Source organism: Pleurodeles waltl, chromosome 6 (assembly GCF_031143425.1).
Source record: "Pleurodeles waltl isolate 20211129_DDA chromosome 6, aPleWal1.hap1.20221129, whole genome shotgun sequence".
In the NCBI taxonomy this organism is placed as follows: domain Eukaryota; kingdom Metazoa; phylum Chordata; class Amphibia; order Caudata; family Salamandridae; genus Pleurodeles; species Pleurodeles waltl.
The window spans coordinates 961,682,240-962,835,672 of NC_090445.1; the positions used below are offsets into that span (position 1 = coordinate 961,682,240).

Sequence of the window (1,153,433 nt, forward strand, 5' to 3'; positions counted from 1 at the left end):
GGCAAGACCTACAGTGTGCATCTGAGTGCCTGCACATTTGGGCCAGAGAAAAGTGGGTGATAAGCCTTTCAAAGGTTTTGTCCTGCCCCAAATGTCCAGCTAAAGACACATCATGAGCCAAACCCAGTATGAAGGCTCTGAAGCACTGGGGCACCACCAGCACACAGGCTGCCCAAGCCTTAGCAACCTTAGGCTTTCTATATAGACTCCTTGCCAGACGCCTGGTCAGCAGCCTACTGCCGCATACCCTGCAAAGGAGGGCATATTTTCTATGCCTCACAGAATGCTTCCCTGGTGGGTCCCCCTTCCTGCTGTCACTGGGTCAGCTCAGGGACCTCCCTCAGTTTGGCCACCTGTTCCCATGTAGGCTTTGGGGCATCTCTCTCAGATCAGCCTCCTTCCTTGACCATGGGAACTTCTGTAGTGGGTTTCCTGTGCCCCTTGCCCTTCCTCCTTCTGGCAGACTCCTGGGCCCCTCTTTCAGGATCCAGGGCCTCTTGATCACCCTGATGGGCCGCCATCGACCAGATGGACACTCTGGCGGACCCAACATCATCAAGTGAGACCTGTGTTCCACCTCCTTCCAAGGGGAATTCCCCAGGTCATTGCCAAGCAGACAATCTAAAGGCATGGTTGGACTCATAACTACTCTCAAGGCACTTGAGATGCCCCCATACAGTATAAAGGGAACTTACGCCACTCTACACAGTGTCTCTGAGATGTCTACCGCAACTACCTGGTGAAGCACATTGGTGTTAGAAATGGGGTCTTTGTTTGGCAGTCAGGTTACCTCCTGCCCAAGCAAGGACCCTCACTCTAGTCAGGGTAAGTCAAATACAAACCAAATTATCCTGTGCCCACCCTCTGGTAGCTAGGTAATGAGCGCTCAGGCTTAACTTAGAAGGCAATGTGTAAAGTATTTGTGCAATAAATCATGCAATAACACAGTATAACACCACAAAATACACCACACAGTGTTTAGAAAAATATATAATATTTATCTGGTTAAATGCAGGTCAAAACGATCAAGATTTGATAAGTACACATTGAAATATCACTTTAGAGAATGATAAAAAGAGTCTTAAGTTCTTAAAAGCAATAAGTGTCTCTTGCAAGCACGAAGTACCTGGTTTGCATCTAAATTATCTGCAAGGGGCCGCAGAAGAGGAGATGCATGGAAAAATGGGAGGTGTGGGTCAGTTTCCCCGGGCGCACACAGACGATGCATTGATTTCCAGGTCAAAGACTTGGATTCCTTTGGGTTGCGGGGTATTTGGACACCCCAGGGGTGATGCGGGGAAATCCTGGGCATGCAGGACAAAGTCACAGGAGCTGCGTCGATCGGGTGGGCGATGTGGGGAAATTTCTGTCGCATGGCAGGCGATGCGTTGATTCTTCTCACAGGAAGTTGGGCTGTGTCGTTCCGGCTCAGCTATGCGTCGATCCAGTCGACCATGCATCGACATTCTGCTCGCAACTCTGGCACTGCGTTGATCTCCCCTCGGGGAGCCGGCTGCGGCGTTCCGGTTCAGCGTGCCGTGATTTTCTCACTGCGATACAGGCTCTGCATGGTTTCTGACAGGCTGTGGGTCGAATTTTCACCTCACAAGGAGTTCTTTGCAGGATGAAGTATTTTTGGCCCTGAGACTTCAAGGAACAGGAGACAAGCTCTATCTAAGCCCTTGGAGAGCACTTTTCAGCAGAGACAGAGGGCAGCAAGGCAGCAAGGCAACAGCATGGCAGCAGTCCTTTGCAGAAAAGCAGTCAGGTGAGTCCTTTGGGATGCCAGGCAGTTCCTCTTGGCAGGTTGCAGGCTCTTGTTCAGAGTTTCTTCACCAGTGGTATCTTGTCCAGAAGTGTCTGAGTTGGTAGGGTCAGAGGCCCTGTTTGAATACCCAAATGTGCCTAGAGTGGGGGAGACTTCAAAGAGTTGCTTAGAAGTGCACCAGGTCCCCTTTCAATTCTATCCTGTCTGCCAAGATCCCACTAGGGGACCGGGCAGGCAACTGTCCTTTAACATGTACGTGTCAGGCTCTCCACCCTCCCAGCCCTGGAAGACCCATTCAGTATGCAGATGTGTGCAGGTGTGATTGAGCATCCTGTGTTTTGGGTTGTCTGAGTGAAATGGACAAGAGAGCTGTCAAGTAACCTAGCCAGACGTGGATTGCAAGGCACAGAAGGATTTAAGTGCAGAGAAATGCTCACTTCCTAAGTGGCATTTCAAAAATAGTAATATTAAATCCAACTTCACCAGTCAGCAGGATTTTGTATTACCATTCTGGCCATAATAAATATGACCTTGTTACTCCTTTCAGATCAGAATCTACCACCCAAACAGTATAAGAGGGTAGCCCTAATGTTAGTCTCTGAAAGGAGCAGGCCTCACAGCAGTGTAAAACGGATTTAGGAGTTTTACACTACAGGACATATAGGCCCTCATTCCGAGCCTGGCGGGCGGCGGAGGCCGCCCGCCAGGCTTCCCCCCTCCGAAATACCGCTCCGCGGTCGTAAGACCGCGGAGGGTATTCCGAGTTTTCCCCTGGGCTGGCGGGCGGTCTTCACAAGACCGCCCGCCAGCCCAGGGGAAAACTCCCTTCCCACGATGACGCCGGCTCGTAATAGAGCCGGCGGAGTGGGAAGGTGCGACGGGTGCAGTTGCACCCGTCGCGTATTTCAGTGTCTGCTTTGCAGACACTGAAATACTTTTAGGGGCCCTCTTACGGGGGCCCCTGCCGTGCCCATGCCATAGGCATGGGCACGGCAGGGGCCCCCAGGGGCCCCGCGACTCCCCCTCCCGCCATCCGGTTCCCGGCGGGAGAACCGCCAGGAACTGGATGGCGGGAGGGGGAGTCGGAATCCCCATGCCGGCGCAGCATGCTGCGCCGGCTTGGAGGATTCCTTTGGGGCAGCGGGAAACCGGCGGGAGACCGCCGGTTTCCCTTCTCTGACCGCGGCTGAGCCGCCGCGGTCAGAATGCCCCGCGGGGCACCGCCGGCCTGTCGGCGGTGCCACCGCGTCCCACGGCCCTGGCGGACTTGTTCCGCCAGGGTCGTAATGACCCCCATAAACTACACAGTTACATGTCCTGTCTTTTGTCTACACAGCACCGTGCCCTATGGGTTACCTAGGGCCTAGCTCAGGAGTGACTTATGTGTAGAAAAAGGTGAGTTTTCAGCTTTTAAAGTACTTTTAAATGCCAAGTCAAATTGGCAGTAAAACTGCACACAAAGGCCTTGCAATGGCAGGCCTGAGACATGGTTAAGGGGCTACTTATCTGGGTGGCACAATCAGTGCTGCAGGCCCACTAGCAGCATTTAATCTACAGGCCCTGGGCACATATAGAGCACTTTACTAGGGACTTATAAGTAAATTTAATAAGTCAATTGGGTATGATCCAATGTCACCATGTTTTAAGGGAGAGAGCATATGTACTTTAGCACTGGTTAGCAGTGGTAAAGTGTGCAGAGTCCTAAAACTAGCAAAAACAGTGTCAAAAAGTGGAGGGAGGCAGGCAAAAAGTTGAGGGTGACCACCATAAGGCTGTCATGTCTAACAATCGGGAATTACATTCTCCTTAGACACCAGGAGACTTCTCACAGTAGTCACACTGGCTTCTGTGTCTCTCAGAGCTTCTGCCCTCTGTCCACTGATGGTCACCCACTGCCTGTATTTGTTAGTGTTCTCAGGCACAAGGGTCCTCTGGATTATCTCACTGTCCCCTAGTGAGACATGGATCATCTCAGCTGGTTCCCACCCACCTAGAAACAACTCCTCCTCAAGATCTACACTGGCAAAACCCTGTGACTGAGTACCAGTGAATTAATACCTTACAGCCCTTCACCCAGCCATCTAGTGACCTGCAAAAAGAGTCTACACACTCCAACCAAGTTTGTGGTTGTGAGTCGGGCATCCTTTATGACAGAGTAGGTGAGTTCCTGAGGATCCCCTAAGGATGTCAAAGTCTCCCCCTTTCTACCTCCTGTCTACCTCAAAGTGCTTCTACAGACCTGCCCCCCCAATGTGCTTCAGGGACCATGTTCATGTGGAGAGCAGACTCACACCCCTTGAACCACAGATAAATGTCCTCTCTCTTGTAATCCTTCACCAGATCTTTAGTAATGTGTACCCTCCTCCCTCCCAGGCTGCACTGGGGTACTGCTGCCACCATCTCTGCTAGACTGGCTCCTCAAAAACAGCCTTGTAGCCACAGCTGGTGCCTCCCCAGATTGTGACATTTTGGCAAGTACTTAAAAGTGCAAAGTTCCAAAGCAGTTCAGAGCAGTTCCCAGGAGAAGTAAAAACATCACAAAACATTGAGCAGAAAAAGTCCAAAAAGAGAAAAAGCAAAAACAATTTCTATGTGGTCACGTAATGATATTCACTGAAAACAGTAGTGTACACTCAATCACTGTAGATCAAGTACAAATACAAGTTCAATCCCAACCGTTGGTCACCAATTATTAGAAATGGGGTCTCTGGTTGGCAGTCAGTTTGCACTCTGTCCAAACAGGGACCATCACTCTAGTCAGAGCAATGGAGATACACACCTAGAATAACCCCTGCTTGGTCCCTTGGTAGTTTGGCACAAGCAGTCAGGCTTATCTCAGAGGCAATGTGTAAAGTATTTCTACCAACACACACAGTAATAGAGTGAAAACACTACAAAATGGACACCACACCACTTCAAACAATAGGCAATATTTTTCTTAGTCAAACAAGACCAAAATGAAAAATATCCAACATACACAAGTCAAGATATGATTTTTTAAAATAAAAGGAGTCTTACTCCATAGAAAACTATGAAAATCTTGTTTTTACACAACATACCTGCTTTGCATAAAAAATAAAGCCACCCAGGCAAGTGTGCGTTGAAAAAGTCTGCGATGCATCGTTTTCTTACTCACAAGTGAGGCTGTGCGTCATTTTTCGGATGGGGCACCTCAGGTCTGTGTTGATATTCACGCCCAGCAATGATGCATGAGAAATCCGGCTACAGGGTGATTCAAAACTGCACTTCGTGGGGTTTGCGCCATTTTCAGCAGCTGCAAGCGGGTGTTGCGTCATTTCTTTAGCTGCAATGCAGATGATGTGTTGATTTCCTGGCGGCAATGCAGGTGGTGCATCGATTTCAGCTGCGGAGCAGATGGCATGACGTTTTTACAGACGCGTTGTAGGTGGTGCATCAAAATGTTCCCTGTACATGCTTCCTGTGTGTGGATTTCAGTCCTTGTTCTTCCAGCTTCACCTTTGAAGAGCCCAGGGACTGGATAGTGCACCTCTTGGTAGGGCAGGAGTCTCAGCAGAGAGTCCAGGTGTTGGCAGAGAAAGTCCTTGATGGCCCTGATACTTCAAAACAAGAGGCAAGCTCAGTCCAAGACCTTGGAGATTCTTCACAAGCAGGAACATATCTCAAAATCCAGTCTTTGTCCTCTCTCAGGCAGAAGAAGCAACTGCACGCCAACCCAGCAGAGAACAGTCACAGCCAAAGAGACAGAATTCCTCCCCCAGCTCTTCAACTCTTCTCCTTGGCAAAGGTTTCTCTTGGTTCCAGAAGTACTCTGAAAATCTGGGGTTTTGGGTCCACTACTTATACCCCTTTCTGCCTTTGAAGTAGGCAGATTTAGAAGGAAAGTCTCTGTTGTTCACAAGATCCTGCCTTGCCCAGGCCTGGCCCCAGACACTCACCTGGGGGTTAGAGACTGAATTGTGAGAGCCCATTCAGGTGTAAGTGACCACTCCTTCCTCCACTCTAGCCCAGACAGCCCATCAGAATATGCAGGCTACACCCCAGCTCCCTTTCTGTCACTGTCTAGTGGAGATTCACAAACAGTCCAACTGTCAGTCTGACCCAGACAGGAAATACACAAGCAGGCAGGGTTACAGAATGATTTAAGCAAGAAAATGCCCACTTTCTAAAAGTGGCATTTTCAAACTAACAATTTAAAAAACAACTTTACCAAAAGATGTATTTTTAATTTGTTAGTTCAGAGACCCCAGACTCTATATCTCAATGTGCTCCCAAAGTGAAACTAGACTTAAAGGATATTTAAAGGCAGGCCCCATGTTAATCTATGAGAGAGCTATGCCTTGCAACAGTTAAAAACTGATTTGGCAGTATTTCCCTGCTACGACATGTAAGACACACCAGTACATGTCCCAACCTTACATACACTGCACCCTGCCTCTGGGGCTACCTATGGCCTACCCTAGGGGTGCCTTACATGTATAAAAAGGGAAGGTTTGAGTCTGGCAAGTGGGTACACTTGCCAGGTTGAACTGGCAGGTTAAAACTGCACACACCGACAGTGCAGTGACAGGTCTGAGCAATGTTTACAAGGGCTACTCATGGGTGGCACAACCAGTGCTGCAGGTCCACTATTAGCATTTGATTTATAGGCTCTGGGCACATCTACTGCACTTTACTAGGGACTTACTAGTAAATCGAATTTGCCAATCATGGAAAAGCCAATTACACATATAGTTTACACAGGGAGCACTTGCACTTTAGCACTGGTCAGCATTGTTCAAGTGCCAGATGAACAAAACCAGCACGTATTCAAAACATGGGAAGTAGAGGCAAAAAAGGTAGGGGAGGCCACACCAAGGATGCCAGGTCTAACAGTAAAAGTGGGGAATCCCACTTTTCAAAGTGTGCAAACAGGGAATCATACCAATGTGGATCCAAACTGTTCAGAGGAATTGGTAGCAACATGAATAAAGTTTAAGCCTATGTCAAGTAAATACTAAGGGCCTTATTGGGAGTGTGGCAGTCCACGGACCGTCACCCTTGCGGTGACGATTGGTCTGCAGAAACATTAGCAGTCCAACCGCCATATTACAACCCTGGAGGTGGGACCGCCATGGGACCGTCATCCCCGACTGGAACATGGTTTCCGATGGCAGGATGGTGGTCTGAGTTGTACTCAGCCAAGGCGGCGCTGAGCTCAGCGCTCCCCTACTGATTACAACTCTACTTACCACCCACCTTTCTTGCGTGCAACTCAAGCCTGCCTTATGCCCTCTGGACTGTGGCCTGAGGCACGGGCTGCCTCAGGTCGCCACCAGGACAGCCAATGCTGGGATTGCCACCGCCCCTAGACTGGGGAGATGATTCCTTGACCCGAGCCCTCTGTTGCCCAGACTCCACCGCTCACACTGTATCGCTCCCTTGCGTCGGGGGTTGTGAAGACCTAAACCTGGAGCATTCTGAAGGCCCTCCTCGAGGTGAGATATGGCATTGCGAATGGGTGGCCGCAGCCCATGTGACCTGAATTGCCATAATGCTGAGACGGGAGATCGGGACCCATGCCTGACACCCCTGCTGTTCTCAACAATCCTCTGCTGTTCTGCTGAAGACTGCAGAGTTACTGACCTGACACTCCTGATTCTAATACCCATGTTGGGTGAGTTGTGCTGTGATACAAACTAAGGCTCAAGATCTGCATGGTGTGCGGGGGTCTAGAGTGGATGTGAAAGGCAGCTTAAGAGACCACTGAAGTTTTCTGCCACTTCCTACTGTGCATCTTGCTCCCTCCACAGCTCTATACTCTTGAACTGCTTTCTGGACACTGGGGTGCACCCTGGCGCTCGTACAAACAAAACAGTGCAATCAGAGCCTCCTGCAAATAACACCGGTGTCCACACTTTCCTGGGGCTCAGAGCTCTGACAACAAGACTTTGACACATAGGGGAAACATCACCTGCAAATTCTTCTCTGTGCCAGATGGTCGAAGCATACAGTAGCAGCGCAGACTCCATTTTAGTGGCACCTAACCAGCCCACATGCCTTGACTTACACATGTTTTGCTCCGATGTCTGGCATCCACTGCCTGGAACAAAGTGGCCCCCTGGATGATTGCCAGCATCAACTTCAGGAAGTGACTTCCCTGGCCTCCCTCACCAATGCTGGCACTACTGTGCCCCCTGCTGACACAGGGGTATGGTGAGGACAGTGTCCACTGCTGGGTCCACTTTACAACACTGTCCTTTATCCTTATGGCCTGGCAGCATGGGCCTTCCTGGTGCCCTCTGGATGCTGCTGCTGACCCCTAGTGGAGGCCCCAGGAGATGTCTGGGTGAGTGCTCCTGCCATCCCCTGAAGAGGGGATAATGATGGAGGTGGACACTACTTGACAGCGGTCTACTCTGCCTGACTGTGAGCCATGGGGAAGTCAGAGGCACGCCAGTCGAAGCTGGCATTTGAAGGCAATAGACAGATGTGCCAGATGGAACCAGAGGGGGCAATGGAGGACCCCCATAGGCGACAACAGAGCACTTTTCTGCAGGACCCAGACTTAAAGGAGATGTTGTTGGACGTAAAAAACAGTTTGCAGGCCATCAACGCCAAGATTGACCTCCTCACCAGTTGCCTTGACCTCATGAAAGAGTGGGTGGACAAACATAATGTCTGGCTGGATGAGCTGAAAGCTTGTGTATCTGATCCGGAGGACACACAGACAACCGCTGGTGAACATTTGCTTCATATGAACAAGGAAATCAAAGTCATCAAACTCAAAAACAAAGGCTTGGCTGCATGTTGCCGGCACTATAATCTCCGCATAATTGTATCCCGGAATCTACAGCTGTAGACAAGATTGAAGACTTTGTAGAGACTATGCTACGTTCACTGTTTGCTAACGCCCTATTGACCCTCTTCATCACAGAGTGTGCACATGATGTGATCTCTGTCTGGCCTGTGAATGCCGCTCAGTCCATTATCAAGGCAGTGCCTTGTCGTTTTATCCTGATTTCTCACTGGCTGTGAAGGCCTCCATTCATGAGTTCCTCCTGTCAAAGTGGCTCCTACAAAAGGCGGACATTGCCTACTCTCTGCTCTACCCTACCAAACAGCAGAACCTCTACGATGGGAAGCCCCACTATTTTACAGACACCAAGGCCGCACTCAAGTTTTCACAACAGGTCTCGATGTGAGGGGCATCGCCCAAAGTCATCCAAAGAGATGATGGCCACCTTAGAGTCAATGATTAATGCCCGGCGGGGCTGATCCTGATGCTATGCCCCAAGTACAGTATGCTGATCCTGTTGAGGAGAGTAGACACCTTTAACCAACCATATTGTTCTCCAGGCTACTGCTTCTATGATTTCAATGCTAAAGCCGACTTCTAATTGAGGGCACTCTCGGATCATTGTCCACCTGGTTTTCCTGTGATTGGGTTGTTCGCCTGGCTCTTGGCTTTCTCTTGGGAAGATTCCCACCATACATGTTTGTTTCAAGGATGGGGCTCTAAGAGGACGGTGGGCTTGGGAATCTCAACCTAGTTCTGGGCTGGAGTGAGTGGGCAGTGGACTTGTTTTCCAGTTTTGCTACCTGTTCTGCTTCCCCTAACCATCACCCCTGGCAGGGCACCTCATTGAATCCTCACCCCCACAAATTCAGAAAACACCTGGCCAGCTATCATCGCTGTATGTTATTTCCCTTCAGTGCTGGTATGACCATGACAGGTGCCTGAACTGCAATGTCTATGGGTTGAGCAACGGGTGCAAAGCTAGACTAATCCAGGCCTATCTCAACAGACATTGCATAGACATTTGTTTTCTTCAAGAACCCCATCTCACTATCGTGGGCCTCTCACTTACATGCAAGTTAGTGTGTGGAGACACATGTGTATCCCTACTCTAACTACTCTTGAGGGACTGCCATACTCTTGTGCAAGGGCTTACCCTGGCATTTTACATGAGCTGTCTGCAAAAAGGCTGGGTTGTATGTCCCTCTTGCTGGCATGCTTCACAGACACCCGGTCATTTTAGCTTCATTCTATGGCCCTAACACTGACAGCCCAGAGTTTTTTGCAGGGGTATGGTGGTTCAAAGTTGGCTTGGGACTGGGTGCAGTGATCTGGGGGGGGTGATTCAACATAGTACTCCCTGCCTTCTTTTTGCCGATGACACCCTGCTGGTATCTCAAACAGCCACAGGCCTTTCAACCCTGCTTTCAAGATTCATTGACTATTGCAATGATTATGGGCTTGAAATTAACCGATTAAAAACCAAGTGCATGGTGTTTGGCGATAGGAAAGGCAGAATGAGACGACCTATTTATTTAGAGGGTGCCGCGCTGGAAAGAGTCAGCGACTTTGATTATTTAGGCCTGAAATTAGAAGACTCGCACAAGTGACAGCGCCACATCCAGAAGGCAACTTTACGATTGCAACAACGAGCGAGTGGCATTGCAAGATTTGCAGCTAGATCTCCTAGCTTTGCCATGACGCCCGCAGCAGAAATTTATAAACTACAAGCAAGAGGGGGAGCAATTTATGGAGCTGAACTGTGGGGCCACTGTTGCCTAGATGATTTGATAAAAGTGGAGAACTCTTTTTTAAGGTCACTGCTAAGAGTTCCTTCCAGTACCCCACTGCTCCCAATACGCATGGACCTAAATCTCCCTTCTATCAGCCAGATTGTTGCACTCAAGCCCCTGTTGTACTGGATTCGCTTATGGTCAACAGATTCTCTCGTCCATTATAGATGTGCGCTAGTTAACTTGATGGCCAACAACACTAGCTCCAAAATCAAGTGGTGTGCATATGTAGAAAGGACCCTCTCGCTTCTTGGTTTGGGGTCCTATTGGAAGGAACCATTATCTATCCCTAAGAATGCAACCCAGACACTAAAGGATGCTTTCTGGCTCCACGCTCAACTTTCCCAACTGTCCGTTGTCTCGCCATCATCCATGACGGGAAACTTTCTATATTTTAAATGCCATTATGAATTTGCTCAATATATGGATATAGTATCTTCTCCGTTTGCTCGTTCATTATACATCAGATTCAGGGTGGGCTCCCTTCCTTTGCGTTCCCTCACATATAAATGGTCTAATTTTAGTTGTTCTTCTAAGATGTGTCCGATGGGCTGTGCCAGAGAAGAATCAGTAACTCATATTCTCTTCCAATGCCCCGCATACTCCAAACAAAGAGCCCGTTGGATTATTCCTCTGTGCAGAAGTAAGGGTTTTAAAAACTGCTCGCTAGCTTTGAGAATTTTTAAATCTGATTCATCGGTTTTAGTGGTTTGTTGTTTGTCAAAATATTTAGATTCAATCTGGCGTATCAGACTGAACACGCTTAAAAAAGCAGAGGGAAATTTAACAATGAATGTGGCAAGAAACAATTGATGGACTTATCATTGTATGCACATATTACTTTTATTGGTTCAGACGTATTCCCTACCTGTTGTTTTTATCTCGTTTTGTTCTTAGATACTTTTTAAATAGAAACGTCCTTTTTATCTGATATGGGCCAGGCTTGTATTTTATTCTTTTACCCACAATGTGTTTTTACGTATAACTATAAGGTGCGATTTTCCAGTAGGGAACTGCTTATGTGTAAATATTTCTCTCTTCTTTTTTCTCTCCTTTTTAATCTTTTATGACTTAAATTGTTTATCATGTAGCTTGCCGTTCCTTTTTTATGTGATGTGCTTTTATGGTATTTATATTTACCGAAATAAAGCTAATGATGAATGATGATGAACATAGTACTCGATCCTGATGTGGACCATTCTGTTGCCTCAGGCCGACCCAGTCCCAATAAGACTGTGCAACTTTGCATTCTAATGAGGGACAATTGCCTGACAGATGTTTGGAGGTCCACACATGCGTAGTTAGGAGGGCATCTGCATCATGGCAGTGCACGGTGCTTGGTCGCGGATTGACTATTGGTTGCTCACCAGGACTCTCTCACCTGTACCACCTCAGTGTCACGCCTACCTCATGCACTTTCTGACCATGTCTATGCTTCTGGACCTCTACGCACCACTGGCCACCTTGCGGGCCTTCACCTGCCAATTGGACCCTGGGGCCCTTCCTGATTCAGTTTTTAGAGATGAAGTCCATAGTGCAATCACTGACTATTTTGCTATCAATGAGGGGTTGATCTCCTCCCAGATGATGCTGTGGGAGACTTTCAAAGTGGTTACTCATGGTGTGTGTATCATAAAACAGGCCATCATCCTCACACCCATAAGGCACAAATAGCTAAGATGTAGTGTGAACTTTGGGCTCTTGAACTGGAATACTACACCACTAAGAGTGCATCTACCATGGCGGTTATTTGTGTGAAAATCTTCTAGGATGAGGTTATGCAGGAGACAAGCTGCATGCACCACCAGGTGGATGCATGTTGCTATGGAGAGGGAGACTGCCCTGAGAGGATACTGGCCAACATGCCCCATAAGCCACTGTCCTCAGACTATGCAGTGGAGCTATTAGATGACCACCAGGAATGGTACTCCTCCTCCACTGATCTGCTTTGCACATGACTTCTTTCTACTCCCAACTATACAGTGCCATGACAGTCCAGAGCGAGAAGAAGATATTGGCCTACTTTGACACTATATAGTTGATCTGGTTTGACCTAGTCTATCGTCTCTATCTGGACTCTCCCTTTACAGAGAAGAAAGTACTCCAGGTCATACAGAGCCTCTCCAGTGACAAAGTGCGGAGCCTGGATGGGCTCATAACCTCCGTCTACAAGGAGTATAACCCCCTCTTGATCCCACACCTACTAGCTATGTACAAGCCTGTTTTGACATCAGGTAAGCTGTTGCCATCAGTCCATGAAGCAGTAATCATCACAATACTCAAGCCTGACAAGCCTGCTAAACATTGTGAATCATAAGGCTGCTCTCAATGATAAATGTTGATAAGAAAATATTTCCTAAACTTCGTGCCAACCACCTTCTCACTCTGCTGCCAGACATAGTTCACCTATAACAGTTAGGATTCATGCTGGGCCACCCCACAAAGCATTATCTCCATACAATGTTCGCCCTCATGCACACAATGGAGCCCCAGCTTGCTGCTGTTTCTGCCTTACTAGATACCACAAAGACATTTGATTTGCTTAGCCCATCCTTCGGGTGCCTGAATTGGCTACTGTACACTTGCTCATCAGCAAGGCTATACTTGTATGGGATGATCACAGACCCGCTCACAGTCATGCTTGGCACCAGCCAGGGATAACCACTGTGCTCAATTCTTTTTGCAGTGGCAATGGAGTCACTGGCAGCACAATACTCACCAGGGGCTCAACTTTACGGCCTGCAGAATCTTAGTGTCCATATACACAGATGATATCACGCTGTATATCCGGGAACTACAAACAAATCTAGACCCTATCATTTGTGAAGTCATCAGATTTGGCTGCTATTCAGGCATCCACATCAACTGGGCCAAGTCCATCCTCACCGAAGACACACAGTGGTTCAAATAGGAATACCCACTGTAGAGGGCCTCAGAGCCAGTGCACTATTTAGGCATTTGGATCAGTTGTGATATAAATGAACTATGGCATGCTGATTATGGTAAAGCTATGGTGTGGTTGGAAGAACGGATCCCGAGCTGGACCTGGTTACCTCTGTCTTTAATGAGGAGGATCATGATTTCAAAAATGATCATTTTACCCAAATTCCTATATCTTTTCACAAACATCCCGATCCCACTCACCTCGCAATTCATCCGGCACCTGCACTCCAACATGGTGTCACTGGTCGGGGCTGGAAAACAGCCAAGGATCACATGGGACATGCTCACATTGCCATTCCAACAGTGAGGCCTCAACACACCACATTATATGCCCTGTGTGCTAAGGCCCAATACCGCCACTTCTGACTCTACCCCACACACTATCAACTTCACATGGCGGAGGAGTCAGACTTGTCAGCCCCCTGTCCACTGCACACTGCACTCTGTCAGCCTTCCAAACCCCTGCACATCGGAATTAACACAGTTGAGTGCATCTGGTGGACCTGGGATGGCATGTAGCACTGCACCCAAATACCCTGCCTTTATGTTCCTTCCACCCTCCTGGTGCGCAACCCCCAGCTGCCGGAGTAGAAAGATGCTGGTGCCCGAGCACAAGTCCATAGAAGAAATCCCCTCTCCCCGTAAACTGGTCACCGTCTATATACAGTGATGCAAGACAAGGCACTGGTGCACACCCAGAGGGCTTGGGGTGGCCTGGGACCTAATCCTCCATGCCCCCATCCCAGATGAACAATGGACGTACCTCTGTGGGCAGACTGCCACCTTTTCCTCTAACTACAGACTGTGTCTCATCCATTTTAAATTCTCTCCCGTAGACACCGTTGGTTGGCATCCTGGGTTATGCTAAGGGTGTTCCACCTGGGGTTTGTTGCCTCAAGGCTATGCCTCTGTTCTTAGCCAAAAGACGAGTTGCTGTACACTGGGGCAGGTGGCCCACACCCCAACTTGAATCCTGGATGCAAGATGCAGTTTATTGCCAGGAACAGCTTTCTACACACTGAGAAATGAAGCCACAGAAATCCTGCCCAAAAGACATTTGGGAGCCTCTCTTGGCCTGTTTTAGACAGAGAAACACTCCTCCACGCGGCAGGCAGAGCTGACTTGTCCATGGAAGACTTCCCCCTTGTCCGAAGGGTGCGACCGACAATTTAGCTGGCCCTATCCCTGACTCCCCGGTCCATCTGACATTGTGATATGTGATGGTGTTGGCGAAACTGTGCTTCTTCCTCAAGCTGCTGCCTAGGTGTAGAGATGTTGTACTGCTTCCTTGCACACTGCACTTGTTCCTCTAATATTTTGGTAACCAACTGTCTAACTGAGTGATGATACCTAAATGCTTGCTACTCTGTATTGAATGTGCTGCTGTGCCCCGACCACGCACCCCCCAGCTCTCCTTTCCTCACCTTTCCCTTTTGCATCTTGAAGGCTGCTGCCTCACTGTTGTCACCTTTCTGAAATGCTAATAAAAACAGGTTAAAAAAGAGGGCAGCAGGAATTGGGGCAGGCAGAGCAGGAGTCCAGCAGAGTGATTTCTTTCAGAAGCACGGCAATCCTTCTCCCTGGCAGAGTAGCCACAGGTCCAGAAGTGTACTGAGTTGGTAGTATCTGAGGTCCAGTTCGTATACCTAGCTGTGCCTTTGAAGTGGGGGAGGCTTCAAAGAGAGGCTCTTTATGTGCACATAATTCCTTCCCTGGCTGCAGACTCACGTCAGGGGGGTATGCAGCCCTTTGTGTGTGATCAGGACACAGCCCGCTCAGGTGTAATTGTCAGCTCCTCCCTCCCATACTGCCCAGGGTGGCCCATTGGGCTGAGGATGGCCTATCAGTCAAACCTTCGCTCCCTTTGTGTGTGGGTTTCTGGAGGTAATACATTAAAGCCCGTTGTTATCCACCCAGACAGGCAGAAGACACCAGATGGATAAAATAAGAAAATTCCAACTTTCTAAAGGTGGCATTTTCAGAATTACAATTTAACATCCAACTTCACCATAAGCTGTGATTTTAAATTGTGATTCCAGAGACACCAAACTTGGGGGCCTTCCCAACTGGAAATTACACAAATAAAATGTAATAAGTTAATCCCAATGTCATCCTATCAGAGAGATAGGCCTTGCAGTGTTGAAAAACGAATTTAAGAACTTTTCATTACTAGGACATGTAAAACTTAAAAGTCCTGGTCCTGCTTTTTATATATACTGCACCTTGCTCTTAGGCTGCCTAGGGCCTACCTTAGCTTAGGGGTGACGTATATGTATTAAAAAGTAAGGTTTGGGCCTTGCAAGGAGACTAACTTGACATAGGCTAAAACTGCACACTCAAACTCTGCAATTGCAGGCCTGCATCATGTTTGAAGGACTACTGACATGGGTTGCACAATCAGTGCTGCAGTCTCACTAGTAACTTTTAATTTACAGGCCTGGGCAAGGGTAGTGTGCTTTACTAGTAAATTGAATATGCCATTGTGGATGTACCAATGAAACATTTGTGGCTCCTCTCAGATTCCAGAACTTTCTGTCACCGAAATGTGAGGAAAAAGTGTTTTTTTGCCAGATTTTGAGGTTTGCAAGGAATTCTGGGTAACAGAACCTGAACCTGGTGAGAGCCTCACAAGACACCCCATTTTGAATTTCCCTATGTGTCTAGTTTGCAAAATGTATAGGTTTCCTAGGTGTCCCTAGGTACTGGCTGAACTAGAAGCCAAAATCCACAGCTAGGCACTTTGCAAAAACAGGTCGGTTTTCTTTGGGAAAGATTTCATTGTAAAAATGTGATGTGTCTATGTTGCCTTTCCTGTCGTGGGCATTAGGCATTAGGCCTACCCGCACAAGTGAAGTTCTATTTTTATCAGGAGACTTGGGGAAACACAAAATAGAAGAGCAACTGTTATTGCCCCTTCTCTTTCTCTACGCTTTTTCCTTCCAAATGTAATACAGTGTGTAAAAAAGACATCTATTTGATGTGCAAACAACCACTGCTTCTCAACACCTTATCTTTTGCCCATTTTGGAAAGACAAAGGTTTCCTTGATACCTATTTTTCACTCCTTATATTTCACCAAATGAATTGCTGTATATCCAGTATACAATGAAAACCCATTGCAAGGTGCAGCTCATTTATTGGCTCTGGGTACCTAGGGTTCTTGATGAACCTATAAGCCCTATATCCCCGCAACCAGAAGAGTCCAACAGACATAACAGTATATCGCTTTATAAAATCTGCCATAGCTGGAAAAAGTTATAGAAGAAAACGTGGACAGAAATGGCTCTTTTTTTTGCCTCAATTTTAATATGTTTTTATTTTAGCTGTAGAAAAACCTTAAAGGATCTACACAAATGATCCCTTGCTGAATTCAGAATTGTGTCTACTTTTCAGAAATGTTTAGCTGCCTGGGATCGAGCATTGATTTCACACACATTTCTGCCACTAACTGGAAGGATGCTGAAAGGACAAAAAATAGTAAAAATGTGGTATGTCCCAGTACAATGCCAAAATTGGTTTTCTCATTCAAGTCTGCCTGTTACTGAAATCTGGGAAGATGGTGATTGTAGCACCTTAAACCATTTGTTGATGCCATTTTCAAGGAAAAAAACCACAAGCTTTCTTCTGCAGCCTTTTTTCCCATTTAAAAAAAACAAAAAAAAATGAACTTTTCACTATATTTTGGCAAATTTCTTGGTCTCCTCCACAGGACACCACAAACTCTGAGTACCTCTAGAATCCCTAGGATGGTGGAAAAAGGACGCAAATTGTGGGTAGCTTATGTGGGCAAAAAGTTACAGGGGCCTAAGTACGAACTGCCCCAAATAGCCAAAAAAGGCCTTGCACTTGAGGGGGAAAAGGCCTGACAGCGAAGGGATTAAGGTGGGGTGGCAATGCAGTTTGTGTTTTTGCACACCGACTGCTTTGCAACCCCACCTTAGTACACTGGATCTTAAGTACTTATGTTGATTTAAAAATAGGATTTGCTTTAAAAAGTTGGCATTTGGTTAATTACTCCTGGGGGAAGCATGCTGTGGTGCCCTGATACCTAAAAGGATAGAGGCTGCTTTAAATAATAAGCGTTGGCATGTACTGAATAACAGCGGGGAAGCTTGCAGTAGTTTTCTGAACCACTGTCTGCTACCTCAATGTAAAATGCACACATTTGCAAGTTGGAAGCTGTTCCACGGCGATCGCTTGCACTTAATGAATGAGGTACTCTGCATATAGGTGTAATACCGATTATTTGCAATCGCAATTGTGGTTGCAATAATTGATACACAATTGCAATTCAGTAGGAGGAAGAGGACGTTCCAATCATGGCCCTTCCTTCTTCCGAATAATCATCAATTGCAAAGAGCATTCTACAAGTCGGGAAGTCATTAATGATTCACAATGTGTTCTTTATACTTTTGACATGCCTTTGGTACTCACAAAGCATGTGATTTCAATGAACCACAAGGTTTGAACTGCAACAAGGCTTCGTACGTAACGCCCAGCTCGGCCAATTTATTTTTCTATGTAGTTGTATTCACAAGCATATTTATGCTCATTGACGCATTATTTTGCTTGGGTGAAACAAAAGGCATTACATAAATCCCCATTCCCAACTTTTCCTGACAGAAAACAATAGAGACTCAGGAATATCTGGCCTACATCTGTCAAATAGATAACTCAGGAGTAGCAGATCATCTGAATGTCTGTCTGACAGCCAACACCCTATTGCCAGTTAAATCCAGACAGCAAGCGAATGCTTGTCAAAGGCTGCACTCACAACACCATGTTGTCACCTAAATTCATACATTAAAGAGAATGCTCATCAGAGGCTGCATCCACAACACCTTGTGTCACCAAAATCCATACACTAAGAGAATGCTAATTAGAGGCTGCGTCCACAATACCTTGTGTCACCTAAATCCAGACAGCAAGGTAAAGCTAGTCAGACACTCCATCCACAACATCGTGTTGTCAACCAAATCCGTACACTGAGGGAATGCTAACCACAGGCTGCGTCCACAACACCTTGTGCCACCTAAATCCGTACACTAAGAGAATGCTAATTAGAGGCTGCGTCCACAATACCTTGTGTCACCTAAATCCAGACAGCAAGGTAATGCTAGTCAGACACTCCATCCACAATACCCTGTTGTCAACCAAATCCGTACACTGAGGGAATGCTAACCACAGGCTGCGTCCACAACACCTTGTGCCACCTAAATCCCTACACTAAGAGAATGCTAATTAGAGGCTGCGTCCACAATACCTTATGTCACCTAAATCCAGACAACAAGGTAATGCTAGGCAGACACTCCATCCACAATACCCTGTTGTCAACCAAATCCATACCCTAAGGGAATGCTAACCACAGGCTGCATCCACAACACCTTGTGTCACCTAAATCCAGACCGCAAGGAAATACTAGTCAGAGGCTCCATCCGCAATTCCTTGTTGTGAACCAGATTCAGACGGCAAAGGAATGCTAGACAGAAGATCCATCCACAACACCCTATTGTCACCTATATCCAGACTGCAAAGAAATGCTAGTCTGAGGCTCCATCCACAACCAGAAAATCCTGTTGTCACCTACATTCAGGAAGCAAAGAAATGGTGGTCAGAGGATCTATCCATAATTCCCTGTTTTTAACAATATCCAGACAGAAAGGGAATGCTAGTCAGAGGATCCATCCAGTATACTCTGTTGTCAATCAAATCCAAAGAGCAAGGGAATTCTAGTCAGAGGCTGCATCCACTGGAGGAACAGATGGACACGCTTTACACTGTTCCTTGCCCTCTTCTAATCATCACTGATAGAGGGAAGTCTGGGGATTCTCAGGATGAAGAATTGAGAGCAGAACTGTTTATTGTAGGGGGAATGAACAGCCAGGGTAAACTTACTATCATAGAGGGACATCAAAAACGCATCAGAGGACAACCTGATAGAGAATTATCAATAAAAAGATTTGCCCCAACTTAAAAAGTCTTTCTATTACAAAGCAGGGCCCTCACATTATTTGGATACTTCACCACTATAGGGGAGCTCAACAAACCCATGTTACAACCATACCATAACTGTGAGGGGTCTTTAACAGTGTGGCTGAGAAAATACACTAATTTCATTACCTCCAAATGCAGTATTGTTGGGGATGACAGTCATTTTTAAAAGGTCAATTTTAGAAGTGAAATAATGCACATAACACAGACCAATTCCAGCATTTCCCTACAAGCTCTAGAAAGGTCTAGTTGCAACATATCAATGCACTCCTTTCTATGGAGCTGATGAATGTTTTCTTCACGTGTGTCTGCAACCTAATAGTCGTATGTTGTGAAAAATTGAGTTGCTGTTCTGTGGGCTGTTCTCAAGCAGCAGCCACAATCCTTGTTAGGGTGAACCACAAAAGTCAGTAAATTAACTTGTGCTTAACCCTCTACTAGACTGGCTCAAAGGCATTCAGGCTTAATTTGCAGGCACTGTGCAAAGTATTTCCACAGCACCTAAACTGCAATGCAGTAAAAACACAACACAAGAAAAATCCCACACCAATATACAAAAATAGACAAAAATTATTTGACACCAAAACAACAAAATCCCAAAAGTAGAATTGGGGTTATGATTTTTTTAAAGTTTAAAGTAAAAAATAGCACCTTACAGATAAAAGCCCGAACTGGGGAAATGGGAATGGGACAAAGTTGAAAGTTATAACTGACGGTGATGGAGCGTGGTTCAGATACACAAAGTGGATTAGTGCCTCAACATCAAACCCAGCATTAGTTTAACAGAGTAGCAAATAAGTAACTGAAACCACTTAATAAATTAGTTCTAGGGCAAGAAAAAAGGATAAGGGTTTTATTACAACATCTCAAGTTCAGGCGGTTCAGAATAAATGCCATGAAGGCTTAATTCCAAAGTACAAAATACACAGAAATCAGAAATATTTTTAATTTCCAAATTAACAGTGTAAGGAAATGCCTCCTTGGCATGGTTACCCCCTGACTTTTTGCCTTTGCTGATGCTATGTTTTGAATTGAAAGTGTGCTGAGGCCTGCTAACCAGGCCCCAGCACCAGTGTTCTTTCCCTAACCTGTACTTTTGATTCCACAATTGGCACACCCTGGCATCCAGATAAGTCCCTTGTAACTGGTACCTCTGGTACCAAGGGCCCTGATGCCAGGGAAGGTCTCTAAGGGCTGCAGCATGTATTATGCCACCCTAGAGACCCCTCACCCAGCACAGACACACTGCTTACCAGCTTGTGTGTGCTAGTGAGAACAAAATGAGTAAGTCGACATGGCACTCCCCTCAGGGTGCCATGCCAGCCTCTCACTGCCTATGGAGTATAGGTAAGACACCCCTCTAGCAGGCCTTACAGCCCTAAGGCAGGGTGCACTATACCATAGGTGAGGGTACCAGTGCATGAGCACTGTGCCCCTACAGTGTCTAAGCAAAACCTTAGACATTGTAAGTGCAGGGTAGCCATAAGAGTATATGGTCTGGGAGTCTGTTTACATGAACTCCACAGCACCATAATGGCTACACTGAAAACTGGGAAGTTTGGTATCAAACTCCTCAGCACAATAAATACACACTGATGCCAGTGTACATTTTATTGTAAAATGCACCACAGAGGGCACCTTAGAGGTGCCCCCTGAAACTTAACCGACTATCTGTGTAGGCTGACTGGTTCCAGCAGCCTGCCACACTAGAGACATGTTGCTGGCCCCATGGGGAGAGTGCCTTTGTCACTCTGAGGCCAGTAACAAAGCCTGCACTGGGTGGAGATGCTAACACCTCCCCCAGGCAGGAGCTGTAACACCTGGCGGTGAGCCTCAAAGGCTCACCCCTTTGTCACAGCACCGCAGGACACTCCAGCTAGTGGAGTTGCCCGCCCCCTCCGGCCCCGGCCCCCACATTTGGCGGCAAGGCCGGAGAAAATAATGAGAACAACAAGGAGGAGTCACTGGCCAGTCAGGACAGCCCCTAAGGTGTCCTGAGCTGAGGTGACTCTAACTTTTAGAAATCCTCCATCTTGCAGATGGAGGATTCCCCCAATAGGATTAGGGATGTGACCCCCTCCCCTTGGGAGGAGGCACAAAGAGGGTGTACTCACCCTCAGGGCTAGTAGCCATTGGCTACTAACCCCCCAGACCTAAACACACCCTTAAATTTAGTATTTAAGGGCTCTCCCTGAACCTAGAAACTAGATTCCTGCAACAACAAGAAGAAGGACTGCCTAGCTGAAAACCCCTGCAGAGGAAGACCAGAAGACAACTACTGCCTTGGCTCCAGAAACTCACCGGCCTGTCTCCCGCCTTCCAAAGGACTCTGCTCCAGCGACGCCTTCCAAAGGGACCAGCGACCTCTGAATCCTCTGAGGACTGCCCTGCTTCGACGACGACAAGAAACTCCCGAGGACAGCGGACCTGCTCCAAAAAGACTGCAACTTTATCCAAAGGAGCAGCTTTAAAGACCCCTGCCATCTCTCCGCAAGAAGCATGAGACTTGCAACACTGCACCCGGCGACCCCGACTCGGCTGGTGGAGAACCAACACCTCAGGGAGGACCCCCGGACTACTCTACGACTGTGAGTACCAAAACCTGTCCCCCCTGAGCCCCCACAGCGCCGCCTGCAGAGGGAATCCCGAGGCTTCCCCTGACCGCGACTCTCTGAAACCTAAGTCCCGACGCCTGGAAAAGACCCTGCACCCGCAGCCCCCAGGACCTGAAGGACCGGACTTTCACTGCAGAAGTGACCCCCAGGAGTCCCTCTCCCTTGCCCAAGTGGAGGTTTCCCCGAGGAAGCCCCCCCTTGCCTGCCTGCAGCGCTGAAGAGATCCCTTGATCTCTCATTGACTTCCATTGCGAACCCAACGCTTGTTCTAACACTGCACCCGGCCGCCCCCGCGCCGCTGAGGGTGAAATTTCTGTGTGGGCTTGTGTCCCCCCCGGTGCCCTACAAAACCCCCCTGGTCTGCCCTCCGAAGACGCGGGTACTTACCTGCTGGCAGACTGGAACCGGGGCACCCCCTTCTCTCCATTGAAGCCTATGCGTTTTGGGCACCACTTTGAACTCTGCACCTGACCGGCCCTGAGCTGCTGGTGTGGTAACTTTGGGGTTGCTCTGAACCCCCAACGGTGGGCTACCTTGGACCAAGAACTGAACCCTGTAAGTGTCTTACTTACCTGGTAAAACTAACAAAAACTTACCTCCCCCAGGAACTGTGAAAATTGCAGTGTGTCCACTTTTGAAATAGCTATTTGTGAATAACTTGAAAAGTATACATGCAATTGAAATGATTCAAAGTTCCTAATGTACTTACCTGCAATACCTTTCAAACAAGATATTACATGTTAAATTTGAACCTGTGGTTCTTAAAATAAATTAAGAAAATATATTTTTCTATACAAAACCTATTGGCTGGATTTGTCTCTGAGTGTGTGTACCTCATTTATTGTCTATGTGTATGTACAACAAATGCTTAACACTACTCCTTGGATAAGCCTACTGCTCAACCACACTACCACAAAATAGAGCATTAGTATTATCTCTTTTTACCACTATTTTACCTCTAAGGGGAACCCTTGGACTCTGTGCATGCTATTCCTTACTTTGAAATAGCACATACAGAGCCAACTTCCTACAAACAGCAAAATCAATAAAGGCTCAGATAGAATCCCTAGCTGTAAGATTATCAGAAAACTCTCTGGCTCACCCCAAAACCAAGAAGTTCTTCTACATAATTCTTGCATAACTAATGAGAAGGAATAGCAGACTCATTGTGGCATGTTTGAAGGAAACACATTCTAGATAAATCAGAGTTTGACTTGCATTACAAAGCTGAATACACTAACCAACTTTTAAGAAAGCAGCTTTGCACTGTTCCTGTCTAGAATATAAAACATTTTAGAACAATAAACCACAGACAAGGGAACAGCACTAGGCCCAGCAATGGAACTATACAGGAAGAGCATTGGATAGAAGTTACATTTGAAACACAAGGAAGTGTTAGGGACACTTTCTATCACTTCATCTTGTCTTCACTTTTACTCAGCCTGTGGGAAGAGAAGGTGCACACAGGAACGAGGTGGGAGGGGGAAAGAGCAGGAGTGAAATGAGCAGCATCAGAACCGCATCCAACAGGACTCATGTGGAGATTTTCTGAAAATGTGGCACAACTAAATTACATTAATAAACACAGTTCAGTAAGCCATTTTAAGCTTGTTCAACTGCATTATTAATTCAGCATTTGCTTATTAGATTCAACATAAAAATCATTAACACTCAATATCACTTGTTGGCCAAGATTATGAATTATTTTGAAAAACTCTAGCACCAGCATGGTGTCCCTTCTGCCTGCTCTCTTTCACCAGATAATATCACCGTATGATAGTGCACATGAAGAGAGCATGCATAGACACTGGGGACTTCTTACTCAAAGCACATTATGATGTTATAAAATTACTAGAAGTCACACAGGAAAGCCCAGTATACTGAAGGCAATTTTTACAGGACCTGGATCAGATCATATTGTTGTAAAAGTGACTGAGCAGTATTGTAGATACACCTTTTAATCTGTGCACATTATGTTTAGAAATTACATGGAATACCTGCTTTTACTATTATAGAACCATGCTATCGACTATTGGATTGTTTGGGGCACTGGATCCAGAAGACCCTTCCCAAATATTGTTCTCTTGGCAAAGGTTTTATTACTGAAATAGCACACCCGAGTTGGATTAACTAGCTCCCTAAGGCCACTTATATAGCATACATGATTACTTACTCTGATTTCCTGCTACTGTAGATGGCAGTGCTATCAAATCAACGTGATGCAGGTGCAGTGGGACCCACTCAGAATTGGCTAGTTAAGGATCTCAATGGGCACTATGGTCATCCACATGTGTGGTCATCTTGTTTTTCCTATTCTGTGTATGGTGCTTAGTTTACTTTTCAATCTAATCTATATCTTTACAATCCTTACTCTACCCTACTTATCTTCCCCTGTTGTACATTTATTTCATTAGTGTGTGTAATTGTGTTGTGTATTTTATTGTTCCTGTACTCATTTTCCCGTGACTTCTCCTAACTTAATTTCTCCCTCTCTTTTCATTCTTTTCCCAATGTTTTTTTTTGTATTACACTCAGCACCATGACGGAACCTGGAGGAGAAGGCGGCAAACGGCACATCCAGTGGGCGCTGGTGCCATCAAGGGTGCAGCCTCATGGAGGAGGCTTTTTTATTGTACAGCGCCATCTCCCCTCCACGCTGGCAGCAGGCAGCAGGCCCGGCAGTGAATGCTGCCTGCGGGAGCGTTGGCTACTGTGGAGGAAGGTGCACCGTTGCCTCTGCTAATGCACTGGGGTTCGACTCGTCTGTCCTCCTGTCACTAAGATAGTGGTACTGTGGTAGGAGTAAGTAATATGTATCAGTGAGTAGGCGTTCACTTTGTCTTTCTTTTTATGTAGCTCGTACAGTCCCAAGCAATCGTCCAGTGATGTATGCATGCATCAATGCATTGAAAAAGAAAAACTGAACTGACTGAGCTGGCCCATCAAAGGGGGTTGTGAATGCAATTTGCAAAGCAAAGATCATTAATTGCAATTCAATTGGGTAAGGAAATGCCTCCTTGGCATGGTTACCCCCTGCCTTTTTGCCTTTGCTGATGCTAAGTTATGATTTGAAAGTGTGCTGGGACCCTGCTAACCAGGCCCCAGCACCAGTGTTCTTTTCCTAAACTGTACTTTTGTCTCCACAATTGGCACAACCCTGGCACCCAGGTAAGTCTCTTGTAACTGTTACCCCTGGTACCAAGGGCCCTGATGCCAGGGAAGGTCTCTAAGGGCTGCAGCATGTCTTATGCCACCCCAGGGACCCCTCACTCAGCACATGCACAGTGCCTCTCAGCTTGTGTGTGCTGGTGGGGATAAAATGACTAAGTCGACATGGCACTCCCCTCAGAGTGCCATGCCAACCTCACACTGCCTGTGGCATAGGTAAGTCACCCCTCTAGCGGGCCTTACAGCCCTACGACAGGGTGCACTATACCACAGGTGAGGGCATATGTGCACGAACACTATGCCCTTACAGTGTCTAAGCAAAACCTTAGACATTGTAAGTGCAGGGTAGCCATGAGAGTATATGGTCTGGGAGTTTGTCAAACACAAACTCCACAGTACCATAATGGCTACACTGAAAACTGGGAAGTTTGGTATCAAACTTCTCTGCACAATAAATGCACACTGATGCCAGTGTACAATTTATTGTAAAATACACCCAGAGGGCATCTTAGAGATGCCCCCTGAGAACATACCCGACTTCCAGTGGATGACCAGTTTCTGCCAGCCTGCCACACACCAGACATGTTGCTGGCCACATGGGGAGAGTGCCTTTGTCACTCTGTGGCCAGGAACAAAGTCTGTACTGGGTGGAGGTGCTTCTCACCTCCCCCTGCAGGAACTGTAACACCTGGCGGTGAGCCTCAAAGGCTCACCCCTTTTGTTACAGCGCCCCAGGGCATCCCAGCTAGTGGAGTTGTCTGACCCTCCGGCCACTGCCCCCACTTTTGGCAGCAAGGCTGGAGGAGATAATGAGAAAAACAAGAAGGAGTCACCCACCAGTCAGTACAGCCCCTAAGGTGTCCTGAGCTGAGGTGACCCCTGCCTTGAGAAATCCTCCATCTTGAGTTTGGAGCCTTCGCCCAATAGGATTAGGGATGTGTCCCCCTTCCCACAGGGAGGAGGCACAAAGAGGGTGTAGGCACCCTCAAGGACAGTAGCCATTGGCTACTGCCCTCCCAGACCTAAACACCCCCCCTAAATTTAGTATTTATGGGCACCCCAGAACCTATGAAACTGGATTCCTGCAACCTTAACAAGAAGAAGGACTGATGACCTGAAGCCCTGCAGAGAAGACGGGGACGACAACTGCTTTGGCCCCAGCCCTACCGGCCTGTCTCCCAACTTCGAAGAAAACTGCAACAGCGACGCATCCAACAGGGACCAGCGACCTCTGAAGTCTCAGAGGACTGCCCTGCACCTAAGGACCAAGAAACTCCCATGAACAGCAGCTCTGTTAAAAAACCTGCAACTTCTTTGCAACAAAGAAGCAACTTTAAAAACTTCACGTTTCCCGCCGGAAGCGTGAGACTTTCCATTCTGCACCCGACGCCCCCGGCTCGACCTGCAGAAAACAAAAACCTCAGGGAGGACTCCCCGGCGACTGCGAGACGGTCAGTAACCAGAGATAGCCCCCCTGGATCCCCACAGCGACTCCTGCAGAGAGAATCCAGAGGCTTCCCCTGACCGCGACTGCCTGTAACAAGGGACCCAACGCCTGGAACCAACACTGCACCCGTAGCCCCCAGGACCTGAAGGAACCGAACTCCAGTGCAGGAGCGACCCCCAGGCAACCCTCTGCCTAGCCCAGGTGGTGGCTGCCCCAAGGAGCCCCCCTGTGCCTGCCTGCATCGTTGAAGTGACCCCGGGGTACCTCCATTACTTCCTATCTAAAACCCGACGCCTGTTTGCACACTGCACCCGACCGCCCCTGTGCCGCTGAGGGTGTACTTTCTGTGCCTTCTTGTGTCCCCACCAGGCCCTACAAAACACCCCTGGTCTGCCCCCCGAGGACGCAGGTACTTACCTGCTGGCAGACTGGAACCAGGGCACCCCTATTCTCCATTTAAGCCTATGTGTTTTGGGCACCTCCTTGACCTCTGCACCTGAACGGCCCTGAGATGCTGGTGTGGTAACTTTGGAGTTGCCTTGAACCCCCAACGGTGGGCTACCTATGCCCCAACTTTGAGACTTGTAAGTGTTTTACTTACCTTCAAACCTAACCTTCACTTACCTCCCCCAGGAACTGTTGATTTTTGCAGTGTCCACTTTGAAAATAGCTTATTGCCATTTTTACAAAGACTGTATGTGATATTGCTTTTATTCAAAGTTCCTAAAGTATCTAAGTGACGTACCTTACATTTAAAGTATTACTTGTAAATCTTGAACCTGTGGTTCTTAAAATAAACTAAGAAAACATATTTTTCAATATTAAAACCAATTGGCCTGGAATAAGTCTTTGAGTGTGTATTCCTCATGTATTGCCTGTGTGTGTACAACAAATGCTTAACACTACCCTCTGATAAGCCTACTGCTCGACCACACTACCACAAAATAGAGCATTCGAATTATCTCTTTTTGCCACTATCTCACTTCTAAGGGGAACCCTTGGACTCTGTGCACACTATTTCTTACTTTGAAAAAGTTTATACAGAGCCAACTTCCTACAAATAGCATTTCCAAATGTAGTTTAGAACATTTGAAAAAGGATTTAGGTAAGGTGTCAGAAATTAGGAATAGGTCATCTCAATCATATTCCGAAAAGTACAATGTCAATATGTTACTGCATTTGCCTTTGCCTGTCAAAATATTTTCTTGGACATTAACTGTGCACTGATCAATTTCTGTTATCTTCTTTATTTTTTACATCAGCTCCCAAGGGCAGGAAGAGGGCATTAGAGGGTCAGGCCGAGGAGGGTGCCATCACCAGTGCCACAGAAGGTGGAAGTTTCACCACCAGTAATGCAGCGGAAGCCTCTGTTGGCCCCAATAAATTCTTGTTAATATTTATTTCTGTAACTTTTATCTCTCCCCTAGATTCATTTTTCCTCCTTTCTATTATGCAAGGCTATGTTTTCAAACACTTTTCATACTATTCAATGTTTGTTTTTGTTATTGTTATCCCACCCTGCATTATCCTTTTTTCTCTAATTCTTGTTTCTGTAATCTGTAGCTTAAGCTTTCTTCTGCTTGGTAATGTTGTACCTCTCCCCTAATGTTATACCTTACGGACTGGTACTGTAAGACTAAGACATTAGTTTAGCTAGTCTACTGTGAAGACTGCAGAGTTTCTAGCCCCAAGCAAGCTCTTCTATGCTTGTTTTTTGTGAAGGCTTTCTATTTCTTGCTCATACTCAAATGGCAAGAGAGTGGCCAAGGTTATGGTGCATCCCTCCCCATTCTCTGTTGTATTTTGTCCAGCAGTTTCAATGACAGTGCAGTATGGCAGTAAACTAGTAGGAGGACGGTCCCATTGTATTTGCCAAAATTGCCAACCAAAACCAAACCATGGCCATCATAACAACATTGGAGGTATTGACTGCTGACCGCCACGGCGATGGCAGCCAACATACCGTTGCGGTAGTTACCAGCCGCCCACCCGCATTATGACCGCAGATGGAATTTCGCCAGAAGGTTGGATGAATACCATTGACGGTCTTGGCGGCGGACAGCGGTAAGGTGGTGCTGCTGTCAGCAGCAGCGCCAAGCCAGCAAAACACCGCCAACCGTATCATGAGCAATGATAGGGCCTGGAGGTGTTTTGCTGGCGGACGCTGCTGCTGACAGCAGCGCTGTCTCCTGTTTTCTGCTTTCTGCAAGCAGGTAAGTTGGGCTCTCTGACAGGAGAGGCGGGTGGGGCGTTACTGTGTGGGTGTGTTGTGTGTGTCTGTATTTGCATGCATGCATGTGGGTGTGAGTCGCGTTGAATGAGTGCGTGAATGGCTGAATGTGAGTGTACGTGTATGTTGTGTGTTGTGAATGCGTGTGTGCAACAATGTATGTTGGTGTGTGTTGCAGTGTGTGTATGAGTGTGGGTGGGTGTGTAAATGTGCGGGGGGTTGGGAGGGGGGAGAAGGAGGGTGCGGGAGGACTCTGGGGAGAGGGAAGGGGGCAGGGGCGACACTTATCAGTGCCAGGGAAGGAATTCCCTGGCACTGATTGTGCCTACCACCATGGTTTTCGTGGTGGTACACTTTCCACGAAAACCATGGCGGTAGGCGGGGTCATAATCCCGAGAGTGGGATTGTGACGGCCGCTGGACTGGAGACCAAAGTCTCCAGCCCGGCGGCTCCTACCATCCTGGCAGACGGAGTGGTACATTGGCGGTTTGGCTTGAGCCAAACCACCAATGTCATAATTTGAGAAAAGGTTGGCTTGATTGCTGGCTTTTCTAACACTGTCAACTAGCAAAATGTTCAAAGTGATATTTTAGATGGGAGATAGGAGATACAGAAAACTCAACTGTAGCCATGTGTTGCAGTTGTATTGTTTTAAAAAAGGGGGGAGGTGAATGTGGCATCTAACAAGTGTAAGGTTGTTTTTTCTAGACGCACAGCCCACCAGTGCCAGGGCCAGCACCAGTGCACCAGATGCAGCTCCTGAAGGGAGAGTATCTGCGGAGGCAGGGATGAGGAGTGATAAGTCATATTGCTTGGTTATTGACAATTACTAGTATAACAACTGTATCTGTTATGTCAGGCAGATACTACCCATCCATCATCATCCAAGACCTCGTTGCTCATGCCACTTCACGAGTTGCAACCCTTAAGCCATGATGATGATGCCACCCACCTGCAGCATGGCTGAATCCACCACTGCAGTGTTGGCTGTGCAATATATCTGCTTCTGTTAATGTAGCATTAACAAAACTTTAAATGGATTGCAAACTAAAAAAAACAAGGTGTTTTTTGTCTTCCCTCACAGTGCCCATTCAGTCACATCCCCTAGTACTGCACTATTTGTTCTTAACTTCTGTTCACATTGAGAAAAAAATATTTTGCCATGTGCCATCTGTTACGGCCCTGACAAGTGGTTCATACTTCATATGGCTTCCTTAATGGATTTACGCCAATTCAAATTTGACATTCATCAACTTTTAGTTTAACTTAAGTGACGCACCCCACCCCAACCCTCCAGTATTCTATAGCAAAACCTCTACCATACCTACCCGGACTTTTCCCTGTACCTTACCCTGCTGCAGCAAACTAAGGGCCTGATTCAGAGTTTGGTAGAGGGGGGTTCTCCGTCATGGATATCCCATCAACTGTATTACAAATTGTAATGTGGCAAACTCAATTTCTGTCACGTTTGTGAACCACTCCGCCACGCTCTAGGCCTGTAAATCAGTCCTTAAGTCATGTTTCCTTTCCTTTGCTTACTGCCAAGTGAATGCATTTAATTTCATTATTTTGTTCTTGAGGATGAGGCCAGAAAATGAAGTGGGAATAAGTGTCTGGGATTTCATCTTTTGTGGATGAGATACTCTGTGACGAACATGCCCAATGAAATTGTTATCTTCTCTGTTCCTTTTCCTGTACTGAAGTGCATCATTTTTCCCACCATTTACTTAAGCCAGACAGGATTTCTGTTATCCGCATGTTATACATGACGCGCGTGATGTAGAAATATATCTGCCTCTTGTAGTCAGGGTAGAATTGATAGGCATTTGGAGAAGAGTAGGGCCATTTGACCTTTTTGTCCATTGCAGCTGCTCCAGCTGCAGACTGCAGAGTGTAGCTAATTTGTAGTGAACCCAATGCTGTAGCTAGCATGCTTCCAGTTATTTAGACAACAAGAATAGAATACCTGTACTTCATAGTGGATGATGCCTTACTCATTAAGCAGAGTTCATTTTATTTTTTTCCACACAAAGTGTCTGTGTGGTTTAATTTTTTAGGACATCCTTTACCAGAAAAAATAAAACATCTCTTTTTTTATTATTATGGTGCTTTCAGTCAGTCGGTGCTTTTCTGAGGCTTGCGTTATAATCATGTCCCTCCATGTGCCTGACTTTTTAGTAATCATCATATCAAAAATTGCAAATTTTACTTAGTGCCACTATGTAATTTAAAAAGAAGTGTTAGCAGCGAACGCTCCTTACAATTTGTATTTTTTCTTTCTTGATATAGCTATTCCTGCTGGCCCCCCTCCCCCAGCAACATGGCAAAAGATAGCAGCCCGGTTCCGGCAGCAGAGGCTGGAGGCCATCAGGGAACTTTACCAGCAGCTGGTGGAGATGAGGGCTTGGCACATGCCCTTGCTCATAGACAAAGGCCTAGTTCCACCCGCCACGCCTCCAGCCTCTAGGTCACACCGGCACTGTCGCCACTTTGGAGCTGCCCCTCACTGTGATGCCCCCATCTCCTTCAGACTGGCTGTACCATCTCCAAGTGCTGTGCAAGCTGGCACAAGTATGCAGTCGGCTGGCACTCCCCGAGAGCCGCATTGACCATTAGGAGACTCACATACAAAATGCCCTCTTTTAGCCCTTTTTAACATTTTGTTTTAGGGGGAGAGAGTTTTGGGGATTTGGGAAGGGCATTTTGTCGATATTGGATAGTTAATGGACCGGGACATTTATTTTGGACTTTGGTTGGGGATGGGGAAAGATGTGGGAGAGGGGTTATATGTTAGTGAAGGAAAATGTTTATAATTCACATTGGTGATCATTACAACCCTGGCGGACGGTGTTAAAGCGGTGGTAAGACCGGCAAGAGGCCGGCGGTAAAAAATGTGCAATAACGACGGTGGCGGAAACCGCCAACAAAGACAGCCACTTTAACACTCCGACAGCCATGGCGGTACAAACAAACAGCGTGGCGGTCACCGCCAACAGACAGGCGGGAGACAATGTACTGCCCACACTATTACAACCCACCAATCCACCACCTTTTCCGGGGCGGATTCACCACGGATAAAAACACGGCAGAAACATGAATTCCGAAGGGAAAACGCTCACCTCTACACACCCCACGAGGAACGAGGACACCATGGACCCGGAACTCCAAATTCTACCTGCGATCGTCTTCCTGCTCCTCTACCAGGAGCACGAACGACGGCGGCGAAGACCACGTGAGTACTGCACCTACGACACAGGGGAGGGGGGAGGGAAAAAACAGAGACACACACATGCAACACCCCCACTCTCACCCACTACAACACACACACTAATGCATATTAATACATCACAGTTACACACCCCGCACCCCTGGGAAGAATGCAAAGACAATAGAAATTGAGTGTAACCATTGTAATATATTACAATCAAGTAGGCAAAAATATATATACACCATTTACAAAATATATACCAAGCATAGTAGTCCAGGCAGTGCTCCAATTAAGTCCGTGGAACACTGGGCCCACACGGTATGGGCGAGGCCCACACAAGATCCCCGACCATGATGGAGAGAACACTGCAGGAGCATCAGAGAGCAAGAACACAGGCACCTCAGGGGGAGGGAAAGGGGCATGACGCCAAATCCACGAGGGGGCCACATGCCCACTGTTCCATCCTGGGGAGTGCAAAGCCACAGTCTCTCAAGTCTCTACAGTGGGTGGGTTACCCACTGTTCCATCCTGGGGAGTGCAAAGCCACAGTCTCTCAAGTCTCTACAGTGGGTGGCTTGCCCACTGTTCCATCCTGGGGAGTGCAAAGCCACAGTCTCTCAAGTGGATAACAGTCTCCACTGGTTCTGGAGGGGGCATGGTGCCCAGAGTGCTTCATCCTGCTAAGGACAGTGGTAGTGGATGGATCTCTCCACTGGTTCTGGAGGGGGCATGGTGCCCAGAGTCCTTCATTCTGCCCGTGACGGACTCAGTAGTGTCAGTGCCCTTGGCGCTCATGGGCCAGCGGTACTTGAGGCGGCGGTGCTCTGTTCAGCAGTGCTTGAGACGGCGGTGCCCTGTTCAGCGGTGCTTGAGGCAGCGGTGCCCTGTTCAGCGGTGCTTGAGACGGCGGTGCCCTGTTCAGCGGTGCTTGAGACGGCGGTGCCCTGTTCAGCGGTGCTTGAGGCGGCGGTGCCCTGTTCAGCGGTGCTTGAGACGGCGATGCTCTGTTCAGCGGTGCTTAAGATGGCGGTCTCCATTGCAGGGACTCAGCTGCTGGCGGACCTTCATGGCCCAGCGGGGCTTTTGCTGGCGGTCCTTCATGGCCCAGCGGGGCTTTTGCTGGCGGTCCTTCATGGCCCAGCTGGGCTTGTGCTGGCGGTGGCCTCCTGGGCAGCTGGGCTGGTGCTGGCGGTGGCCTCCTGGGCAGCTGGGCTGGTGCCTGCGGTGGCCTCCTGGGCAGCTGGGCTGGTGCTGGCGGTGGCCACCTGGGCAGCTGGGCTGGTGCTGGCGGTGGCCTCCTGGGCAGCTGGGCTGGGTCTGGCAGTGGCCTCCTGGGCAGCTGGGCTGGTGCTGGCAGTGGCCTCCTGGGCAGTTGAGCTTGTGCTGGCGGTGGCCTCCTGGGCAGCTGGGCTGGTGTTGGGCTTGTGCTGGCGGTGGCCTCCTGGGCAGCTGGGCTGGTGCTGGCGGTGGCCTCTTGGGCAGCAGGGATGATGGCGGTCTTCTTCGCCGTGCTGCTTTTCCCAGACTTGCCGGGTTTCTTGTGGCCCTTCCCCACCTTGGAAGGTGTCACAGCTGACTCCGCACTCCCACCGGGACCCCTGGGAGCGGCTTTGGTGGATGGAGTCTTCCCCCTCTCCCGCCGGGCACTGGCCAACTTCTGATGTTTCACAGGTGGGGGACTGTCTGTCCTGTGGCTCCGTGCCACACTGGCTGCCCTGGTGGCCGGTGCACTCCAGATTCCGGTGACTACAGGTACCACTGGTCCCGGAGATGTTGTGGCTGCGGTGCTAGTTCGGGACCTATGAGACGGACGGGGTGGGGGAGGTGTGGGAAAGAGGTCAAGGTTGGACAGGAAAAGTTTTTTGGACTCACTGGGACAGGTAGCTGGAGGGGGTTTGGGAGAGGAGGAAGAAGTTGTGGTTGTAGGAGGTATTCGTTTGCTGACTTTGGGTGAAGGTGCATGCGCTGGAGGCTGTCTTGAGATGGATGGCTGTTGGGTGGGTGTGTGCCTGCATTTGTGTATCTTCAGAGGGGGCGTCACAGACACACTGGTAGAGGACACAGGGGATGTGTGAATGGTAGTGGAGGTGGTGACTGCATGTGAGCGGGGTGTGGTGGTGGGTGTGCTGGAGAGGGACGTAGTGGCTGTAGAGGTAGTGCATGCAGGTGTGAGTGTAGGGGAGACGAGGAGGAGGGGGACACAGTGGAGGCAGTGGATGTTGGTGTGTCTGCATGTGTGTGATGCTTGCGTGAGTGCCTGTGGGATGTGTGGTGCTTATGTTTGCCTGAGCTTCCCTTGTGTGTTGACGTGTGTGCATGCTGGTCTGCTGGTGTGCTTGGAATAGGCTGAGGTACTGGGTATTGGGTGGGGGTGGAGGAAGTTGGAGGGGGGAGGATAGACACAGGGACAATGGCTGCCATCAGTGCTGAGGCCAGAGTCTGAAAAGCTCACTGAAGGGCCGCCTGACCAGAATGAATGCCCTCCAGGAATGCATTGGTTTGTTGCAACTGCCTTTCTACACCCTGGATGGCATTCAAAATGGTAGACTGCCCAACAGTGAGGGACCTGAGGAGGTCAATGGCCTCCTCACTGAGGGCAGCAGGGGTGACTGGGGCAGGGCCTGAGGTGCCTGGGGCGAAGGTGATGCCCACCCTCCCGGGTGAGCGGGCACGGGGCGAAGGCTGAGGGGCTGCTGTGAGGGCGGTGCTGGAAGGGGGGTGGTGGCTGTACCTGTAGATGGGGGTGGCACAGAAGTTGCCGCCACCACAAGGGAGCTCCCATCAGAGGACGAGTCCATGTCACTGGTCTCAGCTCCAGTCCCCGCCGTGGAGCTCCCCTCGCCCTCCGTTCCACTGGTGAAGTCTTATTCCGTAGTGTGGCCCTCCATGGCCATGTCGGATGCAGCCCCCTCGTGCTCCGGTGCCACTGCTCCTCCGCCTGATGATGCTAATGCACACAAGAACAGGGAGACAACAAAAAGTGGGGGGGGGCAACAGAAGAAAGACATGTTGAGTGCATGCATTACCGCTACCGTTGGCGGACACGACAGACACAGAAGCCCCCTGCACTACCAGGCGCTCTTGGGCTCCACTGTTCAATTTCTGGGAAATGGCCTGCAAGGCTATGGAAGACATCTGCACACATAGATGACACAGGGGCATGACTAGGTGTACGCCACCGCCAGGATCCAGAACATCAGGGAGGTCATGGTGCGACGGGCACCCCTCCCACGTTGGGAGGCCATCCCCAGCTGAGCCTCCGCCGTCTTCTTGCTCCAGCGGCGAATGTCCTCCCATCTTTTCCAGCAGTCTGTGGTAGACCCCCAGGGTCCGGAGGCCCTTGGGGATGGCACGCCAAATATGTTTTTTCTGGTGGGCACTGACCTACATAATTTGTACAGGGGGAAGAGAAAGTTATTACCAACTGCATCGTCAACGTGATTGCCCCCATTCCTACCCTTGCCATGTGACACATGCACTCACCGTTGTTTTCATGCACGCCGCACTCTCCCCCCTTCCTTCTCACATCCATCCCTCTCCACACAGGCATAGCCCATACATCATGCTCCCAGTGTACTTACCTGTTTGTCTGGAGGACCGTAGAGTAGCGTGTACTGGGGGAGGACCCCGTCCACAAGTTTCTCCAATTCCTCCGATGTGAAAACAGGGTCCCTTTCCCCAGACACTCAAGCCATTGTCTCTTCCAGACCGAGGTCACAGCAGCACTTTCAGTATAGGTCCTCTCCTGTCGAAGATCAGGTATCGAGTGATTGAACGAATAGAAAATGGCGGTCATGTCCATGGCGGTGCGTACCGTCACCGCCGGCGTACATCGTCATTGGCTCCTGGGACCCATAGGGTCCAATGTTAACCAATGCAGCATTGCGCTGCGGTCTTTGGCCGCCTACCGCGACGGTGTACAACGCCAGCGCAGTTACCTCACATCCCATTGTCCCACTTTACAGGTCAGGCAGCCGCCATTTTAGGGGCCCACATGGCTTCATTTTCAACTGCGTCACAAATACCTAGGCCTAGACTCAACACCCATAGAGGCCACTTTTGGAGTATGAATGGTGTTCTGTGTAAGCTGTGGGTACGTACCTCTGAGTTGTTTGACTCTGTGCTCGCTGTTGTCCTTCATAGGCACCATCCGCTGGGACCTGTGAGGAGATGGCGGCATCCTCCGTTGTACCGACCGTTGGTGGACCTGTCGACAGTAGAGGAAAGACATGTGATAATCACATACAGGCTTGACCGTGCCCCAATCCAGGAACTGTGTACCCAGTTGGAGCCAGACCTGTCAGCTATCCGCCATCCCACAGGAATCCCCCCTCAAGTGCAGGTGCTGTCAGTGCTCCATTTCCTTTCAAGTGGGTCATTTCAAACAACTGTGGCCATAGCATAAGGGATGTCCCAGCCTATGTTTTCCAACGTGTTGTCCAGAGTGTTGTCTGCCCTGCTGAAACACATGCGTTTTCCCTCAGGTGGAGGATTTGCCTACAGTGAAAAGTGATTTCTATGCCCTGGGACATATCCCCAACATCATAGGTGCCATTGATGGTACCCATGTGGCTTTGGTGCCCCCCCACAGGAGTGAACAGGTGTACAGAAACTGGAAGAGTTATCATTCGATGAATGTACAGATGGTATGTTTGGCAGACCAGTACATCTCCCGTGTGAATGCCATGTTCCCTGGCTCAGTGCATGACGCTTACATCCTGCGGAATAGCAACATCCCTTATGTGATGGGTCAACTCCAGAGGCACTGTGTGTGGCTATTAGGTGAGCACCTGGAAGCTAGTCAGTGGGAATGGTTGTCTGGGTCTGGGGATATCCCTCCAGGTTAGTGTGTGTCTAACAGTTGTCCCTCGCCATTTGCAGGTGACTCTGGTTACCCCAGCCTGTCATGGCTACTGACCCCAGTGAGGAATCCCAAGACAAGTGCAGAGGAACGCTACAATGAGGCCCATGGGCGAACTAGGAGGGTGATCGAGTGGACCTTCGGCCTCCTGAAGGCCAGGATCCGGTGCCTCCATATGACAGGTGGACCCCTATTCTACTCACCAAAGAAGGTGTGCCAGATCATCGTGGCCTGCTATATGCTTCACAACTTGGCTTTGCAACGACAGGTGCCCTTTCTGCAGGAGGATGGTCCAGATGGCGGTGTTGTTGCAGCTGTGGAGCCTGTGGACAGTGAAGACGAGGAAGCAGAGGAAGAAGACATGGACAACAGGGACTCAGTGATTCAGCAATATTTCCAGTGAGACACAGGTAAGAATACAAACCTGCCTACTACATGTACTTAAACACTACTACCTCTCTACTGTCTGTCGTTTTAACCCAGTGTATGGTCACTGAGTTGTCACTTTCCCTTACGATTTCACAGATGTGGGTCCCACTGTGTGACATCTGCTTTGATTCCTCATGGACTAGAGCTGTGTGACATAGGTATGTTGCCATTACCAATGAAAAAGCTTTTTGCCACAGGTATTGCTAATACAGTATTCCAAAATCACAGACAGACTCCAGATTTTTTGTGCTTTAAGGGTGTTTATTTAAGTGCTCAATATTGGAGGGGGTTGTAAAATGGTGAGGGGTGATGGTGGAGGAATGTCCATGGCAGAGTCCAGTCTATTAGCCTCATAGGTGCATTGCCCAAATGGGCATAGGAAGTGGAGCTAGGGCTGTTTGAGGATGGACAGGGTGACAAAGTGGGACTGTAGGATGACTATCAGGGTGGTCTCATTTCTTGGCGGGGGTCTTGGCATCGTTCTCTGTCTTTGTCCTGGATCTCAGGGACCGTTTGCGAGGTGGTTCTCCATCTGCAGGGGGTGGTGTGCTGGTGTGGTGGTCCTGTGGCGGTGCCTCCTGTCCACTAGCGCCGGCAGAGGTGGAAGGCCTTTCATCGTCCAGGCTAGTGTCAGGGGCCCCTTGTAGTGCCACAGTGTCCCTCCTGGTGTTGAGTACTTCCTTCAGCACCCCTACGATGGTGCCCAGGGTGGAATTGATGGTTCTGAGTTCCTCCCTGAAGCCAATATACTGTTCCTCCTGCAGGCGCTGGGTCTCCAGAAACTTGGCCAGTACCGTTGCCATCGTCTCCTGGGAGTGGTGGTAGGCTCCCATGATGGAGGAGAGGGCCTCATGGAGAGTGGGTTCCCTTGTCCTGTCCTCCCTCTGTCTCACAGCAGCCCTCCCAGTTCCCTGTGTTCCTGGGCCTCCGTCCCCTGGACCGTGTGCCCACTACCACTGCTCCAAGGTCCCTGTTGTTGTTGGGGTGGTGGGTTAGCCTGGGTTCCCTGTAGTGGTGGACACACTGCTGATTGACGTGTCCTGGGGACGGAGGTATGGGCCCGCTGGGTGTGTGCTGTGCTGGTGCTTCCAGAGGGGGGAAGCTCTGTAGTGGCCTGTGACTGGGTGTAGGGAACCAACTGTCCCGAGGTCCCTGATGAGCCGGGCTGGTCATCTAGATCCAGTTGAACAGAGGTGCTGTCATCACAGTGGGCCTCTTCTGTTGGTGGTGTGGACATGTGTGGACCCTCCTGTCCGGTGACGTTGGGTAGGGGTCCTGCAGGGGTATAAAAGCATGATTATTGCATCTGTGTGTGTCAAGGTGTGCAATGGGTGGGTGACCGTGTACCCCAGTGCTAGCATTCCTGTGTGGGACCTTGTGTGATGATGGTTTAGGGGGGTGTATGGGTATGTGCAGTGGGCATGCTTTAGTGATGGGTGTCCATGCTTTGGTGTTGCATGCAGGGCTTGGTGTTGGGATGGGTGGTTTGTGATAGTGGGACATTTGTGAGGAGTAGGAGTGGTGGAGTGAGGGCGAGGGTGGGGGTATGTGCTAGCATGTAGGTAGGGTGGGGGATATAATAGTAAAGCTTTGACTTACCAGAGTCCATTCCTCCAGCTACTCCTGCGAGGCCCTCAGGATGCAGAATCACCAAGACCTGCTCCTCCCATGTTGTTAGTTGTGGGGGAGGAGGTGGGGGCCTGCCACCAGTCCCCTGAACCGCAAGGTGTCTGGAGACCACGGAACGCACCTTCCCCCGTAGGTCGTTTCACCTCTTCCTGATGTCCTCCCAATTTCTTGCGTGTTGTCCCACTGCGTTGACCCTGTCCACTATTCTTCGCCATAGCTCCATCTACCTTGCAATGGAGGTGTGCTGCACCTGTGCTCCGAATAGCTGTGGCTCTACCCAGACGATTTCCTCCACCATGACCCTGAGCTCCTCCTCCGAGAACCTGGGGTGTCTTTGCCATGCCATGGGGTGGTGTAGGTGATGTGTGGGGTGGTGTGTGGGGTGATAAGTGTGCTGATATGTAGTGGGGTGTTGTGTGAGGTGCGTGGAAGTTATGTGGGTGATGGTGTTGTGTGCCTGTGGATGCTAGTGTTGTTGATGGTGGTGTCTCTCTCTGGCTTTCATTCGTGATTTGTGGTCGTAAGGGTTTGTGGGTGATGTGGGTGTGGGTTTTACGTTGTATTGGGTGTGTGGGAGTGGTGTATATATGTGTATCCGGTGTGTGTATTTTGAATTGTCCAATGTGGCTGTGTTTTGGAGATGTGTGTGTATTTTGAGCGCAGCGGTGTGTACCTCAATGGAATACTGCGGTTGAAAGACCGCTGCGTGGATTCGTGGGTCGTGATAGTGTGGGTGTATTTCTGTTGGCTTGACGGTGGAGGTTTTGTTTTCACCAGTTTATCACTGACCTTTGGTGTGGTGGACTTGTGTGGGTGTCTGAATTTTGGCAGATTCCGAACTGTGGGTCATAATAGCTGTGGCGGAATTCCACAGCCGCAGTGGTGTGGTGGTGGTCTTCTGCACGGCGGAAAGCGGCTTTTACCGCCAATGTCATAATGAGGGCCATTATGTCTGAAGTTTTTTTTGTGCTTTACTTTAACTTTGCACAGATATCTTTTCATGCATTCTGTCTTTTTAATCCATTTCTCTAAGCTTAGGCCAGTCAGGAGGGTATGCTGCCATCCCGTATATTGCCTAGAGAAACATAGATAAACAAGCACTTATCTCAAGTGCAGTAGAAGCTAGTTATAGTTACATACTAAGAAACATAGGCCCATATTTATACTTTTTGACGCAAAACTGCGCTAACGCAGTCTTGCGTCAAAAAAATTAGCGCCGGCTAACGCCATTCTGAAGCACCATGCGGGCGCCGTATTTATTGAATGACGTTAGCCGGCGTTAGCCGCCGACGCCGTCTGGTGTGCGTTAAAAAAAACGACGTACACCAGGCAGCGCCGGCGTAGGGGAAAATGGAGCTTGGGCGTCAAGAAATGGGGCAAGTCAGGTTGAGGCAATTTTTGCGCCTCAACCCGATTTGCGCCATTTTTTTTTCACTCCCAACCCCCATAGAAATTACTCCTGTCTTAGCAAAGACAGGAGTCATGCCCCCTTGCCCAATGGCCATGCCCAGGGGACTTCTGTCCCCTGGGCATGGTCATTGGGCATAGTGGCATGTAGGGGGGCACAAATCAGGCCCCCCTATGCCTCAATTTTTTTTTTAAAAAATACCTACCTGAACTTACCTTAATGTCCCTGGGATGGGTTCCTCCAGCCTTGGGTGTCCTCCTGGGGTGGGCAAGGGTGACAGGGGGGGTCCCTGGGGGCATGGGAGGGCACCTCTGGGCTCCTTCAGAGCCCACAGGTCCCTTAACGCCTGCCTTTTGCAGGCGCTAAAAAACTGCGCAAAAGCGGCCGTACGTCATTTTTTTTGACCCGCCCACTCCCGGGCGTGATTTTTGCCCGGGAGTATAAATCCGACACACATGCCTCGGAGTCGATTTTTTAGACGGGAACGCCTACCTTGCATCTCATTAACGCAAAGTAGGTGTCCACGCTAATAAATGACGCTAACTCCATGGACTTTGGCGCTAGACGCGTCTAACGCCAAAGTATAAATATGAAGTTAGTTTTGCGTCGAAATTGCGTAAAAAAAAACGACGCAATTCCGGCGCCAACGGAGTATAAATATGCCCCATAGTTCACTTCACCCGATAGTTTTCTTACCTGAAAAGATGAAGAGATTGTTGGCCGCAGCTCCCTCTGAAAATCTTCCAAGTTCCGACGCCTTAAAAAAGGGTTTCCCAAGGTGTCATCTTTATGGTAGTGCGCTAACAGGGAAGGCATAACAGCAATGTCCCACTCCCACCTAGGTGATCACCAAGGATTAATCAAAAGGATCACAGGCAACTAGATAGAAATAAAAACTGAGAAAACTGAAAGTTAGTGGGTTATACACATACATTTATAATATAGCTTTAGAAATACTGAGGACAGACTTTTTCCACAATGACACATCAAGGAATATCTCATATCAATAGCAATAGTAAATTATTCTGAGCGATGGTGAGCAAGGAATTCGAAAATCAAAGTTATAAAATCCTCAAGTCATGAAAAATGTACTCAAAGTCTGTACTCTGCAGTCAACAAGGTTAAGGGTTTATTGACACATAAAAACAAAGGCCTAACTGACGTTGTTGACTTTGAGGAATGACGTACTTTCTTACTTATGTGTTGTTGGGTAAGTGGGGCTGATGTGAGCTGCTACTGAGGTAATATAAGATCCTGTTGTGAGTTGGTATTGTATTTAACTACATCCGCCCCACCAAGTCTGAAATCTATTTGGCGCAAATTAACTTAAGTCACACTTCAATAAATCAAACATCCCATGGGAAAAGGTTCGGGGGTTGATGAATGGATGGGAAAGTGGATTTGGGGAAAGGTGTGACAAAGACAAACACAACACAACAACAGTATTCATCAGGGAGATGAGCAGCACAACATCATCATCAATCTGTTACAGAAGGAAATGAAAGAATGAGTATGACACAGTTCAATTAAATGCATCACAAACAGTGCTTAATTCAGATACCCAAGGTATAGATTTGTAAATGTTTTGTTGTCTACTTTTGAAATGGAGGAGTGAATTGAACCTACCCAGTTTTAAAGAATGAGATTGTTAAAGAAAAATGATACTATATTGCCAAATTGGGCGGTGCAGCTGCATTCTCTTTGCAATGTACATCACTCTTGGGTGCCTATCTCAAGACTGGTCCGGTAGGTAACCAGGAGCATTGTACTTTCTTATAGTTACCTCCTCCAATCCAAGCACTGGTAGATTAGGTACACAATTGAATCTTTATCACAGGCAACACATTGAATTTAGTATTGGCACTCTTGTAAATAAATGATCTTCGGGGCAGCCCTGCTTAGTGATGCAGAAAAAGGATAGGCATGCAAGAGAGACAGGTATTGTCTCCAATGTTGTGAAAGTATTGTGGAGGCTTCTTCACTGCACACTGGTCCAACTCCAATCTACCCATATATGTGTCTAAAAAATGGTGGGGCGGCATACATTTAAATCCAACACAAACAATGTTCTCTACCTCCTTTTTTCAAAAGAAAGAGGTTCAAGGAGAAACAATTAAAAAGATCTATGGTAGCACTGCCAAACTCAGTCCAGGAAGTAGAGTTTATCCTCAAACTCAGGTGGTTCATCCAGAAGTTGGCCACCTAACACACTTGATTCTGACCAATCATCCTCTTCCTCCTCCTGTGGTGTTTCCGGAACAGTGTATCCTTTGCTATGAAATATTAGTTCATTTTTATCATGGTCAATCTCTCCACATTTTGAGGTGAGAGCCTTGTCCTTCCCATTGTAACAACTGTGCCAGATGCACTGAACACACGCTCAGGAGCACACTGGCTACAGGACAAGTCAGATACTTTACTGCCAGACTGCTGAGCTCTGGCCTTTTGTGCAATTTCCCATACCAATACATCATTGGGGTTTGATCCACATATACCTCTTTTGGGTCATCCAGATGCTTCTTGAACATCCTCTGAATGCTCATTGGTGCTGCCACTTGCTCAAGTTCCTTTGTCTTCACATCTATATTGGACTTAAGACTTGCCATTTGAAATCAAGCCAATGTAGAAGATGGGTCTCATTCTTCTGTTGCTGTTGTTGCATGTCATCTTTTTGATGGGATTGGCTGCTGTGAGACAAAACTGCCCTCTCTGGAACTCAAGGCAGCATCCTAGAACTGCAGAGTTCTTCTTCCAGGTCTCTGGCTTATTCAACAACCCAACTCTGGGAAAGTGGGACGTGTGGGAGGTGTGGATCAAGTAGGGTTGCACTGATGTACCCTTTGGATGAGATAATGTCATTTTGCAGCCTTGGATTACAAATGATAGCCAAAGCTCTCAACTGAGGCATGCGCTTCTGTTTTTTTGTTCACTTCTCCAAGTGCAAACCTTTCAGCCATCTTCTTTAGCTGGTCCTGTAGCTGATGCATCAATGGGTTAGTTTGGCCCATCAAACTGTCCTCCTTGATAACTTCTTGTGTAAAAACTGCAAAAGGGTGCAGCATCTGTGTCAGGCCCCATTTGTCTGCATCCATGGTCATTGCTTTCCCTATTGTCCCCCTTCTTTGAATGGCATAGTCATTGATCTGTCTGTACTGCTCAAACAGATGTTTAAACATATAATAGGTCGAGATCCAAAGTGTTGGCACCTCCTGTATCAGGATGTAACTGATCAGCAGCTACTTCCAGGTTTTAAAAGAATGGCTGAAATGAGTGCCGATTTGTTGCAGGTGTCAGTATATTGCTGATTATGTCTTCTTTTTTTCAGAAAGTCTTGCACAATCAGGTTAATGCAGTGCACCAAACACAGGACTCTGTAATAGCCACAGTCTGCCATGGCCTTGACTATGTTACTGCTATTGTCCATGGTATTAAATCTAATTTGGAGACTTCTGGGTCACAGCCTTTCAGACACTTTGCTGTTAAAGTTGTCCAAGATGTCGGCAGCTGTATTTGATTCTTTCACGACAAACATGGCTACTGTTGCATGCTGCTGAACGCTCTTAAAATTTTCTCATGGGCCTGTAGATAGCTTTATCTGTACCCCCACAAAAGAGATCCAGTATGCAGTGATGCAAATGTAATCACTCACCTGACAGCTGGTCTACATGTCTGTCATCAGGTGGATAGTGTGGATAACGCTTTGCTGTAAAGCACGTCCAACCAATTGCAGCACATCATGATGCAGTGCTGGAACAGCAACTCTGTTAAAATAGGTCTGACTTGGAACTTTACATTAAAGGCAGATGGCTGCCACAAATTTGAGGAATCCTACTCATTCCACAAAAGAAAAAGGGAGGTGGTCCAGTGCTAAAGTATTGTTGCCAGCTTCCCATTATACAAATGTGTAGATGGTTGGTTGCAGTCGTAGACCCCCTCCTGCCCAAATACGCCTGCAAAAGTAGCCTGGATTTTCTTCTTTTCTGTGGCCACTGACGCAGGTGTCTTTCGAAAAATAGGTGGTGATAAACTCAATGGGCGTCATGGGGCAGTCACGGTATGTCATGGTGTCTCCATCTAACTCTGAGTCTTCTTGTGCCATTGTGCGGTCCCTGAGACGGGTAATTCTCATGCACTGCTGGGAATAGGGCTGCTTTCTGTGAGAATATCACCCTCTTCTTCCTCACATTCCGCCATGACATGACTAGTTGTGGCTGATGTTTCCCAGCTCTCCTCACCTTCACCACCACAACCACGTTCAGCATTTTTTTAAGGTGCTCCTCCCACCAGATTGCATGATGTTTTTTAATATGGGTCATCTGGCCTCCTGTAATCTGAACCAAATTTACCTCGATGAACACTCACGTGGCAAATAGAGCATATTGCAATGTTCTCCTCTTATTTGCTAATCATAAAAAGTCCCAAACTGGAGAAAAGTACTGTCTTAATGGGCCACTGTAATGTTTGAAGAAGATCTGGAGGTAGATGGGTTTGCCATTGATTGCCTCTCTGCAGTGCATACTTCTACTGATGTAAGAGTTGATGTAGGTCTGCTGCTCTCAAGTTCTTCCCCAGAGGCTGATGTGGCAGGCACACATCTCCTGAAAAAGGTTGCGGTCGGCACACCACTGGGGGAAAGCTTCTTCTTCTCACTGACCACTTTCTTGGGAGCAACTTTCCATTGGCCATCTAAAAGCTCTCAGTTGGCAGGAGCAGTAAGCTGCACAAGCAAAAGGGAGTGGATGACTGAAATCATTGTACAGGCCTTCTCCTTGGCAGTACTGCAGCTAATGTCTCTTCTTTTGTGCACCTAAAAGCAACAAAGCAATAAAAACATGTTGTTAGTGAAATGTGGCATTGTTGTAGGTTAAAATAATCCAGACAAATACAACATTAGTGTGGTTGGTCACTTATGTAGTAAATACCAACTTATCCAAACAATGTAAGGTCAAACCACACCGTCAGCACTCCATTTAATTTCATCACAAATCAGACAACACAACATACAGATATAGCACTTTGCTTTTTCTCCATGTATTTTAAAGGCGACCTCTGTGGTAGTCAGAGAGGTGCATGGGTAAATGGAATAATCCTTAAAAAATCTATGGCGGCAAGGTGGTCCAAGGGAAATGGAATAATCATTTAAAAAATGAATGATGCTCCTGATGTGTTTGCAGTGCACCGCAGCCAGGGTGTCCAGGAGGAAATGGAATTAAAGAAACTGAATGCTGTAGTGCAGATGTGCGCCTATGGTTGATGGATGGATGGATTAATGGATGGATCAAGGCAAAATGCAAAAAAAACAAAAAAATACATTTTAAAAAAAAGTAACAAAACATATAAAATAAGATATTAAAATAGTAAAAGATTTAAAATAAAAAATTACATTAAAAAATGAAATTATACAAAATAAATTTAAAAATCAAAACAATAAAATTACAATCAAAAGTAAATTTTAAAAATGATCAATAATTGCTGATGTTTTTATACCCAGTCTACAAAGATCCCAAACCATATTATTAACTGGTATCACATCCATCCATGCAAGCCTATGGCGAAGGCACACTGGCTGGATGCACAAAATGGCTGTCAGCCACATAGCCAAACAACAACAGTGAACAAGAACCCATAAAGAGCAAAGAATACATGCAAGCCTATAGCAAAGGCACACTGGCTGGATGCACAACATCACCGCCAGCCGCATGCTCAAACAACAACAGAGAGCAAAGACACATGCCGAACAAAGAACACATGCAAGCCTATGGCAAAAGCGCACTGGCTGGATGAACAAAATTACTGCTAGCCACATGGTCAAGCAATACAGCAAGCGAGGAGACATGGAGACAAGGAACAAATGCAATCCTTTGGACATAGACTACACAAAATGGCTCCTGGACACATGGCACGGAGAACAAAGCCAAATGGTGGCCGATGACAAACACACACACATACAGGTACACTGGCCAGAAAAAGGAGGGGTGGTGGTAGCACTGAATAAAGCACTAACATTAATTCAGCAATGTAAAGCAAGAAAATTAACTGAGCTACAAAAAGTTTACAACAACACAGATCCTCCTATGACATAAAATATTACCTCAGATATATTTTTTTGTAGAAAGAAAGGAAATGCAAACAATAGCCAACATTTTTTATTTAATCCAATGCCATCCCTGCCCTAAATGAAGTTTTAAAATATTATACTACAGAAACATTTATTTCATGCACTGGTGACTAGTATTGGGCCTTCTGGCTAGATGGGACATTGGAAGTCTAGGCCATAATAAAATAAATGAATATTGCAAATGTAACAAACATGGAAGAAGGATAATAAGTTAACCAAGAATTTTCTTTTACAAAAGATGAAAAATCAATGAAACGCAAAACAAAATCGGGCCCCAACTTAAACTCCAGGCTACCCACCACAATGAAATTTAAAATCCAAATAAAAGTAGAAAGAAATACTGGTGTGTGCCGTACCAAACAAACAACACCCTCATTCAATAGTTTTTTAACTGACTTGTGTGATATCACAAAAACAAAGTCCTTTAATCTAAAGTTATATATCCAGGAGACAAAGAGAGTGATTCTTCCATCTCTAAATCCAGGTGAAAAGTGACCAGGAGTTGGACAAAGCACTAGGAGGAGCCTGCTCTGGGAGGATGGTGCCGTCTCTGAGGCACTTCTTTCCTGTTGGCTTTTTATTTTCACAAAAGTCTTCTCACACTTAAAACAACTTCAGCAGTTCACTGGAGAAACAAATTCACTTAAAACCCTATTTTTGAGTGGATTTAGGCGTTTCTCGAGTTGAAAAATCTACTCAAGGTGCATTGAGTGACGTGAGCGGCACTATATTGGTGCCATCACAGACAGAAGCAGCTCGCACACGCACACAAGCTCGCTAGCACCCTGAGAATATAGCGATCGCCAAAAACAATCCTTGTGTGCAGAAACCCTGCTTCACGCCAGATAGCAGAATTTTCGAATTCTGCACTGGTCTGAATAGCGTGAAGTTCTCAAATTCCAAAAACTCCACGAGCAGAGCAGAGTTTTTCACCAGTGCCTTGTGATGAGACCCATCCCACAGTAGACAGTTTTACTGTAGAACAATAGAGCCCAAATGTAACTTTATTCATCAGTGTTACCTTGCCACACATTTACAAAGGCATACTCCCAGAGTCTGATTCCTTTTCATGAAGCAAGGCAGAAATGAACCACAAATGACTATTTCGGTTTTTGCCATTTTTCCTTTTTCCCGAGAAACTTACAGGTAATTCCTCTGGTAATGACGGTTACAGTTAATCCATTTAAAGGTCCCACTTAGTGAATGATGTCCCAGTAGATGTTATAACCCCAGCTAGCCTCTCCAAACCAACTAACATTCTTGAATGTCTGTTGCTGGTGTTTGTTATTGATGCAGGATTGGGCAAAGAGAAGGATTGTTTTTTTTCGATACATACTGTATAGAACCTTTAATTTTGATTACAATTGTTAAACCTATTTTTCTCAGTTTTTCTATGGCAATTTTGGGGAATTATTTGCTTTCTGTGACTTGTGTCTAATACATTGTTACAAACCAATGATGTACAAGTTACAAACCTACTGGTTTTCAATTTGAGATGCAGCCTGTATTCTAATAGGTGGCATTGCAAATTGTCCATTCCCAGAGAGTCGTCACATGACCTGTTTAGTAGTAGTTAGCTACCTGCATGTGCTTGGCTTCCAGTGCAGAGATGAAGGCCTGCAAGGGACAGCAGACCTCCCTTCCTGCATTTACTTACCAAAACAGAAAACATGTGTTTTAAAAGCAGTCAGGTTCCTTGAAGGTATCTATGATTCTTTTTAGAAAAACAATTACTCTGAACCACTGTCTGCTCCTTCAGAGGCTATCAACACCCTTCACAAAGGCGAAGGGCTCCAAAGAGATCATCTTCTCCTTTGCAGATCATTTACCACTCCCTTTGAGGTGTCGGTAACAGATTGCAATTGCAGTCGCAAATCATTGATACATAACATAGTGATTTGTAATTAACATGGGGCAGCCTTTCACATCACCCTCAATGGCAAGTTGTAATCGTTTGCAAAACACATTTTGAAGTCAGAAAGGCTTTTCCAACTAGCACAATTAGTTTAAAGATAGAAGAAAATCCACTTTGCATTTTCCTGGGTTTGCGAATCACAGAATTTGTGATTATAAAAGGCTTTGCACTTGGCACTTAGTTTGAACTAATGGTATGTGGAGATTTTGGGGGTCATTCCGACCCTGGCGGTCTTGGCAGAAGCACCGCCAACAGGCTGGCGGTGCTTCCAAGCCCATTCTGACCGCAGCGGTAAAGCCGCGGTCAGAAAACTGGGGCCGGCGGTTTCCCACCGTTTTAGCCCCGGCTGGGCGAATCCGCCATGGCAGCGCTGCAAGCAGCGCTGCCATGGGGATTCTGACCCCTTTACCGCCAGCCTGTTTCTGGCGGTTTTCACCGCCAGGAAGAGGCTGGCGGTAACAGGTGTCCTGGGGCCCCTGGGGGCCCCTGCACTGCCCATGCCACTGGCATGGGCAGTGCAGGGGCCCCCTAACAGGGCCCCATGAAGCTTTTCACTGTCTGCCTGGCAGACAGTGAAAAGCGCGACAGGTGCAACTGTACCCGTCGCACGCCCGCAACACCGCCGGCTCGATTCGGAGCCGACTTCTGTGTTGCAGGCCTCCTTCCCGCTGGGCCGGCGGGCGCTAACATGGTTAGCGCCCGCCGGCCCAGCGGGAAGGTTGGAATGCCGGCAGCGGTCTTTTGGCAGATACCGCCGCCCGCCAGACTTGGAATGACCGCCTTTATGTAGTCTGCTGAGCTTTTTAAATTTCCTGATTTCCAGTTTTCCTCTCTTCCTGAAATTTGAGATTTTATGGTTTCCTTCCCTACAAGCAAGTAAATGTTTATTCTCACACCCTGTTTAGGTGGGTTAAAATTCAGGCAAATTAAATCTCAATTACAATTTCTCATGGACATTATATTGTTGTGAAATTATCGTCACAATGTTTAAAAACCAATTTAATTTGCCAAATGCAGAGGTTATCAAAATGTTTCGTTCCAAAAACTGCAATTTGCGAAGCATTATCTGCCCAAACAATGATCATGAACTATATTTTTCTCAAGCCATGCAGCCTTGCTTTACCCACAGTTCAACAGAATCAGAAAAAGCAGACACTGCACGTTACCATTACAATGTACCCATCACCACTTCCTTTCATGGCTCATCTGCCTGCAGTCAAAGTTATTTCAGACTCCCTCGAGACTGAAACACATTTCCTTACATGACTTTTGTTCAGCAGTATTCCCGACGGTGTTTTTGCAATATGGGGAAATAATATATTTTTTTTCTTCAAAAAAACATATTGACAAATTAGATGATGGGGAAGGCAACTGTTGTTGACGCATAATGTATAACACACATTTTTTTCATTGTTTGCTATTTTTTGCTAATTTACGTTCATTTTGGTCACATGAAGCATCTGGATGCTGGCCTACTCGAAGTAATGAACTTGGTGGTGTGACCGGTACAGACGCACCTGACGCTGCCCCAGGGGTGCGCTGAGTTTAGAATTACACAGGTTAAAAAGCAACTGCTGCAGAGTTCCTTGTGTGTCGAGCCGTTTTCGGGGGCATCAATACAAATATCAAGACAACTCTAGTGATTAATGATTCTGCTGGTTAGAGACTGGAGTGTTGTCTAGTGGCAGTTTCTGCTCATGATAAAGCAGTGCAGAGGGTTAATATGCCTGCTGCAAAGAATGTGTACCGCACAAAATACTGAACTGGCTTTTATGTGGTTCACTGACTAAGCTACTGATTATGTCACAGAGATCCTTTTGTTACTTGCATTTCATAAGTTATAATCCTTCTATAGCACTGTGAGCTATGAACTGTCATCAAACAGCTTCATGCAAACTGCATGGCATAGGTTAGAAAGTTATGTTTTTCCTTAGTCTTTCATTATAGCTATGTTGCTAAAAAAGGGTTAATTTGGGTAGCAGTACATTCTTTTTAGTAAAGCCAACCACAGAAGTACTCTTTAAATCCTGAGCTTGAGCGTTTCCAGACCAAACACTCTTAATATATACTGCCTACTAGAATCAGTGACACGTGACTCCTACATCTTGTAATCACCATTTTCATATGTAACATTTCCTATAGACTGATTTACACATGTGCCTTTCATTGGGTATGGATAATGTGTCTGTGATGTAAAGTGCTTTAACACAGTACACTGGTATGAAAGCGCGCCACAACAAGTTAAATGCATGTGAGAAAGGGGCTATGGAGAGATGAGGGGCACTGACGAAGTGTTATAGTGATGGTATTCTTTTAGAAGAAGGTTTTTATGGGAAGGCAACAAAGATGGTCACTCTGGGCACCACCAGTGCTAAAGCCAGCCCTTCTGCTGAGCCTAACCTTATGTGCTTCAGTTTTCCTTGCAATTTTGGTGAGGGGTGAATACTTGGAGTAAAGCGAGGTGTTGGACTGAGGTAGACAAGCGGTAGGCTTGAAGCAGGGTAAATTGATATGTGTAAATTTGCTCACATTGAAATCTATTCCTGCACTTGGAAGTAACTTTACTCTTTCTCTTCACCATTTTGAATGCAAGGTTACCTCTTGGTACAAACTTACATACCTCAACCCCCTGGTGGAGCATCCTAGAGCATGATTCACAAGTATACATTTGCCACTCACACCTTTTCACATGTTGGAGGGCGTCTTTACCACCAAAGAAGAGAACTCCCAATGCCCTACTTTTGTTAAACTCTAAAAATGTATTGAAAACATATTATTAAAAATATATTACTGTAAAATAATGTTATATTTATTTTAAATATGTGATCAATAAAATAAATTGTTGCAGCACATTATTTTACATTTGTATTGAATTATTAAGTATTTAATATATTTATTCAATTTATAAATAATATCCCTGAAGAATAACTTAAATGCCACCCACAGAAATTGTTTCATTTTATTTAATATGTATTATAATTGAGTCAGTAATTAATCATTTTCAATTTTAATATGTCTTTCATAAATGTTCTAAAGTTTTTGTAACTTTCATAATAAAATAACAAAATACCTTTATTATCAGTTAGTATATCTATAACTATCTATATATACTTTCAATCTTATATATGTCTACTTTCAATTCTATATATATATATATATATATATATATATATTTATACATATATATAATATATATATATATATATATATATATATATATATATATATATATATATATATATATATGATATTGAAAGTCAAACCAATTTGATTTCTTTGTAATCTTTTTATTTATTATTTCCTCTGGGGAGTTATTTTGAGTATCAATAACCAAAAGAAGGGCTTAAGGAGTAGGAGTTTTTTTTCTACGGATGGCCCTGTGCATGAAACTACCATATATGTCATAGAACAAAGGATACACAGTTCCAAAATAAATATATCTGTATGGATTTCACCCAACTATGGAGGAGATCCAAAGCAGTCCCTGTGGATAACCTATATCAGGAACAAAAGCCCTCATTCACCAATTGGTGACATGCTTCATCTTCGGGCTTTGCTTCTCGTCAGACCGGCACTGCAATATCTGACGGGCCCCTCGTTGGGACGCTTTACCGGAGATCTTTTAAAGAACGTTGCCTTGGATGATAACGAGGATGGTGAAAACACAAATAAATGAACACAGGAGTACAATAAGATGCCAACAAGCCTTAACTAAACTAACTATGCACTTTATTGAACTTAAATACACTGTTGATGATATGACTGCCACTGCTGATCGTTCTAGTCTTGGTCACATAAACCAGATGTCAGTGAGACGGCTTGCCCTCCTTTCATTGAGGGCAATGCAGCTGCTGTCATCAGGAAGTCATGATATCCCTTTTGTATTGGGGGTGTAGGGAACAGTCATCTGTTACTTTCTTCAATGGGAGTAACATGAAACATAGATTGTGACTTTGGTGCGTAGGAGTGGCAGTGGTTTATCTTCCTTACTTTGGGATAATTTTTGCTAATTCCGGTGATGGTAATGGGCCAGAGTGGGGGCTGCAGCACGGTTTGGGCTTCCATTATTATTTCTTCAGTATATGTTTTATTTTATGAGTTTAAGGACACAAGGCAGAGATGTCGGAGCTGTGCCAAGGAATTGCCTTCATTTTGTTTTCTGCACAACAGCTTTTTGGGGGCTGAATATTACATTGGGAAGTAGAAGTGAAAGCTATAGACTACTTGCTTTTTACTTGTCCTTTGAATTCACACTACATGTTTGGATGAGCACATTGCTTTTGGTATCCGGATTCTAAAAGGTTTAGACTAGGTAAATTTCCATAAAGACATATATTTTTAAACAACTATTTAATACGTTAAATCCAAGTTTTATTGCAAAGCCTTAGCATGGCTGCATACCTATTAATTTCTTTGTAGATAAAGCAACTATAGCTATTTTAGAAGAAGTGGAGGGGCTATTTTCTGTGACAGGTACTGGCAACTAAGATTTATTTTTTTCTAACTATGAGTTATTTTCTCTAAAGTTGATGTCACTTATTTTGTATTCGATTTTGTGAGGTGGCCAACTGCCACTGTGCATTGCCTTACAATGCAGCCTTTACTAAGCAGTACGCATAACACATTTGCTTCACCATGCAGGTATCTACTATGCAGGTCATTTATCAGGTAATTTACAATGCAGGACTTTATATTACAGGTAAATTTCACTGAAACAATCTGATTGGCTGGCCGCAACTTCAGGGAAAACATTGCAACTGCCATGGCAGGAATCAAGGACTGAGGTAAAGGCCATGCGCAATGGATGTTGATGGTGGGCTGGGCTCAGGTCCTACCAACAGGACAAGGCTCAGAGGCCAATATCTCCTGTGCATAGATTTTGGCCATACCCAGTGCAGGTATGTCACTCCATGGCAGGATGGGTGCAGGGAATCGCTGCAGGCCATAGGTCAGGCCCTGAGGCTAACCCCTGCTGCACAGGGCTGAAGACAGTGCGCAGCAAGGATTGGCCAGTCCCGGAGGGTTGGGCCAGGCATAGGCCATGTACACAACCTACTGCTGAGCAGCCATCCCCTACACTGCATGGCCTTTGGCTTTATACAGCAGGCAGAAGGCTATGCACAGTGGGGGACGGCCACTCCCAGAAGGTAGAAGGCCATGCACAGGGGCATTGTCCACTCCCAGATGGCTGTGGGAAAAGCCTGACCTGTGGCCAGGCTGTGTGGCCAACCCACCACAGAGTGACCAAATGCTGCTGCACATGGCCTTCAGCTGTTCCAGCAGAATTCGGCTTTAGGGGTGTTGGCTGCTCCCAAGGGGTTGGGTACAGGACCTGGCTGCAGACCGGGCCCTGTGGAAAAATCTGCTGCACACAGCAAAAGGCTGTGCACAGCAGGGGTGGCCACTCTGGAATCTGGGCACAAAACATAGTAGTTGTTTTGTGTGGTAAAGTATAACAATGTAATCTAATGTTGTATTACATGCGTTGAAAAGTACCAAGTAGGAAAGGCATGTGTGTTTACCAACTGATATTCCTTTGCATCAGGTAAATATATGGAATAAGCCAACAATTTATAGTTGATGTCAAAAAGACTGAAGAATTGATAACTGCTTTGGAAGGGGTTGTAGGACTAGATATACAATGCTTTTTCATGGTCACAAACGACCTGATTCTAAGAATCAGGCCTTTTGTGACTAGAAAAAAGCATTTCTGGATGTACAGACCCCATTTTGCAATTCGGTAATCCATTACCAAATCGCAAAATGTTTTTGCAAGTCGCTATTAAGAAGAGGTGTGCCAAGGGCGTCCCTTCCTTCCTTCTAGCGAGTCACAGGGCCATGTAAGATTGTTTTGCAACCATAAATGCAGTCGGCAAACAATCGCAGTTACCATCAACTTCAAGATGGTGGTAACCCATTTGCAAACTGATTTTTTTTTTTAGAGCAGCAAACATTTCTTCTTTTTGTTTGAAATGCATCATGTTTTTCTTTAAGGAAAAAGGGGTGCACTTAAAAACTGCTTCTTTTGAAAAGTGTTGGAAAATGGGTTATTGGTAAGGGCAGGTAGGTACCTACACTTAGCAATAGGCCACTAACCTCCACTAAGGTCCAGTTAGGTCTCAGTAAATTAAACCCAGCTCAACCCTTGGTAGCTTGGCAACGAGCGTCAAGGTTTAACTTAGGAGACAGAGTGTAAAGCATTCAAATATCACAAAACAGTAATTAAATAAAATACAGGAAACAGTTTAAAAATCCAAAACCAATTTATAAAAATAGAATATATTTTTATCTTTAAAATGACACCACAACTAATACAATCGGATAAGGGGAACCGGAGATATGAATTTTTAAAGAATTATTATTTTTTTAGCGCCTAGAACCAAAAAGCGCCAATCGGGTCATCTGGTTGCACCTCGACCGGGGCAAAGTCAAAGTTTCAGGCCGACCGCAATGGAGCCCTGCTCAGCTACAGGTCGCGGGAGGCCTCGGTTAAAAGTTTACCTTCACACTTAGGGGGTCATTCTGACCCCGGCCGGCGGCGGAAGCCGCCGGCCTGCCTGGAACTGCCAGAATACTGCTGCGCGGTCAAAAGACCGCCGCGGGTATTCTGGGTTTCCCGCTGGGCTGGGGGACGACCGCCAGAAGGCCGCCCGCCAGCCCAGCGGGAAACACCCTTCCATGAGGATGCCGGCTCCGAATGGAGCCGGCGGAGTGGAAGGGGTGCGACGGGTGCAGTTGCACCCGTCGCGATTTTCAGTGTCTGCATGGCAGACACTGAAAATCTTGGTGGGGCCCTGTTACGGGGGCCCCTGCAGTGCCCATGCCACTGACATGGGCACTGCAGGGGCCCCCAGGGGCCCCACGACACCCCATACCGCCATCCTGTGCCTGGCGGCCAAAACCGCCAGGAACAGGATGGCGGTATGGGGGTCGGAATCCCCATGGCGGCGCAGCAAGCTGCGCCGCCATGGAGGATTCCCCAGGGCAGCGGAAAACCGGCGGTACACCGCCGGTTTTCCGTTTCTGACCGCGGCTGTATCGCCGCGGTCAGAATGCCCAAGGGAGCACCGCCAGCCTGTTGGCGGTGCTCCCGCGGTCGTTGGCCCTGGCGGATTTTACCGCCAGGGTCAGAATGACCCCCTTAGTCATTTTTTTGAAGATTTTCTTCAGCGGGATGAACCTGCCTGCCTGGGACTGCCAGAATACTGCTGCGCGGTCAAAAGACCGCCGCGGGTATTCTGGGTTTCCCGCTGGGCTGGGGGACCACCGCCAGAAGGCCGCCCGCCAGCCCAGCGGGAAACACCCTTCCATGAGGATGCCGGCTCCGAATGGAGCCGGCGGAGTGGAAGGGGTGCGACGGGTGCAGTTGCACCCGTCGCGATTTTCAGTGTCTGCATGGCAGACACTGAAAATCTTGGTGGGGCCCTGTTACGGGGGCCCCTGCAGTGCCCATGCCACTGACATGGGCACTGCAGGGGCCCCCAGGGGCCCCACGACACCCCATACCGCCATCCTGTGCCTGGCGGCCAAAACCGCCAGGAACAGGATGGCGGTATGGGGGTCGGAATCCCCATGGCGGCGCAGCAAGCTGCGCCGCCATGGAGGATTCCCCAGGGCAGCGGAAAACCGGCGGTACACCGCCGGTTTTCCGTTTCTGACCGCGGCTGTATCGCCGCGGTCAGAATGCCCAAGGGAGCACCGCCAGCCTGTTGGCGGTGCTCCCGCGGTCGTTGGCCCTGGCGGATTTTACCGCCAGGGTCAGAATGACCCCCTTAGTCATTTTTTTGAAGATTTTCTTCAGCGGGATGAACCTGCCAGTCCAATCCGACCTCCTGGAGCCCTTCTCCGGATACGCGATGCTGGAATCCTCGGTGGAGATTTTTACCTTCAGACTTAGTCGTTTTTTCGAGGTGAAAATCCTTCGACCGGGGTAAACCTGGATCTTGATCCAACGTCCATGGAGCCCTTCTCGGATACGCTGGCTGGGAGGTCCCGGTCAACTTTTTACCTTCGGACTTAGTCTCTTTTTCGGAGATTTTTCTTTACCGGGACGAACCAGCAAATCAGGCCGGGTCGCGGTTGAGGCAAGCCGGCTAGAGTTGCCGCGGCGGGTCGGTCCCTCTATCGAGCTTTTTTACAAAAATTCTCCAAACTTCTCCAAACTTCTGGGGCTTCTCCCAGATGTCCTTTTAAGGTTCTTTTGGGGGTCCACAGCTCACCCCAAGGGTCCAGAAGTTCTGAGATGGTCCTTGGGGGGTGCGGACTACAACTCCCAGAATGCACCTGGCGCAAACTCCTTTTTGGCCACTGGACAGTGGTCAGCTGGTCGCTTTCTTCAGGAGTTGGTGCAGGGGACTCTGGATAGCAATTTTTCACCTGTAGCAAACAGGGAGTCCCTCCTTGAACCAGTTGAAGCCAGGCAAAGTCCTTCATGTGGTGAAGCCCAAGTGTGCAGCTTGTGCTGTCCTTCTGAGTGCAGGTTCCAGGTGCAGGCCAGGGGTCCAGCAGGGCAGTCCTTCTTCTTCTGTTGTTCTTCCTTGTTGGATGTGGTAGGGAACTGAGGTGTGGGTGCAGGTCTGCCAGTTTTATCCTTGCTCCTGGGTGAAAAGCAGGGGGGTCCTGGTTCTCCAATCAGGTGCAGGGTCCTTCCCCCTGTGATGACCACTTCCTGGGAAGTGTGGCAAAAATCAATCCAAGGAGGCAACATTCTCTAAAAATCCATCATGGCTGAATCTGATTTTTGGAGGTTACATCTGGCTGAGCCCACCCACTGGTGTGGCTAAAAATCATAAACACACCCCTCTCCTGCCCTCTCCTAATCTAATCAAGGGGGCACCTAGTTGTCTGTGGTTGCAGGATGGGGGGGTGTTGCTGGTTGCTTCAAATGTCCTTCTCTGCCTTTGAAGACCAGTTTGGCAGCCCTCCCCCTTCCTGCCTCACCATCTGCTGAGGGGAGATTCCCTCCCACAGGCACATTCCTTTGTGTGAAGCCAGGCCACTTCACACCTCATCAAGGCAGCTTGGTCAAGCTGCTCAAGGCTGGCCAATCAGAGCACAGCAGCAAAAACAATGCAGGGCTGAAATTGGCAACTTTTCAGGTAAAGTTTAAAACTCTTTACCCGAACAAGTTATATTAAATCCCACAACTGGAAGTTGTGGGATTTATTACAACAATTAATTTGATACCAAACTCTTGGTATGCATCATTTAAGGAGACTTTAAAAATTAAAATAAAGTCTCCCCATTCTAGCCTATGAAGGCCATTTACTACAATGAGGGAAAAACGAATTTGGCTGTTTTTACCTCACCAGGGCTTATAAAACTATTTTTATAAAGTCCCTGCTTATAGTTACATGGCACCCAGCCCTAGGGGCACATAGGGCACACCTTAGGGGTGACTTATATGTAAAAATAAGGTAGTTTAAGACTTTGGAACCACTTTTAATTCCAAAGTCGAATTTGCATATAACTTTAATTTAAAAGCAGCCAGCAAGGCAGGCCTGCCTTTAAAATGACACTGGGCACCTCAGCAGTGCACCTATGGGTGCACCACCTATTCTGTGGTCCCTAAACCTACATGCCCTACCATATACTAGGGACTTATAGGTAGGTTAACTTAGCCAATTTTAATTAGCCTAATTTGCATATCCATTGTACACAGAGCACAGGCCCTGGGACTGGTTAGCAGTACCCAGGGAACCATCAGAGTCAGGAAAACACCAGCATAAAGTGGAAAATGGGGGCAAAAAGTTAGGGGGCCTCTGCAATCAGCCCTGTTTTCTCACAAAAAGCAGTCACAAACCTGATGACCTGCTGTCCTCAGCATGCCACCATCCCCGTGAGTGTGGCCATTCCCAATGGGGTCGCAAATTGCGACCTACCTCATGAATATTGATGAGGTAGGTCTTTTTGACCCCCCTGGACTCACTAAATGTGTCTGAGACACATTTGTACATTTCATTTTGTGAGTCTCTAATTGTGATTTGCAAAAAGCTGAAATTAGAGACTCGCAAAGTGAAATGGTTATACATCTGGTTCCTAGTGTTTAAAACAGCACTCCGGTAAAGCTTTCATGTGAAGGTGCAGCATGTGGAGAGGCAAACCTAGAGACAACTGATTCACTGTATTGATGATTAAAATGGGGAATTGTAATGCATACATTCAGCAGTCAATTCAATCTTCTATTGATATCTACACACCCTCCCTTACAAATGTGTAGCCCCTGATCAGTTATTCCTTCTGGGGTTGAAGCTTCCACATCTAACATGGTTGATTGATTGTCCTCAAGTAAAACAATGATCTCCTTCTTGAAGTGTTTACAATGATGAAAAACGCTGGTCTAGAGGGACCCCAACAGAGCTTTATGGTGCACATTTTCATGTACTTATGGAACGTGTTAGCACCCTGACTCTATGAGGGCCTGATAGTGGTGGTACCCAAACGGGGGGAAAAATCAAGCAGATTTTAAATCACATCAACCACATGAATGATGCCAATGGACACAAAAATCTTAAGTGGGGCTACACAGGGTGGATTTTCACAGTATTCACAGTCCTAAAACACTCTGATCGGTCTTGGTTTATCCCGTAGTTTGATTATATTCTGGGTTACAGATGTGAACGGCCCTGCATTAGGCTACTACCACTATCTCAGTATCTCACTAAACAGATATGTTGCGTGGAAACATATATTCACATCAGAGTGCACCCAATATTAACTAACTACATATTAATTAACCCATACACCTTCACTCTTTTTGATTTGTATTTTATTGAAAAAAAAAATATTTTAAAATTCTCTTTCAAAAAATGTTTTTACTTGTACCACCAATACATTTCATCCAAAGCTTTTTTACAGTGATAACTTTTTAATCACATTTTAAACTAAGGTACACGTCTCATGAATAGTTCTTAATATTCTGATATAGGGCCTGATTTAGAATTTGGTGGATGGAATACTCCATCAGAAACAAGTGGGATCATAATACAGCAGATGGGATAACCATCACAAATGTGACAGAGTATTCCCTTCCGTCACGTTCTAGATCAGGCAGTAGTCACAGCCAACACGTTTCACGGCTCACCAATGGTTTCTTGAGGGGTCATGTGTGGAAAGTAAAGGGAAAAGTAATTAGCATGTTCAAAACATAAGACAGTTCCAAGTAAGTCTCAAATCAAAGCATGATAGATTGCGTTGATGTGTCCTTTATACTCAATGAATTGCTGTCATAGTAGTTCTGTACTAAGATGATCTTTCAGTGCAAAATAACTGGCAATTCTGTTTAATTATATTATCTCTACGTCCTGTTATGGTCCTTCACACTATATCATGTTTTTAAAACCATTTTTTTCATTTTTTATTGAGCAGGATAGAAGATGAAAAATGACATCATGAAAACAAAGAAATTGAAGAGAAATATCTTTTACATTGTTGAGCATAGCAAAAAAAGCAATAAAGTGCAATAAAGTACATGCAATCATTACTAGTAAACTCATTTTCCAGCGGCATCATTAGTGCTAAAGTGCAAATTAACCTCTTGTACTAACCACCTTTCAGCAAATATAGTAAAGTGCGTACATGCGTGCAGGCGTTACCAATATCGCTGATTTTTCATCAACCTCCCTATTCACAGCATATATTTAATTCTTAAAGTGCATTTTTTGCTATGAAAGTGCATTTACACATCTCAGATTGGCAACCTAATACTGCAACTAAGACAGATCATCAAGGTAGATGTAAAAAATACATAAATATGATCACAACCCTTCTCTTCATTAGCAAGAGCACTCAAACATATAAAGTGCAGCTGTACAAATGAGCTGTCATTGTTCAGTAACCCCTTTTCTCATTTAAAAGATGAACGGAGTTCTAGGAAAATTTAAAGTGCGGCTGTGCTATTAAAATGCCATTGAGCCCGAACACTTTATTAACAGTAGGCCAACGACAACTCTATATTTTCCCTACATAATCTTTCTTTCATTACTGAGGTGGAGAGATCCAAAAACATCTAATACAATGTTGCCAAGGACCTCAGAAGAGCCCCCTAAATGCGGCCTTAAACGCCTCCTAAATCATAAAATCAGATGCCTTATTACAGTTAATTTCAATTAATTGTTTTTTAAAACCCTTCACCTCTTCCAACCAAATCTGGTCCAAAAAGAGCGACCTATCAAAATACCAGCTTGGCCTTGGTTTTAGGGGTGGACTCAGCTTTATTTGAAGATAAACAACTGAATAGTCAGAGAATGAGTTTGCAACAATTTCCACCATCCCCATTGAACTGTGTTTGTTATAAGAAAAAATCTAATTGCGAGGCAGATCTAAATCTATTAGAGTATCATGTATATTGTGAACATTCTGGGTGACCCCCCCAACTAGGATCTATTAATCTAAAATCCTGCTTCATTATTTTCAACAGCTTAGCTGTGTTTGGTCTCAACAGTTTTTTCGCTTTATTTGAGAATTGTTTATTATATCTTGCATAAAGATAAAATACCCTCCCATAACTATTATCCCCTCTGCTTTCATAGCTAAATTGTAGATTTGTTTCAATGGTTGCGGATCATTCATCACAGGATCATAACAGTTTACAAAATTAACCATTCTATCCTTCACCAGGGCCCAAACCCAGATCCACCAGGGCCTTAACCCAGATCCACCTGTTATAACTCTTTACATCTTTCATTTGCCATTTTACCAAGTCTGAAAACACAATTGCTACACCTCTCAGTGCCTACCAGCTGAGGCGAAATAAGTCTGTGTAAATCTCCCTTGTTACGCACTTTTGGGATGTTGCTCTCAAAGTGCATTTCAGGCAAATAAATAACATTGGGGTTGAATAAAAAGGATATACACCTATTCTCCTATCAATTTGCATTACATGTAATAATTCTAACATATTGTATTGCTCAGTTTTTTTCCTTCAACCTCCACATCACTTGTTCTCACAGAATCCAGGCTTACACACTTGCCCAACAACTTAGTCTTCACAATTGCAACTGACTTCCATTTCAACAATTCCAGACTCACTCTTAACCTGCTTTTTTCAACTACTGCCCTCCTCACCCCCACTCCACCCTTGCCCCACCCCATCCTTCGGTCCGGGGATTCCCCCTACAAGATTCCCTGCCATCAAATTGTACCCTGACAGTGGGCCTCACATTTAATGTGTACCCCCTCACACCCTCACAACCTACTAAAGCTCAACTCAGTCATAAATCTAGGCCTCATAGAGCCTCATAGAGACTGTTCCCTCACTTCTCAACAGAACAATTCACATTTATGACATTCAAGACTTTTGACATATTGGACAAGAAAACCTGAGCATCCTCACTGCTCAAAAAAATACATGAAATTCGCCGTTAACCAAGAGTTTCAACTTAGATTGTTGAAATAACAAGGCTTGTTCTCTCACAACCTTAAACTCTTTAACCAATACTTAAAAAGCTTTTCGACATCAAGCCACTGTTATTGATAGATCTGAGAACATCCTCATAGGATTGTTGTCTGATAACAGGAATGATTTTTTGCTAATTGCTATCTTCAGAATCTCCTCTGTGATTATTTTTGTGTCAGGCTACCAGCGGGTTAAGCACAAGTTAATTTAGTGTCACCCTGACAGGGATTGTGGTTTATTTGTTGAGAAGGCTATTCACTCCCTCTCAACCAAAAACTAAATTTCCAACATTGGTGGCAGCATTGGGATCCAGTACTTATGTTTGTGCAGTACCATAGTGATTTAACACTACAAATCCTAAAATTGATTTGATACCAGAAATGTCCTCTCTCTAAACTCTCCTTAGTTGATTTGGCTATGTTTGCTACAATGGAGGTGGATTTGATCAGCTCCTGAAACCGATCAAGGTGGATGATCTCAGCAAGGCTGAGATGTAGATGCTCTGCAAAGAGTGGAGGCTGAACATAAGAAGGAAGGCCACAAAGATGGAACTCCAGGTAGCACTATGTGCCTATGAGTGGTTCTAAAGGATGCTGTTCACCTCAGAGGATCAAGAGGATGACAACCTTGAGAAAGAGGAAGTGGCTGTAGAAATGGAGGAGGAAGACCTGGCCACAGACCTTGAGCTGCAGCAGCCTGAGGAGAACAACTTGGTTGTACAAATGGATACCCCTGCCAACGCAGGGAGCAGTATTCCCCCCCCATAACCAGTCCCCGAGGACTTAGTGGACTGGAAGGCTGAGAGTTCAGGCTGCAGCAGGTAAAACTTAAAATGTAAGAGATGCTGGCTTTGGAGGAAAAGGGAGTCGCTTCAGAGAGGAGCCTGGAGGAGCTTGACCCAAAAGCCAAGCAAGCAGCAGGGTCCAGCAGCAATGGTCATAACAACCCAGTGCCGCAAGGAGATGTGAGGGTCTTAATGTCCCAAGAACTGGTGTCCTGCTCTTTGGTGGGGGGTGATATAGATAAATGGTTTTCTGCACATGAGATATCTCTGAGGATGCACAGGGTCTCAGAGGAAGATTGGGGAGCCAGCCTCCAGTGGGGAGGAATACCCTTCTTAAATTAGAGATGTGGAACCACATGAATTACTCTCCCATTAACGTAATTTTACTCATAAAGTTTTGGCTGAACCCTGAGAAGTAGCGCATTAGGTTTAGTGACAGTCAAAAACTGACAAACCAATCTTGGGAAAATGTCCTGAACTACTTTACAGATCTGTGTCAACACCTGGTTGACAGTAAGCTCACTCATCCCAGGGAGCTTGCAAAGGAAGGGGAACTCAGGTTCAGCACCAGAGTGCTCAAAAAGGCACCGCAAGGGGATTTCTAAAGGGTGGTCAGGGCCCCAGCAGCAGAAAGAAGGGGGAGGTAAAAATAAAAGTATGGAGTTCTCTCAAGGACCTCAAAATAGTTCACAGGGGAAGGGGACACAACCCCATTTGACCAGAAGAAAAATAGGTTTGGTAATAGGAAAACAGGAAAATTTGTCCCCAAGAGCTGTGAGTGTTAAAGCATGGGCACGTGCAGGGGGGTACCAAGTATCCTAAAAGGGCACAGTCTCCCCACTTACTGGGAAGACCCAAGGGTTTGTCTGTGAGGGCTTGGCGAGAAGATTGCCCTAGATAGTATGTGGGGTAGCACAGAGGCTATCCAAGTGTCCCTGGATGACAAGGACATGGTACCCAAAACCGACATTCCTTCCAGTACTTTCAAGTACAGGAGGGGTCACTAGCAGTCAGCAGAGGGTGGATGCTCTGTGAAACACAGGAGCCAGCATGACTATTATAAGGTGTTATATGGTGTCCTCAGAGCAGGTAATTACCAATACATTCCATTTGGTTGTAGTATTAGACAACCACGAGAGTCACTACCCTGTGGCTCTGGTTCCCCTTCACTGAGTAGAGATCTCAGGATCTCGAAATATGGCGGTGAGATCTGCCATGCCTGTGGATTGTCTGTTAGGCAGTCATCTGAAGCACACTATCTGGAAGGAAGTGGAGTTCCAATTGTCAAGGAGGACATGAGCCTGGACAAATGACCAGGCAGCTGCCAGAAAGAGAAAGGACAGGAGACTTGGGAAACCAGCCCCAGAAACTCCCACAGTCCAGGAGGAAGGGTTTCCCCGAGGAGGCCTCACTGAGCTTACCAAGGAGGAAATTGAAGCCCTGGGAGATTTCTGTATGAGCTTGCTGGTTCACAAGTTGAGAGTAGGCCCACCAGGGAGAAGTTCCTTAGAGCTCAGAAAGAGTGCCCAACGCTAGAGGGCTTCAGACAGCAATCTGAGGCCCAGGCAGCTGTTAATACCTACGGATTAATCAAAATAATATACACACGGTTCCAAAACAGCAAAAAAGGTTCTCTAGAACAAAGGTTTCCAAGAAAAAAAGCAATATGCTTGAAGCAAGAGCGCTCACTCACCTTCCGGTGACATGCTTCATCATAGGGCCATGCTCCTAGTCAGGCCGGCACTGCAATGCCTGACGGGCCCCACAGGGGGGCTCTTTGCCGGAGATCTTTTAAAAAAATGATGTGAAACCGGTCAAGACGTGAAAAAGGATTGGTATAGAAAAATTAAAAAATGCCTAGAGGTAAAAGTTAACTATTTATTCTGATATTAATACCTCTGACATGATTAAAAACAATGTATAGGGATATGGTAAAGTAATGTCTACACTCCCTAGACAAAAATATATACAGTTTACTAAATCTCGTAGTGAAATTGGTACAAAGGGAGAGAACACAGAATCCCTGTGTCACTCAATCAAGAGGGTCAACATGTTTCTCGCTATTTTTAGTCAATAATGATCTCATGCGATTCTTCAGGACCTTAGTACGTACCTAATCCTTATGAAAAAATGTTTATGAAAAGATTATTTCGAGTTCCCTACTAGGGAAATCAGAAACCCTCCAAATTTTAATGGTAGGGCCCCATCGGGAAAACATCAGGCTTGGAAATCCACTATGGCTTGGTGTTAAACCACGAGTGTTGGTTCACCTAAGAGCGCTGTCAGTCCCCGGAACTCCTATGATAATCCACCTATTCACTGAATTATAAAATTCTTCAACGTCTGCCTCATTAAATTCAGAATGTGCAGTTGCTTCCTCAAGTGCAACTACCAAGTTGGCTAGTGTGATTTTATGCACACATCTAAATGAATGTAGCTGTTCTGAAGCTACTACATAAAGCCTCTATGTCCCATAAAAAGAAAACTATACTGTCCTGGGTCTAAGGTAAAGCACTTTCAGTAGAAAATATTAAAATGCGAGCGTGACCTTTCATATGAGTGGGTTCTGTAACTAACTGATTAAACACTAATGAGACAGGCTTTAAAATGTTTGCACACACACACCCTTGAATAGGGCAGTTAAACAAAAAATGTAAACCAGCTTATACTAATAGCTTTGCAGAGGTTAAAGAAATTGATGATAAACACTCAGTGAACTGATTCACAAAACGAGGGTCATTCCCCATGCTCTATACACTACAACTCTAGTATATGAGCAATGTTTGATGTTGTCCTGTGTAAGAAAGTGGGGGTGGAATCCACATAAGCCATACTGCCCTGGATGCCCCTGGGTGTCTAGTTTTCACAAGTGTCTTGGGTGGTAAGTTTCTGTGAGTACTTGCCAATGCCAGACCCAAATACTGCACTTGGCCACATCTCTAGAAAATTTGGAAGCCATATAAAAATCTTAATGCCTCCACTTTGCTTTTTGGGGCCTTTCTGATCGCAGGTGATAAGCCCACCCTCACAAATGGGGTACAGTGGTCACTGAGAGAAGGATAGGTATATAGAATAGTATAATATTTGTTTTTTTCTGTTGAATTTCTCTCCATTTCTAGTTTCCAAATGTAAGTCAGTGTGCAAAAAAGAGGTCGTCTGAATCATGTGATATTAAGTAGTGGTGGGAGAAGCTTACAGATATCTACTCTGTGGAATTCCGCAAAGTTGGGTAAAAACTCTGTGGAATTCCATGGAGTTCTGTGTGCAGCAGAGTGCTGGCTGCCCTACCACCTTGACACTGATCTCGAAAGCAGGGTTGGGCCTGGTTAGTAGTATTAACCAGGCCAAACCCTACTTAGCGCTTCCGAGATCAGGCGCATTCAGGCCAGGGTATGCCGAAATGGCAGCAAAAGCTTCTGTTTCAGGCCTCTTGTGCTGAGTCTGACACAGCCCACCAGCCTGGAGCCTGCTGCTCTCAACCACACCTGCACACTTCCCTTCACCAACTGCCCTTCTTCACAAACTTTCTTCAGAGGGCCAAGCACACGCCCTGTCTTACACCAGCCTTGCAATCACTGCGACTGCACTTCCACACAGCCTTAGACCACCCTTTCTTTAGGACCAGTACTAGCAGCAGCAGCAGACCAGCTCACCACCAGCAGCCAGGTATTTTCACAAAGTGCCCAGCCTTGCATGCCATTGGGCTCTAAGGCACTCTCTCAGGACACACACATCTCTATCTGGTGGGGGCTGCCGGACTACCACTCAGCAGCTGATAGTCCCCCAATCTCCAGCTCTCCCTGCTGGCCACAGCACCATACCCAATAACACCACTTCCATTTCCAGCAGCTCTGGGGCAACTGGTTCATTTCAAGTGGAGCTCTGACTGCAAGTTTCCTTTTTTCCAAGCACAGAGACCCCTCATATGCAAATCCTGTCCATTCCCAGTACACGCCCTGTGTGCACATAAAAGAGAAAGTTAAACAAGGGTCTTACCTGGGTCCAGGAATCCAGGGTCCCTTTGCCAGTGGCCTGGCTCTCTGACTCTCAGGACAGTGAAAGGAGGGAGGCATGGATCTGGTGCAGTCCCTCAGCAGCAGATTGCAGCAGCTTCATGGTCACGCCCGGCTGCCACCATCTTTGGGCCAAGGGCACACTGCAACCCAGTTATGGGCCACATAGCACAAACGCAGACTGTCTGCACTTGCTCTGTGTGGTCCATAACTGGGCTGCAGTGTGCACACAATGAGCTCCTCTCCGCTGCTGGGGCTAGCGGAGTTTTCGGCCAAACTTCACAAGTGGAAAAAAAGTCTATTAACTCCGCCAGTGGAGCAGAGTTCACCACCCACCCCTAACATTAAGGGTAATCCAAACTCAGAGTAGTGGTGAATAGCCACTATTCCTGAACACAGATTCTTAACCACATTTCCCAATGCATAACTTCCTTTATAACAATTAGAAATTTGTAAGATTTTACATAACTAATTTGTGCATGGTCAATACACAATGACAAATCATTTTAGCTTTAGCTCAGTTGATGGCTTTTGTTATTGCATGTTTTTGTAAAACCAACAAATAATATGCATCCCTTGGACCGGAACAGTCAGACGGAGTAAAGGGCATACTACTTTTGCAAAATATTTAGTAGGGTGAGAAAAATACAGATTAGAACATTGTCACCAATTTCTGTTTTTTCCTACTTACTTTCATAAGTTTTTGATTGTAATGGTTAGTTGCTCTGAGAACATCATGCATGATCTACATCAGTGACTTTTTGCTGAATTACACATTCTGTCTGCCTTTCAGAAATGTACAGCTTTCCAGGTCACCCCAATAGTTTCTCACTTGCACATAAACTGCACGTAGGCAGACGTAGCAAATATAGGAAATATTGGCTTCCGTTTATCAAACTGCAAAAACTGAGCTAAAAAGTATAGATCATTAACAAGCAACTCACAACCAACCTCAAGCTTCACCGTTTTCAAGACAACACACAATCAGGATTTAGAAAGAACCACAGCACCGAAACAGTATTCATTGTGGCCTCAGGTGTAATTTGAGACATCCTGGACTGAGGAGAAACAGTGGCCTTCATCCTGCTCGCCCTCACCACAGCCTTCAACACTGTCTGCAACACCCTCATCAGAAAACTCCTGGAAATTGGCATACAAGGATCTGCTCTCAAATGAATCTGTACCTTCTGCATGGAAAGAACCCAAAGTGTCAGGCTGCCACCCTTCACACCAGAGACCAAAAAACTGATAATGCGGTGTCCCACAGGGATCACTCCTCAGACCCACCCTTTTCAACATATACATTACACTGCTATCCAACATCATTTAATCACAAGACATCACCATCATCTCCTATGCCGATGACAACCAACTCACCCCCTACCTGATGGACAAGACAAGCACCACCAGAATCACCTTCACAAAATGCAGGACCATGGTAGCAGACTGGATGCGAACCAGCTGCCTGGAGCTCAACTCTGACAAGATGGAAGTACTGGTCTTCAGCAAGAAGACCTCCTCCTGAGATTCCACCTGGTGGCTGTCAGAGCTAGGACCAACACCCACACCACAGACCACACAAGAAATCTAGAAATCTTCATAGATGACAAGCCCAACATGATGGCTGAAGTCAACACATTGTGCACATCCTGCATCCACATCCTATGCATGCTGTGAAAGATTCAAATGGTTGCCTCAGAACACCAGAAGGACCATCATACAAGCACTCATCTCCAGCAGGCTGGACTACAGCAACATTCTTGATGCCGGTGTCGAGTAGGCTCTCATTATTCTAATGAGACTACTCGATTCGAGCGGCAGAATCACCTGAGATGTAGGGGGACTGAGTCTAGCCCACTACAGGAGACACCTGTCAGCCTAATCTGGGTTTTGCTCCATCTCTACCTAAGAGCAGGGATGATTGGGCAGCCGAACGCATGACACCATTGACTCCTCAGAGAAATCGTGGTCACTCAGATTGTATCCGTTTCTCTCGTTTACATTAGTCTCACGTATACAAGGACAATCAGAGGCAGTATATGTTTCAATAAGGTTTTAATGAAGCAACTGCATCTTACATAATAAAGCATGTACGGCAATAACCAGGACAATGAAGCATGACAGGATTAAAATGGTGACGAGGAGAGTAAAGCATAAAACTAACGCTACCATATTGTCACTAGAATCATGAAACTAATTCCTAGCACAGCATATTAAGCTCTAATTCTTCCCTTCAGGTTCCCCTGGGAAGACATCATCCCTCATACTAGAGCAAGAGGCCTGAAGTCTGCATAAGCAGCTGTAGTGAAGCGTTCAGCAATCAGCATACAGTCGTGGTCATCTGTCTGGAATCTCCCTCTAACGTGTATGGGACAGGGAAGAGTTTTTATAATAAAACAGCTGATGTTTTGAGAAAATGTCCCTACGTAAGGATTTGTATGTTTCTATGAATACCAGAGACAAAGCATTGCCACGTTTACCGGCAACAGATCTTACTGCAGCCTTGAGAGAAGCACAGAGTGAAAGAAATGTATTGTTTAAGACGCATACTGGGCTCGGCAAAGAACAGCTAGATAAAGAAAAATAAAACAAGACCCCAAATGTGGCTATTGTTAAAATAATAAACAAAGCTCAAAATATACCTAGGTTAAAGTGCACAGCTGCAGGCCTGGTTTTGCTAAAATAATGTGTATGAGATATAACTAAATTGGCTACACAACAACGGAATCTCCAAACAACTCCTACACAGACTCCAGATCATCCAGAACAAAGCCACTAGACTCATACTCGACCTCTAATGCTGCACCCACATCACACCGCACATCAAGAATCTTCACTAACTCCCCATTCACAAGTTCAGTGTTAGACATGGGGTTTCTAGTTGGCAGTCAGTTTGCACCCTGTTCAAGTAGGGACCCTTACTCTTGACAGGGTAAAAAAGATACATAGCTCAGATAACCCCTGCTCACCCCCTTAGTAGCTTGGCACAAGAAGTCAGGCTTATCTCGGAGGGAATGTGTAAAGTATTTTTACAAACACACAGTAACACAATGCAAAAACCACTAAAGGATTCCACACCAGTTTAGAAAAATAGCCAATATTTATCTAAATCAAACAAGACCAAAATAACATTGGCATGCTCTGTAGCAGGGCGATGTTCAACGGTAAAATCCATTGCCTGTAGGGAGTTGGACCACCTCAACAGTTTTGAGTTCTCGCCCTTATCTGCATTAACCATCTGAGGGGCCTGTGGTCTTTCTGAATCTAGAAGTGAGTCCCAAACAAGTAGGGTCTTAGCTTCTTCAGTGCCCAGACCACAACACAAGCTTCTCTCTCAATTGTGCTCCACTTCTGTTCCCTGGGGAGTAATCTCCTACTAATGAAGGCTACAGGCTGGTCTAGGCCCTCTTCATTTAGCTGTGCTAGAACTTCCTCCACACCATGCTCTGAAGCATCAGTCTGCACAACCAATTCCTTGGAGTAGTTGGATGCCGTGTACATGGCTGCCTTCAGGGCTTCAAAAGCGGTCTGACAAGCCTCAGTCCAGATAACTTTCTTGGGTTGCTTCCTGGGAGTCAGCTCTGTCAAGGGGCAACAATGGTGTCATACCCCTTGACAAACCTCCTGTAGTAACCACTGAGACCTAAGAAGGTTCTTACCTCTGTCTGGGTCTTGGGGGTCCTCAAGCCAGTATGGCATCAATCTTGGGTTCCGGGGGGGCAATTGGCCACTCCCCAAATGGCATCCAGGTAGACCACAGGTCCCTGCCCTATTTGGCACTTACTAGCCTTAATAGTGAGGCCTGCCTTCTGCAGGGTCTACAACAATTTGCAGAGGTGATGCAGGTGATCCTCCCACCTGGAGCTGAACACTGCAATGTCATCCAGGCAGGTGGTGCTGAAATCCTCCAACCCAACCAAAACCTGGTTGACCAACCTTTGAAAGGTGGCAGGAACATTTTGAACCCAATGGGCATAACCCAGAACTGGTAGTGCCCTCCTGGTGTTGAAAATGCTGACCTCTCTATGGCCACATCGGTCAAGGCAATCTGCAAGTACCACGACATTAAGTTAAACATGCTGAGGAACTTGGCTGCTCTTAGCTGATCTATGAGCTTATCAGCTCAGGGGATGGGGTGCACATCAGTCTTAGTAATGGTGTTGAGTCCACAATAGTCTATTAAGAACCTAAGTTCAAGGGTAGCACATGGGGCAGTAACCTTTGAAACCAAGACTAGTGGGCTGGACAAAGGACTGCTGGATAACTCTATCATCCCTAATGCTAGCATCTTGGAAACCACATCCTTGAAGCTGGCTCTAACCTTGTCAATCACACTGTAGCTCTTATGCTTCACAGGTGGACTGTCCCTAGTGTTCACATCATGTGTACACAAATGAGTGACCCCTGGGGTCAAGGAAAACAGATAGGCAAACTGTACCAAAACTGGTGACCATCACTCTGCTGTTCCAGGGTCAGTGTGGGAAAAAGGGTCACACCCTCCCCAGTACCATCTTTGTCTTGGGCAGACAGGAGGTCAGGGAGAGGCTCACTCTCCCCCTGCATCCCATTATCTGTTGCTGAAAGCATGGTCAGTTCAGACCTCTAAAAACGTGGTTTGAGGTGGTTCACATGAGAACCCCTGGGAGTCTAAAACTTCACCAGATAGGTGACTTTACTCTTGTGCTCTACCACCTCAAAAGGCCCAGTCCACTTGTCCTGGAGAGCAGGAGGATCCACTGGGTACATGACCCACACTTTCTGGCCAGCCTGAAACTCAACCAGAGTGGCATTCTGGTCTTACCATCAATTCAGGTCTTCCTGGCTGGCTTCTAGGTTCGTCTGAGTGAATTTCCTGAAACACACAGTCTGGTTCCTAAAGGCCAGCACATAGCTAAATATGCCCTGGGGAGCCTACTTTCTCCCAGCCCTCCTTCACCAGACTCAGAGGTCCTCTCACAGGGTACCCATTTGGCAGTTCAAATGGGCTCAAATCAAGGCCCATATTTATACTTTTTTTGCACCACAGTTGTGTAATTTTTTGATGCAAAAGTGGCGCAAACTTACAAAATACAAGTACATTTTGTAATTTTGCATCACAAAATGACGCAAATACGGTGCAAAAAAGTATAAATATGGGCCCAAGTTCTTTCTGCGTTATCTCCAAGAAGGCATGGCAAGAAGAGATCCCACTTATGCCTCATGGGTTCTGACAGACCCATAATCATGCATTTCAGGGTGCAGTTGAACCTTTCAACCAACCCATTTCCTTGGGGGTGGTAAGGAGTGGTGAACTTGTAGTTTACCCCACACTCCTTCCACAGAGACTTCATATAGGTAGACGTTGGTACCCTGGTCAGGTACTACCTCGTTGGAGACCCCTATGCGGGTAAAAATCCCCATCAATGCCCGTACCACCACAGGAGCTTTCACTGACCTCAGAAGGATGGCATCCGGGTACCGGGTGGCATGGTCCACCAAGACGAGTTTAGCCTGTTGCCTATTGCTGTCTTGTGGTGCAGAGGCCCCACAATGTCAATTACCACCCACTCAAATGGGGTGCTGACAACAGGGAATGGTTGGAGGGGAGCCATTCATCTCCCCCCATTCTTGCCACTTGCCTGGCAAGTCTGGCAAGACCAACAATAGGTGTCAGAGTGCCTACCCATTTGGTGCAGTAAAAATGGGTGACAATCCTCTGTTTTGACCTGGCCCAAATGTCCTGCCAAAGGCACATCATGAGCCAGCCCCAGAAGGAGAGTTCTAGAGTGCTCGGTTATCACCAGCACACAGACTGACCCAGGCTCATTAACCTTAGGCTCACTATACAGGAGGCCATCCTCCCAGTAAATTCAGTATGATACACACTCCTTGCCAGATGCTTGCTCTGTAGCCTGATGCCGCAGACCCTCTAGAGAATGACTTCTGCTCCTCACAGAACTCCTCCCTGAAGGGACACCCCTTCTGCTTCCAATGGGTCAGCTCAGGCACCTCCCCTTGTTTAGCCACTTGTTCCCCTGCAGGCTCTGGGGCGTGCCTCTATTGTTCAATTTCCTCCCAGACCGTGGGAACTACTGGGGTGGGTTTCCCGCACCCCTTGCCCTTCCTCTTCCTGGCAGGCACCTGGGCCACTCTTTTAGGCTCAGGGGCCTCCTGATCACCCTGACTGGCTGCCATAGACTGGGTGCTTATGCAAGCCCACCCAGGCAGACTCAACATTTCCAAGTGTGACCAGCATTCAACCTCACTCCAAGGGGAATCCTCGAGGTCGTTACCTAGCAGACAATCAACAGGCATGGTTGGACTCACAGCTACCATCACGGAACCTGAGACTCCCCCCATTCAATGGGAACCTGCACCACCAGACACAGGCGTCCTGAGTTGTCTACATCAACTACTTGGTGAAGCACATTGGGAACCACTTGCTCTTCAGACACCAGTAGTCACACTGGCTCCAGTGTCTCTCAGAGCCTCCACCCTCTGTCTATTTATGTTCACCCACTGCCTGTATTTCTTAGTATTCTCAGGCATGAGGGTCCACTAGTGAGACAAGGGTCATCTCAGCTGGCTTCCACCCTTCTCCTTGAATCAACTCCTACCCAAGCGCTACACTGGCTAAACCCTATGACTGTGCACTAGTGGCTGCCGGTGCCCACTTGGGACACTTGGGATCCACCCTCATGTGACCCTCCTGATCACATGCATAGCACTTACAGGGAAAACTGTCTGCGGACTTCCCTGTAGAGATCCAAAGCTTCTTCTCACTGGGGGATAGGAATCCTTACCCTTGGAACTAGGTTGGGGTCCTTTAGAGAAGTCCCCCTGTTTATACCTACCCCCCCCACTTCTTACTGGGACCCTGCCCACCCTTGGTGGAGTCTTCTCATACCTTTTTTGGACCCTGGTGCTCTCCCACCAGTCCACCTCCTGGGCAAGCTTCCTGGGGTCAGTCAGCTTGAGTCAATCAGGTGCTGGTGCAGCTCTGGAAAACAAAGACTATACAAGTGCTCCCATGGAATCAGATTGTACAGCCCCTCATAAGTTGTTACCTTGCTGCCCTGCAAAAAAAATCAACACATTTCAACCAAGTTTGAGAATTCCCCTTCTTGTAAGACCTGAATCTCTCCCTGTACTGATGTGGAGTAACCATATATCTAGTGAGTATGAGGTCCTTCATGGTGGAGTAGGTGAGCCCCTGAGGATCCCCTAGGACTGTCAAGTTATCTTTCCATCCTGCATCAAAGTGCTTCCACAGACCCACCCCCCAGTGTACCTCAGGGCCCAGATTCATGTGAAGAGCTGTTCCATACCCCTTAATCCACAAGTGTATGTCATCCTCCCTCTTATAATCAGTTACCAGATCTTTGGGAATATGCACTCTCTTACCAGTTTGCACTGGGGTACTACTGTCACCATCTGTGCTGGACCTTCTCTTCAGATCCAGCTCCTTTAAGCTCAGCTCATGAGCTAACAGCATTTTTCTCTTCTCCATGGCCAGTGCCATTTTCTTTGCCTCTGTCTCTCTATCCAGTTTGGCCAATTCCAGCTTGAACTTCTCAAGCTCCAAATGATGCTTTCTCTCTGCTTGTCTGTCCCTCATTTTTTCTGTTGTCAGACCTTTAGAAGAAATACTGCTGCTTGCTCTGGAGGCCCTCCCTCTAGGGCAGTCAGGTTATCTACCAAATCACTGTGATTGCTCTGCACCTCCTATCCACAGCCATATTCTCCTTTTCTGTGTGCCCCTCAGCCTCCTATGCTGCCAACCAGGACCTCCCTGTCCTTTGCAGCTCATCCTTCTTGGTGGACCTTTTGATTGGACATTTGGACTTGTTACAAAATTGATTGAGCTGGGCTTCTGTGTAATCCTCCAATTTCCCCAGCTCAAACATCACTTTTGCAACAACTGTCGATGGCTCCACAGACTGAGACATGTTTTTTGGCAAGGTTCAATAAAGGTGCAAAGTCTCAAAAGGCAGAGAGATTCCAAAATGGACGAAAGGAAAAGCAGAAGAAATCCAAGAGAATAAAAGTATGTGATTGTGTAATTGTCTGCAGTAAAACAGTAGTGCACACCAATCACTATATGTCAAGTACAAATACAAGTTCTATCCTCATCGCTGATGACCACTGTTAGAAATGTGGTCTCTAGTTGGCATTCAGTTTGCACCCTGTCTAAGTAGAGACCCTCACTCTAGTTAGGGTAAGGGAGATACACAGTTCAAATAACCCCCGCTTGCCCCCTTGGTAGCTTGCCACAAACAGTCAAGCTTATCTCAGAGGCAATGTGTAAAGTATTTGTACAAAGCTCACAGTGACACTATGACAACACCACAAAAGTACTCCACACCAGTTTAGCAAAATAGCCAATATTTATCTAAATCAAAAAATTCCAAAATGACAAAAATCCAACATACACCAGCAAAGATATGAATTTTTAAAGTAAGAAGAGTCTTAATCCATATAAATCAATGAATGCGTTATTTTAGGGCAAAGTACCTGGTAAGCTGCACAGGCAAGTGTGCATCGGAAAAGCAAGCAATGCGTCGATTCCTTACTCACAAGTGACACCGTGTGTTGATTTTTTCTCCACCGAGTAAGCGATGCATCGATTCTTTCCTCACAGGGAACGGATACGTTGATTTATGGATGCGTTGATTTAGGACAAAGTACCTGGTAAGCTGCACAGGCGAGAGTTTATTGGAAAAGCAAGCAATGCGTAGATTCCTTTCTCACAAGTGAGACCGTGCATTGATTCTTTCTCCAACAGGTAAGTGATGCATCAATTCTCTCCTCACAGGAAAGGGATTCGTCGATTTACGGATAAACAGCCTCAGGTACGTGCAGTGATGTTGAAGATTTTGACACCCATGGTGGATGTGTGGAAAATTCTGAGGAGCTGTGTGAAGGGTACGCATTGAGAACAGGCGCTGCCTCGATTTGTTTGAGGTGTACACAGCGGTGCATGGTTTTTCCTCGCAGGTTACCAGCTTCTGATTCTAGGGGCGGAGGGACTGGATTTGGCAACAATTAGCAAGTCAGGACTCTCAGCAGAAGAGCCCAGATACTGGCAGATGAAGTCTTTGATGTCCTTGAGACTTCAGAACAGGGGGGAAACTTATTCCAAGCCCTTGGAGAATCTTCACAAGCAGGATACACAGCAAAGTTCAGTATTTGCCCTCTTTAAGGTAGAAGCAGCAACTGCCGGCCAACCCAGAAAAGCACACACTGCAAAGGGGCAGTACTCCTTCTCCAGCTCTTCAGCCCTTCTCCTTGGCAGATGTTGCTCTTGATCCAGAAGTATTCTAAAAATCTGGGGTTTTGGGTCTACTACTTATACTCATGTCTTCCTTTGAATTAGGCAAACTTCAAAGGAAAGTCTCTGTGGTTCCCAAGATCCTGGATTGCAGAGGCCTGGCTCCAAACACACTTGAGGGGGTTGGAGACTGCATTGTGTGAGGACAGGCACAGCCCTCTCAGATATCAGCCCCTCCCTCCCCACTCTAGCCTAGGAAGACTCAGCAGAATATGCAGGACACAACTCTGCTCCCTTTGTGTCACTGCCTAGAGGGAATTCACAAACAGCCCAACTGTCAGTCTGACCGAGATGTGGATTCCACAGGCAGGCAGAGGCACAGAATGGGTAGGCAAGAAAATGCCACTTTCTAAAAGTGGCATTTTAAAACAGACAATCTAAAAAACAACGCTACAACAATATGTATTTTTAAATTGTGATTTCAGAGACCCCAAACGGCAGATCTCAATCTGCTCCCAATAGGAAACTGCACTAAAAAGATATTTAAAGGCAGTCCCTCTGTTAACCAATTGGAGAAATAGGTATTGCAATAGTGGAAACCAAATTTGGCAGCATTTCAGGACATGTAAAACACACCAGTACATGTCCTACCTTTAAAATACACTGCACCCTGCCCCTGGGGCTATCTAGGGCCCATTTTAGGGGTGATGTACATGTAGCAAAAGGGAGGGTTTGGGCCTGGCAAGTGGGTACACTTGTTTGGCTGAATTGGCAGCGCAAGACTGCACACACACACACTGCAGTGGCAGGTCTGAGACATGTTTACAGGGCTACTCATGTGGGTGGCACAATCAGTGTCACAGGCCCACTAGTAGCATTTGATTTACAAGCCCTAGGCACATCTAGTGCACTTTACTAGGGACTTATTAGAAAATCAAATATGCCAATCAGGGATAAACAATCATGGTCACAATTTAAACAGGGAGAACTTGCACTTTAGCTCTGGACAGCACTCGTAAAGTGCCCAGAACACCGAAAAAAAGTAAAAACAAAGTCCAGCACCAAGTCACAAATAAAGGAAGCAGAGGCAAAAGGATAGGGGAAACCACACCAACGATGCCAGGTCTAACATTCAGCAAATTCAAACTTCTCACAAACACATGCAAAGCCCTACACAACCACAGGAACAGAATACCTAAACAGCCACACTCACTCCCCACACCCTCAACACATTAGAGCCTTTTTCTTACTTCTTAAGTTCAACATGAAGCTGAAGACCTGGCTCTTCATATAAGAATCTTGGGACCACACATCTACACATTTTTCCCAAGTGCCTGGATATCCCCCTGGGTGATGAGTGCGCTAGACAAATCAACATAACATAACATAGCATGTGTTTCAATGTTAGTTCTTTCTGAAAGCTGGGAAATGGGTGATAGTAGCACAGCAAAATGTTTTTATGCAATCTTTAGAAAGAAACACACACTTTCTTGCACAGCACATTTCCTTTTTTTCAATACAAATTTAAATGTTGCTACATTTTGGCTATTTTAATAGTTCTGTTTAAATTTAGAATCACCTAAATGAGGGGAAACACAACAAAACGTTGCCCTAGATGTCTATTGTGGAGAAAAGGTATGTGGAGGGTCTATCTCAGCACTTAAGAAGTTGAAGAACTTCCACAGGAGTCCATTGGACCCATCAACTTGTCACCCAATCGCCATGTCCACTCTCATTTTATATGCTTGACTTGACTTGAATTTCTCAATGTATTATTTCTCTTAATAAAACTTGGGGTTTTTCTCCACTAATTCTATTTAAATTCAAATGTAATAACAAAATGTGTGAATTTGTAATTGGTAGCTGAATTATGATTTGTAAATGCTGAAACTCTTTATGCATGTATGTATCTGGCAATTCTATAATGCATACCTAGCCAAGTTGCAGCACAGTACAAGTTCAAAGACAATGAGTGACAAAAGAGGTAGCTGAGCTGTGGATAGTTAATTCATTATGACATATCAATCATCAAAAAGATGAGTCTTCAACTCTTTCCTATATTGGACTTTCATTGGGGCAGTCATGATGGATATGGGATTATAGGTGCATAGATGGAAAAGGCCTACTGCGTGTTTTTATTTTTTCACACTTCTTAGTGTGCAGTTTAATGGTGTCCCCGCTGAGAGTGTACGAGAAACCACCAGAGATGGTGAACTTGTCTACAGGTTCATTAAGGATAGGGGTGATGTGATAATATTTCATCAGGCCCTAGATGAGATGTGCTGTGGCATGGCACTGTGAAGTCTGAGAGTTCATGGAGTATAGCATTAACACCATACAGGTATCATACTACAAGGGCTCGAGCTATAGTTAGAAAATTGTTTTCTTGTAGAAACTGTGCCATTCTCTATAGAATAGAGATCTGATACTAAGCCATCTTATTTGTTAGCAATGCATTCCCATAGGGTGAGGTTGGTGTCAAGGGAGAATCCAAGTGACATAGCTTTCAGTAAAAGTTGAGGTTTGAAGCCATCATGGTTCATGTCATTGAACAGGTTTGCAATGTTTCTTGTTTGCTATTCTGGCAAATTACAGAAATTATGTCTTTGTTGGGTTGAACTTCAGGTAGATGCTGGATATCTAGTTCTGGATGGAGTGCATGTATTGTTTGAGGCATTGGATATATGAAGCAGAGGAGACTTTCAAATAAAGTGGTGTTGCTTCTGCATGTTGGTGAATCTTGATGCTGTTATCTGTGAGTGCTCCCCATGCCACTGGAGTCAAGCTAGCCTGCCTGATGAGGGGTAATACCTCGAAACTGATCTCAGGATGCTTGTTTCCAGTCCAGGGAGCACTAGGTCTGGCTTTTCGGGCTAGACTTTTCCAATGGGGAGCGGGGTCAAGACTCTTTGCATTTGGCTGGATCCAAACAGGAAAGGCATTGGCAGGAAAAAAATGATAGATTTAGACCTAGATCTCTGTACTGGGGTGAATATTTGACATTGTTCAGCATTCTGTTCATCACTTGTTCTTTTTGCAATTTTCACCCTAAGTTTGATGGGTATGCCCAGACGTAGGTCCCATGCTTCCTATGCCACTGGAGTCATGCTATTCTGGCTGATAAGGGGTAATACCTTGAAAACAGTCCCAGGATTCTTGTTTCCGGTCCAAGGAGGACCTGGCCTGGCAGTTCTGGCTAGACTGTTCCCATGGATAGCAGGGTAAAGATTGATTTGCATGTGGCTGGGTCCAAATAAAAAGGTATGGGCAGCAAAAAATTATAGATTTAGGCCCAGATCTCAGTACTGTGGGTGAATGTTTGACATTGGTCAACATTCTGTCCATCCCTTGTTCTTTTTGCACTTGTCGCCCGAAGTTAAACGGGTATACCCATATGTGGGTGACCTTGCCCCCATGCCACTGGAGTTGAGCTAAACTGGCTGATGCAGGGTGACACCCTAAAAAGGGTCCCAGGATGGGTTTTTCCAGTCCAAGAAAGACCTGACCTAGCAGTTTGTCCTGGACTGTTCCCAGGGGGACCAGTGTCAAGACTGATTTGCATATGGCTGGATCCAAACTGGAAAAACATGGGTAGCAAAAAAAAAAAGAATTTAGTCCCAGGTTTCGGTACTGGGGGTGAATACTTGACATTGCTCAGCATTCCTTCCATCACTTGTTCATTTTGCAATTATCTGTGAGTGAAGCACACCTCCATGTAGCGGTGGAAGATTACAGAAGGCAGGATGGCTAAACTGCTTTTCTGTTGTTCTGATTTTCTTCATTCCAAATATTTATTTATATTATGCTCTGTTTTCTTTTCCCGTGATGCATGTTAGTAATTCTGACTCTTGATCAAGGATCATTCATAACCTTCCTATAAGAAGACATAAGATTATTGTCAGTTTATCATCGCTTCATGATTACAAATAGCAAGTCCCGCTATCTCATGTCCCTTCCTCCTGACTGATACACAGCAGGGAGATAATGCAGGATGATCCTTCTTCACCAGAGTTACTAAATGTTCATTTGACTAAACTACTCTGACTTCCCAATGAGAAGGACTTACGTTTGAGGAACATGTGTATCTAGAGTAATAAATGGCACAAGGCCTCATCTATCAACATAAACAGTTCATACCAGATGATGCTCCATGCACCTTGAAATACATTTCTGCCCATTTGGTTTGCTTCCTAAAGACTCATAATCTTGCCTTTGAGGTTGTCCATTTTCTTACCTCACAGGCATAAAAAAGATTGTACTACCCGGGTTTCTACACTCACAACTCAACCAATTGTTTTTCAAAAATTGTTGAAAACCAGGATTTTTTCCATTTCTATGAAGTACTTGTGTTTATGTCAGAAATGGCCGGTCTTTTCAGCGTCAGCACGCCTTTGGGCTATACAAATAACTATCTGATCTAAATCAACAAACAATGTGAGATACATTTCCTTGCTTTCGTATCCTTTTAATTTTTAAGCTCCTTTTTGTCATTAGTGATGCTTCAGATTTTTTCTGTCTCTTCAGAGTTCTCTTCCTAAACAAAATTACTTTTTTTGTTTAATAATGCTTTATTGAATAAGTTAGCATACACTAGTACAATAGGATAAATACATTGTAACTAAAAAAATAATCATAAAGATAATTATACCTATAAAAACAATTTATATACACAACCAGAATAGAATATTGTACCATAAAATAATAGCATTTTTTGTTATGTTTTAGTAAGGAAAGAAAGAGAAGAGAGAAAGGGAAGAAAATACAAATTTAAACAATTCAAATTAAAAATCACACATTTACAATATAGCAACCATTAAGTATTAACAGTAGTATGAAAGGTCTTGTGTTGCGAAAGAAAAGAGGTGAGAGGAAGCCAAAGCTTGTCCCTTTTAATTAACAGTTGAGTAGTATTAGCATTTGCTCGATCCATTCTGTGATTATAACAAATCAGATTCCACCAAGCAACAACAGATATTTTCGTGGTACCTTTCCAATTAGAAGTTATAATTTGCAGTGCACTAGAAATGAGCAAATCAGCAAATTTACCAACCAGAGGTTGGGAATGCCAAATGGATGAAGTACTATCCAAAAAATATGTAATACATTGAAAGTTACATTGATGGACAAAATCTGATTTACTTTATCCCAAACCTGTTCCCAAAAAGTATGAACTGAAGGGCACTCCAAAAACATGTGCATATAATGGTTGTTTTCTTTAGAGCACGACCAACACTTGCTATCTGTGGTAAGTTTAAATTTGTAAAGATCTACAGGAGTATAGTACAACCTATTATAAAAGTAAAATAACGTTTGGGTTGTAGATGCTGAACGGGATGTTGTACGGAGTTTTGACCATATTTTATTCCATGTAGATATAGGAATGTTTTGATTGAAATCCTGCTCCCATGCTAATTCTATTTTAGACTTTGGTCTCACAAGACTGGTATGTGTAAGGGTTCTGTTTATAAAGGACGCTGGGACTTGTGAGGAAAAATCTGGAGGTTGGGAAATAGGCTGTGTAGAAGAGGGAGCCTCCAAAGATTGAGACAACAAGTTATAGAGGATAGCAAAGAGAGTTTAGTATTGCACAGGGTAATAAGAGGAGATATGAAATGTCCGTTGAATATCTTGAAATTCAAGTACAGCATTATCTAAAATTAAATGAACTAAAGTTATAATGCCTTTGTGCATCCACTCTTTCCATACTAAACTTCTATTATGAAATTTAATATAATTATTGTACCATATAGGAGTTTGCCTAAGGTTCTCATAAGAGGAGTGAGAGGCAAGAAGTAATTGCTTGGCAATAGAAATAGAATGAGTTATTATCAGAGAAAAAAGAGATTTAGGAGGTTTTGAAAGCCAAACTGCATCTCTAAATGTAAATGGTGTAATTTGTGAGTGTTCCAATTGACTCTATAGAGAGGTCCCTTTATGAAAAGTGGGAGAGAGGGACAACCATATTTGTTTTAAAACAAATGCAGAGTGATATCTTCTAAGGCACGGAAAATTTACACCTCCATCATCTCCAGGTTCCTGCAGTTTGACTAGAGATATACAAAATGTATGTTTGTTCCACAAAAAATTCATAAATAATGCATTTATAGTTTTAAAAAAACTAGAAGGAAGTTTAACTGGGAGCATAGATAAATACAAATTTAAAATGGGCAACAAAATAATTTTAATTATGGCCAATCTTCCCCACCAAGTTAAATAAAGAGGATACCATCTGTCAAGTAATTTCAAAATCTTTGACTCTACCTCTTTGAGATTAGTTCGAATAGTGTCTTTAAGAGAGTTGGAATAGGATATGCCCAGGCATTTGATATGCTTAGAGTTCCACGTAAAACCAGTATCTTTAAACATGTCTGGTAGACAATAAGCATTTAATGGCAAAACCTCTGATTTGTCTACATTAAGCTTATAACTTGAGACACTAAGTATTCTTGTAGTAAGTAAAAAAAATCTGGAATAGTCTTTTGAGGATTAGAGATAAAAAGTAAAATGTCGTCAGCATAAGCTGTGAATTTAATCTCAGTATCTTTATGCTTAAAACCATAAAAATCAGATGACCTATGTATTTTCTCTAGAAGGGGCGCAAGTGCTGATATAAATAACAGAGGTGATAGAGGACAACCTTGTCTAGTACCTCTGTGCAGGGGGAAGTAATGGGATTGTTTACCATTGACTAAAATGTATGTAGATGGTGAAGAGTATAACATTCTAATAGGTATAATAATATGAGGACTAAAACCATGCCATTTTAATGCTCCAAACATAAAATCCCAACAAACTCGATCAAAGGCTTTTTCAGCATCCAGAGTTATGGCAGCTATAGGGTCCCTGGACATAGAGGCAAGATGGATAATATTGAGAAAAGTTCTAGAATTATCTGATATGTATCGCCCCTTAACAAAACCTGACTGATGAATGTCTATTAAGTCTGGGATAAAATGATTAATCTGTAAGGCTAGGACTTTTGCAAATATTTTACAGTCAACATTAATAAGGGATATGGGTCTATAATTACCACATTTGGATAAATACTTATCCTTTTTAGGAATCAAACACAACATAGCTTCAGAAAAATTGCCCTTTGCTTGATCTTTTGATATGAAATATAGTATAAGTGTTAATAGCTTTGGAACTAAAATAGATGCAAAAGTTGAATACAATTCTATTGAAAAGCCATCTGGGCCAGGGGCCTTATCTTTAGGAAGCTTGGTAATGTTTTTTTTTAATTTCTGTTTCAGATAGGTCAGAGTCTAATAGCGATAAATCTACTTTTTTTTTCGAAGGAATAGAGTGGAAGAAGGTATCTACTTCAGTCATATTAGGAGTATTTTCAGTAGTATATAATTTGGTATAGTAGTCGGTAAAGCATTCCAGGATTTTTGAATCTTTAGTGTGTCTGTTTCCAAATGTGTCTGTGATAACAGTAAATTTAGACTTTTGTTTTTCGATCTTTAAATAATTTGCCAATAGTTTACCCGCTTTATTTTTCCCCCCATAAAATTTGGAATTTATTTTGAGTAGAGTTCCACATGCACTTTCCAAGGAATGCTTATTGTATTGTAATTTAGCATCAATCAACCTGGATAAGGTATCTGGTTTGTTAGATGAGAAATATTCATGCTCAAGACACTTTATTTGTGTGAGCAATTGAGAGGAAACTTTAGATTTTTCTTTCTTTTTAATGGCAACATAATCTATAATAAAGCCTCGAGCAGTAGCTTTAAATGCATCCCATATAAAATTCATCTGAGTATCAGAAGGTAAATTTTGCATAAAACATTCTCTAGAAAACATTGTAAATTGTTCAATAAATAGATGATCTTGAAATAAAGTGTTATTAAACCTCCCGCGATTAGAAAAGGAGGAATTTCCTGGAAGCTTCATATCAATAATTACTGGGGAGTGATCTGATAAAAGAATAGACCCAATGTCAGCATGTGAAATTGTTTGTATTACACTTTCTGTATCAAATATATAATCTATTCTAGAATGTGAGTGATGTACTGTGGAATAAAACGTGAATTCTAATACATCTGGATCGGCAATTCTCTATATATCACGTAAACCTCTGGAGGAGACTGCTTGATAAAACATTTTTTGCATTTTATTAGGGATATAACAAGTTTGAGAGCGACGATCTACAAAAGGATCCATAAGTTGATTGCAATCACCTCCTACCACAAGATTTTCAGAGTTGCAAGATAGTAATAAAGAAGAAAAGTTAACCCAAAATTGAGGCTCTACTCCAGTTAGACCATAAACATTGCAAATGGAAAACAGCATACCATTAATCTTAACTGTCAGTAAAATCCATCTACCTATAACATCCTTAATCTCCTCCACAACTTGTATTTGTAAAGATCTATGAAAGAAGATTATTACCCCATTGTTATTATGAGCTGCAGAGGAACCGAAAACATGACCATACCCAATTTCTATTTAGACTTTTAAAGTCCTGCTCTTTAAGATGGGTTTCTTGTACAAGAGCAACTTGACAATTCAATTTAGAGAGATGTTGGTGCACTCTTTGTTTCTTAACTGGATTACGTAAGCCCTTAACATTACATGAGATAATACGAAGACTGGTCATTTAACTAGTAGAAGACATTTAGACAACAGAAACTTACCAAAACCTAAGAGACAAACAACACGTGAATCATAGAAGAAGGTGGAAGGGAAAATTATGAACATATATCTAAGTGAGGTTACGTGTTGATGCCAATCTTGCATTGTAAGGCATAAAAAAGAATAAAGGAAGAAAGAAAGGTAAAAAGAGAAAGAGAAAATACCAGAGAGAAAGAAAAAGAAAGAGGTAGCAAAAGCACCCCATTGATAAAAGAAAAAAAAGATGTCAAAAAGCCAGGAAGCTTCAGTCATAATTGTCTCAAAAAAGAAGAAAAATATTTTGCATGGGAGAAAGGGAGGAGCAAGAGAAAAGAAAAAAGAGGCCAATCAGCGACAGTACCCCTGAGGAACTACAATAATTGGATAACAAGAGGAAGGAGAGACGATGGTACAGAATAAATACAATACAATATGAACAATTGACGACATGACTTACCAACAAGGGAAAGAACACTATGATGTCGAGATATACAGGAATATAGACACAATCGGAAAAGGGTTTTTTCTCAACTTGGGATTTCAGCGGTTTCAGTGTTTGTAAAGAAGAAATAAATAATTTAATAATTTCTCATTAACCAATCAAGTCTTGCTAAGTTCCATTGCCTCCTCTTTGTGATTATATATAAACTGTTTCAGATAAGAGGGATTTTCAAAAGTCATTGTTCTGTCCTTGAAGGTAACCTTAACGATACAAGGGCTGAATAAGGCCAAATCTAGCGTTCATAGATCTTAAAGCTGGTCGGCGATCCAGAAATTCCTTCCTTTGTTTGGCTGTCGCCGTGGCCACATCCTGGCTAAAGAAAATCTTTTGGCCCAACCACAACATTTGTTTACGTTGTTTGGCAGCAGTTAAAACAGTCATTAAATCTGAGTATTGTAGAAAGAAGGTGATAATTCCTCTTGGTTTTGATGTAGAAGGGGGACCAACACAATGGGCTCTCTGAATGTTGAGAGCTGTAGTATTCTGTAGACCAACAATCTTTGGAATATGAGTTTGCAAGAATGTTATCAAATCTTGGCCTTCTGAGCCTTCCGGAATGCCATAACTGCGAAGATTGTTTAGTCGATTATGATTTTCCATATCCTTTGTCTGTTTTTCGAATAGTATGACTTACTTAGTCAGATTATCAACCTTGGTAGTAGTATCCTGTATGTCACTGATCCTCTGTTCCACCTCAGAAAGTCTAGAATCCAGACGTGACCATTTCTCTTCAATTCGCTGTAACGCAATATTTGTCTCCATAACAAAGGGCATTATTAACTTAAGCTCATCCATAATGTCATCCAATGTGAGAGGCAATGGAGACTTAGTTGGAGAGGCAGGGTCTTTTTTAACTCTTTTGTGGCCCCCGGAGTCTTTACGACCATTAGAATTAGAAACAGAGGATACAGATATTTTTGAAATGTGAGGAACTTCCATTTCAGCTACACAGTGTGTATTTAATACAGTAGTTTAGTTGATGTTACTGCAACATCGATCAGGTCACCTCAAAGGACAAAAATTGAAAATTATATTAAAAAATTCTGAATAAAATGTCAGTAATACCTTCAAAATGACTTCCAAGAGTGTCAAAAAAAGTATTAAGTTCTCCACATTAATTAAAATCACCAAAATGTAAAAAAAGAAAACATTTTGAAGCAAATGAAAAAATATATATTCCTCTCAAAATGGCGGCCGCACTCCTGTCAGAAAGGGAGCAGCAGGTTAAAAAGATTAAAATCTGTATAATACCAGAGTTTTAAAACAGTAAAAAACTCACCATACTGCTCCCTGCACTTTCCACCATCGAAAACTGGGGGAAGAAAAAAACGTCTGCCGTCAAAAATGCCTCCTTCCGAGATGAAACGTCTTCGGCAACTCAGGAGCATTGTTACCGAGCGGCCATCTTTGCTGCTCCAATGCGCGATCTCCCAACAAAATTACCTTTAAATGTAAATGTTTAACCATTTGCACACTGCAGCTTTATAAATGTGCAGTAGGGTTAGCAGTAAACACAATGCAGTCCTTAACATTTTATATCAATGTTCAGGACCTCCTTTTAAGACGAGTCCTTCATGCGCTTTCTTTCTTCCTGTCTATTTATCCTGATCGCAGGTTAAGCATCTGCCTTGCTAGCAACACAATTTCCCAGCCTGTTATTTTGACATAATGAAAATGTCTGAGTCAGCTGGCTTGTTTCTGGATACATATACATCTGATTTATTTCTCCCACATGTTGCAGTGTTGTTCCCTGATCTCTGTTTCCTATGTCCATTCCTTTTTGGGACATCTTGTCTGAATCACGTTTGTCTTTCTTCCTGTTCCTTCTCTCAAATACACCTCGTTACAATTCTCCTATAAACAATAGTTTTCTCCAAATCTTTCTTCTCTTGATTCCGAAATCTTTCAAAATCTTCAATCTCTCTGTAGCTTTAAATCCTATTATCCCGTGTCTAGATTGGAGATCTGGCACAACCACATTGCTTGATCTATGCCAAAAGGATGTTTGAAGCAAAGTTGGTTCTTATATAGTGTTTGATATAAAGAAATACCTACAAATGATATTTCACACACAGTTCTTTTTTCTCTTGCGCCTGTACAGCCAGATGTTCACTTCTTCCTTTATAATTCTCTGGCTTATTTTCCCCCACAGAGGCATGGATAGTTTTTCCCTCTGGTACCTGGATTTCTTTACTGTTTTTCTTTACAGATTCTGGTATGAATTGTCTCGAAGATGTGCTCATTTTGTACTTCGAGAGGCTATGATGTACTTTGGGAACCTTTTCCATTCAGCATTTGTAAAATGCCTATGTTATCTCTAGAATACGTGACAACAAATGGCATTGTTCCTCATGGGTTATATTCCACTGTTCACTGTATGATCGAAGTAATTTGTATGATATTTGTGTTCCTTTATGTGTTTTGTGGGACTAGGGAAGAAGGTCGGTCTGTTTTGTCAGGCCTCTAAGGCACATAAATGAAGGAGATGTGACCAACTGAGGAGTCCTGTGTTCATTCCAGGTAGGGAGCTGCCAGGATTTCAATGTGTTACCCGCCACACATGCAAAATAAAATATTTCTGTTCTGGGACACTGACATTACCCATCTGTAACACGAAAGAAAACTGAGTGATCCTGCAGTACTTTACTTTCACTGTCATAGTTTGTTAGGATAATTTCTCGTTTTTTTACATTTGGTTGAAGTACTAGGTACCTTTCTTATATGTACAGGTTTGTGAACACTTTTAGTAAATATTTTGTCATTTGCTTCCAGGTGCTTTTCGACACTTTTAGTAAACTGTAGTCCTTATGTGAACATTAAATAATATGTGTCTCTCAGAAGCAATCTTTGTATTTGGTGTTTTACGCGGCCCGACCTTTACTTTGAAGACTATCTCAGTAAAATAGATATGTAATCCACATACATATCACAATGTACCTCTGGATTAGTACCTTTTCTGGTTCTTTTAATTTTGATCTAAGCAGCATTCAATAACTGTGCAGAATTTATCTTGCACGAAGCAGACTGCAAGCTGCATTGTTAATGTATTCTTAAACACTCCAGGCATCTGCTTTGATTGTCACCCGGGATATGTGAATGCAACTTCAAACATCTGCTCTTAATGCAGATCTATCTAGGTACATTGTTAATTAGATGTAGCCGGTGTCATTGTTAAGCGAGAAGCCTGAGGCTGCACAGTAATGTCACCACCGCATTGTCCCCGAAGGGATAAGCATCTGTGCAGTGACTGGAGAGAATTTGGTGTTTGGAAATAACAGCAACATAGCAGTGGTATAATGATGTGAAATTGACAACGAAGTCCTAGTGGTAGCGAAGGCTTCATTGATATTTCATGCAAGTTTCCCTTACTCACACCTTCAATCAATGTTGTTGTACATTTTGCGAAGAATTAATCTAGAAAATTCTGAATTTAGCATATTTTTTAAACAAATTATTTTACTAGTGCAATGTAAATGAACGTATTTATAAAACATATTTTTCCCTACCACATGAACAACCACAGCCAATAGGTCCTGGCACAATATTGCTTTTTCATTTTGATATGTCAGCATCTTTTCTCTTTCCCTCTTTACTTTATACATGACTGGACATTGCAGTACTGACAGACCCAATGTCCAGCCTATGATAGGACTTCCACGTGTACTACATATCAGCACCAGAGAGGTGTACAACTGTCGGTTCAGCACTACACAGAAGGCGCGTAATCTTTGCAGTCACTGGTATAATCTGGGGAATGCCGCGAGTTAGTGCCCCTAGGATTTTCACCATTAAACCAATAGGTGCCAAACAAAACAAAAAAACATATTTTCACAGAGGCATTGTAGCTAGAATAGGAGAGTTGTATACGTGACACGACTTTTCCTATACAGCATTTCCCAATGCTTTACAGTAATAAAACATTTCCAGTATCTTTAAAGTCTAATATCACTGATACACGAGTCTGTATACAAGTTCCACATCCTTTCAAGTTCCGCATTCATTAGGAACGTTATGTAGCTCCACGCGATATAACTGTGAATTTGTGAGCCTTAACACCTGTGTACTCCGGTTTTCCAAGATTCTATGTGCAACTGTTTGCCATCATTCCAGGATGCCCGAGGGAAGCAATCGGTATAGGTGGGATATTAATGTCCAAAGTCTAAACCATATAAAACAAAACTTTAAACGGTGACCACAGCACACGATGTTTTGCACGATATGTTTTGACTCAATACTTTTCTTCTCTGTTTCGTCTCCTGGGCAGGTGATGTGCCATTAACTGGGATAAGCAAAGAGCATGCCATACTCGAATATGTCCTTGCACACCCAAAAGGGACCCTCATAATACATATCATCACGGTATTGGGCTGTTGGAAAATGGGTTATTGGTAGGGCAGGTAGGTACCTACACCTAGCAACAAGCCACTAACCTCCACATAGGTACAGTTAGGTCTCAGTAAATTAATCCCAGCTCTACCCTTGGTAGCTTGGCATCGAGCGTCAAGGCTTAACTTAGGAGACAAAGTGTAAAGCATTCAAATATCACAAAACAGTAATTAAATAAAACACAGGAAACAGTTTAAAAATCCAAAACCAATTTATAAAAATAGCTTATATTTTTATCTTTAAAATGACACAAAAACGATTAAAATCGGTTCAGGGGAACCGGAGATATGAATTTTTAAAGTATTATTATTTTCTAGCGCTTAGAAACAAAAAGCGCCAATCGGGTCATCTGGTTGCACCAGGACCGGGGCAAAGTCAAACTTTCAGGCCGACCGCGATGGAGCCCTGCTCGGCTACGAGTCGCGGGAGGCCTCGGTTAAAAAGTTACCTCCTGACTTAGTCTCTTTTTTGATGTTTTTCTTCCCCGGGACGAACCTGCCAGTTGGATCCGACCTCCTGGAGCCCTTGTCCGGATACGCGAAGTCGGTTTCCTCGGTGGTGATTTTTACCTTCGGACTTAGTCGTTTTTTCGAGATGAAAATCCTTCGACCGGGGTAAACCTGGATCTTGATCCGACGTCCGTGGAGCCCTTCTCGGATACGATGGCTAGAAGGTCCCGGTCAACTTTTTACGTTCGGACTTTGTCTCTTTTTTGGATGTTTTTCTTTACCGGGACGAACCACGAAGTCAGGCCGGGTCGCGGTTGAGGCAAGCCGGCTAGAATTTCCGCGGCGCGTCGGTCCCTCTCTGGAGCTTTTTTCCAAAAATTCTCAAATCTTTTCCAAACTTCTGGGGCTTCACCCAGATGTTCTTTTAAGGTTCTTTTGGGGTCCACAGCTCACCCCAAGGGTCCAGAAGTTCTGTGATGGTCCTTGGGAAGTGCGGACTTCAACCCCCAGAATACACCTGGCGCAAACTCCTTTTTGGCCACTGGACAGTGGTCAGCTGGTCGCTTTCTTCAGGAGTTGGTGCAGGGGACTCTGGTTTAGCAATTTTTCACCTGTAGCAAACAGGGAGTCCCTCCTTGAACCAGTTGAAGCCAGGCAAAGTCCTTCTTGTGGTGAAGCCCAAGTGTGCAGCTGGTGCAGTCCTTCTGAGTGCAGGGTCCAGGTGCAGGCCAGGGGTCCAGCAGGGCAGTCCTTCTTCTTTAGTTCCTTTCTTGTTGAATTCTGGAGGGGATCTGAGGTGTGGGTGCAGGTCTGCAAGTTTTATCCTTGCTCCTGGGTGAAAAGCAGGGGGGTCCTGGTTCTCCAATCAGGGACAGGGTCGTCCCCCTGTGATGACCACTTCCTGGGAAGTGTGGAAAAAATGCATCCCAGAAGGCAACAGTCTCTAAAAATCCAACATGGATGAATCTGATTTTTGGAGGTTACATCTGGCTGAGCCCACCCACTGGTGTGGCTAAAAATCATAAACACACCTCTCTCCTAATCTAATCAAGGGGGCACCTAATTGTCTGGGGTTGCAGGATGTGGGGGTGTTGCTGGGTGCTCCAAATGTCCTTCTCTGCCTTTGAAGACCAGTTTGGCCGCCCTCCCCCTTCCTGCCTCACCATCTGCTGAGGGGAGATTCTCTCCCCCAAGCACATTCCTTTGTGTGAAGTCAGGCCACTTCACACCTCATCAAGGTAGCCTGGCAGAAGCTGCTGCAGGCTGGCCAATCAGAGCCCAGCAGCAAAAACAATGCAGAGCTGAAATTGGCAACTTTTTAGGTAAAGTCTAAACTTTTTACCTGAACTAGTTATATTAAATCCAACAACTGGAAGTTGTAGGATTTATTACAACAATTAATTTGATACCAAATTCTTGGTATGCAACATTTAAGGAGACTTTAAAATTTAAAATAAAGTCTGCCCATTCTAGCCTATGAAGGCCATTTACTTCCATGAGGGAAAAACGAATTTGGCTGTTTTTACCTCACCAGGGCTTATAAATCTATTTTTATAAAGTCCCTGCTTATAGTTACATGGCACCCAGCCCTAGGGGCACATAGGGCACACCTTAGGGGTGACTTATATGTAAAAATAAGGTAGTTTAAGACTTTGGAAGTACCTTTAATTCCAAAGTCGAATTTGCATATAACTTTAATTTAAAAGCAGCCAGAAAGGCAGGCTTGCTTTTAAAATGACACTGGGCACCTCAGCAATACACCTAGGTGTGCACCACCTATGCTGTGGTCCCTAAACCTACATGCCCTACCATATACTAGGGACTTATAGGTAGGTTAACTTAGCCAATTATAATTAGCCTAATTTGCATATCCATTTTACACAGAGCACAGGCCCTGGGACTGGTTAGCAGTACCCAGGACACCATCAGAGTCAGGAAAACACCAGCATAAAGTGGAAAATGGGGGCAAAAAGTTATGGGGCCTCTGCAATCAGCCCTGTTTTTTCACATGGGCGATATGCAATATGAGCACAATGGAACGCTCGTGCTGAATTTAGCCAAGTTTAGCCGAGTCCCCTCCCATATGTATTTCTCCATTTAAGTCTTTCACAGACACTTGTGCTGTTCTTTCCAAACAGAAGCCCCACTGCTTGCTCCACATAAACAGTACTTGCTTGCTACTGTCAACCAGGTGAGAGGTTAAACAGAAACACCCTAGTTACATAAATGGGTGGTATGTGTAGTCCTGTTTTAGATCTGCCTACGGCTAGGTGAGAAGGACAAACTATTGTACAAGCCCAGATAGTAATGAGCAAATGATAGCACATTTATACGTGAGCTTCCTCATGCACATGTGGTCCGGCACTAAGCCACCAATGGCTACTAAGTCACAATCAGAAGTGACAGAGCAAAACTGTTTAGGAAATGATGAGTCTTTTCGCTGGTCCATAGTATACGCCTGGTTGGCGTTTGTATGGAGAACGGGCTGGTTTTCCCAAGACCCAGTGATGTGTGGAGCTCTTAGGGAATGGATATCCCACGCAATGATATACACAAAATGAAGGGGGTTAAAAATGGGGTTTTTGGTTGGAAGTCAGGTTACCCTCTGTCCAAGCAAGAACCCTCACTCTAGTCAGGGTAAGTCACACAAAATCAAAATTATCCTGTGCCCACCCTCTGGTAGCTTGGCACGAGCAGTCAGGCTTAACTTACATACAATAACACCATATAGCACCACAACAATACACCACACAGTGTTTAGAAAAATATAGAATATTTATCTGGATATTTGTAGATCAACACAATAAAAGATGCAAAAAGAATTTGTGGAGATATCACTGAAGGGTGATATAAAGTGTCTTAAGTCTTTAAAAAGCAAACAAAGTCTCTTTCAAGCACAAAGTACCTGGGTTGTAGTGGAAAATCTCCGCAGAGGGTCGCAGAGGAGGAGATGCGTGGAAAAATGATGTGTGTGTCGGTTTCACCCCTTCACACACGGACTTGCGTCGTCATTTTTCACGCAGGGAGACGTGTGTCGTTCTACGGGAAGAAAAATAGTGTGTGCGTCAGTTTCGCCCCTTCACACACGAACTTGCGTCATTATTTTTCACTCTGGGAAGATGTGAGTCATTTTCCAGCACGCGGACCGTCTCCTTCTATGGATCGCAGGATTACCAGATGTCCCAGGGTCTGTGCGTGGATTCCTCGGCTTGTTATCCGGCTGCGCGTCGTTCCGGGAGGCTGTGCGTGGAATTTTCTTTCTCACTGCAGATGTCGCGGCGATTTCCTCTCTGCAAGTTGGGCGGCGTTGTCCATGCGAGCCCGTGCGTCGAAGTTCCGGTCGCACCGCAGGCGTCACGTCGAGCGGCGTCTTTCCGGATCGGCGTGCAGTGAATTTTTCACTGCGGAGCAAGCTGTGCGTCAAAGTTTTCGGCGCACACAGCATCCAGTTGAAAAAGAGAAGTCTTTTTGGTCCTGAGACTTCAGGGACCAGGAGGCAAGCTCTATCCAAGCCCTTGGAGAGCACTTTTACAGCCAGACAAGAGTTCAGCAAGGCAGCAGGCCAACAGCAAGGCAGCAGTCTTTTGTAGAAAGCAGATAGGTGAGTCCTTTGAGCAGGCAGGCAGTTCTTCTTGGCAGGATCTAGGTTCTGGTTCAGGTTTCTTCTCCAGCAAGTGTCTGAGGTGGTAGGGCAGAGGCACTGTTTTATACCCAAATGTGCCTTTGAAGTGGGGGAGACTTTAAAGAGTTGCTTAGAAGTGCACCAGGTCCCCTTTCAGTTCAATCCTGTCTGCCAGGGTCCCAGTAGGGGGTGTGGCAGTCCTTTGTGTGAGAGCAGGCCCTCCACCCTCCCAGCCCAGGAAGACCCATTCAAAATGCAGATGTATGCAAGTGAGGATGAGTACCCTGTGTTTGGGGTGTGTCTGAGTGAATGCACAAGGAGCTGTCAACTAAACCTAGCCAGACGTGGATTGTGGGGCACAGAAAGATTTAAGTGCAAAGAAATGCTCACTTTCTAAAAGTGGCATTTCTAGAATAGTAATATTAAATCCGACTTCACCAGTCAGCAGGATTTTGTATTACCATTCTGGCCATACTAAATATAACCTTCCTGCTCCTTTCAGATCAGCAGCTGCCACTTCAACAATGTATGAGGGCAGCCCCAATGTTAGCCTGTGAAGGGAGCAGGCCTCACAGTAGTGTAAAAACGAATTTAGGAGTTTTACACTACCAGGACATATAAACTACACAGGTACATGCCCTGTCTGTTACCCAAACAGCACCCTGCTCTAGGGGTTACCTAGGGCACACATTAGGGGTGGCGTATATGTAGAAAAAGGGGAGTTTTAGGCTTGGCAAGTACTTTTAAATACCAAGTCGAGTGGCAGTGAAACTGCACACACAGGCCTTGCAATGGCAGGCCTGAGACAAGGTTAAGGGGCTACTTAAGGGGGTGGCACAACCAGTGCTGCAGGCCCACTAGTAGCATTTAACCCACAGGCCATAGACACATACAGTGCACATTACTAGGGACTTACAGGTAAATTAAATAGTCCAATTAGGTATGATCCAATGTTACCATGTTTAAAGGGAGAGAGCATATGCACTTTAGCACTGGTTAGCAGTGGTAAAGTGCGCAGAGTCTAAAAACCAGCATAAATGAGGTCAGAAAAAGAGAAGGAGGAAGGCAAAAAGTCTGGTGATAACCCTGCAGAAGGGCCATTTCCAACAAAGGGGAACTCCTCCACAATTTGATAAGGAGCCCAGGAGTCTCCTATATCTAATTTATATTCATTGGTCCTCGGCTCAAGAGGGACCCACTGAAGGGTTGGGTCTCCTAAAGGGGTTGGTACCTGCACTACAGGGACTGCAGGGGCTGCATTACGTTGTGTTCCCACAAGGTGGCCCTCAAAGATTTCCATTTCCATGGTAGGTTGAGTATACCATATGGTCTCTTTTGATGTAGCTACTTCGGTACCTAAATGTATGGTCTGTAAAAATGCTACAGTGCACCTCGCCAACCACCTCTCATGGCTGCTAATCAGTTAGCTTTTGTCTTCAAAGATACTTGAAAAGTAATACTTTTAGAATGACCAGCCACTGACCACTATGAATTGTTGATAACTCAGTTTACCATTTCTCCATCTTATTCTTTTTCATTTTCTTCTGATGCACCATTCTGTTCCTTTCCCTTTGTTAAGATACTTTATTGGGCACTGTTGCTGAGCTACCGCCCTCATGACTCATCTATGTGATCTTACCCTGTACCAAGAGACATGGCGCCAGATGTAGCAAACTTTTGCGAATCGCAAATGGCCCGATTCGCAATTTGTGACCCCACAAAATCGGAAATGGGATGCAAAAATCCCATTTCCGACTCGCAAAATGCGACGCGAGCCGTTACCGACTTGCAAAATTTGCAACCCCATTTTGTGACCCGCAAATAGCAACTCGCAAATTGCGACTAGTCGCAAAAAGCCCATTTTGCACTTCCAATTTACCACTAACTCAGAGCAGGTGGTAACCATTACCAAAGTATAAAAGGGGACCCAGAAGGCAACTGGGTTACTCAAGATGGCGGAGATATACCTGATAGCAGTGAGGAGGAGAGCCCACGCCGCCCAGCAGAGGAGGAGGAGGAGCCAGAGACAGGAGAAGATATACAGAACCAGATAGACACTCTTCCAGCAAACTGAGGAGGAAATATATGATAAATATAGACTTAGCAGCGCAGCTATACTAGATTTAATAGAATTACTCAAACCACAGCTACAACGCCAGACTGTGCGCGGCTGCGCCATCCCAACGCATGTGCTATGCTCACTGCATCTCTTGGCCTCGGGTAGCTATCAGGGGGTCATTGCTGTGGCAGGTGGGGTATCCCAAAGTGCACTATCACGGTTCTTTAGGGCATTCCTAGACGCCTTACTCACACACATGTCCTGATACATATACCTACCCAGGAATGAGGCAGAAATCAACAGCACCAAGTTGGAATTTTACAGGATTGCCAACTTCCCCATGTCATAGGGTGTGTAGACGGGACACATATACAAATATGCCCTCCTGCAAACCTGGAATATCTGTTCAGCAATAGGAAGTGTACCTACTCACTCAACATACAGGTGGTATGTGAAGCCCATTCTGTCATCACTGACATGGTTGCCAAATTTCCAGGCAGTACTCATGACTCCTACATTTTTAGGCACAGTGGGATACACCAACGCCTGGAACGTGGCGAGTTTGGAGACGGATACCTCCTAGGTAGAGCAGAATACACCTTGAAGACATGCACACAGGTCAATGTGCAAACCACCCATGCCTTGCTAACATTGTACTTTTTGTGCCAAACAGGTGACAGTGCATATGCACTACGTCCATGGATACTAACTCCGTACTTAACACCCAGCAATGATTGCGAGAGGCGATACAACAGTGCACATAAGAGGACAAGGAACATCATCGAACGTACCTTCGGACTGCTGAAAGCAAGGTTCAGATGCCTCCACCGAAGTGGAGGTGCCCTCCAGTATACCCCAATAACAGCTTTCAAAATAGTCGTTGCATGCGCTATACTGCACAACATTGCCACAAGACGTGGGCTACCTCTCACCCCTGTAGACCCTGATTCTGAGGATGAAGAGCAAGAGCAACCACATCACCATCAAGGGGATCGGAGCATCGTAAATCAAGGCAGACTGAGACGGGAACACATTGCAAACCAATACTTTGGAAGGTACGTGCCAACTTTTACCATACTCACCAATGTAACACATAAAGCGTCCATGTGTTCAGTGGAAAGAACAAGTGATTTAATAAGTTCAAATAACAAAACTATGTACAATATGAACAGTTCAGGGGCTTCAATAGTCCACCTGGCATGGGACACATTGACTTCATGTGCCCCAACCCCAAGGACAGTGTGTAGCTCACACCCTACGGCGGGCTCGGCCAGCTTGGTTGGTACTAGGGGGGTCAGCAGTGCTCTGCTTGTGCTTCCACTGCGAAGCACCCTGGTGTCACCGGAAGAGACACTGCTGACAGTGGAGCCCTCCTCACTGTCCTGTGGCGTTTCGCGTGTGCCCCTGGCCACCTGCTGTGCCTCCATGAGGTCTATTGCATGGCTGAGACGGCCCAGTCCCCGTGCCACATCAACAGCAAAGTGGCCCATGTCAACCTGGAGGCTGACTGTGCGCCTAGACAGCCCTGTTGTGTTGACAGCCAGCCTAACTATAGAGGAGGACATCCTGTCCAGGCGTTGCAGCAGCTGGCCGTCCCTGCGCCGTGCACTGTCACTCTGCGTTAAAAGTCCTGCCACTAGTTGGCGCATAGAGAGTGCAAGGTCACCCGTGTTGGCACCAATCACCTGCAACTCCGAATGTACCTGCTGCATACTGATGGCATGATTGCGTTCAAAGCGCCGCAATACCCCACTAATCCTCCTTAATTCTTGGTTTTGCAGGCACTGACCCCGTAGAAGTTGGGCCTCAGTTGGTGATGTGGAGGCATGCCCTGACTCTGCCTGCCACTCTGCTGTTGATATTCCACGTCGCCTGCTAAGCGGTGGAGGCCCTGTGTTGTCTGCCGTGGCACTCTGGCTCGTACCTGGTGCAGGCTCACACACCACTACTGCAACAGGTGTTTCCTGAGAGGACATGGTGTCGGTGGTGCAGGTAGCAGTGGTGGCTGGTCCTGTTCTCTCCTGTGTGTGCTGGCTGACCTGTGGCCCCTGGCTGCTTGGGCTGGTGGGGGTGTCTTGTGGGAGACCTGTGGGACATAGGGAACACAACTGTCAGTGTCTACTATCTGTTATCAACTTCATAATAAACTATTGCCTATGAACTGCCTACTTGACTACATTGCCCATAATGCATCATTCTGGTGTTTGATACTCTGAAAGGGAGCTATCTTGGTTGTCCATGCCCCTGTGTACAAGGTGGGTGGGGGTATGGCATTGATGAGGGTACATGCATGTCACATGGTACTCACCGGTTGATGGTCCTGGCTCAGAGGTGTCCAGATCTCCCTTCCCGCTTACAGCCTCAGGCTCTAGGGTCTCTTCTACCCTTTCCTCCAGGAGTGTGGGTGGTGGTACCGTCGATGGTCCCCCTCCTGTGCCTCTCATCTCCCGGAGCCGTTCTGCCACCCTCTCCTTGGTCCGGGAGCGCAGGTCATACCACCTTTTCTTCAATTCTTCCACACTCCGGTGGCTGACCCCCAGGGAGTTGACCTTGTCCTGGATCTCCTGCCAGATTCTTCTCTTCTCTGTGTCTGGCACGGTGGGGGCTGCCCTGCCAAACAGCTCATCATGGTGCTGACAGCACTCATCAGTCAGCACCTCCAACTCCTTTTCAGCAAACTTTAGCTTCCTTTTCCTTGGATTTCCAGCCATGGTTGCAGGAGCTCTGTTTGTTTGCTGTGCTGAAGTTGAAATGGGTGTGGTCCTCCCTCCTCCCAGGTGTATTTGTAAACTTCCTGGCTGTGATGTCATCATCATGTGCCAGGAAGTGTATTCCAGAGTGTTCTGAAGTGTTTTCCAGAGTGTTCTGTAGCACCTGCATTCAATTTTCAGCACAGTCGCTATTTGTGACACCCACTCGCAAATTGCGAGTCTGTTTTTTGCGCGGTCGCAAAAAGCGACCTCGCAAACAGTGGACTCGCTATCTGCGGTGCGACTCCGTGTGCGAGTCGCAAATTGTCCTCGCACTTTCTACCTGCATTGCAGTTAGCGAGTCGGAAATTGCGAGTCGCAAATACTCGCAATTTGCGAGTCGCAATTTTTTACCTACCTACATCTGGCCCATGGTATCTTAGTCATACAACATTTGCTATCAAAACTTAAGAGTATGACATTTTGTCAACATGTCAAGGACAAACTTATCTGCGAGATAATATGCTTCATGTTATTTACTCACAGTTCAGCATTCAGAAAAGCTCACGAGCAGTGAACTAGGATTAAGAGGCAGATTACCTATTGATGTGGGCTCCATAACTCCTCTAAAGTAGAACAAAGAATTTCCAAGACATAGGAGAATCGAGTAATTAATTCACTGAATAATCAATTATTAGCCAAAGACACACTAGGACACTTATATTTGCTCGTTTTTGTGTTCTGGTATGTGCACTTGAGGCAATGGGGCTTATTCACTAAAGTATTTTTCATTACCTGATGTAGTACTCCAGTGGTACTACTTCCTATACTGACAAGCGCTATTCACAAACCTCAGTGGAGTAATTTCACTAACACAACTTGAATGTAATGAACAATTGTCCTTTATTTCAGATGCAGAGAGGAGCCACGCATGTGTGCTTCCACAAGCAAAATGTTGTCAGCAACAGTCACATTTAACAGTATTATTCATAAGCCAGCATTCAGAAGAATTCTGAGTACTCCAACCTTCTGACATACATATAGGTAAGGTGAACACACTAACAAATGATAGATATCACACATGGGCAGAAGATCTCCGTCTCAGCTTTTTGTATTGATCTGTGTGAATATTTCTGCCACAAGCGTGGAGACATCTGCAAACTAAGGTCTCTGTTTTAGTAGTAAACATGGGAGGGGCATGTGAGAGAGGTTGGAAAATGTGAAATATTGACTACTAAATAGGAAGGTGTGTAGGGACCTTTAAGGAGACATTGAAATACAAAAACACACTCAGAAATAAGTATCACAATTGCTATTGACACATTCAACACCAACATCATCTACAGTAGCACTACTGAAAAAACAGGCTTAAATCTACTCCAGCCAAATCTTGGAGTAAGTCAAGCACCATACATCAACAATCAGTGGAGGGAAAGAATAACACAAACTCTAACACGACATATGAAATAATGTAAAAAAAAAATTAAAAGTTCAATTCTAACTAATAATATTTTAATGGTAAATTATTTGTGTAATGTTTGTCTTAGTTTAAATGTTATGTTTCGAAACATTTTATTATTTTTTAATTATTTCAAAAGTAAAAAATTATAATTTATAACATTTACAGTTGAAGCACTTAATTATTTACAATTTGCATTCATTTTATTAGTGCATAAGTGTTAGAAATGGGGTCTTTGGTTGACAGTCAGGTTACCCCCTGTTCAAGCAAGGACCGTCACTCTAGTCAGGGTAAAAGAGAATCACCCTTAGATAACCCCTGCTTACTCCCTCGGTAGCTTGGCAGAGCAGTAGGCTTAACTTCAGAGTGCTAGGTGTAAAGTATTTGTACCAACACACACAGTAACTTAATGAAAACACTACAAAATGACACAACTCAGGTTTAGTAAAATAGGAAATATTTATCTAAACAAAACAAGACCAAAACGACAAAAATCCACAATACAAAAGTCAAGATATCAATTAAAAATCAAAAAGAGTCTTTAAGTAGTTTAGCGTGAAAATGTACCTGGTGTGCATCAAAAATAACCCAGCACGGGCGGGTGTGCGTCGAAAGGGCTTGTGATGCGTCAATATCACTCACGAGTGAGACCGTGCGTCATTTCCCCCTTCTGTTGAGTCGGTGTGCGTCAGTTCTTCTCTCCGCAGGAGAGCAATGCGTCGATTTGGTGTGCACATGGGTCCAGGTAGGCCTTGCGTTGTTTTTGCACGCACAATGATGGTTCGCGTCAGAAATCCAGCCGCACGATGATCTGAAAATCACGCAGAGTGGGTCACGATTTCCCAGCCTCCGTCAGTGATGCTGCACGTCGTTTCTCCTCCTCCGTGCGTCGATTCTTCAGTTGCCTTACCAGCGAGCATCGATTTTCCGCCACAGAGCCAGCATCACGTTCTTTCTTCAGCCGCAGATGATAGTCGCGCTGATATTTTCCCTGCACAGCGCTCTCTGCGTGGATTTCTTCCTCTTAGGCTGCCAGCTTCTCCTTTCAAGGTCCCAGGAACTGGCTGGGCACCACAGGGCAGACTCCAGGTGCTGGCAGAGAGAAGTCTTTGCTGTCCCTGAGACTTCAAACAACAGGAGGGAAGCTCTAAATCAAGCCCTTGGAGATTGCTTCTCAAGATGGAAGGCACACAAAGTCCAGTCTTTGCCCTCCTACTCTGGCAGAAGCAGCACCTGCAGGATAGCTCCACAAAGTACAGTCACAGGCAGGACAGCTCTTCTTCCTCAGCTCTTCAGCTCTTCTCCAGGGAGAGGTTCCTTTTGTTTCCAGAAGTGTTTCTAAAGTCTGTGGTTTTAGGTGCCCTTCTTATACCCAATTTCTCCTTTGAAGTACGCCTACTTCAAAGTAAAGTATCTTTTGAATGTGAAATCCTGCCTTGCCCGGGCCAGGCCCCAGGCACTCACCAGGGGGTTGGAGACTGCATTGTGTGAGGGCAGGCACAGCCCTTTCAGGTGTGAGTGACCACTCCTCACCTCCCTTCTAGCACAGATGGCTCATCAGGAAATGCAGACTACACCCCAGCTCCCTTTGTGTCACTGTCTAGTGTGAGGTGCAATCAGCCCAACTGTCAAACTGACCCAGACAGGGAATCCACAAACAGGCAGAGTCACAGAAATGGTATAATCAAGAAAATGCCCACTTTCTAAAAGTGGCATTTTCAAACATACAATCTTAAAATAAACTTTACTAAAATATGTATTTTTAAATTGTGAGCTCAGAGATCCCAAATTCCACATGTCAATCAGCTCCCAAAGGGAACCTACACTTTAATCAGATTTAAAGGTAGCCCCCATGTTAACTTATGAGAGGGACAGGCCTTGCAAAAGTGAAAAACAAATTTAGCAATATTTCACTGTCAGGACATATAAACCACATTACTATATGTCCTACTTTAACCATATACTGCACCCTGCCCTTGGGGCTATCTAGGGCCTACCTTAGGGGTGTCTTATATGTAAGAAAAGGGAAGGTTTGGGTCTAGCAAGTAGGTACACTTACCAAGTCGAATTTACAGTTAAAACTGCACACACAGACACTGCAGCGGCTGAGACATGATTACAGAGCTACTTATGTGGGTGACACAACCAGTGCTGCAGTCCCACTAGTAACATTTGATTTACAGGCCCTGGCACCTCTAGTGCACTTTACTAGGGACTTACTAGTACATCAAATACACCAATCATGGATAAACCAATTGCATACAATTTACACAGAGAGCATATGCACTTTAGCACTGGTTAGCAGTGGTAAAGTGCTCAGAGTTCAAAAGCCAACAGAAACTGGTCAGAAAAAATAGAAGGCAGGAGGCAAAAAGATTGGGGATGACCCTGCATAAGCAAAAAAGTCCAACAATAAGTAATAGAATACACATCTTATACCCGACCTTTAATCATATTCAGCACACCTCCTATTTCAAAAGAGGGGGAATGTTAAAAATTACAAATTTAATAAGAATATAGGGGGTGATTCTAACCCAGGCGGTCGGTGTTAAAGCGGCGGCCAACCCGCCAACAGGCTGGCGGTAAAAAATATGGGATTCTGACCCTGGCGGGAACCGCCAACACAGACAGCCACTTTAACACTCCGACCGCCACGGCGGTACAAACAAACAGCGCGGCGGTCACCGCCAACAGCCAGGCGGCAGCCAATGTACCGCCCACACTATTCCAACTCACCAATCCGCCACCTTTTCCGGGGCGGGAGCACCGCCGATAAAAACACGGCGGAAACAGACTACGGACGGGAAAACGCTCACCACTACGCACTCCAGGAGGAAGGAGGACAGCATGGAACCCGAATTAAACATCCTACCTGCTCTCGTCTACCTTCTCATCTACCACGAGTACGACGTCCGGCGCAGACGACAACGGTGAGTACTGCACCGACGACACACGGGAGGGGGAGGACGAAAGGTTACGGGCACACACATATGCGACCCCCCCCAACTATGTACACACCAATGCAGAGCAACAAGTCACAGTGACACCACCCAAACACCCCTGAAAAATGCTAGGACATAATCAAATTTGGAATAAATATTTATGTACCAAAAAGCTCCTGAAAATTATCGTACAACCATGAAAGATATTCACAACAAAACTAATGACATACACATCAGTGTATAACTGAAGTAACAAGTCCTGCACATCCTACAAATTCATCATGTCCGTGGGCCAAAGTTTTGAGAAATAAGGGCAAAGCCCACACAGGAGACCTGAGTCCTTTGGAGAGAACACTGCAGGGGCATCAGATGTAAAAACTACAGGCACCTCAGGGGGAAGGGAAGGGGGGGCACCACAGCCACATGAGTCCACGACGCCAGATCCACGAGGAGCCACCATGCCCACTGTATCATCCTGGGGAGTGCAAAGCCACAGTCTCTCAATGTCTCTACAGTGGGTGGGCTGCCCACTGTACCATCCTGGGGAGTGCAAAGCCACAGTCTCTCAATGTCTCTACAGTGGGTGGGCTGCCCACTGTACCATCCTGGGGAGTGCAAAGCCACAGTCTCTCAATGTCTCTACAGTGGGTGGGCTGCCCACTGTACCATCCTGGGGAGTGCAAAGCCACAGTCTCTCAATGTCTCTACAGTGGGTGGGCTGCCCACTGTACCATCCTGGGGAGTGCAAAGCCACAGTCTCTCAATGTCTCTACAGTGGGTGGGCTGCCCACTGGACCATCCTGGGGAGTGCAAAGCCACAGTCCATCAGGTGGATGACAGTCTCCACTGGTCAAGGAGGAGGCATGGTGGGCACAGTGAACCATAAACAGTGATTGAGACAGCGGTGCCCAGCGGAGCGGTGCTTGAGAAGAAGGGCCCAGCGCAGCGGTGCTTGAGAAGAAGGGCCCAGCGGAGCGGTGCTTGAGACGGCGGTGCCCAGCGGAGCGGTGCTTGAGACGGCGGTGCCCAGCGGAGCGGTGCTTGAGATGAAGGGCCCAGCGGAGCGGTGCTTGAGACGGCGGTGCCCAGCGGAGCGGTGCTTGAGAAGAAGGGCCCAGCGGAGAGGTGGAGAGACAGCGGTGCCCAGCGGAGCGGTGCTTGAGATGAAGGGCCCAGCGAAGCGGTGCTTGAGACGGCGGTGCCCAGCGGAGCGGTGCTTGAGAAGAAGGGCCCAGCGGAGAGGTGGAGAGACAGCGGTGCCCAGCGGAGCGGTGCTTGAGACGGCGGTGCCCAGCGGAGCGGTGCATGACAGGAAGGGCCCAGCGGAGCGGTGCTTGAGATGAAGGGCCCAGCGGAGTGATGCTTGACAGGAAGGGCCCAGCGGAGCGGTGCTTCAGACGGCGGTGCCCAGCGGAGCGGTGCTTGAGAAGAAGGGCCCAGCGGAGAGGTGGAGAGACAGCAGTGCCCAGCGGAGCGGTGCTTGAGACGGCGGTGCCCAGCGGAGCGGTGCATGACAGGAAGGGCCCAGCGGAGCGGTGCTTGAGATGAAGGGCCCAGCGGAGCGGTGCTTGACAGGAAGGGCCCAGCAGAGCGGTGCTTGAGACGGCGGTGCCCAGCGGAGCGGTGCTTGAGAAGAAGGGCCCAGCGGAGAGGTGGAGAGACAGCGGTGCCCAGCGGAGCGGTGCTTGAGACGGCGGTGCCCAGCGGAGCGGTGCATGACAGGAAGGGCCCAGCGGAGCGGTGCTTGAGATGAAGGGCCCAGCGGAGCGGTGCTTGACAGGAAGGGCCCAGTGGAGCGGTGCTTGAGACGGCGGTGCCCAGCAGAGCGGTGCTTGAGAAGAAGGGCCCAGCGGAGAGGTGGAGAGACAGCGGTGCCCAGCGGAGCGGTGCTTGAGACGGCGGTGCCCAGCGGAGCGGTGCTTGAGAAGAAGGGCCCAGCGGAGCGGTGCTTGAGACGGCGGTGCCCAGCGGAGCGGTGCATGACAGGAAGGGCCCAGCAGAGCGGTGCTTGAGATGAAGGGCCCAGCGGAGCGGTGCTTGAGAAGAAGGGCCCAGCGGAGCGGTGCTTGAGACGGCGGTGCCCAGCGGAGCGGTGCTTGAGAAGAAGGGCCCAGCGGAGAGGTGGAGAGACAGCGGTGCCCAGCGGAGCGGTGCTTGAGAAGAAGGGCCCAGCGGAGCGGTGCTTGAGACGGCGGTGCCCAGCGGTGCGGTGCTTGAGAAGAAGGGCCCAGCGGAGAGGTGGAGAGACAGCGGTGCCCAGCGGAGCGGTGCTTGAGATGAAGGGCCCAGTGGAGTGGTGCTTGAGACGGCGGGGCCCTGTTCAGCGGTGCTCTTCTGCACCGCTGGCCCTGTTCAGCGGTGCCTATCTCCACGGCGGGGCCTTGTTCAGCGGTGCTCTTCTGCACCGCGGGCCCTGTTCAGCGGTGCCTATCTCCACGGCGGGGCCCTGTTCAGCGGTGCTCTTTTGCACCGCGGGCCCTGTTCAGCGGTGCCTATCTCCACGGCGGGGCCCTGTTCAGCGGTGCTCTTCTGCACCGCGGGCCCAGTTCAGCGGTGCCTATCTCCACGGCGGGCCCTGTTCAGCGGTGCTCTTCTGCACCGCGGGCCCTGTTCAGCGGTGCCTATCTCCACGGCGGGGCCCTGTTCAGCGGTGCTATTCTGCCCCGCGGGCCCTGTTCAGCGGTGCTCTTCTGCACCGCGGGCCCTGTTCAGCGGTGCCTATCTCCACGGCGGGGCCCTGTTCAGCGGTGCTCTTCTGCCCCGCGGGCCCGGTTCAGCGGTGCTCATCCAGCAGGTCAAGGGAGCCAGACCTGGCCTGGACTCCCGGCTCAGTCGCCCTCGGACCGTGACGTTTCTGGACCCTTTGGGGACGGATTCCTGGCCTCCTTAGTGTCCTCCTTCCCAGCTGGGATGTGGCATGTGGGGTCCACCTTCTCCGCGCTCCTGCTGCCCTTCCGCTCCTTTGATGGGGCTCTCGGGCCCTTGCCTCCCCTAGATGGTGTGGGTGGTGAAGTGGCTGCACATTGCTCCTTGGGGGCAGCCCTGTCGGTCCTCGCACGGCGGCCCTTGTTTTTGCGGGTCCTCTTGCCGGGGGAGGGGCTGGACGTGTCCTTGCTGCTGATGGATGTGTCACTGCTGGCAAAGGGTGGGCTCCAGAACCCATGCACAACAGTGACACCCGAAGCTGGGCTGGTGGTGGCTGCGGTGCTCTTGGGACTCTTTGAAGATGGATGGGGGAGCTCATCGGGGGGAAAGAGGTCAAGGTTAGCCAGGAAAAGTTTTTTAGGGCCAAGGTAAAAGGTAGGAGAAGTGGAGATGGAAGTGGAGGTAGAGGAGGTGGTTGTAGGAGAGTCAAGTGTGCTGTCATTGGGTGAAGGTGCTGGTGCTGTAGGCTGTCGTGAGGTGGATGGCTGTTGGGTGGGTGGCTGCCTGCGTTTGTGTGTCTTGGAAGAGGGGGTGACAGACACAGTGGGAGAGGACACAGGGGACGTGTAAATGGCAGTGGGGGTGGTGACTGCACGAGTGTGGACTGTACTGGAGGGTGAGGTGGTGATGGAAGCACTGGCTGATGTTGGGGTGCATGCAGGTGTGAGTGTAGACGTCACAGGGAGGGAGGAGGGAGACGAGGAGGAGGGGGACACAGGGGTGGCAGTGGCTGTTGGCATGTCTGCATCTCGGTGTTGCTTGGGTGAGTGTTTGTGGGATCTGTGGTGCTTGTGTTTGGATGAGCTGCTCTTGGGTGTTGAGGTGTGTGCAGGCTGGTCTGATGGTGTGGATGGGATAGGCTGAGGAACAGGAGACAGAGAAAGGCTGGAGGCAGTAAGAAGAGGGAGGCTGGAAACAGGGACAATGGCTGCCGTCAGTGCTGAGGCCAGAGCAGTGAACGCTCGTTGATGGGCAGCCTGACCCGAATGAATGCCCTCCAGGTACGCATTGCTCTGTTGCACCTCCCTTTGCACACCCTGGATGGCATTCAAAAGGGTCGTCTGCCCAACAATGAGCGTCCTTACCAGGTCAATGAGCTCCGCACTGAGGGCAGCAGGGGCAACAGGGGCAGGGGCTGAGGTGCCTGGGGCGAAGGAGACGCGCGCCTTCCTGGGCGAACCGGCACGGAGCGAAGACTGAGGGGCTGCTGGGAGGGCGGGGCTGGTGCGCTGGGTGGCGGCTGTACCTGTAGAGGCGGGGGGGACGGATGTTGCCGCCACCGCTAGGGAGCTCCCGTCCGAGGACATGTCGCTTTCGCTGCTCTCACCAGCGGTCCCCGTCGTGGTGCTCCCCTCGCCCTCCGGATCACTGGTGCCCTCGGTGTCTGTTCCTGGGCCCACCGGGGCCTTGTGTCCTGCAGCTCCCTCGTGCTCCGATGCCAAATCTCCTCCGCCTGATGATGCTAATGCACACATGCACAAGAAGATGAAGAGAAAGGGTGGGGGGAGAAAAAAGAAGACCAGGTTGAGTGCATGCAATGTCAACACCGTTGGCGGAGAGGACAGACACAGGAGCCTAATGCACTAAGACGCGCATTCGGGGTACACTACTCAGTACTACTGACTAGGACAACAGGCCAAGAGACGTCAAACGCGCACATGGGAGATGCTGGACCTTCAATGGCTGTACCTGTCACCCTACCGAGGTGGGGGCCGGGGGCACAGGGCCATGCCTAAGGGAGAGGACTACACTACAGAAAGCGCCCTGGCCTAATGTCACCCACAGCCCTCCTCCCCCACCCAGACGCCTCCACTGCGCAGAAAGATAGGAGAATGTGCTGATACTCACCCCCTTGTGTCTGCTGTGATGTCTTAAAGCGCCCATCCAATTCTGGGTAAGCCACTGCCAGGATCCGGGACATCAGGGGGGTCATGGTGCAACTGGCACCCCTCCTAGGTTGGGAGGCCATCCCCAGCAGTGTTTCTGCGGTCTTCCTTGTTCCGCGGCGGATGTCCTCCCACCTCTTGCGGCAGTGGGTGCCCCGTCTGTTGTGGACCCCCAAGTTCCGGACTTCCTTGGCGATGGCACGCCAAATCTCGATCTTCTGATGGGCGCTGACCTATTTGACATGTACAGAGTGGAAAGGAGGAATTCATCAATGACCTGCATGTTAGATGTGATTGGCCCCCCCCACCAACTTTGCCATATGGCACATGCTCTCATGTGTCGGGCGTTGCACTCCTCATTCGCCCCCCACCCCACCAACTTACATCCACCCCAATCACACAGGCATAGCCCATTCCATGTGCACCCGGTGTACTCACTTGTTGGTCTGGAGGACCGTAGAGTAGCGCATACTGGGGGAGGACCCCATCCACGAGCTTCTCCAACTCTTCAGACGTGAAGGCAGGGGCCCTTTCCCCAGTCGCAGCAGCCATTGTATCTTCCAGACCGAGGTCACAGCAGCACTTGCAGTATAGGTCCTCTCATGTGTATGATCAGGTCTCGAGTGATTAAGCAGATAGAAAATGGCGGTCACGCCCGCGGCGGTGCGTACCGCAGCGGTGCGTACCGCGAGCGCCGCCGCACTTCGTCATTGGCTCCTGAAACCCATAGGCTTCAATGTTAACCAATGCGGCTTTGCGCCGCGGTCTTCGACCGCCTACCGCCACAGTGTGCCCCGCCAGCGCATTGACCTCACATCCCATTGTCCCACTTCACAGGTCAGGCAGCCGCCATTTCAAGGGCCTACATGGCTTAATTTTGAATGCGACACACAGGCCTTGGCCTTGCATTGCCTCACATACACGCCTTTCAACCCATTGCCATTCTTTAACTGTGCAAGCTGTCTGTACGTACCTGTGGTTTGGCTGACTCTGTGCTCCATGTTGTCCTTCCTAGGCACCGTCCGCTGGGACTTGCGATGAGAAGGAGGAATCCTCGCGTGTACCGACCGCTGGTGGACCTGTCGACAATGGAAGAACGCCACATCATACTACGATACCGACTTGACCGAGCCACTATCCATGAACTGTGTGCCCAGCTGGAGCCAGCCCTGATGTCCCCCATCCGCCAACCCACAGGGATTCCCCCTCTGGTGCAGGTTTTGTCAGTCCTCCATTTTTTGGCAAGTGGGTCATTCCAGACCACAGTGGCCATGTCATCTGGAATGTCTCAGCCTATGTTTTCAAAGATTTTGAGTAGAGTGTTGTCTGCCCTGATGAAACTCATGCGGAGCTAAATCATTTTCCCAGAGGAGGGCGACTTGCCTACAGTGAAGGGTGATTTCTATGCCCTTGGACATATCCCCAACATCATTGGTGCCATTGATGGGACCCATGTGGCTTTGGTACCCCCAAAAGACGATGAGCAGGTGTACCGAAACAGAAAAAGTTATCATTCGATGAATGTACAGGTGGTCTGTTTGGCTGACCAGTACATCTCCCATGTAAATGCCAAGTTCCCAGGGTCAGTGCATGACGCGTATGTGATGCGAAATAGCAGCATCCCCTATGTGATGGAGCAGCTACAGAGACAACGTGTGTGGCTAATAGGTGTTTCTGGTTACCCCAACCTGCCTTGGCTACTGACCCCAGTAAGGAATCCCCGGACCAGGGCAGAGGAACGGTACAATGAGGCCCATGGGCGAACTAGGAGGATCATCGAAAGGACCTTTGGCCTCCTGAAGGCCAGGTTTAGGTGCCTGCATATGACTGGGGGATCCCTGATGTACTCACCAAAGAAGGTGTGCCACATCATCGTGGCCTGCTGTATGCTTCACAATCTGGCATTGCGACGTCAGGTCCCTTTCCTGCAGGAGGATGGTGCAGATGGTGGTGTTGAAGTAGCTGTGGAGCCTGCGGAGAGTGAAGAGGAGGAAGACTCAGAGGACGACACAGACAACAGGGACAGAGTAATAGCACAGTATTTCCAGTAGCACACAGGTAATGATCACCCATGCCATTTTACATTTCCTGAAAGCCTCCTGCATCTCAACTTTGTCGTTTTCCCCCCAGACCTATGGACATGATGTTTGAATTTCCCTTCCCTTTTCTGTGCTGTATGAGCCACTGCGTGACCTCGGCTTGGTTGGCCCATGGACTAATGCTAAGTTACCTCTGTATGTGTAATTCACAATGTTCACAATACGTAATTGATATGTAATGTGTCATACATTTGTAAATAAGACAGCCTGAGTCCTGATTGATTTCAGTGCAATGTGTGATTTATTATTAGTGCATAGATATTGGTACATGATGGTGAAACAGTGATGGGTGGGGGTGGAGTAATGTCCATGGCGGAGTCCAGTTCTCAGTCTCACAGGTGCATTGTCCATATGCCTGTGGCAGGATGGAGCAGGGGCAGTTCAAGGTTTGACAGGGTGGCCATGTGGGACAGTGGGAGGACTTCAGGGGGTATGTGATGCTGGCGGGGGACTTGACATCCTACTCTGTCGTTTTTTTTTATCTCAGGCTCCTTTTGCGGGGCGGTTGTTGTTCAGCAGGAGGTGGGGTTCTGGGGGGCTGTCGTTGTGGTGGGGCCTCCTGTCCACTAGCGCCGGCGGAGGTGGTAGGCTGTTCCTGTTCCTGGGTAGTGACAGGGGCCCTGTGTGATGCCACATGGTCCCGAAACGTGTCCTCTATGCGGTTCAGGGCCTGGACTATGCTCCCCATAGCGGTTGAGATGTTGGTTAGTTGGTCGCTGAACCCCATGTAGCGTTGCTCCTGCTGTGCCTGGATCTCCTGGAACCTGGCCAGTACCGTTGCCATCGTCTCTTGTGAGTGGTGGTAGGCAGCCATGATGGTGGTGAGGGCCTCTTGGAGAGTGGGTTCCCTGGGCCTCTCCTCCCCCCCCTGTCGCACAGCAGCCCTCCGAGTTGCCCTGTTTCCCTGGGCCTCTGTCCCCTGGACGGTGTGCCGACTCCCACTGCCCCCAGGTCCCTGTTGTTGTTGGGTTGGTGGGTTACCCTGGGGGCCCTGTAGTGGTAGACACACCGCTGCTTGACCTGTCCTAGAGACAGAGGCATGGGCCCGCTGGGTGGGAGCTGTGCGGTTGTTCCCAGAGGGGGTTGGGTCTGCAGTGGCCTGTGTCTGGGTGAGGGGAACCGACTGCCCAGAGGTCCCCGATGGTCCGGGCTGGTCGTCAGGTTCCAGGTCGACAGAGCTGCTGTCATCACTAGTGGCCTGTTCCGGGGGTGGGATGGACATTTCTGGTCCCTCCTGACCGGTGTGTTGTCGTTCGGGTCCTGCATGGGGTAAGAGGGAATGGTTATTGTTTCTGTGTGTGCATTAGCTTGCGTTTTATAGGTGCCCTTGTCCCCCAGTGCTGGCATTCCCTTGGGGGAGGTGTTGTGAGGGTGTTTTGTGGGGGGGGGGGTGATGGGTATGTGCAGTAGTCATGCTTAGGTGATGGGTGTCCATAGTTTGGGGGTGGCATGCAGGGGTTGGTGTTGGGTGGGTTGTGCTGGGGAGACATTCTCAGGGAGGATGTGTGCTGGGGGGTTGGGGGTGAGAGTGGGGGTTATCATGCTGGGGGTGGGGTGAAGTGGTTGGCCTTGTACTTACCAGAGTCCATTCCTCCGTGTACTCCAGCGAGGCCATCAGGATGCAGGATGTTGAGTACCTCCTGCTCCCATGTTGTGAATTCGGGTGGAGTGGGTGGGGGTCCCCCGCCAGTCTTCTGCACTGCGATGTTGTGTCGCGAGACCATCGAGCGCACCTTCCCCCGTAGGTCGTTCCATCGTTTGCGGATGTCCTCTCGATTTCTGGGATGCTGTCCCACCGCGTTGACCCTGTCCACGATCCGCTGCCAGAGCTCCGCCTTCCTCGCTATGGTGGTGTGCTGGACCTGTGAGCCGAAGAGCTGGGGTTCCACTCTTATGATCTCCTCCACCATGACCCGGAGTTCTTGGTCCGAAAAGCGTGGGTGCCTTTGTGGTGCCATGGGGTGGAGTGTATGAGGTGTGGGGTGGTGTATGTGATGATGTGTGTGTTGGTGTGTGGTGCTTTGTGCTTCTATGTGGTGTGTGTGATGTTGCGGTGTGCCTCTGTGTGTCTGGCTATCTATTCTCTGATGTGTGTATCTCTGTCCTTCGTCTCTGGTTTTTGTTGGTAGGGGTTTGTGGGTGATGTGGGTGTGTGTTTTATATGGTATTGGATGTGTGGGAGTGGTGTGTGTATGGGTTTCAGGTGTGTGCCTTTCAAATTGTCCAATGTGGTAGGGGTTTGTAAAGGTGTGTGTATTTTGACCGCGGCGGGGTCTACCGCCAATGGAATAACGCGGTTGAATGACCGCCGCATCGATTTACGGGTCATAATGGGATGGGCGCATTTCTGTTGGCGTGGCGGTGGAGGTTTGGTCTTCTCCAGTTTACCGCTGGCCGCTGATGTGGCGGACTGCAGTGGAGGGCGGATTTTCGGAGGTTTTGCAGTTGTGGGTCAGAATGTCCGTGGCGGCTGGCCGCAGCGGTATTGTGGCGGCCTTCTGACCGGCGGTAAGCGGCTTTTACCGCCGAGGTCAGAATGACCCCCATAGTTTTTTAAAATGTACTTTTTTCAAAAATGAAAATAAGACAATATGTGCAAGTTATGTATTATACATATTGCCATGGCGATGCACATACATTCAACACACACACTTAACATTGCAAGGGGGAGGCATTTAACAAACAAGATGTTCTTATTCCTATCATCACCTGAATGTTATTAGAAATATGTACTCCACCAAGTGTGCATGGAGGAGGACCATGTGGAGCCCCATGCAGATCACAAAAATGTTCACAAGGTCTGTCTCCTCTGTAAAGCTCCTTTTATTCTTATGTTTGGTAGGCTACATCTTATGTTCTAGAACAGGTATGTTATGTCCTGTGAGTGAGGTTGACCTGGTAGAAGAAGAGTGATGTAAGATTGTTAGTTCTAAATTTGTATGCTTAGTGTTTGTTGGGTGATGTTTGGCTTTTCCTATTGCCTTCCATTCAGACGTATGATCCCCGGAGGCAGAGATCATCACCTCTAGAGGTAAGGAACACCCAAAAAAATTTAAGGTATATATGTAGTAAGATTACAAAAGTAAATTTGGTCATAGGTAGGGTCTACCTTCTTTTACCAGGGGGTAGAGTCTTGTACGTCCCACCTTAGGTGGAGATCCCAGTACAGAATTGGTAATTAATATCTGTGCAAAGGTCTCCACCTGTATGCAGGTGTAAACCTCTGTGTCTGGAGGGCTCAATCCAGACTTTCCTTTTGTCAATAGGTCCACTATGTTGATATTAAGGTGTCGGTGAAGCCTTATCTGGAGTACCGGAATTCCTAAAAAGTACATCCCTAAAGTGTAAACTTTACCCTCTGCTGCAAGTAAGGCAAATCTATCCGGCAATATGCCAATGCTTTTCACGTAAATTGCATGATGACCACCTTAATGAGAAAGCAGAGGTCAAGACAATGTACATCTAGAGGCACTGTTGTTTAATATCAGCACCAGTTAAGATGTTGGCCTCTCAAATATTCACCTAAAATTCATCCTAGTAGGAAATGCTTTTTATTTCAATAATCACTCTGACATCCCTTCAAAGGTCTACTGGTTGTGTCTTTTCCAGATCGTTACTGAAATAACCTCAATGCACTCAGGCCAACTATCAGACACAGTAGAGATCAGTTAGCTTCCTATCGCAGAATGAAATGCAAAGCATTGATGCAAAATAAATGATGCAGGAATCATGTGCACCGAAAACAACAATAAATAAAGATAGCTTTATTAAGATAGTCTAAAGGGGGAATTACACGCCGCTCATCTTTTGGTTGCAAAACTGTGTAGTGAGTTTGCAGGCACAGCAAAGTGAGCTGTGACAAGCTGTTATCCTGCTTCTTTCAATGGGGAAGGAAACGTAGTCATACTCTTGTAAAAATGGAGGAAGTGGCTGGAATGCTTACCATCAAGCTCAACGCCAGTGTACGTTCCACTTCCAGCTAATGACTCCATTCACATAAAACCAGAAGCAATGGCACGGGTCATAAATGTGAAACCAACTTCATACTTCAAAAATCAACCTAACTTCAGAGTTCTCTTGGTATTAAAGAGATAGAAGTGAGGGTATGGTATCTGTTCGGACAGAATGGCTCAGGGAGAAAAACGAGTACGCCCACCAAGTTCTGCAGGGTAAAAGTTCAAACCCTGACAAAGATGACACAGTCTTACATCTTTCCTAAGTCACTAGGTGGGTAATAGTAAAGTTCGTTGTTTGTATTATAGTAGACTAGTGGCATAAAGGGCAATATAAAATCATGTTTTTATCATTGGTCGAATGGAAGAAAGGATTGCAGTCATCAGTTGAAAGCTTTCATTAATTATGAAAACAATTCATATCAATGCAGTAGAAAACGCATTAATACATAAATTACTAATAATTATGCCCCTTTTACATTTTGTATATTGACACCCAGAAATTGTAATTTTTTACACAAGATTCGTTCCTGATATTGTATTGTATTTTCATGCAAATCAGCACATTTATTCACATATTTAGCTGCCGGGGCCCTTGAGATGTATCATCTCTAATCAAACTCTTTTCAAAGTTGAGGGTGCAAGGAAACTAGAATAATTCAATTAAAGTGACTGCTGAAGAATGACAACCTGACTTGGGAAAAGAGCAGAGATGATGCAAACCACATTTATCAACATCTAGAACGATTTGCTGGGGATGCAGACCAACCAAAAATATTAATCCTTAGTTACCTATCTTTGGACTGTAATACAGTAGATCACAAAAAATTACTGGGGCATTTGGATACATGGATTGGAGAAACTGGAGTGCCATGCCAGTGGTTTCACTCCTGTAGCCAACAAATCAGAAATAACTTTTCAATATCAACTATGAAACCTGGGTTTCTTATTTTATTGAAGAGGCTGGCAAACATGCTGTGGCTCGTTTTCCTTTTGTCCGTTGCCCTGTTTAAGTCCTCGGTGCTTTGTCCTAAGTCCCTCATATGTTAACTTATTTTTATAGGCCTTAGGACTCTGTGCACTTTACCACTGCTAAAGTGCTTGTGCCCACTCCCTTAAATCATTGTTAAATTGGCTTATACCCAATTGGTGTATTTCATTTTCTAGTAAGTCCTTTGCAGAAAGGTATACCATATACCCAAGGCCTGTTATTTACATGCTGCCAGTGGGCCTGCAGCATTTATTGTGCCACCCACTTAAGTAGCACATTAAAACATGTTCCAGGCTTGCCACTGCAGAGCAGACTGAATGCAGTTCTAAACTGCCATGTCGACTTGGCAATTAAACCCCCTTGCCAGACCTTAAACTCCCCTTTAAGTCAACCCTATGGAAGGCCCTAGTTAGCCCCTGTGGCAAGGTGCCTTGTAATTGAAAGGTTCACATGTACATTTTAGTTTTACATGTCCTGCTAGTGAAAAACTTCTAAATTCATTTTTCTCTACTGTGAGGCCTATCCCTCTCACATATGGTAGAATTGGAGAATCCTTATTGCATCTGATAAGCTGTAATTTCTAAATAGGAGCAGATCATTACTTCACGTTTGGGGGCTCATTCCGACCCCGGCGGTCCCGGGGATGCGGGAGCATCGCCAACAGGCTGGCGGTGCCCCGCAGGGCATTCTGACCGCAGCGGTTTGGCCGCGGTCAGACCAGGAAAACCGGCGGTCTCCCGCCGGTTTTCCAGTTCCCCTGGGAATCCCCCATGGCGGCGCAGCTTGATGCGCCGCCATGGGGGATTCCGACCCCCTCACCGCCATCCTGTTCCCCTGGGGGCCCCTGCAGTGCCCATGCCAATGGCATGGGCACTGCAGGGGCCCCCGTAAGAGGGCCCCACTTTGAATTCCAGTGTCTGCTCAGCATGTGCTGAGGATGGGGGTTGAGTTGAGCATAGCGCCACTTGCAACTGAATAGGAAGTGCTGTACTTTCATCAAAGAACCCATCACCTCCACATTGTCACTCTAGCCACTTTGAGCTAGGGTTGGGGAGTCAGAAAATTCCTTGCACTTCAAAGCCACTGTGTAGGAGCTTCTCCCACTGTCCAGAAGGAGGGTACCAGGGTATACAAATACCAAGCTTTCAGTGCACATTTGGACTTGTGGATACTCTGCCCGGAGGAAGGAGTGCTGTGCTGCTAAAAGGACGCACACTCTGCTGGACTGCTGCCCTGCAGTGCTGACCTGCTGTTCTCTTACCTGGTGGAGAGGGACTGGATCTGCATCTGCTGAATCTATGACCACCAACATGACCCCAAAGGCTCGTTGACTGGCCTCTTGGCTTGGGTCTCAGGGACAGAAGGCGCTAATCACCTTGAACCCAGCAGATGGACTCTGCCATCTATGAGTCTCCCCAGCCAAGTGGTGTCACCCCAGTCTTGGACCCTTGGAAGTAGGCTTAATGTGCTCTGCCAGCTTCTGTCGATCCACCAGGACTGATGCATCTCCTCAGCTGCATGGCGTAACCTTGAGCACAACTGGTGCAATGCCGCTGATGCATGGATCGGAACCGCTTCACCCCTGCAGCTTCTTTAGAACTGCTTCTGCATGATGCATCCTCACGCAGGCCCTCGCATCCCTCGTCGACTGCAGTCTTGATGATGATGCCGGACACTGCATCACAGCATTGGAGCACCTCAGACACAACACATTGTCTCTGCTGCACCGTGCATCCTTGATGCCGGACTTTGCATGAAAAAGCCCTGGTTAATGGGATCTGCAAAGAATATCACAGGACCTTGCATCACAGCCTCGCTGCACCTCGGAACCAATGCATTGTTTCGGCTGTACAACACACCTTCAACGTGTATCCTAGCAATGCTCCACAAATCAAGATTTAAAGTACTTTGTTCAGCAGGCCTAACTGCATCCCTGTAACCAGCCCACACTCCATCACAGTCAGCAAGAATGTATTACTTCGTTCTGGTCCAGAGCGATCAGATATCCACATTTAGCGCTTTGTGCTTTTGGGTGCTATTTTCACTAAAATCTTTGCAATTGTATATCCCCAGTTCTGCTCATTGGATGTTTGTCTTTTTGGGCCTGATTTATTTATTAACAGTAACTCTATATGTTCAACTTGGTGTAGGATCTTTTTTGTGTGGTGTTTTTCACTGTGTCACTGTTTGAAATGTCGCACATATATGTCACACATTGCCACTAAGTTAAGCCTGACTGCTCTGTGTCAATCTACCAGAGGGATGAACACAAGTTAATTTAGGTTTGGCTTGTGCCTCACTCTGACACAAAATTGTGGTTGCTGCTTGACCATGACTCACACCCCAGTCAACCAACAACTCCATTTCGTACCCAATATTTGACACTACTTTCACATCTTATCAAAGATCAAGGTGCAGGACTTTTATTTCTACACTGATGACACACACCTTGTTGTCAGTCTACATCCATCTTCAAGTTCCTCATCCCCACAGAGCAAGTTCAGCTGTGATTTGCCAATATTTGCCTAGATAGGGCAAAACCAGCTGAAACAAAAATTAAAGAACACAGAATTGCTTGTCTTTATTCCTGCTACATCCCAAATTCAGCAGCAGGTGGGTCATCTGTATGGACCCCACCCTCAGCCCTGCTTGTCAGGCATGAAGCCCAGGATTGCTTGTCAATCAACATTTCACATTACAAACTCATGTTTCTAAACTCTGCTCCACTTTTATTTTCGCCACTAAAACCTTAAAGAAAATACTGACTTTTCGTCCCTTGAGCCTCCATGAACCAGCATTTTTTCTGTCATATCTTCAAGAATAAACTATTGCAAGGAATTTTACCACAATCTCCCAAACTGCCTAATCAATCAACTTCAGATCATCCACGATATGGCAGCACACTTGATCCTTAATCTCTCAATTGTTTTACAGAATCTCTAAATACCTGATGTCAAACCATCTGGTATAATGTCATTGACTTACTGTACACAAAAGCAAATCATTTTGAGATATTCTTGTTTTTGCCATAAGGTCCCCTATGGCTGTGGTCCTCTTATAATAAATACATCACCATTCCAGACACTGTATGCCCCTTGCAATCTCTGCTAACATGATTTGTATTAAGTCATGGTCTTCTGCATTAGATGTTCGAGACTCAAAGGACACAGTCCTAAAGCTCTAGATTTCCCCTCCCCTCTCTCTACAACATCCCTTCACACTTTTCATTTTGTAAAGCCATTTGACCCTGTTTTTATACTTACTTCTCACATACTTGGTTAGGATATTTTTCTATAAAGATTTAGCTGGCCATAAGCATTGGTATCCCTTGTTGAGGTCTGTGAGAAATGGGTCCCTATTCCAAATAATCCTCTAGCTTTGTTGTTTTTTGAACCACGTGATTCGTGAACTTCTTCCATGAGTGAGTCTCTCTCCTAGGGTGTCACTAAATGTAAGCCGTGTTGAAATGGATTGAGAGCGCTAACCAATACTGTCTGCCTTTTGAAAATATGTTCCATTGCTGTGAAGCTAGGGAAAAAGACTCTAGACTGTTTGCAGGTGAACATGTGAGCAAACATGTGTGCACATCTGTCTAACTGACACTACCATCTAACTCATCCCAATATCTGTGATCAGTATCCTGTCACAGAGGTATCCTTCATGAACTGGTGCTGACCTGTACAGACCTTGTAATATGAGTGGGTATTAATAGTTTGAGTATGTACATCTGTAGTGTTTCACTGAAGTATGTTGGGTGTGTCACTGTATTGTACACTATGTACATAATCTGCACCAAAGTACAGTTTTCCCATAGTTATGCCTAGAGACAAGCATGTTGCAGCAATCCCATGGTAAATAAAGATCTTAAATGCAGATGTAAAATCAATTTTCACAAATCTGTGTTTCATCTGCCACTTCAAGGTTCACAATTTTTCTCTAACTCAGCTCCTAATTAAATTCTGGCCTTTGAATCACTATGTTGGGCCATTTTATTTACTCTGCTGCTGGTGAGCTGGAAATCCAAAGCCCTCCCCACACAGGTGGGCTATTTTCCATTTATTAGGCCTGCCCCTGGGAGAGGAAAGGGTGGATATGGAATATGCATGCACTAATTATTTTTCACGCTGTAACGGGCACCCTCCACCCAGACACAAAGTAAAGAAGAAGCCCTTTGGAGCCAGTCACAAGAGGGGCTACCCTTTGAACTTTTAGGGGAAAGGAAGCAAGCAGTTGTGGCAATAAGGGACAGGGCTTAGACTCTCAGTGAAGGTCCTTCAAAAGACCATTTGAAAGCTCCACTTTGGGAATTCGCAAAATGCTGTGCATGAGTGTTAGGGAATAGCCATAGTGATGATGTGACAAACTAGAAAGGGCAGAGGTGCCTAGATTATTAAACTTACCATCTCCAATGAAAAGCCCTTGCAAAAGGGAGAGCCTTTTAAAAACAGTCTAGACCTGGGGAAAGCAAAGCTGGAGGAATGCCCAGCTGGAAGAGTGGAGGCTCCTGCAGAGATGGACTCCAGGACTTTTTATCTTCAGCTTCCACCCACTGACTAAGGGTCTGATTTATAGCTCAGCAGACGGGTTTCTCCTTCACAAAGGTGATGAATATCTCATGGGACGAAATCTCAAACCCATTATATCCAAGGGGATTTTGATGTTGTCGGACAGCATATTCGCCATGGTTGTGATGGAGTAGCCCGCCCTGAGTTCTAAATCAGGCCTTAAGATTTGTTTCCCTGGGGTCAGGAATGCTGGCTCTTGTACACTCTCTAGGTGACAATAGAGAGATGGACTTGCTGGTTGGGGGGACTCAGAAGGACTTTCCTAGATCTTCTGTGGACTGGTCCTACAGGAGTGTGACCTCCAGAAGGAGGGGCCCCCTGACAGCCGCTGACTTAGGTGTTCTGCAAGTGACCAATCGGGTAGATGCAGAAGGGAAGATCAATCTGCCTCAGAATTCCGTGGATGCTGCTGAGCAAGATCGCGGGTCCAGGAGAAGTGCCAGGTGCCCAGACATATCCTGTGCAGTGAGAGAAATCAGTAAAAAGCAGCTTCCACAAAAATTAAGAAGCCAAGAGGACTGAAATTCAAGCTCCCAGTAGCTACAGCTGACCACTAGGAGCAAAATGAGACCATAACAATTACAAACAGGTCAAATGGGCCAGAGACTGCTGGATTGCAGGCTGCTCTGAGTGCCTCACCTGTTGTTGGGCCAAAGCTTTTTACAGTTGTGGGTTTAGCCAGTTCACACCCTCCCACATATTCCCATCTGTCCCCTGGGATCCATACCTTCCGAGAATCTCTGCACATAGAGACATAATCAAACAACAAGAGTACCACTACATTTTAAGGAGGGAGGCTCTAGGGGGTGGCCAATCAACTGGGAACATCACTGAGTGCCTTCTTTTGCTCCTCTTGTTTGTGCCTGAGGGGAGCGAAGGTACGTACAGCATGTCAACCCCACCTGTACTGACAATGGGCAGGAGAGGAGAGACAGCAGTTATCCCTATCCACGTTTGTGCGAGCACGGGGGAGCGAGGATGCTAGCTCCACACCAGCACAAAACAGCTGTGGGCTCAACCACAACCTGCTTTGTGATCAACCCGGCTGCTCAAAATCATTGTAGGTGAAAAGGAGTGCCCTAGAATGCTGTGGATACACATACCAATATTTTCATTTTTCTTCCCCTGAAGACGCAGAAGGACAGTGGCACCACCAATGCATTACTAAATGTTTTGGGGGCTGCCAGAGTCCCGGCAGTCCCCAGAGGATTGGGGCCGTAGAAGTTTGGTGACCACAAGAGAGGTTTTCCTTGTTTTCAAGTACTGCATGAGGTTAGGTTTTTAGCCCAGAGTTTCTGGAATGTAGAGACTAATGTTGGCGGATCCTGAGGACTGCTTTGCAGCATCTATCAAAGTTAAAATAATATTGCTGTATAATGTTTACTGAAACTTTAACTGTTTTGTTGACAGTGGCAACATTAACAGTAAATTATTACATTTATTAATGAAGGTTATTAAAATACTTTATAGAGAATTGCTAAGTTAACAGTGATTCATTATATATATCAATGAAGGTCATTGAAATGCCATATTAGCAATTTTAAAGTTGATAGTGAATCAGTGAGTAATGAATGTCATTGTAAGATGATGTCACCATTAGTGATTTTAATGGTGATGCATTGTTTTAATATAGCATGGTACTACCTTTATTAATGTAATAACTCTGGCAAACCCAGTAGGCCTGGTTATGATAACTACACCTCACTGTATTGTTTCAAGTATATGTGGGGTTTGTTGTGGCTATATGGTTCAGGACTCCCTAGTGGTGTGAACAGGGAGGAGGGTGTCCATCAATGGTATTTTCAACAGTCATCATGCATATATTTATAAAATATTGTTTAATACTGAATAGAGCGCGTGTAACAAAGTGTTTTCCTTTTGATAAGAAAAAGCATTGACTGCCCCATAGCTTATTAAGATTTGTTCTTTAAGAGTCTGTGGACCAACCACTAGCCCACACCCCCTCCCCTGATTAGGCCTGCGACTGCTCTGCCTCACTACTTTGAGAGAATAATGAGCTACAGTGGCATACTTTGTTCCCAGTAGACAGAGATTTACAGACCTATAAATTGTGAAAGAGCCACTATCTTTCCTAATTAATAACCCATTTTCTTAAAAGGTTACTTTCTGCAATTACCTCTGCCCCCCTCTAAGAAGACAGCTCGCTATACCAATATTACAATATTACCCACTAGTCCAAATGTACACAGAAGATATTCAGCTAAATATTCATGCACGTGGTTGCCTTGACATGTGCAAAAACACTTTTAACTGCCTGAAACAAGCTTGTCTTGAATGAAGCAAAGTTACCATGCCTGAATGGTTAGAAAATTACATTTGGAAATATTTCAAGGGACAGCCTCCACTTAGTTGTGCAGAAGAATCAGGGACCTTGCAAACTCAATCCTAGCCAATAAAAAGCTTTGGATTCTGTATAAATGTAGACGGCTCCTGTGGTCACCACATCACATCAATAACCAAAAGCATCTCCTCCTGCTGCAATACTTTCAGATGAACTGGCGCTATGAGAACAGGATTACCATGATGTTGCTTATGCCAGGGCTCAGAAGAAAGAGATAATGAAATTCTAGAGACAGCAAAATCAAACAGCCAGTCTCTGTTTCAAACTTAAGAAATCTTCCAATTTATACTGGCCCTCCAAACACTACATCACTTCTGGTAGCACAGACACTAAAGCTCTACATTTTCAGCAACATGTTCTAATCTTAGGTGGGTTTGGTTCAAAATATTTTCAGGTGCTGTTTGTTGGCTATAGTCCTAAACACAATCTGAGATCAAGCAATGCAAGCACACTTATCCAGGTCATATTGTCATATTTACCCAAAATCTAACAATATGATATCAATCCACATTATAGGTGGCCAGCTCAGGAACTGTGTGTAAACCCTATAACTCAACCAAATCTTTCAACTTTCAACTATCTAAAAACAAGCTCCTCCAACAAAACCTTCCCAACCACCCACTTTTGTATCTGAATTACTTTCTACCCTGCAAAGAAGATGAATGAAAAGCAGCTATATTTGTTGTGTCTCCTTTCTTTGCCATCACTGGTGCTCAAATGAAAGTCTCTTGCAGCCACTTAAATACCAAGTCTTCTTCCTTACAGCGTACAAATAGTGCGTTCATTCACATAGCTCTTGTAACTGGTGCCCCCAGCATGAAATAGCCAGAGGTAAACCTCAGATCGAGATTGGCTCTAGTTACCCATAATGTCTTAGGTTATCCTCAAGCTTGAAAATACCAGGTTTGTATGTTGTTTCCAGTATTTGTCAGGGGCACCAGTATTCTTCTGATTTGGTCAAGTGCTGAATTATTTCTACATATACTGCTTTTTTGACCTATTCATAAATGATTTGACTGCATATTAACAGTGTGCCACACTGTAGTGCCAGGCTGAAATCAGGCTGTGCATGTCACAAAATGTAGCCAATAATGCGTTATTCTTTTGTAGAAATATGTTGCATTTCTAAGATGATGATGCTTCCTCAACGGTTAAATGACCAAAGCACAAGGGATTAGCCAGAAAATGAATATACTCCTCACTTTTAACCAAAGCTCACATTTCTCCAAACAAGTTGTTGTGGGTTCCTTTTAGCGCCTAGATTGGGCACCCATATTTCAACTTTTAGGCCTATCATCTGTGACTTTAAGAAGCAAACACATTTTATTTCCTTTCATTATATAGTAGCACAGCTCGCTTTTAGCTTGTTTTATATTTTATCAGCTGCCTTTCTTAGAAAACATACCTGTTCATGTTCCACATTCATCTGTCCCATGCATGCATTTCAGTGTTTGCCCTGGCTGTTGTATTTATACACAATAGTCTACTTAGTATTGCCAATCCAACAGTTACTTTCTAACTATAGACATACTATCAAGGCAGGCTTGTTCTCAGAACACAACACATTTTGTTATATAAACAGCACACAGGCTGAAGAAGGGTTAAAGCGGCATTCCAGCCATCCATCTTATGCTGTGCGCCACTTCGTCGACAGCTATGCTGCTCTTGGCCGTCTTGACAGCCAACCTGGAGGGCTGCCAGCAGAACAACAATCAGACCCTTGCCTTCTTTTAGGTATGGGGTCAGGGCTCCTTCCTTAGACCAGAATGGAGAGAAGAGCTAGCACTGCTATGCTCTCATATTAGGTATCAGGGTGTAGGTAGGGGTTCTTAAACTCATGATTATGTCAGGATGTTAGGACTGTTTATCTGTTTCACTCTAATGGTCATAATCATCAATGTACTATGTTTCATCTTCCTAATAATCACAAATCACTCCTTTTATTATTGAATGCAGTAGCTTCAATAAATGCATTGAAACCTATCCTGATTGTCTTTGTCTGCCTTTGTATGTGTGACACTTTGTGCCACTGAGAGAATAGGGCACGATCTGTACCACCACGACTTTCCTGAAGAGTCCGAAAGTCATGTTTTTAGGCTGCCATTAATCACCTTTACTTTTCTAGGTTTGGGAGAGATGCTCCTTGCTAGCTAACAAAGTCAGGCTAACAGTTTCCAGTCGGTGTGGGACTGACTCAGTCACCCTCATGCAGTGATGCTGTTGTATAGCCATTTCAGCCATATTTTAGACACATTGGGGGTCATTCTGACCCTGGCGGTAATTACCGCCATGGCGGAGGTCGGCGGTAGCACCGCCAACAGGCTGGCGGTGCACCGCTGGGCATTCTGACCGCGGAGGTTCAGCCGCGGCCAGAAACGGAAAGTCGGCGGTGTCCCGCCGACTTTCCGCTGCCCTTGAGAATCCTCCATGGCGGCGGAGCGCGCTCCGCCGCCGAGGGGATTCCGACCCCCCCTACCGCCATCCAGTTCTCGGCGGTCCGCCCGCCGGGAACCGGATGTCGGTAGGGGGGGTCGCGGGGCCCCTGGGGGCCCCTGCAGTGCCCATGCCACTGGCATGGGCACTGCAGGGGCCCCCGTAAGAGGGCCCCAAAAAGAATTTCAGTGTCTGCCTAGCAGACACTGAAATTCGCGACGGGTGCAACTGCACCCGTCGCACCTTCCCACTCCGCCGGCTCAATTCTGAGCCGGCGTCCTCGTGGGAAGGGTGTTTCCCGCTGGGCTGGCGGGTGGACTTTCGGCGGTCGCCCGCCAGCCCAGTGGGAAAGCCAGAATGACCGCCGCGGTCTTTCGGCGGGAACCGCGTGGCGGGCAGCGACCGCCGTCCGCCGCAGTCAGAATCACCCCCATTATGTTAGCAAACTAGGCCTGCTGTTGTGCCCTGTTACACTTAATTCATCACCGCTTTCTTTTTCTAGCAATAGCTACATTTGCAGCATTGTTTTATTTTTCTGTTTGTTTGTTCTTTCGCCTAGGAAATCATTATGTTCTCAGTTGGACATTTATTTCACTTTGTGCTTTCTTCAAGGGTGCAGTCAGATAGGACTTCTGGCAAAAGTGGTACGGTGTGTCTCCAACATTCATAGAAACGCACATATTCCTACGTGGGGACCCTTCCTTAGAATGTCAACTGTTTTATCATAAAAACACTCCTTTGTCCCATACACATTAAAGGGAGATTCCAGCCAGATGACCACGACTGCATGCTGATTGCTGATTGCCTTGCTATAGCTGCTTGCTTAGACTGCCGTACCCCTCGCCTACTTGGGGATAGTGTCTTTCTAAACTACAGGCTTCCTTACTCAGGTATGAAGGATGATGTCTTTCTAGAGGGGAAACCTGAAGGGTGGATTAAGGCTTATTACGCTGTGCTCTAACATAAGTTTAGGTAGGAGAACTATATATCACTCCTAGTGACAGCATGGTGAGAATGTTTTTGTGTTTCACTCTCCATGTCACAATTTTGCTTTTTTGTGTTTTATCGATGTAGTTATTGCAATACACACCATTTTATCTAAGATGCAGTTACTTCAATAAATCCCTATTGAACTATAATCTGCCTCTGTCTATCTTTGCATGTATGAGTTTAATGAGACTGAGAGAAAGGGATGAGATCTGACCGACCACGATTCCCCTGAGGAGCCTTTCTTGTCATACGCCTGGTTGCCACATTCATCCCCGTTCTTGGACAGAGGTGAGGCACTGCTAGTTAGCCAGAAAACCTGGATTAGGCCGACAGGTGTCACATGCTGTGGAATTGTACTTAGAACCCCACAATCTATGCAATTCTGCTGCCAGAATCCAGTAGCCTCATTAGGACAATGAGAACCTATGCAACATGGCACCACCAACGTTTAGTCAGGCAGTTATTTTCAGATCCTTCTAAATACCTCACATCTCACTTAAGGCTAGAGACACCTCAATACTATATACAGAGACGTCTGTGGTATTGAGGATTTCCTCCTGAGCTAAGTAGGTAGTACCTATCTAACGCCATAGGTTGTTCAAACTTGAACCTTAGAAGGATCAATCCCCACTTGGTGTCCTTATGTCTGAAGAATCACCTTTACCATTAACATAACGAACGGGTAGCAATTGCAGTAAATATGCGACCGCCCCTTACTGCACACTTATTGGCAAATGGCCTAACAGCCCAGGAGGGTCAAGTCACATTTGTTGTTGAGGCTCATCCAGCCTACAGAACAGAAACATTTTATTCTTGGGTAACTTTTCCAGCAGTTGATGGTAACACAAACACATTTCATCACTAGACATCTGCAAGCATACCTGCACAATCCAAAGCTTATGCATATTAAAAATACCTTTATCCTATCAAGACCATAATTATTGGCTTGATCACACCTACCACATACAATATTACCTATTAGGTTAGGTCCTCTGAGCAATGACGGCCCGACCTGACCTTTACTGACCACATATACACCACACCCTGATGCAGCAACCTTAGCTGTAGCTGAGGGTCGTTGTCTTTATACAGAGCTCACTGAAATATACAGACTATTGATACAGTTTGCAATGCAAACATTAAATACTAACCCAGCACGTGCTGCGCTAGCACAACCACATGCAGGTACTCCAAGCATTAATCCTGTAACTGTCCATTTGATCATGGGTAAGATACCCAACAAACAGGAGGAAATTCCGTTTTGGTTAGCTCAAAAAATAAATTAGGTGGAAGCAGTTTTTTCCCTTAGGGTCCTCAAGATAAACATAGAATCCTCACTATGTGCTTGCCCTTTGGGATGGTTCCCACAGTAGATAACTGCAACACATGGAGCACGGTATTTGCCATGCTCTATACTACTGCACATGGTACACCAACACTTGCCAATCTTCCGGATGTGTTAAAACAAATTCAAGATGAATACAGGGCTGCAATTAATGGGCAATTTTGCCACTATGTCCTCAAATATATTAAGTAAACTTAAAGGGGAAGCAGTTGCACTAGCAGTGCACATGTAGCTCAGGGACGTTCATGTAGAGGATCAAGAACGTGAGCTGCCAAAGATTATCGCTGAGACCTACTTCAACACTGGTCGAGATAGTCTGGGGCCAGACCAATTAAACAACAATTACAAGGTAGATCTAGTAAAGATTCTACTAAACAAGCATCGGACAGTTCTAAAAAGTGCTGGGATATAAAACAACAAACACCTAAAAAGGAAAGTGGAGAATCTTGTCATTCAGAGACCCCTCAAAATAGATATAGTCATAGAAATAGAGGTAATATAAAAACTCCTAACAGATATCAATATACTGATAAATGCCAATCTTGTTCCTTTCAGGACTCACCGGAAAAACTCAGTGAGAGAGGTGGCGGTCAGAATAATGAACAGAGAACGCGAAACCGAGAAAGGACTCAAAACGCTCATCTGAAGTTTCTGTTAAGAAAGAAGAGAAACTTCCCCAACAAAAACCCCAGTTTAAAAAGAAAAAAGTGGCAGCAGTTGGAATACGACATGCCACGCAGGAAGAGGGTTTTACTGAAGAACAGGAAGTGGGAACTGGCACTGCTAAACAGTGCAGCAGAGGTCACAATGTCTTGCTGGGATCTTTAAGAGCATCAGCAAGTGAAAGCAACTGATGACTTCTTACAAGTTGAGACTGTGAGCATGTGTGTCTCCACATCCGACAGGGTGTATAAAGTAACTATACAGTTGGAGGGAGACATTGAACATACAACAGACACTGGCCCTCATTACAACCCTGGCGGTTGGCGGCGAAGTGGCGGTCTTACTGCCAACAGGCTGGCGGTAAAAAAAATTGAATTCTGCCATGGTCATCCGCCACTTCTCCGATCCAACCGCCAGGGCGGAGACGACCGCTGGGCTGGAGATATGGGTCTCCAGCCCGGCGGCCACCACAAGACCGCCCGCAGTATCACAACCCAGCTGACCGCCATGGATTTCATGGGGTTGGGAACTGCCATGAAATCCATGGCTGTAAGCACTATCAGTGCCAGGGAATTCCTTCCCTGGCACTGATAGGGGTCTCACCGACCCCCCACCCCTGCTTCCTCCCCCCACACCTCCCACACCCTGCCACTGTCAAAAGGTGGCAGGACCGCCCTCCCCACCCCTACCCCAACATCACAACCCAGACACACACCATACACGCATACATACACCACCAACACACATACCCGCACACATATCACCAAACATGCCAACAGCCACACACACAGTCATACATGCACACCCACATACAGATATACATGCACACATCCATTCAGACATACAGACAGACACACACACATTTCCAAACACAACACACACCCGCATGCATACACGCACTCACACACCCCCTCTACATACTCACACGCACACCCCCATGCAAGCACACAACACCCCCCCACCACCCTACCCTAACAGACGATCAACTTACCTGGTCCGTTGATCCTCTGGGAGGGGACGGGATCCATGGGGCTGCTCCGCCGCCAGCACCCCGTCAACAGAACACCCCCACGCCGAATCACGGAATGTGATTCGGTGTGGCGGTGTTCTGTTGACGGGGCGGTGGAGGTGGAGCAACCTCCACTTCCCCACCGACCACCAGTATTGCTGCTGGTGGCTCTCTGTCCGAAAAAGGACAGAGGGCTGCCAGCAGTCATAATTCGCCGAGCGGAAAACCACCTGCACTGGCGGTCGTCAGCTCGGTGGTCCTTCGTCAGTCTTGCAAAAAGGCCGCCGAGGTTGTAATGACCAACACTATCTTTTGGGACAGCGTCATCACCATTTATGATATTTTACTGGCTGAAAAAGACTGGCCACCAGAATTTGTCAGTGATCTCCCATATGGAGAAGAGATTATTTAAAAATCCTTCTTGCCCCTTGTTCCCAGAAAGCTTGTGGAAATACATGCCATTGACTGGGCAGTGGCACAGGCACCTGCATTATATTGCAACCAAGTAGGGTGGGATAAAGATTCCCCCTATCATGTAATTCCACTTAAATCTCAACCTCAACCCCAATACCCAATAAATCCTGAAGCTAAAGCACCCGTGAGGGAAACCTCAAACACTTAGAGTACCGGGGGTAATGTCACCCTGTGTCTCACCAATGAACAATCCATTGTTCACTGTCACTAATTCCGACGATTCATATAGAATAGTTTTAGACTACAGACATTTAAACAGTCATACACTCATATATGCTATATAACACATAGCACCTGAAAGTAGGGACTTAACAAGTTTCAGCACTTTAGGCTTGCAGAAAAAGTTCAGCCAAATTCCACAAGTGTACAAGAACAGTCCAGGACTGTTCTCAGCTCGTGTTACATCTATTTTACATGACATTGACCCAGAGGCCTTGTCATATGTAGATTTTATCTGACGATGACGATGACCTGCTGCAGCATATAAGACGGGTAGCCCACATTGTTGTAGGGTTTGTCGAATTTGGCTACAAATTTTATTTTTTAAAAAAATAGACTTCCTTAGTATCCTATTTTTGGGATACGAACTGTCGGATGAAGGAAAGAGCCTCGCGCCTCAATTTTGAGAAAAATGTGCACAACTACAACCACCAAATTCCATCAAAAAGCTCCAGTCTTTATTGGGCTTTTTAAATTTTGGCAGAACATATATTCCAGACTATGCGCAACGCATTAAGCCATTATATGACTTAATACGTCCTGACTTTAAAAGTAAATACTGGACAGTCGAAAACACCCATATTCTCAGAGCATTACAAAAAGACATGCTTGAAGCAAAACACCTACACACAAGGGACAACAAAAAACACCTGGTCATCAGAGTAATTGCTGGTGCCATTGGTTTCACCTACTTAACATTCAATGAGTGATAGACCGTCCCGATTGCATATAAATCACATCTTTACTCTACAGTTGAACATCGCTTTGCTCCCACTGAGAAAATTCTCACTGCTGTTCCAATGGCTGTCATTAAAGAGAGACCTCTGGCCCTCGGGAAACATATCATTGTTGTATCTCTCATCCCAGACCTTGAGGCTGTTACCAAAGCTAGCGTTCCTAACGCTAAAGCATTTCATCCATGTTGAATCCAATGGGAAAGTCTCTGAAGGCCACTGATGTAGACTATGGTGGTCATTAGGACATTTGCGGTCAGCTGACTTCCATGACAGCGATGGCGGTAGGTCTTTCGCCAGGCTGGCGATGAAGACCGCCAAATTATGACCATGACTGTGATCCCTCCCATAGACAGCCAATGTACCACCCGAACCACCAGTACAGTCCGTCCACTGACCACGGCGGTTGCCATCTTCAGGCTGGACCATATTATGACATAGCAGACCACCAGGATTTCAGGGGCGGGACCGCTGCCACCAAAAGCCTGGCGGAAACAAATCATATATGGAGACATTCACCTCCAGGAACATAGAGGAGTCCGCGGGCGCCATGGAAGCCGAACTGGAAGTCCTGCCAATGCTGTACCACACAATGGCAGTCCAGGAGCAGCAACGACGATGGTGAGTACAGCCGCCTCTCACTCAAGGGAAGAAGGGGAGAGTGACACACCCACACGCACAACACACACCATACACACATATCACACACCATGAACAATCTGTAGAGCAATTCAACAATAACATAATCCAGGAGCAAAGAAAGCCAGGACACATACCTCTGGTCCAGCCACTGTAATTCTGTGGGAACAGCTATCTCAATAAAAGATATGACAAAAATATATATAGAAAGGGCCATTGGCCAGTCCAGTGTCAGTGATATGCCACAGGGCAACGTCCAAGCCCCAACTTGACTCCTGTCAGCCCATGTCACTCCACTGGACAGGGGAATCAAGTTGATGGTATGTAGGCACCTCAGGGGGCATGGTGGGTGGTGGGGGGTTTCTTGAGAGGGGGTCCTTGACTTGGGTTAGGGAGGGGGAGTGTCCTTGCTCTATTGCTTAGGGGCGGGGTGGTGCCTTGGAGCTGGGAGCCGGACTGCCAATCTCCTGCCCCTTAGTGGCAGGTGTAGCTGCAGGGGGAGGGACATGAGTGGACTGGGAGCTGGAGGTACTGGGCTGGGGGAGAGGGAGCTTCCTCTAACAGGCAAGACGGGGGAGGAGGAGGGAAGAGGTTAATTCAGGAAAGGAAAAGTTTCTTAGATCCAATGGGGTGGGTGTGGGAGGAGGTTTGGGAGTGGAGGTGGAGGGAGTGGTTGTAGTTGGAGTAGGTGTACTGGACTGGGTTGGAGGTGCATGGACAGTGTGCTTGTGTGAGGTGGATGGCTGTTGAGTGTCTGAGTGGGAGTGTTCATGTGCCTTTGGAGGGGGGCAGACAGGGTGGGAGAGGACAAACGTATGAATGTATGTTGTGGTGGTGTCTGCAAGAAGGTGGGTGTGCTGCATGAAGTTGTGTTGGTGATGACTGCACATGTGGTGTATGGGGTGCTAGTCTGCATATCTGCTGTTGTGGTGATTGTGGGCCAGACTGCACAGGTGGCAGGATCTGGGACTGATGATGCAGTGCTTGCAGGTGTGAGTGTTGATGTGACAGTGGGGGAGGAGGAGGAGGGGAAGACAGTGGAGGTAGTGGCTGTTGTTGTATGTGCTACTGTGTGTTAGCTGTGTGTGTGCTTGTGGAGTGAAGTGTAGTGCCTGTGTTTGTCTATGCTAGTCCTGTCTGTGGTCTTGGGTGCATGCTTGCCTGAATGTGTACGTGGGATGGGTGGGAGGAGAGGGCTTTGGGACTGGGAAGAGGTAGTTGGATGGGGGACGGAAGAACCAGGGACACTGGCTGCTGTCAGAGAGGAGGCCAGAGCCTGAAACGATCTCTGTAGGCAGCAAAGCAACTGTGAATGCCCTCCATATAGGCATTGCATTGCTGCATCTGGGATGCCAGCCCCAGGATGACATTCAACATGGTTGACCGTCCTACAGAGATGGATCTCAGGAGGTCAAGAGCCTCCTTAGTGAGGGCAGAAGGGCTAACTGGGGCAGGGCCTGAGGTGCCTAGAGCGAAGGAGACACCCACTCTCCTGGGTGAAGGGGCACAGGCAACTGGGTGGGGGCCTACTGGGAGAGCGGTGCTGGTACGGGGGTGGTGGAAGATGTTGTAGCTGGGGTGGTCCAAGAGGGGTCTCTCACCACATGGGAGCTTCCATCGGAGGAGGAATCAGAGTGAGATGTCGTAGCTCCTGTCTTCCCCATGGTGCTCCCCTCACCCTCCAACCCACTGGTCCCCTCAGCGTCGGTGGACTCTGCCTCCTGGGTCCCGTGGGCTGCAACTCCCCCACTCACCGGTGTCCCTGCTCCTTCGTCAGATAATGCTAAGGCATACAAGGACAGGTTGAGAAAAGGAGAGAGTGTGGCAGAGAAAGAAAGGGAGCACAGGGTCCATTACAGCAACAGCAGCACATATGGCATGCACATAACAATCACTCACTGGGACTAACACTGTGCAGTATGTACCACAATACCAAACCATTACCTGGGAACAACAGCAGAAATGAACACCAACACTACCATCTGCACACCTACTGGGACTTACTAAGACATGTCTGCCATGGTATGCCAGCTACTTGCCATTACCAAATATAACTACCACCCTACATTGCTAAGCAGAACTTCACTAGATTAGCTAAACCAGCATATTGGGTCATCCACTGAGTAGTACCTTGCTTCCAAACATCATGAAAGGGCAACAAAAAAGTTTACCACACAGTGTGTACTCACCCCCTTGTGGCTGCTGTGCTGCCTTCAACTACCCATCCAACTCAGGATTGGCCATCGCCAGTATGCCGGCCATTAGGGGTGTCAGGATCCAACAGGTACCCCTCCCTCGTTGGGAGGCCATCCCCAGCTGGGCCTCTGCAGTCTTCCGGACCCAGCATCTCAGCTCCTCTCACAGTTTCCTGAAGTGGGTTCTCTGCCAGCTATGGACCCCCAGGGTCCGCACTTCCTTGGCGATAGCTCGCCACAACCCTTTCTTCTGATGGATGCTGACCTGCATAGGGAACACAGATGAATGGACAACACCCCATTCTGTAACAGAAATGGCTTACATACTGCATTGATCTCACATCACGCCCACACATGACCCGTACCTCTGCATACACATTGCATGCAGTAAAAATATACTCCCCAAATGACACACTGCCAGCACACACATACATCTTCATACAGCCATGTCGCATCCAATGTACCCATAAGGTACTCACCTCTTGGTCTGGAGACCCATACAACTGCCCATACAAGGATACGACCCCATGCACCAGCTTCTCCAACTCCTCTGTGAAGGCTGAGACCCTTTCCCCTGTAGCACTGGCCGTCGCGGGTTCCAGACGCAGGACACAGCAGCACACGCAGGGGAGGTGTTGACCTATATAGAGTCAGGAATCAAGTGAAAAGGGACAGAGGAAAGGATGTTCATGTCCACAGCGGTGAACACCGTCACAGCCAGTGTTGATCATCATTGGTTCCTGGGCTTTATGGAGCTCAATGTTAATCAGTAAGGAGTTGCACGGCGGTGCAGAACGCCTTCCGCCATGATGCCAAATGCCGGCAGAGTAAGGTCACATCCACCTGTCCCTGCATATGGGACAGGCAGTTGACAATTCCTTATGCTGGTACTCATGGCGGATAATTAAATGTGTGTCATGGGTACAGATGGAACAAACCAGGACAATTCCATTCTGCTACATACATACATGCTCCGTGTACTGTGATATTGTGTGTCCATACTATCTGTAGTCACACACATCTCATGTTTGGTTTAACTAAATACCTACCACTGTGGAGGACGATGCAAGCACCTTGTACAGACCCATAGTGGACTTGGCTACACTGGAGGAAAGCCACATCATTATGACCTATCGTCTGGACAGGGCCACAATTAGTGAACTCTGTCAACAATTGAAGCCAGATCCGATTCCTGCTATACGTAGCATCACAGCAATACTCCCTGCAGTGCAGGTACTGTCAGTGCTCCACTTCCTGGCCAGTGGTTTTCTTCCAGGTGGCTGTGGGCGTGGCTGCAGTAATGTCACAGCCAATGTTTTCAAATGTGCTAGTAAGAGTTTTGACTGCCATGCTAAAACACATGGGCAGTTAAATCTCCTTCCCCCAGAGTGAAGATGTGCCCACTGTGAAGACTGGATTCTACACCACGGGACACAAACCACATGTGATTGGGGCCATTGATGGCACCCATTTTGCCTTGGTCCCCCCCAGGACAAATGCGCAGGTCTAAAGGAATAGGAAGAGTTACCACTCTATTAATGTCCAGATGGTGTGCCTTGATGATCAATACATCCCCACGTCACTGCCACGTTTCCTGGATTTGTGCATGATGCCTATGTGTTGAGGAATAGCAGTGTCCCACATGGGATGGCACGACTACAGAGGCAGAGATGTGTCTCATAGGTGAGCTTGAGTCTTCACCCAATGTATGTCACTGTATGCCACCCGAAGTTGTACTATGTGCCATTGTACATGAGTAATGTGTGTCCCTCACTACTTCCAGGTGACTCTGGATACCCAAACCTGTTCTAGCTGTTGACCCCAGTGAGGAATCCGAGGACAGGGGAAGACATTCTTTACAATGAAGCACATGGGTGTACCAGGAGGGTTACTGATCGTACATTTGCGCTACTGAAAGCCAGGTTCCTGTGCCTCCATGTAACTGGTGAATCCCTATTCTACTCCCCTAAGAAGGTCTGCCAGATAGTGGTGGTTTCCTGCATACTGCGCAATTTGGCACTCAGACACCATGTGCCCTACCTATAGGAGGAGGGGGGAAACAATGCAACTGTGGCAGTAGAGGACACTGAAGACAGTGAGGAGGAGGAGGAGTATGTGGACAACAGGACACGTGATACAGCAGTACTTCCACTGACACCCAGGTAAGACTGTACTTCTGTTCATACCTCCATTACAGTTAAGTGCTGTGTGGATGCTGTGTTGTGCCAAGCACTACCTTCACTTCTCAATTGACTGTCACTTATGCTTTCCCTTTTTTCAGCTGTTGGTGTGGTCACAACTGTGTACTGATGTGATGTCTACAGACTGCTTACACACTTTTTTTGGATGGATTCACACATTACAGGATATTTGCACAGGATAATGCAGTTTCAGACATTCCATATTGTTGTATCATAAATCACAGAAACTTCAGTTGTGTCCAAGGGTGTTTGTTGAAGTAACAAAAAGGATGAGCTAGTGCAATAGAGTGGGGTGATGGTGGACGTAAACTTCAGTGCAGTGGCCCAGTTGGTATGTTGCACAGGTCCAGTATCCATGGGCCATAGGAAAAGGAGCAATGGCAGTCCAAAGTGAACAAGGTGCCTCAGTGGCACACAAGAGAGACATTCAGGAGCGGCTCGTTTCCTGGTTGTGGTTTGGGTCTTGGCAGCAGTCTCTGGTGTCTGTCTAGGTTGTGGGGAATGTTTGTGGGGTTGTTCATTTTCTGCAGGGGGAGGGGTGCTGGTGGCCTGCGAGTGACGTTGCAGGTCCTCCTGTTGACTAGCTGCAGCAGATATTGTTGGCTGGTAAGTAGACTGGCTAGTGGAAGGGGCCTGCTGGTGTGCTGTGTACTCATGCAGCGTGTTGGCCATGTCACCCAGCACCCCTGCAATGATGGCCATGTTGGCATTTAAGGCCTGCAACTGCTGCATGACCTCCTGGTGGTGTCCCCTCTACAGCCGCTGGCTCTCCTGCAAGATTGTAATCACTTGGCCCATCCTGTCCTGGGATTGTTGGTAGGTCCCCAGGACATGTGTGAGTGCCTCCTAGGCAGTCGGTTGCCTGGGTTGGGCCTCCCCCTGGCACACAGCAAACCTCACACTGGGCCTGGCCCCCTGTGCCTGTGTCCCCTGAATGGTGTGCCTACTCCTACTTAAACCAGGACCTTCATCGTCTTGCCTGTGTGGAGTCGACTCGTGTACAGGTGGGCACACAAATGATTTACATGTCCTGGGGACAGAGGTTTGGGGATGTTGGGTGGCTGCTGTGGTGTTGGAGGTTGATGGGGGGCCCTGTGTTAGGACTGGGTGTGGGATGTGGAGGCTGACTGACCAGTTGTGCCAGATGGTCCTAGGAGATCATCCAGATCGGGACATCCAGAGTTACTGTCATCACTGAGGGCATCTTCTGGTGGGAAAATGGGTTGCCATGGCACATGCTCACCGCTGACATTGCCTGGGGTACCTGTAGACATGAGAAAGATTTGTTGCAGTCATTGTCTGTCACATATTCAGCATTTCTGGCTTTCCCTATGGGTTGGGTGTTGTCCTCCCACCTTTGGTTAGTGTATGCTGGTGGATTGTGGAATTGGTAGTACTACATGCTGCCCATGCATTACTGTTGTGTGTGCATGCAGAACTGGGAGGGGTGTGCCTGCAGTGGGTAGTGCATGCAGGAGTACACAATTGAAGGTGGTTATGGGAATGGTTCACTGTATGGATGGAGTTGGGTAAAGGGTGTCAGGGTGAGCGGGTGACATGCCATGCAGGTATTGGTGGATGTACGGTAGCAATGGTGACTTGCCAGTGTCCAGTCCTCCAGTGACTCCAGTAAGGCCCTCAGGATACAAGATTTCCAAGACTTTCTCCTCCAATGCTGTCAACCATGGGGGAGGAGATGGGGGTCGACCTCCAGTCTTCATGATGGCAAGTTGGTGCCTGGAGGCCACTGCACACACCTTTCCCTGTAGGTCGTTCCACCTCTTACGAATGTCCTACCTTGTGCGTGGATATGTTCCAACATAGTTCACCCTGTCCACGATCCTCTGCCATAGCTTCATCTTCCTGGCAATGGACCTGCACCGAACAGCTGTGGCTCTACCCTGACGATTTCCTCCACTATCACCTGCAACTCCTCATCTGTCAAACGGGGATTCTTCTCTGGGGATATGCCTATTGTGTGGTGGATGTAGTGTGTGTGTTGTGCAGAGTGTGATAGGTCGTGGGGTTTGGAATGTGGTGTGTGATGCATGAAAGGTGAATAGGTGGTAGTGGTTTGTGTGTGCAGTTTTTGTATTACCTTTTGCTGGCAAGGTGTAGCAGTATTTTCGTGTTTGCAAAGATAGTGGGTTGTGTTTTCTGTAGTGCTGTTGGTGGGTGTGTGCAGTGTGTGTATATGTGGCAGGTGTGGGTTTTTCAATCTGGCCAATGTTGGCTTCCGTTGGTGTTGGGTGCCAAATTCTACTGTGGTAGTGTGCACCGCCAATGGCTGACCACCGTTGACTGTCCGCTGTGGTGATTCGTGGTCCATAATTTGGAGGGCAGTGTATTGCTGGCGTGGTGGGGAAGGTGGTGGGTCTGACAGTGTTTCACCTCCATTGGGTCTGGCGGAATTGTTGTTGTGGCTCGTTTCTGTCAGTTTTGTGTTTGTGTGTCATAATGTGGCGCATGGATTGCTGCCTCCTCGGTGGTCTATTGATGGCCGTCATCACGGCGGTCTTCGGAAAAGACCGCCAATGCCATAATGACCACCTATATCTTTTACTCAAAATTACAAAATGAATATTTTTTGCAGTATGAACTTGAATATCCAGTTCCAGGAAACACATTGCCTATTGACCAATATCAGACAATTTTGTACACTGATTGTTCAGCCCCACCAGCTATAGGCACTAAACATCAATATTCTGCCACTTGCGCAGTCGTAAGCGGATACATGAAAGATTGCAAGTTCAGTCCACAACATACTTACACGCAGACACTAGGGGACTGCACTGCACAACTTGCAGAGCTCAAGGCCCTGGTGATCACACCAGAATATATAAATCCTGAGCAGAGGATGCTAATTGTCTGTGGTTCGTACTATTGTGTTGAGTCCTTCAATGAATAAGTGCATTACCAGCACCAGAACGGGTACAGAGATTCAGAAGGAAACACCATTAAAAACAGACTTCTGTGGGGAAAAGTAGCAGATCTGAAAGATAGGCTACCCAACATCCATGTTGTACATACACTAGGACATCAAGGTGTTGTATACACATTGCAGGCAATACCTTGGCTAATGAAGTAGCTAAATCAGCAGTAGCTATGGCTTCTGTTGCTGCAGTAACTCGTTCTAGAACAAAATTGAATGATGAAACACTGACAGCTGTGAAAGCTTCGGCTGACTGCAAGCCCTTACCAAAAGCATATCCTGCTAAATATTCCTACAGCATATCATGCCTCAATACAGCCCTAGCAGTTATATCAGGGGTGGAAAACGTGTGATTCCCAATAAAGACCAAAGACCAGAATTGATCAAAGTAGCACATGAGGGAGTTGCTTCTGCCCATACTTGTGTGGCGGCTACAAATTCACTGTTACAGGCACATTATTGGTGGCCAGGTCTCAAGCAGTATGTCCTTTGTTGTGACATCTGTCAACAAATAAAAGGATCCACCATAAACGCCCACTGCAGACACGCCTCCTAATTTCCAATAAACCATTACAATGTGTGAACTTGGACCACTGTGGTCCCCTGATACCTGATAGTGCATACAAATACATTTTAGTTCTGGTGACTGGTGCTCCAGATTTCTATGGGTTTGGCCACAACACTCGGCTGATGCTCGAACTGTTATTAAAGATTTGCAAGTCTATATCGGCACTTATGCTGTTGCGGCTTTCCTCTCAGACCCGGGCTCTAATTTTGCCTCAAGAACTTTTGAGGATGCCATGGCTTCGTTAGGAGTCCAACTGCATTACTCATCTCCATTACATGCTGAGGGAAATAGTACAGTGGAGCAATGAAACCAAGATTCAAAGCAATCCTTAACAGCCAGAGTATTAGGCATGGGTCGTAGTTGGCTTACACACCTGTATGAAATCCAGAGAGCACTTACCGATCTTCCCAGAAGGTCCCTGGGGGGCCTTACTTCATATGAATGCCTGTTCGCAACACAAATGTATGTTCCATACCTTACACGAGGTGGCAGAAACACCTTTTGACATAAATTAATGTGTCACTGTCTTGCAGGACTTACAACAGTTCCGTGATGACAACGCATCTGCTAGTGTCGCCTCCTTGGGAATAAGGGATGTACCAGTAACATCTACTGTCTGGATTCGCAAAGTTGGGGATCTAGTGCATGACAAATTTGCTGTGAAAAAGGAGTTCAATCCTTCTTATCGTGCACCGGTTCCAGTCCTGATAATACATGGTACCAGAACTGTCATTTTACTAGAGCTGCCTAGTTCTAAAGAAAATTGCTTTGTCTCCATCGACAATGTCAAGCTACAGCATATGGCCGATCCTGCACAGCAGACCTAGGGGACTCCTGGGAAGTGCCCAAATCCCTCTCACTACAGACCAGGATGTTCCTCTACAGGTTTTAGGCAGCAATGTTGACACCTGTCTGAGCTTGAGGAGGGTGAAAAATTAGCTTTCATGGGTTCCACTAACATCTACAACAAATAGCACCAATAATATTGATCGATTTTATTCAAATTCTACACAAACGGATGGCATAGTCTACTATGAACCACCGAGGGAGTCTTCTGCAAGTTCTTCTCTTCCAAACACGGCTCCAGTTTTAGCACAAACTGCTTCTGGATATTTTGCCGACATCAATGATAATTTCACTGACTCATCTGCATCTACTGTTACAGAACTGTCAAGAGCAGGTAAGCTGATAATTTGGCCCAAAATCAACTATTTCATTCTTCCATGGAACTATCTTTGGCTCTTATTGAGTGTCCTTGCCTTTGTCCTTTGGATTGGGTTTGTCATGGTTTTCTTCTTACCTATACGTGGCCATTATCTTCCTGAATGCTCTACAGTTAAACTGGTGGATGAGGTCTCAAAACCACATTTTTCTTCACACAAATTCCGCAAAGACTTGTCCCTAGTGAACATTTCTGCTATACTGATTCCTGATGGGATTGTTTGGGATAAAGTTTTATTTGATATATATGGGAAGATGGAGGTCATTAAAATTCCATATGTATTTAAACTTTCCATGAACGATCTAATTACCCCTGGAGTGGTTTCTGATGATTTGGAAGTGAAAACAGTTGATTATATGATGTCTGATTTGCAGTATTATACTGTGTTTGAAAATGAGGATGAGTATCAATCCAAAGAAAATTACAGAGAAATGTTCTGTTATAATTATTCTGGACATTATTTAATTCACAGAGCAAGTACCCCAAAGACTATTTTTAATTACACAGTATGAACACTGTCCGACTCCACCAGTGGGGAGTTCTAAAATGTATACTGAAAAATTTGCATATTTCTCTGGGCACATTGTTAACAATGCTGAGTCATTTTATTTTAAATAGCCAGTGAAGAAAGTCAACATATTTTATTGATAGACACAAATTAGATTTATTATGATTCCTTTGTTTCCTGGTTAGCTATAGAAGGCTATGATTCCTGAATGAAGTCAATAGTCTTGGAAAGTGTGTGGGGAACTAAAAATTGACAAATAAAAGGGAAGGAAGCTTTATTTAGAGCATGCCTGATACCTGTTCAAATGAGATTTTTAAACAAAACAGTACAACAAACAAGTTGTTTAGGCTTAGAAAGGATTAAGCAATTGAATGTGCCCAGTATTCCTGCCCCTACAAAATTCTACAAATGGCAAAAGTATATAAATGCAAACGAAGATCAGCTCAATGAATGGGTCCAGAATGGAACCTTAAATACATCACTTTCACGTCCTGGTGGGTGGTAATTGTGGCCTGCAGACACCAATGGGTGCCATACACATTTTGTAAACTCAACGTGGGGTTTTAGAACAAATAGGCTTGACCTTCGATATCTGTCTCAGAACACTCGGATATCGTGACAACATATAGTGTAGGGAAATTATGCCAGCAATGATTGAAAAGTTCTTCACTAGATGCTGTTAAAAAACACCTCATTCTCCTGTCCAATGATAAAGATTTACCAAATTTCCTGTTTTGTCCCATACGACAAAGCAGAAAATGCTCCTCATATGCAGTATATGATGAAATGTGGAAATTTTCTCAGCAAGAAGCCGCTGCCCGGTTAAGGCAAATTGATCAGGAAAACTTGCAGAAAGCATTGGGCATTGTAGATAAAGGTATTAACACCTTGTCTGACAGGATATACACCTTAAATAACATTGTATCCTCTGCAATAGACATAGTACAGAGTGACATGTCAACTTGACATCATGGACAGAGTCAGCTAAGGTCCATTATGCAGTTGGTTTGGACACTACAAACACTGAAAGCAAGTCGCTTTCCCTGACAACACTTTAGCACAAGGGAAATAAATTATGCATTCATTTTAAAGTGACAACAACATTTAATGGCTAAGAAGGAAGCAACTTATGTCATGTTAAACATTGAGAAATTAGAAAAGTTGCCTTTTACTGTGGCTGGAATACCTTCTGCTGAGTGTCTAATACATGGGATTATAAATCTGCTTATTTCAACAATTCAAATTACATCTTGTCTAAAACACATTCCCGTAGGCAGGTATGAAAGGCTGGGAGATAGTTACATACATGAGGTGTGGGAGCTTCCCTTATTGTACAAATGTTTCAATAGCATGAAAGAGATCTTTCTTAGTGGTAGCGAATGCTAGACTTCTTTGAGCCATTCGATGGTTTGGCAGACATTTGGCCTCATTTTGCTACTTCTGATGTCAATTTGGCAACGGTGACCATAATCAAGGCTTTATTGTTTCAAAAGTATGTGGTGCTTACATCTGCACACGAGTCTAATGCGCTTCCAATTGCAAGATCATCGGAAGAGATTTAGGGCCTCATTACGACCCTAGCAGCCGGCAGTACACTGGCGGTAACACCGCCAACAGGCTGGTGGTGTACCGCCAGTGTATTATGACCGTGGCGCATTAGCCACGGCCATACCGCCGGCCCCTCCAACTGACCGCCAGGCATCCGCCAGACGGTCATAATCCCTAACCGCCAGCCTGTCCATGGAGGTGAACACTGCCATGGAAAGGCTGGAGATAAGGGGGACTGGGGGTGCCCCTGGGGGCCCATGCACTTGGTATGGGCAATGCAGGGCCCCCCAGACACAGCCCCATTGCGTATATCACTACCCGAATTTCGGGCAGTGAAATGCACGAGGGATGCGGAGGCACCCGCTGCACATCAACATTGCAGCCGGCTCTATTGTGAGCCGGCTGCAATATTGATGTGACTTTTCGGCTGGGCCAGCAGACGGAAACCCTGTTTCCGACCGCTGTCCCTGCAGAAAAGTCATAATAGGGAGCCACAAATACCGGCAGCATTGGTGGTATAGTGGCGCCTGCGGCTTGTGAACTTGTGGAATGAATATTCAATGCATCCACTACTTCTGGAATCACACATTTCTTTAAGGCTGTTGGTTCCAGGTTCGTTCACACCATCTCATCTATTTAATACCTTCAGCCATACACTCAATATTTTCAAGTATTTTCAGGGGATTTCCGAGTACTTTGGCTATAATATGTGGCATCTTGCTGTTGCTACTTTTTCTGTGCAATGGCTGTCCCTTCACAGCAAGGAGGACTGAAAGCGCTTCCACCAGTGCAACTGTGTCAGGAAAGCATGATGCGGTATTTCGAAGCACCATTCCTGGAGCAATTGGAGTGTGACTGGTCTCTGTCATTCAGACCGGTTTTGGATTGTGTGCAGCCCGTGTTTCTATGCCATTGGCATCCTTTCGAATGTTCACTGAAAGTCTGTCTTTCTATGAGGCGCTTACATTCATTGGATGCTGAAATGTTGATGTTGATGTTGATGTTCTCGATGAGGGATCATTACCAGACATGCCCATTGAGGGTGCATTTGCTACGGAAGCTGTTTATGAGTTGCCCTTTGTGGATACAGCGACTTTTAACTCATCATTAGGCACAACACAGAATGCTGCTGCCTCAGCTGGAGCTCAGGCTTTGGAACACGAGTGCTCTGCGCTTTTTCTTGGCAACAATTTGCATACTTTACCACCTGCTGAAGTAGAATATTTCCTGGCATCAATTAAATGACACTGGACTTTGAATTTGGCTTTCTTTGGCGCCACTATTGAAGTTTAAATTGTCCTCTTTTCCTTCATGCTCAAGTGTCTTTTAACTTGTCATGATTGACATTTATGTTTCTATGCCCCTATAAGTAGATTTTATTCAATTTAATTTTTTTAATTATTTTAGGCTTTTCAACCACCTTTGAACCGCCAAGGGGAGGATGTTGTTATGCTATTTTAGCCATATTTTAGACACATTATTTTAGCAAACTAGACTAACCATTGTGCACTTTAGTCCAGTTACGTTTTATTCAGCATCACAATTTTTTCTAGCAATAGCCACATTTACGGTGTTGTTTTATTTGTCTCTATCTAGTTGTTCTTTCACCTAAGAAAGCATTACGTTCTCAGTAGGACATTCATTTCACTTTGTGCTTTGTTCAAGGCTGCAGTCAGATAGGGTTGCCGGCAAAAGTGGTACGCTGTGTCTCCAACATTCATAAAAATGCACATATTCCTATGTCGGGACACTTTCTTAGAATGTCAACTATTTTGTTATAAAAATACTCCTTTGTTTCATACACGTTAGAGGGAGGTTCCAGCCGGATGACCACCACTGCATGCTGATTGCTGATTGTCTCGCTGCAGCTACTCGCTTAGATTGCTGAACCCCTTGCCTACATGGGGAAATGGTGACTTTCTAGACTACTGACTTCCTAACTCAGGTATGAGGGATGTTGTCTTCCCAGAGTAGATTAAGGCATATTTCATTGTGCTCCAACACAGCTTAGGTAGGAGAACTATATATCACTACTAATGACAGTATGGTAGCACTGTGTTTGTGTTTCACTCTCCTTGTCACAATTTTCCTTTTATTGTGTTTTATCATTGTAGTTATTGCAATACATGCCATTTTATCTAAGATGCAGTGTTAGACTTTTCATCCTTGGCATGGTCTCCCTTAACTTTTTGCCTCTGTTTCCCAGGTTGTTGATGTGTGCTGGACTCAGATTTTGCTGTTTTTGTTACTCTGGGCACTTTACCACTGCTAATAAGTGCTAAAATGCAAGTGCTCCTTTACAAAACGTGTATGTAATTGGTTTATCCATGATCAGCATATTTGATTTATCAGTAAGTCCATAGTACAGTGCACTAGAGATGCCCAGGGCCTGTAAATCAAATGCTACTAGTGGGCCTGCAGCACAGGTTGTGCCACCCACATAAGTAGCTTTGTAATCATGTCTCAGACCTGCCTTTGCAGTGTCTGTGTGTACAGTTTTAACTGTAAATTCCACTTGACAAGTGCACCCACTTGCCAGGCCTAAACCTTCCCTTTTCTTACATGTAAGGCACCCCTAAGGTAGGCCCTAGGTAGCCCCAAGGGCAGGGTGCAGTGTATGGTTAAGGTAGGACATATAGTAATGTGTTTTATACATCCTGACAGTGAAATATTGCTAAATTTGTTTTTCACTGTTGCAAGGCCTGTCCCTCTCATAGGTTAACACGGGGGCTACCTTTAAATCTGATTAAAGTGTAGATTCCCTTTGGAAGCGGATGGACATGTGGAGTTTGGGGTCTCTGAGCTCACAATTTAAAAATACATCTTTTAGTGAAGTTGATTTTAAGATTCTGTGTTTGAAAATGCCACTTTTAGAAAGTGGGCATTTTCTTGCTTATACCATTTCTGTGACTCTGCCTGTCTGTGGATTCCCTGTCTGGGTCAGTTTGAAAGTTGGGCTGGTTGCACCTCACACTAGACAGTGACACCTAGGGAGCTGGGGTGTAGCCTGCATATCCTGATGAGCCATCTGTGCTAGGAGGGAGGAGAGGAGTGGTCACTCACACCTGAAAGGGGTATGCCTGCCCTCACACAATGCAGTCTCCAACCTCCTGGTGAGTGTCTGGGGCCTGGCCTGGGCAAGGCAGGATTTCACATTAAAGAGAGACTTTGCTTTGAAGTAGGCCTACTTCAAATGAGAAATCTAACGTTGGTCAGGCACTATAAGAAGGGCACCCAAAAACACAGACTTTAGAACAGTTCTGGAAACCAAGAGGAACATCTGCCTGGAGAAGAGCTGAAGAGCTGAGGAAGAAGAGCTGCCCTGCCTGTTACTGTGCTTTGTTGAGCTGTCCTGCAGCTGCTGCTTCTGCCGGAGTAAGAGCAGAGACTGGAATTTGTGTGCCTTCCATCTTGTGAAGATCTCCATGGGCTTGATTTAGAGCTTGCCTCCTGTTGCTTGAAGTCTCAGGGACAGAAAAGACTTCTCTCTGCCTGCACCTGGAGTCTCTGGAGAGACTCCTACTCTGCCCAGTGGTGCCCATCCAGTTCCTGGGACCCTGAAAGGAGAAGCTGACAGCCTAAGAGGAAGAAATCCACGCACAGAACGCCGTGCTGGGAAAAGATCGACATGACTCCGATCTGCGTGTGAAAAATTGACACGCTGCCGGCTCTGCGGCTAAAAATCGACGCTCGCCTGCAACATGACCGAAGAAACGATGCACGGAGCTGGAGAAATGACGCGCAGCATCGCTGATGGAGACTGGGAGATAGCAACCCACGCTGTGTGGTTTTCAGATCATCGGTCGGTTAGATTTCCGCCGCAAACACCGATGAGTTTGTAAGAACGACGCAAGGCCTGCCCGGACCCGAGAATGCTGACCGGATCGACGCATCGCCCTCCTGCGGAGAGAATAAATGATGCACACCGACCCGACGAAAGGAGAAATTACGCAAGGTCTCACTCGTGAGTGAAATCAACCCATCGCAAGCCGTTTTTGATGCACACTCGCCCGTGTGGGGTTATTTTTAATGCACCCAAGGTACATTTTCACGCTAACAGTGTTAGTGTGTGTTTAAAACTACATGGAGACTCTTTTTGCTTTTTAATTGATAACTTGACTTGTGTATTGTGGATTTTTGTCATTTAGCTCTTGTTTTGTTTAGATAAATATTCTCTATTTTCTAAACCTGTGTTGTGTCATTTTGTAGTGTTTTCATTAAGTTACTGTATGTGTTGGTACAAATACTTTACACCTAGCACTCTGAAGTTAAGCCTACTGCTCGTGCCAAGCTACCAAGGGGGTAAATAGGTGTCAGCTGAGGGTGATTCTCTTTTACCCAGACTAGAGTGAGGGTCCTTGCTTGGACATGGGTATCCTGACTGCCAACCAAAGACCCTATTTCTAACATGCAATTACTTCAATAAATCCCTATTGAACTACATTCTGCCGCTATCTGTCTTTGCCTGTGTGAGACTAATGCAACTGAGAGAAAGGGATGAGATCTGATCAACCATGATTCTCACAAGGTGTCTTTGTTGTCATGTACCCAGTTGCAGCAATCATCCCTGTTTTTGGACAAAGGTAAGGCACTGCTAGTTAGTCGGAAAACCCGGATTAGGCCGACAGGTGTCACATGGTGTGGAATTGTGCTTAGAACCCCACAATCTATGCGATTCTGTCGCCTCAATCCAGCAGCCTGATTAGGACAATGAGAACCTACACAACAGTGCTGCCACCCTAAACCAAGCAGTCTTACCCCTATGGTAAGAGGCATACGACATGGCACCACCAACGTTGGTCAGGCACTAATTGAAAAGATCTCCTGAGTATCTCTATCTCTAGCATGCTAAAGGCACCCTAATTACCATATATGGAGACGTCCATGGTATTAGGGAAATATCCTCTTCAGCTAAATAGGTAGAACCTATTATCGGCTGTAGGTTGGTCAAGGTTGAACCTAATTGGTATTTCTATCTCTGAACTTACCATTCTAAAAAATTACGGACCCTCAATGGGTAGTGTTAGACTTGGCATCCTTGATGTTGTCTCCCCATACTTTTTGCCTCTGCTGCCCAGGTTGTTGATGTGTGCTGGAATTTGTTTTTGCAGTTTTTTGATACTCTGGGCACTTTACCACTGCCAACAAGTGCTAAAGTGCAAGTGTTCCTATATGAAATGTTTGTGTAATTGGCTTTCCATGATTGCCATATTTGATTTATGATTAAGTCCCTAGTACAGTGCCAAGGGACTGTAAATTAATTGGTACTTTGGGCCTGCAGCACTGGTTGTGCCACCCATATTAGTAGCCCTGTAAACATGGCTCAGACCTGCCACTGCAGTATCTGTTTGTGCAGTTTTAAACTGCCAATTCAACTTGGCAATGTACCCACTTGCCAGGCCTAAACCTTTCCTTTTCATATATGTAAGGCACCCCTAAGGTAGGCCCTAGGTAGCCCAATGGGCAGGGTGCAGTGTATGTTAAAGGTGGGACATGTACTGATGTGTGTTACATGTCCTAACAGTGAAATACTGCTAAACTCAGCCTTCACTGTTGCAAGGTGCATCTCTCTCATAGGGTAACATGGGGGATGCCTTTTCAATATTATTAAGGTGCAGATTCTCTTTGTGAGCAGATAGAAATTTGAGTAAGGTACTAACCAAACGTGAAGAAATTCAGTTTTGGTTTGCATAAAAAATGAACGTGCTAGAAGCAGTGTTTCCCAATAGAGGACCCCAAGATAGACACAGAATTCTCAAAATGTGCTTGCTCTTTAGAATAGTTCTCTCAGTAGATAACATTTGTCACTTCGGGTGCAGTATTTGCTGCAATTTACACTACTGCACAGAGTACATCGACACTTGCAAATCTTCCGGAAGTGTTAAAACAAATTCAAGATGAAAACGGGGCTGCTCCTGTCCTGGATTTGTAGATGCAATTAATGAGCAATTTTACCACAATGTCTTCAATTATATAAAGTCATCTTAAAGGGGAAGCAGAAGCATTGGCAGTACCCCAGCAGATTTGGGATGTTCCTTAACATGAACAGAAATGTGAGCTGCCTAAGAGTATTTAAGACACTTATACTAGTATAGCTCAGGATAGTCTGGGAGCAAGACCAGGTAAACATCAATTATAAGGTAAATCCAGTACAGATAATACCAAGCATGCACAAGAAGATGCTGGCGTAAACAGAAAAATAATAAAGATAAACTAAAGCAAAGAGGAGAATCTCTGTGTTAAGAGACCTCAGAAAAACATTGCAACCTTAGAAATAGAGAAACTTTAAAAACTCCTAACAGATGTTAATATTATGATACTCACCCGTCTCGTTCTTTTCAGGACTCACCTGAAAAATGCAGTGATAGAGGAGGATGGTCAGATCACCGAAATGAGTATGTGAAACTGAGAAAGGAGTCACAACACTCATTGGATTCTTTGGTTAAAAGTAAAGAGAAACTTCCACAACCAATCCACAATTCAAAATGCAAAGGTTTGCAGCAATTTAGGCTAAACATGTCACACATATTGAGAACATTACTAAAGAACAGGACATGGGCAGTGACTCTGTTAGAGAGAGAGTCACAATAGATCGTCATAATATTCTTGAACTTCTGGATGTGACACCAACTAACAACTTACTTGAAGTCAAAACTGTGGATAGGTGCTTGTCCTCACCCAATAGGATATACAAATTAAGAATTCAAATTGAGGGGGACATTGAGCGCACCATCAAAGTGATCTTCTGGGGAAGATTAACACTATCATACCATATAATATTGGCAGAAAAATACTGGCCACCTCAATTTGTCCATACACTACCACAAGGGGAAGATGTAATTTAGCCTTCTTTCTCAATCCTTCTTCCAGACACAGTAAAAGAAGATTACGCTGCAGATTGGGCATTGTCGTAAGCTCCATCATTGTAGCGCAATCATGTAGGATGGCATAAGGATTCCCCTTCCCATTTTATAACAATAAGATCCACTCCACAGGTCCAACTTCAATATGCCATTAAACATGAGGCTAAAGCACCAGTGAAGGGAGAGTACCAGGGAGATATTGAACCCTGTGTCTCTGCTATCAATACCCCTTTGTTTCCTGTAGCTAAGCCACACCATTCATATAGAATAGTCTTAGATTACAGACACTTAAACAGTCACACACGCACATTTTCCATACAAAATTCACATAGTACAGCACTTATCAACAACATAGTACACAACAAATACAAAACAACCTTGGATATTTCAATTGTTTTTTTTCTGCCAAAATCTAGCACTGAAAGCAGGGAATTAAGCGCCCTCTCTAAGCTAAGCTCTCAAAAAAGATTTTGGATGCTTCTTCAAGGGTAAGATCAGTCCTGCATGGTTCTCAACCCATGTGACATCAATATTGCATGGTATTGATCCTGAGGGATTGTCTTATATCAATGATATCTACCTGACAGATGGAGATCTCAACACACATTTAGCCATGGTAGATCGCATTGTTTTGGAATTCGCTGTACAGGGCTATAAATTCAATTTCAAGGGAACAAAAACTGCTTTTCTAAGTGTCCAATTCTTAGGATACAAACTATCAAGTGAGGGAAAAGAGCTTAACACTACAATTCTTAGAGAAATGTTCACAACGACAACCACCAAATACCATCAAGAAATTTCAGTCATTGCCAAGGCTCTTCAATTTTGGCAGAAACTACATTCCAGAATATGTACAATGCATAAAACCACTCTATGATTTAATTCATCCAGACTTCTCAAGTAACCATTGGACACTTGAACATATACGAATCCTTAGAGCCTTATAGATGGACATGCTTGAAAGCAAAACACTCACGTACATTTGACAATAAAACTAATTTGGTGATCCAGATCACTCCTGGTGCCATAGGGTTCACTCATGTCACAATCAATTTAGGGGACACTGTACTCATAGCATATGGATCACACTTGTACTGTAACGCTAAACAGCATTTTGCACCAACAGAAAAAATACTGACTGCTTTACAAATGGCTGACATAAAGGAGAGACCACTAATGACCCTTGGGGATGTTACCAAAGCAGGAATCCCGAACTCAAAAGCTTTGCATCAATGCTGGTTTCAATGAGCTATCTCCTTGACTGCCACTGATGTTGATTATGTTTTTGACCCAAAACTTAAGGCCCAAGAATATCTTCAGTATGAACTTGAATACCCGATGTCCACCAACATGTTGCCTCTTGAACAATATTGAATCTTCATTTATACTGATGGTTCAGGCCAGCCAGCTGTAGGTACCAAACACCAATACTCCACTGCTTGCGCAGCTGGTTGCGGTGTAATGAGTGTGAAAAACTCCTCCCTCAGCAAACCTCTGTGGAGAACCTATGGGACTACACAGCCCAGCTTGCAGAGCTAGTGATTTGTATTACTGTGCCCAGTGCTTTAATGTATACTGAAACTAATGGGTTCAGAGACTCTAAGGGAAACACCATAAAACACAAATTCTTGTGGGGGAAGGTGGCAGACTTCAAAGAGAAGCTGCTGCAGGCTCATGTATTACATACAATGGGTCATAAGGTGTGTTGGAATTCACGTTGTAGGAACTACTTTGGCTGATGAAGCGGACAAATCTGTTGTAGCTATGGCTCCTGTTGCTGCGATAACTCGTTCTCATATGTGGCTAGATGACAAAACATTGGCTGCCATGAAAGCTATGGATGATAGCAAGCCCTTATCAAAACCATATCCTGCAAAATATTCCTACCACTTTAGTGCCCAAAATATTGCCTTTGCCACAATACCGAGGTTAGTGATCATTTCATCCCCAAACAAGACCAAAGATTAGATCTTACTAAAGCAGCACATGAAGGGGTTGCTTCTGCCCATGCTGGAGTGGCATCTCCCATCTCCCTATTGCAAAAGCATTACTGGTGTCCGGATTTATAACTAAGTAAGATGTCCTTAGCTGTGACTCATTTAATTGTCATATTGCCAGAATGGATGAAGCCCTAATCTTGCCCATGTGGGCTAATATTCGGTTAGATTATAAATGACCAAATTTAGCTTGCTAACATATTTTTTAAAAACCTGTCACAACCAAATGTCCATAAATGTAGGCAAGGCTCATGTGGTCTGTATCAAAGCCAAATGTTAATACATGTACTGCAAATGTATATTATGCCCAAATAATTTAGGGGCATACTCAACTGATACTGAACTATCTCAGAAGAAACAACTACTTGCTGGAGTCACTGGTAATGGAGATACCTATATAAACAAACCAACACAAAATGTAGTTTATAAAATCCTATTAGACTTCAACCTCTAAAAGCAATTTCAAACGATAGAAGTAAAGACACAAATAAAAAAAGAATGATCTATGAAAATGAACTCAATTGAGGGTCAGCCCAAGTGGATTGACAGTTCTTCAGTGGAGTTCAGGCCTTTGGGAGTGAGGACATCAAAATCCACAATGTATCTAGACTCTAGGACCCAGCGTTTCCATTCCCAGTCCCTACCTCTAATATCACATTCAATTAAATCAATGACAACATATTTAACCATGTTTTCTTTACAATTGTGATATTCCTCAAAGTGTCTTGTCACTGAATATTGGTGGTTCTTTGTCTAATGGCTCTCTTGTGCTCCAATGTTTTTTAGCCTTGTGTATAGTACTGCCTACATACAATTTTGTGCATGGGCAGATTAGACAGTAAACACAAAACCCTGTGTTACAATTGTACAAACCCTTGATATAATGGTGTTTGTTCTTGGTGGGTACCAATAGTTTACTGCAGTGACTACTTTGAGTACATGCCTTACATTTCATACAGCAGAAGAAACCAACCCCTTTAGGGTTGTTTCTTTTTTTGTCCATTGATGTTATCATGTTCTTGCATAAATTGTCCCTTAATGAGTGGCTTTTACAAAATGTAATCTGTGGAGTTTTGTGTATGAATGTGTTAATGTGATCACCCATTTTTAGTACATCCCAATACTTTATAAATATGTGTCTGATTGTGGGTGCTTGCTTTGAGAAGGTGGTGATAAACCTCACAGTGATTTCCTTGTCTGATATCACTTGCCAGGGGTATAGTAGTTGTGTTCTTTCTACAGCTTCCACATGGGTAATTGCTTGTTTAATAGTTTTTTCACAGTAGACCCGTTCCCTGAACCTGGTGTGCATGGTTTCTTTTTCTTGTTCAAAGTCATCTGGTGTGCTGCAAATTCTTTTGGCTCTTAAAAACTCACCATAAGGAATGCTATAGATTATACTTTTAGGATGGGTACTGGTAGCGAAAAGTAGACTATTACAGGCAGTTTGTTTACAGTGGAGTCTAGTACTGACTTTGTGACTGTCTAAAAAAAGTCAACATCTAGAAATTCTGTTTTGTGTCTGTCCATGTGTCCAGTGAACTTCAAATTAAGATTATTGGAATTTAAATCCTACACAAAGGCGTAACCAAAAAACGATCTCCCTTCCAGATGTTTAAATATGTAGAATGGTAGTGGGCAACTGTTCCTCCCACCAGCCAACAAACAAGTTTGCATAGCTCGTGGCAAAATAAGTGCCCATAGCCATGTCTTGGGTCTGTTTGAAAAAGAGTGTTAGCAAAGAGGTAGAAGTTGTTGGTTAGACAGAAATATATCAGGTCAATAAGCATCTCAGAATGCAGGGGGAGACAGGGATCTTGCCCTAAAAAAATGTCTGATAGCATCATTGCCCAGTTCATGCTGAATGCTAGTGTAGAGACTAGCTACAGCTCATGTAATAATTTAAAAGTCACTCTCCCAGTGTATCCCATCTATTATAGTAAAAAAATGAGTGGTTTCTTGGGGTAAGTGGGGAGAGCTGTGACAAATGGTCTTAGGTAATGGTCAATGAATTTAGAGGTGTTTTCTGTTAAGGAGCCTATGGTTGAGACTATGAGTCTGCCAGGGAGATTTATTGGATCATCATGTATCTTGGGCAATAGGTACATTACAGGAATTCTTGGCCTATCACATTTTAAGAAAAAAAATTCTTCCCACTCCATTAAACCCTGGTATTTCCTTTCTCTCAACATCTCACCATGTCACTTATTGGCTTAATTTATTATCTGTAGACCGGAGGGCTCTTATCAATCAGGATCATTTAATTGTCTCAGCCTCGCAGTCAAATACTTCTCCCTAGCCCATGTAATAATGTTACCTCCTTTGTTGGATTCCCTGAATACAATTGTATTATCAGCTTTTAGGCCATATAAAGATTTTGGCAAATAGTGAAATTTTGCCAACCTTTTCATTGTGTTTTCTATCTTAGCTGTTTGCGCTCCTTAAGAAAAACTTTCTCAAAAACCTCTATTGCCTCACATTGTATTTGTGGTGAAAAAAAACAGATTTTAGTATGAAATAGTTTGTATAATTAATCCCAACATCAATGCCACAATTAAGCAAATTAAGTATTGGATCTTCATGACCCACACCCTTTTTATCTAATGTATACAATTTGTGTAATGTCTCAATATCACTGATGCATAGGTTACTAAGAGTTGGTATCTTGGCACTCATAGTTTCAGCCTTGCTTTGTGCCGAAAACATTTTTAACTTGGGTTTTCTCATAAATAAGAATAGATCCTAATTTGTGTATAGTTTAAATGGTTAGTCGGATAGAAAGGGAGCCCTAATGATAACAATTCAATTTGTTCTCTAATAAGGGGAGGCTCAGAAAGATTTACCACATTCATTGTGCCCGCTGGTTGCCCCTAGTTCTTGTTCCCATGGGTGATTTAGCATTTTTTCCTCTTTTCTCAGCTTGTTTGTTCCTTTGGCTCCTCTTTGTATTCCTGCGCCCCTGCCTTTATGTTGGTTCATTTCTCCATGCTTTCTTGTCCTGTCCTGGTTTATTAATTTGTGCTGTTTTAAAAAATTAATCTGTTGATTGACTTGTAACTTGGTATTTCGATTTCCACTATCAGAGGCATTTGAGAGACTGCTATCAGATACTTCATCTTCATTGCATCAAGTGGGGGCTGAGAAAAAGGGGTTTGGGGGTCCTAATATGCATTTTCCCCATTCATTTTTTCCATAGGGAATTTGAACAGCGATATTGCAGAAACCACTGGACGGAATTATGCCAGATTTGGCAAAAAGCTAGGGCCTGGTCCAGAAAGCAAACTTTTTGTGGTGTGAATCTGTTCAGTAGTTTTAGAGAAATTGAAGAAAATCCAAATTTGTATAAATAGGAAGCGAAGGCTTTGCAAACCCTCCCGATCTCTTGCTGAGATCTGATTGGCTGCAACACAAGGAAGTGTTGGAAGCCATGTTGGCTTCAGCCGAGTCCCAGAAAAAAAGATGTAAATAAACAAAAGGGGCCAGGGTAGGGACACTCGGAATCCTTAGCTCTGGTGCTAGGGTCCTAGATGGACCCACCAGAGCTAAAAAGCATTTTTCTTTAATTGGTGCTGCGATTTGCGGCAGATCTGGCAAAATAAAAAATAAAAAATCGCTAATTCTGGAGCCCCTGGCTGGGCCAGGTCCCAGGGGCATACTCATTTTAATGCAGGGGGCCTGCCAGCCCCCTTACTGCCCCAGGCACCGCCACGTCCCCGGGGGTTAAATCAAATTTGATGCAGAAGGGCCACCCGGCCTTCCACAGCCCCGGGGGCCACCACCTACCCAGGGCTTTAAAGAATTGTAATTCGAGGCCAGGACCCCCTGCTGTCCAGAGGACCACCACCTCTCCGGGGCTACAATAAAAGAGTGAAGGGGTTCCATTTCTGACCCCCGCTGCCCTAGAGACCACTACCTCCCCAGGGCTATACTTGTTGGTGGGGGCTGCTCAACCCCCTCATGGAGCCACTGATGGCTCTGGGAACCGCCACCCCCCAGGGCCAGCTTCTGCTATGTCCCAGGGTACCCACCCCAGGACATAGCTGTTTGTTTTTGCTTGGTGGGAGCTTACAGCTCCCAAACAAGCAAAAGCAAACAAAGTCCACTTTCTGTAAGAGAGAGCTGTCAAGCAGCGCTTCCTTGCAAAAAGCAGATTTTTCATCTGTTTCCCTGTATGCACATATGGTGTGGGGAAACAGATGAAAACATTGTTCCCACAAGCAGGAAGCTAATATTTAAAGCAGCTCCCTGATTGTTGGAGCAACGCCGGCTCCCACAGGACATGGGGAGCCGGCCAGGATCATGGGGACCTTGAGGTTCCTCCCACAGTCCTGTCACTCTCTCTTTCTTCCATCCAGAGAGCGACAGATAGTCATTGCAATGGCTTCTCCATGCACTGATAACAGTAAGCACTCCCCTCTAGAATAGTGGTTAATGTCACGGACCCTCAAACTGACATTTGAGGGTTCTTCCCCAGGTTTGTCTTTGGTCATTTCTCTACTTTAATTTCTTTTAAACTTTAAAAGTTTAAGGTGCATACTGAAAGGTGATCTCACTCTTTTTAATTGACAAATAAATTTTACTTTTTAAATTTGTTCAGAAATATCTCGTTCTAGGTATATCTCGTCACCAAAGTCTAAAAAACTCTCTATCTCTCTCCCTCTCACTTTCTTTCTTTCTCTCTCTCTCTGAATTTCGTTTTCACTCTCATTCTCTTACTCATACGCCCACTGAGACCCTTGCACACCCACTCACATATAAAACATATAAAACACTTAAGCCCTCATTACAACCTTGGTGGTCAGTGATAAAGTGGCTGTAACACCGCCAACAGGCCGGCAGTAATAACTGCGAAATTATAACCATGGTGGAAACCACTCAGACAGACAGCCACTTTAACACACTGACCGCCAAGGCAGAATCAACAGGCACCACGGCAATAACCGCCTACAGCCAGGCGGAAGACAATGTCCCGCCCACTGTATTATGAGACACCAATCAGCCACCTTTTCCAGTGTGGTACCAACGACATCAAAAGCCTGGAGGAAACACTGCACAGAAGGGAAACAACTCTCCTGTGGAGACTCAGGAAACAACCATGACATCATAGAGCCCGAGTTGCATGTTTTCCCTATGCTCTTCTACGTGCTGCTCCACTACGAACACCAACGTCGGCAAAGACGACCACGGTGAGTACTGCCACCTAGCACACAGGGGAGGGGGTAGCAAAAAAGAGTGACACATACACCATGCATTCCCCACCACCCCCAACACCAGACACTCAATCAGATGCAGTAACATAACATATTCACCACGTACCCCTCAGGAATAATGCAAGGACAACTACAATAGAGTAAAAAGAGTGTAATAATATAAATATAATAGGAATATGTGCATCCAAATCAAAAAGTATATACATATTCACAAATCAAGGGACACTGCCCAATCCTCAATGCCCGTGGGCCACAGGGCCACATCACAAAGTCCAAGGCCTCACCTCACTCCTGCAACAACACGTAAAGAACACTGCAGGGGATCAGGTCAAAAATAGCCAGGCACCTCAGGAGGACAGGGAATGGGGGGGCACCTCAGCCAGAAGATGGTACAATGCCTCTGGCTTGGTCCTGGGGAGTGCAAGGCCATAGTCTCTCAAGTAAGTGACTTGCCCACATGTTCTGGAGGGGGCAACATGCCCTGTGCTTGGTCCTGGGGAGTGCAAGGCCACAGTCTCTCAAGTGGATGACTTGCCCACATGCTCTGGAGGGGGCATCGTGCCCAGTGAGCTTCATCCTGGGGAGATCGGGGTGAGTGGATGTCTTCTCCACTGGCTCGGGAGGGGTCATTGTGCCCAGTGAGCTTAATCCTGGGGAGGATGGGGTGAGTGGATGGCTTATCCACTGGTTCTGGATGGGGAACCGTGCCCTGTGAAGCAGATCTTGGGGAGTGCAAGGTCACAGTCTCTCAACTGGGTGTCAGACCTACAGGATTTTTGGGGGGGCCAGGACGCACAACAGCCCATGGATGCAGGACTACACACTGTCCACTGGCGGTGATGGCTGCTCAGTAGTGGCAGTGTTGGTGCTCCTGGTGGAGCTGGCAGTGGTGGGAGGAGGCTCCAGCCTATTTCCTGCAGCCTCGGATGGCTGCCCACTGGGGCAGGTGGTGGTGCTGGTGCTGCTTGTGGAGCTGGCAGTGGTAGGGGGAGGCTCCATCCCATCTCCTGCAGCCTCGGACGGCTGCCCACTGGGGCAGGTGGTGGTGCTGGTGGCGGTGCTGCTTGTGGAGCTGGCAATGGTGGGGGAAGGCTCCAGCCCATCCCCTGCATCCTCAGACAGCTGCCCACTGGGACAGGTGGTGGAGCTTGTGGCTGTGCTGCTTGTGGGGCTGGCAGTGGTGGGGAGAGGCTCCAGCCCATCCCCTGCAGCCTTGGATGGCTGAAACACCATGGTTGGTGGTGGGGGCTTCGACTGAGTCCCAGCACCAGGCCCCTTGTCTCTACTGCCTGGTGTTGCAGGTCCCTTGCCCTTCCTTCTAGCAGCTGGGGCTGGCTCCTTGCCCTTCCTTCCAGCAGCTGCGGCTGGTTCCTTGCCCTTCCTTCCTGCAGCTGGAGCTGGCTCTTTGCCCTTCCTTGAAGCACTTGGGGCAGGCACTCTTTCCGGCTGGCTGGTTGGTGGTCGGGATCCTTTCCCACCTGGAGTTGCAGTGGACACTACTGTGCCCGTGAACTGGGTGGCTGAGGTTCTTGCCTGGGTTTTGATCACCCTGGCCCGACGTGAGGGATGGTGGGGGAGGGGTAGGGAAGAGGTCAGTGGTGGAGAGGAAAAGCTTCTTAGGGACATTGGGGCGGGAAGAGGGAGATGGTTTGGGAGTGGAGGAAGAGGTAGTGGTGGTAGGAGGTGTCAGTCTGCTGTGTTTGGGTGCAGGTGCATGGACTGGATGTTGTTGTCAGGTGGATGGCTGTTGGGTGTCTGTGTGCTTGCGTTTGTTTACCTAGGCAGGTGGGCACAGACACAGTGGGAGAGGACACAGGGAACGTGTGCATGGATGTGGGGGTAGTGACTGCCAGTGAGGGGTGTGTACTGATGGGTGTGCTGGTGATGGTGGTAGTGGATGAGGATGTAGTGCATTCAGGTGTCAGTGGAGACACAACTGGGAGGGAGATGGACGACAAGGAGGAGGGGGCCACAGTGGAGGCAGTGGATGTTGGTATGTCTGCTTCTGGATGGTGTTTGTGCCTGTGGGATGAAGTGTGGTGCTTGTGTTTGCCATGTCCGCTCTTGTGTGTTGTCCTGGGTGCCTGCTCGTTTGACTGTGTGCTTGGGATAGGTTGGGGTTGAGGGGAATGGGATTGGGAAGAGAAAGTTGGAGGGTGGAAACAGGACAATGGCTGTCATCAGGGAGGAGGCCGGAGCCTGGATTGTTGGGCCACCAAGCCAGTGTGAATGCCCTCCAGAAATGCATTGGACTGTTGCATTTGGGCTGCCAGCCACTGGATGGCTTTCACAATGGTTGACTGCCCAACAGACATGGATCGCAGGAGGTCAATAGCCTCATCACTCAGGGCAGCAGGGCTAACTGGGGCAGAGCCTGAGGTGAGTGGGGCGAAGGTGATGGCCACCCTTCTGGGTGAGCGGGCATGGGAAACCTTCTGAGGGGCTGCTGGGGGGGCGGTGCTAGTACCGGGGTGGCAGCTGTACCTGTAGCTGGGGTGGGCGCAGTGGTGTCCGCCACCACCATGGTGCTTCCATCGGAGGAGGTATCCGTATCCGAACTGTCCCCTCCAGTCTCCGCAAAAGCATCAGCAAAAATGTTTTGGGATCCAGGAATATAGGTGACATAAAAGTCATACTGACTGAAGAAAAAGGCCCAACGAGCCTGACGACTGTTCTGGCATAAAAAATTACATAAACATTGTAGATTATGATGGTCTGTTCTCACCTCGAAGGGCTCCTTGGAACCCATAAGAAACTGTCTCCACTCTAGGCAGGCTGTTTTCAGAGCTAATAACTCCCTTTCTAGTACTGAGTAATGTTGTTCCGACGCGGAGAGTACATGAGACAAATAGAAAACACGATGTTCAAGACAGTCATCTTCTTGTTGTTGGAGTAAGGCAGCTCCGATGGCTCTTTCGGAAGCATCTGTAACAACAATAAATTGTTTGTTGGTATCTTGGTGTCTCAATATTGGAGCTTGAGTGTAGGCCTTTTTTAGACCTCGAAAAGCTATTTCAGCCGCCCTAGTCCAAACAAAGCCTTTCTTTAAATTCTCCTTTTTTAATGTTTGAGTTATGTGGCTGGCTTGTTCTGCAAAGTCTAAGATAAACCGCCGATAAAAATTAGCCAATCCTAGAAAACATTGTGTTTCCTTAATAGAGGAAGGAGAAGGCCAATATAGGATGGCTTGTACCTTTTCTTGGTCCATAGCTATGCCAGTGGGACTAAGGAGATATCCCAAATATTTGACTTCGGTCTTGTCAAACTCACACTTTTCTGGTTTACAGGACAGTTAATGTTCCCGGAGTCTATGGAGGACTTGTTTCACATGAGAGGAATGCAGTTCAGGACATCTAGAATAAATAAGGATATCGTCTAAGTAGATGACGACTGTATGGTTCAAGAGATCTGAGAATACAGAGTCCATAAATCTTTGGAAAATGGAGGGGGCATTAGTGAGACTAAAAGGCATAACTCTGTACTCATAATGACCAAATGGGGTCCTGAAAGCAGTCTTCCACTCGTCTCCTTCTTTAATACGCAAAAGGTGGTAGGCTCCCCATAGATCCAGTTTGGTAAATCGTTGAGCCCCTCTGACTGCATCTAATATATCCTTGATGAGGGGCAAAGGATAACTGTCTTTTATAGTTATCTTATTTAGGCCTCGAAAATCCAGGCAGGGACGAAGATCCTTTGTCTTCTTGGGTACAAAAAAGAGGGGAGCCCCTGCCGGAGAGAACGATGGTACAATAAGACCGCTATGTAAGTTTTCTTCCAGATACTCCTTTAGACTTTCCTTTCAGGTTCCGTGAGTGAATACATCCTCCCAAAGGGAACGATAGTTCCACGTTCGAAGGGAATAGCACAATCGTAATCTCGATGTGGGGGTAACACAGGTCTGGATGGTTTTTGGAACACATCTTGAAATTCTAGATAGTGATCAGTGACTCCTTGGACTGTATTGATGGAACATCCGGTAGTAATTTCAGTAGGCATCAATCTTTTGGGTGACCAATATGTGTCTGAAGCAAAGCAGTTCTCATGACAAAACTGTGAGGACAAGGAAATAGTCTGGGTTTCCCAATTTACATAAGGGTTGTGTCTTATGAACCACGGAATTCCTAAAATGATAGTATGGTTGGGGGATGATATGAGATCCAATGAGATGTGTTCTTGATGGTTACCAAATTGTAAACTTAAGCCCATATTTATACTTTTTGACGCAAAACTGCGCTGGCGCAGTTTTGCGTCAAAACAATTACTGCCGGCTAACGCCATTTCGTTACGCCGTGAGGGCGTCATATTTATACTTTGACGCACGGCGGCGCAAACAATAGGTGGGAGTCATTATTTTTGACGCACACTGCGGCGTCAAGTCGTAAAGGAAAACGACGTTAACGCGGTGGAAATGACTGTGGGTCGATTTACGACACCGCAACCTGGATATGCGCCATTTTTTGACGCAATAGCATAAAAAAAAAACGCGAACACTGCCAGTTCACCAGAGGAGAGCCAAAATGGATCCCTGATACCACTACAGACCCCAGGAAGATGACAGCAGACCAGGAACCAGCCAGGAGGATCCATATAAGAACCAGGACCTTTATAGAAAGAAAAGAAAGTGTTGCTTCAGTGCAGAGGAGCAGGAAATCCTGGTTAAGAGGTGACAGAACACCAGTACCAACTGTTTGTCACCTCAAAGTTGCCAATCAGTAGGAGAGAGGCTATATGGCAACAAATTGTTGACAAGATTAACAGTGTGGCTGAAGTACGCAGAACAGTCACCGAGTGCAAGAAACGCTGGCATGGCTGCAAACGCAGGACCAAGGAAAAGATGGCCAGGAACAGGAAGGCAGCACTGCAGACTGGAGGGGGGAGTCCAGCACACCAGGAGGCCCTGGACCACATTGAGGAGATGGTCGCAGCCGTCATCCCTGAGGAGATCGTCACAGGGATTCAAGGACAGGACAGCGCAGACTACCACGAGATAACGCACATGCAGGGTAAGTCGCATGGGGAATTATAATGCAAGAATGTCAACTGTGAGCAGGGGAGGGAATACCTACTACACATTGCATGTAAGTCATCATATACATGGAGTGGCATGGGTAAAGGAGCACGGCAGGGGGGCATGGCCTGCACAAACATAAGCTGGGGCACACCATTACACTACACCAACAACAGTCCCATGGGGGCATGCTGTCATGCCAACGATGGAGCAAAGGGAAAGCCACGACAGGAGGGAAGGGCACAACGTCAAACTTACATCCTGGCACTCGTCAGCCAACATATCTCCTACATTAACTAGGGCCCTATTAGCAATCCTCAGCCAAACCGACAACTGCAATGTAACTGCAACAACAGTTGCCACTACCACCTCTGATCTGTGTGCAGCTCAAGTAGCCAATGGCAGTAACCTCCACATGGAACATACATACCTAAATTAGGGGGTGAGGATGACATCTGCAACAACCTCCAGAACCAAGACAAAACCCCAGTACACTCAAATGTCAATGCCCATAGTTGTCACAAACATCAGCCAATGTAAACAACAATAGGAGCGACACAGCACTAAGGACACACTCATGCTGCATATGTCAGGGTCCATCCTGTGCCTGGCTAACAAGGCAACATCACAAATGTCATACTGCTCAGACAACAGCATTGAGAAGGGGACACATGTAACTGGTCACTGAAATACACGTGCACAGTCAGAGAACGAAATAAGACACTGATACGACTATCAGGGCAATCCAATGTAACACACATTACCCAACATCAGCAGGACACATCAACAATGTCAACATCCATATCACATCATAACATTGCCATGCATAGGATATGCTACATGTCAATTACAATTAAGTCGATGTGAAAGATCAGGGATTGGGGCAGGTCCAGATAGTTAAGTGTGCTGCCAGGGCCATCAGAACACCCACAGCCAGTGAAAGGTCTCACCATGAGAATGGATATACACGGAAGGTCGAGAAGGACAAAAAGGGGGCTATTCTCTATTTGGCATAAAGCAACACCTAGAGGCAATGAGGCTGACAAGTCTGATAACTCAATAACATACATGTAACACACAGGTGGGCCATAGGCCTGAAACAATGCCCATCTGAAGGACTGCAGATAATAATACAAAACAAGATCACAAAGTGAATTCATCAAAAGGCAGGCACGTCACGTCTAAATTGTCACAACACAGACACACTAATTGTACCCTGTTTCATTGCAGAGGAAGATGGATCTCCTGCCGATATGCCTGTCCCAGATTTCCCTGATGACATGGATGACGAGCCCATAAACATTCCCCAGGAGACCATCCAAAAGGTCCTTGAAACCCTCCAGACCCCACCTTTAGTCACAAGGAGGAGCACAGAACAAGCAGCCATCGCAGAGGATCCACCCACCACCCCAATTGTAAGACCTGCCAGCTCCAATACAGCTGAGGACTCAGACGACACTGGAACCAGCTTTGAGAGAACTGTAGTTGGAGTACAGCGGGAGCTGGCCAAGGAGGTGCGGGTGGGGATGCAAACTATGGCAGCCAGCCTTGAGGGGTGCGCTCGTGCATGATGTCATCTGCAGATCAGGCAGCAGCTATGCAAGCCCTAACATCCATACTGCAAGGACTACAAGAAACTGTCAAGGAATTCACCACTGCAGTAAAGGAGTTGCCACAACACCTCGCACCCCAAACCTTCCACTGCATGCACGAATGCAATCATGACTCCCTCAGGGCCGACCTGGCTGCCTACCATCGTGATGTGACTGCTATTCTCAAGAACCAGCAGATCCTCCTTGCTGCAGTACTGCCCTTAAGACCTTCACAGGGAGCAGCGACCGGGATGTCTGACTCCATGTCTTCTAACACTGAGGTGTGTGTTGCCCCTTCACAACCAACAACAACAAGGGCAAAGCAGGCAGAACACACATCAGAAGAAGAAGACATGGAACAGATCACATTCACACGGAAGAGTACCCGAAGCACTAGTTCCTGCACCATGGCCTATTTTTACCAAGGTCCTACGTTTTGTCAAATGCCAGTCTTACAACAACTCTACTCAATGACTGTTCTGCTAACCAGTGTATATCTTGTCAGCATGCCCAGTTAATGTCTCTCTCCTACTAATCGGCAAATCCTGTCCCTCTGCACTGTCTGTAACATCACCCCAGCATGTCAGTAGCATTACCTACACCCCTTCTGTAGGATCACAATGTAAGATTTCACTAGAACGGACTCATCAAACATGGACAATGTACATATTGCACTACAGCACTTTTCAATAAATAGCACTTGCACAACAAATATGTCTCTGTGTAATTTGACATATCAACTGTGCAGTAGATAACACAAATGTGCCTGTGTTCCAATCATGTAGCATGTGAATACAACTGTCCTGACATCATGTAGTCAGATACATCTGCAAAGTGCCCAGGATTGCATCATAGCCTGCCCATCCTGAGGAGAATAACTGATGAAGTGAGAAACCTCACACCATCATGCTGTGTTGGACAGAATAATGCTTCCTCAAGGGATATCAAATTCAACTAATAGTGGCTGATAAATGTTGTCACCATGCAATACTAACACATAGAACTGTGCAGTCTAATCTAAGCAAACAGTACAAAACACAGCATGAATCAATCTTTCTGAGTTAACATCCAAATAGGTAATCATGCTGAATATTGACACAAATGATCTATGTCATTTATGAAGACAAGAAGACAAGAGTGTTAACAAGAACTCATCTTAGAAGGTGTCCCTGAACATCACACTGCAGTCAGACCTAAAACTGTCCCCCCAATACCAAGTCTGGAAGCACACTTTGTGATGTAGAAAACATACTCATCAACAAAAATCCTTTGTGATCCATGTCAACTCCGATTGGGGGTTCAAACAAATGGTGGATTCTTACCAAGGTAGCTCTGAGGTAGCTGCCATTTTACACCTCAGTTTGTATTTGTTTGTAGCATGGGACACAAATGTCATAGAACAACAATCATCTACACTGATGCCAAGGCCATGATCAAGTAGCAGTTAATACATAATGTAAAGGGTTATCTATATATTTATTCAAAACTAATCACACAAGAGGAAACTAAGGGAAAAGTCATACCTACTCTAATCTAACCTGACTACTCATTACCCACAACTGTCCCTAACTAACCTAAGCTAAACTTACTCATCACATATAACGAATCGTTCTAAACATCAACCCCCATCCCCCATTATGAGACAGGACACATGAAGAACAACACATACTAACCTACACACATACTATACCATCCTAAACAATCATATATTTTTTTGGATTTTTTTTTCATATTTTGTAAAAATAAATTGTTTTTTATGTTTTTTTTTTTTAAAAGCACAGGAACCCCAACTTTGACCCCCACCCACACACTTAATAAGCAAAAGTAGAAAGAATCAGGACCCCCCTCCCTAACACTAACTAAACTAACATCCTATACTAACCTAACACTAATCCCCCAAGCCCACTAATCATGAGAACAAGGAAAGAGGAGGGAGGGGAGGGAATCATGTTCATTGGAAAAAGATATTCCTAGAGGTTGGCCCTCTGGTGGGTCCGCCTGATCGATTTGACCCACTTCTTTATGTAGCTGACATCCTGGCTAAGATTGTTCACCCTCTTTAAAACTCGGTCCATCTTATGTTCCAAAGCCAGGAATGCCGCTGGGTCGACTGTTGGTGCTAGTGCTGTTTGTGTCCCGGCCGAGGTGCTCTGTGGCCGTGTGGAGCCTAGCCCACTGGACTGTCCTGCAGCTGTCACACTGCTGGGGCCTGGGTGTGCTGCAGATGTAGGGACAACTGTCCCCGCTATGGGTGGGGCCACCTGGGGAGAACCGGTGGTTGTGGTGGTGGTGGCTGTAGTGGGCAACGTTGGGCCACCCTGTGGTGAAGCCCACTATGCTCCGGAGGCCCGATCTGACTGGTATGTACGGGCCATCCTTCGGAACCCCGACTGCACCTGCAGGATGTGTCTGTATCTCATGGCCCGCCTCTCAAATTCATGCTTCTGGGCGGGTGTCATGTTTGCAGATGTGAAGACAAAGGGCAACTATTTACCATAGGAACTGCATTGTGTGAAATAGCACAAGTGGTCAATCTGACAATACATCTACTGTACTTGTAACAGCTCATATCACCATACAGATCATTGAAAGTCTCGGAGGAAGTACATGGAAAGCCTGCCTACAAAGGTCCTCTCACACATAGCACATCCAAAACCTACATGTTGGGTAACAACTGGCAATAACTTGTCATCAAAGTACTGACAGTTGTCAGCTAACAATCATGCTGCACATCCTCCGCCTATTGCCTGGACTACATATGTCAGTGTATGTGATGATAATCACAAACCACAAGGTCTGCTATTTGTAATAGGATTTGCTAGTACAGTACTCATGTGCCATACCTGAGTGTGTACACTAGGTTCAAAACAAATTTTCAAATAGTCACAAGTATGTGTAACATACTGGTTTCTTCAGTCTTAGGTACCCTATTCACAAACCCATGCCTGTGTTTGAGGGGGGGAGAACAACAAACAATTCCAAACTACATGCACACCCAGGAGTGTATAGAAAGCTCAACATGTGTTTGGCTCTACACACACACCACCAGTAAGGGCTATCAACAAATCGGAGTCAGCTAAACCTTGTCCTATCCAAGGCCCACATATGTCAGAATGTACTGACCTAGGTCAACATCACATACTTCCAGTGAGGCATAATTTTCAACAGACACAGAGTAGCAATAACACCCATGATCCTGAATAGCATGCACACCTAGGCCTTTGCACTCTAGTTCCACACACATGTAGTACAACATGTGGAAGTACATGCTCCCAGAAGGTTCAACCTATAGTGTTCTCAGTACATCGGTGAATAGGGAAGCAGCAGTCTTCAGAAAAGCCATTTGCTGAAGCTATCTGGGAGAACGTGAGTCTGACATGCAGACTCAGTCTGAGACGAGTCCCAGTGCAACTCTTATTGTAACTAGTGTATTCCACATGACTCACCCCAGTTCTCATAGCGGGCCCTACAGGAATGGCCTACAAACCCTAGATCAGACAAATGGATAAGCATTGATCAACTAAACATTTTCTAAGAACTGAAATCCCACTAATGGAACAAGACTAATGATTGGGCAGCGCCAGCAAACACAAAACATAACACACATGTCAACACTCACTGTAGGTGTTGGGGTCCTCAAACGAGCCACGTCTCCCACTGTGTACGGTGCAGGTCCACCTGTAAAGCATGGAAGGAAGAATGTGCTCAGAATCAGTGCACTGACAAACAATTTCAATTACAAAAACAATGTGTAAGCTGACATAAGTAATGAAACCCTTTCAGACATGCTCATACTGCATGGAATATTTCACGGCCAACATTTACATAGGATGGGTCTCCTGCTACAGTTACACACACTTCTACACACATGCAGTGGCCCTGACTGTCATGTGGTGGCAAACATGCACCTCCATTAATGAGCAGCAACAATATTGGTGTGTATTTGTCTCTTCATGTGCATCCAAGAGAGACATCCAAAGGCTGGTTACTTGAGGACTGCATGACCTGTCAAACAGCCTATGTGGTCATGACACATTTGTGACAGATAGGTACATTGTACAGAGGGGCAGGGACTTTGGCAATACCTCATGTTGTTACAGTTTCATAAATTGATGTGTCCCAACAATGGTGATTGGCACCAAACATAGATGTTTGTACCCTAGTCCATACATTTGGACTGCCATCCCTAATCGGATTTTGGCACAAGAAACAAAAAATACCTGTCTAAGATGTTAGCTGAGGGCACCTGACTCCTTTCCAAAAATGGTTCATGTTCAGATCTGGCATGTATCAATAAAATATAAAGGAACACATTAATCCCTAACAGGCATAGCACTTCTGTGAACACTTTCCTTACACACTCACCAGACACACATGAGACATATGTCTGGGCCACATTGCTATCATCAATTGACGTGAAGGCAGCACTCATTTTCAGCATCATGTAGGGTTTCCAATGTCAGTCTAGCTATAGCGTCAAGATATGTAGGTATGATGTTAGTACATCCATACTTCACTGGCAATTGTGACCTGTAGAGTCATGATTGCCTCATTAATGTTTTGCTTGTCTGACACAAAGGCGGCACTAAATTACATTAAGCAACAAGCAACCTGTAAGTTTGCAGAACATGAGCTGCCTGACTGCTAGCATTTGTCATCCTTCACATAGTGCATCAATTACCCTGTATGTTTCCTCAGCATTACACACAGTCAGCAACTTATCTGGAAGATTGTGTACCAATCATCTCATGTCACTACACAGCTTTTAATTGTGCACATTTACATGATCTGTACTCACCAACAGGGCCACCAATCATGATTCCCAGGTGGTCCAGCAGATCTCGCTCCCTGGAGATCAGGTCAGCCCAGCGGTGCTTCAGCTGGTGGTCATTGCGTTGGCTCCCATAGAGACGCACCAAGTGATGGCGCACCTTCCCCCACCGGATTTTCGGGCCTCAGTGTGATACCCCGGTATCACCCTACCGCCAGCGTCGAGCATCAGTGGGAGGAAATGGCACAAAAGCCATATGAACCCCCCCAATTCCTCCTCACCCATCCTGGAAAGACGTGGCCTACCCGACATTTCTGCACAGAAAAGGGGAAAATGTAGTGGGAAAAAAAGAAGAAAGGCGAAAATGGGGAAAGTAGGAGTAAGGAAAAACAAAGTAAACTTAACAAATAGAAGAGCCCACCTATCCCCTATATAACAGTACCCACAACAGACTCCCACAGACAATAAATACAACACTGGACTGGACAAATGTAAACAACAAACACTCAGACAGTATTCTACAACAATATTTAAATGACAAAACAACAAGTAAGATGGCACTCTGGACACAAAAGCACAAAATCACAGGACAACACTCTGCACACAGCCTCACAGTCTAGAATAATCATAGACTGCAAAGTGAAAGTGAAAGTACACCCACTGTACAGAATCTGTAAACAGGATATCCTATTACATCACATCCTGCATAACATGGCCGCCTTTTTTTTCCATTATGCGTCATATTTTCACGCATACAGCTTGTGCGTCATATTTTTTGACGCACAGGAGTGAAATTAATGCTGCCTCCAAAGATTATTAATAAATGGTAAATATATTTTGGATGCAGCATAATTTTCACTTCTAGAGTTAAAAAATATGCTGCATCCAAATATTATTTACCACTTATAAAAAATATTTGGATGCAGCGTTATTTGCATTCCTTTGTGTCAAAAAATATGACACACAAGCTGTATGCGTGTAAATATGACGCATAATGCCAAATATGTTTTTTTTATGTCCAAATTGGTCATGCAAATTTGCTTTACCTAACGGTGCTAAATGCTAAATACTGGGCTTAGCTAAAGCAAATGTGCCTTACAGGATGTATGGAAGACATTCACAGTGCAATAGTAATGATTGGCCAAAATGGAGATTACTCATAATTGCGCACAAATGTAGATAATTGCTAATTGCGACTCTCCAAATATGAAAGAGCTAACAGGATGTCTTCCTTAGCTAATTTGTGAGCACATGTATCAAGCTTTTACAAATTGCAAAATGGCCATTTAGGTAATGCAATTGACACCTAAACAAATTTTGGTGGTAACCATGTGCTAATTACCAGTTAATTTAACAAAAAAATGTTTTACTATAGACATGTAGCACACACATGCCCCTTAAGCATGTGTGTGCTTCACGTGTCCGTAAAAAGTTTTAAATTGGGCTGCAGCAGAGGGGGACTTAGGCCCCCAGCACCCTGGGATTTGCTGTTCCTGACTTGCAAATTAATCAACGGTTTTCCAAATTTCTGTAATGCTAAACCATTGGCAGCAGGCCCATAGATGCAAATTGAGTATGATTCTCTTTTTGCAAATCAGTAATGCCATTTGCCCATTAGAAGTTTGCCCTATTACTTCTTTTGAAAAATCAGACATACCATTTAGCATAGATTTAATAGCAAATTATTAAAGTTCCATATCTTATGAAAGCAAATAGGTTTTTGATGCATGTGGCCCTTAATGCATTACCTGGTTTAGTGGCATGTTTCAATCTTCATGCTAGGTTACAATTGTGACACTACTGTGATAGGCTGCTTGCAACCACTTTGGTGATTGGATGGTACATGTACATGTGTGTGGTCCAATGTTGATCCTGTATCAACTGTTAAGGTGTATGTTGTCACTGTTACGTCCAGGTCTCATCATGAGTTAGTGGCAGCTAATCGTGTATCTAATGAGCATCCTTTGGAGATAAATGTGAGTAAATTCATTGAGGACATGGTAACCTACATGTGGATGGTCCCACCCTGTCACTGAAGACGTGTAATGAGACTTTCAACTGGGCAACCTTGGTGTGCTGAGTGAGAGAATGTCTCAGGTGTCAGGATCCGGCATGTGTCATTGCAACATTTGTACTCAAGTTGGCCTCTGTGGATGCAAATGCATCTGGGAACATCATAGCCTCTGTGCAGAATAATATGGCTGGTATTCACCACACACGAGCCATCTCTATTATTTGGACAATGTTACTCAGTGTGTGAACTGTCAGGGTCCTAAAATGTGTAGACTTTTCATGGACATCTGAGGTTGCTGGTTCTGCTGGAGGCCACGTACACCATCCCAGGCTGTGGCCCAGGTACAGTGTCACACTTTAGTTTAGGCATTAATGAGGCCCAGACAACTGATGGGGCATGATTTAGCTATTCAAGGGCACTGTAACAAATATGATACAAATAAAAGTCAGATGATGCAATACAATGTATTTGAGTATACATTGATGAGGCAAATGACAAATTAGCCTCTGAGGAAAGAGAGGTTTTGAACAGCAAGTGTGGTCCATATGTGGCCACTGGGAATCTTTAGGGTGACCCACGGACAGGTGCCAGTCAGGCTGACAGGATGCAGGGTCAATCAGGATCCAGCTCTTTCACAATTGACATGATCAGTGGTCTGACTAAGACTGGTCGGAGGGAGCAGTAGACAGTTGACGTGTCAAACTCTGTATGTCCTGTGTTGTTTTGAAGGTGACACATGAACCCAGATACAGTGTTACACGGCTACATTAGTAGCAATGCTTAATGGTGTAATTGCCAAAATGACAACATCTATGCTGTAGGAGGCATCAGCAGGGACGGTGCATGTAAATTTGGGTGGTGTGCATGGAGGTGATCACTGGTGTGGCCTCCATCAGTGTCTCACAAGTCCTGTCGGATGAGATTTGCTTTCAAATGGCCTACAGTACCTTTCACACGGGAAGCAATCTACAGGTGATACCAGGCCTTATAAACTCCAAACCAGTGTATTATTTGAGCTGACGTCCATGCAGTCAGATAGTACTATGACAATGGTATACCATAGGAAAGGGTGTGGCACACTGGATGACTCTTGTTAGTGTGTGTGTGTAGATGAGGGAATATCAGGGTACACATATTTGTATTCCAGGGACCTCTTCAGACAGGTGGGGTGTGACCAGGCGCATGGGTGTGTCAGGTTTTTAGAAAAGGGCTGACATGTAGATGGGATGTGATGTGCTGGATGCTTGTCATATGTGTGGCACCTGTGCTGTGTATGTTCTGCTTATGTGTAACTCTAGTGACAGATAGTCTTTGCAAAGATTTTATGTAGTTGGACTTACTGCTGTCAAGGGTCTGGTCATACAATACTGTTCCTGAAGCAAAAGCATGTCAACTGCCTGGTGTATGAGGCCTGTTTTCCCATAGTTGAGTGATGGTGTTTTAGTCGTGTGCCATATGCTACGATGAACCATGTTTCCAACATGTATGTGTGTAATAGGTGTGGTCCTCAGCTATTGCCCTTCAAAGGTGAACTGTACAGGATGTCAGTCATTTACATTGTGTATGTATGTGACCGTTGTATGATAGGCATCACATTTGTAGTGGGATTTTCTGTGTCCTGATTGTTATATCATCAATGCTCCATGAGGCGACACTCTTCTTCTGATAGATAGAGCTAAAGGTGTGCAGAAATGATTAGCCAGACCATGATGTGGTGTTTCTTATCAGTGTTTATTTACAATAGTTCATTAAGTGGTGATGGTGATAATATTTAAAAGAAATTGTTCACAATGTGTTGGCGCCTCCGCACTCCAGCAGCCGTGTTTGGTTGTTCCCCCTCATGTTGCAGGGCAGCATCCTCCTCTTCCTCGTCTTCAGGCATGTATGGGTCTGGTTCCAGGAGGGGAATGTTCCTTCTTATGCAAATGTTGTGCAGGATGGAACATGTTAGTATGATCTTACAGACCATCTCGGGGGAATATAGTAGGCTACCACCAGTGATGTCGAGGCAGCGGAACCTTGACTTGAGGATGCCGAAGGGCCGCTCGACAATGCTACGTGTCCTCCTAAGGGCCTCGTTGTATGCACGCTCTGCAGCTGTACTCGGGTTGCCAAATGGTGTCATAATCCATGGCTGGATGCCATACCCCTGATCAGCTGCAAGAGAAAAACAATGGGATCATGTTGATGTAGCTGGCACTATTGAAAAGACCTTTCATGGCAGTAGTTGTCTTGTGTTGTCTGTGACTATTTTGTGTACTAATGTGACATCCTATACTTGTAGGCTATACCATCTGCATTGTGTTGTTTCCTTGGCTGAGCAAGTGTTTGTGTGCTAACCGTTTGTCATCAGTATGTTTTGGGATTTTCAGTACAGTGTGCCCTCCCTAGCATTGAGACTTGTGATACAGGTGTCCGTGTGTCTTCACTGGGGGTGAGATGATAGTTCCATGCAGAGTTAAAATTGAAAGTGTTGTTAACACGTTCATATCAAAGTACCCTGGACATCCCATACCTTTAGACTTCAGCAATGTATTAATGTAAAAGTCATTGGGACACTTACAATTTGCAAGGTGACATTTCGGCAACCACACTCATTAATGTCTTAACATTAGGCTGTACAGTAAATTCCGATGTGTGACAGGTTCAATGGTGACTTAAGAAACATGGCTAGTGATGTCAGGACCTCAGTGTGTTCCTGTTGACATGTTGCTGTTGTGGTGTATGTGTTGTGTGTCCTAGAGGGTTGCTGTGCAGTGTATATATATGTAGGTTTTTGTACTTACCAACAAGTAGTCCATTGCCATACCGTCCATCCTGGAAGTGTTGATTGGTGATGCAGTGACGGAAGATGAATGAATCATGTACACTCCCAGGATATTTAGCCACGATGTTGGTGAACGTTCCTTGGTGATCGACAATGGCCTGCACGTTGATGGAATGTGTGTGCTTCCTGTTGTGGTAGAGGTGTTCAGTTGCAGCAGGTGGCACAAGGCGTACATGTGTGCAGTCGATTGCACCAAGGACGTGTGGGAAGCCACTGATTGCGTAGAACCCCTGTTTAGTTTCCTGCTGCTTCTGCAGTGTGTTAGGGAAGCAGATGTGGCGGGGTGTCAGTCGAATGATGGCACCCAGTACTTTGGGCAAAAATGCAGAGAATGATGGTTGTGATATTCTGCCTAGCAGGGCACCAGTTGTTTGAAAAGAGCCACTTGCCAGCATATGAAGTACGGCAAGCAGCTTTGTTTCTGTTGGGATGGTGCGGGGTGTCACCAAAGTGGGGGTCAACTGCTGTTCAATGTTTCGCAGCAGCTGCTGAATGGCCTGCCAGTTCAACCGGTACCTCTGGATGATGTTGTGTTCCCTGAGGCCCTGAAGGGTGGTTCTGGGGTGGAATATCCACTCCTGCCTTCTGCGCTGCCTTTGGGGTCCCTGCTGGTGTTGTTGTAGCTGCTGTTGTTGTTGCTGGGCTCTGCGTCTGCGTGCACGCTGGATTAGAATCACCTCCATGGCTCCCTGTTGCTGCTCTGCTGCTCTGCTGTTTGTTCTGTGTGTTCTGATTAAATACAGGTGTGTTTGCCTCATTTTAACGCCTGCCCTGACCCAGGCGTTAATTTTTTACACAAATCGGGCTGTGCATCATTTTCCGGCTCCACCTCCCGGCCGTGCGTCATTTTTGCCCGAAAGCATAAATACGACGCACGGCCGTTTAAGCCATTTTTTTGATGGGAACGCCTACCTTGCATATCATTAACGCAGGGCGGGTTGCCGCATCCCAAAAATGACGCACACGGCGGAATTTTGTCATCCGCGGGCTCGGGCGTCAAAGTTTAAATACGGGGCAACGTTTGCGCTGATTGTGCGTCAAAAATTTTCACGCACAATCGGCGCAGACGGAGTATAAATATGCCCCTTAGTGTCAGGGTGGTAGTATCAACTGGACCAGAGGATATTAAGGACCCATCCACTGTGTGCACTTGTTCTGGAATTTCTTTGGGTTGTGTTGGTATTTGTTGAGTAGTGGCCCAACTCTTATCCATGTATATGCCACTAGCACCACAATCAAGAAAAAGCCAACATTCTTTCTTGATGGCTGTAAGGTAACTGTAATGTCACAGGTAACATAAACAAAGTTGTGGCATTGCCCTTGAATGAACTGATGGAAGGTATAGCTGATGATCCCGTCCCCTCCCTTCTTACAGAGGACGGGAAGTGGTGTTTCCCGATGGCCTTTAAGGACGAATGGGCAGGTACGAAGCATGTGGCCGGCAGCACCACAATACAGACACAATCCTTTCTTACGTCTGTCTTCCCGCTCGCTAACGGAAAGTGGGCCTCGAGTGGTATCCACCTGCATAGCTTCACCTTCTGTGTCTCTGGCGGGAGGACGAGGTTCCTTGGGACGATGCATAAAGACCCGTGAAGTGCTTGGCTGGGAAGATCCTCTACTCTTTCTCTTCTCCAAACGTCGTTCTTGGAGACGGTATTCAATGGAAAGAGCTTGATCCATCAGACCACGAAGATCTTCAACCCGAGTGGAGTGTACTAACTCATCTTTAATTTCTTCTTTAAGTCCTCTACGGAATAAAGTCACCAGAGTTCGTTCCACCCAGGTGGTCTCCGCCGCTAGCTGTCGAAAGCGAGTAATATATTGGAGGACATCTTGTGAGCCTTGTTGGATGTCACATAAAGCTTCTTCCGCAGAGGCCTCCAATCCTGGACGACTAAACATCTGTTTAAACCAAGTCACGAAGGTGGAATAGTCCGACAATACTGGGTCATTGGATGATACCATGGGGGTTGCCCAGGCCAAGGCAGGACGGATAACGCACTGATAAGATATCCCACCTTTGTCTTGTCATGGGAGAATTGGGTAGGTCGGAAGGCGAAATACACAGTTAATGCATTGAGGAATTCTCGAAGTTTAGTTGGTTCACTGGAGAAACAAGGAGTAGTAGTGGAGACGGCTGGAACATCTTCACTGCGGAAAGCCAAAGCCTGTCGTAAAGCAGCATTCTCATTGCGTAACTGTTGCAGTTCCTGAGCCTGTTGCTGAATGGTTGCCAGAAGAGCTTGATCAGGATCTGTAGCAGCCGCCACTGTATCATCCATGGTGTTAGGCGACGCCGGGAGTATTGGGCGCTGCAATCTGTCATGACTTACGTGCTGCTTTAACCTGGAGTCCGCAAAATGAGTGGCGAGGATCTTGTTCCTGAATGTTCGGCCTTGGCCCAGGTAGGGTGACTCTTTCTGGTAGCCACGGTGCTGCAGGCAATGGGTACGCCAAGAGCAGGCCGTGTCCCTCTGAAGTAGTGCCAGAGGGAAAATAACCCTGAAAAGGGGAAAAAAACTCCAAAAAGATAGGTTCCTAAAACAGGAACAAAAAAGAACAGGTATCAACAGAGGCAAAATACAGGAAAATATACTGGAACCGACGAGAACCAGCACAGGAAGACAAGGAAATAGGAGCGAAGACACCATCCAAACAGAAAGTGTTGCAGCACAAGGAGAGAAAGAATCACAGCCCTTAAATACCAACAAACAGGAAGCGACCAACAGGAAGTACAAGGACACCATCTTAGATAGGGAAAAAACACATAGAACAGAATGGACTGGGAGCCATAGAGAGTAGGGAACAAGGAATGCTGGGAAGAGAAGGGTAATTTGGGAAGGGAGAAAAAACATAAAGGAAGGCACAACCAGGTAGCCAGAAAAAGCAGAAAGAAAAGAACAGGTGAGTGGGGGGGTCAGACCTGCCTGTGAGCACGATGCGTGAAAGTAGAACAAAGCCCCATGCCCAATATGGGGCCTCGGAGAATGCAGAGCAGCCTAGAGGCGCGGCGCATCTTGTGACCGCGTGCTGCGCGCAGCGGCGTGACACAGGATGTATGGTTGCCAAGACTTGCTCCTCCCATGTTGTTAGTTGTGGGGGAGGAGGTGGGGGTCCTCTGCCAGTCCTCTGTACAGTTAGTTGGTATCTTGCTGCAATGGAACACACCTTCCCCAGTAGGTCGTTCCAGCTCTTCCTGATGTCATCCCTTGTTCTGTAGTGCTGTCCCATGGAGTTGACCCTGTCCACGATTCTCCGTCATAGCTCCATCTTCCTAGCAATGGATATCTGCTGCACCTGTGATCCAAATAGCTGTGGCTCTATCTGGATGATTTCCTCCACCATGACCCTTAGCTACTCCTCAGAGAACCTGGGGTGTCGTTGTGGTGCCATGAGTGTGGTGTGAGTGGTGTGTGTGAGGGTGTGTAGGGTGATGTGTTGGGGGGGTGAGTGTGGTGTGAGTGGTGTGTGTGAGGGTGTGTAGGGTGATGTGTTGGGGGGGTGTTGTGAGGTGCATGGGTGGTGTATAGGTGATGGTGGTATGTGGCTCTGGTTGTGTGAGTGCTCTTGCTGTCTCTCTCTTTGGTAGTTGTTTGTAGTCATAAATGGTTGTGGGTAATGTGTGTGTGTGTTTTATAGTGGTGTGGGTGTGTGAGTGTGGTGTGTATGTGTGTCAGGTGTTTGTAGTTTGAATTGACCAATGTAGTGATGTTTTGTTTGTGTGTGTGTGTGTTTTGAGCGCAGCTGTATGTAGCGCCAACGGTTTACCGCCATTGAATGTCCGCTGTGGTGATTAGTGGGTCATAATGTTGTGGCCGTTGTTCTGTTGGCGTAACTGTGTGCGTTTGGATGCCGCCAGTTTATCACTGACCTTTGGGCTGGCAGACTTGTGTGTGTGGCTGTATAGTGACGGATTGATATGTGTGTGTCATAATATGGTTGGCGGATATCCGCCGTGGCCGCGGTATGTTGGCGGCAGTCGGCATGGCGGCAAGTGGGATTTACCACCAATGTCATAATGAGGGCCTTAATCCTTATCTGTACTTACCTGCAAAAAATAATAATAATACTCACCTTTAAAGCCTTTACCACGCATATGACTTTACCATTCATGCCTTTAGAATGACATACGTTGTAAAGGCATGCATGGTAAAGGTATATTCGTGGTAAAGACATGCATGATAAAGGCATGCATTGTAAAGGGATGTGTGTGGTAGTGGCATTGTTGTAGTGGTCCTATCCCTTGCACACATATCATTCTCTGCCCTGCTTAAGGCTGTCATATTTAAACACAATAGTCTACTTAGTATTGCTGATCCAAGAGTTACAGAGCCAACCTTCTAACTATAGACATACCATCATGTCAGGCATGTTCTCAGAACACAGCATGTTTTGTTATATAGACACCCCACAGGCTAACGAAGGGTAGAAGGGACATTCCTGGCAGCCATCTTATGCTGTGCACCACTTCATCAACAGCTTCACTGATCTTGACATTGTGTTTCCAGCCAACCTGGAGGACTGCCAGCAGAACATCAGGGAGACCTTGGCCATCTTTCAGGCATGGGGTCGGAGCTCATTCCTTGGACCAGGACGGACAGAAGGGCTAACACTGCTATGCTCTCATGTTAGATGTCAGGGTGTATGTTGGAGTCTTAGACTTTTGATTATGTCAGGATGTTGGGATTGTTTATCTGTTTCACTATAATGGTCAGAATCATCACTGTACTGTGTTTCATCTTCCTAATCATCGCAGCTCATGCCTTTTTCATAGAATGGAACTATTTCAATAAGTGCATTGAAACTTATCCTGCATCTCTTTGTCTGCCTTTGCAAGAGTGAGACTTTGTGCCACTGAGAGAAAGGGGTCTGCTCTGTTCCACCGCAACTTCCCTGAGGAGTCCAAGTGTCATGTTTTGAGGTTACCACAAATCACCTTTGCTTTTCTAGGTTCGGGTGAGGTGTCGCTAGCTAGCCAACAAGGTCAGGCTGACAGCTTTCAGTCACTGTGGGACTGACTCAATCACACATTTTTGCATTCTTCACAGAACTTGCAACAGTCATACAGCACTCAATTTCCTCACCCAAGGATCCACATGGACCAAATGGTGTCAAAGAAGCACATGATTCCCACTCACTGCTTTTTGCGTACACCTCACAGCCACCAAGGAGCTACTGATTCTTTCTCCCTTGAGGTCGACAAGGAGCTAATGGCAACTTTGAAACATGTCATTCCTTCTTCCTCTTTGTGTCCACACACCTGATTGCATCTTTTCTGCAACACCCTGCAAGTCCACACACACCCCTTGGAGATCATTTCAGCCCTTCATCACATCATTCCTTGATCGCTAGATCTGCATTGATCTCATGGTGACCCTGAAGCTCTTCATTTACTCCCATCTTTGAATTTGATATATGATAGCCAATCAGTACCTCATTTCCATTTCAAGCAGGAGAAACATGCACAGAGGCTGTGGACACTCAAAATCAAGTTCACTATGTTGTAATATTTAGAGACTAAGATAAATAAAACAAGTAGGCTACATGGCCTAGCTTGTCAACCTGTGGTAAACCTCTAGGTCTTTGGTGTAAACAGTAAAAAGAAAGAGGGCCAGGGCACACCATGAAGTACTCCCTTACCAATCCAAATTAATTAGTGTATTCGCCATGTCATCTTTAGCATATGCAAGCAGTATTATTAATATGTAACTGAGCCAAAAAACATAAATAACTGCCCGGTCCGTGCCCTTGACGAAGATCTTGTGACACAGTTTAGATCGATGAAACCCATAAACCCAAGGTTCAAGGCCCCCCCCCACCTTTGGCAATTGTATATTTAAACTTAAGCAGATAGAGGTTGAGAAACCTAAACCATGACGGAGCCCATATTTCTCCTGAGACAGAATAGAATTATCTTGTGCTCAACCATCCAGCTTAGACCACAAGACCCTCCCCGCCACTTTTATTACAAACACTAGATGTGAGATTTGCTCCTTTTTAAAATATGGGGACAACTATCAAACAAGTCCAAGAACTAGGATGAAGTAAATCTGCCACAGCCATGAGCACATGATTAAGAACTGGGGCCCAGAGATCAATGTTAACTTTAAAAAGGTCAGTTGGTACCTTCCCTTGCAAAGTTTTCAATTCGTGGCCCTCATTTCCGGAACATCGAAACAAACTGCAATAGGGGGCCTCCCAATAGGTCCTTCCAAAGAAATACACCGTAAATGATCACAAGCTAAAATGTGCCAAAAATGCTCTTCCCATTTGGGAGTTGGTATAACTGTTGTTGTACTAGTTACAGTGATTTCATTAAAACAAGGGACATTCATTACTTTGTAGAAAATGTGTTTTGCAAAATATTAAACTGTTAAAGAACAAATAATAGTTTAGGCTGATGCACCATTCACAGCTATGGAATTTACGATGTTTGTTGTTATGTTGGTTTTGCTGTTTTTAGAAGTATTTTCCTACCCTGTCTGCTGAATGTTTTCATAATCTGATAGTTTTCTAATAAATATGTATGCGTTTGTTATGATTATTCTGGTTTTTTTACAAAAAAAATTGTTGACAGCATCGTGCAGTTATTTATAAATTCAATTTAAGACTATTCATGAATGTGAGCCTAATGTAAGTATTAGGCAACCTGGGGATTCTTTTATTGAATCAAGTAATACTACACCAAAATAAAGAAGTTATTGTACACAATCAGAATCCTTCACGAAGTATTCCCGGTTTGCGTAGTATAGATCCATTTTCCATGGGGGTAATTGGGTAGTTCTCTTTAGTTGACAATTGTTTGCACGTTGTCATTTTTTGGACGTCCAGTTGCACTTCTCACAGTGAACAGCAGCACTCCTCTTACATTTACAGAGATGATAAAATGAGTTCTAGGATCCTGCTGTGAAAGCTCTGATTGTACAGCCAACCCCCAGTAAATGATAAAGGTACAATGTACCATGAGATCAGTATAGTGGTATTACCTACATGTTGGTGGCTTGTCCATTATTCTTAACAACCAGTGACAGATATCAGGTGTGTTGTGCTCAATACAAGAAAGGCCCATCATGAGGGGCAAAAAATGAAACCGAGAAGAGGACACAAAGATTTGCTTTTAGAAGTTAGGGAAAGAGCGAGGAGAAAGCAATTCATACAGGAGGGCTCAAGCACAAATCAGTTAGCGACTTTTTCTGAAGAACATTGGTTAAATGTAGTATGCAACATTTGGTTATAATATGACAGAGTAAAATTATTACCGAATATCTACAGTGTATTCACATATTTACATAGCAAGGGACACATACCGATCTTTCTGTAAATCAGCAGAATGATCATAAATTATAAAGCAATAATATAATTAAAAATGCAAAAACACTGGATGAAAATCTCGGAAATTGTCAAAAAATAATGGATTTCCATATAGCCATCTAGCTCAACATCTCTTTTACTTAATGTAATTTTTATCTGGAAGGATCTTATGAGAAAAAGGAAGACAAATGCACACAAGACATTCTTTTTTATGATAACAGCATAAATACAGCAATTCAATTTCATTGTAATATGAAACCTAAAGGAGAAACTTCGGAAAATAACCACCCAATGATATGAAATACCCCAAAATAATTATACAAATACCTAGATGTAGGTAAGTAATACTTTTTGACCTATTAAATCCCACTTTTGACTGATGCTAGTGATAACTGATTTTGAAATTGCACTGGGCTCTGCTTCCCAAGCCCAGAGCCAGCTCTCTGTTCACTAAAGGTATGTGGTAATTGATATAATTCTAATTGGTCAAGACAACCTATCTGTAAGTCCCTAGTATATGGGCATGTAGGGTTAGAGACCCTAGTGGACCTATTGCACTTAAGTGTGCACTGCTGTGGTGTCTGGTGTCATTTTAAAGCTAGTCCTGTCTTGCAGGCTGGGTCAAAAATAAAACAGTGTCCAAATTTGACTTTGGAATTAAAACTACTTCCAAAGTCCACAACTAACTTTTTATAACTTACAAAGTCACCCCTGTGGTCCTCCTTAGGTGCCCCAAGGGTAGGGTACCTTGTTATAAAAAGCAGAGACAGTGTAAAATGTTTTTTATATGCCTTGCTAGGAAACAACAGCTAATGTTGTTTTCCCTATTGTAGTGCTGCAAGCCCAATAGTCTACTATGAGAAGGCTTTATTAAACTTCAATAAAGTCTAATGTTTGATTGGAGCCAGTTACCAACTTCATTCAAAGCATCATAATAATGGTTACAATAAATCCAACAACTTGCCAAGGTCAAATGTATTATAACTATAACAGGAAAGTACTTTTAGAACTTACTATCCTGAAGTTACCTAAAGCAGCCCTGTAGTAGGCTCCACTGATTGGTCAGCCTTTTATAGCCTGAGCCAAGTACCTGAGTAGGTGTTAGGAGGCCTGGAGGTGAAACAATACAGCCATTTGGTGGGAGGAGATCTGCTTCCTGGAGAACCCAGGGATAGGAAGGGGTCTGGGGAGATAAGCTGGACTTCAAAGGCAGAAGAGCAGATGTCAAAGGACCCAGGCCAGCCCCCACTTCCCTGAGCCCGAACCAGATGGGGCTCTCCTAATTAAATTAGGAGGGGGGCTAGAAGAGGAGAGAGGTCAGTTGTTTAGCCACACCTCTTAGTTGGGTGACACACAAAACACACTCCAAAGAGATAATTTCTCCATTTTGATTTTTGTGAGAACAGTGAATTCTGGTTCAAAATATGCCACACTTTGCAGTGTGTGGTTATAGCAGAGGGAAATAACTTTACTCTTTACCCCATTGGATGGAGTGTCCCCCTCCGGCTGGACCTGAATGAAGGATAAATATGGCAGATTTGCAGTAGCACTACAACGAACTGCCTGGAATAACAGAAGAAAAAGGATTACCCTGCTGGACCCCTGGACTGCACCACAGAAGGCTTGCAATCAAAAGGACTGCACCTGCTGCACTCTCAAGGCTCCACAAAGGAAGGACGGATCTTGCTTCAGAAGGAAAAAGTGTAGGCTCCCTGAACAGCAGTAGATATATAAGTGCTGGAAGAAGCCACCTGCAACAACCAAGGAGAGGACTACTCCAGCTGACCAGCTACAACTGGTGTTTCCTAGAATGACTAGGTGAATTGTGGGAGATTGAGTCCCAGACCACAGGAGGCATACCAGAGCTTCTGAACCCTTGGATGGTGCTGCTGGGCACTCTTCATCTCAAAGGAAACTTGTCAGAAGAAGTTCTAAAAGTTTTGGAAGTTTTTCAAATGTGTTGGTAAAAAGCTCCAGAAGAAGACCGGCTCGCTGTCAATAGTCCAGCCACCGTCGTCAAACTGCAAACCAGCCTGACTGCATTGGTTTGTCCTACTGAAAGCTCCAGAGCCGCTCGATGTTGAGAACAAGACTTCCAGAGGCTCATCAAGCCACTGTGCTGCAGCAGGCCACCTTCATCGAAGCCAACTCCGGATCCCAGAAATCCAAGGGCTCCTTGTTGTGATAAAAGCCACAAAAAAGTGACTAAGGGCCTAATTTAGAACTTAGCGGATGGGTTACTCCATCACAACGTTTACAGATGCTCCATTCTGCGGAAATCCAAATCCACCTGGATACAATGGGATCATTGCCATGCTACCCAGAAATGAGCAAGTATTCATTTATTGAGAGTTGTCTGGGCCTTATTAGTGTTTGTGAAGTTATTACTAGCTGAAGGTGCATACCTCCACCTACTAATACTACCACTTCCTCATCAAAGAATCAACTGCAGGGCAAAACCTTGCTTTAAAATTGGGGTTAGATGGATTTGATACTCCTCAGCTTATATTAAGTGTGATGTACTTTCAGCACCTCCATTTTGTAGTTTCTTTGTCTCCACATGTGTTCCATAAAATGTGCCAGAAAAATGATACTGCTTCAGGCAAATGAAGACATAGCAAAAAAGCAATGGCCCCAGGTTTGTGACTATTGCAGTGAAGATGCCACTCACCTGTAGATCTTATCAGTCAGTCATAGACATAAATCAAGGAATGGAGAACACCAACGTAGTTACATAGGAATAAAACTTATTGTGTTGAATTTTATTGGTGGTGATCTTGGTGGACCCCCATCAGATTATAACATCAGAAAGTCTCCTCCACTCCAAACATGCATGTCATCCAGACATGTATGTCCAGCACTTATCTAAAGATCCATTCTACCAAGACAAAATTCCTATTGTTTGCCAAGAACAATAAGCAAGAACTAGTCAACACCTGGCACAATAACTAGAAACTTGACAGCTTCAAACCCCAACTTTCATCCTATGCCAACTCACTTAAATTCATCCTAGACACCAAACTAGCCATCAAGGAGCACATTCCCAAGATATCAAAGCAGTACCTAGATTTTTTTTTTATTTTAAGTAAAATGGCTCCTCGTAGACAGCAACTTCAGTACCACTATTCAAACCCATCTACTTCTTCATCTATATTGTGGAAACGCCATGCTTAATGTCCTCCAAGACTCTACACTGCCTCCTCCCCTTAATGGGCATCCTATATGCTGCAGCACCTCTCATCCAGGGCGTAAAGAATCATGATCACATCATCCCCATCCTGATGCAATTCTGCTTTCTCCTCGCGCCAGGATACTCCATCTTCAAAAGCAGCTGCTTCATTTTCAAAGCCATCATGACCATCACCCTCACCTATCTGCCACACTAACTCCATCTCGTTGGCATCGTGCCACACCCTCAGCCATGACTCCACCATACTGGAGACAAGTATAAAAAAGAAAATCAAGACAACATTTATCTACTGTCTTTGTACCCAGGATCTGGAACAACATCCCTGTATCCATTCGGAGCCACTTAACCCTGCTTCAATATAAGAAATATTTTAAAATGCTGTCCTTTAAAGAACTTTACTCCACGATGCCTGAAAAGTTTACTTTTGCTCCCAGAACCAGATAAGCTCTCCAAACTCTAGTTTACTGTATTGTTGCTTCTTAATACATTGTAAGGTGTTCCACTGCTTTTAGCATAAGTTTGTGCTATGGAAACATACACATATATGCTTACGTAATTTTCACTATTGTCACTTTCGGTGCATTCGTTGTAATATAAGCCTTAAGTATTAAAGCAAAAACATATAATAACTTATTTCAGAAAAAGTGGATATTCAGTGGCTGTGACCACTCGCTGCTTAATACTGAATACGCACACTTTGCTTTATAAAAAATTATACAAAAGTATTACAATATTGATAGTTAACCCAATTCAGATGCTCCTCAGGAACAAATTTTTTGCTGAGGAAGGGCCCTATACCATCTTAAAAACTAGATACAAAATGAGTTAACCTAATAAAATGTATTGTTGCTGCTAGATTTTTTTTGCTTTTCTTAAAAATGCTGTACTTTTTAGAACTATTGTAAAGTTTTATAAACTTAATGTGGTTGTGAGAAATACTGTAAATAATAAAAGTCCCCACTTCGAGGTCGTTCTTGGTTTGCTTAGTTTTTAGGAGTAATTATAATATAATTATATAAAAAATAACGATTGGCGATACTACGGAGTTGATCGTAGCCACAAACGTGTACACTGATTTTTTTAAAGCATTAACAGTTAATGTAGGATTAGTGTTTTTTAAATTTGACTACATCTTGGTATTGCCAGAAATGTGAATGTTTATGCACGTGCTGAGATTCATCAATATTCCGAGTGGGCAGGCTGCTTTCAAACAGGTATTGCTGCAGCTATTTCTGTACACTCGTGTACCGCTAAGTAACACTCTACCGTGCCAACTAACGCACTTCCTCAAATGTTACTTTAGCCTATCGGGTATTCAGAATAAGAATGATTAATCCAATACCACCGTAGACCAGAAGAGGGCGGTGGGAACACATCATTCTATGCTATTTTTAACCTCATTAGTGAGCTGATTTTCATCGGCCTGAGATATTTAAGTCGTCTTTTTATTGGCTACGTTCTGCTTCCTTCATAATCGCATTTTAAGCACATGAAGCTATTCTTTTTATTAGTTGCAAGACTCCTTATTTGCTAAATAGTGAAACGAAAATATAGTGCTACAATTACGGTCATTTTTTAAAATACTTTCTATTTTATTTTTTGTAGCGTGCTCTAATATCAGAAGGCATTGCATCCGTAAGAAATTGATGATGGCCCATAGTTACAAAAACAACCATGTCTTCAAGGGGTATCCAAACTGAGCTTACAGATGGCGAGGAGGTTGTTCCAAAAGAAGCCCATTTACAAAGCGATGGGTCACAGAGGAACATGGTTGTTAGCAGGAAAAATCCTACTATAGCCAGTCGAACCTACCTGCTCAGTGATGAAACTTTTTTATCTTTGTTACCTGTCTCATAAGACACAATAAGAGCATTCAAGTCTTACTTTCTATAGTTCTCTGTAGATAAATTAACACCCCTTTCATGCCCCAAGAACCATTAACTGTAGATGATGGATAGTCACACAGAGAGCTTAGGTGTGTCTGATAGCCCACAGCTTGATGGGCCATCCTGGATAGGATAGGAGGGAGGCCCTGAAACACCTGAATGGGCTCTGTCCTGCCCCACATCTTAGTGAGTCTGGAGCCAGGGCAGGAAAGGCAGGTACTGTGTGCACTTCAAAGGTCTCTTCTTGAAGTCTCCCCCACTTCAAAGGCACTCCTGGGTGTGAGAACTAGACCTCAGACATCACCAACTCAGAATACTTCTGGACCTATAGATACTCTGCAAGGAAGAAGAACTGCTGTGCTGCTGAAATGACTGTTATTCTGCTGGACTCCTGTTCTGCTGTGCTGACCTGCTGTCTATTGCCCTCCTTGCCTGGTAGTGAGAGGGACTGGACCTGAATCTCTTCAACACAGAACCAAAGTGACTCCAAGGGCTTGTTACCTTGCCTCCTGTTCTTCTGAAGTCTCAGGGACACAAAAGACTTCCAACTCATCATCTACAGCACCCGGACTTTGCCAACTGTGAGTCTTGCCCTGCCATGTGGTGCCAATCCAGTCTCGTCTCTTGGAAGTGGGTATAAAGTGCTGCTCCAGCCACAACTGATGCATCGGTGCTTTTGCGAGGAATAGAAATGGGTCATCACCCCTGTTGCGTGGATTGAAACCGGCACATCCCCTTTACTGTGGGGATCAATTCTGACACATTGCTGGTGCTGCAAGGCCAGAACTAGCTAATCACCTTCAGAACTGCAGCACCTCAGAGCCACTGCATCGCTGCTGCTGCGTGGAGAAAATTAATGCAACACCTCTCCTGCGGGGATCGACTCTGGCGCATTATCTTTGGAACCACCGAACCTTGGTATCACTGCATCACTGCTGCTTTGTGGGGAAAATCGAAGCATCTCCTCAACTGCATGGGGAAAATTGATGCATCTCCTCTGCTGTGGGATCAACAACTGTGCATTGCCCCCTCTGAGCCCCGCATCTCCAATGACAAAACCAGGACTAAGGTACTATTGTTCAGTGGGCCTCATTGGGTCATTATAGCCGGCCCACACTCTTTTGTGGTTGGCCTGAACTCTTGGCTTTGTCCCAGTCCAGCGCGACCAGCTATTCTAAGTAAGCACTTGTTGCTTCTAAGCAGTATTCTAATGTGAATTCTCTCAAAATTCGCAACTTAATTTCTACTCATTGGATTCTTGTCATTTTAGTCTTGTTCAATTTATTAAACTGACATCTATTTTTCTAACCAAGTGAGGGATCTTTTCGGGTGGTGTTTTCACTGTTTACTGTTTAAAGTGTTGCACAAGTACTTTACAATTTGCCTTTTAAGTTAAGCCTGCCTGCTCTGAGAAAAGCTACCAGAGGTTGAGCACAGGTTAATTTATGGTATGTACCTGACTCACCCTGACTAGGATTGTGGTTCCTGCTTGGACAAGGTACATATCTTTGCCAAAAAGAAAAATAGGGGCTTACTTACAAGAGTCCTATGGCACCAGATTGTTACTTTTTTAGATGCGCTGGAGCCACAGGCCTCTCAATCATATCTATGAGGCGACGCAAAGCCACCATGTGTGGCTTTGCATGGCCTCATCAATAAGGTGTAAGGTAAGGCATCACAAAGTGCTTTGTTGCCTTACTCTACGTCAAGGAGGCATTCCGTGGGTGTTGCAGTGGGTGTTCCCACACAACCCTCATGGATTTTGACGCTGCTCCAGATTTACAAAATCACATAAACCTGGGGCAGCGCCAAGACCTTACTCCTCCCAGGAGGAGGCATAACAAGGAAAAAATATATTTTCTCCTCATTTTGTTCTCTTTCCAAACAGAAAGAGGAAAATGCCTCCATGGATAGTTTTTGTGTAGGAAGGTGTCCCTTTCTCCACAAAAAAAATCCTGCCAACAACGCAGACACCCTTGCACCGTGGTACAAGGGTGACTGTGTTGGAGTTAGGGACCAAATTGTGCACCTGCACTGGCTTACACGACTGGAATACACCATATCTCATAAATATGGTGCATTCCTGCTCCTTCGATTTGGAGTAGGGCAGTGCAGCAACAGAACCTCTTGCGCTGCCGTATGCACAATCTTTGTAAATGAGGCCTCCAATTTTTAACAGGAATGCTAAAGCATCCTCCACCCAAGCCTAATAACACCATATCTCTGATCAAAACTGAGGAAGAAGACTACTGTCTGCAGATGCAAGCCTGTCCAACTACTAACTGCTGATCCATTTCATTACAACAAACATTTCCTAACTCAAATGGGATGTCAGAAAGAAGAGAATGTTCCAACCAATCCTATCTGCCTGAATGTTCTTCCTCACTGGGATGTACATTGCTCTTAATGACAGGATAAGTGACTCCACACATGAACAAATGGACATTGTTATCTCTTCTAGAGCTTGATTGCTTGTACCTCTTGGCTGTTGATAAAGCTCTTCACCATCTGAGTGTCGGTCCTGACCAAAGTCAATTTCCCTTCAAGGTGCAATGAAGAGTTCTGTGGTGCATACCAAATGACCATCAATCCCTTCCAGTTCGAAGAGTTAGGTTCCTCCAAATTAGACTACTCTGCTTTAGCTCAATCCTGTGTAATGTTGCCAAATCCCAAGTGGTTGGCAATTGAGGCTACTACTGCAGGATTTGAATAGTTAAACACCCCCCATTTGCAGGTACTTTAAGTTCAACCAGAGTTGAAGCTGTTGTCTTACAATGTATAAGACTGGAATTAGAACAAAACACTCGAAGTTTTGAATGATAACAGCTCAACGGACTACAGCTGTAATTTGCAACATTAGACCTTGCATTTTCATCCACAACATATCTGATGATTGGGGAAGAGCTACTAAATGTTGCAGATTCTTGATTTTGGAAGGAGCACATTCAGCTCCTACGTGGTGAACATTGCCCTCTGAATGTCTCCTGCACTGTAGGCTGTGGATTGGACAACTGTTGATTATGGTGAACCTTAGAAATTCTAGATGTCTGCAAAAATTCAGCCTTTAGAAAAAGAACAAAAAATCGGCCAATCATCAAGGTATGGGAAGATCTGAATGCCTTGAAACTGCAATGTAGCTATCCCTGGAGCCAATACTTTCTTAAATATCTTTGGGGATGTTGACAAATCATATGGGAGGGCTCTGAACTGATAACATTGATTTCCAATAGCAAATCTGACGTACTTCTGTTTTGGACCTTGCCCTCTCTGCAAGTTCACCCACAAACGTTTTGCCTTTAAGCTCCACTCTTTTGCTGAATTCACTTTTGATGGCCTTAGATCTCTTTGCACTTTACTACCGCTAAATAGTACTAAAGTGCTTGTGTTCTCTCCTCAAAACATGGTAACATTGGCTTATACTCAGTTGGCCTATTTAACTTACTTGTAGGTCAGTTTTAAAGTACACCTGTGCCCAGGACCTGTAAATCAAATTCTACTAGTGGGCCTGCAGCACTGACTCTGCCACCCACTTAAGTAGTCATTTAAATATGTATCAGGCCTGCCAGTGCAGCCTGTTTGTGCAGTTTTAAACTTCCAGGTTGACATGACTGGATGTAACTGACAGTTTCACTTTGTGAATTCCTCCTAGACAGTCACACAATAGAGGGGCTAGTTTTGCCTGAAGGGACCATCTGCTGGCAGGATGAGTGGCAGAGCTAATCACCCAATTGCAACTAAATCTGGAGTGATCTGCCTTCACATAAAGGACCTAACACCCCCACATTGTCATTGCAGCCAGCTTGTAGTCAGGGCAGGGGTGTCAGGAAATTCATACTACTTCAAAGTCACTGCCTACTCCCACCTTCCAAAGGAAGGGTACCAGGTATAAATATTAGATCTTGTACACTATTTCTTCAGTACACCTCTGGACCTGTGGATACTTTGCCAGGAAGAAGGATTGATGTGCTGCTGGAAGGACTGCCACTCTGCTGGACTGCAGACCTGTTGGACTACTGCCTTGCTGTACTGCTACCTTGCTTGATTGCTGTCTTGATGCCCTGCTGCCTGATTCAGAAGGATTGGACCTGCACCTGAACCCCAGATTCCCAGAGTGATTCCAAGGGCTAGCCTGCTGGCCTCCTTTTCAGAGCCACCGGGGCATAACAGGCTCACTACCACCTGAACCAGCACCCAGATCCAGCTGGAGCAAGCCCCAACATGTGCCCCTCAGGTCCTGGATCCTTGGTGTGGACTCATAGAGGCTTAAGTGAAGTTTTGGGGCTCTTTGCAACCACAAGTGGGCCCATTGGCACTGAACACTTGTCACTCACACAGCCCACCAGAACAAGGATCCATCAGTCCAACACTTCATACTACAGCTTCAGCTGCTTGCGGCGAGATCCATCGCAAAGCACCAGCCAACTGCTCACAATGACAACAGGATCTTGGCACTGCATCAATGCCCATCCGCCTTGCCCGGTGTTTTCTTAGCACTACATTGACGACCATCTGCAACACTTTCCTGCTCACAACTAATGGAACTCTTGGCGCTGGATTGAGAAGGTGACTTTTCAGCATGGCTACCACGCCTCTGTATCCAACTCGTGCTGCTTTGCAGTCAGCCTGAACCTGTGACTTTCCCCAGGTCTAGCATGACAAGAAAGCCACAAGTCACACATTGTGCTTTTTGGCGCTATTTTCACTAAAACCTTTCAAATTTTACATCTCTGGTTCTACAGATAGGATTTTTGTTGTTTCGGTTTTGTTTTATTTATTAACAAATACTTTTTATTCCTAAACTCACTCCTTTTGTCGTGTGTTTTCACTGTGTTCCTGTTTGAAGTGATGCACAAATACTTTACACATTGCCCCTGAATTAAGCCTGACTGCTCTGTGCCAAGCTACTGAAGGGTTGAGCACAGGTTAATTTAGGTTTGCTTGTGACTTCACCTTTTTGTTTTAAAACAAAAATTTGTTGAGAACATATACAAAGGGGGTCGCATCATAATCAGCATAACAGTATGTTCCTTTTTTTATTTTTTGTTCTTTCTCCCATTTGTTTTATTCACAATTTTTTGACTCAGTATCACCACCTTTGCCACTCATAAAACAATCGGAGTCGTACAGGGGTTTGTTGTGTTCAGACGTGAATCTCATAGTCTATATGCTTTTATATTTAGCAGGTATCGATCAAGGGGTCATAGGTTTGCAAGTTGATAAGCGCCAACATGATGTTTTTGTAGCTGACTATGAGGATTTCTAACAGGGGGAAGAGAGAACTGGGGTAACGAGTGGGTCATGGAGCACTGAGGTACAGCATTGAGGGAGCATGAAAGCAGCTTCGTGGTGGCACTGTACACATCTCTGCGTGTGGTTTGGGTAGGTATGGTCTACCGGCAGAACCAGCATCTAGGAGTATGGGGGAGAGGAGTGGTTATAATACCTTCCCGGCCGAAGTGTCTACTCCAGGGTGAATCTAAATGGGTCATCGGAGCAGTCAGGAGGCCTACTCCACAAGCAGTGCTTGTGACTTCACCTTACGCAGAATTGTGGTTGCTGCTTGAGAAGGGTTTCACCCCCTACAAACAGACACACAATTTCTTACATGCTGATTCTTTGGATGAATGGATTTTTGAAAATAGGCATCCTGTAAATCCAATGTCTCCCTCTGCAATCAAAAGAATTATGGTTTGCATAGTCACCATCCTGAATGAAGCAGTGTCTCAAAGACAAAAAAAACAGCAGGCCACCATGGTGGGTGGAGGATTTTTTTAATAAGATGCAAGCAACATAGAAGAGGGCCTATCTATTTTTTCAAGTTGGAACAAGAAAGAGTTTTGTGAAAGTATTTGTCTAGAGGGCAGAGCCACCTTGTAATTTAAAGACTAGATTGGAGGAATACGGACAAAGAGCTAATTTTCCTATGAATTCAACAAACTGAAAAAGCTGGCCTGGCCTGATGTAATGGTTTGGTGGATAAGTAGTGTATATTACAGGTTGTTCTCTCAGAGGTTGGAAACCAATGGAAGGAAGTCAGGACAGACTTGTGTTTTTCCAACTCAAGTAAACTGCTGGCAGCAGCATTTGAATAGGCAGAGGTTTGTTATACTGGACCTCAATAAGACTTGAATAAACTTAATTCATGGACATTAAATATGGACGTTCATGATGGGTCACTTCATAGACAAATGGAATGCAAATACACTGCAATGGAAGTGTTACTCAGAAAACGAAATACATCAGGGTTAAAAGGGCTGTGCTGAGTGGGGTAGCCTTACAGTGCTTAAACACTTTACATGATGTGGTGGATGGTTATCTGCAAGGAGTTTCTGACAAAGGACAGACTGTGGCTCACACTAGTTCCCTTAGCTCTACATGAAGTGAAGCAGCAGTGAGGTGGATAGAACGGGAAACCCACTACATTACAAAGGACTTTTCATTTCCACCCAGCTCTAAAGGAGGTCTTTTGCTGTAGCACAAACATTATTTATGGGATATTGGAGAATTTGAAAAAAGAACATTTTTCTACATCACGTTTTCAAGGGAATAAGTAATTTTCACAATTGCTGTCATTGAATAATGCAGGTATCACAATATGTTTATAGTTTAATTTCTGCAATTTAGAGATCACATATGTGTTGATGACACAGGAGCAAATAGTCCACTGCGTTCTCATCATTGTGTCAATAATAAAGATTCATAAAAGCTGAGGCTGAATATTCTTTTTAGGGGAAAGAAAAGTAACAAAGTATTCCTTACCATGATGAGCAACCATGAGCTTAGGGTGAGAGAAAAACTGAATTGCTAATCAAATTGTAAGCCTAATGCAGAATAATCAGAGAAATAAATGGGATAAATCAGCAGTGAGGAGATCGCGAAAGTGAAGGATGGGCTTTGGGTGCTTTAAGCTCGGTCAGTAACAGGTGACCTTTTTAGGTATGTTTTGAAAGATGTAAAATAAAGGTCATGCTTTTATCTCAACATTATTCCAGGTCTTAGTTACGAGGTATGAGAAACTGTGGATAAAGTAGAGGTCTTGAAGAAGTGTTGGTTTTGAGGGGGAGAATATTGGTGCTCCTGTGATGCTGTTAGCTCCCTGATAAGGCATTCTTGTTTTTCCTCAGGTAGTGTTTCGTGTTTACTTTCTGTGCCTTAAGGATGATACAAGCTGGAGTAACTGGACATTGTTCTTGGAGAGGAAGCCTTTTGAGTTTCAGTAGCACCTGGATGTTTTGATCACATTGTTTGTGCCTGTGATCAATCTAGCTGCTGCACTGTGGATCACTACTGTTTTAAAGTCTTATTTTATGTAATTAGTATTTATTTTGGAATTGATTCATTGAATTAATATGTTTAGTTTAAAGATTGCCCTTTTCTTCATAGTATTCATATGTGTATCTAAATATACCTATTTCTAGGAGGTTTACCAACCAACTCTTAGTGATATTACTGTTAGGCGATGGGTGACTATGAGGAACTCCTTTTCACTTTGATTCAGCTTTAATTGCCAGGAGGTCATCCGGTTTTGTATTTTTAATATTTCATGCTTTATGTAGTCGGTGTATAAATCCTTATTGATTTTTTGCATCAATGCGTGTGTCATTCGAATATTAGTTGTGTGACAGACCAAGAGAGTCTAGGAGTTATCCTAATGGTTCCTAATTATTCAAAATATGTAATTGTTATCTTACTCTAATGAACTTGTAATATGGCGACAGTGATATCAGTTGTATTTTTGGTGAGTGACACTTCCGTAAAACTCTAAATCAAGCCCAAAGTTTATTGTAGTTTGTGTTATATACATTTTTGATTACTTCCAATACTGAATATACAAAAATAGTGTGAGAACCAGTACTGAGTCTTGGGGAACACCAAAAGATGTTTTTGAGAAAGTGTTACTAATTTGACAGTCAGTCAGCTCTCATGCAAGCAGGATGTGTTTTGAACAACCATAGCATTGCCCCACTAATATCAAAGCAAGTAGAATGGTGCTAAGCAGCACGGCACGAGGACCCACGTAAAATGCCACACAGAAGACAAACGGCATAGGGAGGCCTTTTTCACCCATATCCATCATCTGTTATACACCATCCATGATGTTGACGATTGCAGTTTTCGTGTGATCCCCCATTCTTCAACTCAAAAGGAAGGTATTCAGTGATATGTATTTATTATCAATTATTTAGACATGTTTCCATTATTTATTTTGCTAGCAAATGGAAAAGACTAGCTGTTAGTGATTTTTTTTTAGGCTTTATAGTGCCTGTCTTTAAGGAGGTGTGAACAAGACCTTAACACTCTCCCAAAGTGGGAGAGCAATTTACTGTTTTGGAGGTTTGGGTGGGAGAGGGTCGAAATGATAGCATGATTGTTGGGTAGAGTGGATTATTTCTTTCAATTTTATAAGTCACGTGGTTAGAGGTAACCAGCCATCCAATTATATTTTCTTGCTGGGATGTATAGACAGTATTATTGTTGGGGCTAACACTGTAGATTCAGTTCTTTCTTGAATCATTTTATTCAAAAATACTATGCTAGTGCGGTAAATTCTGTGCTCATCTGGGATTTGGACACATTTCATGGTATTAGTAGGTGAGCTTTAACAATGACTTTGCTGAAATATTTTTTAGATGTTATTTTGTAGCCTTTGCGAAAAGTGCCTTTGATGTTTTAGTAGATTTAATTAGTATTTAGTGCAGCAATACTTTAGGTTTTAGCTGGGGTGAGTGAAGACCTTTTTCTGTTTGTATTCTAGAAACCATAAGGATCATCACTCTGCAGTTGCTTTTGTAGGATATCTTTAGATTTTTGGTAGCATCTTTTTAGTTAAAAAAAAATAAAAAAAACTGGTGCCAGTGTATCCATCATGGTCAGGATGGCGGTGTTGTTATAGTCACGAAGGAGCAGACATTTTCATGTTTTTTACTGAGAGATATTTGTTTTATATTCCAGATCCATTCTTACTTGAAATTTGGTTGAGTTGGAGAGATAATTTAGTTAAGGCAATATATAATACAATTAGAAAGTGGTGAGAACAGTTCATTCAACTCGGGTTATCAATAATTATGCACTTAGGATCAGCAATATCTAGGTCAAGAAGAGCTCTAAAACACTTGTTACGTTTTTCTAACTGCTGTGTTAGATCCATGTTCATAAGGAAAGAATAAATGTTGTTATGATTGAGTTTATGTAGTAATTTTTTAATTATTTAAAGCCACCCCTTTCCCAGGGATAAGTGATCTTTAGAGTATAATAGTGAAATCAAGAAGGTCTTCAGTCAATGATTTATCATTTCCTGTCAGTGGTGCAAAAGAGAGGTGTCAATTTAATGGGATCTAGATGTCCAAAAGTAGGTTTAAAGCATTTGAAGCATTAAATCCTCGAGGAATTGTGTGTAGGTCATTGGATGTGATCTGTGTAATAGCGACCTATCAATTGTTTTCTCTTTGTTCATTTCATATTTTGTGGCCCTGTACGTTGAATAGATTCATAAAGAGATGTGCTGAGTCAGAGAGCCAAGATTAACTTTGGAAGAGGATGCCAAGACTGTATTTTAAGATCACATTAGCTACCTATGTTTGTTGATATAACAAAAGATTAATTGTGAGCAACAGGTCTTAATAACATTTTACAGAAATTATCATTGCATATGCCAATACTAATATCCAATTTTTTCTGTGTACCCATAATAGTAACTATCATAATCCGTGTAGCCTTTGAAGGCTAACCATTTCCCAAAAGCAAAGCATAGAAGGACATAAAGAAGTGAGAGTGCCTTCTTCAGGAGCCTTTAGTCATTAGATCCATCAGTGGTTAGGAGGCAGGACGGAAGTTATTCACTAGTGGTAAAGATGTATTTTAGGATGTATGTTAGTGGTGGTGCTATTAAGCATGATGTTAACCAGCTGTAGTACCTGTAATACCTGTAGAAAATCTGCCCTTTCTGTATCGTCACTTCCGATTTTTCGAATTGTGCTTGACTCTATATTGTTCCAGACTCTGTTCACTTCACTCCTGCTAATCAGTAGTGAAGTGCCTCTGCTCCCCCTTTAAACATTGGCATATTCTTAAGGGGTATATTTAACTTCCCTATAAAGCCATAGCATATGGTAAAAGGTGTACTCAGGACCTGGAAGGTAAAAGGCATTTGGGAACTGCAGCACATATTGTGCAATCCACTACAGCAGCAGGTCAAACATGGCTACAGGTCTTCTCTGTGTACCCAGAATGCAGCAGTGTAAAAACTGCAATTTGAGCTGTCAAAATAAACCCCCTTTGATAGATAAAAACCTTTCAAACAATAAGTCATTCATATGTAGGCTTTGTAGTCCACTAGGCAGGGTGCATGCATTTCAATACAGGATATATATTGCTATCTTGTAGAAAAACTTAGAACAGATTAAAATCCCAAAGCTGTATCTTGGGAATGAGACTATTAGCAAAAAATGTAATTAAACATCTATTTTCAGTATTTATTGAAAATTCAGTTCAATGGTGAAGTCTGATTTTTGATAAATATTAAACAAACAAATAACTTGTCGTCTGTTACCTTTTCTCTACCTGAAGTTCCTGAATGACCATTCAATCAATCAATCAATCGGGATTTGTAAAGTGCAGCTAATCACCTGTGAGGGTATCCAGGTGAGTATTGCTGCAGGGGGCTCAGTTGAACAACCAGGTCTTGAGTCCCTTCCTGAATTCCCAAAGAGAGAATGCGGTCCGCAGTTAAAGTGGGAGGTCGTTCCAAGTCTTAGCAGCCAGGTAGAAGCCTCCTCCACTGTTGCTTCGATGGTTACAGGGGTGTGTGAGCGAGGCAGAGGGCGTCAGAGCACAGGTGTCTGGAGGAAAGATGGAAGTTTAGTTGATGGTTGATATATGCTGGTTCTAGGTTGTGGAGGGCTTTGAAGGCATGGATCAGCAACTTGAACTGGCATGGGAACCCAGGGGAGATTCTTGAGGTAGTGGGTGATGTGAGTCCATTTGGGGAGGTCCAGGATGAGTCTGGCAGCTGCGTTCTGTATGCTCTGTAGCCTATTGAAGAGGTGTATGGTGATTCCAGTGTAGAGTTTGTTGTCATAGTTTATTTGGCTGGTGACCTGGGCTTGTGTGACAGCGAATTTGCATTTGTTCTCATACTTGTCCCTGCCAAGGATTAGCATTTGAATAACTGTGAAAAGGGTGTGAAATGCCGAGGAAGGAGCAAACAACACGCTGGCCTGAATTGCCAGAGATGACTCCTCTGACCCGCCCACAATATGCAGAGTTGGAGCTGTGACATTAGTGTCAACGCCTGCTTGACAGGTCTGCTTTGTTTCCATATTACACTTTGGGGGTGTACTGGAAAAGCAGATAACAGGACGGCAAGATAATTCTTGTTATCAGCTGTCTGCTTCCTAAAGGACCCTGCTTAGACCCACTAAACTTCTCTCTCTGGGTTTTACATATGGCACTCAAGTCACACTTGAAAGAAAGGGAAGAGGATGGCAAGACAATTCTTGTGTGTCTACTGCCTGGCTGCTGATGAAACCTGTTTTGTAGTACCAGACCTCTATTTCTGGGTTTATTATGGGTGTAGTGGCTGACCCAAATTGGATTTTAGTGTTAGATGTGGGAGGATACCAGGATTACCATAGTAAACTCTCTACACACAACCAGCCCACAGAGCCCAAATTAAGCATGGCTGAAGACGTTTACCATCTTGCAAATGCCCATAGAGCATAGGGCTGGCCCCAGGAAATGTTTCCTTATTGGTTAGGGCATGCCTAGGAGTCATTTCCAACCACTAACTGTTGCCAGGCATACATTTGGCAACTCAAGGCAACTATTTCAGAACACTGCTGGACCTCAGGAAGAACAGAAGAGGACTGGACCTGCTTTCTGAGACCTGAGAAAAGTCCTGAAGGACTTGAACTACTCCCACTTGTATGCAGGAAAAAGAACTGGACTCCATGGATCATAAGGCTGACCTCCTGTTTTAGCTAAAAGGACACAAGAAGCTGCAAGAGGCATTTACCTGGAAGCAGGTAGGTGACGAGTGGACTGGACCCTGCTGTTAGCTTTTCCCTCACACACTGCAAGTCACTTAGGTCATCATTATAACATTGATGGTAAAAAATGCATACCGTGGCAGTGACGGCCCCCAACACACCGTCACCGCGGCTACCATCTGTCCGCCATATTATGAGCACTGCCTGACGTCTGCCACAATAAGGGTGGAAATCTGGCAGTGATCATAGTGGCGGGCGGTGATAAGCTGGTGCTGCTACCACCACCACCGCTGCGCCAGTAGAATGCCACCAGCCATATTATGACCAGTAATACGACCTGGCGGTGTTCTGCTGGCGGGGCGCTGCTGGAGGTAGCAGTGCTCCTTCCCGTTCCCTGCTGGAAGACCTCCTTGACCAAGGTAAGTTGGGCTTCTTACAGGGAAGGGGGTTTGGGAGGGTGGGAGGTGTTGTGTGTGTGTCTGAGTGTGTGCCTGAATGTGTGAGTGTGTGTGTGAATGCATCTGTGTGTGTTGTGTTGTTTGCGTGGTTGTATGCGTATGAGTGAATGAGCATAAGAATGGTGAAGTGAGTGTGTGTCTGCATTTCAGTGTGATCATTGTAAGAATGTGTTTGAGCATGTCTGGAAGTATGGGTGTATGAATGCGTGTATGCCAGTGTATGTATGAATGTGTGTATGCCAGTGTGAGTGATTGGGTTATATACGTGGTGGGTGTCTGTGGGTGTATGCGTGTATGTGGGGTGAGGGTGGTGTATGAGGATTGGTGGGGGTGGGGGGAGTGTGGATGGATGGGGGTGTTAGGTGAGTGTTGGGGGATGGTGGAGCCGCCTACCAGTGAGAGGGAAGGAATTCCCTATCACCGGTAGGGCCTACCACCATGGTTTTCGTGGCGTTGCTAACACCACGAAAACCATGGTGGTAGGCAGGCTCATAATGCCGCTGGCGGTACTATGCCAGGCGATATCAGTGGAGAAGTGGCGGGTTGGCTGCAGCCAACCCGCCAATCTCATAATGTGGTGGTATGTACCGCCAGCCTATTGGCGGTATTGCCACCACATTACCACTCACCGCTGGGGTCATAATGACCACCTAAGTGCCTCCCTGGAGGACTTGGGGGGCTTTAGAAGTCACATCACAAAACAAAATAAAATGACGGATGGAGTGTTGAAACTTTTCAAACACTCACCCCCAGTCACAGATCTGGGTTTAATCCATTGTTATTTTGCTTGCCACATCATCCCAGTTTGGACCCAGCCATATGCAAATCAGTCATAAGCATTCATCCCCAGGGGAACAGTCCAGCCCGAACTGCTAGGCCAGGTCCTTCGTGGACAGGAAACAAGCATCCTGGGACTGGTTTCTGGGTATCACCCTTCATCAGCCAGGCTAGTTTGAATCAAGTGGCGCAGCGAGCAAGGGACCCACGTCTGGGCATACCCCTGCCACTTAGGGCGCACAAAGCAACCTCACAAAATAAAATGATGGACGGAGTGTTGAAACTTTTCAAACACTCAACCCAGTCACAGATCTGGGTTTAATCCATCGTTATTTTGCTCGCCACGTCACCCCAGTTTGGACCCAGCCATATGCAAATCAGTCTTCACCCTGTTCCCCAGGGGAACAGTCCAGCCCGAACTGCTAGGCCAGGTCCTCCCTGGACAGGAAACAAGCATCCTGGGACCCGTTTCTGGGTATCACCCTTCATCAGCCAAGCTAGCTTGAATCCAGTGGCGCAGCGAGCAAGGGACCCATGTCTGGGCATAGCCCTGCCACTTAGGGCACACAAAGCAACATCACAAAACAAAACATGGTCAAGACAGATTTGCATATGGCTGGGTCCAAACAGGGTGGCATAGTGAGCAAAAGAATGATGGATTAAACCCAGATCTGTGGCTGGGGTTGAGTGTTTGCATTGTTCAGCACTCCGTCCATCATCCTTTTGTGGGGCTTTAGAAGTCTAATCCTGTAGTAGAATGAGACCTAAAGGACTTAAGCCAGAATGTAAAATAGTTGACCAATACGAACCTGGTTGGGGTATCGACCCATGCTCTACTGCAGTCAGCATCAAATTGTGCCTATATCCCAGTCTACTGTGACCATTCACTATCATTGGCACTTTATGCTGCTTAGCGCTATTAAAACTTTAAAACTTTATTTTTCCAGATCTCATATTTGTATTTCTGTCATTTTGTGTCACTTTGTTTAATGCACTTTACTCTATTTTTCTAATTAGGTTTGGGATTTGTATTGTTTTCATTTTGACTTTATTACAATTTTGGTACGGCACAAATACTTTAGACATTGCCCTAAGTCAAACCTGTCCTATCTGTACCATAGATACCAGAGGCTGAGCTCAGACTTTAGTGGTTCACACTGATAATTATTGTGATTATTACTTGTGATGGGTACTTACCCCTCTCAACTAATACCCCCATCTGTTACGGGCCCTATTGTTTGTAAAGATATTATTGGTTTGGATGTGACAATCACAGTCTGTGATGGCTGTAGCTGAGGATTTTTCTTATATGATAGCTTTTTGTAATGTTGACAGGGTGTCTTGAGCAAAGGTACACCTCAACGATTCTTGAAAAGAAATTCAACCTTCCTCTGACAAACAGGTTGCAAGGCTGAAAGACAAAAATAGGCATATATGGGACCATTCAGAGTTTGGCAGAGCAGAGACACCACTTATAATCAAAGGTGCTCACACATCTAAAACTTGCTGTTATTTGATCCCTTTAGAGGTGTGGAAGGTGCTAGGTTTACACCTGCAGAGCCTCAGCTGGTTCCATTCGTGTAAACCAATGGACCAAAGCAGGATAGGAGTTGTAAGAAATTGGATTATTATTTAGGATTGATGACTGCCCTCAACAAAGGAATAATCCCAAAAAGCACAAAGTGCCAATGATAGTTATTGGTCACTGCACACTTTGAGGCTGACCATGATGGATCCCTGGTCATATACAACAAATGGATTGGTTTCACTAAAAAGCATGGAGGTCCAAATTTGAAATTCTAAGTCCTAAGTCAAAAAGAGACTTTGTCACTTTTTGAGTTAAAATTCTGCTTCATGTTGGCCAAAGTTGAAACTATAGACACAACCATGGAACTAACTGCAGGTTGGATACTGGTAGCAGGTCAGTCCGCTAACACTATGGAGATTTTCAGAATGTTTTGCAGAGGTGCAGGTGTCTCTGCATGTGACAAAACTGAAATTCAATCCGATGCTGTGGAACTGTTGGTTGGCTACTTTCCACGGCACGTACAACTGAGGTTCTGCAAAAAAAAAATTAAAAAGTTTTCAAACTTTTTATATACTGCTCAGACAACTGTAGGAGTCACTTCTAAGGCCTGAGGGGAGGGCATATAGAGACTCTGGAGAAGGGTAAGCGAAGTCCAGTCCAAGTCCAGCTGGCACTGGTCAACTGGGCACTTTAGGAAATAGGCCACTTGTAATTTGTTGGGTCCCTGCAGCCACGCACGAGGTCAGGCATCAGATCCTTGGAGTCCACTTCTTTGTCCTGGGTACAAGAGGGAGCAGGTCCAGTCCTTAAGGGCTCCTCTCAAGTCATAGACAGTAGGTCCAGACCTCCTCTGTTCTTGGGGTGCCACATTTATGCCTGATACTAGCAGGTGGTGGCAGTAATCCTGGGCACAGCCTAATCAATGGAGTAAATGATCCCAGGAAGAACCCTACCCACTTTTACAGTAGTGCATTTTTGCCTCAATGCGAACAGGCCCAAAGTGCCAGGTGTCATGGCATTATTCAAGATGGCAAAAGTCTTTGGCCCCACTAAATGTGGACTCTGGGGGTTGTGGGTGTCTAAAGCAGTGCACTGTCATAATCACCAGTGTCCTCCCCCCCAAAAAAGTAGGACCTGTATCCACAATAAACTAGGAGACAGATAGCTGGTAGGACAATGGCAGGGTACTCCAGCACCCAGGCAGGTGGATACACAAGGCTTGTCTTGGCCACCTGTATTCTCTCTTTCAATTGCAGCAAAAGTGTTGCCATTGGTTCAAACAGACCTCTCAGACAGGATTTGACACTGTGATGTCAACAGGATGCCCACAGTCCCCATTCCGAAGATTCTACAGAGAAGTCATCTGTGCTTCCAGGTCAATCTTTTGTGTAAACCTCACATTATCATTGACTTATTTGTGATAACTCTTAAAAGTAGTGGTTTAATTATTTTTCTAGCTGGTCCCTTTCCTGAGTTGGCAGTATTAGTATTGTAACCTGTACCTGGATTTTTACATAGGATATCTAGTCCTGCCACAATTAAAATAGCTTTTCAGGCCTTGTCACTTTAGTGATATGTTAATATCAATCTTCTACCTGTCTCACTTTTAAATATCATGCACCCTGCCTTGCCGGCTACAGGAACTAAATGCGAGTGACTTACCTATATTTAAAAGGGAGCACGTTTTACACTGCAGAAGCCAGACTACATAGGGTAGGAATGTAACAATGTCTGCACTGGCACTGTAGCGGGTGGCACAAGAGGTGTATCACAGTGTCCTTTCCTCAGGATCTGCACGTTGCTGAAACAAAGGCCCACCTCCCGGCGCCACCAACTCAGAAAGCTATTACAGCACAGAGTTCTGATGAAGCCAGTCAGGGGGAAGGGAATTAGGGTAGGGAACAGCAGGGAGAGAGATCTGAAAAGAAAAGGTTAGAACAAATATGCACTTACTCATTCATAGCAGTATAACTCATCAATAGACTCTTTAAAATAAAGGTGTCTCTGTGAATATCAGATTGAGACCCTTTTGTGAAATGAGGGCGAAGCCCCTTCTTTGAATCATGGAACAAGAACAAACTGCAACCTCTGCAAGAGGTTTGGACTATGGTCATACTCTGAATATCAATCCTGTAACTACTATGCATTCATAACATAAACGTTGAATCATGACCTAGAAATTTGCTAAGACGTAAATATGTATCTCACATATTATGCTTTCCAAAAAAGAACAATGAAAACTATAATTTGCTTATCTCCAGAATGTTTTCACATTAACAACTATAGACCTGAAAGCTGTTACTCATCAAACTTGAAGCGCTTTTACTTATAATACCTGGAAGCGCTTTTACTTGTCTTGCCTGTAGCGCTACGCTCGTTATGCTAAGGGGGCGCTTTACTCATGTGGCCTGAATCACTTTGATTGTTGTGCCAAGAGCCTTTTACTCCTGTGGATTGAAGCGCTTTGATTGTCATGCCAAGAGCGCTTTACATCTGTGGACTGAAGCACTTGAATTGCCGTGCCAAGAGCGCTTTACACCTGTGGACTATAGCGCTTGAATTGCCGTGCCAAGAGCGCTTTACACCTGTGGACTGAAGCGTTTGAATTGCCGCACCAAGAGCGCTTTACATCTGTGGACTGAAGCGCTTGAATTGCCGTGCCAAGAGCGCTTTACACCTGTGGACTGAAGCGCTTGAATTGTCGTGCCAAGAGCGCTTTACACCTGTGGACTGAAGCACTTGGATTGCCATGCCAAGAGCGCTTTACATCTGTGGACTGAAGCGCTTGAATTGCCGTGCCAAGAGCGCTTTACACTTGTGCTCCAAAACGCCTTTGATCGTCGCGCCAAGGCCACTGTACTCTGGAAACTGAAAATGCTTTGCTCATTGTGCTAAGGGGTGCTTTACTTCTGGAAGTAACGACTTCCTCTAAAATTGGATTCATCAAGGGCTTACCGCTACGAGTACGACCTACTGGTTTTTTAATTCACCATGGAAACACGGATACGATTGGATGTCACTCTGCCATGCAGGAACTCTGCTCTTCTTCAGAGAAGCCCCCACGAGGTCTGACTGCATCGAAGTCTTCAAAACAGTGAGCAACGTGCTTTTGTGTGTGGCTGGGCTTTAAAGGCCTGCCACACCCCAAGATGGCTGCTGCCTTTAAAAACATGGGAATTGTAGTCCCCTCTTGGAATAGCACTGATAAGTGCATCTTGTCCACTTATGTCCTGAACCTGCAGCTCTATGAGCTTTGCCACAGGGCAGACGACGCTGATGGCCACCTTTGGAACAAGAGGGGATGACAAGTGGTGCACATAGAGTGCCGTAGAGCCGCGCAGCGGAGTTTCGGGCGGGACCTGGACTGCGCATGGCCTTATTCCTGACAAGGTGCTGCAGACCACAAGTGCCATTTAACGTATAGGCCCTGGGTGCACTTTCTACACCATAACTCAGGGGCCTACAGACAAGTTAAAGGTGCCGATACGGACTATGCAAATGCAACCATGTTTAAAGGGCAAGCACATGCCCTTTACTCTGGTTAGCAGGGGTAAAGTGCACACAGCTCTAAAGCACCAAGAAGATAGGGCAAAAATATGGGTGGCCATCATGCAAAAAATTGTCATTTCAAACAGGTGTGGTCTTATCACCCTTATTTTAATGGAACTCCATTGGCTCCCCTTGACGGCCGGAACCAACTTAAAAAACAGCTGGCTCATTTACAAAGCCATCATTACCAGCATCACTGCTTATCTTGCAGGCAAGCACACCATCTATGGTGGTTCTAGGCACACCCAGAGCAAGGACACCATCAGACTGCAGACTACGAAGTGTAAAAAAATTTTTTTTAAAACACAAGCAAGCAACACTTTTCCATCCATGCACACATGATCTGGAACACAGAATCCCTGTATCCATCAGGACCATCCCAACACTGGTCCAGTCAAGGAAAGAGTTGATGATGCAACTCTTTAAAGAATACTACATCACAATGCTTTAACAGTTCACAAACCTCTCCTATTACACATTTACTGTATGTTTGTCTTTGACCCTGTAGAGTGCCCCCCCTTGCCTATTGGCTAGGGTTGTGCTATCAAAATCGAACATACATACATACAAAAATACATAAACCTTTGACCTAATGGCCCATCTGGAACCAAGCCTTAAGATCACACTCCTGGTTGCCTTGACCTATTTAGGAAGGAGCAATCATGACTGATTTCCAGTTTCACCTCAAAGACTTATAAAACTTGTTTGTCTATAAAATCAATAAATACCATGCTTGCAATACAAGACAAAAACTTCACAAATAAAAAAATACAACGATGAAAACCGTATAGCAATTACACAAATATGATTAGTTTTTCCCATCAGATACCACCATGCAAGTTAGCGCGTGGTGGTTCCAGACAGAGGACACATATAGGGCCAGATGTATGAAGAAATGGCCTTGCGAATCACAAATAGCGATTTTTGAGAAATCTCTATTTCCGAGTCGCAATAGGCCATGTATCATAATTGCAATTCGGAATTAGCGATTTCTTAAAAATCTCTATTTGTGGTTTGCGAGGCCGAATTACCGAATCGCAATTAGCATTTTCGCAAATTGCGATTCTGTAATTGAAAATCGCAAATTGCGAGAAATTGCGAGAAAGCACACCTGGAGGAGCCTGATGACATCACAAGCAGGAAGTGAGTCATCCCAGGCAGTTTCAGTTGCCACACCCAAACCAGCATCCAGAGAGAGTCAGCCCAGCCACAATGAGCAAGTCTCTGGAGAAGGCAGCACAGCTGAACAAACATGGACACCTCTGCCCAGGGAAAGGAGAAGGGAGAAAGAAAGCGCAAGCTGAAATTTAGCGAGCAAAAGCTGGAGGTGCTGACAGAGGAGGTGGTCAGGAGCAATGACTGGTTGTTTGGCAAAAGCTCACTCCAGGTGCCTGAGAGTGAAAAAAAGGAGACTCTAAGCAGATATACAGACAAAGATCTGTGCTGTTGGAGTGGCACAGCGCTCGGTAGAAGAAATCAAGAAGAGGTGGTACGACCTGCGGTTCCGTGCCAAGGAGAGGGTGGCAAAACGACTGCAGGATGCCAGGAGCACAGGAGGTGGACCACCAACAGAGACACCCTCCACCCCGATAGAGGACCTAGTGTTGTCCACACTCCACCCGGAAGCAGTCAGTGGGGTCACTGAGATTGACACCTCCAGCACACCAAGTACCAGCAAAGGTAAGTGCAATATTGAATTGTAACCCCATCTGTGTATGCACAAAAGCCCCTTAGGAATTAGCAAGTAATGTAAAACATTGTGAGAAGTAGTCCATTACACATCTTAGAAGCAGCACAACAATGCCTTATGGGAGTGGTAGTCCACAACACCCACAACACAGTGAAGAGAAGTACCTGTACCTTTATTACCATTGTGTGACCTTAATTGTAACAAACATAACTGACATGCTGCATATTGTCGTTGCAGGTGGGCCAGGCCCAGCAGCCACAGCATGTGCCAGTGTAGGGGAGACAGACACCCATCCTGCTTCAGACTCCAACAGGAGTGGGTCTCAGAACATTGCGCCATTCAGACGCAGGCCTAGGGGAATGCCACTGCCAGAACTGAGTCAGGACTCTGATGAGCAGCAGGAAGGCCCACAAACACCATCCCCAACTGGCAGATGCACCCAGATGCAGGAGCCCTGTTCGCAGCAGACCACAGCACCCTGCAGGATGCCTACATATGAAGGTGCACAGGCTTATGAGGCAGGTAAGGGAACCTCCTTATGTGGTGGCCTGGAATCGGCTATGTTGCAGCAGCAGCGCCTGCAAAATAAAAAGATCACGGCATTACAAAGACAGATGCATCAACATAATGCTAACATGGGGTGCCTGCATCGCCAGCTGTAGTGCCTGAATGCCAACATTGAACAGCTGCATGAGGGACAGGTCCAGGCATCGCAGGACACAAGGGAGCTCACTACTGCTGTGAGGGAACTATGTCAGGAGCTGCGCCATGACAGAGTGAGCCACCGCAGGCAGGAGCGACGCTTCATGAGCATGTTTGGGGGATTTTGTCGCTCTGTGACTAGGCTGGCTACTTCCACCTCCCTAATTTCACGTCAGGCAGTGGCTGCACAGGTTGAGGCAGCACACAGCAGCAGGGATGTGGCTCAAGGACTAGTACAAATTACCAATGTGATTGACAATATCATGGGAAACAGGTGAGCCACACCTAGCAAGCTTGGACTGGGGGACACTGAGGACACATCCAGCCTCAGCAGCCTAGCTGTGCCCACAATGGACACCAGACGGCGCAGTGCCAGGCACAGCACTGCCACAGAGGCAGACAATCGAGGTGCCAGTGAGGTAACTGGGCACTCGAGTGGCATGCGTGGCCGAAAGAAGTGACTCTAGTGGCCACAGGGGACTGTATGTGTGTCTGGAAGGAGTACACTATGAAGGAATAGTGCTTTACTGTGAACTGCTATTGTTTTCTTTAACAATCACTTTTGTTGGTATTCATTGGACTAACATTACCTGACATTAAGGTAATAAATGTACTCAGTACAGGTACCTTTGCCAGTGGATTTATGTTTTCATACTTACATCTGAAATGGTTGTGTGTGATGTCAGCATGCCTTTGCCTTCCCTCTGCTGCACTGGTCCTGTCTGCTGGCTGTAGGGGTGGTATGGGATCATCATACTCATCTGAGTCTGGCTCCGATATTTCCACAGGTATGCCCCTGGTGGTAGCTACATTGTGCAAGATTGCACAAGTAGCCACTATTCTACATGTTGTCTCTGGGCTGTACTGTAGTTCCCCTCCACTTTTGTGGAGGCACCGGAAGCGACCGGAAGCGACTCTTCAGCAGGCCAAAGGTGCGCTCCACCACGTTGGGGTTGCCCTGTGTGCTGCATTGTATCTCCGTTCTGCTGGTGTTGCAGGATTGAGGTAGGTGCGCACTGCATAGGCACTGTCTCCTGGAAGGCACAGAGGGTATATTGAGTAACTGAGCCATCTGGCATCAGCACGCCATCAATGCGCCAGTGTACAGAGGCACAATACCTAGTAAATATCCTTCACCAAACTCCCCAGCTAGCAGTCCTGTGTGAATGCCGCTGTGGCGAAAGATGTATGAATCATGTATGCTCCCTGGGTACCTGGCCACGAGATCAGTTATGATATAAGAGGCATTGCATATCACCTGTATATTCATTGAATGTTGGTATTTACGGTTGCGGTACACATACTCTGTGGCTGATGGTGGACATATTGCAACATGTGTCCCATCTATGGCACCTAGGACATGGGGGAACTGTGCTATCTGGTAAAAATCTATTTTTGTCTGCTGTATTTCCTGTGTGGTGTGGGGGAATCTGATGTACTGGTGTATCCTGCTCAGCATGGCGTTGATAAATGCATTGTAAAATCTAGAGAGGGTACTCTGTGAGACCCCTCCAGCTGCTGCTATGACCCCTTGATAGCTCCCTGAGGCAAGTAGGTGGAGGGAGCATAATACCTGCACATGGGTGGGGATGCTATGAGTCCTATGTGTTATGCGCTGCAGTATGGGTTGTAGCTCAGCTATCAGATCATGGCTGAGTTCAACCTATACCTCTCAAATATTTCCTCCTCTGTCTGGTCAAAAAGTGTAATGCGCACTCTGAAAATGCGCTCCTGTCTCCTCCTCCCTCTCCTCAAACCTGCCAAGATCCTCATCCTCCTCGTCATTACGTAGAGTGCAGCCATTGTGGAAAAGAGTCTGAGGCATTCCGGGCCTCTTTATATAGGTTGCACCTGGTTACCACCTGATTTCACTTAGTGGTATTTTGCATGTGCATAATGCCATTCTGCGAAAAATCGCAATTTGCGGCTTTTTGATGCATCAAATTGCGACTTGGATTTTGCGAATCGCAATTTGCGCCTTGCAATTTCCTACTTGAAATACCAAATCGCAAAATGCGACTCGCAAAACCAGGTCGCAACGCAAAAAATTCGCAATATTTGCGATTTCTTATTTTTGGTCTGCGAATGCCTTTCATGCATCGCAGACCACGTTTTTGCATTCGCAAACGGCCGAATTTTGCGATTTGCACTGTTTGCGACTGCAAAAAAAGTTTCATACATCTGGCCGATAATGCCTTGAACACACATTAAGAAAAATCCCTGCACGTCAGTTACAGCATTGTTTTGTTTTCAAAACACAAACTCCCACTTTGAGATCTTGCTTCTTGACAACAGAAAAAACTTTTCGGAGTGAGTGCAACAAACTTGCTCAGAAAAGTTTGGTGCCTTCCGTTGACCCACCGTAGCAGCTGTTCCACAGCTGAAGGTACAAAGATCTCCGCCTGCCTGGTTGGAATCTCCAAATATGGGGTGCCGTCTGCTGCCAATGGAGTAGAGGCAGCAGCCTTTGCTGACCCTGTGGGCAGCCCACCAGGCCCACCAAGCTCTAAATTGACTGACAATGACATGTAACTTTGAGCCTTAGGTAGACAATTGAGAACAGACAGAATTTGATCGCGGTAGCTTGTGCCATGAGAGTTTCATTATCATGTTCTGTAGTTCACATTATGGGTACGTTTAACCTGAGATATAAAGTGCCATTGATCACAGAGAATACATTTGACAGGTCAGAGTTCCAGGTTAAAGTTTCTTCAGTGAAAAAGAGAATGTCAGTTTTCTTTATCTGGCTAATATATTTGTCAGCAATGAGAGTTTCACGATTTGCCTTAATGATGTTGTGTTTATTACTTTTTAGATGTTTTTGTGAAGCAAATAGTGAAAAAAACTTCGAATGTATTAAATCGCATGCACTTAGGTTGGATGTACCATCTGGATTTTTTAATAGGAGCCATGATGTACAGTGTAGTTGAGGTAAAGGGTGGGAACCTGCCATTTTGTGCCAAGGTACCGTGTAGTTAAGAATGTGCGAAAGGTAATCGTGGTGACACAGAAAAGGAAAAATATTTGTGCAAACATTGGCCTGTGGCAAATTGATATTGTGTCAAAGCTCGCATGTCGATAGGAATAATTAGGCTGGCGACTCATGGGCGCAGGACTGCTGGACAAGTCGCAACACAAAATGAAGTTCATGAAGGATACGATAAGAGCAGGTTCCCCTACGGGGTGGGAGCAATTTTTTCATTGAGACACGATTGTCACGAGACATGCGTTTCTGTGAGGAAGAAGGCTTTGTGCAAATAAATTTTAAGTACAGGTGAATGACTCCTCTTTAACAGTGTTTAAAACAAAAGGGTTGCTGAAAAATATTTTTCTCATTATTAAAATTATTCTTCCGCATTTAGATGCGGTTTCAAAAAATTGAAAGAGATCAGCGAAACCATCACTTGCAGGTTATTGGTTCAGGGTACTTTCACAGCTCACCCTGGCCTTACAATGAGGCCCCTTGTGTCATTGCATCTGAACTGAGATGCAGAGGAAGCTATTACTTTTGTGAATCACACGTTAATACAGACCTTATTGTTTGTCCTGGAGAGGCTAAGAGGAAGGCTTCCAAATCCAATGATGAATGTGCACAACTCACGTATTGTGATCATTTGTGATTTCATTTACTGTTTTCTAAAGGCTTTTCAATTGCACCAGGCAGGATCGTTTCTGCTCTATGTGTCCACGGAAGCGTAGAGAGAATCCTGTCCAGGACAGTTCCAATGAGTGTTGTTTATGTGCGGTATAGCATCCCTTGCTTGCACAGTTTTATTCAGATAACAGCTCAGGGGAAATATAGGAACAGCTTGGCAGGGAATTTCATATGTCTGGGGGGGTGAACATAAAAAATATGTGGGAAATATGTTGCAACTATACAGAAATATTCATCAATGTGTTTGAGAATCAATTTACATTGCAAGCTCTTGCCCTGTGAATTATTCTTAGTCATTCTTTTAGATGTTTAGAAAGGCACGCTATATATACATATAGAAGCACTCTGCCGCACTGGTACACTGGTATGTTTCCACAGCCTCAAGGTGTTTGATGGCTGAGATCTGTCCCTCTCATTCAGATCTCTCCTCAACTACTGGATTCTTGCCATGGAGCCTGCACTTATATTCCCTTCACACACATCAGTTCAGTGCTTGCCTTCAATTCACAGCTCTGTCCCGTCCTTCGCATCTCATTCCACTTAGCGAAGAGCCCATTTTGCAAACATTTCACAACAACTCTTTGTTTGTGTACTGCAGCCTAAGTCAAATTAAAGACTTCCCCTTCACAGCCACCATGGATTCCCTGTTGAAAGAGCCTCTGACTCTTTTGCAAAAATCGTAGACCTTTTGTGTCTTATTTTAAAGATCTCTGCCAAGGGAATAGCTCATTCCACTGCCAATGCACGACCTGTGCCCCTGTCAAATGTTCTTATACCAGACTTTCGGCAGTTAATTATTCACCTCTGCCCATCCTATTTGCTACCTCATCAGGGGCGTAGCACGGGCCCCTGCAGCCCCTGATGTGAAGGGAGGCCCCAAGCCTTCCGGAGGCCCCCAATCCTTCAAGGTGAGTCCCACTCAGCCTTAAGCCATTGTTGAAGCAGATATGCTAATATGAGAACATTTTAATGATTTGCGTATACATACTAAAGAGAAATAATTACAAATGAAACTAATAATTGAAAATAATGAGCAATGAGTAAAATGTGCCTACGGGGAGTGGTCACCATGTATGTTAACAGTACTAAAATAATGTGAAAATATAAGAGTCATGCATTAATATGTCATAATTGCTGGTATATTATATGTTTTATGATGCTTCTTATCCTTAACTTAGCCGAACTAGATGCCTGGTCGGCGCTGGGCCTTGCTTGCTTAAACGTGGAGAAGCGATGAGCTGCCGAGGACTGGAACTAAAGAAAAGGACCTTGAACTGTACAGAGTTCTGATGAGCTCTGCTAGAATTTTCTGCAATGTACCAGCGGACAGGAGACGATCAGAACAAATTGATACAATTATGTGTAGAGTAGGCTAAGGGGGTCATTCCGACCCCGTCGGGCGGCGGGCACCGCCCGCCGGGCGGAGACCGCCAAAAGATCGTACCGTGGTCAAATGACTGCGGCGGTCATTCAGACTTTCCCGCTGGGCGGGCGGGTGACCGCCAAAAGGCCGCCCGCCCGCCCAGCGGGAAAGCCCCAGCAACGATGAAGCCGGCTCCGAATGTAGCCGGCGGAGTTGCTGGTGTGCGACGGGTGCAGTGGCACCCATCGCGATTTTCAGTGTCTGCTTTGCAGACACTGAAAATCTTAATGGGGCCCTGTTAGGGGGCCCCTGCAGTGCCCATGCCAATGGCATGGGCAATGCAGGGGCCCCCAGGGGCCCCACGACACCCGTTCCCGCCAGCCTCTTCCTGGCGGTTAACAGGCTGGCGGGAAGGGGGTCAGAATCCCCATGGCGGCCCTGCTTGCAGCGCCGGCGTGGAAGATTCCCTGGGGCAGGGGAAAACCGGCGGAAAACCGCTGGTTTCCCTTTTCGGACCGCGGCTTTACCGCTGCGGTCAGAATTGCCCCAGAAGCACCGCCAGCCTGTTGGCGGTGCTTCCTCCGTCCCCGGCCCTGGCGGTCCATGACCGCCAGGGTCGGAATGAGGCCCTAAATGTACTTTCCCAGGACTCAAACACAGGAACCACTGACAAAGAGACTGTGGGCAACAATTTCGTTACCTGTTCTCATCGACAGAAGGACCAATCATATTAATGGAACTTGATGCTTGAACAGGCGCAAACTAGTGGTAAACAAAACTATAGGTTAGAATCATGACCCCAGATAAGGTTGACCAATTAACAAAATGTGGGGCGGACTGAGAGACCCTAATAAAAAGTCATGACACAAGAAGGGAATTGAGAGCGGAGAGTCGAAAGTTGATGACGTCGGAAGACGCTGTCCGAAGTGCTGATATTTGGGCTTCCTCTTTGTGGGCCTGATACTTACTGATGACCTGGAGATGCAAACCGACTTGTTGCTGATCTATCTTGGATAGGTAGCTATAAAATGTTGACTGACTAATGTGTACTTTTTCTTCTAGGTACCAACTGCGCTGTTTTAAAGCGTTTTTCTCTCTTAGATTTTTTCCAAATTAATGATTTGTTACTAAATTGTTTTTGCATGAAGACCCACATGCTGATGCTAATTTGAGATAGGCAGGCTGACAAGGGCGACTTATGGTTATTAAAGACTGACTGATTTGCATTGCTGAATTATTCAATGTTTGATTTGCTGAACTAGATTCGCTGTTTGAGTATTGTTTATTAATGAATCTTGGTGAAATTGTTGACCATGATGCTAATAATTCTTGATTAACAATAACATTGAAATGAACGGTTTTTGATTAGAATTGTAACAAATAGGGAATAAAACACAATTAACCTTTTTTTTAGAGTGATGGTATTTTCGTTAGAAAAGGTTTTTATGGCTTTATTTGTTGATTAAGATGTTTATTGATGTTTCGCTGGTAACCGCTTAACTAGGATACTCTATGCGATCCAAAAGATTAATCGACCTATAAGCGTCCCCTTGTAAGTTTACTTACTAAGGACAAGGCGCACTAGCACCATTGAATATCTGCAAGACATAGGAGATGCAGTGGCCCGTCACGACATTCCGCATGTGGGCCCCACCATTATGTGTTATGCCACTGGACCTCAGGCCAGGTCTCTGTCCATTTACAAACAACATTTCCGCACTTTGTCCCACACCAATCACAGCTGGCCGGTGTACTGATCCCAGATTCTCTTCCCTCTCACACTCCTCTTAATGAATGTCAGGCAGTACAAGGCACTCTCTTGCATTAGGCAGTAAGACTGAGCCTTAGAAGAGTGACTTGTAAAAAGAGTTTTGTGACGGCACAAGCTCAACATTTGTGTTTCTACAACTATGCCTGGATATCACTGAGCTCTATAATATCAATAAAGTAAATCATCACACAACTCCGAGTCCACACAGAATCCCACAAAATCCTAGTTTGACTCTGACCATAACATGGACCTGAAAAAGCAATTTTCTATGGCTGGAATGATTATCAAGACGACTTGAGGCCATGGTTCCCCTCAGATTGTTGTGTCCCCTTTGATATGCTAGACCATAACATCCTCTTCCACCCTCTACAATAAATAGAAAATAGTACTGATGTATACCACAAATATTTCAATTGCTTTCTCTGAGCCAGCAGGTAAAAAACTCTACTTTTTGACTTGCTCTATTGTCATTAGAATACATAGAGGCTCTACCCACCCTGCACCACTGAAACGATTATGTTAAATCTCTGAGGAAGCACCTCGAATACCTCCACCATCTTTTCAACTCATTGGCTCTGGTGGCCAGCAGTTATACCTATGTGTCTCAAGACAGTACGGTACCAGAACCAGAATACCATTGCCAAAATAGCCTCAGATATAACTATTGTGTCCTAAATGTTGCTTACAATAATATTGTCCATTTTAGTTAATAATGGTAATTAAACACCAATAGCATAATACTTTTGTAAATGGTATTTAGGATATGATATTTATGGCAGATAATATGCTAACAATGAGATTCTGACATTTGAATCTTAAGGGAGAAGGCCAATTTTCAGTCATATATAAGTGTTCCAGGGAAGTAGAGACCGATATTGGCCAAAACGTCACAAACTTAACTAGTTTAAAACTAGTCTTGGTTCAGTCCTGCTACTGAACCAAATTACTTTGCTATGAACACACAGTCCCCATCAAATCAAGATGAGGAACAGTGGCATAATACATAACTCACGACTGAGCCACAACACCAAAATGGAAAAAATAATGAAATTAATTTTGAGAAAATTATGCTACTAAAAAAGTACCTGGCTTTTCATTCTTCCAGAAACTGGCCCTATGGGAGATGGCTCACTTTTCATCTGGTGCTAAGACCAATGTGATAGTTTCATTGCTAGCATGCTAATATAACAACTGAAACGATTCAAAGAGGCTTACAATATATTCAAACAGCAGGAAAGTTTCTCATATCCAGGCTAACGAAACAACAGTCTTCCATCTTCAAATTGGAAGCACTCCCAGCTCAATATACAGTACAGATTTTTGTAATAAGATTTGTGCCTCACATACAAGTACCATAAATGAAGCAAATCCACTCCCAGGGACTATATCCAGCATTACAGATGCTTCTTCATAGCCTGTTTTGATCAAGTAGACCTCTTAGTGGTCCTCCGAAACAACTACAAAAATAACACCAGAATCCCAAGGTAGAAAAAAATTGAAACGTAGTAAGGGCCTGACTCAGAGTTTGGCGGAGAGGTTACTCTGTCACAAATGTGATGGATATCCTGTCCGCTGTATTACAAGTTCCACAGGCTATAATGGAATTGTAATATGGCAGACGGGATATCCGTAACATTTGTGATGGAGGAACCCCCTCTGCCACACTGTAAATGTTGAACTTGACCGTCTCGGCATGGTCGGTTTTAGGACTCCGTGAACTTTACCACCGCTAGCTAGTAATAGAGTGCTTATGCTCACTTCTTGAAACATGGTAAAACTGGCCTACACCCAATTGGTACATTTAATTTCCACTTAAGTAACCTTTTAAAATATGTCTCAGGGCTGCCATTGCAGCCTGTGTGCAGTTTTAAACTGACAATTTGACCTGGCACAGTAAGCCTTTTTCCAGGGCTAAACCTTCCTTTTTAATATACATAAGCAGGGCCACTAGAATTATGCAATTGTGCGGCTGGAGTATTTTTCACATACTTATAGGTTTGCCTCATTTGCCACATAATCTATCACTTGTTGCATAATCTGCAGATTTTACCCCAAAAAAGAGTTTCTCACTCAAATGGTTCAAAAGTTACTAAAAATGCAGCAGCGCTTGTTGTTACACAATGGAAGTAATTTTTCAAATGTTTACTGGTCACCTTTTTGTTGTTATATTTGACACTTAAACTGGTACGATTGACGTTCAACCAATGCCCAGACAGTGTTATCAAGTGCAACAAGCATTGGCATAGCCAGTAGATCTCGCCTTTTTTGCCATGCAGCACATTAAATCTTTATCAGAAATAAACTGTGTTTGTGCATTTAAAGCACTTTAAAAGGAATCTCTAGAAACATCTCTGGCTTCACAAAAAGCACCAGGTATACAAATAGGACCCTCAGACCAACTCTTCAGTTCACTTTCTGGAACTGCGGAAGGACTCTTAGAAGAATGAATGCTGATATCTCCTGTAGAGTACTTACAAAACACTGCTTTGCTGTACCTAGAAGGACTGCTCTGCTGCCTGAAGCCTGCCTTGAGCCCTCTGAGGCCTGCCCTGCTGTTTGAGCTCTATTCCACTCCTTGAACCCAGGACTACCAGAGTGACTCTAAGGACTATTTGACTGGCCTTCTAATCAGAGCATCATGGACAGAAAAGGCTCCAGCCATCTTGAATCCTCACTCGGATCCATCCTAAGTGAGTTCTGCCCCTTCAAGTGGTGTTTCTCCACCCTCTGACCCACCCTTGAAAGTGGTGCTAAAGGTGCCCCGATAGCCAAAATCCACAACTTCAGATTTAGAACATTTTTGACTAAAAAGTGCTCTGAGAACTAAGAGGAGACAGGGACCTTCCTGCTCCTCGATCCAACCAAGGCGCATCATGGGTCGGCCTGACCTTGCAGTAGTTCCTACTACGTTCTTGTCCTCAACTGCAAATTCCATTAAGCCATTCTTTGCACGAGGGTTCTCCTGCCTCCCAGAACCCTTGTCAGCTACAGCTTGCAGCTTTGTTCCCCTGGAGATTTTTGCTTCCAAAATAGAGAACATACGGCTTCATTACAAATTTTGCGGTCAGACTGCCATACCAACATGGTGGCGGTCTTTTGAATAGTGCCAAGCCCACAGTCACAAGACCGCTGGATTTTGAGTTCCCCACTGGGTTGGCATGACTGGCGGGGGAGGCAGAGGGCAGTATAATGGAGTTACTACTGGCTAGCTTCCCTACCTATCGGCACAACGGGCAGACTGCACCCATGCACCACATCATGCACAGGACATAGTGGGTCCCCGAACACTAAGGGGGTCATTCTGACTCCCGCCGGCCGCGGTAACCGCGGTGCCGGCGGGAGCTGCCAGAATACCGCTGCGCGGTCAGAAGACCGCCGCGGTTATTCTGTGTTTCCCGCTGGGCTGGCGGGCGACCGCCAGAAGGCCACCCGCCAGCCCAGCGGGAAACCCCTTCCCACGAGGAAGCCGGCTCCGAATGGAGCCGGCGGAGTGGGAAGGGTGCGACGGGTGCAGTGGCACCCGTCGCGATTTTCAGTGTCTGCATGGCAGACACTGAAAATCTTTTAGGGGCCCTCTTACGGGGGCCCCTGCAGTGCCCATGCCAATGGCATGGGCACTGCAGGGGCCCCCAGGGGCCCCACGACACCCCTCACCGCCATCCTGTTCCTGGCGGTCACACCCGCCAGGAACAGGATGGCGGTGAGGGGGTCGGCATCCCCATGGCGGCGCAGCAAGCTGCGCCGCCATGGAGGATTCCTCAGGGCAGCGGAAAACCGGTGGGAGACCGCCGGTTTTCCGTTACTGACCGCGGCTGTACCGCCGCGGTCAGAATGCCCTTGGGAGCACCGCCAGCCTGTTGGCGGTGCTCCAGCGGTCCCCGGCCCTGGCGGTCAATGACCGCCAGGGTCGGAATGACCGCCTAAATGTTTTAGGGGGCCCAAATGGGCCCCCACCTCACCCTCCATGGGGCAGTATGCCCTGGGGCCCCCCATTTTGTCCCCTTACCTGCCTGACCTCCAAGCTTTTCATGGAGGTGGGATAGCTATTGAAAGCCTGGTGGTCCAGCAGCTCCTAATGGCCATGGCGGGCCCAATGCCGGGATCTCCAACATTGGCTGCTGAGGTCCCTGCTGCGCTGACTATGGTGGTGCTAGCGGTCTGCTGTTGGTCTTCTGGCAGTCTGACCACCAAACTCGTAATCCGACTGTCTGAGTGCCAAAGTTGAGGTGGTCAGACCACCACCACTACCATGGCAGTTCACAGACTTCCAAACTCGTATTGAGAATCTGAATGTAGAAATCTTCACTGAGACTTCGACCAGTGGCTCTCTGATGATGACCCCTCCTCCTCGGATACTGCCTACATGCTTTCCTCACTGAGCCTTACCTTCTAAGATATTTTTCTTTTGAAATCTCTTCTAAGTCCGAAGGTAAGCGCCAACCAGGACCAGCCCAGTTCTTGTATCCAACCCACACTTCATCTCGGTCAGCCATATTTTTCGACTTTGACCCGGTGTCCCACCTTTAGCTGTCCGCAGTTATCACTTTTATCTTTAGGTGCCATGTTTACCTTAAACTTAAAAAATTCATAACTCTGGTTCTACTGAACTGTTGTGGGATTGTTCTTGTGTTTTCAGTTTATTTCTGTTACTATCCTGCATAAATACATTACATATTCTAAGGGAAGCCTGACTGCTTTTGTGGCAAGCTAATGGAGGGTTAAGTTAGTGACTTTAGTGGTTCACCCTGACAGAGATCGTGGCTGTTGCTTGTGCTAGGTTTTCACCACGTCCCAATGATGAAACCTTCTTATGGTAAAATAAAAAAAGAGTTCTAGCCTCTAATTATGTTGTCTTAGCACCAAAGTGCCCATGTGAATCACCAAGATGACCTCTATCTAACATGCCAGCCTTTGTCAGGTTATATAATTATTTCCAATCAGCTACTTTTCTTTTTTGAAAATGTTGCAGCTTGGCTGTGGAAAGCACAAGGCTTTGCTCGCCCATACTGTAGCCTTCAGATAGGATGTTTGCAGTATTCACCTCACTCTATGCTCCAGAGGAAAGCTGAAGATGCATCTTCCTGAAAATGCTTTTGCATCAGACTTAAAAACGTTTTCTTGTTATCATGAAAAGGATGCACCTTGTAATTACTGATGTAAAATGCAACAATTATTATACAAATTCTGTTTCACATTTATTAAAAATAGCTTCAAATTCTATCCTCACTGATACATAATATATGAGCAATTGGTGTACTACCAATCTATCGTAATGCAAACATTATATAATAAACATGTGTCATTAATACTGAATGAAACAGGTGTTTATAATTGGGAAACACTAACACACATCATGCTAAAAAAGGGTGACTCACATCACTCAAAAGGGTGGAGGAGAGGTGTTGGTTTCCATGGCAGGCCTCGTTTCGTTGGGTATTGTGGACTTCCGTATGGAGACCTGCTCCATTGGGGACCATAAAAAGGACCTGCGTTAAAAAATTCTTGTGCAGAGGCATTTTGTCTAAACACCTTAATTGGGGCCAATATAGTCATTTCCATTGGGGGGTGATGCAGTCTCCAGAGCAGTGCTTAATTTGTGCTTGTTGTTTCCGGTGCGCAGCACCGGCACTTATTTCTGAGGGCCGGCGCTTAGTCTCAAGCATTTACTGCGAGCAAAAGCCATGTGGGAAAGACGGAGGAAGAGAAAAACAAAAAAGTATCAGAAAGGGGAAAGTAGAAAGCTGCAAGAGTGAGCTGAAGGGGCAGGGAGTGGATGTAAATGGATTAAAAAGGCCTGAGATGGCTTCAGGATTACGCTGCCTCAGTATTCCGTATTCACACATTTAATTGCAGCAGCCGCGTGTTTAAGAGGAGAGCTTGGAACACCAGCACCTTTTTATTTACAAATTAAGCACTGCTCCAAAGTAGCCACCTGCTATTTGAGATCCTCTGGTGAGCTATCGCATTAGTGAGCTACCGCATTACGATTTATGCACCCGGCAATGGTACACGCAGTGAAGTGAATCACAAAAGTGACACCCATCTTTACCGGGACACTAAAAAAGCTACACAGGTGCATACAACTAGGTCATAATTCGAGGCGGGCCTTTGTATTTCATAAGCCTCATGCTTACTACAGCATCTTCAGTTCGAGATGCTGTAGAAGGAGGCAGAGTGGGAATACAGATGGTGACACTTCTTGATGAAGTAAGTGATTAAACCTCTATGGCTTGACACATTAACGAGTTATTGAGACAGATGACGATATCCTCTTTCAGCTGATGAACCGGAGTGCTTTGCTTTATTTCCTCTTCAGAAACCAGATGGGTTTAAGTAGTACATAAGCAGTGCACTGGGACTAAGAGAACTTGCTCCCTCCGTTTTAGATGAAGGAAATGTTGTTCTGATAAAAGTTTATTTTGTTATGTGTGACTATAGGAGGTGCCGAGCCCCCTACCGACGATGAGGTACGAGGTCTCAATAGACTAGGTAATTTAGTCTGGACTGTGTCACATGTTTTATGCAGCATGTGTTTTACTCCCACGAGTGCTGTGATTCACACTTTTTAAGCATGATGTGTGTTAGTGTTTACATATTACATGTGCCACACTTTTGTCTTCACATACAATGATTGCGTATCAGAGTGTAGTTGATTAAATAAAAGTCGGCAACCTCATAGGTGTATTGTATGTCTACTATGTTTTAGTATACTCTTTCTCTCATATGTTCTCCCTCCTATTAGGTAAATTATCTGAGTTTGAAGAGAAGTAAGTCATTTCCTGTATTATTTCTAAATCATTTCTAGGGTTTAGAAATATGGATCCTAATAAGACCTGAAGAATTCATGAGACCAGATTTGACTTTAAAAGGGGCAGAAACATGTCAGAGTAGGAAAGGGACATTAGGGTCATAATACCCTGGTTTGTCCCTTCAGCAATACTTTTATGGTATTTTTTATCTATACCTTGGGCACCACCTAATAAAGAGCATATCTTGTGGTTTAGCACAAGGTATTTTTTAACTGGCACAACTAGATCCCAAAAAAATATCCTAATTAGCTCATTTCTAAGAACTCCCACAGAAAATTCCCCCTTGAGGCCGAGTCCACCCTGGTAGTACTATCTTATCAAGGTGGGTTGAGGTTGGCAATGATAACACGTGTCACATTACGTGAGGGAGCCCACTTCATCCAATTCTTTTGAATGGCCGGAATGGGAGATAGTTGAAGAGACATAGGTAGACCATGTGCTAACCAATGAGGTACACAAAGAAGATGGTAGTACCTTATTGAGTGGTACTGCATCCTTTTTGTGTGTGATGAATTAGAGGTAAATGTTATATCCAGAAAAACCTTGTTTTTTTCTCTCCCTATGTGATCTAGGGTGATTATTCTGAACATAAAGATTGATGCGCATTGGCAGACAAATGTGATGAGGGTCCTGCAGTAGCAAAAGCAATGGGCTCATCGTGGTGCTAGCTGAGACCACATATTGCAGTCCTGTACTTTCTATGTAACATAATTAATTCCAGGAGCTGTGGCTTTCATTTTAATTAGGTTAACCCTCCAGACAACATTCATCTGTAGGGCCTATGACTAGATCAGGCTATCCCTAATACAAATGGCAATCTTGTAATGCTACCAAGGCTTTAGGACAAGCTTAATGCAAATTAACAGAGCTGCTTGTAAGGGCCAGAGCTTATCATGTATTTGCAGACAAGGACCACACAATCACATCTCTGGCCTAGGGATAGAAATGACCTAGTGCAGATCATGAAGGAAATCTTACACAACTAATAACCACACAATATTATTCAGCATACCACTAAGGAATTTGAAAATGTCGGGCCGGATTTAGGTCTTGGCGGAAGGAATTCTCTGTCACGTACATGACGGATATCCCGTCCGCCTTTTTACGATCTCCATAGGATATTATGGGATTGTAATATGCAGGACAGGATATCCGTCAAGTTTGTGAGGGAGTATTCCCCTCCACCAAGACCCAAATCAGTCCCAAAAAAAACACATAGATGCTGAAAACACCAGGAAGGCAATGATACAACACACAATTACATGGTAGCAGCAAGAAGAGCAGAAAGTACATGAAAAATGAGAATGTGAAAGAGTTCTATTGAATACATAAAATAGGCAAGCAAGGGAGCTCTTGGAATAGTAGGCATGTCACACCAGACAGTTAGACAACATTTTTTGGTTAGTGGCTTCAGTCACCAACACAAATGTCAGTTTCCCTGTCTTCCACTTCCTGCAATACAGGCAGCTTAGGGAGGGAGCATCAAGCAATTAAGGGGAACTTGCAAAATCAGGCTAACATGGGGAGGTTTGCTGAGCATCATCATAAGCTCATTTGAGATTACTGTGCAATGACCTTCAGCCCAGACAATCGTCCGCTGTCTGAACATCTGCCCACTTTTTAACCATCCACTGCTGAGACCTGTTTAGATGTTTGGAGAAGTTTGTACGTGAGCCTTTATATCTTTTTTCCACAAAAGATATCTAGGCAAATCGACATCCTTTATTCCACATCTAGGGGACTCGAAAGGTACCCAGGGTTTGTGGATTCCAATGGACAAAATAAGAAAACAGAAAAAATATAGGAAACTTTTTTTGTGGAGAAATGGGAAAATGTGCAATCAAGAAACCATACAAATGGCATCGACAAAAGGTTTGCTGAGAACACCATCTTTCTAGTTTTCAGGTCAAGCAGAGTTGCAAAAATCATTTTTTACTTCAGTGTTTAGATTTTTCCAACTGGTAGTCCATTTGTCCTGTGTTTTGCAGTTTGAACCTACTTGAAGTTTTAGGTGGAAAAAGGTGTCAAACTGATTTGTGAACCTAGAAAGCTATACATTTCTGAATACTAGACAAAATTCCTAATTCAGCAAGGGACCACTTGTTTAGATCGCATATGTTGTTCCAAATAATTAAAATAAGCAGGAAAAATAGTAATTGGTGATGTTTTCAACTTAAATTTTTTGTCTTGAGGGCCAATTTACAACAGTAACATACCTTTAAATCCTTTAAACTCCTATGTTCAGTGTAATTTATAGTCTTTATTGGTTGTCCAAAACAAGCTATACTCAGAGCCAAATGAGTTGCAGCTTGTAATGATTTTTCATCATGTACCGACCACGCAGCAATTCATATGGTAAAATCTAATGAATTAAAAATGAGTATTTTGAAATGGCATATGATACTGAATTTATGAATAGTGAGCATTAGTACGATATCATGTGACTTAGAGGGCGATTTGCAAAATGTGATCTTTTTTTTGTACTCTGGCTTATATTTTGAAGCCAATAATGGAGAGATATCTATTCATAATAACAAATGTTATACTATCCTGTACTCTGATCCCATGCTTCCCCCAATAAAAACTCTACCTCACTTTTGTAGCAGGGCTTAAAAATGCAACGTGGAGGTATCAGGACTTCCTTTAAAAAATCACTGGCTTTGGTAAGCAACAAGGGTGACAGCAATGGTCTTTAGGCCTGGCTTCGGTAGCCACCCAAGGAAACCTACCAAACCCGGACATTTTTTTAAACTAGACACCTAGAGAAGTCTAAGGTGGTGTGCCTTTCATGGATCCCATTATAGTGTTTTACCACAATGCTGTGCACTCTTCAAACTTTGTCAATAATGACTCATTCTCTTCATATTTCATGGAAATTGCTGGAATCTGCAGGGAGTCACAAATTTCTTCCACTCAGCATTCCCACACCACAGCAAGCACATAGGTGAATTGTATGTCTACTATGTTTTTAGTACACTCTTTCTCTCATATGTTCTCCCTCCTATTAGGTAAATTATCTAAGTTTGAAGAGAAGTAAGTCATTTCCTGTATTATTTCTAAATCATCTCTAGGGTTTAGAAATATGGATCCTAATAAGACCTGAAGAATTCATGAGACCAGATTTGACTTCAAAAGGGGCAGAAACATGTCAGAGTAGGAAAGGGACATTAGGGTCATAATACCCTGGTTTGTCCCTTCAGCAATACTTTATGGTATTTTTTATCTATACCTTGGGCACCACCTAATAAAGAGCATATCTTGTGGTTTATCACAAGGTATTTTCCAACTGGCACAACTAGATCCCCAAAAAATATCCTAATTAGCTAATTTCTAACAACTCCCACAGAAAATTCCCCCTTGAGGCCGAGTCCACCCTGGTAGTACTATCTTATCAAGGTGGGCTGAGGTTGGCAATGATAACATGTGTCACATTACGTGAGGGAGCCCCCTTCATCCAATTCTTTTGAATGGCCGGAATGGCCATTCACAATAAAAAAAAACTACTACACGTGTGTGCCGCAGCCTAGTGCCAGAAAAGACACCAAGATGCAATACAAAGACATCGGCATTTACTGTGAAAACAATGACCTGTTTTGGCAATGGGAGTAGCTTTGGCTGTCACCACCCAAAGAAACCTATCAAACCCAGATATTTTTTTTAACTAGACACTCCATGGAGTTCAGGGCGGCATGCCTTGTGTGAATGACATGATGGTTTCTAATGCAAAATGCCCTGCAACCTTCAAACATTGCCTAATATTACATATTTTCCTCTTTTTTCTGCCCAAGACATTCCTGAATCTGTGAAGTTTCACCAAATGTATTCCACTCAGTGTTCCCACGATTCTCCAGGTAAAAACGCTACTCCACCTTGTACTGCTTGACTTAGCACCCATGAAAGAAACAAAATATTGGTACATCATAATTTCCTGTGAAAACAAATGACCTATTTTAGCAATCGGGTAGATGCTGTTTTTGGGGCTGGGCTCATCTCCCACCCAGGGTAACGTACAAAGCTCAGACATTTTTTTAAACTTGGTACCCGAGGGAGTCCAGAGCGGAGTGCACTGATCCCATGTTTTCTTACCCACAATGCTCCTCAAACCTTGCCAAAAATTACACAGTTTCCTCATATTTAGCTCATTGAAACTTGCTGGATCCACAAAATACCTATCACCAGCATTCATACACTTGCCCCGATACTAATGTGGATGAGACTAGAGGCCATAACAGATAAAACCCCAAAACACATAATGGAAATATCACACTTTCCCAATCAAAAGCAAAAGGTTTTTTTTTCAATGTGGGTCTCTGAGGATTTTGGGCCTGGGCTGGGCTGCCTCACAAGAAAGCCTACCAGGTTTCAGACATTTCTGAAAACTAGACACCCAGGGGAGTCTGAGGATGTCTGGTTTGTGTGGATCCTTCTACCTTTTCCAACCCACATTGCCCTGCAAACCTTAAACTTTGGCTAGACACACGCATTTTCATCTAAATTATTTGAGAGAACGTCCCGGCATCTGCAGGGATCCACAATCCACACCTATTGTTGTTCAACATGCTGCAAGTAAAATGCTACCCCACTTAGGTAGGTGAGTCTAGCACCCACATTAGGAACAGATCAAACTAGGTACACCACTTTTGTATGTGGGTCTACCTCCAGTGTCAGGGACAGATCAAACCAGAGACCTTGAAAAATGGGGAAAAGTGCAGTTAAGAATAGACCTTGGCTTATTCTGTACCTGTTGAGGGCCCTAGGTCCACCCGCACAAGGAAGGTATTGTTTTTATATTGTCATATTTAAAAATGCTGGGTGGTTAGAATTGTGTGGATCCCCACAGATTCTGGAACCTTCTGTCACAGAAGTGAGAAAAATGTGCATCTAGTCATAGTCTGAGGCTTCCAGAGCATTTTGGATGAGATAAGGCAGAGGGATCAATGCAAACCAGACTATCCCGAACTCCTCTGGTTAACTAGTTTTCAGGAATGTCTTGATTTGATAGGTTTCCCTAAATTGTGGCTGAGTCTGGACCCAGAATTCACGGCAAACCTTATTACAAAAAAAGGTTGCTTTAGATTGGGGAAAATGTAATCTCTCTTGTATTTAGGGACCTTTCCTGTCACAAGCACTGGCCCACCAAATGCATTTTTTTATCTTGAAAAGTGTGGGAAAGTTGAGTTGAAGGAATTTTCTGGATGTTTGCAGATTCTAAAATGCTCCCTATCTGAAATGTAAATGTTTGATGTGTCATTGGCAGGGCATTCTAGGTACAAAAATGTAGTAGGATCCATGCACATCACACCACCATCGTGGTGGGTCTGTGTTTAGTTTTCCAACATGTCAATAGGGGTTATTGTATCCTCAGAAACTGCTGACCCAGGGCCAAAATACCATGGCGGGTCCTGGAGCAGAAGTTGAAATGGAATTGTACAGGCATGCTAGGAAATGCTGAACTTTCATTAATGTGGAGCCACTCAAGGCCAGCTGTTGATAAAACACCAGCAGCACAGTGTTCGTAGGTAAGCCTGGAATCAATTTGGGAACAGATTTTAGGAGCAGCACAACTGCAAACACATCCACTACTTAAGTATATACTCATACAGGTTAGGTTTGGTATAATAGTAGGTGGACGGTTCTGTTAAAAAAAAATCTCCCATAAATTAAAGTGAAGTAGTCACCATTAATAAGCTAAAAAATTAATACCTGACATACAGCTTGTTGGCCTTGAAGTCATGCATGGCATCAACCACCTTACAGTCCGTTTATGCACCTCTCATGCGCCTCACTCCAAGCCTTTCATACTTCTAGCCATGTGCCCAGCAAAGCACAATGCACGTATAAACAAACTTCTGACAATCAATATGACTGAAACACCACATTGCACCACAACTCACCTAGACATCAGCCAATTTACATACAAACACACCTCCAGAAAACCACTCCAACACCCATATGTACCATCAGCCAAAAAACACACACATACCATCATCTAACAGTAATACATACCACCAGCCAGAAATACCGCAAGCTATCACCCACAAATACTGCCAGCCAACAGCCCCAAGTACCGCGGACCAACAGCGATGCGTATCACCAACACACACATTCTTCTATTCTATAACAACATTGGTTGGTGCTGTCAACTCTGTGTCAGTCCTACCTGCCCCTCTATCTTCAACCTACCAGAGAGCCTCATAAAAATAGGTCTACGATAATTTTTGACTACCTATTCAAGTCTGACTAATACAGCAGAGGTGCCAGATTAACTTTTTAAATGCCTTCCTATGGCAGCTTACTGAGGCTGAGGAAAATGTTTCTATCATGTGCCTTAAGTGCAGTCACTGTGCTAAATCCAACTTCTTCCAGTGTGAGGAAGTAAGTTGTGGGGTCTGAGAAGGCACACTGTGGGTAAACAAGCTGGGGCAGACTCTCCTAATTTCTGTAAGGAGCTCTTCTATAAAGACAAAGGGCCTGATTTAGTAGGGTAAATTGGATACTACAGCACAAATCAGAGGGATATTAAAAGTACATTATAGCCTATGGCACTTGCAATATGATTGTGTATGCCATCCACCAAATCTAAATCCCAAAGGACCTTTGGGTTTGGCAAACAGGGCTTTCCATAAGAACGTGCCAAATGTCCTGCTCCCTGTATTGTGAAGCACACAGGTAATATGGTGAACAGAATATCTGGCACATTTTGACCCAAGATGAAGATGGCAAGCAAGTCCTGAGCAAGACCAATGTGGTCCTATTTACTAAATTGAGTAAAGGCAGAGTGCCTGAATACTAACGCTACAAAACTTCCTTTCTCATGGAGTCTCCTGAAAGTTTGCCATTGTATAATACACATACAGTGCAAGATATGAGAGACAGTGGGAACAAGAGTAAGTAGTTTCTTGCCTGATTCTTTTCTGTAGTAAATTTAACTTGTCTGGTAAAGTTAGTGCTTCTTCTCTGTTTCAGGAAGAAGTTCTAAAAGGTATCATCCAATCAACCTTGAACAGTGTAAAAATTTAGGGCCTGATCACAACTTTGGCGGAGGGTGTTAATCCGTCCCAAATGTGACGGATATTCTGCCCACCGTATTACGAGTTCCATAGGATATAATGGACACATAATACAGCGGGCGGTATATCCTTCACATTTGGGATGGATTAACACCCTCCGCCAAAGTTGTAATCAGGCCCATAATGAATGGTACCAGCACCCTATTATATTTGTTTTGTTGTCCTTTTCTGTCTCCTTTTACTACTTTTTTCAGTGTGCTACCTTGGGTGTCAACCTCTGACAATAGGGCAAAGAATGTCAACTGAAATGATTTTCACAGCCACCCTGGGAGGCTCTGTGTTGTACCTGGGTGCAATACTTTCTTGGTGTCATTGTTCTTCCTTCTTTTTTTAAGTTCAGTTTTTGGGCTGGAAAGGCCCTTCATCAGTGGGTTGTGAATCTATTAGGTGTTAATTGGTGACTTTCAGAAGTTAGCAGCGACTGTGGCACTCGCTGCAATATGAGGATTTAAATAGAATCATAACCATGTTCTATTAACTCTCTGATGAAGGGCATTTCCAAACAGTGATGCATTGGGGATTATGGAGTTAAGCATTCATAAGGAATGAAGTGTTGACTAACCAACATAATGATATTGGATTAAACAAAATAAAGATTTTTATTCTTCATGAAAAGCATAGATTACGCTGTGTTGATTCAGCCTGCATATAAAACTGAAGAATTGGAAAAACAAGGAAGTTCAATGACACCAAGACTGTAGTGAACCCAATGTGTATTTTCTGTGGTTGTGCTCTCTTAACTGTAAGTATATCACATGTGATTCAAAAACAATTTGCCTTTTTTAAATGTATCTGAGTCGCTCTTTCTGACATTCTGTACTATATTTTAAGAAGCACTATAATTGAAATGTGCCTCCCATGTGTTTATATTTTATAGTTACAGATTTGATGTTGTTTATTTTGTAAAGATATCTGTTGAGGTCTTCCTTTTTGTTGAAACGTTCCAGCACAGGTGCTTGATTTTTGCCTGCTTTAAAAAACAACAGGCCCGACCAAACGCCTAAGTTTACCTTTGTGAATCGGGCCCAACATTTGTTACCAGTAGAGGTTTCAAAAAACATTTTTGCATTTGTTAGCATTTATTTTATTTTACTTTTATTTGTAGAATATATGGTGTTTGGGTTATTTCCCATTAAGCTATATTTACTTACTTGTCGAAGTTTGTTTGTTAAGTTTGTAATTTAGAAAGATAATATTCTTATTTTCATATTCTATTTTTTGGTTTTGCACTGTTGCTGTTTGCTGTATAAGGGAAATGTAAATAGAAAGCATTACATTAATTTTTGTGTTGAATATAAAAGTTTGCCTGTTGGTGTTATTTAGATAGTTTATATCATTTAATTTTTTAAGTTGGCTTTATTTTTTCCGGGGTTGGTTTCTTCATTCTTTTTGTATATAATCTGGCAAAGTGTCACTTTTTCGCAGTGCAGGTATTTATGCTGTAAATTGATGTGCATATTTGTGTCCTTTTTATCGTGGGTATTTATTTAGTAAAGTGGTTTGCATTGGTCATTTTGTTGTTAGTTTAAGTTTATTGGTTGTTTTCTTTGGAATTTAAATTTGTTTCTTCACTAATCCTTATTTGGTAGACACTAATTAGTGTTTATGTGCTAACATTGTATATGCATTTATTTTTAAGCTATATTCATTACATGTTCTTTAAGGACAAATATTGTTTTAATGAATACATATTTTTATATGTTTTATATTGATTAGTTTATTTTTAGAATTTTTTTAAATGTTGTTTTAATATTTGTTTGTGTTCATTTGGATTAGTTACTTTTACATATTTAGTTACATTTTTAGAAATATTTTATTTTGTGTTTACACATTGAATACATATTTTAAAATATGTTAATGTATCATTTAGTATTTTTAAATTAGTAGTTCAGTGAATTTTTTTATTTTTATTTTTTAACAAGGCTTGCAATATTGTGTATTTCTTTATTTTTCTTTTCAATCGTTTTATAGTTGGCATTTCTTGTTTTTTGTTTAAGAACAGGGTGGCAATATTTCTGTATTTCCACATTGTTGTTCTCGATGTTGTGACATACAACCAATTAAATAAATGCCAGTTACTCTTCAGTCTCAGGCAGATGTGTACATTTGTTTTTCAAGGCAAGCCTAACAAAGTCGTCATGTCACCAAGGATCGTGAAATGGTTACAGCAATTGTTTTTTGTGTCACTGAGCAAACTAAACAATCAAACAAATGTTCAACTTAATTTTTATTTTGGGCTTAATGGCATGTTATTAATTATTCAAAATGCTGCATTAGAAGACTGGAAGAGACTGGGGCTTGGCCTTACAATAAACTTCGCTTTTCTGCCTACTTGCCAAAAGGGCTTCGAATGTATATAATGGAACAGTGCACATTGACATAACAATAGTGGACTTATCTTGTTTTATGCAAATGTACTATATTGCTGAAGGATACTAATGTACTTTGTGGTACAATTATTATCTAGTGCAAGATATTTCTTCTGTTTCATAGGTGATTCTCAACACTTCTAGCTTGCTAATATGCTTATTCCATGTCCTGTGCACTAATGTGCTCCAGTACTAACCATCACCACTAGTTTTCTATAACATGTAATGAGTCATTGGCATATTTGGCTTTGCTACTTTTTTACTCTTTTTTGGGCTTCAGAGCAGAAGCCAGTAAGCCACCATGATGGGTGCCCAACATGTTGTTGTGCACATGCAATATATTGCTTCCACGTGTGATGTGCTCTCATCACCTAAAGAGATGTATTTTAACACGGACATGCTAAAGTTTGTGGAGCAGTATGGGCAAGGCTCTGGAGCAGACAGTGCTGACAGAACCTGAGGAGCAGACACTATCTGCCCAGGTAACCACGTCTTTATATAATTTCTTTCCTTCCTCTTTCCTGAGTGTGCGTTCAATAACAGCAGTGCATCTTTCCTGTGAGCTTTGTGGGTGTGTCTGTATACATGTTGCCTGTAAATTAGGGTTTAAACGAAATGGTGCTTGGAAGAGAACTTTTGCACTTTGTACTTATCCCTTCCTCTGTGATCCAGGCAGCATCAATCCTCAACTCCTGCTTGCTTTGCTCAATCAATCACGATGATCTACATATAATATAAAAGAAAAGTATGTACTGAATATTCAGTTAAGAAATTCCACTTGTCCATAGGGAGCACTCTAATCTATTTATGTAGATACTATCTTGTTTAACATTGCAAGGGTCTGGGTGCTACTGAATAGGTCTCAGCCCTGTATGCTAATTTTAAATGACATTTGTTTGTTCCTAGGTGGATATGTCTTAACATTGGTCTGGAATGACACATTGCTAGGCCAGCACATTATCATTGACAGGTGTGAGAATTTGATAACCAGTGTGACTACAGGGACACTCTTTCCTGGTTATGTGAGCAGGTGTGTTATGTGTCAGTTTGCCTGAAAATCCTGTACTTGGTGCTTAGACTCAGGATTGGTCTTTGCCGAAGAGCCAGCTGTGGACCCACTAAAGCCCACAACTCACGCTCTTACCAACTGTAAAGTAATTTGTAATACCATTTGATCAGTGGCAGCAAATCAGTTTATGCTTGAATCATTTTAAATTAACCCCAATTCCCAATTTAGAAAACGCAATTGGTTAATCTAATTTAAAAGCAATCTTAAAACAGGGAGGAGTTATGCTTTTATCCAACCAGCAAGTAATTTAGTCTAAATTATGCAAGGGGCTATAGGTGAAAGCTTTCACCTGAATACAGATCCCAGGCTGGACTGGGAACCCAAAGTAACCTTAGAAAATGTTGTCAGACCAGCCCCTGACCACTACAGCGGGGGTTGGGGTGGGGAGGAGGGTTCTCCCCTTAGGAACATTAGGAAAAAACACACAACTGGTGTACGCTACAACACATTTTTCCTTATATTTTCAATTGAATTTTCTTTGAAAGCATAGTAAATGATATCCTTATAGTGCACCAGGAGATGACAGCCTTTGTTGGAGCTTTTGAATGATTCCCTCACTATAACCCTCCAACAGTGCCACTCATCTTTTGATAGCTCCTCTATCACATGTATTTATTTAGTTTTCTACCTCCTTTCATACCAATGTAGAGTGTTGGAACACTTTACATCACTCACTCAAAGAGATAATTAATAATATGTGTGTAAATCAGTGTATAGATAATTTTACATAAAACAAAGAGACCTGCGAAGTGCAGGATTCATGTGTCATCCATACTGGTAGAATGCTTAGTCTGGAGAAGCACAAACTCTTGATTGAAATTGTTACACAGTGGTTTGAGTTGGTTTAACTAAGAAGAATGTATTTGTACCCAAACACTTTTTTAGCAACATTAGGATAATGAAAGACTGGGAAAAACATAACTTTCTAATTTGTACCATACAGCCCTTTGATGATAGGTCGTAGTTTACTGTGCTAGATTTTAATTATAACTTATGAAACGCACAGTAAAAAAAGCATCTTTGTGACAAAAGCAGTAACCCACTGGACTAGGCACATAAAATACAGTTCTGTGATTTGTGTGGTACACACACTTTGCAGAAAACATAGTAATCCCTCTGTACTAAGTTAGAAGAGTCAAACCTACCATTAGACAAAACTCCATCTCTCTGCAGCAAGAAGATTAATCACAAGAGCTATCTTGACACTTTTAATGTTGCTAGCTATACAAGAAATTATGCAGCAAGTACTTTTACAACCATAATATATTTGAAAATACAAGGAGACTGGAAACAAAAGTTAGTGCTGAGTAGATAATGGTGGCCTACTAATTTTCCAGCACTGCTGCAAAACCAGCACCCTAATAGCACAACTGGCCCCCTACACTTCCAGCTTCCCAGGGAAACACCAATGCCCAGTACTGCCAGTCTGGCCTTGACTTATACAGATTAAGGGGCATATTTATACTCCGTTTGCGCCAAATTTGCGTCGTTTTTTTCGACGCAAATTCGGCGCAAAACTAGCGCCATATTTATACTTTGGCGTTAGACGCGTCTAGCGCCAAAGTATGAGTAAAGAGCGTCATTTTTTTGCGTGAACGCCTTCCTTGCGTTAATGAGATGCAAGGTAGGCGTTCCCGTCCAAAAAAATGACTGCGCCGCAAATGCGTCGTATTTATACTCCCGGGCAAAAATCACGCCCGGGAGTGGGCGGGGCAAAAAAACCCGCATTTGCGCCTCTTTTTAACGCCTGGGTCAGGGCAGGCGTTAAGGGACCTGTGGGCTCAAAATGAGCCCACAGCTGCCCTCCCATGCCCCCAGGGACCCCCCCTGCCACCCTTGCCCACCCCAGGAGGACACCCAAGGATGGAGGGACCCACCCCAGGGACATTCAGGTAAGTCTAGGTAAGTATATATATATATATATATATATATTTTTTTTTTGGCATAGGGGGGCCTGATTTGTGCCTCCCTACATGCCTCAATGCCCAATGACCATGCCCAGGGGACATAAGTCCCCTGGGCATGGCCATTGGGCAAGGGGGCATGACTCCTGTCTTTACTAAGACAGGAGTCATGTAAATGGCGTCTGGGCGTCGTTAAAAATGGCGCAAATCGGGTGGAGGCGATTTTTTGCGTCAACCTGACTTGCACCATTTTTAAGACGCCCTAGCGCCATTTTTCCCAACGCCGGCGCTGCCTGGTGTACGTGGTTTTTTTCCACGCACACCAGGCAGCGCCGGTCTGCTGGCGCCGGCTAACGCCATTCAATAAATACGGTGCCCGCATGGCGCTTCAGAATGGCGTTAGCCGGCGCAAAAAATTTTGACGCTAAACTGCGTTAGCGCAGTTTAGCATCAAAAAGTATAAATACGGGCCTAAATTTCTCTGTCTTCCTACCTTACAAAGTTTATTAGGTAGAAGAGATCTCTTTTTATCTCTCAGATAAATGTCAAATAGTGGTGACAAACACTTAAACTACTCTACTGTCTACTGAGTGACTTGCTCAACTATGAATCTCACCTATTTGTTTGGGATTCATACTGGCTGATATTCTTAGAGATATGGAACTTGCATATTTGTGGAAAAACACTGTCCATGCAGCATTACTGCTCTGCAACTCAGACGTCTCCTATTTTTGTCAGTGCAGCATAAGATTTGTGGACTTTTTTTTATCACACCTCAAACCTTAAAGACTTTGGGCTGTATCACATTCTAGTACAAAATTACAAGGGCACATAAACATTCAAGTCTCATCTCTTTGTAGTGCCATTCTGAATGGGCTATCACTTTTACAGGCTGAAGAACAGAAGACTCCTACTGTCCAGACAGAAGAACAACTAAAAAAGCAATGCAGACAGATGCAGGAGTCCTTTTGGGGTAGGGACTTGTCTTCAAGGCAGGGACTAGTATAATCTCAGATCAAACTGAGTCTATTGTGTGCATCTATGGTCTACTCATTTATTTGCTAACTAGTTTGGAGCTTAATTCCCATTTTCTAAAGTGCCTACAAGGTGAAGGTACAACAGTGGAAAAACTGCTGGAAATGATCATTTTGCTTGATGTGATGGAAGACAGAAAAGGCTCTGAGAAGAGATATACAGCCCACAGTGATCCCACTGTAGCTGTGTGTGTGTGTGTGTGTGTGTGTGTGGCCTTGATATACCCAATACCTGATCTGTAGTATTGTCTGTACCCTTGTATATAACCATTGTGGAGTAAGTTAATGTCAGTGGGGAATCATTAACTTGTATGACCATCTTAAAACTGAGGTAACCAAGTTGCATTGACTCAGAGAAGTTACAAGTGAGCTAGATTGAAGATGGCCTTTAACCTGGTTAAAACACCGGGAGGGGACCAATGTTCATAAAATGTGTTCATCCCTAGCTTAGAACATTGCAGACAATGTTCACTGAACTGTTGACATTGGAAGTGTCTGTTGGATCTGCAAGAGCACCAGGACAATTTAAAATGGAAAAATTGACAGGAGCACCAGGAGTTTCTGATAACCTTGTCTCACCTTGGCTGTGAAAAAGCACTCATATAACTGGAGACTTTTCTCTATTCACCAATTGCTCCTCTTGAGAATGCCAGACCTTGCTCAAGCCTCATCAGCAACTCCCTTCAGTAAGATACTTGTAAGAAGCTGGAATATTAGTTGAGAGGGCTGAGAGTCCCATTAAAGTAAAACATGTAATCCTTGTCATTGTGAATAACAGAAGTCACTAAATAAATGTGTGCTAATTAACCCTCAGGAATCTTGACACAAAAGCATACAGGCTTAACTTAGAGGCAATGTGTAAAATACTTGTGACAGTTAACAGTAATAAAGGTAGAGCACAATAAAAGAAAATTCCCAAGTTAATAAAAAAAAATAGAGAAACTTTTAATAAATAAAAAGGACACCAAAAAGATAAAAATTCAATAAATAGAACAAAGAGCTATGAATTTTTAAAGAGTTAGTTAAAAATAGCACCAAGAAGTACAAAGCGCCAACTGTGGTTATCTGGTCATGCTGGACCAAAAAGAACAGACTGATCATGATGAAGCATGGGTCACATTCAGGGACTAGGTTCAACCCAGTGAAAATTTTGCCATCTAATTCAGACCAGTTCCATGCGAGAAACCTCAGTCAGAGCTTTACAATGGCAGTGGAGTGATTGGTGGCATGAAGAACTGGGTACCGGTCAGAGCTTTACCTTGGTGAGAAATGCAGAGCAGTTGTTGAACTGCAGTCGAATGCAGGTCCTGTGTTGGTCTTGGTGTAGTTCACTTGCATTTGCAAGGAGACTGGGGACAATTATTTTTAGAACCTTTGGATTTTCAACCTTAGTCCAGTTCTTACAGTTTGAACGTTTGAGGAGTACACTCTGACACTAGCCAAGGATATTTCTTAACATGAAGTAGAAGAAAGAAGAATAAAGGAAATGAATTGTTCCTTCTGCACTTCCTTTCCATTCACTTCTGCAAAGCTTTAAGTGGGGAGAGAAAGAGACTGATTTTGACAATTCTTCATGAAGCAAAACGTAATCATTTAAAAAGATTAGATAACAATGATTATGAGTTGCGATAATATTCGATTTTATTATGCATTGCCTAAGGAATTATCTAGAATAGGATAAGGTGATTGGTAACAAAAGCAGTTATTGTCAATGGTTTATACGAGCCAGGCACACTGCCCCTTCACCTTATCTGAATACATTTTGCAGATAGATTGTTATTTTATAGATGAGGGTTAAGAAGTATGGATATTTTAAACTATATGCAGCAGCTAGTTGGGCATGTTGCACTTTTCGCATTTTCATGTCATTTTCATGTCATTTTGATTTCATTTTTTATTTTTACTTAATGGTTTTTAATGAATTTATGTAGATAGAATAGGCGTATGAGATACACAAGTGTTAAGATATATATATTTATTTGTAAGATTTGTTTTCCAGCTACATTGATAGCAGAGTTTACCAATGATGAATTAAAGTTTTAAATACATGAAACCTACAATGAATATTTTAGTACAGGAATAGAGATTGCCCATAAATGTAACCATTGATGATGGTTAAAATAAGCTAGGCACTTTCCACTTTTCCCTGGATCATTATCGAACTTACTTGAACATAGAAGACAGAAAATGTAGACATTTTGTTCGAAGATCCACTTATACAGCTAATGGATATGCAACACTTATATAGAAGCAGGTGTCCCCAGTACCAGAACAATAGTCCTTATTATGCAATTTTAGCACAGATTGATAACTAATATAGAGGAGGGATAAGAAGCATAGATACTGTGAACTATATGTAGTAGCTGTTAGGGTATGCTGCACTTTACTTCTCTTCTGTCTGATTTTTATCCCCCATTTGATTCAGCAGTTTTTAATGAACCTGTATAAGTGAAGTAGGAGCTCAATATATGTGATGTTCTTGTTTACTTGCAAGAAGTGTATGTACATCTACGTTGACAGCAAAATGGATTAATGATGGATCAACATTTTTAGGTAATATTTTTTAATATGTTATGCAGATATTTATGTTGTTGTATGCTTGTGTTGCTTCAGTGGAACAATATCAAACAATAAAATTAAACTGACACCGAAAACCAGGCAAGGCTCCTGGACCTGGGGTGGTACCTTTTTGGTGTCAGGACTCATTCCAGCAGAGGTCAGTAGCACGGCCCTGACAGGTCCAGTTTGTGCTGGGCAGCTGGACAGGTGCAGGGTATCTCTGGAAGCTTGCTGTGTTCCTGTAGCTCAGACAGGAGGTCAGCCAACTGACCCTTGGAGTCACATCTGGGGTGCTGGGTTCAAGGAACGCAGGCTTTCTTTCTTCAGAAAGTAGGGCAGTCCTTCTTCTGAATCTTCTCAGGGGCAGGAGTGTTCTGACTGTAGGTTCTGAGGGTGTCACTACTATACCCAGTGCCAGCCTGTGAGTGGCAGGCAGTCCCTTGCCTTCTACCAAACTAGTTCTGGCCAGTTCTTCCCTGTTTCCTGGGGTTGGCTACAAGCTGGCTAAGAGGACACAGGCAAGGGTAGGCCTGGTGTCAGATTCCTGTGTGCGAGTTTTAGACAGCTTCTTTCTAAGTGTAACCAGGGCAGGGCACAACTCCTACCCAAACATCCTGTCAGTAAGCCCTCTGCCTCTATACCAAGGCACATTTTGTGCCCTGTATGAAAGGAATACACACCACACCACGGGAGAGCCATTAACAATCACGTGACCCTGGACACTTGCAAAACAGCACATTTGGTGCATTTTAGACAGGAAGATGCCAATTTTCTAAAACTTGCATTTTCAGAATAGTAACTTAAAATCCGACTTTGCCAACACTTTGGGCCTGATTACGACCTTGGTGGATGGGATACACCATCACAAACCTGACAGATATTCCCGCCCGCCATAATACAAGTTCCATTATGTCCTATGGAACTTGTAAAACAACGAGAGGTATAGCCATCATGTTTGTGACTAACTATCCCATCCGCCAAGGTCGTAATCAGGCCTTATGTTTTGTCCGTTATTTCCATTTTTCCATCATGATGTGATGTCATGACATATGTATGCGTTCTTTTAGTGTTTAAAGACAATTAATAGATTTGATGAAGTCAAATATGTAGTTTACTAGGACTGCTGCATGAGTGGGTATGATGCTACTGTCACTATATGCGTTATATCTTGTAACTTGGGTATTTGGTTACTTTTCACTGGATTTTATATTGTCTATCTTGTTTTTAATTACATGCTCTGTCAATATTTATTGTGATTTATATTGTATATATGTTTTATAGCCCTGAAGAAGTGTGAAAAAAACGAAATTCATCAGCTGGCTACAACAAATGAGATGCCTCTTCGTTCAACGTCTAATCTGATGTGAAGATGGATTATGAATAAAGACTTGATTTTATTCCCCTATTGGATCTTCATGCAGTATTTTCGTCTTGAAGGGACTGATATTTAAATGTACATTAGGGGTTTGGACTGATTGGTGTATCACAATTTTGACTGCTGAGTTTGTTTTTCAAACACCTTTTCACAGACACTGCAGAAAAGGAGGCTCAACAGCACCTTTTCTGAGGGACCTCTTCCCTCCCTTTTATGTTAAAAGATTGTGTACTTGCTATAAATGTAACATTTATTTTAGAAAGAGGCTAACATGCTTACTAAGTCACCATTCCATTATAGTAGTTTGGTATTAGAGGGGTATGATGATGTTTCTTGGGTTGCTGGTTCTGGCCCAGTTAGTAGTTACTATGTAGTAACCTATATGGGTTCTGTCATTTACCCCTAATGTCCTCAATACTAATGTGCTCCAACAGGATCACACAATTACCCCTTTTGGACCTTTGACTCTCTAGGCAGCTAGGATTAGCAGTCAAAGCTCGTGGGAGGAGGTGGTAAGGGGTAGAAACCTAGATACAATATGCCATAGTCGGTGCAATGTCTTTGAAAAAGAAATTCATGTTTATTAACAGGTTGGCAAATAAAACATTTATAGACAGGTAACTAACATAAAATGAGAAGGAAATAGCACCACTCACTGCAGAGATACAAGCCCATGTTGCTATACTTGATGTCAACACACAGGGAATGGGATTGTGCCACTCAAGGAAGGAGAAAGCTACTCCAAGCAAATGATTGAGCCGATGAAGACCCCCCATTTACAAGGTACAGCAGGTACTTTGAAGGTGTTTTAAAACATGCACATGCAGGCTGGCCGGTCCTAGATTAACAAAGCCAGCTTTTGCAATGGAAATCACCATGCTATGCACCACACACACACACACACAGGCCCTTCATCAATGTCTTATCATAATGACTACAAGTGACCTTAATTAAAAGAATGGGTGGACCTTTAATTGGAAAGAGCTTGTTGGCATCCTCCCACAGGACAAAGGCATGTGCCTCAGGACTGTCTATTCACTGCAACACATCTAGTCACTGCATGGTTTGAGTTGAAGGGATAGTAGCCACATGTATTGGTGTAGTGATACCCTTCAGAGTGCTGCTATGGTGATGAACAGTTACTACTCTCAATGATATAGTGGATATACTTTAAGCTTCGCCATTCAACAGAATACAACTACGGTAATAAAAATCAAAAATTTTGAAAACCTATGTGGTAAACCCTGTATTTTCCCTGAATGGGATTGAAACTCATTTAGGCCTATAGAAGGGATAATGCACAGCCAACTGTTAACGCTGAGTTTTTAATGAACTTATTAATGAATATTCATTAAATTTGAGTGTTGAATTTGCGTAGAAAATGAAATAATGTAGGGAAAAATAATGCACACATTTGAAGGTGCGACTACCTGAGTGCCCGCCGGTGTTCACAAGGTGCACTTATTAATGGCTTATTAATATGAAATTTGAGCTTATGTTTGATTAATGTAGTAATAAGTCATAAAAAGGGTTATGTATTACGTATTAGCTTTATTAATTCTAGACCTTAACTTAGTGGACTAGTTGCCCAGCCTCATGTCAGGCTGCACTTCTTAGGCGTTTAACAAAATGTCTGCTTAGAGAGTTAAATTGTGATTTTCCATTGTGCTGACCAAGTGTTCGTAGCTAAAAATCTTTCTCATGAGAGCTGCTTGCTATAAGATGCTGTACTTGCTAATGCAACTTTGTTTAATGTAATGTGTGTGAGACTAACTTTCCCACAAGAAGACAAAGACCATACTGACAGGAGTACAAACTGCAACAATATTGTTACCTGACGAGCTGAATGATGGGAGCAGGACAAGATGAGCCAATCGTCAACATGTGAACCATGTACTAGTAAAATTTGTAGATTTGAAGTTTTAGTTTTATTGGACAAAGTGTGAACATTTGATCCCCAGACCAATTAGGATGTGGGAAGTAGTTTTAGGAAATCTAACTTAGCCATACTGCACTGAGAAGAACACACCATTTTGCCACTTGCCACTCTCCCCATTCTTCTTGAGAGTTTAGCGCATTTGCCCATTTTCTATCTTGCCGGAAGGCCATTACTTTATTAGCCGTCTTGAGAAGAGACATGCTTAACTTTACTGCTTAAAGAGACTTTGGTGGTCATTACAACCCTGGCGGTCGGTGATAAAGCGGCGGTAAGACCGCCAACAGGCCGGCGGTAAACATTTTGCAATTAGGACCATGGCGGAAACCGCCAACATAGACAGTCACTTTAACACTCTGACCGCCACGGTGGTACAAACAAACAGCGCTGCTAAGGACAGAGGTAGTGGATGGATCTCTCCACTGGTTCTGGAGAGGGCATGGTGCCCAGAGTGCTCCATTCTGCCTGTGACGGACTCAGTAGCGTCAGTGCCCTTGGCCCTCATGGGCCAGCATTGCTTGAGACGGCGATGCCCTGTTCAGCGGTGCTTGAGACGGCGGTTCCCTGTTCAGCCGTGCTTGAGACAGTGGGCTCCTTTGCAGTGACTCAGCTGCTGGCGGTCCTTCATGGCCCAGCGGGGCTTGTGCTGGCGGTCCTCTGTAGCCCAGCGGGGCTTGTGCTGGTGGTCCTCTCTAGCCCAGCGGGGCTTGTGCTGGCGGTCTTTCATGGCCCAGCGGGGCTTGTGCTGGCGGTCCTCTCTGTCCCAGTGGGGATGACGGCTCTGGCCTCCTGGGCAGCTAGGATTTTACTGGCTGTGGCCTCCTGGGCAGCTGGGCTGGTGCTGGCGGTGGCCTCCTGGGCAGCTGGGCTGGTGCTGGCGGTGGCCTCCTGGGCAGCAGGGCTGGTGCTGGCGGTGGCCTCCTGGGCAGCTGGGCTGGTGCTGGTGGTGGCCTCCTGGGCAGCTGGGCCGGTGCTGGCGGTGGCCTCCTGGGCAGCTGGGCTGGTGCTGGAGGTGGCCTCCTGGGCAGCTGGGCCGGTGCTGGCGGTGGCCTCCTGGGCAGCTGGGCCTGTGCTGGCGGTGGCCTAATGGGCAGCTGGGCCGGTGCTGGCGGTGGCCTCCTGGGCAGCTGGGCCAGTGCTGGCGTTGGCCTCCTGGGCTGCGGGGATGATGGCAGTCTTTTCCTCTGTGCTGCTCTTCCCAGACATGCTGAGTTTCTTGTGCCCCTTCCCCACCTTGGAAGGTATTGCAGCTGACTCCACACTCCCACCTGTACCCCTGGGAGCGGCTTTGGTGGCTGGAGTCTTCCCCCTCTCCCGCCGGGCACTGGCCAACTTCTGATGCTTGACAAGTGGGGGACTGTCTGTGCTGTGGCTCCGTGCCACACTGACTGCCCTGGTGGCCGGTGCACTCCAGATTCCGGTGACTACAGGCACCACTGGTCCCGGAGATGTTGTGGCTGAGGTTCTATTTTGGGACCTAGGAGACGGACGGGGTGGGGGAGGTGTGGGAAAGAGGTCAAGAATGGACAGGAAAAGTTTCTTGGAGACACTGGGATTGGTAGCTGGAGGGGGTTTGGGAGTGGAGGAAGAGGTTGTGGTTGTAGGAGGTGTTCGTTTGCTGACTTTGGGTGAAGGTGCATGCGCTGGAGGCTGTCATGAGGTGGATGGCTGTTGGGTGGGTGTGTGCCTGTGTTTGTGTAACTTGGGAGGGGGCATGACAGACACGCGGGAGAGGACACAGGGGATGTGTGAATGGTAGTGGGGGTGGTGACTGCACGTGAGCGGGGTGTGGTCGTGGGTGTGCTGGTGATGGTAATAGTGGCTGTAGAGGTAGTGCATGCAGGTGTGAGTGTAGACGACACTGGGAGGGAGGAGGGAGCGAGGAGGAGGGGGACACAGTGGAGGCAGTGGATGTTGGTGTGTCTGCATGTGTGTGATGCCTGTGGGATGTGTGGCGCTTATGTTTTTCCTGAGCTTCCCTTGTGTGTTGAGGTGTGTGCATGCTGGTCTGAAGGTGTGCTTGGGATAGGCTGGGGTACAGGGGATTGGGTCTGGGTGGAGGAAGTTGGAGGGGGGAGGCTAGACACAGGGACAATGGATGCCATCAGTGCTGAGGCCAGTGTCTGAAAAGCTCGTGGAAAGGCTGCCTGACCAGAATGAATGCCTTCCAGGAACGCATTGGTTTGTTGTAACTGTCTCTCTACACCCTGGATGGCATTTAAAATGGTAGACTGCCCAACAGTAAGGGACCTGAGGAGGTCAATTGCCTCCTCACTGAGGGCAGCAGGGGTACCTGTAGATGGGGTGGGCACAGATGTTGCCGCCACCACAAGGGAGCTCCCATCAGAGGACGAGTCCATGTCACTGGTCTCGGCTCCTGTCCCCTCCGTGGAGCTCCCATCGCCCTCCGTCCCACTGGTAAAGTCCGATTCCATAGTGTGGCCCTCCATGGCCATGTGGGATGCAGTCCCCTTGTGCTCCGGTGCCACTGCTCCTCCGCCTGTTGATGCTAATGCACACAAGAGCAGGGAGACCACAAAAAGGGGGGGGGCAACATAAGAAAGACATGAATTATGGCTACCGTTGGCGGACACGACAGACACAGAAGCCCCCTGCACTACGCCGCTCTCTTGGGCTCCACTGTTCAATTCCTGGGAAATGGCCTACTAGGCTATGGACGACATCTGCACACATGGCTGACACAGGGGCATGACTAGGTGTAGTTGGCACTCTTCAGAGGTGCGGTGGGGTGCCACATGGCCTGCCTTACAGAGGGACCTTGCCTACGGAACCCGCCCTGGCCTAGGGAAACCCACAGCCCACCTCCCCCACCCAGACCCCTCCACTGTGTGCAAAATCAGCAGAATGAGAGTGTACTCACCCCCTTGTGGCTGCTGTGATGCCCTCAAGCGCCCATCCAACTCCGGGTACACCACCGCCAGGATCCTGAACATCAGGGGGGTTATGGTGCGACGGGCACCCCTCCCACGTTGGGAGGCCATCCCCAGCTGAGCCTCCGCCGTCTTCTTTCTCCAGCGGCAAATGTCCTCCCATCTTTTCCGGCAGTGGGTGCTCCGTCTGTGGTAGACCCCCAGGGTCCAGACGTCCTTGGGGATGGCACGCCAAATATATATTTTTCTGGTGGGTGCTGACCTACATGATTTGTGCAGGGGGAAGAGAAACTTATTACCAACTGCACCGTCACAGTCATTGGCCCACATCCCTACCCTTGGCATGTGGCACATGCACTCACCGTCGTTTCATGCACGCCACACTCTCCCCCCTTCTTTCTTACATCCACCCCTCTCCACACAGGCATAGCCCATACTCCAACTCCTCCGATGTGAAGGCAGAGGCCCTTTCCCCAGACACTTGAGCTACTGTCTCTTCCAGACCGAGGTCACAGCAGCACTTGCAGTGTAGGTCCTCTCCTGTCGAAGATCAGGTATCGAGTGATTGAAGTGATAGAAAATGGCAGCCACGTCTGCGGCGGTGCGTACCATCACCGCCGGCGTACATCGTCATTGGCTCCTGGGACCCAGAGGGTCCAATGTTAACCAATGCAGCATTGCACTGTGGTCTTCGACCGCCTACCGCAACGGTGTACAACGCCAGTGCAGTTACCTCACATCCCATTGTCCCACTTTACAGGTCAGGCAGCTGCCATTTCAGGGGCCCACATGGCTTCATTTTCAACTGCGTCACACATACCTAGGCCTAGACTCAACACACATACAGGCCACTTTTTAGATTATGATTGGTGTTCTGTGTAAGCTGGGGGTACGTACCTCTGGGTAGTTTGACTCTGTGCTCACTGTTGTCCTTCATAGGCACCGTCCGTTGGGACATGTGAGGAGATGGCGGCATCCTCCGGTGTACCGACTGTTGGTGGACCTGTCGACAATGGAGGAAAGACATGTGATCATCTCATACAGGCTTGACCGTGCCACAATCCAGGAACTGTGTACCCAGTTGGAGCCAGACCTGATGTCACCTATCCGCCATCCCACAGGAATCCCCCCTCAAGTGCAGGTGCTGTCAGTGCTCCATTTCCTTTCAAGTGGGTCATTTCAAACAACAGTGGCCATAGCATCTGGGATGTCCCAGCCTATGTTTTCCAACCTATTGTCCAAAGTGTTGTCTGCCCTGCTGAAACACATGCGGAGCTACATCGTTTTCCCTCAGGTGGAGGATTTGCCTACAGTGAAAGGTGATTTCTATGCCCTGGGACATATCCCCAACATCATAGGTGCCATTGATGGGACACATGTGGCTTTGGTTCCCCCCCCACAGTAGTGAACAGATGTACAGAAACCGGAAGAGTTATCATTCGATGAATGTACAGATGGTATGTTTGGCTGACCAGTACATCCCCCATGTGAATACCAAGTTCCCCGGCTCAGTGCATGACACCTGCATCCTGCGGAATAGCAGCATCCCTTATGTGATGGGTCAACTCTAGAGGCACCGTGTGTGGCTATTAGGTGAGCAACTGGAAGCTAGTCAGTGGGAATGGTTGTCTGGGTCTGGGGATATCCCTCCAGGTTAGTGTGTGTCTAACAGTTGTCCATCGCCATTTGCAGGTGACTCTGGTTACCCCAAATTGTCATGGCTACTGACCCCAGTGAGGAATCCCAGGACAAGGGCAGAGGAACGCTACAATGAGGCCCATGGGCGAACTAGGCGGGTGATCGAGCGACCTTCGGCCTCCTGAAGGCCAGGTTCAGGTGCCTCCACATGACAGGTGGATCCCTATTCTACTCTCCAAAGGAGGTGTGCCAGATCATCGTGGCCTGCTGTATGCTTCACAACTTGGCTTTGCGACGACAGGTGCCTTTTCTGCAGGAGGATGGTCCAGATGGCGGTGTTGTTGCAGCTGTGGAACCTGTGGACAGTGAAGACGAGGAAGCAGAAGAAGAAGACATGGACAACAGAGACTCAGTGATCCAGCAATATTTCCAGTGAAACACAGGTAAGAATACAAACCTGCCAACTACATGTACTTAAACACTATTACCTCTCTACTGTCTGTGGTTTTCACCCAGTGTATGGTCACTGAGTTGTCACTTTCCCTTACGATTTCACAGATGTGGGTCCCACTGTGCGACATCTGCTTTGATTCCTCATGGAATAGAGCTGTGTGACATAGGTATGTTGACATTACAAATGAAAGAGCTTTTTGTCTCAGTAATTGCTAATACAGTATTCCGAAATGACAGACTGACTCCAGATTGTTTTGTGCTTTAAGGGGGTTTATTTTAGTGCTCAAAATTGGAGGGGGTAGTAAAATGGTGACGGGTGATGGCGGAGGAATGTCCATGGCAGAGTCCAGTCTATTAGTCTCACAGGTGCATTGCCAAAATGGGCATTGGAAGTGGAGCTGGGGCAGTTTAAGGATGGACAGGGTGACAAAGTGGGACAGTAGGATGACAATCAGGGTGGTCTCATTTCTGGGCGGGGGTCTTGGCATCGTTCTCTGTCTTTGTCCTGGATCTCTGGGACCGCTTGCGGGTTGGTTCTCCCTCTGCAGGGGGTGGTTTGCTGGTGTGGTGGTCCTGTGGTGGTGCCTCCTGTCCACTAGTCCCCGGCAGAGGTGGTGGGCAGTTCATCGTCCAGGCTAGTGTCAGGGGCCCCTTGTAGTGCCACAGTGTCCCTCCTGGTTTTGAGTACTTCCTTCAGCACCCCTACGATGGTGCCCAGGGTGAAATTGATGGATCTGAGTTCCTCCCTGAAGCCCAAATACTGTTCCACCTGCAGGTGCTGGGTCTCCTGAAACTTGGCCAGTACCGTTGCCATTGTCTCCTGGGAGTGGTGGTATGCTCCCATGATGTTGGAGAGGGCCTTGTGGTGAGTGGGTTCCCTGGGCCTGTCCGCCCCCTGTCGCACAGCAGCCCTCCCAGTTCCCCTGTGTTCCTGGGCCTCCATCCCCTTGACTGTGTGCCCACTACCACTGCCCCCAGGTCCCTGTTGTTGTTGGGGTGGTGGGTTAGCCTGGGTTCCCTGTAGTGGTGGACACACAGCTGATTGACATGTCCTGGGGACGGAGGTATGGGCCCACTGGGTGGGTGCTGTGCTGGTGTTTCCAGAGGGGGGAAGCTCTGTGGTGGCCTGTGACTGTGTGAGGGGAACCGACTGTCCTGAGGTCCCCGATGGGCCGGGCTGTTCATCTAGATCCAGTTGGACAGAGGTGCTGTCATCACTGTGGGCCTCTTCTGTTGGTGGTGTGGACATGTGTGGACCCTCCTGTCTGGTGAGGTTGAGTAGGGGTCCAGCAGGGGTATAAAAGGATGTTTATTACATCTGTGTGTGGCATGGTGTGCAATGGGTGGGTGACCATGTACCCCAGTGCTTGCATTCCTGTGTGGGACCTTGTGTGATGATGGTTTAGGGGGGTGTATGGGTATGTGCAGTGGGCATGCTTTAGTGATGGGTGTCCATGCTTTGTTGCTGCATGCAGGGCCTGGGGCTAGGATGTGTGGTTTGTGATGTTGGGAGATTTGTGAGGAGTTAGAGTGAATGGGGTGAGGGTGAGGGTGGGGGTATGTGCTGGCATGCAGGTAGGGTCGGATGTAATAGTTAAGATTTGACTGACCAGAGTCCATTCCTCCACCTACTCCTGCGAGGCCCTCAGATTGCAGAATCGCCAAGACCTACTCCTCCCATGTTGATAGTTGTGGGGGAGGAGGTGGGGGTCCGCCGCCAGTCCGCTGAACCGCAAGGTGGTGTCTTGAGACCACAGAACGCACCTTCCCCCGTAGGTCGTTCCACCTCTTCCTGATGTTCTCCCGATTTCTTGGGTGCTGTCCCACTGCGTTGACCCTGTCCACTATTCTTCCCAATAGCTCCATCTTCCTTGCAATTGAGGTGTGCTGCACCTGTGATCCGGACGATTTCCTCCACCATGATCCTGAGCTCCTCCTCCGAGAACCTGGGGTGTCTTTGCCGTGCCATTGGGTGATGTAGGTGATGTGTGGGGTGGTGTGTGTGGTGATAAGTGTGCTGATATGTAGTGGTGTGTAGTGTGAGGTGCGTGGAAGTTATGTGGGTGATGGTGTTGTGTGCCTGTGGATGCTGGTATTGTTGATGGTGGTGTCTCTCTCTGGCCTTCATTCGTGATTTTTGGTCATAGGGGTTTGTGGGTGATGTGGGTGTGTGTTTTATATTGTATTGGGTGTGTGGGAGTGGTGTGTGTATGTGTATCAGGTGTGTGTATTTCGAATTGTCCAATGTGGCTGTGTTTTGTAAGAGTGTGTGTATTTTGAGCGCGGCGTTGTGTACCCCCAATGGAATACCGTGGTTGAAAGACCGCTGCATCGATTCGTGTGTCTTGATAGTGTGGGCGTATTTCTGTTTGCGTGACGGTGGAGGTTTTGTTTTCGCCAGTTTATCACTGACATTTGGTGTGGCGGACTTGTGTGGGTGTCTGAATTTTGGCGGATTCTGTGCTCTGGGTCATAATAGCTGTGGCGGTTTTCCGCAGCCGCAGCGGTATGTTGGCGGTCTTCTGCACAGCGGTAAGCGGCTTTTACCGCCAATGTTGTAATGACCGCCTTTGCCTTTTCTGAACTTTGATGCTGAATCCTGATGTCTAGCTGACTGAACTGATGCCCTGAAGACAAAGACTGTTATAGCTTGCTGATCCTTACTGAGGAGAGGTATACTGAGAATGATATTGTTTGCTATGTCTATTTGCTTTTGTTTCTAGGTACCAACCGCTATTTTGATAGAGCTTTAGTTAGATGTTTTCCAAATTTGTGCTGACTAAATTGTTTTGCATGAAGCCCAAACATGCTATGCTAATTTGGTGCTAATCAGGGAGCTCACTGATGAAGTTCGCTATATGAAATAACAACTGATGTCTTTTCTTTGCTGAAACTAAATGTATGTAATATTGTTTGCGCAGTTATTCTTGTTATTCATTTGTACTGTAACTATGCAGTGTGTAGTCTCTTAAGCTTTGATTAGATTGTGATTGTTTTGCCATTTCGGTCAGCCAGTGCTGTTTCTGTATGTTTATCATTTGATCCTGAGAATAAGTTACTTGACCTTAGCATTGGTAATATAGGTAATTAAGGGCCAGACGTATCAAGCTCACGGTTTGCATTTCTCAAATAGCGAATTTTAAGAAATCGCTATTTTAGAAATGCAAAATGGGATGTATGAAAATTCAGCCTATGCTGTTTCTAGAAGCCCCACCCACAGGAGCAGGCAAAGAGACACAGCCCAGCACCAGGGAGGCAGCCTTGTGAGCCAGCCAGGACCAAACAGGAACATGGCTACTTATGGGAATGTAAAGGAGAATGGTGACAGGAAGTGCAAGCTAAAATTCAGTGAGCAGGAATTGGAGGTGCTCACTGAGGAGGTGGTCAGGAACCAAGACAACCTTTTTGGGAAGAACTCACTCCAGGTACCTGAAAGTGAGAAGAGGAAACTGTGGTCACACATCCAGACCAAATATGCACAGTGGGTGTTACGCAGCGCTCCTTTGAGGAGATGCGCAAGCAATAGTATGACTTGCGTTCCCATGCCAAAGAGTGGGTAGCCAGCTGGCTAAAGGAGTCAAGGAGCACTGGAGGAGGAACACCCACCCAGACACCATCCATACCAATGGAAGACATGATGGAGTTGACACTGCTTCCTGAAGCTGTCAGTGGTGTAACTGACATTGACACCTCAAGCACACCAAGCATCTGCAAAGGTAAGGGCAGTAATATTGTGTTTCCACATATGTGCATATACAAATGCCCCTTAGAAAATAGCTATTGGCACTATGCAGTGTAATATGTAGGCCATGCCACATGTTACATACAACACACCAATGCCTTATGGGAGTGGTAGTCCACACCCCTAAAGTGCAAATACCACATAAATAGCAAGATAGTGTTAAGCCAAATGGAGAAAAAACACAAAAGACTCTTAGTGATACTATGGCAGTGTACATTTAATAATATTATGCAACTATTTGAGCACTAATCAAAAATGACATGCTGCACATTGTTGTTGCAGATGTTCTGGGCCCTGATGCAGCAGGAGGTGGAAATGTGGGGGATAGCAAAACTCAGCCACAGTCTGACTCAAACACCAGTGAGTCCTTCATACATGCACCAACTAGACACAGGGCAAGAGTGCTACCTCTCCCATAGTTTAACCTGGACTCCGATGAAATGCCAGATGAAGAACCCACACCACCCCCAGAGGCTAGCAGCACAGTAAGGCAGCAGCCCATGCCCCAGCGTCAGTCCACTCCACTCAGGAGGCGTCGCAAAGCAGATAATGCACACAGGAAGGTGAGGGCCCATCACTCTTTGGCGGCCTTGAGGCTTCCATGCTGAAATTGCAGAGCCTGCAATGTAAACAAATGAGGTCAATGCACAGGCAGTTGGTGTCAATCGATCATACCACAATGCACAGGCAGTTTGAGTCTCACAATGACAACATGGGATCAATGCACAAGCAGGTGGACGCACTGAATGAAAACATGGGAGCAATGCGCAAGCAGGTGGATTCAGTCAATGAAAACATGGGAGCACTGCACAAGAAGTTCGAGTCTCCCAATGAAAACATAGGAGTAATGTACAAGCAGTTTGAGTCTCTTAATGAAAACATGTGCAGGCTGCATGAGTGACCGCAAACAGCAGCAGAAAATGCAAAGGAGATGACAAATGCCATTAGGGAACTCTGCACTGTGATGCAGCAGGAGCATGTAAGCCACCGTAGGCGCCATCACCAATTGATGAGCAGGTTGGATGGCTTCTGCAGATCTGTCAATCGCTCACTACACAACTGCCTTGATATCACGACGTGATGTGGGCACACAAGTGGAGATGACACATTGCAGTCCGGGCGTTGCACAAGGATTGGTGCAAATCACTGGTGTTTTGGAGACAATGCAGTCAGCACGGAATGCTACAAAAAGCAAACTGGGTGGTGGGGATAGTGAGGAGCTCTCTAGCCTCAGCAGTCTCACAGCCCCTGTGATGGGACCTAGGCATCGCAGTACCAGACACAGTACTGTCTTTAAACCCGCTACAAGAGGTGCCACCAAGGCCACTGAGCACTCAAGTGGTTTGCTTGGACATAGGAAGTAATGTTGAGGGGTACAGGGGACTAGCTTAACATGTAGCAAAACAGTTATACTATGATACTAATAGTGTGACACTGTTACTCGCACTTGTTGTCTATAGTGCATAGCTATGTCCTACTCACACATATATTACCTGAAGTCTAAGCAATAAAGATGCTACCTACAGCAATACATAAAATATTCGTGGTATTGTCATCACTTACATCAGAAATAGTTGCGCATGATGTCAGCACATCTTTGTCTGCCCTCTGCTGCACTACTTCTGTCTGTTGGTTGAAGGGGTGGCAAAGGATCATCATCCTCATCTGAGTCCGGCTCGGTGGGTTCTACCGGTATGCCCCTTGTTGTAGCAATGTTGTGCAACTTAGCACATGTAGCCATGATTTTGCATGTTGTTTCAGGGCTGTATTGTAGTGACCCACCACTCTTGTGTATGCATCTGAAGAGTCTCTTCAGCAGGCCAAAGGTCCTCTCCACAACACTGCGGGTTGACCTGTGAGCAGCATTATACCTCCTTTCAGCTGGCGTTGCAGGACTCAGGTAGGGCTTCAGTATGAATGACCCCTGGTTGTAGGCACTGTCTCCTGGAATGACAGGAGAGTAAAATGAGTAATTGTTATCCGCGACATCACATATACATCAATGCGACATTGTCAACTATTGCATTACCCAGTAGGTATCCTTCGCCAAACTCCTCAGCAAGTAGTCTTGTGTAAATTCCACTGTGCCGAAAGATGTAGGGGTCATGTGTGCTACCTGGGTATCTGGCCACAAGATCGGGTATAATGTTGGAAGCATTGCTAATTACTTGTATGTTCATGGAATGTGAACTTTTACGGTTCCGATAAACATACTCTGTGGCCGATGGTGGACAGATAGCTACATGTGTCCCATCGATGGCGCCTATTACATGTGAGAATTGTGCAATCTGGTAGAAATAGAATTTTGCCTGTAGTAATTCCTGTGGGGTGTTTGGGAATCTTAAGTGCTGTTGTATTTTGCTCAGCATGGCATTGAGAAATGCATTGAAAAATCTTGAGAGAGCACTCTGTGAGACCCCTCCAGCTGCTGCTATGACCCCTTGATATCTCCCTGAGGCTAATAGATGCAGGGAGCATAATACCTGCACATGGGTGGGTATACTGTTGGTCCTGTGTGTGTTGTGCTGCACTACTGGTTGTAGATCAGCTATCAGGTCAAGTATCATGGCTGAGTTTAACCTGTACTTATCATATATCTCCTCCTCTGTCTGGTGAAAAAGGGTAATGCACACTCTAAAAATGCACTCCTGTCTTCTCCTCCCTCTCCTCAAACCTGCCAGGATCCTCATCTTCCAAGCCATCACATAGAGTGCAGCCATTGTGGAAAAGAGGCTGAGTCATTCTGGGCCTCTTTATATAGGTTGCCCCTGTTTACCATCTGATTTCACTTTGTGGTGAATTGCACATGCAAAAGGCCATTCTGCGAATATTCACTATTAGTGAATTGTTGATGCATTGCATTGCCAGAATGATTTTGCGAATCGCTTTCTGATATTCGCAAATCTAGGTCGTGATTTGCAATTTGCAAAATGCTATTTGCAAAATCATGTTGCTATTTGCGATACGCAGAATGCGACCCGCAAATTCATGTCACAGTTGCAAGGAATCGCTATTTTTGTGATTCCTTATATTTGCACTGCAATTGCCTTTCATACATCATGAGAGGCGATTTTGCATTTGTAAACGGCAAAATTTACTGATTCGCACCATTTGCAAATGCAAAATCCTTTGATCCATCTGGCCTAAAATGTACTAACTTTTACATAAAGGTGTGGTTATTCATGACTGCAAGGTCATGGTGTGTGAGAATTATTGACATCTATTGGTTACTAATGTTATTGATTGTTATTGATTATTGAACTGCATGTACGGGATATATGGTGGGAAAACCTCAAAGCAAGTCAAAAGGTTCACCGACCTGAGCCACACAGGGAGCCTTCCGTCCCAACAAGGTGATTGCCTGTTTGCTTAGACAACATATACATTCATATGTGTATTACTATCAGTTTGCTGTTTCATGGTCAGCTACAAAAAACACTATTTTCTAGTTTGTTCCAGAGAAAGCCTCTGTCAGTTATGTCAAAGGTTGCATTGTAATCGATTTAATAATCTCTTAGGCCCTCATTACAACCCTGGCGGTCAAAGATCGCCAGAGCTGTTTTGGAGGTTGCACCGCCAACAGGCAAACTTGCATATTACGGGACCAGTGGTTTTCTGCTACGTGGGTCCCGGCCAGGGGATTACGAGTCCCCCTCCCGCCAGCCTTTTCGTGACGGTAGGAACCACCATGGAAAGGCTGGCGGAAAGGGGAATCGTGGGTCCTTTGGCATGGGCACTGCAGGGGCCCCCTGGCACAGCCCCATAAAGCTTTTCATTTCACTGTCTGCACCCGTCGCACGGCCGCAACACCGCCGGCTCCATTTGGAGCCGGCTCCCATGTTGCGGCCGACATCTCCGCTGGGCCGGCGGGCGGAAACTCGGTTTCCGCCCGCCAGCCCAGCAGGGATGTCTTAATGGCCACCACGGGAGTGCGGCCGCATTGGCGGCCGCATGGCGGTTACAACTTGGCAGGCAGCAGTTGCCGCCCACCAAACTTGTAATGAGGGCCTTAGTTTTGGTACACTTGATTGTAGTGCTTTGGAACCAGAGGTATTAGTATCATTAAAACATTGATGTGAAAGACGCTCTGAATCAGGGTTTCTGAAATGTTTAGAAACACAACCCAATATTCAGAATGACAACCGTGATACACCTAGCTTAAATGGACATGAAGCAGGCAAATTGATTGATGTAACTAAAGCATCAAGTGGTAGCACAATATCATTTACTGACAGCACATTACATGCATTGTACAGGGGTGGCTCCTCCATTAGGGTGGAGGAACGTCGCCCCCCGACAACAGCGGCAGCTGGAAAAACAGCACTCCCCCTCAGAGCGCATGTGTGTTTAGCCAGCGGTCTCAGGCTGGCCAAACAAACATGCGCAATATGCTCTCTCCAGCCCAACGACATAGTTGCCGGGTTGGAGAGAGCCTGCACAGGGAGCCTGTGTCTGCAGCTGGCTGCAGCAGAGGAGACAGAGGAGCTGTGCAGCATGGCCTGCATGCAGGTAAGTTTATTTTTTATATTTTAAATTTTATTAATATTCCTCCCCCGCCACCCAACCTGTAGCCCCTGTGTACCACCCCACCCCCTGTAACACCCGCGAGACGCCACTGCTATTTTATATACTAACTTTTCACAATCACACATTTTTACTGATAAAAATATATTGCACACAACTATTAATGGTTGGAAATCGGGTTTCAGTGAATATGTATCATTTGTGCATCGCCAAGTAACATGGCCTATTGAAATCTTTGTTTCCATCATACTTCAGAATTACAAAAAAAGTGATCATTTTGACTTTCCAAACTGCTGAATGTGTACAGTTCATTTACAGGTATTTAAATTTTGTTGTTGTGTTACACAAAATAGCATCCTGCACGCTCTCCTGTCACACTTGCTGTACCCCAACTAAGTGTCACATAATTAACTTTACTTTTCTATCTGTGACTGCAAAGTGAGAGGAGTTTGTAAACACCAATCCCCATGTTAAAAATAACCAGAAATTTGTCAGAAGACATAGCCTGACATTTGACCTCTGTACTAGAAGCACAGCAAATGTGACAAGATAAATACTGAATTTAAAGGCATCTTTACATATTACTTGGACTTTGCGACCCACCAAAAATCAGCTAGTGACCCACCAGCGGGCCACAAACCACAGTTTAGGAAGCTCTGTTCTAAATCCATTTTGACTTAACAGAAATATTTTATTTTCATTCACTCATGCAGGAAGTTCTTCAAAACACATTTTGTTGAAGTCCTTTCCATTACATTTTAGAAAGGTCACTAGCCAATAATTCATTAAACTGTTGAATACCACTGTTTGGTGACTGGATACAGAAGAACCCCCAGGATTGGACCCAAAGAGGAGCCACCTAACCCACTTAGGGGACCACTACTCATCACAATACCAGACTGGGCAGCAAGGGGTCTGCCATCTCATCAAAACACTAGATTGTGCAGCAAGGGGTCTGTCATACGTGTAACAAAACAGCAATGATAAGAATAGAGTTGAAACAAGATAAAGGCAATAATCAGTTGTGGGAAGTAGCCATGTTGTGCATGGTGCATGTAAGGAAATGCCTCCTTGGCATGGTTACCCCCTGACTTTTTGCCTTTGCTGATGCTATGTTTTGAATTGAAAGTGTGCTGAGGCCTGCTAACCAGGCCCCAGCACCAGTGTTCTTTCCCTAACCTGTACTTTTGTTTTCACAATTGGCACACCCTGGCATCCAGGTAAGTCCCTTGTAACTGGTACCCCTGTACCAAGGGCCCTGATGCCAGGAAAGGTCTCTAAGGGCTGCAGCATATCTTATGCCACCCTGGGGAACCCTCACTCAGCACAGACACACTGCTTGCCAGCTTGTGTGTGCTGGTGAGGACAAAACGAGTAAGTCGACATGGCACTCCTCTCAGGGTGCCATGCCAACCTCACACTGCCTATGCAGTATAGATAAGTCACCCCTCTAGCAGGCCTTACAGCACTAAGGCAGGGTGCACTATACCATAGGTGAGGGCACCAGTGCATGAGCACTGTGCCCCTACAGTGTCTAAGCCAAACCTTAGACATTGTAAGTGCAGGGTAGCCATAAGAGTATATGGTCTGGGAGTCTGTCAAACACGAACTCCACAGCACCATAAGGGCTGCACTGAAAACTGGGAAGTTTGGTATCAAACTTCTCAGCACAATAAATGCACACTGATGCCAGTGTACATTTTATTGTGAAATACACCCCAGAGGGCACCTTAGAGGTGCCCCCTGAAACCTTAACCAACTACCTGTGTAGGCTGACTGGTTTTAGCAGCCTGCCACACTCGAGACATGTTGCTGGCCACATGGGGAGAGTGCCTTTGTCACTCTGTGGCTAGTAACAAAGCCTGCACTGGGTATCACCTCCCCCAGGCATGAGCTGTAACACCTGGCGGTGAGCCTCAAAGGCTCACCCCCTTTGTTCCAGCACCACAGGGCATTCCAGCTAGTGGAGTTGCCCGCCCCCTCTGGCCACGGCCCCACTTTTGGCGGCAAGGCCGGAGGAGATAATGAGAAAAACAAGGAGGAGTCACTGGCCAGTCAGGACAGCCCCTAAGGCAACCTGAGCTGAAGTGACTCTGACTTTTAGTAATCCTCCAACTTGCAGATGGAGGATCCCCCCAATAGGGATAGGAATGTGACCCTCTCCCCTTGGGAGGAGGCACAAAGAGGGTGTAGCCACCCTCAGGGCTAGTAGCCATTGGCTACTGCCCTCCCTGACCTAAACACACCCCTAAATCCTGTATTTAGGGGCTCCCCTGAACCTAGGAAATCAGATTCCTGCAACTTACGAAGAAGAGGACTGCTGAGCTGAAAAACCCCTGCAGAGAAGACGGAGACACCAACTGCTTTGGCCCCAGCCCTACCGGCCTGTCTCCCTCCTTCAGAAGAAAACTGCTCCAGCGACGCTTTCCCCAGGACCAGCGACCTCTGAATCCTCAGAGGACTGCCCTGCTTCCAAAAGACCAAGAAACTCCAGAGAACAGCAGCCCTGTTCAACAAAGACTGCAACTTTGTTTCCAGAGGAGCAGATTTAAAGACCCCTGCAATCCCCGCAAGAAGCGTGAGACTTGCAACACTGCACCCGGCGACCCCGACTCGAATGGTGGAGAAACAACGCTACAGGGAGGACCCCCCGGCGACTCCAAGACTGTGAGTAACCAGAGTTGTCCCCCCTGATCCCCCACAGCTACGCCTGCAGAGGGAATCCCGAGGCTCCCCCTGACCGCGACTGCCTGACTCTAAAATCCCAACGCCTGGAAAAGACCCTGCACCCCCCAGGACCTGAAGGATCGGAACTCCAGTGCAGGAGTGACCCCCAGGAGGCCCTCTCCCTTGCTTAGGTGGTGGCTACCCCGAGGAGCCCCCCCCTTGCCTGCCTGCATCGCTGAAGAGACTCCTTGGTCTCTCATTGAAACCTATTGAAAACCCGACGTGTGTTTGCACACTGCACCCGGCCGCCCCGTGCTGCTGAGGGTGTACTTTTGTGCTGACTTGTGTCCCCCCCGGTGCCCTACAAAACCCCCCTGGTCTGCCCTCCGAAGACGCGGGTACTTACCTGCTGGCAAACTGGAACCGGGGCACCCCCTTCTCCATTGAAGCCTATGTGTTTTGGGCACCACTTTGAACTCTGCACCTGACCGGCCCTGAGCTGCTGGTGTGGTAACTTTGGGGTTGCTCTGAACCCCCAACGGTGGGCTACCTTGGACCCCAATTTGAACCCCGTAGGTGGTTTACTTACCTGCAAGAACTAACAATAACTTACCTCCCCTAGGAACTGTGAAAATTGCACTGTGTCCACTTTTAAAATAGCTATATGTGTTTTATGTAAAAAGTATATATGCTATTGTGATTATTCAAAGTTCCAAAGTACTTACCTGCAATACCTTTCAAATTAGATATTACATGTAGAATTTGAACCTGTGGTTCTTAAAATAAACTAAGAAAAGATATTTTTCTATACAAAAACCTATTGGCCTGGAATTGTCTCTGAGTGTGTGTTCCTCATTTATTGCCTGTGTGTATGTACAACAAATGCTTAACACTACTCCTTTGATAAGCCTACTGCTCGACCACACTACCACAAAATAGAGCATTAGTATTATCTCTTTTTGCCACTATCTTACCTCTAAGGGGAACCCTTGGACTCTGTGCATACTATTCCTTACTTTGAAATAGTGCATACAGAGCCAACTTCCTACATTGGTGGATCAGCGGTGGGGTACAAGACTTTGCATTTGCTGGACTACTCAGCCAATACCTGAACACACGACAAATTCCAAAAATTGTCATTAGAAATTGATTTTTACAATTTGAGCTATTTTTCTAAATTCTTAAAAATCCTGCTAGGGCCTTGTGTTTGTCCCTGTTTAGCATTTCTTTTAGAGTTTAAAAGTTTTGTGAAAGTTTGAATTAGAACCTAGAACTAGTTTTAGATTCTTAAAAAGTATTCCAACTTTTAGAAGCAGAATGTCTAGTGCAGAGATGAATGTGGAGGAACTCGACCTCACACCTTACCTCCATCTTAAGATGAGGGAGCTAAGGTCACTCTGCAAAATAAAGAAAATTACAATGGGCCCCAGACCTTCCAAACTACAGCTCCAGGAGCTTTTGGCAGAGTTTGAAAAGGCCAACCCCTCTGAGGATGGCAACACAGAGGATGAAGATTGTGACTTGGAGGAAAATTCCCACCTACCAGTCCTAACTAGGGAGAACAGGGCCACTCTAGCCCTGTCTCTAAATATAGTAGTCAGAGATGCTGCTTCCCTCACAGGAGGGACCAACATCTCTGAAATCACTGAGGATAATTCCAGTGAAGAGGACATCCAGTTAGCCAGGATGGCCAAAAGATTGGCTTTGGAAAGACAGATCCTAGCCATAGAAAGCGAAAGACAAGAGATGGGCCTAGGACCCATCAATGGTAGCAGCAACATAAATAGGGTCAGAGATTCTCCTGACATGTTGAAAATTCCTAAAGGGATTGTAACTAAATATGAAGATGGTGATGACATCACCAAATGGTTCACAGCTTTTGAGAGGGCTTGTGTAACCAGAAAAGTTAACAGATCTCACTGGGGTGCTCTCCTTTGGGAAATGTTCACTGGAAAGTGTAGGGATAGACTCCTCACACTCTCTGGAAAAGATGCAGAATCTTATGACCTCATGAAGGGAACCCTGATTGAGGGCTTTGGATTCTCCACTGAGGAGTACAGGATTAGATTCAGGGGGGCTCAAAAAACCTCGAGCCAGACCTGGGTTGATTTTGTGGACTACTCAGTGAAAACACTGGATGGTTGGATTCAAGGCAGTGGTGTTAATAATTATGATGGGCTGTACAATTTATTTGTGAAAGAACACCTGTTAAGTAATTGTTCAAATGATAAACTGCATCAACATCTGGTAGACCTAGGACCAATTTCTCCCCAAGAATTGGGAAAGAAAGAGGACCATTGGGTCAAGACTAGGGTGACCAAGACTTCCACAGGGGGAGACCAAAAGAAAGGGGTCACAAAGCCTCCCAAGGGGAAAGGTGTTGAGACATCCAAAAACAAAAATAGTAAAGAGTCTTCTTCAGGCCCCCAAAAACCTGCACAGGAGGGTAGGCCCAGAGCCTCTTCACAAAACAATTTTGGGTACAAGGGTAAAAACTTTGATCCCAAAAAGGCCTGGTGTCGTAGCTGTAATCAGCCTGGACACCAAACTGGAGACAAGGCCTGTCCCAAGAAAAGTACCACTTCTAACTCCACTCCAGCTAACACTGGAATGGCTAGTCTCCAAGTGGGATCAACAGTGTGCCCAGAGCAAATCAGGTGTCACACTGAAGCTACATTAGTCTCTGAGGGTGGGGTGGATTTAGCCACACTGGCTGCCTGGCCTCCTAACATGCAAAAATACAGGCAGCAGCTCTTAATTAATGGGACAAGTGTAGAAGGCCTGAGGGATACAGGTGCCAGTGTCACCATGGCGACAGAGAAACTGGATTCCCCTGGTCAATACCTGGCTGGACAAACTTATCCACTCACCAATGCTGACAATCAAACTAAAGTACATCCCATGGCTATGGTAACTTTAGAGTGGGGAGGGGTCAATGGCCTGAAACAGGTGGTGGTCTCCTCAAATATCCCAGTAGACTGTTTGTTTGGAAATGACCTGGAGTCCTCAGCATGGGCTGAGGTAGAACTGAAAACCCATGCAGCCATGCTGGGTAGCCCTGAACTGGTGTGTGTCAAGACAAGGGCACAGTGCAAGGCTCAGGGTGAAAAAGTAGAGCTGGAGTCTGGAAAAAGGGCCCAGCCTACCAAGAGAAAAGGAAAGCCAGCTGGGAAACCAGCTGAAACACAACAACAAAAAGAGAACCTCTCTTCTCAGGAAGAAGTTCTGCCCTCTGAGGGAACTGAGCCTATGGAGTTAGAACCTTATCAGGTTGAGCTCTTAGGCCCAGGGGGACCCTCAAGGGAGCAGTTGTGTAAGGGGCAAGAAACCTGTCCCTCTCTTGAAGGCCTTAGGCAGCAAGCTGCTGAAGAGTCCAATGGCAAGAAAACTGGAACACATAGGGTCTATTAGGAAGATGGGCTCCTGTACACTGAGGCAAGAGATCCCAAACCTGGTGCCACTAGGAGAGTGGTAGTGCCTCAGGCGTTCAGAGAGTTCATACTAACCTTAGCCCATGATATTCCCCTTGCTGGGCATTTGGGACAAACCAAGACGTGGGAGAGACTAGTCAACCACTTCTACTGGCCCAACATGTCCCAGAAAGTTAAGGAGTTTTGTGTCTCCTGTACCACCTGTCAAGCCAGTGGTAAGACAGGTGGACATCCAAAGGCCCCCCTCATTCCACTTCCAGTGGTGGGGGTCCCCTTTGAAAGAGTGGGTGTGGACATAGTGGGTCCACTTGAACCTCCCACAGCCTCAGGAAATATGTACATACTAGTAGTAGTGGATCATGCTACTAGGTATCCTGAAGCTATTCCCCTTAGGTCGACTACTGCCCCTGCAGTAGCCAAGGCCCTCATTGGTATTTTTACCAGAGTAGGCTTCCCTAAGGCGGTGGTGTCTGACAGAGGTACCAACTTCATGTCAGCATACCTGAAACACATGTGGAATGAGTGTGGAGTGACTTATAAATTCACTACACCCTATCATCCACAAACTAATGGCCTTGTTGAGAGATTCAACAAGACATTAAAAGGCATGATCATGGGGCTCCCAGAAAAACTCAAAAGGAGATGGGATGTCCTCTTGCCATGTCTGCTTTTCGGTTACAGAGAGGTGCCTCAGAAGGGAATAGGGTTCTCACCCTTTGAACTTCTGTTTGGCCACCCTGTAAGGGGACCACTAGCTCTTGTGAAAGAAGGCTGGGAGAGACCTCTTCATGAGCCTAAACAAGACATAGTGGACTATGTACTTGGCCTGCGCTCAAGGATGGCAGAGTACATGGAAAAGGCAAGTAAAAACCTTGAGGCCAGCCAACAGCTCCAGAAGTTTTGGTCTGACCAAAAGGCTGCACTGGTTGAATTTCAACCAGGGCAGAAAGTCTGGGTTCTGGAGCCTGTGGCTCCCTGGGCACTCCAGGACAGATGGAGTGGCCCTTACCCAGTGCTAGAGAAGAAGAGTCAGGTCACCTACCTGGTGGACCTGGGCACTAGCAGGAGCCCCAAGAGGGTGATCCATGTGAACCGCCTTAAGCTCTTCCATGACAGGGCTGATGTGAATCTGTTGATGGTAACAGATGAGGATCAGGAAGCTGAGAGTGAACCTCTCCCTGATCTCCTCTCATCAAACCCTAAAGATGGTCCAGTAGATGGAGTGATCTATTCAGACACCCTCTCTGACCAACAGCAAGCTGACTGCAGGAAGGTCCTGCAACAGTTTGCTGAGCTCTTTTCCTTAACCCCTGGTCAGACACACCTGTGTACCCATGATGTGGACACAGGAGACAGCATGCCTGTCAAAAACAAAATTTTCAGATAGTCTGACCAAGTTAAGGAAAGCATCAAGGTGGAAGTCCACAAGATGCTGGAATTGGGAGTAATTGTCACTCTGACAGCCCCTGGGCTAGCCCAGTGGTCTTAGTCCCCAAACCTCACACCAAAGATGGAAAGAGAGAGATGAGGTTTTGTGTGGACTACAGAGGACTTAATTCTGTCACCAAGACAGATGCCCATCCCATTTCTAGGGCTGATGAACTGATTGATAAATTAGGTGCTGCCAAATTCTTAAGTACCTTTGACTTAACAGCAGGGTACTGGCAAATCAAAATGGCACCTGGAGCAAAAGAAAAGACAGCATTCTCCACACCTGATGGGCATTATCAGTTTACTCTTATGCCCTTTGGTTTAAAGAATGCCCCTGCCACCTTCCAAAGGTTGGTGAATCAAGTCCTTGCTGGTTTGGAGTCCTTTAGTGCAGCTTATCTTGATGATATTGCTGTCTTTAGCTCCAGTTGGCAGGATCACCTGGTCCACCTGAAGAAGGTTTTGAAGGCTCTGCAATCAGCAGGCCTCTCTATCAAGGCATCCAAATGCCAGATAGGGCAGGGAACTGTGGTTTACTTGGGACACCTTGTAGGTGGAGGCCAAGTTCAGCCACTCCAGCCTAAGATCCAGACTATTCTGGACTGGTCAGCTCCAAAAACAAGACTCAAGTCAGGGCATTCCTTGGCTTGACTGGGTACTATAGGAGGTTTGTGAAGGGATATGGATCCATAGTGACAGCACTCACAGAACTTACCTCCAAGAAAATGCCCAAGAAGGTAAACTGGACTGTAGAATACCAACAGGCCTTTGACACCCTGAAACAAGCAATGTGCACAGCACCAGTTCTAAAAGCTCCAGATTACTCCAAGCAGTTCATTGTGCAGACAGATGCCTCTGAACATGGGATAGGGGAAGTTTTGTCCCAAACAAATGATGATGGCCTTGACTAGCCTGTTGCTTTCATTAGCAGGAGGTTACTCCCCAGGGAGCAGAGTTGGAGTGCCATTGAGAGGGAGGCCTTTGCTGTGGTTTGGTCCCTGAAGAAGCTGAGACCATACCTCTTTGGTACTCACTTTGTAGTTCAAACTGACCACAGACCTCTCAGATGGCTGATGCAAATGAAAGGTGAAAATCCAAAACTGTTGAGGTGGTCCATCTCCCTACAGGGAATGGACTTTATAGTGGAACACAGACCTGGGACTGCCCATGCCAATGCAGATGGCCTTTCCAGGTTCTTCCACTTAGAAAATGAAGACTCTCTTGGGAAAGGTTAGTCTCATCCTCTTTCGTTTGGGGGGGGTTGTGTAAGGAAATGCCTCCTTGGCATGGTTACCCCCTGACTTTTTGCCTTTGCTGATGCTATGTTTTGAATTGAAAGTGTGCTGAGGCCTGCTAACCAGGCCCCAGCACTAGTGTTCTTTCCCTAACCTGTACTTTTGTTTTCACAATTGGCACACCCTGGCATCCAGGTAAGTCCCTTGTAACTGGTACCCCTGGTACCAAGGGCCCTTATGCCAGGAAAGGTCTCTAAGGGCTGCAGCATATCTTATGCCACCCTGGGGACCCCTCACTCAGCACAGACACACTGCTTGCCAGCTTGTGTGTGCTGGTGAGGACAAAACAAGTAAGTCGACATGGCACTCCCCTCAGGGTGCCATGCCAACCTCACACTGCCTATGCAGTATAGATAAGTCACCCCTCGAGCAGGCCTTACAGCCCTAAGGCAGGGTGCACTATACCATAGGTGAGGGCACCAGTGCATGAGCACTGTGCCCCTACAGTGTCTAAGCCAAACCTTAGACATTGTAAGTGCAGGGTAGCCATAAGAGTATATGGTCTGGGAGTCTGTCAAACACGAACTCCACAGCACCATAAGGGCTGCACTGAAAACTGGGAAGTTTGGTATCAAACTTCTCAGCACAATAAATGCACACTGATGCCAGTGTACATTTTATTGTGAAATACACCCCAGAGGGCACCTTAGAGGTGCCCCCTGAAACCTTAACCAACTACCTGTGTAGGCTGACTGGTTTTAGCAGCCTGCCACACTCGAGACATGTTGCTGGCCACATGGGGAGAGTGCCTTTGTCACTCTGTGGCTAGTAACAAAGCCTGCACTGGGTGGAGATGCTATCACCTCCCCCAGGCAGGAGCTGTAACACCTGGCGGTGAGCCTCAAAGGCTCACCCCCTTTGTTCCAGAACCCCAGGGCATTCCAGCTAGTGGAGTTGCCCGCCCCCTCCGGCCACGGCCCCACTTTTGGCGGCAAGGCCGGAGGAGATAATGAGAAAAACAAGGAGGAGTCACTGGCCAGTCAGGACAGCCCCTAAGGCAACCTGAGCTGAAGTGACTCTGACTTTTAGGAATTCTCCATCTTGCAGATGGAGGACCCCCCAATAGGGATAGGAATGTGACCCCCTCCCCTTGGGAGGAGGCACAAAGAGGGTGTAGCCACCCTCAGGGCTAGTAGCCATTGGCTACTGCCCTCCCTGACCTAAACACACCCCTAAATCCTGTATTTAGAGGCTCCCCTGAACCTAGGAAATCAGATTCCTGCAACTTACGAAGAAGAGGACTGCTGAGCTGAAAAACCCCTGCAGAGAAGACGGAGACACCACCTGCTTTGCCCCCAGCCCTACCGGCCTGTCTACCTCCTTCAGAAGAAAACTGCTCCAGCGACGCTTTCCCCAGGACCAGCGACCTCTGAATCCTCAGAGGACTGCCCTGCTTCCAAAAGACCAAGAAACTCCTGAGAACAGCGGCCCTGTTCAACAAAGACTGCAACTTTGTTTCCAGAGGAGCAGATTTAAAGACCCCTGCAATCCCCGCAAGAAGCGTGAGACTTGCAACACTGCACCCGGCGACCCCGACTCGACTGGTGGAGAAACAACGCTACAGGGAGGACCCCCCGGCGACTCCAAGACTGTGAGTAACCAGAGTTGTCCCCCCTGAGCCCCCACAGCGACGCCTGCAGAGGGAATCCCGAGGCTCCCCCTGACCGCGACTGCCTGACTCTAAAATCCCGACGCCTGGAAAAGACCCTGCACCCGCAGCCCCCAGGACCTGAAGGATCGGAACTCCAGTGCAGGAGTGACCCCCAGGAGGCCCTCTCCCTTGCCCAGGTGGTGGCTACCCCGAGGAGCCCCCCCCCTTGCCTGCCTGCATCGCTGAAGAGACCCGTTGGTCTCTCATTGAAACCTATTGAAAACCCGACGTGTGTTTGCACACTGCACCCGGCCGACCCTGTGCTGCTGAGGGTGTACTTTTTGTGCTGACTTGTGTCCCCCCCGGTGCCCTACAAAACCCCCCTCCTGGTCTGCCCTCCAAAGACGCGGGTACTTACCTGCTGGCAGACTGGAACCGGGGCACCCCCTTCTCCATTGAAGCCTATGTGTTTTGGGCACCACTTTGAACTCTGCACCTGACCGGCCCTGAGCTGCTGGTGTGGTAACTTTGGGGTTGCTCTGAACCCCCAACGGTGGGCTACCTTGGACCCCAATTTGAACCCCGTAGATGGTTTACTTACCTCCAAGAACTAACAATAACTTACCTCCCCTAGGAACTGTGAAAATTGCACTGTGTCCACTTTTAAAATAGCTATATGTGTTTTATGTAAAAAGTATATATGCTATTGTGATTATTCAAAGTTCCTAAAGTACTTACCTGCAATACCTTTCAAATTAGATATTACATGTAGAATTTGAACCTGTGGTTCTTAAAATAAACTAAGAAAATATATTTTTCTATACAAAAACCTATTGGCCTGGAATTGTCTCTGAGTGTGTGTTCCTCATTTATTGCCTGTGTGTATGTACAACAAATGCTTAACACTACTCCTTTGATAAGCCTACTGCTCGACCACACTACCACAAAATAGAGCATTAGTATTATCTCTTTTTGCCACTATCTTACCTCTAAGGGGAACCCTTGGACTCTGTGCATACTATTCCTTACTTTGAAATAGTGCATACAGAGCCAACTTCCTACAGTGCACCACCAAATTTTTGCCCTATCTTATTTTGCTGGCTGTAGAACGTAGTGCACTTTACCCCTACTAATCAGTAGTTAAGGGACTGTGCTGCCCTTTTTAACATGGTTGAATTGGTATACTCCTAAATTACATATTTAACTTACCTATATGTCCTTAGTCTGGTACAATGCTTACTCAGGGCCAGTACATTAAATGCCACTAGTGAACTTCAGCACTAATTGTGCCTCTACTATAGTAACAGTGTAAACTTGGCTGCAGGTCTACCATTGTACCCCGACTGTAGCGGTGTAAAAACTGCAATTCGACCTGTCAAAATAAACCTTTAGCACAGGTCAAAATAAACCTTTTACATATCAATGTCAGCCCTATGTAGACCATACAGCTCATAAAGCACAGCACATGATATCTAAAAGTAGGACATGTAGAATGTAATGTTAACATGCCTTACACTGACTAGCCCCCAAAGCTATTTTATTGTAGAAAGGATGGGTGACCCATAGAAAAACTATAGGAAGCAACATTACATTTTTTTTGGCTCTCTCATGGTAGGGGACAGCTAGAAGTGTGATTAAACCTATCTTTTTAATAGTTGGTAAACAACCAATTCAGTGGCAAAGATGACTTTTTAATACATTTTAAGGAAATGTACTTTTAGAAAGTTAAGTTACATTTGTCCTACCTAAAGCCTCATTAGTCTCCAACTGCAGTCATCTGAGTACTCAAGCTCTGAATGAGGTGTGAAAACTGCTCCCTGAACACAGATCAAGGCCTGGATCTGGGGAGGTCTTTTTTTTTTTTCTCTAGCAGGATGTCCGTTTGTGCTGTGTCCAGGAACTTAATTTACTCCAACGGGGCCCTACCTGTAACAGGCAGATGTTAGACAACACTTGGCCAGGCCTCTTCTTTTTTCCCTCCGTCAACCAGACCCAGTGGGAGGGGAGCTGCATCTAGAACTGGTTTAAAGTGACCACAGAGGAGTGGCTGCCCATTTTCTTAGCCACACCTCTGAGGTGGGCTCACAGGGTCTGCACAAGGGAAGAAGGGTTCCAGCATCTTGAATTTAGGCAGAGATGGACACTGGGGATGGGTTGCAGCAATGCACATATGAAATGCAGCAAACATAGGTAGCATGACCCTGGGAACATGTACCTCTTTGTTTAAGGAGGAGCCAGAAGTCAACCCCCACCAACAAACTGATGCCAGGCATAAATGTGGCATCCTCTGTACTCTACTCAGAACAATACTGGACCTGAGAAAGATCAGAAGAGGACTAAACCTGCTGTCTAATACTTGAGAGCAGCCCTGAAAGACTGGACTTGCTCCTTCTTGTGCCCAGGACAGAAAAGGAGACTCCGAGAGTCAGAAGGCTGACTTTCTGTTCAAACTGCAAACACAGACAAACTACAAGAGACCTTTCCTGCAACTGTTCAGCTGACCAGTTTTAATTAAACCTAGCCTGGGGGTGTGAGTTCCGCAGGTGCTGTTCCTGAGGTCCTGAAACCCTTAGATGTATCAGCTGGATTTCTTCTGCCACCCCTGAAAACAGGACCAGAACCAACCTGCCAAGCCAATCTAACCAAGGTAAAATCCCACTATACTGAGATCCAGGAATCCTCTTCAGTGGGTCTGCAAGGAGACAATATCCAACCTCATGGACCCCTGGAGGAATTTGAGCTCCAAAAAAGTGACTAATTGCAAATGATGAATTCTTAACCAAGGCAAGTCGCCAAAAGAATCTGGCCAGTGATGGGCTTTCCTGGGTCCCAAGGTAAAACCTCCAACCGTGTCAAACCAGATCCCTGTATCTGACCCACTCTCCATTGTGGGTTGGCCTAGATTCCAGTCTACTGTGACCAGTTGACAGCGGTTGGTGTTTAATGCTTTTTGGCACTATTTATAATTTAATTTAAAATCTGGATCCACATACTGAATTTTGTCATTTTGGTGTAATTCTTGTTATCAAAATATACTCTATTTGTATAGTTTGGTTTGTTTTTTTCTTTGTTTGTTGCTTGGCAGTGCATACTTGGTTTACAAATGGGGCCAGATTTACAAGGCCCTTGTGCCCCTTGGCGCCACATTCGTGGCTAAATGTTTGCTGCAAATGTGACTCTGACAGGCCACTACCATAGCGCCATATTTACAAGGTGGTGCAAACCAGGTTTGCGCCACCTTGTAAACCTTTGCGCCACATCATGTATAATACATGCATGATGTGTGCAAAAGGGGCATTCCCTCATTAAAAGGGTTGCTAAAAATGGCACAATGGAATCTACAAGAGTCCATTGTGCCATTTCTAGCATCATTTTTAACTCCTGCTTAAAGCTGGATCAGCATAATTTTTTTACGCTAATTCACTATAGACTTACAATAACATGCGCCATGGAGCGCTATATTGTAAATACGGCGCTACCATGGTGGAGTTAAGGGATGCAGGGGGGCCACAAAAAAGTGGCGCATCACTAGTGATGCCCCACTTTCTTGTAAATATGGCTCATGGTTTCTAAATTAAGCCTGTCTGCTCTGTGACATAGTTAGCTGCAAGGAGGTTAGGCTCATGTTAATTTAGTGACTTTAGTGGTTGACCCTAACAAGGATTGTGTTTATCACTTAAAGTGGGTAGTCTTTCCCCTTAACTAATAACTCAATTTCTTACATCAGTGGAATGTCCTCATGGTAAAATGTGAGTCTAAATTCTTGTTAATGCACCCCGGCCCCACTGCTAGACAAGTAGAGACAGCCAAAGGGAAGCTTCAAACATAGCTTTGCTGGTTGAGGGGTGTAATGAGTCAAGATAAAGGAGTCTGGGGAGAGATACACGGTAGGAAGAAACAAAAACATAGGTAGTAAGTCAGGAAATTAAACAAGGTGTGTGCATAATATAACTACCTATGCAGTCAAGTGAGGAAAGAAGGAGCAGGTCTCGTCAATGGAAGCCATCTTAACAAGATGAATCTCATACTGAGGAAGTTGCTGAAACACTGCACTTCAGTGGCTGTGACTCGCTGTAGGCCTTGGCTTATTGCTAATTGGTGCCAGGTGCACTGGTTCGGTGTTTGTGAGAGAGAGGACAGGGCTCCACCAGAGTTACCTGCACTGTAAAGGAAGAGCTTACTTATTTGCCAGTGGCTTTCATCTCCCTACATGGAGCTGATGTTTCCTGGAGAGTCTTGCTGTGAGGTCTTCCACTCCCACAATGCCTTGTCTCTATGGTTCTCTTCTCCACTGTTGTGCTTTCCCAAGGCTATCTCTTTCCTTTTGATAAAGTTGTGCTGGTGGCGAGGCACACATAGCTGGCAAAGTGTTGAGGAATCAGATGACAGGACAAGTTCAAACGTGTGCAGTCCAACTGCCCACTTTTCCTTGCATATAACTATTCACTGAGTCTATAGTATGCTGCTGTTAGAAACTGGGTTACAGGTTGACTGGGGAGGGAGCCCTGGTCAAACAGCAACCACAATCCTAGTCAGGGTAATACACAAGCAAACACAACTTAACCTGTGCTCCACCCCCTGGTAGTTTGGCACAGAGCAGCCAGGCTTAACGTAGAGGCAATGTGTAAAGTATTTGTGCAGCACTTCAAACAGTGAAACAGTGAAACTGCCACACAAAAAGATCTCACATCAGGCTAGCAACATACAGCACCTTTTAATAAATAAAACAAGACCAAAATGACAAACATCCAATCAGTAGAACTAGAGTTATGAATGTTTAAAGAATAAACTGCAATATAGTGCCTAAAAGTATAAAGCACCAAAAGTGGCTATTTGGTCATGCTGGACCGGGACAAAGTCAAAAAGTCAAGCTGAATGTGAATGAGTGCCGTTCAGCTACAGTCCCAGATTAGTCCAGCTGAAATTTTACCTTCACGAGTTTTGTGCTAAGAGTGTCGTTTGCATGTAAGAAGATCACCTGGAGCAAGGAGAGCATCACAGGTGGTGGCTAGCATGGCACAATGAGCAGGTCGGGAATCGTGCATGGGCCGGCTGGAGCCTCACATTGTAGGTCGGTCCACACAAGTGTCAGGCTCCCACTTTTTTACATGAGTGAAATGGGCACACAAAAATTCTCAACTTCCCAGAAAGCCAGATAGACCTCGAAAGAAGGCCTAATCTGGCCTGTCAGGATGAAGGGACAAGCAGTTGGCAGATGTGGAAACCAGATTTCAGCCAGATAACCTCCAGAGTGTTGAGCTGCTACAGTATCTACAAAACAATAACAAGGTTCAATATTCATATATTTTTATGTAACATATCATGTGCACAAGGTGGTTACTAATGACTAGTTACCTAGTGTCCTTTCCTTCTTTGTGATGTTAAGAGTGTTCTGATAGGGATTCACCTGTACCTGCAAGGCAAGCTAAATATGCAAGTTGGGTCCATATCAATAATGCGCAATTCATCTAAGAATACACCAGTATGTTACTTTCTATCTTTGTCACCTACTTAAGCTTGTCAGTAGGGTACCTACAAGATTGGTGACTTCTATATATATGTGCAGGAAACAAATAGTTTGACTCCTTATGAGAATACAAATGAGGATACAGAATAATTTGTGTGTCTAATTCCAGTAAATCACTTGTTTTTTCAAGTTTACAAAAGGAATAATGTGTCTTTTCACTTATGTCTTTCCATACTAACAGAATAATCAAAACCAAGTTCAGAAACCAGCAGAGAATGAAGTCAGCGGGTCATCAGATTTCTTCATAATACATAATAATACATCAGATTAGAAGATCCCAAATAAAGAATGGCCATAAGCTTGTTACTACATGTGAAGGAAATACTGTTGAGAGTTCTTTTGTTGTCCTTAGTGCAGTTTTACAAGTCTGCGAAGATGCCATGAGCAAGAGCCAGACGCAACCAATGCTGAAACGAAGCTGCAGGCAGCCAAAGATGTTGCATGTCGGGAAGGAAGAACACTGAGGATCCTAAAGCAAATCCAGAGAAGAGAGGCATGACAATCTGAGCACACGGGAGGAGCTGAGAGCAGATGCCGACAGGTAAGTAAGCCCAAGAATCTGAAGGCAGAGCGCACAACTGGAAAACACTGGAGCAGGAACAGGAAACAAGTGGGGACATGGAAAGCTCTAGCATGATGAGTAGTCATTCAGTGTGCAGTATGCAGCCTTATAGGCTATGCTCTCCACCCATTGAAGGGGCCACAGTAGTCAGGCTGGCAATAATGTGTGCTCCTGACAGCGGTCTGACAATGCTTACTGTGTGTAGAGACGGACTTGCGGCTGCTCATGCTGATTTTTCATTGCATTGTGAATGGACCCGTTCACGTTTGTAATGAGCCCAAATGCTTGAATTTAAGAGCATAAGAGCCATACCAAGGGTCCAGAACCTGAGAGGCACCTCTATGGGGTCATGAACTCATTGAGGATGGGTTCAGGAGCTGTGGGGAGCCTGCTATGTTCCTTAGGCTCAGATCAAGAGGCCAGCAGACTAGCCCTTTGAGTTATTCTGGGGTCCTGGATTCAAGACGAAGTTGCTGGTCCAGTTCTTCCATCCCAGACAAGGGGGCAGCAGGCAGTAGGTCAGCACAGCAATGCTGCAGCTCCTTCAGAATAGCAGTCCAGAAGAGTGAAAGTACTTTCAAAAGTAAAGCAGTCCTTCTTCCTTGCAAATTATCTACAGATCCAGAAGTGTACTGAAGTGTTGGTGTCTGAGGCCCTTCTTTTACTGCCCCTTATTTGCCTTTGATGTGGGGAAAAACTTCCAGAGGCATGCTTTGAATTGCACAGATGTCCTGCCATCCCTCCCCTGGCCCAGACTAACTGCATGGCGCATGCAGCACTTTGATCATGCTTTGAATTGCACAGATGCCCAACCATCCCTGCCATGGCCCAGACTAACTGCAGGGGGCATGCAGCACCTTGTGTGGAGACAGGACAAAGCCCATTCAAGTGTAAGTGAGGATGAGCCCATCTCCTCCCTCCCATCCTGCCAGAGCCCATTAAATCACACCTAACCTCCCACAGTGTGTTGCTGTCTAGGAAGAATAAAGAAAGCCCAGCTGACAACTACACCCAGCCATGTGACCCAGGCAGGCTGCAGGCACCAAATGGTTAAGGCAAGAAAATGTCAGCTTTCTATAAGTGTCAGCTTTCTATAAGTGTCACTTTCAAAAATATCACTTAAAATCTGGCTTCACCATAGATTAGGATTTTAAATTATGTTTCAGAGATACCAAACTTGAAGGAGTCTTCTCTTTCAAATTTGGATAGTACACTTATAAAATGTAACAATGTTATCCTATGGGAGAGATATGCCATGCAGTAATGAAAAATGAGCTTGAGAGTTTTTCATCACCAGGACCTGTAAAACAGAAAAGTATATGTCCTATTTTTTAAATGCATTGCACCCTGCCCTCTGGGCTGTCCAGGGCCGCCTCCCCTAGAGGTGACTGATATTGATCAAAGTTGAAGGCTTGGAACATGTTTACAGGGCTACTTATGTGGGTGATCAAATCAGTGATGAAGACCCCCTACTAGTCTATAATTTACAGGCCCTGGGCACAGGTAGTGCCACTTTACTGGGGAAATACAAGTAAGTTGAATATGTAAATTAGGTATAAGTCAATATAATCATGTTTTAAAGGAGGGGTGACTGATATTGATCAAAGTTGAAGGCTTGGAACATGTTTAAAGGGCTACTTAAGCGGGTGATAAAATCAGTGATGAAGACCCCCTAGCAGTGTATACTTTGCAGGCCATGGGCACAGTAGTGCCACTTTACTGGGGAATTCCAAGTAAGTTGGGTATAAGTCAATATAATCATGTTTAAAGGAGAGAGTACAAACACTGTAGCATTGGTTAGCAGTCGGAAGGTGCACAGAATCTTGAAGCCAACAAAAATGAATTTAGCAATCTAAAGGGGAGGATGAAGGCAAAAGGTTTGGTATTAACCCTGCAGAAAGGACTATTTCCAACAGCCTGTTACAGAAATGGGTAAAAGGGACTGTCCAAAAGATTTCAAGAAAGCATGTAAAGCCTTATTCATGAAACAAAATGTAAAGGTATGGGGTGGGTAGATTTACATTTCCTCCTTACCGTAATTTTAGACTTTTTATATTCAAAGAGGGCCTTATTTTCAGAGGTGGTTTTGGCTGTCAACATGATTACAGACCAAAATACCTGATTTTACACCACAAGTAATTCCTATGCATAAGCCTGGAAAGTTATGCCAGGTGCAGGTTTCTAGGACTACTACTCAGAATGGCATGTAACTTTTTTGCATGGGGTAAAAGAGATAACAGTGCAAAAGTATATATTTTTTACTCACTGGGTAAAGCATTTTACCTCCTGGAGAAAGCCCTTCCCCTACACCTCCAACAAATCTGAGAGTGATGCATCCCTCATCCCATCCTGAAAGAGTTAATTAAGCCCCTTGCTGAGCTACTATGATCAACCATTTCCGGGATAGAAAAGTGTTGGAATGAAGTTTAGGAATGCTAAAAAATATATGTAAATGTGGGTGTTCCTAAACTTTCATGGAAAACCATGCCTTCACAACCACTGAACGGGATTTATAACTGCAGATTTCTCTACACCAGTGGAATCTGTAGAAGTAAAACCATTCAAACTTGCAATAATCCTTTTATGAGTGCCTGACAGGTGTAAATGTATGTTTGCCCATAAAATATCTAGGTTAATATAGCCCCCAGGTGTTGCTACTCACATCTGTGATTTAATGAACCATAACTATAACCACACCTGGTCATGAGGAAAGGACAAAAAACTGAGAAGTCAGCAACTAGTGTTTAGGAAGGAACAGAAATAAACTCATGGAAATTTAGGGGGGCTTCACCATCAATGAGTGAGGACATTCCCTGGCTCATCTCCCTAATAGGCCAAAAGTCATTACTGAGACTTGGCTTTCAGAGAGATCTGAGGACCTGCCAGGATATACAAGCAGAAGATGAATCTGATGTGTCACCAGGGATGCTCAGAACACCTTGGTAGGGCAGTAGACAAAGGAAAGCTGGGTGGCCAACCTGCGAATTGGCAGAACCACATTCAGTCTTGACTTATCACATTGAGTCTTTAATTGGGGTTCTTGGTCCGTGGGCAGAGCTGATGGCTTGCACACTCAGCGTTGAGCCAATCTAAGTGCCACCTATGAATGTGATGAAAGATTCCTGTTCCTCATTTGAGCAGGAGGAGCACGGCATATCTGTGCTAAATATCACTACAAAAAACAGCAGCGAGGAAACATGACTGCCCACAGGGGACGCGTTGAAACGATCTTAAGTGGTGTCTCCACAGACCCGACTGGACTTAGAGTTTTGAGTCAAATTTCTGTTTCATGTCTTTTTGTTTTTTAATACCTTTAATTCAACTGGATGGTCACAGAGGAGTTTGTTGCCTCTTTTGTCTTTGCTTTTACACCTTAACCATTCAAGAAACAATTTAGTATGGACTTTCGTACCACTATGTAACAAAAATGTAGAAAACCCAGTAGTGGTATGTGGCATTACATTATAGCTCCAACCTTTTTCTTTTATAGATTCCTGAACATCTTTTCCTGCTGCCATGGCTGTTTGTATCCCTTGTTTTATTATTCTGTTTGCCCTCTCAACTAAGCCACTAGAATTGGGAGACAATAATGCCACTTTAAAAAGGTGTTGAATATCATTCTGGCTTAAAAAACACATTTTATTTTACTAGACACAAAATGTGTACCATTATCGGTAACATTGAATTTAGGAAAAACTTTTATTGCGAACTCATCTTTAAGCAATGATATTACATTATCAGTGTTGGGAGAATCACAATACACCAATTTGGAATGATAGTCTATCATTAATATGAGATACTTACAACTGCTGAGAAGGATTTGATATGGTCCAGAGAAATCTAAACCATTTTTTCCCATGGTGACTCAGGGAATGGAACACAATGAAATGGAGTATCCATAGCTTTCCACTTCTTATTAGACATTAAACACTCCACACACTTATCTATCATTGACTTGACTTGCGTTTTCAGACAGGGCCACTAACAATATTGCTTTATGCACTTACGTGTTTTGTTGATTCCCAGATTACCTTGATGGGCATTTTTTATGATTTCCTTCTCTACTGCCTTGGCTGGGGCAAATAAATCATGAAGTAAAATTGAAAAATTCTCTATCAATAATTAACTGGCTACTAGAGCAAAACATTTTAAATCACCTGAGAGTTTTCCATTTTCAGGCCCTCAGTTTCTTATAAAATTCTTCACCTGATTAAGTTCACAATCTTTGGAGCTCTCATCTAGCCAGATTTGTTCAGATATATACTTATCACACTCTGCTATAATGTCCAGCGTAGAGAGGAAACATTCTGTATCTTTAACTATATCTGATTACTGATCATAATCCAACGACATGCAAGATAAACAATCAGCCCTAAAGTTGTTCTCCTCCAGGCAGATATTTGATTAGCAAATTGTAATCTAGTAATTTGGAAGGCAGCCGTATTAATTTTGCTGACGCCTTATTGGATCCGGAACTGTTAAGTATGTGCATGAGGGGTTTATGATCTGCAAAAAGCTACATTTTGCACCCCCAAATGTGTCCACACAAATAGAAATTTTGCAATCATCCTGAAAAGGAAAAGGGGCTGGAAACTCTATAATTGGGTTCTTAACTGTATTAAATACCTCAGTTAGTTCCTTTGTCCATGTAGACTTGGAACCTTTCTTTAATAGTGCTCGCAATGGTTCCACCTTCTGAGCATAACCATGGACAAAGTGGTCATAATCCTCTGCCAAGCCTAGAAAAGCCTTGTCTACTTGTGCCAGGGCATCTTGTAAAGCTTTGATTAAAGAACATTTCAGCGTAATCCCTTCCGATGAAATTGTAATCCCTAAATACTCTAATTCCTGAGTGCCAAATTTACATTTATCTATTTTTACTAATAGTGCAACCTACATCAGATAACTTGGTTAATACTTTGTGAAGTGTAATGTTATGTTCTTCGCAATTTCTGCCAAAATCTAGGATATCATCCTGAAAGGTCTGAACTCCATTAAATGCCTTCCAGAAGGTTGTCCACTAGCCTCTGGAGACACTAGAAGCCAAAGTAAGGCCAAAAGGTAATTTGAGATATTTAAATGTGTCAAAACGGGTGATAAATGATGTACGTTCTTGAGAATCAATGGTGAGTGGTATTTGATGATAAGCAGACCGTAAATCATTGACTAAGAAAAAACTTAGCCACACCCAATTGTGACAACAACTCCTTTAATGATATCTGTATTTAACCGCTCCTCCATCTCGCCCACTGACTCCATTTTGTGCTTAACTTAGCTTCAAACATCGTCACATTGGTGGTGCAGGTATTTTTCCAGCACAACTAATGCAGCATGTTTTTCACTCATGTTTTCACTCTTCGTGCTCTGTTCTCACCAAGGGCACGAACACATCAGGGAGGAGTCTGGGAGATAAGGATGATGTTTATGGTACAGCAAGGAACAGTTTGGCCTTGAGAGCGAGCCTTGGGATGTGGCCAATCTCTAACGTACCCTTTCAACAAAGAGCATCTGAACAACAACTTACAGTATGGGCGGGGGAGTTTATAGAATTCTCTCCAGCATGTTTAAGGTATTTAAGAGGGAAACTTGATGAAGCCTTTGCCCAGTTAATTCCCTTTGAGGGTGGTTCTCTCTTTCGGCAGTCATCTGGGTTCCTGATTTGAAGTTGGCAAAGAGATGATGTCCCTATCAAGCCCCATGGTGATGCATTTTGAATTCTCATTTTTAGCTTTGGATTGTGCTTGAATATATATTTAACTTATATCTAGATATATTAAGTGGTGTATTGTCATTGTTTCTTTCTATGATCATTATTATTCTACTGTTGTGATTATTTTTGGAGGTGCACTTGTGTGCTGCATTTGACATTCAACATATACGCCTTCCCTTTATGAACCTTAAGAAGTGCCTTAATAAATTCATTACTAAGAGCTCTACATTGTTGGAATTCCTTTTATTCAGTTTTCCTCTCAGTCTAAAATACAAGCAAAACACTCTTGTATTTTAGGCAGAGGATGATAATCAATCATAATATTTTTGTTGAGTGACTGTAAATCGGGGATTAACCTCACCAAACATTTTCTTTCATAAATTCCTGTATGTCTTTTCCTGCTGCAATGGATGTTTGTATCCCATCTTTTATTGTTCTGTTCACCCTCTCAACTAAGCCATTAGAATTGGGAGGGTGTAACAGTAACTCACGCACCAATAAATGCATGATGGGAATGGGGGGGAAGCAAACTTAGAAGGCGTGTCGATGTATGTTGATTTACGTGTGTGCATCACAGTAGTGCGCACTTCAAACACAGGCAGCTAATAGGGAAAAGATTCAAGGGTTAGATGCAATGCAACCCCACATGGAGTCTGTGATCACTGGGTTGAAGACAGTGATTGCCTCAAAAGCAGGATTCCTCAATCACAAGTAAGGATGACCAATTCAGGAGCGACACCTACAAATCATCGGGTACGTCAAGGGCCACAACTGTGCAATGTGAGACGTGGGGTCCTGGGGCAAACCCAAAAAATAGTAATAATCCAAATCGGTTGGTGGGTGTTAGGATGCGGCTAGAGCTCGCCACCAAGTTGAAGTAAATAGCAAGCCATTCTGGTAAGTTTTACATTCACATTTTACAATTACAATTACACCCACACCCGAGAGCATCCGGCGTCAGCAAGAATTTCAATCAACTAACCATTATTGCCTGGTTCTGCTTAACCCCACTCTCCTGAGCATGGAATCGTGCATAAACACATATTGCTTCACGTTCTTAAGAACTGTTGTATGAGATGAAAAGAAACACTCTCATGCACATCCATGAGTCACACGCACAAGTCGAGTGACTTCATTGTATTACATATAACAGTGAACTACCCCATCATACCTCATGCCAGGAGGCATGTTTGCCATCACATGCCCAGGAAGGGACAGGGCCTATCTCCGAGGTGCTCATAAAAGCACACTGCAATCCAGCAGTGTGGGATTCATTGGAATGAGCTGTCTGTACCCCTCACAATCCAATGGACTCAGGGGTCTACCCCCCCAATCATACCTTGCACCAGGAGGTGAGTTTGCCAACACAGGGCCAGGAGGGGGCAGGTGCTAGCTCTGAGGCACTCATAAGAGCATTCTGCAATTCTCACAGCGTTGGACGCATTGGAACAAGCTGAAGGTTTGTCTGACTGCCACAGAACCCACTGGACTCAAGGTACTTCTCCCTCATCATACCTCATGACAGGAGGTGCATTTGCCAACACAGGCCCAGAACGGAATGAGCCTATCTCCAAGGCACTCATCATAGCACTCAGCTATCCCAGAGAGTGGGGCGAGCCTGGGCTAAGCCTGGGCCAAAAGTAGGCCAGTCTTGCCCCCGTCATTACCTGGAAGAGGTTGGAATGAACCACTCCCCGTGAGTCCATTGGAAAAGGTACTGTCTTTTGTGCAAAATCAACCTCTGGTGACAGTTTTTGAGACATCTTGGAACTACTGTAATAACTTTGGTGTTCAACTTTGATATCAATACTTAACATCGTTTCTATTTTTTTTGTGTGCTAACATTTACTGTTTTTTAGTGTATGCTTAGAAATTCTAGAACATCATTTTAATTCCAGCCATAGGGCACCTTCCTGCACAAAAACAATCCTGGGAGGCATTTTGCTCTTTCCATGTGTGTTGAACAATGCAGCACACATGGAAAGAGGAAATAATGAGAAGAAATTCAGTAATTTCCTGGGGATGAGCAAGCCTTACACCACCCAAGGTGAGGTGTACGAGGAGAAATACAGTTATTTCTCCTCGTACACCTCACCTTGGGAGGTGTAAGGTTTGGTGCATCCCCAGGATTACATGGTTTTGTAAATCTGAGGAAGAGTCAAAATCCATGGGTGTTGCATGGGAACACCCACCGCAACACCCATGGAATGACTCCCAAGCTCAGAGTAAGGCAACACAGCAATTTGCGCTGCTTTCCTTTACTCCATATCTATGAAGCCATTCGTAGCGGTGCAAAGTGGCTTTGTGTGGCCTCATAGATATGATTCTGTAGTTTGTGCCTTCAGAGCATCACAAAAGAGATGTTCCGGCGGGCAAAGGGCCCATAAATATGGCCCCGATATACTTGGAATAAATGGTAGAGGATGCTGAAGGACAGGCACAATCCAAATTGTAGGACTTCAGGAAACAACAGAGGGACGGTTAATGGAATTATTTTTACAAGAATGGTTCATGAAAGTATTGCATCGCAAAGGATTATCACACGTCTTCACGGTTGAAAGGGCACACAAGGCCCCGATCTCCCTCCTCAACCTGGTACCCAACCGCACCTGATTATAACAAGGCTGTTAAGTTACAGGAACTGAGAGGCTATCTTGCAAAGTGCAAAACAGATGGTGCCTACCATGCATAACACTAATATATAAACACTCGGATTACACCCTTGTAGTACAAAATACCCGGAAGATTTTACTGGAGGTGAAAAGAAGGTTATGAGACCTGGGACTGAAGTGAATGTAGCTGTTTACAGTAAAGCTGAAAATAATGGCACACGGGAGGTCCCACCTCTTCACAGATGCAGTTACCGTAAATGAGTGGATATTCAGTTATGCTAATCCCCGAGTTGAGCAAAATGACGACTGAGACGGGGATAAATGGACAATGCATAGAGAAGAGAACGGGCACAAAAAACATATGAAACCCGCAGCTGCTCAGGTATCAGCTGGCAAGGTAGCAGTGCATAAGAGTGTGCAGCAATCAAACTTGACACAACTTAGTGATGCTAAAAATGAGACGGGGATAACACGGATAAAAACACGCCAGGGACATAGTTACAAGAGGGCAGCATATTGATGGCCTGATAGTGAGCCCGATGACAGCAGATGACCTGGGCTGATGTAGGAACAGGTGACTAGAAGGGGGCCGTGCATGCGCCGCTCCTTTTCAGTACTGGATCGCCCATCGATGACAGGGTCACTGAGATGGCTGGGAGACACCAGAAGCCGATGTTGCAGCAAAGCGCTGAACATAGTGAGCTGAGACCGTTTGCTGGCACCCTAGAAGCTTTCCCTCTTCCCTTTACTTCTACACCATTCCTGAGTGTGATGAACCTATCAGGTGGCATGCTGTTTCGAGTTCAGGTTGGAAAACTGGTGTAGACAAGATGTGGGTGCAAATATGTTTTTTGAATGTTTCTTTTCCAGCCCTGGGTGAGAGTCGTATGTTATCTCAAATATGCTGCTCCCCGTGGTGACTAAGTATGTGCACACATATAGCCACCTTGCACATGACCCACTATAATGGGTGTGGGACAAGGATGTAAAGTAGCTAGATGGTGGCAGGTATATCGTGCTGGTGTGGATCAGACCCGGAGCCTCACTCCTGTGCACAGATCACAGTGCAGGCTAAGAAATTTCATAATGGGTTCAAAGGTTGCAGTTAATATTTCTGATTGGCCTCTCATGCAGCAAACGTCTCCCACGCAGTTCATGCACAAGTTTTGGTCAGCACTCAGCTTTGGCTCAGACTCCACTAATATATGGCGGGGACTTTGTGTTTCTAATGTTGTTCTGGATTGTTTGTTCCCTCCTCCCCCTGAAGCAAACCAGTGCTAGGACGGAGGGCGACCTCAAGCGTGGGTGAGGAACTGGAGCCTACGGAACATAACGGGAGGGACACTCATCTATTTGAAAAGGAATACTCAGTCTTCTCACCGATACACAACCTGTACACTGGGCTAGGCGTGTATGGCGCCTTTACACACACACGGCAGGGCTAACTGGAACAACAGAATAGAGATGTAACATGCTATTAGATCCTTCTCCTATGATGTACACAGTAGCCTGGGGCAAAACTCCAGCTCAGATACTGACATGGAGACTACAGCCGTTCACACTCTCGCAGTCCCTTATGAAGAGCACAATTTGCGACGTTCAATCAAATTACTTCGCGGAGTGATGAGAGGGGTATGTAAACAGATGATCTACGCATACAGACCGCAGCCAAACAAAAGACTGCTGGTAGAAAACAAAGGGGGTTATTCTAACTTTGGAGGAGGTGTTAATCCGTCCCAAAAGTGACAGAAAAGTGACGGATAAACCACCAGCCGTATTACGAGTCCATTATATCCTATGGAACTCGTAATACGGCTGGTGGTATATCCGTCACTTTACCGTCACTTTTGGGACGGATTAACACTCCTCCAAAGTTAGAATAACCCCCAAAGTGCCAATACAATGGAAAGGTTGCTTTACCTTAAATATGGGGGCTATGCAAACAGGATGCATGTAGCGGGGACAAGATAAACTAACTATTAGAGGAACTGATCAGATCAGAGACAGATAAATGTCCAGTGAAGGCTCTGAAAGAGTGTGATGGGAAAGTTAACTATGCTCAAACAAGCATAAACGATATTTTCAGACTAATGCAAGCAATTATATGCAGCTAAGCCTATCCAAGCAAGACACGACATTGAGGACAGCTCCCACAGATCATTCTTAAATAAAATAGTATGCTAGGTGCTCCCCTGGCAGCTGCTGACATTAAAAGCGCTATTTTCTCACGAATTCCTGCCAAAACACAAAGGGGGTCATTCTGACCCTGACGGGCGGCGGAGGCCGCCCGCCAGAGTTCCCCCCTCCGAAATACCGCTCCGCGGTCGAAAGACCGCAGAGGGTATTCTAAGTTTTTCCCTGGGCTGGCGGGCGGTCGCCAAAAGACCGCCCGCCAGCCCAGGGAAAAACTCCCTTCCCACGAGGATGCCGGCTCGTAATCGAGCCGGCGGAGTGGGAAGGTGCGACGGGTGCTGTTGCACCCGTCGCGTATTTCACTGTCTGCCAAGCAGACAGTGAAATACTTGTAGGGGCCCTCTTACGGGGGCCCCTGCAGTGCCCATGCCAGTGGCATGGGCACTGCAGGGGCCCCCAGGGGCCCCGCGACCCCCCCTACCGACATCCGGTTCCCGGCGGGCGGACCGCCGAGAACTGGATGGCGGTAGGGGGGGTCGGAATCCCCTCGGCGGCGCAGCTAGCTGCGCCGCCTTGGAGGATTCAAAAGGGCGACGGTACACTGGCGGGAGACCGCCAGTGTTGCCGGTCCGACCGCGGCTTTACCGCCGCGGTCGGAATGCCCTGCGGGGCACCGCCAGCCTGTCGGCGGTGCTCCCGCCGACCCTGGCCCCGGCGGTCTAAGACCGCCGGGGTCAGAATGACCCCCAAAGTGATGCTCAAACACCGGGTCTGAATGGCCTGCATGCATTGCGCCACTTTGTAACCCCTTGTGCCACATTGTGCGTGCACCAAGCACAATGTATGCAAGTGGGGGACCATAAAAATGGCTCAGTGGATTCAATGAGATTCCACTGCACCATTGTTTGAGGCATTTTTTAACGCCTGCACTGAGCAAGAGTTAACAGGAGGCACACCATTATTTATAAGGGGTCTCCATTTACTTTGCAGGATTAGCATAAAAAATCTGCAAAGCACAACAATAGCGTAAAAAATGTTGATGCTATTGTCCCTAACCTGTGCCATGGTGTGCCAAATGTTTAATACGGTGCACACATGGTGGCTTTAGGGGGGCCCTAAGGCGCGCAAGAAAAGTAGTGCTGCATATAATGCAGCACCACTTTTCTTAAATTTGTGCCAAGATGTCACCTCATACCCCCACTTTCTGCCCTCATTACTGACAACAAACTCTTGAGCAAGATTCTGGTCTCCTGGCACCCCTGGTGCTGCCCTTAGTGCACCCTTTTCAATGGGGATTTGTGCCCACACAGAGCATGTCCTATAACCGAAAGTGGATCGTAAACATGAGGAGACCATCCATCTGCTCTCGCTAAAATAGACATGGAAAAAGCATTCAATACCACTGGCTGAGACTTCATTCATGACGCCCTGACTCAAATGTACTTCAGGGAGCAGTTTTTGAAATGGCTCCAATTAGAATAGAGTGCCCCAACAAAGAGGGTGCCGACAGGCACAGTTATCTCAAGTGCTAGGTCCATTTGTTGTAGTTTAGCAGCGATTAGATTAAGCATTAGCAGATGACATCTTGTATTTAGTAACTATTGTGAACATTTCGCGGAATCCATTTTGTATTCATGGCAGCCATTTTCTCTGCCACATGCTGCCATGTGCTCACCATGTGCTCTGTCCTATCTTTCTGTTAACTACTCTTGAAAATCTGCCTAGTGACAAGTTATATTTAGCATCTCCCACTTCGCACATGCTCAGTAAGGTCTGCAGCTGTTAGTCCTTGAAAACTGTCAGCTCCTCCTACCTGTCGACTGTGCATTTCCACATGACCTTACATGTATGCAAGTCTTGCTTCTATAATTGTACCACCTCCTTTTAGCCCCTGCATGGGTATAAAAGGACCATGCTCTCTCAGTTCAGTGTGCTACTTCAAACATTACCGAACGGTGCTGTTTGAACTGTAGTACCACCTCATGAGGCTAATAAACTTTGGCCCGTATTTATACTTTTTTTAGCGCCGCATTTGCGCCGCTTTTTGACGCAAAACGGCGCAAACCTACAAAATACAATGGTATTTTGCAAGTTTGCGCCGTTTTTGCGTCAAAAAACGATGCAAATGCGGCGCAAAAAAAGTATAAATACGGGCCCTTGTCTTTTATTTCAGTTTCTGTGCCAACTTCTTCCTACATGGTCTGAGGACTTTGTGCATAGACAGGTGAACCCCTTGCACTAGTAGGCCTTGCTGAGGCTTACTTCAACAAATTGGCGCCCGAAAAGGGACTCATCGGCGACTCGGATGCCCTACAGATTGGTTGCGATGAAGGATTGGGATCTCGCTGCGGACGATCAATGCCTGAGGAGACCCGAGTCTTGGCAACCACGGCGTTTTTCCCTTCTTTCTGATTTGACCATCCAGGTGGCGCCGGTCCTCGACTGAGATCCTTTTTGTTAATTCATCATGCAGTGACCATTTGGTCGATTTTAGAACTTGGCAGTTGGAACCTGGACACCCTGTGATTGGTAAGAGCCGTTTTACGGCACTTGCTGTGGGTTTTGATGCCTTTGTTAGGTAATGTAGTTTAGCACTACTTACTGTGGCTCTCGTGTTTTGGGGGACTAGTCAATTTGTGTCCTTTGAATTGATATATAAATTGCAATTTATAAAGGCAGGTAATGAGGAGAATTTTCTCCAATTTAATTTTGATTTGAACGGCACCTTAAGTGCTACTTTGATTATAATATTGCATATTCTGCACTATTTTTTGGCATGCCTGTTTTTAGCGCACTTCGTAGGATGTGTTGCTTTTGTAATGGTACCAATTTGAGACTGGAAGAATCGCAACCGGCACCCCCAGAGGGGACGCCAAATAGAGATATGTATGTTAAACATGGTCTTTCTTCTATAATGTATAGCACATTATGGAATAAATACACTCGTGCGGATCCTGAGTTACGTTGGCCTATGCATGGGTCATTTGATTTGCAAAAGATTGAGTATGTGGAACAATGTATGTGTAAGCGAAAGTCTAGGCAAGATATGTTTGACTGTGTACGGATGTGGGAGAAAGAAGTGCATGGACGAGTGAAGCGTGAGCAAGCCTTGCTTGAGAAAGAGCAGCGGAAGAATGTATATGTGAAAGCATTGGAAATGAGAAAGAAAGAAATAAATGACTTAAAGGAGCTAGAAGAGAAAGAACGTAAATTACAGGTAACTGGCCAATACACCATTAGGCAACCTCTCTATCCTATCCTTAATAAACCACATGATGATTTATTGTTATTAGATCGCCCCCCACCTCCGTATGTCGTTCCTTCTGCCCCTCATGAGTTAGTTAAGGCCTCCAGTTCGGAGCAACAGAAGATGCGAGACAGTCGCTCTATGTTGCCTGCTGACCATGCGTCTGAGCTTAGATCTATTGCTCGTAAAACAATTCATAGCAGTGTCTCTGCTTCTGAACTTTTAGACAACATGAAAGGGTGGACGGAAAAGGAGCAGCTATATGTTACTGAGGCATTTGGCTCAGAAGTCATTGAACTATATCGGAAATATTCTGATGAGTTAGAGCCCAATGATGTAGCAGCTGATCATAAGCAAATGTGTGATGGTCTTTTTGTTTTCTCCCAAGTGGCTGATGCAATCAGGCGTTTGGTGAAATTATGTGTTACGGCAGTCCGCTTGCAAGAGGAGAAAAGGGCTGTGGACGTAGTTGCACGAACATCTCAGACCGGTAGGGTGCAAGCTTCCATCTTCGGAACAGATAAGACTATGATAGTTCACGCGAAACCAATGCGGGAGGCCGTGCCTTTGTATGTTCCTCCTAAAGGATTGGGTACAAGTGATGATAAAACTTCTGTTGATGCTAAGGGTTATTTTATTTATAATTGGGTGCATACTCCTTGGAATAGGGCAGATGTAATGGCACTTAAAACAGCATTACCTGACCCGTGGAAAAATCCAGCCGCCTTTTATGAGGACGTTGAGGGAGCAATTAGTTCTTGTACTATGACTTTGGCTGACATTGATTTATTTTTCGGATTGATATTACCGCCAGATATGTGGAGAACTGTTCGTGAAATTGATGATCGTGCAGTTTTTGGGGCGTCATGGAAAGAATTAGAACAGATGGACGGGGATAGAGAACCTGCGAAAAAGCCATATCAGTTGATTCTAGATCTTCCTGCAGCCATATTAGTTAAGTTAAAAACGATTATTCCCCCTAAAAAGATAGATTGGACTGTTTTATCGTCTTGTAAGCAAAAGGCAGATGAATCGGTCTCTGATTTCTTTACACGCTTTGAAGAAGCATTTCATGATTTTAGCGGTCAGTTATTGTCAGATGATACGGGCAGACATTTGTTTGTCGATAAATATGTCGCAAATCTGTTACCAGGAATAGCTAGTCGTCTAAAAGCTAGTGAAAGTTCATGGACTACCTCTACTCCGGTTTCTCTTTTGACTATGGCTCAGTATTATGAACGTCAGGAATTAGAAGCAAAAGGTAGCGAGGATAAAAAGATTAAAGAATTAAAAACGAAGGTTATGTTGGCTCAAGCTTATGGTCCGTCTTTTAGAGGTAGTGATAGAGGTGGACGTGTATCTTATGGTTCTTCTTACACTCGTTCGAATTTGTCTGTTGATCAGTGTGCGTATTGTAAGAAATTTGGGCATTGGGCTGCCGATTGTCCAGCACTATGTGTTCAGCAGTATTCACGTGGTCGGGGACAAATGAGAAATCGCTCAGGATATTCAGGACCTAGAAGAAGCACGAATGATCATGCTAGGGTTGATGCTAATGTACGAGGGCAGGATGGGTTTAACACTTTTGATAGCCGGAACCAATACCAGATGTCTAACCATGTGCAGCCTGATTTCCAAGATTCTGCCTATGCATAGGATTGCCTAGGATGGGGTAAGGAATCAGTTGAAGTTCCAGTAGATCAGAGGGGTCCCTATGTTACAGCACATGTTTTGGGTTCTACTGATCAGTTTCTGGTTGATACAGGAGCTACTCGTAGCGCCTTGTCTAAACAATTGATTCCAAGGGCCCCCCTATCTGGCTTAACCATTACATCGATAGGTTTCGATGGAACACCTTCCCCTAGCCCATTGTCACAACCACTTGCATTCCATGTTGATAAATTTACTGCTCCATGTCCATTTTTACTTTCTCCAAATACACCAGACAATATTGTGGGTCTTGATATGCTCAAGTATTTCAGGGCTACAATACGATGCTCTCCTGAAGGGGTGCGTGTTATTTTAAATGATAATCATCCTGTGATGGAAAGAGTTTGTCTTGTTGAAGAGGATATTGCATTAGCTTCACTCCCTAGTACTTTGTGGGCTACTTCAGATACTTATGTGGGACAAATGATTATTCCATCGGTACATATTAGTGTCAAGGAGGGAGCTGCATTGCCACGTTTGCCTCAATTCAAAATTTCACAGGAGGGCAAAGAAGCACTCACGAATTGTGCATGATCTTATTGCAGTTGGAGTTGTTGAGGAAGTTCTGTATAATGTTTGTAACAGCCCGATTCTTCCTATTCTGAAAAAGGATACTGATACCAGGATTTACCGATTCATTATTGATTTACGAGAAGTCAATAAGATTGTGATATCACAATATCCTGTGGTATCTGACATCACAACACTTCTTACTTTGGTTCCCCCTACAGCAACTACGTTCTCAGTGATAGACTTGAAGAATGCTTTCTTTTCGATCCCTATTCATCCTGACAGCCGATATTTGTTTGGTTTTACTTTGAATAAACAATCATATCGATTTTGCAGAGTTCCTCAAAGCTATACGGAGAGTCCGAGTATTTATTGTCAAGTGTTAAAATGACAACTTGATTCTTTTGTTTTGCCTGAAGGTGTGGCTCTCATACAATATGTCGATGATATTTTGTTAGCGGCTGATACCCCTGAGCAATGTGAAAAGTGCACTTTGTCCTTACTTTCTTTTTTGCTTCACACCATCATAAAGTGTCACGAAAGAAATTGTAATATTGTAGATCAAGGGTAACCTATTTAGGTCACCTTTTGTCTAAGGAGGGCCGTGCACTTACATCAGATCGTATTCAAGCAATTTTAGACACACCAGTACCCTCTACTCAGAAAGATGATCGTGCATTCCTTGGTCTTACTTCTTTTTGTAGGCAATGGATATTAGGGTTTTCACACATTGCCAAACCTTTGCTAGCACTTTTGACTAAAGATACTCTAATGCCCCTCCCATGGACAGATGAATGTGAGACTGCTTTCAGGCACCTGCGACAAGCCCTTTGTTCAGCACCAGTGTTAGGTACTCCAGATTACATGAAGCCTTTTGCACTTTACTTACATGAGAAAGATGGATGTGCATTGTCAGTTTTAGTACAGACACATGGCGATAAGCAGCATCCCTGTGCATATTTGTCAGCAGTACTTGATCCTGTCGCTCGAGCGGTGCCTGGGTGTTTTCGTTCAGTTGCCGCAACAGCTGTGTCAATACGTCAGAGTGAAGGGATAGTTTTGTCACATAAACTGTTGGTGTTAGTACCCCATGCGGTTGATGCTCTTTTAAATCAAACAAAGACACAACATTTAACTAGCGCTCGTATAACAGGATATGAGTTGACATTGCTGGCTCCTCACATTACACTGAAGAGATGTGCAACACTAAATCCAGCCACTTTGTTGCCATATCCGGTGACTCAGCCTCAGTCACAAGAAACACATGATTGTATGTTCCTTACCAAAGAACAGACAAAAGGTCGTATTGATTTACAAGATACGCCCCTTCCAGATGTAGACGGGGAATTGTGGGTTGATGGGTCTTGTTTGAAGTTGCCAGATGGTACGACCTCAGCTGCATATGCAATCACCACACCACACACGGTAGTGGAGACAGCTCGTATACCACAGAAGTCAGCTCAAGCAGCTGAACTAATAGCTTTGACACGAGCATGTGAGCTTAGTACTGACTTATGTGTGAACATTTATACAGACAGCCGCTATGCTTTTGGAGTGGCTCATGATTTTGGTTTGCTTTGGAAGGAGAGAGGTTTTCTCACATCCCACGGGATGCAGATAACGCACGGAGAATTAGTGCATAACCTCTTGACTGTATTGACATATCCAAAGAAACTAGCTATTTTGAAATGTAGTGCACACAAGAAAGTGACCGATAAGATAGGGCAAGGTAATGCTCTTGCAGACCGCGTAGCACGTGAGACTGCGATGGAGCGAAGTACTACTTCTATGTATGTAGTGAAGTCACAAGCTGAACGTTGTCATAATGCTAGACAAGACGTATTAGATATACAGAAATCTGCTTCTGTGAAAGAACGTGAGCAATGGTCTGAAGATGGAGAATTGGATGATGAGGGCTGTTGGCGGAATAAGCAGATGGATAAATGGAAATTGCCTATAGCTTTTGTAAAACCTATGGTTCAGATGGCACATGGACTGGCACATGCTGGAGCTTCAACAATAGCGAAGTTGCTTATGCAAGTTTGGGAGCATCCAGAAATTTCCAGTACAGCTAAGAGAGTAGTACAGTCTTGTTTGATCTGTTTACAATACAATCCTGGAAAAGGGACACGTACTCCTGCGGGAGGGTTTGATACACCAACTGCACCTTTTGAAGTTCTACAAATGGATTATATTCAGCTTGAACGCTGCAACAATTTAAAGTATGTCTTGGTGGTGGTATGTGCCTTCAGTAAATGGATAGAGGCGTACCCCACAAAGGATAATACTGCCATTACCACAGCGAAGGTGCTTTTGAAAGAATTATTCCCTAGGTTTGGTGTTTGCAGACTTTTATGGAATGATAACGGACCTCATTTTGTTGGGGAAGTTATTAAGTATGTCCTGAAGGGATTAGGGATCAAACAGAAGTTCCATGCGGTTTTCCACCCACAATCAGCAGGGTTGGTGGAAAGGTATAATGCTACTTTGAAGCTGAAGTTAGCGAAGATACAGGCTTCCACATCCTTAACTTGGCCGGATGCATTACCGTTGGCATTATTGTCTATTAGGTCAGTGTCACACTCTCGACTTGGCCTTAGCCCATACGAAGTGGTTTTCGGGAGGCCAATGAACATTTGGGTAGTTCCTAAACCAAAATCTGTATATGATGTACCTTGTGTCCTGATGAATGATTATTTGGCATAGTTAACCAACAATTTGGTTTCTATTCAGCAACAGGTTCGAGAAGCACTTCCTGACAGATCTACAGGTGAAGGCCATGAACTACGACCTGGTGACCAGGTGATGATTAAGTCCTTTGAAAGATCAAGCAGCTTGTAACCAAGGTGGCGAGGCCCAGAACAGGTGCTCCTTGCGACAAGGACAGCAGTTCGAGTGACGAAACGAAATAATTGGGTCCATAGTACTCACTGCAAGAGAGTGCTACCTATCTTGGTGGAATCTGCTGTGCTGACCGATCATCGAGAGATTTTGACTACGGAGAAAGGCCGTGCTATATCACCTGACGAATCTGCAGAAGTCTTCCCAGACCATACGACTTCTGGAGTGTCGCGATATAATTTGAGACCGAGGAAAGAATCTGATTTTTTTTTTTTTAAACTGGTTGAGCTACCGCCCTGGGTTAGTGAAACGGAGAGCCAATGTGGCAAGGGGGGGGGGGGATCAGCCATGCATTAGAGTAGTGACACCCGTCGAGGCCCATGGTGAAGAAATCAGCGGCTGCCCAGGGATAAGAGCTCCAACAATTGTTTTTAATTCATTTCTGAAAGGGTCGATTATCACTGTTGCTAAAATGAATAACAAACTGATCATTAGTACTATGGGGTTTGTTGTTGTTTTGGTGGTTACAGCAACAATCACTTGGTTTGTTGAAAAGAAGGCTCCTGCTCGTGAGTTTTTTGTTGCCACTACTCCAGTACCAGAGGATCAATATTACTTTACACTTCCCTATCAGGAGCAGAAGCACCGTCAATCGTACTTCAATAATACTTTCATTCAGATGTTGCATCATACTCATAATGCTACAAATACTACTAACTGTTGGGTATGTGGAATGATACCTGCGCATCAAAAGAAAGGAGGAACACCTTTCATTCCTCTTCCTTTTTCACACAATAGTTCTTGTCAAGCTTGGTACACGCTTTTGTTTGCATTTGGAAAACGTACAGAGGGCGGACTTCTTTTTCGCCTTAATAAAGTATGCTACCAAGACAAAGATGGGTATCCCCAAGCCAAAGGAACTAAATGGGAATGGGAAGAGTATCAACCGGACAATGTTTCAATACCATACGTCTTCACAAATATACGAGACTCTGACAAGAAAGAACAATTTGTGATTTCTGTTACAAAAACTAAAGCAGATTTATGTATACGAAGCATTGGACGAATTCCAGTAGGGATAAGCGATTGTACCTTGATTTTAACTATTGAGGGTGTAAATAATAGTAGTTTTACAGCTTCACATAATACATATTTTGTGGTAACTATGGATATTACCAACTACCTGTTGGGTGGTCAGGTGTGTGTTATGTATCTTTTCTATTACCCCCTGTGTTTTTGGCCCCTGCATCATATCACCGAGATTTTAAACTGTTCAATGACATAGTTAAAAATAGATATAAAAGGGCAATAAGTACAAATGAGGTAGACCAAACGGATACTAGCCTGCAACAATATGTTGATTTTAATTTAGGGTTATTCCCCTTTGTGGGTGCTGCGTTAAACAGTAGGAAAGTGAGATGATTGACTAGGGTTGTGGAAGCTGTTACCAATCAGGCAGCTCTGGCACTTGGGAATATTAGTGAGGAGCTTCAAATTGCGAGGATTGTAGCGCTCCAAAATCGTATGGTAATAGATGTGATATTAGCTGACCGAGGTGGTGCATGTCGCATCATCGGTAGTAGTTGCTCTGTTTCTATTCCCAATCACTCACCTTCAGTATATGATGCAATATCTAAATTGCATAAAATTGCTGCAGAAATCCACACAGAGACTGGTACTTGGACTTTTTCTGGATTGTTTTGGGCTCTTGTTTCCGCCTGGGGCTGGAAACTACTGACTATCCTGTGTGTAATGATTGCAATATTTTTCACATGCTGTATCTGTATTCAGTGTGGTCCAATGTTCTGCTCCATGTGTATTACTGCTTGTATGCCTACCAAAAGAAATATTACAGAAATGAAAACACAACATATGTTAGATAAGGAAATAGCTAAAATGATGAGCATAAATATACAAGATGAATATTTAGATTATCCTAGAAAGACGAATGTCTTCAGCTAATGCTGAAAGGGTAGTCTGTTGTAGTTTAGCAGCGATTAGATTAAGCATTAGCAGAAGACATCTTGTATTTAGTAACTATTGTGAACATTTCGCGGAATCCATTTTGTATTCATGGCAGCCATTTTCTCTGCCACATGCTGCCATGTGCTCACCATGTGCTCTGTCCTACCTTTCTGTTAACTACTCTTGAAAATCTGCCTAGTGACAAGTTATATTTAGCATCTCCCACTTCGCACATGCTCAGTAAGGTCCGCAGCTGTTAGTCCTTGAAAACTGTCAGCTCCTCCTACCTGTCGACTGTGCATTTCCACATGCCCTTACATGTATGCAAGTCTTGCTTCTATAATTGTACCACCTCCTTTTAGCCCCTGCATGGGTATAAAAGGACCATGCTCTCTCAGTTCAGTGTGCTACTTCAAACATTACCGAACGGTGCTGTTTGAACTGTAGTACCAACTCATGAGGTTAATAAACTTTGTCTTTTATTTCAGTTTCTGTGCCAACTTCTTCATACATGGTATGAGGACTTTGTGCAGACAAAGGTGAACCCCTTGCACTAGTAGGCCTTGCTGAGGCTTACTTCAACACATTGGTAGGTTCATAAGCCAGAGATGTCCACTCTGTCGTAATCTTCACACTCACGATCAAGCTCTTGGCGTAGCATATGAAAAGATGGCAGTAATGCAAAGGGAATGGAATACACAGAGAGATGTATAAAACAGCATTGAAAAACACCTATGTACTGCATACCTCTTAAATCTAGGTTGTACATTTGAAACAACACACTAACTACTCAACTACTTTGATAGAGTTTCGGGGCCTTGCATAAGCAGAGCCAAGTCCTGTCTATTTCCATTGGTGGATGGAAGAAATGGGGACACCAGCTGATAGAAGGAGTGGGGTTTTAGCTGGGTCTCTGATACCTTTACATTCTAGGCATTAACATATACATAAACCCAAAAAGACATCCTGGATCATATTTACAGACCCATCATCTGAGTGCCTCACAGGATGTTCACTTTCTGGTCCTGGTTAGCAATTTCAGTAATAGGTCAGTCTGACTAACCAAAATGATAGTAATCCTAAACATTTTAGATTATCTTGTCAACATACCAATGATCCTATCATGGAATTGTTTTCAGAGACTTAAACTCACCACAATTTATATTTCTATCCGTATTTCCATAGCGCAACTGTCACTCCCAAGGGCGCATCCTGAAGCTTCAGTGAATCAAAAGTAAACTGTTAAAAGAGAAAAATGATATCACATGCCAGATGTAAACAAGATCAGGGATAAAAATCGAGTAACAGGGATATAAAAAATCCAAGCTTTAAGCTGCTTTCGGAAAGTCAATTACTCGTTTATGAACCTTAGGTATCGGGGAAGGTATTCCAAGCTCCGATGCCAAGAACAGAGAGAGATTTTCCTCCTATGGTTTTTTATTTGAAGGAAGCAGATTTGCCAGTCAATATCTTAAGAATCTGCCCGACATGTAATGGATAAACCTGCCTGTAAGAAATTTGGGTCCAGATGCAGTGAAAGCTCTGAAAGTCATAAGAAGAAACTTAAACAGAATTCTCTTATGGACCGGCAACCAGAGCAAAGTTTTTAATGCAGCAGAGGCAGATGATTTTCAAGGGAGTTTGCATGTTAGACCATTTGTAGTTTGTGTATGATTTGCTTGGACCAGCCTGCGGACAAACTATTACATAGTCCAATCTGGAGGTGAAAAGTGCGCAGGCAACAGTTTTTCTAGCAGATAAGGGCAAAAGGTCAAATAATTTCTTAAGGGATTTAATTAGATTGAAACAGGTCCCTGCAACTGACAAGGCCTGCAGATGAAAGGACAATGAGATGTCAAATTTTACCCCCAAGTTTCTGGTAACCTGCACTGTAGCTGGCGGGGGGTGGCATCCGGCCACCATTTAGAGGGCACAAAATCATTAGCTTTGCCAAAAAGCATGATATCAGTTTTATCTGTGTTACATTTCAGGTGTTTGGCATGCATCCAATGGATAGTGGCCGTTAAACAGTTTTTAAAATTCTGCTCTGATCCCAAAGATTTATCCAGTGAAAATACCATCTGAGTATCATCAGCATAAGATATCATATCTATTCCAAAAGAAAAGTTTAGAGAAATTAAAGGGTCCATATAGATATTGGATAGAAGAGGGCTCAAAGAAGAGCCCCCCGGAACATCAGATATAACTGTGGCTTCTTCTGGAAGACATGGGCCCAATTTCACCATCTGTCTTCTATGGGTAAGAAATTACTTTAACCAGGAAAAGGCTGATCCAACATTCCACAATCTCTCATGCCCTGAAGGGGGATTTCATAGGAGATGGTGTCAAATGCTGCAGATAAATCTAATAAAATAAATATGGCATTCTTTCCTGCGTCCAATGTTAATTTTAGAGTGTCTGCAACTTCCACCAAGGTGGATTCCGTAGAATGCTTTGAGGGAAACCCAGATTGCTGAGGGTTCAGTACATTAGCTCTCTCTATGAAGGTGATCAGTTGAGTGTTGACCAGCTTTTCTATTATTTTGCCCAAGGCTGGCAATAATGACTATCAACACTGTATGGGGACCTGGGAGAAGAAGGGTCGACCTGCAGCAGCTAGTGCTTCCGCTATCAGAAAGAGGACTGGGCATACCTGACTTACAACTCAATTATCTGGTTGACACAATTCCACAGGTGGCAGAGGTGGATGGCAGACCCTAAATCACCAGAAGCTAACATCTTTATAAACTCATTAACTACTGCCCGACTTGCCACAACAATTGCGAAATGGAAGCTATCTGTGTTGGTTGGAGTTGCAAGGTTTGTATAAGTCTGAAAAGAAAAAGGAAAGTCAGCATATACTTATGCTCACATTGTGGAGTGTCAGGCAGCTGGGAACACTGGGGAGACGATAATGAAAATGGCCTGGAACGAGGCAGGATTAGTCAAGATGGAAAGGATAACCCCTAGCCAGGAATAGAGAAGTCAGGCAGGGCTGCGTAATCACCCCACGCTATTCACACTATAAATGAATAGCCTTGTTAACTTCTTAGACCAGTGTGACAATGACGCACCCAGACTGGCAAACCTGAGGGTACTTGCCCTCATGTTTACCAATGATAACCTACTCCTCTCTAAATCCCTATGGGTCTCCAGAAACTCCTGGACCGCTTTGAGTGCAGAGGTGTCTAGAGATCAAGGTGAGCAAAACTAAGTATATGGTCCTTAACCCAGGGCACTTGACCAGGGTCAACTCTATGCTAGCAGGGGCCCTCCTTGAGCGTACACACACTTTTGGCTATTTAGGCAAAACACTTGGGGTGGCACACACACTTTAGGCAGTGCAGGCTAAAGCTTGAACATGTGGTGGGAGGAATCACCAAGATGTCGTTCAGCTCAAAGTTCTGTCTCATTCTGCCCGCTCTACAGATCTACAATCACCAAGCATTAGAGACAGCTTGCTATGGAGCAGAGCTGTGGAGTCACCTGGCTATGAACACTCTAGCAGGGGTGGAAACTGCTTTATGCGGCTGGTGGTTGGTGTACCCATAAGTACTCCCCTTCTCCTAGTCAGGCTGGATTTTGGGCTGAGATCATTAGCTGAAAAAATAGGACTGTGCCCTCTACTTTACTGAAGGAGAATATGGGCTTACCCAGAGCTCCTTTCCTACCATAATGGACTGTAAATTTTGTGCTCTCTCTCCTCAACTAATATCCTGTTGTAGTGGATCTTGCTTAGTTTTAATGGGACTTAAGAGTTTAGCTTAGCCTTAACCTTCTGGCTTGCAGCTGTGTGCCCCTGTCACCTAGTGACTTTTACCCTAATTATCCTGCTCTGTCTAAGCCCATTTATTTTATTATTTCTTTAAAGATGGCTCCCTTTGTTTGGAGTTAGAGCAATGTTTTGATTTACGTTTTCAATGCCACTCTGTAATGGCTTCACTATCAGCATCAAAGCAAAGTGATGGACGTAGGTATTCACATCATGTCTCTTTCCTACTTGCGTGTGCCAGGAACATAATGTACTTTTGGTGTGAATTGTTTACAGACTTGCCACCACAAGCCTGCCCCCTTATTTATTGTTAGGATTTATACCTGTGTCAGAGCTCCTACAAGATCTGTATAAATACATCTCACGCAGAGGGATTCCTACCAGATGCTATCAATGCCATACATGCCGCACGTTGCTTTGAGGCAGACCCAGCCTCTGTGAGCCTGATCTAGAGACCTCATTCCAAGGTAATGAGAGTTGGCGGGCACCTCTCATAAACCTGGTACTGGCATATTAGGTTTAACACACCTAGCTCTCGTTAGGTTAGAGATTAGGTTCTCTGTGCTAGAGTTTTAGGGATTTTACATTTCATGGTTATTGTAAGATGCTGGGGTCTTTGTATTCATGACTCTCATCTTTACAATTCTGCTTATTGCATTGTTCATTATCCTAATCATTGCATCTCATGCATTTTACAGTAGATTGCAGTCTTTTTAATAAAGCTATTGAAAACTTTCCTGCATCTCCTTCATTGCCTTTCTGTGACTGAGACTTATTACTAACGTGAGAAAAGGTTAACTTCCGTTCCACCACGACTCTCCTGAGATGTCGCATTCTAGAGTCCATGCTTGAAGGCTGCCAGAAATAACTTTTTTCTGTTTGGGTTTTTCTTGAGGTACTGCTTGTGAGCTGGGTGGGTTGGACAGACAGTTGTGACTTGTTGTAGGATTGGCCTAGTCACCTACAAACAAAAGTGCTGTCATCCCTAAACCAGCAGTCTCGCCTAGGAGCGAGACTGCAAATACAACATGGCGCCACCAACGATGGTGTTTTGGAACTAATTTATGGATATCCTGAGTACCTCTGTCTCTCACACACTAGGTATCCTAAGCACCATTGTTGGAAAGTGGATTATTGGTAAGGGCAGGTAAGTGCCCACACCTAGCAATAGGTCGCTAACACTCACTGAGGTCCAGTTAGGTCTCCAAAAATTAAACCCAGCTCAACCTTTGGTAGCTTAGCAGCAAGGCTTAATGTAGGAGACAAGTGTGTAAAGCATTTAAAAATCACAAAACGGTAAATAAGCAAAACACAAAACACAATAAAAATAGAACACCTATTTATACAAAATAGGAAATATTTGTAGCTTTAAAATGACACCAAAATGAATAAAATGGGTTAAAGGGAACCGGAGATATGAATTTTTAAAGAATTAGGCCCTCATTACAACCCTGGCAGTCGTTGTTAAAGCGGCGGTAATACCGCCAACAGGCCAGTGGTAAAAAAAAAGGAATTTGGACCCTTGTGGTTACCGCCATCCAACACTGCCACTTTAACACACCGACCGCCAGGGTGGTAATGGCCGCTGGGCTGGAGACTTCGGCCTCCAGCCCGGTGGCCGTCACATTCCCACCCTCAGAATTACAACCCGGCCTTCTGCCATGGTTTCCGTGGTTTTTGTACTGCCACAGAAAACATGGCAGTAGGCACTATCAGTGCCAGGGAATCCCTTCCCTGGCACTGATAGGGGTCTCCCCTGCCCCCCATCCCCTCCCCAGAGTCCTCCCCCACCCTCCCCACCCGCTCCTTCCCCCGCACATATCCACACCCATACGCACACCCATATACACACCGGCACACGCATACCCACCTCCACCCACGCATGCACACATACATACCCACACACCACAACACACACCAACATACCTTGTCACACACATGCATCCACAACACACAGCACTCACAATCACTTATTCACGCATGTATCCAACCCAACTCACACCCGCATGCACACATCCCAAAACACACACACACCCCCCCCTACATACACACAACACCCGCCACCCCCCTCTCCGGTCGGAGAACCCGACTTAAGTGCTTGCAGGGGGTCCTCCAGCTGGAGACGGTCCACATCGCTGCTGTCAGCAGCAGCGTTCGCCAGCAAAACACCTCCAGGCCGTATCATTGCTCATGATACAGTCGGCGGTGTTTTGCTGGCGTGGCGGTGCTGCTGTCAGCAGTGCCGTCTTACCGCCGTCCGACGCCATGACCGTCGGTGGTGTTCCGCCAGATTTCTGGTGGAATACCATCAGCGGTCATAATACCCGTTGCCGGCTGGTAGCCACGGCGGCGGTATGTTGGCGGCCGTTGCCGTGGCGGTAGGCGGCCAATGCTGCCAATGTTGTAATGGGGGCCTTAGTGTTTTTTAGCGCTTAGAAATTAATAGCGCCAATCTGGTCATCTGGTCACACCTCGATCAGGGCAAAGTAAAGTTTAAGGCCAGCCGTGATGGAGCCCTCCTCGGCTACAGCAAGTAGGAGGCCTCGGTCCAAAGTTTACCTTTGGACTCAGTAGTTTTTTTGAAGATTTTCTTGAGTGGGATGAAGTCGCCAGTCCGATCCGACCTCCCTGGAGCACTTCCTCGGATACGCGTCTTCTGATGTTCTTCCTTGCAGGGATCTGGTAGGGATCTGAGATACGGGTGCAGCTCTGCCATATTTATCTTTGCTCCTGGGTGAAAAACAGGGGGGTCATGGTTCTCCAATCAGATGCAGGGTCCTTCCCCCTGTGATGACCACTTCCTGGGAAGTGTGGCAAAAATCAATTCCAGGGAGTAACATTCTTCAAAAATCCATCATGGCTGAAACTGATTTTGGATGTTACATCTGGCTGAGCCCACCCACTGATGTGGCTAAAAATCCTAAACACACCCTTCCTGCCCTATCCCAATCTAATTAAGAGGGCACCTAATTGTCTGGGGTTGCAGGAAGTGATGGAGGTGCTGGAATGTTCCAAATGTCCTTCCCTGCCTTTGAAGACCAGTTTGGCAGCCCTCCCCCCTTCCTGCTTCCCCATCTGCTGAGGTAGTTCTCCTCCCCCGGGCACATCATTTTTTGCTCAGCCCAGGCCACTTCACACCTCATAGACTATCAGAGAAGGGCACTACAGAGCTGAAGTTGGCAACTTTTTAGGTAGAGTTTAAAACTCCTCACCTGAACTAGTTATATTAAATCCAACAATTGTAAGCTGTGGGATTTATTATAAAAATAATTTGATACCAAACCCAAGGTATCTGACACTTGAGGGGGCTTTGTTCATTAAAATAAAGTCTTCCCATTTTAGCCTATGGAGGCCTTTCACTACAGTAAGAGAAAAACTAATGTGTCTGTTTTACCTCACTAGGGCTTATAAAATTATTTTTTTAGGTCCCTCCTTATAGTTACATGGCACCCAACACTAGGGGCACATAGGGCACACATTAGGCATGACTTATAAGTAAAAATAAGGTAGTTTAAGACTTTGGAAGTGCTTTTAATTCCAAAGTCGAATTTGCGTGGAACTTTAATTTAAAAGCAGCCAGCAATGCAGGCATGCCTTTGAAATGACCCCAGGCACCTCAGCCAATTATGATTAGCCTAATTTGCGTACTTATGTGATACAGAGGACAAGCCCTGGGACTGGTTAGCAGTACCCAGGGCACCATCAGAGTCAGGAAAACACCAGCAAAAAGTGAATAATGGGGCAAAAAGTCAGGGGACTTCAATAATCAGCCCTGTCTTCTCACACAAGCACCCCCCAGCCCACACGCCCAGGAGACACAGCCTAACCCCGGGGAAGTCTTCCTGGCTTGTCAGGAGAGGAAGACAGTGAAGAAAACTGGCTGTCCCTTTGCAGGGCCTACTCTGCCTTACATCCTCCTGTCAAGCTCACTCCCTCTGGGTAGTGAGCCCATCCCAACAGTGAAAGGGTGAAAGGACCCATCTTAAACTGAAACTTCCCTCCAAGGGGGTCTTCTTCCTCTATCTCTGCCAACTTGGGTAGTGAGGTGCCCACCTCCCCTACCCCTAACTTTTCTAGGGTGACACCTAGCTTACCCAAAGAGGTCACCCAACACTTGAGCAACCCCACCATGACAGACAGGGTCAAGGGGCCTGCTTTTCTTTTGGCTCTGGGGTCTGCCTCTCAGGCCAAGTGTGGCGCTGCCATGAAGGCCAGCCCCCAGCAGGGGCTACTGACAGCTGTCAGCACCCAGAACCACACCCTAAGCTCTCCAGTGATAGGTGAGAGAGCATCTTTAGGGGCAACTGTGGGGTCCTGGCACCCATGTTGCTGTCTAGAGTGGGGGGCTACCACCTCCTGTGGCAGACACCCTCCTTCCACTCTCCCTTCTGTCAGTGCACTGGCAACACCCTGCTGCTGGACGGCTGTCTGACTACTCAGGCCTCACAAGTGCCAATTCTGGGCTCCTCCCCTACTGGGGCAGAATGCCTTTGGTTCCCTGGAACTCTTTTTAAGAGTGGCCTACCCTTCCTTTTCTTCTTTCCTTTTCTTGGGGACCCCTGTCCCCTAACTATATGGAATAGCTCCCCAGTACTTTGGGATGGAGGGGCGCCAGGGTGACTGTCCCATCTGACACCAGACTCACCTCTGAGAGGTCATTGCCCAGGATACAATCTAGGGGAGGTCAGCACTGACCACCACCTTAAACCAGTCAAGGATACCCTCCCTCTCTAGAGGCACTATGGCTACAGGTTTGGAGGTGACCTCACCTGTGGCTATCCTGACTCTCCTTGTCTCCCCTGGGACATACATGCCTGGGGTCACCAACCGGTCAATCACTATGGTGTGACTGGCACAGGTGTCTTTCAGGCCAGTGGCAGGGATCCCATTCACCTGAATGGGGTAAAAGTGCCTACTTCCACCCGCAGGGATCACCAGCTTACCATCTGGTCCTATCTCTCAGCCCATTGCTTTGAGGACCTCATCATCTGATGAGTCCTCCTCTTTGGCTACACTGGACAGCCCAGTGCTAACCACCTTCTTTGGACAGGCTGCATCTCCTCTGAAGTGACCTGTCTGCTGACAGTCAAAGCAAGCCTCACTGTCCAAGAGCTTTTTAAACCCTGGGCCTCCCTGACTCTGTTTGTCAGAGTGGGAGTGGGATTTACTCCCCTTCTTCTTAGGGTTCTGGATTACAGAGGGAGTCTGTGTGGTGGGCTTACCACCTCCCTTCTTAGGTGTTTGGGGAACTGACCACCTTTCTTGGAGTCTCCCCCGCAGGACATGACGGCCACCCTGGTTCTCAACCACTCATCACCTGCCTCCCCCAGCTCTCTGGTGTTGGTCAGCTTAGAGTCCACTATATGCTGGTGTTACCTTTCTTGGATACAATTGGTCAAGATGTGCTCTCTCATCATCAAATTGTGTAACCTCTCATAAGTATTTACTTTGTTACCATGTATCCAGCCATCTAGTGCCTTAAGTGAGGTGTCTACATAGTCAACCCAAGACTGGGTATTGACCTTCTGGGTGTCCTTGAACTTCACCCTGTACTGCTCTGGGGTCAGACCAAACTTCTTGGTTAAGCATCTCTTCATGCTGGGATAGGAATCTGTTTCCTCCACCCTAGGGTCAGGAGCCTATCCCTCCCAGATACTGGGACCAACTCCTATAGAAGTGAACCCAAATACTGTGGTTTAACCCTTCTCATTCGGAGTGCCCTCTCAAAGGCCTCCAACCACTTGTCTATGTCATCCCCCTCTACATAAGCAGGAACAACCAACTTGGGTAACCTGGGGCAGAATTCCCACCCATGGACACCTCCACTTCTTTGTCGCTGCCACCATCTCTCTGTTCAATCCTCGCCGACTTATCCTTCTCTAGGGCCAGCTTCTCTGCCATCACAGCTATGAGGACTACCTGGGCCTCAAGTTCCCTTTCCTTGAGGTCCAGGTATGCTTCTTCTTAGTCTGATGCCACAGACCCTCCCCTCTCACTAGCTCTGGATGGGGCCCTAGCTGCTGAGATTACAGTTTGGCAATCATCCTCCTCCTCCTGGAGGTTGGAGAGGACATCTTCCCTCTCCCTTCCTACCTCTGAAGATGTCTTTGCCTCCATCTGCACTACACAGACTTCAAGGGACTTGACCATCACAGCCTTCCTAAGGTTGTTAGCAGCAGGTAATCCCCTTTTTCTGCACAACATTCTAAGCTCAGCTTCAGTGAGTGTGGGTAGGCTACCCAGATCACGCTCCATGGTCTCCCTTAGGTTTTGTGTCACTTAAAAAACATTGTCACCAATTGTTCAGAACAATTAAAAAAATCAAAAATGAAGTAATAAAAAGAAATGAATCCAAATTTGAAAAATCAAAAATACTTTTGCTCTATCTGAGTTTAGAGGATTTTTAACTTACTTCACTTAAAACTGTAGTGTGATATTAAACACAAGTACTGGATCCCACCACTGCGTACCAAAAATGTTGGAAAGTGGATTATTGGTAAGGGCAGGTAAGTATCTACACCTAGCAATAGGCCTCTAACGCCCACTTAGGTCCAGTTAGGTCTCAATAAATTAATTACAGCTCAACCTTTGGTAGTTTGGCTCCGATCAACAAGGCATAACTTATGAGACCGATGTGAAAAGCATTTAAATATCACAAAACAGTAAGGCCCTTATTATGACATTGGCGGTAAATCCCGCTTACCGCCGCGGTGATGACCGCCAACATACCATCACGGAGGCGAACATCCGTTCACCATATTATGACAAACACACACACCTAACCGACAGAATACTGCCACAAACACATATCCGCCAGACCAAAAGTTAGTGTTAAACTGTCGGTACGAACACCCATACCATTACGCCAACAAAACATCGCCCTCCACATTATGACCCACAAATCACCACAGTGGGCATTCAACGGTGGTAAACCATTGGCTGTACACACCGGCACGGTCAGGATAGCCACCCAAATAAAAAACTACACAACATTGGCCAATACCAAATAGAAACACCTGACGCTGATACACACACCATAACCACCCACCAACAGCACTATAAAACACACACCCACATAACCCACAACCCTTTCCTAACACAAAAAAACAAGAGATAGCTGCGCAAATCGTAGACACAACTACACACACCACAAACAGCCATTCTTCCGTCACACACCCCACCACATTACTCAACACCCTCTGCACACCACACACCACACAACACCTATGTCCCCACAAAGGCACCCCCGTTTCACTGATGAGAAGTTGCGGGTCATGGTGGAGGAAATAGTTAAGGTAGAGCCACAGCTGTTTGGAGCACAGGTACGGCAAATCTCCATTGCTAGGAAGATGGAGCTATGGTGGAGAATCGTGGACAGGGTGAAAGCAGTGGAACAGCATCCACGAACAAGGGACAACATCAGGAAGAGGTGGAACGACCTACAGGGAAGGTACGTTGCATAGCAGCAAAGCACCAGCTCGCTATCCAGAGGACTGGCGGTGGACTCCCACCTCTTCCTCCAGGCTCACAGCATGGGAGGAGCAAGTCTTGGCAATACTGCATCCTGAGAGACTCACAGGAGTTGCCGGAGGACTGGACACTGGTGAGTCAACAGTTACTACCTATCCCCCATACCTGCATGCTACCACCACCCTTCAACCTGACATCCATCACTCCAGTCCATCCCATACAGTGCACCACCACAATTAACTAACCTGAATGCCAAGCCCTGCATGCCATACCCACTGCATGCACATCACTCCTAGCCCTCCATGTAAACCCACCACCAATGCATGCACCGCATGGAGAACTAACATTCCCACAATACATCACCATACATTAACAAAGGTGGCAGGGCAACAGCAACAATATAGGGTAAGCTAGGAATGCAGAATATGTCACAGACGTGTACCACAATTCATCACTTACATCCCCACAGGTGCCTCAGCCAACCTGAGCGGCGAGGAGGTGCCATGGCTACCCAGTCCCCCACCAGAAGATGTCCCCAGTGATGACAGCAACTCTGGACTTCTGGATCTGAATGAACTCCCTGGCCCATCAGGGACCACTAGTCAGTCAGACACCTCAGCCCACACCCAGTCCACCACAGAGCCTCCCCCCTCAGTGTCCAACACCACAGGAGCCACCCAACATCCCCACACTTCTGTCCCCAGGACACGTCAATCAGCAGTGTGCCCACCTGTACAGGGACCCCAGTCCACACCTCACAGACAAGACAATCAGGTTCCTGGGGTCAGAGGCAGTGGGCACACTGTTCAGGGGTCACAGGCACAGGGGCCAGGGACAATCAGAAGACAGCTGTGCACCAGGAGGAGGAGGACAGGCCCAGGGAACTGTATGTCCAGGAGGCACTCACCAATGTCCTGGGGGCTTACCAACAATCTCAGGACAAGATGGGTCAGGTGATAGACATCATTGAGGAGAACCAGCGGCTGCAGGAGGAACACCACCAGGAGATCAGGAAAGGATTACAGGCCCTCAACACCACCATGGTCTCCATAGCAGGGATGCTGGGTGATATGGCCAATATCATGAGAGACTACACAGCACACCAGCGGGCCCCTTCCACTAGCCAGTCAACTGACCAGCCCTCCACATCTGCTGCAGCTAGTGGACGAGAGGCCCTGCCACACGACCCACAGGCCACTAGCACCCTTCCCACTGCAGAAGGTGAACCACCCCGCAAAAATTCCCTGCGACCCAAACAGACACCAGAGACACTTGCCAAGACCAATACCACCACCAGGAAATGCGACCCTACTAAATGTCCCCCTTGTGTTCCACTGTCTCACATAGTCCTCTTTGAACTGCCATTGCTCCCCTTCTTTTGGCCCCTTGAACACTGGACATGTGCTGCAAATAGACTGGACCAATACCCTGGACTTTCCTCTACCATCACCCCACTCTATTGCACTATTCCTTCATAATTTTCACTTCAATAAACACCCTTGAACACAACTTGAGTAATAGTGCTTTCTCAGAAAGAAATGTGCAATGTATTGAACTGTAACATCCTGTTCAATTGTCCAGAACTTTGTGATTCCATCCAAAAAATGGCCTGTAGCAGTTTGTAGTCATCACATCAGTACAACACAGTTGTAACCACACCAACATCTGCAAAATGGGAAGGCATAGGTGACAGTCAGTTGGGATGCTAAGGAAGTGACTGCCATCATGCTACAGTCACACAGAAAAATTATTTATTGGAGGAATAGTCAGTTCTACTGTCTTACCTGTGTGTCATTGGAACTACTGCCGTATAACTAATGCCCTGTTGTCCACATCCTCACTGCCCTCAGGGTCCACTGCTGCCGCAGGAGCATTTTCACCCTCCTCCTCCTGCAGATAGAGCACATGTCTCCTGAGGCAAGGTTGTGCATCATGCAGCATAAAACAACTGTCTGGCAGACCTTCTCAGGGGAGTAGCAGAGGGATCTACCTGTCAGGTGGAGGCACCTGAATCTGGCCTTCAGGAGACCAAAGGTCATTTCGATAATCCTCCTGGTATGCCCGTGAGCATTATTATACCTTTTCTCAGCCTCTGTCCTCCGATTCCTTACAGGGGTCAAGAGCCAGGACAAGTTTCCGTAGCCAGAGTCACCTGCAAGAAGGAAGGGACAAACATTAGCCTTGCACAATGGCATGGGGGATGACTCCTGAAGGCATACACTGACATACATTTGGTGGGGACTCAGGCTCACCTATAAGCCACACTCTGTGACTCTGTAGCTGTGCCATCACTTGTGAGATGCTGCTTTTCCTCAGGACGAAGGTGTCATGCACCGACCCCGGATACTTGGCAGTAATGTGGGAGATGTACTGGTCAGCCAGGAACACCATTTACACATTGAGTGACTGGAAAATCCTCTGATTCCTGAACACCTGTTCATTGGCCCAGGGGGCGGGGGACAAATACTATGGCCCTCATTCCGACCCTGGCGGTTTCAAACCGCCAGGGTGGAGGGCAGAGGAAGCACCGCCAATAGGCTGGCGGTGCTTCCCGGGCTATTCTGACCGCGGCGGTAAAGCCGCGGCCAGAAAAGGGGAACCGGCGGTTTCCCGCCGATTTTCCCCTGGCCCAGGGAATCCTCTATGGCGGCGCTGCTTGCAGCGCCGCCATGGGGATTCCGACACTGCCCATGCCACTGGCATGGGCAGTGCAGGGGCCCCCTAACAGGGCCCCACAAAGATTTTCACTGTCTGCTTAGCAGACAGTGAAACTCGCGACTGGTGCTACTGCACCCGTCGCACCCCTGCAAATCCGCCGGCTCCATTCGGAGCCGGCTTCCTCTTTGCAGGGGTTTTCCCGCTGGGCCGGCGGGCGATCTTCTGGAGATCGCCCGCCAGCCCAGCGGGAAAGTTAAAATGACCCCCGCGGTCATTTGACCGCGGTGCGGTCTTTGGGCGGTTTCCGCCCGGCGGGCGGTGCCCGCCGCCCGGTGCCCGCCGCCCGCCGGGGTCGGAATGACCCCCTATATGTGTTCCGTCAATGGCCCCAATAATATTTGGAATATGTCCCATTACATAGAATCCAGCCTTCACAGTGGCCAAATCTTTCACTTGGGGGAAAGCTAAGTAGCTGCGCATGTGTTTGAGCAGGCAGACAAAACCCTTGCCAACACTACTGAGAACATTGGCTGTGACATTCCTGCAGCCAAGCCCACTGTCACTTGTAAAGAGCCAGTTGCCAGGAAATGGAGCACTGATGGGATCTGCACAGGAGGGGGCATCTCAGTGGGATGACGGATATCAGATATCACATCAGGCTCCAATTGAGCACACAGCTCTGTGATTGTGGCCCTGTCCAGTCTATAGGTGAGTATTATGTGCCTGTCCTCCAATGTAGTCAAGTCCACAAGTGGTCTGCACATGGGGGCTTGCTTCCTCCTCCTGTTCCTCCACAGTGGTAGGGACCTGGGGGAAACAAGAGTGAGAAGGGAGTGACAAAATGAAAATATGGAACAACCACCTCAGTGTACATAGAGCATGTATGTAACTGGACTATGTAAATGGCTATGCATGTACAATCAATATCAATGATGCAGTTTTCATTTTACAATTGTGCACCAGCACAATAACATGGTGACCGCCTGTCCTGTTTTAGGGACAGGTGGAAGTGATGTAACTCTGCCGGCATCGGGCGGTGTGGCGGAAGGCGGTCTTGCACCGCCGTGCAATTCCTCATTAGATGAAATGGGGCTCTATTGAGAACAGAATCCAATGAGGATCACTAGTGGCGGTGACGGTACACACCGCCGCAGGCATGACCACCATTTTTTAACTATTGCCTCACTTCATTCCTGACTTTCCACAGGACAACACCTCCACTGCGTGTGCTGCTGTGACCTGTGTCTGGAACCTGCCATGGCCCATGTGATGGGGGAAAGGGCCCCTGCCTTCATTTCTTAGGAGTTAGAGCGCCTGGTGGATGGGGTGCTACTCCTGTATGGACAGCTGTCTGGGCCTCCAGACCAACAGGTGAGTACACCATGGGGAGGTTGCATGCAACAGGGCTGCATGGAGATGTATGTGTGCTGGCAGTGTGGCATATGGGTATGGTGTATGGCTGGTGGTGGTGTACATGCAGGGCTCTGCGTGATTTGTGTGCCATTTGAGGGGCAAATGATGTCTGAACGAGATATGTGTGACAGGCTGGATAGTGGGATTCATGGTCTCCCTCTGTTTGTGTTTTCCTTGTAGGTCAGGGCCCATCAGAAGAAGGGCTTGTGGCATGCCATCGCCAAGGAGGTGAAGATCCTGGGGGTTTATAGCCGGTGGAGCAGCCACTGCAGGAAACGGTGGGAGGACCTGAGACGCTGGGCACAGAAGACTACAGAGGCTCAGCTGGGGATGGCCTCCCAACGAGGAGAGGGTGCCAGTTGGACCCTGACCCCTCCCCTGATGGCCCACATACTGGTGGTGGCCTATCCAGAGCTGGATGGGAGCTTGAGGGCATCACAGCAGCCACAAGGGGGTAAGTCTAGTGTGAGACAACTATCTTTGTTGCCTGGCATGGGATTCTGCTGGTGGGTTTTAGTCAGTGGATGCCCCTTTATGCCAGCTGCTGGTCCACCTCAGGGTAAATGGGTGAGTAGCAAAATCTGATTAGCTAGCTAGCTAGGTGGCATTCCATGTCAGACAGGGCTTAATAGGTCCCAGGTGGGGTGCAGATGGTAGTGTTTGGCTCTTATCCTGCTATGGACCTAGCCAACGGTATGCCAGTGTGGTACATACTGTTCAATCTTGGTCCCTGTGTGTGATGGTCATGTGTATGCCACCTGTGTTGTTGGTGCTGTAATTGACCCAGTGCTCCCTTTCTTTCTCCCCCACCCCTATTTTCTTCTGTCATCCTGTCCATGTGTGCAGTAGCATCATCTGGCGAAGGAGCAGGGCCACGGGCGAGTGAGGGAGCTGCAGCCCACAGCACCCAGGAGGCAGAGTCCACCAATGCCGAGGGGACCAGTGGGATGGAGGCTCAGGGGAGCACCACGGCGGGGACAAGAGGTGACAACACTGACTCTGAAACCTCCTCCAATGGGAGCTCCCTGGTGGTGGTGGACACCTCCGGAACCACCCAGCTCCAGGTACAGCTGCCACCCCGTACCAGCACCGCCCTCCCAGTAGCCCCCCACCAGGTTGACCGTGCCCGCTCACCCAGGAGGGTGGGTATCTCCTATACCCCAGGCACCTCAGGCCCTTTCTCAATGAGCCCTACTGCCTTCAGTGAGGAGGCTATTGACCTCCTGAGATCTATCTCTGTAGGGCAGTCATCCATAGTGAATGCCATCCAGGGGATGGTATACCAGATGCAGCAATGCAATGCCTTCCTGGAGGGCATTCACGTTGGCGTGGCAGCCCTACAGAGATTGTTTCAGGCTCTGACCTCCTCTCTGATGGCAGCCAGTGTCCCTGGTCCTAACATCCCCCCTCCAACTACCACTTCCCAGTCCCAGTCTCTTCAACCCCAGTCATCCCATGCACACATACAGACAAGCATGCACACAAAACATCACACAAGAGTGGCACAGTCAAACACAGGCACCACACTTCAAAGCACAAGAATTCACACAAACAACAGACAGTTGCAGACACAACAACATCCACTGCCTCCACTGTCTCCCTCTCTTCCTCCTCCTCCCTCACAATCACATCCGCACTCACACCTGCATGCACTGCATCAACAGTCCCAGACCCTGCCACTTTTACACCCTTGCCCACAGACACCACAAGAGCAGACCGGCAGACATTCACTCCACATACCATATGTGCAGTCACCACCACCACCACATCACTATGTTATGCAGCATACCCACCTCACTTGCAGACACCACAAGAACATCCACCCACACGTCCTGTTTGACCTCTCCCACCCTGTCTGGCCCCCCTCCAAAGAAACACAAACGCTCACACTCAGACTTCCAACAGCCATCCACCACACACACACACACTGTCCAGGCACCTGCGCCCAAGTCCAGCACACGTATTCCTCCTACAACCGCTCCCTCTGCCTCCACTCCCATCCCTCCTCCCACATCTTGCCCCAAAGTCCCTAAGAAGCTTTTCCTTGCCCATCTTGACCTTTTTTCTCCCCCTCCCCCTCGTCCTGCCCATAAGTGCAGGGTCTCAACCACCCAACCGAGCACCTCAGCCAACTAGTCTGCCACTGCTCCCACCAAGAAATCTTCTGCTGGCACTAAAGGACCCCTGAGTGGGACAGCAGCCACTCCCAGTAAGAACGCACCTCCACCTCAAAAACAGAGGCCTAGAGTGGCGAAACCTAAGGTACAGAGGACAAGGTCAGTGCAGGCACCTCCTAGACCTGGAGGTTAGGACACAAGTCACATGACAAAGGCCAAGGGGGCCCATCACAGGAAAGAAGCCAAGGATCCCCATCCACCACCTGAGGGCAAGGATCCCCAGCCACCACAAGATGGCAAGGATCCCCCTCCACCACCAGAGGGCAAGGATCCCCATCCACCACCAGAGGGCAAGGATCCCTGTCCACCACCAGAGGCCAAGGATCCCCATCCACCGCCTGAGGGCAAGGATCCCCCTCCACCACCAGAGGTCATGTAGCCAACGCTCCAGAGACTGAGGCATAAAACTCCCCTCCAGAGACTATTGGGCAAGGAGACCCCTCCAGAACCAGTGGGCATGATGCCCACTCCAGAGACTGTGGCCTAAAACTCCACTCCCGAGACTATTGGGCAAGGAGCCCCCTCCAGAACCAGTGGGCATGATACCCACTCCAGCTGAGGCACCCTCCCAACCCCCTTCCCCCTGAGGTGCCTGCCCATTTCCAACATGATGCCCCTGACCAGTGGAGCCCAGATGATGTCAGGAGTCAAGTTGGGGCTTGGGCGATGCCCTGTGGCCATGTGACCATTTGGTGCTTTGGACTGGCCATTTTCCCAATCTGTACATTATAGTGTACATTTTAATTTCATTATTCATTATGGTGGCTGTTGGCAGCAAATTACAGTGTTTCTACTACGTGTATGTGTCCTTGCATTCTTTGCTCGTAGGTCCTGTTACAGTCGATTTACTCTGCAGCTGGTTATGTGTGTGTGTATGGTGTGTGTATGGTGTGTGTTGTGCATGTGTGTGTGTCACTCTCCTTTTCCTCCCTACCTACCTTGTGCACTAGGCGGCTGTACTCACCATCACCGTCTTTGTCGACGTTGGTGTTCTAGGACGGCCATGGCATGGTAGAGCATCGGGAAGACTTGGAGTTCCAGTTCCATTGTGGTCACGGAGTCCTCTGTGTCCCTGAAGGTGAGTCTTTCTTTTTCTATGATGTGTTTCTGCCAGGCTTTTGATGGCGTTGGTACCGCCCCGGAAATTCTGGTGGTTTGCTATGTCATAATATGGTGGGTGGTACCTTGACTTCCGCCTGGCTGTTAGCGGCTACCGCCATGGTCAGTGGTGTTAACACCCTGGTGGTTGGTGTGATACATTCGCTATCTATGGGAGGTATCACTGCCCTGGTCATAATTTGGCAGTAATTACCTCCAGCCTGTTGGCGGTATTACCGCCACTTTAACCCTGGCGGTCAGTACACCGCCAATGTCATAATGACCACCTAAATAAGTAAAATACAAAACACATAAAATCAAACACTTATTTATAAACGTAGGAAATATTTTTATCTTTAAAATGACACCAAAACTAACAAAATCGGATAAAGGGAACCGGAGATATGAATTTTTAAAGATTTTGTGGTTTTTAGCACTTAGGGCCAGATGTATCAAAGGTTTTACCCATTCTGTGTCAATGGGAAAATGCTTTGGTACATATGGCCCTTAGAAACTAATAGTGCCAATCTAGCCATCTGGTCGCACCTCGCCGGGGGCAAAGTAAAGTTTAAGGCCAACCACGAAGGAGCCCTGCTCGGCTATAGCAAGCGGAAGGCCTCGGTCAAAAGTTTACCTTCGGACTTAGTCGTTTTCTTGAAGATTTTCTTCAGCGGGACGAAGTCGCCAGTCCGATCCGACCTCCCTGGAGCCATTCCTCGGATACGCATCACGGGAGCCCTCGGTGAAGATTTCTACATTCAGACTTAGTCGATTTTTTTAGATGAAAATCCTTTGCCGTGGCAAACCGGAATCTTGATCCGACGTCCCTGGAGTCCTCTTCGGATACACTGTGCGGGAGGTTCTGGTCAACTTTCCACGTTTGGACTTAGGGGCTCATTATGAACCCGTGGTTCAGACCGCCATGCCGGAGGTGGCGGTAAATACCACCACCGACATGGCGGTCTGAACCTCCATATTATATACACAGAGAGGGCCGCCTGTGGTGGTCCTCCACCACGGCCAGGCTACCGCCGACAGGCAGCCTGATGATGGCGGATATCATTATCCAACAGGGCAGCGATTAATGATCCCTGTTTCCCCCAGCCTTTCCCTGGCGGTTTCACACACAGTGGGCAGTGCAGTGGCCCCGGTGCAATGCCCCGTCGCGATTTACGATCTGCACGACGGGTGCTGCTACACCCGCTGCACTGAGGCAATGTCCCATCCCAGCAGAATGCTTGTAATTCGTCCGGCAGGGTCTCAAGGGGGCTGGCGGTCTCTGAAAAGGCCGCCAGCATGAACACGGCGGGGTTTCCCCCCGTGTTCATAATGAGCCCCTTAGTCACTTTTTCTGAGATTTTCTTCAGCGGGACGAACTTGCAAGTCAGGCCTGGTCATGGTTGAGGCACCTGGCTAGTATTGCCGTGGCGGGTCGGTACCTTCATGGAGCTTTTCCCAAAACGTTCTCCAAACTTCTCCAAACTTCTGGGTCTTCTTTCAAAAGGTCTTTTAAGGTCTTTTAGGAGTCCACAGCCATCCCCAAGGTTCCAGAAGCTCTGAGTTGCTCCTTGAGGGTGCGGACTACCACTCTCAGAATGCAACTGGCTCAGACTCCAAATTGGCCACTGGACAGTGATCAGCTCGTCAGTTTCTTCAGGATCCAAGACAGGGGACTCTGGTTAGCAATTTTTCACCTGTAGCAAACAGGGAGTCCCTCCTTGAACCAGTTGAGCCAGGCAAAGTCCTTCTAGTGGTGAAGCCCAAGTGTGGAGCTGGTGCAGAACTTCAGAGTGCAGTGCCCAGGTGCTGGTCAGGGGTCCAGCAGGGCAGTCCTTCTTCTGATGTTCTTCCTTGTAGGGATCTGGTAGGGATCTGAGATGTGGGTGCAGCTCTACCATATTTATCCTTGCTCCTAGGTGAAAAACAGGGGGGTCCTGGTTCTCCAATCAGATGCAGGGTCCTTCCCCATGTGATGACCACTTCCTGGGAAGTGTGGCAAAAATCTGTCCCAGGGAGCAATATTCTTCAAAAATACATCATGGCTGAAATTAATTTTTGGAAGTTATATCTGGCTGAGCCCACCCACTGGTGTGGCTAAAAATACTAAACACACTCCTCTCCTGCCCAACTTAATCTAATCAAGAGGGCACCTAATTGTCTGGGGTTGCAGGATGTGAGGAAGGTGCTGGGTTGTTCCAAATGTCCGTCCCTGCCTTTGAAGACCAGTTTGGTAGCCCTTGCCCCTTCCTGTTTGCCCAGCTACTGAGGTAGTTCTCCTTCCCCAGGCACATCCTTTGTGTTCAGCCCAGGCCACTTCACACCTCATCAAGCAGCCTGGCCAGGCTGCCAGAGGCTGGCCAATTAGAGAAGGGCACTACAGAGCTGAAGTTGGCAATATTTTAGGTAGAGTTTTAAACTCTTCACCTGAACTAGTTACATTAAATCCAATCATTGTAAGCTGTGGGATTTATTATAACAATTAATTTGATACCAAACTCGAGGTATCTGACACTTGAGGGGACTTTTTTCATTAAAATAAAGTCTCCCCATTTTAGCCATTTACTACAGTGAGGGAAAAACAAATTTGGATGTTTTGCCTCACTAGGGCTTATAAATCTATTTTCACAAGGTCCCTGCTTATAGTTACATGGCACCCAACCTTAGGGGCACATAGAGCACACCTTAAGGGTGACATATGTAAAAATAAGGTAGTTTAAGACTTTTAATTCCAAAGTCGAATTTGCATTTAACTTTAATTTAAAAGCAGCCAGCAAGGCAGGCCTGCCTTTAAAATGACCCTGGGCACTTCAGCATTGCACCTATGGGTCCACTCCCTATGCTGGGGTCCCTAAACCTACATGCCCTACCATGTACTAGGGACTTATAGGTAGGTTGACATAGCCAATTATAATAAGCCTCATTTGCATACTTATTTTATACAGAGCACAGGTCATGGGACTGGTTGGCACTGCCCAGGGCACCATGAGAGTTAGGAAAACACTAGCAAAAAGTGAAAAATGGGGCCAAAAAGTTAGCGGGCATCTGCAATCAGCCATTTTCTCACAACCATTAGACAGAGACGTCCATTATCTTGAGGATAATCCCCCTCAGCTGAACACGGAGCACTTAACTAGGCTATAGGTTGTTTAAGCTTGAATTCTTACAAGGACTTTCTCCCCATTTGGTGTTCCTTCTCGTTACCCATTATTCAACATGGCTAACACCATAGATATTCCAGAAAATGCCTGACATGCATTAACTTTCCATCTAATAGTGCATGGCTTGAAAGATGAAGTGGGTATGTTACCTTCATAATGGAAGCACATGAAGGTTACCAAAAATAAACATTCTATTCCTGGGTCACCTTTCTTGAGGAACACTCTACAACATACACACTTAACAAATATGAAATAGCAAATGTACCACAAAGTACCGAGCATACCAGCATCTTGAAATACCTATTACCTATCAAGAACACCAGAAATGTTTTAATGACACTCTACCACATGTGAAACAATCTGTAAGATTAGGGGCCAGATGTACAAAAAAAGCAATTCGCGACTTGCAAATTGCGAGTCCCTGCGACTCGCAATTTGCAAGTCGCAAATTGCTATGCAGTACGGTGTCTGAGACACCGACTGCAACTCGCAATGGGGTCGCAATGACCCACCTCATGAATATTCACGAGGTGGGTCGCAAATTGCGGCCCCATTGCGAGTATAGGCACTCGCTAACATGGAGGCCTGCTGACGTCAGCAGGCCTCCATGTTAGCGACCTGCCTTTTAAATAAAGCATTTTTTTTTTTTTGAAGTGCAGCCCGTTTTCCTCACAGGAAAACGAGCTGCATTTCAAAAAAATCCGAAACCTTTAGTTTCAGATTTTTCAGGGCAGGGAGTGGTCCCTTGGACCACTCCCTGCCCTGAAAAATTATATGGGGTCCAGTCACAAAGGGGAAGGGGTCCCATGGGGACCCCTTCCCGTTTGCGAGTGGGTTACCATCCACTTCAAGTGGATGGTAACTGCGACTCCATTTGCGACCGCGTACGCGGTCGCAAATGGAGTTGCATACCACTCCGACTCGTAAATAGGAAGGGAACACCCCTTCCTATTTGCGAGTCGCAAATGCATATTGCGAGTCGGTAACGACTCGCAATATGCATTTGTGCATTGCAAACCCACGTTTGCGAGTCGCAAATGGCGATTTTCGCCGTTTGCGACTCGCAAAAGGGTTGCTACATCTGGCCCTAGGTCCCTTAAGTAATGACGGGCCAACGTGGCCAATGTTTGCCACGTATACACCACATCCAGGTGTACAAAACATGCAGGCAGCTGATCTGTACAAAACAATCTCCTCAATAATACTCAGTAACATTAAATGGGAAGCGGTAGCGATAGCTATATGCCAGCGGCTCCGTGAGATTCCACAGTTGGAACAGGAGCATCAACTACTGAAAATTATTTCTGACACCTATACTAGTATAGGACGGGATAGTTTGGGAGTCATACCGAAAAAAACTGACATTCAGAGTTTAACCCCTAAGGACGGTACTAAACATTCACAAGAGGGTTATAAAAAGCACTGGGATAAACAAACAAAAAATAAAGACAGACGAAGTCAGAGAGCAGATTCTCTGCATCTGGAGAACTCGGAAAGGAGATATAATTTCAGAAATAGAAAAAAAATTAAAGGCTCCTGACAGTTATACTAATTCACGTCCCTCTCGTTCATTTCAGGACGCACCGGATAGACGTATCGAGATAGTGTGCCCATCACAGCAACGTTCTGACTATGTGAAACAGAAGAAAGACTTACAGCGGTCTTCAGACAAATCCCCACAACAAAAGCCACAATTTAAAAAGAAAAAGATGGCAGCAATTTCAATTAAACATGCCAGCAAATTTGAGGATACTTCTGAAGAACAAGACATGGGCAGTGACCCTCCGGAACAGCGCAGCAGAAGTCACAATATGTCGTCAGATTCTAAAAGATCATCTGGATGCGACAGTAACTTACTACTATCTTGCAGCTGAGACTGAGGACTGGTGCGTTCTCTCACACGACAGAGTTTATGATATAAATATCCAAACTGAGGGAGACATGGAGCGCAACATTAGTGTACTCTTTTGTGATTAACTTAATTGTGATATCCTATTGGCAGAAAGAGACTGGCCAGCCAAGCAAGTATGTACGCTCCCACATGGGGAAGATGTAATTTTGCCTCCTTTCTCAGATGTTTTTCCGGAAGCAGTAAAACAAGCCTATGCTGTTAAATGGGCTTTGGCGCAAGCACCCGCCCTATACTGCAACCATATAGGATGGGATAGAGATTCCCCCTACCATGTAATACCTATCAGGTCTACACCCCAGCGTCAACCCCAATATCTTGTTAAACACAAGGCTAAAGCTCCAGTGAGGGAGATCCTCACTCAAATCGAGTACCAGGGTGCAAATAAGCCCTGTGTCTCTGCAATGAATAACCCGTTATTCCCTGTTGCAAAACCAGACCATTCATATAGATACATACACTTAAACAGTCAAGCATGCACATATGCAATTCAAAATTCACACAGCACTGCACTAATTAACAACACAGTGCATAAAAAATACAAAACAACCTTGGATATTTCCAATGTTTTTTCTGCCAGAATTTAGCACATGAAAGTCGGGACCTGAGTGCATTCTCAGTCAGCTCACAAAAACAATTTTGTCATTTGCCCCAAGGCTACAAGAAGAGCCCAGAGTTGTTCTTAGCCCATGTAACATCAATACTGCATGATATTGATCCTGAGGTGTTGTCCTATGAGGATGATATCTATCTCACTGATGATGACCTCAACACTCATCTTGCCAGGGTCGATTGGATCATTTTGGGATTTGCAGCCCCTGGCTACAAATTCAATTTCAAGAAAACTAAAATAGCCTTTCTCACTGTATTGTTCCTGGGATATGAGTTATCAAACAAGGGCAAGAGCCTGGCCCGCTCTTTTTAGAAAAATGTGCTCAACTCCAACCATCAAAAACTGTAGTCTTTACTAGGTTTCTTTAACTTTGGCAAAACTTACATTCCTGATTATGCACATTGCATCAAGCCACTCTATGATTTAATTCGTCCAGATTTCTCAAGCAGACACTGGACAATTGAACACACGCGCATCCTCAGAAGATTGCAGCAAGACATGAGAGAAGTAAAACACTTAACCAAATGTGGCAACAAAAAGAATGTGGTCATCAGAATAATTGATGGTACCATCGGGTTCACCTATGTCACCTTTAATGAGGGTGATATGGTGCCTATAGCATACAAATCAAATTTATACTCTAATGCAGAACAACGCTTTGCACCCCCAGAAAAAATTCTAACTGCAGTACAGATGGCTGTCATCAAGGAAAAGCCACTTGCTCAAGGGAAGTGCATTATTGTCATTACCCGGGTGCCAGCCTTGGAGGTCGACACCAAAGCAAGCGTTCCTAACGCTAAAGCATTACATCCATGCTGGATTCAGTGGGCAACCTCCCTGACTGCCACCTATGTTGATTATATCTTTGACCCAAAACTTCAAACACAAGGATTTCTTCAATACGAACAGTGGTACCCTGCACCTCTTAACATCCTGCCACATGACAGATACTACACTGTAATTTACACTGATGGTTCAGCACTACCAGTTATAGGTACAAAACATCAATACACCCTCGCTTGTGCAGCTGTGAGCGGAGTGATGAAGGATGGTGTATTCCACTCTCACAATACCTACGTGCAGACCCCAGGGGACTGCACAGCACAGTTAGCTGAGCTTAGAGCTCTGATTGTGGCACTGGAACATATGGATCCAGAATACCTGACATTGATTGTTTGTGATTCGTACTTTTGTGTCCTGTCCTACAATGATTATCAACATCATTGGCGGTTGAACAGGTTCAGAGATTCAAAGAGGAACACCATAAAATAAAGAACTCTGTGGGGGAGGGTGGCTGATCTTAAGGATAAGGTACCTGAGGGTCATGGAGTAATACACATAGTACATGTAGAGGTTCACGTTATTGGAAATACCTTGGCTGATGAAGCAGCCAAATCCTTAACAGCTACGGCTTTCGTTGCTGCAGTGACTCGTTCTCACACGAGATTGGATAATGAAATTCTCACTGCCGTGAAAGCTTCGGCTGAAGGAAAGCCTCTTCCAAAAGCACACCCTAATAAATATTCATACCAGAGCAGTGCACAGAATGTTGCCTTTGCAACAATTCCTGGGCTTGGAGTTCGAGTGATCTCCATCCAAGACCAGAGATTAGATCTCATCAAAGCAGCGCAGGAGGGTGTTGCATCCGCTCATGCTGGTGTCGCGGTCACAATAAAGCTCTCACAGAAACGCTGCTGCTGGCTGGGTCTGTACAAACAGACCAAGCAATATGTTCTTTGCTGTGATATCTTCCAGCAGATATAGGCCTCAAACATCATATGGACAATATAGACATCCCTCCTAGTGTCCAACAGGCCAATACAATGTGTGTACCTTGATCATTGTGGTCCCTTACAACCTGATGGTGCATACAAATACATCTTAGTCGCTGTGGATTCTTGTTCTAGATTCCTGTGGGTATGGCCACAGCAGTCGGCTGGCACTCGATCTGTTATAAAAGCCTTGCTGATCAGTACATATGCGGTTGCAGTGTTCCATTAGGACAAGGGCCCTGCTTTTGCCTCTAAGGCATTCAGGGACACCATGAGGATAGTGGGTGTTGAACTCCATTACTCCTCACCCCACCATCCTCAGGGTAAATAGATCATGGAGAGGCAGAATCGAGATCTAAAGCAGTCCTTAACACCTAGAGTATTAGGTTCAGGCCTTCATCACCTATATGGGGTCCAGAAAACACTGAATAATCTGCCAAGACGGTCCTTGGGAGGACACATTCCTTACGAGGTCCTCTTTGGTCTACCTATGTATGTCCCAGATCTAGATGCCCCTGGTATGGTGGTAGCAGACACACCTTTTGACATAGATGTCGTCTCACTGTCTTACAAGAGCTTCAGCAATTTTGTGATTATAATTAATCCACCAGTGCTGCCACTTTAGGAATAAGGGGTTTGCCAACAACTTCTACAGGCTGGATTCCTAACGTTGGGGATCTGGTTTGTGAAAAGATTGTTGTGAAGAAGAAATTCGACCCAAGCTACAGAGCACCAGTATCAGTTCTGGGAATACAAGGCACCATACCTGTCATTCTACCAACACTGCAAGGTTCCAAAGGGAACAAATATGTCTCCCTTGACAACATCAAATTGCTTCATGTGGCTGATCCTGCACATTAGACCCAGAGGTCCCTTGGTAGTTCCCGGTCCCCTCTCACTACCCAACAGGATATACCTCTTCAAAGAAGAAACAACTTTTCTGACTACAACAGCATGTACAACGATGCTACAAGTGCCTCCTTGAGCATGGGGAGGGCTGAAAATGAGCTTCTGCTGATTCCTGTTACTACTTCACTGACAAGAACTGTCCAGGATGTGGCTGTTTTCTACTCCAATTCAACGCAAACTGACGACACCATCTACTATGAATAACCACGCAAAGTGGATCCATTCAACAGTAGTACACCAGCTCCTGTGTTTGCAGAGAGTGCTTCTGGTTACTTCATCGATATTGATGACTTTTCTACAATTTCATCTACACCTGCAACTGAAAGTGTTTCAAAGACATTTACGCTCTACATATGGCCTAGAAATAACTATTTGGTTTATCCATGGTATTATCTGTGGATATTTCTGACATTGCTTGCCTTTCTGTTATGGATTGGTTTAGTGATTGTTTTCTTTCTCTTGATAAATGGTCATTATCTTTCTGAACGCTCTTCTGTCGAGCCAGTGGATGAAGTTCTAACTCTATATCTTTCCTCACATAGGCCCTCATTCTGACCTTGGCGGGCGGCGGAGGCCGCCCGCCAAAGTCCCGCCGTCAGGTTACCGTTCCGCGGTCGAAAGACCGCGGCGGTAATTCTGACTTTCCCGCTGGGCTGGCGGGCGGTCGCCTTCAGACCGCCAGCCAGCCCAGCGGGAAAGAGGCTTCCACGATGAAGCCGGCTCGGAATCGAGCCGGCGGAGTGGAAGCTGTGGAGTGGAAGCTGTGCGACGGGTGCAGTTGCACCCGTCGCGTATTTCACTGTCTGCGCAGCAGACAGTGAAATACATGTAGGGGCCCTCTTACGGGGGCCCCTGCAATGCCCATACCAGGGGCCCCGCGACCCCCCCTACCGCCATCCGGATCTCGGCGGTCCGACCGCCGGGATCTGGATGGCGGTAGGGGGGGTCGGAATCCCCGCGGCAGTGCAGCAAGCTGCGCCGCCGCGGAGGATTCAATGGGGCGGCGGTACACTGGCGGGACCCCGCCAGTGGTGCCGGTCCGACCGCGGCTTTACCGCCGCGGTCGGAATCCCCATTGGAGCACCGCCGGCCTGTCGGCGGTGCTCCCGCGGTCCTCCGCCCTGGCGGTCAAAGACCGCCAGGGTCAGAATGACCACCATAATGTCCGAAGAGAGGTGTCCCTTGTGAACATTTCAGCAGTACCAATTCCAGATGGGATTGTTTGGGATAAAGTTCCCTTTGATAGAAACCGGAAATTTCAAAATATCAATGACTGATGTAATCACACCTGGTGTTGTTTCTGATGACTAGGATGTTAAAACAGTTGATTCTATGCTTGCTGAGCTGCAGGATTACACTGTATTTGAAAGTGATGATCTACCTGAACACAGCGAATTATGGGGAAATGTTCTGTTATTATCACTGGGGACATTAATATCTACACCGAGCAACTAGACACAGATCACACAGTGAGAACATTGTTCAACTCCGCCTGTGGGGAACCCTAAAGCATGTGTAGACAAATTTGCATGATTTTCTGGGCATGACACTCCAAATGCAGAATCATAAAATGTGGAAAATTTTGCTGACCGACACTAAACTAATCTATTCGGATTCCTTTGCTTCCTGACTTGCAATTGAAGGATACAAATACTGGAAGAACACTATTGATGTGAAAAGTGTATGGGGAACACAGGATTGGAAAATTCAGACAGGCAAGCTTTGTTTAGAGCATGCCTTATTCCTGTTCAAATGATATTTTTCAAATGACACAGTTCAACAGACATCCTGCCCAGGGTAAACAAAAATAAAGGAAATGAATGTGCCCACACCAGCCAAATTCACCAATTGCCAATCATTCCTCAATGGTACGGGTCAACACTCTGGTATAGTTACCACATACAGTGTGGGTAAACTGTGCCAACAATGTTTACAGACTAACACCTTAGCAGCAGTCAAGGAACATCTTCATCTCCTATCAGAGGACACAGACTTGCAAGATTTATTGCTGGGTCCAAGAAAGCCATGCTCTAAGCGATTCCTGTATGCCAGACACAATGAAATATGGAAGCTTTCTCAAATGGAAGCAGCTGCACATTTAAGTCAGATAGATACAGAAAATATGGAAAAGGCTTTAGCTATTGTTGATAATGGCAGGAATACTCTGTCCAACAGAATATACATCCTGCATAACGTAGGCCCTCATTATGACGTTGGTGGCAAATGCCACCTACCGCCACAGCGACGGTCACCAACATATCGTCGCCGTGGCTACCGACCGTCCACCTAAATATGACCGTAGCCGGAATTCCGCCAGAAGGCTGCCGGAATTCCATCTACGGTCATGGCAGCAGACGGCGGTAAGGTGGTGCTGCTGCCAGCAGCAGCGCCACACCAGCAGAACGCCGCTGACTGTACCATGAGCCATGATATGGCCTGGCGGTGTTCTGCTGGCAGACGCTGCTGCTGGTAGCAGCGCCGCATCCCGTCTCATGCCAGAGGACCCCCTCCAAGCAGGTAAGTCGGGTTCTCCGACAGGAGAGTGGGTTGGGGGGTGTTGTGTGCGTGTGTGGGGGTGTGTGTGACTGTGTTTGTATGCGTGCATGCGTGTGTAATGTGTGTGTGCATGAATGGCTGTGTGTGTATGAATGTATGCATGCGTGGGTGAATGTGGGAATGCGTGTGTGTGTGGGTGTGTGTCTATGTGTGTATTTGTCGGGGGGCTAAGGGGGTGGGTGGAGGATGGGAGAGGACTGTGGGGAGAGGGAGGGCAAGGGGGTGGAGGAGACCCCTATCAGTGCCAGGGAATGAATTCCCTGGCACTGATAGTGCCTACCGCCATGGTTTTCATGGCGGTACAGAAATCACGGAAACCATGGCGGTGGGCGGGGTCAAAAAGCCATGGGCGACCTAGTGACGGCCGCCGGGCTGGCGACTGTGGTCTCCAGCCCAGAGGTCGTTACCACCGTGGCGGTTGGTGTGTTAACTTGGCGATTTGACTTTGGGTAAACCGCCAATGTCATAATAGTGGTGGTATGTACCGCCAGCCTGTTGGCGGTACTAACGCCACTATTACACCGACCGCCGGGGTCATAATGACCCCCATAGTGTCTTCTGTGATTGACATCATTCAAAATGACATGTCCTTTTTACTGCATGGACAAAGTGAACTGCGTTCCATCATGCAGTTAGGTTGAACGTTACAAAGTCTGAAACATGGCCACGTCCCATGGAAATACATTAACAGTAGTGACTTGTTCTCTTATTTTAATTTGTCCAGAGAGCAACAGATAATGGCTAAAAAGGAAGCAAATTACACCATGCTTAATATAGAAAAGCTAGATAAGCTGCCTTTCACAGCAGCTGAAAGTCCTTCAATTGTATGGCTTATTCATGGCATTATTAATCGGCCAATTTCAACCTTTCATTTCACAAAATGTTTGAAACATTTAGCTGTAGGCAGATATGAGCGGCTAGGAGATAGCTACATTAAAGAAGAGTGGTAGTTTTTTTTTGAGTACACATGTCTGAACGGCGAAACAGAGGTCTTTTTTAGCAGATGCGAATGCGTGACTACTGTTAGTCATTCAATGATTTGCAAACAGGTGTCACTTCACAGCTTTTGCAATGAGGGGGTCGCAAACTTGGCATGCTTACTGTCCCTTTGATTAGTCCAGCATTTCTTGTACTTTCGAATGGAAGTTATGTTGTCCTGGATGAACAGAGCTGCCTACGCAATTTCAGTCTCTCAAATTCTAACTTGTTGTGTACATATTCTATCCCCCCCCCATACAAGAGATAAGAGTAGCAGAAAAGTGGCCTCACATTGATAATACTAATGTAAATTATGACAAGCTCAGCTGACTAAAGGTGCTACTGTTCCAAAAACAAGTGGCGTTGACATCAGCCAGAGAGATGTATGCTCTGCAGATAGCAAGATCATCAGCCGAGATACAATCCCTATTAAATACCAACTTCCCCAAGCACTTTGGAGAGCTGGTTTCCAGAATATTTAATGCCTCGAGCACTACGGGGGTTGTGCACTTCTTTAAGGCTGTTGGGTCTGGATTAGTTTCCATCCTTCTGACTGTCTTCAGAGCCATTCCATCGGCTATCCACTCACTCTTCTCAAGTGTGTTTGGAGGCTTTCCAGTGACTTTGGCGCTGTTTGGCAGGATGTTGCCGCTGCTGTTCCTAATACGCAGTGGTTTTGGCTTCTCAGCTAAGTGGAGTGATGGAACTACTACCACCAGCCCAGTTGTGCCGTGATCCCATGGCTCAGTTCTTTGGTGCTCCATTGCTGGAAGAATTGGAGCATGATTGGTCATTGTCATTCCGACCAGTCCTATAGTGCGTGAAACCTGTCCTTCATTGCACCTGGTGCCTCTTTGAGTGTCTGACATCGTGTGTCTTGCTGTTTCGCCAGTGCCTCCTGTGGACAGAGAACTAGTGGTCTTCCCAATGAAGGTTCATTCACTGTTGTGCCCATAAGACTGAGGCTGATTTGCGAGGTCACCTATGAGCAACCCCTTGTCAACTATTTGGCTCCCTCAGAACCTTTGGATGGTTCTGCCTTCATGGGTGATCCTGCGCTTGAGGCTTCTGCGCACTTCTGCTCTGTGGATCCATCTGTCAATCCTGCCATCGATCTGACTTCTCACAATGTGGAGTCCTTCCTGGATGCGCTTCCATTTGATGACTTCAGAGACATTCTTCAAGATCATGATTATTTTTAACTGATTTGACCATTGGCTTTATTCCAAAGTTTTAAAAGTTTATGCTAAATTGCCTTCTTAAATTAGATTAACTTTGGCCTGCTGTGCTTGTCATGGTTGACATTTTTTGTCTCTCTGTATGTTTTTAGTTACTTTTTAATAAGATTTTACCATGTTTTTATTTCAGAGCATTTTAATGTGGACTCATGCACCTTCTGTGGTGTCAATATTATGGCGTCATCCTTGATCCGGAAATGGGGAGGGTCTAGTGGATCCTTCTTAGTTTTAACAGGAATCAGGAGTTTAGCTTAGCCTTCTGGCTTGCACTCTTGTGCCCCCATCATCTAGTGACTTTTAACTTAATTATCCTGCTCTGTCTTAGCCTATTTATTATATTATTTATTTTACAATGGCTGCCTTTGTTGAGACATAGAGCAATGTTTTGATTTAGGTTTATGAGTGCCACTCTTTGAAGGCGTCGCTATCAGCGTCAAAACCAAGTGATGGAAGTAGGTATTCACATCATGTCCCTTCCCACTTACGTGTGACAGGAACATAGTATACTTTTGGTGAGAATTGTTTACATAATTGCCCCCACAAGCCTGACCCATTATCAATTGTTTGGGAACATACCTGCGTCAGGGGGTCCTACAAGATCTGTATAAATACATCTCAAGCAGACAAGGTTATCAGAGGGGTTACTACTAGATGCTTTTAACGTCAAATATGCTGCCCATCGCTTTGATGCAGACCCATCCTTCGTGACCCATGGAGTCTGACCTAGAGATCTCATTCCAAGGTAATGAAGGTTGGGGGACGTTCCTAATTGACCTGTTACTGGCAGATTAGGTTTAACACGCCTAGCTCTCGTTAGGTTAGAGATGAGGCTCTCCATGCTAGGGTTTTAGGAATTTTACATTTCATGTTTATTACAAGATGGTAGGGGTCTATGCATTCACGGCTCTCTTCTTTACAATTCTGCTTCTTGCATTGTTTATTATCCTAATCATTGCAGCTCATGCATTTTACAGTAGATTGCAGTTTTTTTTCTTAACCTATTGAAAAATGTCATGCATCGCCTTAATTGCCTGTGTGGGACTGATTCTTATTACTAACATGAGAAAAGGATAAATTCTATTCCACCATGACTCCCCTGAGATGTTGCATTCTAGGGTCCATGAGTGAAGGCTGCCAGAAATCATTTTCTACTGTTTGGGTTTTTGGTGAGGTACTGCTTGTGAGCCGCAAGGTTGGGCCGAAAGTTGCGACTTGTTATAGGATTGGCCTAGTCACCTACAAACAAAAGTGCTGTCATCCCTAAACCAGCAGTGTCAACTAGGAGCGAGAGTCCAACTATGACACCGTGGATAAAATATGTTCAAGGAGCCTTGCTGGATGTAAGGCTTGTAAGTCTGTGAAGCACTCCTGGCATGGCCAGGGCAATCAACAAGTTCCAAGTCAAACTAACCTATTGGCAAAAGAAAGTGTCTCTTTTACAGATCCAGACAAGCCCCGGGCCTTTAACAGATGCTTTCTTATTAGCCAATGACTCGTTTGAAAAGGCGGCCTTTCTGGGTGAGATAGAGCCACCCCTAGCCAGGCACCTGTACTTGTAATTCCAGTATGGAATCTTGCCCCTCTGCTGCTTTACAGTTCACTGGGCACTCTATGTGTCCAGCCTGTGGTGACCCCAAAGTAACTGTTGAACACATTATATTTTTTTGTCCAGCGTATACGAGCAGCAGGAGGAGTAGGATTATCCTGCTGTGCTCGAATTTTGGGGCCAGGGAGCACAAAGTGGATTTTAGGACTATTGAGATTCAACACCAACAAAATTATGATCTTTGCACTCACCAGATATCTGATGGGAATGTTGAGAATCTTATCCATGGGGTCCCCAAATAAAGAATTAAATTGAATACCCATGAGATAGTTTTAGATGGTTGTATGTTTTTTTGTTTAACTGATCTCTTTGGGGGTGATTCCTATCTTGGCGGGCGGCGGGAGCCGCCCGCCAAGCGGGAACCGCCAGAAGACCGTACCGCGGTCGAAAGACCGTGGCGGTCATTCTGAGTTTCCCGCTGGGCGGGCGGGCGACCGCCAGAAGGCCGCCCGCCCGCGCAGCGGGAAACCCCCTTCCACGAGGATGCCGGCTCCGAATGGAGCCGGCGGAGTGGAAAGGGTGCGACGGGTGCAGTTGCACCCATCGCGATTTTCAGTGTCTGCATAGCAGACACTGAAAATCTTTGTGGGGCCCTGTTAGGGGGCCCCTGCAGTGCCCATGCCATGGGCACTGCAGGGGCCCCCAGGGGCCCCAAGACACCCGTTACCGCCAGCCAGGTTCTGGCGGTCGGTCAGAACCGCCAGAACCAGGCTGGCGGTAAGGGGGTCGGAATCCCCATGGCGGCGCTGCCTGCAGCGCCGCCATGGAGAATTCCATAGGGCAGCGGAAAACCGGCGGGACACCGCAGGTTTTCCGTTTCTGACCGCGGCTGTACCGCCGCGGTCAGAATGCCCATGGATGCACCGCCAGCCTGTTGGTGGTGCATCCGCGGTCCCCTACCCTGGCGGTCTCGGACCGCCAGGGTAGGAATGACCCCCTATATGTCTTTGTGTTGTCTTGTGTCCCCCTTTCCCTATTGCTCCATCCTTGACGTGGGCCTTCGCAGGGATGTTGAAGCAAAGCCTGATGATGAAGCAAGCCACTATTAGTGGGTGAGGGCAAATTTTAACACCCTAGTGGTGCCTGATATATAGGTAGAGATCTGATCTTGGAGGCATTCACAATTTTTTCTTGTCTTTGATGTGATAGTAATGTGGAGAATGAGGCAAACATTCTGAGCTGCCCCTGGGTAATTGGCCAGAGTTGTTAGCTCAGATGTATGCTATGTTGATCACTCAATCAGCCTTCATAGTGAGAGTGTTGCTTGAATTACAATGACAATTGCTGGCCCTTTCCCAATGCCAATGCTCATCATTGCTGCAGTTATGGGAAAGTCCTGTTTGGAAATCGATAAAGAACTTTTTTACCTTGACATGCATCATGCTCACAATAGCCTCTTCCATCTGGGTTGAGTCTTATTTGGAGTATATGTGTCTACTGCATGTCACATTATTCTCCTTTCAATGTTGTCCTAAGTTGCCCCAACTCATACATGGTCTATAGATCCAAGGGGTTCAAATTCCTTGAATGGCTGCACCTAATGATTTTATGTGACTGTGACCCATTTGGCTACTCTCTTTATACTGTTTCACATGTATTTAATGCATTGTTTTTATGTGCTTCTATAAAACTTCTATGAATTGAATTGAATTGAAATTAACTGAAAATGGATAAGGTCTATCACTTACTTCTAACACTGGGAATGGGACATAGTCAGTGGCTCAAATACCCAAAATGCTCAAGAAAGGAGTCTCCATATGCAGTAGCAGCTCGCTGGAGGGGAAAGGGGCGGGGTCGCCAGGGCGTGGCAGGGGAGGGAGCGGGGAAAAGAACATTAAAAAAAAATACATAATGAAAAAAACTTACCTTTTTGCTCCACTACACGCCACTCCCAACTGCTCGCTAGACTAGACTGCAGGCACAGGCTCGAAGCCTGCCCTCCGTCCAGTCCTAAGGCTGCTTTCATGGTGCTTGCAGCATGAAAGCAGCATTAGGATTGGATGGAGCGCCCAGGCAGGGCACTCTGTGGCAAAGTGGGAGCCTCTGCCTGCTGTCTCTAACCTAGCAATGCAGTGCTTGCGTTGCTGGGTTGGAGGGAGGCCAATGCATGTGTGTCGTTGGCTGGCCCAAGACGGCTGGCCAAACATACATCCGCATTGAGAGGAAGTTCTGTGCACTACCCCTCATCCCCGTCACAGCCCCATGCCCCGCCCCTTTCATTATAAAATTAAAATAAACGTAATGTATTATCGTTCTGTAGTGAAAGGTTTGCAGCTGCTGCTGCTGGCTAGGGGGCGGTGGTTCTCTGCCATAGCCGTGGAGCTGCTCCTGACCATACGTAATGACAGCTCCAAACCTAGAAGGCAAGCACAGTTGAACAAAATGTTCACAGAAGAAGAATGGAACAGAATGAAAGCCTTCCCAAAGACAGCATCTAGGAATAATGGAAGTAAATGAGCTTAGCAACATTGGCATTTCAGGTAGTAATACCAGTAAATAGGCACTCCTGGAGAGTAGCAACAGAGATAACCCTTTCAAAAGTCAATCCCTACATGGCCTTAATAAACCAAAGATGCAGCTACATTCTTTGCTATTAAATGCCCTGCACACTTCAATTACAGCACTTAGGATGCAATCGGAGAAATTTGACCTGCAAATTGATCTAATGAGCATCATGGCAACCCACATCACTGATATTAATTATACATTGGATAAATTAACCAATTAGTTGTCCACAGTAAAGGCCAAACTAGATCAGCTTCAACAAGATTCTTGCAAATGTGGTCCAATTATCGACAAATTGAGCACCTTGCCTGCCATCTAACAAATGTAGTAGATGAGCTGAAAACAAATGAGAGCAAGTTCCATCTACCCAGTTATTCGACCCAGCAATTAACTCATCCAGACATCAAACAAATTAAATCAGGAGGAGAACCTTTCAATGTTCAACACTTACTGATTCTTGACCAAGCAGTAACAAATGGGGAGAAGTATTTGGCTGCAATCATAGCTTGCTCTAATTCCAACTCAAAAGATCAGAGAAGTTTACCAACATCTCCAAATACCTGCAACATTTCTGTGATTGATAAATTGGGGGATCAGTTACCTAAATCCGTGTCTCCTTGAACAAAGCCGCCTGATGAACCCTACCTGCAGGTGCCTAAGCAACTAACCAAAAGACAAAAAAAACGAGCTAGAGAGGCCAGGAAAAACCCCATAATAGCAACTTCTATCCTATATTTACAGTGCAAGTAAAGCTGCCGACACAGAGCCCCACCCCCCCTTTCTAAGACATTTGCAAGCATCTATGCCCTCGGAAGATTCACGGACAAGGACAGTAAATGGTTCTCTACAGTTGATTGCTGCCGATATACAATCACCAGTCTTTCCCCATCATGCAAAATATGTAGTGCATAGGATGACGGAACTACAGCCACTCAATCCATCTCACTCAGACATGAGGAATGTAATGCAGAAGGTCCCACTCACAGCAAAAAAGCCAGAAATGCAGGGACGCTCTGTGTCAGCGGCAGTAACCAAGCCAGCATATACAGACATCAGGTTGTCAGAGGAACAGTCCAGACCTGTATCATTTCTGCAGGACCCCCCAAAGTTGCCTTCAACAATAACAAAGGATCCAATGGATGACACACAGGTATAGGCACTGGGAAATAAGACATGGTCAGGGAACCTGTGCACATAACGCCTGATGCTCAAGAAGACATGCGGCAAATTACAGCTGAATGTGTAGGTGTCAATATGGGTGATTTGCAGAGAAACAAGCCATGACTACAGAAATATCTTGGCCTAGTACAAACAAAACCTGGACGTCAAACCAGTGCATCGCCTACCTCTTCAAAGTGTTCACATCACAGTGATCAGACCACCCAGTTCAGGTAAAAAATTATCGATCCAACCCCAAAGTCAAACTACCATCTGAGAGTGGTAACAATCAGTAATGAGCAGGGTCCTTCAACAACAAAAATAATGATTCAGAATTCACAACCTTTTCTAGTGGATTTCCAACATAAGTCCCCTCAATTCAGTCAAGTCTGTTGTCCCATTATGGTCCCTCATGGGGAACACCAAGATATTAAACTGTCGGTGAATTCAACGGTCCACGCAACCACAGGTTGTGCCTCCTAGCCCCAGCTAAATAACAATTCATCAAACAGCTGGGAATCTCGGCAAATCATATTAACTCACTATTATACATTGCAAGGCCAAAAAGATATTTTAAAAAGAGGTAAGAACTTGAGGCTGTTAGCCGAGTTGCCATGCTTCAGAACATAGAATCCACAGACATAATATCGGTGAAATTTCTTCCTAGCAGTGACCACTTGGGTTCAGAGCAAACGCTCACTACTTTGAGATCTCGGGAAATTTCCACATCGATTTTGGATGCCAAAAACCAATATGAAGCATGGGGGATAGACCTTTCAAAACCACCTAAACCATGCTATCCTTTTCCCTTCTGGCTATCAGCCAGAAGATAGCAAATCATTCCGGTGTCTTCCAGGAACGCTTATCCCCTCAGGGAATGCAAGCGAGGAAGGAAATGTGTTAAAGCCTGTGTATGTACCCCAACATGTCCATAATTGTGCACCTGCAATGCCGCAATCACTGAAGGATACCCATTCAAAATGGAGGTGGGCTGTTGCCACCTTAAATGCACCAAGGAACACCTGACTCTAAAACCATAATGCAGTAAACATAGAACAGTGGAAGGCCGTAAGTATTTTGTCCTGGAACATCACTGGAGCCAAAAGTATCATCACAGATGGCTTCACATTAGTAACCAACTCCAACTACGATCTAACTATATTGCATGGAGTCAATTGCTAATTGACCCCATTCACCTAAGGGGTTACATACTATATTACATCAGTGCTACGAAACCAAGTAGATCTGGCAGACTGAGTGGAGGCCTAGCAATTTACGTTTCAACGGCGCTACGTGTAACCACAGAACAATTGGCATTTTTGAATGACTATCTACAGGCCAATAAACTCAACTTTAGAGACAATCATCACACAGCACCTTTTGTTATGTTCAATGATTACGCCCATCCCCGGAGGGTGCGGAAAGCGCAACTTTTTAAAAAACTATTGCACGAGATCGCGGAAATAAGCTATGCCCACCCAACTTGTGATATTCTAGCGCCAGGAGACTGCAATACGCATATAATTTATATGCCAGATCACGATAAGCAACTGGCTGCAGAAAATGCTTTATGGTCAGTCCTGTCTCAATCCCTTCACCACAGAAGCAATCAGACAGCATGGGCAGGAAACTGGTCGGTGCATTAGAGCATCTGGGCATGAGGGTTCCAAATGGGACAACCTCAGATAATACACCACCAAGTTACACCCATTACAACTCAAAGGTGGGCTCAACAATAGAGTACACTGTTGTGAACCTTTCTTTGTGGCCTCGATTTATGAAATTCAAAATCGAAACCACCCTTCAAAGTGATCACTCATTTCAACACATTGGATCTAAACCTGAATGCTCCAAGATACATGCCAGTCTTGGTAGACCTCTGTAGTCTTGGATCCATCAACTTAAAGCATCTGACCTGGTCGCCGAACTCGCTACCCAAGATAAGTACCAAGATGAAAGCCCTGTACCAATCCACAATATCTTTGCACACCTCAGCAGCAGAGGTGTGGACCACCTTTCTAATTACATTATCCTCCCTCAGTCCTACTATGAGACCCGTGGTGACGCAAACGCCACTAGGGTTCCTAAGCCTGTCGCCAAAAATGTTTTAATTGAGAAGGAAGCTACGGAATGAACTCAGAAGTATTAAAAAATCGAATGTTACGGCATCCATGTCCGAAAGAATAAAGCACCTAAGGAAAAATTATAAATCTCAGATACGGCTTGAATGTAAAAAGGAGCAGGACAACTTTTGGTCAAAACTGCTCTTTAATTCAAAACCAGCTGACTCCAGGGCCTTTTGGGCAATGGTTAATGGCATTGATCGCATGTCATGTGATATCAACTGCTCATCTATCCCCAAGGAAAAATGGGCAAATCATTTGGTCAACATGTTTATCAATCAAGAATCATCTAACACAATCCCACACTTAAAGGTATAAACAAGTTTCCACCACGTCTGCCAGAATTACATAGGTTACGGCGCTGAGGCAATCACTCTATCGATCAAGAAGAGATGCAGTGATGGTGCGCCCGGCCCCTAATGGCCTCCCTCAGGTGGTATTCAAGGCAGACCCAGAATACTGGTCCACGCCACTTGCAATCCTCTTCACGGAAGTAGAACGGAGCAGAATTATACCAAACACTGGAGAGGTTCTATTATCAAACCGATATTTAAGGGACGGGATCAAGCAAATCAGGCTCACGACAGACTGATCGCCCTGATTGACCCTGAGGCTAAGTACTTTGCCTCTCTGATCATAGATGACTTGCTTGACTGGTCCAATTCTAACAACCTAGTTCCCTTGAACCAAACCGGCTTCCAGAAGGGATATGACACCATGATAAACGTATTAGCATTAGGCGACATAGCTGATAAATCAAAATGCCTAAGAAAAAAACTAAATCTATGTTTTAGAGACTTTAAAAGTACTTTTGACCATGTGTATAGAGCCATCCTTTGGGGAAAGTTGCAAAGCTGGGGTATGCATGAAAGAATTCTACGAAGCATAGAAATGCTATATGACAAATATTGGGTGCCAATTAAGTTAGCTGACAGCACAAAACGTTCGAGGAGGATTCCAACAATTATTGGTCTGAAACAACTGTCTGTTCTGGCCCCGCACCTGTTTAATCTTTTTATGGCTGACCTTTCCCATAAGCTGGATGCAACAAACTCAAACTCCCCGAAAGTTGGGAACTCTGCCTATATCACACCTCTCATGCGCAGACAATATAGTCTTAGTGAGCCACACAAAAGCAGCGGTTAGTCAACACCTTTGACAACTTTGTAGCAACAAATAAACTGGAAATCAATATCAGCAAGTCGAAAACCATGTCCATGAGGTGCACCTTTAGCCCTGCACTCAATCTTAAATTAGGCAACACAGTGTTGGAAGAGATCAGTCATTACAAATATCTGGGCTCAATATAGATAACAAACTGAACTTTACAGTGCAAAAACAACTTATCACACAGAAATGCAAAGCGTTGACGTTTGCCTTTTGCACCCTACCAGAAAGCTGAATGGGCCTTCTTACAAACCCCTACTGTCTGTTATGTCCGCAAAACTCCTACCAGACATAACGTATGGAAGTGCAGCACTATACGGGAAAGACGCTTTAATTCTGAACCATTAACAAATAAAAATAAATAAACAAGTCTTTTGACTCCCCAGTACTGTTGGCGTGTTTGACCTTAATAAGTAAACTTACAAGGGGATGTGGGCAGGTTGATGAACCTTTGGACTTGCAATTAAGATGATCCCACCATAACTCCAGTACATGCAGATCAATAATCAATAATCAATAAACAATATCAATGATCAACAATCATCAATGACATTTATACTCAATAGAGTCAGTAACTGTCACACACCATGACCTTTCAGTCATGAATAACCACACCTTTAGTAAAGTTAGAATATTTATTTCACTATATTAACAATACTCAAGACACATAAATTAATCTCAAAATCAAATGATACACGTACAGAAACAACACTGGCTGTCCAAATCTACGGAAGAACAGCAATCTAATCAAAGCTTGAACTATTACACATTCTAAGATTACGGTGCAAATTAGTAACAATAACAATTGCGAAACGATATCACATACATTTAGATTCAGCAGAGAAATTCATCAAACACTTTCCCTATTAGCAGAGTAAGGAAACCTTAACTAACACCAGATTAGCATTGGTATGTTGGGGTTCATGCAAAACAATTTTGTAACACAAATTTTGAAAACATCTAACTATGGCTCTATCAAAACAGTGTGGTTGGTACCTAGAAAGAAAAAGCAGATATGCATAACATACACGTGGGTACAATAATACCTCTCCTCAATTGGGTCAGCAGGCTAAAATAGTCTTCGGCATCAGGACATCAGTCAATCAGCAAGGCATCAGGATTCAGCATCGAGGTTCAGAAAATGCAAAGTCTTTAAGCATTAAAGGTTAAGCATGTCTTTTGTCAAGACGCACAAGAAAATATTGACCTTTTGGCCAGCAAGAAAATGGGCAATGACAAAAGCACAAACTCAAAGGGAAAAAAAAATGTTATTTTCTTCTCAGTCCCGTCTTGTTAAGTTAAATTCCCTAAAACTACTTCCAAAGTCCCTATAGTTCAAGAGATCGCATGTTCACACTTTGTCCAATAAAACTAAAACTTCAAATCTATGAATTCTACCACTACTCCATTCACATGTCGCTGATTGGTTTCTCCTGCAATGTCCTCATCATCTGGCTCGTCATGTAACAATATTGTTGCAGCTTCTTCTCCAGTCAGCGTCTCCATTGTTCTCCTCCATTGTTCTCCTCCTGAGAAAGTCAGTCTTACACACATTACATACATATTGTTACATTTAGCAAGAACAGCATCTTCTAGCAGTCGGTTTTCATGAGAAAACTTACCAGCTACGAGTGCATTTAAACTACAATGGAAAATCAGAATTTAACTCTCTAGGACAGCCATTTATCAAACGTTAAGAAATACAGCTTGACATGAGGCCGGGCAACTAGGCCAAGACCTTTGATAAGTTAAGGCCTACAATTAATAAAGCTAATACATAATGCATAACTCTTAATGTGACATATTACTACATTAGTCAAACATATGCTCAACATTTCATATTAATAAACTACTAATAAGTACACTTCCTAAACATTGGAGGCCATTCATCATGATCACATTTTCCAATGTATGCTTTTTTTTTCTACGTTGTTATGTTTTCTACACAAATCCATTACTCAAATTACATGATCACCTAGTAATAATTTTTATTAAAACACGTGCGCTAGCAATACCTCCTCTGATGACTAAATGTGTCATCACACTAACTATTACCCACACATTTTTGCATCAGCTAAAATTCTATCAGTTCAATCCCTTCTTACATTTGTTCCCTTTTTGAGTTTTTCCTAAACATTTTTTCCCTTTTCTTTTCTTCCCTCGTTTGATCATTCTCTGACCTCTTCAATTTAATTATTTTGCATAAATTACATATTACCCATATTCCGATTAGGCAAATCATGAAACTTAATATCCCCTGTAATATTTTCAATAGAATCCCATTCCAAATGTTGCTGAGCCAATTTCCCACTGAAGCAAAACGTTTGCCAACCTTTTCCCAAACACCTACTTCTTTCAATTATTTCAAGCCAGCACTTTCATTAGTCAGATCAGTAATTAAGTCTCTAATTTCTTTACTATTATCAGGAATATACGAGCAACAATGCCTAGAATTAATCATACTACAAACTCCACCAACCGTCGTAAGAAGAATGTCTAAAGCAAGACAATTCTGAAGAGTCACAGCTCTTTCAGCAGTTAATTCAGTATGTATCAGGAGAATGGCCCCTGAAAAATTTGTCAGCATGTTATCCACAATAGTAGACAACTTTCAAATTTTTATCCAATTCAGAACAGCTCCCACTGAAGGAATCATTGCTCCAAATATATCTCCCACTATCCCAGAAGGAGACTCCCGCCTCTGTCTCATATGATGTAATTCAGTCACTTTCGGAAACTTCTTCAAATCATTAATTTGATAAATCTTTAGGAAAACTATCCCCAAGTAACATGTCCCATACTATCCTCTTGGAAGACGGTATTAAGCACTAGGACCACAGATGTAATAAATCCCAGGAATAGCTGGGTCCTGTCCATTCAGCATAAAAGTCCATTTACTCTGAAACAAAAACACATGTTTACATTCACTCATTCCCACAAACCAAGTGGCAGTGCGTGATCTAGGCCTATATATGCAAAGTTTCCCTATGTGTTGTGCGTCTAAAACCAATTTCCCTTGCGTTTTAATTGCACTATAAGCATAATCATTCCTGAAATGCTTTTTCTCTAAGCCTTTTTCTAACTTCTCCTTCAACGCCTTTCTCCTGTGTGATCTAAGAAGCTCTTCTCTAAAGGTGTAAACAAGCAAGTTAAATTATTGTGGTGTACGTAAGCTGTGCCAAATGTCAATGTAGGTTCAAAGAAACCTCTAACTATTGCTATGTCATTGTCCCTAGCTACTCTACTCAAATATCTAATTAGAGGTACAAATGAAAACACCACATAGTAATTCGAGTAAAAGTACTGAATGTACTCCTGGTTATAAAATCTTGTTACTAGCAGACTACAACTTATTCCATATGTTAGTGGCAGACTATGGTATGGAACTCCTTGCTCAACTGATGAAGGAATCCTCATACACACATAACAATTCCTCACATCCATCGTCTCAACATACTCACTCAGCAAGCGATGGAGGACATTAGAAGAAAGTTCTCCTTGCGCATTAGTACCCTCATGGAAATCCTTCTCATCTAATCTAAACTTCTCTATGGCTGTCAGTACAGTAGTTGTCTCCAAAGCAGAAGTATGGTTGGCTTCACTCTTATCAAGAACAGACATACCCACAAGCAATACCACAAACAATATTCCACACATAATTGCCAAACCAATACTCATGTATTTACACCCCTTAGTATTACTACCCTGCTGGCTAATGTTACTCATGATCTGTAAAGAATCAGAAAGCAGAAGAAAATTTTGAAAAACTGCAGCAAAATCAAAACAAACTCTCCTTTCAGCAGTTATTTACAGCTCTCAGTTTCACTTCCAGGGTCTCATGTCAAAATTGGTAAGCAGCTTGTCAAAATCAGATTTCAAAAGTCAAATCAGGTTATCAATGTCTTTTCCAGTTATTTTCAACAGTCTCTATCCCAAAAATGTTCTCAGATGGTTTCAACAGTTCAGTTCATCTGCTTCCTTCAAGTGCCAAAATACTGACCCGGAATGTCTCAATCAAAACAAAAAGAAAAACATTCTTGCTGCCATTCACCTGTAGTTGCATACACCCATTCAGGACCTGCGCATCTTCAACTTGCTATTCTCTTTCTTTTCAACTTTCGATCACCATTCAATTCCCCTTCACTTAGATCTTTTCTCCTTGTTGTATTTACTTCTTCCTCAATTGTTGTTTCAAAAACCACTTTCTTTCCCGTTCTTTGTGACTCCGGTCACTTGTCTCCTTTCAGTGGACCTTTTGGCAATGTTCTCTTCAGAATCAAATTTGAAACTTCTCCTTGCTCTGCGGTGTTTAATCTTGATGGACCTGCAACAGGTTCAGGAGGAGTCAGATCACAGTAACTTGATCCGCCTCATTCCTTTCCCCTCGGGGTCTGGCAATTGCTCCTTTTGTCTCTCAAAATCATCTGCTTCTGGGAAAGCCCTCCTCTGACTAGGCTCTCCTGCTGCCTCAATTGAGATAGGCTCTCCGTCACCCTTCTGGAGGTCTTCTCCTTCGTCTTTCACAGGAGTGACTGAACCGTCCTCAACAGGCTCAGATCCAGTCTCAGTTCCTTTTTGGTCTCTTTCCGGCCCTGACACTTGTTTTGCTGTTGTTGGTACTTTCAACAACTCTTCTTCGTGATCCAGTGGACATGCCACTTTCTTCGTGTGACTGGCATGGATTCAGTTCGGAACTCCAATGCACTTCATAATTGTGGTAGTTGTCAGAACTACCTGAAACTGTCCTTTCCAACGAGGCTCCAAACATGTTTTCCTCACATGTTTCCGGACCACAACCCAGTCTCCGGCTTCCTGATTGTGCCCTGTGTCATGGATCGGTGGCAGTGTGGTGACTTCCACCTGCTGAGAGAAAGAGCGAACCACATCAGCCAGACCTTTGCAGTAGTCCAACACCATATCATCTGCAATGTTGACAAGTGCATTTGCAGGTACCGCTGGCAACCTCATAGCTCAGCCCATAAGGCGACAATCCTGTCTTCCTATCGGGTGTGTTTCTCATTGACATCAAAACTAAAGGTAATGCATCGGGCCATTTCAAATTCATGGACGCACACATCTTTGCAACTCTTGACTTCAAGGTACCATTCATTTGTTCCACTAGTCATGATGCTTCAGGGCGGTAACTACAATGCAACTTCTGCTCAATGTTCAATGCTGCACACAGTAATTTAATTACTTCATTGTTGAAGTGACTTCCCCTGTCTGATTCTAAAGGGATCGTAAACCCAAAACGTGGTTACAGTTCCCTAAGCAGTAGTTTTGCTACTGTGAGACTGTCTTTTCTTCATGTAGGGTAAGCTTCGCTCCAGTGACTAAAAATGCAAACAATCACCAACACATATCTCAAACCTCCACACACAGGCATCTCAATAAAATCCTTCTGCATTCTGTTGAATGGTCCTCCCGCTCTTCCAATGTGGCTCAAATTAACCAGTGTCCCTTTCCCCGCATTCAATTGTTGGCAAATGACACAACAATGGCAAACTGCTTCAGCAACCTGTCTAAATTTTGGGTTGAACCAATTATGTTTGAACAACCGAATCATGGCATCCCTCCCAACATGTGCTTGACCATGATAATATCTAGCCATTTGAGACAACAGACTGTTTAGCAAAACCAATTGACCCTCTTCTGAAACCCACAATTCATCTTGTCTTTGCACACATTTCATCTTACTCCGTGAATGTTTCTCCTCACTGTCAACATTATTCTGCAACATTTTCAATTCCTCCAAGGTGTCAATTACTTTCAATGCAATTCTTGGACATATTACGTCCTCTTCAGGTAACATTTCCCACTTATCTTTGAACAATATACAGTTCAATGAGCAAAACCTAGCAACTTGATCCGCATATCCATTTCCCAATGATACAAAGTTCTGCGACTCCGGATGTGCACTGCATTTCACCACGGCAATCTTTTCAGGCATTTGAATAGCATGTAACAGTTCTTTAATCCTTTCACCATTTCTCACTGGTCAATCAGAAGAGGTCATGAAACCTCTCTGTGACCACAACTGGCCAAAATCATGGACTATTCCAAATCCATACTGGCTATCCGTATAGATTGTAACTTTCAGCTGAGCAGAAACATGGCACGCTCTAGTAAGGGCCACCAGTTTTGCTACTTGGGCAGAATACACTCCTCAAAGCCAAGAAGCTTCCAGAATATCAGTAATTGTGCACAGAGCATATCCTGCTCTCAGTGTCCCTGCATTGTCTCTCAGACAAGAACCATCAACAAAGATCATTTGGTCATTCTCTTCTAATCAGGAATCTCTAATATCAGGTCTCGGTTTTGTGCACAAATCAGTTACTTCAAGACAGTCATGCTCAACATCTTCCATTTTTTCAATTTCAACATTTTCATTTGGGAGTAAGGTTGCCGGGTTCAGCACTGTACATCTTTTCAATGACACATTTGGTGACCCTAGAATACTCGTTTCATATCTGGTCAACTTCACCCCAGTCAAATACTGGGTTTTCGTCCTTGTAAGTAGAATCTCAATAGAATAAGGGACCATTATAGTCAGGGGATGTCCCATCACAATGCCTTCACACTGAGTAAGGCTTTGACCAACCGCTGCAACTGTGAGCAAACAACCCAGTGAGGCTGTTGCAACTGGGTCCAAAGTAGCTGAAAAATATGCCACTGGGTAGTTTGGTTTACACCTCCCTGGACCTGTGTCAAGACGGACAAAGAACATGCATCACGCTCATGACAAAACAATGTGAAAGGTTTTGTGTAGTCAGGCATACCCAAAGCTGGAGCCTTGCACAGACTCTCTCTCAATTCAGTGAACGCTTTCATTCCAGCCTGGTCTAACACTATGGGATCAGTGACTTCCTTAAGAGTCAGCTTCTGCAATGTCTCGAAATGACAGAAAAATTTGGAATCCATTGGGGACAGTAACCTACCATCCCTAAAAACATTCTGACATCTCTCAATGTGGTCGGGGAGTTATCTGCAATATGGCTGTAATCCTTTCTCTGGATATCTTTCTTGATCCTTTCTCAATCTGGTGACCCAAGTCTTTCACTACTTTCTGACAGTATTGCAATTTAAGCTGAGACACTTTATGACTATTCTTTCCCAAATGATTCAGTAAGGCAATCGTGTTATTCTTGCACTCATCCCTTGTTTTGGACGCAATCAGCAAATCATCAATGTACTGTACCAAGGTTGATTGGAAAGGCAATTCCAATGTCTCCAAATTCTTTTTCAAGATCTGATTGAATATGGAAGGTGACTCTGAAAACCCTTGAGGAATTCTGCACCAACAATAAACTTGATCCAGAAATTTGAAACAAAAGAGAAACTGGCTGTCCTCATGAAGAGGCACAGAAAAGAAGGCTTGTGACATATCAATGACAGTGAACCATTTAGCATCACATGGAATCTGGAACATTATCACACCTGGATTTGGCACCACAGGACAACATTTGATCACAATCTCATTTATTTTTCTCAAATCCTGTATAATTCGAACTTTCCCACAGAGCTTTTGCAAACCCATTATCGGTGAATTACATGAGCTGCTCAATACTTCCTTCAAAACCCCTTGCTTAACAAAGTCTTCAGTTATCTGGGCGACCTTCATAAGGACATCTTGCGGCATGTGGTACTGAGGAAGTTGAGGGAAAACTCCATTCGGCTTTTCAGTAACTTTAACTGGCTCAACTCCCTTTATCAGAACTACTTAATTTCCTGTCAAATCCCATACTTTCTCCTTAACCGTTCCCTGCAAATCAGGATGAAGCTCCTTCATTATGAACATCAGGAAAAATTAAATCAGAGGGTACTTCTCATTTGTAGTTTCACCTTCTATCTCTGGGGCTTGGTCATCTTCATCATCACTATTAGTCTGAATTTCAATTCCTTCATTTGAACAAGTAATTGAACATTTGGTCTTACACAGCAAGTATCTTACCAGTAGGGATACGGGACTTGAGTTCCAGATTACAAATTTGTGCAATCCCTGAAAGTTGCCAATTTTAACGTCAGCCGGTTCTGTAATCAGGTTAGTCAAATATTGATTCTCTACTCCTATAACCTGAACTGTTTTTCCTGAAAGGGGCAAGTTTGGAACTTCTGCACTTCTCACTGTAGAGCGTGTAGCTCCCGAGTCAACTAAGAATGAAACTCTGTGACCCATAACCTTTCCCTTCACATAGGGACCTTTATGATCTACTTCTAAGGAGATTTCAAGCACACATGGCTCCTCATCTGAACTGTCGCTCATCCAATCATTGTTTATTTCATTCTCACTGTGTAACGGAAATTGGTGTACTGTGTTATTACTTTGGTTAAGCCTCTGACCTGTTGAGAAAGCATCAACTGTTGCAGTTCCATTGGGGCTTGAGGTGTTTGAATTTGCTGTCTAGGTACCAGGGGCTGTATTGGCTCCAACTGTGTCATTTGTACAGGTGGCATGTGCACCTGCTGCATGGGTTGAAAATTCTGCAATTGATTCACATTATTTTGAAAATTTGGTTTAAGACTTCTCGCTCTCGGTCCTCTCATGTTCTGGAACTAATTGATATCATTACTCTACTGAACAAGCACACATGGCTCCTCATCTGAACTGTCGCTCATCCAATCATTGTTTATTTCATTCTCACTGTGTAACGGAAATTGGTGTACTGAGTTTTTACTTTGGTTAAGCCTCTGACCTGTGACCTGTTGAGAAAGCATCAAGTGTTGCAGTTCCATTGGGCTTGAGGTGTTTGAATTTGTTTTCTAGGTACCAGGGGCTGCATTGGCTCCAACTGTGTCATTTGTACAGGTGGCATGTGCACCTGCTGCATGGGTTGAAAATTCTGCACTTGATTCACATTATTTTGAAAATTTGGTTTAGGACTTCTCTCTCTCGGTCCTCTCATGTTCTGGAACTAATTGATATCATTACTCTACTGAACAAAACCTTCCTGCACCACCTGTTTCCAATGTCCAATGGCTCCGCAAACGTGACATGGCAGTAACTTCTTCATTCCCTGAACATCATTCAGAACCAATACAGTACCTAACTCTGGACCATGATTCATATTACCACCGCGACCTCTACCTTTCATCTGTGGCTAAAACATCATGTTTTTCTGCTGCTACTGTGGTTGAAAGTTTCCTTGCATGCCTGTCTGAGCAGCTTTAATCTGCATCACCATCGCCTTTTCTTTCAGCTTTCTCTGCTTCAACTCAATCTCATCACTACAGTACTTTGCATACTGCAAAACCTCATCAATCGGCTTTGCTTGCCAGCAAATCAAATGACTCATAATCATCTGGCTAATTTCAGGTCTCAATCCTTCCACAAATCTGAACACAAAATGAATCATGCCTTTCACCTCTATAGTCTCTGTACCACTGTAATGCTTGAACGCTTGTAACAATCTCTCATACTATGCATGTATTGACTCCTCTGCTTCGTGAGCTGTCCTGTCAATCCTTTGCCAATCAATGTTTTTGGGCAAAATTCTCATTTTCAAAAATTCAATCATCTTATAGTAATATTTCATTACCTCGGGAGACAGTGCACCTGTATTCTTGTCTCTCTCTGGTTCGCTTGTTGGCCCATCTACACTCCTCTTACACTCTATCCACAGATCAGCTGGAACCACTATCTCTAGTAATGTGTTCAAGTCCTCCCATAGGCACTTTGCAAGTTTCACAAACCTGTCTGTCTGCTGGTACCACTCTATTGGCTTCTCTCTCAATTTTGGATAATCATTTGTAAATGATAGAATGTCACTTCTGCTCCAAGGGAGATGAACAAAATACCTTCCTGGAATCTCTCTCATTGGTGGTAAAATCTTTACTGGATCTTTATCCTACTTCACATTTGCAGTCAGCTCTGCAGAATCCCTTTTCTTTTGTCACTTTTCGTCACCCATCTGCTTTCCCATTTGTCTAATGCTCCCCAAGTCCGGGCACTTTGAAGCAATTCCTTAAGGTGTGCCTTCATTCCGGCTGATCTCATGTGTTCAAAATCTTTAGCCTCAAAATATAATCTATAACTCCTTTTCAAATGCTTTGTCTTCTCTGTTTCTATGCCGTATTTCTCTGCCAGGTCTGCTATTGTCTGATGCACATTGTTCACTTCCCTCGTAATCTTCGGGCACAAATATCTCAGCTCGGCTTCTGTGCAGGATTCTAACCTATTCACACCTACTTAATGAGCTCAACCGCTTCCATGCTTAGCCTAGCATAATTCAAACACCCCTCTCCCTTAGGAGCACTCTGTGGTGTATTCAGCTTTACAACCATTCAGTCAACTGCTGTGTGGTCAATCCTTGCAACAAAATGTTACTGGCTTGGACTGGTGGCACCTGCTGTGCAACTGCATTCGGGGTCTGCGGTGTCAAGACTGTCAATTTCTGGCTAACGTTTGACCCTACCATAGTGTCGGGAAGTGTTCCAAATTAACTAAGGTCTAACAGTGATCTTGATCCATCAAAAGTCTGTCCCACAGGAGAGACTACTCGAGCATTTTCATTATGTACGTTCTGTGTCATGACACCCTGTTCACCTACGCTAGGTTTCTTTTGTGCAAATAGGGTAATGGCTGGACCAACAGTAATAGGTAATGATATAGCATTTGGAGTTGGTCTGGCAATTACGCTCTGTGGGAGAGTAACTCCCATGTTCGGATTCATCATTGAAGTAATCTCTGACTGTGTCCCTGTTACTGGAGTGAATCTCGGCATGACTTGTGGCTGAACTCGGGGCAGTAAAAGTGAAGTTGGTTCCATCTGAACCAACATCAGTCTCGGGTAAACCTGTTCCATAGGCACCATTATGTTCAAAGTCGTTTCCATAACGGGAACATCAGGGTAAATTCTCTGAACTTGTGGCGGGTGCACCTGTCTTTGTACTATAGGAGTAGTAGGCACGTTAAGACCTCTCTGCATCGTATCATGTGTCAGGCTAGCATTAACCTGCATTGGACTCACTATCTCATTAACCTGTGTCAGAGCTGTGGGATCAGCACTGGTGCTCGGACCACTCTCATGTGCTGCATATGGTGGTGGGCTATTTCTCAATAACTGTAAAATAAACTTATCATCATCTGATTCTTCCTCCACTTTTGAAGACTCCCTAGCCTCCCTATTTGCAGATGGGCTTCTGTTCGTTTTTCTAGTAGCTTTCCTTCCTTCTCTCAGAGTCACCAGATCCTCGGGTCTGTGCACGTTCCCTACACTTCCACCACAAGACAGCTCCAATACTCTGATTAGATTTATCACAGAGTCTAAGAGAGTCCAAGTGGGGAAAAGGGGATTAGGACGGGAACAGCTGGGAAGGAGACCTGTAGGGAGCAAAGGGTTAAAACACAACATCAAAATTACATCTCATGAATTCAGTACCATGCTACAACTCTAAGCTTTGTCTTTTCCGAAAAACATGAACAACCCTAGAATAGTCCTAAAACTGACTAGGCTTTAGATGACCGAATACCTGAGGAGGAAACAGGAAAAGTTAAATAGGACTTTCAGATTCGAGTACTTTCTTTAGCATGAGAATCAGGAAACACTCTGAGCAATTTCTAAACAACTATATGAATCTCCTTTTAAGAATACATATCAGGAACACACAGCATTACATCTAGAACTCTAGTATTGTTGTGTTCATCTCAGAAAAAACATTGGGAAGTGAATTGCGCACATTGCAGATTTGTATATGAGTATTAAACACCATAAAGGATTGTGCACCATGAAATCACACAACGTAGATTCAAGGAATAAATCACGCAACGTGTCAACTTGAAATGCTACCAAGAAAATGTCTTAGAATAGTAGCGCACAGTAATTTACATTATTTATACACGAGGAAAGAATTGCGCGTCTTGCCGATTCAAATGCCACCCTACAAATGCCAAGAAATGGTAGCGCACAATGAACAACATGAAAAGCACTCAGGGAAAGAATCGCGTGTCTTGTCGATTCAAATGCCACCATGCAAATGCCAAGAAATGGTAGCGCACAATGAATAACATGATAAAACACTCAAGGAAAGAATTGCGCGTGTTGCCGATTCGAATGCCACCATGTAAATCCCAGAAAGTGGTAGCGCACAATGAACAGCATGAATTACACACGAGAAGTGAATAGCGCGTTTCCCCGATTTGAATGCCACCATGTAAATGTCAAGAAAAGGTAGCACGCAATGAACAACAAAGTTAAATGCTCATGAAACGAGTTGCACGTCTTGCCAACTCGTAAAACATCATGTAAATGTCTAGAAATATCAGCGCGCAAAGAACAACAATGTAATAACGAAGTCAGATCTTTATGGAATAAATTGCGCGTCCTCTCTATTTGCAAACAGCCATACAAATGTCAAAAAATGGCAGTGCACAAGTAATCTGTTATTCATTTAAGAATTAAAATCAAGAATATGAAAATTCTCAATTACGGTGTTGGGAAATGTCCAAACACCGTCTTACCGCCTGGAAACAGTGATCACCAATGAGAGATGAGTGCAGAAGACTGGAAAATCCAAATAGGCCGCCGGGACAGGAGCTCAGGAAGAAGCTGCTGCTCTGCACCGGGACCTCTGAATAGTGATCACTGGAAGTTGGGCTGACTCTCTTTTATAGAGTCTTGGCCCAGCCTAGAACCACGCCCAGGCATGTTGCAGGGAAAGTCTCTAGAAGGCCCTGGAAAGGGACCACACCCTAACACACTCTGAATGTCTGCAGCAATACATTGCAAATGTACAGCATTTATAAGCACCTTAACAATGAATCTTTTGGATGGAATTCTGCAATGCAAAAGGTTAAACAATAACATATCATCACAGTGCATAAATTAAATTATCTTGCGAGTGTTGGGTTTTTGCATCCCAGATGCCCGTAGAGCGCGCACTGTCCTGGTGTTGACACCTTCCTTCTCATTGTCCTGTGTAATCAGTGGAAACAACTTAATTCCGTGTAAAGTCTCCATCCTCCAAACTCTCTGAGCACTGTCCCACCTAGCCTCTGTTAGAGTCTTTTCTGCTTTTCTCATTCTTCTCTCAAATTTCTGTTGCTGTTGTTGTCTGGCTACTAGCTCCCAAATTGTTAATGCCTCAAACTGCGCTTGTCTCGGAAGGGGCTTCGGTTCATATAGCACCATCCTTAAATGCTCCAAAACCCTCAAATTGAACGTCCAATTTGTAGGAAATGCTAAGTTCCCATCTTTCTCTGTCACTTTGCATCATTGCTTTAGACAAAGACATGGCACAACACCATTCTCTTCTATTACAATGTAAGCTGGTGTACCTTCTGGCGGTGTAGCTTCACCTATACTCGCTGTAATGTATGTATCCCCGTTAAAGCACTCTTTAAAGCTTTGAAAAATGTAATCTTTTCAACCTTTTGTCATTCAAAATAAAATCAGGAAGTGACTTTTAATCCCAGAATTCCCTTCACCTACTTTCTCAATCAATTGCCTCTCATGGACGTCTGCTAATATGTGTGCGACCCTTCTCACTAACTGACCTATCCCAGCGCAGCTGTGGCTGACAAAGACTTGCGGCTTGTCTTCCCAAACTCCGACTCACACAAAACAAATGCAAAATTGTGAGCACTAATCAAAACCCAAAAAACAAATCTGCTGGTTTACTACAAGACTCACCTAAGAAACTTTACAGAATTTTCACTGACGACTTTTCCCGCACTTACAGCTACTCCTTCTTTCTCAGTCTCCCAGATTCGCAAGCAAAATTCGACCCACAATTTTTACTCTCATCTCATCAGTGTGTGTGTCCTGGTGCACATAGAACTCGCTAGATCTCAGTCGAAAATTTCTTTCACTCACTTTGACTCACACTCTGACTGTCGACCACGCCCGTGCAACCTACTAATCCAGACAGATTACAACATAAAACCAAGTGCCTCAAACACTTTTTAATATTCTCCGGAGTCTTAGACCACGCAGGGTCTGTACATCAACAACCACGTTGGTAATTTTTTAGCACAAAGCTCCACACACATGTGAAGTTCAACAACTTCCCTACTCTCACACTGCAGAGTACGCAACCTCCTTCTACAACTTAATTTGGGGTACACAAACACCCTAAACCCTCACAAACCTCACAATTCACCTGCGATTTGCATAAGATGTGCAAGCACAACCTACTTCATTCACACTGTCACTAGAACGCCGAGAACATCCTCAAACAACCATTAGCAAGATCCAAGATTCTGGAAAAGTCATTTCTGGACTTAGGGAAACATTTTCTCTCCCATTAGCATCATTGAAAAATAAAATCCAAATCTCAGTAATAATGAACTCTCAAAGGACCAAATCATCAAACTTCCACCATCTCTGTGAACACCTAGAACGGGCTCTTAGGGAGACGAAACGTCGCTGCTATCTTCTCTGTACCGGACATCTATGGTGAGCTCTTAAGGAGACAAATCATTACCACTGCTACCATCACTGTTGGCACGTCTGACCTTAATAAGTAAACTTACAAGGGGACGCGGATAGGTTAATGAACCTTTGGATTTGCAATTAAGATGATCCCACCATAACTCTAGTACATGCAGATCAATAATCAATAAACAATATCAATTAGCAACAATAATCAATTACATTTATAATCAATAGAGTCAGTAATTGTCACACACCATGACCTTTCAGTCCTGAATGACCACACCTTCAGTAAAGTTGGAATATTTATTTCCCTATATTAACAATGCTAAAGTCACGTAAATTAATCTCTAAATCAAATGAGACACGTACAGAAACAATACTGGCTGTCCAAATCTATGGAAGAACCGCAATCTAATCAAAGTTGAACTATTACACATTCTAAGGTTAGGTGCAAATTAGTAACAAGAACAATTGTGCAAATGATATCACATACATTTAGATTCAGCAGATAAATTCATCAAACGTTTTCCCTATTAGCAGAGTAAGAAAACCTTAACTAACATTAGATTAGCATCGGCATGTTTGGCTTCTTGCAAAACAATTTTGTAACACAAATTTGGAAAACATCTAACTATGGCTCTATCAATACAGTGTGGTTGGTACATAGAAAGAAAAAGCAAATATGCATTACGTACACATGGATACAATAATACCTCTCCTTAATTGGGTCGGCAAGCTAAAATAGTCTTCATCATCAGGACATCAGTCAATCAGCAAGGCATCAGGATTCAGTATCAAAGTTCAGAAAACGCAGAGTCTTTAAGCATTAAAGGTTAAGCACGTCTCTTGTCAAGATGCATAAGAAAATATTGACCTTTTGGCCAGCAAGAAAATGGGCAATGACAAAAGCACAATGACTCGTAGGAAAAAAAAATGTTCTTTTCTTCTCATGCAGTTTTGTTTAGTTAAATTCCCTAAAACTACTTCCAAAGTCCCTATAGGTCAAGAGATTGCATGTTCACACTTTGTCCAATAAAACTACAACTTCAAATCTATGAATTCTACCACTACTCTATACACATGTCGCTGATTGTTTTCTCTTGCAATGTCCTCATCTTGCGGCTCGTCAGGTAACAATATTGTTGCAGCTTCTACTCCAGTCAGTGTCTCCATTGTTCTCCTCTTGAGAAAGTCAGTCTTACACACATTACATACATATTGTTACATTTAGCAAGAACAGCATCTTCTAGCAGTTGGTTCTCATGAGAAAACTTTCCAGCTACGAGCACATTTAAACTGCAATGGAAAATCACAATTTAACTCTCTAGGACAGCCATTCATTAAACGTTAAGAAATACAGCTTGACATGAGTCCGGGCAACTAGGCCAAGACCTTCGATAAGATAAGGCCTGGAATTAATAAAGCTAATACATAATGCATAACCCTTAATGTGACATATTACTACATTAGTCAAACATATGCTCAACATTTCATATTAATAAACTACTAATAAGTACACTTCGTGAACATTGACGGCCACTCATCGTGATCACATTTTCCAATGCATGCATTATTTTTCTACGTTATTATGTTTTCTACAGAAAGCCATTACTCATAATTCATGAACACCTATCAATAATTTTTATTAAAACACCTGCGCTAGCAGTACCACTTCTCCTTTACAAGATAAAATAGAATTCGGTTTCAAGCAGCAGCAGCTAGAAAGAAAATTCCATACTGTTAAGACCTGGTATAAAATCAGGGGAAATAAAACAAGCACATTAGTTGCAGCCTTATGGAACTCGGTAGCTAAAGACCCAAAGTCAATTTACAATGGGTATCTGCAATGCCACCTGCAAGAGACTCAAACGACACACCTATGGGACTCTAATATGTCATGCTGTGCATTAAATAGAGAAGTTAGGCTGCAATCCTTGCTGGACGACAAGCACAAATTCATGGGCTGATCGCATGCCTGGATCGTTATGCACAATTATAGCACAGTGCCAGCACAGTATTTGTTCTAAACATTTCCAGTGCACTTGAAACACCAGCTGCTTGCCATGCGATTAGGGTCCTTGCCATCTCTAGCGGATCAACCAACATGGAAGAATGGGGGTGAGACGTTATGCAGGCTATGTGAGGGCGGAATAGAGGATATGGTCCATCTGATTTGCATCTGTGCGGCCCAAAGAGAAGCACATCGTCAACTGTAAAACGCTGTTTTTGTTACGAGTGGAGTCCACTCCTGTCGGCCAGCAGTAATGAAAGTGTTTGACCTGTCTGAACCACAGATAAATTGTAGACTGATGAAATTTCTAACCCTGCATGCTAAATATCTAACTGTTGAATATCTAACTGCTCATGATTTTCCTATAACCCTTCTCTTAGATACCCTTGGGCTTTACAATGATGTTAAGGTCTATCATAGAAGCTCAGTATGTCTGTGCAGGCACAATCTGACTACTAAGGTGCATATAAGTTCGCTCTTGCTAAATGTTGATGCTACAGTGTGTTGAAGATGATTAGTAAGGATTGTATTTCCTATAATTCCCTAAATGTCCTTAATTTTAAAGTATTTTCGTATATTATGAGGACTTAACAATCTGTTCTGCATAAATTATGCTATTTTAGTCAAGTCATTTGTATTTTACATCTTAACGATCTCAAACTGTATAGTTTTATAGTTTTAACGGATGTGAGTAAAACATCAAGTACTGGTACTGTATTTTGGAGGGTTCTATTATAATTATGTATTGTTAAACGTTTACGTATTTCTGCTCTCCCTTTATTAGCACTTTACATCTTAATGGGCTTAAAACTCATAGCACTTTAAAGTGATTTTATACTTGTAATAGCTTTAATGGATTTACGTAAAGTGCTATGTAGAGAGTTTACAGGCTTCTGCTCCCCCTCTATTTGCACTTTGTATCTTAATGAATTTCAATCTACAGCACTTTAAAGGTTCTTGTGTTGACAACAGTTTTAATGGTTTTATCTAAAGCGTCAAGTATATGTGTTGAAATTCAGGGATTGACCTTAAGCATGTATTTTGAAGCGACTATGTATTTTGGTTTCTTTCCTTTTCTTCCCTCCCACTTTGCTAAGATTTTAATTAATAATGCAAATAAAGATTACTTACTAATATTGCATATAGGAATGCCAGATTTAAATCCATACAATATCATTATGTCCATCACACATACCTGACCCTCAGGAGATTACACCACATTAATCGTATGGTAGTTGGAACATATTCCAGATGTGGGATGGGAGAAGTCTTGGCGCGGTCATGCTATAAACTGATGGAGTAATGTTAGGAAGTCACAACAACTCTGATTGGATTGGCAGGTAGAAAAACATATACAACCGGAAAAGACGTGCTTTTTGGGTTCATGCCAAGGCCTAAGAAAGCTAAAGTTGCATGTAAATTCATTGACTGAGCGATCTTATTGGACAAACATCAGATATCTAGTACTGGAGGTCATCCATGACCCCAAGAATGTAGAGCTGAATACTGGAGAAAATGAGGGATGTGGAAGCGGAATTAATACATTAAGAGCTGTGTAATAAGCATGAGTTCCCACCTACCAAAATGTTAAATTGACTGACCCTTAACCCGGGTGGCCAGTGTGCGTAGGTAATTGTGTGAATGGCTAAAACACAGTGAATGTGACTAACTATAATTGTTTGATAAATTAACACACTATTAAGGGTGGCATGTAATGGAATGACATTCTTATGCGATGGAACGCATGTGTTATCACTGACAGGTGGGGGACCGCATCGATACCTACAAACAAATAGCCAAAATAGTTCACACTGGTTTCCCTCTATGATCCGCTGCTTGGAGGAGCATACTTAATGTTCACAGTAAACAAAGCAGACTGAAACCTTCCTGCGATAGAGAATATAACAATTCTCAGGCCGTATTTATTCACAACCACATAAACACGACATAAAAAACATCATCATATTTACAGTATTTCTTTTCATCCTTAAATGTCCATATTTATTTACAATATGCATCTCAAATAGTTTATGTTCTTTAAAAGGAGTCATGGTTGTCCACCCACCAGGCACCTGTGGCATCGTCTGTAAACTGGGGGCCGTGTTCCCCCCCAAAACCAATTACGCTTCACAAGGCGAGACTCACCTGCCCCCTCAAGATTGAGGGGGTGCAGGCCAGCATGAAAACTGTCCCCCTATCCAACCATGCCAGAGCCAACCCTAAGCAAGGGATCCCCCTGGCACCCAATGGGGATGATACTGGGCAACCAGGCCATACCTTGGTCCACTGGCGCAGTCTCATCCCGCCAAATTCAAAAATTCCAGGGCCATGTAATGGAGTACCGTGGGAGGAGCTATGGACATTCGCGGTAGCGGTCGTCCCGAGCCCCTTTCCTACACCCACAGCATCGCCACCCTGGTTTGAGCCAAAAAGCTTCTGATACTGTCTTGAGTTCGCCTGCACTAGTAGTCCTCTGGAGGTGTGTGTCGATTCTCAGGGAAGCCCAGGGTCAAGAAAAACAACCTGACCCTCGAGGGACTCGAGTCCCACTTTTAAACAAACTCAGGCTGCCCCTGCCGATCACCTGGGAGCCCCCACTACACCCCCTTCAGTCAATCGGCTCACCCCTCTGGGTGAGCGCGATTTTTGTAATTTTTTACGCGGCGGTCACAGTTGGCCCGCCGGCCGAAACCGGTCCGATCCAGCCCGCACCTGTATTGGGGGCACGCCCTGCCCATTTATTTTGGTTTTTGAAAAATTTAGAGAACGATTTTTTCTATAAAAAAAATAAGTGACAGAAATATTTCAAAATATTGTTTGACTGGTCTGGGGAATCTGGATAAAGACTGTGGGTGCAGCTAAAATGTCAGGTGTGTTTTTTTTCCGAGAGACCTGTGAAAAGACAAAGGGGGTCATTACGACCTCGGTGGTCTTGCAAAAAGACCGCCGAGGCCGCGGGAGACAGAATACCGCCATGGCCGGCGGTATTCCTGGCTCTCGATTATGACATTTCCGCTGGGCCTGCGGACGGTAACAGTGTTACCGTCCGCTGGCCCAGCGGAAATGTCACATCAACATTGCTGCCGGCTCGTAATAGAGCCGGCGGCAATGCTGATGTGCAGCGGGTGCAGTAGCACCCGTCGCACATTTCACTGCCCGAAATTCAGGCAGTGAAATGCGCGACGGGGCTATGCCTGGGGGCCCTTGCACTGCCCATGCCAAGTGCATGGGCAGTGCAGGGGCCCCCAGGGGCACCCCAAGTCCCCTTACCGCCAGCCTTTCAATGGCGGTGTTTACTGCCACGGACAGGCTGGCGGTCGGGGACTCATAATCCCCAGGGCAGCGGTGCTTGCACCGCTGCCCTGGGGATTATGACCGCCAGGCGGAATCCTGGCAGGATATTGGAGGGGCCGGCGGTATGGCCGTGGCAATTCTGCCACGGTCATAATTGCTGGTGGAACACCGCCAGCCTGTTGGCGGTGTTACCGCCACCTTACTGCCGGCTGCCAGGGTCGTAATGACCCCCAAAATGTTTATGCAATTTTTTTGCAGTTTGGAAGAAAGTGGATTTCTAACTTGCCATCATTTCATAGCCTTCCTTTGAAGATTGAGCGGCTTACCACTATAGGTTTGAAGTCAAGCTGCTGTTGAGGTGAAAGATTAGTGAGCAGTCGAGTCCTACTGTTAAAAATAATTTGTAGATGGACTGAAATCTTTCCATCTTGACAAACTTTGATCCGAGTACGCTCCCTCTTTTACCCCCTACTTTAAGTAGGTAGAGGATTACGTATGGTCGGAATAAGGGGGGCGTTTACAATTTCCATTGAAAAACACTGAAGAAAGAGCGTTTAAAAAATGAAGTGCTGAGATGTGTTGTCACCCACTAAAACCACAGAGAGGGGATACGGAAGAGAGAGAAATGAAGAAAAGTACGAGGCAAGGAAGGAATGATAGAGATAGAACGAGGAAACAGAAAAAAATTAACAGTTGGGCATAACTTGAAAGAGTATACATTAATTAGCTTGTAATGTCTCTTCCATTTAAAACCCTTAGATTATAAATTGAACATATTTAATCCCTAGACAGCAGAGCTATCCCCTAAATGACACACACCTTAGATTTCACACTCTTAGCACCTCTTACAGGTTCAGATCTTGGAAAGTGGAGATATTCCTTATGTTGTACATAAATGAAAGGCTTCTACAGTATTCAGTGAAGCTAAGTGTCAACTTGATTCTCTAATTAACTCAGATCGGAGGCTGATAACCCAATGGGAATCCCAACAGAGAGGTTGGTGAAAGATCAGCAGGCTAAAGCAAAGCTGGTCAAAAGTTATGCTTCACAGGCTAGTAAGGAAGCATTGAAAGGTTATTAGGGCTGGGGCAGAGCCATTCAAAATTCAGCATTTCGAGTTCAATAGACAGGATCGGTGTCAACATCAACTAGACTGAGTCAATTTATTCATAATGCACCTTTCTAGTGCAGCACACGACCAATGTCACAAAAGAAATGTACTTTTATTGGATACTCCCTGACCTCTTTATAATTCAATCTAAGTGTGTTCCTACACCTAAAAAGTCACCATTAAATGATTAATGATCCTGTGAGGTGGGAGTGAAAGACCTCCCTGGAAATATAGGGTATTGTAGCGGCATTCCATTCTTTAGTAACTTGTACCTTTAATATGCAATTGTATTTTTCTGATATTGAGGAAGGCTCTCCCTTCCTCAATAGGCATATAACATGTATGCCCATGTAAGTTTAATCATGGCCTCAAACATTTCCATGCCTATTAGGCCAAGAGTGTGTCATCTGGAGCAGAACCTAGAAAGAAATGCACATTTTGTGGTATTAGACTGGATTGCTATTTCAGATAGTTAGGACAGGGCATTGCTTGGCAGATGTAGATACCATGATGAGGACAACCTATTTTGGTCAACAACGGCGGTGCCGAGTTCGGCATCGCCACGCTGATCACAACTTTCCTTTCCGTCAGCCTTTTCATGGTGGGATCCACGCCATGAAAAGGTTGGCTGAAAGGCAAAGTTGGGGCCACAGGGGGACCCAGCACTGCCCACAACCAAGTCATGGGCAGTGCGTGGGTCCCCCTGTCAGCACAGTTGGAATGCACACTGTCTGCCATGGCAGACTGTCCACATTCTGGGTGTGCTGTGTGCAGCGGCGTTGGCCTTGGCCCTCTTTGAGAGCCAAGGACAATGCCATCACACTGTTTCCGTCAGTCATCCCAGAGGAAACATTGTAATACAGCGATGGGGAGACCGCTGGCTTGGTGGCTGCCTCCCCACCATGGTATTGGAGCTTTGGCAGTCCGACCGCCAAACTCCTAATTAGTCCCTTAATGTTAACAGACACCACTGTAAGGTCTGCTGGAGAATGCATTACTGAACTTCATGATGAAGCAACCCATTGGGTATCTAGGCCTCCTTGTAGTATGCAAAGAATTTAAAAAATGGTTAACATGCGAAGATTTTTAAACTGTTATATGTCAATTAACTTATGCAGACCTTTAACTCAGTTTCACCTTTTTCACTTGGAATCATGGAGGATCCTCTTGGTTGAGGTCACCGCAGTCTGAGATAAAAATCCATGTCCTCTTCTAAGCAAATGTCTATGTAGAGACTATTTCAAATTCAATAAGCAAAATGCCTAGATGGATGAAACAAGATATGCATAAATAACAAATGCGCGAAGCTAAACTTTTTTTTTACATCTGGTGAATCTTGTTTACAAAGACATAACTAGGCCTTTAAACAGGCCACAGCATAGGAGGGCCTGGTTTAAACATCTTGCCCTAAAGACTAAGGGCCTGATTTAGGTTTTGGTAGGCAGATTTAACTTCTTCAGGGTGTAGTAGGACAATAACTCCGCCATCTCAAGAGATTTCTGCCTGCCAAATTTAAGAGTTATCCGCCAACCCTGTGGTCAACTCTCTGCATTGACAGGATCCACCATGATGGCGATTCCTGTCAATGCAGAAAAAGTTTGATGGACAGTGCCATCAACCAAAATTGTTGGCCATCAAACCTTTCCAAAGTGTTTTTATTTTTCAAAAGAAAAAATAACTAATGACTTCCCACTCTGAGAGTTTTTGTCCATAGTATAGGGGTCATTTTGTGTTTTTTTTCCTGTCGAGTCCCAACATGTTTTTCTTGGTAATGATTGAGAGAATATAAAAGCCTGTAGCCATCCACCCTAAATATGGAGGACAGTGTAAACTCCTTCCTCTAATGGCCCCTAATCCATCTGGTTGTCAGAGGAAGTATTTCTTTGAAGGAATCAATGAGGACTTCATCAAGGAAATACTTACAGTCCACCCTACTTTAAATTTGGCAGGTTGACCGTTGGTTTGGCGAGCAGGTTGCTGTGTCATGTTTGCAAAAGAGTACCCTCTCCACCAAATTCTAAATCAGGCCCTAATACCAAAGAATGGCAGATTACATCAGACCAGCACAGAAGTATTATGTTGTTTATGGAGGATTGTGCTACACTTGACTGTAAACGGTACCTTTCATAATTACTTTTCATGCTCGTGTGATGACTTGTCTTTTAGTCATTAGATTAATGCAGTGTTCCACGAAGTGTACAAGTCACTGATGCAATCCAGATATTGAGTCTACAATGGTGACAAAGTTCGTTAAGTCTAATTCTCTAGTGTGGAAACTTGATTGTGGTGCATTTCTATAAAGGAATACATGAGAAAGAATTTCACTTCTATTCCATTTCCTGAAAATGAGTAAGTTATGCGTCCATTACAAATCTCAAACAAGTACTTAGCGGCATATTTACAAGTCCCTAGTGCCTCCTTGTGCCACCTTAGCGTATTTTTTTTTTTACGCTAAGGCGGTGTCAAGGAGGCCTTTTCCCCACACCAGATTTACAAAGTGAAGCAATGCAAGCATTAAGCCACTTTGTAACCCTTTGTGACACATTATGCCTGAGCCAGGCATAATGTTTGCAATGGGGCATTCCCTCATTAGGAGGTCCAGAAAAATGGTGCAGTGAAATTTATGAGATTTCACTGCACCATTTTTCCTGTCATTTTTAATGCCTGCCCAAAGCAGGCATTAAAGTGATGCTCCCATTGTTTCCAATGGGCCTCCCCACTCATTGCTGGACTAGCTCCATATTTTCTGGCACTAGTCGACCAATGCGTCACAATAGCGTCAACAATTTTAACGCTATTGTGCTAAAGGACACCCTGGTGCCCCACATTGTAAATACGACGCTACCATGGTGACGCTATGGGGGCGCAGAGGGGGCACAAGAAAAGTGGCGCATCACAGCTGATGCACGACTTTCTTGTAAATATGACCTTTAATGTGTGGTATGCTTCTTGTGAGCTATTGAGAGAAAGAATTGCAAAAGTAATAAAAAAGTGCACCAAAGAAATGAAGGGAAAATAGTGGAAATGATTTGTAAAAAGTAGGTGCGATAGCTCCATATTGGTTTAACATCTTATGCAATAATCATACCTTGTATAAGCAAAAAGACTAAGGGGCAGATTTAAGAGCCCCTAGCGTCTCCTTGTGCTACATTTGCATCAATTTTTTTACTCTAATGTGGCCCAACAAGGCCAAAATCGATATGCCAAATTTACAAAGTGGCTGAATGCATGCATTGCGCCACTTTGTAACCCTTTGTGCTACGTTATGCCTGCGTCAGGCATAATGTATGCAAACGGGCCTTTTTTCAGCACTTTTAATACCTGCTCAGAGCAGGCCTTAAAAGGAAGCACACCATTGTTTACAATGGGCCTCAATGGGCTTTGCAGGATTTAGAATTTTTTTTTACACTAATCCTGCAAAGCTCCGAACTAGCAATAAAGGTTTTGACACTAGTTCCCTATCTACTGCCATGGTGCAATGTGTCTTAGATACGGCGCACACATGGTGGCGTTAGGGAGGCGCTCAGGGGCGCACGAAACGTTTCCCTGCACTGGGTGCAGCACCACTTTTCTTTAATCAGGCCCTAAGAATCTGTCAAATTACATGGGGAAAAATCCTGATGACATATTTAAAAAACGTACTTTGCAAGACGAGGAAATCATGGAAATACTCATGTGCAGTATACAATACGTAGACAGTTATTATCTGGTGGTAGGATTCTGTAAGTAGTTATGCCTAATGTACGATGTGTACTAGAATAATGGCAGGAACATACAGTGAGGAATGACGGTCCATGTACACACAGAGGTGTGATTAACTCTTGTTATATGTATGCCATTGACAAATAGATTCAGGTTCCACTGCAATTATAATTGTGGTGATTGGCCAATATTCAACATGCTCCTATTTTCATATATAGGATCCCACCAGTAGTTACTTGTAGTGTTGTCTGAAAAAGTTGAGGAAAATTATGACTATAAATAATATGCATTATGGTCCTATTTATTCAAATGGTCTACATTTGAGTCATTGATTGTGGTTCAGGATGAATCCTAATCCTTTTTGGCAGTTGTATGTTTTAAAGGTTAACATGTGGGATATTAAGGGGGTTATTCTAACTTTGGAGGAGTGTTAATCCGTCCCAAAAGTGACGGTAAAGTGACGGATATACCACCAGCCGTATTACGAGTTCCATAGGATATAATGGACTCGTAATACGGCTGGTGGTAAATCCGTCACTTTTCCGTCACTTTTGGGACGGATTAACACCTCCTCCAAAGTTAGAATAACCCCCTAAATGTGTTCGGTGCTATATATTAACACATTGTTGCTCTATTTATAGAATATTCACCAGATTGAGTGGACCATCCGTGCAATTGAAGCAATATAAGAAATTTGTGTGTTAATTTTGGGAGAAAGAGCTAAACGGCTTTGCAGAAAGGATAGCACCAACCCATTTTGGCATTGAAATTAATCTAAACCATATCCCATTTTTAACCTAGGATGGAGACGTTCCACAGTAGCGTACTGTCAGTTAAAGAAAGAAGATTCATTTGTAAACATGATTTTAAATAACTCATATCAACATTTATGGGGCCTTCACCTTTAGAACAGTATAACCGTTAGCGTGATTCACACTGTTAAAATCATTGTTGCCGAGATATCAAAACAGGCAGTATTGTTTCCCCACGGTAGGAGCAGCACTATTTAATGAGCTGTAAATGGTAATTTATTATAGGAATTACTGAGAGTGGAAATGCCTATTATAAATAAGCTGGCTAAACTTTCTTGAGACAAGCAAATTTATCATTATGCGAATATTGCAGGCGCCTTCCACTATTTCAAACACAAAAGGACAGAGGTACCGAGTGTATGCGTTGTAATCACCATAACTAGGATTTTCTATTGTAAACTTTTAATACAGAGAGAGCATTCAACTTAGTTCTGCCCTTTATAGAAAAGCAATAGTTTCCCTGTAAATACGATCTTCAGAGACCTCAGAGACCAAGAGGACAGATGTTTGATGCGATTTTGTGGTTGCAAAAGGTCAAAATCGAAGTCTGCGACCGCAAAACAGCTATGTACAATGCACCATCTCTATTTTGCGAGTCCGTAGCCAGTTACCAAACTCGCAAAATAGGGATTGTGACTCGCAATTAGGAAGAGGGGCCAAGGAGGTCCCTTCTTAATTGTGACTCGCAGGCGGATGTGTGATTGTTTTGTGACTGTGAATGCAGTCGCAAAACAATCACAGTTACACCAGTTTCAAATTGGTGTTAACCCATTCATAAACAGGAAGGGAATGGTGGCAAAAATGTTTTTTAAGAGCAGGCAGTGGTCCTACAGACCACTGCCTGCTCTGAAAAAATTGAAAAGAAAACATTCCTTTTTTTAAAAATGCTCCCTGTTTTCCTTTAAGGAAAATGGGCTGCATTTCAGAAACAAAAACTACTTTATTTAAAAAGCATTCATAGACATGGTGATCTGCTGACCCCAGCGAGCCACCACCCCTGTGAGTAAGGCCATTCCCAAATAGGATGCAAAAATAGTGACCTGCTTCATGAATATTAATGAGGCAGGTCGTTTGAGACCCGTTTGTAGTAGTGATAGTAGTAGTACTAGATTTTAGTAGCAAAGTTGATTAAAACCAACTCTAATCACATAATTGTGTCAAATAATCACTTGTACGTGCTCTTAAGTTAAACTTTGAGTACACACATTACGAACACAGTCCACAATTGTTAATACTGATTGTTTTTAGCTTTTGATTATGCACTAAATAATTATGTTACCCCATTGGCATGTCATAATACAAAATCTTTTTCATAAAGTATTAGGATAGGAGCACTCGCTTGCAGCCATAGATAAAGTGACAGTGCATCCTAGTTACTAACATTAAATACATCAATTTCAAAGTGGCAAAAAACGCATATTAAAATTAGTTTGTCAATCTAAATGACTTAAAATTCCCCCACGGTGCACACTAACTCTTCAACTCTAAAAGTTGGCTTTTGTTTTCTCCATCCACCTATTATACTAAGTTTTACATTTGAGTACTCATTAACATGGACTCATAAATCTTTACAGCAACTATACGCCATTCAGCTGTTGTTCCCCGACAAGAAAAGGGAATTGAGGTGCCACTTAACCATCTAATAATGGCTGGCCTACATGAGTGCATGTTCAGTGCTCTAAGAATGTATTTCATATACTTTCTCCTATATTCTGCCAGTGCCGGACACTGACAAAAAACATGAACATGTGACTCTTGTTTGTACCCACAAAGGCAACAACATTGTGACTGTGACTGCTGTCTCCATGAAGGGACCATGTCTTTGGTTTCCATCATGTCAAAACGCAATAGCAATTGATGTTTCAACGACTGAGTGAAGGGTAATGCTAGATATTCTTGAGCCCATAGAGTTTTATATGATGGTAATAAGGTCGTCTTTTTGAGAGCGCGTTTTTGTCTGTAATTATGGACTGTGACTGAGTGGCAGCGTTTGCCATCCAGTAAAACTACACTTTACCCAGGCTCATGTCCCATACGTCTTGCTAGCCTAGTTCCATTATAGAATTGTTTAGATGATGTCCCCATCAGCTTTTATCGTTACAACGCTGTTGCTCCTCAGTTTGATTCCAGCATAGATTGTTGATGGTACCAGTCTCTGCTGCTCGCAATCTCCAACAGAATTTAATATGAGCGCATTCGCTTTGCTGCTCGTAGTTTTGCAGCCCAAGTTCTAAGTGAACCTGAGCTGGCGAGACTAAGCGTGGAATGTAGAATACTGTTTGAATTTGGTTGGTGAAAATTGTTTACTTACTCAGTATTATTTCGGCCCCAACAGTGACTGTTGCCATTAGCTGTGCTGACATAACACAGAGTAAATGGTTATAAGATGGGCAACTCACTTTCTATTTTAGTATCTTAAATCTGTAGGTCAAGGATTGGGCCTTTGCTTGAGCAGCAGCGAGGTGAGCTTTAAAGGTCAAGGTACAAGTATTTGTAGGAAGGAATGACCTCCACCTGAGTTCCATTAATGAACCACACAATGGATTTGAACTGAGTCAACCAACCAGACTACCTTAGTTTTGTTCAAATTTAAGTACAGACCTTGTTTAACAATATAAATAGTGAGTGCGGCAATGTTGTGCTGTAGTCCAACTTGTGTTTGACTGAGTAGTACTATGTCATCTGTATACTGTAGCCATCCTATTGCTTCCCAGGCCAAAACAGGCAGATGACTATTTACCGGTGTGAGGGCATTGGCCAAGTCTGCAAGGTATAGATTAAACAGCATTGAGCTAGGACACATCCTTGCTTTAGACCATTCGCGGTTTGAATTCTGTTGGTGACTTGGCCACCCTCTCCAATTTTGACTTGCACCCAAGTACCTGAGTATAATTCCATCACTGTGTTCAATAGGCTACTGGGGAGGCCCCAACCTTTCAATTTTTCCCTTAGGCGAATTCTTGGCACAAGGTCAAAGGCGGACCTAAGGTAAAAAAAACACAAAAATAATCAACTTTTCTTAAGTCAGGCTTTAGTACCTACCAGAGCCAGAGCTGCCAGATTGGTTGAAGCCCACATGCCACCTCTGAAGCCTGTCTGACTTCGTGGTAATACGTGTCTCTTGTGATTCCATACTGATAGTTGTTGCAACAAACAAGCTGAATAAAGCTGAGCTTCAACGTCGATCAAGGCTATTAGCCTGTAGTTTAAAGGTGAAGCAGGATTACCTGTCTTGTAAGCCGGATGGAAGATGCTGCCTTTCCATGCGTCTGGTGGCTATTTTGTACCCTGGAGATCATTAAAGAGCAGCATCAAATAATAAGGCCAGTATGTTGTATCGCCTCTAAAAAGGGTGTTTGGGATTCACACACTGACCGGCGGCCCCTCCCAATTTCAAATTCTTTATAAGGTCCGTCAGCTGATCAATGTCTATTTCCATTAGTGTACGTACTTGTTCAAAATCAAGCAAGGAGGAATCTGTTTTCAGCTTCACTCTAAAGCCAAAATTGGTCCTATTTGAATTGTGGTGATTTGCAGCCAGAGGGACCTCCCCCTTCCCCCTGTTGGTCTGGGGATGAATACATTGCTAGTACATGGGCTTCCCAAGTGGTAGCACCTATACCTGCAATAGAATGCAATTTTTACCCTAGTCTAGCCCATTCACCCATTGGCAAAACTTTTTATTATTCTCTTGTTTATTGGATATAAGGAGCTTAGTCCACAGGGCTTCATAATTTCTCCGTAATTCCATCCAGCAGTCTTTCTTATTTTGAGCTCTCATTTCAAGAAGCCTGGTTTCATTGGTGTTCTTGCCCCACCGTATATCCTTTGGCACTTTTTTGTTTCTCTTGAGACATGATTTTTTAATTTGCACAGCGTTCTGTTGTACCATGGATGCTCTACAGTGCCACCCTTAACTTTTTTGTTTGCCCCGATTTCCGTTATTGGAAGATATTTTTTAATAGGGAATTTATTCAATAATGAATCACAGAAATGCTTCCATGCCATCACCCATTCTCCTGGTTTCAGTTCTGCTTGTTCCTGCTCTCTTAATTTTACCTTGAGATCTTCAATAGACCCTGCACAGCGATACACTTCTTCCATCACTTTCTCGATACCTAGCCCCCACCATTTCAACTTTTTGCTATTATATGTCACAGAGGCGGAGATTAAGATGTTTGCAGACGGTAGTCACTTCCATTCATGCTGCATCTCTGTAGTTTGTGGGAAGTGGTTGCTCTCTGAGTGTACTTGTATATTGTAGGCAGAGACTGATGGCAGTGTAGTTTCACTTATTAAGGTAAAGTCAATTGTTGATTTTATTGTGCCACTTGAAAAAGTTACTGGTGCAGAGGGAGCGTCCCCTGGAAAGATCTTCAAGGGACACAGGCCAAGATTTTCAAACCTTTTATTCAGATGCATTCCACGGTAATGTAAACCCCATTTTTTGCGGCCTTTACTCAGATCAGCGTTGAAGTCACCAGACACAATAAATATGGCATCCTTATACTGCCTCTGCAGCATTTTTATGATACTTAACAATATTTCCATGTTTTCCCTATTTTGATCTTTTTTCAGGTGAATATAGACGTTAATTAGCAGCAGTGTTGTGTCAGAACCAGATGGCTCCTGGGATTCTAACTTAATTAAGTTTGCAGCAGCCAGTCGATTCCAAGGTCAATCTGTTTGATGATCCAGTTGAGTAGAGCAGAACGTTGTGAGGCCACCTTTAGGGTGTCCGAATCTTTGAGTATTTATAGCAGAGACATTCGTCTCAATGTATCCGGAAATTTGAATTGGCTCCATACACCAGGTTTCCTGGAACATGATAATATCGAACTGCTGTAAAAACATCAACGCCTCCACGTTGGTTACCAAATGTTTCAAACCATGAGAGTTCCAGGAGCATGTGTAAATGTTGTCATCTGTTGCTGTTTGCCATCTTGATTTTCCATCAGGTCCAATTGCTACTATAGTCATTTAAAGTTTGTCTTTCTGTCTGTTTGCGGATCGAAGGCCTGTCAACAAATACTTGTTGGTTCATGCCATGACAGAGCATACTTTGGTGCTTTACTATAGTTACATTTTCTCATCTACTTGGGAAGATATCAACTCCAATCACTCCTTGTAACACTGAGCTCCCCTTCTCTTTTTCCGGGAGCAAGGGGTTGGGGTATCGAAGAGGTTCTAGTCTTTGTAACACAATGCCCCATGCACTAAAGGTGTCTTGATGTGCCAGAATTTGGTCAACAATGGCGGACGAGGCCCAAGATGGTAATGTTGCTTCTTCATCCCTGTGTTTTGGATGGGGGATAAACTTCACTGTTTTCAGCTCTGTCGTGGAGATATGGGCCAGAGTCTGAATTGCGTTTATGAGTTTGATTATTGTTCCTCTGTTTAAAATATCAAAGGGTCCCTTCGAATTATAACAAGGGATTAAGATCCATTTGGGACTCACTAACAGTGTGATCAACACTGTTTCACATTTTGTTTTAATACTCACAATTTGCAATTTGCAAAAAGATCGCAAATTGCAAGTCACAAAACAAAAGGTTGTACATCTGGCCCCCAAGCTTTAAACAATTTTGGCATTTAATTAAATAAACCCTAGGTTTACACATTTTCCATAGTCTATCGTGGAGAATTTGATTGTATATCTCATGAAGTTTAAGAAGAATTTGTAAATATTTTATGTGGAAAAAAAACACTGCTACCACTTTGGTAGATGTCTGTAGGGACAGTTGACAGTGAAGAGAAAATTAAGATTTTTGACTACCTAGATTTCAGTTGGGGGTAGACCCATGTCTGTAGAGCAGATATAGATGGCTTCAATGACCAACAGACATAAAATAAGTGAGCACTGGCGTTACACTGGCCATCAGTTGTACAGATAGGGGCATTGTAAGTTATGTTCACACATAGAAAAGGAAGAAGGCAGCTGCACCCGGAAGGCTCTTCCTCCAAACTCCTCACTTCACTGCCTGTGTCTCCACCCTCCAGCCTCAAGAAAGCAAGCAATACACTTCCACTGTCTGTGGAAGCTGTCCTCACTTCACACTTTGTGGCATGTTGAACCAGGGACATCCAAATTAATCCCATTTTGCTCTTCTAGTCTACAATGTGAGTCAAGCTTTAATCGGTGAGCATCAGAAGAGATTCTTTCCAGCATTTTGAGTGCTTGCATTTTTAACACTGTATTCTCTCTCATGTTCCTTTGATCATGAGGTTACTGCTTCCTTTGAGTGCACTCGATATTTCCCTAGATATGCTTTCAGCTATTATTTTACACTTCCAATCACTGAGGTGTTCCTGCCGAAGAAGTGGTCAAGATATAGACTAACAAGATAAACTGTTAGCCCATTCTAATGCCTCTAAAAGTTCCTAATATTCCTCACAAGCAAATAATGTTGTTTCCTTCTAGAATTTTTCATCCCCAGATTGCATGCAATTTCAAAAAACCTCCACTGTATTTCCAAAAGCATGCATTAAAAACTTTCCTCTATTTAAGTTTTGAATTACCTTCTCCTTACTTTCTGTTCTCTGCATGCCTCCCATCTCTGAGCTCAGCCTTCTTTTTCACTTGCTTGTTTACCCTAATCTTTAATATTGCACTTCTGCAAACTGTCCTCATTTCATAACAAACTTTTAAAAATGCAGCTATCCTTCTTTGATAGCCATATCTGCAACCTAACAATATCTATTCTCCTAGGTCTCATCTGCTCTTACCACCAATCATCACCTTGTACTCACATATCCCCCCACTAGTGATCACACCTAACTCCTATTAATTTAATTGACCACAAAGAAACTAGAGTAAGTGCATAAAATGAGTTTCTTTTCTTGAGAGCATTATACTAATCCTAATAACTGTTGTATTAATGACTAACTTTGGATTTGGGGTAGTGAGCGGCCTGGCATAAGCCCTTTCCTCACCTCCTCAGGAGTATTAACACCATATCCGTGTGATTACAATACAATACCTCTTTATATCTTGTTTAAGAGAAAGAGATGTCAAAACTCTGGCAACTATGTGCTCCAGTCGCCAATTTCATATTCTCATTGCCCACAATTTAAAAAACTAAATTATGCCAAAATCACTGTTTAAGATGTGCCTTTGGGTAAAAAGTAAAACATGGCTTTTCCCCTGGAATGCACACAGTGAAATGGGCCACTTTGATATGCTCTCTTGTCAAACTGTTCAGATTTTCCAGAATCATTACTAAAGGAGGAATTTATTCTTGAAAATCTTGAAAAACAAAAAAATCTATGACTCTGAGTTCCAGTGAGCAATTCCCATACCTAGGACTGCCATGCCTCAAATGGGCATTACAAGCAGGGAAATCTGATGATGGTTGCCAGTGGGCTTAATAGGGTAGGATATCTGTCAAGCTGATGTAATGACCCACCAGCGACGGTACGTCAGGTCAGAAATTTCTGACAATGGATCCTGCAGTGGCTCCATGTCAGGAACCCAGCACTTACCAGTCTCTAAATGTAAATCGAGTGGGGAAATTATGAATTTCACAGAGAGGACTGGCCGCTAATTTACCACAATCTTCTCACTACCCCAAATTCGAAATGACTCCAATGTCTTTTGTAATTGCTTTATATTAATGTTGGGCTTGGCTCTTTCTGCAGGGTCCTCTCCAAACATTTTGCCCTCACCCTCCTGTTTTTGTAGGCTTTCACGACTCTGCACACTTTGCCACTACTAACCATTGCTAAAGTACTTCCATTCTCACCATGGTAATATTGGCTTTCATCCACTTGACACATTTAATTTCCTCATATGTCCATAAAAAAGTAATACTACATGTACCCAGGGCCTGTGAATTGAATGCTATTGGTGGGCCTGAAGCACTAATTGTGCCACCCACATATGTAGCCCTTTCAACATGTATCAGGCCTGCCATCGGAGCCTGTCCGTCCACTTACTCAATAATTCATGTGGATAGACATCTCGCAAGGGGGGGCTGTGTCGCTATCATTCATAAGACAGCAATTAAATGTGTTGCTTCGTCATTTGATATTGCAGGGTGTGAGAGCATGACCTTTACACTATACTTATCACCTACCTTCACTTTCTCTGGCATTCTTCTTTACTGACCTCCAGGCTCTTGTGTTAACTTCTTAGAATCTTTAGCCGATGCAGTAGCCAGTCTCATTTGGAACACTTCAAACTTAACCATTCTCAGAGATTTTAACATTCATTCCAAGAATGTAAATTGTCCTGCTGCCAAATCATTATTAGCCTCTTTGACTGCTCTGGACTTGGTTCAATATTCAACTGATCCCACTCACCTTAAAGGACCATCTATTGTTCTTATTTTTAGCAATGTCCCTGATTTTATGACTTTTACTCCTCTGCCCCTGCCTTGGACAGATCATTATCTCCTGTCTTTTTCTCTTTCATACAACCATCCCTCAGGTGCTCATACTAAGACTAAAACAGCGGGGCGTATCTGGTCCAAGTTAGTTCTCACAGAATGGCATAAGGCGCTCTGCACTCCTCCTATGATCTATAATCATTCATCGTTGATCACTGCAGAGTCATTTAATAATTGGATTTCTACCTCCTTAGACTCTGTCCTACCCATTAAAATTAGATTAAAAAAATCCATTCATAAGACTAACCCTTGGTTTTCACTGATTTTGTTAAAACTCAAAAATAACTGTAAAAAAACTTGAAAGAATTTGGAGAAAGAACTAAGTCTTCCCTTTAAAGAAGCCTATAGGCAAGTCATCAGATGTTACCATCAGAAGATTAAAGCAGCCCAGATGACTTACTATAGTACGAAAATAGAAGAATCCTCTAACTCCCACAAAGCAATTTTTCAGATATTTAAGGAACTGACTTTGGTTCCGCAAACTGACTCCCCTATAGAGGCATCCATTAAACAGAGTAATCTATTAGCCACTCATTTCCAGGACAAAGTCATCAAAATATATTCCTCCTTTCCTTCTGCCTCTCTTCAAGAATCCCTGGACCATCAGTCAACTGACCTTTCTGTCCTGAGTACTGTATTAAATGTCTTTCAACCCCTTACAGATACTATGGTAGCTAATTTACTTCTTAATACTAAATCTGGTTCCCCTCTCGATCCGGCCCCTCCTTCCGTTCTGCTTTTAGCTTCAGACATTATCGTTCCCCCATTGACAAAAGTTTTAAACCACTCCTTGTCTCTAGGCATTTGCCTCCGTCTTTTAAACACGCTGTCATCAAACCCCTTCTCAAAAAACCCAAATTGGATCCTGCCTCTCTAGACAACTATAGGCCTATAGCTCTTCTTCCCATCTTAGCAAAAGTCTTGGAAAAACATGTTAATCATCAACTGACGAGCTATCTAGAGAACCAGAACCTCTTGGATCCCTCTCAGATGGGTTTCAGAGCCCAACATAGCACTGAGTCTGCTCTCTTAGCAGCTACTGAATCTGCCAGACAACTTTTAGATCAAGGAGGCCATGCCGCTATTATATTACTTGATCTTAGTGCAGCATTTGATACAGTTGACCATAACCTCCTCTGTCACAGACTTTCTAAGATGGGGATAGGAGGCATTGCTCTCTCGTGGCTTTCCTCTTCCCTCACAGGAAGATCTTTTCAAGTCTTAGACCGCTCTTTTTTTCTGATATCTATCCTCTGACCTGTGGAGTCCCTCAGGGCTCCTCTCTGAGCCCTACTCTTTTTAATATTTATTTATCCTCTTTAGCTAAGGTGGTTTCCCCCCATAACCTTTCCATAGTCACCTATGCTGACGATACTCAGTTAGTAGTATCTCTTTGCAGCACTGGGCATTCCTCCTCCGCCAGCCTCTCTTGCTGTCTGGCAGACATTGCCAATTGGATGACCTTATCTAAACTGAAATTTAATGACGGAAATTTCGAGGTAATTATTGTGGGTAATGGCCCTCCTGCCTTTCCTCTAACTTCTTATTCAGAGATCTTCAGTAGCCCCCCCCCTCCTAAGACACATATCAGGAGTCTTGGTTTTTGGCTTGAGCCCCGTCTAACTATGGAGATCCAGTCTAAAAAGGTCTCGTCTATGTGTTTTGGCCTTTTGAGATCTCTTAGGAAGATTCTGAATCTTCTAACACCCATGGCTAAAAGAATCCTCGTTCAGGCGCTGATCCTTTCCCCCCTTGACTACGGCAACTCTTTGTTCCTTAGTTCTCCAGACTACGTGATAAAGAAACTCCAAGTTGTGCAGAATGCCGCAGCCAGACTGCTTAGTAATCTACCTAGGCATTTGTCTGCGAAGACAGCACTTGCAGCACTCCATTGGTTGCCTATAAAACAATGTATTCAATTTAAATCTTTATCTCTGGTCCATAAAGCCCTACATGATAGGGGTCCCTTTTTTCTTAGACATTGTCTCTCCATTTATGCCCCCGCTAGACTTCTGCGTTCGTCTACCTCCCGGCAAGTCCACATAGCACGATTTAAGAGATCTTGGGGAGGTAACTACTTTACGGTGAAAGCTGCTCGGCTATGGAACTCCCTTCCTTCAGAGCTACGACACGAATCTTCTGAACACCTATTCAGGAAGAAGCTAAAAACAATTCTTTTTGCTGCTAATTCTTTGCCTTAATTCTCCTCTTCTTCTCTTCTCTTTTTTTTTTTTTTTTTTTTTCCTTCTTGGGAGCTTTCACGTATCTCAGCGCTGGGACGCCCTAGGGTAGCTACGCGCTTTACAAATCCATAAACTCAAACTCAAACTGTGTGCGCAGTTTTAAACTGCCATTTCGACAGGGCAAAATAAATATTTTGCTAGGCCAAAACCTTCCTTTTTAATACATATAAGTTACCGCTAGTGTAAGCCCTAAATAGCCCAGAGGGCAGGATGATGCAATTAAATTCATTCATCATTATTGTAAGACCTGTCTCTCCCGCAGGATAATATTGAGTTAACTTATTACAGGGAGCAGGTAGGACCCTTAAGTTTGGTGTCTAATGTATTATAATTTAAAGCCCTCTTAAATGGTGAAGTAGGATTTTAAGAAAAGGCCCAAACCATCCCAGAACCTCAACTTTACTTGCTGTAAGACCTGCCTTCCAAGTGGTGCCACCCCAGTCCTGGCCTCCTGGAAGTTGACCTGAAGGTGCTCTGCCAGCCCTGCTGTGGTCCTGCAGGCAGAACCGATGCATTTCTTCATAGCACAGCTTTGGAAGTGCCGCTACACAACGAATCCCCAACACAAGACTTTGCATCGGATTTGCATTCTACTACAAGCCACTGCAGCACAATGTGTTCTTGACGCAAGCCTTCACATCACAAGCCACTCATCAACCCCCCAGTTGACAGGGATGCCAGATTCTGCATCGTTCCTTCTGAACCACTGGTGTGCGACACATCTATGACAAAGAACTTCACATTGCAAGCCCCTTGTCAACAGCATCCTCAATGTGGGTGCAGGCCCTATTATTGCAGCCTCACAGCTCCTCAAAGCCACTGCTGCGTGATGCATCCTCAACACCCGATCTCGCAGTGCTCCACAACCAAGATTTAAGATACTTTGCTCAGCTGGCCTGACTTGGTCCTGTATCCGGCCCACGCTCCATTGCTCTCAGCCTGAACTTGTGACTTTGTCTCAGTCCAGTCTGACCAGATAACCAGAGCTGCGCTTTGTGCTGTTAGGCATTACTTTTACTTAAAACTTTGAAATTGCATTTCTCTGATTCCATTGTTGGTATTTTTGCCATTTTGGTGTCAAATATTTTTTTACATTTTGCTCTATTTTTCTAAACTGGTGTACAATTTTTCTTGTGTTCTGTTTTACCCTTATTACTGCTTGAATTGCAGCATAAGTACTTTACACATTGCTTCTAAGTTATGCCTGATTGTTTTTTGCCAAGCAACCAAAGGGATAAAGACAGCTTAATTTGAGATTTGCTTGTGGCTTTTCCCTGACATACATAGTGGCTGCTGCTTAAGTAGGGTTTCCCCCACCCTCAGCCAGTAACACAATTTCCAACACTAACTGTCTGATAAGGAATAATTGTGTATATTGTTTTAATATGCCTTAAAATTGGACTTGATAACAGGGGAGTAACATAGGCCCCTCTAGCCTCTGTGGTGCAGGATGGGCCTCCAACCCTTCAATCACCCTCAAACCTTTCAGAGGAACCCTATTCTGCCCAAGGCCAATGAGTATCTGTGCGACATGGGAAGGAGACTCAGGTGCCATTCTTCACATTCTGCAGGGGAGGCCCATCATTTAACGTTACATCACTTCTTGCTACCTATTCTTCAATGCCATACAATTAATCAAATAAGGGCCATATGTACAAGGGAGGTGAAGCATGCACAAATCAACTCCAACATGTGATTTATCATACCAAGATAGGCCACCTTATGTGGCCGTAAGTGGCTTGATAAATCCAGGGTAAAGCAACACAGATCAAATAGCTATGTTGATTAGTCTGCCCCAAGAAGGCATTCCATGGGTGTTGCTTGGGACTTCCCATGTAACACCCATGGATTTTGACCCATTCCCAGATTTCCTAAAAGTGGTAGACCTGTGAATGCACCAAAACCACTAAGCCTCCTGAGGTGAGACGTTACTAGGAGAAATATGTTTATTTCTCCTTGTTTTTTTACTTTTTCAATGTGCACTGCAGTCTGCAGCACACATAGAAAGAGGAAAATACCTCATGGGTTTGGTTTTGTGCAGGAAAATGCACCTTCCTGTGCGGAAAACAACCATCCTTACAACACAGGCACCTTTGCACCATGGTGCTAAGCAGTCAAAATGGTGCCAATGCAGGGAAAAGGCAGGAATGCGCCATATTATTTTAAATACAGCACATTCCTGCCCTTTTCCTGTCATGCAGCACAGTAAGGTGACTTGCTTCACTGCATGACTTTCTTATAAATAAGTCCTTAAAAACAGATCCGTTGTTTTAATTATACACGATCAGTCCTTAGGAACTTAACTTCATGTGAGGAACATAGTCACCACAGCAGTGGCTCAAACCCATTAGGCAGAGAGGGCTTCAGCCCCCCCGTCGGTTTTTTCTGTCTGGGCTGGGGCTGCTTCTCTTATGTTCAGCAAAAACCTTCTCAGCCTTGGACATTTACAGGCTTGACAGGTGTGTTCGCTTTTTTTATGGCTTCGTAATGCTTGTGATAGGTGCACTGCCTAATCCTTTCTGTTTAAAAAGAAGGAGCAGTGACTTCGGTTACTTGGAGTGTTCAGTGAGAAAATGTGAAATCACAGAAGGTATGCAAAACGTCAATTGTGCTTTGCCTCTCCATCTGCAAAGTAACATAGCGGGCCCCTGCAACACTTGCAGTCAAAGAGAAAAAAAAAAGCTCCCATCAAAAGACAATTTAAAGACAGAGCCCATAGCTGTCCAGTTTTCAGTATGCATATGTGTGACATTTCCATATTTTCAGGATGCTTATGTGTGATATTTCAATGCCGTATGAGTGACACATTGAGTGATGCTTCATCCAAAGTAGAAAAAATACATATGTGTAATGAGAAGGCTAACGGAAACAACCCTTTCCTGCAATAAAATGATCTATAAACTGCCATTACCCCCATTTAGGCAATGATGGTTTACAAATTGTCTTGAAAAGGCTCACAATGCGAAGGAATGCATGACTGAAAAGCCAAGATTGTCCAAAAGAGACAAGATACAAGGCTGCTTCAGAGCTGTTTAAGGAGCTTGTTGCTTCTCCCCCCCTCCCCCTATCCTTATCTCCCCTAAGATGCACACCTGTATCCAGTGCTTAATTTGTAAATAGAAACGTGCCGGTACCCAAAGCTCTCCTCTGAAACACACGGCTGCTGCAATTGAATGTGCGAGCACGTAATATTGAGGTGGCATAATCCTGAAGCCCTCTCAGACCTCTTTAATCTATTTACAGCCACTCCCTGCCCCTTCAGCTCACTCTTGCACCTTTCTACTTTCTCCCCTTGTGACGCTTTTTCGTTTTTCTCTTCGTCCATCTTTCCCATGTGTCTTTTGCTCACAGTAAATCCTTGAGGCAGAATAATAAGTGTCAGCCCTCAAAAATAAGTGCCAATGACCAGCACCGGAAACCACCAACACAAATTAAGCTCTGCCTGTGTCTCTCGTTCATAGAAGAAAGTAGAATTATAGTAATAATGCTCACTTTATTGACCTCTGAGGTATAAAAGGCAGAGCAGACCCTACCAGATTTTGATTCTTGCATCTCCAGAGAAAAGGATCAACCTACTGTGCTACCTCATTGGATATTATGATAGCACACAAGTCTAAAAGCATTCAATCACCCCAAGTCTAAAAGCATTCAATCACCCCAAACATCACTAAGGTGTTTGGCATTACAAATATTTCTCAGCTGAGTACTGAGTCACACACTGAAGCTCTCAGCTCCTTTGAAGCCCACTTGGACATGTAAGTTCCTGCGGGGATGCTTGCTGCTGCTGGCATCGACTACATGCAGCTTCTCTGCTGTGGTCTTGCTTTGCGCAGTCACGTTAGGGCTGCTCCTAGTGAGCCATCCACTGAGTAGAGTCCATTGGTAGCTGACTCAGGCCAGGTCAGCTAGCCAGCACCTTTAAAGGGTGTGCTTTGCTGCCACAGCCGGATCAGACAGGGATCCCCTCCCTCCCAACATGCACGACCAACGGCTGCAGGAGAGGGCAAATTGGTTGCCATCCAGTCAACAACAAAAAATCCAGCCAGGAAGCCGAACTTATGTATGCAGGGGCTGGGAGCCAGCTGCAAAGGGAAGAGAGCATCTTCTGCCCAGTGCATGTCAGCACAGCCTCGCCACCACAGAACACTGTAACCTGCAATTTCCAATACTGCTTGGTCTACTTGTCAAGCCTGGATTATATTTCAGCATTTCCCATTCATTTTGCTAAAATACTGGAGGGAACCCCCATGTAAAGTATAGTAAGTATGGTTGCAACCTGAACCATTTTGTACAGGCTTGACAGGCATTTTAATGTCCGCATCGGTACGAAAATGAGAAAAATCACCTAAAGCCAGAATGTTCCTCCTCTTATCAGTACATACTTTAAACAGTAAATGTAATATGAAAGCACTTCATAATGTGTTCTACTGTTGCCTTAATGACTCTGGACTGATAATTAAACTGAACAAAGACAATAAGGCTGTGTTGGACTTTTTTGCTTATGCAGGGTCATCTCCAATCTTTTTGCCTCCTGCCTCCCTTTTTTTTCTGACCTATTGCTGTTGGCTTTTGATCTCTGAGCACTTTACCACTGCTAACCAGTGCTAAAGTGCATATGCTCTCTGTGTAAAATTGTATGTGATTGGCTTATCCATGAGTGGCATATTTGATTTACTAGTAAGTCCCTAGTAAAGTGCACTAGAGGTGCCAGGACCTGTGAATCAAATGCTACTAGTGGGCCTGCAGCACTGCTTGTGCCACCCACTTAAGTAGCTCTGTAATCATGTCTCAGACCTGCCACTGCAGTGTCTGTGTGTGCAGTTTTAACTGTAAATTCGACTTGGCAGGTGTACCCACTTGCCAGGCCTAAACCTTTCCTTTTCTTATATGTAGGGCACCCCTAAGGTAGGCCCTAGGTAGCCCCAAGGACAGGGTGCAGTGTATGGTTGAGGTAGGACATATAGCAATGTGGTTTATATGTCCTGACAGTTAAATATTGTTAAATTTATTTTTCACTGTTGCAAGGCCTGTCCTTCTCCTAGGTTAACATGGGCGCTACCTTTAAACCTGATTAAAGTGTAGGTTCCCTTTGGGAGCGGATGGACATGTGGAGTTTGGGGTCTCTGAGCTCACAATTTAAAAATACATCTTTTAGTAAAGTTGATTTTAAGATTGTGTGTTTGAAAATGCCACTTTTAGAAAGTGGGCATTTTCTTGCTTATACCATTTCTGTGACTCTGCCTGGTTGTGGATTCCCTGTCTGGGCCAGTTTGACAGTTGGGCTGGTTGCACCTCACACTAGACAGTGACACAAAGGGAGCTGGAGTGTAGTCTGCAGATCCTGATGAGCCATCTGTGCTAGGATGGAGGGGAGGAGTGGTCACTTACACCTGAAAGGGCTGTGCCTGTCCTCACACAATGCAGTCTCCAACCCCCTGGTGAGTGTCTGGGGCCTGGCCTGGCAAGGCAGGATTTCACATTCAAAAGTGACTCTACTTTGAAGTAGGCCTACTTCAAAGGAGAAATTGGGTATAAGAAGGGCACCCAAAACCACAGACTTTAGAAACACTTCTGGAACCAAGAGGAACCTCTGCCTGGAGAAGAGCTGAATAGCTGAGGAAGAAGAGCTGCCCTGCCTGTGCTTTGTGGAGCTATCCTGCAGTTGCTGCTTCTGCCAGAGTAAGAGGGCAAAGACTGGACTCTCTGTGCCTTCCATCTTGAGAAGAAATCTCCAAGGGCTTGATCTAGAGCTTGCCTCCTGTTGTTTGAAGTCTCAGGGACAGCAAAGACTTCTCTCTGCCAACACCTGGAGTCTCTGGAGAGACTCCTACTCTGCCCTGTGGTGCCCATTCAGTTCCTGGGACCCTGAAAGGAGAAGCTGTCAGCCTAAAGACAAGGAAATGCACGCACAGAGAGCTGTGCAGGGAAAAGATTGACGCAACTCCGATCTGCGGCTGAAAAAACGACACGCCGCCGGCTCCGCAGCTGAGAAAACGACACTCGCAGGAAACGCGACAGAAGAATCGACGAACGAAGCAGGAGAAACGACGCGCAGCTTCGCTGACGGAGGCTGGGAGATCACAACCTGCGCTGCGGGGATTTCGGATCATCGTGCGGTTGGATTTCCGACTCACGTACCGCCGTACGGAGTTATTTTTGACGCACACCCACCCATGCAGAGTTATTTTTGATGCACACTAGGTACATTTTCACGCTAGCAGCGCTAATGTGTGTTTAAAACTACTTAAAGACTCTTTTTGTTTTTTAATTGATAACTTGACTTGTATATTGTGGATTTTTGTCGTTTTGGTCTTGTTTTGTTTAGATAAATATTTCCTATTTTCTAAACCTCTGTTGTTTCATTTTGTAGTGTTTTCATTAAGTTACTGTGTGTGTTGGTACAAATGCTTTACACCTAGCACTCTGAAGTTAAGCCTACTGCTCTGACAAGCTACCAAGGGGGTAAGCAGGGGTTAACTGAGGGTGATTCTCTTTTACACTGACTAGAGTGAGGGTCCTTGCTTGAACAGGGGGTAACCTGACTGTCAACCAAAGACCCCACAGGCTGTATTAAAAATGAGCACAGATACGTTTATAGTAAGTTCTACTTATGAATCAGAGCCTGGCATTTTCAAAATGTTAACACTTGAGCTTGTTGCTAGTATTTTTCTCTGGGAAAGGCGGCAACCCTAATAGTAAGCCAAGATCAATGTTACAGGCCAAGTGTGCCTAAAATTAAAATACTGTGTATTTATTGTCAAGAGCAGTATCTTTCTATGTTATGCACGTACCATAAAAGTAAAGGGGTGCCGTGAGTTATTTTGATATGGTTTCTGATTCTGGCTCCGTCCTCACTATTAGAAGTGCAACTTCCCCACCAAAGTATGGGTCTAGTTGCACCCCTGCTGTCTCCCACCTGAGCTTCAATAGAAGTCAACGGGGGACATACACTCTCCCGAATATTTATTTGAAATCTCCCACTTTCTTCTTCTAAAATGTTGCCATGTATGCAATAGCTACACTGGGTTATCTCACAAGCAGAATGTAGGGCTGTTCAGCAGTGTGCTCATTGTGGGTATTTTCAATGACTTTCATAATCTTGTCAGAAGCGGAACAGCAGGCTGTCAAGTGTGCACTTCCTTCCCAGTGTGATGCAAGGCTAACTTCAGATCAGCACACAGGGCTCATTGATAGGCGGAGTCAGACAGTCACACAGCGAGCGCGAGCAGCACCCATTGCACAGCAGCATGGCCGCGAAGCTCCCCCTCCGAGAGGAGTTCGAGCAGTGGACAGTGGAACAGGTGGCGGAGTTCTTGAAGCAGGTACGATACCGAGTGCAGAAAGCACAATACAATAGACGCCTCTCTGCTTAGCTAGGTGAAAAGAAAGCCTCTAAATCGCCCTTTTTTCTTTGCTATGCAGTGTTTATCCTGTGTACTATCTGTATAATGGATACCCTTGTGTTCTGATATTTCTAATAATGAAATCATAATTTAGGTTAACCTGGGAATGATTACATGATGTTGTTACGCCCTGCATGCCCCCTGCACATCACATTCACACGATGCCTTGCTGGCAGAAAAAAACGTGCACCAGGGACAAACTAGGAACAGCGGTACAACAACGTCACTATAAATCCACACTGTAGCGTTAGACGGCTTTGCTCAAGAGTCTAAATGACACTGTTAGGTTACTTCTGTACAAGATCTATCCCCACCAAAAATGAGATGGAAACTGGGCACGAATTGCACAATTACTATCAGCATGAAAACTGTAGTAACCATATACATGACAACTTGTTCCTAATTAGTGAGAATTTGTAGTGCTTAATTTGAGCTGGTGGTTTCTAATTGCCAACACCGGGGGCTTGCCTAATTTAGAAATGAGCGCAATAACAGTTGTTAGTTAATACAATATACATTAAAACTGCCCAAGAAAGTTTCATAGCTTAGGGGGCTGCAATAGTCACACTTGCAGGAGTGTGACTGTTAGTAGTTGTGTTAATATGATCATTGGCAGCACATCGGGATAATTTTTGGTGAAAGAAACAAGGGCCTCTTATGAGGGCCCTGGCACTTTTTTTGTTACAAATTAAGCGCTGGTGAGAAGCATCTCATTTAGTCAAATCCACTAAAACTAGCAACATTTGAATGTGAATAACAGCAAACACTGCATGACACTGAATGGAAAAGGCATGACTAACTGTCCCCTTTTGTCAGACTAAAATATTTACACAGGGATGCCTAGCAGAAGTGTGCTGCCCGTCTGCAAAGCGCCCCAGTGTCTCTTCAGAGACAGCTCACACTGCATAAATCCCAGTGCAGTATTTTGTGAAAGCCCAGATCAATGTTTTTAATCACAAATTCGTGATATTTGTAAGTTCAGACTCGCTCTTGTAAAATTACAACATTCATTTTAGGTCTGGAAATAATCACTAGTGGGGAACCCCTGATAAAAACATGCTACACAGTAGAAGAAATACGCATTTCCTGATAACTACTTTGCAAGCAGATATGTACACTATTTTTAATTTGACCTGAATACTCAAATCTAATTTTGACTAATGCCCAGTAGCACTATCAGAGTGTATTGCTTCCATAAACTTTGTATATTTGTTGCAAGATTGTCTGTTCACGCATATGTTTCATGAGGTTTAATCAAACACTTAAGAAGTTTTTATTTTGTTAGTTTGCTATTGAAAAACAATTAAATAATGGGCCTTGACGCAGATGGAGTTTCCTCACTGAGCACTGGAACCATTAATTTGTTTTCCTGCACAGAATCGCCAATCTTCTGAATGAGGTCCATGGGAGGGGAAATCTAGTGAGGGTCACTTGCAGCCCAGCGGCGGACACCCTGGCAGGTCAAAGGCTTCAACTAAGGGAGCCAGCTCACTCTCCGCCCAAGGAAATCATGTGGTTTCCCCAGTGCTTAACTTGTGCTTGTTGTTTCCGGTGCTGAGCACTGACACTTATTTTTGAGGGCCGGGGCTTACTCTTCTGCCTCATGCATTTGGTGCGAGCAAAAGACACATATGGGGAAGACGGAGGAATGGAAAAACGAAAAAGCGTCACAAAGGAAGAAAGTAGAAAGCTGCTAGAGTGAGCTGAAGGGGAAGGGAGTGTCTTTAAATGGATTGAAGAGGCCGACATGGCTTCAGGATTACACTGCCTCAGTATTCCGTGTTCACACATTTAATTGCAGCAGCTGCGTGTTTAAGAGTAGGGCTTTGGGCACCGGCACCTTTTTATTTCCAAATTAAGCACTGGGTTTCCCCGTATCTAAATGGAGTGGTAGAAATGAGAGTTTACTGGATGGTTAATCCATCACTTTATGGGCGCTCGTCCCTTCCATCAAACTCTAAATTACCTCTGTTGTAGTTTGGACTCTTAACCTGAGCAAGACTGCTGGTTTAAGAATGACAGTACTTTTGTTTGTAGGCGACTGCGTCTTTCCTACAACAAGTCGCAACTGTTATCCCAACCTTACCGGCTCACTAGCAGCACCTCACCAGAAACACTATAGTAAAAGGTGATTTATGGCAGCCGTTTATGCATGGACTCAAAAAATAAGATATCTCAGGGAGTTTCGTGGTTAAATGGAGATTACCCTTTTCTCACAGATATATTATGTCTCATACAAACACAGGCAATGACACAGATGCAGTAAAGTTATAATAGCTTTTTATGTAACATAACTCCAATTTGCGAAAAGTTGCATGGACTGCAATGATTAGGATAATCAATAAAGCAAGTAGCAGTATTGTGAAGACGAGAGTCATTGTTACGAAGACCCCTACCATTTTGCAATACATAGAAAAGATACATGAGATGTCAGATGCCCTAATACCCTAATAAAGAAGGCCGAACCTCCTAACTAAAGGAGAGCTGGGTTTGTTAAACCTAATCTGCCAATGCCGTGTCCATGAGAGGAGCCCCCCAACCCTCGTTACCTTGGAATGAGGTCTCTATCTCAGACTCCGCAGGGACACGAAGACTGGGTCAGTGTCAAGACGACTGCAGCATCGGTATCAGCGATGGTGGCGATGCCCTCTGTTCGGAATCCCTCTAATTATCTGTCTAAAGTGTGATGTATTTACACAGATCTACCAGGACCCCTGACGTAGATGTGTTCCTAAACAATAGATAACAGACATGCTTGGGACGGCAATTAAAATCAACAATCCCTCCAAAGTCTAGAGAGGGAAAATCCCTAAGTGTGAACACCTACTGTTTGTTTATCTTTGGTGTTTGAGCTTGACGCCTTGGCACGGTGACACTGATAATGTAACTCATAACAAGTGGCCTAACTATAAATAAGGCAGTCATCTTAGAAGAAATTAATAATTAAATGGGCTAAGACAGAGCAAGCTAAGTAGGTTAAAAGTCACTAGGTGACGGGGGCACGAGTCTACAAGCCAGAGGCTAAGCTAACTCCTGCTATCCCATTAAAACGAACTAGGATTCACTACACCTCCCTAGATTTTCATGTTTTTGCACGATTATTTGTGACTCTTATGATATCCCCTTTGGCTTATGATCTGCAACAGAAATAGTCCTTCGGCTGTGTAGAGCTGATAGAATCCCTTTTCCAACAGTTGCGATATTGCCAGTTTAGCCTGGTCAGATATGCCTCTGTTACTGTTATGCTTGAATTGTGGCCGTGCTCACTGAACGTAAAAGTTTCACTAGATTCGAAACTAATTAGATTTCCCCATATGTAGAAATGCTGCGTCCTTTCACTTTGCACCTTATGCGCTCACTACAGCAAATCGATTTTTGTATTGCTTGATGACAGTGCATTTCCAAATGCTTTTACTAATCTTTACACTGTCCATTGGTTTGTGTAGTCGTATTCCCAATGTCTTTCTTTCTTTAGCTTTGGTTTCACGTTGTACTTTGTTTTATCTAAAATGTGCTAATCAGATGTGTACTTTTTAGCATTTATATGTCACTGGCATGAATTTTCATGAAGCGTTTTGCTATTTTATGCAGCACATAATATGAATTATTGTATGAGACATTTCAGACATCCTAAAGGGCCACAATTCTGCCCACTAACGGGACGACTAGGAGAATCAAATTGAAACGAACATCCCATGACCTACCTAGAAAACATATGGTAGATAGACTGTCCTGGTAATCTGTATAGCGATGGAATATCCAGAAGTGCCAGAACACTCCTTAAAACCAAAGCTCTGCAGAGGAATTAGACAAAAGTAATCAGTCTTCTACCAGATGGGGAGAAGGCAATCATCATCCAACATCAAACCGTTAAATCAAGGAAGGCTTAAACATTTGACTTTTAAAAGCTGGTCTCGTGCAGATAAAATCTAGGGCTGGGCAGAGTTCACAGAGTTCCGCTCCGTGGAATTCCGCCGAGTTCATTAAAAACTCCATGGAACTCCACAGAGGCAGAGTTCCGAGACCTGCAGAGTCCTGAATGCACTTGATCTCAGAAGGGTAAGCAGGGTCGGGCCTGGCTGCTTAGCGCTTCCAAGATCGGGCGCATTCAGGAGAGGGCTGTAGGCAGCGAAAGCTGCACTGCACACGGGGCAGGCCAATGCACAAAAGGCCTGAAACAGCAGCTTTCTTACGCTGCCTTCAACCCTGGCCTGAATTCAGGCCAGTGCCGAAGGCAGCAAATGCTGCCAGGGCTCTTGTGCACTGGCCTACCCAGTGCACCTGGGACAGGCCGGTACACAAGAGGCCTGAAAAGGCACCTTTTACTGCCTAACACCCTGGCCTGAATTCAGGCAGGGCTGTAAGCAGCAAAAACTGCAATTTCAGTCCTTGTTTGTGCACCAGTTTGCACAAACAAGGAAAATGATGAGGACTTACCTGGGTCCTCCAGGGGGTCTTTGTCGTCCTCCGCAGTGGCCTGGCTCTCTACCTCCATCTGCCCCCTGCTCCTGGGCTGCTGACAGAGGGAGGCCTGGCCCTGAATCCCTCACCAGTGCACACTGCAGCCCAGTTATGGACTACACAGCACAGACTGTCTCACTTGCACTGTGTATCCCATAACTAGGCTGCAGCGTGCACCAGGTGAGCTCTGCTTCGCTCGCAGGGCTAGCTGAGTTTTTGGGCAAACTCCACACTCCAAGCGGAGTGCCAAAAATTCTGTTAGCTCTGCCAGCGAGCGGAGCTCCCCACCCACCCCTAATAAAAACTCAGCACTTTGAAATTCCACAGAAAGGCACTGATTACAAGTTTGGCAGAGCAAAATTAAAGTCTGGAATTCCACTCCACACGATCATGTCTGGCTCAGTTTCTGTGTTTGGTTTTCCCTGGTGCAGGGACATCGATCTGATGTCACCGGCCAGAAATTCCAGCTGGGTAAAATATCCTGAGGCTTCAGCTGCAAGAGCAGCAGCTCCTTGACATCCGACCCTGCCAGACCTTTTTCTCTGGCAAGAGAGGGCTAGGTATTGCTTCCCCTTACAAGAACTGTTCTTCCACTTCACTCCCCTACGTTGCCTATCACTGTCCCTCTACTCTCATGCCGTACAGAAATAACTAAGCACATTTACTACCTGCTTAGACTAGGTGGTGAATGTGTACGTTTCTTCCATGTTTGGGACCTGAATTATATTTAGGAAATTTTAAGTTCAGTTGTAAGTGATCCCCCTGTTGGCCATTTACCTGTACTCTGATAGATACCCAAGCTCACAAGGGGCTTTTGGCATGCCCTTTTCCTTTTCGTCATCCCCTCATGGCACTGTTGGGGTTTGATTAAAAACTACCAGTCTCAGAAGAATCTTAGTGACAGGCTTGCTACTAGCCAAGAGGAGTATGGCAACACAAAGGAGTAGAGGCCCGACGCGCACAGCACAGGAATGGAAGAATGATTTAAAAATATTGTATTATCGCAATTAATGTGATGCGTCTACCAAGCATGTCAGATACAGTTATTTGGAATACTCTAAGAAGTTTATTGGCTTATGTATTTATTTATTTGCAGTGTTATATCGCATGTACTAGACCCTGGGGTATCAGAGTGCTTTACAGTGAAGAAGAGGAAAACTTTGCACAAAAAATGAGTACACATTATTGGTTAACATAGGCTACAGGCCAATAAAAGACATGGATCTGTTTACAATGTATACACTGTAATGTGGGGAGGGAGGCTGCATCCGATACAGCACTGAATGACCAGGAGATGTGAATGGGATACGTATGACTATGCTGTGATTTGTGGTGTAAAGGTGGTCATGAGATAGGAGAAGAGACCATTACTTTATGGTAAAACTGCAAAATGTTGAACCCACGTTCTGTACTCCACGTCCTGATTGCTAAATCTCTAAGTTTATACATGTCTCACTGTATGTACCAAGCAGGACCGGCGTTAGCGCTGGTTGTGCTCACTGTCACAGTGTTTGTTGGTGCTTCCCCACCCAAAAACTCCTCCCCCTCTAACACCCTCACTACCAAGGGCCACCAGTGCCCCTCATCTCTCCATAGCCCCTCTCCCACATACATTTCATTTCTTTTATAGCACTACTCATACCAGTGTAGGGTGTCAGGGCACTTGACATCACACACACATTATATAAAGCCAATGAATCATGCATGAATATATCAGTCTATTGGAAATACTACTTAAGACAATGAGGATTACAAGGTGTAGGAGTCACATGTCAACGATACTAGTAGGAAGTATATTTTAGTGTTGGTCTGGAGAAACACAAACCCAAAAGTACCACTGTGGTTGGTTCTGCAAATAAGAATGTATTTCTGCTAAAATGAACATGTTTTAGCAACATTAAGATAATGAAAGACTGGGGGAAAGCATAGACCCTCATTATGACATTGGCAGTCAGCTGACCGCCATGCTGGCGATGGCGGTAGTACTGTCGCCAGGCTGGCTGTGAAGACCGCCAAATTACGACCATGACAGTGATGCCTTCCATAGACAGCCAATGTACCACCCGAACCGCCAGTGCGGTCCGTCCACTGACCACAGCCGTAGCCATCTTCGTGCAGGCGGAAGACAAAGACCTGCTCACCATATAATGACATAGCAGATTACCAAGATTTCCGGGACGGGACCACCGCCACCAAAAGCCTGGCAGAAACACATCATATAAAAGGAGACACTCACCTCCAGGGACACAGAGGAGTCCGCGGCCGCCATAGAACCTGAACTGGAAGTCCTGCTGATGCTTTACCATGCGATGGGAGTCCAGGAGCAGCAATGCCGACGAAGACGATGACGGTGAGTATAGCTGCCTAGCACACAAGGGAGGGAGAGGAGAGTGACACACCCACACGTACAGCATACACCAAAGACACATAACATACACCGAGAACAATCTGCAGAGTAAATCTACAACAACATAACCCAGGAGCAAAGAAAGATAGGATACATACCTCTGGTCAGACCAGTGTAATGTAGGAACAATGACCTCAAATATAAATATATAAATATTTACATATGTACAAATATATAGTAGGGCCATTGGCCAGTCCACAGTCAACAAATGGCCACAGGGCAATGTCCAAGGCCCACCTTAACTCCTGACTGCCCAGTCATCCACTGGGCAGGGGCATGATGATGATGTTAGGCAGGCACCTCAGGGGGTGGGGGTGAATTTCTTCTTGGGAGGGGGGTCCTTGGGCTTGGGTTTTGCAGTGGGTGGGTCTTTACCCTCCTGTTGAGGGGGTGGAGGAGTGGGCTTGGGGCAGGGGGCCGGAGTGCCACTCCTGTGCCACTTAGGGGCAGGTGTAGTTTTAGGGGGATGAAGAGGATTCGACTGGGAGCTGGAGGTACTGGGCTGGGAGGAGGGATCTCTCTCTTATGAACAGGACGGGGGGGAGGGAAGAGGTCAAGGCGGGAAAGGAAAAGCTTCTTAGGACCAAGGGGGTCGGTTGTGGGAGGAGGATTTGGAATGGAGGTAGAGGGAGTGGTTGTAGGTGGAGTAGGTGTGCTGGACCTGGGTCCAGGTGCATTGACAGTGTGCATGTGTGAGGTGGATGGCTTCTGGGTGTCTGAGTGGAAGCGCTTATGTGTAATTGGAGGGGGGGCAGACAGGGTGGGAGAGGACAAACGGGACTTATGTATGTTTGTTGTGGTGGTGTCTGCAAGTGGAGAGGGTGTGCTGCGTGAGGTTGTGATGGTGGTGGTGGTGTCTGAGCATGTGTTATGTGGGGTGCATGTCTGCGTGTCTGCTGTTGTGGTGACTGTTGGCAAGGCTGTACAGGAGGCAGGATCTGAGAATGATGATGCAGTGCATACAGGTGTGTGTGTTGATGTGTCTGTGAGGGAGGAGGAGGAGGGGGAGTCAGTGGAGGCAGTGGAGGCAGTGGCTGTTGTAGTATGTGCATCTGTGTGTCAGGTGTGTCCTTGTGGAGTGAAGTGTGGTGCCTGTGTTTGTCTGTGTGAGTCCTGTCTGTTGTTTTGGGTGCATGCTTGTCAGATTGTGTGCATGGGATGGGTTGGGGGAGAGGGCTTTGGGACTGGGAACAGGTACATGGAGGGGGGATGGTAGAACCAGGGACACCTGCTACCGTCAGAGAGGAGGCCAGGGCCTGAAACAATCTTTGTAGGGCAACCAAGCCACTGTGAATGCCCTCCATGTTGGAATTGCATGGCTGCATCTGGGATGCCAGCCCCTGGATGGCATTCACTATGGTTGATTGTCCTTCAAAGATGGATCTCAGGAGGTCAATAGCCTCCTCACTGAGGGCAGCAGGGCCAATTGTGGAAGGGCCTGTGGTGCCTGGAGCAAAGGAGATGCTCAGCCTCCTGGGTGAGCGGGCATAGGCAACTGGGTGGGGGAAGCATTGGGAGGGTGGTGCTGGTATGGGGGGGGCAGAAGATCTTGTAGATGGGGTGATCCCAGAGGGGTCTGCCACCACCAGGGAGCTTCCATCTGTAGTCATCACTCCTGTCTCCCCCGTGGCACTCCCTTCTCCCTCCAACCCACTGGTCCCCTCAGCGCCTGTGCTCTCTGCCTCCTGGGTCCCGTGGGCTGCAACTCCCCCCCTCGCCGCTGCCCCTGCTCCTTCCCCAGATCATGCTAATGCACACACGGACAGGATAAGAGAAGGAGAGAGGGTGGGGGAAGAAAGGGAGCACAGGGTCAATCACAGCACCAACAGCATATATGGCATACACATCATATTCACTCGGTTGTATGTCGGAACGCCGCCTGCCGGAACAACGAGTGCCTGAACAACGAGGTCGGAACAACGACCTCGTTGTTACCACTAATGCCTTTACCACAAATGCCTTAACAACGATATTTCTTTGTAAAGTCATTCCTGGTAAAGGCATTAGTAATAGGCATCCATTGATCCTGCATGCATCACCACGACCCCCCACCCCGCCCCAATACCTAAAACCCCCCGACCCCACCCCAAAACCTAAAACCCCCCGCCCCCACACCCCGCCCCCACACCCTGCCCCAAAACCTAAAACCCTCCGATCCCCCACCCCCACCCCAAAACCTAAAACCCTCCGTCCCCCCCACCCCCGCCCTAAAACCTAAAACCCTCCGACCCCCCCACCACCGCCCCAAAACCTAAAACCCTCCGACCCCCCCACCCCGCACCAAAACCTAAAAGCCCCGGCTTCCCACCCCGCCTCAAAATCTAAAACCCCCGACCCCCCACCCCTGCCCCAAAACCTAAAACCCCCTACCCCCACCCCAAAACCTAAAACCCCCCGACATCCACCCCTGCCTCAAAACCTAAAACCCTCCGACCCCCCCACCCCGCCTCAAAACCTAAAACCCCCCGACCCCCCACCCCGCCTCAAAACCTAAAACCCCTGACCCCCTACCCCGCCCCAAAACCTAAAACCCCCTGACCCCTCACCCCGCCCCAAAACCTAAAACCCCCGACCCCCCACCCCACCCCAAAACCTAAAACCCTCCGACCTCCCACCCCACCCCAAAACCTAAAACCCCCGACCCCCCACCCCGCTTCAAAACCTAAAACCCCCCCGACCCCACACCCCCGCCCCAAAACCTAAAACCCTCCGACCCCCCACCCCTGCTCCAAAACCTGTAACCCCCTGGCCCCCCCACTTACCTGAGTCATCGCCTCATCGTCCGCGCTGTCCTCCTTAGCTGACTCCCTTGTTTGTGCCTTAACCACGCATGTTCATTGTTCAGGACATGCGTGGTTAAGGCACAAAAAAACGAAGTCGTGGTTAAGGAAAGCTTTGTTCCACTTTCGTTAACCAGGACTTTGTTGTAACAGAGTCGGTGTAGAGGACGTTTCCGCGTTCACTCACTGGGACTAACCCTGTGCAGCATGGACCACAATGACAAACCATTACCTGGGTACATCAGCAGAAAGAACGCAAACGCTACCATCTGCACACCTACTGGGACTCACTAAGCCCTGTCTACCATGGTATGGTAGCTACTTACCAATACCAAATATACATACCACCCTACATAGATAAGCAGAACCACACAGAAATAGCTAAACCGGTATATTGGGGTGCCCCCTGACTAGAACCTTGCACCCAAACCCCATCCCAGGCAACAAGTAAAAAAATACCACACAATCTGTACTCACCCCCTTGTGGCTTCTGTGCTGCCCTCAAGCGCCCAACCAACTCAGGATTGGCCACCGCCAGTATGTAAGCCATTAGGGGGGGGGGGTCAGTCTCCGATGGGCACCCCTCCCTTGTTGGGAAGCCATCCCCAGCTGGGCCTCCGCGGTCTTCCGGGCCCAGCATCTCAGGTCTTCACACTGTTTCCTGCAGTGGGTGCTCCGTCAGCAATGGATCCCCAGGGTCCACACATCCTTGGCAATGGAACGCCACAACCCTTTCTTTTGATGGGTGCTGACCTGCAGAGGAGACACAGACAGAAGGACACCATGAACTCAACAATCCATTCTGTTACACAGATGACCCACATTAAGCACACACGTCCCCTATCTCTGTATACACAATACATGCAGCCAAACCACCAACCCAAAATGACACACAGCCAGCACACACATACATCTTCATGCAGCCATGTTGCATCCAAAGTACCTATGATGTACTCACCTGTTGGTCTGCGGGCCCATACAACTGCCCATAGAGGAGTAGGACCCCATCCACAAGCTTTTCAAACTCCTCGGATGAGAAGGCTGGGATCCCTTACCATGTAGCACAGGCCATCGCAAGTTCCAGACACAGGTCAAAGCAGCACACGCAGTGGAGATGTTCAACTGTAGAGAATCTGGAATCAAGTGAAGTGGTACAGAGAAAATGGCGGTCATGTCCGCGGCAGTGAACACCTTCACCACCGGCGTTGATCATCATTGGTTCCGGTACTCCATTGAGCTCCATGTTAGCCAATGAGGAGTTGCACAGCAGTGCAGACTGCCTTCCACCATGACGGCAAATGCCAGAGAAGTGAGGTCACTTCCAACTGTCCCTGAATATAGGACAGGCAGTTGTCATTTTCTAATGCTAGTACTTATGTTGGGCAAATGTATGTGCCTCATTGGTATTGATTGTACACCTAGACTATTCCAGTCTTCTAAATACATACATGCTCTGTGAACTGTGATATTTTGTGCCCATACTTGCTGTAGTCACACACATTTAAATTTTGGCTCACTTAGATACCTTCCGCTGCAGAGGATGAGGAGGAGGAGGTGGCAAGCACCTGTGTACAGACCCCTAGTGGACTTGGCTACACTGGAGAAGCAGCACATCATACTCACCTATCGTCTGGACAGGGCCACAATTACTGAGCTGTGTGCCCAATTGGAGCCTGATCTAATTCCTGCTATCCGTAGCACTACAGCAGTTTCCCCTGTAGTACAGGTACTTTCAGTGCACCACTTCTTGGCAAGTGCTTCATTCCAGGTGGCATAGGGCTTGGCTGCAGGAATGTCACAGCCAATGTTTTCAATAGTGCTTGGAAGTGTTTTGGCTGCTTGCTCAAACACATGAGCAGCTACATCTCATTCCCCAAGAGTGGAGATTTGCCCACTGTGAAGGCTGGATTGTACACCATGGGGCACATACCACATGTGACGGGACCCATATTGCCTTGGTCCCTCCCAGGGCAAATGAGCAGGTCTATAGTAATAGGAAGAGTTTCCACTCAATAAATATCCAGATGGTGTGCCTTGCTGACCAATACATCTCCCATGTCACTGCCAAGTTTCTTGGATCTGTGCATGATGCCTATGTATTGAGGAATAGCAGGATCCCACAGGTGATGGCATGACCACAGAGGCACAGAGTGTGGCTCATAGGTGAGCTTGATTCTTCACACAATGTATGTCAGTATATGCCAACTGGAGTTGCACTTCATGCCATTTTACATGTGTAATATGTGTCCCTCACTACTTCCAGGTAACTCTGGCTACCCAAACCTGTCGTGGATGTTGACCCCTGTTAGGAATCTGAGAACTGGGGTTGAAAATCGATACAATGAGGGACATGGCCGTACCAAGGAGGGTTGTAGAATGCACTTTTGGTCTACTGAAAGCCAGGTTCAGGTGCCGCCATTTAACAGGTGGATCCCTATGTTACACCCCTAAGAAGGTCTGCCAGATTGTGGTGGTCTGCTGCATGCTGCACAATTTGGCCCTCAGATGCCATGTGCCCTACCTGCAGGAGGAGGGGGGAGACAATGCACCTTTGGCAGCAGTGGATACTGAAAACAGGGAGGAAGAGGAGGAGGATGTGGACAAGAGGACACAAATCATACAGTAGTTCTTCCAATGACACTCAGGTAAGACTGCAGATCTGATCATATCTCTATTTAAGTTAAGTGCTGTGTGCCAGCTGTGTTGTGCCAATCACTGCCTTTGCATTTCAATTGACTGTAATTTATGCCTTACCTTTTTGCAGATGTTAGTATGGTCACAACTGTGTTATGATGTGATGACTACAAACTGCTTAAACAAATTTTTTGGATGGACTCACACATTACAGGACATTTGCACAGGATAATACAGTTCATTACATTCCACTTTTCTGTCTGATAAAGCCCCAGTACTCCAGTTGTGTTCATGAATGTTTATTGAAGTGACAATAATGAAGCGATAGTGCATACTTCAGGGCAGTGGACCAGTTGGTTTGTAGCACCGGCCCCGTGTCCATGGGGCCATAGGAAGAGGAGCATTGGCAATCCAAAGTGAACAATGTGACTCAGTGAACACAAGGGGGGCATTGTTGAGGGGCTCATTTCCTAGTGGTGGTCTTGGTCTTGGCAACAGTCTCTGGTGTTTGTCTGGGTCACAGGGAACATTTGTGGGGTGGTTGTTCTTCTGCAGAGGGAGAGTACTGGTGGCCTGTGGGTCCTGTGGCAGGTCCTCCTGTCCACTAGGTGCAGCATATGTTGATGGCTGGTGAGTGGACTGGCTCGTGGAAGTGGGCCACTGGTGTGCTCTGGTATCCCTCATGGTGTTGACCATTTCACCCAGAACCTCTACAATGGAGGCCATGTTGGCATTTAGGGCCTGCAACTGCTGAATTACCTCCTAGTGGTGTACCCCCTGCAGCCGCTGATTCTCCTGCATGATACTAATCACCTGGTCCATCCTGCCCTGTGATTTTTGGTATGCCCCAGGACATATGTGAGTGCCTCCTGGGCAGTCGGTTCCCTGGGCCTGGCATCCCCCTGGCGCACAGCTGACCTTCCACTGTTCCTGCCCCCCTGTGCCTGTGTCCCCTAAACGGTGTGCTCACTCCCACTTACACCAGGACCTTCACCCTCTTGCCTGTGTGGTGTCAACTTGGGTCTCTGTACAGGTGGGCACACTATTGATCGACCTGTCCTGGGGACAGGGGTCTGGGGACGTTGAGTGGCTGCTGTGGTGTTGGAGTCAGAGGTGGGGCCCTGTGGTGGACTGACTGCAGGATGTGGAATCTGACTGACCTGTGGTCCCAGATGGGCCACGTAGTTCAGCCAGTTTGGGACATCCAGAGTTGCTGTCATCACTGAAGGCATCGTCTGGTGGAGGATTGGGTTGGCGTGGCACTTGCTCGCCGCTGACATTGTGTGGATGTAACTGATTTGTTAGGGTCATTGTCTGTCACATTTTCCTCATTTCTACCTTTCCCTATTGGTTTGGTGTTGTCCTCCCACCTTTGGCAGTGTATGGTGATGGATTGTGGGATTGGTAGTTCTATAAGCTGTCCAGGCATTGCTGGTGGGTGTGCTTGCAGAGCTGGGAGGGGTGTGCTTGCAGTAGGTAGGGCATGCAGGGGTACACAATTGAGGGTGGTGATTGGGGTGGTGCACTATGTGGGATGGAGTGGGGTGCAGGGAGTCAGGGTGAGGGGGTTACAGGCCATGCAGGTATCGGTGGAGGAGGGTTAGTAATGGCGACTTACCAGTTTCCAGCTCTCCAGTGACTTCAGTGAGGCCCTCAGGATGCAGGATTGCCAAGACTTGATCCTCCCATTATTTGAACTATGGGGGAGGAGGTGGGGGTTCACCGCCAGTCCTCATGATGGCGACCTAGTGCTAGTGCCTTGATGCAATAAAATGCACCTTCCCCTATAGGTTGTTCCACCTCTTTCGGATTTCATCCCTTGTGCATGGATATTGTACCACGAAGTTCACCCTGTCCACGATCCTCCGCCATAGCTCTATCTTCCTGGCAATGGAGATCTCCTGGACTTCTGCACCAAACCGGTGTGGCTCTACCCTGACAATTTCCTCCACCATGATACGCAACTCCTCATCTGTGAAACGGATGCTTTTGTGGGGACATGCCTATTGTTGAGTTGTGTGTGTTGTGCAGAGGGTGTCCAGTGTTGTGGTAGGGTGTGTGGTGTGTGATGCATGACAGATGTATAGGTAGATGTGGTGTGTGTGAGCAGTTCTTTAAGGGATTGGCCTGGCAAGGTGTAGCAGTCTTTTTGTGTTTGCAAAGGATTGTGAGTTATGTGGGAGGGGTGTTTTATAGTGCTGTTGGTGGGTGTGTATAGTGTGTGCGTATGTGTCAGGTGTGGGTTTTTTGATCTGTCCAATGTTGGCTTGAAGTGGTGTTGGGTGCCCAATTCCACTGTGGGGGTGTGCACTGCCAATGGCTGACTGCCGTTGAATGTCCGCTGTGGTGATTCGTGGGTCATAATGTGGAGGGTGGGGTATTGGTGGCGTAGCGGTGAGGGTGGTGGGTCCGACAGTTTTCCCCTTCGTTGGGTCTGGCAGACTTGTGGTTGTGGCTGGTTTCTGTCAGTTTTCTGTTTGTGTGTCATAATATGGCTGGCGGATTACCACCTCCGTGGCGGTCTGTTGGCGGCCGTCACCACGGTGGTCTTTGGAATAGACCACCAATGTCATAATGACCACCATAGTGTATTGACCTATACCATCCTGTTTGCATGAAGCTCTTTGATGACAGTTCATAGTTCGCTTAGCTATATTAGAGATAACTTATGAACTGCAAGTAACAAAAGGATCTCTGCAACAAAAGCAGTATCCCACTGAGCTATGCACATAAAGTTGGTGACTTGCTTGGTACACGTGTATTATCCCTCTACATTACTTTATTATGAGTCAAAACTGCCACTAGACAAAACTCTGATCTCTCTCTAGCAGGAACATTAAACACCAGAGTTCATTGACATTTTTATTGTTGCCTGAAAACTGACTGAAATCAGTTATTTCTAAAAATGATGCTCCTCCCCACCCCCTCACACAGTCCCCCCATGGTGTGCTCCAGGTGAGGTTGCACTGATCGCACTGCACTAGAGCTGACATTGGTACCAAGTTGTTTGCCACTCTGTAGAGGTTGTGTTATAAAATGCAAAATAATGCTTAAAAAAACACAACCTTGCAATTGAACACATCAGAGCAACAGAAATAGAAAAGGGTAGCCACCTGCTTCAACAATATTCCAAGACTTGGCATTAAGTTTAAAAGTTACCCCCAACAATTTCAACTATTGATGGTGTGGGTGCTAGGTCGTCAAGGTTTCTCTAGCGAGCATCATGGTTGGAACGAACAGGACAGTGCAATACAAAATAAAAATAGTTCCCACTTCACACAAGAGATAAAGTTAAATGAAGATTGAATAATACAGCAAAGGCAATAGAGGTCATAGCTTAAGCAGATGACAAAACAGTTAAAAGTTAATCAAAACATAAGGAATCCCAAACGGAATTCCGTTAGACCAGTTTTTAGTTACTTTATTGAGAAGGGCACTATTTGTGGAAGTACTTTTTCTGCTTATGGCTTCAGCTCACATGCCAAAGTCTGAATGTGAAGATTCCCTACTGAATCCAATCGAATACCAGTGGACTGTTATGGAATTGCCCTCCTATAATAAGGTCAAGCATCAACGTCATTGATCTGTCAGTCTTATATGCAAAGAATCCCCTCATAGCTTTTCTTTTTGTACCTATCCATTGCTTCCTGCCAGCGTCTGTGATATCTGCTCACATTCCATTCCAGTGATGACAGTGCAGCTCTCATCCAGTGGCGTTTATCATATTTCTATGCCCCTTTCTCACCCACCTCTACCCCAACTAGTTTCGTGGTAGTCTACACATCTTCTGCAATAGCCCACTATGTATAACTATCCTCTCATTCCTTTAAAATGGTTGCTTTGAGTGCATTATTATTCTTTTTTTTTTTAATCTCTTTATTATTTCAACAGTAACACACAAGATGAAACACTCCTGCATGGTCTGTTTAGGTACCCAAGAGCTGGTACATTCCATACATCGTATAAACAGAGATACAATTTAAAACAGCAACAGTAAACTATGCCACTTGTCGATAATTACACTGCCACTCTACAGAATGGAGGAGGTGCTAGGCAGATAGCTTCAGGGAGATGAGGGGCGCAGGGTGCCCAAACGTGCTAAAAGAGTGCAGTGTTTTTGTGGAGCGGCGTCGAGCACAGTAATATGACCTAAAGAGCTGGATGGGCCGAGACTTCATGGAACAAGATGATGAGTGTGTTGAGGACTCCCACGCGCTACCCCTCCACTAGTGCCACATCAAGCATGAAGGCCACCACAAACCCATCAACCATCCACAAAAAGCATACCATCCTGAAGGAGCACAATTTTATCGTATGCATCAATGTCTATGATAATTCTAAGGCGGACATGTGTCGTCCTTGGCCTCCATGCCAACAATGAAGGCGTCCCAAATGTCCAACCCACCCTGAACCAAGCCTCTTTGCTGTGAATTGTGCAGTGTGTGAGTCTCCGCATGGGACTGCTGTAACAAAACTCGCAACCAACTGTTGTGATTGGGAGTGTGTGGTGCCTTCCAGTGGGTGGCTATTTGACGTTTGAATACAATGAATGCTAAATCAATGAACCTATGCAGTTGCTTGTCCTTACTGGTTCGATGTCGCAGACCTAGCAGACAGGACTCAGGTGTCGCCTGTACGGCGTGAGCAGTGATATCAGATACCACATTAGTAATGCGCTGCCAAGCCATGGATAACGGAGGGCAACTCCACACCATATGATAGAAGTCTGCCAGAGGGTCGGCACAGCGGGGGCACACCGGGTCCGATGCCGGAAACATACGTTTATACGGGCGGGAGACAAGTAAGAGTGGTGTATATAATTAAATTGGGTGTATCGGAGTCTAGCATTCTGAGAGACATTCCTAACAGAGGAGAGCGCAGACGACCACGCCGCCAAGGACAGAGGCGTGCGTAACGTCCCATCCCAGCAGGATTTAACACAGTCCAAGTCCCGGAGCACACCCGGCAACAATACGGAATACAACCCTAATATCGCTCTTCTTGTGCCACTCATCGAAAGGACCAGTGTAAGGACCTGTGACGTCGAAGGCTCAACATCACCCATGCCCCGTGTGGAATGAAGTAGGTGTTGTATTGCGCAATATGCTAAAAAGTTTCCAGCCGGTATCCCAGCACTCGCCAACAGTTCATCAAAAGTCAATGTATTATCTGAAGAAAAGTCCCCAACAGTAACAAGGCCCACTTCCCTCCATGGAGACATATTATGATGTGTTAGCAACGTCCGCGCTGCAGGTAGAAGTGTCAGAGGATATAAAGGAGAATATGGTGTGCGGGGACACCTACCATGACCATACTGTAGCCAGCATGACTTCGCGGCAGCTAGTATAACATTGCCGCGTGGAGAAGGGAGAGATTTATCTGACAACCAAGTCAACAATGGCAACGGTGCCAACGCGTCAGCCAAGATAGCTTTTTCTGCCGTGCGGCGTTCGCCCAACCAATCGGCTGCCCATTGTAATTGGGCAGCCGCGTAATACATTTCAAAATGAGGAACACCCAAGCCACCCTCAGTCAACGGATAATGCATCATGGACGAGGCTGCACAGCATCTATCTTCACTCCACACAAAATCTGTCACCATGCTCTGTAGTGTGTTAAAGAATGTGCGCGGGAAGACAATCGGAAGCGCTGCAAAGTAATAAAGTAGGCGAAGCAGGATGAGCATCTTAGCAAAGGAAACTCTACCCATGGGAGACAGGGGGAGTGCCCCCCAGAAGGGCAGAGAGCCCCGTATGGAGCGAAGAACTCTGCCCAAATTGCCCTCTCTAAGGTCCTCCAAAGAGTGATATATCTGTATGGCCAAGTATTTAAAGATGGTATGGCACCATGGCAGGTGATACTCCGGTAGTGCTGACTGGAGCTCCGGGGGACAGGAGACGGGGGAAAATGCAAGATTTAGACCTATTTACACACAGGCCGTAGATGTCAGCATAAGAGTCCAAGGACTCCAAGACTCGACTCACGGATGTTGTGTGGTCGCGCAAATAGATCAGAGCATCATCTGCGTACAAGGATATTATGTTATGAGTGTGCAATTCTGGTATACCCCATTGCTCTGCGTGTGTTCTGAGGTGGCCAGCCAAGGGCTCCATAGCTATGGACACAACAGGGAAGATAGTGGGCATCCATGTCTAGTGCCTCTGGAGATGGGGAATGGTTGGAGACAATCAGCCCTGTCTTGATGCGGGCCGAAGGTCTAGAGTATAATCTTCTAATCTATGTTATGAATCCGTCCCCGAGGTCCATTGCAGAAAGTGTTTGAAAAAGGAAGTCCCAGCTCAACGTGTCAAACGCCTTTTCTATGTCTAACAACAAGGCGACTCCATTATGGTTTGGTATGCGTGCGGTGTTATGCAGTATGCGGATCAACCTCCTAATGTTCAGAAAAGTGTTCCAGCCAGGTATGAAGCCTGATTGATCCTCGTGTATCAAATGTGGAATATACGGGAGGAGCCTAATGGCTAATATTTTCCCAAGCACTTTACAATCTGTGTTTAACAGTGAGAGAGGGCGGTATGAGCGTACATCTAGGGGCTCGGGCCAGGCTTCGAGAGTACCACTATAAGGGCCTCGCCCATTGAGGTCGGCAACTGCCCACGGGCCTGCGCTTCATTAAACACGTGGAGCATGGGTTGTAGGAGATGGGGTGTCAGAGATGCAAAGTACTTGACCGGAAGACCATCTGAGCCAGGGGCCTTGTTCAGGGACATTTGGGATAGCGCAAGGCGTATCTCTTCCAGGTCGATAGTGCGTTCCAGAGTGTCCGCCTGTTCCGGGAACAGGGGTCTTAGCTGTAGAGAGCTCAAGGAGCCATCCACCCGTCCCGGAAAGGGGGTCGGGGGGTGCTTATAATTCCCGGTAATAGGCAAAAAAAGCTTCGTTAATCGACTCTTGGGTGTTTACTATCTCTTCATTGTCCAATCAGATCACCCCGCTGGGGGAGGTTTGAGGATTATCGCGTATTAACCAAGAACGGGCCCTGCTGGGAGTCTCTGGCATCAGAGGAGTCTGCATGATCGGCCTCGACATTGGCTAGTTTACTCAAGGTCGAATAAGAGTTAGATTCAAACTGCGTGGCATCACGCAGAAGTCAGGAGCGCTCCGCCACTGACTGCGCCCTGGTAGGTTTAATCCCAGAGCGAGCCCAACGTCTGCGTCTTCCTTTAGGGAGAGACCATGACTCCTCTGCTTCCCTCTGTTGCACGGGCTGTACCCTGGTAGGTTTAATCCCAGAGCAAGCCCAACGTCCACATCTTCCTTTAGGGAGAGACCATGACTCCTCTGCTTCCCTCTGTTGCACGGGCTGGGCAATCCCCTTAGCGTGCAGCCAGGTCCAAACATCATCCGAGGAGGAGAAAACATGCACTGCTGAACCATCCTGTATTCGCAGTTTTGCAGGAAAGAGAAGGGCATATTTGATATTATGTTCGTGGATACGTTGTTTCGCTTTGTAGAAGGAACCACGCCTCTTTTGGACCTCGGCAGTGAAGTCAGGATAGGCAGATACTGATGCATTCTCAAACTTTTGCGTGCCCTCCTTACGAAACAGCTGCAGCACCAAGTCTCTATCACGGTAGTTGAGGAAGCGGGCAATCAATGGTCGAGGGTGAGCACGTTCTACTGAAAAGAATTTTGGGACCTTGTTCCGTAGAATGGTATCTGTCAGCCAACCCTCTAAGAACAATTCCGCACTGGGGCCCTCGGCTCTCTCTGGAAACCCTACCAGGCATATATTATTTCGCCTCGATCTCCCCTCCGCATCTTCAGCCCTGCGTCTGAGTACGTCCACCTCCGTAGTTATTTGAGTCATCTTCTCCTGAAGGGCCTTCACTCTGGGGGACAGTGACGCTATATCGCTCTCCGTTGCTGCCACTCTCTCCGCTAGCGCCCGGTGGTTGGACCGCAAGAGGTTGACATCCAGTGTTATGTATCAATCTTCGTCTCAAGAGTGGTTTTGGTATCCATATGGCCTGTAACACCCGCTCAAATTGTGATGTGTGTTTTTGAAGTGTGGCTTCCATCTGGCTTGGGAGGTCGAGTCTGGGGTCACAGCTGTCGTCCCTATCGTCTCCATGGTCGACGCAGAGCACCCGGAGGGTCTCGGTTTATCCATCCGGCCTGGCCACGAGTGGACCCCCGAAAGTAGCACCTAGTCGGGCACTCACCCTACTGGTCAGCACCTAATGGGGAGGAGGTAGGCACTACATCAAGCAGCCAAGAGGCCTCCAGTGGTTGAACCCCTATGCATGGCACCAGAACGCTGATTTGTACAATATATTGTCCCCATGCAGTAGCTCGATGTGAATTTGGGGGCAGCTTAGGGGCCTGAATGCAGTATGAAGGCAACTCAAGTAGTGCTGGAAGGAGAAATCAAGTCACAGAGGCAGTGCCACATTAATATTGCCAAGTAGCTCGGATATGGACTGCCACGATCTGGGGTGCACAGTCCCAGTGACCCCTCGAGTCTGGCAGCTGTTAGTGGGTCCAAGAAGGCAGTCTGTGACGAATATCGCAATGTGGCTGCCAAATCAAAGCCCCAAGCCACGGGTGAAGGACAAAGGTTGTCAATCCGGTCCCATATCTGCTGTAATGGGCTACGGGAGCAGCAGGAGAGCGGATGGCATCCACACGGACACAGGCTGGAGCCCGTGTGAAGCTATAGGCTGGGCAGGAGCCCCACGGGCCCAGTGCGGACTGATCTGCGGCTCGAGAAGTGCCGCTGAGTCACTGCCTCACTGTATCAGAGCCCACGAGCTCCCAGCCGTAAGTTCTCGTCTCTCCCCTGTCTTCTCCCGTCTCGGGGGTCACGGCACTCGTGTCCCGATACCGTTAGGTGGAGGGGGGCTTCCAATGCGCTCTCCTCCAACATTCAGGAGGGTGTAGGCCCTCGCGCAGGCCGCGCTGGTCAGGGCGCCACTCTCCTCGCAGTGAGGGTGCCGCTCAAGCAGCACAACCTTGCCACTAAGTTCTAGCGCAGAGTCATCCCCTGGGGCTCTGCGCAGGTGGAAGGGCACACAGCAATCCCCCAGTTGGTCAGGGGATGCCTGGATGACAGATGATTAGGGGCCGGGAGCGGAGCCGCAGATTATGCTGCCGCTCCGGTCGCCATCTTGGACATGCCCCTGCATTATTATTCTAAAGTGAAATCTGCTGAGACCTCATCTTTCATTTATTCAGCATATGTTTGGAACATTTCGGAAGAACACAACTGTATCCACGGACAACAGGAGACACCATGTCTCCCTCAATGTTTCAGCTGATGGATTCTGTCCAAATGTCAATGTCATGGCAAAGCAGATATCCTGGATGAGAAGGTTCCCTCAGAAACACACAGAATTCCCTCGGATTATGAGGAGAATACCCTCTTGTAAGATGAAGACATGTCAACGTCACAACATAGCAGCCATCTTAGATGGGAGTACTCTGGTCCGCTGAGTACTGCTGGCTAAAGAAAGACACCCAACAGCAAAGTAAAGCACCACATTTTGCTAGCAGCGTGTGGGAGCTACTAGGAGGTGGGTTCGCATGCTGACAGTGTTTGTAAGCAGTGTTTATTTTTGTGATCCAGAGGCAGACTATTCTATTGCAAAAGTACATGTAAATCAGCACAATACTCCAATGGGCCCACTAAAAATGTGAAAGTTCATATACAAATTAGGTGAGCAAGGTGACCCAAATCTCCTCTCTGTTCATGACAAAATGCTCTGGTGTGAAGAAACGATAAAAAAGGCTGAGCTCCATAGATGCAGTTTAGAGCCCTGTAGCTGCAATATGCTTCAGTCAGGGCCTACATTGATTTCCTGCTGATAGAAGAGCTTGAGTCATTGTTGCATAACATTGAATCTTAGCTACCTTTGGTGCTGGTTTGCACAACTGTGTAGTTAGTAGAGATGCCACAGTGTGAACCACCCACCACAGCTAGATGTTTCTACATATGTACCTGAACGTGTGGAGGCAGGAGCCTGGCATACAGAGCCTGCATCAGAAAACTCCTATTCTACACAGTGCCTACACCCAACTTCACATGCCTGGAATGCACTGTCATCAGGAAGACTCAACACAGTGTATACCCACCGGAATGAATTCAGTATGGGACACTTCTAGCCATGAGCCAGGTATGGTGGTGTTCAGGAGGGATGCCACATAAGCACTGGATAACTAAACAGATGGAGGCTCCAAGCTCCCTTCACCAGGGTCTAAATCAGGTAACAAACAAGGAAAATGAATAGGGGTCTTTCTTGGATGTCAGAGGGGTAAGACCCAACACACATGTTAGCCAAGAACTTTGAAAAACGGTGCACTGCTATTAAGCTCTGGAGTCAGCATCAAACCTCCAAAACATATTGGTGTTTTTGCCCAGTGAAGAATCAGAAGCACAGTATGAGTCATGTAGATAGGTTTCCTGGGTACTTTGCTTGTCATAAAAGAGAAGACATCAATGTACATAGTAGACCTACTTCTTTTCATAGCATCTTTAAAAAACAAAGGGCGGGTTAGAAAGGAACAGGTGGGTATCCCTTCTGCATTATATTAGTTAGCGAAGGTAATGGAGACTAAGCTAAGCAGTAGAATTTAAATGTTGAAGAGAAATGTCCAAAAAATCAAGAGTTTCAGATTGAAATTGTCAGCTTAGTTATCAGTACAAATGCTAACTTTCAAAGGTGAGGACAATGGACCTGATTTTAATTTCTGGTAGCATGACCTAATCACCAGGACTCGTACTGCCTCCTGCCTGAAGGATGAGAGCATCACCACTTACAGGCTATTTTAGATATTTTTGTGCGAGATCATTATCAGCTATTTTTGAATTTGCTTAAATGTGTTAGCCCATTGCTTAAGTCTAGTAAGAAAATGGCCTTTCTAGTCTTGACCTTATTGCTAAATTCAAAGATTCCGTGTTTTGTCAGTTTTGGTTTTTCATTTAGGGTTTAATTGACTCACTTCTCTGACTATCAATCAGCTAGTCTCCAATTCCTAATTATATTGAATTATATTGAATCCTAAACATGTATATATAAATAGTTGTGATCATACTTAGGGGTGTAAGTTGCTTAGCAGTTGCACGTACACGTAGGCCTAATGGTGCAAGGTAATTTAACAATAATTATCTGCCCTCAAAGAAGGATAGTGCAGTACATTAAGCTTTCACCTATTGATTCAGAAAAACATTGGCAATTAAAGAAGGTTTCTGAGTTTACCATCACATATCTGGTATCTTCACTAGTAATGTGGCTATTAATAACTCTTTCTCGTGGTAGAAGATGGTAAATATCTCACTGATTTACATTTTTGTGTTTTTTTCAGTAGTACCGGTGATAATAACATTATAAGAGGTTAGATACTGCAGCAAGCCATGTTGGTGACCACGTGCTAAATGTGTGCCTATAAATACTGCCTTCCTCTTGCCCTTGAAACTTAACTATTTTGTGACATGTAACTGATTACCTTAAGCAGTGAGGATTTCGAGTGGTGACAGGAAATGGGTGAACTGCTAATCATTTTTGGGACCATTTTGTGGAGTTAATGTTGCAGCCTTCGTTTGAAAGAAAAACTGCAGAAGGTGTATAGTTGCGTGTCTTATGACACACCTTATAGTAAATTTAGATTTTAATAATGGGCTGATTGCACAGAGTGTGGCATCCGAATAATGACATGTAATGATGCATGGAGGCTGGTCAGCAGAATGCTGGAACACACAGAAGCTCGTAGGTTAGTTGGAGGCTTTATTTATCAAGCTGGTACAAGTAGTGGTACAAGTAAAGAAGAGAGACCTCACCAGGATCAAGTGTCACATCGCTCGGCCCTGGTCAGCCCTGGTCTAGCCCCACAGCATAGAGCCTCCTGCACAGCCCATTCTTTGATGTGATGGGGAACAGAGAAGGCAAGATAATGCACCTGGGAAATATATGAGGAAGGATACCACATGACATACATTATGTGTCAAGTCTTGCTTTTGAGAATGGTTTAACTACTGTGAAGTGAATGTCACTTCCTGTTGCGACCGGCCAACGCCGAGAGTTACCCACCAAATTACTGTCACATTACAAAAACACTTCTCAGAAGTCTATCAAAGAACGGTCTGTTTAGTGGGACACGCATAATATCAGTCTATTTCTCTTTGCAATCTATTTCATTTTTATACCTACTAGATAAACATTTCCTCCATGTCTTGCTATGCAATTCCCGAAAACAATGACCAAATTCAAGCATGTGCCTAATCAAAATATTTCCTGTTACAAGCTACTGAGTCATTTCAGTTCTGTACAAAAAATCAAAAAAGGAGGAAGTGAATTTATGACTCGCTGGAACCGTATATCATGTACAACACAGCACAGCCACAAGTGTAAAGTTAGATGGAAAAACAAGGTAGATTTGGGACGAACTGCTAAAACAAGTCAAAACCAGATTGATTGGCACCAAATCTTGCGTTTAAATAAAGAAGTAAAAGCGTTTTAAGGTCACAATTCCCCAAACAATTTGCAGATCCACAATCTCGCAAAGTACAGAGATTGTGCACTGCATCAAGCTCAGTGTTCCTTTTATTTCCCTCAGTGAACCTCCAGAGTGGCAACCGCTGGGAATATACTTCAGGGTTGTGGAATTCAATAAAATATCTACTTGTCGATGGCACAAGTTGCTTTATAAATCTACTTGTCCTGTTAAAATTTCTACTTGCCACCTTTGGTGCCAAGTAGTGCAACAACTAATTGTGGCAGCAATCTCTCTATAGAGCTCTGAAAATAGCCTCTCTGATTATGCCTGGGGTAATACTATAGTAGTGCTTGAATACTAGCAATTCCCCCATTTTGCCATCTTTCCTCTGATCTACATACCGGGGCTAAAGGTCGTGGCAAGCAATACATCCAGAGTTGGAATGCCCTTTTGAGTCTGTGCAAACCCACAAACTTGCATGTTTTAGGGGTTTTCACTAGGTCTTGTCTAATCATTTCCAATACTGAGAAAGGTTGGAAATTTACTTCTGACAAGGGTCAGAAGTACAACTTCTTCCAGGGTTGGGAAAACAGTGGATAACGGGAAGGTCACCCTATTAACGTTCCACAGATTTTTGCATGAGCAAATCTACACATGCATATTTGCTCGTGCTAAAATACAGTTCATAAATATTTTCTCAAAGTATGATTTCCTGGTCTACTTATGTAACTTCTTATGAAACAGCTACGTCTGCACTATGCAAACACATATACCATGGGTGAACTTTTGTGACTTTTTTAAGATTGGGCCCCTAATGTAGCGTTAATCTAGACCTTTTTTTTTTATTAAAATTATATTTCATTCTCTCTATCCATCAACTGGCTTCACTGTGAATGATCACAATCTGCTCTTTTACAAGGAGCATGTCTGCACACAAAGTAGTTTTGTTCAGTGCCAGAAACTACTATGGCAATGGGTGCTTTTTGAGACCAAAAAAAGAAGTTTGCCTTTTCCTAATTTTTTTTACAATGGTGCAAGCCCAGTAGCTCCCATAACAGTGAACTGTTCCAAAAGCAATGCTAAAACAAGACACGCATTGACAAAACCAAAAGACTGACCACCAATTTTGGACCCATCAGCTTTGCCAATTCCTTTATACTCATGTTTCCCATAAACCTGTTCAGACTGGTTACACTGACTTTCCATTATGAATATTTTTGGGAAATACTAGCATGCATCAACACATTTTACTAAATGATGCTTCAAAGAAGTGGTAGTTTAACAAAACATGTTTTTCCTAAGTTGCATTCTTTGTAAACATTTTATTTTGAAATCAAAGAAGCATCAATCTTGCTTTCAAGCTTCCACAAATATCTGCAGCTAATCAAAGAGTATTCTGGGAGAATTTTACATAGCCTCATATTGTAAAACTTTGCAAACGTGTCCACATTTTTTTACTCGAAACACTGTCAATAGTGTAGTGCGAGCATACATTTATTTAGAGCACTCACCCTAATATTAAGGGCTTTGCGTTAATGGACTATTAATACAAGTTTGAACAGCATGAACATCTGGGCACAAATATTATATCAACTGCAGACAATTCCCTTCCTTGCTCCATAATGTGCTACTGTAAATAGGCAGCCAAAGGGATTGTTCTACAGAGTGTTAGGCCTACTTGACCCGAGGACAAAATAAACCTGAAAACTTGTTCTCCTTGACACCAAACAATATGTTCTGGGCATCGGGCTATAGAAATTCCACACCCCTTATACTTGTACTCTAATGCATTTCAAAAGGAATGTTACCTTTTCCCCAATATTAGATAGGACTGGAGGCAAATAACAGTGATTTTACGTGCTGAACAATGCACAGCAAAATTGTGTGCACCCCTATTAATGTCAATTAAGCAAAAGGCTAGGGATAGTGGAAGTGACATTACACACCATTTCATCTGCTGAAAGGACTGCCCCTCTGCTGGACTACTGCTCTGAAGGACTAAGGATTGCTGACCTGCTGTGCTGACCTGCTGCCTGATGCCCTCTTGCCTGGTTGCGAAGGAGTGGACCTGCATCTATTGAATTCAGGACCCCAGAGGGACGCCAAGGGCTACTTGGCTGGTCTCCTCACTGTAGCCTCAGGGAAAGAAGTCTCCAACAACCTTGAACCCAGCATCTGGACTCTGCCATCTGTAATTCCTACTCTACCAAGTGTTGTTACCCTAGTCCTGGACCCTTGGAAGTGAACCTGAAAGTGCTCTACCACCGTATCTGTGGATTCAGCAAAACCGATGAATTTCCTCTGCTGTGCAGCACAATCCCGAGCAGAACTGATGCATCACTTTTGCTGTGAGGATTCTCTCAGCGCAAGGTCTCCGCATCGACCTCGGCCGGCACCGGGACCACAATGAGCGAAGTTTCTGCAATGCAGGCCCTTACATCGTCAATCTCTCATTGACGGCAGCCTTGACACGGTGCAGGTTCTCGCATCAGAGCCTCACAGTTCCTCTGAACCAACGCATTGCCTCAACTGCACAATGCATCCTCAATGTTGCCCTTTATACTGCAAGCCCTCATTGATGGGATCCTCGACGATGAAGATGCAGGGCCGCGCATTGCAGCTTTGCAGCTCCTCAGAACCGATGAATGGCTGCATGACTCATCCACAATGTGGCACCTCACCACCCTCCATAACCAAGATTTAAGCTACTTGTGTATAGCAGGCCTAAATGTATCCCTGTAGTTGGCCCGTGCTCCATTGCAGTTGGCCTGAACTTGTGACCCTGTCCCAGTCTTGCACATCCATAGTTTGTGCTTTGTGTTTTTTGGTGCTATTTTCACTGAAATCTTAAACCCAACATATTTCTGGCTCTATAGATTGGATTTTTGTCATTTTGGTCTGGAGCTACATATTAAAGATTAATCTATTTTTCAATATCTAGTGTGTGGGATACTTTTGTGGTGTGCTTTCATTGTATTACTGTGTTACAAAAATGCTTTACACATTGCCTCCAAGTTACGCCTGGCTGTTCTGTGCCAAGCTACTAAGGGGTTGAACACAGGTTAATTTGGGGTTTGTTTAGAACTTCATCCCGACAAGGATTGTGGTTTATGCTTGAGTAGGGTTTTGCACCCCTAAAGCAGCAACCCAATTTCTTGCACTGGTGATCAACGGTGAGGATTTAGTCTTGTTTTTGTCCAGTACTATACAGTAATTTTGTGTTACACTACCATCCCATATAAATATTTTGAGATCAATTTGAGCCCCTTTAAATTATTCTATGTCTTCTTATTGGCTTTTTTTCCATTTTTCTAAATTTAAGTTCCCCTACCTCTTTGTCTTATGCCATAAAGTGGAGAGACTCATTCTGGATAACCTCGGAAGGGCTGAGCTTCACAAACTCTGCAAGAAGAGAGGGCTACGTGCATGATAGAAGGCTGAAAAGCTGGGCCTTCAGATAACCCTCTGCAAATTTGAGGAAGTCACTAGGATGCAGTCCCAGTATGAGGACTCTAGGGATGGGGACCCTAATGTTGAAGATCCTGATGAAGGGGATCTTGATTTTGGAATGGAGGATAACCTTGCTGTGTGCCCCGAGGAGGAGCTCCCAGAGGAGGGAGTTCCTCTACCCACTGAGTGAGGGTAAGCAGCAGTGTGTCCTATAGGAATCAGTCCCCAGAGCTTGTGGACAGGAAAGCAGAAAGGGAGTTCAGGCACCAACTGGCCAAACTTAAAACAGAGGAAAAGAAGGCTAAGAGGGCTTTGGCAGAAAAGAAATTGCTTCTGGAGCATGAGAGGAGCCTGAGGGAACTGGAGATTAAAACGAGACAAATCATAAAATCCAGCAGCAGTGGTGGCAGCTTACCCGCAGTGTCTGAAAGTTACAAAAGGGTCTGCATACCTAAAGACCTGGTGCCCAACTATGTGGTGGGTGATCATATTGACAAGTGGCTTGCAGCATATGAGGTTGTCCTGATGGTGTGCAAGATTCCAGAAGAGTACTGGGTGGGTGGCTTGTTGAAGCACATGACTACAGTGGGGGGATACCCTACTCACACTAGCAGTAGATGACCAGACCAAGTACGCGTCCATGAAAGGCATCCTTGTCGTTAAATATGGGCTGACCCTTGAGAAATACCACCAGAGGTTCAGGGACAGCTACAAACATCGAAACCAGTCTTGGGAAAACTTCTTAGATTACTTTAGTTAGGTGCTAATAGATGGGTGAGAGGCAGCAAAGCTAATTATTATGATGGACTGTATAACCTTATTCTGAGGAATCATATGAACAATATGTGTTTTACAGAGCTGTGGCAGCACCTGGTGGATACCAAGCTTACTTTTCCCAGGTAGCTTGCTGAGGAAGCAAATATCTGGGTCAGTACCCAGGTGTCCAAGAAGGCATCTTGGGGATCTCTCAAAAGGGTGGTCAGGATTTCCACCAGACATAGGAGAGGGAAAATGAAAACAAAAAGGAGTTCTCATGAAGTCCCCAAAATAGTTCAAAGGGAATAGGGTCCCAAAACTCAACCTATACACCAAACGAATGGTTTTGTAGACAAAAATACTGGTAAGTGTTTCCCTAAGTGCTACAACTATGGGCATTTCAACTGAGATGCTAAGTGCTCCAAGTGCTCTAGTTGCGGGCAGTCCCAAGAGTTGGCCAGTGTAGCACTTGGGAAGGAGATGGTCCCAATTAGTGTGAGGGGTAGCTGAGGTTACGTTAGTGCCCCTGGGTGATGGAGAGATGGTCCTTGGGTCGACATGCCTGTGCCTGCCAATACCTCCAAGTATAGGCAGTGGGTCACACTTAATAGGCAAAAGGTGGAGACTCTGAGGGACACAGGAGTCAGCATGGCTACTATCAGGTGTCATCTGGTGGCCTTGGAGCAAGTGATGCCCAATACAGGTTGTAGTAGCAGACAATCATAAGAGTCACCACACAGAAACTGTGATTCCCTTCAAGTGGGGTTGGAGGACCTCAGTTTTTCTGGATTGTTTGCTAGGGAATGACTTGGAGCACACTATCTGGAAGGAAGTGGAGCTCGAGTCACATATGCAATGGTTGAGGTTGCCCAAGTGGGTCTGTGAGACCACTCGGTCAATAACTGCCCCAGAGGAGAGTCAAGAGAGCCTGGAATCTGGAAGAATGGCTCAGGCAGCTGAAAATTAGGAGAAGTCTAGGAGGCTTGAAAACCAACTTCTGAAGCTCCTTCGGTGCCAGTGGATGGGGCCCTGGAGGAGATGTCCCTAGATAACTGGGGAGGACACTGGCAATACAGGTGGCCTGCCTGAACTCACTGGGTGGCAAGTTGAGGGTGGGCCCACCAGAGAAGAATTTTGCAAGGCTCAACAGGAATGCCAAACTCTTGAGCAGCTGAGGTGGCAGGCCCGATCACAGACAGTGGGTGACACCTCTACGATCACCTGATTTACTGGGAAAACAACCTCCTTTACAGTGAGCCTAGGGCATGTGTGCATGTGGCAGCATGTGTGCTGATGACCCCCCAGGTGTCACAGGGCCTTTCTGCTGGGTCTGACTCACAATTTTTGGCAGGACATCTAGTGCAGGACAACACTTTTGACAAGATTGTCATCCACTTTTATTGGCCCCAGATGAGGAGAGCCTCACCAGCTTTCTATAAGACCTACCTCACCTGCAAACCAGTGGGAAGACATGGAAGAAGCTCAAAGGTTCCCTGACTCCCATGCCTGTCATTGGTACCTCCTTTGAGAGGGTAGACATCAACATTGTTGGGCCCTAGAATGCCAAAACCCCCTTGGGCAACAGGTTTATCCTGGTTTTGGCAGACCATGTCACACAGTACCCAGAGACCATCCCACTGACGACCATCACTGCACCTGCAGTGGCTATGGCCTTAATGGTGATTTGTACCCAGTGGATTTCCCCAAGGAAGTGGTGTCAGACAGGGGTGCCAACTTCATGTCTGTGTACATGAAGTCCTCGTGGAAGGAATGTTGGGTAAAACTACAAGATCTCCACATCTTACCACTGCCAATTAATGGGCTTATTGAGAGATTCATCAAGACTCTCAAGAGCATGATTATGGACCTACTATAGCTCATGACATGGAAGTGCACCGTTCACTCTTTGCCTGAAGGGAGGTACCAAAGAAAGAAGTAGGATTTAGCCGTTTTAAACTCCTTCATGGTCACCCTATAAGCAGACCTCTTAGTTTGGTGAAGGAGGAAACAAACTCCCCCTCACCATATTGTTACCCACATGTTAGCTCTCAGTAAACAAATGCAGAAGTTTTGGAAGAAGGCTTCCAAGAAATTAAATGCTAGCCAGGAGGTGATGAAGCAATGGCATGACCAGAAGGCTTCTCTGGTTGAGTTTCAACCAGGCCAGAAAAAGTGGGTGATGGAGACAGTTGAGCTCAGAGCCCTCCAAGATCATTGAGATGACTGAGAGAAAGGGGGATGCTACTTACCTAGTAGACCTCAAGACCACCCAGAAACCCCCTATTGGATCTCCACCTTAATCACCTGAAACCCCACTAATAGATGTCAGAAATCACCATGTTGTTGGTGAAGGATGATGGAGTAGAGGAGGAGAGTGAACCTCTCCCTGATCTCCTATCATCCAGGGAGAAATACGGGTAAGTGGAGGGAGTCAATCTCTCTCCTAATCTTAACCCAGAGCAGCAGAGGAACTGTCACCAGCTATTGGTACAGTTCATCTCTCTGTTCTCTCTCACCTCTAGGGTTACACATATTTACACTGGTAAGAGTTCTCCTGTGAAAAACAAAACCTGCAGACTTTCAGCCAAGGTGAGGGCCAGCATCAAGGCAGAAGTCTCCACGATGCTGGTGTTGAGAGTGTATGAGCATTCAAGTAGTCCCTGGTCAAGCCCATTGGTTCTATTCCAAAGGCTGCCTACTGAGCACCAAACCACAAATCCTGTTCTGTGTGGACTACAGGGGGCATAATTCAATGACAAAAACTGATGCTCACCCATCCTCTGAGCTGATGAGCTAATTCATTGTTTGGGGACTGCCAAGTTCCTGAGTACTTTTGACTGTACTTCAGGCTACTGGCCAATAGGTTTAACTGTGTGGCCTAAAGAGAGTAATTTTCCACACATTAGGGCCACTTTCAATGCCATTTGGCTTGCAAAATGTCCTTGCCACCTTCCAGATGCTGGTGAACCAGGTGTTGGCTGGAATGGAGGGTTTCAGCGCTTCTTACTTGGGTGTCATATATAGTAAAGTGGAGTTTTATGCAGTGATTCTAGTTAGGCTTTGCTCGAAATGGGGTCTTTGGTTAGGAGTCAGGTTACCCCCTTTCCAAGCAAGGACCCTCACTCTAGTCAGGGTAAAAGAGAAGCACCCTCAGCTAACCCTGCTTAACCCCTTGGTAACTTGGCATGAGCAGTAGGCTTAACTTCAGAGTGCTAGGTGTGAAGTATTTGTGCCAACACACACAGTAATTCAATGAAAACACTATAAAATGACACAACACAGGTTTAGAAAAATAGAAAATATTTATATAAGCAAAACAAGACCAAAATGACAAAAATCCATCATACACAAGTCAAGTTATCAATTAAAAATCAAAAAGAGTCTTCATGTGGTTTTAAACACAAGGCTAATGCTGTTAGCGTGGAAATGTACCTGGGTGCATCGAAAATAACCCAGCACGGGTGAGTGTGCATCAAAAGGGGCTTGCGATGCATCAATTTCACTCACGAGCGAGACCTTCTCCTTCGGTCGGGTAGGCGTGCGTAATTTCTTCTCATCGCAGGAGAGTGATGCGTCGATCTGAACAGCACTCTCGAGTGCGGGCAGGCTTAGCGTCGATTTTACATGCCCAGAGATGTTTGCATCGGAAATCCTGCCGAACGATGATTCGAAAACCATGCAGCGTCACCAGCCTCCGTCAGCGATGCTGCGCGTCGTTTCTCCAGACCCGTGCGTCAATCTTCCAGCCGCGCTGCAGGCAAATATTGATATTTCATCCGTGTCTCAGAGTTGCGTCAATCACTTCCCCGCACGCCAGTCTGCGCGTGGATTTCTTACTGGAACTGGATGGCACCACTTGGCAGGGTAGGAGTCTCAGCAGAGGCACCAGGTGCTGGCAGAGAGAAGTGTTTACTGTCCCTGAGACTTCAACAACAGGAGGCAAGTTCAGTTTCAAGCCCTTGGAGAGTTCTTCACAAGAAGGAAGGCACACAAAATCCAGTCTTTGTCCTCTTGCACAGGCAGAAGCAGCAACTGCAGGATAGCTCCACAAAGCACAGTCACAGGCAGGGCAGCTCTTCTTTCTCAACTCTTAAGCTCTTCTCCAGGCAGAGGTTCCTCTTGGTTTCCAGAAGTGATCTAAAGTCTGTGGTTTTGGGTGCCCTTTTTATACCTATTTTTCCCTTTGAAGTAGGCTTACTTCAAAGAAAGGTCTCTCTTGTTTGTGAAGTCTGGGTCTTGCCCAGGCCAGGCCCCAGACACACACCAGGGGGTTGGAGAGTGCATTGTGTGAGGGCAGGCACAGTCCTTTCAGGTGTGAGTGACCACTCCTCCACTCCCTCCTAGCACAGATGGCTCATCAGGATTTGCAGGCTATATAAACCCCAGCTCCCTTTGTGTCTCTGTCTAGAGAGAGGTGCAAACAGCCCAACTGTCAACCTAACCCAGACAGGGATTCCACAAACAGGCAGAGTCACAGAATGGTTTAAGCAAGAAAATGCTCACTTTCTAAAAGTGGCATTTTCAAACACACAATCTTAAAATCAACTTTACTAAAAGAAGTATTTTTAAATTGTGAGCTCAGGGACCCCAAACTCCACATGTCTATCCGCTCCCAAAGGGAACCTACACTTTAATCATATTTAAAGGCAGCCCCCATGTTAACCTATGAGAGGGATAGGCCATGCAACAGTGAAAAGCAAATTTAGCAGTATTTCACTGTTAGGACACATAAAACACATTAGTATATGTCCTACCTTAAACATACACTGCATCCTGCCCATGGGGCTTCCTAGGGCCTACCTGAGGGTGCCTTACATGTAAGAAAAGGGAAGGTTTAGGCCTGGAAAGTGGGTGCACTTGCCGAGTCGAATTTGCAGTTTAAAGCTGCACACACAGACACTGCTGTGGGAGGTCTGAGCCATGTTTACAGAGCTACTATTGTGGGTGGCACAACCAGTGCTACAGGCCCACTAGTAGCATTTGATTTACAAGCCCTGGGCACCTCTAGTGTACTGTACTAGGGACTTACCCGTAAATCAAATATGCCCTTCATGGATGAACCAATTACATACACATTTTGTATAGGATCACTTGCACTTTAGCACTGGTTAGCATTGGTAAAGTGCCCAGAGTAACAAAAACAGCAAAAACACAGTCCAGCACACATCAACAACCTGGGAAACAGAGGCAATAAGTTAAGGGAGGCCACGGATGAAAAGTCTAACAGGCTTCACTAAGTAATACTCTCACAATACCCAAGACATGGTCCTTGGATTCACACTAATAAATCCTTAGCTCAGTCCTTGTAGTGTGGTAAAGAGTGGTCAGGATTTATTAGAGGAACATGTGTTAATCATTTCAGAGGACCAACATGGACGATAAGGAACGACTCAAAAGAAATCCGACACCAATTTATAAAAATTGAGCAAATTTTTATATTAATTTAGATAGCAAAACAAAGCAAGTCAGATTTTTGTAACTGGAGTTATGAGTTATCAGTGAAAAATAATTAAATTCAGTTCAAGCTGTCAAACCTTTACCATTGCGGTCAATGGGGAAAATCACTAGTGACTTTCAGGTGAGTTCAGAGGAATGCACTGGTAGATAAAGTTGTGCACGTCCCAAGGACCAAGCTATGAGAGTCAGACCAATTTTAGCTGCCTCATGGGGCACGGGTGCAGAGGTGTCCTGGCTGTCCTTGGTGCTAAAAGCATAAATCCAGAGTTTTGAAAAAATGGTACTTGTGACACTGCATCACTTGCAGGTCAAGTTCATGGGAGCCCACAGGGTTAAGCTTGTGTGGGTCACTGGAGCAGCATTCACCAGGCAGAACAATGCCAACAAGCTCGGGCGTCTCAAAGGCAGAGGTGTGTTCGCTATTTGTGGTGCTGAATGGGAGCTCCGGCTGCTGGCTTTACCACTGGGATGCTGCTGGCGAGGAAGAAGATTTAAAAAACTCTACATTTGACCCGCTGGTAACATTAGATGCAGATGTTGTAGTGTGCCCTCAGTTGCTGCATCGAGTAAAGGTGGTTATGACCACACTGGCCACCAACAAGCCTTGACAGTGGTAAGGGGGAGGAGAAGCTATCTCCCTTTCCGGAGGTCCTTGGAAAAATAGTAACCAGCTGTAACTTGGTGGAGAGGTGGGCTACACTTCCCATAATGCACTGGAATACCTGTTTTTGGGCATTCCCTCAGAGGGCCCGATGGCCAGCACTTCTTCGTTTCCGGTAGGTGCTTTTTACCTGAGGTGTGCAGGACACTAATGGCACTAGTACAAGGGGTCTGGTCTTGCCATTGGCTCACAAAAGGTTCCCTCTTGCTGGAGAATGGAACTTTGGTCCAGGATGAGTCACAGTTGAGCAGTCCAGAAAGGTTGCCACAGGGTCAAGGTATCACACTTTTGGTTTGTGCAGTCTTCTGTTGTCATCAATGAAGGTCTCTTTCTGTCCTTTCTTTGCAAGTTTTTGCAGATCTAAGGTTCTGGTGCCAGGGGTCCCCCTTAAATCCTAGATTTAGGGATGTTAGGGGTGTGAGTGCAAGTAGCCAATGGGCAACGAGCTCTAGTGGATAATCCACCCTTGAGATGACCACATCCGGTGAATTGTGGCATCTCTTCTAATCAGAACTGCCTAGTTTACCACTGTTTAAGGTGGCAGAAGTCTTCTTCAGCTGTACAGAGCAGGCTGCCCACTCCAGAGGTGTAGCTAGTCTTGTGGGGGTGTAGGCCTCCTGACTAAATATTTTTCCCTCATGCCTGGGTGAAAATGTGCCTGGGGCAGGGTTAAATAGCTTTGTCCTCCACTGGGGGACAGCCTTCTTACATATCAGAGGCAGTGTGCTCTTTGAAGCTCACCTCCTTGGTGTGGCACTTCACTAATCTTCCTGGGAGGGAGGAAGGTATGACCTCCTTCCCATCAAGGCCATTGTTCTGACTCCTGGGGGTGTTTGCGCTTCTTCCCATGAGGGTTAGAGTCCTACCTTAGTGCCAGCAGCTGCGGGCTGGGAGCCAGAGCACAAGAAAACTGAGGCAACAGAGTGAGCAACCTCGAAGGTTGTCACCTGAGTACAGGCCAGCTCACCCTCAACGTGAGATTCATTTCAGGGGTGAGAAGGCACGTTGTTTATTACCAAACATGACTCCCTTCAGCAGTACCGTAATGGAGCTGACGACCTCGGTTTGCCCAGGTTCCAGCCCTTTTTATCTTATGGACCGCCTTTCACTTGTATCAGCCTTTAATGGAAAAGACCACTATCGGGACCTATAAGTTTGCAGTTATATGTCCACACCTTTAATATAATACAAACTGCCTTCTGGGCTCAGGAGGCCTTCCTTAGAGATGACTGAGATATATGACATACAAGGCCTTAGCGCCTCCTTGCGCAACAATAGCATAATTTTTTTTACCCCAATCTGGCTCAAGGAGGCAATTCTCGCCATGCCATATTTACAAAGTGGCGCAATGCCTTCATTGCGCCACTTTGCAATCACTTGCACCACATTTTGTCTTCATCAGGCATAATGTATGCAAGGGGAGCGTTCCGATGTTAGGAAGCCCTTAAATGGCACAGTGAAATCTACAAGCTCAAAGCAGGCGTTAAAATGACGTACCCATTTTAATCAATGGGCCTCCTTGCACTTTGCTGCACTAGCGTTAAACGTTTTACACTAGTACAGCAAAGCGCAACAATGGCCTAACGTGTGCCATGCCCCGTAGTGCTTTGGCTGTTCCACATATGGTGTGGGCACAGTTGAGTTTGAGAAGCTCACACTGCTCCTGCAGCCTGCAATGGCAGGTCTGCTATCAGTAGTTTGTTTGTGTAATGCAGGGTGGCACAAACAGTGTTTCAGGACCTGGTGACCCCTTTGACACCTATGCCCTGGATACCACAAGTACCATATACTAGGGACTTGCAAGGGTCGTTAAAGTGCTTGCCAATTGGGGATACCAATTCACATATACTAATTTAGGGAGAGAGCACTCGCACTGGTTATCAAGCTCCAGTGCATTTTCTGGGTCATAACCAACAGCTAGTAGTGCAAATGGGGCAAAAGCAGGGGGAAACCTGCAAAAAGCCTGCTTTCCTACAACATAACGTTTTTCAACAGCAGCTGGGAGGACAACCTGTTTCACTTCCAGGAAGTACTTCAAGAACTACAACAGGCAGGCCTGACTATCAAAGCCAGTAATTACCAGAGAGGGTAGGAGTCTGTGGTGTACTTCGGACACTGGGTGAGAGAAACCAAGGTGCAACCTCTGCAGGCCAAGATAGAAACCATCATGGACTGGAAGCCCCCCAAAATGCAGGTAAAAGTGAGGTCTTCGGGGGCCTCACAGGTTACTACAGGCTGTTTGTCAAGTGCTGTGGCACCATTGTTGTCCTCTTGACTGAGCTGACTTCGAAGAACAAGCCCAGAAAGGTGATCTGGACAGAGGCCTGTCAGAAAGTATTTGACACCCTCAAACAGGCCATGTGTACAGTCCATGTGTACAGCCCCTGTACTCAAGGCCTCTGACTTTTCCAAGGACTTTATTGTGCAAACTGATGCCTCAGAGCATGGCATAAGTGCAATATTGTCACAGTTAAGTGAGGAGGGCCTAGACCAGCCTGTAGCCTTCATCAGTAAGAGGTTACTTTCCTGGGAACAGAAGTGTAGTGCTGTCGTGCGAGACACCTTTGCTGTGATGTGGGCACTGAAGAAGCTGAGACTATACCTGTTTAAGATTCACTTCCGAGTTCAGATGGATCACAGACCCCTGATATGGTTAATGAGATGAGGGGTGAGAATCTCAAATTGTTGAGGTGGTCCATCTCCCCACAGAGAATGGACTTTACAGTGGAACACCTTCCTGGGTCAGACCAAGCCAGTGCTGATTGTCTCTCCAGGTGTTTCTGCCTTAGTGATGAGTACGCCCAGGAGGCTGGATAGTTCTCCCCACTTTCAGCTGGAAGTCACATAAGTTAGACCTGTCAGCCTTAGGATGGTTTGCCCCAAACATTTTGTCTTCACACCTCTTATTTTTGCTGATCTCATTTTTGCCTGCCTTAGGACTCTGCACACTTTACCACTGCTAACCAGTGCTCAAGGGCATGTGCTCACTTGTGACATTGGCTTATTCCCAATTTGCCTTTTATATACTTTTAAGTCCCTCGTAAAGTGGTACTACATCTACACAGGGCCTGTAAATTAAGTGCAACTAGTGAGCCTGCGTCACTTATCTTGGCACCCACTTAAGTGGCCCTCTAAACATGTCTCATGTCTGCCATTGCAGCCTGTGCGTGAGTGTAGTTTTAAACTGCCATTCTGGCTAGACAAAATAAACCTTTTCCAGGCCCAAACTATCATTTTTAAGACATATGTCACTTCTAGGGAGGGCCAGAGACAGCCTAGAGAACAGTGTATTAAAAAAATAGACATGTACTTTTAATTTTTTTTGTCCCGGTAGTGAAAAGCTCTCAAATGTCTTTTTCACTGCTGCAAGGCCTACCTGTTCCCGAGGATAACATTAGAGTTACCTTATTACATTTAATATACTATAATTTACAAATGAGAACAGGTAACCAATTTGGTGTATTTGTAATTGTAATGAGAAAAACTAACTTATAGTGAAGTTGGATTTTAAATTACAATTTTAAAAATACCTCTTATAAGAAGTTGGCATTTGTCGGCCTTAGCCATTTGGTGCCTGCAGCCTGCATCTCGGCCACATGACTAAGTGTTTTTGAGAGTTGAACTTTGTGTATTTCTTCAAGACAACCACCCACAAACGGAAGCTTAAGTGTGCTGTGATGGGCCATCTCTGGCAGGATAAGAGGGAGGAGCTGGGCACAACCCCTCTGCTACTTGACTAGCCTGCATCCTGCCTCCACACAAAGGGCCTCCTACCCCCTATAGTTAAACTAGACTCAGGGTCAGGATGGCAAGTCACCTGTGCTGTGCACTTCAAAGGGATGCCTCAAGAAGCTTCTCCCCACTTCAAAAGCACAGCTGGGTATAATTACTGGCCTCAGACATCAACTTTTCAGTACACTTCTGGATCTGTGGATATGCTGCCAGGAAGAAGTACTCATGTGCTGCTGAAAGTACTGTTACTCTGGTGGGCTGCTGCTCTGAAGGATCGCTACCCTCCTGTGCTGACCTGCAGTCTCTGCCCTCTTGCCTGGTTGAGAGGGACTGGACCTGAATCTGTTGAACCTAGGACCCCAAGTGACTCCAAGAGGTAGTTGGCTGACTTCCTGTCTTGAATCTCAGGGACAGAAGGCTCCAACACCCTCGACCCCAGCACCTGGGGTCTGCCATCTGTGAGTCTGCCCTGCTACCCCAGTACTGGACCCTTGGAAGTGGGCCTAAGGTGATCTAACAGCCTCTGTGGCCCCAGCGGAACAGATGCATCACCCCTGCTGCTTGGTGCAACCCCAAGTAGAAACTTAACATCGCCACTTGATGCACTGATTGGACCCATTGCAAACATCTGTATTGCCTTCACAGTCCGCAGCTGCCTCAAAACTGATGCATTGCCACCGACTGCATGAAGCATCTACATCGCTGGACTTTGCATCAGAAGCCCTCATCTATGAGATCCTCAACGATGACGCAGGCCCTCGCATTGGAGCCTCGCTGCGTCTAGGAACCGATGCATTGCCTCGGCTGCATGACACATCTTCAATACAGATCCTCACAACACTCTGCAAATCAGACTTAAGGTACTTTGTTTAGCAGGCCTAACTGGGTCCCTGAAGCCAACCCACACTCCATTGTGGTCGACCTAAACTTGTGACTATGTCCCGGTCCAGTGCGACCAGATATCAATAGTTGGCGCTTTGTGCTTTTTTTATGCTATTTTCACTGAAATCTTTAAAATTTCATATATCCAGTACTACTGGTTGAATTTTGTTGGCATTTTGATCTTGATTTATTTTTTAAATATTACTCTTTTTTTCTAACTTTTGTGGGGTTCTTTTTGTGTGGTCTTTACACCTATTAGTGTGTGAAATTTTGCACAAATACTGTATACATTGCCTCTAAGTTAAGCATGACTGCTATGTGACAAGCTATCAGAGAGCTGAGCACAGGTTAATTTAGGGTTGACTTGTGTCTCACCCTGACAAAGATTGTGGTTGCTGCTTGACCAGGGCTCACACCCCAGTCAACCAACACCCCATTTCCTTGCACTTACATGTTAGAATTTCCATCTGGTGCAATCCCTTTGTATCTTAGATCAAGGAGATACTGTTGGATTGCCAGAAAATCAATGAATGCCTCAGAACACTCTGGCTGATGTATATAAGACAGGTTAGCTGGCTAGACAACCAGATCTTTTTATTGAGACTGACAGACTGATCGGATCTTTTAAGCAGAGAAAAAATATCTGGGGAATATTGTCTTAACCAAGAGATGTATGTGAAAGGCACAAGACTGAGCTGAAGAACAGTGAAATTAGAGCCCATTTGTTGTGAAAACTCTTATGGGGATGTAGACTTATTTAAAAGGTTCATTTTGGGAATGAGGTCAAAATTAGATTTAAAAGCCCGAACTGACATCAAATAAATAAGCATTCTAGAATGGCTACTGTTGGTGATTTTTACAAATTGAGAACTGGACAAAAAGAACCGTCTTTTTTCTCTACAATTGATTGCCACTTTAAAGTATGTTGACAGTATTAGAACCAGATTTCTGCTGACCAGGATGAGATTTAAAGCCATGGTCCGTTTATTGTCTTTTTCAATGACAGATTATTTTTGCAATTATTCTAATGTAAGTGTGACACTCATCTAGACAAACAAGTATATATTACATTTTCTTTTGTAACTGTAACTCTTCTTTTGTAAATTTCAATCTGCAGCTCGTAATAAATGTATTAATCCTGCGATTAAGGAGAGTCATTTTATACCGTGCTCTATAACCTTCCTATATCTTCTCTCTTTACAAGCTCCATTGATTTGTGTTTTTTTGGGTTTTTTTTTAACACAAACTTAATTGTCATTTTAACAAGCACATTGGGTAATTACAAGATTTCATCATCGCTACACGGTCCACAGTGTTTAAGTATTGAAATAAAAAGCTTTCTGCAGGACAAATCATACCATATGATATATAAATAAATATACATCAGTTGTCTCTTTACCAATCCCGCTCTCTCTCCCCAAACAAACTTCTTCTGTCACCTACTATGAAAGGACAGTGTCGGGGGGTCTCTTCTCTTATATGCACAAGGGGGTGTGGAAGGGGCATGCGCGTGAGGGTATGGAGGGTGCCGGCACACCAGATGCTTGTGGCTGAGAGCCATCACATTTTAATGTTCCCCGTCCAGTGTCATATCCTGCACCCTGAATTCTTCCATCCCCACCCGGTATCCTATTCCAGTGAAATGGGTTTCTTGCGAGGCCTCTGTATTATTCCCTACACAGGGCTTAACTTTCTGCCAATCCCCAACAATCTAACTCCTCCCGCCATTGGGCCACACTAGGTGATTTCGGAGATTTCTAGTGGCACGTTATGACCCTCTTCGCCTGTAATAGGGCTAGGTTGGCAAACCTAGTAGTCACTTTAGAGCTCCTGGGTCTGGGGTGTAGGTCCAGAAGACACTAGACTGGAGTGCGCCATTGATTTAATCCAGTGAGAGCTGATAGTTCTCTGGAAATTGTCTCCCAGCAATGGGACACATTTGGGGGTGACCACAACATGCAGAGGAGATCTGCTCCTGGTACTTTATAACCGAGACGTACTGAAGAGGTGACCGGGTAAATGGTATTTATCTTTTTCGGATGGAGGTATGTTCAATGCAACATTAAGAATTGCATAAATTTAAATCTCCCATTTCAGGAGACTCCTTTGGGATACTCTGTTATGTGGGCCCACTCTAGGTCAGAGATTTCATAAATAAGGTCCGTCTCCCGTTTGAGTTTTAAGGGAGTGAGTGAAGTGTGTAAGTTTGCCCTGGTCCTGCAGTAAAGCCTACGTACCAAGTGTCTGCCGTTACCCACACGGTGCATTGCCTGAAATAATTTGTGTGACGTTGGCTCTACTTTATTGGGTGCCCAGTGTCTTTGTACATAGCAGTGTGGGCTGACATGTGTTACAAATAGAGTGTCTGGGATCCTGTGGGCTTGTGTAAAAGCATCTTGTGTCATAAATATGACACCCTGAAACAGTGAGCCAACTGTTAACTCATTGTTAAGCTCCCATACACTTAAGTGGTGTACCGTTAATGTGCCTAAGGGGAGAGGGAGACTGCGGAGAAGGACATTTGGAGTGTATAGCAATACTGGAGCTCTTTATTTTAGCTCCTGTTTCTAATACACGAGGGCCACTTGTAGTAGAATTGTGGAGTGTCATTGTGTGGCCCCTCCTGGGCAAGTCAGCCTGTGAAGTTGTCACTTGTGTAACTGGTCCACTGTGTATACTATCTTAGTCAAATTAGGCCCAGCTAGCCTGTAGGACGGCCACTAGAGCTGCCCCGCTAGACAGTAGGCCTTAAAATCTGGGGCCTCCATTCCTCTGTTACATGTCGGGAGTTGTACTTTGGTGGGGCCAAGCTGATGGCGCCCTGTTTCCCAGGTGAGTCCCACCAACATTGCATTGAGCAGTCTGAATATGCATGCCAGGACCACTATTGGGGAGATTCACAAAGTAGTAAAGAAGCGTGGAAGCATCACCATCTTCGCTAAGGAGAGACGGCCCACTACAGACAGTTGTAGTGTGATCCAAAATGCGAATTGTGACTTAAGAGAATTGATGGCTTTCAGTAAATTATCCTGAAGTATATCTCGTGTTTCACTGTCTATTTGGATTCCTAGGTAACGAAAGGTGGGGGATATTACCTGGAGTACTGAGTTACCAAACTGCACTTCGGGCCTACGGAGGCAGCTGCAAAGGGAACAGCACATGATCTGTCCACATTGATGTAGAGCCCTGAAAGCCTTCCAAAGGTGCCAAGTGCACGCCCTATCTCTCCCAGATCTCCTCGGAGATCCTTCAAATACAGAATCATGTCATCCGCATATATAGCGATATACTATTGTTACTCGAATGCGGATTTACCTTAAGGAAATGAAAGACAAGAGGCGTTTGGCAAAACAAGAACAGTTGGTTTAATTAAATGCAGAAACAAGGAGAGCGCAGTACAGAGTCGGGGTCTGATGACTGTCTCTCAAAGTTACACAGTTCTGAGCGCCCTTAAATGCAATTCTTGAAGGTTTATAAAACAAATCTATACGTTCTTTGCAGAAAGGAATCCGGGCCTAGTCACGGGGTCTTAAACCTCACCTTCTGATAAAGTGCGAAGGTGGGTCTCGAACTTGTGTGGACAAAATGCAGGCCAGTAGGTAACATGTCCAGATGTCCAGTATGAGGAGCGTATGATCACTGCATGTTGTGTGTGTGTTGTGTGGTGATTAGCTGAGTGTTCCTAACATCATAGGGCATCTAACTTTTATGCATATCTGATGGATCGATCTGGGTTTTTCCTGTTAGTGACTTTTCTGAATGGATGCCAGGCCTCGTACATTTCATGTGATTAAGTTATAAACATTTGATAACACCATCATCAGTCTGTTAGTGCATCTCTTTCATCCCCCTCGCATCTCCCCAGAACCTCCACCTCAGAGCCTCTGATGCAGAACACAGGTGACAATCATGAACAATAAACTCCCATCTTGAAATTTAATATCCAATGAGAACAGGTTATCGGACCAAACTGAACAGTCAACCAGAACAAATTAACCATGATATAAACAGTTGCCTTCGCAATTGGGGGTATGCAGTAATGCAATGTGTGTGTGTTATGAAGAATTGTCTTATGACATTGCTCCTTTCAATGCTGGCCACCCGGATCCAGCAGAATATATCTGTAAATGTCATATGGGGTGGTGGCTGCTTCCTACAAGGTCATCTCTCAAGCGGTAGGTAGTTTGTAATGGAAATAAAATGTGTCCTCTTAATGCTTTAGCAAGTCATTCTTATGATCATCATGTCGTATGTGATGGCACTGCACTTCAGGCCATTGAGTTGGACCCTTCCACCCCCAGGGTATTGTTTACTTAACTCCAAATGTGAATCGCCAGTGATATGCCCTGGGCGATGTGCGGAGACCCCCTCTACTGTGGATCACTGGCTGTAGAACCCTTAAGTCATATGCAGGGCGGCTCCTGACTGGGGGGCCCACCCTCTCTGGTAAGGTTGCAGCCACAGGAAGGGATGGCTTCCCCTGATCGGTTCCCCACCTTCTTTCACCTCATTCCTGTTGTGGGCGATAGCAATGATTAGTCTAGTGGAGGGGGGGGCACTCTGTGCTCCGCTGGCAGCAGTTCAGTTTAGGTGCAGGCTCTGTTTTTCATCCGTGCGTGAAGTCGGCCTTGGTGCCATTTGTAGTGCTTCGTGCAAGACTCTCTTGATCATCTTTTCCTGTGCTTTTTCAGACAATCTGCTGTCAATCAACGGATCATGCCAATGTCAGGTTTACAGTCTGATGCCTCGGAGGGAGGGCAGGGTGATGCGGATTGTGGGGTCCTGGATCAGGAGCCTCGCCAGTAATCTGCAGCCATCTTGGCCGGTTGGCCATGCCTCCTAAGCTCCATTGATTTGTTATACAGTCAAATATTTTTGATGATGGCTAAAACCAAGGAATAAGTAGCTTGTTTTATTACAAAAGATCCGTTACTTATACTTTGATGCTGTTTAGAACAGTTTTGATGGTTTTACCTTTGGATCCTTCATTTTATAGTTTTATTTTACTATAACAATGATGCATTTGATATGTTTGAGTGTTCGTTTGAATATATTCTTTGTTGATAATATAGATTTAGAATTGTAGATATGGAATTCTTTTGCTAATATCATGAATGTATTTTATTATTTTCTTTTATTAATACTATGATTCTTTGGATATGTTCGATGATGCTTTGGATATGTTAAAGTATTGTTTTGCAAATTTTTGTGTATATAATACATTCCTTAGACGTGGCACCTTTTTTATCTGTGCTGGTGTTGTGGATGAACCCAAATACTTTAAAAGAAACTGAGAGACACTTGAAACTGACAAAGAATCCCAGAATACTCCTGGAAATCTGCAAGTATCAAAGCTGTTCATTACTACTCTTGAACTCCTTTGTGAAGCCAAAAATTAGTTGGAAATGTACTTCAAATTTAAAAGCACACCTAAATTAGTACACTTTTAACGTTGTTTAACTAGAACCTTAAGATTGTATTGCCATAGATAAAAGAGTTCTATTCATTGGGGAACGATTCGCAATTCGTTTGGCATACGTAAGTGAGAGGTATACGCCCAAGTTCTTTATATAGTTGCACGACTAATTAAAATGATCTCAAACAATCGTGGTGAAATCCATAGACAAAGCAAACAGAAGGCATAAAAAAGAGAATGCGATAAAATCTGTGTAATATATATCAAAACTTTAGAACCCCGCACTAAGCATAATCCGTTAAGTAGATAAACAGTTATTAAAAAAGCAGAGTTCACACATTACGATGAGATACAGCATCCCACACCACACAATTATAATACGAGCGAGCTGAAGAAAAATACATTACTGAGAAGTAAAAGATGTTAATCCAATTGCGAATGATTAATAAAAGTACAAGTGTTACATAAAATGTAGCTGTCCTAGCCTAAACTGAGAACATTCAAATCTGGGAAGGCACTTTAAGAACTAATTTAAAAAATGTATATTGAAACCATCTCAACTTTGGCGGCTTACTATCCTATCGTTAAGCCTCATCATAGTTTATCATTTATGTAAAAGTCCTCCAAGAACTCTTTAAATACTAATTTAGCGAAATGAAACTTTGTTATGCACAATATATGATTTTGCAGTTAAAAATTTGTTTTACTAACATGTATAATTACACCAATCAAGTGTAATTACCTGTAATTCTCCTCATAGGAGAGGTATGGGGGTGTGAAAGCTTAATTACTTATTAATAATTTTCATTTGTTATGGGTTAAGAATTTGCAAAGACTTTGACTAATTATGTGCAACTTAGAAAATGTGCCCACTTGAGTGGCTCTCATATAATATGTAATGCTTTTATTAACCCCTCTCATGCAGGGGACGAGCTAGTCTCGTCCAGGCACACTGTTGCTGTGTGCCTGGGACGAGTCCAGCTAGTCCTGCACCCGGCCCATGGGGGGAGCGCTAGCGCTCCCCCTTGGGCCTCCCTCTCACACACCCTAGTCGGGATGGAAGGAGATTCGCTTCCCCTTCCATCCCCTCCCCCCCCCAAGTGACGTCTGATGATGTCAGCATGCAAATTGCGCGCTGACCTCATCAGAGGTCACCTTGGACGATCCCGGAAGAGAAATGCTTTTGTATTTCTCTTCCAACCTGGAAAGAAAGTAAAGGAAAGACCTTTCCTTTCTTGCCCCTCACAGCATTTCTGCTGCCCGATCGCGATGCGATCAGGCAGCAGAAATGCGCACTAGAAACCAGGGAATTTTATTTTTTAGGGATTTTCAATAAAGGGCGCGGCCCCTCGGGCAAGGGTAGCTCCCTAGGGGGTTATATTGTTTTTAGGCCATTTCTGCCCCCCCCCGGGCCAGATGCCGATCTGCCCCCAGGGGGGGCAGAAAACCCCTAGACCCAAGGGATAATTTTTTTTTTGTTTTCTTTTTCTTTCATGTGCAGGGATCGACCCCTTAGGCAAGGGTCGTTCCCTAGAGGGCCAAATTGTGTTTAGGCCATTTCTGCCACCCTTGGGGGCAGATTGGCCTAATATAATTAGGCCAATCTGCCCCCAGGGGGGGCAGAAACCATTAGACACCAGGGAGTTTTATTTTATTATACTGACACATAAGGGGTGGCCCCTTGGGCAAGGGCCGATCCCTGGGAACCAAATAATTTTTAGGCCATTTCTGCCCCCCCTGAGGGCAGATCAGTCTAATAAAATTGTGCCAATCTGCCCCACTAGACACCAGGGATTTTTTTTTTATACTTACATAATATAATTAGGCCGATCTGCCCCCGGGGGGAGGTAGAAAGCCCCTGGACACCAAGGATATATATATTTATTTATTATTTATTTTTTTATATCTGGGGAGCGACCCCTTAGGCAAGGGTCGCTCCCCGAGGGAAGCAAATTATCGTTAGGCCATTTCTGCCCCTCCTGGGGGTAGATCGGCTTAATACAATTAGGCCGATCTGCCCCCAGGGGGGGCAGAAACCACTAGACACCAGGGAATTTTTTTTTTTATTCTTACGCATAAGGGGAGCGGCCCCTTGGGCAAGGGCCGCTCCCGGCGGGGGGCAAAATATTTAATTAGGCCGATCTGACTCCGGGGGGGGCAGAAACCTCTAGACACCAGGGATATATATATATATTTTATTTACTTTATATTTGTTAATGTATGGGGTCACTCCCCTGGGGGGGAAATTGTATTTAGGCCATTTCTGTCCCCCTTGGGGGCAGATCAGCCTATTTTTGTTAGGCCAATCTGCCCCCAAGGGGGGCAGAAACCACTAGACACCAGGGATTGGTGTGTGTTTTGTTTGGGGGGCAGCCCCTTGGGCAAGGGTCGCTCCCCATTGGGCACATTACTGTTGGCCACATCTGCCCCCCTTGGGGGCAGATTGGCTATTTTTGGAAGGCCCATAAGCTCACCAGAGACCAGGGAAGAATTTTTTTTCTCAAAACAAGAGGGTGGGGATATGGCCATACGCCCACCCCAAATAAATGGGGCCAAAGTTGTTCTGCTGACCAGTGGGCAGATGGAGAAATTACCCCCGATCCACACCCCGGGGGGCAGAAAGTGTACTAGATGCCATGGAATAAAAAAAAAAAAATAGTGAGGTTGTGGCAACCAACCAGTATGGTCCTGGTTATGCCCCCACCCCAACTGAATGGGGTAACAGTCTTTCAGCTCTCCCCCGCACACTAAAACATCTCATTCCACGGCAAGCAAGAGGACATTTGATTATTTTGGGTTTGGTTTTACATTTGGGCCATGAGAGCTTGGTAGCTCTCAAAATCGTCCCACGAGGAATGGAGTGGGCTGCACGTTTTTGGCTTTGGGACGCTGCTATGTAGAAAAATCCACAAGACCTAGAAACATCTGAAAACTAAACATATGGTTGATTCCAGGGTGGTGTGCTTCAAATGCATCCACACCATTTTCTTACCCACAATGCCCTGCAAATATCCAACTTTGCTGGAAATCACACATTTTTCCCACATTTTTTGTGATGGAACCTTCCAGAATCTGCAGGAATCCACAAAATTACTACCACCCAACATTGTTTTATCTATACCAATAAAAATGATGCTGCACTTGTCAGCCTAAAAATGTTTTTTTTCAAAATGCCCTTTTGGATCACCCTTTGGTTCCCCCTCAATTTTGACATGTCTTTGGCTCTTCTCTGTCACAGGCACTTGTCCCACCTACACAAGTGAGGTATCATTTTTACCAGGAGACTGGGTGGAACATTGGGTGGTAGGAAATTTGTCCCAGTGCGGTGATCCAACACAGAAATGTGGGAAAAAAGTGATTTTTTACCTAAATTTGAGGTTTTCTGAGGATTCGGGGTAGGAAAACATTGGGGGATCCATGCAAGTCACACCTCCCTGGACTCCCTCAGGAGTCTAGTTTTAAAAAATGTCTGGGTTTGGTAGGTTTCCCTAGATAGAAGCTGAGCGCAGGACCAAAAACGCAGGTGCCCCCCGCAAAAACAGGCAGTTTTGTATTTGATAATTTTGATCTGTCCAGATGGTGTTTTGGGGCATTTCCTATTGGGAGACTTGGAGGAATGCTGGGTGGAAGGAAAGTTGTGGCTCCTCTCAGATTCCAGAACTTTCTGTCACCAAAATGAGAGGAAAAAGTGTTTTTGGGGCCAAATTTGAGGTTTGCAAAGGATTCTGGGTAACAGACCCTGGTCAGAGCCCCACAAGTCACCCCATCTTGGATTCCCCTAGGTCTCTAGTTTTCAGAAATGCACAGGTTTGGTAGGTTTCCCTAGGTGCCGGCTGAGCTAGAGGCCAAAATCTACAGGTAGGCACTTCGCAAAAATCACCTCTGTTTTCTTTCAAAAAATTGGATGTGTCCACGTTGTGTTTCCTCATGCGAGCATTGGGCCTACCCACGCAAGTGAGGTACCATTTTTATTAGGAGTCTTTGGGGAATACAGAATAGCAAAACAGGTGTTATTGCCCCTTGTCTTTCTCTACCTTTTTTCCTTCCAAATGTAAGACAGAGTGTAAAGAAGACATCTATTTGAGAAATGCCCTGTAATTCACATGCTAGTATGGGCACCCCGGAATTCAGAGATGTGCAAATAACCACTGCTTCTCAACACCCTATCTTGTGCCCATTTTGTAAATACAAAGGTTTTCTTGATACCTATTTTTCACTCTTTACATTTCAGCAAATTAATTGCTGTATACCCGGTATAGAATGAAAACCCACTACAAGGTGCAGATCATTTATTGGCTCTGAGTACCTAGAGTTCTTGATGAACCTACAAGCCTGTATATCCCCGCAACCAGATGAGTCCAGCAGACTTAACAGTATATTGCTTTCAAAAATCTGACATCGCAGGAAAATGTTAGAGTAAACTTTGGCGAAAAATGGCTGTTTTATTAACCTCAATTTCAATATAATTTTATTTCAGCTGTTATTTTCTGTAGGAAACCCTTGTAGGATGTACACAAATTACCCATTGCTGAATTCAGAATTTTATCTACTTTTCAGAAATGTTTAGCTTTCTGGGATCCAGCATTGGTTTCATACCCATTTCTGTCACTCACTGGAAGGACGCTGAAAGCGAAAAAAATCGTAAAAGTGGGGTATGTCCCAGTAAAATGCCAAAATTGTGTTGAAAAATTGGGTTTTCTGATTCAAGTCTGCCTGTTCCTGAAAGCTGGGAAGATGGTGATTTTAGCACTGCAACCCCTTTGTTCATTCCATGTTCAGGGAAATAAACCACAAGCCTTCTTCTGCAGCCCTTTTTTCCCATTAAAAAAAAAAATGATATATTTGCTGTATTTTGGCTAATTTCTCGGTCTCCTTCAGGGGAACCCACAAACTCTGGGTACCTCTAGAATCCCTAGGATATTGTAAAAAAAATTGGTGTGGGTAGCTTATGTGGACAAAAAGTTATGAGTGCCTAAGCGCGAACTGCCCGAAATAGCAAAAAAAAGGCCTGGCACCTGAGGGGGAAAAGGCCTGGCAGCGAAGGGGTTAAATGCATAATCATAATACACAACCAGACCACAGCACACAGTAACAACAGTATGATACAAGTATTTAAGTTCCGTAGTGCATAGTTTCTGTTGGATAGAAGAGAATAGGCACGTCGGTGTTCACATCTTTCCTCAAAAGATAGTCTCTTTATTGATAAGCGAAATACATTCAGTGAGAGAGAACTTCGTTCCAGAAACAGCCGACACGTGTTTCGTCACACTGGTGACTTTTTCAAGGATGTAGAAACACATATAAATGTATCCATACTTTACAATTTGTTCTTACAATGAACATAATAAAAAGTAAAACGACCAATTAAGACCACCACCAACAAATGTTTGTGGTCCCTGGCGAGGAACCATAGAGTGACTGCAAAGTAAATATGGCCAATTTGGACCCCCACCAGTACAAGTTTATGGTCTTTTTCAAGAAAACATATAGTAGGTGAAAAAATCCTCATGGTGAATAATCGAAATGCGAAACTGTGGACATGGCAAACTGACACATATCAAAAAGGAAAAGCGAGGAGATACCATATGTAAGTGCTATGAAAAGAAGAGAGAGAAGAGGGAGAAAATCCCCCAAACATTCTAAAAGATATATAAGATGAAAAACTTTTAGAACCTTGTGACCTAAATAAGATGAAGGTGAAAAAGAGATAGCGACGAAACCGAATAGTCATGCGAAAGCAACAGTCTATTGTAAGTGAGAAAAACCGTAGCATCTATGGCCATACCTTATTAACGAAGTGAAGTAGTAAGATCAGTACGTGGACCACAAAGTAGAGTAACTCATTGCCTCTGAAACTGTAAAAGGAGTAACCAAGAAAAAACGCAGGAAATTATCTAATGCACAAAGCGACTCAAAAGGGTGGGTGCGAAGTGCAGGTATAAGTAAAATTAGAAGAAAAGGTAGTTCTTCTAATTTTACTGATACCTGCACAATGTGTATATACGTACACATTGTTTATGCCTATGGGTAGTAAAGCATTTTGACCACTTGCACCACACTCTATGGTATAAATTTCATAACTGTGTATACTTCCCTAGGAGTGCGGCTATTTTCACCCTTACTACCCCAAGCAGAATAGTATTGGTTGAAGTGCAGGAGTAAAGAAAATTGTAGTAGTATGTCACACTAATGAATTTATTTACATTATGTATTTAGCTTCATTAATTATAGGCATAAGTTAGCAAGGTTTGGGCCTAGTTTGAACAGCCTCATGTTCTATTTTGATAGAGCCATAGTTAGATGGCTTTCCAAATTAACCTTAACTAAATTTGTTTTGCATGAAGCCTAAACATGCTATTTTAATCAGAAAGTTAGTCAGGGAGACCCAGAAAATGTTAACCATTTGTTAATAACAAAGAAATGATGTTCTTCACGTGTTGCATCTAGCTGGATGTCATTTCTATTGTGCCGTTATTCTTGCTATTAATTTGTATTGTGACTCTTGAATGCTTAATTGTTCATGCATTAGTTAAATTGAGATTCTTTAGAAGATTTGGTCAACCAGTGTTATTCATGTACATTTACCATTTGTTGTTGAGACTAATTTACGTGATGTTAGCATTGTTAATATAGGTAAAAACTTTCTAACTTTTACATAAAAGGTATGGTTGTTTGTGGCCAAATGGGTCATGGTGTGTAAGGATCACTGAGTCCAAATTGCATTGAATTAAGGATTTATGGTTGAATCACTCTACGCGTAGTCAAAAGGTCTATCGAACCTGTAACGCGTCCTCTTATAAACTTTAAAATAAAAGACAAAATAAGGACTGACACGCTAACAGGGGCATTTCAGTGAATAGATCTCTAGTGAACACACACAGTCATGAGCGTCACAACCCATTTCACAGTGCTGTTTGTTTGCTTTACATTGTCCTCTTTCAATACATTTTAAATAAAATGTTGTTGGAAAGTTTCCCACCCTAGGGATTGTTGTGGATTACGTGAAGGGCAGAAATAAATACATATTTAGAAAGAGTAATAGGGGAGAACATGAGGGGATGTAGAAGAAAAGTTGACCTATATTTTCTCCTTGGAAAAAAAATTAACAAGTGCAAAAGTACTGATAATTTGCCTGTTCTCATTCAGCGATGTGTACTCATTTTCTCTCCAAAAGCATGCATTTTTACAACATCTGAGTAGCTGCACCATTCGCAGTTTTCCTAGTCTAATCCTGCGATTCTTTGTGAATTCAGAAAGAAAGTCAAATATTTGATAAAAAAATAGGAATTAACTTACAGGAACAACTTTCCAACTTATTGTGTAATGGGACAATATTTGCATAGGCCAAATAATAATCATCAAACTTTCATTCAGCTTGAGTGGACTTAGTAAGAAGAGGGAAGGACAGCGTCTGTTGCCCTTCTCTGTGCAGCTCCATCTGTTTGCTGCTGATGCTGCCTCTGCTTCGACCGACCTGAGATCATGCCTGCCTCTCAGTTCGAGGTCCACCTCCACCTCCAGACTTCCGCCTGTGCCTCTTCCCTGGTGGCCTCGTGGTCATCTGCATATTAGTACCTTGCTGTTTCTCTTTACTCCTGCTTCTACTTCTGCTTTTACTTCTCTTTTTTACTTCTGTTTATTTTTCTGTCTTTTTTATTTAATTTTGCTTTTCTTTCCTTCATGTCTCTTTCTCTCTCTCCCTTCACTCTCCCTGCATTTCCCCACATCACCGCTGCCCCTGTGGCCCCACCCCCTCCCTCCCGGCAAAGCACTTTCCTGCCCTCCTGCCTGCCAGCTGACCAGACCCCCCACCTCACTCCCCTTCTTAATAGTGGTCGCTGCTCACTGAGAGGGCAACTCCTCTATCGTCCTGGTCAGCGTCTGTTGCCCTCCTCTGTGCAGGTCCACCTGTTTGCTGCTGCTGCCTCTGCTAAGAGCTAACTGAGAGCCTGCCTGACTCTCAGTTGGAGGCCCACCTCCACCCGCAGACTCCTACCTCAGCCTTATCCCTGGTGGTCTAGTGACCATCTCATGGAAGTATCTTGCTGTTTTTTTTAACTCCTGCTTCTACATCTGCTTTTACTTCTGATTTTCCCTTCTGGTATTTTTCTGTCTTTTTTATTTCATTTTTTGTTTCTTTCCTTCTTGTCTCTTTCTCTCTCCATTCAATCTCTTTGCGTTTTTGCTGCCCCTGGTCCCCGCACCCCTCCATCTCTGCAAACCACTTTATCGCTCCCCTGCTTCCCAGCTGACTGGACCCCCTGCCTTCCTCCCCTTCTTAATGGCAGCCACTGCACACTGAGAGGGCGAATCATCTGATCTCCTGGTCATCTTCTGTTGCCCTCCTCTATGCAGCTCAACCTGTTTGCTGCTGACACCTCTGCTTTGGGTGAACTGAGCCTGCCTGACTCTCAGTCTGAGGCCCACCTCTACCCACAGGCTCCCGTCTGTGCCTCATCCCTGGTGGCATAGTGGCCATCTGTATGTATTTTGCTGTCTCTCTTTACTTCTGCTTTTAATTCTGCTTTTATTTCTGTGTTTTACTTCTTTTTATTTTTCTGTCTTTTTTTATTTCAATTTGCTTGTCTTTCCTTCTCGTCTCTTTCTCTCTCCCTTCACTCTCCCCGTGTTCTCCTGCACCACTGCTGCCCCTGAAGCCCTGCCCTTCCTCCCTCCCTGCTTAGTGCTTTCCCGCCCTCCTTCCTCCCAGCTGACCAGACCTCCCGCCTCCTTCCCTTTCCTAATTGTGGCTGTGTCACTGGCATAGACATACACATCTCTGCCCGTCTGCACCTGGACCACACCTAAAACCATGGACCCTGATCCTCACTCTATCCGCTGGTTCAACTTCAACACACTACGTGCCCTCAACCTGGGAAGATCCTCTGCCTGCCACCTAGCCGACCCAAAGAATACTCATGGACCTTTTTTGTGCCATGCATGCTCCTGTACCCTCCAATGACCTCAGGATCCTAAACCAAGCACGGACGACCACCTCAAGCGCATAAGCCTCAACACATGCTCCCTCGTCAATCATGCAGTAAAAGTCTGGGACCTCCTCGACTCTACTGCCCCGGATGTCGCCTTCCTCTTGGAGACATGGATCACCCCCACCTCGGCCACAGACATCACCATGGCCATTCCGGATAACTACAAAATCATCCACAAGGACAGAGCCAACTGGCCTGGAGGAGGCATTGCCATAGTCTACAAGAACGCCCTCTGCCTGAAAACCACCAATGAGTCACAGCCTCAGCCAACCCATGAACACCTACACTTCCAGATTCAGACCAACCCCAACTCCTCCCTCCATGGTACAGTCATCTACAGGCCGCCTGGACTCCAACCTCAATTCTGCGAAGACGTTGCCAACCTGGTCACCCCCCAAGCACTTTCCTCCTTCAACTACTTCCTACTTGGCAAACCTCAACTTCCACCTTGATATCCATGATGACCCTAACACCACAAACCTCTTTGACAACGTCGCAACATTCGACCTCAAACAACTTGTCAATGTCCCCACCCACAGAGCCAGAAACATCCTCGGCCCCGTCTTCTCAGCAGGGAACAATATCATCATCTCTCACACCTCCGAACACTATTGGACTGACCACAAATACATCCACTTTACCTTCACGAACAACACTGCACGCCACTATGCCCCTGCCCCCTTGCAGATGCTGGGCAAAGTTACAGAAGCACAACTCACCAACGATCTCAGCCACTCCCCCCACCAGACACAGCAGACACTAATGATACTGCACGCAATATACACCACTGGTTATCGGAATGCGCCAACAGCGTAGCCTCCCTCAGGAAACCAGCAGGAAACCAACATACAATAACACCTAAATTGTTTACGACAGACCTACAAGAGTCCAAACGCTTCTGCAGATAACTGGAATGGAAATGGAGGAACAGCAAATCCACCAAAGACCGCATAGCCCACAAGAACGCAGTCACCAAACACCACTGGAACATCAGAGCCGCCAAAAAAGCCGCCATTCAAGAACGCCTCAGCACCAGCGCTCACAACAGCAAAGAGCTCTTCATCATTGTCAAAGAGTTCATGAACCCCAGGACAGACACCTCATCCATCCCTCCCAAGACCCCTGCGCCGAACTCGCTACCTTCTTTCACCGAAAAATCCAGATAATTTCCAAAGGCTTCAAGAAACAAAACCCACCTGACCACCCACAAATACCTGCACGGACCCAGCACCACACCAAATCCTGAACTTCTGGACCCCCATCACCATAGAGGACACCCAAAGACTCACAAACCCCATCCACTTGGGAGCACCCCGGATCTGAGCCCTCATCACATCTTCAACCTGGCCTATGCCACCATAGCACCTGAGCTCTGCTAAACTATTCACTGATCCTTCGAGACCACCACCTTCACCACACCGAGATCAACCGGCTACTCAAAAAGCTCACCACCAACCCAAGGGAGCTGAAAATCTACAGACCCATCTCTCTGCTCCCTTTCCCAGCCAAAGTAATGTAAAAGCCCTTCAACTGGAAACTCACAGAATCCCTTGAGACACACCAAATCCTAGACCCATCCCAATCCAGAGTCAGGAGCAACCACAGCACCGAAGCAGCACTTCTAGAAGCCACAGACGACATACGTGCCATTCTAGACCATAGAGGCACAGCCGCACTCATCCTTCTCGCCCTCTCCGCCAAATTCAACACCGTCTCCCACTCCTTCCTCTGCGCCAGACTCCATGACACTGGCATCCAAGAGGAAGCACAGGAATGGATCAGGTCCTTCCTCACCGGAAGAACACAGATTGTCATACTACCGCCGTCACATCAGAACTCAAAGATACATGCTGCGAAGTAACCCAAGGATCATCACTCGGCCCGACGCTTTTTAACATCTACATTGCCCGCTAGCCAAGATCATTAATCAACACGGGCTAAACATCATCTCCTACACCGACAATACCCAACTGATCCTCTCCCTGTCTGATAACCCTGTAAAGACAGAGAAATTTTCACAATGGAATGAGAGCAGTCACCTCCTGGATGGAAGCTACCTGCCTCAAACTCAACTCAGACAAGACAAAGATCCTCGTAATCGGCTCCAACCCTTCTGCTTGAAACGATTCCTGGTGACCCACCAGACTGTGAAATGCCCCCTCTCCCACAGACCATGCACTCAATATGGGCATCGTTCTGGACTCCTCTCTATCCATGACCCACCAAGTTAATGCTGTCTTGTCATCATGCTTCCACACCATCTGACTCCTTCAAAAGATCTTCAAGTGGATCCCCTGCGACACAAGGACAACAGTCGTCACTAGCAAACCGGACTATGGCAACGGACTCTATGCCGGCATCATCAAGAAATTTCAAGCAAGACTATAAAGAATCCAAAATGCAGCAGCTAGACTCATCCTGGACATCCCCCGGCACACCCACATCTCTTCCCACCTCAGAGACCTACACTAGCTACCAGTCAACAAGCGCATCACATCCAAACTCCTGATCCTCACCTACATGGCACTACACATCATAGGACCGGCAAACCTCATCCACTGCCTCACCTTCTACGTACCCAACCGACAATGCCATTCTTCCCAGCTCACTCTCGCAGCCGTTCTCAAGATCCTTCTCCTAGCTTGCAGCCCGGACATGGAACACGCAACCTCTCAAACTCAGTCAGACCGCATCACTGAAGCAGTTCAGGAAGGATCTCAAGCCCTGGCTCTTCGATTGAGCAGCATGCCTGCAAACAGCGCCTTCAGACCCTACGGGTGATTAGCCGTACTTTAGAAATTAATGATTGATTGATTGGTTTATAAACTTAGCCAACCTCATTTCAAGAGGTGCTTTATGTTGTCATTGAACCTGATGGTACTTGTCCTTTTCACGTTTATATTTTTTTATTTTTACCTAAATGTGATTTCTAGTTGGTCTTGGGGACGTTATACAAATGAAAACTAAAACATTTATTTTGTTACAGAACCAGAGTTCATTCCTTCAATCATATCTCAGGTTACTGTGTCTAAAAATGAATATGCGGCTTAAATGAGTGATGTTTATGTGATAGCAAGGCTATTTATGGAAATACCATGGCCCTTCAATTTATGAGCTTATGTTGTAATTTAGGTTTAATTAGCTTCTACTTTAAGTCTTTGGAGACGTGTTCCTCGAAGGCTTTGCTGTGTCATGTTAGAATAACACAGCTTGTTATGTCCATTACGTTAAATCAGATCTTTAGCTTAAACGTCACCGAAACATTTATTTAAGAAAGGGAACGTACATCCTTCAAGGCCTTTAACATTTTTCAAGATAGACTTAGAAAATATGCAAGAGTTAGGCTCTTTCTTTAAAGTGGCTTTGCAGTTTCATCAACTGTTTTGAATAAAAAAGAATGTTTCACTCGGTTCTTAAATTTTGAGCGTAGAAAATGAGCGCACTCCTTCCTGCCAAGCGCAGTCTCATGCCTGCTACTCCAGCGACGTGGGACTCCTCTTCAGGCGTGCTGAGTGGGCCTCACTCGGAATCCTGTGCCTGCTGCTAATGGGTTGCCTATGGGGGCTGCCTCCTCTTCTTGTGACTCTCCCAGCTGCTGAGGGTCACCCCGGACTCCCCTCCTTGGGTCAAGTCCCCTGGACCCTGCTGGGCCTCTTTAGCCTTGCAAACTTTCTTCTCCATCTCTTGCATTTGCAAAGGCTTGTTGGTGGTTTTCCAGCACCACTGACTGACTACATCTCGACCGCTGACATGGGACATCACTTGCATCACTTCTGGAACTCCTCTTCAGCTCCTGTGCTGCACTGCTGACCGTCTTCGTCCACCGTCGATCTTCGTCCACCGTCGACCTGGTCCTGCATCCACAGACGGGTGGGTAGTGGCTCCCGCCACAAGCGGATACTCCATCTCGAATTGGACTTAGTCCCCTTCCTTTGCAGGTCCTCTTCTGTCAGGGTCCACCTTTGGGTTCTTCAAGTCTTGGTTGGGTCTTGCATATACTTTTCCAAAGTCCTCCTATTGGTTTTGGGGATAACCAGGAACTTACCTCTGCTCTCCTGGTCATTAGGAGTCACTCTGGTACTCACCTCTTGGGGTTCCTAGTTCCCCCAGCTTCCTCTACTGATTCCACTTCCTTGGGTGGAGGACTGACTTTCACATTCCATTTTCTTAGTATATGGTTTGGCCCACCCCGAGGGCCCTCACTATTTGCTATTGCTTTTTCCAATAGTTATTGCCTTCTATGCTATTTACCGATTGCCAATGTGTATATAATAGTGTGTTTACTTAGCACCAGTTTGGGGACTGTCTATTCAGTATTCTAGTATTTGTGTTACCCTAATAAAGTACCTTTATATTTGGAACACTGTGTGGTTCTTTCGTGTGTGTGTGTAAGTGCTGTGTGACTATAGTGGTATTGCATAAGCTTTGCATGTCTCCTAGATAAGTCTTGGCTGCTCATCCACAGCAACCTCTAGAGAGCCTTTGCTTCCTAGACACTTTACTAATAGGGGATACCTTGACCACACATAAGGCCAGCTTCCTACATTGGCGGTGCAGTGGTGGGATAAGACACTTACAATTGCCTTACCACTTAGTCACTAGTCACTTTCCACAGAAAAGACCATTACTAGTTGTTAGGTACACACTACACTTAGTGTCAGGATTTCTAGTCTCCTACGTTTTGGTAAGTTAGAGGCCTAGCATATCCCTTGCTCCAAACCTTTGTAGGGAGCCTAGTTTTTAGAGTAGTTAGGTGCACCCACACCACTCTAGCAAAGATGTTTTCAGTGGAGCACACCACTCAGGCCCCAGACTCTCACCATGAGAGTCTTAATTTCCAAGATTTGAGGGAGATGCGTGCCTCCAGAAAACTAAAGACAGGGAGAAATACAAATTAAAGTTTGCTTCTAGGGTTACTCCTCCAGGCTGACTAGGACAATGCAGGCAGCCAGGATGAGGAGGAAGTAGAAACTGACCCTCCTATCCTAGACAGAGTAGGTTTAGGCTACACTGAGGGAGGACAGGGAGAATCTAGGGAACACCACAGCCCTTTTAAGAGCACTGCAGGTAGTGAGAAGAGGGGGTCATTTCAGTAGCCCCACCTTCACTCCTAGAGGGATGGTTCAAAGAGTTCCCAGAAGGAGGGATAGTTTTTCCTTTTTCAATAACCATGTCTCCTCAGTATCTGTGGGGCCCCACTGCTCCACTTCTGGGGGAGATTCCTTAGATAGGGAGCTTAGGAAATAGAGGTTGGAGGAGGCCAAGCTGAGGCTGCAGCAGCCACAGCTAACCCTAGATAGGGAGGCCTTAGCAATGGAAAGGGAGAGACAAGATTTGGGGTTACCTCCCCATGGTGGCAGCAATCTTAGCTTTAGGGACACCAGGGTCAGGGAGGACTCCTATGATTCTAGGAACCTAAGCAAGATAGTCCCACCTTACAAGGTGGGAGATAACATACATAAATGGTTCACTGCTTGGGAGAGGGCCTGTAAAGTACAGAATGTCACCCAAAGACAGTGGGCAGAAATCCTTTGGCTCTCCTTCTCTGACAAAGGCAGAGACAAACTCCTCACTGTCAGAGAGGAAGATGCAGACAATTATATAGCATTCAGAAATGCACTGATAGATGAGTTTGGCTTGGCCACTGAATAATACAGAATTAAGTTCAGGGAAACCAAAAAGAAGTCCTCCAAGATTGGGTAGATTTTGCGGACTGTTCAGTTAAAGCTCTGGAAGGCTGGTCGCATGGGAGCAAAGTGAGTGACTACCAATGTCCTAAAATTAGCACCAAGCCTGCTACCACTACTACTAGTAGTACCCCTGGCACCCCTAGTAGTAGCAACAACAGTGGTAGCAGTAGTCAGCCCAAAAGTGTAGTTGGCACCACCCATAGGGTGGTGATGGACAGGGGAGTGGCCACTCCCCTTTTCCTTTGTCCAGTTTTGCGCCAGAGCAGGGATCAGGGTTCCCTGGACTGGTGCAAACCAGTTTATGCAAGGAGGGCAACAAATGTGCCCTTAAAACCATACAGGTGGCTTGAGGAGGCTACTTCTCCCAAGCCATATTCCACCTGTTTCCAAGGGAAAGGGTATTACCTCCCTCTCCCACAGGAAATCCTTTGTTCTGCCTTCTTCTACCTGAGCTGGTCAAGCAGCAGGAGGGCAGAAACCTGTCTGAGGGGTGGCAGCATCACGGTCTGGCCAGAAAACCCCAGAAGACTAGTAGGAGCAATGCTGGGGGTCATCTAAGGAGCCCCCAGAGTGCACGGAATCATACAACCAATTCTGGCAACAGTATTGGGGTATGATTACGACATGGTTGATACCAAACATGCCCAGGTTCAGAGTTCCACTATGTAGCTGGATACAGATAGTGGCCTGTGTCCAGTACACAGGTAAAAAGGCTTCCCCGCACTTACGAAGTCCAGTGTAATGGAGCTGGAGTCCATAAGGGCACCTCTGCTCATGCAGGGATGCCCTCACGCACAGGTACCTGCACTGTGCCCTCTGGGATAGGAGGGCCTACCATAGGGGTGACTTACAATGACCTGGTGAAGTGACCTGTAGCGAAAGGTTGCATGCACCTTTTCACGCAAGCTGCAATGGCAGGCCTGCAGACATATTTTGCATGGGCTCCCATGGAGAGCACAATACATGCTGCAGCCCTTGTGAAACCCCTGGTGCCCCAATGCCCTGGATTCGTAATTACCATATTCTATGGACTTATGGGGGCACCAGTATGCCAGTTGTGGGGTTTGCAGAGTCCTAAGAAACCACATTTAGAGGGAGAAAGCACAATAACTGGGGTCCTGGTTAGCAGGATCCCAGTGAAAACAGTCAAAACACACTCAATTTCGTACTTAACCCCCACCCCCAAATGAAGAACATTAAGACTAACCTTGTCCAGTTGAGCACTTATTTTTTAAGTGGATATATCTGTAAAGTACCTCTGGATTGGAGTGGTTATTCCCAGTATTATTTTCTATTGCATGGATCCTTCTCTGTAGGGAGATGGACCACTCTATCAATTTGTATTTTTTGTCTTGTAATGCGCCTAAACTGTGGGCCCTCTAGTTCCCCAGTTGGAGGTTGTGAATGTAAGGGTATTAGAGCAGGGTAGGCTTGCTGTCCCCGTGGCTCTGTAGCAGGGCAGTGTTGCTGTCCTAAGGTGTGTAGAGCAGAAGAGGGCTGCTGTCATAAAGGCTCTAGAGGTGGACAGGATTGCTGTCCTAAGTGTCGTAGAGCAGGACAGGGTTGCTGTCCTAAAAGCTCTAGAGGAGGACAGGATTGTGGCCTAAGTTTTCTGGGGTGGAGCAGAGTTGCTGACCCAAGGTTTCCATGGAAGGACAGGATGGCTGTTCCACGTTTTCTAAAGTGGGACAGGGTTGCTGTTCTACTCTAGGTTCTTTCCAGATGGGTTATTTTACCTCTATGGACTCAGCTGTTATAGCCTTAGGCTCCTGCAGTGTAGTTTCCACTCAGGGAGAGGGTGCCTCCCTTAGAGGAGTGGGATCCTCAATGGGAGTTTGGACAGGAGGTAACACTGTAGCCTGCCTGTCTCTGTTGGTAGGAGTGTTCTGGGCCATTATTCTAGGCTCCAGGGCTCCCTGCTCTTCTTGCTCTTTAGCCTGTGTTGCAGTTAAGGCAAGGATGTGTTTAGGGATTCCCAGCATGGCTGCATGGGCTTGAAACTCTACTTCAGCCCAAGCTGAGGTCTACAGGTCATTACCCAGGAGGCACTCTACAGGTAAGCTAGATGACACTACAATCTATTTAGAGCCAGTAACCCCACCCCAGCAAAAGCATAACATAGCTATGAGTAGGCACTGAGTGTAGTTATCCACATCAGTGAAGTAGGGTAACTTTACTCCTACATTTCAGGGTCTTGGGGTGGGGTATCTTGGACACCCTTAGTGTTTTCTTACACTCCCGGTGACCCTCTACAGACTACACTAGGCCTGGAGTCCCTAAGTGGTCTGCATTCCACTTTCTTAGTATATGGTTTGTGTTGCCTCTAGGCCTATTGCATCCTATTGTTCTCTAGTGTTTGCACTACTTTTCTAACTGTTTACTTACCTGATTTTGGTTTGTGTGTATATTTTGTGTATTTTACTTACCTCATAAGGGAGTATATCCTCTGAGATATTTTGGCACATTGTCACTAAAATAAAGTATCTTTATTTTTAGTAACTCTGAGTATTGTGATTCTTATGATATAGTGCTACATGATATAAGTGGTATAGTAGGAGCTCTGCATGTCTCCTAGTTCAGCCTAAGCCGCTCTGCTATAGCTACCCCTATCAGCCTAAGCTGCTAGAACACTACTAATCTACTAATAAGGGATAACTGGACCTGGCACAAGGTGTAAGTACCATCAGGGACCCACTATAAGCCAGGCCAGCCTCCTACAATCCACCGTCAACCTGATCCTGCATCCACAAAAGAGTGGGTAGTGGCTCCTGCCACAACCGGACACTCCATCTCGAACTGGGCTTGGTCTCTTTCGTTTGCAGGTTGTCTTCTGTCAGGATCCACCTTTGGGTTCTTCCAGTCTTTATGGGTCTTGCATAATCCTTTTCCAAAGTCCTCCTGTTGGTTTCGGGAAAAACCAGGTACTTACCTCTGCTCTCCTGGTCGCTGGGCATCACTCTGGCACTCATCTCTTGAACCAGTCCTAATTCCTCCAGCTCCCTTCTACTGATTCGACTTCCTTGGGTGGGAGACTGCCTTTCACATTCCATTTTTTTTGTATATGGTTTGGCCCAGGGCTGGCTTTAGCCCTAGTGGCGCCATGTGTGACAGGCTTTTTTGGCGCCCCACCCCATGACCACCTCCTCGGATTCCCATGCTACCACCCAGCAAATGTGCCCCTCCTCTCTACATAGCCTCCCTTTCACATACATTCATTTGATTTAAAGGGCTTTTAAAGGCTGCCTTTAGTAATCCACTCAGCTATCCACATAAAATATACTTCTGTTCTTTGCAGCAGGCATAATAGCCCTCTACACTACTTTATGACGAGTCTACACAAAACTCTGATCTCTCTCTCTAGCAGGAGCATTAACCACAAGAGTTATCTTGGCATTTTAATTGCTTCCTGAATTCTGGACGCACAATGAACTTTTCATCAGGTGCTTTTAAATCGCAAGTTTAGTAAGTTATTGCTAAACACACCGCCTCCCTGAGGTCAGCACCCCCAAATACAAGTAATTACCCGGTGCGGCTGCACCACTTGCACTGCCCTAAAGCCAGCCCTGGTTTGGCCCTCCCCTAGGGATCTCACTATTTGCTATTGCTTTTTTCAGTGCTTATTGCCTTCTATGCTATTTACTGATTGCTAACCTGCACATAATAGTGTGTTTACTTACCTCCAACTTTGGGGACTGTCTATTCAGTATTCTAGTATTTGTGCTACCCTAATAAAGTACCTTTATTTTTGTAACACTGTGTGGTCCTTTCATATGTTCCTAGATAAGTCTTGGCTGCTCATCCGCAGGTACCTCTAGAGAGCCCTGGCTTCCACTGCTTACACTTCACAACTAGGGGATACCTGGACCTGGTATAAGGTGATTGCACCATAGGTGCTCACGACACACCAGGCCAGTTACTACATGCTTTCTACTCCTTTCTACAATTTAGAATATGCCCATTCTTGTACTAAACAAAATCCATACTGTCGTCCTGTACGTTGTAGTGGGGAGATGAACTTGGTTGGATTTTGTAAAGGCAAAAGCAACACGTGAACGTATGGAGTGGCGGGGAAATGATGGTAAGGTTACCTGGCTATTTGGCAAATCATACTCTGTTTTACCAGCCACAAACAGCAACACACAGTGTTTTGGATCGAAAACATATCGCTTATAAGTGCAGCTAAATCGTACTTAGCCGAAGCACACGTTAAGGTGTAAATAAACTGCTGTGAAATTAATTACCAGCGCAGCTGGTAACTACCGTATCTTTTACTTGTTTAAAAACTAATCTTTTAACCCATGTGTGAAATTTCTCTCCTTAGATGTGGAAAGATACAGCACATAATGGACCCCACTGGTCCATCTATTTTAATGTTAATTACTTATTTGTTTTATTCCTTGCCTTTTAAATGTTTATACTGTTTGTAATTTTGGTAATTGTCTTTTGTGTGGATGTCACTGTTTCGTTTATAAGTGCGGTGCAGAATGTATCTTATGTACTAACAAATTTAGATATGGAATTGAATTGGTGATGTTTGATCAGAAAGTAATATAACCAAATTCACAATATTCAGAAAGTGGGTTACACTGCTCAACTCCTGGTAGGTGTAGCACGAGCACCCAGCAGTTTCACAGAGAAACCCAACATAAGGCCAAGAAGTACTAAAAAAAAAATCAGCAAGAACTATACAATTCCCAAACCAATTTAGAAAATAAAGAAACTGTATTAAGCAAAAATACAATAAAATAGTTAAAATCAGGTATGTGGAACCAGAGATATGAGTTTTCAACGTTTTACGGCAAAATGGTCAAAAAGGTCCACAACAACAATGGAAATCAAAGGGGCGCATTCAGTCTGTGCGCATTATCCAAAAACAGCCACCAGGCACCTCTCTTGCACCAGCAATGAAAACAAAGATACATTACCTGCAATCGGTCTGTGTCCTAGAAGCCTAGAGATCAGGAGCAGAGTTAGCAATCTTCCACACAGCTACATCCCAGTGTTTGCAGTCTTCCAGGGACTCTTATAGGTGACTCATGTCCCTGCTCCACGAGAGTTACTAAACTCTCTGCCCCTGCTTCTTGCTACAACCAGTCACAAATGTTTCATCATTCGGGAAAACCTCTGCTGGGGTTTCTTTTAAAGCCTGTAGGTCCTCAGGACAGTCTTTTGAACACCTGGTGACTTCCCAAACTGGGCTCTCCTATAGTCCAGTCCCAAGTGCTCATCTGGGCCTTTGTCCGAGTAGGGTGCCCGTCTGTTGTTTTAGAGCAATTCCAATCACAGGGTGTCAGCAGGAGTCTTCCAGTCTTTCTTCCACAGCAATCAGGCCGAATCCTCGTTTCTTCCTATGTTCCTTCCTAGGTCCAGGAATATTCTGAGGTGCCAGAAGCGAAATGTCAGTCTTATCCCATGCATAGGCCAATAAATAAAGAAATTCCTTTACCCAACCCGGACTATTCTATCTTCACGGTTCACTGCAAGCATCCACAGAACCCCTAAAACCGAAATGACTGTCACCATACCCCACCAGGATGAGCGATGTTCCTCTCCTTGCCGCTACACTATTTAGATGAGGTGCCCTCCTCTCTGTCATCACCCAAACTAGTGCTGGGCCTGGGATTGAATGGATCAGTTGCTGTCAGTCCCAACAGACATCACTAAGTCAAAACAAGAAGAGATCAGGCTGTCCATTGGTCTGCCAGTTGTTTTGTTACCCCTTCAATATAGCTAATCCTTGTTAAGTGACCGTTTATGACAACACCCTGTATACTTTGACACTGAAGCCAAGCTATTGTCCTCTGGGAGGAAAGCAGTTAACACACAGCCCAGCATGTATACTGAGCCTCTGGAGTAGGGCTGAGAGGCAAACTGTTTCTAAACCAGTTTCCTCCGAGGCAGCACGAAGTATACAGATGTACTCGCTCTTTATTTGAATTAGCATGATGAAGCTATTGCAGCCTTACTGTCTTATTTTAAGTTTGAATGTATGCACACAGTTTTAACACATAACACTATTGCTTGTGTAGTGTTAGGTGCCTTAACCAACCGTGTTAACCTGCCTTGCTGAATGTTAGAACAAAAGACCATTTCGAAGAACTAGAGGTGGCAGGCTTAGTCTGCTATCCAAAGAAAATGAGCAGGGAAGAGTCTGGCATGTGAACCAATATTTTGCTTTCAGGAGCGTATGTAGACAATGAAGAGCATTGTGTAATTTTGGGTGGGTTTCAATTGGTTATGTTACTCAGGTGAGAGGCTGCGTGGCCTACTGAAATAAGTCAAGGTAATAATAGATCTCTTTCTCTCACCTTGTCTAGTTTGAATCAGCTGATGAACGGACCTCACATTCACAATGTTTTCCATTGTTCAGAGAGGGGAAATGTTAAATCTGCATGCATGTGTGACTGTTGTTTAATTCAGATTTGATGGTTTCTAAAAGAGATAAGAACTAGCCCAGTTACAAGTATGTAAGTGTTCTTATCAGACCGGGGGATGAAGCCTGTTGCTTTTGAAGCCAGGTAAATAGATCTCGAGGATAGCCCGTGTGCTGCTTCGGATGCTGCTTAGAAAGATGCCAAAGGAAGATGGAGAAAACTATCTTTCACTGGCATATTTCCTCCTATTTAAGTGAAGCATCTTGAGACAGGAACCTGAAAGAACAGATGTTTTAATGAAAGTGATTGAACCATTCTTCTAAAGGACCTGGAATGACAAAACCTAGTGGGATATGTGTAAGAAACTGACTTATCGGTTGAGAGGGGTGGAAGAGCCATTCAGGCAACAACCACAATCCTTGTCAAGGTGAACCACAAGAAGTCACTTAAACCAGTGCTTTGCTTGGCACAAAGCGGTCAGGCTTAACTTAAAGGCAATGTATAAAGTATTTATGCAGCACATAAACGGTACAAAAAGTGACAACATAACACATAAAAAATCACAATCTAATTAAAAAAAATAAGTTTATTCAGTAAATAATTTGACACCAAAATTAACAAAATCCAATCAGTAGAACTGGAGACATTGATTTTTAAAGCTTTTAGTGAAAATAGCGTTAAGAAGCACAAAGCGCCACTCTCGGGGTAAAGGCAAAAGTTCAGGCTGACCACGATGGATACTGGGTCGGATACAGGAACCAGGTTAGCCCCCCTTAAAAGGTTACCTTCTCAAGTCCTGTTGCAAAGTGTTACATTTACATCAGAGAAGGCCGCAAGGAGTTGGCGTTCAGCCATAGAGCAGGTCAAGCGTTGTGAACAGTCGTTGCTATAGCACACAGATATGGATGGAGCTCGAGCTTCCGGTTGATGGATCGTTGCTGTTAGTGCAAAGTGCAGATCTTGTGTTTCCAATCGTCACAGACAGTCACTGTTGGCATGAAGAGCAGGTCCTGCTGGAACTTTGTGTTGGTGCTCATCGCAGCTGGCAGAGTCTTGGCACGACTGTACCAATTTGTGGTTGCCAGGAGTCACAACTTCACAATTTTCACCTTTATCTTTAGGAGGAGCTCTCACTGATGCCAGCCAATGGTCCAGGACCTGAGAGGGCACCTCTTGGAGATGATGGCCCAGTCTAGCAAAGGCCAGCAGAAGGGCTCAAGCAGATCCAGGCAGGTCCAGTTGATGCTGGTCAGCTGGGCAGTTGCAAGGAGACCTCTGGAAGCTTGTTATGTTCCTGTAGCTCACATAGGAGGGCAGCCAACTGACCTTTGGAGTCATTCTGGGTAGCCTGGGTTCAAGGTAAGCAGGTCCAATCTTCCTTCTTCAGACAGTGAGGCATTCCTTCCAGCAGCAGGGCAGTCCTTCTTCTGAATCTTCGATGGGTCCAGGACTATTCTCAAAGGGGGATCTGAGAGTGCTGCCTTTTACCCCCAATGCCAGCCTTGTGTGTGGGCGGGCAACGCCTAACCCACTTACAAACTAGTTCTGACCAGTTCCCCTGTCCTTCTTGTGTCAGGCTCCCAGCTGTCTAGGGTGACAAAAGCAACTGCAGACCTGGTGTCAGATTCCTTTGAATTGTAAGTTGGGATGGGTACAGCACCTCCACCCCCAACCATCCTGCCAGGATGGCCGGCCCTGTCCACATGGAAGCCCCCTTTTTCCCCATGTCCGGAAGGAATCAACAACCCACTGCAGGAGATACAACCACAGCCATGAACTCTGTTCACTGGCAGAAAGGCACAGTGATTTTGGGCACAAAAATACCAACTTTCTAAAAGTGGCATTTTCAGAATTGGGACTTAAAATCCAAAAGAGGCTTTTAAATTACAATTAATTTAAATGTAAACATATTTTCTCTTTCTGCTCCTATTCTGAATTTAGCACTTATTAAAATGCAATAAATTAACCTAGTGTTAGCCTGTGTGAGAGATAGCCTTATAACAGTGAAAAACAACTTTTGGAGTTTTTCAATGCCAAGATATGTAAAACGTAAACCCATCTGGCTTAAATTTTAAATATCATGCACAGTGCCCTAGGAGCTGCTAGGCACTACCCTACAGGGGTGACAAATACATTTTAAATAAGGAAGAGTTAGATAAAGAATGTAGGTTATTAATAGTGAAGGATGTGATCCCTTCACAAGTAATGTCTCTAATCCTTCTCTTCCTATGAACCTAGCCCCCCATTGTAACACTTCACTCTCTCAGGGTAGTGAAGGAAATCAGTCCAAGGCTTACTTAGGGGAGATGATGTAGTTAGAAATATATACAATCAGGTAGATGGAAATACAACCTCAGAACAGTTCATACCCCCAGCAATCACTGAACCTATCATCACATCCCCACCACCTGCACTAGCTGCAACATCACAATATGAATGGGTGTCAGTACCAATAAGACAGTCCTAGGAGCTTTGTCAGGATGTCATCATAATAATAAAAGTAGAAATATTTCATAATAAACCAAGACAAAAAAATGAGATTAATAGAGATGGTACCATCTTGTACCAACATTCACTAAGGCTTGTCATAACTAACTGTTAATCTTGGGGATGTCCATAAAGAAATTTAACAAAGCAATTTAAATTATGTCAATAACCTTCATTTAAACATGTAATAATTGACTGTTACTCTACTGCTTGTCAATAAAACTGCCTTGATGGCCATGACTAAAGTATTTACCAATGCATTGTCAATAATACCATGGTCAATAAATCATATTTAAAAGAATTCAATGGGTGCAAGAATCATTCCTAGTGTTTAATGATGATGCACTGCAGATTTAAGACCAACCAAGAAAGGGGCTCACAGCCTAGAGCCCTTGTGTAAAAATACAGGCTCCAAGGGTGCTTGAAAACATTGAAAGTGTGTACTGGGGGCATGGCTATCACCCCCTGGAGACTTCGAGATGACATTTTGGGAGCCTCTTGTTTGGGGTTGTGACACACCCTGGTGATCTATGTGACAGGGTGAGATGTGTTTCTGGATGCCTCCAGATGCAACCAATCAGTGCCTCCAGATGCATCCAGGACACTAAGCGCTTACTTGGCATAAACAGATACAGGCCTACATATGCCATGGAACTGGCAAGGGTTCAGTTCCTCAGCTTCAATGTCAAGTCTGACATGTCTGAAACTTGTCCCTCAGGACACTCTCTGTTCTCCTTCTGGAGAATACATCACCCTAATAATCTTAGTCATTGGGTTTAGTGTTATCACAGATGGGTAAGGTGCCCAGTATCAAATTTATAACCAGGATTTGGGGAAGTAGTGTACTTAGACCTGGGAAAAAGGCATTAGTGAAGAAATGTTTATTTTAACTAGTTTTGCACCTGAGACTGGTCAAATTAGTTTATCATCAGAAACAAAGTGATTTGACACTATGAAGCTGAAGATCTTCATGAATTGTCAGCAGGAACATTCGTATAAGTCTTAACCAATTCTGCATATAACCTATTATTGACTGGGCAAATTAAGAAAGGACATTATGAAATTTTCCTAGGAGTTTGATAAAGTAGCAGATGCTGAAAGACTGGACACCAACACTCATTTTCAAAACTTGTCTTCAAGGAGAGGGGACCTTTTTGTAAATGCTCTGGTGTTGTAGATTCATCAGAGAAGTGACAGGTAATAATGAGCATAACTCAATAAGGATTCAGACACCTCTATTGTGTCTGCTGTCAGAAAATGAAATGCTATTTGTTCAACATTAGGACCAAACAATTTTGTCACTACTGAAAAAAAGGTTGTGCACAGAAATGTGATGGTCTCACAGCTTGCCACAAAATTAGACCTGTTAGGTGTAAATTGTTTAATTCTCCACCACAAGCACATTGAATTATAAAGCAGCTAATTCTTCCAAAAGGTTGTGGGCGGGAGGACCATTGAGTGATTTACCTGGCCAGTCTGTGAATGCCCACAAACCTTCGAATTTCTGAACATTCACAAACTCATGTAAGCCCCTTTCCCACCCTGATTGTTGCTGGAGCTTTAATCCAGCAAAGGGCTGTGTAATAGTTCCCCCCCAAACTTGGCGGGCGTAGAACAAAGTGTTTTCTCAGTGTAGGTAAAAACGAATACATGTGCATTTACGTATTAAGTTGGTTTTCCATAGTTAGGTACATTTACATACTAAGGAAATGGCAGCCTTTAAAATTCATGACTCTTGAAGGTTGTACCTGGCACAGTTTTCCTAGAATACTGCTGTGGATGTTTGTGAAAAGTGGAAGATCGTAACTCTGTATGCATGAGAACTAGTACTTATACCAATGCAGATTCATGATTTCATTTGTGGATCTGGCTCAGATCCAGGTACACAACAGGGTAACTTACTCCCTTATCACACAGCTTAATGGATGGTTGCATTTTATTGTTTGCATTGTTTTAATGCAAAACATAGTTTTGATGTAAACCAAATTTGCTTATCGAGCACTTTTTAACTTTTATTTATATAATTTCTTCTATCCCCTATTTAGTTTGGAATGCACCAGTGTACTGGGGTTGTTGAAAAATTTGAACTAAATGGAAGTCAATTTCTTGTAAGTATTAAAATCTATTATAATTGAAAGGTTAACATGGTTGCATAACTGCTTACAATCTATCAACTGCTCCTGATGTGCCGAGTGCCTACTTCCTGAGACTCAATGTTTCATGTCTTTTTTGCAATATGTCATGGCTCTGGGAACCATATGTCACTCGGTGTTCTGACTCAAGTCCTCACTTTTTATTTAAGTGGGTAGCCTATGTCTTCTTTTAACAAGAGCAAGTGAGAGAACAATGATACCCGGCACATTATCCGCCGCGAGATAAAAACTTAACTGGTATTTTGCCCTTTCGGCTGTTGAGTCCTTCTAAGCAGATCTCAATGGCATGTCATTTTTTCCATTTTTGTGTTTGAATAGGCATATTTGAACCTTTTGTAAGTAAATTGGAATATACACATAGTCCATAACAATAACGTGTTATCTCACCTCAGTAAATGTACCCAGGCTTGGCATAGAAATGCACAGAAACATGCCTCCTTCAGATCTGCAGCTCAAACTTTGGACCTCTTTATTTTATTCTCTCTTCTGAAAAAGTCTAGGAGTTATACATAGCCTGTGAAAGTGTTCACTACTTCGTCCTGTAATAAAGTCAGTGATTAATTTGAGCCAGTGGATTCTGGAGCTCGGCAACATGGGCACTTATGTTTGCCTAATTTTGTGATGAGCACAACAGTTCTTTAATAATTCAAAATACATTAAAACAGACTAATACCTGTCACCCAAAGCTAAACTGATTAGCTTGGGTGGCAGGTATTAATCATGTTTATTGTATATTAAAAATCTGAATTTTCTCATTTGAAGGAGAGTGTGATAGTAGTTGTGTTGGTACTGCCATTGGCAGCACTGGCAGGGCAATGACGGGAGCAAGCTGCTATGACCAGGAACTTTTGCTGTGTTCAGGATCTCAATGAATGCAAATGAAAAATAAATTTGTCATCACATAAGCATATGCTTAGGCTCTAATCTAGAGATGAGTGCCCCATCCAGAGTTCATACACTTTTGTGTTAATACACAATTGGGATGTGCTACATTGCCCCTAGATTAAAGTTGAGAAGTAAAGAACAGTGGCTCCTAACTTATTCAAATTTGGGCATTACCAGGATTACAGACTTTAAAGTCTACATGTGTGGAATTGTACAAATATTTAGCAATGTGTTCAACAAAAATGTCTACCATTTCTGTCGGACTTTAAATGAGCCTATTAGAAAACACATGCAATTTGAAGAAACTTTATATGGTCATTATTGTAGAAGGACTTGCATTGTTCCTCGTTTTTTTGGCCTGCAAGGAAATAGGATCAAATGTACTACAACCTGCAAGTGCATAACAAGACAACAATACCTATCATGTGAGTGCACCACTAATTCATAAAGGGATGCATTTTGTGTGTAATCTGTGGCCTGCCTTCCTCATAATGGCTCCTTCCATGCATAATGAAGTGGCACGTACACAAGGGCCAATTGTAACTCCTGTCTGTAGCGGTGATGTTTGTCAGGATCACAGGCGTAATATCGATTCACACAATATTGAAACTCAAAAATATTGAAAATTATATATAAATTTATTGACTTCCTATACTTAGCTAGTAAAACCACAAACATCAAGAACAAAAATATTGCTGTTAAAAATATTGGAGTTTAACTATATAAAAAACAAAAATATAAAATAATGTTACTTTGCTATAAAAATATAACATGTCAAAAATAGAGGTGCACACAATATTGATAACAATAATTACGCAAACAAAATTAAGTATTTACTAATAAATATTTTTTTAAACTTAAAAATAAAATAATTCCTTAAAAGCAATCTGCCACATTTTATACACATTCTTAAATTAAACAAAAATATATTATATTTACTTTCCACCCCCCAAAAATGTAGACCCCAAATTATAACAATACTACCCTCAGAAAATATAAGCATAAACTAAAAGCATTTAAACAACAACCTAAATATACACATATATATACACACACACACACACATATATATACACACATATCTAAACATATCTTTGTAAGTAGCAAAGTATCTATAATACATAAAAAATAATACCTAAATTATATTTTACCATAGAAGGACAAAGTAAGTAAAAAAATGACACTAAAACTAAACCAACCAATGAAAGAAAACCATAAACAAATGTAACCAATAAAATCAAACAAACAATTAAATCAAGAATATAAAAGGCACACTGATTTAAAGAACTAAATAATTCAAAAACAACAAATGCTGCAAGATGAGGAAACTCTGCTGGATTTTCTCAACAAACCATTACAGAAAAATTATATACATTTCAGCAAATATCTAACCAAGTCAGTAAAACTTATATTTACTCTCAAATGTAATTGTTGTTAAAGTTAAAAACCTGAAATAACAAATAATTGATAAAATACTATAACAATTTTTTTGCATAGACTTTCTAAAAGAAAAAAACCCACGCCTGGAAACAGTGATAAACTGCCTGGAAATAACAACTGTCAAAAACCATCAAAAAGATTTAAGAAAGTAAGTTTGCATATCTAAAAGTATAAACTTGTGCAAATAGCAAGCAAAAATAAACCTAATGACCTCAACCTCTACCAACTAACAGCAAATTAACATTTAAAGTAAAACTTATGATTTTTTTTTCATCCAACAGAAAATAAAGCACCTGCTCCACATACGAACACTTCAACGGAAAATCTGCAAAATAGCAAAAAAACTTTTATACACAACGTACATGTAAAGAAACAATATAGAATCAATTGCATAATTTTAAATGTAAACCGTAAATTTAAAAAAGTTAAAAAATGTTATATATTTATAGTATTACACTACTTTCACATACTATGATAGAAACTGCAAAGTATAACACCTCACAGAAAGGAAAGCAGTTATTTCCTTCACATGGGCTACACCAACAGCCAGGAAACTGCATCAACAAGAACTATGCATGTGAAATGTACTAAATAATATTCTAATGCATGCTATGGGAGGGCAACTACAAAAGATGATGTTGTAATTCATGTAAGAGAGCAGAACCAACCCCCAAATGTAACAGAAATGGAAGGAAGAGATATTGTAGGGCATAGGAGAAGCAAGCACTAGCTCCCAAGATCCCACCAGCAAAATCCTTAAAAATATACTACCTAAACCCCCCAAGCAAACAAGAGGCAAACTACCACCTATGCCCACTTTGAAACATTTAATTGCACAAACTAAATGAGCCACCAGCGATACCCCATCTCCCCTAAAAGATACCATGAGATACAAATACCTTAACAATGACAATGAGGAAGTTCTACATGACAGACTATTTAACAAAAAAGAATCCTAATATTCTCTACATCAGATAACTTTCTAAAACTGAAACAATGTGAAACATGGATGATGGATGGGACCTTCAAAATATGTCCCAAACCATTTACTCAGATATGCTCCATACATGGTGAATATCAAAACACAAATATCCCTTTTATATATGCTCTAAGACCATTTAAACGAAACAGCACTTACTATGAGCTCCTACACCATATCAAACACAAAACAAATAATTACTACTCCCTCACAGCCATACTAGGCTGTTACTATCATTTCAGTCACAGTATGTGGAGACACTCCAACTAAGTTTAGAATATTTTACAAACAGCTAATTTGCCCTTATAATAAAAAAATTATACCACTATCCTATGTCCCTGTCACGGAGGTAGCCAACCACTACATATTACTAATCGGAAGCCCTTTCTACCAATACAATGAAGAAAAACTTACGCCACTAATTGACTATTTTGAAGACAATTGGGTTGGGAGACTGCATTGTTTAGGGCAGGGAACACAACCAAAATTCCAAATACCATGGTGGAATGTCTATGGCAGCACCTGGGTACACAATGCCAAAACAATTATTGCACTGGTACAATGGCACAATGCCTTCAAATCTACATTAGGCAGAACCCAACCTACGCTTTGCAAATTTACAGAAGAATTACAAAGCAAGCAAAGCTACCAACAACTAACAATGGAGCAACCTGCTAGCCAAATTGGCCCTATATTTAGCAAACAAACCAAAGGAATGTACGAAATGGAACAATGTAAAGAAGAGCTCTTCATAATTAACAAAGGAGTAAATCATTTAGAAATAGTAGCTAGAAGCATATTATAAAATATAGCAACCTACCAAAGCCCTCAAAAAGTCTGACAATTTTAAACCAACATAACAAACCTGTATTTTTGAATTATAAATGCAATATTGTATTACATCAGTCAAACGTATTAATTAACTGAAAAAAGGACATCAAATTAATAAGAAATGATATAAAATAAACCAAAAATGATTTTCGAAAAAAAACTTAGGTGGTCATTACAACCCTGGCGGTCGGTGTTAAAGCAGCGGTAAGACCGCCAACAGGCCGGCAGTAAAAAATTAGCAATTACGACTGTGGCGGAAGCCGCCAACAAAGACAGTCACTTTAACACTCCGACCGCCACGGCGGTACAAACAAACAGCGCAACGGTCACCGCCAACAGACAGGCGGGAGACAATGTACCGCCCACACTATTATGACAGGCCAATCCGACACCTTTTCCGGGGCGGATTCACTGCGGATGAAAACACGGCAGAAACAGGAATCCCGAAGGAAAAACACTCACCTCTACACACCCCACGAGGAATGAGGACGCCATGGACCCGGAACTCCAAATTCTACCTGCAATAGTCTTCCTGCTCCTCTACCAGGAGCACGAACGGCGGCGGCCAAGACCACGGTGAGTACTGCACCTACGACACGGGGGAGGGGGGAGGCAAAAAACAGGGACACACACACGCAACACCCCCACCCTCACCCACTACAACACACACACTTATGCATATCAATACATCACAGTTACACCCCCCAAACCCCCGTAAGAATGCAAAGAAAATAGAAAATTAGTGTAACCATTGTAATAAATTAAGAGCAAGTAGGCAGAAATATATATATTTACACCATGTACATAATATATCACAAGCATAGTAGTCCAGGTAGTGCTCTAAGAAAGTCAGTGGAACACTGGGACCACACGGTATGGGCGAGGCCCACACAAGATCCCCAACCATGACGGAGAGAACACTGCAGGGGCATCAGAGAGCAACTAAACAGGCACCTCAGGGGGAGGGAAAGGGGGGGCACCTCAGCCGCTTGAGTGCACGATGCCAAATCCACGAGGGGGCCACATGCCCACCGTTCAATCCTGGGGAGTGCAAAGCCACAGTCTCTCAAGTCTCTATAGTGGGTGGTTTGCCCACTGTGCAATCCTGGGGAGTGCAAAGCCACAGTCTCTCAAGTCTCTACAGTGGGTGGTTTGCCCACTGTTCAATCCTGGGGAGTGCAAAGCCACAGTCTCACAAGTGGATAAGTCTCCACTGGTTCTGGAGGGGGCATGGTGCCCAGAGTGCTTCATCCTGCTAAGGACAGAGGTAGTGGATGGCAGTCTCCACTGGTTCTGGAGGGGTATGGTGCCCAGAGTGCTTCATCCTGCCAAGGACAGAGGTAGTGGATGTACCTCTCCACTGGTTCTGAAGGGGGCATGGTGCCCAGAGTGCTTCATCCTGCTAAGGACAGAGGTAGTGGATGACAGTCTCCACTGGTTCTGGAGGCGGCATGGTGACCAGAGTGCTTCATCCTGCTAAGGACAGAGGTAGTGGATGACAGTCTCCACTGGTTCTGGAGGGGGCATGGTGCCCAGAGTGCTTCATCCTGCTAAGGACAGAGGTTGTGGATGACAGTCTCCACTGGTTCTGGAGGGGGCATGGTCCCCAGAGTGCATCATTCACCCCGTGACAGACTCAGTTGCATCAGTGCCCTTGCCGCTCATGGGCCAGCGGTGCTTGAGATGGCGGTGCCCTGTTCAGCGGTGCTTGAGATGGCGGTGCCCTGTGCAGCGGTGCTTGAGTTGGCGGTGCCCTGTGCAGCGGTGCTTGAGACGGCGGTGCCCTGTTCAGCGGTGCTTGAGTTGGCAGTGCCCTGTTCAGCGGTGCTTGAGACGGCGGTGCCCTGTTCAGCGGGTGCTTGAGATGGCGGTGCCCTGTTCAGCGGTGCCTGAGATGGCGGTGCCCTGTTCAGCGGTGCTTGAGATGGCGGTCTCCATTGCAGGGTCTCAGCTGCTGGTGGTCCTTCATGGCCCAGCGGGGCTTTTGCTGGCGGTCCTTCATGGCCCAGCAGGGCTTTTGCTGGCGGTCCTTCATGGCCCAGTGGGGCTTTTTCTGGCGGTCCTTCATGGCCCAGCAGGGCTTTTGCTGGCGGTCCTTCATGGCCCAGCGGGGCTTTTGCTGTTGGTCCTTAATGGCCCAGCGGGGCTTGTGCTGGCGGTCCTTCATGGCCCAGTGGGGCTAGTGCTGGCGGTGGCCTCCTGGGCTGATGAGCTGGTGCTGGCGGTGGCCTCCTGGGCAGGTGGGCTGGTGCTGGCGGTGGCCTCCTGGGCAGGTGGGCTGGTGCTGGCCTCCTGGGCAGGTGGGCTAGTGCTTACGGTCCTGTCCTGGGCAGCTGGGCTTGTGCTGAAGGTGGGCTCCGGGGCATCGGGGATGATGGCGGTCTTCTCCGCCGTACTGCTCTTCCCAGACTTGCCGGGTTTCTTGTGGCCGGTGCATTCCAGATTCCGGTGACTACAGGCACCACTGGTCCCGGAGATGTTGTGGCTGAGGTGCTAGTTCAGGACCTAGGAGACGGACAGGGTGGGGGAGGTGTGGGAAAGAGGTCTAGGGTGGACAGGAAACGTTTTTGGGACACACTGGGATGGGTAGATGGAGGGGGTTTGGGAGAGGAGGAAGAGGTGGTGGTTGTAGGAGGTGTACGTTTGGTGACTTTGGGTGAAGGTGCATGCACTGGAGGCTGTCGTGAGGTGGATGGCTGTTGGGTGGGTGTGTGCCTGCGTTTGTGTATCTTGGGAGGGGGCGTCACAGACACACTGGGAGAGGACACAGGGGACGTGTGAATGGTAGTGGGGGTGGTGACTGCACGTGAGCGGGGTGTGGTGGTGGGTGTGCTGGAGAGGGACGTAGTGGCTGTAGAGGTAGTGCATGCAGGTGTGAGGGTAGACAAGACTGGGAGGGAGGAGGGAGATGAGGAGGAGGGGGACACAGTGGAGGCAGTGGATGTTGGTGTGTCTGCATGTGTGTGATGCTTGTGTGAGTGCCTGTGGGATGTGTGGTGCTTATGTTTGCCTGAGCTTCCCTTGTGTGTTGACGTGTGTGCATGCTGGTCTGCAGGTGTGCTTGGGATAGGCTGAGGTACAGGTGATTGGGTCAGGGTGGAGGAAGTTGGAGGGGGGAGACTAGACACAGGGACAATGGCTGCCATTAGTGCTGAGTCCAGAGTCTGAAAAGCTCGCTGAAGGGCCGCCTGACCAGAATGAATGCCCTCCAGGAATGCATTTGTTTGTTGCAACTGCCTTTCTACACCCTGGATGGCATTCAAAATGTTAGACTGCCCAACAGTAAGGGACCTGAGGAGGTCAATGGCCTCCTCACTGAGGGCAGCAGGGGTGACTGGGGAAGGGCATGAGGTGCCTGGGGCGAAGGTGATGCCCACCCTCCTGGGTGAGCGGGCACGGGGCAAAGGCTTAGGTGCTGCTGGGAGGGCGGTGCTGGTAGGGGGGGTGGCGGCTGTACCTGTAGATGCAGGGGGCACAGATGTTGCCGCCACCACAAGGGAGCTCCCATCAGAGGACGAGTCTGTGTCGCTGGTGTCAGCTCCTGTCCCCGCTGTGGAGCTCCCCTCGTCCTCCGTCCCACTGGTGAACTCAGAGTCCGTAGTCTCGCACTCCAGGGCCATGTGGGATGCAGCTCCCTCGTGCTCCGGTGCCACTGCTCCTCCGCCTGATGATGCTAATGCACACAAGAACAGGGAGACCACAAAAAGGGGGGGACGACAGAAGAAAGACATGTTGAGTGCATGCATTACCGCTACTGTTGGCGGACACGGCAGACACAGAAGCCCCCTGCACTACGCAGCGCTCTTAGGGTCCACTGTTCAATTCCTGGGAAATGGCCTACAAGGCTTTGGACAACATCTGCACACATACACGACACAGGGGCATGACTAGATGTACTTGGCTCTCTACAGAGGTGGGGTGCCACATGGCCTGCCTTACGGAGGGGCCTTGCCTATGGAACTTTCCCTGGCCTAGGGAAAACCACAGCCCATCTCCCCCACCCAGACACCTCCACTGCGCGCAAAGTCAGCAGAATGAGAGTGTACTCACCCCTTTGTGGCTGCTGTGATACCCTCAAGCGCCCATCCAACTCCGGGTATGCCACCGCCAGGATCCTGAACATCAGGGGGGTCATGGTGCAACGGGCACCCCTCCCACGTTGGGAGGCCATCCCCAGCTGAGCCTCCACCGTCTTCTTGCTCCAGCGGCGAATATCCTCCCATGTTTTCCGGCAGTGGGTGCTCCGTCTGTGGTAGACCCCCAGGGTCCGGACGTCCTTGGCGATTGCACGCCAAATATCTTTTTTTCTGGTGGGCGCTGACCTACATGAAATGTACAGGGGAAAAAGAGAAGTTATTACCAACTGCACCGTCAAACTGATTGGCCCCCATCCCTACCCTTGCCATGTGGCACATGCATTCACCGTCTTTCATGCACGCAGCACTCTCCCCCCTTCCTTCTTACATCCAGCCCTCTCCACACAGGAATAGCCCATACAACATGCTCCCTGTGTACTTACCTGTTTGTCTGGAGGACCGTAGATTAGCGTGTACTGGGGAAGGACCCCATCCACGAGCTTCTCCAACTCCTCCGATGTGAAGGCAGGGGCCCTTTCCCCAGACACTCGAGCCATTGTCTCTTCCAGACCGAGGTCACAGCAGCACTTGCAGTGTAGGTCCTCTCCTGTCGAAGATCAGGTATCGAGTGATTGAACAGATAGAAAATGGCGGTCACGTCCGCGGTGGTGCGTACCGTCACCGCCGGCGTACATCGTCATTGGCTCCTGGGACCCATAGGGTCCAATGTTAACCAATGTAGCATTGCGCCGCGGTCTTCGACCGCCTACCGCGACGGTGTGCAACGCCAGCGCAGTTACCTCACATCCCATTGTCCCACTTTACAGGTCAGGCAGCCGCCATTTCAGGGGCCCACATGGCTTCATTTTCAACTGCATCACACATACCTAGGCCTAGACTCTACACACATACAGGCCATCTTTTGTGTATGAATGGTGTTCTGTGTAAACTGTGGGTATACACCTCTGAGTTGTTTGACTCTGTGCTCGCTGTTGTCCTTCATAGGCACCGTCTGCTGGGACATGTGAGGAGATGGCGGCATCCTCCGGTGTACCGACCGTTGGTGGACCTGTCGACAATGGAGGAGCGACATGTGATTATCACATACAGGCTTGACCGTGCCACAATCCAGGAACTGTGTACCCAGTTGGAGCCAGACCTGATGTCAGAAATCCGCTTTCCCACAGGAATCCCCCCTCAAGTGCAGGTGCTGTCAGTGCTCCATTTCCTTGCAAGTGGGTCATTTCAAACAACAGTGGCCATAGCATCAGGGATGTCCCAGCCTATGTTTTCCAACGTATTGTCCAGAGTGTTGTCTGCCCTTCTGAAACACATGCGGAGCTACATCGTTTTTCCTCAGGTGGAGGATTTGCCTACAGTGAAAGGTGATTTCTATGCCCTGGGACACATCCCCAACATCAGAGGTGCCATTGATGGGACCCATGTGGCTTTGGTCCACCCCCACAGGAGTGAACAGGTGTACAGAAACCGGAAGAGTTATCATTCGATGAATGTACAGAAGGTATGTTTGGCAGACCAGTACATCTCCCATGTGAATGCCATGTTCCCTGGCTCAGTGCATGATGCCTACATCCTGCGGAATAGCAGCATCCCTTATGTGATGGGTCAACTCCAGAGGCACTGTGTGTGGCTATTAGGTGAGCACCTGGAAGCAAGTCAGTGGGAATGGTTGTCTGGGTCTGGGGATATCCCTCCAGGTTAGTGCGTGTCTAACAGTTGTCCCTCACCATTTGCAGGTGACTCTGGTTACCCCAACCTGTCATGGCTACTGACCCCAGTGAGGAATCCCAGGACAAGGGCAGAGGAACGCTACAATGAGGCCCATGGGTGAACTAGGAGGGTGATTGAGCGGCCCTTTGGCCTCCTGAAGGCCAGGTTCAGGTGCCTCCATATGACAGGTGGATCCCTATTCTACTCACCAAAGAAGGTGTGCCAGATCATCGTGGCCTGCTGTATGCTTCACAACTTGGCTTTGCGACGACAGGTGCCTTTTCTGCAGGAGGATGGTCCAGATGGCGGTGTTGTGGCAGCTGTGGAGCCTGTGGACAGTAAAGACGAGGAAGCAGAGGAAGAAGACATGAACAACAGGGACTACGTGATCCAGCAATGTTTCCAGTGAGACACAAGTAAGAGTACAGACCTGCCTACTACATGTACTTTAACACTACTACCTCTCTACTGTCTGTCGTTTTCACCCAGTGTATGGTCACTGAGTTGTCACTTTCCCTTATGATTTCACAGATGTGGGACCCACTGTGTGACATCTGCTTAGATTCCTCATGGACTAGAGCTGTGTGACATAGGTATGTTGACATTACAATTGTAAGAGCATTTTATCACTGTAATTGCTAATACACTATTTCGAAATCACAGACAGACTCCAGATTGTTTTGTGCTTCAAGGGTGTTTATTTAAGTGCCCAATATTGGAGGGGGTAGTGAAATGGTGAGGGGTGATGGCAGAGAAATGTCCATGGCAGAGTCCAGTCTATTAGTCTCACAGGTACATTGCCCACATGGGCATTGGAAGTGGAGCTGGGGCAGTTTAAGTATAGACAGGGTGACAAAGTGGGACTGTAGGATGAAAGTCAGGGTGGTCTCATTTCTTGGCGGGGGTCTTGGCATCATGCTCTGTCTTTGTCCTGGATCTCAGGGACCGTTTGCGGGGTGGTTCTCCCTCTGCAGGGGATGGGGTGCTGGTTTGGTGGTCCTGTGGCGGGGCGTCCTGTCAACTAGCGCCGGCGGAGGTGGTGGGCAGTTCATCGTCCATGCTAGTGTCAGGGGCCCCTTGTAGTGCCACAGTGTCCCTCCTGGTGTTGAGTACTTCCTTCAGCACCCCTACAATGGTGCCCAGGGTGGAGCTGATGGTTCTGAGTTCCTCCCAGAAGCCCATATACTGTTCCTCCTGCAGGCGCTGGGTCTCCTGAAACTTGTCCAGTACCGTTGCCATCGTCTCCTGGGAGTGGTGGTAGGCTCCCATGATGGAGGAGAGGGCCTCGTGGAGAGTGGGTTCCCTTGGCCTGTTCACCCCCTGTCGCACAGCAGCCCTCCCAGTTCCCCTGTGTTCCTGGGCCTCCGTCCCCTGGACCGTGTGCCCACTGCCACTGCCCTCAGGTCCCTGTTGTTGTTGGGGTGGTGGGTTATCCTGGGTTCCCTGTAGTGGTGGACACACAGCTGATTGACGTGTCCTGGGGACAGAGGTATGGGCCCGCTGGGTGGGTGCTGTGCTGGTGTTTCCAGAGGGGGGAAGGTCTGTGGTGGCCTGTGACTGGGTGAGGGGAATCGACTGTCCCGAGGTCCCCGATGAGCCGGGCTGGTCATCTAGATCCAGTTGGACAGAGGTGCTTTCATCACTGTGGGCCTCTTCTGTTGGTGGTGTGGACATGTGTGGACCCTCCTGTCCGGTGACCTTGGGTAGGGGGCCTGCAGGGGTATAAAAGGATGGTTATTACATCTGTGTGTGTCATGGTGTGCAATGGGTGGGTGACCGTGTACGCCAGTGCTTGCATTCCTGTGTGGGACCCTGTGTGATGATGGTTTAGGGGGTTGTATGGGTATGTGCAGTGGGCATGCTTTAGTGATGGGTGTCCATGCTTTGTTGTTGCATGCAGGGCTTGGTGTTGGGATGGGTGGTTTGTGATGTTGGGACATGTGTGAGGAGTTGGAATGCTGGGGGTGAGGGTGAGGGTGGGGGTATGTGCTGGCATGCAGGTAGGGTGGGGGATGGAATAATTAAGATTTGTCTTACCAGAGTCCATTCCTCCAGCTACTCCTGTGAGGCCCTCAGGATGCAGAATCGCCAAGACCTGCTCCTCCCATGTGTTAGTTGTGGTGGAGGAGGTGGGGGTCCGCCGCCAGTCCGCTGAACCGCCAGGTGGTGTCTTGAGACCACGGAATGCACCTTCCCCCGTAGGTCGTTCCACCACTTCCTGATGTCCTCCCGATTTCTTGGGTGCTGTCCCACTGCGTTGACCCTGTCCACTATTCTTCGCCATAGCTCCATCTTCCTAGCAATTGAGGTGTGCTGCACCTGTGATCCGAATAGCTGTGGCTCTACCCGGATGATTTCCTCAACCATGACCCTGAGCTCCTCCTCCGAGAACCTGGGGTGTCTTTGCCGTGCCATGGGGTGGTGTAGGTGATGTGTGGGGTGGAGTGTGTGGTGATAAGTGTGCTGATATGTATTGGTGTGTTGTGTGAGGTTCGTGGAAGTTCTGTGGGTGATGGTGTTGTGTGCCTGTGGATGGTGCTGTCTTTCTCTGGCCTTCTTTTGGAATTTTTTGTCGTAGGGGTTTGTGGGTGATGTGGGTGTGTGTTTTATATTGTAATGGGTGTGTGGGAGTGGTGTGTATATGTGTATTAGGTGTGTGCATTTCGAAATGTCCAATGTGGCTGTTTTTTGTAAAAGTGTGTGTATTTTGAGCGCGGCGGTGTGTACCGCCAATGGAATACCGCGGTTGAAAGACCGCCACATGGATTCGTGTGTCGTGATAGTGTGGGCGTATTTCTGTTGGCGTGACGGTGGAGGTTTTGTTTTCGCCAGTTTATCACTGACCTTTGGTGTGGCGGACTTGTGTGGGTGTCTGAATTTTGGCGGATTCCGAAATGTTTGTCATAATAGCTGTGGCGGAATTCCGCGACCGCGGCGGTGTGTTGGCGGTCTTCTACACGGCGGTAAGCGGCTTTTAGTGCCAATGTTATAATGAGGGCCATAGTGTTATTGGTGGTATTGTGCCATCTACCTCCAAATGTTTACAGTGACATTTTGGAAAGCCAATGTACATAGTTGATTTGCAGGTGATCCTATTGTGACAGATACCCATGGTATTGGTTGAATTGAGCTGACATTTGTGAAGCATGCCAATTCCATTTAAGTTCAGCAGCTGATTAATTTAGCACTTCATTTGGACTTGGGAGGATGGGCAGAGATTTACAACTTGCCAGCAGTACAGGCAAAGCCATGGCTGGGCAGAATGTGGCTTTGGGCATTTTGAGGCCTAGTTGAATGTTATGCAGGCCGACCCAGGTGTTTGTTGCATCTGTGATTGGAGTTATTATGTGGTCAGTGCAATGTGAATGTGTCTGCAGCCAAATGCCATTGTGGTGAGGCATCTTGAGGCCTTCTTGATCATTTATGTTGCACACTATGTGAACCGTTCGTCCTGTCCTTAATAGTTTCATCTTGGCTTAGCAGTTCAAGATAGAGCTAGGTGGCCAGCCACATCTCTGAGTTGAGCATGATTTGTATCTTTGTCCCTCCCAGGTGAGTAGACATGATTTCAGAGTGATCAGGATAGGATTTGTGACTGTTCTGCTATTTAGAGTCACTTGAACAGTACCTCTTGGGAGTTGCATTCAGGTCACTCGCCTAGCTCCTGACACTAGACAAATGTGATCCTCCAAGGTGAGCAAACGTCCTTTGGGAGTTCACTAACAGATGCATTGGGGCAAGTGTACACTGGGCTGGTGATTGGAGTTAGCAAAACAGGGCCCATTGGACTTGACATTCAGGTCGCTCCAACTAGTTCCCAACACTAGACAAATGTGATTCTCCCAGGAGAGTACACTTCCAATGTGAGTTAACGAATAGGGGTATCTGGACAGGTGTACACTAGGCGTGTGTTTTGAGTTGGAGAGACAGAGCCTCCTGGCCTTAGCAGTCATGTCACTCCCTCTACTTCATACACTTGAGAAATGTCAACCCCTCAGGTGAGTGCACTTCTTTTGTTTGTCCCTAGCAAGATTCTTTGGAGAAGAGGACACTGGACTGGTGGTTGGAGTGACAGTAAGAGAGCCAACTGTGAGTTGCAGTCATGTAAATCCCTATATTACACACAATGTACAAATGGTAACCACCCAGGTGAGTACACTTCAATTGAGAGTTAAGACACAGGGGTCCTTGGACAAGAGAACACTGTGTTGGTGTTTGGTTTTCTAAAAACAGGGCCTCCTGGCATTGGCAGTCATGTAACTCCCTCTACTACACACACTGTACAAATGGTTTCCTCCCAGGTGAGTACACTCCACTAGAAATTTGAAACACAGGGGTCTTTTAATGGGAGAACACTGGTCTTGTGTTTGGAGTTGGAGGGACAGTACCTGCTGTGAGTTGCAGTCCTGTCACTCTCACTACTCCCCAATACTTGGCAAATGTTATCCCCCCAGGTGAGTAAGCTTCATTTGGGAATCCATAAACAGTGGTCTTCAGAGAAGAGAACACTGTGTTTGTGTATGAAGTTACAGATACAGGGCCTGCTGTGAGTTGCAGTCATTTCACTCACTCTAGTGCACACTCTTGAACAATGTTGTCCCCCTAATGTGCACACTCCACTTGACGGTTCAGTAGCAGATGTATTTTAGCAAGTGAGCACTATTCTGGTGTTTGGATTTACAAAAACAGTGTTTGTTGGGAGTTGGAGTCATGTCAGTCCCTATACTACACAGACTATACAACTGCTATCCTCCCATGTGAGTACACTTCAATTGGGAGTTGACTAACAATGGACTTAGGAGAAGGGAACACTGGGCTGGATGAGTTGAGTAACAATAGCAGAGCATCCTGGCCTTAGCAGTCATGTCAGTCCCTGTACTAACCACAGTATACAAATGTTATCCTCCCAGCTGAGTATACTTCAATTGGGAGTTGAATAAGATGGGTCTTTAGTGCAGTGGAGACTGTGCTGGCTGAGTGGAGTAACTGTAACAGTGCTTGCTGGAAGTTGTAGTTATGTCAGTCCCTATACTGCATACAGTATACAAATGGTATCCTCCCAGGTGAGTACACTTCAATTGGAAGTTGACAAACAATAGTATTTGGAGCAGAGGACACTGAGCAGGTCAGAGTAGTGATAGTGAAGGTGGCACAAGGTGAGCAGTGAGCATGCATGACATAACATTTTGATGACATTTTCAGTGTTGTGAATTATTAGACTCCACTCCCTCAGGTATTCTTGTTAAGGTCTCAGGATGCAGGGTGGCCAAGACCTTCTCCTCCCATGATTATAGCTGTAATGGGGGAGTGGAAGGACCACAGCCAGTCTTCTTGGCCTGTAGCTGGTGCCTGGAGGCCAGGGAATAGACCTTGCCCCTAAGGTCATTGTGCCTCTTCCTAATGTCTTTCTTTGTGCACTGGGTGGTGCCTACAGCATTAATTCTGTTGACAATCCTGTCCCACATTTTCATTTTCCTACTGAGAGTAGTGTGCTGGACTTGGGCTCTGAACAATTGTGGCTCTACTCTTACGATTTAATTCACCATGACTCTTAACTCTTCATCAGTGAAACCGAGATGGGAATATATATATCTACATATATATATATATATATATATATATATATACACACACATTATGGTGACAGTGCCTTACTAAAGAGGGGTTGTGCCACATGGTGTGCTGGACAAAAGTGTGTGCAGGGCGTTTGTATGGGATGGTGAAAGAAGAAAATGGTGCCTAGTCTCTCTGCAGTGGGGAAAAAAGTTGCTCTGTCCTGATGTGTCTTTCTGTTAAAATGCAGAGGACTGTGGTGTGAGACAGGGTGTGTTTTATAGTGTGATTTGCATGTGTGTTGAGTGTGGCAATGTGTGTCAGCTGTGTTGTTTTCAAATTCATCCAATCAACTGTTGTGTATTACTTTGGTGACCCCGGACCGCCGTGGTTCCGACAGCCATTGGCTGACCGCCATGGGTGCCCACCACTGTGACTTTGCACTTCTAATATGGTCAGTGGTTGGTCGCAGGGCTGTGGGTGCTGGAGTTCGAGACCCCTATTTCCGGGCCTCCTCACCACTAGCAGTCTGCATATTTTATTTGGTGGTCGTCGGTCATGCCTGTATACCTCGTAATAGGGTGCTCTGGAACACCGTCAACATGGTGGTATATTCAGGACCACCAACACGGCTGTCTGGCGGTCCGACTGCTAAACTCGTAATGAGGCCTCTAATGTTTTATTTGAATTTGAATTTACTAAATTAAAAATAAATAATTATTCTGAAGTTTAAACTAAAAAAAATGCACGTAAGGTAAAAAATGTGTGTGTTTTGTATAATGCATTACACACGAATACAAGTGATTTATGGAATTAATTTAAAGTAGTTTAATTATATTTTAATAAACTATAAGATTGCATTAGTTTTTAAATTCTAAAAAGAGTATTAAAATATATTCAAATATTATAATAAAGGTTTTATCTTTAGATCATTTTCAATGTTGAATTAAATGTGTTCATACTTTCAAATACTTTGTCTGGCGGTCCGACCGCTAAACTCGTAATGAGGCCTTTAATGTTTTATTTGAAATTGAATTTACTAAATTAAAATAAATATGTTTTCTGAAGTTTAAACTAAAAAAATTCCACCTAAGGTAAAAAAAATGTATATGTTTTGTATAATGCATTACACATGAATACAAGTGATTTATGGAATTAATTTAAAGTAGTTTAATTATATTTCAATAAACAATAACATTGCATTAGTTTTTAAATTCTAAAAAAGATTATAAAAATATATTAAAATACTATAATAAAGGTTCTATGTTTAGCTCATCAATATTGAATTAAATGTGTTCATACTTTCAAATACTTTGAATATTTTAATTTAATTAAAATAAAAAAATCTATAGGGTTATATTTTAAGTCCCTACCTCTGTTATTTTCTTGAGAGGGTGTTGCAGTATCAGTGATTTGAAATGTGTGGTGCTGTGCCTACTCCATTTCTGAGCTGGAGTGTATATGCAACTGATTTGTTTACTTTTTGATTGCCTTAACTTTAAAAGTGCAAATTGAGAATAGCAACGGGCTTACTCTATTGCGGACTGGTGTCCATCACTTCGTAAACCCCTCCTAAACCCTCCCCAAACCCATAATTACTTCTTCCTAAAGCAATTCTAAATGCCCATTTTTCCAACCACTATCCCGGTTCCTCTGACATTTACTAGTAAATAGTAAACTTACATGTAAGAGCATTTCCCCACCTACCCATATAAAAGAAAAGAGAGGTGGAGAGCTACATGTTTACGTTGTGACTTGCATTTTGTAGCAAGTAATATAATACTACTTTCCATACAACAAAATTCAACTTGTAAATCAGGCCCAATTATTATGAATTAAAATAATGTTTTATTTATTTCTTTATTTACTAAACATTTAATGAGATGAGTGATTGTGTTGTAACACTGTATTTTGTAGTTCTAAATGATTAATAATCATTTTAATTTAATGTATTTCTTTTTATTTTACATTGGCATATTTTGGTATTTTATGTACTTTACTGTATGGAGATTTCCACCCCTGTACTTCCTGTAGCGCAGACCTCCACCTACATGTGAAAAGTTACTAGTAGTAACTTTACACTCCTAAAAGCCTGTTTTAGCAGGCTCAATCACATGTTAGAAGGAGGTGGAGACATGTAAGTCTGCACCTAGTAGTAAATGGTGAATAGCAAAAAGGTTTACGGTTACCACTAGGTCCAATAGTAAGTATTCAATGAGCAAATTTACACTTGTAAATGTACATTTGTGAATACACATCAAATGTATCTTCTGAATAGGCCTGGGTGGAACTTGTGGAGTTTCACTAAGTGGAATTCCGTGTAGTTGCAGAAAAACTCTGCAAGATTCCATGGAGTTTTGCAATGGGACGGAATCAGGCACGTCGCACTGCTTGCACTTACTTTTAGCACAAGGAGCTTCTTCTGTGCTGTAAAATCAGCATGAACTGCAACAGGAGGTGCACCAGAGGGAGCTGCTTCTTTCTGCTGCTCAAGTACATTTTCTACTTGAGCAGCAGCTTTCTCAGCGCAAACATTTGTGACCTGCTGTGACTGCCTGTTTTGAGAAATCTCTCTGGGAGGCACTCTGGCATCTGAAAATTGCACTAGGGAACGCAACTTCTAGCTTGCCAACTTAACATTGGTGAGCAGTGCATGAGAAAAGACTCTGCCATGTGGCAGTTGGTGGAGTTTTGCCAGAACTTCATGTTCCAAGCGGCGCACTGAGTGCACAAAACTCAGTGAACTTCGCCAGCGGAGAGGGAATTTTTCAGCCACCCCTACTTCTGAAGGAGTATTTCACCAGTAGGAGCAAAATGTTACAATTTTTTCAATTTTTTCAGCAAGAAATATTTGTTATTTTGATTTTGCTCAGTCTGATGATTTGGCTCAGTTGCTTAGTTCTTTGCATTCTCTCTAAGATGTTTCAAAATCACTCAGTTTACCATGAGACATTTATTGAGACAAATTTATTATGTGGTTACTTCCTTCTCGTTTGTAATAGAAGGGGAAATATTTGCCTACGTTTATGGCTATGATTCAAAGAACAGCAGTTTAGTTCCTTTTTCGATTCTTGTACAAGAAACTGTTTTGCATATTGCTTTCTTCCAGTATGAATTTTATGCAGAGTTGAGAAAGAAAGCTTGCTTTGTGGTTTAGAAAATATTGTATGCTCTGCCTATAGTCATCATTATGAAGTCAGATTATACTCTATAAAAAAATCACATTTTCAACGGAGCGTCTTCATTGTTTTTTTAAGGTCAGTTTTAGACCACATGAACTTTATATTTCGGTTCGCATAGGTCAAGAGTTATTGAGCTACCTCGTTGCTAAAGTTCCTTATCCAGCCCCTATACTAGCAGAGACAGGCAGTACAGAGACAAGAGAGGCTAGGAGGCAAACGCTTGCTGTACGAGTCCTTGGTGGCAGCTCATTTAGGGCCCTGTTCCAAATCACACATTTGGTTCTACTTAGTGAGTTCCCGCACCTGGCAAAATTTGGGATTGGGAATGGAGGTAACCTCCCCCTCGCCAGGAAATGAGGCCCAGTCTGACAAGCCCCTCCTTGAAGAAAGTAGAAATTCACAAAACCGCTGTGGAAACAATAGTACAATAGTATACACAACAGATTGCTTAGGTATATGTAGTTTGATTATTTTGCTAATTGCTGAAAGCACTTTTCATTGCTATATTTCAGTTTTACAACCTACTTTAGAAGAGTGTGCGAACCTCTATAGTACTCATTGACGGCTGAATCACCGCCAGATAAGCAAATAACAGTAATTCAATGCAAACGTCTTTCACCTTGAGGCATTGATCCTTTGACCGTATGCTTGCGTAGTCATTTTTTCTTTAAATGTAATGTTATTTATTTACTTATTTTATTGTCGATTGCTTATTTCTTTATTTATTTGTATATGCTAAGCACAGTTGGGTCTGACCCAGAGTGCTAGGATGATACAGAAGTGAAAGGAGATATTGGGGATAATCTTTGTGATGACAATGTAACTAGCAGAGACAGGGTGCCCCTTCAGGGCAATGCCAACACTTTGAGGAACCACTAGATATGTGACCAAGATAACTTAGATTAGTACCCATCCTTAAGGAGGACACACCAGCACATCAAACAGAAGAATTCTGCAATTTACATTAATATGATGTGCCAGAGCTATTAGGGTGATGGTCGGTGTGTACTGGAGTATGGCGAATATTATTTGTAATTTCTTTGATGTCTATCTTGTAACTCACAGAGTTTCCCCTCTTTACATCCAGAACCAGGTGCAGCTCCTCCGCTATGGCGAAGGAGCATCTCCCCACTTGCTGAGCCAGAAGTAGAAAAATAAAATGATAATTAACTATCGCTTTATTTTTCTGTTTCCGGCATAGCCAGAAGTGCAGGGAGGGGCGGGGCTGGACCACAGTAGGTGGGAGGGGGTAGGAGGAGAGAGTGCACCTAAGTGCCCATGTGTGTTTGGCTGGCCGTCTGAAACTGGCCAAGCAACATGCGCACTTAAGTTTCTCCAGCTCTGCTGTGTACACAGCCGGACTGGAGAAACTGCACACACCCCAGGGCTGTGTCTGAGCGGTTGTCACTGCCACTCAGACCAATCCTGGAACTACTTTGATGCTAGGTTTTGCATGAAAGCAGCACCAGGATTGCTGAGGAGCCTGTGCTGGTGTCCCAGCAATGAATGATGGGACACTAGAAGAAGAGGAGCTTGAGGCAGGAGGGATGGAGGCAAGGTAAGTGCTTTTTTTATTTCATTTTTTACCTCGTCTCTATCTCCCGTCCCCCCCAACCACTCCCATTGAGTTATGTAGTGGCCGCCACTGCCCAGAACCATTAAAAACTAGGACAAAGATTGAAATATCATAGAAATCTCGATAGAGTAGTAACATTTGTCTGGTACCTTTTTACTAATGACCAGAGGCTCTTAAAAAAACATAGTGACAGGATAGAAACACAACCCATTGCCCACAGGACCAAATCATCTAACACCCAAAAACCTGTGATAAGCCACTGTACAGCAAATATAGCTGCATGCACCACAAGTACTGACTGGCCTAGGACACAGAGAAATGACATTACACTTTGCACCTATATTCAACCTCCGAATTTGCATTGATGTAGCCTGATAGCACACCGTAATGGGCGCTATACCGGCCACTAAATGCCCACTCCAGCATTAAAGGTCCGAGTGGAAGGCGAGGGATTTTAACAAGAGAGCGGACCTTTAATGAACGTTATAGCCTGCTACAGTGGGCTATAAGGATATGCGAAAATTCCCCCCCCCCCCAATTATGGCAGAATGTTCTAATTAGTAGAACAAAGGCCTGTCGGAGCCAGAGGCAGTTAAAATCCCCTCTGGGCTCTGAAGCCTTTGTTTCACAGCTTTTTCTGTGAATGTTCTACAGCCAACAGCATGCACAGGGCCACAGCTGTTAGTTGTTGAACATTCACATCAAGAGCTGTGATAGGGGGCTGAAGTTAGCCCCTGGTTCTCCCATGGTTCGGCTAAACAGTTTTTTTCTCATTCAGCTGGGCCAGGAAGATCCATGAGCGGAGCACATTCCCCCTCCCTCTCTCCAAAGCTCAAGTGATTCTGTGAGCTGTGGGAGAGGGGAGGCTCTTGTGTGTCCTGCTGCACAGCCTCTGCCTTTAGCTTTCACTTGGCACTCCCTGTATTTGGAGAGGCAGGGGCTCTGGATAAGAACATTGAATTATTGAGAGCAGCAGGCCTATATCAGTTTATATAGGCCCATGATGCTTCATTGTCTTCATTGGAGCTCTCAACATTCCAATGTTCTAATAAGAATTAGAACCTCAATCTGTTTTAAAACAATTAAAAAAACTTTATACTACAAATAATGCTAACCCTCTACAACAAATCAGAATGTACATTACATTCCCTAATTATCCTTCCTCAGACTTCCCCTAAATAAATTAAGGCTTTAATCACCATGCCTGGATCATTCGTTGATTTAAAGAGATGCAGATGACTCTCAATACCTCTAATCTGATTACTACAAAGCACTGGTTAAGCCAGTGGAACCTCTGGGTCTCATAAAAAGCAGTAAGTTCTATGCAGGTTATTCAAGTGGGTCAACTATCTGCTCTAGGTCTTCCTGGAAAGGCCAGGTATACTTGACTGCTTCAGCAGGCAGAATCCCATGGCTAACTTTGATTTAAGGTGACCTGTACCATATATGTCTAATTCATCTTCTATGCCTTGTTTTGAATGTATAGCTAGGGACTGGGTCATTGATCTTTAACCTACAGAAATCTTCCTTAAGTTTGATTTTTACATTTCTTGAGGCAGACCTTTATTTTGCCAGTATGAAGAAAGAAGAATCATGTAAATAATATTTTAACATCGTCAAAGAACAGGAAGTTGGGGCAGCCAAGGGCCCTCATAGTGTTTCTGATAACTTTGGTGTAAAGCTCTTTCTTTTGTCTATCCAGGGGCATACTGAAAATGTCGTGTTTCAAACAATGATGCAAGATAAAATCATTTTGACTCAGCGTTTTAAAAATGGGGATCAGTAGATAGTTTCTGCATTCTTCTAACACAATTGTTTTATACCACTGAAAGGTGCCCAGGCTCATAAGTTCAGAAATTCCCATTCTTCACCCCCATACAAGCCAGATGAAAGTGTCTATCATTTATCGATCTCATTTGCCCCAACAACATCTCTCACAAATTATTTATGAAGGCTGAGGACTATTACCCATTACCATTTTGCACTTGGAGGGCTACAGAGGCCAGCTAGTCTAATCTAAGAAGCGAATTCCAAATTAGAGTAACAAGTGTGCTGTATATGGTTGATTTACGTCAGTTTTAAATGTGTGAGGATTGCCTTTCCTCTGATTTTTAGCCAGATGATTAAGTAGACCTCTTGTAGTGCCACAATACTCAAATTCATTCAATTAAACATTGCCAATATGTTGTTCTAGATAACATAGTAGTTTCATCTGGAACCAAGAGGATCTGTACAACCTTCTGTTTTTAATAGCATATACTTGGTTAGTGTTTTTTTCAGTTTTTTGTAAGGAGGGTTGCTGCTTTCCAATGTTGTTTTACTGGTAAAGTACACTGACAACCTGTTTGCACTGAGCTGTACTACATGAAATACATAGATAGATAAATAAATAAATAAACCTTCCTAATCAGCCAGGTAGAGTCATCATTTACTGTACAAAATATATCAGTCACCCTATTGACAAATTAATGTAACAAGTGACTCTACCTTGCCTACTTGGTATACACCCTTTTCCATGGGGAAATCATTGGTGCATTTCCCTTGCTTTCCACTGCTTATGGTTATAAAATTACCTTGATGTACATGAAACCCTCACAAGGTTTATGGCCCACATGTCTGTGTACTAAACCTGATTGGCAGAAGTAAAGCTATTGCAACTGGCAGCGTAATATCTGATTTTACTTGGTCTTCGCATGAATCAAGGCATCATTAGATTGTTTACATACTGTGAGTGCAAATAGTGGGGTTTATATTTTATTCTATGTGAAGGCATGTGTATATGTATGCTTCTCTTGAGCAGAATTCCCCAGTGCCTGCCAGCATGGTGGCACCCTTTGGTGCCATGACTGGCATTTTGTCAGCATCTTCTGAGGCGAAAGGAGTGGATGCCCTGGGAGAGATAAGTAATTGTGTGAAGTTTGAGTCTCCCAGAAAAGACGTGTGTAGGCCAGCAGCTCTAGCCTTTTCAATGTTGCTGAAGATGCATTCTTACCTTAGCACCTGGGATAACTCCTGACTTGAGAGCACTATCTTGGGCCTCTTCAGGTCTAGTCTTAGAAAGATACCAGACTTAGGTAGAGAGAGTAGGCATTGGTATGCCAACTCCCTACGTCACAATAAATCTGCAGACTGAGAGGTGGTCCCTATGTTCAGTACCTGAATCAGTAGGGTTTACATTTTAGTGGCATTCAGGCGTGGACTCCTTTTCCTTCACATTAACACTACATGTGCAGATAGGACTGAGAGAGAGTGAAGGATTACTGGATTGCGTAGGATGTTACTGCAGGGTCATGTGCATACAAATGGCCAGACATCAAAATGTCTGGCGATGCAGCGCAGTAAGACATCTTGCTGTGCTGCATTGCACAACAGGGAGAGGGCAGGAGTGCTCCATATTTAACATTATTTGGTGCATTCCTGTCCTCTCCTTGCACTGAAGCAATGTGTGATCTAGCACCAAAGCAGGAAAGGTGCCTGCGTTGCAGGCAGGAGTGTTTTTGTGCAGGAAGGGATACCGTAGGCTTTTCCGCTGTTATAATTCAGCAGGTTTGGTCTGCAAAATTTAACGAAGATCAAGTTATTTAATGCATCCAATAATTATCAGATGCATTACAAGCCGTCAAACTCGTAATTCCAAACTGTTCGTGAACAGAGGTTTACGCACAAGTCGGAAAACACGACCAACTTGTAATCAGGCCCTGAGTGTTGTGGTCAGGTAGGTATTGACAGCTTCTACTTTGTAAATAATTATTTCCTGTTTGGATTCCATTCTTTCCAACAACAAGCATGAATTCAAAGTATTTGTGCAATTCCATGGGCTTTGCAAGGAGGGAGAAGCACCTCCCTTCTAATTGTGACTCGTGAAGACTTGCAAGGTGACCACTCGCAGTGCCAATTACATTTGTGAATTGTTCTCATTGTGTACAGAAGAAGGAAGAAATAGCAAATTCAGTAACTTAAAGTGTGTGTTTTTATGCTGGATGTATTAGGCATGAAAATATAAAATGCTCTCAGAAAATGTTTGTTGCCCAAAATATTCTATAGCTCTTTAAATGCAATAATTACTTGTTAGGTAGACTAGGAAGCTTTCAACCGTGGAATTAGTCTCCTTGGACTCGCACTTAAAGTTATGCTGCTAAGCAAAATGTCGCACGTTTGCCAGTGACTTCACTTGTGGGTTAAAAAGTCCAGCATGTTTTCAAACAGTTTGAAAGAGGTCATGTTCTGTGTCTAAATCTTTTAACAGTTTATAGTGCTATATAACATATGTTTGGGCCCTTTGAAGTTGTTCCAGTGTTAATTTATACTTTAAGGTGTAGGTAATTGCTTGCATCAGCAGACCACATCCTGCAGACCCAGTTTCCTAGGTCAGTGAAAGGTTTATGGTACACTTTAAATGATCTTATTTAGAATAGGCCCACATAAGGAAAAAACATAAAAGTGTGGTTTAGCAGTTACACTTCTGAAAAAAATATGATTTTATCAACTAATAATCTAAGAAACAATTCTTTTTAATATTCCTAATCTGAGCAATTCCAGATCCTTGCCAAGTGCAGAGATATTCATAAAAATGTTGTTCAAAGGGCAAACGTTGTCTGTATAGCATACAATGAGTTGCTATTTATTTTCATTAAAGTATGCAAGTTTAAATAGCAGTACTAAAGTCTTGTATCACACAGATTTTTCAACACACAGTCAACCAATATGAGGGCTTTTAGTCGGAGCCAAACATATAAAACACTATGCAAATTCACTGGGCTTGCGGCCACAAAAGAGGGTGTGGAAATGTACTAAACCTCTTGTGTGCATTGAGAAAGACTTACAGACTCATGAATTTCCTCTGCAACTCTTTTTGCATAGCACTTAGGAGGGGACATGATAGGAGCCTCTGCTCTTAACTGTGAATCGAAATGACATACATCAGTGGTTTGTGACCGCTTTGCATAGGTATAAAACTATAAGCCTCACTTAAGTTTGGCTGGAACTGCAAATCTCATATTTCTTTAGGAAGATATAAATATGGAGCTGAATCCACCAGCTTAATTTCATTCTTAATACCATCTTTCTGGTGGAGAAAATTCAGCCAGTGGGTTGTCCTCCTCCTGAAACTTAAGGATTTTCAGTTCCCTCCAAAGTCTAAACGAAACCTTAAGGCCCCGAGTTATACTTTTTGGTCCAAAACTGCACCAACACAGTTTTGCACCAAAAGGTTTAGCATCGAATTGCACCATTTCTGAGCACCAGTCAGGAACCATATTTATGGAATGGTGCAAGCCAGTGCAACGGGTAGGCTAGCGTAAAAAAAAAAATGATGTTAGCCTAGTGGGGCTGGGGGTATGGAAGAAGGGGGTTTTGCACCACAAAATTATGTTAGGCAGGTTAGAGTTTAAAAAATGACTCTAACCAGCCTAGCGTCATTTTCTGATGCAAAACCATCCATACCACATGACTCCTGTCTTAGAAAAGACAGGAGTCATGCCCGCCACCCCAGTGGCCAGCACAGGGGACCAGGGTCCCCTGAGCATGGCCATTGCACCCATTGCCATGTGGAGGGGCACTCTTAAGGGCCCCTATGTGCACTTAAAAAAAATAAAAATACTTACCTGTACCTACCTATACTTACCTGGGATGGGCTCCCCCATCCTCCGCTGTCCCTCTGGTGTGGGTGGGGGTGTCCCTGGGGCCGGGGAGGGCACCTGTGGGCTTATTCCATGGTGTTCCACCATGGAAATAGGCCCACAGGTCCCCTAATGCCTGCCCTGACCCAGGCGTTAAAGAATGGTACAAAGCAAGCTCTGCACGATTATTTGACCCCTCCTCCCCCTGTGCGTGATTTTAGCACAGAGGGATAAATATGGCGCTAAGGCCATAGTGTCATTTTTTGCACAGGAACACCTACTTTGCATCTCATTGACACAAAGTAGGTTTCCACGTCCAAAAAATGACTTTCACTCCATAAATTTGGCGCTAGCCGGGTCTAGCACTGAAGTATAAATATGGAGTTAGTTTTGCACCAACTTTGCGTTAAAAAAAACAATGCAAATTTGGCGCAAAACAAGTATAAATATGCCCCTAAGTATTTTAAAAAAAATGTGTGATAATTTGTTGTGATTCTTTTAGAACATATTTGATGTTTATTTCAACTTTATTCTCCAGTCATTTACATTGTTTCCTATTCTGCCTGTATTCACTCAATTTCTAAGCCTTGTGATTTTTGTTGCATTTCTGGTTTGAATGTGAACAATAAGGAAGTCACTGGTAGAAAAGAGGTGGAAGAGAGACTAAAGGCTTAACAATCTTCAGCTGAGCTTCTACAACATACTTTTATTAAATTAGTTTTCTGAATTTAAGCAGCACAGCATAACACATTTCTAAAATTAGCAAGCATCTGTATAGTCATGAACAGCACAATATATAACGTAATTTTAAAAAAGTGTTGTAAGTCATTCATGAATAGTATCGCTAGGGAGGGGGGAAATGTTTCATTCATTGGTTTAGACCAGGTGATGGCGAGAAATAAAATTATTCAATGAAAGGGGTCCGGACCCTAGAGTAAATCTCACTGGCTCTTTTTACTAACGCTGTGATCTTTTCCATTGTCGTAATGTCCCACACTTTAGCGTGCCAGAGACCAAAGAAGCGACATCCGCTCACGTGCTAAAGGTATCCTACAGGATCCATCCTAAAGAGGATATGGGTTACATCTTTGGTTAGAGCTAGGATTCCCAGATTTACCCTGCCCGCCTTAAGTACACAATGCCGTCTTGCTCGCAACTCCTCCTGTAGCCAAATGTGTTCCAGGGCGTACAACACTCTCTTTGGTGTGTGTCAAGTATCCCCTCTATAGGAGTTTTTACATGTTCCCCTGACATTGTAGGCTACGCTGCATATGGAGAGTGATAGCGCGTTTACTCATCTGCCGCTTAATGGCATTTTCCTACCTCCTCATGTAAGCCAGTGGTTCTTCCAGGTCCGAGTTAGCTTTACTTTACAGAGCTTTGAACTGTCTTTAAGGTGCAAGGTTACATAACTGGAGTTCTACTAGAGCAAGGATACTCAAAATAAGGGCCGCGGCCCCTCTGACCTTTACATGCGGCCCCTGGTGCAACAGGAGCACAGGGCAGCTGTTTGCTCGACTCCGCACTAACAAAAATATTAAGTACACACACAATCATTTATTTCAAACTCAATTGGTGTTAAAGAAAGGAAGTTACTAGGGACTCCTGCACTTAACTTTAAAAACGCCTTCATTTTTAAAGACATCTTACAGTATAAGTGTAAAACTACAGTCTCTTCAAAATTAATTAAGTGTATTTAGTTAGCATGCAGAACCTTTTCGCGTTAGTACAATTTATTTTATCAGTGCATTGAGATGTATTCATTTTAAAGTGATAGTTTTCAAACATAAATTTGGAAACATTAATTATTTCCCTTACCCTGAGAACACCACCAATAGTAAATTAAAGAGGCAAGTCACTTGGTATGTGCACTTTATGGGTGGCCTGGTTTCCTATCATACATAAACAACATTATAGTTTATTAAATCAAACACAGAAGCAGGTTTTGTGCAGCGCACACCATGAATCATGTATTTCAAGGTCATCTTGAATGTGATAATGCAAAAAAAGGAGGGAAAGTGACACTAAACAATTGCCTAGGATCACAAAATTTGCACAAGTGGGTAAGCCGGGATTAATTCCAGGTTTTCTGGTTTCCCATTGTTTATTTCACCCACTAGATGTATATCCTTTGCTTCCCCTACGCCTACCTTGCCACCAATCCCCCTAGTCACCAACCCGACCGCCACCGACCTGGCATTAATGCAGCTCCCAGGCACGTCACAGACTAAACCTTTTGGCCCCTGGGAAAATGTTTGCGAGTACCCATGTACTAGAGTGAAGCTTCTTGAATCTTAAAATGGGAGACGAGATCCACTGGGTCAGCCATGTGCAGTGAATGCATTCTCTTTCAGTTAGTATACTTTACACAAATGCCATACACGTAATTTGTTCACAGAACTGTTTAAACGCCACTGGCCCCAAGAGTCCCAAATTTGGATTTCACTGCCGCCAATAGTGATGTACAGTAAGGATTAGTAAATGTGGGTAAAGAAATAGATGGGCACAATTATGTTTTGTGTTACATAATGGCAACGTTCTAGGAACACAGATTTGCTGCTGCTGAATAGTGTAATTTTTTTCTGAAACTCTGTGCTTGATTAGGGCCAGGTGAGCAGTTTTGGAGGTATCAAGACAAAAGAGAAGATGTGGCCTTACAGCCAGAGCTGTCAAAAAAATGTTTTTAGCCGGCATTTAGCATGGCCACTAATTGTTGTTTTGAGCAGTGTGGCTACTATATGTTTATATGTCTTTACACCTGCGGTAGGATCCTAGCAAGGACCTCACCTGTGTCTTTAGGATCTTTGTTGGCCCATATACATTTTGTTTCTGGTGTGATTTTGATGTCTGGCGTGCGTCGGGAATACTATCAGCAATCACGACCCCATTCACAAAATTTTAAGGAAATGTTATTCTTGGCAGATTTAATTCTGTTCAGTCATGGCATTTCCTAGTGCCACTACCTCCTACATTGCCCAAGGACTTCTACCCCTACTTATACACTAAGGGGCTTTTTGTATAAGCCCGGTGGGCTGCAGCAACCTCACTTTTTGTGTCATGCCGGTGGCGCATACTGCAGGCCCATATCTACAAGGCCATTCAAGGCCACTTTGCGTGGCTTTTCATGGCCTTGTAGATATAGTGTAAGGCATCAGAAGGCATTCTATGGGGGTTGCGGTGGGTTTTCCCATACAACACCCATGGGTTTTGGCGCATTCCCAGATTTACATGGCATTGTAAGCCTGGGAATGCATCTAAATCTTAGGGCTCCCCAGGGGAGGAGCAACAAGGAGAATTATCTTTATTTCTCCTTGTTTTTTACATTCTGCTGCACACATAGAAAGGAGAAAAAGCCTCTATGGATTCTTTTTATGCAGGAAGGTGTCCCTTCCTACACAGAAACAATCCTGTCTGTGACACAGGCATCCTTGTACCATGGTGCAAAGTTGCCTGCATCGGCCGAAAGGCAGCTCATTATGTGCCAGTGCAGGGGGAGAGGACATAAATGCACCATATCTTCTAGATACGGCACATTTTGTCCCTTTCCCTGTAGGTCAGGACAGTGCAGCAAGATCACTTGCTGAGCTGCCCTGCACCATGGGGCTGATAATTATGCCCCTAATACCTCTACCACTGCCCATGCTATAATGCCTCTGTCTAAATGCCCTAGTATTTCTCTGACGGGGCTGGAGCATTTTCAGCAAAAATGAAATGCCAATATGGCTGCCTTTTCATGGTGGCTTTCTCAACGTTATTGATTTTCACACAAAAAACCTCAAATAGTGAGCTTTTTTCTTTACAAACAACAAACAAATGCACTTTACATACTGGGAGTTTCTCTCTGTGCTTTATGGACATTTCAAAACTTCGCTACTTAGGGTGACCACTTCCACCAGGTCATCACAGACATGCGGATAGCCTAATGCATTCTGGGAGATATAGTTTCATTTTCTTCTTTTGAACTATTTAGACTAACATTCCTGAAATCAGTGATTTATAAGTAAAAAGGTTAGGACTGAAGGCAGTATCTGTAATAACCTGGAGTGAGGTGGTCATTTAATGCCTGGCAAAAACCAACAAAAATCACATCTATGCCTAGGCAAGAAAAGGATCAGAAGGGTTGTCTAAAAAAAGGTGGGCTTCCTTATGTTCACTTGCCCGCTGCCTCACCCCTAAGTGAGGCAGAAAAACAATGAGCTTGGCAGAGCTAGAGAACTACCAATTTACACAGATTCCACTGCTTTGCCAACTCTAAATCACATGGTATGGCTTCCGAGGGTTTGCTCAGAGCTATCCACAAATTTAGAGTAAGAAGAGCAGTCTTTAGCGAATGAATTTCCCATACATTATCACACCTAACATCATCCTGGGCTGGACGAACAGCACTCAGTAATGTGTAAGGGACAGTCAAACAGGACATGATGATGTAATAACACATAACAAAATCCATAATAATAGTTGTATACAGCCACCCATGCACCCTTATTGAGAAACAATTAGAAAATATGGCTACTCATTGTACCTGACTACTTTTTAGGTCTCGCATTAGCCAAGACCTTTTGATTAAACAATATATATGCACAATATAGTTATTTAAAGGGGCTTTAAGCAAGCTTTCTTCATACATTGGTCTGTTGGTGTCATTCACATTTTGCTTCCACACACTACAGTGTACAGCATGGGGCAAGGGGTTAGCCCATGTCCGCCACTGGATAACTTCACTTTGAATGACTGCATTTTGCTCTTTCAGAAGGAGCACACCCACACACCTAACTGGTTCCCTTCTGAGCCAATGTTTTTGTTTTTAATCTATTACTTCGAATTTGCTTTTGTGTTTAGTCACATCCAACAGCAGGAGGTTTTTTACTCTATAGGAGAACAGGCCACGTTCCACTCTTTATCAGTTCCTGTCTCCTGACAGTGCTGTTGCAAATTCCTTTTGGGAAAGTCCTTTGTTTATCTGACTTTCTCTGATAAACAAAGGGCACTGCAAAATGAATTTCACAGCGTAATAGATTGTGTCCATTAGAAACTGTTATATATTGGTATTGAAAGCTTCAGTACTATACATGTGAGTTAATAAGCGGACCATTCTTCATAACTCATTTATTCGGGACTCAATATCACCAATGGCTCTTTATTGATAACTTTTTCCCAGGAAGAAAACCAGCGTTTTGGTGTTTAATTTGCAGCATTTGTAACACTTTCTTTTATGCCTTCTTCTCTTTTTTCTTTCTTTACGGCTTCCTTCTTTCTTTGTTTAATTCCGTCTTTCTTGCTTTCTTTCTGGTCTTCAGTTTAGCTATGATTCCCAGTGCCAACGGTAGCCTGTCATCCCTCAGCTCTCCTCTAGATAAAGATCTAAAATACCACGGGTGTAGTAGTTCTATTGTAACTTAAAATGTCACTAAAAGTTGAACTTTCCACAGACAAACAGACGGTGAAGTTTATCAGTTTTAAAGTTGCATGTATGCACTGAGGCACTATATTTTGCTATTTTGAAATGTCCACTTGTGATGTTTCCGACTGTGGAAAAATTTATGTATGTGACATTACCTGGGAAGTTGCGACAGTTGCAGCTTCTCGTGAGTAGTCCTTACATTATTTATAAATTCCAAGAAATTTCGAACGTTATTCCAAATGTAAGAGAAGTCCTATGAGAGATTTCGAAGACACTTCAATTTGGAAATACACTAGTGTTACTGTAAGCCGTGTATTAAAAAAATGACAATTTTGACTTGTCCTTGTTGCAGCAGTTCCTTTTGTTGTCACTAGATGTCCGTGCTGTACAAATTATAAACCACAAACCGTTGCACTATCATGAAGATGTAACATGGGAGGTTAAAACTTAATAGTATTTGGCTGTGGGGTCCTGAATTTCCTACCCCTTCTAAATAGAAAAGAACAACAATAACTGGCCAAGCCACTAGTCGATTCTGAATGAAGCGTGAACAAGGAAGCACAGAACATGTAAGTAGAAATCGACATAGATCCTGCATACATGCAGGCACAGCAAAACACGTAGAGATACTCGTGCACATACAAAACAACACATGTGCAAACACCCTCCCGCCCACCCATCCAAACACACTCCAACCCACCCTTCCAAACACACTCCTAGACATGCGTGCGCCCATACACATAAAGCAACAGACATACAGATCGATATACAGATACCAATGCACACAGAACTACAGCCACTCATGGACACAGTCAAACAAACCCACATTCAACTATACACTGACACCGTCAGGCACACTGCCACGACAGCACACAAAACAATAGATATGCATGTCTCCAGGTATAAAACAAATACACAGGTGTGCTCTCTCTCTTACATACACACGGAACAGTGGCCAGAAACACACGAACTGCCAAAGAGCAAACACAGTGTAATAGAGCATACCAGTCTCAGCGCACAGATAAGCAGACCTATGAGTGCTTAGTTGGTGACGGAGAGGCTCATGGTCAATATTTTTTTATTATTTGGCTCATTCTGGTAAAATAGTAATATTTGGGATAGACAAATCAGTGGTGTGAAGACTCTTTCAGTCCTGAGCTCTTCTTGGATATATTTCTTCTACTGGGTGAGAGCAAACGTAAATGTCCATGCCTATCAAGTGTTTTAGTATTTGTCTTCTTTACAATGAAGTATAGGTATGTAACAATACCTGACACTCTGCTGCACCATTCCACGCTTGGACCTAGTTTCTATAGAAAAATATTTTTTTTGTTTTGCTAATAACTTTGGCGCCATTTGATGAATCTTCAGGAAATTTTCCCTCAAAAATATGATGTTCACTTCAATGTCTGAAAAGTTTTGGGGTGATCTTTCAAGCAGGGGCTGTGAAAAAGGGGGTCCCAAAGTGCTTTTTCACCATGCATTTTTCCGTAGGGATTTTTAAAAGGAATAGCGCCGGAAACAATGGACAAAATCACACCAAATTTATCAGAAGGGTAGCTCTTGGTCCAGAAAGCAACCTTTTTGTTATTTGGTGTAAATCCGTTCAGTAGTTTTTGAAAAATTAAAGAAAAAGCAAATTTGTATATATAGGGTTGCAAAAGCTCCGCAAACTCTCCCAATCTCATGCTGAGATTTCATTGGCTGACAACACTTCAACAACAGAGCCATGTTGGAACCTTGACCCACTAGCTCTGGTGAGCAAAAAAGCATTTTCTTAAAATCCTCGGATCCGCCGAAATTTTTTTTAAAAGCACAGACTCCCATACTTGTTTCAGTGAGGACTCTGGGTCCCAGGGACCGCCACCTCCCCGGGGGACAGAGTTTGTAATGCAATGCGGAGGTGCACATGAAGCAGACAACTCCCTGACTAAACTGCTTTGTTACATGAAACCCCAGGACTAGAAATTTTGTATTTATTATATACAATAAATCTGGTCACCCTAGTTAGTATTTATAATTTAAACGAAACACAATTAATTTAAATTGCAACCTCACCTAGGTGTTACCCAGCTTTTTCCTTGTCATGGATGATTTCTATGACAATCGAGGAGCATAAACGGGAGATGAGTGCCACTGATTGCCAGCAGTGGCTGGTAATAAATGAAAGTGGTGGGGCAAGCGAAGTGCCTCCCCATATCCTAAAACACAAACAGAACCCAAGCATGCAAAATAAAAACAGTTGCATGCATTATATTAGCATTAAAAATAAAATAATTTTACTTACCCTGGCTGCGTCCTCTGTGTCCTTCGCAGACTGTGTATCTGACCGGCATGAGTGAAAGAGGAAAATTCCCTAAGCCATACAGGCACTGCTCTCAGCATGAGAACAGTGCCAGTATTGGATGGAGTGGGCTGACTAGATGCTCTTTCAGGCTCTTTAAGCCTGGGCTTGGTCTTCACCCAGCTGTCCAAGGCAGTCGGGTGGAGCGCTTCAAAGTGTGCATGTCAGTTTGGCCAGCACAAATCTGCCAGCCAAACTGACATCCGCACTTTGCAGTGTCTGGCCAGCACTTCTCTAGTTCTCCGTTCAACAGAGGACACGCCCCTCATATCTCCTGGCCACAGGGCAGGCTGATGGCTGCAGTGCACCTTGTGAAAAATAAAATGGCAATTAAATAATTTAATTGCCATTTTACTGTTCACATTTATTTAACACGAAACTGCTGCTCCTCATTACCCACATGATCCCTTTATTAAAGAGCTAAAGTATACTAGCCCCAGTCTTTAGAGAAACCACAAAACATCTTTTTAAAGAAAGAACAGGTCCGGGCTCCTCAGAAACATGCCTGGATTACCCTATTTATCAACAGTTCTGCTGTGGGGTGGGCCCTGACAAACCAGCTACAGACCCTTTGCTGGGACCTGTTTTCATCTTAAGGTCCTAGAAAGGGTGATCACTAAACAGCTAACCATACATTAAGGGGCACATGAATTGCTGAGGGGTTTGGAATTGGACTTTAGACTTGCATGAAGCAGGTAGAATGCCTTGTTGGATACAGACAAGACGCTGTTTAAGATTACAAGCCAGTGGTTGGTTGCACTCTTGATGCTTGACCTATCAGCTGCGTTCGATATGACTGATCACAGCTTTTTGCTGAAGCACCTAGAGCATATGACTGAGTCTCAACATATTGTCTCCAATGGTTAAGATCTTTCATGCAGAATAGGAAACCACAATCAGATGGGTCTAACGCGTCAATGGTGGAATCTGTTAATGGTGTGCCTGAGGGCTCTTCCTGGCTGGCTATGCCACTGGACTCAAGCTAGCCTGGCTGATGAAGGGTGATACCCTGAAAGCGGTCCCAAGACGCTTGTTTCTGGTCCAAGGAGGACCTGGCTTGGCAGTTCGGGCTGGACTGTTCCCATGGGGAACTGGGTCAAGACTGATTTTCATCTGGCTGGGTCCAAACTGGGGTGGCATGGTGAGCAAAATAATTGATGGATTAAACCCAGATCTATGACTGGGGGTGAATGTTTGATTGGTTCCGCATTCCGTCCATCATTTGCGATTGTTAACTTTCTAAAAGTGGCATTTTCAAACTTGTAATGATAAATGCAACGTTACCATTAAAGAGGGTTTATCATTGCAAGTTCATAGATACCAAACATGAGATATCTACCACCTCTAGTTTAGTAATTACAACTTAATTAATTTTGACAAGGAGTCCCCAATGTTATGCTTTGGGTGAGGTAGGCCTCTCTGTAATTTTGGAGTTTTTCACTACTAGGAAATGGAAAATTAAATAGTACATGCCATACCTTTTAATTACACAGCAACCTGCCCTATGGGCTACCTAGGGTGACATATGTAATAAAAGGAGAGATTAAGGTTTGGCAAGGGGTTTTAAATGCCAAGTCGGCATGGCAGTAGGGCACTGCCTTTAGGCTGCAATGTCAGGCCTGGGACAAGTTTTAAGGTGCTACTTAAGTAGGTGGCACAATAAATGCTGCAAGCCCATTAGTAGCATTTATTTATAGGCCCTGGATATACAGTATACCACTCTAAAGGGGATTTACATGTAAATTAAATATTCCAATCAGGTATGTGGCAACAAATCATGCTTTAGGGAGAGAGCACCAGCACTTTAGCACTGGTTAGCAGTGGTAAAATTCACAGAGTCCTAAGGCCAACCAGCAGAAATGCAGCAAAACGTAGGAGGAGGAAGGCAAAAAATTTGGGGGTGACCCTGTAGAGAGGTCTATTTCCGACAGCCATTATTGCCATGTCACAAGCCGTGCTTTACAGTGGCTCATACTCTGAGACAGATCCAGCCCCACATACAGGGACACTGTCTTCTCCTGGGAAAGAGACAGCTCAGTTAGAGGAAAGTTGGAAGACAATGTGGAGAGTTGTGAGGACCAAATGAATTTGAAAGCATCATGGTCCCAGGTATCCACCAGGATGAAACATATACGTTGACAAGAACAGGTTAGCAAGGATCTATCTCCAGTACCTAAATTATGAGTAACAAAGCTAGTCATCCAGCAGGTATACAGGAGTACAGGAAAAACATAACCTTTTTGCTGTGGAGCAGAAAAGAAGAGGAATGGCAGCATGTGACATAGCACAATACTGACAGGGACAGCTCATTGGTCAAAAAGGTCAGGATGTTTTTTTTAGAAACTTCCTCTTTGTGTCTTTGAAATTGTTTTAGGTGCTTGTAAACGTTCTTCCTGTCTTACAGTTTTTAAAATAAGGAAGTTATAAGTAATAAGAGCCGCTAGTCCTGCCATAGAATTGACCTGAAAAAATGTCACAGATTATGATAAAAATAATGATTGCTACAAATTATCATATTGAGGCTCTCATTATTCAGGAAGTGTATACAAACACATAATAATTGCTTTTCTCGAAAAAAACAACGTGTAAAAAATGTAATGCACACATTTTTAGACCAGAAAATTAAAGAATTCAGAAATCTCACAATTACTGGCTACGTATGTATTGTAGGGAAATAAGTATTATCACAATTTAGAAAATAAGATGAATACTCCATTTCTTGATGCGGTTTCTTATGCGGAAGCATAAATCACATTAAGCTGTGTTTTAATAAATTGAACAAAACAGTTTCAGTTCCTTTTACACGAGCATGTTAAGATGCCGGAAACACGTTTCATCTAGAGCAAATTTTATTGAACCTATACACCATTGCTGTTGTGAAAAAGAGATACACTGGGCTACTATTTTTATCAATGTATTCATTTTATATCAAACAAGAGAACATATTATTAATATTTATCCTGTACATTACTGCATCAGAATATTACACTCAAGCCAGGGGACTCCAATTTTCAAACTCAAACATTATAAGAAAAGACTAGAGGCGTTGTTCCGGTTACAATTCTTTAGGACAAAGAACAGTGCAGATACTTTTGTCAGAAAACTACTGTATTTAGAGATTTATCATCCAAAAACAATAGGGCACAGATAATAGAACAGTATGGCAGCTGGACAAAAGGGGGGCGAGAAGCGACAATATTGCTTTCTGCTAATTCAACAGTGCTCTCTGGTGGACACAAACTATGAGAATGCAATCTGAGGATGGCTGCAGTGGTGCTGCAACATTTCTCATGGTGGGGAAGCTGACCATTGGCGTAATTAGAAACAGCGCGAGCACATGGGGGATTGTCTCACTCAAGACTAGCTCTTACAATGGAACTCATGAATTGCTGAGTGTGGATGAGGACCTTGAATGGAGGCAGGAATATAACAAAAGCCATGCCACTACTGTTGGACTAATGAGAGAACTGTCTAGCCTACCGGCTTCCAGGCGACCTCTGGAGACTATTTCCTCCTCCCAGTGATTAGAGGTCTGCCATTAGAGACAACATAGAAATATTAGCTTAAATTATGAGGAAACACTTTAAGGTCAAAGTGGGACCTGCCCAAGAATGGCATTTATTAATGCTTTTTGAAATGAACATCTTTTGAGTGATGCACCCCCAATTTTTGACTTGACTATAAAACTCAGTGCACTTTACCTCTACTGACCAGTGCTAAATTGACCGTGCTCCCCCTTTTAACAAGATGAAATTGGCATAGTCCTGATTGGCATATTTAACTTACTTATAAGTAGGCATTATGTTTTACAAAGTGTACCCAGCGCCTATAAGTTAAGTGTCACAAATGGACTACAGCCCCCATTGTGCGATCCACTACAGTGACAGTGTAAACATGACTGAAGGCCTACCCTCTGTATCCTGGCTGTGTACATTTAAAACTGCAAATTGGGCCTGTCAAAAAAAACTTTTTGACAAGCTTAAACCTTCTTTTGAATAATAGTAATATGTCAACCGTATGTAGGCCTTACTGACCATAAGGCAGGGTGCATGTTATTTTCAAGTGGGAAATGTAAACTTTTAATGTAAAAATGACCTTAAAGTGACAAGGCCCCAAAAGCTATTTGCTGTTCCCTTTGAAAGCATTTCAATACAATATTACATTTAATATTGGTATCTCCGGTTTGGAAACACCAACAAATTAATTTTTAGACTTTTTAAAACATTTATTACAAGTCCAATTCATTGGTGAAGTCGGATTTGTTATAAATATTTTGGAAATGGTACTCTTTGGCTACAGCCTGCAGCCTTGCCACACTTGAAGAATCTGAGCTCCCAAAAAGTAACTAACTCCTTAGGTAGACATCTTCACTGGGAAAGGCACCAAAAATTATCTGGCCCATGAGCAACCTTCTTGGTCCCTGAAACTTCAGAAGAACAGAAGGCAATCCAGCAAGCCCTTGGAGTTACTCTGGGTTCAAGTGTTTGGGGTCCAGTCCTTCAGCAGGCAGCACATCGGCACAGAAGAAAATAAGTTTTTCCAGATCAGCAGTCCAGAGTGAAATTCAAATTTTTCCCTCTCTGAGCTTCCCTTCCAAAAGTCTGTGGCTTCACCAAGACCTTCTCCAGGGGCTATCTGAATACTTTGAGCCCTCTTCAGCCACAGCCTGCTTCCTTGCCCTGCTTAGGATGTTTGACTTCCATTTCAGGGGTAAAACTTCTGACTGGGTCGAACCTGGTTTCTGTATTCGACCCGCACATCGCAGCCGGCCATGCCTTGCATCTAGGTACTGGTCAAGTGCAACCAGATGACTGCGGTTAGCAGTTAAAGTGTTTTGGCATTAATTTGAACCTTAAACTTTAAAAAAAAATCATAACTCTGGTTTCCCTTCTTGAATTTTTGTCCATTTGGCATCTTTTTATTTATTATTTATTAAAATGTACTGTATTTTTCTAAATATTATTGTTTTGGTAATGCATAAATACTTTACACATTACCTCTAAGTTACGCCTGTCTGCTCTGTTCAGTGGCTACTAGGGAAAAGAGCTCAGGTTAATTTATTGACGTTAGTAATTCCCCCTAGCAAAGATTGTGGTTATTAATTGAGGTGGGTACCCATGCCCCTCAAATGATACCCTGATTTCTTACAAATGCCATCACGATTAGGATTATGCAGCCACCATAACCTGATGGATCAGGAAACACAAAGGAACCTGTCAAATTGGACAGTATTCTAGTAGCAATAATGGACTAACAGAGATGCCTTAGAGGCTCAAATGGGTAAAGCGGTACTAGACATTGGCCTCCTTTTAGATGGCTATTTCAAAATTCCAGAATAGCTGTGGACGAGCACAAGGGACAGATGAGTAACATAACTGTGTGAGTACAGTGTCTAAAGTACAGAGCCGAAGACTAAGAGGGGCTTGTTTGCTGAAATAATAAACAAATCATAGGCCGGCCATAAGGAATTAAAGGGAGATGTATGGTTACATATCTTTAGCACTGGATTGGACAAATAATGTCTCATTATGGTATATTGTCATTTATTGGACCAGACTGATAGAATTACTGGGAGACCATCTCCTGCATTAGCTCTCCCTCGACCAGTGCTCACAGGGCATCTGTACTACAGAGATTGAGACTATATTCTACAGCAGGCACGTGTGAAGGTCATGTAGAAGTTAAAAATCCCAAGATCATGATTTTGCCTGACTTCTCTGCAGTTGTGCAACAACAAAGATCCTCCTTCATTGGAGCAACAGAGGCCCTGAGATGTGGTAGTTAAATATGCCCTGCTATTCCCCCAAAACTAAAGGTAATGACTGAGACTTTTTCCAGGTTTTTCACCATGCCACAAGAAATTTAACAGTAGGCAGAGACACCAACTGATAGGGAAGGACTTAAGGCTGAAATGAGGGTCCTAGAGTGCAACAACACAGGAGAATATGAAAAAGGCACCAGAGCACTCAGAGCCTATCCAGACAATCCCAACTTGAAAAAACGCTGAGCTGTGGCTGCAGTGACCGGGCTCATGGAAGCTCTACTAGAGGTGCATGCAAAAGCCAGGAGAGAAAATAGAGTCAGACTTTAAACAGGACACCCACAACTCACAGTCCTCTGCTGCAAAGGAAGAGGTGCCCTGTGTTACTCCACAAATGGCAGGTCATCTTATGAGTAGCATGTTGGCAATGCTAATGCAGAATTAAATGCATATCGGTAAAAAGTTGAAATGCCCCACCTTATCAGAATAATGATTGCACTGATATTATGGATGGTTGTGAACTGGCTGTCCCCCCTTACCACAAACATATTCGGAGTAGATCTGACAGTTCAAAATAACAGCTTTATTTTTTTAGATAGGGGTAATTTCCGCTTGTCCAGGGATGGGTGAGATGAGGAATGTTATGTTTTGCAAATTACTATGGGAGGAGCCAACATGATTCAGATATGGTAGCAAGGCACTGGAGAAGAAAGGGCAGTATAGTTGGTATGTGGGCTAATTCTCAACCTATTTGAAAGGTAAAGGGATTGCTGTAGTCACTTGTCCATCATTGACGATTCCTGACGAGTTAAACTACTTATGTGAAATATTTGGAGGCTTAATAACAAGGTGACTAAATGGTATAACATGTCGGCTTATATGTAAAGCAGAGGGGCACAGATTATATTTATCAACACTGTTGGAAATTGGGTTTCTCATAGGCAGAGGTATGCACCCTTTCCAAGTAGGACCCACAATCCTAGTCAGGGCAAGTCAGATACACATCTAAAATTAACCTGTGCTCACCCTCTGGTAGCTTGGCACAGAGCAGTAAGGCGTAACTTAAGAAATAATGTGCCATACACCATGAAGTGCAGGCTGGCTACAGCACCCACACAGGGCCCACTAAGCAAAAGTACCTTAATCTTTGTTGTAGCACTAGATGATTTGATGGTCCCCACGTAGTTGGGGTGTTTCTCTGGATTTTTCAACGCAACTGCGGCAATGTGCCAGTTCTGTTGAGCAAAACACTGGTACTAAGGGCAGCGGTTCCGAATGCGATATGCTGAATTAATCCACGCTAGAGGTGGTGATGCATTGATCTTGTCCACGCAGTGGCCGTGATAAGTTTGTTCCGAAATGGGTGTTCCGGTGGCGATGTGGCAGTTCTGAGTGCGATGCGCCAGCCCGAACCCTGCATCAGTGGTGATGCATCAATCCTCATGACGCAGCAGGCGATGCGTCAGTTCCATTCGGTGCAATGACATTGATGTGCAGGTTCTGGCAGATGCAGCACTTTATACCCACTTCCAAGGGCCCAGGACTGGGTTGGCAACACTTGGGAGAGTAAGACTTGCAGCAAGCTAAGTCCAGGTGCTGGAGGTGATAATGAGTTGAAGTCTTTTGTGTCCTTGAGACTTCAGAAGAACAGAGGCAATCCAGCAAGCCCTTGGAGTTACTCGGGTTCAAGTGATACGGGTCCAGTCCTTCAGAGGGCAGTAGGCAGCACATCAGCAGAGAAGAAAAGCAGTTTTTCCAGACCAGCAGTCCAGAGTGGCATTCCTTGTACCAGCACAGAAGTCCTTCTTCCTGGCAGAGTTCTTCACAGGTCCAGCAGTCTACTGAGTTGGTAGGGTCAGAGGTCCAGTACCTGTTCCTAGTTGTGCCTTTGAAGTGGGGGTGAGTTCAATGAAGGGTCTTTGAAATGCACTCAGGCTCTTTGATCCTGCCCTGGCTCCGGACTCACTACAGTGCGGTATGCAGCCCTTTGTGTGGTCAGAGTACAGCCTATTCAGATGAAATTGTGAGCCTGTGCCCTGCTCCTTGCTCCTTTCCTCCCAGGAAGATGCATGAAATTACTCCCAACCTTCCATTGTGTGGGACTGTCCAAAGGGAATACACAAAGGGGACTGTCACCCAGCCCAGCACGTGATTAAAAACAGGCAGCAGACACCAAATAGCTAAGATCAGAAAAATGCCCAACTTTCTAAGGCGGCAATTTCTGTATGGTAACTACGAATCCAACTTTACCATTAAAGAAGATTTGTCATTATCATTCCCGAGGTACTAAACATTACTTCTCTACCTTCTCTCCAGTAAGGAGTACAGCTTATTAAGGGCGATAGGGAATCCCCACAGTTAACCTTTGAGAGGGGTAGGTTCCTCAGTAGTGAAAACGAATTTGCGAGTTTTTCACTACTAGGCATGTGAAACTTAAACGTGCATGTCCTACCTTTTCATTACACAGCACCCAGCCCTAGGGGCTACCTAGGGCCTACCTTAGGTGTGACTTATATGTAGTAATGGGAAGTTTAAGGCTTTGCAATGGGTTTTAAATGCCCAGCCACTATGGCAGTGTGAACTGCACCCAGAGGCTCTACAGTGGCAGGACTGAAACATGTTTCAAGGCTACTTGTATGGGTGTCACAATCAGTCCTACAGGCCCACTAATAGCATTTAATTGACAGGCCCTGGGCATGTGTAGTGTGCTGTACTAGGGACTTACACATACATTGAATGTGCTAATTGTGGATACAGCATCCAAACCATATTTTAGGGTAGAAGCACATGCACTTTAGCACTGGTTGGGAGTGGTAATGTGCTCAGAGTCTTAAGGCCAACAACAAGAATCACCAAAAATAGGAGGTAAGCAGACAAAATGTTTGGGAGAAGACCACCCTAAGAAAGTCGGTCTAACAGGCAGTTAAAGAAGGAATCTCACTTCAGGAACTTTGGAGAGGCCAGATTTACTTTACAGATTTTTCACCATGAGCTTGTTCGGTTCTCGTCAGTGTTAGGCGTGGGGTCCCTCTACTGGTGACTAATGAGATGAAGAGTAAGACATACTGATGTATTATAATGGGGAAGTAATTGGTTGTGAAGGATATAGCTTTGATCAATATTTATGCACTTAAAGTTGACCAATCAGGCTTCTCGGTATCTCTATCCAGACAGCTAGGCAAAGTAATGCATTATCCTTTGGTTACAGTAGGTGACTTTACCTGTGTGGCTGATGCAGAGCTGAGCACATCACATCACATCCTCCATTACTCGATTCTTCTACAGCAAAGGCAGCAAAAGTCCTCAGAGAGCGGATGAAGCAGTGGGGTGTAAAAGATGCTTGAATAGCATACCATCCTCACACTAGGCACTCCTCGATCTATTTAGGAATGCACAACCTCTTTGCTGTGCTTATTTTATAAAAGAATGTCCCCGGGGCCCAAAGTTTTGCTCAGAAATCGATGTTTCATAATTCCATTTGATGACCATTTAATCACCCACCAAACACCTCCTTCCACTTTATCTAACTCTAGCAGGTTACCCCTTTATCCCTTTGTTACAGTTATTTTGTCTTTCTCTTGCACCATCTCTACTCTTTTATGTTTTTCACTTTTTCTGTCTATGTCTAAGTCTAATGTGCAAAAATTAGTGCCAGTGGGCCCTGCCTGCAACTACCAGTTCAAAATAAACACTGCCCCCATGTCATATTAGATGTGTTTGTGTGCTCATCCCAAGTTCAACTGGCATGGGTACTTATGAATACTTGACCAGAACACTATCCAATCACGCTTTTGAATCTAAAATGGTGCAGTATGAGAACAAAAATCCCAAGATGGAAGCTAAAGCTGGAAACATAGGATGACCTGGTTTTTAAGCAAGCAATAGGGTAGGTCATACATGTCTATTTCCTGGAGATTAGGGGGACTGCATCATCAACACTAGTGGAATGGGAGGCCTTTAAGGCAGTAATCAGGAGCATTTTATAAAAATGTGCATGTGTATAACACCAGTGCTGTTGGGAGACATTCATTAGCAAGAACAGTACTAAGATACTTAGAACTATGATGGCCCCAACACCGACAGTTGCATACAACTATCACAGATGAAAGGCTAAAGCTGGCTGCACCCATACAGGGATAATAAGACATATATGACTAAGGCACAAGATGAGAGTGACATAACAGGATGTTGACTGGCCTTGACTGTGAATCCAATCCTGTGGATCACACAACACAAAGCAGTATGCTGCACTCACACTAGATTGTTCATAGAATATTTGTGGAATATTATAGAAAGTATTTTCCAGAAATAGGCCTGAGTCTTGAAACAAATGTCTCTCAATGTCTGCAGGAAAACATTCTTAGCAGAAACTGTTATTGGAAAAAAAAACTGAGGCTGGGATGAGAGCAGAAGTGAAAAGATGGCAAGATGAAAAATACCAGTTTTGCATAGCCTGCCAGTTGATTCTTTACATAGCCTACACTAATCAGTTGGTCCCATCACTAGTAGGCCTGTTTAACAGTGCACATGAGGCTCCAACTCGTCCTCCTCCAATACAAAGGCGGTATCACTATATAAGCAGGGTAGAGATATTGAAGAGATGTATGTGTTTATAGATTATTATCACTGCTCAACATGGATTATAAAATATTGAGACCAATCTTGGCTTCACAATTGTTACTGTTGATTCATAAACTGATACACCCTGACCAAAATGGGCCTATACCTGGTTGGAACAGGTCAGTGAATACCAGAAGGGTAGTTATGTTTTAAATGTACAAACCTCTGCTCAGCCATATGCCCTGATATTTTTATTCAATAGCAAAACTGGGTTTGATACAGTAAGATGGAAATATCTCTACAAAACAATGGATAAAGTGGCCTAAAAGAAGGGTTTAAAGGTTGGATAAGCTGCTTTACACAGAACCTACAACGAGGCTCCATACAGGGCCCACAACTTTAGAGACATATGAGGTGGAAAGGATTGTGAGGCAGGGCATCTCCTGTCTCTCCTTCTATTTGCCATCATTATTGAGACCCTTACATATAGAGTCAGGCAGAGAGATCTGTATGAAGGCATAGAGAAATCAAACGCAATGCAGTACAGTTCACTTTATGTGGTTGACATGTTACTGGTGTAGCATGCAGGGAGGCACTTGAGACAGCTGTATGGGTCTTGGACAGGTAGGAAACATACTTGGCCTAAGGATGAATTGGTGCAAGTCCAATGCCTACCCAGGGAGGTGACGGAGACACCAACATTTTTAGCCAGTCTTCAATAGGGCGCTATTATGATATGACAAATGGGGGTGCATATATCTTGTACTAAAGAGATTTGTTTGACTGAAATATCTGCCCAACTGTGGTTTTAACAGGACTTATGCACCTTAGGAAACCTCTCCCATACCAGTGGGAGGCAGGATAGCCCTAACTAAGATGGAAGTATCCCCCAACTCCCCCCCACTTACTATATTACTTCGTAACATTGCCAATACTGATTCCTTGAGGTTGGTTCCATAAAATATATGTGATCTTAACAAATATGATATTGAGCTCAGAGAGGCACAAGGTGGTGCTGGCCAAACTCAAACTCACCACACAAGTAAAAGGATTAGCTGCTAGACATGGACATTTCTTATCTTCCTACCCAGCTAGTTGGTTGACAAGGTGGGTAGCAGAAAGGATGTCCAGAAGGGGGTGAACAATATAACCCCACCCTGATGGACCTGGTAGTTACTGTGCTGTGGCCTGGTGGAGGGGCCTGGAGGATGCAGGAGCCTATGATTTCTTAAGCACAGCTTGACCAGGAGGCTTCAAAAAAGTCACACAACCATACTATACACATCAGAGTTGCCTACAGAAAGACTGAAGTCCCTAGATAGTAAAGGAAATTAGGTTGGGCTAAAAATATGGAGAAAAATGCTATAGAGAGAATGAGAGACCTATACCAGAGGAAGGGACTTTAGGACACTGAGTGAGATGTATGAATTACTGCAGGGTCATTTACTTTTATTCGCCAATGTAGTTGTAGTACTGGATTTGAAAGGGAACAGTAACCCACCTGCACACCTTGTGATTAAGAATAATTCCAACTAGCAGTGATTAAAAAGGTATTGACACTCCTTTATCATCCTCTTCTCAGTCCAGTCAAACTAAACACTTATTTGACACTTTCAGGTAGAAATGGGCAGAAGACATAACATGGCCTATTGAAGGAGATGAATGAGACAGTATGCTTAGAAACGGCCGAAGATATATGTCTAGAAACACATTCATTACTATCACATGCACAGAGCATGTGCCACCTTGTAAAGTTAACAAATATCACCCAGAGACAAATGCCATTTGTTTCAGGTGTAGGGAAGAGAGGGCAGATTACTTGCACATAATTTGGTGATGCCTGGATTAGTAAACTACTGGAGTGAAAATGTAAATGCTGCAATTGGGAGAGACATTGCAGCTACATCTGAGACAAGGGAAAAAAGACAACGATCACTTTTTAGAACCACGCCCCAATTTTTTGAAGAACAAACCTTCACCATCCACCTAGCTTTAATGGACATGAGGTCATGGGGATTTTTTAAAGTAATAACAGCAATTGTTTGTAGGCCACAACCTTGTCCACGACCTTCAATATCAGGATTGGCCAACATGCAAGATAGTGGACTGCACTCAAAGCTAGAGCACTTGTCAGAGTGGGATGCTGGCCTAGATATATATGTTTATACCCTATGGCGATCACCACAGGGTAGTTTTAATTAGGTTTGCGTTTCCATAGGAAAAGTATTTTTTGGTTTGCTTATAATTTGAGGTCCTTTGAGAAATCATCACAAAACTTTCCAAAAAAAAACCTCTCATCCACCTCAGCTCCTCCTGGGAAGTTTCGGGATGATTTGTCAAGTGGGGCCAAGAAAAAGTGGGGTTCCAAAACGGGTTTTCCCAAATAATTGTTCGGTAGGAAAATTGAACAGCAATACCACAAAAAAGTGCTGAATGGGATTACTCCAAATTTGACAGCAAGCAAGATCTTGGTACAGAAAGTGAGCTTTTTCAGATCAGGTGTAAATCCGTTCGGAGTTTTGTGAGAAACTATAGCTCAGATATATTTCAAAATGTGGAGGATCTGCGGAGCAGACAGTTCCTAAAATATGATTTGATTATCAGGCACCACATCACATGTGGCAGCAGCCGTTTTAGGACTTGAAGAATGAGTCCTCAAAAAATATATAAAATACATAGAGGGGGCAGAATAGGGCTACCCTGCCCCCTAGGCATGGTGGACAAAAACAATTTTGCGAACATTGTAAATTCTTTTTACGGCTCCCATGCTTTAAATAAACACACACACCCTCCCTCCCTCACCACCTCCAGGGCAGGCCAGTGCACATGGGAGTGGTGCAATCAGTTTAAAAGGTGAGGGGGCATGCAGCCCCTTCCCTGAGTCTCTGAAAGCCCCACTGACCCCATCACTGGGGCTGAAATTTAAATTAAAAGAAGAGGGTGTGTAGCTCTTCTCCCCAAGCCTCAAAAGGCCCTGAGGACCCCAACCCGTAAGGATACTATATTAAAAAGATAGGGAGGCATGTGTCCACCCCCCCCCGAACCTTGAAAGACCTTGAGGACCCCATCCCCCAGGGTTAGCTAAATTGGTGTATCTGAGAGGCCCACCTTGGGACACGGATTCCCACCTGCAAGAGCATGGGCAGAGAAGTCTTGTATGCTCCCACCTCACGGGAGCTGCAGAAATGTTCCCACTGGGTGGGAGCATAGATTTGTTTTCCTACCAGTTCTCTTGTGGGAAGGAAAACAGAGATTGTTCCTGTCTGACGGAAGCAGAGAAAAAGAACTGCTCCTGTTGTTTGGGAGCAAAGCCAGCTCCTTCTGCACCCAGGATGGGGGCTTGCAGGGGAGCTGACGAAGCTGCAGGGTATGTGTTGTATGTGTTGTACATTGTATGTTGTATGTGTTGTGGGTGCCCCAGGTGGGATGGGGGCACCCACTTTAGGCTCTGGATGATGGGATCCTCGGGCCAGTGTTGGCCACTGCTCACCATATAATCATTGAGATTTCATGGTACCCAAATCAATACTCAAAGGTATACACAGTTATGCTTATGTTCTTGTTATTTTCCTCTTTGGGATCTTCATGTCTGTAAACATCATAACTGTATTAAAAATGTTATGTGGATTATGCTACTGTGACTAGTATAAAATCCAATAAATGTGTTTATGAAAAAATAGGACAAGTGTGAGAACTACAAATTTAAGTTCCAGCTACAGGCATGTGGGTCTAGGGAAGAACTGCAACAGGCATGCTTCTGACTTAGAAAAAATATTTCTACCTACCAATACGGTCATTATAGTCTCAAGCTCTCTGTAAGCCAATCACAGTCTTTTCGTTAGCCTGATGCTGCCTCAATACCAATTGTGGCACTATATCTGGTTTTGGTTCACCCAACCTTCATTTCCAAGTTTCAGCCACTACTTTAACTGTGGAGTCATAGGCCAGTATCTATCTGGCAAACAGGGGCCTCATAACATTATATTCAGATCTCCCATCAGAAAAGACTTGCAGGGCTGAGGATTCAAGGAATTGGTCGATTTATAGTTTGCATGCCCTAAACCAGAGCTTGTTGTCAATCAGCCCGGTTGTTCTGCAGATTCTCAGGTAACACTAAATAGGCCAGGAATACTTTAGATTTTTTTAAACAGTGACTCCAACAGTGTTAAGCTACCTTTAGACGAAGAGGAGGGTTTGTCCCAATTTAGTCACCTGAAATGACCTCAGACATTGATTAATGCGAAATGTAATTCTCTGGGTAATGTGTTTCTGCCAAATTCTCCTTTGTTAGCCATTTGGCCACCCATTGTAGCTGTGCTGCAATATAATACAGCACAAACTCAGGCACACCAAGGCCTCATTAATGCATTTGAACCTGCGCCTTACTCAGCGCCCCTTTGCGCACCAAATCTGTCAGCAATGAGCTGAATAATTTAAAGGGTCCTGCAGAACTACCAATGTCACATTGACAAAGCATACACAGCAGCAGGGTCATCGTGGAGAATGTCACCATGCCCATTGCTGAAAGTGGGAGTCCCTGCAATGCTGTTAGTATTGTGCAGTAACTTCCATCTATAATATCAGGTTGTAGTGACAGATAAAGACCCAAGGGATTTAAATGAAGTAGGTACTCACGCACGAGTGGAGCACAACTGAATCGTATAACACCACATTATCATAGGCCCTCAGTGTTAACAAGCAGAACTTCTTACAGATTCAAAGTCAAAGTGACTCACTATGCCCACTAGCATCCTTAGATCCCAATTAGGATTTCTCATACATAGGAGAAGTTTGACTGAATAAAGGGACATATTAAGAGACACAGTCGTTCTATTCACACCCCTGCCAAGATCGTTTAGCCAAATGAAACAGACACAAATCCATGCCAAAATGTGTCAAATGCTTTCTCTATTCCTAGAGGAGAGGCTGATGATAGCACATATTATTCCGGGCTCTAGGCTGCTCTCAATTTCCTCCAGAACACGTTTTTGACAGTTGGAGCCTTGGAGTATCAAGCAAATTCCTGTAATATATGACGTGCTTTGGAATATTGCATACATATCTCGTCCAGTGAAAGAATAACAACGTTGTACTCCAGGAGGCATTGTAACATTGCCATTCTGTTAGTCAGTTTGTAATGATGTATCACCTGAGCAGGAAAGAATTCATAATACAGCAGATCGCCCTGTGACCAATCACATGCCTATCTTTTCACATACCAAACTATGATGCTATACAGTATTGGAAACTAAGGAATCAACGCAGAAAATCATAAGAGCCCATGAATGCAGGTGAATTTGTAACCATATCTGAATGCTGTAACTGTTAAAAACATAAATTAGCTCAGAAAAGGTAATCGCGTGCAGAATAACTGGACCCTTTGGAATATGTTGTTGCCAAATTCCGGGCACTTTTCCACTCACATTTTCAGCTGGGGGAAGTGTGGGCCGAAAAACATGAAACGTACCTACTGCAAATACGCACTTAATAACCCTGGTAATTGCGTGGGTGGTAATTTAATAGATAACCTGCGCTGATTGATTTATCAATCATGTGGAACACGCTTTTAGCAGCATTTTATTGAAGGATTTCTTCAAGCATTCTTTTAACATACGAGTGAATGGTCGAATGGTTGAATTAAGGAATAATTCATTAGTTGATCCCGCAAACCCAACGCTGGTGCAGGATTTCTCCGAATGATTTTGAAACATTTTTTTAACAATCGATGGGTTGATTGTTCCTTTTTCAGAGGGGCACCTTTATCAACCTAAACCTAAAGTGTATCAACCATAAGGAAACATGAAAAACACCAGGTGAAAAAGAGACCACTTTTTACTGATACAAAAACACAGCGGTTAAATCTGTGGAAGTGCCTGCGCTAACCGTGACACTAGCATACAGTGGCAAAGCCCACTGTTTTCACTGCGCTGGATGGTGAGTTATGGCTTCACCGCTTCTTCCACTGACTGCATCCATTCTCTGCCATCCACATCTGAAGCACTACGCACAGCTACCCAGGCCTTCTCAAAACTTCAGTGTGCTTTACTTACTCCTTTGATGTGCTGACTGTACATTTCATGAATATATTCACCATTCGAGAAACACTGTCAGCTCGACTTTGCCAGTCTCTGATTGATAACACATGCAGGTAAAGGCTCGTTCCACAGCAGTGTAAGGAAGCCTGCGAGGTATTATGTTTTATATTTTATTACCATTGATTATTGTCATGCCTCAGCAAATAGCTCGAAATGTTAGCTGAAATATTTTATGTTGTAAAAACAATACAGTTAAAGGGCAGGGTGCCGATTTTACAGTAGTGCTCATTTTGAAGAAAAAGTGATGCAGATTGTTACCAAGAAAAAACCTGTTGCTCAATAAACTGCGGGCAGCAATGGCGTGTTGCACATGACAATGCAGGCTTTCCCTCTGCATGGTGAAAGATCCCTCTCCAAGACCTACAATTATAGAAGTGGAGACTGGAAAACACACGAACAGCCCATAGTGGTGAACATGCAGTCTGCAACCTCCTGAATTATTGGGTTATGAAAGTATAGGGTTTTTCCGGTTACTCACGCCTACTTTCAGTTAATGTAATGACATGGCATTAATTTGTGATTAAAGGTGCTAATTATATACTGGGAATGTGATGGCAACTAGGTGAATCAAGTTATGTTACAGCAACTTGATCTGCAGGATTAACATTGTCTACATATTCGGAACTAAAGCGCAGTAAAGCAATATTTAAAGATTGCTCAAAAGTCGCCCACAGCTCTGTGCGCATGTCTGAACCGGAGACCTGGATTCAGACGCAGAGAATGTGAGACGTGTGCACTATATCCCCAAATATAAGTGCTCCCGAACGACCCCTTGGTGTGAGGTGTTTTGCAGTACTGTAAGTACCTCCTATTCTAAGGTGAAACTAGGTGTATGGCGGATAGGTGGCGTGGTGCTTGCCACGCCTAATTCCAAGTATCTGATGTTACCTCAAATATCAGAATTAACTATCCCACTTATATCGGCACCTGCGTTGTTGAGTATCCAGACTCTCTCTATATTCATTTCTATCCTTTGTAACAGATAGCTGGTATTAATTATTTCACGTCAAGTTTGATGGGCGGGGCATGGCTGTCTGGATATTCATTGCTTAATATTGCTTTGTCATTGGTTGTTTATTGCTTGAAGATGATTAGTTTCTGTGAATGTCACAGCACCCACTGGTAGCTTGGCACAGAGTAGTCATGCTTACCTTAGAGGTAATGTGTGAAGTGTTAGTGCCACACTTCAAACAATAACACAGTGAAAACACACCACAAAAGGTGTCTACAGCAGAGTAAGAAAAATACATCTTAACTTAAAAAATAAAGCTAGTTCCTTCCCCTCATCCTACCCAGAATGACCCGTTAAGTCACCCCTAAGCTCTAATTGTGTGTTGCTGTCTAGGAGGAATACACAAAGCCCAACTGCTAACTACACCCAGTCATGTGACCAGAGGCAGACTGCAGGCAGCAAAAGGTTTATGCAAGAAATAATACCAACTTTTCAAAGAAAAAGGTTTGTTTTGACAGGCTGACATGGTGTGTAAACTGCACACACATGCTATGCAGTGGCAGGCCTGAGACATGTTTTAAAGGACTACTTAAGTAGGTGGCACAATCAGTGTTGCCGGCCCACAAGTAGCATTTAATGTACAGGCCAAGGAATGCACTTTATTAGGGACTTAAAAGTAAATTAAATATGCCAATTGGGGGATAAGCCAATATTACATTTTTTAAGGAATGAGCATATGCACTGTAGCACTGATTAGCAGTGGTAAAGTGCTCAGAGTCATAAGGTCAACAAAAATAGGCCCAGCAAAATAGAGAAGGAGGGACATCAAGTTTGGGGGAAGACAACTCTATGGCTGAGAAGTTTAACAGGGACAAAAATATCCACTGCAGATCTCCATGTGTAAGCTGAAAGTCAGACTCATTTACCATATAGAATGGGCTCAGACTGTCATATCTTTAAGGACAATAACATGAGAAAATACATTAAACAAATGACCATGCAGAAACAAAACACAGGAAAAGCTTGAGTTCACACTGTCTGTCTCTTAAAAACAATTACAATCTGACAAGACCTGGGAGGTACAAAAAATGTGAGAAAATCTGGCACAGTTGAGGGATCCTTTGAAATATTGCCATGGACACGGTGGAACCACAAGTGGCACCACAGTTGATGTCCCAGATGGAGGAAGACAAGACAAGACAGGATGAGGAGGGAGGGAGGGAGGGGGACAGGATTTTGCAGGATGACTAAATATGGCAAGGACACTATGGGGGTTATTACAACTTTGGAGGAGGTGTTAATCCGTCCCAAATGTGACGTATATACCACCAGACGTATTACGAGTTCCATAGGATATAATGGACTCGTAATAGGGCTGGTGGTATATCCGTCACTTTACCGTCACTTTTGGGACGGATTAATACCTCCTCCAAAGTTGTAATAACCCCTATATGTGATAAGAAAGCCAATAGGTAGTTATGTCCATTGCCATTTGTTTCCTCTAATAAAAAGATGTATAAAAGGAGACCTGGTGGGTAATGCAAGGGTTGCAATTCTTACAGCTGTCAACATCCTTGAGGACATTGAAGTTTGTTTAGACATTCATGTACATTAATTGTGATCTGTAAAGATACACTGACTGCTCAGCATGTCAGAAGACGCATCTCTGGCACACAAAAAAGTACAAAAGAGAAATCATTACAGCAGCTACTGTAACATCTTCCCACCAGCGAGCCATCCTGGAGAAAGGAACCTGGGTTTTGGGTGGGAGAAAAAGCTGTCATGGAATAAGGAACCTCCATCCTGCATCCACATATGAAGGTATAATTTGTTTTTTGCAGAATCAGATACCTAGTAACATTGCACTTCCTTACTCCTGAAAACTGTATTATCATTTTGTGTTTTTTGGGAGAGGAAGCTATAGCTGGCAGCAACCTAGGAACTGCAGAGGTGATGTGCTCAGTGGGGATTCAGTGCAGCAAAGCTATTAGGTCTGGATTTACTTAGTTAATGCATGAAACAGGCATGCAGAACCGTGTGCAAGTGTTAGCATTTGAATGCCAGTCCTACTGACCAAGTCTATGCTTGCTTTTATCAAACACATTGGCACACTCATTTTATATGCTCTCATATGCAGGATAAAATGTCTACTATCAGTGTCTTCAATCCATCCTCGGTATTTAACAGAATCAGGGGCTAAAACGAGGCACTCGATCGCATTGCAATTATAAAAGTTAAACTTGCAAGACTGTAAAAGCAGAACAAATTGAGTGAATCCACCCTCACTCAATTTTTTGAGAGGCAGGCCTACACTATATTTTTATCACCATGCCTTTGTTTCAATTTTGGGCGGACTTCAAGATATGGGGCATAGCTGAAAGTGTCCATAGACTGCAGAGAATAAAATGGCGTGCCAAAATACCAGTGACACAGGAATTAAATCACCGGGGAACCTAAAGAGTCTCAGTAGTCTAAAGTCAATAAGATAGAAATGGGCAGCGAAGGAACTACCATCCACATGGAAAACACAAAAGATACAAAGAGCAAGTACAGCTGCTAACCAAATAAAAAAATACAAGCAGGGAAAGCATGTTCTTTTGTTTGAAATGTTAACCTATCTGTTGACTAAAACAGCTAAGAGCACCAAGTGGGCAACGAAAAAGCAGGGCCAGGTGAAGGGCTGGTTTCAAAATGAAATAAGGATCGCAAAGAGATCAACAAACATGGAGCAGAGAAGAGTATCTAGAGAGCTAATGATGGCTGCAAATATGGAGTAATAAAAAAGATAGAAATGAGTACAAATGAAAACTATGGGAGGCCAAATGGTAGCATATCAATAACACATGGATAAGTAGGTAACACCATACACAGTTATTGCATAAATGTTGGCAACTTGTAAATGGAGTGAAAGGCTTGAAATAAAACTGTGGTTAACAGTTTTCTCACATAAGCTCTCTCTGGGTAAGACCTTTACTGCCCACTCTAAGCCTAGCGTAGGTGATATGAGGCTTCTAACATTGACAAAGACAATATTGAAAATGTAATACGTACAAAAAAAGACCAAGGTCTTCATACCCCAATGAACTACCCATGGGTGTTCTAAAATTTGATCCCACATCCAAGGAAGATCTTTATTGCAGCCGCTGATTGAATCCATCATTTACTCCTCTAATATCCCTGACCCCTGAAAAGACTTGTTTATTCAACCACTGTGCTAGGTTCTCAAACCAACCCAATTACCTACTGTATGTTAGCATAGCTAAACGTAGAGAGGGAAATTCAGGTCAGGTTACTACTAGAGGAGGCACAGAGATAGGTGAATGAAAATGACATTCTACCCATACAACAAACAAGCTTAAGGACTAGTTGAGTTACAATAGACATTGCATGGGCTCTATTAATGATGGCAGAACAATCAGAAAAGTGAGGCTATGGGGCTTTGTTCATGTGCTTTCGAGGCTACTCTCAGGTGTCAGACAGCGTAAACAGGCACATTTCCTTCTCACAGTAAGGAAAACAAGGTATACCATCAGCCCTAATAAAGGTAATCCAAGCACTCCATGCAGCCACTGTCAACATAAGACTTTACCCATACAACAAGGAAATCTATACTAACACAGGGTTAAAGCAAGGATGTGTGTTACCCTCCTTCTACTTAGTCTCCACATGGCAGACTATAGCTTCTCAAAAACCAATAAGCGATTCATCCTGCTCAAACCAGCAGACAATGCATGTTTACATTTACAGTATGCAGACAATAGGATAATTATGGCTCTAACACCCATGGGGATGCAACACTCACTGAAATCTCTTTAAACGTCAACCGTCAGAATAACCTAATCATCAAAATAGCAAAAGCAAAGATAAAGGTCTTTGGTAAATGAAAGTCAAATTTTACTTGGTACCTGAATTCTAAGAAACTCAAGGTATTACAATCAATTGAATATCTAGGTTTCGCCATGAATGGGTGGATATAAAGTTCATCTCAACAAACCTGAAACCAACTAATTTCTAATAAATTGTGCACTTTGTCACTTGTATAGGCAATTACCAGCTCCTACAAAAGATCCAGTCATAAGGATAATCTAAGCAAAATGTATCCCCTTATTGTTATATGGCGCAACATCATTCAGCTAACCAACACATGTGTGGTTGGTCGCTTCATTGGGCAACTGGATCAATACCATCTTTAACTTACCCAAACCAACCCCTCATGCTCAACTAAGACCTGAACTCAGCCTAACAAAACCTTAATTACTTTTGTACGTAGAATACATGGTTTGCATTCAAGATTCACCAGTCATCACATACCCTATTAATAGACCTGGGCCCATATTTATACTTTTCGACGCACAACTGCGCCAACGCAGTTGTGCGTCAAAAAATTTAACGCCGGCTAACGCCATTCTGAAGCGCCATGCGGGCGCCGTATTTATTCAATGACGTTAGCCGGCGTTAGCCGGCGCTGCGGAGTGGTGTGCGTAAAAAAAAGGACTTACACCAGGCAGCGCCGGCGTAGGAGAAAATGGAGTTTGGGCGTGAAAAAATGGGGCAAGTCAGGCTGAGGCAAATTTTTCGCCTCAACCCGATTTGCGTCATTTTTTTTCACTCCCAACCCATTGAAATGACTCCTGTCTTAGCAAAGACAGGAGTCATGCCCCCTTGCCCAATGGCCATGCCCAGGGGACTTATGTCCCCTGGGCATGGTCATTGGGCATAGTGGCATGTAGGGGGGCACAAATCAGGCCCCCTATGCCACCCAAAAAAAAAAAAAAAATACCTACCTGAACTTACCTTAAGTTTCCTGGGAGGGGTCCCTCCATCCTTGGGTGTCCTCCTGGGGTGGGCAAGGGTGGCAGGGGGTGTCCCTGGGGGCATGGGAGGGCACCTCTGGGCTCCTTCCGAGCCCACAGGTCCCTTAACGCCTGCCCTGAGCAGGCGTTAAAAAATGACGCTAACAAGGGTAGACGTCATTTTTTTTGACCCGCCCACTCCCGGGCGTCATTTTTGCCCGGGAGTATAAATGCGACGCACATGCCTCGGAGTCATTTTTTAGTAGGGAACGCCTCCCTTGCATATCATTAACGCAAGGAAGGTGTCCACGCTAAAAAATGACACAAACTCCATGAACTTTGAGGCTCGACGCGTCTAACGCCAAAGTATAAATATGGAGTTAGTTTTGCGTCGGATTTGCGTAAAAAAAAACGACGCAAATCCGGCGCAAACAGAGTATAAATATGCCCCCTGATTTGCAATGAACATGAAATGATGTCAGTATCCAATATAGGTAAGCCAATACCTTAAAATGACCACATGAATCCGGCTTGATAACAACCTGATCACTAGATATTAAATATGAAGTTTTTAAATCCCAACTATATACTGAGGCAAACATTCTTAGACTGCTGCCCTCGTGCCTGGGATTGAGAAGGACTGAACCTGCATCATTCCATCCCAGAACTCTGAGTGACTCCAAGGGCTAGTTGCCTGGCCTCCTGATCTGAAGTCTCAGAGACATAAAAGACTTCCAACTACCCTTCTGCACCTGGACTCTGTCTTCTCTGAGTGTGTCCTGCCAATTGGTGCCACCCCAGTCCTGGATCCCTGGAAGTGGACCTGAGGTGTTTGTTCCAACCGAACAGACGCATCCTGTGCTGTGGGAGCAGAACTGATGCTTAGATGCAGTTGCATGAATCAAAACCGGCGCTTCCTCTACAGTGGAGGTGGGATTCAAAGCAACAGACTTGCATTGCGACACCTTGGTACCAGCACATTGCCTTTAGAACCACCACTGCGCAACACTTTCGCCTGCGCAAGGTTCTTGCAACTCTCGTTAGGGGCAGCCTTGATGATAACACTGAACCTTTGCATGGCCATCACTATGTGGATCGGACCCACTACACCACTCATCCTCGACATCAGTCTTCACACCACAAGCCCCATCAACAGGATCCTTGATTCACCAGAATCTCCCACTGCAGCCTTGCCACATCTCAGAACCGACACATCGGCTTGGCTGCATGATGCATCTGTGTTTCAGACCCCCACAATGCTTCACAACCAGGTTCGAAGGTATTTTGGTTCAGTGGGCCTCACTGGGTCCCTTTTGCTGATCCGTGCTCCAACCTGGTTGGCCTGACTTTGTCTCGGTCCATTGCGACCAGATATTCCTGGTTGGCGCTTCTTGCTTCTAAACGCTTTTTTACAGCTTATTCTTTAAAAGTTCATAACTCACGTTCTACTTATTGTATTTTTGCCACTTTGGTCTTGTTTTATTTATTAAATCAACTTCTATTTTTCTAACTTGGTATGGGATCATTTTTGCATGTTTTGTCTGTTTTACTGTTGCACAAATACTTTCTAGTTTAAGCCTGTCTGCTCTATGCCAAGCTACCAGGGGGTTGAGCACAGGTTAATTTAGGGTTTAGTTGTGTCTTACCCTGAGTAGCACTGTGGTTGCTTGAGCAGGGCTCACACCCCAGTCAACGAACAACCCAGTTTCTAACAGGCCCACTGAGCTGTTTTGCAAACCCTGTTGGCTAATACAGAAAGATTTTTTATATTTTTTTCTGAGTCATTGTCCCTTATTCTTGTCTTGGGTGTGACTTACCATTATTTTTTTAGGAAGAAGATGTCGTCAGCTTTGGGCAATAAATTTAAGAGTTGCAGGTGAAATTACATTTTACCATCTGGGCACATCTTTACCACTAGAAACAATGCATTTTAAAGCCACTTATTGACGTCTAGGGTCTTTTTGTGGCCATTTGCTGCTGCTCATCACACCGTTTTGAATCCCTGCCCCTAGCTATGCCCTTTTCTCACCCTGTCAATCACTTGCCTCTCCACACTGTTTTCTGTTACAGTTTTTGTGACACAGCCTGAGAGTGGACTACTGAGGTTTCAGGGTTTTAATTTAAAATAGGGGATATGCCATACAAGGGCTGTATCATCTGCTTGTTTTTTACACTTTGTATAATTTTTATTCTGCAAATGGGCTGCAGTCCTGTTCGGTGCCCAATCCAGTCTCAGGCTAACTCTAAAGATTTCTTAGTGAAATGCAAAAAATTGTAAACTTACTCAATAGTGACATTGACACATACAATATATATGATAATGTTGAATGTTACAATAGCTGTAAGCATATTTATTTTATATGGAAAAGCTTAGATCTTACTGATTGCTATTTACCCTTTGTAACTATATTACATATAATTATAGTCTTGTGAAATTGTTCCTTTGTGAAATGCTCTCCCATCAATTCAGTCCAGGCACTGCTACATAAAACTACTAACAAACAAATATTTAAAATGTTATACTTGACAATACAAGAAAACATTTTAAATTTGATCCTGTTCTCCATGATCTGGTTTCCTCTCTGGTGAGTCTTATTGGTGTGCGGAATGAATAGAGCCTCGATTGGGACAAGTAAAAAGTGGGAAATTCTAGACAGAATTTTGCTTACAAGATCCAGGTGGGATCTGATTAGAGCTTGATACTCTGTTTTCATTTGATTTGCAGCCAGGATGCTTGATCTCTTGATGAGTGAAGGAAAAGGTTTGCACATAGGGCTACTGTGTTAATGTGAGGTGATAGAGATACAGTGTTGCGTGTGGTAAATCCCAGCTGTTCCTATTGGAGCAGGTCAAGGATGATTTGCATATAGCTGGGTCTAATCTGAGGTGGAAAGCTGGGCAAAAGAACAATGGTTTGGAATGTTACTCTGAGTGATTGCCATTGGTTAGACTTATTGCAAGCATCCTATCATCACCTTTTGTGTGTTTGATGTACCACTCTAAGTGGCCAAGTGGCTAAGTGGTATGCCCAGATGTGGGACTCTTGCCTACTCTGCCACTGTAACCAAGCTACACCTGACTGAAAAGCCCCGATCAGGATGAAAATGGTCTTGGGTTGTTGTATTTAGGTTGGGTAAGGCCATGTTTTGGCAGTTCTAAATGGACAGTTCCAACTGGACCAGGGTCAAGATTGATTTGCCTATAGCACACTGAGTAAAAGAAAAATAGGTTGGGATGCTTCCCTGAGTGAATGCCACTGGTTTGATGTATTACAAGCATTCTCTCATCAGATTTTGTGTGTCTAAAGGATTTTCATCCTTGCACGTCTGCATAACTCAAAATACTAGACTCTGCGAATATAAAACCTGAATCACACTGTATTTTGATATGAAATGCCTTTACAACATACAATGTGAAAACTGAAATCCTAACAAAAAGGGGCAGCAAAGAAGCCTTTCACTGTTCCTTATGATTAACAAGGGAATGTATCAATACTTCATGACCATTCTTGTGGTTGCAAAACAGTGAAAGCTTACAGACTGCCCTTTCCATGGGGAACACTTTGTTCAGAGAAAACTGTCAATAAGCAACAGATTCTGCTCTGTGAATGAAAGTTGTGAACATTAGACAGTGCCAACATAGTTTCCATAGACTGCTGCAGTCCCTGCAAGTCCTTTTCACAGAGTGCCACTTTTTTTGCTGTTGCAGCTTGTTAGACATGGCCCTTTTTGCAGAGTTAGCCCCAAAACTTTTGCCTTCTTCCTCCTATTTTTTCTGATCTGTTTTTGCTGGTTTATTTTCTCTACGCAATTTACCACTGCAGATCAGTGTTAAAGTGTAAGTGCTCCCTGTGAAAATTGTATTGGTGATTGGTTTATCCATGATTGACATATTTGATTTACTAGTAAGTCCCTAGTAAAGTGCACTCTGTGTGCCCAGGGCCTGTAAATCAAATTCTACTATTGGGCCTGCAGCATTGACTGTGCCACCTACATGAGTAGCCCTGTAAACATGTCTCAGACCTGCCACTGCAGTGTCTGTGTGTGCAGTTGTAAACTTCCATTTCAACCTGACAAGAGCACCCACTTGCCAGGCCAAAACCTTCCATTTTACTACATATAGGTCACCCCTAAGGTAGGCCCTAAGTAGCCCCAGTGCATTTAGAAAGTAGGACATGTACTGGTGTGTTTTACATGTCCTGATAGTGAAATACTGCCAAATTCTGTTTTCACTTTTGCAAGGCCTATCTCTCTCATAGGTTAACATGGGGACAGCCTCTAAATATCTTTTAAGTGCAGTTTCACATTGGCGCAGATAGAGACTGGAGCTTGGGGCCTCTGAACTCACGATTTAAAACTACGTATTTTGGTAGAGTTGGTTTTTATTTTGTCTGTTTGAAAATGCCACTTTTAGAAAGTGGGATTTTCTTGCTTAACCATTCTATGCCTCTGGGCCAGACTGACAATTGGGCTGTTTGTGAATTCCCTCTAGACAGTGACACAAAGGTAGCCGGGGTGTGTCCTGCATATCCTGATGAGTCTTCCTGGGCAAGAGTGAGGAGGGAGGAGCTGACACCTGCACCTGAATAGGCTGTGCCTGTCCTTACACAATGCAGTCTCCGACTCCCTGGAGTGTGTCTGGGTCCAGGCCTGGGCAAGGCAGGATCTTGCAAACAACAGCTACTTTCCTTTGAGGTTTGCCTACTTCAAAGGCAGACATGAGTATAAGTAGTGGACCAAAAACCCCAGACTTTGGGAACACTTCTGGATCAAGAGGAACCTGTGCAAACTAGAAGAGCTAAAGAGCTGGAGGAGGAGTACTGCCTCTTTGCTGTGTGTGCTTTGCTGGGTTGGCCTGCAGTTGCTGCTTCTGCCTTAAAGAGGACAATGATTAGACTTTGCTGTGTCTCCTGCTTGTGAAGTGTCTCCAAGGGCTTGAAGTAGAGCTTGCCTCCTGTTGGAAATCTCCGGGATATCAAGGTCTCTAGATTCATCTGCCTACAGCACTGGGAACTGTGTGCTTTGTGCTGCAACAGAAGAAAAACCCACCATGACGCCATCAACGACGCCGCTGTCTGCACCGTTACCTGACAATGATCCATGGAGCCGTGCCCCACTTCGCACTGCAACCCTGGTCTCAACGACTCTGCCACCAGACGTAATCATTGAGCTACTGCTTGCACTGTGACCTGTGGGCCCTGGTCTCCGCATCACCTTGCTCACATTGCAGCCTTGGTATCCCCGACGATGACACTCTACACTGACACCAAAGCCACTGCCTTCACCGTGGCCTGAGGACACAGTTCATGAGATATACGGAACACCATCCCATCCCGCACCATAGCCCCGGCCCACCAACTCCAGCACCATCAACTCTGTAATCGTCAACAGATGGCTATGTCTGAACAGCAAACTTTGGGCGCTGCACGGAGCCCACCCCATGTCGTATCACTGCCTTGGGCCTGATGATGACAGTGCTTCAGCAACAACAATGCCGCTGCTTGCACCCCTACCTGAAGACACCGCACGTTGCACCGCCCCACTTCACATCACAGCCCTGTCTCACTGGCGTCGCCAGACACTGTCACTGAGCCACTGCCTGCACCATGACCTGTGGGCACCACATGTAACATTGTCAGCTTCGCACCACAGCCCTGACACCATCAACACCTGTGCTCCTGACTTAGTCATCAGCCTGGAGTTCGATCTGCAATGCATGTTACTTCAATGGCCCGAAGACCCTGCACCTACCTCCAGAACTGATGTCCACTGACACCTGCCGATGCAAGTAATGCCGCACTCCAGATCTCATTGTGAGGACCACAACACCTTACATTTCTAATGTACTGTTTGCGGGTCTTCCGGACACCGTAGCTGGCCCGCAACCCAGTGGTTGGCCTGAACTATTGGTTTTGTTGTTCACGATGCTGTAATAGCCCCAGACGGAGCTATCGACTTCAAGGAACAGTATTTTTAAGTAATTCTTGCAAACTTCATATCCTTATTCCTGTATGTTGGATTTTTCTCGTTTTGGTCTTGAATTACACAGATAAATAGTGGCTATTTTTTCTAAAACTGGTGTGGTGTATTGTGTTTTCACTGTATTACTGTGTGTTATATGCAAATGCTTTACACATTGCTTCTGAGATAAGCCTGACTGCTTGTGCCAAGCTACCAAGGGGGTGAGCAGGGGTTATCTGAGCTGGGTATCTCCCTTACCCTGACTAGAGTGAGGGTCCCTATTTGGACAGGGTGTAAACTGACTGCCAACTAGAGACCACATTTCTAATCCAGCCTCTGCCCCTATAAGGGACAATGGTTTGAATAATGGCAATTTTCAAATAAAGAGATTATGGTCTCCTGCCCCTTGCAGGCTTCCACCACCACATAAATATCTGTTCACATGGCTTTGCAGAAGGAATCCTGCATTATGAATATTGATGAGGCAGAATTTCCGTGCATCATTGTGGCCAGACTCTGTGGCATGCTAGACTGATACATGTGGCACATCGAAAAGAGTTAGGGACTGATTTAGAATTTGGCAGACGGCTTACTCCTGTCTGCCATTTTACGATTTCCATAGGATATAGTGGAATCATAATTTAGCAATCGGATATCGGTCACATTTTGACAGAGTACCCCCATCCACCAAACTCTAAATCAGGCCCTTAGTCTGGTTGATATGCAGGTGCTGTGTGGATATAGCATCTAAAATGTAACCTGACCAATAATACATTTGATCCCTAAAATACAACCCTCACACCAACAAGGGTGTACTGTAGGATAAGTAGGCACATGGAAACCTTAAGTATATTGAAGGTACAGGAGTCCCAATCAATTCAAATATATAGAACAATTTAATCTACAATCAATGTGCAATTAAAAAAGAACCCGCAGAGAAAAAAATAGTTGTTGTATATGATGGAGTTACAAAAAAATACATTTAATCCATAATCATGAATCTTAGGCCTCATTTACAAGAGTCTGATGCACTGCCATTGATGGGTCAAATTTCCTGTGACTCCTGCACATCCCCTAATGACACCATGGATGCACTGTATTTGGAATACAGAGCTCCATGGTTCACGTTTGGACAGATGCATCAGAAATTCTGATGCATCTGTTGGCTTTAAACTCACATATTGCTGGAGTAGCGTTGTTAAACTGACACAACTCTTGCAATGAGAGGAGTCTCCCATAGGAAAAAGCCCTCTGTCAATTTTACGCCTGCTCTGAGTAGGTGGTAAAATTTACTTGCAATGAAGTCACTGAATGACGCAGTGAAATGATGTAAGTTTCACTCTGTCAGTTCTGTGTGGCTTTTCCTGTGGGTGCGTCTACCCTGCATACATTATACCTGGTGTAGGTGTAATGTGAAGCAGGGGTTTACAAACTGACGCATTGGGCCCAATGCGTCAGTTTGTAAATATGGTGCAGTGTAGTACATTGCTAGCACCACTGCTGAGTAAAAAAAATGATGCAGCCGTGACGCAAAGGGGTTGAATATGAGGCCCTCAGTTTTGTCATCAAATCGCTTACAAACTGGTGAAAGTGCACTGTGATAAAGTCACTCCAGTGCACCACAGAAAATGGTTTCCACTATAACTATACTTAAAGCAATTGAATGTGCGTTCGCTCTAAACTCGAAAAGATTAAAAACATATTCTTCCCTAAAATCCCAGAATATCCTGCACTAAGTGAGAGAAAACATGGGACCTTCACACACGAAGCGTCTCATTCGGGTTTCGAATGGCATCACTCATAACGCAGGTAGTTACTTCCTTTGTCCACAAAGTCACTTGCAAACCTTTAGTGAAAGGTTCCGTTGTTAACAGCAACCCATCTAAATCTGGGGGTGCTAGCATGCTGCCTTGTTATGCCCGCTCTGACAAAAACACTCTCGTTACATAACTCCTTGTGTTTAAAAACAGTGACTTAGCTCCTCGAATTAGTGATACCACAGGTATTAGTAGTTCTGGGACTGAGAAATACCACATTATTCTGAATTTTGCCCTATGTTAACCCCGAGAATGTGGAATTGCCGTTTGGTGTTTCCATTGCAGAGCACTGCACTCATTCTCTATTTTCTGTCGGGAACAATACTTGCTGGCAGAATTGGGAATTACTCACCACTTAAAATTATGCTTATTGTGGAACCATCACTGGTCAGTATAACAAAAAGTCTGACCACCCGCGTGTGTCGAGTACTCTGTGAGGTGCCCTGGTGTTCTGCTGATTTTCGGGAAACTGAAGCACTCTTGCTTCACCATGTAATTAGGTTTACAAGTCATAGCAACTGCCTCACTCTACCTCATAATTACACGATGTGTGTCTAACATGCAGTTCCTCCAGGTTGGTAACATGGCAAAACTATAGAGAAACCATTGTAAAAAAAAGAATCCCTATTTAGATGCATTTAATGCTGCCTAACGTGCAGCTGCCTCAAGGACCCCTGCTGTGTGTGAAGAGGTGAACTTTGTTAATAAACGTATTCCAGCATTATTAAGCTTCGGTTTCAGCTTGACGTCAGCAGTTACCTCTTAGCTGGGCTCTTTAAATGCCCACCAATCATGTTATCCTCTTTAGTTGTGATGAAACGCAGCATTATGTTGGACTCCGGTGACTGCATCTAGGCACTTTTGCTGTACACTGCAACACTATGATAGTATAATGCAATCTAAATATATCTGGGAATTTTGTAATGTAGTAAGAGCCAATTTACCACGAGAATTTCAATGTATATGCTTTATGAGATTACTGGAAGTGACTCCTCATGGTTGGGTTACTCAATTTTGCATGGATTTTCATCCAAAGGCTTTGACTGGGTTCAACAGTCGTAATTCTCCCGCAAAACAAAAGAGATTTAAAGTATACCCATGGATCTCATAATTCTGTTTTGGCCATTGGAATTAGCAGGGCACCTGTAATAAGGACCTAAGAGAGGTTTTTTTTTCCCTCAAAAGAACACAAAACTTCCTTGGATAAAACTTGTAATTTGTTCCGCCTAGTTACTGCTATTTTGGGGAAACATTCTAACTTTTTGGCAACTTCTTAGGAATTCCACAGTGCTGAATGGAATATGTATTTCCAAGTAAAGGGCCTCCAACTAAACACTTATTATGTAAACATTTTAGTGTCGGAGTTGTAAGTCATGTTTCCTGGACCTCTTGCAATTTTTTATCACAGTCTATAAGTTTGAACCCCTTCCTGACCTCAGCAGCAAACCTGTAATGCTGATACTGTGTAAACAAAACAACTACAACATACAAAAAAGTAATGTTCATTGCGAAATATTATGATTGCAGCGTGTCTGTGCATCGCACATAAAAACACCCTCACCAAATAAAACGTTGTTTATGATCACCCACACCTCGAACTCAAGTGGAAAAGCTATTGTAACAATACATTCAATGTCTTTACAATAATCAAGTTCCCTCTATGTTCCAGAGGTTTTTATTCAAGCATAGTAGAGCAACAGTATGGATTTTATTTTGTGCATAGTCGTTGCCCTGAACTTAGTTCTTGTGCATCTCCCAGAGGATAACGGGGGCGGCACGTTTCGCAAATTCTTTATCAAGGCGTGTCAGACATTTTTACGAGGCCCAGGTCAAATCTTTTATGTGGACCCCACACAGCTTGAGAATCTGTTTGTAACTTTCCTCAAGGGAAAAAGAAAACATGGCTACTCGGCACCTTGAACCAACTAGTGGCAAGGACTGCTTAGCTGTTTCATTACTAATAAACAGAGTAAGATTGCTTCAAAATGTATACATGTTGCAGCACTAGTTTGGGGCATAGAAAAAAGCGTGGGGAATCATTTTCCTCTTACCTTCTTATTTGACAACCGTGTATTTCATTATTTGTGGAATATTCATCTTGTACCTACATATACTTCCCTTGTTGATACAGAGGTAGTAGACAGTATAAATATTTTGACATACACCCAAAATATTGTTCTTGTGAAGCAGCCCCTTCTCCTTCCCCCTGAAAGCACATTTATTTTCACTGGTGAGTACCTCTTACAGTTTGTGGTTATTTACCTGCTTATACAGGTGTATCCAACCAGTGGGCTCACCAGCTGATTCTTGCAGCAAGGTCTGCTGTGTTCGTAATCTGTAAGTGAACAAATTCCATGTGTAAGTGCAAATTCCAGCATTGCTTAAGCCAGTGGTTCCCACCCTTTTGACTTCTGTGGACCCCCACTTTACCATTACTAGAACTGAGGGACCTCTGCTGAATCATACTTGGAATCCGGACTAAGTCATTACTGAAAGCTCGAGAACTAATCTGTAAATATTATTTAATTTTCCAAGCAGTCGTGGATGCCCTGAGGGGGTTTCACGGACCCCCAGGGGTCTCTGGACCACAGGTTGGGAACCACTGTCTTAAGCTGTTACCCAGGAGTGACTTCATTTGCACACATAAGGTAAACATCGGTGTACGAATAGCTTTGTGAATTGGGTGAAAATGTGGTTCAAAGGTGGTCAATGATCTCTAACGTTAACAGTGTTATTATAAGTCATAATAGCAGTAGTAACTTTTTATTATTATTAGTTGCAGAGGGTTTATTATTCTTAGTAGTAGTAGAATTAGTATCAGTAGTAGTGGCAGTAGTAGTTGCAAAAGCAGTATTAGTAGCATAATAGGAGTTGTAAGAGCAGTGGAAAATTTGCAGTAGCAAAATGAGCAGAACTAGTATTAATAGCAGTAATACCAGCAGCAGAAGCAGCACTAGAAGAAGCAGCCATAGTGGTAGTAATAAGAGTGGTGGTGGTATTTGTAGTAGTAGTAGTAACAGCAGCTTTGGTAGTAGTAAATGTTCAAAACACCACGGCACACCCCATTCATCTTTGTAGTTCATTCAGAAATCCTGAGTCATAAACAGTTCCACTTCAGTGTGCTGGAACTTTATTATTCCTCCAAGATCCAGGAGATTGTGCAGAGAACAGCTAATCCCATGAGAAACAACAGCCAATTCATGTTTCATCAAAAATTACTTTCCCAAGGCAAAGTATGTATGTCTACTGAGATATCCAATGTGCTGTAGAGTCCAGTCACGAATTATAGCCCAGCTAACGTGTACTGGGATTGTCCAATATACAATGTGTATTGCAAAAATCAAGAAATATACAAGACCATGATAAGTCAGGCTCAGAAGTTTGCTTCCTGCATCGTGTACAGCCGTGAACTGCATAGCCACTTGTTGTGCAACAGCTTTGGTAGTAGTAGTAGTTCTAATAGTGCTACCAACAGCAGAAGTAGTAGGAAATAATAGTAGCAGTAGTAGAAGTAGTTGTTAAAGCAGCAGGAGTAGCAGTAGTATTAATAGCAGTAAACGTCGCGGTAGAAATACTAGAAGTAGTTGTAGTAGCATCATGCACATCAGTAGTAGTATAGGTAGTAGTAGTAGTGGTGGCAGGGGCATAGCTTCAGGGTTGATGTTTGGGGTGTTACCCTCCCTCAATAAATGTATTTAATAATAACTAGTTGGGTACTGGTGTTTTGGTTGGTTTTGGTGAGACATCTGTCGAATTTCATCAGGAATTTTTACACACAGGCAAAAATGCGCACACACATAGACTCCTTCCCTTTCTCTGGAAAGACTTCAGAGATCTTGGCTATATCACAAAATATTGTGATTTCTCTCCAGTGCTTAATTTGTAAATAAAAACGTGCCAGTGCCCAAAGCTCTCCACTGAAACACACGTATGCTCCAATTAAATGTTTGAGCACAGAATACTGAGGCAGCGTCCCAATGTCTTCTCTGGCCTCTTTAATTCATTTACAGCCAGTCCCTGCCCCTTCAGTTCACTCTTGCAGCTTTCTACTTTCTCCCTTTGTGACGCTTTGCCGTTTTTCTCTTCTTTCGTCTTTTCCATATGTCTTTTGGTCGCAGTAAATGCCTGATGCAGGAAAATAAGTGCCAGACCCCACAATTAAGTGCTGCTGCCTCCCACCGGAAACCACCGACTCAATTTAAGCACTGTTTCCCTCACTTAGGGCCAGATGTAGCAAAGGTTTTTACCCATTCTGTGACTATGGGAAAAAGTGTTCGTACATATGGCCCTTAGTAAACCATCAATCCACATTCCTGTCCATTTTCACTGCCCCTTAAGTCCCTCTTTTGCACCTTGATTGTCATATTATGTATTCTCCCCCCAATCTTACTGACCAAGTTACGCCCATGAGTGGTGGTAGTAGTAACAGCAGCAACAGCAGTGCTGGCAGTTTTAGCAGTGGCATGCGAAGCAGTAGTAGCAATGCAGTAGCAAGAGCAGCCACAATAGCATAAGTAGAAGTAAAGGAAATCTAATTACAATAGTAGCAATTGCTAAATATCCACAGCAAACAAGTGTTGAGATTTCATTTGTACCACAATTAATAATTACAGAGAGGAAGCAAAGCATACAGACGATTACTGCTTCAATCTGAACTCATACAACCAATGTAATGAAGCCCATTTCTTGCTGAATGACGTCAATCCCATTGTTTACATTTTCTTAGAATTAGCTTATATTCGCATTTTACTAGCAGTTCCCAACCCTGTAGGTTTTAGGACTCTTAGACGACGACAAAATGTTTACGGTAAAAATACTGCAGTGACTTCCTCCTAAGTCAGTCAGTACACTAGAACCCTCGCTACAAGTGGTCCGGTGCTAGGTATGATATTTATCACATGTGATAAATAATGATACTGTGGGGTGTGTTATAAACTTGGTGCAAATAATTGCACCAAATGTACATTTATTTCCTAAACTGGATTACAGGCATTTTCCCCCAACAAACATCAGCAGATTTGACCTGCCAAAATGAATCCGGGAATGTGATTTTTTTTTATCACTAATCATTACGTTCCTATATATACAGTAACAGGTGCTACCTACATATCGGACTTTATTGGGCGTATAATGAGGTCTGCGATATGTTATCATGTGTAGCGAAAATCCATTCACACTGCACAAATAATGGCTTTTCGCAGAGCAGTGATCTTAATTTCAGGCGAAAAAGACCTTTAGTCTAGTGGTGGCTGGTAATTTTAAGTGGAAGGGGGCAGCACACAGGCATACATACATCTCACTCACACCCTTTCGTTCACACACGCACTCACACACCCATTCACAATACTCACAAACAAATACGCAAACATTCATACACGCACGCATGCAACAAACATTAAAATCAAAAACAAAAAAACATTATCTCATCAGCTCCGACAGAGAAGCCTTGGAGATCCCAAGAGGGCCGGTTCCGATGCCTTCCCTCATTGGCTGGCCTAAGGTCAGCTAATGAGGGAAGGCAGCAGTCCCTACTTGTCACAGAGTGGGATGGGGTCAGTGAGACTGCTGACGCCACTCCTTTCCGTGGCGAGGTGTCCATGACTGACACTCGGTCCTGGGCACTTCAGGGCTTAAAACTGAAGCATCCAGGACCGAAGCAATCAGTGATGTTCCCCCTCGTCACGAGGCAGAGGTCTTCGAGGTACCTTTGCTAGGCTGAAGAGGTCACACTCAAAGGGCTGTGACTTCTTCAGCCCAGCAAAGTTCAGCTCAGGCAGCCAGGAGTCTGCACATTTAGCGCACGTCCAGCTCCTTGCTGCTGACTTGAACCAGAAAGAGTATCAGTCATGCTGACTTTTGTTCAGCTTGACAGATACTCTTCAGGTCAGAAAAAAGATAGGGGGCGTGGCCCTTCATCCTGTACGTACGGGCCACTGCTGATTGAAGCAATAGACTCAAGGTCTGAGTCCATACCTGTAACATGTTTTTTATCCTTTTAAAGCACCCTTCCACCCATGGAGTAGTGTTTGCACCAAGATCCCTCGTCAAATATCTAAGCGTCAAATATAGTATCTTCAATATAGGCACTGTGGTGTTGTGTCATGTTTAACTTCTCATTGTGTTGTACTATGATATGTTAAGCCTTCGAATAAAAGGGCGATGTCAACATAGGCACCATGAATCAAGAGGACAGTCACCCACCTTAGCTTTTTGAGCATGAGATTGAAGGGAAGTAAAAATAAACACTGAATATAAAGCTCAGTCTGAATGATATTATCGAAATTACTAGAAATATATTTTGTGGGTGTTGTTTCCCTTTCCTCAAATTGCTCTGTGGGTAAAACACACTGCAGAAAACACAAACCATTCAGCCAAGAAGCTTCTCTAGTTTAAACAGCTCAGGCTAAATATGGCTTCTCATTGTTACCCTCAATACTAGTCTATCTGTGCAGTTGTGCCCTGTGTTTTCCTGAAGTTTTTGCCTCTTTGCTCTCTTTTTGCCACTCTAGCCAGGAGCACAGCTTTAGGGTGAGGGCGGTGTTTGGGGTGTAATACCCCCTAATAAATGTAGTTTGTGCTAAATAGTTGGATACAGGTGTTTTCAGTTGGGTATGATGATGTGTCTGTCAGATTTCACCAGGAATTTTAACATGCACACAGACAAAACGCAAACACAGTCTTGGAAGTCTTAAAAAATGTTGGTTATTTTATCAAATGTTTTTTTTCCCTTCACTTAGTGCCCTACCAATCTGCATTCCTTTTCCTTTCCACTGCCCCTTGCAACCCTCTCATGTGCCCTGCTTGTCATATAATATATGTTCACATTATATGTCTGGGTGTTAGAAAAGCTGCAGCTCGCACCCCCATCTTAATGACCAAGCTACACCCTTGACTCTTGCCTCACTCTCTCACATCTTTTCCACCCACCCACTTCCTGCCATTTCCTTTCTTTTGCCTCCCATCACCCAGCACCCCTCCTTTCCCCAAGACCTACTTAATGGAGGCCAAAGTGAGGCCATGCACAGCCGGCACGCCAAAGGCAAGCCTGTCTGCGCCCATCTGCACCTGGAATGCCCCAGGGCACCTGGTTCTCCCCTCACCCACCACGAGGAGCTCCTGGCCTTGAACCTCTGACAACAAAACAGCTACTGCGCCTCCTCCCCTTGAGCAACCAAAGGACCCTTCACCTGCCGTCACTGCCAGTCCACACAGAAGCCCGCACCACACCTGCCTGGAAGACTACTAACAACCCGAAAGCACTCTAATGCATCCTGCTCAGTGCCGGATCGCTGTCCATACAAGCCACAGAAATCTGGGACACCATCTCTCAAGCTTTCCTGAAAATGTATACGCATAAAAGTTGTTCGATTTCCGAAATAATTGAAAATCTTTATAATGCCACTTTATGGGTCCTCCGATCAGGCCGTGTCAGCCATGTCCATAATTAGACAGCATTGTTATCCTTATTGCACAACAAAACAGGAACTTCCAAACATGATGTATTAACTATGCAAGTCCGTTTTTTGTCAGGCTTTAAGGCCCATTGAAATTCATGCATTTATCAGCTTTTTTTGAACTTTCAACGTTTAATAAGGTCCTTTGTTTAAACTTCTGAATCAACCATATTCCTCAGTATTTCACAGTAAGGGCATTTTGTTTTCAGAGAAAAGGGAAGTGTCCTGTGGAGAGGAAACAGGACGCTGAATGAAGCAAGTGATTGACCTCAATGCTAATGCAAAACTTGTGCTTCCTTTGCCGGGGTTGAAAGTAGATCGCGTTTCTCCATGTATTCTGTATTGTAAAGAAAGTAACAGCGGTCCTTTTGTTCACAAATGGAATGAGATCTTGGTCGAGGTGGGATGCAATCGTCCCTTCCAACTGCATTTCCTCAAATCATTTAGCTCATGCATTTGTTTTTCACCTTGTTACTGTTGGGCTGTAAATGTTGTCTTCTTCCACAAGACCTGAAGTTAGAATGTTGCATTGCGTCTCCTACTACATAATCTCATTCTCCTTTTGATTAGGGTAGTTTTGACATTCTTCAGTGACAAACAATTCGATGCTATGGTGAAATATATATATTGCTGAATTACTTGTGTTAAAAGGAGACGTGGAAGGCGGAAACCCAGAAAGCTAAAAACAGAATTCCCTGAATAAAATGTAGGTGTAGAGGAGTGACTGACGTGATAGCTTTTCAAGTCTTTTGAAGGCTTATTTGAGACCGGCGTTTGTAGCAGAGAGCTTCATAGTGACACAGCGGAGATGCTGAAACAATAGAGCAGTGGACTGTTTGGTAATTCTTTTGTATGTGTAGGACAACTAATGCTGACAAATGGGTCGTTGGAGTGGAGGATGTAGCGTTCCTATAATGGCAGTGACTAGGGAACCATGCAAGGGGCTATTGGGCTTTTAGGTTAGGTTTATAATCAAGTAACCAGGTTTACTGGTAAATAATCACAACATTACTTCCTCAAACCCTCCTGGTCATTACCTATCTTAATTTTGAGCTATATTAAAGAAACAGCATTTATCACCAAAGCATGACTCAACCTCATTTAGTAATACAACACCGGTGTTCACTGACAAACAACTCTGTCTATACTATGCTCTAATGACTTTGAAACATTTAGCTAGTAATATGAAATGGACAGAGAGGACAAATCCCAAGCAGGCTACTTTACAAACATCAATTATTGGAACACTGATGGTTTTTTCTAGTAGTCTGCAATCCCCCTCGAGGATTTTGCGTATCACGAAAGAAAAATACACCCTGCAGATCTAAAACCTTTGGTACATGCCCGTAGATTAAAAATGAGAGCTTCTGAGGACTCTTAAAATATGGAGGCATGAACATCAAAATCCCAGTGACCTAAAACACAAACTCATCACTTTGACCAGAACAAGGGCTTTAGAGAATGGGAACTCCAAAGGCACTTCTTTCACAGATTTGGCCATAGGACACTCCTATGCTTGAACATTTGTTATTGAGAAATAACCACCTGCCTTGGAGCATTAATCAAGACCAACATTTTCAACAACACAACCATGTAGCCAAAGCTATACAAGGGTCCAGCCATCTCTAAGGTAGTTGTAATGACAACTTTGGCGTGGTTTTCCCCCTAACGTTTTTGCCTTCAACACTCCTGTTGTGCTGGCTTTATTTGTGCCTTCCTTAGGACTCTGCACACTGTGCCATTGCTAAACACAGTAGGATTGGCTTAAAGCCAATTGGCATATTTGATTTACTTCTAAGTCTATAGTAAAGTGGTGCTACCTGTGCTCAGGGCCTGTAAAATGCTATTAGTGGGTCTGCCTGCAGCACTGATTGTGCCACACACGTAAGTAGCCCTTTAACATGTCTCAGGCCTGTCATTGCATCTGTAGGTACAGTTTGAAACTGCCATTATGACCTGGCAAAATACATCTTTTGCCAGGCTCAATACTTCCTTTTTAATACATCCAAGTCACCCCTACAGTAGACCCTGGACAGCTCTAAGGGCAGGGTGCCTTGTGTTTAGAAAATTGAACATGCACTATTAAGTTTTACATGTCCTGGTAGAGAAAAACTCTTACCTTTGTTTTTCACTACTGCGAGGCCTACCTCTCCCATGAAATAACATTGGAATTACCTCATTATATTTAACAAGCTGTAACTTCTAAATGGAACACGTACCCAGTCATGTTTGGTGTCTTTGGAATAGAATTGTAATGAAAAATCCTCTCTTATGGTTAAGTCAAAAATGCTACTTTTAAAACATTACTGCACTGAAATGCTGCCCCTCTTAAAACGGATCTGTTAGGAGAATAAACAACTACAAGCTACATAATTATTTTGTGAATGTACTTAACAAACGTTGGTTGCTATCATTTTAAGGCAATTATTTTTATCCCCTACCTTCATACTTATTGCCTTTTCATGACATAAATTTGCAATTGGATTTATAGCTGAGTATTAATTCCACAACCAACTTCATAAATCAAAAACACTCTTCTTCATTCTACTTGTGGGTCTATGATCTACCAATAACAAATCTTTCCATTAACATACATAACAACATGACATAAGTATTACATTGACCAACATAGCTAAAAGAACAAAACAAATAACATGACTTTCCAATATGTACAGTAACTTCTTCATACAATATACATATTATTTTATCAACATGAATAAGTGCCCAACATAAATATACATATATATCATAAATAAATAAGAGTCCACACGTCACTGGGAATACATCAATGTTAGCCTAGTGTATGGTCTCAAGGATACCATAAGGCCCATGTGTGGTGGGGGGCACAACATTACACCTTTGTGCAATTTCCTTAAAGATATGGATCCTGTTAGTCTCTATTAAGTGGCTGTTATTGACCTCGTGAGGGTGTATCTGCCATTCAAACCCACTGTACAACACTGATATGTTTTGACCATCTATGTGGGTGTGGTAATTGAACAGTGAAGGTCTCCCTCAGAACCGTACGTGTTTTAAAGAAGGGCACATAGGAGTCTAGAGACAGTTGATTTAGCTTTCTGGAGTTCCTAGTATGATTTTTCATAAGAGAAGATGGGTAAGGTTTTTCTGACACAAAAAGTTGTCCTTTGTTTAGTGCAGTTTCCTGACCGTTACTTCTCTAGGGCCCAATCCTAAACAGAAGCCTTCACGGTGAGCATCTTAAATTCTCAATTCAGCAGGTGTTCATGGTACATCAAGGGGGCCACTTCAAAGCTTAAAAGCTGGTGTGCTCCCTTCCATTACTCATCATCTTTCCCTTTGGCTTGAGTATCATGGCCTGTTGGTTCACATTTATTTATGGATCCTGCCCCTTGTTTCCTTAATGGGATCACTCCCCATTAAGAGCAACACTTTTAGAAAGCTGGCATTTTCACTGCCTTAGTCATTTAATGGGTCATTACAACCCTGGTGGTCTGTCACAGTGAACAGCGCAACAGGTGCTGCTGCATCCTACACACTGCAACATTGCCACCGGCTCAATCATGGGCCAGCGCCAATGTTGTAGGCTGTTTCTCGCTGGGCCAGCGTGCAGAAACACCATTTCCACCCGCTGACCCAGCAGGGAACTTGTAATGGGACCCGTGGGAATGTGGCCGATGGTCTTTTCACTCTGCCAAACTCATAATGACCCCCTTAGTGTCTGCAGCTGGTCACATGACTGGGTGTAGCTGTCAGTTGGGCTTTGTGTATTTCTCCTGGACAGCCACACAGAATAGACAGCTTAAGTGTGCCTGGATGGGCCATAACTGACAGGATGGCAGCTGGGCACAACCCTACTTACATTTGGATAGACCTAAATATGCTGTGTCCTGCCTCCACACAAGGTGCTGCATACCCCCTGTAGTTAGTCAGGAGCAAGGGCAGGGGAGGCTGTAAACCTGTGAACTTCAATGTGAAATCTCTAGAACCTTCTTTCACTTCAAAGGAGGCACTCTTAGCAGGACCAACCTGGTCTCTGTAGCTGGCTTGTGCTACATTGGAGTTGGCCTGAACTTGTGACTTTCTCCTTGTTTCACCCGACCAGATAACCGCGAGTGGCGCTTTGGGCATTATGGCATTATTTCACTTACATTTTTAAAATTGAATATCTCTGGTTCTACTGACTGGATTGTTGTTGTTTTGGTCTTGATTTATTCTTTACATTTTGCTCTATTCTTCTTGAGTTGTGTCTTTACTTTATTGCTGTTTGAAGTGCTGCTGAGCACTTTTACATATTGCCGCTAAGTTAAGCCTGACTGCTTTGTGACAAGCTACTAGATGGCTGAGCACAGGTTAAATTGGGGTTTGCTTATGCCTCACCCTGACAAGGATTGTGGTTGCTGCTTGAGTAGGGGTTCACCCCTCAATCAATAACCCTATTTCTCAGATGGTCTTAACTGATGCTCACTGCTCCTTCAATGAGGGTCTCCTGCTGGGGTTGATTGGATATTAAATGTTGATCGACAGTTGCTAGCTTTCTAGGCATCTTGGTCGTTTGTGCATACAGTGTTTTCGCACATCTTCTAAAAATTGTATTGCCAGAAACACTGAGGTCTGCAATTTAAATAAATTACAGGACAATCCCCTTCTGTATTGGAGAGAAAATGTGCATCATTTGAACAGATCGAAAGATTTTAGAGTGTGACAGACAGTTTGTGGGCTATAATCACAGTCAGTCAGAAATGTTTATGCCTTTTGGAGTACATTTCAACAGCCTTCATGCAGTATATAGTTCATATACCAAATATACTGTAATTATTAAGGGTGGGTGGTGAGCTCTGCTCCGCTCATGGAGTTAACATATTTTTTGACACTTCATGCTCTGCTTAGAGTGCGCAGTTCGGACAAAAACTCTGCCAGCTCCGGCAGCAGAGTGGAGCTCACCAGCGTGCGCAGCAGCCCAGTTATGGTCTGCACAGCGCAAGCGCAGACTTGCAAGCTCAGTCTGTGCTTGCACTCTGTGGCCCATAACTGGGCTGCACTTTACACTTGGCTCAAAATGAAAACAACATTCACCTTACAACAGGCTTTGCTTTCTGCCGGTCGGCGGCATGGAGTTGCTGCAAGCTGCTGCTGAGGGCCTGCACTAGCGCCAGCTCCCGATCCAGGCCTCCCTCCTTTCATTATCCTCAGGAGCAGGGGACAGAGGGAGGCAGAGAGCCTGGCCTCTGGCAAAGGGGACTCTGGACCAAGGTCAGACCCTCGTTTTGCTTTCTTTTCTGTGTGTACACGGGGGCCAGCACTGGGCATGGACAGTATTTCCACATGAGAAGGGTCTGTGTTTCAAAAAAAGAAAACTTACAGTCAGAGCTCTACTTGAAAAAAACCTTTCTCACTAGAGTCCTTGGGAAAGGAAGAAATGTTAACAGGTAGGATGTGGGTCCAGCAGGAATAGCTGGAGACTGGGGGAGCATCAGCTGCTGAGTTGCAGTGCGGCAGCCCCACCAGATAGAGATGTGTGTGGCCTGAGAGAGTGCCTTAGAGTCCAATGGAAGCAAGGCTAGGCACTTTCTGAAAATACCAGGCTGCTGGCGGTGAGCTGGTTTGCTGCTGCTAGTGCTTGTCCCTAAAGAAAGGGTGGTCTGAGGCTGTGTGTAAGTACAGAGGAAGCAATTGCAAGGCTGGTGCAAGACAGGGGGTGTGCTTGGCCCTCCGCAGCAAGATTGTGAAGGAGGGCAGTTGGTGAAGGGACATTTGCAGGTGTGGTTGAGAGCAGCAGGCTCCAGGCCTCCAGGCCCACGCTGTCTACAGCACAGGCATACCACCGTGGCCTGAATGAGCCTGATCTCGGAAGCACTAAGCAGGATCGGGCCTAGATTTGTTCAGCGTTCCATCTATCATCTGTTCTTTCTTCTTTTTAAAAATCCAGCAGTGTCAGTTGCACAACCTCTGAGCAACTAATCTTGTGCTACCTGAGAAAGTTAAAATGTTGCAAGGGAAATATATTTTTGTTCTTTAGTGAGTCCATCTGTTCTAAGTTACTTCTTTCTTGAACATAAGATTTATTAGAACATTGGAATGCTGGGGGCTCCATTGAAAACAATGGAGTGCTGGGGCTTTTACTGGCCGGTAAAAGCCCACAGCGCCAGCATTCCAATATTCGCTTTGTTCACAGCAACAGCTGTGAAGAAAGCCTCACGGAGCCCGAGGGGATTTAAATCCCCTCTGGCTCCGTGAACATTTTTTTTTTAAATAGAACATTCTGCCCTGTGTGGCAGAATGTTCTAATAGCCTTAGAACCCGCAGTAGCGGGCTCTACCGGCTATTAAAGTCCCTCTCCCTTGTTAAATGCCCAAGCCGGAACGGGCCTTTAATAGCCGGTAGAGCCCGCTACGGCGGGTTCTAAGGCTATATTAGAACATTGAAATGCTGGGGGCTCCATTGAAAACAATGGAGTGCTGGGGCTTTTACTGGCCGGTAAAAGCCCGCAGCGCCAGCATTCCAATGTTCGCTTTGTTCACAGCTCCGTGAACATTTTTTTTTTAAATAGAACATTCTGCCCTCTGTGGCAGAATATTCTAATAGCCTTAGAACCCGCAGTAGTGGGCTCTACCGGCTATTAAAGTCCCTCTCCCTTGTTAAATGACCTCGCCTTCGGCTCGGGCATTTAACGCGGGTAGCGGGCCTTTAATAGCCGGTAGAGCCCGCTACGGCAGGTTCTAAGGCTATATTAGTGATTCAGTTGATCCTTTTGGGTCTGGATTGTTGCCCTGGCTGCCAGTTGTTTTCTTTTCTTCCTTCCTCCTCAACTTTAGAAAATGATTTATAATTAATTAAGCCATACATTTTAATACTTAATAAAAACACATTATACAAATAAAGTTAAGATAAAAGATTTACTATTTTAGGTCCAATCTAACAACCAACAGGGAAAATACATACACTGGGGAAGGGGTCAGATTTACTATTCCAACTTCAGGCTAGCAAACATTGGAGAGCGCGAATACATTGGGTTGGGGCATATTTTATTTTTTAACTTCTGTCTATCAAACACAAAGTGCATGTAGTGGGGCATTCAAATACAACATACAGAGGTAAAATAAATAAACCTTCTGTGCAACTAAAAATGCAAGCATTCTGCATTTATTAAAATATAAAACAATTCATATAAATCTTAAAAATAAAAACAAATTCAAGAGACCAAAAAAGTATTTTATTTTAATGAAAAATAATAAAGTACGCAATATCCCTCAACCATCCATCTGCAAAACACGCAAACATATAAGAAATATAATAAAACCTGTTATGATAACAAGTTCAAACTGTATTTAATTATAATTTAACTAATTTTAAATAAATGTTTAACATACTAATTCCCCAGCATAAACCACTCATTAAAATGAATTATAAAATAATAACAAATATTTAAAATATTAAAAGTATTTTTAAATATGAAACATGTAACAATTACCATACACTTTAAAAATAACAGAACCCACCAAATCCCAAAGCCCAACTTGATTCATAAAAATTGCATAACAAGATATTTTATTAAAAATATAAGCAATCAATGTTATCAATTACAAATATTTAAACATAGAAAATAATTATAAAAAAAGAAAAAGTATCATGAATAATACATCAATCAGTTAGTGAGGCAGTCAAAATACTTGTGTGTTTAGCCATAGAAAGACCTAATACTCTATATTGCAATTAACGTTAAAAATAAATACAAGCCACAGTGCATAAGAATATTTAAAATGCTTGAGATGTTTACACCACTACGTAGACGGAGCAACCTATGTATAAAACATTTAAGAAAAATAAATACAAGACATATAAAAATATTATAAAACAGAACAGTTCACTACATTTTAGTGAGTAAATCTACAGAGCTGACAGTCAGGAACCTTATATCTTTTCTGCTCCTTAGAGCTTGACGAACATGGCTAATTACTGCATAACACATTCATTCTGAGTCCAGACACTATAAATATTGGAGGCTCAGCGTGACAGACCTAAGATTATTCGTGTGCAGAATGGGGTGTAAAAATTGAACTCTGGGAGTAATATAAAATTCTGCAGAAAACCATAAAATCAATGAGTGATTGCTGGCTAATATTATCACAGGTAGAGCATGGCAAAGTAGAGAACCAAGTGTCCTGTTGTGGGAAAGCTAACAAGAAATGGATTGTTCACAAAGTAAAAGGGGTTAAATAGAATCTATGTTCAGGGTTTGGGGTCTAAGCTAGACAAAGTTCAGTCCTTTCAATAGATGTAATCCCTATATAACTGCAATCAGTGTCTATTGTTTGGATCATGCTATTTCTTATCTGTGCTCTGTGGCTTTGAAAAGGGGATTTATCCAAGACCATCAAATTATTATCTATTTGATTAGGTAAATAAATATATTGGGGACACCAAGTTCTATTAATGTTCTTCTGCTGTAGGCTAGCCGGAGGACATGATTCCTATGATCCAATTTGGCACAGTCTACACAAACTTGACATGACAATTTAGATTAGGAAGAGTGACAGACTTGCACCCATAATAAAAGTGGCAAAATTGTAATCAAATCATCTATATTAGGATGACCAGCTTCATCATGGGTAATCATGTTTGCAATACTCTTTGGAATGGTTAGCAGTCTTCCAAATAATTTGTTTTCAATGGTTTGTAGGCATCCTGAATCCAGATATTCCCAGACACCAGCTCCATATGTGCCCAAGGAAAGGCATTTTGCACTGCATAATGAAATTAATTATTTATTGGACTTTTGGCTAGGTTTACTAGCAAATGTAAAAACAGCTTCCACTACCCATGCCATTTGGAGAGCCCTTTGAGGCAGAAACTTATCCCATTTCGAATTAACATCCATCAGGATCCCAAGGGCGTTAAAATTTGGAAGCTTGGTACTAGGAGTCTTGTCGATAGTGAACTTATGAGAGCATGTATTTCTAGGCCCATAGGTCACAATGTATGATTTGAGATTATTATAGCCTTAGAACCCGCCATAGCGGGCTCTACCGGCTATTAAAGGCCCGCTCCCCTCGTTAAATGCCCGAGCCGAAGGCGGGTTCTAAGGCTATTAGAACATTCTGCCACTCAGGGCAGAATGTTCTATTAAAAAAAAAATGTTCACGGAGCCCGAGGGGATTAAAATCCCCTCGGGCTCCGTGAGGCTTTGTTCACAGCTGTTGCTGTGAACAAAGCGAACATTGGAATGTTGGCGCTGCGGGCTTTTACCAGCCAGTAAAAGCCCTCAGCACTCCATTGTATTACAGTGCTTACATCAACAGAATAAGCAAGGTAATTTACACTAGCTGAGATAATATAACATGCACCTGGGGAGGATGGATTAGGGGACTTCAAAACTTCTTTAAAGTGGGACACCCACTCTTCTGGGCAAATATATTTATTAGTTAATAACATGCCAGAAAGCCATAAAATCCCTATGTTCTGTTGCTGCTTGTAGATTCCCCCATGACCTCTCTCTAATTTGACTTTTCCTCTATTCTAGGATTTCCTTATGAATTTGTCTAGCTTTCCTGATATCTTCTGAGTTTTGAGATGAAGTCTTAATTGCAGATTTAAATTCTTAGAGGTGGCAGAACAAGCATGGTTAATCCATCTGCACGTAATGGGTTCAGTATGTGTTTTCTTAATAACCATCAAGTTGGTCATAATTTTACTAAGTTCATTGAAACTTCCCAAAACTGCTTGTGGCTCGGCTTCATCTAATAAACAGCACATCATCTCTTCTGATTTTTCCAATAATTAGTTCTTTGAAAAACTTGTTATAGTCCAAATCACCCAAACAGAATTCAAGGCTTTGGAGGCAGGACAAATTAGACAAATGAAAACTGGGATGTGGGCGCTAATAGTAGATGGTAGAATTTTTGATTCCAGTACTAGAGGAGAAAAGTGAGGTGAACAAATAATAAAATTGGTGGTAGACCTAAACAATTGGATTAACAACCATGTTAAAATAGAAATTAATCAACAAAAGGGCACGGAAGTCTGAACAGATCGGAAGCAAGATTTGATAGCATCACTTAAATTTTTACATTGTTAAGGTTGGGAGAAATGAGCATTCCTAAGCCTACCGTTGGTTGACCAGAAATCGAGGGTGTTGCTGCAACATAAAAAGATTGAAAACCATTTACAAGAAAAATTTTGAGAGCCCATGGGGCATATTTATACACCGTCTGCGGCGATTGTGCGTCAAAAGTTTTGACGGACAATCAGTGCAAACGTTTCCCCGTATTTAAACTTTGACGCCCGAGCCCACGGACGTCAGAATTCCCCCATGTGCTTCATTTTTTGATGCGGCAACCCGCCTTGCGTTAATTACATGCAAGGTAGGCGTTCCCGTCCCAAAAATGGCTTTTAAAAAAATGGCTTAAACGGCGTGCGTCGTATTTATGCTTTCGGGCAAAAATGACGCATGGCCGGGAGGCGGAGCCAGAAAATGATGCACAGCCCAATTTGCGTCAAAAATTATCGCCTGCCCAGGGCAGGCGTTAAAATGGGGCAAACACACCTGTATTTAATCAGAACACACAGAACAAACAGCAGAGCAGCAGAGCAGCAACAGGGAGCCATGAAGGTGATAGTAATCCAGCGTGCACGCAGACGCAGAGCCCAGTAGCAACAACAGCAGCTACAACAACACCAGCAGGGACCCCAAAGGCAGCGCAGAAGTCAGAAGAGGATATTCCGCCCAAGAACCACCCTTCAGGGCCTCAGGGAACACAACATCATACAGAGGTACCGGTTGAACTGGCAGGCCATTCAGCAGCTGCTGCGCTACATTGAACAGCAGTTGGCCCCCACTTTGGTGACACCCCGCACCATACCAACAGAAACAAAGCTGCTTGCCGTACTTCATATGCTGGCAAGTGGCTCTTTCCAAACAACTGGTGCCCTGGTTGGTGGAATATCACAACCATCATTCTCTGCCTTTTTGCCCAAAGTACTGGATGCCATCATTCGACTGACACCCCGCCACATCTGCTTCCCTAACACACTGCAGAAGCAGCAGGAAACAAAACAGGGGTTCTACCTCATCAGTGGCTTCCCACACGTCCTTGGTGCAATCGACTGCACACAAGTACGCCTTGTGCCACCTGCTGCAACTGAACACCTCTACCGCAACAGGAAGCACACACATTCCATCAACGTGCAGGCCATAGTCGATCAACAGGGATTGATCACCAACATCGTGGCTAAATATCCTGGGAGTGTACATGACTCATACATCTTCCGTCACCATCAATGAACACTTCCAGGATGGACGGTATGGCAATGGACTACTTGTTGGTAAGTACAAAAACCTACTTATATACACACTGCACAGCAACCCTCTAGGACACACAACACATACACCACAACAGCAACATGTGAACAGGAACACACTGAGGTCGTGACATCGCTAGCCATGTTTCTTAAGTCACCATTGAACCTGTCACACATCGGAAATTACTGTACAGCCTATTGTTAAGACGTCAATGAGTGTGGTTGCCTAAATGTCACCTTGCAAATTGTAAGTGTCCCCATGACCTTTACATTAATCCATTGCAGAAGTTTCAAGGTATGGGATGTCTAGGGTACTTTGATATGAACGTGTTAACAACACTTTAAATTTTAACTGTCCATGGAACTATCATCTCACCCTCAGTGAAGACACACGGACACCTGTATCACAAGTCACAATGCTACGGAGGGCACACTGTACTGCAAATCCCAAAACATACTGCTGACAAGCGGTTAGCAGACAAACACTCGTTCAGCCAAGGAAACAACACAACGCAGATGGTACAGCCTACAAGCATAGGATGCCACATTAGTACACAAAAGAATCACAGACAACACAAGACAACTACTGTCATGAAAGGTCTTTTAAATAGTGCCAGCTACATCAACATGATCCCATTCATTTTCTCTTGCAGCTGATCAGGGGTATGGCATCCAGCCATGGATTATGACACCATTTGGCAACCCAAGTACTGCTGCAGAGCGTGCATACAACGACGCCCATAGAAGGACACGCAGCATTGTCGAGAGGACCTTCTGCATCCTCAAGTCAAGGTTCCACTGCCTCGACATCACTGGTGGTAGCCTCCTATATTCCCCCGAGATGGTCTGTAGGATCATCCTCACATGTACAATATTGCACAACATTTGTATCAAAAGAAACATTCCACTCCTGGAACCAGAGCCACACATGCCTGAAGAGGAGGAACAGGAGGATGCTGGCCTGCAACAGGAGGGGGAACTACAGAACACAGCCGCTGGTATGCGCAGGCGGCAACAGATTGTAAATAATTTCTTCTGAATATGATCACCTTCACCACTTTAGTTAACGAATTTAAATAAACACCTATTTTAATCACCAAATCATGGTCTGGCTATTCCTTTTTACCTTCATCTCTACTTATCAGAATAAGAGTGTTGCCTCAAGGAGCATTGCTGAGATACTGAGTAGGACATAGAACATCCCAGAGCTAATGTGATGCCTAACATACAATGGTCACATACACTCTTAATGACATATATCATGTACATATCTCCTTTGAAGGCCAATAGCAGAGGACCACAACTATTTCACACATACATGTTGAAAGCAAGGTCCAACACAGCATATGGCACACAACTAAGACACCATCTCTCAATAAGGGGAAAACAAGCCTCATACATGAGGCAGTCAATGTGCTATGGCATCAGTAACAGGAATGCCTGACCAGACCCGTGACAGCAGTAAGTCCAACTGCATCCAATATTTGCAAGGACTATCAGTGACTAGAGTTCCCTAGAAGCAGAACATAGAGAGCACAAGTGCCACACATATGACATGCATTGCGCACATGACACTCCATGTACATGTCAGCCCATTTCCTAACTCATGACACACCCATGCCCCTGGTCACAACCCACCTGTCGGAAGAGGTCCCTGGAATACTAAGATGTGTACCCTGATATTACCTCCTCTACACACACAGACCAACATTAGCAAACCAGTGTGCTACACCCTTTCCTATGGTATGCCATTGTCATAGAACATCTGACTGCAAGGACGTCAGGTCAATTTATACACTGTCTTTCTAGTTTCAAAGCCCTGTTAGCACATGTAGATTGGTTCCCCTTGTGAAAATGTCTGTTGGCCCTTAGAATGCAAGTCTCACCTACAGGACTGGTGAGAAACAGATGCAGCCCACATCTGTGATCACCTCCATGCACACCACCCATTTCAAAAAGCACTGCCCTTGATGATGCCTGGAACAGCATAGGAGTTGCCATTATGTCAAATACACCGTCAAGCATTGATACTAATTAAGCCGTGTAACACAGCCCTTGGGTTCATTTGTCACCTTCAAAAAACACAGGACGTACACAGTTTGACTTGTCAACTGTCTAGTTTGTCCTCCAAACAGTCTCAGTCAGACCACTGATTACGTAACTTGTCAAGTAACTGGATCCTGAATCACCTTGCATTCTGTCAGCCTGACTGGCAACTGTCTGTGCGTCACACTGAAGTATCCCTGTACCACACTTGCGTTAGCAAACCTGCCATTCATCAGGGGGCATTGGGCATGGTCTTCTTCCATGCATACCCAAATACATTGTATAGCATCATCTGCCTTTTAACTGTACCATTTGAGTTACATCCTCTTGGAAAAGCAAAATTCATGGCCCATCCCTTGTCTGGGTTGCATTTATGCATGAATGACAAAGTGTGACAGTGTCCCAGGGCCGTAGGCAGGGATTGGGTACGGGGCTTTCAGCACAACCAGCAACCTCTGATAATGTCCATGAATAATACATAAATGTCAGGACCCTGACAGTTCACACACAGCATCACAGTGCGCACAACATAGTGATGGGCCGTGTGTGGTGAATAGCTGTGAGAATAATCAGCACAGAGGCTATGATGTTCCCAGATGCAGTGGGAAGTGCAGAGGCCAACCTGTGTACAAAGTTGTAATGACACATGCCGGAACATGACACCTGAGACATTATCTCACTCAGCACACCAAGGTTTCCCTGTTGACTGTCTCATTACACGTCTTTAGTGACAGGGTGGGACCATCCACATGTTGTTTCACATGTCCACATCTACTTTACTCACATTGATCAACCAAGGATACTCAGTAGATACAGGAATAGCTGCCACTGACTCATGAGGAGTCCTGGACCGAACAGTGACAAATTACACCCCTAACAATCTACAGGATCATCATTGGACCACACACATGAACAAGATACCTATGTGCAATAGATCGCTGGAAATAAGTGGACACGTGCCTTCTTGTATGCTGGTCCACCACAGCCACTTGATAGTTCGGGCTCACTTCTATGGCCTCAACTGTGGTGTCATCATACATATGAGATTCACCCTTGTCTGTCTGTGCAAACAACATGGTACCCACTTCCTCAATGCATGTGTATGACTCACTGTGGGATTCTCCAAGTAGTGCCTAGGAAGCTCTTACCAATACTCTAGGACACAGGATGTAGAAAATGTGGACCATTGACATGAACAAGGGTCTGCCATCCATCTGGTGCATGCTATGTCACATGTGGTGTCTACGTGACCCTAAAACTTGGAAGTACACTTTACGGGTGTTGTTACATGTATGACTAACACATGCCCTCGCTCATTTTCAATTTGACTTGCATATAAGGATTGGACACATGGACGTCACATTCATACAACCATATGTACAATTATGCTTCATGTGATACACACACACTTGGTCAACCAACACATTAGTTGTCAAAGCACACATTTTGAGCCAAAGGCATTTAGGTATTGTACATATGTGCGTCACATTGCTATCCTCTCCTTATGCCAAACATGCACAATTTGTGCAACACATATATGTAGGCCACACTTATGACCATCTATTGCGTCAGCCAACTGTAAAAATACTGTGAAGGGTGTAGTGGATCATGTTCCGCTGCAGTCTGATGTCACACATGTGAACATACACCATCAACACCATACTGTCTTCAATTAGCCAATCTCTGATGTGTTCCAAATGTAAAATAACCAAAAAAACAAGTAAAAATGCCCCAAACCAGTTATTGCACTGTAATTTTGACGTCCCTAGCATTGTGCATCATTTTTTGACAACCAAAACTGTATTTGCGTCATTTTGTTTGACGCACAGGAGTGAAATTTAGCCCGCATCCAGATATTTGTGCAGTCCATGTATCATTATGTGGATGTGGGTTAATATTCACGTCTGTGCATCAAAAAAAATGACACGAATACAGTTTTGGTAAACAAAAAATAACGCGAAAAAGGCGGGACTTTTCATACCGGAAGTGATGTTATAGGATATCCTGTTTACAGATCATGTACAGTGGGTGTACTTTCACTTTCACTTTGCAGTCTATGATCCTTCTAGACTGTGTGGCTGTGTAGAGAGTGTTGTCCTGAGATTTTGTGCTGTTTTTGTCCTGTGTGCTATCTATTTTGTCAATTTGTGAAATAAATATTGTTTGTGTATACTGTACTACTATGTTTTGTCTACATTTGTCCATTTATCTTGTGTTGTTCTTGTTTGTGGGAGTCTGTTGTGGGTAGTGTTAGTTTGGGGATAGTTGGGCTCTTTTAGTGTTTAGGTTTACTTTTTTTCTGTCTTGTACCCCTACTTTCCCCCTTTTCCCCTTTCTATTTCTTTTACCCCTATGCCATATCATCACTTATAAGTATGTCTGGTAGGCCACGTCTTGGCAGGATGGGGGAAGGGGAGTTGGGGGGCTTTATCTGGCTGGTGACGCATTTCTTGCCGCTCATGATCCAGGCCGGGGGCAGGGTGATACAGGGGTATCTGACAGAGGCGCGCAGAATCCGGTGGGGAAAGGTGCTGCATCACCTGCAGCGTGTGTATGCCAGCCAGTGGAGTGACCATCAGCTGATGCACCGGTGGGCTGACCTCATCACCAGGGAGCAGGATCTCTTGGACCACCTCGGAATCATGATTGGTGGCACTTTTGGTGAGTACGAATTATGTTAATGTGCACGATTAAATGCTCTGTAGTGACATCAGGGGATTAGTGCAATGTCTGCCAGCTAACTTGCTGACTGTGTGTAATGCTGGGGAAATATAAGGAGATAATTGATGCACTATGGCAAGGATCACAATTGCTAGCTGTCAGGTAGCACGTGCTCAGCAAACTTACAGGTTACTTTTCCATGAAGGAAATTGGTGCGGCCTTTTTGTCAGAACAGCTAACAAAATATGAGCCAATCATGTCTATATAGGGTACTTTTGACAGAGAAGTACAGATGTACCAACATTTAGGCCAACTATGTTGACGCAATTGCTAGACTGACTTTAGAATCACTACATGATGCTGAAAATTAGTGCTGCCTTCATGTCAATTGATAATAGCAAAGTGGCTCAGACATATGTCTCATGTGAGTCTGGTGAGTGGAAAAGGAAAGCATTCACAGAAGTACTATGAATGTGTGGGATTATTGTGTTCCTTGATCTTTTTGGATACATGTCAGATCTGGATTTGAAAACATCGTGAAAAGGTGTAAGGTGCCCTCAGCTAACATCTTAAGATGTTTGTTGGAATTAGTTGAGCCACAATCCAAATATGAATGGCAGTCCAAGTGTATGCACATGGCCTCACATCTCCATGGTTGGTGCAAATCACAATAGCTGGGCCACATCAATTGACTATACTGTAACAACAGGATGGCTTACAAAAGTCCCTGCCCCTCCCTCTGTACATTGGGCCTATGTGCAATAAATGTGTCATGGCCACAAGACATGTTGGACGGGTAATGCAGTCCTCAAGTAACCAGGCTTTGGATGTCTCTCTTGGATGCACATGATGAGACGATTACACTCCATATTTTTTAGTGCTCACCAATTATGGGGCATGTTTGCAACCACATGATAGTTAGGACCAATGTATGTGTGCAGATATGTGTGTAACTGTCACAGGAGACCCATGCTATGTACAAGTTGGCCGTGATATATCAGATCCAGTACCATCATGTCTGAATGGCTGCCATTTCATTATTAAGCCTACACATTGTAAATGTTCATGAAATTGTTGCACTGTTCACAGATTTTGAGCACATTCCTTTCTTCCATACCTTACAGGGGACTGGCACCCTACACTGTGGGAGAGGAGGCTACATTTGAGGACCCCGACCACTCCAGTAAGTGTTGATATGTCTGTTATGTGTTGTGTTTGCTGGTTATGGACTCGTGTGAGTTGGACGCATAGCAAGGTGTGATGCGTTGGGCAAGCTTTTCTCTTGTTCCATGAGTGGGAATGCAGTTCTCACATGTTTTGAGTTTGCCAATGCGTATCCAATGGTATCATGTAGGGATTGTAGGACATCCCTGTAGGCCCCACTGTGAGTACATGGGATAGTCATGTGTATGACACTTGTAACACCAAGAGTCGCAATGGAAGTCAGCCCCAATTTAGTCAGCCTGTCAGACCCACGTTCTCTAAGATTGGTAGAGCTAATAGCTTTCCAATAGACATCTGCTTCCCTACTTACCTACATTATTTTGAAAGAGTAGGTAGAACCTCCTAACAGCATGTACTTCCACATGTAGTGCAACAAGTCTATGGAACCTGAGTGCAATGGCCTAGGTGTGCATGCAATTCATGATCATGGGTGTTCTAGCAACTCTGTGTCTGATGTAAGTCAGGCCTCACTGGAAGTATATGTTGTGTACCAAGTTCTACATTTCCTGACATGTGTGGCCCTATGAGTGCTCTAGGGTTTGCTGACTCCTAATTGTAGATAGACCTTACCTGTGGTGTGTCTGTAGAGACAAACATGTGTGGAGTTTCCTATACACTCCTTGGTGTACATGTTGTTGGCAAATTATAGTTGTGTATCCACCGCCCCCCCTCAAACACGGCCATGGGTTTGTGAATGGGGTACCCAGTACTGATGCTACGAGTATGTTACACATACATGTGAATAAGTGACGGTTTGGTTGCATACTAGTTTGGCACAATTTTATACACACTCAGGTTTGGCACTTGGTACTATACTGGCAAGTCCAGTTACAACTTACAGACCATGTGGCTTTAGTTTTGCATTCCGTACACTGACATTTGTAGCCCAGCTCTTTGCAGAGGATATGCAGCATGATTCTTAGATGATAACTGTCAGAACTCAGATTGCAAGTCAAAGCCAGTTATTACGCAACTTGTAGGTTATGGATGTGTTTTGTGTGATGTGACCTTTGTAGTCTGGCCTGCCATATACTTCCTCAGGGACATTCAATGCTCTGTATTGTGATATGAGCTGTTACAAGTACAGTAGATGTAATGTCTGATTAACTTGCTGTAGAATTTCACACAATGCCGTTACTAATGTAGAATATCTGCATTTGTCTTCGCAGCTGCTAACATGACTCCAGACCAGGTCTGTGAATTTCAGCGCCGGGCCATGTGGTATCAGCACATCCCACTGGTGGAGTCGGGGTTCTGGAGGATGGCCCGGTGACATTGCCATGAACGGGACTCCGGGGCATGGCGAGCCTTCCCACAGGGTGGGCCTACTTTGCCCACCACAGCCACCACCAGCACAACCACCAATCAGAGCCAGGTGGCCCCACCCACAGCTGCCACTGTTGGTCCAACATCTGCTGGACTTCCTGGCCCCAGCATTGCCACCGGTGCAGGACAGCCCACTAGGCCTGACACCACACCCACACAGACCTCCTCCATCGGTACCCAGACTGCCACTGCTCCATCTGTTGACCCTGCAGCCTTCAACAGAATGGAACATAAGATGGACAAAGTGCTGCGCAAGTTGAGCCACCTGAGCCGGGACGTGCGGCACATTAACCGGCGGGTCAAGGACATTAAGAGGACCCTCCGGAGGGCCAACCTCTAGACACTTTTTTTTATGGACATGATTCCCTCCCCTCCCTCCTCTTTCCTTGTTCTTATAGTTAGTGGACTTAGTGTTAGGTCAGTATAGGCTGTAGGTTTAGTTAGTGTTGGTGTGTGGGGGGGTCCTCATTCTTTATATTTTTACTTATTAAGTGCATGGGTGGGTGTGTGGGTGGCTATGTTGGGGTTCTTGTGTGTTAAAAAAAAAATATATAAAAAGAAAAATACCAAAAAAATATATTTTTGTTTAGGATAGTATAGTATGTGTTTAGGTTAGTATGTGTTATCCTCCATGTGTCCCGTCTCATAAGGGGGGTGGAGGGTAGATGTTTAGAACATTTCGTTACATGTGATAAGTAAGTGTAGCTTAGGTTAGTTACAGACAGTTGTGGGTAATGAGTAGTCAGGGTAGATTAGGGTAGGTAAGATTTTTCCCTCAGTTTCCTCATCTGTGGTTAGCATCTAATAAATATTTGGTTACCCCTTAATAGTATGTGTTGAATGGTACTTGATCGTTGGTTTGGATTCAGTGTACATCAATTTGGTACTATACCATCTGTGTCCTATGCTACAAACAAATCCCAACTGAGCTGTACGATTGGCAGCTAGCCCAGAGCTACCTTGCAAAGTGTTGACCCTTTGTTGCAACCACCAATCACAGTTAATATGGATCCCAATGTGTTTCTGTTGATAAGTGTGTTTTCAAAGTCACTAACAGTGCTTCCAGACTTGATATTGGGGAAACAGTTTTAGGTCTGACTGCAGTGTGATTATCATGCACACCCTTATAAGATGAGTTCTCATTGGCAATCTTGTATTCTTGTCTTCATGACCCTCATACATCATTTGTGACACAGTTTGGCAGGATTACCTATTTGTATGTTAACTCAGACACCTTCATTTGTGCAGTTTTTGTAGTGTTTACTTAGATTAGTGTGGCATGTTTATTGTGTTATTTTTGCATGTTTACAACATTTTGCAACCACTATTTGATGACTTAGTTATCCCCTGAGGAAGCATTCTTTTGTCCAACACAGCATGGTGGTATTAGGTTTCTCACTTCATCCGATTTGTCCCTCAGGAAGGGCAGAGTATGATGCAATCATGGGCACTGTGCAGAATTCTCTGACTACATATTTTCAGGACAGTTGTGTTGACAAGCTACGTAATTTGACAATAGGCACATTTCAGTTATCTACTTCACAGTTGATATGTCACATTACCCAGAGACAGATTTGTTGTGTAAGTGCTATTTATTGAAAAGTGCTGTAGTGCTATCTGTACATTGTCCATGATTGTGAGTCCATTATAGTGACATTTTAAATTGGGATCCAACACAAGGGGTTACGGAAATGCTTTTGACATGCTGGGGTTGATGTTTCAGACAGTGCAGAGGGACAGGATTTGGCAATGAGTAGGAGAGAGACAATCACTGGGCTGGGTGACAAGATATACAGTGGTTTGCAGAACAGTGCTCAAGTAAAGTCGTTGCAAGACTGGCAAGTTACAATGCGCAGGACCTTGGTAAATGTGGGCCATGTGGCAGGGACTAGTGCTTCCGGGTCATTTTCCGTGTGAATGTGATCTGTTCCATGTCTTCTTCTTCTGATGTGTGTGTTGCCTCCTCTGTTCTTGGTGGTGGTGGTTGTGAAGGGGCAACACACACCTCAGTGTTAGAAGACGTGGAGTCAGACATCCCGGTCGCTGCTCCCTGTGAAGGTCTTAAGGGCAGTACTGCAGCAAGGAGGGTCTGCTGGTTCTTGAGAATAGCAGCCACATCACGATGGTAGGCAGCCAGGTCGGCCCTGAGGGAGTCATGATTGCATTTGTGCATGCAGTGGAAGGTTTGGGGTGCGAGGTGTTGTGGCAACTCCCTTACTGCTCTGGTGAATTCCTTGACAGTTTCTTGTAGTCCTTGCAGTATGGATGTTAGGGCTTGCATAGCTGCTGCCTGATCTGCAGATGACATCATGTACGAACGCAACCCCTCAAGGCTGGCTGCCATAGTTTGCATCCCCACCCGCACCTCCTTGGCCAGCTCCCGCTGTACTCCAACTATAGTTCGCTCAAAGCTGGTGCCAGTGTCGTCAGAGTCCTCAGCTGTATTGGATCTGGCAGATCTTACAATTGGGGTGGTGGGTGGATCCTCTGCGATGGCTGCTTGTTCTGTGCTCCTCCTTGTGACTGAAGGTGGGGTCTGGAGGGTTTCAAGGACCTTTTGGATAGTCTCCTGGGGAATGTTTATCAGCTCTTCATCCATGTCATCAGGGAAATCTGGGACAGGCATATCGGCAGGAGATCCATCTTCCTCTGCAATGAAACAGGGTACAATTAGTGTGTTTGTGTTGTGGCAATTTTGATGTGATGTGCCTGCCTTTTGATGAATTCACTGTGTGATCTTGTTTTGTGTTAATTTCTCCAGTCCTTCAGATGGGCATTCTTCCAGGCCTATTGTCCACCTGTGTGTCACATGTATGTTATTGAGTTATCAGACTTGTCAGCCTCATCGCCTCTAGGTGTTGATTTATGCCAAATAGAGAATTGCCACCTTCTTTTCCTACTCGACCCTCCGTGTACATCCATTCTCATGGTGAGACCTTTCACTTGCTGTGGGTGTACTGATGGCCCTGGCAGCACACTTAACAATCTGGACCTGCCCCAATCTCTGATCGTTCACATCCACTTAAATGTCATTGACATGTGGCATATCCTATGCATGGCAATGTTATGATCCGATATGGATTTTGACATTGTTAATGTGTCCTGCTGATGTTGGGGAATGTGTGTTACATTGGATTGCCCTGATAGTCGTATCAGTGTCCTATTTCCTCCTCTGACTGTGCAGGTGTATTTCAGTGACCAGTTACATGTGTCCCCTCCTCAATGCTGTTGTCTGAGCAGTATTACATTTGGGATGTTGCCTTGTTACCCAGGCACAGGATGGACCCTGACATATGCAGCATGGGTGTGTCCTTAGTGCTGTGTAGCTCCTATTGTTGTTTACATTGGCTGATGTTTGCGACAACTATGGGCATTGACATTTGAGAGTACTGGGGCCTTTGTCTTGTTTCTGGGGATTGTTGCAGTTATCATCCTCACGCCCTAATTTAGGTGTGTATGATCCATGGGGAGGTTACTGCCATTGGCTACTTGAGCTGCACACAGAGCAGAGGTGGTAGTGGCAACTGCTGTTGCAGTTACATTCCAGTTGTCTGTATGGCTAGAGGATTGCTAATAGGGCCCTAGTTAATGTAGGGGGTATGTTGGCTGACATGTGCCAGGATGTCAGTTTGACGTAGTGGCCTTCCCTCCTGTTGTGGCTTTCCCTTTGCTCCATCATTGGCATGACAGCATGCCCCCATGGGACTGTTGTTGGTGTTGTGTAATGGTGTGCCCCAGGTCTTCTCAGAACTGCCCATGCCCCCCTGCCGTGCCCCTTTACCCATGCCACTCCATGTATTAGATGACTTCCATGCATTTAGTGGTCGGTTTCCCCCCCCCGGTTGTAGATGACATTATTGCATTTTAATTCCCCATGCAACTTACTCTGCATGTGCGTTGTTTCCTGGTAGTCTGCGCTGTCCTATCCTTGAATCCCTGTGACGATCTCCTCAGGGATGACGGCTGCGACCATCTCCTCCATGTGGTCCAGGGCCTCCTGGTGTGCTGGACTCCCCCCTCCAGTCTGCAGTGCTGCCTTCCTGTTCCTGGCCATCTTTTCCTTGGTCCTGCGCTTGCAGTCATGCCAGCGTTTCTTGCACTCGATGACTGTTCTGCGTACTTCAACCACACTGTTAATCTTGTCGACAATTTGTTGCCATATGGCCTCTCTCCTACTGATTGGCAACTTTGATGTGACAAACAGTTGGTGCTGGTGTTCCGTCACCTCTTTCACCAGAATTTCCTGCTCCTCTGCACTAAAGCGGCAATTTATTTTCTTCTTAAAAGTGTCCTGGTTCTTGTGTGGGTCCTCCTGGCTGGTTCCTGGTCTGCTGTCATCTTCCTGGGGTCTGTAGAGGCATCTGGGATACATTTTGGCTCTCCTCTGGTGAAATGGCTGTGTTCGCTGTTTTTTTTGACGCTATTGCATAAAAGAAAAGGCGCATATCCGGTTTGCGGTGTCGTAAATCGACCCACAGTCATTTCCGCCACGTTAACGTCGTTTTCCTTTACGACTTGACGCCGCGGTGTGCGTCAAAAATAATGTCTCCCACCTGTTGTTTGCGCCGCCGTGCGTCAAAGTATAAATATTACGCCCGCACAGCACACCAAAATGGCCTTAGCCGGCGGTAATATTTTTGACGCAAAACTGCGCCGGCGCAGTTTTGCGTCAAAAAGTATAAATATGGGCCCATGTCTCTTGACAGCAGACATCATTACACATGGAGAGAGCAAGAGGGAGGAGGGGGGATAACTATGGAGGAACACTCCGTACTTAGCTCCCTATAATTCAAAGTACACACGAAAGTACGGGGTTCTCTAGAAGCGGACGTCGCGGATATTAGCGTAGTCCTAGGTTATATGTATTCCTATTTGGAAGGGTAACGTCAGTGGAATGTCAGTTGGAAATTACCGAGTGGAACAGCGAGGGGTGGGAAGAAGGGAATTTCCTTTTACGGACTAGGTGGTCTCACACACTATATAGTGTCATGCTTCATCATTTGACCACCTAGACCCACCCAGGTAGGACATTGCCACCTGGGCGGACTCAACCTCACTGTTAAAGGAACAGGAGGGAGTGCGTAAATAAACTTGTTTCTGGAAAGATCGGGATCCAGCTAATCTACTGAAAAACTAAAAACACCTAAGCCGACACCTGTGAAGAGCAACAAATTTAATGGTGGTGTCTGTCTGGTGTAGTTAAAAAGGGGGGTTGGGACACCTCTGTGAGGACAAGGACTCACAGGGTCACCTAACTAATTACTAGCCAACATGTTTCTGCCCTCAAAAGTGAGCCAATGAAGGTCTCGGGGCATTCGTCAGGGCCTAGGATCCCTACGTCTCACGTTGGAGGAAAATACTCTATGGGGAAATCAAAGAGTGAGAGAATGAAAAAAGAATGATCTACATTACCCAAGGAATTACCTTGAGGCGGCCTATGGGGAAAAAAACAATTAATTAGCACTCTGGTGGCACACAGCACTGCAAAACCAACCAACTACACACGTGTCAAGGGGATGCATTCATGCACGAAACACATATGTTCAAAAAAGGTAAAATACATGCGTGGAGTGACTGAGTGGGTATATCTACACAAGTGGACAGTCCTATCACTGCAGGGAATTCTAGTTCTTACCCTTTTCTTAGAGGCAGCTAGCCTCTGGTATCCAGGAGGGGGAGTGTCCCCTTATAGTCACACACTAAGGGATAGAGAGGAACATAAAGACGAAGTGAGGAGAGGAACAGAAGTAGGCAGAATAGATACAGAGGGAGCGATAGGGGGGGGGAAAAAAAGCAAGTTCCCAGTAGGAACCCACTATTGCTGGTAGAAAAATACTGGTTAAGAAAAACCGAAGTGACTATAGACAAAAAAAGTAAGATTAAAAGCAATAAGGGCTTATCTGTGTTGCCTGTGATCCGGTATGCCACTCACTACATCAAAGGGGACGCTCGCCGTGCGCCTACTTCGTCCTCTCCTTGGACCGCTTGTGACAAGTGGCTGAGGGAGAACGGTCTATTTATGGCTGTAAGAAATTCCAGGTGCGCCCTGTTAGCGCGTAAATTGGAGTTCAATTAATGTTAATCACCGCCGCGGGCCTCTTTGCGTTACTAGCCTCGATATGATTGCCGTAATGGCGGGCGCACCGGCCAAGCCGGGGCGCCGGCATGAATGTGATCGAGTTCAAAGGCGGGCCTCTTTAGGTTGATGGCGCGGTGTGCTTTACCGCACCCGCGGGCGCCCCAGCAGTGCTGGGGCGCCGGCAAGAGTGCGGGCGAGTGCAAGGGTGGGGCCCGAGCCGGAAGATTCCGGCCCGAGCGCCACCAGCGGAAGGCTCGCGTTTACAGTGGCCGCTGGGAAATGTAGTTCCCAGCGGTCCCGTAGCCCAAAGGGCTAAGAAAGAAAGAAAAAACAAAGAAAAAACGAGGAAAAACGAGGGGAAGAATAAAGAAAAGGAAGGAGAGGGGGGGGGAAGGAAAAAAGAGGGGGGGGAAACGAAAGAAAGGGAGGAGGGAGAAGGGATATTGTAGACGAAATGCAACCGGGGGGGGGGGGGAAAGGGGAAGACAAAGATAGAGCAGAAGCGGACGGAAGGGAGGACTCATAAATTAGTCAGAGAAATCATTTATTGAGTGTGAACCAAGGGATCTCATCATTAAGACCATTGGTGTCCGTGTGTAATCTCCAGACCCAACGTTGTTCGGTCTGGAGCAATCTCTGTGTCATATTGGAGGACGATGGAGATAGTTGCTCAATGACCGTCCAGTGTAAGTCATCTGCCGAATGTTTTTCCAGAAGGAAGTGGTTAGTCAATTTAGTAGCCTCTCGTTTACAACGGATAGTACTCCTATGTTCACAGATTCTCGTGGCGACCTTTCTAGATGTCATTCCCACGTATTTAAGGTTACAGGGGCATCTAATCAAATATATCACGTTTTTGCTGTTACAGTTGGTTAGGGATCTTTGAGCCCATGGAGTCTTAAGGTCTAGGTCTATTGTGGTTGACTTTTTGGTGAAACAGCAGACACTACAGTTGCCACATGGGTAGTGTCCTCTTGGTGGTGGGAGGCCCCATAGTGTGGTTAGTGTCGTCAGGGAATTGTTTTTTTCTTCTTTGGGTCTTGTGTGGACAACCATGTCCCGTATGTTTGTGGCTCTTTTAAACGCATGTAGTGGCTGCTGAAAAGGTAAACCACCAGATATAAGGATTTTCCACTCATCATTGATGATTTTCTGAATCTTATTGGATAGTGGATTAAAGGTAGTCACACACACAATTTGTTCAGTGTCAGACATCCTAGTGCGTGGTTGTAGTAGTTGGTCCCTATTATTATTCCCCGCTCTTTTGTATGCTCTCTTCACCAGATGTGTGGGATAATCCTTGGTTTGCAGCTTACTAATTCCCTTCTTCCCACCCCTCGCTGTTCCACTCGGTAATTTCCAACTGACATTCCACTGACGTTACCCTTCCAAATAGGAATACATATAACCTAGGACTACGCTAATATCCGCGACGTCCGCTTCTAGAGAACCCCGTACTTTCGTGTGTACTCTTGACAGCAGACAACATTTTAGGAATGTACAATTTCTAAGCAGTCTGTGTAGTCCAATTTCTTGCAGATGTCCGCTATGTTCCAGGAAAGGAAGCATAATCAACCTGGTCAAAGCATTTCAGATTGAGTACTATTACTAACAAGCATTTACAATGCATCGGGTCTCGCGTTTGCTCGTGTTAGAGCCGATCGCGTCGTAAACTCCTAACCCGACTTTTCACCTATCGGGCAAAAGTGCATTCATGGTAAAGCGCTCGACTTCTGCCAATCGAGATCGGGCTCGTAAATTAGTTAAAAAAAAGTCCACGAGCCCGATGGAAAACAGCAAGCCTCGCATGTTTTCTGTACTTGGTCGCTGCGCTTGAGGAGGGCTAGCCACCGGAAAAGGCATGACGTATGCGTGCCTTCGACTAATTAAAGCAAGCCGATTTAATTAGGGAAGCCCACGAACCAATAAAAAGCACTGACGTGAAGTTGACAGGGCTCGGAGCCCTTTTCTAAACAAGAGTCTCCCAGCTATACGCATGCGCAAGCGCATGCAAAGCAGGCTCGACCCTAATAATGAGCTGTTCTCCTGCTAGAAAAGCTGGCTCAGCAATAGATACGGGTGATGGCAATGTTGAAATCGGCTCTGCAGACAAAGCCAGTCATTCAATGTCTGAAAGGCCAGAAATAGGGGCGAAGTGGTTCCCATGGGAGTGTGGATCTGAAGAATGGTTAGTCAGAGAGGAATCTTGCCTGCACTTCCTGCCACTTGGAGCTGCTAAGAATGATGGGTGGTAAAAGAAGCCTAAAGGGAGTTCACATATCTTGGCGTATTAGTTGGCTAAGTAGTGTAAATGATGAAGTAATGAGCTTACCAACCAAGGACTTCTAAAATTCACAACCACACAGTCTCCCTGTATGAACTTAGGAGCATAACCGATCTATCCTACCCTTTGCACCATAAAGACATCGTCCACCATATCTTTATCCCAACCTGATTTGCTCTTGCACCAATGGGCAACTCCACTCCTTGCTGAATGAAAGAATGCCTGTGAGGACTATAATGTAAGGCGTGCATTCAGGAGGTTATTGTAGACGGGACAATCGCCAACTATCGGAGATTTCATGCCTTATGTTTTCTAAGGGCTGCTGATGCTCTGGAAAACTTAGCAGCTGCACGGAGCTACCAGTGTTTATCTGAGTGTATAGATGCTTTGGAAGACTGGATGTGGGCTGGTCAGGGTCACTGGGAACCGAAGCTGAGTATGTTGCACTGGCTACAGGCTGGGGATAAGATCTTGATTGCGATGCCCGCCCTGAATATGTCTGAAGAAAGTTGCGCAGATTTGAACTTTTTCACTGAGGAGTGTATGGATACATCTTAACGGAAATCCTTCAGCAGAAGCTGCAGGTCTTAAAAAAGGCTGACAGATGTTCAACAAAACAGTGATAGAATTATTGGATAGAGCAGCAGCTTTGGGTTTTTGACTTATTGGTCTTAGCCTTGCCTCTTTGTGTTTAACCCTCATTCTGCTTGAGTTTAGGGGTTGGAGATTTGAGTGCAGTTGAGGAAATACTGTTTGATCGAACAATAGAGATATCTTCAGGGGGTTCTGCACTATACAAGGATGTGTAGGTTGCACTGAGGCAGTTGGTTGTAGACCATTTAAAGAGACTCTTGAACGAATAACATTTCCCCCTCTCCTGTGATATAGCGAGGAGTTTCGCCTGGAGGCTTCCTGAATGAGTTGTAGGATCATTAATCATCTTGTGGATGGCATCTATGCAATTTTCAACCAGTTCTAACTCCATGGAAATTGCCCCCATGATAGAACATAGAAATGAAGGTATTAAAGATGATACGGAAATTCCTTCAGCGCCTAGTTTAGATTGCTTAGTGGACTTTATTTTTTAACCATGTTGTTTGTGCAGGTAAGTGGGCAAAAACCAGGGTGGGACTACAAAAACATAGGTCTTAATATAATTCCAAAATTTCTGTCCTATGGCTAAGAGGGGGGCCCAGCTTAGCCTCGTTTGGCAGCAGACGGGCACAGAAAGACCTGCTCTTGGCCCAGTCTTGTCCCTGGCAAGCACTTGTGCATGTCTAATGCGCGTCACGCATCATGGGAGTCACCAAGGTGCGTCATGCACAATGGCAGTGTGGGAATGCAGGTATGAGCCCCTCCTTTTCTGGTCTGACCAGTGCACCTTGGGACAGCGAGTTCCCTCCTTGGCTGTTACTTGCCCACAGTTTATTATCCAATGTGTCAGTTATCGTATATTTAAAAATATTTTTACTCAAACACTACCCAGCCATATCCCCAACAAACACAACAACCCAAATTAAAAAGTAATGCATCACTTAAAAGTGTATCGGACATTTCAACAAATAACTACACTAAAAATTACTAAACCACCATGAGTTTAAATAGCACATATCACCCAACTGCCAATAAACCACACAACCCAAAAATGTATATTTACTAAACAATTCAAAATGTATTAAACATGTAAACAAATAAAGAAAAAAGGACGTGAATGGCATAGTTTCACCCTGGTCTCTTGTCGTGGTTAATATTAGGACATGGTAAGCAAGACCGGGCAACGGTGCAAGAGCGCATGACAAACCAAATGTGAGCTTTTTGATGAAGTTACATGGAGGGAGAATACTTCAGGCAGAGTATCGGGATATAATATAGCTCGAATGAATACATGTTAAGTAAGATAATGAAACTTCTAGTCTGGTAAAGGTTGATGACTGGCGAAAGGTCATGGATAGTGAAGACAAGCAGTAGTACAGTCTTGAAGCAAGTGCATCATCTGCCACATCAGACAAAAGAAAGAAATACGGAATAGAATAATGAAACAAGCAAACACTTGTAGAAGAACAGAATTAAAGGAAGACACAGAAGTAACTGAATATTTAAAAATGCGCTAGCAGGTAATCCTGTGAAGGTTCGAAGAATGCTGGAAGCACAGTTGCAAGCGTCCAAGCGTCGTATACTCATTGTTCCGGTTTGTGGATCACAGGAGAATAGTAATTCTCTTGCGTATGTGCATTTCTCAGCAAGACATTAGTTCAAGTCTCCAAAAGCCATTATCGAGCAGAAATCTGTATTTCTGAAGTTTTCTTCGAGCAATGATGATACTTAGAGAGCCCAATTGGTGTGAGTGCGTGATGATTTTTTGCAGAAAAACACTAGAGGATATTGGGAGCTTTATGTTTTTTTTTAGATTTGACCACAACATCAACAAGCTCCCCCCCCCCCCCCACCCCCCTCCCCCCAACACCCAGCGCAGTTGTTATGCATACACACTACTGAATGCATGACATTTGAACAGGAGACCTAACTTCAGGGCAAGAAGTCCCAGTATAAACAAAAATTGGGAATTTCTATCTCGATAAACTGACTGGGGGTCATCCACATTTCCAGCATCTAAGTCAAGCCAGTCCACCCAGACAAGGCCAGGGCATTTTTGGAAAGATTACACCTTTGTGTTACTCTAATTTGGTCATATACAAAACCCACATGCAAAGCACCAAATCGTAAAATAGAACAGAGGGTAGCATGTTGGCAGCCACACACACAGCCCCAAAATTAAACTGTTGGAGAATAAGACCAGCATAGAGACATATGGCCATTGAGGGGATTCTGTGATATCCCAGTGAGGTGCAAGCTAGGATTGAGGCCTGTAGAGCTGGGTTGGCTGCTATGGATGATGGCCACATCCTAGCCATCATAATCCCCTGCCAGTGCTCAGACCCAACCTACTGGCCCTGCTACTCCCTTGAGTCAAAGCACCATTACATGTAGCTTGATTTTCTGGGCAGAAGCAACAGGCACTTGCAAACAGTGCCCAACACTGTGCATTCATATGTGCATAAAAGTGTCATAATGGATGCTGTGAGCACAAGCCTGGAATAGGAGTCCTGTACGTTCTCCTTGTAGGACACAAAGCAAGTACATGGTACTTTGTAATGATGTAAGTGGCAGAACCTCCAAGTGAAAATCCTTGCAGCAACTGTCCCTGAAACACGCTGTGAATGGGATGGTGAGCAGAAGAGGTGTAGATTGAGGCTGGTAGCATGCTGGTAATGGCGTTTTTCATCTAATCTGGTCTCTATATATCTGGACCATTAGAATCCAACATATTTTGGCCTTCACTCCAAGTACACTAGAAATGCTGATGCATTTCACTATTGAAATTACAGAGGTGTGAAATTTCCTTTGAATTCTGAGTTTTCTCCTTTGGACAGGGGAATTAACAGGGGAACATGGCGCAGCACTAACTTTCACAGGTAATGACTGTATTCCTGTCTGTGTTCTGGGCAGAAATCCTGACAGGTCTGGCCTTGCAAAATGTTTATTCAGAAATTCAGGTGTGGTACTGCCACATGCAAAATTATCTCATTATGTCTGGTAGGAATTCACTCTTGTTTCTGCTCCAATAATCACTGTTACAGTGCAACTCAGATCGAAGGCCTTTATTTTTAAACATTCTCTATTTAATTTGATGCAGATTGTTAGAGCTGGCATCCTTGGCGTGGTCTCCCCTAACGTTTTGCCTCTGCTTCCCAGGTTGTTGATGTGTGCTGGACTCTGTTTTTGCTGTTTTTGTTACTCTAGGCACTTTACCACTGCTGATCAGTGCTAAAGCGTGTTGGACCTGGCCCTTTTTGCAGGTTCACCCCCAATCTTTTTGCCTCCTACCTCCTATTTTTTCTGACCAGTTTTTTTTGGCTTTAGGACTCTGGGCACTCTACCTCTGCTAACCAGTGCTAAAGTGCATATGCTCTCTGTGTAAATTGTATTGTTGATTGGTTTATCGATAATTGGCATATTTTATTTACTAGTAAGTCCCTAGTAAAGTGCACTAGAGGTGCCCTGACCCTGTAAATCAAATGCTACTAGTGGGCCTGCAGCACTGGTTGTGACACCCTCATGAGTTGCCCTGTAAACCTGTCTCAGAACTGCCATTTCAGTGTCTGTCTGTGCAGTCTTGCACTGCCAATTTGACTTGGCAAGTGTATCACTTGCCAGGCCTAAATCTCCCCTTTTTCTACATGTAAGGCACCCCTAAGGTAGGCCCTATCTAGCCCCATGGGCAGGGTGCATTGTATATTAAAGGTGAGACATGTACTGATGTGTGTTACATGTCCTAACAGTGAAATACTGCTAAATTCAGTCTTCACTGTTGCAAGGCCTATCTCTCTCATAGGTTAACGTGGGGGCTGCCTTTAAATATTATGAAAGTGCAGATTCCCTTTGAGAGCAGATAGAAATGTGGAGATTAGGGTCTCTGAATTCACAATTTAAAAACATATCTAGTAGTGGAGTTGTTTTTTTGTATGCTAGTTTGAAAATGGCACTTTTAGAAAGTAGGCATTTTCTTGCTTAAACCATTCTGTGACTCTGTCTGTTTGTGGATTCCCTGTCTGGGTCAGCTTGACAGATGGGCTGTTTGTGAATCCCCCCTAGACAGTGAGACAAAGGGAGCTGGGGTGTAGCCTGCATATCCTGATGAGCCAGGAGTGGTCCCTTACATCTGAATGGGCTGTGCCTGCCCTTGCACAATGCAGTCTCCAACTTTCTTGTGTGTTTCTGGGGCTTGGCCTGGGCAAGGCAGGATCCTGTAAACAAAAGAGACTTTCCTTTGAAGTTTGCCTACTTCAAAGGTAGAAAAGACCCAAAACCCCAGACTTTTAGATTACTTCTGGAATCAAGAGGAACCTCTGCAAAGGAGAAGAGCTGGAGGAGGAGTACTGCCCCTTCACCTGTGACTGTGCTTTTGTGGGTTGGCCTGCAGTTGCTACTTCTGCCGGAAAGAGGACAAAGACTGGACTTTATATTCCTGCTTGTGAAGAATCTTTAAGGGCTTAGATTCAGCTTGCCTCCGGTTTTGAAGTTTCAGGGCTATCGAAGACGTTCTCTGCCAGTGCCTCGACTCTCTGCTGAGACTCTGTCAGGAGATCACCCATTAAATCAAACTTCCACAGGAGCAGATGCCTTTTACCCAACTCCACCCAGCAGATGTATGCTCACACTTTACAGATTATCTGAACCCTGCATCTGCTAAGGGGCAAGGGGTTTGGGAATAGAACAAGAGAGACCGTCTCCAGATCCAGTTCCAGCCTGTGTTTCTCACTTGAAGATAGGATATTCAGCGTGTGCTTCTGTAACCGGCACCTTTCTTCTGATTGGGATTTCTTTAAAGGAAGGACCTGCAGTCGGTTAATAAGAGTATAGATAAGTACATTCCTAATGCGCATTCAACTGTTAAGCCAATCACATTCACCCAATTCTATCATTCTCCTAACCTGGATCTTTTGAGAGACTAGCTTCTCTCTAAGAGAACAATGTTAACTTAATATCTTCTTTTCTCCAGGAGTCAGAGGTATCCAAGGTTCTCTGGAGAACAGTTCAAAGGTTCACACATATACAATCTACTAATGTCTTTTACAGGAAACGAAAACTCCTTCTCAAGGTTCAGTTTTCCAGGCATTAGTCTGAGCACTGAGGTTTGTCTGTAAGACTGGCAAGTCTGCAAGGCGAAGAGATTTTGAATATTTATATACATATATATATTGGCAAGTCTGGAAATCATACAAAAGGATTCCTTACTGCAGTTGCTTGAAATTCTGTTCAGCCTAAATGAGTTCTCCTCAGAAAGCCGATAGAAAGGTTGTGGGAAGAAGGAAGAAATTAAGCTTCTCCAGAAGGGAAAAAGTAGCTGGAGTGCACACTGTAACAAGAAAAAGAATTAATTACTCAAAACTGGAAGAATTCTCTATGAAACGAAGCGCCTCAGGAACACTGCTCATTCTCCTCAGGATGACAGTTGAAGTGCACTGCTCCCAGAGAAAAACAGCTGGAGTGAAGCTTCAGCACAAGACTAAGGTAGAAACACTGGAGCGCTGACCTCAAAGATTTGCGGACACCATCTTGAGTGGCAGTTAAACTTGAAGAAGCTACTTCTAAGAATAGCCTCTGCAAGAGCCACAGGTAGTGGCAACCAATGTGGGTAGAAAAAAAGGGGAATCATTTTTGCTGATGGAAGAACTTAACAACACTGGCAATAATTTTCCTGACAGACTCTTGTCCTGCCAAGTGGTGCCCTATCCAGTACCTGGATCCCTTGAGATGTGAAGTTGGCAGAACAAGGACTGAAATCCACGGACAGAACACAGTGCAGTGAAATTTTCAATGCACCACCTTCAATGCGGCTGATAAACCACGCGCCCCCCACTTCGCAGCAAAGGTCGACACTCCACCTTCATTGCGACTGGGAGATCGATGCATTGCGGCTGCAGAAACAACGCAACACCCACCTGCAGCTGCTGATAATGACACAACTATGTTCTCAGCGCCTGGATACCCTTGCAGGTGATTAGCAATAAATCCTGTTTGATTGGTTGATTGTTGATAGTGCAACTTGAACATATTAAAAGAGATTCTGTGGCTTTTTATTGTTTTGAATCCCACCCTCTTCCTTTCAAGTTAGGATGCAACGAAAGTTATCAATAAACACATACTTTCGTAAAGGACGTTGGGAGTTCATAAATGCGCCATTAATTAATATTCCTGTGTTTAGTTGCATTTTTAGGACTGTGAAAGGTGTTTTCTGTGACTGATTCTGTTTTTTCAATTTGCTTGGTAATGATCTTTCTCCTGACGTTTCTCTCATTGTAGAAGGCCCAGAGGCTGCTCTAAACAGTGAGATCAATTTCAAAGTTATGATGCAGCCAGGTATGGACTCTGAGTCATGAAGGCCCAGGACAGGCAAGACCAGACCGAAGCCGTGAAGAGGAAACTGCTTACCTATGTTATGTTAAAACATGTTTCTCTTTTTCTTGCAGCCTGTATCTGAAAATAGTCTGTGTATTCCTGCTTTGCCACAGTGCACATTAAATGAATGTTTACTAGTCCAAAGCAAGGGGACTGTGCAATACATATTATAAAAAACATTCTATCAGCAAAAAGGAATGATTTGATGTCCTTATAAGCATACCTTTCCAAGGATGTGTCATGTAATATCATATCAAGTAGTGAAGCGAGAACATGTACTTAATGGTGCAAAAGTGACAGAAGTTGCACTAGCCTACACAATTGGGACAGGTAGTGAGCATACTATTTTCAGGCTTCTTTTGTGAGTTGAGGAAAATTACATTCTGTAATCAAAATTAGGTCTTTATTAGGCCTGTGCAGAATTTCAATTACGCTGGAGTAAATGGAGTTATTTTGGTATGTCCATGTTACTCATTGACACAGAGTTACCAGCAATCACACAATTAATCCTCCTCACATAATAAAATGCAATCTGGGGGAAAGAGTCTAACACAGGAACACATTTAGCTGCATTTAATGCTGTTTCTTAGCACACAATGCATACTTGCATCCATCTTTGATGTGAGGGAGCATTTTGCGCTAAGAAGATAGTGCTAACTATCATTTGGAGGAAAATCGTACCCCAAGAGCACATTTAGCACTCTCTCTCACTTTTCATGTTCTGTTGCATTTAGCACTATTTCTTAGCCCAAAATACATCTTTGCATCCATTTTGGACATGGTAAAGCATTTCTCAGTTATTCTTGTAACTAAGTCAACGAGTCTTTCCACCCAGAATAAGATATAGAAAAACTAGGCATAAAACTCAAACGATACAATTTAAAGTGACAGTATGACCCATTTGGCCATACAAGGAAAACTCCAATTGGGAATATAGTTAAGGATTTATTACAGACTCATGTTCAAGTTTGCATAAATGATTCTCAAAACAAGACTACAAAGATACAGAATCAACGTAGGTTGACCAAGTGAACTAAGCATTCGACAATAACAATACAAAACCTCAACAAAATTATTTGATGGGTTAAAAACAACCACTGTTAAGTTAATTGAAGCATGAAGGCAATTTAAGAGTCATCTATGTTTACCTAGCCTTGGTAAGGGAAATCATTACAGATTAACAAGTCACAAGTTAACATGTAATGGGCTAAAAGAAGGCAAAAAATAAAATGAAAAATAGAGGACTAAAAGAATTTGGAAAACTGACATCCGGTGGAACATGTGGATAACCAAAGTTGGCAGAAAGTTGGTAAAAGGGAAGGCATCCGCATTTCAGAAGTTTGATCAAGAGTCTTCTCCTTTTGGTCAGGAGAAACACATTTCAAGTCTCAGCAAAGCATTGAAAAGAAGGGTGGAGGTAGAGAGGTCTGTACCTCTGAGCATCCAAGGGGATCTGCTACTAAATGGAAGGGCAAGAAAAATGCTGCTAATCCAACTGTGGAATAGTATGTTAAAGTCCAAAGTGACTGGTGATTCGTCCATCAGCTGAATGACATCAATCAGATGATTTGAATGTCCAAAGGCCATTGCATGACATGGAACTGCAACACAGGACAAAAACTGAATCCACAGAGGTTCACCTGCTAGGGTGATAGAGGCCTTTCACGTCATATCAAACCACTTTTTAATATATTTATCTAAACTAGCCAAAGCCATCAACCTTATCAATTAATTTGGCCTGAAGATTCACGATCCTCTCTGAGGAGTTACACCTTTATGGTGCTGCCATATGGCAACATATACTAGAGGTGTAAATGCTCCTGTCTACCAATTTTTTTGTCCACTTACCCTAATCCCTGAAAATGTACCACCTTCTCTCAGGACTGGTAAATTGTGACGGTGGTGGTAGAGGCGACAGTTTAAATTTTTGGTGGTGTTAGTAGTAAAGCTGATGGTGGTGGTTATGGCTTGCAATGCGAGTCCTGACAAACACATTTAAAACGCCTATTGCAACAAAACAGTACTAAAAGTTTTTCTGTATCAAAAGCATACAAGAGCTATAGAATTTGTGATGGGTGTGTTATTTCTAACACAAAATATTCTGTCATGCATTGCAACACAAGCAATCCATAGGAGGTCTAATAAGATACCAAACAGTCACTAGCGTGATGTGTCTGAGCAACATTTCCTTCTGAGTAACATTTCTACAAGTAAAGCCAAAGCCCTCTCTTTTATATTTTAAATACTTTATATGTCTTGCAGACAGTTGCGCTATTAAGCAAGAAAGTGTCATTCTTCGCCATGTTTGTTAGAATAGTGAAAAAAACTAGATTCAGTGGCGGTGCTAGGGTAGATGATGATCAGCCTCCTCCTTAAGTTCAGAGTCACGTGACGGTGGTGGTGGAAATGGCAATGTTGATCTGTCGTTTCCCTTGCCTGCCCACTTCTTAAGGGAGGAGGAATGCTGGTGATGCTCAGGCATTGCCAAAAACGTAAATGATTACGTTTTATAGTAGCCTTATTCAATGAATGAATCCATTCATTCACCCATGCATTTCGCAAATCTTTGTGAAGCTATGCTCAGGGAGTTGCCTCCTACTTAGAAGATTTCAGGGCGAGTGGATAACCCAATGTACACTAAACAAGCCTTGTCCAAATGTACGTGTTTGTATGTTATTGTGCTGCTGCATGGTCCCAGTTAGACGAGTTCCATGAACTGAGCCAGATGCAAAAACAAGGCCTCATAATCCATTCGGTGCGTTTCTTTGCACCAATTTTGCATCAAAGAAAAGACCTTTTGCAATACCCGATTTGCATTCACAAAGCCAAGATCATTTGCATACTATGCTTCCTCCTGCTAATAAGCCCTTGTTCACTTATGTCATGGAGTTCTGTTTTCTGCAGTAATGCATCACAGACAACGCCAAACAGGAATGAGCAACTCTTTTAAAACCACTTCATGACTGATAAATATATTGTGTCATTGTTCAAGGGCTTTGCCGGAGGATGAATGTAGTCTGATGGAATCCATGGATCCCTACATTAGCCACTGGTGGGCTCTTCGGAGTTATATCCAGCCAACTTTGCAATATGGCAGCCACAACGTCTTGACAAGGATAAGCGTTGCTATTTTTCATGCGGCATTTGCCCCGCTAGTGGAATAACAAAACTTGAAGTGCCCTCCCTGCAAAGAATGTGGAGCCTCCCCTGTCTACCAACCTACACCGCCCACCAGACCCAGTCGGTGTACTGTGATGAGGGGGCCCCCTGGAGTTCTAATATTACTCCATTGGGCCCTTCTACAAACATATAGATTTTCAGTGCCCTCCAACAAAAACTAGTCGATGGGCCCTTTTTACCACGCAATTTACCTATGTAAGACAGACTTTCATGAGCAAATGGCTCAATTTATGAATGGAAAGTACTCACAAAAGGTGACTATGCCCTCATTGATGTTTTAAGTCTTGTACAATATTGCCTCACAGTGGAATATTATTGAGTATGAGTGAATATCACTCAAGTGGTTGGGAGTGGGCACTCTAAGATAAAGGTCCTCATTACAACCCTGGCGGTCTAGGACCGCCAGGGTTGTTGTGGCGGATTTCACCACCAGCAGGCTGGCGGGGAAATCCCTAGTATTACGACCGCGGTCACACCGCCGGGAACGGCGGTTTACTGCCACTTCAGTCCTGGCGGTTTTAATCCCCCAGGGAATTACGAGTCCCCCTACCGCCAGCCTTTTCCTGGCGGTTTGAACCGCCAGGAAAAGGCTGTCGGTATGGGGAGTCGTGGGGCCCCTGGGGGCCCCTGCACTGCCCATGCCCCCTGACACGGCCCCGTGCAGCTTTTCACTGTCTGCTATGCAGACAGTGAAAAGCGCGACAGGTGCAACTGCACCCGTCGCACTGCCGCAACACCGCCGGCTGCATTAGGAGCTGGCTCCTATGTTGCGGCCGTGATCTCAAAATGACCGCAGCGGGAGTGTGGCTGCATTGGCGGCCGCCCGACGGTCAGATCTTGGCAGGCGGCTGAGTCGTAATGAGGGCTAAAGTTTCCCTGGAAAGAGTGTGAACCTCAACAAATTTGAGAGTTTTTGTGTTTTCTCAAAGTCCTCTGTAGATGCTGAAAATCAGGGAAGATCTACCCCTGCCCAAGGTAGGCTGTAAAGGGAAAGAGACATTATGGGGACATGGTTTCTCCATAGGGAAAAATACTTTATGTGTGAGAAATACATAGCAAACAAACGGTGCCTTTTCACAAAGGTGACTGCATTTCACCATGCATGATTGTGCAACATGTGCAATTACACCTGTGATAATGTCTCCACATTATAGCAAACAACAGTTGACAAAGATCTTCCAGAAGTACACCTGGAACTGGGGTATTATTGCAACGTTTTAGGCTAAGTTATGCAAAGTTTTGGGAATTCTTGGATGGCGTACATTTTTAACTATCAGACAACGTAGATTTGTGGATGCAGACTTACAACTTTCTGAATAGGGATCACTACGTTTTCCCACCAACTGAGCAAATTGATTCCTTGTTACAAATGGTGAAGCATATCAGTGGCTCTTAAAAGCAAATGTGACCTCATCAATTTGTAGATACTGATGCGCTCTCAACATACTAGGGGACCTAATTCTGAAATAAAAAAGAGAATCTGTGACAAGAGATTTAGAACCTGGAATGGTTATAAATCTGCTAACTTCAGGAATTCACATACTTTTCCAGTTTATCTGCACCAGTCATAGATATGCAGGTTTATACCTGGAAACATTTAATAATTCCATTTGTCAAGCAAGGAAATTCCCTTGTATTTTTCTTCAGGAGCAAGTTCAACTTCCCTTGCTGATTTTATTTTTTCTTCTTGGGGAAAATATTTTTCTCCTTCAAAAAACCCTTCAGCCAGCCCCCCAACACCAACTTTGAAGTAGGTTATTTTGCTTTCCCACACTATTAAGGAACTTGATCCTGTCCTTGGTTTGAGTAAATCTCTGAACACTTCCAAGGTGGGAAGTAGTTTCAAAATAGTTTGTGAATCAAATAATACAATATGCACATTTGAGGGAGTGCATAAACGTTCATGCATTTCCCATCACGGAACACCCATTCGCCAAGTTGCTTCCTCCTGCCAATACATAATTAGCACATACCCTCTATCTGAGGTACATTTAATCATGAATGAAGCTTTTTACAAGAGTAAGTATGTCTCATACACGCAAATAAAATGATTCCCATGGCTTGTGCTCATCTAGATAAAACTAGAGGTCAGAAATAGTCTCAGGGAAATTACAGTGTTTGGTTTCTAAACTGTGTGGTAAATTATTTAAATCTTTAGAAGTCGCTTCTGAGACAAAACGTTGTTATCTTTAGGTAAATGTGCCCAGTGAACTGATATGGATTTCGTATCAAATTATTTAAAAGGATGGAAACAAAACTATGAAATAGGACTTTTCTGACTATGGATTGTCTGTGACGTTTACTTTATATGGTGTGTTATAACTATACTGAAACCATATCCGTAATTTTAAAAGTAACTGTATATTACTTTTGATTTGCAGAATATGACGGAGGTTGAACTGAGCAAATTTAATATACTGCACCAGCCGTAAGTCTCCACCTGCTTTTCACATCATATTAGAAATGTGTTATTGTATTGGTGCATTGTTTATATTTAGCTTCTTGAAAGGGAGACGAACAAAAAGGCAATTTTTGTCAGCTCAAATACAGTTTTGGGGGGTAATATAGACTTCTCCGAAGCAATTGTAAAACCATCTCGTGATTATTAAAAGGAGATAAGGTCCAGAGCAATAAAGCTGTTTGAAAATTGAAGTTTAATGTAGACACTAAAAATGTAAAATTTATTGTGAAAGAAATAGAATGGTTTAACAGAGCATCTCTTCCACTTCACCATCTGGAAGCAACACACATCTCACCACAAAGAGCCATCAGGGGTCAGGTGAAAGCTGAACACTGGCAGGAAATACTTTTGGTTTTAGGGCGGAAATATAAAATAGTAAAGTAAAATACACCTTTACCACTAATTTGGATTTTAAGTTACTATTATAATGAGTCCGTGAACCATTTTTCCAGCTTCTCCAAAACTGAAGTCAAGCACTTCTAGTTGTTATAGTGTAACCCTGTGTTTTATGGTGAGAGACTCAACCACAGCATAGTGAAAAATGACTTTGGAGGTTTTCCACTGCCAGGACATGAAAAACATTATCTACAAATGTCCCACTTTTTAAATACTGTGCACTCCTCTATGAGTTTTCAAAGGTTGATGCCCAACACGGGAACTTGGATTCATGTTGGACCTCTTGTCTGTTAATTTTCATTCAAGTGTTCCTGTGCCTCCATTCAAGGAATTACGGTTTGATGGAGAACTGTATCTGGTGAAACAAAATCAAGGTTCTTCACTCAGTTAGTGCCTTTTGCAGAGCTGGACATTCTCTCCAACCAAGAAAGTATATGTATCTAATTAATTTCAATCCTATTTTCAAATCTCAGTATTTAGGGTCAAAATACACAAATGCTGCAAATTTGGTGTTTGTCATAGTACACAGTTTAGGAGAGACACAAATGCAGCATTGCTGTCACTTACCAATGAACAGCCCTCACAAGACTTCAAAAATGGAGAAAAGAATACCCTATTTCCAAAATGCATAACTGAATACATTTTTAAATGGACAGGGTGTTGGTTCCTGATGCAGTTAGTTAGCAATGCTTGACATATAAAACAGTAGGCCAGGCTCTTGAATAGGTTGTATATAATGGTAGAATGAACAGCCTATTAGCAGGGTGCTTTTGGCTGAGACCCTACATGTGGAGCACAAAAATCCAGAGTCTCAAAACGCTAAATATCTGGGAAAACATCCAAAATGGCACAGGGAATTTCTTTTACTTACTCTCTGTTCATATAATATATATATATATGATACACAATTCTATCAAAGTGATGGTACGGCTTTTCTAAACAAACCGATCTCTTCTCTCTCTATGATACATACTTTCAAGCACCCTGCACTGCTTACTTTCATCAGTAGACTGATTCTGCACTATGTTATCTATCCAGGCCTCAGAAATCAAATGCCACCACCTCTCTTCAAAATGATGTCACCAATACATCAGATTTTTCCAACTACTGCCTGACCACTATTTTTGGCTCGGATTTTACTGGAATTTCTAAAACTAAAATTTCGATCTTGAAAGAAAAGTGATAATCCTCCCCCTGCATTACTAATTATCATGGTTATGTTACGTTATATCTATTTGTACAACTCACTAATCACCCCTGAAAATATCCAGGTGCTCTGCTTGTGGGAAGGCTGTTCCTTCCCAGGGGGAGATTACTTGACGAGCTAGGTCTTCAGCATCTGACGACCACTTGAGCAGCAATGAGGAGGCTCTAATGTCCTGTGGAAGGTCATTCTAGCTTTTGGCGGGTATTTTGTTATTGTGTATTCGAGGTACCTGTGTTGGTGTCTCGAGGGGTGGTGGAAGTGTTTGCCGCTGTTAATTAGTTGGGCTTTGTACATGTGTGTGAGTAATTTGAATTGAGTGCACTTGTCCATGTGAACCCAGTGAAGTTCTTTGAGGTTTGGAGAGATGTGAGTGTGGCAAGGGAGGTTGGGGACGAGTCTTGTTGCAGTGTTTTGAACCATTTGGAGCCTTTTGAGGAGCTACTTGTTGATTTCCACATAGAGTGTGTTGCTGTAATCGAGTCTGTTAGTAATCAGGGCCTATGTTACTGTTTCCTTAGTGTTCTCTGGTAGCCACTTGAAGATTGTCTGTGGCATCATTATGATGTTGAAGCAGGTGAAGGTCACCAGGTTTACTTGTGCAGACATGTCAAGTTTGTCTTGTCATCGACGATGATTCCTTAGTTCCTGGCATGGGTGGTGGGGACTGGTGTGGGGTCAAGGTCTTCTGCCCATCAGATGGAGTTCCATGCAGAAGTCTTCATTCCATAGATTGCCACTTTGATTTTGTCTCTGTTATGCTTTAGGCAGTTACATCTCATCCAGATGGCCACCGCAAACAAGTAGGTGGTTAAATTGCTTTTTGTTGCAGGGAAGTTATCCTACAGGGAGAGTATCAATTAGGTGTCATCTGCATGAGAGAGGATGTTGATGACACGCAATCTGATTAGGTTGCCAGTGGGGTCATGTAAATGTTGAACAGGATTGGGCTGAAAGATGATTCTTGTGGGCCTCTGCAGATTACCGTTTTGGCTTCCCATTTGTTGGGTGGCAAATGGATTATTTGTATTTTTTCTGTAAGGAAGACGCATATCCATTGGAGTTTAGGTACTTGGATTCCCACTTCATGAAGTCTTCTAATGAGGATTGAGTGGTAGATTTTGCTGAAGGCTGGCAAAAGGTTGAGCAGGACGAGGACCGGTGTTTCTCCTCGGTCGAGGATCATCTTGATGTCGTTGGCTGCTGTGTTGAGGGCAGTTTCATGCTGAAGCCTTATTGGGTGCCATCCAGGAGTTGGTGCTTTTCGAGGTGGTGGGTAAGTGCTTGGTAATAATTTTCTCATAACTTTTGATGGCTGGGGAAGAAGGGAGACCAGGGGTAATTTGCTAGCTAAGTGGGGTCGGCTGAAGGTTTCTTCATGAGTGTGTTTACCACTGCATGTTTCCAGGACTCTGGGAACATTTCTGTGGTGATAGAGGAGCTCAGGATTCAAGTGAGAACTTTGCTGATTGGGGAGGCATCCATGTTAAAGATGAGGCAGGGGCGGGGGTCTGTTGTGTCCCCAGAATGGATGATTCTCATGATGTTGGTGATTGATGGTGACTGATTTCCGAGTGGGCAGGATGTTTCCAAGTTCTTTTATGGGTAAGCTGGTGGCGAGGCTGATGAAATCCGGCTGTGGCTTAAAATTGTTGTGAATGGTTATGAATTTGTTGTGCATGAATTCTGATATGTTGGTGCATATTAGAAATTGGGACTCTAGTTGACAGAGGTATGCACCCTGTCCAAGTAGGAACCACAGTCCTAGTCAGGGTAAGTCAATGACACGTCATAATTTAGCCTGTGCTTACCCTCTGGTAGCTTGGCAAAGAACAGTCAGGCTTAACTTAAGAGGCAATGTGGAAAGTATTTGTGCCACCCTTTATTACAGTAACACAGTAAAAGACACTACATAATGACTCCAGGTCAGTTTAGAAAAATAGAGAATAAACAAGACCAAAATGACAAAAATCCAATAAGTAGAAGTCGACATATGAATTTTTAAAGATTGAATGTGAAAACAGTGCTTAGAAGTCACTAGCGGTCAAAAGGTTACTTGAGGTCCTAAGGGACTGGTGCAAACTCAAAATCCAGGCCGACCACAATAGAGGGTAGGCCGGCTACAGAACCCATGCAGGGTTCTCTGAAACAGTACATTTGAAAAGCTTTGACATTGAGGGCTCGACGCGTCTGTATTTTCCACTCAGTCGGGTCACTGCATCGTCATTGGGCTCCATTGAAGTGAATGCAATGCACTGACATCGAGCCACGCAGAGCATCGTTGTTAAGCCGTGCAGTCTGTGAATACGGCTTTCATGGGCAATCACTGTGTTGGCATTGAGGGAGCAATGTATCTGAATTGCTCCCACACTCGAGACAATGCATCAGTTTTTGCAGAAATCAGCTGCAGAACCCACTTCTGAGGCCGCGGACTGGAGAGGGGCACCTCAGGCAAGGGTTAGACTCACAGATGACATAGTTCAGCAGCACCAGGAGAGTTTCAGGCAGTCTTTGATATCCGTGAAACTGTCAGAGAATAGAGGGCAAGCCAACAAGCTCTTGGAGAATCTTGAGTTCAAGGATGTAGAGATCAAGTCAAGTCTTTCTCTCTGCAGGCAAGAAGCAGCAGGCCAACACACTAAATCAAGTAGAAAAGTGGCAGTCTCTCCTACAGCACAGCACCCAGCAAGCAATAGGCCAACACAGCAATACAGTTGCAGAGTGCGAGCCCCTCCTGGGAGCACAGAAGTCCTTCTTCCTGACAGAGTGTCCTTGGTTCCAGTAGAGTTCTGAATTGGTGGAGTTTGGGGTCCAGTACTAATACCTAAGTGTGCCTTTGAAGTGGGGGAGCTTCAAAGAGGCCTTTGAAGATCACAAGGTCCCTGCCCCTCCTTCTCTGGCTCCAGACACTCTACAGGGGGTTATGCAGGACTTTGTGTGGGCAGAGTCGAAGCCAAGCTCCACCTCAACAAGCCAGTAAATGGCCCATTAAGGCCCATTAAGTCACACCTAAGCTCTCATTGTGTGACTGTCTAGAGGGAATGCACAAAGCCCAGCTGTCACCAACCCCAGACATGTATTCAGAGACAGGCAGAGGCACAGAATGATAAGAAAATGCCAACTTTCTAAAAGCTGCATTTTCAGACTTACAGTTTAAAATCCAATTTACCATAAAATGTGAGTCCAACAACACCAAACTCCGTAATTCTATATTTTCCCAATAGAAAGTTACAATTCAAGGATGCTTCATGTCAACCCCAATGTTAACCTATGGGAGAGACAGACCTTGCAGTAGTGAAAAAAGAATTTAACAGTAGTTCACTTCCTAAACATGTTGCATGTCCAGCTTTTTAAATACATTGCACTAGTCCTACCTTAGGGGGGACTTATATGTAATAAAAATGAAGGTTTGATCCTGGCAAGTGATGGCAGTTTAAATAGCCCCCACAGGCTCTTCAGTGGCAGGCCTGAGAGATGTTTTAAAGGCTACTGTAGTGGGTGGCACAATCAGTGCTGTAGGCCCAACAGTAGCATTTCATTTACAGATCCATGGCACATATAGTGCACTTTATTAGGGACTTACAAGTAAATGAAATATGCCAATGGTGGTTAAACCACTGTTACCACATTTTAAAGAACGATCACAAGCACTTTAGCACTGGTTAGCAGTGGTAGAGTGCACAGAGTCCTAGAACCAACAACAGCAATGTCAGAAAATAAGGTGGAGGAAGGCAAAAGCTTTGTGGGTCACTTTGTAGAAAGGGACATTTCCAACAGTTAATAACTCTTGCAAGGGTGTAATGTTGTTTGGGGTAGCTGCTGGTGAGACAAAGTCCTTTACAATTTCACAGATCTCTTTGCAGCTGTTGGTGCTGTTTTCTATGTGCTCTGCTATGGCCTTCTATTTGTTTTTTTCTGCTCTCTGCAGGCGATACCGTCTCAGTGCTGAATTGGAGTTGTCTTTGTTTGCTACTTTGTGAGTAGTTCTCCTCCTTTCCAGTTATTTGCAATGTTGTATATTTTCTTAGAGATCATTAATGTACCAACTCGCTTGCTTCCTAGTTCTCTTTTGGTTGTTGTTTTCACAAGCTGCCAGGGAGTCCGCGCAGACTGTGATCCATTTGTCAAGTTGTGTGATATCACAGTTTACATTGCTGGTAGGATTGTGCTATTTTAAGCGCAAGGCATGAGAAGATTTTTATTCCATGAGTCTGCTCTAACTATGACAGGCTGGCTGATGCTGGCAGGTTTCCTTAGATGAGGAGTGCTGATTTGGAAGTAGACAATGGAGTGGTTGGTCCAGGAGAGAGTAGAGTGGTTGCAGTGATCTTGATATCAACGGGGCACGGACAGGATCAAGGGTGTGGGTGTCCGGTAGAGAGTGTTGATCCAGTGACATGTTGAGTGACTCTGAGATTCGCCATGCTCTCAAGGAGGGTGGCAGAGCTTTGGTCATTCAAGTTCTCAAGGGGAAAGTTGAGGTCTCCAAGCAAGATGTAGGATTTTTCAGCAATGGTGTGAGGAGCAATGAAGTCTGTGATGTTGTTGGTGAAGCTAGCTCTGGGTCCAGGCGGGCGGTAGACAAGGGTTATATTCAGGATGAAGTTAGAAAGATTCACAGTTTTAAGTGAAAGTACTCCATGTGTGGAGTTGCATCCTTGGTGGGGGTGCAGCTTGTGGTTTCTTTGAAAATTATTGTGCTTCCTCCTCCAGGTTTGTGTTTGTGATCCTGTCATTGATCTTGAATTCTTCTGGGATGGCTGTAGCGATGTTGGGTGCCAATTCAGTGGTAAGTCATGTTTCCATGAGGAAGAGGATGTCCAAGGCATTGTTGACCAGGATATACTAGATTTCCATGGTGTTTGATGACTGAGAGGGTGTTGAAGAGCATGTTTTAGAAACTGAGTTTCTGGTTGACAGACGTATGCACCCTGATCAAGTAGAATCCTAGTCAGGGTAAGGCTCAAGCAAACCCCATATTAACCTGTGTTTACCCTCTGGTAGCTTGGCACACGGCAGTCAGGCTTAACTTAGAGACCAGTGAAATAGATAATAAGTCCAAGAAAACAGTTAAAGCTCTATTTCTGGAACATGGTAATGCCACCAGATACTCTAATGTGTTAATAATTGAATCAATCCTTCGTTGCTTGGCCATAACCACCACAGATAGGATTGAGCCCTACCTACTGTGAATAGCCAACCATGAAGAGAGCTTTTACTTAGTCCGATTCAGATTGGGCACTGTGCACTTTTTGATGTCTTTCCCACAGTGTTGTACTTGGTTTTCTTTTCTGTCATGTTGTTCCCGTAATAATTTCTCCCCTCAATCCCTTATTCTTTTTTCTTTTTTTTTTTGTTCTTTTTACTCAGTACCGAGGAAACAATTTTTATGCCCTCTATTATGTGACCACTGTCCAACAATGAGTTTAGCAGGCCTTTGTGTTCTACATCTTTTAGATATGCAGCCTACTTGTTTTGCTCTAACAAATTATATTAGTGAGGCGCTAGTAATCAGGAAAACATTAGTTATTCAAGCCTAGTCTGTTCAGTGGTATCCTGCTTAGGCTAATCCTTGTGCTGCTAAAGCTTCTGCTAAATGTGTGAAGCCCTGTACTAAATCAATACCCTATCCAATTTAAATATTGAAATGTTTTTAACTTGTATCCTGGTTTTATTAATGTGCTTCTAACTCCAAGCTGTTGTTTTATGTGCCAATCTTTTTATATCCCGATTTTCCAAATAAAGTTTTTGATGATGATGAGGCAATGTGTAAAGTATCTATGCAAAACTTCAAACAGTAAAACAGTGGCAACACCACACAAAAAGATATCACACCAAGTAATAAAAATAGATCAACATTTAATAAACAAAACAAGTAAAAAACAAAAATCTAATAAGTAGAACTTTAGTTATGCTTTTTTGAAGAATAAACTATCAAATAAAGTAGTGCTTGAAAGCAAGAAGTGCCAATCGGGGACATCCAAAGTCAAAAGTTCAGGCCAATTGCAATGGAGCGCGGGCCGGGTAGAGGGGCCAGGCAGGTTCAGTGGACAAAAGGACCTTAATCCTAGTTGTGGAGCATTGCGTTGGTCTGATTCACAGATGTGTCACACAGCTGAGAGGATACGTCATTTCTGATATGCACTGAGGCTGCATTGCGGCGTCTGTGCATCGTCATCCAGGAGCCCTTCAAATGGGCTTACAATGGGAAGGCCGGTGTTGGAGATCCGTTGCACAGCTGAGGCCATGAGTCAGGTCTGACAAGCCCTGAGGGTGCGATGTGAAGCTGTAGCTTTGTCGCCGAGGATGCTTTTACTGAGGGATGTGAGATACTGGCATTGAGGAAGTGTTACGCAGTGGCGGTTCTGAAGGCGATGCGCCAGTCCCAAGATGCGGAGATGCAAGTGTGTTACGTCGGTTTTGACTGTCACAAGAGTGGCGCAACAGAGGTGATGTGTTGGTTCCACTCTTGCAGCAGAGGATTCATTGGTTCAGCTGAAGCAACCATTAGGCTCACTTCCAAGGCCTGGGGTGGCACCACTTAGCAGGGCAGACTCAAAGCAAGCAAAGTCCAGGAGCAGCAAGGCAGGAGTCCAGCAAAGCAGCAGTCCAGCAGAGTAGTAGTCCCTGTAGCAGCACAGTGGTCCTTCTTCCTTTCCGAGTATTCACAGGTCCAGAAGTGTACTGGGGGGGTGGGCAGACCTTAGCATGGGAATGACAGGTAGGGAGTGGAGGAATGAGGAAGCGGTCGCAGAGGTGAATGGTAGGAAAAAGAAGCACAGGAAAGGGCAACAAAGAGATGGAATGGCAGAAAATTAGGCAAAAGGGGGAAAGGGAAAGTATGGTCAAAAAGAGCAAAGAGTGAGCGGAAACAAGTGGAACAGAGTAAAAGAGTGAGTAGGAAATGAGGAGAACAGAGGCAGACCAAGGCAAAAGAGTGACTGGAAAACAAGAAGAACAGAGATAAGCAGAGGAAAAAGGGTGAGTGTAGGACGAGCAGAGGCAGAAGAGTGGGTGGAAAACGAGCAGAACAGAAGCAAAAGAGCAAAGTGTGAGATGCACAAGCAAGAAACAGACAGAATAGCAAAACGTGAGATGGAAGAATATCAGAGAAAGAAAAAGTGGAAGAGAGAGAAAGGAGCACATTGCTACAGGAGTGGCAGAGGACGGTGCCTTGAGGAGCAGGCAAGGCAGGCTTTTTCGGCAGTGTGACCGGTGCGGGTGCACTGGGCACTGACCTGGGAAGGAAGGCACTGACCTCCGAGGGGAGTACTGTGCTTAGTAATAACCTATGATTTAAAAACACCTGCTTCAGAGTTACTTGTGCGTCCAGCTTTCAGGAGCAATAAAAATGCAAAGATAACTCTTGTGATTAATGTTTCTGCTAGAGAGAGAGATTGAAATGTTGTCTAGTGGCAGTTTTGGTTCACCATAAAGTAGGGGAGAATGTTAATATGCCTGCTGCAAAGAAGGCATACCGTATTTAATGTGGATAGGTGAGTAGATTGCTGCTTTTGTCACAGAGATCTTTTTCTTACTGCTATCAATAAGATACAACCCTAATGTTGAACAGGGACTGTTACAAACTGTCATCAAAGAGTTGCATGCGAACTGCATAGCGTAGGTTAAGTTATGTTTTTCCCCGCATCAACCCCATCATTCATTATTTATTCCTAATGTTGCTAAAAATGGGTTCGTTTGGGTAGATATACTTTCTTATTAGTAATGCCAATTCCAGTGCTTTAAAGCATATGAAATATATGTGAGAGGGGGCTATGGAGGGATAAACTGCACTTTAGTCCAGTGCTAGTGAGTCAATCCAAGGTCATGGTGGGGGGGGGCGCCAAAAATGATTGTCGCACTGGATGCCACTAGTGCTAAAGCTGATCCTGGCCACAAGAACCATGTCGATGAGGGCCTTGAACGGTCAGAGGACTGGTCCAGGTAAGTCTAGTTACAGTCAATTACACCCCATGCGGAAAAAATCAAGCTGTGACCTTTAGCTCTACTTGGTAATGTTTGACATCTTCCATGGCTATTCTATCAGCTGACTCTGTGGTAGGGTCTGCATAATACAAGCATATAATTCAAAAAGTGCTGATGCCAGAATTTATTTAACGTGGCACTCATAGCCTAGAAAAGTTTTCTGGAAATTAAAAAATGCTGTATTTTAAAATGTTGATATATGCTTTTTCTGCTACCTTTTCCCACATTTTCAATGTGTTCAATAAGATATGTATATTATTTAATAATGCTGAAAGGCAGAGTTACATACCTATGCTAGGTAGCATTGCAAACAACAAGAAGGTACTGGTCACTTAAGAAGTGACAGAGAAAAACAAGTTAGTCCTTAAAAGTATCGGTTGATGTGGTTTCTATTAGCAAACATGTTTCAGGTAAATAGTATAAGATTAACACAAGTGTTGAAACAGGGAACCAGTTTTATGTACCTTATTTTAAAGGGACCAGTGGCAACATTTTAAGATTATGCTCTACACTTTTAATGGTCTCCGGAAAGCCAAGAGAAAGGACAGTATTATACCCCAGGTGAATTTGATCTATACTGGCTTCCCCAAAATGTCATTTGCAAGGCTACAATACCACAATCCACGAACGTGCCTTAATCTGTGCAAAAGAGACCACTTCACAGCTGTTCTGAATTCTCTCCAGTGGCTACCCTTTGAAACTAGGATTAAGTTTGTTATTTTGCATCACCGACAAAGACTTCTGGGAAAAAGACATCTGCAGAAGTTAACCCTATGCTACATTCAAGCAAAAACCACTGGTCCTTGGATGCTAATGCTCCAACAATGTTAATTCAAGCTGATGAAACATGGAGGCAGATCCTTGGCAGTACAAGGTCCAAGATTCCTAAAAGTCCTTAAACCTTCCTGGAAATCCGAGTTCAATCACATGTGTTTCAGGAAACTCTTAAAAACGGAACTATTTAGAGTTGCTTACTAATACATGTCCCAAGCCATCACGGGGTGATATTCATAGAGCATCAACTATGGGAATCCATCCAACATGATTGGTCACTTTACCCTATCGAATCACTTTTTTACATCCTTCTGTACAGTCTTCTTTTTCCCTTCTTATTATGCTTGAGCGAAATTTTCATTATGGCCCTGTAATAACTGTCATATCACTTTATTCTTTTTGCATGAAAATCCTGAAATTACGTCAATAAACCATATTGCTTAATTTCCTATCCTTTAACGGAAAAAAAAAATTCTAATGGGTGAGCACCTGAACAATGTAAATTAACAGAATGGGACCAACTGCTGTTTGCATCGAGCGCAATTTAGTGCTATTTTTGAGTGGAAAATGGATGCGCGGATATATTTCATGCTGAAATATAGACGGAAATGCCAAGTTTGCCGTTCATCTAATTTTGAATAATTTTTCTGAAATTTGGTGTGTGCAGAAAAGGAATTTACTCACATTTTGCCACCACTGCCTCTAATGCTCTGATGTAAACAAATGCAGCGCAACAATTCCCAAATAAATAAAGTGTACGTTTAATTTTAATACAATATATAGATAAAAAAAACACCATGACACACAGCTGCTCCAAAAATGCACAATACATCAATTCCAGAATAAAATGTATAAACAAATAATACGAGACTGCATCTGCCGTTAATTACATGCATAAATGCAAGAAAAAATGGTCTGGGGTCCTAAAAATACAGAAACTGAAAAGCTAGTACTTACTGCTAGCGCCTACGTGATTGATGCATTTTTTTAATGTCATGATACAAAGGAGAATCTTGCCAACTTTCAATCTAATGTTGGGTTATAGTTTCCCCACAGGCCTACCATCAGGGCTACATTTATGAGTAGGGCACCCTACTTCAGAAGTAAGCATTTTATGTACTTTTTATTTAGCTCTAAGAGTGAAGAGCAGATGCACACAAAATGTGTGAAGCCAGTCCTGTCTAGACCACAGAATTCAAAAGTTACAGCTTTTTTGATGAAAGACCAACCACTTCCCTTTCTAAGGCTAATGCACACAGTGAAGCATGAAAATTTGCATTACAAAGAAGTAGGCAAAACCTCAGTAAAATTAGGTGTTGAAATGCTAGAATCTTCCCAAGTTGACTGACGATCCGTAACCTGGCTAAATATTAAGTTGCTTCACCTTTAAGAACTGTAATTAATTAATTTCAGAGAAAGTAACTAATTGAGTAGGTGATTGTAGGCATAATGATTCAACAGATTTCAGGACCAAAGAGAGCCTATCAAGTTCCAGTCTAATTATGGATTCCAGTGTTCATCTTATGGGGAGTGCCTCAAGGCTCATCACTCAGCCCAACTCTCTTCAACATCTACAAGTTCCCCCTTGCCAACACCGTCAGATCCCACAGACTCAACATTATATCCTACACTGATGACACACAACTAATCCTCTCCATCTCTGAAAACTCCACTGCCTCTTGAACCAACTTCTGCCAATGCATGACCAGCGTCACCAGTTAAATTACGGATAACTGTCTCAAGTTCTACACAGACAAGACAGAAATCTTGATCTCCGGCAGTGAAAATTTCCCCTGGGACACCTCTTCATGGTTCCCAGAACTAGGGCCCACTCCAACCTCAGCTGAGCATGCCCGGAACCTCTGCATCATCCCGGACAGCAAACACACTATGAGGTCTCAAGTCACCACAGTGTCATTCTCCTGCTTCTTCATTCTGTGCATGTTATTTAAGATTTCAAGGGGCTTCCCCAAAGCACAAGACGCACCATCACACAAGCCCTTGTCACCAGTCAATTGGACTACGGAAACACCCATCGAGGGCCACCTGGTTCAAACACTACAGACTATCCAGAACACTGTAGAACTACTCATCCTGGCTATCCCTCGTTACACCCACAACACCCTCCACCTCAAAAACTCCACTGGCTCCCATTTCAGGAGAGATGCCAGTTCAAGCTCCTCACCCATGCATTCAAGGACTTGCATGACTCCAGACCCGTCTACATTAACTACCACCTGTGATTCCACACACCCTTCAGACACCTCTGCTCTGCCTCCCTTGCACTCGCCCATACTCCTCACATACAGCACAGCAGAGCAGGAGAGCGCATCTTCCCCTACCTCGCAGCCAAAGCCTGGAGCAACTTACATGCACATAGCTCACTGTTGTCAATCAAAGCTAAAATAAACTTGCATTTACCTCTGTGTACCACAGCACAATTTCTGAGAACGGACTTTAGTAGAAATGACCTTTTGGACTGGAATACTTGATAGTATACCACTAGCCTCCAAAAACCTTATAACTCCCTGCCCAGTGCATGCACATGTCTGTGCTACAGACTCAATTCAGGCATTCCAAGACAAAGTGCCTTACAACATCAAAGGCAAGTATAAGCCATCAAGTTACTATCTCACCAGAATAGTGCCTGTTAATCACAACCGAATGAATAAGCATTAGTAAATCCAATAGTTTTCAGCTGTAAAAAGCAGAGTTATTGGCTTTTTGCATTATTAGCTAGTGGCAAATTGGCCACCTGTGCATCAGAATGCATGTGCATGCATGCTACACACATTAGCTATCTTGGAATGGGTTTTCTATTGGAATAAAGCCATTCTATGATGGTTGATAATGAGTATGCGTCATCAAGCATCAATTTGCATGTGCCATGGTGCTTGTGTGTGCCTTAAGCCATTTCAAGATGGTTGTACGTCAGAATATCAAGAACAACAATATTGAATGACATAAATATCATGCTAAAAATATGGTTTACAAAAATATTGTGTTTATATATATTGTATTTAAACTACAAACATGCTGTGTCAAAAAAAGACATAGAGCAGAATATCACCAAAAACTACACACATTGGCTATCTTGGAATGGGTTTTCTATTGGAATAAAGCCATTCTATGATGGCTGATAATGAGTATGCGTCATCAAGCATCAATTTGCATGTGCCATGATGCTTGTGTGTGCCTTAAGCCATTTCAAGATGGTTGTACGTCAGAATATCAAGAACAACAATGTTGAACGACATAAATCTCATGCTAAAAATATGGTTTACAAAAATATTGTGTTTATATATATTGTATTTAAACTACAAAAATACTGTGTCAAAAAAGACATAGAGCCGAATATCACCAAAAAAAGTAAGAACATATACATTTTTGTATAACTGTCAACCTATAAATATTGTATTTAAAATATTAAATTAGGAAAACAAAAGAAATACATTGTTTAAATATGTAGATGAATATATTATTTAAAAACAATAATTAAACAATGTTTTAATACATTAAGTTTAAAATATTAACATCGTGATGCACTTCCTGTCATTTTTATTTACCGTTCCAACATGATATAAGCCTTTAAAGTTAAAAACAAGGCGGCAGGAACGTAAGAATTGTAGCAAGTGACTCAGCAGCACTCTGAAGCTGTCAGGCCCTCATAAAAGAAATGTACAAATGTAAAAAATAATGTAAAATAAGGAGCGGACAGAGAGTGAGACCGTGACGCAGGACCGGGGAGCAAGGGATGAGCAAGGGTCTGGAGGGTGGAAAATAGAGAGTATGCAGGAGCACAGGGGTGGCCAATAACGAAAAGAGGAAAAGGGAGCAAGGTGGGGTCGAGGGTGAGAGCGGAAGCAGCGCGGTGGGGAAGGGATGTCAAGAGAATCAAGTCAATACTTTACTATTATCCAATCAGAATAATGTGAGACCAAGGGCCGCTGAAAGGAACGACCACAAAAATAGGGAGGAAAACCATCAGAAGCAGAAACCTGAGATCGACCTCAAAGCCATCCAGCTGTAAGCCATGGGCTGACCCACAGTCCACTCACACACATGTAATGAATTGGAAACAACGGGTCTGTGGCAGATATTTGAAGCTGTCTATTGTGGAGATATAAAATGAGAAAAGCATATTTGCTCAAGCGGAAGGACTTGATGTAAATACTATTGTCAGAATCCGATTGGGTCCAGGAGCATAGCAGGATTTTAACCAATGATAAGCTTTTAAATCACTTCTGCCATCCTGTTTATGGCTCTAATTTACCGCTGGGGTGTTAAAGGTCCCTCCCTTCATGCTTTAACTCAACACAACTCAAGGATGTAGCCTTTCAAACTAATTCGAGTATAGCCAGATCAGTCGTGAGTTAAGCTTTCCCTTCCACCCCCTTAACCATGTTCTGCCCTTTCTGACCAGTCACTTCCAGAAACGGGTGAGATTATGTGTTGAGCTGTCCCTTAGGTGTATGCAGAGACATTCATTTAAGACACGTAAGTGAATCATTTCTTAGGAATAATGGACAGCTTTATAATTTTCTGTTGGAGCCTATAGCTGCCCACAGTATCACACAGCAAAACTATCTATTTACAACACCTTACACAGCTTTTGCCCAGTAGCAGCAAATACACTGAATACTTGAGTTGAACTTAATAATTAACTTGCAGAATTGAGGAAGTTTTACATTTCATATGTTGACCCCAGTTTATCGAGGGCGAAGTCTATTTCACGGCCTCTTGGACTCTGAAGACGGGAATGAGTGCCGCAGAAGGATCCTGCCGCTGTGGTACTCTGTGTTCTGCTCTCGGGGTCTCGCTCTGCGCCCGGGATCCCTGCGCCTATGGACAGACACCCGAAGGGATTGAGGCAAATATCCGGAGGAGAGAAACACAGCTGCCCGCTTCCTCTTTCATTTCTTCATTTTACATTCTCCGACCTGGAAAACTCAAAGCGGAGAAAAGAGACCGAGTAGTGCTGTCTGGTCTGCCGTTCTCCTTGAGGTGAAACAAGGGCAGGCAAGATGAAGGGCACAAGGTAGGTGACATTCTGGGAACGCAAGAGAAACTGAGCTTTCCCTGCGCACCCACCCTCCACCCTACAGCCAAAGGTAGCCCTCCCGTCTGTAAATCCGCACCACCCACCGAGAGAGACTAAAGGACAAAAGGGGAAGCCTCAGATTCAGTAATGGGTGGCGCTGCAACAAGGTCAAGCCAAATGAAAAGCATAGGAAAGATGATATTTTACATGTTTACAGCCTATTTGTTTAAATATATATTTATGTAAACAGCAACAAATGATAGCAGTGCATTTAGTACATCTATAGGCAATCACAGGAGTATACACACATTACAACATGTGCCATTCTAGGGCCATGCTTAGTTTGGGATTTTGTTTACGAAGTAATATTTGATGCCTGATTATAATTCATTACCACATTACCTATAAACTGTTTTATTTATATGATTGTTGTTGTCTGTAGAATGCTCCATGTTTATTACACATGCTTCACTTCTCATTCACTTCTTCAAATTTCTAACTTTAAAATAATTCCCAAATATTCAGTTTTAGTTTTTCTTTTCTTTCCTTTTTGCTTTCCCTTTCTAAATTCCGTCTCGATTACACTATTAGATTTGTGTATACATTTCTTTCCTTACTGTTTTGAATCATTCATAGGTCTACATGTATTATTCTAGATATGATGTTCTATGTTAAACCACATTTCTCACTACAGAATGTTTATTATCAAATATTTAAGTATGATCAATAAAGTCTTTCTAAAGTTAAAAAAAGCTATTCCTGTAAATCGATCATTGTCTCGCAAAAGCAGCTTTCTTAGCTATCATTTGAAAGAGAAATGCAAAACATTGTAGTAAAACTATAACATGTTATACTGCAGTATTGTCTCCTTTGATGGCATTTAAGTGCTAAAGTGTATAAAATAAAAGAATCTTCAAGAATCACCGTTCCATTCTCCAGGGGTGCTCCTTCGCAATGAAGAAGTGTCACCGCCCCCTCCTCCTACCCCCCACCCCACCCCCAGTTAAGCCAGGAGATGAAAGATAAAACAATATTTAATTATCGTTTTATCTTTCATTTGCTGGCTCAGCCAGCAGTCTGGTCAGGGTAAAGCAGGGCTGGGCTGTGGGAGGGGGGTGGGGGAGGAGGGGAGAGTGCACGAAGTGTGCATGTGTGTTTGGCCAGCTGTCTCAGGCCGGCCAAACACACATGAGCACTTAGGTTTCTCCAGCCTGGCTGTGTGCACAGCCGGTTGGGGGAAACAGCACAGACCACAGGCTTGTGTCTGAACGGCATTCGGAGCCACTCAGACCAAGCCTGATGCTGCTTACATGCTAGACGGCACCAGGATTGCTGGGGAGCCTGTAACACGGCAGGAAGTGGCAACGACGATGGGAAAAAGGTAATTTTTTTATTTTATTATTATTAAATATTTTTTTATTTATCCGCCTCTCCAGCACTCCTCTCTTTGAGATATGCTGCGGTTCATCTTACCCGATATTTCTACAACTTAGGGCAAGACATACAAAAATCGAGAATTGTGATTTCCTAATTGCAATTCTTACTAAGTCGGAATTAAGGGAATCGCAATTCCTGATGTAAGAAAACGAATTTCTTTTAAATAACGATTCCTAGTGATTTGCAAATTGGCCTACCTCATGATATTAATGAGGTTGGTCATGATTTGGCGATCCATTAGGAATCACAGCAATCACAGAGATAGTGGACTGCTGAGATCAGCAGACCACTATGTCTGTGATTGCTTTTTATAAAGCAAAGATTTTTTATTAAAAAATGCAGCTTGTTTTAGGAAAATGGGATGCATTTAAAAAGAAAAAAGAAAACTTTAAACTTTTATTTTTATGAGTAGACAGTAGTCCATCGGACTACTGTAAGCACTTAAAAATATTTTATTTACATTCTCAAAGGGGAAGGAGTCCCTTGGGAACCCCATGCCATTTGCGGATGGGTAACCACCTACTTCAAGGTGTTGGTAAAATATTAATGTTTTGGGACCGGAATTGGGTCACAAAACATTAATAGATATTACTGCAAGTCGGTATTTGGAAGGGACTCATTAAGCACACCACTTCCAAATATGAAGCACTAACACAAATTGCGATTCGCGATTCAGTATTATGTTACCTAATCACAATTTGTGCTTTTGTACATTAAAAAAAGGGGTCGCAAGTGGCACAATTTCTGACAACAAAAATGTTTTGTACAGATGGCCCTTGGTGCCTTATTTTAGACAGCACGGCTCAAAAATAGGCTATTTTCTGTACAAAGAAGTCTACATTCACATTTGGCTACAGTTTTCTCAGTGTCAGGCCATAGGGCCTAATGAACTCTCAGGTGAAAGGGCAGTGATTTGATTCAGTGATGTCATCAATGATGCAGTTTGTGATATTACAAGTGTGACCATTTGTGACATGATAGATGCAGTCGTAGAAGTCATGTTTACTTAGCTTACCATAGAAAGTGAATATCTGTGATTATTTTCATAACACCTTGTTGTGGTGTGAGGATAAAACCATACATTTTAACAAAGTTTTTTTCCTGTGATGTATTTGTATTTGTTATCATTTTTATATACTCTTTTCTCTGTCTTAAGTATCTTTGCTCTTAAAGCACACATCGTTTGGTGTTCACAACATATTATTGGTGCGGGTGTGACCTTCAGCCATGTTCTTTGAGCAGTGTTCCTGCACCTAGAGCACTCAGACATTACCTATATCCATGCCCAGCTGCCTTGAGGCACAGTGTTTGGCCTTCTGTAATGTGATACACCCACTTCTCTACCTACCTAACCGGCTCCGGAAGAAGGCAGCAGAGCCTGACATTTGGAGTGTACTTTGCCAAGGCCATCAGCTCAGGAGACCACAGTTCCACAAAAGAACACTTCCCTTTCCAAAGACAACACAATGAGGTAAATCTCTTTAGACAGGGATATAATGAAAGCAAAGCTAGTCTAGATATTGAAACAAGAGGAAAGTGGCAGTAGACTAGGAACAGACAACACATTCTAACTCAACATACAACCATCTCACCCCTGATAAGACAAACGGCTCTGTACCAAGTCAGATGTGGTGGGGAATTAACTGCCCCAGATACATTTATTACACATGCACTACTCAATACTATGCAACAATTTACAAATATACAAAAGTTAAGTTGCGTCTCACAGGGATTCCCCGGGGTGGGGCGGGGCAGGGCGGCACGCGGGGGGGGGTCACGGGAGGAATTAAAAATAAAATACAATTTAAAAAAAACTTACCTCTGCTCCTGTGCCGCGCCAAGCCACTCCTCTCTTCGCCTTCGTCCAGATACTGCAGGCACATGCACCCATCCTGCCCTGTGGTCAATCCTGATGCTGCTCAAAGCAGCATCAGGATTGGCTGGAAGTGCCCAGCCAGGGTGCTCCCAGGCAGACTGGGAGCCTGTACAGGCTCTCTCCAGCCCAGCAACTATGTTGCTGGGCTGGAGACAGCCCTGTGCGCTTGTGTGTTTGGCCAGCCTGAGGTAGCCAGCCAAACATGCACGTGCAGTGAAGGGAAGTGCACCAGCACTCCCACTCAGTGTATGTCACCCCTGTGGCCCCGCCCATTTCAAAGAAAAGGATAATAAACAAGGTCTATTATCCTTTTCTTTAAAAGGTTTTGAAGCTGCCTCTCCTCTGCCCTTATGGAGTAGCCACCGCTGCACAAGTTGATGGAATTACTTTTGGATGACATGGCATAATCATTCTAGTCTCCCCGAGAGGAAATATAATCCAACAACCCACATGGCAAAACATTTACTTGTATCCCAGTGCAATATTTGACTGTAATTTAGAGTGAGAGCATCTAATTCTGGCAAAAAGTACATCTACTTTGATCAGTGGTGGCTGTCAGTCTCATTACTCAAATACCCATGAACAAGAACATGTATAGGCATGTTGGAGTGATTTGTGTGCTTATGATTACTTTAGGATTACTCTTGATTAACATTGTGTAATACCATCTTGCACCCCTAGAGGGTGCCTGGCCATATGAACTTTCACAGGTCATACCATTGGCCTTAATTCTGTGTTCACTTTTTTTTTTTAATACATTCCGCATAACAGGCTAGCATTTCAACCACTGCTGTAAACACTTGCAAATACAGTCTTTCACCCCTACAGGTCTCAGTTCTACCAAAAAAGAACAAAAGTTCTTGCTAGACGAATTGAACCCTTGGGGGGGGGAGAGTTCTAATTCTTTTGTCCCAGCCAACCTATGGTGGGGAAACAAACCTTTGCGTTGGGGGAAGGCTGCACTGCTCCTGCAGCTCTCCCTGTCCCTGGGCACTATGTCGGTGGTGGCCACCACAACCTGGTGAGGAGCCAAAACAAATCGGGGGGCTTCACAAGGAATTGTGGGCCGGATTGCATATTTGATGAGTGACTCTCCCTCAGTGCCAGGGGGAGACGCTTCACTTTGGTTTCTCCTTTGCCTCCTCACACAGTCTTGTGTCGCATTTCTCTGTGTTTGGGGGTGCCCGGACCCACCCGGACACCCCCTGTATGGCTGCCTTGTTGGAAGGCTCCACAGGGAGCCACCCCCGGCTGCCCTTGTGTTCGGGGGTTGTCTGGTCCCACTGGACACTTCTTTAATGTTGTCTTTTGGAGGGCAGCACAGGGAGCCCACCATCGACTGCAGTTGGGTTTGGCGGACACCCCTGACTTGCGTCCTCGTTGGAGGGCAGCTCAGGGAGCCCACCCCCAACTGCCCTCCTTGGCTCCTCCGCCTGCTGGGGGAGCCTCTCTTCAGCCTTTCTTTGCACTGTGGCCCAGTCCTCCCTGCTCCCACCAGTGACGCGGGGACGGTGGCCACCTGGGGGAGTAAGGCACCACTCCTCCAGTCTTCCTGCTGTGGGGTCCAGGGATGGGTCGTAGGCCCCCACCTCTGTCACCATCTTCACATGGAGTGCAACTGTGCTCCCTGGCTTTTCTTCGGTCTGGGGCACTGGGATGGGGCCTGGGGCCCCCCAGGCAATCTTCATGGAGGCGCGATGGCACTATCAACTTTGCTTCTCTTTGGGATCCCAGTATGGCGTTCAGGGCCCCTGGATGATTTTCACAGGGAGCGCAGCACCCCCCCAGTCTTCCTTCTTGCTTTGGGGTGATGGCCTTGCCCATATCTTGTTGGACTAAGCCCTTTCTGCAGGGCCATCGCCAAACTTTTTGCCTTCACTCTCACGTTTTCTGAGCCTGTATTTATTAGCTACTAGGACTCCGTGCACTCTACCACTGCTAACCATTGGCAAAGTGTTTGTGCTCTCGCCTAAATCATGATAGTATTGGCTTATACCCATTTGGCCTATTTAATTTACATGTAAGTCAATAGAAAAGGGGCACTACATGTGCCCAGGGTTTGTAAATTAAATGCTACTAGTGGACCTGCAGCACTGATTTAGCCACCTGCTTATGTAGCCCTTTAAACATCACAGGCCTGCCACTGCAGCCTGTGTGTGGCAATTTTGACCTGGCAAAATAAACCTTTTGCCAGGCCCAAGCCTCCCTTTTCATGACATATAGGTCATCCCCTAGGGTGGGCATGGGACAGCCCGGAGGGCAGGGTGCTGTGCATTTAAAAAGTTGAAGAGGTACTTTTACATTTTGGTAGTAGTAAAGTTTTACATTTGTCTTTCACTACTGCAAGGCCTACCTCTCCCACAGGATAGCATTGAAGTTACATTATTACATTTAATAACCTATAATTTCCAAATGGGAGGAGGTACCCAGATCATGTTCATTGTCTTTTGAATTGTAATGAAAAATTCTAACTTATGGGAAATTGAGTTTTAAATTTCAATTTTGAAAATGCCACTTTTAGAAAGTTGGCATTTTCCTGCCTTAGCCATTTGGGCCCATATTTATACTCTGTTTGCACCGGATTTGCATCATTTTTTTTGTTACGCAAATTCGGCACAAACTTAACTCCATATTTATATTTTGGCGCTAGACCCGTCTAGCGCCAAAGTTATGGAGTCTGAGTCATTTTTTGTACGTGAAAAGCTACCTTGTGCTAATGACATGAAAGGTAGGCGTTCCCGTGCAAAAAATGTCTCTAAGGCATGTGCATCTTATTTATCCTCTGGTGTCAAAATGACGCACAGGAGGAGGCAGGTCTTAAAACATGGCGCCCAGCCGGATTTGCGCTGTTTTTTAACGCCTAGGTCAGGGCAGGCATTAAGGGACCTGTGGGCTCATTTCCATGGTGGGAGACCATGGACGCAGTCCACAGGTGCACCCAGGGACACCCCCTTCCACCCTTGCCCACCCCTGGAGGATACCCATGGATGGTGAGTGCAGGTGAGTGCAGGTAAGTATAAAGTGGCATGGGGGGGCCTAACTTGGTCCCCCTTACATGCCACTGTAAGTGCCAATGGCCACTGGGCATGGCCATTGGGCAGGGGGGCATGACTTCTGTCTTTGCTAATACAGGAGTCATTTCCATAGGGGTTGTGCGTCAACAAATGACGCTAGTCAGGTTAGAGCCAATATTTTTTACTCTAACCTGACTTGCACCATTCTTTGGTGCACAACCCCCAGTCGTCCCTTCGCCTCCGCTGCCCAGTTACCATAATTTATTTTGACGCTAACAAGGCCGCAGCGCCGGCTAACGTCATTCCATAAATAAGGTGCCCGGCTGGTGCATGGAATGGCGGTAAACCTTTTGACGCAAATCTTCCCAAGCGCTGATTTGCATCAAAAAGTGTAAATATGGGCCTTGGTGTCTGCAGACAATCTCTGGATCACATGATTAGGTGTAGTTCACGGTCAGACTTTGTGCATTCCCTCTAGACCTCCACGCAAAATAAGGAGCTTAGGTGTGGCTGGGTGGCCCATTTCTGGCAGGATGGGAGGAAGGAGCTGGGCACAGCCTCACTTACACTTGAATAGGCTGTGTCCTGCCTTCACAAAAAGGGCTACATGCCCCCTGTAGTTTGGTGCCAGGGCAGGGAAGGCAGGGTTCCTGTGCACTTTGCATCCTTCTAGAAGCTTCTCCCCACTTCTGAGGCACACCTGGGTATAAATATTGGACCTCAGACACCAACTTTCAATACACCTCTGGACCTGTGAATGAGGACTGCTGTACTGCTGAAAGGATGGCCACTTGGTAGACTGCTGCTCTGAGGGACTGTTGCCCTGCTGTGCTGACCTGCTGCCCTACTGCCCTGGCACCCTCTTGCCTGGATGAGGAGGACTGGACCTGCATCTCTTAACCCAGGGTCCCAGACTGACTCCAAGGGGTAGTTGGCTGGCCTTCTGAGCAGAAGGCTCAGGGACATAACAACCTTCCAACAATCTTTAAATCGGTACCCAGACTTTATCAACTGTGAGGCCTGCCCTCCCAAGTGGTGCCATTGAAGTTCCATTCCCTTTGAAGTGGGCCTGAATGTGCTCTGCAGATCAACCTGTTTTGGTCCCCATCGGAACCGATATGAATCAACACAAGAGCCTCACTGCACAGCTGCCAACCTCATCAGAAATGATGCTGAGTGATGCTGAGCCCTGCAAAGCCTCACCGCACAGCTGCCAGCACTATCAGAAATGACGCCCAGCCAAGCTTTGCTACGCAGCTCACTGGCCCTGACATGAAGTGACACCCTGCAAAGCTTCGCCATACAGCTTCCTCAGAATGAATGCCGGATGACACAAAGCCTTGTAAAGCAGTGCCTCATAGTCCATGCACTAAGATTTAAGGTACTTTGTTCAGCTGGTCTAACTTGGTCGCTGTAGCTGGCCTTTGCTCCATCACGGTCAGCCCGAACAGGTGACTTTGTCCCCGTCTGGCACAACCAGATAACCACAGTTGGTGCTTTGTGCTTTTTGGCTTTATTCTCACTTGAAACTATATAATTGCATATCTCTGGGTCTAATGATTGAATTTTGTTTGTTTTAATCGTGTTATATTTATTAAAATCTACTGTATTTTCCTAATTTGGTGTGGGATTGTTTTTTGTGTAGTGTTTTCATTTTATTACTGTTTGATGGGTTGCATGAATACTATACATATTGCCTCTAAAATAAGCCTGGCTGCTCTGTGCCAAGCTACCGGAGGGTTAAGCACAGGTTAACTTGGAGTTTGCTTGTGCCTCAGCCTGACAAGGATTGTGGGTCCCACTTCCTGCTTGAGTAGGGTTTCACCCCACTCAACCAGTAACCCAATTCCTTACACCAATAAAGAGTAAAGCCACTACTCCTAGAACACTAGCCAGGAGTGCACTATCCCACTCCCACCTTACCCCACAAAAGGAGCAGAAATGTAGGAAACTGAACCTTTTCTCTCCATCACATTTATACCACCTACAAATAAAAATTCAAAAGCTCTTGACATACAGGTAAAGTAGCCCATGGAACAACTGATTTCAAAGCAAGATGCCTTGCCACGTTCTCTTGTAATCGCAGCACCAGCAACAACCAGAAGTTCTCTTCCACTTCACACCCGCGCAGATTTTGCATGGGCATTTCATTGTAGGTGTTGGATGACAACTGTTTACTCATGCAGGCTATGCCTCTGGGCACCATGGCTGTTCAATAATAGCAGTGTGCTTTCAGTTTATAGGTTGAACGTAAACTATTTGCTTACACACCCATGTGTCCTGGTAAAAACTTCACACAAGACAGAAGACAGATTAACAACTCTGTTGACTCCAGGATTATATTGTAATTGCATTTAAGTAGCACTTTCTACCCTTAATGAGGCATTAAAGAGCTTTGCAGCACCACTCCAGAACCCAAACTTAGTAGTTAGTCAGTTGGTTGTTGGGATCAGTCTTGTGTTCTCAAGCAAACCATTCCATGCACTCCAGTGTCTTTGTAGTGCATTAATGAGTTAGGTGTGAGCATTACTGGGGCACACATAGTTAATGGAGTTAATAATTATATTGTTAGGTTGCAGGAGAATGATTTTAAGAAAGAGATATTAAGGCAGGCACACTGGAGGTGGCCTTTTAAAAGGAGAGGGCCTTTTAGAAGAAATAAAAGAGGGACAAATCGAAAGCTTAATTCAAGGCCAATGTTTCTGTCAGGGTTTAAAAAATATAATGGTGGAGGTTTTTGAGACATCATGCAATTTCTGGATGTAAACCTGTAGAATGAAACAACAAAGCTATCTTTTGTGAGACCCAGCTACAGTTTGATATTCTGCTCTGGAGGAGTGTGGCTTTTAGCAGTCTTTCAATTGACACTTGAAGTTTCAAGGAGGTGGCAGATACTTGCATCAGCACAAAAAGAAACCCTAGGGCTTATTGTGAGACCCCTTTATGAGTAACCATCAAGCATTGCAACATTTAAGCACACCCCAATACCTGCAATTAGCATTGGACAACACCACTGAGAAAGTTAGTTTAAAATTGTTTCAAGCATGTGATGTTAATTCAATCTAGTGTCACACCGCCCCTCTGCATACAACAATACAGCCCCTCTCTATACAATACAATTAATATTTGTAAACCTATAAAGGATCAATGTGTGCACCTACTACAGCAATATAGTCAAAACTATGAAGTATTGTTAAACTTTATCCTAATCATTTTACACCATACATAAATTAGACATATAACTTGTTAAAAAAATTAAACACCCATACGCAGTTGATAAACAGGTTGCAGCAAATATCGTTGATAATTTCAGTGTTTGTTTATCTGACAAATACATTAGCTGGTTCAGAAAGGCGCCAGTCCTTACAGGTAGGTTCTGTCCCCTGTCCTCACCTGAAGAGCACCGGTCCCCACAGAACAGACACCACAGTCTGCAGAATGGATGTGTCTGATATCAACATGAACCTGCAGTAGCCACCTTGCCTCCTAAAGGAGCACACCTGGTCGTAAACACTGCAATTAATGGTGTTTCATCCTATGTTCCAAATTAGGGGTCAGTTTTGCAGTTAAACTGCTGCAAAATTTACATTTATCTTATGTGAACTGATCTATATGTGTATGCGAAGCGGGCTATATGCTCATGTACATTCACTTGTAGTATTGAGTATCACATCATATTTTGAAACTAGCATTCACCAGTGCAAGTACTGTTCAATGTATATTTGTTTTTAAACTAGGGACATTTAACCTGTGGGGTCATGAGAACTTTGCTGCCAATCATGTAACCCGGGCGGCCTTTCATGTGTGCTGACGCTGTAAAGGATCATCCGTTTTTCGGTAGTGTCACTTTTGACAGGTCTTTGTTTACTTTAAGCGCCATGACTCTTGCGTCGCAAATGCTTTGTGACAAACAGCTATTTAGGACTGGCATTAATTATCCTTGGAGTCACCTTGCCATTATAAACGTTATTGCCGTGGACCCATTTTAAGGTTTGCAGCATACCATCTCTTAAGTAATTAAAACCCTGATTTATACTTTTTGGTGCAAAACTGCACTAACGCAGTTTTGCACCAAAAAGTTTAGCGCCTGGCTTGCACCATTTCTGTGCACCAGCCGGGCACCATATTTATAGAATGGTGCAAGCCGGTGCAAAGGGAAGGCTAGCGTGAAAAAAAATGACGTTAGTCTGGTGGGGCTGGCGGTATGGAAGAAGGGGGGTTTGCACCAAAAAATGACATTAGACAGGTTAGAGTAAATAAAATTATTCTATCCTGCCTAGAGTCATTTTCTGACACAAAACCATCCATACTACTTGACTCCTGTCTTAGGAAAGACAGGAGTCATGCACACCACCCCAATGGTCAGCTCAGGGGACAAGGGTCCCCTGGGCATGGCCACTGTACCCTGTGCCATGTATGGGGGCCCATTTCAGGGCCCCCATGGCATTTTAATAAATAAAATTAAATATCTACCTGTACTTACCTGTACTTACCTGGGATGGGGTCCCCCATCCTCCGTAGTCCCTGTGGTGTGGGTGTCCTTGGGGCCTGGGGAGGGCACCTGTGGGCTTATTCCATGGTTTTCCACCATGGAAACAGGCCCACAGGTCCTCTAACGCCTGCCCTGACCCAGGCGTTAATAAATGGGGCAAAGCAAGCTTTGCACCATTTTTTGATCCCTCCTCCCTCCCATCCACCATTTTTGCACGGGAGTATATATATGGCGTTAAGGCCATAGAGTAATTTTTTGCGCAGGAACACCTACCTTGCATCTCATTCAGGCAAGGTAGGTTTCCACGTCCAAGAAATGACTTTAACTCCATAAATTTGGCGCTAGACGGGTCTAGTGCCAAAGTATAAATATGGAGTTAGTTTTGCACCGAATTAGAGTAAAAAAAATGACGTTAATTCGTTGCAAACAGAGTATAAATATGCCCCTAAGTGTTTTTAACACATTGGCATCAACTTGAAAACACTACTGCTATACCACTGTTAGTATTCACACTGTGTTCTTTGTTTTTATAATAGACTCTATTTGGAGACTTGTATTTGTGTCAGTAAATGTGACAGGTTCTCTGTACTACTTACCTTTTAAATTCAACAAACTCTAATTAAAACGAAAAATGTATAATATTGGCCAACTGCTGTGTTTAATTTTTGCTGTATTTATTTATTACTTTGTTCATTGTCTGATTTAAATATGTATTTGCATTTATTATGATAGAGTGCTGTATTTATATTTCTGTCTTCCCATGGAAGACTGAAGCAGGACAGGAACTAGTTATGTTAAAAAGTACTTGTAAAGCGCCTTTTAACTCGTGAGGGTATCCTAGCGCTGAGCAAGGTATGTGTGCCTAGCCCAGCCCACAGGAGACTCTGCTGTAGAGTGGGAGGTTGTACCATGCTGGAATGATGTAAGAGGATGCCTGTCTTCCTGATCTGGTTCTGTGTACGAATAGGATGTGTGCAGGTAAGAGTCCTCCAGAGCAGAGGTGTCTGGGTAGTTGGCGGAAGGAGATGCAACTGTTCAGGTAGGTGGGGCCTAGGCTGTGTAGTGCCGTGCATCTGTGTGTGTGTCAGAACCCCTTTCAGTTGGTGACGAGGGCACGTACGGGTTACTGGGTCCAACCATGGTGGTTGAGGCCTTTTACTCCTGATTCTCTGGGGCCTGGCCTACTATGGATCTTGAGCAACCGGGCCAAGTTTCCCTTCTGCACTTGAATCTCAGTGGTAGCTGTGGACGAACAGTCAAAGGCTCTCTTGGGGGAAGTGTAGATACAGATTAGTGAACATGACTCATAACTCAAGGAGTGCACAGCAGTATCAATAATTCAATGTACAGTCAAATACTTATTACTATGATGAAAAGAAGTATTTTATTTCTAACTCTACACATTCAAAGAAAGATTACGACATTCATAAGAAATGCCACAATTACCCTTGAGGTAGGGCTCTAGTGTTTCCTGGCAAATCCCTCGTAATGTAGTGAGGGTTAGTCTGCATTCACTTCTGGCAGCATCCAGGAATTGTTCACTAGTAGGCCTTAACTCGAGTCCACTCCGACTCTTAGAAAATAGTCAAAAGTGTCTTTCACCCAGAAGCCTTATTAGCAGAGTCCCCCTGGTGCCAGTTAGGCCTGTAAGTAGTCTTACCTGCTCCAGCAGTGAAGAAGCATGCAGCGTCTCAGAAGATGACCCCTTTGCAGGCACTCCCAAGGTTCCAGTCCTGCTCGGTGAGTTGGTCTACATGCAGGAGGTAGGGCAGCACCTGACAAGTGCAGGCTCTTCTTGACCTTACACAGCTGGCTCCAGCAACAATCAGAGGTGCTCTGTTGCTCCTCCGGCATGGTAAGTTCTACAGTCCCTACACAAGGGAGGAGACCACTACTACTTTCAAATCACCTATTTCAATGTGTGTCACAAAATGGAGATGGTGAGAGCCTGCCAGATAGGTGTGTGAACTGGAGGAAGTCCCTAGAACATTCTTAATAGCCCTGTGAAATGAAGGAATTAGGGAGGGCGCTAAGACGTTTGGCTTCGGGCTTAGGTCATATGGAAACACTCTACTTAGGTTTTGTCATTACCTAACACCCATTTATAACTGTCCTATTTTTTCTAGCATTAAACCCTACAGACTTGCTGTTTTTACATTGATATAATTGCATTGCAAGCCAATTGGTGAAAAATAAAACAACATTAAATCATCAGCACACAATAAACACTTGCAGTAGAAGGATCCAAATAGCGGAACGAAATTATTCATGTTAGAAAATATTCCTTATAAATCATATAAATATAAAGAAAACAATAAGTGGACTATAAGACACCTGTGTTTTAGTCGATTCTGCGTAATTATTCGACATTTGATCTCTCTGTCGTCACCCAATAATACCGTGCACCAGGTAGATGAGTCTAGAGCTTTATCACTAGCAGCAAAATCATTGGAATCCCCAAATCTGGATATTCCTTCCAAAGGCGAGGTTATGCCACATGATCAAACGCTGGTGAAAAGTTGGTACAAACAGTAAAAACACAGGAGACTTTTTGTTTGGACATATTTATCAAGTAGAGTTTGCACATTAACTATAATGCCATTTTGGTTTAGAGACGGATTGTTCATAGGGAATACTATTTTTCTCAGTGACCCATTTCCGGAGATTTTCTAAAATACGGTTTGTGAAAATCTTGTCTAGAGGGTCAAACAATGTAATTAGTTTACAATTTTACAGTGAGTTGTGGGAGCCCTTGTTAAAGAGAGGAACATTTTACGTCCCCAAGACTTTGGGATAATTCGCGTTTTGTAGCAATATTCAAACAGTGGTGCTATTAAAAGACCCGAAAGGCCAGCTTCCCTTCCGAGTACTATTAGTTTCTAGTGCTTCGAATATAATTCAAAATTTTCTTGACCAACAATAATAATACTGGGATGTAATCATGGGGAGGAACTTGATCCAGATAAAAAACATCATCACCCTCTGTTTTATTTGCACAATGAAGATTAGAGGTATATTCAGGCCGTTCTTGCTGCAGGAAGGCAGCGGCTGAGCTGTTTACTCTAGATGAGCATGATTGTGCTATAATTTGCAAGAGCTGTAGGGAGAGATTTTCTGGGATGCGATCTGAAGAGCATCTGCTTGTCTTTGATTCACGGATCTATTGTGTTTGTATCTATTTTGTTTCCTATTTAGTTGTTTAACCTTGGATGCAAGACTTTCTAAAGGGTATATGATTAGTTTGCAAATCAACGTATCCAACTCCGTGGATAGAAGGCGTTCTGTTTCATCTCTATGAATGTTTGTGTGCATTTTTTAGATGCATGTCTTCTCCCTAACTTTGGATACATGATTCACAAAGCAGTTCACATTTCTTAATAATATCACGATCTGCAAGATACAGCTATTATATGTAAGTAGAGAGCAGTTCACAGGCTGATAATGAGGCACAAGCGTTTCAAATAATACAGCCACCTATATTTTTGAACTAGTAGATCCCTTTAAAATTGATTATTATTTGTGGTGGATGGTAGTACACCACAAGTTTTAAAGTAACTAGCCTGTTTGGTCCAGTCAAAGGTTTCAGTAATTCAAACCTGGGCTCAAGCCCTGGTAGCTATGACACAGACCAGACAGGCTTTACTTAATGAAAATGTGTAAAGCATTTAGAAGTACCAAAACAGTAAAAACAAAAGTCGAAGACACAATACAATTTAAATCCCACTACAGTTCCTAAAAATAGATAAAAATGTAATAAGCAAAATAACACCAACATAACAAACATTGAATATGTGGAGCCAGAGCTATACATTTTCAAAGATGTAAGGCAAACAGCATGAAGAAAAGTAAAGTGCCCAATGTATGTTAATGGTTGAGGTTGACCAGGAACAAGGGGAAATTTCAGGCCATCCACAATAGAGCCTGGGTCGGACAAACTAAGTGGATTGGTCTTGGTGAAAGACTGAAAGTCAAAACATCAAAACATCGAAAACGTTTCTAAGTCTAACTTCAGAAAGGGACCTTGCCACTTTTTAAAGAAAAATGTAGACATTTTTCCTAAGTCCTTACACCTAAAAGGACATTGACACTTCCTGAGAAGAAAATCCTCCCAAAGTAGGTCGCTGCTGAAACTATAGATGCTACTTTGGAACCAAAGTTCAGATACCTGAAGCAGGTTGGTTCCCCTGGCACTCTTGAGCTTTGGTGATTTCTCGCTGAAAATGCTCGAAGTCCCAATGCAGAATGGAACATAGTCGCTTTTTCTCAGATGTGGGTGCCTTTAAGTGGGATGAAGCTGAAATGGAATCTGGTGCTGCGAAACTGCCGGTTGGATACTTTCTTTGGCAGACCGCTGATGCTCTGGTGCTCTTGAGGAAAGGTTTTCGAAAGTTTGTGAACTTTCTTCCGGTGCCCAAACAACCACAGGAGCATGTTTCTAAGAACCTAGGACATAGGGAGGCACTTAATGACTCTTAGGGTTTCAGACAGAGGCGAATTGCAGAGTCCGGTCCAGTTGTTACTGGTCAAGTGGGCAGTTCAGAAAAAAAGGACTCTTGTAGCTTGGTGTATTGTATTGTTTGGCAACTTTTATATATATCTGGCTAACTCTATGTGGGGTGTTGAAGTGCTTGCCTGTGTAGGTAGCACGATACACTGTGCAGGGTGTTTTGTTGGTAGTGTGTTCTCTGTGTTTTGAACCTGTGTGGAAAGTCTTTCCTTGTTGTTTGTGTGTGTGAGGACCACCAAGGTGCAGTCATGGGACGTATCGCTTAGCAATTTGATGGATGAAGAAGTATGAGAGACAGGTGTACAGTTAATGGTTTCAGTAGGCCGGCAGCTTTGAGCTCCTCTGCATGTCTCTTTTTGGTATTTTGTATGTTCATATTCCACTTAGCTGGCTACTGTACTGGGTTATCCATTCTGGGATATTTTGTTTAAGGGTTATGGTCCCGAGCAGGCATAGATTAAGGGGAAAAGTGGTGGAAAGATTTGCTGGGATGGGCATTGTTAATACCCTCCCAAATCTGACTGTCTGTCCTTGTAGGATGCAAAGAAGGGTCTATAGTATGTTGATAGTCTGGACTGTATGTGTCAAATCTCATCAGTTTAGTGGGACCTGTAGTGTTGGACTAGGCTAGAGTCCTCTGTTGGCCAGCGGTATGTGGCAGATCTCATCAGTTTTTCTGTGCCTATTAAAGCAGGTGATGGGTGGTTTATTCCTGTATACTGCTATAGTGCACTGTGATGGATATGACTTTTGCAGTTTTGTTATATGTGAGCATAAGACTGTCAAGCAGTAAAAGGGAATTATTAAGCAGCCTGTATGAAATACGATTGACTTACTGCTGTTATGGTATTAGTTTTAGTGTGGGTTACATATTGTATTGTAATTGTATTATTTAGCACTTACAGCTATTGTTGGGATTAGTTGTGTACTCTCCAGGAAACATTCCATGCCTTTACTCCAGTGACTATATGGTAGATTACATTAGTACGGTGTGATCTTTAGTGGGAGAAACAGTCGCGGCTCACGGGGATTCCGGGAGGCGGGATGGCACACGTGTGGGGTGGGGCATTAAAACATTTAAGTTTATCAAAAGAATATTTTTTTAAATGTACCCGTACCTTCTCCGCCACGCACCGCTCCCCTCTCCCGCGTCGTTGCTCCAGGCACAGGCGCCCAGCCTGCCTGCGCTAATCCAGATGCTGCTCAGAGAAGCATCTGGATTGGCTGGGAGAGCCCGAGATGGCCGGCCAAACATACATGTGCAGTGAGGATGAGTGCTGTGCACTCCCCCTCAGTGCTTGTCTACCCCGTGGCCCCACCCCTTTCAAAGAAAAGGATAATAAACTCTGGTTATTGTCCTTTTCTATAAAAGGTTTTGCAGCTGCTGCTGGCGGGGAGCGATGCTCCTCCACCCTTATGGAGGAGCCACCCCTGGGGAGAAAGGAATGTAGCAATAGCATGCATTGGCTGGTGCTGTTAATAAATTAACTCCAGGAGATTAGGTATTGTTAGGGTGCAGGGTGTGACTTTTAAAGGAGAGGTTGTGATATCTGAAATAAGGTGTGGGGAATTTGCAAAGATAAAATAGTAGGGATGAAAGCATATATGCATAGGATTTAGAATGGGATGTATTTGGAAAGCAGAGGAATGCAAAGGGTGGAAACAAAGTAGACATAATTTAAAAGAAAATGGAAACTCAAGAGTTGAAAGATTTAGGTCAAAGTCAGTTTTCATGCAGGCTTGTTAGAAACATTATGGAAGCATTTAGAGAGCATGCAAATCCATGTGTCCCTGTAGTCGCACAGAAGATCGGCCAATTGTCTCCTGGAGTCCACTTTGTTGTCTGTGGTACAAGTGGGAACAGGTCCAGCCCTTCAGGGCTCCTCAAAGGTCTCAAACAACATGTGCAGTTCTTCATCTGCTGTTCCGCAGGTCAAGAGAGCATCTAAAGATGGTTGCTTGGCGTGCCACATTTATGCCTGGCACTAGCTACTGGGTGGGGGTGACATCTGGCTCTTATCAATAGGATAAAGGTTTCCAGCAGTTCCTGTTTGCCCTACTACAAACAATCTCATAGTACACTTTTTCCAAAATCCCATATAGGAAATCCTTTTCTCCTTGTGCAAAATCTGGGTGCCCATCCAGATGTGTGTCCAGGATAAGGAGCAAGTTGCTCATCTGTGGTCACTCAAAACCAGTTCTAAGGGCAACTTTCTTCCCACTTGGTTTGGTGCCAATCTGACTACGGGGAAAAGGCCGGGCCTTCCAGGAGTCACCTGACATTTGCTTGTGAGAAGGCAGGCCCCTCTGAGGTCAATTAGGTTTCCTGGCCCACCGCAACTGCTCCTCCTGACACAGAAAGTAAATACATCCCTTCTCCCAGGCTCTACTCCCTGAGCAGTTTTCACACCTAATTAAGGTCTAGCACCTGATTGACAGCTGCTGGAGAACTCATGTAAATTGGCCACCCAGGGCTTCAGGCAGGAAACAGGTAATATTCTAATGGTAACTGTTTCTAAATATGTATTAAAATACAACTTTACAATTGAATTGGGCTTTAAATATATATTATAAGGAGTGTTAGAATTAATTTTAGCTGGTCCTAATCCAAGATACAGAATTAATAATATAATCTGTACCTCAGAGGACAGCTAGAACCTTCCTCAATAAAAATAGATATTGGGGCATTGTCACTGTAGAGACATTGTAACATTAAAGGTTTACATGTCCCACTTTTAAATACCATGCACCTTATCATGTAGGCTACACGGCCTATATAGGGATGACATTAATATTGAAATAAGCTTTTTCCCTTCTGGAAAGGGTTGTTTTGACAGGCCAGCATGCAGGTTTATGGTACAGCAGTCAGAGTATAATAGCAGGCCTGAAGCCATGTTTCTCTTGACACAGTAGTGCATAGCACAATAAGTGCTGAAGTCAACAGATGACATTTAAATGTCCATGCCATTAGCATAGTTTTTACACAATATTCTATGGCCTTATACAATGGTTAAATATGCCAATAAGGGATTAGTCAATTTCTACATGTTTTAGGAGTCAAAACACAATGGACAGTAGTGACCTACTGCATAGAGTCGTAAAACCAGCAGTACAATTCAGGAACAAATGGGGGTGATGATGCATAGGAAATTTTTTCCCAACCCCCCCTTCAAATTCTAGTTACTGATCCCTTGTTGAGTGATTATCATTTTAATTGATAATATGGAGAGATTGCTCAGATATATGTTTTACTACTTGGCCCTCAATAACATACCAAACAATATGGGGGTTGGGTGAGGGTGATGTATTGGTATGAATAGCTACAGCACATTATTGTGTTCATGAGACTTGTCTGTCCACATAGAAACTCACAATAGTTTCAACTAGCCTTCCACCAACGGACAGGTTTCTGACCTTCAAGGGCGAGAGCCTCTGCTCTCAGGGGGTCAGGAACAAAGCCTGCTCCCTCGCTGCAGATGACCTGCAAATCTGCATTCCAAGGCAGGGGGTTTCAAAGAAGCCCACCGCCCTTACATGCAAATCTGGCTTCCCTCAGAAGGGAGATGCCGACCGCCATGCCCCAGGCCCTATTTGCCCTCCAAGAGAAAAGGCATGAAGTCTAGTAACACAAAACACATGAATCCCAATGATATATGGGGTTTGGGGGAAGGAGAGAGATTTAATGGGCAACTATTCATGGTCTCCCTACCACAGATCGACCACAACAGAACAAATGTGCCCTCATCAGAAAAGCCCTAACTCAGGGATGTACCACCATGCCTTATGAGGACTTCCTATATTGCAGGTGGAATCTCTATACCAGAATTCCACCTTTGAAATTCAATAGGCGTTTCCTAAAAAGAACGGGATGGCCTCCCACACCCCCTGGGTGTTATGCTTCATAATCGGCCATCCAGCGCTTGCCAAAGCATACTCTAATGGTGGGCAAAGCCTCATCGTATGACTGAGGGGGAGTAAAGGCAACTCTAGGGCAAAAAAAGGAGAGAACCAGAGTCCAATTAAAAGTCCCTATCACCTACAGAGTAACAATCTAACTTTCTTATAAGGTGGTGAAGGGATGATCAAAATACATAAAGATTAAATAATTTGGATTTGTGAGAGTGAATGACTGGATAGAGACATCATGTATCCCTTGGTTCACACAACCTTATTACCTTTCTCTGCTTATGTCTAGTGTGTGACTACAAGGCTCCCCCTCTCCGCTCCTCAAGTAATAGTACACTGTACTCAGGGTGAGGATTAGTTGTATGCATATGAAAGTTGCGTTTTCATTCACTTTGACACCAGTGTGATCCATGCATGATTCGGATGTCGGGTTATCACCAGCATGAAGCTTGTAAAGTGTGGGGTGGATTCACTTGGTGGCACAATATTTCCACATGGGGCTAGTTTAATATGGCTTATCCCGTGTTTTTGAAAAAGTGTGTATACCTACCCAGGCGACCATACATTTGTGTTATCTTTTTCTTTTTTTTTTTTAACTTTTCTTTTATTGTTAATAACACAATATGATACAGAGTCAGTGGGATCAGGGTCCCGTCAATCGGGAGTAATTACACATCAGGGATATTAGGAAACCGAAGAAGAAGAAAGAAAGAGGAAAAAAAAAAAAACTCGTAAGGCACAAACAAGGTATCAGTCATAATATAAAAACTTGAGGTAGAGTTCACTTCCAACATATTTTAGGCTATGTGGGGGGGTTTAAAGAGGGTAAAGATATGAGGGTAAAGGGTAGGTTGTACCTGTTCAGACGAAAGGACCGGGGAGTGCCACCCTGGGAAGCGAGGGATGTTGCTGCACGGATAATGGGTGTTGCAGCTCATGTCAACTCTGTGGTCAGTATCAGTTGGGACCAGGTGACTAGCTGACGACATGGGGAAAAGAATCTACCATGGAGGTCTGTTTGGAGCGTTGCTGGAAGGCGACGTTCGGACTCTAGTGGGTGTTTTAGAAAGGGACGTGGGGATAAGGGGCGAGAGGGAGAGAGAAAGAGAATGAGAGAGGATAGAGAGTAAGAAAGAGGAAAAAGGAGAAAAGAAAAAGAAACAGTAGGAAAAGGGAGAGGGAGAAGGGGAAGAAGAGGAAAGAAAAGAAAGAGTGGGAGAGAAGAAAAGGATAGAAAAGAGAGGAAGAGAAGGGGAGATAAGGAGGGGGGAGAGGGGGGAAAATACAGAGGGAGGGGGAGGTACGGGAGCGAGAGGGAGAGTGGGGAAGAGACGCATGTGGGGGAGGGGAGGGAGAGGGAAGGGAGAAGGGAACAGTGGTGGTTCCGGGTAGGGCACTCTTGCCCCCTTGTGAGGAAGGGAGCCCATACCTGTAGGAATAATTGAGCTTGGTCTTGTAAGTTATAGATGATCCGTTCATGCATAGCAGTGCGGATCATGGCTGTAATCCATTCCTCCGGGCTTGGGGGGGTTTCTGACCGCCAGTGTCTGAGTATGCAAATTTTTGCAGTAGCTAACGCTGTGTGCAACAGTCGCTTGTGTGGTCTAGGGAGGTCTGGTAGGGAGGTCGTATCTTGCAGAAGTATAAGGGCAGGAGGAAGTGGTGACGGAAGTGACATTACTTCAGCCAGAGTGGAGCTCACAGCATCCCAGAGTGGTCTTACTGTTGTACAGTTTACTAAGATATGTATCAGGTCACAGGATGTTTCTGGACATCGCCAGCAGTTCGCATGCGGGAGGAGTCCGGTCCTATGCAGTTTCGCTGGGGACCAGTGCCATTCATGTAAGATTTTAAAGAGGCAGAATTTCAAGCGTGCTTCCCGGGTGCCTCTGTCTAGTGTCTCTAGGGTAGCTTCCCAATCGTCTGGGTCTAGATCCTGCTGCAGCCTGGTTTGCCACCGTAGACGTAGTTTGTCCATTAGCGGTTGGGAGTAAAGCCGTTGAATAATTAGATCATATAGACCCGACATTACTCCCTTGCATTGTCCCCATTGCTGCAGGTAAGCCACTATCGGTGAGGGCAGGGATCCCCGCTGTGGAGGTATATTCCCTTGGGAGAGACAATGCTTGAGTTGCATGTATCTCCATTCCTGGTTCGGGTGTAGGCCGAACTCCTCCCGTAGCTTGGGGAATGGTTTGAGCACATCGTTCTCCAGAACCTGTGAGAGGGTAAGGATGCCTGCCTGTTTCCATTGCGGCCAATGGAGTACCTCGCCACCTATGCGTAGGCCACTGTTGTGCCACAGGGGCGCTTGGGCATGTATAAGGGGGTGGACCCCAAACAGTCGGTGGGCCCTTTGCCAGGATGCCCTGGTCGTCGCCAGGATAGGATTCACTGAGTTAGTGGCTGGGAGGTCTGCACGGTAGGGTCCACCGAGTCCTTCGTTCGCAGTCAGGAGTCGTTTTTCCACTGCTATCCACAAGGGGGGATCTGGTATATTCGACAGTGTATTGGATAACTGAGACATTTGGAGGGCTAAAGAATAGTGTTCCACTGATGGGAGTCCCATTCCCCCGTTTATGCGGCGGGCCAAAAGCTTGGCTGGTGATAGCCGCGGTCGCATAGTGCCCCACACGAATGATCTAATTAGTGCATCAATGCCTCTTAGTGTGGAGAGGGGCACTTGTAAGGGCAGGAGACCTAGGATATAGGTGAAACGGGGTACCGTCACCATTCTAACCGCTTGTACTCTGCCCCACATGGAAAGGCCTAACTGGGTCCATTTCGCAAAGTCCAGTTTCGTCCGCGTGATGAGAGGATCAATATTGTCCGCAACCATGTGTGCCAGTCCAGGGTTAACGAGCACTCCTAGGTATTTAAGGCGTTTTGGCGTCCACCGGAATGGGTAGCCTAGGAGTGCCGCTTTTGTGGTTACTCGCGATAGCGGTAGTGCCTCACTTTTGTCCCAGTTAATACGGTATCCCGATAGGGCTGCGAAGTCCTCGATTACCTCTAATAAGGCCGGAATGGATCTTTCCAGGTCCGTGAGTGTTAAGAGGATATCGTTAGCATAGAGGTATATCTTGGAGGTGCCTTCGGGTAGTGGTAGGCCGGTTATGGAGGGGGAGGACCGGATGGCTGCCGCCAAGGGCTCCATCGCCAAAGGGAACAGGAGAGGTGAAAGGGGGCACGCCTGCCGTGTACCCCTTCGGATAGGGAAAGGGTCTGAGAGGAAGCCTCCGCAGTTGACTCTGGCCGCGGGTTGGTCATAGAGCAGTCGTACCATGGAGATAAATTTGTTGCCTAGGCCAAATCTCTCTAAGGCTGCAAATAGGTAGGGCCATTCTATGCGGTCGAACGCTTTTTCGGCGTCTAAGGACAGGGCCAGCGAGTCTCTGGCCGCCCATAAGGTATGGCATAGGGTTCGTAGGTGGTTCCTAGACGTGCGGCCCGGTACAAACCCCACCTGTGTATAGTGTATTAAGGACGGGATTACTTTACGTAGTCTGTTTGCCAGGACGCTTGCTAGAATTTTGATGTCCCCGTTTAGTAGAGAGATGGGTCGGTAGCTGCAGCATAATAAAGGATCTCTCCCAGGCTTCGGTATGACAGCTATTGTGGCATTGTTGGATATGGCCCCTAATGTCTGTGTTTCGCAGGCTTCATTGAGGGCTTCGCATAGGATATCAATCGCCTCTGCCCCTACCCATTTGTAAAATTCTGCAGGGTATCCATCCTCTCCGGGTGATTTGTGGTACGGGAGGTCAGAGATGACTTTATCTATCTCCTGTCTGCTTATTTCCCCTTCTAATAGGCTACGGCCCTCGTTTGTTAGGGAGGGGAGGTCTAGCTTCTTTAAAAAGGTGGTAGCTTGCACTAGGTTAGTCGTGGTTTCCGGCGTGTAAAGGTGTCTATAAAATTGGGCAAATTCGTTTGCAATGGCCTGCGGGTGGGTCAGTATGTCCCCGGAGGGAGAGCGAATGGCTGGGATGGCTAGGGCGGCAGCTCTTTGACGGAGTTGGGCTGCGAGCAGTCGTCCCGCCTTCTCACCCTGTTCATAGTGTCTCCCTTGGAGTCTCTGTAATGCGAATTCGGCCTGGGTGGTGTATAACTCATTAAGGGCCATTTGTGCTTGCTCTAAACTTCGGCGGCCTGGAAGGGAGGGGTGTGCCGTGTATTGTCTGGTTAGTCGGCGTATGTCGAGTTCCAGAGCCGCTTGTTGCTCTTTTCTGTCTTTGTTCGCTATCGCCGCATCCCGCATGAGCTGTCCCCGTATCGAGGCTTTGGCTGCAGCCCACATAGTTCGACTCGAATCAACCGTACCAAGGTTGTCTTGGGCGAAAGTGGTCGCATGGTCCTGTAGCTGCAACTTACCTTGGGGGGATCGATATCGATGGATCGCTAATCTCCAGGGTTTTCGGCCCGGGGATACCAGGCCTAAGCGGATGGCTATAAGGACTGGGGAGTGGTCTGATAGGCCTCTCTCCAGTATATCGTCCTCCACGGTGTGGGCCATAAGATTGTGGGATAGGAGAAAGTAATCGATCCGTGATTGGGTACCGTGCACCGGCGAGAGAAAGGTAAATTCTCTGTCCGTTGGGTGAGTCAGCCTCCAGTGGTCAACCAAACCGTTATCTGCGAGTATATCAGACTGGATGGCCCTGTCTGCATTGTTACTCGTGTCTAGAGGCCCTGTCCTGTCCAATGCTGCGTCCCTTGCTAGGTCCCAGTCTCCTCCTATAACGTAACGGGATGCCCCCATCTCAGTTAGAAGTCGATTGAGCTGGAGAAAGAAGAGGCGTTTGGGACCTGTTGGTGCATAAACTGATCCCACACACAATGTTGAGTCCCCTATTTTCAGTTTGGTAAATATGTATCGGCCCTCGGGGTCTGTCCACGATTTGACGACTGTGAAAGGGAGGGTTTTGCGTAAGAGGATCGCCACCCCGCTTTTTCTTGGGACATTCTCCATATCGGGTGAGGGTGGAGTGCAACTAAACAAGACGGTTCCCACCCAGTCACGTCGTAATCTATCAGATTCAAGACTGTCTAGGTGTGTCTCTTGCAATAAGGCAATATCTGCCTGCTTAGAATTAAGGTAGGATAGGACTTTCTTCCGTTTGATAAAGTGGGTAAGGCCGTTTACGTTCCATGATATCACCCTGAGGGGAGCCACCGGTGCTCCCATCTGGTTGGGTATCCTTGTTTCCTGTGTCCCCCCACCCGGGGGTATGAGCTCGGGGGAGTGGGGTGGACTCTGTGAACTGAAGAGGATGTCGGGGAGAGGGAAGGGGGGGAATGGTAGGTGGCGGGCGCGTTGGATACGAAGAGGAGTTGAAAAGAGAATAAAGAGAAGACAGTGGGGGGGAGAAGAAATAAAAAAATAAAAAAATTTAAAAAGAAGGTAAAGAGGGGGAGACCGGGATACAAATCCCGAAGTGCACGAACTTTGACCGGCGGGTCTAAAACCTAGGCCGAATGAGCTTCGACGCCCGGCCAGCGGGCCCCGCGCTGGGGGGGGGAGAGGGGGGTGGCGCCCACGGGGCGCCCCAGACCTCCGCGTGGGTGCATCCAATTATGTCGGGGGGGGTGTGGAATGTGTTTGTGACCAGAGGATGGGGGGAGGAGGGGAGGGCGCATGTTGGCCGCATCCCTTTGCGGGGGGGGATGGAGGAAGCGCGAGGAAAGGACAGGGGCAAGTATTGTTGTTACTAAGGTCGCTTCCCCTTGGTTATTCTGAGGGGTTGTGGCATGTATATGCTCTGGGACTTGGCATCTGTGGTCTGTTCTGCTTTGCACCAACGCCCATCATTATGTCACTATTGCGTTTGTTAGTAGATCGGGGTCTAGAGCTCAAAACCCAGTTCAGAATCATTTTGCCCCAGCCCTGCCAGGGCAAGCCAGTAGTGTGCAAGGGTATTGCGTCAGTTCCCATATTTTCCAGAGGACGTTATGGGTCCTGATTCTAGATGGGAGAAGTGATACGGGACATGGAAAGTGTTACCCGGCATGAAAGGGAGGGACGTTGAGAAACAAAAGTAAAGGTAATCGGGGGCCAACAAAAACTATCACACAATCCGAACAGTCTGAGCAGTCCGAGGCGGTTAAAGCCTTCTGGGGGGAGGGGGGGCGGTTCTCTGTGGTTCCATGTTTGAGGAGTGTACATTAAAGTAGAGTGCTCATCATGTCTCTATGTCTGGGCTTTTTCATCAAAGTTCCAATGTTTCCTGCAACGTTTCTATGGCAGTCTGTGGTTGCAGATATCGAGAGCTTGTAGGAAAACTGTGTCCATGTTGGTTTCAGGTAGTAGGCATCTAGGGTTTCAAAGGGGATCGGGACTTGTCTCTGTCCGGCAGTTGTGTGTGCATCGCCACCGCCTGTAGGACTTGGCCCCTGTCATCAAAACTTTTTGTTAACCTCTCCAGGTCTCTGCCCCTGGTTTGGGGGTCTGTAGTAGGTCTTCCGTCGGTGTCCAGAGCAATTTCCGATTGGCCCATTCCCCTGGTTTGGTTCTGTGTGTCTTGGGGGGGTTGCGTTGTTAATTGTGTCGGATCATGCAGCCCCTCTAGGAATGACTTCAAATCCTCTGGGTCATAGAAGGTTCGTGACTCTCCGTTCTTAGTTATCCACATCCTGGCTGGCTCGAAGAGGCCGAATATTGTCCGTTTTGTCTCTTGAGACCAAGTCTATGCGCTCTTTGACATTCCAGATGCGGGTCAAATGTTACGTCGGCTAGTTTGTGAAGCGTGTCTCGCAGGTAAGAGAGGATATCTGTACCCTCAATGCCTTCCGGAAATCCGAGGAAGCGGATGTTGTTTCTGCGGCTTCGGTCCTCAAGGTCGGTTAACTTGCTGCGAAGGTACAAGAGTTCCTGATCTCTGTCAGTCTGTGAGACCACTTGACTTTCCACTGCCGCTACTCGATGGTCCAGTCCGGAGATTTGTGACTGGAATCCCGCTATTTCCAAGCGCATGGATCTCGTTTCCGCTGTTAATGCTGACATGGCAGTGTCCATACCTTCCAGTTTGCGGCCTACTGCCGATATCTCCTGCAGTATACGATCCATTGATGCTCCTTGAGTATTGTCTGACATGGTGTCGTGTGAGGGGGGCGGAGAGGCTGCGGGAGCAGGATATTTCTGTTGACGCAGGGCTTCAGAGAAGAGTAGTTGGCGAGCGGGTTTACACGGTGCTTTACCCGCCGTCTTGCCTCTGGGCATTGCGGGTTTCTCCCTGCAGGTGGGGATCCAAGGGGGTGCCTGTTCGTGTCTCAATGAGGGCGATCAGCGTGGGCGGAAGAGGAGAGAGGGTGGCAGGTGGGGTTCAGAGTTCAGGGGGGTACCTCTCTAAATGGCCTCCTGGGGGGGCTGTCGTTGGTGTATATGTACGAGGGGAAGGATCACGGTGTTGGCTCTATAGCGTTCAGCGTCACGCAGGGCTGTTCCGTGGAGAGAGGGGTTGTTTTGGAGCCGAGCCGAGGTCCGATGTTACTCCTGGCCCTCTTTGCTCTTCATGCCTCGTCAGTTCCTGTTAGTGTGGTATTGCTTCTTTTGTTGTTATGTTTGTGTTGATCGTTTTCCTTTCTCTTTTTTCCTTTTCTCCTCTTTTTTTTTTTTTTGTTTTCTTACTCTTTGCCCCCTCTTGTACTTGCCCCTCTTTTTATTAGGTAGTTTGCTCCTTTACTCTTTGCCTTCTCCTCTTCCTTTCGTCTTCCTCCTCTCTCTGCTCGTTGTTATATGCCTCTCTCTCTCTCCCCACTCCCGGCCCCTCTCACATTTATCCACCACCCTCCTCTCCGTACGTCTCTCACCCTCTCTGACTCACCAGCTCGGCTCTCACCTCTCCAACCTCTTCGGGGCCTCTGTCATTTCTCAGGGGGTCTTCTCTGGAGCAGGTAAGGCTGGGAGGGTGGGGGTAGCCGTCCGTTGCGCTCCGCTGGTGGTGAGGCCTCTTGTCGCCGATCCCGTCACCCCCCGGCAGAAAGGGGGAGGGTGGAGAGGCACTGGGAAACGCGTCGTTGTTGTTCCGGGCCCTGATGGTGGTCGGCTCCGTTCTCCCCCTTCGGCAGCTATTGATCAGGAGGGAGGGAGGGGTCAGGCGGCGTCCCGGCCTGTTGCCGGCTCCGGGAGATGCAGTTGAGCCGCTGTCAAGGCGCGGGCAGGGACGAAGGACGCGCTCTCTCCCACTTCAGGCTTCAGCGAGGGACGCGTCTCTCCGTGTCGGGGTGATTCCACACTCGAGGCCGCGGCTCAGGGGCCTGCCGTAGGCCTCAGGCCTCCTCCCCTCGCTCCGTTCGGCGCCTCCGGGGAGGGCACTCCCCCCACGTCACGGACGTCGGTCGTTCACTGTCTCCAACTCCTACGTCGGCCCCCGCTGCGTTCGGGGGTCCCATGGAGCGCCCCCAGCGCCGCTGCCACCGCCACGTGGCCCGCCGCCGTGCGGAGCTCGGCTCTCAGGCGGCCATCATGGATCGCGGCCAGGACTACGCCCCCCTGTGTTATCTTTTTCATTATTATTTATGTATTTTTTTACTTATGCCTGTTTTTTGTTAATGTCATAAATGTTTTTCTATGTTTCTCATCATCTGATCCCAAAAAAAAGAAAAAAAGCTAACTAGGGGTACTAATAGGGCAACATAGGATATTTGCTCCTGAAGAATGCCACAGACCATAAGAAGGGCTGAAACATGTTGACCTGAGAGGGACATGAGCAGCATAATCTATACTCATATGTCCTATTGTGTATTTTAATAATCTCTTCACCACCTTCTAATAGAGTTAGGTTGTTACTTAGTAGGTGACAGGCTTTTTTTTAATTGGATCCTGTTTCCCTCCTTTTTTCCCCTAGAGGTCCCTATACTCCCCCTCAGTCATACGACGAAGGCCCGCCCGCTATTAGAGTATTTTTTTGGTGAGTGCTGCATGGCCAATGATGAAGCATGACACCCAGGGGTGTGTGAGGTCATCCCGTTGCTTTTAGGAAATGTCTATTGAATCTCATGGTTGGAACACTGGGATAGAGAATCTACCTGCAATAGACAAAGTGCTCATGCAGCATGGTGGGTCAACCCTGAGTTAGAGCTGTTCTGATGAGGGCACATTCATTCTGTTGTGTTTGAGGAACTCTGGTAATCTAACTTCTGAGAAGGAACAAATTCAGGTCTCCTCTCCTCAGGGACACGACCTGTCAGCCCTTGATGGAACTGAGCCCCAGGAACTAGGACCTTACACGGCCCCTCTAGTGAAGAGCTTTGCCAGGGACTGAGGACCTGCCCACCCTTGAAAGCCTGAGACATCAAGCTGCTGACCAGGAAAGGGGAGATGTCAGTGGCTCCCACAGAACCCAAGGCAATATGGAGTGAATGTGAAGTGACTTATAAGTTAACTACCCCATATCACCCAAAAGCAAATAGTTTAATTTAGTAATTCAACAAAACCATAAAGGGTGTGATTGCAGGACTCCTTGAGAAATCCAGAAGGAGATGGGGTATGCTGTTACCTTGTCTGCTTTTTGCCTACAGAGAAGTGCCACAGAAGGGAGTAGGTTTTTCTCCCTTTGAACTTCTGTTTGGACATCCTGTAAGGGGACCATTGTTTCTGGTGAGGGAAGGATGGGAAAGACCTCTCAAAGAGCCCAAACAAGACATTGTAGACGATGTGTTTGGCCTACATTCATGGATGGCTGAGTACATGGAGAAAGCATCCAAAAAAATTGAGGGCCGCCACGAGCTCCAGAAGCTCTGGTATGACCAACGGCTGCCATGGTGGAGTACCAACCAGGGTAGAAGGTCTGGGTACCTGACCCTGTGATTCCCAAGGCACTCTAGGACAAATGAACCGGCCTCTACCCTATCCTTGAGAAGAAGACCTATCTGGTTGGCTGAGGCACTCCCAGGAGCCCTCATAAGGTCATCCATGTGAACAGCCTAAAACTCTTCTATGACAGGGCCCATGTGGCCATGCTGATGGTCACTGAGGAGGATCAGGATGAAGAGAGTGTGCCTCTCCCTGACCTCCTCTCTCACAGCCCAAAAAGATGGGTCAGCAGAAAGCTGACTGCAGGCACATCCTACATCAGTATGCTGAGCACTTTTCCCTCACCCCTGGACAGACACAGGACAGACACCCGTGACCATATTCCTGTCAAAAGCAAAACATACAGGCAGTCTGACCAAGTGAAGGAGAGCATCAGAGCTGAAGTCAGAAAGTTGCTGGAGTTGGGGGTTGTTGAGCCCTCCTTGGGACAGCCAAGTGGTCTTAGTCCAGAAAAATCATTCCAAGGGAGGTAAACCAGAGCTGAGGTTTTGTGTGGACTATAGTTGGCTCAATGCTGTCACAAAGGCAGGTGCATATCTGTTCCAAGAGCAGATGAACTTATTGTCAGATTAGGGTCAGACACATTTCTCAGTATTTTTGGTTTGACTTCAGGGTAATGGCAGATTGTTCTGACCCCTGAAGCACAAGAGAGATCAGCATTCTAAACCCCAGATGGATATTACCAGTTCACTGTTATGCCATTTGATTTAACGAATGCCACTGCCACCTTCCAAAGTCTGGCAAATAAAGTCGTTGCTGAGTTGCAAGCCTTTAATGCAGCATATTTTGATGATATTGCTGTTTTTCACCTGGCAGGATCACCTTATTCACATTGGTAAGGTCCTTAAAGATCTAAGAAGTGCAGGCCTCACTATCAATGCAACAAGTGCAAGATAGGGCAAGGCAAGGTTGTATATTTGGGCTACATTGTAGGTTCAGGCCAAGTTAAACCACTACAACCCAAGATCCAGAAAATTCTGGACTGGGTAGCTCCAACCATCCTGACCCAAGTCAGGGCATTACGTGGCTTAACTGGGTACTACAGGAGGTTTGTGAAGGGGTATGGTACCATTGTGGTACCCATCACAGAACTGACCTCCAAGAAAATGTCAAAAAAGTAAACTGGACAGTGAGCTGTCAAAAGTCTTTTGTCACTCTGAAGAAAGCAATGTGCTCGGCACCTATTCTAAAAGCTCCAGATTATTCTGTGCAGTTCATAGTCCAGACTGAGGCCGCTGAATATGGAATAGGAGTGGCCCTGTCCCTAACCAATGATAATGATCATGACCATCCTCTTGGTTTCATTAGCAGCAAGTTACTTCAGAGAGAGCAGCATTGGAGTGTCAATAAGAGGGAAGCCTTTGCTGTGGTCTGGTCCCTGAAGAAGTTGAGACCATGCCTGTTTGGCTCTCACGTCTTGTTCAAACTGACCACGGGCCTCTCAGATGGCTGATGTAAATAAAAGGTGAAAACCCCAAACTGTTGAGGTGGTCCATCTCCCTAGAGGGGATGGACTTTACAGTGGAACACAGACCTGGTATTGACCATGCCAATGCAGATTGCCTTTCCATGTTTTTCCACCTAGACAATGAAGACTCTCTTGTGAAAGGTTTGTCTCATTCTCTTTCATTTGGGGAGGGGCTTATGTAGGAAAGTGCCCTGTTTCGACATTGTCATACCCACTTTTTTGCCTGGTAATTGATGTAATTTTGACTGGAAGTGCATTGGGTTCCTGCTGTTCAGGTCCCATGTGCCATATCTCTTTCCCTAAAACAGTGCAATTGTTCCCAAATAGGCAATCCCTTTGGCCCCCCCTTTAAGTACCTGGGACCTAGGGCATAGATACCAAAGAGGGTCTCCAAGGGCTGCAGCATGTGTTGTGCCATCCTCAGGGACCCATAACTTAGCAAATACAGACTATCATTGCAGGCTGCATGTCTTGGTGCAGTTAAAAGTGACAACACAACATGGTACACAGCCTGTGTGCCATGTCCCCCCTACCACTGTGCGCAGTATATGCAAGTCACCCCAACAGCATAACTTATAGCCCTAAGGCAGGGTTCATTATATTTCATGTGTGCACATTGCTGTTGATTCTTAGACATAGTGAGGAGTGGACAGGGAAGCTACTTGAAGTGCATGTGCTGGACACTGGCCAATTCAAGTTCTCCAGCTACATGGTGGCTTCACTGAAAATAGGGATGTTTGGTATCAAAAATCTCTTATTAATAAACCCACGCAGATTCCAGGGATGGATTTATTCATACAAGCACCCAGAGGGCACCTTACAGGTGCCTCCTGAAACACCTTCCATCTACCTGTTTGCTGGCTGACTTGTTTCAGCTAGCCTGCCACCAACAGACAGGTTTCTGAGCCCCAAAGGTGAGAGCCTTTTCACTCAGGAAGTCAGGAACAAAGCCTGCTTTGGCAGGCATGTTGACACACACCTCCCGACAGGATGACCTGCGAATAGAGTATTCCAATGCAGGGGGTTTTAAAGAAGCCCACATCCTTTTGGTAGGCACATCTGGCTTCCCTCCGAAAGGAGATACTGACCCCCCCCCCCGTCCCAGGGCCCATTTGCCACCTGGACAGGTGGGGAAATTAGTAGTCAGGAAGATGTGTCCATTCTCAGGTCAGTTCCATGCCTAAGGTAAGCTCCCTGATGTGGACATGGAATTTCAAAGTCTGCCGTCTTGGTGATGGCAGAACTAGGGACTCTGGGATGGGGTTATGCCCACTACCCACATGAAGTGGTCATATTGGAGTCATAGTGACCCTGAGGGTTAGTAGCCCATTGGCTATTACCCTACACTCCCCTAAATTCCCCTGAATTCAGTATTTAGGGGAGCTCCTGGCACCATAAAATCAGATCCTGCTGACCTGAAGAAGAAGAAGGACACTCCAGAGATGCAAAAGGCAAGAACTTAAGGCCAATGATGGACTCCACGCCAACCCTACTGCCCTGCCTACTGACTTCAACAAGAAAGACGCCTCATCCTCCAGCTGCTGAAACTTCCAAAAGCCCGGGAAGACTGTCAGCCTTCACGCTAGCACAAGGAACTCCTGTAGGGTAGTGGAGCTGCTTCCCTGCATCTTTACAGGTACCCAGGAAACACTGAAGTGGATTCTGGATCACCAAAACCCAGCACTGGACAGCACCCCTGCGCCCAGGCCCCCAGCAGGGTTGAAGTGGGCCAACGGTGCCAGCATGGACCCCATTCTCTCCAGAGACAAAATCCATCAAGGGTTAACCCACTGCAACCTTTGCACTGACACCTGCAGCCTCTTTGTGCTTCCCCCCCACCACAACTGCGACCGCCTCTGGTGACGGGAACCCGATGGTGCTGTGGAGTACTTGTTTGTTGTATATTTTTTCTCTCCCATAGGGTGACATTGCAGCTTCAGAAAATTGCACTATGTTCACTTTTCAAACCTTTGATCATTTCTACTGCGAATCGTTTTCACCTGATCGTATTGATTCTGGTGCCTAAACATATATAACGATACTTGCTATTTTAGTAAGTTGCTGTGGATCTCTTTCTTGAGTCGTGTGTCTCTTTTATTGACTGTATGTCTATTGTAAATATCTAACACTCCTCTCTTATAAGCCTAAAGCTGCTCGACCACACTACCTCCTAAGGGAGAACCTTGGGATTGCTAGAGCATTCTCCTGTCCACTAGTAAGGAAACCTCTGGACTCTTTACACAGTATATCTCATTTCGGTATACTGTATAAAAAGCCAGCTTCCTACAGGCAGGTAGGTGTTTAGGTGGGGTGGGACCCCCGTGGTAGCCTTCCCTACATCTACCTTTTCATTCACTTTCAATCCTTTTTGACCCTATTTCTTTTTGGTTTGCATTTCCCTCTAAACAATGTAATGTCAGCATGCAACAGCTACGTTGGCAGAGCCATAGTAGAAGTATAAATGAGTGGCATCAGAGCATTAGTTAAACATAGTTTTGATGCAAATCTGATCATGTATTGAATGTGAAGTCATGCAAAAGTGGAAGAAAGCAGCAACACAGGAGGGAGCACAGCAGGGTGGATGGCCTGAAGGATAGAGAAAAGAGGAAGTGACAAACAAAACTCAGAGCACAAATGCAGAGCATAGCCCAAGGCCAAACTACCTTAAACTTAATTTAACATTCACATGAACAGTGAAATCTAAACCAGCTTCAGCCAAACCAAACTGCCCTAATCAACTCCAGTCAATAACTGTTCAACATTAAGGAGAGAATTCTTCCAGAGAAATTCAGAACTTAGCACAACTTTCCCACAAAACTGAAAGTTGTTCTTTAGAATCTTCATAATGAGGCATAACAACCCAACATCAAGGAAAAAAGGAAAACAAACCATCAAGCAACAAGTGCCAGCCAATGTTGGGTGAAAACTCTTACAAGAGTATGACAATGAGAAAACTGATATACTGACCATTAAGCATTACTTCAGAAAACTTAGAGCCTAATTTAGAGTTTGGCAGATGGGGTTACTCCATCAAAGATGTGACGGATATCCCCTCCAGTGTACTACAATTTCATTATATCCTATTGAAATCAAAATACGGGGGATGCAATATCAGTCATGTTTGTGATGGAGTAACCCCTCTGCCAAACTCTAAACCAGTCCCTTAGAAACTAGCCCTCGATGATCCTCCCTCACCCAGTTCCACTGCTCACTATAAATTGCTCCTATAAATGGAGCCCCCTGTATAAATAAGTTTGCCAAGGGTGGCAAGTATAGGTTTCGGGGGATTTAATTCACCAAATAATACTGGTTGCAGTAAAATCCAAGTGATGGTGTTAATTTTTGGCAAGTTAATCCTGCCAGAATGTTTCATGGAAAAACGTTCAGTAATTACCTGAATAAGAGAAAATTGGTGAGGTAAACACCAAACTTCTGTATTATTGAGAAACTTGTAAAAGGTGCTATGTATCGAAGGGTATTGTTATTTATTAGGTGTGATAAATATTGCACCAAACACAAGGCCACTTGTGTGGTGAGCTTAAGTAGCTCAATGAAAGCATTGGTACTCCTTCGTGCTACGGTTGCACTGGCACAGAATGTGACTGCGGCTGCTTCCTTCTTCGGGGCCGGGCATGCAGGATACTATTTTGCCAGGCAGCCAACATAGTTACATTTGAATAGCATTGACTGTGGGATATTGCAAGCCTTCCTTTACATACTGTAAACAGATGACCAGTAGTGGTTTGTGAGGTGCAAAATCAAATGGGAGCAGTCGCAACCCAACCTCAGGGACACGGCTCTCGGGCACTACTTCCTCGCAGTTACCAGGTGCTTCCTCTAACACTGTGCATGTTGAATGCTTAAAAAATACAAAAAGATTGGGTGCATTCTCTATTTATTTTATTTACTGTATTATAATTAGGACATCATCTAAAATGTGTTTTAAACATGAACTTATTTGTATTTCTAAATGCAATGGTGAGTAAAACGTTCAACTCGTGCTGATGTTATAAGTACCACATCGAGGTTAGAAAAGTGATGGTTGTAGTTTCACGTGAATGGTTTTTCTTCCTCAAACATGCCAAGTAACAGTGAAAAGGCTGCACCTGTGCTACTAAATTAGAACAAAATAACCCTTAGGTCACTGGTGCGTTAAACTGTGAAAAATAGTCACTTTACACTATCAGCATTACGCAAGAAGGCACATGCATGCATTTTGCATGTATTATCTACGCTTCTTGAACACTTTTTTAAATTGTTTTCAGAGTTTTTAAGACAATTCAAAGCTAAAAAGTAAAACAGTAAGCAAAAAGCCCTTTTTGAGGGACCAAACTAAAGCCGTATTTAGAACGTTGTAGCAAAGTAATCCAAATCAATTGAGAAAATTGTCCATTTAGTCTCGGTATGAAACACCAATCATACAAAAATCATTAATTTTGATTCTCTTGAGAAAATGAACATCTATATATTTCCCTTCACGAAGTAATATCTGGTCTTTTCTGTAGTCCTGTAAAAAATAGCTTGGAAATTATATAGTCACAGGTCTTATACGAAAATATACTGTTTTGTGGGCCAGGGGAAAGCTGGCATCATGCCCTGGCAGTATCTCTTGAACCATTTCAGTTAAAATGATTTGCAATTCCAGTTGTCACATGAGCATCACTAAGCTCCACATTACTCCTCATCTGTTATTTAATGAGAGGGGATAAAGGAGAAATCACAATAGTCAATTGTTGGAAAATGTTTTACTGGTTGAGGGGATGGAACCTTACTCAAGCAACAGCCACAATTGCTGTCAAGGCAAAGTCACAAACAACCCCAAATTTCCTGTGCTTAACCCTCTGGTACCTTGGCACAAGTAGCCAGCCTTAACTTAGAAGCAGTGTGTAAATTATTCATACAGTACTTCAAACAGCAATAAAGTAAAAACACAACTCAAGAAAAATCCAATTCAGAAGACTAGAGCACAATTTAATGAATAGTTTGAGACCAAAACAACAAAAATGCGATCAGAAGAACCGGAAATATCCAGTTTCAAAGATTTAAGGGAAAATAGTGCCTAAAAGCACAAAAGCACAAAATACCAACTATGATTATGTGGTCCTGCCAGAAGTCACAAATTCAGGCTGACCACGATGGAGCACTGACTGGATACAAGGGGCAAGATGGGCCCACAGAACAAAGTACCTTAAATCCTGGTTACAGAGCATTACAAGATCCTACGGCAAGGATGTGTTGTGCAGTGGCAGGACAGAGGAGATGTGAGGCTGTGCTGTGAGTTTCTGTATCATGGCTGGGGTTGCCCCCAATGAGGGGCTTGTGATGCAAAGTCCTGCATTGAAGATGCGTTGCACACCAGCAGTTCCGAAGAAGCTTCGGAGTTCTGTGTTAGGGATTGGGCAGCAGCAGTTCTGAAGCAGAGCTGCAAGGAGATGCATAACACTACACTGGTTCTGCCCACAGGACCACTTTCAGTGGTCCAGGACTAGGGTTGCACCAGTTGGGAGGTTGGACTCACAGTCCAGGGGCTAGGTACAATGAGGTTCAAGCTCTTTCTGTCCCTGAGGCTCTGATCAGAACTAGGCCTTGGAGTCCCTCTGGGGGTCATAAGTTCAGGATGATGGTCCAGTCCTTTCACTCAAGCAGCAAGGCAGCAGAATAATAGGTCTTCTTGAAGAGCAGCACAGCAGTCCTTCTGAGCCTTCTACAGGTCCAGCGGTGTACTGAAGAGTTGGGTCAGAGGGTCTAGTATTTTTACCTGGTGCTTACTTTGAAGTAGGATAAGGCTCTGGAGGTTTCCACCCCAAGAAGTGTTTGAAATTTCCTACCTCCCTACCTTGGCCCCAGCTTGTCTGGGTTTACAATAGAGTAGTGTCAACCCCTTTGTGAGTGTGCTAGACAGAGCCTTTCTGATGTACAAGTGTGGTGAGTGACAGCTCCAACCTCTAATCAAGTCAGAGATGGCTCACACTGCCAACACCTATGCTCCTTTGTCTCACTGTCTGGAAGCAATACACAAAGACCATCTGACAGCTAAGTCATATGAGCCAGGAAACAGGGAACAAATGGTTGGGAACAAGAAAATGCAAACATTCCAAAAGTGACATTTTCAGGATTTGTGACTTAAAATCCAACTTTGCCATTAAAGATGGTTTTAAACTACAATTCTTTAGACACCAAATTCAATGCTCCGATCTGCTCCCAATTGAAAATTATCACTTATTAAATGTAATAAGTTAACCCAATGTTATTTTATGGGAGAGGCAGGCTTTCCAGTAGTGAAAACTGAGTGTCTGTAAAACTCTTTACATACACTGCACCCTGCCTTCTGGCTGTTTAGGGCCTACCCTGGGGTGACCTATATATATTAAAAAGGAAGGTTTGAGCCTGGCAAAAGGTTTATTTTGTCAGGCCAAAATGGCAGTTTGTGAACTGCAAACACAGGCTGCAATGGCAGACCTAAGACATGTTTGTACGTAAGTGGGGTGCACAATCAGTGCTGGTAGCATTTCATTTACAGGCCCTGGATATATGTAGAACCTTAGGGACTTAAATGTAAATGCCAATGCGGGATAAGCCAATGTTATCATCTTTTAAGGAGGAAGCACATACGTTTTAACACTGGTCAGCAGTGGTAAAGTGTGCAGTCCTAAAGCCAGCAAAACAAGATCAGCAAAAAATGGAGGAGTGAGACAAAACGGTTGGGAAAAGACTACTCTAAGGCTGACAGGTCTAACAGAAATAAAGCAAAATAGGGCAGCTGAGGCACTTATTTGCTACAGTCGTAAACTTAAATGCTGATATTCTGTCCAAGGAGACTCATACTTATGTACCCTACTAATGGCAAATAAAGTTCAGAATAATGGGATCTTGAATTAACTTGTATTATGAATACGTTATGCTGTATGCATTGTTCAGAAAGCTAGAAAACATCATTAAACACAAAATCCCTTCAACTGATGTAAGGAAATGCCTCCTTGGCATGGTTACCCCCTGACTTTTTGCCTTTGCTGATGCTAAGTTATGATTTGAAAGTGTGCTGGGACCCTGCTAACCAGGCCCCAGCACCAGTGTTCTTTCCCTAAACTGTACCTTTGTCTCCACAATTGGCGCAACCCTGGCACTCAGGTAAGTCCCTTGTAACTGGTACCCCTGGTACCAAGGGCCCTGATGCCAGGGAAGGTCCCTAAGGGCTGCAGCATGTCTTATGCCACAGTTTGTGTGTGCTGGTTGGGAGAAAATGACTAAGTCAGAGTGCCATGCCAACCTCACATTGCCTGTGGCATAGGTAAGTCACCCCTCTAGCAGGCCTCACAGCCCTAAGGCAGAGTGAACTATACCACAGGTGAGGGCATATGTGCATGAGCACTATGCCCCCTACAGTGTCTAAGCAAAACCTTAGACATTGTAAGAGCAGGGTATCCATAAGAGTACATGGTTTGGGAGTCTGTCATACGCGAACTCCACAGCACCCTAATGGCTACACTGAAAACTGGGAAGTTTGGTATCAAACTTCTCAGCACAATAAATGCACACTGATGCCAGTGTACAATGTATTGTAGAATACACCCAGAGGGCATCTTAGAGATGCCCCCTGAAAACATACCCGACTTCCAGTGTGGCCTGACTAGTTTTTGCCAGCATGCCACACACCAGACATGTTGCTGGCCACATGGGGAGAGTGCCTTTGTCACTCTGTGGCCAGGAATAAAGCCTGTACTGGTGGAGGTGCTTCTCACCTCCCCCTGCAGGAACTGTAACACCTGGCGGTGAGCCTCAAAGGCTCACCCCTTTTGTTACAGCGCCCCAGGGTATCCCAGCTAGTGGAGATGCCCGCCCCTCCGGCCACTGCCCCCACTTTTGGCGGCAAGGCTGGAGGAGATAATGAGAAAAACAAGGAGGAGTCACCCCCCAGTCAGGACAGCCCCTAAGGTGTCCTGAGCTGAGGTGACTCTTACTTTTAGAAATCCTCCATTTTGTGGATGGAGGATTCCCCCAATAGGATTAGGGATGTGCCCCCCTCCCTACAGGGAGGAGGCACAAAGAGGGTGTAGCCACCCTCAAAGACAGTAGCCATTGGCTACTGCCCCCCCAGACCTAAACACACCCCTAAATTCAGTATTTAGGGGCTCCCCAGAACCTAGGAAACTAGATCCCTGCAAACTAAAGAAGAAGAAGGACTGCTGACCTGAAGCCCTGCAGTGAAGACGGAGACGACAACTGCTTTGGCCCCAGCCCTACCGGCCTGTCTCCCAACTTCGAAGAAAACTGCAACAGCTACGCATCCAACAGGGACCAGCGACCTCTGAAGTCTCAGAGGACTGCCCTGCAACCAAGGACCAAGCAACTCCCATGAACAGCGGCTCTGTTCAACCATCTGCAACTTTCTTGCAACAAAGAAACAATTTCAAGGACTTCGCGTTTCCCACCGGAAGCGTGAGACTTTCTACTCTGCACCCGACGCTCCCGGCTCGACCTGCGGAAAACCAACACTACAGGGAGGACTCCCCGGCGACTGCGAGCCCATGAGTAGCCAGAGTTGACCCCCCTTAGCCCGCGCAGCGACGCCTGCAGAGGAAATCTAGAGGCTCCCCCTGACCGTGACTGCCTGTAACAAGGGACCCAACGCTTGGAACCAACACTGCACCCGCAGCCCCCAGGACCGGACGGAACCGAACTCCAGTGCAGGAGCGACCCCCAGGTGACCCTCTGCCTAGCCCAGGTGGTGGCTTCCCCGAGGAGCCCCCCCCTGTGCCTGCCTGCATCATTGACGGGACCCCCATTGCTTTCAATAGAAAACCTGACGCCTGTTTGCACTCTGCACCCGGCCGCCCCTGTGCCGCTGAGGGTGTACTTCCTGTGCCTGCTTGTGTCCCCTGCCGGTGCCCTACAAAACCCCCTCTGGTCTGCCCTCCGAGGACGCGGGTACTTACCTTCTGGCAGACTGGAACCGGGGCCCCCCTGTTCTCCATTGAAGCCTATGTGTTTTGGGCACCTCTTTGACCTCTGCACCTGACCGGCCCTGAGCTGCTGGTGTGGTAACTTTGGGGTTGCCTTGAACCCTCAACGGTGGGCTACCTTGGACCCAACTTTGAACCCTGTAAGTGTTTTACTTACCTGTGAACTTAACAATTACTTACCTCCCCCAGGAACTGTTGATTTTTGCAGTGTGTCCACTTTTTAAATAGCTTATTGCCATTTTTGTCAAAACTGTACATGCTATTTTGTTTATTCAAAGTTACTAGAATACCTGAGTGAAATACCTTTCATTTGAAGTATTACTTGTAAATCTTGAACCTGTGTTTCTTTAAATAAACTAAGAAAATATATTTTTCTGTATAAAAACCTATTGGCCTGGAGTAAGTCTTTGAGGGGCATATTTATACTCCGTTTGCGCCGAATTTGCGTAGTTTTTTTTTACGCAAATTCGACGCAAAACTAACTCCATATTTATACTTTGGCGTTAGACGCGTCTAGCGCCAAAGTTCATGGAGTTAGCGCAATTTGTTTGCGTGAACACCTTCCTTGCGTTAATGATATGCAAGGTAGGCGTTCCCGTCTTAAAAAATGACTCCGATGCATATGCGTCGGATTTATACTCCCGGGCAAAAATGGCGCCCGGGAGTGGGCGGGTCTAAAAAACCCGCATTAGCGCCGGATTTTAGCGCCTGGGTCAGGGCAGGCGTTAAGGGACCTGTGGGCTCAGAATGAGCCCAGAGGTGCCCTCCCCTGCCCCCAGGGACCCCCCTGCCACCCTTGCCCACCCCAGGAGGACACCCAAGGATGGAGGGACCCACCCCAGGGACATTAAGGTAAGTCCAGGTAAGTATTTTTTTTTTTTTGTGGCATAGGGGGGCCTGATTTGTGCCCCCCCTACATGCCACTATGCCCAATGACCATGCCCAGGGGACAGAAGTCCCCTGGGCATGGCCATTGGGCAAGGGGGCATGACTCCTGTCTTTGCTAAGACAGGAGTCATTTCAATGGGGGATGGGCGTCGTAAAAAAATGGCGCAAATCGGGTTGTGGCGATTTTTTTGCCTCAGCCTGACTTGCACCATTTGTGGACGCCCATACGCCATTTTCCCCCTACGCCGGCGCTGCCTGGTGTACGTCGTTTTTTTTAACGCACACCAGACAGCGCCGGCGGCTAACGCCGGCTAAAGTCATTCAATAAATACGGCGCCTGCATGGCGCTTCAGAATGGCGTTAGCCGGCGCTAATTTTTTTGACGCAAAACTGCGTTGGCGCAGTTTTGCGTCAAAAAGTATAAATATGGGCCTGAGTGTCTGTTCCTCATTTATTGCCTGTGTGCCAAATGCTTAACATTACCCTCTGATAAGCCTACTGCTCGACCACACTACCACAAAATAGAGCATTAGAATTATATATTTTTGCCACTATCTTACCTCTAAGGGGCACCCTTGGACTCTGTGTGTAAAGAAATGGCTCCCTGTTGCAGTTACCCCCCACTTTTTGCCTGATACTGATGCTGACTTGACTGAGAAGTGTGCTGGGACCCTGCTAACCAGGCCCCAGCACCAGTGTTCCTTCACCTAAAATGTACCATTGTATCCACAATTGGCACACCCTGGCATTCAGATAAGTCCCTTGTAACTGGTACTTCTAGTACCAAGGGCCCTGATGCCAAGGAAGGTCTCTAAGGGCTGCAGCATGTCTTATGCCACCCTAGAGACCCCTCACTCAGCACAGACACACTGCTTACAAGCCTGTGTGTGCTAGTGAGAACAAAATGAGTAAGTCGACATGGCACTCCCCTCAGGGTGCCGTGCCAGCCTCTCACTGCCTATGCAGTATAGGTAAGACACCCCTCTAGCAGGCCTTACAGCCCTAAGGCAGGGTGCACTATACCATAGGTGAGGGTACCAGTGCATGAGCACTGTGCCCCTACAGTGTCTAAACAAAACCTTAGACATTGTAAGTGCAGGGTAGCCATAAGAGTATATGGTCTGGGAGTCTGTTTTACACGAACTCCACAGCACCATAATGGCTACACTGAAAACTGGGAAGTTTGGTATCAAACTTCTCAGCACAATAAATGCACACTGATGCCAGTGTACATTTTATTGTAAAATACACCACAGAGGGCACCTTAGAGGTGCCCCCTGAAACTTAACCAACTGTCTGTGTAGGCTGACTGGTTCCAGCAGCCTGCCACACTAGAGACATGTTGCTGGCCCCATGGGGAGAGTGCCTTTGTCACTCTGAGGCCAGTAACAAAGCCTGCACTGGGTGGAGATGCTAACACCTCCCCCAGGCAGGAGCTGTAACACCTGGCGGTGAGCCTCAAAGGCTCACCCCTTTGTCACAGCCCAGCAGGGCACTCCAGCTTAGTGGAGTTGCCCGCCCCCTCCGGCCACGGCCCCCACTTTTGGCGGCAAGGCTGGAGGGAACAAAGAAAGCAACAAGGAGGAGTCACTGGCCAGTCAGGACAGCCCCTAAGGTGTCCTGAGCTGAAGTGACTAACTTTTAGAAATCCTCCATCTTGCAGATGGAGGATTCCCCCAATAGGGTTAGGATTGTGACCCCCTCCCCTTGGGAGGAGGCACAAAGAGGGTGTACCCACCCTCAGGGCTAGTAGCCATTGGCTACTAACCCCCCAGACCTAAACACGCCCTTAAATTTAGTATTTAAGGGCTACCCTGAACCCTAGAAAATTAGATTCCTGCAACTACAAGAAGAAGGACTGCCTAGCTGAAAACCCCTGCAGAGGAAGACCAGAAGACGACAACTGCCTTGGCTCCAGAAACTCACCGGCCTGTCTCCTGCCTTCCAAAGATCCTGCTCCAGCGACGCCTTCCAAAGGGACCAGCGACCTCGACATCCTCTGAGGACTGCCCCTGCTTCGAAAAGACAAGAAACTCCCGAGGACAGCGGACCTGCTCCAAGAAAAGCTGCAACTTTGTTTCCAGCAGCTTTAAAGAACCCTGCAAGCTCCCCGCAAGAAGCGTGAGACTTGCAACACTGCACCCGGCGACCCCGACTCGGCTGGTGGCGATCCAACACCTCAGGAGGGACCCCAGGACTACTCTGATACTGTGAGTACCAAAACCTGTCCCCCCTGAGCCCCCACAGCGCCGCCTGCAGAGGGAATCCCGAGGCTTCCCCTGACCGCGACTCTTTGAACCTAAAGTCCCGACGCCTGGGAGAGACCCTGCACCCGCAGCCCCCAGGACCTGAAGGACCGGACTTTCACTGGAGAAGTGACCCCCAGGAGTCCCTCTCCCTTGCCCAAGTGGAGGATTCCCCGAGGAATCCCCCCCTTGCCTGCCTGCAGCGCTGAAGAGATCCCGAGATCTCTCATAGACTAACATTGCGAACCCGACGCCTGTTCCTACACTGCACCCGGCCGCCCCCGCGCTGCTGAGGGTGAAATTTCTGTGTGGACTTGTGTCCCCCCCTGTGCCCTACAAAACCCCCCTGGTCTGCCCTCCGAAGACGCGGGTACTTACCTGCAAGCAGACCGGAACCGGGGCACCCCCTTCTCTCCATTCTAGCCTATGTGTTTTGGGCACCACTTTGAACTCTGCACCTGACCGGCCCTGAGCTGCTGGTGTGGTGACTTTGGGGTTGCTCTGAACCCCCAACGGTGGGCTACCTTGGACCAAGAACTGAACCCTGTAAGTGTCTTACTTACCTGGTAAAACTAACAAAAACTTACCTCCCCCAGGAACTGTGAAAATTGCACTGTGTCCACTTTTAAAACACCTATTTGTCAATAACTTGTAAAGTATACATGCAATTTTTATGATTTGAAGTTCCTAAAGTACTTACCTGCAATACCTTTCGAATGAGATATTACATGTAGAATTTGAACCTATGGTTCTTAAAATAAACTAAGAAAAGATATTTTTCTATACAAAAACCTATTGGCTGGATTTGTCTCTGAGTGTGTGTACCTCATTTATTGTCTATGTGTATGTACAACAAATGCTTAACACTACTCCTTGGATAAGCCTACTGCTCGACCACACTACCACAAAATAGAGCATTAGTATTATCTCTTTTTGCCACTATCTTACCTCTAAGGGGAACCCTTGGACTCTGTGCATGCTATTCCTTACTTTGAAATAGCACATACAGAGCCAACTTCCTACACTGTGCACACTATTTCTTACTTTGAAATAGTATATCCAGAGCCAACTTCCTACAACTGATTTGTTTTCTTTTGTTAAGTATATTTCATTCTTCAGAGATACATTAATTTCTATCAACAACATTTCTTGGCACTATATATTTCTTGAGAATCTGCACATATTTACTCTGCTAGACATTATTAAGACTATCAATTGTCTGCATGTGAAATGATAAGTCGCAAACCATATTGGACTTCAAAATCACAATTCTCTAAAACAAAAAAATCTCAAATATCCTCAAAATACGTTTTGCAAGGTTTCCCAAAATCCTGTATGCTCAATGTAATCATTCAACTGATCTAGAAATATATGGTTTGAGAGTGCTTAGGAACAGTAACTCCGGTGTACATGTCAGAATCCTAGTCCGTATGTGAACTGGCGTCCTTAGTGGTAATGACAAGCCGTCCTGGTAGGTAAGACTGAAATTTTAGGATGGAAGTAATTCAGTGGTATCCCTGGCAGGAATGCATTGGGTGAATGTTGCTTGCACTTTTGGAAGTGAAGTTTGATTATGTAAAGATATCTTGATATATTCGTTTGAAAGGGAAAACAGCCTAAACCACGAACCCCGAACAACAAGATACGTTGTCCATGAAAGCGGAACAACGATTTTGTGAACCCCAACTCTGTTGTTCTCTGCCTTAACGACGCATGTCCTGAACAACAAACGTGCATGGTTAAGGCAGAGGAAAACAGACTAAGGATCGGAGAGGACGCGGTCAGGTATGTGGAGCTTTGGTTGTGTTGGGGGTAGTTTTAGGGGCGAGGTGGGGTAGTTTTAGATTTTAAGGGTCGGGGTGGGCATCGGGGTAGTTTTAGTTTTTTAGAGGCGGGTTGGGGATGGGGGTAATTTTAGTTTTTAGGGGCTGGGTTTCTGGGTCGGTGTAGTTTAAGTTTTAGGGGCAAGGGCGGGGGTTTGGGGTAGTTTTAGGTTTTAGTGGTGGGGCGGGGGACTCGGGTAGTTTTAGGTTTTAGGGGCTGGTTGAGGGGGTCGCTGTAATTTTAGAGTGGGGTTGGGGGGTCGGGGTAGTTTTAGTTTTATGGGGCGGGGATGGGGGGTCGGGTGTTTTTAAGTTTTAGGGGCATGGGTGGGTGGTCACAGTAGTCTTAGGGGCAGGGTGGGGGGGTCGGGTAATTTTAGGTTTTACTGGCGGGTGGGGGTCAGGGTAATTTTAGTTTTTGGGGGTGGGTGGTCGGGGTAGTTTAACTTTTAGGGTCGGGTGGGGGTCGCAGTAGTTTTATGGGCAGAGGTGGGGGGGTCGGGCTAATTTTAGTTTTCTGGGGCGGGGTGGAGGGTCAGGGTAGTTCTAGGTTTTAGAGGCAGAAGTGGGGGTAGTGGTAGTTTAAGTTTTAGGGGCGGTGTGGGGGGTTGGGGAAGTTTTAGGTTTTAGGGGTGGGATGGGGGTCAGGGTCATTTTAGTCTTTAGAGGCAGGGGTGGGGGGTTGAGGGGGTTGGAGTAGTTTAAGTTTTGGGGGCGGCGGTGGGGGTTCGAGGTAGTTTTAGTGTTTAAGAGCAGGGTGGGGATCGCATCCTGGAATCATGCATGCTGTTCGATGCATGCCTTTATCAGGCATGCCTTTACAACCAAAAACCGTTGTTAAGGCATTCGTGGTAAAGGCATTAGTGGTAACAACATGGTCATCGTTCTGATCATGTTGTTAAGGCATGCGTGGTTCCAGCATACGTTGTTCCATCCTATATTCGTTTGAAAGACCATATTCAATGAGGTTATGGTGCCTCATATAATGAAACTGTATGCATCACATTCTAAACCACTGATCGCTCTGACTGTTGCTTCTCGACTTTCTAGAGGAAGATGGAGATTTACCTATATCCTCTGGGTAAATCAATGCTATGGCTTGTATACAGTTTATCCGGGCAACTTACAGAACAAAAGCTAACTTCAAATTACATGTGTAAATAAGATTCCTTATGCCAGATAACCACGTGTAATTTTGTTAATCGTCTTTAGGCTGCTTCACAGTTATTTTAAGCCTGAGGCCCAATGAGGCCCAAATGAGGCTCCATGGAAGGAAACTGCTTTCTGTTGAAGGCAAGGAATCTCAATTTAGGGTAAAACAACAGAACAGAGTCAATTGTAATATTTTTTATTTTATCGCATAAGTGGTTAAGAGGCTTTTCGGAGTAGCCTTGGCGAGTGAACTGCAGGAGCCCTCTTCTTTGCTGTGCTTTCATCCATAAAACCTATCGTTTATCGTTCCCATAAAACCCATCTTTAATCATGTGTCAAAGTAAGCTTCCCCTATGTAAGAGCGAAATAGTGCACATTGCAGAAATAGGTGTATTTAGATTTCATTAATCAAAAAAATAGCACATTTAAAGGAAGCACCCCAATTTAAGATCCCAGACCAGTTCGAGTGAATAATACTTGACGACGATTAAGGTTTACTTGAAGTAGTGGCCCCATCCTCCCAAAGACGTTTAGACACATTTTAAATGGGAACTTTGGCCTATTTGGTGCAGAATAGTGTTCGCAACCTTACAAAAATGGATAATTGGGATTACACGTGAACTAGTGCCACTTTGTCTTGGTCTCCTTGCATCAATGTGTTTTAATATCTATTACATCGCTTCGTGAATGCAGAACATCGATGCATCAACTGATGCATTGAATTCCGAGAGGAAACAATAAATGTTGCTCTTTTTTCAAAGTCGTGTACAATGTAAGTGTAGTGACTACGTTCAAACTTGCTTTCTGTGGGTGATACCTTATGTGTGTGCTGTATCACTTATAACCAAACTACCTTAACAGATTACACAGCCAAATCCTATATTGAAAAACTGTAAAAAGTTCAAACTAGTATAAATAAAAGAAACATATTTGCCTTTGCTACTAAAGATCACCACTTTTTCCTACCTGATTTGTATTTTCGTGGTCATTAGGAGATCCCCGCTGGGCCGGGGGGCGGAAACCTGGTTTCCGCCCGCCGGCCCAGCGGGGATCTCGGCCGCAACATAGGAGCTGGCTCCAAATGGAGCCGGCGGTTTTGCGGCCGTGCGACGGGTGCAGTTGCACCCGTTGCGCTTTTCACTGTCTGCCAGTGGCATGGGCAGTGCAGGGGCCCCCAGGGGCCACGCGACTCCCCGTACCGCCAGCCTTTTCCTGTCGGTTCAAACCGCCAGGAAAAGGCTGGCGGTAGGGGGACTCGTAATCCCCTGGGCAGCGCTGCCCTGGCGGATTACTACCGCCGGGGCCATTGTGGCGGAAAACCGCCGGCCCCGGCGGTGCGACCGCGGCGCTTCCGCCGCGGTCGTAATGACCCAGGAAGCACCGCCAGCCTGTTGGCGGTGCTTCTGTCATTTTAGCCCTGGCGGTCATGTACCGCCAGGGTCAAAATGACCCCCAAAGTGTCCAATCAGAGCATGGCTTATACATACTCACTTCAGTGCTAAATGCAAGCCTTACCAATCATAGACGTGGTGGCCGTATTGTAACAGGTAAGAGTCGTATACTAATTATCAATCTATTCATTTTGCTATTTCGTTAATCAAAAACCATTGAATATTATAAGCATTTTGTACAATACATATAAATATAACCGATATTTAGAAACCATTTATTGGACATGTCAATCAATCCCCATGATTGCCAGAGACACAAAAATACGGAACCTCAACAACAGTTATGCAGGCGTTACATTAAGCGTTTTCAATCATACACATGGTGGCCATATTGGAACAGGCAAAGATCGTATCGTATTCCACTATTGATTCATTCATGTGTTCAGCACCGCTTAATATGACAGACATTTTGTGGTATACATAGCATGTGATTTATGCTTATATTTTGACAACAATTTATTTTGCATATCAATCACCCATCAAGACTGCCAAAAACAAACGTGAAGCCTTCAAAACAGTCCTATGCGCACTAAAGACACAAGAACACGAAACCTCGATAGAAGTTATACGTGTGTTACATTAAACGTTATCAATCACACAAATGGTGGCCATATTGCAAGATGGTCCATTATACCACATGTCCTCTGTTCAGAATAGCCCCTAATGAAAAGGAATCAAAAATATTATAGTATATGTTAATCATAGTGGGTAAAGAAGAGAAAGATAAAAAAAGCCAATATTTTGATTTAAGTGGTAGTCATGTACTGAGATTCTTAGATGTTAAAAATAGAAAATGAATAGTGGTATTTTAATACTATTTCCCATCCCCTGTTGTTTCAATAACTACTTCGGTCGTTCTAAGCATTTTAATTTTGTATCAAATGTTTCCTTATGACCACTTTTAATTTCTATTAATACATAACAATTATAAGACATTATCAATAAGTACTACAGAAGATGTATCCAACATGCAATGTACATATATATCACTCATCATCTATTATGTGTACAATTACAAAAAGTGATGCACCTCGTCATCTATATTCATCCCTAATTCTATCATTTTTACCCTAATTATCCATCTTGCCTCATTCCTTCTCAGTTCTATCATCCTATTCCCACCTCTAGGATGCGCAGGAGTTTGACTAGTACCTAAATATTTGATCACTGGAATCTCCGAAATAGGGTGAATTTTGCTAATATGTCATACTACGGGAGAAGATAGATCATTGTTTCTCAGTGAGCGCATATTCTCCTGAATTCTCTCCTTAAGTGGCCTCATGGTACTGTCCACATAGATTTGACCGCATTCACATAATAAAATGTATACAACATGTTTGGTATTGCAGTTTATGAACGTCTCTATTTCATAAGTACTGTTCCCACTGAAGCTAAAATTAGAAGTTCTGTGCAGAGCTATTTTGCACATATTGCAATGTCTACATTTAAAAAATCCCCTTGTTTTTTCCGAGAGCCAAGTTACTGTGTGCTCCTTAATCTGAGGCAGATAACTATTACAGACCAAATTTCTGATTGTTTTCCCTGACTTTTGAATCATTTTAAGTTTTCAAGATATTATATGTGATAGGGTATGACCTGTCATCAGGATACTTCAATTTTTGCAAAGAATATTTTAAATATCCTGACTGTTATGGCTGAAAGGAGTACAAAACCATACAGACTTCTGTAATGATTTTGTTTTCGACTTAGTTTGTTTCTTTAGCAAAGAAGTTTTAGGAATTTTATTGATCTTTTTTTTAGCTGCCACAACAGTTTGTTTTGAATAACCTCTTTGCATAAATCTATCTTCCAAAAGATCCAACTCTATCCCACAAGTTTCCATTTCACTGCAATTCCTTTTCATTCTAATCATCTCGCCAACTGGAATAGCTGAAATCTGAGTCCTAGGATGGGAGCTATTGGCATGTAGTAACGCATTACATAAAGTTGGTTTACGATACACTTTAGTTTGAACTGTATTCCCTTTAATAAAACTTTCCAAGTCAAAAACATTTATCAATTTTTTGCTATACTCATATGTCATCTGTATATTAAAATTGTTTGCATTAATGTAATTACAAAATTCCAACAAAAACAGTTCTGATCCTGTCCAAATCATCAATATATCATCAATATATCTCCCCCAAAAGAAGATATGTTCAGTGAGATGGGGTGGACCCTTCTGCCATATATGTGTTTCTTCAGAACATTACAAACGGCCCGGATGATACCGGTATGAGTGGAAAATACTGTTCCCCCCATATCTGAATTATGAGTTTGGCAGCTAACAAAGCACAGATACATTTCGGCAGATTTTAGGCGGCTTAGGTAAAGAACCATCAGCTGCGCTACTTTGTGCTAAAAAGGAAAAGAGGTGATTCAACAAAAGTAGCTAAATTTGCCAAATATTGCATATACAATTTTACTATTTTATAGAAACTCGGTTTGGATCCCTGATATAACAGCCACAGAGTTATTATTTTATTACATGAGTTATTTGAGTAGGTGAATAGTGGTGTGTCTTGGTTTTCATTCCCATACTAAAAGTGCTACTGCCATGTAGCACCACAACCGTGAGACATTAAATGAAAAAAGGCCACAGGAAGACATGGCATAAGTATACCTGTTTTTTTATGTATATCCATATTTGCAATAGTGGTGTATAAAGTTTTTTCCTTGCAAACTTAAAAAAAATTTATTAGTAAACTTAAAAATATGTGAAGCTCACAAAGTTCTATGCAAATGGGCTTTCACATGAACTGAGTACTTTTGCAAGTACTTTGTACTCTTAAGGCATAAGCAGGGTATGCCAGGAAAGTAACTCAAGCCCCTGCAGCCTCTGCGGCACTGGGGGGGACCAAACCCTTCACGGGCTCTCATTCTTAAAGGGGGCCCTATTAAGCCCAAGGGCAGGAGACTCAGTGGCTCCTCTTCACATTCTGCAGGGGGGGGGGGCCTTCATTTAACGTAATGCCACTGAAGTACGCACTAGCATACAAGATGCTATTGAGTTACTGAGGTGATACTGACGGCTGTAGGAGGCTGCCCTGGCTTATAGTGGGTACCTGTGGTACTTACACCTTGTGCCAGGTCCAGTTATCCCTTATTAGTAGAGTGTAGTAGTGTTCTAGCAGCTTAGGCTGATAAAGGTAGCTATAGCGGAGCAGCCAAGGCTGAATTAGGAGACATGCAAAGCTCATGCAATAACACTTATATAATATAGTTACTATATCATAAGAAAGACAATATTCATAGTTACTAAAAAATAAAGGTACTTTATTTTAGTGATAATGTGCCAAAAATATCTCAGAGGAAATAATCCCTTAGGAGGTAAGTAACATACACAAAATATACACAACAAACCAAATCAGGTAAGTAAAACAGTCAGAAAGTAGTGCAAACACTGTAGAATACAATAGGATGCAATAGGCCTAGGGGCAACACAAACCATATACTAAGAAAGTGGAATGAGAACCACCAATGGACCCATAGGCTAGTGTAGTGTGTAGAGGGTCGCTGGGAGTGTAAGAAAACACTAAGGGTGTAAAAGATTCCCCACCCCAAGACCCTGGAAAGTAGGAGTAAAGTACTACTTTTTCCCCAGAAACACACTAAAGCCGTGATAAGGGATTTTGCACGGACCACAACGGACTGCAAAGCACTGAAGATGGATTCCTGGACCTGAAGATCTGCAAAGGAAGGGGACCAAGTCCAAGAGTTGCTTAAGTGTCCGGGGGAGGCAGGAGTCCACTAAACCGTGGATGAAGGTACAAAATTGCTGCCTCTGGTTGGAAGAAGCCGCAGGTTTTGCAACAACAAAAGGATGTAGGAACTTTTTCTTTGTGCAGAAGATGTCCCACGGCGTGCTGGTGGACGTAGAGTTGTTTCCTTGGCAAAATACCACAAACAAGCCTTGCTAGCTGCAAGAGTCTCGGTTTGAGAAAAAGGGTGCTGCCTGGGCCCAGAATGTTGCCACTTGGGAGAGAAGACAGAGGGGGTCCCTCAGCAATGTAGAGAGCCCTCACACAAGCAGGAAGCACCCACAGAAGTCCTTCAACACGGGTTCAAAAAGTCTGAATATGGCGTTCATCTCAACACTGCAAAGAGGTCCCACGACACCGGAGACCAACTCAGGGAGCTGAGCATCGCAGAACAGAGTGCTGGGGACCTAGGCTCAGCTGTGCATGCAGGATTTCTTGGAAATGTGCACAGAAGCCCTGTAGCTGCAGTTCACGCAGTGCACAGGATTACTGTCTGGAGAGGGGAAGCAAGGACTTACCTCCTCCAAATTTGGACAGTTGGACCCCTGGACAGTCTGGGTCACTTGGGTCCACCACCTGTGTCCCAGGGGCCATGCTCGTCAGGATGAGAGGGGACCCAGAGTACCGGTGAAGCTGAAGTTTGGTGCCTGCTGGAGCAGTGGGAAGATTCCATCATCCACGGGAGATTTCTTCATGGCTTCCAGTGCAGAGTGAAGGCAGGCAGCCCCCAGAGCATGCACCACCAGGAAACAGTTGAGAAAGTTGGCAGGATTAGGTGCTGCAATATCGCTAGTAGTCTTCGGGCTACTTTGTTGCAGTTTTTCAGGCATCCTGGAGCAGTCAGCGGTCGACCCTTGGCAGAATTCGAACAGAGAAGTGCAGAGGAGTCCTGCTGGATTCTTGCACGTCGTTATCTGAGGAAAAGCCCACTGGAGAGACCATAAATAGCCCTCAGAGGAGGATTGGCCACCTAGTCAGGTAAGCGCCTATCAAGAGGGGTCTCTGACGTCACCTGCTGGCACTGGCAACTTAGAGACCTCCAGAGTGCCCTCACACCTCTGGAAACAAGATGGCAGAAGTCTGGGACACACTGGAGGAGCTCTGGGCACCACCCCTGGGGTGGTGATGGATAGGGGAGTGGTCTCTCCTCTTTCCTTTGTCCAGTTTTGAGCCAGAGCAGGGACTGGGGGTTCCCTAAACTGGTGTAGACTGGCTTATGCAAGGAGGGCACCATCTGTGCCCTTCAAAGCATTTCCAGAGGCTGGGAGAGGCTACCCCTCCCCAGCCTTTAACACCTTTTCCAAAGAGAGAGTGTGTAACACTCTGCTCTCAAAGGAAATGCTTTGTTCTGCCGTCCTGGACTGCCCAGACCCCAGGAGGGCAGAACTCTGTCTGTGGGGTGGCAGCAGCGGTATCTGCAGAGAAAACCCTAGAGAGCTGGTTTGGTAGTACCGCGGGTCCATGGGGAGCCCCCGGGATGCATGGAATTGGCTCCCCAATACCAGATTTGGCATGAGGGGACAATTCCATGATGTTAGACATGTTACATGGCCATATTCGGAGTTACCATTGTGAAGCTACATATAGGTATTGACCTATATGTAGTGCACGCATGTAATGGTGTCCCGCACTCACAAAGTCCAGGGAAATGGCCCTGAACTATGTGGGGGCACCTTTGCTAGTGAAAGGGTGCCCTCACAGTTAGTAACTCTGCACCTAACCTTCAACCAGTGAAGGATAGACATACAGGTGACTTATAAGTTACTTAAGTGCAGTGAAAATGGCTTTGAAACAACATGTGCGTTATTTCACTCAGGCTGCAATGGCAGTCCTGTGTAAAGGTTTGCCTGAGCTCCCTATGGGTGGCAAATGAAATGCTGCAGCCCATAGGGATCCCCTGGAACGCCAATACCCTGGGTACCTAGGTACCATATACTAGGGAAATTGGTAAAAGTGGTCACTAGCCTATAGTGACAAATTTAAAGGCAGAGAGAGCATGAGCACTGAGGTTCTGATTAGCAGAGCCTCAGTGACACAGTTAGGCACTACACAGGTATACACATTCAGGCCACAAACTATGAGAACTGGGGTCCTGGCTAGCAGAAGCCCAGTGAGACAGGCAAAAACATACTGACATACATGTAAAATTGGGGGAAACATGCCAACAAAGTTGGTACTTTCCTACACCGGCACCTCCAGAGGGGCTAATAATCGAGAATACTGCAAGACTACGCTTGGGCTACAGGAACTTTGCACATCCACAGCTAGCATATGACAGCATATTCTAGCCATACTTATCAGGTTTGGATATGGCTGGATTTTACATCAAATGAAGGGAAAACAGTACATTAGGTGGATAAGCTGTGTTAACTGTACTTTTCAGCTGAATACAAAGCACAAACTTTTGTCTGCACCTCCATATATGAAGAGTAGATGATGTAGTTGCGGTATGATGTGCAATGATTGGTAGGTTACGGCAGTGTTTCCAACCGCTTGTTTTTATGTAGTATCAACCGCATTTCTGCTCTGAATGTTACCCCCAATTTCATAGGAATCTCTTGAGGGACATTTTCAGGAAGGATGCCAGAGTCAGTCCTTGACATGGCTTTTAGATTGCACCACCCTTTTACTAACTGAGCCATCACTCATCTGGGCAGTATGAAAAGAGGTAAGCGGGGATACATTTTCCTAATAGAACAAGTAGACCTGTTGTACGGACACACAAACAAGGTTCCCCTCACTCCCCCGGTCCGTGCCCCTCTTTGTAAAGCATGGAGTGGTGGAGCTGGAGTGCCTAGGAGGGATTCAGGGTTTCTTCGACTTTGGGACCCCGAGGTAGCACACTTACTATCAGCGGCAGTTTTGGTAAAGATGAATATATGACTGGGCCACTTGCTTCTAATGGCTTCCACACTGATCAGACTCTCTTTTGGTAAAGGAAGCTGCAGTGGGCGGCCTTGCTTCCGTTGCTGCCTCCCTCTCCTGCTCCCATCCAGTGTATTTCCATTTGGTAAAGCAAACAGTCATTGATGGAGATTGGATGCTAAGGCAAGCATGCACAGGATTCAGTTTGCCCGTCACTATCATGCCTCTAACTGTCTGTCTGACAAAATTAAATGCTAGAGCAGATGAAATCTGGTAAGAGGTTCATTTTGACTAGCACAAATGCAATAAGGAGAGGTCTAAATGTTGCAGTGTTACTGCCATTAGAGAGTTGGGCTGCTGTGTTGGCTTAGAGCAGTGGAGAGGAAACTGTGCTATTTACCAGAGTGTGAAATACACCTTAACTACCATAAAATGGCTGGAGCCTAAGGAAGAGAAAATACTCCTGTGTGCTGGCCTAAGTAAGATCCACACTTTCTATAAGAAATGGCTTAAGATGGCTGACCTATAGCAGCCAATGCCTCAAGGGGACTGACCCACAGTCTCTATCTGTATATTCCTTTTTATTTAGGGCAAAACCTATGGTGGACAGCAGATTTGTCTCTGGCCAGATCAAAAAACAGTAAGACAACAAATTGTTAACAGTTATGTTACATCATACCAAAAAGCTAGTTATGTAATAAAACCTCAAGCGTGTGTGTTTGTATTTGCATATATAAATATAGCTTTGCATCACAAATGAAAAATACCTGCTCTCCTTTCTTGTCTGCTATATGTCTCATGGTAACTTGGTCTAGTGTGTTATATGAATAAAGTTAATATGAAGTTGAATTGAAATTACTTTTGAATTCTGCAGAGATAAGCAAGGTAACTAATGAGGTGAATAAATAGGAAACAGTTACATTCACTGCAATACCACATCCCAGAAGGCAAAGTGGTAGTGGAAGAAAAGAATGACCATTTTTTAATATATTTTAGTTAGCCATGCATAGGCCCTCATTACGACCTTGGCCGTCTTCGAGACCGCCAGTGCAGGCGGTTTTCCACGCGGGTATTATGACTGCTGACAGCCCTCTGTCCTTTTTCGGATGGAGAGCCGCCAGCAGCCATTTTGGCGGTCGGCGGGGAAGTGGAGGTTGCTCCACCTCCACCGCCCCGTCATCAGAACACCGCCCACCGAATCACGTCCCATGATTCGGTGTGGCGGTGTTCTGGTGACGGGGTGCTGGCGGTGGAGCAGCCCCATGGATCCCGTCCCCTCCCAGAGGATCAACGGACAAGGTAAGTTGATCGTCCGTTAGGGGAGGGGGGTGGGGGGGTGTTGTGTGTTGTGTGCGTGCATGGGGGTGTGCGTGTGAGTATGTGGAGGGGGTGTGTAAGTGCGTGTATGCATGCGGGGTGTTGTGTGTTTGAAAATGTGTGCGTGTCTGTCTGTTTGTATGTCTGTGAGTATGTGTGCATGTATATCTGTATCTATGTGTGCGTGTATGACTGTGTGTGTGTCTGTTGGTATGTTTGTGGGTATGTGTGCAGGTATGTGTAATGGTGGTGTCTGTATGCGTGTAGGTTGGGGGGGGTTTCAATATTGGGGGTAGGGGTAGGGAAGGGGGTCCTGCCACCTTTGGTGGTGGCAGGGGTGTGGGGGGAGGACTCGGGTGGGGATGGGGGGTGGGGGAGACTCCTATCAGTGCCAGGGAAGGAATTCCCTGGCACTGATAGTGCCTACCGCCATGGATTTCATGGCGGTTCCAAACCACCCGAAATCCATAGCGGTATGCAGGGCTGTTATACCGCCGGTGGTCTGGTGACAGCCGCCGGGCTGGAGACCGAAGTCTCCAGCCCAGCGGTCGTCACCGCTCTGGCGGTCGGAGTGGAGAAGTGGCGGATGACCATGGCGGTAACCGCCATGGTCATTATTCCATTTTTTTCCACTGGCCTGTTGACGGTATTACCGCCACTTCTTCCCCGTCCGCCAGGGTCATAATGAGGGCCATAATGTCTTATTGGGGAAGTGCAAACAGGCATTGGTCTCCTCCACAACTGCACATTAGATGTAATCTGTGCTTCCATTCATTACTCAGAGCCTCAATTATTTTTCTTAACCCCCCCCACACACACACTGCAGCTCCTAATCTCAGCAGACCGTTCACCTTTAAGTCCTCAACACGGGTCATTACTTGCCAGTAGCTTTCTGTACTCTAAGTCCAAGTCTTTCTTTTAATAAGCCTTATTTATTGAGGTCAGTTACTGCCCCAAAGAAAGTCAACACAGTTGTCCCTTTGAATTAAGAAAAATATATACTTTCTGCAAAAAACTAAAATGTATTTTTTTAAACTCAGCTCATTTCTTTCTGGTTCCCCTAAAACGCTCAGGATTCACACAAATTCCTGAACCCCCCTCTGCAATACCACATATGAGCATGGCCAAACACAGCCCACGGGAAAGTGATGCAATCTGGCAATTCTGATAATGGAGACATGGATTTACAATCATTAATATTCAGGCTAATTGTTGATTGGGTCGTTGCCCCCTTATCCATCTTGATCACCACAGTCCTTACTTATTAAGACAGTAACACACAGTGATTGGCCATCTGGTACCCATCAGGAAACACCAGATGTCCTCACACTAGGGTATCCCAAGGGAAAAAGTGTAACTACCCACACTGCAAGTGAGATATTGTTGAAGTGAATGAAGGACAAACGTAAAAAAGAGGAAAAAGCTGAACATACAGAATGGTGCACCACAAAATGGGTTGCTCTAGACCTCTCCTCAAGTCTCCCTCAGATAATAGCACACCAGGTCTAGGCCACTTTTTGGAAGAAGAAATGGCTCCTACAGATGGTTGGATACCTATACGCAAATCATGCCAAAGTGCAGCCACTGTATGGCGTTAATGTTTAATTCTGCGAGCCTTGTTACAAGGCAAACTAGACTGTCTTGTAGAGTGTTTGGCTGGAGCTGTTGCAATGCTACGAACTGAGGTATTTAACCAAAGCACATGGAGTGAAATCCATCTGACATAAAATTGCGTTAGATTGAGCCTGTGACCATAGTCTCAATTGTTTTCCTTTATAAAGACTGTAATAATGAATCCCTGAATTATGTCTTATTTTTGCACGTGGACATTTCATGGTTTATTGCACCACGATTCTTACATACATATTCATTCTGTATATTTCCTGGGCATCAAGATAAATGACAGACTACAGTCAGTCACAAATCAATAGACCGAGTACGTTTTCTGAAGAGTGACAGCTGCACTAAAAGCACTTTGAAGCATGCAAGAATATTCGGCCATGCTATATGATGTAGCAGTTTATGCTGGGAGCTGTTCACAGACTGCACGAGAATCAAAGTGATACTCAGACAAATACATGTTACCATCCAGCCAAAAGAGAATTGTGGGTGTTCTTTTGAAGGTGGCGGATGCCAACAACGACAGTAATGCTTCCATTTTCTTACGATAATGGCATTACTCCTAGTCCTACTCCCTCGCCTTCCTTTTAACCAATGAGGCCTCCCGCCTCCCCCCTAAACCCTCCCTTCCCCTTTCAAACCCCACCCCCACCCTTATCCCCTCCTGTACAAAAACCAAGCCCAAACTGCAACTCGGACCGTCCGTACCGGGAGGGTGGGAGGGAACGGAAAAGGAAGGCGAGGGAGTAGGACTAGGAGTAATGCCATTATCGTAAGAAAATGGAAGCATTACCTCACGTCCCTCCCTCGCCTTCCTTTTAACCAATGAGACATAGCAAGAAAACTCACAGGAGACGGACATCGAGTTGCAAGACCTTTATTTAATATCCCGCACCAAGATCATCCCAAACATTATCTCATAGAGGAGAAGACCCGGTGACCTAACACCGACTCCAAACTACCCAAGTCCGACAGCCTATAATGACGCACAAACGTCGAAGGAGAAGCCCAAGTGGCGGCCCTGCAAATTTCCACCACAGACGTCCCCTGAAGTTCCGCCACCGTAGCCGCCATGCCTCTGGTAGATCTCCCCTGGATCCCTTGAGGAGGAACCACCTCTTTCAAGGAATAGGCCAACAGAATTAAAGATCTAACCCACTGACTCAAGGAAGCCATGGAAGGTTTCTCACCTTTGCGAGCCGGCCCAAAATTAACAAACAGTGAATCCCCTTTAAGAAAAGGAGCCACCACCCGCAGATACTCCAACAAAACCCTGCCTACATCCAACGAATGCAAACGGACCTCCTCCCTTGATGAGGGATTCGGATAAAATGAAGGAAGGATGACCTCCTGCCGGGAATGGAACGAAGAATTGACTTTTGGAATAAAGGAAGGCACCGGAACCAGAACCACCCTATCGGGAAAAATCTTACAAAAAGGAAAGGAACAGGCCAATGCCCCCAATTCCCCCAACCGACGAGCCGAAGTAATGGCTACCAAAAAGAACGTCTTCAAAGATAGATGGCGCAAATCACAGTCCCCCAAAGGTTCAAAAGAGGCCTCCGTCAACACATCCAAAACCAAGGACAGATCCCATGAAGGAAAAGAACGTACCGGGCGAGGAAATAAATTAATAAGCCCTTGAAAAAATCTAGGCATCAATCGCCCTTCATCCAGAAGATTACGCCATGGTCCTCTGAATGCCTGAATAGCCGCCCACTGTACCCGAAGAGATGCTACTGATAACCCTAAATGAGCACCGTCCTGCAGGAACTGCATCACCTCAAAGATAGAAGCGCAGGTAGGATCCAACTCACGACTTAAGCACCATGACGAAAACACCTTCCACTGTCTACCATAAGAAAGCAAAGTGGAACGTCTCCTAGAAGCCAGCAAGGTAGAACTCAAAGCCACCGGCACCCCTAGACCTGTCAATCCCCTTCGTTCAACTTCCAGGCCGTCAAGTGTAACCTCCTCAATGACCCCAATGGGAGGCAGGGAAACTCCAGGGGAGACGGACAAAGGGGCAGAGGCCACATCCTCCCCTCCGCCATCAGCCTCAACAAAGGGAACCAATTCGCCCTCGGCCAAAGTGGCGCAATTAGGATAACCCTGGACCCCAGATCCCTCACTCGTAACAGAAACGCCCTGAGTAGTTGAAAAGGAGGGAACGCATACAAAAGGCCCTGCGGCCAAGGACATGACATCCCGTCCACCTCCCATGCTTGTGGACACCGAAACCGGGAGCAGAAGCGCTCCACTTTCGCATTCCCTACTGACGCAAACACATCCAGCACTGGAAGACCCCAAAGCCGAACCAGATGCTGAAACAGAGACTTCCGGAGAGAGAAAAGTTGAGAGGAAGGAATCACTCTGCTCAGCAGATCCGCCCGAACATTTACCACCCCCCGAATGTACGTAGCCCTGAGAGAAGGAACCCACTCCTGAGCCCACACAAAAATCTCCCTGACTAGATTGAACAGAGCCCTCGACCTGGTCCCCCCTTGCCGATTGACATAAGCCTTGGCCACTAAGTTGTCTGTGCGAACCAGAACCGCCAACCCCCTCAGGGAATCCTGGAAATGGACCAGAGCCAGGAATACTGCCCGCAATTCACGCCAATTCGATGACCGACTCGCCTCCCGAGGGGACCAAAACCCCTGAATCTGAGCCGACCCCATCCATGCCCCCCAACCAGAGAGGCTGGCATCCGTCGTCACCACCACGGGTCTCAGAGGCGATAAAGAAACCCCTACCCTCATGTGGTCTGCATCCAACCACCATTGCAACTCTCTGTGAATCAATCCGGACCCTGAAACCCTGTCCTTCAGAGAACCAGACCCTGGTGCCCACCTTCTCAAGAACCATGTCATCAAGCACAGGAGATGGAAACGTGCCCAAGGAACCAGAAATATTACCGACGCCAAATGACCCTGCAGACGCAACCATAGAAGAGCTCGGGGAGCAGACAGCAACAATACCTTCTTTACTAAAGCCTGGAGTACACCCAACCTTTTTTCTGACACAGTCACCAACCCTAGAAGAGTCTGAAACCGAGCCCCCAGAAAAACCAGATCCTGGGACAGCACTAAGTCTGACTTCTCCCAATTGATTAAAAACCTGTGGTTTTGCAGGACCCCCAGAACCTGGGCCACCTGCCTCTGCAAAAGGTCTCGTGATTGGGCATTAATCAAAATGTCGTCTAGATAAGGATGCAGAAACACCCCTTCTGAATGAAGCAAAGCCACTAGAGGAGCCAGCACCTTTGTGAAAATTCGAGGAGAAGATTTTAGACCGAAAGGCAGAACGCAAAACTGATAATGGTCCTGACCCACCGCAAACCTCAGGAACTTTTGAGAGCATCTTGCCACAGGCATGTGTAGGTAAGCATCCTGCAGATCCAGTGACACCAGAAAGTCCCCTTGCCTGACCAATGGAAAAATAGTCTGAATGGACAGCATGCGGAAATGCACTGTCCTGATCCAGGTATTCACCTCCTTTAGATTGAGCACCGGTCGAAATCCCCCTGAAACTTTCTGCACAAGAAACAAGACCGAATAAGTGCCCTGACCCCGTTCGTCTAGCGGAACGTGGGAAATGGCCCCCTTGACCAGTAAGTCCTGCACTCCGTCCAATAATGCTTTTCTCCGTGACCCCTCTGAAGGCAGAGGTGTGGGACGTACACCTGAATCTGGAGGAACCACCACAAAATCTATGATATAACCATTGGTCACAATGTCTAGTACCCAATGATCGTTTACACTGTCCTCCCAAGCTGAAAGAAAGTGACTCAGTCTTCCCCCAACCGGCCCTCTGCCAGGCCCACAGTGATTGTCAGGACCCCTTCTTGAAACCACCCCGGGTCGCAGGAGCAGACTTCTTAGGCGAAAACCGCGGCTGAAAACGCAGTTTCCTAAATGAAAAGGATTTAGCATCCCTAGTAGGAGAAGATCTGGAATGCTTCTTCCACCCTTTACCCGAAGAAGAACCCCCTTTATAAGGTAAGGCATGCTTCCTCTCCTTAAATGCCCTGGAAAGCATGGATGGCAATTGTTCTCCAAACAAGTTACGGCCTTCAAACGGCAGTCTCAACAAGGCCGCCTTTTCCCCTGGATCAGCCTTCCAGGAACGCAACCAGAGAGACCTACGAGCCCCAATCAAAGACCCGGATGCCAGAGCCGAAGTACGGACCACGTCTGAAGACACATCAGCCAACAATCTGGCCTGCTGCTCCATACCAGCCCGGAGCTCTGAACATTCCGCCCCTTCCTGCACAGCCACCGCCAGTTTATCAAAGTCTTGAACCAATGACTGCGACGCATAAGCAGAATAAATCCCTGCCTTCAGCGCCAGATTCTCCGCAGCAAAAGCCCTCTTAAGACCCGAATCCACTTTACGGTCTGTGGCATCCGTAGGCACACAATCCTCCGGATTGACTGCCGTTTTGCCAATCAGAGTAGCCAAAATAGAGTCCAGGCGTATTGAAGGAGGCAAAACCTCCTCACCCTAAAGTAAGTAAAGTTTCTGAAGGAATTGTGGAACCTGAGCCTTCTCCACATCCTTCCACTCACGAAACACCATATCCTTCACAGGTCCCTGAAAAGGCATGGCAAACTTCGAAGGTGTCTGATATTGAGGAAATAAATGAGAATCCGAGTTTGTAGGTTGAAACACTGGGAAACCCAAATTGTCCCGAACATGTGCCATTACTTCCCACATTTCTTCTCTGGAAACATATTTCCCCCCAGATGACGTCGATGGGGCCTCATCCTCACTCTCCGATGAGGATTTCCTTGCTGCTACCGATGAGTGTGCACGCTTAGACTGACCAGTCCTGGCCACGCCTGCTTGCAGTGCCCTAGTAACAGCCACCTCAATCATATCCTGCACTTCTTCCCTGGACATGAGGGGAGTACCCCTGTCTGGTACCTGTGAGTTCTCAGGAGTAGCAATGCTAGCCTCACATCCCTCCTACGAGGAGGAAGAAGAAACAATCCTACGTCTCTTTGCTGGAACTTTAGGCATGGTAACCCATCAAATAACACTGACTTTCACCCCCAAAAAACTACCCTATATATAGGCACCTGGTCCTCCCCCAACAGGGCTCCACCAATCCTTAAAAAGGTCAACTTCTTCGTAAAATTTCATAAAAACCACGGGCAGAACGCCCGTCCTACCTGACATCTCAAAATTGAAGTCCCTCGGTTCCTCGCGGCTCCGCGGCGCGGAAACCCGGAAACCAACGCCCCAGCCACAGAGGGCCGGCTGACCCCGTCAGCCGGCCCCCAGTACACGCCTCTCGAGCAGCCATGCTGCTCGTCCAAGACGCGACCCAGCCGTAGCACTCCTCGCGGAGCTCCGCTTCCCGAGGAGTGCCTCCAACGACGACCTCCAGGCCCCGCCGTGCAGGTAAGAAAGGGAAAGAAAACCGTCTAGCGTGGGCTAGACAAAAGAACAGGAGGGGATAAGGGTGGGGGGGGGGTTTGAAAGGGGAAGGGAGGGTCTGGGGGGAGGCGGGAGGCCTCATTGGTTAAAAGGAAGGCGAGGGAGGGACGGGAGGTAATTGCCATTTGAAAGAGTTAAGAGGCTTTCTAATCACTGATGCGTTTTGAACTTGAATGTAGAAACTGTCAAACTCTCACAAATCAACTAACCAAAACAAAAAAGAGTCCTGAGCAAAGCTTTAAAAAATGAGATGTGATTGCCTCATAGAGATAGATTTCACATTTTCTGGTGTTGTTCCTTAAATGTGCTCAGAGAAAAAAAAAAGATTTCTTAGATTGCTATTTTTAGAGTGCAATCCTGAATTGCAGTGTAGGCATTGCGGTTATTACTGTCTGAAAAATTAAACGGAAATACATACCAGAGTCAAACTGATAAAGAGTAGACAGCTTCTTGAGTGATTCAAGGATGACTGAAATAACAGACTGCACTATTGAGTTACAAAATAACTGCACGCACGGATTAAAGATTTACCTGCACCTCTTGAACAAAATTAAGCAGATTTTTTTTTACTGTTCGCTCCATTTGAAACTGTTTAATCTTTACCCAATAGCTGTCTAAACTGAATGCAATGCAAAAGAATGGCTGCTGCTTTTACAATAAATTAATTCAGATGCTTAATTGAAAATGTGGTGATTCAGGTTAAGTCATGGTCCATTCACAAACTGCTTTGGTTAAGAACAGGCATTGAAAGATGATCCATATAGGACTTTGCTCGCACCAATTAATACCACCATCATACTTAAAGAGCACCCTCCTGCCCAAAACAGAAAGGCAGTAGAATATATAATAATGTTTTCTTGCAGGACCTTATAAGTATGATTGAGTTACACAACATAGACCGAACTCAGAGTCTGTGGATGTTTTAGAGCGCTGGTGTTTTGTAGTTACCCCTGTGCTAATGGTTCTACTTGATTGTGTGGGGCAGCGGTTCTTAATCGTTTTACTTCTGTGGACCCCCCACTTAACCATTAATGGAATCCAGGGACCGCCAATGAATCATTATTGCAATCTGCCTGTCCCTCAACCTCCACTGAGCCATAGCGGAAAGCCAATGACTTTGGCCTAAGCAAAGGCTTTGCAACCAGAAAAAGGCTTGGCACAGCAGCCTGCATGACCATTAGAGTTCAATGCTTTTTTGAGCTAATTCACAAAAATGCAGAAGCCCACACAAGCATAGGCGAGGATTCAAGCAAATTGCAATATTTTATGCAAAGCACAATATCACCAATTTAGAGAAAACTGTACTCTACATAGGTTTTTATGGCCTGCGCCTGTCAGCCCTAAACCTGTGTCTGCGGATTGTCTGCAGAGTGGACAATATGCAGGAATGGACATTGCAGAAATGCTCACAGGCATTTTCATTTGTATCGCTGTGCTTACTTTATAGGGGAAACATTTTCCAGGATAAAGAAATCAATTTGCTTACACCCTTGAAATAATGGAAGGGTTGGGGCACTGTCCACAGTAATTGCACAAATTACACGTCCTTTTCAGTTAACAAGTAAAATTAGTGGTGGAAAAGGCATTTCAAGTGTTTGTTAATAAGCACAGTTATGCTTTTTGAGTTTCCAACATATTTACAATGCCAACTCCCAAGATGCTTCCTTTAACACCCATTTTACTTCCTGAACCTTACACTAACAACAGCAGAAAGCTTCGTGGCCTGGTCTGATAGTCTTAGGTGTCTCCTTTGAATTTTGTAAATCTCTGTCTTCAATTTCACATATGCCGATTTACCACACGAAAAGTGCTTTCAATTGATGTCTTTGTTCTTTGGTTAAAAAGTATGTATTACTATACAGTGTTTTTCAGCATATTATGCAATGAGAAATTATGCCTCCGTTTTTCGATATTCATTGGATGGTTGTGAAAGTCGAGTGGTAGTAGGAGATGAAAAGAAGTGTTTTTTTGCCCATTATTGGTTTTGTTCTATGGGGAAACAAAAGTTATGCATGGGGTGACAATAGACTTTGTTTCTTGCACAATGAATTTTGATTACAGTGTCTAGCTTGGAAGTCTGTCACAAATTGATCTATAGATAGAAGGAATTCCGGACCCACAACAGGGCACGGTCTTTCCTGAAGTTATATAAATGGAGCCCACGTTTCCACCAGTTCAGAAAGAAGTAGAGGTGTCTCAGGAAAAGATCCATGCATTTTTTTACCACATTTATTTGTAAAATTGTTTGTAAATAAAACACACACACACATTTGATCCAGGTGAAATGGACCTCGGAAAAGAAGGTGTATTTCAATCTCAGTGAACCTGATACTAAATGTTATATGTTTACTCCAGTCAGATTACTTCCATGTTTGAAGTTTATTTACTTTGAAGAACTTGGAGAGAATTCCAGGAGTACTCCTAGGAAATTGCACCCAAAATATTTCAGGAATTCTTTGTATATTCAAAGTTACTCTTGTGAAAAAGCATTTTCCCACAAGTAAATGTAGTAAATGTACATTTGTGCACGTATAAATGTGCCACTGATGTCCTTTTGCAACCTTTGTGGTTCATCTTGTTTGGATGACTACTGCTAGCCACACTATGGGTTTGGTAGAAGCTCGCTACTCACAGCGTAAGGTGCTTTAGTCAAGGTAGATAGGAATTACTGGGCCTTGTGGTAATGTTGGTCACGACCACAGGCCAATTGCGAAGGCTTGTGGCAGTTTGCCTCTTTCCATCAGCTCTTGGTAACAGTAGACTTTTTTTCTGCCCTGAAAACTATCCCTGTACTTTTAGATGGGGTCAACAATGGGGATTCCTGCCACTGGTCCAATCCTTCTTGTTTGCAAGTGCACAGAGCTTCGAAAAGGTTGAAGACGTTGAAGGTGATCTGATATACACAACTTGAGCTCCAACTTATATCTTGAAGTTGTAGTAGTTGTGGTTGTGTGCCTAAAACCAGCCGGTCACACTGCTTCTGAGTTACACTCAAACCCCCAGACACAACTAGGGGAGGCTTCTCCTTTAGGGTGGAGGGGCGTGGCCCCCGCCAGTAACAGGAGCTGTAAACCTTTAAAAATAAAACTATAATAAACTATGTTTATTATTGTTTTCTTTTTAAAGGGTGCGGGCCATGGGGGTGACAAGCAGTGAGGGGAGTGCACAGAGCACACCCCTCATTGCACATGTATGTTTGGCCGGCTGTCTCGGGCAGGCCAAACACACATACGCACAAGGGCTCTCTCCAGCCTGGCACTATGTTGCTGAGTTGGAGAGAGCTGTTTGAGGCTCCCAGTCGGTGATGGAGCGCCCAGCCAGGGCGCTCCAGCCAATCATAATGTTGCTTTGAGCAGCGTCGTGATTGGCCACAGGGCAGGCTGGGAGCCTCTAGTACAGCAGAGAGCGTGGTGACCTTGAGGTACGTTTCTTTTTTTATTTTAATTTTGTTTTATCCCTCCGCCCCGGCAGTTTCCCAAGTTGCCAGCTGCGACTGGAGACAACCAACCAAATCCAAGGGGATCACTCTTTATGTGGTGTTCAGTCCAAGGATGAGAAGACATCCCATAATACTAGCAGGGGATGGGAATCCATATTGAAATGAGACATCCAATAACTGTCACTGTTGGTAGTGCAATTCGTCACAAGCAGGTCAAGTAAATACAGGCCTGCCATCGCAGACGCATCCCTTCCAAAAGAACTGGGCACATGGCAAGCGTATTAGCAAAGGCAATCTTTCTTTGCTTCAGGTATAAATATGTGGCTGTTGCCTATCCGCTCTTTCAAAGTACCATCCTCTTGCAAACCACAGGCTGTCTTTTACAAAATGTCTAACTCACTTTGGTCAAACTCAAATTTATCTTCCCTGCTTCTTTGAAACTTTAATGGATCCAGCCCAAATAATTTCAACTTAACATGTATTTGCAGGGAGGAAAGTTTCATGAGCAGCATCTGTGACATGCAAGGGGAGGTGTAGTAAGAGAATAGCTGCCAGAAAACTTCACAAATGGTATCAAAGGCTACCCAAACCTTAGACAAATAAACACACGTAGATGAATAAGGAGGATCTCATTCCCTCCCATAACCTTGCAACTGTCCTAACACACTTGGGGGTATATTTATGACAAAATCACACAGCACAGCAAGTCACCATGCTGCACTGTGTGGCATGATAGGAAAAGGGCAGGAATGCTCCATATTTAACATAATACAGCACATTTCTGTTTTTTCCTGTGCTGGCACAATGTGCTGCCTAGTGCCAACGCAGGCACCTGTGTATTATGTTGCAAGGGTGCCTATATTAAAGACAGGATTGTTTTTGTGCAGGAAGGGACACCTTCCTGCACAAAAACAATCTTCTGAGGCATTTTCCTTTCTGTGAAAGGGGAAGTAATGAGGAGAAATAAAGACATTTCTCCTTGTTATGCCTCACCTGGGAAGGCGCAGCATTTTGATGCATTCCCAGGTCTACCAGTAATGGTAAATTTGGGAATGCACCAAAATCCATAGGTGGATGCATGGAAACACCTATGGTCCACCCATGGATTGCCTTCACAGGGCAGAGTAATGCAAAATAGCTATTTGCGCTGTGCTGCATTACTCTAGATTTATCAAGCCACTCAAGGCCATGCATGGTGGCCTTGCATGGCTTGATAAATGTAATTTAAGAATTGCATCACTCTTGTACACCGTTGTGTATTGCAAGTATGGCGCAACTCTTAAATAATTATGCCCCTTGGTTTGTTGAGGGGTCTCTGATTAGAGAAAATGTCTTCATATTAAAATAGGAATTCCAGAAGGCAGCCTCCCTTCAAGGGGTGCAGGCAAAGAAGGTGGTGCTCTTCCAGCACTGTCAGCTGCTATCAGCTGCCAATATCATCAAAGCCTGAACGGGGAAGTATTCTCCCCTAAAAAGGGTACAGAGTGTGAACTCCTTCAGTGTGCAGCATCCCTACACAAACTCATAACATGACATTACCTGCATAGGAAAAGATGCCAAGTTAAACAAAAGGGTTATATTAGTGCCAGGAACCATGAACTACACATTTACAATTATTTAATCCTGTTTTCCTCAGTTATTTGTTCTGGTTAGTACAGAGTCATTTTGAGTTTGATTATTTATGGGCCCTATGCACAGTCATATTTTGAGTCCCCTATTCAGAACAAACCACAAGTAGCAAATAACACTTGCACAGGGTTCAGGGTGTGTTTCACATCCAATTATTAACTGTGCACAAACAATTGGGAACGGTATGCAGGATTTCAGTGTTAGAGTTAGATGGAGTTAAACGCAGGCTTTTGAGAACAGACCAATTGCAAAGTGATTGTACTACTGAATATCGAGTCAAAGAATATCGAGATACAGGAGTATCATTGGCTAAATATCAAGGTTGAAATATTGAAAAGTAAGTGAATATAGGATAAGTATAGATTTTCGGCTCCTAACTCCCCATCTACACCCGGAAGATATATATCATCACGGCACACAGATGTGGATTTAGGTATAAAAAATCTATACATACTTATCTTTCAATATTTTGGATTCAATATTTTGTCCTTGATATTTGTATACCTCAATATTCTAGTTTTGATACTAAGGGAGCATACCTTGCATAGTTTAACAAAGAGGATTTTGGCTTTCAGACTGAAGACCATTTTCTCAGGTTACAAAGATCTTAATTATAGAAACTTCATGGAGTTCAACTATTCCCTCGGGTTACAGAACTCATGCAGGCTCAGACAGTGATTTTTACTAAAATATTACAGCCTCAGACTGTAGAGCTTCTGCTTAGGTTAGAGATGTATCCTGTCTCTATAACTGCATTCTATCATCTGTGACTTCTAAAAGGGATTCTGCCATTGCTCCACTACTCTCAGAAAATCTCACTCATCAATATCATGGTCATCTTTTGCCTTGATTACTGAATACTAAGGCCTTCTCTCTCAAAATTTCAGAGTTCAGCACTATGCTGGCCTTGCTCTCTCACATACACCAGCATATGCAGGAAAAAAGGTGTCACCTCATTATCTATGCACCACACATGCGGCAACTTCGGTCTCAAGCAACTCGTCACTACTCCCACCCACTCCGCAGGCCACACACTCGACCCCATCTTCTCAGCCAGCAACCACGTCTCTTTCAGCCACACCACCGAACTCAGCTGGACAGACCACTGCTGCATCCACTTCTCCTACCAGAAACCAGTCACTCACCACCACCGCACATAACCCCTCCCGACGCACCTGGAGCAAAATATCAACAGATCAACTGATCTCCACTCTCGCCGGGCCCCACCCCCTGGGACTCCGGACCCCAACACAGCCACCACCAACCTGCATCGCTGGATAGAAGATTGCGCCAACACCCTCGCACCGCTCAAAAAATCCCCAAACACCTCCCTCCGAATCAAGGCCAGCTGGTTCACCCCAGAACTACAGGAATCCAAATTGCTATGTCGCAGAATGGAAAAAACCTGGCACCTTGACCTTTCCAACTCCAACCACATCGCTTTCAAGGATGCCCTACACAAACATCACCAACTGACCCGCACCACCAAAAGGACCCACTTCAAAAACCGCATCAACGCCAACGCTCACAACAGTAAAGAGCTCTTCGGCATCGTCAATGAGCTCTCCATCCCCAGGACCTGCTCCAATGAACCCCTGCCATCACAGGAGTTCTACAACTCACTGGCAACCCACTTCCGTCGAAAGATAGAAAAAATCCACCATAGCTTCAAACCCCAGACCCACCAGCTGACTACAAACAGCCAAGAACCCAACGCTCCAAGCAACACCCACCTCCTCCACACCTGGACCCCCATCAACATAGAGGACACCGCCACCACCATGGCCTCCATCCACACTGGATCGCCATCGGACCCCTGCCCACACCATATCTTCAATAAGGCAAACATCATCATCGCCCCCCACCTCTGCAAAACCATCAACAGCTCCTTTGAGTCAGCCACCTTCCCAGAAAGATGGAAGCACACAGAAATCAACGCCCTGCTGAAGAAACCAAAGGCAGACCCAGACGACCCCAAGAACTACCGGCCGATCTCCCTCCACCCCTTCCCAGCCAAGGTAATCGAAAAAATTGTAAACAGCCAACTATCCTGGTTCCTGGAAGACAGCCAGGTACTCGACACCTCCCAATCTGGATTCCGCAGAAACCACAGCACCGACACTGCACTCATTGCTGCCACAGATGACATTAGTACCATGCTCGACGAAGGAGAAACAGCAGCACTCATCCTCCTGGACCTCTCCGCAGCTTTCGACACGGTATGCCATCACACTCTCCGCACACGCCTCCACAACGCTGGAATCCGCGACAAGGCACTCGACTGGATCTCGTCATTTCTCTCAGGCAGAACCCAGAGAGTCGGCCTCCCACCATTGCTGTCAGAAGCCTCCAGAATCATCTGTGGTGTTCCCCAAGGATCTTCGCTCAGCCCCACGCTCTTCAACATTTACATGGCCCCCCTCGCCAACATCGTACGAACCCACCACATCAACATAGTTTCCTACGCAGACGACACTCAGCTCATCCTCTCCCTCACGAAAGACCCTACAACTGCAAAGAACAACCTCCACAACGGACTTCATGCCATCACCAGCTGGATGGAATCAAGCCACCTCAAGTTAAACACAGACAAGACAGAAATCCTCATCTTTGGCACCAACCCCTCAACTTGAAATGACTCCTAGTGGCCCACCTCCCTAGGAACCACGCCCTCACCCACGCACATAACCTAGGCTTCATCTTGGACTCCACACTCAGCATGACTCAGCAGGTCAATGCCATCTATCTCCTCTTCCTGCTACAACACGCTCTGCAAAATCTTCAAGTGGATTCCCGTCGAAACCAGGAAAACTGTCACCCACGCCCTGGTCAGTAGCTGATTGGACTACGGAAATGCCCTATATGCAGGTATAACAACCAAACTCCTAATAAAGCTGCAAAGAATCCAGAACGCATCCGCCCGCCTCATTCTGGACATCCCACACCGCGACCACATTTCCCCCCACCTCAGAGACCTTTACTGGCTACCAGTATCAAAGAGGATTACCTTCAAACTCCTAATCCACGCACACAAGGCCCTCCATGATACAGGCCCAGCCTGCCTCAACGACAAACTCACCTTCCACTCCCCACCCGCAATCTTCGCTCCACCAGCCTCGCCCTCGCTTCCATCCCCCCCATCCGCCGCACCACCGCTGGAGGAAGATCCTTCTCTCACCTAGTCGCCAAGACCTGGAACTCCCTACTGCTCCACCTTCACCAGACCCAAGACCTATTGACATTCAGGAAAAGCCTCAAGACATGGCTCTACGACAAGTAGCTCCCCCGTGCCTTGAGACCCTAACAGGTGATTAGTGCGCTCTATAAATCCTTGATTGATTGATTGATTGATTGAAGATCAACATGAAGAAATCAGAAGGCATGCCACTTAGCATCCCAAATCCCTCACCAATCATGGTGGCTGGAGAGGACCTTAACATTTTTGAAGAGGTCACCTACCTAGGAAGTACTACCAGAAATGATAGATGGGCAAACAAAGACATCAAGAGAAGACAGAACAATGCCAGGAATACCTTCAGAATGCTGAACAATGCATGGAGGTCATTCAAGTACAGCACCAAGCTGAAGCTTTACCAGAGATGCTTTCTGTCCACACTCTTGCATGGATCAGAATACTGCAGGATGATGAAGAGCAACATCACTAAACTGTCAGCCTTCCAAACCTTTAACTAGAGAAGAATCTTGTGCATTTTCTAGCTGTGAATCATCTTCAACCTGGAACTGCTCACCAGAAGCAAGCAAGAGAGCATGGACCCTATCATTAATAGAAAAAGATGGTGATGGATAGGACACACGGTCAGAAAAAAACAAGACTCCATTACAAGAACAGCTCTCTACTGGAGTCAAGAAGGCAAAAAGAAGAGAGGAAGACCTGGGGGAGACCTGTGGAAACATAAATGACTACCCTGACCCACAGCTGGGGCAGCATACAGAAACTTGTCCAAGACAGGCAGAGGTGGAGGTCCTTCATTGCTGCCCTACTTGCGAGTTGGTATAACTGACAGTGAGTAAATAAGTGTTAGAAATGGGGTCTTTGGTTGGCAGTCAGGTTACCCCTGTCCAAGCAAGGACCTTCACTCTAGTCAGGGTAAGTCACACACAATCCAAATTATCCTGTGCTCACTCTCTGGTAGCTTGGCACTGAGCAGTCAGGCTTAACTTAGAAGGCAATGTGTAAAGTATTTGTGCAATATATCATACAATAACGCAATATAGCACCACAAAAATACACCACACAGTGTTTAGAAAAATATATATTATTTATCTGGATATTTGTAGATCAAAACAATCAAAGATGCAATAACTAAATGTAGAGATATCACTGAAAAGTGATATAAAGTTCTTAAGTCTTTTTACAGCAAACAAAGGCGGTCATTCTGACCGCGGCGGTCGGCGGTCGCCGCCCGCCAAGCGGTTCCCGCCGAAAGACCGCGGCGGCCATTCCGGCTTTCCCGCTGGGCCGGCGAGCGACCGCCAGAAGACCGCCGGCCGGCCCAGCGGGACAGCCCCTTCAACAATGAAGCCGGCTCGGAATGGAGCCCGCGGAGTTGAAGGGGTGCGACGGGTGCAGTGGCACCCGTCGCGATTTTCACTGTCTGCAGAGCAGACAGTGAAAATCTTTGTGGGGCCCTGTTAGGGGGCCCCTGCACTGCCCATGCCAGTGGCGTGGGCAGTGCAGGGGCCCCCAGGGGCCCCACGGCACCCGTTCCCGCCAAACAGGCTGGCGGGAAGGGGGTCGGAATCCCCATGGCGGTGCTGCAAGCAGCGCCGCCATGGCGGGTTCCCTGGGCCAGCGGGAAACCGGCGGGAAACCGCCGGCTCCCCTTTTCCGACCGCGGCTTTACCGCCGCGGTCAGAATCGCCCAGGAAGCACCGCCAGCCTGTTGGCGGTGCTTCCGCCGCACTCCGCCATGGCGGTCATGGACCGCCAAGGTCAGAATGACCCCCAAAGCATCTTTCAAGCACAAGGTACCTGGTTCACGTGAAAAATCTCCACAAAGGGCCGCAGAGGAGGAGAAGCGTGGAAAAAGAGGGGTGTGCGTCGATTTCTCGGGCCGCACACGACGATGCGTTGTTTAGTTTCCACTTAGGGACGGATGTGTGTCGATTTCCTGTGCTCTGTCATGGATCCTCTTCGGGTTGCGGGGTTTTCAGACGCCCCGGGATCTGTGCGTGGAAACCTGGGCTTGCGGAGCGAAGTCACAAGTGCTGCGTTGTTCGGGTGGGCGTTGCGTGGAAGTTTCTTCCGCACAGCAGGTGCTGCGTCGATTTCCCCTCTAGAAGTTGGGCTGCATCATTCCAGGTCGGCTGTGCGTCGATCTTCTCCTTGCAAAGTCATTCCGGTTCGGCATGCAGTGAATTTCTCACCGCGGGGCAGGCTGTGCATCGGTTTTAGCAAGCTGTGCATCAAAGTTTCGCCGCACAAGGAGTCCAGTTGCAAGAGAGAAGTCTCTTTGGTCCTGAGCCTTCAGGGAACAGGAGGCAAGCTCTATCCAAGCCCTTGGAGAGCACGTCTTCACCATAGCCAGAGAGCAGCAAGGCAGCAGGCCAACAGAAAGGCAGCAGCCCATCACACAGACAGGTGAGTCCTTTGGGCAGCCAGGCAGTTCTTCTTGGCAGGATGCAGGTTCTGGTTCCTGTTATCTGCTCCAGGAAGTGTCTGAATTGGAAGGGGCAGAGGCCCTGTTTATAAACCCAAATGTGCCTTTGAAGTGGGGGAGACTTCAAAGAGTGGTGTAGAAGTGCACCAGGTCCCCTTTCAGTTCAATCCTGTCTGCCAGGGTCCCAGTAGGGGGTGTGGCAGTCCTTTGTGTGAGAGCAGGCCTTCCACCCTCCCAGCCCAGGAAGACCCATTCAAAATGCATATGTATGCAAGTGAGGCTGAGTATCCTGTGTTTGGGGTGTGTCTGAGTGAAGGCACAAGGAGCTGTCAACTAAACCAAGCCAGACGAGGATTGTAAGGCACAGAAAAATTTAAGTGCAGAGAAATGCTCACTTTCTAAAAGTGGCATTTCTAAAATAGTAAGATTAAATCCAACTTCACCAGTCATCAGGATTTTATATCACCATTCTGGCCATACTAAATATGACCTTCCTACTCCTTTCAGATCAGCAGCTACCACTCAAACAATGTATGAGGGCAGCCCCAATGATAGCCTATGAAGGGAGCAGGCCTCACAGCAGTTTAAAAACCAATTTGGGAGTTTTACACTACCAGGACATGTAAATTACATAGGTACATGTCCTGCCTTTTGTCTACACAGCACCCTCCCTATGAGTTACCTAGGGCATACCTTACGGGTGACTTATATGTAGAAAAAGGGGAGTTTTAGGCTTGGCAAGTACTTTTAAATGCCAAGTCCAATTGGCAGTGAAACTGCACACACAGGCCTTGCAATGGCAAGCCTGAGACAAGGTTAAGGGGCTACTTAAGTGGGTGGCACAATCAGTGCTGCAGGCCCACTAGTAGCGTTTAATCTACAGGCCCTGGGCACATATAGTGCACAATACTAGGGACTTATAAGTAAATTAAATACTCCAATTGGGTATGATCCAATGTCACCATGTTTAAAGGGAGAGAGCATATGCAATTTAGCACTGGTTAGCAGTGGTAAAGTGTGCAGAGTCTAAAAAACAGCAAAAACAGTGTCCAAAGAGTGGAGGGAGGCAGGCAAAAAGTTAGGGGTGACCACCCTAAGGCTGTCAGGTCTAACAATAAGCAACTCTATACAGCCCACTTGTTGTTTGGTTGAAACCACAGGAAGACATAATTGTGAATCCCTCTATTGACACGCAGTAAAAAAGTGCAACCTTAAAAGCTCTCTTTCTAGTTCATAAGCTGACCCATGGTCAATCTCCAAGCTATATCACAAAACTGTTCACCCCTTATACAAAGACTACGGGACTCAGGTCTGCCACAAGTCTCCTGAGCACATGATCTGCTACATACAAGAGGTTCCATGTTTGAACTGCTAATGTCTTGTGAAATTCCCTAACACTCCGATTGAGACTAGAAGAGGACTTTTCCAAGTTCAAACATCCTCAGCTATTCTTCTTGGCATTCGGATAATCCAATTGTCTTCAAGTCAAACCTACGTAGTTGATGATCATAGACCTGACTGGTAATACATTTATGACCAGCATGCCTTCTTCACCCATTGCTTTGAGAACTCTTTTCTTTTAAGGGTTTGTTACTTTCTGGCTAATATTTGATAGTGGGTGCCCCTTATGCACCCCACAGTTACTGCATGAACTACCTGGTTCTACAACACCAGGCAAAGCAGTATCCCACATAGTTCTTATCTTTAAATGTAGTTATATCGCAAATCACTGTTTGAGTCACTAATACGTAGTAAGTAGTGTTTTTACAAAATAACACAAATTGAAGCAAAAGAGCTATCTATCAGCTTGCATAAATTGTCCTAGTGTGCATCAGGAATATAAAACTATCTCCTAATTTTACACATATAACATACATTAATTCAGCAATCTTTCAGGTTCTAGAGTTCTTATAGGCTGAAGCCTTAGAACTAACACTTGGGATGCAGGAGTTGTCAAGGCTCTAACTGGAGACACCAGAGCTACCCTATATGTTACATACATCTTTCAGCTTCTGGAAGAATATCTACTTCTTTACTTACAAAGATCTTACATGCCAAAGTTTTGTACAGAGAAACTACCCATCAAGTTATATAGATCCCACAGTTTGGGGCTTCAGGTAACAAACACATTCTGTAGGTAACACATACCACAGGCTCAGGCAGCAGCTCCTCATATTATAGAGCTATGTCAGGTCTAGACCTGGGAGCTGTCCTTTGGGTTACAGTGAGTGCACAGTTTCTGACTGCAGATGCAGATCTACTCCACATGGTAAACAGATCCGTCATGCTTTGAACGCCAGATTGATCCTTCAGGTTACAGATATCTAACAGGCTAATGCAACATAAAGAAGAACTAGCCATCAGATGACACATATTTCACAGCGTTAGGTTTTCAATAGCTAAACTGTCACTAACGTTACATAAACATTTACACAAACTGCACATGCTCAGGCCTGTGATAAAAGAGGTTACACTCAGGAATATAGTGGTTGTACATGCTCAGTTAACTCCCAGTAACACTAGACTTTGAGTTATATAGATAATAAAACCTCAGGTCTATGACATTAGAGCTATCCTTCAGATTATACATCTCTTGCAGGATCATGCATTTGTCAGGAACGATAAGCCACAGATTACACAGATGTTAAAGGGGCAAGCCTAAAACAGCTGAATCTTCTGCATATATAATTTATTAGGTGCTGTAAAAGCAAATTTATCCTTCAGGAAACATCACTTGTAGAGGATGAGTTGTAGGACTACAGACCTATTTTTCAGGTTACTGAGATATTACAGTCTCAACTCTATGAAACCAAAGCTATCCTCTTGTGACACAGGTATTACAGGCCCATATGCCTGCCAGCAGATCTACTTTTCTGGTTAGAGGCTTCATAATTGCTTAGACTACAGAGAGCAGAGTTATCCCTCAAGTTGAAAAACTCCTTCAGGGTCAGACCCCTGAGAGCACAACTACTGCTTAGGTTACACCGATCTGACAGGTTGATGGTCTGATAGTAAGTGCTTAATTTGAACAGGTGCTTGCCGGTGGGGGCTATCAGCCCTTATTTTTCTACATCAGATAGATATCGAAAACCAAAGAGAGAAAAACATACACAAACGGGAAAGACTGAAGAAGAGAAAGACTGAAAAACCATCACAAAGTGGTCAGCAGGAACATGCATGAATGAGATAAAGGGACAGGGGGGTCATGATAGTTGATTAAACAGACTATAATGTGGTTTAAGACTATCAGCCTCAGCATTCGGCGCACCAATGTTTAATTGCACCGACCACCAGCTTCTGAGCAGAGCCTCGGGCACTGGCACTCTTTCCTCTGTCCTTTCCAAACTAAGCACTGCTGATGGCAATTTGTGTGATTGCCTAGACACAGGATATTCTGGCATTAGCGGTTAGGTCAACACACCTATCCCTAGAGATAGATAGGATAAAGGAAAGAGTCTGAGAGAAAAGAACTAGGAAACACATATCTCATGTATTTAACATCTGACAGTGAAGCTGTTCTGAGGGCATACAGATTTTACGGGCATATGCTTTCAGTAATCAAGATATCCATGAAGTTGCATAGATATTACCGGCCTTGAGCTAGTGTAAAAGTGAAATCCTTTATGTCACTAATCTGGGAAACGATATCTCCTCCTGGAAAACAAATTTTCTGTGTCACTGTCTGAAGACTGACTTGTATGGCACAATTCCGGGTGGCAGGCTATTTAAAGCTCAACCACGCAACTACCCACTTGCAAAAGCAAGTTTTGCATTGAGAAATGAGTGTTGCATTGAGAAATCTCAGCACTAGAGGCATATCAGACAGCTCTTTCTTTTTTCTAAAGAGGGTGCAGTGCAAGGAACTCCACTTTTGTAGTGGATACTTAACACTTTGAACATTGAGGTTTCCACTGTGAATGCTTTATTAGCAGGCATAGGACATGCAGAACTTGAAGACCAGCTCTGCCAGCCATGAACATGTACAGAAAACGTTTTAGGTAGTACTGCTCCTTTAAGGAATTTGCATCATAAAAACAAATCTGACGTTTTTTTAGTTTCACCCATGGATGTCCTTTAAAAAGGTTTACTTCTGTGTTATCAAAGGAAAGAGTGACCTGAGTCAGTAAACTAGGTTACATTTCTGTGGTGAGGGGAGAGGGAGTAAAAGAGAGGTTGCATCATCACATCATCTTATATGGTGACCTTAATCTGATGCCCACAGAAAAGCAGCATATACCAAGCTTAGTCAAGCCTGTAACTTCCAAAGCTGAAAACATTACCTTACAAGAGGAGCTATGTTAGTACATAGTTTTATTGAACATGTTGTGGTAAAACTCTGATTGAAATCAAGAATTAAATGTGTTTCTTTCCAATGTGATCTGATGCAGTGGTATAAGATAAGATGGGATGAATGTAGTGCGATGGGATGGGATGATATATTGCTGAACTTACAATGTACATACACACATGAAAGTTAACGTCCAGCAACTATTATGTATTTTACCACACTTAGCTGGGTTGAGATCAACAAAGTGCTATTACCTGTGTACCTTCCCTATCATTTTAAGTAAACTCTCTTTGGTTAAATTCGCAGTAAAGAGCATTGATGCTTTTCTCGGCAACAATATGTCCTGGAAACTCTCAAATCAATGAGGCAGAAAAAATATTGGGGCCTATTCACAAAGGTAACTGCACGTGTGAGTAAATCTACATGTGTAAAATTACTCTGATCCTCTGTAGGAAACATTTTACTTTTATCAATTCACCACCACTATAATAGGTAGACTTTAATATCCCCACCCCCAGAAACCAGGGTGTGGTGCCAAAGTTATGAGTTTAAAGTTACTAACGTTTCAAACATAGGCAGAGATATATGGAAAATATAAAAAAGTTATTTCATTTTTTTTAAAGAAATTGTACAGATATGTTTATGGTAAAGATTAATGCAAATTAACTCGGATTATTTATTTTAAATGAAGAACAAAATCAAAAGATGATACTGCACTAGAACTATAACTTAATTTTGAAATGAAAATGTAATTAGCTTAACTATATCAAATAAAATATAAATTATTTTTAAAGAATTATTTAAAAAAAAATACTATCTAAAGTAAAATGTTTATATTTATTTCATAAGAAGTAAAGATGTCTGAAAATTAAGCTTAGAGTCAATTTAGCTTTAATTAAAGCTATATTTATGTTTTCAAGTAAAAGCTGTTATTAAGATATTGTATAATGAAATATTTATTTTAATATTTTCAACATAAAACAAATGTATATTATTTTTTAAGTCAAAATAAAATAAATTATTTTAACATTAGTTCCAAATGGATGCTATTTTAGTTTCCTACCTCCATTATTTCCTCCAAGAGGTTATTGAATTACTAGTGGCTTGTCCTGTTTGTTGGTGGGCTTACTCCAGGCCTGAGCTGCAGTGCACTTACTACTTTTTGAGACCTTTTTGGCTGTAGTTGTTTTATGGTTCAGCTCTCTTTATTGATATTTCAAATATAATGTAAAAGCAATGGCGAGCACCCAGTACTCATTATCAGTGTGACATGCGTCAAAAAAACATGAGGATAACAGGCTCCCCTTCCCTCTCCCACCCATGCAAAATAGTAGTGGAAATGTAGTGTGATATACATTTTAGCTAGCAATGTCACCCTGACTGGGGTCCCTCGGATGAGAATCTATGGCTAAATCAGTTAGGTGAAGAAGATGGAGGTACTTGGGACATGTAATTTCTCGAAAGTCAGTTGAAAGGAGAGTAATAAATGGTGGCCAAAGTTCGTAATATGAATCACTTCGTGCAATCAGGGACAGAATCAGCTTCTCCATACTAAGGATATCCCAGACCTACTGAAGGCATCCAAAATATGTAGGAGCAGTGTCTTTGTTCCAATGTGACAGAATATTCTGCAGCGCTGCCCTCAAAGCTAAGTCAATCTGGCGGCCCATATAGGATTTGAAGGAGAAGGTAAGTGCACTGGGTAGTCCCAGAACAATGTAAGCAGGGAAGCGAGCGAGATGTGGATGTAGGTGGATATCATTGTAGTCCAGGATCTGGGCCCAATAAGAAGTGAGTTCCGGGCAATTTCATAGCAGATGCTGTAGGATCCCGGGGGATCCACAACCATGCCAGCAGTCAGCGCTACATGCAGGATTCCCTCTATGTAAGTGCACTGGTGTGAGGTACCAGTAGATAGTGATTTAGCATCAGTTACTTGACTAGCTGTATTTCAAGCCATATGCCTTGCGTGGCAGTATGTGTCCCCCACTCCTGCTGGGTCACCTGGCACCCTAGCTCTTGCTCCTAATGCCTCTGACCCCCCAACTTAACCTGCGGTAGGGACTGGTGCAGGAGGTCATAAAATTCATTGACTGAGCCCCTGTCCGACACCTTCGTCAACAACCACTTTTTGAAAGGTGTGAGGGACTGCTGCATCCCTGGGTAGACCATTGGCTGCAGCACCCAATGCCTAATATGGTAGTAACCCAAGCGTTCTGTAACAGGGAGCTCATAGTCAGCTGTAGTCGTTTTAGAGGTGCAGTTTGTGAATAGGAATGTTTTTACTCTTTTATGGGTGGGTGCACATCAATCCCTAAACCCTTCTTTAGCTCCTCTAAACCCCACCTATTTAGTCATAAGTATTCCCCATTTCCAGCCACTTCCCCATCTCTCCCACATTTACTATAAAAATGTATACATACATATGCAGATATCTCCGTAGTCAGGGTGGAGAGCTCTTCATATAAAAGATAGGAGCAGAGGCAGAGACCTTCCCGCATGTAGGATTGTGAATAGCATTTTGTACCACTATTATAGTACTACTACCACAGAATGCAGTTTTATCTACAGTGCTTTAGAAAATTGATAGCTCTTATCCGTCTCCAGTTTGTCTCCCTCGTGTTATGGGCCACAGACAAAGTATGAATTCATTATTACAATTGGTTTTACTTTTGAATTGTCAAAGAGTGGCCCACCATGCTGCAGATGAACAAATATTGTGGAGCTCAGGGCATCAAGTGTTTAAAAAACATGGGATCATGACGGTAGAGTCAGAAACAGGCACCAGGACTCCTGGTTGACACTAGAATTGATTTCAAGTCTCTCTGCCTCCTGCATAAGTGCATTTACGACACTATTTAAGCATATGTCGGCTAAGATTATTCACCATTAACTGTCCAGCTTGCCTACATCTGCCAACTATCACCTTGTCATACAATCACTTTGCGAAGACCACCAGGAGAGATCATTAGCTTTTACCTTTAAAGTGCTGGCTTTAAAACAAGTTCCTTGGAACTCTAATTTCAGAGCCCGACTTCTGTTTTATACATAAGCGTTCATTGTTTCGCTTTTAGGGCCTTATGTACGAAATGTTTTTCCCATTCTGTGTTAATGGGAAAATGTGTTAGCACATATGGGCCTTAAGCCGACACACTTCTTTACAGACCAGCCCCTTGACACAACCACTTGGTTCTACGAGTGTGCTACTTAAATGCTCGTATTCATCCATGATGACAGAGAGACTTTATTACAGAAAATGTCGGGATATTATCTGACCGCAGCGAGAGAGGTCTGGGTACAGTGCTTAGAGCCAGGGCCTCACTCACTGCTCTCCGGGACAAGCTAGAATTTGGTGAAATTTGACAATGGGAGAAACAATTCTGATTATTCAAAGGAGCCCTGATGTATTGTGCTTTTAAAACTCAGGACCTCGGGCTCAAACGGTTTTAGGATGATGAAGATGTATATAGAAGTTTGATGCAGTTGACATATAACTTTTGCAGTGGTAGACTGCACATAACTTCAAAAAATAATGTAGAGATATGAAAATCAGATGTAATACCAAATTGTTCCAATTAAAATGAAAAATATACATTTAAAATAATGTGGAACGTACTATAACTGTACTTTGCATTCCCTCATGTTAACAGGGCTCGCGAAAATAAAAGAGGCGAAAGAGCTTCAGCCTGTTGCTCTGCCCTCCTGTCAGGCACCGTACGCTACTGGTGCATAGCAAAAAAAGAATCTAGCAGCACAAGAAGCAGTAACAGGAAATACTGCCATAATTCCTTGAGACGCATCCCATTCCCTTTGACCAATAGAAAAGGCCGCCTTGGCCGGCTCATTTGCACATGCCCTGGCATAGGTTCCAGCTTGAAAGGTACAATCCGTGAGGAGGGTAAGGCGGGCCGATGACGTCACGCGCCTAAATAGGAACACGAAACCTGGACTTGAGCGCACAAGTTTTACTTCTCATGATAGAGTGTCTGATCACACGCCGTAAACCTGCACTCGGGGAAGATGTAACACGTGCCAGGCTGCTTGATTTAACCGAGTGATCCTGCCAGCCCCGCGCGCACGGAGAGTAAGCCACCAATGGTCATCTTCAAGGGGAGCTTGGAATCTTTTCTGCAACGAAAATGGAAAAAGTAAACAAAATTACGGAGCCAGTACGCCACACTTTCGGGTGAGACATTTCGTTACTATGGCTTGCTTAAAATTGAGAGTTCGTCTTTGCCTGTTGGTCCAGTTTCCAGTGTGCTCTTAAAGCCGAAGTCAGCTCAACAATATAGCATGGCACATAATTAGGACGGTTCTCTCTGCAATTGGTTTAAAAGTAAAACGCAAGAAAACTGCACCTGTTCGTGGTCCGCCTCTCACAGGGAGCAGGAACAGAGGCAATATTCACAGACGTCGATAAAGGAGGGCAACTTCCTGGTTGCTAATAGGCGCCTCTGTTGTGGTGTAATCCCGGACAAAAAAAGAGATATAAAAAAGTTACCATGAAAACGTTTTTAAAAAAAAATGCCATCCAAACAGGTTATCAAAAGGTGTACAGAAGACTTAGTAAATATAGTCGATAAGATGGATTCAGGTTTATTACTTTCGTAGGAGAAATCTTTAGTGAAAACCTTTCCTCTTTGTATTGTGAGGTTTTGAAGTTCAGCGTTATTTACACGAGGTGGTCCGGGCGGTGCGTTGCATATGTGTGTTTTTTGGCTAGACAGGAAGAGTCTTTGTCCAATGTTCAGGGTTTTGTGTGGCTGTGACACAAGCCGCGAGGAATGTTGTAACGTGGTATCTACAAGAAAGGGAAAGAGAATTCACTTTATGACGACATGCGTGGCATATTTATTTATTTATTTATTCCGGGTTTTCTATAGTGTGGACATAATGTCCCTACCCTCCATGGCGTTAGTTCGCTTGACAGAGAAAAAATAGTATGTTACCGTACTGTAGTCGTATTAATGTCCATTTAAATGAGTTTCGTCCGTGTATACACACCATAAGAATGCGAGGCAAGAACATACCACTTAAGGTTTAAATACCAATAGAAGTCCTGGTAGCTCTTCTGAAGGGTTTACAACGCTAAAACCTACGTTCATGGCCTATACAGTGAAGAATGCAATAGTGTCACTGAGGAAGCGCTAACTGTTTCGCAAGTAGGTCACCGCTCAGTCGGCTCCCGAGGGAAGTGAAAGAGAGGTCCTACCTGAAACCTAAGGAAATGTCCTTCCAGATCGTCGGAAGGAGCGCTGAGAAGGAGTGCGTGAAGGGGTGGGTGGCGGCGAAGTGTTTCCAGGTGGAGATTGTCGCTGCTGCAGACGTGTCTTCCGCCACATGCCAAATTCAGTTTTCTTTTTCAGAGAGCGGAGTGAGTTAAGTTCCAGTGCTTTGAATATGATGCAGAAGGGCCTAAAAGCACAGGTGGCTTGGAGAGGGAGACGTTTGAGTTACGTGCTGGCCTTGGGATTTAGTCGTATTTTGTCAGAGAACTTCCACGGGAACCGAAAATCTATATTCCTGTTCTGAGATGACCTTTGCCTGGACGACTTGTTTTAGATCTTCTTTGAAGATAAATCTGTGTATAGTGTCTGAAAAAATGGGAAAGGTTCTTCTGACGTAACTGGAACTGTAAAAATCACTGCAAATAAACACAAACAAAAATGAAAAAATAAATAATATTGGTGTCTGCCTTAAAGCGGAAACATATCTTTCAAGCAAATTGTTAATATTAGCATTTCTGAAACAACTGTTTTTGAGGTCTGACGTTAAGTAGCATTTTTGTTCAAGTAAGTCCTACCCATTAAAATTGTTAACTGTATTTGAAGCCTCTTGTCAAGGCATCCCTGGTGTGTTGTGGCATATGAAGCTCGTACATGCACGGCCTGGGAACAGTTTAAATACTACCTATGTAAAATGAGAATTGTGCTGGGTAAAAAGAGAGGTAGTTCATAGTAAAGTGATAATTTATCCATGCGTAAATAGTAAATGAGACACAAACGTAAATAAAAGTGAAGTTTATATGTGTAAATGTGTGATAACTGTCAGTATTGTATGCACACCTATGTTCCGGCAAGCATTACAAAAGTGGACATGCACAGGGACGTGTCACAAAATTGGTCAAGGTCAGCTGATGCAAATTTGCTCACTAGATACAAAGAAGTTAAGTTAGGAAGCTAAGTTTAGAAAAGCACATGATGTGTCCGTGCGAGCATCAAATATACCCAAAAAAGAACCGTGGGAGTGGGAAGAAGGAAGTGCAAACCAAGTTAGTACAAAAGGGTGCCTTGTATGACAAAAATAATAATTTCACAGAAAAAATTGGCACAAGTAAAAAATAACAATATTTCTGTTTTGCTGTACATGCAATTTGTCTGTACCTGCTGAATCAAAAAAATAATTAAACATATATATGTGGGTGTTTATGTGTGCATGCTTATGGGTGTGTTTGTGTGTAGTAGAATATTCATCAACTATAGCTCACTATATGGGCATGTTTGTGAATTGGGAAAAATCATAAACTATGCACCTGATCAGTGTAACTTGCCTTTTGTCCCATTAACACACCTTTTCACCAAACCACAATGAAGCGGCCCCAAAGGGTTTGAAGGTATATTGTCAGGGGCATAGCATAAGCCCTTGCAGCCTCATAAATGCCTGGAGGGATCCTCAACCTCCAGGGACTATGATTATCCATGAGATATGTAGTGCCAGGTGCCCCTTTCCACATTCTGCAGGGAGGCCCCACCATTTTGCTTTAGTCACTTCCTCCTGTCACCACACAAAAGAAGCATTGCATGACAATGAGAGTTAAAACTGCAGAACTGTGAGCAACTTCCCTCAGATCACACATGGTGGGAGGAGGGCACGAGGATGAGCCACAGTCTCTCGGCCAGAAGAAATGACCGCAGCTTTGCCCTATCCAGGCCGGAGACAACATGCCCGGACATCAGCGAGCAATCACGGCAAAGCGAGTGCAGATTACTCATGGACCATACAACCCAGAATTACAAGGCGAGCTGGCTGTGTGTGTTGTTCACTACAGTTTTCATTCGTCATTCCTGGCAGAACCGATTAAAGTGCAGCATGATGCAGAAAGGAGCCTGTGATGAGATATAACAGCAAATTAAAGGATTGCTGCCTTTCAGCAGGCGCAGTGGTCGTGGCCTTCTAGCTACACATCCTGGTATATAAATGTCAGCGTCACGTGACCCTTTCAACCTTGCAGTGCAGCCAGGCGATCCCTTTAAAGATGATACTCAGCGTTTATGTGTTGCTCAAGCCTTAGTGTAACACAAATAACGTTGTATTTAGGCCTGGGTAAAAATCCTGCTGCTTCGGCGCAGTCTCACTTAAAAAATAAATGATGCCATTACGCTATGTGCCATAATGTTAGCATGAGAGCACAGGAACAACACAAACGACCAGAAAGCAAGTGGCCGTTGCTCTCAGCAGTGCATCATCGCATCTGAAATGGACAGAAGGGTGCATTTCATGCTAAAATATATTGTGAAATGTCAGGTTTTGTGTATTGCATAATTTCACAAAACAATTGCACGAAGTTGTGCTTGCTGCATCTAATTTGGGAGACTCCTTTGTGTTCCTTACTATTCCCTGCCCACAAAAGGAAGAGTGCGGCGCCAGTAGGAAATGTAATGCTGCTGAATTGTTTGCAGAAAATCACTGACACACAGCAAATGACATAGAAAAGATTACCAGTCAACTGCATGTCTAAGAGACCCCATGGAATAGTGCGCACGGTATAAATGTAGTCAGTCAGTTTAACACAAGGGCACTAGCAAACCTTTTCCAAGGGCCAAAATGTTTGGTCTGTGGCGTAACCAAGGGCCACACCGATGCCAGCATGGTGGCAGTGAGGGCGTTGGTGTGTTAGGTGGGCGTAGGGGAAGAAACCATGTACATCTAGTGGCTGAACTGAATCGCACAATGTGGAACTAGAAAACCTGGGATCAATCCCAGCTTCCCCACTTGACCAATTTGTGTGATCCTAGGCAATTGCTTTATTTCACTTTCCCTCCTTGTTCTTATTAGATATGAGGACCTCAAAATGCATGCCTTTAGGATGTCAGCTGTACAAACTGTCTCCTGTGTTTGAGTTAATAAAATATAATGTTGTTCATGTCTAGCAGTAACCCCACCAACCCAAAGGGCGCCCATAACAACTGACTTGCCTCTTAGGTTGCAATTGACATTGTTGAGGGAAGGGAAGAAGCACATATGCTTTCAAATTCATGTTTGAAAACGAACATTTCTCCATGCAGTTATATAATCTGATTCACTAGGGTGAAACGGTTCTGAATGTTAATGAAACTCACTTTTTGAATTTTAAAGAGACTTCATCATATTTGTACATGTTTTCTGCAAGATGTCTTTACAAATGAAGGTGCTCTGAAAGTTAGGTTGCAGGAGACCCTAGTTTCTTAATTTTTTTAACTGCAATAACGTTTTAAGTAAATGCTTTCCTGTTTAGCTAACATCCACTGAGTATAGCTGGTCTAATACTATGAATAGCAACTTGAATACAATCTGTCACGCAGCGCTCGTAGTGGCCAGAAGGCTACATGCCAATAGGCTATAAAACTCCACAAATAAATACATGTAGCGGTGTATTAGTCACAAGAGTGCACGTCACTGTTATGGCCACGGAAAATGCTATATTGACAGTAAACGAAGTTGTTCATTCTTACATCAGGTAAGCACAGAGTGGGTTATTGAAGACACCACTCCCATAATGCACCTCATCTATTCTTAACGGGATATCTCCATTAGCCCCGTTTAAATTTCAGTGCGAGGGCCTCAAATTGGCAGTCGGGTTATTTGTGCTGCGTCAGATTGTTACAAATGTAAAGTTAAATTCGAATGTGATGTTTAGCTCTAAAATGGCAGTTGCTGAAAGAAAATGTTTTGCAAAAACAGCCTAAGCGGCAACTGGTATTATTCCGTTGAAAATACCTTAATCATAAGTGGAGAAAATAAATTAAAAGCTGTAGACGGAACATGTACATAAGGTGTTTAAAATTCTTATTTGGTCCCTGCGATGTTTTCTTTAATCACTAGGATGGGATACGTACCTCTTTTACTCAATGACTGTTTTCACTCGTTTGCGTTTTGCAATGACCTGAGTCTGTCCCTTTGCCTGAGCCGTGAAATGGCTCACGATAATTTGAAATGTTCTGGGCTGTACTGCCCAGAAAGGCTAACACCTACCACATGCTTTCATTGTTCATGTCACAACCTAAGGTCCAGTTAACACATTCAGAAGGAGTAGCTTCTGATGCTCAGTGCTCCTTTCTGTTCAGGTTTTTTAAATTGTAGCTGCCTGTTTAAAATTGCTCAGTAAAAAGTATTGAACCTAATAACAATTGAGGGAGCTCACAGAAATAGGGTCTATTTAAAACCGGGATGCACATTTTAAAGGCAAACAGGCACATTTTTTATCAGAAGTGACAGGGCAAATAGAAATAGCATTTCTGTGCATGGCGCTGCATTTCTAGGCGGAGGGCCATTTGCTTGTCATTTTGGTGTTCTGATGGGTTGGGTGGACTTTGATTTGTGTCTGGAAGTGGCTTGAGCACCTCTGTTGGAGACAGGATTTTCTTCACTGTCATGCGGTCACCAGAGTTCCCCTCGTGTTTTTTCTCCTTATGTATCCGTCTTCTCTTTTGTTGAAGGTCTCTTCTACGCCCCCTGTCCCTTAACCTCTACAGGCTTATGCTTTTCTTTCCTTCTTTTCCGTCAGTGTTTTTTTCATTTGAATATTGAGAAAGCTTTAAGTGGAGAAGAGCCCAAAAGCACTATCAGATCCCGGAAAAGAACTTTTGTTTACAAATTATGGGAAGCACAGATGGTAGTGCACTGTACCTTAATGTGATCAGTATGGTGAGCCACAGTCTGGACACTCTGAAGTTGGGGGATGTCAGGTGTTAGTAAAGGATTCAGTCCAGCTGTGATTCACTGCATTCAGTGAGAGCATACGAGATTCCATTTTATCATTAGTGTGCTGTATTTTACACACCTGAAACACGCCATTTAAATAGGTGTTGATTCCTAATTCTAGCGTTATACTGGGACCAGTGACATGAACGCAAATTAGTCTCATGCCATGTGTGACACCTTCTGCTAGTCCTGAGTTGTTATTGAACTGTACGCTGCATTCTGGTACTTCTAGTTTCACTTTTAACTTGGTATGCATGGTGGTAATATTGTATGCATGGTGTTGGAAATTAGCCTCTTGTATGTGGTGTAACCCAGATGTTTGTCTTGGCAGTTTCTGCTGGCTGTAGAACTCTGTGCACGTTACCCCTGCTAACCATGAGTACAGTGTGTGTGCCTTGTGTTTCAACATAATGAAATAGGCATACTCCTAACTGGCATAGTTAATTTCCATAATATCCCCTACTATATGTTACGAAGTGTATCCAGGACCAGTAAGTTACATGTCACAAGTATACTGCTGCACCCATTGTGCCATCCACTACAGTGTAAACATGACTGCCGGTCTACCCTCTGTAGCGCCACTGAGCAGTTGTAAACTACAAATTAAATCTGCCAAAATAACCACTTTTGATGGTCCTAAACATTCCTTTGAATTATTAATAGGTCACCCCTAAGTAGGCCATACTGCCCAAAAGGCAGGATGCATAGTATTGAAAAGTTGGGCAAACTTTCTGCCTTCACCCTTCTGTTTTGCTGAATTTGTTTTTGTTGGTATTAGGACATGGTGCACTTTACCACTGCTAGTCAGTGCTAAGGTGCTCGTGTTCCCTCCCTAAAATATGCCTTACACCTAATTGACATAGTTTTACTTAAAAACCATTACTAAATTGGTATACCATATACCTAGGGCCTGTATATTAAATTCTACTAGTGGGCCTGTAGCACTTGTGCCACACACTTAAGTAGCCCCTTAAACATGCCCCGGGTCTGCAATTGATGTCTGAATGCCGTTTTAAACTGCTAGTTTGACTTGGCAAACTAACCCCCATGCCAAGCCTTCAACTCACCTTTTTGTGAGGTATGTCACCCCTAAGGTAGCCCATAGGCATGAGCTATTAAGTTTTACATGTCTAGGTAGTGAAAACCCCCAAAATTTGTTTTTTTCACTTCTGTCAGGGCTACCTCTTTGACGGGATAACACTAGGTTTCCTTAATACATTTAATACGTGCTAACATGTGATTGGGAGAAAGTAGGACTTTCACATTTGGTATCTGATAAATTGTAATGTAAAATCCTCTTTAATGGTAAATACATATTTTAGGTTACAATTTAGAAAATTCTACTTTTAGAAATTATACTTTTTGTGCCCTAACTATTTCGCACCTGCAGCCTGTTCCAAGGTTACATGGCTGATTGTAGTTAGTAGCTGGACTTTGTTTATTCCTCCCAGATATCCATACAATAGGGGTATTAGGCGTGCCTGAATAGGTCATCACTAGCAGGATTTGGGGGGGGGGGGCAGAGCTTGGTACAGCCCCACTAGCAATTCAATAAGCTATGACCTGCCTTTATGCAAATAATTTCACATCAGTGCATTGTGCCTGCAGCCATGCTGGAGCCAGAGCAAAGGAGGTAGGAAATTAACTTCAATGGGAATTTTCTAGAAACTTCTACTTTAAAGAAGACACCAGTTATAAAAATAGGACCCTCAGACTCACACTTGAGTTCACTTTCTGGACCTGTTGTGGCCTGTTGTGTTCTTCAGAGGACTGATTTGCTGCATCTGGAAGAACTGCTCTTCTGCCAGCCTTGAGACCTCAGAGGCCTGCCCTGCTGTTTGAGCCCTGTTCCACCGCTTGAACCCATTATTACCAGGGTGGCTCGATCAGAGCCTCGGGGACAGAAAAGGCTCCAACCATTTTGAACCCACACCAGGGCCCAGCTTGAGTGAGGCCTGACCCTACAAACAGTGCCTTTCTTGTTCTAAACCTTCGGAAGTGTTGCTATAAGTCCCCAGATAGCCAAAATCCACAATGTAGTTGTTGGAAAATTTTAGGCTAAAAACTGCTTTGCCAACCGAGAGGAGACAGCGATCAACCTGCTTGTCTATCTGCCCAAGGTGCATCGCCGGTCAGCCTGACTTTGCAGCAGCTCCTGGAGCGCTCTTCTCCACAGCAGCAAATCCTGTTCAGTGGTCCTTCGCAGAAGGAGTATCCGGCCTAGTGCAACACTCATTGGCTACACCCTCGTCCTACTGGAGATTTTCAACATCCAAAAGGAGACTAAGGGCCTCATTATGAGTTTGGCGGTCCCACCACGTGACCAACAAACTTGCTGGAAGGGCGCCACTAAAATGGCAGTGGCATCCCAGCATATTACAATGTTCTCACCGGGATGACCATTGAGAACATTGTAATACGCTGTTCCCACCGGGTTGCCCGGCGGGAACAGTGCAATGATATTGGTCTCGGCTCCTTGACCAATATCGTAGCACTCCAGCACCCTCATGCGCATTCCGACAGTGCTGGGCAGGGCCCCCCCCCCCTGGTTTTCCGCCAGCCTTTCCATGATGGGGTCACCACCATGGGAAGGCTGGCAGAAAGCTGAGTTGTAATCAGCCAGGTGGCACTGAGTACAGCACCGCACTGGCTGAGTACAACTCAGGCAGCTGCCACCACGTCGGGAAACATGTTCCTGGCGAGGACGGTGGTCCTTAGGTGGGTCCGCCTGCCATGGTTGCAATGTGGCAGTCGCAACGCTTGGAGAGCGGCAGTCTGACCGTCACCTAGAGTGTGGCAGTCCTCGGACCACCACACTAGTAATGAGGGCCGAAGTCCAAAAGTGGAAATTTTCACTGCAACTTCATCCAGAGCCTCCTCGATGACGACCCCTCCTTTTTGAACCACGCCTGCAGGCTTGCCTGGCTGAACGTAACCTTCTCAAGACATTTTTGCTGAATTTTCTTCTAAGTCCAAAGGTAAGCACTGACCTGACCCAATCCACTTCTTGGATCCAGCTCATGTTCCACTGCGGTCTGGTATATTTTTCGACTTTGACTCACACTCGTGCGACTAGATGTCTGTGGTTGGTGCTTTGACCTTTTAGGCGCTAGTTTAACTTAAAATTTAAAAAAATCAGAATTCTTGTTCTACTGATGGGATTTTTGTTGTTTTGTTCTCAAATAATTTATTAAAATTGACTCTATTTTTTAAGTTTTTATTTTTTATTTTTCTTGTGTTGTGTTTCCACTTTATTGCTGTCTGTGTGGTGCATAAATACTTTACACATTGCCTGTATATTAAGCCTGACTGCTTTGCATGGAGCTGCCAGAGAGTTAAAGCCAGGTTAATTTAGTGTCTCCAGTGGTTCACCATGACAGGGGTTGTGGCTATTGCTTGAGCAGGATTAACACCCTACTAAACCAACAACCCAATTTCTCACAATATCAATGTGCAAGTGCCCAAAGCCTATCAATTTCTGTAGATAGGTATCAAAGTTTTTCTGACCGGTCCGCCCAAGTGGCCCTGAAGTTGAAGTCTGTTGGGAATAGCCCCTTGCAGAACGAAAAATAAAATGAAGAAGAGAGCAGCCATGTTATCTCTCATCTTAGCTAAGCATATTAGAAGTGATTAAGTAGCTGAACCCCTAAGCCCAATGCTGGGTAATTGAATGAGAGATCTTGAGGAACTGACCAGTGACTGTAGACAGTCTGTGCAAGACTTGCCGTATCTCTCTAGCCACGTGGTACTTGAATATGTGGAAAATGATGTCATTGTGAGGCTATAAATAACTGAGTGGATGCTCAGGTGTACAAGCTGGGAAGGTACAGCAACACAGCACCACTGAGATGTGCACCTTGCACTGTAATGTGACATGACATTGTGACATCCTGCTCCTTTCCGTCTGTGATTGGCCTTTGATTTGCCAAATATGTGATGTTTCCATGCCTACCTGTGTTCCTCTGTCTATTTGTTTTATTTTTAAATACCAAATGAATTCATTGATTTTAAAAGTAGTACTAATTAATTAATTTGTAAATTTTTCGGGTCATTATGAAAACGTGTCCTCTACATTGCCAGCTATCCAAAAGAGTCCATATTTACATTTCATGGCATGCATGAAAAGTCCCATGCAATAAATTGTTCCACTGGCCAGTTCACCAAGATAAAGCAGATTTGCTGAAGCATTTTGAAATTGCTTTTGACTGGCAGTGCAATGATAATACGTATGACCCTTTATGAGTGGCAATATTAAACGTCATTTTTGATAACTAAGGTTGTGAGTGGTTCAAACTCCTTATATAACCATATTATGAAAGCAGATTATTGGAGGTGGCAATGTGTGACAACAGCGTGTATATTTATTTGTTGAGTTGTATTTTGTAGTGCCGATCATGTGTTATTTTTTATGTGTTGTTGTGTTCTTGTGTTGAGTTATGTGTTGTTGTGTTCTGTGTTATTGCTGTGTTGTGGGGTGGTTGCCGCATTGCGCTGTTTTTGCTGTTTTGTTGCGTTTTGTTTTATTGTATTTTTGCTGTGTTGTTTTAATTCTTTTTGTTGATCTGTTTTGTCACGTAATTGCTTTAGATATGCCAGTAAATGCTGTTACATTTCCACCCAGAATCAGAATATTACTTTCAATTTTCAGTGCCAAACAATTTACCACTGTCTAAGGCACCAGTCAGCCCAAATCTCTGGTAAATAAAATAAAACAATAATCAATAAAATCCGTAAGGCTTAAACAAGAGCACAATACTACGTTAACACCGATGTTTCAAGGTGGTTGCCATGGAAACTTTGTATGCCTAGTTTTGAAATTGCACTTTGTTGAGCTACAGCATTTTGTCTGTTATTTCCTCATACCTACCTCTTAAGGCCCCCAGAACAAAAAAACAAGCCGTAACAAGCCACAGGACTGGCCTAAGCAAGATGGTGTTATGGTTATTTATTTAAGTTTTTCCTGCAAACAAATGCTATAAAAATAAAAAAAATCCCCTCTTAAACACGCAGACAATTTGATTTTTAATTTTAAGTGGAGTAGATGTCCTATTGGCTTTGTTTCACTGTTCCTAAAGCCATAGTTTAAACTCACAAAGCTGACTAAACAATAAAAAGTGCAAAGAATGGAGAGAAAAAGCCAAAATACTTTTTATTTATGTCCCTGTACATCAATAGAAGCTATTCTTCTCGAACTGAACAACCAGAACTCCAGATCTCGAATCACTGTAATGTTTAATGATGGGGACAATTGTTTAAATGTTATTCGGCTAAACTAAAATACTTTACCATATAGATCCACTGTTATGTGTAAGTATGTTTGTTTATACGACATGAACATTGAAAAAGGCCTTCTTGAAAGTAAGATGATAGGGATTTTATTTTTATTTGTTTAGCATGTGGTGTAACTTAATTGTTTGTGAGCGCTGAAGCATATTGGGCAGATGTAAAAAAAACATATTGTGATTACAGTGATCCTGCACCCAGGTAGAAGAAGATGTGTAAGGTTGGTACATGGCAGATCAGAAGCATAACAAACATGAGATGGCGGTAACGTACGCACGGATTATTTGTTGGTTTAATAGTGCGCACAGCAAGCTCAAGGGGTTTCCTGGAGCAAGAAACAAATCCGGTAGGGTGCGAGGAAGAAGAAAAAGCTCAAAATAACTATGTCTTCAGGCCTTTGCATTAGGCCAGTAACATTCTACAATTTGTTAAAGCTTCTGGGCGAGCAATCCACAATTTAAGACCAAGGTAGGAGAAAGAGCATCATTTCATGCGAGAGAGGTGAAACCTCGGTACCCTAAATAAGGAAAGTAAAAGAACAAAGAGAACATGCAGGATGATATTGGCTCACCAATTCCTGAATACATTGTGGTGCCATGCCTGGTTTGATTTTAAACATGTAACATAATGCCTGGAACTCGATGCGTTTCAAGACTTTAAGCCAATGCAGTTCCCGAAACAAATGGGAAACTGACGCAGATTTAGGCAAATGAAAAATCAATGTGGCAGAAGCATTTTGGACTATTTGAAGGCGATGAATGGTTGTCTTGTCAATGCCTAAATAAAGTACACTGCCGTAATCAAGTCTAGATAAACTCAAGGCCTGGACTACGGTCCTCTAAGCTGCATGCAGAATTAACCAGATAATCTTTCTCAGCCATCTGAGAACAGCAAAACAAGAGGCTGTAATCCTGGTTATCTGTTGTTCCATAGACAGCATATCATCAATCAAAAATCAAATTTTTACCTTTCTGGATGGAGTGGGTAGAACTCCAAAGTCAGCCAGCCAATGTCTAGGACCCCAAGCAAGGGGTTCTTTCCCAGGATCATGACCTCAGTTTTATCTCCATTAAGTTTAAGGGAGTTCTTATTCATCCAGCTAGAGATAATACTCAGGCCCCAATTCAGGGATGAGGAGTCCAGACCTTGATCTGAAGAGATAGAAAAAATAATCTATGTGTCAGCCACAAAGGAAAAAAGACTGAGCCCACAGCTCAGTATAAGATGTGCCAGAGAACGAACATAAATGTTAAAGAGCCATGCGCTTAAAACTAAGCCTTGAGGGACTCCAGAAGTCAAGACCTGAGGCGAGGATTTGGTATCTGGCTAAAAAACTTGGAACATATGGTTTGTCAGGAGTTAAATCAGCTAGCTCACAGCTGAGCCTTCAAGACTGAGAGCCTTCAGTCTGTCCTGTAAAATGGAGTGGGACACAGTATCGAAAGCTGCACTCAAGTCTAACAAGATGGGTGTAGCAGTGCCTCCACTGTCCAGATGTTGTCTCAGATATTCTGTGACACACAGCAAAGCAGATTCTGTGCTGTGGCCAGCCCTGAAAACAAACTGTGATGGGTGGAAGAAGCTATTAGCCTCAATAAAGGTAGTGAGTTGGGCATTAACATGTTTTTCTTTTATTTTAGAAAAGACCGCCAGCAAAGAGATGGGTCGATAATTTGCCATAAAAGAAGAGTCACTTTTTACAGTAGAGACAGAACCATGGCATGTTTCCATCTCAACTGTATCACCTCATCCAATAGTGAGGAATTAAGGATCTCCATTATCAAAGTTAAACACTTTGAGTCCAGCAGTTTAAATTTGCTGGGAGGTAAGGTATCTAGTGGTGAACCAGATTTAATGGGTTGAATATATTTTAAAAAGAAGTATACTCAAAAAGAGGCCAATCCTTCAAGTTAGTGTTTCAATTCCTATCCAAGATAGCATGGTTGGATTCTTCCATAGCTGAATTCCCTGGGTCCACAGATCTGTCAAGAACCGGTTACAGAGTTACATCAGATTTCAAAGACACATTCGCTAGTTGTACCTGAATATTTTCAACTTTTTTAATGAACAAGTCATCATACTGACTTTGTGAGAGTCACAAAATAGGGGAGTCATTACTAACATCATCTAGTTGTTTCACCACTTCAAAGAGAGTACTGGCACAGTTTTGAGCATTATTAATTGTTTCTGTGTAGAAAGTAATACAAGCAAGTTTACACTGAGCATGATAGGTTTTCATAGACTCACAATATTTATTCTTTACCTCCTGCGTAAAAGATTTCCTCCATTGTCTTTCAAGCCCTTTTTCAAAGCATAGGTGAACCAAGATGCCGGGGGATAGTCCTAACTACATGTTTAGTATTCATGTGTTGAGAGACATTGATGGCCTCAGTGAGCCATAAATGAATCGTATCGTGGTCCAGATCAGGCTAATCCACTAATGACGGTTGGCTAATAAGTAACTGTTCGTTCAAAGTTGAAATATTGAGTTTAGACCACTTTCTATATTTCACTTTAGAATTAGAGCGGGTTGTTAGAACTAGAGACTGGACCACCAATTTAAAAGGTACCGCATAATCGCCTGACCAACAAAGTGGCAGCAGAGAGCCAGTTAGCAGATCCTTTGTATTGGAGAAGATGGGGTCAAGGAGGTGTCCTGCCTCATGAGTAGGCACAGAATTTAAAAGTACAAGATTGAGGGCAAAGAGGTCCTCAATAGAAAAGGGACATACACTGTTTTGAACATCTTCTATTAAGATCCCCAAGTAGAATAAAATTAGAAAATTTCAGAATAAATGGGGACAAAAGATCAGGTAGAGTGGTGTACCACTTTCCTGCATAACCCCGGGGGGGCGGTAAATCAAAGCTCCAGAGAGTGTAGTTTGATGGGTGAGAGAGAGAGTGAAGAACTGAGCTTCATAATCGGATATCTTGCTTCAATTTCACAAAAAAGCTCTTTTTTAAAAACAATGGCAATGCCACTGTTTATCTTCCATGTTTATCTAATCTCAGAAGAGCAAAATTAGTTGGTAGAGATGCAATTATATCAGGCACAGACTCAGAATGTAGTCATTTTTCTGCGGGAAAAACAGCATCTGGATTAAAATCACAAAAAAAGCTAAAAAAATTTTGCTGGTGCTTAAGGAGAGTGACAGTTCAAACTGAAAAATTGAAATGTTCTCTCCACTGCCTTATCCTGACAAGTACTAAATCTTGCATCCAGATTAGGGATATGAGTCAGGTTGGCCTTAGAATATTGCATACGCCTTATTAGCAGTAGAGCAAACAAAGTTGCAACAGTTACAGCTGAAGGGGTCAGACTAGGGATTAATTACCTGGCAGCTCTCACCAGGTACTGGCCGCATAATTTTTAAGTCTGATGCAGTATAAAATACTCTTTTTGACTGTAGGGGACCAGGGTTTCTGGCCCCTTGCCCCGGCCGAACACAGGCGGGTGTAGACGGGCTTGCCTTTGGCGGCTATCGGCGCATCCACTGCAAGTTTGCTCCCTGGACATCTTAAATAAGGACTTGTGGTTGGGAACTAAAATGCAGACCCTCAAATGTGGACCAAAAATTGCTGCCACCGCAAAGAAACAGAGAGGCAACTAGACTCATGCTAAACTCCGTAGTCCTAGTGAAAAGAACAGTCAGCATTGATAAAGGCCTCTGTGCAACCCGCCTGGTACTAACCTAAGAATACAAGTCACAAAAGCCCCAAATGCCCCGAAACCAAAGTTTTAAAAAAGCACCATAAAATTAATTTTCAGCCCTCATGAAGCGTCCAAATTACAAAGTAAAAACTTAAAGATGGGCACAGATTCTAGAAGTAGAGCGCTAACAGACACCCCAGCCAGGCGCTGCACGTTTGCTCCCGGCCATCTTAAATAAGGCCTTATAGTTGAGAGCTAAAATGTTGGATATGTTGTGGCAACAGCAAATATGTGGATAGATTTGCACGATGTAACTAGCTGGCATCACTGCAATGCATCTGCCTAAAATAAAAACCCCATTTCGACTCTGGGGTGTATGCAGGGTTGGAAACCAACATGAAACTAAAGATTGGTGCTTATGATGCTGGAGTAATGATGTGGTTTAAAAACAGCTTTGTTGCTTCACAACATTATCCCCATCTGCCTTTCTGTTGCTGATGCCAAGTCAGTCTCTGCTGGACAGTGTATAACAAATGGCAAGTGGCAAGTGGCAATGTGCCATGATATTTTGGACAAATAAGTAAGAATTATTTGTGTGGTGGGTGGTTTTCCATTGACTGATTCAGAACATGGTTCCATGCACGTTGAGTTATCATATCACTCCGTTAATTTTGTCAGTCAATCTGGGTCACTCGTTTCTGTGGGAAGTTCTTTGAATCATGGCAATTTCATTTTATTTGTGGTTTCATTTTAAGCAGCTTAAACTCAGACTCTTCTGAAAATGTGAATGGCGCCAAAAATGTAAAATCGAACTTAAGGTTAAAGTTTTTGGGAAATTTCTAATCTTAAATCCTCAAAAACAAAGTAAATTTAAACTAAAATGAGAAGGTATAAGATATGGGAGAAACCTACAGTCCTTGCTTTGCATATGATGGAGCACACCCAGAATGCCCATTCGCTGTGATCATTAAAAGAAAGGCCAAATAGAGAGAGAGATGACTTGGAGGGAATTTTGTGCACTATACAGTGCGTAATTTGTAAAAGAGTGAGTGCTGGTGCCCAAAGCGATGCTCAGATGCCCGCGGGTAGCACTATTACATGTCAGCAAGCTAAATACCAAGCTTGTGTAGTCCTGAATCCACCTCAAGCTCCTTTAATCCACTGCCTTACACGGCTGCCCCTTTATATGCCTCTTGCAGTTTCCTCCTTTCTCTTTTTGTGACGGTTTTCCGGTCTTTCTCTTCCTCCTTCCTTCCCTTCTGTGTATTTTTCCCTCTCCTGCGCTCCTGAACTGTCTGTTGAGAAAAAATAAGCGCCGGTCACCAAAAATGAGTGCCGGTGAACCCCACCGGCAACCACTGTCTCAAATGAATCGCTGATTCTATAAAAGCACAGTTTTTAGTGCTATGATCATTACATATTTTAGCCCATTGTCTACCACAGTGTGAGAGAGATGGGAGCAGTATTTGCTATTTTCTTTCTTCAGAAAAGGAACAGTTGCGGAAGTATGTTAAATATACCATTATTGCCAGAGGCTTGCTGGACAGAGCTAGGAACTATATTTTGGATATGGAAGGAACGATATTGAACTTCAGAATAACTTAGAAATATATATTTTCTAGCTTTTTCAAATGTCATTTTGAGATGCTATTCAACTGATTTTTCAAATTATGTTGTCATATAACCTTCCATGAGAGCACGTAAAGAATCACATTTGGAAATGTCTTTTGTATCTACATTTTAACGACCATTCAGTCTCTGTGTTCTTCGATAGGGTTTGATTGCCTCATCCCAAAATGTCCACCTTAAGAAACCAAGGATCTCATCTATGATGCGTTCAGTGAGTGTTTGAGAGTTTGGCTAATATTCCCCGTTAACGTGGAGATGTGTGATTTTGTTGTGCAGTGTTGGCAGTAGTATGCAGCTGCTTCCTAAATTTCTGCGGCCCTTGCCAGCTGGGTGATGGGCATCTGGGTGCCTGCAGTAATGTTTGGTACTTTTTCCTGTTAATGCATCTTTGTTGGCAAACATGGGCTGTGACTTCAAGCTTATAAGTAGCTGAAAAGGGCCCACGCAGTGCAGCGAAAACAGGCAAATGATTTGTCCTTTCTTTGTCAACTCGTGTCTACAGTATCAATAAACACCTGTCTTTTCCCTGTGCAATGTTTAAATGTAAAACAGACTGGGAACATATTTGATGTACCATCAACTACTAATATGAGAATTGTTCATTTAGATCTATCCCCTTTGTCAGTGATCAAGGTTGGGGCGGCAACCAAAACATGTTTGACAGCAGGGACTGAAGAAAGACTTTTCTGATCACTAAACAACATGCTGGAGACTTTGTGTACACAAAACGAAGGAATTGGGTATATATTTAAATATATACATATATATATATATATATATATATATATATATATATATATATATATATATATACATATATATATATATATTTCACACAGCAATGCACGCATCGCTGCCACTTCTATGCGGTCAGCTCGTGGAGGGGTGGCAAACCCCGAATATCCCAACAAAAAGCAAGTGCCCACTACTCGTAATTTCTAGAATAGTAGACCTTGTACCATGGCTCAATAGTTGAGCGTGCCTTATTTATTTCTCCAAATGGCAGAAAAAAACCAACGCGTTTCAGAGCACAAGCTCCTTGTTCACGAGTATAATCAATCAAAGCATTTTGAATGTCACAAATGTCTTGGAATATACTCCATTTTATTTGCTATGGCACAAAATAAACATCCACCCAACGCGTTTCGGAAACCATTGTTCCCTTGTTCACGGGATTTTATATATGGGGTTCGCGAGCCCGCCAAGGTCTGCTGTGTTTGGGCTCGGACGAAGCGAGGCTTAGTGGATTCGATATATATATGTAATATAAGTATATATTAAAGTTTATCCACCTCAGCTCCTTCCTTGAAAGTTTTTGGGTGATCAGTCAAGCAGGGGCCAAGAAAAAAGGGGGGAGGTCCCAAAATGTACAGTCTCCATGCATTTTCCATAGACTTCTTTAAGACAGGCTTTAGCAAAAACTGCTGGACGGGATTACACCAAATTCTGCAGGAAGCTGGATCTTGGTCCACAGACTGTGCCGTTTGTGATTTGGTGTAAATCCATTCAGAAGTTTTCGAGAAGTTCAGGGTAAAAAATAATTGTATATTTTGGCACTTGGGATCATAAAAGTTCAGAGAGCCTCCTGTGAGAGCACATAATCAAAAATGGATCCTGTGATTGGTCAAGAAGCCCAGTTTTCCTGTGAGCCTGTAGTGTCTTTGGACTGTGAGCATTAAGACCCTGTGGCAAAGGAGTGGACTCAAGGAAAGCAGATACGCAATCAATCTGGGAAGTGTTAAGGTGTGGTCTTTAACTATTACAGGATGTTGAGAAGTAAGTTGAATGTTGTACGCTGAGGAATAAAGACGTAAGATATGAGCTTTGAGTGTGACGTATTCTTGCAAAAGCTCCCAGTCCAGGGAGGACACGATAGAGCCTCCACCCTCTTGTCTGGGCAAAAGGCTCTCGCAAGTACGCAAATACTCTGATTAGCTGACGGTTGGAATGTTAGAAATTAAATGATGGCCATTACTGGTTACTGGGAAAAACAGGAGGTGTTGTGGAAATGAAGTAAAAAATCTATATAAGGGGGCCACAGAAGGTCATGCTGTCCCCCTAGATTTAGAGAGGAGGTGTCTAAGAGATAACTTCTTTGAAGAATAAAAATGTATATTGTTTTTAACACATTTTTATGATAGTTTGAAACTCTTGCAGAATCATGGAAAGTAAAAAAAGAGTATGTGAGTTCTCAATACACTCTACTAGTAGAAGTACACATTGTGGTCCTTTTTATTGAGAGGAAGTGTGTAAGAGATAAGTACTGTGATGAGTAGAAGGTTAATCTACTAAAAAAGTAACACACTTGCAAGACTCTTGCCGGGTCACAAAAAAAAAAGAGTGGGATATAGAAAATCTATCTCAAGAGAAAGTTTTCAGTACAGAGGCTTGTGTGTTTTAACAATCTAATACTCACACCCTAAGGCATAGAGCTATTAAGCATTAAATATAGTCTGAATGTTTGAGCTCACAAGACTCTTGAGAGACCTGGACAAATAAATGAGTGACAGGAGACGTTTGTGTGGTTCCACTCTTGTGATAGTCTCTCAGTTGTCAGTATTAACAAAAGGGATTTGTACAAGAAAAGTAATCACATAATGTAGCAAGATCCTTTGTGGTTAAGGAGTGAGTTGTGCAGTTACACATAGAACTGGATGCATTCCTTCATGTTAATAAGTACGATCTTGTTCCCTTCTGCAGTGAAGTGGACTCCATCTTGCCTATAAACTCCTGGCATATCAAACCAGATTTTGTTGTAATATATAGAGCCCATGCCATGTTGATGAAGAAATGCAGAAACTGTTTTATTGACATGATTTCAGGATTTCTCAGTCTTAGGGCAAAACTTTTCTGACCATTGCCATTTCTGCCTTTGAAACATATTAGAATATACAAATGGAGTTTGATGAAATAGAGACGTCAATTGTGAAAAGGTCTCCTTCATTTGGATTTCACAACACTTTTGATTTTGCCTAGGGCATTGCCACCACAGTGCACTGTGCCATTGGGACTGGGTGCTCCCAATCCAAATTGCCCTTAACAATTGGTAACAATGTATGCATCTTAAAACCTCTATGGCCAATCCCAGTTATATACAAGTTTGGATATCCAAGTTTCTTGTCAATACTACAATTAATGTCATATTCTGTAGCCTTTTGGCTGAAGCTGAGACCCATAATCCAGAGGCGAACCATGGTGCTGTATGAAGATCTCAGTCACAAGGGGAGTGCTCAGCAGACAGAGTAAGCTTCAGGAGCAATATGAAGTTATATGAGGGCAGAAAAAATGAGAGGGCAGCAAAATTATAAACGTAATTGATAGGTTTTGGCCGTTACAAAACTAAGTTTGGTTGTGACCAATTGCTGTCTGTATGGTGCACAGCTACTTGATAAATAGTATGGGCTTTTCTATTGGCTGATTTTAAACTTTGGTACAATCCCACAACAGTCTTGCGAGAGCCATGACTTGAAAAAAAAATACAACCATGTTTTATTCACTATTCTAGATTAGCATTAAATAATAAATTAATTTACTTTAAAAAAAAACTAGAAACTTACTGAAAGAAACAAAGGTTAAAGTAACATCATAGATAGGTGTAATAAAAACATCTGTTTTTGTTTACAAATAACCTTAGAAATAACCTTAAAAAAACAAAGGTTAAAGTAACGTTATAGTTATGTGAATTTCTCACTGATAATGTTATCGTTTTGAACTAAAAAACACAGAAATTCAACAGTTATAGTTATCAGCACTTACTATAAATTGCACCCGGCCATGCACTGCTTATGAACTCACGTATAACATCACTCATGACATGTTCTATGACATCATTCATGACATCACTGATGACATCTCAAATTACATTATTGAAGACAATACTGATGACATCACTGATGATAATACAATGTTAAATCTAGGTCCCTGGCTATAACAACTTCATGTTGTTCGAAATCAGTAGATGTTCATTAACTCCAGAACACGCCTGAAAATGAGAAACCCTAAAGTAGTACAATGCAGTCACTGTAAAACAAGAAATCTTCATGATTGCAGCCTGATCGCAAGTACTGTCTGCAACATTGATGACCACAATTCTCCAACTAAAATCTATTCAATTTGTTACATGTTCAAAATCTTTAGGAGTAACACTTTTGATAATCTAGAGCACTGAAAACTCTAATACGAAACCATCACCATGTTAAATGAACCTGTAATATTTCCCTGCAAATGATAACACTCGTATCTTGCAGATCAATAAAGTGAATTAAAGCAGTCAGGACGATAAACCTACATCCAGTTTAGAGTTAGTGGTAGTGTGTCCATCAAAATGGTGACATCATAAGACATGAGGGTCCTCGAAACAATCAGTCAGTTCCTGTGTACTCAGTAGGGACCACCCTTGATGATGAAACGCACAGAAGGGGCATACACTGGAACCACCACTGCCACAAATGAGGTTAAGGAAATTAACAAAAGTAACAAAAGGAGGTGCAGTGAGAGAGTGGGCTCAGCAGCTAGACAAATCCCAAAATACTACAACAGCAGGTCAGGCTAGCAGAACCTCATTGGTGTCTTTCAGGGTTGTTCTTGATTGTGAGGAAATAGGCTGCACTCAGCGCCACTGCAGTGTTGGCACAGACTTGTGTCAAAGAAGGGGTTCAGTAAGCTGGAGCGAAGTTCCAAATTATATAAACAATGATAGATGCCAACATCTCAGTGCTAATCTGTTTCTGTACCTCCTCTGCAGTTCAAAAGCATAACCAGTCAGATTGGCAGACAGCTTCCCATCCAAAGACTCGACTCTCTTCCCAGAATGTACTTCAGTGGCCACTCCTTACATGTAGCTTGCCAAATAGTACCTCTGGGTTCCATTTGTGATTAAGGAAACCTTGTGGGATGTTTGTGGTTAATTTTCCAAAATCCATGTACATAATATCTGCGAACATTGCTCCTCATACAAAAATCCCATGTGACTGCAGTTTATTTTTGAAGGGCAAGCCTACAGGCATCAAAGAGACACATTTACTGCACCTAAAATTCTAGAATGCATCATTAGTAATGACCTGTACAGGCGGTGTCAAGAGTGAGTGGCCTTCCCATCTTTAGCCCCTGATCTGCAGTTCAGGGAATCAATCACAATCAGGGACTAACAAACAAGTGTCAAAAATAATACATTACAGGGGTACTGTTGGGTAAATGGAAAAATGGCAGGGATGTTAGTTCTGCAGTGATTTTGGGACTTCCAAACCTACATCTACAGTACAGCAAAATAAACTTAAATCAAAAGGAAACTTAAATCTTCCCAACCCAGGAAGGGGTAGACATGTTTGATTTTTTTAACTTTTTGTAGTAGCTAGAATTTTTTTTTCATGGAAACATGAATTACTTCTGCAAAATGTTATGCGACACAATTTTCAACAGGGTAGCATGCTTATATAACTTAGGCCCTCATTTTAACACTGGCGGTCTTTTGACCGCCAAGGTTATTGTGGCGGTATTACCGCCAACAGGCTGGCAGTGTAAACCGCCACATTATGAGTGTGGCGGGTTGCCCGCAGCCAACCCGCCACATCACCACTCAAACCGCCATGGTGGTATGAACTGCCGGGTCGGAGATGTGCATCTCCGACTCGGCAGTCCACCCATGACCGCCAGCGGTATAATGAGCCAGCCTAAAGCCATGGTTTTCGCGGCAGTAGGGCTACCAGTGACAGGGAATTCTTCCCCTGTCACCGGTAGAAGGCTCCCCCCAGCAATCACCTAACCCACCAACACCCCGCCCCCCTTAGAATCACAGCACACCCCATCCCTCACCTACCCCCCTAGAACACAGTGCCCCATCCCCCTCCCCGCTATCATGCACACAAACACCCACACACACGATGCATTCACCCATGCACCACCACTTCCATATACACATTCATTCACACTCATCCATACACGCATTCACTCACACATGCTCACACACATACACACTGACATGTAGACACGCACTCACTGTAACATTCATACACGCATTCACTCACATGCATACAACCTTGCATACACCATAACACTCACAGATACATACACACACACAAACACACACATTCATACACACAAGCAGACACCACACACTCACACACAACACCACCCTCCCCTAACGGATGCCCAACTTACCTTGTCCGGCGAGGAGGTCATCCGGCAGGGAACGGGAAGGGGCGCTGCTACTGTCAGAAGCACCCCACCAGCAGGACACCGCCAGGCCATATGAATGGCCATAAAACTGCTGGCGGCGTCCTTGTGGCGGGGTGGTGCTGGTAGTAGCACCGCCCAGGTGCCTCGCTCACCAGCATGACTACTGTCGGATTTCCACCCTAATTGTGGCAGAAATCTGGCAGTGTCCATAATATGGCGGTCGGAAGACCGCCAGCACTGACGGTCTTCTGGTGCCCATGGCATCGGCAGTCATAATGAGGGCCTTAGTGTCCCCTTTTTAGCTGTTGGGTTTGACCACTGGTGCATACTTCGCCTGTGTAACTCATTTGTTGACCCTGTTTTTTGCAAATGTTGGTGGGTTCAAACATGTTTTTAGGTAGTCCCAGTGAGAGTTGATTTTTTCAGATTACTGGAAAACCCATGTGCAAAGGAAGTGCATGTATTTTTAACATTTTCTAGAATTTTGCTTCTGACTAACATGCACACTACAAGAGACAAAACAAGCATTGGCAAAGCCAATAGGTCTGGTGTTGGCCGCCAGCCTTCTGGTTATTGAAACTTTGTTTTGTCATGGTTTTTGCAAAACTTAATTGTTTGGTAATATGCCAGCCCTCATCAATCCAAAAATAATAATTTGCTACAGGCAAAAAGGTATTTTTGGTCTCAAAAAGCATGTTACCATAGTACTCCATGGCACAAAAGGTAACAACTTTGCATGTGGATGTGTTCCTTGTGAAAGGGCACATGCCATAACTCATAGTGAAGCCAGCCAGTGCCTGTAGTAGGCTGATGCATTGTCAATTAATGCATGCTGAAGTGGGTGGGAGAAAAATGTGAATGACACCTACCACAAACTAAACTAGCAGAATCCCCAATAAGTAAGTATGTTATACATATAATTGTAGTAAAAGAAAAAGGTCTTGTCTAACACAGGCCTAAAAAGTAAATTGGTCTGACATTGTATGCAAGCATCTGGTCTTTGAGAAAGAAAGAAAGAAAGAAAGAAAGAAAGAAAGAAAGAAAGAAAGAAAGAAAGAAAGAAAGAGGCCTCCTCCCTGCTATCACATCAGGATGTAAACACAAAGGCAACAGTAAAATAGTTCTAAAGAACAAAACAAAAACCCTGGCACAGAAGGGAACTACTTTTGTGTGAGTGTGCTGTTTTTGAAAGAGCAAAATGCAGTCACTCAAAGTGAAGTTAACCAGTGGTTTAAGTAGGCTGGCCCACTGCCTTCGATATATGATGTAGTGAGTGGAAGCAAACTATGAATTGCACAACAACACACCAAGGGATGCAGAGAGTTGGCAGAAAACTCCTGTAAATAAGTATATTATACATTTAATTTTAGTAAAATCAAAAGGTTTTGGATAACATCACACTTAAAAGGAAGACATAATAAAAAAATAAGTAATTATAATAGGGTGAGCATCTGCCTGGTTGCCACAAATTTCGTTTCTTTGTATTTAATACTTCCCAGTGCTGTTTCTACAAATTATGAGTGTTAACACAGATTCCCAAGCATACACTTTGGAACTCACAATTTTTCATTTTGTGTTATTTAATGTTTGGTTTTGAGAGTCCTTAATGTTTTGGAGCATGGAAAAAAAAATTGTAGCGATGAACAACCTTTTGTGTAAGTTCATTGGGCCAACCATGATTCATTTATTTTCTCTAAATGCTTAAATGCAGAAGACAGAGTCAGAGTAACAACTATCGCAACAACAAACCTCATGCCAGGCATATAAACTGGTGTTAAGCGTTGCACAATACAAGATGTTTTCAAAATCTATGAGCTGGCAAATCCTTCAGTAGCCGCCCTCGTGGCGCATTCTGCACCGTACCTTATCATTACAGCAGTTGATGTTCTGGTTAAGACAAAGATATCTAGTTGTATTCCAGGGCAAATATGTAAAATTAACGTATTTTAAAAGTTTAAATGCAACGGACTCGTTCATGATATATATTAAGGCGCGGGGAGAGGCTTGCAAGATCTCTCCTGTTTCAGAACATCCTTAATCTGAACTATCCGAAGCAGAAACACAAAGTACACACAAACGTAAAGTGAAATATCGGTTTAAATTAATTCACTTTATGAACTGCAGGTGCATAACACAAGAGCTCCACTCTGTGCTGCGCTAGAAAAGCCCATCAGGATAAAGGTCTACAACGTCCTTGTAGAAGGGCAGGTGGCACAGCCTAATCGCTTGGTCTGTATACTAAGTGGGGCATGGTGTTTGTTTTTGGTTTAAAGGGAGCTACCTGTTAAAACAGCACAGGCTGACTCACTATGAGGTAGGCACTGGAGTCAACTTAGGATTCAAATGTTAGTCAAGGTCCATTGTTCTAAGCAGAGGTAGCAACCTGGCAATATAAATAACTAAACATCATTCACAAAACCAGAGGTGAATAACAGGCGGAACCGGAAATGCCAGAGTATTGTACGCACACAGTCACTTACTTCCAAGTGGTGCCAGGCTCTGTAATGTAGTGAATATTCTGAAGAGCTAAAGTGCAATTATGCTCTGGCTCGATTCCCAAGTATGTACCTTAGGGCCTTTTGGTGACTGTGTTTGGAATGGTTACAACAATGCTTTTATGATTCGACAATTTTTGGTGACTGCATGATCCAAGTATAAACCAACAGTCACTAAAATATTAGTTTGAGGCGGGCACATCTGACATGGGACTGGCACTTCCACATCCTTACTAGCCATTTTAAAGTCACTGACGCATCATCATATAAACCTCTAAGATAACTTTAGCCAGGCTTCCACCACCCTGTCAGCTTTTTAATGGTTGTAGCCTACCACAAAATGCCTTGTCTAAACATTATCAACCTTATTGTTTCCTCTGATTATTGACTTAAGGCTAAGTTAGGCAGACTTTTCAAATGACTGACCCTGACCCAACTTTAACTACTTGTCAGAGATACATGCCAGTCACAGAATATTTGTACTGTAACAAGTACATCAGTTTTCCCACTTCAGAAGGAGGAAATGCTTTGTCATTCATGCCACAGATTCTTATCAGGTTGACCATTTACATAATGTAGATCACAAACTAAGGTCCAGATGTACAACGCCAATTTATAATTGCAGACCCTTTGATTATTAAAATCACAGGGTGTGCAATCACTGAATGCTTTTTTGGTGAGTTTGAAACCAGTTTTGTGAGGTTGAAAAGCATTTCCAACTCTCATACTCAGGAATATTCCTTTGGGTATAATGCATCAAAATTAGCAAGCATCGAGAAAATAACAGTCCATTCTAATTGTGATTCACTATTGTATGTGTCAAATGTTTGCAAACGCTAGCTAACCACACCTTAAAGGTGGTAGTGACTGACTCACAAAGAGGAGAGTTCCCCTTTATGACTGGTGTTGGCAGCCAGAGGGAAGGACGGACTAGGCAGTGGTCCAGCAACCATTGCTGCAATCCATTAATACATTTGATGCATCAAAAACTGAATACTTAACACAAACCGTCAGTTTGCAATTTGTGACCACTTTTTGTGACCAGCCTTTTGAAAAATATGGTGCTAAATTATATGTATATTGTTAAGAATGTGCAATATTACTGAATATTATTCGTTGCAGCAACTTCAGATAGGGAGAAGGCTGTTATTCTCATATCTAGATTAGAAGGTGTTATCTGGATATTTAAGTAACAGGTACATTAACCCGCTGAGGAATTTTCCCATTAAGTTTAGCTTGTGATGTTTCCTTTGGAACTTTAACTTTTGCTCATGACCTTTGTCAATCATTTCTCCCACTCTCTCTTCTCCCACACTGAATCATCCTTGGCAGCTCATGCTACCTTTTAAGTTATGTTTTCATGTGCCTCTTCAGTCTCAACTCCAAATTTTAAACGCCCCCTGAAGAATATAGCCAGGGAACGTTTCTGCTATCTTGCTCAAAGCTCACAAGGAAATTTCAACACTCCTATGAGCTATCATCATTTTAGGGATATATTTGCATTCCTTCAATGACTCTATAAGAAACATATTTGCTAAGATCTCCTGTGAAGAAATGTGTCATTTGCCAACATTTTTGCTTACAATGAAGCTTCTTGCATTTTTACTAATTAATGTTCATTTTGAGAAACCATTTGACTATCCGTGACGTATTTCTTAGAACAAATGTGAACTAGCTAAACTCACAAGGAAGACCCTAATTTCCGGCAAATATTAGCCCTTTGCATAGTCTTCAAACCCTATTGTTTTTATCCATCCCACATGTGTGGGATGTGTGTTTCAGTGCGTTATTTCTATTTATTTTCATTACATTCCGTTTAGTCCAAGTGGCACTTTAATCGGTAAGTCTCTACACCTGCATAGGCCTAAAGATGCCCCTGTCGGGACCACCATCAGTTTACCTGTATCCCCTACACCTAGGCTTGGATCAACTTAACAGTCTGAGCCGTGCTGTTTTGCACTTCCGTTTCTTCAGGGCCTTATTAAGCACTGCAAGTGTGTGCTATTCTGCTGTTGTTCCACAAATATTATACTTTACAATATTTACTTTGCTTTACCATCAAATTACTTTATAAGTACATATACATTAAGTTAAATAATATTAAATTAGAATGGTATTAACATAATTCATATTTTGCAGCCAACCTCGTAATACATTTAATATAAGTCATAATGTAAGAGGTGGGAGAATTACCGTTGTAATTAATATTATTTTTTTTACAAATAATTAAGTTGGTGTGAGGAGTTAGGGAAGGGTGTTTTAAGTTTTTTTGTTTCCCCTTTAGTTTAGGCATTGAGATATCGAAGATTTTAACAAGTACCTTGAACGTTATTTATAGTAACTTTACAAATGTAAATTCAGCTGTAGTAGTCTCCACCCCTTCATTTGAGGGTTTTGAGCCTCGAAGCCATCCCTGAGGAGATCTCCATCTATATGTAAGTCAAGAGCTCCATGTGTGCAGGTCTCCACAAGTATACTTACCTTTGTGAATAGGGCCCTTAATGTTTAACAACTAGAGAAAGCACAATATTCACTGATGCTACGTATGTAGTCATACAGTTACGTTACAGTGTCCAATTTAGTAGAAAACAGTACCAGAGGGTGAGCTGATGTGTAATCTAAAGTGTTACAAAAGGCAGAGCAACAGGCACACCTTACTACAGAAATAGCAAGAGATTTTGTGGCTTATGAACTACAAGCATATTTTTTTTATAAAAGGCATGTTATGTCTATTTCTCTGAGGCAAAATGCTTTAGTGCATCAATACATAATCTTGTTGGACCAAAGCAGTTTCCTGGTAGATATCTTTCTATAGACAATAATTGAATATAGCAAATGTGTTCATAACATTTCATATCTGATTCACTTTAAAATCGACTATGAACTAAATTTATATTCATTTGCAATATTCGAAAGAAAGGGAGTAAAAATTATATGGAAGATGCAAAAGATTAAATGCCAAAGGGAAAACTGCTCTGAAAGCTTCGAGAACCCAGCTACGGACAAATCTATTCAGTTTAAGCATGCGAATTGTATTTATATAGCGCTCTTCCCATGGTAAAATGTACTCATATTCATCAAAATGAAAATGGACCTATTGTTGTGAATGTAAGTGATATTAAGCAACAAAGGTGAATAGCTTGAGAAAAGGATGTCAAAAGGGAGCAATAGATCTAAGTTGCCATATAAAATTATATTATTTTCTAGATCACTAAAATCCCATGTGAAATAACCTGATAAAAGCAAAAACAAATTCTCATTTTGCCAATTACCACTTCCTGCTTCATAGGATCTTAAATTCAACAGCTCGTATTCCAGCAAAATGGCTTTCAGGTGAGTCTGACTTCTGTCATTAATTTAAAAGTTTAACAGTCTAGTTGCTTATTAGAACTATGTGGTGAAACTATAGTAGAACACTGTGAAAGCAACTGACAGACTGTTGTTGCTTTATGACGTACGTTTTACGCAGTATGCTGGACTTCTATCAGAGGCGGATAAGAGCCCTATTTCAGAATTTATAGAAAATGTGACAGCTTTCTGGACAACCATCGGTAGTATCTAGGGAGAAATTCAGCATAACAATAATTTACCCCAAAGATAGTTTATTAAACCCCAAAAGGAAATCAGCATTTTTAAAATAGTGATAAAATAATAAGAATGCCCCACAATTGCTAAAATAAATCCCTGTGACACCACAAGTAAATGATTTTAATTCTGTTTAACATCTGTTACCACCATTTGTATTTGTTCCTTTGTATGATCATCAAAAATACTCTTTCAAACCAATGGGAAATGGAACTCCAGGTTTCATCCCAACCAAAAGCTACCTGTTATTAGCTTCTAGTTTGGTAACTATTACTTCATTATAAAATATTTTGAAATCAACAGTTCGAAAAACAAAAATGGGTTTTTATTATATTTAGGTGGACCAAACATACGTAATTGACTAGCTGATTGTGACATATTGTCAAAAAATGTAGATCTTATAAACTGGAGCAAATAACTCTGGTAAGACCACATTTCTAAAGTTTGTGTGTGAGCGAGCAATGCAATACATTTAAGCACTGCACACATAAGCCTTCAAAACGTTGAGGAAAACTTTAGTTAAAGTGGGCCTTGATATATGTAGGTTAAGAAAACACAAAGGAACTTTAATAATTATGCAATTTTTGCAAATGTAGTTGTATCTCTAAGGGAGAAACACACATCTACGAGCTATAAAGAATTTAAAATGTGTAAGAGTAGATATATCTGGCAAATAAAAGTAATTTGTATGGTAGATGCATTAATAACAATGTGATTGGGTGTAATTCACATGAGCAACATAGTAGATATCTAGGATGATGCACTCAAAGAAGACAATAAATCCCATTTAAATGTGATTCCTTTTTCACTTTCAGTCATTAAGACATTGTTTATATTATAATTTGCAAGTTCCTCAAACATTTCTGTTATCACGGAACCATAATCTAATATTATCAATTCTTAAATGTGGCATGTCTGTTGTATGCTAATGATGCATGTTACATGCAAAGCAGGCCTGATTGCATGCAAACATTACTGGTTTGAACATTAGATAATGTGTGTATAGCCACAGTGGCCATGAATATGTACTGTTTGAAAGGTTATGCTAACAAATGTGCGTCCAATTGTTATGTTTTCAATTTGGAAACTTGGTTTGAGACACTCTTCAAACTTATAAGGCAGAGAAAGCAAACTTTCACCTCTCTGTTGCATGCCTTGTGATTTTGGCTGTAAGGGAAGATGACCTCCTTGCTCCACAAGAAACCATTAGCAATAAGGATATATAAGGTTCTGATGCTGGGGGTTGGGGGGACTAGACACTAGAACTGGTAACTGATAGGGGGTACAGAAGAGCTGAATTCAGACTGCTGACCCTATAACAGCATAAGTTATGTGGTGAAACTATTGATGGCTTGGAATACGAAAGATTAGTAAACTGACACAGACATGTAGGTTGGAGGAATGAAACCAATAAAGATACATATGGTATGGCATAGACTCATAGGGTAGGGATGTTTGATGAAATATGATTCGGGCTTTCTTGAACTTCGCTCTACTTTGCATAGTGTCTGCTGAGTTGTTGATAATAATTGCGATCCTAGAGATAGACGTGTTATGGAGACAAATACTGCAGAACAAATAACCATATAATTGTGAAAGACCAATAATTTTGTGTGTGTGTGTGTTTGTGTGTGTGGCTTTGAAGTAGCAAGTCGGAGCTCCATTTCACTATCACCTGCAGGTAAGAGATTCTTTGCAGGACTGACTGACTCCTACCACTCCTTATCTAATTCAACAAAGTTCACTAGATAAGGAGTGAGAGACACCTGCCATTTTTCTTTTTCATTGAAAGGTACAGCACTTTTTGAGGCAAAAGAGATTTACCAAGTGTTAGCCCAATTACACTTGAACACAAAAACACTTGTTATGTGATTTAACATACTTTTCTGTGTCTGGGACATTGATGTTCAAAACAAGGCAAATAATCATTATTGGTAGATTCACAATCAGTGCTTACATTTTAAAAACAAAACAAATACGTGCCAGTGCCCTCTTCAAGAAGCTTCTGCAGTTTGCATCACCCATTGCCACTGTCAGTGCTGCCAAATTGCTAATCACAGTACCAACGCAACTACTAAGCATCACACTCCTACAACAAGACAATTCAGAATTTTCCAGGTGCCCAACACTGTTAGGATGGTTTAGGCAGAAGGTATTAGTCCTTATTAAAGTATATTGTGTTAATAAAAGACTGTTGTCTGCTTATGTGTAAATTAGACAGACATCGCCACCATGTGACAGACTGTCATAATTGTACGTGATGGCAATTAAGTGCTAGTGCCCAGCACCAGACACCACCGGCTCAAATTAAGCACTGTTCACAATGATTTATACTAATATTATATTTGCAATGCATATGTTTAATGTATCAATGAATATATGAAGCGTGGGATACATTCAAAATGAATACGGAAAATGTTCATTTAATCTTACGTATTTTTCAAGCATACCTGAATTAATATTGAAGAAAAGGTGCAGACAGAGCTGGTTATAGCAATGTGTGAATTATATTTATCATTCATTTGTATTTAGCAGCACTTATTTTTTCTCTATTACTTAGCTAGCTGGAGATCCAGTACTCGTCACTGTCCTCTGCTGGCCCAGTCCACCATATTTCCATTAATTGGATTAGCTTAATTGATTATATCAATAGTGAAATATCAGGGTAGAATGCTTTCTAGTTGCAATTAATATATTTCCCATTTATAGCTAGACTATATGCCAACTAATGCATATGCTGCCTCAAGTGCAGAAACAGCTCACAAATTACATGGCAAAAGACTGCTAAAACATAGTGGCCATGTCACCTACATGCCTATTCAAAAGACCTTCAAAGGCTGAATTGTTCCTCTGATGCAGCGTCTTGGTTTGCCAAATTGCACACAAAATGCAATGTCCTCCGTGCAGGTGCAATTGCTGTCAGCTTGCACCTACCCGGAGGAGAGCACGCTGATGAAAGACAGGACTACAGTGTGAAAATGCCGCTCCATCTTTCACTGGCGGCATCCCAGCCTCAGTTTATGAGTGTATATATATATATATATATATATACATATATATATATATATATATATATATATATATATATATATATATATATATATATATATATATATATGTATATAACAATAAGGGGCAATCATGTAACCCATGGACAAGGGTAAATGGATACAAAAACAAACAAAAGGTCTCTGCGTGGGAAGTGTCAACCTTGACTTCCCTGGCAAACCTCACCCACCCAAAAGGTAAAGTATAACCAATTTTATTTTTCTTCTGTCAATTTCTTTCTTAATTTACTCTAATCATGTATTCATATTTTTTTGTCTATATAAATCCTTTCATATTAACAAAAGTACACATCAAAAAACAAATTACAATGGTATTGTCCAACGTAAATGTAACAATCTAAAATGAGATGCTCCTACTTGGTGACGGCACAGTGCAAAAGTGAAAGGGTGAAAAAAGTGGATCCATGAATGTTTACAAATAAGTCCACATAAAACTGTGGCTGATAATTAATTCAGTGTTCAGACTCATGCAGCATCCATTGTTTGCATGTCTTAAATTAACCACTTTTTTCCGAGCTATAGTCCACAGTAAATTATTGTCGACGTTTCGACCCCAAGGATAAATCAGTTGCCAGCAGGTCATCATAAGGACCAAAAAATATGGCTCAAACACCATAATAAGACCTAAGACCTTGATGAAGTGAATTCCACAAGTTGCACACGGCCCCATCAAGAATGTATCCACAGTGGACAAAAACAATTATCAAGCAAAAGACTTACCCACAACATGCTACGCGAATAAATCTCCTCCAAAACCTGGTATATACAACTAACAACGTGTATCATACCACCATGGTGAGCTCGAACTCAATCTGACACCAGGCCTCTGTGGGGTAAACTAATATGCAAAACTCACGTTTGAAATGTCCATAGCTGATATATAACTCCTGTATACTTCACAACTTGCCCACAAACATATCCAAAGATCACAGCACCATCACTATCCATCTATGGTAAAGGTCTATTCTAAATAAATGGAAGATATCCTAACAAACCGATACTACACTACACCAACCGTGTATTATGTAAAACCTAAAAATGTCTTTAATCACTCTTGTCATATTATTATATTACATACCCTTATAGTGCTTGATAGTGATGCAAACATAAAAGCGCAAGGCTCAGACTTTCCGCACAGGGACCTTTTGTTTGTTTTTGTATCAGTTTCATGAGTGGACAGGAATCTCCTGCAGACAGGTGTATTGCGTTACTGCACTCACCTGAGGCAGGATGCCTGTGAGGGTCACAAGGCCCAGGGCACCCATGTTCCAAGGGGCACCATTCGGGATGCACAGATGATGCTCCACGTTCTATGTGGCACACAATCAATGGGCCTCCTGACAGTTTTTTTTTGCCATTGTGCACGCTCTGTATTACAAGGACACGTTCTAATGCAAATCACAGACCACCCCTTGTGACGACGGTGGCACACATTTTTGCACCCGCATGAACCATATTATAGAAGTGGCTTATTTTGTAATCCCAAAGTACCCTCTAACACAAACAATGGGGACACTTATCCATCACCTACCCCTGGGCAGTTTTGTGTAATGGGGCCCCAGGTGTCTATCGCTCACTCATATGCAACAGCCTGAGTAAGAGATGTAAAATGGATTGTGTCTAGCGCTGCATTGATTAAGTCTGTTATAAATAGGATTCCTTTGGTGGCTGCATCACTTAATGAAGAAAATATAGAAATATCGAAAGTTAAAGTGTGCAAGGTGAAATCCACTGGGCCCAGCCTAGGTTCCCACTGTGTACCTCCAGGGCGGCTCCTCCGCAAAGCGGAGGGGCGCCGCTCCCCTGGATGAGCCAGCAGATGAAAAAAAAACAAGTTTGCTATTGTTTTATTTTTCATTTTTCATCTGCTGGCTCAGCCATCAGGTGCAGGGAGAGGCAGGGCTTGGACACGGGGAAATTAGAGGAGGGAGATGGGAGAGTGCATTAAGTGCGCATGTTTGTTTGGCCGGCCATTTCAGGCAGACCCCGGGCTTCTGTCTGAGCAGCAGTGACTGCCACTCAGACCAGTCCTGATGCTGCTTACATGCTATGTTTAGCATGTAAGCAGCGCCAGGATTTCTGGGGAGCTTGTGCTTGTGTCCCAGTGGATGCTGGGGCACCAGAAGAGGATCAAGGCGTCAGGAAACGGCGACTGGAGACGGGCAGCGCAAGGTAAGTGGTTTCTTTTCTCTATTGTTTTAAATGTTTTCTCCCGTCGTTCGTTGTTACCCCCGCGCCCCTCCTTGACATATGCAGCAGCCACCCCTGTGTTCCTCATTACGTAAAGTGCTTTATAGTCAGAGACACAAGTGCGCACTAAAAAAGTGTATAACTGTGCTCCACAATGGCCAGTTCATCACCACATAATGGTTGTTTCATCGGCTATTTTTTAACGTTGTGACAGAAGGCACACAGTCCTCTGAACCAAAAAACAGGAAAACACTTCTGTCAAGTTTGGCATCAGAGAGGGAAAGAAACCAACGTTCTGTAGTACCAAACAGGACAGTGGATAAAGCTAATGTGCACAATGGTGCTTTTGCTATGTTTGTGTCGAATATCGAAACGGTATACTTCACGTGTTATGCCACACGATTTTTTAGTTTTACTCGAATTAATAATTGGTAGATAAAGACGAGTATAAAACTGTATATTTCTTCAGTTAGTTATATCTGTTAACCAAGATATGGGTAGAAGAACACGTTCTTACATTTTCTCCTTTCCATTCAATAAAATCCTTTCACATATTTTGGAAAATCTACTTTATGACGGCATCAAGTTATAAACCTGAGCAGGATCAATAGATGCCCCCTGATCTGAGAAATATTGCAGGTAATAGGCACTGTCCTTCATTTTCGTTTCCCTCCGTCCCTTCGTGCAGTGCCACTGTTTCCAACCCCACGTATATTTTCTCAGATCCCTTGATGATTGTAATGCAACAGCCGTTCCAGTGGTCACTGCATACTAAACCTCTTGTTTGGTATTACAAGGTGGGCATCACTCATGCGAGAAATGTGAAATGTTGTTGCTGTCTCCACATCTGCATCCTGTAACGTCTGTTTACTTCTTTCCATTTCCTGATCACGTTCTACCTCATGCTTCCTTCTAGCCAGCCCATAATGCTTCCACCTGTCAGCAACATTGTTTTATTATTAATAAATGATATTAGAAATGCATTCTCTAGAAGCAAATAATTAACTCAATAGATAACTACACACCACACAGTTAAATCTATGTAGGATTATCAATATTTACCCTGTATGAAGTCGCTGATATTCGCTAAATACATACAGTATGCATTCGGGTAGGTGAATAAAGAGAGACATACTTTTCCTTTTCTTATCCTCAGGCTTGCTAAACCTCTGTAATAAGCCAGGCAGGTCTGTAATGTCTCAGATTAGTAATGGGGCTAGTAAAAGTAGCAGTGCTGGTTTTTCAATACTGACTTCTTAAACTCCTTTTTCAAACATAATTTCCAGCCACCTCAGGTTTCCATAATTTTCATCCGCACTTTCAGCATTTCTCCTCTTGGTTGTTGAAAGATTTACTATTCTATTGCCAGCCCTACAAATCTTGGGGAAACCACCTAAAGAAATGTGGTGGGACTGACTCATGTAACGACAGTCCCAGAACCGAGTACAGGGCATAAACAAAGGGGTACAATTTACTATTCTAACTCTAGGCTTACAAACATTAAGAAAAATCCACAAATAAAATCAAATAAAAGTAGCAACTAAAAGATTTCTAGAGATTAAAAAATATTAATAGACATTCAAATAGCAACATTAAAAGCTATTATTGAATACCACAATATTTTGGTAAACGATATTTAAAACATTTTAACATATGTAAACAATATATTTACCATGAATATTATGGTCAAACGACTTTAAAACCTAGATATGCAGGTATCATACCAATATGCATCAGTAATAAATGTACAATAGGACTGTAAAACCTATCCCACAATCACTTATATCTTGTAGTAGTCCCACTTGTCTGCCATTTTTCTCCACTAGCTTTCACCATCTCAAGCAATTTTGTCCGAATACACTACCTCTGCCAGTCACTGGTGTTCATGCACCTTCTCCATCTTCCAGCTGCATGTGCTCTTGCACTTTTCACCCTCTGCGCCCTACCTTAGGAGTAGGTGTGAGACCGATGCCCTTCATCTAACCTTCTTCTAACTCTTAAAATGATTAACGTGGGCTTGCAGCTCCAGCTACGGCCTGCTTACTAATATTATTTAAAATGCATTGATGGTAGATATGCCATAATTTTATTGGTATTAGTGGATCAAACCTCAATTTGCAGCCTAGTCTCCAGGTCATTTTTGTGTGTGCATGTTCTTGGATGCACTTCTCTGTGCAGGTAACATAGTAGCCCAGAGGCTGCCGTCCTATATCATGTGGCCCTGCCCAGCCATGCTACTGTCTTGTCTTACTGCCCCTTGAGCCATCTTCAAATTACTTCACAAGGAAGGAGGCACCAAGAATCATTACTCTATACAATGGCCTGAAAGTAAGGACCTTGAAGCTCTACCTACAGAGTCTTGGACCTGCTTAAGGATATATCTTAAACCACAAGGCTGGTTTATTTCCTATCTTTTCTCCCATCAGTTGTGTTAATGGATAGATACTCGATTTAAAACCAAGTCTGCAGGTTCTTTTTGTGATTGGGTTATTATTTATGTTTCCTTAGGTTCAAGTACACTTGGTACACAAGTACCCTGTAATTACTGACCTGCTCAGAGTTCTCTCGACTTCCCCATCATGTGATCTTATCCAGATTTGCCATCTTTTAGTGGTTCCCTTATCATTTCCCACAGAACCCTTTCTCTTTTTTTCTTGCCTCCTCAGACCAACTTTAACCATTCGATCCATGTTGTCCAGTCCGAATGTTGAGATTGGCTAATTAATGGGGATTGCATTGGCAACTTTTCTGTTTGAACCCATTGATCAAGAAGTGCTGCTCATTCATGTGTTTCTCCCACAATCTAAACCTCACTGCCTAAAAACACAACCTCTTTCTCCTTACTCCTGTTTCCTCCAATCTAGGTAGTTTTGACACTGTTGTAATTTCAAAAAGCAGCTTCTACCTCAGGTTACACCTTCGACAACCGTTGACCTTATCGTCTCATTAATTCTGTTGGTTTTAGCAACTTGCCTTTTTAATGTTTTGTGCCTATCATTGCTCGTGGGTGGTCCCCTAGTGACTTTGTGTCAGGTGGTTTCTAGAAGCTATTTCCTTGAATGTAATCTCTGTTTCGGCTAATGAAGTCTATCTTCAACAGCTTGCGCATCCTACAATCAAAGCTTCTTTAACACAGCTGGTAATTAGGAAACTACATCTTACACAGGGTATACCTTTTACACTGTTTGATGGACCCTATAGATTCTGTAATCTTAGGTGGTTTTGAGGAAGTTGCATTTAAGCGGGTTGCAACTTTGTCAATCATGGGTGGACTCCATAGACCCATAGACTATGTATTTTCACATTGGCCTTATACAGTGGCATCTTCAAAGTGTTGCACCTCCTTAGACAGGTAAACTCATAGCATCATTAACTCAGAGGTTTCTTAGGAACCTGCATCTTCCATGGCTTGCAACCCTATCAATCCCGGGAGCACCTATACTGTGTCTCTTTTTTGGTGGCTTTAAGAAGCTGAATCTTCAATAGGTTGCATTCCCATTGCTTCTGGATGGACGCCATTGACTCTGTGATCTCTTGCTGGTTTTGGAAGCCACATCTTCCTTGGATAATACATTTGTCATCTTTCAGTGGAACCCATTGACACTGTAATCTCTAGTGATTTTTAGGAAGCTGTGTCATCCTTGGGTTGCACCTTTGTTGCTTCTGAGTGAACCATATATAGACTGTAACCTATGGTCTTAAGAAGAAACTTCTACCAGAGATTAAACATTTTACAACAGGTAACCTATTGTATTTATTGTATAAAGAGGTTTGACCATACTGTGTATTCAAAACATACTTACAACACTCCCCCCATCAAACCATCCTCCTCCTTGTAGAACTCAATGATGGATGCCTGTCACTTAGTCTTCCTGGCTCTTCCTAATCTTGCACTCTTCTCCATCTAAGCAAACCCTGTTCCAATTCAGATTAGGAATTGATCTCACTTTAATGATCTAAACACTAAAAGCCTGAGGCACAAATGATTTTGCTTAGTTATACAAAAACAGTTTCTAAATGCAACTTTCGCAGTCAGTCACATTCAGTCAGAGAATCAGAAGTGGCTGAATTTTGCATTCAGAAAATTAGATCTCTCATGTGGGAATTCTACCAATGTAACAAACTGACACATTGATAAATATCAGTTCATGGACTGGATTATGATCATTTCTAGGTTGGTCACTCTGTAAAAACTTGTAATTCTTCATGTATTCAAATACCTCTTGCCAATAACTTTCTGACCTATAAATGAATACAAGTGTGTTCCAGCCAAAGACAGGAGTAAGTGTGTATCCAAAGTGAGAATCAGAAGGGAACATCAACATATTTGATGGAGAGTTAAAGAAAGAGTTTCTCTACTGGGAAAATATTTTCCAAATTGAGAAAAATATGGTCTGTGCTAGGCACAGTTTTGTCGCACACCCACACTTATTTTTCCACACATTTTACTTAAGGAAATCTGTAACTGTTGTGAATTTCATGGAAAGCTCCTGGAATATTTTGAGAATCTCTTAGAAGTTAGAAGTCTGGCCCAAACCCTGAAATCATCCTGCAAGAGCAGATTTCAATCTCTGAATCATATGACTTTCTGAATAGGACCCATAAATGAAAAACCATATTATAAATAAAGAGAAAGTTACCAATGTATACATTGATAACAGCTATGAAGACTTCCTTAAGAACTGCCACAATAGCATTAGGAAACTCCTGCATTGTACAAAATTATAAAACAAATTTCCTTAAACAATACTTAGGTTAGATACATAATTGAATTTTGAGAAAGTATATGTCAAGAACAGTATGTGGACAACGGGATGTAGGATGCACAACTTCCTTACAGAAAGAGATTGTTTACTTTTGGGTTAAGTGTGTGAATCATGAGGAAATAGGAGAAGGGAAAATGGAGGAAACAAAACACAAAAGTGGCTGCTCCAGGGATGCCCACCACTGTCTGCGGTACTTCTGGATCTGCTCCTGTCTTACAGAACAAAATTATACAGCATGCATTGAAACAAATCAATAGTAATAAAGTTATTACAGGATAAGTAGGCATTAAGTTACTGGCTTCCAACAAATGAGCTGCTATAAACCAATAGACTGGAAGAACTGACAGGAACATGTTCTGAGCAAGGGACAGCTTAACCGGATCTGAAGAAGAGAAGAGCCTACCAGGATCAAAGATGAACTAAGGGGAAAGTCACAGAGAAAAGAACAAGGAAAACAGAAAACAGCAGGAAGGGGTCAGTTGATGAAAGGTGGCAGCAGTGAAGAATTACACAGCCATATGTATTGCCAGAACTAATGGATTTAGTGTCCTGAAATGCTTCCTTCAGAGACTTAGAAGATCAGCCTGTGTAACGGGCAAAGTAGAAGTGAACACTGTACAGCCTCACTGTTGCAACTAACCTAGTACATTGCGATCTGTGCTGGAAATGCAGTCCTAACCTTGGCATGACATACCATACAGTACCAGAAGCTGAAGCTCTAACAGTTATTTTTTCACTATTTTGAAGGCTAACATTGTTGGTGAGTATGTCAGTGATATTACATAAATCCTGTGTAAGAGGGTTAAAGACTAACTATTTATGACTCTAAATGCTTGTCTGGTCCCCACATTTCAGTCTTTCAGTAGACACTCATGCACCTAGTACTAGGAAAACAATAAATTTTTGGAATACATATGGGTCACAAACTTTAAAAGACAATTCTACTTTTGGATGACCTAGTTATTCAAATCTAACCACAATGATTTCAATCCTGTTTCTGAACATAATTGATCATTTTAGCTTAACTGTTTGGTATAAAATTAATTAAATCAATTCATGCTTCTTACTTTAATTGGCTAAAGGTTGACAAGATCTTTTCACACTACTGAACCTTTGGTGTGAATTAGCAATTATTAAATGCATACTGATTTGAATTACTAGAGGTACTGAGCACATTATTGGAAACGGCTTCAAGATCATAACTGAAGGAGAAGGCTATATCAGCTCTTCAGGGGTGTTAGAACTAGGGTTCTGGTTGTCAGTGCATGCACCCTATACAAGCAGGAACCACAATCCTAGTCAGGGTAAGTCAGATACACACTAAACAATAACCTCTGATCACCCTCTAGTAGCTATCAAATATCCATAACTATGGGGGAAGGCCCTTTTAACCCCACTATACCTGGGCTATCTAACAATACTACTATATAAGTGGTATAGAGAAGGGAAAGGTACACAAATATTATACATCACAGTGAAGATATTAAGTGATCACTGGAAAAGATTTTTAACTCTGGCACTCACACTTTGTGTGCACAAATTTATACTTATCTCACTTTGTCTTGCTCTTCCTCCTAAGAAAACAAATATAATATACAGTGTTGACACAATGCACAACACTAAAACATATTTACACATTACATCACAAAAAATATATACATCAAAATTTTCAGACAAAAGGTGCTGAGTGCATTAGCACTCAAAACTTCCAACGCTATTTAGAAATGTGGGCTGCCAAACACTTTTTCCAAGGACAGTCCTCTATGCGAGATCGTGATCATCTATATCGTAACTATTAGAAAAGAATTGTACTGAATAAGTGTGGTGTAATATTCTGTCTTAATCTTTCAGTACATAAATTCATAGCCATCCTCAGGTTTTTGGTCGACAAGTTTCGGCCCTCCATCTATAGGCCTCATCAGGACATAGGAAGCGGTACCTTTAAAGTGGTCAGGAGAATATCTGACTATATAAATATATGGAAGCGAGACCCGCAAAAATTCTTCAAAAACTTGTATCCATGTAGGTGCAGTAAGGCATTGTTATGGCTCAAATCCTGACACAAGCTCCAAAGGCATTTAGGGGGAACTTTGAATCCATGTTTATACTGGTCCACAATTCACAAAGCCTGAAATATGCCTATAACTTGCTGAAAGAAAACGCCGGCATACACAAGTCCGGTGTGGTTCTAGGATGCAGCTGCTCTTTAGAGACTGCAACAAGATGCTCGCGTGTGTGCGGCGGCCATATTTGAATACTCGACAGGTCTAAAGGAAGCTCTGGTAGCTTGGCACAGAGCAGTCAGGCTTATCTAAATAGGCAATGTGTAAAGTATTTGTAAAACACACACACACTCACACAACAACACAATAAAAGCACCACAAAAGACTTTACACAGTTTTGGAACAATAGCAAATATTTATATGTGTAAAATAAGACCAAATCAACAAAAATCCAATCAGTATAAGTTGAGATAAGAATTTTTAAAGGATAAACTAAAGATAGTGCTTAGAAGTCACTAACAATCAAAAGGTACTTGAGGTAGCGAGGGACCGGTGCAGATCCAAAGTTCAGGCCAACCACAATGGAGGGTAGGCTGGCTACAGAATCCATGCAGGGTCCGCTGAAAAAGTACCTTGGTTGGAGCAAGCGTCTACTTCGAGGAGGAAATGCGAAGGCGATGAGTCGCTACAGATCCGTGCATCGTCGTCAAACTTCGCAGTTGGCATTGAACTGTGTTGAGATTAATGCGATGCACCGTCGTAGAGCCATGCGGGCTGTGGATCTCTTGTCATCAAACAGCGTCTGCATAGGTGCCGAAGGGGGAATGCATCGGTTCTGACTGCCCCTGTTGTGACAATTTTTCAGTTTTTGCAGAAAGCAGCTTCAGAACTCACTCCTGAGGCCCAGGACTTTAGGGGGCACCTCCGACAGGAGTAGGACTCACAGATGGCAGAATCCAGAAGCATCAGGAGAGAAGTAGGCAGTCTTTGATGTCCCTAAGACTGCAGAAGGACAGCGGGGGCAAGCCAGCCAACCCTTGGAGACACTCTGGTTTTATGTGAGATGGGTCCGGCCCTTGTCCTCAGCAGGGCAGAGATCAGCAGGCAGCAGGGCAGCTCAGCAAAGCAGAGAAGCAGTTCCTCAGAACAGTCAGTCCAGGCAGAGTGGCAATCCTTACAGCACAGCAGTCTTTACTCCAGCAGAGTTCTTCCCAGGTCCGGAGTATACTGATTGATGGGGTCACAGACCCAGTTCTTATACCCAAATGTGTCTTTGAAGTGGGGGTCACTTCAAAGAAGGGTCTTTGAAATGCACAGACATCTTTTCCTGCTAGCCCTAGCACCACACAACCAGTAGGGAGTAATCAGCCCTTTGTGTTAGGACAGGCACTTCCCTATTCAAGTATAAGTGTCAGCTCTCCTGGACCCTTCCTGCCTAGGCTAGCAAGGCACACAGAGCAGTAGGAGCAGAGAAATGCCCACTTTCTTATTGTATGGCAGCATAAGAAATTGTCCCTCAATATTGTGAAAGATTACCTACCCCTATTCTTGAGTGATACGGTCTGGGGATCTTCATTTGTTTTTATTGATAATGAGACCAGACAAAATATTGAATCCATAGAGCAGATCTGTTGTTAGTGGTTCACTGTTGTTACATATCACAAATTACCCTGGTCTTGTGGATTACTTTTGGGTGACTCCGTTGTTGTGTGATGGGCACTTTCTAAAAGTGGCATTTCTAAAACAGTAATGTTAAATCCGACTTTATCTTTAAAGAGGATTTATCATTACCATTCCAATGATATGAAACATGATGTGGCTAGCCCTTTCTGATCAGGAATTACCAATACTGGCCTATAAGAGGAGTAGACCTCAAAGTAGGGATAAACTACTTTGGGAGTTTTTCATTACCAGGACATGTAAAATTTTAAAGTACATGTCTTGTTTACTTACATGGCACCCTGCCCTTTGGGCTACTTAGGGTCGTCTACTTTGGGGTGATGTATATCTAATAAAAGGGGAGTTTAAGGCTTGGCAAGATGTTTTAAATGTCAAGTCGAGGTGGTAATGAAACTGCACACACTGGCTTTACAATGGCAGGCCAGAGACATGTTTAAAGAGCTACTTAACTGGGTGACACAGTCAGTGCTGCAGCTTCATTGGTAGCATTAAATTTACAGACCCTGGGTATATGGTATGCCACTTTACAAGGGACTTACAGGTAAATTAAATATGCCAGTTGTGGATATACCAATGTTACCATGTTGAGGGGAGAGGCACATGCACTTTAGCACTGGTCAGCAGTGGTGAAGAGCTCAGTTTCCTAAGGCCAAAAAAGGATATAGCACAAATGTGAAACAAACAGTTTGGGGGAAGACCACCATAAGGCTGTCAGGTCTAACAAGGGGGTACTATCCCTCTCAGATTACATTTTTCTTTCGAACTGTATTTCAACTATGGTTTTTATTTGTCACTATCCTTCTTGTCTTATTCAGTTTCTGGGTCCTAAAGTTATAAAGCAATACAGTTTGGCCTTTCTCTCACTCCAAGCGGCATCTGGTGGCACGCTGATGTACATTGTGGAATTGTATTCCAGCAATGAGGCTTCAACACATAGATACCTCACTCACTCAAAATTGAAATCATTGGTGTTACTTTCCCCCTAAATACTCTCTCTTTATCTTCAAAGTAAGCATTACATTTTTATTGAACCCACATTTGACATCTACCTCTGCGGGACACCATACTCTGGCTCATTATGAGTTGACTGAATAGCACATAGCACATGAAGACCCAGAATTGGTCTTTCCCCACCCCTACGGCTGTTATGGACTTTTATTCCACATTTTCTATTAGTCTTCCATAGCCTGCCTAACATCTCTCTATTTTTCTCCCTTATATTGAATTGTGTACACTCTGCACATTGCATTAGCTATAAACCACATAGTGCAGTTACCTCTTGATTTACAATTTTCCTCCATATAATGCCACGCAGCCATACTATTATCTCCAGTCTTTTGATTAGGGACATTTACTCTGTTTTGTGAAAGTTAGACATTTACTATATTCTACATGTTTGGAAGCACAGAGGCTTATATTAGGCACTTATCACTTTCTCATTGCATATTTGTTCATGAACTAGGTAATGCACACAGATGAAAAGAAACACACTTTCTTTAAACTCCACTATCATCCCAAAAAGAGTTTTACCTAAATGGTCAACGTTTAGTCAAAAGAACCATAAACTCCTTAGCAGCATGCTTAAGATTTTGATACTTTCGAATTCTATTCAATATTTACATGGAATCACTAGGCCTGATGCTAAATACAGAAGGAATAAGAATTCACCAATACACCAGCAATACTCATGTGTGCGAGAGAATATGCTGGTGGAGACTGAAAACACTAACTATATTTCTTGAACATCTAATCATCTAGATAAACACTTTCTCTTTCAACCTAAACATAGTAAAAATAATTGTCTCCTTCCTCGCTCACCTTCCAGTCCATCTCTTGTCCAAGATTGGTTCTCAAACTAAAATTATTAGAGTTTCACCAAATCCTTGGTCCCTTTCATAAAACCTCTGTGCTTCACAATACTACAATGTTGGCATATATCCTTAAAATTGGTGACGCTGTCCAAGTCCAGTTCATTGTTCTAAGGAAACTGAAGCCATCTATCTTAGTGGAATACTTCAGAAGCATGGTTCAAGCAATGGTCCTCTCACACCTTGATACCCTATTTGCTTGCATTGCAGCATCACATTGCAGCACCATGCAGCCCTGCATCAAGGACCAAAGGTACAACTTCCACACCTTAGACAAAAGGTACAGCTCCAGCTCCTCTCACAGCAATACTATATACATGTGCCTATCTTGTCAGAGGAATAAAGACGTTGGATCGCTTTAAGCCGGAAAGACTACCATTGGATTCCCCAGAATCCAATTCCAGATAACATGCTTATACACAAAGCTCTTTATTTAGGCAGACCCTGACCTAAATCATAAACTGCTATGCATGGGAGGAGAGAGACCAGCAATATATCTCAGTTACCACTGGAGATCAGAAAAGTAAGTAAAGCAGAAACTTTGAATCAAGCCTTCTCCTATTTGGAGCACTCTCCCTAAAGATCTGAGTGATTGAATCACTATACCAGTTTACTCACCATGATGATTTAATCATTATTCTCTCCTTGACCATATGGCTAGCCGGTAGTCATATATTTTCATGTTTATTTTTTATGTTACTATAGGAAGCGTTCTATGTAGTACTTTACAGCAGAGTGAATAGAAAAATATTATTAAAAACAGTATTATGTACATAAAAATAATATATTCAACCTTAGATATTCTGTTCCTTAATACTTTTGAAGTGACAATATTTGTGACACAATATTGATGTCACCTATATTTTTTATTCGATATTTGCGTCTTTCACCAGGCAGAGATCTCTCAATCATCACTGAGCTCAATAGCGCTTCTGATGGAAAAACATATTGAGTTGCAGTTCTAATCGGTTTTCTGATTTTAACAAGCTCTGGTGTATTGTTTTAAACTATGCTACTGGAATAGGAACTGCACACATTAAACACTCCTAACAAGGAACCACAAATCCCTGCCAGCCAATGCCACGGTTCGTTGCCACCAATCAGTCTCACAGTAATCCTGTAAAGAGGTTGAAATGGTCGCTGCTGAATGTACTAAAACAGAGAGAATGAATTTCCACTTGAGCCTTATCTCTTTGCTCATTAAACAGGGCCATATGTAAAGAAAGGAATGCAAGTACATCAGTTGCAGAAGCAATTTCATTCACTAAAAGGAGACGAATAGTGCATCTGGTTCCGAGTTGAGGATCGTGCCCTCTGTAAATACCTCCTCAAACTCCAGAGCAGGACCAACCAGCTCAGATTTGAGTTCCTTATTGCCAAGTAACTCTTATATCTAAGGATGTGGGCTTCACAGAGTACCCCCTTTCAGCCTTGCAGTTCTGTAATGGTGAAAGAGAGTGGAGAACCTTTTTGCTGGTGGATATCTAGTTTAATTCTACTCAATCTGAAAGGGTAATGCACAGTATAAGCAGGAAACTGTTTCATGAAAGTGGTTGCTTTCATTCGTGATCAGGACCCCATTGATCTGTTCTAGAAGGACAATGCCAAGATCCCAGGCCAGTGGCATTCGTCACCCCTCAAAAAAATGAAGGAAAACATTAGGTTTCAGTTTATGTTGCCGAAGGAGTTGTGGTCAAAAGTAATTCACCAGGTGAATATCCAGAAGTTGTGACAACATTAAACCATAAGGTAGAAATAACTGTGTTCTAAAGCTGGTGAAACTATATCCCCTCATCACAGATCTGTAGGTCCACTTAAAATACCAAATACACCCTATCAGTTCCACAAATACTCCCCATCTCTTTGCTTTAACCTGCTACCTGCTTCCCCCCTTCCTGCCTGCCAACCATTTGCTCCTACTCACCACTTCTTAAGTATTAACTTTAGACCTTGACCTTTTCTTAGGGTTAGTGCATCCGGGACTCAGTGTGAGATTCTGATGGGAACTAGGTCTAAGGTGGTAGATATCAGGATTCTCTGTGTGTTTTTGGCATTTGTGTTGGGTTGCCGGCCATCTACACCTTTCTTTCTGATGTTACTAGTTCTCACTCTTGTCCATGCTCCTCTGCTCTTCACTCCGCTGTTCTTCATGCCGCTCTCAATGTCTTCTGCTCTCTGCTCCACTTCATGCACCTCCTGTCTTATTTTGCTGTACTCCACTCCACTCTCATGGACTCACACTCTCCCATGTTCTGCAATATCTTTTGCACCCTCCAACGCTTCTTGTTTGGCTCCAGCCTCATGAGTACTAGTGAAACAAAATATCTAGTCTAGATCACAGCTTTACTGAAAGTTGCATCACCAATGTTTTTGTTCTGTCCTTTGGTTTATTGATCAAGGGTCTGCATTAAACATGGCCAACCACACATATTGGTTAAGACCCTGTTGCATTTGGGAGGCAAGCAAGTAGTTACTTAATTCAGAAGCATGGGACAGCTATGAGAATTGCCCCATGAGCTTTGATGTAACCAGCTCAATCCCTAGCTGTAGACTGAAACCTGAACAAACAGGGATACAACACTCATACCAATGTCATCACACATTCCACATGAATCGCAACATCCCACCTCTGGCTAGGGGAGAAACAACAAACCAGAGGCCCTTAACAACTTCATTGGGGAAAACACCTTATCACAGTCTTATTGTGGTTTAGAATATACAAAATGTGAAACATTTTCTGTAAGGTATGAGAGCATTCTTTCAATAAATTCACATCTGCCCTAAAAAGTAATTTCCAAGCTTAACTCTCTCCCTAACTGTTGTACTACTCGGCAGTCGCAGATCAACACCTAGAGATGCTTCAACCTAAAGTTCCCTACATGAGTGTCTTCTAACTCAACAGAAACAGGTAAAAGGTGGTGCCTCTACAGGGCTACTTGTTTGACGTTTATCAGTGCGACACGTGGACAATGTAAAACACCCACCACGGTGAGGTCTTGTGCATGTCCCCTAAGCAGGGCAGACCCCCAGGCTTGTTTTTGTCTCTCTGAACTGCACTGTGATAAATCTGCTTCCCCTGCCCCAAAATAATTTCCAGCTAAATATATGTTTTCATCAAATTTTACAAGAATTTCCAAATGTAGCAACAGGACCTTGGTACAGTGTAGTGCTGGCCCGTGTAGGTGTGTAGGTGGGATTAAATTGCAATTACATTTGAATTTATGTGAGTTGAAATGTAATTTAAATGCTTTGATAGTGAAATTTATGTTTTCAGGCACTGATTTAGAGGTATACTTAAACTGGATTTGAACTCATAAGCAGAGAGAATCTCTCAAGGGAGACCAAATCGCCCTGAAAAAACAGGCACTTGTTTTGTTTACAGTTCTTCGGTTGTGTTAAGTGTTTGTATATCTCTGTTGTTAAATGTGCAGATAAGAGGACCAGCTCTTTTTCTTCTTCTTTAATTGAACAACCCTGCTTGGCGGGATGGTGCACACACAAAGCATGTTTTCACTGACTTGTATATTTCTCCATCCGAAGTCTTGCATAGTTTGAAATGCTCAGGTTCCTGGTGTGGTGTAAAACAAGCATTTTAAACTGTCAGCTGCTGGTCAGGTTTGAGGATGTTAATTTCATACATTAAATCTCAAAGATGAGAGTAGAGTTCAAATGTTCACTACAAATTAAGGGCCAAACATATGTAAATGAATATCAAAAACATGCTATGTAAGTACAGAATCACCAAATATTAAGAAAAGCTTCAAATGTGGGTAAATCATACAAGCATAATTCATATAAGAATTTCAGTTGAAGCAATGCAAAAGATAAGAAACAAGATCTGATGATCAGTATATAAATTTCTATCCTCTCGACAAATCACTGGGGGACCTAAATTAATCTAAGTATCCAAAACTGAGCTAAAGAGAATCTTAATTATCTCTCAGGAAATGTAGGAAAGTGTCAGCATAGCAGAAACCTCAGTAGAAGTTCTGATATAGACAGGTGTCACGTAGCAAAAAAACACACAAAGGGATAAAGAGGAGAGAGGTCAATACTCCTCCAAGTAACAAGAGGAAGCTGCTCTGGTCAGAGGCTAAGGCGAATCTGCCCTTGTCTAACTGAGTGAATACCAATTAAACCTACCGAACCTTCAAGAAGACTACGTCATCAACACCAGTAGTCTCCCATCTTCCTTTTACAGTTGGAATTGGCAATTCCCAACAAGTACTCATCCCATGAATCGAACATCATGACGACCTTGAGTGACTCTTGGAGCCTGGTACATAAACAGGAGTCTATTCTTCTCAGTTTGTTAGTGCTTCTTTGTCCTTGCCAAAGAATCCTCCTGCACTCCACTATCTCAGACACACAATATACCTTTCTTTAACTTGTAGACTCAGATGGATGCACCTGCAAATAAAGTACATTGCAATGCAAGCAAAACTCCATGTTGAAGGTTAAATACATGAAACCAACATTTCAAGCCTTTGGTTCTGCTAACTTAATATGCCATTTCAATACACATTCAAAATACATGATTATAAGTGTGCTTTCCAATTATACCTGAAAACAAAAAAATATACATGAAACATGATTATATGCAGATATATCATAGTACCATAGTTAGAATGCACCAGTATAAATTTGCACATGTATTACAATTTACCATGTTAAACACAAACATTAGAAACGGTCTGCAAGGGTACCTCAATTAACAGGTTAACCATCAAACATGTTAATAGAATCTTTGTCACTGAGTTTGGCTTCATTGTTGTTCCGAGTTGGTGAAGGTCCTTAGTTGCAGTGTTTAGATGTGAAGGCAGATTCCCACCTCATATGACATCTCTTATTAGGCAACATCTTTGAATGATTCTGTGGTGTGAATTCCCATCAGGAAAGCAACTCTCACAGAAAGTGAACACAAACATTTCTATTTATTAGAGTTGTTCTCCTAGCACATCAACAAAATTGTTTCTAATATCTACCCATACATTGTAATGTAGATACAATGATATAGTGCTTTATCGCAGAACAATGAGCTGAAGCACTTTGAGAAGAGGTGGAACACTACCCCATTGGCAGTAGCGTTATGCATAATTATAGGACTGCCCTGCAGGATGTGTGAGGGGCATCTAGATTCCCTTCATCTCATAGATGTTCATAGACCTTAGGCTGAATGTGGTTACCTATGAAGCATCCCCCTCTCTAGCCTGCAGGGGCTTGCATTACACCCCTTTCTATTGGGTGTGTTTGTTTGGAATAGTATTCTAATTTTAAAATTCAAGCACCAGGATATATCACTTTAGAACTACAATTTGGTAGTAACCATAGAGCTTGCAGAACTTAAACTGCAACGTCGACTACTATGACGAGAATTAGGCCTTTTTGTGATGACCATGCAAGGAAAATTGTATCTATGTTTCACGCAAATAGATAGATGATTAAACATGCAGACTAAATTGATTACCGCATGCCGCTTTGCAATCCTGCAAAGAGACTCGTGCCCCTCTCTCATCCTGGGCTAGCACCACACACCACCTTCTGTGAGCCTCAGCAAGGTGTAACAGTGTGTGTGTGTGGGGGGGGGGGGAGCGCAGGAACACAGCAGCCATGTTCAGAGATTCTTGCCTTCTCAGCCTGTGCTAGCTTAAGAGGGGTGGGAGGTGGTCAGCAAATTTGGGACATATTGTCACTTTAAGCGTGGTCTATACAAAGGTATTTTGGTGTTGAGTGCGACTGGCAGAGGCTGCGCCTTCAGCATCATTGTGCATTAGTCGCTGCTCTCAAGCGAGGAGTGCGGTGAAGGAGACAGAGCATGGACGTCATTTAGGGGTCAGCAGGAGTCGCAGCTGTGACCCCTGACCTGCCCTTTGCGACCCTAGCACTGCCTTTGTGACCCTTGCCCTCAGAGGTGATACATTCAGTGCCAGGAACACAATGACAGCTCGTCCTTATGGACGTCAGTTGGGGCTCTACTCTCCGTTCTGTGAATTTCGTATAAAATTTATAGTAAATATTAATAATGTTTATTCCCTATTAGTGTAATGAAAAATAGCCAAAATATACCCTTCCAAGGAGATTGAGTAAGTAAGAAATGTTTTTAAGTGTATGTTGGGTGCGTGCTTGCAGGTGAGTGTGTGTTTATGTGTGAGAGAGTGTATGTAACTGTGAATTTGTATGTATGTGTCAATATGTGTGGGTATAATCGGGAGTCAAAGGGCATGTGATGTCACTTCCGCTACCCCTGGCGTTTTGATGAATTGATGTCCATAAGTGAGAGCTGTGCATGTGCTCATCCCAGCCATCAGTTGAGAGATCTATGATTCTGGGTATACGGTGGGTATAAGCCTGAGGTCTGCACTGTCCATACCCTCTTCCTGCTATGCACGTTTTTTTAAATTTAAAATGCACGTGATCAAAGCCGCAATGATTTTCAAGTGCCTACAAAGAGCTTGTCGCTCTAGAGAACCAATCGAGGCAAATCCTTACCCTACTAGAAAGCAGTGCTTTAGGAAAACGTGGAAACGACCAAAAAACACTGCAGTATTTCAACGTTGCCATGCATAAACATGGAATACAGGCAGCGGAAAAACATTGAAGGGTAATTTTTCGAAGTTTTGCCCGGTCGTCCTGATAAGAACACTCTTAAATTCGAGGCAAAATGACGATTTGAAAGAATTGCGTTCTCAGGAGGGGTGTGCAAGTGCATCTCTGTAATGTTTTTACATTTTCATAATGATTAATTTAGTTAGCATAACTAAAATGTGTATTTTATGAGAGCAGAAGCATTTAGAGAAGAGTGGACTCTACCTTCTTTCCCGCATTTAAAGCAAGTCAGACGAATCTACAAGTTAACCTCTTATCTATCCGAGCCAGAGAGATGGCGCTGGCCCCCCATGAACATTCACCCAGCTCCGGTAGTGGTTCGTGCACACGCCTTCCCTTCTATGTGTCCCAGCCCTGCTGATTCTCAGTGGAGCATGTGAGAGAGAGGGCCATCTGTTTTTGTAAAGCTTAAGGTTCTGTAGTGTATGATTGCAGCAGTGGTTAGTGAGACGCCCTTACAGAAGGCACGCAAGAAACAATGTTGCTACTCAGTCCTATAGCGTCAATGGATGTTAATGAAGAGGAAGTTATTTGGGATATCAAGAACGCAGTTTATTGTGAAGCTTCGTAGTTTTAATCCTTAAATACTTTATTGTCACTTTCAGAAGGTTTCTGTGTAGAATGTAATTTGTATATTGTAAATTTCAATTGTTTATTATGTATAATTGATGTTGGAGCAAAATGCACAAACTAATGATGATGATGATGATGATGCAAAAACAATGGCTTGCTTACACATAACTTCAGGAAACAAGCGCTGGCAAAGTCAAGTCTAGCTCTCATCGTTAGTTATAAGGCAGACGTATTGGCTTTGCCTGTGTTTGTCGGCTGTCTGGATCCTCCTGGTGCTCTAAGCAGCAGGAGTGGCCCATCTGCAGGGTCACAGAGGAGCTGGCCAGTGCACTGGTGCAGTGGCCGGATGGCAGAGGATGGTAGCTGCCATGCCATGGAAGAAACTCCACCAGGTGCGCCCACTGTGTGAGCAGCGTCCAGCAGCAAGGGAGAGGAGCAGCCTCTAAACACTGAAAACATAATAAAACAATGATGTGTTCAATATTTTATGTCATACTTTGATGCTGTGCATAAAGCCATCTAATATTCTTCGTTATTGCTTCAGGGGTGTTCCTATTGGTTTTGTCTGTGCTTGAGAGCGAACCTAACACGTAAACCTCGACTACGATTTCCTAGTAACTTCTGTTATTATGGAATTATGAGATTTAATCACACCAATACACTTATGAGTGATAACATCTATAGCACTAGAAACATTTCAACAGTCAAACCTACCATATTTACCATTAAATACCTGAACGTGCAGATTATTGTACAGCAACCAAAATCCATGGTATACCCCATTTTAATTACACGGCTCCAAATAGATCATAACTATTGCACCCGATAAATTCCGAACAAAGAAGTATCGAATTTTATCCGGTGCAATAATTATTACATTCTACACTGGTACACTCAAATCCAATCCTTAGATGTCTGTCTCGTGGCTCCAGTTCACTGCTGCCGGACAGCCATTTAAATGCCAAGCATATGAAGAAAAACATGAATTATTATGAGCGAATGACCTTCTTTTCCGATGCAATAGTCCCTCTTCCTAATTGAGGTAGAATAATACACATAATGCACCTCAATAGGCAATAATAGAAAACCAGTGACCTTAGTGTACACCAGTGGACTGATCCACAGTGTGATTGACAATTCCTCTAGCAAATGGGTGAAACTTCCTAAACCGAATAAGACAATGTCCTAAGGAAGTTTACCCAGCACTCAGTCTATGTATATGTTTTATATGTCTAAAAACAAAAAAGTTCTTGGATGACACAGACCTAAAAATACTTCATAGACTTGAAAGTATTCTAGGTATGCTTAGGGGAGTAGCTTCAAGGAGGGTGTTTGGAGTGTTATGCGAAGTAATACAAGTATACACAGATACTTACATCTATTTCCGAGTATACTTTTACTACTTTGGGGTATTCACAAATCTGGTTGGAATCAGCATGGAACGCTGCACTGGGGAAGTGTTTCAATGTGGATTCCATGGAATACCATTCTTTCTGTATGAAGTTCTCATGAAGGAGGACTTTGTCTGGGAGAAATTTAATTCCCATAGCGAATGTACGTTTTTAAATTTTATTTTTCCTCATGGGGAAAAAAAATCCAGGGCTATCACTCATGGTTTTTGGTGCAAATATATATCTATTAACTTCTATTATTAAATCTATTAGATTTGTGGAGAGGGCTTTGGGACAAATACATATGCCTCAGGAAGGCATGCACAAAAGATTAGAAACATTTTTTCCATAAAATGTTTCAAACTTTCCATGTGTGTGCGACACTGTACAGCACACGGAAATGTTTTGAAGTATGTTTGAGCATAGTATTTTGCACAGGGATGATACCCTTCCAGCACAAAACCTATGCTAGACATTATGCATACACCTTTGCACTATGGTGCTAAGGTATGTGTGTGGTGCAAGGCTGCTAAATTCTTAATTGTGCCTGAACTTGGAAAAAAAAGCAGCAGAGCCATCACTTTGTAGATATGGCACTGTCCTGCTCACTTCAGCGCAGCAGCTTTGGTTACTGAGTTGCATTGCATCAGATATTAGTAAAACTACCTATTACAGTAGTAACATATAAAAAATGTGACCCCAGATACAGATCCGGGGCTTAACACAAAGTCATTTCTTATCCCCTCATCAAACTGCTCACAATTACAACCAAAGGGCGTGAGACAGAGGTTTATCAATGCATTGTTTGATTAATGTGCTTAATCCGTACACTGTTGGTAATTCATGGCTTGATTTCTTGCAGACATCTCCAGAAGATGGTACGTGATATAAAGAAAAATGAAGGTGGATTCATGGACAAGATCAAAAAGTAAGTCAGTTACGAGTTCATTAATATATCTCATTTTAAAATAGGAAAATGTAGCTCAATTTGGCTATAACTGATGATCTCGCCCCCTTTTCCAAAAGTCCCACCAGTGGTAAAGAGAGAAAAAGCCAGGCATAGCTAAGAAGGATATGTTTAAATGGGATAGTGTACGACAAATGTGCACAACACAAAGTAAATGTGCAATTTGATATTATTGCACACATGTGTGTATTTTTTCATGTGGTTGACAGTGCTTTTGATGTTCAGTGGAGATTAGTGTTTAATTTATTGCAAATGGAAGATTTGGAGACCAGACAACAGACTTCGACCCACAGCAAAAGAGATTAAAAATAACAGAAAAGGGAGAACAAAAGAGGAAATCAAAGATCGAAAAAAAGTGACGAAGGGAGAAATTAAGCATAAAAAGAGCATGCAAGAGTGTGATGCAGCGTCAGGAAGTGTAGTGGAAGAAGGAGGCATGAGGAGGGTTACCCCTTGTAATTATATCTGGAACTGTGTCATCCACAAACCACCTTCTTTGTCTATGAATTTTGAAACTGAAGTCAGGCAGCACAAAGAAAGCTCACCTTTGAAAGGTTCCTATAACACAAGTATTTCTTCCTTGTTCATAACATCATGTACCATTTACTTTTATAAATGAAACATCATACGTTTACATACATTGAATAGAAACTGCCCTTGACTTAATAGCAAACAACGAGGTCTAACTGAGCTGAGGACCAATAAAGGATGGAGCAGGAGGTAGTTCAAAGCTGCATGCGATGGGCACAAATAAATAGCCACAATTCTGTGGTCTGATGTTTGACAACTGATATTGTGTTCTTGTGACATAGTCCATTGTATCCTGGTGAATCTAACATGCTCCGATTTCTATTACTGTATCAAACAAAGCCTGTGGTCAGCCAGAGGAGTTGAACGCTGTGCCCAATGGTGCACTGAAAGCTTTGTATCACGAAAGCTCAGGCATTTGCTTTGGGCAACAGGAGATACAGGACAGAAATATCTTTTCTTTTAGAGAAACTATTTAATTCCATCCTGAATTGCCACAACAATGACTATCTAAAAGCACATGTATTAGTCACTGAGAAAAATTGTTGTACTGCCTTTTGTTCATGATCACTAATAACGTTTGGCCAATGTTGTGGACTCAGTTTTGTCTATGGAAAGACAGTCCAGTGCAGCTGTGAAACATGTTTATCAAGGGTACAATGTTATTTTAAATAACTAACTTGGTAATTTGCTCATGCATGTTTTGTGGGTGTATGCATAGGTGCTCAGAAAGGGAAGCTGGCAATTTCACATGCAGCAGCAAATCCCTAGGCTCAGCCTTGTACTGGCTTCATAGAAATTCAGAATACTGTGAAGTAAGTCTTCAACATAAGATAGGAAAGGTGTGTGAAGGATAGAGGGTGGAAAAGAGACTATGGTAATGCCTTTCTATCATTCTGTCTTCATTTGTTGTTCTATCATATATGCTTGGTAGATGCATGCTTTATGAAGGTCTGTTTATCACAAGATATGGTTGGTTATAATTTGAGTCAGGGGACTCTGGCAGAGTTATAGGTGATTCACAGAAAGTTGCTTTTGCATTACAGCTTGGAATGAGTACCATTCATGCTCCATCAGTGTACTTAAATAAAGGATGGAAAACCAGATGTCCTGCTATTTCAAGAACCACAAAACACATATTCACATGAAACTCACTTTAAATCAAATTCTTATATTGTAGCAGAAAAATATCTCGCAAGTGACTTAATCACCCCACAATTTCCGAATAAAGATGTTGTCATCTGTCATAAACATACTAAGTTGGTCCATTAAAACCAGTACCCAAACATGTGTAACAGCACAAGTTTATTATTATGAGAAAATATTACCGTGACACAAAATATCCCTTATGTATTCAAGCTGTAAAGCAAGATAGTGAGAAAAAGTGCACCAATCGAGACACCACATCAAAAAGGCAATCATGTAATTGCTTGTATTTCAATAGTCTCCGGTGTATCTCAAAAAGACAGCTTCTTATTGGAATTTAGAGAACATTTGTCAATACAGTAATTTTTCTCCATTCAAGACACAACAAGGGAGGTCTGTCTAATTGGACTGTCAACAATGTTTCAACCCTAACGAACAGTGCCAGAGTCTCATCAGGACAACAATGACCTGGGGAATAGTAGTTATTACTCTGATTGGGAGATTGCGTGTGCACAGCGTTCCTCATCATGGGAAAAGCTGACAGTTAGCCCAGGCCAGATACTAAGGTGACTAGAGCGACGTCTTGGGCTGTACATGGATACCATTACTTTTCACCTAGATGAGGTCCTTCAATTATCCAAATTGAAACACCTACTATTTCCCAGGTCATTTTTGTCCTGATGAGACCTTGATAATTGTACCCAGGTTCATGTGAACATTATGGGTTGCTCTTGTAGTTGTTTTTGTTTGATTTGAAGAACCACATCATTTCCTGTTAAAGTTTGAATTACTTTGTATGAAGGATGCCGTTGTTCGACTGGGAATTAAAATTACATGAAGATCCCTCATTGGACTGCACGTCAGAATATTTTATCCAGAAGCATTATCTGACATACACATTGGACCTCATTACAACCTCGGCGGTCTTTTCAAAAGACTGCAGAGGCTGCGGGAGCCAGAATACCGCCAGTGCCGGCGGTATTTCTGGCCCCCTATTACGACTTTTCTGCTGGGCCAGCGGACAGTAACAATTTCACCGTCCGCTGGCCCAGCGGAAAAGTCACATCAACATTGCTGCCGACTCATAATATAGAGTCGACGGCAATGCTGATGTGCAGCGGGTGCAGTAGCACCAGTCGCACATTTCACTGCCCGAAATTCGGGCAGTGAAATGCGTGACGGGACTATGCCTGGGGGCCCCTGCACTGCCCATGCCAAGTGCATAGGCAGTGCAGGGGCCCTCAGGGGCACCCCAAGTCCCCCTTACCACCAGCCTTTACATGGCGGTGTTCACCGCCGTGGCCAGGCTGGCGGCTGAGGATTATGACCGCCAGGTGAAAGCCTGGCGGTATTGTGGAAGGGCCGGCGGTATGCCGTGGCTATAGCGCCACGGTCATAATGGCTGGAGAAACACCACCAGCCTGTTGGCGGTGTTACCTCCAGCTAACCGCCGGCCGCCAGGGTCATAATGAGGCCCATTGTGTCCTAAATATTGTTTACTAAAATATTTACTAATTGGGTGCAATTTTTCTCTTAATAACCCTAGGGGCCAAAATTCTTGTATGCAAAATTTGGGACATTTTATTTATATCAGATCAGATTCTGACAACGGGTTGCATGGTAAACTATCAATGACAAAAATATAGTTTGCTATAACTATGGTGGTCTAAATATTATTTTCAAAATAATTGCAGTAATAAGTGATAATTTTCTCTAATGGGACAATATTTATGCAAATGACATTTAGGACACAATATCTGAGTCAGATTATATTTAGTCCATACCATACTGTACCACATGCTCCAGGGCTATGACTTCGAAGGGTGGAGGACATCTTTGATCTACACAGTGAAACTTAAATTGGTGTATGTTTTTTTTATGTGAAATAGTACCTCCATTTTTACATATTTTGTGCATCAAGTCAAAGTTCTTCATACGATGAGGACACAAAAGAATAGCAAAATGTGGGTGGAAACACATACCTGCACATTCTTAGTAATAACAAAACCCCAGGTCCTCTATCTTGTGTTTTGTTGAGGTAAGCCTTTTCCACCCCATTGATATATATATTAACAATCTGAATTAATATAACATATGACCAATCAGGGTCTATGTATTCACTACTACATGTAGAAGATCACACACATATTAGCCTCAAAACTATACTTTCAAAGGTCCGATATCAGTATACAGGTCTTACATTCTGATTGACCCAACTCTTCTTTCCTTGGTACCAGTGAATGTATGTATGATTTATTTTGTGACTGTCAATGCTTATACATGAGAGCACATGCAAACCTACTTCACTTGAAGCCATATGTTTAATATGCATTGTCTCAATTCCCTCCCCTCTCTTGTGATCTAGGAGGATACTATTTCCCTCTCCTGAGTAGCTCGTGCATGTGCTCTGTGTGTTACCATTTTACATGAAGCACGTCCACATGTCGATTTTGGGGAGCCTGCACACTTTCTGTTATTCACTTACTCCTGAGTACACAACGATGTATTTGTTCATTGGTGCACTTCTGGTGTCACCCTCTGGCGTTGGGTGCTAATTTCATAAGTCAAATAACATGTTCGTATTGGCACTGTGTCTCCTGTGGAGCACTAATTGTGTAGTACATATTCAGGTCTTCTGTTTACTACTAGTTTTTATAAAGTTTAATAGTTACAACCTTGGTTTTCGGTACCTCCTATTTCCTCACAATTAGTTTTTCATGCTTCTTTTATTGCTGTATCAATTTTAATTCATGTATCCATGCCCTGTTTCGCATTCCCTGATGCATTTCAGACTCCAATTGGTTCTTCGTCAGGGGGTGTCCCTTGAATCAAGAGAAAGCAATGTCTCTATTAAATTTTCATTCATCATGTAAAGCATGACATGAAAAATAAAACAACCAAAGTCATTATGTGTAACTCTTAGAAAGTGTTACATCTTTTCAGGGCTGGACTGGGAACCCAAAGCAGCCCTGGCAAAAGTGTTGGACCAGTGCAAGCAAAGCAGCTTTTGTTACTGGGGGCCGATATTGCAGAACATCTGCAAAACTTCCCCCCAGTAACAAAACCGGCCCCCACCTCTGCAAGCCTAGCTCTCCACCCTTCCAGCCTCCCAGGGAAACGCCCGATGCCCGCTACTGCCAGTCCGGCCCTGCATATTTTACAGATGCTGATGACAGCTCACAAGCACCATAAAGCATCCCTCAGACAGACTAGACAGTTGGTAAACCTTTGTGCAGACCTATTTGTTTTTGTAGATATCTTCGCTCTAAATTGCCACAGCTTTGCCATTCGACTTGGTTTGGTTTAAAGGCAAATGTTAAAAAAATAATAATGAAATTTACATGCTGTCTCTCATGAATTTACTCCAAATCAGCACGTGTATTGCACTGTGCAACTGTCTGTTCATCTCTGATGTCTTGAATCAGTAAGATTAAAATGTGAAGTCCAGATGAGCAAAAACTGTGTAAAACTGCAATAAAAACACACTAAAATCCCATTGTCCGGTCCAAAACACCTTTACTAGAAGTTATGGATTACTGTCACCACCTGCCCTGTCGAGTGGAATTGTACCCATAATAAACAGGGAACATTTTTTTTACTAGGAAACAGACATTGCTGGCTACGTTTCACTTTGCTTATGTGTGACATTTACAGGTTTTCAGGGTATTTGTGAGTGACATTTCACTGCTTTATGTATGCACTTTGAGCTACACTCAATAGCGTGTTCAAGAAAGCATGTCAGGGACCATTTTTTGTAGAATGTGACGAGCCTGAATTGCCTTAAACCAGATGCCCATGAAGTTTTGCGGTTACAAACTACCCCTATCCTTACTGGGTATAAGGACTTGATGCCTATGCTACCCAAGTGTTTCTTCCACTGTGTAAACCTGGGCCCCATGCTGATGAAGGATTTATTAAAACACAACTGATGATTAGTAATATTAAGTTAACAATAAACACACATTGCAGCATTTAGTGACAGACTGCAGACACAGACCTCAACATTTGCAGATGTGAACCATTCTGCTTACACTTTTAATGGCTCATTGTTTTGTGTTGCAAATGTCTTGGGTGTCTCATCCCTCAGGAGGTGAGTCTGGGAAGTAAAGGGGCCTTTTTTGTCTGTGGCAATGACAGGCCTAGGACTTCATTTCAAGTCGGGTGTTAATAGGAAATCATAAGTTATCTTTTTTCATACAAGCTTCTTTTTCCACAACTATCCTTGTAACTTGTCTTTCTCCTAGTCCAAAGACTGCAGCCCTTTTGACAATAGCTTGCACCAAATATGTTAATGTTCTTGATGGCAGGAGAAGTGGCCAAAAATTACCACTTTTTTCCAGTGCCACTCATTAACACCAAGAATAGAACTCGATTGGCTAAGAATGCCATTTGGGGTAATAAATATTTGGACAAATTACAAAGAATGTAACTTAAAATGAATGCACAGCTCTGTTCTTAGGCACATGATTAATTTTTACAGACCTTGTTATTATTGTGGCTCTAAGATGTCAGTCAGCGATGCAGTGTTGAGGACTGGGCAAAGTTTTTCTTCATCTTAAGCGAGTAATAACCTATGAGGGGAAGGTGCACATGGCCTCTTAGCTCCTGTGTATGGCCATTACTCACCTGAAACTGCTTAGTTGCAGACCTTTGCAAAACATTGCAAATGCTGCTCAGATGCAACTACTTGTAGAAGTGCTCAGTGAGGCTGCTTGCTGGTCTACTTAGAGAGAATGCAACTCTGTGGCCTGTGTGCCACAGGTACGGGAACCTGGGATGCACTTACACATTTACTACAGATCAGAAGGAGAATGCCATGTGATGTGAGGTAATTGAGCGCCGAGCCCCGAGGCCTCCGAAGCAGCTCCTCAATGTTACTGTAACCAACAAGAGTAAATTACATAGTAAACAACTTCACCAGGTGAAGCCTGATTTCCATAGCAACCAGTGACTCTTCCATGACCTGGACCCAGCTCGCACTTCTGCCTGATGCAGTATATCAAGTATGCTGATGGGGGAGTTTAGTTACCTAAATCACTATTCTCAGAGCTGCAGCTTGGTCACACATAGACTGGAGCTAGCAAGTTATGCTTGACCTTAGTGATGGGATGCGGACACCAGCACTATAATGTGTTACTTTAACCCATGATGAGTGGCACTTGGCAGGCTGGACAGATTGTGGCATAATTGCCCGAACTGATTTTGTTAAGACTCATTTTTTCTTACTACAATGGCTTCCCTTTGTTACCAAGAGTGAGAAAGTTCCTCTTTATGTGTTGTCACCCCCATTTTTTGTGGAGTGATGCTGCTGGTTTTTTAACTTTGCACAAAGGGGTACTGCTGTCCAGTTTGGCGTGTATGAGCTCTGGCCCATATAACATGTTAAAATTAGCTAACTCCTAATTGGCATATTTAAATTCCCAGTAGAGCCATTGTGTATGATGCAGGAAATACACTAGTAGCGTGGGAAAGTTACATGTCACCTGTGCACTGCAGAACAGATTGTGACATACACAAGGCTGACAATGAAAACATAGGTTAAGGCCTATCCATGTACCCTGACTCCTGCAATTTTTAGCCTGCAGGGGAACAGGTCAAAATAACCCTCTTAACAATAAAGAACCCTGTTGTTAAGTTTTAAATAATTCACCTTTAAGTAGGCATTACAGGAGGGTGAGGCAGCTGGTTCCATTACCAACCTGGTGTAATTTTGAAGGAGGTGACTACTCATTTCCTTAATCTAACCCCTGGCTAGCAGCAGCAACCTCCAATGGCAGAAAGTTGATGCCAATTTGGATTTGCTTCAAAATAATGTACTCTGAGAACTGTGCAGCAAGGTAAACAGGATGTGCTGAAAAGTGCAAAGGACTGATCCTACGAACTTTGTTGTCATTGGTTTACAAATGTCCAGGAATCACTCCCATCGCTCAGAACTCATCAGAACACTCTCTAGATCTTTAGATGAACAGACGAAGATTGGACTTGCTGTTTGAGACCTAAGTCCTGTCCCAGAGGACCTTGGAGTCTTAGAAGTGACCATGAGGAACTATTCCAGAAAGTCTGAAAGGTTGGACCTTAAAACATTTTTGGACTTCCAAGACCTCTTTAGTGTCTGGTTTTGAACAGACTTCATCGGGTACCGCTTCAGGTTTATTCCGCTGAAGGATTCTGAGCTTCATAAAAAAGACAAAGTCCAAAGGTAAAAATCTTGAGAAGGCGAAGCTTTCCCTGACAAAACCAGTGGCTTCAGTGGAATCTCATCGTATGGCAGCTCTTTACAAGAAATGGAAAGGGACTGAGAGAATATTTCTAGCTAGTTCATGCCATCTAGCACACTCAAAGACTCAAAATTATGGATTTGTTTTATTTGCATTTCTGTAGGTTGACTAGGACAGCTGAGATGTAGGTCATTTAAAATCAATTCTAAAGCGATCCGACCAGATTATAGGAATTTCTGGGTGTTGATGTTTTTGAAGGAATTGAAATCTAGTGTGTCACCTTTTATGTATATAGGTCCTTGCACAGTCTTCGAAAAACTGATGTAAACCAGAGCAGGATTGAGAAAAAAGCCTATTATAGTTCTTCGATTCTAGCTATAGGTTGAAATGCCCCAGCAGTAAGGCATCAGCATATAGGGTTACAACAGTGTCATTTGAGTTGTTTAAGATTTTTTCCAAGTGGATGGTAGCACACTAGTCCCTGTATGTGAATTGTGGAGTCAGATGACTGAGAAATTTGAGGCTTCGCAGCCAGAACATGCCAAGGAAGAACATGAACAGGAAATCCTCAAAATGTTCTTACACATGCCAGCAACTGCCCCTTACCCTTTAACCATCTGTCTGTCTTGGTGTATTGCATAATACCCTGTAGGAGCCACGTTTGAGATACTGATCCTGTATTCAGCACAACATCAAGATTCTGCTAGGCAGCAAATTTCTGGTTGAGCGTCCCCAATAATATTATGGAGCTCTTGCTGTCGTTTGACTCTCAATCGTCAATTCAGAAAAAAGGCATGTGATGGCTGCAAGCTATATTAAGGGCAATCATTTATGAGGGCATGTTAGAAGAAATAGTAAAAAGTAAAAAGAATGTATCCAGAAATGGGAGCTGTTTACAGGTATAATATTTTAAAAATGATTTTAATCCTTAGGCAATTGTTAACTGGTCGGAGGTAATTTGGGTGCAAAAACCCCTTAATACACATAAGATTGAGTGAGGGGTTCCACTGTATTTCTGTGGTCGATTCAGTCTTTTTCATCAAAAATTAAAAATAATAGTTGCAAATGTCTTTTGTGCCCTATTTGCATATTTTTAGTATATTTTGCTCCTTTGTTTGCTTTTTTTTTACCCGCAGATAATAGCTGGTGGTAACAGTGTACAAAACTGGAGCCCATGAGTGTAATTTGCACTTATCATGCAAAAGACACAAATTCCAGTTAACAATTATTTTCACCTTTATTTTCCAAATGAAGCCCCAGGTTTTAATAATCAGCACAATGGGAACATAAAATCAACATCATCGGATTGAAGAGATTTCCCTTTGCTGCCAGAAAGAAAAGTGAGGGTTAAAGGAAAAGAAAGAGCTAGATTCAAAGCTTAATTTGAACTGGTAGTTACTGTGGGGAACACCAACACTTATTTGTGGGGACTGGCACTTATTGTTCATTCATGAGACATTTTGCAAGTGCAGGAGAAGGGCAAACACACAAGAGGGAGGAAGAGAAAGTCTGGAAACCACCACAAAGGGAGAAAGCAGGACCCTGGAAGAGTGAAATAAAGGGACAGGGAGTGCCTGGCAGTGGATTCAGGACTACCGGCTTTGGTTTTCAGTGCACTGGCATTTAATTGCACCAGTCACAGGCTTCTGAACAGAGCTTCAGGCGCCAGCACTCTTCTGTCACAAATTAAGCACTGGCTAGATTTCTCGGAATTTGTCCAAAATGGAACAGTTCAGAGCATCGATTTAAGAGTCACCTCAAGAACAGGGACATTTTAAGGATTTTGGGGGCCCTGGCCAAAACATATGCCTGGGGCCCCTGTTCCCAACAACTTGATGATTTATGATGCAGTGTGAGCTCTTTCAAGCCCTCTTTGGCCAGGCCATTGGCAGTGCACAGGCACACTCGTCCAAATTCAAAATATGTTTGTACCTAATATTCAAGGATTGTGACGTGTTTTCAATATTGTATCACAGCAACTGCTCACTAATATTACTGCAAATAATCTCTGACACCCTCCCTTTTCTCATATGGGAGGTCCTGTTTTGCTCTAAAAGAAACTTTCTTTATGAATGTTGCATGAAACATAAACACACGTCTCTGAAAAATGTCTGTAATAGACTCTCACACCTCAACAACATTAAAAATAAAGGAAAACGGTATTTACATTTCTGTTTAAGAATCATTTAAGGTCATCAGGGCAAGACTGTCTGCAGAATAGAGATGGCTGTACCAGTGCTTAGTTTGTAAATAAAAACGTGCCAGTGCCCAAAGCCCTCCTCTTAAACACGCAGCTGCTGCAATTAAATGTGCGAACACGGAATACTGAAGCAGCGTAAACCTGAAGCCATCCGGGGGCCCTTTAATCCATTTGAAGCTGCTCCCTGCCCCTTCAGTTCACTCTTGCAGCTTTCTGCTTTTCCCCTTTGTGATACTTTTTCATTTTCCTCTTCCTCTGTCTTTCCCTTATGTGTCCTTTGCTAAAAAATAAGTGCTGGTACTCCGCACTGGAAACATCAAGCACACAATAAGCATTTGGGGCCCCCTGAAAGACTGAGGCCCTGGGTCACAGCCCACTTTGCCCATGCCTTAAAGCGTCTCCCCTCAAGAATTCATTAAAGGTTTTCTAAATGCAAGTAAACAAAATATGCACAGCTTTCACAGCTGTGTCATACAAATATCCATTGATATAATCTCTTTGGGGCTCATCTCCTTGGGAATTAAGAGTAGTTTTTAGGTTAAATTTGAAAGAGATAAAAAGAAGACATTGGTCCTTACTTTAAAAGGTAAAACAAGTGTAAACGTTCTTAACAAAGGCTTCTGGCGCATCAATAGAAAGAGGCAAGAACTGGTTGTGTCTGAAGGCATGACAGGCTCACATTGCAGAACAGGTCAGCAGTTTCCATTACATTTGAATTGCATTTCTAAAATATTTTCAGGTCCCCAACTGCAACCTTTTTTTAACCCCTTGGGTGCCTTGGAGGTAATGGTTACGTCCTGGGCAGCACTGCTCGGGTGCCCAGGACGTAACCGTTACATCTTGCACCTGGCTCATAGGCGGAGCGCTAGCGCTCCCCCCATGAGCTTCGAACCCACCCCCCTCAGAGCAGGGATGTAAGGGGAATCGCTTCCCCTTCCACCCCGACTCTCTCCCCCCCAAGTGACATCTGTTGACGTCAGCTCACGATCCCGCGCTGACCTCATCAGAGGCCACCCCCATCGCGTTGCAAGCTCAGCTTCCGGCTTAATCAGAAGAGAAATGCAAAGTATTTCTATTCCAATCAAGGGGTTGGGGGGCGGCACAGAGACATGAAAGGAAAGGAAAGGCCTTTCTTTTCCTTTCATGAATCTTTGAGCATTTCTGCAGCCCGATCGGGAAGCAATCAGACTGCAGAAATGCCCACTAGAAACTAGGGATTTCTGTTTTGAAATAAAAACAATGAAGGGCGGCGACGCCTTGAGCAAGATTTGCTCCCTTGTTGGTGGACACATTTTTTAAGTCTTTTCTGGCACCAGTGATTTTTTTTATTTTTTATTTTTTACAGATGGGGAGCGACCCCTTAGGCAAGGGTCAATCCTCTGAGGGGCAAATTTATTTCAGTCCATTTCTGCCCCCTTTGGGGGCAGATCGGCCTATTTCTATTAGGCCAAACTGCCGGGGGGAGGGGGGGCAGAAACCACTTAGGCACCAGGGATTGGTGAGTGTGTGTGTTTTGTTGGGGGGCAGCACCTTGGGCAAGGGTCACTACACATGGGGGCACATTACTGTTGGCCATTTCTGCCCCCGTTGGGGGCAGATTGACCTATTTTTGTAAGGCTCATCTGCCCCCAAGGGTGGCAGAAAGGCCACCAGAGACCAGGGTAGACTTTTTTTTAAAAAAAAGAGGGTGGGGGTATGCCCATACCCCCATCCCAAATAAATGGGGCCAAAGTTGTTTTGCTCATCAGTGGGCAGATGGGGCAATTACCCCTGATCCTGCCCCTGGAGGCAGAAAGCCTACTAGATGCCAGGGAATTAAAAAACAAAAAGGGGGTAACAGTCTTTCAGCTGTCCCCCCGCACACTAAAACATCTTATCCCATGGCAAGCAAGCAAGAGGACATTTGATTATTTTGGGTTTTGGTTTTACATTTGGGCCATGAGAGCTTGTCTAGCTCTCAAAATCGTCCCACTTGGAATGGTGAGGGCTGCACTTTTTGGACTTTGGGACGCTGCCATCTAGAAAAAGCTACGAGACCTATACACATCTGAAAACTAAACATCTGGGTGACTCCAGGGTGGTGTGCTTCACATGAACCCTCACCATTTTCCTTCCCACAATGCCCTGCAAACCTCCAACGTTGCTTGAAATCACACATTTTGCCCACATTTTTGTGATGGAACCTTCCGGAATCTGCAGGGATCCACAAAATTCCTACCACCCAGCACTGTCATATATATACCAATAAAATTTCGGCCCCACTTGCTAGCCTAAAAATGTTTTTCTTCCAAACTGCCCTTTTGGACCCGCTTTGGTTCCCCCTCAATTTGGACATGTTTTGGCTCTTCCCTGTCACAGGCAGTTGGCCCACCTACACAAGTAAGGTATCATTTTTATCAGGAGACTGGGGGGAACATTGGGTTGTAGGAAATTTGTGTCAGACGTGGGAAAAATTTGATTTTTTAGCTAAATTTGAGGTTTGGTGAGGATTCTGGGTAAGAAAACACTGGGAGATCCATGTAAGTCACACCTCCCTCGACTCCCTCAGGTGTCTAGTTTTCAGAAATGTCCGTGTTTTGTAGGTTTCCCTAGATGGCTGCTGAGCCCAGGACCAAAAACGTAGGTGAACCACCCCGGCACAAACAGGTAGTTTTGTATTTCATAATTTTGATGCGTCCACGTAGTGTTTTGGGCAATTTCCTGTCACAAGCACTAGGCCTACCGTCACAAGTGAGGTACCATTTTTATCAGGAGATGTGGGGGATTGCTGGGTAGAAGGAAGTTTGTGGTCCCCCTCAGACTCCAGAACTTTGCAGCACCAAAATGTGAGGAAAAAGTGGTTTTTGTTTTACAAATTTTATGGTTTACTAAGGATTCTGGGTAACAGAACCTGGTGAGAGCACCACAAGTTACCCCATCCTAGGTTCCCCTTGGTGTCTAGTTTTCAGAAATGTCCAGCTTTGCTAAGTTTTCCTAGGTGCCGGATGAGCTGGAGGCCAAAATCCACAGCTAGGCACTTTGGAAAAAACATGTCAGTTTTCTTTAGGAAAATGTGATGTGTCCAAGTTGTGTTTTGGTACATTTCCTGTTGCGGGCACAAGGCCTACCCACACAAGTGAGGTACCATTTTTATCAGAAGACTTGGGGGAATGCTGGGTGGCTCCTCTCAGATTCCAGACCTTACTATCACTGAAATGTGAGGAAAAAGTTTTTTTTGTGTGCAAATTTTGAGGTTTGCAAATGATTCTGGGTAACAGAACTTGTTGAGAGCCTCACAAGTCACCCCATCCTGGATTCCCCTAGGTGTCTAGTTTTAAAAAATGCACAGGTTTGGTAGGTTTCCCTTGGTGCCGGCTGAGCTAGAGGCCAAAATCCACAGCTAGACACTTTCCCAAAAACAACTCAGATTTCAGTGTAAAAATGTGATGTGTCCATGTTGCATTTCCTGTTGCAGATATTACGTCTAACCACACAAGTGAAGTACTATTTTTATCAGGAGACCTGGGGGAACACAGAATAGAAGAACAAGTGTCCTTCTCTACATTTTTTCCTTCCAAATATAAAATGGTGTGTAAAAAAGACGTCTATTTGAGAAATGCCCTGTAATTCACATGCTAGTATGAGGGCCCCGGAATTCAGAGATGTGCAAATACCCATTGCTTCTCAACACCTTATCTTGTGCCCATTTTGAAAATACAAAGGTTTCCTTTATACCTATTTTTCACTCTTTATATTTCAGCAAATGAATTGCTGTATACCCGGTATACAATGAAAACCCATTGCAAGGTGCAGCTCCTTTATTGGCTCTGGGTACCTAGGGTTCAAGATGAACCTACAAACCCTATATATCCCCACGACCAGAAGAGTCCTGCAGATGTAATGGTATATTGCTTTAAAAAATCTGCAATAGCTGGAAAAAGGTATTGAAGAAAACAAGGACAGAAATGACTCTTTTTTCAACTCAATTTCAATATTCTTTTTATTTTAGCTGTTACTTTCTGTAGGAAAATCTTGAAGGAGCTACCCAAATGACCCCTTGCTGAATTCAGAATTTTGTCTACTTTTCAGAAATGTTTAGCTGTCCAGGATCCAGCACTGGTTTTGCACCCATTTATGGCACTAACTGGAAGGAGGCTAAAAGCACAAAAAATAGCAAAAATGTCCCAGTAAAATGCCAATATTGTGTTGAAAAATGTGGTTTTCTGATTCAAGTGTGCCTATTCCTGAAAGCTGGGAAGATGGTGATTTTAGCACCGCAACCCATTTGTTGGTGCCATTTTCAGGGAAAAACCACAAGCTTTCTTCTGCAGCCCTTTTTCCCATTTCTTTTTAAAAAAATGAAATTTTCTCTGTATTTTGGCTACTTTCTTGGTCTCTTCCAGGAGAACCCACAAACTCTGGGTACGTACCTCTAGAATCCCTAGGATGTTGGCAAAAAGGACACAAATTTGGCCTGGGTAGCTTATGTGGACAAAACGTTATGAGGGCCTAAGCACGAACTGCCCCAAAATGCCAAAAAAAGGCCTGGCACCTGAGGGGGGAAAAGGCCTGCTAGCGAAGGGGTTAAAGTGAACTCCTGTGCCCCAGAGAATCCTGAAGTTATATTTGTCTCCCATCAAATTTGTTGTGCAAGAGTGAACATGCATTGCAAGTGTGCTAATGTGTTCATTAACTAGGAAGTAGGCGTTTGCAGTTTTAACTGTTTATGCAAAACAAAAATATTTCTTCATATATTACTTGCAATAACAACTGTATATGATATATCAGCTCATTCACTGGTATCATATTTCTGGCTTATTTAGTACAATGCAATGTTGATGACAAACTTGTAAATTATACATTCAATTTTACAGCTAAGTGTTATATCTTCAGTAGGTTTATCACTTAGTTGTTCACAGACAAAAGAGATGAGTTTTTCTCAGAGAATAGCCTAAATATCATATTTAACACTGAAACTCACACCATGTTTCTAACCCAAGATCAGCCCAAATAGCCATTCTCAAACTTTGCCACTATTTAAGGAGGGAGACTTGGACAACATGTGATAAATTCCTCAGCATATTAAGCTTTACTCTTTTATAGATGTCCCACTACCTGAAAACTGGATCAAATAGTGTGCCCTTCATTGGTCCTAATTATTGAGAGTGCCATTGGCCTGGTAAGCTTTTCCATGCTCTCTGGGCAGATCTTCCCTCTTCTAAATTGCTGTTTTTGAAAATGGTAATCTAGAAGATGATGGCTAATGAGGGGCGCTTCATGAATATTGAATTTGGTGGGGCCGAAATCCATGTACCAAATTACATTGTGTGAGTGAGCATAGCACAAGAGCTGGCACCTCCGCCTATCTCAAAGGGAATTTAGGGATATTGTTTTCTAATTAAGCATTTAAAAATTTTGCAGTGAATTTCTAGCACAATTATCCTATGGAAGTTATAAAAAAACAGCAGTTTTACAGATCTATTTGAAGAGCCCCTCATAAAATATTTCAGGTACATTGCCTGTATGCAAAGCTAGACTGACCCTGCCCAGACATCAGGGTACCACACAGGTTGGCTTAGAGTATTTTTCAACTGTCTACCACAGTCTACTGGCAGTATAGAGGGCACAAGGCATGTGGACGCAGGTAGATGAAGTACCCCCCTAATTTTAAAGCAGAGTTGATGCCCTCTGAGCTTGAGGCAGAGAGAGGCTCAATGTGTGCCTTTTACTAGAAACAGCAACTCACAGTGGAACTTTGCTAGTGCTCTGCCACACTAAGTGGCATCACCAAGCATACTTAACCCCGAGGCAACCTTTTCCTTGAGCCTTGGTAATGGCTGAGAGGGAGTTATGAACAGGTATATGTCCACCATTGACACCTTTGTTTCTTGTGGATGTTAAAAGGAAACAATGCTGTCATGTTGGTTTAACATATCAACATGGAAAAAGTGCAGAAAAAACAAAAAACTCTTCAAAAATATACGAAGTGACTTCTGATCACCCTGCGGAAACTGCAACTTTTCAAGGTAAAAACCATTATCTACGTATATTTACATTAATTCACCTTGTGTAGCAACCCTTCTTCTGCATCTTTGAGTGTAAGGTGAGTCTGTTCCTTTAAATTGATGGCTACAGTAAGCTTGTGACATTGCTTCCTGTGGCGTCCCACCATGGGATGTCATAGCGCACTGCCTATGCTCATTAGTCCTCCCACCTTATGATGTAGTTAGTACTTGTGGCCTGGCAATAGACCTAGGCTAACAACTTCCTAGCAGCCAACCATCAGTGATAAATACGGAAGAACTAGAGCCTCAGCTCATCAGCTGACACTCAATCACAGACATAGAAGGATTAAGATACCAATGTTGACGGTTCAGGTCAGTGGTTCTCAACCTGTGGTCCGGGGACCCCTGGGGGGGTCCGCAAAGCCTTCTCAGGGGGTCCGTCACAGCTTAGAAAATTAACAAATATTAACAGATTAGGTCCCAAGCTTTCAGTAATGACTCAGTGGGAGGTCCCCGGATTCCAATTATGATTCAATGGGGTTCCCCAGATTCCAGTAATGATAAAGTGGGGGTCCACTGAAGTCAAAAGGTTGGAAACCACTGGTTTAGGGCTTCTTGCAAAAGGCTAAATGTCCACTACTTACTAGCCATTCCTTAGCTCCCAGAAGCAGGAGGCTCAACATAGCAACTCCGCAAGTACAGGCTCAAAAAGAAGTAGTAGAATGGCCGACTCAATTAATTGATTGAGTGAAAGGCTGCTGGGGTTGAATCAGTACAGCGTATGCACACTTAAAAAGTAAACGTCACAAATAAAGGCAACGCTATGCAACACTGCTATCGCCCCTTGCTTGGCTATTCCATTCTCCAGCGCACTATTTCCTTCTTACATCTTTAATTCTGCACGTATGTCAGAAAAATATGGCACTTTTTAAAATCGTATTTCCATGGATTGTGATAGGAGTGTGGTAATGATACCTTACAGAGTACGCTATTTCAAAGTCTATTGCTTATTTCCGAAATGGAAGCTGGTTAGCGGTTTGGAGACTCATTCACAGGAATATCCATTAGAAATGATTCTGTGACTACAAACAAATGGGTAATTTTAAGGCACAACTAATTTCCAGGTATAAATATAATTTAATTATGTATTTATAAAATTTAATTTGTGCAAACTGACGCACCAGGGGTGTTTCATGTCGATGCATCACTTTAACAACAGTGCTCAGCATTTGAAGTGATACAGATTACACGGCCAAATAAAAACAAATAAACATTGGCAAAGCCAACAGACCTGGCCCATGCGCCATCCTGTGTGCTGTAGTGGGGAGAGGTAAAATATGAATGCAACAGGATCTAACCAATTATTGAAAACGGCTGGCTGCAAGCCCCTATGAGTGTGTACATTACACATAATATTTGAGCAAAATCAAAAGGTTTGATTAACTCCTGATTTAAGGAAAGCAGCAGTGCTGGAAATGGTATTCTGGGAAACACATGCTGACAGGGAGAGAGCGTGGACATGACCACTCCTTACCCCCATTGTTCTCCATCTTGTCATAGAGTGGGGTGAAGTCATGAAGTTGCTGACCCAATGCCACCTTGTGATGATAGGGGAAGTGTAGGGTAAGTCTGAAGTGACTCACTGCTATAAATTCTCATGGGGTGATTCTGAATACATTGCCTGAGGCTACGTTCTATTGGTGGCACCCTGACTGCGGCCTTCATAACCCATAGCTATAAAAATGTATGGCTGAGCAAAAGCAAGTCTACTATCATTCTTGTCTCGGGTCTATGCAGTGGACCATAATGAAGTGCAAAGAGTCAGACATCCATGCATTGAGCAACGTATTCCACAGTGAGTACACTAATGAAAGCTTCAAAATAAGGTGGGGGGAGCTCGAATGCTTTAAAGGATGAGACGCCGCTGGGCTAATCAATTGCATTAGTGCATTTCCAATTTCAAACTCCTCTGATCCTAGCAATCAGGTTCCAAGTCTAATGGAAGCAAGGCTACAGCCGTCCTTTTGAAAGTGGATGAGCCCTTCACAACCGGGACATTTGTGAAGCCTGTCTGCTATTTCTCAATCTTTCAGTGTCCTTTAAATTAATATGTCAATAAAGAGATTTTATGCTTGACAATGTCTCTGCAAAATACGTAGTTAGTGGTATTGTTCTGAAATGATTGACATCTTGCACAGAGAAATCAAGTTGTACACAAAGGGGTTTGACTATCTAACCTTCTTCCTGTACACTGCAAGGACTGATGCTATTATACCATGTTTAACAATTACACTGAATCACCTGATTGCCTATTAACTGAAAATGATATTGCCATTAACCAATATGCAATGTCACCCACTTATGCATGAGATTGGCCTCCACTGGAGATATTACCAAGCTGCAATCCATCACAGATGATGTATAAAATGGAATGCTACATTCTCTCTGAAGTTAACCCCAGCTAAAACTAAATTTATACTACTTTATACAGGAGAGAACAAATGAGACCTATAATGAATAGAATTAAGGAAACAATCTAAAATCATTCCTTCAATAGGACAGTTAGTAAAATACTTAGGATACATGCTTGACAATCAAATGAATTTTCAAGACCTCATGTTGAAATTAAATAAATTAGCACAGTTACTATTGCATCTACTTAGGAAAATGAAACCTGTGCCAGCATTCGAGAAGCACAGAATACAAGTAAGACGTTCATGGAATCCTGACTTGTCGATAGCAAAAAAGCAAAAACATCAAACAAAGCCATTCTAGAAAAAGGAATGTGTTTTCATAGAAGCTGTTGCTGACCCCCTCTTTACAACGATGGAGAGAGACCATAACACATACATTAGTGATTATAAATGTACGCCTCTGCACTTCTTTATACTATTACATGAACTACCTCTTGTTCAATACAAATGAATTACATTGCATTTGTAAAGCACTACTGTTACCCATAGGGCGTCCTGGTGCTGGCAGATTCCCAGTCAACAATAGATGTAATTAATAGAGCAGAGCCTCAGCTAACGTGTTTGGAACAATCGTGTTTCCATCTTTATCCTGAAACTGCTGCAATCAGAAGAGTAATGGATTGACAGGGATGAGTGTAGTAAGGAGGCAATTCATTGAGACACGTTCAATTTGTTTTTATTGTGGATTAAGGTTTATGCCAAACTAAAACACAATAAAATAACATTAAAATTGAATATATAGGAAAATCAAAACAACCAAGCTCCCTTTTATAAGTGTTGCCAATATTGTTGTTATTTTACCTCAGGAGACAACAAGGCATGAGTGGAAACAACGACTTGTTGATGTAACTGCAACCAACTAGACCAGTCGCAATAATCTGCTTCACTCAGATGCTTTTTGTTTATTGTCTGCTTGTGAGGGAGATAAACACACAGGATTCCTTATGTTCCACAATCCTTTGTCCTCCAAGAGAAAGGAACCTTTGATATCTCTCTTTACCAGCACTGGAGCAGAATATATAAATAAACCTCTGCAAACCTTCCTTGGATTTTTATCACTACCCAATTGCCAACTTATAAATTCTTAACCTCAAGGATTTTAGCTGCAACAAATTGCTCCTTCATTTCACCTTGTTTCTTCAATACCTATAAGTCAACTGAAATGTCTCCAGAAACACCATTTTGACTATTTTCACTATCCCTTACCTACCATCTACATCTTAACCATTCAGGTAAAAGGTTGGTGCGTACTTTCCTACCTCTGAGTAAAGTGAACAGTGAATCACCTGTGGTACTGTGAGGTGTTGTGTTGTGTTGTAACTCCAAATGTTGTTTGCTTATAAATTCCTGCACATCTCCCCCCGAAGAGACTGCTGTCTGGATACCTTCTTTGACTATTCTATTCCCTCTCTCAACTAAGCCATTAGATGTTGGTGAGTTCAAGGCCACCTTAAGATGTTGTATGTCATTAATGTCTCAGAAGGAACACATTTTGTTGGATAATGTTCCATTATCTGTAACAAAGACCTTTGGTGAACCCTCCACTACAAATACACATGTAAGAAATGTTATGGCATTGTCAGTGTTGGGAGAATCACTAAGTGTGTAGTACACCCATTTAGAATGGTAATCTATCAGCAGTATTAAAAATTTGCTATTTTTCGGTAGTACTTCGTATGGTCCAGAGAAATCCAAACCAACTTTATCCCATGGCCTATTGGGAAAGGTAACGGGATAAAGAGGTGTATCCATAGTTTTCCATTTCTTGTCAGGCAACAAATATTCCATGCAATTATCAATCAAGGATTTCACTTGTCTTTATAGAAAGGGCCACCAGTAGTATTGTTTAATGTACATACAAGTTTCATCAACTCCTAGATGACCTTGCTGTGCATTATTAATAATTTCCCTTCTCAAAGTTCTGCGACGAATTAAACAGGTTGTGAAGCAAAAACATGTTATTTACCACTGAAAAGTCAGTGGCTACTTGGGAAAACGTTTTAGATCACCTGACAGCTTCCTATTCTCAGGCCATCCATACATAAAGAAAACCTTTCACCTAAGCAAGTTCTGTGTCCTTGGCATATTCATGTTATCACACGTGTTCAGAAATACACACATTGCTTTCAACCACAGCATCAATTGCAGCCACAACACACTCAGTTTCCTCCAGCACATGTGAGTCCTGTTCACTTTCCAAGGCCATGCGAGACAGACAATCAGCTCTGAAATGTTTACCTCCTGGCAAATACTTTACAGTAAAATTGTATTCTTGTAATTTGGAGAGTAAATCAACTAGTCTCGCTGAGGCTTTGTTTGACCTAATACCATTGAGTATATGCATTAGAGATGTGTGGTTTGTAATCAAGTTATTGTAAGGAGGCAAGACAGCGAGGCGCCTTGAATTAGTTTTTATTGTGGATTAAGAACATCTACAAACAAGAGCGTCCAGTGTCTGTAAGGTGAGTCCAGCACTGAAATACGTTGCCAGTCTCAGCAGAACCAATCTGCTCCAGAGCGTGGAACACTTACATATATAAATAAGTTATTCATACTGAGCAAGTTCATGTGAGCATTTCATTACAACACAACAGTGAGCTTCAAAGTTTAGCTATAAGGAATGTAAAAGAGCTACCGGTTGTCTGCAGAGCTTGATGTTAGGGACTACCAACTATTGAAGAGCAGAAGACCACAGATGACAAGTTGGAAGACAGCACAAGAATGTCTTCCTGATAGAAAGTAGTAGGTGAAGTCTGTTGTAAATAAAACAACACGATATAAATAAAAGCAGTACTAATTAGACCTCTTATCAATAACAAGGTTTCACAGTGTGGTGGGTGGAAGGTTGAAATAGCAGGAATTGATGAAAAAATGCTTCTATTCGAACCTGTAAGAGTGCCCTGACCATATAGATTTCAACTCCTTAGAAGCAGTAAGAATTGAATTAGGGTAATTTGTAACCCCATTTTATTATTCAATCTGTGAACCATTAGTTTTAGCAGATACTGGACTAATTTCAATTCCTTGATACTCAAAGCCAAATGATTGTCAAGGGTATAAGGTTCATACCAGAAAGTACTGGAATCACAGCAGAGAAATCACCACCACAGGGACCTGAACTGATCATTAGTACCCAGAAGTTAAATTTCAGGGAAAAAAAACCTTCATGTTTCCTGACTTCACAGGTTCTGGCTGCTAGAATTGTCAAGAATGAGCGCCAGGCAATTGGTTTAAAGCTTGTTTTAAGGCTAGATCAGACTCTCACATCCATCTTTTATGGTGAGTTATTTTACCATTATATCTTAACTTAATAAATTCATAGTTACAATCTATGATGTTACCGTTACAGCCTTCCTGTCACGCCTGTGTTTACATATGATTGAGTCAAAGCACATTATACGATTTTGAGGAATTAGAACTTATCACTGGACGATTTTATTCTGCATCAAACAAATAAAATGAAGGTGAAATATATCAACCTTACTAAAATGTCTTCAACTCTACTTTTTGTCAATAGATGTTTATATAAGTATGGTTTGATCAGGAAGGGCTAGGAAGAGGAAAAATACAATTATAAAATGATACAATATTGGAATGAGTTACAGACTGTGCACTTAAATTCACATTGATGATCAACTGTTAATCCCAGGAACATTTTGGCCTCAGAGTTGTACCCTTCAACTGTTGACTTCTGGGGCATCAGGCAAATGAGTTATCTTCAACCACTTCTATACTGAAATGCACATTGGCTTTAAAGGTAACTTGTCTCTGTAGTGGTAGGTTAGAGAAAACATTGTGCAGTTTTTCATTGAAATTGCTTCTCACTTGCATTGCTATCTAGTGCCAAGCACCATGCCCGCTAGGCTTTACTTCCAACATCACCAGTGCCAACGTCCACAGCCACTGTAAGCGGGTGCCCTGTGCCACACATTGAGAACCTCATTCATGCCGTGGCTGCATCAACTATGAATATTTTGAATTAACCAATACCTCAGCCCTGTAGAGCAAAGGCCTTTGGATTTGTCAATGCTTGTTTATTATTTCTTAGGAGCCATTTATTCTTATGTCTGACACGCCTTATATTTCCAACATGTGGGTTCTTGTGACATTTACTGGAAGCTGTTCTGCAGAGCTATTTGATAGTGCAGACGGAGAATCACATATGTTTGTCTTTCACACTAGTGAGCCCAAAAGCATATCTTTTATATTTTATTGCCCATTCCATTATCTGGAAAAATTAAAAAGTCAGGGGGTCTGTTTTACGGCAGAGGATATTCCATAAATCATTAGGGCACGGCTGAGAGGTATGAACAATGTTGTAATGTCAAAATCCGTAAACGAAGGTTTAATATTTCTGAATTATTTATTTGTAGCGAAGGTCAAGCGTGACTTCCCTCCTTGCAGTTCCTCACAACTGTCAAAGAGGGAATCCACTCACCTGACAACAATAGAATATTAACAAGGAATGTTTACATAGCGCATGCTAAAGCACATGCACTGTCATGAAAATGAAAGACAGATTACAACATATCTTCTCGCTTTAATTTCAACAAATAAATAATAAACAGTTTATCACAAAATAAATAATTCAATATGTTATATACTCAGATAAATACATCGACATTCTATGGCTCTATGAGGTCTCAACTCTCTGGTCAAAACCCCACCATCTCCAACCTTTGCACAGAACGCATGTTCACTACTGCCAATCCTACTCAAATAATGTGAACTATCACTCACTTGTGGGGTGAGATTATTGCTTTGCTCATTTTGTCCCATTGAAACTCCAACAGGCATACTTTTATCTTCCATGAACATATATCCACTACATTCATCACTTTTGACAGTACTTCTGTTTTCCTGGTAATTCCACTCTCCTCAAGTTCCATCTTTCCCCATTATTCAAAAGTACATGCCATTATTCAAATGTACATGCCATCTATGAACTTCTTTGATTTGAAATGGTCCTCTAAACTTGCTCAGCCCTCTCACAACTCAACCTGATTTCACTTTTACCCAATCCCCTGGTTGAAGTTTGACACTGTGTGTTGTTTTCTTTCCAGACAAGCTTGTGGAAACAGCAGTGTCTCTTTGTGTCACCCTTCCATCCCCTAGGGTATGCTCTTCACTAAAAGGATTCAAAGAAGTATCACCAACATTGATAAGTTCCCTCCACCTGGATGGAGTTAGTTTAGTATTGGTTTTCCGCCCCTCATCATGAAAAAAGGTGAGGTGCATATCGTGCTATTGTTTAGTTGTGCAATAGCCTCACACTAGATCTGCAATTATGTTCTCAACGCTCACTCCATTTGTCAATGCCAGTCGTATAGCCCCTTTAACAATCCTGCTAGCTCTCTCTACCAATCCATTAGCTTGAGGATTGTAAAGAGCTGTGCGAGAATGTTTCACCCCACATGATGTCAAAAATTCTGTCATCTCATCCAAGGTAAGTTGGAGGTATAATTTGCTCACCTTGTACCAATATGTTGTCTCCCATCATAGATACTTTATCTAATACCTTACCATATGTTCTTAAGGCCATTGGTAGTGTGCTTTCTGTTCACCCTCCACACGTTATCAACTTTACCACATCACTCACAACGTCATCCTGATCCATGGCAGCACACCACTCATCCTTGGTAACCACTGCCAATGTCCAATGCACAACATCTCCAACACTCGCAACAGAACCCTCTTCATCACTTTTAATGACAGCTTCTTAGTCTACCGTTTCCCAATTCTTAGGTAAACGCGAAAGACAGTCAGCCTGCACATTCCACCATCCTGGTATATATTCTATACTGTAGTTATATTCTTGAGATCTAGCTGCTAACCGAGCTAACCTGGCTGAACACTTACCAGCGCCCCCTGGTAACAAGACTTTCACTAGAGGTCTATGATCAGTCTGTAACCTAAATTGACTTCCCCAAATATATGTCCTAAAATGTTCTATGCCTCAGGCTGCTGATAAAGCCTCCTTTTCTATCACAGAATAATTACATTCTGTTGATGTAAAAGATCGTGACGCAAACGCTACCGTTTTTTCACTAGAACCATGAAGTTGTGTTAAAATTGCGGCGATACCCATGGCGCTGGTATTCACCGTTACCACTGATTTGTATTCCACGTCAAAAGGAACCAAAATACCTGCCTCACATATTTCTTTTTTTATGGATTTGAAACCAACTTCATGTGGGGTACCCCAAACAAAACTCCCTCCTTTTTTCAACAAATTCTACAAAACATCTGTTTTAGATGCAAAGTTTTTTTTACAAATTTTGAATAATATTCCACTAAGCCTAAAAAAGACCTCAATTGATCATTATTGTTAGGCGGTGGTGCCAATTTGATTGCATCCAATACGTTTTTTTAGGCTTAACTCCATCCTGTGACAAAGTGTGACCCAAATATTCCACTTCCCTTGCTAGAAAGACACATTTTTCCCTTCTTAGAGTCAGACCAGCTTTTTAAATTTTGACAAAGACTTGCTTCAATGTAACATAGTGCTTCTCTACAGTGTTCCCAAACACCAAGATATCATCCTGAAAGTAGATGACATTCTGTACACTTTAAATAAATTAGTCATCACTCTCTGGAAGACACTTGCTGCAGAACATAGCCCAAACGGCATTCTAGTGAATTTAAATGTGCCTTCCATAGTTATAAGCGCTGTTAATGGTTTGGAATCATTATGTAATTTTATCTGGTGATAAGCATGATTCAAATCCAATTTAGAAAATAACTTTCCCCTTTTAACATCAACACCAGTTCACTGATATTGGGAAGTGGAAAAGTGTCCATTACTACATTCTGATTAAGACTTCTCAGGTCAACACAAAATCTAAGTTCGCCATCAGTTTTCCTTGTGATCACTACTGGAGATACCCAATTCGACTAATCCACAGGTTCTATAACACCACTATCCAACATTTCCTCTATCAATTTTTTTACTTTGTCCCTTGCCAAAATTGGTACTCTTCTGACTTTGTGTTGAACTGGAATCGCCCCTTCATTCAATTTAATTTTATGACACTAACCCTCCAAATGTCCCATCTCATCACAGAAGATATCACTTGCATCTTTGGTTATGTCTTGTAAGTCATGTATCTCATCCACCCCTATAATTTGATTATTTTCATGAGAGTTTATAACAATGTGAAGGTCATACTGATGAACCCCTCCCAATATTGGTGGACCAGATTCTGCTACATACACTTTCCCTTTTGTTCTTCATCCGCCAAATTGAATTCTGCAATCATGTACCCAATGATGTCAATGTTTTCCCCTTGGTAACCTCCCGGGTTTATGACCTTATGAAGCAGTCTTACATCTGGCCATCCACACATAAACACACTTCTCGGAACAATAGCAAACAAAGACCCAGAATCAACCATTAATTCTACAGGTCTGCCTCACACGACAAACTCCGCCTTAGGTCTTTGCTTTCTTTTCTTGATCATTTCTTCATCTTCAATACACAGAATCCTGTCTATTCCTTCCTGCGAGTTGTCATCTCCATCTTCCTCCGATAACATGGCTATCTTCCCATTACTTGGATTGCAACACATCATGGCAAAATGTCCTTTCAATCCACATCTTCTACACTCTTTCCCAATGACAAAACAGTATTTCACCTCTGTGGTATGACTGTAACTGCCACATCTTGTACATCGTTTGTTTGTAAACTTGTTAACAGTTTCTTTTATTGCTTTTTAATTAATGCTCTTTGCCTTTGACATGCCAAGTGTGTCATAACGTTTGCCTCTGCTGTCACCTCTTCCTTTGTTTCTTTTTTTCCCAATCATCTTCATACAATATTCTGACTCTTCTACAACCTTTGCTATCTCAATAGCATCTTTTAATGTGGGATTTCTTGCTGTCCACAACCTCTCCTGCATTTTCTTACTCCTACATTGAACAATTAGTTGGTCTCTTATCATCTCGTCGGCCATTTGCCCAAATTGACACTTCACTGATAATTCTCATAGTCTTGAAACAAAGTTGTCAATTTATTTGCCCTCACGTTGAGGTTGTGTATAAAGCTTATGTCGCTTCATGACTACATTTTGAGTTTTAGTAAACCTCAATGGCAATTTTTTAAGTACATCAAGATAAACATCAGTGTCTTCTTCATCTGCTTGAACAGATAGGTCTGGTAAGTATTTGTAAACATGTTGTCCTTCTTTTGCTATAGTGTTTAATGAGATAGCTTTTTTCCTACTAGGATGGACTGCGTGACCATCTAAAGCCTCCAAATAATTATCAAAAATATCTAGCCATTCCTCCCATTCTATAGGTGGGTCTCCTGGTTGTGATAAGAATGGTGGAGGTGCTGTGATTGATGGAACATCCATAACTATTGAGAAGTCAACAGCAGGATGTTTCTTTTTTTTAAACAAATATGTAATAGCATGTTTTTTTTTATTACTTTCCTCTCCAATTACCCCTTTCAGTTCTTATAGAGAGCATTACTTCTAACTCCACATAACAAAAAAACAAAATATATATATATTGTAGTCCTATTTCTATTTCCATGCAAGCTTCTGGATGTGGTGTAGCTGTTCCTCACTCCGTAGTCTCTCTTGTGTAGTTGGGTAATCACACAGCACCCACCGGTGTCAAATGATATGGTAAGACTGCTAGAAAGCAGTATAATGTAATATAACAGCTGTGCGGCTGCCTAGATCTCACCCAATGCACAAAAAACACACTCAGGATATCTTGCACTCCGAGAACGCTGCAGCTAAGCGCACTCTTGACGTGTCACCGCTGATTAACAGCAACCTTGGTAAATCGTTCCTGTTTTGATTTAAAAATCGCGCATAAATGCAACATCCGATTTTAATTATATTGCTGTATCAATCGCGCTTACCTTAAATTAGTGCATTGAATTTCCTAGAGCACTCACAACACTCTCTATCAATAAAGCTGCACATGGATCAGTCACACTGCGACCCCGCAGTAGGAACCAGCAACTAGTTGTGAAAAATATGTTGTAATGTCAAAATCCGTAAACGAAGGTTTGATGTTTGAATGATTTATTTGTAGCGAAGGTCAAGCGTGACTTCCCTCCTTGCCAGTTCCTCACAAATGTCAGAGACGGAATCCACTCGCCAGACAACAATAGAATATTAACACAGAATATTTACATAGCGCATGCTAAAGTGCACACATTGTCATGAAAATGGAAGACAGATTACAACAAACAACAGTTTGTACAGATAATCTTCATCATAATTTCCTATAAAGGACCCAGTACACCTTGGTGACACCGTTCTTTCTACCCAACCAGTCATTGCCAGTAAAGTCCACCAAGAAATACACCAAATTCGATCATTCAAAAACGTGTAACTCACCACCCTGCTTAAAAAGGAGAGCAACATCTCATATTGAGATGTTTTGAAGAACAGAAATGATGGAAGTATGTTATTCAGTTATGACACAGTGTTCACTATTCCAAATCCATAGGCAAGGTAACCATTACTGAGCGTCAGAGGAGCACCAACCTATGTGGCAGGGGTAACTAAATTATGAATCAAGAAAAGACAATAAGCAACTGAAAAGTGACCCGTTAACCTTTGCTAGGAGCCTTCTAATACACAGCAACAAGAGTAATTTGTTTTTAGTAACTTGATCAATTTCAGCTACAAATTGTTTTTTGCTAAAATAGCTAATTATGCAGCACATGATGGATTACGTGCCAGATATTGCAAATGCATAACTATGTGGTCAACGCCACAGCCTGTCCTTAGTTTTTGTTGCAACAAACTACAAAGGCCTCACTGCTTTGGCAAAGAACTGCACTTGCTCATTACACTGAACCTCTATTATTTGCTGACAATAAAGCCTAATGTGAAGCCATTTTATTCCTAAACGTCACTTCCTGTTGCATGAAGAAGGGTGAATGTGCGTTCACTATGCTGGAACTGAGTAGCACGTACTTTGATCTATGCAGATGTCATATTCTGCTTCAAAAATAGAAGAGAAGAGATTTATTCTATAGAGCAGTGGTGCCCAACCGTTTCACTTCTGTGGACCCCCACTTTGTCATTACTGGAACCAGGGACCCCCACTGAACCATTATTGAAATCCAGGGACCCCTTCACCCCCCACTGAGTCATTACTGAAAGCTGGGTACCTAATCTGTTAATATTTAATTTACTAAGTAGTCACAAACCTTCTGAGGAGGCTTTGCGGACCCCCAGGGGGTCCCCCTGACCACAGATTGGAAACCACTGCATAGAGCCAGTGTCATGGACTGCACTGAAAAGGATTTAGGTCTTGATTTACTATCAGGAAGCACTTGGTTAAACAGAAAACAGTGCACCTGCAGAGCAGCTGACAGATAAGAAAATAGAAGCAAACAAGGCAATCACGCGCCTGCTTAGTAGTGCCATGGAAACACAAACAGTAGCATTGAGGTCATAGTCGGTGGAAGTGAGCTGTCTTTGTGATGCTAAGCAGGTAAATGAATTGTAATCACCGGTGGCTAAACCTATCTGATAGTGTGTGTGTGTTTGTGTGTGTGCAGAGAGGCACACATTCTGTGTGTTCCCGCAGAAAGCTAGAGGTAGACCAGAATTCCAAACTTAATTGCCTTCATATTTTTTAAAGTAGTTTGGACTTGAGATTCAACCTAGGACTCACACCTCTGTCTTAAACTAAATGTGCTGCTGTGGTTGAATAATACTGCATAACATATCTTTATATCCTTAGAAATGATTTCTGCAGATTTTGTGCTGTTGCAGAACTAACGAATCTACAGTACTTAACAAAAATCGGGTAAAAAGCACATATAATAAGTAAATCCACAATTATTTTTAGTGAAACAAAAGAGATGATAAAATCCTTTGTAACTAGCAGATGAAGCATAGATGGGGGTCGCCTTATGTTGCACTCGAGGCCTCAATCAAACCTTTTAAGGCTTCGCTGGTTCCTTGGTGACCGTTTGTCATACAGAAAGCCACAGCAGCACACAGAAAAAATGTTAATCAAAAAGCTCTGTCTGCTCTGTGGTGGGCTACACCCTGTTCTTCTTAGGCTCCTTCAGACAATCACTGTTTGCTGAATCAGCGGATGAGAACTACTTGTCTGTAGTGTCCAAATCATGCTGCATATTGTTAGTTCATAAGTATATTTCAAAGGAAGAACGGAAGGTAAGACTCGCCAGCTCCTCTGCCTGCAGTGTCTTGTGCTCCCACAGAATACACCACACATCATTGGAGTTCCACAGAAGAATCCTATTACATAGGAAGCAATGTACTTACATCAGCAACACATAACATTGTCCAGCTGCATTTGCGACAACATCACATTAGGGAGATCCACTGGGATCATTATTATAGCAATCATCAGTGCAGCAGGGCAGTGCCTTCGGGTTCATAACCATGAGGGACCCTCTGCACTCCAATTATGGCAGTATTTTGGGACCCAACAAGGGATTGGGGCCAATTTTTCTTGCTTGCATTAAGTACAATGGCACCCTCGCTATGCCACTGCTCATGGCATCAAGAACATGAGGGCATGCCTTTCTATCCAGGCACATGAGTGTAGGAGGCTGGCCTGGCTTGTAGTGGGTACCAGAGGTACTTACACCTTGTGCCAGGTCCAGTTATCCCTTATTAGGGTAGAAGAGGTGTTTCTAGCAGCTTAGGCTGATAGAAGGTAGCTATGGCAAAGCAGCTTAGGCTGAACTAGGAGACATGTAAAGCTCCTACTATACCACTGGTGTCATATGCACAATATCATAAGAAAACACAATACACAGATATACTAAAAAATAAAGGTACTTTATTTTTATGACAATATGCCAAAAGTATCTCAGTGAGTACCCTCAGTATGAGGATGAGAAATATACACAAGATATATGTACACAAACCAAAATTATACAAGTAATAGCAAAAGGAAGTAATGCAAGCAATGTAAAGTTACAGCAGATTGAAATAGGAGCACATAGGTATAGGGGCAACACAAACCATATACTCCAAAAGTGTAATGCGAAAAAAGAATGGACCCCAAACCTATGTAGAGGGTCGCTGGGACTGTAAGAAAACAGTGAGGGTTAGAAAAATAGCCCACCCCAAGACCCTGTAAGGTAGGTGTAAAGTGCACCTACAACCCCCAGAGAGCACAGAAGTCGTGATAGGGGGATTCTGCAAGGAAAACCAACACCAGCAATGCAACAACAGTGGATTTCTGGACCTGAGTACCTGTAAGACAAGAGGACCAAGTCCAAGAGTCGCGACAGTGTCGAGAGTGGGCAGGAGCCCAGGAAATGCCAGCTGAGGGTGCAAGGAAGCTGACACCGGATGGAAGAAGCTTTGTGTTTTGCAAGAACGAAGAGGACTAGGAACTTCCCCTTTAAAGGATGGATGTCCCACATCGTGAAGAAGCTTGCAGAGGTATTCCCACGCAGAAAGACCACAAACAAGCCTTGCTAGCTGCAAGGGTCGCAGTTAGGGTTTTTGGATGCTGCTGTGGCCCAGGAGGGACCAGGATGTCGCCACTTGGATGAGGAGACAGAGGGGGTGCCCAGCAAGTCAGGGAGCCCTCACAGAAGCAGGCAGCACCCGCAGAAGTACCTGAACAGGCACTTGGAAGAAGAGTAAACCGGAGTCCACGCGAAGTCACAAAAGGGAGTCCCACGACGCCGGAGGAAAACTCAGAAGGTTGTGCACTGCAGATTAGAGTGTTAGGGACCCGGGCTTGGCTGTGCACAAAGGAAATCCTGGGAGAGTGCACAGGAGCCGGAGCAGCTGCAAATCACGTGGTACCCAGCAATGCAGTCTAGCGTGGGGAGGCAAGGACTTACCTCCACCAAACTTGGACTGAAGAGTCACTGGACTGTGCGAGTCACTTGGACAGAGTTGCTGAGTTCCAGGGACCACGCTCATCGTGCTGAGAGGGGACCCAGAGGACCGGTGATGCAGTCTTTTGTTGCCTGCGGTTGCAGGGGGAAGATTCCGTCGACCCACGGGAGATTTCTTCAGAGCTCCTGGTGCAAGAAGGAGGCAGGCTACCCCTAGAGCATGCACCACCTGGAAACAGTCGAGAAAGCCGGCAGGATGAAGCGATAAAAGGTTGCTAGTATTCGTCTGGCTACTTTGTTGCGGTTTTGCAGGCGTCCTGAGCAGTCAGCGGTCGATCCTTTGGCAGAAGGTGAAGAGGGAGATGCAGAGGAATTCTGGTGAGCTCTTGCATTTGTTATCTGAAGAATTCCCCAAAGCAGAGACCCTAAATAGCCAGAAAAGGAGGTTTGGCTACCTAGGAAGGAGGATTGGCTACTAAGAGAGGTAAGAGCCTATCAGAAGGAGTCTCTGACGTCACCTGCTGGCACTGGCCACTCAGAGCAGTCCAGTGTGCCAGCAACACTTCTGAATCCAAGATGGCAGAGGTCTGGGGCACACTGGAGGAGCTCTGGGCACCTCCCCTAGGAGGTGCAGGCCAGGGGAGTGGTCACTCCCCTTTCCTTTGTCCAGTGTCGCGCCAGAGCAGGGCTGGGGGATCCCTGAACCGGTGTGGACTGGCTTATGCGGAGATGGGCACCATCTGTGCCCATCAAAGCATTTCTAGAGGCTGGGGGAGGCTACTCCTCCCCAGCCTTCACACCTATTTCCAAAGGGAGAGGGTGTTACACCCTCTCTCAGAGGAAGTCCTTTGTTCTGCCTTCCTGGGCCAGGGCTGCCTGGACCCCAGGAGGGCAGAAACCTGTCTGAGGGGTTGGCAGCAGCAGCAGCTGCAGTGGAAACCCCAGAAAGGCAGCTTGGCAGTACCCGTGTTCTGTGCTAGAGACCCGGTGGATCATGGAATTGTCTCCCCAATGCCAGAATGGCATTGGGGTGACAATTCCATGATCTTAGACATGTTACATGGCCATGTTCGGAGTTACCATTGTGACGCTATCCATAGGTAGTGACCTATGTATGGTGCACACGTGTAATGGTGTCCCCGCACTCACAAAGTCCGGGAAATTTGCCCTGAACAATGTGGGGGCACCTTGGCTAGTGCCAGGGTGCCCACACACTAGGTAACTTTGCACCCAACCTTCACCAGGGGAAGGTTAGACATATAGGTGACTTATAAGTTACTTAAGTGCAGTGGTAAATGGCTGTGAAATAACATGAACGTTATTTCACTCAGGCTGCATTGGCAGGCCTGTGTACGAATTGTCAGATCTCCCTATGGGTGGCAAAAGAAATGCTGCAGCCCGTAGGGATCTCCTGGAACCCCAATACCCTGGGTACCTCAGTGCCATATACTAGGGTATATGGGTGTACCAGTATGCCAATGTGAATTGGTGAAATTGGTAACTAGCCTGTTAGTGACAATTTGGAAAGCAGAGAGAGCATAACCACTGAGGTTCTGGTTAGCAGAGCCTCAGTGAGACAGTTAGTCATCACACAGGGAACACATACAGGGCACATACTTATGAGCACTGGGGCCCTGCCTGCCAGGGTCCCAGTGACACATAGACTAAAACAACATATATACAGTGAAATATGGGGGTAACATGCCAGGCAAGATGGTACTTTCCTACAATGAGGCTCCGCAGTTTGCAGTGAATCATGGGGAGACAAAATCCTTACTTTGTGTTCTGAATTCAGCTCACACTCCATTCCACAATGGCCTCCTGATCCCTTCTGCAAATATATTGTAGGAGCGTGGCGGAAGCGAGGAGAAGTGATGGCAGCAAATAGAGTGCGAATGTGGAGAAGAGAAGGTGATACATGCATAGACATATCACAGCAGTACTTAAGGCATATTGGGCCACACCCACAGCACTGCACTGCTGGAAAAACTGTGCAACACCATGGTATTTGCTGGCAGAACTAAGACACACTTAGCAGGCCCTAAACATCCAAGAATGTACTGACAAAACCTAGGGCACCCTTGTTTCCCAACAAATTGCACAGTCTCTAGCATAAGATGGTACCATCTTTATTTGCATAAGGTGTGTAAATGTGTACTTTATTTATGCACTTTGAAGATTCCTCTTGTGATGTTGTCAGAGTCCAAAGCCATGTGATATCACAACCCACATGTCATTGACTTCAAAGCCCAGGTGATGCGTTTTCCTGTGATGTAAGGGGTGTGCCAATGAATGCATGATGTTTCCATTACCACTATGTTTTTATAAAACAAAATCTCTGAATAGACCAACTAAAGGAAAATCTGGAAGTGGTATACAGAATGAACACTTAAGTTTAAATAGTCACCAGAATGTTGAAGCAGACAAGGATATATCTATACAACAGATTTCTTTCACAGTCACCTTGAATGGATTTGAAATGGAGGTCCTTAAGAAAGCTATGCATAGGTATGAATCGACCTTATTTACACAGAAAAGTTTTGAAATTCTTCCTAATTAATATATTGCCATATGACTGATAATGTTCATTAAATTGCATGGGGCTAGAATTACTTTTTGTGAAAATCTAATCGTGATTTGTGACCAGTATGTTTAGCACCATTTTATGAACTGACCTATGTATTATTAGGTTGGTTTATTAAATTACGATTTGGATTGTGTCATATTCCTAACTAACTTATGAATAGGAATGAGGTAGGTTAAAAACTATAACTCTCTGTGATTGGTGGCCATCACAGGAATGCAGATCACCAAGTGTGTAACTACATTTAAATAAAGCAAACTTTTTTTTAATTTCTAAAAGGAAACAGGATATGTTTAAAAAATATGTTTTAGAAACGTTATATTGAGAGTTGGCAGTGGTCCCCTGGACCAATGTTGACTTCTCAAAATCCTTTTTTTCCTTTAATTTCGCGAATGGTAAGGCTTTCCTTACTCCAACTGGGCAGTCTGGAACTTTTCAATTACAGTTGCAAAACATTAATACTTCTCATACCGATTCAGTATTTGGAAGGGACGCCTACAACATACATTTTCCAAGTAGCAAATCAGTATAGAGCAGCAATCTCATTTTAAGAGTCAGCAAAAGATAGCTGACTCCTGAAATGGGATTGACGCATACAAAAAACGTATTTTGCATTCATAACCTCTGAACTAGACAGCTTGTGACTATCAAATAGGTTTGTGCACCTGCCCTTTAGTTTCACGGTGTTGTCTTTGAGCATATATGTGACTTCTTTTGCATTTGTCATATCTACATAGGGGCATGGTGTGAGCTGAAGTGACTTTGTTGGTTGGTTGACAGGGAAAAGAAAAAAAGAAAAATCTGTTGCACTTGCTTTGTAGTTTCCCATTGTGACTTTCTGGTTATCTGTCTGGTTTCAGACGGTGGTTGGCATTTATTTGGTTATTGGTCACCTTTGTCTCATGTTCTTCAGCAGCAATTGTGGTTTGCTAGTATGTATGTAAACAGAAAAAGAGAAAAATTACAATGAGGAAGGTATACAAAATGTAATTGATGTGCAAACTAAGGACCTCATTACAGGTTTGGTGGTCAGACCACCAGACTGCCATGTTGGCGGTCTTACAGACTGCCCTATTACAAGTTACGCAGGCAGGACCGCGACCATCAATCAAAAAAGGCAGACCACCAGTGGCGGACAGGCCTGGAAATAGGCGGTCCAACCTCCAGTGCCAACAGCACAGCAACCAACCACTGACCGTATTACACCCACACATTTGCCATGGCGGAAACCCATGGCGGTCAGCCAATGGCACTGTGAACCACGGCAGTCAGCAGAGTAATACACAATGGCACATTGGATGAATTTGTAAACAACACAGCTCACACACATTGCCACACTGGACACACCTGCAAAGGACACTATAAAGCACACCCCTGCACACACCACAATCTTTTGCATTTTCACAGCAAGACCCAGCAAGACAGAGCAAATTTACTCATCCACACACACCATAAATTAGGCACTCCTTTTTTCAATATCCCATACAATACCCTGCACACACTTCACTCCATTCACACCCTGTTGCACTCCACTGTTCAAGTCAATTTAACCTTTTTCTTTCTTTATTTTTGTCCATCATGTAACGTTCAAAAACATCTCCGTTTTTCAGAAGATGTGTTGAGTTTCATGGTGGATGAAATCATAAGAGTAAAGCCACAATTGTTTGGAGCACAAGTCTAGCACACTCTTCTAAGTAGGAACATGGAAATGTGGGACAGGATAGTTGACAGAATGAATGCTGTAGGCACCATCATGCACACAAAGAGGACATTAGTAAGAAGTGGAACAACCTCAGGGGTAAGGTCCATTCCCTGGTCTCCAGGCACCAGCTGCAGACCAAGAAGACTCACGGAGGCCCTCCCAGTGCCCCATTACATTTCTTTCCCTGGGAGGAGAATGTCTTGCCCATCCTGTATCCTGACGGTTGACAGGAATACCTGCAGGAGTGGAGTCTGGTAAGTTACCACACCAAAAATGTCAGAAAAATGCTACGTCATGCATACCCATAGATTACCTTTTGCTACATCTACTGTCACTCCACTCACCATCCCAGTGTTCACCTGTCCAAAGATGTGACTACAACTCCCAGGCAGCACTCTTACTGTTACTCAAGCCACCAGCCCAGGGTTTCCTTATCCAAATACCCTTGCTTGTCAACTCACAAATGAAGTGCACTCACCTGAGTGTATACCATGGGCTAATTGTTGGGAAGTAGAAAGAGTGACATGACTACGACTCCCAGGAGGCACTGTTACTTTTACTGAAACCACCAGCCCAATGTTTTCTTCTCCAAATACCCTTGTTTGTCAACTCACAGATGAGGTGTACTCACGTGAGAGTATACCATGGGCTAATTGTTGGGAAGCAGAGGGAGTGACATGACTGTAAAGCCCAATAGCCCTTGTATCTCCCAAACCAAACACCAGCCCAGTGTACACTTGCCCATATAACCCTGTTTGTCATCTCTTTTATGCCGTTCAGTCACCTGGGAGAATAACACTTCTCAAATGTTGGGAAGTAGAGGGAGGTACCTGGCTGCAAAGCCCAATAGGCACTATTTCTCGAACTCCAAACCCCATCCCAGTGTTTCCTTTTTCGAATACCCTTGTTTGTTAACTCCCAAATGAAGTGTACTCACCCGAGGGGTTAACATTTGTATAGGGTGAATAGTACAAGGACTAACATGACTTCAACTCCCAGGAGGCACTGTTTTAATAACTCCAACCACCAGCACAGTGTCCTCTTTTCCAAATACTCCTGTTTGTGAACTCCCAAATGAAGTGTACTCACCTGGAAAGAAGCCATGGGCTAACTGTTGGGAAGTAGAGGGAGTGACATGACTACAACTCTGAGGAGGCACTGTTACTCTCACCTCCGGCCCAGTGTTTCCTTCTCCAAATACCCTTGTTTGTCAACTCACAAATGAAGTGTACTCACCTGGGGGGACAACATATGGATGGTGTATGTAATAAAGGGACAGAAATGAATACACCATCTAGGAGGCTTTGATACTGTTACCCCAACCACCAGCACAGTGTCCTCCTCTCAAAATATACTTGTTTGGTAACTTCCAAATGTAGTTTACTCAGCTCGTAGGATAACATATGTATAGTGTGAGTAGTAGAGAGAGTGATTTGAATAATGCAAAGTACAATAGGCTCTGTTGCAGTAACTCCAAACACCAGCATAGTGTTCCTTGTCCAAAGACCCATTTTTGGCAACTCACAAATGAAGTTTACTCACCTAGGGTGATGACATTGGTCAAGTGTGTGAAGTAGATAGAATAACCTGACTGCAACTCACAGGAGGTACTGTTTCTCTGACTCAGAAAGCCAGAACAGTGTACATTCAATCAGAGAGCCCAGTTTCACAAATCACAATGTAAGTTTACTCAGATGTGAGGATACCATTTGTAAAGTGTGTGTAGTAGAGGGAGTGAACTGCCTGCTAAGGCCTGGAGGCTCTGTATCTCTCACACCAGACACAAGCCCAGAGTCTATCTCCCCAAATAGCCATGTTTATGAAATGCCCAGTGAAGTTCACTCACCTGTGAGGATGCCATATGAAACATGGTGGAAAGTAGAGGGAGTGACCTGTTTCACTTGCCCAAATCCATATACTAGAGAAATCCCAAATTAACTCAACACATTTGGGAGGATGACATTTGGCAAATGTATGCAGTAGAGATAGTGGCATGACTTGAACTCCCAGGAAGCACTGTTTCCCCAACACAAAAACACCATACCAATGATCACTTGATCAAATAACCTTGCATGCTAAGTCAGATTTGAGGTTTACTCATCTGGGAGTGATTAGGATACAGATCATTCCCAACTCTGAGATGTATCTGGCTACCTAGCTCCATCTTAACATGCTAACCCAAGATGAAACTGAGAACAGGCAGGACAGCTTACCTAGTGTGCAAAACAATGATCCCAAAGGCCACAGGATACATCATCAGAATGGTATTGGCAGCAGACACATTCATAATGCACTGACCACATGATGAGTCCTGTCACATATGCTACAATCTCCTGGGTCTGCCTGCATCACATTCGACTAGTCCTCAAAATGGGCCAAAATATAGCTTACCTAGTCACTGTTGGCAAGATGGCATTCTCAGGTCATTCCCCCAAGGGACAATGTCTTGTACATCTCAGCAGCTGTGTCAGGCAAGGAGCTCTTGCATGCTTCACAAATCTCATGTCAATACTTCCAATACCATGTGTACATGTCACAATAGGATTATCTGCAAAACAACTAAGTACAAGGGCTTTGCGAAAATGTAACTGAAAACATTTGGGGGTAGATGTCACAATGCAACCAGTAACATCGTATCTTTCAAATCAACAGGTCGAGCTGGCACTGGCCACACAGAGGCCACTGAAGAGACTGCCACTACACCCGTGAATGAAGCTCTCAATGATGAGGAGGACGGTTCTGGCCCATCTGGGCCCATCTAGGCAATCTGGTCGGGCCCCAGTAGTGAGTTTCACTGTGGCCTCTACATCACCTCCCAGCCCTGTTGCCTCCACATCACTGCAACCATGCACCCACAACCTGTGTCCCTAGCACAGAGTCCATTATTGTGTGCCCCCAGTCCTGAGTTGCAGCACAACAACTTTGATGGTCCAGGAACCAGTGGGAGAGGGCCCCCTGTGGCAAGAGGACAGGCCGTGGGGGTTGGGTTCATGGGAGAGATGCTGTGGCCCAGAAGGGTGAGGCTACTATGGATGATCTTGGCCAGGACACCATCAGCCACGTCTGTTGGGTCTATCAGGAGACCCAAGGTGTGATGGTCCAGGTACTTTCAGAACTCTGGGAAATGAAGCCCATTAGGAAGTATGTGAACAGTGGGAGGCTCACAATACCAACATGGCCTCCCCAACAGGGGTGCTGAGGGACATTAACACCACCCTGAGCAGGGACCTACAACAACACTCTACCCCTTCCTTTGGAGCAGCTACACCAGGCCCTTCATCGGTGCCAGCCACTGAAAGGGAGGCCCTGTCAGGGGAAGAACCCGCCCCAGACACCCCTGCCTCTGTAGCAGCTGATCTCCCTCCACGAAAGTGCAGCCATCCAGCGAGGAATCCATGAGGTGCGGATGACAAGACACCCATCACTGCTAGCAAGTGACCTCATCCAAAATTACCTCCTTTGTGCGCCACAGATTTACTCTGTTGATTGTTCTTCAACCACCTTCCATTTCCAATGGGAGGAGTACACTGCACTTTGGACTTCTAGTAGTGTGGTATCTACTCCAGTGATTTCATCCACCATGGTTGAACCCTTCACGGTTCTGTTCGATCATGCCCCAGTCTTTGTTTCAGTTTAAATGTTCAATAAGTCCACCTATCACAAAGTCATTGTCTGCTTGCCTCTGTTCCACCTTTTGCTATGTAGAGATGTAAAACCATGTGAAGCAAATGAGGAAGACACAAGATACCTATGCAAGGAGGGATATGTTACAGGTACAGTGTCATGCAACGGATTACTACCAACACACACAAACTCATTGCTACAAGTGTCTGGTCACAACAAACATTAAATTGCACTGTACAACACATAGGCTGTTGAAATGTCTGGACTGTCATAGCCAAGAATGGTGCACACCTCCCCTGACCCACGGAAGGAAGAGCCTTGTCAGATATTGTCCTGTAGAATAGGCAAACAGAAAAGTGGATGGTGTCACCAGCTTGAGCCGTATCACATACCACACCAGAGTAATCCACTATCGCATAAACCAAGGTACAGAGGGCAGTACAACACTCCCTGATCACAGGCCCATCATAAGCCAATGACCATGCATCTGGTGGTATGCCACAAACATATGTCAGTTTTGTGATACAGATACTGTAGCCTGCAATGATGAAACACATCTACAGCTACATACAGGTTATACAAGAATAGTATTTAGCCATTGTGAAGGATGAATGCCTTGCTCGCATTTGATGACTACATTTTACATGCCCACATGATGACACACATGATGCAATTGGCCCAACACAGCACACAGAACAAGTCCAGCCTGAACTTCAGACCTTCCACCCAAACACTGTGCAAGCTGCCTTGGCACAGGTCTCATACTCCCCAAATCTGTGACCTACATAACCTGGTACAATCCATGTCCACTTTGTATGCCAGAACAGCATCAAATACTTGCCAATGTTACAGGTCTAAAATGCCCACATGAGAATAGCAATGTGAATGTACCTGTACAAAGACAAAACAAAGAGTATAGACTTGAAAACATACCTATTACACAAATCACATAGCAAGCATCTGTAAAGGAAATTTCATTGCAATGAGACTGACACAAACAAAGCAGCATCATCAAGGTGAGGATATGTCAAAGGCTAACTCTTCAAGCAGCCTCTTGCTGAATATTGCAGAGTATCATCTCCCTATTTGTTGCCAAAAACACTCAACTCCACACATTTTCAGACCTATTGTACATTGTACAGTCACAGCCATTACATCACATGACATACTTACACTCACGAAAAAGGGCTGTCGATGAGATCTTCCCACAAGTCAGCTCCTTCCTCTTTACTACTGTCATTCTCACTTGGCATTTCAGGAGTCACACCTGTTGGCTCTGCAGGCTCCCCAGGCTCCCCCTCGTCTGGGATATACAGAACATTCCTTCTCAGGGTGAGGTTGTGGAGCATGCACTATGCCACAGTGATCTGATATACTTTTCCGGATGAGTAGAGAAGGGCTCTACCAGTCTGGTCCAGACAGCAAAATCTGCCTATCAGGAGCCCAAAAGCCTGCTCCACTTCCCACCTTGCTTTTCCATGGGCCTCATTGAAGCAAACTTTCCCTGGCGTAGTTGGATTCCTTATTGGCATTAACAACCAAGGACGGTTTGGATGTGCGGAGTCTCCTGTTAAATAATGGGACATATGTGCAGCAATGAGTCACTCACTTCATGATTGTATCACCAGAAATTTGATAAAAACAATCAGGACAGATGTGACTTACCAACCAGCCAGGCCCTCTCTGAGTAAAGGTGTGACATCAGCTGGGATATGGTGATGTTCTGCATCATGACTGAACCCAAATAACGAGCACAGACCTGTGAAATGTATAAATTCGCCAAACAGACAACTTGCACCTTGATGGAATGGAAGTTCTTTTTGTTGCGGAATACTTGTTCATTGGCCTGCGGTGGGACCAAGCCAACATGTGTGCCATTACTGACCCCCACCACATGGTGGATATGTGCAAAACCATAAAAGTCATCCTTCACATGGGCTAAATCCTCACGTCGGGGAAAGCTGTCCAGGTGTTTCAACATTGCTGAGAGAACATCCTGGGACATGTCAGCTGATAGGGCCACTGTATGTTGGAAGGACCCTGTGGCTAGGAAGTGTAATACTGACATGACTTGTATGATGGGTGGCATGCTGGTTGGTTAACTAATAGCTGGCATCAGATCTGGCTTCAACTGACGACATAAGTCCATTATTCTTTGCCTATGCAGATGGTAGAGCAGGATTATGTGGTGTTTTTCCATGGTCTGAGGGTTTGCCAGTGGACTGTAGACAGGAGGTTGTCGCATCCTCCCTCTCCCTGGGTACCTATATATGGCAAGACATGATTACTAACATTAGTGTCCACTGAGACATACATGATGCATGTCAATGACACCATGTGACAATGCATTTCAGAATGAATAGACATGGAAACCAGTACACATCACAGCTGCAAATAACACAAGGGCCACAAGTGGCCAGCATGGTTTTCCACACATGTGGTCACAACATGGATATGGACCAAGCTCAAAGATATGCAGAACAATTGCCCTTCAAAATGTGATTGGATATTCCTACTGCTGAAATGACTGTTGGTGGACTGTGCCCCAATGTTAAATGCCATCCGTGCCCTGCAACATACTACAGTGGTGTTTGAGTAATAGGACCTACATGGTAAGACAGGATAAGCCTGTTTGTGAGGTGAAAAATACCTGTTCTCAGATGTGATGCAGTTTATACAGCCCAGTACAGCATCTCAGGCCGCCAGAATATCAGCTGCCTGATCTACTCCACGTGACATCAGGAACCGTCCGGGACCACTGGCGGAAGTCGTCATGGACGTAGGCAGTTGCAACCGCGGTGGACAAAGCCAAAGGCTAACGTTATTGCCAGTCGCTGTTGGGGGCCAATGGCTGTGTCCGCTGGTGGTGACGACCGGGTATGTGGCAGACGTGACCTCCATGTTCTGCAGATTCACTCACTTGACTCCTGACACTGCTCTCAGCAACACCTCCATGACTTGAGCTGCTGTGTGCCGCCTCTAGGAGCAAGCATGTCCCTTTCAGCAGGTGATAGGGCCCCCTGCTTTCTCTCCAGAGGAGCTGGAGAGGCTAGTGAGTGAGGTCCTAGCCCTGTATGAACAGCTCTATGGCTCACTGAATAAGCTGGTAAGTCCCTCAAGTGCACAATTGTGTCTGTACTGCACCATCCTTTCCCTCCTCACAGGCTAGAATGCACCCATGTGAGTCAGATTGATAATTCATGTGCCTGTTGATGCAGTCTGTGTGGCATCAATGGGAGGGACAATGTGCAGGTAATGGTGGCCAGTGCCATATGTTAAGTTCAGTCACATTGTGTTGTGTGAGGTTTTTGAGGGTTCTAGATTTCCTTGTGTTGGACGCACACAACTAGGTGAGGCAACATTACCGCAATCCACTGCCATCTCTGATTGTTGTAAATGTCAGACAACATGTATGTGCATAATAGCATGAGCTGTCTATGCATATTTGTGTGAGTCAGTTGAGAGTCACGTGAGCAATGTGATGATATGTGACTCAGTAGCTTGGTCACGTAGCAGAAACTGTACAATGCAGGCCTTTGTTTGATGGATGCCATCTCGGTAGAATAGACACATACGTCCAAAGGAGTGTTATGTGGTACAGGTATGTAGCACAGCACCTCACCCAACCCCATGATGTGGCATGAGTCTGCATTTGTTTTTCCACATGTCCACACATGGACAGGGAAAATACTGCCTGTACCCACCATGCCAACCTCTTCATTGTTACTCATGTTTAATGTTTGAGTTTCTATTCTGGCAGTTGCCTGTAGGGACTACATGAAGTCATTCTCACAGAGTGTGAATGTGTTGGTCCATCCAAGACTAAGGAGTTTTTAACCTTCAGAAGCCACATAGATGTCAGTAAGCTTGCCAATGCATTGTAGGCCAGGGTAGTGGATTAGTCTGCAGATGGAAATATATACATATGTATGTAACTCAACCATTTGTGATGAAACTTGTGATCATGCGCTCTTGATTTATCTTTTGCTTCCCCCAGGTCAACCCCCATCAAAAGAAGGCACTATGGGGAGCCATCGCCTTGAATGTGTGGACCCTGGGGGTCCACAGCCGGCAGAGCTCTCACTGCAGGAAAAGATGGGAGGACCTGAGACGGCGGGCCAGGAAAATCACTGAGGTCCAATTGCAGATGTCCTCCCAAAGTGGGCAGGGTGCCCGTCCCAATGGCCCGCCTTCTGGCGGTGGCCAATCCAGAACTTGATGGGCGTTTGAGGGCAGCACAGGAGCCACAAAGAGGTGAGCACAGGGCTTATTTCTGCCTGTCAAATTGCCAAGTGAATGTGTTAGATTCTTACAGCTCCCCCTGACAATTAGGGATGAGCCATGTGTAGCACAGTAGATGAGTGATTGTTTGCGTAGACATGTCATGTGTTGTATACTGATGTGCCTTTTCTGTTGGCCCAGGGGCCTAGGACACAACTGTTTACAATCCACAAACCACTTGCTTTCCAGGGACATATGACTGTGTGCAGTGAACCATCAAGTACTGTTTGTTGTTGTAGTGTGTGTAGAATTTGTGCAAAAGACCAGTACTCCTCAATGTTATAGGCCAAAAGTAAGTAAGTGATGGATCACTGTTCTCAGCCATGTGTCTGGGTAAATGAGTATACTGTCATTTACCACCCAGAGACTAGTTGGTTTCAGTGCATGATGGGTGCTGGTGCCTCACTGCAGTCTGTAATGCAAAGATGTCCATCACACATGTGATAGAGCCTACATTGTACTTTGGGTGCAGCTACCGATCTATAATTTCCCTTGGTAAGCGGGGAATTTCCACTGACATGATTTATGTGCCATCACTGTAGCCAACATCCCTTGTGTCTGCATTCAAGCATGTGCCCCTTTCTCTTTTAGATAACAGTTGTAAGCATCTGTATCATGCATGGTCTACCCGTGTTGATAGGATGATGCCTCTATTCCCTCACATATATTTGTATGGCAAACTGTGTGTGGACTAAGCCATTTAAAATGGGGGTACATTTCATGTTGTTCCATATACAGGAGTGTGTCACCATTGTTTAATGGGTGGCACATTCCCTCATGCATCATAGCATGTCATTTGGCATGTACAACTGCAGTGGCAATGGGCGGCATAAGAGGTAGGCCTAGAGTTTGGAGATACAATGTATATTTTTACGCTCTTGATGTGGCAGCATGGCAGCATGTAGCAAAGTGCACTGCATATGTGTAATAGATAAGGTTTATGACCTGACTGTTGGCATGCACCATGTTGCAGTTATGTTGAAATCCCATGTATTTGGGTACAAGCATTTATCCACAGGAAGACATCTGGATCTGTATGACCATAATGGAGACAATGATGTAGTTTGCAATTGGGCAACTTGTTGAGGGTCTTCAATATGTACTTGCAAATCTCTGGGCCTCTCCAACATCCAAGGGATTAGTGGCGTCTACTGATGCATTCAGAGTATGTCATTGTAAGGGGTGCCAGACATTAGTGGTGATTACCCTGGGGCTTGCTGAGCCATTGTGTTGTGGATTTTGGGGACATCTCTGTGACATATAGCACATGGCGTCTTCAGTGTCCATTTCCATGCCATGTGTTACCTGTCTGAGCAATATTAGTTTACCTCCATTACTCTATTGGGATAAATATAACTTGGTGAAGTTTGCATTTTTGTTATGTTTCCAGTGTGCCATGAGAATGCCCATGTCACCTTCTCCAGGCTATTGTATTTTCGTCATCAACATGGCAGGATTTTGGAGCACCATTTCTTATTGTTGGTTCTTTATCTATGTGACAAACAGATGTGTGCATGACCTTGTGTAGGATCTGTGTGGATGCATTTGGCATTGGCCTACTATTGTATGACAACGGGTAACTGAGGTCTGCTCCATGGGGCATAGCTTTCAGGGTGATGAGGTCTCCTACTTTTTGAATGGTTACTGTGATTGCACAACTTCAGCCATGCAATTCTACTTGTGTGAATCCTGATTTTCCTGTGGTCAACTGTTGTCAGTTCAGATGATATGCATGCATAGGGTATGACACATGCATGGGCCACTTAGGTGGAGTTTGTTGCTGGGGCCTACTTGATATTATGGTAATTTTGCTAATCAGAGCCATTGTTCAAGAGTGATCAAGGTCATGTGATTACCCTATTTCTCTTTGTATTTGCAGCATCAGCACCGGCAAGCGAAGGAGACGGGGTACAGCTGACTTGAGAAGCATCTTGCCACAGGACCTCAGGTGAAGACACCACCAACACAGAGGGATCCACTGGCCTGGAGGGCCAGGGGAGTGTCACGGGGGAGACAGTAACATCCTCTTCATCATCGGATTCTTCCCCCAGTGGACACTCCCTTGTGGTGGAGGACTCAATGTGACATCCCGGTACAATCTTTGCCTGCCACTCTCTATTCTATCACAGCCATCCCTGTTGCTCCCCACCCAGTTGACCGTACCTGCTCACCCAAGAGAGTGGGCATCTCCTCTGCCACAGGCACCTCTGCCCCAACTCCTGTTACCCTTGCTTCCCTCAGTGAGGAGGCTATTGATCTCCTGAGAAGTATCTCTATGGGTTAGACAGCCATTGTGAATCCATCCAGGGATTGGCCACCCAACTCCAACAAACAAATGCATTACTGGAAGGCATTCATGGTGCAATGTCTGTCCTACAGAGATCTTTGGCCAAAAGATCATCCACCACCTCCCTCTTCCCAATCCAAATCCTCCCTTCCACTACCTACGGAAAGCACACAGACAGATTTGCACACATCCATCTCAACACACAAGAGCTGCACCCACAGACACAAGCACCTCAAAACACACTGGCACGCAAGCAAACAAGAGACACCCACAGACACAACAGTTGTAACTTTCCCAGACATCCCCAGAGTAACACACACAACATCAAGCATACCCACAGGCACCATCACAATAGTCAGTGGCACACCCAAGGCACCCAGCATACCGATAGACACCATACCAACAGACACCCAGACATCCACCACAAGCACCAAACCCGCAGACACAACTCAAATAGACACACACATCCATCACATCCAGCATACCCCCAGACACCACCCCAAAAGACACACTCACATCCATCACTCCATCCCCAGCACCTCTACCTCACAGCCCCACATAAACACACCCACTCACCCACACAACAGACAACACCCAAACTCAAGCATCCCTCCCAGAAGCACGCACCCACAACAGCCACACCAACACAGCAAACAACCACTCCCACGTCCTCCAAATCCTCACCCCCTTCTGATGACCGTCCATGTCGCCCTAAGAAAGGTTCTTTGTTGGACTGTGCCCTTTCCTCTGTTCCCACCACCCCTGTACCAAAACCAAGAAGCCTCCACCCACCTTCCAGCCCCTCCCTTCCACCTCCAAGGCCACCCCTGCCCCCTGAAAGCTCCTGTACCTCTCCCCCAAGAAGAAGTCAACCTCTCCCAGAAAGCAGTGCACCCCTGCCAAACCCAAGAACAACCCCCCACTCCCAAATCCAAACCTCCCCCAAGGATAATCCCTCAGGTTTCTGTCTGCCCACTTGATACCCCTTCCTGTGGAAGTTTCCTGGCAGCTAGGAGTCAAGTGACAGGACCACGATGAGCCTGTGTCAACACATATGGACTGGCCAATGGCCTTGGACTTTTCCTGTTTCTAAGTTGAATAAACCCAAACAGTTGTATTTTTGGGTATACATTTGCCCAGCGATTCTTTTTCTACCTTTATGTTGTTCCTGAGGAACTTGTGTTGTGTACCTACAGTTGTGTGCGGTTCAGCTATCTTGCTGATCCATTTGCTGTTGTTTACAGTATCTGAGTTTGTGGGCAGTGCTGGTGACCCCCAAGACAAGCGTATATGTTGACTGTATGGATATGTGGGTGTAAATGCAATGGTGGTGTCATGGCATTGTGTACTGTTTAGTATGGTAAGTATTTTGTTTTGTGTTGTCCAGTGTGAGCATGTATGGTGTTAGACTTGTCCCCCGATATGGATTATGTATTCATCTGATGTGTGTTAGCTTGAGTTTTGTTTGTGCAGACTTGGACTGTGTGTTCAATTGTGCTACCTTTGTTTGCATCAGACTGTGCATGTGTCCTTTTAGTTGCGTGTACCTTGCAGCTAGTTCATGTAGAGGTATGTCCCATGCAGTTGGAGTTGGATGTGCTTTGTTGACTTGCACTTTCACATTGTGCAGATAGGCATGCCATTTGGGTCTAGCATCGTTTGTCCCTGAGGAACCTGAAGGGCTAGTTCCTATATAAATGTTGTTTTATGGACAGTTGCAAGGTGATACGTGCCCCAGTGCAGCCTCCTTCCCTGGGTGTTCCTGCTGGCCCCATCCCCATTGTGCAGGTATTGTTTGTATAGTGAGGTTTGTATATTTGTCTTTCTGTCTATTGTGCATCCCATTGTTCTTCCATTGTGCTGCAATGTGGGTGAGGTGTGTGACCATTTCAGGACTGTTTACTGGGAGTGTTGTTTGTGTCCCATGCCACATCCATACACATGTGTGTTGAATGTGGCGACAGTCCATGGCATGTGAGGAATGTGAGTTTGTGCGCTGTATTTGTAGCTGGATGTTGGTGGTGTGTTTGACAATGTTGTGTATACTTCACTGTGCCTTCACCTGAGGTAAGTGCACATGTGTTTTTGTGTAGTGTTGTGGTGTAGTGTGAGTGAACTGCCCAAAGGGGGTGTTTTGTGACTGTGCATGTGTCCTTCTTTGTGTATGATTCTGACCCGTTACACAGTGACACATGTACTTGGTGCCCGTAGTATAACCCCCATATCATATGGATGACAGTGCAACGATATTTTGGTATAGGTAATAACGCAGGTAGGTGTGTGTACTCACGGTCTTTTGCATGCACGGCGGCGTGGATTTTGTGCTCCTTTGATGACCAGCAGCAGTGGCAGGACATGCGTGATGGGCTCCATGGCGGTACCGGGCATGTAAAGCTGCCTGCAGGTGATTGTCTCTCTTTCTACTCCCCGTTTCCGCCTGCTGAGACATGGTGGCTGGACTGCCACAGTCACATTGAAGGTGAGCAACCTCGCAATCTGTCCAGCAGAAACACAGACTCCTCTGGCCTGTTTGTGCTGCCTCATGACCGTGACGGTCTGTGCTGCCTGGTGGTGCCGGCAGGACCGCAGTAGTCTTTGCTCCATAGGCCAGCATGACTTATAATACGGCGGTCCGAACGCCAACCCAACAGAGGTCAGGACCCCTACGCCGCCATGGCTGTCCACGAACCACCAAACTCGTAATGAGGCCCTAAGTGCTGCACATAATGGCCAGTTTTCCACTTTTGTATATGCCAGTACCACAGTCACAAATCATAATTTTGCTTTTGAGATCCTTTTTATGTTAGTGAGCTACTTGACAAACATTGAGGTCCATTGTGGCCCAGGAGCACATGCGATGGTGTGGTTTTAAATTAGAAAGCAACTCAAAAACTACTTGTGCCCACCTATTGAAGGTGGTAAATATTTTCAAAGTAAAAGTACCACTTTCAGTACTTGAAATGGAAACAAAATACTCTAGGAACCCACATATTGTGGGTGAACGTATTTCATCTGAAAAAGGACAGTGTTGATGCTCTTCATTGACAATCATCCTCTTTTTTAACAGACTCTAAGCCCAAAGAAAAAAGTACATTGTATAAAGTGATATAAAACAGTTCATTCCTAATTGATTGTTGTTAGACCTGACAGCCTTAGAGTGGTCTTCCCACCAACGTTTTGTATGTCTCTCTCCATTTTCTTACCTCATTTCTGCTGGCTTTATGACTCTGTGGACGTTACTACTGCTAACCAGTGCTAAAGTGCATGCACTCTCTCCCCTAAATCATGGTAACATTGGCTCACAGCCAACTGGCATATTTAATTTGCTTATTAGTCCCTAGTAACATGCACTAGATGTGCCCAGGCCCTGTACATTAAATGCTACTAATGGGCCTGCAGCACTGATTGTGACACCCCCCTAAGTAGCCCCTTAACCATATTTCAGCCCTGCAATTACAGAGCTTGTATGTGAAGTTGTAAAACTGCCATGTCGTCCTGGCAAGTTAAACCTCTTGACAGGCCTAAACCTTCCCTACATCAACCCTAGGGTAGGCCCTATGTGACCCACAGGGCAGGGTACAATTTACTTAAAAGGCAGGACATGTACTCTTAAGTTTTACATTCCCTGGTTGTGAAAATCTCCCAAATTCATTTTTCACTACTGCAAGGCCTGTCTCTCACATAGGATGTTTGGGGTTACCTTAGTACATTCTATAAGTGTACTTCACAATCTAAAAGAGATACATTTGTCAACTTTGGTGTCTCTGGACTCACAATTTAAAGTCACAACTTTTGGTGATGTGTGATTTGAAATTGTCATTCTGAAAATGCCACTTTTAGTAAGTTAGTATTTTCTTACTTTAGCCATTTGGTGTCTGTTGTTTGTCTCCAATACATGTCTGGGTTGGGCGACAGCTGCGCTTGTGCATTCCCTCTAGACACATCCTGATGGGCCATGCTCGGCAGGGTGGGAGGGAGGGTTTGACACACCTGAAAGGGCTGTATCCTGCCACACATAAAGGACTACATACACCCCTGTAGTGAGTCTGGAGCCATGGCAGGAAGGGAGGACCTCTGTGCTCTTTAAAGACCCTTCTTTGAAGTGTTCCCCACTTCAAAGGCACAACTGGGTATAAGTACTGGACCTCTGACACCACCAACTCAGTACACTTCTGGACCTGTGGATTCTCTGCAAGGAAGGACTGCTGTGCTTCTATATGGACTGGCGCTCTGCTGAGCTGCTACTCTGCCAGACTCCTGCTTTGCTGAGCTGCCCTCTTGCCTGGGATTGAGAAGAACTGGAGCTGCATCTCTACATTCCAGAATCAAAGTTACCCAAGGGCTTGCTGGCTTGCCTCCTGTTTTCTGAAGTTTCAGAGACACAAAAGACTTCCAACTCATGTGCTATAGCTGCTGTGCCCATCTTCAACCAGCCCCTGACCCTCAGAAGGCTCTCCATAAGTGGGGCCCTTGAAATTGGTTTTGTGGCAACAGAAATCAAACTTTCGGGCTCTTCGTGACCACAAATGGGCCTGCTTACACTGAACCGTGCTGCTCACATGAGGAATCAGCGTGAGCTGCCACAAGTTAATCTTTTCTCACAGCAAGCATCGCCGCTCATGACCGCAAGGCTCCAGTCCACTCATCCACGATGGCCAGCTGATTCCTCATACCCACGGACCATCACCAGCTACACTACCCATACTCCCAGCAAACTTCTTCCCCACAAACGGGACCTTTGGCTCAATTCTGAGAAACTAAAACTTCAGCAGGACTTGTCTGGGACTGTATCTGGACCACTCCTCCATTGCGGTCAGCCAGAACTTTTACTTTTACTCCAGTCTAGCGTGACCAGATAGCTCCAGTTGGCACTTTACACTTTTAAGCATTATATTGCATTTTAATCTTAAAAAGTGTATATCTCAACTTCTACTTATTGGATTTCTGTCATTTTGGTTGTGTTTAACTCATAACATTATGCTTTTGATGTGGTGTTTACACTGTTTACTGTTTGAAGTGTTGCACAAATACTTTCCACTCTGCCTCTTAAGTTACAACTGACTGCTCTGTGCCCAGCTACCAGAGGGTGAGCACAGGTTAATTTATGGTGTGTATCTGACTTACCCTGACCAGGATTGTGGTTCCTGCTTGGACAAGGAGCATAACTCTGCCAACCAGAAACCCAATTTCTAACAATTATAATTTGACTGAATTTTCAGGATAGCCTAGGGAATTAATGCTGAGGTCTACGCTACATGTTGTAATACTGGTAAGACAATTTAGATGTTTACCACTCTTACTGAAGGGATATGTTTAATATTTGGTCCTACAGATTTGAATCATTAACCAGCTCAGAGGATTGATATGTCTATTGCTCAGATTGACATGTAATGTATAGGTTACAGATTTGTATTTAATGTAAAATAGCACAGTGGTTAATGCTTTTGTTGCAGAGATCCTTATTTAGCTTTCAATACTTTCTCAAGAGACTATTGCCTCCCACAGAACATTGTCTTGATACACAATTTACAACCTTTACTTATATTTTGGTGTACATCAAACAGTGCCACACAGCCTAACTCAGTGCAAACGTTTAACATAGTTCAACCAGGGAATATTATATCTAGCATCTAATTCTATGCAATCTAAAATTATTTCTTGATTTAAAGATTCTTTGGGGTTAGTCCAGATAAAAATCCAAACAAGTATATGAACCAATTTAATTTTATTCTCCAAGTAGGGGAGACCTCAGTACCTTGTGGCAGATAAAGTGTGAAGTGCTATACTGGACCCAGCAAACATCTGCAAAATATATTCTCCACTGCCTGCATACCAGTCACATCAACATGTGACAACAGAAATACATTTGCTCTTAAAATAGTTTTCATATTTTTAAATAAGAGATGTATTATCCAACCGAATTAGACAATTAAAAATTGCTCCCCTGGACTGAATAAACCTAATTCTTTTGGACTGCAGTAACATCGACCATGAATTAGTTTAATTTAATGGAATCCTCTGCTAGTTAAATGATGGAGTATGGGACAAAACATACTTTTTGATGCACATTGTCTTACTATTTACAGATTTAGAAACTATTACTAAAATAAAAGTTGTGGATAAATGTGTTGTTAAACCCAGGACAGCCATAAATAAAATGTAGAAACCAATCAGGTTCTGTCACCCATTAGCAGTCCTTGACATGTTCGCCGCATTATCTGCATATTATAATACAGAATAAAACGTATTTGGCAGACTGGGGATATCTTGGGCAGTTCCCATAAAATGATTCACACATCTGTTTGTAAATCAAACACAGAGAAGGGGAGTCAGAATATAACCATGGAGTACACCTCTGGCTAGTCTAGAACACTCAGCATAGTCACTTCCCACGCCATATTTAGCTCTGTCTGTCGGGTTGCTATGCAGGCTACAAAAACAAAAAATTAGTGTGTTGTTCACACCCATTATTTCTAAAATCTCCCTCAATTTAACCCTATTAACAAAGTCAAATGAGGAACCGAAAACCATGAAGGTCAAATGCAAAGATCCTCCTTTAGCAAAGACATATTTATTACATATTAAATGCAAACTTAAGCAGTAATCCACTGGACCTAATTCTCCTTTTAACCCATGCAGTACTTCTGCTAAAACGCAATTTTGATCCCCCGAATCTTTTATTCTGGTCATCAGGCGTCTATCTACTAATTTGATTGTAGAATCAATAACATGATAAAGGTTGATAGCTTGTAGGATATTTCGTATTTACCTTCCTAAAGACAGGCATAATTACTGTCTGAACCCCAGAATGCAGCATATGGAAGGAATTTGCTATGATGAGAACGTTGGTAATCGAGAAAGCCCATAGCTAGACATTTAGTTTTTTTTAAATCCATAAGGTAACCATCCTGCCCCAGTCCCTTACCATATGGTCTGTCATAAATGGCCTTTGCTGCCTACAGTAGGGAAAAGTTGAAATCATTTTCCAAAGAACTATCTTACAGCACACTTTTACAAAGCAGTAAGACATTAGTCACTTTGCACAATCCTTCACGGTCTCTATAGCTTCTAAAATGAGAGAAATAAAAGCCTCTTTAAGTATGGTCAATACTCAGCATGTTGTGACTATATGTTGAAACAATTCCATAGCTCCCCCTGTGAGCATACTTAGGCTTCTCTCTCCACTAATGCTTGACAAAGGAACCCTTTCTCCAAAGAGGCAGGATGTGTGGTAGGATAAATATGTAGGTACATCTAACGCTATGGTGCAGACTCATAACTAAAAAAAACTGAATATGTCTAGGATTACTACTGCGAGCATACATCACCAGGGTTTCCATACATTTCTGATGTATATATCAGAAACTCTTGAATACAACTTCATGTTATGGACTTAAGTTAGCTTGACCCAAAAACTCTGCCTGCAGACCCAGCATATTAGATACATTTAACCCCTACTCTACGCAGGCCTATGTGATTTTTTCAAGTTTAAAAGTGTAATTGCTTCAAATGCTGGAGAAATTCACAATGCCTGCTGTCTCCTTCTAATAAGGACCTCTAAAGTGTGCATGTTGGCCTAGTACTCAGAGGACCACATCTGTCTCCATTTGTTATGGTTGAAGTTGCCTTCTCAAAGTACAAGGTTGAAAGTGTACCATAATCACAGTTGATCCTAGCTAGTTACTATCAAGCTGCCCTCAAGGGAGCAAATTGAATGCTCCTTGGAATCAAATATAATTTCCCAGTTTAAATCTTACTTGGATTGAAGGCACATATGCCTGTGCGTTTGCACAAACTGAAGTTGTTTGTGCCCTAAGACACAACTCAGACTGTTAGGCCAAGGACCAAAGTTGAGAAGTTTTGTTTTTTTCCTGTATTTTCCATGTCTATTTTGAGGTGGTTTACCTTTGAGTATCCATACAAAGAATTCAAATCCTCTCTGTAAACTCAAGGGTGTCCTATCTAAGAGCACCATGTCATCTGCATAAACGAAGGATCCATCCTCCTATCTGTCACCGATCTCTTACGCTCACCTCCTCTTTAGCCAGAGCCCTATGGGGGCAAGCACACAGCCTTGTATGGTCCTTGTGTGACTTGATATGGGGTCAGATGGTTGGATTGTTGTTCCTGTGTAATTTATTCCTGCCCTTGTTTTCCGAAATAGATCACAAAAAATGATACTGTTACTTCACAGTTACTCCTGTCCAGTTCTATCAACGATAATGGAAAAGGCCACAAAAATACAATACAACAAACTATTGGTCCCAAGTGACTGACTAGCCATGCACATTTGTATGCATCATCATGAGCACTGCACCATCAAAGAAAAAAGTGACTGGAACAGATGGGCTCACCAAAGAACAAAAATATATTTCCACCAGACAATTTTGGCTTCCACCTTCCTCAAATAGTACACAAATGTTTGCTCAGTGGTTACACAGCTGGCACTACTGGATTTTCAAAAAGCATTAAGGGTGAAGAATACATTTGGAATGTGGAATCATTGCAGTCCTGCGATCTCTTGCGATATGCAATAATCAGGTGGTATTTTCAGTGATGGTCAATCCATCTAAGTGCAATGATTTAACACAGTTTATCCAGACGTTTTCTCTGGAGTCCAGTAGTTCTTCCCTTAAGACATGTTTTACACGGATAATCTTTGAACTTGAAAGTAAATGGTTCACAATGTTAAAATGGTTGACTAAAGGCTGGTAAAGTTCATTATTAAGTATTGTTGGTTTGTGATTCCTAAATAGTGTAAAGATGCCATTCAAGTAAGCTGCTTTCTTATGCCATAGGTTCTTCCTGAAGGTATTCATATGTGATGCACCTTTTAGAAACATGGCAATGCACCCTTGAATTTTTTCAGCTTGTTTGAGTTCAGCTCACACAATGAGAAATCGTACATTGTGAGCTCTGTGATAAGCAATGACTGGCAGTTTCGAAAAAACCTTTTGAAATTTTGCCCTGTTGGTATTTTTAATAAGTGCTTCCCTGAGTAATTGCAAGGACTTGTCAGTTTGTTGCTGTATAATATGCAGAGGATAACCTTGCATCTGAAATAATCTAGTAAGCTCCTGTAGATGTTGTTTTCAAGTGTCACCGTGGCTGCAGATGAGTCTCATTCTAAGTGCTTGTCTGTTGATAATGCTGAGTTTAGTGTCGTGTGGGTGATATTAAGTCCAGTTTAGGTACAAATAATCATCTGTAGCCTTGTCATACAGATCAGTTCTAGTTTTCTGTTCATAAGCATTGAGTAGCACATTCAGAAAAGGGAGATGATGCTTCTATTTAGTATTACTGCTGGTGAATTTGATAGTAGGATGGACACTGATTATATAAGCTTTAAATTATTCCAATATTCTTCTTCCTGCATTCCATACTGTAAATATGTCAGCAGTGTATCTTAGCCATGCCAGTGGTTTAATGCTAAAAGTAGCAAGTATATGGTTCTCTAGTTTGCCCATGAAGATATTTGCATAGGACATGTGTGGCCATGAAAGTCTCTTCTATCTGCTGATAGTATTTACCATTGAATGTACAAATATTGAATTTAAGGATAACTCTTGCAAAGTTGGTAAACACTTTGGCTGATGGGTTTTTCACAGTTCTTTTATTAAAAGCTTCAGACAATGGCATAAGACCATTCTCCTGTGGTACTTTGGCGTATAATAATGTAACATGAAATGTAGCCACGAAAGTGTCACCATCAAATGTGTATGTTTGGTTTCATTTTACAATATTTTGAAGGAAGTGACTGATATCCTTAACAAAAAATGGAAGTTCCTGGACAATAGGCTGGAAGTGCAAGTCAACAAATAAAGATAGTCCTACAGTGGCAGTATTGTTGCCATATATGATATGACGGCCATAGTTGTTCCTTTTGTGAATTTTGGGAAGTATTTGAAATCTCCCTGGTCTTGATTTAAGATGAACAAGTATATATGTGCTTGTTTCATCAATGAGATTTAATCTCCTGCACTTAATTTACATACTCTTACTTTCTTTGCTCACGTTTCTAAAGCTTTGTAAGTATTAGCTGTCTCATTTCTCCATTATTATAGTCACTTACTTTCATGTCAACCAGTGCCCCACCTTTGTCCGCTGGTTGTATAATGACATCCATTCTCAGTTGAAGTTAGTGAATGATTTTGGAATGATGGAACTTCTTAAATGAATTTAGAAGGTTGATTGGCAGATCAACATCAGATATTACTAAAATATTCTGCAGGTCTGCATATTCTCTAAAGGATTCTGGGGGTCTATAATTAAGTTGGTAGTATTATAGCCCATAGGTTCAGGACAGAAAGAAAAATATGTCTTTTCTGAAGAGGTTTATTTCATCTGGTGCTAGGATGTGTCCAGTTAAGTCAATAACTGTGACTGTTGTGGAAGGGTTGTAGCTAGCTGATGCCATGCAGTCTTTTTTGTGTTATAAAACTTATGTTATTTTTATGCCGTTACTCATTAATATGTGGTCAATTCCTTAGAACTCCAGAGAAAACTTTATATCCATAGCTATATATACATATATATATATATACATAAACCTATAAGTTATTCAAGAAAAAATTGTGTAGGGTGGGGCGCGTGTTGTAGTTACCTTAGGGTGCGAGTTATAGTTACTTGAAATAACTCCAACTTTAACTGCCGAATTTATATATTTTTGTGAGTAAATTCAGAACCTAACTGTAATGTCTCTGTAACCTTTATGTTTTTTTAAGTGAATTTCTAACTTCTTTTTAATTTTATTTTCAGTAAATTTCAATGTTTTAAACTTAAAGCAACTTTCAATACTATTAGTTAATCCAACCAATCTAATCCAATCCCATATGTGTACAGGGAAACAAATGAAAACAATGCTCCCGCAAGCAGAGAGCTGCTATTTAAAGCAACTCCCTGCTTCTGGGAGCAATGCCGGCTCCTGCAGAATATGGGGAGCCGGCTAGGACCACGGTGGCCTTGATGCTCCTACTGCTGTCCTGTCACACACACACACACACACACACACACACACACACACACACACACTCTCTCTCTCTCTCTCTCTCTCTCTCTCTCTTTCTCTCTCTCTCTCCTTCTCTCTCTCTCTCCTTCTCTCTCTCTCTCTCTCTCTCTCTCTCCTATCCCATAATGGGACAGAAAAGAGTGTGTGAGAAATTGTCATTGCATTGGTCTCTCCATGCAATGACTTCAAAGAGTAAGACTAGCTAGATGTTTGGTATGAATGTTATAGTTGGGTTTGGATGCAGAGAGGAACAGAGTCACTAATGGGCTAATGGTTAAGGTTTTATGCTGTCACTCAGTAGGCTCAAGTTTCAAATCCTAGTATCGCTTGGCAGTGTGTTTGTTTATTTACTAGTGTTTTGACTGTTAAACCTTCCTAGTGATGAAACATTCACTTTTCTTTCCAATCACATGTGTGTGTTGACTGTCATAGGTATGTATGGAAGAATCACAGTAAGGAGACACCTATGCCAAATGGTTAAGGTCACAAACCCTCACACTGAAAGTTGAGGGTTCTACTCCAGGTGTGTTGATGGTCATTACCTTTTAATTTCTTTTAAACTTCAAAAGTTTAAGGTTCATACTGAAAGATGATCTCCCTCTTTTTAATTGACAAATACATTTTTCTTTTCAATTTGTCCAGAAATATATCATTCTAGGTATATCATTCATTAAAGCCTAAACAACTATTTATCTCTCTCCCTTACTTTCTTTCTCTCTCTCTCTGTCTCTCAATTTCTATTTTAAAATCTCTTTCTCCCACTCACACACCCACTCAGAACCTTACCCACCCACTCACAGACCCGCTCAGACACTCACAGACCCACTCAGACCTTCGTACACCCACTCACAGCCCAACTCAGACCCTCACGCATCCACTCACAGACCCACTAATGCCCTCACACATCCACTGACAGACCGACACAGACAATGACACACCCAGTAAGACACTGGTGCACCCACTCTAACCCCCAGACACTCTCACAGCCACTCTCATATCCAGATACACCCAGAGAGATAGGCAAAAGCCACCCCCACCGTGCAAAGCCTAATGCAACGCACGGTCTGGGATTGAGTAGTTTATAGGGGGGGGTCTGCAGGCCACTCCTTGCAGGAGCCACCTCCACCCCTGCACATGGCGGTGGTTGGATTTACATATAGTAATAAAAATTACTTTACATTAAAAAAACAATAGAAATTGACTTAAAAAAACAAAGGTTACAGGGACATTATAGTTAGACTCACATTTTAAAAGTACAAAACCAAAGAAATTCAACTGTTATGGTTATAGTTATCTCAAGTAACAATAACTTGTGCCCTAAGGTAACTCTAACTTGTGCCTCGCCATGCACTGCTAATTAGCCCACAAATTACAGCACTCATGATATCTTTAATAACATCATTGATAACATCAATGTAATATTTGAAGTACATTTTTTTATAACAACACTGTACTTGGTGGGGGCGTGAGTTATAGTTACCTTGGGCACGAGTTATAGTTACTTGAGAACCTAGGACCTAGTTTCCATAGCCCCTGCCCAGCTTCAAGAGGTCTAGGGTGACAAAAAACTGGTGTCAAGTTCTTTGTGAGTGTGCTGGAGGCAGGTCCTTTGAAATGTAATTGGGTCAGGGTACAGCTCTGGTCATGCATCCTAGCAGGATGGTCCAACCAGTCCCCCTCTGACTCACTGTCTGGGAGGAATGTACAAAAGCCAACTGCCATGCTAATCACAGTTGTGTGTCCCACAACACAGCTGCAAGCAACAAATATTAGGAAAAGAAAATGTTGACTTTCTAAAACTGGCCTTTTCAGAACAGTGGCTTATAATCTGACTTTACCGTTAAAGAGTGTTTTAAATTACAATTCTTTTGAGCCCTAACATAACAATTCCACCTGTTCTTAAAAAAGGTAAGCATGTATTAAATATAATAATGTACCAAAATGTTATACTGTGGGAGAGGTAGGCTGTACAGTAGTCAAAAATGAATTTCAGAGTTTTCCACTACCAGGACATGTGAAAATTCAAAGTATATGTCAAACTTTTTAAATACAAGGCACCCTGCCCTATGCGCTATTTGGATCCTACCGTAGGGGTGACATATGTAGTTACAAGGGAGGTTTAGGCCAAGCAAAAGGTATATTTTCCTTGATGAAACTAGCTGCTAAAAGATGAACGCAAGCTTCAATGTCAGACCTGAAACATGTTTTAAAGGGCTACTTAAGTGGGTGGCACAATAAGTGCTGGAGGCCCACTAGTAGTATTTAATGTACAAGCTCTAGGTACATGTAGGACTACTTTATCAGGGACTTACAAGTGAATTAAATATTGCAATTTGGTGTAAACCAATTTTACCATGTTTAAAGGAGTGACCAAAGCACTTTAGCACTGATTTGCATTGGTAAAGTGCCAGAGTCCTAAGGCCACCAATAACACATTTCAGGAAACAGGTGGGTAAAAGGCAAAGAGTCTGTGCGAATACCACATGCAGGGCTTTCCGGTCTAACATTGAGACATGGGTACGAGTTAAGGGAAGGGTCTTCATAACTCCAAGTTTGGTCCACAGCAGACGACATGTTGCTAATATATTAGCTCAAGATGCCTCAATCTGTAGGGTCGTCTTCACTCATCAGGCACAGGGGAAAAGCTTCACTTAGGCTGGTTTATATGGGGTTAGTAGACAGCTGAACAGAGTATCACACTGGTTGAGGACGCAATGCTGCAGTGATGAAATGGAAGGTGTTATCAAAAAGTCCGCAGCGAGCTGATGCTCCTGAAAGAGTGTCTCACCCAATCTCAGTTTAGTAATCTGTAGTTTAATGTTAATGATTGTCATTCATGCGCTCCTGCATATTTGACAGCTCAAGTGTTGCATGGGCTATAAACCTTAGCAAGGACAGATGCTATAATATATTAGAGCTACCAACTTTCTATGCCAAGCACCAAAATTCACATGTTATGCCCTAACTTGCAGGGCAAAACTTGTAATTGGAGGTAATCACTGTACACTGTGAATTCCCTTCCCTGGAGTGTAGGATTTCATAGAGTTTGATAATCATCCCATTTGCCACATGCTGTCCTTCCATCTCCCCTTTCCCACATTCATCCTTATGCCTAAGAGGGAATACTTGGGCTAAAAATTTAACATAGAGCGAGCTTTGACAGTCCACAGCAATGGTTTTCAACCTTGAGACTCCTATGGCCCCCACTTTATCATTACTGGAAACGCCCCTCCCCCCACTGAATCACTATTGGAATCCAGGGATCCCCACTGAGTCATTATTGGAAGTAAGGGACCCCTGCCTAAACTTTGTTGACGATTTGAACTACAAAACAATACAAAAAGCACAGAAACAAGCATTCATCAAATATAAATAAAAAAGTATTTTTCTTAATTTTCACAGAAAGGTTGGAGATTTTCTAAATTCAAATGAAGTCACACATCTTCCATAATATATTCTGTTTGTTGCACCTTCACTGCTCCCATGAATCAATCTGAGGGTACTAATTTAATTTTTAGCCTCCAATTTCATAGTCCTTGACATTTACAGTACATTTTAAAATGTCCAATTGAACATTTAACCACTTTATTTACATACACTTTATTAATCTGTTAATATTATTTATTTTCTAAGCCTCTGCTGACTCACTGAGGCTGGTTCGCCGACTCCCAGGGGTCATTGGACCACAGGTTGGGAAACACTGGTACAGAAAGCATTGTTGTGTGATGTGTCTTGTGATCTCTGAGGGGAATTCCATGGAACGCAGAAGGCTTCATTACAATAATGACGTTTTACTACCTTGGAATAGATCTTCCTCTTTCTCTCTGTTGACTAAAGCAGAAGCATTCAGGCAAACCCTCATTAACATGAAAAGTCTTGTAACTTTGTAGGAAGGGTCACACGCCACACTAAGCGTGGGAGAAAGAGGGAGATTTGTATGCCTTGCCAATGCAACCCTTGTTGTTTATGTGTATGTGAATCAGGCAATACTGACAGCTTGGACCATTACTCAACACCTTTCAACGTTTTCTGCTGTGTTCATGACACATTGAGCATTAATAAAGGTTGAGGCACACTTACTAATATTTCACTGAGCACAACCCAGCTGTGCTGCATTGCCTGACAGCGTAATATTTACTAACATATATCACTGCTACTATCTTTCCAAGCACAGATGCACTTTCAGTTTCTCAAGCACAGGAGCACTTTCAGTCTGCCTAGTGCCAGGCCTCAAGGAGGCGTGATGTTTTGGTAAAAAGACCTGTTATACCATTGTTAGTTTATAGGGTTTTGTGTCAAAAAGCATGATGTTCCCTTTGTGCAAAGTAACTGTTTGCAAAGCACAATTTATGTTAACTTTAGACACCTTACCATTGCAACAAAGTTTTGTGCTGGAAAGTAACTAGTTTATCAAGAAATTTGGGCTAGTTTCTAAAGTCAGTGCAAAGCCTTGATGAAACTGTCCAGAATCTTTAAGTTGTAATACTGCTTAACCTTTTAACTTTTTACCTAGTGTATGCTGTACTGTGGAAAAGAAATACCCTGGTGTCAATTGTGTTTACCGTTCGCAATAGTAAAAAAAAATACAACGTGAAGTTTTGCTACTTGCGTTCGCAACAAAGGTTTCGAAAGTAGAAAGAAACCTACTTGATAAACTCCGATAATAGTGTGATTGTAGATGTCTCATACATACTCATTGTTGCAAGTGGTAAATTACACCTTTAACTCCACCAGCGACTAGAGACGAATTGTCCGTAAAGATGAGCTACTTAAATGCTGACGCTTCACGTCACTACTTCACAAGTTCTAACTTCCAGGAAGCTATTCAGTCATCAAACCACTATTCATGTGAAGATTTTAATCGTACTCAAATAGAATATCTTTCAGACTGCGATCACAGGTTTACTTACAGTTGTGTAGTAGCCATGTTGACACTAAAACATTTCTGCAGCATTAGGCAAACTGGAAATTCTATGCTATGGAAGGAATAGTTTACACAATAATCAATCGCTCATTATTTGTAATTGTGCATCATCTTCAAAAGAACAAAGGACATTTGCATTTCCTCAAGGACTCCAGTGTATTGTTTATACCCACCAGAAATGGTGTGAGGGTTTTCAGCACTACAGGCAAAATAACATTTTGCCGGCTGGGGCTCCCCATACAGAAAAACCCATTATTGGTCTTTTCATAGCAATATGGAGAATCTACTAGGTAGCGCATAAAGCTACCGGCCCTACCCTGCCTTAAGGAAGTTTCCGTCTTCGATCCAAATATTTTACTCGTTTGGGGACAAGTGGAGAAGCCGTCTCGGAGATATTAGTGTTGTAAATGTGTATCAAAGCAGTTAAGCTGGCCGATTTCTGGAACGTGTGAGTTGAATGTGCATGCATAAAGCTTTGACCAGTAAAAATGGAACATTAGTTAAATATTTGCTGAGCACTTCAATTCATAAATTCCAGACTTGAGCTAATGTACTGTTCCTAGAATATACCATTTGACACCAGCCGTCCTAAAAATCTGTTAGTTTAAAACATTTCAACATTTTCCTGTTACGCTGTTGTTCAGCTTCCCGTAATTCTATGTATCTGCGAGGACACGTGGCACGCGCGAGAATTGGCACATAGTCTACTTTTTCTATAGATCGATAAAATGTCCTTTGTCAGTGGTTGCGTTATTTCTCGTGCATTCAAATTGCAGGCCTCTGTCTGCAAGGACCAAAATGCTAATTTACCAAATCGGGTTAATTTGATCTTCCCAATCCGCATACTACCACTCCTGCACATGTCCTCCGTATAGACAACTCCAAGATACTCTCGCGGGTGATAGTGCGCGTTACAAATACAATATACAACTATACACATACCCTAGACACACCCATACAACATTCAATGAACCCATTTTAACAAAGCGATATGCACTATCTGTCAAATCCCAGCACAATTCACGTTACTCATGCAAAATCCTTTCCGATAGTAAAATAGGTGCACATATTACGCGCCTCACGGATTCACATTTATGTAATCGCCCACATGCCCTTCATTGATTCACGTAGACGCACGCATGCCTGTTCTTAAACACACACGCACACATGGCAGTTACGCACAAACTGTAGTAAAAGTCTACCATGCCTGTGATAACTTCTCAGTGACAGAAAGTACGGCTAGGGTTAAATGAGCAATGATTCAGCCATCCTGCCAAATTCACGCGTCATTAGCCATGTATTAAGAAAAAACAGGGGTATTTTGCAATAACAAAGTAGTAGGCCAGATTCAAACCTTTACTTTAGAAGTAAAATGGAGACAAACTAAATAACACAATTGAAAAACTTCCATAGATTAAGAAATAACATCATATTTGGCTAGATTTATAAATCCAAAATGTCTTATTAAAATAAATAATAAAAAATAAAAGTACTGTAAACAGACCACATGCAGGGAAGATTGAAGAGATGCCATTTTCTTGGACACATAAATTGCTTATCACAGTCAATCCCTATAAAGGATACAGCTCATATAGGGCCAGGTGTATCAAACAATTTTGCATTCGCAAATGGTGCGAATTGCAAAATTCCACAGTTCGCGAATGCAAAATTGCCTTTCATGATTTATGAAAGGTATCCGCAGTGCAATTTTAAGGAATTGCAAAAATAGCGATTCCTTAAAATTGCGACTCCAAGTAGGGGATCGAAAATAGGGAATACCTATTTGTGATTACCTATTCACATGTATCATACATTTCCTAAATGCGAATTTGGCATTTAGGAAATGCAATTACCACAAACTCAAGTTTGGTGGTAAGCATGTGCAATTTTTTTTAATGCATTACATATGCATTTTTAAAAATGACATGTAGCACACACATGCCCACAAATATATTTTTGAGGTGCATCAAAGGGGGCCTTAGACGCCCAGCACCCTGGGGTTTGCATGACCTAATTTGTGAATTCCTAACACGAATTTTCAAATTAGGTAATGCAAAACCATTCGCACCTATAGGCCTATAGGCCCATAGGAATGAATGGAGTCCCATTCCCCAATTGTGATTCAGTAATACAGATTGCGACTTTTAAGAAATCGCTATTACCAAATTGCAATTTTCATACATCCCATTTTGCGTTTCTTAAATAGCGATTTCTTAAAAATCGCTATTTAGGAAATGCAAACCGGGATGATGATACATCTGGCCCATAGTATCTTCGTCAGATTCTTTACCTATCCCGCAAATAAGAAAGTGAACTGAGTGCTTCAACATTTAGTTGAAGCCCCTTCCTTGAAATGCTGTAAATCTACATACTAGTATGTGGATTTACCTGTTAAACTAGAATTCCACTGTGTGGAAGTTTTAGAGGCGGAAAATTGCTCCATTTCAGATGGCAGACTTTCAGCCAAGTAAGCTGTCAAACATTAGATCTGCCATCACCAGGCCACCGTGAAAGCCTACCATCTCTGCCTCAGGTTTTTGTGCCATTCAACAATAATATTTTATTTGTAATTCAAAGTTTAATCAGTTTGATCATTCTATTATAGGCAAAATAAACAAGGGTCATAATATTTGTTGAATAATGTTAAAATAAAACATGCAAATAACACTTCAATAGTAGCTTTATTTGTTAGATTTCTATAATTGCAAAAAATCCTCCTTCACAACTGCCATTCTGCACTACTCAAATTTTCACCATTGTATGGGTTGAAATCTGATATTTTGTATTTCTGTTCATAATTCCCTTTCCTGCTTTGTTTCTCAACGCTTCTCCCTTTGTGGAGATTTCTCTGGTTAGACACTGACCTCTGACGCTGCTACCAAATAGAAACAGGAGGAGATAGGCGTTATGGGTTCAGTGTGACCTGTACATTGATGTGCTTTTGGTTTTGTAAGGCTGGGATGGATGCAACCACTGTGTGAATATTATTATAGGGTTGCCTAATTTATTGGACGTGTCAAAGCTAGAGTCTTTTACATTTTCTGCTTGTATCTTATTATTTTCTATCTTACATTTTCTGTTTCATTTTATTATTTTCTAAAGGAAGGAGATGTGTTATAACCTGCTAAACTTGTAATGCATTCTATGCATACTTCCATTGTTCTCTGCACTGCTCAGCCAGTGTGTGATGTCATGGAATGTTGGTGAGAGACTGGAGGAGTGTGACAGAGAGAGTGGGCGGAGCAGAGAGTATTCTGCTCCTGTTGGAGCAGAATGATAATTACGTTGTTGAGAGCTGTAAGGAGAAAAAGGTAACACAGCAAGAAAGAAAGAAGCAAAGAGGTAGAAAGTTGTAGGTAGAGAAATAGAGGCACAGAGCTAGGTAAGACTTCCAAGTGAAATAGAGAGAGCTACAAATAGGGATACAGTGAGAAAGCTAAGGTAAAATGAGTTGTTTGTTAGAGAAAGGTGGGATCAGAGAAAGGCAAAAGTAGACAGCTAGAAGTAGTCATGTAGAGGGAATTGAGGTCAAGGAGTGAGAGGGAGATGACCTGGCAAATGAATGGCAAGGTCAACAGAGGGGTTTGGTAGAGTGAGCCAGAGAGAAAGCTGAGCAAAAGTGACAGACAGCCAAGCAAAGTAATGAGAAGTAAGGTAGAGCGAGATGAAGAGAGATATTGAGACGTGAGGTAAAGAAAGCAAGGGGATTGAGAGAGAGGGAAATGAGGACAGATACAGTGAGGTGAGATGAAATAGAGCACCGAGGTACATAGTGACAAGACAGAGGGAGAATTGAGGTACAGTGTTAGGAAAAGACTGGTAGAGGCAGATGTAAAGAGTGAAAGAGAGATGGATGCGGTGGAGAGAAATGCGTTGACAGGTGAGGTAGGCATAGGGTAAGTGAAGAGAGTAGAGCTGGAGAGAGAAAGGGGGTTGATAAAGAGTTGAAACATAGAAGAAGGTGCAGAGAGCTGAGAGACAGAGAGAGAGAGAGAAGGTAATAATAGAGAAAGACGTAGGAGGTAGAGAACAAGGGGTAGTGAGAATGGACTATTGCAGTGGGAGAGGTGAGATAGAGGGAATAGAGGTAAAATAAGTAAGAAGGGAGGTGGTGCGGTGAGGTAGCAAACACATGTTCAGGTAAATTGAGATTTTCTGTAGTGTGAGGGACAGGTGGAGCAGAGAGTTGTGTTAGGTGGTGAGGTGAGGTAGAGAGAAAGGTGAAAAAGTGAGAATGACAGCTGAGACAGTTAATTAGGAGTGGTGTATGAGAGATGGAAAGAGAGATAGGGATAGGTGGGGTAAGGAGTACTGAGGTTGAGAAAGAGGAGATGGAGCGCGGTGACATGGAAATAGAGCACAGGGGGAAACAGGTAGCAATGGTTTGGAGATTGAGTTGAGGTGGAGTGGTTAAAGAGCCCATAGTCATAGAAAGAAAGTTGAGAGAGTGGTAAAGAAGGGTGGGATAAAGAGAGGTGCATTAAGGGAATGGTGTGGTAGACGTAGAAGAAGTACAGAGAGTTGAGCTAGAGAGAGAAGGGGAGGTACATATAGATATTTAAAGGTATAGAGAGAGACAAAGAGACAATGAGAAATAAACAGAGAGGGATGAGGTAAAAAAAGGGAACTAGCACCGAACTTTGCATTCTCACCAATTTCATGCCTGGCCCTCTATGTGGCTCATGGGACACCCTTCTGGATGACTGCCGGTGTGAAAACACCAGTTCTGTCTAAGTTGTGAGGATGCTTAACTACATCCTGAGCACTGTGTACAGCAGCATGCTGCCTGCCTGGGTAGGAGCGCACCTCAATCTTTATTTAGCACAGTAGAGATAATTGGAGGTTGATACCCTTGAGACAAATGTCAATTTGTGTGTCACTATCATATATATAGAAGTGGACATTATGGTGGTCATTCTAACCCTGGCGGTAAAAACCGCCAGGGCGAATGACCGCGGTAGCACCGCCAACAGGCTGGCGGTGCACCGCTGGGCATTCTGACCGCGGCGGTTCAGCCGCGGCCAGAAACGGAAAGTCGGCGGTGTACCGCCGACTTTCCGCTGCCCTTGAGAATCCTCCATGGCGGCGGAGCGCGCTCCGCCGCCATGGGGATTCTGACACCCCCTACCGCCATCCTGTTCCTGGCGGGTCTCCCGCCAGGAACAGGATGGCGGTAGGGGGTGCCGCGGGCCCCTGGGGGCCCCTGAAGTGCCCATGCCAATGGCATGGGCACTGCAGGGGCCCCCGTAAGAGGGCCCCACCTTGTATTTCAGTGTCTGCTTTGCAGACACTGAAATACGTGACGGGTGCCACTGCACCCGTCGCACCTTCCCACTCCGCCGGCTCAATCCTGAGCCGGCGTCCTTGTGGGAAGGCTGTTTCCCACTGGGCTGGCGGGCGGCCTTTTGGCGGTCGCCCGCCAGCCCAGTGGGAAACCCAGAATAACCGCCGCGGTCTTTCGACCGCGGTACGGTCTTCTGGCGGTTCCCGCTTGGCGGGCGGCGGAACATCAGAATCACCCCCTATGTCTTTCCAGTATAGGTACCAATAGAAGCAAGTAAGTGTGGAATAACAGGCTCAGTTCCCATGGAACACCACATTACGATTAGAATTGTTAATGCCTCTTACTCAAAGCACACTTGCTAGGTTTAGTTGAAGAGGAAAAAAGATCCATTAAAGCTTTTCCAGGCAGGTTTGTCCATGTATGGAGTCTTTTCAGCAATGTCTCACTGTGTGCATTGTCACAGGCTGCAGAGAGGTCTACGAAAATGAATGCAACTTGCTTGAATTTATCTAGAACAATGAGGGAGTCTTCTGTATGTCATAAAGAATGGTTTCCATTCCTCATTTGGATCTGATGACTGGCTTGAGGTTATGTAGCATCTGATTATCTTTCACATATTTGTGAACTTGTCTTATAACTTCTCTCTCCTGAACTTTGCTAGGAAAGCAGATTACAATAATGTGCCACATTTTTAGAATTTTATGTTGGTTTCTTCAAGGGAGCATTTATCCAGTTCTCTTCAAGGGGGATAGGTATAATTTATTTGTGATATTATACACAAATGAAGGAACTAAATGGGTTATGCAATCTGCATGGCACTGTGTTGACACTTTTATATTTTGAGGAAACCTGAACACCATGATATACTCTACGGTTTGAGAGCATTGTGAGAGACTTATAAGAGGGAGGTGAAGTTTCAGGATATAATCAAGACGTGTAGCTGAGTAAGATGGAGTCTCAGTTCATATTTTTACATATTTTACCTCAAAAAATACCGGAGGATCCCTGTTTGGCTGCTGGGAGATGCATTATGTGGATTTTAGAGCCTGTGGATTGGCCATTTCTTTTTAAATGCTGAAGATTTCCTTAATTTCCTTAGTCTTCTTAAGAGCTTCATTCATGGTTTGGTATACAGACTTTGTAACTTTCTTGTAATAGCTTTGTGGTAAACCCTAGAGTGTGTTGTCCAAAGAGCTTTATCCTCATTGGATTTTTTTTATACCAATGGATTTCAGTTAGCAACACTTATATTTCTGGTAGGCATATTTTTTTAACTAATTGTTGGCTGATTAGAGCCCAGTTTTCAGGAATTTCAATTTAAAAGGGGGGCAAACTGTCAATGGTATTACTCAGCAATTGTGCGGGCTAGTCAACAAGCCTTCAAGATATCCTGTATTCTGTGGATCTTCTCTGACTTTTTATAAACCTCATTTAACAGTTCCTCGTGCTTCTCAATAAAGCATTGGCTTCTGAGTTGATTGATGTGATAAATTAACAAAACATATTTGAGAGAAGGAAGGTGATTAATGAGACCATGTCTGAGGCAGCACCTTAAAATCAATAATACCATAGTACCCACAGCACTCAATACCAATTGGTGCACTCAATGGCAAATCAAGTAAATCTCAGTCCATAGTTGACTTGTAAGTAGATACATATCCATATCTTTCTGTGCAATTGATCCAGAGCATCCAATCGTGTTAGATGAATCAACTTTACTTTATTCGAGATGCACAGAACCAGTCAGGTATATATACGAACAGCCAACACGTGTTTCGGCACAACATGTGACTTTTTCAAGGCTGCAAAGTATAAAATATACACATAAACATATTATGCGCAACATCATATGGAAAGCATGACATCCTTATTGGATAGTTACATCCATCACCACAGAAAATCTAGTGTTTAAAAGAAGTCTGAAATAGATGTGTATAGAAACAAATGGCCAAGATTCACCACACGGTCATGCTTCAGCATATTTCATAATGAAACTAAAAATTCTATGGTGTCCAGTATAGAAATAGAAAAAGAGAAAAACAAAGTAGTATATATGTAGACCACAAATCCTGAAATTGTGCCCTTGTCTCATCACGAGGTACTACATACCAGTAGAGGTATTTAAAGATGAATGCCAGCTCATGGGCATAGGGATAAAATAATCATCGTGAATATAATAAACAAAATTCAATAAGTCACTAGTGCCATTTAATGAACTCTTACCAAATAAAATAAAGATTACCCAAATCCAAGTACCTGTGATAGGTAAATCTTAGTCCTTAACACAGCGTCTATTTATAAGCTCAACATAAGTTAGTTTGGGCAAAATTTCAAGTAGGGATAGGATATCAATTAATCCAACCACGTAATATTGGCATAATCAATCAAAATCATTATTAGTGTCTGCATTCAATACTATAGAGATGGACGTGTAAAGCCTTTTACTAGTTACCAAAAACTCAGGGCCTTTAGGCATTAAGTAAAATCAACCCACAGATCGAACTTACCTATTCTAAAATATTTAGTGGATTTTTAAAGTCATAGGATTTTATCCAAGACGGCGGAATCATATATTGGCACTCAGTATACCACTGTTGTAATGAAGGAGCTGTTTGGATTTATTGTACAACCACTCCCTCAACAGGCAGAGACTCAAATGAAGAGCATTACAAATCTAGTATTACTTTGCAAAGTAGCCTTACAGGAATACACTAAAACTACCCTGCCCACTACCCCTATTGTTTCACTCTTATTGCAGTTAGAAGGATGGTGGAATCAACTTTGGTAATGGTAATGAAGTTAGTAAAGAAGTTACCTTTAAACCAAGTCTCTGTGAGACTGATAACATGAAAATCTTTTAAGTTACTTCACGTGTGTCGGGAGTGGGCTTTCAGGCCGAGTGCATAAGATATGAAAACATGAACAGAGATAAGAGATCATACTGAAGGGAAAATTAGTGATCCCAAACAAGGTTTGAATCAAGAGAGAAAATTAATCTAGGAGCTGATTCTCCTCTTCATCCCTTCTTGTCCTCAGGCTATTTCATGGCATGGCGGAGTTGAAAATCTCAAGTATGCTTCCCTCTGTTCTGTATTAGCTTTCAGTATGGTGTTTCAGACACATATGCTTTAAGATTAGGAGATAATATGCAACTGATTATTTCCAGATTCTTTATTTGTGTTAGGGAACCCTAATCCTGAATGCCTACTGATAGGAATAAAAGTATAAATGGTGTCAGTCACGAGAAACACTGAAATATTGAAGTCAATTTGAAAGGTATCACATTTGACATTTTTATTGAAGCCCGAATAGAGTAAAAATAATTTTCAGGGTGGTTTTGTTCTAGTGTAACAATGAAAATTTGTGTTTTTAGGTCTTTCTTTAATATTCCAGGTTATCAGTTATACATTGGGCTACTAATTTGGGAGCGGGTGCTCCAACCAGTTTGTTAACACATAATTTCTGATCAAACCGTGGTACCTGTGGCATGAGCAGCAGATAATTCCTAAGGGAAATGTGTCTATGAGCAAACAGTACCAAACAAGATTAAATTTAAGAACACAACACAATAAAATGCCCAAATCAGCTTATAAAAATAATCAAAACAAAGTTAACGAGAAACACAAAAATTGATTAAAATCAAATAAGGGAAATAGGTAACGTAGATTTTAAAAAATGTAAAGGAAAAAGATCATAGGACCAACGGAGATGTAAAATTCGCTTTCAATCTATGTGCATCAAACAAAAACGGTCTTTAAAGCCAGTACTTCTACAGAAATAGAAAGAAGGAAAAGTTATCAACAAACTGCTGTGCCTCACAGATGTCAGAGGAAAGGTCAGAGACAGTAATATTCCATGCTAGTTCAAACCTATGCTTTCAATCTTCCAGGAGCTCATCTGGGAAACTCCAGTCACAGCAGCATGGGTGAAATAGATCTTTCTATCCTGCTAACACCAATAAGAGGCTGAGTATTTCTTGAGGCATGGGAACTCACTCCCGGTCTCTCCTACAGCCTGCAGTCCCCAAAGGCAAGATTCTGGGCACTAGGTCTCCCACCAGCAAGGGCTCTCTCAGTGTCCATTCTCTACTGATCAGCTAGACCTCCTTTAAAGTGTCCTTCTGCCTTTTGTGTCCCTGTAGCAACACAAAGCCAGACAATTGCTCATTTGAGAGCAGTTCCATTCTCTGAGTACCAGCAGGAGTCAGGTGCCCTACATCCTTCTTTTGTTGTGCGCAGCAGATAGGCAGCATTTTTTTTGTTGTAGATGTCTCTTCCCAGCAATGGTTGAAGATGTGGTGCAGGGGTGGCAGTCTTATCCTGCGCACTAAGCAATGATTGATGAATTCCCTACACTCAGTCCTGGCAGCTTTCCTGCGAAAGACCAACCTTCTTTCCCCGTAACTTCTTTTCTCAGTTTGCTTCAAACCTTTCAATAATACCTCACCCAAGATGGACACAGCCTTCCTCCATCTGTCAGGATTTGTCCTTTTTTCCATCCACTCTCCTATGTAAATTAGATTTCTCATTGCCGGAACTGATTTTCTTTTCTGCAGGAAGCAGAGGAAAAAAGTTAGGATGTCTCTTGGCATGAATAGTTTCAGTTCCTGAGGCACTCATTTTGGATCTCCACGTCAAAAGCAATAGCTTCCCACTATCTTGCCTTCAGTGCTTGTCCCCTACTAGATGTCTAATCCCTGCTATATATTCACTGTTGATACCACTTCAGCCTTCCTGCTTTCAGAAGAATGGCAATTCTTCTCCAAGAGACCAGTCATTAACAGTCAGTATGGAATATGTATTGTGGCCTCTGGCGAAGGCTAATGGCCAAAGCAGTTCAAAAGAAATGTGTTCTCAGGCAGCACAAAGTACAGTTTTAAAGTTGTTTTTCAACTACATTTATCAATAATCAATGCTCGTCTTTTAATCCCTAATCCCTGGGTCTAATGAATATCCAGGTCTGATGATCTCCTTTATCTGTGTGTCTGGTTCTTAAAAGGCTTCTGGCCTCAACACCACGAGGAAGAAGTTATTTTTCCTGAATACCAAGATTGGATTTTGGAAATAACTATTGTGATAATGTGTTCAATTGATTAAGTCTTGAAGTCTGATAATCTTTTTACCTTGTGAAATAGTCTGAGCCAATCTACAATGTTTGTCTTTCTCTCTGAAACTGACAATACTCAGATTAGCCTATTTATTTGAATCGGGCAAGCGGAGTCTTGTCTGCTGATTTAAATGCCTATATCGATAGCAATTTCTCTTTACTGTCAAAAACACCACGGTGAGAAGTTCCATTGTTGGTTGATTGTGGTGTGAGCCCTAGTCAAGCAACAGCCACAGTCACTGGCAGGGTGAACCACAAAAAGTCACTAACTTTACTGGTGTTTAACCATGGGTAGCTTGGTACAAAAAGCAGTCAGGCTTAACTTAGAGGCAATGTGTAAAGTATTTATGCAGCATACAGTAATAAAGTAAAAACACAACACAAGGAAAATATACGGAGATCTGGTCGTGCTAGACCGGGGCAAAGTCAAAAGTTGAGGCCGATCACGTTGGGCCATGGTCAGATACAAGAAGTGGATTCGGCCTGGCCAGCACTTACCTTCGGACTTAGAAATCTTTTGAAGAAAAAGTTTCTGCTAAGGTAGAAGTTCAGCGGGGCAGTGCTGCAGAAGTGTCTGAGGAGGGAGCATCAGCATCAGATAGCTATAGAGAGTAGCCACTGTGAAGTTTTTTACAATCCGATTTAGCTGTCAGGAGTGAAGTTGAACATTTCCAATGGGATGAAACAGAAGGCTCAGCCGAAGACAGTTTCATGAGGTCAGATACCCCTTTGGCGAAGGACCGCTGAAATGGATTTGCTGCTGTGGAGAAGAACGTAGCAGGAGAAGCCGCAAAGTCAATCCCACTGGTGATACACCTCGGGCAGCTAGGCGAGCAGGTTGGTCCCGGTGTCCTTCTGGTTCTCAACGCACTTGTTGGCCACATTTTGTTTAAGTCCTCAGTTGTGGAAAATGGCCACCTGGGTACCTTTGCACCACAACTAAGGGTACAGGAGTGAATGGAGAATTCTTGGGAGTGTCGGGGGTCAGGACTCAGACTGGGTCCAGGTGCGGGTTCAAGGTGGTGGCAGCCTAATATTTCCTTATGGCTCTGAAAAGGAGGCCAGCAAACTAGCTCTTGGAGTCACTTCTGAAATTTCTGGGTGCGGGTGAAGATGCAGAGCTCCACAGCAGGGCTGGCCTCTGAGGGTTCCAGGCAGGCTTCAGGCACCAAAGCGGTCCTTCCAGGTATGGCAGCAGTCTGGCAAAGCAGGAAACAGCACTAGGCAGTCCTCTCAGAGTCCTTCCGCAGGTGTTGTGGTACACTGAAGAGTGGGTCTGAGAGGCCTATTTTTATACCCTGTTGCCTTGCTCCTAAAAGATGGGAGACATTTCTGAAAAGGCGCTTTGACGTTCTAAGAGTTTCCTTCCTCATGTGCCCTGGCTCCGAGTTGGTTGGCACAGACAAGCCTATTGTGAGGAGGTAGGACACAGCCTATTCAGGTGCAAGTGGGTCTGTGCTCAGCTCTGCCCCCCAATCCTCCAGGTTGATGGCCCATTCAGGCTCTAATAATTCAACTACTGTGTGATTGTTTGGGTTTGAGTTTATAAAGTCCTAATTGTCAGGTACACCCAGTCATGTGACCTAAGACAGTCTGTAGGCACAGACGGCTCAGTGCATGAAAATGCCAACTTTCTAAAACTTGACATTGCCAAACTTGTAATGATAAATTCAACTTTACCATTTAAGAGGGTTTATCATTATAAGTTGATGGATACCAAACATGACATAATTACTTCCTCTCTTTTAGGAATTACAACTTGAATCCCTGATGTTATCCTATGGGAGGGGTAGGCCTCACAGTACTGAAAAACAAATTTGGGTGTTTTTCACTGCCAGGGTATGTAAAACTTCAAAGTACATGTCCTACCTTTTAATTACACAGCATCCTGCCCTGTGGGCTACCTAGAGCCATGCCTAGGGGTGACCTGTAAGTACTAAAAGGGGGGTTTAAGGTGTGACACCGGGGTTTAAATGCCAAGTCGACATGGCAGTGAGACACTGCATTCAGGCTGCAATGGCAGGCCTGGGAAATGTTTTGAAGTGCTCCTTAAGTGGGTGGGGGCATAATAGGTGCTACAGGCCCATAGGTAGCAGTTAATTTACAGGCCCTGGGTATATGCTATATCACTCTACAAGGGGATTACAAGTATATTAAATATGGTAATTGGGTATAAACCATTGCACCATGTTTTATGAGGAGAGCACAAGCACTTTAGCACTGGTTAGCAGTGGTAAAGTGCACAGAATCCGAAGGCCAACAAATGCAAATATCCAGCAATAATAGAAGAAGGAAGGCAAACAGTTTGGCGGTGACCCTGTAAAGAGGGCCATTTCCAACAGCTATCCAACCAAGAAGAGACATTTTACAATTAATTGGGAGGATGCTATATTAAAGGTAAAATAACCCTTATTTTCATTTCAAGGCATCTTCTCTATTTGTGATATAAGATACATTTCTATCTCACAAATGTATTTCTGTCACATTTAGAACCTAATTTCCAACAGTGGGATTGTCTTTGTTAGGGTCAGTGGATCCTAAATATGGTTCTGGTTGTGTTGAGGATGGAGTTCCACTGTCTGTTTGTTTAGTCTTTTAGCTGTGCTGAAGGAGTGTAAATACAAAACTCTTCTGCTGTGAGTTTTATGCTGAATAAATAGTATTGAAGATCCTTTAATAATGGATGAACTTTTGACACTTTTAACCCACAGGATCTTTAAAATATGGCGTTCTAGAACAAATGCTTGTTAGAACCCATTTTTAGGTCTCATCTGAGACAGCGCATCAGTTGCCACTTACAAGACATTTTGCTTACTTATAGGGGCCTAGAGCCCATCTATTGTTGGCTTAATCGTCACTCTCATTTCTTTGCTTCTCTTTGATGGAGCATGCTGTCTTCACTTTCTCTTCATGTATCTGTTCCTCTCCTGGAGCGTGGCCCAAGTACTGCTTCCTTGCCCAGTGTCCTTCTACTGTTTGCATTATTGGAGCAAATTTTGTTATTTTGGTCGCAACGGTCCCTGTGTTTGTAGGCTCTCTCCCCTCCTCCAGTTCTGCTCCACTGCTTGCACCCACTCACCCTGCATTATTGCTTGCCTGCATTATTGCTTCCCTTTCCCACCCTCACTCATGGTTTTGCTTTGCTCCCACCTTCCCTGCCACCCATATTGCTTTGCCTCCACACTATCCACTGCCATCTGAGTTGTTTTGCCACACCCTCCCTTCCCACCATCTTCGTTGGAATGTATGATGGAACAACTAATGCGAGAACCACGCATGCCTGAACAACGCGCTCAAAACAACAACCGTGTTGTTACCACGAATGCCTTTACCATGCATGATTTTTTGTTGTAAAAGCATGCCTAGTAAAGGCATGTGTGGGAACGGCATGCATGGTTCTAGCATACCACCCCCAACCTGCCATAAGGCCCAGAAGTACCCCACTCCTAATACTAAAACTACTGGAACCCCACCCCTAAAAACAAAAGTAACCCGACACCCCCCACCGACCCTGAGCCCTAAAACCTTCCCTGACCCCCCCCACCCGCCCTATAAACAACCGGCCCCCTACACCCGCCCCTAAAAACAGAACTACCCTAACCTCCCACCCCAAAAACTAAACTACCTGACCCCCACCCCAAAAACAGAACTACCCTGACCCCACACCCCCAAAAGCAAAACTACCAGACCCCCCAAAGCCCAAAAACAAAAGTACCCCGATCGCCACCCCACCCCTAAAAACCAAACTACCCTGACCCTCAACTCCAAAAACAGAACTACCCCCACCCCACCCCCAAAAACAAAACTACTCTGACCCCTCACACCTAAAACCCAACTACCCCGATCCCCAACCCTGCCCTTAAAAATAAAAGTGCTCGAACCCTCACCCCCAAAAACAAAACTACCCTGACCCCCCCACCCTTCACCCTTAGAAGCAAAACTACCCGACCCCTATCCTACACATAAAAACAAAACTACCACAATTCCCCACCCCCAAAAACAAAGCTACCCCGCACCCTCACCCCTGCCCCTAAAACAAAATTATCCGACCCTTGCCCCTAAAAACAAAACTACACCAATACCCCAACCCCACCCCAAAAAAACAAACTACCCCACCCCCCACAACAAAACTACCCCGGCCCTGAAAACAGAACTACCCCGATCCCCCACCCCACCCCTAAAAACCAAACTATCCCGACAACCCCAAAAACAAAACTACCCCACCCCCAAAAACAAAACTACCCTGCCCATCACTCCCACCCCTAAAAACAGAACTACCCCGATCCCTCGACCCCAAAAACAAAACTACTCCACCCTGCCCCTAAAAACAGAACTACCCTGATCCCCCACCCAGCTCCTAAAAACCAAACTACCCCGACACCCCCACCCCTAAAAACCAAACTACCCTGATCCTCCCAAACTACTCCTAAAAACAAAACTACCCTGACCACCCCACCCCACCCCTAAAAAACATACTACCCCAACCCCCTGCCCCGCCCCTAAAAACCAAACTACCCCGATTCCCCCACCCGCCCCTAAAAACAAAATTACTCTGAACCCGCACCCCAAACACAAAAGTACCTCGACCCGCACCCCACCCCTAAAAACAGAACTACCCTGACCAAACACCCCTGCCCTCAAAAACAGAACTACCCCAACCCCGCCCCTAAAAACAGAACTATCCCAACCCCCACCCTTAAAAACAAAACTACCCTGATCCCCCACCCCGCCCTTAAAAACAAAACTACCCGCCCCCGTCCGTGAAAAAATAAACTACGCTGATCCCCCACCCTGCCCCTAAAAACAAAACTACCCCACTCGCCCTACCCCAAAAACAAAACTGCACTGACACCCTCCACCCCCACGCCAAGCCCTTAATCCACCCCAAACCCCACTTACCTGACCTCGTCCTCTCCTGATTACTCTGCCCTTTTCTCTGCCTTAACCACGCATGTGTGTATTTCAGCACATGTGTGGTTAAGGCAGAGAAAAAGGCAATTGTTGTTCCAGCAAGCGCGGTGACGCTTGCGTTGTTCACAGCATCGTTCTTCCTTAGTCATTATTGATGACGTTTACCTCTACGTTGTATTGCTCCAACCCTCCCTTCTAACTGCCCATGTTATTTTGCCAACAAACAGCTGCTGTGCAGCATGGCTGGAAATAAAGGAAAAACAAAACACTCTGACATAGCCATACCTCTAACTAATCTATTTCTGGCCAGTGCTCCACTGGAATCACACGAGAATTGACTCATTAAATAAAAAACTGCCCACCTTTAGAATTTTGGAGAAGTGGTGGATTACTTGTTGCAGCCTATTTCCAGAAAGTGTTCAATAATCTCATTTTTTTCAAAATACATTTTTTCAGTGTTTACAAGAGAAATAATTGTCTGTTTGAATACTCTGGGTTACATGCGAACCACCAGAACGTTAAAGTCACTGATGCATTATACTTTAAAGAACCATTTGCACAAGTGTAAGTTTTAGCCCAAAATATGCAGAGAAGAAACATAGTATTAAGACTACCTTAACCAGTCAAGTCTGTTGTAAAATAAATATTTCAATTGCTGTTTTCTATTTTACACAGTGATGGTGCTGGTGGAGCTGGGCTCACAAACTGTAGGTGAAGTGTGAACCAGGCATATAAACAAAGGTTTTGTATAGCTGTTCTGCAATTCTGGAATCATTTTTCTCAGTGTTAGCTGATAAGCAGGGTCAGTTCGTTGACTGCTTGCTCCTGATATCTGTATGACTTGAAGCCCATAGGTTTAAATCCCATCATGTCTGACTTTAAACTTTCAATCTCACATGGTCACCAAATTGCTTCTGCCGACAGGATGTTGCATTTTCAGAAAAAAAAGTAGTGCTGGACGTGCCATCATGTCGTTGCAGCACACTTGGAATATTTTGTTTTACAGAAATAGATGCCAACAATATGTCCCTTAGGTGCTGGAAGTTTTCTCCCAAGATGGGGCGTCGGGCAGTTCTCAATTTCTCATGCTCACGACTTCCATGAGGTACATAATTGCATGGAAATTACAACTACGGAACACTTGCAGGTATGCCCGATTGTGGGAGAGCAGACAGAGAATAAAATGAAGGGTCTTATTCACAAAGCTGATTGTGGCATAAAACGCGAACACTCATTTCAGTAAAATAAATTGCTCTGCTTCATTGATGGTATAAGGGTGCTCCTTTAAATGTGGCTTTTAGCTTCGCTAAGCACTGTTGTTTAAGGTTCACCTGTGTGAGAGAACATATAGAACACACTGAAGGGTCTTATCCACAAAGCAGAGGTTGCAAAAGCCCTACATCTACTGCCACAGGGTCTCGCCTGTCCCTGGGGTACATTTCCAACCTTAATGCTATTCACGTAGATCCTATGAGTACGTCCAAAAATCTACAAGTCACAGATTTCCAGCAGTCCCTCAAATCCCTACATTTTTTGAGTATTTGCACGATTAACTTTTTAATACAGGCAAAGCATTTTCAATGTAGAGAAATCCCTCCGACTATAACCCCGTGGGGGTGTTCCCTTAAATTCCCAGCCTGAAATGTCTCTACTGCTATTCACAAGTGTAAGCTTTGGCGATGGAAAACTAACTTCAACAGGTATGATAATGCTCATAACTCTATAGAAGTTTGGGTCCGTCATCTGTAACAGAGTCGAAATCTCAAACCTTCCTGTCCCTCACCTGCATTTACATTGGCAGATGCTCGCCATCCTGCTGGATTTCACCCATCGTAAGTATGCTTTGCAGTTTCAACGACTCATTAATCTTGGTTCTGTGACTCAGGGTGAGTCAGTTACATTCTCAAGTTGATTTTCTTTCACATTTAAGTACAATAAATACAACATGTTGCCACAGAGTGCTTCATAAAATCTACCCAATAGGAAGATTTGAGATAGAGTTGTGTACTTCACGCTTTTCTTTGGCATTTGCAATTTAAATTGCACATTCTGATTTTGTTTTCAGGTTTTTTTTCAGCAAAACAAGACCTTTTGGAAATTGAGGAGGAAACTTATTCTGTCTTGGTCCACTATTGATTAAATGTGTATGTGCAGGATTTGAGTTTTTCTTCTCTTAATGTTTAGGTTACGAACTGACAACGTGGCTATAATTTACAAAACTGGGCAACGTACATGGGATCGGTATGGAAATCAAAATTCATTTTGCATGCTTCAGCTACTTAAAAGGCAAAACTCACATTTTTCGCTTTAAGCTTTCAACATAACACATGCATATAGAATCTGCTTTTGGACATGCGCTAATCTGCTCTAAGTGCTAGCAACCGTGAAAAAGTTCTTAGGTGCCATGCTACATGAAACTAATATACTTCTAACATCAAGTGTAAGTTGAACAGTTGAACTAATAGACTCATTTCATCATCAGTGTATGCCTTGACTAATCCCTTCTGCTTATATTATACAAAAGTAGAATAAATATAAAAGATTGAGAAAACACTGCAAACATTGAATGTTTTAGTTGGTGTGAAGAACTCCTGAAAAATAAACAAACAGTAAGTCTTCATGACATGGATATATTAAATTAAATATAGAATATTTTATTTATTTTTGTCAATATTACAAGAATACGTCTAAGACCGTTTGCAAATACTATGTTTTTAGAAGTGAAGATTGAGACCCCTGATTCCAAACTTGCCGGAAATTACAGGAGGAGATACCAGGCAGAGCTACGTTTCCCAGTGTCTCGACCCTATTTACGTGGCAATCATAAATTCGTGGAACGTACAGTCGAATGTAATGTGTTACGACACGTTGGATACACTGCTGTGTGGAGGATGCTGTATACACTGTGGGTTACAGTCTCAAAAACACCCCCATACAGTTGTGTGTTGCAGCCAAATGTTCTGCTCTTGCAGATCCTGCTTTGCAATGCGGACCTTTGCGCCAGAGGAGGGCCATGCCACAAATGCTCAGTCAAAACAACAAGCTGACTTTACCCCTAACAATCCAAAAAAGATGTGGTTTAACGTGGGGATGAATTCAACTAGTGCTCTGCCTAAATTAAGTCATCTCATTGGGAATTTGACCCAATCAAACATTGCTTGTTCACTACATAATTTATGAAACAAGCATAACAATATAGCTGTCTATAAATGTTTATCCATTTGAATACTTCCTGGTCTCTGAGCAAAATAACAAAATCATGAATAATCACCCATTTCACAGAAAAAGACAACATTCATTATATTACAGGCACCTGATGAAAGCAGTATTACAAAGTGCCTATATGTTCCTTGTTGCTCCTTAACAATAGAAACAATGTTGGTGTTTATGTGGTCGTCTCAGTTCATATTCCTTATGGAGGTAGCCCCACGGCGAAGGAGTCCTCTGGGGTGCAGAGTCCTCCTGTAACTCATTATAGCGGACCCAAGCAAAACCCAATGTTGTTGAACTCCTCTAAACTTAGAAAAATATTTCATTTGACAATTATGTATTTCAAAGGGCCAGTGCATTGGATTATATTCCTACCTGTAGTTTAGGAGTACTCAAGTGCTTATGTAGGCCGTGCACACTAGCAATATTAAGCTATGCAGAGCCATACCGGGGAATCAGGTGCGTGCTTGGTTCACATCTCAGTGCATCCATTTGTGAATACGGTGTGTGCCAACATGTGCACATTCCACACCCATGGCCTCATCACATTTCCTATTGAAGAAAATTGCAGATACAAAAAATGACATTTGTACCCCTACAGCACATTTTGAATGTTGCTGTTTTGCTTGTACTTCTGTTTCAGGCCCAAAATATAATATTTACATCATTTACGTGGATGGGGAAAACACTGCTGTCAATCGGGCTCTCTTTAAGCAGAAGACTCGCAGCCCTCCCTGGGGCATCAAACTCCCGCATCGGTAGAGCAGCTCGAGATTCTCGAAGAAGGGAGCTCTACCAAACCTAACTAAACCCTTCATTTACATAAGGGCGGCTGTGGACCAAGTAGGCACATACTGTGCTTGTATACAACTATCTATAATGTATGTGTGCAGTTTTCTGTGGCTCGTGGACTCTCATTGCTGTGTGTGCTGGCTCTTTTGGCTCTTTTCTGCCAAAAGTCTGCTGTAGAGAATACAGACACTGAATTGTTATTGTCAAGACGAAAACTTCAGAGATGTCAGGCGCATAGTCAGGGTTTTAAATGGGGCGTGTCTTGGCAGTCCTCCACACTGACCTAATGAGCCCTGTATTCATGCCCTTAACAGGCAAACACACTTATCAATTTCACAATGGCTGGAAAAACATCTTAAAGTAATCCATATTAGCGCTGTGCTCCCAGTTTATATTTCACGGATCACTTCACCTTGCATTCCTTGAGAGTATTTCTTTTTTCCAGATGTTACTGTTTCTGTAGTGTTATTTTTCATGTAAGGTATGTTTCTTCTATGGTTCACACTAGGAGAGAACGTGTCTCTAGGCATCCAAGTGAGTACAAGTTATGGATAGGCGTGCAAGCTGGACACGACTGAAATTTCTGTAAGGTACTCTTGGTTTCTCACAGTGCTTCTCATCAGGTCATAAAGGTGTTCAGACTACATGCTCATCCAATCCTTGGCCTCTCTGCACAGTGCACACAGCATTGGTCGCATATGTGCCAATTCTAAATACCACTTATAGGAAAGTGTGTGAAGGAGGTATAAACAGCTGTTGAAATAATGTCACCGTCGAAGGAAAAGAAAATACAGCGACTGATTCTCAAAGGTAACTTACAATTTTCTGTAAGATCAAGCTTTTGAGTAAGTTTACTACTTTTTAGTATTCACAAACTCCAGGAGTATGTTACTACTTTAAAAGAAAAACAAACAGCATTGGGTCCAGCACTACACATGGCCAACTACTATTACTACCACACCATCCTCAATCAAATAATGGATGTAGGGAACTAAAATACAATTTTAAAAAACATATTTTCACCATTATTATGTTTGATAGGGTGCTGCAGTACCAGTGGTTGGCCATGTGTAGTGCTGAACTTAATACAGTTTCTTTAGCAGTAACTTACACTTAGAGTCTGTGAATACTGAAAAGTAGTAAGTCTACTCTAAAGTGTAACTTACCTTTGCGAATCAGGCCCACTGTGTTTAAAGGCAAGGAGAGTGTGTGTGTGTGTGTGAGAGGGGGTTGAGAAGGAAAGTGACATAAGGAAGCACATTCTGAAGGACAGAGTGATAAGGCACGATGAAGAGGAAGATGAAGTATGAGACGCACAGAGAGAGATGGAGAAAAAGAGTGAAGGTGGCTGACAGAGTAAGAGGTTTGAGAGGAAAGTGATGTAAAGAGAAGAGGAGTGACGTGGCACTCAGAAGACTTCTCCTCCTACCTCCTACGTTTGTAATGTTTAATTCATAGACTCACATTTTCATAACGGAAACATTTCCAATTCTCATTATTCACATCAAAATCATTGTTGTTACTCATTTATCTGATGTTGAATAACGATCAATGCTATCAAGCACGGGCGAAGCCAATATTTTATGGCTAGTTTTTGGTTGATGGCTTTGCTTGGTATGTGTGAATGCATTAAAGGAAAACTCACAGAAAGGTGCCCAGAAAGTAAATCAGTGGCACCCGGCGTAGAGAACATGAATCTAGTTCACATGATTTAGGACTTACTCTTATTTAAATAGCACACATCGTTGATAAAATATTTTTGTTTACCTTTCTTTGCACCGAACATATCATGCAACTATCCAAGATTGTTAATGAGATGGCAATGCAAATACATGAATATATATGAGAATTGGGAGTGGTCCTGCTGGCTGGGCCCCTTCCTCATTAAGCTGTGTTATGTTGCACTGGATATAGGCGATCTAAATCTGCAGAATAAGTATGACTTTCGACATGACTTTTGACACATACGTTTACATTTATGTAGTGGCTCGGTAACCACCCCCACATTGGGTTCTTTTGGCCCTCAGACTCTGGTGCAGAAGAGAGCTGAGGTAGCACATCTCCTGAGACACTCCATGAATGAATTAGGTGAGACTGAGTTTCTCAATGCAAACCCTGCCTGAGTAAGCTGTTTCCTCAACCACTGCCAATCCATAAGGCTCCATGAAGAAATTATAATTTGTAGTCAGACAGCTGTGATCTAGAAACTGCATTCACCACTTGAGGCATGTAGCAATCTACACAACACCTGATATTCCAAGTACACCTCTGTCACCTCCTTTCCATTGGTTATACAAGTCTCTGCCTCCTAACGAATGCATGGGTGCATCATGCAAGCACAAAAGAGATACATGTACATACGCGGAAGCACACTGGTTCTGTGCCTGTTGCACTGAAGTCATCTATGATACAGGCTACCATGCTAGTTACAATACTGAAGGCAGAAGAGTGTCAGAGGGCCAATAATGCCTTCCTTGGACCTCCTGCTCCAATATTCTAATGCTTGCCCTTTTGTTTCTCCCTGTATAATTTAGAACATTCTACCCCTAGTTGGTGAAATGTTCTAATAGCACCATAGACCTTCTGCCTCTGGCTATTCTAACTTTAAAAGGCCCTTAACCATCTTTATATGCCTTTGCGGCCAGTTTGGCCCTCTCACTGCAGAATGCGCTTTAACAGCTGGTGTCGTGTTCTTCATTGGGCTGTTCTGCAAAACTAGATGCAGAAGCTGCGTTGCATGACTTGCAAGAGGGAGAAACGTCTTTACGAGGATAGAGAATACTGAAGCAGCCATTGGTGCAAATAGTGAGACACATGCGCTCATGGATGAAAGGTTGAGAGTTAAAAAAGTAAACAGTTCGACACTGAGTCATGAAATGTCACTTTTTGTGACACTGAGTTGTAATGGTCTATGTTTTCAAATAGAGAACAAGCTAACAAACCTCTTGAAAGCTTACCTTACATTGCTTTTTTATTATTTTTGCTCAAAGCTACATCTCTCTGCACAGTTAAAGATAACTCCATTTGCGCTTCTTAACGTGTACTCAGGTAGTGGGGTAAGATGTCTATCTCTGCTCGAATTTTAACTCTGCAACTTGATGTTTACAGAATAACAAATAAAGCGCCGCCGAATGTGCCTCGGAGGGATTATGCTTCAGGTAAGGCCTTTGTATCTTTAGAATACACGTTTCAATGGCTGTACATTTAATCCATGGAGATTTGCCAACCCAGGGGTTTACTTCAAGCTGGTCTAACAGCAGGTGATGGAACTAGTCACAAATACACGTGATATCACTGAGGCCTCTGGCTCCTCTTAGCAAGGAAAGCGTCTACACAATTTATATATATATATATATAGATATATATATATATATATATCTATATATATATATATATTGCGCTCTCTCTCTCTCTCTCTCTCTCTCTCTCTCTCTCTCTCTCTATATATATATATATATATATATATATATATATATATATATATATATATATATATACACTTATATATGCCTTAATAAATTCCCTTAATAGAGTTCAGTGGGGCCCTGGTGCTACTGTACCTGCTGCCCCAATCATAGCTACACTCCTTCGACCACTTCATTCTGTTCAGTGAGCTGGGAACACACCTGAAACTGCTGGATTGCTTAATCTTAGAACACTTTGGATAACTATGGAAGGTTGAGATTGAAACAATCAAGTGTTAAGATATTTTGGAACAAATGTATGAGCTTATTTTACAGTTGCATATGCTCTGATTTGAACTTAGCGGCCACAATGCAGGTGTTGTTATGTAACAATTGTATTTTAGGAGTTGGTACACTTTTACCTACTCCTGAAATGGATGGCAACCCCATACCAATTTGCTTTTAGAAAGGGATTTGATGCAGGCGTCCCTTCCAAATACCAAATAGGTGTGACATGGACCTATGTTTTGTGACCGAAATCCAGTAACAAAACATTGAATAATTACAGACTCTCGAGCAGGGGTGGTGAGCCATTCACAACAAGGAAGGGGTACCCTTAGAACTCCTTCCTTTTTGTGAATATAAGAAAACGTTTGTTGGACGGGACACCGTGGGCCAAGGGACCACGGCCAACTGTTAAACAAGCTTTTCAGAAAAAGAAAACTATTTGAGCACATCCTTTTTCCTGTAAGGAAAACAGGCTGTATTTTAAAAAAAAAGGTCACTCTAAATTGGAATGTTACAAACCAACCTATTAGTATCTATGCCAGGTTGTAAAATTCTTTACTAGTCACAAATTGTAACCAGTATTTTTGAACAGTGTTTTGCACACTGTTCCCTTTATTCCAGCCGCTATTTTTAAGAAACTGAGAGGTAGCTAATCAGTAAAAATGTTATTTACAAACAGTGGCAAGACATTTTTGTGACAATCTGATCTGAACATAGTCTGAGCTGTATTTCCTAATGGAAATAAATTGCAGAAGAATTTTTAAATTCTATTTTACACTCCTGTTGATACAAGATCCCAGATCACATGACAGTGTTTCAGTGAAACGCCCTGGTGCGGTATTCATGGATAGTGTTGCAGAATCATTACTAACCTAATAGCTGATAAAACAAAGGAGACATTTTATGTTTAGAAACTTACTTCTAACCAGTGAAAATTCTCTTGTGATGCATAGCCCATCAGCATCCTTGGTGGCTAAGGTATCAAAGCCCATCAAAACTTCTGAAAAAGTTGCGACGGTCCGCTAAATTCCGCTCCCATTGTCTTGTTGGATCACAAAGGATTCAGCACAAATATTGAGAAGTGATGCTGGGATGAACAAAAGCAGATACAGCTACTGATTCCATTATTTAGACTACGTAAACACCAAATACCTTTTTTCAGATAGGCTATGGTGTTTGGTACCCAAAATTTTTTTATTGAAAGAGCCTGTTTAGGACCAATAATTTATAAATAGGACATTATGTCCACGGATTCTAAAGCTCTGGCTGCAGGGTTGGAATATTCTTGTTATTGCACTATGGTTAGAAACTCTACTGTGATTGTAAGCCTCACAAGACACATTAGCTAAGTGATTACTGATTAAAAAAATCAAGCTTTGGGCCTGATTTGGAGTTTGGAAGGTGAATTACTCTGTTACAAACATGGCGGATATCCCATCTCCCTTATTACAAGCGCATTATATCTTATGGCACTTATAATAAGGTGGACCAGGCATCCATCACATCTGCGATGGAGTACCCATCTGTCAAACTCTAAATCAAGTCCTGTGTCTATTAAGGAGGGTTTTCAATGCATGTTAACAAGATTATATCCTCACATTTTTTATTTGCATAGAATACCATCTGCAGAGGCTAGGCTGAATTTGTGTACCAGGCTAGTGATAAGCCTGTCTCCTCTTGGTATCCCTTTCATTATCCGTTGCCTTTGTATAGTAATGTACTGAATGTGTTTTTTGCTTACTCGTTGCCTGAAGTTTAAATAAAAAGATTTGTAGGCAGAGAGATTGTATCAGAGACATTTTAAGGCCTGGACAAAGGTGCCTTGTGGCCACCTTCCTAGAGGCCGCAAGTAAGTGATCAGGACACTAAGAAGTCATGTCACAATACACTGCGCATAAAGAATGTGTTATTGAAAGCTGGGCATCCCAGGATAACCGAACCTTAACCCATGCACTACTAGCTAATCTCTTGATTTATCTCCAATTCATGTGCTGCCTCCCCTCCACACCGCTTTTCTCCAATTCTAATCGTGTCCCTCTCCATCACCTTTCTCGCTACTTTACTCCTTTCTCACTACCGCTTTCTCTACCTTTACAGCCTTTTTGACAATCATCACCTACCCTCTCTCTCATCTGTCTTTGCTCCTTCGTCCCTATTTCAACTCAACAATTCTACCTCAAGTCTGTTTCTGTACCTCGCCCTCCTTTTTTCTCTCTACTTCACCTCTCTGTCTCTTTCTCTGTCTCACAACTCTCTCTATCATAGCCTCTTGCTCTCCACCTCTTTAAAGGCCTTTTATTCATTCAAGCTCATCTCTCTCTCTGCTTCACTTCTTTGCTCTCTACATCTCATCTCTCTTTGTGCCTCTCATTCCTTTCTCACCTTCTTTCTCTGAGCCTTATTACTCGGTTTACCTGACCTGTCTTTCTGTACCTGTCTCATGTTGCCCCTCTCTCGCCATCATCACTCTCTCTGCCTTGCATCCCTCCATACCCTTTTCAAGGATGATCCAATGGATGTCTTCCGTACAAATTGGTTATTGAAAAAATGTTTAATCACATTATTGCCTCGGTCTCAATCTTGGGTATTTAAAGTGTTCTAAAATAGAAAAACTGAACAGTTTCCAGTGTATTCTCCGAGCACAGGATGGAAATATCAGTGACACCGGGACCCAAGATCTGAGCACTCAAGTTTGGCTGCCTACCTTTTATTATTTCTCCTTAGGAAGGAGATCCAATTTTGCTTGCTTGCATTAGGGCTCATGGCAAAACTTGCTACACCATCGCATGGTCCTTCACAAACATTTATTTCTAAATGCATACTTTGGAGTCCAGTTATTAAGGCATATATATCCCAGATACACAGGGGAATTCTTGTAGACTCTTGCTGTGGAAAGCCACAGACCCCAGTGATGTCACATATCGCATATTAGTTCCATCCACTGCTGTAGGGCACACTGAAGCGCTTTGTCAGAGAAAATGTAAACTATTGAGTATGCAGAAAGGCTATTTGGAGCATAATTATTCAGAAGGCCAGGTTCATCTTCGTGGAATGTCAATACAATATTGCCATCTGGAAAATCACAGAAAATAATTGTGAAAGAATATTGAGGCACCCTGAGGAATGGAAACCACTATTGTTCTTGATTTGATAGGAGAGTAAACAATCTGTGGTGAAGAATAAATTAACGCAAGAGTGCAAAAAACGAATTAAGGCAAAATAAACAGGAATGTCAAATCTTTCATTTGTCTTGCATTTCTGTGCAAATTTCAGAACTGGATCCATTCTCCTTTTCCTGAAGAATATTTTCTTACCAATATACATAATATTCTACTCTGGCATGTCTTGTCAGTTTGATCAATTACATAATACTGGTATCAGAACTGTAAATAGAATGCATTTGCATCTGCATAAAATGCACATTATTTTATTAATCAATACAGCAGTGAATTGAAAAGACCTAGTATTCTTGGATCAGGTATATATGTTCAACATTACGTTCCTGAGAAGTATGTTATAGAGTGGATAAAAGCAGAGGATGTTTGTGAAGCTCTCTGGACATAAAATATCTGAAAACCATCCATTAAAACTATGTTTTGATCAGTAAAATTATTTTGTTATGTGTGTATGTTCAATGCCTTTGCTCTAACATGCTATTGCAATGCTTTTAGAAAACGCCAGTGCTGAAGATGATCAGTGGTCAGACGATTTTGTGAGTATATGTTTGTTACTGAAAAGAGATGCTGAATATATCATTTTCTAAGAAAGGGATTTTTTTAAAATGTATCGCCCTCTAAGCACACCAGTCTATGGTTAAGATCATTACCACTACATAAGGTAGTCTGTGATTTTGCAGTCTGTTCTTCATTGTCTGCCACTACAACATTAGCAGTAATAAAGGTGGTAACATTAATAGTCACTTTAACAACGATCAAAAGTCAATCCTCAGCTGGGCCCATGAAGGGCTTGGCAATTCATACAGCGAACTATCCTCATTGAGCACACAGTCCTTTTGTGAATTGATTGCTTTCTTGTTGGTTTGAAACTGTCCCCGTCACAACCAAAATATCCCTTGGTTATCTGGGGTCATGACTGAAGAAGGGATACGGCTTAAATACGTGTTAGCCAATACGGAGTCGATCTGGCCCTAGAATCACCACAATAACCAACTGGCTCCCGAGGCCACATGTGACCTCAGTTGATTGGGTGCGTTACTGCAGGATCTACAGAACCTGTGACTTGTATACAAGAGATTTCTTTAACCCTGCCAATCTCTGGGTCCGTTGGATTATATTACAACAGTCACGACCCGATATGATACACAGAATACAGCAAGTGATGGAGATGATAACAAAACAATATTAACCATAGTAGTAACGATTGTAACATTCATAGTAATAAACCACTTTGACCGGTAATAATACAAATATTAGCAAAAATAAAAAAATAATAATGATTTGCAGTCGTTGCATTATTTTAGCATAATGTATTGCTTTGGTTATCATTATTATTTTTATTATTAGAAGTAGTATGACTTCTACTCCACTAGTGGATAATGGGCAGGTCTGCGAGTCAAGAGCAGTAATGTGGGATGAACAATATGATAAGAAAGTTATAGAATACAAAACGTTGTTAATAATGTATGCAATAATCCATGAATGATAATGTTACTGCTAAAAGCTGTTCGAAGTAAGCAGTGAAATATTCCCTATTTTCCAGGACAGTGATTATGAGAATCCAGACGGACAGTCAGATTCTGAAACGTACGTGGACCCCAGTGAGGACTGCGGTGATGACAACTACGAGCCTCCGCCCATGGAAGCAGAGAAGAAAAAGGTCTCACCCGCATTTTCGTACAGCACAGGAGAATATGCAGGTATGCAAAGAATCACATTATCTGCCATTTTAAACCAGTGATTTTTGGACTTTCACTCACCGATGTATTCATTCACTGCATCTGCAGCAAGCTTACTTTTTGGAGCAGCTGGTGTGTGTCCACTATTTCTATGTGTGTTGCCCTCCAAGTTATGGGGCGGACGTGATGATGTTACAAAACATCACTTTATCCTGTCATTAATGAGCGTGCACTGTATGTTGGAGCCCGTTCATTTAAAATATTGAATAACATTTCTAATTTTAAATTATTGGATAAAAGCATATTAGTACACGCAGTAAGGAGTGGTTAAGTTTAGAGTCTGCAATGCAGATCCTTGAAATGTCAGTGCCCCTTTTAGGGTCGAACCTATGAGAGCATACGTTAGCGCATGTGTCTCACTTGTGAGACATTGTTAAAAAAAATGGCTTGGAGCCTTCTCTTTGCTTACCATTTGTCTGCTTCAGTGTCACAATTTACAGCCATCGTCATTGGTCAGGGTAGCCGAAATGTCACTTCCAAAGCCTGCTGTGGAGCAGGGACCAAGCACAGATTAATTTAATTTAATCAGTGTCCGTCTGCTGCTCCGAATGTGATTCATGTACTTTTTCTTTCCCTCCCCAGCTCCCCCACCTGCTGTTCCCCCATAGCTCTTTTGCACTAATGTTTTTTTACTTATGAGTCCATCTCTTATCTGTAAGTTAAACTATTTTTTTTATGTTCAGCCCTTCACGTGTGCAGCACTCCATTAGTATAAAAGTGGTCTCCCTCCTGTGCATTTCACCCCAGAAGATGCTTTTGTTGCACCTCCCACTCCCCGTTGTGCTTGCTCGTGTGTTCTTCCCATTGTCTCACATGCAGTTGTCTCTCATGCAGTGGTGTGAATGCAGTGCTGGAGAGGCACCTTATAAACATGCACATTCCTTCCTTCCTCTGGCCTTTCGAGGTTACACAGAGGATGGATTTCTGCTCGTCTCTTTTCGGAAGGGAACTGTGCGCTATCATAGTGGGTTTGGAAATGCATGTTATGCGCAGGTCTTCATTCCTTACAGCCATGAACCTTCTATTTATGGGTTGCTGGTTTATGGTACTCAAACAATGAAGGGCATTTCCTTAGGTATACTATGAGACATTTTTAATCTTTCTTTTTCTCTGGATACCTGCTCCAAATCAATTAGTGTTTATATAAGAACTCACAATTTTGGTTGAGTCCGCCATAGTGGCTCTGTCCTACCATGGGGTGGATAGATGCTGATGATGAAGCATGCCACTATACATAGTGGATGAGGGTCTACTTCAAAAATCTTTTGATTTTGTACAGGACCTATCCTAGAAGACAAACTAATTGCCGATAGATGTTAGTAGATGAGAGGATTCTACTAGGTTTCCCTCTTGCGCTCTCTTTGTGGGTTACTTGCTGTTTTTCCTAACTTTAGTTTTTGTCTGCTCGCAGCATCCTTTTACTACAGCTGTAACAGCGTCTTTGCTGTAGCAACACATTGATTTAATGCGGGTTGAGGGCCTTAAGTAGTCTTCTCCTTTTCCTGCAGGTCTTGTTTGCTATCAAACAACCAGATGGATCTGGAAAGGGCAAGAGGTTAGGTAATCTTGTGCAGCACAGATGTTGAGTGCTGGTGAAATCTAAGGTTTATCACGTGGCTTCTTCTCCTCCCACCCCACCCCTGCCATTATCCATTTGGTCAACCTGTCCACTAGCCATAAAAGAAATGTCACAGTGCTTTTTTTGGGTCCTGTTGCCCCTATTGTGGCTTCCCAGTACCATAGTGTAAAGGTGTGCGCGGTATAGAGGAGCCTATGCCATTGTTAGACTGCAAGCTGTGTCCCTTCTGTACCGAGAATATGCAGGAGCTTTACTGAATTCAGATCCAGTCCTTTTTAGCCTTCAACGTGCACCATCTCGCTGGAGCTGTGGTAAACTCTGGGCACGGCATCTTTTAATGTGATTACATAATACCACTGTCTCTGCCAAAAACGGAGTAAATGCGAATGTATTTCAATCCAGTTCACTCTACCCCTGCTTGTTAATGTGGCAGCAGCTCATGTCACGTCTTAGTTTAATGGGCTGAGTTTGCAAGATGCGCCTGTAACCATGCCAGATTGCACCATGATGGGAGATCTAGGGCCAGATGTAGGAACAAAGTAAATTGCGACTTGCAATTTGCGAGTCTGAGCGACTCGCAAATTGCAACTCGCAATTTGCCATGCAGAAAGGTGTCTCAGACACCTTCTGCGACTCGCAATGGGGTCGCAAAGACCCACCTCATTAATATTAATGAGGTGGGTCGCAGTTTGCGACCCCATTGCGAGTCTGGGCACTCATGGCGATGGTGGCCTGCTGGAGACAGCAGACCACCATGTCCATGACTGCTTTTTAATAAAGCATTTTTTTTTTCTCCATCTGCAGCCCGTTTTCCTTAAAGGAAAACGAGCTGCACTTGGAAAAAAATACCGAAACCTTTTGTTTCGGATTTTTTCAGAGCAGGCAGTGGTCCATAGGACCACTGCCTGCTCTGAAAAAATATTTTTGTGTACATTCACAAAGGGGAAGGGGTCCCATGGGGACCCCTTCCCGTTTGCGAATGAGTTACCATCCACTTCAAGTGGATGGTAACTGCGAGTTCATTTGCGACCGCTTTCGCGGTCGCAAATCAACTTGCATCACGTTGTGATTCGCAAATAGGAAGGGAACACCCCTTCCTATTTGCGAATCGGAAACGCATTTTGCGAGTCGGTTCTACATAGTCTACATCACCTGACAAGACAATCATCTGTTTATAGATTTTGTACAATTTGGCAGTTACGTTTGGTGGCATGAACTGTTGATTGTCCTAATTTTCATTGTCCAAGTCTCTCTCTATGTGCCTGACTCTCTTTCTTGCTCTCTTTCTCTTTCTTGTCCTCTCCCTGTCATCTATTGTAATATCTCAGACTTGGTTCTGCCACTTTTCATGTTCCGAGGGAAAGAATATGCAAGACTATAGCAATCAATAATCTGATCATGACTTCTGCTCTGCATCATACCATATAATTCAAAAGCTTCCAGACAGCAAATTGTATCCCATCTTTCTTCCCAGCTAAACCCCTGCGTGTAGGTAATCTAGTCATTTCTCGTAGTAGGACCAAGACCTACACACAGGACGCTAGCCATTGTTGTTTGCAGAGTCTGTTATTCTGCTTAACACCTACACATACCTGAATGCACGAGGGATGGGGGAGTAAAGTGGAAGTACTCATTCTTTATCCAGTGCTCCTTAGGCAGGCCACGTTCGCCTCGTCCATGGAACCCAAAGTGAACTGTAGAATTACGAGTGTTCTAAACCAAGAGGTCTCTAGTCAATGACAGCCATATTAAGCCCCTCAGGTTCATACTGTGAGCAGTTCTTTGCCGTCAAGTATTGCAGTAGTTTTTTTTTCTATACATATTTGAACGACACTGCCATGGCACTAGGCACATTAGTAATTTTTTATATCAAATCCCCTTCACTAACACCTAATGGGCAGCAAAGAACTAAACCCCAGACTTTGGAGATACCCTGTTGCACTGATAATCTGTCTCACTTTCAAGTGAAGTCACTAGTTAAGACAGGAGAATAACATGGAAAAGACTAAAAAAAACAGCAATAATGAAAACATTGGATGGTCCAATTTCGCAAAAACTTAATTCACAAAAAAGATTATGAAATATTGAAATTTAATTTTAAAACTAAAATTACAGCAATCGCCATTTAAGAAAGAACAAATCCTGTAAATATGCAAAGAGAAAGTATCACTTAAATCACTGAAACGTATGCATGGAAAGTCAAGTCCATCTCCTAAGACTACATTTACATGACAATGGTCCCACACCAGCAGATGATTACAACAATTAGGAAACAAATTAAGAAAAAGGGACATCTGATCTACTTGTGTAAACATTTGAATCACATTAGATTCACCTACCACATGTTACCCTTGTGCGAAACCATAGAACCAATCACTGTTGCTGTCTTTGTTGGACCATAGCAATTCTAACTCTTTCTTCTCACTTCAAGGAGTCCGTTCTGCAACTGAATGGACTAGCAGGGTATTCAGAGCCCTTCTGTGAAAAGACAGATGCACATGCTCATCTTGTGGAATGCCCACAAATGGTGCACATGTGCACTTAGCAGTACCAAAGATGATGGGGCCAATATGTCTGAAGTAAATGTTAGTACATGGTTGTAGATTTTACAAAACACTGGGGATCCTTATTCCCATGCACATTTTAGAACAAGTGAACATGTGCATCTGAGAAATGGTTCCTTGATGAGTTCATTGGGGGGGGGGGAGTCATGCCCATGCTGGTGAGAAATGGTTCCTTGATGAGTTCATTGGGGGGGGGGAGTCATGCCCATGCTGGTGAGAAATGGTTCCTGGATGAGTTCATTGGGGGGAAGTCATGCCCATGCTGGGATGTGCTGCCTGAGAACTTGGAAAGTCCCAAGGATGCCGAGATTGCAATTCACTTGACTGGGGCTTGACCGTGAAGCTTCATCTTGATAGGGTGTGAACATATCCATTGTGCCCTCCCTTAAAGATTCCTTAGAACTGTCACTCATAACCAAAAAGTAAGTTGGTCTTGGTTTAGAGCAGGCTTTGGAACTATTTAGATTTTGAGTAATAGGTCCAGCAGAGCCCCTTCCTTGTGTTGTCTGTGCTGTCATCGGGCCACCTCCTGGGGAGGTCGATACTTACTCCTTCTCTTTCTCTCTCGGCTGGCAGTCAGCGAGGCAGGTCTGATTGCATCAAGCTAATTCCTCACAAGACCCTGGATCATGCTGATCAAGCCGCTTAACTTGAGACGCGTGCTCTCACGGATGCGTCCCAAGAGATCTGTTTCATCTGTTATCGAAGGCTCTTCACATTTCCTTATTTCCACGCTTCCACTCTTAACCATGCTTAGGGGGACACTTAGTGGGATGCTGGAGACTTCACAGCAGTGCTGCAAGCTGCATTTATGCTGAATAAACTGCTTCTGCCACACCTCCTGATCCACTCCCTTGAAGATGGACCTATCGTCCTCTCTACAGGTTGCTTCAATCCCTTATGACTAGCAGCTATGTTAATTAAGGCTATGTTAAAGGCTTATGCTGTGCAAAATGCATAAGTTAATTTCCTGCTATAGAGGAGATGAATGGCAGAGAAGTCGCCGTAGAGTTGGTATTAAGATCTATTGATTGACTGTAGGTTGCTTAATTTGCTTGCTTACTTAGGCTTTTCCCACTTAAGTAGTATTCTGTATCCTTGCAATATGGGGCCAATTACTTTTGGCTCAGATGTGCACCCTGCTCTACCCCAGTTCCCTAGCCAAATTGAAAAACCTGCTAATCTGGTAGCGTATGGCTTTTCTTCCCCTTTTTATGTGGAATTAAGTTCCTGTCCACGTTGAGTATAACTTGGACTTGAAAAGTCACAATGTCCCAAAGCCAGCACTGTCTGAACCTGAAAAGAGTCAGACTTTGTCAAGTCCGCAGCTGCATGAAGACCCCTTTAGTGATCATGAGTAAATGTGTCTAACGGGAGCTACAGCGGGGGAGGGGGGTCAATCATAAATATTGAAATACCAAAGGAACAAATAGCAGTGTAGAAGGCGAAACGCTCTTTTGGCTTTGGGGTACGTGTATGTGGCATATGCGTATTTTAAAATGTAGGATATACTGTTTTCTACTCCTTTGCCGATCTCACTTTAATGGCTCTGGGCACCCTGTCCTCCTCGCCCACCTCCTCATGACCTTGCTTTGTCCCCCTTGCGGCACGGGTGAAAAAAGTGATGATGGGAGGTGTGCAGAGGACGTTGATTCTTTGTATGGCTGACACCAGCGGTCACATCTCCATGCCTCTGCGTTCATTCCTTCACATTCCCCCAGCCAGCTGCAGATTCAGATGCAACTTTCAGCTCGGAGACTCTGTCTCTCTTGTCGGTCAGGAAAGACAGGCAATCTTGGCTACCGTGGCACCTTCTTCAGCTTTTATGGTCCCATGGCTGTAACAGGAAGTCAGCCAACTGACCCATTGAGCCACTTCTTCTGTCTGGGGCTGGGGAGCTTTGAGTAGGGCACCACAGGCAAAGTCCTTTCTTTGCTAGCTCAGGCATTAGCAGATGCAGTCCAGCCTTTGGTGCAGCCTCTCTTTGCTGAGCCCAGGGAACAGGGGTGCAGTCCTCCTTTGGTCGTCTGTCCAATGCACATGTGATTTGGGTGCCAGGGGTGCCACTTTTATGCCCAGAACGTGCCCTTTGGGATGCAATGTCTATTTAGCTATGGGCTACCAGGTCCCCTCCCGCCTGATGATGCCTTCCTGCAATGTGTGCCATCTACCCTCTCAGAGTGCAATATTCTACCCACTCCCAAGATGTTAGAACCCCTCCCTTGGTTTATGAAGCTTGGTAGCCCACCATAGAGCTGAGGCTTCCTGGGGGCTCTACACCCAAAGAAAAACTGGTTTGGCAACTGTTTTTCCCTCTCGCTCCCCAATGCCAAATTCTCTACCAGAACAAAAGAGAAGCCACTCTTGTGTGTGTCCACCATTTGCCCTTTAAAGGTAGCTTCCCTTTTGAAGCCTGCCTTTTGGGCTCACACCCTGTTTGGCCTTCCTACCAGGGATATGTAACACCTCTTCCAACAGCCGTCCCTTTGTGTTCCTTCTTGAGAGTCGTTCACACCTCCCCCAGGAGGGCAGAAGGGTGTCTCATGGCCAGCAACTATAATTGGTCACTGGAAAAAGTTTGGTCAACAGAGTGGTAAATTTCTAAAGGTGCCATTTATTTAAAAGTTTCATTAAATTCGACTGGAGGCATTAAGTTCCGTTTAATGCAACAATTTGTTTGAAACTTTGAAGTACCTAATTTAGTAGTGCCATTCAGAAGGTAGCATAGCTGAGTTGTCACCCTGTACCCATACACTTGTGTTGCGTAGGTTCTCATTATCCTAATGAGACTACTGGATTTGGGTGGCAGAATCACTGGTACTGTGGGGGACTGAGTCTGAACCCGCACCAGATGACACCTGTTGGCCTAATCCAGGTTTCTTTCTGGCTAACTAGCATTGCCTTATCTCCATACAAGAGCAGGGATGATTAGGCAAATAAGCGCATGACACAAATTACTCCTTAGGGAAAACGTGGTCACTCAGATCTCATCCATTTCTCTCAGTTACATTAGTCTCACATATGCAAGGACAATCGGAGGCAGAGTATAGTTTAATAAGGTTTTATTAAAATAACTGCATCTTAAATAATAAAGCATGTATTGCAATAACTAGGACAATGACGCATGACCAGATTAAAATTGTGAGATGGAGAGTGAAACATAAAAATAACGCTACCATATTCTCACAAAGATCGTTAGGAATAGCTCCTTACCTAGGAATAGCTCCTACCTAGGCTATGTTAGAGCACAGCATGTTAAGCTCTAATTCTGCCCTTCAGGTTCGCCTGGGAAGATATCATCCCTCATACTTGAGCAAGAGGCCTGAAGTGTACATAAGAAGCTGCAGTGAAGCACTCAGCAATCAGCATACAGTTGTGGTCATCTGGCTGGAATCTCCCTCTAATATACATGCATCAAAGTAGTGTTTTTATAACAAAACAGCTGATGTTCCAAGAAAGGATCCCCACGTAAGAGTGTGTATGATTCTGTGAACATTAGAGACAAAGTGTACCACTTTTCCTGGCAACCTATCTTACTGCAGTCTTGAGAAAATCACAGAGTTAAAGAAATGTCTTGCTTAAGAACACAGTGCTGGCCTAGGCAAAGAACAGCTAGATACAGAAAATAAAACAAGACCGCAAATGTGGCTACTGTTAAAATAATAAAAACAAAGCTGAATAAAATATATCTAGGTTAAAGTGCACAGCTGCAGACCTAGTTTGCTAAAATAATGTGTATGAAGCTAAAACTAAAATGGCTACACAACACTTGCCAATGGGGCTACTAGCCTTTCTACAGCAAAAATGTCAAATGAGAGTTTTTACTGTTAGGACAGGTAAAAACACATGTCCCAATTTTTAAAATAGAGCACTCTCTTAGGTCTCAATAGGCCTATTTTAAGGGTTATTTATATTTATCAAAAACTGACGGTCTGGACTCTGTTGTGAGTTTACATGGCAAAGTTAAGCTAGCAGTTAGAAAACTGCCTTGCCAGCCAGCAATGGCAGGCTGGGAGTATTGCTTTGCTTTGTCTCACTTGTGGTGACACAATAAGTGCTACTGCCCATGAGGGACACTTTAACTTATAGGCCCGAGTATCATATACTAAGGACATATATATAAGTTAACGTATGCCAATTGTGGGTAAACTGGCACTGGTGCTGTTTAGCAGGCCTCAGTGAAAATTCAGAGTTGAAAAACCTGCAGTATTAGTCCAAACCTTGGAGGTGATCATGCAAAAAGAGGCATTTCCTTACACCCTTTATGTCTGCAGCTGTGTTCTGGTGGCTAGCCTACATTAACATTTCCATATGACCCTCTGGTTGAGTGAAGGGCACAAAACTGTGTTTTATCTTGAGTTGTGAAACTGCCCTACTGTTGTGTGATGGCACAAGGACCTGAATTAGTTGGGCTCCTATTCTGTACTTTTCAAATATTCCAGTTACTTGCTGTCATATTATTGGAGAATTCATAGAACCTATTCTAAATTCTTTAAAATAATAATTTAATCTCATGGGAAATCTATCTTCTTGGTTTTTTGCGATGCATCTTTGAGTCCCCTGTCTTGTGCCACTCTGATTGGTTTTTGTGCATTGCTGTCAGTGGCACTGTTGAATCTTGACCACGTAATGGAGGTCAAGTGAGGTGTTATGTTTAACTGTGGTGTAATCCTGTGCCATGTGTGGCGAGGTGCTCTACTCCATCAAGAGCTGCTGCCTGACAATGTAGCATTTTGGTTGGGTGCATTTATTTAATTTTAATTTAATTTTATTTTACTAATTCTGAATGTGGCATCTCACATACGTTTGACTTACTGGCTGCATGCAGAGGTCATGTCAGAGTTATTTTACAAGGTTCTCTTGTAAAGTAGGCACCGTTCTTGCTTCTAATGCGTTTATTTTACGCTGCTCCAATGGAGTATATGTTAGGTGGAAGATGCAGCTTGATGAGCCTTTCGTAGTATAGCCAGACTTTTATTTATTAGTCATGGACCCACCTCTAGAAGTGCTAGATCTGGTAGTCTTCTTGCAAGGTATATCTTGAACTGGGATCCGCTGGTCTTCTCTTGTTATACAAGCTTATGGGTTTATCATTGGGTCTGTATTCAATTGGATTGGGTATGATGTGGTGGCCAATTCATGACATGGTCCCTGCTACAGACAGGGAGTTGTTGTGATTTGTGTGTGAGTATCGTATGGCCATGAAAATTAACACAGAAATGCAAGCTACGGTATGGAACATGGATGGCAAGTCATTTTAGCAGCCTGTGCAATAGATGTTTGTGGAATATCTGTATTGTTGTGCAACCTGGACCTTTATATTTATATTTACTGATTTGATTTTGGAGACACCTTTATCTCCACGTATTTTGCATGGTCTTATATTTGTCTAACACCATCATCTTCAGCTCATTCATGTCTCTCTGAAACCAAACAATGTTGATTTATATGTTAAACCTTCCTTCGGAAATAGGGGTACAAAAGAACAGCTCAAAGTTCAAGTTGCCTGGTGCTCACTAAATAGTACCAAATGAAACCTCAAACAAGCATTGATAAGGCCATTTTTTTTGTTTGGATCTAGATTTGTTTGTTTGCAACAACAACATTTTATGTAGAATGCAGTGTCTAACCAGCATGTTACAATCGTGGTAGGAAACATGCTAAGGGTGGCTTGGTAGGTGATTAGTGGACTACTGATAGTATTAAAGTAGGACATTTGCACACATGTTGTTGAAGTTATACCATTAGTTGCAGAACATTTGTAATCAAAATTAAGTCCCCCTCAATGTTGGAACAGTGAAAATAAAAGCACCCCCCGGAGGATTTTCACCATTCCATTTGATAAAATATATGAACTTTTATTTATTTATTTTATAAACCCATGCCAACATAAAACCAGCTTGGGATAACATTGCACATGAGTAAATGGATCTAAAATGCAAAGTCACCTTTTGTATTGGGCTTGTACTGGTAAATCGGGCCATTTGCTTGTGCAAGTTGGATTTTTGTTCAGTGGACTTGTACTTGCTAATGGGTTTGAAAATAGGGTTCAATATGTTTGTTTGTCTCCTTTATGGAAGTATATGCTCCTATAAATATTTCACTTTCATTTGAATATTTAATCAAAGTATTTCCAATTCAGCCTTTGCTTGCTCAGTCATGATGTTCTGATTTATGGGAATGTTTGCTATCCCATTCTTTTTTTTAATTAAAGGGTTGGCCAGATTACTTTTGGGTAATCTTGATTACGCCAGTTCTCTCATCTTCAACCCAGTAGTCAGTCATTGAGGATTATCTGCTTCCTGAAGACAGGCAGCCTATGCAAAGCAGTTTGCTTGCCAACAAAAATTCCTGTATGCCTCCACATTGGCTGTAAAGGGCAAGCTTACCCACAATACTTTCTGTATTGTTTTTGGGCATCCATCTTTGGTGAAGGCGCCTTACATTCTGGCAGGTTCCGAGATCGCAGGGTTGTTAGTCTGTTGTGGGGAGGGAGAATGGGGCCAGATAAGTGTTGGTGATGCTGTCAGCTCACCGCCTGTCCCACTGTGCTTTAATAGTGTGGGTATTTGTCCTGGGTATGTACTGGGTTGAGGTAGTAATGCGGTATTGTATGTTTTATCTCAAATAATCTCCCATTGTTTTAATATGCTTCACCATTCACCTTCAACCATTCCTTCTTGTGACCTATGGTGCGAACTTTAGATGTCAAGTACTGAAACATAACATTATATGCACTATTCAATAAGAACAGTATCATGCTATCAATGGTATCAACCAAGAACTGGATAAGGGGAACTCGGTTGCATTATCAGCATAGTTTGTGGTTCACTAGTATGGATTTCATCAGAGCTAAATGTGTTTTTCTTTCTATTTAAGGCAAACTAGGAGGAAACGGCAGGCAGCAGCCATTCAGCTTACCGCTCCCAAGCCTGCCGAGTAATTCTATGGGAAAGCAAAGTCCAGCGTTGCCTCGGATGCCTAATCAGCCACCTTCTAAATTGAATCCACCATTGTCTAAACCAAATCCGCCGCTGCCAACACCAAGGAATGTGCCACATTCAAATACACAGTCTTTGGACAGGAAACCACAGCCTCGATCCCATGAAAATGGGATCAACATGGATGAGGTAATACATGCCAAAGTACCAGTGCGTATGTTTAATGTATTAAGAATGACATATGTAAAGATTTTATTCACGATATATATATATGAGAAAATATATATAACCAATGTTAGCTACAGCAGGAATATTAGGAGTGTTAGTGTAACAATGTGTCCACATCTTAAAATGCATGGATAGTCTGCTGGTTTCCACGATATCTCATAGGAAGTCGGTCCTCCTTTATATTACCCTTGAGGCATCTACCTATTGTTAGTGCCTGCATTGTTTGTTTGCTTGCTTACTACTTTAGAATGCATTTTTATATCAACCATCATGTGCTTCTGTATGATGTAGGTACCTTTTATAACAGAACATTTTCATTGGGGCAGACACAAAGAATGAGGATATATTTGGGGTTATTTTTACTTATAATTTGTTCAGGGGCTTGTGGGGCCCACAGTGACGCAAACTATTGCATCAATTTACATACTATTATTAAAAAGCTAGCAGGCGCAGGGCATAACTGCAGTGTCACATGAGTGCCTGTGCAGTGTTTAGTATTAAACTGACTTCTACTAAAAATACATAAAGGAAAATACCCCCTTTTCATGTGGCCAGAAACCCTTGTCAAGCCCCCCGCATCTTACGTGTGTCCTCAGCTTGCCACCATATGGAACACCGTGAGCATATAAACCGCACTCTTAAATCACTAAATAAAGGAATTACAGAGCTCTTTACAATCCCTTGGATCTTAGGTTCACACTGATCAAGCAGACCTGTTAAACACAGAATATTAATCTATTCATGCTTTCTCGAATCAGCGTATTTCATAGGGTTAGAATCGGGATATAATTTGCCAAGCAGGAGGTTTGAAAAGCAAAACTATTCCCTCAAAGATATTTATGAATGACCCAAAGTGTCTTGAAAGTAATTATTTTCCTGTCTAAAACCTACTCTCTCTGGCATGTACTTGGGAACTATTTTCTCATCATGGACTCTATGTACTAACTCAGGATGCTCCATTCTGCAAACACTGCAAATTGTTACGGATGTGATACCAATAAGCCCCTTGATGCAGGTGAACAAAGGGAATTTCACCACGGACAATGAAAGTAGGAGCCCCGCAGGGGACAGAGGCAAACCGCTTACCCAGATGAGCTCAAGAGGATCGCCTAAGACATTGCAGCCATCCCAGATGGCATCCTCGCATCTGCATCCATGCCAACAAAAAACGCCAACAGATACAGGAGATAGAAGTAACACCGGTGCTACAAGAGAAGATAGGGGTAGGGCATTCCAGCTAACCCAGTTGGCATCCTAGCATCTGCACCTATGCCAACAAAAAGAGTCAATGGATACAGGAGATAGAAGCAACACCGGTGCTATAGGAGAAAATGGGAGGTAATTCTAGAAAAAGCCTCCATTTTCTCTCCCAAGCTGTCACTGTAACAATAGGGACATCTCCAGCAGAAATGCAGCTTGGACAACAAGTATGTGCAGCTCCGACTGGTGAGACTGAGAGATGCTCCTTGTCCAGCTGGTGCTCCGAATTCTCAAGCTCATGCTTTACTGGTCATAAGGATCCTGAGCAAGTAGCTGGTAGGGCGGGACAGCAGCTAGAAACAACGCCACGACTAGCGGCAATCATCAACATTAATCACACTCTCAAATGAATGGCCCAGGCGGCATGTTCACACGCAGATAAGTTGGAAGTGCAGATCTCCATCCTGCAAGCAACTGCCATGCTAATTACAAAGATTGATGGTAAACTGGATGCCCTAAACAATTTAATCATCAGAGCTCAAGACTCAGATTGAATTGAATCAAAGCAAGATCCATGTTCTTGTGGGCCAATAATAGAAAAACTATTATTTCTCCCATCTGTTATGACCTAATTGATTGATGATTTGAAAAGGTCATCCACTCTCTAGGACGACAGCACTGACTCGGCCCTCCATCAAAAACATAGGGGTTAGCAAGACTCTCAGGTCAGCCTGTGAGCAAACACAGGCAGACAAGGGCACATCTCAAACAACTTGGGGAGTAGGAACTACAAGTGCAGTCATATCGCCTGGGGGTCGCCGCAGGAGAGAATGCCTCGATTGTGCCCGACAGCATTTTGAACTAGATAAGTCTCATTTAGGGGTCCCACAACCAAAAACAATGATTTAAAGAATGAATAGATGTCCTCAGCCAATAGGTTAACTCCCCCCACCCCGTCTAGGAAAAGCAAAATAAACTGAGGAAATTAAACATAACAGAAGATCAACTCTCCTCCAGTGGCAACGAGCTGAATCCACAGAGGCATCAAAGTATAAAGAGGAGGGAAAACCCACACAGGAGCGGAACGGTGCTGATTCAGAGGGCCCGGGCCCAATGCAACCACTGAAGCCTACTGAAATATCAAATAGGCCTGTAATTCCAGGAAAGAGTGTGTCATAACAATCTATCAGAAAAAGTGTCTGAATCTGAACTACGACAGCCAACTCAGGCAATGCAGCCGAGGGCAATGAGCTCCCCCTCCACCGCAAGGCCTCCAGTAAGATTCCAAACAACAAAGTTAATGCAATAATTGAAGGCCTGGGATGGCCAGGAAGCAGCTATTCACCAGCTGCCGCAACCCATTCCATCAGAAAACGGGAAGAACTCAACAGTCAGCAGGCAGGAGTGAGAACCGGGGGCCTTACCCACAAACAGAGTGATCAGATGGCAGGGGAACCCAAAGAAAGCTTGACCAGAAACACCCATACCCCAGAAGTGGAGAAAATCAAAGCGGGAACAGCAAACAATAATCCTTTACCCAGAATATGCTTCAAGGGATATACGGGACACCATTAATAGGGGGAATTTCCTGAAACTATGCGCAAACATAGCAGGCCTGGAACAAATCTGTTCCTCTGACATCGAAGGGGTAGCCTTTCTTTCCCCAATGAGCGTACTGAAATCACTTTTAAAAGCCCAAATTTAGTTAGGACCAATGGGAAAGCAAGTGGCAGTTTGAACAATGGGGTATAAAACATATCAAACCCGCTGCAAGCACATGCTTCTTGGAGCTGATCGCCCATTCAAATAAAGCAGTGGGCCAGGATGATAACCCAAAAATCAGGAATGCGTTGGCAACTCGTTCAGTATTAAAGGGCACCATAAGGGAAAGCTGTAATAGGGAACACGTGGACAAGAACTTAATAATCATGACCAGGAGCGCTAGGGAAGAACAGCTATGCATGTCTCAGCAGCATGCACCAATGGAGTGGGAATGGCTATCAAGAGCATTACATTTCAAATGTTAGCCCCGGGCCCCAAAAGAACAAAATACGTCAAAGAGTGCCTGGCTTGAAAATAAGCTCATGGAACATAGAAGGGCTAACTGATTGTACAGCAAGGAAAATCTGACCGAAGAATTGCAGAAATGTGATATTATTGCTCTTTAAGAAACATGGGCAATAAACACCTCTCTCTGGCCTGACTTTACTGTATATGAATCCCCTGCAATGACCTCACAAGTAGGGGGTCATGCCTCTGGGGGGTCTCAACCTATGTAAAAATGAGCTAGTGGCAACAACTAAGGTAATAAAAGCAGGGAAGTAGGATTACATTATTGTGAAAATAACCCTCAAATGTAGTGGCCATGTGCGACTAAGTAAAACCCTCATTGTAGGCAGTATATATTTACACTCCTCCAGGCCAAGAAGAGACGCAACCCTGACATTATTGCTTCCAATTTTTAGGGACCTTAGCACCTCTTACCCACATGAGATGTGAATAATCATGGGTGACTCCAATTGCAACTTAATGCAACAGGATTTGAATAACAGCTTTGTAGAGCTCAATTATGAGCTCTGGGACATCCAGCCACTTATTCTGCAACATCAAAGAAGCAATAACCAAAGCAAAGAGCTGTCAATGCAATTAAATCAACTAGGTCATCGTATTATAAATGGTAGAGCAGCACAGGGCATCCCAGCAGCCTATTCACACTCCTCTGCTTTCAGAATCGCTACCCTCTACTATATCTGGGTGTCTGTGGCCCATCTTCACCTTATAGGTAAATTTGAAGTATGCGTGACTTTGACAAGCGATCACGCTATTCTTAGCTGTGGAGCCTCAATTCTGCAACCCTACCACCCCAATGTAGCCCTTATCGGAAAGCAAGATGATCTAGAAACAATTAATAGAGTGAGGTGGAATATGGAAAATCAAAAGGATTATGGAACTCATGTCAATGAGTTCCTCGAAATGATTCTGATTGGGGGTAAGGTACACCCGTCCCTAAACCTTTGGGGATGCCTGGCCACTTTCTTAAAGGAGACACATGGTTCTCCTACACGAACCATTGGCTATGAGGAATCACTCCAGCCCACTTTGGTAAGAACCAGCCTAAGCCAAACATGGACCATAAAGCAACAGATAAATAAAGCATAGAAAAATAGAAGCCACAATAAGGGGGAGAATAAGTGGCTGCAATCCCACATCTCCACGCTAAGAACAAAATATAGAAAGATTCTTTACATCCATAAAAAAGGAGGAAGAAACAAGAAAATGGATTGATTCACAGCAAATCATAAAATCATAGATCAAAGAAAATTCTGGAGGTAGATTAATAAATCCCTCACCTCAAAGCCTCAGGTGACAGATGGCAATATTGCTCCATCTGACTGGGAATTATATGTCTCAAGCCTACATAGTGAACAGGTGGAAGTCACCATCATAAAAGGAAATGTCAGTGCAGATAGTGGCAGGACCTTGCATCTGCCTTCAAGATTATTAAGTTCTGCGGCTGGTGGCTTGACAACAATCAGCCCGGCACAAGTAATGAAGGCGATTAAAGCAATGTGTCCAGGGGGTGCCCTGGTTTAAGTGGCATCCCAGGTGTGGTTTATAAATGGGATCTAAAAAGATGGGCCTCAGTTATGGGCAACCTTTTCCAACACTACATGCTGGGATCAGTCATCCCTGAGTCATGTAGGGACTCACTACTTGTGCCAATACGCAAAAAGGGACCCAGGTCATCCCCCGCAAATTAAAGGCAAATCACACTCCTTGACACAGAAGGGAAGTGCTTTGCTAGCGTTTTAAATATGGAGCTCCAAGCTTGGGCCGAGAGCATCGATGTAATCCCATTTAGTCAAGCAGGCTTTCAAAGGGGAAGCCATATTGCGGACAATCTCTTCTGTCTGGCCCATCTGAGCGAAGCAACAATGGTCACGAAGGCAAAGGCTCTATATGCAAGCTTTATAGACTTTCAAATGGCTTTTGGTAGCGTTCTGAGATTGAGGCTCTGGGAAAAACTTCAGGTCTCGGCATTTACAGTTCATTTACTAAATGCTGTTATTGCACTTTACACAGACATGTGGGTAAAAATAAAGGTCAGCACCAGATGGACCACCACAGCAAAAATCAGGACTGACAAAGGCCTAACAAAACTGAGATTTCCGCCCACCAGCCTAGTGGGAAACTCCTAATAGGTCGGTGGGGTGGTCGCCTCTATGGCAGCGGCCACCCTGTCAGGAGTTTGGAGGACAGGCTTCCCCGTCCATCAAATTCATAATGAGGGCCTATATCTTGCACCACTGATTAGACCTTTGCTTGCTCTGGGGATTCTACAGGCCCTGACCTAAGCCTGAGATTAGTTTGGCACCCTACATAGGGCTAAAGTGCAGCACTTCAAACTATCCTTTTTTTAACTTCTGCTTTTAACTGCTAAGTAATTTTAAAGTCATTTTTACCACAATTAGGTGGCTTACCTAAGCATTATTTTTAGCGTGTTCAAAATAGGATAGAAGTTTGTAAAAGTATGTTTTATTGTCATGATTTTAAATAACTCCCCAATAAAGAACTATCTATCTATTAAGGATGTAGGTGGAAACGTAAAGATCATTACAATACTCTAGACTTAGGATTTAGTAACTTTTCAATGCCATGCAATTGGATTTTGATGGCAAAAACATTCTCATACCACTTTGGTTATCTGGAAGGAACACGTATGACAAGCCCCTTCCAAATAGCAATCTGTGTGGTTGCAATCTGTTATGAGTCGATAATAGTTTACTGATTCCAATAACGGGATTGGTATATTAGCTAATACATTTTTGCCATAACATACTCCAAATCAGAGTGTTTGAAATAGTAAAAGTACTTTGTACGTTTGCCTCAGAATCATTTAGTTTCACTTCCCTGAAAATATTCCTAAAATAATCTCTTTTATTTCTTGTATCTCTCTGCAAATATCTATAAAAGATAGTTAAAATGATGTGTGTACTGAAAAAACAATAGTGGAAAATTCCACTCCTGGACTAAAACTTTCAAACTGAGAATGTTTTTCACCAGATGCAATCTAAATTTTGAAAGCCCTCTAAGCTCAAGATGCTCAAGGCCTAAACTAATCAATTTCCTTATCAATGGTTTTAGATTCCATTAAACGAGAAGCATGTCATGAATATGTAAAATATCTGTAAATACACACTATTGTGGCTTATTTATTCTGTTGTATCATTTTTTGAAACTTCCTTTGCTATGTTCTCCAGTACAAGATGAAACAGAATCAATGAAAAGGAGGAACTTTGTCTAGTTCTGTTGTGCCTACTAGCATTACCTCAAAGTACAGCAAGCCTGATTTTCCACCTTGAATTAGGAGTAGATCACATTGAAAAACTTATAGGCTTGGCTCCTCTGTTACTATGGATTCAAATCTGGGCTACACCCAAGGCGGCATTTTCTCTACTAGTTTTAGCAGATTGTCTAAAATTGCCCAAATGTCAAGCAATCTCTTGGTTGGTATATGTTAAAAGTATTTTTTATGATCTTGGCTTACATGCCCTTTTTGATCATCCTGATGATATTTGGTCTTAACAAAAGAACTGGTTAAAAAACATTATCTGGCGCACAGGGAAGAGGGGCGTATTGTAAGAGCCCTCAGCATGGTGTCTGTGATGAATTTTATGCAGCTCGACAACATTTCAGGGGTGAATACATTCTTGTTATAGCTAACCAATTCTCAGCATAGGTATTATATAACAAGGCTGAGGATTAATTTAATTCACTATTTGGTAGCCTTTCCAGTAGCAGGGACTATAACAACCATACATTATTTTTACCCATGTGATAATACCTCCATTCAATCTACATTGCATTTTATGCGTTTTTGTGAATTATACTCTGCTTTCATATAAAAATGGTTTGAGATACCAGCCATCTGCTGCCTCTCCTTAAATTTGCTACGCTGCTGTGAGTTTTATTATTGTTGCCAAAAAGCAACTGAAAGCCTGTGATGCGGGCCTTTGAATTTTTAAAGCTGGATGGGTTTTATATTTCTGTTATTACCCAACTTGATGCAAAATGCACTTTATGTGAACATAATTAAAATACATTTTTTAGAGTGTCGATTTTGTAAAAATAATGGTTTTATTGATATTTTATTATGTATATTGGATTACTAGGCAACACAATCAAAGGGTCTTTTTACTCTGCACTAATAGATCAAAGGAATGGTCGAAAGTGGTTTAAATGTTCTGCCATTTTCTACATTCTTTCTGTACAGTTATTACCCAACTAGATGTAAAACACACTTTACATGATTAAAACTGAAATATATTTCATAGAGTGTCGATTCTGTAAAAATAACTGTCTTAAGGATATTCTATTGTGTATATTGGAATAAGAGGCAACGCAATCAAATGTTTTTGTTTTTTTACACTATTAGATCAAAGGAATGGTCAAAAGTGGTTTATATGTTCTGCCATTTTGCACATTCTTTCTGTCCAGTTATTACCTAACTAGATGTAAAACGCACTTTATATGAACTGAACTGAAATATATTGTTCGATGGCATATGTTGCTGCAGATACACATGTGTGGCACAGTCCGCTGCCTGGTGTTGGGCTCGGAGTATTACAAGTTGTTTTTCTTCGAAGAAGTCTTTTTGGTCACGGGACCGAAGGACTCCTCCCTCCTCGGCTCCATTGCGCATGGGCGTCGACTCCATCTTAGATTGTTTTTTTCCGCTGTCGGGTTCGGACGTATTCCTTTTCGCTCCGTGTTTCGGTTCGGAAAGTTAGTCAGAATCTCGGAAGAAAGCGTCGGTATTGTTCCGTTCGGTATCGGGATAGTTAGGTACATCGACACCGATCATCGGAAGACTTTGGGGTAGCTTCGATTCCCCCATCGGGGCCTGGTCGGCCCGACCGCGTGCGACATCGAAGCCGATGGAACGGACCCCGTTTCGTTTCTGCCCAAAATGTCACAGTAAGTATCCTTATACAGATCAGCACTTGGTCTGTAACTTGTGCTTGTCCCCCGAGCACAAGGAGGATACCTGTGAAGCCTGTCGAGCCTTCCGGTCCAGAAAAACACTCCGGGACCGAAGAGCCAGGCGTCAACAAATGGCGTCCACGTCGACAAAACAACGTTTCGACGAGGAAGAGGAAACATTCTCGGTTCCGGAATCAGAATCCGGAGACTCCGACGTCGAACAACAGCAACAAACTGTGAGTAAGACATCGAAAAGTAAATCCATCGACAAACCGAAAGCCCAGGGGACGCCACTGCCAACAGGCCATGGCTCGACCCATAAAACAGGCGACCCGTCGAAGGCGCCGAAAAAGGGCACGCCCATAGCGAAGACACCCGACTCCGGTCGAGGGACCGCCATGGAGCAACCTCGGAGCCGAGAAAGCGGCTCCGAGAGACAAAAACAAGATACCGGCACCGAAAAACATCGGCACCGAGAATCCATGCCAAAAGGAACAAAAATTCTGTCGGTGCCGAAACCGAAAAAAGATTCTCTCTCGGCGCCGAAAAATACCACACCTTCATCCTACTCGGAGGAACAAGGAATAAGTGGCCAAATGCACAGATTTGGACAAGAGCTCCAAAGTGTAGAATCGGACTACACACAAAAGAGACTGTACATCCAGCACGACACAGGGAAGATATCAACCCTTCCCCCAATCATGAGGAAAAGAAGGATCGAACTTCCAAAGGATGACGCACAACCACAAGCCAAAGTGGTTAAAAAAGTCACGCCTCCGCCCTCTCCACCACAGGCATCGCCGGCACAAACACCGCCACAAATGCACTCACCAGCGCAAACTACCATAAGTCATGACGATCAGGATCAAGACGCTTGGGACCTGTATGACACCCCAGTGCCGGACAATGATCCCGAGTCATACCCCACAAAGCCGTCACCGCCAGAGGACAGTACCTCATACTCGCAACTGGTGGCTAGGGCAGCAGAATTCCACAATGTCCAACTGCATTCCGATCCTATAGAGGATGATTTTTTATTTAACACCCTCTCGGCTACACACAGCCAATATCAATGTCTCCCAATGCTACCAGGGATGTTACGGCACGCAAAACAAATTTTTGAAGAGCCCGTAAAATCAAGAGCCATCACCCCAAGGGTGGATAAGAAATACAAACCACCACCCACAGACCCAGTGTTTATTACTTCGCAGTTACCACCTGACTCCGTGGTAGTAGGAGCAGCTCGCAAGAGAGCAAATTCACATACATCTGGCGACGCCCCACCTCCGGACAAAGAAAGCCGAAAATTTGATGCGGCAGGGAAAAGAGTAGCATCACAGGCAGCCAACCAGTGGCGCATCGCAAATTCACAAGCGCTGCTGGCCAGATATGACCGAGCACACTGGGACGAGATGCAACTTCTCGTAGACCATCTTCCCCAGGAATACCAAAAAAGGGCGCAGCAAATTGTGGAAGAGGGACAAACGATCTCAAACAATCAAATCCGCTCTTCACTAGACGCAGCCGATACTGCAGCAAGAACAGTCAACACTGCTGTCACCATAAGGAGACACGCTTGGCTACGCACTTCAGGCTTCAAACCTGAAATCCAGCAGGCTGTCCTTAATATGCCCTTCAACGAGAAACAACTTTTTGGCTCTGAAGTGGATACAGCCATTGAAAAACTTAAAAAGGACACAGACACGGCCAAGGCCATGGGCGCACTCTACTCCCCGCAGAGCAGAGGCTCTTTCAGAAAAACTCCATTTAGAGGGGGGTTTCGTGGCCAACCCACAGACACCACCAGCCAACAAACAAGAACCACACCATATCAGGGTTCCTTCCAAAGGGGAGGTTTCAGGGGATATCGGGGGGGTCAATTCCCAAGGAGTAGGGGAAGATTCCAGACTCCAAAAACACCTCCACCTAAACAGTGACATTCAAGTCACGCAACCCCTTCACTCAACACCAGTGGGGGGAAGACTAAGCCAATTCTACCAATCTTGGCAACAGATTACAACAGACAATTGGGTATTAGCAATAATCCAACATGGCTATTGCATAGAATTCCACAACTTCCCACCAAACATCCCCCCCAAAACACGCAAAATGTCACCACAACATTTAGAACTTTTAGGACTAGAAGTTCAAGCACTACTGCAAAAGGATGCAATAGAGTTAGTACCAGTACAACAAAAAAACACAGGAGTTTACTCCCTGTACTTTCTAATTCCAAAAAAAGACAAAACATTAAGACCAATATTAGATCTCAGGACACTAAATACCTACATCATATCGGACCATTTTCACATGGTCACACTACAAGACATCATTCCACTGCTCAAACAGCAAGATTACATGACCACATTAGACCTAAAGGATGCGTACTTTCATATACCAATACACCCTTCTCACAGAAAGTACCTACGGTTCGTATTCAAAGGAATACATTACCAATTCAAGGTGTTGCCATTCGGAATAACAACTGCACCAAGAGTGTTCACAAAATGTCTAGCAGTAGTAGCAGCACACATCAGGAGACAACAGATACATTGTTCCCTTACCTAGACGATTGGCTAATCAAGACCAACACAGTAAAAAAATGCGCAAACGACACCACATTTGTCATACAAACCCTTCACAAACTGGGGTTTTCCATCAACTATACAAAATCACACCTAGAACCGTGTCAAACACAACAATATCTAGGAGCAACCATCAACACATTAAAAGGAATTGCCACTCCAAGTCCACAAAGAGTGCAGGCATTCCACAAGGTAATAAGTGCTATGTTTCCAAACCAAAAGATACAAGCAAAACATGTGCTAAAACTTCTAGGCATGATGTCATCATGCATAGCCATTGTCCCAAACGCAAGACTACACATGCGACCCTTACAACAGTGTCTAGCATCACAATGGTCACAGGCACAGGGTCAACTTCAAAATCTGGTGTTGGTAAACCGCCAAACATACCTCTCGCTTCTATGGTGGAACAGCAAAAATTTAAACAAAGGGCGGACATTTCAGGACCCAGTGCCTCAATACGTTATAACAACAGACGCTTCCATGACAGGGTGGGGAGCACACCTCAATCACCACAGCATTCAAGGACAATAGGATATACACGAAACAAAATTTCATATCAATTACCTAGAACTGTTAGCAGTATTTCTAGCGTTAAAAGCCTTCCAACCCATAATAACACACAAATACATTCTTGTCAAAACAGACAACATGACAACAATGTATTATTTAAACAAACAAGGAGGAACACACTCAACACAATTGTGCCTCCTAACACAAAGAATTTGGCAGTGGGCGATTCACAACAACATTCGCCTAATAGCACAATTTATTCCAGGAATACAAAACCAACTAGCATACAACCTTTCGCGAGACCACCAACAAGTCCACGAATGGGAAATTCACCCCCAAGTTCTGAACAAGTACTTTCAAATTTGGGGAACACCCCAGATAGATTTGTTCGCAACAAAAGAAAACTCAAAATGCCAAAACTTCGCATCCAGGTACCCACACCGCGAATCACAAGGCAATGCTCTATGGATGAGTTGGTCAGGGATATTTGCGTACGCTTTTCCCCCTCTCCCTCTCCTTCCATATCTAGTAAACAAGTTGAGTCAAAACCAACTCAAACTCATACTGATAGCACCCACATGGGCAAGACAACCTTGGTATACAACTCTACTAGACTTCTCACTAGTACCGCATGTCAAACTACCCAACAGGCCAGATCTGTTAACACAACACAAACAACAGATCAGGCACCCAAACCCAGCATCATTGAATCTGGCAATTTGGCTCCTGAAATCCTAGAATTCGGACACTTAGACCTCACACAAGAATGCATGGAGGTCATAAAACAAGCAAGAAAACCTTCCACTAGACACTGCTATGCATCTAAGTGGAAAAGATTTGTTTACTACTGCCATTCCAATCAAATACAACCATTACATGCCTCTACTAAAGACATAGTAGGATACTTACTACATTTGCAAAAAGCAAATCTCGCTTTTTCATCTATAAAAATACACCTCGCAGCAATATCTGCTTACCTACAAACTACTCATTCATCGTCTCTATTTAGAATACCAGTTATTAAAGCATTCATGGAAGGGCTAAAAAGAATTATACCACCAAGAACGCCACCAGTTCCTTCATGAAATCTTAACATCGTCTTAACAAGACTCATGGGTCCACCTTTCGAACCCATGCATTCCTGTGAAATGCAATATCTAACCTGGAAGGTCGCATTTCTCATTGCAATCACATCCCTCAGAAGAGTAAGTGAAATACAGGCATTTACCATACAAGAACCATTTATTCAAATACACAACAATAAAATAGTTCTAAGAACAAATCCAAAATTTCTGCCAAAAGTAATCTCACCATTCCATTTAAATCAAACAGTAGAATTGCCAGTGTTCTTCCCTCAACCAAATTCTGTGGCTGAAAGGGCACTACATACATTAGACATCAAAAGAGCACTAATGTATTACATTGACAGAACAAAGCTAATCAGAAAAACAAAACAACTGTTCATAGCTTTTCAAAAACCACACATAGGAAATCCAATCTCTAAACAAGGCATTGCTAGATGGATAGTCAGATGCATTCAAACATGCTATCTTAAAGCCAAAAGAGAATTGCCTATTACACCAAAGGCACACTCAACCAGAAAGAAAGGTGCTACAATGGCCTTTCTAGGAAACATTCCTATGAGCGAAATATGTAAGGCTGCAACCTGGTCTACGCCTCACACGTTTACTAAACACTACTGTGTAGACGTACTAAATGCACAACAAGCTACAGCGGGCCAAGCTGTACTAAGAACATTATTCCAAACTACTTCAACTCCTACAGGCTAAACCACCGCTTTTAGGGGAGGTAACTGCTTTATAATCTATGCCACACATGTGTATCTGCAGCAACATATGCCATCGAACTGAAAATGTCACTTACCCAGTGTACATCTGTTCGTGGCATTAGTCGCTGCAGATTCACATGTACCCTCCCACCTCCCCGGGAAGCCTGTAGCCGTTTAGAAGTAGATCATAAATCTTAAACATCTGAACATTTGTAAATAATTATTAGAAACTCTTAACGTACATACATATTCACTCCATTGCATGGGCACTATTTATACCAAACAACTCCATCCTCACCCTCTGCGGGGAAAACAATCTAAGATGGAGTCGACGCCCATGCGCAATGGAGCCGAGGAGGGAGGAGTCCTTCGGTCCCGTGACCAAAAAGACTTCTTCGAAGAAAAACAACTTGTAATACTCCGAGCCCAACACCAGGCAGCGGACTGTGCCACACATGTGAATCTGCAGCGACTAATGCCACGAACAGATGTACACTGGGTAAGTGACATTTTCATTATAGAATGTCCATTTTGTAAAAATAACGGTCTTAAGGATATTCTATTGTGTATATTTGGTTAAGAGGCAATACAATCAAAGAGTCTTTTTTACTCTGTACTATTAGTTTAAAGGAATGGCCGGAAGAGGCTTATATTTTCTGCTTTTTTGTACACTCTCTCTGTACAGTTTGTTTTTTAGCTTTTTAATTGTTTGTAGTATTTAGATTTTATGATTATTTTTTATAATGATCAATGTTTGAAATGTTATTTTATGTAGTTTTATGGTTTCAAGTGAGACCGACTAAAGATATTTTGTTTGTCTGTATGTCTAGTTCCGTCTACGAAAGAGAAAAAACAGACTTGAAACGATACATCAGAACTGATACATTCACTCTGTCATATCATAGACAGTTCAGCAAAACAAAAAGACTCAAGTGCCTACGAGACACGGGCAGACCTCTTGATTAAAAACATTTTCAGAATCTAAGCTCCAAGAAAATCTTGGTGTATCTGAAGACACATACATGCCAATATTATAATTACTACTGTAGTACTGACTACTACAGACCTTCCAGTACTTTCATAACACCTACATAAACCTTAGCCATTAAGAGAGCGAGTTTGCTTCTAAAGTTTCACTTCAGTGGTGGAAATATTTGTGCATTCCACGGACCATCCTGGTTTTGGTGGTAGGTTGTATCAGCAAAATTGAAGTGTGAGGTTTTAGTTCTTTACCATCCTTCTGGATTATTTGAGTTACCCTCAGAAACCCTATCTACAGAGATTTCCTCACTTGCAAAAAAGTGCAGTGGAAAATCTCCTTTTTGCTTTAGCCAATTTTATCACTGCAAAGTTCTGCCTTGCATAGCAAGTGTTGCAGTGTACTCTAGTGGCTTGCCTTGTCCCTTTCTTAATTGGTATTGCTGTGGGGTGAGTCGCAATGCCTAATAATGTATGCATCCATATGTACTGGGAATGGGATGGTTGTCAACAACAGCATGAATGGGTTTTGGTGCAACGCGTTTTTTAATTAGATCAGTTCCAACTGTTCATGCTCCAACATCTCCTAGAAAAAGACTTGTGCTGCTAGTAAAAAGATGGACATAATTACTTCTATCTTTAAAATCTTAATCGTTAGGACGATGCCTTGTCTCACCATAAAGAGCCTGGACGTCACTCTAAAGCTGTCGTTGAGGCTTATCACAATGCGTTGTTGGTCAGTGTGTTCTCTTTAACTTGAAACATTTTATTGATGAGGGTGATGTCACCATTTTTATTCAAACCTGTATCTTTGGCTGTTGCACTGGAACCTTCTACTTCTTTGATGCTCTTTACATTTTCCCCAACAACTATCTTCTGTCGGTGGCAGAGACTTTTCTTCCTGATCCCCAGACTCGGTAACTCCACCACAAGCCACTGATGGACATTCAAGTTACAGATTGGAGACCTTTTATAACCTGTTTCTTTCATTAAATGCATTTTTCATACATTCACAAGTCCAAAGCACAATGAAGCTAATGAAAATACAATGTTCTACAACTCTTTACCTGATGCACTACACACAGTAACAGATAGATCTATACTATCTTGGAGAACACAATATCAGTCTAAAATATGTCAGTAATTACTTTTAATAACACATTCATCAAATGTTTTAAGTGTTTTGTGGAACTTCTGATTTCAAATTGATGTGGCTCAGCTAAGAAAAAAATTAAGGTAGTGCTGCTTTTGCTATGTGTTTAAATACTAGTGTGTGTGTGAGAACAGCACATGAAGTGAGGAGTTTCTGCTGAACCCACCATACTATTTATCTGCCATGATATCAAATGTTGGCATCCGTTGAGTTCACCAACACATGGTATTTTTTACTCAGATATCCAGCAACAGTTATATCTCAGTAGCAAAGAAGCACACGTGTGTTCAATATTTTATATTTCATCCCTATTTGTTTTTTTAGGACGATTACATTGTGCCTGTTGAAGAGGACGAGGAAGACAATTATATTGAACCTACTGAGGATGCGCCACCCCCACCTTTAAAACGTATGTTAGAAAATAACTTTTCCTAGTTTTGTTTCATTGAAATCATAAAACAATTGAGAGATTGGATATATGTTGTTCATTTACTGAATTGTGACTTTCAACATTGTACAGGATTAATAATTGGAACATTTATACTGTTAAATCACCATCTAAAACAGTACTCTTATTTTGTATCCGGCTTTTAGATCAACCTGCTATAACTATGATTTTGCTAATTATTTGATTTATTTACTTTAAGGTCTTTGCATTGTGCTCTTACATTGACACATCATACAAGAAGTAGTAGACATGACACACCATACAAGAAATAGTAGACATTATATTGCAAAGTATAAGGAACTGAACAATTACTTTTCATTAACTGATTAATAAAGTATGAATTTTTAGAAAAGTTGTGATATAATTATACTCTTAGTGACTAGTTCAGATGAATGTAAAAGAGATTAATTTTCAGCATTTTCCTGAAGGAATGCATTCCAAAGGAAGGTTTTACACCAAAAAAGATTGGATCAAGGCAAGAGAGGGCTTGCATTGTGGCATTTTCAGAAGTAAATCATCTTTGCTCTTAAGATTTGTTTTGTTTTTGACCTTCCTGAGTGGTAATCTATGCGTGCCTGTGCGGGAGGGACAGTGGAGTCTAAGTTAAAAAGGTCTTTCTATTTCTCCCTACTTAGTTTAATGTTGAAAAAATAAATATATATTTTAAATAAATATTATAATATTTTTAAAATATTGTAATTACCTTTTTTTAATTTAAAAACAAAAGCAAAGTTGAACTAATCTTTTTAAATTATTTAAAATACACACTCTTTAGTGACTTAATATACAATAAATAAATACATCAAATATACGTTTGTTTTTTTATAAATCTTTTAAAAAAAGTAACATATTTAAATTAATTAATTAATTAATAAAAATTTAACGTATTACAATTGTAGCATATCTTTAAATTGTGAATACTTTAAAAAAGTATAAAATGAATTAACATAACAATGTACTCTTTTTTAACATTAATAAACTTTCAACCTTTTCCCTGTATTTTACCATAGGGAGTCTCTGGCAAGTGTGTGAATTGTCAAATATGGTTATAAAGTAAATTTTGAAGTTGACTCCAACACCTGTTTCGGGTGTGGAGGGACATGTAAGTCTACAGTTTTGGGTAACTTTACACTTGTAAATGGTGAATATCCACTTGTACTAAAGTTACTCAAAGATGTAACAGCAAACGTACACATGTTGATTTGCTCTTGGTAATTGACCTCCTAAAGGAAAGGCTTGCATACGTTGCAAAGATGTTCTTATTGTCTCTATTTTGCAAGGGTGAACCTTACAAAAAAGCTTAACGCCAGATGTGATCCAGACCGTAAAGTAAATCTTCCCTCTTATTATACTGGCACAGCGTACAAGACGTGTAAAAGGATGTTGGCACTACCCAATATAGCTCCACGGACTAGGTAGATGCTGCTAGCCTGCAGATTAATGTTTCATAACCATTACATTTCTGAAGACAGGTGTCAAAAGCTGCACCCATGTTTTCACCTTGATGAACCAAATTCATATAGCACTATTTTGCTACTAACCTTTTAATACTGCAACAGCAATCCTTGCTTCAATCTACTTTACACTCTAAACCAAAGACACCTCATCATTGGTATTGTGCTCCTCTAAACAGCTTGGTGATGTGCCCCTAAAGTTACTTTATCAGATATACTTAGGCCCTGATCAGAGAAGCCTGCTCTCTACAGAGTGCCCTCCTGCAGCAGAAAAGCCACCGGAGGCTACATTACATGACTGGATATTGGAATTCAGGCTTGTTCCACAACCTTCCAGCTGGGATAGTAAGTGTTGCCAAAGGATCATGCCATGTTTGGAGCATAGTTCCAACTTTTATGCAATACTTAAAATTTAAGGAGTACTCCTAGAAGACCTCCACATTACTGGTGTTCAGATGATGCACATACATAACTCTTAACATTTACACGTGAAATTTCCACCAGGTTGAAAATTTAACATAGGAAAAAGTGCCACAAATGTGCTTTAGAGCATTTAACTCTTACTGTCTGTCAATGGTGAATAAATATTGTGTCTTGGTGAAAGCTTTCCCCTTACACTAGCATTAATACTTGAGAAAATTTCCACCAAATTACCATCTTCCCCAACAGCAACATTAATTAATGGGGGTATTACCATGGAGTTCCCATGTCGTAGGTGTATGCACTTCTGCCCTTGCTAAGAGTAAATTTGTTTGTCAGGTGGAAATCTACGTTCCTGGGGTACATGAATAGCCAACAATTTTACCTCATCTGTCACCTAAAATATGCACAAAAGGACAATCACAGCATGTGCAACCTTAGCCTCTAAAAAGATTAAAATTTGGAAGGGTGTTCCTCGGGTGCTAGGTTCTAGCCATAAACCTTCTAAGCAAGAGAAAGGCAATGGTGGGCACACTATGAAAAGGCACAGCCTCAGCACAACAAAGAGTAACTTAAAAAATTTGGTTTGTCAAGTGATGATAATGAAACCCAAGAGGGCACTGTAGTGGAGCAAAGAGAAGGTTCTTATGCCATGGAAATCAACTCTATGAAACATCATATAATACACCACCAGCGCACTTTGGCCAAGCTTAAATCTTTGAACTCGAAGCACACAACATCAACCTCAATGCTAGTCTTGCCACAGTAGCTGCTGCAAAGGCAGTCACACCAAGGGTAGAAAATAAATACCACCACTCAACCCAAGTCACCCTTTATATCAAGGACAATTTGGTTGTGGATTTCCTGATCATCACAACAGCACAGAAGAGGGTAAGCAAACAGAATGCTATGGGTTCTCTTCCTAATACGGAAAGCAAGCAAGTGATAATGCTAAGCTGAAAAATGGAGAGGTTAGTGACAGCACAGAGGTGTATTTCAAACTCCTAGGAACTACTAAACCAATGTGCCCACCAGCAATGGGATGAAATTGAGGACTTCAAGCACCAGCTGTCCGAGGAATATAAAAAGAGTGCAAAAACAGTGTTCAAGAAGGCAAGAACATTGCAAACACCTGCCTGAAGTCATCACTCCATGTGGCAGACACTGCCAGCCGACAGCTATGTGGAGCCACAACCCTAAGGAGACATGCCTGGCCAAGGGAGTCAGGTTTTACACAAGGGGTATGCCCTTCACTGGGGATAACCTCTTCTGTAGTACCATGGAGGATGCATTGCAGCACTTGAAAAAGGAAATAAGGTGGTCAAAGCATTCAGGGCTCAGCAAAACAAAGGATTTTTTTCAGGGAGGAATTGCACCAAGAAAAAGAACACCCACAAGAGGAGGTCTACACCCTACAACAACTCAGCCCGCCATCACACCACCAAGTGCTGCACTAAGTATATCCCCACAATTACTGTATGGATCACCATTGTGACACACCTGTCAAGGAAGGGCCAGAGGAAGAGGAACCACCTAAAGAGAGTCAGACCGTCCAGGAAGTGACTTAGTACCAACGTTCCTCCTGTACAACCACCTGCAGAAGGAAGAATTAAGGGTTCATCCAAAAGTGGAAGAAAATCGCCTCTGGCAATTGGAATTAGTACCTAATCCAACATGGTTACTGCTTAGAACTGCTAAACAAGTCTCCAGCTAGTGAGCTGAAGGCCCTTAAAGCACAGGGCCCTTGTTGTCAAATACACAAGAACAGAGTAGTGATGAGAACAAACCCACAATTTATCCCAAAAGCGATATTAACCTTCCATGTTAACCAGGGCGTACACTTACCTGCTTCCTAAAACACAAGCAGAGAGGGTTTTATATACATTGGATGTTAGAAGGACAATTGTGTACTACTTACAAAAAACAAAAACAATCAGCAGTTTTTTTACCTACGTTGCACAAAGAGGCAAGAATTAACTGGTCATTAAATTACCTTTTCCAAGATGAATAGTGCAGATACTCCAGCCATGTTGCAAATCAATGGAAGTGATATCGGGAGAAAATCCATGAGTACTCTTGAAAAGAAAGAAAGGAGCAACACTTGCTTCCTCACTAACATATCGTTAAATCACATCTGCATGGCATCCACATGGTCCTTCATCTACCACAAAGCATTACTGCGTACACACTCAAATCAACAAGGAAACTCTGAGTATTCAAACACCTGTTTGTAAATACACACTGTGGTGATCACAGTACCCGAAGGGAAGAGGCTCCTGCAACAAAATCAAAGCACTGCATGTGAATACAGAAAGATTCACAGTGCAAAACAAAAGGATTACTTACCTGCACGACTTGTTCACAGCTGAAGAATTTTTTGGATTCTCCCATTTCCCCCGATGAGGTAAATTTGCAAATGAAGGAAACTAAGTAAAGTATAAGAATAGGAAGGCATGCAAGGAGGCTGCCAAAAAAGGTAAAAATAATAGAAAGATGGCAACTATGTTGATTGTTTTCTGTGGCATGCGTCTAATGTTACTCAAGGAGGGCAAGAGGCCAAATGGTCAATGACTTAGCAATGCCAACAACAACAAAAATGAGAAAATGTACTAAGGGAACCAATCTCTGACTCAAACACTGGATGGCGGATTAGTGCACAGCATGTGAATCGACAAAAAATCCTCTAGCTGTAAAAGTACTCCAAAAAGTATGTAACTATTTCATTATTAATAAGCCGAAGAAAGGTTCTTCAATGACAAGTGCGACACAGCTATATCGTTCTTTTAATGATACCAAGACAATAGCATAAATTAGCTAACTCACAATGCAATACAATACAATCTAAATGGAAGAAATCCACCTGATAGGCTGAAGGGGATTCAGGCCACAGACCTGATCTATGCAGTGGCCCAGCTCCCGCTAAATCTGGTCAGTGGTAAATTAACATTTTCCCCCAGCTTATCCTGTGGCTCACATGTTGGTTGCTTATAAGAGCACCAACAGTACTCTCTAAATGGACTGGAGAATGGTGTGTATTAACACATCAAAAAAATAGACTCTATAGAAAACTTAGTGGTTCAAACCAGGCTGTCACAAACAGTAAAACTGTATCAAAGGTGGTAAAAGAAATAATGGAAACTATTGATAAAAAGATTAAATACAATGATGCATTCCTGATAAAGATCAATGCGGGAGAAAAGATACCCAGAAGAATGTAGACCTAGGATTCATATGAGATTAGCGCATGAGCTTATATGAATGAGTGTAGCTAGGAGCTGAGGCCAGGAAAAGATTTAGATTAATTGATACCATTCATCAAGGAACAACAATCAGTGGAGTGGGTCAAGGTTGTAGATTTATACTAGCCAGAATTCCACAGCTCCCTACGTGCTGAGTGGTGCGAGATATATTAAGACAAAGACTCCTTCTGGAAAAAGGTATCTTTCAATGAGGTATGCAGGATATGAGGTCACAGATTACCACTGGTTGGTGTCTTCCCTGCGTAGTTTTTATCTTTATTGATTTCTTGTCTCTAATGCAGGCAGAGCAATCAATTTCAGGACTGTATATTAGCCAGGATTCCAGACTCACATAATGGTCACAAGAGATTGAGCTAAGAACTTTACATTTAAAATTTTGCTACCCATTGTAAGGTTACCACTTATTCATACCGATGCAGTTCCAGTGATACTATCTGTTTGCATTTTTATAGATCTTCAGGACTGAGTCTGGAAAACTCAGTCCAACTGAGATTCTGATTCTTGGTACCACTGAAAATGTGCACAGCCAGGAAACCCTTTCCCGACCTTTACAAAGTTCCAGTCCTCTGGGAATGTTTTTTGGTGCAGACTTTTATGTCTACAAAAATACACATCTACCAGTGAGCATTACCAGGCTTAGGTACTAAATGTCTGTTGTGTGGTGCTGGAAAAACACAAATCCTCTCTTTGCTGTTGAGTAAATTCCAGATTTATTCATGAAGACTGTTAGACTTTTCATCCTTGACGTGGTTTCCCCTAACTTTTTGCCTCTGTTTCCCAGGTTGTTGATGTGTGCTGAACTCTGTTTTTGCTGTTTTTGTTACTCTGGGCACTTTAACACTGCTATCCAGTGCTAAAGTGCAAGTGCTCCTGTAAAAAAATGTGTATGTAATTGGCTTTCCATGATTCGCAAATTCGACTTGGCAAGTGTACCTACTTGCCAGGCATTAACCTTCCCTTTTCTTACATGTAAGACACACCTAAGGTAGTCCCTTGATAGCCCCTTGGGCAGGGTGCAGTGTATGTTTAAGGTAGGACATATTGTAATGTGTTTTATATGTGCTGACAGTGAAATACTGCCAAATTCCGTTTTTACTGTTGCAAGGCCTATCTCTCTCTCATAGGTTAACATGGGTGCTACCTTTAAAAATGATTAAAGCGTAGATTCCCTTTGGGAGCAGATAGACATGTGGAGTTTGGGGTCTATGAGCTCACAATTTTAAAATACATCTTTTAGTAAAGTTGGTTTTAATATTGTGTGTTTGAAAATGCCACTCTTAGAAAGTGGCCATTTTCTTGCTTAAACCATTCTGTGACTCTGCCTGTTTGTGGATTCCCTGCCTGAGTCCGTTTGACAGTTGCGCTATTTGCACCTCTCTCTAGACAGTGACACAAAGGGAGCTGGGGTGTAGTCTGCATTTCCTGATGAGCCATCTGTGCTAGCAGGGAGGGGAGGACTGGTCACTTACACCTGAAAGGGCTGTACCTAGCTTCACATAATGCAGTCTCCAACCCCCTAGTGTGTGTCTGGGGCCTGGCCTGGGCAAGGCAGGATTTCACAAACAAGAGAGACTTTCGTTTGAAGTAAGCCTGCTTCAAAGGGCAAAATGGGTATAAGAAGGGAACCCAAAACCACAGAGTTTAGACCACTTCTGGACATCAAGGGGTACCTCTGCCTGGAAACTAGGAGACGTGCTGCCCGGTCTGAGACTGTGATTTGTGGAGTTATCCTGCAGTTGCTGCTTCTGCCAGTGCAAGAGGACAAAGACTGGACTTTGTGTGCCTTCCTGCTTGTGAAGAAATCGCTAAGGGCTTGTCCTGAGCTTGCCTCCTATTGTTGAAGTCTCAGGGCCATCAAAGACTTCTCCTGCCAGCACCTGGACTTTCTGCTGAGACTCCTGCCCTGCCAAGTGGTGCCCTATCCAGATCCTGGGGCTTTGGAAGGTGAAGCTAGCAGACCAAGATTGAAAATACACGCACAGACCACAGTGCTGGGAAAAATTAGATGCACCTATTGAGACATGGCTGAAAAACGACGCACTGCCGGCTCAGTGGCAGAAATCGATGCTCCATCGGCATCGTGGCTGGAAAATCGATGCACGGAGCTAGAAGAACGATGCTCACACCAGCTGACGGAGGTTGTTAACGTCGCAACCCACATAGCGCAGTTTTGTTGATACTGTGTGGCAGGATTTTTGATCCAAACCTTGCTGGGCACGGAATAACAACGCAACGCAACGCCTGTCCGGACCTGAGTGCTGCCCGGATCGACGCTCGCTCCCCTGCGGGGAGGAAAAACAACACACGCTGAGCGGAGAAGGAGAAATGACATACGGTCTTGCTTGCGGGTGAGAAATTGACGCACTGCTTACCTTTTTGAACGCACATTCGCCCGTGCATGTTATTTTGACGCTACCCAGTTACTTTTCAATGCTAACAGTGTTTTACCTGTTTTAATTAATAACTTGACTTGTGTATGTTGGAATTTTGTAATTTAGGTCTTGTTTTGTTTAGATACATATTTTCTATTTTTCTAAACCTGTGTTGTGTCATTTTGTAGTGTTTTCATTAAGTTACTGTGTGTGTGTTGGTACAAATACTTTACACCTAGCACTCTGGAGTTAAGCCTGCCTGCTCGTGCCAAGCTACCAAGAGGGTGAGCGGGGGTTAGCTGAGGTGATTCTCCTTTATCCTGACTAGAGTGAGGGTCCTTGCTTGGACAGGGTCTAACCTGACTGCCAACCAAAGACCCCATTTCTAACAAAGACAAATTACAAGATCCACAAGTGGACCAAAGCAAGGTTGTGTCCAGCACGACCTCTTAATCTTGGTTACTGTGCAAGACGGTGAAATTGGAACAATGCTGCCAAACAATTCAACATTAATCATTCCATAAACAAACAATTATACCCCACAAAGATGCTTATCAGTGCTACATCACCTCTAACATTTTTAATACAGAATACACTAGGAGAATAAAGAACATTAGTACCTACAACAAGCTTTAAAATCATCAGATTTTTGAGGAAATACCCTACTATGTTTTGAAATTATTGTTTTAACAGGTAAATCACTGCCACAAGGTTCACTTTGGAAATTATTGTTAATATTCAATACATAAGGACACCACTGTCACCACTGCTCTCTGACGAAGACAAAGATAATTCAACTGAAGAAGAACCAACTTTTGCATATTATGAATTGAAAACGTGCTGGGCACCAGCCATGGTGCTGCTGAAGGGGAACTATAGCCTAAATACAGTTGGGCTTTGAAAACACTCATGAAAGTAGAAACACAGCCAGCTCATCAAAGTAGGCAGCCAGCTCATCAAACTAAAAAGTGCAGCCACCTTGTTTCCCCTCGTCGGTCAAAAGCAGATGAAGTGTCCTTTGAAGAAAACTTCCATTGCAGCAGGCAAGGCTGCTCGATCACCAGTGGGTCTTTAACAACAGCTCCTCATCTCCAAGATATTATGTTACTTGGTGATAGAGGAGCACAAACACTCTATTTGCTGTTGAGTAAATTCCAGGTTTATTCAGTAAGACAAAGTACCATACCCACAAGGAGACCAAAGCAACGCTGCTTCCAGCAGGGCCTCCTAATCTCGGTAACTACTGCAAGATCAGAACACTGCTGCAGCCCAAATCAACATTCCACATTCCATAAACTAATAATTAAAACACCAACGTAGACACTTATCCATACTACAGGCTCATACAGTTCCAGGATTAGGTACAAGGGCCCCAGATAGGAGGCTGCAAACAGTATCCCAGAGGAAGGACTCCACTGCATTTGTGACTAGGAAGTTAGCTTCCCTAGCCCTGGTAGCAAATGTTGGTTCTGAGGAATGCAAGCAGGATTGGATTTCATAAGATATTTTTAAGAATTTGTAAAGTTTGATTGCTCATGCAAGTTCCATAGCTTTATAGTTCATTACTTAGACTTGGTTTAAATGTAAACACTAGCTGCATATGGAAGCCCAGGTGGACTGTAGCATACAGCGTGTTCTTCTACTTTGTAATATTGTCCACAGTGGCAGTATTCGGTAAACATTACTAGTGTTTCTGATTTCTTTCAGCACGCAGTAGAACTGGGTGGTCACCAATGAGATTATAGACTTAGGAACTCAAGCAACTTTTTTCTAACCTGGCAGCCTAGGAAACGCAAAGTTCTTCTTCTATCCCTTGAAGCTTTTAGTTTGTTTGCATTTAGTTTCTCAGTCAGCTTCCTTCTTTGTGACATGAAGCATTTCATTTCTTTCTCAAATTCTTGAGAATCAGCATTGAGTGCAAAAGTGGCTAGGTTTCCAAAGAGGTCTACTACTTGCTTCGATTTTCCTTTTATTGGTTGTCATGTCTAGTAGTCTGTGGGTCCTGTTTGTGGGGATAGCTAGATCCTCTGGTGCAATGTAGTACCTCTGAATTAATCTGCCTTTTGTGGCAGCTAATTCTGCAGTTGTTTGAAAATATGGACAGATGCCAAAAGATTTTGAGCAGAGACTTGGTACTGCTAAGCATGTCCTCAAGATTCCTGATCTTGATTGTCAAAGTCATGGATGCCCGCTCTTCGACTCTGCTGTGTGGTCTTGGATTTGAACACATTTTGTCTGCTTGGATTTCACAGACAGTAAGATTGGAGACTAGGGATTTGTTCTTAGGTTACCAAAAGTTCTGAAAACGCATATATAATGTAAAGGGCCACAATGTGCGACTTTTTTCTTTGACAGACTCACACTTATAAATAACGACTGTGACAAGGAGGAGTAGTATTGAGTCTGAGGGAACGTATCAGTCAGAAATTAAAACATTACTCGCAACCAATGATATAAAAGTCAAATAATGCTCAATTGTAATTTACATCAATTAAACCAAATGTATAATATGCCATTTTTGTATACTCTAGCTCCCCCTGTGATCCGGTCTAGCAAGCCAACACTTGCAGGATCTACCCCTACCCCAGTGGTCATGTCTACATCAGGTAAATAGTACAAATACTTACAGTTTGTCTTTCCTTGATAACTGTCCATGCAAAACATATTTTACCTAAAATGTTCCTGGTTTGTGCAACTAAAAATGAAAAAGGCAAAGCGTGGCAATAGCTTTTCAGGTGTGGCACCATAAATGCCTCAGTGGCACCTCTTTAGAGATTATGTGGCCTGCGATGCAAAACTTGGATTTGCTAGCTTTGCAATTGATTGAAATTCCAGTGTCAAGCTTCAGGACTGGATCAATGATGTTCACAGTATTCTTTCCTTGTCATTCGCTTTTTTATTGGTTTGGCACTGGTAGAAAAGGAATCAGATCTGCACAAAAATCTGTTAACATTTATAGATTTCATTAAAACAGTTTATGACGGTGCCGTTTGTGAGTGAAATTTGAACGCTGGTTGGGAAATATTCGGTGGAGCATGGTAATGAAATAAGTGAAAATAATATTTATATTACATTTTTGTTCAGAATGCATGGCTGCAAACAACTGAGAAAACATTAAATATGTAAAGTAAATACTTGTCGAATCGTCCAAAGTGGAAATGTATGCTTTGTCTTTATTTTCCATTTATCTCCGTTATGCCACTGTGTGCAGCTACAAAGTGGCCAGCTGTCAAGAAATGGGTCATCAGCTTGGGAAGGGGTACTCAATAAGCACAACCTGGTTAGTCTGAAACAACGTTTTCATAGAATGTCTACTCAACCCTTGTAGCGGTAACTATGTCACAAGTAGCAAAGAATTCCCCAGAGAAATATGTGTTGAGTTCAGGCAGTACCAACCAGTTTAGAAAAATACAGAAAAAAATAAACAAGAAAACAAAAATATGATAAAAAATCAGATAAAGGTACTAGAGACATACATCAAAAATATTAAGGCTTAAAGTAACTAGGAAAAAAACTACTTAATGTAAAGTCTTGTTTGCAGCTGGGTGTGATTTCAGGCTGACTGTAGTGAAGCGAATGTCAGATACACTAAGAGGGTTGCTCCAGAAAAAAGGTTATATCATGCAACTTAGTCCACCTTTTGTAGGTTAATGTCCTCCAGCAGAGGCAAAGTCCACGGCTAGAGCTGGCGAGTGTCCCTCCAGGATGGATACACCCTCAGTGAGATGCAGCTAAAGCTATTGGTGTTGGTGCCAAATGTTCTGAGTGAGACTACGCTGCAGTTTCACCACTATGACAGATGTGTGGCCTAGCCCTAATCCAAGGTTTTACCTACAGACTTAGTCAATTTTTTTGGTTCTCAAAATTCAACAGTGACCAGATATCTTTACCATGAGGTACAACTTGACTAGATTTCCACACTGCAAAAAGGTCAGAGTGGAACAAACCTCTTTTTCTTCTGCCACAGTGGCAGCATCCTCCCTTTAAGAAAGTCTGGGGACATTCTAAAAGTTTAATCATCTTTAAAATATTTTATTATAAAATATAACCCAGAACTAATAAAATAAAGTGTGACAGTATATTAGTTCATATTAGTTCATACAATTCAAAGAAACTTATTTAATTATAATATATTAATTTAATTTATAGAAATTAATTTTAAAACACTAATTTAAACAATTTCCACCCTTTCTAACATTTGTTATTTAATATGTGGTAAATTGTGTTAATATGTATGTGTTTATACAATCTACGTTATTTTAAAAGTTTTAAAGTTTTAATTATTTTTTAAATGCGTATTAACTTTAAAAATAATCCATGTATATAATTTAAACATCAAAATAATGTAATTATTCTAACATTAGACTTGAAGACAGAAATTGAGGAGAAACAGAGGCTGATGTCTTCCCCATTTTGTAGTGAGTGAGTGGTATTACTGTAGGACTACCTTATATACTACAAAATGTTGTTTGTGACTAGGCCCCCTTGAGTCCTTTTCTTCCCACAGGGTCTTTGTTCTTCAGAGGTCTTAATAGGTCCGTAAATCTTCTTGGGGAGGCGCTAGGCTTAGCCTGTGCCCTAGCCAGTGTTCCTCGCTAAACATCATCCTCTGCTCCATTCATACACAGCACCTTGTGCCCTCACCTACACGTGGTTAAGAACGACACTTGGTCTGTTTGCATAGATGTCTTCAGGTTTGTTGGTGGCTTGTGTACATTGGTGTCTGTATGTTTGTTTGACTTTGTGAAAATGGGTGTCTGAAGATTTGTTGATCTGTATGGATACGTGTATGAGTACACATTTGTTGTGTGCCTTTTTCGATTGCACAGCAGAAAAATCAACAATGTTGACTTCATCAAAGCTTGTATTGCTATTATGGTGATTTCAAGCTATTAATCAATATTGACACAGCCAAGTCAAAATATTTTTCTTTTTTAAATGCCTTCCGTTCATCAGACATGAAGGGGCATATTTATACTCCGTTTGCGCCGAATTTGCGTCGTTTTTTTCGACGCAAAACTAACTCCATATTTATACTTTGGCGTTAGACGCGTCTAGCGCCAAAGTTCATGGAGTTAGCGTCATTTTTTTGCGTGAACACCTTCCTTGCGTTAATGATATGCAAGGTAGGCGTTCCCGTCTTAAAAAATGACTCCGATGCATATGCGTCGTATTTATACTCCCAGGCAAAAATGACGCCCGGGAGTGGGCGGGTCTAAAAAACCGCATTAGCGCCGGATTTTAACGCCTGGGTCAGGGCAGGCGTTAAGGGACCTGTGGGCTCAGAATGAGCCCAGAGGTGCCCTCCCCTGCCCCCAGGGACACCCCCTGCCACCCTTGCCCACCCCAGGAGGACACCCAAGGATGGAGGGACCCACCCCAGGGACATTAAGGTAAGTTCAGGTAAGTATTTTTTTTAAAAAAAATTGGTGGCATAGGGGGGCCTGATTTGTGCCCCCCTACATGCCACTATGCCCAATGACCATGCCCAGGGGACAGAAGTCCCCTGTGCATGGCCATTGGGCAAGGGGGCATGACTCCTGTCTTTGCTAAGACAGGAGTCATTTCAATGGGGGTTGGGAGTCGTAAAAAAATGGCGCAAATCGGGTTGAGGCAATTTTTTTGCCTCAGCCTGACTTGCACCATTTGTGGACGCCCATACTCCATTTTCCCCCTACGCCGGCGCTGCCTGGTGTACGTCGTTTTTTTTAACGCACACCAGACAGCGCCGGCGGCTAACGCCGGCTAACGTCATTGAATAAATACGGCGCCCGCATGGCGCTTCAGAATGACGTTAGCCGGCGCTAATTTTTTGGGCGCAAAACTGCGTTAGCGCAGTTTTGCGTCAAAAAGTATAAATATGGCCCATGATTACTATAATGCTGCTACTCTTTGCAGTCGTCTTGACCTCTAATAGTTTGTGCAGTACAACACTTGCCTAACTGGCCTTATGTATTTCTCATTGTACCCACCCACACAGCTACATCTTCTGGTCAGTCGCTCTCTCTCCTTCACCCCATCATATTGCTTAACTAGGTTCTATCATCGGAGCTTTGGTTTTTAACCTTTTATACAACTCCTCTCGCTTTTTTCCGTTATATCCTTCATTTTCCTCGTACATTGATGGCTCCGAGAGCTTCTTTTTTGTTTTTTCCCTGGGCACTAAACTTCATAACATTCTCTCTTCGTGCCTCCGAGCAGTCCATCCGCAGATCCCAGCTATTTAATATTCACAAATGAACCTTCTCTTTAACTAATAAACAGTTAACATTCTTATATTCATTTTTAATTCTCCCATCTAGACCAGATCTTTCCCTTCCAGTGAGCCTTCCTGTCCAGGCATGTTATACTATTCCGTAATTCTAGATGGGATTATTATAAAAGCAGCGTCTGTATAATGGGGCAGCTCGTGTTTCTACAAAGTCTGATCTACAGTAGTATATTTCTCCAGTTCTGGCCTGCTTCGGTCGTTGTCATGAGCATCACAGCATCACATTTGAGGCTTTCTGTAAAAATATACAGAGGCATTTCACAAAGGAATGTTTGAATATGTGAAGTAGCACTACTATGCCTTCTCATAAATGTCTTTGTAAATTGGTTCCGAAATGTACAACTCCCTATTACTAAAAGTGCAAAAAGGGCACAGCACTTTCTGGTTGTTCTCGCTGTGTATGCATAGTCCTACAACAATCCCATTTTTGATGTTTAGGGTGCAATTTTACAGTGTGTGTGAAGAGGTTCTACAGGCACACTACTCCACTTGCTCACTAAAGCCTATGTTAATTGGCCACACAGTGCGCAAAGCCATCGCCCTCCATTCCTATTAAACAAACTCCAGTGATACATCCCTCGTACAAAATCAATCTGACAACATCTATGAGGTGTGTGTTTACTAATTCTGCAAGGTTTTGAATGGGTGTGGGATGACATTCAGCTGTCTAGTTTTGGAACGCCCATCCCCATCATCTCGATCTTCTAAATAATCACCCTTCAGCCAGGAAACAACTGGAAATGTGGCTGTTTTCAAAACCTTCATGAGGTTTAATGCTTTAGTTGCTACTTATTAGATAGTGCAATTAAACCTTCTTGGTACGCAAACATGCCATACAATGAATTATATTTCCCTCTTCCCTCTATCTTTTTACTAAACTTTTCACACCACTGACACCTTTCTATCACTTACTTCTCTTCAGTGGCTTCCTACTCTTCTCAAATTCTTATTTTTCTGCACCTTCTTTCAAGGTTATCCTGGTTAGGCACTTATTAGCAAATCATCCCCTATCAGTATCAATGTTCTAACTCGTAACCTACCTTCTGCCCCCCAGATCCTACTCACGGCTCCTCTTCTTCCCTGTGGTCACTTTCATTTCTTTCATTTTGCACTGCTTACACCCAATCTTTCAAGCTCTCCCTCTTTCCCGGTTCATTCTGGAAGTAAGAGCACGTGATTGTTGCTGACTCTGAGTTTCTCATTTTCTTAATCGTATTGTGATTTCATTTTGCATATGATTATTATGGACCCTTTGTATTTGAGGTCTGAACAGAGGCTTGATCAAAGTGCCTCATGAAATTAAACGCTTCTCAGATATGGTATTTTCACTACAGTGTTCTGGTAGTCAGTGTCATATATTTTACAAGTGAATTGCATAGGAAGTTATTTAGCGTTACCACTAGAAATATAATGCATTAACTGCAGAAATAACTCATTTAATTTAATCACTGTATTATTAGAAAACATACAGTAATCCGCTTCTTCAGGGTGTGTTAGACCTGACAACTTTAGGGTGGTCTACCCCCAGATTTTTGCATGCCTCCCTCCAATTTTCTGACCTCGTATTTGCTAGTTTTAGGACTTAGCACACTTTACCACTGCTGACGAGTCATAAAGTGCTTGTGCTGTCTCCCCTGAACATGGTAATGTTGGCTCATACCCAATTGGCCTATTTAGATTACTTAAAAGTCCCTGGTAAAATGCACTACCTGTACCCAGGGGCTGTAAATTAAATGCTACTGGTGGGTCTGCAGCACTGATTGTGCTACCCACATAAGTGGCCTCTTAGCCATGTCTCAGGCCTGCCATTGCAGAGCTTGTGTGTGTGGTGCACTGCCACTTCGACTTGACATTTAAAACCCTTTGCAAGCCTTAAACTCCCCGTTTATTACACATAAGTCACCCTGAAGGTAGGCCCCAAGTAGCCCATAGGGCAGGGTGCTGTGTAAGTAAAAGGCAGGCCATGTACTTGTAGGTTTTACATGTTCTGGTAGTGAATTTCATTTTTGACTACTGTAAGGCCTACTTCTCTCACAGGCTAACATTGGGGATTCCTTAAAATACATTTAAGCTGTAATTCTTGATCAAAAAGACGTATCGGCATCACGTTTCATATCTTTGGAATGGTAATGATAAATCATTTTTCTGGTAAAGTCGGATTTATCATTACTATTTTAGAAATGCCACTTTTAGAAAATGGGCATTTCTCTCATATATGTGCCTTATAGCCTGTCTCCAATACATGTATGGACTGGGTGACAGTTCCACTTTGTGCATGCCCTCCTGACGCTTTGTTCATTCCCTCCACACAGCCACAAATACAGGAAGGCTAGGAGTGGCTGAGTACCCATCTACATGCATCTGCATTCTGATGGCCCTTTATGGGCATGAAAGGAGGAAGGGGATCATACTTACACTTCAACGGGTAGTGACCTGACCCCACACAAACGACTGATTACCCCCTACAGATAGCCTGGCAGACAGGACTGGGTTGAAAGGGATACTGGTGCACTTCAAAGCTACTCTTTGAAGTCTCTCCCACTTCAAAGGCACATTTGGGTATAAGTACTGGTACTGGATCTCTGACCCCACCAAATCGGACACTTCTGGACCTACAACTGGACTCTGTCAGAGGAACTGCTGTGCTGAAACAAGGACTCTTACTCTGCTGGACTGCACACCTGGAAGGACTGCTTTTCTGCTGTACTGCGCTGCTGCTTCGCTCTGACCCTGCTGAGGGAGAGATGGACTCTGCCTTGCACCAAAAGTGGTCTCCAAGGGCTTGTTGGCTTGCCTCCTGTTGCTTGAGACTCAGGGACTTCATAGTCGCTATCCCTGCTCCTGTGCCTAGTTCCCTGGAAGTGGAGCCAGAGACTTGCTATGTGTTGAAGAACTAGTGCATTGACGAGGTTGCAGGAGTAAAGTCGGTGCATTGGTCTCAGAAACGCCGCCTTGCTTTGAGAGCCGGACTCAACAGAACCACGCCTTGACGGCGCAGCAATCTACAGAGATTGACTTATCTCTCAACTGCGTGGGAAAACCCTGCTCATCGCTCTTCGGAACCAATGGATCTTAGCTCCAGTGCTTGTTTTTGGAACTGACGAATCACCATCCCTGCCAGGGCCCGATCGATACATCTCACCACACATCTCAATGCTGCAACCAGGAAAGGTACTTTGTTCCCACGTGCCTGCGTGGGTCCTATAGGCGGCCTGCACTCCGTTGCAGATGGCCTGAACTTTGACTTTGCCCGGTTCAGCGTGACCTAAAGTAATCTCTAAGAGTGCTATTTGCTTCCTAGTGCTATTTTGCATTTATTCTTTGAAAACTCATATCTCAACTTCTACACATTGGATTTTTGTCATTCCGGTCTTAATTTATTGATAAATCCTAATCTGTTTGTTAACCTGGTGTTGAGTTTGTTTGTGGTGTTTTCACTTTGTTACTGGTTGCATTTTTGGACAAATACTTTACACATTGCCTTCTAAGTAAAGCCTGCCTGCTATGTGCCAAGCTACCTGAGGGTGAGCACAGGATAATTTAGGTTGTGTTGCCACTTACCCTGACTAGGATTGTGGTCCCTACTTGGACAGGTTGCATACCTCAGCCAATTAGACACTCAATTTCTAATAGGGTGCTTTCCCCATTGATTACGGGTTATTCATGCTTCTCCCATGGGTAAGAAGGCAGAGAATTCTCAAAATCATAATTAAATAACTATGCAAAATATCATGTATTACATAGCTAATATACAGGCATCACAGTACTTCAAATTAAAATAATCATTAATTCTTGTTGGGGGGAGTAATTAAAATACTTGTGTTGTCTGGCTCAAGTAAGTGCAACTGTACAATGCAGAGTCATATTTGTTTTTTAAATCGTATATGCTCCTGTTTATGCAAAAGCCACTTGTTTGTCGTGGTGAAACTGTGCTTTATTGGCTTGGGATCATTTCTACGCTATACTCCACTGGATCTGAAAAACATGCTAGCCCACTTAACGTTCTGTATATTGCTTTAGTTTTAATTCAATAAAGAGCCATGGTCTGATGGTGCACCCATTTCCTGACTTAGGGTTGCCACACATGTATATGAAGAGTTTAGTGGTGGTGGCCATGGTATTCCTTTCCAGGGCAAAAGCCTTTTACATGCACTGCTGTGGGGATACTGATTACTCCCTCTCTACCGTCTGTCCAATATGGTAGAGTGGGGTCCCTTGCTTTCGCTAGGTATAAGAAATATGTGATGGACATATGTATATGTGTTTGTATGGGTTTATATTATGTGTTTCTGATGTGGACAGGTGATTGGTAGAGTCTATTTGGATCCTGGGAGGCACTGTGCAAGATGGTGGTTTCCTTTGAGTAAGCTGATTATACCCACCTCAGAAATAGAAGCCTGCATGTACATCTTCCCTCGCCCTTCCACAAAATCTTATATAGAGTGGGAAAAGCCAACCAAAACCATCCCTTTGCTCAGATTAGGTTTCTCCTGCCCTGACTGAAACTCAGCCAACCTCATTTCCTGTGTCGCTTCCATTGCCATTGGTAACATGGGCAAATACAGGACGGGGCCTGAGCCCACCACACATCACACCTAGGACTAGTCAGATCTGGTCTTACAGGGACTCTGGGCTCAAAACCTGTGAAATTTCACCAGCTACAGTCAGATGCTTCTCCTGGATTGGAGGAATACTAGAACTTTTAAATGTGGAAGGCCATCTAGTTGGCACCAACATCCCTCTGTGGCCACAAGATGGGTACTTCTCTTCTTCACTAGTAATGAGTTGGTTCTTTGTTGGCCACTGGACATTCCAGAGAGCTCTACACTAGTGCAGGAACAGACGACAGCAGGGGCTGTATGGCATGTGCTTTCTGTGCTTCAGGGGCACATCAGTATTAAAGAATGGGCTGCTGACACTTGTGCATCTGTAATACAGATAGTGGTGGCACACACACCTAGCACTGGAGCAATCCTAAAGGTGAATGACCTAATCTGCATGGGGACGTGACCCCATGCAAATGATGGAAACACTGCCTTTGTGCACAGGCCATATTCTGGACATGGGCCTAAAGGGAAATGTGCATTGACTGTGGGCCACACAGAGGTAGCACATTGTGGTGCACTCACAAAGGGTGACCCATGGAAGGTAGCAAGGAGGTGCCTTGGAACTGACAGATATGCCCATGCAGATAAGAGCAGTCACTCACTGCACCTGCCTGCAAGGGGATCTCTGTTTCCCTTTGAAGTTTAGGGTATGTGCTGCCTGTATTGTAAAAGGCAGAGTGGCCACTTTTGATGGCCACTCTATCTTTCACTAATGCACTGCCATTATGACAGATGCAACTTTGCAGCTGCTTTGGAGGGTGCAGCACATTATCTGTAATTGGGCACACTCAAGGAATGTGCATCCTTTACATAAAGCAGCCCCATGCCAGGGCCAGAATCTCTCTCTCTAGTTGTCATTCTTCCTCCAGAATAGGCCGAAGTATGGGAAGCCCACAGAGTCACTTTGTTGCTGAGACCATTGTTGCTTAGGAAAACTACTGCATGAACTGCAATCTGAAGTGCCTACCATGAGTAGTCCACCTCCATTAATGTAAAGGCTTCACAAGGCCCATCTGACTGGAATGCCATCTTGAAAATGTATCTACAAACTGAGACAACCTAGAACCTTGACATTGCATTAAGCCAGCTGTCCAGAAGGAACCAAGGAACAAGGAAAAGCAATTGGGTCAAGGAGCTGCAACATCATCTGCTTTTGATGCAACTATAAGCAGTCACCATCCCTTTTCTGCTACATGCCCATAGGCTGCTTACATCCCTCCTTCCCAGTCTCAGAAAGGTTTGAAAGAAGAAAGACATGCTTTCCACCCTTGGCTGTGCTAGCTGAAGGCATTACTCTGAAACAGGCATGTCTGAACCACCCTTTCACCCCTTAACTTTCCTGATATTGCTGATTGAAGCCACATTCAAGCCTAACCACAGACCACCAACAGTAGGTACCATCAATTCCGTGTACGCCTAGGCCAGTCGGTAATTGACAATGAGAGCTAGGTTACCATTTAAACACAGGAATATTTCAATTAAGCCATGCCTGGGACTCCAAAATATGACTGGACTATGTTCCATCCAGACACCCATTACCAAACCCAGGGACATCACTGAGTTTAACAGATCTGCTATAGGAGAACTCCATTGACTTTATTGGGTGGGTCTCTTCTGGGTGGTGAGTTTTGTGTTACTTGTTTCTTTGCAGGTGTTACCTTTTATTTTGGCTGACTTGCGACTTGTGTTTGACCTAAGGTTGTTCTAAAACCAGATCTGGCCCAGAGTCTTCACATTTGTATTCATTGGCCACTCTTTAAGCCCTTCATTTGAGGAAACCTCTTGCTTGATAATAGAGACTTTAATGCTTCATCAGATTCACAAGTCATCAAGCACAAACGCCATAGGTTAACATCAGTGACGAGGCCTATATTTTCAGAAATCTAGCATCTAACCCTAAGACACTATAATAATGTTTGGGATCTTATCCTGTCCCCAGGTGGTGCTCTCATTCTTTTTATCTACCTGTTACTAAGAGTGCTAAATTTCCAAGTGTAAATCTCTGACTGGACAGAACTATTATTGACTATTACTTACTGTGTCATACTGAATCTGAGTTTCTAACATCTACCAACATCTACACTAAGGCTTACTGCTCCCTCCAGTATCCTCACCTTTAGTGACTTGGTTATCATTTTGAAGAGCATTAGAATTGAAGCCATGAGACACTTTGATAAGGTATGTACCCATAATGTATACTAATCAGTGGCTGCTAACTGCTGCAGGTTTCTGAAAAGGCTTCACAGCTTCCCAGCATGATTGTGATGCTTTGTTGGTTGCAACTTAGCACATTTCTTAAATCAGGGGGTATTTTGATGTTCTGGAAGAAGCAGCACCACATCCATAGTTGGTACTAGAAGATGATTACACATAGTCTTGCTAAACATCAAGCTATACCAGAGGACACCCATACTTAGGGGAATATTTATACTCTGTTTGCGCCGGAATTCCAACGCAAAACTAACTCCATATTTATACTTTGGCGTTAGACGCGTCTAGCGCCAAAGTCCATGGAGTTTGCGTCATTTTTTAGCGTGGACACCTACTTTGCGTTAATGATATGCAAGGTAGGCGTTCCTGTCTAAAAAACTGACTCCGAGGCATGTGCGCCGTATTTACACTCCCGGGCAAAATTCACGCCCGGGAGTGGGCGGATCCAAAAAAATGACGTCCGGCCGCTTTTGCGCCGTTTTTTAGCGCCTGGTCAGGGCAGGCGTTAAGGGACCTGTGGGCTCGGAAGGAGCCCAGAGGTGCCCTCCCAAGCCCCCAGGGACACCCCCTGCCACCCTTGCCCTCCCCAGGAGGACACCCAAGGCTGGAGGGACCCATCCCAGGGACATTAAGGTAAGTTCAGGTACGTTTTTTTAATTTATTTTTTTGTGGCATGGGGGGCCTGATTTGTGCCCCCCTACATGCCACTATGCCCAATGACCATGCCCAGGGGACAGAAGTCCCCTGGGCATGGCCATTGGGCAAGGGGGCATGGAGTCATTTCAATGGGGGTTGGGAGTCGAAAAAAATGGCGCAAATCGGGTTGAGGCGAAAAATTTGCCTCAGCCTGACTTGCCCCATTTTTTGGGGCCCAAACTCCATATCCCCCTACGCCGGCGCTGCCTGGTGTACGTCGTTTTTTTTCACGCACACCAGGCACGCCGGCTAACGTCATTGAATAAATATGGCGCCCGCATGGCGTTAGCCGGCGCAAAATTTTTTGACGCAAAACTGCGTTAGCGCAGTTTTGCGTCAAAAAGTATAAATATGTCCCTTAGTGCTTATATAAGTGTAGTATCAATATAATTACATGCAAAGAGTGGGATGTGATGACAACATGTGAGACAGATCAACCCATATTGGCCCACCTTGTTATGTGATTTTTATTGTATGGTCCAGAAGAAGGTGGATTGCCATTTCGTCTTACCCACCGAAACGTATGTTGACAGTTTTTTCAAGAGATCCCAGTCAAGAACATCACAACTGCAAACATCTTTTCCCATTGTAATCTTGGAGTGTATGTCATATGTGGCTGGGGTAGGAATGAGTGGACCTTTGAGAGGATGTATGTGCTTGAATGAGAGAATGGAGTGTGGTATATGGGCTGGCAAAAAAGGCATCACTGTAGATACAATTGATACGTACACGGAAAAGTGTTTTTATGTGAAATGTATATGCAATGTATGGAACAATCTTTTTTCTCTTGTTTCTGTAATGTAATTTTGATAAACTAGGAAATTCAAATATATATGTGGAAAACAATTAATTACTTGATGACCGGAACCACATGACATCTGTCTGCCACATACTCTGCTCTGAGCCACAGGCCCTAGTACACACAGAGATTCACAGTCATCCTGAGCAAGACATGATTCATGTCTAGGATAAATATTTCCAAGCCTAGCTGTACACTCCTGTGGACCCCAGCCACTGTCACCCCTTATGGCACAATTCCACACTTTCCTGTCTGTTCTTTGGGAGTGTGCAGTCTGGTTGCTGTCCTACCCATGGACATCCTGAAGCAGGAAATTGTTAAGCATTAATGCAGCTGTTGGAACTGCAATTATGACAGCACAAATGCAGATAAACAATAGTATATTTACACTGTGACGCAAGATGGAAGATATTAATTAGGCACTGTATATTTGTGTTATTGTCAGAACCTGTTTGAAGGCCATGGAGCAAGCAAGGGATACTGATTCTCAGCCATAGAGGATGGGCGTTTGAAACTAATGTCCAAGGGATTGACTTATTATTCTTCGGTGACATGAGAGTCAAGTACGTCCTTTCCACAGTTGCTCTCAGGGTAGCGAGGCCAGTTGGTAGGCAGCCAAGCTTCTCAGGGAGGTAGTGTGAGGGGTTGAAACTCATAGCTCAAGCGGTTACACAATGGAAACAATAAATACTTATCAGTGCTTTCATTTATAGAAAAAAGTTAAGTACTTTAATAGGATACCAAAACACAATGACTCACAAACTAAGGTCATTCAGGCACTGGGATCTAATATGGATGTTCCACGATTAAAATGATACAGAATGATTAGTAGAGATTGTGGCACAACTGCAACCTCTCTAGGTGCGAGCAAAAGTCCTGGTTTTGTAATAGGGGGTCAGTTCAGTTTGTCCAACTACTAAAAGGTCCTCTAAGGGCTTCAAAGCGTAAGGAAGAAAAATACTTATTCATTATAATAAAAGAGGCACAGTCAATGGTTAAGTTCACTTCGTTGGTTTACCCGAAGTCTCAGGTGCTCGGGAAACAAGGCCTGCTGAAACAGTAGTGCGAGCAGTCATGCTCGAGGTTCACTGCAGCGGCACAGCTCCTGGTCTCCTTTTCTGGTGTAGGCCATGTGTCTCATGATCAGTTACAAGGTCTGTACTTAAGCGCACACACAGGTTATCATGTGTGCTTGCCAAAATGTCAGGATACCAGATAACTTACAGCAGGGGTCTCTTAGGGAAGGGATGCATGTCTATGCTGTCTTACAGGGTACATTCATGTGCCAACAGTTATATTACAATTTGATACTTATTTTGCGAACTGTTTTGGCTCCACAATTAAGACAGTCATCTCAATTATGGATGACCAGGAGGCTGACAGGCAAATGCTCTGTTATGGTTCAAACGTTCTGCTAAACAGCTCATCAGCTGTCTGTCAATGTCTCTCGCCTGCATAACAAAATTTGAGCCCCCACCTTCCCCTGCTGGAGGGAGCCCGTGAACTCAAGCCCCCCACGCACCACGGGGGCTGTGGAGTCCTTTGTTACGCCGCTACCTACATAATTGACTATTTAAGTTTAGCTTTACTCACTCCTTGATAGATATTCCACCTGACCCTGAAGAAGTAATCTAGATATTTCTGTATTAGGAAGTGTGCCTCTGTTAGATACGGAGTTTGCACAGACTGGGATTCTCCGATGATAAGTGCTATGCTAGCTCTGTGGAAGTAAGTGAAACATTGGAGTCTGTGTCTCTTTATGTTCCTCTGTGAAAAATGGAGAAAGCTGAGCTGATTTGATCCTTTTGTTTCTCGTTCTGTATCCATGAAAGGTTTGTATGTTTTGTGTTTAAAGTATAAATCAAAGAAGCAGTAGTGGTAAGATAAGATGGTTAAAATGAAATAAAGTAAATAAAACTAAATATCAAACCATTAAAATTCACAGATCTGCTAGATCCAGTTTCCAAGTTGCACGCATTGGCCAACCCCACAAGTACTGTGCAATTATGAGTCCAACACAGAGAATGAGGAATAACAGTGTTTGCTCAGTTTTACAGAGCAGATTCTTCGCTCGCTGCTCCCTTTTGATTGGGGAATTACCATTCACATTTATCACTTGCTCTAAGCAGGTTATAAATGTGATCATGAGGCTTGTCTGTGGCAGGACTGTGAACGGTGGGAGATGGAAGAGGAGTTTGGTTTGGGAGGGGGAGCTCACATGCTGTTCTTGTGCTTGAAAGGGGGCGACGCGGGAGCTGGGTATGTAGTCGGGCTGCATCACAGCCCATTCCCAAGGTGATTTTACCTGCTGGATGTTCCTGCCAGTAAGATCGGGTCTGTTTGTCTTGCATCCAGTAAATCTCGGCGCTGGAACAACAGTCCACTCATCGTTGAACTGAGCAGAATTCCACACACAGATTCCACTCTGTTCAAATTGTAAGAGGGGCATCAGATGCAGGGCGCTAAGCTTGTAAAATATTTAGCAAAGGGCTAAACAAAAATGAAGCAATTCATGTAGCAAATACCAAAAGGCCATTCACTAGATAGTCACTACAGCTTGAAGGATATTATATAAAAAAAAATCAAAATTGATCATTACATGATGTGCATGCATGAACCCCATAAGTAGACAAATTAATCAATTGACAAATGTACTTTGTATTTTCTCTTACAGTGTTGTATGAGGTTTGTGAACAAGAGGTAAGATGTGCATTTCAAGATCTGTTTCTAGAAACAACAAATGCTTTTGTTCTTATTGACATGCTCACAGAAGTAGAAAAAAACATGCGCTGGCGTATTTCACCAGTGACAGCGCACCTATGTTTATACTCTGGGGATCGTCTTAAATGCATTTAGCTTCGCTTGAGGGGCACGTCTACATTTAATTGCAATCCTTTTCTTACAGTACATCAAGGCAATGTTCATTTGCTAAGTATCTTTTGGATGTGATGTTTTTATCTTCACAAATCATTTATCTCTCAGTTTTTCGAAAATGCAATTCAAATTCTGTGTCACTTAACTAGCTAATAGGTGTTTAATGATTTTCTGTTCGCATCTTCAGGCCCTTAGAACCATTACAATCAAAATCAATAAATAATTCACAAATTGTTCTAAAAAATGCCCCTACAAGACAAGCAAGGAACTTCTCCTTTATAATAAGTATGCAAAACAAATAAACAAGTCTGAGCTATCTTTTTGTGCCCAACCCTCCGCATGTGGTCAAACCCTGCTGTGCTTGGTCTTTTTGTGTGTATAGCAGGCCTGGGCACCAACTTTGGCCTTGGCCAGACCCAGCGCACAACTCTCTATGGAAGGCCAACTCGCGCGGCACACAGACTTCAGCTGTGCTCAATGGGGTTGTCCGCAGCGGTTTTGCGCCGATGGAGTGGTCAAGGTCAGCTGTAGAGAGTAGTGCATACCTTTCTCCCCCAAGTTTTAGGATTCATGTATCCTCTATCCTGTATCGGATTTGCGAGTCCTGAAGCCTCAATAGGCATCACAGGCCCCAGGGAGGGCCAGGATTTGCAAATCCATCATAAGATTAATTTGCAAATGCTTTCCTTAAAATAGCCTCCTGCCTTGTTACACCCTCAGTAGGTTGTGCTGACCAGACAGCACAAGGTGAAGCTTTAAGTGAGTCATGATGCCTATCCCCTCTAAAGAGCCAAATGGGAGCCAATGGGAACGAAGTAAAGGTCTGCAGGTCCACATGACTACTCAGAATCTGGGTTGTCTTACCACTCACAGACCCACCAACACCTGCTACAAAGGTAGATCACTACATAGATTGCATGAAAGTTAGAGATAAATTTAGTGAATGTAAGTGACAATGAAGGAGTTATAAAGGGCAGACAGTAAAGACAAAATGAAGCACAGGAAAAAGAGTAGCGATGATTTGGACAAAAAAAAAGACTTTAAAGTGGAAGAACAGGCAGTTTGCTTTCCTTCCTCCTTTTCACCACGCCGAAGGGCGATTATGTGACAGAACAACTAGGTCCTAAACAACTATAGCCTAAACCACTACTGTTAAACAACTAAAAAGTCTCTACAACTAAGTACTGAACAACTACTGTCTAAACAACAATTGTGCCTGAATAACAATTGCCTGAACAACTAATATATATATATATATATATATATATATATATATATATATATATATATATATATATATAATCTAAACAACTAATAAACCATAAAAAACAAAAAGAAAACCTTACCTTAAAATTGTTCAGGCAATTGTCATTCAGGCACAATTGTTGTTTAGACAGTAGTTGTTCAGTACTTAGTTGTAGAGACTTTTTAGTTGTTTAGCAGTAGTGGTTCAGGCAAGTAGTGGTTTAGACCTAGTTGTTCAGGATGTTTCCCCGAAGTGCAGCCTGTCTGCACGGAGCTTGCTGTTGTGGGAAAGGACATGATGACGAGTGCGTGTTTAAGGATGGGGAATTCGCATGCAGTTTGTGTGCTGCTGTTAGCAGTGAGAGTAGGCTGGGCTCCTGCAGTGCAGATGTGCTTCACACAGTCACTACTGCATGATTGAGTAATACTAAGACATGCTCCTGACATGAAGGTGGCCAGCATGAATACACTGCAGATGCCTGCACCACACTCACACAAAGCTGCAGTGGCACTGCACTGTGCAGCATGTCCCATCACCACCCCAACACAAATGCTGGGAGTGGGAACAGGGCATGGCCCTTCAGCCCAGGAGGTGCCACAGTTGAGCATGTACTGCTCTTACGCCCAACGCAGACCATTCCAGAAGTGAAGATGTGACATGCTACTGCAGTACATAGATCAGGGTATGCCCTGTTGTGTAAGTCAGAGCGCTAAAGTCAGGAGTGATAACACTGGAGTAAGACATGCTTCTGCAGTGCAGAGGTTGAGCAGTTTGGAGTAAGGATGGAGTCTTACTTCTGCAAAGCATAAGTGCTGACGACTTGTTCAGTGAAGAAGAGCCTGATGGGCAGACATTCACCAAGTGCTAAATTGTGCTTGTGAAATGCAGGATTGCGTCAATCCCAGATGCCAAACTGAGAGATGTGTTCACTGCGAGAACATGCCATCTTCACGACTGCAGTACTCAGGCAGGGAGAGAGAACAGGATGTGCTCCCATGACACACTCTGGATTCCCAAATGCTAAGAGTGGGAAAGTAAATTCATAATACATCTTCTGGAGGACCAGGGTAGCAGAGCTGGGTACTCTCCTTTAGCGCAGAGGTGCTACAGCTACATAGTGAGAAGAGGGCATGCTACTACGAAGCAGCCTTAGCTTCATTTGTTGGTGCTTAAGAACTATCACTATACCTCCTATGAGCATAATACGCTCTCTGTTCTGGTGGTTCCCTTTGTTAAATTAAAGTATTACTGCCTGTTAGGTCAGTTTTTTGTGGGGTTTAGGGAACTCTGAGACAAGTGTGCAAACCTTGTAAAAAGTGTTGCCTGTTGTCACTCAATCCCCAGGAATCACATTTACTGCAAACCCACTAAGTAGCAATGAACTTCGTAGTTAACTTTGACTATCTGAGGGTGACAACACTGAGTAGTCAAGGCTTGAAGGGTGGCTTCGGGTAAACTGCTCAGACACAGTTAACATTGGATTCAGGCATAAGTGATATATTTTCCAAGTAATGTGATACCTTTAATAGAAAGTATATGGCTTTAATTCTCAAATTAAAGTTTTAATGTTGAAGGTGCTGGATAGGGGCATATTTGGGAAATATACAGACACTTTACAGTTCACTTAGAAAGTCTCTTGCATAGTTACTCTTGGAAAGAGTAGGGCTAAGTGTTTTTCATGTGTGGGAAAAGAAAGGATGCCCCGAGTAGTTCAAGGAAGTATAGAAGAAATCATTCCCTAGGGAAGAAATTTCTTTATCTATGGAGAAAGAAATCAAAAGCATTCGTTTTCACAGGTCTGCCATGCATACGCCAGTTCATTGTCTGCCATGAGGAACAGTCCATGGGAATAGTTCTTTTTTTCGAAATCAGAGTTCATTGAAATTAATAGATATGCGTTACACAAAAAGTATTTCTAGTAGAAATTGGGTAGCCAAGAATCTGTTATATCTATTCATTTTGAGGAATACTTTAACTAGATTCTGTGAATCCCTGATCTTGTGTTAATCTACGTGAATTGTTTGCATGTGAACCGAAACCCAAAGTCTTCTCTGTCTCCAAATCTGTGGAATTTACCACTTGTCCTGTGCCATCATTGGTTCTCTTTAAAGCACCTAAAAGAATCTACATACATGTGATGGCCTCCAGGGGGAGTGTTTGTTGAGTCTCCTCAAGTGTACCGAAAAAAATAAGGTTGAATGTGTCGAAGGTCGAATGTGAATTTGCCGACCTCATACTGATCCTAGCTAAACTGAAATTACCCATAGCATGGAAATCACCCAATGCTTCGCTGATCGCTAAGTGGAAGGCTGACTTGCTTAGATGGGCAAACCCGGAGAGCACTGCTTTGCAGGCTGGCATTGTATTTCGATTCATGGACAGTCTTGAACTAAAGCATTATAAAAGAGGCAGTTAAATGAAGCGAATAATTCATTTTCAATTTATTCAGTTAGACATGATGAATTTGAACACTACATTCAGTATCACTCTTTGAACAAAAGGAGTATTAACATGAGCTCTGGCTCAGGAGGAATCTAGCAAAGTAACTAGGCCTTATCCCTAGGCCAAGTGTTTCGTAACTGAGCGACAATATGTGAAGAAATGCCCCAGTCATGAGTCGCGGAAAACTGGCAAGAGAGAAAGAATAGTGCAAATCCAGACATTAACCTTGATTTTCATCCAAAACAAGCTTCATCCTGTATGCGGTGCCTGTCATCTGACAAAGGGAGCATTGTTGCTATTAATAAATTGTAGGCCCATGTTACTGTCCCTTTTCTGTTTCGAAAACAACTGCAATAGAGTAAGCATTTGCATCACAAGACAATGTTTCCTCTATTTCACATATCAAAGTCATTTATGAAAGTCAAGACGGCCCTGGATCCATTTTCCTCCTGACTGTGTGTGTACATGAAGGAGTTAAGAACAAGGAGGGTTGGGAGGGTGCACTGCTTCCTCGAAGGGGTTATGTACCACACGTCGAATCCTAATAATGAACCTGACGAAAAATGCTCCAATTTGGAGAAGAGGTACTAAATGTGGCAGAGAATTAACCGACTGGATTTCTTCCAAGATAAGGATGGTACAAAAGAGGAAATTTCTGAAGACAATGACTAGCTGAAGTAGACTTTCACTGGATACATTTCCTCCACCATGGGTTAGCATGGTGGACGAAATCTCACTGTCACATTCTTCACAGGATTCTGCATTTGTTCCAAAAATCTGAGGTGCTTCCAATAACATCCAGCTTGAAAATGCCAAAGCCAGAAGGGCAGCAACCACCGGAATTGCCTGTTCCAGACTCATAGTGGGATGAAGGCAATTCTGCTGGTGAATTTCACTCTGAATGTTATTCTTCCTCCAGAAATGGTAGGATTTTCTTTTGCCACTCAACTATGAACCATACAGTAAATCTGCACTCCTTTGTGTGCATTTATGTGTAAAATCACACTTTTCCTTTGCTCTGTCCCATCTAACAGCTGGAACTCTTTTCTTCAAAGGCAAAACCAAAACCATCGCACCCACAAAGCAGGTAATGGCAGTACACTCTTAATTATTCTGTCATCAGATACAAAATGTTTATACCTATATATATTTAATAAACTGAGGCCCTCGTTATGACTTCACTGCTGCAGCCAGCAGACTGCCAGTGCTGCTAGTCTGTTGACCGCCATATTTGGAGTCATTGGAGGACTTCCACCCATTTATGGGTGGAATTCTGACTCCGAAGAGGCGGTTGCGTCACCAGCACCGCCACGGCAGCAAGACTCTGCCCGCCGTATTACGAGTCGTAATACGGCTTGGTGGTGTTTTGCTGGCGTGGTGGTGCTGGCAGTGCAAAACCACCAAGACATGTCCCCTCCCGGACAACCAGCTCACCAGAAGAGGTAAGGTGATCGTACGAAAGGGGGGAGGGTTGGGTGCATGTGTGTGGTGTGTGCGTGTATGTGGGTGAATGGGGGTGTATGAGTGTGTGTTTGTGTACGAATGGGGGTGTAAGAGTGCGTGTATGTGTGCGGATGGGGTTGTATAAGTGCGTGTTCGTGAGTGAGTGAGTGAGTGAGTGGGGGTTTCTGTGTGCAAGTGTGCGAATGAGGGGGTGTGTATGTGTGAGTGCGGGTGTGTGAATGGAGGTGTACGGTTGGGGGGTGTTTGGGTGCATGTATGCGGTGCAGGAGGGTGTCTGTGTGTGTATCTGCATGTGTGAGTGCGAGTATGAGGAGGGGGAGGTGTATGAGTGCGAGTATGCAGAGGGGGTGTAGTATGAGTGCGAGTATGCGGAGAGGGAAGGGGGATGTGAATACATGCGTGTATGCGATTGAATGGGAATGTTTGTGTGCGTGTGAATGAGGGTGTTTGTGGACGCGTTTGCATGGGTGTACCTGAGTGCGTGTTAAAGCGTGAATGTGTGTCTCAGTGTGCGTGTTTGAGTGTGTGTCTCCAAGTGAATGAGGGTGTATGTAGCAAGTGAGTGTAAGAGTGTGGACGTGTTTGGGTGCATTTGTGCATGTGTGTGGAAGTGTGGGGGTGCGTGTGCCGGCAACAGGAATGGGGATTACCGTCCCCGGGAGCATTTCTGCCAGGGTTTTCGTGGCGTGGTGACCGTCACAGAAAGTCTGGTGGTCTGCAGCCTTGTAATCTGGCCGGCAGGCTGTGTTATGCCGCTGGATTGGAGGTGCTCATAGCCGGCTGCGTTGGTGCGATCGCATCGGTGGGCCAGGCGGCATTGTGGAGGTTTGACTTCTGCCAAACCCCACAGCTTGTGATGTGGTGGTCTTTAATGAGGGCCTAAATGTTTAATGTCAAAGAGACAGTTCACCTTTAATTCATTTGTATTCAGAATACAGTATTTGTTGTTTATACAACATATCATTGTAATAGTGAAATGTTAAACCCTCAGAGGATAATGCTTAATAGCAGAATGTTAACAGACTAGCCAAAACAATTATCAAGTAACAAATGACCAAAAATAAATATATAAATGGAAATACATATAATTCCATGTATTCCGTTCTCTTTTTTCCCTTTGGCTCATCTGCTCTTGAATGCAGCTGTAGAACGATCAAACTCAAAAGTGCACTACTCGTATAAGGTCCTAAATTCACTTAAAACATAACTTTAAATGAGTTTCCTTGTTTGCGGTTGCATGGATGACATTTGTCCCTCTCTGTTTGTGTGCTGTATGTTTTTTAAATTGATCCCGTGAACATTGCGTCTCTCTGCAAACAAGAAAATCATGTTATTATTTTATTAATGCAGTTTGGTAGGTAGGCTAACTTTAAAAATCAGAGTTATGCTGTTTTGACCACAACATTAAATTTAATACCCATCTCTTTTCTAACCAATCACCACACATTTTTCAATTTAACTAGCAAACCTTTGTTGGAATCCACTTTATAATAAACTAGTTTTCAATTCATAGAAAAAAACATATAAAAAATGCACAAGAGTTAGAGCCTGATTACGATCGTGGTGGATGGAATATTCCATCCGTCATATTAATAGGTTCCATAGGATATAATGGAAATTTAATTTGGTATTTGGCTTTAAATGGGATTATTCTAGGAATGTTCACATTCAATTAGCACAAAAGGAAAGCAGTGTGACTTCTTTGCACTTTTACTAATAATGAGTTGGACATTTCAGCCCAATTCACAACAGCATGTAGGAGTACTGTCTGGCATTATTATTGGTAACACAAGTAGCAATGAATGTAGTGGTGATGCTAGTAGATTGGGTGAAAAATGGAGAACACTTTAACTGGGATGGGTTAAGGGAGGCTTACAGAGGGGTTAAAGGAGTGTTAGGGAGAGGGTTAGTGAGGTAAATACACCCACCCAGAAAAGAGTAAACTCATTCCTATTTGCAAACTGTTGTTCTATAGTAAAAAAGGAGTCAAAACAGTTGAAATGTGCCCCAGCTTGGGGCTAATGTAATTTCAGCAACACAGACAAGCAACCACTGATACTGCAAAATCCTCCCAAAGAACATATCGGAGATAGCAACTTAAAATATAACCCCATATTAAATAATGTTAATAAATTAAATTATTTAAATGATATAACATTATAAATACATCTTTTTTAAAGTTAATTAATTGTATACTAATAAAACATTAATATTTTATTTTTAAATATTCTATGAACTTTTCACATTTGACAGTAATAATGTAAAATGAACATTTATTGAAATATTTAAATCACATGGAAATAATTTTATTCTTGACATTTAATAATTTTGATACACAGTAAAAAGGTATAAGATGGAAATTTTAGTTTTCATTTAAATTTCAGATTACTTTTTTTTAAAATATGCTAGAGCATATTCAAAATAATGGCATTTCTAACTTAAACTTGTTATATTGTGTAGTTTGTTTTGTTGTTGTAATTTGTTGTAAGATTATTCATATTACTCTACATTTAAAATAAATACATAAATCATTTACCATTAATATTTAACAAAAATAGTTTTTCTAACATTTTTAAAAGATCAATAAACTTTTTAACTTTTCCTTATACATTACGATAGGGAGATCTCCGACCCATTTGAGACTGCGATTCCTAAGTGTGCAAAACATCAAAGAAGGTCATAAAGTCACTACTAGTATTTATTTTATGGCACATTTGACATTTTTACTGACCTCACCCCTATATCATGGAGTAGGGACATGTAATTCTACACTTTTGTGTAACGTTACAGCCTATGTGGGATAAAGGCTTACAAAAATGCACAGTATTATTGATTTGAAAGTTTGAGAGCAGTTGAAGCTTAAAATTAAAAGAATATCATATTTTACTTCTGAAATGGAGGCGTAGGCGTCTTCTAAGAAGTCAGTTACTATTCTGACCTCTCAGACTATTTGGAGTATACAAAAGTAGGTCAAAGTGTAGAAAGAAGAAAATCCTTTAAGTGCTCTTGCTTACACCATGCACTTCACAACCCACATACTTACAGAAAAACACAGATTGAAGACATAAGAAACAATGCAAGCTATGTCACCTTATTTTTAACAAGAAAACAGGCTGATCAATGAGAGTTTCTTTATCGCTGTTGTCTCTAATTATACTTAAATGTTTTTTTTAGGAATAACATGTGGAAGAGTCCTCCTCAACATAAAATGGAAGAAACAGTAAGTTAACCTCACTCTGTATATATTCACAGGAGATTTACTATTTATTACTATCCACTGCAAACTTCCAGAAATGTCCATTTTTATGTTGTGCCAAATATTGCATAAAAAGAGCTCCAAGAGTAAAACTGTCTAGACTTCTCTATGCTGATAAGAGATGTGTGCATTACTAGTGTCTTTACATCAAATCTGGGATATATATTTCCATCAGAATAAAACTGTCAATATTGGGCGGCCCCAAGACTCCCTCCTGTTTGTGGGAAGATGCACTATGTGGATTGTCTCCTATACAGTATTAAGTTAAAGTAAAGTAGAGCCCACTCTTCCTACAGCAGCATTCTCATACTGCAATGGATGAGGAAAGGATTGTTGCACAGACTCTCTCCTCAAACGTTTTATGAAATTATATCATAACATGACAGGACATTACTCTCTGCATCTCATAACTCAGGTGGAAGAGTTTATAACTCACTGCACATGTGTTAGACCTGACAGCCTAAGGGTGGTCTTCCCCAAGCTTTTTGCCTGCCTTGCCTCACTTTTGCTGATATGTTTTTGTTGGCCTTAGGACTCTGGGTGCTTTTACACTGCTAACCAGTGCTAAAGTGCATGAGCTAATTCCCCTAAAACATGGTAACATTGGTATATCCACAATTGGCATATTTAATGTACTTATAAATCCCTAGTAAACTGCACTCTATTTGACCAGAGACTGTAAATTAAATGCTACTAGTGAGCCTGCAACACTGATGGTGTCACCCACTTAACTAGCCATTTATGTCTTAGGCCTGCCACTGCAAAGCCTATATGTGCAGTTACACTGCAATGCCTAGTTGGCATTTAAAACCCCTTGCCAAGCCCCAAACCGTCCTTTTATTATACATGACACCTCTAAGGTAGACCCTAGGTAGCCAATAGGGTAAGGTGCTGCATACACAAAGGCAGGAAATATGCTTTTTGGTTTAACATGTCCTGGTTGTGAAAAACTCCCAAATTTGTTTTCCACTGCTGTGAGGCCTACCCCTATCTTAGGATAACATTGGGGATTCCTCAACACATTTATTAAGTGTAATTCCTGATTGAGAAGGAGTTAGATTATTGTGTTTGGTACCTACAGACTTGTAATAATAAATTCTCCTTAATGATGAAGTTGTATGTACAATTACAACTTTAAAAATGCCAGTTTTAGAAAGTTTCAATTTTTCTGCTCTAAAGCCCTGTGTGCCTGCTGCCTGCCTCCAATGCACGTCTGGTTTGGGTGACAGCTGGGCGTTGTGCATTCCCTCTAGACAGCCACACACAAAGGAATCTGAGTTGTGCCTAATAGGCCATTTAGATCCTGATGGGCGATCACCAGGCTCATGGGCCATCCTGGGCAAGATGGGAAGGAGGAGCTGACACTTGCACTTGAATAGGGCTGTGCCTGTCTCCACACAAAGAGCTGCATACCCCCTGTAGTGTATCTGGAGGCAGGAAAGGGAGGACCTTGTGCACTTCAAAGCCCCTCTTTGAAGTCACCACCACTCCAAAGGCACCGCTGGGTATAAGAACTGTACTTCAGACCCTACAAATCAGTACACTGGACCTGTGACTACTCTGCCAGGAATAATGACTGCTGTGCTGCTATAAGGACTGCTACTCTGCTGGATTCCTGACCTGGATGAACTGCTTTCTTGCCTGTGCTGACCTGCTGCGTGCTACCCTCCTTGCCTGGATAAGATGGACTGGAACCACATCATCCCCAGAATTGAAATGCCTCCAAGGCTTGCCTCCTGTTCTGAAGTCCAACAGGACTCTGGTCACCACCGGTGCAGTCACTGTTCGCGGAGGGATTGCCTCTGGATAGCAGGTGGCATGGTCCACCAAAACCAGGATAAACCTGTTGCCCAAACCAGTTTTGGGGTCCAAGGGACCAACAGTGTTGATGCCCACCCTTTCAAAGGGGGTGCCAACGACGGGGAGTGGGAGCAGGGGAGTCTTAAGCTTTTTCCCTGTCTTCCCACTAGCCTGGCAGGTGAGGCAAGCTCTGCTGAAATTATCTGAGGCTAACCTCATTCCGGGCCAATGGAAGTGGGTGACAAGCCTGTTAAAGGTCTTGTCTTGGCCCAGATGTCCTGTCAGGAGAATGTCGTGAGTCAGACCCAGTAGGAAGGCCTGGTAACACTGGGGGACCAGGACCTGGAACCTTAGGCTCACTGTAGAGGAGATCATTCTCCCAGTAAATATGGTGAGTGCCAGAGGCGTCACCAGCTGCTTGGGCTGTGGCCTGTTGCCTCAGACCCTCAAGGATGGGGCATTCCTTCTGCGCCTTGCAGAATTCTGCCCTGGTTGGCCCGCCCTCTACTTGCCAGCCAGCAAGTTCAGGTAGGTTACCCAGGTCAGCTATGTCCTCCCCAGTTGGCTCAGGGGACTCGTCCTATTCAGTGGTCCCGTACACCACCGTGGGAACATCTGAGGCGGGTTTCCCGCACCTCTTGCCCTTTCTCTTTGCAGCTGTCTGGGCCATTGTTCCAGGCTCCAGATGCCCTTGACTCCCTTCCCAGGCAGCCATGGACCGTGTGGTCATGCAGACCCACTCAGGCAAACCTAACATCTCCAGGTGCGATCTGAGCTCTACCTCTTTCCAGGCAGTATGCTCAAGATCATTGCATAACAGACAATCTACAGGCATGGCAGGACTCACAGCTACTTTCAGAGTACCAGAGACCCCCCCCACTCAAAGGGAACCAGAGCCACTGGTAGGTGACTCTCACGATTGTCAGCGACTATGACCTGGTGGAATGTATCTGGGACTATCTGCTCTGATGACACCAGCTGACTCTTGACAGCAGTCATACTGGCTCCTGTGTCACGCAGAGCCTCCACCCTTTACCCATCAATGGTGACCCACTGCCTATACTTTGAAGTATTTTCTGGCATGTAGGCTTTAGGCACCATCTCTCTTTCTCCCAGGGACACTAGGGAAACCTCTGCCTTCTCCCCAAAGCTAACTGGGACTGTCTCCCCCCTGAGCGTTACACTAGCCAACACAAGTGTCTGTCCAGTGGTGGATTGTGCCCTCTTGAGGCACTGGGAGTCTCCCTTAGAGTGTCCATGCTGGTAGCACTCTATTTCCCCAATGGTTATCATCAAAATACCCCGGCTACTTTGCAAACCTAGAAGAGTAATGGTATCCACCCCCCAGTAATTCTTTTGGGGGCCTTTTGAAAACTCCTTTTCTTTAGGTTTTTCTCCCCCCACTTTCTTCTGTTGGGAACCGTGACCACCTTTGTGGGAGTCCCCCCCAGATGCCTTTTTGGACACCCTGGTGCTAACCCAGAGGTCTGCCTCCTCAGCAAGCTTCCTGGGGTCAGTCAGCTTACTATCTACCAAGTGCCGGCGTAACTCTGTAAAAGAAATATTGAGTATATGCTCTCTCAGAATCAAGTCATATAAACCTTTATAATCATCTACTTTGCTGCCCTGCACCCATCCATTCAGTGCCTTACTGGAAAAGTCAAAGAAATCTACCCATGTTTGTGTGGACTGTTTGATGCTATCCCTGAACCTCTGACGGTATTTCTCAGGGGTCAGCCCAAACTTGGCAACTAAAATGGCTTTCTGAAGTGGGTATGTGTTCTGATCCCTTGGATACAGTGTGAGAAGTGTGTCCCTCCCCAGTGCTAGAACATTCCTCCACATAGCTGTACCCCATTGCCCCTCAGGAACCTCATGAGCCCTTAGTGCAACTTCATAAGCAGCTAGCCATTTATCTATGTCATCTCCCACCACAAAACTGGGCACCACATTTTTGGGTATACGAATCTTCTTTTCTCCAGCAGGTCCTGTCTGTATGCTGCCGCCACCATTACTGCTGGACTCAGACTGTCTCGCCTTGATCTCTAGCTCCTTGAGATTCCGTTCATGAGCCAACAATAGTTTTTTCTCAGCCAAGGCTCTCTCAGCTGCAGCTTCAGCGCTTTCAGCTTCAATCTGTTTGGCTGCTCTTTCAGTCTCAGCCTGCTTGAATTCTCTGCCCTCCTTTCCTCCTGTTGAGCCTCAATTTTTAGCCTTGCCATTTGCAACTGAAACTCTCTCTCCTCTCTCCTTTCCTCTGCGGTCAGGCTTTGATCAGAGACACTGCTTCCTGGTTGGCAGAGGGCACAGTTGCATTGGTAACATCCACTGATGGCAAAAAATCCTCTGGGGGGCCATCTTCTGGCACCTCCTCCTCAGCATCCTCCTCTGTATGGGCTTCTGCCCAGGCCCTCAGCGCCTTTTGAAATTCCTCCTTTCTGGAGGCACCTTGGGTGGGTACTCCCATATCCCTGCAGAACCCTATCAGCTGTTTGACAGTGTATGTTTCCAACGGGGCTAGGTCAAAATCACCTGCTTGAGACCAAGCCTGAGACATGTTGGGTGAGGATTTTGGTCAAACAATTGATAGGAAAAACAAAATTGCAGAAAAAAGATAAAAATCAAGTTGACCTTCAACTGTGGGTAGGTAGTGAAATACTTAGCTACTGTATGTCACTGCACAAATACAAGTCCTATCCTCACCGCTGATCACCAATGTTAGAAATTGGGTCTTTTTTTGGAAGTCAGGTTACCCCCTGTCCAAGCAAGGACCCTCACTCTAGTCAGGGTAAGTCACACACAATCTAAATTATCCTGTGCCCACCCTCTGGTAGCTTGGCACTGAGCAGTCAGGCTTAACTTAGAAGGCAATGTGTAAAGTATTTGTGCAATAAATCATACAATACCACAATATACCACAACAAAAATACACCACACAGTGTTTAGAAAAATATATATTATTTATTGGGATATTTGCAGGTCAAAACGATCAAAGATGCAATAAGTAAATGTAGAATATCGCTGAAAAGTGATATAAAGTGTCTTAAGTCTTTTAAAAGCAAACAAAATCTATTTTTAGCACAAAGTACCTGGTTCACATGAAAAATCTCTGCAAGGGGCCGCAGAGGAGAAGCGTGGAAACACATGGGGTGTGCGTCAATTTCTCGGGCCGCACACGGTGATGCGTCGTTTAGTTTCCACGCAGGGACGTCTGTGCGTCGATTTCCGGCGCTCAGTCGTGGATCCTCTTTGGGTTGCGGGGTTTTCAGATGGCCCGGGGTCTGTGTGTGGAATCCTGGGCTTGTTGTGTGGAGTCACAAGCGCTGCATCGTTCCAGTGGGCGTTGCGTGGAAATTTCATCCTCACAGCAGGCGCTGTGTCGATTTCCCCTCTGGAAGTTGGGCCACGTCGTCCCAGGTCGGCTGTGCGTCGATCCGGTGGGACGTGCGTCGCAATGTCAATCGCAACGCAATGCACAGAAAGTTTTAAGTGCAGAGAAATGCTCACTTTCTAAAAGTGACATTTCTAAAATAGTAATATTAAATCCAACCTCACCAGTCTGCAGGATTTTATAACACCATTCTGACCATACTAAATATGACCTTCCTACTCCTTTCAGATCAGCAGCTACCACTCAAACAATATATGAGGACAGTCCCAATGTTAGCCTATGAAGGAAGCAGGCCTCACAGCAGTGTAAAAACGAATTTGGGGGGTTTACACTACCAGGACATGTAAACTACATAGGTACATGTCCTGCCTTTTGCCTACACAGCACCCTGCCCTATGGGTTACCTAGGGCATACCTTAGGGGTGTCTTATATGTAGAAAAAGTGGAGTTTTAGGCTTGGAAAGTACTTTTAAATGCCAAGTCGAATTGGCAGTTGAACTGCACACACAGGCCTTGCAAGGGCAGGCCTGAGACAAGGTTAAGGGGCTACTTAAGTGGGTGGCACAACCAGTGCTGCAGGCCACTAGTAGTATTTAATCTACAGGCCCTGGGCACATATAGTGCACAGTACTAGGGACTTATAAGTAAATTAAATAGTCCAATTGGGTATGATCCAATGTCACCATGTTTAAGGGGAGAGAGCATATGGTTATCAGTGGTAAAGTGCGCAGAGTCTAAAAACCACCAAAAACAGTGTCCAAAAAGTGGAGGGAGGCAGGCAAAAAGTTAGGGGTGACTACCCTAAGGCTGTCAGGTCTAACAGTGCCAATCTAGTCCTGGGCCCTGGGAAGTGGGCCCTGCAGCTGCCTTCTACAAAAATCCATGTGTTGTTGTCACTGCACCAATCGGAACCACTGCATTGCTCTTCGACACTGATGTACCACTGTTGAGGACAAGCACATCATAGCTCGGAATCAACACATCACCCTCATCCCTGACGCCTTGCCTTCACATCGTCGGCTTGATGATGACACATCAGCTTCATCGCAAGGGTTTTGACGCCACACCTTAAGGATATAGCATCAGCGAATGTGCAGCTCGAGGATGACATATCCCTGACTGTGCTGATTGGAACCAATACATAGCCTTCATATCGTCCCTTCTGCTCCTTGCACCGGATCTTCGATGTTGACCCAAACCCTCCATACAAGGTACTGTTTTAATGAAACAGGGTTGGCCCCTGTAGCATGCCCACGCTCTATTGCGGTCAGCCTGAACTTTTGGATTTACCCAGGTCTAGCGCAACCAGGTGGCCACAGTTTCTAAGCACTATAATTACAGATATTCAGGTACTCTTTAAAAATTCATATGTCAACTTCTACTTATTGGATTTCTGTCATTTTGGTCTTGTTATGTTTATTAAAGTAAGATCATCTATTTTTCTAACCTGGTGTGGATTCTTTTGTGTGGGATTTTCACTGTTTTACTTTTTTTAAGTGTTGCACAAATACTTTACACATTACCTCTTAACTTAAGCCTGCCTGCTCTGAGCCAGACTACCAAAGGATGAGCACACGTTAATTAATGGTGTGTAACTGATTTACCCTGACTAGGATCATGGTCCCTCCTTGGACAGGTCGCACAACTCTGCCTAGTAGAGACCCAGTTTCTAACAACAGGTGTTGTTGTATTTTTAATCAGCAAATCTTTATTCAGCCTTGCACAGAAGTAAGAGTAACACGTTTAAACTCAGAACATAATTAGAATGTAGACAAACAGGATTAATATCTCACCACTAAAAGTATGAGACCATAGCTTTGATTTGGTCCAAAATCAGGACATTTTCAGCAAAGAGGGAATCACACACAAAGATATAGATAAATAGGCAAACAGACAAATAAATAAATATCTGTTGCCTTTTGACAGGTAAAGTGAGAAGACAGATGATGCAAAAAAACACTTTTCCTGGCACGCCGTACTTGGTGTTGAGAAACAGATGAAAAGACACTGCTATCTCTCTCACATTATTGGTTGGTGTTACAGCTACAGCAAACTAGTAAATAAGGTGGAAAGAACCTGCAACTGTATTTATACACTGTTCTGGATGCAAAGTCCTAAAAACAACAGGCGTTAACCTCAGTGATAAGTACCAGAAAAGGACATATCAGGCCCACGTTTGCTTATATTGGAACAAACATGAGAAAGATTCCTGGAACTCCACAATAACTGTGGTTGTTACTGAGGTGACTGGAGGTAGAAAGTAAACTCTGCAAGAAAATTAGGTTGAGAGTCTCAGGAACTCCAACAGGAGAGCCACGGGTAGACTTTCTAGCCGCAGATGAAATTTGCATTGTCCTCTCGATATTTTCATGCGTGAAACAATATGCTAGTAAGAAGACGATGTTCAAACGAGGTTGATTTGTATACACTCTCTATAACAGAGTCACGTTCACTCTGGCTCACAAAAACATTCCAGTTGGTAGTTTTCCAATACTCATAGAACTGCCTCCTTTCAGAAAAGGCAAAATGAGTAACATCAGTTTTATACGAACCAGTGGAAATGTCCTGTTAATTCGCAGGAGAGGCGCCAGCATATTATAGCATTTGGTTCCTATTCTACAAGAGATTAAGGCATGTTTAATTCTTGCTAGCGTGCATGCCACTCAAGGGCACAAACCCACAAAACATTTGTGGCAAATCCTAGCAGATCTATTTGGCAGTATTTCTCAAGCAGCAGCAAGTAGTAATTGTTCACATGCAGAGAGTGATGACTACGCTCAAGGACAGGTGTAGTATAGTATTGTTTATCTTACAACTCCTCATTCCAGAGCAATGAACTATCCCTCCAAGAGCCAGAGGATGGCAGCAGTGGCAAAGACATCAAGCCAGACCCACAGGGCGATCCAGTATCCAGTAGATGGCGTCTTACCTCGGAAGGAGGTGATAACAATGAATGGGATTGGGCACATCATTCCCCAGCTCGGCAAATGAGGAGGGTGGGTGCTGGAAGCCCAACCCACTGGCAGCTGGCACAAAGCAGCAACAGAGGCACTTCTGGCAGAATGCCCTGGTTTACGGCTTGATGCAGGTGTGAAGATGAGCATATTTCTCAGGGGAGTTTAAGCATGCTTGTATTGTGAGGCGTGAACTCTTGAGGGGTTCAGTTTGTTTAGATTTTCTTGCCCCCATTGCTCCTCCCTCATTCATACGAAGTAAACATGAAAGGATCTACCGGCTGTGTGCCAGCTGCTCATGTCATGGAGGAGGGTGGGAAGGGAACACAAAGTAGGGTAGGTGCCTCCTCAATTATTTTTTCTAACTGATTCCACAGAGTGAGTTACGAAAGGTGTTGTACACTGACACCCAAAGATTCCCTTGCATTCGGCTGACCTTTGGTTGTGTGCCTGTGGGGAAGGACTAGCGAAGGGGCTGATCAGAGGGCCTCTTTCTCACATACATTAATCCTTCATGGGCCTGTGCTTCTGGTCTTGGCTCTTTTACCTATGTTCCACATTTCACCACTAAACCTATAGCTTGTTCGCTGTAAACCATGGATCGTACACACACCGTTTTTGCTTTAGGGCTCTTCTACCTACCCACAGTTTATTATCCAATTGTCACCTACTAAGATGACACCATAAGTGCATAATAACACATTACAAACAGTTTGAGCTTCAGTGGAAGGAAGTGAGGGAAGCTATTATTGCCCTACTGAACAACAAAGCCCCAAGTTTGGTACCAAGCGGCTTGTTTAAATTTAATGTCGAATTGTGTGGCCCTTGGGTCACTGTGCCTCTTAATGTAGCGGTGAGATATGGTCTGCCAGATTTGTGCGGAAACAGACAGATAGAGAAGCAGGGGCCTGGGTGAAACCATTGGTTAGACACTTTATTATGGTAAGAACTACCTTGTCAATTGAATCATATTTTTGCTATGCATTGTCTATTTTTTTAAGATACCTACAGTATTGACTAGGTTTAGATTAAATCTTTTTTTATTATTTTTATTAATACTAATACCAAAGGGCTGGGTAAAAGATTCTGATATTGTCCCCTGTCCATGGGACAAGGTTTCCTGATACGCCACATTACACTATATCATGTTTTGCCCTATGCACAGCACTTTAAGGAATAATTGTATTCGTCCTTCACTCAAGATGTTAAATGTTAAACAAGTTAAACCGGCACTTTTGGATCTACAGCTCAAACCTGATGGGAGGATGTGTGATGCGGTTGCCTGTTTCCTTGCAGAAGCAGTTAAATCAAGGAGTTTATTAGGAGATACATGATTATTTTTATGTATTTACAGCATCTTTTATGATTTGTATTTTTAAAACCGAATTAGGAAAGATTGATTGATTGATACATGCGAAGCAAGCAAGCACAATTTGGTAAACATGGTTGGATTTCACTTAAACTTAGTTCAACATGCCTTTACTTTAGAGTCGAGTCACTAGGTCCAGTGCTGGGCTGTGCTTGGCCCTCACCCCCAGCAGAAATATCTCCCTTGCATCTGGTGCCTGCAGTCGTTATGTAGGGGCCAGCAGTGCTTAATTTGTAAATAAAAACGTGTCGGTGCTCAAAGCCCTCCTCTTAAACACGGAGCTGATACAGTTAAATGTGGGAACAGGGAATACTGAGGCAGCGTAATCCTGAAGCCATCTCGGACCTCTTCAATGCATTTAAAGCCGCTCCCTGCCCCTTCAGCTCACTTTTGCAGTTTTCTGCTTTCTCCCATTGTGACGCCTTTATGTTTTTCTCTTCCTCCACCTTTTCCATATGTGTCTTTTGCTCGCAGCAAATGCTTGAGGCATAAGAATAAGCCCCGGCCCTCAAAAATAAGTGCTGGTGCTCAGCACCGGAAACAACTAGCACAAATTAAGCACTGGTGGCCAGCCGATCACCTTCCCTTGTCACCAAGCGAAAACCTTCCCAGTACACAATGTACTAGGTTCTGTAAAAGAAAACAGACACTTAGGGTAACACGTAGACGTCACGCACTTGTTTAATGCAAAAATATTCAGCAAACATCAAAATAAGCAAAGACAAAACTCCAAATAGATGGGCAGAGCTTCGTGTCGGGTCTGTTGGAACATGTAATGCTAAAATCCATACATTTTGGTGCTACGTTTTTACACTTTTTCTCCATCCAAATGAATGCAAGAAAGCACAGTGAATGGATAGGAACTGCAGACAGCTGCTAAAGAGCAGGGGCCAGCCTCTTCTGTGAGAAAGCCTTGAGAGCTAAATACAGCTTCCTCAAGTACAATGGGTGATATCACTAATTTATGCTGTCGTTGCTACCTTGTGACAACTTCAGAGACAGGTCACGCATACTAGGATAGTTACATTCAGTTGTGCAGCTAACATTGAGCAAACATTGAGAAAGAAATGTATGCCATTCAGGTTCCATCGTGCCCAAATGGGCTATCACAGTATGTTGGAAAAGCCCAAAAATCATCCAGTGCGTGTAGATTATGTTATCTATGCGATTAGGCCCGCAGTAAATTACTTTAGTAATAGTTTTGTTTGTGTATTCATTATAATTCAACACTGACAGTCTCATAACAAATAAATGGTTACACAATGATCATGGTTATGTGACACACACACACTTAGAATTTAGTACATTAGCCCATTTGTAATACATTTTTACTTAAAGTATGCACTGATATGAGAAATAGAGTAGTTGATGCTAGTATTGAAGTAGCACTTGATGCTGTAATTAATGTTATCAGTAGTGACATCATAGATTTCATTTGATGTTATTTGTGATGGCATTAATTAGGTTTGCATTTTCAGGAAGTCCTCAAAATGCAAGGTGGAAACGATAACTGTACATTTTCTAAGAAATGCATCGCGAGAGGGGCAACATATTGTTATTTGTATACTCTGACAATTAATTTCATTTACATTAACTGAGCATCACTGAATTTAGATGATTTTTTAAATTAAAAAAATCAGATCTACAAAGCAAGAGTGTCCGAAATCTAGCCAGTGACATGTCTTAGCGAATATATAAACATATTACTTTTTTAAACAAAACACTGACAAGGAAAAGAATGAGAGAACCCATATTCTGTTCTCTTGTGTAGCATATGCATTAAGATGGCACAGAGTAGGCTTCTGTGTAAACTCTCTTTTGTTAAGCCTTACAGTTAAATGCGTCAGAATGTGAGATTATTTGATGGACTTTCCTCTGCCTGCTATACTGTACCACGTTTATCGTACCTAACAGGTTGAGGGTAATTTTTTAAAGTAAGGTACATTACATAAGATAGTCTAGAGTATATGTACACTGTACAGTTGTGCGTTTTGGCGCTTTCCTAACTCATGATCAGTAACAACTGGAAGCAAGTCCCCATACCTTTCAATGTTCTCCTTCACTGTTTCTTTCACTTGGGTGCCGGAGTGATGTTTGGGTTTCAAAGAATAATGTAAGGAAACATAGAACCAAGATGCAGGTATTAGTTACAGAATACACATTACCCTAAATAATTCAATAAATAGTATCTGCTCTTCTTTGTGTTACAGGTCGCACCAGCAGAAGATGAGTATGAAATCTGTGACCCTGATGGTAAGAGTAAAGTTGATCTAATAATAAGTGTGCAGGTTGACTGGTTATGTATTGATATGGAACTTCAAGTCCATTGTCAACAAAAAAAACACATTTGCTCTGCACCGGAGTTACTCAAATGTCACCTCATTTGACCTGCATCTTCATCACGAGCTCCTGGTCAAACTGCCTTGTGTAAAAGCTTCCGTTAAATTAAATTTTAGCCTCAGTCTACTTTTATCTCTGAAACATATTAATTAAATGTTTATATGTTTATGATCAGATAGAATGGTTGGTCCATTCAGCAGCAAGCACAAACTAAATCTCTTTAAAAATATGCTAATACCTGGGGCGAAATGAACATCAGTGAAGTCAATTGTCTATGCTTTTTATTCAGAGTGATTCAGAGCACGAGGGAAGTGGGTTGAGAGGGTTGTTCTTTAATATATATATATTATATATATATATATATATATATATATATATATATATATATATATATATATATGTATATATATATATATACAGTATATATATATATATATGTATATACAGTGATACCCGCGTTAGGGTTGCTGAACTATATATGAGTGCCCTTACTGGCAAGATTCTGACATCCCAGCAGTCTACAATGCCTCTTAAATAAATAAATGTGTGATATAGTTATTTGTAGAAAGGAGTATGGTAAAGGTGTGTGTAAAAAAATGAACAGGAGCGTGTGTTTTATAGATGTGCCACAAGACTCTGGGCATGATACAGAAGGCAATTTCAAAGTGTAAATTCAACCTTTGCACGCAAATGGCTTCATTTACGAGTGCACGGTATTCAGAAAGGTGAACTTACACTAACACATCTATTTATTCATGCGTATTATTACCCGAGTTTGGTGTGATATTATGTATGAGCAAGTCTATTATACCTGTGCTTTAGAGTAGGCATTCCAGAGTGGGATACCTTAGACAGTTTGGCATGACCTTCAAACTCATCTTTTGGTGGATATTCACACAGTTACCATCCTGGAAATGGTCAGAGATGTATTATTCTCAGGGGCATGAGTAAACATGTTTTTAGGGTTAGAATGAAAAGGAAACGCTAAAAAAAACTAATTTAGGTGTATATGTTTTTCCAAGCAAAAAACATTTCTTCATGGGCAAAAAAAGACAAAACGAAAAATGCAAGTGTGCTAGTTCAAAAGCATTTTTGCAAGCACCATTGTGCACTGTGTGCTACTATGCACTCATAAGTTCTCATCAGCTGGAATATGCAAAACACGTTCAAGAGTACACATATAAACTTCTCACGCAGATTTCCAAGAGTATGCATAGCAAGGCCTGAGAATCACCTGGCCTATTGTTTAATAATAATGTTTACGTTGGTTTTCAGAGGCAAATTAATTATCTGTATTGTAAAACCAAACAAACATTGGCAGTACCAATAGGTCGGTAATATGAATGGACGGTGAAGCCAGGCCTAAAAACCAATGCATGTTAATGACTGCCTCCTCCTATCTGCTCTGCTGAAAGAGAAAAACACCATACATTATCTAGTTATCTAGAACACTTCAATAGCGTTACAATGGCATGTGAGTTCAACCTCAGACAGCTGGATAAATAAACAAAATGAACTGAGCTGTGTGTAGGGCATGGACTTTTTTGTTGAAGTGCACAAATTTTGCCCAATCAAAACATGCACTCCTTGCATCCAACATGTGGGTGGAGCCAAAGCCCCTCTCCCAATGTATCTCACATAATTGTCTGGTGACAGCTTTGCTGACAAGCCAGACCATAAAAAGATGTAGGGAAATAATGCAAAAAATGGCATATCTACCTGCACTATTTTTGCTATTTATGTGAAACAAATTGGAGTGATTGTTGCATGCATCAAAGTAATCATGGCATATTATGTTCACACTATTTTTTTTATCACTTACACACTAATAAATGAAGCTTGTTTTTTTTCAACTGTCTGACATCTGACATCCACTCAGTCACCTTCTTAAGCTCTTCAGACCCTGGCAGGGAAGAAGCCATAGTCATCACCTGGGAAACCACCCTGCTGGTGTAGCAGTTGTGGGCAGAAAAGCAGGGATTTACAAAATAGGGTATTGAGATCTCCTGCCAGGAGACTGAAGCCTATCTCCAATTTGTAATGCCTCACATCCCCGATAAAGGCTACTCTCCACTAGTTTACTGAGGAAGATGGGGTATGCAAGATCCAACTATGGGGTTAAATGTCAATGAGATAACCAGGCCAATGTCAGTTCTCAGGGGTGCTGGGAGCCACTCTATCTCAACTAAATGCGGTCAGGACATCTACACAAACAGCTACAGAGCCCAAACAGCCCCAAAGTCAATTTCCCCATGCCATAACTGATTGGGCTTGCCTCCCGGGTGCTATGTTACTAGATCCACATAGGCACAGGATGTATTGACAGAGCAATCGGCCAGCCAATTGGATCCCAAAATAAACTTTTCCAATTTGTGCTTGGAACATAGAGGGATTAGCAAGTAAAGTTGAGGACGATCACTTTTTATCCTACATTAGACCCTTCTACTTAGCAATATTTCAAGAAACTTTGTCCCTAGAGGCTCTAAAACATCTAGCATTTCTGGGTTTCAGCAAACCGGCAGTCAAGGCTCATATGCTGGGACACCTTGCTGGGGGTCTTGCCATCTACATAGCAGATGAACTCAATGCTATAATATAAGAAATCAGTATTGACCACCCAAATCTGTAAGCTGTAAAATTCTCAGAATGCTCACCAACTAGTGTTCTTCCTCTGTTGATCATAAATGTTTATATCCATCCCTGCCTGCTAAGAATTCGACATTCTATTGGCCTTCTTTACAGCCCAAGCAACTACAAACCCTGCTCCGCTCATTTTAATGACTGGCGACTTCAACATGAACTTACTGCAGGCTACAATACGAGACCAAGTAGTGGAAATACTCGATCAGATTTGGCCTATATCTTCTTTCCAGCCACTCTCTCTGAGAAAGTATGATAGGGGGTGATTATTCATAAATGACGTCGAGCATCTGGGCTTGAGAGCCTTGAAAGAGCGCATTAACCCACATTCCTGCTCAGTCTACCCAACATTCGGAAACCTCCAAGTCAATCATTGGCTACACTCTTGCTTCTTTTGCTCTATTTCACATGGTTACACATTACAAACTGGGAAGCCAGCAGGAAAGCGACCACCAACCTCAAAGGATCCTGCTAAGCTTACACTGTTCAATGCAGGACCAGGCTCAACCAAACATAGATAGTCTCTACCATTAACTACAGAAAGCTTCACTGGTCAACCAGATCCATGGAGAGGGTGGAACGTAAAGCCAGACACCTGGCAGGCAGCTGGTATGTAAAACAGTCTCTGACCCATTGGATCAGTGGGCCCAGCTCTTGGCGCACCTGCTGGAGGCCCAAGGCCAATTCCGTGGTGCATTAACTGCCCTAGTTCCAGCACAAATAGGATCACAGCTGAACTTATAACAGCTAAAAAGAAGCTAAACCATGCACTGCGACTAATTAAAAAAAGTTAATATTTGACCTTACGGAGTGTGACCCGCTTCAAGCTGAGTTCTGTATATAAGTAAATCAGAAGTAGATCTGTTCTGGTGCAAATTTTTTAGCCTCCAGAAGAAACAATGCTAGAGAATTCTAGCGACTGGTGATCCTCGCCACAGGCCCATGGTTGCCCCCTCATCCTCAAACATCTCAGGAACACCTGGACCACCTCTATTCAGGAAATGTATGGGGGCCCAAAGTCAATACTTGGGTGCCAGGAAATAAGGCTTTCAAATCTGGAGGTGGCACATCCTAATACCCCATTCTTACTGGGAGAGGTGGCGAAAATAATAGGTACCAGGCACCGTGATAGCACCCTGGGACCCAATGGCCTACCTCAAGCGATTTTCAAAAAGAACCCCCAATACTGGGTCAAACATCTGTCTATCTTGTACAATTATGCTCTCACCAACCAGGTAATTCCTGAGAGTTGGTGGAGATCAATTTTAGCCCTGATCTACAAAGCAGGGAAGAAAACACTCTCCTCCAATTATCGGCTGATTGCCCTAATGTATGGGGAGGCAAATATTTTGCCAAACTTCTGCTTACTGAGCTGATTGATTAGGCAGAAGTTGGCTCATTGGTTCCAGTGAACTAGACCCGGTTCATTTAAGAACACTGGCACAACCACTAACATCTTAATGCTTGTCCTGGTAATCGACCAAGCTAAGCGTCACCCTTCAAATCTTCACCTGTGTTACGTGGACTTTCGTTCTGCCTTTGATGAGGTGCAGCACAATATTTTGTGCTCCAAGTTCCACAGCTCGCTAATCTCTCCTTATCTTCTAAGAGCCATACAACTGCTGTACACCGACATATGGAGAAGGGGAAGTTTTGGCAGAGGGACAGCGGTCTCCAGTAAACTACCCACCAGTAAGAGCCTTAAACAAGGATGTGTCTTGGCCCCGTTTCTTTTGAACTTGTATTTAGCTGATTTGATAACTGCTCCCAAAAGCATTACCTTTCATTCCCGAATGCTGTCTGGATTCAACGCTTCACACATGTTTTATGCTGATGATGTCTTCTTGATCAGTTACACCAAGTTTGGACTTCAGCGATTAATTAACATAACTGCCTTGTATGCTGCAAAACATGGGCTTCGAATCAACCTCAATAAAACTAAAACAATGAGTGACTACTAGAAAAAGTCCGCAGCTGATCTAGTATCTTGATGGTTCAGCCTTGACGCTGTGCCGGGGTACAAATATCTGGAAGTAAGCTTCAATTTAAGAGGTGTTTTTAACAAACAGTGCTGTGTGTTACAAAGGAGAAATAATACTCTAATGTCTGCCTTCTTTATCTTAGGGAACTTTTTTAAAGGAATGTCTCTCCAACTACTCCTCCAAGTCATGGCTGCTAAACATGTCCCCTCTCTCACGTATGGTGTCGAGGCCCTGAGAGGAAGAGCTAATAAAATAGTTGATAAAGCCATAACAGGTACATATTGAAGAGTGTTCAGTCTTCCATGCCATGACTCTCCAGCCCACATTCATCTTAAGTTCGGCCTCCTGAGGCAAAACGTAACCAGCCTGGGTGCTTATCTAAAATTTTGTTATGAGCTTTAAAAAGAAATCAAGAACACCCCTAAGCAATATCATTTGGAAGGCCAGAACTGACCCAAGAAACTCCCAGGCTCATGATTATTTAAACATTGCTCTAACCACGTTCAAGGTTGAGGCACTTTGGGCTTAAACCATTTCCCAACTAGCTTTCAACAGAAACAGAAACTCAATAGGGAAAAATATCTCATCCTTCAGTGATAAAGCTGTGTTGTCCAAAAGATCACACGCTTGGATGATAAAAGGATCATACGGCCTCCTAAAGCCCCAATCATATCTCGGGGAACTGTTTGGGCTAAAGTCTAAGCATAAGCTGTTGAACCTATGGCTTGGAGGACTCCCTACATGATTCAACTCTCCCGTTTGGAGCAGATCTTCCTCTGAGGTCGTATGCTGGCTCTGTAACTACGTAAAGGAAGGTATATGCCACATCACCTGCATTTGTCCAGCTTTAATGTCAGAACTAAAAGGTTTGCTGAGATAGCACTTTATCATTATTGGAATACGTAGATATCGGCAGCTGATTATAGCCTGTTTTTGACAAGAGGAATTGAGACTTTGTGGGAAATTCCTAAAGCTTGTGAGCATGGCAGATTAAAAATGAATAACCTCAGGCTTACAAAGGTGCCCTTCCTCTCTGTGTCCTGGCAATTGACTGCAATTTGATGAGAATCTGCAAGGCACTGCACTAGGTCTGAAACCCCCTTTGTTGCTCACCATATATCTCGCAGGGCACGTCAGACTTTCCATTCAGCAGTATGCATTTTCTTTGTGCAGGGTACTTCATATTTATGACTATGAGGTATGCACTTTCCTTTTGCACTTAGTACTACCAAAGCACTAATACACCACTCTTAGCCCAGCATATCCTGTGTGGCGAAACTGTGATCATGTCAAAGCATTAAGCACTGTCTTCTGTGTACTTGCACTAGCAAGGTAATTAAGTTTAATGATCCACACAGTTACTTTTTTGTTAATCATGCATTGGGGCATAGGTGCTCCAGAATTTTTATAACAATTGAATGGGGATCATATTGAAGTCCTGTAAAACGCTGAGTTTTATTGATGATATTTACATTTTGATCTTGAAGTCATTGTAAGCTTTAATAAAGATTGATTAACTTTTCAGTTATGTGAAATCAAACTATGTAAAATTGTTTGCCTCATTCCAAATTACACAAATAGGAAAAATGTGCAAATGGATTTGCCCCGATATTCGCAACAGTGCAAATTTTCTGCAATGCATCCCATGCAGACTAAGGGCTAAATTACGAGGCTTGCGGTCCGAAGACTGTCAGACTGCCGCGGCTGTCTGACTGCCACATTATGAGGTTGGCGAGAAGACCCACAATCCTCCTGCTGCCTCTGCTAGGATCTCAGTTCCCGACAGCCTGACGGCGGTGCCGGTTGCAAACAGCCAAGCCCTGCTGATTACAACTTTGTTCTCCGCCAACCTTTTCATGGCGTTACCAATGCCATGAAACGGCTGGCAATGAACAGTTGCAAATGGGCACAGGGGCCCTGAGCAGTGCAGGAGTCCCCCTGGCCAGTGCCCTTGCAGATAGTGCACATTTCACAGGTGGTGGTGCACACTGCATGCGGTAGCATTGCCGGTGGCTCTAAACCGGTAACGATGCTGCTGATGCTGCCGTTTCTGCCAGTCAGTCCACTGTAAAGGCTGTAATAGGGCCGGCGGGGAGGTCGATCGTATGGCACCGACCTCCACATTTGCAGTTTGGCAGACAGTTGTTTCCATCTGCCAAACTCCTAATCAGCCCTTATGTGAATACCTACACTTTTGAAACAGAGGGAGAGGGAGACGGGAAGACTAGATGTCATTGATGTAATTGATTAACCTTATCTGACGTCCTTATCTTTTTAGCTATTTATCACAATATGTACATCGTTTTTTGGTGATTGCCCAGTAAAATTTCCATTAACGTATGCTGCACAAGCTCCCTTTTTAGGGTCGAGCGCAAAGCGCTCTGTCCCTGATGTAATCTCTCTATAGGCTTTTAACCACACCCATCACTTTGGTTGGTTTGTGGGCTTGCCTTCTACAATTTGATTAATTTCATTAGTGAAAGGAATGCCTACGTCATGCCTTTTCCGGTGTTTAGCCCTCCTCGAGCGCACCTCCCAACTACTGAAAACTCGCAAGGCTCCATGTTTTCTGTATGGTTTCTGGACTACTTTTTCTCTTTATTTCACAGGCAGCGTGATCTCGCTGGGTAGTAGTTGTGCGCTTTGCATGACATCGACTCTGTTACATGGATAATTGCACTTTTGCCAGTGACATTGATAATTGCACTTTTACCAATACGTTTCACTGCGAGCGAACTTCTGTTTCCTTTTGTGTGTCTCCGTCACGCTTTATGGTGGCTGTGGGCTCGCTGATGTGACACTGTTTTACTTTTCATTTTATGTGGCAAGAAGAGTCCGGTTAGGAGTTTAAAATGTGAATAGCTCTAACTCGAGAAAATGCGAGACCCGTTGCATTGCAAATGCTTGTTGTATATTGTTGTGAAAAAGTCAGATGCCAATGGTTTTCTGTGGATGATTTATCTTTCAAATCTGCATGTTAAACAAAACAATCTTTTCTGGAAGAAACGCATGTAAGGAGTGATCTAGCCCAAGAACAGTAAAATGCCACCCTGAGCAGCGATCAAAATCAGTGTTTCATTCTTATAATTTATATTAACAATAGGACTTTTGTGTCATAAAGCTAAAGCTCTCCCCAGCATGACTTCAAAAGATTTAAAACATATATTTAACACACTCGGATAAACACATGAGGCAAGCATCTTTAAGTAACTTGGCATTGTTGTATCCCAACCATGAATTCTGTATTTTAGTAAGTTAAATATGGCCTTCTTCCTTCATGGATAAAAGAGGGCATCAGTCTCGGTTAAACTGCTGCACCAATGTCAAAAATGTTTCACTGCCACAAATGTTCAGAGATAATACTACCGCTTTAGTTTACAGAACTACCATTCTTTCTACCAGCAAACAGTTTGTGGAATCCAGAGACAAATACATTCACAAAAATAGCCCATAACATGTTTTTTTATGCTCGTTATTCGCAATATATTTCTGCTAAACTCTAACTCTGGAGTTAATACAGCGGGTTATTGTTATCACTGATATAGGGTATTACTTCCTGATATAATATATAGACTTCGCAATTAGGCCTGTGGAATTAAAACCTTGCCCTGGTAAAACAAACTTCCTAAAATTATTCTTCCTAATTCTTAAGATTATGAAATACTTTTTCACAATATCAGAGATTTAATATCAACCTGAACTCACACTTGACTCCACCTTATCGACAACCAACATATTATTCAGCTAAGTAAATGTGGAGTGACAATAGTAAATCTATAGGTTCCTATACAAAACAATGTGTTGGGAAACATCCTTTTTTACGACTTTTTTATTACGAAAGTCGTGGTTAACGAAAGCGTAACAACGCTTTTTTTAACCACGACTTCGTATTTTTGTGCCTTAACTACGTATGTTCTGAACAACGAACATGCGTGGTTAAGGTACAAAGAAGGGAGTTGTCGAAGGTAAGTGGTGGGTTTAGGTTTTGGGGTGGGGTTGGGGGGGTGGGGCGTTTTTGGTTTTGGGGAGGGGGTGGGGGGTCAGGGGGTTTTAGGTTTTGGGGTGGGGTTGGGGGGGTGGGGCGTTTTTGGTTTTGGGGAGTGGGTGGGGGGTCAGGGGGTTTTAGGTTTTGGGGTGGGGTTGGGGGGGTGGGGCGTTTTTGGTTTTGGGGAGTGGGTGGGGGGGTCAGGGGGTTTTAGGTTTTAGGGTGGGGTTGGGGGGGTGGGGCATTTTTGGTTTTGGGGAGTGGGTGGGTGGTCAGGTGGTTTTAGGTTTTAGGGTGGGGTTGGGGGTGGGGCATTTTTGGTTTTGGGGAGTGGGTGGGGGGTCAGCGGGTTTTAGGTTTTGGGGTGGGGTTGGGGGGGTGGGGTGGGGTGAGGGATGTAGGGTGAATGGTGCCTATTGCTAATGATTTTATCAGGAATGCCTTTACAACGAAATATCGTTGTTAAGGCATTTGTGGTAAAATCATTAGTAGTAAGGACGAGGTCGGTGTTCCGACCTCGTTGTTAAGGTTAGTAGTTGTTTTTAATTCGGTGTTCCATCATATAATCCAATGTGTTACTAGTCGATGGTGGAGTCAGAATATTCCCACCTCAATATTACTTACGTCAGTATTGTGACATGCAACAACTTTTTCAGTGTTGTCGATATTACTAGAAAATGAGGGAACTATCTGAGGAAGGGTCGACGTTTTAAAATAGGCAGAGCGTATTACAGAAATATGTACTATTTGCAATATTGTTAAACGGCTAAAAATGATTTTTTTTTACCCTATAAATCACGGGGGGAAACCATGTGGGCAAATTAAGTGTTTTTACTTCTAGCCTGAAATTGACATCTTAAAATCTTAGTATATAAAATTCGAAGGCAAGATAAACTTATCATTGCTCTTCATATTTGATGAAACTTTCTTCTTATCGGATGCATCATAAATGTTTCATTCATATACAAAAAAAATTCTGATGCCATTCAGCAACTGGACCTGCATCAGCTGGCCTACTGCAGAGTTTTCCGATGGTACGACTAAATAAGGGTGGGAATCATGAAAAGGGGGCGCAAGACACCTGTCTTAAAGATACCTTGATCTCATCCTCCACTTAATGCAGTCTTTATTTTATATCTTTGGCAGCATTGTACATGCTTTTCATAAATCAATGGGACCTATTCACAAACTGCATTTTGTAGTATGTTTAGTAGTACTAAAATGGTGCTACCAAAGTGCTATTTAGAGACCTACAAGTGTAAATCACTGCCTCTCCTTTCTTTTCTATGGAGAGATCCTGAAACATGCAGGTTTACTATTAGTAGTAAATATGGGTGGACCTGAAGGGGTAGCTGGAAAAAGGGCCACACTTATTACTAAGTAGGAGGGGTTTAGGGAGGAGTAAGTATGGGCTCAGTGAGTGTTACAGAGGAGTTTTGGGAGGGACATACCCCTATCCATGAAAGAGTAAGCTATTTCTATTCACAAGCTGCACTTCTAAAGTTAACGCAGCGACCCTAAACAGTAGTAAATCACTCCATCTCAGAGCTGGCACAAGTCAAGCATCACACATGGCCAACTACTGATACTGGAACACCTTTGCATAAAAAATAATTGAGACAGAGACTTAAAACCCTATAGGAAATTCTGCTAAATTAAATTAAAATATTTTTAATAGTTTAATATATAAATAAATAAATATAATTTAATGTTAATAAATATAAAAACACAACATATTGATTATTTAACAATAATAAACATTTAACAACTGTTTTATATTATGCATTAATGTAAGATTCATTTGTAGTAAAATATAATTACATTGCTTTTAATATATTCTATACATCACCTTTAATTATTAGCCAAGAATAATTACAAAATATCTATATTAGAATTTATTTTTAATTCAAACTTCAGAAAAATACTTTTAATTTAATATATTTAAATCAATTAACTATTTGATGCATTTTTGCTTTTGCCGTACATTTAAAATAATTATATAAAAATAATTTACACTGACATTAAACATAACAATTATTTTACTAATTGCTCATAAGGTTGCTGGACTTACCATTGTTTCTTTTCAGCAGTACTGACTTATGCTTGTAAATGTGTCTCTATCCTGTTTTCCAAGGAGTGGAAACGTGTAGTCTACACTTTTAACTACTTTTACACTCTAATTTTATAAAGTAAAGTTACTCAATAGTGTAAGAGTAAATAACACATACAAATTAGAAGTTACCTTTGTGAATAGCACCAAAAGTGTTTAAAAGGCAACTGACAAAAACTACAATCTACAACATTAGTCTACTGTGGTGCCAACACTTTTTCACAATTTCCTACAAAAAACACTGATATTTTAACTAGCTGATTGCAGAAGTGATATGTAAATGTTACATCTGAATTTGAACAACATAAATGAAATCCTGCTCCATTTAACTAAAGTCTTAAAATAATTGAAGATATCAATATTTTGAACATCAAATGTATTATTTATGTTTAGATTCTGACAGCAATGGAAACCATATTTTCAAGCCGGCACCAACCCCTGCACCATTACCAAGAACAGGGTAAGCACAGTGAAAATGTATTGTTGTGTCTAACTGTTACTGACCATAGAATCTATGTCTTCATACCTTCTGAATTTTTGTCCCTCTCGTAAAACAATGAATTATGAGCATGTCAGCGTGTGGAAGAGATATACATCTTCTTGAAGTAGTCGCTGGGACCTTTGCCTGTTCTGACAAGGTTAGCTTGACTTGCACCCTCTAGTACCATCTCAAGGTTCACACAGCAGTTCCCTCTTTAGAAAGAGATGATAAATAAACTGTGTGCCACATTAGCAATGAATCAGCATTGGAAAATAAACACATATTATGTCTGGAGCAAGAAATAGCAACCCTCCCTAGGCATGCTCCCAAGAAACAATATAATACATGGTGCCACCATCTTTGGCTCCAGTGAGCATCAAGAACTATGAATATGCTGCACCTCTGTAATTTCATGTGCTCCAAGTTCAGTCATGTAAGGCTCCATGTGATGTCAGCCTTCACTGTTTTCTTTGCAGAACATCAATGTCTGTCCCCAGTGAGAGAATAGACGGGAAGGCGTTTTTTAAGACACCTAAGAATCTTTACCCAACACTAAGCGTCAAAACCCACCTGCCCTTATTGATGCCCAGTCATTTTTCTTCACTCAGATGTGCAAAATGTTTAGTTCCTTCTTTCTGAGTTCAGTCATGCATGGTTGATTTTTTTCTAAATTGCCACCACATGGTTTTATCAGTGCAGATAAGAGCCCATCATACTTGCTGGCTTCCTACCTTGCATAACTAGTGGATTCTAGTGGATTCTCCTCAACTGCTTATGGTCCCTCTCTGGAACCACTTTACTTTCTCATCTGGCACTGCACCCACCACAGCTTTGTTCACATACCCCTCCTCATATTCTGGTTGACTTTCCACTCCTGCGCTCTTTCCCCGCTCCTTATCTGGGCCCACTCCACCCACAACACTACTTCTGTTCTCCTCCTCATCTGCCTTCACCCCAGCTGTACTATCTCTCTCCCGTACCTCTCCATTTACACTGTAAAGCTATTACAGTTTTACAGCCTTACACATATTGTGATTATTGATCCATTTTGGAGAATTATGTTCCCATCTGCTGCAGTTGTCTTTGCAAATATGATTGTTAATCTATAATATTTTTCCAGAATGCTATCAGTTAGTAATTTTTCCCATGTAATCTTCAAATGCTGTGCCCCTCCACAGGCTCCATCTACTTTGTCTTAGGCTTTTGACGAATCTTTCCAGATCCTAATAAGCTGAGATAAGTAGTCTGAAAGACATGAGGTTTGGAAAGCTTGTTCCAGCTTGAGACCTGAGTGTGTTCCTTCAGTACATTGGGCATTTCACCTCCTACAACTTCAATGCAAGAGAGCTTGGAGGCATGTAGATGCGTATCATCCTATTCCATTTGAATTTATAATCGCACAGGGAGGCAGGCCACTCTTCAACCAATCCAGCCTTGGTACCATGGTATCTGTTGAGAGCTTTCCTATTGTGGTAATTCCTGTCTTTCAGCTAGATCTGGAATTGTTCATTTCACCAATGACTTCATTTAACAATGTGGTGATCAGGCAGATACGGATCCTAGGCATAATCTAAATTACTTTGTATTAAAGAACAATATTCTAAATGTTAAAGTCGTTTAACTCTTGTGTTAATAGAAAATAGGAAATAGAGTGATTCTCCATACCTGCAATACAACAGCCATGTCTTTGTGACTAATCAGGTGTATCATTTTAGCCTGGCACCTATTTTAGCTGGGCCAGAGGCTGTGGCTGTTGGCCCCATATTGAAGCACCCACCTCTCTGCCACTCACCCTCTGGACAAACAAAGACTACAGGCTAAAGAATTGAGCAGATGAACCCATGTTTATCACTAGTGGGAGAACCACCATAATGTGATATATGCAGAGGCTTACTTTTCGCTCCTCACAGAGATATTGCATCCCTAGTGAGTAAAGCATTTCATCTCTAGGTAGTGCTTTCCTCCTTTCCTCCCAGAAACTATTTTTGGGTAACATGCTTTTCTTTCCTTATCACTCACCCCAATGCATTCCATGTCTCAGATGCATTGGTTGGAAATGTGATAACTAAATTACTACAAACAGAAGTTGGCTCTTTGGACTTTTAGCCATTTTTTGTGCAACCCAAAATCAGTCTTCTGCAAAAGGGCGATTTATTATTATAACAAAAGCATTAGATGTGACAACCCTTCCAAACTTGGTGAGTATGATGGCAGGGAATGTGCGTCTCTGCGTTGCATTCAATCTCAGTTTTATTCAATAAGTTATTTACATAATTATATATGCCTGGTATGAGAGTAAGTGTCTCAAGTTTCTATTATGGACATCAGTTGGGAACATGCATAATTTACGTTGTTCACTGGACTATTTCAGAATTTATATCCTCCATTGTTATTTCTAAAATTCAAGGTGATACATGGGGATCTTATGTCCCAGCAATTGCAACCTATGGGAAATCAAATCAGAATTCCTAATAGTTCCAAATTAAAGATGCTAAAATCTTTTTTGATGACTTTCTCTACTGGTATCCCTTACTTAACAGCCCTCCACCCCATTAGTTTGTATCTCAACACGTATAAGCAGAACAAATGTATGGCGGTCAGTGACAAGAACTGGTGTTGCAAAATACAGCTATTCTTGTTGTCTACATCTCTGCTCATTTGCGAAGCACTATTAAAAGTACAACACAAGCATCATTTTGTTCTGAGGAAACACTCCACATTGCTTTCAAAGGATTCTCACTTTCACATCTTTCAGGAGATTATTATACTACCTTTCCAAAATGTTTCTTTGGTTATTGAAAAAAGCCTCAGGAAACCTCATTTGCTGATGGTATTTTGGATCTACAGAAAATGCATTTGTTCTATTCACTCAGTCAGCCTCTTCGTTTATTTTTTTCTTAGCTTCAATTACCTACCCTGGGGGTCCATGAAGTCTTCTCAGGGGTCTGCGACTGCTTAGAAAATTAAAGTAATATTAACAGATTAGGGCCCCAGCTTTCAGTAACAACTCAGTGGGGGGTCCCCGCTTTCAAATAATGATTCAGTGGGGGTCCCGAGTTCCAATAATGATAAAGTGGGTGTCCTCAGAAGTCAAAAGGCTGGGAACCACTGGTCTAGTAAATTAAGATTAGGAGACAGGTTGTCAATGAGTATCTAGGATATCCATCACTATATGAGTTGCTTCATTCATCTTGGAATGTTACTGTGCAAAGGGAATCACTGCTCCTGTGGAGATACACACATATGCTGTTAGATCCAAGGTGGTGTTTGTAGCTTATTAAAAGCTTGTTATGATTGATACAATCTGTAATGCTGAAATATGGGCTTTGTCCAAGACTTTCTCCAAACAGTATCATTGTGTGCATGCTCTAGAATTGATACTCGGCTGGCTCAGGCAATACTTGAGAACATCTTTGGATGTGGAATAGGCCTCTTGTAGCCTGTTAAAACCTCCCACCACTAGAAAAGAAAAGGTAGAATACATACAATTAAGTAAAAGTTACTTACCATATTGACATTTAGACTCATAGTCCTTCACCAGCCCTTCCTTTCTATACCTAAATGTTCCCACTTTCCTCACTTACATATGCTGCATATACACATGACTAAATTATCTGTTACGCAAATGGGTTTATGTATCATACAAGCTCCAGTAGTCTGTGTCTTGATAGTGAAGCATGAGCGCATCTGCAAGGCTCTGCTGATAAAAACATCCTGTAGTAAATGTAATAGAGCAAATAAACTCGGAGACTATCTCTGTCTTACTTGTCTAATCTAGATTTGTTGCATTCCTTTAGCTTTTATATTAGCTGCAGTTAATGATCACAAATGTGGCTAATTACATTTGTTTTAATTTTTCAGAATGAAAGCACTTAATATATCAAAACAAGTAAGTTATTAACAAAATGTATATATCATGAAAACAATGTGTTAACATGTGAGTCTTAAATCCTAGGGTAGATTTTGAATAACCAATCATTTTTCCTGAATGTTGACCTTAAAAATCACAACTTCGTTAACTGCACTATTTAGGTTTTAATCCATACTACACAGGTGGAAGGGCATACAAGGAAATTTAATAAATATAAGATCATAAATACACCCTCCTTAAATAAATTAATTACTTTACACATATTAAGCAATATATTATGAGTGTAACCATTTTTGACAGGAATACAAGTGATGCAAAAACTCTGAAGTACTTAACTGCAAGTTAAATAAAAGCACCTCATGTGTTCCTAGCTTTATTTTGAGGTTGTCTCGCACTCATGTGATGTTAGATGTTTAGTTACGTGCACTCACATATCTGTGAGGGTATGGGTGACACTTTTGATCAGCAATAGAGGCCTCATTAAGAGCTTCACTTTAAATCTGCCAACCTCTAAATCAGGGGTCTCTAACCTTTTCTGTGGTGAGAGCTACTTCTCATCAGTGATACCTAGGAATCACCTTGCTCCTTCTCAAGAGAATGTAAACTATATAGATCTCAGCAGCCAGACTCATTCCAGACTTCCCTAAATGGACCCACATCTCCCCTCACCTCAAGAAGCTCCTCTGGTTCACCATTCAGAAGAGATGCCAGGTAAAGATGCTGATCCACACCTTCAAGATCCTCCACAACCAGAGACCAGCCTATATCAACTACCTACTGAACTTCTACCTCCCCTCCAGACACCTGCACTTTGCCTCCCTCTCACTTCCCACTTCTCCTACAGCAACAGTGAAAACGCTCCTTCTCCTTCCTCATTGCCAAATCCTGGAATGCCCTCCCTCTTCATCTCCGGACCTCGTTGGAATTGAGAAAAAGACTCAAGACCTCAAAAGAAGCCCCTACAGCAGCACTTTCAGCACCTGGATACCCTCATGGGTGATTAGTCATGTTATACAAATTCAGATTCATTGATTTATTGATTGATTGATTGAGTGAAAATCATTGTGAGCTATTGAAGGCGAAGGCAGGCATGCAGTGTTACCAGATACCCCCTAGGCCCAACTTTATTGATTTTAAACGTAATGTCTATACAGCCAGACACTATGGTTTGAACAAAATATTTTTTGACTAGGAGAGCTATGACAGGGCTGCCATGTGTGCCAGTGAGAGCATGGTCTTGTGTGCGTATGAATGGGATATATGTGTATGGGTTAAAGAGAGCCTGTGTCATTTGTACTTGTGGCACAGTACATACCTTTCCCCATATGTGAAACTGTTACATATATAACACAAACATACAACCATTTTTTTTAAATGGGAGAAATTCAAAGTGCATAATAATGTTCTGCAAAAATATTTATAATATGGAATGTTTTCCGCACTTTAAGTTCTTCCTATCTAAAAAAATGGCTTAATTCTTAAGTAATAAATATGACACTGTGTCTACCAGTCACTTGGAGCAAGATGCCTGCTGTAAGTAAATGCAACACTTCAAAATGGGAGAAATTTAAATTGAAGAGTTAACTTTAAGTTTAAGTACATTCCATAAAATTCATCATTTATATTTTCTCCGATTTCAAAGTGTCACATTTACATTCAGCAGGCATTTTGCACCCAGTGGCCTGTAGACTTGGTGCCATATTTATAACAGAAAAATACAGACATTTATTTAAATGGGAAGAATTTAGAATGACAATACATGCTTCACAAAATATTAAGACATAACTGACTCACTGTTTCATACAAATATTTTTCTTCACTTTAAATTTCTCCCATTTAAAAAATGACAGTATTTTTCAACTATATATATGGCACATTGTCTACTGGTCACTGGGAGCAAGAGCTCTGCTGTTTGTAAATGTTACACTTTGAAATGGGAGAAAAATAAAACGAAGAGTTAAAATAATCATTAACTTAATGCTTCATTTTGATGTTCTCCCATTTTAAAGCATTCAGAAACATCATTTTTATCTTACACTAGTAGACTTGGACTTTTATTTAAAATTTAAAAACCTCAGTGCTGCAGTTCTTCACCTCTGTGCCCTCAGGCCATAAATCTGACCCAGTGCTGCTCATTATCAGGCCCTGCTATCTGCGGCCTGAAGATAATATTGTAAAATAAACACAGCCTTCCCTTAGCTTCAAATGGAAAATGTGCCCTTGCTGTGAGCTACTCTTAAGGAGTCAGCTACTGGTAGTTGGTGGTAGAGGCACCTGCTCCAAATGAATCCTTTTTTGGGTTCTCCAAAGGGATTTTATCCTTTGTGGAGAAACACCTTTCACCTTTAGGTGTGTTTTAAATAAATGTATGACAATGTGGGCTATCACCTACATCTGTTAGAGGCTCCACAGAGAAAAGCTCATATTCCTGCCTTTAATGCAAAATTTCCAATTGGAGGCAATAGATCATATTTACAGAAATTTGAACCCACAAATGCACTTACTGCATGCAACTATTCTGCCAAGTCTTGATTCCGGAGTGTGAATTTATATGGCAAAATTTACATTTAACACTTTCAATTCAATAGAGGTAGAAGACAAATGTTGTACTGTATTCCCCTTGTGGGAGCAAATTAAAAGATTTAAAGTTCTCTCAAAGATTCAAAGCTGATAAAAGGCACCTTAGAACATATCCTTGACCAATTGGAGCACAGATAGCTGTGAACCAAAATTGAAAGTGAAGTTCATTATAATTGAAAAAGAGATGGAGGTGTGTCCTAAAGCAGGAAGTCAAAAGGAAACAACCACTATGGAGCTTCATGAAATGGCAGCATATACTATGTTTTACTTCCATTGAGCTCTAACCTATCATAAGACCTTCATGACTCAACTGCTGTCAAGCAGGCCTGTGAAGTGGAGGCTGTTACACCCAGAAATTGCCTCTCACCCCACCCGTCTCCCAACCACTCACAAAATCTTACCCACCACACCTTTATACAGTTCTACAAATACAAGGTGAACCTTGAAGACTGGACCAGCCCAGGCAAGCAGGGGTAGGTTTCAATAGGAGGAGCGTAATCCTGGAACTCCACACTGCAGGGCCATTCTTCGATTAATCATTGAGTGGAATGGACGCTTATTGACAAGGGCTTCTGACCACACAAGAGTTAGTTCATTTATATCCGCATAGTGAGGCAGATGAGACGCAGCTTGTCGTGTTGTGGTATGTTAGGCAGATTTTTTAGAGCGCACTATCACCTGGGAGGGTATCCTGGCACTGAGCAGGTGTGAGTTTAGCCACACTCAGGACTAGTGGGACTACTCAAAAAGCCAGGTCTTTAGCTTCTAGTCGAATTCAAGAAGTGAGGATGAGGCTATTATGTGCAGCTGTGGGCCATTCCATGCCTTAGGAGCGATGTAGGAGAAGATCTGTTATTTGTATGTGTCGGATTTGTGCAAGTAGGTGTCCGTATGAGCAGGGGTGTCTGGAAGGTTTGTGAAAGCAGATTCAACTGTTGAGGTATGCTGGGCAGTGTTATGTAGTGACTTGAAAGTGTGCTTGATGAGTTTGAATTGTGCTCATTTGTGAATAGGGAGCCAGTGGAGCTCCATCAGTTGTGGAGCTTTGGCAGGCACCAACAAGTCAAAGAGGATGGTGGTGGCCTGGTGCCCAAGGATGTAGTGTATAGTGGTCAGTTGTGTACCTAGGATGCAGTGCTGTGTTTTTTATGGCCCTCTCTATATTCTGCACTAACAGTGAACAGTCTCATGGTTGAACATGGAATCTAATTATGTAAATCATGATACTTGCAAGTCAAGAAACAACAACAATCAGACTTATGGAGCGACTGTCATTCATTAGGACATGAATGCTGAAGAAATTCATTTCTGTGTACATTCTTTTAATGCTGAAGATCTGTTTAGCCAGACATTATACTTTCCTCATGTTGTCATTAACGTAAGATGCAAGGGTTGATCAAATGTAAGAATAACACATTGGCATTTGCCTACTTCATAAACTATTGCAGTTACTTATTGTAGCATGGTGTTGAATCATGCAGTATTTGAAAATTGAAAACAACAGCTCTGTGGCTCTTGTGACCATCGATCAGCTGTACCCATACAAACTGAAACAGAATAGAGAACTAGGTCACTGTAGGAAAGTTGGCTGACAGAGAATTAGGTTTCCAGACTCTTCATGCACACATTTGACAACTGATATAGGGTCTCTGATGGCATATCATTTTAATACAAAAGAGAAAAAAAAATCCAATCCATTAGTAAATGTTCAATAAAATAACTAAATCTAGAGCAAAGAAAAATACAAAGCAAAATAAAAAGGTAAATGTTTGTCATCCAAACAAACACAGCTTTGAAAAGCAGCTACAATCTAAAAACAACTGGAAATGTAATTCTTTAATAACGTCCAGGTACTCTATTACTACAAACACATTTTAGAAGAGCATAAAATAACTCTTACTAGAGCTTAACCCTGGTCTTTAAGCCCACACTCTCTATAAAAACTGCACCACACAATATTGTTTTGTACAATGCATAATATAATACTAAGGGCTTTATTACGAGTCCTGTTGTCCGAGGACCACAAAACACGTGGTGGCGGTCAGACTGCCACATGCCACATTTCGACCCTGGAGGTCAGACCACCAGGGGACCGCCATCACCGCCAGGAACATGGTTCCTGACAGGCTAATACAGTCGGAATCATTGTCAGCCACGGCAGCGCTGAACTCCGAGCCGCCATGCTGATCACAAATCCTGTTTCCACCAGCCTTCACGCGGCGAGGGCCCTGCTATGGAAAGGCTGGAGGAAACACAGTGCTAGGGGCCACAGAGGGGCCCCTAAACTGCCCATGCACAGTGTCTGCTTTGCACACCTTGCGCATTCCAAAGGTGCTGTAGTGCTATGGTATTGGCCTCGGCTCCCTCAATGGAGCCAATACCAATACCGTAGCACTGTTCCTGCCAGGCTGAAGGGGGGTAACGCTGTAATACTATGTTCCTGTCAGTCAGCCCGGTGGGGGCATCATAATACGATGGGGGTGAGGCAGCTGGGTTGACGGCCACCTCATCCCCACAAGCTTGGCGGTCAGCTCATCCGACTGCCAAACTGGTAATAAGGCCCTAAGTGTGCCTCATTCCTAAAAATAAGTCATGGCCATTCTTTCCAGAATACTTTATAAAATAGACATAAATTAAGGCAACAGTGGCAGTTCACCACAACCACACACACTGTGGACTTGGCCTTTTAAATGATCACAAATAAGTACATTATCAGAGCTTAAATATGGTCCATGTGCCCCCAACCTTAATCATAAAAATACAAATGTTGGCAAATACATGCTGGGCTTGGTGGCGTTTGACAGGGAAACCCGGACTGGAGTGCCCCTATTCTCCAGGTACCCCTCTTAAAGATAACATGTTGTTGCCCCAAGATGTGAACGTGCATTGAAATCTTTGATATGAAAAGTTAGCTTGTCAACACTAGGGGATATCTTCTAGAATGGCAGCTTCTTATACTTAATTAGTTTTTTGAACGAAGGAGATGACTCTGCCCTTGTGAACTTAACCTACCATAGACTACAGTCTGCTGTTAAGGCTGACTTCCCTACTTACGCTGCAGAACCTGTTGAAATGCTGCTCCTCACTGCGTACATCCTGCGGTAGGATGAGGGACATTCCATTTCCTTCTTCTGTGTTATCCTTTTGGCCGCTGACCCCATGAGAGAAGCCAGGCTGCATTGGGAAACCACTTTCGGTTGTACACTTTCTGATAAATCATGGACCTATTGCTGTGCACAGGCGGTAGTGTAACATTAGCCCCCGCAGCCCCCACGGTGCGGGGGGAGCCTCGATCTCTGGGCTCCCCTCAGCACAGCCAGCACTGTGTACAAGAGCTCTTGACTGGGTCGGTCGACCCATCCGTGTACTTTGCAAGGGGGGGGAGGTGGGCTCAAGCTTCATTTAACCACTGTGCACAGATCAAGGACACCCCTGTCAATTATAAGCAAAAACTGATACACTTTAAATGTCTCCATCAATATTATTACAACCTACACGATTAGTCATATTTGGGGGCGTGGAACTTAGTGCATGCAAGCACTGCCATTTGGAAACTGTGGACTTTTTGCATTTATCCTGGAATTTTATAGGCGTGCACCATTTCTGGCTAGATGTATTACATCTACTCAGAAAAATTGTAGACATGGAAATTGTCCCCTCCCCGGTAGATGCTTCCTAAGGAACACGCCACATGTTATACCTGAAATACAGGCATCTTATGTCCATACTGCTGGTTCTAGCCAAGAGACGGGTGGTTATGGTCTTGAGGAATACTAAAAAAAAACATGGTAGCGGATTGGCTTCTTAGCAGTAACATATGGCTGTGATATAGCGGAGCAATATGCGGAGGAGCAGCGACCTGCAACAAGATTCAGAGACATTTGAGAACCCTCTCATCCATGTCTTCACCGAGCTGGGACTGGTGCTGCTGCGCTACAGGACTCTACCTCTAATGGAGAGATGGGGGGGAGCGAATGCTATTGCCGACTTCACTCTTGTTGTCACAGGGTGATATGCTTTCGGTTATGTTATTTTTTACTGTCATATGCTGCCTATGTACCGCCATGCTATAATATGTGACCGCCTGGTTGTGCTGACTGTCTGTGCAATTTGTTTTGTTTTGTGAGAGATGCAAATTACTTGTTAAAACTAATTAAAATATTATTAAAACAAATACAATGGTGTCTCATCAATTCGCTGAGCAAAAATCAAAAGAGTGATTGATGGAGTGATAGAATTTATCTCTGCCACTTCTAATTACTCCAGGCTGCATTCCAGTCCATCATTTATTTTCTCACACTGCCACTATAGACAGGGGCCAACCTAATACAAAACCGCCTCTTCTACTCCGGTAACTGCAGCCAAGCTGGAACTGCCAAACAACGTTTCATCTGAACTAAAACAAAGGCAAAATCATATCGGTTTGGGTCTCATTGGATCCCATCACTCAGGTACAGCTTGAGTACTTTGGAACAAAGAGCAAGGGTTCTGTGTCTGGGCATATATATCCCAGTTAAGGTGTCTCACTGCGAAAAATAGAAAATTATTTGCACTACTTACAGGCTATACTCTATATATGTCGTAACCTTTTATTATAAATTACATTATGTGCTAAATATTTTCCAATGCTGCCTGCTTTTCTAAAGAAACATTATTCGTGTCTTTGTCGTTTCTGCGAAGCCCTGCAGTTGAAAACGTTTTACTAATAAATAGATAACAACTTTCTATTCAATTTCAGAATTTACCAGTGCCATTGAGAGAAACAGTGTCTAAGGAAGGTAATAAGATTGCATTTACAAAAAATCCAAAAAACATGTTTTGCATGCATACTTGTTTCAAAGTATGCACACAAAGTAACATCTTTAATACGTCTGCTTTTTGATGATGAAGTAAAAAGTGATTAATGGTGTAAATAATCCACATAGAAAAAATATTCTAAAATGTTTACTTTAAAAAAAAAAAAATCCTTCTTTTGATAAAGAGATTGTATTTGTGTTTTCTTTACAAATTCTCTACTCAAAATAGTAAATTAAGTGCAGCATTCAAAATCTCAACAACAATGGAATTGATTGAGAAAGAAAACGTCTGAATTCTAGTAATGAATTTTAACATTGTTTTTCTCAACCATGGGTTTGGCAATAAATTAAATTAAATGCATATTTCTCATGCTCACATTATTTTACCAAGAATCCCTGTGTACTTTAAAAAATCACTGTAGGACACCACTGTCAAAGTTAACAGACTAGGCACCATCTCTGGGCCTTATTACTTTATCATGTTCACGTTACGCATGGACTGTGCATTTCAAAGAACGAAAGGTGGCCTCATGTATTTTAAATATTTTGCAAACAGACGGTAATACCTAAGGGTGGGTGAACCATTCCCCATGGAAGGAGAATGAGTGTTTTATCACAAGATGTCCTCTTTTATCAATCGGCCTAAAGCAATAATCCTTGGGATGAGGAATGTGAAAAAATTGGCAAATCTAAAAAAATGCCAGAATAAGATAATTATGTCTGATGAATGATTCAAGGGTTTTGTGTGTGTGTGTGCAATGTCAGGAATGCCCCAGTCACCCTCTTGTTGTTCGAATGTTCCAGTATTCGGCACTCTAATTTATGGAAGTCGATGTGAGTGCCCACCCTACCTGGGTAATGACAAACCTTAATGTATATGTTTTTTTTTAGATAAGCCAACACCTGTTGAGAGGCGTAAAGGTTCCAGCTCAGCATCAGAGGCTCTTGCACTTCAACAAACATCAGCTGTAAACTTGAAGTAATTGTTTTTGTTTACATTTGATCAGTTGTGTTTTCCATTGAAGGGATGCTGACAGGCAGGATATGTGGAGATTTTCTACATGTGAGTTGTGAGTGAGTATGAACATTGACTAATCAGAAGAATCACTAAGGACAAAAACTGTTACCCCATTTGATACGTTGGCATCAGCAAACTTTCATAGATATATCTATGAGATTAAAAGCGTAATACGTAAAGCAGACAGACTACAAATTATATATATGTATGTACATAGGTACATAGATTTGGAATTACGAATAGTAAACCTATACTTACCTATATGATTTTCGATATTTTGAGCCTCAATATTTTGGCCATGATGGTTGGTTGCATAATATTTCTATAGTCAATATTTCAACATTCAATCTCTTTTACTTGTCTGCTTAATGGCAAGGACATAAAAGGTTAGCAAAAGAAAATAGCTGTTTAATGAAAATGTCCACTAGAGGACACCTGAGCACCAAGTATAGTCACTAGAGGGCTCCATCCCCAAAGGGGCCAGTGGAAGTGGGGTGAAGAATTGTTATCTCTAAGTTATAATGTTGCATGGTTTTCAGCTTGCATACTAGGGGCCTTATTACAGCCTTGGTGGATGGGATACTCCATCACAAACGTGACGGATATCCCGCCCGCCATTTTACAAGTTCAATAGGATATAATGGAACTTGTAATACAGTGTTCGGGATATCTGTCATATTTGTGACTGAGTATCCCATCCGCCAAGGTTGTAATCAGGACCTAAATGTTAAAGACCATTTCTGGCTAATACAATTAATTTAAGAATATCTTTTGAAGATTTCTTTAAGCTAGACAATCGTCTGAAAGTCCACCCACTAATCAACAGTTAAATTTCGATGTGTGGCAGAGTTTATTTGTTTCAGGACCTTACAGGTCATGACCTTTCCTTGCTCAAGAGGCATACTCCACAGAAGGATGCATGCACCAACAACAAACAACGGCTCAGTTATCCCTGGGAGGTTGTTCAGACAATTATTTTATAGAATCTTCTTAGGCTGGGGCACCTCCTTCGATATGTCCTGTAGTAGACGAAGCTGCTCACCTTTTGAACTTGTGGGCAGTGGATTTATTATAGGGATAAAAAGGACAGTCTTGTATGCCAGAGATAGATACAACTAAGCATGTCTCTGTCTGTCTCTCATTCGTCACACTCCTAATTTCCTTATACTGTGGGGTTGCTGTTTCTTAGTGAGTCTTGATCAATGTTTGTGGAACATTTCGGAATATCAGAATTTCAGAACATACCCTGCAAAATCCATGTCTGGACCACTGAATATTCGCTGTTTGCTAACGCAGTCACGTTCCTTAACTATCTGTTATGAATGTTTAGATTTTGGGGAAATTATAAGTCTAGTAAAATCTAATGAAATGCAAGAATCATACAAATGATACATGATTTGGATTTGTTACAGTCTCATTGTGCTGTTTTTGGCGGAGCGACTAGGTCAAAGAGCTGTGTGATTTGAAATAATGATCGCCCTCCATTCTTCTGTAATGTCAAATTTCCTTTTTAGGGATACAATCTGCGTTTGATATGATTAGTTGCTTATTTAGAGAAAGCTATATGGAAGTAATTTTTTATTAGGTAAAAGAAATAGCAAACACTCAACCTAAAATTCAGATCCCTGTCCTGCACATTGGTGGTACTATCAAAGGCATGGCATGCCTTAATGAATAGGAGGCTCTTGTCTTATTTGATTAAGATGGCTGGTATGTAAGAGCACATTGAGACTCCTCAAAAGTTCGCCTGCTCAGTCACAATACAATGGAAAAACTGGGTGGTCACCCATTATGGCAAAGGATTATTACAAAGTGAAGGTTTGCCCCATGGAATAATCTTTCTTGTGATTTGGCAATTGCAACTCTCACTGATTTTTAAGGTCAACTTGCACTCAGTGCTTAATTTGTAAACTAAAAGGTGCTGGTGCCCAAAGCCTTCCTCTTAAACATGCGGCTGCTGCATTTATATATACGAGCACAGGATACTGAGGCAGTGTAATCCTGAAGCCATCTCGAGCCTCTTTAATCCATTAAGAGCCACTCCCTGCCCCTTTAGCTCACTCTAGCAGCTTTCTGCTTTCTCCCATTGGGACGCTTTTTCGTTTTCCTCTTCCTCCGTCTTTCCCATTTGTGTCTTTTGCTCGCAGTAAATGCTTGAGGCAAAAGAATAAGCCCCGGCCCTCAAAAATAAGTGCTGGTGCTCAGCACCGGAAACAATAAGCACAAATTAAGCACTGCTTGCACTACATTTTACAAATCTATTCCGTTGCTGAGTGCTGCTGGTTTGATACAAAAAAAATTGTGGCAGCTGAACCAGAGCTTGTGCTTATCTGAATGATTATAAATGTCAGGTTTCTGTTTGTCTTCTTTGAAACTAGATTAATAAAGGTTGCCATAAAATTTTAATGCACTTCTTTTTAAATTAAATAGCTGACTAGATACTTCCTGTAAAATTGTTAAAAGATACAGAAGCCGTGTCTCCTTTTGACACTCAATTCATCATTCAACCCGATAAAATATAATATTTGACAGAGTTTCTCTTTTTTCAGGCAAGGTCCTCCAAAAGCAAGTATTCTTCCAAGTAAGTTCATCCTATTATTTCAGCTCTTTCATTAAAACAGGTAAATTAATGTATTTGCATTTCTTAGCAAATTTGGGCATTCACAAACAACCACACAGGTATCGCTAGATATCGTTCCAAAACTAGATTTCCATGGCTAATCTAACTCCACCCTTTTTGGGTTGCCTGCAGTGCTCACAATCGTCGGAAAAATTAGTGGTAGAAATCTGCATTTGCTATTTTTCTATTTTTTTGTTCTACTTAAAAAAATATTTCCAAGTGAAGAAATGCTTTACACAATACCTTTTTCAAATATGAGAGTAATCGGTGTTTTCACAGCCGGTTTGCACTCTTTATCCGCCATTAAATTTGACTACATGCAACAGTACAAAATGGTTTTGAAAAGCAATTTAGAAAGTTTGTAAATGCAAAGAAACTTACAACTTTGTGCGTGGTCACTGCTTTTCAATTACTCTGCCCAGAGCCTTCCCCCTGAGTAGGCCCATATTGTCTAAGCCCCTAACCGAATTTGCCTTAGACCTCGCAAGATAAATGGAAATCTCTATAAAACAAATTATAAAACATAATGCTGCAATACAATCCTAAACTCATGACTGCAGTAAATACACCTTATTTGCAGATTTGCCCAAAACATAAGTGGACTTGTGGTCAGGAAAATCAGTAAATCATAATTATATGAATCATTGTTTGAGATTTCTGAATGCAAATTCAATCATTTGAGCACTGATGGGCCAGTGAAGCATGTGGAACACTTCGTAAATTGGGCCCAAAATGGCTAGCTTTGGAGAATACTGCCCCCAGGAAACAGTTTCCAGAGCCATTGATTTATATGTTGTTATGTTATGTTATGTTATGTTATATGTTACGTTACGTTACATTATGTTATGTTATGTTATGTTACGCTATGGTATGCAGATGTGTTGTCACCTCATGGCTCAACTATGTTGATCGTTGTTGCAATGAAAACCCAATGTGGCCCTTTTGAAAGTGTTTTAGTGGATGCATTTCCACATTTGAATTACAAGGTAGAAGGCCCAAATTTTCCATTGGTTCATGTTGCAAAATATGGGTTACTAAATACATGACAGTGCAGAGATTTAAAAATGAGCCTATGGGTACCACCTCAGCGCTTAATATTGACAAATTTGCATCATTTAAAATGGGTGCAAATGTGTCAAGATACATTTTAACTGAGATGTGAGTAAACCGCTGGCAACTTACTGTTATGTACAGCTAACCTCCCAGTAAAAAACTGCAGGGCAAACTGAATCTGCATATGTGTAACAAGTGCACATTTCTCCCCAGGAAAAGTGGTTCCATGCAGCTTTACTGAGAGGGTTGACATAGAAATTCTAACCTCCCTCCGTGATCAATATGCTTCATAAGCCTTTTTATAAGTCTCTCACGCTGAATTCCAGGGTCAAAGCAACCCACCAGAAATATAAAGCAACACTAAAAATCCATCTCTTGAAACGTGAAAGTCATGGAGGTTAATAATCACCACAGATCAAATTAAGAGAACAAATATGTATTTCTTTCCTGCATACATCAAGCTAAGAGGCATGTGTTTGCAAGAATGATCTATTGTAGATACATTGTGGCGTATTCACAAAGGTAAATTTACACGACTAAATCTACATGTGTAAATTTACTCTTAACCTCAAGTAAATGTACTGCTTTTGGCTATTTACCATTGCCAAGTGTAAATTTACTACTAGTAACTTTTCATGCATAGGTGTTCTCCACCACAGGGGTGGTGATCTCCCTGTGGTAAACCTTAAAGAACATTAAAAAAGTTTATTAAAATAAAAATGTTTATGTTTAAGTTTAATTTATATTAATGTATTTATTTATTTTAAGTGTAGAGTATATTAGCAACTCTACAGTACTATTAACTTTATTTTGAATTAAATATGGGGAAGGATTTAACCCAGGTCTGAGCTGGAGTGTTTCTACTACTTTTTTGATCCTTTTGTTCCAATAGGAACTTTAGAAGTGCAGTTTGTGAATAACAATGGGCTTATTCTTCTGTTGCAGAGTGCCTGTCTCTACCTAAACCTCTCCTTAGCCCTCCCTGAACCCAACCCCTTCTTACTCCTCCCCAATCACCTTCCATTTAGTAGTAAGTATACCCATTTTAGAGCCACTCCCCTTGAACCCTCCCACATTCACTACTAAGTAGTAGAAGCATGTTCCATAGAATAGATAGGAGCATGGGAGGTGGAGCTTTCCAAAATAGGTGTGTGAATTACATTTTTTAGTAATTAAGTAGTCCTACTGTAGTACTACTTTACATACTACCAAATGCAATTTATGGCCCTGGCCCTTTGTGGTGTACTATATTCAGATGTCTGCTATTAATTGCTGTTTTTGTCGTGTACCAAGGCTTATTCAGCACTTTGCAGTTATTATTATGTTAATGTTTGTAATGTTCAGCATTTCTGATACTACGTGATGATAGACATGTACAGACATATAAATACTCACTCAGGTATAATTTCCCTGGTATTAACCCTTTCTGCAGGGTTATAACGTGCTTGTTCTAATGGAATTTACTGAAGAGGTCTATTTCAATCACACATTTAATCATGGTATTAAATGTATTCCAGCATTTCCTTGGGTGTGAAATCCACAACAAGCTATATTAAAAGATCTATTAGAAGCTTAGTACAGACATTCTTTCTAATAATCAGATTTTCTGATTTGGCTTGACATAACAACTGTCTGCTTAACATGTTGTTAGCATTCCTCTGACATGTGTGTAGAGAGGGGCTCTGCCACCCCTCTACCCTCACAATAGCAGTACTCCCTCACCTCCTCCTGTTGGCTGTTTGGTTTATTGTTAAACCACCATGGGAATGCTTGCTCTGGAATGCATGAGAGACTACTTTACACCTAAAATGTACACTGTAATAACACATTTAATTATCTTAAACATGTATATTCTAGAGAATGCAATACTTTTGTTGTATTTTTTTATTGAAGGAACCAGTTTAAATGTTTTTTCAGGACCTCTGTACGAGTCATGAATTTATTTTACTGGCTGCCATCTTCCATGGGGAGCCAACAGCTTTTCAGAAACTGCAAGATTCCTGTAAACTAGTGTTTAGACAGATTCTTGAAATTGATGCATGCCCTCTGTCTGTTGAATTTGCGGCCTGATTTCTATTTAAAGAAGTAATTCACCAATATGTTAAAATGTTTTCTTTTTAAATACAACAATCAGATCCACTGCTGTGTGTATGGAAATGCCTCTTTAGGTATGGTCACCCCAAGCTTTTCAACTGATGCTGCTGGTTTTTCGACTCTGAGAGCAGGTTGCTGACCTCAGTGCCTGTGCCCTTACCCTAAAGTGTAGGTTGAATTGGCTGTACTCAATTAGAAATGACTAACTTATCTGTAAGTCCGAGGTATATAGTACATACGGCATGTACGTTAAAGGGGTACCCCAGGGCTTGCAGCACTGGTTGTGCCACCCTGGAGGCCCCCCAAGGAAAACGAGTCCCCCAGTCTGCCACTGCAGATTGGCAGAGTAGTCCCACACTGCTAGCCTGTCTTTGACATTAAAAGTAGTGGCAAAACCACTATGTCCCTTGTACTTCTCTGTAGGTCACCCCTCTGGTTCGCCTACTGAGTCGTAAGGCAGGGTGCAGCATATGACCCAGACATGAAAAGTAGTTTTACATGTTGTGACAGTAAACACCCTGCAACTGGTAGTCCAGTGGTGTTTGGTCTTCAGCCAGACTAGAGCAGACGTAGTGGGACCTAAACCCTGCAACCAGGACTCCTGCACCACATTTTGGACTGAGGAGTACCTGCAGGATGCTGAATCATCTTCAGCATACTTTATCACTTGCATCAAGACAACTCATTGTAAATCATTGCAACATGATTAAAAGGCCTGGAACTGCTGTAGGACTGCTTCTTCTGTGAAGATAACTGTTCCTGTGGACCTTTCTGGTCCCCTTGACTAGCTTCCTGCTGGAGTTGGGTGCCCCAAGTATTTGTAACCAACTGCATTGACACTTACCTATGTTTTCCTTGAACCAGTTTCTAAGTGTCCAATTTATTGAGTTTTGAAAGGCTTGTTTGGAGTTGAGTGAAATTGCTTTATATTTACTTGTAAAATCTTTATTTATTGAACACTCTGGTGGATTTCTTTCATTCTAGTGTCTATTTTATTTTTATAAAGTGGTGTTGGATTTCTTGAGTGCAGTGCTGATTTCTTCTTCAATTGTTTTGGTGCCCTTTAAGTGCTTTACACGTGTTCCTCTGTGTAAGCCTCGCTGCCCAGTGCCACAGCTATCCAGGGCTGAGCTGAGGACAAATGAGACCTCAGGGCCATAAAGGGGTTGATAAGTATATTACATGTTGGGGTCACACAACCACGCCATGTAATACACCGCATTTCCCGACTTTAGTGCCTGGTAGAGGGATCTATAAGTTAAGTTTAGCAGTATCATACCGTTTTTTAAGTTAAGACCTCTGAGAACCCACATAGGTAGGCACCTAGAAAAGAAATGTGTTCTCCCAAAAAGTATTTTCTGACGTTCTTGAACCCCAGAGTACCATCTCCAAAGAGTGCAAAAACGTTCACAAGGAGCAAAGTTCCTATATGGTTCAAGTCAAAATTTTGAGCAGAGCCCAGGAGCCACTTTTCGACAAGGAAACATGGAGCTCGACTTGGAAAATCTGTCCTCATACAAGAGGGATGACCTGAGGGCATGTTGTGCAGAGAGGAAATTCATCACGGGAGCTGAGAAATCTGCTTTGATTAAGCCCCTGAGAGCCTGGGAGGAGGCTCCCCAGGTACCTTGACACCTGAGGAAGGAATGACCCCAAGGTAGTGGGAATGAAGAGGCATTGGAAGAAAATCAAAGTTGAGTGGAGCTAGAGGGGCAGATGAAAACCATCCTCCCCTTGGAAGACTAAGAACAGTCCCCAGGGCCCACAGAGGTTCATACAGGACAGCATGGCAGCCCTGGACTTGGAGAAGAGAGACGTAGCTCTGGCTGAAAGAAAATTGGCCCTAGAAGAAAGGAGGGTCAGGCTGGGCTTCGAGCCCACAGAAGATGGTGGCAGCAGAACAGGAGGTGCTGATGGGAGTGCCTCTGGTATAAGGTTGCCCAATTGAGTAGTCCCTAGTTATGTTCCAGTGGGTGACATTAACAAGTGGCTGGCCTCATATGAGAGAGCTCTTAAGATGAGGAAGGGGGGGACATATCACTGGGGAGTACTTCTGCGGGGGGTAGTGCCAAGGATTGGTAGATGTAGGCTACTTACACTAGAGAATGAGGTAGCTGAGTCTCACACCCACATGAAGGCAGCCCTAATTGAGCTTTTTGGGTTAATTTCAGAAGAGTATAGGCAGAGGCTAAAATTCCTTCGGAAAGACACTAAGCATACATGGATAGACTTTGTTGACACCTCGATTAAGTCACTGGATGGTTGGATTAAAGGCAAAACAGTGGACACATTTGATGGGCTCTACAATTTGTTGATCAAGGAGCACATTTTAACAAATTGACACTCAGAGAATTTGCTCCCGCAGCTGGTGGACTCTAAGCTGTCCGGCCCCAGGGATCAGAGCAAGGCAGCTGATAAGTGGGTAAGAACCAGGGTCCCTAAAAAGTCCCTGGGCAGTGATCAAAAGAAAAGTGGTCTTGTCCCCACTCAGGGGAAAGAGGGGGAAAAGGATAAAAAGAAAGATAGCCACAAAGAGTCTCCAAAAGAAGCCAATAGAGGATTGCCAAGCCACATCCTGTGTAAAGGGGAAGGGGTACCAGGGAAAGACATTTGACACCTTGATTTTACTTTGACCAGTCAGGGCTCAAGAGGGGAAATGCAGGGTGCTCCAAAAAGGCACCCACTGGTGACCAGTCCAAAGGGTTGGCTTGTGTGGAGATTGGGTGTGAGGTTGCCCCTAGAGATCCCCAAAAATACACAGAGGCCACCTTAGCATCCCTGGGTGGGGTAACCATTGAACCTTTGGCCCACTGGCCTCCTAGCATGGAGAAGTATAGGCAGTGGCCAAAAATCAGTGGGGTGGAGGTGAAGGCTCAGAGGGATACAGGTGCTAGTATTGCCATCATTATGATTACACTGGTTTCCTCAAACCATATCATACCTGAAGAGGTGCATGAGATTGTCACCACTGACAATGTCACAAGGTCACATCCTACGGCTGTGGCTGACTTTAAGGGGGGAGGCTCTACTGGCCCAAAGAAGGTAGCTATGTCCCCTGCAATCCCATTGGAGTGTCTGCTGGGCAATGACTGAGAAATGTCTGCTTGGGCAGAAGTAGAGAGGGGGACCCACGCAGCAATGCTGAGTTTCCCTAAATGGGTGTGTGTTACTACCAGAGCATAGAAGGACCGAAAGTCAAGGGATCATGGAGCCTTAAACTATGGACCAGGTCCCTAAAGCCAAGAGGAGGGGCATGAAGGCTGGCCGCACAGCCTCCAAAAGTCTAACAAGCCCAGAGAGAGCACAACTCCCAGGGGAAGGCCTGGTGCCTGAGTCATGGAAACTTTCCAGACCTTGCAGAACTCCAGGGGGTAGGGGGGTAACCTTAGGTAGGACAAAGGACCTATCCCACTCTAAAAGAGCTGCGACAGTTCCCTGTCAAATAGGCACAAGAGGATACTAGTGGTACCCATAAGGTATATGGAGCCAAGGGACCCCAAACCAGGGGCAGCCTGGAAAATTGTGGTCCCTCAGCAGTAGAGGGAGTTGCTCCTTAATGTGGCCCATGATATCTCCTTAGCTAGGTGCCTGGGGCAGACCTGGGAAAGACTGGTCAATCACTTCTTCTGGTCCCAGATGTCTGAGAAGGTCAGGAGTTTTGCCGCTCCTGTGTGACCTGCCAAGCCAGTGGCAAGGCAGGAGGCAAACCAAAGGCTCCCTTGCTACCACTACCAGTGGTGGGGACCCCATTTTAGAAGGGGAGGATAGATATTGTTAGTCCTGTAGATCCACTCACAGCTTCAGTAACAGGTTCATCCTGGTGGCAGTGGACCATGCCACTGAGTATCATGAGGCAAGTCCATTTGCAGGGGCAATGCCCTTGCAGTAGCTACAGCTTTCTTGGAAACTTCACCAGGGCTAGGTTCCCTATGGAGCATCTCAGATAGGGGTACGAATTTCATGTCCGCTTATATGAATGCAATGTATGAGGAATGTGGTGTGACTTACAAGTTCACCACCCAAATCACCCTAAAGGAAATGGTTTAATTGAGAGGGTCAACAAACCCATAAAAGCCAAGATCATGGTTTTACCTGAAAAGCTCAGGTGGAGATAGAACATTCTCCTCCCATGCCTATTGTTCGCCTACAGAGAGGTCCTTCAAAAGAAAGTTGGCTCCAGTCCTTTTGAGCTACTCTTTGGACACTCTGTGAGAAGTCCACTAAGCTTGGTGAAGGAGGGTTGGGAGAACCACCTCAAAAACCAAAGCAGGACATAGTGGACTATGTGCTTGACCTTTACTCCAGAATGGATGAGTAGCTGAAAACGGCAAACAACAATTTGGTGCCCCGCCAGGAGCTTGTGAAGCACTGGTATGACCGAACGTCCTCCATGGTGGAATACCAGCCAGGACAGCTGGTGTGGGTCTTAGAGCCTGTAGCACCCAAGTGGATTGGACCCTACCCCATTTTAGAAAAGGAGGAGGTTGACTACTTGCTGGACTTGGGTACTCACAGAACCCTCATAGGCTGATCCATGTAAACAGACTGAAACTACACCACAAAACGGCAGACATCACCATTTTGATGGTAACAGGTAGAGGTGAGGAAGAATAGGGGGACCCTCTCCCAGAACTCCTAACTGATAATGCTCATGATTAAACTGTGGAAGAAGTAGTTCTCTTCCTGCAGTGAACAGACCAGCAGCAAAGAGACTGCTATCACTTGCTGAAGCAGTTTAATGGACTGTTTCTCTGACCCCAGGTCTGACAACGTGGTGTACTATGAAGTAGACACCAGTGACATCTTGTGTGTCAAAAGTAAGATTCACAGTTTGTCTGACCAGGTCAAGGCCAGCAATCAAGCCCAAGGTTGCAAAGATGTTGGAGCTGAGTGTGACTGAGCCCTTCATAAGTCCATGGGCTAGCCAAGTGGTGCTGGTGTCAAACCCAAACCCAAAGGGGGGAAACCTGGGATGAGGTTCTGTGTGGACCTTAGGGGTCTCAATGCAGTCACTAAGACAGGCCAACCCCATTTCCAGAGTGGATGAGCTCATTGACAAGTTAGAGGAAGCTAAGTATCTGAGTACCTTTAATCTGATATCAGTGGATTGGCAGATCACACTCACTCAAGGAGCAAAACAGAGGCCCGCTTTCTCCATACCTGAGGGCCACTCCCAATTTAAAGCGGTGCCCTTTGGGTTGAAGAATGCCCGTGCCACCTTCTAGAGATTGGTGAATAGTGTACTGTCAGGATTGGAGAGTTACAGTGCTTCCTAGTTAGATGATATAGCTGTATTTAACTCCACCTAGAAAGATCATCTAGTTCACCCTCGAAATTAGAAGCACAGCACATCTCTCCTTGGCGGCTATTGGGAGAAATCAGCTCTGAGGGCCACCGGCTGTTCATGGTACCCAGCGGCAATTCTTCACACATGTGGCAACAGGTCAGGGATGCCTATCTTATGGCTTGCCAGGGGAGAGAAATATCTACCTTCTTTCTGCCTTGAGGCTAGTGGAGGCAGAAGTGGCCTAGTGGCCATATCTTCCTCTGCCCTCACTTGCAGATGGTGTCCTTGGGGCTACAGGCTTTGAAATGACCAGACCCACAGACTAATCCTTATACCAGGGGATCCTGGCAGCTGCTGTCCTAACTTTGTGACCTATTGGAAACACATACAAGAAAGGGCCCATAATACACTGGTGAGACCCTGCCGACCAGGTTCAGTACTTCAGGTCCACAACACAGGTGCAACTGGCAACCTTTGAAGTCACTACATGCCCTGATCCAGAGGCTGGGGATTCAGTCCTTTTTATCATCACAAGCACTGCAAGCAGCCTGTCACTGCTCCCTAGACACTGACATTGCACTCTTGGTCACATAAACAGTGAGGTTCACCAGTACTCTGGGGCTAGAAGAACAGGATTAGGGGCAATGAGTGTATCACTCTGTGGTAGAAGTCTTTTCCCTGCAGCTGGATTCAGAACTTGCTCTGGGTGTAGTGATAATCAATGGAAATGACTGACTCTTTGCAACCAAGTGCCTACTCCAAGGGACAAATCAAGCTCATCTCAAAAACAAGGCAGAGTAGATAAATATATGAGGCTGCTTAATACTAAACTGACCACTCCAGACACCATGCCAGCCATGGGACAGGCCAAGGGATTGCCCCTTGACATGCAGACATCAATATCTTTCATTCTCCTGGCCATACACAACTCCAAGGCAGCTCTAGAAACAAGATTGGCACAGTAGGATGGGACGTGGCACTATTAAGGCAGGACCTTTGCAATGCAGCAGAGGGGGTCACTGAACCTGAGAGCTGGATATCAGAGCTAGAAGATGATTAAAGAGTTCACATCTATTGTTGTCAATTTTGTCACCCACTTAAGGAATTGATTCAGCAAACTGCAGCTGCAGAGGGTGGATCCTGATGGAACAACTTAAGATATGTTGGCTTTCCTAACGGGGCAGAATCCACTGATCTAAAGCATTCCTGAATACATGGCGTTTAATGATTGTTTCAAAGGAACAACTCTTGCCACACTTTGTCACTAAACAGGTTAAATGAGCCCTGAATGTGATGCCCCTGCCAAGAGTTTCAACTTGATTGCTAATAGATCACTTTCTTAACTTCCAACAGAGACTTGATGCTCTGCAAAATCGTGTTGTAAGGTAAATATCTGGGGATACAAAATGTAGATGAGACCCTGGGCAGGGCTGCTAATATTAAACCCTTACTAGTTAGGGATACCTTCCACTGGTCAACAATATCATTCATGGAAACCAATAGCTCTGATTAAGATGGGTGAGTCTCTTTTGCAAATTTTTATATATATATATATATATATATATATATATATATATACTTCATAACTACCTGATTTATTTATTAGCACCACCTTCAGCTCCCTTGTGAGATATTTGAAACCATTAATATGTAGTGGTGGCCCTCTTCAGATGGCCTTCAAGAAATGCTGCAAATCTATATTCCATGAAGGACTTGCTGTGATTGATATTGATCCAGTGTCATACTATAGAGCTACTCACCTACTGGTGATCTAAGAATGGATACACTGATCTGCTGTGTATACGGCATATAGGCTGGAAATGTGGGCAATGGGTAGTGATCCGTCTGTACATTATTTAAGTGATAGGAAAACACAGCCACATGGAAAGCCTCATTCAAGCAAATAAAATAGAACATGATTTTAATAGGGGAAACAACCCTGTGGTGGGGTAATAAGTGTCCACATGTTAATCCCCATGAGTTATTCACAGGGTGGGGGTGCTTAGGGATATCATCTCAGGGGAAAGTAATTGCATCTAATACTTTGAAATTGTTTGAGGGCATGCAAATGGTGTTTGGTCTTAAGTGCTTCAGATTTTTTGAAAGCTTACAAATATGCCATCCACTTATGCCATATAAGATATGTAATATGGATATCCCTGAATACAACCCACTACCTGCATGTGGCCATATCTCCACCATATTTAAATCTCTAATAAATAATTCAACCGTAACTTCCCTGAATTAAAAGAGAAATGGAAACGTTATAAAGGCCCCTTAAAAATGTGAAGTGGACCCTGGCACTAATGGCCCAATGGGAATCTGCTATATCAACACGTTTTTCCTGATTCCTTTTAAAAAATATACATTGTATATATCTATCGCCCAGGATCTGTTATGTCTAAAAATAAATCCCATCCTGATGGGTATGAGGTTTATTATTGCAGCATAGAAACTTTTTGCATATAATTTGTAGCATTATTCAACCCTCTTAGAAAACCATACAAGACACAATGGGTACTGTTCTTGGTCGCCCCTTCAATTTGGCTGCTAAAATAGCAATATTGAACACTGTAGATGAAGAGGGGTTCACGAAAGAGGGAGAAATACTCTTGTGTTTGGAAATTGTAACTGGTAAGAGACATATCCAATCACTAAAGGCAATTCGCCGCCCGAACTCCCAGCCCCACCAAGTGTTACAAAGTGGAAAGCCAATATTGATATGTGCTGTCTACTAGAGAAACCTATATACCAGTTGTGGAATGCCCCCGAATCGCTCCAGAATACGGGGTCAATGGCTAAAATATAGAGAAAAAGCCACAATCTAAAAATAATGAGATGTAATGCGGCAGTTGTCTTTGTTTTTTAATATGTAACCGATATTGCTGTGGTGGAGGAGTGATATACTACAGAAAGTAGAAACTGCTCCTGTTTAAAGCGGGGTCGGCCTGGTGTGTAATGGAAAACTGTAAATGTTTGTATTGTTCCAGTCCTAATATGAAAATGTCCATAAAAATGAACGTTAAAATAGAGATACAGTGACATGCAAAGGAAGCCACTGAATGGTAGGGTGGTTAAGACTTTACCAGAAGTCGAAGTGGGTAGAGGCCTGCACGTCCTTTTAATAAAGAAAATCTGTTCAGTGCTTTTTTATGAATGGAAATCCTTCCCAAACGGTAGAAGTTCATTAGCTGCACTCATTCATTCCCTGCAAATGTTTTATTATTATTTATTTTTACAATATAGCTGTCAGTGTTTTTTCCATCCCCACTTCCGATGCTGCCTCTGCTACTGTTCCCCAACGCGTTGCATACTGCATCTCAGCGCCCCCACTTTTTTGTACTCGCCACCAAAGATATAAAGGGCATTGAATTAGTGAGCAAATGGTTGGCATTTGCCGTGTGTTTCCTGGTTGCCTCACTGCGGGCCACATTTAACATGGTTTGTATCTTTTCTGCCTCCCTAGAGCCGCCGGAACCCTCAAGTCGCAAGTTCTGTCCACCAGCACGGAATAATGTTTCAGCCACCTGTACGGCAGCAGAGCAGGTACTGTCTGAAGCCACTCCGACTACAAGGGCCGTCTAATTGCATCTCTGAAACTGTACAGTGTTCTCTCCCTCATCCATCAGGCAACTCCCTGTCGAAAAGAAAGAGGGAAAAAAAAAGGAGAGAGGAAAGAGAAAGGGAAGGAGGAAAGAGAGAGAGAAAATCAAAGGAAGAATTAAGGGATAAAAGAAAGAATGACGGGTAGGCAGGGAAACAGACGGGAAGGTAGAAAAGATTGGAAGAAGGAAGAGAATTATGCTATTACATCCGTGAGAACAACCAAGCTGCTGCGGCTTAAAACGTGTTCTTCTAGTTTATAGCGAATACATTTCAGGAAGAATATTTATTTTAACAGGAACTTAGAGGAAATGTAAAAAAAATTTGGAGGCAAACAAATCAGAGTTTTAGATGGACACACTAAGTTGATGAATGTAGTGGGTTTGAAGAAAAGACAGATTTGAACAGTAGGGGGCACAGTGCCACGAATAGGTGATTACAACATGATGGTTAAAGATCGGTAACAGATCAGAGATATTCAAAAAATATGTGTTCTCTTTCATATAACTTCCTTTTCATACATAGAAGGTGAGATACTTTCACCGCGGAAATGTACAAGCCACTCTGAAGGCAGTGTTACTTTAACACTTGTCTTTTAAAGGCGGAAAATAATTCAACAATCACAGTAACATTTTGCAATATTTTTATCTCGCCTATTTTCCATTACTTTACTTCCAGTGTTATTAACATTTGTTCACACATAATCATGATTCGTTACAGGTATTTAAATGTTATCTATATATACACACTTTAGATTTAAGAGGGCCTAGCGCCTCCTTGCACCACGCAAGCGTAATTTTTTTATGCCAATGTGGCCCAATGAGGCTAAAATCGCCACAGTAGCTTTACAAAGTGGCGCAACGCATGCAATCCGACACTTTGTAACCTCTTGTGCCACATTATGTCTGCGCCAGACACAATGAATGCAAGGGGGGCGTTCCCCCATTCGGGGAAGCAAAAAACGGCGCAAAGAAATCTAAAACATTTCTTTGTGCCAATTTTTGCTGCATTTTTAGTGCCTGCTCAGAGCAGGCATTAAAAAGGGGCACCCCATTATTTATAATGGGCCCCTATGTACTGTTCAGGGTTATCACCAACATTTTGGCACTAACCATGAACAGTACATCAATAGCGTCAACATTTTTTACACTATTGCCCTCTACCCCGTGTTATGGTGCGCCATATTTTAAATATGGCACAGACATGGTGGCGGTAGGGGGGTGCTAAGGGGTACAAGAAAAGTGTTGCTGCACCACTTTCCTTAAATCTGCCCCAAAGTTACTTAAAAGGTTGTTGAGAGTTTTTGATATAGTACAAACAGCGCTTATGAATAGGTAGGTACCAAAGCCCTTTACTTCCTGTCACTCTGGCTCAGCCATAAATATAGGCAGGGCCTCTGGAATTATGTGACTATGCACTGTGGCATCTATCACATTATTAGTGATTAGTCGCATTTGCAGCATAGTCTATCATCTGCTGCATAATCTGCCGATTTTAACATAAAAATGCTTGTTTCTAACGGTTCAAAAGTTACTAAAAACACAGCAACATGTCTTGCTGCACAATGGACGTCTCTTTGCAAAGCTTAACTGGTCACCTTCCTGTTTCTTATTGCTATATTTGAGTGTTAAACTGGCATTAATGAGGTGCAATCAATGCCCACACAGACTTAGCAAGTGTAAAAATGGCAAAATATTAAAGTAATACTATTGCAAAACGTGCCGCCTTATGCCGCATAATTTGGCTTTCATTGCCACATAATTTGGCCCTCATCTGCCCCATAACTCCATTGGCCCTGCATATAGGGCCTTAAAGGGGAGTTTATTTCTTGTATCAGCTATCCACATTGGAAATGTCTTACTTTTTGGACTGTTAACATGATTTAAGCCACAGCAGTTCTTTCTCTGCCCCCCACAATTACAGGCCCGATACGTTGGCACCAGAAGAAGCATTCGGATTGTCTGTCTAGGTCCTACGATCCATGCCAGGTGCTAATGTGTATTTCTTACATCACAACTCAGTGAAACACACATCCAAGTGTGTATTGCTGTTTCAGGCCCCTGGAAACCTCCATTAGCACAACCAGGTGTCCCCGATTTTCTAGACAGTCCTGGTCTTTCACAAGCTGTCCACGCAGATTCAGGCAAATTTGACTCATGTCCTGGGTTTTAGAGCTGTCCCGGCTGAAAACTGTGGGATGCGTGTTTTTATGTACTCCAAACAGGCCCGGTTCCAGGATTTGGGACCTGGGAGGGCCATGACGAAGCATGGGTTGGCCATAAAAAAGAATGAGCTGGTCCAGAGACTCCTAGGTGTGTGTGAGCTGATTTTGCTACCCACTACGATGGTATGTCTACTAGTTTAGACTGTATATTTTGTAGAGACTTATACTTATGGGCTTGGTCTTTTTTGCTCTCTCCACTTCACTCTGCTTTTCTCTCCATCTTAACTTCCTTTTACCCTACTTCACCCTACTTTCTATTCACTTCACCCTCATGTTTGTTCCCCTCCCCCTCTACTTCCTTTCACCTCATACTCTTAACATCATTCTACCCTCTCTCTATCTTATCCACCTATTTTCTTGCTGTTCCCTTCTCTTTCTCTACTTCACCCTCATATTTCTCTCACCTAACCCTCCTCTCTTTCTGCCTCATCCTATTTTCTCTCCCTTCTGACCTCTACATCCTCTCAATGTGCGTCAACCTACTCTTCCTCCAATTTACCCTTCTATTTCCACTTCATTCTTCTCTCTCTCCACCTCACCCTTCTCTCTCTTCATCGTCCGCCTCTCTGTCCCTCACCCTCCTCTCGCCCTTGCTCACCCACCCCTATCTTTCCAATTCACCGTCCTTCCTCCCCTCAACATCCTCCTTTTGTCTCACTCCTCGCCCTCCTACCTTAGCCTCATTCCTGTTCTCCTTCCGTCACTCTGCTTAACCTTCCCCTCTCTCCACCTCACCCACTTTTCTCTTATCAGTTTTGGACCCGGGGAGTAATAGCAGCACTATACTCGGGCCACTGGAATTATGAAACACACAAGGACCAAATTATGCAGCATGGTGGACTACATTATGCAATTCTGCGACTGCAGGGTATTCCGTATAATTATGGAATTTGCCACATTTGTCACAAAATCCATTATCTGCTGCATAATTTACAGTTTTATAAAAACATATTTCTAGCTCAAACGGATCAAAAGTTACAAGAAATCTGTGACACATATTGCTGCACAATGGAAGGCTTTCACAAAGGCTGATTGATCATCTTTCAGTTACCTATTGCTGTATTTTCGTATTAAGCTGGTACTAACGAGGTATAACTTTTGCCCAGACAGTGTTAAAGAATATAAATGTAAAAATAATGAAGTAATACTAGCCCAAACTTTGTCGCATTACACATCTTTTTTTGTCTTTTCTTGCCAGATACTTTAGTCAATCCTGCAGCCTAATTTGGTTTTCTTCTGCTGCATAATTCTAGGGCCCACGGCCCTAAAATAGGAATAGTGTCACAACAGAAATAAAATAAAATAAGCCACTACTAAGATATATATCCTGATTGGATGGACATTTTCAAGAACTTTCTTGACATAACAATTTCCTTCACATTGTTTTTACCATAAAACTGTCTTCAACTCTTAATTAGTGTGTCATGGGAGGTTGTGGTCTCAGTATAGCGGGCTGTCTCAGGGACACCTTCTATTACACTTGCACAGTAATAGCAACCATCCCCTCTGAGCTCACCCCTGCCCCCAGCCACTAGCAGTAGCACTAGGCATTGACATTATACAGTACATGAAAGCCTGCACATTTTGAGTTTCAGAGAGAGGTTGCAGTACTGTTATTTTTTGTATCAAGTAAAAGACCAAAGGATTGTTCTTTACTTGTAACTGGGCCTTGGGTGGGCCACACAGATATTTTGGGAGGGCCTGGCCCACCTGGCCCACCCTCTTGAACCGGGCCTGATTCCAAAGCAGGGCTATTTAGCTGCTGTTATACAAAAGCAATTTAATTAAAAGTTACGACACTGGGTTTAAAACTTGCATTCCATTTATTTTGTCAGTGCCTCTTCTGTGTTTCTATGTTGATGCGCCTAAAAGTTGTAATCCTTGTTCTATTTTTCTGAACTGTCCGAGATTTTTTAGTTTTTTTATCTGGTCACCCCTAACCTCCATACAACCTTATAGCCTTTAATGGCAATCCATATAGTACACCATTGTGCTGTCCTGTATTCTTTCTAATACGGTCTTGTCTTCTAACTGAAGGAAGCTGGGGTCTATAGCAAAGAGTGGTATGCTTCGTCTTGTGATCGCAGAGCCGCAGAGGAAGCGTTGCAGAAATCGAACAAGGTAAAACAAATACAGCCAAATTCAACATAGTAGATAGTATAATGCTTTTGTATCACATTGTAACAAAATAAGACAAACATCAACATTAAAACAATCTCCTTTTTTGGCACAGGATGGAGCTTTCCTCATAAGAAAAAGTTCTGGGCAAGATTTACAGCAGCCATACACATTAGTAGTACTCTTCAACCGGAAAGTTTATAATATTCCTGTGCGCTACATTGAATCGACAGGGCAATACGCCTTGGGAAGGGAAAAAAGTGGAGAAGAGGTGAGTCAAATTTAATATATTTACACAGTATATTTGCTTCATGCAACTTGAGCACATGTGTGGAAAAAATATACTGTGTTTGTGCAAACTGAATTGCTCACACGGGTCTAAGATAAACATTTCTCAAGGGACAGATCCTTAATATTCCCTCATTCACAATGGGAAGTGTTGGACTTTTGCTTATGCAGGGTCATCCCCAGTCTTTTTCGCCTCCTGCCTCCTATGTTTTTCTGACATGTTGCTGTTGGCTTTTCAACTCTGAGCACTTTACCACTGCTAATCAGTGCTAAAGTGCATATGCTCTCCTGTTTAAATTGTATGTAAGTGGTTTATCCATGATTGGCATATTTGATTTACTAGTAAGTCCCTAGTAAGGTGCACTAGAGGTGCCAGGGCCTGTAAATCAAATACTACGAGTGGGCCTGCAGCACTGGTTGTGCCCCCCACATAAGTAGCTCTGTAATCATGTCTCAGACCTGCCCCTGCAGTGTCTGTATGTGTATTTTTACACTGTAAATTCGACTTGGCAAGTGTACCCACTTGCCAGGCCTAAACCTTCCCTTTCCTTACATGTAAGGCACCCCTAAGGTAGGCCCTAGGTAGCCCCAAGGGCAGGGTGCAGTGTATGGATAAGGTAGGACATATAGTAATGTGGTTTATATGTCCTAACAGTGAAATACTACCAATTTCGTTTTCACTGTTGCAAGGTCTGTCTCTCTCATAGGATAATATGGGGGCTACCTTTAAATATGATTAAAGTGTAGATTCCCCTAGAGAGTAGATGGACATGTGGAGTTTGGGATCCCTGAACTCACAATTTAAAAATACATCTTTTAGTAAAGTTGATTTTAAGATTGTGAGTTTGGAAATGCCACTTTTAGAAAGTGAGCATTTTCTTGCTTAAACCATTCTGTGACTCTGCCTTGTTTGTGGATTCCCTGTCTGGGTCAGTTTGACAGTTGGGTTGTTTTTCACCTCACACCAGACAGTGACACAAAGGGAGCTGGGGTGTGATCTGCATTTCCTGATTAGCTATCTCTGCTAGGAGGGAGGGGTGGAGTGGTCACTCTCATCTGAAAGGACTGTGCCTGCCTCTGACAATGCTGTCTCCAACCCCCTGGTGTGTGTCTGAGGCCTTGCCTGGGCAAGGCAGGATTTCACAAGAAGGTGTGAGTCCCCTTTGAAGGAAGGTGACTTCAAAGACTAAAATGGGTATAAGAAGGGCACCCAAACTTACAAACTTCAGAAACACTTCTGGAATCAAGGGGAACCTCTGCCTGGAGAAGAGCTGATCGCTGAGGAACAAGTGCTGCCCTGCCTGTGACTGTGCTTCGTGGAGCTTTCCTGCAGTGCTGCTTCTGCCAGAGTAAGAGGGCAAAGACTGGACTTTGTGTGCCTTCCATCTTGAAGAAGAAATCTCCAAGGGCTTGATGTAGAGCTTGCCTCCTGTTGTTGAAGTCTCAGGGATAGCAAAGACTTCTTCCTGCCAGCACCTGGAGTCTCTGGAGAGACCCCTACTCTGCTCTGTGGTGCCCTTCCAGTGCCTGGGACCCTGAAAGGAGAGGCTGGCAGCCTAAGGACAAAAATACACGCACCGAGCGCCGTGCGGAGAAAAGATCGACGCGAATCCGATCGCGGCTGAGAAAATGACGCGACGCCGACTCCGCAGCTGAGAAACGACGCCGCAGGAAACGCGACCGGAGAATCGACGCCCGGAGCAGGAGAAACGACGCGCAGCATCGCTGACGAAGGCTGAGAGATCGCAACCTGCGCCGCGGGACTTTCGGACCGTCGCGTGGCTGGCTTTTTCGACGCGCATCGCCGTGCCGAGCTGTTTTCGACGCATATAACCGTGCAGGGTTATTTTCGACGCACACCGCCCGTGCGGGGTTATTTTTGACGCAAACCAGGTACATTTTCACGCTAGCAGCGCTAGTGTGTTGTTACAACTACCTAAAGACTCTTTTTATTTGAAACCTTTAAAAAATCATAACTTGACTTGTGTATGTTGGATTTTTGTCGTTTTGGTCTTGTTTTGTCTAGATAAATATTTCCTATTTTTCTAAACTGGTGTTGTGTCATTTTGTAGTGTTTTCATTAAGTTACTGTGTGTGTTGGTACAAATACTTTACGCCCAGCACTCTGAGGTTAAGCCTACTGCTCTGCCAAGCTACCAAGGGGGTAAGCAGGGGTTAGCTGAGGGTGATTCTCTTTTTATCCTAACTAGAGTGAGGGTCCTTGCTTGAACAGGGGGTAACCTGACTGTCAACCAAAGACTCCATTTCTAACATTGGTGACCAGCGGTCGGGATTTGGACTTGTATTTGTACTTGACATACAGTAATTGAGTGTACACTACTGTTTTGATCTCAGACCACTACGTGACCACATACTACTTGTTTGGTGATCTTTTGATTTTTCTCTTAAGGACTCTTTTTATTCTACTTCCATGATTTTGCTGATCCCTTGACTGATTCTTTTTACTTCATTGGGAAATTATTTTTTTTCTGCCTTTGGAACCTTGCACTTGTGACCATCATGTCTCAATCTGGAGATGCAACAGCTGGAGCTGTGTTTGAAATGGAGAAACTGAAGGAGTACTCAGTTGCTCAATTGAAACAGTTCCTTAAAGATCTTGACTGTCCCACTGAGAGCTCCACCAGGGAGGGGGAGCTGCAACAGGCACAGAGGGCCGGGGTGACAATCAAGAAGGCTGGAGGGCACACAGAGGAGGAGAATGTGGGTGGGGAAGTGCAGAGGATACACAGTGGTGTAGTGGAGGTACCTGTTACGCCTGGGGGGAGGGTCCCCAGGAGGGGTATCAGGGTGTCGTCTAAGGGTCTGACTCCTAAAGATGTACAGGACAGACAGGCAGAAAGGGTTCGCCGGTTGGAGGCAGAAAAATTGAGGATGCAAAGGGAGTATGACAAGTGGGAAAAGTTGGAAGAAAGGAGGAGGAACTTAGAGATTAAAAAAATGATTTATGCTTACGAGCTTAAATTGAAAGAGCTGGAAGTCATGAGGGCTGAGTCCAGCTGGAATGGTGGCAGCAACAATTGTATATCCAGTGATGCTGCAGAAGTGCACATGCCCAGAGAGGTGGTGCCCTACTTGAAGGAGGGAGTTAACACACGCCAGGAGGTTCAGGGGTATGAGGTAGCTCCAGTGATGCACAGGGTCCCTGAGGTGGATTGGGGAACTGGCATGGGGAGTCATATTCCTACTGGTGGGAGGGACACTCTACTGACTCTAGGTGAGAGTGACAGGGAGAGGGGTTCCCCCCAGGTAGAAGTCCTGGTTATGGAGTGTGAAAACATCCCAGAAGAGTGTGGGTTGAGTGTCAGGGACAGTCAGGTACTGTCTCACCAGTCTCAGGAGGGTGATGTGGGGTGCTTTTTCAAGGCAGAGTCACTGGATGGTTGGGTGAAGGGTACTTTGGTTAATTCATGTGAGGGGCTGAGTGATGTAATTGCTGGAGAGCATATGTCTAGTCCTTATTTTCCAGAGCTATGCCAACACCAGGTGGAGTGTGAGTTCTCTGACCCCAGGGAGCTTACAATGGAGGCAGACTTCTGGGTGAGTACCAGAGAGTCTGAAGAGGCATTTGGGGGTGCTCCTGAGAGGAGTGGTCTAGGTAGTTCCCAACCAGGTGAGGTAGGGAAGGATTGTAGTGTCCCAGGTAGGTCCCAGTGTAGTGGGATGGGTGAGGGACCCCATGTCCAGTCTCAGAGGAGAGGGAATGGGGATGGGTTGAGGCCCAAGGTGCCCGAGATCCGGTCCCAGGTCCTGGAGGGTTCCCTGCGGGAACCCCAGGAGGGGAGCCTAGCCTGTACCATAGGGCCATCTGTTGAGGGAGACCCCACAGTGTCAGGAGAACTTGGGGGGGCCGCTGTAGCCAGCGTCCCACCAGTTCTGGTGTCTGGCAGTACCACTCCTAGTGAGGGGGTGCAGAAGTCCAGACAGAGGGTTGAGGGGGGTTGCGGACCCCAGTGGAGAACCTGGAGGGTCAGGGGTCAGCTCTGAGAGCAGAGCCCCCCATGAATGACCTTGGTGAGACCATTTCTGGGTTGGGGGGAATCCAGACTCTGTCAGATGGGCAGAGGTCAGGAGACCTGCGCCAGCCAGACTCTTGTGTGGCCCTTCGGGACAGTGTGTCCCTTGAGGGGGGTAAGTGTGCCCCCCTGGAAGTCCTGGTGTGCCAGGCAATGGTTCAACCGCAGGGTGGTGACTCTGGGTTGAATGATCAGGTTCAGGGGGTAAACTCTGACCTGATGGGGGGTAAGTGTGCTCCCAAGGAAGTCCTGGTGTGCCAGGCAGTGGTTCAACCGCAGGGTGGTGACCCTGGGTTGGATGACCAGGTTCAGAGGGTAAACTCTGACCTGGTAGGGGGTAGGTATGCCCCCCAAGAAGTCCTGGTTTGCCAGGCAGTGATCCAGTCTGTGGGTACAGGCCCTGGATTGGGAGGCCAGGTTAAGGGTGTCCCCCCTGACCTGGAGGAAGGGGCTACTGCTAACAGTGCCCCTACCATGTTGTCTTCTGGGGGGGCCGCTCCTAGTTGGGTGGTTCAGGACCCCAGAAGAGAGGGCAGGGGGAGGGAAGCCTCACCCCTGGCCCTGGTCCAACCTGAAGGTACAGACCCCAGGTTGGAGGATCAGTTGCAGGTTAACATCCCTGCACTGATGGAAGAATTGTGCAGGACTGCTTCTACAAGCACCCTGACAGTTTTTGACTCTGGGGGTGCCGCTTCTGCGGGGAGGGTACAGAGCCCCAGAGGGGAGGACCAGGGTCAGGTTAACATCCCTGACCTGGTGGAAGAGAGAGTGGTCAAAGGGTGCCAGGCACCTGGGGCTACCACCCCCCACTCTCCACAGTCACAGTGGTTAGAGAGGCCTGAGGTCGGGCTCTCATCCCTGACAGTTGTCTGGGGCCACTGTGGCTTGCTGTCCTGGTGGACAGAGTTGCCCCTGGGGGGGGGAGGACGAGAGTCACACCCCGGGGGTGGAGTGGGCAACACCACTGTGTTGGCCCTGGTGGTACTATCTGCCCATTGCAATACATCTGTGAGCAAAGTAAAGTTAGGTGTTGCACAGATGGTGTCTGTAGATGTGGAGAAGGGTTCCCCATGGGTTAGCTTAGTGGGCCCTGAGAGTATGGACAGAGGGATCCAACTGGAGTCAGGAAGGCGTAGAACTGGAACATGCCCCTGCTGTTGTGGGCCTGGGTCCCTGTTCTATCGCCCCAATCAGGGAAGTACATCAAGGTATTGATTGTTCTCCCCTGGCTTTAGGCTGGTAGGGGGTCGTGTTGGACTTTTGCTTATGCAGGGTCATCCCCAGTCTTTTTCGCCTCCTGCCTCCTATGTTTTTCTGACATGTTGCTGTTGGCTTTTCAACTCTGAGCACTTTACCACTGCTAATCAGTGCTAAAGTGCATATGCTCTCCTGTTTAAATTGTATGTAAGTGGTTTATCCATGATTGGCATATTTGATTTACTAGTAAGTCCCTAGTAAGGTGCACTAGAGGTGCCAGGGCCTGTAAATCAAATACTACGAGTGGGCCTGCAGCACTGGTTGTGCCCCCCACATAAGTAGCTCTGTAATCATGTCTCAGACCTGCCCCTGCAGTGTCTGTATGTGTATTTTTACACTGTAAATTCGACTTGGCAAGTGTACCCACTTGCCAGGCCTAAACCTTCCCTTTCCTTACATGTAAGGCACCCCTAAGGTAGGCCCTAGGTAGCCCCAAGGGCAGGGTGCAGTGTATGGATAAGGTAGGACATATAGTAATGTGGTTTATATGTCCTAACAGTGAAATACTACCAATTTCGTTTTCACTGTTGCAAGGTCTGTCTCTCTCATAGGATAATATGGGGGCTACCTTTAAATATGATTAAAGTGTAGATTCCCCTAGAGAGTAGATGGACATGTGGAGTTTGGGATCCCTGAACTCACAATTTAAAAATACATCTTTTAGTAAAGTTGATTTTAAGATTGTGAGTTTGGAAATGCCACTTTTAGAAAGTGAGCATTTTCTTGCTTAAACCATTCTGTGACTCTGCCTTGTTTGTGGATTCCCTGTCTGGGTCAGTTTGACAGTTGGGTTGTTTTTCACCTCACACCAGACAGTGACACAAAGGGAGCTGGGGTGTGATCTGCATTTCCTGATTAGCTATCTCTGCTAGGAGGGAGGGGTGGAGTGGTCACTCTCATCTGAAAGGACTGTGCCTGCCTCTGACAATGCTGTCTCCAATCCCCTGGTGTGTGTCTGAGGCCTTGCCTGGGCAAGGCAGGATTTCACAAGAAGGTGTGAGTCCCCTTTGAAGGAAGGTGACTTCAAAGACTAAAATGGGTATAAGAAGGGCACCCAAACTTACAAACTTCAGAAACACTTCTGGAATCAAGGGGAACCTCTGCCTGGAGAAGAGCTGATCGCTGAGGAACAAGTGCTGCCCTGCCTGTGACTGTGCTTCGTGGAGCTTTCCTGCAGTGCTGCTTCTGCCAGAGTAAGAGGGCAAAGACTGGACTTTGTGTGCCTTCCATCTTGAAGAAGAAATCTCCAAGGGCTTGATGTAGAGCTTGCCTCCTGTTGTTGAAGTCTCAGGGATAGCAAAGACTTCTTCCTGCCAGCACCTGGAGTCTCTGGAGAGACCCCTACTCTGCTCTGTGGTGCCCTTCCAGTGCCTGGGACCCTGAAAGGAGAGGCTGGCAGCCTAAGGACAAAAATACACGCACCGAGCGCCGTGCGGAGAAAAGATCGACGCGAATCCGAGCGCGGCTGAGAAAACGACGCGACGCCGACTCCGCAGCTGAGAAACGACGCCGCAGGAAACGCGACCGGAGAATCGACGCCCGGAGCAGGAGAAACGACGCGCAGCATCGCTGACGAAGGCTGAGAGATCGCAACCTGCGCCGCGGGACTTTCGGACCGTCGCGTGGCTGGCTTTTTCGACGCGCATCGCCGTGCCGAGCTGTTTTCGACGCATATAACCGTGCAGGGTTATTTTCGACGCACACCGCCCGTGCGGGGTTATTTTTGACGCAAACCAGGTACATTTTCACGCTAGCAGCGCTAGTGTGTTGTTACAACTACCTAAAGACTCTTTTTATTTGAAACCTTTAAAAAATCATAACTTGACTTGTGTATGTTGGATTTTTGTCGTTTTGGTCTTGTTTTGTCTAGATAAATATTTCCTATTTTTCTAAACTGGTGTTGTGTCATTTTGTAGTGTTTTCATTAAGTTACTGTGTGTGTTGGTACAAATACTTTACGCCCAGCACTCTGAGGTTAAGCCTACTGCTCTGCCAAGCTACCAAGGGGGTAAGCAGGGGTTAGCTGAGGGTGATTCTCTTTTTATCCTAACTAGAGTGAGGGTCCTTGCTTGAACAGGGGGTAACCTGACTGTCAACCAAAGACTCCATTTCTAACAGGAAGCACATACCCAACAAACAGCAAATGCGTATACAAGGCAAAAACACTGAAGGATTTCAAATTTTATCCCAAGTTTAGGATAAGAATTGAATTTTATTCATTTCACAAAGCAGATCTTACAGAAAGTGAAGCATTTTTTGTATGCCCGACTGCTTACACCAAGGAACAACAACACTTCTTGACAAGGTCAACCCTAAAATTCAATAAATTAACTTGCACTGAGCCCCCTGGCAGCTTTCGCAGAGAACAGGCAAGCTTAACTTAGGGCAACATGTAAAGTATTTATACAGTATCAAAACAGTAATAAACCCCCATACTGTGAGATTCTGGTGCCCTTGCGCTTGCTGCACTCATGGTACTTAAACCCCAGGACGCACCACCTGGCTCATTGGAGCTGATCACTACTGTAGCCAATGCTATGTTCCGGCTGGATTAGCATTCATGGAAGGCAGGAATCTGAGAGGCAGTCCCGCATTTATGTTGCTACCTCAACACTTCCTCTACCTACGCTTAACCATAAATATTCCCTTACCTCCCATTAGCACTGTCCACCCCCAAACCCTAAAAGTACCCTTACCTCCCTTTAGCACTACCCACCCCAATCCCTAAAATTACCCCAACAACCCTTTACTACGACCTGCGCCAAACCCTAAATTTAGCCTTACTGTTAATTGTTTTAGCTAGATAAACAGATATACCTACCAAAATCCAGGGCTTTGATGGGCAGCTGCTCCAAGCACTGCCGAACTAAGAAAAAATAATGAAAGCCAATGTCTGTAGAGGGGGTGACATAAATCCAAACCTTTCTCTGTACTTCCTATTGCATTTATTTCTGGGATTAATTACATCTGGTCTAAAGACGGCTACAGCAGACTGCAGCCAGGCCTAAACATGTGGACTCCCTCAATGAAAATCTGCAAAAACAAATCGCCCTTTATGAAAATCTGAATAGAAAAATAGCTTACTTGCTCGTTGATTCCTTAGAGATTCCTTAACATAGAAGAGTACATAGCTCTGTGTGAGGAAATTCGTTTCTTGCACTGTGAGGCGTCTAGAAATCACACACCTGAAAGTGACTCCACACAGCGGGGAGAAAATTGTTAGAATTGTTCCAAGTACCCAAACTCCTCCAAATGCAAGATGGTGTTTTCAAAGTGAACCACTCTGTACTGTGATTTTCAGAAATAGAATTAGCTATTGTTTTTATTTCGTTGGAGCCTTTCCACAAACCTAGGCAACAAATGTGAATTGAACCTTGTTTTCGAAAAATGTCACAAAATGCGCATTGCAGTTTCTCCCATGTTCATGGCGAAGAGTATGTGTGAGCTATAGGTGAACTCATCCACCTCTCGCTTTTACTTCCACCCCGCAGCGGTTCACCAGTGTCGCAGAGATGGTGCAGAATCACCAGCGATCCCCGCTGGTGCTCATTGACAGCCAGAACAACACCAAGGATTCGACTAAGCTCAGACATGCCGTCAGAGTCAGCTAGTCGGGCAGAGACGTCCTCCACTGTAGAACTGAACATGTTCACCTTGGCAACAGGACTTGTTATTGGAAAGGAGAGCAGCTCTGGAAATAGCAGCACTGAAATCAAGCACAGTTGTACTTCGAAGACATTCCCTGGGATCTGGTGCTCAGTTTCTCCAGATTCACGTTGTATGTTGTTTTACAGATGGACCTAAAGATGGCCATTCCAGGTAGAAGCAGATATCTGACACAAGATAGCCTCCGCTAGGTGTGTGTGTATATTATAGGTACCTTATGAAAGTCAAGAATTTATGTCATTTTTTTCAAATAAACCACGGTGGCTAGTGTGTGAAAAGAGAATTCTTCAGAAACATATATTTCAAGAAGGGACCACCCAATCTTGGGAGGGGGAGGGGAGAGGGGAGTTTGTTTGGGGGGGGGGGGGGTGTAGGGGGCGTGCGTGAGGTGGTTTCAGTTTGACAACCGTGACAAGGATCCTTGCGCCGTTTAGGCGTGGACCAGGACAGAAAACGTGCACCCTGGCTAGTGCAACACACTCGAAAGGAGTGAGAACGAATGTCTGCATAGATCAATATTTTTGTTTTTCTCTTTTGCTTACACGTATAGCGTCTGATTTATATCATATATTTGGCGACCCAAAGCCTATAAGTTATTACTGTACCTGTACCATAAAGCAAAACGTTTGGTTTGTATATTGCGTTGCACCGAAAGCAATATTTATCTGGTGCCTTTCACCAACTAGTTAGCCTTGCAGCAGTATAATTGGTGCAAACTAATTGTCAATATTATGACTCGCCTGAGCAGCCACAATTGCGTTCGCTGCTACAAATGTCGAGAAATGTTGTGAAGCAAAAGAACATATATTTACCGTCATTCATGGTCTGTCATTACACAATGGCCTGTGCTGTGTATGAGGGCAGAATGCGGATCCCTGCATCCTGCCTTCCATTCAACATCGTTCGATCTGCAGTTAAAGGTACCAGACACCCTCCTCACATATCCATCAGTTCAGTTCAGTACTTAATCTGTAAAATAAATGAGTAAATGGGCCCAAAGCTGTTTTGGGAGATATTGCCGGGGCTGCCAATGCCTAGTTTTGATTCCCCCTCATGCCTCGTCCACCAATAAATATACACTTCCTGTCTCTTTAGCTCATGCCTCACTTTCTTTTTCAATCTCCCCTTGCCACTGTATCCATATCCATCTATCAATACTTTCACTCTTTTCTGTCTTTCTCTGTCTTGTTGTAGGTCAGACTCTGATGATGAAAAAAATTAGCCCGGTTCAGAAAAATCTGCAACTGCGGCAAAATGTGAGCACAAGTTCAAATGTGGCTGTGCCCATACATGCAGAATGACAGGTCAGTGTGTTTAGGCATGGTGATCTGCAAGCTCACAGTGTTATGAACCACACATTAATGTTGTATGACCTTCTGGGTTAGCGTCTCCCTAAGTGGGCGTCACTTTGTATGAAAGTTCCAATGCAATACAGAAAATTAACAAACGTGCAGCAGACTAAAACAATCCACAGAGCACCTAAGAGAACATTGTTGAGGTGATCTAGACTCTGGATATGGTGAAAAAACGGAGTGGAAATGGTACGTTTGCACGTTTGCAGTGGCACAGTTTAATAGCGGGAAGCGAATTCCACATGCTCAGGGTTTGAGCTCGCTTTTACTACCAGTTTTAAGCAAGTGGAAAATGGAGTCCGAAATGCGTAGAAAAAGGAGAAATAACGCACAAAAATACACTTTTCGTGTGTTATAAACCAGTTTTTGCTCCTATGTTTACCTGGAGCAATTTTATTTATTGGTGTGGCGATGATGTATCGCCTCCAAACAAAATAATTCCTACTCTTATCGATGGGAAAAGTAGCTAAACGCACGCAGAGAGACTTTAAACCCTCTCCAGCAAGGAAATCAGTTAAATGACATTTAAATGCTTCGAGAAGGCAGAACGTGGCATGGCTCTGAAGGTGACGGGCACATGATCTATCAAAAAATGTTGTATATGCATTATTAATCCTATAAAAATATGTTATGACATCTTCTTTGATCTCCCGTAGGACACTTCACACAGCGAGTCCGTTTTCTGCCTGTTGTGTGGCAAATGTGCCACTTTTCCACTTTTCATAAGAAGAATGTTCCAGGTCGCAGGTGTTACTATGGGCCATTCACTGATAGTTTTCCACATGTAAGTTGAATTTAGGCGCACAGAATATACAGTTCACAAACAAATTCTAAATCTTGATTCATAGGATCAGGATTTGCAAAATAGAATAAATTATGTTAGAATAGTGTTTTTCTGTAACAATAGATTTTAATTTTGAGGCAGGCTTGGGGCATTCACATACCTCTTGAAGGTAGACTCTGTCCCTAGATACACAAGCAAACATACCTCTACCAAAGGCAGAAGTAAGCACGTTTCCATGGTGGGAGTGGGGCGGGAATACTCCTTCATTTAATGTATCTAATGGAGGTGCAGGTAGGTGTTGGAACAGGCCCATTCTACAGGGTCACCTCAGCCTTCCTTTGCTGAACACTTTACATGTGCTAATTAGTGGTAAAGTGCTTGTGCTTTCCCTTCAGAACAGGGTAAAATTGGTATACCCCAATTGGATTATTCACTTTACATATAAGTCCCTAATATATGATCCCACATCTATCCAGGTCCTGTAAATTAAATGCTACTAGTGATCTGCGACACTCATTGTGCCACCCACTAAAGTAGACTTGTAAAGCATGCCTCGTGGCCTGCCTTTGAAGCCTGTGAATGCAGTTTTAAACTGTCATTTCGACCTGGCAAAATAAACCTTCTTCCAGGCCTGAACCTCCCTTTTTAACACTTATAAGTCAGTTCCTAAGGTAGGCTGTAACAGCTCGTAGCGCAAGGTGCATGGTATTTAAAAAGTAGGACGTATGTTTTTAAGTTTTACATGTCCTGAAAGTGAAAAACTAAAGTTGCTTTTCACTATTCCAATGAATCTCTCTCATAGACTAACACTGGGTTACCTTATTATACTTAATAAGTGATAACTTAAGTTTGGCAACAGGTAGAGAAATACTTTGTTCACTCGTTTGAATTGTAACTTAAAATCCTTTTTAATGGCAAAGGCAGATTTTTTTAGAAAGTTGGCATCTTCTGCCTAAAGCAAATGTGCCTTTCTGCTAGTACCCAGGGTCACAGGAATGTGAATGGCTTGCCTGAGGTGTGTTGTGTTTTCCTTCCATACACGGAGACAAAAGGGTCCGGTTTGGAGCCAAACCCAGGGGAGGGGAAAGAAATGCACCAAAGTAGTTTGGGAGTGGGCCAGGGACTGTTCCCACATGAAGACTGCAACTGGGTATAAATATGGCACCTTCAGAACCTCCCATGAAAACTCTCCTGCACCCATGGAAGATTCAGAAGAAGAACTGCCTTGCTGTCTGAAGAAGGGAGACTGGACTTGTTTGTCTTGAACCCAGAATCCCTGGAAGTGACTCCAAGGATCAGTTTGCAGACCTTGTGTTTAAGCTACATGGACACAAGTTTCCAGAGGCCATCTCTGCCAGTGCCTCGCTGTCCAGCACCAATTGGACCTGCCTGAGCCCTCCTGCTGGTCTCTGGTATAGTGAGTTCTGATCACCAAGAGGTGCCCCCAGGTCCTGGACTTTTGGCTAGCTTTAGAATGTGCTTCTTCTGCTTCAAACCCACGCTCCAGGTGAAAATCCAGAAGTCTGGAGCTCTTCGAGACCACAAGTGTGCTCCTCATGTCAGCAACAAACGCCACATCTCCCACCAACGCGAAGTACCAATGGAGAGCAATTTTGTTGTGCCAAACAGCCACCGCCCGCATCTCTCACCAAAGCAAATGTCTAGTGGTGACCAGCTACTAAGCAGGCCTAGAAGGAGCCTTGAAACTAAGTCCAAGACTCTTCACAAAGAACTTGTTTTTTAATGATCTTTCTTTATTTTGTCATCCCACAGTCTCTATAAAAAAGAAAGAGATGGCAATTCACAGTGACATCATTCTCTGGTATGACTGGAACATAGGTGATATAACTTTCTTTGCACCAGATTGCCAGCAGTGTCTACTAATCTGAACAGTCTGCATGTAACTCATTTATGTTTAGAAATAACTATTTTTATTAGAATGCAACATATCGTCAAAAGAAGCCCAAATCATTCCAGAAGATCTAACAATCAGTCATTCAAACCCAGCATTTATAAGGTGCACACACTTAAAGGTAGGTATTTAGGAGGAGGTGTTAAAAAGGTTTTAAGGAAAGGTTAGTTTATAGCATAGATTTAAAGTAAGAAATGGAGGACACCGTCCTTAGCTTTAGCACACCATCCAATCCCCTCATCACTCAAGTTTGACCCTGGGAATGGACATACACTTCCTGCTGTTATTTCAGTGACTTGTGGTAGACGGTTAAGGCGTAAAGCAGGTGTATAGGTACATGCATTAGATTATGGTAGCATTTATACATCCACTACGCCAAAATGAAGTATATGCATTCTTTAACAGGAAGCCAATGCAGTATTTTCTGTGCCTGGGTGACATGATTTCTTTTTTGAGACCGACAATAAGCCACCCTGCTGCATTTTGGGCTCTTCAGAAGGCACCTGATGTGTCAGAAAGGGAGCGTAAAGTATAAGAGTTTGAAACAGGCAGCCTTGATTTTATTAGCCCTTCCTCCTACCCTGACTACTTAGGTCTTCTACGCACTGGACTAGAGTGGAAGAAGAGGTCTAAGATAGCTCAGTCGATGTAAACAACCCCAGAACACTTTTCACCTGAGGCCATATTACAGGAGGGGATCTGGGAGCAAGACCAATATTTGCACTCATTTTATGCATATCAGGGCACTTTGGTATCACAGAAAGGGATGCAGATACTTGTGCAGCTCATTCCACAACATGGATTGTGAGGCCACATACTCTGAATCCATGTGATTCCAAGGGGGCGCCACCCTATTTGCATGGAGGCTTGGTGCCCTTGTGCCCATGCTATGCCACTAACAGATGCAGAGACAAACAGTCTATGGGAAGGGGCATCGATTGTGCCTACATATGAGATGGCACACAGTGCACCTTTCCCCTAAGAGTGCAGATTGTAGGTGCTCATAGGGTCCCCGGCATGCCCCTCTGTCAGCAGCTACATCAGACATTGCACCAAAGTTCTGTTGGTCCATCTGCATTGAAAGGTGTTTCAAAGCTGCACTGTTCCCCAGTGCAGAGACAAATGCATGCCTGCACTGAGAACGGCAATTTTGTAATAAAATATGGAGCACTGTCCCAGTCTATCTCTTTTTGGATAATACAGTGCCTGGGCGTCAAGTGCCATGTTGGCTTCAAATGTAAATCCTGTGTTTTTAATTTTGGATGGAAGTACCTGTTTTTCATTGTGAAACAATAAAAGCTGAAGCAAGCAAAAGTCGGAATTGTGCTTGGCTACAAGCAGAGTAAATCTGGTTATACTTATTTAAGTTGTGCAACGCCAAGATGGAAGGCGAGGAATTGGAGAAGTAAATATGCACTTGAGTGTCTCTGTAAAATGGGATCCTCATCTTTGTGTCTGCAAAGAGGTCAAACAAGGGGGCCAAATATATCACAAGTGTATATCACAAGTGCCTAAGTCGATCCTTGTGGAACTCTGCCAATCAGAAGGGCAGAAGTAGAGAAGTGAACCCCGTTTAGCTCTCTGAATTTCTGGCTAAAAAAGAGTTGTGTAACTTGATGCTATAATGGCTTCTTTCTGCCACTGTGGACAACCTGTTCAGCAATATTTGGTGGTCCACAGTGCCAAATGCAAATTTGGCTTTTTGAGGAAGCAAATGAAAATTCTAACAGTTTTGCACATGCCTTTCTATGAAGGATGAGTTTACTAGCTGGAAAATTAGTCGTGTTGAAGAGGATGTGAATTCCATCGGAAGTCAATGCAGAGCAGACGCATTGGTAGATTTAATAGCTTTCAAAATGCTTTGTATTTCCCCCACAGTCGAAAGGAAAAAGTTAGACCCGTTGTCCAGAAAGAAGGAGACGCAGCTTCTACCGCATCTGGGCATCTAGCAGTTTCAGCAAGATCTGTTATAATCGTTTTTGTTTCTTTTTTTAATTATAAAAGTATTTAGAAGCTCCCACAATTTAAAAGATGGAGAGTGCAGGATAACAACATGTGGGGGACACTGTTAAACTAACTAGTTTGACAAACATTTCATCCCAGTAAGGCTTTTTGCCTCTAAAATGGCCTCTTGTATACATTATTCACCTCCTGTATTCACTGCGATCATTAGCCCGTTGACACTTCCTCTGGTTGGTTTAGAGTCTGCAACTGACTTGCTGTTAGACCTAGTGACTGCATTAAACAAAGAGCCAGCAGGGCACGGGGATTTGGATTTTGTTTTAAATTAAAACAAAAACGAAGTTTTTTGGGGGAACTGCAACCTGACGTTAATGCTCATCCTGCCCCACAGGCACCTTCTACTACCCACGCCCGGCCCAAGCACTTGCACTTTACGTTTGAGTGCTAATGGCCAAGCGAGGTGCCTGGATCTATTTCTGGTGTGTGCGAAATGCACCTCAGGCTTACCTTGTGAGACTGGGGTCTCTTCTAAACCCTATCACGCCCAAATCCTCCCTGATCAATGTGGGGGCCCACCCGCTGGCCAGATGGAGGATGAAAAGCGGCATGGAGCATAGGCTCCTTTGTTTTTTATGCAGATATCTCCATGGCACTAATACGAAGTCTATGGATGATTGTAATTGTAAAGATGTGCGTGCGTCTTGCTTACCACAAATCCAGGAATGAAGACTTCTGGACCTTTCTCAGAGCTCTAATGGAAGATCAGTTTTTGACAAAGGATCTCTGTTCCTCCGCTCGACAATGTCTGAATGCAAGAACAACCAGAACATTCAAAGAAATTGCATCACTGAGTGATTGTTTAGAACACTGCTATCAGAGACAAAATTACTTCTTGAACACTCAATACCACAAGCTATACATGTAAACATCTGGCAAATGCCACTGGCTGGTACAGAACACGACAGACAGCACAAGCAGCCACTGCTTGAGAGAGTACTCCCAAATATGCCAGTGGCTTTAGATTCTGATCCAAAGCCCTCTTTGTAGATTATATTTTGTGCTGATATGAGATCTGGCAGACTGCTTAAGCTCTCTGTAGCTAGGCCTAAAAGCATGAAAAATAATGCATGCCAAATATGATAGTAGAGTGTTTGTGATGGGAAATTTGTCTGTGATAGTAAATTTGGCGTATGCATCATACAATGAAATCTCTTTGAATTATTAGTCGTTTCTCATTAAAAAAAATTCTCAAAAGAGATTCAGTTTGACTGCTCCAGTCATTCACCTTAAAAATAAAGTGTGTATGCCCTAGTCAGACTCGACTCTCGTTTCTGAAAGAATAGTGAGAGATTGTTACTGAGCACTCATGTAGGTAACTTTGTTGTTAGAATGACTGCAACATATCCCTGGATCGAATTATGGAGGGGGAATTGAAAAACTAATTTAGAACAAATATGGCCGCAATGGATCCAAACAAATAGTTACCAATACAGGACTCCCTAACCCATGGCATTAGTGCCACAATGGTCTCAAATGTTATGCCTCTTTTTTCATCCATTGTCCTTACTAAAAAACATGATAGTTTATTCATTAATAATCATCTATCTCATATTTCCTCATTAGACAGTGGACCAAGTATCTTATCTGATCAAAGTGCTGTGGTTATATCACTGGATCTACGCATGAGAGGCCAGACATACTCATGTTAGAGGTTTAACTCTTTATTTCAAAGGTTTCTCCTTTCTGAGCTGTACTCAACAAAATACGTTACATTATTTTTGCATAGTAAAGGTGGAGATACTTCACTATTTAACAGATAGGATGAGTTTCACCCACATGTGCTGCGTGAACTCACTATACTTACAGCCTCTAATAAAAGAAATGGGTCATCAAAAATTTATACTATTCCAGTCTAGAAAGGGCAGGTCATGAAAGTTCTCTGCCATCTAATGACGATTTAGATTGATTATAAAATGAAATCCAAATTGAGATTCAAAAAAGGAGCAAGACAGAGATGCAAGTTTGGAGGATAACGTTGAAATCTATTTTACAAGAATCTCTATATATCTGAAATACCTTCTACACTGCGAGAATTGTTTCCTGTTAAATCTCTCACCAAGTGAATATGGACAGGTGTAGTCTATGAAGGGATATTACTGCAGTGGAGGTTTGCACAGCACTAAGGAAACTAATGCAGGGTATATAGATGATGGTCAAAATGGATTTTCAAGCACACACAGGAATCTTTAAACAAATTCCATTACCCAAACTTCCAGGGTTTTAGGAAAAACAGTAGAACAAAAAGGCAGGATTTATTTTTACACAAGGTATAATAACTTTTAATAAATAATAAGCAAAACGTCAACAATGAAAACAAGAAGCACAGGTCAACATCACTGGAATTATTGAACACAAAATATTCACAAGCACCCTAAACTCACAAAGCATACTCCAAAACGTTCCACGTAAGGTAGTCAAAGGTAACAAAAACAACTTCCTTTGTAACATATGCTAAGGCAATGTTGGTATGTCCTCTTATCCAGTATTTTCAGCTCCTCTCCTCCCTCTCTCCTATCTAGTGCTTCTTTTTCAGGTCTGGGTTTTGCCAGTGCAGCTGTCAAGGACATTGATAGACACTGTGGGCTTTAGGTCTGCCCCTTTCAACCACTGGCTTTCTTCAACCAGCCTCTTCCAGACACTGGCTGTCAATCAAGTATTGGTTCAGCCCCGTGGAGTACTGACCTCTTATCTAATGCTTTTGGATACTGAGGTGTATTGTTCTGCCACCACCCCAATGCATGCAGTGAATGAGAGACTACTTTACAACTATAATCATCTCTTGCTGGCTCCCTCTCGAGTGTCTCCCTCAAATGTGCGAATGCTGAATGAGTTAGCAAATTAAGCTCAGGTCTGTTTGCCAATGCTTGTTATCGGTTGGGATTTCATTTATGTAGGCAGGTGACTGAACTTTCCAATCCATGGCAGGGTTCTCTGTTTACATATTTACTATTTAAAATATCTTACTCTTTCATTATACTTTGGTTTTAAGTCTATTGCCACCCGCATATGTAGAGATGGTTGCCATTGTGTCGAGCTCTATATACCATTACTCTCTGCTACCACCTAAATCATTCAATATGAATTTACAACACCATTACGGAAAACATATCCAGAGGCAGCAATAGTCATGCCTGGAGTCTACTTAGATAGAGAGAGGCAGAAGCAGGCAGAAGACAGAGAGACAGACCAAGCCCATTTCTCTTGCATGTTTTCTAAACAGTAAGGATTCATTGCAGGCGTAACCTCAGAATCATCATCAACAGCAAACTTGACATGACTCCCTAAGTCAGTGCCGTCACCACTTCGTGCTTCCCTACCTCCAAGATGCTGAGAAAGATTTTCAAATGGTTCGCAATTAGCATCCAGAAAACTGTTAGTCCCGTCCTGGTCACAACCAAGTTGGGCTACACCTTCTATATCAGTATCAGTAAAAAACTCACCAGAAGGTTGCAGGCCTCAGCCTCCCACACTGCACTCACATCACACCACACCTGAAGGAGCTGCATTGGCTCCCCATTCCCAAACAATCACAATTCAAACTTCTCACCCACACTTTTAAGGCAGTACATAATTCTAGAACAGCATATCTCATCAACCGCATCTGCTTCACAAACCTTCCAGATGCCTCCGCTCATCCATACTCCCGTACTCCTACTTGCACACATCCCACACATATGGAAAACTAAATCTGCAGTCAACCCTTCCACTACATCTCTACTAAAGCATGGAATGATCTGCCACTACACATAAGAGCCTGCTCCTCACTTCTTGAATTCCGCAAGAAGCTAGAGACCTGGCTTTTCAAGTAGTCACACTAGGCCCTAGGTGTGATTAGACTCACACCGGCTGAGCATCAGGATACACTCTAGGGCGATAGTGCACTTTACAAATCTGAAAAACATCTATTTAATGCATTACATACCTGAGTTTACACCATTTTTTAAGGTTCTTTTAATTCTGTGACGCTCCTGTTTAAGTAATAATAAAGAAGCGTAAAATGTTAAAACTTTGACACATGAAGCATTATCACGGCAAACACACTTTTTCCACTTTTAGAACCACATAGATCTCTACTATAACATAATATGTTTAACAAATAAAAATCGCCCATATGATGAATGATGAATTAATGAATCCATCACATTCGAAACCCAATGCACATGTTATGTAACTGAAGGATCATGATGACAATCCCAGAAATGTAATGATGTGTCATTGACTTTAAAAATATAATGGCTTTCTGCACCCAGTATAATCAGACAAGGGACAATAATTGGCCCCTTGACAAGAAAAGTAATGATATTCACAAGAAATCTTTTGATTTTTAGGAGATTTGGAAAAGGGCACTTAAACACAAAAGTATCTTTCTCATGAAAAATGTCATGCAGATTTTGTTTACTGTTAAGTATAGAAATTAGTATTCTTAGCTCCACATTTACGTACCTTGAAGATACATATATATATATATATATATGTATATATACATATATATACACACACACTTTACATACACACACAATATACATACATATATATATTATATTCAAGGTACATATATGTGGAGTTAAGTATATTAAAACTGTGCTTAACCATAGAAACCTATTTTTCACAATATTTTTGTTCTGGATATTCTTGACACAATATTTTGTCTGCATGATAATTTTAACTCAATATTTTGTCTAAACACCCTCTAGATCCTTCAGTGTGCAGGATCCTTTAAAGTAAGCCGGAGTTTAGAGCAAACTATGTCTGTAGGCCTATCCGAAGAATGCAGTATCTTGATCATAGATGTCTAACATTTCAATACATGCATGACCATCACACTGTGCAAGGATGGTCATCTTGAGGACCAGTGATGGATAGTTATTGAAGCAGAAGAAAGGTCATCTGGTGGTCAGGTATGTTGTCTGACTAGTAACAAACGACTTCTTTAAAGTTAGAAGTGATAATGTACAACGGACCACAGAGAAAATAAATGTCAATGCTAACATAGAGATAACTGGTCTGACAAGTACTTGACATTTTGTAGCTGTTAGACCTGGCATCCTTGGCATGGTTTTCCCTGTCTTAATGCCTCTGCTTCCTGTGTTTTTAAATGTGTGCTAGACCTTGTTTTTGCTGGTTTTGGTGCTCTGGGCACTTTACCACTGCTGATCAGTGCTAAAGTTCAAGTGCTCCCTGTGTAAATTGTAACTCTAATTTGCTTTTCCATGACTGGCATATTTGATTTATTAGTAAGTCCGTAGTAGGGTGCAGTAGAGGTGCCAGGGCCTGTAAATCAAATGCTACTAGTGGGTCTGCAGCACTGATTGTGCCATTCACACGAGTAGCCCTATAAACATGGCTCAGACCTGTCACTGCGTGTCTGTGTGTGCAGTTTTGAACTGCCAGTTTGACCTGGCAAGTGTACCCACTTGCCAGGCCCAAACCTTCCCTTTTACTACATGTAAGGAACCCCTAATGTACGCCTCCGGTATCCCCATGGGCACGGTGCAATGTATTTAAAAGGTACGACATGTACTGGTGTGTTTTACATGTCCTGATAGTGAAATACTGCCAAATTCGTTTTTCACTATTGCAAGGCCTATCTCTCCCAGAGGTTAACATGGAGATTGCCTTTAAATATCTTTTAAGTGCAGTTTCCTATTGGGCGCAGGCAGAGATTTGGTGTTTGGGGTCTCTGAACTTACAATTTAAAAATACATCTTTTGGTAAAGTTGTTTTTTTTAGATTGTCAGTTAGAAAATGACACGTTTAGAAAGTGGGCATTTTCTTGCTTAACCATTCTGTGCCTCTGCCTGCCTGTGGAATCCACATCTGGCTCAGACTGACAATTGGGCTGTTTGTGAATTTCCTCTTCACAGTGACACAAAGGGAGCTGAGGAGTGTCCAGCATATCCTAATGAATCTCCCGGGCTAGAGTGAGGAGCGAGGAGCTAACACTTACACCTGATAGGGCTGTGCCTATCCTCACACAATGCAGTCTCCTACACCCTGGTGTCTGTCTGGGGCCAGGCCTGGGCAAGGTAGGATCTTGTGAACAATAGGGACTTCCCTTTAAAGTTTGCCTACTTCAAAGGCAGAAATGGGTATAACTATTGGACCCAAAACCCCAGACTTTTAGATTACTCCTGGATCAAGAGGAACCTCTACCAAGGAGAAGAGCTGAGGAGCTGGAGGAGGAGTACTACCCCTTTGCCTGTGAGTTTGATTTGCTGGGTTGGTCTGCAGTTGCTGCTTTTACCTTAGAGAGGACAAAGACTCAACGTTGCAGTGTTTTCCTGATTGTGAAGCGTCTCCAAGGGCTTGGACTGAGCTTGCCCCCTGTTTTGAAGTCTCAGGACCATCAAAGACTTTCTCTGCCAGCACCTGGACGCTCTTGCAGAGACTTCTATCCTGCCAAGTGTTGCCTGATCCAGTCCCTGGGCACTTGAAAGGAGAAGCTAGGGGAACCAAGGCTAAAATCCACGCACCGGAACCAAGTGGGAGAACAATGAATGCAGCACCTGCCTCATGGCTGAAAAATCAATGCACCACCTGAATCGCAGCTGGAAAATCGATGCAACAAGCCGCTTGTGGCTGCCGAAACCAACACCCCCCAGAGTGGCTTTTCACCGTTGCACGTCAGGATTTCGCACACATCATAGCTGGGAGTCAAACCACAATGAACCCGCACAAACCCAGGGCTGCCCGTCCAGAAATCAATGCATTGTTCTTCAGCAGGAGAGAGAAACAACACATCAGCTACCCGACCGGAGAATAATCGACGCATGGCCTCACTTGTAAATCAGGAATGAACACATTGCTTACTTTTCTGATGCGCCCTCGCCCGTGAGGATTTCATTTTGACGCATACCAGATATGTTGTGTAAAAACAATGCATCCATTGATTTCTATGGATTAAGACTTTTTCATTTAAAAGTTCATGTCTTTGCTTGTGTATTTTAAATGTTTGTCGTTTTGGTCTTGTTTGAGTTATATAAATATTGGCTATTTTTCTAAACTGGTTGTGTGTTCCTTTTGTAGTGTTTTCACTGTATTACTGTGTGTGTTGGTAAAAATACTTTACACATTGCCTTTGAGATAAGCCTCACTTCTTGTTCCAAGCTACCAAAGGGGTGAGGAGGGGTTGTCTGAAGAGTGTAACTCCCTTACCCTGACTAGAGTGATGGTCCCTGCTTGGACAGAGTGCAAACTGACTGCCAACCAGAGACCCCATTTCTAAAACCGATGATCAGCGGTGAGGATAGGACTTGTATTTGTACTTGACATGCAGTGACACTACTGTTTCAGTGCAGACCATTAGTTGACCACATATTACTTGTGTTTTCCTCTTTGGATTTGTTTTTCTTCTTCCTTTTTTTTTTTTTACTTGGGATCTCTTTGCCTTTTTGTAGGAGGCTGGACTGGCTTGTAGTGAGTACCAAGGGGTACTTACACCTTGCACAAGGCCCAGGTATCCCTTATTAGTGTAGAGGGGTGTCTAGCAGCTTTGGCTGATAGAAAATGGTAGCTTAGCAGAGCAGCTTAGGCTGAACTAGGAGATGAGTGAAGCTCCTATAGTACCACTAGTGTCACTTGCACAATATCATAAGAAAACACAATACACAGATATACTAAAAATAAAGGTACTTTATTTTTATGACAATATGCCAAAAGTATCTCAGTGAGTACCCTCAGTAGGAGGATAGCAAATATACACAAGATATATGTACACAATACCAAAATATGCAGTAATAGCAATAGGAAACAGTGCAAACAATGTATCGTCACAATAGAATGCAATGGGGACACATAGGGATAGGGGCAACACAAACCATATACTCTAGAAGTGGAATGCGAACCACAAATGGACCCCAAACCTATGTGACCTTGTAGAGGGTCGCTGGGACTGTAAGAAAACAGTGAGGGTTAGAAAAATAGCCCACCCCAAGACCCTGAAAAGTGGGTGCCAAGTGCACCTAAGTTCCCCAAAGAGCACAGAAGTCGTGATAGGGGAATTCTGCAGGAAAAACCAACACCAGCAATGCAACAACGATGGATTTCCAGACCAGGGTACCTGTGGAACAAGGAGACCAAGTCCAAAAGTCACGACCAAGTCGGGAGTGGGCAGTTGCCCAGGAAATGCCAGCTGTGGATGCAAAGAAGCTGCCACTGGAGGGTAGAAGCTGAGGACTCTGCACGAACGACAAGGGCTAGAAACTTCCCCTTTGGAGGATGGATGTCCCACGTCGAGAAGAGTCTTGCAGAAGTGTTTTCCCGCAGAAAGACTGCAAACAAGCCTTGCTAGCTGCAAGGGTCGCGGTTAGGGTTTTTGGATGCTGCTGTGGCCCTGGTGGGACCAGGTTGTCACCAATTGCGTCAGGGGACAGAGGGGGCGCCCAGCAAGACACGGAGCCCTCTCAGAAGCAGGCAGCATCCGCAGAAGTGCCGGAACAGGCACTACGAAGTGGAGTGAAACGGTGCTCACCCGGAGTTGCACAAGAGAGTCCCACGCCGCCGGAGGACAACTCAGGAGGTCGTGCAATGCAGGTTAGAGTGCCGTGGACCCAGGCTTGGCTGTGCACAAAGGAAATCTTCGTGGAGTGCCCAGGAGCCGGAGTAGCTGCAAAACACGCAGTTCCCAGCAATGCAGTCTGGCGTGGGGAGACAAGGACTTACCTCCACCAAACTTGGACTGAAGAGTCACTGGACTGTGGGAGTCACTTGGACAGAGTTGCTGAGTTCAAGGGACCTCGCTCGTTGTGCTGAGAGGAGACCCAGAGGACCGGTGATGCAGTTCTTTGGTGCCTGCGGTTGCAGGGGGAAGATTCCGTCGACCCACAGGAGATTTCTTCGGAGCTTCTAGTGCAGAGAGGAGGCAGACTACCCCCACAGCATGCATCACCAGGAAAACAGTCGAGAAGGCGGCTGGATCAGCGTTACAGTGTCGCAGTAGTCGTCGTTGCTACTTTGTTGGCAGGCTTCCAGCGCGGTCAGCAGTCGATTCCTTGGCAGAAGGTGAAGAGAGAGATGCAGAGGAACTCTGATGAGCTCTTGCATTCGTTATCTAAGGAATTCCCCAAAGCAGAGACCCTAAATAGCCAGAAAAGAGGGTTTGGCTACTTAGGAGAGAGGATAGGCTAGCAACACCTGAAGGAGCCTATCAGAAGGAGTCTCTGACGTCACCTGCTGGCCCTGGCCACTCAGAGCAGTCCAGTGTGCCAGCAGCACCTCTGTTTCCAAGATGGCAGAGGTCTGGAGCACACTGGAGGAGCTCTGGGCACCTCCCAGGGGAGGTGCAGGTCAGGGGAGTGGTCACTCCCCTTTCCTTTGTCCAGTTTCGCGCCAGAGCAGGCTGAGGGGTCCCTGAACCGGTGTAGACTGGCTTATGCAGAAATGGGCACCATCTGTGCCCATGAAAGCATTTCCAGAGGCTGGGGGAGGCTACTCCTCCCCTGCCTTAACACCTTTTTCCAAAGGGAGAGGGTGTAACACCCTGTCTCTGAGGAAGTCCATTGTTCTGCCTTCCTGGGCCAAGCCTGGCTGGACCCCAGGAGGGCAGAAACCTGTCTGAGGGGTTGGCAGCAGCAGCAGCTGCAGTGAAACCCCTGAAAAGGCAGTTTGGCAGTACCCGGGTCTGTGCTAGAGACCCGGGGAATCATGGGATTGTCTCCCCAATACCAGGATGGCATTGGTGAGGCAATTCCATGATCTTAGACATGTTACATGGCCATATTCGGAGTTACCATTGTGAAGCTACACATAGGTAGTGACCTATATGTAGTGCACGCGTGTAATGGTGTCCCCGCACTCACAAAGTCCGGGGAATTGGCCCTGAACAATGTGGGGGCACCTTGGCTAGTGCCAGGGTGCCCACACACTAAGTAACTTAGCACCCAACCTTTACCAGGTAAAGGTTAGACATATAGGTGACTTATAAGTTACTTAAGTGCAGTGTAAAATGGCTGTGAAATAACGTGGACGTTATTTCACTCAGGCTGCAGTGGCAGGCCTGTGTAAGAATTGTCAGAGTTCCCCATGGGTGGCAAAGAAATGCTGCAGCCCATAGGGATCTCCTGGAACCCCAATACACTGGGTACCTTAGTACCATATACTAGGGAATTATAAGGGTGTTCCAGTATGCCAGTGTAAATTGGTAAAATTGGTCACTAGCCTGTTAGTGACAATTTGGAAAGAAATGAGAGAGCATAACCACTGAGGTTCTGATTAGCAGAGCCTCAGTGAGACAGTTAGTCATAACACAGGTAACACATGCAGGGCACACTTATGAGCACTGGGGCCCTGGCTGGCAGGGTCCCAGTGACACATACAACTAAAACAACATATATACAGTGAAATATGGGGGTAACATGCCAGGCAAGATGGTACTTTCCTACACTTTTTGGAACTCTTGCATCTTTTTTGAACCTCACGCACAAGCATGTCTCAATTTGGGGATGCACCATACAAAAGTTGTGTTTGAGTTGGAGAAACTGGAGGAGCATACAGTGGCTCAGCTTAAACAATTTTGCAAAGAAGTCTCCTGCCCAATCAGAAGCTCTGCTAGGAAGACAATCAGAGAGAATGCACCAATTCAAGTTAGAGAAGCTTAAAATGGAAATGGAAGTGAAAAGATTAGCCATAGAAGAGAAAAGGATGCTTTTGGCTCATGGGTGATGTTTGAGAGAGCTGGACCAGAGGAGTCAGTCCAGCAGAGATGGTGGCAGCAGTACCAAACTGCAGCCTGAAAGAAGTTTACACATCCCAAAGGATTTAGTGAAGGATTACAAAAGGGAGGATGACATATACCTGTTGTTTAAGGGGTATGAGTCACCTCTCCAAATGAACATGGTCCCTGAGGTACACTGGGGAGCAGGTCTGTGGAAGCACTTTGAGGTAGAGGGAAGGGACACCCTGACATCCTTAGGGGATCCTCAGGGACTCACCAATTCTATCATGAAGGACACCCTACTCACTAGGTATGGCCTCAGACTCGGTCAGTACAAAGAAAAGTTTAGATACTATAAGAAAAAGGAATCCCAAAATTGGTTGGAATGTGTAGATTCTTTCTAGAGGTCAGTGGATGGTTAGGTGAAAGACAGTAAGGTAACAAATTATTGGGGGGTGTACAATTTGATTGCATGGGAGCACTTGTATAGTCTTTGTTTTCCAGAGCTGCACCAGCACCTACTTGACAGCAAGCTGACTGGCCAGAGAAAGCTTGACCAGGAAGCGGTCTGGTGGGAGAGAACCAGGGTCCTAAAGAGGTATGGGGAGACTCCATAAAGGGTAGGCAGGGTCCCCATCAGAAGAAGTGAGGGTTTAAGGATAAACAGGGGGAGTTCACTAAAGGGTCTCAATCTAGTTCCCAGGGTAAGGATTCCCAGCCCCACAGGTGAGAAGAAACCATGGGTCTCTACAGGGAAAACTGCAGAAAAGGGTCCCTGTGAGTGTTTCCATGTAATTAGGTGTTACATGAGGGGGACCACAAATGTCCCAAGTGGACATGGGCACCAACTGGTGCTCAGTCACAGGGTTTGGCCAGTGTAGCGCTTTGGGAGGAGTTGGTTCCAGGAGAGGGGTGGGAGCCAGCTGAGATGACCCTTGTTTCGCTAGGAACAGTGGGATGGTCCAGAGGACCCTTGTGTCTGAGAACACTAAGCAGTACAGGCACTGGATGACTATCAATGGACAGAGGGTGGAGGCTCTGAGAGACACAGGAGCCAGTGTGACTACTATTAGGTATCACCTGGTGTCTGAAGAGTAAGTAGTTTCCAATGTACTTCACCAAGTAGTTGCGGTAGAATACTCAGAGCGTCTGTGTAAGGTGGTGCAGGTTTCCTTTGAGTAGAGGGGGTCTCAGTACCCTTGATGGTAGCTGTGAGTCCAACTATGCCTGTTGATTGTCTGATAGGCAATGACCTGGAGGACTCTCCTGGAATGAGGTGGAACGCTGGTCACACTTGGAAATGTTGGGTCTGCCTGGGTGGGCGTGTGAGACCACCTATTCTATGGCAGCACGTCAGAGTGATCAGGAGGCACCTGGAGCCTGAAAGAGTGACCCAGGTGCCTACCAGGAAGAGGAAGGGCAAGGGGCACTGGAAACCCACCCCAGAAGTTCCCACGATCCGGGACGATGCTGAGCCTGAGGGGGATGCCCCGGAGCCTACAGGGATACAGGTGGTTGAACTGAGGAGGTGCCCGAGCTGACCCATTGGCAGCAGGGAGGGGGTCCCACCACGTAAGAATTCTGTGAGGCACAGAAGTCCTGTCGTACTCTTGAGGGTTTGCGGCGACATGTTGCAGACCAGGCATCTGGCAAGGAGTCTGGGTCTATTGGGAGGATGGCCTGTATAATGAGCCTAAGGTTGCTGAGCCTGGCCCAGCACGTGTGCTGGTGGTACAGGTCTGACTCATGATGTGCCTTTAGCAGGACACTTAGAGCAGGACAAGACGTTTGAGAGGCTTGTCACCCACTTTTACTGGTCCCAAATACGCAGACACTCTGACCACATTGCAGGTCCTGCCAAACGTGTCAGGCAAATGGCAAAAGTGGCGGGAAGTGTAAGGTCCCCCCCAACCTTTTCCTGTCATGAGCACCCCTTTCAAGCGGGTAGGAATTGACATTGTGTGGCCTCTGTATCCCAAGACAGCCATGGGCAACAGGTTTATTCTGGTCTTGGTGGACCATGCCACCTGGCACCCGAAGACCATCCCTCTGATGTCAATGACAGCCCCTTTGGTGGGCCGGGCATTGATGGGGATTTTTACCCACATGGGGTTCCACAAGGCGGTGGTGTCTGACAAGGGGTACCATCTTCATATCTACCTATATGAAGTCTCTGTGGAAGGAGTGTGGGGTAACCTACAAGTTCACCACTCCTTACCACCCCCAAGGAAATGGGTTGGTTGAGAGATTCAACCCTATCCTACAGGGCATGATAATGGGCCTATCAGAACCCCTGAGGTTTAAGTGGGACATCCACTTGCCATGCCTTCTATTTGCTTACAGGGAGGTACCGCAGAAGGGGATTGGTTTTAGCCCCTTTGAGCTGCTGTATGGCCACCCTGTGAGGTGATCTCTGAGTTGGGTAAACGAGTGCTTGGGGAAAACCTCCAGTAAGCCCCACCCAGGTGGTGTTTAGTTATGTGCTGGCCTTTATAAACCAGACAGGGTGCTTCAGAAAACTTGTGCAGGCCAACCTAGAAGCCAGCCAGGAGGAAATGAAATGGTGATAAAACAAGCATGCCACTCTGGTGGAATTTCAGCTGGCCAGAAGGTGTGGTTCAAGGCCCCAGTGGAGCCTCGGGCTCTACAGGACAAGTAGACCGGGCTTTTTGAGGTGGTGGAGTGTGAGCGTACTGTCACCTATCTGGTGAACTTGCAGACTCCCAGGAACCCTTTGAGTGTTCTACATGTGAACAGCCTCAAACCTCACTTTGAGTGGTCTGATCTGACTATGCTCTTGGCAACAGATGATGGGGTGAAGGAGGAGAGTGAGCCTCTTCCTGGCCTCCTGTCTGCCCAGGAGAAAGATGGGTCTGTGGAAAGTGTGAACCTCTCCCCAACACTGACGCCAGAACAACAGAAGAACTGTCGCCAGTTGCTTGGGCAGTTTGCCCCCTTGTTTTCCTTGGCCCCAGGGGTCACTCACCTGTGTACCTATGATGTGGACACCGGGGACAGTCAACCTGTGAAACACAAGATTTAGATGTGAAACACAAGATTTAGAGGGTGACTGACAAGGTCAGAGCCATCATCAAGGATGAGGTTTCCAAGATGCTAGCGTTAGGAGTAACTGAGTTCTCCAGCAGTCCTTGGGCTAGCCCAATGGTCTTGGTCTCAAAGGCTGCTGCCCCTGGTGTCACCCTAGGACTTAGGTTGCATGTGGACTACCGTGGACTCCACGCAGTCACTAAAACGGACGCGCACCCCATCCCCTGAGCTGATGAGCTCATAGATCAGCTAGGAGCTGCCAAGTTCCTCAGCACGTTTGACTTGACATCGGGGTCAGGGCTTAATTTGTGGTTGTTGTTCCCAGTGCAGAGCACCAGCACTTATGCTTGAGGGCTGGCATTTTTTCAGCCTCAAGCATTTATTGTGAGCAAAGACAAATATGGGAAGGAGGGAGGAAGAGAAAAATGAAAAAGCGTGACAATGGGAGAAAGCAGAAAGCTGCAAGAGTGAGATGAAGGGGCAGGGAGTGGCTTTAAATATTGTGAAGAGGCCCAAGATGGCTTCAGGATTACGCCACCTCAGTATTCCATGTTCGCACATTTAGCTGCAGCAGCCGCATGTTTAAGAGGAAGGTTTTGGGCTTCGGCATGTTTTTATTTACAAATTAAGCCCTTGTCTGGGTACTGGCAGATTGCCTTAACTGATGGGGCCAAGGAGAGGTGAGCATTTTCCACCCCAGAGGGGCACTATCAGTTTCGGGTTATGCCCTTTTGGATGAGAAATGCCCCTGCCACCTTTCAGAGGTTGGTCTATCAGGTTTTGGCTCGGCTGGAGGATTTCAGCATCGCCTACATGGATGAAACCGCAGTGTTCAGCTCCAGGTGGGAGGAACACCTGAAATACCTCTGTGAAGTGGTGAAGGCACTGCAGAAGGAAGGCCTCACTATTAAGGCCAGTAAGTGCCAAATATGGCAGGGATCTGAGATTTACCTGGGTCACTAGGTAGGCATTGGGCAGGCGGCACCCCTGTAACCAAACATTGACACTATTCTGACTTGAGAACCTCCCAAAACCCAGACAAAGGTGAGAGCCTTCCTAGGTCTCACTGGTTCCTACAGGAGGTTTGTCAAGGGGTATGGCACCATTGTTGCCCCCTTGGCAGAGCTGACCTCCAAAAAGCAGCCCAAGAAATTGATCTGGACTGAGGCTTGTAAGACTGCTTTCGATGCCCTAAAGGTAGCCATGTGCATGGGGCCAGTAATGAAGGCACCCGACATTGTGAAGAAGGATGGTTCAAAGCATGGTGTGGGAGCAGTTCTAGCACAGCTGAACAAAGAGGACCTAGACCAACCTGTAGCCTTCATTAGTAGGAGGTTACTTCCTCTGGAACACAAGTGGAGTGCAATTGAGAAAGAAGCTTTGGCTGTGATCTGGGCACTGAAGAACTTAAGACCCTACTTGTTCGGGACTCACTTCCAGGTTCAGACAGAGTACAGGCCCCTCAGATGGTTAATGGAGATGAGGGGTGAAAACCCAAACCTGTTGAGGTGGTCCATCTCCCTACAAGGAATGGACTTTATAGTGGAACACCGCCCTTGTACAGAAGAAGCCATTGCTGATGGTCTGTCCAGGTTCCTTCGCCTTAGGACTGAGAACTCCAATGAGGGAGGGTAGCTCTTTCCACTTTCAGCTGGGAGGGAAACGTGTTAGACCTGGCATCCTTGGTGTGGTTCCCCAGTCTTTTTGCTTCTGCTTCCTGTGTTTTTAAATGTGTGCTGAACCTTGTTTTTGCTGTTTTTGGTACTCTGGGCACTTTACCACTGCTGACCAGTGCTAAAGTGCAAGTGCTCTCTGTGTAAATTGTAACTCTAATTGGCTTTTCCATGATTGGCATATTTGATTAACCAGTAAGTTCCTAGTAGAGTGTACTTGACATGTCTAGGGCCTGTAAATCAAATGCTACTAGTGGGCCTCCAGCACTGATTGTGCCAGCCATACGAGTAGCCCTGTAAATATGGCTCAGACCTGCCACTGCAGAGTCTGTGTTTACAGTTCTGAACAGCCAGTTTGACCTGGCAAGTGTACCCACTTGCCAGGCCCAAACGTTTCCTTTTACTGAATGTAAGGCACCTCTAAGGTAGGCCCTAGGTAGCCCCACGGGCAGGGTGCAGTGTATGTAGAAAGTAGGGCAAGTAATGGTGTGTTTTACATGTCCTGATAGTGAAATACTGCCAAATTCATTTTCACTATTGCAAGGCCTATCTCTCAGATAGGTTAACAGTGGGACTGCCTTTTAAATATCTTTTAAGTTCAGTTTCACATTGGGACCAGATAGAGATGTGGAGTTTCGGGTCTCTGAATTCAAAAATACATCTTTTGTAAAGTTGTTTTTTTAGATTGTCAGTTTGAAAATGACACTTTTAGAATGAGGGCATTTTCTTGCTTAACCATTCTGTACCTCTGCCTGCCTGTGGAATCCACACCTGGGTCAGAAAGGCCAGTTGGGCTGTTTGTGAATTCCCTCTTCACGATGACACAAAGGGAGCTGAGGAGTGTCCTGGATATCCTAATGAATCTCCTGGGCTAGAGAGGGAAGGGAGGAGCTGACGCTTATACCTGAAAGGTCTGTGCCTGTCCTCACACAATGAAGTCTCCAACACCCTGGTGTGTGTCTGGGGCCAGGCCTGGGCAAGGTAGGACCCTGTGAACAACAGAGACTTCCCTTTGAAGTTTGCCTACTTCAAAGGCAGAAATGGGTATAAGTAGTGGACCCAAAACCTCAGACTTTTAAATTACTCCTGGATCAAGGGGAACATCTGCAAAGGAGAAGAGCTGAGGAGCTGGAGGAGGAATACTATCTCTTTGCCTGTGAGTGTGCTTTGCTGGATTGGCCTGCAGTTGCTGCTTTTACCTTAGAGAGGACAAAGACCGGACTTTGCTGTGTTTTCCTGCTTGTGAAGTGTTTCCAAGTGCTTGGACTGAGTTTGCCCCCTGTTTTGGTGTCTCAGGACCATCAAAGACTTCCTCTGCCAGCACCTGGACTCTCTTGCTGAGACTCCTACCCTGCCAAGTGGTGCCCTATCCAGTCCCTGGGCCCCTGAAAGGAGAATCTGGTGGAACCAAGGCTGAAATCCACGCACTGGAGCTGAGCAGGAGAAAAATCGATGCAGAATCTGCCTCGCGGCTAAAAAATAAATGAACCACCTACACCATGGCTGTAAAGTTGACGCAGCATCCACTTGCAGCTGCCGTAATTGATGCATCACCCATGCAGCGCAGCTCTTCACCCTCATGCATCAGGATTTCGCACACATCATCATTGGGCATCAAAACCACAGTGAACCTGCACTGCTCTTTTGCGGGAGAGAGGAACGATTCATTGCCTACCCGACCAGAGAAGCATGGCCTCACTTGCGAGTCAGGAATCAACACATCGTTTGCCCTTGCGGCTTTATTTTTGATGCATATCAGGTACTTTGTGTAAAAACATCACATCCATTGATTTCTATGGATTAAGACTCTTTTTAATTTAAAAATTCATATCTTTGCTTGTGTATGTTGGATTTTTGTCATTTTGGTCTTGTTTGATTTAGGTAAATATTGGCTATTTTTCTAAACTGCTGTTGTGTCTCTTTTCTAGTGTTTTCACTGTATTACTGTGTGTGTTGGTACAAATACTTTACACATTGCCTCTGAGATAAGCCAGACTATTTGTGCCAAGCTACCAAGGGGGTGACCAGAACTCGTCTGTGGAGTGTAACTCCCTTACCCTGACTAGAGTGAGGGTCCCTGCTTGGACAGAGTTCAAACTGACTGCCAACCAGAGACCCCATTTCTAACAGTAACTTTCCAAAAGCAAATGCACATCCAAAATCGAATTAAGCAGTATGAATGACCACCCTGCAGGGCATCCCCCATTACAGACATATAAGTCTTATGGCTGGGTGTGATCTATGTGAAACCTTGGACAACTTAGTACATGCAAAATATATGTTACATTGCATAGTGCATAACCAGAGCAAAAGCGTGTAAGTCCACTCTCACCCATTTATTAACATCTATGGGTGTTGGACCTGGCCCTTCTACAGGGTCATTCCCCAGACTTTTTGCTTTTTGCCTCCTTATTTTTCTGACCTTTGTTGGCTGACGTTTTGACTCTGAGCACTTTTTCACTGCTGACCATTGCTAAAGTGCATGTGCTCTCCCTTACAAATTTGGTATGATTGGATTATACCTAATTGGCATATTTAATTTACCTATAAATCCCTTGTAAAGTGGTATCCCTATACCCAGGGCCTGTAAATTAAATGCTACTAGTGGGCCTGCAGCATTGCTTACGCCACCCACTAAAGTAACCTGTCAAACCTATCTAAGGCCTGCTAGCGCAGAGCCTGTGTGCGCAGTTTCCTGCCACAGGGATCTGGCATCTAAATTTACTTGCCAGGCCCAGAACTCCCCTTTTCCTACATGTAAGTCACCCCTAAGGTACGCTCTAGCTAGCCCTTTGGGCAGGGTGCCATGTATGTAGAAGGCAGGACATGTGCCATGTTGCGTGGCCTGTCCTGGTAGTGACAAACAGCCTAACTTGGTGTCTCACTGCTGAGAGTGCTGCCTCCTCATAGGATTGCATTGGAAATGCCCTGCCTTATGTGTAAGGGGTATTGTCTGATTTATGGTAGCGTGGGCATGTTTGGTATGGTTGTGATAATGGTGAGAAATGCTGCTTACTGGTGTAGGTGTATTTTTTATTACTATCACAGAAATGCCACTTCTAGAAAGTGCACATTTATCTGTGCTTATGACTTTGGTGTTTTGCAGCTTCCCTCCAATCCACATCTGGGCAGACTGACAGTTCGGGCTTTGTGCATTCTTCTCAGACAGCCTGAAAACAGGGAGGGTGGAGGTGTCACAGAGGTGCATCTACATATTGTAAAGCCTTCCTGGGCTGAGAGAAGGGAGAGGCAGGGCACACCTGCATTTGTAAAGACTGTGCCCTGGCCTCACACAATAGGGTTGTTTACCCCCCACTGATGTTTGGAGCCTTTGCTGGAGGAGAGAAAGGGCACTCCCAGAACCAGTTGTAACTGGTTGGAACCCCCTCTCCTGGCCATTGTAAGACACACTGTAAACCCAGTATAAGTACAGAGGAATTTCCCCCACAATTTGAGCATTCTTGGGACATGAAACTGGACACAGAACGCTGATGAATGTACTCACCAGGAAACCACCTTGGCCTGCTGCTGCTGTGCTGACCTGTGAGCTGCCTGGTCACTAGAAGGAACTGCCACCATCTGCACCCCTTGTGCTGGCCTGTAGCTGGGCACACCAGCCCTGTGCTTCACCTTGTCTTCTTGCTGGTTCCCAGGGGCAGGGTGCGGTGGCCCCTGACCCCTGCAACGATCCATGCAGACTTGGCCTTGGTGCTTTTAAAAAGCACCCCATGAGGCCCCCAAGATCACTGCCACGACCCGGGCTTCATTGGGAGTCTGAGCACTTTTCAAAAGCGTGTTTTAGTGCTGGGAATCATCGCCGCAGCCCGGGGAAGCTGTTTTGTTCAGCGCGAGTGTAGCGCGCTTCCTGGTGCCCCCGGGGCACGAAGAAAACCTTCTTGTTGTCCCCTGGTGCAAGCGTGCTCCTGTTGGTGCCCCCGGGGTGAGGACCGCTTCGTGGAGCACCCCCGGGGCACCGGGCGGCCCAGCCTTGGGCCAGGACGTCATCGGGAGCAGGAGGGAGAGGAGGACGCCTCTCCCTCGCCTGTTGGAGTCCCGGAGGACTCTGCTTTGATTTGTGGGCTACCTGAGGCTCGCCCGTGCCGCCGGCTCCCTTGTTGGCCCCCTCGTGGGCCAGTGGCATTTTTGGAGGTCTCCCCCCGTGTGAGGGCCGGTGGAGGCCCGGGGAGACCCCAGGAGTTCGCAGGTCCCTGGAGGGGCCCATTTTCAACCGGTAGTGGTTGCGTGGTGCTCCCCCTCCTCCCTTGAGGATTTCCCTGACTTGGGCCCCCCTCATGAGGGCCGGTGGAGGCCTAGGGGGGCCCCCAGTAATCACAGTCCCCAGAGGGGCCCGTCAACGGTATAGAGGAGGTGCGTGCCACCCTCTTCTCCTCAAAAGGATGTCAGAGGACCCCGTTTTGTGCATAGGCACGCCGGGGGCCCCGTTGTTCATCTTCTAGGCACTGGGAGTGCCTCTACTACAGAGACCAGGTACTTTTTAGGGAATATGAGCTCCAGGAGCCTAGTATAGATCTTTTGATGTCTATAGATTTCCTACCTGCTTTCTTTCACTACATATATGTGCCAATGTTCCTTTTATGGGCATGTCTAGCTGATATGTATTTGTATGACTTGTGAAATGTTCTCTAATGTTCCTTTTATGGGTTTTTAGGAATTATTCATGACAAGTGCATATAACTCTTATTGTAATTCCTGACTACTGCTTATGTTGCAGAATCCTGAGTACTTACGTGTTCTAATGTGACAACTGCATATTCTTACAGAGTATTAGTAACTTGTGTAACGATCTGACAACTGCTAAGGTAGCAGAGTATTACTTACGTGTAATGTTGGTTTAATTATGTTTTGTGCAATACAGATAATTTTTACATAGCCCAGTTTTGTGTTTACTTTGTGGTGTACATTTTGCGTCACATGTGTTGTGTGTGTTGTGCAAACGCTTTACACATTGCCTCTGGGATAGGCCTGACTGCTCGTGCCAAGCTACCAAGGGGGTAAGCAGGGGTTATCTTAGGCGTGTAACTCCTTGTCCTGACTAGAGTGGGTAGGTTCTGCCTGGCTGAGGTGCATACCCTAGCCAACCAGAAACCCCATTTCTAACAATGGGTTTTTAAAATCTATAATTGTTGACATTACTTATATCACTAGGTACAAAATAGAGCACTATCCAACATCCAAACCCCTTGGTTTTGTACCTCCTATTGCTAACCTGGTATTGTTTGGAGTGTGAATGAGGAGAGATAGAAAAATTGAGGCTAACATATCCCTAATGCTTTCCTGCATCTACACTGAGCTATGCCCTAAGCCCTAGCGGGAACCACTGTAATTCCAGCAATGTCCTAAAGCTCCTCTTCGACAGGTTAGATTCAGGGAGGAGATGACTCAGCGTGACACCTGTGGGCATGCCGTACCTAGTGTGGTCAATATTATCTGCAATAACTTAAATAAAATTGTTTAAAAAATACACACAAACACACTTTTATGATTGTGAAACATAACTCATTAATTAAGGTGTAATCTTTCACAATGATATATCAATTAATTATTCTCTAACAAGGTAACTTTCTACACAAACGACATTTGATTCATAAATCATGCCTCACTTAAACACAACCTGGCAGTAGGCCACAATATATATCCCCTACACATAGATTAAAAAATCATGGCAACTGTCAACATTCTGAATAGACTTTGAGTACTAATTCATGAACTATTTTAGTAGACAAGCTAACATCTGTTGATTAGTCTATAGGATTTCAGCCATATATGAGCAAAAGTAGATAAAAAAAACTGGAGAAGCTAAATAAAAAAGTTAACTTTAATAATAATATTAGTTTTGTTAAAAGAGAGACAAAACGTAACATTTTCCAGACTTTTGAAGAATACCATGGTCACTAGTCATCTGTTAGGACTTTGTTTCTATTGGCTAATGCAGTCAACCTTCAAAAAATTCTGGTTCCTCATTCGGAGGGTATTGCAATGTCTAAATTTTCAACTATCGGGAGTAATCATGAAATTATGCAATCTGCAGTGCCAGTTATAATTACAATAAATGTTACTTGAGACAAAGAAACTCAGCCGAACCTGAATGTCCTTTTGAGGGATAATTTGAGTGATCACCCATCTACCTGGGTTTCTTCTGCTAATACGTCATCTCAGGAGATAAAAGACGACAACTCCCAATTAAAATTGGTTTCTCATCAGAAGGATAGAGTAACTTCTAATTCCTCAGCTAATACCAATTGCCATGAAATCACACAAATTGCAGTGCTAGTTATTTACCACACAAATTCTGTTTCAATTAAGGATACCCATTTTGAAGGTCCCTTTGAAGGATAACTCAACTGATTTATCATCTATTTGTGTACCATCCAGAGTCCTCTAGCACATCTTCTGTATAGTTATTTAAAGAATATACGAGGCCAGTCCCCTTAAACAAATTACAACTTTGAGATTAGCAATTTGTTCACTTTTCATCTCAAATGAGAGGCTAACAGTGGTGTCTTTGAATAACATTTCAGAAGGTATCCATGTTATTAGGAATACTTTGGCAGCACTAGCAGCAAAACTGATAAATGATAAATCTTGAGTAGTCTATAAAAGTAATTGTGAAGTTAACTTTGCACCTATGAATATGCCATAAATCCAGTTTCTATTTTGAAACCCCCGCTATCCACTGGTCAAATAATTAAGATTTTTTTTTTTTAAATACATCACTACCATTCAACAATTTGCCTGTTGACTGCAACACTGATTTGCCTTTGGTACAATAATTAACACACAGATAGCAAACATACCGCCACAGGGGTTTTCTTTAAATACATCACTGCCATTGAACGGTTTGCCTGTTAACTGCAACACTGATTTGCCTTTGGTACAAACTGATTTCAGTCCACAGTATCACTCTAAAGGCTGACATGATATTTCAAATAGGCAAAACATACTAGTGAGGGAATGTATTACTATTTCAAGCTACAATCAGAGGACCTATTGACAATGAAGATTCTGGTTGATCCAGAGACTGGGATAAAGTTTTACTAATACATGCACTATTTCAGTGCTATGGCAAATTAAATTTGGGTTATAGGTGATTCACTTGCTAGATTAGGTATTATTATACATAAAGTTGAAGAAGAAATATACCCGTCAATACTGCAGAAATTACAAAAGAGAAATCAATTCTTAGGAGATAAATCTTTTATTTAAAAAAATAAATGCTAAGGCCCAGAAACATGTTTTTTTTTAATGATTTTATAAATCTTAGAATTTAGATCTCCAATTCACCAATGGTAATCAGAAACATTATACAACAATACAATGATCATTTGAATCCCAGGAGGGTTACAGATCAACTGGATCAGGAGTCCGGTGATATTGCTAAAGGACTTTGGAGGCAACATTCCTAATAAAGTTAAAAAAAAAAAATCTACCTGGCAACCATATTGTCTGCCTTCAGGAGTCTTTGATTACAGAGTCCTGCATTATGACAATTTTTTAGGTGTTTGAAATAAATGTAAACAAGAATAAAAAGGCTAGATCTAGTGGAGGATTACTTACCCTAATCAATTTGAATTTAAAGCACAGAAATTCAGCTGTGTTATTTAAATTTTCTTAAGTATTGGTGGTGCTAATTGAATGTTTAGATCAATCAAGACTATTGATTATTAATATACCTCCTTCTTTACTAAAAGATCAGTTTAGTCTTTTTCATGTTTGTCTTTTTTAGAAGAACAAGTGGAAGCTGTTAATCATGCAATAATTATTGTTACTGGTGATTTTATTAGAAACTTTTTGCATGAAAGCACTTTAACAACATAAGAGGATTCTGAAGACAATTTCTTTGATGTTCCAAATTTGATGTGCTGGCCAGCAATGAATAAGCCTATTGACAAATCTTATGTTGTTTTTTGATTATTTGGGTTTTTGTGGGTTAAACAGGAGTTTTTCTGCAGCTCAACCAGCACATTATGGATATAATTTAGCTGGCCACAAATCCATTCTAGATTACACCTATCTACATGTCACAGATTTTGTTAAATGTCAGGATTTTAAGATTGAGCATAGAAAGGAAAGCAATCATCAGTTAACTATGCTTAAATGGGCACATAATCAGCCATACCTATCAAATATTGAAGAGGTAACAATAAGATCTATCAAATAGTATTGTTGATTATCAAACAGACTAACACAATTGTGCGAATATCCTCCAACTAAAAATATTTTACTTATAATCAGTAAGGGCAGTATAACCTGGAAACATTGGAATGGGAAAGCAAAGTTCTTGAAGTGTTTAATTTTCTTTCTATTAAGATATCTAGTTTTAATAAAAGAGGTCCCCCTGATAATTATTGGTACAGGAGTTTTGTAAATTTGAAACAAAGCTAAAGATAGAAAATAACAATGATTTTAAAAGCATACAATATTGTTTTCGATAAACAATGAAAAGAGACAGTTAAAAAAGGGTGAAAGTCTATCTTGCAAGAATTGAAATGTCGATAGCAACAGTGTCTATGGACAAAACTTCATGACTCTTTCATTAAAAAGAAAACATTCTGGTCTCTAATAGGTTGTGGTCAAGATAAGAAGTATAATTTGGGGATTACCATATAAATTATAATATATGGAATGTTTATTTTACTGAAATATATGGCTTTGGTGATCAACTGTAAAGAAATCAGTTACCATGTACGCAAACGCTACAGGCAAAACTTCAAATGCACAGGTTAGTTCAATTATTTCACAACTTAAAATTTCTCATGCCCATGGTCCTAATCAGATCTTAAATACCATAATAAAGAACAATGTGGCAAACAGTCTATTCTTTTAACGTCTACTTTTAACTCTAAAATTAGTTCCAGTACCATCCTTCATCATCGAAAGGCTCTATTTTACAATCCCTTAATAAACAGTGTTCCTAAATCAGAACTTAGCAGGTATTGCAGGTTTGTGTTATTGGATGCTTATTTTAAAAATCATAGTAAATTATTACTAACGAAATTGGCAGCCTTTGCAGAACGCCTTACGATAAATCCTCCTTATCAAACTGATTTTAGATCAGGGTGTTCAACACGGGACAATATAATCACTTTAAACTGTTTGGTACAAAATTCCTCAGTTCTAAAAAAAAAATATATATGTTTGCCTACTTTGTAGGCTATACAAATGCATTTACTAAGGTAGACAGAAACATATTGTGAAAAAGGGCCCCCTGCTAACGATCGTGAGGTCCAACCCAGGACAAAAAAAAAAAAGAAGATATAAAGAACTTTGGACACTCTGCACTGATTTACACATACAACTTAAAGATCAACTACCAGGAAAGGGCAAGAACAAATGTGGAAAAGTGTACTACTTATACATGAATATTATTTATTATTACCTGTCATATATTAGTTGTACAAACATATAAAACTTGTTAATATCATGAAACACTTGCTATGTGCATATACATTTTTTTCATTCTTCTTTTCATAACCAATGATATGTATTATAATTGGTTCATTCATAATGTTACATATACTCATCTTTGTAAGTAAACTTAATAACTTACATCCGAACATCTATAAATTATTTCATCACATATCACAATTTCATCTAGGTAAAAACTCAGTGAGCATTATTCAAATCCTAATTTCTTCTTGGTGGAATCACAACAATCACATTGACGTGTGCTTCGGTGCATGAGCCGACTCGGGTACTCGACTCAAACACTTATATATCGGCACTCTGGATGGCATTTGCAAGAAAGTGTGGAACACCTCACGGCTTATAAAATTTAGTAAGGCATAGACGCTGACCATACACGCACCGGTACTGTGAGAGCTGAGATTTCCTTGATAAATGTTTAGTCTTTACATAATTATACTTACAGATTAATGTGTGAATTAATTTAATAATATTGTGTTTACGAGAATTGTGACTAACTAAATAGCCACCATCTTACGTAAGGCCTATATTTTGTACATGCTAACTTAAGCTGGTGAAATTGTTTTGTCTTTACAAAAGAGCGTGTTTCTTAACTAAAATAAATGCCAGAATTAAGTGTGTTTTTAGTGGCCTCTGCTGGACTGAAGTAGAAGCAGATGCAAGGTCAGTGTGCAATGCAAACTGTATAAAATGTTTCTAGTGTGTTCCGTATTTTAACTGACTTCATTGTTTGAAGATATGTTTCTAACTTGTATGTCTTTCCTCAAGGGAAAAGAAATGGTGTGTAACATATTTTGTAATTGTTTTTCTGTGACTTCGTATTCCGGTGGAGTGAAAACAATGGATTCCCAGACGAAGCTGGAGAAGAGGAAATATAGGATACAAATGTATTAGTTTAGATTTCATCAATGAAATAACAGCAAATAGAAGAGCTTAGAGTAAAATAATTGTATATTTTTGATATCTGCTAGTATTCAGATTGATCATAACTTTCTCACCTCATGCTTTATCCAATCATTTTCATTTAACAGGTTTAATTTAATGATCAGTCACCAATGATCGTGGGTCATTCTTCTTTGGGATTTCTATGTATCCTAAGTACTAGAGAATTACTTTATGATCTGGCACTTTGACATTTCATGTTTTCCAGATAGTCTATTGACATTCTGGTACTTTATTAGTTTATGTCTATTCAATACTGAACATATGCTTAGATGGTTTAGTGTATCTTATAGTCCAAATTCTAAACTGACAAACCTACCCTTATTCATGTTCCTGTACTGATGTGGGTGCCTGATGCTGCTGTCCCACTGATGAAGTAGACGTTGTTGCTGATTACCGTAGTAATTTGGTAAATGTATGAGCTGTGAATTGTTATTTGTCTGTTGTTTTTCAGGTACCAGCTGCAAATCTTTATTTACTGCTGCTTATATTTGATAGCGCCAAATGTTTTCTAAATTTGTGTTACTAAAACTTTTACATGAACCGCAACATGTTGATGCTAGTGGTTAGTGAGTTGTTACACACATGCTCATGAATAGTCGTTGATGTTTTTTGTCTTATCATTATCAGATGTATACAATTTCTCTTGCAAAGATTCTGTTGCTATGGTTTTGTGTAATAACCATTGAGATAATTTGTCTTTTTACATTGATTAAAGTTAGATATATCCAGCATTCGAATCAGCCTTTGTTGTTTCTCTATATGCATAATTTGTGTTTGAGAATTATTTTTGTGACTTTAGCGTTGTTAATATAGGGAAATAAATGAACAACTTCTTAATAAACTGGTATGGCTATTGAAGTTGAATTGATTATCATATGATATATGTGATGTTTAATAACGTATTTCAAATGACATTTTCTCTAAAGCAGATGCGGTTCGGTTCTTCGACCTAGTGTGTGAAATCCACTATCTAGTCTCTTGTGACTAATATGTAGGTAGGGTTTCTCTGCGTTAACAGTGCTCGACATAGAGAAAAGACTCTGCATGGCCGTATTGGATGAGAAAAATACTTACATACCAACACTCCACACTTGTGACCATCAATACTCAAGTGAATAATCCCACAAAACTTGTCCCAATATACAAAAATGATACAAAAGTAAACTCAACTACTCTAGATATAAATCCCTTAACTCCCACCATTGATACTCAGAGAGAGCCACTGGCATGACTTACTCTCACTAGAATCAGCTTAATCACACAGAAAACTGGCAGCCATGAATGAATAGAGGCTGACCCTGACAAGATGTACAAAAAAAAACATGTGCGAAATCCTTTATACAGAAACCAAAGCACCATGTGTTGAACATCATAAGGGCTATAAACTTCACAGAAAATCGAATACTTTGCATTGTGGAAATGATGTATGTTCTAAACCAACAACCTAAATCTGCCTAAGTCTACTAATATACCTTGATGGCTCTAAGCATATACAATGTAATGTATCACACAATGATTGAACATTCCTGGAATCCTATACCCATAACAGAAAAAGCTAACCACACTAAACAACACTGAGGACACATTCAATAATTCAGTTATTAAACTGAAAAGCTTGTTCCTAAGGGATTTCAATGTTTAGCCCAGGCATGTGGGTCTCCCACTTAAAAATCCAAAACACTTCCCCGCGCTTATGTACTTCTTCTGAGTCCCTTTCTGGTTTTGAGTCAATCTTTTCCAAGATCAACCATCTAATGTATTCTGGTTTATGGTTGAATTGAGAATAATGCTTAACCATTGGAGCACACAATTTTTGGTGTGTATGGCTGGGCGATCCTCAGTAATTCTAGTTTCAAGGCAGTGGGTTGTCTCCTCCACATAGCCTAAACTCACAAGTGTAAACTAAGAGATAGAGAATATTCTTAGTTTTGCATTTAGTAAAGGTCTTCAAACATACATAGGTCTTGGCAACTGTTGATTCTGCTCTCTGTCTACATTTAAGATGTGCCAGTTCACACATATGATGTGACTGATTTTCTCATTCAAGGATGAGTGCTGCATACATTTTTGATTCAGTATTACATTGTCTGTCCTGTAGTAAGAAGTCCCTATCCTAGTAGCGTGCTCTTTTGTATGCTTACCTAATTATTCTGTGGGAATAACCCCCAGTAATGAACTTAGCTTTCATCTCAACGGCTCTACGATTATAGTCATATAATTGGCACAGTTTCTTCTCAACCGGAGAAACTGATCAAGAGGGATACTTTGTTTTTGGATCATTGGATGATAGCTACTGAAATGAAGCAAAGTATTCCTTGATGTGGGTTTGACACAAAGATCCACTTCCAGTTGTTTGTTGTTGTCTCTAATTAGAATAAGCAAAAATTCGACCTGACTTTGACTGACGTGAGTCGTGACCTTCCTATAGGTATCGCATAATTTAATCCAATGAAGAAGGTTCTGCAGATGTTCAGGCTCACCAGTCCGTATAAAGAAAATGTTGTCAATATACCGAGCCCAATATGTGACAGACTAAAAAATGGAGCAACCTCACTGCAGATGAATTTGTGCTCAAAGTTGGCCACATAGATGTTCGCTACTGTAGGGACACATGATGCCCCCATACTTTGAGCACAATGTGAAGACAGTCCAAGTTCAAAGTTTTAGGACTTTCTATAAGCTACTCTTCCATAAACCAATCTGCAGCTTCAATCGCTTCCTTTTGAGGGATGTTGCTATGAAGCGCTTGAATATTAAGGGCCATATTTATACTTTTTGACGCAAAACTGCACTAACGCAGTTTTGCGCCAAAAAAATTAGCGCCGGCTAACGCCATTCTGAAGCGCCATGCGGGCGCCGTATTTATTCAATGACGTTAGCCGCCGTTAGCCGCCAGCGCTGTCTGGTGTGCGTTAAAAAAAAACACGTACACCAGGCAGCACCGGCGTAGGGGCAAAATGGCGTATGGGCGTCCACAAATGGTGCAAGTCAGGCTGAGGCAAAAAAATCGCCTCAACCCGATCTGCGCCATTTTTTTACGACGCCCAACCCCCATTGAAATGACTCCTGTCTTAGCAAAGACAGGAGTCATGCCCCCTTGCCCAATGGCCATGCCCAGGGGACTTCTGTCCCCTAGGCATGGTCATTGGGCATAGTGGCGTGTAGGGGGGCACAAATCAGGCCCCCCTATGCCACAAAAAAAATAAAAAAAAATACTTACCTGAACTTACCTTAATGTCCCTGGGGTGGGTCCCTCCATCCTTGGGTGTCCTCCTGGGGTGGGCATGGGTGGCAGGGGGTGTCCCTGGGGGCAGGGGAGGGCACCTCTGGGCTCATTCTGAGCCCACAGGTCCCTTAACGCCTGCCCTGACCCAGGCGCTAAAATCCGGCGCTAATGCGGGTTTTTTAGACCCGCCCACTCCCGGGCGTCATTTTTGCCCGGGAGTATAAATACGACGCATATGCATCGGAGTCATTTTTTAAGACGGGAACGCCTACCTTGCATATCATTAACGCAAGGAAGGTGTTCACGCAAAAAAATGACGCTAACTCCATGAACTTTGGCGCTAGACGCATCTAACGCCAAAGTATAAATATGGAGTTAGTTTTGCGTCAAAAAAAACACCGCAAATTCGGCGCAAATGGAGTATAAATATGCCCCCAAGTGTGACAAGAGTCTCTCTGATAGAATTAAAGGGCAAACCTTCAATCTTATTAATGATCTCTTTCATGTCCTGTATATATGATGGAATCTTAGAGACAGAAGGTCTCAGAATTGAATCAACATATTTAGACAAAGGTTCCGTAATGAAACCAATAGTAGTCACTATAGAGAGGTATGAGGGATCCAAACTGTTTTAATGTATTTTAGGCACCCCATATATACTGGCCGTTCTAGGATGTTGAATATTGAGATACTGATATTCTTTCTCAAAAATATAAAAATATCTCCATTTTCCAGGGCTCCCTTAGTCAGACGCTCAATGGCTTTGATAACTCTTACCTTAGGACTGAAGTGTAGTGCTCCTGATTGCTAAGTAAAGGGTTCATTTTAGTCACATAGGAACAAGTGTCAAATATCACAATACCACCATCACACTTCACACAGTTTTTGATAGTCAATAATTTGATTTCTCTAGGAGTGTTCAGAGCAGCAAGGGTATCTTTATTGAGGTTAGGGACTGGGCATGGTATATACCTAGTAACTGCTTTAAGGTGTTTGCATACCAAATTTTCAACAACAGCTACTTCAGGACCCAGTTGATCAAGGGTGGGTGTAAAAGTAGAAGGTAAAGGTAAAGGAAGACCCGAATGGTTCAGCTGTGCAATATAGGATGAACTATGCTCCGTTAAGCACTTCCACAAGCTTATTTGCGGAAAAATGCCATGGTGTCTTCAAATAATTAAAAAATGGTCACTCCTGTATGAGGTACAAAAGACAGCCCCTTAGAAAGTAAGGAGTCCATATATGGTTCCAGGAATCCATTGCTGAGGTTGAAAATAGGGTTTTGCTTCATTGTCTCCAATATTGTGCATTCTGTATCACTAAATACTGATTGTTGCTCTGTTGGAGTTGTCCTTGAATTCTGGGTTTGTATCTTGGTCACCAAGTGCCATGCCGCTCGCCTCCCTAAAAAAGTCTGACAAGCTGGAATGCCTGGTTCAGATGGTATTCTCCTACTAGTCTAATCAAAGTAATGTGAGCTCTCCTCAGTGTCAGAATCCGAGGTATCTGAAAAGGTTATTACTTTCCGATTTGCAGTATTTTGGCCAGTATGCTATTGTTCATGACATATACATTGGTTATAATTCTCTGCCAAATATAGGTATTCTCTTGGGGGTTACAAGGGGCGGGGGGATATTAATAATAGAAAAATAAAAAAAATAAACTTCCCTAAGTGCTGCATTACCACTCCTCCGTCTCTCCAGCAGGCAGCACAGGCTCCCAGCCTGCGCTGCGGCCAATCCTGATGCTGCTCAGAGCAGCATTAGGATTGGCTGGAGTGCCAAGCCAGGGAACTCCAGGGAACTCCCAGGCAGACTGAGAGCCTTTGCCTGCTCTCTCCAGCCCGGCAACACAGTGCCAGGCTGGAGAGAGCACAGTGCTTATGTGTGTTTGGCCGGCCCAAGACGACTGGCCAAACATACATACGCACTGAGGGGGAGTGCACAGTGTACTACTCCTCATCCCGGTCATCCCCAATGCCCTGCTCCTTTAACAATGAAAGGATAATAAACTTAGTTAGTTAGCTGGCGGGGGGACGAAGCTTCTCCGCCATAGCTGGTGTGTTTTGTTTTAGTGCCAAACCTCACATTCTTTTTTGCCTCATCCAAAGCACTAGATTGCTTAATTTTATCTTCAAAGGCTGACATTTCAGTTAACAGTGCTATGTGATTACAGGATCCGCTAATTGGTGGATGTCCTGAAGAAGGCGCTCATGTGCCAAAACTCAAGTCGATTTGATTGTTGTGATTCCACTGAGAAATAATTAGAAATTGATTAATGCTCACTGGGTTTCTACATGGATGAAATTGGGATAAGTGATGAAATAATTGATAGATTTTTGGATATAAGTTATTAACTGTACTTATGGAGATGAGCATATGTAACATTATGAATGAAGCAACATTACATGTCATTGGTTATGAAAAGATCATTTGCTTTTGAAATTGTTTTTTTGTACTTCTGGCCCATAATTGTTTGATTAGCTGGGTTCCTGTGTGGTGTGTGAATGTGGATTCTTAACAGTTTCTCTGTATTGTCAAGGAACATCTTTACTCTAAATATTCTACTTAACACAAGATTACCCATTCTCTGACCTGTACAGAGACTACCCTAACTAATTGATACTGGTCATAATATTCTTTGGTTGGATATGCTTCCAACCATTGAGGGTCCCAATGTGGACATTTGGCTAAAATTATAATCCTCCTAGCACTTTAAAAGGCACATCACCAATCACTGCTATGGAGTTAGCCAGCAATTCCCTACCATGCAAACTAATGATGCCTCGCAACAACCTAGATGATATGTTCCTCTACATTCCTATCATAAAATCAGACTCAGTGTAATACAGTGTTTAGTTTCTGTGGACAATCATTTTTATCCATGTGAGGCTAGTAGCTCTATTTTAGACGTTTATAGTTATAGGAGATACTCTTCCCTCCAAAACACCTACTCCATGAACTAACTATTCCTGATAACATTGGTTTGTATGGAGTGTTAAGGCCTCGGGGAATAATGTGCCACCAAAAGGATCACAAACCTCGAAGCAGACAACTTTTACTCAAAATGGTGAGTTCTCATGGATGCTTGGGTAATGTTATATCACTCAAGGAGGAAATGTCAATCTTCACACTCTTCTCAGTCTAATTAAACTTCAAAAAACCTTACATGACCCTCTCTATCCTGGTGTTCATCCAGGACCAACAAATGTCTTGTTCTGTCAAAAATCTGCTTAGTCCTTGTTATGCCTAAGGGCAGCATAGCTTATATTAAATCTGAGATGCAGTGACTCTAATAAGGCCTCACTCAAAACTCTGCACTGGCCTCCTAACAAAGAAAGGTCACAGTCCCAAACAACGTGACTGGCTCACAAGTTGCTGCACGCCCGATAATATGTCCAAGATCCTTCAGCCTTGCCAGTCCTCCAAACGCTTGAAATCCTCTTACCATAACTTCTTCATATCTCGGAATTTGGAGGTAGATCCCTTCATGTACAAGGGTCCTTAAAGTGGAAAGACCTGTCTGCATGCTTGAGTTAAAAAATGCTTCATTAAGTATGAGAAATGTCAGATCCTCTTCTTCCATTTAGCTTATGAATAACATTCTACATTTTTCAGTTCCGTTGAGACTTTCCATGTAACTACAAGGGTCAGGTGGAACTGACCAAACCCACAGTGTTGTCATATTATGGCTAGTGGCTGGCCCTTGTGTTCTTTCTCAAGGCTTTTCTATTCTTTGTCAGTTATTGATGAAAGATTCACAATCACATGTGACTCTGGCCACTTCTCATCCGCTCCTTTAGATCTATTCATGCAACCATAATCTTGGTGCCATTTCCCTCAAAGTACTCATGATATGATTTACAAATACAATAAATAAATACATACATAACCCTCATGCGAGAGCTGCATTAGTGGATCCCTGATACCAAGGTATGGTACATAACAATTATGTCTGCAGAGGTAATCTGGAACTACACAAAATCAGTTTTCCCTTAGTTTGTTTGCCAATTAATTGTCACAATTTGGACTATGCTACTTATCCTATTAACAGTGCTGTTTTAATTCCTGTTTGCTCATTACTGATTCAATACAAACTCATGTACCCTAAACACCAAATCTAGTTCATCTTTGCTCTCCACTTCACAAACCTCCAACAAGAGTCTGGAATGGTAGTGTAAGAAATTAGGTTACTGGTTGAAGTTGGGTTGACACACTACTCAAGTAGCAATCACAATCCATGGCACCCTGATTCAAAAGCAAACCCTAAAGTAACATTTGCTCAACCCTCCAGTAGGTTGCCACAAAAGCTGTCAGAATTAACTTAAAGGCAATGTGTAAAGTATTTATGCAGCACCTCAAACAGTTATAACATGAAACACAACACAGGAAAAATCCTGCACCAATTTAGAAAAAATAGAGCAAAATGTAATAAATAATTTAAGAGCAAAATGACAAAAATTCAATCAATAGTGTTAAGTGACAGTGGTATAAAAAAGTGCAAAGCACCAACTGGATATCTGGTCACGCCAGACCGTGACAATGTAACAAGTTAAGACAACCATGATGGGGCACAGTTCGACTACAGGGACCTAGTTACACCCACTGACCAATAGTACCTTAAATCCTAGCTGCAGAGCGATGTAGAGTCTTGCTTCGAGAATGTATTGTGCGTGGCGAGTCTTAGGAACTGCGATGAGAGGTCCTACATTATCGCAGACAATGCCATCGACAAGGGGCTTCTGATGTGAAGTTCTGGGCTAAGGTGCATCACACACCAGCTAGTTCTGTAGAAGTTGCAGGGCTTGCAATGCGAAGGCCTGCATCAAGGATATATCACACAGAAGCGCTTCCTGGAAGTCTGTGGGCGGTGCGGCGAAATACTGCACTAGAGACGAACCATGCAGCAGTCTCAATACTGAGTTGGGTGAGATGATGTGTTGCATAGCGGCTCCAATGTGGAGTTTGGTGAGGAAATGCGTCGAGTTGTGGCTCTGAAGCGTCAGTTCTGCTGGAACCACAGTTGGGGCTGGTAGAGCACCTTTAGGCCCACTTCCAAGAGTCAAGGACTGGGGTGGCAACACTTCAGAAGGTAGGACTGACAGCTGGCAGAGTCCAGGTGCTGGGTGGAAGTTGGAGGGAGCCTGTTCTGTCCCTAAGGCTTCTGATCAGGAAGCCAGCCAACTGGCCCTTGGAGTCATTCTGGTGTTCTGGATTCAAGAAGCAGGCCCAGTCCTTCACTCAGGCACCAGGGCCACAGGGCCACTCCTTCTTGCAGAGGAGCACAACAGTCATTCATTTGAGTCTTCCACAGGTCCAGATGTGTACTGAGGAATTAGTGTCTGAGGTCCAATATTTATACCTGGTGCCTACTTTGAAGTAGGGGAAGTTTCCACAGGATTCCACCCACAAGGTGCTTGGAATTTCTGTCATCCCTGCACCGACCACAGAGTGTTTAGGATAACAATGGGCTAGTGTCAAACTGAATTGTGAGCGTGGTCAGGCAGGGCCTTTGTGATGTGCAAGTGTGGTAGGTGACAGCATATCTCACTAGCAAACTCAGAGTGGCCCATGCTGCCAACTCCTAGATTCCCTTTGTCTCACTGTCTCCGAACAATACTCAAAGACGAAATGCCAACTACACCTAGTCTTGTGACCCAGGATACAGGCACCATAAACGTTCTAAAAGTTGCATTTTCAGATTGTGATAAAAAATATGAACTCATCATTAAAGAGGGCTTCCAATTACAATTCTTTAGACAACAAACTTGACTTGTCTACCTGCTCCCAATTATGTTATTACTTCTTAAATGTAATAAGGAAGCCCAATTTTATCCTATGGGAGAGTTAGGCCTTGAGTAGTGAAAAACAAATGTAAGCGTTTTTTACTACGAGGACATGCAGAACTTAAAAGTACATGTCCAACCTTTTAAATACACTGCACCCTGCCCTCTGGGCTGTTCAGGGCTTACCATAGTGGTGACTAATATGCTTTAAAAAAGGAAGGTTTGGGCCTGCCAAAAGGTTTCATTTGCCAGGTCAAAAATGAGGCTCAAAACTGCACACACAGGCTGCAATGGAGGACCTGGGACATGTTGTACAGGGGTACTTAAGTGGGTGGCACAATCAGTATTGCAGGACCACTAATGGCATTAACTTTACAGGCCCTGGGTTCACGGGATATCACGTTAGTAGGGACTTACAAGTAAATTAAATGTGCAAATTGGGTATAAGATAATTCTACCATATTTATTGGAGTGAGCACATGCATGCACTGGCTAACAAGGCCAACGAAAAACATAAGTAAATTCTAATATATTTAGTGGAATGAGAACAAGCATTTTAGAGCTGGTTAACAAGGCCAACAAAAATGAATTCAGCAGAAATGTGAGGGGTTAAGGCAAAAAGTTTGCGGGTGACCATGCAGAGAGGACCAAGTCCAACAGCTAGCTATCTTTTTATTTATTACAAGTAGACAACATGGAGAAAATAAACATGCACTGGGTAATTCAGATGTATATTCATGTAAATGCCATCTAAACCCATGTTCATAACAGTTGAATGGGGTTTACGATGCATCGTTATTACAGTATGGTATCTCCAATGAGAGAACCAAATTTATCTTAGGCTCAGGCCACAAGTGCTTGCATTTGGATCACAGAATACCTAAGTTCAAGCCCCTCAACCATCTTCATCTCTCTTCTAAAGCTCTACTACTCCTCGTACACATTCAAGTGCTAAACAGATGCTGATCAAGTGGTAATGAGGTTAGTTTTAATCAATGTTGAAAAATGAAACTTTGCCGACATGGTGCCAAAATGTCAGGTTACCAGTTCTGTGAGCATCTTGCATGAAGTGTTTTCCCTCAGCCTGTATTCAAATGACCTGGAGCAACAGCAGGAGGATTTTTCCACTGTAGACAGGAGTCCTGCTCAGACGGACAAAGGCCTGAGGAAAAAAGCAGTTGCTGGGGACGGGGGGGAAATCCCTTGAGGCTCATACGGTAGAAAATAAGGAAAGCTCAGTAACTGATGCACATCCCTCAACTAGCTACTGTCCAATTGTGCTCAGCGAGGTTCAAAGAAATGTATACAATTAAAGGAGGTCCCTCAACTAGTGGCTCGGATGGGAAAGTAGAGATCCCTGGAGTGTCCGTTATACTGACATTAAACTCGTATTAACATTGGGGTGTACAACGCAGTGTAATGTGGGGCCCTAGGCCCTCATGCTGGTTAATGATGTGACACAGACAAGGTGGTAGGGTGGTATTAAACTGGCCTCAGGCACGTGCGCCCAGCCCCTGACTGGTGACGCCTGTGTTGGGTGGGTGTGGGTTACACAAGTAAGACCAGCCCTCAGCAGAGTGGCTGGCAGAAACATTAGAATGAGTCCAGCTGGACTCTACATCCCTCCCAAACTTTATTGAGGAACCAAACAAAAGTCCAACCTGTAAAAGAAACAATAACAAAGCACCACAATCAGTCTCTCGGCCTCGAAAAGGCAGACTGCAGAATTGCAGTGGACATGGTGCAGCTGGGAGCCCCCGGACACCTCCACACGAGTCCATACACGAGTCCATAATTTAACCAGGTACAGCTGGGCACGAACACGGTGTGTATGAAGTCCAGATACTTCAGTTGCTTGTCCACGACCTCACAGTTCGCTGGATATTGTTGATCGGGTCCTGCCTGGGCTCATGTGGTCAAAGTCTATTTACAGTTTCTGATGCGGGTGCATCTGGAGCAGTGGGGAGTCCACTGTACACAGTTCTGGATGGCATTCTGACTCTGGAGATTGTCTACCTCCTAAGACTGCAGATGACGTGACGGCCTGGGGCGCCTGGAAGTCCAGCGGCAGAGCAGCGGCAGTCTTCCCTCTCGTGCCAGACCTCCATCAGCAGGAGTCTCCTCGAGGCCCTTTCGCGGGCTTCCACAGGACTGTGTGGACTATGCTTGCATATCTCAGGCCCAGCAAAGACGTCTCGGAGGAACAGCCTACAGGACCACATCCTAGTTTCGCATGGAGCCACAAGGGTTGTTGATGCAGGGTCCGCTTGCTCGAGCCATCTGGATTCAGGTGCTCTGGCCATAGTGCAAAGTCTTCAGGTGACTAGTCTCTCGATATGAGACCTCCGTGCTTCCGGATGCCTGACGTGGAGCTGTGTCAGATGCATTCTCTCTCAGCGATATTCCGCTCTCACAGGAATTTGTTGGAGGCCCTTGTCCCTGGATTGTGGCGGGACTGCGTGGGCTGTGCGGGCCAACGTCGGCCACGCCAAAGGAGTCTCTCTGAACTCCCAACATGGCCACGTCCTAGTCTTGTGCAACCCCAAGGGTGGATGGTCCAAATGATCTGGTCTGCTCTCACCGGCAGGCATCTGGTTCACAGAGCTCATGGCAAGTGTTCAGATGATAAGTTTCTACTTTGCCAGACATGCCTTGTCAGCATCGGTTCTTGTTGCTGACTGTCTCCACTCAGGTGGTGCTGTGCGCCTCCTTCAATGATTGGGCGATGCACCTCATCATGATGATGATGGTTTTTTTTTTCATCCTTTTGCAGATCAAACAGGTGGCGGCGGCTTCGTCAGCGGAAGGACCACTTGATGGACATAGTGGCCACGGCGGGTCTTGTGTGGCCTGTGCAGTCGGCGTCAGGGATGCCATCACAGCCAAGCAGCCGGTGACAGGTGACAGGTCGGTCGTACTGGGAAGCGTGGGAGACCACCCGCATCGCTGTCTTCAGTGACGTCTGCTCACCCCGGTGACTGTCTTGTACTGATGGGTACCTCCTCATCTGCTCGCACGAGTCCTCAGTTGTGTCACTCTACTTCCTTCCACTTTCACACCTGCGATGGAGTTGATCTGTGGTGTGACCGGTCTGTCACACTCCTCTCCTCATTTCTTGTTGGCATCGTGCCACTCTCTCTTCTCCTTGGTGTGGCGTTGTGCCACAGGTCACATGTTGCGGCACATGGACCTTGCGCTGCACCTCTGCTGGTACATCTTCCTCTTTGTCCTCAACGTGGCGTTGTGCCACGGGTCGCATGCTGCTTCACACGGACCTCTCACTGCACCTTCGCTGGTGCATCTTCCTCTTCGTCCTCGATGTGGTGTTGTGCCACAGGTCGCATGCCACGTCACATGGACCTATCACTGCACCTCCTCTGGTGCATCTTGCTCGGTCGCAGCCTCTCACAGGCTGAGTCCTGCGGGTAGGACATGATCTGCTCTTCAGGCAGACCTCTCCCGGTCTGGTCGTTCCCGGATCCTCTTGTTGGACCTCTCTCTGGCAGGAGGGTCCCCATTCTCTTCCTCCTTCTCTTCACTCGAGGGCGCCATTCTTGCGCCTCGAGGCTGCGCTGTTACGGCGCTCACTCCTGCCATCTGCTCTGGCAGGGTCGGTCAGTTCAGATGACCTGCTCACTGATGGGCCAACAGTGGCCATCTTCCGTCGCTGCGCGGCTAGCTGACGTGGCCTCTTTTCCCGTGCGTTACGTTACGCTCTCGGGTACTCTCTCCATCTTCACTTTTACCCATGTCGTCACATTCTCTGGCGCAGCTCTCTGTGCACGCTGCGCACGTGTCAGTCTCTTTTTTTTTCTGGGCGTCCTGTGGCAACCCTTGCATGTCCCTTTCTTGTCCTGCGGTGATGTCCATCACTGCTGGGGCATGTGGCGTTCTTTCGTCGGTGGCGGCGGACGGCCACCAGGGGCTGCGCAGACCATGCGCGCTCTCTTCGTACCTCACGTGGCACTTGCGTCGGTTTCTCACTTTTGCAGCTTGGCTGGGACAGCTGCAGTCTTCTCCTTCCCTTTGACAGCGTCGCTTCCTTCTTCTTCGCCGATTCCGTCTTCTGCGCCGTTTCTGTCCACGGGCGCACTCTTGGTTTGGAGCAGTCACTTTCTAAAGGTGCTGCTGTAAACTTGCCTTCCTCCAAGCTTCTTTTACCTTTAAAACAGAAATAGGGTGCAATACCGATTCTGGCCACTGGATGCCAGTAGTGCACTTTTTTTTCTAGCTTCAAGACAGTCTTTCCAGTTACCGGCTTCGTTTGTTTGAACAGATGCCGGTGAAGAGGGGCATGCTGCTGAGAGGACCTCGTCATGCTGGTGGGGGCTGCAGGTAAGTGCAATTTTATTTTCTATCTTCTCTCCCTTTTCTCTTCTCTTAGTTTTTTTTTTTTTTTTTCCTTTCTTTCCAATTTTTTTTTCTTTCAACCTGCACAGCCTCGTTTGAAGAGGTGTGCAGATGGCACCAATGTCAGTGAGGGGGGTGTGGGGGCGCTCCGGGCACAGTTTTTTTTTCTCCATAGGTGCATGTGAGCACCTCACTTTTTTTTTTTTTTACTGGTTTGTTGGGAGGTGGGGGCGGCCCTGGGCACCTGTTGCTTTGGTGCGTGAATGCACCATTTTATTTTAACTTACTTTCGGTGCGTGTCTGCACCTCCTGCTTCAATTACTGCCAGGACGAGGGGGGAGCCCCTGGGCATTTTCATTTCTTTTTCCTGGTGCGCCTGGTGGCACCGTCGCGGGTCACTTGTTGCGGCCGCAGCAGTCCTCCGGGCTGCGGCCGTTTTGCCGGCATTTTCGAGGTGGGGGCGGCCCTGGGCACGTTTTCTTCAGTGCGGGAGTGCACCATTATTAAAATGAAAAGGGGCGACCGGCCCCGGCCACTTTGGCAACTTCTCACGGCGCGCGACAGCGCCACTTTTAAAGTAAAAGGGGGAAACAGCCCCCGGTCGTTGTCTTCACTCTTGGTGCTCGATCGCGCCATGCTTTTCTTTCTTTTCTGCGGGCGCGGCCGCAGCAGCACGGGACACGCTGTGGACCGCGTTTATTTTCTTGGGGGCGGGGGCGCGACCGGCTTCAGGCATGGTTCGGCACATTCTCTTCAGTTTTCCACGGCGCGCAACCGCGCCTTTTGCCCATGTGCTGCGCGGACCCCGCAGCCCTGCGGGTCGCGCTCTATCCTTCTCTGGGGGGGGTGGGCTCAGGGCAATTTCTTCAGGGTGGCACAAGTAACCCAGCACTGCGCGCCTCACAGCGCTTTACGTATTTTCAGCAGTGCAGCCTTTTGGCAGCGCTGCAGGAAGCTATGATCGAGAGCACTCACCCCCTTCTTTGGCACCAATGGAGCTGGGGCTGCGACGGCCTCACTTCTCCTCTTTCCTCCACCGATTAGGTTCATGTCTGCAACCACGTGGGGTTGCAGATCCCACTCGTCGCCAATGTAATGTGGGGCCCTAGGCCCTCATGCTGGTTAATGATGTGACGCAGACACGGTGGTAGGGTGGTATTAAACTGGCCTAAGGCACGTGCGCCCGGCCCCTTTTATTGGCAGGGTCACCTGACTGGTGACGCCTGTGTTGGGTGGGTGTGGGTTACACAAGTAAGACCAGCCCTCAGCAGAGTGGCTGGCAGAAACACTAGAATGAGTCCAGCTGGACTCTACACGCAGAAATGGCTAAATGATCAAGCCAAGATCGAGCTGATTAATAAATCATGAGCTGCAAACCATGTGAACACATAATGTACTTAACTGATGTAGCAAGATGCAGAATATCCACCTATTCAACACTCTTGCAAGATTCGAAGATGGCATTCGATCATATGAGCTGATCCTTAAGGGCGGCACTACTGAAATTTGTAGTTTGATAACACGAGTATACAGTGTCACCTCAGTGACTGTGTTTGAATGGCAAATGGATCCAACACTGAACGTGCACTACAAAGCAGAGATGCTTAAAGTCCTTAGTATTATAAACAATATGTACACAATAAAAATAATTGTGTATACAATTTACAATCCCTGGAAAACACAATTATGAAAATTCATTGTGTAAAAAATATATAGCACGAGTGTGTAGTATTCAGAAGAGAAAAGAACAATAAAAAGTTTATTAAGTGCCACTAAAACGTTGCTCAGGTACTCAATTATCAACCTCAAGTATCATTCTTTAGTTATTTCTCTCTGCTTCGCTTGCAAAGCGCTCTGATAAAAGATGCTGAATCAATAAAACACTGGAGCACTTGCAAAGATCAAGTGCTTTCTCCACTCAAACGTGTGACTTACCAATGGTTCCTCAAGACTTGCTTATTCAAGGAAAAATGTTAAGTGAGCTGCATAGATTGTTCCATTAGTAACCAAGGGCCAAATGTATCAAAGTTTTTTGCATTCGCAAATGGTGCGAATCGCAAAAATCGTCCGTTTGCGAATGCAAAAACGTGGTCTGCGATGCCTGAAAGGCATTCGCAGACCAGAAATAAGAAATCGCAAAAAATTGCGATTGTTTTGCGTTGCGACCTGGTTTTGAGAGTCGCATTTTGCGATTCGGTATTTCCAGTAGGAAATTGCCAGGTGCAAAATGCGATTCGCAAAATCCAAGTCGCAATTCGATGCATCCAAAAATCGCAAATTGCGATTTTTCGCAGAATGGCATTTTGCACATGCAAAATACCACTAAGTGAAACCAGGTGGTAACCAGGTGCAATCTATATAAAGAGGCCCAGAATGCCTCAGACTCTTTTCCACAATGGCTGCACTCTACGTAATGGCGAGGAGGATGAGGATCTTGGCAGGTTTGAGGAGAGGGAGGAAGAGACAGGAGCGCATTTTCAGAGTGCACATTACACTTTTTGACCAGACAGAGGAGGAAATATTTGAGAGGTATAGGTTGAGCTCTGCCATGATACTTGATCTGATAGCTGAGCTACAACCCATACTGCAGGCAGAACATAAAGGACTCATAGCATACCCACCCATGTGCAGGTATTATGCTCCCTCCACCTACTCACCTCAGGGAGCTATCAAGGGGTCATAGCAGCAGCTGGAGGGGTATCACAGAGTACCCTCTCTAGATTTTTCAATACATTTATCAACGCCATGCTGAGCAGGATACACCAGTACATCAGATTCCCCCACACCCCACAGAAAATACAGCAGACAAAAATAGATTTCTACCAGATAGCACAGTTCCCCCACGTCCTAGGTGCCATAGATGGGACACATGTTGCAATCTGTCCACCATCAGCCACAGAGTATGTGTACTGCAACCGTAAATACCAACATTCAATGAATATACAGGTGATATGCAATGCCTCCTACATCATTACTGATCTCGTGGCCAGGTACCCAGGGAGCACCCATGATTCGTACATCTTTCACCATAGCGGCATTCACACAAGACTGCTAGCTGGGGAGTTTGGAGAAGGATATCTACTAGGTATTGACACTCTGTACACTGGCGCATTGATGGCGTGCAGATGTCAGATGGCTCAGTTACTCAATATACCCTCTGTCCCTTCCAGGAGACAGTGCCTACGCAGTGCACACCTACATGATGACGCCCTACCTCAATCCTGCAACACCTGCTGAACGGAGATACAATGCAGCACACAGGGTGACCCGCAACGTGGTGGAGCGCACCTTTGGACTGCTGAAGAGTCGCTTCCGGTGCCTCCACAAAAGTGGAGGGACACTACAGTACAGCCCAGAGACGACATGTAGAATAGTGGCTACTTGTGCAATCTTGCACAATATAGCTACCACCAGGGGCATACCTGTAGAAATATGTGAATCTGAATCTGATGAGGATGATGATCCCATACCACCCCTACAGCCAGCAGACAGGACCAGTGCAGCAGAGGGAAGGCAAAGGCGTGATGACATCACACACAACCATTTCAGATGTAAGTATGAATAAGACAAATGCACTGACAAATGTACCTGTAGTGAAGTAGATTTGTTACCTTAATGTCAGGTAATGTCAGTCCAACGAAGTCCAGAGTAAAACACTATTACGTAATAGTGTACTCATTACCCCCTCTGGCCGCTACAGTTACTTCTTGCGGCCACGCACACCACTCGGGTGCCCAGTTGCCTCACTAGCACCTCGATTGTCTGCGTCAGTGGCAGTGCTGTGCCTGGCACTGCGCCGTCTGGTGTCCATTGCGGGTACAGCTAGGCTGCTGAGGCAGGAAGTGTCCTCTGTGTCCCCCAGTCTAAGCTCACTAGGTGTGGCTGACCTGTGTCCCATGATGTTGTCTATCACATTTGTGATTTGGACAAGTCCGTGAGCCAAAATCCCTGCTGCTGTGTGCTGCCTCCACCTGTGCAGCCACTGCACAACGTGCAATCTGTGAGGTTGAATTCGCTAGCCTATTGACAGAGCGACAGAATCCCCCGAACATGTTCATGAATCGTCACTCATGCCTGCGGTGGCTCACCCTGTCATGGCGCAGCTCCTGGCATAGTTCACGCACAGCAGAAGTGAGCTCCCTTGTGTCCTGCGATGCCTGCACCTGTCCCTCATGCAGCAGTTCAATATTTGTGTTCAGGCACTCCAGCTGGCGATGCAGGCCCCCCATGTTGGCATTATGTTGCTGCATCTGTTTTTGTAAACCAGTGATCTTTTTTGTTCTGCAGGTGCTGCTGCTGCAACATAGCTGCTTCCAGGCCACCAAAGAAGGAGGTTCCTTCACCTGCCTCATATGCCTGTGAACCTGCATTTGTCGCCATCCTGCGGGGTGCTGTGGTCTCCTGCGAACTGGCCTCCTGCATCTGGGTGCGTCTGCCAGTTGGGGATGGTGTATGTGGCCCTTCCTGCTGCTCATCGGAGTCCTGACTGACCTCTGGCAGTGGCAGTGCCCTGGGCCTGCGTCGGAGTGGCGCAATGGTGAGAGACCCACTTGTGTTGGAGTCTGAGGCTGGATGGGTGTCAGTCTCCCCTAAGCTGGCACATGCTGTGGCTGCTAGGCCTGGCCCACCTGCAACGACAATAAGCAGCACGTCAGTTATGTTTGTTACAAGATAGGGCACACAATGGTAATAAAGGTACAGGTACTTCTCTTCACTGTGTTGTGGGTGTTGTGTTCTTCTGGGTGCCGCTCTACTTAAATACATTGTATGTGCTACTTTCAGCTCTGGGTTGTGGACTGCCACTCCCATAATGCGTTGTTGTGCTGGTTCTAAGATGTGGAATGGACTACTGCTCACAATGTTTTACATTACTTGCTAATTCCTAAGGGTCTTTTGTGCATACACATGTGGGGTTACAATTCAATATTGCACTTACCTTTGCTGGTACTTGGTGTGCCGGAGGTGTCTATCTCTGTGACCCCACTCACTGCTTCAGGGAGGAGTGTGGACTCCACTAGGTCCTCTAACGGGGTGGATGGTGCCTCTGTGGGTGGACCGCCTCCTGTGCTCCTGGCCTCCTGCAGTCTTCTTGCCACCCTCTCCTTGGCACGGGACTGCAGGTCATACCACCTCTTCTTAATTTCTTCGACCGAGCGCTGTGCCACTCCAATAGCGCAGATCTTAGTTTGTATGTCTGCCCAGAGTCTCCTTTTCTCACTCTCCGGCACCTGGAGTGAGCTTTTGCCAAAAAGGCGGTCATGGCTCCTGACCACCTCCTCTGTCAGTACCTCAAGCTCTTGCTCGCTAAATTTGAGCTTCCTCTTTCTTTCTCCCTTCTCCTTTCCTTGGGCTGAGGTGTCCATGGTTGTTCAGGTGTGCTGCCTCCTTCAGAGTGTTGCTCAGTGTGGCTGGGCTGACTCTCTCTGGATGCTGGTTTGGGTGTGGCACCTGAAACTGCCTGGGATGACTCACTTCCTGCTTGTGATGTCATCAGGCTCCTCCAGGTGTGCTTTCTTTAAATTTCTCGCAATTTGCGATTTTCAATTACCGAATCGCAATTTGCAAAAATGCAAATTGCGATTCGGTAATTGGGCCTCGCAAACCACAAATTGCGATTTTTAAGAAATCGCCAATTCCGAATTGCAATCATGGTACATGGCCTATTGCGACTCGGAAATAGCGATTTCTTAAAAATCGCTATTTGCGATTCGCTATGCCACTTGTGGAAATGCATGGATGATAAAATTACACCCAAGTATGGAGTAAAGCATGGAGTACGCAGTAAATGCTTTGTAAAGCACGTCTTCAAATGTCATTCAAACGTAAGCATGAGGATGGCACAAGCAGACAACGTTTTTTTTGTGTGGAATTTAAACAAAGCATCTAAAAAGGACACCGAAACACTCTGAACTTTCAGTAAAGTGAGAGGTGTCTGCAGGACTTTTCAGTGAGAATATCAAAAAGATCGAACTCTCCTCGACTAGTAATTGGTTCTTTAATGAGATTAAACAGACCAAGGGCCAGATGTATCAAGCTCCCGGTTTGCATTTCTTAAATAGCAAATTTTAAGAAATCGCTATTTAAGAAATGCAAAATGGGATGTATCAAAATTGCGAGTCAGTAATAGTAATTTCTTAAAATTCGCAAATGCAATTTGCAAGTAGCAAATACCAAATCGCAAAAAAAATAGCGATTCGGTATTTGAAAATCGCAAATTGCGAAAACGGCAAACCGGAACAGGCTGATGACATCACAACCAGGAAGTGAGTCAGCCCATGCTGTTTCCAGGAGCCACATCCACAGGAGCAGGCAGAGAGACACAGCCCAGCACCAGGGAGGCAGCCTTGTGAGCCAGCCAGGACCAAACAGCAGCATGGCCAATGATGGGAATGTGAAGGAGAAAGGAGACAGGAAGTGCAAGCTCAAATTCAGTGAGCAGGAATTGGAGGTGCTCACTGAGGAGGTGGTCAGGAACCACAACAGACTTTTCGGGAAGAACTCACTCCAGGTACCTGAAAGTGAGAAGAGGAAACGGTGGTCAGATACCCAGACCAAAATATGCACAGTGGGTGTTGGGCAGCGCTCTGTTGAGGAGATACGCAAGCGATGGTATGACTTGCGTTCCCGTGCCAAAAAGAGGGTAGCCAGCAGGCTGAAGGAGGCAAGGAGCACCGGAGCAGGACCACCCACCCAGACACTGTCCACACTAATGGAAGACATGGTGGAGTCCACACTGCTTCCTGAAGCTGTCAGTGGTGTCACTGACATGAACACCTCAGGGACACCCAGCACTGGCAAAGGTAAGGGCAGTAATGATGTGTATCCCCATATGTGCATGTACAAATGCCCCCTAGGAAATAGCTATTAGCTCGATGCAGTTTGATAAGTAGTCCATGCCACATCTTATGTACAATGCAACAATTCCTTATGGGAGTGGTAGTCCACACCCCTAAAGTGAAAATATCACATAAATAGCAAGTTAGTGTTCACAGACACAGAAAAATAACACAAACGACTCATAGTGATACGATGTTAGTGTACATTTATAACTATTATGCAACATTTTATGAAATGTTCAAAAATTACATGCTGCACATTGTCATTGTAGATGTCCCGTGCCCTGCCGCAGCAGAAGGTGGAAATGTGGGGGATAGCGAAACACAGCCACAGTCCAACTCAAACACCAGTGAGTCCATCATTATTGCACCAACAAGACGTAGGGAAAGAGTGTTACCTCTCCCAGAGTATAACCTGGACTCAGATGAAATGCCAATGAAGTACTGACACCACCCCCAGAGGCTAGATCCACATTATGACAGCAGTCCCTGCCCCAGCGTCAATCCACTCCCCTCAGGAGGCTTCATGATACAGGCAGACAGTGCACTGATGAAGGAGAGGGCTCATCACTCTTTGGAGGCCTTGAAGCTTCCATGCTGAAAGTGCAGTGCCTGCAATGCAAAAACATGAGGTCAATGCACAGGCAGTTGGTGTCTCACAATGACAATATGGCAGTACTGCACAAGCAGTTGGATGCACTGAATGAAAACATGGGGTCAATGCACAAGCAGTTGGAGTCTCTGAATGAAAACATGTGCAAGCTGCATGAGGGACAGCAAACAGCAGCAGAAAACACAAAGGAGATGACAAACACCATCAGGGAACTCTGCACTGAGATTCAGCAGGAGCGTGTCAGCCACCATAGGCGCCATCACCAATTTATGGGCAGGTTTGATGGCTTCTGCAGATCGGTCAATCGGCTCGCTAGCTCAACCGCCTTGATATCATGACGTGCTGTGGGCATACAGGTGGAGATGGCACATTGCAGTCGGGACGTTGCACAGGGATTGGTGCAAATCACCAATGTTCTGTATGCAATGCAGACAGCACGGAGTGCTACAAACAGGGCACTGGGTGGTGGGGATAGTGAGGAGCTCTCTAGCCTCAGCACCCTCACAGCCCCTGTGATGGATCCTAGGCATCGCAGTACCAGACACAGTACTGTCTTTGAAACTGCCACAAGAGGTGCAGCGAGGCCACTGAGCACTCAAGTGGAGTGCGTGGACGTAGGAAGTAATGTTGAGGGGTAGAGGGGACTGGCTTAACACGTAGCAATACAGTTATACTAAGATGCTAATAGTGTGACGATGTTCATCGCACTTGTTTGCCTATAGTGCATAGCTATGTACTAGTCACACATATGTTACTTGAAGTCACAGTAATAAAGATGCTACCCACAGCAATACATAATATAGATGTGGTATTGTCATTACTTACATCAGAAATGGTTGTGCGTGATGTCAGCACGTCTTTGTCCGCCGTCTGCTTCACTGCTCCTGTCTACTGGGTGAAGGGGAGGTAAGGGATCACCATCCTCATCTGAGTCCGGCTCGGTGGGTTCCACAGGTATGCCCCTTGTTTTTGCAATGTTGTGCAACATAGCACATGTAGCCACGATTTTGCAGGTTGTTTCAGGGCTTTGAAAAATCATGAGAGGGCACTCTGTGAGACCCCTCCAGCTGCTGCTATGATCCCTTGATAGCTTCCTGAGGCTAATAGGTGCAGGGAGCATAATACCTGCACATGGGTGGGTATACTGTTGGTCCTGTGTGTGGTGCGCTGCAATATGGGTTGTAGATCAGCTATCAGGTCAAGTATCATGGCTGAGCTTAACCTGTACTTCTCATATATCTCCTCCTCTGTCTGGTCAAAAAGGGTTATGGACACTCTAAAAATGCGCTCCTGTATACTCCTCCTTCTCCTCAACATGCCAGGATCCTCATCCTTCTCTCCATCACGTAGAGTGCAGCTATTGTGGAATAGAGGCTGAGTCATTCTGAGCCTCTTTATATAGGTTGCACCTGTTTACCAAGTGATTTCAGTCAAAGTAAATTGCATGTGCCATTCTGAGAATATTCGCTATTTGCAATTTTTTGATGCATAGCATTGCGAGACGAAATTTGCGTGTTGCAAACTGCGTATCGCCAATAACGACATGATTTTGCGAATCGCTATCTGCGATTCGCAAATCCAGGTTGCAATTTACGTTATGCAGATAGGGATTTGCAGATTCATGTCGCAGTCGCAAGGAATCGCTATTTTAGCGATTCCTTATATTTGCATTGCGAATGCCTTTCAAATATCATGAAAGGCATTTTTGCATTCGCAAACGGCCGAATTTTGCGATTCACAACGTTTGCGAATGTAAAAAAGTTTGATACATCTGGCCCCAAGTTCCTTAAAATCAAAGTTAGCATTAAACCTTTCCATTTTTGTTACCCAATTCCGTTCTCCCCAAGATAAATAAATCAGCATTTTTTTTGTGTAATTTTGGATCAACTTGACCAACTGCTGCCTCACTAATGGAGAGGTCAATGATTGTCTCAAAGGCAGTCAGGATTTTGCACCTACTAAAAAAAACACAACGTACCCAGGAGACAGACCCTAATTTCTGATATTCCTGATAAAAATCCTAAAAATCTATTATTATAATAAATAATTCATTGGTGAGTTTCACCTCCTTCATGACTTATATTGTGCTTTATAACAGACCTTATGCACCAAATTGTTGTCCAGCTTTGGCCAAAGACACAGATCTGCTGAGAGTCCCAGCTGTACCTGAATCTCTTTGGAGGTATCAACCACTGAAACACCTCACTAGAGAAAGAAGACAGGGAAGGCAGAAAGAAAACAAAGGAGCACTTGTTCCAGGTCAATTTTGCCAAAATCCACGGTGTAATTGCAGCTGCATGGGGAGCACACTGGCTCCTTATCAGCTAGGCTGTGGAGTGAATGGTAAATGAACCACAGAGGGACAGGTCAAAAGCTGGAATTTCTCAAACGTTTCAGATGAAATAAGGCATTAGCCCAAATAAAGTCAGCATGCATATCACAATCCTGGATGGATGACACAGTCATGGGAACAGATCAGATTTATGATCAGGAAAATTGCACTCCTTCCCAGGATACTAAGAAGATGAGAACCAATGAACACCAGCAGAATGAAGTACTCCATCAAAGATAATACAGACCAACAGGTAAATGGCAAGAAAGGGTTTCTAGGTCAGAACTAATGCAAGGAAAATGAGAAGGGAACTAAACCACAAAAGTGTTGGATGCAGGGTTGGGTGGACGAAACTTCTGAAAGCAGAGAATCAATGCTATGAATCATTGCCAGGTAAGCAGACCTGTGTGTAGTGAGCATGAATATGCGCTACCTCTGGTGACCTAGAAGTGCATTTGCCAATGCGCAGTCTTCCAGAGTCTCCAATGTCTTCAATGTCTGAATGAGATTGTTTGAATGTTAACAGACTTATGACTTGACCCCTTCCATATGTGTTCTTGGATTGAAATGGAAATTGTTGATGATGAGATGGACTTACTGGAAAATGGTGACTCCTGTATTCATGTTACTGGAAACCCTCAAGTCCATATGGGCTTGGCCAGACAATTACCAATTGATGTACATGTTACTTCTCCAATTGCTTCCAGCTAATTAAATTTAAAATGACTAGACAAAGCCGTTTGTTTAGCTTAATAATCAGTATAGCTTTGGCACTGATCCCTTTCAGCCTGGAGATTGAGACTAAAGACATCTACTACAATGCTCAGACATCTCCTTTCGCCTCTAGGCAGATAACTATCTTTGCTGGATGGTGCAACAATACTGGCTGAGAATTTTGAGGGTATCCAGGCCTGGATGTCTCCTCAATACCTTAAAGTGAATTCTCTGAAACAGAACTCCTGATATCACTCCTTTGGTTCTCACTCCAATCAAATCCTGACTTATCTTGTTCAAGATCCCCAATTGCAAGCGTTTTACCTCCGTCTGTACAAAATGTTTTCATCAAGGAATAAACCCTCCCACTTTCAAGATAATCTCAATGATGTGGTACAGCTATTTCTATTACTTAGTCTTTACTACGGTATCTCCTTGCTCACAGATATTCCCAAAACTCACATTGTCTCCGTAAAGTCAGCCCTGGATGCTGTAACAAAGTTGGTGCCAGGAACCAAGTTTGTTGATAATTTCAGTCATGCACTTGTCACCCTGCAATGACCTCCAGGTCATTTTTGAAGTAGTCAGCATTATGCATGAAGCTGAAACACACATTCATACAATTAATGGGTTCAGCAAGAAAAACGTATTTTAATTTGGTGTCTGTGAAGGTCGTACACAACTGCAACTTGGCTTCTAACTTCCTAGAAGCCTTTAACTGATTTTGAGGTGCACAAGATGAATCACAGTCAGATTCTGACACCACTTAGAGAGAAAGTTAGTTAGTTAGTGTCTACGGCTATGAAGAAAGTAGTCTTCATTCCACACTGTGACCGGGTTTGGACCATCAGACCATAGCAGGTGACATTTGACCTTCGCTGTTGAAAACTGTGATGAAAAATGGGTCGACACCGAAGAGGAACTGTGAATGCTGGAAGAAACAGGAACTGACAACAGCAGGTCAGAAAGCACTTCACATAGGTCAATAGCATGACACCTTGGGAGGTTAAAGCCATGACTGGAGTCCAGTGATGCCACTTGCTGGCCTGGAGAGCTAATGCTTGTGAAGGGTTTTTTCTGGCTCCAACCTGATGAACGCAGGATATTCATTGTCATACCTGAGTTCCACATGGAAAGTGGGGCTAGAGGGCCACAACCTTGGTGGTTGAGGTCATTTGCCACTGGTATACAGAAGCCCAGATTGGCTCTGCAAACTGGGCTAAGTACACCCTTTCTATACTTGATTCTAAAGGTAATGAAGGTGAGAAATCCAAGTCCTCTCAGAAATGTTGGCCAAGAGGCCAAAACTCAACAAGAGGCACAGTAATGTATTGCCCAGTCCTGTGATTAAATTGGTAAAAAAGTACTTTAATAACACAGCAAAACATAACACTACACGATTAAATGGAATTCACCTATATGGTTATGATTTAAGCTAAGATTCCTAGGTAAGCCTTTGCCCTCTATGGCACCCTCTTCCAATTCTATGAGCTCCTCTAGTGTCTATGAGGATTCCATCCAAGCATAGGGATAGGCATACATTAGCACAGTTGCAGTTTATTAGGTCTGTACTAGTGTGCAGTGTTTCATAGTTCAGTTCTCCAGTCTGCATCCAAAATGGGATTAACAGTCAATATTGCTGCTGTACAACACTGTCCAAGTAACTATCTCAGTTTTCGTGTGTGAGGCCCCATTATCTGCTAACTTTCCTGCAGTCACTCAGGATTTAGGTTTCAATAGATGACAATCCTGGCAGATGTAGCCTTCAGGCTGAGATTGGATGAGTGCTCATTGCAGGTAGTTAAGGCCTATGGGCCCAGATCAGAGGTGGTGCTCGTCTGGCAGGCGCAGCTTCTGGGTCGCAATTATCCTTCTGGTTAGGCAGTGCAACGTCTTATCCACTAGATTTGCTTGAATTTGGAAAGCCACAGCACTGGTCTTTTGGATGCTGCAAGGCTGCTGGACAACATGTTTACATTCTGAACTTGATTTCAGTAGGTGGCCCATTGCATGGGCAGCACTAAGAAATTGCGAGGTCTCTTATGATAAGGATCAGGTCCAGTTTCACCCCTGAGAGTGGGTGTTCTACATGCCGGGAACACAGCTCTTTTCTTCACCGAATAGCCTCCCAACCTGCAGGGTCAAGCACTTTCCTTCCCTCTCTAAGCAAGCAGGCCTCTCTCTAGGCTGTAGGCAGACCCTCCGCTGCTCCAGCAAGTTTTGAAGCCTTCAGGTGATGTTCTTTCACCTCTTGGAAAAGGGTTGCCATACAGACACCAGCCTTGGTGACACAGTAGTCTGAGTACTCTGCAGAACAGTCCCTTCCGGGGTCATGAAGAACTTGGAACTGAACCAAAAATGGGTGGTTTGGTTACCACTTTAATACATATTTATCAGGCAGGGGATGTGGATCCAAAATTTCTGAACCAGTTTGGGGTGGTTACCTTACAAATGTAATTGCTGGCTGTTCCCCATAGGGAGCCTTTTCACAAGGCGAGGTGTCTGATAGTAAGTAGCAATACAGCTGGCTCCAAGCAGGAGCATACAAAACAAACTCAAAATGAAGTGTGACATTTCTGCACCTAGATGACATCAGCATGTTTTAAGCAATAATCAGGAATAGAAAAAAGCCTGCCTAGAAACTTTCTTACCTTAAACAACAGAAACTGCAGACCCATCTTTGAGTCCTCCCATCTAGCAAATATCGGTCCTCAAGAAGGACAAATCAGCAGTCTTTTGCTAATAAGGGCCTCATTTAATTTCCAAAGCCAGCCCTGTTTTGATCCATCCTCAGTTATGAATCGCCATCCTGGAGCCACAAGAATTCCGACGATTCACTCCTACTGGCTTGTGAGGCTGTTTTGCCCCACATCTTGCACCATGCTCAGCCATTGGCCATCCAAAATGGATCCCAGTGCTCCCAGAACGCTGACTCATATCACATATAGAACCCTACTACCATATATCTGATACACATTCACACACTCAACACACACACAGAATGTCAGCACAAAGTCCTAAGGTTCACATAGTAGAGGAATTTTACATGAAAGGAATTAGTAGACTCTCCTGTCCTTGGCACAGACAAAAAGGTCTGGTAACACCACTGATTCACAAAAACGCAGTACACAGCATTTACATGATTCACACAAGGCATAGACAGTAGACTATACCCATTATTACTGAAATATTTGTACATCCCTCCAGATCACAGAACAGATTCTGGACCTCACATTACTAGACAGAGGTCTAGCTCTCTGCGCACATGCTAAGTTAGCATGATTCGAGAGCCAAAATGAAAAGTCAGGTTGCCAGTTTCACATACAGTAAGGCACTGAGGGCAGAGGCACCCGCCATTATACCATGCAGGGGATCCGGCAGACATCCCTCTCAAATCAGAATATCCAGAACCGTACACCACTGTTAGAGAAGTCTGGCTGTTGGAAAAGAAAAACCGGCAGAAAATTCCTTCTACATTCCCATGATTAATTCTTCTTCATTATCCACCTGAGACAGTATTGCTCCAACTGATCTGAGGCATAAGCTTGTACAATTAACAGCTGACCATAGCCTGGAGACTCCAACATAAGGGCATTACATAGTGCTTCCTTCAGGTCTTTGAAGGCCTTCTTACATTTCACTGCAGTGCAGTCCAAATCCCTTTATCAGGCTGCTTCCAGGATATCGGGCCATCAAGAGAGCAATAGTTGTCCACAAAGTTCCTGTACTACACAGTGAGTCCCAAGAAGCCTCTTGTTTTAGTCTGGGTGGTAGGAACCTTACACTCCCTAACAGACTAGATATTAACATCCAAGAGGTGGATCTTTTTACTACTCACCTGAGACTCAAGCTAGACTACAGAGGACTGCCACACCTGGCACTTGCTTGCCTTGAAGGCTAGTTTCACACTCTGTGCCTTGATCAACACCTGTTCTAGGTTCCTCAAGTTGTCCACCCACAAATTCTAAAGATAGCAATGTCATCAAGATGGGCCATATAGAACTCTCTCAGTGCTGAGAGAACATAGTTTATCAGGCATTGAAAGGTGCCCAGAGCATTATTACACCCAAAAGGACATGACCCTAAACTGTTACAATCTCTCTAGCATAAGACTCAGTCTTCCATTTGGCACTAGTCAGATAGGAGGTACTTGAGAAGCAAGCAACATGCAGCAGGTACACTAGCCCCTCAGCTCTGGGAAATGGGCGTACATCTGTTGTGGTCACCTAACTGAGGTACCATTAGCCTAGAACTAGATATTATAGAAACACTCATCTTAATGACCCCAAAGTTCAGCATCATAGAAACCTCTGCGTCGATGCAATCCTTGATCAGGCCTGACATCCTGTAAACCTTGCTTTTCACTAGCAAACTATCCCCTGTATCTATGTCATGCACAAACATGTTTTACTTGACTCTCCACTACTACTTACTTTGTGCACCCTCCCCAATCTTAGGGAAAGTTTTGGTTATGATATCAACATCTGGGAGCTGAATCTGCATTTGAGCTGAAATGAGATTTCAATTTAATGTGTGCTAGCACTAGGTTTTAATTACGTACTGAGCACTTTGTGGGCTTGTGTTGCACATATCCTGTGTTTCTTTACATTTTAATCACAGTTTCTTACATGATGGGTGTAAGAAGCCAGGTTTTACTCCACTTTTCACCACTACTGACTTTGTTTCTGCCATCTTTGGGAGACGTTTTGGCTGAGCTGTAGACATCTAGGGGCTGCAATGTTTCACCCTCTAGCAGCCTACTTAAGCAGATTGGGTGTGCATCTGTGCAGCTGGTGCACAGCAAGAGCACCAAAGGCAAATGTATCTGTGTCCTGAAAGTGCCAGGCACCCAAAATGCAGCCCATTTAAGTTCCCTAATTAGTTTTATTGCTAGCTCTTCGCCACCATCCCAATGAGCCCAGCTTCTTGAATTTGGTCACTAGTAGCCTGCCTGATATCCCTTCCACAGGAGGTTTGTCTTACTTCCCAGATAAGGGATTTCAACTCCAAGTTAACTGACCTATTTGATTGCATACTATTTAGTGCCAAAGCCACACACATGAGATTACTCTGCTGTTTTGCTGAGCTCAGTAAGACATTCACTTGATTGTAAAGACCAGTCTTAAAGTTTCCTCTGGTCTCCATCTAGCAGCAGTAGCAGCTCCCTGGGAGTATTCTTTTATTCACAAGCAGAGAGATAACAGCAACAGGGGCCAACTGGCAACCACTTATTGCACCCCCCCCCACTGCATGACTCTTTTACAGAACCAACTGCTTGATTCAGCTAGTTTTATTCCCAACAATCTCCATTATGAGTTTCTTAAATGCACTGCCCCAGGCCCTATTACTAAGTTTGAGACTGCTATAGCAGAGTATTTTCTAACTTTATGTTAAAGGGAGATCTTAATTGTTGGCTTGAGCTGTGAAAGCCAACATCAGCTCTTTAACATTATCCATAATACTTTAGGGCTTACTCTACTAGTTTGATTACCGCCTCACAAAGTGGGACATATGCTGGATACCATTTTCTCCTTGAATAAATTGATATAGATTGTACCACCTTTGGTCTTCCTGTGGACAGACCATCAATGAGTGACCTTTTTAATTCAAAATTCTCTAACTGATAGAATCAGTGGTATCACAGTAGATTGTCATGACCATGGGAACCCTTGGGCCAGATTCAATTCCACTCAGCAGAACATGGCTCTCCCCGTTTATTACTAGTAAGGATATAAATGGATATGACTAACACTTTAATGAATGGATTACTGAAGCCTTAGATAAAATTGGACATTTTAAGTCTTGATGCCCGTATATGCTTTCCCACTTGGCCACATCACATTCTGATAAAAATAAGACCCCCGTCATGGAAGGAAGCAATGGATTTCCCTTTATTAAAGAAGGCACTGGCTGATACTTTGGAACTTGAACTGAGAAATGATGGATCAAACAGAAATTCATTTTCAGAGTTTCTCCTTCAAGTGTAATAATATCCTTGATGCTTCACAGGCAGCCATTCAAACTGTAGATAGAACTGAGGCTGCCTTACTGGCTGTTACAGATGACATCCGAATGCGGTTAGGATTGGGGGAAAAGTAGTGCCTCATTGGGAGTTCGGAGTTCAGTGGACGGTTTGCAACACAAAAGGATGATGGACGGAGTGCTGAACAATGCAAACACTCACCCCAGTCACAGATCTGGGTTTAATCCATCATTCTTTTGCTCACCATGCCACCCCAGTTTGGACCCAGCCAGATGCAAATTAGTCCTGACCCTGTTCCTCATGGGAACAGTCCAGCCCAAACTGCCAAGCCAGGTCCACCCTGGACCTGAAACAAGCATCCTGGGACCGGTTTCAGGGTATCAACCTTCATCAGCCAGGCTAGCTTGAATCCAGTGGCACAGTGAGCAAGGGCCCCACGTTTGGGCATACCTTTCCCACTTAGGGCAACTTTAGCAACACAAAAGGATGATAGACGGAGTGCTGAACAATGCAAACACTAAGCCCCAGTCCCAGATCTGGGTTTAATCCATCGTTCTTTTGCTCACCATGCCACCCCAGTTTGGACCCAGGCAAATACAAATCAGTCTTGACCCTGTTCTTCATGGGAACAGTCCAGCCCGAACTGCCGTACTTTCAACGGGGAGGTTGCCACCACAGTAGCTACCTGCCTGCCAGACCCATTAAGAGTTTCCTGATGCCGCATGTGGGCAGAAACCAAGGTTTCCGCCTGCCAGCCTAGAGGGAAACATGCAGCAACATTGTCTCTGGCTCGAAATCGAGCCGGTGGCAATGCTGCAGCCGCAGGGTGCACCAGCACCTTCGCAATGTTCACTGTCTGCACAGCACTGCCCTTGCAGTACCAGGCGTTCGAACCACCATGACAGCAGCGGTCCTGACCACCACCACAAGGCTGGCAGTCTTCAGACCACCAGCCTCGTAATGAGGGCCTTTGTGTTGCTTTTGACACAGTTTCCCAACATTTAGGCCCACATTTTTACATCAGCGGTAAAAACCGCCTACCGCCGCGGCAACGGCGGCCAAAAAAACGTCGCCACGGTTACAAACCGTCCGCAATATTATCATCACAGCCGGATTTCTGCCACAAGAAGGGTGGAAATCCGGCTGTGGCCATACTGGCGGATGGTAGTAAGGTGGCACTGCTACCACCAGCAGCCCCACACCAGTAGACCGCCACCAGCTGTATTATGACAAATAATACAGCCTGTCTATGTTCTTCTGGCGGGTAGCAGCGCCCCATCCCGTCTCCTGCCGGAGGACCCCCTGGATCCAGGTAAGTTGGGTCTCCGACAGGGGAGGGGCTGGGGGGTTGTGTGTGTGGGGGGGGTGTGCATGTATGTGTGAGTGTGTGCGTGAATGCGGGGGTCTGTTTAGTGTTGAGTGCCTGCATGACTGTATTGAAGTGTGAGTGGGTGACTGTATTGAAGTGTGAGTGCGTGACTGTATTGAAGTGTGAGTACATGAATGTATGGAATTCGGAATGCGTGTCTGCATGTATGTTTTGAAGTGTGTGCAGATGTATGAGTGAATGGATGAATGCATGCGTGTATCTATGTTAATGAGTGTGTGTTTGTGTGTGTGTGTGAAGGGGGGGCTTGGATGTAGAGGGGGGTGGGGGAGTGTTTGAAGAGGTAGGGGAGGTGGGGGACACCTATCCGTATCAGTAACAGGGAAGGAATTCCCTCTCACTGATAGGGCCTACCGCCATGACGGTACGCGGGGTCATAATCACGCAGGCAGCATAATGGCGGCCGCCGGGCTACAGATGTTATCTCCAGCCCGGCGGCTGCTACTGCCATGGCGGTCGGAGTGGTACATTGGTGGGTTGGCTTCAGGTAAGTACTGCCACATTAACACTGACCGCCGGGGTCATAATGACTCCCTTAGTCTGCTATAGGTTCCTTTCCGTAGGAGTTTGTAATCAATCATTAAACTCGCTTTTTCCCTTCTTGACACTCTCAGTCAGTTGTTCTCAGACCTTACTGCTCAAAGGCTAAACCGTTAGTGTGTAGAGTTCCACACGATTAGTCAGTGAGTCAACAATTTTTAACATCTACTTGATGCTGTAGCCAATCTACTCCTTAGCTATGCATTTTCTCTAATGCCTTACCATGACAGCACACAGATTGCTGTGTTGTTTGTGGACACATTCATGTTCTCCACCCAGAGCTTTAATTCCTGTATGTTGGCAGTAGCAACATAGATGAAAAGCTACTTCCTTAAGCTTATTGGTGACACAATCCAGCTTTTGTTCTTTGGAGGGTCCTTCGTCATTTTGTCTCCCTTGTGGTGGCTACGAGTTTTGAACAATGTCTCATAACCAAAGGAATTGGTAAACAATTTTGGAGTAGGGATGGATGTCACACTGAATTTATTAAGCACATTTACACTGACCTCTTCGTGTTTTTATTTTTTGTGTACTCTGTGCAATGTAACCCCACTGATTCCTTTGTGCTCGTGTTGCACAGTAGTATGTATGATCATCCTCTCTTGTATTAATTACTGGAATGTCCTGTAATTAAGTTCAAAATCTTCCAGCTAGGGCTTGCAGCTGAGCCTCTCCTTCTCTTGAGCAATTTTTTCTCGCTCTTCTCCTCTTTGAAACTAGTCTGTTGGGAGTTACTCCCCTCCTCTGGCTTGGAGTTGTGCTTCATATCTACACAAAAGGAGAGCAATGGGAGTGTAGCTAGCCCACACCGCCTCCCTATAGAAATTATATCATCACTAATGGTGTGGGGTAGTAGAAACTGAAGGTAAGACTATGTCAGTCTTCTTTCCAGTGGTGTTAATAAGGTCACTATAGATCCTCAGTTCGGGAAGTCATAGTTGGAAAATGTCCAAGCTAGGGGGTGCTGTGTTGTCCTACAGGGGGATAGGGGGTTTCCCTTACGGACTAGGTGGTCTCACACACATAACAGTGTCTTGCTTCATCATATGACCACCTAGCCCCACCCAAGTAAGATGATACTACTTGGGCGGACTCAACCTCGTGGTTAAAAGAACCAGAGGGAGTGCTGAAATTAAACTGGCTGGATAGTTACATTGATCCAGAAGGGGTGAATACTAAAATTACCAAACATGTCGCCAGTAGCTTCTGCTAATTTTAATAAAGGTGCATGCTGGTAAGACTAAAACTAAGGGGGAAAGGCTCGTTGGAGAATAATGTCTCTTGGAGTCTAAAAGAAAAAATGGATGACCAGCATGTTTCTGCCCTCACTAAGTGCTGGTAGGTCAGGGGCATTCGTCAGGGTCGGAGCACACGCAGTAAGTGGGGTGCTCAAAAGGTGAAAAATGTGTATGGCCTACCCGAACGGGTAGTTCACGGTGGGGTAGGCCTGTAGTAGATATGAATAAATATATCAGTAGATCAGCCACTATTAGTTCAGAAGAATTATGGGGTGAAAAAATCGTGGCACACCACTGCAAAACACACAGCAAATTGTGAACAAAATGTGCCAGGCACTCACACACACATGCAAAGGTGACTTACCCCAGGGTCGGGGGCAATCTGCCTCTGGTCTGGCTAGTGCCGGGGGGGGGGTTTCCCTTGTAGTCACACTCTGGGGAGATAGGGGGTTATAGCAGGGATACAGGTGGGGGGTCATAAAATGAAGAAAGGATGCACAAGACTAAAGGGAAAAAGTAAACCATGAACAGGAAATACAGAAAAGAACCAAGCTTAAACCAGGGGAGAGGCACATGGGAAAAGTGAAAAAAGGAAGAAGAAAAAGGGAAGAGAAAAGAGGTTAGAAGGGGAGCGAAGGGCTGCAACAGGGAGGGGAAACAGGGAATAAAAAGAAAAAAAGGAAAAAGGCCCCAAGGGGCCACACTTACCACTCCAAAGGGAATACCAAGGGGGGGTACCTACATGCCGGAGCCAGGCCGCTCATATCAGTCAAGCTTTGGAGTAGAGCGATCCTTGAGTCTCTTTGTCATCATTTACTTATTAAGATCAGGATAATCCTTGCCCTCCATCCCTCACACCCACTCACACAATGCACCACAAATCCAAATTTTGAACGTACCACTATCTGTTCTCTCTGAAGATACTCATTGGTTTCAGCCTAAATTGTCTGATAACAGCTTCTTACATTCACACATAGTTCATGTGCTCAGCAACAGGCATTCTACGAGTGACTGCTGTTCCTTCTATAGGCAGGTGACTTGTCAAAGTTGCTGTCTTAAACACATCATAGAAAGCCTGTTCTCTACAAAAAATTTAAAAACTGGCACTGTTCCATGATATCCCTGCATCTCACATACATGTGTAAACGTTCTATTGAAACCATGGTAGATTCTCCTGCAAAGCTGGAGGTAGATTAGCTTTTCCCATTTGCAGATGTCTCTGCTGCCATCCTGAGTTTCCCCTTCTCTATGACTATCTTCTCTCTCGCTCCAATTCTCTTTTCCTGTCTTGCACCTCTCATTTTCCCTTTTCTTTTTTCCTTTTACTTGGCCCTATTCTTCCTATCTCTCCCACTTCCTTTCCTCTTGTTCCAGGTCAGTTATTCTCAACTTCTCCCTCCTGAACTCTGACTCTTTCCTGTTCTTCAGCCCTAGCCACATCCTTTGGTAGCATCAACTGCAGGTTCAAGGAGAGAACCCCACACTAGAGCACCCCCTCAAAGGGTTCTGTAATGGTATCCTCAAAGACCATAAAAGGTTCTTTCCTACCACCTAGTTTCTCTAGCTGGTCCTTAGAAAAACCTACAAGCATATCCCCATTCTCACTTCTGGAGCCAAACACAGATCTCTCAAATGATCTATGGATACAGTATCAATGTCTACTCCCATTAGCCTTGAAGCTGCTATTGTACTGTGCAGCTGACACAGTATTCAAGCTGAACGTAGTGTTCTATTGAAGATACTTGGAACAGAACTTTTCAGATCTCACACTGCTTGCAGCCAATCGTCAGACCCTGTCTGGGGGACCACAAATCAGAGTGGGGCTATTGGGCCACACACGTGGTGGATGAAGTGGTTTGCCACTGGTGTCATGGTGCCTGTCCTTTTATGGCACTACAAACTGGAACAAGTATACCCTTTTGAAACCTGAGTTTCGAGGTATCGATAGTGAGCAGTCAAAGGCTTCTCACGAAGGTAGTGTGGAGACAAGAGCTCAGAACTCAACAGTCAAACAACAGACAACAATGCATTGTCCATTTCAGTTCTTAGCTAAGTAAACTGAAAGTTCTTTAATAGCACGGAAAAACATAATGCTACACATTTCAATGGGGTTCTGCTACAGGACTGTGACTCCAACTGCAATTCCTAAGTAAGTGCTTACACCCTCTATTATGAACTCTTCATACTGAACAAGCTTCACTAATGTCTGTGGGACTTCTACCCAAGCACAGGTACAGGCATAGATCAGACACAGTTCTTCCCAAAATTAGACTGCCTAAGTAACAGCCAATGTCCTTGCTGCAGAACTAGGTCTGCACGTCTAGCTCAATCTTTCAATTGTGAGGAACTGTAATCCGCACAAGTTGCTGCAGTCGGGAAGTGTGGGTGAGCATTCTCCTGAGGGGCGCTTTCAGCTTCAGCTTCTCTTGGGATGTGACCCATGGCAGTTGAGCAGTACAGCAGGCCTGCTCAGTTGGCACCAGTCCTGGCAGATGCTGCCTACAGGCTGAAATCAGACAGGTGCTCACTGTGGGTCACCTACAGACTGGGATCACATGGGATTCTTGTTTGGCAAGTTCAGCCTTCAGGCTGGGATCAGGCTTCAATTTCAGTGGAAAAGTCAGCTCTTGTGCTGCATTTACTGGGAGTCGTGCAGCAGGAGCACCAGGCATTCAGACACTGTAGGGGTGCCAGGACCATGGTTACTTCTCTGCCTACATTTCCATATGCAATCCACTATGGGGTGGCAATGAGAGACAGAGCAGCCCCACTTTGCATGTGTCAGCTTCGACTTCACTTCCCAGGGTAGTCAACAACTGGGTGTTCTGCACGGCTGGCTTATCCTCCTGAATAATCTCTTCTCCTGCAGGGACAGACTCTTCTCTTCCCTCTCAGAGCAGATAGGTAGGCTTCTTGATGATAGACAGATGTTCAGCTTCTCTGGAAGGTTGTGCAGACTTCATGTGAAGTCCCTTCACCTCTGGAAGCCTGCGTGTCATGCAGACACCAGCCATGGTCGCACAGCAGTCCTTTGTGTACTCTGTGGAGTACTCCCTTCCTTAATAATGAAGAAACTGAAACTCAATAATGGGGGGTGGTTTGAATCCCACTTTTACATTATTTATGAGACAGGAGATGTGGATCCACTGTTTGAGGTTGTATAGGCAATTTGGAGTCTTTATCTTTCAATTGTCCTTTTTCTGGCTGTTCCTCAGACACAACCTTTGTGCTAGGTGATGTCTCTCGTAGTAGACAGCAATGGGGCTCAGTCCAAGCAGGAGTATCCAAAACAAGGATACAATGATCAGGCACAAATAAAAAGACAGACATTCTCTATAAACTTTCTCCCATCAAAAAACTGTCACTCTAGCCCCACCCCTCACTCTTAGTGTCTAGTAAAAGGCAGTGCTTGGGAAGAACTAATCAGCAGCCTTTTGCTAACATGGTCCTCACTGATTTTCTAAAAGCAGTTCATTCTCCAACTTCATCCTCCCACACGTCAGTGACTGGATTCCCACCCTCCTGCCATATACATGCAGTTAATATACTTTCTTTGTCTGTGAAAGCTATCACTCTCCATCCTGTGCCATGCTAAACCATGGGTCATCCAAAATCGATCCCACTGGTGCTAGAACTCGAACATCTCATACCAGAGACAGAAACCCTGCTATTATCCCTCCTGGCAGTGCTTTCCTACAGCCAGTGGTTGCAGGCGGGCACACTGGCACTTATTTTTTGGAGACCGCACTTTTTTTTCTCAATAGACTGATCCAGCGCAAGAGAGGGAAAACCACAAACAGGGGAAGAAGGAGGAGGAGGAAAAGAAAGATGTAAAAGCAGTGTTAATGGGAGTAAGAAGGGATGAAAAGAATTTACATGCGTGAGATAAAGAGACAGGATGTGTCTGGTAGTGGGTTAAAAAGTCTACAGGTGGAATCGAATCAAAACTACCCAACTTTGGTATCCAGCATCATGACGTTCAATAGCGCAGACAGTGGGCTTCTGAGCATCAATTTGGGCCATGGCATTTATTTTTTTCACAAATTAAGCACCGCCACCACGCCACAGAACCAATTATGCAAATTGCTTTATCATAGACACTCTAGACTAGTACGATTCCAGGGCCAAAATAAAATGTTAGGATACCAGTTCCAAACAACCGGATACTCAAAGTAGGGGTGCGTGCCCATTTACCATGCAGAGGACATAACCTTCCCAACAATCATAAGGTAATCCATCTACGGGTAGACATTTCATACACCATAGTTAATCTTCATATGCAGTCTTCATTTACCTGTAGGCACTGAAAATCCTCACACACCTTAAAGTAATCTGCCCTTTTTCGGGTATTATCTTACATTCTTGAATTCTGTGCTTCCGGCTCTCTTGATCCAGTATTTTCTATAGATCCCACAACCTTTTCTCTTCCACTGCCATGTTCAGCCTTGTTTTGCCTCCTACATGATATTGCGTCCATTTCACAAAAGGAACACTGGCTTTCTGCCAGTACATCGCTTTCCATACTCCTGTAAATATTTGACTGAACAATGGTTTTGTTTGCCAAGTTCATATTGTATTGTTTCATGCTTTCAGTTTACACTCACGATCAACAATTTGTGCCTGCAAAAATGTGTACGTTTTCATTTTCATTTAAAAAGCAATGATAAAAGTGTCCTTGGAGCTGCATGTACTCACTATAAGAACAAGGGTCCAGACACATCGTGCTGCTGTGCCATTCCAACATTCTTCCTCTGGTAACCCAAGTCCCCACTCTCTTTGGCCTCACTTTGAACTGTTCCTAAGCCTCAGGGCCTTCACCCCCTTGTTGGTGAACACGGAAATAACAGAGCCTTTTGCGTCCACCAGCCCCCTCTGCATGATCCCCGCCTGGTGTCAGTGCATTCATTGTTTTGGGCGCAATAACTGAACTCGGGGAAGTGGCCCAGATCCTTTAACTCTAAACTGAGTGCTTAGATGGGAGCAGACAAGGCTCCCTTAATGTTTGATTCTTTTTCTTTAGATGAACAGAGAGTTTTTGATAATTAAGTGCTGTCATCGCTGGAGTAACCCTTGTAAGTCCGGGTATTACAAATAATACCTGTGGGACTGCTTTGCTTACAGTACCAGTGGCCCTGTTGACTCGTTTACCTATAAGATTTAGCTTGCTCCGTGCATGAACGGCTTTGTAAAATGGAGTCTGAGTACTGAGCAGAGAAGGGAACACCAGTCCCCACTTATTCTTTCCTGTTCTTCTTTGTTCACCGACGTTTCACAACACCTACTAAGGCAGGGGAAAGCTCCCATATTGCCATAGCATACTTGCAGCTTGCTTCAACATTTCCATTTTTAATTCTAGAAAAGGTGTAACTGCTTCCCTGGTGGAACACAGTCTTGGGAGGCACCCCTGATTAGGAGGCAGCAGGGCTGTGTGGATATTGGTGAAAACCTGATGCCAGAGAGAGCGCCAGGATACAGGCTCTCAAAGGCGCTAGGCAGAATACGACAGGACACAGACATGAAAGACACACAAGTGGGTACAGACTTGAAGAAATGGCACTGTATCGGACATCTAAGTCAATACCAACAATTGACATGGTGGGTACTAATCTGAAAAGTCAGTTACTAATATATGTATGTCTTTTGTACAGTGCAGGAGCACATTGTGAGGATTCATGAATAATATGAAGTAGAGTGGAATTATTTGCATCCTTAGCCACTAAGGAGCGTCGTGGGTGCTGTATAACCAAATATTACTGTTTCGCTTTATAAAAAACAACACATACAATTCAAACACAAAAAAAGAAATCAATACACCGAATAAAATGGAATTGAATCAGTGCATTTATTTGCCACAGTCAACTGCTAAACAGAATGGTGATTTTATATCGGATGGGATACCAAAGGAATTCGAATAGTAAAACCACACAAAATATCAAACTTTATCAAAGAGAGGAATATAAACATAAAATAAAACATTAACATCATCATACAAAATCTACATCCTCAAATGCCTCCGTCTGTAGTTTGAATGTTAACATTTCATTTACCTAACAAATTTAATAAAAATGCATCTGATTTGTACCCTATGTAAAATAAAAACTATTTCAAGCACTCTCAGTCTAGGTGAACAATACCAACTATACTTTCCAGAACAATATAGCTGTTAATTTTTAAACTCGTGTGTAGGTGTTGAAAGGAACAACCATAATTCGGTAACTTGCCTAATGGGTCACTCCACCAAAAGCCAGGCCTGGATATTCAAAATGCATGGGCAGCCCAACTGGGAAAAAACAATCCAGCAATGTGCGCGGTTTCAACTGAACGGCAAACAATAAACACTATGTGCAAGCAAAAAAATAATTCGCTGATTCTATCCACATCAATATTTGGATAATTATACATGCATACTTAATAAACCCATAAAACAATAGTTTAAACAGTGAAGCATTAAGCTCAGTCTTAAATGTTAGTGTTTACATAGTTAATCATTGTACATTACATCCGCTATGTATAATGGATAACACATGCAAAGCAATTCCTCACGCAGAATGCACTGTATTTATTTATGCCATGCAGTGAAAATGAAAATAACTGTGGCTCAATAACGTATATTTAGAGCACCTTTACAAATACACGCACAATTCACATATTAATTACTACAGCGTTAGGGTCAATTTTTTTTTTTTTTAACCACAGTACAACGCAAGTTACACTGTCTGTGGCCTCATACGTTTCAGATTACAATTACTATACACAGAGAAACAATTCTCCTAATGGGCACGAGTGTTTTAATGAGATGTTATTGTATTTACATACATTTAGTCTAGTGCATCCTGCTTTTTTTTCTAAACACACATGAAAAAATGCCATACCATAAACCAAATATGCAGATGGGCAAAGTTTATATTTTATTTATAACAATTGTTTAGGGGGTGGATCTTTGCCTCTCATGAGTCATGTCTCCTCTCCACACTCAACAACGGTAACAAATAGCATATTACAATGCGTATCTGCATGTATACTATGTGTCTTAAAGATGTCGTACATGTATGTTTAAATATCTTTAATTGTATTACACTGCCAACTCATACCCAATGAAGACAAACCCTCCCACAAAGAGGACCGGGAAATTAAAAAAAGCCTTTTGTATGTTTCGTATGTTTTATTCTTACCCACAAAGGTTTTGTTCCTACAGTGAGCGGGGGAACCAAAGTGATATGGTGCTCAGGCAGGTGCGAGGAGGCAGGTGTACCGATGATGGACAGGGTTGTACATGGTCCCACCCTCCCCATCTTCAAAGAGCGAGTCGCCATGTGATGGCTTCCTCCAATGTTTTGCTGGATAAGAGGGCTGCTGAAATAGAGGAGAGCCTGAAACACAACTACAAAAAGGTACGCACATTCTGACGTACAGAAATATAATTCCTTGCAAGATGGGACGGTTCTTGTGAGCTCCGGAGAGTGGTATGTTTTACCAAAGCATGGAAGCTACAGGCAGGGTCAGCACAGAGAGTAAAGCAAGGAGGCCGCAGGGAGTGCGATATCTGAGAGCATGACAAGGCAACTCCAACTGAACGGGCATTGGAATGTAGGGGCACCTTGCCAGGCACTGGGTGAACATGGAAAGCTGCAATGGACAGCTGCCGGAGGTATTGTGTCACAGCCAATAAGGGCGCTAGCTCAAGGGCTGGTCTCCACTGCTCAGAGAACACAATGCTGCACCCGATCAAAAAGCGGCCTGAAAGAGCTGCAGGACAGAAGCAGAAAAGGGGCACACATGGAGCACCTTACTGGGCTGGACCGGGATAAGGTCAAAGCATTTCATGGAACAGCTGTGCTGTTGTGTGCACCGTTTTGCCCTAGAGCATGGGTACTCGCTAACATTTTCCCAGGGGCCAAAACTGATGGTTTGTGATGTGACTGAGGGTCGCATTGATGGAGGAGAGGAATTCTGGGGTGGTGGAGGGTGAGGTTACACTAAGGTAGGTGTAGGGGAAACAAAGCATATACATCTAGTGGCTAAACTGCAGAATGTGAAACCAGAAAACCTGGGATTAATCCCGGGTTCCCCACTTTACAAAAGTGTGTGATCCTAGGCAACTGTTTTATTTAATTTTCTTGCCTCTTTCTACAGTATTACATATAAGAGGACCTTGAAATACATCCTTCTGTATTTTATTTCATAAACTATACTGTTGCTCATGTATAATAGAACCACTGGCCACCCAGAGTACCCATAACAACTGACTTTCCTCTTAGTTCCCTACTGGCATTAGAGACAGGGTAGGGAGGAGGGGGTGGACCGAAGAAATGTTTTTAAATTCATGTTTGAGAACTATCACTTTAAAAAAAACCTTCTCAATTCACTGATATCATTTGATGTACTAAGGTAAAACGGATCTGCATGTTACCAAAATACACTTTTTGAATTTTGCAGAGACTTCCTCATACTTATACACTTTTGCAGCAAGGTGTCTAAAAAACTAAAGGTGTTACAAAAGTTAAGGTCAAAGGACAACCTACAGTCTTCCTTTCTTTAACCTCAAGTAACATTTAAATAAAGGCTTGGCTGTTTATGTACCATCTTTTTAATGTTAGTGCTGAGTTGATTAAAGGGCAGTCATGTGCTGCTGTTGACCTGGGGGCCGAATGCAAAGGTCAGAAGGGTCGCATGCAGTCCCTGGGCCGTACTTTGAGTATCACTGCCCTAGCTCAAAGGTCTTGATACAAATTCAAGGGTGGAAGGAAGTCTGATAGCACAGTGGGGCAGCAAACGCCATCCCAGAGTGCGGAAGGGGAGGCACAGGTAAGGAACACACAAAACCACTGTACAGCTGCATGGAGATGATGGAGGGGACACCATTATGAACAGGAAGTGGACCAAGGAATACTACAGGACAGATGCGTGGAGAACCATATTGCACTGATGCAAAGGGGGAAGGCACAGTAAAAAAGGAAATCAAAAAAGTCTGTGAGACAGATGTAGGTAGAGTGGGACAGATGGAACACAGAACAACCTGGAGTGAGACCAAAGAGTATGTTGGACCAGAACCCATGCTGGACTATGAAAACCAAAAACATAACTACAGGGAGTGCAGAATTATTAGGCAAGTTGTATTTTTGAGGATTAATTTTATTATTGAACAACAACCATGTTCTCAATGAACCCAAAAAACACATTAATATCAAAGCTGAATATTTTTGGAAGTAGTTTTTAGTTTGTTTTTAGTTTTAGCTATGTTAGGGGGATATCTGTGTGTGCAGGTGACTATTACTGTGCATAATTATTAGGCAACTTAACAAAAAAAAATATATACCCATTTCAATTATTTATTATTACCAGTGAAACCAATATAACATCTCAACATTCACAAATATACATGTCTGACATTCAAAAACAAAACAAAAACAAATCAGTGACCAATATAGCCACCTTTCTTTGCAAGGACACTCAAAAGCCTGCCATCCATGGATTCTGTCAGTGTTTTGATCTGTTCACCATCAACATTGCGTGCAGCAGCAACCACAGCCTCCCAGACACTGTTCAGAGAGGTGTACTGTTTTCCCTCCTTGTAAATCTCACATTTGATGATGGACCACAGGTTCTCAATGGGGTTCAGATCAGGTGAACAAGGAGGCCATGTCATTAGATTTCCTTCTTTTATACCCTTTCTTGCCAGCCACGCTGTGGAGTACTTGGACGCGTGTGATGGAGCATTGTCCTGCATGAGAATCATGTTTTTCTTGAAGGATGCAGACTTCTTCCTGTACCACTGCTTGAAGAAGGTGTCTTCCAGGAACTGGCAGTAGGACTGGGAGTTGAGCTTGACTCCATCCTCAACCCGAAAAGGCCCCACAAGCTCATCTTTGATGATACCAGCCCAAACCAGTACTCCACCTCCACCTTGCTGGCGTCTGAGTCGGACTGGAGCTCTCTGCCCTTTACCAATCCAGCCACGGGCCCATCCATCTGGCCCATCAAAACTCACTCTCATTTCATCAGTCCATAAAACCTTAGAAAAATCAGTCTTGAGATATTTCTTGGCCCAGTCTTGACGTTTCAGCTTGTGTGTCTTGTTCAGTGGTGGTCGTCTTTCAGCCTTTCTTACCTTGGCCATGTCTCTGAGTATTGCACACCTTGTGCTTTTGGGCACTCCAGTGATGTTGCAGCTCTGAAATATGGCCAAACTGGTGGCAAGTGGCATCGTGGCAGCTGCACGCTTGACTTTTCTCAGTTCATGGGCAGTTATTTTGCGCCTTGGTTTTTCCACACGCTTCTTGCGACCCTGTTGACTATTTTGAATGAAACGCTTGATTGTTCGATGATCACGCTTCAGAAGCTTTGCAATTTTAAGAGTGCTGCATCCCTCTGCAAGATATCTCACTATTTTTGACTTTTCTGAGCCTGTCAAGTCCTTCTTTTGACCCATTTTGCCAAAGGAAAGGAAGTTGCCTAATAATTATGCACACCTGATATAGGGTGTTGATGTCATTAGACCACACCCCTTCTCATTACAGAGATGCACATCACCTAATATGCTTAATTGGTAGTAGGCTTTCGAGCCTATACAGCTTGGAGTAAGACAACATGCATAAAGAGGATGATGTGGTCAAAATACTAATTTGCCTAATAATTCTGCACTCCCTGTAGAATAAAATAGCACAGACCTAGACAAGTCAAGCAAATTGCATTTGTACATTTGGATGCTATACTGAGATCTTGCCTTTATCAGTCTCAGTACTTTCATACTCAAAATGACCAGATGCACCAGAAAATTCCAGCCTCTACGAGAACTTCTCTAATTGAGGAATGCAGCAGCACCATGCTGCGTTACTTGGGGCAGTCACAGAGAAAAGCAACTCATGCAGAGAGGAAACCCAGAGTAACAAATGCCTTTTGGTTGTACATTGTAAACATAGGTTCAAATGAACTACTTATAGGTCAGTCCCATGTAGAACAGATTGCACCACAAGCAGATGTGAGAAGACTGGGCTGATTGCAGAAGCCCACTAACGTTTTGCCCCCATTTTTCACCTTTTGCTGGTGTTGTCCTGACTCTGATGGTGCCCTGGGCATTGCTAACCAGTCCCACGGTGTGTGCTCTGAGTAAAATGATAATGCAAATTAGGCGAATTATAATTGGCTGTGTCAACCTACCTATAAGTCCCTAGCATATGGTGGGGCACATAGGTTGAGGGACCCCAGCATAGGCAGTGCACTGCTGAGGTGCCCAGTGTCATTTTAAATTTAGGTCTGCCTTGCTGGCTGCTTTTAAATTAAAGTTGCATGCAAATTCAACTTTGGAATGAAAACTACTTCCAAAGTCTTAAACTACCTTATTTTTGCATATATCAAGCGCCGGGATGCCCTGCAGCCCCAAGGGGCTCTGGAATCTTACCAGCAGAGTACTGCTGCACCGGGATCTCCCGGGAAGCAGCCCCACCTGGAGACCAGAATGGAAGAAGAACAGAGAGTTTGACTGCACTCCTCAGATGGTCTGGCCTGATTTAGGGAGAGGAGCTGCCCCCTTTTCAACTGCAACAGCAGACCCTTGTTGCAGTGGCCCTGCAAGACCCTGCAAGGTCTCCCACCCGGCCTCCACCGTTTGCCTGCCCCTGTTACTGTGGGGCCTTGTCCCTCTATACCGATCCCCCTCACAGGACAGAGAAGGAGACCTCGACAGAGGCTCCGTCCTGCCGAGAAGGCATATCTAAACCATGTGCTAGAAGTCCAGTACCCATCCCAGTGAGACACAATTACCATGTAACCTGTAATATAAGCGCATGAGCGCTGGGACCCCATATAAGGGGATATTGTTGGTGATTCTTACCCTACTTGCCCTTCCCGTGATATTGTACCCTCAATTGCATATATTGCCTTCTTCGTGTCCTGTTTATGTGTTCTAATTGCCATGTTAGGAGCAGCCAACATAGCCTCATGGCCGGTATGATTTGTAATTGGAGGGAAATGTTGAGTTTATGACATATGCCATATAGAGTTGTAGCATCTTATGCTCCCATCCTTAATTATGCCTTGGCATTCATGCTAATGTGTGTAAGATTGGCATGTTTATTTTTGGTGATAATGCCAATCTGACTACAGCTTGTATTGCAGAATAATCAATAACCTATATGTTTACCTGACTACTGGTCGCAGAATACCAGTAACCTGTATGAAGTTCTGACAACTGCCTATGTATCAGGATATTACTGATATATGTTGTGTTTGGTCTACTAATGTTTTATGCAATACAGTTTATTTTTAATATAACTTCTTGTTATGTTTCCTTTGTTTTTTTACATATGGCGTCACATGTGTTGTGTGTGTTGTGTAATCGCTTTACACATTGCCTCTAGTATAAGCCTGACTGCTCGTGCCAAGCTACCAAGGGGGTAAGCAGGGGGTATCTTTGGTGTGTAACTCCCTCATCCTGACTAGAGTGGGTGAGTTCTGCCTGGTTTAGGTGCATACCCTAGCCAACCAGAAACCTCATTTCTAACAGTGGCCTATGGCTAAGTATAGGTACTTACCTGTTCTTACCAATAATCCATTTTCCAACACTGGGGCTCACAGGTGGGCCAACAGGTCATTATACATTAAGTAGGACTACCTTATCGTTCCATGAGGCAAGGAAATAGTAGCCAATTATTTTGGAAAACAGTGGATTCTGTGACATGTCTTTACTGGCTTCAATGGAACCAACCGTATTAGTGTTCCCTATAACCCAGACTAGTAAAAAAGCCAGGACAGGCTGCCCTGCCCACATGAAGTAATCTGGTACCCCCTAAAGGTAATTGTCAATACACGGAGCAGCTGGACTTTGTGTGCAGCATCCTCCATGACAATGGCTCTGGCTTTCAGTTTCCATGAATATTGACATGCTTGGGAAACCCAGTGCATATTGGTAGCCAGTCGTGCTTCCTGTGCATTATATAACAAGGGCAGAGGCCTGGTAGTGGGTGTCACATGAATACAAGGAATAAGCTCAATCAGAACAGTACTTGAAAGGTTGCATCACCTGTGAGAGGCTGAGCACAATGCATGAGCTGTAGGGTTGCAGTCTAGAGCCACACTGTTGAGCACTGTTGGCATGCAACAGGTTATGTTATCTAAATGCTTGTGTATCAATATTAGAAAAGAAAGCTAATTACATACGTATTATGCTTTCAATCACGTTGGCAAAAACACCACCTTACCTGTTATGCAAGAAATCTGACATTTTTAAGATGTCAAGAAGCAAACACAGCCATCTCCAGGTAAAGAAGATAAGATTGCACTCCCTACCACTACCACCACCACCTGCAAAACCACCAGGAAGCTTTTTTCAGCAATTGCATTTATCCATTTACGGTAGGTGGACTTACCTCTGCACTGCTGAGACCATCCTTAAAAAGCGTTCTTCTTCTCGTACCACAAGTTTCGCTTTTTGAATTGTTTGCACTTCCGCCTTTAAAAATTAAACCTTGGAACGGATCTACAAAGGTAAGAAGGAAATATATATTTTCTTCGATTGATAGGACAACGAAAGGCGATGTAACAATGTTGGTACCTAGAGCTGCATGCTGCACACAAAAAAGGAAACGTGCTCCGAGAACACAAGGACAAATTAAAATACTACATCCCGATTATGGGAAACAAAGAGCTGAAGAGGAAGGAAACGGCTTTCCAGTCTGAGCTCGGATTAAAGAATTCGAGTTTATTAAGAAATGTGTAACATAAACAGTTAGAAAGGGTGTTGTGTAGCTTCAAATTGAAAGACAAAAATGAAAAACATAGCTGAAGGTTATCTGAATGAAAATGACCAGAAAGAGAAGCTGACAAGAGGATAAAAACCCCAGGGAGTGATGCAAATATGGGGGAAAGGCAAGAACAGAAAACTGGGTAAGAAAAGGAGAGAGGGAGAAAGAGAAAAACACATACACAATGCATATTTTACCACAAAATAAAAATTTGTAAGAATGAACATGAAAGCGATGTTATTCGTGCATATAAAGCAACCAAGTAAAACTGCTTCAGTTTAGCAAGGTTGATTCCATTGAGCTACATGTTATGAAACAAAGACAGCTGTACAATGTCAAATCTTTCTCGAGTACCAAGTCCGCAGATAGCATGGGCCCACGGTCACCTACATTGAGAAACGGAGACTCCAAGATTATCAAGGAAACACCATTATACCTAGTTCACTTCAGCAACATGTTGGGGATAGGCAAAGCAGTGATTTGACATCATTCTTTCCCCTCCTCGCTTTACTCACCCTTCTTGTCCATCATCTTCACAGGTTGTGTAACAGAGTTCCTTTCAAAAATATTGGCTACTTTCAAATATATTCACTGCCAATAGTCCCCGTGTTTCCTCGTGCCCGTACTCCTAACTAGGACACTCACAATCAGTGCCCCCTCGGTGCCACTTCTCTAATCCTCTAGACCCTCTACTACTTAGGGCTCTTCCACCCGGCATCTATACATTTCTTACCAACTCTTTTTCTGCCAGACACGTAAAAGTATCTTTTTCCTTCACTTTTAAGTTTATTTCATTGAGGGCATTTATCGAAATACTTTATTTCAGCAGTTTGCCATAAAAGCATACAAATATATACATTATATAAAACATTACAATTATAAATATGAGCCTATTTAATATTAACTTAAAATCGATAAAAGAAACACTTCTATAAACAGCAGAGTCCAATCGATTCCGGATGAGCACCGTTCTTTAGTTGCACAGTATTACCTGTCATAATAGTGCTTGACCCATCTTAACGAATGCCTTGTTAGCTCTTGGGCAGCTACAGATCATTAAAACCTTTTTGACAATAAATTAAGCCTGTTGGCCATCCTCGTAAAATGCATGTTCTGGCAGCAAGCTTAGTGAAAGAGACCTTATTTTCTCAAATCCTAGGACTTACTATAAAATATCTCCTCCTGGCCCCTCCCCCCGAGCTAGAGCCCTCTCTCTTCTAAACCACACACCCAAGAGAAAACGGCTCAGTGGGTAAACTATGGCCTTATCCGTGCTAGTCCTAAACAGGCGCAGCTCCACTTTATAGTCCCCAATCCCCAGGGATAGGCAGACTGGTCTAAGCCACCACCGCCTGGAGACTCGGTGCCCAGGGCAAACGATGACAATATGATTGACCGTTTTGGGCACTGATTCACACAAGGGGCATAAGGTGGATGACCTGTCTCTGCCCCACGAGCTGGAAAAGGCATTCACTGGCAAACGCAGGAACAGGCTTCTTGCCCTCTGTGGGGGTAACATAGTCCAGGAAATATTTATATTTAGGCACAGCTTTAAACTCTATAAATACATTTCTGTAAGGTGACCCTGATTGGCGCTGCACTGTTGTCGCTCCCTGATATGCTGCCAGTGAGCCCCTTTGACTACCCGTTTATCTCCTCTGCGGATGTGATCTGGCTGTTCCCAGAATGCCTCAAGCTTCAATTTTTTAAACCAAGTATAAACAAAGCTTATCCATGGAACCTTCCGGGCGAAGTCAAGCGTTACCAAATGTCTTAAACATGCGCTATACATGGCCAGCTCGGGGGTGGACCAAACCCGAACCCAATAAAGTAGGGGTTTTAGCTGTATTTGGTTACTCATCAAATTAAGATATCTCAAGAGGATAATCGGTGTGCTAGTTGGTATGCCCTCTAGTGCCCTAATAAAATTGTTTTCAGCTACCTTTATCTTATGAGTATTGGCATACCCCCAGATTTCTGCACCATAAATTGCTGCATTAAGGGCTTCAGCTCGCTATGCCTTGAGGGCTGGTTAGACAGAACGGGTGCCTGTAGCTCTAAAAAAAAAAAAAAAAACTGAGAATGGTGTGAGATCTGTGTGCTAGTATTAGGGAACTTTATGCTACTTGTGAGTCCCATTTTAGTTTAGAAGACAAGGCGGTACCAAAATAATCGAATTCTAGGACTCTTTCAAGATTGGAATCACCCACTTTTATGCTGCTCATTCTTGCTGTAGAATGTTCAAAGACCATATACTTGGTCTTGGAGCAGTTTATCTCCAATCCCCTTTCTCTACAGAAAGACCCAAATTTTGTCAACGGTACTTGTCTTGGGCTGGAATCCTGCCTGCAGGGACGAGAATACCTCTTCGCTAGCTGCCCAACCCAGCAATTTGTCGAGTACCTGCCTAGCAAATATTTTTTGAAGATTATCCAGCAGGCTAATGGGACAATAGTTGGCAGGGCAGCTTGTGTCTCTTTTTTTAAACACTGGAATAATTTCAGCCCCTTTCCAGGAATCCGGCATCCTACCTCCACTTTCTTTTGCATTGGATAAAAAATATATGTAGCCAGCCCACACATGAGGCTCAGACTTGTCCAAGTCTCCAGGAATCCCATCCAGGCCGAGAGCTTTTAGGAGTTTCAGACTATCTATAGCTGCCATCGTGTCTTCCAATGAAAAATAAATAGTTGGAGGTCACATTGCCTCACCAATCTCACCCAGAGCGGGACATGAATTTTCTGCCCCATGGCTAAATTAGAGTCCTCTGGGGGGGACACTGTATTGATGAAGGTTATCACAAAGGTCCACCCCTTACTGGTTGAGCTCACCGAATATAGAGCACCAAAGTGTTCCTCCCACATATGAGGTGCAATATTACAGCACCTTGGAGCACCCAATATGCCAGGTCATTCTGATATTATTGCTCAAAAAGCATGATCATCTCTTAATGTCATGGTCTTGAGTAACTTATGCCAGTTATCTTCATCCCTCTCTTTCCTTACCACCCTTTGAGCCTTTTTATACATTACATGAGCATACTTAAGCTCTACTCGATTGTACTCCCTTAGGGCAGTTACCAGCACCTGTTTGGCCATCCTACATTCCCAATCAAACCAATGTGTTTGTTTAGCTCCCGACCTTTGACTGCCACAATGTTCTCTAATAAAAATTGATTTAAGTTTGTTAAACAGTAAACCATGGGTTTGTAGAAAAAGATTGGGGTCGGCATACAGGCTTTCTGGTTCATCAAGGTACTGTACAAACCACAAGTGTATCCTGATCAGCCAAAACTCTAGGCCACGTTATTTGTCACCTATTACTAGCGACACAAGGTTCTGGCAGGGCTGAGAGACCCCAGAAGGAGGACCTAAGAAAATTCCCTCCATTAAGCACTACAGCTAGAGGACTATGATCACTCCCAGTGGTGCTCAATACCTCTGTATCCACCAAGTCTGGCCATAGCCATACATCCATCAAGATATAGTTGATAGTGCTCCTCTGGTGCCCCCTTCTAAAGGTAGGTGCTCTCACTAGATCGGAGCTAGTTCTCCCATTGCTGGCGCGTAGCCTGTGAGCCACCAACAGTGCCACTATCTGTAGGGCCATATCAGAAAGATGACTTAGTGGCTTCCCAGCCAATTGTGGGACACCTCATTGCTCATCCTCCTCTCTGACTACCATGTTAAGAGCAAGACACGGTTCAAATGGAGTGTTAAAATCACCAGCCACTATTATTCTTGAGTTACTTTTATAAGTTTCCACTAACCTGTCTAGCATGGCCAAAAGTGAAGACTCCCTTTTTGCTGGCAACGAACGTGAATACACATTTAGTATCACTATAGTCAATCCTCTAGGGAATCGTAGTCTGATGCCCATTAAGTCAGAGGAGTCGGTTCTCTGTAGTTCGTGCCTACAAGCTATGTCGTTCCTAACCAAGATCATAAGTCCTCCCATTGCCTGACCCATTTTCCTTGGTGGGAGGGCCTCCACACTAAAATGGTAAATCCACAAACAAAAACCTTGTCACAGCCCATGTTTCTTGGAACACACAGGCAACGTACATCCCTATAAAGGAGGTCCACTCTTTATCTGCCACCTTAGTATTTACCCCCACCACATTCCAGGAGATTAGTAATAGATTTGTCCTGTAGTCAGGCAACAATTCGAGAGAAACTTCCCTATGTGTATCGCCCACCAGTGTGCTGGAAGCCCCCCCTACAAAAGTCTCTAAGATTGCCTCATTAACAGCTAGACCAGGGGATGCAGGAGTTCTCCTGTCAGACTGTAGCACCGACAGACCTAGTCAATATAATTGGTCTAACATAGACAGTGGGTAATAACGATTACAAGTTGGTACCTTGAAAGTGGTATTTTGAGTTGGTCGGTATATGTCAGACTGAGTGTTCCCAATACCCCTAACTACTGGGGGATAAAAAAACAAACAAGGGTAGCACTCTGATACCCCCGTTCACTTGGACTTTTGCACTAATCGAATTAAGCAGAGATTGGATACAACTTAGTGACTTAAAATTCACAATTATACAGTCACCCTGTGAAGTTTTTAGAATAGGGTCCACCCAAGCCACTCTTTGAGTGGTAATAACTTCTTCACAAAGGACCTGTGGCCATCCCAACTGTTTCCGGAGACAATATGCTATTTTATGTAGTAACGAATTAGGCGATTCACTTGCTCCTCTTGGTAGCCGTGGGACATTCTCTAAAATGATAATACAGGGAGTACACTCCGGGGGAATACTAGGTAGTATACCAGGGGTGTCAGGATGCAAGCAAGAATTCCTAGGAACATCTATTCCACTAACTGGGTCAGCTGCCCCTTCCCCTTCAACCACAGGATGTTCCCTACGTGGGCGATAAAGGTCCCTTAGTAGTTTGTTGATTGCTTGTGATCCTATTCCTTTACTTATTACTTGGTGGGTCAGGGATACTTCTTCGTTCCCTTTCGGGTGTGAACTCTGAATATCAGGGGCTACACAAGACTCTAAAGTCCCGTCACTACATCCATACCTAGAGTTGGTAGCAGGATCCCTGTTGTCATAAATAGACTCATACTGTTTGATCTTTGCCTCTACTGAGTTGAGACGCTCAATTAGAGGCTGCAATTTTAAGTCAAGGATGCAGCATAATTTTTCTATTTTTTCTATTGTCACCCCCTGAGCCTACTTGAGCCCCTGCCTGCCTCATTCCCTGTCCCCCTTTTTTAAATTTGGGTGGGGCAATGGGTTACCGACTGACTGCCACCACCTCTTAGGTGTTTATAATTTCTTTCTGTGTCTGATCGTGACCTTTTCTCGCCTAGTACCACCTCATCACCTGAGCTAGGTGTGGGGGCTATATCCATGGTTCCAGCCTGTACAAGGACATACTCCTGCCTCAAGACCTGATCTGGCTCATCCTCATCCCCCGGGGTACCATCTGCCATAAAGTTCATGAAGGACACCGCTGCCCTACTTCCTCCCCTCCCAACCAACTCTTCATCATTTGTAGCGCATAGTAAAGGAACCCCCAGGAAGGGGATCGTAAAGAAGATACAGAGAGCCAGCGCTCCATCAATTCAATTTCTTTGTCAATCCATACTTGATTTACAGGGGCCTGCTTGGCCTATAGGACTCATGGGCCCTGGAGCGGCCTTGCTTGTTGTCTTACGACCCAATGTCTTCACACTTCGCATATTGCAAAAGATAGGGTAGAAGTCCGCGCTGCACTAACCAAAGACACAGCTCTCAACTTCTAACAAACTTCCCACAGGTCATAGGATACAAAATAGTAGAGAATAGGCCCGGCTCAGCTTCTACTGGGCGATGGTGGGCGAAGACGGGCCCTGTCTTCGCCTGGAGGCTGCGGGATACGGTGCTCGTTATATGCGACTCCGGATGCCAAAATGGCAGTGAGAAAGTTCCCCTGTCGCCTGGGCTGCTGGGGGATGTAGAACAGCCCTCCCAGACCTTTTGCCAAGTTCACCGCGCTGCGGAATGTAGTCTTCGTTATATGCGCCTCAGGGCGTCAAAATGGCGGCGAGCAACTTCCCCTGTCGTCTGGACTGCTGTGGGATATAGTACAGCCCTCCCCGACCCTTTGCCCAGTTACCCACGCTGCAGGATGTGGTGTTCGTTATATGCCCCTATGGGCACCAAAGTGGCGGTGAGCAACGTCCCCTGTCACCTTGACTGCTTAGGGATGTAGTACAACCCTCCCGGACCCTTTGCCAAGGCAAGGGCATTTATTAAGTGGAAACCTAGTTCTAGAGGGCATCAAAGCATGGCACATACCAACAGATTATGCTGCCGGTATCGGAGGAGGAGAAGCTATGCAGGTAACTAAAAAAAAAAAAATTCAAAAAAGAGCACTCCAGACCAGTGGTTCCCAACCTGTGGTTCGAAGACCCCTGGGGGTCCAGGAACCTTCCTCAGGAGGTCCGTGACTCCTTGGAAAATTAAATAATAATAACAGATTAGGTTTTCAGTTTTCAGTAATGATTCAGTTGGGGGTCCCCAAATTCCAATAATGATTCATTGGGGGTCCCTAGGTTCCAGTAATAATAAAGTGAGGGTCCCCAGGTTCTAGTAATGACAAAGTGAGGGTCCACAAAAGTCAAAAGGTTGGGAACCCCTGCTCCAGACAATAACTGCACAGAAATAAATACAGCAGTGAGGTAGTGGAACGGAAGGGGATAGTCTAGAATGGTAAGAAAACTGATGAGGGGAGGTTTGAAACAGCACGAAGAAGCAAACCTTAGATGCAAAGTGCTGTAGTTCCAGAGAATTGCCCTTTAGTCTAAATAATGTATATGGTACCACCAGGAGCAGAGCAAAGTTTATTTGAAAATCAGCATCATTTGCAGATGAAAACGTCTTAAAGTTGAAGCTGCTTTATATAGATGATCCTATTCTCTTTTTAGTACTCTATGAATTTCAGATCGAGGAATTATTTATAAAACGTCCCAAAAATGCAGTTGTATTTGGAGCAGTCAGAAATGTAGAGGGTCGTTAAGGTTAAAAAAGATCCGGATTAGGAAAAAAAGTCATACTTTTAAATGGACAATACAGGAAGGCCTTTGCAAAGTTCCAACATGGGAGATTCGTCACCTATTCATCCAGTGGAAATGTACAATAAGGTTACCTTAGCAAGCCTACAGAATAATACCTTAATGAAGTATGGTCGCTTCACACTCTACACTAAAAACTGAATTATCTTCAATCCCATATGTGGAATAAAAGGCTCAGTGCGATTACTAGCAGGAAAGTTAGGGAAACAAGGAATTTTTTGCAAAGTTCTTTAAAGTTCTGCCAGAACATGCAATTTTAAATTTCAAGTACCTAATGTAAGAATATTTGCTCTTGCAAAATATGCCATATTTTACAAAACTATCATAGACCTTGTGCGCTCCAGGACAGGAGCCCAGTGAGCCAACTATCGTAACTGGCAGCAAGAAATACTGCAGACTGAATGACGTTAGTAAAGACTAATCATCAGCATTCAAAGCATGTGTTTATTACAAAAATGACTTTTACTCGTGTGATAACAGTTAGGAGCAAGGTTTTTGGTAGCACAGAGGACGGAAGAAGTATTTTATCTACTTAAGCATTTCTAATACCTTGAGAGTTCATCATTGTTTGATCATTCCATTTTCCCCACAGGCTGAAAATTCTGACCAAGTACTATGTGATCATTTAAAATAAAATAATTCCCAAATGCCTTGCAACAATTGTAGATATACACAGTCCGAATGAAACATGAGTATATAATGGACTTTACCTTTCTGCTGAGTGTTCTGTCGAAATATATTCTATTCATTTCACCTTGTAAAGTTATTACCTGTCCATTTACAAACGAAGAGCCTCCATGATGAACTTAAATCCCTTAATGAGGGGAAACACATTGAACACAACAAAACTGAATTTTATCAAGAGCTTCATAATATCTTTTATTTTAAGCTCCCGCTTTGTGTACCAACTCTGTAATACTTTTTTTTTAAAAGCTTTGGCATAGCCAATAAGTCTTGCTTTTCTTAAACATGCAATAGCATAGCTGATGTTTTGCTAGGGGAAAGTGTTTGGTAATGGTTAGGTAACTTTGTGAGCGGTGCTGGATAATGAAGCAACTTTTTGGACTACGACAAAATGAAAGCTGGAGATAGGCCTCGTTTGTTGAACAGACAGTTAGCAGGGTTAAGTTGTATCCTCATGGACAAGTGTCTTAAAAAGAAGTCAGAAGATGAATGTCACATTGTCAATGGTTAGCTTAGAAGGCATAAAAACCAAGGGATTGCACAGAAGATGTTGGACAAGGGGCAAGTATTTTCCGTGCATCTGTACATTCATGCCCTTACTTTGTGTACAAGAAAGCGGCAAATGCAACATGTGATAAAGAAAGCAAGGACTTACAAATGTGTCTATCATCTTGTGGAATTTGACTGGGGTGAGCAGCAAACTTGTGGACCCTGACTGGGTTACTTACACTAACAAATATGACAGCTGCATATTCCAGGAGACCTGGGCAACATACCCGGTGCTCCTGGACGGGTATTTAACATAAAATGTTGGTCCCAGTCTACTGGGGGAAGTGGATGGACTAAGGGAGGCCTGCTAATACTGCTAAGCAAGAAACTGCAATACACCCACTCGATTCTAAACATAAAGTCGCCAGGCTTATTAGGTAAACAGCTTCATTTTTTGGAGGATTACAAGCTTGTCTTAATTAATGTTTACGCTAGATCGGTATCGCATGGAACTGAGTCCCAGACCCTGACACAGTTCAGTGAATTTGTTTAATCATTGCTTCAAAATAGTGGTCCAGGTGATATCAATAGCTCATTTGAACTCTCCACATATAGATGTGATTTAACTGATTCTGAAGATGAATTTTGTGGTATTCCTCGGCTGCAGGGAAGAAGAAAAAGTGTACGCTCTTGTGCTGCTTTCCAGCTGATAGCACTGTGTCTAAGGCGAGGGCTCATGGCTTGTAATGGCCGCACGCAATCGGACTTGTCTAACGTTCCAACCTTTAAACGTGGGCAGTATTCTAGTGCATTGATTACATATTATTGGATGTTAGACTGTTGATATTTGCCAAGATAGCGTACACAGGTCTCTAATTGTCACTCTTACGGGTGATGTATTTTTGAGGACTGGAAACAAATGCCATATTGAGGTACCAGAGCCAATTCTGGCCAAAAACTGCAGGCAAGTTACATGGCCGAAAGTGATGTCTAATCCATATTTAGGTGGGATGACAATCCTAAGAAAAGGTATCATTCTGAATGCTGAAAGCCTAAATCAGCCCTAAAGTCAGTTGCTTTGCGTCGCTCGCAGGGAATGATTAAAGAGGCCAGAGCGAGGTATAAAAATACTAACTCAGGCCAAGAGATTTTGGGAAGACACCATCTGGCAGAATTTGTTTGAAGCATTTAGATTAAATGAAAGCATGACTTTCTGGAAGATATTATCCCATAGCATCTGTGATAGAGGAAGATCTTTCTAAATCCCCACTCAGCCGGAGAGTTGAGGTTATTATTTTACTAACTTGTATGTCTCATCTGTTGATACTCCTGGGAATGACTTTGTTCACTGCGGTTGACTGAACTTAACCCTTTCACAGAGGAACCTGGGGTTGGCAGTAACAATTTAGAAGATGCAATTGTAGCAATAGCATCGTTGAAATCTTCTAAAGCCCCAGACCCTGATAAAATACCAGGAGATTTATATAAATCAGAGCTGAAAATTTGGGTTAGCTATATTAATATAGTATCTAATGCTATTCCTGTGGGTGGCCCCATTCCTGACACATGACGGGGGGGAAATAATACCAGTTCACAAAAAAGGTGATGTGAACACCTCCTCAAATTATAGACCAATTAGCCTTATCGATAATCTACAAAAGATTTTTGCAAGACAGGTTCTCAATAGGCTGTTGGACTGGGTTGGTACTAATGGTGTACTGTCTTCTCTCCAAGCTGGTTTTCGGCCTAAAATTAGCACTTCTGATCAAGTTTTTCATTTGGCACTTTTATATTCGAAATAGGTTGTGGTTCAAGTTCTATCTTCTTGCCAAAACTATGCTTCCATGTTGAATGCTCAAAAAGTCCATATTTTACTTTTTGCTGATGACTCTCTAGAATATCCCACAAATATTAGTGTTGGAAAATCATTGTAACCAGTTGCAACAAGATTGTGGCAAACATGAAAATAAACAGGCATTGGCAAAGCCAATATGTCCTACCTTGGTGGGCCGTCTTTTGGTTTTGTCAATTTGTGTCTTGTTTTGACATGGTTTTTGTAACACTTCATTGTCATAGGCGCTGTCAGGCCCTCACCATTGTAACAAACATGGGTAAAAGGCAAAAATATGTTTCGGACTCAAAAAGCGCATATTGCAACAGTAGTTCCTGGCACTGAACAAAACTACTATGTGTGCAGCTATGGTTCTTCTGAAACAGCAGATTGTTATCACCCACAGTGAAGCCAACCAACAGATGGCTAGAGAGACATAGAACTTTAATAAAAACAAAAGGTTTTCGTTAATGCCAGACCTAATTAGGGGTCCAATTCTTAGAATAAAAAAACAGGACCCATGGTATATGTCTCTGAATTACTGCAGTTTTAACTATTTCATGAATTTATAGGAATTTATAGTAGTAGACCAGGGAATCCTAGTCCTAAAGAATATTTGTGAACTGTATTTTAGTACGATCAAGTATGCACAAGCATATTTGCTCATGCGAAAGTCTGTTGAGCTTATACAAGTTCACTTTTCCCTTCAACCTCTTTTTCCCCAGACCTGGAAGAAGTAAATTATCAAACTTTCTCAGTATCATAAAAGATTAGAGAAGAGCTAGGGGAAATCCTTAAAACATGTAAACCAGTAGGTTTGCACGGACTGAAAAGGGCATTTGAACCATGGAACTATTGCTTACCACTACTTCCAGTACCAGTATGTAGACCTGCAGAAGGGTCGCAAATTAAGGCAATTGCTAGTATTCAAGTCTTACTATACTACTAGCCCTAGCATAATCAAGGAGGCTATTATCAGAGCTAGTATATAATGAGATTGCTGCCATAATTTGTCGCTGCACTACACAGCATCAAAGGGAAACATAGATTTTCTTTTTTTACAGGACAAGTAGATTTATGAAACAGACTGTCTCATGGACCAGTAGATATTTTAGCAAATTCTACACCCCTGCTCCAATCCAAAAAAATGTGCCCCACTTTTCTCTGCCCCACTCCAATCTGAAACAATCTGCCCCACTGCAAACCAATCTATCACACTCCAATCAAGTCCACTTTACCCTGATGCACCCCACTCTGTCCCACCCAACATCAATCCAAAACAATCTACCTCACTCCAATCCAAAGCAATATGTCCCACTCTGGTCTGCCCCACCACAATCCAAAATATTCTGCCCCACCTGTAAGAAAGTACCATCTTGCCTGGCATGTTACCCCCATATTTCACTGTATGTATGTTGTTTTAGTCATTGTGTCACTGGGACCTTGCCAGACAGGGCCCCAGTGCTCATAGTGTGTGCCCTGTATGTGTTCCCTGTGTGGTGCCTAACTGTATCACTGAGGCTCTGCTAATCAGAACCTCAGTGCTTATGCTCTCTCTGCTTTCTAAATTTGTCACTGCAGGCTAGTGACTAAATTTACCAATTCTCATTGGCACACTGGTACACCAGTATAATTCCCTTGTATATGGTACTGAGGTACCCAGGGTATTGGGGTTCCAGGAGGTCCCTATGGGCTGCAGTATTTATTTTGCCACCCATAGGGAGCTCAGACAATTCTTACACAGGCCTGCCACTGCAGCCTCCATGAAATAACGTCCACATTATTTCACAGCCATTTTCCACTGCACATAAGTAACTTATAAGTCACCTATGTGTCTAACCTTCACCTGGTGAAGGTTGGTGCCAAGTTACTTAGTGTGTGGGCACCCTGGCACTAGCCAAGATGCCACCACATCGTTCAGGGCAAATTCCCCGGACTTTGTGAGTGCCTGGGCACCATTACACGTGTGCACTATACATAGGTCACTATGTATGTTTAGCGTCACAATGGTAACTCCGAACATGGCCATGTAACATGTCTAAGATCTGAAAATTGTAACCCCAATACCATTCTGGTATTGGGGGGACAATTCCATGATCCCCCGGGTCTCTAGCACAGAACCCGGGTACTGCCAAACTGCCTTTCCGGGGTTTCCACTGCAGCTGCTGCCAACCCCTCAGACAGGTTTCTGCCCTCCTGGGGTCCAGGCAGCCCTGGCCCAGGAAGGCAAAACAAAGGATTTCCTCTGAGAGAGGGTGTTACACCCTCTCCCTTTGGAAATATGTGTGAAGGGCTGGGGAGGAGTAGCCTCCCCCAGCCTCTGGAAATGCTTTGATGGGCACAGATGGTGCCCATCTCTGCATAAGCCAGTCTACAGCCGTTCAGGGATCCCCCAGCCCTGCTCTGGTGTGAAACTGGACAAAGAAAAGGGAAGTGACCACTCCCCTGACCAGTACCTCCCAGGGGAGGTGCCCAAATCTCCTCCAGTGTGTCCCAGACCTCCGCCATCTTGGAAACAGAGGTGTTGGGGACACACTGGACTGCTCTGAGTGGCCAGTGCCAGCAGGTGACGTCAGAGACCCCCTCTGATAGTCTCTTACCTTTCTTGGTAGCCAATCATCCCTTCTTGGTAGCCAAACCTCCATTTCTGGCTATTTAGGGTCTCTGCTTTGGGGAATTCTTCAGATAACGAATCAAGAGCTCACCAGAGTTGCTCTGCATCTCCTTCTTCGACTACTACCAAGGATCGACCACTGACTGCTCCAGGACGTCTGCAAAACCGCAACAAAGTAGCAAGACGACTACCAGCAACATTGTAACGCCTCATCCTGCCGGCTTTCTTGACTGTTTCCTGGTGGTGCATGCTCTGGGGGTAGCCTGCCTTCACCCTGCACCAGAAGCTCAGAAGAAATCTCCTGTGGGTCGACGGAATCTTCCCCCTGCTAACGCAGGCACCAAAAGACTGCATCACTGTTCCTCTGGGTCCCCTCTCCTCCTGACGAGCGTGGTCCCTGGAACACAGGAACTCTACCCAAGTGCCTCCCACAGTCCAGTGGCCCTTCAGTCCAAGTTTGGTGGAGGAAATGCCTTGCCTCCCCAAGCTAGACTGCAAAACTGTGAACTGCGTGATTTGCAGCTGCTCTGGCTTCTGTGCACTCTTCCAGGATTTCCTTTGTGCACAGCCTAGCCTGGGTCCCCAGGACTCCGTCCTGCAGTGCTCAACCCGCTGAGTTGGCCTCTGACGTCGTGGGACCCTCTTTTGTAACTCTGTGTGGACTCCGGTTCACAAATCTTCCAAGTGCCTGTTCAGGTACTTCTGCGGGTGCTGCCTGATTCTGTGGGGGCTCCCTAAGTTGCTGAGCGCCCCCTCTGTCTCCTCCTCCAAGGGGCGACATCCTGGTCCTTCCTGGTCCTCAGCAGCACCCAAAAACCTCTACTGCGACCCTTGCAGCTAGAAAGGCTTGTTTGCAGTATTTCTGCGTGGGAGCACTTCTGCAACCTTCATCGCGACGTGGGACATCTTCCATCCAAAGGAGAAGTTCCTAGTCCTCTTCATTATTGCAGAATTCCAAGCTTCTTCCATCCAGAGGCAGCTTCCTTGTACCTTCATCCGGGGTTTCCTGGGCTCCTGCCCCCCCTGGACACTGTCGCGACTATTGGACTTGGTCCCCTTGCTTTGCAGGTCCTCAGGTCCAGGAATCCGTTGTCAGTGCACTGCTGGTGTTTGTTGTTCTTGCAGAATACCCCTATCACGACTATTGTGCTCTTTTGGGGTAGTAGGTGTACTTTACTCCTACTTTTCAGGGTCTTGGGGTGGGGTATCTTGGACACCCTGACTGTTTTCTTACAGTCCCAGCGACGCTCTACAAGCTCCCATAGGTCTGGGGTCCATTCGTGATTCGCATTCTATATGGTTTGTGTTGCCCCTAGACCTATGCTTGCCTATTGCAACCTATTGTAATTCTACACTGTTTGCATTACTTTTCTGACTCTTACTTACCTATTTGTGGTTTGTGTACATATAACTTGTGTATATTACTTACCTTCTTACTGAGGGTACTCACTGAGATACTTGTGGCATATTGTCATAAAAATAAAGTACCTTTATTTTTAGTAACTCTGTGTATTGTGTTTTCATATGATATTGTGCATATGATATAAGTGGTATAGTAGGAGCTTTGCATGTCTCCTAGTTCAGCTTAAGCTGCTTTGCCATAGCTACCTTCTATCAGCCTAAGCTGCTAGAAACACCTCTATTACTAATAAGGGATAACTGGACCTGGCACAAGGTGTAAGTATCTTTGGTACCCACTACAAGCCAGGCCAGCCTCCTACATTGGTGGTGCAGCGGTGGGATAAGTACTTGTAACTGCTTTACCACTTTGTCATTTTGTACTTTTCATAAGAGAATCATTTACCAAAAAGTTCAGTGTGTGCACACTTAACCCAAAAGGTTTGCTTTTCGATCCTAAAACTTTTTACAAAGTACTGAAAAGTTTCTTAAAACTTCTAAAAGTTTTCTAAAAGTTAGAAAAAGATTTTTTCTCTGTGCTTTCAAAAGTTCTAAAACTTTTTCTCTCTTCTCACTATCTCTAAACCTTTTACTATCATGTCTGTTGTAAATTCCACTCTCAAAGCTGTCAGTGCTACTTATGACATTTTGAACTACAAAAGTTTAAGAAGTCTCTGCCTAGATAGAGGTTTAGTTATAGGAAAGAACCCTACAAAAGAGTTTCTTTTTAACATGCTTGTTGTAGATGACCAGAACCAGTCTGGCCCATCAAATGACAGGTTAGAAAATGTAGAAACTTCCCAGTCTGACTCAGGAGAGTTCCCTGAGAAGGGTGGGGAGGGTTCTGATCAGGGTCTGCCCCCTAGCAGGGCACCTAGTAATGCTGGTAGTGATAGAGGTTCCCATCACAGTAGGGCATCCTTTATCCCTAGAGGCCAGGTTACCAGGGTCCAGACAGTTAGGGACAGGTCCCCCTCTGAAGTTTCCAATTTGGCATCTGTGTCAAAGCATTCCCAACCCACCCACCCTGAGGATAACTTGTTAGAAAGGGAACTGAAAAAGTTGAGGGTTGAAGAGACCAGACTGAAGCTTAAACAACAACAGCTGGCCTTAGATAGGGAATCCCTAGACATTGAGAAGGAAAGACAGAGGATGGGGTTAGGACCCCATGGTGGCAGCAGCAGTATTTCTGATAGCAATCCTGTTAGAGAGCAAGATTCCAGGAATCTGCACAAGATAGTTCCCCCTTACAAGGAGGGGGATGACATCAATAAGTGGTTTGCTGCACTTGAGAGGGCCTGTATGGTACTGTTGGTCCTTCAAAGGCAGTGGGCTGCTATTTTGTGGCTGTCTTTCACTGAAAAGGGTAGGGATAGGCTCCTTACTGTTAGAGAAAGTGAAGCTAACACCTACACAGTATTGAAAGATGCACTCTTGGATGGATTTGGCTTAACCACTGAACAATACAGGATTAAGTTCAGAGACACCAGAAAAGATTCTTCTCAAGACTGGACAGATTTTGTGGACTGTTCAGTGAAGACCTTGGAAGGGTGGTTACATGGCAGTAAGGTATCTGAATGTGAAAGCCTGTATAATCTTATTCTGAGAGAGCATATTCTGAACAACTGTGTGTCTGACTTGTTGCACCAATACCTAGTGGACTCGGATCTGACCTCTCCCCAAGAATTGGGAAAGAAGGCAGACAAGTGGGTCAGAACAAGGGTGAACAGAAAAGTTCATACAGGGGGTGACAAGGATGGCAAGAAGAAGGATGGTAAGTCTTCTGACAAGGGTGGGGACAAAAGTAAACATTCTGAGTCTTCATCAGGCCCACAAAAATCCTCTGGGGGTGGTGGGTCCAAATCCTCTTCCAATAATCAACCTAAAAAGCCTTGGTGTTATTTGTGTAAAGTCAAGGGCCATTGGGCAACTGATTCCAGTTGTCCAAAGAAAAACACCAAACCTCCCACCACCACAACCCCTGCTGAAAATTCTAGTGCCCCTAGTAATAGCAGTAGTGGTGGGAAATCTACTACTAATAGCCAATCCAAGGGTGTAGCTGAGCTCACTATTGGCAATGTAGTTGGGGTTGGTCTCGTTAGGGAGACCACAGAGGCTATTTTAGTCTCTGAATGTGCCATTTATTTGGCCACCTTGGTTGCTTGTCCCCTTAATATGGATAAGTACAAGCAACTTCCCCTAATAAATGGTGTTGAGGTTCAGGCCTGCAGGGACACCGGAGCCAGTGTAAATATGATGATAGAAAAACTGGTCCACCCTGAACAACACCTACTTGGTCAGCAGTACCAAGTGACAGACACTCATAACAACACTCTTAGCCACCCCATTGCTATTGTGAATCTCAACTGGGGGGAGTGGGGGGTTACTGGTCCAAAGAACGTTGCGGTTGCCTCAGATTTACCTGTAGACTGTCTACTAGGGAATGATTTAGAGACATCAGCTTGGGCAGAAGTGGAGTTGGAGGCTCATGCAGCAATGCTGGGCATTCCTGGGCATATTTTTGCTTTAACCAGGGCTCAGGCCAAAAAGGACAGGGTAACTTGGATCCTGGAACAATGGACCAAGTGCTCCCTAAAGCTAGGGGTAGCAAGGGTAAATCCCTACCCACTATCCCTCCCTCTACAGATGATTCCCCTTCTGAGGAAGAGGAATTTCCTCCTTGTGCAGAACCTACACCAGAGGAGCTGGCAGCAGACACTGCTGAGCTTTTGGGTGGAGGGGGGCCTGCCAGGGAAGAGCTGAGTGTGGCACGGCAAACCTGTCCCACATTAGAGGGTCTCAGACAGCAAGCTGTCAAACAGCAAAATGGGGATGTCAGTGACAGTCATAGAGTATACTACGAAGATAACCTCTTGTACACAGAGGCAAGGGACCCAAAACCTGGAGCAGCCAGGAGATTGGTCATTCCCCTGCAGTACAGAGAGTTTCTTCTCACTCTTGCACATGACATTCCTTTGGCTGGGCATTTGGGCCAGATAAAAACTTGGGAAAGACTTGTCCCCTTGTTTCACTGGCTTCGTATGTCAGAGGACACCAAAGATTTTTGCAAGTCTTGTGTGACCTGCCAAGCCAGTGGCAAGACTGGTGGCACTCCAAAGGACCCTCTAATTCCACTTCCAGTGGTTGGGGTGCCCTTTGAAAGGGTAGGGGTTGACATAGGTGGCCCCCTTGACCCTCCTACTGCTTCAGGCAATAGATTTATCTTGGTGGTTGTGGACCTTGCCACAAGATATCCTGAAGCCATACCTTTGAGGACCACTACAGCTCCTGCAGTGGCAAAGGCACTCCTGGGAATCTTTTCCAGGGTGGGTTTTCCTAAAGAGGTAGTATCAGACAGAGGTAGCAACTTCATGTCTGCATACTTGAAAGCAATGTGGAAGGAGTGTGGTGTTACCTACAAGTTCACCACCCCTTACCATCCACAGACTAATGGACTGGTAGAGAGGTTTAATAACACTCTCAAAGGATGATAATGGGACTCCCTGAAAAACCGAGGAGGAGATGGGGATGTCCTGTTACCTTGCCTCCTTTTTGCTTACAGGGAGGTACCCCAGAAAGGAGTGGGCTTCAGCCCCTTTGAACTCCTCTTTGGGCACCCTGTAAGAGGTCCACTCACTCTTGTGAAGGAGGGTTGGGAACAACCTTTAAAAGCTCCTAAACAGGACATAGTGGATTATGCACTTGGCCTAAGATCCAGAATGTCTGAGTACATGAAAAAGGGCAGTAAAAACCTTCAGGCCAGCCAGGAGCTGCAAAAGCAATGGCATGACCAGAAGGCTGTTCTGATCCAGTACCAACCAGGACAGAAGGTGTGGGTATTGGAGCCTGTGGCCCCAAGAGCACTCCAAGACAAATGGAGTGGGCCCCATCTAATTGTTGAGAAAAAGGCTGAGGTTACCTATTTGGTAGACCTGGGCACTGCCAGGAGTCCCCTTAGGGTGATTCATGTCAACCGCCTAAAACCCTACTATGACAGGGCTGATCTCACCCTGCTCATGGCAACAGATGAGGGACAGGAAGAAGAGAGTGACCATCTCCCTGATCTCTTCTCCACCACTGAAGCAGATGCCTTAGTGGAGGGAGTAGTTTTAGCAGATTGACTGCAGAACAGAAAGACAACTGCATCAATCTCCTAGGCCAATTTTCAGACCCCTTTTCAATTGCACCAGGTACAACATCCTGGTGTGAACACACAATTGACACTGGAGACAGTTTGCCTGTCAAAAGTAAAAATGTATAGGCAGCCTGACCATGTCAGAGACTGCATTAAACAAGAGGTGCAGAAAATGTTGGATCTAGGAATGATTGAACCTTCTGAAAGCCCATGGGCTAGCCCAGTGGTGCCTGTACCAAAACCCCACACCAAAGATGGAAAGAGGGAGATGAGGTTTTGTGTAGACTACAGAGGTCTCAATCAGGAAACAAAAACGGATGCTCACCCTATACCCAGGGCAGATGAGCTCATTGATACACTGGCTTCTGCCAAGTATCTTAGCACTTTTGATATGACTGCAGGGTATTGGCAGATCAGATTGGCAGAAGATGCTAAACCAAAGACTGCATTTTCAACTATAGGAGGGCACTACCAATTCACAGTGATCCCCTTTGGTTTGAAAAATGCACCTGCCACTTTTTAGAGGTTGGTGAACACAGTCCTGCAAGGGTGGAGGCTTTCAGTGCAGCATATCTTGATATTGCTGTCTTTAGCTCAACCTGGGATGAGCACCTGGTCCACCTTTAGAAAGTTTTGGAGGTCCTGCAAAAGGCAGGACTCACTATCAAGGCCTCAAAGTGCCAGATGGGGCAGGGGAAAGTGGATTATCTGGGCCACCAGGTAGGTGGAGAACAGATTGCACCACTAAAGGGGAAAATCCAGAAAATCATGGATTGGGTTCCCCCTACAACTCAGACCCAGGTGAGAGCCTTTTTAGGCCTCACAGGGCACTACAGGAAATTCATTAAAAATTATGGCTCCATAGCAGCCCCTCTTAATGATCTCACAAGCAAGAAAATACCTAAGAAGGTGTTATGGACAGCTAGCTGTCAGAAAGCTTTTGAGGAACTCAAACTGCCATGTGCTCTGCACCTGTCCTAAAAAGCCCATGTTACTCCAAGAAATTCATTGTTCAAACTGATGCATCTGAATTAGGGGTAGGGGCAGTCTTATCACAACTGAATTCTGAAGGCCAGGATCAACCAGTTGCTTTTATCAGCAGAAGGTTGACCCCTAGAGAAAAGCGTTGGTCTGCCATAGAGAGGGAGGCCTTTGCTGTGGTCTGGGCACTGAAAAAGTTGAGGCCATACCTGTTTGGCACTCACTTTATTGTTCAGACAGACCACAAATCTCTACTTTGGCTAAAACAAATGAAACATGAAAACCCTAAATTGTTGAGGTGCTCCATATCTCTACAGGGAATGGACTATACAGTGGAACATAGACCTGGGAGTACCCACTCCAATGCAGATGGACTCTCCAGATATTTCCACTTAGACAATGAAGACTCATCAGGTCATGGCTAGTCTTATTGTCCTTCGTTTGGGGGGGGTCATGTAGGAAAGTACCATCTTGCCTGGCATGTTACCCCATATTTCACTGTATGTATGTTGTTTTAGTCATTGTGTCACTGGGACCCTGCCAGGCAGGGTCCCATTGATCATAGTGTGTGCCCTGTATGTGTTCCCTGTGTGGTGCCTAACTGTATCACTGAGGCTCTGCTAACCAGAACCTCAGTGTTTATGCTCTCTCTGCTTTCTAACTTTGTCACTTCAGGCTAGTGACTACATTTACCAATTCTCATTGGCACACTGGTACACCCATATAATTCCCTTGTATATGGTACTGAGGTACCCAGGGTATTGGGGTTCCAGGAGATCCCTATGGGCTGCAGCATTTCTTTTGCCACCCATAGGGAGCTCAGACAATTCTTACACAGGCCTGCCACTGCAGCCTCGTTATTTCATAGCCATTTTCCACTGCACATAAGTAACTTATAAGTCACCTATATGTCTAACCTTCACCTGGTGAAGGTTGGGTGCCAAGTTACTTAGTGTGTGGGCACCCTGGCACTAGCCAAGATGCCCCCACATCATTCAGGGCAAATTCCCTGGACTTTGTGAGTGCAGGGACACCATTACATGTGTGCACTATACGTAGGTCACTACCTATGTATAGCGTCACAATGGTAACTCCGAACATGGCCATGTAACATGTCTAAGATTCTGGCATTGGGGGGACAATTCCATGATCCCCGAGGTCTCTAGCACAGAACCCGGGCACTGCCAAACTGCCTTTCCGGGGTTTCCACTGCAGCTGATGCTGCTGCCAACCCCTCAGACAGGTTTCCGCCCTCCTGGGGTCCAGGCAACCCTGGTCCAGGAAGGCAGAACAAAGGATTTCCTCTAGAGAGGGTGTTACACCCTCTCCCTTTGGAAATAGGTGTGAAGGGCTGGGGAGGAGTAGCCTCCACCAGCCTCTGGAAATGCTTTGATGGGCACAGATGGTGGCCATCTCTGCATAAGCCAGTCTACACCCATTCAGGGATCCCCAGCCCTGCTCTGGCACGAAACTGGACAAAGGGAAGGGGAGTGCCCACTTCCCTGACCAGTACCTCCCAGGGGAGGTGCCCAGAGCTCCTCCAGTGTGTCCCAGACCTCTGCCATCTTGGAAACAGAGGTGTTGGGGGCACACTGGACTGCTCTGAGTGGCCAGTGCCAGCAGGTGACGTCAGAGACCCCCTCTGATAGGCTCTTACCTTTCTTGGTAGCCAATCCTCCTTTCTTGGTAGCCAAACCTCCTTTTCTGGCTATTTAGGGTCTCTGCTTTGGGGAATTCTTCAGATAACGAATGCAAAAGCTCACCAGAGTTCCTCTGCATCTCCCTCTTCAACTTCTACCAAGGATCGACCACTGACTGCTCCAGGATGCCTGCAAAACCGCAACAAAGTAGCACAACGACCAACAACATTGTAGCGCCTCATCCTGCCGGCTTTCTCGACTGTTTCCTGGTGGTGCATGCTAAGGGGGTAGCCTACCTTCACCCTGCACCAGAAGCTCAGAAGAAATCTCCTGTGGGTCGACGGAATCTTCCCCCTGCTAATGCAGGCACCAAAAGACTGCATCACTGGTCCTCTGGGTCCCCTCTCCTCCTGACGAGCGTGGTCCCTGGAACACAGGAACTCTACCCAAGTGACTCCCACAGTCCAGTGGCCCTTCAGTCCAAGTTTGGTGGAGATAAGTCCTTGCCTCCCCACGCTAGACTGCAAACTTGTGTACTGCGTGATTTGCAGCTGCTCCGGCTTCTGTCCACTCTTCCAGGATTTCCTTCGTGCACAGCCTAGCCTGGGTCCCCAGCACTCCGTCCTGCAGTGCTCAACCCGCTAAGTTGGCCTCTGATGTCGTGGGACCCTCTTTTGTAACTCTGCGTGGACTCCGATTCACAAATCTTCCAAGTGCCTGTTCAGGTACTTCTGCGGGTGCTGCCTGCTTTTGTGGGGGCTCTCCGAGTTTCTGAGCGCCCCCTCTGTCTCCTCCAAGGGGCGACATCCTGGTCCTCAGCAGCACCCAAAAACCTCTACCGCGACCCTTGCAGCTAGCAAAGCTTGTTTGCGGTATTTCTGCATGGGAACACTTCTGCAACCTTCATCGCGACGTGGGACATCTTCCATCCAAAGAAGTTCCTAGTCCTCTTCGTTCTTGCAGAATTCCAAGCTTCTTCCATCCGGAGGCAGCTTCCTTGCACCTTCATCCGGGGTTTCCTGGGCTCCTGCCCCCCCCCCGACACTGTTGTGACTATTGGACTTGGTCCCCTTGCTTTGCAGGTCCTCAGGTCCAGGAATCTGTTGTAAGTGCACTGCTGGTGTTTGTTGTTCTTGCGGAATCCCCCTATCCCAACTATTGTGCTCTTTGGGGGTAGTAGGTGTACTTTACTCCTAGTTTTCAGGGTCTTGGAGTGGGGTATCTTGGACACCCAGACTGTTTTCTTACAGTCCCAGCGACCCTCTACATGCTCCCATAGGTCTGGGGTCCATTCGTGATTCGCATTCCACTTTTGGAGTGTATGGTTTTTGTTGCCTCTAGACCTATGCTTGCCTATTGCAACCTATTGTAATTCTACACTGTTTTCATTACTTTTCTGACTCTTACGTACCTATTTGTGGTTTGTGTACATATAACTTGTGTATATTACTTACCTTCTTACTGAGGGTACTCACTGAGATACTTGTGGCATATTGTCATAAAAATAAAGTACCTTTATTTTTAGTAACTCTGTGTATTGTGTTTTCTTATGATATTGTGCATATGATATAAGTGGTATAGTAGGAGCTTTGCATGTCTCCTAGTTCAGCCTAAGCTGCTTTGCCATAGCTACCTTCTATCAGCCTAAGCTGCTAGAAACACCTCTATTCTACTAATAAGGGATAACTGGACCTGGCACAAGGTGTAAGTACCTTTGGTACCCACTACAAGCCAGGCCAGCCTCCTACACCACCACAATCCAAAACAACCTGCCCCACTTCCATCCAAAACAACCTGCCTCAATTCCATCCAAAGCAATTTGCCCCACTCCAACCCAGAACCAGCCCAATCCAATCCAGAACAATCTGCCCCACTCCAATCCAAAGCAACCTGCCCCACTCCAATCCAAAGCAACCTGCCCCACTCCAGTCCAAAGCAGCCTGCCCCACTCCAATCTATCCCACTCCAATCCAGAATAATTAGCCCCAATCTAGTCCAAAACAATAAGCCCCACACTAATCTGTCCCAATACAAATGAAAACAATCTGCCCCAATCCAATCCAATCCAAAATAATCTGCCCGGATCCAATCAAAAACAATCTGCCCTTCCCGAATCCAACCCGCCCTACTCCAATCAAGTCCACCTACTCTAATTTACCGCACCCCAATCCACCCCACTCTGAACATCCCCTACTCCAATCGGCCCCACTTCGATCCAAACCAATCTGCCCTACTACAATCCAAAACAATCTGGCCCACTTCAATCCAAAACAATCTGCTCTACTCTATTCCAAAACAGTCTGCCCCACTTCTATCCAAATCAGTCTGCCTCACTTCTATCCAAACTAGTCTGCCTCACTTCTATCCAAACCAGTCTGCCCCACTACAATCCAAAACAATCTGCACCACTCCAACCCAAGACAATCTGCAACACTCCAATCCAAAACAATATGTCCGCACACAAGTCTACCCCACTTTAATCCAAACCAATGTGCCCGATAAAATCCAAAACAATCTGTCGCACTCCAATTCAAAACAATGTGCCCCACTCCAATCCAAAACAATCTGCCCCAATTTTATTTGCCCCACTCCAACCTCAAACAATCTGTCCCACTCCAATCTGAAACAATCTGCCACACTCAAATCCCCCCAGTCCAATCCAATCTACCACACCCAAATCAAGCCAACCTCACCCCGATGCACGCCACTCTGCCCCACCCCAATCCACCTAATTTCAATCCAAAACAATCTGTCCTACTGCAACCTGTCCCATTCCAATTCAAAACAGTCTGCCCCACATCAAACAAAAATAATCTGCCCCCACTCCAATCCAAAACAATATGTCCCACTCTGGTCTGCCCCACTACAATCCAAACAATCAGCCCTACTCCAACCCAAAGCAATCAGCCCCACTCCAACCCAAAGCAATCAGCCCCACTCCAACCCAAAGCAATCAGCCCCACTCCAACCCAAAGCAATCAGCCCCACTCCAACCCAAAGCAATCAGCCCCACTCCAACCCAAAGCAATCAGCCCCACTCCGACCCAAAGCAATCAGCCCCACTCCGACCCAAAGCAATCAGCCCCACTCCGACCCAAAGCAATCTGCCCCACTCCGACCCTAAGCAATCTGCCCCACTCCAATCCTAAACAATCTGCCCCACTCCAAACCAAGTCCACCTCACCCAGATGCACCCCACTCTGTCCCACGCCACATCAATCCAAAACAAACTGCCTCACTCCAATTCAAAGAAATATGTCCCACTCTGGTCTGCCCCAGTACAATCCAAAACAATCTGCCCCAGTACAATCCAAAACAATCTGCCCCAGTACAATCCAAAACAATCTGCCCCACCACAATCCAAGACAATCTGCCCCACTCCAATTCAAGACAATCTGCCCCACTCCGCAATCTGCCCCACTCCGATCCTAAGCAATCTGCCCTACTCCAATCCTAAGAAATCTGCCCCACTCCAACCCTAAGCAGTATGCCCCACTCCAACCCTAAGCAGTATGCCCCACTCTAATCCTAAACAGTATGTCCCACTCCAATCCTAAACTATCTGCCCCAGTCCAATCCTAAACTATCTGCCCCAGTCCAATCCTAAACTATCTGCCACACTCCAATCCTAAACTATCTGCCACACTCCAAACCAATCTATCACACACCAATTTATCACACTCCAATCAAGTCCACCTCACCCTGATGCACCCCACTGTCCCACCCCATCAATCCAAAACAATCTGCCCCACCACAACCCAAAACAATCAGCCCCACCACAACCCAAGACAATCTGCCCCACTCTGATCCTAAGCAACCTGCCCCACTCCGATCCTAAGCAACCTGCCCCACTCTGATCCTAAGCAGTGTGCCCCACTCCAATCCTAAGCAGTGTGCCCTGCTCCAAACCAATCTATCACACTCCAATCAAGTCCACCTCGCCCCGATGCACCCCACTCTGTCCCAACCCACATCAATCCAAAACAATCTGCCTCACTCCAATCCAAAGCAATATGCCCCACTCCAATCCTAAACAATCTGCCTCACCCCAAACCAATCTATCACACTCCAATCAAGTCCACCTCACCCCAATGCACCCCACTCTGTCCCACCCTACATCAATCCAAAACAATCTGCCTCACTCCAATCCAAAGCAATATATCCCACTCTGGTCTGCCCCACTACAATTCAGAACAATCAGCCCCACTCCAATTCAAGACAATCTGCCCCACTCCGATCCTAAGCATTATGCCCCACTACGATCCTAAAAATTATGCCCCACTCCGATCCTAAGCATTATGCCCCACTCCGATCCTAAGCATTATGCCCCACTCCGATACTAAGCATTATGCCCCACTCCAGTCCTAAACAATCTGCCCCACTCCAGTCCTAAACAATCTGCCCCACTCCAGTCCTTAACAATCTGCCCCACTCCAGTCCTAAAAAATCTGCCCCACACCAAACCTAAGCATTATGCCCCACTCCAAACCTAAGCATTATGCCCCACTCCAAACCTAAGCATTATGCCCCACTCCAAACCTAAGCATTATGCCCCACTCCAATCCCAAGCCCCACTCAAATCCAAAGCAATCTGCCCCACTCCAATCCAAAGCAATCTGCCCCACTCTAATACAAAACAATCAGACCCACGCCAGTCCAAAACAATCTGCCCCACTGTAATCTAAAACATTCTGCCCCACTACGATACAAAATATTCTTCCCCATTGCAACACAAAACAACCTGCCCCACTACAATCTAAAACAATTTGCTCCACTCCAATCCATAATAATCGGCTCCACTTCAGTCTGCCCCACTCCAATCCAAAACAATCTGCCCCAACCCAATGTTCCCCCCCTCCAATCCAAAACAATCTTTCACACTCCAATCCAAACAAGCTGTCCCACTACAATCCAAAAGAATCTGCCCATTCCAATCCAAAACAATCTGCCCCACTCCAGTCCTCCCCACTCCAATTGTCTACCTAACCCCAATCCAATCCGCCCCACTCCATCCCAATTAACCCCACTCCAATCCACCCCACACCAATCCAATCAACCCACTCCGAAGCAATACAATCCACCCTAATCAAATCTACCCTACTCCAATTCACCACAATCCAACCCACTCCGGTCCAACCCACCCTTCTGCAGTCCGACCCACCCTGCTCAAGCCCAAACCACCCTACTCCAAACCACCACAATCCAATAAAGCCCACCCCAATCCAACCCATTCCAATCCAACACAACCCACCCCAATCAAATCCACTGACTCCAATCCACCCACCTCACCCCAGTCCATCCCACTCCAATCCACTTTAATCCACCCCAGTCCAATCCAGGTCACCTTAATCCACCCCACTCAAATCCAAAACATACCACACAGCAATGTAATCCACCTGACTCCAGTCCAATCCACCCCACTCCAATCCACCTCACCCCAATCCAATCCACTCCACACTACCCCATCCAATCCACCCAATGCAATCCAATTAACCTCACTCCAATCCAATCCACCTCACTCCAATCCTTCCCAACCGACTCCAGTTCAATTCACCCCACTTAATCCATCTCACCCCAATCCAATTCACTTTACCCAACCCCAACCACTCTGATCCAATCCACCCCATCCAGTCCACCCACCCCATTTTAATCTATTCTAATCCACCTCACCCCACTCTACTCTACTCCCACCCACTGCACTCTACTCCACTCCACCTCCACTCTACTCTACTCCAATATAATCCACACCACCCAGTTCAGCCCGCCCCACCCTAATCCACTACAAGCGAATCCATCCCATCCCACTCCAATCCAATTCACCTTAACCCACCCCACTCCTGTCCAATACAGGCCACCTTAATCCACCCAACTCCTGTCCAATCCACCCCACTGTAACCACCTTAATCCATCCCACACCAATCAAATCCACAAAACACCAATCCAATCTACCAGACACCAAACCAATCCACTCACCTCTATTCAAATGCACCCCATTCCAATCCAATTTAACCCACTCCTGTCCAGTCCACCCCATTCCAATTCACCACAATCCACCCTCCTCAAATCCAGTCTATTCTATTCCAATCCACCACCCAAACCACCTTAATCCAACCCTCATCAATCCAATCCATCCCACACAATCCAATCTACCACACACCAATTCAATCCACCCCAATCCAATGCACCCCACTCAATCAAATCCACCCCACTCCTGTCCAATCCATCCCACTCCAATCCACCCTACTCAAAGCCAGTCCAATGCAATCCACCCACTCCAAAAACATCCATTCCACTCCAATCCACCCCACCCTACTCCAATCCACCCCACTCCAAACCAAACCAATCCGCTGCTATGCAATCCACCCCACCCCAATTCAGTTCAATCAACCCCACTCCAATCCACCCCACTTCACTTCAGTCCAATCCACTCACTCTACCCTAGTCAAATCCACCCCACTCTACCTAATCCAATCCTCACTACTACAATCCATCCACTCAACTCCAGTCCAGTCCAATCCAATCCACACCAATCAAATGAATCCAAATCACCCCACTCCAGTCCATTCCAATCTCCTCAATCCAGTCTAATCCACCCCACTCAAAACCACCTCACCCTAGTCCTATCACCACACTTAAAACCACCTCACCCCCATTTCAATCCGCCCCTCTCCATTTAATCCACCCCGCTCCATTTAATCCACCCCGCTCCATTTAATCCACCCCACTCCAATCTACCCTACTACCTCAATCCACTCCATCCCACTCCACCATAGTGCCACTTCATGCCACAACACTCTCTGCCACTGAACTCTACTTTCCTTCACTCTATGACACTACAACCTTCTACAACACTCTGCTCCCACACTCCACTCTATGATACTCCACGCCCCTAACTTCTTTATCCATGCTGAACAGCCTGCACACTGATGTACAACATGGCAAAAACACATTGACAAAGCCAATAGCATTTGTATATGGGAGACCTATTGGTTTTGCCATTGCATGCTTGTTAGTTGTATCCAAGATTATTAATAAAATTAATACTTTTTTGATCTGTGGTCTTAATCCTCTTGATCCAAGGCGAGTCACGAAGCCCTCATAAGTGCGTTTTGTCCTAAGAACCTGCCTGTTGGGACAGTGTACTCCTGTCTTTAGTCTGAAATCCTGCACCCTTCCACTACCATATAATTTCCCAACCTGCGTAACATCAGCTACTTCAGCTCTGCTCTTCCTGCTCCTTTAGCATCATAAGGGCATGGCAGGGAAGTATGTAAAATGATATATCGGGGGAGTATGCAAAATGGTATCGTAGGGGAGTATGCAAACCTTTTGATTGTCATCCTAAGGCACGTTGCCCAACAGTATCTTGAGAACAGTTAAATTCACACAAACATCGAGACAGCTGTCCTAAACAATACAAATGTAATCTCTGTTCATCCTAGCGCTCTATGTACCTACCAGATTTCTGTCCCGTCTGCTGATTCCAGACAGTTTATACTAACTATCCAGTGCAATCAGATGGCTATATTGCCTGCTTCAAAATCTGTCAAACAAAATCCACCCTCAGTAATTGGGAGCTGCAATTTATGAAGAGCAATTCTGCATCTGCCTCAGTCAGCATAGTTTTACTGAAAATGGCAGGACCAAGAATTGTTGTTATGATAACAAACAGAGGAGGCTTGGCCTGATATGATTTTGGATTTGTCCACCCAGTCAGCTGTTGACAGAGGAGACCACTTCCGGAAAGGGACGGAGCACTTACGTCTGCTCAGTGCTTGGGACAAATGCCCCTCTACGATATTGTGATCTGCATGGTCCATCTGTGCACTTACCTCGGAAAATGTGTGCTCTTCTAACTTAGACTCGCTTATCCAACTGGTTATTGACATTGCAGCAGGAAAACATATGACGTTCTTATTTACCTCGGACCTTATATTATTTCAAATTTGTCTAACATATCAGGGGCATCAAACCTGCCTTTGGGATGACATGTGGCTCAGTATGTACGCACATCCTTATCTTGACACCTAATTTTGTACATGATGTATTCAATGTAGTTATTATGAGAGCAACAGTATTCCTACTGGCGGTAATTTCATGCAATGAAAGCAACTGTACCGATACAAAGAAAGTGATGCACTGTAAAAACATCCGTTTCCAGTCGCAATGTGCTAAGCCTATCCAATTAGTTGTGTGATAAAAACATTATCATTCACATAATGTAGGATATTATTGATACAATAAGTGAAGTCGTTTGTGGGGTTATGAGCAATGTCCTGGAGTACTGATGCTTGCACAGATGCCAATTACTGACAGATTTCAGTGGGGTTATGTCTAAATAAAGTTAGAATTTAGCAGCAGTTTTTGTAATAGAGTGTTTAGAGGTTTTCCTATTTTATTAAGCTATTGGTACTCCAAAAAATTGTCCTCTAATGTAACGTTTTTTCAGGTTTTAGTAATGTATGCTTTATCAAGTTCTAAAATGTCCATATCTATTCCTACAGATGCTGTGAGCCACAGGGAACTAAAAAAGGGTAATCAAAATAACATTTTTCTTTATACATTAAACATTATAGCTATGTATATTTTTAAAAAGAAAAAAAAATCAATTTACTGTAATTTTCATTCCTATGCGGTTCTATTTTATGTCTCTATTATTGTCTAAGGAAGGGTGTTGCAGTACCAGTCACTGGCCATGTGTGGCCTTGGGCTTCACTCAAAGACATGAACTCTAGTACACTTCCTTCTCACTGTTTTGGGACCCTCTGGACTGTAGAAGTGCTAGAACTGCAGTTTGTGAATTGGCATTGCGTTCCTTACCCTTTTGGATGATTGCGTGTCCCTCCCTGAACCTCCCCGTAGCCCTCTCTAAACTCCTCCTCCTTGCTCACATTCTTTTAAGTCCTAAGCATGCCCCTTTTTTGCAACCATCTAGCTCCTCCCTTCCACATCTACTACTAAATCTCCTAAACAGAGTGAAGCTCTCTGTATGGAAAAGATATGAGAGGTGGGTGCAGAGGTCTGCTCGTGTAGGTTTCTGACAGTTCATGGGACAGCGCTCATCAGCCTAGTGCCAAGCTTGTACTAATAGCATGTGAGTGACTTCTCCCTTGCGGTCTAAACAGTGCCGACATAACTTAATGCAGACCCTACTTTGGGTTTCACACCAGAAGCCTTAGCGAATATCTGCGGGGAACACGCTTTTTCATAAATATTGAGCACTGGAAATGTATTTTCTCATAAAAGTACACATGTAATTCAAGATACAGCAGCACACATCACACACTGCTTGACTTCCTTAATGCGGAACATACACAGCACAGGGGGGGGGAGAGAGTCTCTCTCTCTCTCTCTCTCTCTCTCTCTCTCTCTCTCTCTCTCTCTCTCTCTCTCTCTCTCTCGTCTCTCTCTCGTCTCTCTCTCTCTCTCTCGTCTCTCTCGTCTCTCTCGTCTCTCTTTATAGATACTTCCCATGTGCGTTTATCATTTGTACTGCAGGGACCTTAGGAGGCCCAAGCTCTCCTGGCACCAACGTCAGCAGTAGTAGGAGGAGGGAACACTAGTTTCAGCTGTAGGCAGCACTAGGAAGGACAGGTGTTAGGAGAGGGTTAGGTCGGACTGTGTCATGCAGTCAGCATGTTAAATTCACAGGAGCTAGGCACTCAGACCCCCCGAAAGATATTTATCTTAACCTGGGTAAAACTGGCTTATAGGGCAATCTGACAGTGCCAGAACAGCTGTTCTGACACATAAGTGTGTGGGACTTTTTGTTACTGCTTGTGTGCCTGCTTTGTAGACTGTTGGAGCGGCTTTACTGTTGCTTTCTCTGATATTACCACCAACATTGCCTGAAGCAATCACAAATGCATGCAATCTCGCATAGCTTGCGAAACAGCTACTCGGTATGTAAATTCAAAACTGCACAGATTTGCAAATGTGGGCCACTTCTTTGGCAACAGGATTCACTAACGGGGGGCCACTTTTATTCTTGGGTCTTGGCCTATTTTTAATTTCCAATTCAACCCTGTTCCTTGCTGTTGGCCGGTCTCTCAATTATCCACGCCCCTCCCCCACCCTTTCAGGGTGCTTCATTCATTCCTACCAGGAAGGCATCATAAGCAGAGAAGACTAAAAAGAAAATACTTCACGTTAGCTGAATCCTGTGATGACGCCTACCGGTTGGCCACTGCTAGCTGGTTCATCAGGAATAAATAGGTCAAACCTGCTTTCTTTTAATATACAATATACATACGTTTTTTAAGGAACCATATTAAATAAAATAACATGTCATATGTAAGAAAAATAGTTTACTCTGAAAGTAGGCAAATTTCAGCAAAAATGGTATATGTGCTCTATGCATAGCAAAATTGCTTCAAGCGTTCACATATGGCTTTTTTACGAAACTGTTTGAAAATTATCCTTTCGGACCAATGATTATCCAGACATTTATAATGCAAAATGTTTCACATTTTGTAGGCACTTGTAATGGATAGTGTTAAATCCCTGAAAAGTCTTCCCTATAGTAATTTGATGTTCTGTCATGAAAGTTTCATTTTTACAGGGTTGGTACGGGACATGAACTTTGTCTTTAAGTGAAAAAGAAAAATCTGTACATTACGTGTATACATTGAGAAGGCCCTAAAAACATTCTAGTTGTTCAACACACAAAATACAGAAATGCAATGCATCTGAGAGAAAAATAAATAAATTATAACATTTGCAGGTCTGAACCTGTAGCTAAATTTCATACATAAAAATACAAGTCTCTTCTATGTGCCTCACCAAAAATGAATACTCGACATAATTTTCTTTGTGCAATCAACCTCAATGTCCTTCACAATAAAACAAATTTGCAAGCCACAATCAGTGTTTTACTCCAAATCGCAATTTAGGTGTATCATTGTGTCAATATATTCCAGTCCCTTGTAGCTTCCATTAAATGGCGCTGCCCATGTCCTACCCATTCATCTTGATTTTCAAAAATTCTGCCACAGAACCAGCAGGTGAACGTAGATTTTATGACAGTTTTGGAGCTACTTCTTACAATTTTGTACTTATTTTTGCTGGTCTTCTTCAGAGTTAATTTCAAAACAAATCTTTCTTTCACTGGACTCACAGGCATGAACACTTTGTGACTCTTTGCAGTAAGTTCACTTGTGGTTGGTTTAGATGTGCTACCACATGGAGTATGAAGGAGAGCTTCGATAGTTCGTCTGGACAATGAAACCTTTACAACGTGGCCTTTAAACTTTGTAATTGTCTTCATTACGTTTACTATTTCAGGGAAATCTGCATCAGGGTGATTCAGAACCACAACTGGCTGATTTCTCCTAGGGCATTTCACATTTTGATTTAAACTGAAAGGAAGAAGCCTCAAAGTCTGTCTGCATTCTTTCGATGCCCTAGGTTCGAAGGTGTAAACACATTCATCTGTCATTCCATTTCGGTTTTTCTCTTTACATTTCCTGGCTAATGTTTTTTTCTTTGGAGGCATTTCAGTTTGTGCTTTAGGTTTCCGCCTAAGACACCTGTTTCTTTTGCTAGCCTCCGATCCCGACTGTCTGTTGTCCAAATCATATTTCCTTTTGGAAACATTGGACTTATTACGATTCCACATAGCTTGTTGTTGAATAGAGCCACTAGGTTTCCTAGAGTCTAATTCTTGTGTTAAATTGGTTGGACCTTTCTGCAATAAAGTCTTTAAATGTTTTGTGGGAAGCAATGATTCTTCAGGCGATGTAGCTGTTGAGGCTGAGCTTGATAAAGAACGTTTTAATGATGCAAAAGTAGTACCTTCAGGAGACTGCACGCCATCTACTTTCAAAGAGGCCACTGACGTATTTATGGTGGACTGACTTTTGCACGCAACAGGCACCTGAAATTGTGAAGTCTGAACAATTTTAAGAACGTACTTCTGTTTTGGCCCTTCGGGATTCTTTGGTAGGAAAATATGATTGGCTGCATTGCTTTGTAAGGATTTATGGGGCTTTCCTGTAGGTGGAGCATACTTTAAAAGAACTGCCCGTCGACCATCAGGTAAGAGTGCATAAATAGGTTGTTTATTCTGAGTCTCACTGCGCAATTTGCCAGGTTCCAAGTGAGCGAATGTAGCTCCTGCGTGTGCTTGTGTGGTACAATACTGGAGAACATTCAGGCCTGCAGGTAACCCATTCACTTGGGAAGGTACCCTAGCTACTTGTAAAGGAGAATTGATTGAATTAGCTACAATAAAAGGTCCTTGAAGAGGCACTTGACTTACCTGATTAGCTACTGATACAGAAGCTTGGTTAAAATTAGAAGCAAGAGAATGATTTGTATTTGGCAATTTTTGTTCAACTTGATTATTCTGCGCAACACTACTTAAAACCTGAGAACTACCAGTTGTAATATTTGCAACTGCACCAAAAGCTCCACCGCTGAATGTCAGTATCATTCCAGGTCTTTTGCTAAGTTGACCTGATGAAGAGGGCACACTGGACAACTGAACACCAGAAACATTTGACGAAGAAACTGTGCTTCCAGGCATGATTTGTAATCCTGCTTGATTACCAAGGTGTACTGGCAAAATAATTCCACTAGGAGATGAAGCAAGCAAAAAGCTGCTTTTTTCAGGTTGAGTTTGTGGCCTTAATATTTTTAAAGAATGTGAGCCATTAAGATTGTGTGAGGTCACACTGAGCTTTTCTTTAGCCAGCTGCTGGTTTATTATTGCATTAGAATGGGTCTTAAGAACTGAACTGATACTGGATGCTTTGGTTGATTTGCCATCTTGAGACCCATGTAACGATTTTGGTATTTTTTCCATCTCAAACGTTTTACCAGAATATGTTGCACTACTTTTCAGAGCTACATCTGCTTCAACGCCAGGACCACTGGACTTATTCATGTGTAAATTGCCTGTTACTACAGATCTGGTAAAATAGCTGCTACTCGACTGCTGAACAGAAGTTAACAGTAATTGGTTGTCCGCTGCAGGAGGTAAGGTTTGGTAGGCATTTGACTTTTTTACTGGGTTTTGAACCACTTGCCCTACTTTTACAGGAATAAAAGAGCATGCCGGTGGATTTTGTACAGAGTAAACAGATGTAAATTTTGGCAAAGAGAGCACTCTTTCGTAATTACTGTGTGCAGGTGGTAACAATTTACTTGACATTTGAGGACCCTGCTTACATAGATTACCATTTTTCTGTAGACTCTCAGAAACACTTGACTTACTTTCAAACAATTTGCATGATTCTGGAGCTTTTACATCTCCATTTGCCATGTTGCTTGCATCCGATGATCTGCCTTTCCTAACATTCAACATTGATGGTGCTGGCCCAGTTAGCTGGTGGCTTTTTTGAAAAAGCGACTGGTCACAGAGAAGTTCCACTTTCTGTTTTGATGTTACTCTATAAGTGCTTTGTGGAATATCGGAATTGCTGGATCTGCTGAGAAAAGGGGACTGTTCTTCACCAGATATCATCGTTATATCTGAAAGATCAGGAAGAGAAGCAGATCTCACTGGCATTTGAAACATACTTTTTGCCTTAGACATTGCAGCTAAAGAAGTAGATGAATTCAAATTCCTACCACCTGACAAGTCTGGTTTCTCCTCTGTAGTTGGAGATGATACAGGACGATATTCATTGCTCTGTTGAGTTGAATGATTTGCCGCATGTTCACTTGTACTTGAAGATTCACATATAACATTTCTATTAGTAGATTTTTTTAAACAAGCTATGGAACCAGATTTCAAAGCAAGTGACTCAAATTCAGATGACCAATCACTCTGATTTGTTGTAGGAAGTAGTTTTAGTGCAATGTGCTGTTTTCCATCCACCACCTTGAACCCCATAAATTTTGCACAGTAATTTGCTGGGACAGATATTTTGTTATTTTTCACCATAAGCACAGTGGGTCCTTTAACTGCATTTGTCAACAAACCTGCACTCGTACTAGGGTGGTTATCTTGCTTACATAATGTTGCACCACCTTGTGCAGTAAGGATCACTTTACCTTGCTTTGCAGCTGTATCAGTTTCATCATTAACATTACCCTGGTAGGAAGGTTGACTTGTATTTTCGGATTTGCATTGGATGAGGATTTGTTTATTAGTTATCATGGTTTCACCACTGACGGCCTGATTCGTCTTTTGTTTCCAAAGAGCTGCCTTTGAGGTTTCAGTTGCATGTCTTGTCAAAACTAATTTTAATGGTGACTTATGTTCTCCAAGTTTACTTTCACATTCCACATTTTCAGGAGTATCTTTTGAAAGAAGTTTCTCTTTGTGGGCAGCAATGATATGATTCACAATATTATCCTTTCTTGTTGAAGAGAAATTACAATACCGACAGGTGAAGGAAAATCCACTAATATGACCCTCCAGATGTTCTTGAAACTCTATTTTGTTGAAAGAAACATGATTACATTTCTCACATTTATACTGGACATCACAGTGCCTATGAATGTGCTGCACAAATGTGCCAACATCTGAGGTGCAAAAGATGCACTGCTCACAACTAAATTCACCATTAATGGAATGTTGGGATGTAAAATGTTTTGTTAAATCCAGCAAACTATAGAACTGCTCATCATTGCAAATGTCACATTTCACCAATGTACTTCGATGAGTTTGACGGTGTTGTGTAAATTTCTGAAAATCATTCGATGAAAAACTGCACATTTCACATGGATAGTTAGGAAGCTCTCCATGATGCAGCAGACTATAATGTTTTTGCAGATCATTTGGGCTGTAACGAATTCTGCCTTTACATTTTGGACAGGGGAAGTTGCAAATTTTTGACAAGGTCTTATTTCTATCTTCATCTGAACCAACATCTTGTTTTGGTTGCAGGTCAATGTCAGACGACTCATTTAGCTGACTTTCTTCCAATTTACCTTTAATAAGAGATTTTCTTGCTGTCTGTCGTTTACGTTGAAATAACCGTATATCTCCATTCCCATCTTTAAATGTTACTTTATCTGATAAGTTCATTTTTGGCAAGTCAACCTGCAAACGTTTAACTTCATTTGAAGGTTTGTCATTGGAAAACGTTGTTTGATGTTTTTCTGAAATTGGAGTCTTCTTAATTGTCGTTTTTTTAACATCATTATCAGCTTCATTAAGATATCTTCCAGCATGATCCTCTATATATTTAACTTGATTTTCGAAAACAAGTGAATATTGATCTTTCTCCGTCTTCATTTTTGTTCATTCAGTTTTTCTCATGAAACTCTTCCTAGGTATGCAATTACATTGTGGTTTGCCAGCACCTTCATATCCGCAGAGTTGTTCTTTCATGAATCTGTAAGGGCAGAAAGTATGTGTAAAAATATTGCCAGTTCTACTAAACAATGAAAAACAACTTTAACCAAATAAGATAAAACAACTGTTATTTAAAACTGTTACATTATTGTTTGTAATTTCCAATGATCTGTTTACTATGATTTAAGTTGTATTTTAAGTAGGGACAGAAAGGAGAAAATCAAATGCCAACAAAAATCCAATTAACTAGCTTACATAAGCAAACGGTGCAAGAAGACAGTAATGAAACCAGACAGGAGGTACTGCGCAGAAAATACTTCAGGCTGAATGTGGGGTTGAAAGACATTTAGTAAAAGATTAGTGATGACTCTTCATAAGCAACGCAAACAGCACTCTTGGTACACAAGATAGGAAAAGGATGGCAAAGACTGTGTGGAATGGAAGTTAAAATAAAGGAAATATTCAGTAAAAAATACTGTTACAGTGAAAGAAAAGACTGTAAAATAGAAACAGAAAAACACTGTAAAACTAAATCTGAACTGATTATTCAAAACTGGGGGATAGGGCTATAGAAGACCTCTTATGCAGTCTCAATGGCTGTGATAAACCAGGTCAGGCAAGGCTTCTCTGACATATCACTGCAACACACAATTGTTCATAGTGTTAAACTATTGATAGGAACATTGGGGAGAAAATGCCTACTACATAGATTACTTCTGACAAACTTCATGAACTTCAAATGAAGGTAAGAACGAACTGCAAGATAAGATTTAGGGGGGGGGGCACACTGAAATATCTTTGGCCTAGGATGTACAAGCAAACAAAAAGATGTTAAGAAACAAAGTAAATTGTTATATAATAAATTCTTATACATGGGATTCAGTACATCACCAACCATACTTACATTTGCACCAAAAGCTGCACCCAACGCCATTCAGTGTCTAATTTTAAGCACATGGTTTGGGAATGTGCATCCTTGGCTGACCTTAAGCATCAAGTGTTTGCTTATGTAGTTTGTGTCACAGAATGGAATGCTGCTTGCATCCCAAAAGAAAGCTTATACCTGTAAAGAAGATAGGCAAATCTATGTATGGCACAAATCAAACACTTCCTCACACCACTGGATTTCTCCATATTCTTATCTGGTGAACATGTTCCTTGAGGCTGGTGTTGTGGGAAAATATTTTTAAAGCAGCAAGACCAACTAAGGCTATCTGGTCTAGGAATGAGTAGTTTTAAGAATAGGATAACACACTTTTAGGGCTGTTGGGAGGACAGAATGAATGACCATAACACCTGTACAAACTGATAGACGGGATAGTGCTTGTACGGCATTAAAAATAATAACTGAGACACCAATAGTGGAGAGCCTAAATATGTGGGTTACAACAGCAATGTAACGGTATGCAGTTAATGTAAATGGGGCTGAACCATGTTTCTAAACATGTGCTAGCCAGATATTTTGTGTGTAACAAAACGCCTAAAATCTAGCATGTTAACCATTGTAAAGAACATAGCTACTGTTTAATGAAAGACAGAGTGACTAGTATTGAAAGAGGAATTAAACACATTAGAAATAAATAACAAGGCTACTCCTGGGTATTCGTAGAAGAAGTGCCTTGGGGTAATTCAAGGAAACCTTAAAAACAGGAGTCCAAAAATGGATCAGCATATAGAGGGGAATGCCTTAAAATCAGAGATGTCAAGGGTTAGAAAATGGTTCTGTCTTATGATGTATTCAATGAGTCTATGGGATGCGATTCTCTATCATTAGAACAAATCATGAATACATAAGCTATAGACACTATTCAACTCTTTTACTGTTTGCAATATTGAAAAGGACTGGATAACTGATAGGGGCAAATAAGCAGAAAGGCACTGATAAAACCATAAACGGTAGAAAACAACAAACGGTGGCATAGATAGTGCAAGACCTCTTCTGCTATTTAAGAAAATCAAATGCTCAGAAATATCTATGTACGTTACGGCACAAAATACACACAGCAGAAATCTTAACTCACCACAAGGTGAAAACAACACAACACAGAGCATCTACCCATGGATATCTTAGAATTACTTGAAACCGAACAAAACATTAGTTCATGTAAGAGTGTAACTTTGCGGCATCATTTTAATATTTGGTCTTCAGTTAAAGCACAAATAAAATTTAAATAATAACAGTTCTGAAGGCATCATGCAAAAGCAGTTGCTTGTGTTAGCACTTGTACTAAACATTTGGTCAGATATTATTTTTAATAAATTTTAGCAAAGTGAGCGAAAGCAGTGTAGTACAATTTGACAAGAACTTTCCTTGATCGTCTCTCAAGCATACATAACAGTGGAAACGTTAAGTCTGAGACAAGTCAAACTTTAAACCAGTTGATGTCTCCATCAACATATCACCATTCTATAGGGAACCTACTAAATAAAAAGATAAATATCTTTCAACACAAACAGCCCCAGAGTTATAGAATCTATACAATTTGAGGTTCAAAAAAAGAATCTAAAATAAATATTAGAGTGCCCAATATGCAGTAAGAAACTGAAGATACGGCAATATGGAAATGTATGGATGGATCAAATTTTTACCTATTTATTGACAGCAATGTTAGCAATATTAAATTTGTTAATTATGATCTACAACAATAAAAGTTCTCATGACAGCAGCACAACCATTGCTTGATTTTAGTCATTCAGACAGGTAAGTATAAATTTTTTCTGAGATCTTTTTTCTAACCATCATTCAAACAAGCAACAGATTACAAGCAGAGGGATACATGACTGTGCCTCTGTCACAAGTAACCAGTGGAACAGTGATAAAATGCCTTCTCTAGTTTCCTCCTATTCAAGTAGTTTCAGAACCATTATCCAACTACCAAGATTACCGTAAATCATGGAAACGGCAGTGGTAGGCCATCTTTTGACACGCTGGAAGAATGCCAGACAGCTTTCCATTCTCAACACGGGACTGAAGCAACAGGTCAGTCTATCAGATAAGCTTGTGCAAGAAAGCTTTTTTCAGGTTCTCCCGAATCACTTAGTGGAATTCTTGGGAACTGGACCCTATTCTAGGCTACTTGTGATGGCGAGTTGGTTCCCATATTCTTTTTCTGAATGACTATCAGACCCTACTTGGAACTGGTGCCCTCTGGTTGCAGCGGTGTAGGCTTGCCTATGTTTGCAGACACTGAACTGTGGGGGCCTTATTCTTCCCTTGCTATTCACCGTCCAGGCATCACAAAGTCCCCCTGGTCACATCAGGGTTGATCTGTGGGGTGCCCTTGCTGCAATACAGGAGGCTTGCCCCTCCCCTGCAAGTGAGGAATGCCACTGAATTGGTTGCAGTTTGAGAGAAAGGCAGCATCTCAGGCACAGGAAGATGATGGCAACCTGAGATCCAAAAAGTCCAAAATCTTTTGGCAAACCACTCAAACTAAGGCAGTACTTTATGGGCCAAGCACCCTGGTCCATAAAGACTGACTGAGTAGGGCCCTTAAATACACACCTATCAGGAAGGCTGAGTATTCCCCCCTGGAAAAGCCAGTGAAAAACAAAAAAGTCCTTATCTATAACCTAGAATGGAAGAAAAAAAAATCATAAGTGTCCGGTTGGGAATCCCTACATCGGCAGGGGACGTGAGATGAGGTGGTGGAAGACATGGTCCTCACTTGAAGAAACTGCTAACAGCTTACCCTCCTTGACAGCAGTGATCTTTCAAGCCATTCAAAGCACTCAAACAGTTTTAGAGGAGAACATTGGGGAAAAAGGCATTTATGGTGTGCTTCTTCAGCTGGACCTCCCCAACACAGTGAACACTGTAACTGAACCTAAGGCATACATTTATGAGCTGAGGAACTCAGTGAATGAGTTTACACATTTGGTCCCATGCCTCTCCTCTATTTCAAGGACCCTGATGGAATGGGCTGAAGATCTAGAGGGATGAGTTCAGAGGAACAACCTTCTCTTCATGAAAGGGACACACCCTGAAAACAAAATGTGATGACTGGATGCATACTCTGGTACTGTGAGAAAGGCTTTTGCTGTGTCTCATCATCGAAAGAGATACCACCAGACTCTCACACAGAAACTTCCTCCAGGAGCACCTTCATGGACAATAAACACTGGAGTTCTCAATCTTAACAAAGGCAGCGAATTCCTAAGCACTGTGCATAACCAAAACCAAATTCAGCTCATCTCCTCCCATAGTATGGTCATTCCCAAATAAATCTGCCTACTCCAACAAAGCGACCGCTTCAATGGAGCTGAGCAGATGTTGCTAGCCAATGAACAACATACACATGCTCAGTATAATAAAATAGATTTTTAACTCCAAAACCACCTTGTTTGATACACCCAAGAGGTCTGAGATTTGTGGGCAGAGAAAAAAATGACCTCTCTCCAGAGTGTTCCAAGTGATCTTGGGTGGATACATGGTTTGATACTCAGAAGATAGGCCCCATGAAGAGAATGCAGGAATATGAGAAGGAAGCATTCTGGTTCTAGCCTGACATTTGCTGAAAGGAAAATACCTTTTTCCCAGAATACAAATACTTCTACATAACCATACCTCTGGAATCTGAGGATAATATACAAGCACCAGGCTGGATGCGTAGTTCTGGGGCACACAAATATTTGTCTAACAATGCTAAAAACAGAGACGCTCCAACTGAGAATATGCTGTTGATGATCCATGATTAATGTCACTACTATTTCCCTTGGGTGAGATTCGACATGTGTTAGTAGTACATTGCCACAGACTCTTCTTGACAAATATTTCAAACATATATGCCCCAAATAATACTGTTAGGCATGGCTATACTCTACCTCTGTTTTCTTAAGAATTCTGGTGCTTCAACTTGATGCTAGATGTTTCATGGATATAAATATGGAGTGGAAAAGGTTTTGGGGTCGGATGTTCCTGGATTTCTTTCCACCTTCTTTTGTTTTAGAATTAGAACAGTACATGGCAATGTTTGGCTTTGTGTACTGACCAAACGCAAAAGTACATATCGTTCATCCAGAGGATAAAGCCCAGAGACTGTATTATGTCCTTGAACATAAACTGACTCAGCGATAAAATTAAGCAGCAAGCAGTACTGCAATTTGTCAAATTATACTTCCCTAATGTCCTTCCACCACAAGGGACCCACCTCTTGGACAATATGTGCTATTTCCTAAGACGATGGTTAGAATAGCATATAACACTTAGGTTTCACAAACGGGCTACAGGGATGGTAATGCTAATTCAGGTGGTCTGTCCTCTAGTATTCACCCATACAAAAACAAGATGCTGTCTAAAACAGACAGGTAAAATGGAAAGTTGCTACTGATCAGTAGTCAGTGTTTAAGTCCCTCTTTCCCTGACATCATGAGCCAACACATAAGTTACAGGCTCCCCTAGGGAGTAGGAGTACTCAAGTGAGACTTTATTTGTATTTACATTTAAATCTCAGTTTTGTCTCATGCCTTGTTTTTAGGTTAGGAAGTGGGAAGTAAATAAGCGTGTACAGAAATCCATTTCGCTTTAATTTCTTCCTTATGTTCGGTTTCTATTTCTTTATCACGATAAAATTGCCTGTGGAGATGCAGAACATGTGCTGCATGATTGTATTCTACATTAGCACTTCTATCCATATGCACTGGGTTGATTGTATTCTACATTGGTACTATGCTTCAATGTATAGGATGTCAATATTTGATATCTTCCTGTTTTTATAGAAGAATTAATGTTGTAAATATGATGGCTGATTCCACAAACTACAATACAATACAATAAAATGGTTGAATTGCTTTATAGACCTACTGATTAGGTGCCCCACAAATTGTTTTTTTGTGTCGTCGCAACAATATACAACAGAAAGGTGACGTGTTGGGAGTGCAACTAGGGCAGGACAGTTTTCCAGTTCACCTTAAATGGTCTCCCTATAAAACAAGAGCGAATTCGAATTATGACCAGCACAAGTCAAGTTTCAACATAAGACCAACATAATTTTATGTTTCTTTTCTTTTCTGCTCTGATTGTTTTGCTTTTTATTCTATATTTCTTTTTGTCCTATAACAATTTGTTAACGGTTTATTTTCTGATACACCGAAAGGCAGTTGCCAAAGGGTGCTACAATTACAACTTTGCCTTTGACTACACGATTATAGAGATGTCCAGGGAATTCTGTGGGCAGTAACTCCAATGGAGTTGAATTCCCTATGAAACTTTGAGAGCACACAAGATTAGTTAAATGAGCCGATAATGATGTTACACTTGTTCTGGTTTCTGCTCTGTGAGATAATTTATACCACAACACAGGATGTCCAGTTGCCTTGAAGTGAAATAAGTTAGAAATTGGGTCTCTAGTTGTCAGAGGTATGCACCCTGCACAAGTAGGGACCACAATCCTAGTCAGGGTAAGTCAGATACACAACCTAAATTGACCTGTGCTTACCCTCTGGTAGCTTGGCACAGAGCAGACAGGCTTAACTTAGAAGGCAATGTGTAAAGTATTTTTGCAAAACAATTAAAGTAGCACAGTGAAAGACACCAGACAAAGACTCAACATCAGTTTAGAAATAAATAGAAACATATCCGATTAAAACAAGACTAAAATGACAAAAATCCAATAAGTAGATCCTGAGATATGCAATTTCAAAAGATTTAGGTGAAAATAGTGCATTGATGAACTAAGCGCCAACTGGGGTTATGTGGTCGCGCTGGACTGGCACAAAGCCACAAGTTCAGGCTGACCATGATGGAGCATGGGCCAGCTACAGGGATCCACTGGGGCCCGCTGAACACACACAGTACCTTAAATCCTGGTGCACGCTCTGCGCAGCGTTGCTTTGCAAGGCTTCACAATGCCTTAAAGAGGTTCCGTTGAAAACCACACAAGGCAGAGCACCTTAGTCCCCACTTTCAAAGGTCTAGGATGAGGGTGGCACCACTTGGCAGTGTAAATTCACAGATGGCACAGTCCAGGTGCTGTAGCAGGTGAGTTGAAAGCAGCCTTTGATGTCCGAGACTTCAGAAGAACAGGAGGCAAGCCAACAAGCCTTTGGAGAATCTCAGGTTTAGGGATTTAGAGAACAGGTCCAGTCCTTCTCACTTTAGGCAAGAATCAGCAGGCTTACACAGCAAAGCAAGTAGCAAAGTGGCAGTTCCTCCTACAGCACAGCACACAGCAAGCAGTAGGCCTGCACAGCAATGCAGTAGCAGAGCGCCAGTCCCTTCTGGAAGGACAGCAGTCCTTCTTCCTGGCAGTGTCCATGATTTCAATACAGTTCTGATTTGGTGTAGTTTGGGGTCTAGTATTTATACTGTGACCCCTGGTTCTGGAAAGTGGAAGAAACTTCAAGGCATTCATTTGAAGTCCATAATGTCCCTGCCCTGCCCTCCCTGGCTCCAGACACTCTACAGGGGTTTATTTAGCCCTTTCTGTGGAGAGAGGCACAGACATATTGAGCTTTAAGTGAGGTAGTGCTAAGCTCCACCCACCCCCATCAAGCCAGTTAATGGGCCATTAAGGCCCATTAAATCACACCTAAGCTCCCATTGTCGGACTGTCTAGAAGGAATGCACAAAGCCCAGCTGTCATCTACTCCAGATGTGAATTCAGGGGCAGGAAGATGCACAGAACGGTTAAAGTGAGAAAAATGGCAACTTTCTAAAAGTGGCATTTTCAGACTTAGAATTTAAAATTCGATTTCACTGTAGGGTGTGATTTTAAATTGTGGCAAACTCCATAATTCCATCTTTTCTCATTTGGAAGTTACACTTTAAAGATGTTTTAGGGTAATCCCAATCTTATCCTATGGGATAGATGAGCCTTGCAATAGTGAGAAACAAACTTCAGAGTTTTTCACTATCTGGACATGTTAAACTTAAACATACATGTCCAACTTTTTAAATACAATGCACGTTGCCCTTGAAGCTAACCATGGCCTACCTTAGGGAAGACTTACATGTAATAAAAAAGAAGGTTTGGACCTGGTAAGTGGGTACATTGCCAGGTTGAAATGGCAGTTTAGAACTGCACACACAGGCTCTGCAGTTGCAGGACCGAGGCATGTCTGAAGAGCTACTGCAGTGGGTGGCATAATCAGTGCGGCAGGCCCACTAGTAGCATTTAATTTACAGGCCCTCAGCACATATAGGGTAGTTTACTAGGGAATTACAAGTAAATTAAATCTACCAATTGTGGAGAAGCAAATGTTACCATGTTTAGAGTACAGAGCACCTGAACTTTAGCACTGGCCAGCAGTGGTTAAGTGCCCAGAATCCTAAAAGTCAGTACAAATGAGCCAGAAAAACAGACGGAAGAAGGCAAAACATTTTGGGTGACCCTGCAGAAAGGGCCATTTCCAACAGGAATCATTACTGGTTCCAAAACCTTGTGGAAGAGGATTAGTTAGAGAGGTTCTCCCTTCTAAGGCCCCTGGCAAGCCTACATCATTCTTAGGGAAAAGATGGTCTCTTTTTATCTAATGATTCCCCTCAGTTTATTTTTTTTTTTGGGGGGGGGGGGGTCGATTCTGGCTATTTAAGGAGGTCTCAAGGATTGCTTTTGGTGGATCACGAAATACATCATAGATTCATTCCCACTGGGCTAGCTAACTGGAAGACCAAATTAAGATGGTGATATGCTCCTTTCTGGTTTCAGATGCTGGCTATAGCTCTGCCATTCTGCTGACAGTGGGCAGTGCGGACTAAGAGGAATAATGCTTGCAGCCATTGCCGGGTACAACTTCTAGCTTGAATACACAAAGGGCAGAGACTGTGTGAAGCTAAGCTGCTTGATACCTGTATGTTGACTGGAGTTCTGCTTTTGGCCAACGCCCCTTATTTATCTGTTTCTGAAACTCAGTATTCAGCTTTCGATGGGATGTGCTGAAGCGCAGCTTTGTTTTATTTCCCATTGTTGCCCTACCCAACTTCATAGGCCCTCTCTAAGTTGCATGTTATGTAAGTGTTGGTATTAATATAGAGCAAACCAAGCTAGGAAGGAACAGATCATTACACATTACCTGGGGTACATTAAGTGGGGACTACGTAAGTACAGCATGCATTCAATTTCACAATTTTAGACATAGGGATATTAAATGATTTGCTCAGAATCACACGATGCAGAGGCAAGAGCTGAAGCCAAGATTCGAACCAGATCCCAAGGTCCCAGAGGCCACAGCTTCAGTTACTAAGCCACCTCCTTTGTGAACGGAGTAGGTGTCTAGCATGCTTGGTGGTAGGACTCTATAACTGGTGACCTGGATAAAAAGTAGAGGCTGGATCGCATGCTTATCATCAATTACTGACAGAAGTATTTTCTATTTGAAGAATTAGGGTCATACCTTGCTGTGTTGCGTTATAAAACAGTAGAACAACACATTTGTGTGGGCGAGCAAAACAAGACAATCACATATTGAGAAATGTTCATATTGTTTATAACAGGCTGTATCTTGGCTGCAATTTTCTTGAATGAGATAATCTACAGAGGTACCTATTAGGTTCTTCAGAGGACTAATATTGATCATAATATGTGGAGTTATGGTCAAACTAATATTATGGACTGTGTAGTGGGGAGATGTGCTGGGTTCTCCTTTCTTTGTCAGTATAGTGGAAAAAGCAGTGCTTACTCTCAAATCAAATGTGGTGTAGTAATAGCCTGTCATATTTTGATGTCTGTGTACAGTTGGTGGATTTGTTTTTGACATTTTGGCAAGCTTCATAAGTTTTTTCTATTTCCTCTATCATTTCAGGTATATGACTAGTAAAAGAGCTTAAGTAGTAAAAGTCTAGTTCCTGCTAGTAACCTTCATTACACTTGGTCTGGTTCTTGCATATCACTGTCCCCGGTTTACATCCTCCCTGCTGTGCAAGGCAATCTTTTTTACTGCTTTGGCATTCTCGTGTAACACAGACATGCCAATCATTTAGCGGTCAGGTGTATATGTCCTCAGAGCGAGAAGACACGTTGTTGCATTAACTATATAGAGCTACTGCTGTAATTTACTTCTGAGAAAACAGTCTATATCATACTGTTAGAAGTGACACTATGCCACAAGAACTATGTGATTAGTTTAGTGAATACATGTTCACTCACAATAATCTTCCCTGGAAATAATGTAAAACAAAGACTTCCTCCAATTATTAGAAGAAAACCAGTGGGGCTGTCATTTCTTTGTTTGTGTCGGGAATGTGATATTCAACTATTTATGAAATTGAAGAGCAGGGGAAAACTGCTTTTGCAAGCCTTCCGTTACAACTAAATTTGTCTATTTCGGTCTCTTGATTATCAGTTTCCAAGAACTTTGAAAATCTAGGTTGATTCTCGATAAGTCATGCAAGCATTACCCTTCCTTCTCAATGATTTGGCAATAAAATCACATCCAGGGCTTTGGTAGAATGGGTTCAAACTTATATGATGAGTGAATGATTAAATATTGCATTTAGTAATTCGGAAAATAAAAAGCACAACACAAATAAAACGTCTGTTTTATAAACGATACGCAATGCCACAATAATGAATCCTCTACATCCAACTGCCCTCAACTCATAAGTGAATTGTATCTTTACTTTTTCCTTCTCTATCAAATGATTCTAAAATGCACACTTTACATGTCAGGCATCAGGTATTCATGCTCTTGTTTGTCACTCGCGTATGAGATCTTGGGCATCTCATGAGTTGCATTAAATCAACGTATTTGTCAATTTACTGCATCCTAGCAGACGTTTTGATTTTTGTTAATCAGGAAGAACCCCTAGAACAATAATTAACCTTAAGTATGGCCTAACAGAACTACACAATATAATATCAAATTACATCACTCATACAAATAGCAATATAAACATATTTTTAAAATTATATCAATGACATTAAAACAATAAAAATTAATGTTCATACTAGAATGTTAGATGGCTAAAAGGGCAATGATTTACCCAATAACAAAAAGGTGTACATACTATATGACTACAAATCAACTAGCTATCAGTTTTAAGGAAATGGTAGCAAACACCAACAGTAGGTAAACAGATTGCAATTACCCTGATATATGCACCACATGCCTTCTCCTGAATGTCATTGGGACCATCCTCAAACCCCTACAAATGCATGTATCGGAAACCTGGAATCATTTTGAAAACAGAAATTCTCCCTAATGTAGTAGCAACTTACACAATTAGAATAGAAAGGCAACAAAAAATACATGCTTGTTTTATATAAAGCACACCTGCTTAATTTTCAATGAGTTTCATTAGTCCAATTGATTTTCATTCATATTTAAAATTTTAATATTTGTTTACTTGTTACCCGTGTAATTAATTTACTGATTCCACCTCCAACTCCATTTCTTCACCACGTTCTTTTAGTTCCAGAAAATCTTGGAAAATATTTCATAATTATTAATATTGGTAAACCAGAAATATGGCAATAACCATGTGTGATCACTGCCTTGCAAAATAACAGTGAAAAATACTTCATCTGAACCTTATGCCTATCAGAAAATATGCAAGCCCTATGCTCTCAGAGGGTTCAACCATCTACATTTATGCTGAATGTTCACGTTTTTACATTCGATTAAGCATATCCTCACTGGGAAAGCCTTTCCTCATACATAATTGCTTACATCATGCATTGAACAACGGCCATAAATGCAAAACAAAAATCACATAGGGGCCTATCCACCAAAGTTACTGTTAGGAGACAGCATGTCAGAAAGCAAACAGTGACCAGCATGCCACTGATAAAATATAACTTTAAACAATTTTTTTTTAATATGTCTTATTTAAGAGTTACTGAATCCTTTGCTTGCCACTTGCCTGAATCCGCCTCTATAATTTAGAAGAATGTTACATCTGTCCATCTTACAAGGCATACATCGTGCCCCCAAGACATAGGCACTCAGCACAATTTCGAACACCTGTTACACAAGCTTCTCAAATGTTTATCCTGTACTTGGGTCACCAAACCATTGGTAACAGCTAGACTAATTCTTGGCATTGCTGCTTTGCAACCTCTTCGTCAATTTTTTGCATTCCATCCTACCATACTTGACCTTCTAACTTCTTAAAAGGTAGAATCTTAACTAAAAAAATAATATGTTGCAGTATTGCTTCACTATTTTGCCATCCATACACGTTAACACTGCCTGAGCGAATGAGTGTCACTTAATTAGTATCAATTTAATATCTATATAGAACATTCAGCAACTGAAAGGCAACAGGTTAACCTCTGCAAAGGACTTGTCATTGTGCAGCAAAATGACATGGCAGAGTTTTCAGTATCTTTTGACCTGCTTGACCTAGAACAATCTTTGAGTGAAAATCAGCAAATTATGCAGCAGATGATGGTTTTTGAGGTAAGTGTGATAAATCTCCGAGTAAATGGAAAATGATCGGCTGTAGAATTTCATAATTCCAATGGCCCAGCCTTTGAAGGAAATTCGGTTATGGTCCAATAGCTTTTCTTCTATTAGGTCATAATATAATATAGTGTTAAGCTATAGTAGAAAAGCTTTAAATGAGAAACAAGTTTAAAGGGGCTTTAACTAAGTTTTGCTAAACCTATTAGCACCAGATCAAAGTTGGTACACTCTCAATATAACTTGTCCTGCTTATCCTTAGCAATAACCTCCACATTAATTTCCACTTAATCTCCTTTTAGAACGGACAGTCTCGGTATCATTTGTTTTCAGGATATTTTTTACAGTAATTCAGAATTTTATGCTTAACGGTCACATCTTCATAAAAAATAAAAAAATACCTTTGTTGTGTTTGTTCCTTAAAAGGAATTAAACAAACATTTCACACATTTAGACATCAATAATCAAATTATACTTCAGTTCATAAATATTCTCATAATGCTAAATCCATTACAAGCATTGCTGTATTTTACTATATGTGAAATGTTCTTCATGTCAGCACTGAACTGATTGTTACATTAAATGGACATCAGGGAAAATTACTATTTGACTATATTATTTTGCAATATTTTTGTGCTGCTTTTGAACGTTTCCAACCCATATAATCTATCACTGCCACATTAATCAGCTTTGTGGGTCATACATTTACTAAACATATACTAAATACTTTGCACTGAAGACCAAAAGTATATCAAATGTTGAGATAAAATACAGCTTGAAATTATCATGAAAAGCAATGGTTCAAGGTATCACACTACAGTGAATCACTGGACAACTGTATGAACGGAAAGATGCATCAGTTGAATCTGCATCTGGGACACTGGCAATATGCAATATTTAGAGTAAGAAGCTCCCACATTCTAGCTTGCCCCCACAATTATTTCAGTCTCTGCAAATTAGAGACAGCTGTTTGCACATTAGATTGTGAATTAGATTTGCTGTGCTTCCCTACAGCAAATGCTGGTACACGAGTTACAAATTGTTTCTTGCATTGTCAACTGTGGTTTATTTAGTTTTGGGCACTGAAATTGATATGCTCGTTGGTAAATAAAGCAAAAGGAATTCTAACAGTCAAACATTATACACTGACGGCCAGTTTCAAGATGACACGAACCAACTGGAAATGTTCTTCATAAAATCAGCAATGATTAAAACGTATAAGCCATCAAACAGTTAAAAGCAATTCCCACTAGGGTTTCAGGATGGGAAGGTCTTTAATGGGACATCAGAAGCAGGAAATGTTTCATTATCAAATGTGTAAATTTTCCACCAGTAATCAGAGGTGATCCAGATAGGGAAATCTCACAAGAGGCCGGCTAATGCTCCTTGGAGACCAGAAAAACTAAGCACAATTAGCCAACTTGTCAGTCTGACAATTCTGAAATGCCCATACGACAGGATCAGACATAGCAGCTTTGTGTCAAAGGGAAGTCACCTAGAGTAGAGATGATTCTATCAGGGAATTAACTATGCTGAACACAGTGCAAACTGTTTCACGACCCCACCATAGTATTTGAGTCTCCAGGCTCCAGTTATGGGAAACCCCCCCAATTACCACCAAAGATTACCAAACAATAAATGAACAGTAGCCTAATTCTTTATATTTTGCTTGCAGCCACTTTCTTGCTATTTCACAGTGCTTTACACAGCTGTTGCCATCACCCACATCCATGTGAATAAGACTTTGGTGGCTGCAAATCATACCTTAGAAAGGCCACAACTTTGCTCTTTTGTTTTCCCGGCTTAAATTGCTCGGCTGCATTATTTTGATGAGCAGAAGGAACCAACAGGACCGTTCCTGAGTAGTTGTGTTTTGCCACTCTAACTACTGTCAAATGATCGTTCAAATGCACTAGTTGAGACAATATTTCCCCAGACATCCTTGAGCAAGAGAATTCCTAAACCTCCACTGACCCCCTCCATGAAGGAGTCTTTAAGTTCTGCTCATTTTTGACCAACCATTGTTACTGACATGTTGTGCTTATACATGTGCCATTCTGCACTTTATTGCAACACAAAATATGGTAGATAGCCAACTTATACAATTGCCTTAACATTCTATGATGGTTTGAGCAATGTTAATGGCAGAATATGCATTTAAGTACATAATATGTGCTCCACCTTACCAGCCAGCAACATAACTTTTTTAAAGGTCAGCTCCTCTCATCCAGCTCACCTATGATATAGTAAAACTACAACCATTAAGAAAAGAAAAAAATCTATTTCTCCTGTTCCTCACCTCAGCGACAAGACAGTTTTCAGATAGATTTTTACCAATATTTGCATTAACATTTAACATTTGCAATCAATAAATTTACAGCAGAATAATTTCCAGGATGAGTATCACTTTAAAAGTCAACAACATGCAGTATTTGCAAATTTTGTGTATGTAGCATTTTAGACACTCTGGAACAAAGGCAAGCCTCATTAGGGGCCATAGCATTTTTTTATTTATATTTTTAAATAAATAAACTAACAGGGTTATAAAACAGAAGAAGAGCCATCATAGGCCAAATTGTGCTCCAGAGTTTGATAACTTATGCAGCAAGGAAAGAAACTATGGAGAACATCATTATGCGGATGATTATGGTGCTATTTTGTAAACACATAATAATACAAAACATATACCAGCTCCATAGAAGATACAACGATGTCTTTAAAAAAAGAAGACTTTGAACATTCAGCTTATCCTTTTCAAAGTGTGTTATCTAATTAGCAGAGAGTGGAGACAGAGACAGCCCAGGGTCAGGGTGCTCTCCTACTATTCAGAATGTTATTCACTGACATGTTGATGATTTTAGCTGCCTTGAAGGCACATAATCATCCTTGTATTAACCCTGTATTTTCTAACCCAACAGTAAAATAGTTTTACATGAAACATACAATGTAACATTCAGAAGAAGACAATCCTACACAAACACTTCTTATATAAAAAGAAAAAAAATACAATCCTCTTGCATTCCGTGCATCTTGTTTATGTCTTAAAACTGATTTTCTGTCTTGGGTTTACCATTTGTTCATGCTAGAGGATCCCCATGGAACAGGAGCGGCTGGAAGTAGATGGTACCAGGGTGCCGCCCACCTTGATTTTCAAGTTATGTGGATTGTAATTGCCAAGAGCAATTCATATTCATTTATATAAGCTCTTTTTTTTATAATTAAATAAGGGATTTAAGCCTTTGTGAGGATTTAATGTCTTTTTCTTCCTCCGTCTTTCCCATATGACTTTTACTCGCAGTAATTGCCTGATGCAGGAAAACAAGTGCCGGCCTCCAGAAATAAGTGCTGGTGTCCCCCACCGACATCCACCATCTCAAATTAAGCACTTGCATTTCACTTTAGTACATCAGTTTATATCACCATATTGAGAGGCTATATTAACAGTTTTAATAAATGCCTTTCAATATGGTAATTACCTGGTGTACAGTAAAATGCTCCTGTGTGTTAAAATCATACAAGGGAGCACTTTTAAATAAGTGAGTTCAGAATGCAAACATACAGAACTCACATATTTTAAAGTGCTCTCTTGTATGCTTTTAACATGCGTGAGTGTTTCACTTTAGTACATCGGTTTATATCACTACACTAAAGGGCACTTATTAACAGTTAAATCCTTTCAAAACAGTGATATAAACTGATGTACTAAATTGAAATGCTCCTGTGTGATAAAAGCATACAGGAGGTGTCCTGCCACTTTCAAATTCCACCAGCTGCCACTGCCACAAAAACAAATATTTCTGTTTAGTAAAAAAACATTTGCAGTTTGCTTTGTATGGTCATATATTATGTAAACGGTTCCCTAAGAGGCAATTAAAGAATGAAGGCATGAAACCTTAATATGGGAAGTAAATGGGCTGGGTTACTTCTGGACTCACAGTGTTCTATTGATAGAGCTGCTGCTTTGGCGCTGTAAAATTATTTTTCAAGAAAAACACAAAACATTTTGCAGACAAGCAAGGAATCATTCTATCGCTGGAATCACATTTAAATATGTACATTTTTTCCATACACAGACAAAAAAATTAATTCCCCTGTTCAATAACTGGGAGCAATAATACTATGTTGTTAAATGTACATCCTCTTCGCAATAACGATTTTAGGGGCCAGTTAACTTTGACACAGATTTCCATTATGTTGCGTTTTAGTAACTTTTCATCTAGTTGAGCTAGATACATGTTTGTGGAAATCTGCAAATTTGCAGATGTTAAACTATACTCCAATTATGACAAATCAATTCTTTTGCAGAAAATGCCATTGAGAAATCACAGAATTCCATTGGCTCTACGTCTACCCAGTACAATAAAGCCACACACAATGGCCATGGAATGCTGAACAACTACTCCTTTCGTGAATCGGGTCTTTACGCAGTACGCTAGCTTCGACTGCAAGCTTTGGTTTTCAATATTAATGTTTCATAGATGAAATCGTTGAGTTTGAAAAGTGTGGGAGGCCAGAATACTGTATGCAAATGGATCAAAGACATGTTTCAAAAGGAAGGGTACATGTGAAATATATTTGCTATCTTTGCTTTTTGGTATACCATTATTACCAAGTTGTTATAAAAATATTAACAAGCAGGGCGCATTTAAAATTATATTGTTCCACTTGAAAGACCAAAAGGAAGAATCGGTTGCAAAAAAAAAAAAAAAATCACTTACTGTAAACAATAACAGAACCATAAATTACCCTACTGACATGACAGCTCATAAAATCATTCCAGATTCCAGTCTATGATCGAACCATTAAGACCATGACTGGAAGGTATCCGACTCAGTTAGCACTGCTAATTTATACAAATGGCAGAATGTGCACTATATAAACAGGGCTAATTTAGCACAACAAAACAGATTACTGTTAATCCATCCTTGTGTTGTTGTAATCCCAAAATCTGGTTACAACTAATGAGCATTGCTCAAGCAAGGGTTTTCGGTATTCTCTCCTAAATCTTATTTATTTAGAACGGGTACATATTGAGAAAATACTGCATCATTGTTAACTTATGTTCTTAACTAAGCAACTAACTGTTCAGCACTCTTCATTTGAGTGGAAGTCTTGTGGTTTTTACTTTAACTCAAAAATGATATTTAAACTGTCTTCAAAAATGCCCCAGTCAATGTAAATTAATAACACACAACAGTCCCGATTTCTATCTCCATTCCACTCTTAGATCTCCCCAGCTGTATTTATTTCCAACTTGAAAAATCCAAGACTAAGTGTAGAGCTCAATATAAAGAGGTGTAGATAGTCTGATTCGGTGTAAATAACTTTTGAGGCGGATGGCTAAACTAAGCATTGTAAACACAGGTCGTATACAGTGTATTACTTTGTGGGTAATACTAGTAACGTAAATTAAAGGGTGGCCCCCTTCTACTTCGAACTCCTTGGACGTCTTTCCATCGTGTGGCATGATCTGCCAACATATTATAAAATGCATTTCAGAAAATCACCTTAATAAAAAGGAGTAAACTCTAGAAATAAAAAAACACAGTCTAGCTTGCTAGTCAAAAATTGCTCTAGGAGCTGAACAGGCCTTAACTCTGCCAATGTCATCCTGACAGCCAGTTACAGTCATAACACATGGTAAAGCATCAGAGCGAACTGGCAAGGAACGTAAAACAAGAGCTGCACCCGCTCACACAACCGCGATCCGCTGAAACATTAATCAAAAAAACATTTTTTTTTTAGTTGGAAGTGTCAAGAGTGAAGCAGCCTAGCAGCTACTTTAAACACCTGCGGAGGGACACAATCGTAGCGCAAGGTAAAAATAGTGTTGAAAATTAAGGAAAAACACCAGCCTACTTATTTTTAAACGCAGACCGAAGTCACGTAAATATAATAACTCCATACCAGCCTAGCACTTCCCGAACTTGCAGACTGTTTTTTTATTTTTTAAACGGCACTATTTAACCATCACCCGGACCGCCGCCCCTTGGCAGGTTTGAAAGTCAACCAAAGTTTCGTGTTTGTCTGCTCCTAAACGGGGAAGAAACCGGGTGACCCGAGGCGACCCGGGGACAGGAGGGAGGACTCCGCGCAAGGGAATGACGGCCACTCGCACCGCCAACCCGTAGTTTCCCAAGAATTACCTTGTTTTCCTCAATAGCTCCTCGAGTCCCTGTTGGCGGCCATGACAGTTACATCCGGGAATTGTGCTGCCTTCAGCGAATCGAGAGCAGGGTTGCTAACAGCCACCCGGCGGAGGGATACGCGCTCCACCTGGACCCGCTGTTCTTCTATGCCTGCTGGCTTGTGCTGAAGCTCATGTAGGAGGAGGGGTGGGGGCAGGAAGGAAGGGCCGGAAATCGTTAGAATTGCACACCCTGAACATCCATGAGCATCTAAATAAACATGCAACTAAATTATATGTGTTGATGAAGCAATAGCCGTCCCTTTCTTTATATGAGTGGGGTCTCTTGTTACTGAATTTGTCTTTCTTTTTGGAGTTGCTTCAGTTAGCAACAGGCATGCATCCATGGTTGCTGAGCATGGGGCATGGATACAGAGTAACCAAGCATTACGCGGTAAACAGTAGTACAACATAAAATCAAATTGTTTCCAAAACATTTGTGTAGTCTACTTGTTGCAACCAATTGAGTCACTGCTAGTGGCACTTAAAGAAAGCTTTACAATCTATCATTAGGGTGTGGAGCTCAATGGCGGCTTCTTGCATCACGTGACACTGAGGCAGTTTGAATTCTGAAAGTGATTTCTCTTGCTACATTGCCATTTAAAATGAGAAATGAAAGTGTATGTGCTGTAAGATAATTATCTAAAGATTGTCATCTGAAATAGTTAAGAAAAACAACCCCTGATGTACTACAACGATTGGAGTGTTTGTGTACAAATGAGCATCAGGTGCTCAGATGAAAAAAATAAAAGACTGCACCATGGAAAACGCCTTAATTGGATTGGAATATCTTAAAATATAAACCAAATTCATCAGATGTACTCGTCTTTGTTGGTGTGTCTTGATCTAGTAGGTCTTCTTGCATGTGTACACACATGTATAACACCCTTTCTCCTTCAAAATATTGCTCCAATGGTTACCAAGGAAACAAAGAAATCTTCCTCCAGTTTCCTTTGAAGAACCCTGGTTGGTTTTCTGAAATCTCAAGAAATTTCATAAATTTAACTGGGCCAATATTGCTACGAATTTAAGAAGACGAAACAGATATTTTACAAAAAGTTTCAGTTGAATTACACATATTATACGTATGTTCTTCTCACTCTACAGTTGCTGTTGAATATATTGAAATAATGTGATATGCAAATTAAGACAAATAATCAACAAACTTAAAACATCGGAAAAGGCACCTTTTATAATCTGTGTGTCTGTAATTCTTCTCATTAAAACGCTGAGAGATGTTTTAGATCGTGTTACCACTATGCACGTTTGTATTCTCATTAATCCATCAAAACTACACAGCTTAACACTGCAATACACAACAATAATAGTTTTAAAAGAAACTGCAACAAGTCCTGGCTTGAGACCCTCTATTGCATGCAGAAGCGTAAACTGTTACTAATACCATTGTATTAATCTAGCATTTGGTAAACATACATTCCATTATTTAATTGAAAAATGTTTGGCTTTTCACTTTGAGTGTGCTCTTCTGTGATCAATAATTTATTCCATCAAATTGTTACTGACACCTATGGCACAAAATACCCCATCTGAACAAAAAATCATTATTGTTTCTACTGAGTGTAAGACTCTGGAACAGTTATTACCAAATGTTTTAGAACTGTGACCCACTTTTTTAGATCAGCAAACATTTGTAACCTATCTAGCATTAATGGACATGAGGCAGGTGATTTTTTAAATGTAACTAAAACATCGTATAATAGTGCATTGTCATTTACACTACAGGCATCACATTTTCCACTGAAATGGCCACTAACTTTGCACTGTCATACAGTTCTACTCTGCTGATAAAACTATATTGCACACAAATGGTAATGTTTGGAAATTGGGGTTCAGTGAATATTATGTGTGCATCACCAAGTAAAATGTCTTGATGTGTTCTGATATTAATAACATCTTTGTTTCTATCATACTTCAGAATTACAAACAAGTGCTTAATTTTTGTTTACCTAACTTCTGAATATGTACAGTTCTTTTACAAGTATTTACAATTTGTTGTGTGTTATGAAAAAAATACATCCTACAGCCTTTCCTTTCACACTTCAGCAAGATTGTCCCACAATTCACTTTACTTTTCTTTCTCTGATTGAGTGAGAGGAGTTTGAAAATACCAGTCCCCATATTAAAATACATGAGAAACAATTTGTCAGAACACCTAGGCTAACATTTGACCTCTGTCTTTGAAGTGTAGCAAATTTGAGAAGATAAATGCTAAATGTAAAGGCACCTTAATTTATGCTTGGACTTTCGTGACCCACCATCAAGTCAGACCACGACCCAACAGTGGGTTGTGACTCACGCATTGGGAAACAATGCCCTAGAATATTACCCAGGGTATGTGTATTACAGGGCAGGAATGGTAATCAAGAGTTGGAATTTTGTATTGCAAAAATAAAATAACATGTTTCTTCTTAGTCTTTTTTGAAAATGTGTCATTGTTAATCATACCCTTAATAGTACCTTGAAATCTTTGTCCACCGAAGAAGGAGTTAACAGCCTGATAAAAAACATGAATTGAAAAAAGAAAACAGCAAAAAAGGCATAAAATAGTACTTAATATAATACCATATTATATAAAGGCAGCAACCTCATAAGACAACACAGCTGATACTGGATTGTGACAAACACTCAGAATTCCTTTAATGTTGTCTAGTTTTAGAAGTTATGACATTTCTAAATAACACCACTTCACTAGAATAAAAAAAAATCTTTTTATAGTTATACTGTGATGTAGCCATGCCATTAGCCACATGATAGTATAATCATCAAGGTTTTGAATTATATCTATTCCAGTTGTTAAGTAAGGCACATGACACAGTAATATTGGGAAGGCTAGTAGAGCTGAAATTCAGCAAATCAAATGTTAGGTTAGTGTTTCTGTACTGCAGTACAGACTAGGACAGACTTGGCCCATGTCACATCATTATTGAACATCTATTTATGTTCAAAGGGAATCAGTCTCTTCAGGTCAGTGTCTCAGAAGGACTGTTGAATGTGAGGCACCACCAGTTGCCTGTCTTACTCACCAACAAAGCCCTTTGGGGCTTGGAAATCTCGCTTTCCCATATTTAGCTTTTGCCTGGCATGTGACTGGTTCTAATGAAATTCTTCCAACTCTTGTCAAACATCTAAATTAATCAAATGCCTTTCCATCTCTGATGGAGGTTGCTGTATTGTGGTGCTGTGCTTATGTTATTACCTTATTTGTTGGTATATTGATAAAGTGCATTTAGATAATGAACTGTAGAATGTGGAAGTGTGATGGTGGTGGTGTAAGGCAGGAAGTTGGATAACAGACTGATTTTTCAGTGGGTTGTTCTTAAAAGATATTAATAAGTACACATGTCTCCGTCTTCCAAAGCATTAGCATTCTCTGCAGTATGAGAAACCAGCCAATTCCCTTTCTGGTTGGAAAGGCACTCACAAAGGCATCAGGGGCCTTAATGTTGGTTTGAAATGCATCACAAAGCAGTTCACTTTTGGGGATCTTGCGTGTCAGCAGTTACAATGGTTAATTAATCAACTGCACCGGAGTCTACTTATTGTGGTGTGTCTGTAGACTTAGAAATGTTTGTGGGTAAAGTTGAAGCCTACAGAAGGATGCATAGCAACCAGTCCTGGATAACTCTTATAGAAACATTACTCTTGGGTGCCAACTAATCCTGAGGAATTTCATAGAATAATTGTTCTTGGGTCGTCCGGGTAGTAGTGTATTTTGTTTAGCAGGGACTTTACTCTTCAATGGTGTGGGTAATGTTTACTCCACATAAGTTGCACCTCAGCTTCTACTAGGTGCATCAAAATACGTATTCGTATGGGGCTGTGTGGTCTCAATAGGTTATGTTATTGCCTGAGTGACCTACTAGACCACTTTACCCTTGAGTGAAATCTAGGCACTTTCATTATGTTGCTCACCACCACTCCAAGGTTTTTCTCTTAGAAGCCTGCAGCTTTTCATTATTATAGAATCAACCATCCCATCAGACCAGGCTTCAAACCCACACCCATTGTTCGAGCACATTCTTTGTGGTAGTTGTTATTCAGTTAACATAAGATACAAAGTGATAAGTGTGGTAAGGTATAAATTGCAAGTATATTCAAACACAAATATATAATTCTCTCATTTCTCTCTTTCACCTGCCTAAATTCAGCCAGGAATTTGACATGATATCTTTGCAGCATCACCTCAAAACCTCAAGCCCAACACGGAGGTACTACCTATATAGATCACTTTGCAAAGCACATACTCTAATAACCATGCACATCAAACTGAGTAACTACTTACTCAACATCCCAGAAAGCACTTTGAGGCCTTGTTAGTGGTACAACATTGGATTAAAAAATCTATAATAGAAAACAATTGGAATGGAGTACAATACATTTTCAGTTAACATGGAAATCACTTGACACCCTTTAAAGTGTTCCATTATGTTCTAAAGGTAGGAGTCCATAGAAAGGGGCTGAATATAAGCATTAATCCTCTAAAAATTACATTCACATATGTTAACATTTGGGGTCATCCAAGACGGATACTTTTAGACAAAGAAGAAGAATTGGATTTGGAACTGATCTTCATTAGTGTGAGGAGTAATTCCGATGAGATGATTTTGAAAAAAGAATAAAAATGTCCTAAGGTAACTATAACTCACGCCCCCCTTCATGCACAGTTATCTCATCAATAATTTCACTGGAAATGTTACAGTGATATTATCAAAGATGTCACAGAAGATGTGATAAGTGATGTAATACGTATTGTAAGTAGTAGTGCATGGTTAGGGCGGGAGTTACCTTAGGGCACGAGTTATAGTTATTTGAAATAACTCTAACTATAACAGCTGAATTTCTATGGTCTGTGCATGTAAATTCTGATTCTAACTATGACGTCCCAGTAACCTTTGTTTTTTTTATAGATAATTTCTAAAGTTTTTAAAATGCTAATTCCTAATTATAACATCCCTGTAACCTTTGTTTTTTTTTTGTGAATTACTATGCTTATTTTAACACAGTGAGGGGTTGGCCTGCAGCCTACCACCCATGCATCCAACCCTATTGTATGAGAGACAAACAAGGAAAAGGCACACAAAACCAAGAGAAAAATAAGGAGAAAGCAGTGAAAATAAAGGGAAAGACACGCAAAAAACACGGAAAAGGCAAGGAGAAGTCAGTGAAAACTAGGGGAAAGCAAGGAGAAGGCACACAAAAAAATAGGGGAAAAGCAAGGCAAAAGCAGTGAAAACTAGAGGACAGTAAGGAGAAGGCACACAAACAATGGGGGAAGCAATTAGAAAGCAGTGAGAATGAGGGGAAAGCAAGCAGAGGGCACACAAAAACAAGGGAAAAAACAAGGAGAAAGCAATGGAAATGAGGGAAAACCAAGGCCACAAAAAACGGGGGAAAAAGCAAGCGAAAGCAGTGAAAATGAGGGAAAAGTGAGGAGCGAGCAGACAAAAAAACAGGAGAAAAAGGACGGACAAAGCAGTGAAAATGAGGGAAAAGCTAGGGAGGGCACTCAAAAAATAGGGAAAAAAGCAAGGAGAAGACAGGAGCAAGAGCAATGCAGCACCATGGGTAGAGCTGGGCCTTTTTAAAAAACGTTTGCAGCAGATTCATGGATCCACCACAATTTCACAACAGAAATGTAAGAGGAAAAAGTTTTTAGCCGCTGGTGGGCTCCCTGTGGGACCCCACCACTAGGCCTAGGGGGTCAGGGTATTCCTACCCTGACCCTTTATGTTTTTATTTTTACTTTTTCCTTGGGACTCAGCTGAGTCAGAGACCCAAGATGGCTGCCAAGACTGCCTGGTTGAAGTACTGGCATCCAATCAGATCTCAGCATGAAATTTGTCGGATCTGCCGACGATCCGCATCCCTAGATATACAAATTTCTTTTTAATTTAATAACTCTCAAACTACTAAAATAATTCACACCAAATCACAAAATAGATCTTTCTGAACCAAGATCTATCTTACTGCAAAATCTGGTGTAATTATGTTCAATGGTTCGGGCTGTAGTCGTGTTCAAAGTCCCTATGGGAAATTGCATGGGGAAAAACGTTTTTGGACCCTCCTTTTTTCTTGGCCTCAATTGATGGATCATCCCGAAACTTCCAAGCCAGCAGCTGAAATAAGTAGTGTACTAGTTTTGAAATAAAATTTCATGAAGATTTGTCAAACGACACAAAAGTTATTAGAAAAACAAATAACCCTTTGTCTGTGGAAATTAGGTCCTAACTATAATTATGTACTGGCTTTTGTCAGTAGGCTATATATATATATATATATATATCTATATATATATATATATATATATATATATATAAATATATATATATAGATATATATATATATATATAGATATATACATATATATATATATATATTATTATATATATATATATATATTATATATATATATAGCTTCTCTCCTTTTGCCTCATCACTGATTTCTTTCACTCAGCGGCACATAGCCACACCATACTCCAAAGCGGGCTAAAAAAAAAAAGACGGCAGCACAGCCAGCAGTGTCTTGGGGATATGCAAACTTTATAATTTCATTCAGTTTCTGCAAAAGTGCAAGTGCTGGTAATCACAGTGACGTGTTTCGGCACACATGCCTTCTACTGTTATATATATATATATATATATATATATATATATATATATATATATAAAGCAAGGGCACGAGTTATAGCTACCTTAAGGAATGGGTTATGGTTAGTTGAATTAACTCTAACTATAACAGGTGAATTTCGAAGGTTTTTTGAATTCTATATCCTAACTACAACGTCCGTGTAACATTTGTTTTTTTTTTAGTGAAGGTCTATGGTTTTTTTCTAATGTAAAGTAATCTTCATTACTATACATTAATCCAACTACCATCGTGCACGTCCTTCGACTGTGCACAACGGCGGTTGACTATAGCCACCTAACCCTACTCGATTCAAGGCCTTTAGCTGTGTGCATTGGGGGCTGGCCACTATTACCACCTAACCCTGAGAGAGAGAGAGAGAGAGAGAGAGAGAGAAATTGAGAGTGAGAGAGAGCGATTTAGAGAAAGATTTGACAGAGAAACTGAGAGAGAGTTTTATTAGGCTTTGATGATATACTTATAATGAGATATTTCCGGACAGATTAAAAAGAAAAATGTTTTTGTCAATTAAAAAGAGAGAGATCACCTTCAAGTATGTAACTTAAATATTTATAGTTGAAAAGAAACTAAGGCATGAAATGACCACAGACTCACCTAGACCAGAACCATTAACATTCAATGTGCATGTCTGAGACCTTAACCACTAGGCCAGAGGTGACTGCTTACTGTACAGTGTCCAGACTTAGCTATGACATTCAACCCACAGAGGTAAAAAGATTTCAATGTTCCATCATGAGGAATGTTTAACAATCAAAGCACTAGAAAATAAACAGACACACCTTCATGAGAGCTTTACCATCAGGACAGAAGTGACCCTGGTCCTCGGTCCATCAAAACGTAAATATAACATTTGCACCAGACAACTTGCTACTTTGATGCTTTGAAGTCATTGCATGGAGTGACCGTTGCAATAACAATCTCTCTCTTCCATCCCATTAAGAGATGGAAGAGCAAGAGAGAGAGTGACAGGACCATGGGGGGAGCCTCAAGTCCCCGCTATCCTAGACGGCTCCCCGCATCCTACAGGAGCTGGAATTTCTCCAACAAGCAGAGAGCTGCTTTACATAGCAGCTCCCTGCGTGCGGAAGCAAGGTTTTCATCTGTTTCCCTGCATGCACATTTGCATGCAGGGAAACTGATGAAAACTCTGCTTTCTGCAAGCGGGAGCTGCTTGGTACCTCCCACTTGCAGAAAGTGGAGTGTTTGCTCTGACTTGGCTGTCAAAGCTCCTGTCAAGTGAGAGCAAACAGCTATGTCCCAGGGGTTGGCACCCTGGGACATAGCAGGTGCCAACCCTAGGGGGTGGTTGTCCCCAGGGCCATTATTGACTCCATGAGGGGGCCGCCCGGCCCCCCCTCCAATGTGAAATAGCCCCAGGAAGGGAGGTGGTGGTCCCTGGGGTCAGTGCTCTGTGATGGACCCCATTGTTTAACTTCATTCCCAGGGATGTAGCAGTGTCCGGGGCTGTGGGGGGGGGGCCTCGCGCCCCACGCACACAATTGACACTTTGCCCTGGGGAGCTGGCAGTCCCTGGGTCTGTGGGGGGCAGCGTGGACCCCCTGCATTCTATGTGATTTAGGCCCTGGGGAGGTGACAGTCCCTGTGGCATAGAAATGAAATAGGAGAGGAGCCCTATGCACCCCCTCCTTTATTTCAACAAGCACCCACGACCTGGCCCACCTGGGGGCTTTATAAAAACAAAAAGAGGAGCCTTCACTTGTTTTTTTTTTTGTTGCCACAAATTAGTGACATCATTTTTTTTTTTTTAACTGCTTTTTTGCCCTGGCACCAGAGCTAAGGGGCCAGAGTGTCCGTACCCTGGCCCCTTACATTTTTTTCACTTTTTTTCTGGGAGTCGGCAGAAGTTTAGTCCCAAGATGGCTACCATCACTTCCTGGTTTGAATTGTTGGCAGACAATCAGATCTCTGAAGCTCTCTGCATGAGCTTGTCATTGTTCGCAAAGTTGTGGCGGCCACATATCTACAGATTTAGATTTCCTTAAATTTCTCAACAATTACTGAACAGATTTACACCAAATAACTAAAAGCACAATCTGTGGAACAAAATCTAGCTTTCTGCCACATTTGGTGTAATTCCCTCCAGTGGTTCGGGCTGTAGTTGTGTTCAAAACTCCTATGGGAATTAACATGGGAAACACATGTTTTTTGACCCCCCCCCCTTTTTCTTGGCCCCCACTTGATAGATCACCCCAAAACTTTTCATACGCAACTAGAATAACTGTCACACCTTTTTTTGAAAAAGTTTGTGAAGATTTGTCAAACGGCACCAAAGATATAGGCAAGTAAAAAAAATGCTTTTTCTATGGAAACAGGGTCCTAACTATAACTACCAACTGGCGATATATATATATATACTAGAAAACTAAAGGTTACAAGGACATTATAGTTAGGTTCAGATTTTACACACATAAAACCATATAATTTCAGCTGTTATAGTTACAGTTATTTCAAGTAACTATAACACACACCCTCACTGTGCACAGGTTTCTCATCAATAATTTTACTGCAAATATTACAGTGATATTATCAATGATGTCAAAGGGCAAGAGTTATAGTTATTTGAAGTAACTCTAACTATTGAAGCTGAATTTCTATGGTTTTGTGCATGTAAAATCAGAATCTAACTATAATATATCTGTTTTATTGTGAATTTGTAATGTTTTTTAAAATTCTATTTCCTAACTATAACGCTCTTGTAACCTTTGTTTTTTTCAGTGATTTTTTAGTGTTAAGTAGGATGCCTATTGCATTGCACAGTGGGGGAGCTGGACGGAAAGCCTGGCTCCTTAACGTCCTTCTTTACTGCAGTATCCTCAATAGAAAATGCTTTCAATTTCCCACTTGGATTCCATCAAGATTGCATTCAGATGTGCAACACTTTTTGCAAAAATTAAGAATGTTAGCACTCTTGTTGCTCTTTATAACATTGTAAGCTGCTAACCACCAGGGAGTTAAATGTCAGTCTACTGCTGGAGTTGAAAGTGCATTTTCAGTTCGCATGTCACAAAGTTTTAATGAAATAAAAGAGAAAGATATTTGAGAACACACTTAAAGCGTGTGGTAATTTTTCTTTCTACAGCAGTAACCATAATTCCTATGACAAAGTGAACCCGCTCATGTTGTTCCTTTCTAAATTAAATGTTTTAAGTTTTACCAATTTTGTCAGTTTGATTCAATCAAGATGGCTTCAGGTGTGCCACACTTTTGTCATGAGTAAGATTGTTAGCGGTCTAGTTATTCTTTAGAACTCTCTGGCAGTCCGCAGTAGAACACAGGGGAATCAACTGACAGGCTGCGCCTATTGGAAATGCATGTTTAACTGACTTCATTCTCATATGGCTGAGAAGTATAATGTGAATTTACAGAAAATATGCTCTCCTTTAAGCTCCTGGAGCACATTACATAATCTCCATGGGACAATCATGAGAAAACAGTTTTCTCTCAAACATGATTCATGAAATCCCAACAGGGTAAAATCACACTATAGCCAGGGTCAGAATTTGCACAAATAAAACCATAGAATTTCAGCTGTTATAGTTACAGTTATTTCAAGCAACTATAATACACACCCTCACCGTGCACAGGTTTCTCATTAATAATTTTACTGCAAATATTACAGTGATATTAATAATTATGTCAAATGGCAAGAGTTATAGTTATTTGAAGTAACTCTAACTATTGCAGCTGAATTTCTATGGTTTTGTGCATGTAAAATCCGGATCTAACTATAATATATCAGTTTTTTAGTGAATTTGTAAAGTTTTTTAAAATTCTCTTTCCTAACTATAACTCCCCCGTAACCCTTGTTTTTTTCAGTGATTTTTTAGTTTTTTTTAGTGTTAAGTAAGATGCTTATTGCATTGCACAGTGGGGAAGCTGGACGGAAAGCCTGGTTCCTAACGTCCTTATTTACTGCAGTATCTTCAATAGAAAATGCTTTCAGTGTCCCACTTCGATTCCATCAAGATTGCATTCAGATGTGTGACACTTTTTGCATAAATTCAGAATGTTAGCACTCTTGTTGCACTTTAGAACACTGTAAGCTGCTAATCACCAGGGAGTTAAATGTCAGTCTACTGCTGGAGTTGCAAGTGCATTTTCAGTTTGCATGTCACAATGTTTTAATTAAATAAAAGAGAAAGATATTTGAGAACTCACTTAAAGCGTGTGGTAATTTTTCTTTCTACAGCACTAAACATAATTCCTATGACAACGTGAACCCACTCATGTTGTACCTTTCTAAATTAAATGTTTTAAGTTTTACCAGTTTTGTCAATGTGATTCAATCAAGATGGTTTCAGGTGTGCCACGCTTTTGTCATAAGTAAGACTGTTAGTGCTCTAGTTATTCTTTGGAACTCTCTGGCAGGCCGCAGTAGAACACAGGGGAATCAATTGACAGGCTGCGGCTGTTGGAAATACATGTTTTACTGAGAATGTCTGACTTCATTCTCATATGGCTGAGAAATATAATGTGAATTTACAAAAAATATGCTCTCATTTAAGCTCCTGGAGCACCTTACATAACCTCCATGGGACAATCATGAGAAAACAGGTTTCTCTCAAACATGATTCATGAAATCCCAACAGGGTAAAATCACCTTAGAACTCACTACAAGTCCTATAGTTAGTACGGTGCCATCAAAAACTGACTTATATTGTAACTAAAATGTGTTCCTCCTTTATACATTCTGCTTTTTGTCACCCTCAAAACCTGCTGGTCACTACAATGCATTTCAAATGGGTGCTATCATGTATATTGGTCTCAAGATGGCTGCCATCACGTTCTAGTTGAAGTGCTGACAGCCAATCAGATCTCACCAGGAATTTGGTTTTCCTTTAATATCTTGAAAACTACTGAACAGATTTACACCAAATAACCAAAAGCACAATCTGTGGAACAAAACATAGCTTTCTGTTCCATCCAGCGGTTTGGGCTCCTGTTCAAAAATCGTATAGAAATTACCATGGGAAACACATGTTTTTAGATCCCTCCATTTTTCTCGGCCCCCACTTGACAGACCGCCCCGAAACCTCCCATGTACAACAAGAATCACCTGCACACTTTTTTCGAAAAAGTTTGTTAAGATTTGTCAAATGGTGCCAAAGATACAGGCAAGTCAAAAAACGCTTTTTTCCATAGATACATGGTCCTAAGTACAACTACCTAGTTGCGACCAAAGCTCCTTCCTGAAAAGTTTCGTGGTGACCCATCAAGCGGGGGACGAGAAAAAGGAGGTCCATAAATGCAAAATTCCCGTGCATTTTCCATAGACTTCTTTAGGCAGGGGTACAGAAAAAACTGCAGAATGGAATTACACCAAATTAGCCATGAAGCTAGATCTTGGTCTGCAGATTGTGCTTTGTTGTGATTTGATGTAAATCTGTTCAGTAGTTTTTGAGAAATTCAGGGTAACAAATTATTGTATATTTTGTCATTTGGACTTGTGACAGTCTTGCAAGCCACCCACTAGAGGGAAAATTAAAACATGGAGCCTTGTGATTGATTGAGAGGCGCATTATTTCTCACGAGCCTTTACGCTCTCACAGGAGCAAGCGGCACCTGCGAATTCTGCAAGCAAGAAACGAAATGGCTGCCAAATCCCAAAAGGAGATCTTTCTGGACCAAGATCTGCCTTTCTGCCATTTGGTGTAATTCCCTTCAGTGGTTCAGGCTGTACTTGTGTTCAAAATCCCATGGGGAAAACATGTTTTTGGGCCTCCCTTTTTTCTCTGCCCCTCCTTGATGGATCACTCCAAAACTTTCAAGACAGCAGCTGAAGTAAGTAGTGTACTAGTTTTGAAAATTTAATGAACATTCGTCAAATGACACCAAAGTTATTAGCAAAACAAAAAAGGCTTAGTCTATGAGAATTAGGTCCTAACTATAATTACCTACTGGCGGTCACCAGTAGGTAGTTATAGTAAGAACCTAGTTTCCATTGAAAAAGTACTTTTTGACTTTCTCATGCACCTTTGACGAATCTTCACAAAGTATTTCAGTGTCAAGTTGGGTCTTGTTGTGCGTGGAAAGTTTTGGGATGATCTGGCAAGTGGGGTCCGAGAAAAAGGGGGTTCACAAAAGAGCGTTTGCAATGTTAATTTCCTTAGACACGCCTGCAGCTGGAGCCACTGGACAAAATTACACCACATTTGGCTAAAAGGTAGCATTTAGTTCATAGATCACCCTTCTTATTTTTATTGTAAATCCATTCAGTAGTTTTTGAGAAATAAATTTGTATATCGAGGGCCACAGATCCAGTGAGATCTCCTGCTGAGGTCCGATTGGTTGCCAACACTTCAAACAAGAAGTGTTAGCAGGCATATTGTGACTTGGCTTCAGCCGAGTCCCACAAAAAAATAAAGGTGGCAGTGTATATATAGCCTAACCCCCTAGACTTGGCCAGGGGCCTCCTGGCATCCCCCAATACTTGAAAGCATTTCTTTTAGATCGGAGAAATCTGCAGCTGGATCCGTGGATTTTTGTGGCCCGCATTCAGAAATGCTCTGGCTCCCGGATGGGCCAGGTCCTGGGGGCACTGCGGACTGATAATAGAAGGGGCATACAGGATCCCTCTTTAGGGCTTTTAGAAGCCGTGAGGACCAACACCTCTCTGGGGGTATTCCTAATAAATATGCAGGGGGGCTCACGGCCCCACCCAGTCCCCAGGGACCACCACCTCCTTGCAGCTATTTTTAGAAAGTATGTGGGGGCCTGTGTGGCGCCCTGTGCTCTGGAGACCACCACCTCCCTGGCGCAACATACAAAAGAAATATAATAAAGAGGTGCCCTTTGGACCCCTGGGGCCCCTGGGACTGCCACCTCCTGGGGCAACATATATAAAAAAATAATATCCTATGCCCTGGGGACTGCCACTTTCTTGGGGCTACAGTATGATTTACAGAGGGGGTCAGTTGCGGACCACTACCTTCCTGGGTCAAAATTGAAAACATGGAGAAGGGTCCTGTGACAGCTCCGGCCAAGCAAAAGCAAACACTCCACTTTCAGAAAGTGCCAATTGTCAAAATGTTCCCGCTTGCTGAAAGTGGATTTTCATCTTGTTCCCTGCCCGCTAACATGCAGGCAGAAGAAAGAGATTAAAAGATTGGTCCTGCACGGAGGGAGCTGCCGTTTGCTATTTCAGTATGTCAGAACACTTTTTATTGTAAATTGCGCAGGGGTGGATGGTTATAAGGGGGTGGCCGTAGGACCTGGCTGCAGGCCAGGCCCAGTGGTCAATCTCTGCAGTGCGCAGCTGAAGGCCGTGCATGGCACTGGGTTGGGTGTTTATAGGGGGTTGGCTGCTAATTATCCTAGATATTGTAGCACCCATGACATCTTCGGAAACATCATTGATAATGTCACTGTAACATTTGCAATAAAAGTATTGATGAGATAATTGTGCATGGCGAGGCATGAGTTATAGTTACCTTAGGGCATGAGTTATAGTTACATGAAATAACTCTAACTGTAACAGCTGAATTTCTATGGTTTTGTATGTAAAATGTGAGCCTAACTATAGCGTCCCAGTAACCTTTGGCTTTTTGAGTGTGTATATACATATATATATATATATATATATATATATATATATATATATATATATATATATATATATATATATAATTAGCTAGTGGCAGTCACCACTAGGTAGTTATAATTAGGTTTGCTTTTCCATAGATGGAGCATTTCTTGGTTTGCTAATTACTTTGGCCCTGTTTGATGCTGTTTGATGAATATCAAGAAACACTTAAAAAAAAAAAAAGTTAATTCAACACAGCTCCTTCGTGGAAAGCTTATGGGTGATCCATCAAGCAGGTGCCAAGATATCCACAGCCATTTTCCATAGACCTATTGAGGCAGGGCTATAGCGAAAAGTGCTGAACTGAATTACACGAATTAGGTAGGAAGCTACATCTTGGTCCGCAGATTGTCCCTTTTGCGATTTGATGTACATCCGTTCAGTAGTTTTTGAGAAATTAAGGGTCAAATATAATTGCATATTTTGGCAGTTGGGATTGTGAGATCTCATAAGCCTCCCACGAGAGCACCAATTTAAAAATGGAGCCTTGTGATTGATCGAGAGGCCCATTTTTCCTGTGTGCCTTTATGCTTACACAGGAGTGAGATGCACCTGCGAGCCCCGTGAATGCTCTGATTGGCTGACTGTTAGAATGCCACAAATAAATGGCCGCTATTACTGTTTGCTGTGAAAAATTGGAGGCGTTGTGGAAATTAAGTAATAAAGCTATATAAGGGGGCAGCATAAGGTATGATGTCCCACTAGATTTAGAGAGAATGTGTCTAAGTGATAACTACTGTGAAGAAAATTAATTTATATTTATTTATCTTCAATATACTCCATCACTGGAATGCATGTTGTCGTTATTGTTTTTGAGGGGAAGTGTGTAAGAGATAGGTACTGTGATGAGTAGATGGTTAGTTCTTATTTAAAAAAGAAGTTAAGATCTTGTGAGACTCTCGCAGGATTGTGGAAAGTAGAAATGAGTAAGTGTTTTTTTAATACACTGTAGCATGCATGCTAGGTACTGTATGAAGGAGTTTTACTGGAGATGGTGTTTATCACAGTCTTCTATACATGCCTGGTGGCTTGGGAAGAGCTGTGAGTAGAGTTAAGACTCTTCCCAAACTCCACTTTGCACATCCATCATCTGAGGAGAGGTCTGAAAGAGGAGGCCAGTCTATCCACACACCCTAATATACCTGTCATCTGAGAGAGAGGTTTTACAGGAGATGGCAGTCCCTCACTACATACACTGTCGTCTAAGAGAGAGGTCTGAAAGTCGAGGCCTGTCTGTCCACGCACCCTACTTCACACACCTGTTATCTGGGAGGGAGATCTGACATGAGAGAGGGCAATCTCTTCCCACACACTACACCGCACACCAGTCATCTTGTAGAGAGGTCTGTAAGGAGAGGGTAGTCTATCCACATATTCTACTACACCCACCCATCATCTGAGTGAGAGGTGTAACAGGAGAGGGCAGTCTGTACCTAAAGGCTACTATGCTCACATGTCATGTGAGAGACCTGTCACTCCCCATACCTTACTATGCTAAGTGAGAGGTCTGATAGGAGAGCAGTCTATCTACACACCCTGCTACGCACACCCATATGAACCAATCAGAATCCTTCCTTATGGTGTGCTTCCTCTCCCGAACCTCTCACAAGGTCATTTGTGGTGGAACTGACAATCACTGTTTTCAGTAACTTGGCTTTCTCTGAACAATTGCATACGGATTGAACATCGTTCTCAATGAGGGTTTCCTAAACATCTGTGGTTGATTATTAATGTGAACTATGTTAGCTGTAAAGTGCATGGTATAGGGTCAATGTTGCACATCATGCATTCTTTTTACACCTAAGGGAATTGCATTTGTTATGGCAGTAAGGATGGCTCATATTCTCCTGAGCTATTTGTACTTACTGGAAGGCTTCTAATGCCATAGTCGTTTATAGATCAATATGCAGGAAAGCAAATCTTGGATTATGTCACCAAGTGATGTCATCAATGATATAATTTCAGATGTCATTAGTGATATCATAAATGATGTCATAAGACATGTCATCAGTGATGTCATATGTGCGGTCATACGCAGCGCATGGCTTTGGCGCAAGTTATAATTTGTGCTGCTAACTATAACTGGTGAGTTTCTGTATTTTTCAAAGTTACCATTGTCACTGAGGAATTCACCTATGTTACTTTAACCTTTAGTTTTTTCAGTGAATTTCTAATGTTTTTTTAAAATCAAAAACTCATATTTTTATTCCACATAAATAAAACATTACTTTAACCTTTTTTTTTCAGTGAATGTCTAGGATTTAAAAAAATAATATATATATTAAAAAATACATAGGTGCTTAGGGCCTCACTGACAAGCAATGACTCATCACTGCCGCAGCGCAGAGATGGGTCAAGAATTTGAATGCTGTGCTACGACAGATTCTAATGCCAAGCTTGCATCGTATTTACAATACGACGTACCATGGCGTTAGCATTCAGGCTGTGTCAAAAAATGATGCTAACCTGTGTACCATGTGGGAAGGAAAATGGATGCTACTGCTGCAAAAGTGATGCTGGTGTCACTTCTGAGCACTGAGTTAAAAAAAACAGTTAAACAAACGCAGCACTGGTCCAAAAAAAAAGGAACACACTCCGGAAGCAGCCATGGAGGACAGAGCAGACCACAGAGTCCTGTACGACTCCAGCAACCCCAGAACCAGCTAGGATGTCCAGACAGACTCCCCGAGAAAGGGGAGGGGGAAGAGGAAGTGCAAGTTTAGTGAAGAGGAAAATAATATCCTGATCACTCAGGTGACGTGCCACCAATATCATCTCTTCATCACCTCAAAATTGCCATTAGAGAGGAAAAAGGCCACATTGCAGTCCATTGTGGACAAGGTCAACAGTGGGCAGAAGTCAGGAGGACAGTGACTGACTGTAAGGAGCGCTGGCATGATTGCAAACACAGGACAAAGGAGAAACTGGCCAGCAACCGCATGGCAGCATTGCAGAACGGAGGTGAAAGTCTTACGCCCCAGTAGCAGCTCAGTGAGTTGGAGGAGATAGTGACAGCCATCATCCTTGAGGAGTTGGTGGCAGGGGTCCTGGGACAGGACAGTGTGCCCTATGGTAAGTTCCAGCGAGTGGCAATGTGGCAACCAGATAATAATGTAAGGTGCAAGCAGCTATGTCCCCACGCTCCAATGTACTCTCTGCAGGCCAAAAGGTAGTATGCTGACTCATCTATGGTTCAACAACAAATAAATGTAATTCACACTGACCAGTTACAATGTGCACAGTGCAGTCCAGCTCTGTGACCTTACTTCCTTCAATGTGTGAAGTGCTGCATCAGTCCATATTTACCTTTCTTTGTATTCTGGCACTTGCAGTGGAATGGACGGCATCACTCACCACAACTACAACTCCCAGAATAGAAAGCAAAGTACATGGACTGGAGCAATACATCATGCATGCACACTGCTACCATGCACAAACTGACCATGACAATGCAGGTCACCCTGCACCATGAAGCTACTTGGTCTCACTTGGGCCCATGCACACTAATCTAAACTGTAAATCCCTGGAATTGAATGGGTGTGTCAGAGGATAAACCACTCATCTGAGGGGGGGGGGTCAGTTGTGGGCCATGCAAAGTATATACACATAGGGACATTGCAAGAGACATGTCTATAGTACCCTGCATGAAATGATATTGCACACAGCCTGGCCTGGCGTACAGGGTGAAAGCACATAGGTGTCAGCTGCCATGGAAGGGATTACATGAACTCCTCCCATCTAATAAATCAGTCTGAGGGATGCAAGAGATGCACAGCAGAGGACCATGTGTGTACAAACTAATGATGATGTGTGGGCCTGGTGGGCCACTGCTAATGCTGTGCATTGTAGGCACTGACTGTGCATATCAAACTGCCATTTGGTCCGAATAGGAAGACTGTGAAACTGGGGAGGTGAGAATGGACATGGGTACTACAATGTAGCCTCACAAATACACATGCACTGCTGTGTCTGACTGTGCCACAAATTTCACACCCGAGTAGGGATGGCAGTGAACAGCCAATTGGGGTACTAAATTCTGCATGTCATGTGGACCTGTGGGAAGATGTAACTTGTGCCAGAAGGGACTCTGATGCAGCATTGTCTCACTGTGCAACATGTATAAGTTGGGGGATGTCAAACAAGAACTAGACAAGGGATACTAAGAACTACTTAGCCATCACAAATTACAGGAGTCATAGAAGCGTCCAAGCTGAAGTGGGTAGGCCTAGTGATGTGTAAAACATAGGTAGGTATTTGGCAATATTTCCACCACTACTTCCATGTGGGGTGATGCCTGACCCATAGCCTTCAATCACAAAGGAAAATGTAGCACCATTGTATATGGTCATGCCTAATCTGTGTGATGTAGGCACGTGAGAGTGAACATATGATCTGGGTAGCATCACTGTGTCGCACTAACATGTGTCCCAGGACCCAAAAGTTGGTAACCAGAGGAAGCATGGACACATACAATGGTGTGTGCCAGAGTCAAATGATGTGTGACACTCTGCAGATAACAACGTCTGATCATGATGGAATGGGGTGAATGTCAGGGATTGTAATCTACCCAGTAGGATGAGGCCCGTCCCCTCAGAGTAGGCATACAGGGCCTGCAAGAAAAATGCAGAGATACTGCTGTCTGTTACAGAAATATAGTGTAATTTTACATCAATACCTATGCCTAACAAGTGTGCTACGCATCATTGTTAAAATGAAAGTGCTACATCGGAAACTTTGAATATCAACCTGATTACTCATGTCAACATCTAATAGAGATCACCATGACTATTTCTCTATCTCATTGCAAAGGATAAACCCATACCTCCTGGCCAGCAGACTGTCCCAGACTTCAGCGATGATATGGATGATGAGTTGTAAACTATAAACCCAGACACCCTCCAGCAAATCCCAGGCACCATACACACACCATCTCTGGTTGCGGGGAGGCTTGACAGCATTGCGATGATCCACTTAACATCCAACGGACACCACCTGCCACCCCACCCAGAGCTCTGGACTCCCAGGACCCACAAATAACATTTCAACTGACTGCGGTAAGAATCCAGCAGGAGCTGGCAGATCAGGTGGGGGCTGAAATGGAGGCTATGGGGGGCACGCTAGAGGCTGTTCCTAGGTGCCTCAGTCCAAATATGGATAACTCTGCTGCCATAAGAGGCACCAATTCTCGGCTCTGTTGCCTTCAGCAGTCCCTGGCTAACATCACTGGTGTCATGAGGCAGAGGCATGAACAAACGCCCTGCCAAAATGGCACCAGTGAGGTTGCCAAACAGCTGGGGGCAATCAAAAACATCTTGGAGTCCTTGGAGCAGAAGCAGGACTCCCTCATTGCCACCATTTGTGTTTACCACTGTGACGTTGCTGCTGTGTTGCAAAACCAACAGATTCTCCTTGCTGCTGTGCTGCCTTACATGTTGCCACAGATGAAAGCTGCAGTGGACACAGAATCCACATCTTCAGCCCCTGATGTGTGTGTGCCTCCCTCCACTCTGACACCTACAACACTCTTCTCAATGGAGGCACTGCATACATCAGAGGAGGACGATGTGGACTGCACATCTTTCCCTCACAAAAGTGCTTGGTAACATTTCTCAGTGCCATATACCCACTTTCTCTTTTGCGTTGTGCTTAAGAACATGCCAGTTTAAAATCAAATGGCACTGTCCTCAATTTGATTCTCCCCCTGTTGACCTTACACATGTGTCGACTGCCAATGTGGTCAATCTATCCTAATGGCAATGTGTTACTCCTCCTCACTGAAGCACTCCTCTCCTCCACATGTCCCATGACATGTTCCCCCCATGGACTCTGTCTGGACACCCACTGGCTCCATACATCTTTTGGGATTGTTGTCTTATGGACTATTCCTCTGAACCTCATAATATTTAGCAAAGGTAAATAAAAGCACTAAGTGCAACCTGTGTGTTGTATGTGTGTCTGAGTCAGGACAAATTTGAACTTGTTGCATTGTGTAAGACAAATACACCGGCTACTTGCCAAAGGGACATGTGTGATTTGGAGCTAGGGACGAAGCTACACAGACAAAGTGAAACATATTTGGTTACATGGTATGTATGTTACCAAAGCTCAAGTATGAAGTGCAACAGATATCATGCAGCCAATATCAAAGCTGATTAAATTCACACCACAGGTGGCTGGTATAACCATGTATAGAGCAACCAAACAACATTGCTGTGACAAGCAAATGAATCAAGCGTGAGTGTGCAAGGGGCAGGCATCAGCGTGAGTTAAAACTCCTTGGATTAGGGAGAATGCAATAATGACAACATCCAACCAATGCATGCCCCAGGACGTGCCTACACAGAGTAACTGTATGTGAATACCTGTGTTGGGCTGTGTATCCATCCACATCCAGATTGTCATGTACACTGCTTAGTGATGTTTGTAGATAGCTCATGTGATTCCTTGGCCAACCTGACAGGTACCTGTGCATAGGGAAATCACCTAGTCGTAGATGTTGCAGAAGATTGCTAGCAAAGACAAAGGCATGGACTTTACCTGAGCAGACATGCAAACTACTATAAGTAGCTCATGATGGATGCTTGTATGTAGCAAACAATGAAATTTAATTGTAAATTTGTTTTGTACTTGTTAATAAGCACATAAATAACACATCAACCGCTCACCCACAAAAAAACCCCAAAACCCAAACCCCTAAAAATACTACTATAATCTAGAAACTTTTATAGATATCCTATACTACAACAATTAATCTAAGCTGAGCTATAACAACATCCTAAAATAAAAACAACTATGTACAAGGGGAAGGAAGAAAGGGTCCCTGTGGCTTTTGTAGGCTGTTATGGTCTCTGCACAGCCTGCATGATTTCATTCAGCAGTACAAGCACATTGTCCATTTTGTGTTCGAACTGTGCCACTCTGAATTTCAAGTCTGATGTTTAGTTCCTCATGTCCTGCTCAAAGGTGGAAGCGATTCCTGGTGGTGGAGTGTGGTGAGCATGTTGTCCGGTGTGGCTTGCAGAGGAAGTGTTTGGGACTGGTCCTGCAGATCCACCCTGGTCTACTCCTCCAGCCTTGCTTTTGTTAGGCCTCTCAATTGTTGGTGCTCCCTGTTGGAAGGCGCCCCATTTCCCTGATGACTTCTCCTGATGAAACGTTTTCCCCATACCTCGAATGGCCTTGTAGACTTGGCAGATGTTGGGGTACCTCTCCTCCCAAATCAAGTGCTGCCTTTTCTGCTCTGGGGCCATGCTGTCTGTTGAATCAGAACGAAAAACTCTTATAAAAAGGGTAACTAGGAAATTGTACAATAACCATGATATGTTAATTCTATCTTTAAACATCACATGATGCACTTTTCATATCCCAAATATATTTTGAAGGACAAAATGAGCACACATCTGCCTCTTATATATTATCTCCTAATTTACTATGGTCAAAGTACTAAGGCTAAGCAAATGTTGCTCAATATAAATGCACCATCTTAGCACATCTAGATATGACCATGTCAGTATTGAATATGCTTAGGAACAATGCTGTCTCGTTACCATCGAATGGTACACAATTCATGTTTTGCTGACCATTAGTGTCCCTTCTGCATCATGCAATGGCCTTGATTCCATTGGCATTAGCCAAAGTAAGATGAGCAAGATCTGCAAATTATGTGTATTGTGTCACAACATTTTGTGCCTGATATGGCAAGGTCACATATCTGGACACATTGCTATTTAGACTTAGCATGTGCCAGGTATTAGATACAAGAATGGAGGGTGGATAGCTCACACACATTACACAGAGATCTATGCAACTTCTCCTATATGAGCTCCTGTAAGTCCATGATGGACCGTGCCTCAACTCTTCACGTACTAACAATGTATCTGCATTTGTCCCACTATACAGCCCAGTGTCTGTCTCTATGTGTCAAATATTGATGTCACCTTGCTGCACACCAGCACTCCAGCACCATTTGATGGGTGTGTGCATGTATGCCCTACATCCCGTCTACACAAGTGTCTTGTGATGTCAATAGCTATTGCTGTCCAAAGTGTGATCATGTTTGAGATCCATTTTGGAGACTATCATGGGCAGCACAATCAGAAATGAAAATTGATTGGGTATTAGCATGTTGGATGGCAATGCTGTGCAGAGATTCCTCCGGTGTAACACACTTTGCCATTTCTGTGATGATGGCAGGGGATAGGAGTGTTGATCTATCCACCATAGACTATGCAGCATTACACAACATGAGTGAGCCCATTAAATGCATTACCAAGTGTGGACTAATATGGCTCATGTGACATAACTCAATAATTCACATTGGTAAGGCAGGCTGACGTGTACACACCTACAATGAAACATAATACACATCAGGTGGGCACATTGTAGAACCAGTTACGACTCACTATTACAACATTTCACAATGCTAGCAGACTTGCATTGCTCTCTGCACATACATAGCTCACAAACCACACTCGGCCAGGTATAGCAATATCCGTGCCTTACTCTTTTCTTTACATGTATATGACTTCCCTATATAAATCATATTTGATTGGCCATCTGATAAGCCAGAGAACTTCCACCCCATCTAGACTTCTTTACTCTGGGAATCAAGGCTAGGGAGGCAGTAGAGGACCTAAGCTGTCTAGAAGGTGTATAAAAGGAAGCCAATGTCCTGAGCAAAGATGGACCTCTATTGTGCAGGGCTCTGTGAATATAGCACAGGGTCTTAAATTCTCTCCGGTGTGCCACAGGAAGCCAGTGAAGAGAGGAATTTGCTGATTTGACTGATTCATGCCTCTGTATATTTAGAAGGAGATGGGGCGAGGCATTCTGAACCACCTGCAGCTTTTTAATCACAAATTTGGGGGAGCCAATACACAGAGCATTACCATAGTCCAGACACGAACTGATCATGGCCTGTATGATGAGTCTTTTGGCAAAAAAAGGGAGGATTCTAAAAACCTTCCTCAAAAGCCTGAGCAAACCAAAAGAGGTTGCAGAGACCTTGTTGATCTGATGAACCATAGTGAGTTGAGGATTGAGCCAGACTCCCAGGCTCTTGATAAGTTCTTTAGGGGGCGGAAGATTGCCCAGACTTTCCAAAATGGAGGGATTAGTTCTCAGCTGTGAGTGATGTCCAAGTATCATCACCTCAAACTTATTATTGTTGAGTTTCAGCCTACTTAGAGACATCCATGTCGCCACAGCATATGAAGGCATATGGCAAGTAATGGACCATTGCACTGGCATTTGTGGATAGTGATACTACCAGCTGCGTGTCGTCCGCATATAACACTAGGGACAGCCCAAATTGCTCAACAACTTCTGTAAGAGGTAATATATAAATATTAAATAAGGTGGGGCTAAGAGAGGACCCCTGAGGCACTCCACAGCTATTCTTAACAGGTTCTGTCAAAGACCTGGTGTGATCTACCCTTAATGAAGGATGTGATCCAGTCTAGGGTTGAACCAAATATTCTGATCTCTCGTATTCTACCAAGTAATATGTCGGGGTCCACCGTGTCAAATGCAGCACTAAGATCAAGAAGAACGATTGCTGTCACAAGGCCCTGATCCAGGCGCCTTCTTGCCTCTTCTGTGACTGCAATCAAAGCTGACTCTCTGCTATGAAGGGGTCTAAAACCCATCTGGGTAGAATGAAGGATATTGTTATCTTCTAGAAAGCGGGACATTTGAGCGTTAACATGCCTTTCAATTATTTTGGAGAGAGCAGGCATCAATGATATAGGTCTATAATTATTGGGCAGTGCAGCTTCTAAGTTAGGTTTTTTCAGAAGAGGTTTGACAATGGCATGTTTCCATTGTTCCGGTACTGTGCTCCAGGACAGTGAGGAGTTCACAAGATTAGTAATAGAGTACAGTAACTGAAGCACCTAATGCCAACGCATAAGGAGGGGTGGATCGAGAGGGAAACCTGTCTTGAGAGTGGTAAGAGATTTCAGCACCGAGTCTTCGGATATAGGAAGAAATTCCAAGAAGGTGGCTTGACACAAAGACTGCTGTCCCATCACCTCCGCGGACTGAACAGCAGCATTAGGAAGAGTCGAATAGATGTCTAGTACTTTTTGTTGAAAGAACATTGCAAGGTTATTACTATGTTCTTGGGAAGCCTCCATGAAAACTTAATTCTGTTGCGGCTGGGTAATTTCCTTAAATATCTGAAAAATCTCTTTAGGACTGTTTGACGTCAGCTCGATTTTAGCCACATAATAGGTAGATTGGGCTACTTTAATTTCTGAGTGGTAGGACCTAATAGCTCTTCTGTATCCTTATTTTAAAGAATCATCATAGGATTTTTGCCATCTTCTTTCCAATTTCCTACATTCTCCTTTGAGATGTTGAAGGTGAGGGGAAAACCAAGGAGCGCCTTTCCTACGACATCCTCCGTTTTTCATAGAACAGGGCAGAAGCACATCTAAGCTACAGCTATTAAATGTTTTTAACAAGTCCATGATATTGTCCTTGATGGAGGGTTTCAACCTCTACAAGGTGTTTATCCAGGCGTTGGGTTTGAGATTATGTCAGCGTCAGAAGGGTAGTGCTGTGTTGTGAGATAGTCTTCTGGGAATGGGAATAGCTAAATTGAGGGTTATCAGAAAGTGGTCAGACCAGGCCAGAGGAAGATGAGGCAAGGAAATCAACTCCTCAATGTTATAGAAAACTAAGTCAATGGTATTCCCCTTCGCAGACATAGAGCCTTTGATCAATTGCACAAGGTCTAGAGCATCCATATCCAGGAGTAAAGATCTGGCAAAGGGGTTATTTATGTCCTCAGCATGAATATTAAAATCTCCCAGCAACGTGAAGTTGGGTTTAGTGCATGTTAGCTCAGCAATGTGGTCTGAGAGGGAGTGTAGGAAGTTTTCAGGGGGACCCGGGGGACGATAAACCAGAGCACCTTAAAAAGTAAACAGAGGATTCAGAATGAAAGAGAAGTACATACTTTCACAGCCTACTAACTGCATAGGATGTGAATTAACCTTTAAGTTTTCTCTGTAGATAATCGGTGTTGGTGGGTTGTCTGCTCAACCTCAAACATCCTCTGCATGTAGAAGCGGACCTTCTCCTGCCTTAGCTTCTGCGCCTCCGTCTTGTATCCCTGGATGAGCCTTGCTCCACTGGCTACCATGTTAGGCAGGTAGTGGGTGATCAACCACAGGAACCCACCAAACTCCTGGGCATTCATGGTTCTGGCCCTTCCCTTCCCCAACATGGCCCTCCCCAAACACAATCTGACCAAACAAAAAGCCCCAAAAAACCCAAACTACCCACAACTACCCCTAACAACAATAATACCCTAAAGACGTACACCCAACAAAACACAGCACAAAATATTACAATATACAACTACAAAGGACAAAGTACACATAAGGGATACAGCAGACAGAACAACAAACTCCAAAAACACCACTCCTTTCTCCAGCAGCACCAAAACACATCCTCTCTCAGGCACAGTCAAATGGACTGTGAGTTAAAGAATAAATTAAAGCAACTTCATAGTTCATAGTTTGAATCATGGCTGATCCATTGCATCACTTCTTGAGTGGATGTGTCACATTCTAAGCTGATACATAAATTTTTTTGAACCTTCAAGCCAATGCATGGGTTTCACACAAGTCCTCACACAGCACCATGCAGTAATACATACGCATCGGGTAGGATGCGTCATTTTCTACTGACGCGATACATGTAAAAACACGCATTGGGCTAATGCGTCTTTTTTTGACAAAATCGTGCAAAGTTGTGTTATTATGAATAGTGTGATGTGCAATGCATGTAAACAATTGCAAGGATTGCTGTGTTGCCTGTGAATTGTTGAGGTTACCTGCTTCCTGTCTTTGCATGTGCGTAATGTGTGTGTTGACAGTGTACATATGTGAGCGTGCATACATTACTGGGATCACACTACGAATATGGACCAATCTTTCTGTCAGTGTAAATGGAACACCTTACAAGAGTTGCCCCATGTGCCATATATGTATTGTCACCCGATTACATTGATAGAGAGACCCCTAGGGATGCTACAAACTTGCGCTGGCATGGAGTCAGCGGACCCACATCTGAGACATCGCAGCCTTCTGTCAATCTGTGCTGCATACCAAAGGGCAGGCAGCAGGCTGTAAGGCAACTTGAGGAGGGTAGTATAGTTTTCTTTGCAGACAGGTGCTGTTATTGGCTGGACAGACCTGAAGGAGATGTATGAATGTGGCCATATTCCCTTGTTCCCCCATCCAGAGGTTCCCATCAGGGGATGCACTGGTAGTTCATCTCCGGAGATCAAATTTGCCTCTAGCCTGACATCTTACACACAGCATACAGTCCAAATCAGAGTGATTTTCAAAGTAGCATAGGACAACGTACCCCTGCACACAAGGGTGCACCCTCTGTTGATGCCACAGCCAGTATAAGTGTTCCTAACCCACAGCTTTGTAATGTATGTTGGTACAAGCATGTGCATCATCTTGAGGCATGTTCAGAGACCCCGGGGGACCACTAAGCGTGTGCAAAAGACCATTGTGCACCTGCAGCACTGCTACCAAACAGCACTTGGTGTGAACACTGTGGAATTGAAGGTGCCATATTCAAATAGGCTAGCATGTGAAGGTGCCCGGTGTAGTCAATTTTTCATCATTTGGGGGGCACATGAATTTTGCTCATGCTGATGGTGCAATGCTAGACTACCAGGCATGCCTTGGCGTGCCCTCTGACATATTGATGACTGCAAGGTAGCGTACATCACACCATTGCTATACTTTGCATCACGGTGTTGTTGCTTGTGCGTAGCAGTGGATGGTCACATGCAGTACCAATGTAGTTTGACACCTTGACAGTAATGGAACTCACGTGGACCTAGCACAGGACCAAACTTGTCAGACATTACCAGTAGAGAGTGAACAAGAATGTATAAATTCATGTGACCTTTACACATCTGTTTCCATGTATCCTGCATGCTGTTGCTCACATTGACCATGTAGGACTGTTCCATGAATGGTTTATGTGCATGAAAGTGTTGGGAGAACTGTAATGCAAGTTGAGAGCAGATTGGGTAGAGATAAGGGCCTTTTACCCAGCCCCATGTTGGCATCCTTATGTTTACATGAGTCATCCTGATCATCCATGGGGACTGTCCAGGAGTAATGCACTAACAAGCTACCTGCATAGCACCCATTACACAGAGTAACACTAGTGAACCTCCTGGGGTGTGTTAATTTACTCCATAGCTATGAGTTCAGGATGAGCCACATGGCTAGACTTTGCATGGCCTCATAGACATTGTTGAGAGGTGTGTGCCACCAGCATCACCGACCTGTGGTACCTCGACCTATATCTGTATAACTTGCTAATCTAGAATGCCTCGTGGTTGCAGTATACCCACTCAGGAGGTGACCAAAATTGTGTGTTTCAACCACTCTACAGTGTACGTGCCATGCAGGTGACAGCCTGGCTCCCTACATTTGCTATGTATGTGTGGTGGCATTAATGACCCATGTTGATATGTGCGTACCAACCGTTGCAAGAGAGCAGAAACACACACCATAACATGTACCCCACAAACATCGGGTGTAGGGCCTTAGGTTTTTGAGCATATGTGATGCGCATTCACATCACAACAGCTCCTTCTCTTTACACACAGGCTTACTCTGCATCACAAAATCAGCTTGTCTAGCCATAACTAGTCAGGTGTAGTCCAATCACATATATGTTTACCATTGACACCCATCACAATATGTGTCTATATTGTGTGATTACTTGAAGTTGGGTGATGGGTATGCATTTAGACACAATGTCCACCTGCAAATTTACAGCCACATCAAAATAACATGTCTTGGGATGCATCAGTGCCTGGCACCTTGGGTGGATGAAACTCGCTTTTTGTGATTTGTAATGGACAATTGTTTCATAGTAAGAATCTTGGTATAGTTTCTTCACAATTGAATTAAGACTGTTCTCATGTAAGTGAAGCCATTGTTTGTATCTGAGCGCAACACACAAACATGACAGCCTACATCACTGCTGTTTCCATTGGCATTGTGGCCTAGTGGGGTATATGCGGGCACATTGTTACTAGGTAGACACTGGCAAAGCTTTGTATTTAGCATTTGTTTGTGTGCTATGAGATCTACTACTGGATATGATATGTGGTGGCAGAATCACATGTTGTATTGGTAGGCTGGAGGAGTTGGACTGTTTTTCCATGCACATACTATGCAGATCACTTCATAGTCATCATACTATGCGTGAACTCTACCATCCTCCACAAGTATGAGGCTGTATAAATGGCTAGTTGTACAAGAGGCACACACAGTGATTGCACACTATCTGCATTAGCACACCATGTTCATTGTGTTTGTCAGTGGAGAACTATTTGGTACAGATTGTTGCCATGCATACTGTTTTAGATGTACCAGATGTTGTACAGCGCTCTTTGTCACAGCTACCTACATACGTTTTCTGCAATTACTAGCAGGTGTGATGTGGGTGTACAGATGTTTACTGTGACTATGAAGTTAACTTTCTCACACACTGGTAGTGCTAATATGTTTATTTTCACATAGGTACATCAATTCATAGTCATGATTTTCTAACATTGTGAAAGTCATTCAGGCATTAGTGTAAAAAATGAGCTTGCTCCCTCATCATCGTCCAGAACTTCCTGCTCCTCTTCGTCATTGGGCCATCGGACGTTTGTCCATACACAAATGTTAAGCAATGTGCAGCACACTAATACTATTTTTAAAACCATTGTCATTGGTGGAGAGTAGAGCCATTGGCCCCCAGACATATCCTGACTCCTGAAGCGGTACCTGAGGGCTCTGAACATCCTCTCTACGGTGGACTGAGCCTTGCTTAGGGCATGATAAAAGCTCCAATGGGCTTCTCTATAGGGGTGTTCATCAGGATTCATCACCCACAGCTGAACACAATATCCTTTGTCAGATCCACAGAAAGTAGGGATGAAATTAGTAAATAGTCATGACCGAAAATGGCCCCACATTCACATACTATCTGTTAGGTGTCCTTTGTGACTCATTCACTTTGCCAACAGTATGAGACATGCTATGGCATTGTTTGGCATACATGTAAGTTGATTTCAGATTTGACTGGCACTGTACTATACATATAGTTGTACTGTCCTCTGTGATACACGTACTGCTTGTCATAGATGTGAATGTGAATGCCATTAATGTGGTGATTAGTCACCAATAAGAATAACCAGTTTGCCTTTGAGGAGTCACATCTTTCACACTGATCTATTGTCTTGGTTTATGACTAGTATTTTCAGACAAAAGCATCACATTTGGGCCTAAAGCTTAATGTTGACATTTAAAATTGTCTGATTTTAGTATGTTCGGGCTTGTGTGTTTTGAGTATAACCTGATTGTTCAACGGGCAATGCACATATTACACACAAGACTTTACAAAGATCAGTACATTATGGCCATCACTACAACCCTGGCGGTAAATCCTGCTTACCGCTGTGCTGAAGGCTGCCAACAAACCATGGCCGCGGAGGAAATCCGCTACAGGTATTACGACCCACATCTCGTAATCCGCCACAATACAGACACCCACACAAGTCCGCCACACCAAAGGTCAGTGATAAACAGGCGATAGCAAAACCCACACCGTCACGCCAACAGGAATACGCCCACACTATCACGCCCCACGAATCAACGTGGCGGTCTTTCAACCGTGGTAATCCATTGGCGGTACACACCGCTGCGCTCAAAATACACACACATTTACAAAACACAACGACATTGGACAATTCTAAATACACACACCTGATACACATACGCACACCACACCCATACTACTATAAAACACACACCCACATCACCAACAACCCATTACAACGTCATTTTTGTGAAGAAGCACAGAGAGCGAATAGCCAACACTACACCAGCATCCACAAGCACACCACACCATCACTCATACAACATCCACGCACCTCAAAGAACACACACCAACACAACATTTCACACAGCACAACAAACATCACCTCACACATTACCCACACCATGGCACCTCAAAGACACCCCCGGTTTTCTGAGGAGAAGTTCAGGGTCATGGTGGAGGAAATCATCTGAGTCGAGCCACAGCTTTTCGGATCACAGGTGCAGCAGACCTCCATTGCTAGGAAGATGGAGCTATGGCGGAGAATCATCGACAGGGTCAACGCAGTGGGGCAGCATCCAAGAACACGGGATGACATCAGGAAGAGGTGGAACGACCTACGGGGGTAGGTGCGTTCCGTGGTATCCAGAAACCAGATTGCTGTACAGAGGACTGGCGGTGGACCCCTACCTCCTCCCCCACAACTAACAACATGGGAGGAGCAAGTCTTGGCAATACTGCATCCTGAGGGGCTTGCAGGAGTAGCAGGAGGACTGGACTCTGGTAAGTCAAATCTTAATTACCATATCCCCCACCCCACCTGCATGCCATCACATACCCCCACCCTCCCTCTCACCCCCATCACTTCAACACCTCACATATGCCCCACTATCACAAGCCAGCCATCCAAATACCAAGCCCTGCATGCAACACCAAAGCATGGACACCCATTGCCAAAGCATGTCCACTACAGCGGGTCCATCCCTCTGTCCTTCAGGACACGTCAATCAGCATTATGTCCACCACTACAGGGACCCTAGGCAAACCCACCAACCCAAGACAATCAGGGACCTGGTGTCAGTAGCAGTGGGCACACGGTTCAGGGGACAGAGGCATAGGATAACAGGGAAGCTGGGAGGACTGCTGTGCAACAGGGGGAGGACAGGCCCAGGAAACCCACTCTCCATGAGGCACTCTCCAACATCATGGGAGCATACCACCATTCCCAGGAGACCATGGGCACGGTACTGGCCAAGTTTCAAGTAACCCAGCGGCTGCAGGAGGAACATTACCTGGGGATCAGGGAGGACTTGAAGTCCATCAACACCACCCTGGTCACCATTGCAGGGGTGCTGGCAGACCTTGCCAACACCATGAAGGACATAGTGGCACACAAACCGGCCCCTGACACTAGCCTGAACGATGAACAGCCCTCCACCTCCGCCGGCGCTAGTGGACAGGAGGCCCCCCACAGGAACAACAGGCCACCAGCACCCCACCCCCTGCAGAAGGAGAACCAGCCCACAAACGGTCCCTGAGATCCAGGAACAAGACAGAGAACATTGCCAAGACCCCCGCCAGGAAATAACACTCTATTGATTGTCACCCTTCTGTCCCACTTTGTCACCCTGTCCACCTTAAACTGCCATTGCTCCCCTTCCTATGCCCCCTTGGACAATGCACCTGTGAGACCAAGAGACTGAACTCTACCACAGACATTCCTCCACCATCACCCAGCCCATTGCACACCCACCCTCCACTTATTAGTACAGAAATAAACACCCTGGAATCACAAATCAATCTGGAGTCAGTCTGTACTTTTACAAATGTGTAATTGCAACCTTTTGGAAATATAGCAATGTCAATGTTCATGTTCACATACCAATGTTGCACAGTTGTTGGGCAGCAGTAAACATAGCAAAGTGCATAAAGTGGGACCCAGATCTGTGAAATGGAAAGCCAAAGTGACATGTCAGGGTACATACACAGAGGTAAAAAGGCAGGTTAATGCTATGTCCTACAGTAGTATGAGATGTGAGAAGCAGTGCCATCCTCTTACCTGTGTCTCACTGGAAGTATTGCATGATGATGTTGTTTCGGTTGTCTATGTCTTCTTCTGCCTCCTCTTCTTCACTGTCCACAGGCTCCACAGCTGCCACAAGACCAGCATCAGGCCCATCCTCCTGCAGAAAAGGCACCGGGTGTCGCAAAGCAAGGTTGTGCAACATACAGCATGGCACGATGATCTGGCACACCTTCTTCGGTGAGTAGTATAGGGAGCCATCTGTCAGATGGAGGCACCGGAATCTGGCCTTCAGGAGGCCGAAGGTGCGCTCTATTATCCTCCAAGTTCGCCCATGTGCCTCATTGTAGCGTTCCTCTGCCCTTGTCCTGGGATTCCTCACTGGGGTCAGTAGCCATGACAGGTTGGGTAACCAGAGTCACCTGAAAATATCGCGGGACAACTGTTAGACATCCTCCAACCATTAGGGACTCTCCCATACCCGACACCTATTTAAACTGTGTGGGGTCCTTGGGCTCACCTATTAGCCACACATGGTGCCTCTGGAGTTGCCCCATCACATAAGGGATGCTGCTATTCCTCAAAATGTAAGCGTCATGCACAGAGCCAGCATACTTGGCATTCACATGGGAGATGTACTGGTCTGCCAAACACCCCATCTGCACATTCATCGAATGGTAGCTTTTGCGGTTTCTGTACACCTGCTCATTCCTGCGGGGGGGGGGGCAAATGCCACATGTGTACCATCAATGGCACCAATAATGTTGGGGATATGTCCCAGGGCATAGAAGTCACCTTTTACTGTGGGCAAATCCTCCCCCTGAGGGAACACGATGTAGCTGCGCATGTGTTTCAGCAGGGTAGATAACACTCTGGACAACACGTTAGAGAACATTGGCTGTGACATCCCTGATGCCATGGCCACTGTTGTTTGAAAGGAGCCACTTGCCAGGAAATGGAGCACTGACAGAACCTGCAGTAGAGGTGGAATTCCTTTCGGATGGCGGATAGCTGACATCAGGTCTGGCTCCAACTGGGCACACAGTTCCTGGATTGTGGCACGATCAAGTCTGTAAGTGATAATGATGTGTCTGTCTTCCATTGTCAACAGATCCACCAGGGGTCTGTACACCGGCGGATGCCACCATCTCATCACCTGCCCCAGCGGACGTGCCCTATGGAGGAAAAGGGTGAGCAGAGGGTCATACACCACATAGGATTCACAAGGCTGTTTAGCACAATCGTGAAATAATCTTTGTGTGCCTTTGTCTGTCCTTATTCCTGGCCAAAAGTGCTGTGACACAGTTAGTTGGCCTGCCATGGCGGCTGCCTGACCTGTAAGGAGAGACAAGGGGAAATGAGGTAACTGCGCTGGCGTTGTGCAGCGTTGCGGTAGACAGTCGAAGACCACTGCGCAATTTAATTTACCATTGGTTATCATTGGGCCCTATGGGTTCCAGGAGCCAATGACAATGTACGCCATTCTCTATCAGTTCCCTCACTTGATACCTGACCTTTAACAGGAGAGGACCTACACTGCAAGTGCTGCTGTGACCTGCGTCTGGAAGTGGCAATGGCTACAGTGTCTGGGGAAATGGCCCCTGCCTTCACTGCGGAGGAGTTAGACAAACTGGTGGATGGGGTCCTCCCCCAGTACACGCTACTCTACGGTCCTCCAGACAAACAGGTGAGTCAACTGTGTGCCTGGTGGATGGCACATGATTGTATGGAGTGTTGTGGATGGAAGAGATGGGGGGCACAGCCCAGCATGTGAGGATGTGAGTGTATGTTTTTCCTGGCCAGGGTGGGAGGTTTGTGGCCAATGAGTGAGAAGAACTATACGGGGGAGTAACATCCATTTTTACTTCACTATTCCTCTAGGTCAGCATCCACCAGAAGAAGGGTATTTGGCGTGCCATCGCCAAGGAAGTGCGGACCCTGGGGGTCTACCATAGACGGAGTACCCACTGCCGGAAAAGATGGGAGGACCTGTGCCGCTGGACCAAGAAGACGGTGGAGGCCCAGCTGGGGATGGCCTCCCAACGTGGAAGGGTTGCCCGTCGCACCATGACTCCCCTGATGTACTGGATCCTGGCGGTGGCATATCCTGAGTTGGATGGGCGCTTGAGGGCATCACAGCAGCCACAAGGGGGTGAGTACAGTTTGATTCAGCTGACTCTGCGCGCTTGACAAGGTGTCTGGGTGGGGGGGGGTGGGCTGTGGGTTACCCTAGGCCAGGGCAGACGCGCCAAGGTACATCCATTGTTTTGCAAGCTCAGTGCCACTCCAACCACAAAGGTGGTAGTTGCCCTCTACACCTAGTCAGGCTCCTATGGGTTCCAGCTGTGCATGAAATGGGTCTAGGCAGAGTCCCCCATGGGCACGTGCTTTTCTTCTGCACTGTTAGTGCATGCGCTAATGCATAGGGCTGCTCCTTGTGTGTTGTGTCCGCCAACGGTAGTGGTGTTGCAGGCACTGACCATCTGTCTCTTGTGTCTATTCCCCCCTTTTTGTTTTGTCACCCTGTCTTTGTGTGCATTAACATTAACAGGCGGAGGAGCATTGGCACCGGAGTAGGAGAGAGCTGCAACCCACATGGCCCTGGAGGGTGAATTTATGGCGTCTGAAGGCACCAGTGGGAAGTAGGGCAAGGGGAGCTCCACGACGGGGACAGGAGCAGACACCAGTGACAGCGACTGCTTCACTGATGGTAGCTCCCTTGCGGTGGCGGGCACCCCTGTGCCCACCGCAACAACAGGTACAGCAGCCACCCCCCTACCAGCACTGCCCGCCCAGCAGCCCCTCATCGAGTTTCCCGTGCCCGCTCACCCAGGAGGGTGGGCATCTCCTTCGCCCCAGGCACCTCAGGCCCTGCCCCAGTCAGCCCTGCTGCCCTCAGTGAGGAGGCTATTGACCTCCTGAGGTCCCTCACTGTTGGGCGATCATCCATTTTGAATGCCATCCAGGATGTCGAGAGGCATTTGCAGCAAATAAAATGCATACCTGGAGGGCCCAACAGAGAGCATTTCAGGCTCTGCCCTCAGCACTGATGGCAGCCATTGTCCCTGTGTCCAGCCTCCCCCTCCAACATCCACTACCCAGACCCAATCCCCTCTACCTCAGCCTATCCCAAGCATACCTTCAGACCAGCATGCACACTCATCAACACACAAGAGTAGACATGGCAAACATAAGCACCACACATCCCACAGGCACTCGCACAAGCACCATCCCCATGCAGACACACCATCATCCACTGCCTCCACTGTGTCCCCCTCTTCCACATCCTCCTCCTCCCTCCCAGTCTCGTCTCCACTTACACCTGCATGCACTACATCCTCAGCCACTACCTCCATCACCAGCACGCCCATCACCACACACCGCTCACGTGCACTCACCACCCCCACTACCATGCACACGTTCCCTTTGTCCTCTCCCAGTGTGTCTGTGAGCCCTCCTCCCAAAGTACACAAACGCAGGCACACACCCACCCAACTGCCATCCACCTCACAACAGCCTCAGGCCCATGTACCTTCACCCAAATTCAACAGACGTACATCTCCTACAACCACTACCTCTTCCTCCACTCCCAAACCCCCTCCACCTTCCTGTCCCAGTATGTCTAAAAAACATTTCCTGGCTAACATTGACCTCTTCACTACACCTCCCCTCGTACTTCCCCTAGGGCCAGGATGACCAGGTCCCAGCCCAGCACCTCAGCCACCAAATCCTCCAACACTGTGGTCTCAGCAAGTCCGGTCACAACGCAGGCGGCAGCCATTAGGGCTGCCAGTGTGCCACCTAGCGAGGCCAAGGATCAGCCCATTCCGCCACCTGCCAAGGTGAAGAAGGTGCCCACATGACGTAGGGAAAAGCCAAACCAACCACCCAGCAAGGCCTCCTCCAAACCAGAAGGGGACACTGCCAAGGGACCAGCAGCGACATCCTAGGTGGGGAAGGGACACAAGGCTAAGGGGAAGTAAGGACAGGGCACGGATCCTCCGGCTGAGGGACTAGAGTCACCTCTTCTGGAAACCAGAACAGCAACCTGTACGGCGATGGACACCACCACCTGCACTGCCACCTGCACGTCTGCTCCCTCAGCAACAGTCCCCAGCATCATCCCTAGTGGGCAGCAGTCCGAGGCTGCAGGAGACGTCCTGCTGTCTCCCTCCACAGGTGCTGACACATTCACCACTGGCAGCATCTCCGTCACAGACACCGCCACAACCACCGCCACCAGCCCCGCGACATGCTCAGGCAGTGCTACCACAGCCAAAATGGCTAACATTACCAGTGGACAGCCGTCCGAGGCTGCAGGAGACATCCTGGACCCTGCACAGCGTACATGAGGCACGACACCCAGCACTGTTTGTACCAGCAGGTGGCAGGCAAAGTCGCAGCAGGGTGGAGTGTGTCTCTGCCTCCATAGAGTATCATGCTACCTGTTCCCAGACAATCTCCTGGCACACACACCCAGGTGAGGGAATGGGACCTGCCATACTGCATGTGAAGCACTCTGGGCACCAAACCCCCTCCAGAACCAGTGGAGAAAAACATCCACTCACACAGTCCTTGGCAGGATGAAGCACTCTGGGCACCAAGCCCCCTCCAGAACCAGTGGGGAAAAGCATCCACAACCAAGTCCTTGGCAGGATGAAGCACTCTGGGCACCAAGCCCCCTCCAGAACCAGTGGAGAAAAGCATCCACAACCCCAATCCTTGGCAGGATGAAACACTCTGGGCACCAAGCCCCCTCCAGAACCAGTGGAACATGTCAACAACTTGAGAGACTGTGGCTTTGCACTCCCAAGGACCAAACAGGGGGCAACCCACCCACTTGAGAGACTTGAGAGACTGTGGCTTTGCACTCCCCAGGACCAATCAGTGGGCAACCCACCCACTTCAGAGACTTGAGAGACTGTGGCTTTGCACTCCCCAGGAAAAAGCAGTGGGCAACCCACCCACTTCAGAGACTTGAGAGACTGTGGCTTTGCACTCCCCAGGATAAAGCACTGGGCAACCCACCCACTTCAGAGACTTGCAAGACTGTGGCTTTGCACTCCCCAGGACCAAACTGTGGGCATGGAGCCCCCTCGTGGAGCAGTGGCGTCGTCCGTTCATCCGGCTGAGGTGCCCTCCTCCCCTTCCCCCTGAGGTGCCTGTTTATTTTCGATCTGATGCCCCAGCAGTGTTCTCTCCGTTTCAAGTCAGGTATCATGTGTGGGCTTCGCCCATGCATTTTGGGATCACTGGTCTACGGACAATGATTGGAACACTATCCAGACTTGTGTAGTTGCTGTACATATTTGTATATACTGATGATTTAAAGTTATCTTGGCCTATCTGATTTTTCAATGATTACACTTGTTATAATCATTTCATTTTGTCCTTGCATTCTTCCAGGGGGTGACGGGGTGTAAATGTCATGTTGCTGCATGTATTTGTCTGTATGTTGTTGTGGGTGAGGGTGTGGGTGGGGGTGTTGCGTGTTGCATTTGTGTGTGTCACTCTCTCTTTCCTCCCCCCCTCCCCTGTGTGCTAGGTGCAGTACTCACCGTGGTCGTCGCCGGCGTCTTTGCTGCTCCTGGTAGAAGAGGAGGTAAACCAACATGGGCAGGACCTGTAACTCGGGCTCCATGGCGTCCTGGTTCCCCGCTGGCTGTCGGGAGGTGAGTGGTTTCCGTTCCAAGTCCTGTTTCCGCTGTGCTTTTGATGGCGTTGGTACCGCCCCGGAAAAGGTGGCGGATAGGCCTGTTGTAATACAGTGGTACATTGTGTTCCGCATGTCTATTGGCGGTTACCGCCGCAGTGTTTATTTCTACCGCTGTGGCGGTCGGAGTGTTAAAGTGGCTGTCTATGTTGGCGGTTTTTGCCATGATTGTGATTCCATTTTTTTAACCGCCGGCCTGTTTGCGGTATTACCGCCGCTTTAACACCGACCGCCAGGGTTGTAATGAGGGCCTATATTTGGCACTTTGAGGATGATGACAGCTGATTGACAAACTGTTGTGACCTACTTATGGTTTCTAAGATGTGGGTGAGTTGTTGTTTTCTGGAACTCTGACCTAAACACAAAGACAAATGATGGTTTTGATTATTTATTATAAAGTGAAAGCACTGTCACACATGGTTTGGTGATACATTGATTTGTGATTTATGTGAAGAAATTTTGCACAATATGTGTGCGTCTGTGAGTGCCTGCAGCTGTGTTGGATGTCTTCTCCTTCTCTTCCTCCATTGGGTTTTCCTGTGCTCAATCTCTGTCCCAGGGGACATTCGCGCACAGACATATATAATGTTCAGTATGACAGACACTAATATAATTTTACAGATCGTGGGTTGGGGATGGAACAATCTATCCCAGATACATCCAAGCAGCAGACTCTTCCTTTGAGCAGATGTGATCACCTGATCATATCAGTGTACTGACATTTACAGGGGACTCTTCTATCAATTTATGTGATGTCAAATGCAGTGCATGGGCAGATGCATCATACAATTCTACATCCTGACTGTCCTGTTAATGCAGCAGAATTTGTTGGTGGCCACCACTCTAGTCCACTCGATGTTTGTTTTTTAAACACAACCCTTCTTGCATTTTCAGTAAAGTACAACATTGCAGTTCAGTATTGATGCATTGTACCTCCAGCAGTAGGCTTATATAAGCGTATTATCATAGTAAATGCAGATATGTTAAACACAACAAAAGGTGGCATATCAAAGCATCATCTAAATATTGTGTGCACCAAACCCAGTCCTTCCCAACCCTCCCACCATCAAACTGTATGTGTCACCTGGTGAATGGTAGGTAGTGTAATTGTTAGTGAAAGCGGGTGCAGTGTGTGTTTGTTCAGTGCTGGGTGCATATCAGGAGGTGGGGGCCTTCCATAGTATTCTCAGGCACTCAGGGTTTGTGCTTATTCTCCTTCGTCAGAGGCACCTAAATATTTCCAGTATGGCATCCGATTCAAGCGAGATGGGACTTTTGCGTAATCCTCTGTATTCCTCTCTACAGATAGCCTCACTTTCGGCCTGTCCCCAGCATTCTACTTCCGCTCACCAATATTCGACTTTAGAGGCCCTAGGGGACTTCCAGTGTTGTCATGACTCGTTTAGCCAACAAAAAGGCTAGATTGGCTAATCTTACTAGGATTCAGACCCAGGAGACATTGCGCAGGTGTATTCCAGTGGTTAAGGCCAGAGATGGTCATCATAATTGTGGCTATGCCCATCCGGTATGTGTATATTGCAGGGCAGGACGATACCATATGTAGGAGAACAGCATCTAAGGCCTTACATGTAGGACATATTGAGGAAGCGGTGGGAAAGGTGACACTAAGCCTGAGGAGTGTTATATATGCCCTATGTAAATCTGTGAATTGTATGAACTTAAACCTTGTTTTGTGAGAGACTTGTATGGGGTATTCTGGTGTGTGGGGCGAGTCCTTGTCTGAGAATTCAGAGCTCAAGTCTGTTTCCCATTAAAGTTTGAGGGGGACAAGGGAGACCCAAGGTGCACCCTGGATCTAAGGTAAAACAAACCTACAAGTTGTCTACAATTTTCCATGGTGTATAATGCTTGTAATAATCTGTGTGTGGATGGCTCAGTCTCATCAGGGGACCAATGTTGACAGACATAATGAAGTAAACAAGCATGAGTAAGAAACAAGGTCTCATGAAGGCCATGGGGTAATACAATCAGTGTGGGACATAAGCGTTCCATCATGGAACAGTGAGCTGATCGTCAGTTCCCCATTCTGTTCCCAGGTGCTCAATCGTCGTGCCCTCAGGGTACCTGAGGGAGTGGGAAGACCAAGAAGTGGGATGTTCAGTACGTACATCAGAACAGGAGCAGTATATCTCACCACTAGTCTCCAGTAGGCAAGGGCCACTGCCAAAAGAAGCAATGTGGCTGGTTGCAGTGTTAGACCAGGGCAAGTAAGTTTGTGTAGTTGGCCCTGCTTCTCCTGTGCTGTAGTAAATACAGTCTCTATCAGATTGAGTTTGGCTGGCCAACCAGTAGGCTAGCCCCTGTAGTTGTCCTGCCAGACAATAAGCTTTGAAGTCTGGCGCCCCCATGCCTCCAGCACCTACAGGAAGCTGAAATGTGGCAAGACTAATCCTGTGGCAACCTAGTCCTCAGGTAAGTCCCATCAACATTGTGTTCAGTAGCCTGAACACCCACACAGGGACCACCACCGTAAGATTAACAAAATAGTATGAGCAGAAGTAACATGACCATTTTTGGCAGGGAGAGATGGACAGCTATGGACAAGGGCAACGTAACTCAGAAGGTAATTTACCCTTTACGGCAATTTATCATTCGCAAAAGGTTGCCTTTGAGAATATCCTTAGTATCATGATGAATATTGACACCTAGATAGTGAAAGGTATGTGGAGAATCCTGTATAGCCGTGTCTTCAAACGGCAGGATGGGGACCACTGTTATAGATGTGAAAGAGAAAGCGCATGATTTGTCCAAATTTATCAGGATACCGGAATGTCATGCAAAGGTGTCCCAAATCTCTTAGAAGGTCTTTTAAATATAGTACCATATAATCAGCATATAATGAGGTTGAAGAGCCCGATGCACGGGGATCCCCCACTCATGAGAGTGTTGTCACATATAGTGCGCTAGAGGTTCTATTGCTAGTACAAATAAGAGGGGGGATAACGACAGCCTTGTCATGTTCCGCACAACACTTGATATGCGCTCGAAATGTTGTGGCTTGCTTGAGCCCTGGCCATGGGTGATGAGTATAACAGGTTAACCCATTTAATAAAGGTCAGTGGAATTCCAAAACGGGCTAATGCTGCCAACATGGAGTCTCACCCCAGAGTATCAAAGGCCTGGCAGACAACCAGAGTTGTCATATGGATAATGATCCAGAACTGACCCCATTATACTGAAAAGCTGATAGATATTTATGGAGGTGCTGCGTCATGGTACAAAGCTGTTCTGATCAGGATGGATCCGTTTTGGCAGCAGAGGGAGTAGTAGGCTAGTATTTTGCTCAGTATCTTGTACTTTGCGTTTATAATTGACAACAATCTATGAGGAGTAAGTTCAGTGGGTACCTTTCCAGGCTTTAAGAGAGGGATGACTAAAGCTTCCCTAGTGGTGGAAAGGAGTCCACTTTCTTCCACAGAAGAGTTATATAACCTCTCCAGTTGGGGGACTAAATGAGTTAGCCCACTTGATTTTATGTGTTCACACTACATGTGTAAAGGGACGGAATTTGGATGAGAATTTTTTCTTGGTGGTAATTTCTAGGTAGGTGGTAACATGCCAGACATGGCTTACATAGACACATGCATGGATCTATGTTCATCTACAGATATTTGAGGTGGCCACGATTACATTGGCACATGCCTTTGAGTGTAAGATTTTATCCAGAGCAGTTGACATAATACCATCCACACAGTGTGCACTAACACATACCAACTGAGTGACATAGGGCCTGATTACAACTTTGGAGGAGGTGTTAATCCGTCCCAAATATGACGGATATACCACCAGCTGTATTACAAGTTCCATAGGATATAATGGACTCGTAATACGGCTGGTGGTATATCCATCACTTTAACGTCACTTTTGGGACGGATTAACACCTCCTCCAAAGTTGTAATCAGGCCCATAGTGTCACTACTGCTATTGCCAGATCCATGAGTGCATGTCATGGTGTGGGAACATAGTGTACATGCGTGACAGCATTGCACCCAATATGTGCCCACAACACATGGATCCTGAAGATTTGGGAGTGGTCCTCTGCAGTCTGGCTACACAACTTCCTGCACCGCACAACGTCTCTGGGGAGGGAAATTAGTACACAATATTTGTGCCAAATAGACTTGCACACAAGTTGCCTGGCAGGTACACATTCAGACTTGCATCAGGGGTTGCAGGTGTTCTTCATTGCATGCAGGATTGTATTTGTGTGTGTGGGACCACCTTCCAGCCAAGGCTGCCACCTGAGAGGCATGGTGAGTGATAGATGTGTCCCACATTACACAGCACACATGGGACATGGGAGTGATTTTGATGATTATTATTCATTTGGACAGTTACACGTCACCAGCCTGTGAGCCGTGGTTTGCAACCTTGTACCTAGTTCCTGGTGTGGGATCCTTGACACCTGATAGACCATGGGAGTTGCATGTTAACACCCCCACAATGTACATGGAACACCTCCCTTGCACAGAGTGATAGTAGCCATAATTCCTGCCTGCCATGCATTTCTCTGTGTCTTTCCACCATGCAACACCTTTAAAACTGGCGTTAGATGTATTCACATGTATGGGTGGGGGATTTGCATTGCATATGTAACATGATACATGGTGCATATATGTTGAAAAGCCCTCATACTGAAGTCCCTATCTATGTTAACAGACACTAAGATGTGTATTGTGTCACCCATTTCTAATTGTTAGTGGGTCTGTCTGTTAGGTACTTGAGTTTTGCTTACCTACAAGTATGCTTTTCCATATTGCCCATCCTGGAAATGGTCATTTATGGTTGAGTGAAGGAATATGTGTGCATCATGCACACTGCCGGGGCATTTTTTCAGAACATTTATAAATAACCCACGATGGTCGACAATGTCCTTGACATTTATGGAGTGGGTGTGTTTCCTGTTGTGGTAGAGATGGGCAGTTGCAGCAGTTAAAACCAACTGCACATGCGTGCCGTTCATGGCACCCAGCACATGTGGGAACCCAGAGATAGCATAAAATCCTTGTTTGAATTCCTTTTGCAGTTGCTGGCTGTTGGAGAAGAGGATGCAGTGATATCCAGGACGGAGGGTAGGAAAGAGGAGAATGATGGCTGGGAGATTCAGGCCACTCAGGCTGCACTTATCTGGAAGGACCCTGAGGCCTGCATGTGAAGTATAGCCAGGAGTTTTGTATTTGGAGGGATGTTGGTAACTCTGTCCACTGTTGCCTGGAGTCTTAGCACAATCAAGTATAGCAGCTGTACCACAGACTTCTTCCTCAGATGGTAATGGGTAATAACCTCTTCCTCCCTGTGTCCCATTAGTGACTTACGCTGTCAATATATGCGCTTGTTTCTCCTACTCTGCCTCAGGTGGTGGTGATAGTGGTGGTGATGGTGGAGGTGATAGTGATGGTGATGGTGATGATGATGATGATGGTGGTCTTCATGGGGCTCCAAGCTGCAGTAGAAGTATGTCCATGGTGTCCTAGAGCTTACCAGAGTGATTTGGGTATGTTCTTATTATATACCAGTGTCAATGAATAATGTTTACACCTGGTCTGAGGAAGCATTAAGTTTTTGATGCATTTGAGATCCTACATGTCTTTTCCCAAAGAAGTGTCATTATTCAATTTCCTTGTAAATACGGCTGTCTCAGCTCTGTGTGTTTTTTTAAGAGGAAACACCTACCTTGCATATTCTTGTCGTTACCTGATGCAGCCGGATCTGGTGCTAAGAAAAATTGATGCACAGGAAGGAAAAGTGATGCTAGAGGCCTCTAGCTTCACTTTCTAAATATGGAGCTAAGAATGTGTTGCCGCTGCATCAAAGAAAAATGATGCAGCGGTGCAAGCTCCTTGTAAATGAAGCCCTAAGTACACCAACAATGTAATATCTCCATTCGAGCATCTCATGGGGTAAAATATGTGTACAGTAAGGTTCATAAAAACCCTAGGCCTTGTATTAGCACATTGCAGATACTATGGTATATAATTTCACAAACTCTGCCTCTTTTACTTAGAACTACACAAAGATTGAACTATTCATTTTTAACATAACATCCAATACTTGGTGATATCTCTCCACATTCTAAAGCCTACCTCTCAAAACCTAAATTAATAAATATGCACGCACGTCTATAAACAGCTTTTGACTCCCTTAACCTTGTCCAGAATAAATTTACCAACATTAGTGCACTTACTGGCATTTCTCAACAAAGTTTATAAAGTATATTTCTAATTATCTGAATTTAGAGCAGTTTCTTATATACAGTTGAAGACACCAGACTGTCTCAGTTCCAAGTTCAGTCACTTTTATTGAGCACAACTCCAATAGGCTTCCTGCTCCTCCAGGTCACCAAGAACAATCTGAGTTATCCTTGTTTATGCACAAAATCACATCAAAACATTTCTTCAAACATGCAATAAAAATGCTAACTATTGGTTGAGCCATAATCCTTTTTTTTACTTTCCACATATGACCTTCCAAGACTCTCGTGGGATTGTAAAACACCTCGTGGCAGTCCCAGTAATTTTCTTTGCAAGTCTGGCGAGAGGTGTGCAGGATCGGAAAACATCTCATGGCAGGCTCAGTAATTTCCCCTCAGGTCTCACAAGCCTTGCGCAAGATCGCATATGTCCATGCAGCAAGCTTCTCTCTCTGAAGATTGTGAGCTACTCTTGCGAGAATCTCATGGATTGCAACACAATTGTAGGGAAATAGTATTTGGGATGGAGTATCCTCTCCACTGAGACCTATCCCTTACTTGACAGGTGTTTGTAGTAGGGTGTAGGGAGAGACTGGCCTCTTCACACAGACCTTTATCTCAGATGACAGTTATACTTTGTAGTGTTTATGGAGGGAATGGCGTCTCCAGTAAGTCCCCTCTCTTGGATGATGGGTGTGCATAGTTGGTTGTGAGGAGAGACTGGCCTCGTCCCCCAGACCTCTCTCTTACATGAAAGTTGTGCATAGTTGGGTGTCTGAATGGACTGTCCTCTCTTTCCACACCCCTTTCTCAGATAGCAGGAGGGCATAGTAAGGTGTGTACATGAACTGGCCTCTCCTTTCAGACCTCTTTCTCAGATGATGGGTTTGGGTAGTAGGATGTATGGAGAAAGACTGCCCCTCCACTAATTCCTGTTTCTCAGATAACGGATGTAGGTATTAGGGTGTGTACATTGACTGGCTTCTTCTATCAGACCTCTGTCTCAGATGATGGCTGTGCATAGTTGGGTGTATACATGCACTACCCTTTCCTTTCAGACTCCTCTCTCAGATGACAGGTGTGCATAGTAGACATTTATGGAGAAAAACTGTCCTCTCCAGTGAGACCTCGGTCTCAGATGATCAGTGTAGTTAGTAGGGAGTATACATAGACTAGCCTCTTCTGTCAGACCTCTGTCTCCAATGGAAGTAGTGAACCCTCTTTCGTGCACACATCTGTGCGACCAGTTACCCATCCTACACCCCTCTCTGATAATGGGTGTGTATAGTAGGGTGTAGAGAGACTATACCCTACTCACAACTCTTTCAAAGCCGATGGTCATAAATAGTACACTCTGACAAACACCACCTCCAGTAATAATCAGTCCTGCAGTAGCATGTGTGCATACTACATTACTAAAGTATGTTCAAAGATTTGTTTTGTTTCTTTTATGTATTGAATAATCAGGCAAACAGGTGTACAATTCAAAATATAAATCACATGAAAAGAAAAAAAGGCAAATATATTCTTCATAGATCGTTAATTGAATAATACAAAATACTACAGAATTGATACAGAATAATGAAGTGCCTTGTCTTATTTATTTGTCCTGATCAAATCTCACTATAAAACCCCCACATTCCTTTAACTTTTCCCAATGCACTCACTCTCTTAATCTATATCTCTTCTGCCTTTCTAATCTGCTCCATTTTGGACATCTACGTTTCGAATATAGGGATAGTCGGAGATTTCCATTGTTGTAGAATAAATGATTTGGCTACTAGAGACCCAATAAGGAAAAATTGTTGCTGTCACAGTCTTAACCTACAGTACATACATCGGAACAGTCCCATACAAGGCCCCCTGCAGATCTGGTTTAATATGCACCTGAAATTTTTTGCCCATAAAACAAAAGATCTTATTACAAAAATCAAACACTCTGGGATAGTAAAAGCCCACATGAGCCCAGTCCCCTAGTGAATAATTACATCTAGCAGAGGAGTTCAAAAACATTTGCTGCAGACAAAATGGGGTATAATACAAAGCCTATTTAGAGGAGAAAGCCACATGTTTGTAATTTGCACCTCGTAGGGTTTTATGAGACATGCGGTCAAATCTACCCCAGCCTGCAAAATCGATTTTACCCTCTGTATATTGGGAGATAGAATCAAAAGCTGATAGAGCAATTGAATTGTGCAAATATGAATATAATACCTGATACCAGTTTCCCACACCTATAAGTTTATTTACAAAATGTGCCCTATTGATATATTCTTTTACAAATTTTGATGCCTGCATATAGACCCGAAGATATTTATGAATCAGAAGATAGGAATACATAGGATCAATTGGGATATTGGCATGATCCACAACAATCTGTCACTATTTTTTAATCCGGCCATTATTTAAAAAAAATCAAATTTGTGATAACCTACTCTGGCCCATTTTTTAATGGCCTTGTACTGCAGATTTAGGCCTATTAAGCAATATTCCTTCAAAGGCATCTGGGAATGCAACAAAGGAAATTGGTAGCCCTCTTGAATTCAGGAAAACATTTTTAAAAGTGCATTAGGGACCTTGTACTGAGATCGTTGCATAGCTTTTGTATTTTCACGAATACAGGTAGGTTTACCCCTGATTCAGTGAGCATATTCCGCAGACAAAAAGCAGCTCGTTAAGCTACTTTTTGTGGTGCTTGGTTTAGCCAATTTAAGCATGCTGCTTGATGGTATTTGTTCATGTGTGGGAGTGTGAGACATCCATCTTTAATAGAGAGCTGGAGCAATGTAGGTTTTGTACAGGGCTTTTTGCCTTGCCATAAAAATGGCTGTATCATCTGATCCAATTCTAGCAAAAAGATTGTTTAACAGCACTCATAACATTTGAAAAAACAAAAATAAACAAGGGGAGAATAGACATTTTGATTACCGCAACCCGTCCTATTATGAATAGTGGTAAGTTATGACATTTAGCCAGAATGTTGCGTACCTTTTCCAGAGTGGCCATATAGTTCAGTTTTGAAAAGGTCCAGACAATCATGAGTGACTGAGATACCTAGATACCTTATGCGGTGCATGTCGAGTAATTTTGTTGCCTCTCACTGGGTAGTATTTCCAATGAACATTGGAACAGCAAAACGTCTGATTTGACCTGATACATTTTATAGCCCCAATATCAGAAAAAGATAGAATTTTTGCCAAAGCAGTCTGAACATTCAAGGCTGTTCCCGCTGAGTAAAGAACAATATCATCAACAAATAATTTAAGTTTTGGGGCTCCATATAATGGCTGCAGGATTGGCGTATCTTGTCTAATAGCTGAGACTAGTGGCTCCACAAACAAAGAAAAAAAAAACAGTGACATTGGACAGCTCTGGTGCGCACCCCTCCATATTGAGATAGATCGTATTGCCTGAGAATTAATCGTAATCTTGGCCTCTGTTTTACTATATGAATTGTGCAGTAGCCCAATTAATTTAGCAGAGAAACCAAAGCACAGAAGGACCTTCCATTGGACACGGTCAAATGCCTTTTTGGCATCAAGCATTATTATGGTCGCTTTGTTGTTATTAACAGAAAACAAATCTATTGCTTGAACATGGAATTGGCTATTGAGGGACATAGACCTCCCTGGTAAAAACCCATTTTGATCGCCGTGTAATACTGACACCGCAGCAGGGACTAGTCGTAGCACCATAGTTTTATCAAAAAGCTTATAATCTACATTTAACAAAGCTAGCAATGACGTCTGTTGGAATATTGGTTCCATTAAGGAATTCATTGAATAAAATAAGTTGGAAAAAATCCACTAATGGTGAGGCGAAGGTCTTATAGAATTTTAATGGTATGCCATTGTTGCCGCATGCAGTAGCATGAAGGCTTTTGATGGCGTCCTGAACTTCTGCCTGTGTAATGGGGCTGCTATGCTTTTCCGAATCTTGCTTTCCAATAAAGGGGGTTTAATTAGGTAGAGAAAGGCCTCAACCAAGCTGAGCAAGATATTATTGGTATGTGAGTAAATAGTCTAAAAAACCTTTATCTATTTGCTCGACATCCATTTTTATACCTTTTGCTTAGGCTCTAAAATCACCCTGGTTACTCCTTTTCTTAATTGACCATGATGGGAAACATCCAGTATACTCATTCTCTTTGTAAACTCTCTGAAAACAGGTCCTTTAACTGATAATCTCAAGTGAGACAAAACAGTCTTTAAGATTCTGGCTTGCCATTGCCAATCTGGCATTAGACTGAGCTGTCCTGAGGCTAATATCCTCCTTTCTGGCCTGTTCAAATTTCTGTTGCAATGTGGCTATTTCCTCACATCTTATTTTAAGTGTGCAGTGTAAGCGATAAACTCTCCCTGTATAAAGGCCTTACACACCACCAAATTGGACAATTTGAAGCTTACCTTGGTTTCTTTGCAGAAAGTCAGTTAAGGCTGCCCGCATATTAGCTATCCAATCTTCTTGAGTCAAAAAAGACCTATCTAGGGACTATTGTATTGCTCTCTTAGAGAAATTACTAATTTTCAGATCTACATATGGGGTTGAGTGGTCAGAAAAGAGAAGGGGTTCGAAAATATACTAGATCCCGCTCTGCTCCAACTGTGCGATATCAAAAAGTAGTCAATACGAGATGCAGAGTTGGAGCATTTAGAATAAAACATGAATGCATTCCCCATGGGAAAATCAGCTCTCCAGGGGTCTATCAAAGTGAGATCCCTCCCCATCTGGGCCAAAACTCTAGCTGATTTTGATGTATTCTGCAATTTGTTTTGGAGGGAGCAGTCATATCTAGCTTCTTGAAGATTGCTAAGACCATTTTAAATCCTAAAGGCAAAATATTTAGGACCATTTCATATAATACGAATGGTATTGATAACCTGAGCAAACACAGATCTATTCTATCCGGGTTTCAATCAACAGGTACTCAAATAATTGTTCTTCAAGTAACGCATTTGAAGGCTTCAGACAAGCAGCCAGTATTGCCAGAATGTATATCACAAGCTTTTTATGCATCCGAAAGGGTGGGTCGCCTTTGTATTAGGTCAAAGATTCATGGGATTACGGGTGGTGCGGGATCTGAAAGCTAGATGGGTTTTAGTGACTGTAAAAATTAACAATACAGTAATTCATCTACTCAGTTATTATGGGCCTATGGAAGATGAGGTGACATCACTACAAGAAATCTATTATTTTTTTAGCCACCCTTACAGGATTAGCCTTAATGGGAGGAGACTTGAATCATAGTCTGTTCAAAGATCACCGTACTCCTTTCTACTATTCACATTTCTGCAAGAGTCTTGCGAGATAAAAACATTTTTTGAAAACAGGAATTAACGATGTACTAATCACAATACTTATTTCTTACACACTTCCTCTTAATAACAATTGCCACAATATGCATTCCTATTAGTAGAGTGTATGCAGAACTCATTCACTCCTTTTTACTATTCACTATCTCGCAACGTTCCTGAGAGATTTTTAAAATTCGTTAAAACAATATACATTTATTTTCTTCACAGTAGTTATCCATTAGACACCTCCTCTCTAAATCTGGGTATACAGCATGCCTTTCTGCTGCCCCTTTATATGGCTTTTGTATTTTCATTTCTGAAACACCTCAAATTTTTCTCAGCAAACGTTAATGGCCGCCATTACATATATTTCTAACATTCCAATTGCCAGCCAGAGTGCTCGCTCTCGCAAGACCCGTGGGAGCCTCTCGACCAATCACAGGCCTCCATCTTTAAATTTCCAAGACCAACTGTCCAAATACACCACTATTTTTGACCCTCAATTTCTCAAAAACTAGTGAACGGATTTATATAAAATCACAGAAAGCACAATCCGTGGACCATGTTCTAGCTTAGGACCATGTTTCCATAGAAAAAGTATTTTTTGACTTGCCTATATCTTTGGCACTGTTTGACGAATCTGCATGAAATTTTCCAAAAAAAGTGTGTTGTGATTTTTGTCACACAAGTGAAGTTTCGGGGAGATCTGTCAAGCGGGGGCTGAGAAAAAGGGGGTGTAAAAAACATGTGCTTCCCATGTTAATTCCCATAGGAGTTTTGAATACGACTGCAGCCCGAACCACTGGATGGAATTACACCAAATTTGGCAAAAAGGTAGCTGTCAGTGTGCAGGTTACACTTTCAGTTATTTGGTGTAAATCAGTTCAGTAGTTTTTGAGATATTAAAGGAAATCCAAAATCGACTTTGTGAATGATAACAAGCTTGTGCAAGGAAATGCAGAGCTCTGATTGGCTGCCAACACTTCAACCAGCTAGTGTTGGAAGCCATCTTGGGATTTGGCTCCAGCCGAGTCCCAGAAAAAAGCTCACAAAATAAAGCAAGGGGTCAGGGTAAAATCACCTTGACCCTTTAGCTATGGTGCTGAAGTCCCAGCGGGACCCCACAGGACTAAAAAACACATTTTTAAAATTCACAATGATGTTGCAAATTTGCAAGAAAAAAATAAATAAATAACAAGCGCAGGCAGGCCACTACCTCCCTGGGGCTTTAAAGAAATACAATGTGTGGTGCAACTCCCCTGCAACCCAGAGGACCGCCACCACCCAAGGGCTTAAAAGGCATAGAGTGCGAGGGGGGGCCACATGGCCCCCCCACAGCCTGGGAACCACTACCTCCCTGGGGCTTTAAAGAAATATAGTGCAAGGGCCTTGTGGCCCCCCACAGCCCCGGGGACTACCACCTCCCTGAGGCTACAATAAAAGAATGAAGGGATGAAGGGGGTCCGTTGCAGACCCCCACCTCCCAGGGAACACCACCTACCGGGGACAGATTACATTGGAGGGAGGCTGCACGGGCCCCCTCGTGGAGCCAATAATGGCTCTGTGGACCGCCATACCCCAGGGTAGGCACCTGCCCTGTCCTGGGGTGCCCATCCCTGGAACATAGCTATTTAGCTGATGGCTCCCACCAAGCAAAAGCAGACAAAGTCCACTTTTTGACAGTGGGAGCTGTCAGACAGCTTGCGCAAACATAACGCATAGTTTTAATCTATTTCCCTGCACGCAAATAGGCGTGTAGCTAAACATATGAAAACATTGCTCCCGCAAGCAGAGAGCTGATAATTTAAGCAGCTCCAGGCTTGTGGGAGCAATGTCGGTTCCCGCAGGGTGTAGGAAGCTGGCTAGGACCAGGGTGCCTTGAGGCTCCCCCCACGGTCCTGTCACTGTCTCTCTCTCTCTTCTATCCCATAATGGTATGGAAGAGAGAGAGAGAGATTGTAATTGCAGTGACCTCTTCATACAATGACTTCACAGAGTCAGAGTAGCAAGATGTTTTGTACCAAGATTATAGTTACGTTTGGATGCAGAGAAGAACATAGGCCCTATTTATGGCCCTATTTATTACTAACGGTACCGCTACGCCGTCAGACCACCGCCAGGCCGGCGGTGCAGACTGCCATATTACGACCACGGCGGTCAACCCACTGAAACAAAGCCAGTTTGCCAACAGTACCGCCATTGCGGCCAGACCGCCGACACCGGCGGTTACCATCCCCAGGCAGGCAGTAGCCACTATACCACCCACCCTATTACAACACTGCATACCACCACGATTTCTGGGGCGGGATGACCGCCACCCAAAGACTGGCGGAAACAGCAAGTACAAAAGGACCCACTCACCTCCAGGGACACAGATGACTCAGCGGAAGCCGTGGAACGCCACCTTGAAGTCTTCCTCCCCTTCCTTCTCTGTCACCAACAACACCATCGGTGAGTACACCTGCAGAGCACACAAGGTGGGAAAGGGAGAGTTACACACCCACACACAACATACACCATGCACAGACACAACACCCGCACCAAGACACAAACACAAAACACAGCCACGCCACATACACACACCCCGGATCAAAACGACACAACCACACCAATATCACTAACAAGCAGAGACACACAAACCAATATAAATACACAAAAATACATACAATGTCCACATACAAGAAAGAACAGTGAATTTGAATAAAAATAATTCCCAGAAATGCACATTGTACAGCACATGATAATGTATGGAAACTTACCTGTAAAGAAAAAGACACCATCAGGAATCCTGTTGTCCAAATTTTATATCACATCAAATGCAATACATATGTGCAACAAGGCCCATAAGGCAGTCCAAAGTCCAAGAGTCTTAAGTGTGCCTGGCAAAGGCCCCAATGTGACTGCTGACAGCCTAATGGCCTCCACAAAATAGGGGCATCAATGGGGCAGGCAGGCACCTCAATGGTCTATGGGTGGGGGATTGTATTTTGAGAGGGGGTCCTTGGGCTTTGGCCTGGGAGCGGGGTCCTTTGGCTTTGGTCTGGGAGGGGATGGGGGTTTCACCTTTGCTTTGGACAGAGGGGCAGGGGCTTTGGGACTATGTTTTGGGGCAGGTGTTTTTTTGGGGACTGGGGGAGGCTTTTTGGTGGGTGGAGGGGCAGCAGAGGCAGAAGGGGAGTCATGGGAGGGCTTGGAGGAGGGACTTACCCTTGAGAGAGAACCATGATGGGGAGAGGCAACACAGGGTGGGACCGGCACAGGGAACAGGTCAAGGTGGGCAAGGAACATCTTCTTAGTAACACGGGGAATGGATTTGGAAACAGGTGGGGGAGTGGAGGTAGAGGGAGTGATTGTAGGATGTGTAGGAGTGCTGGACATGGGTGCAGATGTATGCAGAGTATGTTTGTGTGAGGTGGAGGAATGTTGAGTGTCTGAGTGTGGGCATTTATGTGTTCTGGGAGGGGGAAAGAGAGGGTGGGAGAGAACAGACAGGTCGTGTGGATGTATGTTGGGGTGGTGTCTGTGTGTAAGTTGGGTGTGCTGCATGTGTCAGTGATTGTGGATGTGGTGAGTGTCGATGTGGTGCATGGGGTGCATGTATGGGTATCTGCTGTTGTGGTGCAGTGGGGGATGCAGTGCTGACAGGTGTGAGTAGTATTGTGACTGTGAGGGAGGAGGTGCTAGGGGAGACGGGGAGGTAGTTGCTGATGTTGTGTCTGCTTTTGTGTGTTGAGTGTGTGCATGCTTGTGATGTGATTTGTGGTGCTTATGTTTGTCTTTGTGTACCTTGTCTGTTGATTTGGGTAAGTGCTTGTCTGTATGTGTGGCTTGACTAGGACAGGGAGAGGGCTTTGGGATGGGGCACAGGTAGCAGGAGGGGGGACTGAAGTACTAGGGACACTGGCTGCCATCAATGAAGAGGCCAGAGCCTGAAATGATCTCTGTAGGCCAGTCTAGGCAGCGTGAATGCCCTCCGGGTAGGCATTACTCTGCTGCACCTGGGATACCAGGCCCTGGATGGCATTCACAATGGTTGACTGCCCTACAGAGATGGACCTCAGGAGGTCAATAGCCTCAGCATTGAGGGCAGCAGGGCTGACTGGGGCAGGGAAAGAGGTGCCTGTGGTGAAGGAGATGCCCACCCTCCTGGGTGAGCGGGCACGGGCAACAGGGTGGGGAGCTACTGGGAGGGCAGTTCTGGTAAGGGGGGTGGTGGACAAAGATGGTGCTGGGATGGTCCCAGAAGGTTCTGCCACCACCAGGGAGCTTCCATCGAAGGAGGAATCAGTGTCAGTGGTTTCTGCTCCAGTCTCCACTGTGGTGCTCCCCTCGCCCTTCAACCCACTAGTCCCCTTGGTGGTCTCTGCCTCCCATGGGCTGCAGCCTTGCCGGTGACCCTTCTCCTTTGCCTGCTGATGCTAATACATACTAGGATAGTATAGTACAAAAAGGAGGGGAGGGGTGAAAAAGATGGGAGCTTGCAGTCTATACCAATCCCCATTGCACATTTGTACACTTTAACAACATGACTCTTTGAAAATTCCTGAATGCACTCTCTACAATGTCAATCGACAATTCTCCACACCTACTGTGCATACACTCTGATGTGCATACACAATCATGATACCTCTACAATAACACTCAGGTACTACTCTACACTGTCATTGCTCTTGTATAAAGGATCATTACTGTGAGAAGTCAGTCTATGAGTGACATTTGTACATTGTCATACCTACCTGTGTCACCCATAATGGACATGAATAGATATGTATTGGAACCAACTGAGGATCCTGTATGTCCATGTCATATCCTACAATTTGGCACAGTACAAATGTCATGGCAACCTGTTGCAGAGATACTCACCTATCACAGCTACTAATATTCACAGCACAACTCTATTCTACCTACATTAACTGTCATAACTACACTAGACATCTTTTATCCCATGGCTAACACACCCTTTCCAGTCTAAAGCAAACAGTACAGGAAATGTACTCACCCCCTTGTGGCTGCTGAGTTGCCCTCAAGTGCCCATGGAACTCTGGGTAGGCCACTGCCAGTACGGGGGCCATCAGGGAGTTCAGGGTCCGATGGGCACCCCTTCCTCGTTGGGAGGCTGTCACCAACTGGACCTCTGCGGTCTTCCGGGCCCACCATCTTAGGTCCTCCCACCACTGCCTGCAGTGGGTGCTCTGCCGGATATGGACCCCCAGGGTCCGCATTTCCTTGCTGATGAATTTCTACAAACCTTTCTTTTGATGGACGCTGACCTGCAAGGGAGACACAGAAGGAAAGGCACATTAATGTAGACTCAACAACCTACGACACTCAAAGGCCTACTAACAGTACACATATCACCACTGTACACAACTTCACACTTCCACAACATTCCTAGCAGTCATATCCATAGGTACACCCTCCACTGGAACATCCTGCATACACATACTACCACGCTTATATACCATTGCAGCAAACAAAAATAACCATAATGCGACCTGCCTACTATTCTGGAGCCCCATACAGCTTTGTGTACAGGGGTAGGACCCCATTCACAAGTTTCTCCAGTTCTTCCGTTGTGAAGGCGGGAGCCCTATCCCCTGTAACACGCGCGACTGTGACTCCCAGGAGCATGACACAGCAGCACACTCATTGGAGGTCTTGATGGCTGGAGAGTCAGGAGTCAAGTGAGGTACACTGTAGAAAATGGCGGTCACGGACGCAGCAGTCTGCACTGTCACTGTCGGCATTAATCGTCATTGGTCCCTATATACCATAGACATTGATGTTAACCAATGAGAAGTTGCGCAGCGGTTCCGACGCTTACCGTCATGACGACATATGCCGGCAGAATGAGGTCACTGACAGCTGTCCCCTGCATGCACGATAGGCAGCAGCCATTTTACACTGTAATTGTTACAAAAACATAACTTTAAAGCGTCACTACACATTTCCATCATGGACATGTGATAAGTTACACTCTGGGAATGTGTACATTACAATTAGGCAGTATAAACTTTGAGTGTGCACATACAGAAAATTACTTCATGACAGATTGGAACTAAACTTACATACTGATGGTGACTGTACACTGGCAGTGACAGCCAACCATCTTACTGATATAATCCTTTGAAAATCATGGATGTATGTGCAACCAACATGAGTATTTCAACAGCTCACTACTTTGAAGTCTGCTTTGCATGCAACAAGTAGTAGCAGATGTGATGGTGATACTCCTTTTGTGACCATGTAGTAGGTGTATGAAGTGTAATCGTTGACACTCTTGTGTTGTATACCATGTCTAGATGCCGACCACTGTGGCGGGTGAGGCATGCACCTGTGTACCGGCCCCTGGTTCACTTGGCAACGATAGAAGAGCGCCACATCATCTCCAACTATCGACTGAACCGTGCCACAATCAGGGAGCTGTGTACCCATTTGGAGTCTGATCTGCTGCCAGCCATTCGCCAACCTACAGCTATTCCTCCAGCTGTGCCGCTGCTATCCTTCCTCCACTTCTTGGCTACTGGCTTATTCAAGTGGATAGTGGGAATGGCAACAGGCATGTCTTAACCAATGTTCAGCAATGTGTTGAGGAATGTCTTGTCTGCCTTAGAAAAACATATGCAAAGCTACATTCAATTTTCCCGTGCTGTAGATTTGGCCAGTGTGAAGGTTAGTTTCTATGCAATGTGACATATCCCTCATGTGATTGGGGCCATAGATGGCACCCACATTGCAATAATACTACCCAGGGCTGATAAGTAAGTGTACAGTAATAGTAAGAGATTTCACTCCATTAATGTGCAGATTGTCTGCTTAGCTGACTAGTACATCTCCCAGGTGACTGCAAGGTTTTCAAGGGTCTGTCCATGATTCGTACATCCTCAGGAATGGAAGTGTCCCATTGTTGATGGCGCTTCTACAAAGAGTGAAGGCCTACCTCAGTGTAATGAGTGTATATGTAATTTCTGTTACCCCAGCCTTCCTACTCAGTCTGTATGTGACATAGTGGATTGTAAATGTTAGTTTACCCTATCCACAAGTGATTCAGGTTATCCCAGTCTCTCCTGGCTACTGACACCGGTGAGAAATCCAAGGACCAGGGCTGAAGAACAGTTCAATGAGGCTCAAGGCAAGACAAGAAGGGTGATTGATAGGACATTCGGTCTGTTGAAGGCAAGGTTCAGATGTCTGCATATCTCTGGGGGTTACCTGCAGTACTCACCACACAAGGTGTGCCAGATTGTGTTGGCCTGCTGTATGCTCTACAATCTGGCCCTAAGGAGGAATATCCCATTGCTGGAGGAGGAAGAAGTTAGGGACAATCCGCTGGCAGAGGAGGGAGGAAATATGAGTGACGAAGATGGGGATGAGGAAGATGTGGGCACAAGGACAGAGCTCATCGAGCGGTACATCAGCTAAGCTTCTGGTAGATACATCTCTACATTTACCATGTCTCATGTTGGAATACAGCTGGGTGTACATCCTTATCCATTCCTCATATGAGTAGGTGTTGATCTTATTTGGGTATCAGATGAGTGTATACAAGAGTGGTCTCACAAGTAGGTCAACAGTCTCACTGTGATGTTATCTAGTTCATCTATCTGTGTTGCATATACTTCAGACATCCTATCTCCTTCTTCACACATTTGTGACTTCTACATTCGGATATCATACATTCATTGGCATAGTTTGATGCTTCTTGTGACTTCAATTGTAAATACTTGGCATCCAAGGGTGTGAGCTGTGTAGTACAACTACAATGAGTGTATATTAATCAGTTCATTACTGTTAGATGCAACGATTATCTTGTCTGATAATACCTGAACAGGGTTGTGATCATGTGTGCTATAGCATTGGATAGTCTGTCAATGTGTAAACCTACATTGTAAATCGTTTAACCATCATGATGTGCAGGTACATACTGTTGGCAACAGTGCAATTTATATGTGATGTATCTTCTGTGCTATCAATTGCAGAAGTGCTGTGGATGATGTTTGACTACTGTTCACTCTCTGCTACCCGAGGACCCAGGGATGTGTGGACACTGACTTTGCTGCAGGTAACCAGATGTCAGGATCATACATTCACATCTTCACTGTGTATTAATACTCAATTTCTGTGACATGTCACACATTTGTTGCACTATTACAGTGAGTAAACATAAAATTCCATAACTTGTGTATAAGTGTATTTATTGTGTATACCAAAGGCCCTTGCCCCCTGTTCCTGTGTCTCTGGCATGGTGTGCCCACTCCCACTTACACCAGAACCTTCATTCTCTTGTGTGGTAGGTGCTGACTCAGGTCCCTGTACAGGTATGCACACTATGGATTGATGTGGCCTGGAGACACTGGTTTGATGGCGTTGGGCAACAGGTGTTGTGGTGGCAGAAGTTGTGGGGAGCTCTATGGTGTCCTGGGTGAGGCTGGTGAAGGTGGACTGCCCAGAGAAGCCAGATGAGCCAGGTAGGTCTTTGCGTTCCAGACATCCTGTGTCGTTCTCATCACTGAGGTCTTGGCTGTACGTGGCACTGGTTGTCTGACAACATGCTCAGTGGCACCTGTGGAGAACAGGGATTGTTATTCGCATCTGCCTGAGGTACTTTACAAGGGCTGCGAGGTGAGTGCTATATGTCATGCCTCATTGCTAAGGCGTAGTTATGCGAGGGGAATGTGCATTGTTAGGTGGCTAAAGGGTGATGCATTGTGGGAGTTTTAGTGCTTCATGCTGTACAAGCATTGGGTGCATTTGGGTGTGTAGACTTAGGGATTTGTGTTAGTGGGGTAGGGTGGCCATGCTGGGGATGCATGCATTACAGGTATACTTAATACAAGGAGTTTATAGGTGACTTACCTGTTTCCAGTCCTCAGGGGATTTCTGAGAGACCCTCAGGACCTCAAGTCGTTCTACCTCTTCCGTATGTTGTCCTTTGTGTGTGGGTGGCTTCCACTGAGTTCACCTTGTCGATGACCATCCTCCATAATCAATCTTCATTGCCATGGGCTTTTGCTGGACTTGTGCGCCGAACAGCTGTGGCTCTACCCTGATGATTATGGTCCTTATTCCATCATTGGTGAAACGGGGGTGCTTTTGTCAGGACATGGTGAGTGTGATGTGTGTGTTAGTGTAAAATCTTTTAAGTGAAGTGTGATGCGTGAGAGGTCTGCAGGTGTCTGTGATGTCTCTGTGCAGTGCAATCTTCAGTGTGGTCGTGCAAAGTATGTCAGTTGTTTGTCATAGCAAGGGGTTGTGGGTTGTGTGTGTATGTGTTTTATAGTGGGGGTGTGGTGTGTGTATGTGTTTCAGGTGTGGGGTATTCTAATTGGTCAATGTGTTGTTGTGTTGTAGTGGAGGTTCCATTTTAGCCGCCACAGTCTGTAGGAGGCTGGCCTGGTTTGTAGTGGGTACCTTGGGTACTTACACCTCATACCAGGTCCAGTTATCCCTTATTAGTGAAATGTAGTAGTGTTCTAGCAGCTTCGGCTGATAGAAGTAGCTATAGTAGAGGAGCTTAGGCTGAACTAGGAGAAAAGCAAAGCTCCTCCAATACCACTTATAGTTACACAGTACTTATACACAAGTAAAGACAATACTCAGTGTTACCAAAAAATAAAGGTATTTATTTGGGTGACTCCTTACCAAAAATATCTTAGAGTCAATACTCCTTCTCGAGGTATGTATTATACCCAATATATACACTAGACACCAAAAATAGACAAGTAAATAGTCATAGAACAATGCAAACAGTGGAAAATCATATAGAATGCAATGGGAGAAAATAGGTCTAGGGGCAACACAAACCATATACTAAGAAAGTGGAATGCGAATCACAAATTTCCCCCTAGACAAGTGTAGTGTGTGCTGAATCACTGGAAGAGTAAGAATACAGTAAAGGTAAGTAAATTACCCCACCCCAGAGCCCAGAAAAGCAGGAGTAAAGTACTGCAAGTTTCCTTAGGACACACTACACCTCATGATTGGGATTTTGCAGCAGCCAACCAAGTTTGCAAAGAACAACTGCTGGATTCCTGGACCTGAAGACCTGCAAAGAAAGGGGACCAAGTCCAGAAGTCGAAAGAAGTTCCAGGAAGGACAAGAGCCCCTGCCAACCCAGAAGAAGGTGCAAAAAAAGAGTACCCGGTTAGTCGAAGGCTGCAGGAATGCGCCCTAGGAAGATGCCAGTAGGTTCCTGCATGATGCAAAAGATGTCCCACGGCGTGAAGATCGTTGCAGACATGATTTTGTTTTGGAAGTCGACAACAAATCTTGGCTACAACAAAAGTGCGTTTTGCATCAAAATGGCGCTGGATGGACCCAGGAGGGACTTGGGGCTGTGAGGAGGAAGAGGGGGGCTCTCAACACTTTAGAGATCCCTCAAGATGCCAGCTAGCACCTCCAGGAGTCGCAGGATCTGGGGACAAAGGAGGTGCAAAACGCGGTTGATGCAGCACAACAAAGGAAGGTCCCGCGCCGACAGAGAACAACTCAGCGAGTTGAGCGGCGCAGGACGAAGTGCGGGGGACCTGGGCCATGCTGTGCACGAAGGAATTTTGCAAAGAGTGCACAGAGGCCTCAGGAGGTGAAGAAGGCGCAGTACACAGGGGTAGTTACCTCCTCCAAATTGCGTCAGCAGGACCTCAGGACAGTCTATGTCGATGATGTCCACCCTCTGTGTCCTTAGGAGCACGCTTGTCGCTGTGAGAGGAGTCCCAGGGAACCGGTCGTCATCTTGGAAGGTGCCTGCTTGGAGCAGGGGAGTGGCTCCGTCACTCCATGAGAGATTTCTTTGGTCCTTCTGGTACAGGATGAAGACAGGGAGTCCCCAGAGCGTGCACACAGTGGAAACTGTTGCAGTTGCTGACTTGGAGCTGAGGTTGCTGAAGAAAAGTGTCTCTTGTAGACACTTTGTTGCAGTTACTGCGTTTCTTGGAGCAGGCTGCGGTTGATCAGAGGTCAGAAGAGTCTGAAGTTGTTGCAGAGGATTCCTGAAGGAAACTTGCAAGCAGAATCTGAAGAGAACCCACAGGAGAGACCTTAAATAGCCCTGAGAGGGGGATTGGCTAACTTATCAGGTATGGGCCTATCAGGAGGGGTCTCTGACATCACCTGCTTTCACTGGTCACTCAGAGCCCTCCAGAGTGCCCCCACACCTTGCAAAGCAAGATGGCTGAAGTCTGGGACACACTGGAGGAGTTCTGTGCACCACCCCTGGGGTGGTGATGCACAGGGGAGTGGTCACTCCCCTTTCCTTTGTCCAGACCCCAGAAGGGCAGAACCCTGACTGTAAGGTGGCAGCAGCTGTAGCTGCAGTGCAAGCCGCAGAGAGCTGGTTTGACAGTACTGGGGGTCCATGGTGGAGCCCCCAGGATGCATGGAATTGGCTCCCCAATACCAGATTTGGAATGGGGGGACAATTCCATGATCTTAGACATGTTACATGGCCATATTCGGAGTTACCATTGTGAAGCTACATATAGATATTGACCTATATGTAGTCCATGCGTGTAATGGCGCCCCCCACACTCACAAAGTCTGGGGAAATGGCCCTGAACTATGTGGGGGCACCTTTGCTAGTGCAAGGGTGCCCTCACACTTAGTAACTTTGCACCTAACCTTCAGCAAGTGAAGGTTAGACATATAGGTGACTTATAAGTTACTCAAGTGCAGTGAAAATGGCTGTGAAATAGTGTGTGCACTATTTCACGCAGGCTGCAGTGGCAGTCCTGTGTAAGGGTTTGTGTGAGCTCCCTATGGGTGGCAAAAGAAATGCTGCAGCCCATATGGATCTTCTGGAACCCCAATGCCCTGGGTACCTAGGTACCATATACTAGGGACTTATAAGGGGGGTCCAGTATGCCAATTGAAATTGGTAAATGAAGTCACTGTTCTACAGTGACGAATTTAAAAGCAGAGAGAGCATAAGCACTGAGGTTCTGATTAGCAGAGCCTCAGTGACACAGTTAGGCACTACACAGGCATACCCATTAGGCCATAAACTATGAGCACTGGGGTCCTGACCAGCAGGATCCCAGTGAGACAGGCAAAACACATTGACATATAGGTTTTTATCTATGAACACTGGGGTCCTGGCTAGCAGGATCCCAGTGACTCAGTAAAAACACACTGACACATACTCACAAACAGGCCATAAGTGGGGGTAACCATGCTAGAAAGAGGCTACTTTCTCACACTGTCCCAAATGCCACTGGATTACCGCTGCGCTATGACTGCTGTGCTGATTTATGGGTCATATTGGGAGTCGTGGACGTTTTTTATGCTGTGGCGGTGTGGGTAATGGGACTACCTCTCTGCACCGTCGTTCGGGCTAACGGTGTCAAATTTGTGGCTGTTTTCTGACAATTTTGTTTTTGTATGTTGTAATTGGGCGGTGGGATTACCGCCGCCACTGCGGTCTTTTGGCGGCCGCCAGCACGGCGTCCTTCGGGAAAGACCGCCAATGCCATAACGAGGGCGATAGTCACTTCTGGCCTAGTCAATGTTAGAAATGGGGTCTTTGTTTGCCAGCCCGGTTACCTCCTGTCCAAGGAAGGACCCTCGCTCTAGTCAGGATTAAGGAGAATCACCCTTGGTTAACCCCCGCTGACCCCCTTGGCAGCTTTGCACGAGCAGGCAGGCTTAACTTCAGAAGCAATGTGTAAAGTATTTGTACCAACAAACACAGTAACTATGTGAAAACACTACAAAATGATACAACACAGGTTTAGAAAAAATGGTAATATTTATCTAAAGAAAACAAGACCAAAATAACAAAAATCCAACATACAGAAATCAAGTTATGAATTTTCGAAGAATAAGAGTCTTAGGCGGTCATTCTGACCGCGGCGGGCGGTGGTCGCCGCCCGCCATGCGGTCTCCGCCGAATGGCCGCTCCGCAGTCAGGAGACCGCGGATGCCATTCTGGCTTTCCCGCTGGGCCGGCGGGCGACCGCCAAAAGGCCGCCTGCCGGCCCAGTGGTAAAAAGCCCCTGCAACATAGAAGCCGGCTCCGAATGGAGCCGGCGGTGTTGCAGGGGTGCGACGGGTGCAGTAGCACCCGTCGTGATTTTCACTGTCTGCAAAGCAGACAGTGAAAATCTTCATGGGGCCCTGTTTGGGGGCCCCTGCACTGCCCATGCCAGTGGCATGGGCAGTGCAAGGGCCCCCAGGGGCCACACAGCACCCGTTCCCGCCATCCTGGTTCTGGCGGTGTAAACCGCCAGAAACAGGCTGGCGGGAAGGGGGTCGGAATCCCCATGGCGGCGCTGCAAGCAGCGCCGCCATGGAGGATTCCCTGGGCCAGGGGAAAACCGTCGGGAAACCGCTGGTTCCCCTTTTCTGACCACGGCTTTACTGCCGCGGTCAGAATGGCCCTGGAAGCACCGCCAGCCTGTTGGCGGTGCTTCCGTTGCCCTGCCAGGGTTGGAATGAGGGCCTTAATCCTTAGAAAACAGTGAGAATGCTGTTATTTCACAAAAGTACCTGGATAGCATCAAAATAAAGCCGCACTGGCAAGTTTGCCTCAAAAAAGGCCAGCGATGCGTTGATTTCTCACAAGCAAGCGAGACCGTGTGTCGTTCCTCCTCCGGTCAGGTCGGCGTGTGTCATTTCTTCCCTCCTGCAAGAGAGCCATGCGTCGATCCGGGCAGGCATCTGGGGTCCGAGCAGGCTTTGCGCTTATTTTCCAGGCCCAGCAATATTGCATTGAAAATCTGGTCGCACGGTATCACAAAACCGCGCTGTGTGGGGTTTGCGTCGTTATCAACCTCTGTTAGCGGGTGTTGCGCATCGTTTCTCAGGATGCGTTGCATCGATCTTCCAGCCACAATGCAGGTGGAGCATTGATTTCAGGCGCAAACCCAGCAGCACATCGTTAATCAGCCGCGTCACGGAATGTGCATCGAAAATTTCCCCACACTGCAGTCTCTGCTTGGATTTTCAGTTCTTGTCTGCCAACTTCACCTTTCAAGGGACCAGGAACTGGATAGGGCACCACTTGGCAGGGCAAGAGTCTCAGCTGAGAGTCCAGGTGCTGGTAGGGGGAGTCCTTGATGGCCCTGAGACTTCAACAACAGGAGGCAAGCTCAGTTCAGGCCCTTGGACATTCTTCTCAAGCAGGAATGCACAACAAAGTCCAGTCTTTATCCCCTTTCACAGGCAGAAACAGCATCTGCAGGCTAGCCTAACAAAGCACAGTCACAGGCAGGGGCAGCACTTCTCCTCAGCTCTTCTCCTTGGCAGAGTTTCCTATTGATTCCAGAAGTGATCTTATTTTCAGGGGGTTTGGGGGCTCTTCTTATACTCCTTTCTGCCTTTGAATTAGGCCTGCTTCAAAGAGATATCTCTGTTGTTTTTAAGATCCTGCCTTGCCCAGGGCAGGCCCAAGACACACACCAGGGGGATGGAGACTGCATTGTGTGAGGGTAGGCACAGCCCTTTCAGGTGTGTGTGAACATTCTTCCCCTCCCTCCTATTGTTAGGAAACTATTTTTCAACCCTCCTCAGAGTGACGCAAAGAAAACACAAACACCAGGCAAGGCTTTGGAATAGATGAAATGCTTTCATGAGGTACCAAGGTTTATTGGCAGGCCAAGTCAGAAGGCAGACGCACATCCCAGTGTAACGTCTTACAAGCTGGCATCTTCTGCCCTGAAGCATATAAGTCAGACACTTATATATGTTAATAAATGCTGTCACAACACAACCCCAAAAGGGGACACAGTCCAAACATGGGCACGCACATACAAAAGAAATGCTGCACATACAAAACTAGAAGTCCATAGTGTAAAAATATACAAAATGCAGTGTGAGCATGAGCACGTGAACAGACAACAGGTGGTCCCTAAAGAAATGGGGGCTGGGTTGCTGGCTGAACTTAAAGTGTGAGACGAGCTAAACTTAACAACGTGGCTTGGAGAGGTTTGTTTGTACAACTGGCATAGGTGTCAGAGAGGTCAGTAGGGAAGTCTTACTGGGATTCAGATAAGGAAAGAGAGAATTGGAACTAAAGTATCATATCTATAGGTACATACATGTGAATATATATTTTTCCCAACAATATCTCCTTTTTGATAGTAATAGCATACTTGATTGCAAAAATATATATATACATTGCAGAAACTTAGTAATAACGTATTGTAGGAAGTTGGCTCTGTATGTGCTATTTCAAAGTAAGGAATAGCATGCACAGAGTCCAAGGGTTCCCCTTAGAGGTAAAATAGTGGTAAAAATAGATAATACTAATGCTCTATTTTGTGGTAGTGTGGTCGAGCAGTAGGCTTATCCAAGGAGTAGTGTTAAGCATTTGTTGTACATACACAAGACAATAAATGAGGTACACACACTCTGAGACAAATCCAGCCAATGGGTTTTTATATAGAAAAATATCTTTTCTTAGTTTATTTTAAGAACCACAGGTTCAAATTTAACATGTAATATCTTGTTCGAAAGGTATTGCAGGTAAGTACTTTAGGAACTTCAAATCATCAAAATTGCATGTATACTTTTCAAGTTATTGTCAAATAGCTGTTTCAAAAGTGGACACTTAGTGCAATTTTCACAGTTCCTGGGGGAGGTAAGTATTTGTTAGTTTTACCAGGTAAGTAAGGCACTTACAGGGCTTAGTTCTTGGTCCAAGGTAGCCCACCGTTGGGGGTTCAGAGCAACCCCAAAGTCACCACACCAGCAGCTCAGGGCCGGTCAGGTGCAGAGTTCAAAGTGGTGCCCAAAACACATAGGCTAGAATGGAGAGAAGGGGGTGCCCCGGTTCCGGTCTGCTTGCAGGTAAGTACCCGCGTCTTCGGAGGGCAGACCAGGGGGGTTTTGTAGGGCACCGGGGGGGACACAAGTCCACACAGAAATTTCACCCTCAGCAGCGCGGGGGCGGCCGGGTGCAGTGTAGGAACAGGCGTCGGGTTCGCAATGTTAGTCTATGAGAGATCTCGGGATCTCTTCAGCGCTGCAGGCAGGCAAGGGGGGGATTCCTCGGGGAAACCTCCACTTGGGCAAGGGAGAGGGACTCCTGGGGGTCACTTCTCCAGTGAAAGTCCGGTCCTTCAGGTCCTGGGGGCTGCGGGTGCAGGGTCTCTCCCAGGCGTCGGGACTTTAGGTTCAAAGAGTCGCGGTCAGGGGAAGCCTCGGGATTCCCTCTGCAGGCGGCGCTGTGGGGGCTCAGGGGGGACAGGTTTTGGTACTCACAGTATCAGAGTAGTCCTGGGGTCCCTCCTGAGGTGTTGGATCGCCACCAGCCGAGTCGGGGTCGCCGGGTGCAGTGTGGCAAGTCTCACGCTTCTTGCGGGGAGCTTGCAGGGTTCTTTAAAGCTGCTGGAAACAAAGTTGCAGCTTTTCTTTGGAGCAGGTCCGCTGTCCTCGGGAGTTTCTTGTCTTTTCGAAGCAGGGGCAGTCCTCAGAGGATGTCGAGGTCGCTGGTCCCTTTGGAAGGCGTCGCTGGAGCAGGATCTTTGGAAGGCAGGAGACAGGCCGGTGAGTTTCTGGAGCCAAGGCAGTTGTCGTCTTCTGGTCTTCCGCTGCAGGGGTTTTCAGCTAGGCAGTCCTTCTTCTTGTAGTTGCAGGAATCTAATTTTCTAGGGTTCAGGGTAGCCCTTAAATACTAAATTTAAGGGCGTGTTTAGGTCTGGGGGGTTAGTAGCCAATGGCTACTAGCCCTGAGGGTGGGTACACCCTCTTTGTGCCTCCTCCCAAGGGGAGGGGGTCACAATCCTAACCCTATTGGGGGAATCCTCCATCTGCAAGATGGAGGATTTCTAAAAGTTAGAGTCACCTCAGCTCAGGACACCTTAGGGGCTGTCCTGACTGGCCAGTGACTCCTCCTTGTTATTCTCATTATTTTCTCCGGCCTTGCCGCCAAAAGTGGGGCCTGGCCGGAGGGGGCGGGCAACTCCACTAGCTGGAGTGTCCTGCTGGGTTGGCACAAAGGAGGTGAGCCTTTGAGGCTCACCGCCAGGTGTGACAATTCCTGCCTGGGAGAGGTGTTAGCATCTCCACCCAGTGCAGGCTTTGTTACTGGCCTCAGAGTGACAAAGGCACTCTCCCCATGGGGCCAGCAACATGTCTCGGTTTGTGGCAGGCTGCTAAAACTAGTCAGCCTACACAGATAGTCGGTTAAGTTTCAGGGGGCACCTCTAAGGTGCCCTCTGTGGTGTATTTTACAATAAAATGCACACTGGCATCAGTGTGCATTTATTGTGCTGAGAAGTTTGATACCAAACTTCCCAGTTTTCCGTGTAGCCATTATGGTGCTGTGGAGTTCGTGTAAAACAGACTCCCAGACCATATACTCTTATGGCTACCCTGCACTTACAATGTCTAAGGTTTTGTTTAGACACTGTAGGGGCACAGTGCTCATGCACTGGTACCCTCACCTATGGTATAGTGCACCCTGCCTTAGGGCTGTAAGGCCTGCTAGAGGGGTGACTTACCTATACTGCATAGGCAGTGAGAGGATGGCATGGCACCCTGAGGGGAGTGCCATGTCGACTTACTCATTTTGTTCTCACTAGCACATACAGGCTTGTAAGCAGTGTGTCTGTGCTGAGTGAGGGGTCTCTAGGGTGGCATAAGACATGCTGCAGCTCTTAGAGACCTTCCTTGGCATCAGGGCCCTTGGTACTAGAAGTACCAGTTACAAGGGACTTATCTGAATGCCAGGGTGTGCCAATTGTGGATACAATGGTACATTTTAGGTGAAGGAACACTGGTGCTGGGGCCTGGTTAGCAGGGTCCCAGCACTCTTCTCAGTCAAGTCAGCATCAGTATCAGGCAAAAAGTGGGGGGTAACTGCAACAGGGAGCCATTTCTTTACACAAGCCCCCCCCAGCCCACAGGCCAGGAGACTCAGCCAACGCTGGAAGAGTCTTCCTAGTCTGTCAGGCGAGGAAGAGTAGAGGAAATGGCTGGTTTGTTGCAGGGCCTACTCTGCCTTACATCCTCCTGTTCAGGTCATTCCCTCTGGGGAACTGACCCACTTCCACAGTGATAGGACCTAGTCTGAACTGCCTCTTGTCTGTGCTTTTTATGTCTTCACCCATTCTCTCTATTTTGAGGTCAGAGGTATCCACCTCTGCTAATCTTATCTTAGCCAGGGTCACCCCTAGCTTACCCAAAGAGGTTACCCAGAGCTGGAGTAACCCCACCATGACCAACAGGGTCAGGGGGCCTAACTTGTTATTTGGCATGGGGTCAGACCACCATGTCAAGGATAGTGCAGCCATAAAGGCTAACACCCAGCAGAGGCCACTGACAGCTGTCAGTGCCCAGAACCACACCTTTAGCTCTTCGCCTAAAAGGGAAGGGGCTAAGTTACAGGCTTCTTTGGGTTCAGGTTGCCTGTCTGCTGTATTAGAGTGGGGGGTTACCACATCTTGTAGTAAACACCCTTCTTCCACTCTTTCTTCTGTTAGCTGAGGAGCCACCCACTCAGGTTTAACAGTTGCCTGACTAGCCAGGACTTCTTGTGGGTCAGGTTGGACTTTATCAGGGCCATTTTTGGAGTTCTCCCCTACTGGAGCAGAATCTCCTTGGCTTGCTGTAACCTTGGCTAAAGGTTGTCCACCCTTCCTACTCTGTTTTCTTTTTTTCTTCTTCTGGGGCCTGCTTGCATTTACTGCAGAGGCAGGACTTCCAGAATCCTTGGGAGAGGACTGGCACTGGACCAGTTCCTCTCTTGGGCTCTGACTAACCTCTGGGTAGTCATTTCCAAGGAGACAATCAAGGGGGAGGTCTGTACTGACTACTACCCTTCTCCAGCTAAGAGTGCCACCCACTTCTATGGGTACTAAAGCCACAGGCCTCTTAGTGACCCTGTCTAGGCTAACTCTTACCCTGGCAGTCTCACCTGGGATGTACTGGTTTGAGAGCACCAGCCTGTCATGCACAATAGTGTGACTGGCACAAGTGTCTCTCAGGGCAGTGGTTGGGATTCCATTCACCAGTAGGTGGTGGAAGTGTCTACTTCCCTCTGGAATCTCCAACTCACCTGTTGGGCCCTGTTTCCAGTTGAAGGCTAGGAAGACCTCCTCATCTGAGGAGTCATCTCCCATGGCTACACTGGTTACCCCTGGAATTTTGTTCTGGGGTTTGTTTTTGGGACAAGAAGTGTCCTTGGTGTGGTGCCCAGACTGTTTACAGTTGTGGCACCATGCCTTAGTGGCATCCCAGTTCTTACCCTGGTACCCACCTTTGTTTTGGGTTGTGTCTTGGGGCCCACCCACCTGTTCTGGTTTTTGGGGGCCTACAGAGGACTCTTTTTCTTTGTTTCTAGTGTCACCCACTTTCTCCTGGGGAGTTTTTGTAACCCCTTTCTTTTGGTCACCCCCAGTGGAAGTTTTGGTTACTCTAGTCTTGACCCAGTGGTCTGCCTTCTTTCCCAATTCTTGGGGAGAAATTGGACCTAGGTCTACCAGATACTGATGCAACTTTTCATTGAAGCAGTTACTTAAAATGTGTTCTTTCATAAACAAATTATAAAGCCCAACATAGTTACACACTTCATTTCCAGTTAACCAACCATCTAGTGTTTTTACTGAGTAGTCTACAAAATCAACCCAGGTCTGGCTCGAGGATTTTTGAGCCCCCCTGAATCTAATTCTATACTCCTCAGTGGAGAATCCAAAGCCCTCAATCAGGGTACCCTTCATGAGGTCATAAGATTCTGCATCTTTTCCAGAGAGTGTGAGGAGTCTATCCCTACACTTTCCAGTGAACATTTCCCAAAGGAGAGCACCCCAGTGAGATCTGTTCACTTTTCTGGTTACACAAGCCCTCTCAAAAGCTGTGAACCATTTGGTGATGTCATCACCATCTTCATATTTTGTTACAATCCCTTTGGGGATTTTTAGGATGTCAGGAGAATCTCTGACCCTATTTAAGTTGCTGCCACCATCGATGGGACCTAGGCCCATCTCTTTTCTTTCCCTTTCTATGGCTAGGAGCTGCTTTTCCAAAGCCAATCTTTTGACCATCCTGGCTAACAGGGGGTCATCTTCACTGGAGTTATCCTCAGTGATTTCAGAGGTGTTGGTCTCTCCTGTGAGGGAGCCAGCATCTCTGACTATTATTTTTGGAGTTAGGGTTTGAGGGACCCTGTTCTCCCTAGATAGGACTGGTAGGGGGGAATTTTCCTCCAAGTCACTATCCTCTTCCTCTGAGTTGTCACCCTCAGAGGGGTTGGCCTTTTCAAACTCTGCCAAAAGCTCCTGGAGCTGTATTTTGGTAGGTTTGGGGCCCATTGTTATTTTCTTTATTTTACAGAGTGACCTTAGCTCCCTCATCTTAAGATGGAGGTAAGGTGTGGTGTCGAGTTCCACCACAGTCACATCTGTGCTAGACATTTTGCTTCTAAAAGTTGGAATACTTTTTAAGAATCTACAACTGGTTCTAGAATCTAATTCAAACTTTTACAAACTTTTAAACTCTAAAAGAAATGCTAAACAGGATCTAACACAAGGCCCTAGCAGGTCTTTTAAGAATTTAGAAAACTTTTCAAATTGCAAAAATCAATTTCTAATGACAATTTTGGAATTTGTCGTGTGATCAGGTATTGGCTGAGTAGTCCAGCAAATGCAAAGTCTTGTACCCCACCGCTGATCCACCAATGTAGGAAGTTGGCTCTGTATGTGCTATTTCAAAGTAAGGAATAGCATGCACAGAGTCCAAGGGTTCCCCTTAGAGGTAAAATAGTGGTAAAAATAGATAATACTAATGCTCTATTTTGTGGTAGTGTGGTCGAGCAGTAGGCTTATCCAAGGAGTAGTGTTAAGCATTTGTTGTACATACACAAGACAATAAATGAGGTACACACACTCTGAGACAAATCCAGCCAATGGGTTTTTATATAGAAAAATATCTTTTCTTAGTTTATTTTAAGAACCACAGGTTCAAATTTAACATGTAATATCTTGTTCGAAAGGTATTGCAGGTAAGTACTTTAGGAACTTCAAATCATCAAAATTGCATGTATACTTTTCAAGTTATTGTCAAATAGCTGTTTCAAAAGTGGACACTTAGTGCAATTTTCACAGTTCCTGGGGGAGGTAAGTATTTGTTAGTTTTACCAGGTAAGTAAGGCACTTACAGGGCTTAGTTCTTGGTCCAAGGTAGCCCACCGTTGGGGGTTCAGAGCAACCCCAAAGTCACCACACCAGCAGCTCAGGGCCGGTCAGGTGCAGAGTTCAAAGTGGTGCCCAAAACACATAGGCTAGAATGGAGAGAAGGGGGTGCCCCGGTTCCGGTCTGCTTGCAGGTAAGTACCCGCGTCTTCGGAGGGCAGACCAGGGGGGTTTTGTAGGGCACCGGGGGGGACACAAGTCCACACAGAAATTTCACCCTCAGCAGCGCGGGGGCGGCCGGGTGCAGTGTAGGAACAGGCGTCGGGTTCGCAATGTTAGTCTATGAGAGATCTCGGGATCTCTTCAGCGCTGCAGGCAGGCAAGGGGGGGATTCCTCGGGGAAACCTCCACTTGGGCAAGGGAGAGGGACTCCTGGGGGTCACTTCTCCAGTGAAAGTCCGGTCCTTCAGGTCCTGGGGGCTGCGGGTGCAGGGTCTCTCCCAGGCGTCGGGACTTTAGGTTCAAAGAGTCGCGGTCAGGGGAAGCCTCGGGATTCCCTCTGCAGGCGGCGCTGTGGGGGCTCAGGGGGGACAGGTTTTGGTACTCACAGTATCAGAGTAGTCCTGGGGTCCCTCCTGAGGTGTTGGATCGCCACCAGCCGAGTCGGGGTCGCCGGGTGCAGTGTGGCAAGTCTCACGCTTCTTGCGGGGAGCTTGCAGGGTTCTTTAAAGCTGCTGGAAACAAAGTTGCAGCTTTTCTTTGGAGCAGGTCCGCTGTCCTCGGGAGTTTCTTGTCTTTTCGAAGCAGGGGCAGTCCTCAGAGGATGTCGAGGTCGCTGGTCCCTTTGGAAGGCGTCGCTGGAGCAGGATCTTTGGAAGGCAGGAGACAGGCCGGTGAGTTTCTGGAGCCAAGGCAGTTGTCGTCTTCTGGTCTTCCGCTGCAGGGGTTTTCAGCTAGGCAGTCCTTCTTCTTGTAGTTACAGGAATCTAATTTTCTAGGGTTCAGGGTAGCCCTTAAATACTAAATTTAAGGGCGTGTTTAGGTCTGGGGGGTTAGTAGCCAATGGCTACTAGCCCTGAGGGTGGGTACACCCTCTTTGTGCCTCCTCCCAAGGGGAGGGGGTCACAATCCTAACCCTATTGGGGGAATCCTCCATCTGCAAGATGGAGGATTTCTAAAAGTTAGAGTCACCTCAGCTCAGGACACCTTAGGGGCTGTCCTGACTGGCCAGTGACTCCTCCTTGTTATTCTCATTATTTTCTCCGGCCTTGCCGCCAAAAGTGGGGCCTGGCCGGAGGGGGCGGGCAACTCCACTAGCTGGAGTGTCCTGCTGGGTTGGCACAAAGGAGGTGAGCCTTTGAGGCTCACCGCCAGGTGTGACAATTCCTGCCTGGGAGAGGTGTTAGCATCTCCACCCAGTGCAGGCTTTGTTACTGGCCTCAGAGTGACAAAGGCACTCTCCCCATGGGGCCAGCAACATGTCTCGGTTTGTGGCAGGCTGCTAAAACTAGTCAGCCTACACAGATAGTCGGTTAAGTTTCAGGGGGCACCTCTAAGGTGCCCTCTGTGGTGTATTTTACAATAAAATGCACACTGGCATCAGTGTGCATTTATTGTGCTGAGAAGTTTGATACCAAACTTCCCAGTTTTCCGTGTAGCCATTATGGTGCTGTGGAGTTCGTGTAAAACAGACTCCCAGACCATATACTCTTATGGCTACCCTGCACTTACAATGTCTAAGGTTTTGTTTAGACACTGTAGGGGCACAGTGCTCATGCACTGGTACCCTCACCTATGGTATAGTGCACCCTGCCTTAGGGCTGTAAGGCCTGCTAGAGGGGTGTCTTACCTATACTGCATAGGCAGTGAGAGGCTGGCATGGCACCCTGAGGGGAGTGCCATGTCGACTTACTCATTTTGTTCTCACTAGCACATACAGGCTTGTAAGCAGTGTGTCTGTGCTGAGTGAGGGGTCTCTAGGGTGGCATAAGACATGCTGCAGCTCTTAGAGACCTTCCTTGGCATCAGGGCCCTTGGTACTAGAAGTACCAGTTACAAGGGACTTATCTGAATGCCAGGGTGTGCCAATTGTGGATACAATGGTACATTTTAGGTGAAGGAACACTGGTGCTGGGGCCTGGTTAGCAGGGTCCCAGCACTCTTCTCAGTCAAGTCAGCATCAGTATCAGGCAAAAAGTGGGGGGTAACTGCAACAGGGAGCCATTTCTTTACACGTATCAAAAATACATATCTTTGGATGGCATTACACATTTATTTCAGATGAAACACATTATTGTCATCTAGATGTACACCTAAGAGGTATTCGTTATTTAAATATAGACTAAATGATATGCTAGTATCTAATCTAAAGCATTCATGTGTTATGGGTTGATAGCCATTAAATCACAAATTTCTTTGTGTGCTTCCTCTACATCTTGTTGTATTGTAAGATATCTGAGGGCTATCTCCTGCTCTGTAGGATGTAGGACTTTAACTGCAGAAAATGAATAGATGTTCTCACTACAGAACTGCTGGAGCATGGAGCAACAGCACTGGAGGCAACACAAAAGTACCACTATTGGTATAAAGATACCGAATAGTGCTAGAACTAAGCTCTTCAGCCATCCTGTTGTTAACCATGACCAAAGCCAGGACCAATCATCAGAATCAGACATTTTTTCTGCTCCATGAAATATTCTAACTGCTTTTTTAATTTGGGTGACATCCCTTGCTATGTTTCCACTTTCATTTAAAAAATAACAGCAAGAGGAATTCAACAAAACTCACAGTCCTCCTTGTTGTAGTGTAAGGAGGTCAAGGGCAATTCTATGTTGGATAGTCATGGCAGCCACTGAATTAATTTCCACCTGCAACTCTTGAAGTGCATCTCTTGTTGCATTGAATGCTATGGCTAGCTCAGCAGACATGTTAACAAGGGCCAATTCCAAATCATATACGCCATATCCAGGGATTAATATACGCATTCGCTCAAAAAATAGACCTTGTCTAGCCTCCAGAATAGGTGTATGTATATCTCTTTTATACCTGTGAGCAAAACTCCCCAAGTTTAATGACTCATGTGCTGCAATATGAAATGTTTGGTGTTAGATAAGAAATAGCACACATGCCTTCCCAGTGCCGCAGAAGCACCTTGTAAGCCTTAGTTTCACAAATGAAATACATACTGCCCTGTAACTGTGTGTCCAATGTGTGATATTTACTGAGAGGAAGGCCTACCCCATCAGAGAAAGAGTACTGAAATTGGTCACACCATTTATAATCAATCCATGCAGAGTTTATAAAAGTAACATTTGCCCACGGCGCCATGTAAGACCATAAAGGATATTCTAATATTTTAGAAATCACATTTGGTGCCCTAGTATAATCATTTTCTTGTTCAATTAGTGGATCATATAGAAGACCATCAGGTGTTATCAACAGTGTTTCTCCAAGAATAGTGATGTTCCAGTAATGTAAAGTGTAGGTAACTTTCTTTCCTTGTCTCTTAGTTGTCCAGATCCTACTTATTAACTGTCTGTCCTTTATATTCCAATTACCCGTGGTATCATCAAATTCTAATATGTTAGGACACTTGCTACTTGTGAGGTATCCTAAGTATCGGGAAGCTGGGTTACATCCTGAAACTTGATGCTTTATACATACAGGAAAAGCACTGTCCTCTGCATTGTTCTCCCTCATAGGTGACACTGGGTATTCAGTCCCAAGTTACATTTATCCACAGTCCCAAGTTACATTTGGTATAAGGCATCCTTTTCCTTGTGCATAATTCTGTATAGGCACAGGTGTCCCATGTAAGCCAATGGGGTCATTGGGGTGTCTGGATAATTCTCTACACATCCAGCAGTTTTCAAGACCTAAGACTTGGGCTACTTTCTCATGTACTGCAATGAGGGGATGGTCAGCTGTTTGTCTAAATACTGTTAGTACATACAAAATTAAGGTACAAAAAAATATTATTTGTACTATGTAATGCATTTTTTTTTCTCCAAAAGTTATAGATATAGATATGAAGTCTGTTCAGTAAGGCAATGGCACGCAGTGTGCTGTCCTTGTCTTCCCCTACTAGTCTGCAGTAGTCTTGTTCAAGGGCGGTTTCACGGACATGCCCTGCGGTTTCCTCTTCAGTCTATTTTTCTGCAGGTGTGACTATCACCTTTCTTCAAGACTACGTTGTGTGCTTCACTCAACTGCATCAGTTGGTGTCACCTGACACTTGATGACGGACCCTCAGCGTGGCTCTTGGGAATGGTCTGGTCTGTCTCCCCTTTTTCTGGTATGCTGCGCTGCTCCACGGGTTGCATGTGCTCATCTGTTGCAGGCATGTCGGTCTTTGTTGTTGATGGTGCAGATCTTCACTTAGTGCCGTGAATCCACTCAGGACGTCCCTGTACCTTCACCGCCGTCCGCGTCACCAGGAGCACGAGGTGTGGTCCAGTCCACCTAGAACTAAGAGAAACATCTTTTATTTTTCTCACCATGACTATGGTGGTCATTCTGACCCTGGCGGTCTTTGACCGCCAGGGCGGAGGACCGCGGGAGCACCGCCGACAGGCCGGCGGTGCTCCAATGGGGATTCCGACCGCGGCGGTAAAGCCGCGGTCGGACCGGCACCACTGGCGGGGTCCCGCCAGTGTACCGCGGCCCCATTGAATCCTCCGCGGCGGCGCAGCTTGCTGCACCGCCGCGGGGATTCCGACCCCCCCCCGGTCGGACCGCCGAGATCCGGATGGCAGTAGGGGGGGTCGCGGGGCCCCTGGGGGCCCCTGCAGTGCCCATGCCACTGGCATGGGCATTGCAGGGGCCCCCGTAAGAGGGCCCCTACATGTATTTCACTGTCTGCTTGGCAGACAGTGAAATACGCGACGGGTGCAACTGCACCCGTCGCACAGCTTCCACTCCGCCGGCTCGATTCCGAGCCGGCTTCATCGTGGAAGCCTCTTTCCCGCTGGGCTGGCTGGCGGTCTGAAGGCGACCGCCCGCCAGCCCAGAAAGTCAGAATTACCGCCGCGGTCTTTCGACCGCGGAACGGTAACCTGACGGCGGGACTTTGGCGGGCGGCCTCCGCCGCCCGCCAAGGTCAGAATGAGGGCCTATGTCTCCAGCTTTAAAAGGATGTGTGGGCTCTGAGGACAGATGGGGCAAGGCTTCCTTCACCTGGAGATGGTGATGCCTCAAGACTGATGACAGTTTCATAGCATAGTCAGAAATGTTTTCATCTGTCCACAGCAGTGCTGCTTGAGATGCTGGGAGAGGCAACCTCAACCCCACAGACATAGGCCGCCCCATCAGTACCTCATGGGGGGACAAAAGGGTTGTACTAGATGGAGTTGCCCTTATGGCATGCAGCACTAAAGGCAGAGCATCAGGCCATTTCAGGCCTGTTGCATCAGTTGTTTTTGCTAATCTATTTTTTATAGTGGGGTTCATCCTCTCCACCTGTCCTGAACTTTGGGGGTGGTAAGGGGCATGCAGTTTCCACTCTATTCCCAAACATTCACACATCTTTTGCACCACTGCAGCCACAAATCCACCCCCTCTGTCACTATTAATGCCCTGGGGGACCCCAAATCGGGGTATGATATCTCGCATCAAGCATCGCACCACAGTTGCCGCATCATTCTTCCTTGTGGAAAACGCCTCCATCCATTTTGAAAATTTATCCACACACACCAGCAAATATTTGAATCCATTCACTGGGGGTATATAGGCAAAGTCTATTTGGACATTGGTAAATGGCCCCTGTGGTACTGGTAAGTGATCATGTGTAGAAGGGGACCGGCCTTTAGTATGTTGGGCACAGACAAGACATTGGGAGCAGAATTGTGCAGTGAAGGCTGTTATCCCTAGTGCAAACCATTCCTGTCTAATTAGCTCATTCATCCCCCCTTGTGCCATGTGAGTGGGTCCATAAGCAAGCCTTGCAAGGGGAAGGAACATACTACGTGGAGCCACAGGTCTCCCATCCTGGTGGACCCATAATCCCTCATCATTTTGCAAACACCCAGCATCAGTCCACACTCTTTCCTCAGCTAGTGCTGCAGACCATTGTGCTTCCTTTACATCAGCTAGCAACAATTGTCTCTGAATAAGATGAATTTTTGGAATGCTTTTTGCCATTAGGGGCACCATTTGTACTGGCTGTAACATGCTTTCTCTTGCTGCTGTGTCAGCCTTGGCGTTTCCTCTGGCTATCTTGGTGTTAGCCCCTGTATGTGCCTCACATTTTATGACTGCTATGCTGTTGGGTAGTAGCATTGCTTTTAACAAGTTCTTTACTAAAAGGCCATTTTGGATGGGGCGCCCTGCTGCTGTTATGAAACCACAATACTGCCACAGCTGGCCAAAATCGTGGACAACTCCAAAGGAATAACGTGAGTCAGTATAAATGTTAACAGTTTTCCCGTCGGCTAGGATGCATGCTCTTGTTACAGCATTCAGCTCAGCTTGCTGGGCAGATGTGCCAGGGGGCAGAGCTGCACTTTCAATTATGGTGCCTACTGTTGTTATCGCATACCCTGCTCTGTAATCGATGTCTGTTAGTCTACTGGAGGAACCATCAGTGTACCACTCATAGTCTGCCTTTTCTAAAGGTGTCTGTTGTAAATCTGGTCTGGGTGTGGTGCCTGTTTCTACAACCTCAACACAATCATGCTCAGGGGTCTCATCAGAATCACCTACGGCAGGTAATAATGTTTCCAAATTAACAGGGGGGGCATTTTTTAATGGTAATATTAGTGTTAGACAACAACTTGACCTCATAACCCATGCGTCTGGCTGCCGAAAAATGCTGTGTTGCTGCTGATGACAACAACAACTGTACCGAATGTGGCACATAAACAATACAAGGGTAGTCCATCACAATGGGAGCCGCTCTCTCTACCATCACAGCGGCTGCCGTCACTGCTCTCAAACAGGCTGGATGCCCAGTCACTGCCGAAGGCAAAGTCACAGAGTAATATGCCACAGGTCTTTTTCCAGAGCCATGCTGCTGTGTCAGTACACCATTTGCAATGCCGTCTTGCTCTGACACATAGAGATGGAAGGGTAGTTTGTAATCAGGGAGCCCCAATGCTGGCGCAGTACATAATGTCCCTTTCAGTTTCTTGAAGCATTCTGCAAGTTCATTAGTCCATAAAATGTTGTTGGGTGCATCCTGTAGTGTGCATTTCCTCAAGAATGCATCATAGGATCTGTACTCAGGGATCCACTGGCGGCAGTAGTTCATTATCCCCAGAAAGGACATAATTCCTTTCTTGGTGGACGGTGGATGCATGCTTTGAATAATTTTTATTCTGTCAGGTGATACGCAGCGCGTACCTTTGGATACCACATACCCAAGGTAAGTCACCTCTTTTTGGCAGCACTGAAATGTTGACAATCAGGCTTTGTGTCCTCTCTCCTGGAGGTGGTTCAGCAGAGCTACAGTGTCTTTTTCACAAGCCTCTAGTGATGGGGATTACACAAGGAGATCATCAGCGTACTGCAAGATAACACTGTTGCCTTCCAGGTGTAAGCTGTCCAGGTCTCTCTTTACTGCCTGTGCATAGACCGTGGGACTCTCTGTGAAGCCTTGGGCCAGTCTTGTGAAAGTGTACTGGGTATCTTTTATTGTGAAGGCAAAGAGGTACTCACTCTCTGGATGGACTCTAATACTGAAAAATGCACTGGAGAGATCTATAACTGAGAAGTACTCTGCTTCTGCAGGTATAGAAGATAATATAGTATTGGTGTCAGGCACAACAGGTGCTAAGGGAACCACAATGTTGTTTATCTGGCGTAAATCCTGTATGAATCTATACTGCCTAGTGTTGCCCTTGGGCAACTGGATTATTGGACTGTTACAGGGGCTAGTGGTCTTTTTAATGATACCCTGTTGTAAAAGAGACTCAATCACAGGTTTTATTCCCTCCTCTGCCTGAGGTGACAGTCTGTACTGACACACATAAAGTAGTTCTGCATTTTCCTTAAGCGTTACTTTATGGGGAGGGCATGTTTTTAACAATCCTGCCTCATTTTTGTGTTTTGCCCAAACCTCTGCGTTCACTTGTTCTAGGACCTTGTTTTTTGTCAGCTGTAAAGCCATATTCCCTTCAAGCTTGTCAAAAACTGCAGTCCTGTCATTTCTGAGCATACACAATGTCCAACACCATTCTTCTCCATCACCCAACACAGACACAACTCCCAAAGGAAATGTAAAGTCCTTAGTTCTTGGTAAGACCCGGAGACGTTCGACCATGGGGCCCAAATCTTTAGGGTAAAATCCTGGTGCTACAGCTATAGACACATGTGGTTCTGAAGCTGGTACTTGAAATAACCTCTCTTCCTGTGATCCTAGCTTAATGCTGACAGCGCAACCCTCCTTTCCTACATACAATGTGTCTTCATGCAACTCCATTGTCCAGTACAAATATTTGTCTGCCATGTAGGCGTACCATTCAGGCACTGGGCCTGTAAAAAATGCTGCAGTACAGTGTCGTGGCCCAGGTACTAATGCCAACTGTACTAACTCAAGTCAATCTCAATGTCAGTGCTGTATTTAAAGAGTTCTTGAAACATGTCATTGTAGAAAAATTCCCCGTAACGGGGTCCATTGGTAGCCTGTTGGAGAGAGAGACAAAACTGGGTTTGGACATAACATAGAGTCCTCACTCAATTTGCAAGCAGTAAGTGCTCTATTAGCCAATTCTAATCTGTCCTCAGGCACTTGTAAGTAAATCCCAAATATAATGTTGCATGCAATTTACAGAGGAGGTCTCTTCCCAGCAAATTGATGGGTGCATCTGGTGACAGGAGAAACTGATGGGTCGTTGTGAAATCCTCAACCGAAACTGGAAGGGGTTCTGATAGCTCTTCATGCATCAGCATTCCATTTACAGCTACAGTAGTTACTGTTTTACCACTACTGGGACCCAACTTGTTTCTTACTGCAGAGATAGTTGCACCACTGTCTATTAGGAAATCAATTTCCTTACCTCCTACCTTAATTGGGAACATGGGATTCTCCTCAGGCGTGTCAGATACCTTCTTCATAAAGCACTGTGTTCGCCGGTTTTCTGTTGTTTGGGTCATCTCTCTCTCCACGTGGTCCTATGCTGATCCATGTCGTTCCTGAAAGGGATTCCTCAGGGAGTGCTGTGTTTGCTTGATGTCTCTAGGCATGGGTGGTGCTGATGGCTGGACCTTGTCCCTGTCAAACCTGTCATACCTGTTGTTTCCGTATTTTCTCTCATACCTGTCATTTCTGTCCCTTCTACCTCTATAATTTTTACAATTTCGGCCCCAGTGCCCATACCTCAGGCAAACATAGCACTGATCCCTAGCCATGTCTCTTCTCTGGTATCCTTGTCCTTCATCCTGTCTATTATGCGCCCCCTGATAGTACATTCCCTCTTGCTCCTCCTCTTGCTGTACTTGCTGCAACATCATCCCTTTGTCAGTTTTAGCTGAGTCCTTCTTTACTTTAAAAATACCATCCCTTTCCATAGTTGCCAGAAGTGTGCACAACTCTTGATATCCTTTAGCAGGCCAGTCAGGGTGGCGTAGTTTACAACTATGGGCCACAGATGCTAATAATCCATTCATAAGGGTCTGAGTTGCCAATACTTTATAGGCCTCTGTCATGCGCGGTACACCTGCACTATTATTTCATGCTTCATTGAACCTTAGGATGTAATTAGCCACTGATTCCCCTGATTTCTGCAACGTGGCTGTTACTTGAGAAAAATCACCATGTCAGTATTGTCCAGTCCCTTTCCTGTGGAATATGGAACGCACTCTTTACTAAAGACCATCTGCTACCATATCCTAGTTTTAGTAACATTTCTACGTCTCTGGGAAGGCAGGTATAAGCAATGCATATTTTATGGAGCCATTCATAATATTTCACGCTGGCTGTGAATGGGTCTGGGGCATCCTTAGCCATCTGAGCTGCTTCCAAGCGGGTCCATGGTTTTAACATTGCTGTCCCTCCTAACACTATTTTTGGTGCAGTCATTCTAGCGTTTAATAATGCATCATCAGTATAGGAGTTCTCATCCTTTCCTTTTAGCACCCGTGTGCAAGACTGTGTAAGTATCAGCCGTTCTCGGCTATCTATCTTATCCTGAAGATTATGAATGGAGCATTGTATTTTCTCCCTTTTCTCCCTTTCTGTGTTCACTTCTTCCTGGAACCTGTCTGTCTCCCGCCTTAGGTGAGCTAACTGCCTGTGTTCCTCCTCATTGTTTTTGCCTTGTGCACTCATCCCTAAGTCCTCCCTTAGACCAAAAGTGAAAGTTGGAACAGGGGTTTCAAAAGCAAGCGGAATGTCCTCCCCAAAGGACAGGTGTCTATTCAGGACCGGTGTTGTGGCACCACCTTCTCTGGCACTAGTTGGCATGTCAGATACCCTAGTTAAATCACCCTCCAGGGAACTATGGAAATAAGGCACACAGGGCACGCCTTGTTTTGGACCCAGAGCCTGCTTGTGTGTGTTATTTCTTTCACAGTGTACATAGGGGCCTAAAAGTGATGGGTAAATTGAAGTTGTTTGAGGAGGTGGAACTGGCCCTGCAGAATGGATGCTTTGGTCCAATCTTAGGGGGCTGCTCTCATTGTTATTTCTACCTGTGTTCCAGGAATTGAACTCACTATTCACATCCAATCTCTGTCTTTTCCTTTCTTCCTCTGTAAATAACAGAATCTCTTCCTCAGTTAATATACTACTCATTATTTGCTCATTATTCCCTCCTTCCCCCAATTTTACATAAAGGCCATGAGGCTTGGAGGTGATAAACAGTTTCTTCAATTTATTTATATCAATATACACCTGGTGGTGAGTCCAAATACACAGCAGAGCAGCAGCCCTTCTTGAAGTAGTGGCATTTGGTATTGTTTTAACTCTGTCTACTTCAGCTGTGGTCAAACCACAGTGGTTACACAGTGACAATAAATGCTGCTCTGTTTGCACATAGTTACTTAATTTCAATAAACATTGGCTATATGTTGTGGGCCAATCCTTTGCTAGTTCTAGCTCCTTTTTATGATGTTTATTGCATTCCCTGTTCACCACTGCCACTGTAGAACAGTCTCTGGACTCTGTGGAGACTATTTCCTGGACTTTTCTTTTTGAAAGGAGAGCTTTCTTCTTAGCAATGATAGGCCACTGCTGCAAGCAATCGCTTATGTAGTGTGAATCCCATGATGGGTCACCCCGTAATTCTATAGTTTCTGTCAATAGTTCAATATCGTCTATCTCAAGAGAACCAAATCTAGGCCACTTCCTGTTATTCCCTTTCCAAGTCCAAACTAGCGTGTAGAAAGGTGTCACATATTCCAGACAATTTCTATCTTCTAGAACCTGGGCTGCAGGGCTATCTGGAGGTAATTTGAAACCTTTCTCTCCTGTCAACTGTTTAAACAACTTTTTAGCCTTTTTCAGCATTCTAGGGCTTACCACCATTACATTTCCTTTAGACTTGTCGCTGCCCATTGTGCCCTCACAATTTTATAATCTGAAAAAAATAAACACAATGGTTGTATCCTGCAAAAACAATTTATTAAACAGGGGAAAAAAATGTTATGCAGTGGTGGATAGACAGAGAGATAGAGAAAACAAGAGCTATTGACAATTTAGAGGCACAACATAAAACAGTTTTTCTTGTCTAATGCAGTGCTGCACTACTTTACAAATAATTCAAAAACATTGCAATGAAACATAGTGACACATTTACACTTAATCAACACATAATTCAAATACAGCCATTGATCAATGACAGACTATTTGTTTGTGCACATTTCAAAATAAATTCCTGTGTTCTGGCGCCAGACGATCAAATGCTTCCCAAGCTACACTCCAGGAGGGTTTTAATTAATTAATTAATTTATTTATTTTCTCTCTGGGATTCCCGTAAAACAAAAACAAAATTCTCTTCTTTCTGTTCAGGATCTCCTGCGTGGAATTACAATTCGCCGTACGAATTTGCCACTATCATTTAACGCAATGATACGGATAACTTTGTTACTCCTCAGTCACCTATTTAAGAAAAAAAATTATCTTCTGTCTGGCCAGGTTCTCCTGCGTGGTATTACAATTCGCCATACGAATTTGCCACTATCATTTAACGTAATGATACGGGTAACTTAGTTACTCCTCAGTCACCTATTAAATATCCAGCTATATTTTTATTTACATCAATCCCCAGTTTAACTCTTAGCTAAGCGTTGAAAGGCCACAATAACAGGCATTTAATTAACTTACCGGTGGTGGCATTTCACGCATCCCACTTCTGACGCCATTTGTTAGGAAACTATTTTTCAACCCTCCTCAGAGTGACGCAAAGAAAACACAAACACCAGACAAGGCTCCGGAACAGATGAAATGCTTTCATGAGGTACCAAGGTTTATTGGCAGGCCAAGGCAGAAGGCAGACGCACATCCCAGTGTAACGTCTTACAAGCCGGCATCTTCTGCCCTGAAGCATATAAGTCAGGCACTTATATATGTTACAGCACAACCCCAAAAGGGGACACAGTCCAAACATGGGCACGCACATACAAAAGAAATGCTGCACATACAAAACTAGAAGTCCATAGTGTAAAAATATACATAATGCAGTGTGAGCATGAGCACGTGAACAGACAACAGGTGATCCCTAAAGAAATGGGGGCTGGGTTGCTGTCTGAACTTAAAGTGTGAGACAAGCTAAACTTAACAACGTGGCTTGGAGAGGTTTGTTTGTACAACTGGCATAGGTGTCAGAGAGGTCAGTAGGGAAGTCTTATTGGGATTCAGATAAGGAGAGATTTGGAACTAAAGTATCATATCTATAGGTACATACATGTGAATATATATTTTTCCCAACACCTATCACAGATAGCTCATCAGGATATGCAGTCTACACTAACATCTGAAAATACACTGTTCCAAGACAAAAGGAGAAAGACACAGGGAAGACCTATTCTTAGAAGCAAAAACTCTCACACATCCAGTGGATGTCATGCTTCATCATCGGGTCTGCTCCTCGTCAGACCGGCATCTCACAAGGAGGGCTCTTTGCCGGAGATCTTTTCTCGATGTTCAGGTGCCGTTTAACCAAGGTATAGACACAGGAAGGAAAGGAGGGAGAAAGAAAAGGAAAAACTTAAAATTGGCTCAAGGCCCAACTATAGAACAAATGATTTATTAATCCATACTGGGTGTTCCCATTGTCGTGTGCCGAGGTTGAGCCCAGGTCGTCCTGCACCCAGCCCACAGGGGGAGCGCTAGCGCTTTCCCTATGGCCCTCCCACCCGCACCCCCCTCTCAGGGATGGAAGGGGAATCGCTTCCCCTTCCACCCACAACCCTCCCGATCTCCCCTCAGTGTTCTCCCCTCAGTGTCATCTAATGACGTCAGCACGCGATCGAGTACTGACCTCATCAGAGGTCACCTCCCATCATGCTGGAAGCATGCTTTCAGCGCGATACGGAAGAGAAATGCTAGGCATTTCTCTTCTGCTCGGGAAGAGGGGGCAGGAATAGACATTGAAAGAAAGGAAAGGCTTTTCCTTTCTTTTGATGTCAGAAATGCCCACTAGACACCAGGGAGTTTGTTAGGTTTTTTATTTACATATGAAGGGGAGCGACTCCTTGGGCAAAGGTCGCTCCCCTGGGGGGGCATTTAATTATTAGGCCTTTTCTGCACCCCCTGGGGGCAGAAGTGCCTAAATGGATTAGGCCGATCTGCCCCCGGGGGAGCAGAAGGCACTAGACACCAGGGATTTTTTTTTTTTTTGGTTTCATAATGGAAGCGACCTCTTAGGCAAGGGTCGCTCTCCTTGGGGGCACATTTATTTTAGTCTATTTCTGCCCCCCTTGGGGGCAGATCTGCCTATTTTAATGAGGCCGATCTGCCCCCAAGGGGGCAGAAACCACTAGGCACCAGAGATTTTTTTTTTGTTACAGATGGGGAGTGACCCCTTAGGCAAGGGTTGTTCCCATGGGTGCACATTTTATTTTAAGCCATTTCTGCCCACCTTGGGGGCAGATCGGCCTATTTTCCTCAAACCAATCTGCCTCCAAGGGATAGAGAAACCACTAGACACCAGGGAATTTTTTTTGCGACAATTTCACGCCATAGGAGTGACCCCTTAGGCGAGAGTCACTTCCCTAAGGGGCAAATTTATTTTAGGTCACTTCTGGCCCCCTTGGGGCAGATCGGCCTATTTTTGTAAGGCTCAACTGCCCCCCAGGGAGGCAGAAACCACACCAGACACCAGGGAAGATTTGTTTTAAAAAAAAGAGGATGGGGGCACCACAAATAAATGGGGATAAAGTTGTTCTGCCCACAGGTGGGCAGATGGGGCAATTACCCCCGATCCACTCCCTGGGGCAGCAGAAGCCTACTAGATGCCAGGGAATGAAAAAAAAAAAAAGTGGGCTGGTGGCTACCAACGTAGGCACTTTGATGAAAACAGCTCTGTTTTCTTTGGGAAAATGTGATGTGTCCATGTTGAGTTATGTGGCATTTCTTGTCGTGGGCACTAGGCCTACCCACACAAGTGAGGTACCATTTTTATCGGGAGACTTGGAGGAACGCTGGGTGGAAGGAAATTTGTGGCTCCTCTCAGATTCCAGAACTTTCTGTCACCTACATATGAGGAAAAAGTGTTTTTTTGGCCCCATTTTGAGGTCTGCAAAGGGTTCTGGGTAACAGAACTCCATCCTGGATTTCCCTAGGTGTCTAGTTTTCAAAAATGCACACGTTTGGTAAGTTTTTCTAGGTGTCGGCTGAGCTAGAGATCAAAATCCACAGCTAGGCACTTTCCAAAAAACACATCAGTTTTCAACGTAAAAATGTGATGGGTCCATGTTGCATTTCCTGTCGCGGGCGCTAGGCCTACCCACGCAAGTGAGGTGCCATTTTTATCAGGAGACTGGGGGGAACACAGAATAGCAAAACAAGTGTTATTGCCCCTTGTCTTTCTCTACATTTTTTCCTTCCAAATGTAAGACAGTGTGCAAAAAAGACATTTATTTGAGAAATGCCCTGTAACTCAAATGCTAGTATGGCTATCCCGGAATTCAGAGATGTGCCTAGTTCTCAACACCTTATCTTGTGCCCATTTTGGAAATACAAAGGTTTCCTTGATACCTATTTTCACTCTATATTTCAGCAAATAAATTGCTGTATACCCGGCATACAATGAAAACCCCTTGCAAGGTGCAGCTCATGTATTGGCTCTGGGTACCTAGGGTTCTTGATGACTCTACAAGCCCTATGTATCTCCGCAACCAGAAGAGTCCAGCAGACGTAAAGGTATATTGCTTTCAAAAATCTGACATCGTAGGAAAAAGTTGCAAACTAAAACGTGGAGAAAAATGGCCGTTTTTTTTACATCAATTTCAGTATTTTTTATTTCAGCTGTTTTTTTCTGTAGGAACACCGTGTAGGATCTACACAAATTACCCCTTGCTGAATTCAGAATTGTATCTACTTTTCAGAAATGTTTTGCCTTCCGGGATCCAGGATTGGTTTCACACCCATTTCTGTCACTAACTGGAAGGAGGCTAAAAGCATAAAATATAGTAAAAATAGGGTATGTCCTAGTAAAATTCCAAAATTGTGTTCAAAAATGTATTTTTTTATTCAAGTCGGCCTGTTCCTGAAAGGTGGGAAGATGGTGATTTTAGCACCACAAATGCTTTGTTGATGCCATTTTCAGGGGAAAAAAACTCAAGCTTTCTTCGGTAGCCCTTTTTTCCCATTTTTAAAAAAACAACATTTTTACAAAACTTTCCTCCATGGGAACCCACAAAGTCTGGAATCCCTGAGATGTTGGAAACAAAGGACGTAAATTTGCCGTGGGTAGCTTATGTGGACAAAATGTTATGAGTGCCGAAGCATGAACTGCTCCAAATAGCAAAAAGAAGGCCTGGCACCTGAGGGGGAAAAGGCCTGACAGCGAAGGAGTTAATACTATTTAAAGGCAGCCCCCATGTTAACCTATGAGAGAGATAGGCCTTGTAACAGTGAGAACCGAATTTGGCAGTACATCATTGTTAGGAGAAGTTAAACACATAAGTACATGTCCTACATTTTATATACACTGCAGCCTGCCTTTGAGGCTGCCTAGGGCCTACCTTAGGGGTGCCTTACATGTATAAAAAGGGAAGGTTTAGGCCTGGCAAGTGGGTACACTTTCCAAGTCAAATTGGCAGTTTAAAACTGCACACACAGACACTGCAGTGGCAGGTCTGAGCCATGTTTACAGGGCTACTTATATGGCTGGCACAACCAGTGCTGCAGGCCCACTAGTAGCATTTGATTTACAGGCCCTGGGCGCTTCTAGTGCACTGTACTAGGGGCTTACTAGTAAATCAAATATGCCAATCATGGAAAGTCAATTAAACTACATTTTACATAGAAGCACTTGAATTTTAGCATTGGATAGCGTGGTAAAGTGCCCAGAGTAACTAAAACAGCAAAAACAGAGTCCAGCACACATCAACGACCTGGGAAACAGAGGCAAAAGGTTAGGGGACACCACACCAAGGATGCCAAGTCTAACAGTCAAGGTCTTGTACTGTCTCTACGCAGACTGAAGGTTCAAATCCTAGTAACGCTTGGCAGTTTGTTTGTTTATTTTCTAATGTTTTGATTGTTAAACCTTCCTAGGGATGGAACATTCAAGTTTCTTTCCAATCACATGCATGTGTTTACTGTCATAGGTATGTTTGGAAGCATCACTGTGAGGAGTCACCTATGGGCTAAACCCTCACACTGAAAGTTAAGGGTTCTACTCGAGGTGTGCCCGTGGTCGTTTTCCTTCTTTAATTTCTTTTAAACTTCAAAATCCGAATGTTCATACTGAAAAGTGGTCTCGCTCTTTTCAATTTTTCTTTTCAATTTGTCCAGAAAAATGTCATTCTAAGTATATCCTTCATCAAAGCCTAAAACAAACTCTATGTCTCCCCCTCTCACTCTCTTTCTCTCTCTTGCTGTCTTTCTCCCACTCACAGACAGACTCAGACCCTTATGCACCCACTCACAGCTATACTCAGCCCCTCACGCACTCACTCACAGACCCACTCAGACACTCACGCACTCACTCACAGACCCACTCAAACTCTCACACACCCACTCACAGACTCACTCAAACCCTGACGCACTCACTCACAGACCCACACAGACACTGATGCACCCAATCACAGACCCACTAAGACACTGTTGCACCCACTCTCACACCCAGACACTCTCACAGCCACTCTCACACCCAGCAACAGCCTGTCACACCTATTCTCACACCCAGAGAGACAGGCCACAGCTGACTCCCGCCACACACGGCATAAGGACGTGTGCAGCATGGGCTAAGGTGGTTAGGCGGGTTGGCTGCAGCATCTGGCCACAGGCCAGGCCCTGCAGCCAACCCCTCCTGTGCACAACCGAAAGCCGTGTGTAGCCTGGGGTTGGGTGCTTATAGGGGTTGGCTGCAGGGCCTGGCTACAGGCCATGCGCAGCAGTGCTTGGATTAACGTATAGTAATGAAATTTACTTTACGTTAAAAAAACATAGAAATACACTGAAAAAACAAAGGTTACATAAACGTTATAGTTAGGCTTGAATTTTAAATGTGCAAAACCATAGAAATTCACCTGTTATTGTTAAAGTTACATCAAGTAACTATAACTCGCACCCTAAGGTAACTATAACTTGCGCCCTCGCCATGCACTGCTAATTACCCCACAAATTACATCACTCATGACATCTTTGATAACATCATTGATAATGTCACTTTAACATCGCAGTCAAATTATTGACCAGATAACTGTGCATGGTGGTGGCACGAGTTATAGTTACTGAAAATATATATTTTTCCTACTGGCAGTCACCAGTAGGTAGTTATAGTTAAGACCTAGGCCCTTATTATGACTCGCTGTGGCGGTCGGACCGCCGCCAAAGCAGCGGTCCGGCCTCCACAGTCTGACTGCCGGCACCACCAAGTTGCTGTCGGTCGACAGCCTGGCTGAGCCGGTGGTCTTAATCCGCTCGGGCAGCGCTGCAAGCAGTGCTGCTCTGGGGATTACAAGTTCCCTCCACGCCCACTTTTGCATGGCTGTTCCACTGCCATACAAATGCTGGCGGAGACAGGGTGCTGGGGGCCAAATGGGGGGCCATGTACTTGGCATGGGCAGTGCAGGGGACCCCATGGATAGTCTCATCGCGCTTTTCACTGCCTGAATTACAGGCAGTGAAAAGCACGACAGGTGCTGTCGCACACGACGCACTGCAGCATTGCCGCCGGCTCGATTATGAGCCAGAGTCAATGTTGTGGTCTGTTTCCCGCTAGGTCAGCGGGAAACACATAATAGGGTCAGCGGGTAGAAAACCGGAGAGGCGGTTTTCCGTCCTAAAGAGTTTGGCAGGAAGACTCTGTTGCCAGCCAAACTCAAAATGAGGGCCCTATTTATCATAGGAAAAGCATTTTTGGTTTTCCTAATAACTTTGGTGTTGTTTCACAAATCTCACACACCCACTCACAGAACCACAAAACCACTACCACACCCACTTTCAGGCTCACACTGCCATTCACATAGCCACTCATACTCCAATTCACACACTCACCCACCCACTTACACACCCATTCACACATTCACATAGCCAACTCATATACTCATTCACACACTCATACACCTACTCACAAGCCCACAAAACTACTACAATACCCAGTCACAGACACACACAGCCACTCACACACCTACTCATGCACCCACTCATGCACACCTACTCACATACCCACTTACACACTTACACACATACAGGCACTAACAAACCTGTTCAGACACCCAGTAAACCACTCAAACATCCAGTCACACACCCATATAGCCACCCACACACTGACTTACAGACCTAGAGAACCAATCACACACCCATTCACAGACCTACACAAACACTCATACACTCACTTACACACCCACATACACTCACATACACAGTTACACACCCACTCAATCACACACATACCCACTCACACACCTATACACCCACCCACTTGTACACCCATTTAGAGACCCACACTGTCAGTGACACACCCTCTCACATACTCACAGAACCACTTACACATCTACACAACCACTCACACACCTATACAGCCACTTAAACGCCTACTCACAAATCCAGAAAACCACTCACACATCCTTTAAGGCACTAGACAGCTACTCACACACCCACACAGCCACTTACACAGCTACTCACACAACCACACACAGGCTGTGATACACTTACATTAAGTGCAGTATGATATGTTTGTATTAAATGTGTTTTGTTTTGTACTGAATATGTGGTTTTGGTTGGGAACAGATCCACAGATCTGTTGCAGATCCACCTGCAACATAGCCACCAGACCCCTTATTTGGCCGGGGATTCGCGAATTTGATTGAGAAACTTTGAAAAAGGGTTTGAAAACAAAAAGAACCAGTGTTTGGGGAAAGGCTTGGCTCTGAAAAGAGCCTTTCTGTTTATGGTGTATAGATAATATTTACACATAGAACAGGATACAGTCTTTGAAAATGTTGAGGAACACCTTGTTGCCTCCCTCTGTGAAATGGACCCTGTCATTTTGATTTATTCCACCCATATCAAAGCGTGAGTTGTTGGTATATAGAGGCCATTTTGTGGTCTCGGAGCAATGTAGAAACAGCTTTATGGACATGTTTGTTGGATTTCTCTATCTGGTGACAAAATTTAGTTGACCACTGCCGCTTCTGTCTTTGGTAAATGTTGGAGAACACCAAGGCAGTATGTGGGAAAAGTTACATTAATTTACTAAAAGCATCCTTTATTAGGATTTTCAATTGTACCCTAGTAATTGTGCCTAGGTCATTGCCCACAGTGTACAATCATGAGGTCTGGATGTTGGTAATCCGAAATGATTTCAACCAAAGGCAGCAATTGATGCCATTTTAACACTCTCTGGCCACTCCAAGTAATGTCTACAATAGGGAAACCTAGATCCCTGTCAATGCTAATCTTCCTAGCTCTCTCTCTGGCCCAAACACACAACTATTAGCACACAAGAAAAGGCTGCAGCAGAATGAGGCAGTATTGAAGATGAAAGACAGTTAAAATTGAGGATAGCAAGTAAAATATAAAAGAGCATATTTGTTTGGATGGTTGTGATGTGCGGGGAGCTAAAATTAAGTAGTGACTTCAAGAAAAAAGTAATTAACTATGTGACTAGCTTTGGAAAAAATAAAAAAAGGTTGTTTGAGATATGCATGGAATTGCAAATAGTCAACCACACCTGCTACAGTTAATGTGAGGCTAATATACTGTTGAGAGAAATTCTAGTGAACTTTTGATCTACTGGTAGGCAGAGATGGAAACATGGTTACTATGGAAACAGAGCTAAAACAGTGTGAGGGGAAGGAAAGAAAAGAGACAGCAGTGTGAAACTAGAAAGCAGACTAACGTGCAAAAATTGCTCATTAGGGAATTAATGTCTTGTAATTGACAATAGTGTACAAAATCAAACATAATTGAAAAGCATTGACAGAAGATTATTGAATGCTTTTAAGGGCTGTTGTGTGGATCCGCAAAAAACCCTACCAAATTCAGCTTCTTCACAGGAAAATTTGAAAGGGCCATTTAGAAGTGGTATAACAATAATGAAAGATTAAAGGGAGTCTGTGATTTGCAAGCACAGTCTGAGGGGGAGCCATTATTGGTACTTTTCTGTTGAAAGTGGAGGAAGATTGCCATATTTCTGACTTGAGATTTGCAGTGGAAAACAGATGTTAACAGATATTAAAATAAAAGATGAACAACATCAAACAGATTTTACAGGTATGTAATTAGGTTGTACTATAAAAATGTATATTTTAAAAACACACTCAGTCACACACCCATAAAACCATTCACACAGCCATTTACTAACCTGTACATCTACTTATATAGTAATTCACACATTCATGCAGGCACACCTATACAGCCATTCATGTACCCAACTTAGAGATAGTCAGTTATGCAGGCACTTACACATCAGTACACCCAGTTATACATCCAGTCCCCCACCCACACAGCCACTCACATCCCTATTTACACCATGCAGCCACTCACACACCCAGTCAGACAGCAACAGAAGAACTCACACATCCACTCACACACCCACACAGCACATATGTATCCACCACTAACACAGCCACTTGCATATAAGTTACACATCCAAACACCCACTAACAAAGCCAGTTATGAAGCCATACAGCCACTTACATACCCATCCATTTAGACACCCATACAGCCACTAACATACCCAGCCTTGCACCCACACAGCTACTTACACATCCAATGACACACCTGTAGAGGCACGGATACACTTACATATCCACTCACACATCCATTCACCCACCCATATATCCACTCACATTCCTAGTTATACACCCACACTCAGACACTTACACAGCCTGTTACACACTGGCATTTATATGGTTACTTGCTTGTTTGTAGTATATCATCTAGTAGTTTATAATGTAAAGTTAAATGTATTCTATATTTGCTTTTTGGGTATCTACTTGTGTTTAAAGAGGAATAGAAGATGGAATGGTGAAATGAAAACAATAACAATTATGCTTGTTAACAGCATCCATAAATTGGGCAAAAGATTATATTATTAGTGCAATTGGCATATGCCATTTGCCACAATGAGTGATCATGTCTTACAGTTCTGGTGAAACAGCTGGGATAGTAAACATCTGGTCAGGGCCCCACGGATGGTCCAGCCGCTGATGATGAGGCACCACCTTCTCTCTCTCTTACCATCCTGTGATTTGTCCTATGTTTGAATTTCAGTAGTTCGCAAATAGAGGACATACCATGTGAATACTTCTTCAATGTAATTCTAGAGAGTTTTTCTTACTGCATATATTACATTGGACAAATTTTGGAAGAATTTAGTTTTCTCCTGAAGTGATGGAGAAATATTTTAAATTTTTGGAGGAATTCTTTTGAGGTTGTAAGTCTTCTTCTTCTTTGTCCTGCTCTTCTCTTTCTCTTCTATCTTCAACAGGAGACATCCTAATTTTGAAATGTTCTTCTTTTGAAGGAAAGGCAGAAAAAACGATGGAGCTGTGGTTTTCAGTCTGTCTCCAGAGAGATGTGAAACTCAAATAACTGATTCAGGGTGTGGTTTTCAATGCGGATGGGTGGACACTTAGGTGGTCATTACAACCTTGGTGTTTTTTTGGACAGACCGCCGAGGAACCGCTGTGCTGAAGACTGCCAGTGCAGGTGGTTTTCCACTCTGCGAATTAGGGGGTGGGGGAGACCCCTATCAGTGCCAGGGAAGGGATTCCCTGGCACTGATAGTGACTACCGCCATGGATTTCATGGCGGTTCCAAACCACCTGAAATCCATGGCGGTCAGCAGGGTCGTGATAGAGAAGTGGCGAATGACCATGGTGGTAACCACCATGGTCATAATTCCATGTTTTTTTCCGCCAGCCTGTTGGCGGTAATACCGCCACTTCTCCACCGACCGCCAGGGTCACAATGAGGGCCTTAGTGTATCCAATGAGAAGGTGAGGTTTGGGTGTGTTCCAAGAATTGTGGCGGATTTGTGGTGGCATCGTGACAGATCCGTGGATCCATAAAATGAATACAAAAAAGAGAAAGACTTGCTGTTTTGCATTTATAGAACTTTACATAAGTTACTTTATGTTGATTTGTTAATTGTTACTTTTGAAATGTATAATAAGAATAAGTGTGTCAATAAAATGTATTTATACATTTGTTAATATGTATACTACTAAATTGAACATATGGGTGAAATTGTAGTACTAGTTATATAAAAAAATGGTGAAATTCACAGAAAAAACCTAAAGGCTACAGGGACGTTACAGCTAGGAAATAGAATGAAAAATCCTTAGAAATGCACTGAAAAAACAAAGGTTGCAGAGACAACATAGTTAGGAAACATAATGTAAAGACTTTAAAAATTGACTGAAAAAAACAAAGGTTACATTTATGTTATAGTTAGACTCAGAATTTAGACACACAAAACCATACAAATTCAGCAGTTATAGTTATCTGAACTAACGATAACTTAGGGTTCCGCAATGCACTGCTTATGACCTCACATATTTCATCACTCATGATATGGGCAGTGACATCACTGATGACATCACTCATGACATTTCAAATGACATCACTGAGTATAAGTATTAAGGGATTAAATTCTGTTCGAAACTAAAAATATGAAATGAAGAGGTAATGGGCAGATACCTATAAAACTATGCAAGGTTCTGTTTTTCTCATGTTGTACGCTGCCCAGAAGACAAGGCATAGTGGAGTGATGTACAGAGCTCCATACACAGCAGTCTTTTGCACAGGATCCACTAGACTCCTTTCCCTCTTCGTCCCTGCAGGCACAGGCTCCGAGCCTGCCCTGCGCCAATCCTGATGCTATTCAGAGCAGCGTCAGGATTGGCTGGGAGGCGCCCTGCAAGGGTGCTCCCAGGCAGAATGGGAGCCTGTGCAGGATACTGACAGCCTATTGCGCATGTGTGTTTGGCCAGCCGAAGACGGCCGGCCACACACACATGCGCTCTGAGGGGAGTGCACTGTGCACTCCCCTCACTGCTCGTGACCCCAATGCCCCGCCCCTTTCGCAAGGAAAGGATAATAAACATAGTTTATTATCCTTTTCTTGGGAAAGGAATTGCAACGGTTGCTGGTGGCGGGGGTGGGGGCGACGCTCCTCTGCCCTAGCGCAGGAGCCGCCACTGGTTGGGTATTGTGTGGATGGAGGGATGACTCAGCAGCTGACAGTCACTTAAGTCAGAACATGTGGCAATGTTTATTTCAAAGGCAAAAGCTACACATCCCGCAAGGGCCTGATTTCAGAGAGCTATTTCTATATGAAGCTTCTAGGTGAGGGTGCTGGACTAGCCGTTTTGCCACTCTGCAGTTTTCCAGATAGGCTGCAGGCTTGGAGGCTGCACTGAGAGCAGTATGGGATGCCATGATCCAGGCATGCCACCTTTCTAGTTGAGAACTCCTGTAGCATGGGACTTTGAACATCTTAGTCAGTTTTGGTTTCCAGACCAGCCCTGTGATATTGATTTTTTTGCCAGCTCACTGAAGATACAAGATGTGAAAGGAACACTGTATTCATCCCAGCTTTGCATTTTGATATGTATACTCCTGCATTTGTAAAGGAAAAATGAAACTAACTGAATGTATTGCCTTCTCTCAGGCATGGGAGTTTGTTCAATCATAACAGTACCGTGCAAAGGATTGAGTAAAACTTGCAGAACAAGGCAATTGCAAGGAAGGGAACGAGACAAGGTAAAATGCTTAAACCTTGCATGGAGGTAAGCTTATCCTGGTGCACCTTGTACGGTACCTGCCCAGTGAGTTTGTGTATATGTCTGTGTCTGAAGTTTTTACTGGTGATATCTGCACTCTATTTTTTATGTTTTTGAGAAAAAACTTGCACTGATGCTGTGCAGACCCATTAGCACAGGAAGTAACTTCACTGGAACTTCCATCCTCCTCCTGCACATTAAATAACATCACTAAATTTCCCATCATCCATCTGGACTGGAAGTGACATTACTAGTTTTCCCTCCAAAACCATCTTTAAAACTTTCAAAGAACAAGCCAAGCAAAAGAACTTCATTTTTCATCACCCATGATCACAGGAAGTGACATTACTGGATCTTCCATCACCCACATGCAGGTGAAGTGAAATAACTGAATTTCCCATCATCTAACTGGACAAGAAGTGGCATCAGGGCCAGCTTTAGAGCACTGCAACAGGTGTGGCTGTACTGGGTGCTGACCTGGTGAAGGGATCACTGACCTCGGGGTGGGGGTGATGTGTTTAGCAATAACCTAGATTTAAAAGCACCTGCTGCAGAGTTCCTTGTGCATCCACCTTGCAGGCATGCAATAAAAATGTTCCTGTTAGAGAGAGTTGAAGTTTTGTCTAGTGGCAATTTTAGTAGAAGTAGAGCAGAGTGTTAATATGTCTGCTTCAAAGAACGGGTCTATGTTCTGTGTGGATTGCTGAATGGATTAATAAAGACATCCTTTACCAACATTTAAAAAAAAATGAAATATCTCTGAGAGGGGGCTATGGAGAGATAAGGTGCACTTTTGCCGGTTTGTAGTGAGGGAATCCAAGGAGGAGGTCATGGCAGGCGAGCACCAAAAAAGATTGCCACACCCAGCGCCACTAGCACTAAAGCCAGCTCTGAGTGACATTAATAGTTTTTCCCGCCATAAACATCTATAAAAAAAAGAAGCCAAGCAAGAGGACTTTATTCACCATCATCCATCAGCACAGGAAATTACATCTCAACACCCTATACTTCTCCCCCTCCCAGGATCTTCTTAATAGCTGCTGCAAAACAGACACTCAACGGATGTGCTGCTGGCATGCCAAAGGCAAGCCCGTGCATGCCCGTCTGTGTCTGGGCTGTGCTGTGCTCAATGTCAGGAACCCTGGTCAGATTACCACCCAGCGATACTCATCAGCGCGCCTTTCATTTCTAGACCCTAGATACCATGCCTCTACCTGCTGTCGCACCATGCCTCACACCATGGTAAGAGCTTTTACTTGCACCCATTGCTGGTTCTCCAGCAGCCACCCATCCACAACCCAACACAAATACTGACAATGCCCTTAACATTGCCTCCCAACACACACGCAATACTAGGACAAACAACACCTATACCCGACCCTACACCACACACTCCACCCTCCTGTGTGCATGCTTCTCAAGACACAATCACTCAGCAAACAACCAACTGAAATATGGAACCCGCTGAACAGCGACACGCTCCTTCATCATGGAGACTTGGCTCAACCCCTCATAAGCTCATGATATTGCCACAGCAATTCCAGCAGGCTACAAGATTGCTCGACAGGACCGCCTTCACAAGCAAAGAGGCTTACTATCATCTACAAGAAATCCTTCAAATGCACAAAGTCTAGAGTGTGTCACATTTACCAACCTACTCGCTGACTTCATCAGTCCTCTCTCCATCGACTCCAGAGTCTACATTCTCCTCGGTGATCTCAACTATCACCTGGAAAACTGAAATGACCACTGCTCCACAGCACTTCTGGAAAGCTTGAGCAACATTTGACTCACCCAGCTCGTCCCAGAACCAATACAAACCACAGGACACACTGGACCCCATCTTCACCACAAGTGACTGCATCAAATACAACTCCATCACACTGCTCACATGGACTGACTATTACATTATACACTTCTAAATCAACACACCTACAGGGTTCAGCATTCCGAGCTGTAGTTGGTTCAAAATCACCGAAACAGACTTGCTCAGCACCCTCAGCACGGATAAACATAGCCCTACAGACATCCTCAAGAAGAACATCAACAACTTGAAACAACTGTATCAAGAACTGGGTGGACTCCCTTGCATCCATCAAAACCCCACAAGCATAGTAGAACAACTCTGTAAACAACTAGAAAGGAAATGGAGAGCCAGCCATGACACCACCGTCAGAACTAACTGCAAGGCTGCACTGAGACACTATCACCAGCAAATAAGAGATACCAAGAAAAACACTAGTGGAGTGCTTCAAAGGAAGTTCCAACAGCCGCAAGGAGATCTTCTCAATTGTCAAGGATTTCACCACAACCAGAAATGACACAGCTGCATCCATGTGGACCATGCATTGAGGGGCCCCAATGGACTAATGCCCTACCACATCTACAACCTTGGAATATCACCAATCAGCACCTCCCTGACCCACATAACACCTTCATCACATCTGCCACTTTCCCTGATAAATATAAAATTTCAGAAATCAAATGCCCTCCTCAAGAAGCACACAGCCGATGTGAATCAACTGAGCTACATCCGACCCATCTCCCTCACCATCTTCTGGACAACACTCAATCAGGATTCAGAAAGAACTACAGCAGAGAAACAGCACTCACCATGGCCACCAATGATCTGAACAGAGTAGGGACACTGGCCCTCATCCTGCCCAAAAAGTCTGCGGCCTTCAACACTGTCTCCCACAACACCCTTATCAGAAGACTCTATGAGGTTGGAATACAAGGATCTGTTCTCAAATGGATCTAGTGCTTCCTCGTGGTAAGAACCCAAAGGGTCAGACTGCCACCCTTCACACCAGAGACCAAGAAACTGGTATGAGGAGTCCCACGAGGATCATCCTGCAGGCCCACACTTTTCAACATATGCATGACACCACTTACCAACATCATATGGTTACAAGATATCACGTCATCTTCTACGTCAATGACACTCAACTCATTCACTCCTGCTGGACAAGACAACCACCACCAGAACCACCTTCACCAACTACATGACCATGGTAGCAGACTGCATCCGAACAAACTGTCCGAAGCTAAACTATGACAAGACAGAAGTACTGGTCTTCAGCAACAAGACCTCCCCATGAGACTCCATCTGGTGGCCATCGCAGCTAGGACCAACACCCACACCTACAGAACAATCAAGATATCTAGGGATCGTCCTGCTTAACATGATGGCTCAAGTCAACACAGTGTGCACCTTTTGTTTCTGCATTCTATGCATGGTACGAAAGACCATCAAATGTTTGCCTCAGAACATCAGGCACAAACACTCATCATCAGCAGGCTGGTCCTACGGCAACACTCCCGAAGCTGGGATCTCCAAACATCTTCTACACAGACTTCAGACTATCCAGAACACCACTGCAAGACTCACACTTGATGTCCCACATAATACCACACCTCAGGAAGCTTCACTGGCTCTCCATTCACAAACACAGCCAATTCAGACTTCTCACACACACACATACAAAGCCCTACACATCATAAGACCATAATACCTGAGCAGCCGCCTACACTTTGACCAACCCACAAAACACATATGCTGTGCTTCACCCTCACTTGTACAAACTCCATGAATCCTGAAAAGCAAAACTGCAGGTCACTCATTCTCCTACAACGCACCCAATACATGGAACAACCTCCCTTAACACATCAGAGCCTCCTCCTCACTTCTTCAGTTCCACAAGAAGCTGAAGACCTGTCTCTTCATATAAGCCCCTAGGGGACCACACACCTGCCCAAGCACCTGCATACCCTTTCAGGAGATTAGTGCACTTTACAAATCAACAAAACAGAACATCATACCTGCTCAGGTTCCCATTCAAATTTTAGTCTACTTTCTAAGACTGCCAACAGGTACAAATATTGCTCTATTAAAGGTTTCACAACCCTATTGCAGTGGCGGCCGGCAGCTTTGGGGGGGGGGGCGGTCTGGGCACACACACACACACACACACACAAACACACACACACACAGACTCATTCTTTCACACACAGACACGCACGCTCACCCATTAACAACACTCATTCCATTCAAACATGCACGCACGCACCAAACATTCATTTTACAAGATCACACACATTCATTCTTTCACACACGCATGCACGCACATCCATTAACAACAGTCATTCCATTCAAACATGCACGCATGCACCAAACATTAATTTTACAAGATCACACACATTCATTCTTTCACACACACATGCACGCACGCACATCCATTAACAACACTCATAACACTCAAACATGCACGCGCGCACCAAACATTCAATGTAAAACATAACACACATACGTACACACACACACACACACTTACCTTTAGCCTCCAGGTCCCAGAGGGTTGGGACTGCTGCCTTCCCTCATTGGCTGACCTGAGGTCAGCCAATGAGGGAAGGCAGCAGTCCCAGCCTCGTCACAGAGTGGGATGGGGTCAGTGAGACTGCTGACCCCACCCCACTTTGTGACGAAGTGTCACTGATTGACACTCGCCCTGGGCGCTTCAGGGCTTAAAGTGAAGCGCCCAGGGAGAGTGTCAATTGGTGACGCTTTCCTCGTCACCCAGGGGAGGGCCTTGAGGCATGTTTGCTGGGCCGAGGGGGTCACGCCCATAGGAGCTGTGATCTCCTCAGCCCAGCAAAGTTCAGCTCAGGCAGCCAGGAGTCTGCGCAAATCGCGCATGTCTGCTCCTGGCTGCCTGACCTGAGCATGAAGAGTGTCTGTCAGGCTGACCTTTGTTCAGCCTGACAGACACTCTTCATGGGGTGGGGGGGGGGCGTGCCCCTCCACCCTAAAGGACGGGCCGCCACTGCCCTATTGAGAAACTCCGCAACAATGAATTAAAAATGCAGCAGTCGTGCTGAGAAGTGCTGGTACTGTTCAAAGGGGTGAACTGTGCTGTGATGTGAAGCAGTGTGCTTTCATCCCCCTTCTGTTTAAAAAATGTTCCCTTGAGTCAACAAACTGACAAACTTTTGGAGATGCACCTGTGTGCCAGTGAAAGGTACCGAGACCTGAGAGGAATGTGGCAGCATTATCAGCAACCCTTGAAATTTGTTTTTTGATCTCTACTGATGAAGGATAAAAATTCAGAAACACATGTCTAGAGATGTTCACCACTATCTGCACCAACTCTGGTGAAAAACTTCATCTAATATTCAAGGACGCGCAAATTTTGTACTGCATTTACCACCATGCAAAGGGGCGAACTGTGCTGCGATGTGAGGCAGTGTGCTCCCATCACCCTTCTGTTTAAAAAGCTCCCTTGAGCCAACAAGCTGACAAGCTTTTGGAGATGCACCTGTGCACCAGTGAGAGATACTGAGACCTGAGAGGAATGTGGCAGCATTACCAGCAACACCTGATGAAATTTGTTTTTTGATCTCTACTGATGAAGGACAAAAATTCAGAAACACATGTCTAGAGATGTACAGCACTATCTGCATCAACTCTGGTGAAAAACTACAGTTAATATTCAAGTAAGCACAAACGTTGTACTGCATTTACCACAATGCAAAGGGGCAAACTGTGCTGCGATGTGAGGAAGTTCACTCCCATCCCCCTTCTGGTACTGTTCATTAAGTATATAAAATCCACACTGAAAAGTTCTGATGTCGCCAGTTTAAAATCATAGTAACCAGGCTGAGAAGCACTGCAGGATGTTCTGACAAGAATCGGACATTAGGGGGCACGGTTGTGTCATAACAGACCATTTGTTTTGTCTAATCAGCCCCTCTACACTTCAGCATACCAGAGATGGCCTGTCTGGTCATGCCCACATTTCTTCATGTACAATGATGCTTAAGAAATGCTTATAACGTCCCAATTAAAATACAACGTCCCTAAGAAGTTCATGTTGTGCCCCTTAGAATCTCTAGAAGAGGTTCTGAGAAGTGATGTATCGGCCCGATTCCACGTATAGGAGCCCTGTTGTTAAGGATCCAAACTGTTCAAATACATATACATCAGCTTTGCTCATGAGTGTCCATGTAATTGGATTTGAGGCATATGAGCAAACGTGAGAAGTCATCCCCAGTCAAAGTATGACAGTCTTGCTGAATAGCTTTGGAACAGTCCCATCAAAAGTACATCTGCTCTCATGAAGAGGAGGCGGCTTCTTTCACTCCTACTACAGTCTGCTATAACTACTAAGGAGGGTAATAATTAGCTGTTGCCATCATGCTGTTGCTTTTACTTTGGACACTGTTTCTCTTTTCTAAAAATTATACTGGCTTGAATTGAACCAATACACATTCGGTGTGCAGGTGAAACCCCATTAGAGGTGGTTATCCAGCATAACCAGTAAAAAGGGGTCTCTCCACCCTTCCCTTGCCTCAAGCTATGACTTTAATACATTCGCCTTAGCATTTTCTGTAATTAATCATGTGTCCTCTGTTTTCTTCTTTTACCTTTTCTGTCATTTTAATTTAGAATTCAACTGTTGCTTGCTATTCCTGACGGTTTGAAGAAGCTGAAAACAGCTGTTATATTTGTGAAGAACAAGGGAATCCACAATATGTGTGTCACGGGTTCCCTAAATGTGTACGCTATCCCTTTCTCTGCGTAGACTGCAGAGCCAGGCTTAGTGCAAATGCTATTCAACACATATAGCGTGGTGCTCATTTGGGCTGACCCAACGACCAGGGCTATCATGCTGGCCCTTACCAAGAATGTAAAAGCACTTTAAGAAGTTGACCAATTATTGCACAAGTGAAAACTTAAACAGTACTAGTGTTTTTTCTTGGACACGTAGAAATGTATCTTACTCTCCTGTAATGGAAATTTTGAAAGGTAATGGGAAGGGTAAAGAGATTGAGGACTAGGAGACAAGTAGAAAAATGGAATGAATGAGTGAGAGGAAGAGAAAGGGAGATGCAAATAGGAATGAGAGATCAATAGGGAGCTGTGGTGGATAGACAGGAAGAGGAATAATAAGTGAAAGAGAGAGAGATAGGCACCCAGTGAGGAAGAAGGAAACAAAAGGAGATTGTGAGAGGGACAAGTAGGAAAGGAAAGTAAAAGGAGCTTGGCAGTGAGAAAGAAGATGAAAGGAAATGTAGAGAGGAGACAAGTACCGAGGAGTAGGATAGGACGATCAAATCAGAAGGTGGAGCTGAAGGCAGGGAGAAAGAGATTGTAGAAAAAGAGAGGAAGGTTGATGAAGACAAGGAGGTGAGCCCAATATGAAATAAGAGAAAGAGGGATAGAAGGAACAGAAAATATTAATCAGACACTTTAAATTAAGGAAACAAAATTACTGACCTAAAGTTTTTCATGTTTTAAACAAATGCTACAAGAAAATTCTTGGGAGACAAAGAGAATCTGTATGGGGCACATTGATGGATTTTCCTCTCAATACTACAAATCTCTTACGATGGCATCTCTGCATACAGCATGCACAGTGTTGCCCAAAATGATATTGGAAAGTTGTCCACCCTACAGTAAATGGCTGCAGGAAAAGCTGATGGAGTGATCCCCACCACTGCTCCCCTATAAGTACACGAACAGAGGGCCAGAGAGGACTGGCAAGAATGCAAAGGAGCACACACTTGAAATACCTGTTTGTAAATATAAAGAAAGTAGAAAACAAATATAATTACTAATGAAAATACTACAGTTTACCAAAATATTTTCAATGATTTCAAACTAAATGCAACAAATAAAACCAGGATATCTGGTGCAGAAAAGACTCACAAAAGATCTACACAGTGCAAAGCAGCAATGAACAAAGACTTAGGCCCTCATTATGACTTTGGCGGTCTCTGAGCAAGACCACCAAAGCCACGGGCACCATTAGACCACCAGCACACTTTGGGCAGATATCCGGCACTAGCCATGCTAGAGGGGGTGGGGGTTCTGTGACTGTAGGGGGGTGGGGTCAGGTGCCTGCTTGGGGGGAGCCATCTACCGGTGACAGGGAAAGAATTCCCTGCCACCGGTAGCCCTACCACCATGATTTACATGGTGGTGCTAGCGCCGCGGAAACCATGGCGGCAGGCCGGCTCCTAATAGGTTCAAACTGCCATGGCGATATGAGTGGAGATGTGGCGGTCTTCACCACCAGCCTGTTGGCGGTGATGCCGCCACATAGGGTCATAATGACCACCTTAGTCTCTTTAAAACAAAAACTGCTCATTTAAGCTGTAGATCAATCTGATCAATTGTCAGATATCTTTTACTGCCATTGGAAGATGTACTGTTTTTAGGCATTGTTTTAATTGATTTTTATAAAAGAAAAGTGATTGTGATTTGTAAAATATGTATAAGTCTGATAAAAATTTAATCATAAACCACTGATGTATCTACACTTCATAATACATAATGAAATCTAAAAAAATATGGCAAAGGGAATCCAGTGATGAGGCCGATTTGAAAGGATGTGTATTGTACTGTTTTGAAGTTTCTTTTATATAGTGCTAATTACCCTTGAAGAGACAATGAAGCACTTTATGGTAAATATAATGCTACTCTAGAACCCAAGGTTAGTGGTTAATCCATTGTTGTTTCAGATAAATCCTGTGCTCTCAAAGAAACCACTTTATCCATTTACTCCACTTTCCTTGTGGTCTGAGTGTGGAGTAGAGGGTCTATGTTAGTTCATGCAAAAGATTGGTGGGATGAATAGATGAGATAGAGGAAATTAGGTATTGTTAGGATGCAGGGATATAGTTTCAGAAAAGGAGATTTCAAGATCTTTGAAATGTGGTGGGGCCATTTGCATAAACGCAATAATAGAGATTAAGGCAGACAGCCAAAGCAATTTAGAGTAGGCTTTACTCAGAGAGAGATGACATGCAAAGAATGGAATGTAAGGAGAAGGTCATTCGAAATAAATGAAGGAGAGAAAGAAATCAAACATTTTTAGTGAAGGTCAGTTTTTCAAAAGATACATTAGGATGCTTTTTGAGTTGAGTTGAGAAATATAACTCAGGTGATTAAGTATATTAAATTCACAAAGGTTCTGGCCTGACTACTTGGACTGAGATGTGGCTCCCATCCAGGAAATGCATGTGAACAGAAATGAGTGCTGAAAATTTATTATTCCCCCAGAATCTCAACAAAATTCCACTGAATTTCAGTAAACCGCTGAGAAATCCCTGCCATACTGAAGTGCTAATCATAGTCAGAATATGTGTCAAAGAGTGGGGGGAAAACTGATGATGCACGATTTCAATGTGATCCAGGGGAGTTGTAAGAGGTGTAGCCAACTTGTCTATTT

General features: G+C 44.1%; 2 protein-coding genes across 11 annotated transcripts; one reads left to right on the forward strand and one right to left on the reverse strand.

Annotated features, from left to right (window-relative positions):
• The first annotated feature begins 371,087 nt into the window (after nt 1–371,087).
• Nucleotides 371,088–916,725, forward strand: BLNK (B cell linker). 9 transcript variants are annotated; one of them, XM_069239783.1, is made up of 24 exons: nt 371,088–371,202; nt 441,959–442,021; nt 552,493–552,539; nt 702,778–702,843; nt 782,136–782,192; nt 787,062–787,111; nt 791,317–791,357; nt 792,365–792,521; nt 803,583–803,833; nt 819,399–819,483; nt 829,560–829,634; nt 844,287–844,312; nt 849,209–849,261; nt 852,813–852,858; nt 864,619–864,661; nt 875,859–875,925; nt 879,808–879,835; nt 887,136–887,175; nt 888,085–888,172; nt 890,761–890,792; nt 902,732–902,811; nt 907,130–907,213; nt 907,326–907,481; nt 916,281–916,725. In XM_069239783.1, exons 1-24 carry the CDS (start codon nt 371,128–371,130, stop codon nt 916,398–916,400), a joined length of 1,830 nt encoding a protein of 609 aa, XP_069095884.1. In that variant the 5' UTR covers nt 371,088–371,127; the 3' UTR covers nt 916,401–916,725. The 9 variants fall into 9 exon arrangements, with proteins under 9 accessions (XP_069095884.1, XP_069095882.1, XP_069095883.1 ...); XM_069239781.1 differs by lacking the exon at nt 371,088–371,202 and adding an exon at nt 383,511–383,576 and having other exon boundaries at nt 916,281–916,540; XM_069239782.1 differs by lacking the exon at nt 371,088–371,202 and adding an exon at nt 383,511–383,576 and having other exon boundaries at nt 849,230–849,261; nt 916,281–916,540.
• A 109,432-nt stretch (nt 916,726–1,026,157) lies between these two features.
• ZNF518A (zinc finger protein 518A) lies at nt 1,026,158–1,049,769 on the reverse strand. 2 transcript variants are annotated; one of them, XM_069239790.1, is made up of 2 exons: nt 1,049,603–1,049,769; nt 1,026,158–1,031,154 (listed from the first exon to the last, which is right to left on the reverse strand). In XM_069239790.1, exon 2 carries the CDS (start codon nt 1,031,052–1,031,054, stop codon nt 1,026,765–1,026,767), a length of 4,290 nt encoding a protein of 1,429 aa, XP_069095891.1. In that variant the 5' UTR covers nt 1,031,055–1,031,154; nt 1,049,603–1,049,769; the 3' UTR covers nt 1,026,158–1,026,764. The 2 variants fall into 2 exon arrangements, with proteins under 2 accessions (XP_069095891.1, XP_069095893.1); XM_069239792.1 differs by lacking the exon at nt 1,049,603–1,049,769 and adding an exon at nt 1,032,019–1,032,145.
• Between the last annotated feature and the right edge of the window lie 103,664 nt (nt 1,049,770–1,153,433).

Coding starts and splice junctions, on each gene's coding strand:
- BLNK (XM_069239783.1), top strand. CDS start 371,128: ATGGCCGCGAAGCTCCCCCTCCGAGAGGAGTTCGAGCAGTGGACAGTG. Junction 442,022..552,492: donor TAAATGGAAGTCAATTTCTT/GTAAGTATTAAA, acceptor TTTGATTTGCAG/AATATGACGGAGGTTGAACT. Junction 887,176..888,084: donor AGAAACAGTGTCTAAGGAAG/GTAATAAGATTG, acceptor GTTTTTTTTTAG/ATAAGCCAACACCTGTTGAG.
- ZNF518A (XM_069239790.1), bottom strand. CDS start 1,031,054: ATGAAGACGGAGAAAGATCAATATTCACTTGTTTTCGAAAATCAAGTT.